Here is a 1,003,493-nt window from a genome sequence, read left to right on the forward strand (position 1 = left end):
TTGTATTACCATACAAATCCAGATATCTGGCGTTGGTATGTACATGTGTTCTTCTTGTGGAGCGAATGTTACTGTTTTTGGTTCTGTTGGTGGTAATCGAAAAGCTCCAGTGTATATAAGGTGGGAATGGTATATCTGCGATGAAATATTTCGATAATTGAGTGTGATTACAGTCTTCAAGATATCTTAATGTGGGAAGAAAAAAATACCTACCATTGATCTACAACCTTTTAATATCAAGTCAGTAATCTTTGTCCAAAGTAATTGCAGATCTTCGTGTTGAGGCATCACATTTACATAATGATAGGTAGGCATTTTCCACAAAGCGAAAAACAAATGTTCTGGGGGGACTAGTTTTTGAGCTAGTTGCTTCCTCTTAGTTTTAGTATCAGAAGCCTGAAATTGGAATTTTATTTTTTCATTATACATGCTACGAAAGTATAAGTTTTCCGCCCTCCGTGCATGCTGCGAAAATGCTCCATGTTTACCCGGGTCGAAAATGAACATCTTTTAACTTTTAAAGCGCTCTGGAGGCGGAAAAAAGCATTCTACGGAAAAATGAAGTCGAGGAAAATTGTAGAGAATTAAATTTCCAATCGACAAAATGCCTTCAGTTTTTTTCTAGGAAGCTTAGTATTCGATATATTTACTATGCAAAAAAGGAGTCATACTCATCACTTTAACCAAAAACGGGCGTAAAACTTATTTTCGTAGCATGATTAATGAAAAATATCTTACAATGCAAGAAGCGACGACGTGAAGAATGTTTGGTCTCGTGCTTTAACTCACCTCGCCTTCGGCTCGGCGAGTAAAATTGCACTTGACCAAACATACTTCACTTTCGCTCCTTGTATTGTAATATACTATTTCATTTAATGTGAAGACTGATTGAGGATTGTAATCATGTAACTTGATTTCTCACATCTATTTTTAATTTTTAATTTTTTTTTTTTTTTTTTGAAGGAAACACTTTTACACTTACTCTTTTTTCGTAAACATCCCTCTGCTTTTCGAAAATTTCATCTTTGAAATGTCCATATCCGTAAGTCATCATAGCGAATGTTTTGAGGTAATCGTAATAAATCTCATTATAAGCGAATAAAGTTGGTGATATGACTTCATGTACTGTGAAAATGGTAGTTTTTTTTGTAAGGTGAAAGCAGAATGTATATAATTTGAGTGGTATAAATCGTTCGCATGGTAAGTCCTATTCGCAAGGGACAAAAAAATAGGTAGGAAAAATCAATTATTGGATGGTTATAGGTACGAGTGAATGCCTGCCTAACGAAGGTGAAATGAAGTGCACGAGTTTACCTTTTTTGGTTTGCTGAAAGTGTTTAAAAATGATTTCTTCTTGTATTCTTTTTTTGATTTTTTGCTCAGTGGTTTGCAAAGCTGCCAACAAATGTTCTTCTTATAGAATGTCTTTAAGAATATTGGATATTCTTGATACCTTTACCTACTCATCGTAAAACTCATTGGTTGGGATGAGAACGCGTTAATTAATCTTTGTCTCAACTTATACGTATCTCAATAAGAAATAGAGAAGTAGGTATCTTTGAACGTTCTGTGTAGGTAAAAAGGGTACCCGATATTTCTGTAACACATTTCATAATTTACTCACTTCGTAAGTGAATTCGTAAATGCCTCCCTCATTGTTTGGACCACATCCAACATTTTCATCGTTTAAAATAGGAGTAGGTATTTCTTTGCATTTTAATTTCTCAGAATCACCAAAAGTTGTTTCAAACAATAATTCTTCATGGACATATACGTCGATACTGTTCAGGAATTTTATCCTCTTCAGGTACTTGTCCTTTGCTGGGCAAAAAAATACCTTTCTGCCTAAGTCGTCCTCGTTATCTCTTGCAAATTGCGTATTTCCCAAAAGTCCTTCCTGGTTGTTCTTTAGAGACTCTGCATTCTCGATGTGAGTTGGTGGTAGAAGCTCACTTTCGAGTTCTATCATGATCATTGGAAGAATATCCCCGGATTTTGGAAGTGGTTGTTCATTCTTTGTTGTACTTTTACCAAACCATTTGAAAATATTTTTGCTGCCACCGAATTGTATCTGTTTTGTGATATTCACGCTCATAACCAGGATAATAAATAACGCGTACATTTTGCATATCTTCGACACGTAAGTCGATCGACTGACGTTATTGCGTTAATGGAAATTAAAATAGGTGTTCCAAGTGTGTTGTTTTTCGTTCTCGTTTTGTTGTGGTGTTCAGTTTTTGGATTGAATTTTATTGGATTGATGTCTTGATACTGAAATCAGATTTTTGCTGATGATGAATTGGAATTCATTCAGATTAGATTGTACCATTTTAATTATTTTCAATATTTTTTTAAATTTTGGGAATGAAAAACTGTGAGTGTTTGGGTTTTATATGTAGGTACCTAAGGTATAGAATTGGAGTGAAGTTGAAAATGTTTTAGTCCTTGATTTTACTCGGACTAGGCATGTCGTCCTTTGAGAAATAGCCCTTTACGCAAACGGCAAGATTTGATTGTGTTGCATAAATCATAATTTGAAAATGAATTTCCAGAATTTATGTCGCTATTGAGCTAGAGCTTGAAGAAATATGGGTTTAAAAAATTCGCATAAAATAAGAATGAAAAGAGAAGAAAACATACTCTTGAAATTTTTGGCGCAATAATATTCAAAAATTCTTTACTAAAAACTTCATTACATAATTATGTATGTACTTATTTATTTCAAGTTTCGAGCGGTACAGCCCCTTATTAAAAAAAATAATAAATGAATTATACTAATTTATCTGATACCATGATAATGATAGTCTTAAGTCTTAATCTTGATGTTATATAGACTGCAGTTAGACATACTTATTATACTTATTTAGTTTGATACAACTAAAAATGTATCTAGGTACCCCTATAGTACATTAAGATAATACAAGAACACCTATATTTTGATGTGCAAAAATGTCATCTTTCATGGGATTAGAAGGTTTTAGTATTGTAATATTTGCAGAATCTTCATATTTGATAAGATCGCCTGAAATCGTTACGTCCAAGTCAAAAAGTGCTTGAATGTGTGGCGTCAATGGACAAAATCGAACGTATTTATTTCTCTCGGTTAACGTAAATCTATTGTCGTGACAGTATCGATTGACCAACGCCTGTATTTTATTACCATCCATCCGATTATTCACAATTATCGCTGTTCCTTTAAATGGTCGTGTAAGATCATTAGGGTTTTCAGGTTTAATGACAACTTTCATCCAAGCGTAAGGTATCTCGGTTTTAGTATCAGAATAAGTCAATCTATAAAATATTTTATCTACAAAAGCTCCTGTGTACACAGTGAAAGGAACAGAAGGCTGGAAATCATAAATGAATACAAGTTAGGTACATAATAGGTACCTAACCATTAAGTGATGTGATAGGTTCCTATGTGAGGTAAGCCTACTGGGTCTCCAATAATATTGAGCACAGCTGGAGAGAATTTTCGCGAAGAAATGTAGGTTGGTGACATTGATCGATGTGTTTTCATATGGCTCAGCGCTGCCAACCTACATTTTCTCACGAAAAATCTTGCTAGCTATGCTCGATATTATTGGGGACCCCCAGCATTGTAAGTATTAAGATTATATGCAATGAAAAATTATCGCAAACAACGACTCTCACCTCATTTATCGCTTTCGTTTTGATGATCAAATCAACAAGATTCCATCGATCTTTTAGATCTTTATTCATTAAATCGAAGTTTATAAAATGAAAAGTTGGTTTTCTCCATGAGGCAAACGCCATATGATCGGGATTCACAAGCTGTTCAGGCTGGTATTGATATTTTTCTACTGTGTGCATATTGTAACTAAATTTATGTTTGAATTTGATTGGTTTTTCTATTTCCAGTTTTTCGATCTGAATAATTGAAATAATGATTTGTAGCATCAATGTTCATGATCGTATGTATGTAAATAAGTTCCTATCTTTTGTCATAATAATTAACCTACTTCGTCGTAGACCGTTTTTTTATCCATGAAATCTCCAAAATATTGGTAACCATCGGTCATTTTATCGTAAAATTTTTCCCTTTCTGATTTCAACATTTCGTTTTCCAACAAAAGAGGCGATTTAATTTGGTATTTGGTGTACATTACTCTTTCCGAAGTATGATCGTAGCATATTCTATAAAGTTCCAGGTCTGTTGGGTAATCCTGTACGTTAAAGGATAAAATTGTAACATTTTCATTTTCAACCATAAAATTAGACGTGTGGATTAATTCTATCTATGTAATTACCTTTTTCGCTGCTGGGTTTTCATTTTCCAATTCAGTATTATCGCCCGAATTAAACTATAAATGAAATGTAGGTAGTCATTTAAAATCTCTACAAAAGCAAAACACCTGCGTAAAGTAGACCATCACTTACCTCGTAGGTGTATTTATATAGAGTGCCCTGTTTGTCTTGGCCACACTTCACCACTTGACCATTCGCATCCATTGAGTCTGCAGGTGTTTCCTCGGCAAGCTTGGCCATCCGAATCACAGGATTTGGATCTGTTTCACATACTAGCGAGTCTTCATCGTCGAACTTTTTGGGGTATAGGAAAAATGAATCATCGTCAGATTTCCTAGGGCAAAAAACGTTGGCTTTGGGAACGGCGTACTGTAGAATTTCGTTTTGCTCAGAAAATTCCCATGTTGATCGACAAATTTTGTCACAACTGGTAGATCTTCTGGCAGATCGAATGTATTCGGTTTTGATTCTATCAACATTACGGGAAGACCTGCGTAACCTGAGGGTGATGAAGTTTCTGAAAAAAATAAAAAAAACCGTGTGAAATAAGTAGCCTTACCTACTTAAAAATTAAAATAGATAAAATGCTGCGTGGGTACAAAATTTACCTGGATTTTGTGTCAAGATGGATGGAGAACCTGCATTTGTTGCAGTTAGAGTTCTCAATAGCAGTAATACGAGTACGTATGTTGATGAGTTTGCCATGATGTTACTTCGACTGAGAGTCATTCGTAAGATTATTATTCCAAAGTTTTTCTTTCGATGAAATACCTACCTGCCTTCATCTGGTTGACAAGGTTATGCTCACATTGTAGTGTTGATACAGTTGTGATCGATGATGCTTGTGAATATTGAAAAAAAATGTCTGGCGAATTATTTGGTACCTGTACCTACCTAAATTGCGTTAAGTAACTCTGATGTTTTTAAATTAACAATAGGCTAGTCTTCATTGTTGATTTGAGTACAGGAAAAATTACCTACTACGGTGATTTTTTTAAATCAGTTTGGTTTTCAAAATTGCTAATTTTAAGGCGAAAAAATAAATTATACGTATTTTGAATTCATTTAGGTAGTTGAATCTTTACGAAATGAGTGAAAATTGAGGTAATTCAACTCACTAAATCCAAGTAGGCATGTACCTAAGTACATATTTGTATGAAAAAAGTTTTCAGTGTTTAGTTCGGGTGGTCAAGTTTTTTTAGCCATGTAAAATTGTTGTCTTTTTGGCTTAATAATTTTTAAAAATAAATTCTCAAGTAATTTTTCAATTAGCGTAGATGAGATAAATTGTGAATTTTAATTTTGGGATTGAAATTACTCAGGATGTGGGACTCATTTTCAGAAGAAATTCAAACAATTTCGTCGACAATAAAAATTTTACAAACCTTTCTTCTGAATTAGGTTGAATCAAAAACATTTATTTTTTCAAAAATATTTACAAAAAGGTAGGTATACTTTTAATTTAAACAAAGTCTTTTGTAATGAATAGGTAATGTAATCTTGATAAAAATTTAAAATATGTGTAAAGGTATTGAGTAGGTAGGTACCATAAAAATGAAATACATGTACACTTTTTTTCGAAACTGCTAACTCTACTCAAAAGTAATATTTTTAATCGGTAGTAGCTTTACTTCTTCGAGACCCTCCTCCATACCAAATAATTCCTCAATATTTTTTGTCACAACACAACAACGTACACCGCCACCAATTTTTGTAAATTCTTCTTTCAGAGATGACACACATTCATCTTTCCCTGTCCCACACAGATTTTCTATCGCTGTTTCCATCGGAGATGGAGAATCTGGGATGTCTGGTTTATCTGTATTATCGATAAAATTATTCATCAAAATAGCCACCGTTTGGTATGTTTTCCCATGGAGAACCATTTTAATCCAAATGTTGTAAATTTGGTTTTGGCTTCCTCCTAGCGCAGAAATACTTTTCTGAGGAATGTCAAATACGCCATTGTAAATGTACGGAAGTTTCCCTTCTTTAATTAACATATTTGCAGAAGCGCTTGCTACGTAATCACCGATCTTATTCCAAAGTGTGATTAATTTCTCATGTTGCAAATCAGCATTTATGAAGTAGAAAGTGGATTTTCTCCACAAGGCGAATGCCATATCCTCGGCTGGCACCAGCTTTTGAACTTTGTAAGGAAATTTTTTCTGTCCGGATGATGGCCCTGATACTGCCTCATTTGGAAAAGTTGACGGCGATGGCACTATCCGTGCTTCATTCTTTGAGGGGGAAAAAATTAACGAGTTAGGTAGGTACCTTTTGGTTTTTTTTTTTAAAAGAAAAAGTTGACTGTTGATTGGAACTCACCTCAAGTGCATTTTTTAATGCCATGTAATTTGAAGGGACAATTCTATCGTCGTTAATCATTTCGTAGCTCACTTCTTGCTCTCGAAATAGTAGCTTTGAATTGAGTAATTTTGGGGACATTATAAAATGCGAAGAGAAAATAATTCTTCTTTTTTCGTGATGGTAACAGAATCCATATAGCGGTGCTTCTTTGGTTTTCAATAGCTGTTGAAGTGTTGATATATCAGAGCGTAAAATTTAGTCTTTTAAAAGGATTTTTCATGGCCACCTGAATCTGAAAACTTATAACTGTTTGTAACTCCCTTCCTAGGCTATTTGTTACTTTTTTTGTCCATGAATGCTATTCTCCAATTTTATTTTTGCTATTTATGTAAGTATAATTTTTTTTTAATTTTTTAGTGAAATACTTTACTTCTATAAAATATTTAACACATAAATTGTAATACGACACTTAGCTCAAGTATAATAGAATATCAACTCACCTTTTGACCTTCACAAAACTATACAAATTCGTAAATAAAAAAAGAAATATTAATTTCAGAGTTTTTACGATGATTTTGCAACGCCGAATATTTCACCTGAAAACTCACTTTATAAGTAACTTTATAAGGTATTCCTTCATCTCCTTTTGGACCACACGAGCTCCTTTTAGTATCTACTTCTATAATAGGAACGGCTTCAGTGCTGCATTGTAGAGGTTCCAAATTTTGGAAACTTTTAGCTACCAAGCATTTCTTGTTGGAATTTTCTATCGGACAAAGGAATATTTGGTCCTTTTGTGGGGGGTTTTTCGGGTTTGTCAGAGTAAACTGTGTCCCAAACGCTATTCTGCCATCTACCATGGTAATTTTTTCCAAGTCGTTTGGAATCGAGAGGTCATATTTTTCGTAAAAAATACCTATGATTGGCAAAACTTCGCTGGGTTGGATTTTGCGTAGTGAATTTACTGCAAGAAACAGAAGTAATTTTATGAAATTTTGGATTGTTTTCAAAGCGAAGCTTGTTGCTATTATAGCATACTTTTTTCTGTTGACGATCTATTATTCAGTTTCTGAAAAAAAGATAATTATGAGTTGTTAAAACGTTCGATTCTGGCTGAACATGAATTTTATTTTGAAAAATTACTTGGATGTCTGGTGCAGCGTACATGGAGTCGAATAAATTTAAGCATAATATGAAAAATCCTACAAAGCTCAACTTGAACATTTTGATCTAGTCTTGAGGACTGGGTAATGCAGAATGATTTTACGATTCAGAGTTTGGTGTTTAAGAAGTACAGGATACCTGTGAAACGATTCAGTTATTCATCGTTGGGTGTTTCTCTTGAAGCTTTACTCGCTGAGTTGAATTCAATATGAAAAATATGCATAAAGGCGATAAATTCCCCTTTGGTATACCTCTATGTAGATATTTTGTACGTATGTTGAAGCCATGTTTTTGAAAACTATGCGTTACTTATGAGTTGTCAAAATCGTTTGACAAGTCAGTTAAACTCGTATCATTATCAACATTGCTATTGTACTGGTGTCACTGAAAAACAAACCGCATCACGATTATGGATTATTTTTCAGCATTGTAACCAGCTGCGTATGCGGTGTGATTTAATTTTCGATTTTTTGCGATTTTTCAATCTCAATTCGATTTTGGATTGATTTCAAGCAAAAAAGCCATTTTGGTAGATTAGGAAAAAAAAGAGCTAATGCCCCGAGGCCCAAGAGCGTCTCTCGTTCTTGAAATATGAGAAGCATCCTCATAAAAATTCACTCTTGGGTTCCCCATATTTTTTTTTTAAACACAAGTGGAATCTTGAAATTCGTTTTTGACCTTTAAAAAACATGTATTATTTCAAAAAAAATGGATGAGCCGTACCTACCTACCTACCTACCTACCTGAAAATTGAAAAAACATATGAAAGGGCGAAATGGATTTTTGTGGAAAATAATAGAATGATAATGTTCTTTTTTACACGGATTTTGGCAGATTTAGAATTCTTAAGAGTCTGTTGAGGTAACAGTAGCTTTTGATAATGGATTTTACTTGAAAAAAGAAAACTTTTGAGGTTTTGAAAGTTGGTGAATGAATTGTAAAAAGTGTTGAAAAAAGAGACTTTAAAAAACGTCAAAAATTCAGATTCTCGAAAATCTGCCAAAATCCGTATAAAAAGAACACATCTTACATCTATTACTTCTGACGAATGAGTTGTCGTTTTCTCGCGAATAGCGAACCTCCTTATCACGAATATGATATCAGATTTAGTGCTGCACTTACCCAGCTCTCTCCGGGGTCTCAGCCCCAACCTTGATTTTCACTATTTTTTGAAGTAGAGCTGATATTGGTGTCGTTTTCATCGAACCTCACACTAAAAAAAAATAGCTGAAAAAATCTTTAAAACGTCTGAAGTCATTTCGATTGGTCCTACGTGATGATTGTTTACAAATAGAGGAGCCTTAGGTAAAGGTATGCTACTAGAAATATCCTGTTTGGAATCCAATCAATTTTGACCATTCGAAATGGTATAATTTGCAGTCGTTTCGCTTGAAAATATTTCACACAAGTGAGGCTTGATAAAAAACATTTTATTTTTTCAGAAATATTTATACTTGTTTTAAATAAAAGGTACATATTTTCATACGTATGCGTATCTACTTGATATCAAAAAATAAATAAATAAATAAATTATAACTTTTTTTCAACTCCAATTTTTCTCAAATCTCAATACATATTTATATTTTTAATTGGCAGCAACAATACTTTATTAGACGACTTTTTTATACCAAAAAATTCTTCAGATTCTTTATTCACTTCACAACAACGTACAACTCCACCAATCATTTCGAACTCTTTTTTCAAATGTGACACACATAAATTTACTATAGGCGAACAATATTTATCCATTGCTTTTTCCATCGGAGAAGGAGAAACTGAAGATCCTGGGTCGTTTGTACTGATGAAATTATTCATCACAATAATCGCTCCGTGATGTTTTTTCTCATTGTAGATGAGTTTAATCCAAACATTATAAACTTGATTTTGGCCTCCTGGCGCAGAATCACTTTCTTCAGGAATATCAGATACGCTCGTATAAATTGACGTGAACTTCCTTTCTTTGACGGGCATTTCTGAAATGGCGGTTGTAACGTAACGATTAATCTTATTCCAGAGTGTGATTAATTTTTCATGTTGCAATTCGGCGTTTAAAAAGTGGAACGCGGATTTCCTCCATGTGGCGAATGCCATATCATCGGGTGGTACCAACATTTGAACTTTATAAGGAAATGTTTCGGGGTCAGTTGTTGGCTCTGGTGGTGTATCTTTTTGAGTTTCTAGCTGTAATGACGCTTCTTTCTGTGAAAAGAAAATCAATTGAAAATGTTCCTATCGTGTACCAAAAAAAAGATTCAGCTATGGATGAAAACTCACCTCGAGTGTGCTTTTTAATATCGTGTAGTTTGAACCGATGATTTCATCGTCGTTGAGCATTTCGTAGTTCACTTCTCGCTCTCGGAATAGCAAATTTGAAGTGAGTAGCTTTGGAGATCTGATGTTATGCGAAGTGAAGAGAGTTTTTCTTTTTTTTGAATCGAAACAGAATTTATAATGTACAACTTCTTCGGTATTGAATTTATATGGCTGTATTAGAGCATAAAATTCAATTATAAACAGAGGCGGATCGAAGTCATGCTGTTGGGGGAGGGGGGGTGTCATCACGTCATTTTGTTGACAATAATTACCTAATAAAATTTTTTAACGTGCTGAGTACTGTGGTTAGGACCGTGCAGAGCTAATGTAGGCCTGGGGCAAATATAATTTTGCCCTATTTCTTAGGAGGAAATTATATAGGTAAAATGTTTTTTTGTGAGGGGAAGGGTGGAGGGGGTTTGACTGAAAATTTGCCGACTGATACAGGGGGAAATATCAGTTTTACTGCAGATTGATATCTTATTCATTATGAATTATAAGAATTTTCATTTTCTATTTTGGAATTTTTTTGGCTTTCAAAATTTTAGAATTTATAAGATTTTTTTAGAATGAGGGCAAAAGCGTTTAAAACGAAAAAGAATTTTGAAGATAGATCGGTGGGGGAGGATGTATAGTCTCTGACGTACCCCCTTAAATCCGCATCTGCGCGTTGATAATACATATCAGAAGCATTACCTATTCAAATCGTAATCATTTTTAAAAAGTCAAATTAAAGATACCTACTTTGTACAATGCTGACCATCAAATCCTATTTTTTCATTTTTTTTTTTTGTTGTAAGTTAGTATGAGTAGGTAACTTTGATTAGTAAAAATCATATTTTTGCTCATATTGTAAGTAGGTACGGTGTGTACTTTACTTACATATTTAAAAATAGGTTAACATCAACTGAAAAGTAAATTTCTTAATTATTCTGCTTATTCGTTAATATCAGAATTGTACATATGTATGTACCTACTTGACGAAATTTTCATAATTTTAAAATTACTTACCTAATTTACTTTATGCTTAATTAAGATGTATCGCCCAAAATAATTCTCCGAAAAAGGATTAAACTTCCGCTCTCCCCCGAGTTATTGAGGAAATTATTCTTGAATAAAAATCTCCCCCGGTACCTGGGTAATCATTGGAATGGTATTTCTGAGTAGGAAACCCCAAGGGAATGCACCCTCTTATTTTGTAAATTGTTCTCTACAGAATTCATAATCCTATTCTACTTTTTCTGGAAACTTTGATTTGTGATGAAGAGAGGTGGTTTTTAATTTTTAATATCAGTACTTTGGGTTGAATTTGAATAATCATGTACTGGAAGATTTATTCAAGAATAGTTTCCTTAAAAAGTAGGAGGAGGGTGGAGATTCAATACGTTTCGGGAGAATTTTGTTGACAGATATCGCGTGCTTTTTTTGAAAATTGCGTTTGCAATATTTTTTTTAATGCTTGAATTATTGCTTAAAATACAAATTTCATAAAATTGTGTAATCATAATACTCATGCCATGGTTCAGTTACTAAATTTTCCAAGTATTTACAATTCTACCCGAAACGTCTAAAACAGTTTATATGTAGTTTGGCAAAATTTTGATTTCATCCCTGTTTTTTATCTCCGATTTGATTCTCAAAAATTCGCCAAAAATTGCAAGAAAATTGGGCTTGTAATATTTTGAACCAGTTGAAGATTATAAAAAAATAAAAAATTAAAACAGGTTTAAAATTTACCTAAATTTGCTTTAAAAAACTTTTTAAAAATAATTTTTTATGCCTTTTTACAATATATAAAAAATCACAGCGGAAACGGTATTTGTGGCTGCATGTTTAGCCCAGCAAGTTTTCTTCTGCGACCTGGACGAATCCCTCCGGAAATGGAATGCGGTCGTAAGACAGCTAGTAAATTGCATCAATTTGTGTACACTGTACGAGGTAAGCTGGACATTCAATTAAGTGAAGACATTCAAGAAGAACTTCAGAGTGTTGAGCTTATCTCATTTTTTTGCAGACTTGTATGGCATAAAACCTCATCGAGAATGAAAAAATTATGCCAAATTTGGTTTTAGACGTAAGTACTCGAATTAGTAACGTAGGTATCTCAAAAATATGAGAATTCTACCATGTACCTATTTTCGTCGGTATCATAAAACATGGCTGAACTTTGATGAAATAAAACCAGGAGAGTGAAATATGTAAATGGTTTTTTTTTTTCAAGTCGAATAAAGTTAATGGGTAGAATATCTACAGTAGGTTACGAGATAATTTATCTACTTACCATTTGCGCTTTGCAAATCTGAAAATTCACATTATATAAAAAATATTTCATAATTTTTGATAGGTTTTTAAAATTAATTGTATGTATTTATACGATATAAGTTGCTGTACAGCTTCGAATATTTGAGCTCACTTCATTAATCACTGTAACAAGAGTTCCTTTGGCGTCTGGTCCACACGTGGGTACCTGGAAAGTCATTTTCAAAACAGGCACGATCTCAGTTCCACACTGCAAAGGTTCCTGTTTTTGAAACGTTTTAGGTTCAACGCATTTCTCGTTAGAATTTTCGTTGGGACAAAGAAATATTTGCTGCTTGTCGTGAGGGTCTGACGAGGTAAACTGTGTCCCAAATGCTATTCTTCCATCTACCATGGAAACAGTTTTCAAATCTTCTGGAGTCGAGAGGGTAAATGTTTTTTTATTCATGATACTAATCATTGGCAAAACTTCTCTTGGTGTGATTTTTCGGAGTTCATTTACTAGGTAGGGAGTACAATTAACAAAATGTAAGGTACATGCGGAAATGATGAAATTTTGGAAATTATTATTTTATATACTTAGATAAGTAAGTATATGTGATGTTTACAGGTAAATGATTTGAAGAGTCCAGGGAAAGAACCAGATAAGTCACTTTTTCAAACTTCTGAGTTACGGCGTTTTGAAGTATCAGAAGGCTCCAATTTTGTAGCGAATTTGAATTTCATCAAGGTAATGACTGGAAATACATCACACAACATCCCACAAACACAACTTGAGGCATTTTAGAAAAAAAATGAAGAGATGAGCCAGTCACGACTTGAAAAGTCACTGTTTTCGTGAAAAAATCAAGCAAAAAATCGAAAAATCAGTGTTTCGCAACAACTTGAATTCGATGAAAATCGATTATTATGATGACATAATGAAAAATTTTTGTATTCTAAATAGTTGACGATGTTGAAATTTTCTTCCTGTCGCCTCACATTTCGTCTCGGCTCATTTTTCTCTTCTCCTCTTTTTTTCAAAGGCCATTTTAACCACGAAAAATCGATTTTTTTCAAAATGTAAATGGACTACATTTTTCTACTCCTCAGTGTGAATTTAATTCAACCCTAAACTCATTTTTGAAAAAAGTGACTTACCTGGTTCTTTCCCTGGACTCTTCATTTATAGGCTTACTTTTTGCTTTTGGTGAACGATTAGTTAGTATCTGGGGGAAAAAAAATTTCGTTAGTTTTTTATATTGAAATACATCTGCTGGACTGTCGTTCTTGTTGGAGGTGAATTTCATTTTAAAGAGTTACCTGAATGTGATTTGAAGGCGCTCCAATGTAGTCGAATATGTTCAAGTATAATATGAATAAGCCTACTAAACCAGACTTGAACATTTTGATACAGTTGTAATGACCGTGTGATCCCGAGTGATTTTTGAAGAAGTATACAACACGATGGGCACTTCATGAAACAATGTTCAGCTACTTGTCAAATGTTTCTGCGAAATCTTGCTCGTCAAGTTGATATTATGACGAATGTGTATGCAGGGTATGGATATTCTGCTGTGATACAGTCTGCATCTGTGGTTGTGTGTACACGTGAGGTTGTCGAAAATGTTTGATGTGGATGAATCACCTTTGTACCATGAAAGATGAACAAAACCTCATCACAGTATTTGGTGATTATTGTTTTGATGATTCATTGACAAATTCTAGTTGAAAAATTGTCAGCTTCTGTAAGTGGTTTGATTTTTCGATTTTTTTTTCATTTCGATTCTTCAAAAAACCAGGGAAAAGTTTTTGGTGCGGTAAAAAGTGAATAAAAAGATATAAAAAGTTAAAAGTGATCTTTATTCACTTCCTTGGTAGGTAACAAAGTTAAAGAGAACTGATTAAAAAAACTTTTTAGAGAATTCTGGGATAGATTTAAATAGGCTTAATAAATAAGAAAATAATAGGTACCTAATTCGATATTTCATTCCAAAAAAAGTTATGGGTTATAGGTAATTATATATTAGTTACAAAAAGAAGAGATGAGAGCGGAACGGGACTTGCGAAATGATCATCCTTAATGCCAAGTAACTCTTGAATTTCTTTTGTAACCTGGCAGCAACATATGTAACCACCAACTTTTTGGATATTCGTTTTCAAAGAAATTGAGCAAAAAAACCCTGGGTACATTAGTGTATATAAACTGGGACCATCGGCCAAAGTGGAACCTATGTATCACTAAAGTGGAACCGGATCCTACTTCATGTGCAAATTTTATGCATGAACTGGAACCTTCCTTACACAAAAATTATCTGATTGAAGTGGGATCCTACGATTCACTTTCTTGGGTTGATCATAGCCCGAGAACACTTCATTATTCATTAATTGTGTAATCGCGCGATAATTAATTAACTAGAAATAAATTCATCAACATAATATCATTTGTTTCTTACTTCATCATAGATGATAGATGTTGGGTGTCTTATAAATATTTTTTCAGTTGAGTATACAGTTCAGATATGGTTCAGAATTCAGATCATCTTCTGTTTACATATTTACATTCGATGCCATTGACTATATAGATATACTATGTATATGGACTGCTGATTCTTATCAATTTAACGTTGGTTATATGGAGAAATCGTGTAAGCCAGATTTTCAAAGTCCACTCAATGAAACGCGGTGTTCGTTGCCTGAAAACGTTGCTCATTGGCTCTCACAGTACGGAACCTTGGATGCGCGCGTCACCTCGCGTCATCCTCGCATACAATTGCATGTAATCTTCGACTAGAACCGTCGATTTTGTTGCGTGGACTTTTATGTTTACATTTTACACTTTGATAAGGGTTAGCAGTCCATATACGTAGTATATCTATATAGTCAAAGTTCGATGCAGGGCGAGCTTGATCACGGCGGCACTACAATGCCTCCTTCACCAATCACCAGTACCAAGTTTACTCAAATTCAGACATGTTTTCTCTACAGAAATTCTCAAAGTGAACTAAATTGATGAAAATTGAAAATTTGGATAATGGATAATCACAATCAGGATTTTTAATTTGCAATTTTGGTAGGAGGGCAACCACTGTCAGTATAGATAAAGAAAAAAGCTCAAAAATTTGGATATCATATGATAACCTACCACTCAAATTCACCAAGGACTTTCATTACCCACAAAGGAAATTTTTTATCACCTGAATTTTCAATATTTGGGGTAATCATGATTATTCATCAGAAATTTTAGTAGGGATAAATTTTCATTGCTCTGATCTATGCAAAAATTTTTCTCAAATTCACATTCCATTAAACATACCAAGTTTACTCAAATTCAGACATGTTTACCCAACAGAAATTCTCAAAGTGAACTATTAAATCAACGAAAATTTGGATAATCAGAATTTTTAATTTGCAATTTTGGTAGGAGGGCAACCACTGTGAGTATAGATGAAGAAAAAAGCTCAAAAATTTGGATATCATATGATAACCTACCACTCAAATTCACCATGGACTTTCATTACCCACAAAGGAAATTTTTTATCACCTGAATTTCCAATATTTGGTGTTATCATGATCATTCATCAGAAATTTTAGTAGGGATCATCGGATCAATTTTCAATTTTCATTGCTCTGATCCATGCAAAAAATTTTCTCAAATTCACATTCCATTAGTCCTACCAAGTTTACTCAAATTCAGACATGTTTACCCAACAGAAATTCTCAAAGTGAACTAAATCAACGAAAATTTGGATAATCAGAATTTTTAATTTGCAATTTTGGTAGGAGGGCAACCACTGTCAGTATAGATGAAGAAAAAAGCTCAAAAATTTGGATATCATATGATAACCTACCACTCAAATTCACCATGGACTTTCATTACCCACAAAGGAAATTTTTTATCACCTGAATTTTCAATATTTGGGGTAATCATGATTATTCATCAGAAATTTTAGTAGGGATAAATTTTCATTGCTCTGATCTATGCAAAAAAATTTCTCAAATTCACATTCCATTAATCCTATCAAGTTTACTCAAATTCAGACATGTTTTCTCTACAGAAATTCTCAAAGTGAACTAAATCAACGAAAATTTGGATATCATATGATATGATAACCTACCACTAAAATTTACCATGGACTTTCATTACCCACAAAGGAAATTTTTTATCACCTGAATTTTCAATATTTGGGGTTATCATGATTATTCATCAGAAATTTTAGTAGGGATCATCGGATCAATTTTCATTGCTCTGATCTATGCAAAAAATTTTCTCAAATTCACATTCCATTAGTCCTACCAAGTTCACTCAAATTCAGACATCTTTACCCAACAGAAATTCTCAAAGTGAACTAAATCGTTGAAAATTTGGGTAATCAGGATTTTTAATTTGCAATTTTGGTAGGAGGGCAACCACTGTGAGTATAGATGAAGAAAAAAGCTCAAAAATTTGGATATCATATGATAACCTACCACTCAAATTCACCATGGACTTTCATTACCCACAAAGGAAATTTTTTATCACCTGAATTTCCAATATTTGGTGTTATCATGATCATTCATCAGAAATTTTAGTAGGGATCATCGGATCAATTTTCAATTTTCATTGCTCTGATCCGTGCAAAAAATTTTCTCAAATTCACATTCCATTAGTCCTACCAAGTTTACTCAAATTCAGACATCTTTACCCAACAGAAATTCTCAAAGTGAACTAAATCGTTGAAAATTTGGGTAATCAGGATTTTTAATTTGCAATTTTGGTAGGAGGGCAACCACCAGTACCGGTGCCAGGATTTTTCCTTGGAGGGGGATAATTGGGTCAGAACCAAACAATTTTGCCGTCTCATTTTTTTGGGTGGGGGGGGGGGGGTAAAATTAGGCTTTTTGGAGAGCAGAAATCAAATAAATACAGTGGCATAGTCAGAATTTCCTCAAGGAGGAGGCAAAACCAGATTTTTAGGCATGGAAAATCGAAATAGGAGTCATTTTCTGGAAACCTATCGTGATGTGTGGATGATTATAATGAAAATGAAGGTAAAATTACTGCTCGAGCGAAGCGAGAGCGAAAATTATCAGAAAAAATGGGTCCAAACAACAACAAAAAGCGTTCATTTTTGCATGTTTTCTTTCAAATTTTCGTTCGCAAGGGAGGACAATAGCCCCCTTCACTTCCTGGCCACGCCACTGAATAAATATGTCGTTTATTTATTTAATTTTTAAAAAGGAGGGACCTCAGTGACTGAAATTTGCCTGCAAAGTATTATTCAAAGTAAATCGTGTACGAATGTATACCTATAATGTGGGCTTGAGAAGAAAAAAAAGGCCTCTTCTTCTCAAAAAATATGGGAAAAAATGAACATCGGTTTGTAATCGGCATCCATCTCAGTGAAACAAGAGCGCAAAAATGCTAGGAAAATTCCCACTTTATAGCATCAAAATTTTTTCCAAAAAAACTGGCCTCTTGGGGGGGGGATTATCACCCAAATCCCCCCCCCTTAAAACCGGCACTGGCAACCACTGTGAGTATAGATGAAGAAAAAAGCTCAAAAATTTGGATATCATATGATAACCTACCACTCAAATTCACCATGGACTTTCATTACCCACAAAGGAAATTTTTTATCACCTGAATTTCCAATATTTGGTGTTATCATGATCATTCATCAGAAATTTTAGTAAGGATCATCGCCATCATCGGATCAATTTTCAATTTTCATTGCTCTGATCCATGCAAAAAATTTTCTCAAATTCACATTCCATTAGTCCTACCAAGTTTACTCAAATTCAGACATCGTTACCCAACAGAAATTCTCAAAGTGAACTAAATCAACGAAAATTTGGATATCATATGATATGATAACCTACCACTCAAATTCACCATGGACTTTCATTACCCATAAAGGAAATTTTTTATCACCTGAATTTTCAATATTTGGGGTTATCATGATTATTCATCACAAATTTTGGTAGGGATCATCGGATCAATTTTCATTGATGCTCTGATCTATGCAAAAATTTTTCTCAAATTCACATTCCATTAGTCCTACCAAGTTAACTCAAATTCAGACATGTTTACCCAACAGAAATTCTCAAAGTGAACTAAATCAACGAAAATTTGGGTAATCAGAATTTTTAATTTGCAATTTTGGTAGGAGGGCAACCACTGTCAGTATATAGATGAAGAAAAAAGCTCAAAAATTTGGATATCATATGATAACCTACCACTCAAATTCATCATGGACTTTCATACCCACAAAGGAAATTTTTTATCACCTGAATTTTCAATATTTGGGGTTATCATGACTACTTATGCTCGGTGAACTGGTGAAGTATCCAGATTTAATGACTTATATTATTATGATTATCAGAGGTTCTATCGAACTAATGCATTGATAAACTATAAACTAATAATTGGTAATGGGTTGAGTTGAAAAAAAAGGCAAATCAGAGGGCTGGATTGATTAGGCTTGTGTTAGTTGTGTTGCACCTTCAGTTGAAGATTCAATTTATGCAAGCTCAGTTCTGTTCATCAATGTGAACATTTTCTTTCTGGTAATGAAAAGGTTCCACTTCACATGAAAATTTACATAGATAAAAATGTTATAGGGTTTCAGTTTAATCACAAACTGGGGTTCCACTTCACATACAAAAGTTTCTTTCCTCACAATGTTTTCATTACAGGATCCCTCTTCATGTTGAAAAAAAAGAAAAACAATAAGTCTGCTTGCAATATTTTTCGATGAATTTTCTTTCAGGACTTCCAGACGTGGAGGGATTCTTTTCCGTGCTGACAAAATTATTCATAAAAATGGCTACTCCTGAAACACTGCCATCTGATGCTTTTTCGAAGATCAGCTTGACCCAGACATTAAATATTTGATCTTTATCCCTTGATTCGGGAAGATCTTCGATGGGTATGTCAAATACGCCAGTAATGAATTGAGTTCTTATGTTCATGCTACCGAATTTATAAATTGCTTCGTTTCTAACGTCTTTATGGATTTGGTTCCATAAATCGAATAAGCTGTTATGCTGCAATTCGGTGTTCAGATTTTGAAAAGTAGGCTTTCTCCATAACGCTAAAGCCATATCTTCAGACGGAACCAACTTTTGTAATCGGTAACCTTGTTTTTCTATTAGATTTGACGAGTTGGATTTTTCCTGAAATTCCAGTGAGTAGGTATGGTGAAATAAAAAATAGAAAAAAAATAAATTAAACATAAAAAATTTCAATTCTGAATCAGAACCAAAAAGAATCTCACCTCAGTAGGTGTATTTTCTGGCTTCGACTGGTTTGGAGAAACAACTTGATCATTCATCATACCATATTCTATTTCTTGCTCTCGAAATAGAACGTACCCATTCATTAATAATGGAAGTTTTATTTCGTGGACGGTGAATATAGTTTTTTTCTTGGCAGTATTGTAACAAAAAGAATATATTTCTAAATCATTTCCTCTAACCTTTTCCGGTTCAATTGAAAACCCCACGTATTTCGTGAACTGCAGCCACCCATTGATTTCTTGATTCTCACAAATCTGTTTAATGCGTGTGTTTCGAATTAAATTAAAATTATTGGTGGAATAAAGAGTTTTAAAAATTTGAAAACGCAAAGCTCACTTTGTAAACATATCCATGTAAAGTCCCTTCTTCATTTTGGTTTCCAGGCCCACACTTCATTTGATAAACACCCTCTAAATTTCCTATTACCGGTACTGCCGATGGTTCTTTGGCGCATTCTAGCGGTTCTGATTTCTTGAATGTTTTGTGAACCAAACATTCGTCATTGGAATTTTTATTCGGGCAGAAAAACATTTGTTTGTTTGCAGTTTTCGACCCAGAGTCGAATTTTGTTCCTTCGATTATTCTTCCATGCAACGTTTTAATTTCTTTCAACAGTTTGGGGATCTGGAGTTCGGAAGTAGATTTGTCGAAGAAGAGAACTACGGGTAAAGCTTCGCCGGGTACGATTTTGCGTAATATTTGAGCTGTACATAAATATAAAATTTTTTTGGTATAGAATGAAAAGTAACATTTATGCCGAGGTAAAATCTGTCAAGTATTTTAAAAAAAAGTTATCTCTGATAGCAATGGAAGTCATCTATTTTTGAGCTCAAAAATCGATCTTTCTGGCCTTTATGTACCTACTCAAAGGGAAGAAAAAATATTCAATTACCTTCATCCTTTGTTGCATGACTAGGTAACATTTCTGTAAAAAATAGGTATGATTCAGTTAAATTCTCCATTAATTTTGTAATTAGGTTAATTGGAATTTCTTTATGGAAAAAATTTCGTCTGCTGTACAGAATTAATTTCAACTTACTTGGCTCATTTTCATTTGCACAAAAGACGAATATCAGGGAATTGAAGAAAATTGCAGTGCTGAGCTTGTACATTTTTCCTATGCTGTGCAATTGTCTCATTTATCTATCTAAAAGACTTGATTTTTATGGTTTGATGTTCACGTCAAGTTATGAAATAGGTACGTACTTACGTATTTTTTTAATAAAGCGATTTTCAAAACATCAGTTTCAAATTGAAACCTCGATTCATCATATTTCATGCGATTTTAATTGGAAAACGTATGTTTTTTTCTTACGTCAGGATCCACCATGACTTGTGAATCTGGCACGATGAATAAAACACACATTAGATATCGCTAAAATTTTATTCGAAGATTTCGACGCAGTTGAAAAATGAAGCCTACCAATTTCATAGACAAAAAATGTGAATTGTTTTTGCACTATTTCTAAATTCTTCTGCGAAGTAGGGATTCTCAAATTTGGTTGGAAGTAAAAAATCTTGAAATTATTCAAACTGGCACGTTTTCAAGGTGTAATGAAATACAAATTTCTCGACCTGAATTTTGATAACGAGCTGATTTCGCCAGCAAGGAGACTCCAGAACGGCTTGAAACCATCTGCAATCCACTAGCATGTTGAAATTAGGGTAGAAAGTAAATTCTTGCTTTCTAATTTCATTTGATAAAATGTTGTGGAAAGTTCAACATTCAAAAATCTGCTGGATGCTCCTAAACTGCTCAAGTGATCCTCCAATGAAAAAAGACAAGTTTTTAGATACCTACTTATATTTTTTCAAAATTTGAAGCTTTTCTAAAAATGTAATAAACAACGAGTTTTTAAAAAAATGTATTCCCAAATAAATAAGTATGTAAATGCGGTTCTTAAATAACAGTTTTTATCGAATCAAATGTAATCTGTTGTTACATTGAGAATGAGGGAAAGTGGAGCAGGATTTGCGACATCGTCATCTTTCATACCAAATAACTCTTGAATTTCATCGGTTACCTCGCAACAACTTATGTAACCTCCAACATTTTGGAATTTTCTTTTCAGATCATCCACGCAATGATTTTGTCCGCAATATTTTTCTACGAATTTTCCTTCGGGGTTTTCCGATATGGGGTAGTACTCTTTCGTATTTATAAAGTTATTCATAAAAATGGCCACTCCTGAAATACTATTGTCTATTGTCTTGGTAAAAATCAGTTTGATCCAAACATTTAGTATTTGATCATCATCCTTTGACTCTGGAAGATCTTCAATGGGTATGTCAAACACTCCTGTGACGATTTGAGTTCTCGTATATTCACGGCCAAATACATAAATTGCTCGTGCTCTAATGTAATCGTTGATTTTGTTCCATAATTTGAATAATTTTTCATGTTGGAACTCGGTGTTAAAATATTGGAACGTAGACTTTCTCCACAATGCGAGTGGCATATCTTCAGACGGAACCAACTTTTGTGATCGATAGCCTCGTTTTTCAAATATTTTGTCTTCTTTTGGCGAGTTGATTTCTTTCTGGAATTCAGATTGGCAAAAGATATTCAGGCTTGAAAGACCAATAAAAAACTTGAATTTGAATCAAAAACATAGGTACTTAATCTTACCCCAGGTGGTGCATTTTGTGACTGTGATTGGTTTGAAGGAACGACTTGGTCATTCATCATAGGATATTCTATTTCGTGCTCTCGAAATAAGGGATCTGTACCTAGTAATGTGGGAGACTTTATTTCGTGAGCAGTGAATATCATTTTCTTCTCGGTTAGATCGTAACAAAAAGTATACAATTCCACTAGTTTTGTTTCAATCTTTTTTGGTTTAATTGGAATCCCCACGTAATTCAAATATCGTAACCATCCATTAATCTCTTGATTCTCACAAATCTGCGATTAAATTATTTTCTTAATTGAATGTTTTGGCTACGTACGTGTACGTACGTACTTAATCATTCAAACTGAAACTCACTTTGTAAAGGTATCTATGGAAAGTCCCATGTTTTCTTTCTTTACCAGGACCACACTCTTGTGGTTCGTGGTTAATGTGCACTACCCTATGGATGACCGGCACCGGTTCTTCAGCACATTGCAATTGTTCTGATGTTTTAAATTTTTTGGCTATCAAACATTTGTCTTCTGAATTTTTATTTGGACAGAAAAACATTTGTTTGTTCGCAGTTCTCGATCCAGAGTTGAATTTGGTTCCTTCTACTATTCTTCCGTGCAGCGCTTTGATTTCGTTCAAGCTTTTGGGGATTTGAAGTTCGGAGGTTGATGGATTGAAAAAAAGGACTATAGGAAGAGCTTCGCCGGGTTGGATTTTGCGCAGAATTTGAGCTGTAAAATATAAATTGCAACAGAATCATTCTTAGTATGGTTGGAAGGAACGTACTCATGTGGTAGGATGGATTGATTCGTAAATTTGTTATAACGGACTAAAAAGTGATCATAAAATTACTCCTTGAAATGTTTCTTAGTCAGTAATCAACGGTTGAAATAAGCTCAAAAATTCTAAAATCTTGAAAAAAACTGCAAGGAATACCAATTTTTACAGCTTTTCCATCAAATAATATTTTTTCGTGAAGAGCTGAATTTCATTTCTACCGTTTTTTGGGGCTCTTTAACTCGGTACAATTTTTTTTGCCAGGCGTCGCGTCGTTAGTTTTCTATATAAAAACAAAAAGGGAAAATCGCCATCCACTCACCCATTTTCTCCTCCATGTAGAAACCCCAAGAAAAAAGAAACATTAATTTACCTTTCTCTCGAGTTGAAACACCAAGAAGGGTCACTGTAAAAAATATAATAATAAATTCTTTGTTTTTTTTTTTATAAATAACTAAATTATCTAATGAAATGATTCATATTTTTTCCCCACTTACTTGGCTTATCTGTAGTAGAAAAATGGATAAATAAAGTGGAAAATATTATGGTGTACAACTTGTAGTACATTTTCTTAATGTTATGAAATTTTTACAATTGCAGCACTGGTTGAACTAAGTATAACCGAGGTACATTCAACAATAATGTACGGTTTGATGTTCCTGTCAAGTCATGTGTTGAATGTATAGGTAGGTACCTACAGTTTTTTAACCATTAGTGATGCGTTCAGTACGTTTAAATTGAAACTATGTAGGTATCTACATCGAGCTGAAAATAATTTTCAAAACAATAATGCCAAATCAAAACATTGATTTATTACATACATTTGTACGTACAGGTTACATCACTGAAAGTCGCATAATTTTTGACAAGTTCATTTTGAAAAATAAGACCGAAACTTGGGTTCCAGGGGAAAATGTTCGGTATCAGGTCTCCACTTGGATCTGGCCAGATCTGGTCAGGTTAAATTTCATGCATTAATGTTCAGATTTGATCAGTTCAAATTATTTATTGAAATATTTTGAAATTTTGGTTTGAAAAGTTCGAAACTTCCACTTGAAAAACGAATTCAAAATCTTTACCACAGGCTGAGCTTCTAAAAACGTGTGGCATAACAAACAATGCAGCACCCAGTATTTTTGAATCTTTTCGAGTGTTTTGCTCCTTCAGGGGACTTTTTGGACTAATGTGGTGACAGGCAGGAGGAAAAGTATTATTATTTTTTCACCTTTAGGCCACAAATGACGTAGATGTCGACGTTCTTTTGACCAGAAATTTTGACCCGAATGACCAAATGTGTTTTAGAAATTTTTTTTGTTATTCTGCTTCAAAAAGTGATTTTTTAAAAAAGTTTTGCTGAAAGTGTGACGTGCAGAGAGCCTAAAAATTTTGAAAGGAAAAAATGATGACAAGAGCTGCATGTAGGTTCTTTCTAAAATTCTTTAAGAATCTGGGCCAAGATCTAAACATCATTTCTCACTTCCCTACATCACTGGCTGGATTTAAAAAAAGATTTTATAGGTAGTTTAATATTCCTGACATGTGACGTACTTGCGTATTTTTTAATCGTTGATAGAATGTTCGATATATTCGAATCAACCAAAACTTCAAGGTAACAGTATCGGCACACAAGGGAACAGCTGTGTAAATTTAAAAATCGTCGCATTAAAAAAAAGAATACCTATTCTGATGCAAAATCAAAAAAAAATTCTGTCAATTTTTTCTCACGCCCAATTCTGAGGCAAAGGAAGGTCGACAATATGAGTGTCACTATTTGAACTTTAGGTCAGGAATATGAATTCGAATTTACTGTTACCTCCCTCCCCCTCCCAGTCTCGCTGAGAGAAATGTTACTCCAAAATTGGATTTTTCGTAAACAAAAAAAAAAAAAAAAAAAAAAAAAAATGGGTACAAAGTCTCCTTTCCAAGGAAAGTTTTAAATCAGGAATATATGTTTTTAAGTCAAGTTGACTTGATGCTCGACCACTGATGAGTATCCGAACAGGTCTTCAGCATGATCTGGACAAAGCCTGAGCTTTATGCTGAGATCTTTCGCAGCTTGACGCCCGGCTCCAGTCGGATGTGCGTTTATGGACGCTAGTTGCGAGTCAACTAACCAAATTTGATGTAATGGCCATAAGCAGTGGCGTAGCCAGGATTTTCTCAAGGAGGGGGCAAAACCAGATTTTTAAGCATAAAAAATCGAAATGAGGGGTAATTTTCTGGAAATCTATTGTGATGTGTGGTGATTTTAGGAAAACGAAGGCAAAATCACTGCTCGAGCGAAGCGAGAGCGAAAATTTTTTGAAAAAATGGGTCCAAACAATGAAAAAACGTCCATTTTTGCATGTTTTCTTTCAAATTTTCGCTCGCAAGGGGGGGCCATGGCCCCCTTCGCCCCCCTTGGCTACGCCACTGGCCATAAGGTTAGGTCTGGTTTGATTATCCGAATCAGGTTTTCAGACTGTTGACTTATCTGTCGGGCCGGTCGGGCGTCCCGAGGTCGTTTGTCTATCTTCCCGTCGGCTCGTCTGTCTGGCCTCTTAAGGTCATTGACCCGTCTGTCTGGCTTCTTAAGGTCGTCTGTCTGCCAGTCTGCCTGTGTATCGACGGTCAATGACATTAGGAACCAGACATGCAGACATTGCAGACAGATGACTTTGCGATACTAGACTACCGTATCAATGACTTTAATTGGCCATAACTAAAAAGTCGCATTTTCAAAAATTTATTCCTTGTATTTTTGTATTTTTATCCGATCAAGGGATCAATTTTTAATAAATACGGACTTTGCAAATTTATCTGAAAAAAATCCAGTATCTCTTTAGTTATTTTCAAACAACAAATTTGATAAGCTGCGAATGGAAATTTTTCTAGAATTTCTTCTTGGGAAAGAAAGGAAAAACACAAATTTTCCGGACAGTCAGATACCAACTCTGGAATTGAATCTTCTGCAACTGTAAGTTCATAATTTTTCATCGTGATTGCAACGCCTTCGTTTAAATATGATTCTTTGTGATTAGAATTGTGAATTATCTTGACCCAAATTTCAGGTATTTGTACATGGTCTTTGTACACATACTGGATAGGCCTGTTGGTATCAGGAACATTAAACGCACCTGTGTATATCTCGAATGGAATATCTCTCTGTAAAAATATCATTTTATCGCGTAAATATAGGTTGTTATATTTTTCTGCTGTGTGTTATAGTTTTGAATCAAGTTGTCGTACTTTGTATGAATCATACAAAATAATATGGTCGATTAAATCCCAAAGATTGATTAGATTCCTATGCATGGGTCTAACATTGGCATAATGAAACGTACATTTTTTCCAAATGGCAAGAGGAAAATGTATGGCAGGAACTAACTGATGAAATGTATATTGAGGTACATCATTCAGAATATTGGGTGTACTAGGTCCGGGATCATTAAAATAGAGCTTTTCATCTTCTGGATCAACAACCTGAAATTTTAATTTATTAGACTCATTTCGATATCATTTTATGATTTGGAAATACATAGAAGATAATTGTAAGTAGGTATAGATTTAATGGGGTGGTGAATGACCTGGTCGTATGCTCTTTTGATTTTTTCAAAATCTTTGTCAAAATATTCATATCCTTCAGTGCGGAATGGAAAATCTTTATTATATTCGAATTTCATATCTTTGTAAAAAAATAATTTTGCTGGAATCAGTCGATATTTCGCATACATTGTTTCCATTTTGTTGTGATCGTAGCAAAACTGATAAGCATTTCGTTTCACCGCAATAAATGGCAGTCCCTGTAATGCATAAAAATGTACCGAGTGCAAAATTTGAAACGTAGAATATTATCAAGTGCAGAAATTCATATATGGGTAAAAAATATGCCAGATTTATAAACGCTAAAAAAAAAAAAAAAAAATTGGAGTGACCTGATCAATGAGAGGTTTACACAGACTTCACAAGAAAGACATCCTTACATTTCACTGCATAAATAACCTAGATACGTATGAGGATCTGGAATAGATGTTTTTGATCAAACTTACGAATAAAAACCGCCTATATTCTTCATCTCTTGTATTCCAAGCTTCTTTTAGTTTTTTCCATAAACCAAATTTCGGACAAGCCTACAAAATATTGAATCTATGTTTAAATTAGGTACCAAATGATTTGCGCGTAGAAAATTTATCACTATGAATAAAAATGTGACGAGTCTTGCCATGTAAAAAAATTCGTACAGTTTCCCTTCTTCTTCTCGACCACACAGATCATCTTGCATCTCATCACCTCTAATTTTGTGAGTGATTTTTCGTAAAACAGGATTTGCTTCGGTAGAACAAGTCATCGGCTCTTTAATTTCAAACGTGTGTTCAAATTGGCAGTATTTGCTGAATATTAAATCTTTGGAGTATTCCTTAAACCGCGAGTATTCTTCGTATAGATTCAAAGCAGTTTGGATTTCTTTTTCATAAGCGTCCGTTTCTGGAGGACAAAAAAATACCTGGTCCCTGGAATCTTTGTAAGTGAAAATTGTCCCGCTGCTGAAACTTTGGCCATCTTTTGCTAATATTTTTTTCAATAGATGTGTTGGGTGATGATAATGATCGTCCTTCTTTACGTAGATTAGAGGCAGGATTTTATAACTTGATTCGTCTGTAGATTAGTAAAATTTATTCGGTATAGAATTTTTATGATTTAAAAAAAAAAAATACATTCACTTTAATTGGATATACCTATTTCAATGTGCTTCGTACCGGATTCTTCATCGTTTAAGGCTGTAAAGCTTAACCGAAGTGTTCCGAAAAAGCACATCACTGTTATGAATAATTTGGCGGACATTTTATTCACGAAAACAGAATTTTAAAAGAATGTCACTACGAATAATAGGTACATTTTATGTGATCTACGAGTACAGAAGTACATATAACAGTTAGATTTGATGTGCTGCTAAAAATTTATTGATCCCTACCTACCCGCTGATGATGTCATGTACTATACTTATGTATACAAATATGTACTTTGTGTTTTGACGTTCTAGTTGGAAAAGTTTCGATCACGATTTTTTAGTTTTGAACGTTTTTATCTACCTACTTCCCAATTCAGTTTGCCGGATGAAAATTGTGTCGTTGATTCGAAATGAAATTATTTTAGAGAATAATTTCTGGTTTTCTGTAGAAAATATTTAAAATGACAATTAAATGTAGTGAATCGTCGTTTAAAATTTTATTTAAAAAAAGAAATAGGTAGACAGATGTGTATTATTCAGTTGATGAAATGGAGGAAAAATTATGTATTTCCAGCAATATTCTTAAAATTGAGTACGTATATTATATAACAGGTAGGTTTGTACAAAATAACTGTAACGTTAAGGGCTATAATCCTTCCTTATATACATATTTCACTACATTTTTCACGTATTTTTGTTATAATTCAACTTTCCGATCATCAAAGTACCACTAACGTGTAACTTATTCAACTTGAAAAGTTTCAAGTGCTTTTCCTCTATACTTTCAACACAAATTTTATGGCCAGTGCCTTTAAATTTTTGCATTAATTCACTTTCAGTATTAGTCGAACAACACAAGTCTACTTTGCAGTCAAGATTTGAATTTTCAGTTTCAAAATTCAACATTACTACCGCTACTCCTAAACGTTCTCCAGATTCTTTATCCGCGTCGTGAATTAATTTCACCCACGTATCGGGTATTTGTACTTGCTCTTTGTACAAATAACCTACAGGTTTCTTGTCGTCTGATCTTGTATTAAATGTGCCTGTATAAATATCGAGTTCAATTCTCAACTGAAACAATAAACAATCCATTAGTATAGGTCAAAATGAAAAATAATTAAAACGACCCCTATATACTCCTCTCCAGTCCTGTAGTTGAAAAAAGAGTGAAAGTAATGCTTGACATGCTGCTGAAAGGAACACCGAAAGATGAAATAATTGATTTTTGTTTAAATCAGGGGAAAATTATTGGATTTGATTAGGTCTGATCACTGATCAGATCCGGACATGCCACGGATTCAATTTGACTTGACCCGATCTGATCAGCTCTGACCAGACCAAATTTTTGGTTGGATCAGATAGGTACCCATATATTCAGAACTAATCATATCCAAGGTAAGAAATCTGATCAGATCTAAGTAAATAAGACCAGAACTGAATAGATCTGATCATATCTGGACATCCCCTGGATCGAATTAGATTTGACTAGCTCCAATAATTTTCCCGTGGGAATATTTTCAAAGTATGAAATTTTTATTCGTTCACTAGAAAAATTGAAGAGAAACCCGCTATACTTAAGTCAAGAAATTCCTAATTAGTAACGTTATACTTAAATTCATTTACTTTTTGAAAATGCTTTATAATGGATTCTTCCATCTTATCCCAAAGTTCCAATACTGTCTTATGCATTGGTTTAACGTTCAAATAATGATAGGTAGGTTTCTTCCATGAAGCCATTGGAAAGTCAGTGGGGGAAACAAGTTTATGAGCTCTATACTGTAAAGATATTGGTGAAATTTCTTCATTTCCATCAACATCTTTGTATTCCGGATTTGATTTTTTTTCAATCAATTTCTCGACCTGCGCAGTATTCATCATAGAATTTCAGGTTATAAAATAACATACCCAGCACACCATTTTGAAAATAATGCTCTGTGATGTGCGCTTTGGTAAGTATGCCTTTACTTACCGCATCATATGCATTTTTAATATTTTCGAAGTCATCACGTTCAAAAAATTTATCGTAATTATTTGTAACCATATCGAAACGTTTTTCTCTTTCATAATGAAGTCGAGGGTCAAACATCATTTGTACTGATCTTAGGCGGTGTTTGGTGTACATGGTTTCTTTGTTGGTGTGGTCGTAGCAGAATTTATACGCGGTGTGTTTCACCGTCAAATATGGTAGGTTCTGTACGATTGAGAATAAAAATTCATTAGGTATGTCCATAGAATAATTTAAAGATTCTAATGATTTATTTATTGGTGTGTAATGGACTTACAGTGATGTATTGTTTTGTTTCTTCATCCGAGAAATAAAGAAACAGCGAAGTAATATCCCATTTATTTTTTAAACCGGCCGAAGGACATAACTAAAAAAAATTTAAGCCATAGTGCATCAATGCATTAGACAAATAATACTTAAATGTATTTCATAATTAGAAAAATTATACCGTATAGTCAGCTTACCAAATAAAAAAATTCGTACATTTTGCCAGCATCCTCCGCACCACATGCGACATCTTTCGTCTCACCATTTTTCGTTTCAGTGACTCTTCTTATAGCAAATTCCGGTTCTGTAGGACAAGTTTGCGATCTATCAAAGACTTTTTTCTTAAATAAGCAATACGAACTGAATTTCAAGTATTTGAGATCTTCTTCATAGTCTGGCTGATTATGTCTAACATATTTATGGAACTCGTGGAGTTTTGGATACTCGTCGGAAAGTCCTAAACCTCGTGTAATTTGAGCAAATTCGTCGTTTGTCTCAGCTGGGCAGAAAAATCGTTCTCTCTTGTGTATTTTTCCCATGGGACGTTTCTGGGCAGAAAATGAAAGATGTTTGGTGACGAGATTCGATTCTACGTTCGTTGGATATAAATATTTATTTTTGTTTTTGATGAAAATCACGGGTAGGATTTTGTCTTCTGCAAGGAGAAAAAATACTTGAATTTTGTGTCTCAGAAGAAATAATTATTTATGATTATAGATGAGGTACTTCGATAAAGAAAATCATTTGAAAAAATTGTAGGTGACGTGGAAAAAATAATTGAAAAACAGACAAATTATAATTTAGTTCAATTCTAAAAAAAGGAAAAAAATGGAAAATGAAAAATTATAAAGGTTTAATTCCTGTCCTCTTCTCCGCCTTCCCCTCTCTGGTAAATGTTTTAAACAGAATTCCAAAATTTACTTTTTCTTCTGTTTATATTGTATTCCAGTCACTATAGGTATTTTAATCGGGTACTTACCGTCTGTTGATTCTACATCAACAATGCATATTGCACATATAATTATGCAAAATATGCAGAACTGCAACGCTGAATAATTCATTTTGAACGAGAAAATTTCGTCAATGTTTTAAATTTTCGAATATATAGTTACACCCAACTCTGCCTTGAAAAATCAAAAATATTGCACACAAGATGGTGACTGTGACGTGAATTCTTTATCAAACACAAGTGTGTGTACAGATATTATCGTACCTAATTACATACACTACAGTATGAAGGCATCGCATGATTACTCATACTCATATTATTATTATTGCAGGTAAAATTTAAAAAAAGAGCAAAAATCAACGTTTTAGAATTTTTAAGGCAAAACACGATGTGTCCATTTTAAAAGTGGAAACAATTCATTGACAGTTGAAATTTTGAACCAGATAAGTAAAAATTTAAAAAATGATTCGAAAATAAGTTAGGTAGTATAGGTGTAGGTATAATCATACAACATGTTTCAAGAGTAGAATTTTGTTTTTGATTTTTTAATAATTTGAAAAAATTCAAATTCTCGATCTGTTTCTCATTATTCGAAGAAGTTGAAAATTTTAGTAAGTAAAATTAAAATCCAGCAATCCAATTATGTTAGCGGCTGAAAAATCAAAAGTTTTTTTATTTTCGGGTCATTGTCACGTCTCTCGACCATTAATTTTCATATTTTTAATTTCATTGAAATAAAATAAAATTTACTTGTAAAATTATGTTTATTGCAAATTCAGATCAAGGAAGTATTGCTTATTTGAAAATAAAAAGGATTTTTTTCTACAATTAAATTTGTTTTTAAAAAAATTACCGGATTGTATTACTTAATTTTTTACAATGTAAATGAAGCAGATAGGTTGTTACATTAACTGGATGGGACTTGGGCGGGGGCAGGAGCAGAAGCAGGGGCAGCACTTTGTTCGGCAACTTGTTTAACGAAGAGATCTACATTTTTCAAGTACTTTTCAACGTATTTTTGGAATTCTTGCGGTATTTCTTCGCCAGTCACCACACTTTCTACGATTTTTTCCCTGACATCGGTTTGTGCGTTCAGATCAACAGCTACAGATGATACGAAAACGGCTCTGAAAATCATTAAAATATGTATGATGTTGAAGGAAAAACAATGTTTAATGTGTAATGGTTTACCTAGGTATCTATAGGTTTAGGTTATAATTAAATCTAGCGATGTATTAAGTGATTCATTTTTATTACTCACTCGGCAAATCGATGGTAAGCTACGAAAGCTTTGCTACATTTATCTTCCATACCTATAAAACAGAACGTATTTTTATTTTAGTAAATCACTATCTCAATCTTGGCCAGTTTAAAAATTTCTTTATAGGTAATCTAGCACTCGACGTACATTGAAAGTGGCCCGGTGGCTCTTAAAACTGAAAATTTGTTACCTTTCAAGCAAAAACTAAAGTCTTCAAAGTTGGAAAAAAATGCAACGAGAAGAAATTCTCAAAATTTAAAATTTTTACGTCTGAATTTACTTGTCTGTATAATCCAAATTTTTAAAAAGAAACCTTCTTTTGTCTCTCAAAACTCAAACAGAGTTGATCCTCCAGTGCAACGTGCAAAAGGCTCCAACTTGAAAAAAAAATTGTAAAAATTACAAATGTAGAAGAACATTTAAATTTTGATGAACATTTTTCAGAAATTTCCAATTTCCGGGTCGAATTTTCTCTAAATAATCCTTTAAAAAAAATATATTGTTTCGACCCCTCCAAGTATTGTTGAACGAAATTAAAAGAAATTTTTAAACATTTTCAATGTTGGCCGCCTCTTTATGTGCACACCAGAGCCCTCAGGGTGCCAAACACGTGTTTTTTTTGTTGTTTTGTTTTTGAAAATGGATATTCGGACGGTCATACCCAACTTCCCCAAAGTGATATTTTTTAAACCGAATCTCAAACTCAAAATAAATGACGTGACGTGTTCAAAGGCTTCAATACTGAAATAGCTGGTACTCTACTACATTTTATTTTTTAATTTATCGATTAAGTATACTATTCTGATGATATTGTAAATAAGTTTATTTTTTCATAAGTCAAGTAGGTATAAAGTAAGAATTATTACCTTTGGTCGATCGGTAAATTTGGAATAGGTGAACCAAGAGTGTGTGGCTGTTGGGTGAAATTTCCGGGAGCGATTTCAGCGTAAATTTGAAAATTTTGCGAACTTGCATTTTACCTTGAGCATCGAACTAAGTGTAGAAAAATTAAAATATGCATTAGTATACTCAACTTTATTATTTTTTATAAAATTAAAGATAGAAAAATTCAAAATTTTATACTCACAAATCCAAGTTTTTCTAGGTTGCAGTACAGATTGCACCACTGAAAACAAATAGATACGATTTTATGATTACCATATTAAATAATAAATTTTGTTAAAACCTAAGTGTATATTCTTACTAGTATAAAGTAACATGACTATAACCAATTTTATTTGGGAGAGGTGATGGGTTTCAGCAATGCACTACCTACCAAACGTTGATATCAAGTTTTTTTTTCTTCGCAATTTCAACTCTTCCGAGCAAAGTGAGGGAGCAATTTTTAAAAATAAAACTCACAATTCGTACTTTTTTGAAGAGTTTGAAATTGAATATTCTAGACAATGTGTCTACTCAGAATTCGAAACTTCAAGTATATATCTATGTAAAGCAAATTTTGACTGCAGTTCTGGTGAATATTTAAATTAGGTGCGTACTTACATCTGATGTATTGAAGTCCTTTGGAACCGTTTCTCCTTTAATGACCATTAATCCTAATTTTACTCGTGTATCTGAAACAGCGTGAAATTTTGGTTTAATTATAAGTTTGTGGCTTTAAAACGAGTAGATTTGAAAATTTAAATAAACGTTCCTCAAAAAGGTGCATTGCATGAAAAAAAAGAAAGAAAATATATATAGAGCAGAGAAAATTACTTTCAGCTGCTGGATAGGTGACATTGCACTGTTTAAGAGCTTCTTCTTCTCTCTTTGATACTGTTTGTTGAAATGATTCCTCAGCTGGAGCAGCTGCCGCAAATACTAGGGCGATACTGAATACCGCAGCTAATACGATGAATTTCATGTTGAATGTCCTTTAGAAAAAAGAAAATCGACAAATAAGTATTTGAGACATATGTAATTGGTAAATTGTAAAGTATTATTTATTTCTTATTCGTTTAGTACGTATTTTTGGATAATAATAAAATTCAAAAATTGAAGCCATAGCTTCAGAATGATTGGATGCTTAAAATCAATTTTCGAGACTAATATTACGGAATGAGTGGAGTACGAATTTCGAATGTTTTTCAAAAATAGGTACCTAATCGCTGGAGAGAAATACGAAATGTACATATTTGAAGGAGCATAGCTGGAAAAAGTCTCGAAAAATGATACGTGAATCGATTGAAAGGATCACGAGAACAATTGATTCGAATTTTTATGTGATAACTTTTATTTTGGCCCTTTATTACGATGAGAATTTCATAAATTCGATATGGAGGCTTCAGAATGACTTGAAATCGCCACTTTAGTCAATTTAAAAAGTTGAAAATGAAATTTACGTAAGTCAATATTTCAACTACCTACTTGTCAGCTTTACCTTTTTCATTAAAAAAAGATTTGAAAAATTCAATATCGAAATAAAATATATTACTGTTGAAAAATTATTTAAAAATTAAAAAATGTTATATTAATCGAATATTTTTTTATATCAATAAGTTATCGTCATATTCTTACCTGTTTTATAAAATCAGAACTCTTGAAACACTAAACACAAAAGTACTCTGATAAACTTTTGCACCGAAGTGATTCTTTTCAGCAGTTCGTACAGAGTAACAGTGTTGGTACTTTCAGGCACGTATTTAAAACGCGAAATCTTATCGATTTACAAAATTTCGTTGCTCTAAGTAGGTTTTTTTTCTCTCTGGCGTTATCTCGTCTTTGTTCCGACCAAAAGGTCTAAAAATATCAAATTAATTGCATTAATGTTCTGTAAACAAGCAATTACATTGGCAAACAACCAAGTATATAGTAGATAGGCATTATCGCTTCCTTTGCCGTTAAATTATATATAACTTTTTAAAAGGTTAAGGGTGTTACATAGGGACTGGGTGATAATGGATATGAAAAGTACAGTCAAAGAACCGGCTAAATCCACTTGTTGATAGAGGTTACAAAGTTTAAATTTAACCGTTATTTCAACGTTCTATGTTTTTTATTCGTAATTTATCGTACGCTCGGTTGATTTTTCGCCAAAAAAAATATGAAATACATCTTGTACCTATGTAATATTTTTCATTACAAATTTAACCTTTGAAGTATATGCAAGGGAAAGAATCGGCTAAAGTGTTGTTTTTGTTGATTCCTAATTAGATATTATAGAGGTTACAAAATTTAATGTTATCGGGGGCCTTTCACTGATCCATGTTTTTTTACATAACCTTATTATAATTTATTGCTCGTTCGGTTGATTTTTCGCCCTAAAAAAGAAAAGAAATAGGTAGATAGGAACAATCTCGAATCTTGTTAACTCGATTTCGAAAATTGTTTACACTCAACTGGTTCTTTTCGTGTAGATACCCTTCATAAAATTTAATTTTGTATGCTCAACTGTCGAATCGAATTGTTAGATATTGAAGTACATATTTTGGGCTTTATATTTTTTCCTTGTTACTAAAAAACCAAAATAGGTGAACCAATTTTGAAATCTGGTCTCTGAAAACTATAGGTAGTAATATTTGAAACTATTTTGGTTGATGACGCAGCTTTCAAGTTGAGATTTTCGACAAAACGCATAAATTTTCGATGTTTTTATTCAAGAGTATTCAAAACTGATTATTTTTATGATATCGTAGTCTCAGCTCCAGGGCTTCATAAATTTGGATTGAAATGGAAAAAGAAGGAAGGGGGAGGTAGAAAAACTTACTGGCAAACAAATTTTGAAGCAGAGTGCAAGATTACACGATTTGGTCAAATTTCAAGTGCTTGAAGTGCATGAATATAATTTTTCAAACTGGGCAAATTTTTGAGAATTAAATTGCTCATTTTCCTTATAAAAATCAAAACTTGATAAAATTGGGATTTTCGATTTTTCCAGTTTTAGAACAATTTTAACCACCGAGTAAGAAAGACGAAGTTTTTTTCAAAATACGTAGGTACTAGTACTTACTATGTAAATATTAATCAAGAAGTAAAAATTTGGGAATTGAACCCGCGATAATGGTTTTTGAAAATTTTCACATTGGACTAGGTACATGGATTGACTGCAAAATTTGATTTTTGATTTTTTGTGTAGGTACATGTGGAGTTTTTTTAAAACTAGAAAATCCAAAAATTCGCTGGAGATTTCCAAAATAGCTAAAAATCATTTTTCATCTTTTATTTTGAAAATGAACGTGAAAAATTTTGAGTTTGAACCCGGCAGGAATGGCTTTTGAAAGTGCTTGTGTGAAGTGTGGGGCAGTAATTGTATAATTTTTTTCGAATGGAAAATGTGTCACAACTCATTACGTATATGTTCCGTTGCTCTTTCTTTCGCCCATTGCAAAAAACGTCATTTGGGGTTCAACAGCTGTGAACTTGAAATCACTCTGGAGAACTACTCATGTGAATTTATAAAAGCTGAATTTGATGTTGGCACTTTGTATTTTTGTTTCATAACTGGAAAGTTTAAAACCAGCTGGAGATTTATGGTTAACTCGAGATCATTCGAGTGTTTGAAAATAGAGCATAGGTATTAAAATAAATCTCAGTTCCTTATGTCGATATTTATACTTACGAAAACGATGTGAAAGCCTAAATTCAGAGAAATGAGTGACAAAACAGTTGGGTACGTTTGGTTTGTTGGCGATGAATTTCATTTTAAATTAGAAAAATCCAAAAATCCTCAGAAGTTTTCTGAACAGCTAAAAACCATTACTGATCAGTATTTTCGAAGTCAAAGATAATGCAAGAACCTTATTTCAGTTTATTTATTGTTAGTACGGTCTTGGACGACGAATTTGCAATATTCATTTTCCTTCGCCATTTTTAAAAATTACCTAGTTTTTCTTTCAGAATTTATTCCTAGTCTTTTCAGAAGTTCATCTGATCTAATTCTACGCCTTTTTTCTCAAAACAAAAAGAAACAATAAAAATACTATACATTTATTGCAATCGTTTACAAATTCAAGTTTTCAATAGGTATTCTAACTTTACAATTTAGAGTAAGTAGGTACATAATTATGTATTGTCTATTTGAAATAAGGTAGGATTTTTTTTACAATCAAATCAGTTTTAAAAATAGTAACCGGGTTTTATTACTTGATGTTTTAAATTAAAAATGCAATCTAGAAAACAGGACAAGATTTATGATAATTACAAATCATTTTTTCTTATTGATAAACACTTATAATTATTTGGGAGCAGGAGCAAGGGGAGAAGCAGGGGCAGAAGCGGGAGCAGGGGCAGAGGCAGGAGCGGCAGCAGTATTTTGTGCGGCTACAGTCTGTTTGAAGAATAAATCGGTATTTTTCAAGTATTTTTGAATGCCATCCTCCAATTCTTTTGGTAATTCTTCGCCAGTCAGCACACTTTCTACGATTTGTTCCCTGGCATCAGTTTCAGCGTTCAAATCAACGGCTAAGGTGGTTACCAAAACAGCTCTGAAAAGTACCAAAAAAAGAAGTGAAAATTGATGTAAAAAATGACTAAATAGCTTGATGTAGCTATGTAACTAGCTATACGTAGGTAATATGATTGAAATCATGAATAAGTTGAGAAATTCGTTTTTATACTTACTCGGCAAATCGATAGTACGCTACATAAGCCTTCTGGCATTTATCTACCATACCTAAAAAACAAAAAAATATCCTCATATTTTAAAAATTCTCAAGTACATATTTAATTTTACAATAGGTAAGCATTCAATTTTAATCCACCCATATTACATATCGAAGGTTTGATTTTTTTTAAATTTGCAATGTGAGTTTATTATGAAGGTAGGTATACCTACAAATTATAATTTAACATAAAACATGGAAAATCTTACCATTGGTCGTTCTGGCGATTTGGAATAAATAAACCAAAAGTGAGTGGCTGTTGGGAGCAATTTCAGGAACCAATTTCAACGTATAGTTGAAAATCTTGCGAACTTGCATTTTTCCTTGAGTATCGTACTAAGCATAAAAAAATTAAAAATCATTACTTGATCGAATTTGCTCCAAAAAAATTAGAAAATTTTATACTCACAAATCCAAGCTGTTCAAGGTTGCAGTATAGATTGCACCACTGAAATAATACAAATATGATTTAACGATTAGGTATCAACTAATTTTGTGCCTACATAATTCAAGTATCAAACTATTACGAGCAAAGTAGGCAGACGAGATCTACAGATTTTCCAAATGAACTGAATTTAAATGGGAAATTAGCTGAAAAAATCCACATTCAGTATTCACTTATTGAAATGACCTATTAAATTTCACAGCAACCGAAATTTTCTCTAGAGAAGATACTTGGAAAAATTTGTATCTTGTCCTTTTTTTTTTTTGGTCGATTGTAGATCTTAACTCTGAATATCTCGTTAGTATCTTATGTACTTACATCTGTTGTGTTTAATAGCTTTGGAATGGTTTCTCCTTTGGCGACGATTAATCCTAATTTTTGACGCGTGTCTAGAATACCATAAAACATCATTAGAATAAGGAATAGTGGCGATGCTTTCAGAATTATTTCCTTATAAATTGACAAATTATTAAAAGGCATTAAATCAAAAATATTACCTTCAGTAACTGGATAAATAGCATTACAATGTTTGGCGGCAGCTTCTTCTTTTTTTTTTACTATTTGTTCAAATGTCTCCTCAGCTGGAGCAGCTACCGCAAATACTAAGGCGGAACTGAATACCACCGCTAACACGATGAATTTCATCTTGAATATCCTGTTAGAAAACAAAAAAAATTGACCATGATATCAAGTATAAAAAAATTGAAGATATATTAATAAAAATTAGAAAATCATGCAGTATTTCAGACTTAAAAATGACTTCTACGTATAACCAAGTTTTACGTTAACCTATCAGTAGAAAAAATTTGTTCTTTTTTCTCAGAAATAATTTTCGTAAAAAAATAGGTATGTACTTATTGGAATTGACAGAAATAAAATGTTGAAAAATTGCATTTAAATTGACCAAAATTGTCGCGAAAACGATTGATTTGGATCAACAGGTGTTGTTTTATTTACACGTTATTTTACTTACGTGCGGATTTTTGAAAACTGAAAATCCAGAAATTCACCGGAGGCTCCAGAATTACTCAAATTTATCACCAATTAATTTAAAAAGTTGAAAATAAAGTACGATTATCACTCAATATTTTCAATTTTCTACTAAATTTTTCCATCAATTGAAAAAAAAAAATCGCGAGATTTGTGAAATTCGTAGTCTAAGAAAATAGATCACAGTTGAAAATAATTTTGAACTATTTTATAATTATTAGAGGTACCTAAGTACTTGAGTAGGTATGTATTTAAATTTCAAAAAATGGAATTATTAGTTATTGAAAAATATTTCTGTACATCAAATCATCTTCAGATTCTTACCTTTTTTACTGCAAAGATCTCTGAACACAAAATACAAAGGCTATCTCGATAAACTTTTACACCGAAATGATTTCTTTCAATGGTTGATATAGAATAAATGATCGGCACTTTTACGTGCGTATTTAAAATGCGAAATATTTTATCGATTTACGAAATTTCGTTGCTCGAAGTAGGTTTTCTTCTCACTGGCGTTATCTCGTCTTTGTTCCCACCAAAATGCTAAAAATATCAGATTAAGTTCGTTTAATGTAACTACTGTAAACAACCAGTTACTTAGGCATGGAGCCAAGTACATACACTCTATAAACTTTGATACCAGCGGTGTGTAGTCGAATCATATGTGTAACGTATATTTAGCCTTTTCCAAAGGTTAGGGATGTGCATGTAGCCTAATCTTGGGCCATAATATGTACAATGTACCTACCTAATTCGATTAATTACCAATGTAAATTATCTGCCCTTTATAGTAAATTTCATTTTATAATTTATCAAATTTAACGATTGCTAAAAAAATAATAGGTAATTATGTTGGTACCTAATATGCACTTATCAATTCTTAGAACATTCATTTATCTAAGATCAATATTATTCAAGGATAGAAAATATGTATCTCGTTCACACGTTCTTGGAGCAAACGGACCTATCTTTGGTTAAGATAGGTGAATTAGTCCTCAGTTTTGATTATTTGACTTCTTATTTTAAAAAAAGGGATGAGGTGGGAATTTGGACTGGAGCTCTAAAGTAATAGATAATGCCCCACCTATGTCAGTTTTTGGATTATCAAGTCTAAATACCGATGTAATTTTTCGATCTGATCCTCCAAACTCGATCACAGTTCTCTAAAAAAAAACCATCCCCGCTACTTCCGTGATGAATTTTGAAATTTTCTCTTCCGTGATTTTTTTGAGGTTTTGTTTTTTATTTTGCAAAAAAGTTCTTCATTGTAGAATAAACGGTTGAATACTAAATTTTAGATGCATGGGGCGTGAGTTTGAGATGAGGAGCTATCAAGGTGGATCGAAAATCAAAGGTTGAACATTTTCAATACCAATTAGTAAAAAGCTCGAAAACGAGTGAAAACACTCTTAGAAAGTCAAGTTTTTGGACTTTTTAGCTTGACTCAGTTTGAAATTTTCTTTGATATTTTTTAACTAAGAGGTGACATTAAAAAAATTTCCATAAATTGGGCCCTATTTCCGTCACAATTTTGGCCAACTTAATGATGAATAGGTATACGTAAATTTTCGTTATTTTATTAAAAAAATCACGATCTGTTCAAATTTGGGTCAACTAGAGGAGAGTAAGCAAAGTTTTCACTGCAAGATTTTTTCTTAGTGCCTCAAAAAATATACCCAGTGAAAGGCTAATATCCTCCTACCTTGGCTGTGCGGGACCGCGGTATTCTTTATCGATTTATTTCCTGTTTATTGAACAATATCACGCGTGTTCAAATAATTTTGAAACTTGGCAATTATTTATTTTCCTGGTTCAAAAGTTGGCAAGATGAAGTCGGTCATTATCGTGTCGTCGTACTCTTCATCATTTTTCAAATTTTTTTGACCTCAATGAAGACCTTGAAATTCACGTTGCGAAGTTCAAATCACTGTGTAAGAGGTCAAATTAGGAAAACCTTAGAGAAATTGATAAGATATTTTTCTGCATGTTTCCTATACCTAATAGGTAGGTATACCAATTAAACTGTTGCAATATTTTACGAGTGATAGCGGCGACGACTTTGCCGGTAAAAACTTTTCGAAACGTGTTTTTTCACAACTTTTTTCATTGTTTATTTCCGATCATGTAATTATCGATGTTGCTTACCAAGCTTTTTTTTTTGCAAAAGCATGAGGTCCCGGCTAGGGTGGTGTTTATTTTCTACTTATGATGGTAATTTTTTTGCTATTTCTATCTAAAATTACTGATTTTTATGAATGAAAAAAATCCTCTGAAAAATGTTGGCTTCCGCCAAGAGTACCTAGCACCTCTCAAAATTATAAACATTTGAAAAATGTAGCTACCTATAATGAAAATTTTTTACAGAAAATTCTGCATCTCTGCGTCAGAATTCTCGTAATAATGTCAAGCCCTTTTCCCCAGAAAAACCTCTTCCACTCCCAAAAAATGTTGGCCTCCCTGTACATAGCCTTACCATAATGATGAAGAAAAAAACTTAAACTGATTTTTAGGGGAAATTCTCAAAAATTTTAAATTTAGATAGGCATTATAATTTTTTCAAATAGGTAATCTTCTAAGAGTAATTTACAAATCAGTCAAAAATGTATTTTTGAATTTCTACAAAATAATCGCTAGTGGTATGCCATTTTTGAAGATTTGATTTTTTCGTTCATTTTTCTGAAATTTACAGATTGGTCAAAAATTTGCTTTTATTTGAGCTGACACAAGTTTTCTATAAGCATTAAGTAAACAAAATTAGTGATGCTCGCCAAAAATTCAAATACGAATTTAGCTCCTAAAATTTCGGTCACTGTGATTTTAGGACATCAAGACAATATGCTCTTTTAATCTACGCGTAGCTTAGTTTCGTTTAAAATTGAAGGCTGCCATTCAAAAGGCTTCCTTGTAAAAAAAATTTTACTTACTTCATAATTTATAATATGTTGTCTTGTAAACATTTTTATATGAAGTTCCGCAATTTAATTAGTGCTACGGTTCATTGGTTCAGTATTTACGCACATGAGTTTGTTGTCCCTCTTAATATTATGTAATTACTATAGCTGTCATCATGCCGTGCGAATATTGTCGGTTGGCACTGATGGTTGTTCTGGAAAGAACCATGTGCAGTTTCAAAATACCGCAAGTTTTATTACCGTTATGCGTAATGATGACATTGTATTTTCATTCTGTGCCAACTTATTTTTACTGAACACCATAAATCGCTTCTTCATAGCATTTGATCACTTTTCGTTGCCTTTTTTTTTCTTTCTTTTGACCTCTAATAAACAATACATATTATATACATGTTCACCTACTCCAATTCCATGTTTAGATATACAATGTAGTAAGTATATTCAAGGTCGTAAAGAAAATTCAATCCTGTAGATAAATTACCTAATACATATAAAATGTCTAATTTTTTTCCCGTCAGGTGGAATGAGAATATGTATTAAGCAAATTTGTATAGGTATATCCGAAGTGAATTTTTACTCGATTATTTTCAAAAAATTAACCACTTTTCCCAAAGCCAAAGAAGGTATAAAGTCAATAGTTTTAACTCAAAATAAAGAAGCCAGAATTGAAGGTTTCGGCAAGGAAATTCAATTTTAATATAAATCACCGTGACTTGAATTTGTTATGTATTTGAAAAAGAGTAAGTGAAAACCTTGGTCAGTTTCCAGATTTTTAATTTAATCTTAAGAATTTACATTTTCTCGACATTTAAAAAAAATTAATTTTTCATTTTCTAAAAGAACTTGAAGGAAATGAATAAAATTTATTTTAAAGATATCTAGGTAGGTAAGTACATATTTTACGTTACGAGATCGTACAAATAAAATTGACCTAGTAGGTACCTACTTTTACCTATTTAATCGCTTACTTGGAATAAAACTAATCACAAGTTTTAAATAATGCATAATAAAAAATTATAAACATAGAGGTTTCTATCTTATACATCGGTGGCATAAAATAATCTTTTCAAATGCTTAATATCTATCGAAAAATTTAATATCTAACAATTGGTAAAAGAACACCCTCGTTTAAATTTTCTTGGAATAAATTTTTGATCATTTTATTTACCGGACAGCATCGCACATGCTCAAATAATTTCGAAAATTTTGCTTTTATTTCACTGTCGCGATCTTTTATAATTTGGCATGCGTCTTCCTCACAAAAGTCAGTCATTGTGGTGTCGGTGTACTGTTTGCCTTCTTTATATTCGTTTCTTAATACAATAGCTACCGATTGGCTGAGTTTAAAATCTTCTTTATCGCGCCGAAATAATACTTTAATCCAGAAATCTGGTATTCTGTTTTTTTTCGATTCGGCAGAAATTTTAAATGCTCCTGTGTATATTTCGTATGGGGTGCTGGGCTGTAAAAGATCAAATTTTATGAATAAAGCTGTATTCGAGTACATATAAACCACTTCTCGTTATTTTGATTTTGATACCGAGGAAATTGAATTAAAAAAAAATAAATTATTGAAAAACTGTTTTTTCCTAGTCGAATTTTAATTATTCTAAATTCACAATGAGAGTCTTTTATGTGTTGAAAAGAGAAAGGTCTGCTACAAAAACCAAATTTTCGAAATTCTTAAGCTTCTCCCTACCAGATTTTTTGAAATAATTCATTTGTTCGGGCTACTCGTATTATATTGCAGTTTTGAGAAAATTATTCTGATTTATTAATTGTTTCAAAGGTTCTATTTCTTGAACAGCGTCGCGTTGTTGCTAGAATTTGTGTCCTTGCGGTGTGATTTGATATGCAACCTTGACATGGCGTAATTTGTAACTTTGATTGCATACCTACTCCCTCACTCGAAGAAACTAGAATTACCAGCTTTTTACCCACCGTTTACAAAAACGGTTTCCATTTTTAACATTGTAACATGATCATTATTTACCTACTCTGTTGTTTTCTTTTTTTGTAAAATTATTACCTATCTGACTCGTGATATGTTTTCAAAAATAATGTCAAACGGATTTTCGAGTTTTAAAAAAATCAGGCATTGAAGCAATGTATGGATATTTACTTCTTTCAAGTTGCTTCGTAAAAAATTTTCCATGAAGTTCCACAATTTGATTATTTCTTCGTGCATTGGTTTAATGTTGATGTAATGGTTCGTAGTCTTTTTTAATAAAGCTGTCATCATATCATCGGGTGGTACCAAGAGTTGTTGCTTATACCACGGAGGCATCTGTAGGTAGATGAGAAATGATGATTCAAGCAATTTTTTTTATGTAGGTAGTAGGTACCTATGATGTTTTGCCCTCCTATGTTATGCGAACAGGGAAGCACACAGTTGTAGTTGTCATTTGTTTCAGAAACTTGGCCTTGTGAGTTATTATTACTATTACTGTATTCTCATATGTCATGAAACACGAGTAGGAAAAAATATTTTCAATGTTCCAGCTGTCAAATCTCATTTCTCACTCACAGTCAGCATTACACACGATTTTTTGGAAAATTTTCCTTGGCCTTCAAAAATATTAATTATTTTTCTAGCTGGTATCAATACCTATGGGGCCTCAAAACGTGATTGTGAATATGACCAAAAACGATTTTTTTCCGCTAGTACACGTTTTTTTCGCATCTGTGGATTAGTGCAATTTTTGAACTAGGTACCTATTTTGAGAAATTCAAAGTCTATTGTAAAATCTTTAATTTTTCAATTGTATCTACAGCTCAAACAACTGGAACTTTTTCTATAAGGCAACTTTTGAGTCTCCTTGCCCCAATCGAAAAATGAGCGAAATCTATCTGAGCGATCAAAAGGTTCTCTTGTTACCTGCAGAGTGATTTTTTGTTTCAAAATAATCCAAAATATGTAACTACCTACTTATTTTTTACCATCTATGTATTCCCCATAATTATGATAGTTTACGCGTGCATTTTTACAGGTGATCGAACTTACTTCCTCGTAAAATTTAATGTCTTTTTTGAAATTCAACTCTGAATTGTTGTAGATATAGTCATCTATTTTATCGGATTTTTTTTCTTGTTCATGTGACAGATTCTGATTTTGTAGTAACTGAATCGCTGGTAGTTCATGCTTAGTGTGTAATGTCTCCTTACTGTGGTTGTCGTAGCAAATTTCGTATACAGGTTGTGTGATTAAAAACATATTCATTATCTGAGGAAAAAAATTTACTTGAATAAAAAATTAGGCTATCTACGTCCGTCGTATTTAAATAATGTAGATTGTAGATGCTGGTTATTCAACAAAAGTGAATTTTTTGTGGGTGCTAATAAGCACTTCCATGTTGATTGCAGATGTTTATTATACCTAGTACTTACTTAATATCTGTAGGCATTATTTACTTACCTTGTAAACATATCTTTGTACTTCACTTAAATCGTGATTGTGTGAATTTTTGAATTTGTCCCATTTGTTGATGTCGAAACAAAGCTTTGAAAATAAAACTTTCGTCAGTATTAAACCTGGCTGTCTATTTTTCGTGGGTAAGTAGGTACCTCTACCTACTACCTATCTTTTAAAAACATTACTAGAAATTAGGTACATAGTACCTAGGTACTTACTTCATAAGCGAATTTATAACGCGTACCGTTTCCATTCCTACCGCAAGTTTGATCATTCTTAGTCACAAAGATATAGCCGTTTTGATCAAAAAAATGACCAACTTGATGTTTATAAATGCCGGGAATAGCTTCTTCGGTGCATGTGATAACTTCGTTTGGTTTGAATGTTTTTTCGAATAAACAGTACGAACCTACTCTGTGGTTGCTGTAATAATCTCCAAGATAAAATAGAAAATTGGATCCAACGATATACTTCTTTCTTTTTTTTTTATCTGCTGGGCAAAAGAATACTTGATTTGTATTCGTATCTTGAGCAAATTTCGTTTCACCAGTGAATCCTCGATTGGCTTCGAAAACCGTCTTGTCTAATTTGTTGGGGTACACGAATTTCTTCTCTTCTTGTATCAAGACTAATGGGAGATCATTCACTAGAAATTTATGAAAATGTTACGGTAAGCATCGAGGTCGTGTAGAATTTAGGTAGTTTTGAATGAGCGATTTACCTGAATTAGCGTTTACAAACTCAGATAGAGTAAGTGTCTGTAAAACGTAGAAAACCCATGTCAAAGGAAAAGTGAACATTTTTACAACATTTTTTCATCACTGTACGATTCGAACTGAATGTTTTTTCCTTCTGAAATGTTTATTGCTCCTGCACATCTTTTTGCCTGAGTCACAGATCAAAGTGTGTGAGGTTCGTCGAATAGGTAGGTATGTGTTTATTCAACTGTGTAGTTGAACATCTGCGTGAATCTTGAATATTTACTGAAATTAATCGAGTAGGTATACCGACGTAACGAAATCTACGCACCTGCGTAATTGGCTCAAAATTTACGTGCAGGTAGGTAGTATATATGATGCAAAAATTCGTGTGGAAGAATTCTCTGCTTGTGAGTCTATGATATGAGGGTCAGGAAGGATAGAACGTGGTTGGTAAATATTATTGATTTTCATGAATCTGAGCCCAATATAACATCAGACCAAAGGTGGGGTGGCACACCCCCTCTTCAATTCTGAGAAGGAAATGCTCACTCACATCAGAAGCCACAATTGCGAACACACTCCTCCCACTCTCGAAATTCTTATTATTATAATAAAACAAAACATTCAATTTGAGTACTGTGAATTCGCTCAAAACATCTGAGGCTAATATAATGTGCAGCTGGACACATTGTACATAATTTTTTAATCTGTTTTTACTTTTTCAACACTTTTACGTTCATTCCTTGCTACATTGTATGGTAATTTCGCAAATTTTTTAGTAGGTAATTAACATTGATTGTTAATGACTTATTTCGTGCTTTTATGGCATTATTGCATTTATTGCCAAATTCGAAAATTTTTCAATTGTTGATTAATGATTATTATCATCGATTTTTGCCGAGATGTCTAAAAATTGCAATCCTTAATTGATGATTTTCATTTTGCTTTAATGATTTATTTCGTAATTTTAATGTGCTCGTATTCTTGCTAAAATTTTAACAGTTTTTGGCAGGTTTTACTGATTTTTGTGCTTTATTCCAGTTGTTGTTTCTTTTTGATCAATTTTTCAGAAATTTTTACTCTTGGAAATGCAATAGATTCAAAGTTTTTCAAAAATTGCTTCAAATTTTGACTTTCCCATGCCTATAATGATCTTGTTGCTTTGCCATAATTTTGGAGAAACCTTGGCTGAGCCATTGATGTAATAAGAGTGACACTTGTGACTTGTTACAAAAATATGTAGAAACTCCATGTTTTTAGAAAATGAAAATTTGCTTTTATGAAAGTAGTGGTAGGGAAGGGGGACTCTTGAGTGGAAGAAGAAAGAACAAAAGTTTTCAATTTGTGCAGCTCCAAAAATTTCTTTAATGCATTATTAGCCTCTGTTGAATAAAATAAAATAGAAAATATATATTTGAAATAAATTAAATTGAAGTCACAATAGTATCATTTTGTCATTTTGTTCAACTTTTTTTCAGTTCCAGATTTAACCAAACCAAGACTTTTTTGAGGTATTCAACCTTCTTTATCAACTATTTCATTATGTTGTCAAATTATCGTTCAATTCTGCTGAAAATCGGATCCTTCAAATTTCAGTATAGGCAATGCTTCTTGTATGTGTGTTATTGGTGTTGCTATCGCACGAGATGATGTGTTGAAAATCTCTTGGCTCGTTAAAATTAGGGGTCTGGAAAAGGCAGAGATGGTGATGAACTGTTGATCCATATTATACGAGTATTTAATTTTCCCGCCTTTCCTTGGGCTATTGATTTGTTACTCGTTTGTCGAGATTATGAAGCTACCTGTTAAAATATTCCTCTATTCGTTGATAACCGCGTGTTCTTACAGGTGACACAATTATCGCATATTTTTTCTAAATTATTAGCATTAGTAAATACCGAACTATCTGGACAACCATACCTACCAATTATATATCCACTGTTACTTGTGCTACTAACTTATGTTGAACGCACCTTTTTCTATGCAATTCAAGTTTTAGTTCATTTTGTGTGTTCAAATATTTTTTTTCAAGAGCTTCAAGTTATTTTTAGGTGACTCGAAATCAAGGTAGGTGGTTATTTATTATCTACATACATTTGGAAAAAATTAATTTAATTTAATTCATTTCCTCGTGTAAAATAGTTTTTTTTCTTGTAAATTTGAATTTTCACAGCTCAGAATCTATTACCATGTTCTCCTCAAAATATCGGACTCCACTGATATTCAGAACTTTCTCATCCGCCAGCTCAAACGATATATTATTCGAAGTGAAAAATAACATCGGTATCATCACCTTGAATCGCCCAAGAGTTTTGAATTCACTGACAGCATCCATGGCCAGCGCAATGTATTCCAAACTAAAAGAATGGGAAAACGAGCGTTCCTTTATTATCGTTAAAGGATCCGGCGATAAGGCGTTTTGCGCCGGGGGCGATATTATCTCAATCACGAAGAACAAATTCGAAGGACTTTCATTATTCAGTAAACAGTACAGCTCGAACTATCTAATCAGCAAGTATAAAATACCTTTCGTTTCATTATGCGATGGAATAACTATGGGAGTCGGAGCCGGATTCAGTATCCAAGGAACTTATCGTATTGCCACTGAGAGAACCATATTCGCGATGCCTGAGACTAGAATTGGTTTATTGACCGAATCAGGTTCCAGTTATTTTTTACCCAGGATGGAGGGTAAATTGGGGTTATTTTTAGGTCTAACTGGACACAAGCTTGAAGGAATCGATGTGCTTAAGGTTGGCGTCGCCACACATTTCCTTCCCAGTGATAAGATTGCAGATTTATTTGATAGATTGGTGGAAACAGAGGCTGATTCCATTGAAGATGTATTGAAGAAAACTACCATTGATGTTGGAAACAAGGAGTTCAGCTTGAATTCCAAGATGGATTTAATTAATTCGTGCTTTGAAGGCGAATCGGTCGAAGATATTATCGAATTGTTGCAAACTGAAGGATCGCCTTGGTCTAGACGTGTTCTGGATATTTTGAGTAGAGCATCTCCCACGTCTTTAAAAATTAGTAAGAAGGTGATCGATTTTGGAGCATCGAGAGATCTTCGTGATTGCCTAGTTACAGAGTTCAGATTGGTTTGGAATGCGGTTCAATGCAGTATTACTTCTGATTTTTATGAAGGTTGGTTACCTACCTATTTAATTTTAAAATTAGTAAACTTTTTGATACGATAATATTCGATTTAATTTTTGCATTCTTTTTCTTTGCAGGTGTTCGAGCTGTTTTAATAGACAAAGACAATAATCCAAAATGGTCTCCGAGATGCTTAGAAGAAGTCGATGATGCAAAAGTTTCCAAATGTTTCTCTCCTTTACCTCCTGGAGAAGAACTTGATATTTGAAAATACAGTGGAAATCGCTTACAACGAGATTCAAGGGACCGGACTTTTTGCTCGTTGTATCCGGTCTCTCGTACTAAAAGGTTTTGCATTTATAACGAGTATCTTGTAATAACCGGATATAAAGAGCTTCTCGTAATAAATGATACTCGTAACACATGCAGCAAAAAAAAATTGTCAATTTTACTACTATTTTTGACTTGTCAAATCGATTGGAAACGGTTTCGAATCGTTTTGAGTAGTTCTAGAGCCTCCAACAGTTTTTTAGAAAGTTCTGTTTGATCAAAAAATGCCACAAAATCTGTCGGAATTTCAAAATTTTACTAAATTAACATATGAAGCTGAAATTTGGGATTTAATGAATGTTTTCTGCATGAACACTCGTTATAAGCGGAAGAAAAAACAATAAAACGAACCAAATTTCAAGAATTTTAGCTCGTACTATCCGGATTCCTCGTTATAAATGAGCTCGTTCTAACAGGTACCATTTTGTACATGTTTAAATGGCGTTGTACTCGGGACCGAGCATTTTGCTCGTTATATCCGAAATCTCGTACTAACCGATCTCATTATAAGCGATTTCCACTGTATGTACCTTTGAGATGAGAAGTATAATAAGATCGGTGGGCAATTTTATCCAAGAGTGAATTTAGGGAGGAGGCGAGGGGGAAATACAAATTCTTAGACCATTAATCCTACTGGTGAAAATGTTTACTTCCCCACATGGAGTTTGCCCGTTTGAAAACTTTTTTTTGTTGGAAATTTTCTCTTTCTTTTGGCAATGCTGTGAGGGGGGGGGGATTGATTTTTTAAAAATATTGTTCTTTGTGTTCTATTCAAAGAATAGCTGGACATTAGGTACTCACTTTCATTTAAATTTTATGAAAGAAATGAAAAAAAACCATCAACATTTTTATTTTTAAGATCTAAACGATTTATCTAAGAATGTATTTATATCTTCTTCCATTTTTGCCGTTTTTAATATTTCCAACAATGACGAAGCGAATGATATTCTGTCATAGTAACTTTTCGCATTATGTTCTGGATTCTCCTGAAAAATATTAATTATATTTAGGTACCTATTAATTAGCATCAAAATTCAAATTGTATTCCTTATTAGACTGTATTGTACTTACCAAAACCACATTTTTAATTGATTCTACCGCATTGGTGTTTATATCATTAAGTTTTTTCATTCTAATTGCTAATTCATCCAGTTTATACCTTTGCATTTCATCTTGTATTTTATATTGTTGTAATTCTTCTTGTGTTTCTTTATTCATTATCAGTTGGTTGTTCAAATTATCTCTGCATTCTTCTAAATTATTCGATAATTGAGTGACATCGTTATCGTATTGATTTCTGGTCGTTTCCAGTTGACATTTCAAGCTTTGGTTTTCTAATAAAACTGCTTGTAAATTCTGAAAAAAAAAAAAAAAAAAAAAACGTAAAATTTAAGGTAAATTTTTTGAAAATAAATAGAAGCAGGATTGTTTCTATTGCTATTCAAATTCATAATTATTTGTCTACTCACTTTGTTTGTGGTTAAATATTTATTAAGACTTTCGTTTGCCTCTTCCTTGAGAAGCGAATATTTAATTTTAGCCATTTGTTCTTTATTTTTAAATTCATTATTTTCTTTAATCAAATCTTTGCATACTTCCATTAATTTGTTCATCTGTAGACATAATGTTTGTGAGTAACCTACGTGCTTAACTTATTCAATTATGGTGATTTAGTTTGGGGAAAGGGAGAGGAGTAGGGATTATGGCATAAAAAATTCGGAGAATGGGGTTTTTCAACGCACTTGTTTCAAGTGGTAGTATAACCTCCCATCCAAAAACAACTATTCAACCTTTTCTGATTTTATGTTGGAATGTTTATCTAACCTCTTGGTGACAGGAGCAACGGTAGGAGCGATCCCCTGTTTTTTTTTTATTTTTTCAAAAGTTGATGGAGGGAGTAGGAGGAGACATTGATTTCAAATTGTAACATTATATTTATATTTTTTAATTCTTCTAAAAACAAAAACTAATCGAACCATGCTCACCTCTTTCTTCAAAGCGTTATTTTCTGCCACTGTTATTTTGGTCGTTGAACCAATCTTCAGTTGCATTATGGTTTGAAAATCTTCTGATAATTTGATCAATCGTTCTTCTACTTCCTTTTTCAAACTAAATTAATTTTTTTAAAAGAGTTGAAATTCAACTGTAGAATTTTATGGACCAAGTAAGTCAGATTGATTTCAACGTACTGAATTTTTTTCAAAATGAAATCTTTCTCGATGTTATGCAATGTTTCTTGATGCCGAACTTCTTGCTCTTTCCTAGCTTCTTCTTGTTGTTGAAATTTCCTCATAAGTTCATCCTTTTGTACTCGAAATTCATCCAAGACATTCAATTTTCCATCTGTAAATTAGGTAGGCATAAAACCAAGTAAATTAATTCGTGAATTTTTCCACGAAACGTATCATTAATGGCAGCACTGAATTCTTTTTTAAAATAACAATTTTGGAGAATGTTTGTTTGCATTATACTTATTTGAATATTGTTGTTGTTCGTGTTTCAGTTGAATGCTGATTTAGCAATAATGTGCTTTGGTGCTCGTTGGGAATAAAATTGAAGTGTGAAGAATCGTGTTTGGAAATTAAATAGGTAAGTTAGGAATTCATATTGCATTGCACTACCTACCTAGTTGATATTAGGTACTTAAATTATTAATCAGCTTGAGGAGTGGGTAGGATAGGTAATGAAAAATAAAGCAGCTCTTTCATAATTATTGTAGCGATAAAATAGAGGGACTAACTTAGTAAATTAACCTCCGATGTCAGCTGATCTCGAACAGATTTAAGCTCGTTTTCTTTACTACGAAATTTTTCTGTAAATTCAGCATTTTCAATTTGTCTGGCCTGAAATAATGACATGGTTTACCGTTAAGTATCACGAGTCCTCGAAAGATAGGTTAAAATGAAACTGATCCATCATACTTGTTGCAACGCCACAACACGTTCCCTGAGTTCAAAAATCTCATCTGTTTTGGATCTCAAAATACGTTTCAAATAAGCAATGACATCAGCTCTGTCTTCGTTTAACTGGGCTAAAGTTTCTTTCACTTCTATATTTTCAGCTTCGTATTCGGCACATTGGTCCTTTAATCTGATAAGTGAAGTGTTCTGCAGTTAAAAATAAACTTTCTAAGCGATACCTATTGATATGTGGTCATTTACCTTTGCAATTTGGCGTTTAAGTCGCTGATTTGTATTTCATACAGTTCCTTGTTCACTTCTGGTAGTTCGGATTTTTCATCTTTTTGTTGTTTCTTTTGCTTTTTTTGAGATTTCTTTTTAGAATTTTTTTTCAACTTTTTTTTGGCCATTTTACCGATTTATAATACTGCGGTATTTGTTATCAAAACACATGTACGTGGTTAAAATAGGTTAAACGGTTGTTGATTTTAGTTGTCATGGATCTGCCTTATAAACCTACTTTTAAGGCAGTTATTTACAAATTTTGATCGATTAATCGAATATTTAGGTCATTACACTTCTTGATTACTATACCTATTCGATTCGTAAGTTAGTTTCCTAAAAAAGAGGTTTTCATTATAATTTTTGAATAATTTTCAATAATCTAGGGATTAATTGAACACAAATTACAAAACGGTTTATATATTAATCACTAATCAGGTGTACACAAAAATTCAATAATAATAAAATTCACTCTATTCACACAACTTCTTCGGCATTCTTCGATAATTCTAAATATAAAGTTTCAAAATACGTTTTTTGTTTTCCATAAACTAATTGTCTCAAATTGGTTCGAACTAAATTCAAGCTTTTGACGAAATCTTGGTAAATGGCATCGATTTCTTTGTAATTCGTATGGTATAGGAAGTTAACTTCGACGTTACGTCTCCATACGCCGTTTTTCAAGGCTTCGTGGTACTTTAAAATCATCGAAAATAAGTTCAAAATTGAATCTCGACACTGGGACGATAAATCACACAAGAAACACCTGTAACAGATGGTGAAAAAAATTGTAAATCGTTAACTTGAACTTATTCTTCGGTCTATCAAACTCGTAATGGAAGACTTACCGTTGCATCATTCTGTTAACGTATTTTAAATGCGACATGTATAATAAATCAAGGTCTACGTCACCGCTGGTTAAATTTTCGACGAAGTCGTTCCAGCACGTTTCGATAGCTTCTCGCATTACGTATTCTTGTAGAATTTTTACGATCTGGGTCATATTATGGCGAAATAATTGAATCTGGAAAATTAATTCGAATTAGAAATCGATAGAACAGAAATGCAAATTGATACCGGAAATGAATTTTTACCTTCATATATTGGATACTTTTGCCACGTTTCAAGTTCTTCATTGAGACGAAATCTCTCTTCAAGACCCATAATACTCGTTGCAGTTGGAACAAAAATCGGAAAATCTTGGTGTATTTTTTGGCTATTGGTTCGGTGATGAGGATATTTATGGGCCATTTTATGGCGTAAGTTAAATTCAAGCAATCCAGTTCCTGAAACATGAAAATATCCAAAAACATAGGATTTTTGAAATTTTTTCATCAAGAAATTGAACATTGAAGTTTCAAATGGAATAAAAATTTACCTTAATATCGATCAACGTGAAATTTTCTGGAATTACCTCATCGATCGAGAACGATAATTTTCTTCCAAAAGTAATGGTCTCTTTGGAACCTGAAGCTAACAAGGCTCTTTGCAGAACAGAGCTCAAAGTATAATTATTTAGTAAAATATACGGTTTCTTCGCTTTTTCTGTCAGTTTGAAAATAGAGTTTGTCAACGAAACGGTGAATTCCGGTTTCCTCAAAAGTAAATAATCTCGTAAAGCGGTTAAATGATCGAGATAACTTTCTTCTTCGATGAATACTTTCAGTATGGCTTCGTTGATCAGCTTCATTTGTATTTTTAATGGCACAGCAATCGATCGAGCTAGATAGAAAGTCAACGAAGTGATATCAACATCGGCTACCGATTCCACATCGACATTATTGATCGACTGTAACTCGAAATTCTGCAAATCTTGAGTAAAAATATTCGTTCGTTTTGGCTGAGTTTCGATGTCTTGAGAATGAACGTGTTTCTGTATCGATTGGGTAATCGGCTGCATAGTGATTTCTTCAAGAGTCTCAGCGTTGGATTCGCCTTCTTCGGTGATTTTCGATAAATCGTCTCGAGCTACAATAGGGCTTAAATTCGAGGTATCATCTTGTAGAGGTTTGGTAGATTCAGTGTAGTATTCCACTTTCTGTTTAATCAGGTCTTTTTCGGTGAGATTTTTTGGAGTACTGGCGGTTTCTGTATTGACTGGATCAAGACTCAACCTGTGATGGTATTCGCTAGACATTATTTTTAGTTTATTTTTCTGGCTTTCGGTTAATTCTTTCACACTGCACGATTTGGATTTCGATTCGTTGCCAGTGTTGGTTTGAAGTCTAATGTGATACTCGCTGGACATAACTTTGAGTTTGTTTTCCTCGCTGGCAGTGAGAGGTTTATTTACTTTGACTGGGGTTTGGTCGGTAATACTGGAAGTACTGAGACGATGATGGTATTCACTGGACATCACCTTGAGTTTATTCTCTTGTAGAGCGCTCAACGCAGCGGTAGGCTTTAACGGTTCAGCTTTGGGTTTCTGACTCGAGTCGATAGATTCATTGAGTCGAACGTGGTATTCACTGGACATTACTTTGAGTTTATTCTCTTGACAGATGGTCAAAATAGCAGGTTTACTTTTGGGCATCTCGTGCGAAGAATTCAATGAATCATTGAGACGATTGTGATATTCACTGGACATGACTTTAAGTTTGTTCTCTTGGCATGCGCTCAACGGAGTACCCTTTTCTAGCTTCGATTTGGCGGGTTTCTCATCGATCGGAGAATTTACACAACTTGCCATCGATCGGAGTTTATTTTTAGCGTATTCTACTTGAGAAACGTTGCCTATGTCTTTAAGCACCTCGCTGGGTCCAGCACTACCGATATCTCCCGATCCGAGATGAATTTTTTTAGGTGTTTTGCTAGGAGTATTTTCATCAGTTGGTTTGGATTTTTGTTCGAGTAACGATACCAGATGTTTTACGCGTCTGTTTTCTGTGCTACTAGGACAATCGCCAGCTCCTTGGGAGGTTAATGGTTTGGATTGAGGAGTAGAAGAAGCGTCGTTCGAGAATACCAGATCGGAAAGGTTGGATTTTTGATGTGGTGATTGATCTGAGGAGGTGAAAGTGATGGTGACGTTGACTGGATCTGTTTCAGTTGTTTTTGTGACTGGATCAGGTTCCACCGGAGTTGGATCCGATTTCACTTCCTCGGTGGGTTCATTTCTGTAAATTATTGCGAGTTAAAAATAAATTTATGAGAAATGAATAGTTATTGCTGAGTTTTAACGTACGTGGAGTTTGAATCATTTGATTGAGATTCGTTTTCAGAAGTTTTCAGTTCATCTGATTCGTTTCGAGGTTGCTCTTCTGTATTATTTTCGTCACCTTTTTCTTGATTTTCGACGCCGTTTGAATTTTCATTTTCTTTACTCGTTTCAATTTCTAACCGAAAAATTAAAAAAAATTAATTGAAAAAGTTCACAATATTTTACTTTTTTTGAAAATTATTTCAAATCTGCTTCTCACCTGCTTGTTGCCGAAACCATTCCTCTCGAACTCGTCTAACTTCATTGTAGAAATTAGGATGAGCACAGTTCTTTAGAAGCTTATCTTTTATTTTAATTCGATCGATGAAATGACCTTCATGAATAGTCTGATATTTCCTCCATTTTTCTTCATAATTCACCATCTGTTTCTGATTGAAACAGCAAACTAAATCTGGATGATTCTTTTCCACCAGCTTATCGAGTATCTCCTGTAACCACAAAAAACCACGATTACGTACTTATCTAATCATTCTCTGAATTCTACGGAATCAATACGCAATATTTACCCTAGACGAGCATATTTTCAATAAATTGATCGACTTCCCGCAAATAAATATTTCTTTGTAAAATTTACGTAGGATGTTGGGAACTTTCTTATCACGAATTCCAATACAGGTGACTCTTCTCCAGTCCCTACAGAGTTCATATTCGCGTCGAATTTCTATGAAAAATTCGCCGTAATTTTCCGCAGTCGAAAAGCAACCGTCGAATATCCATTCTGAGATTATCCTATAATAAGCAAGAAAAATACGAATTTAGAAAAATGTTTCATTCAAATAGATATCGCTAGTAAAATTATGTACCTAAAATAGGCATTGCAGCAGGATTCAAACATGTAAAACAGCACGTAACTCAAATCCGAGCTGTAGACTTTGAATAGGTTTTGATACAAATAATCCAACAGTTGAACTCCGGAAAAGAAATTCGATTCGTTTGGTGGGTCTTGAATTAGGCAGATGTTCGTCAAAAATTTCAGTTTTCTTTGAAGAGGAATAATCAAAGACGGAAAACTGGATAAATGTTTGATATTTTCCCATTCCATGTTCAACAACGAATATTTGTACATGTTTAAAATTTGCTGGATACATTTGCGAAATGTCTGAAACATTTTATTTTCTCAATTAAGTATTGAAATTATTCAACCATACTTGAAATTAGATGTGAGATCAAAATAAGTACTTGATGAACAATGCCGGACATCGTTTTCAATCTTTCTTCGGTGAATAAATTCAACGAATGGTAATAATTGGCACACTTTAAAACATCTTCGCACAAGGCCGCCAATATTTCCGGTGATAATGTTTCGGTATGAAGTCTATCGCAAATTTGAAACATTTTCAACTCCTGAAAGAAAAAAACTAATGAAGCGAATGTCATAAAAACTATTTAGTAAAATTAACAAAGAACAAATTATACCTCATTAAAAAAGAACGAAGGCGAAGCCATACCAAAAAGTAAATATTTCAAATCCATTATTAAATCTTCAAACGAGACTTGATTACCAATAGGAACACTTTTAATACCGACAGCTTGACTAGAATTCACAATTTTCCACAAATGGAGAACTGTTCCTACACTTTCCGATGTAAATGGCAATTCTTTAGGTAGTTCCATTTCACCTAATTGATCCCAAGATCGTCTACTCGATACTTCTACATTATAATTGAACATATCTAAATCTGAACACTCATCCGAGCATTGTGATATCGAATCTTCATCTTTGATACTTTCGTTGGAAAATTCTGAACCCGGAGTAACGAAACCTTCATCCTGCAAAAATCAAATGCCTTCGTGATTCATCCGTCGGAATATAATTGAAATGCAATTAATTTGCCATCTTACTTGAGCCACTGGTTCCACTTGTTTGTTGATATCGAATCTCCAGATTTTAAAACTCGAATCGAAAAGATTAGCGACATTACTGAAAGAATAAGAGAACTTGTTACCAATTTCAAAATTTGTTAAAACAGTCGTAAACAATTTAGCTTTACGTACGTCGTAGGTACTTTGAATTCGGCGATATGTTCTTTAAAAAAAGAAATACCATCTCCGGGTTCTTTATAGAAACGGTAATCTGAGAATGATCCCGAAACCGATGGTAAATTTTCATAAAAAGCAGACCAGTCGATATCTTGATAAGGGATAATTTCTGAATATAATCTGTTGTTTTTGCAGATCGGTATTTCACATATTTTTTTCTGAAACAGCAATATTAAAATGATTAGGACATCGATTTCTATCTAGTTTATCCAAAATGGAAATGCCATTGGTAATACTAACTTTTTGAGCGATTTGTTTGCTTCGATCTAACTCGAACATCTTATGTAAGAATAGAAATAAATTATTTAAAGTATCGGAATCACACGTTGGAAGCACACGTTCAATTGTGTTGTACATTTTATCAACACACGCGTCATATTCAGCTTCACTGGAGGTGGTTTTCAAAGCTTGGCTTAAAATATCAGTCTTCAACAGATCTATAGGATCTGCAGGTATGTCTTTTGTGCATTCTGTGAACAAAATTACATATATTAGAATGTTTTTCCGTTGGTAATAGTAAGGTGTAGAAACAATGTACCTGTATTCGTTTTACGAGAAGGACCGAACAGTTTTGATATTACTAGCTTTTTTAGTCTCTTTGTTTCTTTACTGGAATGTTTATTTTCAGATGGAATAAGGGATTCCAGAAGCTTATCCACTAAAGCTATATTATTACTGGGGTCCATCTCCATATTCGTAATCAGCTGGAACACACAATCGGTATGAAAATAATCGAAGTTTGTACGAGAACAGAGGTTCGATGAATACAGAATATTTACTTCAGTTTGTAGATGTGATGGTGCAGCATTTGTTCAAGTAGAGGAAGACTTCGATTGATGGTGAATACATTATTTTAAAAATTATTTCATATTTCAATTTTCAATTTAAATTCATTGAACGTTTATCAGTTTTAGCGGGTATCAGTTGATTTGTTTTGGTCAAGTTTGTCAATATTGAAACTGATGAGAACTGTTCGTAAACTCGGATAGAAATTAATTGCTGAATAATTTCAGCATCTTCATCTTCCAGATTCATGTAATAATTATTTTAACCTTTATTCATGCTTTATTCATTTGTTTTAAACTACTTTTCAAACGTATTTAATTCTCAAAATCACGTATTTCAGGCTCCAAATTGATAATTACACATTAGCACATCTTACACTGGCAACCCTGAATTTTACATGCGTCACAAAATAAATCTGCGCCGTGTTATCTGCGCGCGGTTTCAGTGCCAAAACTTGATTTATGGGATGACCAGCGTACGAAAAAATTTAATGACAACCAGCTAAGACCCTCGAATACATGGTAAGCTGGTTTATTTCTTCGTTAAAAATAGTATACGAAAGTGATGATCTAATGTATTTGTCGTATTAAACGTAGTGCAGTGCTCAGTGTTCGTTTTCGTGCATTTAAAACAATGGATTCTTCGGATACAAAAACCCTAGCTCAATTTGACGAGGGCAATAGTTTTTTTAATATTATTAAAAGGTTCATAAAAAACATCGCCACCGTATCGACCATCTACCTTTTCGGATATTTCGATCTAAGTATCGCGTGGCTGGTAGCTCCTGTGCTTTTGAATGCATTCCGTCAAGAATGGAAGAAAAGCAGCGACCGAAAAAGGCAATCTGTTAAATTAGCGGTGCAAGATGAAAAAAATGTTATCCTCGCTCAACTTAGCGATTTGCCGGCCTGGGTGAGCTAATTGCCCTAATTTGTTCGGAGATATGTAAGCGATATCAACATGAATTATACATTGTTTCGGTGTGTTTTCAGGTGTATTTTCCTGATATCGAACGTGCCGAATGGGTAAACAAGGTTCGTGTTGGAAATGGAATGTTCTCATTTTGATCAATGAAGTGTGTTTTGAAGAATTTTTTCTACGGTATTTATGTTTTCATTTGATAGATGCTGATTCAATTATGGCCTAACGTCAATACCTATCTAAGAGATATGATAAAATCCACAATCGAACCTAAAATTCAAGAAACACTCACTCTGTATAAAATGACCGGCTTTCAATTTGATAGATTACGATTTGGAACGATAGTAGGTGTTTTTTTTTCAAATAGTATTCTTTTTCTTAGATTCAAGATTTTAAATGTATGATTTTTTTCACAGCCTCCAAGAATTGGCGGTATCAAAGTATACGATAAGCAGCTTTCTCGTACCGAAATTATGATGGACATAGATCTGATGTTAGTTATCGTAAATTATTTATGAATGATTATTTACATTCGAGTTATCTTTCAATTAGTCACTAAACTCATTCATTTTTGGTTTATAGATATGCTGGTGACTGTGATATCTCATTTTATCTGAAAGGGTTATCCGGAGGTATCAAAGACTTTCAGGTTGGTTGTACGAAAAATATGTAATTATTTTGACATTGAGAAATTAACAATTGTCCTATTTGCAATATAGGCTGGTTACGCCCCATTTATCTCGTACTATTATCGAGTAATATTGACTAACAATATTTGTTTTTGATTAGGTTTTATATACGAGTAGTAAACAATACGATGTGTCTGATAGGTTTTTGTAGATTGATCGGGGCAACGTGTAACTGTCTAAATAGCTTTTCAAAATGAATCATTTTTTACTCATAGAATTACAGCGTGAACATTGTATTTTTTTCATTCTTGTTATGAAAATAAAAAGTACGAAGTACATATTGGAAAGAACCGTTGCAACATGTAATTAGGTGTACTAGGGGGCTTCGCCCCCTAGGTCGCTCCGCGACCTCCACCCCCAGATCGCGCACTCGCTTCGCTCGTGCTGCTCACCCTGGCCCTCTCGCTTCGCTCAGGCCTCTCGCCCCTCCGGGGCTCGCTTTTTTAACAACTCAACACATGCCCCTGCTCCTAAATGCAAATCAGCTGAAATGTGTCAATAGCAAATTCTACTCTAGAGTCTGGTTCTAAAGTACAATGTTTAAAAAAATTCAAGTTTTAACAATATTTCTATCAATTTTTACAATGAATTAACGACATTTTTTTTCTCAAAAAACTTACATCTATTCACTTCAGATTTATACTTGGGGTGTTGAATTACTCTGGTATACTTACTGACTTGATGATTATCATAATTTTTTAGGAGTAAAATTTCTGAAATTCTATTTGTAAAATTGGGTAGAAAAATGTTTAAAATTCGTGTAAAATGATGGCATAAAATGAGTAGGTAGTGAGTATGCTGGAGTAATTCAATCCTATTAAATGAAAATCTGAGGTAGGATAGTCAAATTTGAATCCCAAGTATAGAAACCCTACCAGTGGTGGCTTAGCTAAGGGAGGTACGTGACTTGATCCACCCCCCCCCCGGCGAGTGAAAATTAGAAATAATGCACGCAATAATGAACCATTTTTTCGTTTTTTCGACCCATTTTTTTCAACAAATTTTCGCTCTCACTTCACTTGAGCAGTAATTGCACCTTCATTTCCATACAAATTATCATACATTACGAAGGGTTTCCATTACATTACCTCTAATTTCGATTTTTCATACCTAAAAATCTGGTTTTGCCCTCTCTTTGAGAAAATTCTGGCTACACTGTACTGAACCCTTCTCCATCTTCACTTCAACTTTTTTTAGAAATAATGTTCCACTAAACATTTAAATTTGTGCTGTTGAAATAAAATCCTAACCCAAAAATGATCTCAAGTGTAGAACCTCCTCTCCTTATTATTTTAACAGACACCACATTCCAGTTTTGAAAAAATAAAATACTATAGCAATGAATGTAACTCGCAACACAACAAACAACAACATCATTCCCTCCTCAACACCCCTACGCTGTAAACACGCCCACATAGCAACGTTCTGAGTGTATTGTTGTCGGTGTGCATTGTAATACCTGCATTTATACACAATAGAGAAAGTGTTTTTTCAATTTTTTCGGCTTTTAATTTGAAAAATTCCGATTTTTTTTTCTTGATGACATATCTACACGTCAAAAGGAACGTTTTGAAAAAAAAATTGTCGAAATCAGTTTGATAGAAAAGGCTGGCGAACTCTATCAAGGTTTCTACTCGAAATTCTATTGTTTAAACACAATAGAAAACGTGTTTTTTCAATTTTTTCGGCCCTTAATTTCAAAATTTTTGATTTTTTTTTCTTGATGACATATCTACACGTCAAAAGGAACGTTTTAAAAAAAAATTCGTTGAAATCGGTTCAGTAGAAAAGGCTGGCGGACTCTATCAAGGTTTTCCTTCAAACATCTTTTAATATATAAGGATTATATTTTGTTGAAGACGTAGATTGCATAGTTTCTGGTATTTTTACCAGGTAAACTATAATTTCTGCATAAATGATTACCTTTGATATGAAAAATTCTCAATCATATAAATTTATTGAAATGAGATGAAAAGTTCATAATATTAAAAATACGATATTTTTAAATAAATGATTTCGTGTTATTTTCATTTCAGATTCATGGAATGGTTCGAATCATTATGAAACCACTCATCCCTGCTATCCCATTCATAGGAGGGATCCAAGTTTTTTTCCTGAATAAACCAATTATCGATTTTAATCTCGTAGGAGCAGCTGATATTCTCGATATACCCGGTGTTAGGTAAATAAATTATAAATTTCAAGTAGGCCTAAATTTCGTTTCATATTTTCTTTTCGATTTCAACGATAATTTTTTTCCAGCGACGTCCTGAGAAAAGTAATCGTCGACCAAATATCAGCCATGATGGTATTACCAAACAAATTACCCATCGTTTTGAGCGAAATGGTGCCTGCGGCCACCGTCAAAACTCCAGACCCTGAAGTAACTTTTTAACTTTCACTCGCGAATATTCGCCGGAATATTTTACTTATAAATTTAGTAACCTTGACATACTTGTTTTCAAGGGTGTTCTACGAGTGCAAGTAGTCCAAGCGATTAAACTAATGAAAAAAGACGTCGGTATTATCGGTAAAGGTAAATCGGATCCGTACATTATAGTTACGATGGGAGCTCAAGAACATCGTTCGAAAACCATCGACAATACAGTGAACCCAAAATGGGACTTTTGGTGCGAAGTACGTGCATTTTTCAAATTATTTTTCTCATTATTTTACCTGTGTGACACTTAATGCGTGAAAAAGTAATATCGCTCGAGTGTTGTAAATTTATTGGCTGATCATTTTCCTATACGCTTTGTACGATACAGTTTTTAATTTCTCAACGTCTGGATCAACATCTTCGCATCGATGTATTCGATAAAGACGACGGTAGCAAATATGACGATAAACTTGGAAAGTAAGTGGTATGCTTTGAAAAAGCTCATAATGCATGCGTTTGCGTTTTCATCGTTGTAAAAAAAATTTTTTGAAGCGGTGTTGAGTAGTTTGTTGTTTTGCTTCTTGTGTACTCATCGTACATTTATAATGTGCTGTCTCGGAATGTGGAATGCGGTGAGTGGTTCTCATGCGTGGTGTTTATAAAACGTGAGATTGATTCATAATTCTCTTTACCTGTTCACCAATTTGAACGACATTGACTGTGGAGTAATTTTTATAACACCTTGTAGCGGTACTTTATGTCTTTTTAACGATTTCAGGCTATTGTTATGTATCCTCGTTTCGAAGAATTAAAATTCGAAGTGTGGGATTATGATCCAGCTTTACCCGGAATGACCGAACATGATGATTTTTTGGGAAGGTAGAGTTTTTTCCACGAACTTATGCGGCAAGCATGATACAAATATTCCCTATACCGCGGCTTGATTTTGATGTTGTTTTTGTTATTAGTTGTATGTGAAGCTTTGCCCTTATTCGTCAGCCACCATTGTGCTGAATATTATTTATCCATGTGTGTCAGTAAGCTTTTTATGTGTTGGTAATATATGTGTATGTCTATGTATATACTCGTACTATCATGCATTGGCTGAAGTGCTTCCGCATAAGTGGGATTTATTTGGAAGGGTGGGGATTTTCGGTCATTGTTCAAGTTTTTTATTTTATTTATTTATTCAAGCCCCGAAAAAATATTCTAAAATGTACCTTCAAGCCAAATTTTAAGTGCTGAATTTTATTTTTAATTTTTGATAAATTTTGTAACATTTCAATGAAAAAATGAAAATTTGATAAAATTGAGGTAGAAAAAGGAAACTCGGTTTATACTCATTTTTTGACATCCTGAATTGATTGGCGGTAGTTCTGAGTAGTTCCGGAGACTTAAGCAAATTGTTGGATTTTCCAGGTTTCAAAATATTGTCAGAAAAAGGGTGAAAATGAAATCTGGCAATAATAAACTGTCTTTGTAATTCTGTCGATCGATTTGGTCATCAGAATCCCCCTTGAATCGGTTCAAGTCCAAAGTTTTCTCCAATGATTTTTTTTGGGAGGAGGAGGGAATTGAAAATCTGTTTTTAATGGACACATTGATATTTGACTACTGGAATTGATATGTGGTATGTTAGAGCCATTCTGGAGCCTTCAGTAAGCAAATTTTCGAATTGTCTGATTCTGAAAAAATGCTACATTATTATTTTTTATTGGGGGGGGGGGGGTTCTTTAATTATCACAATTTTTTCTAAGCCGGATAGCCCAAAAATCCGCCAAAAGTTTCAAAATGGCTTTTGGGCTATCTATTAGTTGTATCTGTAATAATTTGAGAAATTTCATTCAATATTATCATTTTGTTCATTTCATTTTTTCTAGATCTACTTGATGTTAAGCCATTTGAATTTTTATTTGCCATATTTCCATAGTGAAACGAAATGAAAAATTTACGGTCCACTTCTCTGAATATTCAACATATTTCGCTAAAATTTATCATCTGTAACCACCTCGCATGGTTTTAATTGCCTATAGTTATAAATAAGGCTATTAACAAGTATTTCTCTTTGGCTTCACAATAACATTCGAATACTATTAATATCGTTGGCGAGTGAAATTAATGATATTGAAATAATAATCCAGTGAAATGTCTGTATCGAATGTCTTCCGATTCCTTCGTAAATAGGTTTCTTATGTCAAATGCTAAACGTCCATCGATCTGTTTTTTTTTTCAATTGTTATGATTGTTGTTTGAAGAAGATCCAAAAATTAATAGTACCTAGTTTAAAAAAATTAAATGAAGTAAATAGGTATTTTTGAAAAAATAAAAGATCTATTTCTAAAAAAAAAATTATTAAAAAAAATGTATCTAAATTACCCTGATGGTCACTTTACGTCCCAAAGGTTAGTTTTTCACTTTCCATTTTTTTTCAGGTGTTCTTCAATGTCTTCATTTTGCTGAAATTATATTAAAAAAATATTTTTCAAAATCTTATGTCCTGGCTTGAACAATGATTATATTAAAGCATTAAAAACATGAATGGAGTAAAATTAAAAACATCACGTTTGATAAACTCGAGTTGTACTCATTGAAAAAAAATTTTGTTCGAAACGGAGGAGGGGGGAGTCATTATGGAAAAGAATTCTACTGTGTGGAAAGAGGAATTAACTTTAATCGATGTTCACTTCAAATCGACCGAAAATTACGACTTTTATGAGCGGAAGAATGTTGATATGTGTACTTAACGGATATTTAGGTATTTTCTTTTGTGGAGGGAGAAGGGACAGTTCTATAAAGAATTTGAATTGAACCCCAAAACCTCTCTCATCGTACCTATGCCTTTTTACTTAATTTAGCTAGGCAGAGGCTTCTCTTACGTAAACTTTATCTTCATGTCAAAGTCCACACCTGAGTTTTCATTGATGAATTGAACGAAAACAGAGTACTCTATCAATGAATTTCATTGCGTGTTTTTATGACCGCGAACTTATATGGCAACGATATAATATTTCCCTTTATGAATGAAACGTAACATGAGCTGAGTTTATTCGCTTTTTCATTATCGCACCTTCGCATCATTAAATTAACTCGCATGAATGGGCGTTGTTTGGCTTTCACTTGACGTGTAATTGCATCCACAAAATGAATACCATATACCTTTTTAATTTAATGTTGCATTTCACATACTTGCGATGCTTGGGAATTTATTGCAGTATTCATTTTTATACAGTTGCACACGTTACAAGGTGGGGAAATATTTTAACGTTGCATGCGATGCAAGTGCGATATTTTAATCAGGTGTCGGAGTAGATAAGAATTAATGGTGACTAAACGATGATGTTTTCAAGTGCAATAGGTTATCGTAATTTTTTTACGTTGATTGACATTGAAATAATATGAGGATAAAAATAAATAATGATTTGAGAGTGTTAGTTTCGGTCTTTGAATTGCAAATTTCCTGTCAATTTATGAAAATGTGTCAAAATATTCGCTCAAAAGTTTTGAAAATACGTTCTTTTTGAATCCCAAATTGGCAACATATTTTTTCCATTTTATATTATTTTTTTCTTCATTTTCTGGCTTGCTGAATCAAACTGAAACATATTGCATACCTAATGTGGCTGTATATAAGTCTCTTGACACCCTGTTTATTGAAATTGAAATCCTCAGTTGTTTTATATATCACGAGTCGGAGATAAAATGTTTTTATACGAAGCACAGTGACTCGGATTGCGAAAAAAGGCGCGCATGGCGTTTTACAGCAAAACTATGAGCATATCAAAAGTTGAAAGTAGTGATTCCGTAGTATTTTTCAACGAGGAATTCAAATCCGATGTCCTTTTTTTTCGCCAGACCCCTTGGGGGGTGGTACCAAAATCAAATTTTGTAAAAATGAAAAAAAAATCGAGTAATATGTCAAAATGTAGGTTTTTTGGATCGAGAAACACGAATCTGAGGTCCTTTTTTCCCTCAGACTCCATGGGGAGGTGCTACCGAAATCAAATTTTGTAAAAATGAAAAAAATCGAGTGATATGTCAAAATATAGGTTTTTTGGGACGAAGAACACGAATCTGAGGTCCTTTCTTCCCTCAGGCCCCTCGGGGGCCCTTGGAGAGGTGCTACCATTTTTGAGATATCTCGTCTCAAACGCGACTACATTTTAACTAAATTAACGCGAAATAATTGTAATTGAATATGGCATAAGTTTTTTCATTCAACTCCATTCAAAATCGCGATTGCGGGAAAATGTGTGTTGAAAAGTGTAGAATTTGGGTGTGTGTTCCTTACGGTGCGACTAAGCGCGGATCTTCTAGTAATGATACAAAATAACCGAAGATATCGGGTCGAATGATTGAAAAACTGACTAATTTCTACCCTCAACCAAAAAAATCTAAATTTTGATAATCTACTCAAATTTTTGTGATTTTTCGAAAATTTGATTTCGGTAACACCTTCCTTAGGGGCTGAATGAAAAAAAGGACTTCAGATTCGTGTTTCTCGACCCAAAAAACCTACATTTTGACGTATCACTCGATTTTTTTATATTTTTACAAAATTCGATTTCGGTAGCACCTCCCCAAGGGCCCTCGTGGGGACTGAAGAAAAAAAGTACCTGAGATTCGTGTTTCTCGACCCAAAAAACCTATATTTTAACATATCACTCGATTTTTTTTATTTTCACAAAATTTGATTTTGGTAGCCCTTCCCCGAGGGCCCCCCGGGGGGTCTGAGTGAAAAAAAGACCTCAGATTTGTGTTTCTCGACCCAAAAAACCTATATTTTGACATATCACTCGATTTTTTTCATTTTTGAAAATTTGATTTCGGTAGCACCTCCCCAAGGGCCTCCAAAGGGTCCGAGGTAAAAAAGGACCTCAGATTCATGTTTCTCGACCCAAAAAACCTACATTTTGACATGTCACTCAATTTTTTTTTATTTTTACAAAATTTGATTTTGGTACCACCCCCCCAAGGGGTCTGGCGAAAAAAAAGGACATCGGATTCGAATTCCTCGTTGAAAATTACTACGAAATCACTACTTTCAACTTTTGATATGCTCATAGTTTTGCTGTAAAACGCCATGCGCGCCTTTTTTCGCAATCCGAGTCACTGTGCGAAGAGACAAACGTTATTTTGAATCAATATAACCGGTAAATAGACCTACGTGAAATAAAAGCGAAGAAAAACATACAAAATACATGAAAATGTTTACACGCTGGGCTAAAATATTACCTACACGTGAATTGAAGAGAGTACGAGATACATATAGGAAAATTTCACCGTATTTTTCTCTACGTGGATTAAGAGCTCTAAAATTTCTTTTTGTGACAATAATTTCAAGCCGTTGTCTCTTTTTTCATTTAAGAATTTTTCTGAAGTTTCTCTTTATATTTGTATTATTTACCTTTGGTTGAATTGGATCGAATTCCCACAAAATCGCTTTCGTACCTACAGTCGTTTAAAAGCCAACTAGATTTTTTTTCTTCGTGAACAGATGAGAGGCATATTAGGGTTGTACATACAAAGGTCAGGAAGTGTGAAATTGAGCATGTTTTGCACTTTCAGCTTTTAACTTTTGCACCTAATTACTCAGTAGATTAGTTTTGCATGTGTGATTCAAATTACCTATCTAACTGTACATTAATTTAATCATATTAATTGACTTTTTTCATATTCCAGAGCAACTTTGAAATTGAACGATGTTTTGGATATTGGAGAAATTGATACAGTACGTCGACCTATTAGTTTTTGCCTTTTTAGTAAATTATATATTTTATATGAAAGTCTACATTTTTTCTAATTTTATTATTTCAAAATAGTGGGTCTCGTTGGAAGAAGTGAAACATGGTATGGTACATTTGAGATTAACTTGGTATCAGTTAACTTCAGATTCAGCAGATGTTAAACCGGTTAGTAGATGTTTATTAATGACATATTTTCAGTTTTTATTTCTAGAATAATTTGTGTATTACCTAATGGGATTTCCTCCTATTCTGTAGGCCATAGAAGAATTGGATAAGCTACGAGTACCTGGCATCAGTTCGTGTATATTGATTATTTATTTAGATTCTGTGCAGAATTTACCGGTGAGTTGGTAATAATGCTTCGAAATAATGTCTGCTTTTGACCAATGGATTTTATAGATGTTGTTTTGCATTTTCAGGATGCTCGAGCTAATAAACGACCTGATCCGGTGGTTAGTATTACTGCTGGACATGAAACGAAATCAACTGGAGTTCAATTCAAGACCAGTTCTCCTGTTTATGAGCAAGGCTTCACGTTTTTGATCCATAATCCTCAGACTGATTCGTTTACTCTGAAGGTATAGATATAAATCATCATTCGTTTGAATCAAAGATAAAATATCTCAAATATCTAATCTATTTTCTCCTTTTAATAGATAACTGATCAGAAAAGTGGCCAAGATTTAGGATCGATGATGTATTCTTTGAATAAATTAATAGCGAAGCAAAATCTGAAACAAGAGATCGAACCTTTTTCATTGCTGAAATCTGGTCACAACACAAAAGTTCTGTTTTCCGCTCAATTAAAAGTAAATCGACTCTATTTATTTCATTTACACCTTTTTAATTTTTAAACGGGTGTTAATTTGACAACTTTGATTGCAGATTTTGAAAAAATCTCCTACCAAGAAAGATGTGCCGAATTTCGTTTTTAATTCAACTATCCCCAATGCGACTCCACCTTCTACTCCTGATTCGGTTACTGCTTCTACCGAAGTGACCGAAACTGGCAAATCCACCGATAAGGATTTCAAAGACGATATTTTGGATAAGAATGGTGACAGTATCAACAACGATGAAAAATGTAATTCATCTTTAGAAATAAATCGCTTGAATTGAAACTCAAAGTTGAACAAAATTTCAGTCCGCAAAATCTTTTTCAAAATTTTAATAAGAATAGGAAGCGAGAATCTACAAATTTTTCATCTTTGAGCTAGTTATTTGTAGGACATATACAAATCTGGGGAGGATTGTCTTACTTTTTCCAAATCTTTTGCTTGTGAGCATTAAAATAATGAATCGAATTTCTAAAATTATTCTAAATATTAGTTGGCCACAATTTGAAAAGGAAATGTTCTCAAATTCTCTAAAATGTGACATTTTTTTGCTCTCTTCCTTAATATTTTTGGGAAAAAAGAAAATCGTTAGTCCAACCGACTTGAAATCTCATTTTTTGAGCATGCTTATTCTCTCAGTTTCAACTTTGATTGAGTTTTAATTCAGTTACTTCTTTAGTATCGTATTTAAAAAATGTTGTCTACTTCACAACTAATTACTTTATGTTAATGCAGCTGTTACTGGAAGCCTAATGGAAGAGGAAGTTAGTTGGGAATCATACAAGCCTCAGGAGGTAAGCAACTCCTGTCAATGGATCAATGACCAGTTGGAGCAATCTAAACCTCCTAGTAAAACTGGCAGCATTAAAGGCAGTCTGAGGAGACGTAATACCTCACAAAGTGAGACGTAAGTGAAATTTTCTTCCATTTTGGAAACAAATTTTTCAAAGATAATAACACTGTGTTCATGTAGGGCTAAAAAATTGGGAAATATCGAGATGACTTTGAACTTCGTCCCTGAACGTCAACGTTTGGTGGTTATAATTCATCGTCTAGCGTAAGAATAATTTCATAAAATTATATAAGTTGAAGAAAAAAACACTCCTTAATATGTTTGTTTTTTTTTTCCACAGTGATTTACCCATCAAAGATCCAACCGACCTACCCGATCCTTACGTCAAAATCTACATGTTACCTAAAACCAAGGAAACCAAACGTAAAACTAAAGTAAGTACCTACAATTTCATCACAATACAACTTTAGCACCTACCTATAGATAGAAAAATCAAGCATAATCTTAACTCGAGAAAATAAATCCATCCCTGAATAAATTTTCAAGGTGATCAAAGACACGTGTAATCCTGTATACGAGGAAGTCTTCGAATACGTCATAAGCAGCGATGAAATACCCCTACGCCAGCTCCGCGTTAGCGTTATTTCGCAAAAGAGCTCGTTCATGAATCGAAGCTCAGATATGGGCCAAGTTACACTCGAATTGAAAGATGTGGATCTTAATAATCATAAAGCTTGGTACGCTCTGGAACCAGAAACCGACTAATAACCACAACGACAGTATTGTTACCAATGTTGGAATTTTATATTACGTTTACATTTGTTTTGTCTACACTTCTACAAGAAGGATAAATTAATAATAGATACTGTGATATTTACCTCATCTACTCGCTCGTCCACCCCCTCACTTTTTTCAAAAAAAAAAAAAGCTTCGTAACGAAAACAGTTTATTGCATTTATGGTAGCTGTAAGTTTTTGTGATTAGATGTCTCTGTGTGACGAAGTATCTTCGAAACCTTATAGTCAAACAAGTTCCTCAAACGGTTAATATTGTAGCCTAAAGAAAAGAAAGACAATAGATAAACGATTATACATTTTTGTGTAAAAATATTGAGCAGCTTAACATGAAAAAATGTATTCATTTTTTTACATTTTATTTTTTTCTTTATGCATAAAGAAACCTTTTATAATCTTTTTCTCTTTTATACTTCATCAAAGTGATTTAAGAACGAGCTGACTTGTCAATCGAATCATTATGTAGTTTTTTTGGCCATTTTTTCCCTTTTCTCGACACCCACGTTTGAATAATTTTTTTAAATCTTTTATTTTACTTTACATTATTTGAAAGCTGAAAGCTTCTAGTATAATACTTGTCCAAGTACAATTTTTTGATCAATTTTTTTATTTTAAAGTTCTCGAAGTTTTTTTTATTTTCATTCAAGCATTTCTCAAGCACCTAAAAATTTAATTTTTTAAAAAAAATCTATCGAGATGAAATACAGAGAGATGGTGAGCGAGGAATTCAAACTATATGTTACTCTCGATATCAAATATCAGTAACCTATGCTTGAATGGTCAGATCGCCCAGATGCCTTTTTTTTTTGGTAGGGTATGCAATATCAATACTTACGCTTCCTTTTATTTTATCGTTATTATTTTTTTATTCGATGTACTTACAAAACCGGTCCAATTTTAACGAAATTTTATTATTATTTACCTTGAAAAAGTTATCTTACGTTTTGCAAACATTTTTGGTAGGCTATCTACGAATCACTCATTTTATTAAGTACAAAATTTTAAAATCGGTACTTAGACCTACCCAAGCCTACAATAATTAAATAGAGCATTTAAAGTATACTATAATATCGCTTATTACCTATTTATTTTTAATTTAAAACGCACCATTTTGTTTTTTTAGCAGTTAAATATTTTTTATACGCAAATTTTTATTATGAAAAAATATTTGAAAAAAACCTACACGTCGAATAATAAAACGTTTGGCTGTAGATATTGTTTCTCTTTGCTTTTTTTTTCGTACACTTAACACCAACGAGTTGAAAGGTAATGAAAAATTATCCTCGAAAGTTTCCAGTACGTCAATTCTGTAAAATGGATTATATCTTGCGCTCTTTTGTTAATTTTAATTTTAAATGGGTATTTTTTCTGCGTGTATTTTAACGAGGTCGACTATACAGTGAATTATTTCCACATCGCGCTATCCTTTTGATTAAATTTTTTTTCCGGCTGGCTTTAGCGAGTGGAGCCCTTTGTCGGAGAGATATTTTACGTCAAAATTTACTTTTTTAATTACGTGAAGAGACCTTTTCCATAAGGTTTCTGTACCTTATAATGAAAAGATTATTCCATCTGAGTGATTCTCGATACGATGATGAGTTGCGTATACTTGATGGAAATTGAAATAGAAAGTAAACACCGACTTTTTCGCCGGCGTATTAAGTAAACATCGTTGTAAAGAAGATGGATTTTTTCCAATCCCTCCTCCTACCCTTTTCGCCATTCCTCTTGTTTTGTCGAGTGTATAGATTAAGGACGTATTGGAGAGAAATAAGTAATCCGAGACATTCGTCCAGAATTACGTTTTTTTTGTACAGATTTTTTTTTTAAGTAATTGTCAATCCGATACGCGACTTTCAATGAAAATATTTTTACGCGAAGATACTTTAGAAAATTTTTCAATAACGATGCTTAGCTCTAGAGTAGAGGAGATATAATTGGTTAGAATAATATTGCCGTAAATAATATAGAGAAAGTGTGGAAAATAAGGGTACGATGTGAAGGAGTAGAAAACGAGTTCAACGAGGTGTTGTGGAGGGTTACCTGGCCCTTTTTGTTGTGTGTAACAAAAAGTTATTTTGATGATGGATTCTCTTCTCTTCAAGTTGCTTTTATCCTTTTCGTGTTATATAGCGTCGTTTTCAAAGGTTTGGCTGGATTTTTGACATCGCTCGTGCGGTGAAAAAGGCAAAAAACCGAGCGTTCGAAAGTGAGAGATTTATTTTCCTTAGTTTGTTATGAAAGCTGGATATATATTTCTCGAGAATATATTTTGAAAAATTAACGGAATGCGCAGAAAATTTCTACCTTAAAGAAATGGGTATTTTGTAAAGTAAAATCTTTTTCATTCCGAGAAAATTAAAATTGCGGAAAAAATAAAATAATCTTCATTTTAAAAACTGTTTAGCGAATAGCGATTTTGGTACAAAGTATTTCAATAATTTTACCTCTACTGTCTACCTACTCGTGTACTTTTTGAAAGACCGAAACGGCAAAGCGAAAGTATTTTCAAAAATAAAGACAAATACAACGAAGTGTATAAAAAAAGTGCGGGAAAAATCGTTTATGTGCAGACTAAAAAAAAAAAAAAGGAATCAAAGAAAAAATATATTCGTGGTAAATGCTGCTTACAGTGAATCCAATAAAAAGTTAGCGAGAAATTGTTTCATTTATTTATGTTCAACAGAGCTTGCTTATGATTAATGGGAGGGATTACTTATATAACATCTAATTTTAAACTTAATGACAATGTTTTACGTTTCAGAAAATTTATTTCATTTTAAATCATCGTATTATTTTTATGAGATCTTGGTTTCGAATTGCGTCGAATTTCAACGATATATTTTGTTTGTGGAGATGACGAAGGGGGAAGGGGTGGTTAATAAAAATTTAGGAGTGATAAATTTTTTCCACCAATCAAAATTATATCAGAATTTCGAATTTACCTAATCAAAATTTTCCTGAATTTTTGTGCAAATCTGTATTCAAATTTTGGATTAAAATACTTCGACTTTTGATGATTCTTTTTTCAACATACATAGGTAAGCTAGTCCTATGTATCTCAAACTTGACCTCCTATGATACGTTATTCGCAAGCACTTTTGATTTCTTATCAAATTTTTAATCAGTTGAAAAGGCCACAAAAATAGTTTAATGTAGGTTTGTAGGTGCTAAAATTTCATTTGAGCTCTTTTTATGGAAATTTTTTTTTCATTTTTCGATATTTATAGCGAATGTTTGAAACTTCAAAATTGACTGTTATGCTTTTTTCAAAAAAGTACGTATTTGATCAGTGAAAATGATCCAAATAAGTCCTAAAGTTGATATCAATTACCCAAATCCAAATTTCTCCATTTCCAGCCATTCTGGAGCCTCCCAGCGCGATTTTCAATTTCTCCAGAATTTTGAATTTGCTCCAGAAGGCGTGAATATGCAGTTGGTCAGCTAAAAATCGAGTTGTGTATTACACTCGATCGGTTTAACGAGTTTATCCACATTTGAGCCGATTTTAGGAGTGACTCCTCAAAAGTGGTTTTTTGACCAGCTTTTTTCAGTGTTGAAAAATCCAAAAAATGAAAAATTTCCCTTTTGCGTGGAAGTTTTCGAAATTCGCGCGAATTGCTGTATTTTGTCCAAAACTATTCCCCCAAATCCAAATTTCACAATTTCCAGGCGTTTTGGAGCCTCCAGCGCGATTTTTCAGTTTCTCCAGAATTTTGAATTTGCTCCAGAAGGCGTGAATATGCAGTTAGGCAGCTAAAAATCGAGTTGTGTATTACACTCGACCTGTTTAACGAGTTTATCCACATTTCAGCCGATTTTGAGAGTGACACCTCAAGAGTGGTTTTTTGACCAGCTTTTTTCAAAATTGAAAAATCCAAAAAATCAAGTTTACTCCCAAATTGAAAAAATTTTAAAAATGGAAAAAAAGTTTAATCAATGAAAATTCTTGGTTTCTGCATCAAAATGTTTCCAAATAATCCCCTTTTTAAGAAAAAACTTCCCCAGCCTTTCAAACTATACTTTTTGATCACCTAGTTGGAGCCCTTCGACGTTGAAAAAATCAACAAAAATGAGAATTTATGTAAATTAAAACCAGGGATAATTTTTTAAAAATATCTCATTTCTGAAATTAGAATTTGTTCTACATAACCCGGCCTTTTCAAGAAAAAACCTTTGTTGTCCCCCTCCTCATTTCCCTAGTGATCTTGGCTCTAATGTATGGAGCTCCTCAAATTTGGGGAAAATGAAAAAATATAAAAAATTGAATCTGTAGAAATTGTGTGAAAATTTTTTCATTTCTGGGAAGCGTGTTTTTAGATAACCACATTTTCAAAAAAAAAGCTTTTTGGTCTTGACAATTGGCAATTAATGCCGAAAGTGACCAATTACAGAAATCAATCCCTTTGGTCCTCCAAGCAATGATCTTGGCTACAGTAGTTCAACTCATCCAGTTACTCTGTCCACAAATCAAATGATTTTTATATGTAGGAACTTGAAGAGGGACTAACATAAGTTCCCATTTTTCATCGTGGAGGGGGAGGGGCAAATCGAAAGCATGAAATAGTGCCTTTCTGGTGAAGATCTTTCAAATCCAAGGATTAAAATTTAGACGGAAAGAAACGTAAAAATATTCATTTTTTCTCATTTTTTGTAGTAGGGGACATGGTTGGGGGGCTCGCATAAGGATCACTTGCACCCCTTGCCGATTCTCCTGGACAACTTTTTTCTTAAAGGGGGAAATTTTGGCCAAAATGTGAGAAAAAAATCAACATTTTACCAAATTGACCTAGAAAGCTGAAATTTGGGATATACCCTATTTTCGACCTGCCGAATCGATTGGGAACCTGTTTCAAACCGTTTTGAGCAGTTCTGGAGCCTCCAGCAGATTTTTGAAACTCGAAATTCTCACAAAATTCCATCAAATGAAGTTGGAAAGCCGAAATTAATTTTGCAAACTAATTTCAATACGCTATGAAGTCGACTGCAGGTGAATATCAAGTCATTTTGGAGCCTCCAGCGATTTTTTGAAAATTACTGTAGCCTCCAGTAGATTTTTGAAACTCGAAATTCCCACAAAATTTGACCAAATGGAGTTGGAAAGCCGAAATTAATTCTGCAAACTAGTTTCAATACGCTATGAAGTCGACTGCAGGTGAATTTCAAGTCGTTCTGGAGCCTCCAGCAGTTTTTTGAAAATTACTGGAGCCTCCAGTAGATTTTTGAAATTTGAAATTTCCCCAAAATTTCATCAAATGGGGTTAGCAAGCCGAAATTTACTCTGCAAACTTACTTGAAGTCGACTAGAGTCGACTGTATGGTGGTTTCAAGTGGTTTTGAAGCTTCCAGCTACTTTTTGGAAATTTAAATTCTCCTAAAAACGCCATGAAATCTTTCAAAAAGTCACTGGAGGCTCCAGAACTGCTCAAAACGGTTTGAAACAGGTTTCCAATCGATTTGGCAGATCGAAAATATGGGATTATCCCAAATTCCAGCTTTCCAGGTCAATTTGGTGAAATGTTGATTTTTTTCTCACATTTTGGCCAAAATTTGATTTTTGAAAATTCACCAAAAATCGAAAAAGGCACTTTAGCACTTGAAGTTTTCAGGTGATAAATTTTTGCCTGCTCTTTCGATCTACCTTTGTACGGTTTGAAAATCTTTATGCTAGTAGTATGTTGGAACGCAAAATCTGCGATTTTGGCGGACCTGTCAATCAAAATGGCCGCCATTTTGTAAGTAGGGCCACTTTTTTTTGAGGACAAGGGCTAGAAATGTTCCTTAGGACTGCTTTTCCATCATGTATAGAGATCAAAAGTATTTAACAGTATGTATTTCTAATAATGAAAATAAACCAAAAAACGTTTAAAAAAAACGTAAAAATTTCAATTTTTTTGATTTCTAATAATATTTGTATTTAGAGAACTGGGGAAAGGGAAATTCATGGCATGACTTGCTTTTACTAACATCGTTGGAGAAATTTTGCTCATAAAATCTGACAACTTTCGGGCGTTAATGAGAGTTCTCCCCTCTAATCCACTGTTTAGTCATGGGTGGAGATAGGAGGCTAAAATGGGTGTAAAGTTGATTTCACCTAAGTATGGATTTGACTGAGGTATTGGAGCTAGAAATTCACAATTTTAAAGATTTTTCTAATATGTACTTTGATTCTTTCATATTTTGTAAAATTGGGGGGCTCGCCGACCCCACTAATTTTTCATGGCATAATTTTTTCACCCGAGGTAACAACTTCAAGGGGGGGGGATAAAAAAAAGTTTTCTACCATTCATAAAAGGCAACCTAGCCTGCATCTTCTGGTAAAAATCTGTTGTTCAAAGCTTTATTTTCCAAAATTTTGCCAAATTTTCAGACGAAAAAGACTTTGGTTTCCACCCTTTAAACCCCTTCTCCAATCACATGAGCTCCGTAGATTTTTACACGTCTTAAAATACGTAAAAATGACGATTCAAATTTTTCTGCGAGGGTTAACGAAATATTATCCTACGCCTAACTATACCTATCTACATAATACACATTTTTCCGAGGTTTCCCTCCCTCCACTTCCACCTCACGTATTTTTACATTGATGACTCAATTGTTCAGGTTGAAGGGTGCTAAATTGTAATGAAAAAAAAAAAGCGAAATCAGGAAAATTCATCTCGTCAATAACTTTCCCTTTTCGAAAAACTACGTTCAAAAAATTTCTAAAAAAAAAACTTTCAAAACAAAACGCAAATGAGGCGAAATTCACGAAAACGATGAATATTTCTTTCGTTCGGCTCTCTCGAAAATCTCTCCAAAAAAACGTGCAAATTATACAAATCACGAAACTCGCAGAGAAAAAAAATTTTTAAAACGCAAAATCGTATTGTTTTTTGTTTTTATTAAAAAGAAAACGAAGTGACGACTTTTTGATTAGGTATTTCTTTCAGTTTCATTCGCGTATAAATAACGTGTCGTGTCACGAATCCAGTCAGTTTTTTATCCCATGTCGAAAAAATTCGCTACGACAGCTGCATTTTAAATACGTTAAAAAATCCTCTACGTATATAGAATTCTAAAACAAAAAAACCCTAGGAAAATATCCGAACACCATTAAATAAGAGCGTCAACATGGTAGGATATATTGTAAGTATATCTCTAAAAGCAGCTCGGCACGTGATGCTCTCAAAGGCAGCTCGGCTGTGTAAGGCATGAGGTATAATTGGCTTATTTATAACTCGTTTAATAGATGCACACAAGGTAGGTAGAAGAGTTTTGTGCGATAAGAGATTGTGTAGCCTCGTCAAAGGTTCATACTTCGTATAGTGAAAATCGTCTATTTGAAGTTATAAAGTAAAGGCAGGAATGTCGGGTATACAATGCGGGGCTGAGCGAGCGATGTCTTTACACTCATAAATTCCGACGTCAAAATGGTACTACGTAAAAGAGATGTAGTATATTTCATTTATACGAAATGAATTTCATAATACCGCACGGTGGCGATGGCGGGTCGCGTAGCTGTGAGCTCAAGTAGAGGAAATCTTATTAAAGTTGGTATTATTTTTATTGAAAAGGCCGCATTTGTATTTACGTCATTTAATTCGCAGAACCTACGTATACACCCACCCGAGAGTTGGAATTTTTTGGTACTTGGCAGCAGCTGGAGCCGCTGCAGCGGCACGGGCGGCGGCACCACCGCACCAAAATACTTTACATCAGATGGAAAATTATTGATTGAATGTAAACACAAAGCTGAAGAGTAGCTGAAACAAGGTCGACTCAAGCGTGCAAATAAATCAAGTCGAATAGTAAATCAATCGTTTTCCGATGCGTTGATTATCCGAGTACGCACAGAATGACGATGAATTTCTTAATGAAAAACTATTAGCCTTTTTTTGTTTATACCGGAAAGGAAAAGTCTCCTCGAGAAAGCTTTCGAGTACACTTTCAACCACTTCAAGCCGCAATAGGGGAATAAAATTCAAAGAAATGGAAAATCAATGTGAAATTTTATCATTAATAAGAAATTCACCCAACCCAACAGCCGCCGCCGAAAACAGAGACAAAAAATTTAAATACGTGTCAACAGTTGTTGTACGTGTTGAACGAGTTGGAATTTTTTAAAATTACCAAATTGGCAACACTGTCATTTCCCTCTTTTGTTAAAGGTCACCCGTGGCTTCATCACCACTACCTTTACCCCTATTCGAGGCTTTTCTTTCGGGTTAAGAACAAATCAATGAATCGGGTACCCCAGAAATTTCGGTGGGGAATATGTGTGTATTTTTTTTCTCGCCAAATTCTCCACCCTTACATTTGCGTGTTATTTATTTCACTAATAGACGAACGTGCAAGTTGAAAACACTCGAAAAATATACGCGATTCCGAGTACCTGCTATATTCGCTCTTGCAAATGTTATGGTGAGTTTTTTTTCACGTATATATTTTTTTTCTTTTCCTCTGTCGCTTTATCTCGACACTCGAGCGGTTTTTTTTCTCACTCGAGTCTCCTTTTTTTTTCGAGAAAACTTTTTTTGATTGAGAGGTGTTTTGTAAAGAGGTAAAATTTCTTTGCTGCTTATAAAACTAGTAAATTTTTATTGCTGTTTTCAACAGGTAGTACTAACGTGCTGTTGTGGTTTTCATTGCCAGATGGAATCTCATTTATGGTAATTTTTTCCATGTTTCCAGGTATTCGACTTTTGGGTATTTTTTCAAAGATCCAACTGATAGCGGTTTTTTTCCTCGGTTGATTCGTGCGAACGTGAAAAGTGATATTTATCTAGCCGCGGGTTAATAGATAATGGGAATGTACTTCGAAAATATTGAAGATAAGTGAGTTATTATTTTAATTACCTACGATTGAAAATACAGCACTCGAAATGAGTATCGATAATTTACGTGATTTGGTCAAATTTCAGCATGGAAAACATGGGACTTACCAGCCCATCGGAAAGACCAGACTACACGAATTTTAAAAACGAAACCGGTCTAGGAGAAGATATGAAATTTTTAGCATCTATGCCAGAATTATGCGATGTGACTTTTTTAGTCGGCGATACACGTGAACCGGTCTGTGCTGTAAAAGCTGTCTTGGCTGCTAGAAGCAAGTAAGAGTTTTGTTTGATGTATTTATTTTCAAATTTTTTTAAAGAGAATTTTTCTTCATTTTTTTTTGTTGCTTATTTTGTGTTTAGGGTGTTTAAAAAAATTCTGTACGATACGCAAAGTCCTCAGAGACCTAAAAAAGAACAATCCCAGTCTTCGGAGAAGAAAATAACATCGTTTTTGAAAAGGAGTAGCGAACCATTGCTGTCTGCTCCTTCGACAGTGATTCAAGTAGGTTTAAAAAATTGGAATATTTATTTTTATTTTTTTATTTTTTATTTTTTAAATATTATTATCTATTTATTTATTTTTTTTTTGCATTAGAAACAAGGAGCTCAACACCGCACAATTTTAATAGAAGAATTTGAACCAGATGTCTTCCGACAATTAATCGAGTATGTTCATACAGGTTGTGTTACTCTCCAACCCAGAACCCTCCTAGGTACTTAAAAATGTCTTCTTTTATTTTTTTTTTAAATTTCAATTCAATGAATTGTCTAAATTAACGAACTCATTTGTTGTTTAAGGTGTTCTCAATGCAGCTGATTATTACGGACTCGATGAGCTAAGACAAGCCTGTGTTTCGTTTTTACATAATTGTGTTAACGTGGATACTGTTTGTCCCCTGCTGTCCACCGCAGACCGATATGTGCAATATAAATGTACGAAATCGATGTTACAAAGGGTAAGTACTTTACATGTATTTTAACCAGCGATTTTAGGCTAATTTTGGGTCTGTTAAGATGTGATTTTAAATTAACCCCAATTTGTATTTAAAATCCTCCTTCGATTATGCGAACCACTGAATCAGAAAGACAATTTCATCAAGAGTTGAAAAACATAATTTTATTGAAATTTTTGCCATCCCCTTCGAAATTGAATGATCTCGGTTACAAAATTTACGGTGAAGTATAACTATGAGTGTGTAGATATTTTTGTAAGAATTATTGAATGGCATGTTACCTGGCTATAGAAAAGTTTTTCATTAAAAAGTTATCGAGTGTGAAAAATCTGATTTACTCCTCCCTTTCCTCCTTTTTCATTCAACTTTTTTTTCAGTAGGTGAAAAAAGAAGAGCTGTGAGTAGTGAAAACCCCTGAATAGAATTGACAGGGCGTGCAAAAAAAAAATAAATAAAATTGAAAAATTTTGTAGTAGGTATTTTGAAATGCTTTAAAACTTTTCCCCTGTGTCAGTACTGCACCTTGTATCCGAGGAGTTTCATAAAATTCTGTGGAAACCTTGATTCTGGGTTGTAAGTTACTCAAAAAAATTTTGAGTTTGGAGGTGCCCCTGGAGAGAAGATAAGGTATAATCCCCCAAAAGAGGATATTTTCGAAAAAATCGTGATTTTCTAGCTCTAGCCTCTACCCAACCTATTATGGGAAAAATGGCCCAGTTTCAAAAAATGGTAGATAGGTATGTATTAGTTGAGATTTTGCATCGATCTAGGCAATTACCATCAAAACTCAAGGTCAATTTTAGGGTCCCATACATATGTAGTGATTTTGTGATTACATTTCTGAATCAAAATCGTTCTAGAAAAACACCCTGAGAAACGATATTATAATTTACAGACATTTGGTGAATTATTTGTCAAATTGTATATGACTTGAATGATGCATTTTACGATCACAAAATGACGACGAATAAATTGAATCTGGCAAGAAGTATTGGTAGAATTCTGCTTGAAGCAGAACCCTTGAAAAATATTTTTTTATGGAATGTATAATCGACAGAAAAATACAAGTAGGTACCTAGGTACGACATTTTTTAGTGCTTGCGTAAGCCATGCATAAAAAAACATCCATAATAAATTCAATATACGCGCGTGAATCGAAAATTTCAGAAACCGAATATTTATTGGGTACCCAGTAATTTTTTTTGTCTTGATTTTTTTTCTGTAAAGGTTTCGACTTTTCAACCATAAAAACTTTTTTTTCCTACATACAACAAACTAACGCTGGATTCGTATGTAGAATGTGGAAGGTTAAAATACACGATAAACATTTTTCTGCAGTCTTTTTTACCAAATTTTCGAAATTTTATTCAGGTGCTAGGCAGGGTTGTGAAAATTGAATTTTTTCCCCGTTTTCAGTTTTCATTTTCCTTTTTCTTTTTTTAGTTTTCAGTTTTCGTTTCTGTTTACGTTTTTATAATATCAAACAGCGTCAATTTTTGGAAAATTTAGCCAAGAAGTGTCTTTATTTATGGCACAATAATTGTCAAAAATTGTAAATTTTTGAGGAAAATATCAAAAACCGTCAACTTTTGGCAAAATAGTCAAGAAATGTTCATTTTTACCTTTATTTTCAAAAAGGGTCACTTTTTGCCAGAGTTGTCGAACTGTTCTGTTCTTGTCAAGATTATCCAAAAAAATCCAGTTTTTGCTGTCCAAAAGGCAAAAATTCCCTTTCTTGTCAAAGTTATCGGAGAGTATCAATTTTTGGCGAATGGACAAAAAATTGTAATGTTTTTTCATCAAAATTTTCTGGAGGTAGGTTTTTTATGTAGTAGGTAGTTAAATGGTCGTAATTTTTGCAAAAAACATAACGTTCAAAAAGCATTGATTTTTGCTTTGCTCGCCTGAAATGTCCTCTTTTTCTTTCAAAATTAACCAAATAAAATAGAAGTCTTGTTTTTTTGAAACTGCATAAAAGCTCCTGTTTTTCAAAGGGTATTCCCGGTTAAGATAGGTGAAATGGCCCTGTTCTCAGATTTGGAAAATCATGATGGATTATTGTTGGGTACCTCCAATAAAAATTTTCGACCGGAATTTCCGCCCCCCAACCCACCCCCCTTGGTTAGTATAGCCAAAAAACGCGTTTTTTGCGCGAAAAATTCGGTATCCATGAGTGGTGGGGATAAAATTCTGGTACCACGCGGAATGTGTAGGGAAAGCCTGGGCCTTTCAACACGATTTTTTTCAAAAATTTTTATCGTAGTGGTGGGGGTAAAATTGACAAAAGAAAACTTTGAAGCGCCACAGCTCCGAACGGAAGGGTACTACACAAAAACTGTTTTCGCCAAAATGTGTCTTTTTACTAGTACTTTCTTCCTACTAATCCATGAAATTGAAATTTTGTCTGCAAAAGGCTCATATTTGCAAAAAACCCTGAAAAATACGCGTTTTTCGCGTTTTTTTGCAAAATTATGCGAAATATACGAAAAATGTATAGAACAAAAAATGAATTTTTCTATTTTTGAAGAGAACTAGAAAAAATGAATAGAAAAAGAAATCGAGAGAAAAAATACCTATATAAAATAACAAGTATTGATTTTAAAAATGGAAAAAGCAGCACTTTTGAGACAAATTCTGATAAACGTTAAGACTTTTTGACAATTTTTTCAAAAACTGTACCTTCAATATATTTTGGCTAACACGAGATTTGATTAACCATTTTGGCATAAAATAGAATTTTTTGGATAATTCATCAGCAAAAGGCCTTTGACCACAATATTTCGTCAAAAAAGTGGAACTTGCAGACAATTTTGACAAAAAGCAGTAGTTTTGAAAATGTTGGCTAAAAGCAGAAGTTTTTCTTACGATACCTAGGCATGTAATTTAGGTATCTATTTATTTTGAAATAACTAAGAAAAAATTAAATTTTGACAATGATTTGACAAAAAACAGGATTTTTTAAGGATAATTTTTGGAAAATCAAGAATTCTTTCCAATTTAGGCAACAAGTTTTTTTGAACATTTGGCAAAAAGCAGGAGTTTTCTTTTGGCAATTTTTACAAAGTTAGGAGTTTTTTTATAATTTTGACAAAAAAGGAACTTATATTTACGATTCTGACGCAAACGAGATTTTTTTGACAATTTAGGCAAGAGCAGAACTTTGCAGACAATTCTGGCAAAAATCATAACACGGACTTCTTAGGATCATTTTGGCAAAAGAAGGAAATGTTGAAATTTTGGCTACTAACAAAGTTTTGGTCATTTCTGCAAAAAATATTGATAACGCTAAAAAAAGGTATTTTCTCAACAATTTTGGCAAAAAACGGGACTTTTTTGGAAATTTTGACAAAAGTGGGGATTTTTTAATAATTTTTTTCACAATTTTGGCGAAAATGAGACTTTTTTTACAATGATTCCGGCGATAAGGTTTTTTGAACATTTTGGCATGAAACATGTGCTTTTTTGGCAATTTTTACAAAAAGTCAAGATATTTTGATAATTATGGCAAACATTGGAATTTTTGAAATTTTGGACAACAACAGGTTTTTTGCTCATTTTTACAAAAAATATTAGGATTTTGATAACATCATTCAGAAGAAAATGTAGTTATTTTCGACAATTATGATCAAAAACAGTGCTTTTTTGATAATTTCGACAGAAGTTGGAATTTTTTAATAATTTTTACAAAAATGTGACTTTTTTGATAATTTTGGCAAAAGCAATAATTTTTGACAAGTTTGCAGTAGCGATTTTTCGCCCATACCATGTAGCGATATGACCAACGTGACAATTATCAGTTTATCAGATAGTGCACAGTGAGGTGCCATACCTCATCTCATGACTTTGCTGCAAAGATGTGATGTGTGCGCGCGCTTAGCTCAGTAGATGAGCCTTTTGACAACCTTTTGAACACGTTTTCTAGGGTGAAATTCGACGCTTAACATTTTTTGTTCTATACATTTTTCGTATATTTCGCATAATTTTGCAAAAAAACGCGAAAAACGCGTATTTTTCAGGGTTTTTTGCAAATATGAGCCTTTTGCAGACAAAATTTCAATTTCATGGATTAGTAGGAAGAAAGTACTAGTAAAAAGACACATTTTGGCGAAAACAGTTTTTGTGTAGTACCCTTCCGTTCGGAGCTGTGGCGCTTCAAAGTTTTCTTTTGTCAATTTTACCCCCACCACTACGATAAAAATTTTTTAAAAAAATCGTGTTGAAAGGCCCAGGCTTTCCCTACACATTCCGCGTGGTACCAGAATTTTATCCCCACCACTCATGGATACCGAATTTTTCGCGCAAAAAACGCGTTTTTTGGCTATACTAACCAAGGGGGGTGGGTTGGGGGGCGGAAATTCCGGTCGAAAATTTTTATTGGAGGTACCCAACAATAATCCATCATGATTTTCCAAATCTGAGAACAGGGCCATTTCACCTATCTTAACCAGGAATACCCTTTCATTTTCCCTCCAATCCTTTTTTCCCAGTTTTTATTGCAATTTTTTGATATTTTTGAAATTTACTTTGAGGCACTCCACAAAAAAACTCGCCACGGTTTTATAATTTTTTAGGTAAGTGATGGGAAAGTTTGCTATGAACCATAAGTCGGTCCAATTATTATTTGTTACATCACTCTTCAAACCTATTGAGTTCACAGAGGGGGTTGAAAACGTTTACTTTGCATTTTCAGTTCGTTTGCCAGTACAGTTTCCCCAGCTCTCCCGCTAGATTCAGAAAAAAATCAAAAAATTGAGTTGAAATTACGATTCGATGACTCCAAAAATTTTCACGATGCTTTTTATTGTTACCTACATATTATGTTTTTAATCCCTCTTCAGTATCTTTTGAAGGGGGACGGGGAGAAGAAGGTGACATTTGATTTTCACTTTTGTGATGAGAGAAACAGTTCATGAACAATTTCAGAGTCAAAGAATCAACTTCAAAATTTGGCACAAAATTAAATTTTTTGCAATTTTGGCATAACATTAAGCTTTTTGCGATTTTGCTCAGAATTAAAATTTTTGCAATTTTGGCACAAAATTAAGATTTTTTTGCAATTTTGGCACAGAATTAAGAGATTGCAATTTTGGCAAAAATTAAGATTTTTTTGCAATTTTGGCACAAAATTAAGCTTTTTTTGCAATTTTAGCAAAGAATGAAAATACATTTTTTTTTGCAATTAAGATTTTTGCAATTTTGACACAGAATTAAAATTTTTGCAATTTGGGCACAAAATTGAGATTTTTTTGCAATTTTGGCACAGAATTAAGATTTTGCAATTTTGGCACAAAATTGAGAGTTTTGCAATTTTGACAGAGAAGTAAGATTTTTGCAATTTGGGCACAAAATTGAGATTTTTGAAATTTTGGAACAGATTTCAGATTTTGCAATTTAGGCACAAAATTAAGCTTTTTGCAATTTTGGCACAACATTAAGCTTTTTGCAATTTTGGCACAACATTAAGCTTTTTGCAATTTTGGCACAACATTAAGCTTTTTGTAATTTTGGCACAGAATTAAGATTTTTGCAATTTTGGCACAAAATCAAGATTTCTTGCAATTTTGGCACAGAATTAAGAGATTGCAATTTTGGCACAAAATTAAGATTTTTTGCAATTTTGGCACAAAATTAATATTTTTGCAATTTTGGCACAAAATTAATATTTTTGCAATTTTGACACAAAATTGAGATTTTTTTGCAATTTTGGCACAGAATTAAGATTTTTGCAGTTTGGGCACAAAATTGAGATTTTTGAAATTTTGGCACAGGATTGAGATTTTGCAATATAAGCACAAAATTAAGCTTTTTTGCAATTTTGGCAAAAAATTAAAATTTGTTTTTTTTGCAATTTTGACACAAAATTAGGATTTTTGCAACTTTGGTACAAAATTAAGATTTTTCTGAAATTTTTGCAATTTTGGCACAAAATTAAGATTTTTTTTGCAATTTTGGCACAGAATTAAGATTTTTCTAAAATTTTTGCAATTTTGGCACAAAATTAAGTTTTTTTTGCAATTTTGGCACAGAATTAGGATTTTGCAATTTTGGCACAAAATTTAAAAAAGCAATGAAAAATGTGGTTAGCTTACAGATGAGTTTTCAGTGGAATTTTTCATTCAACTCTGCTTCCAAAACAACCTTTAAGGAAAAGAAAATACTTTTCAGGTCGTAAAAAACCTGAAAAATAATTCAAGCAATTTCTGATAATAGATATTATTTTTTCTTTGAAAACTTTTTATTTTGGGTCAATCAAGTTTAATTTGAAAAAAATAAAAAATAAAATAAAACGTAATGAAAGCTCTTACGAGTCACGAGGCTGACTGACGTTATAGTGAAGTCTTTTTTTATGCTCACCTACCTCGTACATCCCTGCTAATTTTGCAATGAGGCACATTATTTAAAATCTTTCAGTATTAATCAATCTCTCACGTGCTTTGCAGGTATTGACTTACGTGGACGAACACGGTAATGAAGTATTAAATCTGGGATCATTCACATTGATCCCAAAACACGTCGTTACGCTGATTCTATCGCGAGAAGAACTTAGAGCTGACGAGTTCACAAAGTTCCAGGTACTTACTCACACATACCATGGTGTAATAATCCGTTGAAGTGAGGTCTCAGATAGTTTTCACAAGGGAGGTTCGTGTGTATAACAGATTGACTAAGCGACTACCGCGATGAAACATCAACTCAGAAACAACCACAGACACCATAGAACCGAATTTCGATTGTGTCAGTCCTATTGAAGGGAGTCCAACTAGCGTTGGGTTGTTTTTTGACCTGCCTCGAAACGGAAAAGTCTTACGCGAGACCTCACTTCTGCCGATTCATAAACACTTAGAACAATATCGACTTTGAATTTCGACATCGTAATTTTCTTACATTACAGGCCGCTTTAATGTGGACTAAAAAACACTGCGACAATAACAACATCGATTGGAAACCAGTATTCCAAGAGTCGTTCGTACCTCTAATCCAATACCATAAAATTCCAGCAAACATTCTAACCAATGAAATAGTCCCGTTGAAAGTGGTTCCGGACGATATAATAATAACGGCTCTAGCTTACCAGGTATTACATGATGTACGTTACGCTTTTGCATTTTATCTATTTTATTATTAATAGGTACCTAGACCGACCTTTTCAAAACACTTTCTTTACTTCTGGCCTCCCTTCTTGGAAAAGCTTCACCAGTGTTCGGCTACATTATTCATGTAATCGGTTTTCTTCTGCCCGACAGGCTGACCCAAGCAGTGTCGAATTACCACCCGCTGTGCGAAACTCAGCTCCTAATCGGTCAATGTCTTGTCAAAGCTCGTCGCAAAAAAGTGGCTCCAGCGTCACTATCAGTTCTACAGGGTCAGATCGAGGATCGCTCGATGGACGACGACAATCTTAATCGGATTGATCGACCGTTATTACAAAAACGCTTTAATCGTTTAATATTGAATTCCGTGCATTAGCAAATCTACGTATTATAGCCAGGATTTATGTATGATAATTTATGATAGTTTATAATCGATGTATTACGTTTTTAAGTACATAGGTATTTTATGTGTAATGTCTTGAAGCGCTGACGCTGTTTGGTGTTTTTTTTTTCGTTTTGTTTCCTCCCAGAGCTACATACTTATTCTTTATGTATTGTTTTTATTCGATGTTACCGCGGTGTATGTTATTTTGATCTGTTTTGATGCTGATATGTGTGTGTTTTGTTTTGTAAGTGTGACTATATAACTGACTATACGTAAAAAATCAAAGTTATTTTTAATAAATGTGCGTTTATGGTTGTCTAATCAACTCTTTATTGAGTGGAAAAATCGTAAGTTTCAAATTTTGAAAGTTTTAATGAACGAAGTTGTCGTGTCTGAGATATCCATTATTTGAACTATTCTATTTGCTTTTTGAAAATCAGCAGCAGTGTGCAAAAAAATTGAATTAAAACTTCGACACGTCGTCTCTTCAGATACGAATGCGAACGTCTCGGTTCATTATTTATGAAAAAATAAAATACCAAATAATTCATCATTTAATTACACAAAGCTTTTCTACCAACTGAATAAGAAAGTTGGCATTAAGTTTTCATCGCTCTAGTGTTGTTTACTCTCGTACTCGAGATCGTAAAACGTGAAATAAGAGCTAGGTGAATTCGCTCTATTGTATTATTTTGTCGTACTGCGAACAAAGTGGACTTTGGAATTGAATTTACGTAATACACACTCGTAATCTCATCATTACACCTCTGTCGCTAGATGCAAAATGTACGTCATTATGAGCGACCTAATGTCGGGTCAAACACGTACATAATGAGCGTATTATATCCCTAGTGTTATGTCGCAACGCCGCGAAACTCGCCATTACGTACGTGTTACGTTTGGACATAATTTAACAAATTTAACCGGTGAAGTTTGGTCACTCATAGACGCACATTTTTTGCATCTAAACAACAGAAGTGTAAAATGGTGAGGTTACGAGTGTTTATTATGTAAAGCACCTTACACTACGCGATTAATAAAATGTGTGATTATGAACTCGTGCAAAGTTACAGCGCTCGTCTTCGACTCGCGCAGTAACTTTGCACGAGTTCATAATCACCCACTTTATTAATCTAGTAATGTAATGTACTATTTTCGATGGAATTTTATATTGACGAGATAATTTGTATTGCAACCAATCTGCAGATTACGTGAACGTTGCGTCGTCGAGCGAATTTCATTCGAAACTTTTCGTACCTATATTTTTTTTTTATCGTTGGTCATTGCGAGGTAAAAAAAAGTTCACGACCTTTGGGGGTTGAATGTTCGATAAAGTTGTTTGAAATATTTTCCGATACGTGTTAAATTGTGTAGGATGGGGAAATGTCATACGCTTTGATAATAAAAAGTAGTTGTGTAGGTTGATAGGTAGATTAGCCTACTTGAACTTGAATACGAGTAGGTATGTTCGTTTTAAATGAGTCATTTTATGAAGAATATATTTTGGTTCGATGAAAATTTTATCAAAAAAGTGAAGTATTTATCCACATTATCAGAATGTGTGATGGTATTTATCAAGTTGATAATTAATGTTTATTTAAAGCGTTTCGAGAGAAGCCGACCGAAACAATGTTCAGCATTCATCGTTTGTTTTGGTGTTTGAACAAGGAAACACGGTCCTGGCTGGGCTCACAGGTTTGAATCAAGTTCGTTTTTCAGTTGACAGACCACGGAGAGATTTAGCAGTTGATATTTTATCATAACCTATTACTCAAAATGGAGAGATTTTCTGGTACTGTGGCGGTTGTGACTGGAAGCAGCGCAGGTATTGGAGTTGCTATTTCGAAAGAATTACTTAAAAGAGGTCTGATTGTGGCTGGATTGGCAAGAAGAGAAGATAAGCTGAAAGTAAGTGGGTACTTTCCTATCTTTTGGGAAATTATTTCTTTGTATGAAGATTCATAATGTGAATACCTAAGTACTTCATTTTTTCAATGTTTACGAATAAATCATTTCAAATTACAGCTGTTAAAAGAGGAATTAGATAAGTCAGGTTATAAAGGCAAGTTTCATCCTATTCAATGTGACATAACCAACGAGCAAGATATTATATCAGCGTTCGAGAAAATTAAAACCATCGGCAAACTATCCATCTTGGTTAATAATGCTGGTGTTCTACAGGTAGAGCGTGTTCATGGTACGTAGATAGGTAGAGATACCTAGATCTAAATATAGTGCAAAGGGGCATTTCAAAATATTTTATTAATTAATGTTTGCAGAAATAAGTAGTTCCGCTTTTGATTCAGTATTCGATACAAATGTCAAAGGATTAGTTTTCTGTGCTCAACAAGCTATAAAAATCATGAAAGAGAATTCAATCCGAGGCCATATCGTAAACGTATGCAGGTATGTAGTAAATTATATTATATAATTATTATTGTTAAACATAATTTGCTCACCTAAACATTAATCTGAGTTGAAAAAAAAATTGTGCCTTGAAATTTGATTGTTGAAAAAAAAATGAATTAAAAGTACTTGAATTGAATGAAACCTTAAAAGTACCTACATATTATTATGAGTATTAGTTGTATTTCTATCATTTCGACGTTCGATGATTTTCAAGTTCAGTGAAATTCAAAATAGGTACCTACCTACATAAACTTAATCCATTGAAAACAAAATAATACAAATCTATTCGACCTCGCCTTGAATTTTAAAAATATCGTCTTTCAGGGGTCCAAAAAAGGATAAAGCATATAAAATTTCGCTCTTTTACACTATATTATACTTTCTAAAAAATTGCGAGTTTCTTCATCATGTTCATCACCTAGTTGACCATGAATTTGATCTGTGACGAGTATTTGAGGAGCGTAGACCTAGAAAAATTTCCCTCGGCCCTCTCCCACCCCTTTCCCCGAAAATGTATGCAAAGCCTTCTTTGAAAAGAAACTTCAAATTGGATAAGAATGTTTTTTTGTGTGTGTTTTGTGTGCTCCCTTTTTTTGTGTGAAAATTGGTTAAAATTGGGAGAACATGAAATCACAGAAAAATAAATAGGTTATCTAAATGAAATTTAATCAGGAAAACAATAAAAATGGAATAAAATAAAATTAAAAAAAAACAATTGAAGAATAAAATTTTAAAAAATTAAATAAATAAAATAAGCTAAAAATTGAAGTAAAAAGAAAGAAAAATGAAGACTTGGAATAATTTTGGAGAACAAATATGTACCTCAATTGAGGAAGAATTGAATCATATTAAAGAAGAAATTAAAATCCAAGTTAGGATGAATCATTTTGTTACAGGAAAAAATGAAATAAAATTACAGTAGAGCATGAAGATTAGGAAATATTAAAGCAGGTGATGGTTCATTAAATAAAATTACATAATTTTTACTCAACTACATATCTCATGAGTCATGTTTTAACATTAATTTTCATTTTTTAAAAACAAACTTTCTCCTCCAACTAGGTAGGTACTTGTTTAATGGGGGGGGGAGGGGGAGGGAGGACTGGCTTGAATCAAAAACATTGAATATTAAAACAGAATAAATGAGTAAAAAACTTCCTTTCAATTAAAAAAAAATAATTAAAATTAAAATTAAACACTGAAAGTGAAACTCACTGAAAAACTAGATCAAAATTAGGTACTTTACAACAAAATAAAATTTTAGAAAGATGAAATTGAATTAGGCAAACGCAAAAAACTACAGAAAAGGCAGGTACCTTTCTACTCTTTTCGAGAACATAAGAAATCCTCGTCTCAGCCCCTCCTCAACTAAAATATTTCAGAATAAAAAATTGGTGGCAACGTTTTTTTAAGTCACCCATATTTTTGAATTGTCGAGACAAAATTAGTTTTTTTTTTTCAAAAAACCTTCCCTCCTCCATTCTTCTGTGAAATGCAACTGCTTATGCTCGAATGTAATTTTTCAGTATCGCTGGAACTCCCAGTTGGGTACCAAAATTACAGCTTGGGATTTACTCAGCTTCCAAACATGCAGTCAAAGTGATTTCGGATGCCTTACGCAGAGAGATGATTTTGGAAAAGACTAAAATCAAAGTCACAGTTGGTATTTTATTTAAATTGTCTGTAAAATAATAAGCCATAGGTACTTAACTGCATAGTACCTACCTACTTACCTACCTACTCATTAATTTCAACTGGTATCTATTGGCACTTGGCAGTAACATCATTTCATTTATTGTAGAATTTGAGCCCCGGTTTAGTGGAAACTGATATGACCGAAAAGTACCTACCTGATGATCCTGATGAGTACATAAGTGCTCAAGATATCGCCAATGCTTGCATAGCTGTTTTGGATACTCCACCTAGCGTTGTGGTACGTAGACATTTCTAATTACCATATGGTTCATATCTACGCATGCCCTTTTTCTTTATCTGTTTACTCGTACCTTTTGTTTTAGATATCAGAGCTGACAGTGTTACCAATAAATGAAATAGTGTAAAAATAGGAACATTACATGCATTTAATCACTATTATAATCATATGTTCATTATCAGGAATAATTATTTGATAACTTATACCTAATTAAATTTGATGTACCTAGTTGGGTCTCATTTTTTAATTTTCGCATTCACTTCGAAGCAATAGTCCAATAGATTTGACAATGGGTACTGTGGCGAATTACATTTATTTAGTGGATTTTAACAACTCTAATACTTATTTCACACTTTGAACAGAATTTATGAAATATGTACCAGGAAATATAAGTTTCAGATAACATCTAATTACCTACCAAAACACAAGTGAGATAATTTTGTTAAAGCTCGTTTATATTGTTTATAATTATTAGTTTACATTCGAGAAGTGCAAAAACTTGTGAAAAATGGAAAGATTTCTTGGTACTGTGGCTGTAGTGACTGGAAGTGGATCAGGAATTGGAGCAGCAATTTCAAAAGAGCTGTACAAACGAGGTTTCACTGTCGTTGGATTGGATATAAATGAAATTAATTTACAAGTACGTAATTACTTCTTTATAATTTTACCCCAATATTTCCCTCGAAGAATAATCTTTCTCTCCCTAAATAATTTTAAAAATTTTCAGAAATTGAAAAAAGAATTAAACGAAACCGAGTATGCGGGCGAATACCACGCGATAAAATGTGACATACGTGACGAGCAAGATGTAATTTCAACGTTCGAAAAAATTAACGGTATCGGTAAAATATCAATATTAATTAATAACGCCGGAATTCTCCGTCATACGCCAATTCATGGTAGGTAATATTTTTCTCGACTAAGGTTACGCTTCCATTTAAATTATGAATTTTTATTCCGAGAATAATCGCGTGTACTTTTTAATAGAAATGACCAGTGAAGTATTCGATTCACTTTTCAACACCAATGTCAAAGGCTTAGTATTATGTGCTCGACAGGCTATTAAAAGTATGAAAGAAAATTCCATCCAAGGTCACATAGTAAACACTTGCAGGTGAATTGACCGCGTCTTGTACTCGTACTTGTTTTATTAATGAGATTTTATCGATTTCAACAACTTTAAAACACAAGTTTGAATTTTTCAGCGTATGTGGACTACCTGGCTGGATATTTAATTTAAACATCGCCATGTATTCGGCTGCCAAACACGCTGTGAAAGTTATAACTGACGGATTACGCAGGGAAATGATTTTGAATAAAACTAAAATCAAAGTCTCCGTGGGTGTTTCTTTTCATTCGATATTTTTACCTATCTGCCTACGCGCGAAACAGCGTCACGGAATATGCGAGGGTTTTAATGTTGATTTTGTATTATTTTTCCAATAGAGTTTAAGCCCGGGATTTGTCGAATCAGGAATGACAGTAGGTCATTTACCCAGTGATCCTTTTGGTTATATAAAGTCAGAAGATGTCGCTAACGCTTGTATAGCTATTTTGGATACTCCACCCGGCGTCACAGTGAGTTAATCGATTTATTGTTTTCAATCTTCGATTTTATGTTTTGTAACTGGTTGTGAGAGGGAGGATGGATTACAAGGGAGTATTGGACGATCAATGAGTGATTTAAAGTATGATGACGAACCTGAAACCTCCTCATTTTAAACCCTTTAAAGGTCCGCGAGAAATTTTTCAAAATTCAAAAATTTGTTCAAAATTCAGAAAATTTATCCAAAATTAGAAAAAAAATTGTTCAACAACGTTTCAAAAAATTGCTTAAAATTTTATTATTTTTCTTCAATTTGAAAACTTGTTCAAGATTTATTTAGGTACCTACGTATGTTTATTTTTCAGAAGGCGTTACACCTTAAATTTTTGAGATATCTAACTTCTTTATCACGGGGTTTCCTTCACAATCAGTGGTACCTAAATTTCAAATTTGATCACTCACTCCTCTCGTATGCTTCGAACTATGCAATTTATTGTATGTGGCCTCGTGTACATAAATTCACAACGTCATCGGTCTCTTGAATGTATTGATGGTTCTGTCAATTATTTTTCATTTTTTTCCCCTACAGATATCTGAATTGACAGTGTTGCCAACGAACGAAATGGTGTAAATGCATAATATGAAAGAATAACCCAATACTTACCTACTTGACTGAATCATGGCATGCTGCAGAACTGTAAACGTTTTGATGAATAATTAAATTTTTTAACGTGTTATTTAAATTATTCAAATGACTGCAACTGCAAAGGTTTTTGTGCTATTACTGCTAGTGCTACATACTCTTCGTTTAGTACTACCGAATGATGATTTTTCAGTTCATCGGCGGTTTTTGATCTTCATTCGTAGGGCGGTACCGCCCCCTCCCCCTCCATAAAAAGCACGATTTGCAGGGATTTTACGCTCGTCTGCGGATAATTTTGTAATTTAACTTGATTTATTTGAAACTTGATGTGAAAGTGAAGATACTTCAGGGTAATGACCTTGAACTTTTTCTCATTTTTTGACTCTCAACAACGACCCCAAAGTTCACTTTGAAAACTTAAAATCAATATGGAAGGAAACCCAAGAACTAAAAAAAAAGTCGTAGCAGTCTGCCGCTACGTAAGAGCCAAATTTTTGTACCAGAATCTTTGAACTTTGAAGACTTTTCAAACACGATGGCAATGTTTTCTGTGAAAAACATTCAATTAATTAAATGGTGACATGATGAGTGTTTTTAAACATTATGTATTTACAGCTCCGCTGCAATGCTTTCCTCCTGTTTGGATTTTTCTTCACAAGTAAAGTGTTCTTTTAGCACGTTCGCGGAGAGAATTTTTCGTTCCCCCGCGAAAAAAACAGGTTTTTCCACCTTAAATGGGGCGGGGATGACTTAGGAAGCTGAAATTTGGATATGTTGTTCAATGTTCACAATGGCAATAGCGCAATACTCACCAATGGTATAAATTTGGACTTTTTTCATCAATTTGGAGCAAAATTATGCTTTTCCAAAAAAATGACCTTTCTGTAATTTTCCACTTTGACCCTTCCAACTGCAGGGGTCAATTCTAGCTTCCAAGAGAACTCTATTCCCCAAGTTTGACTTTATTTGATCGATTAGAACAGGCTCATCCAGGTCATAAAATGTAAAAATCACCATCGTGCTGAAACTCTTATGTCTGGCCTACTGGCTGAAAATCCAGTTTTTTGACTCTGGAAGGAAGTCGAATGAGTTTGGAAAGCTGAAACCTGCAAAAGACACTTGGGGTACATCCTCCCAATGTACTGTGAAAATTTGGACCCTCTAGGTCAATTCAAAGGAGCTACAGAGTGTTCTGAAAGTTGAAAAAAAAACTTGAAAATAGATGAAAGCTGAAAGATCCACTTTTTCACCCTGGAGAGGGCTCAAATAGGGTTAGAAGTTTGAAACCTACAAAAGACAGTTCGGGTACATCCTTCCAATGTACTGTGAAAATTTGGACCCCTTTAGGTTAATTTGGAGGGGCTGTAGGCTTTCCTAAAAGTCGAAAAACATGTAAAATACGTAGTCACAAAAATCCACTTTTTTGACCCTGGAGAGGGGTCGAATAGGGTTGGAAGGTTGAAACCTGCAAAATACACTCAAGTGGCATCGTCCCATTGTATGCAGGACATCGGGGCACCTTAGGTCAATTTTAAGAGTGAGGTGGGGTCAAAAATAGGGTCAAAATCAGGTCTTTTCCACCTTAAATGGGGTGGGGATCACCTAGGAAGCTGAAATTTGGATATGTTGTTCACAATGGCGATACTCACCAGTGGTATGAATTCGGACTCTTTTCATTAATTTGGGGCTAAATAATGCTTTTCCAAAAAATGACCTTTCTGTAATTTTCAACTTTGACCCTTCAAACTGCAGGGGTCAATTTTAGCTTCCAAGAGAACTCCATTCCTCAAGTTTGACTTTATTTGATCAATTAGAAAAGGCTCCAGGTCATAAAATGTAAAAACCACCATCCTGCTGAATGTGCTGAAACTTATAAATAAAAATGTCCGGCCAACCGCAAATAGCCCCATTTTTTACAAAAATTTGGCTTAAAAAATTTACACTTACCTACCTGTAGGGTCATATTTCCTACCGCTGATAATTTTTTCGGAATGTTTCATTCGTCAATTTTTCTATGTTTTATAATTTTTATTTGAAAAATAGGATTTCACCATTTTAGGAACCCCTGACACATTTTCCGGGTGATCTACACAGGTAAAATTCATGTCCAGAAGTTCAAACCAACATGAACCTATCTGATAAAAAATACTGTTTATCAATATGTTTATTAGAAGCAATGACTTTTTTATTACGATTCTTTGTTCAAGAAATATTTGTAAAAAAAACTTGTAAAAGTTTTAAAATAATTTTGTACCTACCTACCTACTTTTCATTTTTTTTTCAACTCAAAGGTAAAATAGAGACATTTTGATCCATTTTGTCATAAAAAAAATAAGTAAAGCTTCTTTATAAAATTTCAGATCTTATCTTTTTCGATAAAACTGGTTCTTTTTTTTTAAAAAAATTGGTTGCAACACTGAACTGAACTTGTGACTTTTTGATTTGAATTGATTTATGTAGGTAGTAGGTACTGTGACTTTTTAATTTGAATTGATTCAATTGATTTATGTAGGTAGTGGGTACTAGGGCACAATTTTTCTGAATTTATTCTTGCCAGTTCAAACTTATGTTTTTGAAAGATTTTTTAAGGGCTAAAAATTCCAAATGTACTCGGGTCGTTTGCGTGGAAAGCATTTTTTTATTATTATTATTTTTTTTTAATATAATAGCTGGAGGAAAAATATAGATACGAATCTTACTGCATAAATCCGCTGGAGAATACCGAATTGTTGAAAATTGTATCAAACTGCAACCAATCAATTTATGAGATCAAAATGAAACAAATTTCAGCTTGTTTTTTTTTTTAATATAGAAAAGAGTCTTTAAATTTAATTTGTGAAGTAAAATTCATCTCTTGAAATTTTTCTCTTGGATGTTCTTATTGTTCTTTCGACCTTTCTTTAATTTTTTTGTCTATTGAGATTCATCTCCGGCAAGTAAAATTTCACTTGAGATATTCTTCCATACTTTTCCTTATAAGTTTAAGTATCAACATAAGTAACCCAAGAAGTGAAGAAGCTGGGAACTAACAGTTTAATTCAGTTCGTTTTTGTTTCGACATTTTTCAATATGAAAAAAATTAAAAATTTACATCGCATCGTCCGATTAATAAATTGGCATCAGCGGAAGACTCTTCCAAAAGCGAGTTGTATTGTAATTCTCAATATCTTCCATTCTTTGAACAGTGTACGAATAAATCCCTAAACAGCTCATAACACCATTTTTAGAAATAGGTTCCCATTTCAGCTCCACTTCTGGATTGTTTGGATTTCTGTAAACATATTATCTGCCTATATCAGTATCAATAATATTGATTTTGAAACAAAACTATTAAGTACCTATTTTTAAATAGGTAAGAATATTTCGTACCCGTTTTTCATAAAAGCAACAATGCTTGATGTTAGCAATCTTCGCATGTCTGGATCCTTCTTGATCTTCCACTCGAACTTTTCAGTATCGTATTTTATTATGTAAGATTCATCATCGCAATGGAGACAACCTTGCATAATAAATAGGTATACAAAAAAAATGATACCTTTCTAAAAAAAATTTTACTGAACCAAAATATTTATTTAGACTGACCGTAGTTTTTTCTATTACTTTCTGGATGAGAAGGTGTTTCTCTGTAATACAATTTATAACAATACGTGTCTCCTAAGGAAGCTGCGGAATATAATTTCGTCGTTTCAATTATCCCATTGTAAAAAATGCGATCTCCTAGAGCCTTGGGAGGAATCCACACATTTGCAATAATTTTCACTCGCCAGATTTTTTTTATCTACGAGTACTTATACCTAACTATACTTACTTGAAAGAAACGCCTGGCTGTTTGATTCGACAAAAGTTCATTTTTCAAATAATACTTTCGTATTGCAGCACTAATATAATCTTTTTGGTACTCGGATTTTATATTTTTATACTTGAATATCACCGGCATAATCTCATTCCAATACGAATTTACTTCATTTAATTTAGTTTTGTTGAAAAACATGTCTGTGATGTCGAAAGTGGCTCCTTCACTTTCAGCCATAGTGATCAGCCAAGGTATATGTTTTATTCTACCCTTTCTCATCAAAGTAAGGGGGTGCTCGGATAGAAACGCTCCACGATGTGGTACTTCAATCACCGCACTGATGGGGAAATTCGTAGGGTATCCTCCTTTCTGTCCAGAAACACAAAGTTAGGTATTGTATAATTAATCATTCGAAAGAGCCAGATTTTCGAGCATAATTTTCACAATTTTTCAGCATTCATATATTCTAAAGTTTCAGTTAATGATAGGGAGGAAGTGTCAAAATTGAAAATAGAATTTTTTTCTTCTAAAATACAAAAGATGATACTTATTCCTGGTTCAAACTTATATAGGTATGGATCTTATTTAGTCAAAATTATTCTTTTTTTTTGTAAAAGAAAGGTAGAATATGTACTTCACTCTAAGTGTGTAATAGAAAGAGGTTTCAGTTTTTCTTCTAAGTAGGTACAAGTATATTTATGAGAATACTTACTGTCAATTTCACGTTTACTTGATCCATTATCTCATTAACAGATTTATTCCTTAAACATGCCATCATTGTGTTTACCTCCTCGTAAACACAATTCAGTGACGAAGCCAGTTCTCTAGACATATGTAGAACATCATGAGTCTGCAATGACCAAGGTAAAGGTACCGCCCCACTAGATGAAATTGCACTTTGGAAAAGTCCTTTTAAAAAAAAAACATGTTGATTTGAAACTCTTGTCTCGTCTTTTTTCGAATTCAAAAGCATCGATTTAATTGCCTACCATTGGTAGTTGGAGATATCATTTGATAATGAACACTGGCTCCTCCTGCTGAACATCCATATATGGTTACTTTGGCAGGATTGCCTCCGAAGTGATGAATATTACGGTGAACCCATCGTAAAGCTTCGGCTTGATCTTTCAGTCCATTATTTCCTGGCGCTGAAGAGTGATTAGCGCTGAAAAAACCTATACATAATGCAAATTTATCACTATAGATTATAGGTAGGTAGGTAGGTAAGTAAGTGGGCCTTAAAATTTCGTTGCGCATTTACCTAATTCCCCCAGTCGGTAATTCATGCTGACGAATACGATATTATCATCGATTTGTGAAATATGATCCGGATATACACGTCATTACCACTTCCAGCGATGAATCCTCCTCCATGGATGTAAACCAGAACGTTCATTAAATCGTCTTCTAGATTCATTTCATCAGCCAACTGAAATTATGTAGATAGGTATTTTAAAAAGAAAAAAGGTTCGAGCTCAAATCAATCCATATTTTATCAGAACTCGCGTGTATCTACGTAATTTATCTAAAATTTACTCGCCTTGGGAGTGAATACGTTTAGGAACAGGCAGTCTTCTTCCCCGATCACTTCAGCAGTATTATCTTTAAATGAATATAATTTTTGTACACATTGATTGCCCATTGAGGTCGCATCTCTGATCCCTTTCCAAGGTTTAAGACGTTTTGGTTCCTTAAAAATGTCGAGTGAAAAATATTTACAAACTGTATTATTGTTCTCGCAATTAATATGATTTATATGGAAACTCACTCGAGAGTAGATAATGGTACCTACCTTAAATCTGTCATCTCCAATAGGTGGGGAAGCATAAGGTATTCCAAGAAACGCGTGTACTTCTCGACCATTCGATAAAGTATAGGATGTTCCCAGCAGTGATCCTTCTTTGACTTTAACAGAAGGATAGTAGCCGTATGCTGAAGGCAATGCACAAGCAAAAAATAATAAAATTATACTCATTTTGAAGTGTGAATTCCACGCAGTGATAGGTATAGGCACGACTGGCACGTATAATATTCGCGAACCGCAATTAAGTAAAAAGTAAATTAATTGATTTCGAGACGTACCTCAGAATTTATAGTAAGTTTCCATTGATTAGATATGTACGTACGAATTTGATCATCTTGAAACACATTTCAACATGTTGGGAAATCGTAATATAATATTGTGCAATGAGTTTCGAAAATGAGATTTTTGGTGACACCTCTTGACTACATTTATCTGCTTGATGCAATAGGTACAATTTTGCTATTTTAAATACTTATTTATTTATGGCTATAGGTAGGTACCGATTGTTCATATTCACTCTTCCAAATGCGCTTGACCTTGTCACTCATGGCAATTGAACCGTTCTATGTTTAGATAAACGTTTGTAGGTAAATTGTTTATTTATTTTTCATTTTTATTTCTCCGTTATATGTACCTAGGTACTCATTCTGTCCTTAAATTAAAATAATTTATTTAACCAATTCAGTTTTTTTTTTTGCTCAAGTTCAGTTTAAAATTCTTTTTAAATAGCTTTTAATTCAAAATGAAGATCTCCACTAAATTTTATTAAAATCCTTCGACATTTCTTTTTTTTTCTCGCTTCCGCCCTCATATTTTATTCAGTAAAAAAATGTGAGAATTAGCCCTGAAGCTAATATCAAAACCCCATCAATCGAATTTCACCTTTGCGAGATATCCTGGAGCCTCCTGTGCGATTTTAGATTTCTCCAGAATTTTTCGGTTTTCTCCAGAAGACGAGTAGGTAAATCAATGTGGACAGCTAAAAATCAAGTTGTGGCTTATGTATTCAGCCTGTTCAATGAGTTTATCTATATTTCAGCCAATTCGTTCAGACGCAGACCTGGAATGTGTTTCTACATATCTGTGCAGGTATAAGTAAATAAAGTACCTACTCTTTATAAGAAAAAAATCAAAAATGTTCTCTTTTATGGAAAATTTTTGAAATTTGTACGAATGGCTTTATTTTGTCTTAAACTCACTCACTCCTACTTCCAAATCCAAATGTCATTGTCACCATTTTTAGCCATTCTATAGGTACCATTCAACACGATTTTCGATCTCTCTAAATTCGGAATTTGAGGTGGGGAGGGGGTTGGTTTTAGATAAGAAACATACATTTGTGCAGATTTCGATAATTTCCCCGCGCAGCAAGGAATATAAATACTATGCAGAGAAAATTTTTGATTTTTTTCATTGTAGGTAAATAAGATGTTGAACAAAAAAACATTCTCTAGTCTCCACCTGGAAATCGTCTCAAGTTCATAAGGACTAAGGACACCTACTCAAACTTGGTGAATAGTTCAAAAATGAGTCACAACTCAATTCTTAGCTGCTCATTGATTTGGTCACTTTCCAGAGAAATTTTAATAATTCTGAAGAAATTAAAAAACACGCTCGATGCTCCATAAATAAATGGCCAAAAATGGTAAGATTTGATTCCAAGCAGTTGATATTTTTTTCAAGGCTAATTTTAATAATTTTTGCCGAATGAATAATGAGTTAGATGTAAAACTTAGTTAATACCTACTATTGTTTTTGTTTACCTGTATTTTCGTAGATACTATAGTTATATTAGGAAATTTTCATTATGTACCTATAATTGATGAAATTCGGAATTTCAACAGATTTAAACGTTTTTATTGCAACTTTTATAAAATTAGGTACAAAAAAATCCTCAAAATTCTCATCATAACGATTAATAAATCGCTGGTGGAAGAAGATTGTTCCGAAAACGAGTTGTACTGTGATCCTCGATATCTTCCATTTTTTGAACAGTGTACGAATAAATCCCTAAGCAATTCATAACACGATTTTCAGAAATTGGTTTCCATTCCACATTCACCTCTGGATTATTAGGATTTCTATAGAAACAAAAAATATTATTAATATTAGAAATCGAGATACTTAGGTATCGTAGGTACTTGAATATATTTTACTTTTGAAGCGCAATAAACTTAGGTAACCCTAATTTCTCACCCATTTTTCATGAATGCGACTATGTTTGAAGTCAGTAATCTTGTCATATCCTTATCCGTCGTTCCAAATGGGTATTTTACTATGTAAGGTACATCTCCACAATGGGGACATCCTTCAATCACAATTACAGTACAAAGAAGGATATTATTATTTTTGTAATTATGTAGAATTTTTCCAATGTGTCTCTGAACAAGTTATTGATACAAAATATGTAGTAGCCTTACCATAATATTTTTCAAACATTGGGTAAGCATTTAATTCCCAGTAGTACAATTTATAACAATAGGTGTCTTCCAAAGAAGCCGCAGAATACAACTTCGCACTTTCAATTATTCCATTAAAAAATTGACGATCAGTTAAAGCCTAAAAAAATTAAGTGAGTGAATATTTCCAAATTATTGGTATTTTGCTCAGTAAATAGGTAGGTACTTATTTTTTAAAACATGAACCATACTTGGAAATAGCGCCCGAGTGTTTGATTTGACAACGGTTTATTTTTAAAGTAATATTTTCGTATCGATGCGCTAATACGATCTCTTTCGTGTTTGGAGTTGATATTATTATAGCTGAATATATTCGGCATCATCTTATTCCAATTTTGGTTTATTGCACTCATTTTAGTTCTGTTAAGGACCACATCTGTAATGTAGAAAATTACCTATGTAAAGTTTTAATTGGCAATAATCATCAATCTAAACCCATGAATTATTCCACATCTAACCGTATCCCATTGCTATTCCCTCATTTTCAGACATAGTAATCATCCAAGGTATATGCTTTACTTCGCCCGCTTCTAACAAAGCCAAAGGATCTTTGGATAAGAACGCTCCATGATGCGGTATCTCAAGTGCCGCACCCCAACGGACATTCATCGGATAACCATCTGCCTATCAAGAAATGGTTACATGATTAATCTGGGTTTGCAGTCCACAGCTTGTAAATGTCTACTAATCAAATGAAGAGGAGGGAGGAGGAAGGAAGGGGTGACTGATTCAGTTCAAAGGAGGAGTTGCAATAAGGCCATTTTTTGGCACCAGCTAGTTATCGACTCAACCACACTTTTAGAATATTGTAATAAATGTCCCAAATACGAATCCATGATTGATTAACCCCAAATTACCATTTTTTGGGCTCCAGGGGTCCCCAAAGTTGTGAATAAAGAATAATTTTAGGAACCACTGAGTATTTTTTTTCGAAAACTTTTTTAGCGTAAAATATCGGATTGAACCCGATAAACGTTATGCGAGGAGATTTTTCTATTTTCGACCCTTGTGGGCGGAAATGGGGGGGGGGTTCAATTGTTTGAAAATTTTGGAACCGCCATTTTGGACCTACCTCTTTGAATCCCGCAAAAAAGCTTTTTACAGTTCATTATTAGCATCTGAAAGACTTCCATCCTACCAAATTTTGAGCTCAATAAAAATTTTCGATGGTACTCAAAGATCCAATTTTCCAATTATTCGTAATTTCGAAATTTTGGGAACCTCGGGAAAACTAGAAACTTGCGATTTGCGCCAAACGTAACGTTTTGAGGTATATAATTATTCAATAATCTGGATGAAAAAATTGAATTAAGCTCCCTGTATATTCGTAATTTTGGAACTTTTATTAGAGCCCCCTACTTTAGGCACCCCTGAAAAAGGCGTTTATGCATATTTTTTCAAATGAATTGTAGAATTTACGTTTGAAACACACTAGCAAGTCCCTGTAACTTTCAAAATTGAGCTATTTTAGATCAAATTCTGGCATTTTTACTTCGTTGATATCATGAAGACGTTATTTTGTCTTTTCGAAAACAAACAAAACAACAACAACAACAACAAAAAACACGCTATAATAATAAGCAAACAAAACTACACCATTGATGGCGACGACGGATTTTGATCCAAAATAGTTCAATTTTGAAAGTTACTGGAAACATCATATGAAAAATTATCGAGCACTTGCTAGTGTGTTTCAAATGTAAATTCTTCAATTTATTTGAAAAAATATGCACAAACGCCATTTTTAGGGGTTCTTGAAATGGGGCGCTCTAGAAAAAGGGTTCAAATTTACGAATCGAATATAGAGGGAGGTTAATCCAACTTTTTCATTCAAGTAATCGAATATACACCTCAAACCGTTACGTTTGGCGCAAATCGCAGGTTTCTAGTTTTCAGGGGTTCCCAAAATATTGCAATTACGAAAAATTGGAAAATTGGATTTTTGAGTACCGGCGAAAATTTTTATTGAGCTCAAAATTTGGTAGGATAGAGGTCTTTCAGATGCTAATAATGAACTGTAAAAAGCTTTTTTGCGGGATTCAAAGAGGTAGGTCCAAAATGATGGTTCCAAAATTTTCAAAAAATTGAAAGCCCCCCCCCATTTTGCCCCCGAGGATCGAAAGTAAGAAAATCACCTCGTATAACGTTTATTTGGTTCATACAGATATTTTATCCTAAAAAAGTTTTTAAAAATAATACTGAGTAGGTAGTTCCTAAAATTATTTTTTTATTCGCAACTTTGGGAACCCCTGGAGCCCAAAAAATGGTCATTTTGGGTTAATCAACCACGGATTCGTATTTTGTACATTTTATTACAACATTTTAAGAGTGGTTGAGTCGATAACTAGCTGGTCGTGTCAAAAAATGGCCTTATCGCAACTCCTCCTTTATTGTCAATAACGACTACACCAATAGAGGGGATCTCGACGAAAAAAATGCTGGAGGATTTTGGCCAAATTCTGTACCTAGACCTTCTGAGTTGAAAGTAGGCTATACTTGGAAAAAATTTTAGCTCCGGAAGGGCGAGATATGAAGTCCTTACCGAACCTGTTTTGGGAAAAATGTAAGTACCAGTACCCAAATCCATCAAAATTCCAAACTAAACTACTTTTTGATTCTTTGACATTGCAATAATGACCGAAACATTGGTACCAATGTGTTCCAATAGTATATTACACAACGAGGGCCGAAAAAGTGATTTTTGACGAGGGTGAGGTTTGTGACCCGAACGAAGTGAGGGGAACAACTCACACGAGTTCAAAATCACTTTTTCTCCGAGTTTAATGAAGTAATTTTTCCTGAACGAGGGTGGAAAGTACGAGGTTGGAAAAGTACTACTTTTCCAACCTCGCGAGAATCGCTCGGATGTAAAAATAAGTACTTTCCACCCTCGTTTAGGAAAAATTATGGTACTTCATTAAACTCGGAGAAAAAGTGATTTTGAACTCGTGTGAGTTGTTCCCCTCACTTCGTTCGGGTCACAAACCTCACCCTCGTCAAAAATCACTTTTTCGGCCCTCGTTGTGTAATATACTATTTCCAGTTTCAGAAATAATGGTTTTCGATATTTTGTGGTATAGTTACCTAATGCGAAATAAGTCCAGTTTTAAAAAAAAGTAGGCCCTCTTTTGGGACTTATCTGTCCTACACTACAGGTGTCAAAGATATTCACCTCGTTAATCAAAAATACCTATATTTGGTTATCTACTCCTACTTTATTTACACTTCGCTATTTATGTTTCTCTCTACTCAATAATAATATTTCGCACTTCGTTCTCCTCTTACTTTGAGTTTGTTCATCTTTTATTACTATAACAGGTGCACCACATCGAGCTAAAAAAATTTTAGAATTACTTTTAACGCAAAATGAAGATCTCTGCCGAATTTACTCAGTCAAACTCTTCCATTTTTTTTCACGATTCGCCCAACATAGGGTCCTACCAATTTTTAGCAAATGTATTTTGTTAAGCATACTTACAAAGTATGGCCTGTATGCGTGATCCATTATCTCATTAACGGATTTATTTCTTAAGCATTCCATCATTGTATTAACCCGTTTGTGTCTACAGTTCAGCAACGAAACCAGTTCTTTAGACCTATTCATAACATTTTCAGTCTGCAATGACCACGGCGTCAATATAGAACCACTGGATGAAATTGCACTTTGAAAAAGACCTATAAAAAGAGGTTAATCTCAAATTCGCTCTTAAATTTATTTTCAAATGGTAATCCGGATTACCTACCTTCGGTTGTTGGAGAAATCATTAGGTAATTGACGCTGGCTCCGCCTGCTGAGCACCCATATACAGTTACTTTGGCAGGATCGCCTCCAAATTTACGAATATTACGTTGGATCCATTGTAAAGCTGCGACTTGATCCTTCAGTCCATTATTTCCCGGCGCTGCAGAATCATTAGCGGCAAAGAAACCTGATTGATTTTCACGTAGGTAATTCTAATTAGCGTCAGTTCAGGTTCATGTTCTATTGTTCATCGTGTATTTAGGTCGTTATTTTGAAGGATTAATGCATTTACCTAAAGCTCCCAGTCGGTAACTGATGGTAACAAATACGATATTATCGATTTGTAAAATACGATCTGGACGCACGTCGTTACCAGTTCCAAACATAAATCCTCCTCCATGTATGTAAACCAATACATTCATAAAATCAGCTTCTGCATTAATTTCACTGGCTAGCTGAATTTAGTTTAAAAATAGAATGGACTATAAGTTTCAAATCAAGTCAAGAATTAAAGGAGCGAGTAATACATATTATGGTAAATTAAATGATATTGGTCAATTTTTTCTAATTATTCTCCTACCTCTTACAACCTACAGAGATAATTTTAGGGGCTATCATCATATAAGTCTGCCATCTTTCAGGGAGTCTGAAGGTGATGACTCGATCTTTGCCACGTTTTGATCAAATGGTATTAAAATGATTGAGCTGAATTTAAAAATAAGTACCTATTCTTTCATATTGAAATCAACAATTTTCCATAAAAAATTTACCTAAGTATGTAAACCAAAGAATCGAATTTTGAAAAATTGATCAAAAAAATTGTGAAACGAGTGAAAATAGGGATTATTTTGACCCACTGCAGAAAAGCGCCGTATTATAAAGATCGTTCTATGGTCGTTCGGCGCAGGTCTCACTCCTTCAAAAATGCTGAAAATTAGAATGAATAAGGCGAGGGATTTATGAGAAAATTTCAGAAGTCAAAACATGCCATAAAAATGTTCAAAACAGGGGAAATTCGTACTGGAAACCCATTCACATGGGAAGAGGAAAAACTATGATCTGCAACTTACTCACCTTGGGAGTAAATACATTTAAGTACAGACAGTCTTCATCTCCGATTGTTTTAATGTGATTGTCTTCCGTGAAATTGGCTGGAAATGATGTTTGTAAACATTGATTGCCTACTGATGTTGCTTCTCTTATCCCCGTCCAAAGTTTAGGACGTTGTGGTTCCTGAAACAAGAATGCGAATCAAAAAATAAACCTGTTAACTAACCATAATTACATAATATTGTGTATCTATCTCTCATAGATAAGTGGGTACAATTGTATTGAAAGTACCTACCTTGAATCTGTAATCTCCTACGGGAGGGGAAGCATAGGGTATGCCAAGGAACGCGTGTACTTGACTACCATTTAATGTGGTATGAAAAGTTCCCAGTAATGTTCCCTCTTCGACAGTCACAGAAGGGTAGTAACCATATGTTGAAGTCAATGTGCAAGCGAACAAAAACACAAACATGATCATTTTCAACTTCGAACTTGCAACTCTCTACTAAGTACCTATACTGATCATATTCACGACTGAACTAATCTGTTTCGGAGTATACGCCGAAATTTATAAATTTTTTGAGTGATTATAAGTACCTACCTGTGATCATCTTGAAGCATATTTTAAGCAAGTTGTGAAATCACAGCATGTTGTGCAATGATTATTGAAAATGAAATTTTTTTACGACATTATCTTAATTAAGTGTTCTCTTAATTAAGTGTACATACTTGATACAGTAACAGTACGTATATGTATTCTGCCATTTAAAATATTTATTCACCCACACGCAGATAATATACCTATAGGCCTACATATCAATTGCTCAATGCTCGTGCTCTTTCAGGTGTGCTTATAACCTTGTCAACTATGACAGGTGAATCGTTTGATGAAAATGTTTATAATTGTTTAATACGTAGCCTACCTATTCATTTTCTCCTCTTTCGCCACATTACTCATCACTTCTGTCCTTAAATGAAAAGTCAATTGATGTACGAGTATCTACCTAACTGAAATGAAATATTTTTATTTTCAAAATTACTCCTACAGCTTCAGCTAAGTATGTCTGATAATCACAAGGGAATGATTGGATATTTTTATTAATTTTTTATGCCAATCTTATTGAACTATGGTAGAATACATACCCACATAGGTATGAGTGGTTTATCTAGGTACTTGATGCATTTTAGCAGATACAAATACATACCTACATACATACATACATACACATACACACAAGTACATACTTCCCATTACAACTTTTATTGTAATTTTCAAGTTTTTCCTAATTTTATTACCACATAATTATATCCTTACTCATTAGAAAACCTTCGCGACTTATTAGCACTAATCGAGCAAGAATTTGACTGATTATTAAAAGAGCATATCACCTACACAACAGAATGAAATTTTGAGCTCTATAGAGATTGTTTTTTCAACAATTAGGTATAGTGAAATTTTGAAAACAACAAAAATAAATGTTCTTAGGCCTACCTTAATCTTCAGATGAAATTCGGAAGACTGGCTTTTGAGGCAAGATATGTTGCACCTACCCTCCTGTCTCTCGAATTAATCGTCACCAGTTTCGTGCTAATTTGCAGCCCCTATCAAAAGTTTACTGTTCTCCAGCACCCTGGAATTTCTCCGGAAGGGATATTTAGTAATCAGCTTTGTTATTGAAAGGGTTATTAATTAGTAAGAGCTCTTCCCTCGATGTTCAAAAATTTGCTAAAAATCAAAAACTCAATTTCGACAGCTTAACTTCTGGTTTCGAGGTGTAGTTTGCATGCTTTTTCAACGAGCCAATAATCTCAGTTCAATCGGAGCAAACTGGTTGCAAAGGTTTTCTTTTCAGATAAAATCTTGCAGAAGTGATAAGAAAAAAAATGATGGTACCTATTAGGTAGGTATTTTGATACATTTTGGGTAAAAACTTTGGTGTTTTTTTTTTCAATTTTAAAGCTTTTGACGAATTGGCACAACAGTGAGTTCCGAAATCTGAAAGAAAAAAAGGTAAGTATTACTTATATGTACCTATTACAAAATATTTTATTTTTCAGATATGTCACCGATTACTCGACTTACTGATACTTTAGGAGGTGTGCTTAAAAGCAGTACGATGGTTTCAGCAATTTCTCTCGGTATTAGATAAGTCTTTGGTGACGAAGATGGTGTTATTAATCCTGTATCAGCTGTCATTTCAGTGATTACCAAACCAGGACTGAAATTCTGCAAGTGCAAACAGAGGTATAGGTACTTGTAAAAATCTAATTTTGTTTCATTAATGAAAATAATTAAGATTCTATCCCATTTTCAAAAATGTATCAAAAAAAAAATCAAAAGAAACACTCACGGTAACCTTGACATCGATTTGCTTCTTGAAAAGCTCACGTCGTAGTGCTTCGGAATAAATTTTAAGGGCATGTTTCGAACTGGTGTAAATTTGAGCAAGATTTGGATCGGTGTTGATCATGTAATGTCCGGCAAGACTGTTATCAATGGGAAGAAAAGTTTTAAATCAGTGGTGTTCATGCAGACTGGAAAGGTAAATAGTTGATAGGTAAATAAATAGGTACAAAGTGTAGTGACACTGCTGAATCTTTTTTTAATGGACAAAAAAGTTCAAAAGGAGTTGAGGAAGAGACATCGATTTAGAGTTCAATTTGAAAATGAATAAATGAAATAAAATAGTTGATTTGGCTTATTTCAACACTGTTCAAGATGAGTTGAATCGAGAATCGACTGAAGAGTTGATTCATTTTCGAAAAGAGTTTGGGCACAATAAAGTGTAGCTTATTTGTCATTCTTTTGGAATCCAGTACTTATACAAATAGGTATCTATGTATCTAGGTATGTAGTTCAATTAATTAAACAGCAAAATTACTTCTCACCTATTGACATTAATTATATGACCCTCTATGGCATTTTCTGTCATACTTCGAACAGCTAATTTGGACCACAACATAGCGGCTTTTACATTTGTATCAAATACTTGAGATATCAGTTCCCCTGTCACTTCTGCGAATTGAAAATTAGTGTTGGGAAGTACATACTTATTAGAATCTTTTTTGTTTTGTGTCTAGGTAAACTACCAACCTAATTTATTTTTGAAAACATTCAAATGGGCACCTAATTCTTGGATGGTTTTCAAAACTTCATACCAAAAAATGAGATTCTTTCCTTCACTTACCTGTAAGCAGAGAATGTCCTAGAGTTCCCGCATTATTGACTAACACCGTAATGGGTCCAAGTTCAGCTGTGATCCATTTAAACGAAGATTCAATTTCACTTTCTTTCGTCACGTCACATTTTAACGCGTGAAATTCTCCGGGAAATTTACCACTTAATTCTTCACCAAGTTCCTATATAGGTGCGTATTTAAATTTTATCAGAATGTATTCATGTACCTTCCTTAGTTTCCAATCATAGGTTGATTCGGTAGATACAGACTTTTAATTTCTCTATTCTTCTGGCTAAACCAACCACGCGAAGTCCATTCTTCACTAATTCTCTGCTTATGGCAGCGCCTATGCCAGAGCTGCTTCCGGTTACTACCGCTACTTTGTTGAAAAATCTTTGCATTTTTCATGAAAATATAAACACACTAGGTATACTCTACCTAAAATTAAAACTGGGCAGTGAATAGCCGACTACCTATTGATAATTTTTATGACAGCTCAAGGTGATGGTTTTGTCTTACTTAGGTCATAAAATATGTATGTCTTCGTTATTATTTTTTATTTTCGATCATGTCGCCTGTCAGTAGGTCAGTACTCGTCACACTTACAAGCCACTTTATCTTTTTTTTTTTTTTTGAAAATGCTTTTCAGCAGGTAGTAGGTAGTAGGTAGTAGGTAAGTACAGGTTCTGTCATGAACGTCGCGAAATACATAAATTGTTGGCCATTTGGCGATCTTTGTTTTGGTTTTATATCATATACCTATTCACATTTGTATTTGTTGTTATCTTCTTCAATAGGGACATGGCAAAAGATGGCCGCGCCCTGGCTCCCTTATCAATTTGGAGGTAAGAAACCAAAAGCAAACGTTTGATTGGCTGAATGAAGCTGACGTCATGTGAACGCTTAAATATCATTGGCGACAAGTTACCTCCGAATTGATAACAATAAAGTGGCAGGCTCGCAGCCATCTTTTGCCACGTCCCTATTGACAAATAAAACTTGCAACGATTGTTTCAATAATTTGGTAATTCGCGAATGTAAATGTTAACTTATCTATTAACAATTTAAACGAAAATAATATTGACAAATCTGAACTCAAGGTAAAATTGGGTCTTATACTGAAGACTATTAGGTACCTACAAAAACTATAATAATTTAATTGACAATTTTGATGAAGTAGAAACAAACATTGACAATTTCATTGAAAAGTTCGATGGCAATTATGCTGAATTTTAAAGAATTTTGGTCTTCGTTTGCCTCTATTCACAAATCTGATTTAAAACCTAAAGATAAATTTAAACATTTAAAAAATTTGTTAATTGGAGATGCTGAAAACGATTTAAAAGGTATTCCAATAAGTGAAGATAATTATGTGATCGCATGTAATAAATTGTTAGAAAAATACAGAAATGAAAAACGAACTAACTATCCAGTTGATTAATAATACGATAAATAATTTACCTAAATCAAAATCAAATAATTGGACAAGTAATTTAACGAAAACTTACGATACTTTAGAAACGAATTTGAGGTCAGGGGAATGTCGTGAACGTCCCAAAATCAGTGTTGGAAAAAAAACGGTTTTTTTAAAAAAAGACAAAACAAACGGTTTTTTTTGTTTAAAACAGAGTTTTAAACTGCTGGATTCTCATTTGTTTTAAACGTGTTTTAAACATGTTTAAAATGTGTTTTAAACACGTTTTTAACACAAATTCATTTGTTTTGGATTCAGTTTTTCATATATACGTTATCTAGTCATCAACTTTTAAGATGTGACGTCATAAAATAGCTATAAGGCTCAAGAAATATTGAAAAATTGAAATCAAAACACAGAATTTGCCTTTAAAAAAAAGTATCGGAAGAAGAATGAAAATCTAAAAATTCAGTTCCTTCAATTTCACAACTTTTTCAACGAGAAATTGAAAAAAAAACGTGTTTTTTTTAGGAAATCGGAGTTGAAAAAAAAACTAGTTTAAAACAAAAAAAACCATTTTAAACAGAATTTTGTTTTAAACACTGTCTGTTTTTTTCTCGACGTTTAAAACACTGTTTTAAACGTTTTAAACATATGGTGCTGTTTTAAACTGACAACACTGCCCAAAATACGTAAGTAAATGGTTGGCGATTTGGCGATCTTTGTTTTGGTTTTATATTTGCGTTTGTAGGTACATATTTGTTGTTATCTTCTTCAGTTGATAAATAAAACTTGCAACAGATGTTTCAATAATAGTAACCCAAGCTCGTTACTTATTATTAGGTTCTAATTAGGTACCTATGTGATATTTTCAGTATTTTCCATAGAGTTGGGTATCTACGCGTAAAATAGCCTATTCTACATTTTGGTGTAGATTCAGGTTATGTAAAATAGACAGTAAAATGCATAGAATGCAACAATAACTACTCCATTCTTATTTGTTACTATACTCTAAAAATTAAGGATCATACTTGTGCTTCGAATGATTATTTTTAATTTTCCACTGTTTTTCTTTTTTTTTTACTCATTGTTTCCTTTTTGAAGCCATTACTGTCATCAAATCCAGTGATGGCAAAACTTTTGCGTTTCAGTTTTCACTTTTTAATTTCAGTTTCAGTTTTTCCAGTAGGTATGTTGTTGAATTATTTTTGAAAAAAATTTCTAATGTTCTTGTGTATATTAAGTTAACCTAAGTACCAGATTTGCTTCGTCGGAAATAAAAGATTTGAGCTTTTTCAAAATTTTCATTTTCCTGTTCGAGATTTTTCTTTGAAAGGTCAACTTTTCTGCGGTTTGGTCAATTGGGTAGGGTAGGGTACACTCTATTATACAATACACTCATTAAAGCAATTTGTTTCCCCAACATGGGAACCTGGAGAATCTCCAAAGTATTGCCTCCAGATCAGCTCAAAACCACTACCAATTGGTTCAGGAGATTGAAAAAAGTTTTATCAATCAATTCTGTGTTTCAGCCTTCAGGTTTATATATGCAGTTCAATTTGTTTAAATTCAAATTTTTTTGCTTAAAAATTCAATTTTTTTTGTGAAATCTAATGTAAGAATACTGAAAATTTGCTGTAAAAATTATCCCAATTGTAAGATAGGTAATTTAGCTAAAATTATATCTTCCAGTTGTAAGTTTCGTGCAATTTTGAAAGAATCACTTTGCAAGTTTTTGAAAATATTTAATCTTAAACTCACATTTCAATAATGTTGATGGGAACCTATAGGTACCTCTTTAATCCTGACTCGTTCAATAGTGATAAATTAATGTATACCTACTCTACTTATCTTCATAATTTGTCAGCGGTGAGTTTGCATATTTGACTGTAGGTAAGTCTACATACTACGTGTCCTTGAAGAAAATTACTGACAAATTGCTCATAGTTTTAAAATATAGAGTTGTTTCTTATACTTACCTAAGCTTGAAACAGTTTTATAAGTTTTACATTAGTATTCGCAAGTATTCGACAAAAGATGAAGTGCACTAAGGTACATATAGGTACCTATTGTTTGTTCATAAATAAATTTGAAAGGTGCCTATAGTTCATTCTAAGTTAATTTTATAACGAGTTGAAAATCGAAATGTGGCGAATGATGCGTTGTACTTCAGAAGTTTAGGGCCTTTTTAAAAAACGAATTAATAGATTAGATGATGAGGAAATAAAATGCGAAAGATTTGCTTTCAGATACCTAAATACATGGTATTTATCTTTTTAAAAAATACATTCACAGGTACTTATTTGTTCAATTCATCATGTTATAAAAATGTTTATTTCATTCGATTAATTATTTTACAAATTAGGTTAGTAGATAAATACCTACTTAGGCGGATATACTTATGAATTTATTATAATGAGAATTTTATCATAGGTCTTGATGAAGAGGCATTATGGAGAGTTCGGATACCTGAAAAAATATGTAAACCGGTATAGAATTCAAATTTTAAAATATTTGATAACTTTGCATAATTTCTTTAAATTTGTTTCCCAAAACTTACCAATACGTTTGAAGGAGTACTCAAAACATAAATGCAAGCATTAGCGATATCTTTAGGAGCCAAAATTTTTTTATCCGGTAATGATCCTGCACTTGATTCAAATTCTGTCATCATTTCAGTAAGAGTAGCTCCCGGGCTCAAGTTCTATTAATGACATTTTAATAAAACAAGGGGAATAGCTGATGAGATAAAATATAGGTATCTTACTCACTTTTATTTTCGAAAAAATCTACCATCATTTACGTTAATTTTATAGGTTGGTATTATAGGTATTCTTAATTACTTACTGTAACTTTGATGTCCGCATTTTGGCTGACGAGCTCCCTTCGTAGTGCTTCAGAATAAGCTCTTTGAGCGAATTTTGAAGCGCTATAAACTTGAAGTGGATTAGGCTTGTAACTTAGTAACACATGGCCAGCCACACTGAAACATGTTACACAAAATACACAATATGTATTGTGATGAAAATTTATAACATCTTGAACGTTTAATTGATGAAGTTAGTATATTCGCGTAGGACGTAATAACGTAGGATATAAATGGGGAAAACACCACGTGTACACATAGGTACCTATTTATGTTGATTATATGACCTTCGATTGAATTTTTTGTCATACTCTCAACCGCCAATTTCGCCCATAGCATGGCTGCTTTCACATTCGTGTCAAATACTTGAGATATCATTTCAGCAGTAACATCTAAAAAAAAATAAAAATAAAAAAAAATTAACTAGGTACCTTCCCAAGCGTCAATATTGCTCACCAAAAAATAAGGTAAGTAGGTGATCGTAAAATATTTAAATACAAATACCCGGAGTTCTATCTCCATTACAATTTGTAAAAAAAAATAAAATGAAGAAAAAATATCGAAAAATATATTTAAAATTGATAAATTTTCGGTTGATTTGATCATTTAGATGAAAAGTGTAAATTTATTATGTCTACCTGGGCTACTTCATCTTGAGCAAATTTTTGAAAAAATTCCGTAGCCATTTTCCAATAAAATAAATAAAAAATTTAAAATATGCATTAAAAAAATTTAGTTTTGGATAGGTAGTTAATTTTTTTATTGTTTAAAATTTTCTAGTCAAACTATCGAACTTTCTTTATTTTTTTTATGGAAAGAAAGAACTGATTTTTTTTTCGTTTGCAAAAAGAGACTATACTTAATGTAGATTTAAATGCAATCACTAACGTTTGTAATTTTTGAACACTTTTTATTTTATACAGTGACGATTTTTGACATCAATCATCAGTTCATCACCCATCACTTGACTAACAATAAAAACAAACGCAAACGAGTGAGTTGATTAAATTTTTTTTCACAGTAAGGTAGGTAATTAACAAAACAGAGTTAAAAAGAACTTTTAAATAAGCACCATAGAACTTACCTTTGAGAAGAGATGGTTTCAACGCCCCAGCATTATTTACCAGTATGGCAACAGGACCGATTTCAGACGTAATCCATTTAAATGATTTTTCAATTTCACTTTCAACCGTCACATCACATTTTAAAGGATGAAATCTAGCTGCCTTTCCAGGCTCATTCAAGTCATCAGCAATTTTCTGTGCAAAAGTGTAAATGGGGACTTGAGATTAAAAATGAGTTGATTTTTTTACATACCCATAAAAAATTATCTACCTTCAATCTATCGATTCTTCTAGCTACACCGACGACGATAACTCCATGTTTAACCAATTCAGTGGTAATCGCTGATCCTATACCAGAGCTACTTCCGGTCACAATAGCGACTTTATTGGCGAATTTTTCCATTTTAATGGTTATAAAGTATCTAGACCTAGACCTACTGTCCCGAAATTATTACGTTATCACTTCACGAATTCTATTCGTAGTCTGAATGTATTCGTAATAGGTACGTAGATATGGTGTACACATTGCAACCGACAACTCTCGACTTCATTTGAGATTAAGTATATTTGTTTATGGAATTCGGAGGGGAAACTCCGCGAAACCTGATTCATTAACTTCATACGTCGCGTCGGCACAAAAACGTCTACGAGTACGGATGATTATGAAAAATCAACTTGACCTAGAGAATTCACGGTCATTGTCGAAATATTAAGTACACAATATAAAATAATGTTTGATTCGTGTCTATTTAAAAAAAAAGAAGTGTAGGATCACTCAGGCATATGTACTTTAAATGACAAGTATTTTTTCATCTGGATGATGCATATTTTTTTAGATGCAAAAATTTTGTCTACGTAGTTAATTTTTTTTATCTACGTATGCAATGTATTTATTTTACGTAGATAGATAGATATTGCATTAATCTTCAACATTTTTTCCTCGCACAATCAACTGCTCACTTATTATTTTTGCTTCACTAGATTAATTTGAAAAAAAAATCAACGGACGACACTATCGTATTTGTTTTAATGTTACAAAATATTAAAATACTCAAACGCTCAAATTTAGTTACGAATTTCATGAAATTTCTTGATGAAGGGGCATTATTGTGAGTTCTGTTACCTGTAAACAAAAATTAATATTAGGTATGCACATCTGTGAGCTAGTACCTATCTAAACATATGCACGAAACCCATAACCCAATATCATATGGCCTGCAATATTAAAACACAAAGAAAGTGGCATTAATCGATCTAGAATTCTAGATATCTACCTATACTTACAAGGGAACCTCTTGAGGTGTCACACTCCGATTTGAACGGGACCACGATTTTTGGACAGAGCATAGTCTAAAACACCCAAAACCAAATTTTCAGCTGTCCAAGTTCATTTTTCGATTTTTGGCGAATTTTTGATAATTCAAAATTGACTGTTTGTGGCGATTTATGCTTTTTTTAAAAAAAAGTACGTACTTGATCAATAAAAATGGTCAAAATAAGTGCCAAACTAATATTAATTTCCCAAATCCAAATTTCCCAATTTCCAGCCATTCTGGAGCCTCCAGCGCGATTTTTCAATTTCTCCAGAATTTTGAATTTGCTTCAGAATGTTTGAATATGCAGTTGGGCAGCTAAAAATCGAGTTGTATATTACACTCGACCTGGACCTGTTTAACGAGTTTATCCACATTTGAGCCGATTTCGAGAGTGACACCGCAAGAGTGGTTTTTTGAGATGTCACTCTAACTCCAAAATGGCTGAAAATGGGTGGAGGGGCTTCCATTATTTTCACATTGTCTCGAGGTACTTAACTTCAGCAGCCCATTCCTTCAAAACTGTAATATTTTGATCAAAATAGATTTCACAGTTCAGAAGGGCATTGCATTTAGAACTTTTGAGAAATTTTGAAATTTTAAAAAGTTGAAAGTTGAACTTTCAAATTGAAAGTTGAAATTTCAAAATGGCGCTGTAATTGGGAGCTACCATTTCATAGATGTATATTTTAATGCTTTTTCGAAATATTTAAGTTTCAAGATGGGATCTCCTAATGGTGAGGGAGCACCCCCACCCCCAACTTTGGGTGAAACTTTCGAAAAAATTTCTGGGGCATGTGATATATCGAATTGTATGTTTCTGGTGACGCTGAACATGAATATGACGTCAGATTCTTGATAGGACCCCATCCATGGCTCCCAGCACCTCCCCAAAGAGAGTAAAAGCTCAAAAAAGTGTTTTGTTCGTGCGACACATGGAATAGTACGTTTTTGGTGACGCTGAACACGAATATGACGTCAGCTTTTCGATTGGACTCCATCCACGGCCCCCAACAATTTTTTTGGACTTTTAGACTTGGGGAGGTTCTGGGGGCCATGGGTGAGGTCGATTCAAGAAACTATGGCTATATTCGAGTTCATGCAGCGATATCGAAAACATACTATTTCATCTGTCACACGAATGTAATCATTTTTTTGGTGGTTACTCCCCTTGGGGAGGTGCTGGAGGCCGTGGACGGGTCCAATCAAAAATCTGACGTCATATTCGTGTTCAGCGTCACCAAAAACATACTATTCCATGTGTCACACGAACAAAACACTTTTTCGAACTTTCACCCCCTTTGGGGAGGTGCTGGGGGCCATGGATGGGGTCTTATCAAAAATCTGACGTCATATTCGTGTTCAGTGTTACCAAAAACATACAATTCGATATATCACATGCCCCAGATTTTCTTTCGAAAGTTTCACCCAAAATTGGGGGTGGGGGTGCTCCCCCACCATTAAGAGATCCCATCTCGAAACTTGAATATTTCGAAAAAGCATTAAAATGTTCATTTGTGGAAATTTTTTCAAAATTTTATGGTAGCTCCCATTTACAGCGCTATTTTGAAATTTGAAAGTTTAACTTTCAACTTTTGAAAATTTCAAAATGCTTAAAAAGTTTTAAATGCAATGCCCTTTTGAACTGTGAAATCAGTTTTGATCAAGGTATCATAGTTTTGGAGGAATGGACTGCTGAAGTTTAGTACCTCGAGAAAACGTAAAAATAATGGAAGCCCCCCACCCGCCCCCTGAAGGTGCTGGGACGTACCAAAGTAATTGCGGGGTTATTACTTACTGGGTGGGTATATATTGTAAAAAAAATTTGAGCGAAATCGAAAGGCATGACTTTCAAAATTGCCTTTTTTTTGGTTGAGTTGACATGGAATCACCCTTCATTTAAGTAAAATTCTTATAACGAGTTAAAATTCAAAATGTGGCAAATGCAACGTTGTAGGTACTTCAGATTTTTGTCTTGAATTAGGTAATAGATTAGATATGAGGAATTGAAATACGAAAGATTTGCATATAGATTTTTAATTGTTTACACATACACATACTCGTACCTACTCACCTTTTTTAAAAATACATTTAAGCAGATAGGTAGGTATCTATACCATTCATCGTTAGTATAAAAATGTTTATTTCATTCGATGAATTAATTTACAAATGAAGCAGATAAATGCGTAGGCGGATATATGAATTTATTATACCTATAGATATGAAAATTTTATCATACTTCTTGATGAAGAGGCATTATAGTGAGTTCGGATACCTGAAATTTATATTTTTAAATAAGATAAGTTATTTGATATGTAACTTTGCAAAATTTTTCAATTTTTTCTACCAAAACTTACCAATACGTTTGGAGGAGTACTTAAAACATAAATGCAAGCATCAGCAATATCTTTCGGTGCTATAATTTTGCTTGCCGGTAATGACCCTGCAGCTGATTCAAATTCTGTCAACATTTCAGTGAGTACTGCTCCCGGACTCAAGTTCTATAAATGAAATTTTAATAGAACAAGCGGAATAGCTGATGAGTTACAGGTACCTACTTTTATCTTCGAAAAAAACCTACTTATTATTTACATTATTCATACGTAGGGTGTATACTTACAGTAACTTTGATATCCGCATTTTGGCTGACGAGCTCCCTTCGTAGCCCTTCAGAATAAACTTTTTGAGCGTATTTTGAAGCGGTATAAACTTGAATTAAATTAGGCTTGTAACCTAATATCATATGACCAGCCACACTGAAACATGTAACATGAAATACACACGCATTGTGATGAAAATTTAAAACATTTTGAACGTTTAATTGACAAAATTATTTTTGCGTAGGATATTGTAATTATATGTAAGATATGAATTGAGAAAACACGTGTGTATGTATATACCTATTTATGTTGATTATATGACCTTCGATGGAATTTTTTGTCATACTCTCGACCACCAATTTCGCCCATAGGATGGATGCTTTTACATTTGTGTCAAATATTTGAGATATGGTTTCTGCAGTAACATCTAAAAAAAAAAAAAAAATAACTATATTTACCTACCCAGGCATTAATTGCACACAAAGATAAAGTTAGTCACCCTTCAGAAGAGACGGTTTCAACACCCCAGCATTATTCACCATTATAGCAACAGGACCGATTTCTGACGTAATCCATTTAAATGATTTTTCAATTTCACTTTCAACCGTCACATCGCATTTTAAAGGATAAAATCTAGCTGCTTTTCCAGGCTCATTCAAGTCATCAGCAATTTTCTGAACAAAAGAATAAGTAGGGACTTATAAGATTGAAAATGAGTTAAATTTTTTACATACCTCCATAAGAAATTACCTACCTTCAATCTATCGATTCTTCGAGCTACACCGACGACGAGAACTCCATGTTTAACCAATTCAGTGGTAATCGCTGATCCTATACCAGAGCTACTTCCGGTCACAATAGCGACTTTATTGGCGAATTTTTCCATTTTAGTAATTTATCAAGAACCTAGACCTACTACACCTATCCCGAAATTACGTTATCACTTCACGAATTTTATTCGCAGCCTGAGTACATTCGTATAGTGCATAGATAGATATAGTACACATTGTAACTGACAGCTCACTTCATTGTGATGATATTTGTTTATTGTTTATGAAATTCGGAGGGGGAAAATACCATGAAACCTGTTCATTAACTTCATACTTCGGCACAAACGCCCACGAGTATGGATGATAATGAAAAATTAGCTTGACCTAGAGAATTTAACGTTAACGTTCATTATCGAAATATTATAAATATTTTGATTCGTGCCTATAAAAAAATAGTTAAGGATCATTTAGTTACTCTGAATGATAACTTTTTTTTCATCCGGATGATAGGTAGGGCTTACATTTTTTCAGAAACCTACAAAAATGTGGTCCGCGTATTTTTTTTTTTCATGTTTGCCCGTATCTATTCTACGTACCTAGGTATTGTGTTAATGTTCAACATTTTTCCCTTACATGATCAACTGTTTATTTTTATTTTTTGCTTTAAGTACTACATTAATTTAAGAAAAAAAAAAACAACGTCCGGTACTTATATTTGTTTTTTATTTTACAAAATAATAAAGTACTCAAACGCTCAAATTTAGTAATGAATTTCATGAAATCTCTTGATGAAGGGGCATTATTGTGAGTTCTGATACCTGTAAACAAAAATTCATGTTAGATATCCACATCTGTGAGCTTACTAGTAGATTCTAAAATTTTTCAAAAGAGGAGTTGCGATAAGGCCATGTTTTGGCCTTACCTAGTTTTAAACTCGACCACTCTAAAAATGTAGTAATAAATGTCCGAAATACGAATCCGTGGTTAGTTAACCCAAAATGACCACTTTTTGGGCTCCAGAGGTTCCTAAAGTTGCGAATAAAAAAATAATTTAAGGAACCACTAAGTATTATTTTCAAAAACTTTTTTAGCGTAAAATATCTGTTTGAACCTGATAAACATTATAAGAGGTGATTTTCCTACTTTCGACCCTCGGGGGCAGAAATTGGGGGTGTTTGGGGTGTTTCATTTTTTTGAAAATTTTTGAACCATCATTTTGATGCTACCCCTTTGAACACCGCTAAAAAGCTTTTCACAGTTTATTAGTATCTAAAAGACCTCCATCCTACCACATTCTGAGCTCAATAAAAATTTTCGCTGGTACTCAAAAATCCAATTTTCCAATTTTTCGCAATTTCGATATTTTGGGAACCCCTGAAAAACTAGAAACCTGCGATTTGCGCAAAACGTAACGTTTTGAGGTATATAATTCGATTATCCAAGTGAAAAAGTTCAGTTAAGCTCCCTTAGTGTATATTTGTCATTTTGAACCCATTTTTTTTAGAGCCGCCCATTTTAGGAACCGAACCCCTAAAAAAGGCGTTTATGCATATTTTTTCAAATAAATTGAATAATTTGCATTTGAAACGCACTAGCAAGTGCTCGATAATTTTTCATATGATTTTCCCTATAACTTTCAAAATTCAGCTACTTATTTTACTTCGTTTAAATTGTGAAAACGTGATTTTTAACGTATTTTCGAAGAGTTAGATCTCAGAATTTGACCCAAAATAGCCCAATTTTGTAAGTTACAGGGAACATCATATAAAAAATTATCGAGCACTTGCCAGTGTGTTTCAATAATGTAAATTCTTCAATTTATTTGAAAAAATATGCATAAACGCCTTTTTTAGGGGTGCCTAAAGTGGGGGGGGGGGGTGGGCTCTAAAAAAAGGGTTCAAAATTACGAATACATTATACAGGGAGCTCAATTCAACTTTTTCTTATAGATTATTGAATATGTACCCCAAGACATAAAATTTAGCGCAATTCGCAGGTTTTTAGTTTTCCATGGGTTCCCAAAATATCGAAATTACGAAAAATTGGAAAATTGGATTTTTGAGTGCCAGCGAAAAATTTTATTGAGCTCAAAATTTGGTAGGATGGAGGTCTTTCGGGTACTAATAAACTGTAAAAAGCTTTTTAGCGGGGCTCAAAGGGGTAGGTTCAAAATGGTGGTTCCAAAATTTTTTAAATATCAACTCCCCCCCCCAATTTCTGCCCTTGAGGGTCAAAACAGAAAAATCTCCTGGCATAATGTTTATCAGGTTCATACAGATATTTCACGCTAAAAAAGTTTTTGAAAATAATACTCAGTGGTTCCTAAAATTCTATTTTAATTAACAACTTTGGGAACCCCTGGAGCCCAAATGGTCATTTTGGGTTAACTAATCACAGATTCGTATTTGGGACATTTATAACAGCATTTTAAGAGTGGTTGAGTCGATAATTAGCTGGGGCTAAAAAATGGCCTTATCGCAACTCCTCCTTTTTTGGAAAATTTTCATAACATAGGGTATTTTCCTCAAAACCGTGCATATTTTTAAATATCTCCCCCTCTCATTAAAAAAAAAAAAAACACAAGATCCACTCACAAATGCACGAAGCCCATAATTGTGAAAAAATTCTCTTCCTCGAAGAAAAATTTATTTAGCATAGTTTATTTCGATTGGTTAGAAACAAATTAAGAAAAAATATCAAAAACCAAAATCTTAAAAAAATATCTACTTACCCATTCATTTTTTTTCTTCCATATAAAAGAACCGAGTTATTATTTTTATATTTGTTTTCTTTGTGTTTTCTTTGTTTTTTTTAAATGAGAGGTGGAGATTTTTAAAAATATGCACGGTTTTGAGGAAAATATGTTGTGAAAATTTTCCAAAAATTTAATCACCGTCAGAAAACCCTTGACCTGATAATGACACCTGTAAGTAGTACCTACTCACTCATATTTTGAAACTTACCAATACGTTAGGAGGAGTATTCAAAACATACACACACGCATCAGCGATATCTTTCGGTTGTATGAATTTCTTGGGGGGTAATGAAACCGCAGTGGTTTGAAATTCATTCAGCATTTCAGTTTTTACTGCTCCAGGACTCAAGCTCTAGCAATCACGCACAGATGCAGGCAGAAATCATTTTAAAATTATTTCACTATTTCACTAAATACATATAAAATTACATAAATGAATACGTAGGTTAGGTTCCCACAACCTACAGGATCCCTAATAATATTGAACTTGGCTATAATGAGAGCACTGCAGCTGCACCATAAATAATATCTACTTGAAATGAACTTAAGAACCCATCGACTTCAAAATGCACGAATCGTTGGTAATCGTTATTATTAGGGCTAGGATTTTCAAGCGCTATCAAACACGTTTTAAGCGCTATAAAAAAGCAATAAAAATGTAAGAAAAAAGCAAAAAAAAGCGCTATCAAATCCTACCATGTTACATATCAAAATGAAGGTTTTTTCAACCCCAGCAAGAGACCTCCCTCAAATATATGTACAACTTGAACCAAAATGAATGAAAAGAAAAAAAGGGGAAAAAAAGGAAAAAACTAAAACTAAAAATTAAAAAAAAAATTAAATAAAATAAAAATTGAAAATTGAAAACTGAATCTGTTATTTTTCAGTTTTTCCTCCCTTGTTTTTTTGAACTGATATTTTTTCAACAATTATTTTTTTTTCAAAAATGTGCAAAAAGTTGATAAATTTTTGTATTTTTGGAACTAATTTCCTCAATTTTACCAATTTTTTACCAAAAAAAGCGCTAACGACGAAAAAAAGCCCCAAAAAAGCAAAATTTCTGCCTTTTAGGCTCAAAATAAGCATTTTTAAGCACTTACACCCAAAAAAAGCAAAAAAAAGCACTATCAACTTTCACCATTCGCCTCAGAATGGAATGAAACGCAAAGAAAATATATTTATGCCGTATAGGGTGTTGCTACAAAAAAAAAGCATAATCATAAAAATCCTAGCCCTAGTTATTATTATATTTATTACTTACTGTTATTTTGATTTTCGAATTCTGGCCTACGAGCTCCCGCCGCAATGCTTCAGAGAACACTTTTTGAGCATGTTTGGAAGCAGTGTAAACTTGAATCAAATTCGGATTATAACCTAATATCATATGGCCTGCAATACTAAAACACAAAGAAAGTTGTACCTATTAATTCATCTAGATATCTACCTATACTTCGCTATTCGATTAGAAAATGATGAAATGACGTGAAATGTGAAATATTCTCATATCAAGTTACAAATTTTCCTGCCTACCTATTTACGTTGATGATATGCCCTTCGATGGAATTATTTGTCATATTTTGAGCAGCTAATTTCGCCCATAAGATTGTCGCCTTGACATTCGTATCGAATATCTGAGATATCATTTCTCCTGTGACGTCTGAAAAGTGAAAAAATAACAACAAAATCTTTACAGCTAGCTACCAGTGGGAAATTTGGTTTTAATGCACAATATGGCGAGCACCTTTGAGAAGGGATGGCTTCAGCACTCCAGCATTATTTATCATTATTGCAATGGGGCCCAGCTGCGATGTGATCCATTGAAATGATTTTTCTATTTCATTTTCGACGGTGATGTCGCATTTTAGAGGATAAAATCTGGCTGATTTTCCAGCTACGTTTAATTTTTCAGCAAGTTCCTGTATTTTTCAAGACATGAAGAGAGGATGACAAACAAGTAAAAATATAGGTAAGGTAAGTACCTATTTATCATCATATATATATATTTTTCGATTGAATCAAATTGAAAATGATTAATTACGAGTACATAGCTAGGTACCTATATAAATTTTACAATTCTGGAAACTTGGCAAGCAATAATTTGAATACAAGCAACTCTGCCTAATACTCGTAATCTAAATACTGAATAATTTGTAGATATATCTACTTATTCAGTTGTATAGTAAATAAATTTGAAATTATTGCTCTTACCTTTAGTCTATCTATTCTTCTAGCCACACCAACAACAATAATTCCATGTTTTACCAACTCTGTACTAATTGCTAATCCCATTCCGGAACTGCTTCCGGTCACAACAGCAACTTTATCCGTAAATCTTTCCATATTCTGTTTTATGTAATACAAAAGACATCTACTTAAACGTTATCACTATAGCATCAATTCTTCAAATGAAGTAAAAAAAAAACACAGTAGGCACATTAAGATCTGTATAATTATTTTCAGCTTCCAAGTTACGTTAGGTAGATATTTTTACTGAATTCGGAGCTGGGCTAGATAAAATCAGTTTGTTTACTTCGTTAAGGTATTAATGATAGAATACCAACCTAAGTACCTACGAGTGAATAATGATTAAATATTAACTTTACCTTGGGAACTGAACATGAATATGTGATATTTTGACCTTTTACTTATCATAAATAAATACTCAATGTGCAATGCGTACATTTTATTCATTTTTATCATATGGCAAATTTTCAACGCTTCCAATTAGGTAGGCACTTTCTTACTTAAATTTGGATGTAGGTACCTAAGTTGGAATTTAATTTCTAATGTACATACATAAATATCTAAATACGTATCAACTAATTTAATTGATTTATTATTTTATAGATTTGGATTCTTAAAAAGTATTAGGGCTCGTACTTTCTTATTTACCCACTCGTATTTATTTATTTTTAAACCAACAGTTCATAGTTCACACTTAATGCCAAACATTAGATACCTACTCTTTCGCTCTTTTGAATTTATTACATACCTATTTCAACAAGTGTCAGTTCTTACCCACAACGCTCAGAAGGAAAAGATCACTTTAAATATTTTGGTGAAGAGGCATTATCGTAAGCTCTGAGACCTGTAAGTAGGGAATAAAAAAGTGAAATTAGGTGACTATCTATAAATATGTAAAATGAGTATCTTTTAAAGCTTAAAGGATTTTCTCAAGTCAATTTCGTTGTTACTCTAAGTACCGAGTTGAAAAACTGATTTTTTCCAATTCATAGGTACTGTTTAAAATTTTTAAAAACTTGCCAATATTCAAGAACTTTGGCAATTTAAAATTTTATTTTTTGTACAGGTTTTTTCCAAACGCATCATTCTTTTTGAAAATCATATTCAAAGCTAGAGAGTTTGAATTGTTCTTTGTCAAGCTTGAACTTAAGTTACACTTACCAATACGTTTTTAGGAGTGCTCAAAACATACACACATGCATCAGCAATATCCTTCGGTTGCATAATTTTTGTTGGGGGTAGCGATTCCACAGAAGGTATAGACATTCTTGTCATTTCGGTAATCACAGCTCCAGGACTCAAGTTCTGTTTAAATATTAGAACGTACCTTTTAGATATCAACAAATCAGTGTTGGTACTCATTAAATTTTGGAAAGAAGCCAAAGAAACTAGAATTTTTACCGTTACTTTGATATCCAAATTTTGATCGAAAAGTTCACGTCTTAATGTTTCTGAGAAAACTTTTAGAGCGTGTTTGGAGGCTGTATAAATTTGATGCAGTTTCAGACCATCGCTTATCACATGACCTACTATGCTAAATATACAATTTGTTGCATGAATAGGTAGATATCATTCGGAAGCTTCAACAGGTAGCTTCATTTATGATAATAATTTGGTGTCACTTTACCTGTTTATATTTATGACATGACCTTGGATACAATTTTTCGTCATACTTTCGATAGCTAATTTCGAACATAGAATCGATGCTTTTACATTTGTATCAAATATTTGAGAAATACTTTCCCCGGTTACATCTACGATTGGAGTGATATTAGTGTAGCCTATGCGTATGCTTAATTGAAAAGGTACACGAAGAAATATTGAGCGCCTAGCGGTCCATGTGCCCGAATCTTATCTTACCACGGAGTAAAAATGGTTGCGATGTTCCGGCACAGTTGATCAATATGGCAATGGGACCGAGTTCAGAAGTAATCCATTTAAATGAGTTCTCAATTTCACTTTCCTCAGTCACGTCACATTTTACAGGATAAAATCTGACAGGTTTACCAGGTTCGTTCAGTTCATCAGCAAGTTTCTGGAATAATTTTTATACCACTTTGATGTAAACAAAAATCTGTGTAAAGTTTCCTCTCAAAGGCAAGTCTTAAATCATGGATATGTTTTTCGCTCAAATTAACTCAATAAGTCAGAATTTCAAATTTAAAAAAAAAAGTCTGATGAAATATCATGAAAGTTATTTTTGAAAGTTTAATAGCTACAATTTTAGTAAGGAACCTAATTCATTCATCCCCCCCCCTTCCCAAAGGCAGACACCGTCAGAAAATCAAAATATTTTCCCCAAGTTTTTTAAAATCAAACATATGTAGGTATTATTAATGTTAGAAAATCAACAACCTTTTTACCCCCAAGTTTTTAAAAGTCTGATAGAATGTTGGAAGGTCAAAAATATTTTTTTCTCAAGTTTTCAAAAGCCAGTGTGACGCAAATTTTAGAAAGACCCCTTGCTCAAAAACATATCCAGGCATGCCAAAAATAAGTTATTTTTTAGACATGGCACTCCAGACTGTTTTCTCAATTTCGAGTCTGTGGCTCCAAAACTTTGGTAGGTATTATTACTTACCTGTAAATTTTCAATTCTTCTGGCCACACCAACGACGATGATTCCATATGTTACCAACTCTTTACTAATTGCAGATCCGATTCCAGAACTACTTCCTGTTACTACTGCAACTTTATTCACAAATTTTTCCATAGCGTTGCAACGTAAATACATAAATTATCACGAATGACACCTAACTACATACATTGTATATGGGTTAATAGGTATTTGATTAATTTCGCCCCAGAAATAAATCTTCAATTATTGCAATTTTTTTGTGGTTTAAAGACGAGATAAGATAAATTGCCAATTCGCCATTCTCGAGTACCTACATACCTAATTTGATAACACCGGTTTTCATTACTTTGATTCGTGTGCTAAGCTTAATGTCTTATTTCTTCAATATGAATTGATAAGTTTACAGTGATGTAGGTAGGTACCTACTTATCTTAATGTAGCCTATTTATGTTTGGGGAAAGGGAACAGACTAACTATGTAGCCTACCTACATATAGTCGTTTAGTGAAAAGTATGATAATTTAAGCTCAATTGAGTATTGCTGTGATCTGAAGGCTAAAATTTGTAGCTTTATCATACGAGTACATATCTACCTAATTGTAAAAGTACCTTATTCGCCTACTCTCTCTTCAAATCAAATTGTATTCAGTCTTGTGTCTGTTCCTCTACGTATATCTACAAAAGGGAATTGAACTAGAAGGGACAACTAACAAATACTTACAAGGAAGTTATCCCAACTGACGAAAGATTTTTTATCCGGACAAACTTCAATCGAACGAGCATGCAAAAATACATCACATGCTTAGTGTGGCTCAGATTCACAAAATTCTGCGATAGGTATTAGGTACCTAGCTACCTACATAATTGAAAATAGTATAGCTGTTAATTAACTCTCAGAATCGATGTTCTATTTAATGAATGTGTAGTTTTGAAAATATACAGAATTTTCTCAAGTCAATTTTGTTGTTACTCCGAGTACCGAGTCTCAATACTTATTTAGAGTTTAGGCAGGCATAATACGTCTGACTTGGTATGACTGTGCCCTCTACCCTATAGGTATTATTCGTTTTTTTAGTTCTTTAAGTCAATTTGGCGTTTTCAGCTTTTTCCATTCAGTATGCTCTTTCAAAAAATACCCATTGATGTGTTAATAAGTAAATATGTATTGGTTGATAAACATCAAATTAAATCTTACAATGAAGTAAATCAAAATGATAAAACATCTACACATACATACTTGCATAAATAAATATAGTATTTCTAGAATTTCAAATGCAATGCTAGATAACACAACCATTTTTCATACCTACCTGCAAAATGAAAAAAATGAAAATTTTAAAAATTAACATTAAATCATTTTTACTTGATTGATTGAAAAAATACACACGGTGTAGATAAAATTCAAGTAAGTAGGTATTTGATAAAAACTTTTAACTAGATATTCAATTTCTGATTGAGGCCAGCAGGTAGGTACATAGGCTTAACGTTTGCGTCATTCCACGTCGATTCGACCAAGAAGTGGTAAGGGGGAGGGTCGGCGATACTTTTGAAATTCTTCCTGTGGAAAGACCTTCCGAAGAAATGACCAATGGCGCAAATCGCAGCCCTGTAGCCAATTTTTAAAGGCTGTTATAGGGGGTGTCAAAGTTTTCAGTGAACTTGAAACTTATTATCCATTTCAGCAGTGGATTACTCGAAAACCGCGATAGGTATCAGCCAAAATGGAACTTTTTCCAATAGTTAGGGGTTTTGAAAGGTTTTTTAGTGATATCATAAAAATCAGTGTTGCCACATTTTTTAGAAGGTACAAAAAATTAGCTCGAAAAGTTTCAAAACGTAGTTTTCATATCATTCAGACTCTCAAAAATTCGGGGAAAAAAATATATTGTTGACAACTTTTCATGCTGAACAACATATTAAAAAAATGGGATGACATTATTTCGTAAAGTCGATTTATAAAAATAAAAGTTTTAGAAAAAATGCGATTTTTTGATTTAGGACTTGAAAAAAGTTTTTAATTGGTGAAGTTGACTCATTTGACCTCTATTTTTACGTATCCGTTGAAAAAGTTGAAAACCCCATTTCACTCGATGAAATAAAATAAACTCGTTACAAAAATATCAAAATTCGAAAAAATTCAATTTTCAATTCCAAACATCAAAAAAAGTTTAAATTTATTCAGTTGTCTTATTTTGACCTCTTTCTGATGTATTTCTTGAAAAAGTTGATAAAAATTATACTCATCGCAAAAAATTAAAATTCGTTTATTTTTTCAATTCGCTCAGAATTTTGATTTTTTGCGATGAGTTCATTTCATCGAGTGAAATGGGGTTTTCAACTTTTTCAACGGAAACGTACTAAAAATAGAGGTCAAATAGGTCAACTTCACCAATCAAAACTTTTTTTCACGGTTTAAATCAAAAAATCACATTTTATCTCAAATCTTCAATTTTTTAAAAATCGACTTTACGAAATACATAATGCCATCCCAATTTTTTAATATGTTGTTCAGAATGAAAAGTTGTCCATAATATATTTTTTTCAGAATTTCCGGTAGTCTGACCAAAAAGCCTTTCAAAACCCCTAACTATTGGAAAAATTCCATTTTGGTAGGGTATCGCGGTTATCGAGTAATCCACTGCTGAAATGGATGACATTTTAAGTTCACTGATAACTTTGACACCATCTAGCAACCTTTACAAATGGGCTAGAGGGCTGCGATTTACGCCATTGGTCATACCTACGGAAGGTATTTTCACAGGAAAAATTTCAAAAATATAGCCGACCCCCTTACCACTTCTTGGTTGAATTGATGTGGAATGACCCACTTACGAGTAGGTCTCGGACCCTTTCATCACCTACCTACATATAGTAAGTAATATTAATATGTACTGGCACACATTATGCTCTGTTATCTGTATTAATCCATTTATTTATTTATTAATTTTTCAAGCAGTTCGTACTTACCACCAATAGGTAGGTATTCCTTGCTCCTTTAAGTTTATTGTTCTAACAGAAGGGTCACTTTTACCCATAGCGCCAGGAAAAGATCTACCTTGAGTCTAATATTTTTGAAGAAGAGGCATTATCGCGAGCTCAGAGACCTGTAAGAAGGTACATATACATATAAAAAAAAAATAAAGAGTAGCTCGCTATCAGCTATTTAGCAATAGGTACGTAAAATTAGCATTTCGTATAACTAAAATCGATAGCTTTCTAGGTCAATTTATATTAAAATTTTGAGTTTTTACAATTTTGGCAAAAATTTGAATCTGCAAAAATTCGCCAAAAATAGAGAAAATGAATTCCAGCACATGAAATTTTGGTTGTTGATGTATTGTGGGGTTTTATTTTGATTCCCCTTTGACTGGTTCAAAAATGTTTGTGCCGATCAGGAAACAATTGCTTTGTAATTCAAGTTAAAAAAATTATTTCTTAGAATTCATGCTTTTAAATTTTTTTAAAAATCAAGAGCTTTGACAGCTTGAAATCGTATCCAAAAACATAATTTTTAAAAAAATCAAAGCTGGGGAGTTGAGTGGTTTTTTTGTCAAATTCGAACTTACCAATACGTTCTCCGGCGTGCTCAAAACATATACGCATGCATCAGCAATATCCTTCGGTTGCATAACATGTGTTGAGGGTAGCGAATCTATAGTTGGTAGTTGCTTCCTTGTCAATTCAGTAGCCACAATTCCCGGACTCAAGTTCTGTTTAAATGTTCGAGACTTATAGTTACTCGTATGTAAAAAAAACACAGGTTTAGGTACTTATCAATGCCTCATCATTCGAGAATTCTTACCGTTACTTTGATATACAATTTTTGGTCGAGTAGTTCTTGACGTAATGCTCCTGAGATGACTTTTAGAGCGTGTTTGGAAGCAGAATAAATTTGATGCATTTTAAAAATATCGACATTGCTTATCACATGACTTAGAATGCTACAATATACAAATTTTGTTACACGCTTTACATGTGTAGATACTTATCTCTCAAGCTTCAAAAGTACTCAGTAAGTTTGTTCTTTTTTACACGGATTTTATTCTGGATGGATTGTCGGTTCAATTTTGATTAAGTAAAATCTAAAATCTATTCCCATAATCTACTACCCCAGTAGATTATGGATTTTCAATAATCCGGATTTAATTCGGGCCGAGCACGAAGCATAGTGCGCCAATTTTTGTACATAAAGCAAACGAGAGAGGGGAGGCCGCTTGAAATTTTGCATTTTTCTTATAAAAGCGTTTTCATTTTTTCAATTAATTTTTGAGATACCTATGTAAATTTCAAATAATTTTTTTCTAGAAATTATTTTTCTTCGTTAAATGATGTAAAATTTCAAGTGGTCTCCCGCTGGAGTCCCGCTTGCCTTATCATCATGCTCGGCCCAAATCTGTTTAAAATCCGGTAAAAAGAACAACCGGATTCTCAAAGACGGATTATATAACTGCAAAAAAAAAAAAAAAGGATTTTGGCAATCCATAATACAGATTATGCATATAATCCGTGCAAAAAAAACATACTAGAACTAGTACCTCCCTGCTTACCTACCTATACGAGTAAAACTTGAATTAGGTACCTATGTAAGATTATAATTTGGCGTAGCATACCTGTTTATATTTATGATATGACCTCGGATAGAATTTTTCGTCATGCTTTCGACAGCTAATTTCGAACACAGAATCGATGCTTTTACATTTGTATCAAAGACTTGGGATATACTTTCGCCATGTGCATCTACGATACAAGTGACATGAATGTCTATATCTACCTATTACTTAAAAGATACACGTGAAGAAAAATTATGCGCGCACAACTTACCACGAAGCAAACATTGATGTGATATTCCGGCGCAGTTGATCAAAATGGCGATGGTACCAAGCTCGGATGTGATCCATTTAAATGAGTTCTCAATTTCACTTTCCACAGTCACATCACATTTTACAGGATAAAATCTAGCAGGTTTACCTGGTTCGTTCAGTTCATCTGCAAGTTTCTGGAATAAAGAGTTTTTGTCATCGTAAAGGCCTACCAAATTTAAACCTCTTTCCAATAATACGATTTTTTGGAGTTCTTCGATCCAAAGGGGTTAAAAAAAGAAGGTGACTTTTTTGAAACTCTATCCTGTTTTTCTCAGTACATATATCGAGCTTTATAGATGCACAAAATTTTGTAGCATGTGTAAAAGTTAGAATTTCAAACATTTAGAGTAGTATTTACATGCTAGATTTGATACGATCCGTGAGGATTCATACCAAGTCAAGATTTTGATAGTAGGTATTTTTGAAAACCTCTTTCAAAGCTTGAAGCTAACAACAATGTAAAGTCGAATTTACCTAATGACATTTACCTGTAAATTTTCAATTCTTCTGGCCACACCAACGACGATAATTCCATACTTCACCAATTCTGTACTAAAATTGCAGATCCAATTCCTGAACTGCTCCCTGTCACAACTGCAACGCTATTTGCAAATCTTTCCATAACGTTACAACTTAACACTTTCTGCGCCGAGTCGAATATTGAATTAAATCTAAACTCTACGTAAAGCGCCGACGCCGAGGCATAAACTGATAACAAGATCAACTCGTCAATCTGTTGCAGGTCAACACGTTCTTCACCACGTTCATTTCAACACACAGTTGCCAAACATATCTGGAAATGAGTTGAGTTACTTTTATGTTTTCAGGCTCGTAGAATTCAAAAAAAGTGCCGAAGGGCCGATTCCGCACACTTTTGTCTTTTTTGCATACGCAGCAGGCAGAATTCTTAAGCAAGGTTCACACGCTTCAAATTTACTGAGGGCCGATTCATACACGCTCGATACCCATCCCTCAAGAGGCCCCCGAGAGGGGTGTCTAAAAAAAGGGGTGGAAAGAGTAAGTGTTTCAAAAAAGGTCGGTCCAATAAATTAATCAAAGTTACTACTTAATATCATTCGTTTTCGCTCAAATTTTTTTTACAAAGTCTACTCACCCAACTATTAATCACACCACCATTGATTGGTATTCAACCCTTTCAAGGAGTTGGTGGGGGATGCTCGATTTTTCAAGTAGGTAAAGCACAACTGAATCATACATTTGAAAAACGAATCTGAATAACATGCGATATATCGAATAGTATGTTTTCGAGGTCGCTGAATACGAATACCAACTTATTTTCTGGGTCCAACTCCTCAAAGCCCTTCTGTGCCCCAATATGGGGGTTAAAATTTTGAAAAATCGTGAAAAGTCGAGTGATATACCGAATGGAATGTTTTCGAGGTCACTGAGTACGAATATGAACTTATTTTTTGTGTCCCACTCCCCAATGTCCCTCTGTGTCCCTTTCATCAAAATAAAATGTATAACAAAAAATTCCATTCAGTACTTTCAAAAAATACTCATTGATATGTTAATAAGTAAATATGTATTGATTGGGAAACATCAAACTAAATCTTACAATGAAGTAAGGAGGTAACTCAAAATGATAAAACATCTATACACAATACACATACTCCGACACTCGTACATAAAATAATATAGTATTTTTCTAGAATTTCAAATGCAACGGTAGATAACACAACCATTTTCAATACCTAGTTATCTGAAAAATGAAAAAAATGAAAATTTTTTAAAAATTAACATTGAATCATTTTTACATAATTGAGTGAAAAAATACACAGGGTGTTTTAGATAAAATTCAAGTAAGTTCGTACATACTTACTACCAATGGGTAGGTATTCTTTGCTCCTTTGCGTTTATTATATTCAAACAGAAGGGTCACTTTTACCCATAACGCCTGGAAGAGATCTAGGTACCTTGAATCTAAAATTTTTGATGAAGAGGCATTATCGTGAGCTCGGAGACCTGTAAGTAGGTACACATATAAAAAATAATAATCGTAGCTCGCTATTAGCTATTTAAAATACCTACGTAAGGTTAGTATTTTATAGAACTAAAATCGATCAAAAGGGTGGCAAAGATGGCAAATCTGAGTTTATTGGTGCTAAATTTGATTTTCAGGCTATTCAAAACCGCCGGAGAAATCTAAAATCCATTGGAGGCTTCAGAACAATTCGAAACCACCATCAATCAACTCGGAATGTTGAAAATAGTATATAAACCAAATTTCAGCTATCTACGAGGTAATAGTACATTACGTGACAGGAGCGGAAAGTATGCGATTAACGAGTGCGAAGTTTAAGGAGTGAGGCGAAGCCGAGCGACTTAAATCGCACAAGTTAATCGCGTTACTGTCCAATCCTGTCGCGTATACTATTTTAATTTCATATGAGAGGAAAATCAATGCCGAAATTTTTAAAAATTGTCAATTTCGAATTTGTAAACATGCGCGGAAAACAGTTACTTTCCTCCCTAGGGAGGAAAGTAACTGTTTTCCGCACATGTTTAGATGGCTGCGTTAAAGACGTATTTTCCAACCACAAAACTGTCTAGGAAACTACTCATTTTCCGATCATATGAAATTAAATTTGGTAAAATTATAATTTTATCCAATTTTGGCAAAAATTTTGAATCTGCGAAAATTCGCCTAAAATAGAAAAGTGAATTCCAGCACCTGAAATTTTGGTTGTTGATGTATTGTGGGGGTCTTCTTTTAATTCCTCTCTGTCCGGTTTAAAATTTTTGTGCCGATTGGGAAACAATTCCCTTGTGAATTTAGTTCAAAAAATGATATCTTCGGATTCATGCTTTTAAAATTTTCTAAAAACATGCCAAAATTTCAGAACGTTGACAGCTTGAAATCGTATCCAAAAACATAATTTTTAAAAAAATCAAAGCTGGGGAGTTGAGTGGTTTTTTTGTCAAATTCGAACTTACCAATACGTTCTCCGGCGTGCTCAAAACATATACGCATGCATCAGCAACATCCTTCGGCTGCATAACATCTGTTGAGGGTAGCGAATCTATAGTTGGTAAGTGCCTCCTTGTCAATTCAGTTGCCACAATTCCCGGACTCAAGTTCTGTTTAAATGTTAGAGACTTATAGTTATCAGAGAACAGATTTAGGTACTTATTAACGATGCCTCATCATAATTCTTACCGTTACTTTGATATTCAATTTTTGGTCAAGTAGTTCTTGACGTAATGCTCCTGAGATGACTTTTAGAGCGTGTTTAGAGGCTGAATAAATTTGATGCCGTTTAAACATATCGACATTACTTATCACATGACTTAGAATGCTAAAATACATATATAAATTTTATATATTACATACTTTATATATGTGTAGATATCTCTCAAGCTTCGACAGTATCTACTCGGTACCTAGTACCTATACCTGCTTACCTACCTTTAATACAACTTGAATCATGTATGCAGCATTATAATTTGGTGTAGGTTACCTGTTTATATTTATGATATGACCTGGTATAGAATTTTTCATCATGCTTTCAACAGCTAATTTCGAACACAGAATCGATGCTTTTACATTAGTATCGAAGATTTGAGATATACTTTCCCCATGTGCATCTACAATACGAGTGACATGAGTATCTATTTAAAAAAATACACGTGAAGAAAAATTATTCGCCTACAACTTACCACGAAGCAAAGTTTGATGTGATGTTCCGGCACAGTTGATCAACACGGCGATGCCACTAAGCTCGGATGTGATCCATTTAAATGAGTTCTCAATTTCACTTTCCACAGTCACATCACATTTTACAGGATAAAATCGGACAGGTTTACCAGGTTCGTTCAGTTCATCAGCAAGTTTCTGGAATAAAGAGTTTTCTTCATCGTAATAGGTCTATCAAATTTGAACCTTTTTTCAAAACCACGATTTTTTGGAGTCCTTCGATCCAAAGTTTATAAACAATGCCGGAGTAGGGTTGAAGAAAGGACGTGACTATTCTGAGACTCTATCCATACGTTAAATGTGATACGATTCGTGAGGATTCATACCAAGTGAAGATTTTTAAAGTAGGTATTTTTGAAAATTTCTTTCAAAGCTTGAAGCTAACAATAATGTAAAACCGAATTTACCTATGACATTTACCTGTAAATTTTCAATTCTTCTGGCCACACCAACGACGATAATTCCATACTTCACTAATTCTGTACTAATTGCAGATCCAATTCCTGAACTACTTCCAGTCACAACTGCAACTCTATTTGCAAATCTTTCCATAACGTTACAACGTAATAAGAGTATGTACGAGTACATCAATTATCACGAAAACTACATTCAATGCAATGGGTCTTCTTGATTGATGCCGACCCAGAAATAAACCTTCAGTTAAATTATGCATTTGGAATTTTTCATGCTTTAATTACGAGATAAGATAATACCTATATACTTACTGTTAATTTTCCATTCCAAAGTACTTACCTGCTTCATTTGATAAGACTAATTTTCACCTGTTTTGGAAAAAATTCAAAAGTACATCTGTACTTATTCGAGATTCTGTGTCGACATTTCGACAAATGGCCATTGCCGTCAAAATCCAAGACTATAGGTAATTGTTTAACAATTTCTAAACCAATACCTAAACTATGTAGTTCCAGTAGGTACTTAACTATAGCAGTTTTTCCAATTAATCTTTCCACGATTGATTTCCTATTTCTATTTTCACTTGAGTAAGTTGAGTAGGTATTTTCTTTGTTTTCATCGAAAATACGTTACGTGCATTTGAGATTAAAATCAAAAATGACACTCACGAGCAAACTTAATTATTGGAATTTTTATCACTTTTCGTTTTAATAAGTCTTGAATCGACGGTGAACGGTGATTATTTTTTTAATTTTTAACTCCGCGTAAGAATGTTTCGCGATCATCAAAGCATTTTTATCTCATTCAAAACAGTCATATCGAAAATAATATTATAAAAATCGGATGACGTCGAGTTTAATGTTAATTATACCGCTCGTAACTCGTAAGTAGGTAATCGAAAAATGAAAAACCATTTCCAAGCATTGGCCGGCTTTGCCAGAGGGTTTCAATTTCAATGAAACTGCTAATGTGCCAGATCAATAGTAAAGTTTTGAAAATTTTTGTAAATTTCAGAAAAAATTAAAAAATTAAATTCTAGAAAACCTCATTCCACGAGTGCTTAAAAAAAAATCAAAATACAGCCTGGTCTAGTGGGTCTTAATGACCTTCGATTTGAAATCAATGAAACTATTTATTGACACTGGTTCTTTTCGTTTGAAAAAATTATTTCATGAATTAATAAAGTTTAAAAAATCACTAAAAACACCTTTTTTGAATTTTAAAATTTTTCAAAAATTCACCACTTAAATCGAAAGATGAACTTTAAACTAGTTCAAAATATTCTTTTGTTAGTTCTAGAATACATTTATATGCATGTTGAGAGGTACTTTTGAGGGGTTCCATGGGAAAGGGGCCTTGGCCATTTTTTTTGTTTTTTTTTCTTTTACAATTTTGAATGCATTAAAAAATTTTTTGTTATCAATTTCACCACATTCAGTGATATTGAAGTGTTCTTTCATGAAAAAAAAAAAAAAAAAAACGAATTGGAAAATGTTAGCTTGTACGTGGAAATTTTTTTTGAACTTGTAAAAATCAGTGAAAAAAAATTAACCAAGGTCCCTTTTCCATGAAGCCCCTCATTTAGATCCATTAACAGATAGGTTCTCGAGAGTTTGGGTACCTACATTTCAATGTTTTAAAAACCTTCTAGTAGGCAATATTTCATTTTTTGAAATTAAAATAATTGATAGGTAAGTACTGCAAATGAAACTATATATTTTTGCATAAGTATTATAAAGGTAACTGAGGTTTTTAAGTAAGTAAATAAATTATGATATCACGTAGGTAAATACTCGTATTTTAAATTGAATGAAATTTTAAATAAAAATTCACTGTGTAAGGTAATTTTCAATTTTGACAGGTAACTGCATAATTTATCTTATCACACTCTCTGATATAATGGTCTGACAGTCAGTTCCGATATCTAAAAATAAAACAAACAAAAAAAAAGATTATAGGTAGTGTTGTTTTGTTCATCGACATGATCGAGAAATTGTGAAAAATTACTCTGTTGAACTTACTAGCACTTCAGGTGGTGTATTTAAAACACAAATGCAAGCATTTGCTATATCTTCAGCACGTAAAGCAGAATATCCAGATCGAGGAGCGAAATCATCTCCGAGAGTGAAATCTGTGGCAGCGTAGCCTGGACTTAAATTCTGAAGAGTAGAAAAAAAATAGTTATCGTCATTTTCATCAAATAGAATTGAAAAAAATCCTTATCGTGGGTAAATTCGTAGGTATGTTTATAGAAAAGTAGGTACCTAGTCATATCTACATAGATTAGGTGGACGTTGGACGATTTTTTCTGGCACACCATGGAATTTTTAGAGTAAAGAAACGCAGTTGGGTCGTGATGCTGAATACTCATGTATTTTTTTTACATAAAAATCCCAGGTGTGCCCGAAACAATCTAGGTGGGTAATTGTCCACGTACCTATCTATTTTGAATTAGGAACTGAGATTATCATACAAATACTCTTAGAACTAACCGTGACTTTGATATTACTGTTATTGCTTATCATTTCACGTCTTAATCCTTCAGAGATTACTCGTACAGCGTGTTTTGTGCTTGAATATGGAATGTATAAGTTTGGCTCTGCGTCTACTATAACGTGTCCCAGAACGCTAAACATTTTTCATAAATTGAACGATATAAATCACAGTTGAAGGACAATGTAAGAGGACAATGTAAGAGGATAATAGAGGGGGAGTAGTATATTTTCCAAGAATTAATTCAACATTTCAACTTACCTATTTATGTTTATAATATGGCCAGCGATGCTGTTATCGACCATATTTTTAATGGCTTCTTTGGAACATAGAAGAACAGCTTTTACATTAGTATTGAATAACTTATCAAACCCATCTGAGGAAATTTCTGCCAAAAAAAAAACCAACAAACAAAAACACATAAACATGATAGGTAATCAAAAATAAAAAAGAAGATTTGAGATATGTACATTTCTAGCTTTAAAAATACACGAGTATTAAGTAGCCGTAGGTATAATTTATGTGGTTACTGCCATCTTACCGCTTAATAAAGAAAGATCCATCACACCAGCATTATTTACCAAAATAGAAACTGGCCCAATTTCATCAAAAATCTGCTTGAAAGATGATTGTATTTCTTCTTCACTAGTCAGATCACATTTCAAAGGATGGAATTTACCCGAATATTCGTCCGAGTTTTCCATTTCAGCAGACAATTCCTATAGGAATTAAAATAGGTATTCAAATGTACAATTTTCACAAAAGCTACTTGTTCCTTAGACCGTAATAAAAAGCCTCCACTCAAGCAAACATTTATTCACCTTACCTGAAGTCTTTCAATTCTTCTCGCCAAACCAACCACAATGACGCCATGTTTAACTAACAGCTTCGAAGTCTCAGCCCCGAATCCGGAACTGGCTCCAGTCACAACTGCTACTTTACCAACAAATCTCTCCATATTTTTACGAGTCGACAACGGCAAAGCTGATTTAGTCACCGGAGCTTTTTTCGTCGAACAACGTCGGTTACAACACGAATCACGTTTTTTCGATCGAAAGAAGTCCATCCAAATGATATTCTTCTTCAGATAGTACCTAACCTACCTACCTACCTAGTACCTACGTCTATTATTCAATTAGGTACTGAAATATAGATACCGCTTAAATAATCATATGGAAACTCGATGAATAAAAAAAAATCGTTTACGTGAGGTTGTAAATTATACGTTAGGTAGAATGGGTTTTGCATTATTTACACGTCCGAGTTCTCTATAGCAACAAAGCAACTGGCCCGGAAAATTTTCAGTTTTTAGAACCATTTACAAAACTTTCAAAGGTAATTATATAGCCTGTTACGCGCTGTCCTTTGTTTCAATAAAAAATGCTCATCGTTGATTAAAATTTTATCAGAAGTTGAATTATTTATTCGGTCGTTTAGATTGGAAAAATATCGTGACTTCGTACTCGTATATCTATACCTACTATATGTAGCTAAGTACATATTTTATGGAGCTGACTATCAAAAGATTGTCACATTGATTAAACAAACGAAAGAAGGTGGTTTGTAACGATATTTTCGTTTCCCGAATTCCCATGGCCTTGAAATTGCTCGGTCAATTTCGTGGAAATTTGGCTATGTTAAATTAGGTATCTAGTCTGCTAAAAATATGTAGGTACATACAATTCGAACGATTATCTCAGAATTGTTGAAACGAAATTGGAAGTTTTTTTTTCGAATTTTAATTTTAATCTTTCCTCGAAGTTTAATATTCGTCTATGGTTCTTCTGCCTTGTAATAGCAATACTTACTAGATAGGTACCTACTTATTATCTACTGTAAGTAGATACTTTCTGCGATAGGTTTATCTCGTATTAGCCAATTTATTTCATTATATGCTAGCATCAAGACGAATATGAAGATGAGTTTCATGGAATAAAGTTGGTTTCTGTTAAGTATTTATTCATTCTCATCTTTGTTTTCAAGTAAGGTGTCTAATTTGGTTTTCCAAAAATTGAATTTCTGCGCCAGGAAGTAATCTGTACCTTTTTTTATTATAGTATCAAGACATCAATTTTACTGATCTACTTCAAATAGAAACTATTATCGATCTCTTTTTGCGTTTTTGTAATAAAAAGAATCTACCTACGCGCTGCTCAGTGAAAAGTTTCCTGTGCAATTTGGCTACAGCGGAGCTACTCTTTGTCGATGTTTTGACCGATCGCTAATTTTAATGCGAAAATTTTCAGATGCATTTTGATTCTTTTTCTTTTATCTGAAATGAGTAATATTAGATCAGATACAGGCTGTTTTGATTTTGATTACATCGCTCTGCCGATAGATGATTGATTTATGATAGTTACTTTGCTAATCATGATATCATTATCATGGATTTATTGAATTTCCTATCCAACTGTAAAAGTAAGGTTGAATATATGGTTCTTACCTACGTACTATTTTCAACCTTCATCTTTTATACCTTTATTGATGAATCTATCGAGGAGATTTTTTGTACTTTGTTTTTCTTCTTCTGTATGACAAATCCTATCTATCTACCTACCCATCATTTGCATGAAAGTCAAGCAGATTAAAATTGAACAATAACACCTTACTTTAGACATAGCAGCTATAATTTTTTTTAAATCTCAGAGAACAAACATCGTTTAAGAAACTACGCAACAGATAAAAACATACAAAATAGGTATATTTTATCATACTGTCTTCTCATCTTAAAAATAAAAAATACAACATGATGCCTACTTTATTTACCTACTTCCTGTTTCCTAATTAAAATTATATTTCTTAGTATGTTTTTGTGATACGTATTTTCAATGTAGACTAATGCTTTATTTTTCCAAAAAAAACCTCACTTAGGTTGGTAATTTTTTTTTGGATATTTCTTACTGGTTGTGCGATTTAAATATATCCATTTTTTTAAAACTTTCGATGGGAGTGGCCAGACCAGGTAAGAGAAAGGTGTGTTTATTTTTCTAGTCAATTTTTAAACAAAAATCGGGAAAATATCAACAAAGACGACCCGGTTAAAATTTCCCAATTATATTTTCTAGTAGGTACCTTGATGTTTCAGTTTTTCAAATATTTTGGGATCATAAAATTACCAAAAAAAAAGTGTTTTAGGGCTCAGTTTCCTGAAAAAATTTTGAAAAATCGGGGGCTCACTTCTAGTAGTCAAGTATTTTGCATCGAAATAGAATAAAAATGCCCAGAAAATTCGAATGACAGTTCGCAGATTTGTAACGAAATTTTTCGATATTAAAAAGTACTTTTTTTTGAAGCTTGAGCTATTTTTACCAAAGAAAATTGAGTAGAGGCTACAAAAAAAATCCACGACTTTTTTTTTTGTTGAGAATTCTTCATCTTTTAGGGCTCATAACTTCCTCCAGGGACATTTCAGAAAAATCTACCTCTTTTTTTTTTTGCAGAGCACCCCAAATGAATAAATATATGACGTAATCAAATTTTAAGCTTGCATTTTCATAGATTTGTCTCTGCCTGGCTTCTGTTATCATGTCTTCTGAAAAATCAATCTATTCCGAAACATTTTAAATTTTTAATTAGAGCCTATTACATCAGAATTGGAAATCTATCGTGATATTATCAAGCATTCATGCGGTAATTTTTAAATGATTTATCTTCATTATCAGTGGTTTCCAAACATTTTCTTACTGATCGGCTATCAATTTCTTAGACACATATCGTATTTCGTTGAGTAAAATAAAATTGGTATTGTTGGTAGAAAAGTCATTCAAAAATCGCTGATTTCCGGTGAAAATGCATTTAATTGATTCAATGAACCGGAAATGCGCTTTCCCATGGTGTAGTTCGAAGAACTTCAACGCAAATAATATACTTACAAGGGAGGTGCCCCAGGTGACATGCGCCGATTTGAATGATTCTTGCACCATTGGATAGAGGACATCGAACATAGTCTACCACGAAATTTTCAGCTGCTGAAGTTAATATTTCGATTTATCAGAGCAATTTTTCGATTTTCACATAGCAATTTTGAAAAATTGGCCAAAAATAGTCGGCGGAGGTCGCATACCGAAACCATTAATATTATTTGGGTATCTCAATACATATGATGAGACTAGCCCACGGTGAAAATTTCAGCTGCTGAAGTTCATATTTGAGCCCTCCAGGGCGATTTTTCTATTTTCGAATGGCAATTTTGAGAAATTGGTCAAAAATAGTCGGCGGAGGTCGCATACTGAAACCTTCAATATTATTTGGTCATTTCAATACATATGATGAGACCAGCCCACGGTGAAATTTTCAGCTGCTGAAGTTAATATTTGAGCCCTCCAGGGCGATTTTTTGTTTTTCACATTGCAATTTTGACAAATTGGCCAAAAATAAGCGGCGGAGGTCGCATACCGAAACCTTCAATATTATTTGGTCATTTCAATACATATGATGAGACTAGCCCACGGTGAAAATTTCAGCTGCTGAAGTTCATATTTGAGCCCTCCAGGGCGATTTTTCTATTTTCGAATGGCAATTTTGAGAAATTGGTCAAAAATAGTCGGCGGAGGTCGCATACTGAAACCTTCAATATTATTTGGTCATTTCAATACATATGATGAGACCAGCCCACGGTGAAATTTTCAGCTGCTGAAGTTAATATTTGAGCCCTCCAGGGCGATTTTTTGTTTTTCACATTGCAATTTTGACAAATTGGCCAAAAATAAGCGGCGGAGGTCGCATACCGAAACCTTCAATATTATTTGGGCATTTCAATACATATGATGAGACTAGCCCACGGTGAAATTTTCAGCTGCTGAAGTTAATATTTGAGCCCTCCAGGGCGATTTTTTGATTTTCACATTGCAATTTTGACAAATTGGCCAAAAATAAGCGGCGGAGGTCGCATACCGAAACCTTCAATATTATTTGGGCATTTCAATACATATGATGAGACTAGCCCACGGTGAAAATTTCAGCTGCTGAAGTTCATATTTGAGCCCTCCAGGGCGATTTTTCTATTTTCGCATGGCAATTTTGAGAAATTAGTCAAAAATAGTCGGCGGAGGTCGCATACTGAAACCTTCAATATTATTTGGTCATTTCAATACATATGATGAGACTAGCCCACGGTGAAATTTTCAGCTGCTGAAGTTAATATTTGAGCCCTCCAGGGCGATTTTTTGATTTTCACATTGCAATTTTGACAAATTGGCCAAAAATAAGCGGCGGAGGTCGCATACCGAAACCTCCAATATTATTTGGGCATTTCAATACATATGATGAGACTAGCCCACGGTGAAATTTTCAGCTGCTGAAGTTGATATTTGAGCCCTCCAGGGCGATTTTTTGATTTTCACATTGCAATTTTGAGAAATTGGCCAAAAATAGTCGGCGGAGGTCGCATACCGAAACCTTCAATATTATTTGGGCATTTCAATACATATGATGAGACTAGCCCACGGTGAAAATTTCAGCTGCTGAAGTTCATATTTGAGCCTTCCAGGGCATTTTTCTATTTTCGCATGGCAATTTTGAGAAGTAGAAAAATTGCCCAGGAGGGCTGAAATATCAACTTCAGCAGCTGAAAATTTCACCGTGGGCTAGTGTCATCATATGTATTGAAATGCCCAAATAATATTGAAGGTTTCGGTATGCGACCTCCGCCGCTTATTTTTGGCCAATTTGTCAAAATTGCAATGTGAAAAACAAAAAATCGCCCTGGAGGGCTCAAATATTAACTTCAGCAGCTGAAAATTTCACCGTGGGCTGGTCTCATCATATGTATTGAAATGACCAAATAATATTGAAGGTTTCAGTATGCGACCTCCGCCGACTATTTTTGACCAATTTCTCAAAATTGCCATTCGAAAATAGAAAAATCGCCCTGGAGGGCTCAAATATGAACTTCAGCAGCTGAAATTTTCACCGTGGGCTAGTCTCATCATATGTATTGAGATACCCAAATAATATTAAAGGTTTCGGTATGCGACCTCCGCCGCTTATTTTTGGCCAATTTGTCAAAATTGCAATGTGAAAATCAAAAAATCGCCCTGGATGGCTCAAATATCAACTTCAGCAGCTGAAAATTTCACCGTGGGCTAGTCTCATCATATGTATTGAAATGCCCAAATAATATTGAAGGTTTCGGTATGCGACCTCCGCCGCTTATTTTTGGCCAATTTGTCAAAATTGCAACGTGAAAATCAAAAAATCGCCCTGGAGGGCTCAAATATTAACTTCAGCAGCTGAAAATTTCACCGTGTGCTAGTCTCATCATATGTATTGAGATACCCAAATAATATTAAAGGTTTCGGTATGCGACCTCCGCCGACTATTTTTGGCCAATTTTTCAAAATTGCTATGTGAAAATCGAAAAATTGCTCTGAAAAATCGAAATATTAACTTCAGCAGCTGAAAATTTCGTGGTAGACTATGTTCGATGTCCTCTATCCAATGGTGCAAGAATCATTCAAATCGGTGCATGTCACCTGGGGCACCTCCCTTGTTAGGTACAATGTACATATACAAATATATCTATTCATAATTTCCAAGAATTACGACACTTATGGTTTCAACACTGTGGATGACAAATAAATGATGATAAAGCTTATCAACATGCACCTGAGATGCTTTTATTTTGCTGACGTCTTGTGAATAACGCAATTATTTACTTTACACGTATAGGTATACCTACTACTTGGATTAGCAATCCCTGAGTAAGTATGTACCTATCTAATTAGATAAGGAACACGAGTGAACTATCTCTGCTTATCTGATACAGCTACCTAGATAATGAAGACTAACGCAATGAGAAAATTCTTTTTGCAATCAGTGCATCGATACGTTCAACCTGCATAAGACATACCTACTTTCTTCTTCTACTTACTCACTACATCCTAAAATGGAAAGGTTCTCAGGTACTGTAGCGGTTGTTACCGGTAGTAGTGTAGGAATCGGCGCAGCAATTACAAAAACTTTACTTAAAAGAGGACTTATTGTGGCTGGGCTTGCTCGGAGAGAGGATAAACTCAAGGTGAGTTCCCTACTTATACTTTAATACATATTTTGATAAATACGTATAGGTACTTATTGATTCTCTGATACATTTCATTTGTAGCAATTTAAAGATGAGCTCGACAAATTGGGTTTTAAAGGTAAATTCTATCCAGTCAAATGTGACATTACCGTCGAACAAGATGTTATCCGGGCATTCGATGACATCAATAAAAATGCCGGAAAGATAACGATTTTAATTAATAATGCTGGAGTCTGCCCTCGTGTACCAATTCACGGTAAGTTTTTTATCATTTTATAATTTCATATGCCAAGTTGAGTTGATAATGATAACATTGCCACTTAATTTGTATACCTACCAATTCGTAATTCATGTACCTACCTACAGATGCGGGAAGTGAAGTTATCGATTCAATTTTTGAAACAAATGTCAAAGGGACGATCTTATGTGCTCGACAAGCCATTAAAATAATGAGAGAGAATTCTACCGAAGGCCATATCGTGAATCTGTGCAGGTAAATAGATCACCTACCTGCTACTTAAACATCATTAGCAGCACCTATGTATGTACTGTACTTTTTTCTTGTTTCCAGCATTGCTGGTGTGGTTGGATGGATGTTTAAATTACCCATTGGTTTATATTCCGCATCTAAACACGCTGTAAAAGTTGTTTCTGACGGACTAAGACGAGAAATGATTTTGGAAAAGACCAAAATCAAAGTTTCAGTTCGTATTTATTGTTGCATCCTACCTACTTATTCGTTTAATAACAATAAATTCAAAAACTAAATTAATTTCTAATCTTGTAATTTTTTTTCTCTATAGAACATCAGTCCCGGTTTAGTCGACACAGAAATGACATCAGGTCATATTCCAGAAGACCCCTACGAGCATATAGATGTGCAGGATATAGCTAACGCTGTAGTAGTTGTGCTGAATACTCCTCCAGGCGTTGTGGTAAATTACCTTTTTCAAGTTTTTCAAAATATTATTGATTTCTAGATCAAATGCAAGTTAAAAGGGATTTAGATCAGGGTAAAGAGGGAAGGGATCAGTGATGGTGAGATGGGGTGCAGGGGTTGCAATTGCACCGGGCTCGGATTTTTTCCAACAGGCTGGGGAAAATTTTAGAGCCCCTAAAAAAACAAAAAACGATCGAAGTTAAAAATGTATACTATTGACAGTGGATTGATATGATGCGGTAGTGAATATAAAATTATTACATTTATCTATTCGTTTTTCATTTTTTTCAGATTTCCGAAATGACAGTGCTACCACTTCATGAAATGGTTTGAAAGAAATCTCACTGTGAACAACAATTATTGCCCTCGTGTAGGCGCCATGCTCACCTGTATCTTCTCCTGTCTACCATATCTCATTAATAAATCCAAATACCTTCCTACGCAATCGAGTTATTTTTAAGTTCAGTACACATAATTATTCGTTAAATACATGAATTTCGCTCTTTGATGTTTTGATCCAGTTTTCATTTCCAGCTGAAAGTATTTTATTTCTAAAGTCTACCTACTTAACATAATGGTGCCTTGGCTATTTATAAAGTAAAGATGTTTTTGTTTTCAATTGAATAAAAACTGCAGAACTATTCCACCTGCAAAAATTTCAGAAGCTGAAGCTCATTCCTTGAATTTCAGAAACATTTTTAAAATAGAAAATATCATGCAACCTTACAAATCAATTGAATGTGATTCAATGCTGTCCTGAAGCCACTAGCAAATTTTGTGGGAATTTTTGTGATTCTCAAAAATTTGATGTAGGTAGATGCTAGAATTAGGTACCTATAAGTACTCTATAGACGTCTTGAAACCACGACAGATTATTTTGGGAGGTCCAAAAATGAAGTATACATACCGAATTCCAGTGATCTTGCTTGATTAAATAGCCTACCAATAAGGCAAATTTTCGATTATTTCTTTTTTTGTATTTTCACTCCAAGATTTAATTTTTAAAGATTCATCAAAATTTCGGGATAAAATTGAAATATTTATGAGGAAACAAGCTGAAATTTGACTTACTCATAGAGCATGTCTTCCAGACTTGAGAAACAAATTTTGAGCTTCCAAAATTGCTTTTCGCTTTTTGGCGAATTTTCAAAATGATGGAATTAAACAGCCTTTTTTCACAAAATTTAAAAGGAAATAGGTATAGGGATGAATCGATGCGAATACCTACTGAATTTGCTCCCAGATCCATTTCATATATTTTGAGTCGATCTGGAACCTTCAACAAGAGTTGACTTTTCTCCAGATAATTCAAATCGCTCCAAGAAGACATTGTAATTGAATAAATAAGTAGATAAATTATCAATTTCGGTAGTCGAAAATTCATTCCTGACATTTTGAATCAATTTAGGCAGGTGAATCGCCAAGTTGAAACTCACGATTTTAGAATTTGTTTAAAATTTGAGATTTTTGATTTGTAAAAAAATAGGTAAGTAGGTACTCATCATTACAATTTTCAACTCTTCGTCTTGGATTTGCAATTTACCTGCTGTAATCGATTTGCAATGTCAAGCTTATGACAGGATTGAATTTTCAGCTAACTGTAAGTACCTACCGAAGTTGATTTCAACGCCGTCTAAAGTATGATTGGAAATTACTGGAGAAAAATCAACTCCTACTGAAAGCTCTAGATCGGCTTGAAATTATGGCATTCAATTTGGGGGGGAGGGGGTCGATTTTAGAGTATCTACATAAATTAATTTTCAGATTTGTGGAAAATTAGAATGGGTTCCATCAATTAATAGATAGATAGGTACGCTGATTTTGACGTTTTTGAAAAATTCTTAAAAATTGAAAAATCAACTTCGGGAGTTCAAAATTGGGTTTTGAGGTTCAGGTGACATGCTCTTTCAGTGAGCCAAATTTCAGCTCAATTAGAGTTGACGGGTTGCAAAGATTCCCTATTGTCAGCACGAAGTTAAGTTAGGTAGGTATCATAAAATAAACATTCGTCTACCACTCGAGACAGTGCGCGTTATAAAATTACGCATGTAATTTAGTATTACGGAATCCATATAAATAATCATGAAAAAAATAATTACGAAAAACCATGCTTAGCACAAACATTTCAACATTGCAAACAAAAAAATATGACCAAGAATTACTAAGAATCCAGTACCTACCTAAGTACCTATTTCAAGAGATCTTATTTATTGCTCACATATGGTTAAGATTTCGTATTTGTTCAACTGCAGCTGACAATCTGTGACAGAGATCATTTGATAGTGAAATTAATTACACTAAGCTTAGGTAGGTACTTGATATACGAGTAGGTACTAGAATAAAAGACGCACAGCATAACAAAATACTTCTTGTTTTTATTAAAGATACGATACTTACAAGTTATCCAAGATTCATTGGTTTGTTTCATCAAAAATGGAAAGATTCTCAGGTACTTTGGCTGTGGTAACTGGAAGTAGTGTAGGAATTGGTGCAGCAGTTGCAAAATCTTTACTCGAACGAGGACTTATCGTAGCTGGACTTGCTCGAAGGGAAGACAAACTCAAGGTGAGTGCTCCATCGCTTTCATGTACCTAATTTTAAATAAAAAATACTTTGGTTTTTATGTTAAAAGTATTTATCCTTGCGATGAATTCCATCTGCAGCAATTCAAAGATGAGCTCGACGAGTTGGGTTTTAAAGATAAATTTTTTCCTATCAAATGTGACGTTACAGTGGAACAAGATGTCATTCGAGCGTTCGATGAAATTACTAACAAAATTGGAAAGATAACAATTTTAATTAATAATGCTGGGGTGTGTTCTCATGTACCGATCCACGGTATGGTTTCAATTATTTCATAGGTCTATATCAAATTTAAAATGTGCGTATTTCAATATTTGTATTACGTTTTTACATTTGCCCAAACAGATGCAAAAAGCGAAGATATCGATTCTGTTTTCAACACAAACGTCAAAGGGATCATCTTATGTGCTCGACAAGCTATAAAAATAATGAGAAAGAATTCTACCGAAGGGCATATCGTAAATCTGTGCAGGTAAAATTGATGCGTATCTCTATACCTATACCTCTACCAGCATCATTATAGCATATGGTTATTGAAAACATTTTCATTATAATGTGAATTTTCCGTGTAATTTTAGCGTCGCTGGAGCTCCAGGATGGATATATCAAGTACCTATCGGATTATATTCGTCGTCTAAACACGCTGTAAGAATTATTTCAAACGGGCTACGACGAGAAATGATCCTGGAAAAAACTAAAATTAAAGTTTCAGTTCGTAGATTTATTTGTTACGCGTATATATTTACGAGTAGTAAGAATTTCCTCTCGAAATAATTTTCATCTTTCTCTCGCAGAACATAAGTCCTGGTTTCGCCGAAACCGAAATGACAGCTGGTTTTATTCCAGAAGGCCCTTTAAAGCGTGTAGATGTGCAGGATATAGCCAACGTTGTAATATCTGTGCTGGACACTCCTCCAGGCGTCGTGGTAAATTACTTTTTAAAGTTTTCAAAGGCTTTTTTCCCCGATAAAAATAATAACCATTTCGTTGCCGAAACTTTTTCGAGTACCTATGCGATATAGCTTGAGAATCGAAATACCCAACATTTTAGATACCTTTTACTTTCCTTAAGGCTGTTTTCCATCTTATCTCGTTTCATCCTTTTTTATACGAGAAAAACTTAGGTCGTTAAATAATATCGAAAAAAGTATTGAAATTTGATTATGTAGGTACGCTAAAGAATACGTATTCAATTTTTCAGATACCCGAAGTAACGGTGCTGCCACTCCACGAAATGGTGTAAAAAAAGCAAGAATACGTGTCGTAAAAAATTTTGTAGGTTCCTACGTTATCACATTGTTGGTTATTTTTTAATTATTGTGTTATGTTGTGAATATAGGCATGTAATTCTACGTATATTCACTGTTATACGTGCTGAGATTGTTTTGTTCGGAGTTGAAGGCAATTGAATTGTTACGGTTATTCTTAAAACGCCTACATTTAAGAATCGTCAGTTTGATGAATAAATTAAATGCACATTTTATTTTGCGACGATCAATTCAATTTTCATGCTTTGTTGGAAGAAATCCACTATATTTTCAAACCGTCAACTATAGGTAGGTACTCACAACTCAGGCTCAGGCAGTCACAGGGATATAATATTGGAGAAAATGTATGATTTTTGGAGGGACTCTATGCAAATGCAATTCAGTAAGAGAAAGTAGGTGTTAACTCTACTCACAGCGTACTTTCATTGTTTTAATTCTTTTATCTTGGCACTTGGCACTTGGGTCATAAATTTTTTCAAACACATATCAATGTATTCTTCCCTCAAACACAATTAATTAAAACAAATTTTTATTCAAAATCATCATTCGTGCGACGTTTCTCACTTTTCCTTCGGGTGAAGTACGAGTACACCAACAGTGTTCTATACTGAGATGAACAGAAGACGGAAATAAAATAGCGAAATGATAATGAACAGAGTTGGCGCGATTCGAATCGCGCGAAAGAATCGAGAAAGAATCCGATTCTCACGATTCGAATCGGATTCGAATCGCGGTTCTTCAAGTCGAAAGAATCGGAAAACGCAGGAATCCGATTCCCTTTTATAGAGAATCGCACCTTCTCGATTCCCTGCGATTCCTTGCAGGTATTATTCACGTGTTGAAACAGTAAAATGCACTGTTTTTAATGGCTTTTAGTGATGCATTTGCATTTTGTAGTTTGAGACTGGTGACATTTTTTTAAAGATTGGCTGTTGTGTGATAATATTGCAAATCAGTGATTCTATGCAGTGAAAGAATCGCGCAATGCAAGAATCGGATTCTCTTTAATGGAGAATCGCGCCCTCGCGATTCTCTGCAATTCCCTACTCACAGCCACAAACGAAAGAATAGAACATGAAAAATGATCATATACCTAGTTGGGGAAATTACTGATTTCATTTAAAATTCATTTGTCAAGTCCTGAAGTTGAAAAAAATTAGTATTTGGGAATCGGAATCGGAGGGAATCGAGAACCGCTAAAGAATCGGATTCAGAACCGGATTCACTCTGTGAAAGAATCGAGAGTGGAGAATCCCGATTCTCTCAGGTATGGGAATCGTAATTCAGGAATCCGATTCTGACGAACCGAGGAATCGCGCCAACTCTGAATGAATAATGAAATGGTTCGTTCGTATGATTTTGGTGACTTACTTACCGCGAGTTCTCGAAGATTAAAAACTGCAAATCAAGAAGAAAAAGTGAAACTCGAATCATAATTCAATTAATTTCATTTTTCAAAATAATAATTATTTGAAAGATTCATTTTGGAAAATTAATTTTTAAAAAAAATAAAAAAGAATTGTCTACAAAATAATACCATAACAGTCACAGTTTTGCAATTATCTGTAATTAAATAACGTTGAAAAAAATAATTCCAAGTTGTAAGGAAAAGGGACATCGAATATGAAATATTAAGGATGCATTTAAAACTGAAAACTGTTTAACTGATCAAAACCTTTTAATTAAAACATTTAAAACCATCGAATGAATACGTAATTCATAATTGAGAGAAAAATCTCATCGTGATATGACTTTTGTAATTTTATTACAGTTCTGATCTGAGCTGGGGTAACATTGCTTCAAAATCTCGCGCAAAATCATGGCGAAATGGACGCATAAAAAACTCTTTTGTTTTGACAATTGTTGATCTATTGACATAATTTTTGAATTAATGAATTAATTACTGCGAATCTCGAGCGAAAATTTGTATTCGAAGATCATATCTGCAAACTATTGTGTGCTTCGTTGATATTTGTGAACCGATCCAACCAACGGTGACCCTATGTCGTAATACAATACGTCATTGTTTTTTTGAATCGAGTGGTGCTTTCGAAATGATTCCCGAATGGAGAGTGCTAAAAAGGAAGTTAGGTATTTGAGAGATGAAGATTGTTATTTCATCAAGAATGTCATGATAGATATTCAAGCTTACATAGATGTGCTGAAGAAGTCACCCGATAAGAAGTAAGTTGCACTTGCGTCAATTTTAAAATTATTCGATCACATGATGAGTGTATTTTTGTTTATAGTAAAGTCCTGTTATTGCCACCGGTGAATAATTTTCGAAGATTTCTCGTTCACAAGTTGGTAGAAGAGACATTCTGCAACGATAATTTGTCCACGTTATCCGTCGGTAAATTGTACGGCCGTCGAACTGTAATTTTCCCTTCTAAACTGATACACATGTAAGTTGTCGAGGTGTTATGTTACATTGTTCTATATTAAACTATTCAAGTTTTATGACCGTAATAATGTGTTGTATTACGTGACATCGTTTTACGGGTATTCGTGAATTATCATATTTCATCGCATTATAGGGAGAAAAATGAGAACACCGCTGCTATAAAAACTCCGGTTTGCGATGTCAACGAAGATCCGAAAAAGAAATCTATTCCTATCTATCGCCCTCCTGCTGTAAGGAAACGTGAAAACGTAGCTAAGAATAGCATCTTGAGGAATCTAGAGAGGTAATTTGATACAACTCGAGCTATTTTTGTTTCATTTTAAATGTATTAAGTAATTTACGAATTTAATTTATGTAGAAAAAGCAGAAAACCGGACCAGCAGATTTACGTACCGAGAGCCAAGCGATTAAATTGTTCGCAATCCGATGAGTGCTCAATTGTGGAATCAATTTTAGATGAAAATACGCCCGATCTTGAAATGAAAACGAAATCCGATGCAGGATTATCTGACTGCGAAAGTAAACGAAGTTCGAGTCAAAACGACCACCAAACAAATACTTCTAATGATGTAGAATTCGTTGCTATCGTCCAAGAAGATAAGAAAATCGAAGATGTGATCGAAGTTTCCGATGGTTCCGAATACTCTATGAACACCAAAGTCGATCGTAAAATCGAAGATGTGATTGAGGTTTCCGATGGTTCCGAATACTCTATGAATACCAAAGTCGAAAATGTGATTGAAATTTCCGATGGTTCCGAACACTCTATCAATACCAACGTCGATCGTACTAATAAGATTATTGATCTTACCACCAAAGTCGATCGTACTAATACGATTGTTGATCTTACCACCAAAGTCGATCATACTAATAAGATAATTGATCTTACATTGAATCGTGATAAACCTACTATTGATGAAGATAAGTCTGTTATATGTACGTCCGTCGATGGCAAAAAAGTTCCTTTAGTGCAACCTTCGAAAAATACCTCATCTGATCATCATATTACTTTAGCGTCGACCGAGGAAGTTGAAATTATTAGTCGTGAGTGATTTTTATTATTATTATTATCATTATTATTATTATTATTATTATTTTTTAAACTTTGTTTTAAATATTCAAATTAATTCAATTAGACGTCTATTTACATATCAAATAATTTTCCGATGTTAATCAAATACGTTCTTACAGTGGATGATTCAAGTTGTCAGTCTGTTGATGATAGTGACGTTATGTCGATAAACGACGCTCTTGAACAGATGGAAGCCGCTGCAGCTACTCTCGAACCAGAAAAATCCGATACTAATTCGAAAAAGACTGATGAAGCTGCCCAATCGAGTTCCAAAAATAAACCCCTAAATGTTGATGATTGTGATTGGGAAGAATTATTTGACGAAAGTGGGGAGTACGTTGAACCGAGTTTAATCGACGAGGTATGCCAAATATTTTTGCACTTGTACTTATCTTGATTTTCTCTCAATGAACGTAATTTTTTATTGCAGTTGATGACAGCTATTGGCAACGTATCGGTACAAAGAGCTACGCAAGATTATCGATCATTTCAAACCGAAGAAGAGAGATCGAGCGATGGCGAATGCATCATTGAAGTGTATGGATTCCCTTCGGAATTTCGAACAGAAAATTTATTCGATGTGTTTACCGCTTATCGGTCTGATCGCGGATTTCAAATAGTTTGGGTGGATGATACACACGCTTTAGCCGTATTTTCTAGTCCTTTGATCGGTCAGTAATTGATATATTTTTTTTTCAAATGTTGAAATTATCTAGATTTACTCATTTTTTCGGCGTTACGATTTTTTTAGCTGATGAAGTCCTCAACACGCAGTTACCTTTTGTGAAAACAAGACCGCTCAAGAACGCTATTTCGAAATCCAAAATGAAAGCCAGTAATTTTGCTTTACCTCCGGTTACTCGTCCGAAAACCTGTGCATCTTTAGCTAGACGACTAGTATCCGGTCATCTTGGTATGAAGATCGATGTTACTCCTAAGCAAAGAGAAGCAGAAAGGAAGCTTTTGTCCGATGCGAGAGGTGAGTAGTAAATTTGAGTTTGGCGAATTCATTTTTAATTGCTATTTTTTTAAATAATGAATTAATATTTTGCGTGTAGAACAAAAACGGTTAATGGCGAAGCAGAAATTTGACGCTTGGGAAGGATCATCATCTAGCGGTAAAATGTGATATTTTTTTGCAGTAAGTTCTACCAGTAGAATTTTTCATTAGTGTATTTTTTGTATTATATTAAATTCAAATTTGAAAAACTACAAAACATGCATTAAGGTGCGATGTGAAGGAAATTGTGAGGTTTTCTGTGAATGCGTAAAAATCGGGTGTATTAGGTAATACTAATCATGAATTCAAATTAGGAATAGATGTGCTCTTTTATGATAAGTCCTACCTAGTAATTTATAAATCATATCGAGGAGAGTTAAAATTAGTGAGGATGAATGTTTGCGTTCGATTTTTTTTTTAAAATCTGATGACTGAAAAAAGAGATGTAACAAAGGAAATTTGGTCCTTCGGTATTTAGATAGAAAAACTTCATTCTCCAAAGTTATAAGTTATGACTGTGTTGATTTCATATGTTTTCTAAATTTTCATTCAATTTCACACAATCTTGCTGTGTAAAATCAAATGTATTTAGGAAGGGCTGTGATTTTTCTGAAAATTAGTGTCGAAAATCGTCATTTGCCCCCACCTCTTCCTCCTATTATTGTCAATGTATATTTTTTGCTCTGTTCTATTCGCTACTCCGAGTAGCTCTGTGTACTCTCGTGATTTTCTCCGGAACCGATAAAAGAGTAGAGAGAGTAGGGGAAATGAGTCTTCGAAAAGAACACAAATCCAAGAACACCTTGTAAAACAACTAAATTTCAACAAAAAAAAGAAAATAAACACTCGTAAAACGGAATGTCGGAATACTGATTGTAAAAAAAAAAAATGTCGCCTTAAAAAGTCTGCTCTTTTTACTCTACTTCTTCTGCACTTCCTTTTCAGCAGGTGTAGAAAAACCTGCTCTAGAGCAGCTCTTTTGACTCTACTCCTTGCGAAAAGAACGATTAGACGGATTACTCCGAGTAAAAATGTGCCAATAGAACACAGTATTGCTGCTCGAAGCAACTCGGAGTTGCTCGGAGCAGCGAATAGAACAGAGCTTTTATAATTTTTTCTGACGATGGAACAGAATTTTGTTCGTGAAATGCACACATTTATGTATTGTGAAAACTTTACTAAAATTCTATAAAATTTGAAAGCTGTATTTCGAATATAGATGGTCATATCAACTTCATTGGTAGTATTCTTTTCATTGCCAAAAATACTCAAGCTTGAAGTGATCTTTAATGGTGTTAAATCATTTATGTAATTAAATACTTGAACAATAATGCACTGAATTATGAATTTAAAACTTGGAAAATGAAACAATCACGAGAAAGCAGGTCGCTACTTACATTGTTATTCCCTGGGTGCAGAGTTGCAGTTGTTGAGAATGTTGAAAAATGCAATTAACTCAACAATTTCAAAGAAAACAAAGTAATGTATTCTTAATCCTTACTATCGCAACTCTTGGATGCTGCAGAAAGAATTATTTTTTGAGTAACTTGTTGCCTCTAAGGAACTAAATACCAGGTATGGAAATACGCCATCTTTGGATATGGAAAAAAATTTTCAAGGACTAAATTTATAAATAATACCACCAATTTACGTTATTTTTTTACTTCATATTCATTTTAATACACAAAATAAACATTTTCCCACCATTTTTTTGATTCAATTTCATTATACGACTGAAATGAAAAAATCACATCACCGTCAAAACTACGAAATCTATAACCAAAAATGGCGTATTTCCATACCTGGTATTTAGTTCCTTAGTTGCCTCAGCACCTCACAGAACAGAACATATGCTAAAAAAAAAAAATGTATATTGAGTCCATAGGACAGGTCAATAAGGCGCATTGCGAACGATGCGACATTTTTTGAGCTTAACTCAACATTATAGAAGTTTGAAACTAACTAAGTAGAATGTTTAGAGCAACATAATAGTGAAGATCACTTTCTTCAAAAATATTTTTTGATTTTCTTATGTTGAATTAACAATGAGCATGAGACAAAAGGAATGAGTATAATTGCAAATTGGTACCAGTCAATGGTACCTTATTACTTTTCCCACATCTCATTAGTTTTTAGAACAGATATGTACTTTGATATTCTAGATATATCCATGGAGAATATCAAATACAGTGAAAATGAAATCTTAAAACCGTATGTATAAGTACTTCAACAAATTTAATCCTGCTCAGTTGGCAATGACAGGGAAAATGTTGGATAATTATGTTTTACACAGAAGGTTTAAATGACAGAACATGTCAAAGAATTTTTAGAAGAAGGAAAAAAACTTACCTACTTTGCATTATTATATTGAATGATGAATGGTCCACCAAATTAATAATGTAATATTCATTTTCAAAGTACCTAATTTGGGTAGTAGTAATTTGAAAGTTGTTATAAATTGGTAATTTGTGATGCCTCCATAGTGTTTTTGATTTCAGAATGAATTTTAAACACACCAACAAACAACTTCTTTGAGAATTTTACTTTAAACATATGATAAGTAATGAGGTGGATTTTGCCATATTCTCATCTACCAATATTTGATGGTTTATATTCAGCTGTAATAAAAACAAGTCAATTTTGTTTCACTATTAAATTTTTATTTGGAAAATTTAATTCAACAGTTATTTATTTTTTAAAAATTTAAATTTTGACTATGCTGATTTTTATCTAAGTTGAAAACTTTAGATGTACAGGTTTTACTTAGTTTTTAAAAAACATTATTTACTTATGAAACTCTCAGATTTTAATCAATTCCAATTCTATTAATTCATTTTAGAATATTCTTTCTACTCAGCAATCACAGCTTCTACAGTCTATTTCCCCAATTTCCTACTCATGTCTTTAATTTTACTAATTTAAAACAATTCATAAAACATAAGACAAAAAATGCAAATTCAAAAGCTATGAGCACATAAGTCACACACTATCAAATAACACATACAGTCTTTCAACTTGCCCCTGGAAATGGTGTGTTGAGGGTGGGATCAATACTAGTTTAAACAGTAATCATTTACTAATATCTGGGTAGGTGGATTTATTATAAACAATGGATAAAATTATAGTAAAATGGACTTGCAAAACACTAAAATTGAATTATGAACAGAATAAAATGAAATGAATAAAGTAAGTAAGTAAGTCAAATTGAAACTTTGAATGATTAATTAATCAATAATCACGCATTACCCTCCTGGATGGTGATATGTGATGTCCATACCATATTCTGACTGGATAAAGGGATAGAGATTCACCCACACAGCTCCAGGCACACCATGTTAATTTAGGAGTTATATAGGCTTTATCAATCTCAATCCATTGAGCTGGTGTGGGCTGAATGTTATTACCTAGTCCTCGTGGCATTTTTATAGGGGAAGTTGGCTGATGCAACACTGAGGCACACTGTGCAGCAATTTTTTTCCGTTAGTCTATAAAAGTTAGATTAGACAATTTTTAGTGGGATTGCGTTATTTTACACAAATCAAATGCATAAAAATGCACAAAAAATAATGGTTGATGTTACGCAAATACACAAATTACCACCAATAATAATTATAGGCTAATAAAATATGAGATGGTTCATCAACCATGATTGATGGCAAACTGATTGAACCATTCTCTCATGCAATGGCGCTTACTCTTCCAGTAGTGGCACTACTGAGTAGATTGTTTCATTTTCAATGTACATGTAGTAAGGTTAGTTAGTAGATATGAAGAGTTTAGGTTGGTGTCTTCAGCTTGTAGACACCAATACCTTAACAGGTTTGTGGAACAGGACAACTTCTGATATAGATTTCAAAACTAGTTATAAAAAGAAGGGTCCAAAATAAGAGGAAGGGGGTATGTGGTGCTAGCCACTAGCCAGTAGAGGAGTTATGTTCACACATTATCAATTTTATTTTTAAAAATATTTAAAAATAAAACCTCTTAAAAATACAAGAAATTAGCAGTTGGTGGCCAGTTGAATCATAATACCTTCTGACAATAAATTTGAAGTACACCACTGTGGGTGTAATAAATTTGGAATAATCAATAGTAAGGAAAAGAGAAAGAAATTATATTCATGAGTGGTTATGTATGCACAATAGCACAGCAGTAACAAGGCTCAGTAGGAGAGAAGAAGCGTTGTTATGTATGACTAAACATGAGCTGCTGCAAAAGTGGCAAATTAATGCTTATACCACCTAAATATGATTTATAAACATCACCTTGAAATTAGTTGATAATTAGATTGAAGAATGCATGGTTAATTCTTATGATCTAGGAAGCTGTCTCAAACTACATATGTTGGTACATATGTACCATTTGACGGTTCAGAGGATCAATCATTTTAATCATACTGAAAAATATACTTATCTGCTTGCATCATCTTTTCTATCCCATCTGGATTCTGTGTTATCTTCTGTTGGTGCAATTTCTTGCAGTATGCCCATACTTTTGGCATTTGTAACATATGAAATCTCCACTTGAAGCAAACTTACTTAGTGTTACGTTTATTATTTTTAATAACAAACATTTACCACTCCTCTTAATAACAAAAATAAATCTTTTCTGCTGTGATAGAACTTCCTTCTTTTTCTAGAATGCCTTCCAAGTTCTTGGTATGACACTCCTCCAGCTCTAGAAATAACATCCAATATATCCGACAACTTATGTCAGCATTATTGATGCACATTGATCACTAAGCTACAGTAATAGGAGGACATTTGAAAATTGTGATTAGCTGATGCATAGCTGCAATTAGAATCGCAAGACTTGAAAAAAAAAAATTCAATAAAATAATTTTATTGATATTGCCCGCATGAAGCAAAAGCAATGCTAAAGTTACGTTACTGTATCTCATGGTATGGTACATTTATTTCCATTAGAAACATCAAATTGTTTTGATGCTACTCAGAAATTTGAAAAGCTTAAAAAGATCAATGTTGGCTTTGAAAGGCTCAAAAGAATGTGATTGAGGATCTTTGTTGTATCTGTGACTTTTTGATCTAAACTGATTTCACAATACGAGCTGCTGTCTTGGTCAATTTTTTTTGTAGATTTTAATTAAATATAACTTTGATTTAGAGTGTTTGTGACTATGACCTAAGTTTTTAACAGGATTCAAAATAATTAAATATGTAGTTGTGACAGAAAATCTACTAGAAAACTTGTTTTTGTGATATTTTAATACCTATACTTCTTATTTTGTTATGTTTGATCTTGTTTTTTGTTTTCTAATTGTACCAATGTCGTGTATGACGATGCCGGAATTTATTGTAATGTTTTATAATTTTTGATGATTTTTTTTTGTATAATACATGTTTTTGAGAAGATTTTTGTCGTATTTTTTTGTTTTGTTTGGTACCTGTTACTGCAGTGTTGGTGTATAAAACATGATAATTGACTGGAATTCGCTAAAAAAATCTATTTTTGACGAATACTTATAGAAACTTGTTGAATGTTACCGCTCGTCGTATTGGTATCGAGCCAATCAAATTTTTTTTCACAGAAACTCCCACGTTTAAAATACATAAAAACGAGTATTTTTTCTTTGTAGGATTAGAACAATGCATCAGTGTTTTCTTTCAATTTTCTGTTATACTACGTAATCTTCTTTGGCAGTTTTTTTCTCAACTTGAAAAAAAATGTTTCAATATTGTTTCTCGTTGGACCATTCTCGTTTTTTTCTTTTGCAAACTCGCAGATCATTTACCACCGGAGATGAAAAAGTATCCGATATAGGTATTTTACAGGGGTTAAAGCTCGAATATTACAAAACCTTTGGCGATCCATTTTTTTGTCAATTAATTTATCGATATTTGTTATATTTTTCGAATACGTATTTCCGCCTTGTAATATTATTTTTAGCCGGAGAAAAGAGGGTTAAAAAAGGTGCGAAAATGTACCACAATGGTAAAAAATTTTTTCTACGTAATAATTCATCCATAGAGATGACTTTTTTGCCGAGCAGAAAAAATAATACAAACCGTACTCGCATTAACCAAAACGAAACCGAGAGGGTATTTTGAAATTAAAACAATAACTTGATTATAAAATTCCTTTAATGGGATTTTCATATTCCATTTCAACCTTTATAACTCAACGACCTTATATAGCAATAAAGGTATCCATTGATGGCGCACGTTGTATAGCTCGAGCCATATCTGTGTTACATAGCGTTCTACTAACAAAACTAACCCTTATTTTTATAAATTATTAAGGGTACTTTGATGAAAATATAACGCCAAATATTGGTTGCGAATATTGTTATCGAGATTTTTATTCGTACTGCTAATAGAAATTTTCTTCTTAATTTATTGAACGTAATTAAAATCGTGTATTTTGTAATTTATATAAATTTTAAAGCGGATTATCGTAATTGCTATTCGAATATTTACCTGGATGTCCCTTCATCCCTATTGAATTTCGCTTAGCTAGACTCGTTTGGTGAAAATTATGCTTTTTTGTATACGATCACGTATTAGCCTATTATCCCAAGTTTTTTTTTCGTATGGTGGCGTTTGAAGTGGAAAATTTCGAAAGAAATGCTAATTGTGTAACATTTGAAAAAATTGCTTCGACTTAAATGGATTATACGCGTGATTAAATGTGAATCCGATAAATTTATAAGCTCTTGAAACTATTCTTCTTGTTATAATAATCCCACTCGATTGCTTCCTCATTTTTAATTCTCAACACTGTTGCGTTTACTATTTGAAAATTTCATTTGCTCGTTAGTGAGCAATTTTGTCGCCATGATCGTTTTGAACGTTGAAATTTTCAAAAGGAAAAAACTCAATGAAGGGTTGAGTCAAAATGGCTCAAAGGGGTTAAAAAAAGTACTCTCTAAAACCCCCACTTCTTGAGGTGCATGGGAGCTTCAAATTATCTCAGGGTACCAACCTTGACCAAAGTCTATCGAGTGGCAACGGTAAAAATAAAAGTGCCAACGCCAGCATCCAAATAGGATATTTAGGCAGGTATGAGGTAATCATAATTTGCAAATCAAACTATATAATTGGGTTAAATCGAATTCGACGTCGTGGAAAGTTAATTTTGTATTCGAGGCAAACAGTCGTTGCGTTTAATTGGCTGTAGGAAAAATTTTCTTCTAATTGCGCCATTCACCCTTTTAACGTTTTAATTGAGAAGTGGTCCTTTGTTGAAAGGAATTAAACTTTAATAATGACTTTTCTGTCGGCCAACTTGAAAAAAGTCACAAACTCCTTTTGAAGTTGACTTTGACGATGAGCATGACGTTATATCGTCGCGTGAAACAGGCGGATATTATATACGCTTCGACAAATCCAATTCATTAAAAGTATATACATATACTTACTCATCGCGTACACCAGATGAGAAGAAAATGAATGAAATAACATTCGCCAGACAGAAAGTCGCACGTCGGACGCCTTTTCGAGCACCGTGTGTTAAAACTAAACGCAAACACCAGCTCCAAGATGAAAATGAACCTTCTATCCTCATTTCGAAAAGTTTTAACAACAAAAGACAGCGTCGTATTTACTTTTCACGGCAATTTTAAAGTTAAATGAGAATTATTTGTAGCATGAACGTGAATACAATGATACGTAGCGCCAAAGTAAATATAATATTAAACGAACGAAACCTCCGACGAAGATACGTATCTTGTAATTGGTATCAACAAAGGGTAACGAATATAAAGATCATTTGATAAAAATTCATTAATACTTGGCTCGATGAAATTAAAAATCCGCTGCATTTGCCTACATTGGAGTAAATGCATACATAACCCGACACGTCAGGTGGTTAGTGCAATTAAACCCACGTCAACCACGTAACGTCTACCATTTTCATCCTTGGTTTTTGAGAATCCCTATACCATGTGTCACCGTAGAGTGTGGATCGTGAGGGAAAATGTCAGAGGATTTTGACCAAATTCAGCAGAGACCTTCATTACGAGTTGAAAGTCACTCTAAATTTTTTTTAGCTCCGCAGATGTCCCTGGAGAAGAGATGGTTTGTTTTGAAGCGCCCAGAAATTTTTTAGAAATTCCAGTTTCCTAAATGAAATGACGTAAAATCTGTTGAAAATCAACTTGAGTACTGTTATACGCATTTAATGCGTGGTAATCCACTTGGACCAATTATACACAAATTTTTCGAAAGCGGTTCTTTCTGGTTCAGAATTGCATATTTTTCAAATTTTAATTTTTTTTTTAAACAAGCCAAAGTTAGGCTCAAGACTTGAAATCGCTTCTTATCTACTTACAAGTGAGGTGCCCCAGGTGACATGCACTGATTTCAATGATTCTTGCACCATTGGATAGAGGACATCGAACATAGACTACCACGAAATTTTCAGTTGCTGAAGTTGATATTTCAGCCTTCCAGGGCAATTTTTCGATTTTCACATGGGAATTTTGAAAAATTGGCCAAAAATAGTAGGCGCAGGTCGCATACTGAAACTTCTCATAGTATTTGGGCATTTCCATGCGTATAATGAGACTAGCCCATGGTGAAATTTTCAGCTGCTGAAGTTCATATTTCAGCATTCCAGGGCGAGTTTTCGATTTTTTCAAAATTGCAATGTGAAAATTGAAAAATTGCCCTGTAAGGCTGAAATAATTAACTTCAGCAGCTGAAAATTTGGGGTTAGACTATGTTCGATGTCCTCTATCCAATGATACAAGAATCGTTGAAATCGGTGAATGTCACCTGGGGCACCTCCCTTGTTAGCTTTCCAACTCCACTGGGTAAAAATATTTTGTGGAAATTTCGATTTTCAAAAATCAACCCTGGAAGTTCCAGAACTGCTCAAAATGATCCAAAACCATTTCCCATTAATTCGTGAAATTTTGATTTTTATGCACTTCAGCGTCAGAAGGTTTGGCTCGTGACGTATTTTTGCATGCTCTATCGATTACACTTCGTTGACTTCGTTCGGTTCAAAATTTTCGGTCAGTTAGGTTAGAATACCTCTTTAGTTAGGTACATTAGGCCCACGTGTATTAAGTATGTCGAATTAGTTGCCTAACCTTACCTAATGAATTTATACTTCTTAACAGTAAAACTTCGGTTTTACTAGTCATTTTATGCTAACAAGGAAACCGCTTGAAGTGTTCGCCTCTGATTTGAATCAGGCCGCAATATTTGGAAAAAGTGTGATCTGAAACTCTCATAACCAAAATTTCAGCTGCCCAAAGCCTAAATTGATTTTTCGATTTTTAGTGAAATTTTAAAAATTCAAAATTGACTATTTTTTGATGATTCATGTTTCCTTAAAAAAATACAAGTAATTATACTTGTATTTATTCAGTAAAAATTATGGAAATACATTATCAACTCCTCTGAACCAAATTTTACCATTTTTAATCATTCTAGAGCCTCCAGCGCAATTTTAGATTTTTCCAGATCGCGAAGAAAGGAATTTGGGCAGCTAAAAATCGAGTTGTGGTTTTGGTTTATTTTCGACATGTTTAAAGGATTTAACCTCATTTGAGTAGGTTTCCAGACGGATACCTCGAGTGAATTTTTTTGGCCAACATTTTTAAAATGCCAAGTGGACAATACTGGTCAAAAAAACTCTCTTGAGGGTTCAGCCTGGGAATAGGGCCAAATGTGGATAAACATAAGTTCGTTGAATGGGTAGTAGTTCAAGCGTAAGCAAAAATTTGATTTTCAGTTGCCTAAGCCTTCTGGGAAAATTTTGAAATTCTGGAGAAAATGATTTGAAATTGTGAAATTTTGATTCGGGAGCTTGATTTTTGACAAAATATAGCCATTTGTGTAAATTTCAACAAAAAAAAATACACTGAAAAATTTTATTTTTTTAAATTTTTTATAACTATCTATATTTTGGCCAAAAAACGCTTTTGAGATATTTATCTGGAAATTAGCTCAAATGTGGATAATTTTTTTAAACAGGTTGGGATGAGCCAAAACCCAATTTTTAAGTTGCCCAAATCAATTTCAATCTCTTCTGGAGAAATTTTAAAACTCTGCAGAAATCGAAATCATACATGGAGGTTTAAGAACGGCCAAAAATGGTGAAATTTGGTTCGGGAGGGGGGGGGGGGAGTTAATATCAGTTTTAGGATTAATAATTTTTACCATCATTTTCACCAAATAGGGGGGTATACCTACCCTAAATTTTGAATAAAAATCACCAAAAATTGCCAATTTTAATTTTCAAAAAGTCCCCAAAAATCGAAGAAGTAATTTCGACAGGAGAACAGAAATTTTACTTAAAACAGGTCTCAGACCATGCTCTTTCCAAAAATCGAAGTCGAACCCTCGAGAGGTTCCCTTGTCAGATTAGATCATCTTTTGTTTCAAAATCAATAATACTTTCGAGAAAAGAATCGAAACCCAAGATTTCAAAACCCTATTCATTTCTGAAGACTTGATGAAAATATTGAAAAATTTAGCAATTGAAAATATGTATTTTAGGCAGTAAAGAGTGAGGATATTATTGCCAAATGTACTCTTCACTATCCAAGTTTTTTTGTACGAACAGAGAAATACTTATTCTTAGAAAAGAGATGGAAAAAAGTCGAGTGGCAGAATCGAAGAAAAAAACAAGCCAGGGACACATGCAGTAGTTTCAACTTGTTGTATATTAAATAATTAATCACGTTGCGAATTGTTTTTTAACGCAGTAATTAGGTAAATAAATGAATAAAGAGCTGAGGGCACGAAAGGCATATCGCAACGTCCAGGCGAATAAATTCAAATGCAGCTAGGTTAATAATTAGGCTAATTTTATGCGTTGACAAGTTTATGTCTCCGGAGCAAATTGATTTTTCACGTAGGACGAGTTTTTTTTATGCATCAAGATGACAGACTTTAATGAACTCTTTAAAGTTAGACTGTAAATGCTTTTTTAATAGCCTTTTTTTTCATTTTTGTATTTTACCCGAGGTGCATTAGTGAAGTGAATTTACTTCGGGAGCTGTTAAAAACTGCGTATAGGAGAGGATTCTAAGTGCAATTTTTTTAATGAAATTATATTGGCAATCTCTTGGTTATTTGAGAATTTTTCAAACTTGTAAATTTTTTTCAGTACCTACCTATGGATTATTGTCGATTTTGTTTTAACCCTTAATTGCATGACATTTTAAAATTCGGTGAAAAAAATTTTTTTTGTTAGTTTTGGTGGTCTATAACATGGGAAAAATAATGAAAAAAATCATCCCCCCAAAACAACCCCCGAAAAGGGTGAAATAAAGTGTGTTCCACATATGGCACATTATGTATTCAATGATAGAAGTAATGTTCCATTTTCGGAACATCTGTGCCGAAATTCAACTAAAAATGATCGAAACAAGTACACAGCCGGTATGAAAAGTAAAGCTATGATTATACTGAACTAAGCAGTAAACTTATTCCTTATATTTATCACTCAGGGCCAGTTGCAGAATGCGGATTTGAACTCAGTTCAACATAAACTCGGTTTAAATGCGAAAAAAAATTGTTCGCTATCCAAAATTATGTGAATAAGTTGACGGTCAAGTTTACAGCTCAGTTCAGTATAATCATAGCTTAATAAAACAGTATTTGAGTACTCGAATGAAAAGAAGGAGTTTGTGATAAGAGAAAGTTATCACCTTTTTTGGAAAAATTTGTTCACTGAACCCATGATGTTCCAGATTTGGAACACTCTTTTGGAAAACTTTGTTCACTGAACTCATAATGTGCCAGATTTGGAACACTCATATTTTCGGTCACCAAGGTAATATATTTGCAGGTCGGTCGTTTTTCGTTCATTCTACATCAACTAGAGACCGCCAACTACCTAGAAAAAATTTTTTCAGGTCATTTACGGTAGATTACAGCGCTTCCACAGAGTTTTGAAAACATGAGAAATCAGCTGTTTTTGAAATTCTCGCCTGGCTGAATGTGAATGTTTGTATTTTTTTTTCATATGGAGGGAATTCTATATAACTTTTTCTGTAGAATGTAGAAACGTTCCGAAAATGGAACATTATGTTTCCGAGCAAAAAAAATATTTTTTTAACACTTGTAGAATTTTTCAAAATGAACGTTCCATATTTGACCCATTATGCAATTAAGGGTTAAAGAACCAGTGAGAAAAAAAATCTGATTTTTATAGTCTCAGTTTGATCCTTTGAAAAACGTAAATCTCAATTTTTCGTTAAAACTCCTTCACAAATAAACAAAATTTCGAGTATGTTTTTGAAATTTCAAAACGTGTGTCGAAATCGTATCAGAATCGAGCTTTTCCAGCTTTTATTATTAATACTACAAAACTCGGCCCGGTTAAGAAAGTAAATTCACGTATACACGTATTAATTATTTGGGAACCCATTGGAAATTCGTTTCAAAGGAATCGAACCGTGCCTTTAACGCTGTCTGGCACTTGACTTTCAATTTGGCGTAAAGGTGCGAATGAAAATACAAATAAAAAAATTGAAACCCGATAGAATACGTAATTACGTATTTCGTATCGTCATGGGAATCACTTAAAAGTATAAAACTTGTACGAGGCAGAAGTACGAGTACGAGCCGAGTATCCTACTAGACGTTAAAGTGCACTAGTTTTTTTTTCCGGTGCAAAAACTCGGAAGCCGTCGGGTATTGTCGGCGGTACTTCGTTCAACTTGTATTTATCATTTGATTGATTTGATCGTCAATTCGTCAGATAATCTTCCCCGACACTGGTTATTCAAATTCAAATTTTTGATGTCAAGTATTTTTCGGTTTCTTTTTCCAAAACTAAAGCCTAATACTAATGATGTTCATATGAACTTACTTGATAGTTGATGTTGATTGAAAAACCACGGTCACTACGTACAGAGGCGAAGATTATTGACAAAATCACCGCGAACATAGAAAGAAAATATGAAAAAACAGTAAACAAGTTGAATTAGGTAGATTATTACGTATTTCCGAGCTTTTGACAATTGTTTTTCAACTCATATATTCCAAATTTGCGTACATATGTTTTGTGGAGTATGTTCAGTTGATGAATGATATGTATCAACACTATCAGGCTTAACTTTATTAAAAAACCACCTTGAAATGATGATAAATGATCTATATAACGATTAATATTATGGAAAATGCATGCTGAATAAGTAATCAAGTAATCATATTACGTAGTTCATAATGGTATTTTATATTTTCACCTTTATAAAGCAGAACAGAGTTACAGAGTTATCATATCAGTTATCACACTAGAGAAATAGAACAAGTCGAACGAAGTATTTCCGACTGTACCCGATGACTTCCGAGTTTTTGCACCGGAAAAAAAAACTAGTGCACTTTAACGTCTAGTGAGTATACTTACACAACAAACACAAAAAGCAAACATTTTTACAACTGTGTGATCGTTTTCAAGTTTGTGTATTTTTTTCCTTCTACTTTCGCTCTTATACTACAATCTAAACAACTATACAGCTACAACGAAAATAGAAAAAAAAAACTCATGTACTTCTTATACCTATAGTCCTATACCAGTACCGAGACTAGATTTTGCATTTCATTTTTTTTTTTTTTTTTAAGACAACTGACGACGTCTTACGATTTTTAAACCTACTAGGAAAGCTTTTTTACGATGAAAATTTACATTTAAAGGCGTCAAAACCATAGGTTGCGATATTGTCACGTTATAAAAGGCTGCTGCAAATGCGCTTAAGGTAATTCTTTTTATTAAGTTTTATCAAACGTAAAATGTAGTTGATTTTTTGTTAGATTGTATAGACAATGGCGATGGCTGCTGGATATTCTTAAAGCCGGAAACATTAAACCAAACGTAATGGCTTCCTGTGGCCCGACGATATAATAAAATTCTGTCTTAACTCAGTACTTTCTATATAGTTACCTAGTGTCTATTCTTCTACGCCATCTTATTGACTTTATTCGAAAGTATTATACGTTACTCTTTCGTCTTACTCTTAGTATAGTCGTTGTCGCCGTTTAAAAAGCTACATTTCCCGTTATTCTCTCGGGCCGCGGATTAACGCGAAATTATCTTTTAATCATACGAATTGAAAATGAATTTGATCAATATTTTTCCATTTATATTGATCCTTTCCTCTTGACTGTAGCCTACAGCTTTAAGCTCGTCTTTAATAAATTCCATACCCGAGTAAAAATCCACCTACCTAAATTAAAACCGACCAATATCGTGGCTAATTCAACTTCTTTCTAAAATTGTAATCTTTTTCAATTCGAGTGGACGTGATCGTGTTTCAGACAAACAAATTCGTCCAGTATGAATCAATATAATGCAATTTATGTGGAATGATACAGACAGAACTCATAAAATTAAGAAGGGAAAAATAGAGAGAACAAGGAGCAGAAATTGTCCATTAGAGATCTAGGCAACTTATTCGACATATATAGTGTATGCATCTACTCGTACCTTGTACATAGGTACATATAAACATTTTTTAAATCGGACAAAAATGAATCGAAAGAGCAGGCAAAAATACATCTACGCCCTAAATTCCGTCACTAGAGTGCATTTTTAGATTTTTTTGAAAATTAAATTTTGATCAAAAAACGGAAAAATCAAAATTTTGGGAAATTAACTTGGTGGGCTGAAATTCGGGATGTGCCTTATTTTTGAGCACACGAATGAATTTGATATAGTGGGGTAAGGAAAAATCTCTGAAGGGGGAGAGTGACGAGAATGACTTCATAAATTGCAAGATACATAATAAATAACACCTGGTTTACTTATTATGCATATTTACACAATTTACAAGCATCATTAGCATACACTGTGTATCATATTTCTCAATTATGGTATGAAAATGAATGAATTCAGACAAGTAAGGGTGAAGTCGCCCAAAATCGACCACTTTTTGTAAAATCGCCATAAATCAAAGACTATTTCACTTCAAAACATGGTGAATGGCTTAAAAGATAAGATGAACCTTCCCTTCACTCATATCAAAATTTTGGGGCAAACAAATAATTCTTAATACGCTTTTGGAATTTTTTCCGCAACAACTCAGAAACGATTTTTCAAAATTTGGTATCCTAATCCCAACCACCCTAAAAAGTGAGGTATCCTAATTCCGACCACATTTGAAAGTGCAACAACCAATAAAATACTATTTCACATGAACATGCAATAAATGGCTTAAAAGATAGATTGAACCTTCCCCCAACTCATATTGAAATCTTGAAGTTATAGAATAGGTAATTCTTTATGGATTTTTGGAATTTTCTCCCAAGCCACCTCAAAAGTGACTGTTTGAATTTGGTACCCTAGTTTCGACCACCCTGAATTTACAAGATCTTATGGGTGGTCGGTATTAGGAGACCCATATTGTTTCACAATTTTGTAAACATTTTTTATATATACTTACCTTCAATGGATTAGAAAACCAGCTACAAATACTATCAACTGACAATACTGGCAACTTCATCAAAAAATCATGTTCAATCCTCCTAGCGGCCTGGATTTGAACTAAATCTTGTCAGAATGTCAGAAGCGTTCTAATTTGCTGATTCGAATCGCGAGATTCAAACCAGTTATAAACCAACCAATCAGAGCATTTTTGATAAGATTTAGTTTTTACCCAGGTCGTTCAGATTGCGCTATTCAGGCTTGTTGGACCTGACCAAAAAACTAGACCGATGACCACGACCGGACCCAAAAATGCACACAAGACCGAGTGGACCGGACTGGACCTTGGACCTCTAAACAAAAATTATGTAAGTAAATATTAACCGAACAGATGACCCTTTTCAGAAAAGATAACTAGAACAGATCGAGACCGAAGACCTTTCTAAAAAATCGGACCAATGACTGCGGTTTGGACCTCAGTTATGACCAATTTTTCAAATTTATAATGCCATTTTAGATGCCTATTTCGAATAAATTTCCATTGTGATTTAATTTCTTTCCAAGTTTCAATGTTTTGAAAGTAAAAATCCCATTTTTCAACTCATCTTATGTGTTAGGAAGCTTTTTTCTTTCTGAAAAATGAAGACCGTTTGATTTACTTTGCGAGTTTTTGCTTTACAGTGGCCGGTTATGTCTCAAATTAATTGTCTGTGATAGGGGAACACGCTTATACCATTTTTCAATAGGTAGCGCTAATAACAGACGAGATGTAAAGGGTGGTCAGGATTAGGCACTGGGCGGAATATGGGTACTTTTAACTTTACCCTTAAATGATCTATCTATTCACAGATAGGTAGATCAGCAAAATTAGATACATATTATAAGAATAAATGTTGAAAATAATAAATCTTCAAAGCTAAACAAATAATCATACATTACGATACCGTGGTCAAATAATTATGATTAACACTTAATTATAATAAATAGTAAATGTATCTCACCATTCACTGGAACACTGTACGCTTTTTTCTGTCTCCTTTGGTGGTCCCCCCAATACTAAAGATGTTGACAGAACTGAAATAAATGAAACACACGTAACACTTTGTGTAATTCAATGATGTCCAGATACATCTCGAATTACCAAAAAAGTCCTATTTATTGATCATCAGAGCAATTAAATATTAAAATCAAATTACTTCAACTATGTACTAGATGGTGTTAGCTTAAAGACTAGGCAATGGCCTCCAAAAGGATTCTCAATTGATCTACAATTACATCAACATGCGACAAGGAACCAGCTAACGCGTATTTACCGAGACCAAGTGAGGATTTAGTGCCAAAATAGATTGTTATATAGACTAGATCTTCTTCTTCTATACCACTGTCCTTTGACGTATGCCACTTGGTGGGAAAGTCAATGACCTGACACCTGACGTCATTCTATTTATAGATTCACACGTTACCTACCAAATAGGTGTTTTCAATATAAGGGGTTCGTAATATAAGTACCACCATATGAGGTGGTGGCCATCTGCACTATGACAAATTGACAACTGTTTCGAACCGTTTTCAGCAGTTATGGAGTTTTCAGCAGATTTCTGGAAATTTTTATTTTCCACAAAATGCTATCCAATGAAGTTGGAAAGCTAAAATTTGCTTTGTACTTTAACTTCAATTTCAACATGCTGAGTCAATTAGAGGTGATTTCAAGTCATTCTGGAGCTTCCAACAACATTCTGGAATTTGTATTCAGTTGGGTTATACATATGAATGGAGGTTCTGAACAGGCCAGGACTAATGTTGGAAAATAGATGAGTACCTACCTAATTGGTCAAGTGGGTCACTAACAAGCACCAATTGCGTTCTGTATACTCTAATGTGAATTTGGACTAGTAAAATTACTTCTAAAATATGACTGAAGGCTCAGAATGGCTTGAAACCACCTTGAATCGACTCAGCATGTTTACATCAGTCATAAAGTAAATTTTAGCTATCCAATTTCACCGAATAAAATGTTGAAAAATTTCAATTTTCAAAAATCTGCATGAAAGCTCCAGGGCCACTCAAAACGGTTCGAAACGGTTCCCAATCAATTTGGAATATCGAAAATGGGGTACTTACCAAATTTCAGTTTCCTGGGCCAATTTGGTAAAATTTTGATTTTTTTCTTTTTTTTTTGGCTGATTTTTAAAAATTTATCAAAAATTGAAAAATGCACGTTCAGGGACGGGTGTCCAACAGTCCTGCAGTTCTGATTTTTATCAAATTTATCAAAATACCCTACTTGTTCTTTCAATCAGACTTTAAATTTTCAATTTATTGGAACTTCGACTCCTCAAAAAATATTGAGAAATCCCATAAAAATGATAAAGTCAAAATTTAGATCCCCCTCTTCCTTCCCAAAAAGTCGTGCGAAGTGTTTGCAGAATGCGTCGCTCACGAAAGGATTCTCTTGTGAGTTACTTTCAACTCGAAATGAACGTCTCCGCCAAATTTGGTCAAAATCCTCTTCAAGATCCATCTTATAATGCACCTTTTATTCCATACAAAAGTTCACATGAGGAACCAACATCGTACAATTTATTTACTTACTCGCTAAGCATCTCATCGAGTTGTACAACTTAGAGTTAGGTACGAGTTACTCAGCACGTGTATCAAATTACTCGCGTATTAGCCTTAAAACGCTGTAAGCTTTTCTCTTTAGAATAATCGACGCATAAATTTGACGACGACGACGACGATGGGGTAAAACTATATCGAAAAGATAGCTCTTATCAAGGAAATCGTCCAGTCTTGAGAAGTCCACTTTAATACTGGCCACCGATGTTGGAACAATTTAAGTAAGACAGATGGAAAGAGGTTGCAGTCAAAGTTACTACACTAGAAGGAAAAGTTAAAGGCCATTTGTTCGTTTCATAAAGGTTAAAGCCGCTGCTTTATTTAATAGCTTTTAAGTTAACTTACCTTAGTTCTTGTTATTAGCAATTTGTTTACTTTTAATGGCACATATAAAGCGTTCTATGAAATGCAATTTCAATGAGTCTTAAAACTTTCTAATGCTCTCTTTATTCCTTTGCGAAGCGTTGTTAGAGCAATTTTTATATACAGTAGGGTACCTTCTCTGTACTCTTACGTAGTATATACCTACACAACTTTTTACCTTACATAGAAGAGAATTTTTTCATTAATTGAGCACACAACCGCCGTCGTAACTACGAGAGAAATTTTCAAACAAATTCCCTACTTAACAACTTGGTAATGATTTTTCTTCACTTTTTATTCGCTAGTTTAAGTTCAATTATTTTTTTCACAGCGATTTAACGTGCCGAGTTGCGGTTTGGTATTTTTTCACCACTTGATTTTTTCGTCAAGATGTTTAACGACTCGAGAAAAGATGAATTCTCGGCGAGTAACTGCGTGATTTGTTGAGGCTGTGTACTGTGCTTTTTTTCCTCGCGAGTTTCAGTGGTTTTTTTTTTCTGAACTGTCATTTTGATTATGTTACTATTTTATAAATTGATTCGAGTTTTGCTCAATTTTACAATAAAATTCTTAGTATCTAAAAAAAAAAGATAACATTTTGGGATCTGAATTTGAAAAAAAAGAGTCTCATAGAAATTATGAGATTGAAACCCCCTTACATAACTCATCCCACTAGTTTCGGCCATCCGTTAACCAATTCAGTCCTACAGTTTCAGTGTGGGCAATATGTAGGTACAAAGTACTTACTTATATACCCACTCCCTATAAACATAGGCTGTATCCGCAGAAGGCGAAACGTGAATGCAGAATATTGAAACATAATAGATATAAGAAAGGTTACCATGACTCCGACATTAAATGAGAAAATGGCTGAAAATATAGATACCTAAGATTAATGAAATATGGCGTATGTAAAATATGCCTAATGAATTCGATAAAACATTCCAACTATACCTATTTATATCTTTTCTTTAATAATTATCACAGATAATCCCTAATTTTGAAATGTGCCATTTTGATTCATCTTAACCCTTTTTACAAGCGCAGTGGTTCCCAAAATAAGCACGTTACGTTCTTTTCACGTTTTCCTCATGTGCTGATACGGAAATTAATATTTATGGGTTTGGGTTAGAATTTTGAAACGTTCTGTGGTTGTCTGGAGTTTAGCTACATTACGACGAGATGAGGAGGACAGAACTTGAAACGTTTGCTATAAAATGCGATTTTGGTGTCAGATATATTTTTCGGTATTCAGGACACGAAGAGGGAGAGGAATCTTATCCTGAAATTAAAATTTAAAAAAAAAACAAAAACTCCATTGATATGAAAATTACAAATATTTTGAGATGAGTGATAGAGAAGCAGGGTTGGTTCTCTACGCGTAGACTATCATTGTCTACATAGTCTACATTTGTCGCGTAATCTATGTAAACTTCAGGTAATGTAGACTTCCTGTGGACTACGTGTAATGTATGTCAACTTCGAAGTTGTGTATTCCCAAATGATCTCCCCCCATGCTAAAAATTGTCGTTTTTTTTTTCAGAAAAATCACCCTCTCTTTTTAACTGAAAAATTGAAAAAAAATCTTGTATTTTCGACAAAGATTGTGAAAAAGTATCATTTTCTTACTAATAATTGATGATATCTACTTCTGCTGAAATTGTCAATTTTGCTTTTTTCAAGTTTTTTCCTTTCCAAAAGTTGTCAAAAATAAAGTACCTACTCACTTTTTTTTTCAAAAATTGATGAAAATTCTTGTTTTTTAAGCCAAATTCCCAAAAACTTTATTTTTTTGCAAAAACTTCGAAAAGTCTTACTTTTTTAAAAAATTGTTCAAAGTTTCATTTTTTCATCCAAGAAATGCAAAAAAATCTCGTTTTTTGGGAAAACTTAGGAAAATGCTACGTTTTGCTAAAATTGCCAACTTTTGCTTTGTGAGAGATTCAAATTCTCGCTTTTCAGCTCGACAATATTGCTAAAGATTTTCACTTTTTTTTCTAGAATTACCTATCCAAAAGTTGTTTTTCTGCCAAAAATTGCCAAAAACTGAAAAATATTGCTTTTTTGCCTAGTAGGTACCTATGTTTTTTACGCGGATCATCAAAAGTCCAGTTTTTGGACGTTTTTTGAATCTCGTTTTTGAACACTTTGAATTTTAACCACAAATTTTTTAAATCTTCTACCAAAATCCATGTAAAAAAAGGTATTATTCTAAAACAGAAAACAGTTTTATTTTGTAGTTTACATAGTTTACATAGTCTACAATGTCTACATGTAAACTATTGTTGTCTACAGTAACGTTGTTTACACGTAGACAAAGCATGTAAAGTAGACTATATAGTCTACTTGCCAACCCTGTAGAGAAGATTTAAACGCAAGAAATCAAATTTTGATGATTGTGATTTTGATCAAAACGAAAGGAGCAGAAGAAAGTGAGATGAAGATGAGGAAAATTTAAGGAAACTTGCAGGAAAGAGGAACTTGAGAAACGTCTATAAAAAGTCCCCAAAAAAATTTTAAAACCCGGAAAAAATCCACGAAGATGAATAATAAATAGGTTGAAAGATGGGGGAAAATGAGAGAAATAAATAATCAGAAGATTGCCTAGTTTTCATCTCAAACATCCCAAAAATCAAGTTTTTTTTTCTTTTACTTTGACGCCCTATTACCTAATACTTTAAATAACTTACATTTAAAAATAACTTGGATTTGAAAATGAGTAAATTTTAAATTAGCTTAAGCAATCACAGAAATAGACGTTAAAAAAGGCTGTGTTTGACTTGACTTAAACCTGAAAATCAATCAGGTTTGGGATGTAGAAATCTTGGAGAAAGTTTGGTTTAAAATTGAAATTGGTTAGGTTTGGCAAACAGCAAATTGAGTAGATAGTTTAGCTTATAATTTGAAAATAGCTCACATTTGGTTTGGCTTCAATATAAAAATCGGCCAAGTTTTCCAAATTTAGAATTTTCAGTTTAGATTTAAATTTCAAAATTGCACATTGATCAGGTTTGGTAAACCAAAAATTTTTAAAGGGCTTGGGTTATATTTCAAATTTGCTATAGGTTTGTAAATGGGGAAATTTTAAATTAAGTTTGGTTATAATTTACATATCGTTCAGTTTTTTTTTCATACATAGAAGAATTTTGAATAGATTTGACGTTTGGAATGATATGGAGATTGGTTCTGAGGGAACTATTCGACGTGTGTTCGCCTTCGGTTTCAATAGGATAGTGATTTTTGAAAAAACCAAGGTTTGAAACCACCCCAACCAAAATTTCAGTTGTCCAAATAAACCTAGGTACGAGTATTTTTTGGTTTTTGGAGAGTTTCTTGAAATCCAAAATTTTTCATTTCGTGCTATTCTGGAGCTTCTGGAGGAATTTTCGATTTCTCCAGGATTTCTGAATTTCTTTAGGAGGCGCAGGAATTTATTCAGGAAGCTAAAAAAAAAATATTGGATAAATCGAAAATCTTGTAAGAGGCTACAGAATTACTAGATAATGATGGCAGTTGGTTTTAGGAAAAATGTAGCCATTTGCACGATTTCAAAAATTCTTCTTCGAACAGAAAATTTCTGATTTTTTTGAATTTTTCGTCTCGTACGGAGATGGAAAGTCAAAATTTATTCTGCAAACTAATTTCAATCTGCTGGTGGATTTCAAGTCGTTTTGGAGCCTCTAGCTACTTTTTGAGAGGTCGTATATGGTGTTTTTTTTTTGGAAAAACTAAAATTTCCAAAAAGTAGCTGGAAGCTTCAAAATGATTTAAAACCATTTGAAACCACCATGTAGTCGACTTCACATCGTATTGAAATTAGTTTGCGAAGTAAATTTCAGCTTGCCAACTGCATTTGGTAAAATGTTGCGGGAATTTCAAGTTTCAAAAATCTACTGGAGGCTCCAGTAATTTTCAAGAAGTCGCTGGAGGCTCCAAAATGATTTGAACCCACCTGAAGTCGTCTTCAGAGGGTGTTAAAATTGGAGTGTAGAGTAAATTTCAGTTTTCCATCTCCATTTGATGAAATTTTGTGAAAATTTAAAGTTTCAAAAATGTGATGGAGGCTCCAGTAATTTTCAAAAAGTCGCTGGAGGCTCCAAAATGATTTGAACCCACCTGAAGTCGTCTTCAGAGGGTGTTAAAATTGGAGTGTAGTGTAAATTTCAGCTTTCCATCTCCATTTGATGAAATTTTGTGAAAATTTAAAGTTTCAAAAATCTGATGGAGGCTCTAGGAATTTTCAAAAAGCCGCTGGAGGCACCAAAACGACTTGAAATTCACCTGCAGTACTTCGTAGTGCATTGAAATTAGTTTGCAGAATGAATTTTGACTTTCCATCTCCGTCTGATAAAATTTTGTGGGAATTTCGAGTTTCAAAAATCTGCTGGAGGCTCCAGAACTGCTCAAAACGGTTTGAAACAGTTTCCAATCGATTTGACAGGTCAAAAATAGGGTGTATCCGAAATTTCAGCCTTCTAGGTCAATTTGGTAAAATTTTGATTTTTCCCGTCATTTCTGGCCTAAATTTGATTTTCAAAAATTCACCGAAAATTGAAAAACGCACTTTAGCACTAGAAATTTTGACAGGTGATAAATTTTGTGCAAGTCTTATGTTGGAACGCAAAATCTGCGATTTCGGCTGACCTGTCAATCAAAATGGCCGCCATTTTGTAAGTATTAGGGCCACTTTTTTTTGAATACAGGCGAAGAAATGTTCCTTAGGTCCCCCTTTAAGAAAAAAGTTGTCCCGGAGGATCGACGGGGGGTGCAATAGATCCTTAAGCGGTCTCCCCAACTATGATATTGAAATAAGAGCTTTATAACTTTGGTAGCTTTCCTAGAAATTGCCGATGTGAGAAATTTACGATCATCTTGGCCTCTCCCCTCCCAACTTCCTACTTCCAGAAGTTTAAAAAAAATGATGATAGTTATTTACGGCAAACTGATTAGGCAATTTTATTGACACCTTAAGTACTTACCTACATTGTAATCATGCAGGCGCTTCGTCAGTCCAATCAACAGCAATATTGATGAAGTAAAACGGTATTTTTAAAAGGAAAATGTCATTTAATGAAAGAAGGTTGAATTTTGGAACCAAATTGGAATTTTTAAGCCCTGAAGCAATTTTTTCCTATCATTGAAAAGCGGGACTTTTGATTTTGAAAAATCCTGTGGATCGAGTTTTTATCAGAAATGAAGCAATACGCTGTCTATATAGAGGCGTGATTTTTCCTCTGTTGCTCCTTTCAAAGAAATGGGGTGCAATCTCCTAAAACGAAAATTTGATATTTCACAGTTTACAAATTATTTTTGTAGTTCATTATTTGATTCTTCCTCCTCTCCTATATCCACATTGTGTCACAAAACGTTGGTAAAAAATTATCTCTGCGCTTTGCAATCGTTTCGAATCCATTTAAAAAACGAATGTGATCGTTGAACTTTCCACACGTACCTGAAAATTTGAATTTAGGTTAATAAAATTGGGGGGAAAAATACCTAATAATGACGAGGAAGAACAGAAAAGAAGAATTTTTCGAATCATTGTCACCGCGTGTACGTGAATTTCATCTTACGCCAGATATACGTCCATTATACCTGAAGAGATATGAGATCTCGTTAGCCAAGCCGAGTCTTCTTTACGAGGGATTACTACACACAAAACGCTGTTCCCAGTTTGCAGCTTCCAGTTCCCGCTACAGGCAGTGGAAATTCGCATTTCGCCAATTCAGTGTTGCATGTTCGTGCGCTTCGATTCGTTTCGGTGGTATAGGTTAGAAATGGGTACAATATCTTCCATCTTTTATATGTATATACGAGAAACGATACCTATCCCAGTACCTCTACCTTTTGGTGTGCTGGATATTTTCATAGTTTTCGTTGGTGCCTGCGAATCCCCATATACTATGGTATAGAGTGTAGGTACGTACCTCTCTCTCTTTCTAATTTACACCATTGCTTAATTGGCAACTGGCGTGTGGTATAACTGACCGTTCTAATCGCCAACGTTATGTCTTTGCGTATTAAAACCTTTCATAATGGTTTTCATAATTTAAACGCGCCGCGAATCCGCACTTCTGCTTTCGGTATTAATGAAAATTATACGTGCAAGAGTAAAATAAAACGCGCCAAAGCATTCATACCTCTGTGAAATATTTTCAGCTTTAATATTGATCAAAATTTTGAATTACAAATAAAAGCTATAGTAGGTACTGTGTGGATGTGGATATACGAAATACAACAGGGCAGGCTGGATAAGCGAAGGGGTTCGACTCTTATTAGTACGAGTTCGGAATTGAAATTCGAGCCGCAATTTAACGACTATATAGAAATTAAAATAATAAACGTGTATGGCAGCGAAATACTCGTACGTACAACACAAAGATACACGTACACGTGCTACCGACCTTTTCACACATCACATACACGTACGTTGTTTTAATTTTTATCGCGCAAAAAATCTCCCAAGATTGGCAACTGATACTACTACACAATATCGAAGTAGTACGAGAAAAAAAAAGAACGTGTTACACGTATAAAGTAGCCAAGTTATGAACGACGACGACGAAGAGCGGCGATGTTGAAAAAAAAAGAAACGGAAAAAGTAACGTCCGATATTAAGTGTTCCTCGGAGACTTAGCTCGACATTTTTGCTGCAGAAAAAGGTCCGGAACGATTTTCGGTTTGTTGTGCGCGAGAAATCGTCGGGTTATTGCGACTGGTACTGGTCCTGAATATCGTACTTTTTTCTCAGCTACTTCTCGTCTTCTCTTTGGTACCAGATCGTAAAAGTTTCGATAAAGCGGCCTGCTGCGTTTCGACTTCTTACGATTTTTTTCGCTCTCTCTTTTGCGATAGAAAAACGTTTACGAGGTTGTTTTTCGCTTAAATCAAGGCGATCCGAAGTGATGGTTTTGTGACAAAAGTTTGCTTCTAATTCTACGCGATGTACTGTCCAACTACGTGTACAACTTGAGGAAACAACTTTTATTTATGGACGTTGTGGAAATTCAATTCGAATGCGACGTCTTCGCCTAAACTCTGTTGATAATTTCTCAAGTTTTCGTCTTGTAACGATGCAGCCAACGAATTAATAACTTTTTGCTAGTACCAGGTATATCTAATGAGTGTTGAAGGTTTGTCAATTCCATTCCGTTTTGGTATTTGACAACGGACAGCTACAGTTGTGAAACTCGCCAAATATCTAAGAACTATTTTGATAATCTTCGTTTATTTGTAATTAAATTTTCTTCTTCTTAACTAAGTTTTGTTGCTGGGTAGTAATTTATTTCATTTTAACGAAATTAATTCTTTCTCTGTGCAGAAATAGGTTGGATTGTTGAATTATTATACACATCGTCTTGTATGTTTTATGGCAAAAATCAACATTACTCGTATGATGGAGCTGGAAACATGACACTGAATAACAAGGAAACCTCATGTGGAGGTATATTTTACATTCAAATTGTTTTTTGAACTAGGAATCCCTCAAGTGGTGAAGTGTACCTATCTACGCTCAAATAACCAAACAGGTGAGTATTTTTGAGTCCATATTTTTGATTAAAAAAAAAAAAAAAAAAAAAAACTATAAAAAGTTTGATTTAGTAGTTGACTTTCTGATGTGTTTTTCATCAAATTTCAATTTTAATTTTATTTTGAACACAACTTTTAACTTCACGAAGAATTTTTACAGTCCAATAGCTCTGAATGAAGCTAAAATTGGGGTTGAAAAATTATTGAGCATAATTTTTACATTTCTAGATCAAGTTTTGAGCTACTGAAATAGATTTTTCGATTGTGGCAAATTTTTGAAAAATAGCAGAAACGTTCTTCAGTTCTTTTTCACAAAAGAAAAAAAATGTAAAAAATCTTGAGACGAGAATCCAAAAACACCGAAAATTACTACGACCCCCACTCCACCGCAGGATTTTTAGGTAATATACTGAATTAATTAATTTAAGCAACCAAAATTGATTACTGTACCTTGTGGAGCGATTTCAGTACGTATGATGAAGAAAATTCACTTTTTGCTCGAGGCTTCAGATGAGCTTGAAAGTACCTGCAATGGAGAGGAATAAGAGGTCGGAGTCGGCTTGAATAGGTATAGAGATCCAATTTCACATTTCTATATCTCAAGATTTATTGTTTTTATTTCGCTTTGAGGAATTAATTCTTTCACTTTCAATGATAGGAAAATCAATTTCGAAATAATGATATAACGATAGATTTTTAATTGCTTGAGCAGTTAAATGTTAAAACACCATGAACTGTTTTTTCTAGCGATACAATCTTTTTTCAAAAATTTGTGAAATTGGTATAAAAATGAGGGGGATGGGGGGGGGGCTAAAGTTTTCTATTCCAGGAAAGTTTTGAATCGTGGATGTTTTTTATGAAGTCATTTTGATGCTTAGGATTCCAAATAAAATGGAAACTATGACGAAATATCAGAAAGTCATTTTTGAAAGTTTCGCAGAATTTCACGACGTTCTAGCCATCGCCACTTCTTCATTATAATAGGACAATTGGCGTTCAATTTTGGCTCATTTTTATGTTCAATGACCTCGAATCAGCAAGAAACATTATTTTAAAAATATTTCCCTAAAGAATTTTTGCAGTTTTGAAACCGTTTTGAAACTGAATCAACCCTCAATCCCCACTCGATTTGCGACTAAAAGTTTTTTTCTCAAAAAAATGTGAAGAGTAGTTCTTTTGTTGCTTATATGTAATATCTTTCTAATTTTTTGATTTTATTTTTCAATTTTCAAAGAAATCGAAGTACCTAGGTGGCATTTTCTGACTAATTTAAAGTCGCTGAGGCAAGATCTAGTGTCAATGTATAATTCTCGTGATTCCTTTATTTAAAAAAATACAGATTTTTCTGAAAAAATGAAATTTTATAAAAACTGACGAACCGATTGATAGGTATTCAATTTTGAGCCAATTTTCGTGCTCAGTGGAGTCCTGGAAGTAAAGGGTTCACGTTTTGAAAATAAACTTTTTCAGAATTATTTTCTACTCAAATTTTAGCTCAAAAATGGTCTATTTCTAGGAGAACGGATCAATTTTGTAAAATTCTGTCTACGAGAGTGAATTCGTCGTCTCAAAAAACCCCTCGTCATAATTTTCATTCGATTCGCGACCACTAATTTAAAAATGTGATGAGTTTTTCCAAGTCCCAGGGTCCGAATTCATTGTCAATTATAGTACTGCTCGTTCTGGCTTCAAATAAAAAAATAATTTTTTTGAAAACTCCAGTTTTCTAACAAAATTTTGAAATTTGATTAAATCATGGTAAAAAGCTGAAACTTGCTTCATATTCTATTTTTGACTTTTTGAATCGATTGGTGAAGGATTTGAGCCCTGTTTGAAGCCTCAGTGTTTTTCGAAATACGAGTAAACTGAAAAATTTGCACTAAAATGAGTCAAATTAAACTTCAGCGGTTATGTACTTGAATTTACTATCTTTATAATTCTTCGGATTAATTTAGGCATCGATTTTCAGAAATAATTTCTATCTATTCAAATCCAAAATTTTTTTACCGATTTATTTGAAGAAGCGAAATTTGTGATTTTTCAACTCATCATCATGAGAAGTTGAGATTTGGTTCTTATTTTGAATTTAAATATAAATGTATAGGTACTTTTGAGCCTCTGATGTAATTGTGAATTTTTCAGTCCTTGAAAAAAAAAGTATCTTCGGAGATAATACGAATTTGAATAGACAGAAATTATTTTGAAAATTTTTGCTCGAAAGAGTAAAAAAATATGGTAAATTCTAACTCCAAGTGCTGGATTTCATTTACGTCTTTTTCATTGCAATTTCTCAAAACTGAAAAATCCAAAAACCTTTCAATTCAGAAGGTTGAAACTTGATAGTGTACTAACCAAATTGTAGCTTTCTACATCAATTTGATCCCATTTTGAGCCAATTTAGAATTCTTTTAAAATTTACCAAAAATCTGAAAAAAATCAGCATATGAAAATTTGACATCGTTGGGCATTTTTGGATGCTTCGCCGATTTTTCTTCGACGAATTGAAAGATTGACTGAAAAGGTAAGTCACCAATTCATTAAAACCAAGTTTTCAGATTTCGATTTTTGACACATTTTTGAAAATGGACGTAGAGAGTTTTTTTTTTTTACAAAAAGCTGAAATTGACCTTTCCTCCTTTCCCTTTGGCCTTTACTTACCTGATTGATTGCGATCACTTTCGATCCACTCTGGGAGTCTCTAATAAAAGTTAACTTTTGTCTAATGATCTAGAATTGCTGCAGTGAAATCAACATTAGTGGGTGTTTTCACCCAAGTTAGGACCTGTGATTGAGACAGACACTGTTCAAATCAGTAGGTGTGTTCAGACCCAAGTTAGGACCAGTATTTGACACAGACACTGTTTCAATCAGTGGGTGTGCTCTGAACCAAGTTAGGATCAGTGTTTGAAACACACACTATTTAAATCAGTGACGTGAAATGACCTAAATACTGAACTGAACTGAATACTGAAATTTTATTTTACATTATTAATTTTTATTAATTAATTCAATTCATCCACTCACTCAGTCTTTCAGTCTTCCCATAAATCAGTCATTCCATCTTTTTGTCCTTTAGTCTTTTCATCTTTTCGTCTTTCCGACTTTCCATCTTTACTTTTCCTCTTTACTTTCAGTTTTTACTTTCTGGCCAAAATCACAATTGAAAACACCAGGGTTCAATCAGTGGGTGTGTTCAGACCCAAGTAGGGACCTGTGTTTGAGACAGACACTATTTAAATCAGTGTGTGTTTTCTGACCCAAGTAAGGACCTATGGTTGTAACAGACACTGTTCAAATCAGTGGGTGTGTTCAGACCCCAGTAAGGACCTGTGTTTGACACAGACACTGTTTTAATCAGTGGGTGTGATCAGACCCATGTTAGGACCAGTGTTTGAAACTAACACTGTTCAAATCAGTGGGTGAGCTCAGACCCAAGTTAGCACCAGTGTTTGAGACAGACATTATTTAAATCAGTGGGTGTTTTCAGACCCAAGTAAGGAGCTGTGCTTCTGAAAAAGTGTTCAAATCAGTAGGTGTGTTCAGAGTCATACCCAAGTAAGGACCTGTGTTTGACGACTTTGTATCAATCAGTGGGTGTGATCAGACCCAGGTTAGGACCTGTGGTTGTGACAGACACTGTTCAAATCAGTAGGAGTGTTCAGACCCAAGTAAGGACCTGTGTTTGACACAGACACTGTTTTAATCAGTGGGTGTGATCAGACCCAAGTTGGGACCAGTGTTTGAAACAGATACTGTTTCAATCTGTGAGTGTGTTCAGACCCAAGTCAGGACCTGTGGTTGAGACAGACACTGTTCAAATCAGTAGGTGTGTTCAGACCCAAGTTAGGACCAGTATTTGACACAGACACTGTTTCAATCAGTGGGTGTGCTCTGAACCAAGTTAGGATCAGTGTTTGAAACACACACTATTTAAATCAGTGACGTGAAATGACCTAAATACTGAACTGAACTGAATACTGAAATTTTATTTTACATTATTAATTTTTATTAATTAATTCAATTCATCCACTCACTCAGTCTTTCAGTCTTCCCATAAATCAGTCATTCCATCTTTTTGTCCTTTAGTCTTTTCATCTTTTCGTCTTTCCGACTTTCCATCTTTACTTTTCCTCTTTACTTTCAGTTTTTACTTTCTGGCCAAAATCACAATTGAAAACACCAGGGTTCAATCAGTGGGTGTGTTCAGACCCAAGTAGGGACCTGTGTTTGAGACAGACACTATTTAAATCAGTGTGTGTTTTCTGACCCAAGTAAGGACCTATGGTTGTAACAGACACTGTTCAAATCAGTGGGTGTGTTCAGACCCCAGTAAGGACCTGTGTTTGACACAGACACTGTTTTAATCAGTGGGTGTGATCAGACCCATGTTAGGACCAGTGTTTGAAACTAACACTGTTCAAATCAGTGGGTGAGCTCAGACCCAAGTTAGCACCAGTGTTTGAGACAGACATTATTTAAATCAGTGGGTGTTTTCAGACCCAAGTAAGGAGCTGTGCTTCTGAAAAAGTGTTCAAATCAGTAGGTGTGTTCAGAGTCATACCCAAGTAAGGACCTGTGTTTGACGACTTTGTATCAATCAGTGGGTGTGATCAGACCCAGGTTAGGACCTGTGGTTGTGACAGACACTGTTCAAATCAGTAGGAGTGTTCAGACCCAAGTAAGGACCTGTGTTTGACACAGACACTGTTTTAATCAGTGGGTGTGATCAGACCCAAGTTGGGACCAGTGTTTGAAACAGATACTGTTTCAATCTGTGAGTGTGTTCAGACCCAAGTCAGGACCTGTGGTTGAGACAGACACTGTTCAAATCAGTGGGTGTTTTCAGACCAAAGTCAGGACCTGTGGTTGAGACAAACACTGTTCAAATCAGAAGTGAATCATAAGTCCCCCTAATTTTGCAAAAAAAAAGCTGCAAAACTTTTTCAATCTCCTAAAGTTGACCTCATCAAAAGTCAAGTTGAATACAGTGCCTTCTGAAGCATTCCTAAATCGCTGGGCAAAACCCAATTTTGACCACAGCGGCTCCATATCAGTTCGTAAAAATTCAGTTCCAGGCGTCGAAATTTTTAAAAATTCGCTCTTTCACCTCAGCTCACCACGGATTGTAATTTGTGAAAAAATAAATAAAACAAAACCAAAATCCTCTCACCACGAGTCGTCAGTCCGCACAGAATCATTCTCCATTAACATATTCGAAAATAGAGAGGAAGAAAATTACGGCAGCTGGGAAATGTTGGCGCTCTCGTAAATCACGACGAATAAGCATCAAAAAAGAAGAACCGTCATCAATAAAACAATAAAAATAGATTTCCGTATTGTCAGTCCCCGACCAAAGCACGGTATATAGGAATAGGTTTGCGTCGATACTGCGTCGTTGTGGGATTGAGTAGTGACACAATTGTGATATATATAGTGAAGTTTACTTAACGCCATGAAAAATACTATAGGCCTACCCAATGATGAAAAATGACTGGGAAAATACCGAACAAATGCCCCAAAGCAGTAAAATGCAAAAATGTGTTTTTTCGTAGACGAAAAATGTCTTGGCAAAGATGCCGGCTCATCGTACAGCGTTGGAAAAAAAACCGGGCCGCGGTTATCCTCGGAGGAATTTTAACGTCGACGATGCTCTTTAACGGCTCCCTCGTTTTCAGTACGGTTTTAGGCTCCGGGCCCCCGCACCTCGTCTTCGGCGTGATTTTCGCGTCACAATGATAAGCGAACTCGCAAACGAAACCAACCTTTCCCAAGCATCTTGTTTTCCAAATCAAATTGAAAAACGCGCGCGTGTTCGTCAACTAAATCATATCATGTTACGTTCGCATAAAAACCGAATGTGTTCCGGAGTCGTTAATGCGTTTTATCCTATTTTTCTTTGGCGAGTTTTTTTCATTACCGCGAGTAATGCGGATGGTTTTATGCAACCGTTGGGATTTATATGTACTTGGATAATACGTACGTGGTGGCTTCCTTCTTTGGAAAACACGTGCTGGAGTTTGGGCTACTACTCAGGAGGTCTTATGTTCTTTTCTTTTTTCTCTATGTAAGTGCTGTACGTTTTTTTTGGAGGGTGGTCATTTTGTAAGACCTTACAATGCATTAACTTTTAGTTTGCGGAACTATTTCTGGCCAAAAAAAATGATACATTCTTCGGTGTTTTCAGAAATTGGAGTTATAAATTGCAATTTTTTTCCAATTTATAAAAATTGAGGCACTCGAGTATTTTTTTTTCACCATTTTTGTTTGGAATTTTAAAATTTTCCCCCAAATTATTCAGTTCAAAATTAAAATCAAGTTTCCCCACAAGTAAAATTTCCTTACACGAATTCAACATTAATCCAGCAGAAATTCACCTACATTCGATACCTCTACAAGAACCAATCAGTTTGGTGGGAAAAAATTCATCTTATTTATCAACCCAATCTCTCTTTAAAATTACACTCGAGCAAACTCGACGAACGTAAACGTAAAAATAAAAGAAAGATAAGGCGGCGAAATTCGCACTCACAGTCGATTGCGCGAATTAGGTACATTTAAACTGAAGTAAAACTTTCGCTTTTCCATCAAACGGTAAATATATTTTCGGTAATTTGAGCCGGCTCCGAAATACAGCCTTTTAAACGGCTTCTATTTCGTTACATGCAGCTGTTTATGACTTAATATCAAAAATGGAATAGTTCCAAATCAAACTTTTCCCCATACGAAGCGCACACACCCGGTAAAATTATTTTTCTCAAGAAAGATGTTCGTTTTGCGAGTACCTATACGTATATAGCACAAATGATGGAAAATTGTCAGTGCGAGAGTTGCGCAAAATAACATCGAATATCGTGCAGATGCGATAAGTGTAAGTTAAGTTTCTATTTTTATAAATGGCGGAACTGAAAAATTATATTTTAAAACGGGGACTAATCTGAGCTGCGAAAAGAAATCTGGTATTGTTGAAAATGCAAAATTCAAATATTCTAGTTTTGATATTACCTATATTTTCTTCTTTTTTATTTATTTACCAATTTCTCTCTCTCTCTCTTTTTTTCTATCGTAAAATTACTGAACTTGTACAGACACAGAGCCAAATTCATACCTATAGAACTTCTTCTTCCCTGATATGTGTCGCGTTGCTTTTTATAGTTTTTCAAAAAACCATTTTTGCAATCTGCGAAATTGATAAAATTCATTCGCCAACTTCGCTCGCCTTTTTATTAGCGAATATTCCGCAAAATCCAATAGATTAAATGTCGAAATCGTTTCCGCATCCTATGAAATTTCATACGTCAGATTATACGCATAAAACTTTCATACGAACGAAAAATCTCCGTAATTTTATTTCTGCTGCCTATTATGTAGGTATCGACTGAAATGAACTGTTGCTCTAATCACGATTTGTCACCTACATTATGAGGATCAATTTGTGATGAGCAGGAATGCCTTAATACCACCTAGCGGTTGATAATGTAATTCCCCTTTTAGTAAAATATATTATTTGATCTATTTTTAGAGAGGAGCTTCATTACTTAGTCTCTTTAAAGTTTATCGCTCTATCTCCTTCTACTGAAAGTATGGTAACATGGGGAAATCTGGTGTTCGCGGATCTAAAGGTGAACCACTCACACAACAATAATTGTCGACGTCGACATTTGCATCGACCATGTTCTTCTCCAACATAATGATATAAAAATGATCAATTAGTTATCCAGTAGGAATTTTCTGGCCGTAAATGAGCCAGGTTAGAGTAAATTTTCGAAATTTTCTCATTATTTCTGATACCTTGACATGTGATCTCGACATGTTGATGTAAAATTTGATACCTACTTGAAATTTGCATCCACAACTATGTTAACCAATTTTTCAGAATTGAAATTTTTGTTTTAGTGTCAAAAGTTTTAGTAACCTTAAACATTTTAAAATATCATCTTGTTTGAAAAGAAAAACAAATTTTTGATGGCATAAACAAAATTATTCATTTTTTCATAGTTTGGAGTTGTTGATGATATGTCGATGTGAAAGTTGATGGTCCACAAATGCATCAACACCAACCTCGACCAAATTTTCAATGATTTTTCAAATTTTGAAAATGACGTTGACAGTGTATTTGTCGATGTCAAATTTCACATCAACATTAACATCGACGTGTTGTCGACATTGAAATGTATTGGTTCAGTAGGGGAGATTGTTGTACCCCGGACCTGTTGTACCAGGGACCTTTCCCTCACTAACGCCACTTGCGGAATTCGGACCCCACTACGTTTTAAAGCATCACTAGGGTATGCCACAAAATGAACTATAGGCGATAAGGTTTTCATTTGAAAATTTTGCACACGATTATCACGTTTTAAAACGAAAAATTACATTTTGCCATGTTTTGTGAACTCATTTTGATCTGTTGTTTATTTGAAATTTGTCAAAGCAATTAGTGCAATGTGTAGCTACACCATCCAAGTGTAAGTACACATATTCACTTTTTGGAAAAATAATTTTTTTCTAAATTTTGGGAGGTCTTGTACCTGGGACCAAATTTCATCGTGTACCACGGACCGCAATTTTTTCATCTAATTTTCACGAATTTTGATACTTTTTCAGATGCCAGGATGCCCTTTACACAGTTTTTACATTGTAGCATCTGAAAACGTTTCAAAATTTATTTGAAATTGGTGGAAATTTGAGGAAAAATCTATGGTCCGTGGTACAACATGACAAACTTATGAAATTTTTTAAAAAAAATTCTGCAAAATTTTATATGATCTTATTGTAAAAAGTAAATATGTATAATGAATGTCTATGATCCATACGTGAACTTTATGCCTTCACGGCCAACTTTTAGGCATTTTCCAGGGTAAATTTCCTTTTGGTCCTTGGTACACAACCCGTTGTACCATGGACCAAAAAAAAGTGACTTTTTCAAAAAATTCTGGAGGGGAGGGGAATGAATTTTGAACAAATGTGAATATCTCGTTTTTTTTGTAAAAGACCATTCTTTGATGCACCCTATTCACATTTTCAAAAATAATTAATGGGTGGAGTCCATTCCCAAAAAACGAAAAATCGGTCCCTGGTACAACAATCTCCCCTACTCTTAGATAAAGTATTGCACCTTTCCAATATAAGGAGTTTATGTTCAACATTTTATTTTGTGCAGACCTAGGAGGAGGCTTCCGCATCAATGCTGCTTTCAGCACGAGCAATGACCACCTCTAAAAAAATCATTTTTGGAAAAAATTTCAATTTTTGAAATTAATTTTTTCAATTTTTTGTAGCAGGAGATCAACAAACATGTTGATGCAAATGTCGATCCATCCACATCGGTCACATTTGGATCCCACATGTCGATGCAAATTTTGACCAGGTGTCGGACCAATTGTCGACATGAATGTTGCTCAACATTGGTCCACAATTACATCAACAATAAATTGGCTCAAACTTCACATCAACATGTGGTATCCAAAAGTGATGGATGTGGATGGATCGACATTTACATCGAAATTAGCATGGTCATTGTTGAACAGGCACTTAAAGACCACAAGCTAAGCTCTTCACTTAGCATCAGAATCGTGAGCTCTCTGGAGCTAAGTCAAAATGTTGATGTGTTAACCCTTTTGGTACAAAAAGTATAAGCTCATGGCATTAGCCAATGTCCTTCTTTTATTGTTTCATCCACTCTTAGCGTGGTAATTTATGTGTTTTTTTTTTATAACATGGTGATTAATTCTGCTTAATCATCATGGTTCAATTGGATGCACTTTGATCAACCCGAGTACCTATCAAAAGCATTCCCTATCAAAGAAAAAAATACGAATAGGTATGTATATACACATACTTACCCAACACATGCTGATTTTTGGACTAATTTTGCATTTACACATATGGGTACGAGTACGTTTATGAATGCATAAATGCATAATTATTCCAAAAATTGGCATACATATGCGTATATATCCGCACTTTTTTCTTTGATAGGGATTTCTCATTCGTACATCAGACTTCAGTATAGACACTGTACCTGGGCCCTCCCAGAAGAGTGGAAGACATCAAACTGCAGGCAACGAGGAAAAGGGATGGTAGTAAAATCTTGTGTCATGCCGATTTGTCCCGTTGGGTGCTTTTGGTTGCGCTGTACTTCAATCTGAAGGCAATGGGAAAGAGGGATGGTAGTGATATTTTGTGTAGTGCTAATTTCTCCCGCTTGGTGCTCTTGGTTGCGCTGTATTTTGTTCAAGAATTCGACTACAGCGCAGCCAAAAGCACCCAGCGTGAGCGGGAGAAATTGACATGACACACATAATTCTGACAAAATGGCGGCTAGTTTGATGTCTTCCCCCAGGTACAGTGTCTATAGACTTCAAGTATTATGTTCTTATTATTGTACCTAGCTTGAGTGAGTACATTGGAAAGGATAGGAAAAGTGTACAGTGTCTTTGGTAAGTAAGGTAAGTGCAGCTAATTACGCCACGTTGGCAATTACGCCACTACTGCAGTTCTCATAGTAAACGGGTAGATGGCGCCGTGTGACGATTTTTAGGTGATTGTACTGTTAAAGCCAAGGTATGAAAACCAAAAATATCACCGGACCGGATAATTTTCTGATCTGTGGCTCGCTTTTTCGTTAATTTGATGCCAAAAAAAACGTCATGTTAAATTGACCACAGTTTGGAAACGTGCTGTAATTTGTAATAAGGGCAAAAAAAATTTTGAAGATATGTTTCCTATAGTAAATTTAATGACGATTTCAATGAGATAAACAGTTTTTTGTTATTTCTCAATGTAAGTATCGAAATGTTGAAAAATATACAAAAGTACCAATGTTGAAAATTACGCCACTTTAACAAAACTCTTTCAGGACTTTCACATATTTGACCAAAATGCTAAGAAATAATTTTTAGCGCTGTTTTTATCAATAATTTTAAATAATTTTTTTTGGTGGTGGGGGAGAGATATGTTGATGAATACACCACTTTGGTGAATAATTTTCAGAAATGGAGGGGTGGGATAGGGGGAGGGGTAATGGAAAACATTTTTTTTAGGGAAAGGTAGCCAATAAGATGCCCAAAATGCCAAATGATTTTTACCTATGTTTTCATAGATTAAATAGTGTTTTGGGGTGGTGGCGTAATTACCTGCACCTATTGATAATTACGTCACTTTTGTAAAAAATTTTCAGGAGGTGATTGGTGGTATTGGGGGAGGGGTAAGAAAAAAATTTTTTTTGTGAAAGGTAGGTACCTAATAAGATGTACTCTGAGGTGGTTCATTCACATTACATATTTGGACTTTGCAATCAGGGATGGTAACCATAACTGAAATTTTTAACCGAAATGACTTTTAACCCCTAAATTGAGGCAAAAACTGTAACTGTAACTGTAACCATAACCATAACCAAAATTATTGATTTGAAATTTTTTCACCATAATCTTAACCGATTCATTTTTTTGTTTAGGTTAAATACATACCTAATGGTTATTTTTTTGAGCAAAAATCTCATTTTTTTGTGTAAAATATGACTTTTATTATGATTTTTGAGAAAAAAGGGCTCAATTTGTCTAAAATTTTCTTCTAACTCGAAAAATGGCTGTGAAATTGTGTTTTTGGCCGCAGGTGCACTTTTTTGACATTGAAGTGCAATTTTCATTTTGGTTTCCATCCCTGTTTGCAAGTCCTCTCAATTAATTATAGTTTTACATATCTTAATTAATGGAGTTTAGCTGAATTAGGTTAATTACATCAGAGATATCTAGTTAATATGGAGTAATTGTGACTAGATCTCAAATTAGTGTTAATTAGATCGATCAATTACTAAATAGTGACTTAGTAGTTGATTGGTCCAAACTATTAAGTATAAGTATGTATTCCAGGTTGTAAGTGGCAGGTAATCGCCTTACCATTTAATACAGAATAATCTTTATAATTATTGTGTATCCTATGTGCCTTCTTTAATGTAACTAATCAATAATAAAAGCATTTTAGTAGCCTCTATGAATGTGTTTTATTATAATTCGTTTACATCTATGTTATAGTTAGGTAGGATTGTTTCATCCCCCCTTTACCCCTTTTGAGCTATCCAGGTAAGAGGTAATTATTCCCCACGTAGCTTAAGGAATAATTATTGCCCATTTCCAGTAGGAATAATAATAAAGTCAATTCCCGCTTACCACGATAATTCCTACCTTCACTATATCAAATTTTCAAATTTTTCGAGTGTTTATTAATAGGTATACGATTATTTGATCCTCAGATTCAGAAGTAGGTATGGTTGAAATTCACGACGTAGAATTTTTTCAACCACTCTTGTAAACAAAGCTCACTAAATTTAAAAGAAAAAAAAAGTAAAGATACATGTTCGATACCAAAAAACGAAAAAAATCGGCTTCTAAAAATGTCGCTCGTATTCTTTCGTCATTTAAGCACAGGCCGTAAAAGACGAAGGGAAATTTGAAGGAAGCCAACCATCTCATACTTCTCTGAGAATCAGTTTGAAAAAAGAACTATCGCTGGTATTCACGCTGATTTCGTAAAGACTTTTAGAACTCTGGTGGGACCGTCCTAACACATAATATTGTTCGCCGTATCTCGACCGACACATACTCTCTTGCTGGCAGAAGAGACGAGGAAATCCTAAATTATGTGCTGTAATGGAACACTCGTGTAGGATTTTGCTTCTACAAAAGTATTTTTGAAAATTCGGTTCGTCTTCGTCGTCGACAAATTTGTAAAGGAAATTATTACTTTGATAGGAAATCTCGCAGCATAATTTCTTATTAAGTTGCCAGATTAGGTGAAGTTATTTTATTGGTAACGCCGGTATACCTTCTACCTATCCATTTGTTTACTATGTGAATCCAAAACTTTCTCGAGTAAGTATTACGGAAACTTTGTCGTAATATATTTATAAATGTATACTTATACTTCTTTCCTATAATCGTGAATGTAACTTGAGGAAAAATCTTGCGGAAATGAATTACATTTTTAGCTTCTTTACCTTTACATAACCGTAAGAAAGGTTCCCATTATTATAGGTAGGTGTATTTATTCGATATTGTCAAAATAAATCTTCCAACTTTGAAAAGCTCGCAATTTAATTATTCTCAACGAAACTATTTCACTACGAAGTGGGCAGAGAATTGAGAATTGAAAAAAAGACGTGCTTGACCAAAATTAAAGCGGATTACGCTACAAAGTTGAATGAAATTATAGTAGGCAGCTAGCTATCTCATACCTAAAAAGGTTCAATATATTTTAATTCCTTTTTTTTTGTTTAAAATTATCCTTCCTTCATCCCCCAACCAGCGGAATATTCTACTTTATAAATAACAATGCTATGGAAAACACGAATGGTAGGTACACCTGAACTCTCGTTGAATTTATTCGCGAATGTCGCTTATAATTAACGATTTACTTCCGAAAAAGGTACACGTCCTTTATGCGGCTGACCAGCGGATCTAAACGAAAGGGTAATCGTAGTTAGCCAGGAAATGCGTGAAATTCGATTATTCCGCTGAGTCAGAAACATCCTGTTTACCAGTATACGACAATAACTTATTTGGACTACCTACCGTCGTAAAATTATGAACTTTCATTTTTCCTACTCAAGATTATTCAAACTGTTTGCCTAGCGAAATGGTGGTTGGATTTTGGATGAAATTATACTCGCAATTGTATGCTCGACTTTGATTTTGTTTTAGAATGAAGGGTTGTTGTATTAATACCGATATGTAGTTTGATATTAAGTACCTGAGACAGTCAGACTGTGTTTCGCTAAAACGACATAAACAGTCAGAAATTCTAATAATTAAAAAAAAAGTCGAAAATTTAAATTCAGTTGTATTTAACGCACGCAAATCGATCATAATTAAGTGAGTAAAATAACTTGTTTCCTCATCTTTATTGTTCACGAAGAGCTTAGTTCAAGAAACGGATGCGCCACTTCAGTTGGATTGTACTCAACGCCTTCGAATCATCTCCAGAATTACCAAGTCTCCCTGATTTATGGATACTTTCAAATGAGGCTTACCAAGACCTCATGATTTACGGGTACCCTTTAAATCGACAATTACAAAGTCTCCATGATTCATGAGTACTTCTTAAGTCGACAATAACCAAGTCTGCATGATTCGTGAGTACTTTGTAAATCAGTCTTACCAAGTCCTCATGATTTATGGATACTTTGTAAGTTAATTTCATGGGTACTTGTAAGTTGACAATTATGAAGTCTCCATGATTCACGGGCACTTCTTGAAAGATCACTTATCACGTCTCCATGATTAATGAAAACTTTTCCACCCAAATAAAATTTGAGAAAATATCCTGCTTTTATCCTGTGTGTTGTACAACTTTTCATATTGAAAGTGAACATTTAAGCAATTAGGTAACTTTCATTTTCATTTCAAGAATTTGCGCACAAATCCTCTATGCTCACTTTGCGCGCAGGCAAATGACATATGCCTGTATTTCAACATCACTAATTTTACCCGATTTCTTCAACCTCTTTTTTCTGTTCTATTCCTACAGATGGCGCTAGGTATCCATTGATTTCTGGATAAGAGATTTCAAAAGCGACCTTGAAAATTTCAGGCCTGTGCTCTCTGCTCAGGGTGTCCACAAATTGAAAAACCGGTTTAGTCAGAAATTCAAACCGGTTTACACACTAAGGTGACAAAAACACAAAAATAACACAAAAATAACACAAAAATTAGAGATAGAGAAAAAAGCTTGAAACAAAAGTTGTAGGGCGTGAAAAATTACACAATTCGGTCTAATCCCATTTGAAACCAGTTCATTGGTTCGCATTTAGCAACCAGTTTTGACAATCACCTAAAAATTGGAAATAGAGAAAAAAGCTTGGAACAAAAGTTGTAGGGCGTAAAAAATTGAACTATTTTCCGTAATTAGGCATTGAAACTGGTTCATTAAATTAGATTTTGAAACCGGTTCATTGGTTCGCATTTAGCAACCGGTTTTGACAATCACCTAAAAATTGTAACAAAAGTTGTAGAGCGTGAAAAATTGAACTATTTTCTGTAATTAGGTATTGAAACTGGTTCATTACATTGGATTTTGAAACCGGTTCATTGGTTTGCATTTAGCAACCAGTTTTGACAATCACCTACAAATTGGAGATAGAGAAAAAAGCTTGAAACAAAAGTTGCAGAGCGTGAAAAATTGAACTATTTTCTATAATTAGGTATTGAAACAGGTTCATTAAATTGGATTTTGAAACCGGTTCATTAATTTGTAACCAGGTATCAAGAATTACCTAAAAATTGGAGATGTGGAAAAAAACCTCGAAACAAAAGTTGTTGAGCGTGTAAATTTGAATTACCTACTTTTTGCTAATTGGATTTTGAAACCAGTTCATTAATTTGCAACTACATAATTTATGATAACTAGTTGCAAATTGACGAACCAGTTTCAAAATTCGATCAAAAAAAATGGTTCAATTTTTCATTCCCTACAACTGTTGTTTCAAGCTCTTTTCTTTATTATTTTCAATTTTCAAGTAATTTTTGATGACGGGTTGTAAGGGGATGAACCGGTTTCAAAATCCGATTTCCTAGTGAAAATAGTTCAACTTTTCACGCTCTACAACTTTTGTTCCAAGATTTTTCTCTATCTCCAATTTTTAGGTGATTGTCAAAACTGGTTGCTAAATGCGAACCAACGAACTGGTTTCAAAATGTGATTAGATGGAATTGTGTTATTTTTCACGCCCTAAAACTTTTGTTTCAAGCTTTTTTCTTCATCTCCAACTTTTTGTATTGTTTTTGTTAACTGGTTACAAAATAATGAACCGGTTTCAAAAATGTTGTCACCTTATGTGTGTAGAATTACATTGCGCCAATAAAAACCAGTTTGATTTTTTTTGACCAAACCGGTTTTTCAGTTTGTGGACACCCTGAGCACAGGCCTGAAATTTTCAAGGTCGCTTTTCAAAGCCCTTATTTTTTCCTAACCAATGCCGGTTCATTTATCTCGCCAGCTGTTTCCACTTAGAAATTAAAGCCACCGGGCACTACTTTCTTGACATACTGTACACAAACTTTGAAGTTTGAGTTTGAATGTTGAACGTATGTACATACAACATGGACTAAAATGGATGACATGACACGGGTATTCGTAATCAGCGATATTTAATTAGAAGAATTGACCTCTCGTCCTTGTGCAATTTATTGGTGTTTAGTTAAGAAAAAAAACACGGATTTTGAAGGAAAAAAATCATAATTATTCTCTTTTCTGAATAATATGCAACCTGAACGACATAACAGACACAGAGTTGAGTTATGACGCTATTTCGAGAACATTTTAGCTGTGTCAATTATGGGTTGCATATCTAAAACTGAAAAGGGGTAAAGCGAACCAGACGTTTTTTTTTTGGAAGTAGAGACCTGCTAATACCCACCTATCTCATTTTTTCCTAATAATATTGTCATATTTTTGCCTCAAAAAATGGAGTAGTTGGACGATTTTAGCCATGTCGAATGGGTTGCCTAACTTAATAATCAAGAGGAAGCGGATCATTTTTTTTTCACTGGGAGACTGCTTCATATTCTAGTATTCTACTAATAACATAGGTATCCGATTTTCGATCAAATATTGGGCCAATTTTGGCCATCTTAGGGTATCGTTTGAGTTACATATTCATTCGAAATAAGGCGCAATTATGATTTTCTCAATAACTTTGAATTACTAATCATTTTTCCAGAATTATGAGTAGAAATCTGGAGGGACCTCCGATTCCGAATTTTGAGGTAAGGGGGTTTTTGAAGACGCTGAATTCGAATTTGAGGTCATTTTCTTGCGCAACTAAATGCAACGTTTTTTCACGTATCGATATTTTCTATAGTTTGAAACTTGAAAGTTCATCTTGAAAACATTGATATTATTTTTAAAAAACTTTATATTTTTAAATTAAAGTACCTAACATCGCAAATGGATTCTCTCATCTCCATGTCCGGAAACTTTAGCTATGACCTTCGAGTTGGAATAGTTGAAGTGTAGCACTGATTCGTTTTATTGAAAAAATCAAAAATAAAAAAGTCAAATGCCAAAAAATTTTTTTTTAAATCAAAAAAATGGACTTCAACTCCTGAAATGTCGTTTGTTGTGGTTTTAGCTAATGATGTTCTGATCTCTACTTTTGGTTGCATTGAAAATTTGAGGGGGCCAGCTCAAGCGAGTTCCTTATAAAAAATTGATATTTCACAATCACGTTACTTTTTTAAAACAATTTTCTGAACGCAAGAAAGATATCATCAGTCAAATCGGTACATAGGGACATCAAACACAAGAAAAAAAAATCATTGAAAATAAAACAATTTATTTAAAGAAAAAAATCGAGTAAAACACTTGATATAAAAATTCAAACTTTTAAAAACCGTTTAAATACATATAATAAACAATTCTTTAATAAAATTAAAAACTTTTTAATAGATAACATACAAAATGGAAAAAAAGAAGAAAAAAAATGAGGAAAACAATGCGTAAAAAAACAAACAAAAAAAACAGGGAGGGGAAAAACGAACAAGGGAGAGGATCGATTTTGATATTATTAAGTTACATTGAGATATGAAAAGTTAATTTGATATATACGCCACATAAATTATACACAGCTTTCTGGCAGTCTATTCGCCATCAGTGTTTCCTTGATAGCCGTACAGTTTATTTCGACGTCTTTTTTTTGATTGATTGTTTTCACTTTGACCGACGATATCGATTCGGTGCTCCGACAAAAGTGCTCCGATGGTTCGTATTCGACGTTATTCATTTTATTATACGTCGAACTGCTATTTTCCTGTGTACGCAAATCAAAGAAAAACCATCGCCAGTTAGAATATTATCGCTTTTACCCTTGCTTAACTTATTTCGTTTTTCGAAACCCCTTCGGAAATATTCCCGTCCTTTTTACTCGATTAAGATATCTTTTTTTTTTACGATGAAACTTACTATCAGCGTATCTTGATTGCTATTTCTACTTTCCCAGTTTTGATTGGCTGGCGAATGATTAATCGAATCAGCGTACAGGCTTCTTCTATTAATAATAACCGGATCTAGAGGGAAAAAGCAGAGAAAAAAAGTTGGATGAAAAAAAAAAACGCAGATAGGTAGTACAAGAGGCAAGTATGGCAGCAAATTTAATTTAGAGAAAAGAATACCACCGCGTCATTGTAATTTTAAATTTTCCACTTTCTCGAACCTTTTTTTTTGCCTTACAGAGTTTTTTTCTCCATCGAACATGTTGCGATCGAGAGACGAATAAAATTTGGTAAAAAATTTTTTCTTCTACTTTTGAAATAAATAACGCCGTTATGTGGCGTGCTACATTTACGACAATTTTCATAATTTTTAATATCCACCCTTTTGGGTCATTCCATGCCAAATCGGCGGATTTTTTCACGAGGGGTCTTCGATTTTTTTCAAAATCAGATCATTTGTAGAGGTCATCAAACGATGACGAATGACGCAAACCGGACATTTTTTCGATTTTTTTTGACGGAGCTGTGGCGCTTCAAAGTTCTCCAAAATGGCCGAAAATGGAAAATTTCAGTTGCAAATTGCTCCGGTTGTACGTGGTATAGAATTTTCAACTTTTTTTCAAATTGTAGTACTTTGAGAGGGTGATCGACGAGTGATGTCAAAATCAGTGTTGCCACTTTCAAAAACCTAAAAAAATCGATTTTAAAACTTATAATTTAAATATAACCACGATCTCGGCGAGTAAAAATTCTGAAAAAATTCTCAGTTTTAGTCCTTTTTATGTAGAATAACATATCAAAAAATTGGACTGGCATCTTTTTTCATTTTCGAGAAAAAAAAATTACAAGTTTTACAATTGCTGCAAAAGTACCATCCGAAACCTAAAAAATGAAAATTTTTGCATTTTTGAAATATTTTACCAATGTGTAGACGATAATGTGAAAAAAATCCCCCTCCCCCCCATTTGTCAACGAATTGACATTTTTCGTGCTATAAATTTTTATTTCAAGAGTGAAATTAATGCATTTTTCGTCAATTTGTCGACAAATTGGGGGGAGGGGTATTTTTTTCACATTATCGTCTACACATTGGTAAAATATTTCAAAAATGCAAAAATTTTCATTTTTTAGGTTTCGGATGGTACTTTTGCAGCAATTGTAAAACTTGTAATTTTTTTTTCTCGAAAATGAAAAAAGATGCCAGTCCAATTTTTTGATATGTTATTCTACATAAAAAGGACTAAAACTGAGAATTTTTTCAGAATTTTTACTCGCCGAGATCGTGGTTATATTTAAATTATAAGTTTTAAAATCGATTTTTTTAGGTTTTTGAAAGTGGCAACACTGATTTTGACATCACTCGTCGATCACCCTCTCAAAGTACTACAATTTGAAAAAAAGTTGAAAATTCTATACCACGTACAACCGGAGCAATTTGCAACTGAAATTTTCCATTTTCGGCCATTTTGGAGAACTTTGAAGCGCCACCGCTCCGTCAAAAAAAATAAAAAAAATGTCCGGTTTGCGTCATTCGTCATCGTTCAATGACCTCTAAAAATGATCTGATTTTGAAAAAAATCGAAGACCCCTCGTGCAAAAATCCGCCGATTTGGCATGGAATGACCCTTTTCGCTTTACGCAACTCGCAAGCTTTATTGAGATGCCAAAAAAGTTTTAATAAACCGAAAATACTTAATCTATTATCAGATAAGTTTTTTCGCGTCTTTTGTATACGCGATATTCGTTTTCACAGCACCCGTGGAAGTAATATCGATGAGTAAGTTTGTAACTTTTCGGTGGAGCCATTTTTTTCCTCATCTTCCTCCTTAGCCCAACCAAAGCAACGGTATCTTCTCACGAATGATATTTATGCGGACAAATGTCGCCTTTATAAATAATTGATGAGAGAAGTTTTTTTTTCGACGTTTCATTTTTTTTTTCTCAGTGCACATTTCTTCATCGAATGCTGTTCGATTTCTAATACCTATTGGAAAGCTAACGCCGTCGCGAAGGGAGAGGGTGAAAGAGTACAAATTCCATTCCGTTAACTTACCATACTTGGCTGGTATAATATCCGGGTTCATATCATCACAGTGATTGCCAATAGGAGCGACGGTTATTTGATCGTGTTTCCGTTCTGGACTATCGTCCATTGTACGTCGAGCAAATAAACTCCTCGATCTCCACATGTTCAGGAATATCAGCAGTATTAGTAGTATCACTCCTAGAATGGTCCCGATCGCTATGCCGAGCACTGGCGACATACGCCTGATATCCAGCACGTCCGCTAAACATACCATCACAATATTATCATTATTATTTTGCAGAATGTATTTAAAATGACATTTGACAATGTAGTTTCAAAACTTCGATTTGAGAGTTTTCATTTTCACCCCTTTCCCTCGTCATCATGCACTCGTTTTACCATTGAAAAAAATACCAATTTGAAAAAAAGAGGGATGTTACTAAATTTCATTTTTTGAATCTTGGAAAATTTTTGAAAATTTGAAAGCCTATTTTCCACGAAAAATTTGAAATTTGATATAATTGAGGCAGAGAGTTGAAATTCCTGTCTCCCATTCCAACGATTGATAGTCATTCTGGGCCTTTCTACGACCTCCAGCAGATTTTTGGATTTCTAGAGTTATACATTATGTAAAAAACAATAGCCACAAAAAGACCACAATGGAATTCATCACATACAATGAGATCAAATTGATCATATTTGTGATCTTTTTGATTCACTTAAGCACAAGTTTTCAAATTCTGCTTCTATCGGTTTAAATCTGAAATTTTCTCCACAGGTTTTTGAAAAATTAAAAATTTGTCAGTTAATGTATAATAAATTGAAAGATTTACATCTCACGTTTAACCTACAAAATCGATTAACAATTTTTTGAACTATTTTGGAGCCTCCAGTGGATTTTTGAATTTTCCAGTCCCTCCCTCACCCCTCTCCCCAAAAACGACTGAATATTAATTCAAACCAGCAGCATGCCTAAATCAATTGAAAGTGTCTTAAGGACGACGAATCTGAGTTAATTTTTGCTGAATTTAATTTCAGCATTCTTCATGGCAATTTTTGTAAAATTCTGGAGAATCCATAAATCTTCTGCATGGAGGCTATAAAACAGCTGAAAACCGTCACCAATCGATTCAGGAGATCAAAATCAAAGTGTACATCGAATTTCAGATTTTTACCTCAAGTTGATCAAATTTTGAGTTTTTATGGAAATGAGCCTTAGAATTTTCAAAAAATAGTCAAAAACTATAAAAGGAAATCTCAACTTTTGAATTTTGAGATGTGGGTGTATTTTTGAATGTTCTTTCAATTTTTCCTCTCATTAGATTCTAACCAGCATCAATGAAATAAATATCCATCGAAAATTTTCGATATATAAAATGTCTCTTGTCAAAAAAACCCGCCCCTGGTCCTCCAAGCAACGCTGTTTCTCACAATCTTTGCTCTCTAGTTCAAAACAAACGATTGAAAACTTATTTTGAAAATATTTTCGTCATTTTTTTGCTCTTATTCTTCAAATTCTGTAGCTTTCATGACCAAAAAAAACCTGAAAATTTTGACTCCTCTACTGAAAATTAATCAGTTATACCAGAATACTCCCAAGGTCATAAAAAACCAACGACGAGAAAGCATAAAAAATGGGGGGGGGCACAAAGTGATTTTTTTGTGTGTTTTTAGCATTTGAAAAAAATAAGTGGCACGGTCTGGAAGTCTGAGATAGGGATTTTCTTGAAAAAAAAGAAGGTATTTTCGGTAAATTCTCGAGCAAAAATTGTCAACATTTCCCCCTTCTTTAATTTTTTTTTTTGATTTTTTTTCAACATTGCATTGAGAGACTCTGTACAGTGAAACATTACTTTGAGACCAACAGAGATTTTACTTTGAAAAAAGGGTCACTTGAATATGAAAATTCAGACGTCAAAATTGATAACTTTTGAAAAATGTTTAGGTATGTCTATTCGATTTCTTTTGGGGTGGGGGCGGAGGAAAGAATGTGTCTGTCAAAGAGGCTCCAACATCGGTTGAGGAATCGGGGAGATTTTTTTTTTCTTGGAAGAAGTTTGATGAAGATAATTCTAACGCAAAAATTAAGAATTTTCAAACAACTCTTTTTTATTTACTCATTGCATTTTAAAAATTGTTTTCAAAATGTGGAGGGGTGAGGGAGAGGAGGTCAGAAGAGAAAAAAGGCGGGATCTGACTGAATAGATCTGAACCGATCAAAACTCTGATGTAATTAGATCTGACTAGCTATAATTAGCTCTGGCGAATGACCGAATCTAATCACATCTGATCTAGTTCAATGAAACAAGTCTGTTAGGATCTGAATTGGTCTGTCAGATGCAATCAGGACTTTCTTATTGCATCCGATCAAATTGGATCTGGTATAAGTGGCCGAATTTGATGAGATCTGATCTGGTTTAATCAAGAAAGATCTATCGAGATCTGAAGAGGTATGGTCAGAATTAATCAGGGCTTTCCTATTGGATTCGATCATGTGTGAACAAATCTAATCTGATATCTGATTAGATTTTATCTGAACCAATCAAACAGCTCTGATTAGATCCGAAGACATTTGGTCAGATTTAGTCAGGGCTCTCCTATTGAACCCAATCAGGTCTGAACGGATCTAATTCGATTGAAACTCTGATGTAATTACGCAGAGCTGGTCAGAGATATGATCTGATCTGATCTAATCAAATACGCTTGATCTAATCAGTTCTGAACTGATCTGGTTAGACTCAAAATCAGGTCTACCCAATTGGATCGGCCAGTTCTTCGCTATTGGATGTAATCAAGTCTGAACAAATTTAATCCCATCATAATTAGGCCACAAGCTCAACTGTCTATACCATATGTAGAGGAGAAGGTACAAATATGGACCCCCTCTAGCTTTTTGGCTTTAAAGGGTAGAAAAAATTATCAAATTTGTTTTTCGAATATACCATTCGAAAGGCCAAAGACTCTAGTATATTGTGTAAAAAAATTTTTTTTTTGGTTGAAAACTCACGGAGAAATTTGAATTTTACAAAAGTGACATAAATTGGTACAAATATGGACTCGGGTACAAATATGGACCCCCTAAAAAAATGTCTAAAAATTGCAGAAAATGATGCGAAAATATATTTAAAGACGTTTTTTAACTTGAGTATATGAAAAAAACATCGAATGCATGACAATAAACATCAAATACATGAAAAAAATCGAAATCAATAAAAATCGATTTTCATAAGAAAAAACCGAACTTTCTGGATTTTACTATTTTTACTTCTAAAATGGCCCGTACTATACTTTCTTCGTCCCATTTCCGTCTTTTAGGACTTCTCTTATTTGTTGATTGCTTTTTTCTCAGCATTCTAGGAAAAATTATATGAAAAAATTTAGGGGTCCATATTTATACCAACGTAAAAAAACTTGTCAGTTTATGAAAAATGGAAAAAAATACGAAAATCGAGTAAAGTAATGACAAGTATGAAAGCATATTCTGAAAGTATACACTGAGAGCTACTTATTTCGCTAATAATTTTTTTTTTGAACATTATTGGAAGTATGTACATCAATTATTAAAAGAAAACAGAGTAAAATTTTCCAATGGCAACAAAAAATCACGAAAAAAAAATCAAATGCTGATTGCAGACACAGAATTTTGCATCGATCCAAAATATGTAACTAGATCGTCAGTACTACACTACTAGAACAATTTTTAGTGCAGACCGTGACCGCAGCGCTAGTAGTATTCTCTAAACAGAGGGGGGTCCATATTTGTACCTGGGTCCATAATTGTACCTTCTCCTCTATCATGGTTCTTGAGAAACTCAATTTTAAAATTGTAGAGCAATATTAATTAAAAATATCGAGTAAGCATAACTCGGTTCCTTCAATTCTGGGGTCAGGCAAACATAACTACATAAACTTACAAGGGAACCTCCCCACATGATAATCTCCGATTTGAATGAAACTTGGACTGGTAGAATAGAAGACCTTAAAAAACCCCCATCTCCCAATTTTCAGTTGCTGAAGATGATTTTTCGATTTTTGACGAGCGTTTGAAGTTTGGGTAGGTACACACAGGTAAACAGTTGTTCTGTAAATTCGAAAAATGACCGTTTCTCCCCACCATATGAACTTCAGCAGCTGAAATTTTGGCCAAAGGGTCTGTGCTTGATACCTAATTGATTAATACTACCCCCGTCCGGATCTGGAATTATCATCAGAAATCGAATTTTTTGTTCATCTGGTGGTTTATAAATGCCATTAAAAAATTTGAAAAATCAGTAAATTAAACTCATCTAATGAACTTCAAGGGCTCAAATTTTGGTCAAACAGTCTGTGCCGAATACCAAATCGACTCATACCACCATTGGCCGGATCTGGACGTCCGTTCAGAAAACAAGATTTTTTACTGTTTTTTCTCAGGTTATGTTATAGGTATGTGTAAATACGAAAAATGACCGTTTCTCCCCACCACATGAACTTCGGCAGCTGAAATTTTGAATAAAGGGTCTATGCTTGATACCTAATCGATAAGTACTACCGTCGGTCAAATCTGGAATTATCATCAGAAATCGAATTTTTTGACATACCTAACATGAGAATAAGTATAAAAAATACACAAAACTTCAAACGCTCACCAAAAATTGAAAAATCAACTTCAGCAGCTGAAAATTGGGAGATGGGGTTTTTTTGAGGTCCTCTTTCCACCAGTCCAAGTTTCATTCAAATCGGAGATTATCATGTGGGAGGGTTCCCTTGTTAGGATGAATTGTCTATGCTTTTGGTGAGAGGGGGGTTATTCAGAGTTAGCACACGCTGCATTTAATCTACAAATGACGAATAATTATGTATCTAAGAGGTACCTAGTACCTACTAAGGTATTTGAAGCCAGCTGAACAGAATTTTCACCCGCTGTAAAGCATACTGGTTTGAAACAGTAATGCTTGCAATGTTATTTTTCGAGGGAAAAATTTTCTTAACAGATTACACGTCTACGACAGTAATTTTTCTTTCAAATAAACGCCTATCTTTGAACAGTACACATCATCGTGTCAACTGTACGCATTACAGAGAATAAAAAACAGCGGTAGTTCATCTACCTTCGCCCCAACCCTTCTGCTCTGTCTTTAAGTATATCCGGGTTCATTGACGGTCTCTCACTCGTATACAGAGTACCCATTACAAGAGTAGCTTGCATACGTAGTTTAACGACTGTTCAAATCAATGTAGCGAAATATTTTAATGTAGGTAACCAGGTATGTGGTGTGTACATTTTGCAGAAATTCGGCTTACCCTATATTAATACTAATGGCCGTTTTTGAAATTCCACTCGACACGCAGAGCAATGAAAAAAATGCGCAATATTTATGTATTATTTACGGAAGATCTTTCACGTATGTAAGTACCCACTTAGGCTTTATTTTACGAGTTCTCTTATTTTTCAAATTTCGTTTTGTTTATTGAGGTAATTTTTTCCACATTAGGTGTATTTTGAGAAAGCTTTTTGAAAGAGCAGGCGGAGGGGTGAAATTTGAAATAAATAATCATGAGTCTTTTTGCACATACGAGTAATTCTCAAAAAATACCCAAAATAATTGCAAAGTTTCGAGAAAATTACTATTTAAAATTATGCAAAGTATAAGACGATGAGCTGACATTATACTCAAATACAAAACAAAGTACGTACAGCGAAATTAGGCTCATATATAAGGCCACATTCTCGCAAATATTTGGAATTTTCCATACGCTTTGAACGCTTTTCAATGTAATAACTGGAAAATTTACATACATTCCACACTACTGGCGGGGAAAGCCAATCAGAACCTAATCCTACCTCAAACACGCCGATACACAACTTCCTAAATCGTTTGGAAATCTTTTCAGAAGCCATTTCCTTCCCTGCTCGTACGTACGTTAGAAAAAGACATAAAAACGCTTATCTCGCGCTTTATATCTTAATCATTTACGCGTCACATTTGACAACCCCTCCCGCTCGATGTTCGCGTACACCCAACTCAACTAGTAATTTACGAACCCTTTAAATGAAACCAAGTTTAACAATGATTTACTACACATAATCCTCGTTTACGCAGCTCGAATAGCTCGACGATAAAATTTGTTTTATAAAGTGTACGGGAGTATGAAGCGTAAATAAGACCTTGAAATATTTACTACGAAAAATTCCACCCAATACGAGAACAATATTAATTACAAGCTCGTCGATAAATTCCTCCCTATCGCGACCACGCCACCCAAGCTGCTTAAAATATTCGTATTAGCCGAAATACCACCGTACACCTTATCCACTTTGCGGCCTCCGTCCCATCTTCACCAATAGCTAATTTCATGTGGAAAATTTCCATCGTACATATAAGAAAATCGACTTCTTTAATATCGGCCATTTCAAATAATTCGACTCGTATCAAAAGAGCAAAGAACGTTGTTCGCAGGCCTTTTGCATCGGATACCTTCTATATACGAAAAGAAACATCCTCTTGCCTTTCCGAACCTTCGGCTTACCCAGATTCGGTAATTTATTAGCTGTTGTTTTTGGGCACAGTCAAAGCAAACGAGAGAAAAAAAACTCTGCGGTCGCTTTCGTTTTTGTGTAAACGTTGACCCTTTACAGTATAGGTATACTTTATTCCCCGCAGACTATTCGATTGGCAAATAATACCTACACTTAAATAGCTTAAGGTACGCGATAAATTTTAATTCTCCAATATAGTTTACACGATTTAACGCAATCCTACCTGTTCTTTTTTCAGGATCTTTGAAACTGAACTCTTCGAGGATAACGGGTGGACTGCGACCTTTCGAGTTGACAGCGCTCACTAAAATCTTGAAAGTAACATCCGCTTGTAAATTCGATAAACGGAAATTCGGCCATTCTTTTTCGGTCAAGTTGTACACGGGTAGAGCGCTAAACGGCGTGTATACCTCCAACGTGAACACTTGTGGAAGACCGCCGTCGTAGCCAGGGGAGCATTTCACCTCCACCGAACTGTTCGTTTGGTTTGATAACGTGCAATTCTGCACGCTTTGCGGTTTCCCTGTAAAATTACCTTCGTCAGAATGAATGAAAACAACGATACGATTTTAACGATAAGTTGGAATGATGAAGAAAAAAAAAGAAAAATGTTTCGAAACTTGTTCTCGACTTATTCTCTGATTTAGTTGAGGACGTTTTGTAATGTAGCAAATTTTTTAAAATGCACGGTTCTTTTTGACGATTTAGGACATTGTTAATTAGAGTTTGTGCTTTGGAAGGGGGGGGCGAACGATAATTCTAATGGTGAAAATAAAATTTATAGATCAATATTCGAACGTAGACATCACATTATTTCATTTTTGATGGAAACGATTCAGATTTTTTTTAAAATTGTGAGCTCTCCTCTTTTGAAATGGAGTTGAAAAAAATTATATGTATTTAACCTTGAAAATTTTATTTCGGCCCTTACATTCAAACCTCTTACATCAAAAATGTCATATCCTTTCAAGACATAATCAATTTACCCTCCAACTGTATTGCTTCCAAAGTTCCAATTGAACTGACAAGAAATCCCTGTATGATTAGCATGAAATACAAAATATGTTAATAAAATTGCCTAACCAGTTTGCCGTAAATACGACAATCGATTACTCGACGTATTCCTTGTGAAACTGAACTAAATTGAAGCTTTTATTCTGTAATTTTGTTAACTATTTATTTACTTTAATCCTGAATCTTTTGGGGTGGGGGGTGGGGGGGGACTTCGTATGTTTCACAAGTTTCTGAATTTGTGATTTTTATGCGAAACTGCCAAGGTTTGAAAGCTTATAACTTGAAACTTGGAAAAAATTTGTTTATAAGGTTTCATTGAAAATCTATTAAAACAGCTAAAAATCAGTGAGTGAATTTTCAAGATACAAGCTACAATTTTTCGATGAATTAAAAAGCTAAAAGGTAGAGGTATCATTTGAAAATTAAAAAAAAAAAATTATTGCAACGAAGAGTTTTTTCAACCCTCTCCTTAACGAATAAAACTTTATAGAAAACAAGTTTCAACACCCATGGAGGGGAGGGGGTCGTCGCAATCAAGAGCCTCCAATTTTGGTAAAAATTTGAAAAATTTCAAGATTAACGTGGCACATTGATTTTTACTATTTTGAAGGCACTGGATTCGAATATCTGATTGTTTTTCAGGTATGTGATATGTCGATTTACACTAATTCGAGGTCACTGAGTTCGAATATCTTTTTATTTATCGGATTTTGACCCTTCGATGTCTTCCCAGCTCTCCAATTTGAAAATAAAGAGCGATTCGGGGACTCTGAGAGACCTAATCTGAAAAATTAATAGTTCATTGACCTCGAATTATGAGTGAGAAAAAAATCAACATGTCACACCATATTCTGATGACTTTTAAAAATATTTTTCGAAATTAGAAGACCAGAGGGGCCGAAAAGCAAACGGAAATTAACACTCAATAGGTATCCCAAAAATGATTATTGACACGTCACACATTTCAAATTTTTTTGGGTTTAGATCATGTTTGGGGCTTTGGTGGGAGGTCAAGAGGAATCAGATCGAAAAATCAAGCCAATATTTGATCAATAAGTACAGTACATAAGCTACTATACAGTAGTTTTTTTTTAATTTTGATTAAAATTGAGAGCTTTTGAGCCTTTCAGGCAAATTAGACTGTTGAACAAAAAAAAAAGGCTTTTCGTTGCGATTTTTTTCAATATTTTTTTTTTTTTAATTTTTGAAATTGTGGTTTTCAACTTTTGCATTTATCATGAAAACTTGAGCTCTCATAATTAAAAACTCAATTTCAAATTTCAATTACTGTTTTGCAGAATTTCCAATTTGTCAAAATTCGAAAAATTCCACACCCTCGATTCTACATTTTCCGCAAAGGTTCAAGGTTCCTTAAATTTCTAGAAAAAATATGCATTTTAGAAACAAACTTTTATAAAAATTGATATTTTTATTCCATCAAGTCGAATCATTTTCAGCTATCCTTTTTTGAAGACAGGGGGGAGAAGAAGAAGGATAATGAGCAAAATAAAATGGATGTGAAGGAGCTCATTCGAAAAAAAAAACACAATGAATGACTTCAGAATGACTCAAAACCACACTGATCGATTTGAGGGAGCAAAAATCTCGTAAGATGTGAACAGAAGTTCATTTTTCCATTTCAATTTGGTCATATTTTGATTTTTTCACGAGTAATGAGTCAAATTTGGATTCTCAAAAAATCGTAAAATCAACTTTAGTTCTTGAAATTTCGTCAAAATGATTTTTTGATTTTCTTATGATTAGTTTAAAAATTCATCTATCGGTTGAGATATCAAAATTTTTGTTCTTTTTTATTGTGCTCATTTTCTATTGACTTTTGAGTTGCAACCCAGACATTGTAATTCAATGGGGCCACCGCGAGCTACTTTTTATCACTGTTTTTTCTTTTCAGGGGTTCCAAAAGTCATTTCATAATAATACTGATGCAATTTTTTCAAGATTTAGATGTCCAGGTTCATCAGAAATAAGAAAGTAGTAATAGTTGCAAAGTGTATAGGTACCTAATGGTCTGGTTGAGTTGTAATGACAATGGTGTTTATAGTTCAGTGAACCCTCCTTCCCATTGATCTAAATTTTTTCGTAAATGTTTATTTTTTTAGAAAAAAATTTTCACACTCATTTCGCTTTTTTAAAAGAAAATGTTTTGACATTCTGACTGGACTAGGGTAACATCAAAACATCAGGCTCATCAGCCAAATTTTGTGTTTTTTCTTTCCTCTTTTAATTATTTTATAAGCATCTTTTTTACAGAAAATGTTTCTGAAAGTCCAACTCCTACACTAATTAACCTGGATTAGTGGTTCGCAAAATTTGCATCTATTACTCTTAAAATTTAATAAAGTTTAGGTATTAAAATTTTCCAGTGATGATAAAATTCAAAAGTTTTTGAAAACTTGGGAATAAAGTTAAAGATGCTCAGAATAAAAAAAAATCAAAAATTACATACTTTAATAATAATTTTAAAAATTGAATCATGTATTACCTTCAGAAAATCATTCACTACCTTACATGTTTAGGTAGATAGGTATAGTAATTTTTCGATGCTCAAAATTGTGACATGTGATGGAGAAAAATATACCTAACAAAAATACGAAAACTTCACATTTCGTGAAATTTTCCATCAACTTTGACTTCGACTGAAGATGACGATATGAAAAACACGAAAAAATTTTCCATCGCGATATACACACTTGATTCGTAAATAATGATTTACTTGTTGAAAATCACACGATTCTCTCAAACTGTTCGTACCTGTTCGACAAATAAATCCCTCGAGACTGGAAAAAATCTCAATTTTACACTTTCGATATACTTATGTAATATACCATCGTTCTCACGCACTTATAAATATTAAACAAATTATCTCGCTTTTGCCAGCGCAGCATCGGCAGCCACCTCATACAGTACACCTTTATAATATTCTTAATGTGTGTGACACGTTCCGCCGCATACAGGAAAGAGGGAGAGACGGAGACGATAATCGACGTACATTTTTAAAAAAACGCGTTCGCCAACTTATGCACGTACGCATATATCATCGTCACATTTCATAACTTCTAAGCTTCCGTCTTCGGTCGTCGTTCATCTCTCTTAAAGGCGTCGAATGCATTAAAAAAATGAACACCCCTTTTCAATCAAACTCACCGGCAGCGACGAGCTGATAAACGCAAGGCATCACTTGCATGCCAATCGCATTCTGGGCCCAGCATGATAAAGTACCATAATCCAAATCGGCGATTGGGGTGTACTTCAACACGCTAACGGTACCGTTGCTGGTAAATCTCTCCGGGCCGACGTCCAACGTTTCGCCCGAATTATTGAACTTCCATCGAAAACTTTGGGCCGGAGGATCGGCGTCGATTTCGCAAACGATTTCTAGGCTTTCCGATCTCGAAGCACCGATCACCATACCTTTTTCGTGGCGACAGGTGGGAGCATCTGTGAACAAAAAAACAACATGATCTATGAGAAAACTATTCCACGTAAATAATATAATAGTATCTCTGCATTAGCACGTGCATAAATTAATAATCGTTAGCACGCGACAAATATGACATAACGGGTGACTTATATAGATATTAATTCTTTCCTTTATCTAAGGTCTGTTTTTTTTTTTGTTGTTCGTTTTGTATGTTTACTCATCGTAAGGTGTGACAGTGTTGATCCTGTCTCTACGGTTTCGCGACTTACGTTAGCGAGGTGTCATTTACGATACAGATGCAACGTTATAAAACCTCTTGGGAAATAATACAGTAGTGGTTTTTCACCTTTACAGATAGATTTTATAGGTAGGTACGTACTTTCTTAATGATTTACGCGAGTGTATACTTATTCGGTGCCATACATATACCATACGTTTAGTCAAAATGACATGTAATTTTTTTTTCACTCGGTTCTTGAGGAAGAACAGGAAGGGAAGGGGTATGAGGAGGAAAAGGGTTCCATAAGAATTTCAAATATTTTGATGAAAACGTTTTTTGAATATTTCTGAAGTTATTTTGAACCAAAATTGAACCATAATTTTCGGTATTTTTGAAAAATGCGATGGAACTCATTAAACGAGTTTAAATTGTGAAAAAATTGCAAATACCTATTATCCTATATCTACTAGAAACTTTTTTAGAGAATTTCTGAAGAATTCAAAACCAAAATTGTATTATAATTTTTTGGGATTTTTGAAAAATTGTCACGAAACATTCGAAATGAGTTGAAATTTTTCGAGAAATAACAATTTCTATCAAAAACACATTTTGAGCATTTGGGACGAATTTTATTCCAAAAATGAGTCAATTTTTCGGAGTGTCATGTGACCTTTCAAATGAGCCACATGAAGAGAAAATGTAGAGTTCTAATCTAATTACTTTTCAATGTCTCTTATGACATTTTCAAATGTATGAAACTTGAAATACAAAATTAATTGATCGAATCCTTCTTTCTTCATTGTACTCGTAAGGTCAATTTTTTTGTGCCATCGCGGGATTTTCTCTATAATGTGACATATTTCGAAGGGCCGCATTAAGTTACATATTTTCATAATTGATCAAAACATTTCCACAATTTGCAAGTCCAAAATTTCTGGATGTTTTTGAGAAATTTCAAACCAATTTCAATTGATCGTACGGCATTTCTTTCACAAATCCCAAAAATAATGACCCAATTTTGCCCTTGAAATTCTTCAAAAATGGTGAAATAAATTTTTTTTTTAGAAATTCTTTAATATTACTTGGAATTTTAAGCGATTTTTATGAAGCGCATAACACGTATTCCAAATTCCAAAAAATCAGGGTCATCTGTCTCCGTCTACCTGGCCTTTTAAGGCAATTGACCTGTCTATATGGCTCTCCAAGGTTGTCTGCCTGTCTGTATATCATCTTAAGATCATTAACCCGTCTGTATGGTTTCCTAAGGTAGTCCGTCTAAGACCTGTACAGCGTTTTAAGGCCATTAATCTGTCTACCAGGCTTCCCAAGGTTATCCGTCTGCCTGTCTAGCGTTACAAGCTCATTGACCCACCAGTATTGTCCTCTTGACCGACCTCTTAAGGTCATTGACCTGTCTGGCTAGCCTCTCAAGGTCATTGATCCATCTGACATGCTCGCATATCTGACCTCTTAAGGTAATTGACCCATCTGGCCAGTTTTCCTAAGGCCATTGACCCACATGTCTGTCTTTCCAAGGTCGCATGTCTGATTTTCTAGCATCTAAGGTCATTGAACCATCTGGCTAGCTTTCCAAAGTCGAATGTCTATCTGTCTGACCTTTTAAGGTCACTGACCTGTCTGTTCTAGCCTCTCAAGGACATTGATCCATCTGGCATGCCCGCATATCTGACATCTTAAGGTCATTGACCCACCTGTCTGTCTTTCCAAGGTCGCACGTCTGATTTTCTAGCATCTAAGGTCACTGAACCGTCTGGCCAGCTTTCCAACGTAGAATGTCTATCTGTCTCACCTTTTAAGGGCACTGATCGACAGGTCTGTTCTAGCCTCTCAAGGTCATTGACCCGTTTTCCATGGCCACCTATCTGACCTCTTGAGATCATTGACCCATCTGGCCAGTTATCCGAAGGTCATTGACCCGTCTGTCTGTCTTTCCAAGGTCGCATGTCTGATTGTCTAGTATCTAAGGTCATTGAACCGTCTGGCCAGCTTTCCAAAGTCAGATGTCTACCTGTCTGACCTCTTAGGGTCACTGGCCTGTCTGTTTAACCTCTCAAGGTCATTGACCCGTTTTCCATGGCCACCTGTCTGACCTCTTGAGATCATTGACCCATCTGACCAGTTATCCGAAGGTCATTGACCCGTCTGTCTGTCTTTCCAAGGTCGCATGTCTTATTGTCTAGCATCTAAGGTCATTGAACCGTCTCGCCAGCTTTACAAAGTCAGATGTCTACCTGTCTGACCTCTTAAGGTCACTGGCCTGTCCGTTTAGCCTCTCAGGGTCATTGCCCCGTCTGTCATGTCCGCATATTTGACCTCTTAAGATCATTGACCCATCTGGCCAGCTTTCCAAAGTTGTCTGTACATCTGTCTGACCTCTTAAGGCCATTGGCCGGTCTGTCTGGCCTCTCAAGGTCACTGACCCACCAGACTAGATTCTCATGATTGTTTGTCTAGCTGTGTGTCCTCGAGTTACAGGGCCTAGGTAGCACTACAATAAAACATTTTTAACAAAAAATTCAATTTTAGGACAATCTACCCCTCAAACGGGACCTTCAGAAGAGCTCAACTGTAGGTAAATACTTCATATTCATGTTCAGCGGGTTCGATTCATATGAAAACGACACCCAAGTAGGCAACATTTTTCAGACCCTAAATTGGGTGGAGAGGTGCCCAAGGCCTCAAAATGAGCCTTTTGAGGAATTGTTGCATTTTCTACAGTTTTTCATAGTTCAAGTGCAAAATTTCAGAACTTCATCACGAATATATATGTATATTTTGTTTGCAGTGCTATGACATAAAAAATACATTTTGAAGAGTTTTTTGAGTTTTTGAAGACAGCCCACTTGCAGAAAATTTTTTCCAAAAATAGTACTCACCTGAACACATTTTCAGAATGAAAAAATTTAGTGTGCTTGAATTAGGTTCGGAGATACGAATTGTTCAATTTTTCTTTTGTCAATATCTCCCCCGCTCTGGTTGTGAAAAAAATTTCGAAAAATTCATGTGTTTAGATTCATGTTTCCTCTTACATAGGTTTTTTGGGTAAAATCAATTTTTTTTCCAAAACTCGTTTAAGTGTGATTCCCCCCCCCCGAAAATGGTGCTTTTTCGTCACTGTGAACAAGGGGGTGAGGTGGGAAAAAATTTTCGGGTCTATAATTTTTTCAGGGGTGTCCAACAATGTTCAATCAAAATTTCAAAAATCCGAGGACCGGGACATTTCACCTATTTTATCCAGGAATACTTACCCTTTTGTCGAATGCTATATATTTTTGAAAGCCTGACTGCATCACCAAAAATTCTTCTGTGAGTTATACCTACTTGGAAAATTACACCAAAAAAAAAATTCGCAGAAATACAGTCGATTTTAAAGCATCGATTTTGCCTTATAAAAAGTTGTATTCTGCAACAACGCTAAACGACGAAACGTTTTCAATCGCATATTCAACCCAAATAAAGACGCGATTTTTCGCCGGAAAAATCCACCTCAGCGTTAAACCGAACCCGGCAAACTTGGCGGTTAATTTAAAGAAAACATACGAGTTTGCGAATTAATTTAGAAAATACCGGGGTTCTCGTCTTAATTCTTCCAAATACGACGTTGTGTTTGTGTATAGCTCACCACCATGTAGAATCCTCACTACCTATCCCGTACACTGGAAAGATACGGAACCACGCAACGTGGAAGGTAAAACGCTGCGAGGAAAGCAGTACGATACACGGGAAGAGTCGAAGAAGAAGAAGGAGTGGTAAACCGTTATAACGATGATGTACAAGTTTATACTTTGTGTTTTCTTGCCGGGTAAATCTCAATTCTGAGATTAACAACGGCAAATCTTGCTACAGCGGCGGAGCAATTTTCCGGCCCGATGTTTAGCTTTTTATACATATTATGGTACAGAAAAAGCGAATTCTTCGTTCGTTTTGTCGTGAATTATAAATATCGTGAGTCGGCCATAAGAAAGCTGCGTGTTTGTTTACTTGCTTCTGTTGCTCCTGCTACACTGATAGTAGGTAGTACTTCATCTCCTAAACTAATATGTAATTGAATTTGTTTCGAAACGGCCAGCTCCGGAACAAGCAACTAGCTCGAGAATGGTTACATAATTAAATTCTACTTTAATCGTAAGATGTTGCTAAAGTGGCTGTACTTAGTTTTACATTATTGGCAAATGTTGATTAAGTTTCTCTTTCTTGTGCATCTAGTTTACATCTTCTGGTCTTTGCTATACATCGCGTGTATAATTTGAAATGCCCTACGCCCCAAGATGCTCTGTATCTCTTACGTTATCTAATTGAGGGATTTTTGTTTATGCAAACGTTGCACCTTTATAGAGAGTCAGCTGGAGTCTAGTCGAGGTATTCGGAGAACAATATTTAAATGAGGAGGTAATTAGTTATATGAGCGAAGAAAGATGCTGAATGCTTTTCATCACATTGTCGAGGACAGCTTGCTCTTTTTAAAGGAGTTTTCCCTCAAAAAATTCATCCTTTTCTATTCATCGAGTATTTACAGTTTTTTTTTCTTACCAATAAAATGGCTCATACCAACAGATTGGAAGGGGATCTCGTGAAACGTATTTATTGAATCAGAAGAAGGAAAACAATTTTCACTCACAAAATAAGCTAATTGATCCACTCAGAAAAACTATGAATTTCAATATGATCTATTTCGAAGTACATGATTTAAAATTATTATTTTTATTAATTCGTTTTTCAATATAGAGACCACCGATTTCACTCACTCGAATACTTAAACCTAAATTCCAACCGAATGGCATTCTCATTTACAGCCCTTCGTCCTTCGTCCCTCGTACATTGAACTTTTTTCCAAACAACGAAAATCCAATTAAACGCCCAATTATAATTTATATTCGCCCTTCGAGCTCACCTTTACCGAACCCAAACCCTTAATAAACGTTCGAAATAAAACAAAACGAAGCTTTAAAACGATTCAAATGCAAATGGGGTGAATGAGAAACAAAACAGAAAAAAACCACCTCTGAAAAATATGTAGGACATCATCAGTTTGTGTAGGTTATTTTATAATACAGGTTTGTACAGTTCCTACTTCCTTATAATACCAAAATGAAAATTTTAACGACAAATTAACATGCCGAAGAACACTTTGGACTCGCTACAAATCCCAGGTATTTCTGCTCGAGACGTAAAAAAGGTTTTAAAAAAAAATCAAAATAAAATAAAAAAAAAAATACAAAACATGAAGAAGAAAGAAAGCCAACTACATTATTTACATTAATTAGTCAATTTAAAAAGTAAAATTAACTCGGTCGTTGGTAATTCGCACAACAGCTATGTAAGTGTATTGTCGAGACGAATGGTGTAGACTAAAAGGCCTTCAAAGGGAGATGGAAGGAAAGGTAGAGGGGAGGCAGAAAATGGAAAAACGTTCGCGTACATAAAAGCCATCGGGAAAAAGAACGTCAGACGTGAAGTAATTTTTAAAATCTGTTAGGCATAAAAACTATACCAAGCGGTAGGTAGGTATTTTCAAAGGCGGATCTTTTGTGTACCTTTACCTTCGCCACTCCAGCCAACTATAATGAAATTAAATCTAAATTAAGAAATCAAATGCAAGATACCTACTTTTACATCGGCGGCGCTCATTTATGTTTTAAATTTAAATTTGAAACAATATATTCCATAGACGTTGGGAAGTGCTGGGGACAAGAAAGGTAGGTGTACTTGACAAAAAGAAAAAGGCAACCTTTTTGTGAAAAGTGCGAATGAAAAAAAAAGAAACCCCCTCTGTGTAACGTGGAAAAAAAAGAGCTGTACGGAAAACACGAATCCGCGTAAAAAGCCTTATTTCGAATTCCACCAGACTAGATAATTATTACCGGTGACATTTTAATTCCAATTTCGTGATCATTACTAGCAGAAAGCTTTTGTTCTTTTTTCCCTCTGCGCGCCTTTGTACCCGTTTGCTTTGAACTGTATGTGTGGATGTATTTTTTGCGCCTACTTTTTTCTCCTCCCCTTATATTTTACTACCTAGTTTAGTGTAGAATTTTTTTTTATTTTATTTTTGCAACTCGACTGCGAAATGCAAAACGAGCTAAAAAATCTCTTTGTTTGGTACGTCGCATCGTCGACGTCGTCGTACGGTGCGTGTGTACTGCTTGTTTTTTAGTTAATGGATTTCTGTTTGACAATTTGGCTGCCCTGCTTGCCTCTGTGTGCCCCCCTTTTTTTTTACTCGAATAAGAAATGTTTTTTTTGCTGATTAGCGCCGCGTACGTATGAGGGTGACGATGACTTTTTTACGATTGTGTTTTTTACGCCGGAATGAAGACCGGACTGGGTGTGGCCGAATAAACGGGTTACAAAAGTCGACGTAAAATGGACTGGAAAAACACTCGTAGCTTTGGCCAAATTACTAAAATGCCGTAGAAAGCTTTTGGTATTTTTTTGTACCGGGGTTGTGTGCGTTTTTTATTTTTTTGTATGGAAAATAAGATGCGAGAGACCTTGGAGCGTGTTTGCAATAATATTGAATCTATATAAGAAGTTTCGGTATGATCTTGTGAGATTTGTTTTCGAAGGATAGGAAAAGTCGGAGAATTTTGACCAAATTTAGTGGAGAGACCTTCATTTTGAGTAGAAAGTCACTCAGAAAATGTTTCAGCTCCAGAAGTTCCTCAAAAAGAAGAAATTATCGAAAAAATCGTAGTTTTTTCGCTCTAGCCTCTACCCAACCTGTATTTCTGAAAAATGGCCCAGTTCCAGAAGATAGTACTTACTTGAGATTCTGCGTTAACCTAGGCCATTGTAATCAAAATCGAAGACCACATTTCGGGTTCTACTAAGCGGTTAAAAATTACATACAAATCACTCATTTTCGGGTAGATTTGTATTTTGAAAATATTTTGCAAAGTTGAGCTTCTCACGAAAAAGTTCAACTTTGAAAAAAATGTAATCTCCTAGAGTCCCCATGCTTTCCTCTTCGGGACTCCTGGTCGAATGAAAGTGGCTTTCCAGTAAGTAGAATGATATCTCATGAACTCTACTTCAACAATGTTTTGCCTCCAGATGATATTCAAAAAATTATAACCAACATTTTCAATTCACTTGGGACATTTTCCGGCCATTCTGAATAAAGTAGTAAAGGAAAGAAATACCAATCGGAAACATGAAAACATCATTTATAGGTATGTTTAAAATTTCGTTTTCGTTAATCAGCATCTTTCAGCTTACTCGCACCAGTGTCGTATTCGTACACAGATATAGATACGTAACGAATAGGCCCAAGTAAACCTGCTTCGTATTTTACAACTATTCGCATTCCTCTTTTTCGTTTTCATTTCCCGGTGAAAAAATCTCGGAGAAAATTTCCAGCCGTCAAATTATATTTAGGTACCTAAATTTCAAGCCGAACGATTTGCTTCGCTGGCGGTACCGATAGTGAAAGTTGTAAGCTGGTATTTCGTAGAGTAGGTACGAAGTTCGAGTATATACATACGGGCATTTAGAAAATTCCAAATCCGGAGCTTGTACCTTACACGAGTATGCTGCGGCACGTTGGTTTAGATTTCCATTGACGAGCTAGAATGTATTCACACGTACCTACCTCCTTTGTTGTGTTTATAAATCAGAGTAGAAAGAGAGAGTTCTGACAATACGTCGAAATGTTGAAAAGAGGAACAGGAAGAGGAAAGGGAGGAAAATGCTTTTTACATGATACACACAAGACAGGGCTGGTAAAATACTCTCATACAACAACAAAACTATAGCATCGATATTAGTATGGTATTTACAAAGCAGAGGTGAAATTTTTCGTCGAGCACTGAACTTTTTAACACTGAGCGAAGAGAAATTTTATGTGCGGGTTAGGTAACATTTTCAGTGACCTTTGATGTTAAATTTTATTTTTGAAAATTTACAATCTGTGTACCTCAGACCTTACCAAGATGAGTTATAATCTGGCTGCAAAGCTTTTATCGTTCAAGACACCCGATTGAACATTCATTCGAATTGCCCCAATTATAGGTGACTATCTACCTATTTTTTTTTCATCCTGAAATCTGAAATATCCTTTAAAAAATCTACTTTGGTCAAAAAATCAAATGAGAAAAATGGGGGACCGGCAAATTGCACGTATGAAATTGCACGTAAGAAAATTGCACGTGCGAAATTGCACGTATACAATTGAACGTGTGTGATAATTGCACGCATGTGAAAATAGAACGTCTGCAAATTTAACGTCTGAAAATCATTTAATAATGTGAGATTTTCACCAACCCAAAATACAGTTTCGAAACGTTCTGAGCAGTTCTGGAGCCTCCAGCGGAGGTGGAAAGCTAAAATTTACTTCAACATGCTGAGTCAATTGGAGACGGTTTCAAGGCGTTCTGGAACTGGAACCTCCGGTTGTATTTTGGAAATTTCAGATTTTCACAAAGTTCCATAAAAATCGTCTAAATTAACTTTTGAACTTTCAAAATATGGCTACCGGCTCCTGAACAAGTTGAAACCGTCTGCATGTTAAATTTACGGTGTTATTTGAATTTTTTTCATTTTTTCTGGAAAATTTACTTTTGAAATCGAACTCATGGAATTTTGTGACAACTCCCTGAAATGGTCTAGAGGGTGCTCAATGTCATCAATGTGCACTGACCAAAATTATAGGGCCTGAACTTCATTTTTAGCCTTTTCAGAACAATACAGATAGTTGAACGTAATAATTGAACGCTGTAAACGTTCTATTTTCACATGCGTGCAATTATCACCCACGTTCAATTGTATACGTGCAATTTCGCACGTGCAATTTTTCACGTGCAATTTGAAACGTTCAATTTTCACCAACCCAGAAAAATGTTTTTTTTTGCATTCATGAAAACAACTATTAATTCTTTTTCTTCTATCTTTTTTTTTTTTTTTTTTTAAATAAATAAATAAATTTTGGATTAAGGTCATTTCACGTCAATTTGACTAGAAGATGGTAGGGGGGGGGGTCTGCGATTTTTTTGAAATTTTTTCTGTGGAAAGACCTTCCTTCACTCAATGAAATGAACTCATCACAAAAAAATCAAAATTCGAAAATATTTTAAAAATAAACGAATTTTAATTTTTTTTGCTATGAGTGTAATTTTTATCAACTTTTTCATGAAATAGTGTCAGAAAGAGGTCAAAATAAGATGACTGAATAAACTTAAACTTTTTTTGATGTTTGGAAATGAAAATTGAATTTTTTTCGAATTTTGATTTTTTTGAGATGAGTTTATTTCATCGAGTGAAAGGGGTTTTTCAACTCTTTCAACGGATACGTAAAAATAGGGGTCAAATGGGTCAACTTCACCAATCAAAACTTTTTTCCACGTTTTAAATAAAAAAATCGCATTTTTTCGCAAACTTTCAATTTTTTAAAATCGACTTTATGAAATACTTAATGCCATCCCAACTTTTTAATACCAATAATATTGTTCAGCATGAAAAGTTGTCCATAGTATATTTTTTCAGAATTTTTGAGAGCCGGAACGATATGAAAACTACGTTTTGAAACTTTTCCAGTCAATTTTTCGTACGAAAAAAAGTGGCAACACTGATTCTTATGATATCACCAAAGAGCCTTTCAAAGCCCTTAACTATTGGAAAAAGTTCAATTTTGGTAGATATCGTGGTTATCGAGTTATCCACTGCTGAAACGGATGATATTTCAAGTTCACTGAAAACTTTGACAACCCCTAGCAGCTTTTAAAAATGGGCTGAAGGGCTGCGATTTGCGCCATTGATGATCCCTTCGGAAGGCTTTTCTACAGGAAACATTTCAAAAAAATCGCCGACCCCCCCTCCCCTTACTACTTCTTGGTCAAATTGACATGGAATAGCCCATAAAAAGTCTTAAACGAGTTGAACAACCTCAAAATGCACTTTTAGAATTACTTTGCTTGATTTTCTGACTAAATTTTTCATGGAAAAATTTCATACCGTCAAAACACATTATTCTAAAAATTGGCATAAATGCTGTAGCGTGGGGGATGGTCCGTGGTATTCAGAGGGAGAATGCCACCCACGACTACACGAGGTTAAGCCCAGGGAACCTAGTCTTGCCAGATATCCTTACGAAAGATATCGCTTATTGCAATGGTATAGAAATACCGCAGAATAGATCAATGATGACCGCAAATGAAAGTAGAGCTTTTATTGTACAAACTCTGATATAAACCCGACGCGAGTGTAACGAATAAAAGACACTTAACATTATAAAAAGCACTTGGAATGACGATTCCAAGTGTAAGCTCTGAAATGCAACCGAAGGCTAGTATCAGTGAAAATATACTCGAAGCTTTTACTCTTCTCTGATGGCGGAGTGGCTAAGCTCGAACTAATCCGACAGAGTGCACTACTTAGTCAGTGCTGCCACTCCGGAGGAACACATCTTCCCTCTAGGTGGAAGCTGTGGGCGCATCCCCTACCGTCACAATGCTGAATGAACTTATTTTCAAAATTTCAAAAATCGAATTTTGAAGGCAAAAAATTTATTAAATAATGTAGTGTGAATTTTCACTTACGTGCCTGTAGAGGGTATTCGAGGACCACAATTACTCGCCATAGCAGGGAACTTTATGCCCTCGGTCGGAGGCAGCACTGCTTAGCAGCGCGCTCTGGTCGGACTAGTTCCGCCAGAGCAGACGACGGCCGAAACGGACTGCTATGTCCGCCTCGCAGTTTTCTGATGGTCGCTTTAGGCAGAAGTTATAAGTTCATTGTTGTTCTTGTACAAAGTTGTAATCGAGTATTGTGCAATAAACCTCTGAAAGGAATATTGTGTTGACTTGTTTACTGTTAGTTAGTGGTGAATCCTTGTCTAAGTGTATACTAGGTAAGTTGGGCGTGAGCTTACTCCAACCCATTTGTGGAAGAGTAAGTCTAAGTCAGTGTTTACCACTACATTGGCGCCTTGTACGCAGGTCTTACCCATAAAAGGTTGTTTTTGGGTTGGTCGTGGATTTTTATCCAAGGTCGTGGATTTTTATCCAAAGTCGGACGTTTTACTGGACAAAAAATTTCTTGTTTTTGGTCTTGGACAATTTACAAGCTTAGTCTTGATGGCCGTGTATTCGTAAAACGACGCGGAGGTCGGGAGCAGAAACTAGAAAAAATACCCAGGCGTCGGACGTTTTTCTGGATGAAAAATTTCTTCTTTTTGGTCTTGGGACGCTAATTCGTTGAATTACAAGCTTAGGCTTGATTGTCCGTGTATTCGTAAAACGACATGGAGTTCCAGGTCAGAAACCAGAAAAAATACCCAGGTTAGTGTTTTATTTGTTCTTATTGTTTGTTTTAATTCGTTGATTTGCGTAAAAAGTGGCCGTTTCGCGTAAGTGTTACAGGTTGCATACTGCACAACAGTTTTGTTGAGGTCCCGTCTGTTCGCAGCTTCGTACATTGTGCAGGCTCGGACACGCGATAGTGCCTACCTGTGAACAAAGAGGGTGTTACCTTTGTTTCACTTATAGACGCGTTCAGCTTTGCCGAGGTCCCGTCTGTCCGCAGCTTTGTACATTGTGCAGGCTCGGACACGCGATAGTGCCTACCTGTGAACAAAGAGGGTGTATCCTTTGTTTCACATACAGACGTGTTGGGTTTCTGTATTTTTTTTTGGTCATGGACGGAAATAGTTGTCCTGAGCCACAGGGTGGTAGAGACAGTTTGGTTTTAAACCAAACGAGTTCGTTGAATGGTCGTAGGTGGAATATAGGCAGTCCTATTTCCAGAAGCCGATTAGAAAGTAGACAAAATGGTCCAAATACTCACGTAACACTAAGTCGTCAAGGACAGAGTGCTGTCATGGACGAAATAGCTCTGGATGGAGCGTTAGGTGTGAGATTTAGGGCCACGGACGCGAGTACTGAAATGCAGAGAAATCAGACACACTCGAATGTAAACCCGGACAATAGATAGCCTATACCTAATTTTAGTGATATGATGGACGAAATAATGCAGCAGGCTATTGACAGTATTGCCAATATGAGCATATCACAACCTGCTCAACAACAGCAGAGCAGGACAGGTATGGCTGGAGCGAGGTCTTTTATTTTCGAGGAGCCTATAGGATCTGGTCCACAGACGCATGGATCACAACCCCAAATAAGACAACAGTTGTTTGTGCCTGGTAACACCTATGACACAAACAACACCCAACTGAGACGAATATCTACCACTGGTTCGGACAGAAACGGACGCTTAAGCACTGTCTGTAGTGGACAGGACTGTAATGTAACGCATGTAGGCGGACGTGAGGACGTTTTTAGATGGCAAGACTTGCGACAGGATGGTCAACACAGACAATCCACAGGGGCAAGAAATCAGAGAAGGCCAAACGTCTGGTCTGAGCAGGAATGGCGTCCGACTCACCAGTCTGGCTGGGACAATGTCCCAAACAATCGTGTCCTGCACGAAAGTCGTCCTCGCAGTCGTAGGGGCAGGGGCACCGGAAAATTTGGACGAGAGAACTGTTTGAACAGTTGTGTAGGGCCGAGTGTCCGATTCGGACGCGATTATCCGGACAATAGGTGCCAGGACAACTGGCCGGATACTGGTAACGGACGATTCGGACATGTAAGTCATCCGAATGGTCGTTTTGAAGAACATTCTGAAGGGTTAGATACGATACCAAGGACAGTACCACAAACAGTACCATCAAGCTCTGAAAATACACAGTTTGAGGGGGTCACAGCCAATTTTGGGCTGGCTAGAAGGCCACAGAGGTATAATATCTCGTTCTATGCAGGACAGACGGTATTTAAGATGACGATGGTTCCATCGTTTGGTATAGATTTCGATGATAGCCGTCAATTTGAGCCGCATCTCTTTGTTAAAGAATTTGAAGAGACGATGGACGAGTATAGTGCATCTGAGTACTCATACTGTAAGGCTTTTAGGAAACTGGTCCGGCACCCATGTGCAGCTGCATGGAAAGTGAGAAATGATGGTAATTTAAATTACTACCGCCTAAGAGATTCTTTCCTACAAACAACTTGGAACCAGCAAAGACAAAAGGACGCTATGAGTCACATTGAAACGGTCGTGGACATGCCGCAACATTCCTCAATTGCACAGGTAACTGTTGCCATGAAATGGCTGAGAGTCCTGTCTAATACAGACATGTCCGAATGGCATATCATCAACGCCATTTATGAACAGCTAGATGAGCGAATACAAATAAGAATACAGGAGGACGAAAGAGAAAGAATTGCCCTGTTTGCCATGAGACTCAAAAAATTGGCTGAATATGAGGTGTTTGTGGGGCAACACAGTCCACTGCTAGGACAAACGTCCGAGCAGTCTGACTGAAAAGACGCTGTGGATAGAGTGGGCATAGGTGAAAGGACGACTATGAAAAATATTTGTAATCACGTACTAAATAGGTCGTTCAAAAAAGGACAAAATCCATCATGTCCTTGAATATGTCCGAACTCAATTTATTATTAGGAAAAATAGAGAACTGCGCCAAACAGGACGTCGGTCCTATTTTAATCATGTTATATCCGTGTATATTTTTTGTTATCTGCTACAAGTCTTCTCTAGGCCGAATAGGCAAGTGTGCAACGAAGTAAATGGACAGGCACACGCGCGGGGGTGTAGATAAGAGATAACAACCAGTGCTAAATACGTTCGGCTTGTGAAAACGCCGTTTTGTTCGTTTGATAACGAGATAGAAAACTCAGCCGAAGCATTTCAAGTTAGATTATGCTCAAGTTAATAATGCATAGTGCTGAAGTGTTGAAGATAGGTCGCAATTGTGTCTGTGTTTGCTAAAATGGTCGTTCGGATGTTCGGAGATTAAAAACAGAATTTTTTTTTCTTACGAAGTTGTGGTTTAAAAAGTGCCGAATAGTCGAAAGTACACCTATGTTGGTTGTAATTATTAAATAATACGGATTTGATATTTAACGGATGTGAAAGTGTCCATGTCAGACAGGGACAAAGTCGTTGAAAACCACTGGCTAGGTGTACAGGTTGATAAGGCTGGAACCAACAGCACGGACGTGTATAAATAAGGTAAAGATAGTGCATTTTTATTTAGTTTCACCTCTGTGCATGCTGTACTTGACTTGATATGTTGTCCATGGGGCAAAAGGTCGTTAAGGACAGCTTAAAATGGATGTCCACAGTTCAGGTAGTGTGTCCTGAAATTTGGGTGACAGATAATTTGAGTAGCCACCTAAAATGAAAGCAATGGTCGTTTGTAGGAAGACACAAATAAGTCTATAATTAGCTACTCATATATGTCGTTAATACAACCACAGTAGAAAAGACGAATAAGACAGGACAGGAATAGGACGTTATAGGTGGTGGTCCGGACGCTGCTTATATGGTCGGGACGAGTGTTCAAAAAAAAAAAAAAGTTTTATGTTTTTGCACTAATATCGGACAAGAGCACGGACGAACCTACATGTGACGGATGTGCTGTGCTTTCATAGCTGGATGTGTAAAGAAAATAGCTTTGTTCTGAGTAAGGAGATGAGTCTCTATCTCTCTAAGATGGACACTAGATGCTGGGGCACAGACAAAGGTTGCCTGGCTGTGATATTTCTACTGGTTGTTTGAAAAATGGTCGAACGGACGGAGAGGACTTTGGCCTATATGTCGTTTTTTTTTCTCAGATGTGTTATTTATGTTTTTTGGCATTTCTTTTTTATGCCGTTGTGTCGTGAATTATTTTTTTGTGTGTGTGAAATTTTTTGTGTGTGTGTGGAATTTTTTGTTTGTTTTTTTTAATTCAAAAAAAAAAAAAAAAGAAAAAGATTTTTTTGCCAATGGTGGCATAGTATTGAGGTCGTGGCGACATAAAAGCTAGAAAGGTAATGAATTGAAAAGTCGCAGACGATAAAAAAATTGATAAAATAACAATTGGTCGATATAAACTTATGGTGTTGATTTATTTCTCCAACACCAAGTGAAAAATGTGCGAGTGAACAAATGGTTGGTCCAGTGAGAGTGCGAAATAGCCGAACTTCCCAAAATACGGGATGAGAGACTGGACTGAGTAACAGTCGAACGGACGGTGTCTGGCTCAGACGAACGGACGTGTCTGGCACTCTGACAAACGGACGTGTCTGGCACTTGGACGACAGACAGTGTCTGGCACTCGGACGATGGACGGTGTCTGGCACTCGGATGAATGGACGGTGTCCGACACTCGGATGAACGGACGGTATCTGGGACTCAGACACGACAGTGTCCAGACCACAAGACGGACAATGTCCTCTAGTAGGACAGGTCTCAAACTCGGACAGCAGGACAAAGTCCTGGGGCAGGACAGGTCAGGGACATCCACTGGCCATGGGGTCCCAACCTGTGGCCGAATAGAAATTCAATTGAATGGACGTACTATGAAGGACGTATAAAAAGACAATACGTTAATTGTCTGATTGTCTGAGTCTGGCCGATTTTATGGACGTCGTATAGGTACCCACCCAACAAATGAAGAATGACCAACTCATCAAGATGGACACCAACAGTCGCAGTCAAACCCCAGAAGGAAGGACATCAGCGATGCAGGACACTGGATAGCGGACAAGTTCGGACATAGCACTTAAGCATGTTATTTTTCTTTTATGTGCCGAATGTAACTTGATTATTTCATGTATCATGTATTATTTTTATTATTCCATGTATTATGTGTTATGTTTAACTCGCGATTATTGTCGATAGTTTTATTAGATACTTCTGCGGATGCAATGATAGTTAGGCAGGCAACAGAGGTTGTCTGGACGGACGAAGCGGGGCAGTGGGTCCTCGATACTCTCTGATCGGACGAGTCGATCCTTTTTAGGCTTCGACGCCCAGACGCGCCCTCTGGCCACGCGGGTCACCGTAGCCGGGGCATATGTAGAGGGTATTCGAGGACCACAATTACTCGCCATAGCAGGGAACTTTATGCCCTCGGTCGGAGGCAGCACTGCTTAGCAGCGCGCTCTGGTCGGACTAGTTCCGCCAGAGCAGACGACGGCCGAAACGGACTGCTATGTCCGCCTCGCAGTTTTCTGATGGTCGCTTTAGGCAGAAGTTATAAGTTCATTGTTGTTCTTGTACAAAGTTGTAATCGAGTATTGTGCAATAAACCTCTGAAAGGAATATTGTGTTGACTTGTTTACTGTTAGTTAGTGGTGAATCCTTGTCTAAGTGTATACTAGGTAAGTTGGGCGTGAGCTTACTCCAACCCATTTGTGGAAGAGTAAGTCTAAGTCAGTGTTTACCACTACATGCCCCTCATTTGCTCACAAAATGCTCAAATGGAGCTAAAAGAGTAAAACTCCCATTTTTGGAGGCCACTCCCCGCCCCCTAAAGGACAACGATTGCGATTACGAGCTCTGAAATTATCTTTTACCCACTCAAAAAATGGAAAGTTGCTAAAAAATTGTGAACAAATTTGTTGCCATCGTTTAACCTATTGTGCCCTGCTACAGCATTCATCGATCGAGTTGAAGCCAGGACTGCACCAACATGTAAGCCAAGCTCCCCCTCCCCCAGGAGATACCTATTCAACCATACAGACAAATATTTGTACCGGACGATGAAGAATTGAAATAGCATCTAGACATATTTGAGGAGCTGAAATTCATTTTTCAATCTTGAGTGAATTTTTGGAAACTCGAATCTTGGGTCAATTTTCTCAAAAAGCTTAAAATTTGTTAAAATTGAGATAAAAAGGTGAAATTTTAACGGATTTTTGGATATTTCAAATTCTGAAAAATTGTCATAAAAAGAGCCAAAATGAAATTCAGTTCTCATTAACTTGGATACACCAACTCAGAAGCTTTTTTGACTGATTTTGGCTCAAATTTCAAAGTTCATTCCTGCCAGATCAAATTCAAAATTTTCTTCAACAATTTTTATAAATGTTGAATTTTTTTCAAGAGAGTACCTCAAAATACCCGAAAAGTTTACGAATAATGACAATTTTGTAGAATAAATTTAAGCAATTATTTCGATCGCAAATTTTTGTAAATTCAACTGCAAATTCCAGTTCCTCCCTCCCCATTATTGAAAAAGAACAACCTGTGAATTTCCTGGAAAAAATTCTTTCTTCTCAAACTAATTGGCTAATTTCTAATATTTTCACTTTCACTTTTCGAAAACTAGTTCAAAGGAAGTTATCTGTATAGAAAAATACCTCCACCAAAAGTTAGCACAGAAAAAGAAGACTCCACTATTAGATTAAATTATGTTTCTCATTTTTTATTTCAATTCGTTCGGAAACAATCATCGAATTACAACACAATATATACTCGTTTCCTCTATCGTCAATTTCAACATCACAAACTCCAATTGGTTGGCTCAGCTTAGATCTTGTTTATATACCCTTACAATACAACAACGTGTTCTTTCACCTTCTCTATACTTGATACTTATACAAAGAGGGCGTTTATCCAATTTCTTTCGCATCTGCAGGCGAATAGAAATAGGCTGAAGACGATTATGCCTCAGCTAGCGAAAACTTTGCGAAATTGATGCCATTACAGTAGCCTACGAGAAACTTTCGAGAGTGTCGAGTCGGGTGTTCGAAGGAATTCTCAAGATTACGAAACCACCCCGTGGAATACACATCGACGCAGCGTATTCGGCAGGTGGTGAATTGAAATCGGCGCCACTTTCTATTATTAACACAATACAATAACGCATACAAAAACTCTTTTACATTTTAAAGATTTGGGAAATTTTTTTTTGAAAAAGCCCGTTTTTCGTGCAGTCGATGAAAAACCTTTATCGAATTATTAACCAAATAGATAGAAATGGAGTTTGTTTGGAATTTTACTCAAAATTGGATCTTAAAGTATATGTACAGCCTTGTGTTGCAAATTTGACTACTCGCAATATTTTATCAGCTAAATATATACCTAGTGGAAAAAAAAATAGGAAGAAAACCGAGCTAAAATATACACCGCTGAGATTTGATTAACTGTCACAATATATACCGTACGAGTAATATTGTGCGAGAGGACCTCCAGAGCTCTTCTAGGCGGCGTTGTGTTTTGAGCAAAGAGACGAGTCAAAGAATAGAGGCTACATTTACCGCAGATATATCATTATTACATAAAAGAGTCTAGAAAGAACGAATAAAGTGCAAGAAGGAATAGAGAGAGCGACCGTAGGTGCCAAGTAATATATCTTACGTCGCAGACTGAAATGTTGCGAAGCTTTGTGTCTGCGAATGAAATCTTGATAGCGAGTCTCTGTGGACTTTCAGCTTAAAACCGGAGATTTGCTTTAAATTAGTGTCCGTCCGTTTATCCGCTATACTGGTGCTGCTGTGTTCAGTTTATAACATATTTCGTTCCTTTATTGCGTTCGTTACGTATTTTCTCTCTTTCTCTTCTGATATATTTTTTCTCTTCTTTTTATCCGGTTTTGTTCGCTTTGTTCTGTACTGCTTTTTTTCCTCCTTCGAGGTCTTCTTCTTCTTTTAAATATGGCCCAATTCGTCAATTACCGTGTACGTTGGTGATTCTCTGCAAAGATAAACTTGGACGAAGTGGGACACTAAAACGACTTTAAATTACTACACCAAAAACAACCGAATAAACTCTACGACTTTTTAAAAAGCCGAGAAAAAAAAGTTTCTCTGCCAAGCTGTGTAACGGTCGCTCGAAACTACATAAAAACACATACAGTACATATCGGACTAAAGGCCGAAAAAAAAATACCGTCAACGGCTATAACTCAGGTAGAATTACATCGGATTAGCTTCGCAGAGAGGAAAAAAATTATTCGCCAAGTTTCTTCTCACACAGTTCTGTTCTCACACAGCCAAAGAAATTATCCGCGATATTCAATTCGGATTGCGAAAACCGACGTAATTATGCGACGATGAGTAAAATAAGATGAAAAAAAAACTTCCCTCGAAAATTATTAAACGATGATATTTTTCTTTCATTTTTTTTTTTTGTTAATCGATTCCTTTTTATTATAACTATTCTCTATCTGTTTCTCTTTGTTGAAAGCTGTTCACAAAGAGAGAGAGAGAGAGAGAGAGAAGAGAAAAAAATGGGGGAAAACTCGAGTAAAATTCTACCCATAGGGTTTACTCTCCGAAATATTAAACAGAACTTGCTATTCCGCTACATAAATTCACTGAAAATAAGTACAGCTATGATAGGAAATATAATCCGTTCGCGTATCGCAAACGCAAAACCGAAGGGAAAATATGCAATGTTCGACCGATGATCCGTAAAATGAAAGATGTCCTATTCGTAATATATATCATTTCTCTTTTCTTCACAGTTAACCACTTTTCATGTACACGTTATACGTATAACGTGTACGTGAAATGCCACATATAATATTCGTATTCATTTCGTTTTATTGTTGTTGGTTTAGGAAGGTACTCGTATTTTCTATCTTCTTCGATGTGCTTGGACGTTGGACAACGGTGGCTTTCCATTTGCTGTAATCTACATACAACCTTATCTGCTCGGATACCATGAAATACAAGACTACATACGATCATTAAATGAACCGTTTTTTATATTTTTACCTATTCAAGTTCCTCCAGTCCAGTGGACTTTTAACTCAACTGTAACCTTTTTACCTGCCGTGCCTCTGGCCTTTGTTGCAGTAAAGGCACGTTAATGGAGAAAAGTAAAAAGTAAGTAATTATTTGCAACTTTTGTTTGAAATTTTATTAAAATGTCTACAATTGAAGTATGATTTTTTTCAATCTGATAAACTGCATAAATAAGTAGCCAAACTCGAAGGAACAACATCCAAAAACTCGTAATCAAGACAAATTTTAAAATCTGATTTCAATTTTTTAATTGTTGAAGACAAATTTTTGAAAATTATGCAGCCAAGTTTTCACTAATGAACCAAAATTTGATCAAATTGAAGTAGAAAGTTGAAAATTGGTTCGTATCCTATGTTCAATCTCCAAATTCAGTGGAACAACTTTTTTAAATGTTCTCTGAATGAAATTTTTTTATTATCGAAATTCCTTACTCCTTTTGTCAAGAAAAACTTTCCCTCAGTCCACTCAACCATGATAATTTTCTAGATCTGGAATCTCTTTCGAAAATCTAGGAGTACTTCTCATCCTCGATTTGACTGCAAATTTCAACTTATAAAAAAGTACACTTTTAAAATTTGTTTTTTCGGGTTCTCGATTCACCTGCCTTGCATTTTCGATTACCGATAGATTAAAAAGCCTTCTGAAGTGATTTGAAGTTGCTGAGAAAAGGTCAACTTTTAGTAGAGGCTCTAGATAAGGCGAAAGAAGTGGTGCGTAAATTGCAGCCTTTTTAGCTCTGTTGTGTTCATTTTCAGGGCTCGTACTCAATTCCACTCCCCTCCTCTAAAAAAGTGACCAAACATTTTACTTACAAAATGAAACAAAATTGACCAAAAAAAAAACCAGAACATATCATTTTGAAATGGTTTGGTTTCTCAAAAAAATTTGACTTATTTTGTAACTTCTTGGTGAAAAAGCGAGACTTTTTGAAAAATTTTGACAACAAATTGAGAATGTTTGCAATTTCTGAAAAAAAAAGAAAAAAAAATGGAAAAAAGCGAGACTTTGACAATTTTAGCAAAAGGAATGGATTTTTGGCAATTTCTGACAAAAAGCGGACTTTTGGATGATATTGAGAAAAAATTGAACTTCTTTAAGAAGTTTTGCTGAAAAGTGAGAATTTTTGTCAATTACTTATTAAACAAGAAGCAAAACTTAAACAATTTTAGAAAAAGGCAGAACTTTTTGACAATTATTGGCAAAAAATAATAAATACCTACCTAATTTTTAAAATAATTTTTTCAATTTTTGAGAAAGCGAAAATTGTTGACAATTTTTAGGAAAAAACAAGACCTTGTGGGAATAATTGGCATAAAAAGTGAGACTTAAGGGTAAAAAAATTGACAATTGCTGCTAAAAAGTGAGAATTTTTGTTAAAAAACATGATTTTGGCAAATTAAGCAAAAAGGTGGATTTTTGATTGATTTTTTTTTTTTTTTTTTTTTTTTTTGTTGAAAAAGCTAGACTTTTTGCAACCTTTGGTTTTGGTAAAAAAAAAAGACATTTGAGTACCCTAATTTTTTTGGGAAAAATTGATTTTTTTTTAGAAATTTTGCGAAAATACGAGAATTTTAATCAACTTATTGCAAAAAGCTAAACTGACAATTTAGCAAAAAGCAGAACTTTTTGCCAAGAACTGGCAAAACAATGATATTTTTTTTAAAGTTTTGCTAAAAAAGCAACATTTTATTTTCAACTTTGGAGTAAAAATAACGCAAAATTTTGGCAGTTTCTCTCAATAAATTGGTACTTCTGGATAATTTTTGGAAAAAATTGCGACTGTTGGGATTTTTTCAAAAAAAATAACAATTTTAGCATTTTTCAGCAGTGAACGAGATGTTCAGGAAATTTTGACAAAAGGCGAGATGCTTTTCTATTTTTGGCACAGAGTGAGAATTCGACAATCTCAGCAAAAGATGATGCTGAGTGTTTTTGCAACAGTAAGATGAAAAAACGGTGTATCCAGTTAAAAAACTTAGGTAGGTACTTTAGTAAATGATTCACTTGGTCTAATTATATTACTAGCCCTTTTCCCCTAAAAGATGCATAGAAAATTCAATTTTTGAAAATTTGTAAATTTTCCATTTATGAAAAACATTTTTGATCAAAGGGAAGAACTTCTGTACCTACTCCAGCGCATCATAAGTTTTCAAATCTCATTTCAGAAATCAATTTGTTGAAAATTTGTTGGGCACAATTCTCGTTGTTTTCATTTATTGTAGTGTAAACTCAGCATTTTTCATTCAGCAAATCGACACTCCACTTCATTTCTCATTTTATAAAAACATTCTGACTGGCAATGTGGAGAGGGACCCTTTTGTGCTCCTCCCTGGTGACTTTCAAATCTCATTTTAGAAATCAATTTGCTGTAAACGAAGCTAAAAATCATCATTCTGTAATTTTTTCAAATTTTCAAACAGTAGATTCCAACTTTTGTATTCATGGTAAAATTTCAAGCTTATCTTGAAAGTTCAGTTTAGAACTTTTTAAATTTCAATTGCTGATTTAAAATCTTCCATCAAATCTTTTGCAACCACAAAGATTTTGAGAGGACCCAACTTGATTATTTTTCAGAGTTGATATGAAACAGGCTCGAATATCTGTTGTAAGGATTTACGGCGAACTGATTATGCAACTTTTTCTACATCTATCATACAACTTCACCAGTCCTCTTATCAGAGCAAAATCGACGAACTGTACTATTTGTTAACGCTCGAAGAACCAGTTATTATGATGGATGGTGAAGGAAATACGAAAATCCTTGGAGTTGAATTTTGAGTTTTCAGCAACATATTCGTGTCGATCAAACTTGAGTTTCAAGTGTTTCAAAACCGAAAATTTTTGTACACAGAAATAGATAAGTATTTGTCACGAGTACTTACATTTCACTCTGAACGTCAATTCATTGCTATAAGTCTCTCCTTCAGAATTGGCAGCAACACACGAATATCTACCGGCGCTGTGACGAGTGAGTTTTTGCAAAACCAAACTATGATGGCTACGGATCACTCTGGCTGTCGAGTTGTGATTCATTATCACTCCCTATAAAACCAAAATAATAATAATAATAATAATAATAGTAGCAAAAAAAGGACAAAAATCACACAATGAATGAATGAAACACACATACATATATATGGTACAAATACGTGATATTATGAAAAAAATACCCTAGTTAGCATTTTTTTTCCACCGCTACCTATATGCAAGAGAATGTTTCCGAAACTAAACAAAGTATTTATTATTTATGTGTAGATACGGAGAGATTCGTCGTTGTTTTATCGTATACATATATGAACGTGCAAGCCTCCATCCACAACATATCCATTGGTACACAATGGAGAATGGAGAAGCATAGACAACAACAGAGGCAAAAAAACCCAACGAGAAACCGGAGGGAACGATAACATCTCGCTGTTTTCGCCTGATGGAATTCGCTGTATTTTTTTCGCCGTTGTGCTGCAGCAAAGGTATATAGTGATTTACAACGAGTATACAATATACACAAAAGCTCGTTATCCAATAATAAAAAAAAAAAACTAGCTATACATGCGGGTGGAAAAATTTTTTCGCTGGGACGATGACGATGAAAATTCCTACAGATTTGCAGAATGACGTGACGGCTCATCGCGATGTTATCGAAAAGGTAAAAATGAATTCTGAAAAAAAAACACTAGACTATACGCGTATGGGATACGTAAGTAAATTAATTTCATCGCATACATCCGGGTTATGGTACCAGTATCAACGTTAAAAAAAAAGAAACCTACCTTCATTTCAATTCACTTTTGCAATCGGTTATGGAATAATAGACAGAAAATTTCAATTTAGAAATTCTAATCGTAGGATAAACCAACGCCCACAACCGTCGGATTACATTGAGCAAAGCATAAGCTAAGATATTCGAGCGAAGAAATCTACCATTTATACAGGAAGCATAGCTCGCGTCTATGTTAAAAATGGGCCCGTCTTTTTGGCGTATAAAAATTACCCTTAATGCGAGGAATTCGCATCATGTACGGGTCACAAAGTACACGTACGCAAAATTTGTAGGCAAATATTCGCCATAATTGAGGTATACATTCGAGCTTAATGATGCGTATAAGAACGCACCACCGACCGACGTCAATGGTGCTTTCCTCTTTCTCTCGCTTTTTCTCGCCATCTTTGTCCGCAACGAACGCCGAATAACAGGGGACCTTACTTTGATGACACACGTTAGCGCGCCAACAACCGACATGTCTTTAATGTGTAAGTAATACGACAAAGAAACACCAAGAAACTCAAGCTTAAGGCGAAGGAGAGGGTAGTGGCTCATGTTTCGCATGCTCTGAACGAATATCTGAGAGGGAAAAATCACCAATTGGACCTTTTAGGAAATGGGAAACTATACAGAATTTTTCTTTCAAAACATCAAAATAAAAACAAATGTTGGTTTTCGGGAAGAAAAAAATGGTAAATCTGATAGGTAGGTAATTGACCACAATTTTCTACATGAGAAAAAATTCCAACATGTAAAAAAGTATACAAGAAAGCTGCCAAGGGCAAAACGAAGGTAATTAAGGCGAACAGAGCGTCAACTTCGAACGTGTACGATGATCAGCTTTTGACCTCCGCCTCCACCTTATCTTACCAAAGAAGCAGCATCCCATCAAGCGTAATGTTAAGAGTGCGTTAGACGTTACGCGTTACATTGTCGCGTGAATTTTCACGAGACTTAAAATGTTTTTAATTAAATTTCGAAATTGCGCGCTTTTTAGCCTCCGGGCGCGTATTTAAGTTTTATAGTACGCGTTTAATACGAAGACGTCGGGTTTTTCCTTTGCAACGACCGAGTAATTTCGTACCCAAATTAAAATGTCTCCGGAAATTTATTCAGTGTAAGGAGAGCTTCTCAGTCGATTTAGGTGATACGAGTATCTACATACGTTATAAATGCACATGTAGGTACATGTACGTTAGCTAAGATCATTTGGAATTTGGGAGGAGATAAATTTTCAATTTTATGTACCATATTGTCTTTTGTCTTTGAAACAAATCGTCCGGTATGAAATTCTCTCCAATTGAAGAGCTCTATTCTAAAGTGGGTTAAGTCATTTTTTTCATCAAAAAATGCGTTTAAAATTTTTGTTGCTAAAATTTGTTCTGTTTCGAAAGGTCGGTGCACCTTTCCTTTCTTTGGTCATAGAACAATTGCTTGTAGAAAAAATCACTTTGAAAAATCGATGACTTAACTCACTTTTGAAGTAAAAATCTCTGTAAAACGTGTTTTTTTAAAAAATGACTTAACCCACTTTGGAATAGAGCTCTTCAATTGTTCAAGAAGCTTTTCTTCAAGTATAAACTAGCAGTTCATTAAAATCAAATTTGAGTTTTGAAAATTTTTGAAACCATTGTTCGGTTTTCTTTATCTTTTGTCATGATATTTTCAAGTAGAATTGGATAAATGTAATGTGAACTTATTATTTGATCAATAATTTGGCAATCCAGAAGCTGTATGAGGATTTCGTATTTTTTCGAGACTAATAAGAAATCGCAGTGGAAACAGAAGAAATCTTGAAGATCATTTTTCTAGCATGTACAATTGTACAATACACATTGAAACCGGCACAGAAAGCGTTGTAATCAACATCTTGCTGTTGTTGGAGGCTCTAGATTGGCTCAAAATTTGTCGCAATTGATTCAGGAAGTTGACTTTGGTGAGTAGAGGTTTTAAATGTGAGCTTTTCAATAGCCCCTCTCCTCCACCTAAAATTTCCAAATCCTTAACCTCAAACACCCCCCCCCCCCCCCACAAAAAAAAATCAACACATAACACAAATATGAAAATTTAAAAGTGTATCGAATTTTTAGAAGTGAAAATTGATTACGGTGAACTGAAAAAAAAACAAACAAATTTTGGCGGAGGTTCGAAATTGTCTGGAGAATTCTTGCAATCGATTGAGAGAACGAGGTCGAGTCGATTTTTAGATTTTTATATCTACTTTGACTCTTTCAAAAAAAAATAAATAAATAAGGAACTTTGGAATGGACAATCCAGTTTGGCCGTTTATAAAAATTTTCCAAAAATCGAAAAACCAACTTTGACAGCTCAAAATTTGGCTTCGAAGTGATCTTTCGGTAGGGTAAATTTTAGTGCAAAGTAGTAGAAGGATTGAAACGGTTTCCTCGCAATTTTTTTTTCGTCTTCAAGATGTTGATGGCTAGATGTTACTTTAAAAATCATTCAAGGTTTCCATCTCCGATTTGAATGAAAATGAGATTTTAGGAAAAAGCATGGCCTTAAACATCATAACCAAAAGTTCAGCTGCTTATGATTTTTTAATCATTTTTGACAAATTTAGGATTTTGAAATACGTTTCTTTTTTTTTCGGAAAAATGTGTACCTTCTTTTTTGATGAATACAATTGAAATCAGCTCTGAAGCTAATATCGATGCCCTCAAAGCCGAATTTCATCACTTCTATAAATTCTGAAACCTACAGCATGATTTTTGATTTATTTGGAAGTCTGAAAAATTAATTTAGGCAGCTGAAAATTGATTTTTAGCTTATTTTCAATTTGTTTCGAGCGTTTATTCATAATTGGGGCCATTTTGAAACGAATTTCTTGAGTAGGTACCTTGTTTGTTTTACCAACATATTTATGAGGCAAAAAATCAAAAAATTTAAAATTTCTTTGTTGAAAGAGAAATTTTTGATAATTGGATAAATTACCGTATCTTTCTTTAAACCACTCTTGGGGCCGTATTTTCTCAATAATGGGCATTCTGGAGCCTCCAGCACGATTTTCAATTTTTCCAATATTTTTGAATTTTTTTCTTTACAAATTGCTATAATTATGATGATCAAAAAAACACACTCGAGGTGTTCAACTGTTTACTTACATATAGGCCCAAACGTGTGATAAACTCGTTGAAGCAGTCGAAAATGAGCCACAATTCATTTTTTAGCTGTCCAAATTGCTGCTGGAGGAATTCAAAAATTCCGGAGTGATCGAAAATTGCACTGGAGATTTCAGAATGGCACGAAAAGGTAAGATTTGGATCAGGAAGTTGGTTTAAAACAAGATGCAGCTATTCATAGGTACAAACTTGAAAAATTCCCCTAAGAATAGTGAATTTTTGATTTTTCGAATTGTTTTATCTTCCAACCAAAAAATTCACTCGAGGTGTTTGCTTCGAAATCGACCCAAATGTGGATAAAACTGTAGTGTTATTCGTTGTTGAAAATATCCACCATTTGATTTCATAGCTGCCCAAATGAATTTCCGCGACTTCTGGAGAAATTCAACAATCGTACTGGAGGCTCCAGAATTGCTGGAAATGGTGAAATTTGGTCGTCAGGGAGTTGGCATTATAGCTTGAGAACTATTTTATATCAATTTTATATAAAATGCATGAACATTAATTAAAAAAGAAAGCTCTTTATTACATATATCTTTAGAAAAATCGTTGATTTTGAATTTTCAAAAATTTGTCAAAAATTGAATTAATCAATTTGGGCCTTTGGGGTCTGCTTACAAGGGAATTTCACAGGCGCTAATAATATTCAAAGTTGAAAATTTTCTCCAAATTGGGAGATCAACAAAGTATGCTCAAGTACAAATTTCAATTCTTTGATTGAAAAATTTAGGGTCCTACATTTGAGGCTTTTTTCATCATCGATTTTCCAGTTTTCAATTGCAACGTCCCGCCACAATTCAATTATTTAATTAAAATTGTACATAATTTATTTTCACCTTCAAAATTCTCGATGATTTATTTTAACGCGAAAAATACCAACGCCAAGATTTCAAAAACAAACAGATAATACCAAACTCTCGCCGCATTTTATAAACCTGTTCCCTCTTTGAATTTAAAATTAGAAAATTTTAAGCTCAATCAAATATCTTCCTTTCTTACTCCCTACTTAAGAATCATGCTGTCTCGATACATATTTCGACGACTCGGGCATGATTTTTGAAACTCGTGACAAAAAATTTTGACTACCTAGTTTTGCTAGTCTCAATTCCGAAGCTGAGAAAAATATAAGTATACCTTTTACTCATTTCCATCACGTTTTGACAAGCTTTTGGTGTATTCTTTTGAGAAAATGTTACCGATGCCTTTACAGCGAGCAGCGAAATTAAGATTAAGCTCGATGTTGTGGAATCCACCAAATACGAGTACAACTCGCTCGCCGAAAGATTTCAATTATAATTAAATTTCATAATTCAAAACGTTCGCTTGCTTAGAACCGTAGTCGGAGAATTTTTTTCATTTCGCATGTTTCAAAGAGCGTAGAATAGAGTAAGGTGGCCGCGAGCTCTTCAATTTTTTTAATTTTTCAACACAAATGTCAAAGCGTGCAGATTTGTATGAAAATTACGACTCGATATTAATTTAAATTAAAGTTGACAAGTTGCGTCGCGTTCTAAGCTTTCATAGCGCTCGTTCGTCGTCGTTTAATTTGAGCGACATTGCTCAAAAATTGTTCTGTTGCATTATACTCCCTCCTGTCTTCTTCTTCGTGCTCTTTGTTCAACTATCAAGAAAAGTTGAAAAAGCTTGATATGTTTCTAAGTGTTTGGCGGATTAGTTAGTTTTTTTCTTCTTTTATTTTGTGTCTGTGCGTTGCCTCGTGTTCGAGACTCGAGTTTTTTTTTTCTCTTCTTATATTACGTATGAAGCTTTAGGAGAAATTCTAGCTATTTTGGAGGGGAAAGAGGAGAAGTTGTGTCATTTTTCTTCGCTATTCATTCAGTTGTAGGGCAACTTGTTCTGCAGAAATTCAAATTTTAACGATCTCAAATAAGCCAAAGAAACACCATCATTTGGAGTTTTTTTTTTTTTTGAAAATTGAAGTCAACTTAATATGTAAGTAGGTATTCGTCCATTTTTTTACATTTCCGACTCGCGGAATCTACTTTTACTGATAAAAAAAAGGCTCACATGAGACTATCCCAGCTGTGTGCCTTGCTATACGCACCCTTCGACATTAACTATGTCTTTTGGCGTGATTAATACAACTTTGGGTAAAATTTATAGGTATATTTTAGGTCATAAATAGCACACATGGACACAGTATGAGTCAGGAAAACGTACATAAGTTACTAAGACGTACGGAAAGAGAGTCGAGGGAAGAAAAAAGGACTCGCGGAAAGGGTCTTAAGAAGATGCTTTCGATATGCTTAAACATTTCCTTCGCAAGAAATCAGCCTAGTCCGGGTTGTCTGGCACTGGGGACAGAATAAATGTATAACTTGTTAAACGGATTTTACGCGCCGAGAGATAAAATGCATATATACATACCTAGGGAGTAATAAAAATCGTACTCTAAATTGGTAACTTTTAGTGCAGAACATTTTGCAGATGCTTTCGGAAAGCTTTTTAACAAAGTGGTTAGGGTCAATTGTTGAGGTACGAGGGGTACGCAGGGGTAACACGAGAACGGGTGCATCGAAAAAGACTGCTTTCGATGTTGAATTTTTATACTTACGAGCCCGTATACTATATAGGTACCGTATACCTATACTACTTACGCATAGGTATCTACTTACTCCGACTATACGCCAGAGCTTTCTAGTCGTAGACTTGGTGTCTCAGGTGCCGAGAAGTCTACAGTAATGGAAATTTCCTCGGAAATTACATCGTTAGGGTATAATTTCCACAGCAAATTACGCCCCGCGATCTATTAACATTTCTGAACGGAATTGATTTTTAATTCGAAAAGTGTGCTGTCCTCGTATACGAGTAGCTGTAGTTACTCGTTAAGAGCGGCATGCTTTTCTATTTGCCCTCCTTTTAAGTGTTTACAGCTTTTACGATTTGCTGTACGTACGTAGAGTTACCTACATATCTTTAAAGGCAATGATGTTTGGTTTTTGAGAAGTTTAAGATTAAATAAAATTGCCCAATTGGTGTATTATTCAGAGGGGCTTTGAAATACGATATGGTGGCGAAGGCAGATTCCATCGAGGTAGCTGTGCTGTAGACTTGGAGACTTCCTTATGAGACCCTATAGAGTAATTAAAGGGAGGGCGAGACTGTTTCCTTGTTTTCTTTATCACTGCATTACAGCTGTTTATAGGTTGGGGAAATTTAAATAATAGCGGCGATTTGTGAAATATTTATTACAAATAACGTATCCTTATTTATCTGAATTTGAAATGTTGCATCCTGCAGGTATCACTACGAGTATCATTATTATTATTTTTAATGATTTCTTGCGATTTGTTTATCAATTTCATTTTGAGAAATAATACTATATTTCTTTTGAAATTTTTCAGCATTGAAAATTTCAAGAACCATGGAGTGATCACTTTTTTATGATTCTTTGATTAGAGTAATTTTTTGAGGTTTAATGAATGTAGTTTGGATCAGTACTTTTTGGCTGAGGTTCTTTTTAAAAAAAAAGGAAATTGTTAATTTTTTAAAAATTCCTTTCTCATTTCAGTTTTCAATGCTTAAAAACCTTTCTTCCCTAAATTTTTCTTTGAGAAGAAACCCTTCGATGGAATCAAAAAAAGGGGCAGCAAAAATATTAAATTTCCGTTCAAACTTTTATATGAGCTCTTTTCAAGAATTTGGAGCACATAATTGGGTTGTGATTTTTGGTATTTTTGAAAAATTATTATGCAACTTATCAAAATGCGTTTGAGATGTTTTGCAAGAAATTAAAATATTTCGTAGGAAGATGAGGGCAAATGAGGGCAAGATCAGATGAGAGTTTAGCTTTGTGATGCGGCTCGATTTTGATGTATGCTGTCACACATACTACAACAGTGATGCCATAGTGGGGCTTACATCCTTCCTTATTGTCTTTATTATCTGGGCAGTGTCTGGTGCTGCTGCGGTTATACTCTGGCTGTTTGGACCACACATTGATAGGCGTTCACGTCCACGAGTATTTCTTTTACTCATGGGACATATGTATCCTTGTGCCAAATTAGCGGCTGATATGCAACAGGGGCCTTCAGGCTGCTGGAACTCACCATCCATCTATTCCATCTCAATTTCAACAACTCGTTGATTAACATAAAGCTGACTACAACAAATACAAGAGTGCCTTGCCAACCAAGCCTGTGAATCCACCTTGTGCTATACAGTGGAACCTCGATAACTCAAAACTCTCCAACTCGAAAACCTCTATTAGCCGAACCAACCTCCATACCCTTTGAAATCTCCGTAACATTCAATGTTAACTTTACTCAGATAAGTCAAAATTGACTACACAAACGAGTTGTAACTCGAAGCTAAAATTTTGCCGAAAATAGTGAGAAAGCCTCTATGAGTCGTACGTTGTCTGGAGTTTACCTCTGTAACTCAAATATTTCAATTCATACGTTTATCTTTTATGCACTTACATATTATCTCTTAATTCATTCATTTCGTAAGAGCCTCTATAACTCGAACGCTCTCAAAATCTTACTATCTGCATAACTCGAAACTGATTATCTCAAAAACCTCTATAAGCCGAATGAATGACCACACCCCTTGGATTTTGAGTTATCGAGGTTCCACTGTATATTGTTGTGCTATATTACTGTTTCACATTGTATGTATATCTACCATGCTTGAAACTAATAAACATGTCAAAGTGTTTCAGATACTCTTTTCTATGTACTTAATATTGTGCAATGGTGTCCTTTCGTAGCAGTAACAGCAAACTTTCCCCTTCTGCCTGGAGGCAAGACACCGCTGGTTGGTAGCCACTGAATGGGGCCCCTGCTCCTCACCATCTCTGCTGTGAACCTGATCAGGACTCATACAGGCTCCTTTCCATCCTAGTTTAAGATTGTATGTTTTCATGTTTAATTAAAAAAAATAAAAATAAAAAAAATATGTGGAAATGTATTAATCTGTCAGGGACGTGTGAAGTGGGGCTTGTAGTGATGGTGTGAATGGCTTTTTTCAGAGAGGCGTGTGCGGGGGTGGGGAGTGCAAAGTTTTGCGAGAGATCTTAGTAGGTACCTATCTTATGTTTGCCGGGGTCACTTGCTTGAAGCTTGCTTCTACTACATCCCTTCCACAAAAAAAAATATATTTCATCCAGCATGTTTTTGGGAAATTTTTGAGAATTTTAGAAGGATTTCGAGATCGTAGTTGGGTCATTGATTTTTGGGAATTTTGATCAAGTTTCATGCAACCTATCAAAATGGTTAAAATTTCGCGAAAATTTGATGAAGTGCAATTAAATTGTTTTCTGAGCAACTTTGAAGAATTTTTAGGTCAATATTGAGGTAAGACTTTCTTGATTTTTGAAAAAGTTGTTATGCTAATATTCATCAAGTTGAGTTAGAATTTTGGCAAAAATAAACAATTTTCATTCAAATTTTTTTGAGCACTTGTAAAGAGTAATTTTGAGCATAGGTATAATTAGTCCATGATTTTCGAGATTTAAAAAAAAATCATATGGCCAACTAAAATGCGTTAAATTATATGTAATTTCGCATTCAAATACTTATTTTGATGATTTTTTTTGAGCAATTCTGAAATATTTCAAGTCCATAGTTGAGCTATGATTTCTTTGAAATTTTGGAAAAATTACCTTGTAACATATCGCACCTCGGGAGTAATAAGGTCACATCTCAAAAAAAATTGATTTTGACGTTTTTGCATTTTTGGGGTTTGTATGACCCCCCCCCCCTCAACCAAAAAATTACACTTTGAGTTGGGTACATTATCTAGATCATGTAAAAAACCCAAATGGCCTAACTCAAAATCCCAACAACATTGCAAGTTGTTTGGAGTTATAAGGTAAAAGTGTTAACAAACAGTTTTCATTGTTTTGAATGTTTGTCAGTTAGAAATAGTCACAAGGAGTGCATTTTTTATTGGTTTGTACCAAATGGAAAAAAATTTTTAAATTGATCACTTTTCAGAAAAATGAATTTGCACATATAATGAAATATTAGTTTTTTGAGAAAAACTCAAAAACTAAGCACTCTAGAAAAAAACTAACGACATTATGTCGATTGGAAATTTAATTCTCTACAACTTCGTTATCATGAAATTTTTTTGGACGCTTCCTTTTGCCTCCACATCAACTTTAATGAAAGGTTCTAACTCAAAATGTTTTCCAAACATTGAAATATTTCCTCTTTAAGATTTTCTTTTTCAAAGTGTTCTTATGCTAAACGAAGGTAGGATACCAGATCTTTAAAACGAGATGCTATTCATTCCTCACAATTAATTATTAGTTGATAAAAATAATGAATCAAGTTTTTTAAAAAAAGAAAATCACTCTCCTGTAAAATTTCACTTTTTTGAGATGTGCTTATAACTCCCGAGGTGCGATATGTACTATGTATCAAGATTCTTTAAAATTTTGCGAAAAATTCAAGTAGGTACTTCGCGAAATTTTTTTTGAGAATTTTTGAAGAACTCCAAGCCTAAAATTGCTGAGTCATGATTTTCGGGGTTTTTGAAAAACTACCATAAGATTAATCAAAATGTATTAAAATTTCGCAAAGACTTCGATAATTTTTATCAAAATTTTTTTTGATCACATTTGTGAATTTTTTGCTAAAAATTTGGTTGATTTTTAGAAATTATTATCCATTGAAAAAACTGATTCAATGTTGGGGTCAACATTCTAGAGAAGTGCTCAAAAAAGTTGAGATAGAAATTCTTAATTTCTTGATGAAATTTCAATCCATTTTGATTGGTAGCAAGACAACATTTTCAACAAAAGTCCTCAAAATCATAACCAAACTTCCGGCTTGAAATTCTTCAATATTCTTTAAAAAATTTCATCGAAATATTTGAATTTCTTGCTAACTTTTAACCCATTTATAGGTCGCATGCCACTTTTTTCAGAATCCCAAAAAACATGACCCAATTTTGTACTCAAAATTCTTGGGAAATGCTTAAAAAACATTTTCGTTGAAATATCTAAATTTATCGCCAAATTTTATCCTACTTGTATGATTGGTCACACGGTGGATTTTGAATAATTCTACAACCGTGGAATTTTTACTCGAAGTTGGAGTGAGGGCGAATTTCAAATATTGAACTGCCCCACATTGTGCGATCTGTTTTTCCTGAACTTCGGCTGAAGAGCCTTGAAATTATGTCCTTTATAGTACAAAATGTACATGTTAGCCTGAGTACCCAATTCGGAATAAGGGTACACGTTCATTTGTACACGATACCCTCTCGAGGGGTGTTATCACGATGGCATTTGCCCAAAAATCACACTTATGGAGCACTATAGCTCCTTGTTTAACAGGTCAGCAGAGGTATCTAAACATTCGAAATGAAGGCAATGTCCACTACTAACCTTTTTAGATCATTTTTGGGTAATGAGACATTTTAAAAATTGGATACTTATAAAAAGCGAACTGAATTTTTGGGGAGTGAAAATGCCATCCAACTTCAATTTCTGAAGCATTTTTTCCAGTTGTGCTGTATAGGCTGCTCCATTTACTCGAAGTGGGATATTGAGGGGGGATGGCGGGAAGAAACAAATTAAATACAGGTATTTATGCTGTCAACATATTTCCAGCAAAAAGTCAATAATAGAGTATAACTGCTGAGAATCATAAAATTTCAGGTAATTCAACCGAAAAAATCCTCCGTGGAATCTGCGATGTGTTTTTTTTCACTTATTTATTCTCTAGCAAATTTCTTCTCACGCGTGTCTCGTGCGCACGCACGTACAAACCTTCGGCGCGTGAAAAAAATCATATACCTAATTTAAGACAACGTCACGTAATTGTACGCAATATGGCGTCTCAGTATCTATGGCAGTTTATACTCACGTTATGTAACCAATTCAATTTCTTCCAAGGAGGATTCGCTTTGACGTGACATTCGAAATAAACGTCATCGCCTTCCTTAATGTCGTCAGCTTTCAGCGTGCTTCCCAGTCTTAAAGTCACGATCGGCGAAACTGTGAACACGCAACCAGGTACGCAAATATTAGCAATTAATTATTGTCATATAAATGGTTAATAGTAGTACACGAAATAATCGCACAGCCGCCGTTGAGTTGATACGTTTCCGGAAACAAATTATTGTTTTCCTTCGGCTCCGGTTTATAGCGATCTCGGGGGCGCGGACAGGACGCCCTGTATATAAGGCCCATTTATTCAAACACAAAAGGGTTGCGCCAACGAGAAGGTCAACGACGTTTTCGATGATTAATATTGCAACGCAATGATACGGTAGTGGGGTTGATCCGGGGGAGGGGGGCACTCGCAGTGAACACAAATTAAAAAATATCTCGGATAACGTTTCCTTCTTCGGGCCACAATTCTCTCTGCCATCGTTTCCCGAGTCAGGTGAATTAAATTACCTCTTCTACTGTGTTCGCTCTCAAGCTATACAAACCGCAGTTCGCGTAAAATATACTTCGGTGTATTGTATAGCATTATTTCAATTCACCTCTCACCTTTATTTGGTTGCTCTCGCGAAATAATGACATGACGCGCCATTCTTCTCATACACAGCTATAATACCTACCATCGCTTTAAAAAGCATCCAGCATTTTCGTCATATATAAGGCGATATAATAAACGGGCACACTTATACGCACATCATCGTCGTAATAATATAGCAAATAGACACCCACCATTTGTAAATCTCTGGCCCAATAACAGTTGACAAAAAGTTGATAAAAGTCATCCTCTTATTGTCACCACATAGGCACATATCCTTCAAATTTGTATTCAATAACACGATTAAATTCGCCAACGAGACTTTCGTACTCGTATCTTCTTATACAGGTATTTCAGTTTACACGCTTCCTGACTCGGTTGCTCCATCTGGTTGCGTATACTACATATAATGTTCCATCTTCAATGTACAGGGTGTTCCAGCACAGAATAACGCCCTTCCATAAGTAACATAGGCAACCCATCCTGAGTACAAATATGTAGGTTTACCTACCTTCGGATTTGAAGGGGCTGAAATTTACTCACATGAAAAATTTTTCTTTTCAATTTTTATGTTGCGTTAAAAAATCACTCTCAAAAAAAATGTTGCCTAGAAAAATCGGACCAAGTTCAGGAAAATTGTTGCAGGTACAAAATACAAAAAAAAAATTAAATTTTTCTTCGAGAAAGAATTTTTTTGAGAGTGATTTTTTAATACAGCGTCAAAATTTCCACGCAAAATCGAATACAAAAATTTTTCAAGTGAGTAAATCTCAGCCCCTTCAAATCCTAGGGTAGACAAATACGTATATTTGTACTCAGAATGGGTTGCCTATGTTACTGGTGAAAGGGCATTACTCCGCGCCGGGACACCCTGTATGAATGAACATGGAGTTACATATAAACCATTTCTTTCCTCTTTATCATCGCCACTCGAATCACAAATTACGAGAAACCCTCTCGAGTATGTGCAAAAGTTCCTTTTGATTCGACCTATTTTATTCATACAGGCTCGACTCGGATATTTTTCGGGTTTTGTTATAAATTTATTTTTCATTCTTGCCTTTTATATTCGAAATTCCTTCAATTCATTCCAAAAGCTTTTTCTTCCCACAACGTTCGTGTAGCCTACTCTCGTCGACTCTCGAGCCTCGACGTTTATACATTTATAAGCACATTATATACGCACACGCGAATTTTACAACCTTTAATCACATTCGTGAATAATCAGGTGAAAAAAATGACAAGCTAAAAGATTACGTTCAATTTTTTGACATGCGAAATGTAGACAACTCCCGTTACTGTAACATGTCTGTTTTGCCATATTTTAGATTACATTCGAGTAAAACGAGATATACTTCACGCCTACAAGAAATCAAATAGACAACTTATTCCTTTAGTTTCCTGAATGCACAGGGGTCCAAAGGGGTGCAGGAGTAGATCATCGCGAAAAAAATAAGGTTAAAAGATACTTTTCGTTGTTCAAAAATATAACGATATCTCAAGAATGTCATTTTTGATACCAGTAGTTCTCAATGTAATGCCCCGTAGGTAGTTTTCGTTTTCCGAAAAATTCGATGTACCGCTCTAAAAATATTTACCACTCGATTCCGAAAGAATATCTACTTCTTTGCAATTTTTCAAATTTTTTAATGGAAAAAAATATGTATAGAAATTGTGCCACTTGTATAATGAGATGAATCCGAAATCAACTTGTAGCAATAAAAAATAAGTCAAGATGATTCACAATGACGAAAGGGACTACGGCTATAGGATCTTAAAGGCCAGAAGGACCCCAGAAACCACGAGAACCCTGCGTACCAAAAGCATCAGAGAGACCGAATAAACCACAAGATCTATTTTGGGACCACGTGGATCGAAAAACTAAAGGATTTACAAGATTCGCTCGAGGACCACGACGATCAAGAAAAATATAAGATCACAAGGATCACAAACACTTCATATTTCCAAAAAAAAAATAAATTGTCGATTTATAACTAACGACTCGGATAGTTATTTTCAATTTTAAAATCAATTTTTGTAAAGAAAAAAGCTGAAAAAAATTTTAAAAATTTGATAAAATTTCAATTTTTTAACGTTTGGTGGACCAGTAATTTTTTTTATCAAATTACCTGTGATTTTTTTCAACTACCAATAATTTGTTGGTAAATTACCGACCTTTTTTTATGAACCACTTCCTGGTAATTTTTGGTACATTGGTAATTTCCAGTAAATTACTGGAAATTTTTGATAAATTACTTCACATTTTCCCTATTGATAATTTTCAGTAAATTGACAATTTTTATGAACTACTGGCAATTTTTGATGAATTACTTCCCTGAAATTGTTGGTAAATCACTCGTACTCGTACCTAATCACTCTCTGGTAAATTACTGATAAATAACTTTTGGTAAATTTTGATCAGTGGTACATAAGTCAAAACGGTTGAGACAACGGTATGTAATTTCTAAAATGACTCTGATAAGTGTACGTGTACTCTTCTACGCTCACTATAGTCACCATTCTGGTTGAATTACATGCAATAGAAATGTATAAATGTATGTACCTAGTTCTAAAATATATGCGGCTCAGACTTGATACTGTTCCGAGGAAGGATGGCGAACACGCCCGAATACTAGTTTGGAAACTAGTATAAACGACAAACTTTGCTCTTATTTCAGATACTCGTGCAGACGTTATCTATGCATCGTATTAGAGAGTGTGGTATATTGCTGTAGGTATGTCTCCGTCTCGGTGGTGTTTTTCTCGCCGAAAAACACATAATGTATATCGTTGGTATTCACGAGTCATGCAACGCGATTCGTTTTAAAAACCCGGTACCGTGTGATGACCGTGCGAGAGCAACGGAAAGGAAAGCGCATTTCTAATGAAAAACTTCGCAACACTTAAAAACTTGCACGATGTGTCTGAATAAAATATAATTTTATCCGCGAACTTAGCGAATTTCCTGACCATTCAGTAGCGCGCGCGTCGCTCGTTTTCGTATATGAAATGATTTAAACAAATTGGATACTTAGCACGTTTTTGCGGTGTAACGCGTCTGCCCGGCTCGGCCAAGAAATTTCCACGTTCGTAAAGAAAAACTCGTTATGAAAGCGGGTACCTATAGTAGTAGTACGAGTAGTACCTACCTACACTGCTCGTAACGTCGGGTGAAATTCGTTGACGCGGCGAAATTCAAACGGTCAACGGTGTCCGTATATACGTATGGTCGACCGAATCCGCACGTAATTAGATGAAAGTATATTTTTTCTTAGAGTTATCGTTCGATAAAACGTTTCACACGAAGGAGAACAGCGGTTTAGATACAGATCAGCGTTATCCCTCTGAAATACGACCTAGGTGACTTATGAAGCGTTAACGGGGTAGTATAGGCAATTTATGTAGCGTAAATGTATTTTGGACCGTGGTCGAGTATTTTTAAGGAGATCGATTCGATTCCTGCCAAGTTGTGTGTAGGCAACTTATTAACGATTTTTGTAGTACTGGCGAGGGCTGCGATGCACAATTTGTGATAGAAGAGTGCCAATGCATCGAGGTGCGATAATGGTGGTGGAATGGTATCTATTCCCTATTTTAGACTCTTCAAATTGATTTAAAATGGTTTCGAACTGTTTCGAAGAGTTCTGGAACTTCCTGCAGATTTTTAAGAGTTGATTTGTACAAAATTTTACCCAATGAAATCAGAAAGCTGAAATTTACTTTATATCCTAATTTCAACATTCTGAGTTGATTGAAGATGGTTCCAAGTCATTTTGGAAATTCCAGATTTTTAAAAGGTTCCATAAAAACCATTCAAATTGATTCAAGTAGAAGTAGGTACTTACGTATAAGAGTGATTGGTACTTTTTGGTGACCCACATGACCAAAGTTGTATTTTTCACAAAATGGTACCCAAATCCCCCCCCAAAAAACATGAAAATTGACCTCAGCATGCATAAATCTGATTGGTGCCTCTTATATAGCGACCAATTCGAGCGATTGTACAACATTTTTACAAAATCAGATTTCTTTTTCTTCTTCTTCTTTTTAGCCCTTTTTCTCAATCCACTGCTGGATGAAGGCCTTCCCAACTTCTTTCCACGAGCTCTGGTCCTGGGCTGTACTCCACCATCCTCCATCACATTTTCATATCTCATCTTTCCGTCTCCGTTTTGGTCTCCCCAGTGCACGTTTTCTGTCTGATCTCCACTGAGTAGTCGTTACCACCCATCGTTGACCCCCCCCCCCCTCTGGCAACATGACCAGACCAGTGCCACTTACTCCGCTTAGCTGTCTCCATGATGTCCGTCATCCACGTGGTCTCCCAAATTTTCTCCACTGTCCATTTGTCTCACAGTGTTATCCCCAGCATCGATCGCTCCATGCGTCTCTGCATCTTGACAATTCAATCTTCCAGCCTCTTTGTCAATGCCCATGTCTCACTAGCATATGAGGCTACTGGGATGATGCGTTGGTTGGCCACCTTCCTTCTCAGACATATTGGTATTGTCTTCTCTCTGATTATTCCTCGCAGCCTCGAGTATGCTGCCCATGATGCCTTTATTCTCCTGGATATATCTCTGTTGAAGTTGTTATTCATTGTCATATCTTGGCCCAGGTACACAAATCCATGAACCATTTCGTCAATTTCATCATCCTCCAGCTAGGCACATTTTTTATCAGTTACAAACCCATTGCACATAGTCTTAGTCTTCTTTTTATCATTTTCAGTCCTACTTCTAGACATGCATCTGTCACCTTGTCCAGCATTCCCTGAAGTTCGTCCATATCCTGTGCTATCAGCACCACATCGTCAGCATATAGCTAATGGGTCAATTTTTCTCCAGAGGTCTCCAGTCCTCCTCCTCCCCATGGTATATCTCTGATGCTGTTATAGAGTGTGGCTGTGAACAATTTAGGTGAGAGGGCATCTCCCTGTCTTATTCCCTTTCTGAGCCTTATTTTTGCTGTTTCTCCATTGACTGTAATAGAAGCTGTAGCATTTCTGTAGATATACTCGATCACACGCAGGTAAGCAGGATCAATTCCAATCTTTTCAAGAGCTGTCATCATAGACACCATTTTCAACGAGTCAAATGCTTTTTCAAAATCAATGAATGATAAACATAAGGGCATTCTAATTTCATTGGTTTTTTCGATGATCTGGCACATAAAATGAATGAATATGGTCAATTGTGCTTCTTATTCCCTTCCAGAATTCTGCGTGTTCATCTGGTTGAGCTTCATCAAGCTTTTCTGCTAGCCTTGTGGTAATTATCCTTGTGAATAATTTGTACATATTGGAAAGTAGGCTTAATGGACGATAGTTTTTTATATCAGCTTTGTCTTCCTTTTTATGAATCAAAACCACTTCAGCATCATTCCATTCATCCGGGATTTTTCCTTCTTCTAGGCACTGGTTAAATAGCACTGCCAGGTATTTCGAAAATTATATGTACTTACGATTTCAACCGTCAGAAACCTGTTTTGGAAAATTGGTGAATATTTCATTCAAAAATCTACTACAGGCTCCAGAATTGCTCAAAACGGTTCAGAACTGATTCTAATTGATTTGAGGAGTTGAAAATTGTGCAAGTATCAAGTTTCAGCTGTCTTAATCAATTTGGTAAAAATTAGATTTTTCTGCATTTTTGGCCCAAATTTGATTTTCAAAAATTTCACCAAATATCTAAGAATGCATTTCAACTGTTTTTTCGATTTAGTTTTGCCCAACTCAACATTTTTTGCTTGGATTAATTTTCTTGTAAGGATTTTTTTAGGCTGTTGGTACAACTCGTGAAAATCGGAAAATGATCAATTATGCGTATTGCGTATCAAAACTTCGTGATTACATTTTTTCGATATGGAATGAGAACAGAAATGCTGCAGCACTCATGTGAGAACTTGGACTTGAATATTACGGGGGAGGGGATTGAATTTAAGCTGCCACTCATTTCGAAAGGTAGAAAAATCTTAAGATTACTTACCTAATTTCCTCAAAACAATTACCTATTCAAGTTGATAGAAATTTGTTATAAAATTTTACCTTCTGAAAGTTAATCACAGTAAAAAATTTTTTTGGTTGGAAAATGTTGATGCTTCGTGGAAGTGGTATACAGTTTTATACGTCAACTGAAATTATGAAAATTCTAAAATTGATTTCTTTGAAGTTGAAAACCCTCTCGTTATTTGAGCCTCTTTCATTCCAGTGTTTCATGATGAGAAAATTTCTCTTCGTAGCTGTCAATGATGTCAAAAAAAATTAATGAAATGCTGCGTTTTAGGGAATTAATTTATCTTCTTCTGGTGGATGTTTTCGAAACAACTTGAGAAAGAGAAGCATAAAAAAATTTAAGTAATGGAATTTTATGACAAATTTTCATCAATTTGACTTTTTGATATTTTATCTACATCTCTGAATATTTTTTTGAAAATTCGCGTACTCATTTTAGGTAAGTAGGTAATTTTCCATTCCCAAATTAAGTGATGATTCAAATTCATTTTTTTTTCAAATATCACAATCTAATTTTTCAGGCCACCTCATCACATGACAATTTTTGACATTTTTTGCTATTTACCACAGACAAATTACCTACTGGTAATTTACAAAAAAAAAAGTTACTTACTGGTAATTTGCCAAAAAATTACCAGAAATTTACAAATAATTACTAGGAAGCAATTAATTAAAAATTTCCGGTTATTTACCAAAGAACTTCCAGTAATTTACCAAAAATTACTACCTAGTAGGCAGAAATTCATCTAGAATCGCCAACAATTTATCAAACATTATCTTCAGTTTTGAAGCAGACGAAAAATTTCTCAAAATTTTTAAAAATCCCACATAATGTTAAGAAAAACCTATTTCAATTTTTTGCAAGTTCTTAAAACGCAGACAAAACTTTGTAAAATCGAGTAGGTACTTAAGTATTTTTATATCAGAAATTGATCATTTTTTCCAAGTTTTTAAAAGTCTGCCAATGCATAGGGCCTAACTCAACAATTTTTTTGTTTCATTTTTCAAAGCCAGCGTGACAAGGATTAGTGAGACGTGACTTATCGATACGAGTATCTTGTTGTGAGCCTAAAATATCAACAATTTTTGTTTCAATTAGAAATGATCGAGTTAGGGGAAAGTACAAAGACTCTCCCAAATAGTAGGTATGTACCTACCAACGCATACACATAGATAAGTAAGTAGAGCAGTCATGCCAGAAAAAAATGATAAACGATTATTTCTAAATTACCTTTGTGCACCTATTTCATATCACGTGATCGTAGAAACGTGTTAATTTGCAGTTGACTATCCAAATTGAGCACCTGTTCGTAAAACTCGGTAGGTATACTCGATTACATATTTCTTTCTCATTTTATTCAATTTTTTGTTTCATATTCACGCTTCTGTTCGCGTTTGCGAAAGGCCAATAGTCCAATTTAACTTATTATCGTAATCACGCAATTTTCAAATCACCCTCGATACGATGATAGTTAAAATTTATCCTCCGTATTAAGCTTTCCTCTAAAAGAAATCAAGGGCAGAGGGGAAAAGAGACAGCGAAACGTTGAAAAATGAGTTACAATTTGTCTCGTACACCTTCTATTCCGCGCCTTTGAAGTACGCAAATCATCACTCACAAGCTGGATAAATTGCCTATTTACGATGCCCTTCGATTAATGTACCCCTTTAAAATTCCTAGTAGGCGAATAACCATAGTCGAATGCTCGATAAATTGCTTAATCGGCGAAAGGAGCTTCACCACGTAAACGACTACGCCGCATCCCTATCGACGATATTTCATACGCGAATTCGCTGGCGTACCAGTCTCAGAAAGTCGCCTATATTTTGGTGACGAAACGCCGCATATTCGTTTCGCTGTGAGATATGACTTGGCGAATTACTAGCGAATTCGCCACTAATGATTGCCGGACCGCTGGCGAAATCGCCAGTGACTCGCGAACACTTCGCTTACCGTTTACCTAGAAAAATACCTACCCCAAAATTACGTTTTCCCCCTTTTTCTTTTTTTAATAAAAACCTCCAACCACTTCAATCTATCACACAGGTATATTACACACTAACCTCAATCGATCCCTCACAGTCCAATTCACAAGCACTTGTCCCACTCAAACCAAAAATTTTTGAAGTCCTAACCCTGCCTTGGTGCAAATGGGGGTGGGGTGGGAGAGGGAAGCCACTGGCCCAGAGAGGAGGTGCCATGGCGAAACATTTATTCAATTTTCACTTCAAGTAATTAGGGAAACACATGTATGCACAGTTATTGTTTTTGTTAAAAATCACTTTTTCACTACACTTTTAGCATACACTTTTACACTACACAATATTACACACTTGCACTAAACTTTTACACTATAGCACAGCATGCACATTGCAGACTGATTGAAATACAAAAAAAAAATTAACACTACGTTTCCGAAAATCGTTACAACACGCGTTTACATCAACTTCATAACTGACTAAACTGACCACTGGATGTTTGTCATGCTGTAAAACATAAAACCAGTTCGACAGTTGGGTAATCAGTTGAAGAATGCGAGTTATTAATAGATTATCGGTAAGACCAGCGACCAACCGGATGTTGACGTGACCTCGCATCTCAAATGTTGGCGAATATTTGTAACGAATACACAGCGAATCGCTGTGAGATAATTTTATTGTTAAATCAGCATTAAAAAACAAGTTGACGATCGCGAATTTCTAAGTATTCGCTGCCGCCACTAATAAAACCATCGCGAATCGTCTATATTTCGGTATCGCCCAACTGGTTCAGAATTCAGCGTAGCGAAAACCTTACTTTTCGCTTCCATCAAGGCGAAAAGATGACGAAAATGTTGGCGAAAGCGTATGTATCGTCGATAGGGATATTTCTATTGAAATTCACTTAATTTGTATAGTATAATTGGAAGTAATAAGGTCTGCGCGTGGGAGGTATTTTGGAGCACTTTTCATCACGTTAAAGATCTCTCGCATTAACTCGATAACAAATTAATTATTTTTCAGTATTCGTGATTTACAAAGATAGGTCAGTTTTTGTTTGTTTTCTTGTTGCTGTTTTTCTCAATTTCTCAAAATTAGGGTCATATTTTAATCAATTTTTTCTTTCCAAAATGTAAACAAATATCTTAGAAAATATCAAAAAGGAATTTCAAACCCAATTTAGATATGCATGAATAATTCACCATCACAATAAGGAAATCTCATTTCTGAAAATCTGTTGTACAGTAAAAATATTCACCGTATAATGATGTCCTTCACTAACAAAAAAATTTTTATGCTTTGGAATTATAAAGCTGATATTTTTCACACAGAAAAAAATTTGAATTTACATCTTGACCTTTGAATTCTTCGAAATTTGGTAACGCTTAAATTTATTCGCGTGAAATGAAAAAAAAGGGAAAAAATGACCTGGCGCAATTTTTCACACCGAATGACGTCATGATATAAGACTTTAAAATCCTTATATCATTCTTCGATAGCAGCTATCGAAAACGTATTACCAAAAAATATGCATCGAGTTTCGGGATATTTCTTATCAATACAAAACCTACACTTATAGTACATCCCACGCTGATATCTAAACCCTTTGAATTGACCATCGTCTCGTACCAATCGCGGGCAAAAAAAAATGCGGGGGTAAGAAATGAGAAAAATTCACGTAGGCTCGCCAAAGACGAAACGATCTCGATGAAATTTTCATAATAAAAGAAAAAGAAAATACATTCGCGTTTAAAACAATTCTCTCGTTTATTATGTATTCGAGTTTGTTCATTGCGAGTCTGAGAAACCCCCTTTGGTTATTTTTCTTGCGCGTCAAATGAATAACTATACATAAGAATGCCAAAAATCGACCTGGCGAATTAATTAACTCGCGAGAATGATTATTCCTTCTAAAATATAAATTAATTACCGTTGTTACGAGAACTGGAACAGGGTTCGAGCTGTCTTTGTTTAACGCGAACGTACCTATATTTCTTCTAATTGAATATAAAAGCAATGGTTTACAATTTACATTTCACCGAGCACCACCCCCCTCCACGTTTCTCAGCCGGACTGCTATGTTTTTAACAATTCTCGGGCTAGTTATATCGGTGTACGGGGCAGTATTTTGAAATATACGTGGATACCAGTAGTACCGGCGGTGCGAGTACATACCTACGATGAAGAGAAAGGGTGAGAAAGAGAAGAGGGGTATCCGACACCCGGTTCTAGATTTATTACCAGTATTGAGGGTTGCGGAATCGTTATAATTATTCTCGTAATATACGACTCTCTTCCTTGACTTGCTTTTTCTTAATCATGCAACTGATTTACGACCAGCGAGTATATACGAGGCACGAGGCACACGGTGAATATCCGCGAACAGCCAACGCGAGGATCCAACTACCTGATAATCTTAACCAGACACAAAGCTGTCTTCGTTTTTAGAATACCTTATATACTTTATAAATGGCACTAGCAGCGTACGAGCGGTGCAGGTGGGACCTTCTTGCGTTCAACTTGACGAACAACGTCGATGCATTTATCGCCGAATGAAACACGACGACATCAAAAGGTTTAATTAAATTTCTAAAACGAGCTCGCCCATCTAACAAAAAGGTAGGTATGTCGATGAGTAAGGTAAATAGAATCAATTTCTCGACCCACGTTTCTGGTTTCTCGGCAGTCTGCGCGGGTTCTGTTTACTCGACGTTTTTCTCCCCATCTATACTAAGAGAAGCTTTTTGTTGTTGTTGTTTTTTTTTAAACAACTTACGTCGATTGGATAAGCTGTAAAATCACCTTATATTTCAAGTTTCTTCGAAAGCTAATGAGTTTGAAAGATGAGAAATCAGCGTCTCGAGGTTGCACATTTTAGCAGATTTAATGAAAGCGATGATTGCATCGTATTCCAGACTGAAATAGTGAATAGCAATCCACATTTTTCAACAGAAAAATATTTTCAAAAAATGAAGGAAATGAATTTCCATCCCACTTTTGAATGAGGTGCATTTTAAATAGTCACCAGGTCATACTCATATTCAATAAATTCGACCGTAGGAGGGAGAGAAGGTGGAAGAGGTGCATCAAATCCACTCGATCCAAGAATAAAGTCTCACTTACGATTTTGCTCCCAGTATTTCTTCACGAGTTCACCTCGAACTACCTTGTAAAATAACCATCATGATTTTCGTCCTAATCTTCCAGACTCGATAGTTCTATTTTGGGGAATGACGCAATATTTACCTACATGGACTTCATTTTTAATGAGATGGAATAAAGTTGCTTGACTTGATTTACACGAACGAAAGATGTTAATAAAATTGCCTAATCAGTTTGCCGTAAATATGTACAACAGTCGACCTGTTCCGTACAATAAACTCGAATCAAGAAATTGAGTCCAATTACACACAATTTTGTTCACAAATTCCCTTCGATGGTATATTGAAAACCCCCCTTTATATCATTTTATCGTCTCGGGGAAGGAGGATGATGGTATGACGAGGGGAGGGAGACCGTTCAGATTATGCGATTTTTTTGCAGGAATGTCAACATTGAAAGACTCACATCTCGAGAGTGATGGAATTTGGAGTCAATCTACGTGAGGAGTTTTGAATAGAATAAATTAGGATTTTAATGTTGAACAACAAAAATAATTGAAACTTTATCTTTTTATGAGCAAAAATTAGAGAAATTAGAAAACCAAAATTGAAAGGTTGCAAAAAATTACAGCCAAGACTAGTTTTCCCTTTCTTTGTAACAAATTAATTTTCAAAACGGAATCTTGTCAACACCTCTGAGGGCACAATATGAACTTCCAATTTGAGTTGAAGTTGAAAAATTTCAAAATTGAGGTGACATTTCGATTATTACCCATTCGAAGGAACTGAGTCCAAATTTTGGCTAATTTTTTCAATCCGACCTGTGTGACGATCCCCCCCCTCCCTTCATCAACGTATTTACCATGTTCAAAATAGGAAACAATCCAACTTGACGTAAGGTGCTAAGCGTGTCGAGTTTTCTAGAATACTGAGTGTGCAAATATCCTATTATTTTTGGGATATGAACCCTCAGTGCCCCTAAGACCCTTTCATCACTCTTGAAAAATATTTGAAAAATTTAGAAAATGTTACGACAAAATAATTTTTATTAATTCGAGGGTGATGAGTTTGGATATACAATTTTTGGCCATTTTATTAAGAAACCTACAATTTTGGAAATGGAATTTGAGTTTCCTCAAAGGAACAAACGACCCTTTTGAGAAAAAGATGATAAAAATAGCATCGTTTTGAGGATTTTTCGGCAAAAAATGGAACATAGCGTTCTAGAGGTGTGCTTAAGGGTTACAGGTACCTATGGAAAGTTTCTAGTCTTCCAAGAGTTATCGTTAGTTAACATTTTTGAAAGTGGAAAAATTATGCTGAAAAGCAATGTGATATGATAATTTTTCTCATCAAGTGTATTCCACCTATGATGGAGAATATTTAAAACTGTAGTGAAAAATTGAAAGAACATCCAAAATACACCAACAAATCATCGGAGATTGAATTTAATTTTTCGAACTTTGAAGAATTTTTAAAAATTCAAATGGGCTGGTTCATTTTCCATGAAAAGAATAAGAATTTGATAAGATTGAGATAGAAAGATGAATTTGATAGGTTCATGCCTTATTTTTCAACTTCCCGGTCAATTTGTGATAGTCTTGAGCTTTTTTAAAGCATTGAGCATATTTCAAGATTTTTCAGTTTCTAGAGAAATGGCAAAAAAAATCCAGAATGAAATTCAGCATTTCCACTACCTACATATGAAAATCCAAAAATTTGATGAAAGCTCTTAGAAGTGCTCGAAACCTTTACCAAATTACTTTGATAGTTCAAAAATAAGATTTGTAGATTTTCTGTGCAGAATTTATAAATTCTGTCCAACTTTTTATGAGAACTTTGGTTCGTGATGAGGAGATTCTACATTTTTGATATCAGTACATTGGGTTTTATTTGAATAATCATGTACTTACTTGTAGATTTATTCAAGAATAGTTTCCTTAAAAATTGGGAGGAAAGGAGTAAGGGGTTTATTTCTTTTTGAGAGAATTTTTTGGTGGATTGAAATATTGTTAAATGATGAGCAGTGAGCACATCAATTTTTTTTTCTCACTTTGTTTAAAACATTAAAAAATATCAACATGTTTGAATTTAAAAAAAAAATGAAAACCCACTCCTCTCTTTTTATTGTATCCAGAAAGGGGAGGTTGCAAATGTTTTACTTTTTTCAAAAATGAATATTTGAATAGAAATATGTAGTTAGACTATAACACTGTTCTGGGTTGTATACCTAATAAAAGTATCATCATCGGTAAAACCTGAGATCTCAGTCAATCTTCATCTTCCATTAATCTCTCAATAATATACTCATTCACTTCCATAGATTTTTATTATTCGCCTCTATAGTCGTAATTTTCATCCAGTTCAGTCACTATTAAGATACATTACTAATTATGCTCTCATTTCAGTCAGACAAACATCTGCAGCATATGCTTATGCACCACAATTCCTGCAACAAGTTAAAGTAGGTTCATCGCCTCAAGTCGATAAATTCGCACCGACCAAAGGATCGAAAAGAGGAACAAAAAATACACGAATCAGGTAGATACACCTACGCAGGTCACACCTCAGGACGCGATTTTTTATTAACCGAGTTTAATTTACTCTTTAACGCGAGCTAATTCTATCAGACGTGCTGGCGAAGTGAAATTATTAAATTAGTATCTCGACACTGCCTCCGCCGGTACCTCGCGACCTCGTTTTTAATTTATTTATCGCCTTTGCTACACGTTCACTGCTGCCTGCTAACGTAGCACGAAACTTTTGTATAAACCCTTCATCGTTACAACGGCCAAAAACGACGCCCCTCGAATTCTACGTATTTTACGACCTTCTCATCGTCGTCGTCGTGTTACATGATAGCACGTTGGCGGCGGTTGTACGGTAAATTATTGCATCGCGAAGGGTGACTGGAGAAGAAAGGGGGGATTTTTTTCGCAACGCAAGGTGTCTATTTAGTGTACTTCTACTTACATATCACGCTGATTTTCCAATGCGTCTCCAGAAACAATCCGGTCACGTTTGGGTTCTCAGCACGACAAGTGATTGTTTTACCGTCGTCGTCTGTTGATGGTATGAAGCTGAGCTCGCTTTTTGTTACGTTCGTGCGGATGTCCTCCTGTGAAGCGAAAAAATTACGGAATTATGATTAGAATCGTGTCGAAGAAGGAGACTGATGAGTTTGTGGTGAATACGAGTAGCCTATGTTGTTCGAGGTGTGGGCGTGTGGGTGACGATTATTTCAAATTAGCGATTCGTAAGCGATCTACGAGTAAGAGTCTGTGTCATTCGAATCAATTGTCAAACTCAAAGCAAAACTTTGGGGGTGAGACCTCAAATTTTTCGATTAGACCATTTTAACCCCTCTCCCCTCTCATCCTCTCTTCAGTATCCATTTTTGAAACAAAACGCTCATTTTTGAATGAAAAAAATTTCAGCCTGAGTAAAAAATTTTCATTTTTGGAGCAATAATTCTCATTCTGAGAGTGAAAAAATAAATTTTTGGTGTAACTTTTCAAATGGAGACAAAAATGTTCATCTTCACAACGAAAATTTTCCACAAAAATATTCAATCCTTGGAACAGGAATTTCTCAATTTTTGGAGCAACAATCCTATGTAGATGGAAATTTTCTAATTTTTGAAATGAAAATTTCCATCTTTAAGCTCAAAATTCTTAATTTGAGAGCAAGAATGTAGAAGGATCCATTTCTAATTTCATCACAATGTTGAATAATCTTCAAATCAATCCTAAAACACTCATTCAAAAACCAATATTATATCCCCCTTGGCTCCTCAATCCTCCTCTAGTCAATACACAACTTATTAACTACTCAAAAAATAGTCACTCTCCACTAGTAGTAATACAAAACTATCTTGAACTCTTATCAGAATACAAAAAATTCAATCTCTGCTTTACAGATGGATCAAAAATACCAACACTTCATTCAGGGTATGCCTACTCTATTAATGATAAAATTTCAAATTTTAAAATCCATAACTGATCTTCAATCTACACTGCCGAACTCACAGCTATTTTCCACTGCCTCTGTGATATATTCACTTATGAATCAGAAAATAAGTCTTTTTTAATTCAGAGTGATTCCCTCAGCTCACTAACTGCTATCCAAAATCTATTTTCTGATCACCCCCTAATTCAAAATATTCATAAAACTCTATTTGATTTACAAAATTCAAACTTCTCCATCCAGTTTATGCATGCATACCCAGCCATGTTGAAATCACAGGAAATGAAATTGTAGATGAAAATGCAAAATCTGCCACTACTCTTTCTCCTTTCACATTTATCATCACAGCTGACGACCTTAAATCTATCTTCACCCAAAACTCACTTAAGAAATGGCAACACTTTTGGTCCCTCCAAACATCAAACAAGCTCTTTCATCACAAAAAAACTACTCAGCCTTGGAAAAACCTATCTCAACTAAATAGACTTGAAGAAATCATTATAACCAGATTGAGAATTGCCCATACAAAAATCACCCACAACCACCTCTATAAAAAGGCCCCAAACCCCTGCACATGCCAGTTCTGCCTGTCAGAACTTATATCTGTCCAACACTTACTATTTCACTGTCCCTCCTTACATCAGCACAGACTATACCTACAAAGTACAAATAGATGAAAGATCCCTATTCATACCAGACGACCCTTCCGAAATTGAAAAATTCTTAGACCTAATTAAAAAACTTGACCTTATCAACTCGATTTAAATCTCACACAACGGAAAAAATTCTATTTACCTACTTTGAGCAAAAATTAACAAAAATGTTTGTTCTTTGGACTAGGAGCAAAAAATGTCCATTTTGAGAGTACAAAACTTAAATTTTTGAAGTACCTAACAAATTTTAATTTTTGGAACAGAAAACTTTCATTTTTTGAAGCAAAAATTTCAATTTTGAACAGGTAAACATTTAAATTTTCGAAGCAACAAATTTTCATTTTTAAAGGGGGGAAATTTCCCATTTTTAAAACGAAAAAATTCGATCTCCAAGATGAAACATTTTTCATTTTGGAAATACATGAAAGGTTTTAATTTTAGGAGTGAAAAATGTCTAATTTATGGGAGCCAAAATTTTTATTTTTGGAGTAACTTTTCAATTTGGGGAAAAATCGTAATTTTTGCAACAAAAATTTTCAATCATTGGAGCAAAAATTTCCACTTTGAAACTAAAAATCTTTAAAGGTAAAAAATTTCAATTTTTAAAGCAGGAAAATTTCTATCTTTTGATGTTTTTTGTTGAAAAAATTACTATTTTTCACTACTTTTTCACTACTTTTTTCAACCCAATTTTCAGGAAGCTCTCCACTGAACCCTCCCTCTCACCACACTTTAAAAAAATTAACAAAAGTCAAATTTTTCACAGGTAAATTTTCAAAAAAAAATTGAAATGGGTGGACAATTTGTCTACGAAGTATTTTTCAATTTCTTCAAAAATGAACATTGTTTTTTTCAATAATTTGAAGGACATTTTTTCACTACTTTTTCACTACTTTCACTACCTGTTCATAGATACCTTGTGAGTAAAAAATTTTAAATATTTTTCGGAGCGAACAATTTTTGTGTTAAGACTTGAGAATGAAAAATTTCTCATCTTTGAAAACTAAGAATTCAATTTTTGAAGCAAAAAATTCCATTTTCAAGCAGAAATTTCTTTCTTTGAAATGATAAAATTTCATTTCTAAAGCCAAAAATGTTCGTTTCTCAAAGACAATAATTTCCATTCCACTTCTCGGAGCAATAACTTCATATACTCTCTCGGTGCTCAATTCGTTGTAAACAACTTCATTCAACTTGAACCATATCTCGCAAATCCATCAGCGACGTTGAATAAGTTGCATACGCAGTTCGCCGTAAATACGCTAGCTCTTTCTTTTATAATAAGGCGCGTATCAGGCAACTCTATCAACTCTCGTACCCGTCCAAGTACTCGTTTATGCAACTTTATCAACACCTATGCATTTAGAGAATTAAACTTCCAAGTGGTCGTTGTTCTTATCAGATAAACTGCACACAGCTGACGAGTCTTTTAAACGTGACAACTGCGTTACATACATATGGGGAGAAAAACATGAACCGTAAAGTTACACGCTGCTCTCGACAACGCAGTAATCGTTGTACTTTGTTCTAAAGAGTACTTTAATTTTGAGGACTTGATAAGAGAACTCGTTATTCCCTTAACTCGAATTCTTTTAAATTTTCGTCTCCTCGTTCACTTTTCATCAACTCTTCAAAAAAGAATGAAAGAAAAAAAAACAACAAATTACCATCTTCGATCGATTATTAATTTAGCTCAAAGCACGTCATAGAGTAAAACCTCACAGATAAACTCACGTTAAAAAACTCTCTCCTCCGCTGCTTTAAAATTGTCAAACTAGCTTTCTTTTCCGTTGTTCGAAGCGTTAATAAAACTTTGCCAGTAAAAAAAATAAGCTAACGTGAAGGAAAAAAATTTTCCAGCAATACGGTGGCATGGCATGGCATGGCTTCTTAAAACAAGTTCAAAAGTCAAATTAATGATTATTAGTTAACGCCTCGCGTACGACGCCGGAAACACAGAGAGAAAAAAATGATAAATCAGGTACAAAAGCGTTACCTGCTAACCCTCGTTTTCTTGCTCATCGGTAAAAATCTTGAAAATCTGATTAATTAAGCTTGATATGCTCGTTAAAGAGGGTTACGAACAAGAAGAAAAAAACTTTCTCAAAATCATGGCGAAAACTTTTTAAATAACTCACAGCCCTTTTAAGACTTTGATAATATAAATAGCTAAACTTGTTGCCATTTTAAATAGCTTCAAAAGTGTGCTGCGAAAATTCTCCAAAAAACTGGCTTGTTTACGCTATATTCTTCGTGTACCTAGTACACACTAAACATAATTCAGTACACATTCGAAAGCTGTGTGTAAAAAAAAAAAAAATGTTCAATATGTCGAGAGTACTTAGATGTTGAAAAAAAAACTCGCTCGTATGAAAGCTTTCGCTTCGAAAATCATCGACTATAAATTTTTAAACAATGATCAAAACCCTGCACATAGAGAAAAGTTTAACAAAAAGCTCTCGCATATACCATTTATGATTGTTAATGAACACGAATAAAGGTAAATGAAAATATCCTCTCTTTTTTTTTCCTATTAAACATCCAAACCCCCGAAAAAAAAGCAGAGAATACACCAAGTGACACTATGCATTCATTGTTAGCATATACTCGATGATGACGCTGACTTCTAATTAGAAAAAGTTCAGCTCTAGAGGGTTAAAAAAAATCCTTAGGTAAACAACAATTGATTTTTTATAATGAAAAAGTCAACATCCCTCTTTTAAAAATGCACGCCAACAACACAACAAAAAAAAATATGTAGCAAAAATACAACAAAGCGTTATTGATCAACGTCCTAGACGAGAAAAATTTCAGTATTTCTTCGACGATGTGTAAAAAAAAAAGGCATCGTCGGCCTACACACGTTAAAAATATTGCACAAAATTCACTTCACGTTCTCACTATTCTGCCCGTGTACTTCAATTACTAACTTTTCGTATAACTCACGGTTTGAACTTCGTAAAAAGTTTAAGTTCATTTCTTTTTACACGGATCTTAAATTTCGTTAAAGTAATTTTTCCTTGTTGTTGTGTTACCCTCTCTCGAAGTCGTCTACGCTTGGCCGAGCTCTTATCGCACCCCTTCGACCTCTTTCTCGCTCGAACCCCGACAACTGGCACATGGTCTCGTTATCAATTTTGTAAACAAAACGAAATCTTCAACAACTGAGAGAAATTTTTCCTCTAAAGCGTAAATTATCGCACGCTTCGACGAATAATTGACTGTGATTTTGACATTTTTTTTTTTTCGTCTTCTTTTCTCGTTTCCATTCCTATAAATTCTTATATAGCTTACATCTTATTCTTTTAACCAGCGCGTGAATTTAACGCAGTATTGAGGGTGAAATAAGCTCATACCTCAGGGACTTTGGACGTACTGCAACCTGCATATAAAACTAATGGTACATATAAGTTTCTATAATTCGCTTACCTTCACCCTTCTCAACGGTTTATTGCCTTTATACCAAGTGATAATGGCCGGTGGTCTGGATCCAGTCGATACGCAAGTAATATCATACCTTCGATCAGCCATTAAAGGTGTATCAGTTGTGAACAATTCAATGGTAAGTGGACGTACTGCAGAAAGAAAAAAATCAATTCCCCAATTAAAACGCGCGCAAAATCTATACCATTAAAAGAATCTCCCTTGGCCCCCCTCAATTACTAACTAGGTACACAAAAAAAAGAGAAATAAAAATATATAAAAAAAGAGCAACGTATTCCATTATAAATGTACTTTGTGTACACTACACATAAAAAGTAACTAAAAAAAAAAATTGTACAATTCGGCTTCTTTAAATTTCTACTCACGTCTTAAATCTAAGATTACGCCGGTTTCTTGCGGGTCAGTCAATTTTGTATTGGTCGCTTGGCACGTGAAAACGGAATTTAAATCTTTGCGAGTTACGCCGGACCAAGTTAATCGGTTTTCGATGACGTCGCCGGCATTTTGCTCGTATTCTTCGTCCACCACTTTACCGTTCATCAGCCATCGTACCGTCGGTTCCGGGTTTCCTGCGCAAAAAAAGAGAAAAAATATGCCACTTAGATATTTCCTTCCATTATACAACATATATTGCATGTAAGGTATATGGGGAAAAAGAGAGAGGGGGAATGAGAAAGATATGTTTCGAGGTAGTAGGTTATATACGCGAGTTTGTGTACGCAATTCGAGAATATGCCAATCGAATATAAAATTTGTATAAGAGAGAGATAGCCAGAAAGGTAGGAAATGTATGGAAAGGGAGAGGGACCAGAAAAATCCATAAAAATGGTACATGCATTGGAAAAAAGCCACGGTAGAGTTTTAGGTGATTTTTTGATTTGAGATATTTTTTCAACTTTTAACACAAAATAAAGAGAATTTGACTGGATAAGAAAATTTGGAGGGGAAGAGGAGAGGGAGGGAAGAGACTCGAAGACATTGAACCGATCATTTCGAGTATAGTTTGATCTATGCAGCACTTTGGTTCATCAAACTATTCAAATTCACTCATTTTGTTCAGAGAAAAAATATTAATTTGGATTTGATCAGAATAATCGCGAGAAAGGTGTTGATCGATGATTCCAATTCATTGAGAACAAATCTAGGATGAGTTTTTTCAAAATGGAATTTTTGATGTATAGAACAGTGCCATAAAATTGATAAGAAATCGTTATTTTCGCCATCCAATCGTATTCAAGTTCTAATAGGCCTCAACGACCAAAAACTAAATGATAACCAAAACCACTTACAACTGCTTAAATTGCCAATTAACTCAAACAGAAACTAATGTATGTGAAACAAAAAGCCAAATGCAAAAGCAAAACTAAAACAAATAATTCTTCCTTTGTTTGATTTGGGTCTTCTTCTTCTTTTTTGATTTTTCTAACAAATTTTTCGTTAATTTCGATTTTTTTAAAACGAATTTTTAAAGGCTTACTCTCAGTCATCAAATTGTACGAAATTCATCCAAAAGGTTGTCGAGGAGCCCGCATTAGGATCTATTGCACCCCCCCCCCCGTCGATCCTCCGGGAGAACTTTTTTCTTCAAGCGGGAGTCCTAAGGAACATTTTTAGCCCTTGTCCTCAAAAAAAAAGTGACCCTATTTAGGTACTTTGGTGAATTTTTGAAAATCTTTAGGCCAAAAATGAGGGGAAAACTCGAAATTTTACCAAATTGACCAAGAAAGCTGAAATTTGGGATATATCCTATTTTCGACATGCCAAATCGATTGGAAACTGTCTCAAACCGTTTTGAGCAGTTCTGGAGCCTGCAGAAGATTTTTAAAACTCAAAATTCCCACAAAATTTCATCAAATGGAGTTGGAAAGTCGAAATTCATTTTGAAAACTAACAATGAGCTACCAAGTCGATTGCTGGTGGTTTTCAAGTTGTTTTGGAGCCTCCAACGACTTTTTGAAAATTACCGAAGTTTCCAGTAGGTTTTTGAAACTTGAAATTTTCCAAAATTTCATCAAATGGAGATGGAAAGCTGAAATTTACTCTGCAACTAATGTCTTTTGGAGCTTCCAGCAACTTTTTGAAAATTACTGGAGCATCCAGCTTGGATTAAGTAGATTTTTGAAACTTAAAATTTCTCCAAAATTTCATCAAACGGAGATGGAAAGCCGAAATTTACTCTGCACTTCAATTTCAACACCCTCTGAAGACGACTTCAGGTGGGTTCAAGTCATTTTGGAGCCTCCAGCGATTATTTGAAAATTGCTGGAGTCTTCACCACATTTTTGAAACTAAAGATTCTCACAACATTTTATCAAATGGAGTTAGCAAGCTGAAATTTCAATTTTCCAAAAAACGCCATACAACTTTTCAAAAAGTTGCTGGAGGCTCCAAAAACAATTGAAATCCACCAGAAGTCGACTTCGTAGCGTATTGAAATTAGTTTGCAAAATGAATTTCGACTTTCCAACTCCATTTGATGAAATTTTGTGGGAATTTCAAGTTTCAAAAATCTTTTGGAGGCTCCAGAACTGCTCAAAACGGTTTGAAACAGTTTCCAATCGAATTGCGGGATGTCAAAAATAGAGTATATCCCAAATTTCAGCTTTCTTGTTCAATTTGGTAAAATTTTGATTTTTTCCCCTCATTTTTGACTTTAGTTTGATTTTTAAAAATTCACCAAAAATCGAAAAAGGTACTTTAGCACTTGAAATTTTGACAGGTGATAAATGTTTACCTGATCTTTCGAACTACTTTTGTACGGTTTAAAAAATGTCGTGCAAGTCCTATGTTGGAACGCAAAATCTGCGATTTCAGCTGACCCCGAGACCCGTCAATCAAAATAACCGCCATTTTGTAAATAGGACCACTTTTTTTTTTGAGGACAAGGGCCAGAAATATTTCTTAGGACTCCCCCTTGAAGAAAAAAGTTGTCCCGGAGGATTGACGGGTGGTGCAATAGCTCCTTATGCGGGCTCCCCGACTTATCTTGTAAATCCTAATTTTGCCCTAATTTTTTGCTTCATTTCAAAAAATTTCAGTGCATTCCTTTCTTTTGTGAAATTTTGAAAAATTGTTGCTGTTTTTTTCATCTTACTGATGAAAAAAAAAAATCAGTAAAAATAGTCCATTGCGGATGCAAAAATGCAAAAATTTCCAGAAAATTTTTTGTTCGAGCTTTGCTTGGGCAAAGTACATGTATGTACATTCATTGCTTGCTTTCCTTCTGTTGTAAATCATTTTTGAAGTTGTTAGAAAAGTGTAGTTGTTATTTCATTAAAAACGTTCAAAACAAAGATGAAAAATGAAAAACTGAGTTGTAAAAATATTGTCAATGCTCCTTCCCCTTTACACCATGAAAAATTGTATTACATTACAGTAAAAAAGTAAAAATTTAAAATTGAAATTAAATACAGAAAAAATTCTACAATTTGATAACTCCTATTGCGATTGTTTCCTCCGTTTTACGTTACGCTTACGCATTAGAAACCACTCGAGACAGGGAGTAAAATCTGTATAGGGAGGAAGCACTGGCTAAAGAGATACACAAAAACAAAAAGTTCAGAGACTCGAGAAAAACAATGAGAATCTGTTTGAGGTTTTCTACGCCATACATAAATGTTTGCATATCTCCACTAGTTATTTGGAAATTTTCAAAGAAAGATCGAAATTTTTCCAAGAATTCCTTCGACGATATACTAAGTAAAAATACAAGTTGGTGTAATTTTAGTAGCATCTTTTCCCTCTCGTTTAATCGTATATATTTCCTCATACCAAAAATAAATCCTCAAATATCTTTTCGGGGAAATTCGTTTGTAGCTACGAAAATTCCTTACAATATGAAAACTTGAAAACAGTTCGGTGATTTCATGCGGAAAAATTTTTTTCCTACAGTCTGTAGGGGTATTTTGTGCTGAAATTTTGACACATATACGCCCAGTATGGAGTACAGCATCATCGCTTTAGATCTGAAATATTTTCAGCGATGAAGAGGTATATAGGTACATATACACGAGCTATGATGATATAAACATAAATGGAACACAGCAGACAAAGAAATTGGGTATTTCTTTCAAACATACCTACATGGAGGCTTACTGCCTATACGTTTTCGTCGGTGTGTATTTCGCGGCTGTTTTATTCGTCTCACAATGTAAATTATTCATTGGCGGTGGTAATTCCTTAGGTAAATTTTACACCACCACTTCTCGCTAGGCACGAATCTCTCACGCTGTCACGTCGTCGTTCCTACGCAACAATCTGCCGCAAACGTACGTCAAAACGATTTAAGACAATGTTCTGCAGAAAATTTATACCGTTTAACATGGCTTCTTCGTCGTCATCGTCCTCGTTGTCTTCGCATTGTCTAGGCTCACCATATCGAGCAGTTTTTTCCACCATTACAGAGAGCATAATAGCTCGAGTATTTTCTCTTTGTGTAATGTTCATCTTCTTTGTACGTATCAGGCTGCGTCATTTCAAAAAGAACACTAGAGGCGAATTCGTTAAATTTCAACTGTTCTGGAGCAGAAATATGAGTGGGAGGAGGAGGAACAGTTTGAGGAGGGAGCAATTTGAGTATATACAGGTATATGAGATTTTCGATAAGTGTTTACGAGGAATAAGGTATAGATAGAGTATTTCGTCTCGTATTGGTTGGTGTCGTTTCTCTCCTATATAGCAGGCTTATCTGAACTCATAGCAGAAGATAGAGAGAGAGAGGCCTGAATCGTTAGCACTTTTTATAGATTTCTTTTTGCGGTTTCTTTAATTGCGGGTTGTTTTTCAAGGTGGCTACAAGAGGGGTTGTAAGAATCGGATAAGTAGTACGTGAACGAGAGTAGGAGCAAGATGAGGCGAAGTTCTCGCGATTGAAGTAACACGCCTTTGGCGTTATTCCATAACGACGTAGAAAATTATTGTATTTAAGCTGTCTGTTGCACAATATTCTCCGACTCCGGCTCGAACGAATTGCCAGCCAGAATCTCGGCGAATTTCTCGCGTCTCGTATTTAGCATTTTGTTTATAAATATTCGGATAAATTCCGGGGGCTCGACGACGACGACGACGACGACGAAGACGACACAGCCGTATCAATTTTTCTACAATTAGCTGTCACTTTCACGAACTCTAATTAGCGTACGATGTCAAAAAGCCCTTTCCCGTACTTTGAAAATAACGCTGACTCGATACTTTGAAATCACTCTTATGCCAGGGTGATCAACGACACCGTAAGTGATTCATATACCGAAGGAGGTGTTCAAATAATAGCGTATCTTGTCCTTTTCTACTCGAAGGAACACCCTAATGCTTAAAAATTGCCCAAATATCCTACGTCGAGGTTTCCCTCCACGTTTAACTCGACGATATGCACTTTCATTTGTTTCAAAAACGCGCCGTCGTCGAGTAATCGTTTACCATGCATCAATGTCATCTTATTACATTTACCTTGGGCCTTTTATTCTTCGCCTCATTTCAAGTAGGCCGCCTTTGTCGCAAATTTACACATACCCCGACGATTAAATAAGCGATCCCATAAGCGCGAATTATATTTCCTATTATAGAGCTTCTTCTGCGGGCATACCGAGTCTCGAGAGTCTAAGAGCCTCACCTCCAATTACTATTATCGCCTTAATTTCCGTTCGTCGTCGCTTGTAAGCACCCAGCAAAGCAACACAGAGAGTTTATTTTTACAAGTGTTCGCCACGCGAAATATGTAAATTTACTGCTAGCTTTTCTCTTATATACCTACTACAGGCAGAATGACTATACAAACCCCTAGCAGGTATTTTTAAATGTATCTCCATTAAGGTTTACTCTTTTTGAATAGCTTTCTTTGCCATTCTATACACCAACGTTGTCTTAAACTAACTCGGCTCGCAAGCGAATCGTACTGTATCGCGTTACTGTGTTCTATAAATAGCATCGAGATATAAGCACGCAATGGCGGATATCTGCGAGTAATTTTCATTCGGTTGAAAATTTCATCAGCCCGTTTTAAGCCTACTGAATAGATAATTCGCCAACGTGTTTCAACGCCTGCCCTGTAAATTGTACAACTTATACCCAGCTAGGCGGCGGTGGCTTTTAATTTGTATTGCTACAAAATATCAATTTCCTGCCGACTCGTTCTCGGTGTAATGACCGTGTCGGTGTATACGAATTTACTCTGTGTTTGGATTTTATTTTCATTTTGATAGAAATTTGATCCTAAGCGTAGAGTGTCTAAGGTTAATGTACTCTGGGGTAGGTACTCTTCAAACGGCGTTGAAAAGTGAAATAGAAAAGTTGGAATGTTAAGCAGTGATTCTGAGTCGAATTTTCTTCGTTATTATTACGTTTACGAAATTTTCAGGCCTTAGCAGAGTAAATCAGCTTTCAGCAACGGATCTCCCAAAGTAGGATGAAAAATGAAAAAAATGCAATGGATGAAAATTTTAAATCTCTGTGTCTGAATTTATTTAAATGAGCCTTTTTCAAGATCAACTGTTGGGACGAATCTGCCAAAATTATGTAAAAATAAGTTTTTGCCAACTTTTTCTTAGATCTTGACCAAAATTTCCAAAAGGTATTGTTTTTTGCCAAAAATATCGTACAATAGCTGCTTTTGGCCAAAATTACCGAAGAAGATCCAGTTTTTCTTTTAATGGTTAGAAAATATGCTGTTTTTTAAAAATAGACAGAAAAATGTCATTTTTGTATGAATTATTGTTTTCTGCTAAAACTGCCAACAATTATTTTGTAAAATTTACCAAAAAATGAACCAAGTACTGTGGAGATATATTCTGCACATTGTGATATGCTATTTTATAAGCACATCTCCATGTATAGGTCTCACATATGCTAGCTACCTACTTGAGGTCTAGCAGTACCTAGCTTCTGAGAGCTTCATAGGTACCTGGCGACTTACCGCCTCGTTACCTATTTTTCGGACACTGAGTGTAATTATGAATACCACACAGACATTTACCTTAAGATTATTTATCTTACAAAATAATAACACATCTTCAGTTGTAATTCAATGTATTGTATTCAAGTACATAATTACAACTTACTCAAGCTATATTATTTATACTGGCCTGTACAGTATTACGGAAAGAAAGAGATGGCATTTTATGCCTTAGAAAGTGCAAAGCACATCACCACAGGGAATGGGGAACAGTACACGGATGTGGGAAGGTCCATATATGTTACTCATTTAGATGAGATTTACAATAAGGATCCTCGGATGTTTTACGTAATAACTCCTGGACCCGAGTGCATCTGAACGACTCTATCAACGTAACTGGAACACAGAACATATTCGAAATAGATCACTTGCTTCACCAGTTCATATTTCGTATATGACTGGACTTGTGCTACTAATTTAGTCCATTAGATTTACGCAAATAGCATGGTATAGGTGGTCCTATACCATCTCCGAAACATTGATATCCGATGTTTTATCATCGGGAGTCGCCAAATGACTGGTTTCTCTAGCGTATGTTCTCTCGTTACGAAGTATAGAGTGAACTAATCCGCTAGGTGTCGTATTACGAAACTATCTTTAATGTTGGCTAGAGGCAGAACGAATTTCTCTCGCATACGCGACCGAAAATGCATCACAATCTGTCTCTACATATGCCCCGAGTTTGTGTAATGGCATAGTGTTTACATAAATTCTCAAATTAAGAGATGATTGCGATCTCCTCTTCTTCTGCCCCGAATTATGTCAACATTTGGTTATTACGCTTGAACATGGACCTTCCGAGAAATGAATGAATGGATAAAATGGAAACTGTACTAGGTAAAAACATATTAAAATACATAATTTGTAGAATAAAAAAATAAAAAAATAGATAACACTGCTTACTGATAAGAGAAAAAGAAAAAATTTTACAATGCTTCTTGCTTAAAAGATAAAAAAAATAATAAAATAGTACATGTATGTGTTTTACGAAATTTTTGAATTATTTGCAACTAATAATGTGTTTCTGTTTTTCTGTTTCAGGTTTCTATCTTGATGATGAATAATGTCTGGATCAATCTTCATTTCAGTTGAAACCATTTGTGAACAATTATCACGGGAAGTATATTTCTCTTGTGTTACGCAATGTGAAGTGTTTGAATACTTTGTGTCAAATTGTTTCATAGGATCAGAAGATTTTCAAAATGGTTCAATGTGTGAATTTTTATTCGGTGAGGAATGGGATGAGACCCAGGATCAGTTCTAAGATGATATGTTGTATCATTGTCGGCGCTTCGTTTTCACCTTTTTCAATTGGAGTGGATCGGTCGAGTATGGATTCCGCTTGTCTTACGTATGTTACTGTTTCCTGTCTTTCATGTGCTGTTCTTTGTAGCCAATCTCGTAACTTAGAACCTTGATCCTTAAACTCTTTTAACAGGATTGGAGGTAATATCACTATTGTTTCAGCTCCTTTGCGTTCCAAAGTGTTTATTAATCGTAAATACTGAGATTTTAACTTTTCTTCACAGGTCCCATCCATGAGGTCTTTGTGGCCTACCGACATTATTATACCTCGCGTTGATTTTAGAAGGTGTTTGTCAATATTGCGTTCGAGTTGGTCAACGGAGATGTTTGGCTGTATGAAGTCATTAAATTTCATCGCATCTACATAACTGGGATCTGCTTTTACGGCTGTGTGGACAATTTGTTGGATTGCTCCATCTCCAATCATGAAATGGTTTTGAATCAAGAAGATTGTTTCAGAACCACCATTTCCAACTGTCATTGAAAAACTTCTGAGAAATAGATGATCTTTGATCGGGCGTATGTTATTGTATACTTCTTTTGGTGCTCTGTTCATTAGCGGGTAACTGAAATTTTCTAGCTCTTTTCGAAATAAAGTGTAGTTAATCGGTAAATATACTGTTTGAGCTCTTTTTTCTGCATAGGTATCTATTGTTATCGAGTTACGTAAATGTTTGATTGTCTTAATCGCCGCAAATTGTCCAGGTTTAGGGTAACATTTAGAAGATGGATAAATCATCAGAGATTCGTAGCGTTTCGAGTTGCGTCTTTCGTAATCTTGTTTTCTTAATTCATGTCTTCTGTTATATCCTAATGGTGTTCTCGGTATGCGTGTTGAATATCGATAGCTAGAATAATTTGGTTTTACGTATGGTCGTTTGTATACCGGAGACGTAGGGCGAATACGTGTGATTGTTGATTTAGTTGGAGATTTGCTACGTGGCGGTGTTATTAATTTTTTGCATTCTGGTGATTTTTTCTTCGGTGACAACTGTTTACGATCATTACTGCTTTGTCTTATTTTAATTATAGTACTGTTTGCTTTTTTAATAATTGGAGATTTATCTTTTGTTCTTTGTTTTATAGGTGATAATTCTTGGATGTCTTCTTTTGCTATCTTCGAGTTCGTTGATTTTTTATCTTCATCAGACATGCATTCATATGAAGGGGTAAAATTCATCTCAAGCATTTCTCCGTCGTCATCAGTACGATTATTCTCTTCGGACAACGGTGAGTCATGTTTAATTTCCTCGAGTTTCGGTGCTGGTGTTGAAAATTCTACTGTTTTCGTGATTGCTTTCAGGTCAATAATCTTTTGAATACTTTGTTTAGCTTTATTATTGATGCGTTGAATTTCTATTTCTTGTGATGTATTTGTTTTACGTAATTCTTGATTTTCTTCTTCTAGTTCTTTGATTCGACTTACGAGGAAAGACGGTGTGTTACGAAATTCATCTATCATGGTAATTTGCTTCATGTTACCTTTTACGAAATAATGAGTGTCTGGTTGGATTTCTTGGTCACATCTAGGGAATACGCATTTTACAGCACCAGGTGGAGCAATATCTATTACGTCTTTCAAACACTGCAGGTGATACAGATGCGTACACGTGGTTGCTACGAGAGGATTTTCTATTTGCTCGACGATCGGGGGCTCAGCCAGTGATTGATTACATGATGAGCAAGACACGATATTCACTATTCTGCTATCCATTTTCTGTCAACATCATGGGTATTCGTTAAATTTCATGTATTTTGTATTACATTAATTTTCATGCTGTTTTGTGTAATTTTTACTGTTACAAATGAATCTGTACTTACGGAAATTGTTGATGTGAATAAATGGAATTGTCTTGATGTAACTTTTGTTTTACTTACGCCACTAGAGAAAATTTTACTCGTATTTCGTGCTTCACTGTTGTCAATGCTGAGTAGAAATGTAGCAAAATATTTCTTGTAGATTATACAATCAGCCGGTTATCGTTGGGAATACCCATTTCAGGTTTTTGTTAACAGATGAAGCTGCTCTGATTAGTTGGGCTTTTGCCTTTTGCCCTTCTATGATGTTGAATAAGAACTATAGCGTGTTTAAGCGATGGTTTTTTATTTTTTATTTTCATATGTAAATTACATGAACAAATGATTACTTTTAATTACGGCTGAGTAAAATAGAAATAAACAGAACATAATCTTCTTCCTTATAATTACGATGCTGGTAAACCTAAAATTACATCAAAAACTCTACTTGGATGTTTTACGTAAAATAAAGATTGAGTATTCAAGCATTGAGTAATATCAATTAATTTAACGTATCTTGTTTTCTTGAGATGTATTACGAAAATTTCATTAGTAGAATTTTTCGCTGCTGTGTACGTGATACGCAATATGTAGGATTATGTCGAGGTATGCCATGAACACTGGGAAAGGGTTGCCGTTTTCATCAATATACCTTGGGACTGGATATTTGGTGTCGATCTCATCCACGCATTCTGCATATTTGATCCATATGTTTGAGTATTTTCCCGCTAATGTTTTAAGCCATTGATTGTATGTAATTGTTCTTTGTCTAAATCTGCGTGTTTCCTTCGTTGCATAACTGGTATATTGCGGTATAATTAATAAACGTTTGCATCCTTTTTCGATTAGTACGGAAATCAGCTGTCTCATATTGTTCATCGCATGTTTTACATTTTTTTCTTTTCGTAAGTCATGGGCTCCTGCTGACACAATTACTCCTTCCGTAACGATTTTCAGGTGATCCTTTACGTTCCTCTTTAGTAATGGAGTAGAAACCATGGCTCCCATAAATTTGCTTTTTACGCATTGAGTTTTACGAAATTTGCTTATGGCATCTCTTACTAATCCTAGAGCTAAGCTGTCACCGATGACCATGAATTTATTCAGCATGTATACGATTTCACCATTTGGGAGATGTTTTGCAATTCGAATATGATTCCATTTTTCAATGATCTTGAATGTATTGCTTAAATCTTGAGGTAAAGGTTCATTAAAAGTAAAGCCACTTTTTCTGCATTCCTCATGTAAGTATTTTGTTGTTATGTCAACTGGTAATCGTATTTGGCTTCCGTTATGTATTTCAAAATCTAATTCCATGATGGTTGGTCTTCTTTTTAAAATGGTAAGAGCTGGGTACGATGGTGTGATCAGTTTATCTTCGGCTTCGTTGTGAATTAAATCTGCATCGTTATCTTCTTCTGGTTTGACTTCAATTGTTTCTAGCTTCTCGTTGATCGGTTTCAGTTTCTTTTCATCGTTTGATTTGTCGACAGTGTCGTTGTCTTGTTGTTTGGATGTTTTACGCAAAGATTCACTTTCGTGGTGTATGCCGGTGGATGTGGATGGTTGAGAGTTATTAATATCGAAGGTAGAATTTTCATTTGTCGCTATTTTGGTTTTTAAGAAGTCGATGACATTCTGAAGGTTTGTTATTTTTCCTTGTTGTTTGCGCAGCTTGTTTTCCTGTTTCTCGATTTCAGTTTTGGCAGCTTGTAGTTCTTGCTCTAGTGATGAAATTTTTAGCTTGAATCGATTCATCTCAGTTGACACCGAAATCGTTTCTATCTCAATGGATTTTAAATTTTCGAAATTGTATGTCTTTACGCAATCGTGGACTTTGCACTGTACTGTTTGTTTCTCTATTTTTCCATCTATTTCTAGTAATAATCTTCTTTTTGCGCAGGTTTCGTGCATTGTATGTAGGCATTCCGGATTTATCAATATTTTTGGTTTCGACGGTTGACCTAACAATATTTCATCGCACATGATGCACTTCGGAACTGGGATTTCACGGGCTATTAGAATTACGTCGCTGTTGTCCGATCCTTCGCTGGATATAGTGCTCATGTTGACTTGATTTGTTCAACACTAAAACACACGTGTGTTGTTCAGAATAATTTCTAGTAATTATAATGAAGTACTGTGATAGTGATTATTACCTGTTGTTAATCAGGAAGATTTGAATTTTTAGAAACAGTTTCAGAGATTGATCGTAAAATTAGTACTGAATAAGTCACGTTTTCGCAAATTGACCACTTTTCGTATTCATAAAATCTTTCGTAACTTTGCAATGTATAAGATAATTTCATAATCTGATGAAGTGTGTTTACCATCTGTTTTAACTGGTCACTAACGATGTGGTGCTGTTTTCTTCGCATCTATTTTGGCTTTATACATGCGGATGTTGTGTAGCGAATTCTTTCCAATGAAAAATGAAAGTGAAAAAAAAATGTTTGATCTTGTAGTAAATAACATGACTCACTTGTAATAACGCAATTTTATTCTTCTAAAACGATGAAAACAAATGAAAACTTCTCTTATTCTCTAGGTATTGATAACAAATAATGAAACTAGAATCTTCTTCTTATTCTCTAAATTACAGTGATCAGATTTATTCGACCAACGAAACTCAGAACGTTCTTTGATGTTTTACGTAAATCTTCTGGAATGAGGTTAAGTTGATAGATGGTTTACGAAAATATAATGAACTAATATACTATCGGCGGATTACTTCTTCCTTTGGGTTGATGTTTTACGAAAAATTTTAGTTACTCTGTTTCTTCTGTGTGTAGGAAGTTCGCCATTTCAGCTATCATTTCCAGATATGCTGGAAATAGAGGGAAAGCGTTTGCTTTTCGATCAATGTATGTCGGCGTGTTGTATATTCTTGATATGTCTTCGGCGTAGGCTGCATACTCGATTGTTACATTATTATACCTTCCTGCTAGGCTGCTTAACCACTGATTGTATAGGATGGTTTTGTTTTTAATCGCAGCTGTTTCTTTCGTCGCCGTCGTGTAGTATTGAGGTATTAATAGAATGCGTCTTGCACCCTTTTTAACCAATAAAGTGAGAAGCTGGCGCATATTGTTAATTACGTATAGAAACTTTCGTTGCTGCCTTAGATCATGAGCGCCTGCCGATACTGCAACATTTTCTGGCATTTGTTTTACGCAAAATTCTATGTTACTCTTGAACATAGCCGTCGATACAAATGCTCCTCCTAATGCACTTTCTTCATATCGTCTTTTCGGTACCGTGTCAAAAATGGCTTCTCTAATGGCTCCATACAATAGCCCGTCTGCGATGGTAAGGAAGTTGTTTAGGAAGTACAGTTGTGTTTGGTTGTGCTCGTAAATTCTCACGTAATGATATTGTCTCACTGGTCGGTATTGAATGTTCGACGGTATTAGTGGCCAATCGAAGTGCTGGTTTTTTGCGTCACACTCTTTCATCAATTCTCTAGTCGTTAGGACTACTGGCTGTTTCATTTTTTGGCCGTTGTGTATGAAGAGGTTATCCCAGAAGAGTACATTTCGTCTTGGTAAAATCATCTCTTGGGTTCTATTTTTCTCGTAATCAAGAACTTCGGTGTAATCTTCATTATCAAAGTCTTTATAATTATCCGAGTCCTTTGGCTCGTATAACAGTTCTTCCAACGTTGGTTTTTTATTTTCTCGTTTTATAGTATCTGCTGATTGCGCATCGTGTTTATCGGTTGGTGTTTTACGTAATAAGTCTTCTTCGTGCATATATCCACTCGATGTAGAAGGTATGTTCGAAATATCTACCGGAATGCCATTAAAATTGAACGTGGAATTAAAAGTTGATGTTTTCACATTTTCCTTCTGATTCGAAATCGTGATGTTCCCGTTCTTCTCTAGTGTAATTTCTCTTCGTTCCACTGTCCGCTGGTTGGTTCTTACCGTACCATCGAGATTGTATGTATTACGCAAGCCGGTAGTTTTCAATTCATTCTCCATTTGTTGGCATCGAAACTCAGAATCATAAAGTCTTTTTGATAAGTCTTTATAATATTCTTCTTGGCGATCGTAGTCTCTTTTAGTTTCTTCGTATAACCCTTGCCAATGTTGGATCTGTATTTGATGTTCTTGTAGATTTTCAGTTAAAGTGGTAATCCGTTCGTTGGCATTGTTTAAATTACTTTGGAGTAAACTATTCGCCGTAACGTACGCTCCAATCGCCGTTGGTATTGATACTGTAGATATATTTATCGTTTTGTAGTCGATGAAACGATTCGGGACTCGACATTTTTCACCGTTGTTGCCTTTAGGAGCTCCACATAATATTTCTAGCTCTTTATATACTCCCGAGACATATCGGATCGATGCTTCCTTCGCACATTGGAGATGGACTAAGTGTTTGCACCGTAGACTGATTGCCGTTACTTCTCGATGTCTGTCACCCGCTAATATTTTGTCGCAGATTGTACAGTTCGGTATTGGTGTATCGTAAAACGATTGATCCCGTTCTTCTTCCATTGTTTTACGAAAATTATTTTTTTTACGATCTGTAACACGTGTTTTTTAACGTAAGAAATCTGGTCTACTGATATTATCAACGTTGCTAGTTTTAAACAGCTTACCTTTAGTGATTTCCTACTGGATGTTTTTCTACAATTAATCTTGCTACTTCTGCATAAATTCCTCCACTTTAAATATGTTTTACTAAAATACTTTCATAATAAACTTTGACATACCGTGTCACTTCAAAATTTTAACGTTTGTTGATAAGCTGTGGCGTTAGATGGTCTCGAGTGTGGCTGATGTGTTGCCGATTTAACGTTTACTTTGACAACTATCTGTGGATGTGGTGCATCATTTTTTCGTAGATAGAATAAACTGACGAAACGTGTTATATTTCTTTATTTGAATAATGTGCATACTTGGATTATGTTTTACTAAATTAGATGAATTACTTCTTATAATTTAGCTGATATTCACAAAATAACATTGATTTCTTTCCAATAAAAGAACGTACAAAAACAAAACAAATAACGGTAAATTATACATAGTTCATTACATTGATACGGATAACGATATTTGAACATATCAAAATGGAATGTTTTACGTAATTATTGGATGTCTTGAGCCAGGTAGTACAAAAATTCGAAGTAAGCCGGGTAGATGGGGAATGGATTCTTGTGGTGATCTATATAGGCTGGAATGTCATATTTCCTGAATATTTTCTCAGCGATTCCGATGTATTTAATTTCAGCTCCTTTGATTCTAGTAGCTGTGTTCTTTAACCAATGATTGAATAATCTCGTCCGATTCATTATGGGGTTTATGCTTTCCACGCGATGTGTTACGTAAGTTGGTATGATTAAAATGTTAGTCGTCCCTCTTTTAATCATCATTTTGATAAGTTGAGTCACATTATTAAACGTTGAATTGATGTCTGATTCCATGCGTAGGTCGTGAGATCCGAAAGATAATAGGATCTTGCGTGGTGTTCGTTGATTCATAAACATTTCTATATGGCGTTTAACTAACGGTGTCGAAAAAAACGGACCGGTGAAAGCACTGTTGGCTACTTCAAATCTATCAGATTTTTCTCCCACTATGGGTTGTCGAATCATGCCATATAGAAAACTGTCGCCAATAACCATATGGTCATTTAGAAAATAGCATTGAGTAGTTTTGCTGCTGTGGCGTGTTTGGTCATATAATTTTACGTATGCAAATGTTTTCCGTAACTCAAAATCCTTTGCATCTTCGTTACCGATATCCTGGCCCAGTGACCATCCTTGTTGATTACATCGTTTGTATAAAGCCTTTAGTGTGAATTCAACGGGTAGGTTGATGATTGTTCTGTCATGTATTACAAAATCAGCATCGAATTGCACGTTCCATCGTGGTAGCGGTTCTTGGTCATCAACTTCATCGAGTAAGAATTCATGTCGTATTTGGTCGTACTCGGATATCAAAGTTTCATTAGTTACTGGTTTTTTATTTTGGTAATTTTCGTCATAATGTGAGACTTGATTCGACTCGTTGTGTCGCATTCTTTTGCATTCGTTTTGAGTTTCATGCCGATCACCTTCTTCCGTACCCTGTTGATTATTTGAAAATCTTCTTTTTTCTGCGTTAGTGTGTTTCTTAGGGTTAACATCGTACGAATAGTTTTGCCAATGTGGTTGAGCGTTTCTCTCAGCTTCACGTCTCTTTCTGGGGTCTCGAGTGGATTCTTTCTTAAAGGATTGATCATTTCGTGATCTTTGGATCGTTGACGCTGTGTTACGGTATGTTTTCTCTTCTCGATCTCGTTTTTCGGGAAAGGGTTTATCGAATGGTTTTAGTTCGCTTCGAATTTCTTCGTATTCTTTTGATGTTTGGGTTTCTCGTGATTGTGGTAGTTTTCTATCCGGAAATGGTTTTGAAAATGGTTTAAGATCTTCTCGTTCGTCGGAGGTTCCGCTCGAGGTAGATGTTTTACGAAATGGGTTGCGTTTTTTACGTGCAGCATCGTCTTCCTCGATTTTTTTCCGTAAATTTAAGTTGTCTTCCTTTTTATTTACATTAGACCAATGCCTGTCGTCTGTTGAGGATTTGCGGTGTTTTATTCCTTCTAGTATGCCGTTTAGTCTAGCTACAGTAAGCTCATGTTCGTGAATCTGTTGGTCCTTAATTGTTATTTGTTTTACGTAAACCGCAATTGCATTCTCTTCATCTTCGCATTTGAGATTGATCGTGATCAAGTCGTCGTTCGAAAATGGTTTTTTGCAATGGTCATCGAAACACTTTACTATCGGGAAACGTTCCTTTCCGTCACAGCTTATGTATACGTATCGCTTTATGCATTTTGTGTGCATTACATGACCGCAGATTTTGCTTGCTACTGTGTCCTCGCCATTGGTCAGTATTCGTGAACAGACTACACAAAATGGAATGAGGATTCTCACTTTGTCTTCCTGTTAAATGAAAATTTATTTCAGTATTCTGTACTGATTAAATTCAAAGTGTGTTTCGTAAACTTTTGACTTACTTCAGGGCTACTCATCAGGTCGATAATTTCATCGTTACTCTTTTGACTTTTTCCTTTCCTGGACATTTTGATTAACAGGGAGAAATCTGCTTTTAATTCAATTTAAGTTTTATCACCAGTACTTTAAACCATTACGCAAATAATTCGTTGAAAGATAGCATAAGTTCCATGACAACAACCATTTTGAACCTAAAATAGCTTACTCGTCTTTTCTTGAACAAAAAGAAACTTTATCGCTACATGTGTTTCAGCCGGTAGGGGGCGTGGCTTGCGTTACCTGTGTTCGAGTCACGTACGCATAAATAATTATCACGAGGTTTGAAACGTAAACAAAAATTTATTCTCTGTTTAAAATTAACACATACTCTTCTCAGTTTTTTAAGGTTATTAAAAATGGTGCAAACATAATAAAATAAATTTGATATGATGTTTTACGAAATAAATCTAATTTGTTAGTTTATGTTCCAGTTTCGATAACAACAACTGCTTGTTTCTTCCTCTGGAAATTGTTTTACTGGAATCTTCATTGGAATAACTCAGCCAGGTAGGCGAATGTCTCGATGTAACTTTTTCGATTAAAAATACGGTTGTCTTCGGGTATATTTTGGTCGATTATATTTTCTACTGTTTGCAGATATATAATGGATCCGTTGTTATTTAATTCCCTGATACGCTCACGAACGTTTCTTCGTAGCAGCGAATTTAGATCAAGTCGATTGGAACATCGCGTTGGCATAAGGTATACTTTCTGTACGCCACGGTATTCTAAATGGTCAATTGCTCTTTTAATGTTTGCAAGCGTTTGATCTTCGGTTTGGTTTTCGGTGAGATCGAATTCACCAAATGACAACAGTACGGTCGATGGAAGTGTCTTTACGAAGATATTCAAATTTATTAGGAACGAGTTGATTGTCATTCTGTATTGAGAAAGTTCATTATTTTCCCAATAAGATTGGGCAGCATTGTATGAATCCAGTGATCGATATACTAGATCATGACTAGCTGCATCACCGAGTATGAGGACACCGTTCAAGAAGTATGTATCTATTCCTCTTGCTTTGCCGTTGGTACAAGTGTATCGAGTTAAGCTGGTCTGGAAATTCTCTCTAACGTATATTTCATCTGTTTTCAGGTGGTCTTCTATGTCTTGGCATAAATGGATGTTTTTCGCAATTAATCCATTCAATAGTTCTACCATGACTTCAGGAAGTCCTGTTTTCTTACGTAGGATTGCAATAATGTCGCATTTCGGGATGGACCGGTGATGAGTAAATGTTTCGATAACGGAATTCTTTCGCAATTCAATGGTGAGTTTTTCGATTTCTTTTCGAAGCTGTGGAATGGTTTCTCGATTTTTCAAGTTTAATTCGGATCTTAAATCGTTGCATTCTTCTGTTAGGTTACGGTTGGTTGTTCGTAACTGGTGGTTCGTATTTTCCATGTCTGCTAATTGTCGGTGTAAGCGAGCAATCTGCCCTATATAATTAGCTCTGGATCCGCGTAATAGAAGGTCTGCGTACACAAATTTTACTTCTACGTAATTTTGAGCCAGAAGTAGCGTTCCTGTGCAGTCTTGTTTTACGCAATGGTATACCACTAAGGCATCGCGTTCAAGGTTTCCGTAAGTTTCTTCTACGCAGCTTCGATGAGCGGTGTGTCCGCATGTGTAAGCTTTAATCACCGGTGTGTTTTCCGTGTAACTCTTTAAACAGATAGAGCAGGCTGGAACGGCAAAGTAGCTTGATGGTTCATATACGTTCATTTTGGATTATCTATTGAGAAAATATCATCATGTGTTACTCCATGTGGTGTGAATTCGATTGACTTATCTGAATAAGTGTTTCTTACCTTCTTTACGTTCGTACGAGATGTTTAACGAAATTTTGCCTTGTAGCGTTTGACGTTGACTTGCTTGCGAATATTTTACGGAATGTACACTATATTCACTGGATAACTTTTGCGAAAAGGAAATTATTACGTTGCTGAATTATACGGCAGTTTCTTTTCCGCGGAATCGACGATAATGTCTAATTGCCCACTCTGTGTGTGTTGGTACGTAATTCCATTCAGTTTCAAATGATTTAGTGAACGTTTCACGCTGCGTTTCACTCAATATTTCCAGTATTATAGAATTCATTGTCAGTTTTTTCTTTGTTAAACGTGGATTAATTCTGATAATGGCGTTATCTTCGTCATAATTTATCGCTGAATTGCGTTTACGCAGGTTATAACGTTGTTCTGCTTCTCGTTTAACTGATTCACGTTCTTTTACATCCGGAATCGTTTTTTCCAGGGTAGTTTCGAAATCTTTTTGTTCATTAGTTGACAATGAAGTTTTCAATTTTCTTCTGATTTTATCGTATTCGGAATGTTTACGTCTCTTTTTATTAGCCACTTTTTTATCATATTCTTCATTTACGAAATTTTCGAGTAAATCTTTATGTTTCCAGAATGCAAGAATTTTTTGATGTAAAGAGCGTTTATCAAATTTCGATCGGAGTTTAGGCTCCTTTCTAAATGCCTCAAGTTGATGTAACGTGAGGTAAGTTACTATTTGTCTTACGCTAATGAGTGTTCTGTCTTTCTTTTCTTTCAGATTTTGTATTTCGTAACAATTTCTGCCTGCCCTCTTCACAATCGCATATGGCCCGTTCTGTTTGACATAAAGTTTAGCGGAAGCAAGTTTATCTGCTGATGATTGACGATGATTCGTAATCATCACCAGTTCACCAGGTTTGTGTAAACGTAGATCACCTCTTTTCTCATTGAACTTCTGTTCATCGTTTTGATGTTTAATCGCTCTTTTTTCTTTATTCAGATGGATTAATGCCTGGTGGTATGACATTAGGTCTATTCGAGCCGTGTCAACTTCTTCCGTATATACAGCCTTTCTTGCAAGTTGATCCGCAGTGAAGTTTCCGTAATCAGTTTTTCGAGCATAGGTATGACATAAATGGAATTCATCAAACTGTTGTTTCAATTTAATTACTTCTTCGAAGATCTCTTTGTGATGTACAGGTTTTCCGGAATTATTTTTCCATTTGTTTTCTACCCATCGATCACATTCAGAGTTGATGGCTAACGTGACATATTGAGAATCCGTGAAAATCATTAGTTTCGTAACTCCATGGGTAATCATAGTTTCCATAGCAATTTTAAGTGCCATGATCTCTGCTAAATTGTTAGTATTCGTGTAATTTGGGTGGTTGATTCTTTCAGAAATGTTCTTCGATCCTTCCGGATGCCAACAGATTCCGATACCAGCAATTGCATCTTCGTCACCGTTGTTTGCACAAGCTCCATCTACCCAAACCCATACGTGACCATCGGATGCTGTATAGACGTCATTTAACATGTCTAATTTCGTAGATTTAAGTTCTTCTATCGTGATAGATGGTACTTGTTTGTTTCTAGCAGTTTTACGTAATTCCTTTAGCTCATAGTGAGCATTAATCGGGACTCGGTCGATAGGTAGGTTCAAAACAAAATCATTAATTTCCCAAAGGTCATTAGGTAGAATGCCGACTTCGTTAGGGCAATTGTTGATTTCGTCTTCGACTTCTTTAGTGTAGTGATGCCATCCTTCATGGGAATACGCTCCTCTACAGTCAAAATTGATTTTTAGTCGTAAGCGTTCTCCGATCATTCTCATTGATCGTTCAACTGGGTTGGACTGTGGGTTATAGGGTGTTGAATTACCTACGGTGATTTTTTGTTTTGTAAGGGTTTGATTCCAAAGTGAATTACGAAATTGAACAGCATTGTCTGTATTGATTTTTCTGATTTTGTACCCTAAATCCTTGATGTTATTGATTATGTTTAACATGCAGTCTGCGACTGTTTCTTGTTTTATGTCTAACATAAGCTGTAACCAAATTTTTCCGGAAAAAATATCTTTTGCTACTAAGAGGTATTTAGGTTCATTTGAACTGTTTGCAATCGGTCCTAGGATATCTACAGATAATACGTCAGCTAGGCAATGTGCTTCTACAAATGAAAATTCTACCGGTTTCTTTATTCCATAGGATTTGTTTGATTTACATGCTAGGCAGGCACTGGTCAGGTATCGAGCATAATGTTTTGAATTTGATGAATAATAAAATCTTCGGAAAATTTGGGTCAACTTGTTGGCACCAACATGTCCAAAAATATCATGTATATACATCATCGTGTCTGCGAATAGTTCATCGGGAAGGACAGGTACGATTGAGTCATCCTTATATCTGAACATTAGGAATTCTCTACCATTGATTTCGTGTATCTCGTATCTTTTAGCTAATTGTTCTTTTGCAAGACGTTCTCTTTTTGTGAGTTCTGAGCCGGGTGTTCTTAACTTACGTGTAATTTTCATGCAATTCGGATCTCTCTTCTGCATAACATCGATTTTGTCTAAACTGCTGAGCAGTTTGTCAACAATTTTTTCTTGATGTGTGTCTACTTGTGTTACGAAATTGATAACGTTGATGCTGTTCAAAGTCAATTCAGGAGCTTGAATTCCAAACCACCGTTTATGCTTTTTTCGCAAATCATATATCAAGTTGTAACAATTGAGTTGAGTGATCCATATAGCAGCTTTCCGGTGTACTTCGGCTATGACCTCGAATTGTGAAACAATTGATTTCAAATCACTTCTAACATGGATGGTCCTTCCATGTAGCCAAAGCTGCAACTTTTTGATTGTTTTTGCAAGATTGTACATTTCTCGTTCTATGAGAGTATATGACTTCTGGTGTTCTTTGAATGAAAAACTAGAAAACATTACTATTTCGTCTTGACCTTCGAATGTTTGGTATAAAACTGCATTCATAGCATCAGGTGAAGTATAGGTATCGAGCCATAGGTCAATTCCGTTTCGGGGGGATTTTAGAGCAAAATTTTCCGTGTATTTTTCTTTAAGTAATTCAAAAGCTTCTTCCTGCTCCTTGCCCCAGTGAAATGTTACGCCTTTTTCCGTCAACTTGTATAAATTACGTAGTATCTGCTGATAGCAGGGGATAAACCGCCTATAGAGTCCGGTTAACCCTATTAATTCAAGCACTTCTGTTGCATTCTTTAATTCAAACTTACCGGTTTTCTTATTAGTGTGCTTTTCGATATACTCCATGAATTTGGCAATTTTCTTCGATTGTTTCTTGATAATGCCAGCTTCTAAATCGAAACCTAGATGGTCGATTTGTTTACGGAAAAATGTCGATTTAGTTGCGTTCAACTTCAGTCCATTCGCTCTTAATTTCTTGAATGTGTCTTCTAATAATGATAACATTTCTTCGAAAGTTTTACATCGGAGTAGAATATCGTCGACGTACTTGGTTAGGCCATCTTTGTCTGGTATTACGTGGTTAATGAGTTTTACGAAATATGCTGAAGATATTTTGAGTCCATACGGTAAACGTATGAATTGGTAGACACGCCCATCGATTTGGAAAGCGCAATATTTACGAAAAGATTCTTCGAGCACGATTTGCCAGAAACCAGCAACGAAATCTAACGAACTGAAAAACTTGGCTTCTGGGTATTCTGTGAGTATCCTATCTAGTAATCCAGCTTCGTTGTAATCTTCTTCTAGAATTGGGTTTAGGTCCACAGGATTTAGACATATACGCATGTCACCATTTTTCTTGATGTTGATTACGATAGGATTAATAAATTTAGAATTGGATGGTTCAATTACGTTTGTTGCAAGCATGATTTGGATTTCTTTCTTGATGGCTTCCATCATCTTTTTAGATGGATTGTATTTACCACTTCGATAAACTATCTTGTTTTGCGGAATATTGAACACCAATTTAGATTTCTTTCCTTTATAACGACCTGGGAATTTGCTAAAAATGTCTTTGTAAGGTGATAGGATATTGTATGCGTAATCAGCTTGTTGTTGAGTTAATCGTTGTTCTGATACTGCTTCGTCTAGGTCGGCTCTTAATTTCTTAATAAATGTTTCAGGTCCGGTATCTTTAACGCCATCGGGTAAAGAGTAGAATCTGCGAGCGGTGTCAGCTCGGTTCAAAATGGCATACATTTCGTCAACATACTGCGATCCCATCGTAACGTTGTTAATTGCAAGTTTATCTGCATATTCGTGGAATTGTAGAATTGGGATACTTTCGATGTCGTGTTCGGGGGTAGGTTGACACTCGGCTATCTGATCTCTCATTTTGGCTACTATTCCAAGTTGTATCATGGTTTGTGACCCAATTAAACATACTTGGTTGCATTCCTTGATTATATAAAATGGTATTTTTAAATGATGTTTTCCAAATTTCATTTTAGGTACGATTATATATTCTGAGGTGGTTACCACTTGTTTGTTCGCCATCATGCATTGAACTGGTTCGTGTAATTCTAAAAAGTCAAGCTCGCTTGAATGTTCCCGTATCAATCTTAGCGCTGTTTCTTCAGATATAACGTTAAGGACTGCCCCAGTGTCAAGTTGGGTTGGGAAGTCCGTTTCACCAATTTGGAGATTGACTACGCACGTTTGTGGCATCATCCGTCGCTGTATTAATTGGGAAACTACCGAGGGAGTTTCATCGTTGCTCAGAGTTTTATTTTTTATTAAATCAGGTTCGTAATAAGGACTGTTCGTAAATATTTGGTTGATTGTGCAGGTAGCATAATCTTCCATCTGATTGATAACTTTCTCTAACCCATTTGCCCCAGGGTATTCTCTTGCACTCAAGTAATCTCGTAAAAATAGTTGATAGGCTCGATAAACGAATGAAGATAGTAAATCTTTCTTGTTCACGGTGTAATAATCAAATTTGGTTGTATGTCTACTGAGTGCTACTATTGCATGGGGCAAGCTATCATAGATCGACAAGTGTTCTTTCTGCAGTCTTACTACTATTATATGATCATTTTGTTTGCCTTGAAACTCGTGAATTGTGTTCACGCAAAACTTTTCTTTTTCCAGCGCAGCTTTCTCCTGCTGTGTGTACACTAAGTACTGAGCTCCTACTACTCGTGGTAGTTGATCGAGGTTTACGAAATCGTGCAGTGACATTTCAGAATGTACTTTTGACGTGGTAGTCATCCCTCTGTCATACATATCGGATAATACTGCACAGGTGGTTAACGTGCAGCGATGTGATACAGTTAAGTATTCAATTTTATCAATTAATTGTTGATGTACGTTTTGGTATAACGTATCACGTAATGGCGATCTGTTTATGTACTGGATTTGATGTCCATCTCCGATGAGTATCACTTCTTTTACTTTCGATTTTGCAATAGCTAAAATAATTTCACCGAAATGTACCAACATGGCTTCGTCGATGATAAGTCGTTTATATTGTTGATCACTACTATGCATTAAGTACGAATCGATGGTGCGGTAATTTTTAACTACATCTTGATTTTCTATGTCTAGGTTGCGTAATTTACATAAACGAGTACGAAAATCTTTACATCCTTCCTTCGTTGGAAATAATACCAAATCTGATCCATCAGTGTTTACGTGTTTGAGTAAGTATGTGGTTTTTCCACATCCAGCCACACCTTGGACCATTTTGGTTGATGGCATTACGAAATCATCGAATGAAATGTTTTTGCATTGTAGGTACAAATCCAGGTCACTTAATATTTTGGTATCTTTGGTAACAATAAGCATATCTGAAGACAAATTCGAGGCATCTTCCACCTCAGAAGTTTGAATCAATTTGTTTCCATCATGTGCATACTTGTGATCAGGAACTGCATCTTTTGGCAAGTGAGTAAATATTCCTGATGGAACATCGTAAATTCCAATTTCATTGTTATTGTAATCTAATATTTTTTCAATATCATCTTCTGATGTGTTTAACAGTTTCGTATGGATAGCCTTAGTTCTATGATGAATCGACATATAGGTGTGGTACCAGATTGCAAGCTGTTCCTTTGCAGCGTTGTACGCAATTTCCTCTTTCGAAATGGCTTCAATTTTTGGTGGTCGGAAATCGATTACAATGGAATCAAGGTGTGTATCATTGGGTGATACTGATTTTTCTGAATTTGTTTGATCCGTGGTGATTATTTTTTCAGGTACCAACATCGAGGTGTTTTCCGTACGGTCAAGTAGATCAGTTTCATCGAATACTGTATTACGTAAAATTTCGGACTTCTCCAACTCATTAGCAATAACATTTTTAATGTTGTTTAGCTTGTGTTGGGCAGCTTCTTCCGTTTCATCTAGTGTTGGGGGAGGCGGTATTTCCTCTGGCATTTTGATTTTACGGTTATCCAACGGAGGAGATTTAGCACTTTTCGGGTGACTGTCTAACACAATGTTTACGAACGTTTCGATGAATCTTTCTTTCATTGCATTATTTGGTAAATAGTTGCCAGCATTATTTGCATAAAATTTCTTAAAATCAGGTACTACATTATGATGGCGGTCTTCTTTGATTACATACTGAGACTTAATTTTAGGATGAGGTTTTAAACAGGTGAATATCAGCGATGGTTCAATCACTAAACGGAGGTTGTGTTTTTTTGATAAAGCATAGAAGATTCTTTGAAAAGCATACCATCGAGTGACTGGAACATGGTTACGTTGATCTTTCGTAGGTAATACTAGCGGGAAAGCTAAGATTATGTCCTCGAATCCTTTTTCAATCAATTCTAAGATAATTGCATCAGCATATTTAATGAATTGTTGGTAGTCAACGTAGTTACTGTTAAGTTCTTTTTGACCAAAAGATATAACGGCGTGATAACGGTGTTTGAATCGTGTTTTACGCAATGCTTGGAGTAAGCTATATGCAGATACATTATCAATTAGACATAATCGGTCAGTTTCGCAGTTTGCTATGTCGAACAGATAAGAGGCCAAAGTGTCACCTATCATTTGGTATTCGGTAATCGGGAACTTTGACCTATATACGTCGACGGAATTTAAATATTCAACAACTGTTCCGCCTCCTCCTCGTCTTCGTCTGGAGGTATTGAAATCTCTAGACCATCCTCGTTTTTTGAATCCTCATCTTGTTGTTGCGTGAAATCCACTAGGATGTTGTTCAATGCTCCTGCATATAATGCTTGTAATTGTTCTTGAGTTAAAGAATTCAAAAGTGGTTGTTGTTTCTGATAATTTCCACGTTGGCCAGATGAAGTGCCTGCCCCAGCGTTCGTATCCTGTGTTGAAGTTCCATTGTTTTGTTTTCCTTTCCCACTATTTTCTAGACTCTGGTTTAAATTTCTACCTCTCGGGTTGTTGCGACCATTATTTTGGTACCGGCCAGCTGGGGTAGATTGAAAAGGTGTGGCGTTGGGCCTCGGGGTACTATTCATCGGTACAGAGCGTTTCGTGAGCTCCTTAATTCGTGCACCTAAATTCTGGATGTTTTTAGTTACGCCCAAATCAAAATGATGTTTCATATCGTCGTCTATTTTCAATTGAATAGTAGAAATTATAGTACAATCGGGAAATTCTGCATCACATAATGTTTTGAACCATTTTTGTAGTTCAAAAGCCCATTTAATCGAATTTACTTTCGTAAGTTGTGTCATGATGAAGTACATCTTGGCATTCTCTTGTTGAGTAGTATTCCATAATGTTTGAATGAATGATGTTCTTAAATTGTAATAAGTCTTTATCTCGCCGTTAAGGCCCATTAAGCTTTCCTTCCAATTTTTTCCTGCATCGCTTAGTACTAATGCCTTGAAAAATTCAACGTATTGAGCTTCTGAAGCTCCTTTAGTAGACATGGCTCCTTCGAACTCATAAATAAATTGCATGACATGATAAAGGTTTGAATTAATATGTTTGATGCCTTGATCCGAAAGTTGTTTTGTCTTGATGTAATTATTGGGTTCTTTAGAAAAATATAAGTCATATCTGAGTATACGTTGTCTACGTGGTACATTGATGGGTATGTATTGGTGTCGATTTCCTAATTGGAAAGGTACCACAATTTCATTTCCTTTTTCATCACGAGGGGGAAAATCCTCTAATTGATCGTCGACGGCATTAGTTGGATCACATGTTAACATGGTTTGTCCGGTTATCATCCCTGTCATGTTAGTGTTCATAGCGGTATAATTTGGTGGTGGATATTGCGTAAAATTTGGCTGAGGATGATCCGAAGTTTGGTTTACGGAATGAGAATTAGATTGTGGTCCATTGGTAGAACCTACATTGAATTGGACGTGTGGGGTTGCTTGCCCCATCTGTTGATTATTGGTAGGTAGTTGCACATGGTGTGATTGTACATTCCTTTGATCCGACATCTGTTGATTAAAATGTTGGGCTTCACAAAATTTCTCATACATCGGGTTGACTTTTTCATCCAATTTTTCGAGTGCAGTCCATGTTTCTCCGACACAGTCTTTCAACTTTGTGACTCCTTCTACCCCTTGTATACATGTATTCATGCAAGTAAACAGGGCATCTCTGATTTGGATTTGTTTTTGATGAAACGATAGAAATTGTTCCCGAATGTGTCGACACTCAGTAGCCATAGAGGCTTGCATATTTTTGTAACATTTATCCATTTGAGCTGGCTGGTTCACTACATAGTCATTCATGTCATCACGAGATTTTGTTAATTGGATTTCAAGGTTTTTTATGCGATTTTGAAGATCAGTTATCGCTTCACGGCGTGCAGTTTCGTTTTCGATTGCCCATTTAATATGGTCTTTATGCGCAACTGCTTCGGGATCTTCCGGAATTGCATTTTCCGCGTCCTTAACGAATTCTTTTTCATGATTGATAGGCGCAAAATCGTATATACGTACGTGACGTTGGCTCTGAGTAGCCACTGATAAAATTTGGTGTACGTTTACTTGCTTCGTAATCTCACTCCCTATCATGTTGCCAACATTCGGGTCATCGTCTATTTGCAGGTTAAATGAAGAATCGTCTACGTTTTCTTGCTCATTGATCTGAGGCATGGTACGTATAGGTGAAACATTAGGACCTCCAAAAAGGCCTGACATTCTTTGAGTGGAAGTAGCTACCGATTGTTGCAAATCATTTTGCAGGTTGTTCATAATTTGTTCATTACGACCTACTTGATTAGTTGGATAGATAAGCTGATGGCCTTGGGGAGTAGTTTTCGGTAGTTTTTTCGTACGTAAATTTGTAGCAATATTTTTTAGATGTCTCATTTGGGGACTTTCCGTTGTATTAATTGCTGCAAGTTTGGCCATTTGTCGAGCATAAGCCCTTGTGCTTTGATGAAAACGTGGTTCCACGGGACCGGTGTTCTTACCTTTGTGGGTAGTAGCAGTTGGGTTCGATTGCCCAGCAGTGTTTTGCTGCAAATTGCCATTATTCGGAACACCATTTTGGTTTACGACAGGTTGTTGACTAAGTAACAAGGGGTTCGTTTGAATCATAGCCGTAAAGAAATCCGAAGGAGGATTGTTCTGATTTGCTTGTGACATTGCTTGAACATTCAGTGATCTATTCAGATCTGGCTGAGGTGGGTTAGAATCCACCAAGTTTCCTTGTACCGGAACAGTATGATTCAAATTTGGATTTTGTCCATTTTGAATTGGTGGGGTTGTGCCCCAAATCGAAGGGATCGGATGAAATAAATGATAATTATTCGGTGGTGCATTTGCCTGAGGTGCAGTCGGGACTGGATTCGGAACGAGCATTTGTCCTGTTGAAGCAGGAGTAGTACCAGTTTGATTCACAAAAGGAGTACTTTGAAAGATACTCGTTTGCCCGTTGGTAGGTCCACCTTGCTGAGTAGGATGAGGATTCATATTTTCAAAAATAGAATCTAACGAGACACTGCAATTGACTATCGTTGATGTCTTCCGATAAGCAGGATACCAAGTTTATTGCGTAAAATTTACGTTTGGCTAACGCCTGTTTTACGATAAACTAGATGATGGAATTATTACGAAATAACACGTTTGGCTAACGTCTGTATTTACGTAATAAATTAACTGCTTGAATAATTAAAATTATTCACACAGGAACGAGAGAATATTTTGAAATATTCACTTGATGAAAATTGCTTAAGCAACGCTTGATGATAACAGAAATGGAACACCTTCTCATAGCAGAGAAAATAAACATATGAACTCCGTATCGTTGCTTGGTCCGCTAGCTAGTACCATCGATGAAAAATAGGTATAGTGGGAGTAGATAACCTTCCCTTCCTCTTTGCACTTCGAAATAATGTGCTCATATGGTCTAGCCTCGTAATAATACATCGTACATATCCGTTCGATAGATTTTACATTATACAGTGTATTTTATTTTCAGCCAAAAACCTGCTCCAATACTCTTATTGTTTGAGAGTGTTATCTGAACAAGTTTCATAACGAATTGGCTGTTTTACGTAATATATCGCTGACGAGTAGGTATTACCTACCTCACGTTGCTGATTACACATGAAATAAATAGGTAACATTTCAACACGTTTTGAACATGCAACGTGTATCATATTACGCGAATGGCCTTCAATAATCCATCTGAATTGAATTGCGAAATTACCTCTGCAGTAGGTTCTTACGAAATCTTTTCTTCTGGAATATCTCCGGATAATTCCTTAAATTTAATCTTCTTATAACTATTTCTTCTTATAAATAAACACGAACACATACATTGAATAAAAATGTGTCCCATGCAAAAATAGGTATGAGCAGATGAGTAGGTAGGCGCTTCTGCCTGAAGTTGATATTTTCAGGAGTGTTGAAATTACGAAATATTCACTGGAATTATTCTGGAACAGTGTTTCAACACTTCGCCCACCCGGGGGCGCCAAATGTGGAGATATATTCTGCACATTGTGATATGCTATTTTATAAGCACATCTCCATGTATAGGTCTCACATATGCTAGCTACCTACTTGAGGTCTAGCAGTACCTAGCTTCTGAGAGCTTCATAGGTACCTGGCGACTTACCGCCTCGTTACCTATTTTTCGGACACTGAGTGTAATTATGAATACCACACAGACATTTACCTTAAGATTATTTATCTTACAAAATAATAACACATCTTCAGTTGTAATTCAATGTATTGTATTCAAGTACATAATTACAACTTACTCAAGCTATATTATTTATACTGGCCTGTACAGTATTACGGAAAGAAAGAGATGGCATTTTATGCCTTAGAAAGTGCAAAGCACATCACCACAGGGAATGGGGAACAGTACACGGATGTGGGAAGGTCCATATATGTTACTCATTTAGATGAGATTTACAATAAGGATCCTCGGATGTTTTACGTAATAACTCCTGGACCCGAGTGCATCTGAACGACTCTATCAACGTAACTGGAACACAGAACATATTCGAAATAGATCACTTGCTTCACCAGTTCATATTTCGTATATGACTGGACTTGTGCTACTAATTTAGTCCATTAGATTTACGCAAATAGCATGGTATAGGTGGTCCTATACCATCTCCGAAACATTGATATCCGATGTTTTATCATCGGGAGTCGCCAAATGACTGGTTTCTCTAGCGTATGTTCTCTCGTTACGAAGTATAGAGTGAACTAATCCGCTAGGTGTCGTATTACGAAACTATCTTTAATGTTGGCTAGAGGCAGAACGAATTTCTCTCGCATACGCGACCGAAAATGCATCACAATCTGTCTCTACAGTACCTATACGAAAAAGGTTCCAATTTTTGTCAAAATTTTTAATCTCGGTCAAAATATTCAAAAAAGTTTGTAAAAGTCCCATTTTTGTCAAAATTGCCAAAAAGGCCCGTTCTTGTCAAAATTGTCAAAAAAGTCCCGTTCTTGTCAAAATTATCAAAAAAGTACCATCTTGTCAAAATTATAAAAAAAGTTTCATTTTGGCCCATTTTCCCGTACAACAATGACCATGCTAATTTCTATGTGAATGTCTACCCATCAACATCCGTCACTTTTGGATGCCACATGTCGATGTGAATTTCGACCCTATGTCGAGCTAATTGTTGATGTAATTGTCGACTGATGTTGATCTGCATTCGTGTCGACAATTGGCTTGACACAGGGCTGAAATTCACATCAACATGGGGCATCCAAAAGTGACGGATGTGGATGGATCGACATTCACATCGAAATTTATATCGACCTCCTGCTTTGTAAAGTTATAAAATTTGAGTTTAAAAATTTTAAATTTTTTTTCAAAAAATGATTTCCTCTAATGTGGCTATTGCTCGTGCTGAAAACAGCATCGATGCAAAGACCACTTCCGAAGAAGTACAGACAAAAAGTCTGTATAATCAAAAAGTTGAACAGAAATCTTTATATCAAAGATGGGGCAATGCTTTATCCAAGAGTACTAAACTAATCCATTTTCATGTCGACATGTCGATGTTAATGTTGATGTGAAATTCGACATCAACAAATACATCCACAATATCAACATCATATCATCTACGGAAAAGTGAATAATTTCATCAATACCCTAAAAAATTTGTTTTCCTCATTGAACAAGATCATATTTTTGAATGTTTACTAAACTTTTAAACACTAAAACAGAAATTTTAATTCTGAAAAATTGGTCAACATAGTTGTAGATGTAAATTTCGAGCATCAAATTTTACATCTACATGTCGAGATGGCATGTCGAGGTATCAGAAATAATGAGAAAATTTCGAAAATTTTCATTTACCTGGCTTTTGTACGGACGGAAGACTCCTACTAAATAATTAATTGATCACTTTTCCATCATTATGTTGGAAAAAAACGTAGTGGATGTAAAATAATGTCGACGTCGACAATTGTTGTGCGGGTTTGTCAAAATTGAGAAAAAAGTCCTGTTTTTGTCAAAATTGCGAAAAAAAAGGTCCCATTGTCAAAATTGTCAAAAACGTCCCATTTTGTCAAAATTATCAAAAAAGTTTCATTTGGCGCATTTTTGTCAAAATTGTCAAAAAGTCCTATTTTTGTCAAAATTGTTAAAAAGTCTCGTTCTTGTTAAAATTGTCAAAAAAGTTTCATTCATGTCAAAATTGTCAAAAAAAGTCCCGTTTTTGTCAAAACTGTCAAAAAACTCCTGTTCTTGTCAAAATTGCCAAAAAAAGGTCCCATTTGTGTCAAAATCGTTAAAAATATCCCATTTTGTCAAAATTATCAAAATAGTCCCATTCTGTTGAAATTGTCAAAAAAGCCCCATCTTGTCAAAATTATTAAAAAAGTTTCATTTTGGCCCATTTTTGTCAAAATTAAGAAAAAAATCCTGTTTTTGTGAAAATTGCGGGGAAAAAGGTTCCATTTGTGTCAAAAAAGTCCCATTCTGTCAAAATTATCAAAAAAGTTTCATTTGGCCCATTTTTGTCAAAATTGTCAAAAAAAAGTCCCATTTTTGTCAAAATTGTCAAAAAAGTCCAATTTTTGTCAAAATTGTCAAAAAGTCCCATTTTTGTCAGAATTGTTAAAAAGTTTTGTTCTTGTTAAAATTGTCAAAAAAAGTTTTGTTCTTGCCAAAATTGTCAAAAAAGTCCTGTTCTTGTCAAAATTTGCCAAAAAAAGGTCCCATTTGTGTCAAAATTGTCAAAAATGTCCCATTTTGTCAAAATTATCAAAATAGTCCCATTCTGTTGAAATTGTCAGAAAAAGTCCCATTTTTGTCAAAATTGTCAGAAAACTCATTTTTTACCGAGATGTCAAAAAAGTCCATTGACTGCAAAAACGTGTAAACAAATTTCAAATTTTGTCTGAATTTTTTTTGCCAAAAAAGCCAAAAAATTACTGTTTTTTTGTCAAAATTTCCAAAAGTCCCAATTTTTTGTCACTTAAAATTGTCAAAATGTGTCATATTTTGTGACCTCTTCAAAAAGTGTGTTTTTTTGCCAAAATTATCATACAAAACTTGCTTAGAAGATCCTGTTTTTTGAAATTGTTAGAACATAATGCTAGCTAGCAACAGTTTGCTAGCAGATATGCTAGTTTGAAATTGTCAATAGGGCACGGCGGAGGGGTTTTCTAGATAAGAGAGTTATTCAGAAGAGGTTTCACAAAAAATGAAAAATTTTACAGACTTCAATTTTTTATTTTTTACAACTTGAGGGGGGCTCCATACAAAAGACCTACATTGTGCCGAGGAAGGTTTTTTCTTGAAGAAGTGGTTATTCATAAGAATTTTGATACAAAAATGGGAAATTTTCAAGTTTCTCACCGATTTGTATTTATTGCATTTTTATTATGATTTTTCCCAACTTTGAATGCCTCCAAGCCTCCACACAATGAGATCAAAACAGCCAGGGGACCGGAGGAGGTATTTTCTCGAAAAAGCTGGATTCTTCAGAAAGAGTTCTGGCGTAAAAAAAACTGGGAGAAAGTGTCTTGAAATTTTGATTAGAATTCGGATAAGTCATCAGAAAAAAGTACCTATGACATCAGCGAAGCCAGTCTCTCTACTTTCTGGAACAGGGGAGGAGTCTGCCCGCATCGCACGTGTCTAAATAATTCCCTTTCCTATATTCAAAACACAACTACACAAATTTCATCAATAAACTGTTGCGTTTCAGCAAATTAAACTAGCTAGTTCGCGATGTCGACGTGTAGTCCACAACGAATGATACATTTATAGGCTTGCACATTTACACGATGTAATGTCCAACACACAACAACAACACTACGACACGATCACATTGTTATTTCGCAGAGCTATACATACAACATAACCTACACTCGGGTACACAATGTTTCGATTTTTAACTAATGGCTAAATATTAATAACCATGGGGAAGTTTTGATTGGCCTTGTTAAATACATCGGAAAACAACGTTCGTACTATTAATTTTTCGTTATACGCGCGAATAAGAAGAATACCATGAAATTATACGCTTTGATTATTCGTTTCGAATTATTTACCCAACGTAATAACACACCGCGCGTTGATGAATTTGTCATTTCGGTAGATAGGCTACGACGAGCGCAGCGCACGGTTTTCGTCATTTTTACAATGTTTGGTAGCGTTTTACACAGACTGAAGACAGCCGAATATTAAATGGGTCAGTGTAGTTTGATTTTTTTTTTAAACGAAGAAGTGACGAAGGAGTGGAAAAGAATGGAGGAAATAAACACGATAATTCAATTTTCTTCGCTATCTGGACTGTAAATATAACTAGATTGAAAATTTTATCGTCATTTTCATCAACTTCCAAGAGAAAGAAAAAATTGTCAATTCATTTACTGAAATTCGAATTTATATTTTTCTTCCATTGACATATGAGATTATTCAAGTAGGGCTAATGGAATGGTGAGAGGAGGGGAAGAGAGCCAATTCAAAATCTGATTAATCTATTTTTTTTAAAAAATAGCTTAACATTTGCCTTCATACATCCATTGAAAATTTATAAACCAGTTTGAAAAATAACAATAACTGCGTATTTACGGCAAACTGGTTATGCAATTTTATCAACACTTCGCATGCAAACACATTTATCCATCTTCATAGTGTACTAAGAACCAACGACTCGGACAAATTACACTCTTCCCTCTCTCTTTACACACATGTAGTTAGGTTTTCAGCCGCAAACACACACGATATTATCGAAGTAGCTCGATTTATTAAATAATTTTAAATTTATTATCCAATGAAAAGAAAACATCTAACAATCCTACAAGGGTTCCAGTCTCCTCCGTACTCCCTTCACGAGGATGAAAAATCTGCATAACAGCCTATGAAAAATAGCCCTAGCTTTCGCGTAAATCAAATAACCCGAAGTAGAAAAAAATTACAACTCTCATGTATCCATATAATACTTTTTTTCCAATGAATATTCATCGTTTCAACAAACCGAACCCTTTAACCCTTTACCCTTAACCCTTAATAGATTTTACCTTGCCTTCGGCAAATTCCTGGCTATAATCAAAACTTGCCATAGAAAAAAATTATCCTCAGTTTTGCTTTAGTTACAAATATGTTTGTTTGCATTTGCGAGAATAAAAAAAAAGCTGAAAAAAAAAGAAAAAATTCCAAACACCTAGAGCACAACGTAGTAGTAAAATGGAAGAATTTGCGTATTCGGTTACGCGTTTTGAATTTACAACGAATTTATACGGTTTGCCCCGTACTTTACCTCCTGTCGACCCTTTAAGATTCGTAGTATAGATCAAGCGGCCTGTTTCGACCTTCATAAACAATAAAAATATCTCCGATATTGTTATTACATTTATTATATTCTAAAGTGTACGGCGGACGCGCAGTGCAAAAAGGAATATCCTCACGTTATTTTTTCCGCTGGTCTGTGTGGCCAGTCTTTGTTTTCTTTTCACATTCTCTCCACCGCGTATCACATTTTGTATAATTAATATAATTTACAAAAACAGCGCCGCAAAAACGATGTAAAGCGAGGTATTTTTTTTCTCGTTTTCCTGCGCGTTGTATATACTCTTTTTTCTCTTCTGTGCTGTACGTTGTTAAAGCGTATGAAAGAATTTTTATACCGTAGCATAAAGCGAAGGGTAACGAGGGGAGAATTACATTGCGAAATTTTTTCCCAAAGCTGGCAACCTATGCTAATAAATTTTCCAACATTGTTCGCATGATAAGTGATACCGAATAACGCGATCCTTTTTTTTATCGTGTAAAACTATGGTGAAGTAGGCTGCAGAACATGGAACATAAAAAAAAACAGGCTTTCATCGAACAGATTCTTAAGAGCTGAATGACGGATTATTTTTAATGGTAATCTGAAAACTCATCTATGAGTATCCTTGTCCTAACATGATATTTTAAAAACATGTTCATTTTCTTCATTTTTTGCAACTTTAGAAATAATTTCCAACATTTTTGTGTTTTTCCGTTTGATTGTGTTTTCTTTGATGTAGAAAAAGCATTTGATCGAATACCAAAACAAGCCATTATGAACTCACTGAAAAATCTCAAGCTTAAAGGAAATCTACCTCTATTCATTTCATCATTTCTAAGGCATCGAACTTTTAAAATCTGGCTGAATACAACTTACTCTAGAGCTCACATTCAACAAATTGGCACTCCCCAAGGAGCAGTAATTAGTCCAATATTATTTATTTTGGCAATGAATGATATTAAAAACGTGATACTCAAGCCAGTAAATTACTCACTATTTGCTGATGATTTGGCGATCTTTATTCAAGCAAAATCAATCAACAAACTTCAAAAGAGTCTCCAAGAAACAATTAATCGACTTCAGAGATGGATTACTGAAAAGGGGATGCGATTTTCACCTGAAAAAAACTGTTATTGTCAACTTTCATCGTAAGCATGGACCCACACAGAGTATCAATCTTCAAATCTACAACACTGAAATAACAAGTACTCCTGTTCATAAGTTTCTTGGACTCTACTTAGATGAGCGCTTAAATTGGAAAACCCATCTAAACTATGTCAAACAGAGAGGAAATAATGCTATGAACATCCTTAAAAAACTCAGTAATACCAGATGAGGTGCAGGTAGATGGGCATTATTACATATTTTTTCAAGCCACATTCAATCCATTATTGACTATGGATCAATCGTCTATAATTCAGCTGCCAAATCAGAACTAGATAAACTAAATTCCATCAGAAATCATGCTCTTTGTCTGTGTATAGGCGCTTTCCGCACAAGTCCTATATAAAAACTTATATCTGAAGTAGGTACTACATTACACGAAAGAAGAAACTGCCTCGCTCTAAAATACTGCATAAAGATCGCCATGAATCCGAGTCACATGAATTACTTCAAGATTTTTCATTCAAGCCTTGAAAGGCAATACTCCACCTACAAACCTTTTGGAAACCATACTAGGAAATTGCTGACCTCTGAAAATATTGATCCCGCCAACTTGAATGCTGTTAAAGAAAGAGTTCAGTCATATAAAAACATTAAACCACCAAATCCTACTACCTCATACTGTTCAAGTAGATGTGAAGAAGTAATTTTAACCAGGATACGAATAGGTCATACCTCATTTACTCACAGCTCACTCTTCACGGAAAAATCTCTCAAGAAATGTCCATGTTGCAGTGTAAACATAACAATTCAACACATATTGGACTCCTGTGTTTTATACAAATCAAATGTTGAAAATATACTGGGAATAGGCTTCAAATATGAGCACTTGAAAGAAAGATGATGAAGACCTATGCAAAAAATTATTCACTTTCTTGAAAGTTTCCAACCTATTTAATGATACGAGTATTTGAACCCTTTTTTCTTTAATTGTTATTAATTTGTTATATTTTTTCCTTTACCATTGTTATGTATTTCTTTCTGTCTATGTTGGTGATTTTGTTGATTAGTTAAAGTTTAAATCTATGTACTCGTATTCTAATGTATGTGATTACTGCAGAGGCTAAAAGTCTAGATGTTGGGCGTCTTTAAATAAACATTTTTTCAGTTCAGTTCAGTTCACCTATTGTTGCATTACAAAAAGATTCCAGATCTAGAAATTGTAAGCATTTCTTCACTTTTTTCGAACTTATAGGTAGGTACATATTATCTGAGTTGGATTTTTTCTATTGGAAAATAAAATGAAAATGGCCCACATGTTGCGAAAAAAAATCAAAAGAGAACACTTTGAACACTCTTATCCAAAGTTTTGACCAGTTTACACATATGTTGCTGTAGACTCACAACCATAGGTAATTCAACTTGAAAATTTTCATGCGTTTCTTTCATCGGTCTTTCACATTGTTAAAAAAAAATACATTTCTCAACTCGCCACTTCGGATTAGCGATTCTTTTGACCTAATCGATTAGGAATGTCGAGCTTATGACAGGGTTACATTTTCAGCTGCCGAAGTTGACTTCAACATCTTCGGAGTGATTTGAAATTGATGTGGAGGAAGGTCAAGCTTTGCTGGAGGTTCCAAATCGCCTCAAAAAAATTGAAATTTTTTAAAATTCTGGCAAAAAGCGAGACTTTGTACACTTTTTTGAAAAAAGTAAGAACTTTTGGAATTTTTTGAAAAAAATAACAATATTTGGACATTTTGCTAAATATGGAAAATGTTCTCCTTTTTAAGTTGAATGCTGATATTAATATTTTTTTTTCACCTCTCATACGCATTTCTGAAGTCATAATCTTAGATCTTGAATTCAAACAAAATCCATACCTAGTACAAAAATACAAAACTATGATTCTGAAACATAAATGAAATCTTCCTGCAGTGTAATTTTTGGTGTATATTATCGGGCACTTTTTCTTAGAAAATGTTCCAAACTCTGGTTCATTCCTATCTAATTATCTCATTCATTCCATTCAAGTTGTATATTGTAGAAGGGCCGCATGGTATGGAAATCTTTTTTCACCTGCTACGAGTTTGAAAACACACCAAATCCGGTAGGTATACCGCTTTATCAAAGTTCGTCTTACGAGGACAAAAGCCATATCGAATCCAAGATAAATTTGTAATTTATGTACGAATTCCACAAAGCATCGCGAGAAGCCTGTATACGGTGCATAGTGCGCTATTAGCGGTAAAATAGGCGGTAACTCGTGCCGCCGAAATAAGTCAATTGTATTCGTCTCCATTTTACCCTTCTCTTCGTCTTTCGACTACCCTCGTTAACTTATTTACCGCACAGAGACACATACATGTACACCCTCTCGCTGTCGAGTAAATTACCAAGTTAAATTTTCACTTTATCGTGTCACCGGCATTATACTATTATATCGGGGGTTAACGCAGATTATGATGGAATTTAGACATATTAAATAAATGCCTAACGAGCGATTTGTTTAAGGATAATTCCCCCACTCTTCGTTCTATTTTAATAGCTCGGCAATACCGCGCGAGTGTGAGCTTTTATATTAGGTACTCCGTATATGTATAGAATAAATAAAAGACACCTACACAAAAAACCCAAGTTGCAAAGATCTAAAGCGAGGGTTTATAGAACGGGGGCCCGTATTGTCACCGAGTCTGATTTAAAACTCTTCGTCTCGATGATTAAATCCTCGCTTAGGCGTTATCGTCTAAATATAATCTTTGGTTGTAACTCGGTAGTTTTTTTATAATTCGTAAAAAAAATTGCACCGTATAAAAAAAATGGCTGAAAAAATTATATAAGCGAAAGTCGTTGTTTTATAAAAATTTAACATCTCAAACAAGATATCAAATCAGCGAGTTTTTCACTATAAAACAAATTTTAAAAAGGAGATTTTTATGGGCTAAGTTACTTTTATTTTATGAGTTTCTCTCCTTAACATTGTGTTTTATTTCCTTTGTAGTATTTTTCTCTCATTGGCGGTCTTTTTTTTTTCGCTTTTTCTCTGTGTGTATATTTTTTTGTTTTTGTACCCTAGCTGTGTGTGCTGCTACTGTCGTATTATGTAGTTTGTTCATTCGCTGCGAATGAATTTCGTTCATGTTTTTCTTTTTATGTTTTGTACACGTCTTCTGTGCTATTTTTTCGTTTTTCCTTTCCCTACCTTACTCTATACTAACGTAGATTTCTTTCTGTGTATTTTTTTGGTATATTCTCTGTTGTCTCTATGTATAAGGCTTTATCGTATCTGCCTCTTTTTTTTACGTTGTCTTTTTTTTTCGCCATTTCTACTTTATCGCCTTAACCTGCGTAAGTTTTTCGCCATTATTTTCGATATTGCTGTTTTTGCTGGCTGACATCATCCGCGCCTACGTAGACCGGTTTTATGAAAATTACACTAAGACGAGACTCTCAGAAAAATAATTTTGCGAGAGATGGTTTGAATTTACGCGTACGTGCGAAATTTGAAAAAAAAAAGTGTGTTTTGTGTTCTTGTTGTTTATTTCCTATAATACGTATTTGCAAATGGTGGATTTTTTAATAAGCCCGAGTTGTTGTTTTGTTATTAGGTAGATGATATAACGAGGGAACATTTTCAGTGTCCTCATCTCTCCTCCTGCCCCAAAATTCGTTCACTTGAAACGAGTACATACAAATATTTTTAAGAAAGAGGAATGTCTCGTGGAAAAATAAAACGCAGAATAACTTTTTCTCTTATAGGAATTGCGACGTTGTTCAAAATTCACGTCAAATTAATTCGAAAAATAAAGAACAATATTTTTTCGTAGCAGAAATTAAGCCTTACTTAAAACATTTATTAATGCTTTAATTTCTCGATTTTTCGCCTGCTGCGAAAAACCTTGACTTTGAAGGATATTAATTGAACTTTCACCTTACCCTTTCTTCGTGATTGTTTACTTCGTTGTTGATTATTTATTTTTCGTAAAATTGTGCCACATCAAAAGAATTTTCCTAATTGGATGTTGAAGAATTTGTGCATACTTGATTTGTTGTAAAGAAGTTGCGCATTTTTAGTCTCAACATGTGAGATGTTAATAAAATTGCCTAATCAGTTCGCCGTAAATACAACAGATTGTCGAACCAAAAATGTAATCTAATCCGTTGATTCCACTCAATTTTTTTTACGAATTTGTTTCTGATACAATAATCACAATCGTTGCTGTCTTGCATTCCATGAGTGGGGGAGGGGGTTAGCATCGTAATTTTCATACATTTCAGACTTTTTGTGAAACCAAGATTGATTAAACTTTGAGCAAATTTGTTTACGGGATTTCAAAGAAAATAAATTATAAATTTTCAATACACCTAATCGAAACTTGAAAAGTTTGAATTTGAGTTTTCAAAGTGAAATCTCTTTTCTCATAATGATAATGTATAAAATTTGAAAGTTACAATTTGAAAATTATTTTTTTAGTAGGTATTGATTTCAACGAAATATTTTTCTAAATAAAATCTCAACTTTTTTGGGAGGTTGCGTATCTTGTAGTTCCAGTGTCTATAATTGCACCTTTATCAATATAAAGAGTTTATGTACAATTTCTAGTTTGCACAGACTTTCTGTCTTTACCTCTTGGAGGTGGCCTCCATGTTAATGCTACCATCAGCACTAGCAATGGCCACCTTTGAGAAAAACTTTCCCATTTTTAAACTGAAATTTCATAACTTTCTCGTAGCAGGAGATCAATGTAAATTTTGATGCCAATGTTGATCCATCCACATCCATCACATTTGGATCCCACATGTCAATGTAAATTTCGACCCTATGTCAAGCCAATTGTCGACATGAATGTTAATCAACATTGGTCGACAATTGCATCAACAATTGGCTTGAAACAGGGTAAAAATTCACATTGACATGTGGGATCCAAGAGCGACGGATGTGGATGGGTCAACATTTACATCAAAATTAGCATGGCCATTGTTGTATGGGTATTGAACATACAACATACTGTCCACTCCATGTAAGTACATACTTCAATTCAGTACCTATTATGATAAAGAATGGAATAATAAATCTCAAGGTACCTTCTCACACCTATGAAACACGATTTAGAAATTTGTCAATAGGTGGAAGGAAATTTAAGAACAAAAATTATGCAAAATAACGTTGATTTCATAGCCTCAAAAAAATTATAATAAAATACTACAGATACTAAAAAATATAGCATCCAAAAAACTTTTTAAAAATAAACTCAAAAATTGGTTTTGGGGAGATGTGTTCTATAGTATTGAAGAAATGTTGCAGCTAGATTGATTAGTTTATTTTGTTTTGTTTTGTTGTTATTTTTGTTTCGAAATTTTTATAAAATATTCAAAAAATGGTTCTCACAAAAGGGTTCTTTTGAATGATTTTCTAAAATTATTTGTAGGTACTTTTCATTCTGCAATTTTACCATTGATTGTGGGTGGAGGGGAGTCATAAACTCCCAAAAGACTTTTTGACCTGCATTGATGGATTATTTTTTATTCAAACAGGTATACCATACAAGTGCAGCAAAGTACGATATATTCAACAAAACTCCTTTCAGAATTTTTTGTGCTGATCAGACAGTGAAACTATAGGTAATCAAATTTCAATCAAGACAAATATATTTTTTAAGCTAATTATGGTTCCTTTGGAACATTTGGTATACACTAGAAAAACTTAAAAGGTGATAAAACCACGCAACGTTAGCTTTAAATAATAATTCGCCGCCATCTTCTCTCTCGGTATATAGCAAAACATCACCGGCGAACGATACATTTCGGTGTAGAATTGCGGGAGCACAATGGTATAAATCACGCAATCATCCGTCAAGCGCTAAATTTCTCGAGCACAATAAGCTCTTCCCTAATGATAACGACGAATGAACTCGAGAAGACAAAATCACCGCGAACGAAAAAGTTTACGAGTTAAATTGAATAAAGCAAAATATGAATATTTGCTTCATATTTAAACGAAACGCTCGAATACAAATAGCTTTCTGGCAATCCGTCGTAAACTTCCTCTTCGCGTATCTAAACGTTTATTACGTGAAAATTTCACTCGTACTGAAAAAATACTGCTATAAAAAAAAAGAAAGAAGAAGAAGAAAGAAAAGCAGAAGCAGCATGAGACGAAAAAGAAGCGAAAACCTGCGACAATAAGATTGGAAAATAAAAAAGCGAAATTCAACGGAAAAACCATCAACCGATAAAGAGATGTGCGTAATTTTTCATTCTTTTTTCCTCGTCTCTAACCTGTATACACGCTTCAATGTCTTTATATTCGTGCCATAGAACCGTGAAGAAAAACTGTGCAAGATTTCGTCGTGTACCTCTCTCGTCTCCTTTCGTTCGTTACGCGCAATCTTTTTTTATACGCGTATCTCGGTTAACGTGGCAGAAAGCTGAAAAACGTTAAATAAGCGTCGGTTATTCCGAAATATTACCTTGAATATTTAAGAAAAAAAAACCCTTCCCTTTGGGTTTTCTTTTCCTCGTGTTGTATATAGTAGGTAGGTATGTTTAGGCTTTACTCCCTTTGACGCTTTTCACCCATGGTTATAGCAATAGAAAAACGTCGTATGACGTCGTAGTTTGTAAAAAAAAAAGAAAAAAAAAATTGATAAAACCTAATGAAAAATAACAACCTAACAAAATACCGCGTACGAATAAATACGCGAGGCGAGTTAAAAGCATTTTCACGTATGACGATAAGATGTCATAATTCGACAGAATACCAGCGTTTCCATTTAACAACCCAACTTTCCGCACGATCATCAACTTTTTGCGGTAAACTTTCAATAACTAGCATTTCCTCCGCCGCTTCGTATCATTCTCTCACGCTTCGCGCCCTCCCTATCGTCCCTTTTTACACATACTAGCACTATACCTACTACATGCACTTATATATAGGTTTTTCAATACCCGCAGCCAAAAGTTTATACCGAAATTTAAAGTATTCGTTGTAATACCACCTCGTATACATTATACTTATACGTAGCCTTTAAACTCCCTCTGGTTCTTCGTCTATTCCTTCGATAGGTACTTTTACTCTCTTATGCTTGGCAAACCGCGAAACGTATAGTATTTTCTTATCTTTTATCTCTCTTCTCCTCTCACTTCCTTGCCTGATCGCATCTTCTCCATTCTATACGTATAGTTATGTACTACTCGTATATAGGAATATGCATTGTATCGAGATTAGTTTGTCGGCAGAGAGTTTTTATTTTTCGATTTCTCAGCTATCGTGGTCTGGGATTTAAATTTTTCAAATATTTTACATCGGATTTGCCAGTATAACTGTTTTCCAAGAGATGCCAAGCAGTCTCGAATCAGAGCGTCGCGAAATTGTTTCCTTCTTTTTCTTCTCTCTTCTGTATCTCTTTTTATATCTCCGCGCGTTGCCTCCCTCTCGCCCTTCAGTCTGTTTGGAAAGTTTACTTTATTACAGGCGTTTTCGTCGTCACATTCGCAACGTTACGATTTCTTCGCTCGACGAGCCTACTAAGTAAACAGAAATACAATTCGAGAGTATTTGTGGAAAATTTTCTCGATTGGTTGCGTAAGGTTTTTTTTCAACGGGACCATGGTGGTGGTGGTGGTGGTGGTGGTGGCTGTGTGATTGTATAGGATGCTGCTTTTTACTGTCTTTTGTATTGTGGAATACCATAGTGAAAGCACGAGTTCATTGGTACATACCAAGTTTTGAAGAAATGAGATCTAACTAACGTGATAAAGTTTTTCTTCTCACCTGAACTCGAGTTTGAAAAAATTTAAACTGATCTGGCAATTTCTAGAGGTACTGAAACGAAGACCTTTTGTCTTGAAAAAAGTTGGAGCAAAAAAAGAATGAAAACATAAAAGTACATAAATTTCGTTTCGTGATAAAAATAAAACAAGTTATCTATCATTCGAAAGAAAAAAATTTTCAAACTGTGGATATGTTATTGGACTATGAATAACTGATAATTCAAAAATAAACCGTTAATAAATTCTGTGTAGAAAAATGAATGTCAATTGTTTCCATTCAATCAGTATGGTGTTAATACTGAACTTGAAATTTCCTCAAATTTGACCCTGCAACGATCCAACGAAGATCGTGTTAAAAGTTAAGACTGCGGATGAAAATTCGATTTAAAAATACAGCAACGAGTGCTTTTCAAAAAAATTCGAACGTACGAGTAATCGTATAACGTGAGGCATTTTTAAAAAATTATCTCAAAAACAAATATGGCTTCCTTCTTACCTCTATACCAAATTAGAACAACTTCGTTGACACATTTTTAGAAATTTTTCAGCGGTTATCAGAAATCAAATGATTGCAACAAAATACAGAGGGCTCACACCGATATGTAAAGTAAAAAGTGCAATACTCGTAGGTTGGAGAACGCTCATCTTAGAAAGAAAGCTTTCTGAAAATTACAAAATCAATCTTTTCAACTCGTTTTCTTCTGTTGAAGTCTGTTGGTGTTTCTCAAAAATAATTGATGGTTGGCGAGATTTTTCGAGAAAAATCATTGTACAGGGTGTCTGCTAAAATTTGATATTCAAAAATTGCGACTTTTCATGATATTTTTTCGCGACTTTTTTCAGTACCCCCTCCCACCATAATTTTTTGAAAAAACCCTACTGAGTTTCCAATAAACTTCACAGGTTTTTTGGGGAGTTTTAGCCAACTTTCAATAGTTCCAATGTGACAAAAAACAATGTATAAAATACATAGGTACTCTATAAAAAATATGAAAAAATTAGTAAAAATCGCGACCTTTTTCGCGTCATTCGTCGCGACGTGTTCTCAAAATTGCGACTTTTTCGCGACTTTCATGACCTAGTAAGACACCCTGTTGAAGTACCACCTGCAAAAAAATTCTGGATAACAGATCTTTATTTTGAATAAAGAATAATTGACTTTTCTCAGCTCAGACGAGATTTTTATTATGAGATACATACATTTATTTTGATCACAATTTTAAAAAATTTAAAGCGAGCTCATTTCATTTCATTTTAATTCAAGAAATCGGTCAAGTATTGGTGAAAATCAAACCACAATTTCATTAATTTTTGAACTTTTCAAAGCACTGGTGACAAATTGAGGAAACAAGTGCTACTTGTAAACCAAGGGAAATCGGTCATGAGAAAATTGTTTCAGAAATATTTGAGCCCTTCTTTCCCCTTTCCCAGATTTTTAGTCATTTTGATTGCACTACTTTGAAAAATTTTCAACTTTGGTGAGATTTTTCGATCTTTTGCATAAAGTAACGAGGAGGGTATGATATTTCTAAAATAATCTTCAATTCACATCTTCACGATTGTTTTGCAATTATTTGAAGTGATCAAACGTAGAGTAAACCGGAAACAGAAAAAAACGACTACTTTTGAAAAACCATTTAAAAATTACGTTTTTATGTTGATTAATTACAATCTTTCCACAAATTCGTTTTCCCCTATCCCCAATTTGACTACCCTAAAGTCTAAAAATTGAAAAAAAACTGTAAGAAAAAAGTTCCCACTAGTTATTCACAAATGGAAGCTCAAAACAAAGAAAAAAATGTCGAAAGTATACCTCTAAAAAATATGACTTTGTGTAAAAGGCAGGGCGAAATCGCAAAAAAAAGTACATGGATTTTGACCAAATTCAGCAGAGACGTTCATTTTGAGCTGAAAATTACTCAGAAAAAATTTAAGCTTCGGAGGTGCCCCTGGAGGGGAGAAATGAGCCCTCAAAGAGGGAGCATTTTTGCAAAATCGTGATCTTTTCGCTCTCAGCTGTCGCTACCCTGCCTGTTTTGGGAAAAATGGCCCAGCCCCAAATGAAAAAAATTGAGATTCTGCGTCGATCTATTTTATTGCCATCAAAATCCAAGACCACTCTAAGGGTTCTACCGGGTGTTTTAAAATTTTCAAATCGCTCATTTTTGAATAAATTCGTTATTTCAAAATTTCTTTTTCACAGATATGTTTTGCATTAAATATGCCAAAATTTTGAAAGATATCATCCCTGAAACTACAGAAATATTTTGGAACGCAGTGTGCCAATTTTTTAGTCATTATTGCCAGTTTCATAAAATCTTAAAAATTTCATAAGTTTTTGGATATTTTTCTCGAATTTTTAAAACTGGAAATCATGGCCGAAAAATTGGCACAAATGTGTTCCAGAATATTACCTCAATTTCAGAAACAATATTTTTTGATGTTTTGACGTGATTAGGGCGAAAGATTTGGGAAGAAAACATTTTCAAAACACGAATTTATTCAAAAATAAGCGATTTGCAACCAAATTTCAAATATGTACTTTCATTTGGGACTGGACCATTTTTCCACAACAGGTTGGGTAGCGACACGAGCAAAAAACCCACAATTCTTTGGAAAATGCCCTCTCTTTGAGAACCTGTTTCTCTCCTCCAAGTGTACCTCCAGAGCTACAATTTTTTCTGAGTGACTTTCAACTCAAAAATTAAGGTTTCTTCTAAACTTGGAAAAAATCCATAAATTTTTTCTTTCCTTGGGGGGGGGCGGGGAGGGAACAGATTCGTGAATGGGTAAAGAGCTCGGAGGCCAGCGGAGGTGTACGAGACCGAGGGAGGGCAAACCAACATTATGAATGGAAGGTGAGAAGAGACGAATGTACACGAGTGTACGAGGAGCGAAGAGCGCGCAGCCCTATGAATGAAAACCCGTCACCGTAACTCAGCACATAAATCTTTTATTTTCACTAAAATAAGTGATAAAAACGTTCAAAATAGGACAATGAAACCTGTGCTCAATCCGTTACATATAAAATATCTCATTTTCCATTAGGACTATTCTTCAAGTTTACCAACTCAGGGATGAGTTAAACAATTATATCCACTCAAATATCAATTTTTGCACGCGAGTCTCCGAGTCGTATTACATATTTGCATAGATTCCACACTCGAGATCGTATAAAATTTCCTGAGAAAGTTACCGTTCAAAGCTGTTTAAAATGGATTTCATTGTGAAAAAAAAAACTTTTTCCACTTTGAAAGTGATGTACCTGTATCCTTGACTCGGCTCATGGAAATATATCGAAACTACGTACCAAAAAAAAGAAGAAAACATGTGGAAAAATTCTTCACAATAAAGCGATAGAAAAAATTTCAATTTTTTCTTTAATTTTGCACCGATCGTCGATATAGTCATCTATGTACTATATTGTATTCTATATATACGACAATATGTATGCGAAAAATATTCTGCCATAGAAAAGACGTTTTAGTAGACGAGCCAGGGTCACTGTTCAATATGCGAGATAGAAGTCTAACGGGCATACGTCCGGTTAAATTTTTTGCTACTTTCTCGCATATGTAAAGTGTAATCGGTCGCTAAAAAGCCGCCATTCGATGTTCGACGAACGTTAATATACATTTTTCTCTATACTTTTTTTTCAATTTTTTCTCCCTGGTACTGCAACAGTGCCGGTAAAAAATTCACTATATGTTATATCGAGTGGGTGAGGGTATAGTATAAGTTTCTATAGACTCAATATAGATATAGGTACGTACTACGAGTAGATATATTCGCTATATTGGAATAAATATTCATGACGGTATTGGAATTTAAAATATATATACGTATAAAATAAATCCGTCAAGGTTCTCGTATCCGATGCGTTTTGCACATTACCTATCACCTTATGAATAAAGATGCCTTCTAAAATCCAATATAGCGTATATAACAAGCCTATAGTACAAATACGGTATACCCCAATGGATAAAGAGGGAAGATCGTGTATACGGAGGAAAGGGGACTTTGGAAAAAATCAAATATTCCCGCCACCACACACACGTCGTTGCGTTGCATTTGCAAACCCATCGCAGTATAAATTCGATAAGCGAGTAAATCCGTCCTACTTAACGGTAAACACACATACACATTTCAATAGTATATATAGAGAGCTGTTTTTAATCAAGCTTCCCTACCACCCTTACCCTCTCTACCGGCGTTTGCTCTATATGGATACAACGATAGTTCGATCCTTTGGAAATTTATCGCCGGTACCGACGATGCGTATTAAAAGATTATCACACATTTTCATTTACAGCCGGAAGATTTCGTAATATATTGGCATATGGAAGAGAGATAGAAAGCCTGCTGCGTTCCAAGGCGTAAAAAAAAATTACTAAAAATGGACCACGATTCGATAGCTTTCGAAAAAATGACCCATGTACAGCTACCTCATACTTGTATAAGACGAAGGAAACTAGATGACAACAAGGTTGAGAAAAGATTTAAGACTTTAGATTGGTTATATGGTACACACACATGAAAGCAGCAGAAGCAGCAGTGAATGGACGATAAGGGCGGAGAGGAGAGGCGATGAAAGAGTTTATCCATCAACGAGACTATTTTCGCGAGTTGAAATGAAATAATCTCGTCGTTTATAAGGGTATAAATCTGTAAAAGAATCGTTTTCCTCAGAACAACTTTCCAAGGCGGAAATTATTCTGTAAGTTTTGTGAAAGACGAGGAGACGGGACGCGTCTAGGGAGGCAGAATCGAGATCAACTACAGATTTGTACACGATTTATAGAGAGACTTTTACACGTATTTATACGCTAAAGGTTTCCCCCCTGAACCTTTCTCAAATACTTTGTGAACGTAACGCAGGTTACATGCTCGGCTTCATTTCGAAAATATTTAAGCTGAAAACAAATTTCACCGTTAATTGCGCCCTCTTTGGAGTAAATTACCGGTATATATACGTAGAGAACTCGTAAGGAAACGTATAGAAAAGCTTTACATACACCGACGTGATTTCTTCGCAGGCTTAAATAATTTTAACATATTGGGAAGTTTTTGTCTCGGTTGAAAGATTAATCAACTAGCTTTTGAAGGCTTTTTAAACTTTTAAAACATGCGTAGAGTATGAACTTACGTTGACGTGATTTTCACCACAGGCGTTGTAAAATTTCCATTTAAACTGGTATAATTTTCGAATCGATTCGACGAGTAGGAGATGACGAAGAACATATACGAGAGTAATATCGTGTCGTGAAAATTTACCTACTCAAATTTTATACGCCTCGAGTGATTTCTTTTTGAAATGAATTAACACGACAGCCGAGAATATAAATTTTACTACGATTACGAGCAACATTTTGTCACCCATCGATTTTTTTTTTGAGCTTCAACTGCCTATTTTTGGATTAGTTAGATAGCTTCCATGAAAAGAAAGTCTAAGGAAGGGTGTATTTACCAAATTTTGATTACCAAGTCTCTAACCTACGGCCAAATGCACACATATCATCGTTTCAATGTAAATATTACCTACAAGTAGTACCTATTTTAGGGAATTTTTTTCGCCCTCGTGTATGGTAAACATGTTATGTTATAGGACGAGTGGGTAAACGATTACTACCTCGAGCATCTCTCGTGTTTGTTTACAAACAAACGTACCTATAAGATGAATTAGTGCCTCGTTTCCAAGGTACATGTAGGTTTGTTTGCGCGTGTATTAGATGATCAGCTGTTGTGAGGAAAAATATATCGCTCGACGACGAGGAAAAAAAAATATTTGAGAAGGAAACGTGTAGAGTGTTGAATATGTTTACATAATAATAAATGTACCTTCCGCAATTTTCATTATTTCTGTGTTCTTTCGTGATTTACTTTGTACCTACCTGGTGTTCCGGGTTAGGCATCGAATATTTTTTCTTGGCGATATAGCAACCGAAATTACATAAGTAGAAGTTGAGTTGCCAATCCTAATGACTGAAGGGGAACGTTATGGGCTATTTTATTTAGGTACGGTTCCTTAAATGCTACAGATAAATTGAATCTGATCGTGTCACGTTGAAACGAGCCCTTTAAATTTTTCAATTTTTATGACTTTTTTGAAATTCGTTAGAAAATTTTTCAAAACTTCATTTCTAAAAGTTTAACTAATCATTCTAAAAAAAAAAACTAATGACATTTTAACGATTGGAAAATTAATTCTCTACAATTTTGGTCCAGAGTAATTTTTTTGTAGGACACTTCGTTTTGCCTCCAGGTGTGGTAAAATGACGCATTCGTTATTTTTGAAGATGCAAGCTGACTTTTCCCCACCGCTGTACTTAACTCAAGAACTTTAAATGCTATACAAATACAACTATGTTAAAGTTCTTCCTACTTCAAGATTGAAGAAGCCGGGGTAACGGCCCTACCTTTACCCCTCCCCCCTTCTAAGAGCATTTCTTTAGCAGATTTTTGAGAATCCATGGATTTTGACAGATTAAGAATCCATGAGAATCTGCTAAGGTAGTAGCATTTGAAAAACGATCTCGGATTTTACTTGAAGAAATGAGACTTCTAAGATTTTGAATATTGATGAATGGAATCTAAAAAGTGTGATATGAGGAAGTATGCCCTGATTGCCTTAGTGATGGTTAAATTAATATCTCCCTATGTACTGGAAGTATGGTAAGGTGAGAATCTATTTATAGATCCGCTGGTTGTAGCTTGAAGTCTCATGCATCGGATCTTTAACCAGCAGCTTTACTTGGTTTCAGCTAGTCGCGATAGCTGGTTCTTTGTCAAGTTATAGAATTATAGGCAACGGAGCTTTTCTGCCTGTCCCTCTTTCCTGTCTTCACCCACTTCATTTAGTGGATAATTTGTGCTGACAACGTGATCTTTATTCTAATTATGTCTAATTATCGCAGTACATTGGATATTTCTTCAATCCTGCTGGCCATCTGAGAATATCTCTCGTCAAAAAGGAGCTTCATGTAATACATTTCTGTGGACGTTGTCTATTATTGGGGACACCCGTGAAAGAGGCAGAAAAAGCGTACAGTGTTATGAGTAAGTAATTACTCCAATTTCCATTAATAGTATACCCGCACAACAATTGTCAATGTCAACATTTACATAGACTACGTTTTTTTCCAACATAATGATGGAAAAGTGATCAATTAATTATTTAGTAGGAATCTTCTGTCCATACAAAAGCCAGGTAAATGAAAATTTTCGAAATTTTCTCATTATTTCTAATACCTCGACATGCCAGATCGACATGTAGATGTAAAATTCGATGCTCAAAATTTACATCTACAACTATGTTGACCAATTTTTCAGAATTAAAATTTCTGTTTTAGTGTTTAAAAGTTTCATATGTACTGAAACATTCAAAATATGATCTTGTTCATATTCAATGAGGAAAACAAATTTTTTAGGGCATTGATGAAATTATTCACTTTTCCACAGTTTTGAGTTGTATGTAGATGATATATGAGGTTGATATTGTGGATGTATTTGTTGATGTCAAATTTCACATCAACATTAACATCGACATGTCGACATGAAAATGGATTAGTTTACTACTCTTAGATAAAGTATTGCACCATCTTTGGTATAAGGAATTTCTGTTCAACTTTTTGATTACAGACTTTTCATCTGTACTTCTTTGGAAGTGGACTTTGCATCAATGCTTTTTTCAGCATGAGTAATAGCCAAATCAGAGGAAATCATTTTTTGGGGAAAAAATTAAAAATTTTTAAACTCAAATTTTATAACTTTATGATACAGGAGGTTGGCATAAATTTTGATGTGAATGTCGATCCATCCACATCCATCACTTTTGGATGCTCCATGTCGATGTGAATTTCGACCCTGTGTCGACCCTATTGTTGACACAAATGCAGATAAACATCAGTCGAACATTTGTGGAAAACTGTTACTTTCCTCCCTACTTTCCACGCTTGTTTAGATATTATGAGTTAAAGAAGTGTTTTCCAACCACAAAACTGTCTAGGAAACTACTCATTTTCCGATCAGATGAAATTAAAGTTGTACAGTGGAACCGCGATAAGTGCAACCTCAATAAGTGAAAATTCACGTTAAGTGCAACCAAAGTTAATCCCCGGTCCCTACAGTCGATTTACCATGTATAAATTAACAGTACCTCGATAAGTGCAATGAATTTGGCGAATTTTTTTGTAAAAATCATCCAAACTAAAGTAAAAATTTGAAAAATACAGTAAAAAATGTAGAAAGTATTCAAAAAATCCTCCAACATTTACACTAAACTAAAACAATGTCCAAAAAAAATCGTGTAAAATTGAAAAATGGGTAAAGTTGGCATAAAATGGATGTAGGTAACATAAAATCAAATGAAAAATCATCAAAATTGAGTCAAAAAAAGGAGGTACTTGTCGCGTAATTTATTCACCTTGATAAGTGCAAATTGTGAAAAAATAACCTTGCTTAGTGCAAACCCTTTAAGTGAAAAACTCAATAAGTGCACTAATTTTTCTGGTCCCTTGAGTTTGCACTTATCGAGGTTTCACTGTATTACATCATCGCTAATTAATAATTAATAAGCTTGCACTTATCATTATTATTAAGATTATTCTAGTTATTAACACGAGTCCTAAGATAGAAGCCAGAGCTTGTATCAATTATAAAATAATCTCATAATTATTTTATATTGATTAACCCTCAAAGTGTACTTTCTAGTTGTTCTTTATTATCAATAAATCACATAATTAACACAATTTGGCGAATGTGTGTATTGATTTGGTGATTTAGAGTAACTTTATATATAGAGTAGATGGTATTTATTGAAACCTCTCCATCTTATGAGCTATCCAGGACGAGGTAATTATTCTTTCCCCGAGAAATAATTATTGGCTTAACCACCATAAATAGGAATTAAAATAATTTCCCTCATTCCCAGTAATTACCTATTCCACTCTATCAAGTGTTTTTTAAAAAAAAGAGATTTCAAGAAACTTCCAAAATTCAGATTTTTGTAAATCTGCCAAAAACTGTACATATAAAAAGTCTTCAGAACCATGAACCATGAATGGAGATTGAGCTTTTCAAGGGCATCGTGTTCCAAAAGAAGCACACATGTTAAATGTTAATGTATGTACCTACTTCTACATATGTAGTTTACAAATCAATTCATGATTTCGATGGCTAATTTTTTTGGGGGAGGGGGGTAAAAACCCTGGACCGTTACCCCTAAAATAGTTTAGCTTATTAATTTTTGAAATAATAAATATCAATATAAGAGAAGTTGGTGTATTTTTTTTGAATGCTCCTAACTAAAAATATAGACTAATTTGCAATTTTCAATGTGCTCAAGCGTAAAAATTTTGATGAAAATGAGCAGTCACATTTAATATTATAGGTATTGACATTACGACCTTTAATAAGTATTATTATTCTTTGAATATCATCCGTAGAAGGGCGTATCTTTATGAATAAATCGAAGAATTTATTGTAGTCTATGAAAAATTGTCAAACAATTCCAAGGAGACCCTGCAAATGTTATCAAAGAACAGCAAATCAGCAATCTAACAATAAGGAATAATCTCGATACCAAAATCATGATATCAGACAAAGAAAATCACATCGATCATCGAACATCCATCTATAACGACGTTAAACGAATTAGATTCATCCTGATTTCGGTAAAAATCATAGTACACGACTTAATATGCCACTGTGGTAATAAAAAGTCGCCTTCAATTCACCTTCTCGACGAAATAGAAAACCAAGAGGAAAAGAAATTAATTTACACGACGTCGCGTCACGAATCAAGGTCACTGATGGGAAATTATGAATAGCAGCAGGTACAGATACCGTAAGATGGCGTGTAAATGACATTTCAAAAAATCGAGCCTCTCTGGCCAAAGCTGTTCGCGGCGGAACGTACTAAATGTCATCGATAAATTAAAATTCACACCACCGCCGAACCACGATTGCGTTAATTTACGCGAACGCGCATTATTGACCGACGACAATAACGAAGGCTGAGGCAAAAATAGCACCAGAAACGAGGAAGAAGGATTGCCAAAGAAAATTCTCGTTGCTCGCATTTAGTTACTATGTAGTCGTAGCTTATGGGTAATTAATTACGTGGGAGGGAAAAACGAGGAGAAGGAGAAACAAAGAGTAGAGGTCAACGAAATGCCTACCATTACCATTTTCTCCAAAAACACGGACTTTAGAATGATAAAAATCCAAAAATTATTGACATTGGTCTATCTTCATTCATTTCGATATAGGTAAGCATTGAGCATGAATGTATGGTTTGATTTTCCAATCATCTACAGATGGACAAGTAAGGAAGAAAAATCACCCAACGTATGAAATTCTCTTTTCGCTTAATTTCACCGAATGAAATCTTTATTAAACTGCCTTTCGAATATTATTGTACGCTGTGGTACGACCTAAGTTCTTGAAAGGATTACAAAAGAACTCTCGAACAAAAAGAGATTTAATTAACGTTGTTTAGAGTGAAATTACCCAGCAGCGAGGGTGGAATTTTTTACCAAACTGAGTTAATATAGTATGAGAATGACGTTAAAAATTTCCATTAAATGTTCTTACTATGTAGTTCAGGTTGCAGGCGATGGTATTATTCGTGAGAATTTCCACCATTCACGATGGCAGTTTATTTTCACATTTGTGTTCAGAAGTTGCCACAAAATGAAATTTTTATCCTAAAAAAAAGTAAATTTTTTCAAACATTTTGTTTCGAATTTGATTAAATTTAAAAAAATGAACAACAATTTATTTCTATCGTTAAAAATCTCACTTTATACGTTTCAGTTTAGGTTTTTCGCTACGTTCATTTATTCGAGTTTATTAATGGAGAAAAGCATCGCTGAAAACCGACAAATTACGTCTGAATAGGAAAAAAGAATAGAGAACTTATAAGAAAAGTCAATTAAAATGTGATAAATTTTATCTTTCGGACGACGACACGTATAACGGCGGAAATTTGCAGAGAAATAGCATTATTAATCGTATAGCTTGCTTGGTTCAAGATGCGGAGCTATTTCGAGGCGCGAACGGGCGGTCTGAAATTAAATTATGTCGTCGGTGATACGAATTAGCGACGCTATTTATTATTTACATTGGAGACGCGCGCTACAGATATGGCCTGCCGACTAAATAGGCTTTAAAGTGGCATTTCAACCACCACACCGTCTCGTCGTTAAATACATTTAGCATTCTTGAGAGCATTTTTTTTTCTCATTCCAGCATCGCGTTTTCGCATGCCAAGTAATTATTTCGCAGTAAATACGAGTAATTACGGCTCTCGGTGTTTGATTCTACGGCGCTGATTTCATTATGTAAAATAGATCCGGTTGAGATAGAGGTGCTGTGTCGTTAAAAGAACAACGACGACGATATCTTGCGAGAAATTTTTCTTTCTAAAACCAACGCCTCCGCGTCGCGAAATCAATTTACCAACAATAATCGAGAAATTCTTTTGTAAATTTTCCTTTATTTTCTTACGAAGACGATGACGAAGGTGGTTTTTTCCTTGCTCAAATTCCATCGCAATCGCCGGTGGGAAAGCAATGAAGCGTTACATCTCGGCGTAGAATTTTTTTTTAGTAATTTCAAGCGTATAAAAATCAACGAATGGTTGATAAAGCGTGAATTCGTCCAGCTTTTGTGGTTCGAAGATCACGACGATGTGTGTAAATATGCCCACATGATTGGTGACGTGTTACTTGCAGGTTCGTGTCATGGATTATTTCATTTTAGATATGAATAATATGGTGAAATATAGTGCTTTGAATTGGGTCATTTTTCAACCTGATGGATAATTTTGGACTTGATGGCCCATCAGAAAAAAAAAAACAAAAACAAATCCCCAAAGAAATAGAAATTAGCTTTTACTAATTTGCTGTCCTTAAAATCACTTATGGTGTTCGATTCCTTTTTGAGTAAAAGCTACAAGTCATTTTTGGATAATCTCAAATGTATGTTTTCGAGGGTGTAGATCACGAATTTGACAAAAAAAAAATCGTAGGGGTGAATGGTGGGGGATAAAGGGGGGGTGAAAACGGTGAAAAATTCAAAATTTGACTACAATGATGTGTGATACGTTGAAATGTACTTTTTCGAGTGTGTAGATCACGAATTTGATAATATTTTTTGTGGGGGTGAAGTGTGGGGGGCTAAAGGGGGTGAAAAATTCAAAATTTGACCATAATGCTGACTGCTGATATGTCGAAATGTATGTTTTTGAGGGTGTAGATTACGAATTTGACGATATTTTTTTCGTAGGGGTGAATGGTGGGGGATGAAGGGGGTGAAAACGATGAAAAATTCAAAATTTGACTACAATGATGTGTGATACGTCGAAATGTACTTTTTCGAGGGTGTAGATCACAGAAATCGCTGAAAACTCATTTTTGATTTTTTTGGACTAAGCACGTTTTGGAATTCACATCTTCAATTGAAAATATTTCTCCTCTAATAATTATCAACTTTGCAAAACCGGATTCCATATTTTTCACCTAATCTGGAACCTTCAGTGAGATGTTCAGATTTTTATGCAAAAATAATATGATAAAAATAATTATGCAATACATATTTTAAGCAATTTTTTCACCCAAAATATGCAAAACTTTCAGTTTGAGTGACATACCTATCCCTAAAAATAATTTTTCAAGCTAAAAAAACATGAAAACTGTTAATTTAAAACAAAATGAACACAGTGATCAAAACATACATTTTTCTTTTTAAAAAATAGATAAAAAAAGTCATTTACTTTATAAAGTCTTAAAAATCTCAATTTTTGCAAAATTTTTGTTAATATGCAAAGAAATACCAGAGAATGCTCAAATATACAGAAATATGCAGGTTTTCTTCCTAAAATATGCAAAAACATGCAATTTGGTCTGAAATATTCAAAATATGCAAAATGATATTGGGCTCATTGGGCTCATTGGGCTCATTTGTCAGGAAATTTCATGATTCGTGGAGATCTTATCAAATATGCCCTTTTTTTAGCCCATAGAAAAATATGCAAAGCATAAAAATTCCAGCTCAATTCATAATACAAGACGTATAACCAAGAACATGAAAATTTATTTGGGCAGTTGAAAATTTGATTTTCATTCAATTCTAAGGTACCTAACCAACGACCCCAAAAATCCAACATTTCAGCAAATTCCAACCGAACTCGTAAGTGTAACTTTTTGAACGACTGAAAATTGTGAAACCGCAGTAGAAATATCAAATTCGAGTTTTTGAGCAGCTTGAAATTTAAAAATGGAGCATCAGGTTTCCTCATAAAGTTCCAGACACGGACTGGGTTGGGGATCCATGGCGGATGCACCGAAATTTTATTCTATTTTTTTAAATTAAATTTCGGAAAAATTAGTCAACCTGACAGGAACAAAACTAGAAGTGTTTTTTTTGGGGGGGGGGGAGGAGGACTAAAAATTTTCCATGAGAAAAAAATACCAATTTTGCTGAATAAAACGCTGAGTTTTTAAAGATAGATTTTCACTTATAAAAGTTCGATCTCAATTTGAAAAAAAACACAAGAGGCGCAAGCAAAGCATTTGAAAAAAAATTTCAAAAATTTGTATTTTGAGAGGTAAAAAGCAATGTTTTTTGTGATGAGGACGGCTCAGATTTTTATGCTGGAGCATATTTTTTGTGTGCATAGAAGACAGAAAATTTTTCAATTATCTCCACGATTCATAAAATTTCCTGTAAAAGGACCCTAATTCGTTAGATTATATTTTTGCTTGTTTCACCATTAAAGAATAAAAAAACGTATTTAGGCATTTCAAAGGGAATTTTTTGCGTTTTTAGAAAATCTTTTACGTTTTTAGCGGGTTTTAGGAAATGTTTTGGCCCAATTTCAAATTTTTGTATCATATTTGGCTATTTTTCATTTTTTGCACTATTTTTTTCGCCGCATAATATGAACATTGGTCACGAATTTTTCAGTTCTTGGTGATAATTTTAAATTTTTGTTCATTAATTCTTGGTATTACACAACAATGTTAGTAAAATCGTCTAGGAATTTATTTTCCCTGTAAAACAACACAGATATTGAATGTATTTAATTAAAAATTTCGGATCTGAAATAAAAGAAAAGCAAACTAGTCAGAGCGAACGCGAGGGAAAAAGCTTGGGAAAATTTATGTTTAGACATACGTGAAAATATTATATTTTTTGGTTTAAACATAGTCTTTGGGACTGCTTGGTGTCTGAGGGTTCTTGGTGATCGCCAGAAAACATCACAGGCCAGCCTGTCTCTGTCTTTTAATGATTATTTGAACAAGCTATGCCAGAGAATACGTTCGCCACCAAGTTACACGACGATTCCCCTTCCCCCAAACAAGAATAAAATTTCAAGTCAACAATAGAATTGCTATTCAACCCCGTCGTTCACTCAAATCCTAATACCAGTACATATAAGAAACACATCTTCGAATAAAATTTCAAATTTCTGCCAGCATTTTACTCTCTCCACCTATCATACATTTACCACGATCGGAACATAACTCAAAGCAGCCACTAGCCACAAAAACGATCTCATCAACATACCTCTTTACATGAGACCACTTTGAATACCCTTCATTGGCGAAGATCTGCAACCATACACAGTATATTCCGGGATGCTTGAATTGCAAAGGTGTACTTACAACCCCAGCATTTTATCTCGCTCATATTAATCTCGGGGCATACTAAACGAAACGTAATTAAAACCTCTTTGCAAACTGTTCATAAATGCAACAAAAAAAAAACACACTCACACAAAAAACCCCTACGGAGAGAAAAAAAAACAGCCAAACGAACGAAGCGAAGGGGGGAACCACATCCACACAATTGAAACGTTTAAGTACCGACATACTCGTGTTGTACCGCTCCTCAGAGCACCTTCGTGCCCCTCACAGACTCACATATACTCGTATACATGTACTTGGAACGCGCTCAAATATAAATTAAGTATTTTTTTATTAAACTTCAGCTCAGTGAAGAGAACATAACTCGAGTGTAAAAATTACAATATACGTTTTCTCGTCGAACTATATAGTATTCGTCGTCATCGCGGCTTCAACAGAGTCAGGGGGAGAGAGGGGCTGAGGTGGTAACTCGACGTCGCGTAAAACTCTAAGAAATTATTACAAGCTCACAATAAGCATAGCGAATACGAGATTTTCAAAATGATGTAGAAGAATGCAAACTATGCACAGTATTTTGTTCCTTTTCAGTGAATTACAAAGTTTTCAACTATACAAGGAAAATATTTCATTTTGAATTAAACATTAATGCTTTTTAGTACAAAGTACAGAGTGAAAATTTTATTTTTTTTGGAAAATTTTACGGTATATCTGTATATATCGGATACAAGTTTTCCCTTTCATAATTCGCCATTTATGTCCTTTTTATACGTGAAAATTTGCGCACGCGTTCTCTTCGTATATAATTCGTCGGTCAAAATGCGAAAAAACCTCTATCGTAATTTTACTCGAGAGTCGAGATGGCGAATTTAACAAGCTACTGGGGAAAAAAAGTAGAAAATACCTTTTAACGCGGTACTTACCACCAATTACACGGCACGTTAACATTATATCGTCTCCTTCATCGTGCGGTCCTACAGTTTTATTCAGCTGCCTTCCAAAACGATCGTATAACGTTGGTTTTTCCGGAGGAACTGCACATATCGAGAGCAAAAAAAAAACACAAATAAATTAATTTCTATCTAGGTTAATTGAAAAAAAAAAGGCAAAGAACAAAAGTACATAAAATAAGTTGAAGTAGTGTCACATTAACTTACAAGTTGACTCGATGCTTCACACCTATACAGCTAAAGAGACTGATCGGTTAATTAATAAAAGAATCTACTAAGAGTCGGCGACGTAAAATGGTTTCACGTCGAGATCTCTCGCTTTTTTCCGACATTATTAAATCAGTAACGAGATATGACACTGTACATTCCATCTTCCCTTAATTTACCCTTTTAAAAGAGCATAAAGCGTAACTGCAATTAATCTGATAATTAAAACGCATCCCAGGCAATTATACATGTACGAGGTAGTGTTTTTTTACTCACTCATTGTCAGTTCAGGTTTCATAAAAGTATTAAACGAGTCTATCGAGACTTTTCCAACCCGACATAGCAAGTGTTTTCGAAACGGTTTGAAAAAAGCACTCGTCTCTATCTAGATCACACTCGCAATTTCTACCCCTTAATTGGACCATTTCGCAGAAAAATTACGTTTATTGTGAAAAAAAATGATACTAATTATTGCTTTCATTCGCCATACCTTCGTATAGACGTCGATATTTGCTTACCCTTGTATATACGAGACACCTAAAGTAGGGAGAAAGGGAGAGACGGAATTAAACCAAAAAAGACACAATAGGGGATCGTTTTGAATTTAATTCGAGCACGTTATCAAAATAAAGAGGGTGAGAGTAGAATTGAATTAGAGATAAATATATACTTTTAAAAAAAACATACAGGCACAGGTTGTTCAAAAAATATACATACAAATTTGTTGGCCGAATAATTAGGATGTGGCCTGTAAAAGAGACGTAATGTAGCATTGCTTGTAGTTTCAGATCTGTCCAGTAGCTAGAAGACTAATTACCAATGATAGGGAAGAATGTGATGAAAACTGTTGAACTGTTTTCGAGAGCAGTGGAAAAGTACCAGTGGAAAGTTTCTCGTTTCAAATGAGATGATTTGGATGACTTTTCAATGTTCTAAACTAAAGTAAATTTTCAAGCCTTTTACAGGCTACAAAAGTATTCTCGAGTCAAATTATTACAATTAAGTGACTTTCATTGCCAAATAAACTATTTTTAGTACGAGGTGAAAATTAATTTTAGAGCAACTAATTTGGGTTTTCCAAACTTCAACTTCAGACCTCTTACAATTTTTTTTTAAAATAAAATTTCATATGTGTTTTACTCATCTAAAAATAAGAAATGAAGTGCAAATTCGCTGCAAATAACTTTTTGCCTCACGAACATAAATATGGCGTCCATTTGACCAAATTTTATTACTATAGAATAATGTTTCAGTTTCTTTATGAAGAACTGAAAAAATTTCAAACAGTCTAAAAATAAAGAATCACCTAAAATTGATAAAAATATCTTGAGGGTTTTTTCTTTTGTTATTCGAATCCAAATGATATTCTCTTTCAAAATAATATAGTCGTAAATATTTTCCTAAATTTCATCATTTCAACATTTGAAAACTAAAAATTTTTGGCGCGCAAATTTTAGACGTTGTTGACAGTTTTCAAAAATTTTCATGGTAATTTCAGAGAAGTGGGATTTAGTGCAAGCAGAGTTGGGCCAACTTTTTTTGAAAATGAATCATAATTCTTAAGTCGATTCAACTCATTTTGAAGAACGTTAAAACAGACCAACTCAACTCCTTTGAAACTCTTGAAGGAAAAAATTTCTGAATCGATAAATCTTTTTATGGAGTTCGATTCTTTTTTTACTCTTCAAACTGTTTTGACCAATTTTTAAAAATAATAACACTCGTATAATTAAACCTGGTAGTTTTGAAGCATTAAGTATCAAAAAAAAAAAAAGTGATCGAATTCTAAAACAAATTTTAAAGCACATATTATTTGTATGTCCACTGTCCAGTGGTGTAGGCTTTGCTCAAGTAGATAAGTGTACCTACCTACCTACCAACTTACTCATTTTTGTAATGAATCAAATGAAAAAATGTATCTGAAAAAATTTTAAAAATTGAAAGGAGTTTAAAAAAGTTCGATCGAACTACATACTTGAAAAAAGACTGCGGATTCCACTGTCTTTCAAACTCATTCATGAAAGAAACTTCAAAAAGACTCTGTTCAAAAAAAAAAAATGAATAAAAAAACAACGCTTTGTTCGACTATAAGAGCAGGTCAGCTTAGAACTCTTCGAGAAGAATATTGTTTAATGAGAATCAGAGGACATCTGGGAAAACATAAAAAATACCAAAGGTTTTGTTTTGTTTGTTTTTTTTTGGTTTTTTTTTTTAAATAAAAAAACACATTTTACTTATCTATCCACATTATATTTTCAAAATTTTGAAAAATAGACCGCAGAAAATTTTAAAAACTCATTAATGATGTAAAAAACTTGAGTTTTTCAAATCAAAATTGAACATGCCCTCCCCCCCCTTTATTCGCTTTGTGTTGCTCATTAATGTGATGGTTCTATATTCAGAGTATTTTTGCGAGTTGTTCTTCTTTGGTATTGGTATGAAGTTTACTGCGTTGAAGTCCTTAGGCAGCGTACCTCCATCATACATTTCATTTATAATCTTCAGCAGCTCCTTTTCATACTCAGGTGTTAGATGTTTAATCAAGTCTACTGGTATGAGATCTTGATCTTCCTCCTCTGCTTTGTAGTTTCTGGATCTCTTCGCCGCGTTTCTCAGCTCCCACATTTCAATTTGTGGTGCCTCCTCCATACATGAAACTTACATTTGAGCAGGATGTGTGTCATCTCCATAAAGATCTTGTATGCAGCTGATCCAGACCTCTTCTGTTTCTTGATTGTTAACACAATACTTTCCATCTTTTCTTCCCATATGCTATTCCACTTCTCCTTTTCTTGTGGGTGGCCATCATCTGCTTCACTTTGGTATGCATTTCTCTAGAGTTGTGCCTTTTCTCCAGTTCTTCTATTTCTGGTCACTCTCTCCTCATACCATTCATTTTTGGCCATTCTGCACATTCCCATGATCTCGTTATTTAGTGCTGTGTATTCACTACTTGGTCTGTTTGCTTTTCTTCGTTCTTCCATCAGATCCAGTATCTCTTGAGTCATCCATGGTTTGTGTTTTCTTTTTTTTGTGTGTCGAATAGACTTTTGTGCTGCTGTTTCAACCTTTCGCTTTCATTCTTGCCATTTTTCTTCAATACCTTGTTCTTCTTCTAACTTAGGTCTTCCTTTTGTTTTTCCAGTTCTTTGTGGAATTTCTCTTGCATGTGCTTTGATTTGATTTTTACAATGTCAAGTTGGTATTGTTCTTTGCTCTTCTTCTAGCTCTTCATAAAGGTTTATGGTACTGGTAGATTTTGATGTACTTTAATTAGGTATGGCCCCTTCAATGTTGAACCTTGAATTATATGTATTAATTTTGTGTGAACCTGAAACTGAAGTGGCTCTAATTTTTAGAAAATTTTGCTCCTTTAATTTTAAAGATGAGCAAAAGATTAAAAGATCATTTTTTCAATCTCTTTTAAAATATGTACTGAAAGATAACGCGATCAGATTCAACGTTTCCATAATACATATTTAAGAAATTTTACGATCCTCAAGAATAAGCCAAAATATCTCTTTTTTGGGGAGGGAGCTGGGGTGTTGGAAAATTTCCAAAAGTTTCATTTTTCGCTGAAATATCGTAAAAACTTGTAAAAAAAAAAACTAACACGTTCTCAACATGTTTCCCTAAGTTGTTGACAGAGAGGTTTAAAAAACTCCCCAAGAATGTAAAATTCATATTTTGTACTTTTATAATTTCAAAAATTCGTGAAATATTACAAGTAATACCGTCTTGGGGAATAATAGAAGGATTTTTTCTTACTGTTTGGCTACCTATGATTTGCAAAAATTTCAAAAATTGCTAAAAGTAAATACGACTTTACAGAAGATGATTCCTTCGATTCGAATGATTCTACATCATGAATCGTTGTTTTCTAGCAACATTATTTCATACCGATTATTTCTCTTTTGAAGTTCAGCACGCCATTTCGTACGAGTACCTAGACCATACTACATGTATAACACGTATGCAATGCATGTAATTGTATAAGTGGCTGCGTGCAGGCGTTTGCGATAGGGGACTGCTTGTAGTGAAAATGTCACGGTTGGTTTTATCGCCCGCTAAGTGCTAATGTTGTAACCCTAATTACACGAATGTATACCAGGTATACCTTTACCTATGTTCACGTACGCATGCATGCATATTTGAAAGGGGTATAAGATGGGTAGCTCGTATTCGATATTAGATATTATTATACCTACGCCATCCGGATGATTATTTTTGGTAAATTTATTACACCGGTTAAAATTAATCGACGATATGTATTCTCTCAAAGCTGCGAATTTTAGCTTGTTTTTGGTCGGATCTTGTGTGAAAGATCAGCGTACACTACATATTATAGAATTGCCAGTAAGATGGGATGTGCTGTGTGGTATTATAGAAAATAACAACATTTTCGATAAAGGTTTTCTGCCGCGGTATTTGCATGTTTGGATGATAATACGAGGCGATGTATTTGCATGCTTAAAGGCCGCGAGGTGTATCGATTATATAGTTCGATATTCTCAATATTGTGAGAGTTTTTTTTTCGCCTTCGCGTATGTACATCTAGAGGTATCTAGACCTACGTATCGTATTGCGTCGCGCGTTAAATTGACAATATTCGCTCGAGGGCAATTATTTCGTTATGGGTTATCCTCCTCTGTCCCATCCTTACCAGTTACCATGTTGAACTTCGGTTCTAGTACGTAGGCTGTGATAAGAGAAGAAAAAAGAGCGCAGAATTGTTTTAAAAAAAATAATAATGTGAATAAATTCGCGAATGAAATTTGGCCTGCGTATGCATCCGATCAGCAGACAGAGAGATAGGGTTAAATTGAATGTAGAATCATCTAATTAGAGGATGTCAGTTGACCAGTTATATATAGATTCCGTCTGTAATTTGTTTCTTAATTATAGGCGAACCGTTGATTATAATGCACCGTTTCAAATACGGGGGATTATACGGAATGCATTTATAGTATAGAGGTACCTACCCAGACCGACTATACAGTACCTGTGACCGTTCCGATGCGGTAATCACCGCGGAAGGGATGCTCTGGCGATGGCTTGACCCTTAATGCAGGATATACCGGGTGATAATACCCTGATAACTGGAGGATATGCGGCAATTCGAAGGGTTGCCGATTTTAGGTGTTTGTTGTTCTGTGCACGTGCTAAAGAAAAGATGGTGTTAAGAGAGCGGTGTTGAATTCTAGGTGATTTGTAGCTCTTGAAACTGTGAAATACGCGAATCTAGATGATTGTAGTTGAATGAAGTAGTTTTGCTGCCGGGGGAATGTGATGAATAATGAAATATCAAGTGCTGGAATCCAAATACGAGTACGTAGAGTTCGAGTAAACTATTTTGGTCAATTCCGATGGCATAAAGCAACAAAAAAAGTCGTTCGATACTTTGTATTTTCTTATTTTTACTCAAAACAAAATGTCTTTATAAAAATGACCAAATAGCCAAAAGGGCAAACGAGTCAGTAATTTTCACGAACACTCATTGTAAGCTTATTTTACCGTAGATAGCCTAGCCAAGAACCATCGTTCGATGATCTCAAAAACATGGGGTTGAAATCCGAGCTTCTTAACTATGTACTTCAAATCAATGCATACATTCGCTCCTTCCCTCAAATGAATTTACAATTTAAAAATTTTGAAAAATAACATTAAAAAATCATTAAATTATTCAAAAATGGATTCATTATGAATATTCTTGCATAATAAATTGCTTTTCACTGATTTTTGTGTCTTCTTCCTGAGGGGGGACGCTGCTCGAGGATACAAGGTCTCAGTGTGTGCTTTTTCAAATCAAGTCTTGAAAATACGAGTACTTGAGAAAAAAATTTGTTTTCTGGGATCTGCGACGATACGGTTATTCTTGTTCTCATTAATGCCCATTTTTGAGCAAATTATCCTCTTCCTTCTCTTTTCAGTTGAATAAATGAATTTTTCTCATTGCCTTCTTCGATTTGTAAAAAAAATGAAAAATGACATGTTTTGTGCTTATTTTTCTTCTCAAATGAGGTAAAAATCGGAACTGGTTCATAAAGAATTATAATCAAAATAATTCCTGCATATTTAGGTAGGTACCTATTTATTGAATCCATTTTTTAAAATATTTTTGATCATATACTGACTGGAACTTCCCTACACGTCTAATATTCTTACACTGAGCTATCGATCCACAACCCCTTCTCCCATTTCCCTCGATTCCACCCAAAATTCCAGTGAAAAAATACCTACACCTCTCTATAATAAAACTTCGAGAAGTCACATTAGGCAGAAATATAATAAAAATCGACTCGAGCTTTCACCCTAATCGGAGCTTTCCTACCACTGCTTATACTTCTTTCCGGTAAACTATAATTTGATAACGAAAATTACGATAGTATCGGAGTAGTTCGCTTATATAAGACGACGAAAACTCCATCTAACTTACAATGGCTGGTCAAGAGTAGGCATAAAGTCCACGTGTACAAACGAAATCACGGAAAATTGAAATTATTTTCCACCATATCCATATTCAAAACGACTACAATCATTTCTCAAGTGGTAAAATATACTAGCACACGGCTAGCTAATTTCGTCGTAAAACATTTCCTCGCCAAGGCGTATTTTTCTTTCATTTATTTTTATTCCATTTTTATATCACAGGTTTGTTAATACTTTTCAAAAAAAAAAAAAAAAAAAAAAAAATGGACAGAAATAATATTCAAGAAGTGTAAAATGGCGTGTATCGACTGAATAAGTATTTTTTCATCTTTCATTTGAAACCATTTCGCACGAAAGAATTAATTTTTTTTCGCTCACTGTCCATACTTTGGTTCTCATTTCTCGTCGCCCTTTCTATTTTATATTTTCGTTTCATAAAAAAGTCTGAGATTTCTCGAACAATGCTACTTCATTGGCAATTTACTCGGTTTCCAGAGTTATATTCTCGTATTCAAATTCGAACCGGCGGTATTAAACTGACATCTGTAGTTTTTTTCCACGCTAGCGAATTCGTATTTAAATAAAACAAACCTCGACGACTGTATCTTGAAAGAATCATTTCGCGAACCGCAGCTTTTTCTCGAGATTAATTACACTTTTAGACCTCGGCGGAAGGGAAAAAACACTTTTCATGACGTATATTTCGGTCATCGTAGTGTTTTTTTCTCCTTTTTTTAATACAATGATATCGCGACCGTTGTGAAAAAAATTTCTTCGTCGTATATTTTTTCTGTATAACCCTGTACGAGATTTTTGACCCTTGTCGAAACACTACACGCCTCATCCGAGTAATAAAACAAATTGGATTCGACACGATAAAACGACGTCCAAAAAGCCGCTATTAACCCTTCTTCGCCTTTGCGTTTAACCGTTTCAAAATGGGACGTGCCGTTATTTTTTGCCCTTTTTTTTCACCATGTGTGCGTAAAGTTGTACGTAAAAATTAACTTAGCAAATATATCTCGTTGGTATAAAAAAGCTCCAACGAGGAGAAAAATTCGGCTAGAATTTAGGATTTGTACGTACAATGCGTATTTTCTAATCAAAAAAAAAAAAAGAATTGTCATATCGGTACGATTGATCACGAGTTGTGTAGTAAAAAGCGAACTGAAAAAAATTTCGTTCGAGATACAATCACTCTCGCGTATATAAATCCATCCTCGAATGAGAAAATTTTTATCCTTTTTTCGAACAAGTTGAATCTTTTCGATGGTATACAAATCCCATCGAAAAATTCCCCATTCATTGTATTGACCACGGTTGAACACGCGTTTTCACAAAAGCTTCGTTCGAACAAAAAAAAACTCTGAGTGAGAGAGCAAAAGAGTTGGGAAAAAAAACGAGTATAGAAAGAGCAAATCTCTCGCAAATATTTGAATACGAGGCCAGCATGCTTTCTAATCATTACATAACTTCATTATGCGGTATCGTTTTATCGCCCTGGCAAAAGTATACAACGCAGTAAATTGCCAGACGCCAAAACAGGCTATACGCGCGTACCTTAGATAAGTTTTCTCTAGGGATCTAAAAGGGTCCAACGAAAATAAAAGTCTTTCAAATGGAATTGGAATAATGTGAATATTTCGCGGCTGTAAATAAATGATTATGACTTACTTTTCCATATAATAGCGAATATTGCTTCGCCCTCTAAAATATACTATATATTTAACGCGCCGCCGCCTTATATACATACACACTACATTGAGGAAGAGAAAGTGGAAGAGCGAGCCGCTTAAATGCGAATCTTTTTCAACTATATACAACATAGGTATACTATACCCGAAGTGTAATCATTTTTGGGGTGCTTTTGTGTATACCTATAGCACTATACGCGCACATACCGTATATTACCTTCTTCTATACTCTATACTTACTATATACGTACGTGTATATTGTATACTATAGGTTACCCTTTCGATACCAATAAAACCCTTTCTCTCTATGGGTAGGTATTTTTTAATTTTAATCGACTCCTTTCTCTCCTCTTGTACGTTTATATTTTCGAACCATAGCTATACCTACAGTACCTAATATCGCTTTTCGGCGATATTTCTGACGAAAAATACGAATTACTTTATAAATGAACGAAATTGAAACCATTTTTAATATTATTTCGAGCGAGACTTTCAATTTAATATTTTTTTTCTCGTTTTCGTTATCGAAAAATATTTATATATTAAATGATAATATTCGACGAAGTTTTCTTTCTTATTTCAATTTCGCCAAAACAAACTAAGAATTCTGAAAAAAAAAGATCGTTTGATTAGTTGTATAGGCATATTTCAGTCCAGCAGATACTACATCGTCGTTCAAAAAGAAATTTTTCCAATGTGGTTAACTAAATGTAAAACCTATGATAACACAATATCAACAATGTAAACATTCTTTCGAAGAAATGAGTAAAATTAAATACATCGTGGCCTACTGTAAGTTTATAAAATCACGCCTGTAAACTTAAAACTATGCTATTTCTGCAGCTCCAGAACTTGTATGTAGTACGAGTCGAGTATACATATAAGTTGCATTATCTATACCACCCTGCTTCCTTCCTAGAGTCTGGGAACTAATCGCAGCAACAACGAACTTCGGAGGATATCCTTATTCCTCTCGGAAAAAAATAAAACAACCTATGCAATTAATTTAACACGCGAGCGTAGGTAGTTGCGTGTTGGTGCTAGTGCTATTCAACGAGTTAGAAGCGTGTTCCATGAAGTGACTCCTGTAAAAATACGAGAAAATGCAATTTTCACGCCTAAGTGTACGTTAAGTTGCATAATTATATCTTGGTTGGATGTAAGAAGTGTAATTTTAAATTATTATTTTTGTTGTTGATTACTACATACATGAATATTTTCTTGGAGAGATTTTTTTCTAGTGAGTGAACCTTAAGAATCCTTTTGCCAGCCCAACTAAATTTTTTAATGAGGGGGGGGGGGGGGGTGGAGAAAGGGGCTGCTCTAATGTCCGGACTGGGTGCTGAAACTTATGTCAACAATGCTCTATTGCTCTATCCCTTCAAGGGGGTTCCCCTCCCCTTGTGAAACTGCTAGGGCCAGTAAAATCTATATCTCTCCGAACTACATATGGACAAGCAAATAAATTTTGGAGTTGGAATGCCAAGTCCCAACAATGAAAATCAGATCAATTTTTGGAGCTTGCGTGGTCTCCAAGGCTCCAAATAACAAAATATAAAATTAATTTTTGGAGCTTGCATAGTCTACAAATTACTGAATTGGAAATCGTTTTTAGGATTTCACATGACCTCCCAAATTAGGGAAAAGCAAATCAATTTTTAGAATTTACATGCGGCGTCTAAATTATGACTATTAAATCAATTTTTGGAATTTTCACGGTCTTCAAATTGAAAAATTGAAAATTGATTTTTGGTGCACGCATGACTTTCACATTACAGAACTTCCAATTTGCATTTTGGAGCTTTGGAAAGTCAGACAATCGAACAGCCATGTTGAGAGGCCTCACAGGAGGTACACAGACAACCTCGAGAGACAGACACACAGGCACACGTGGGTCAGTGACCTTAAGAGTTCAGACACACAGGCTAGTGACCTTGAGTGTTTGTACTCACGGGTAAATGACCTTGGAAGGCTGCACAAACCGATAGACAGATGGCCTTGGGAAGCCAGATGGGCACGCAGATAATCTTGAGAGGTCAGACAGGCAAACAGATGACCATAAGAGGGTAGACAGTTAGGTCAATGAGGTCAACGAACTAAAGATGCCAGACATGAAGGTAGATGACTTTGGAAAGCCAGACAAGCACACAGATAATCTTGAGAGATCAGACAGGCAAACAGATGACCATAAGAGGGTAGACAGTTAGGTCAATGACCGCAGGAAGCCAGACAGACGGTTGCATAGTCTTAGAAGGGTAGACAGGAAGACAAACGGCTTTGAGAAGTATAGAGGCGCGGGTTCAGACCTGTATAGGCCAGACAGGCAGCAGCAAGACAACCTTAGGAAGCCATACTGAGAGGTTATTGACCATAAAAGCCCAGACAGACAGACAGACAGACAGACAGACAGACAGACAGACAGATATGAGAGATTAGACAGGTAGATCAGCGATCTCGAGAGGCCAAAAAATGGGTCAATGACCTTAAGATACCAGTATGACGGACATGTAACCTTGGGAAGCTAGGCACATAGAGAAGTGGCCTTGTGAGTTCAGACACACAGATCAATGATCTTAGGATGCCACAGGCAGACGACCTCGGGAAGCCAGACAGATGGGTCAATGACCTTAAGAGGCTAGACAAGCAGACAGATGACCTTGGGAAGCCAAACACGAATACAGACAACCTTGAGTAGCCAGACAGATGAGACAATGACCTTGAGAGACGAGTCTGGCTGCCTCGTAGGCAAGGTGACTTTGACTTTGAGTTGCCAGACAGGCAAAAAGAAGACATTGAGAGGCTTAACAGGTTATTATGGGGTAAGGGGAAAGTGAAGTGCCCTGACATCGGGGCTGAGTACTCTGAACAGCTCTAATATCGATGCTAGATCCTTTAACATAATTTTCACAACGGGACCTCAGCATCACCACTACCCACCTACTTTCAACTCTGAAGCTTGGAATACCACAATTGGGTACCTAGCAGAAAATGATTGCAGTTTATTACTTTCTGGACTCATAAATTTTAACAGATTAGAACTTCTCCATGAGCTTTAATAAAGTTTTCTTGAATGGACTTTGAACTTTGGAAATTAATACTTGAGCATGTACCTAAAATTGAAAACCTCAAGTGCCTATTTCAAAAGGTGCTTTGAGACATCTTACAAACCCACACCTACGATCTTATATACAACAAAATTTACCTCATTTTCAGCATTTGGAAACATTGCATCTTTTCCAAGATAAAAAATTTACCGAAGTTTGCCCAGTAAAATTTCCAACTATTTCTTTCGTTTCGTTATTTTCATTTCTTCATTTGAAAAAACTTTCACTCATTTCATTCACTGGCGTTTTATATCAACCCATTGAAAGTCAAAACAGTTTGTTCAAGGTTCAAGCTTTTCAAAAATGTAGCTTCTTTGAAATTCCAAAATAATTATTCGCTACCTTGGCACGTGGCCGTTGTTTAAAGAAATCACACTCTGTATACCAAACATAGCGTAGGATTGCGTTAGTTGAAAATATAGCTAATTGAAAGAATTAAGAAAAGCCTACTCTCGTCTCGTCAAAAAGACCAAAAAACGGCGAGGATTTTGTTAAGCTTCGATTCGAAGGAAATTTACGCTTTTAAAGATATTAATTTGAACGCGTCACATCAAACCACCATAATCATCACTTTTTGCTCGGTTTCACTCGAAGAATTACTCAACTACACAGATACGAGTATTTTTGCTTTTTTTTTTTGCTAATTATCACTCGAGAGCCAAGTATAAGCACAGGTTCGCGTTGTTCATGTTCGACTCGAAAATAATTCGTTATAAATCCCTTTGATCAAGATTCGCCATCAAGAAGACACCTAAATTGAACAAATTAAAACACGGTTTATTTTTCCGCGTATACTTTTTATTACAACCCTTGTGGAATCGGACTCGTATATATACTTCGTGTTTTCATTTTCGTGCGCGTTGATCCCTTACTGCTTCGCATCCGAGCATTCGTCGTGGCATTAATCTCTTCTAGACACACTAACTTGCTTTATTATTTCACGTAGTCGAGGCTAATTGATGAAAAAGAAGACGCTCTCGCACAGTGGAAAAGTCGGCAAAAAAGCAATCAAAGTCTCAAGAAATAAACTTTAGCCGCGCTACGTTCGTTCAGATACAAGAACAGATGCAGAATGACCCAAAAACAAAACGACTATTACGTTATTCCCATTTTAACTCGATGTGTATCATTCGGTTTTTGCTTTTTCTTTTATATAGGAGATGTTTTGCCACGTCGGGCGTTCTGCGCTTTATATATAGATTAATGATAAATTTTCTTTATCAAAAAAAAAAAAAAAAAAAAAAAAACGTTTAAACTTTTCCATGTGGTTATTTATTGTGAACGCCGCGATCAATTCTCTCTTTTTCACTCCTCTAGGGTTCACGTATGTAGTACTTCCTGCTCCATATTTCCCAATGGAAACTGTGTGTTGTAAGCCTCTCCATGTGAAGAGTGAGAAGGCTGTTAACCACACTGTGTGATGATTTTTGTATCAAATACGCGAAATTATAACCAACGATGCCAACATTCGTTCAAATTTTTTCATTAGTAAAACTCTGTGTTTACATCTCTTTCTGACCAAATAACAAAATTCTTACTCTCGTATCGAGATAAAAACCCGAAAAGGGGAGAAAAAAGAAAGAAAAAAATCCACGAAACTTTAAAACGACGAGGAAAAGCTAGAAAACGTTAGATTAATTGTACACCCAGCTGTGATTTTCTTTCCATTCGTTCATAAATCAATCAAAAATCTTCCGGGTTTGGGATGACACAATTGCACACCGAAGAAATCTCGTCGTGTCTCTTCGCTCCCTCTTTCCTGTGTAGGTACCTCGTGAGTTCTCCTCGCCATAATTCTCGGTCTCGGGACACTGGGATTATTTATTTTGGCCATTGTGATTTCCGTTTTATTAGCGAAATTTTTCCCCTTGCGAAGAAGCTATAGATGTTTTCTTCGTGTTTTCGCCAACGCCTTTTAAATTTCGACCTGTTCCGATAAAATATTGGAATGAAAATCGATGTTAACTCGGGTAAGTTGATTTTTACGGCGAATGGGGTTTGTGGTTACAAGAATACGTAGTGACAGAATTGACGAAAATATGCATATTTTGCGAGAAGGGTCAGTTCAAAATTTTTGAGACGTTGATTCGCGTCGCGCGTCGTGCTGAGCTGCGTTACTTTAGACTTTTAAAAACTGGAAAAAATTTCAATAAATTCTTAATACATATTTTGTCAGGCTTTAAAAACTTGAAAATCCATCACCAATCGACTTCAGGGATTGAAAATAAGTTACTTACCAAATTTCAGCCTTTTTAATCAATTTGATAAAATTTTGTTTTTTTTTTGTATGAGAAATTGGCTAACGAAATTTCAAAAATTTGCCCAAAGTCGAGACATAAACTCCAATACTTGAAATTCGCGTTGGTGGGGTATTTGTGGATTCTCTTTCCGTTTCTTTAGGTCCGGTTCAAAATTATTTGTTAGTTGAGATACCCCTTGAAAGCATGTTTTGTTTACTACGAGTATGTAATTCTAACTGTTCATTTCAAAATAAAGAAAATTATATGGGATCATTCCACGTCAATTCGACCAATAAGTACGTGGTAAGGGAGGAAGGTGTCAGCGATTTTTTGAAATTTTTCCTGTGGACAGACCTTTTGAAGAAATTACAATGGCGCAAGTCGCAGCCCTCTGGTCTTTTTTTAAAGGCTGCTAGGGAGTGTCAAAGTTTTCAGCGAACTTGAAATATCATCCATTTCAGCAGTGGATTACTCGATAACTGAGACACCTACCAAAATGGAACTCTTTCCAATAGTTAGGGGTTTAGAAAGGCTTTTTTGGTGATATCATAAAAATCAGTGTTGCCACCCGTTGAAAAAGTTGAAAACCCCGTTCACTCAATAAAACAAACTCGTCACAAAATCAAAATTTGAAAAAAATCAATTTTCAATTCCAAACATGAAAAAAATTTCAATTTATTCAATTGTCTTATTTTGAACTGTTTCTGGCGAATTTCATGAAAATGTTGATGAAAAATTACACTCATAGTAAAAAAATTGAAATTAATTTATTTTTTCAATTTTTTGAATTTTGATTTTTTTTGTGATGAGTTCATTTCATCGAGGAAAAGAAATTTTTCAACTTTTTCAAAAAAATTGCCAAGGCCCCCTTTATCACTTCTTGGTCAAATTGACGTGGAATGACCCTATTATTATATTAGTAGAATGAGTCATCGACTTGACAGCCTATGGCTGAATGTATAGTTTAGTCATTAGTTACTTTAGTTCTCATATACCCGCACAACAATTGTCGACGTCGACATTTACATCGACTACGTTTTTTTCCAACATATGATGGAAAAGTGATCATTAATTATTTAGTAGGAATCTTCTGTCCATACAAAAGCCAGGTAAATGAAAATTTTCGAAATTTTCTCATTATTTCTGATACCTCGACATGCCATCTCGACATGTAGATGTAAAATTCGATGCTCGAAATTTACATCTACAACTATGTCGACCAATTTTTCAGAATTAAAATTTCTATTTTAGTGTTTAAAATTTTAGTAAACATTCAAAAATATGATCTTGTTCAATGTGGAAAACAAATTTTTTAGGGAATTGATGAAATTATTCACTTTTCCGCAGTTTGGAGTTGTAGATGATATGATGTTGATATTGTGGATGTATTTGTTGATGTCGAATTTCACATCAACACTAACATCAACAATTCGACATGTTGACATGAAAATGGATTAGTTTAGTACTCGCAGATAAAGTATTGTACCATCTTTGATATAAGGGATTTCTGTTGAACTTCTTGATTATACAGACTTTTCGTCTGTACTTCTTTGGAAGTGGACTTTGCGTCGATGCTGTTTTCAGCACTAGCAATAGCCACATCTGAGGAAATAATTTTTGGAAAAAAAAAATGAAAAATTTTAAAACTCAAATTCTATAACTTAACGAAGCAGCAGGTCGACATAAATTTCGATGTGAATGTCGATACATCCACATCCGTCACTTTTGGATGCCTCATGTCCATGTCGATGTGAATTTCGACCCTGTGTGGAGCCAATTGTCAACACGAATGTAGATCAACATCAGTCGACAATTACATCGACAATTACCTCGACACAGGATCGAAATTCACATCGACATGTGGCATCCAAAAGTGACGGATGTGGATGGGTCGACATTCACATCAAAATTAGCATGGTCATTGTTGTACGGGTAGATGCTGTATAATAAAGATCGCTTCAATATGTGACGTCTTATTTCACTCGTGATGTACATAACAAATTGGCGACAATGATTTTAAATATGTTTTGCGTTCGGAATTTGTTTTTTTTCTGCAGCATGTGCTGGAATAATTTTTCAATTTTTCTGAATTTTTGCCCATAATGGACGCAAAACAGTTTAAAGAGCTACTCAAAACCCTTACTAGAGCAACTTAAACAAGGTTCAAATGAACCGCTTTATTCTCTGAACCAAGGTACTTACATATTATTTTTAGAGGAGAGTGTGTTTATATTCCAGTTGCCTTACATTCAAATATTCTCGAAGAGTTACATTCCACTCACATAGTTATAGTGAGAATGAAATGCCTTGCACCCTGCTATTGTTATTGGCCAAAAATTGACTTGGATATTGAAAACCTGGTTCGAAGTTGCGCATCTTGTGCCCCAAGTAAGAAAAATCCTCCCAAAATTTGAAATCATGTTTGGGAAGAACCTGATTATAACTTTAGATTGTGTACCTACATATGGACTATGCAGGCCCATTTCATGGCTATTATATATTTATTCTCGTAGATGCGAAGTCTAAATGGCCAGAAATTCGATAAACTCGCTCAGATCCTACTTCAAAAATTACCATGGATTTTCTAAATGACATATTTTCGAGCCATGGTTTTCCAGTCAATCTTGTCTCAGATAATGCCACCATTTTCAAGACTAAAGAATTTGAACAATTTTGTTTGAATTCTGGAATTACTCGAAAATTTATTGCCCCAGGGCACTCTTCTACAAATGGCCAGGCAGAAAGATTTGTCCAAACTATCAAACATGCTCTTAAAAATTGTCTTGAAAATTCAACTTCTTCTTTTCAAGGTTAATACAGCAAATTTTGTTTTGATATAGGGCTACTCTTCTTCAAAATGGTAAATCACCTTCAAAGGCATACTTGAATCCTTATGAATTCAACTCGATGCCCTTTGCCCCCTGCCCAACCCGAACCTCAAACTACACCACCAGTGAAACGATTTTTTCAAGTGGGGGAGAGAGCTTTCATACATATGAATGAAAAGTGGCAACCTGGAAGAGTCACTTCTCGCGTTGGAGCTCTGCACTGTAATGTTGTTACAGATCAAGGATTCCAAACAAAGAAGCATGTGGATCAATTATTGTGCTCAAATGCACCATCTCAGCGCCAAGTAACATTTTCAAAAGATCCAGATCCGGCTCTAGATCAACTTCAAAGGTCAACTCGGACTAGATAACCCCCTAATAGATTTTCCTATTAAGTGGGGGAGAACATTATATCCTTAGAATGAGTCATCGACTGGACAGCCTCTGGCTGAATGTTTAGTTTGATCATTAGTTACTTTAGTTCTCATATACTCGTAGATGCTGTATAATAAAGATCGCTTCAATATGTGACGTTTTATTTCACTCGCGATGTACATAACACCTATGGTCATAAAAAATGAATAAAACTTCTTCTTTCGGGTACGCCGCAAATTCATCGTGTTGCTCTCTAAAAAAATCAACCATTTTTGCTCAATTTTCGAACCCTTGTTTGCACCACCTCAAGTTTTACTATACAATCAAGCAACAGCAATCCTTTCAGTAGGTATATTCCTTCGAACCTCAAACAGCAACAGCAGTATAGTGAACAGAAAACACGCACAGGTAATTTGGGAAGGAGAAACCCATCACAGGAATGTCACAAAGATGCCAAAATGCAAAGAAAAACGTCATTCTCGAGCCACTTCACCTAATAAATACAGGGTCGAGTATAATAGTAGCGCTGCTGTTTAGTACAGGAATTCGGCTAAAAAAAATAAGAGGCAAAATCGTACTACTATAACAGAACTGTCACGACTTTTTAAATAATTAACGCCTTATTTTAATTAATTATTTTCGCGCTAGTTCGCTTTCTCGCTCCTTGCGTGCTACTTTAACAAAACTCACTTCTTCTTCGTATACTTCTCTCGTTCTGAATTACATCATAATTTTTACGTCAGACCAAATAAAAAGTTCGTCATCGCTTTTTCCAGTTCGTCTGAATTTTAATTGTTTAAATGTGTTTACTCATCGCAGAAACGTAATTATGATTTTAAGCGCTTGAAAATTTTGTCTTAAATACGAACGCATCTTTTCTCTCACTCGACCTCGTTAATAATTAAAACAATTCTGGTGTGTCTTTCCACTCTCCCACACCTCCCCCTTCAGAGTTCACCAGGTCTGTGCTTTCAGCCTCGCGTACATTTTTTTTTCTCTTTTTCACTCGACTCGCGTATAACAAATCGTATCAAAAACACAAATACTATAAGTCTCGCTTCTCTACCCCCCCCCCCCATCACCTCTGCCATTTTTCCAACTTAGCTCCTTTTATAGTCGGGTACGATATTCGTACACATTTTTAAACTCGAGTAAGTTTTTTAATTACAATATGTAAAAAAGTATAACGAAACATCAGCGTGGTAAATTTCACCCCGGGGAATCATTACCGCGTTGTACGCTTCGCAAGCGCATGTAAACTGATTACTTAACAGCGAGATTAGGTACAGTGAAAAAAAAAATCATTTACATTTTCACTCCTGGTGCTTGGCTTTTTCGCATACGTAGCTCTTTATTCTCGTATTTCATAATGAATGGGTAATAAGCTGAATAATCGAGTTCGAAAACGAATAAAATTATGCCTAAGTGAATCGATCGTACACAAGTTTTTTTTCACAAGATGGTTAGGTACTTTTACTTTCATCTTGGTGTTCTCTTTTTCTGCGCAGATTTACGGTCTTTCAAAAAAGATGTAATATTTTACAACGAACGTTGAAATTATACGATATTTTTTCCCCTTCATCTCCCTTCCCTGCTGTCTGGTTCCTGCTACGATATACCTTCGTATCGTACCTTCTACGTTCAACAGCCTCTTTAATAGAGGAAATACCGCAGTAATTTCCGGTAAGCTAAAAAATACCCTAGGGCTATGATATAATTTCCAAGACGAATAAATGCGCGAAATTTCCTATCGGTTTATCGTTTATTCTATCTCGTAGCTGAGAATTATTGTACAGTATACGAACTATACTAACGCAACACACCCGGGGAGAACAGAAACCCTCCCTGCTGTGTAGGAAATTTACTCATCGTCGGCATCGTATGTATGGCGAATCCGTTCAACAACGTGCAGGCATGGAATAGGTAGGTAGTTTGACATTTGGTCAAATTCATTCGCACAACTAATTTACGACGTCCTGGAAGGCGGCTCGACACGAAGAGCCGATTTTCATCCGGCCAATTTTTACACACCCTGCTAGCAAGTTTATTACTCTACTATTAGTCTCGGTTACCGATTTGTGGCCGATTGTTTTCCCTCTTGAAAAGGCAACGAGAATTATGGACGGTGCTGGATGGACAGTCGGAATGAAAATGGGTTTGTTATTGTTGTTGTGGATGTAGCGTTGAATTTGGAAATTTACGTAGGTAAGTGTATTGTTAGGTAAACATGAAGTATGAAATTGTTGTCATTTGGAAATCATGCTGAAATTTTGACATAATTCGTAGAATGGAAGTAACTGAATTGAGAATTTAATAATTTGTTGAATGATGAGATATAAGAAAAATGAATCATTCAGGTATTTCATATTTAAAAAAAATATTGAATAGGTATTTTGAGGAAAAAATACCAAAAAAATGATCGAGTAAAGTTTCCTTCATTGAATAAAATTTTTTAAAACGTGAATTAGGTATGTTTGTTGCCTAAAGCTTGGTTCTGAAATGTCATTGAAAAGAACTCTACAGGATTTTTTCCAAGTCTTCGGAAGTGTGGCAAAATATCAGAAAGTTATTGTCAAGAGCTTTTAGCACAGTTTCAACAATCTATCAATTTTTTCCCAAGTTCTCAACAAAAGTCAGACTTTATGTTTGAAAGCTCAACTTTATTGTAACCCAAGGCGTCAAAAATTTATCATTTTTTATGTATCAAAATTTGTAAAAATCGGTCGCAATATTGTTAAATGATAATTATGTAACAAATTGAATTCAATTTTTTCAAATGTTTGAAACTTGGACACATTGCCTACAAATATTAGAATAATTCAACAATTTTTTCCACATCAAATGTCACAGTGAAGCCAACTTGCAACCAGAATCTAACTTACCAAAAAATACAAATAATTTGTCAGAAATTATCATTACATAATACCCACTTGAACTAAAAAATATGCATAGTTCACAAAAGATTACCAATAATTTACCAAAAGTTATCAATATTTTACAAAAAATTACCAGTTCATCAAAATACAGTCTCTTTTGTAGTAAAGTTTTAAATCGTGATAATTTTTTGTTTCAAACTTAATGGCAAAGGATTCCCAGAAGGTTTGACGAGTGATTTTTGCGATGATTTGTGAAGCATTTCGGCGATGGACGTGGCAAAGAATTTCAACAAAGGACTCGCAAAAGATTTTGCAAAGGATTTCTGCAGACGATTCACAAAGGATTTCAGTGAAGAATTTTTGCGAATGGTTCAGTAAAATAATTTTGGCGAAAAAGTTGTGTGGGTGAAAGATTTTCGAAAGATTCAGCGAAGGATTTTGGCAACGAATTAATATGTAAGTACGTATGAAGGATTCTGATGAAAAAAAGGATTCGTGTATAATTTTGGCGACGAATTTGGAAAGGATTCATCACTGATAAAAACTTTTTCATATATTTTACAAGGTTTCAAAGTATTGACAAGATATCAGAAAGTCATTTTCGAAAACAATTTATTGATTCTTTTAAAAATGTCAACACCGGAATTTGAGATCTAAAAGACAAATCCTCGGCGCAAACAAAAAAAAATTACGGTTGTTGGTAATTTACCAAAAGTTACCAGTAGACTACGTTAATTTGATCAAATTTTAATAATTTTCATGAGAAATGGGTTTTTAACATTTCAAAAATTCGTCAAAAATCGAGAAATCTATTTCAGCGCTTGTTGAGATGATCAGGATACCTCCCTTGCTAGATAAATTAGAAACAAAATTGAACATTCTTGACAATCAAAAACTAATCTACATGACGATCATATTTACGGTAAACAGATTAGGCAATTTTATCAACAACTTGTAATTCTTATTCCTAAAAAACGCGAAGTATCTACGGCATGCAGATCAAGCAGGCAACTTCTTTGACATATAATTCAGAACCTTTATTTACAACATAAAACAAATTTTGCAGTACCAAAATCAACAATAATAATTGCAAACCATGACAAGGAAGAGATGAAGATTTGACCGAATTCAATAATATTAATTTTTTCTGGTGATTTCACACTAATTTTTCTGTAATAATTCAAAATATCCTGGAGTACAACTTTTAGAAGCGATTTACCAAAATTAGGATTTTTTTTGGTTGTGATTTTACATGATTTTTTTCGTCGCAATTCTTGATGACTTTCTTTGGGAGATTTTTGGCTCAGGACTGATCTAAAATTTTATATTTTGTTGATTCAGTTCAGAATTTTGTCATGATTTTAAATGAATTTTTTAATGGTGATTCAGAGTAAATTTTCTGTAGCAATTCCAAATTAATTTTTTCGTCATGATTTTGAATTTTGAATTGAGTTTTTAATGCTGAATTCTATGTTGTTGGTTTCTTTTTTGGGAGGAGGATGATTCCGAATGATTTTTTTAGTGACATATGCAAGGAGAGAGCGAAGGGGGCTATTGCCCCCCCCCACCTCGAGCGAAAATTCAAAGTAAAACATGCAAAAATAGACACGTTTTGGATCCATTTTTTTCAAAAAATTTTCGTTCACGCTTCACTTGAGCAGTAATTTTTCCTTCGTTTCCATTAAATCCAAGTTTTTGAAAAATTGCGCCCATTTCGATTTTTCCTAAAAATCTGCTTTTGTCTCCACTCCCTCAGGCATGAAATCCACTATTCAATTTTTTAAGTGACCTTAGTGACTGAAAAAATAGCAAAAAAGGGGCCAAAAATCTGAAAAAAGTAACCAAAATTTTGAGAAATGAGAGCAAAGTATAATTATGTATATGTATTACGTTATTCGAGGAGCCCGCATAAGGATCTAATGCACCCCCCTCCCCTGGTCGATCTTTCTGGACATTTTTTTTTTCAAGTGCTAAAGTGCCTTTTTCGATTTTTGGCGAATTTTTAAAAACCAGGCCAAAAATGAGGGAAAAAATCAAATTTTACCAAATTGACCAAGAAAGCTGAAATTTGGGATATGCCCTATTTTCGACACGCCAAATCGATTAAAAACTGTTTCAACCCGTTTTGAGCAGTTCTGGAGCCTCTAGCAGATTTTTGAAACTCGAAATTCATTCCGCAAACTAATTTTGAAACGCCACGAAGCCGACTGGAGGTGGATCTCAAGTCGTTTTAGAACCTCTAGCGACTTTTTGGAAATTACTGGAGCTTCCAGTAGATTTTTGAAACTTGAAATTTACCAAACCTTCATCAAATGGAGATGGGAAGCCGAAATTCATTTTGTAAACCAATTTTAATACGCCACGAAGTCGACTGCTGGTGGGTTTAAAGTCTTTCTGGAGCGGCGGAGCCTCCAGCGATTTTTTGAAAGGTTGTATGGCGTTTTTTGGAAAATTGAAATTTTCAAAAAGTAGCTGGGAGCTTAAAAACCATTTGAAACCACCATGTAATCGACTTAATCTCGTATTGAAATTAGTTAGCGAAGTAAATTTCAGCTTGCTAACTTCATTTGATAAAATGTTGTGGGAATACCAAGTTTCAAAAATCTGGTGACTCCAGTAGGTTTCAAAAAGTCGCTGGAGGCTCCAAAACGACTTGAAATCCACCTGCAGTCGACTTCGTAGCCCATTGAAATTAGTTCGCAGGATGAATTTCGGCTTTCCATCTTCATTTTTGATAAACTTTTGGGAAATTTCGAGTTTCAAAAATCTGCTGGAGGCTCCAGAACTGCTCAAAACGGATTGAAATAGTCTTCAATCGGTTTGGGATGTCGAAAATGGGGTATATCCCAAATTTCAGCTTTCTTGGTCATATTTGGTAAAATTTTGATTTTTTTCCCCTCATTTTTGGCCTAAAGATTTTCAAATATTCACCAAGAATCGAAAAAAGCACTTCAGCACTTGAAATTCTGACAAGTGATAATTAATTACCTGATCTTTTGATCTACCTCTGTAAGGTTTAGAAAATATCGGCCCCAACCAATCACATTGTCTTACATTTGTAGTGTTGAACAGTTGATTTTTAATTCTTTTTATGATGATTCTGAAGGATTTTCATGAAAAATATTGATCATTTCCTAAAATTTTGCACTTTTTCTTTTTTACACGACAAATCTTTTGAAAAAGTGACCAAAGTTACTTTTTTTGGACATTCTCGCCGAAATAGTGACAAAAGTGACTTGCAAGTGAAATAAGTGACTACCTAAGTCACTTTTTAAGTGACCGAATTTCATGCCTGCCCCCCCCCCCATCCTTGAGAAAATCCTTGCTACGCCACCAATTTTTTTATTATTTCAAATTCATTCATACTTTTGCTGATGATTTACTTGGATTTTTTCGTGATTTCAACTGAACTTTATGGTAGCAATTTTTGATTAATTTTTCTACTGGTGAATCGTGAATCTTGGAATATATTTCTTGAGGACGATTCAGAATATAAGGTTTTTCGCGACGTCTTATAGCATTCAGTTTTCTTTAGTGATTTTGAATTGATCCTTCTGTTTATAGAAATTCTCGAATTCATTTCATTTCAATTAAAATATACCTAGTCAAAATTTGTCGAATTAAAAATAATTTGGCAATGCTCACCGATAATGGTCAAATTATAACGGAAGCTTCTGGTAGCCGAATTTCTGAAATCCACTCTGCATCTGTACACGCCTTGATCATGTCTACGGATATCTTCCACCACCAAACTAGCCGGCTCGGAAAGTGTACGAAAGTGTGCCCTTGACCCGAACACTTCAGGAGCAGAATTATGATGAGCTTGGTTCAATGGCATTCCACGAACATCGAAGCTGCAAAAACAAAACAAAACAAAATCAATCAAGATAGACATCGATGAAACTCGAATGACCAATTAAGCTTTCAATCAATAAGTGTAAAGGATGGTAATCAAGGGCAAACACACCTTTCACTTCAATACCATCAACGATCACTCAATAGACTTAGCTCCTCTCCCTGTCTCATGCATATAGTCTCTACAGTGTGGTAGTCGTATGTACTCGTACATATAAGGCAAAACCTTGGCTTTTCTCGCACACATAGGCATCATCGATGTTGGGTAGTGGGTACGTGTAGGCCGCACGCGGCCGTCAAAATAAAAGACGATTCACGTATACGGCGTTATTGTTATTTAATCCGTGCGGCCCGAGAAAGGGATGTAGTAATTTATTTTAGTATAGATTAACGCCGGGCGGAATTGTACCCTTACGAAAAGGAAATTTAATAGTGTAACAAGAACAATGGTCATAAGCTATGCGGTATAGCTAACCGAAACTACATTAATTAGAGCTCGCCTTTTCGCTATTTTCTCTACGGCAATGGCGAGGACGGCGATGGCGGTGGCACAGTCAGCACTAGAGAAAGCCAACGAGCTGCGGGGTTTAGCTCAGCTTCTCCACAATATACGAGTATACGACGAGTATATAAGGATACACAACAATTCGCTTGGTTTCACGACGCGCTCTCTGCGCCAACAACCAGAAAACCAACGTCTTGATTCGGGAAATTCTATTTTCTTACGCCGCGCCGCCGTTGTTGCCGTTGTAGTAATAACTGCGTTTGTGCGAAATTTATTCGCTCAGTTGAGTTTCCGCTAAGAGAGAGAGGATTACTCTCTATTTCTTTGCGCCATGTTTCAGGCCGCGCCACAGAGAAGCAGCGGTAACGTTTTTATACTTATACAACGTCGGTGTGTCGGTGGTGTTTATTTTTACCGCTTGTCTCATTCTTGTCGTTTATTCCTCTATTTATAAAAGTATCTTATATACATGAGCTTACACCATATCGTCTCCGTGTATAAGCGTATTTGCCAAATACAATTATACCGGCGACGTGGCGTATTCTTTTCCCTCCGGAACTTCATCTCGGGGTTAATCCTTTTCAGGGCTATTACGTTCGTTTAAATTTTATTCCCCTTTTACATTTTATTCTTCTCGATTCCAACTCTCTACACACAAACAGAATCCTTATACAGCGAATATCTTCCAAAGATTATACCAACACCAGCGTCTCAATTAACGCCAACTCTTCTAAGCAAGAAGTCAACTCTCTCGCAGACTTTCTCCTCTATACTTACTCGGGGTTCAAAAATCTGGCCAACCAATTCGACATTCTTGGTCGTCGTCGTCTCATCGCTAAATACACACTTTAATACACACACAGAGACGAACACAACACAACAAGGGGAAAAAACTCATCAGCCGAAGCTCAAAAACACGCCACCATTCAAGCATACGAATTCGTTCAAAGATTACCAGCAAGCAACGCAAGAAAAAGTTTATTTAATTTCAAAAAATTAAGGAAGAAGTAATGAAAACGTCCTTGTAATCTTAAATAACGGCGAGATTAAAAGTAAATGATGATTACGAACTATACAGAAGAAAAGAGTAAAGAAAGATCGGACAAAAAAAAAAGAACACACCGAGGGAAGGGAATACTGTGTAAGAGAAGAAAAGAGCAAAGTAAAATAAAAGATGAACCATTTCCGTTCACAAGGCGCATTTACAGTTGGAGAAAGGAGCAAAAAAAATGAGAAGAAAGCTTTGACAGCCAGTAGTCTCGAAATAGAAGGCAAGGGATTCGCTTTCAACACTAATCAACCCTTACGAGAAACTTATAAAAAGAGGTTCAATTTCTCTTTTTGCCTCTCTCTCGCTCTTTCGTTTTCTGCTTTACCACAGGTGAAAATTATTTTTCCGACCTTTTTATATTCGCAAAGATTTTCTTTCAGCTTTTTGCAGTTCTTACACTTTCATTATTTTCATCGGAGACATTTCCCAGTTTCTTTTACGTTCGAATAAGAAGTTTTTCCTATAAAATATCAGAGTTATGACGATTTTCCGTGAAAATCTTCTCTTTTATCCGTTTCGCCGCACTGGCACCTCGCCTTCGCCAAATCTAAAAGGCGACTATCGTATTTGCTCGAGCTCTATACAGAGCAGAAAAAAAACCACCCGACACAAGCTCCGGAGAAAAACCAGCTCGCCAAATTTGGTAATAAATTATCGGCTTTTTATAACATTTCGCTCAAAGAAATTCTTACGCACAGCAATGCTAAAGTTTGATTAAAAAATCATTCGAATTTTAACGCAGCAGCAGCACTGTAGCATCACAGTAGCCAGAGCCACAGAGATAGAACGTATCATCATTATATCTCGTGGCAATTTTGTTCAGTTTGCTATCTACTTTTTCTACGTAAGTACAACTCGAGAGTTGTTAAAAAAAATAAGCCTATTTTTTCCAAAAAGAAGAAAAAGAGAGTAAAGCAGGCAGCTCACTTCCTCGACGAAATTTATACCTAGATACGTCCTATTCGTGCTACCTACATACACCAATTCACAACTCCCGCAACAATTAATTTCAATTTTTACGAAAATTGATCTGTTTAAATACGTATTTCACCGCACAATAAATTCTCTCCGATATTTAATTAATCAATATTGAAAAGTTTCATCCTTCAGACATTCAATTATTTGAAATTTCATTCGCCATACTTGAATCCTTTCATTACAGCGTCAATGAACAATATTCTGCGAAATTTATTCGCGTCGTAAAATTAATCGAATTCAAATTACGTAGTTTTTCTTTTCGCTTCTTTTTCTGCCAGTGAAAAATCTAATTAATCTACGTTGAATAATTTTCTACGATTTCGTGCATTAATTAATTTAGAATTATTCCTCGGCGAAAAACGTAAGTAGGTATTTAATAGATCAAATATAGCTACCGGATGGGTTAGGTACCTACTGCAGTTGTAGAAAAACTGACAAAAGAGAAGGAACGAAATCACTGATACGAATTTTTGAAAAATACATTCAAAACGGATGATATTCAAGGGGCAGGGAGGAGGGAGCAACGGAGCATAAATAAAAAGTACTCTTATGTTCAGATTTTGATTTTTTTTTCAGGAACGAAATTATTAATTGAGTATTTTTAAGAAATGCAATCAAAATACTTGATATTCAAGCGAGAGGCCGATAAGGAGGAAGAAAAGGAAAAGTAAGATTTTTATGCTTGTCTCTTGTTTTTTTTTCTTCAATATTGTATGTAGCATCATATATCTGTCAATTTTTAAGCAAATGTTCTTAAATTTGGGAGGATATAGGCTCATTCTAAAGTAATTTATTAAAGGTTAGGTATTCCCGGGTAAAATAGGTGAAATTCCCCTGTCCTTGGATTTTTGAAATTTTGATGAAACATTGTTGGATACCGTTGAAAAAAATTTTCGAGCCAAAAAATTCCCCCACCCCACCCCACCCCCTTGACCACAATGGCGAAAAAACGCATTTTTCGGGGAAAAAATCATACTTCAACGAGTTTTGAATAAGACATTTTGAATTCACCCCAAAACATATACTCGTAGAAGATTTTTTCAAAAATTTTTGGCTCCGGGAGGGGGGAGGGGAAGTTGAAATATTGACAAACGAAAATTTGAAACCGACATATCTCCAAACCTAATTCAAGCACACATTCAATTTTTTTTTCTTTCAAAAATACATCTGCATGAGTACAACAATTGTTTTTTTTTTCAAATTTTTTCTCCAGGTAGGCCATTTTCAAAAAACTCAAAAAGCTCTCAAGAATGTGCTTTTTGTGTCACTTTTGAAAACAAATAAAAAATACAACAGCTTTGAAAGATATCCTGCAATAAAAAATAGCATTTGCAATTATTTTGTACGCAGGTTGTTCTCTAAAAAAAGTCAATGTTATGAGGAAACATTTTGAACTACCCCTCCCCCCCTCAAAAAAATCAGTGAAATTATGATATTTTTTAGCGTGCATTGTTCTGCTTAAGTAGCAATTTTTACTATTTTTTAAACAGTCTCAGGTATCTGAGCTCTGCAGGCGATTTCTAGTCTAGATACAGATGCTGAGATTCATAACCCTGAGAGTTCAGGGTCCTGAAACTATCTGTTTATTCTGTTTATACATGTGAATCAAAGGGTTCATTCGATTTTTTGTTTCATGCATTCAATAATTTATTGTTCTCCATAGTCCTATCTGACCATGTTTGGCGGATTTTTTTTATATTTTTGGCGTAAGACTCTCGCAATAGAATTTTTAGATCATCGTCTTGCTCCTAACCTCTCCAAAAAGCGCATGCGATTGAAGTTTTTGTTGAAATAGTAGTTTTCAGTCGAATTTGCATCCAACATGAAAGTCAAATCTCTAAGAATAATCTTCGCCTCATGGGGACCTATTATAGAGGAGGACAAGAGGGCATTACGTGTACCAAATTTTTTTAAGCCGCGAATTTTTTTTTGTTTTATTTTATGACATCCGACATTTTGGCCTTTAACGCCAACAATCCAATAACAAAAATTAAATTAACAAATAATAGAAATTTTCTTCTTTTAAAATTAAAAATTCAACTGAAGATATCTTGAAACAATAAATTGAAATCTGTGGCGAATTGTAAGTTGAAGGGGAGGATGCCAAAAAATTATAATTCTGGCTTTTAAACGTTTTCAAACATCAGCTCCAAAACTAGAAATCGTAAAACATTACTTACTTAGGTACTGATTAGACAATTTTAAATACCTATATTAGCTCATTTTGAAATAAAAAAAGGTCAAATTACGTGTTATGTTGAAATACGTCGATTTCGTGAGTTTTTTCGGTCATTCTCCAAGAGAGCAGGTGGAAACTAAATTTGAAAGTGTCCAAATTTAATTCTCACGTCCTTGGTTGAGATTTTGAAAATTCGTGGGAAAAATACAAGCAATTTTCAATGGACAGTTACGTCTTATTTGGATTGTTCTGAAAAAGTGATTTGGGCAGTTCTGAGCAGAAAAATTTATAATTCGGAAACCATATCACTTTTGAACAGAAATCCTGAGTTTTGATCAAAAATATTTCTTCCTCATAAGAGATCATAATTACCTATTCCAAAACTAATGAATCAGAATACTTCGTGTTTCGATCCAAAGCATTATTAACTCTTCAAGTTTTTAATGACTTTTTACAAATTTTTTTAAATATCTGAACCGTGATTTTATCATGCTAATTTTTGCCAATTCAAAAAGTATGATGAAGACGCCATTTTTGACCGTGGTGATAATTTTTTGGCAACAAAATTGATAAGTTTTCGACCATCTAATTAGATTTTCTAAAATAAGCAGTGATTAACAGATTCTCATCCGCTCAGGAGAACCCTAAAAAAATCGCAGACATTAATACCAATTAAAAATCATTCTCGGCGGAAGGGTAAGTATCGCGTTTCTCGGACTAGCACGGTAAATTCAAATCAGCCGCGTTTTGCTTTTATAATAGCCGAAGTAAACGAGCTTCGCAATCAGGAAACTAATCTAAGAAAATTATTACCGCAGAATTGATGTCATAAATCGGGCAAACTATTAAACTTGAATATAAACTTATCTATAATTACACGACTGTGAAATTGTGCGAGTCGTTAAAATTAAAACCAAAACTAAGCTTCTTCGGTGTACTACAGCAGCTTTCTCTAGCACCTCGTCTGCTCCTCATCGTCGTGCATCTTATCTAAGCCACGTTATACGCGTCAAGTTCTCTCGCTCACTCTCTCTTTCTCATCTCTCTGTGTGTTTGAGTCTTATACCGAAGTGTACAAAATACACGTAAATCTGTATCAGACCGTTTCTTATTCCAGTCATCTCAGAGGTAGAACGATTTCGCCTTCGTATAAATACTCGTACACTACCGTTGCTGCGCTTGTGCTTCTCTCAAAATGCCAACCATAACGTCTTCATGTACAGTACGGCATATAACCTTGTACCCTTTTATAACATTCTCCTTGGCGATGTCGAAATACCTCGCTTTGCCTTTGTACTACACGGCGGCCGTCGACATAAAAACCTTAATTTCTTTTCTCAATATTATCCCGAAATAGTCCACTTTTCGTATCAGATTTTTCTCCCTATACCAGTTTAGTGCGCAATTAAAATAATAAATGAGCTTGATTTTCTAATCTGGATACGCGACCGTGTGCGCAATAACGTGAAATTTTCATCGTATTCTTATCTATGGAAATACCTACGTTAGAATGACGCCAAACCGCGGCCCACAGCTTTAATTTTTTTCCTACCCGCCAGCCATCCCTCTTTCTGTTTTGGTCGCGTTTCCGCGGGCCTTTGGTTTTTCTTATGACGAGAGAGACGGACGCGAAAGCGCGTTAATTTTACGCGTCTTCGTTCGCGCGTCTTGGAACGTCTTTAACGATAAAAATTAATTAAACGTATCGTTTCATATTTTTACGACATCGTCTTCTTTCTGGCATCGTAAAATTTTACGTCAGCTGGATTCGCCTTTTCTATGGTACTATTCGAGGCATTCGGTTTACAAGATGAAAGTTTATACGTAAGCTGGCTGCGAGCAAATTTTGATGGAAAATTTTCTCGCGAAAAATACTCCTCTGGATTGAAAAGAAAACCTTGACGTTGTTCAGAAAGGTGTAGCTGAGTGAAAGAAATGAATAAATTGAGAAAATGTTGACAGTCGAGATGTATATAATAAATAAGTATGGAAAGGTTCTAATATTGAGGGCTTATTTAGCACGGATTTTTAATCTGAATTTAGACATTCGCGCATTTTTTTGGTTCGAAATATTCAATTATTTTGAACAAAATGATTGTGTAAAACCTTTCAAGGGGGAACACCTGAGGTACGATACCTTCACGAAAAATGTGATTCGAATCATGGATCACGAATGACATGCTCAAAAAGAGGGATTCAACTTATTTTCACGAATCAACGATTCCAATCATGTGCAATTTTTTATTCATTTTTTATTCAACATGTGTTTTTTTTTTGTAGGAAATGCTGCGTATAAATAAATTTGTTCGATTGTTTCATCTGTGTGATTAATGAAATACTTAGCAGTGAAATTTGGATAGTTAAAAATCGATTAAAATTACATAAAAACACAAAGATATCCTTAAATCATTGAAAATCAGCAGAAACTGATGAAATCTCATCAGAATTCAGCAGAGTTTACAAAAAATTAAAATCATAAAAAATTATAAAATTCAGTAAAATTTGACAAAATTTTGCAAAAATTGAATAAAACGTCATTAACACACGTTAAGTAGGTACTTACAACGCAAAAAAATATTTTTAAAAAATATAAAGATATGTACAATCACAAAAAAATAATCAATCGGAAAAATTTGATAATTTTTTTTTAGCTTCAAAAAAATGTAAATATGTAAAAAAAAAAAAAAAGGAACATGTAGGCAGAGCTGAGTTTCTCAATAGGCGACAGTGGATTAGGTCATCTAGAACGGAATAATTGAAGTGTAGTGGAATTTTCGAATTTTCAATTGTCAATGTTGTAATTTCTTTTACGTGATAGAAAATTTTTTAAATAAAATAGGTAACAATAAATTGAAAGAGCAATGCTGATCATCTAAAAATATGCTCAAAAATCAAATTTCACGCATTGAATTCTATTTTTTGATTTTTGATGAATTTTTTTATATCCATGATCTATTTTTCACAAAAAAAGATCAACATTTTGATAAAACTGAGGTAGGGGAAAATCTCTAGATTTTGCCACATTTGAGAATCAGGTTGTTTTGTCACTGATTAGGAATGGTACAATTGTTTCCTCCAAGTCGTAGGGGATCACTTGCCTTACCTTGCCACTCACCGTGATGTATTGCACCTCCCCCCCCCGTGGTACAGATTGATGCATTGACAAAAATGAACGCTTCTTGACAATGGTGCCAAAAATTGACGTTTTTTGACATCTGACACGCTCTGACAATTTTAACAAAAAACGAAAACCTATGCCTATTTTAGCAAAAAAAAATTTTTTTGGATAATCTCGGCAAGAACAGTACCATTTGAGAGTCAACACTTTTGACTTGTGCAAACTTTGGGAAAATACCAGAACTTTTTAAGCAAGTTTGTCAAACAAACATGATTTGTTTAGCGATTTTAGAACAAAAAGAAGACTTTCCAAACAGAAAGGCGAAAATCAATTCTTTTTGGATGTTTGGGGTAGAGAGGGGGTACAAAAAACTGCACTCGCAACTTTCGAGAATTAGCGTGCCCACAAAAAATACCTAAATGATAAAAAAAGGTCTGCATTTAGGTAGGTAATAGACTATTGAAGATTTATGAATCTTCGATTCACGTTGATAGTTTTCATTGGCCTGATTGATGTAATAGGAGAGCCACGGCGATGAAAATTCCTACGCGCGCCGTGGCTATGAATTTTCCAAGTGTCCCTCTCCCTCCTCAGTTGAACACGAATTGACCATATCGTCGTACGAGAGATCGTACATGGGTCTACTATTATGTAATTCTTTTTTAAAGAAAATATGCATATTATTATGCAATACATATTTTTTAAGAATAATTCTCGAAATATGGCAGTCGAGTATGCTTTAAGCCTCATTGAGAAAATTTCCCATTTTTGGAAAAATTGCTTTGAAAAAAGTAAAAGTGATGAAATTCTAGTATCTTTTCAACCAAGGAAAATCAAAAAAAAATCGGTTAAAGGCTCTGAAATCCGAACTGATGCAAATTCACTCTTATCTACTAATCGATTTGACAGGTCAAAAATCAGGCCGGTTAATGAACCAAAAATTACACTTCTATCTCAATTTTATCACCGTTTTATTTTCCCCATAGGTAAAAATTGGTGTAAATTTCAATTTTAAAAATTATAGTCAAAAATGTTAAAATGAAACTCAGCGCCTGAAATTTAGCTTGGTACAATTTGAAATTCTTTGAAGAGATGGAGCTAGGTTTTTCTAGGTCAAAAAGTGTAAAAAAAACAAGATCACTTTTCTCTGATGGATCATGAATGCTGATTTTTGGATATGTTTGTTCAACTTTTGATTTACTTTTGATCGATTCTTATTTTGAGTTTTAGCAATAATCCGGAAACTACAATTACAGAAAACAGGATTTTTTTACAGTATGCTGTAAAAATGCATTACTGCAGTCTGTTTTAATTTTTTACGTTTTCTGTAAATTTTGTAGCATTACATAGAGCGTTTAAACACCTTCAATTATCATCAGAACAGCTTCAATTTTTTAATTTGGTTTGACAGAAGTGTTGCTATCGTAAAAAAATCTCTCAACACAGCAACGCACGTCATTACTGTTCGACAGCCAAACATCAAATGACTGGGCTGATTATCGCGCATGCGCTCTGCGCAGTGTTACGAACGATATAATTTCAGAGTATGGCTAATTAGGATTAAAGTAACAGTAAAATTTTGAATTTTAAACTACGTTAATAATAAAAGAAAAGTATTATTATTATTAATTGGCGAATTTATCACCAAGAGCGAATGTTCTCATTTCGAGGCAAAGAAGAAAAAAAACTCGATACAAACAAAGATAAATGAGCGAGGAAATAAAACGTTGCATTATACGGCGGAATACGCTTCTCGGGTGTAATTCACCAGCTTATTTCCGTCTATAGGACGAAAAACTGGGCTAAAGTGGTAATTGTCTAGGCGTAATAAAATTCATAACCGTTAAAATTTACGCCACTAATATCGCGCCTGTAGAATAGACGATACCGTATACGTTGTCGAGTTACGTTATTAAAAATATTTTTTGAAGCTTTTCCGGATCTTAGAGGACGCTAAATGAGTTTTTTGAAATCAGCCAAAGACGCGTAAAAAATGATGGAAAATTTGCAGCGTGCTCGTAGTGATCAACAAGTTTTCAGTTCATGGTTTCAGTTGGGTGGAAAGTTTTTGATGGAAAATCATTTAAAGACTGTATTTTATTCGGTATTCCGGTACTTTGGGTAAAGCAGGTTATTGGTTAGTGGAACAATTCGGCGTGTATATAATAGAAAACACAACATATTTTACTTTGTGATGGTTAACGATGCATGCAAAAGCGAATGAAAGACCATGTCAAGTGTTCAACTGAATCATATTTGATGGCTGCATAACTCTATTTCTTTCTTTCAATCTGTCTGTCTCTTTTTGCCTCGATGGTGGTGTGTGAGTGCGTATACTATGTACTATAGTTGAAAATAGAAACATTTTCGATTCCACGGTTCGTTGAATAGCGAACGCGGAAATACACTATGTATACATATAGGAAAAACGTTGAATATATACTTCAAACTGGAAAATATATATGAAAATTTCATTATATTATGTTTTTCCCTGTTGTGTTTTGTATGTGTGAGAGCCAAACTCGGGCCCACTTTTAAAACTAGCACGTACAGCTTATATGTAGTGTAGTGTATCCAGAATATACGAACAGGTATATTCCACACAAGAGGTGGGGATTACCCTCAAGTGAAGAGTTTTGAAACTTGTTCGAGAAATGATTTATTCAAAAAGTATTTTAACCACATCTCGCTATTGCTTTTCCAATTACTATAAATTTTCAATCATCAAGAAGTTGCGAAAAAAGAAGAAAGTTCCACGTGCAATTTACCAACTGCCTACGTAAAATGTTGGTTAATATTGACATAATCAACATACATATACGACGGAACGACGAGACATACAAGCCACAGGGTCACGTAAACTATACGCATGAAAAATTCCAAACACCAGGTAATCAACATGTTGACCAAATTCCCAACGAGAGACGTTAAACCGCGAGTAAAACAAAAGCCTCGTTTATGTGGCCTGTTGCTAATGCAAAGACAGAAACAAGACGTGGAAAACAGAGAGGGGAAAAAACTTTCAGCATAAGTAACCAAGGTAATCTTTAACGAAACGTATGAAAAATAAGGGATTTTTACGAGAGCTCAAGAGAATCCATGTTGAATGCGAAACTACGTGGACAGAAAATTTTGAAAATCGTATTCGAAAAAATGGAATGAAATATGAACTGTGATAATTTAAAACTATAAAATACGACATTATTACTGAGATTTTAGTTTGATTTTACGAAGACATTGCCTACCTAATTTTAAACTGAAAGACCCCCCCTCCAAAAAAATTCTTAGCCCCGAGAGTGGCCCTAATAGGGACATATGAGCCTTAAAAGGGAAGGCAAGTTTCACAACAACAGCAAAAAAAAAACAGAAAAAAAGAAACCACAACTGCGAAAATTCTTTTCCATACCCTACCTTAAGCTGCGTACATGGAACATAGACTGAGACATGAGAGAAACTCTAGACACGATGGGAAAGCAGAACAAGAGCACACTTTCGACGTCGTCGTCTAGTAATTAAAAGAAAAACGAGAAAAAAACTAGGTTCGGCGAACTCAGACTGGTGAAAATACAGTGTTTATAAATTAACGTCGTTTATATTCCGGCGCAATTTATCTTGTGAGTTTCGGTATCCGTGTATCCATCATTATCTGACGGAAAGCCCAAAACAAGACTCGAGTTCTGGGAGGAAGAAGAAAAGCAGGAAAAAAAAACACTTTAAAGAGCACACAAAATGATGAACTTAGAAAAGAAGAAGCATGGAAGAAAAACAAAACAAAAGAAGCTTAATTTATTAGAAAAAGCTTGCCTTTCTTTTAAGTGTTTCTTTTATATAATTTTTCTCCTGTAAACGTCTACTATAGTTCGCAAACATCTTACGTTATACCCATTAGTAGATTACTTTTTTGAGTAACGAGAGTACCACTAGTCCAGCTTTATATACGACGGCGCGCCTTGTGCAATGGAAAGAAAAAATTATCATTACAAGGATTTGCTTCTCTCTCACTCATTCATTCATTCGGTCTCGAGTAATTACCCATTTACCGCGGCTACCAAGCAGTTCCTCGCTCCTGGCGCAGAACCAGTTTTATTTTCGGGCATTGAAAAATGGCACATCGAGGCGCCGAAACGAAACGTATTTTTCAATGACAATTAAAACAACGAATGCCGACTGCTTAATTATTTGAAAAATTTTTCCAGTAATTTCATTCTTGTCTAAAGGAATTATTCTACGTCGATTTGAATTTTAATAAAAACTTAATCAGGCTTAAAAATTACGAGTAATTTCGAGCTAAAATTTATCAGATTTTTTCGTATAAACATTTCAAAAACCAACAAGGTGAACTACGCAGAACGTCCAGAAAAATGGTTCAAAAATTTCCAGGAAAAAAATGAACTAATAAAAGGAAAATACATATATGGTAGAAGAGCGATAGAAGAAATTTAATATCTACATTGAACCTGTCACAGGCGCGTATCTTCAAAGAAGTAAGCTTTAACCGTGGCTTATCAGGCTACAAACACGATAGTCGAAGTAAAATAGCAAAAAAATTGAATTCCAAGAAGTCCACTGCTCTGTAAACGTTAGAGCTAAATGAAGAGGTAGCTGGAATCGTGATGCAACATGTGTATTGCTATATCTATATCCATCTACTTGTATGCTACATACCTAAGTTCCTTCTATAATTCTTCTATTGTAACCTTTCAATTTCTAATCATAAGAGGTGGAAATTGAATGATGAGTTTTTAGAAGAGTATGATAATTAAGAAATAATCGTCTCGAAAATAATTTTTTCATAGCATTATAAAAAGGGGAGGGGAAGGAGCACTAATTATGCAGACTGTGCTTGCCGAATCATGTTTCTGGATCTAAAGAGAAACAGGCGAATGAAAATTCAAAATTTATGTACATAGAATCTTCCAGTACTCTATAATTTTATCTACCCCTGTTTAGAAAAATTTTACCGACATTTTAAAATTTGTCTTTTTGGCCTAAAACCATCGCAATAGAATTTTTGAGTCGCCACCATATGATTCTTATCTTTGGCAGCTCTTAGTCATTTTTTTTTTTCAAATTTATGTATAAGGGTGCTAGATGCTATTAAGGGTCTTTTTTAAATTTTGGAAGAGTTAAAATAAAGTAGGTACCTAATCATTTTTATGGATTAGAGTTTGCTTGAAAAATTGTTGCTCGAAAAATACAGTTGCAAATTTGTTACAAAAACAGTTTTTTTTTTTAAATTATTTTGATTTTCAAAAATTCACCATAGAAATTCAAAAATTATTTTTATAGCACCTATAATTTTAGGTACGGTAGTTTTAAGACAATTACTCTTTCGATCTAGTTTGAGAAGTTCATTTTTGGAATTCAATGGCAAATTTTAGAAAATAAAAAAAATTGAAAACAGCTGTTTTTCATACAAAATCTACTGAAATGCGTTTTTTTTTTCCTTCAAATTTTGGAAGAAAAGACTTTCATACCCTACGAAGTATCAACTTTAATTTTTGGCCTCAATTTAATGGATGGGCGCCTCTCCCCCTCCTACAGGGGGTTTGAGTCCAAACTGCAGTTTAATGAAGCAAGTAGACGTGGAGGGAAAAAATGACGAAGAAGAGGTTTTGGGACTCAAGTTAAAATTGATTTTCCGACCTGAAATTTTCAGAATTTAATTCTTCAGTTCAAATGAATTTATTTAGGAGATATTCCGAGTAGAATCTTCAGAATGGAGTAAAATATTTCAAAAAATGAAGTTAATTGTAATTCACAATTTTTTGAAAATATTTCAAGGTCATAACAGCCCACTAAAAATACCAAGAACTACGTTGCTCATTTACAAGGGAAGCTTCGTGACTCTTAAATCACCAGATCAAGCTGAAATTCGACTCGCTGATAGAGCATGTTACCCAGATCTCATGACCAAATTTTCAGCAGCCTACGTTGATTTTTCTATTTTTGGAGAATTTTTGAAATTTTCGGAAATAGCCTATCTATTGATGGGTAAATAAATTTTCTACAAAACGAGCAAACATAGAGATAAAAATCTGAAATTTGGTGTGCATGTGCTAAGTCGGTCTCTTGCATCGATTTCCAGCATTTTCTGCCGATTTGGAGCCTCAGTAAAAAATGGTTTTTCTCCAAAAATTTCAAATCTCTCCAGAGGCGTTGTAATCAACTTTGACAACTGAAAATTCAGTACTGTCATTTCGAAAAAAATTCCAAAATCGTCAATTTTTGCAACAAACGGCTCAAAATTTCATCTATACCTTCGAAATAGTCACCCCTCCCCACCCCACAAATCGATTGGCATTATTTTCCAGGCGATCTGAAGCACCTTGCAAAAGTTTGCTTTTCTCCAGAAATTTCAAACCGCTCCAGAGGCGTTGTAATCAACTTTGGCAGCTGAAAATTCAATACAATCATTTTGAAAAAATTCCAAAATTGTCAATTTTTGCAAAAAATTACTCAAAATTTCATCTACCCTCAAAATAGACCCCCTCCAAAGCCGTTTGACATTATTTTCCAGACGATCTGAAGCACCCCTCAAAAGTTCGCTTTTCTCCAGAAATTTTCAAATCGCTCCAGAAAGCATTATAATTATGTAATCAGCTTGGGGCAGCAGAAAATTGAATCCTGTGCAAAGCTCGACATTCCACATCGATTAGGGCCGGTGAATAACAAATTTATCCGAAGTGACGAGTTGAAAAAAGTACTTTTTTACAAGTTGAAAAATCTCAAATTAAAAAAAAAACAATATCGTCAGTTTTACCCTCACAATTGTGGCAGATTCAAGGGAAAATGGCAGGATACAAAGTGAACATCGAAAGGATGAAATTACCATGTCTTTTTTGGGACAGTATTAAGGGTGGTTTGAAACTTTCTGGAAAAAATCCAACTTTTGCTGGAGGTCTCAGATCAGCTTGAAAATGGTGCCAATGTATTCTGGGATCCGACTCTAGAGGATAGCAAAATTTTTGAGTGAATTTGTTGTCTAAAAATCAAAAAATCAACTTCGACAGCTGAAAATTTATTTCTGAGATCTGGGTAAAGTGCTCTTTCAGTGACCCAAATTCCAGCTCGATCACAGTACACAAGTCGTAAATATTCCCTCGTTAGCATGCCGAAAAAAAATGTTTCGGTAGCGCGTCTGAATGCTGCAGTAGACAAAATATTACACATGAACCAACTTCTGGAAAATGTATCGATAAAATCCACTCAAAAGTGACACCTTGTGGAGCAACAACCATCCCAATACGTCACCTCTAAACCATAAATAACCCATCAAAAAGCACCTCTAAACCTTAATACGCATTTCAAAACATTCATTTTCAAACAACCTTGAATTCGATGAAAACCCACCAGAAAAAAAAACTTTTTCCATCTTCATCAATTATGGTTTAAAAAGTTTGTCTTTTCAGTTTCCATATTAATAATATTTCGTCGGGTCTCTCGAAGCTGGAAGAAAAACTCGCCGCTCACGCATATCCCACAGACCGCCGTTTCTTATCTTATTATCTTCTTAATTAAAAATAAATGACGTTTTCTTTGTTTTGCAAATGAAATCTCGCTGCGAATATCTTTAATTGAAACGATGAACTTTGCGACGAACTTTCACATCTCTTTGCTCTCTACCTTATAGCTTCGGCTTGCGCGCTGCAAAAATTTATAAGGTATCGTAATTATATTCGTTTTTCTGCGAATTCAAATTCTATATCGCGAGGCTTTGTTTTCGTAAATTGCCAGAGTGTAGAGGTGACGCTATTCTCATCTCTCATACCGTAGCACTCGTCGTCGTCGTAATCGTGTGCTCTTGTCGTATTCACGTCGCTTGTCGTCGCATTTACACGATAAATGCTTCCTTCAAGAGACTCCCTCTCTCTTTCTTTCGTTTATGTTCATCTCTTGATGACGACAACAACACTCTTATTCTGGAAATTTTTTTCTCTCTTCTCTGCAGTATTTAATTAACACAAGCGGTACTTGAAGACAGATATAAATTAAGTCAAGCCCACGTGTTGCCTGAAATGCGTTCGTTTTAGGGTACCATTGTCAAGGATATATTTTAAAGCCTGTGAGACATTTTTTTTCTCTGTTAGGTGGCCTTGAAAGGAATTTTTATTCAATGTAGAAAATTTTCATTCTAAATCCAGCCCACGGCCATGAGTTTCCAGACATTCGGTAACAGTTGTAAAAGAAAAATGAAATTCTCATATCCTTCTTCGATTAAAAACCTACATAATACATCCTATCGAATGAATCCATTCAAAAATGATTCAATTTAACGAGTCTTTTTTCAAAGTAAAAAGTTATGTAAAAGCTTCGTATAGTCGTCGAGTTAAAGATCCGAGAAAAATTTCCGAAAGGAAATATCGAAGCATTATTGAGCCTGTACATGAAACCTTATTCATAGTACGAGGACCTGTATCATGGGAAGAGGGGAAGGGGCGGAGAATTTGGACCGAATTTTCATCTGCCTTTTAAAACCGATTTAATACAGGCAGGCGTCGTATAAAGAAACGAATAAGTTCTTTTTCGGATGAAAGAAAGTTGATTTTTAGCGATCGGTACGTACGCGTTTAACTACGTAGAAATGGCTCCTTAGTCGATGGAGAAACACCTGCAATACATCAAGTTTGGCATTTACGTTAAATAAGTTGCCTATTCGCAGCACCGCCGCCAATAACGCTTGCAAATCAGGCGTTCCATTAGGCAATTTATTTAACGTACGTGTGTACACCACGTAGTATAGTATACCTACCTTCTACATCTCGAACGGTATATTTTTCTTTTTCACTACCACGACCTATCTCAATACGCTATTTTTATTTCACGCGTACAAATTGTGCTCGTAAAAGTGTATCGTATTTGCAGAGACGACGAAACGAATGAGCTAAAAAAAATTAATTTTTCGTTATTTGGAACAACGATGACGACGATCCAGGCGGGGCTCGTAGTATCGAAATTCGAGCTCGGCTTCTATTTGAGGTACTGATGTGGGCTTAAGACTCGAAGCACTCGAATGTAGATTGTGGATTTTTTTCCTTCATCTTTTTAAAAATAAAAACCGATACAGCCGCCGGCAAAAAACTCATAAATATTCAATAAAATTATTCCACGAATGTTCTTTTATGAAGATTTTGATACAACAAGTCGAATTCTCCCTCGAGTCGAATTTTCGAGCTGGTATCGGCGTCTTCGTCTATTCACCAAAGCCACCGTGTACCAGTATACCTACAAAGTAATATTATATTAAGCTTGTTTACACATTGCGATTGTTTTTGTATACTGTTTATACTGGCATCGTAACCATAATGATGATTATGATGCTGCTGATGCTAAAATCAATGGGGAAAAAATGGCGTTACATTTGCATGTGCAATCTACCCTCTTCTTCGCAATTTTCACTCTGTGAAAGTATAAGCTGGAAAAATCCATAACCTAGTGTTTCTTCCTCGTTTAGATACCCACCACATATGAGTACACACATCATAACTATACAAACTCATTTTTCAATATAATTTTTCTTCCTTTTTTTTTGGCGCCATAAAATACGAATTTTATGTTTTCCAACTTCTCTCTTTCTATCGTATATTGAAACTTCTGTTCAACAAACACCCCGTGAAACCTTCGTCGTGAATATTTAACAAATATGGTTTTGAACTCGGCCTTTTTTTTCCTCTCTGGTGTTTGTTCTCATTGCCTCGCTCGTGTTTTATTACCTTACTCCAGCTTTAAAAATATCATTTTTCCTGTATTATTTAACTGGAGAATTTTTCTTTCTCTCGTATTTTGATATCGTATATAATAGCCTGTGTATGCAAAATATGCGTCATTTCTCTTTCTATTCTTTTCAACGTTCTTTTTTCATTCTTCGGGATATTTGCGCCGAACATTTTATTAGTTTTGAGTTGCTTGAGATTATATATACTGAGCCATGTGAAAAATTATCCTTTGATATGAGAATCTGTGTACGATGTTCTAGGACTGATTCAGTGCGATGACGATATATTCGCCAGGATTCAAGTACTCTGAATCAACTATGAAAAATGGAAAAGATATTACGACGAAGAAAAACGTCAATTTACAAAAGTAGATGTCTCAAGTACGTCTGTCGTACGTTGCTCGCGGTATTACACTCTCGACTTTCAAATTTCTATCTCCGTGTTTCAGAATTCCAAATCATAAAAATGTCAATGTCCGTAGTTAATTGATAATTTGAGGGAAAAATTAATTCAATAAAATAGAAATAAACCAGATGCACATTTGTAATGATAAATTTTTCCCATCACCAAATTCAAGCTGATAACATTAAGGAATAAAAATCTTGATTCTTGATCAGATGGGTCAGGGAGGTTTAATTGACCGAGGAATTGCACAGGATTACTAGGGCAACCTAAAAGTGGCCAGAAACCATGATTTTTTCAAAAATTACCCTAATTTGAGGATCCTTACTCAGCCCCATGAACAGCTGGGGAGCTCGAATTTTTTTTTTAGTAGTCTCCCATTCAAAATAAACTTCCCTGTCAATTTTTGTCAACTTTTGGGCACCACCTAATAATTGGAAAAGAATTGAATGTAAACACGAAAATACCTAATATAGCATTTAAGACAGAATAATGCGATCTTTGCACAGCGCAAAAAGGTTGATAAGTTTAGTAATTTTGGTAAAGGCAAACAACACAACAATAGGGTTTAAGTATACTCACCTACCTGAAGAAAATTATACGTCAGATTTCTTAAAAGGATACACCAAATGGTATTATGGCTCGGTTCAGTGAACCGTTGGCACGCGACGAAAATTATCTGTTAAGGTTATGCCACGATTGAAAATGAAGAACAGTATAAAAGGTGATATAAGGTTTATCGCGACTCGAGTGATAAAGAGTACCTATACTTACAGTACTTCTTTGAGAGATATCTACCTAATCGTGGGCGAGAGAATATCGTGTATACGAATCGTCAAGAGGGTTAATTATCGATACGAAGGGCGAAGGCAATACCGGATGGACATATAAGGCGACACAAGAGGCGAGAACATCTCGCAAACGGAATTTTTTGGCTGACACGATACACACCGGCGGCCGGAGAGCGGAATCCGTTTTGGCTTGTTTTACAAAGCGCAAACCGAAACATTTAATGTGTCTGTGGAATTCGAGTGAAAATTTATAACGAAAAAGCGCCTCCTTTTCGTTAACCGGGGATCGGTTAAATTACATTATTAACGAGCGAAATTACCTCTCTTTCGTCTTGAATAACATCCATTAAAGACGTTAAATTGCTAATTTCAAATTCTTAATAGACACCAACGTTGGTAAAATATACCATCTACCTTTCGACCTACATTCAATCACTATTATCTTTAATCCGTACAAGAAAATTCTCTTGAGATGTCGGCCGTTCGACTCGTCGCAACGTTAATCGACACAGGCGTGCTGCATAGGCACCAACCACTACGTACACACTGCATAGAAGCTTTGTCGTACAATTTATTTCGGTCTCTTTTATGTATCGAAAATTATTCTCATAAAGGGGAGCTTAGCTTATTCTAATCTCTTAATTTTGAATCTGCGAAAGATCATTGAAATTCTGTACAAATTAGATTACCTACTGAAGGTGGACAAATTTTGCTGATTTTTTGGCAGGAAATTGATTTTAATACTGATTTCATTTCAATTTTTTGTCGCAATTTTAAAATTAATTACAATGGTTTTGTTTCATTTGAATTAAAATTTTCTAAATGCATATACCGTAGGATGGTCCTTATTTTCGAAGTTGGGTTTTTCTCCCTCCCAAACCCCAAAGTGGTGACCTCTGGTAAATGCAAATTCACTGTAAAGTTATAAAATTTCAAGTTCTGTTATCTCTAAAAAGTCTCTTTTGAGTAAAATAAACTCTCATGACGATTTATAAGCCCCCTCCATTGAAAACCAAGCTGACCCCCCCCATAGCTGAAATTTAATGTAAAATACATATTTCAGCTATTCTAGGGGACCGACATGGTTTTCTAGGAATGGGGTTATTGTCCTCATGAGAGTTCATTTTACTCAAAAGAGACTTTTTGAAAGTGTTAAAACTTGAAATTTTTGACTTTTAAAAATTTTGCTTTCAAGTTGAATTTCTCAAATTTTTGAAAATTAAGAGGCCCACCGCAGCCCGAGTTTTTCAAAAATGGAAAAAATAAGAAATAGGGAATTATTTTCTCACCAGAGGTCACCACTTTGAGGGCTGGGAGCAGAAAAAAATCACGATTTTTTTGTCGTGTATTCAAGGACCACCCTAATACATACGAAGGGCGGTTTTCCAGAAAGCGATAAGTCAAAAATGACGATTTCGAGATAAATGACGTTTTTAGTGCCCATTTGAAGCCATGATGCACTTGGAGTCTGCAACCTGTCCTGCATGTTGCATTAGGTCTACCTCAACACGTACGAGTGGGTTTTGCGATGTAACTCGAGCTCGCAGCGCTTCTGCGGCAGAAAAAGTAAACTGACTTATCGCCTTTTGGAAAAACGATTTTTCAGTTTTTCAGTTAAATGATAAAACCAGTGGTGCAAATCGATGTAGGTAAGTCAACTGTAAATCACGATACAAAAGAAGAAGACCAAAAAAAATCGATTACAAAAAAATTAACCTGTATTTTTAACAAAAATGATCCATTTTGGCAATCAAATAAAAACAAAAAGTACCTATATTACGGTACTATCTAAGTATTGAAAAAAAACAATTTTCACAGCTTTACTTCAACGAACACGAAGTATTACAGTAGGTACAAAAAATTTAACCCATATTTTTGACACCGAATTCAAAGGTTCAATGGATAAATTGTGACTTATTGGTTATTGCGTTTTGGAAAAACGATTGCGATCTGCAACCTACGGAAAAGCTGAATTGCGAGTAAATAAATAGGTATTTTGGGTAGGTTAAGCATTAAATAGGTGAGATACGACCTATAGAACACAATGGCGTGAAAAACTCAATTTTCAAAAAAATTGACTTATCCACTTTTGGAAAACCGCACTTCATACGTATACCTACTGTACTTGTTTTGATTTGCGTTTTTTCTCATTTTCAATTTCAGTTTTTGCCAGGTTTAGTTTGAGTTTTACCCTCAAGTTTCATCTTTCCTTTTCAATTTCAATTTTTGTTTTTTTTTTTCTTATAAATTTGCCAAATGTTTTTCTTTTATTGGATTTTTCTTCCGTTTTTGAATTTCATTTTCAGTTTTTAGAGTACAAGTTGGTTTCCCAATTTCAAGTTTCAATTTCACTTTTTCGAGTTTATGTTTCTGTTTTCAAGTAAGTAGGTACCTACTTTTTCAATTGATTTTTTTGCTAGTTAAATAGTTTTCGGTTCAGCTTCAGTTTTGGGATTTAAAATTCCAGGTTCAATTTCATCTTCTTTAATTTTAGTTTCTGTCAATTTCCAGTATCAATTTTTAATTCAATTTTTGCTTTTTTCGAGGCTCTTACTAATTTTTTTCAACCTCCCCCTCCCCAAAAACAAAAAAAAAATTGGAAAAAAAACTTTGGTAAACAAAATTTTTTGAAAAACTAACCAAAAAAAAGACGAAATATGGGCAAAACATTTTAATGCAGAAAAAATTATTTATTGAAAAATCAGGCAATCAAAATCTTTTTTTTTTTTTTTTTTTTTTTTTTTGGGTGTTTGTAATTACTTGATTATTACACCCGTCGTATGAGATTTAAATCGAGTTGGTAAGGTCAAGTTTTTTAATTAGGTCTAAGAATTTTTTAATTTCGGAAGGGTCGTCTGGTATGAATAGGGATCTTTCATCTATTTGTAGGGACAGTCTGTGCTGATGTAAGGAGGGACATTGAAATAGTAAGTGTTGGACAGATATAAGTTCTGAGAGGCAGAATTGACATGTGGGTTTTGGGGCCTTTTCATAGAGGTGATTGTGCGTGATTTTTGTGTGGCCAATTCTCAGTCTGGTTATAATGATTTCTTCAAGTCGGTTTAAGTGGGAGAGGTTTTTCCAAGGATGGACTAATTTTTTATGTTGAAAGAGCTTGTTTGTGGTTTGAAGGGACCAAGAGTTTTGCCATTTCTTAAGTGTGTTTTGGGTGAAGATGGATTTGAGGTCGTCAGCTGTGATAAATATAAGGGGAGAAAGGATGGTGGCAGATTTTGCATTAATATCTACAATTTCATTTCCTAAGATTCCAACGTGGCTGGGTACATACATAAACTGTATGAAGAAGTTTGAATTTTGTAAGTCAAATAGAGTTTTATGAATATTTTGAATTTCTAAAAATGAAACTTGATAGAAACTTGCATAATTTTTGAAAAAATCAGGGCTTGTTGCAATTAGTGCCAAAAGTGGATATGGATAGCTGGATACATTTTCACCATATTTTCTTTCAAAAAGTTGATTTTTCGATTTTTCGATTCAGCGAAAGAAATGGGCTTGTTAGCAGTTGCTGGTAAAAAAAAACGACACATCAGGACAGTTTTTGGAAATGAATGACACTTTTTGGAATTTTTTGCAATAAAAAGCACAGTTTTTAACCATTTTTGGCCAAAAAAATGAGACTTTCGGCAATTTAGACAAAATATGAGACTTTTTGTTACTTTTAGTAGAAAAAAAGACTTGGCAATAAAACAACATTTTTTGACAATTTTTGACTATAAATTCACAAAATGTACGATTTTGACCATTTTTGCAAGAAGTAGGACTTCTTGGCAATTTTCGACCAATACTCGAGACTTTTTGATAATTTTTGGAAAAAAATAAAATGAATAAAAAGTGAGCTCTACAATTAGCAGCAATTTTGCTGAAATGTGAGACTTTTTGCAAAAAAAAACCTAACATTTCTTGATATTTTTTACCAAAGAAGTTCAACTACCTATTTCGCAACTTTTTGGTGAAAAGCAGGACGTTTTGAAAATATTTGGCAAAAAAACTCGACTTTATTGAAATAAATTTTTGGCAAAAAAGTGAGATTTTATAGCCATTTTGCTAAAAAAACGCAACTTTTACAATTTTTGAGAGTAAGAAAATTTTTTGGCAATTTTATTACAAGAAATGATACTTTTCCACATGCAATTTTATTCAAAAAACGAGTTTTGGAAAAATTTAATTTTTGGTTCCAGTTTTAAGGTTTCCATTTTAATTTGATAACTTCTTTTTGCAGTTTCAATTTTATCTGGTAGGTACCTTAAGTTTCAGTTTTTGTTAGTTTTCTGTTTTTTGATGGTTTTTCTGAGTTTGAAAAATTTTCCAAACACTTTTTGAGTTGATTTTTTTTCTTACTTTTCAAATTGATTTTTCGTTTGTGGGGTTTAATTTTCTGGTTTATCATGTTCAAGTTTCATTTTCACATAGATTAATACCTAGTTTTGAAGTTTCCAGTTTTAGTTTTTTACAAGATTTAGGTTCTCCAGTTTCTGTTTTTCGTTTTCAGTTTTCAGTTTAAATTAAAGTACAAAACACTTTGAATTAGGTATATCTAGTTGTAAATTACATTTTTGATTTTGTTTCTTTTTTTTCAAATTCCTAACTGTTCCAGTTTTTTTTTTTTAAAATCAGTTTTCGATTTACATAAATTTTGGTTTCTATTTATTTTTAGATTAAGTAAAATAGGAGTCCATCTTGACCGGAATCGGAGCACCTTATCGATGACGTCATAACACTATTTCTCGATGTTTTTTTTTCAAAGTTTTATTAGAATTAGAAGTTTTTTGGAGCCATAACACTATTTCTCAAAGTTTTTAAATTTTTTTTTTTCTGTTTTATTTTTCGCTTCATCACTTGTATGGGAGAAAATCGTTTTTCAACTGGAATAAGTGAATTTACGTAAATTTTGATGAGGACTTTTCTCAATTGAAATGACATTTTTCGTCAAATGGTTTGTTTTCGTGCAGAAACAACGACTTAACGAAGTATTTTCATTCACAGCTTGTTGTGTAAGTATATTTTGAATTGAAATTACGAAATCTCGAAATTTTTAGTGAACACATCACATACCATACCAAGGTGATACCTACCAAAATGTTCAGAATTCTATTCTGTTCAAATTCAAAATAGTTTTTTATCCAAAGATGCTAGCGTTTACCTTACCATTTAGAATTCATTAAAGCTCAAGCCTCAAAGTTTGATTTTTAGATTTTTACTCTGCATCACAGGTTTTTACAACTTTGAACTTTGAGCTTTAATGAATTTTGAAAGGTAAACTAAACGGCGAGCCTTTGGGTAAAAAAACCTATTTTGAACAGAATAAAATTGTAAACATTTTGAAACACTTATGTGCTCATTAAAAATTTTGAGATATTAAAATTACATAATCAACTCAAAACAAATTGTACTAGACTTACATTACTCATAGTCATAGCAATCCGTAAAATAGTTTGTTTCTACACGAAAACGAAAATTGTTCAGCCCATTCGACGAGAAATTTATCAAAATTTACATAATTCATTTATTTCTACAAGAAGTTGAAAAATTTCTATCCTATTTCTAATTTCTAATGAGACATTGAAAAAAAAACATCGAGAAATAGTGTTATGACGTCATCGATAAGGTGCTCCGATTCCGGTCAAGATGGACTCCTAGTAAAGTACATATCTATAGCTAGGTATCTACCGAATATTTTGTAATTTGATTTTTTCACTCGTATTTCAGTTTCAGTTTACAGGTTTCCATTTTGGGTTTATAAAGTTTCAATTTCAGTTTTATTCGTTTTCCAATTCAAATTTTTCCAGTTTTCAATTTAAGTTTGAGATTATTTGAGCTTTCAGCTTAATTTCTCTTTCAAGTTTCTTTTCTTTTCTTTTTTTTCAGTTGAAATTTACCAAAATATTTTTTGATTCTAAATTTCAATTCCAATTTTCGGGTTTCCATTGTTAGTTTATGGTATGTACTTAGGTATCGTTGAAAGTTGGAACACGTACAAGACTCTTCGAACATGCTGATGTGATTTTCCCCTCCGAATTATTTCCTCAGAAAAATTATACCTACGCAATGATTTTTGAATCACCCTGTCTCGATTTCAATTTCGATTTTTTTCTTTTTAAATTGAAATTTGGGTACGGAACACTTTTCAATTTTGATTTTTTTTTCAATTTCAATTATTTGAACGATCTTAAATTTTCAGGTTTCAATTTTATTCAAGTACCTACCCTTCTAATTTCAATTTTCTGCATATCGATGGTGTTGTGGAAGAAGGGCCAAACTGTATTTTTCAAGGTGTAGGGCCAATCTGTTTTGGTGAAAAATTTGAAAATTATAAAAGGGCCAAAGTGTCGATTTTTAGGGCCAAACTGATTCTAAAATTTTGAAAAAGGGCCAAAGTGTCGATTTTTAGGGCCAAACTGACTCCAAATAGTACAAAAGGGCCAAACTGCGATTGAATTTCGTTGATATTTTTACATTCTGCGTATCTGAACCAGTTTTATCTATTCCCAAGATAAAATATTTGTTTACATTTGACTATAAGAGCAACACTGACGATTAAAAATGAGAAAAACACTATTACTTAGAGCCAAGAACCACACTTACCCAGAAAATTGAAGTATTACCTTGTGTTATAGTTTTTCAAAAATATTACGTTAACTCGTGAATTTCAGAAGAACGACCGATCTGATCTGAAAACTAATATCACCGTTGGAAAGAGCGTTAAATTTTGAATCAGAGTACATAGTCAATGGGCCTTAATTTTCAAATTTTCCCATTTTTTTTGTGCTTTTCCCCTTTTCCCTAGCTACTTGCCCACAAAAATTCTCAATTTGGGGGAGAACGGGTGGTCGGATTCAAAAATCGTTTGCGGCATTCGATCGGACATGAAATTTTACATCCGATAGCAAAATAAAATTCATGGGTCACTGCTGAAAATTTTTCAGGGCAAGTGTTCAAAGTACCTGCTACCTCAGATAGGTTATCTGTTTTAGGTTATGAGGTATGGAGAACAATGCAGTTTGGCCCTTTTGACATACTGTGAAAATATAGTAGTAAGTGAGTAAAAGGGCCAAACTTCACCAAACATTTCTAATTTATTTTTATTTTCATTACAAATCAATTTATCTGAATAAATTGTTTTGGTATGGGTACTCATATCCCTAGTGCTGGTCCTAAAACTTCATCCTCACTCTTAAATGCTTTCCATATTGTATAATAGTGATTCCCGTTTTACTTTGTCGTTTTGAAAATACAGTTTGGCCCTTCTTCCACAACACCATCGATATCTTCACGACTCACAAAAGCCCCATCTGTAAAAAATCACCTGTTCGTCTTCGTCGTTCGATGGCCACAACAACGGTGATATTAAACCTTGAAAATAAAACTTCTCAGCGTGCAGAAGAAGTTGTGCGAGCTGCGTGAAAAATACTTCCACTGGCGGGTATTTTCGTACGAATTGAATTTTTAACGAAACAATTTCCCTTTTTTCTCGCAGCCAAGATAGAGCGAGAAAATAGTACGATGATAGATCGAGGCAGAGGGGAGTGAAAATGCCGAAATAAGAAGCACCTAAAGCCAAGGCATCGGTATTCGGTATACCGCGTATACCCACCACAAGACTGGCGCGACGTGCACTGCACCGCACAATCGTCGTAAGAATTTTAAACCTTACGCAATTTATCGCTGTCACTAAAATGTTAATAGTTTTTTTTCTCCTTCTTACAAGCCTGATTTCGCTGGTGGTATCCGAGAGCGAGTTTTTAACGCGTAGAATGTAATTAACTTAGTTTGTACGAAAATTAATTCATACCTCGCCGAAACGACAATGTAGTGTGCTTGGGTTTGCTTTTTCTCTCTCTCGTACCTTACCATGGTGGGTCAGAGAGAAAAAAAGATGCCAGCGTAAAAACAAGATGCGGATAAAAAAAAAAAGCTTACCAACAACGCGCCAGAAAAGTTTAAAAAGAGAAGCCAATTAACCGCGTCGTTAAAATGTCGCTCTGTGCTAAGTATATAAAAAAGTGGAAAGGATTTAATCTATTTTGTTATACTTTTATGACGTATATAAGTTGAAGCCTCGCCTCGAGCTGACCGGCCTAATTTCGTTATACGAGGAGTAGACCTTTAAACATTTTAATTATTTGGTAAAATAAATTAATCCCGGACTAGTACCTAAAACCGGCATATGTATAACGTTTACCGCACTTCTAACGGATTTGCCATCGGGGTAACTTTACTCCCTGCGAGCAAGACGAATTAAAACAAGAGATTATAAGGAATGAAAATGAAAAAAAAATGTAAAAAAGATAACGCGAATTTGAAGTGTAATTTCATTAAGTACGGATTTTATGGTGTTTCGCAGAGATTTTTTTATTCATCGTAGAAATCTACAACGTAGCCGTTCTCTCTTGCCGAATTTGTCGGAAAGCTTTTAAAAATAAGTTAAAGGATTAAGCGAAAAAGCGTGTCTGAGAACCGGAACAATTTCATACAGCGCGTTTTTAATTGCAGTTATCAATAAAGCACTGAAAAAAGTATACCGATGCACGTCAAAGACGACAAACTACCATATTAGAAGACGAAGGTCTTGATAGAAGAGTACGATACGAAAATTCAATCGAATATCCGTCTCGTATGTCGGCAGCAAAGTATATACAATAAAACGAATGATATACTCGAGCTGTCAACATTAAAGCACTTTTAAATGGATTTCAAAGCTTATTCAGGGTGATTTTCAAAGTAGTTAGAACGGTTGAGGTGAGCAAGCGGGTGCAGCGGATGGTGCTTCGAGAAGATGACGAACGAAAGAGGAAAGCAACGCGTTAAGGAGACTATTGATATGACGATGATGGAAAATATGAGCGACATATACATACGTATTTGTTGTACAGGGTGATTCGAAAATCACTACCTATATTTTCTGAGAAAATAACGAAAGAAAAAATCACTAGAGTATGTTCAAAGAGTGTTGTACCTACGTAGCAGGACAGTCAAAGGCGTGATGAACGAGCTCACCCCCCGCTCTACAGAAAAACGTTAAAAAAAATTAGTAAATTTGGGGACGTTGGGAAGAATTTGTGTGAGTCAGGAAAATCAAAAAAACAGGTACCAAAAACCTTGATTTTTACTCCTCAAATTGAAAATCTTCAAAATCTTTAGCACTCACTTTGCTCGGGCTAAATTCATTTCCTTTCCCCTAACCAAATTAAGAGGGTAGAACAATCGACTTCTCCCATCAAAAATAACGTTGTCCTTCGCTCGGGCTTTCATTCATATTTTTGTAAATAGAATTTCCTGAAAATTAAAAATTTTGAAGCCAAGAATTCCAAGATTTTACCTACATCATCTGGAATGGTTTTATTTTACATCTCATATTATCAATTTTTCACAGCTTTCCCCTTCACTTTACTCGGGGTAGATATTTTTTTTTCTCTTTTCTCTGGTCGAAGTTAGAGGGTAAAAAATTGACTCCTCACATCAAAAATAAAGCTGTTTTACTGCTCATGGATTGTAAATTTTCAAAGGCATTTGCCCCTGCTTATTTTCAAACCATATAGACCTAGATATATAAATTTTCTGAAAACTTTTGAAATTTGAAAACTTTGAAGCTTTAAAAATAACCTTTTTGCATAATCTTTTACGTTTCGAAATATCAATTTTTCACGGACTTCACCCAAGTGAATGAATTCTTCAAAACAAATTTTCAAACATTTTCTAGAATGGAAAAATCAACTCCTTTAATTCCAAAAAAGTAATCCAATCAATGAAAAAATGCAAAATGAATTTTTCATGGGATTAAGTACGCATATTAGGTATAACTGAACGATAAAAAAGGTGGTTTGCACGAAAGTCATTTGAACGATAAAAAGTGGTTTAAGAACGACAATTCAAGTGGTAAGTAAGCACAACATTTTTAAACGATACAAAAAGGTGTTAGCAAGATATTCTTCTAGGAGCATGCTAATTCTCAAAAGTTTTGAGTCAATAATTTTTTGGTTCAGAAAGTTCTCTTTTTGTTCCAAAGTTGTCAAACAAAAGTCCTGTTTTCTGCCAAATTTGTTTATAAGGTTCTGGTTTTTCCCCTAAATTTTCCCAAGTCAAAAAGTGTCAAAAAGTGTGCATTTTTGGGGGGGAAATGTCAAAAAGAACCAATCAATTTTTAGGAAAATCAAAAAGTGCCCATTTTTAGCACAATTTTTTAAAAGTTGATATAGTGAGATATGCCTTAACTGTCTTGGTGGTTATAAATAGAACTTTTATTATATGTACTGGAAGTATAGGTAACGTGGGAACTATAGACCCTTTCTTATGGCAAGCTATGTACCATTGCAGTGCTTGCTGTAAGAAAGGATCTTCACTTAGCATCGATATCTCGAGCTTGTGGGTACTTCGTCAAATATGAGTAAGATTACACAGATGTATAGGCAGGAGAGGCCCCCCTCTTTCCCTCTTCTATGATTTGCCCATTATTACAATGGTAAATTCTTCTTTTACAGGAGATAGCGTATACTTCCATCTATATTAGCCAGTATCTAGCGTATCTGATCGTTTCTTTCAGGGTCTTGCAGGGAGAGTTGGCTGGTGAGTTTGTTGTTAACAGCTCCGATCATTTCCTCCCTCTCGTCAATCTTCCTTGCATTTTCCCCTGTACCGCTAGCATGAAAATACCGTTTTCTCGTATTTTTATGAGCTATATACTTTAGCTTTCTAGTTTTGATATCTTCTACTATGACTTTCCGCTCCTCTCCTATTCTTGCTAATACTTCCTGGTTGGTAATGAAGTCCTTCCATGAGATCAGTAGTAGCCTTCGATAGCACCACATCTCAAAAGCGGATACTTTATTCTCGCATTCTGCACTCATGGTATATGTTTCGCAGGAATACTTCAGAACGGTCCATACGTAGCATCGCATAATTCTCTTCCTTAGATCTATACTCATCGTTCGATTTCCCAGCACATTGGCAAGGTTGTTGAAAGTGGTTTTTGCCATTCCAATCCATGATTTAATTTCTTTATGATCTCTGCCATCATTGTTTATCAGCGTTCCAAGGTAGGTATATCTGAATTGGTTTACATTTTCAACGATAACAAAGACCTGCAAATAATCAAGAACCTGTACTGGGAGCAAAGCGCTAACATCAAGATTGGAACTGAGTACTCGGGGAATGGATGTGGAATAAAGAGAGGTGTGAGGCAAGGATGCCCCCTAACATGTATGCAGAAGAATTAACGTGATATTTATTAATATTTTATTAATTGCGGTACATTGGGCATTTTTATCAATCTTCTGCAGCATCGATAATCATCATCATCAAGTCATATAACCGCTCGAGGTGGTATTCAGGTATTGCGTACAAATCAACATGATTATACCCTTATGCCAACTTGGGTATTTGGGCTAACATCCTTTATGTTGGTGTTGCCTCATATCACCTTCATGATGTATCTCATGGAAATTTATTTTCAAGCTTCCACTAGTAGTTTCCCGCTTGCTTACTATAGTGACATCTATACAAGCACCTTGGAGCTAGTCAGGTAGTTTAGAGACCCTGAGCTCCTCAGTGTTGACCTCTATAGATGCTCGAACCAGTTTCAGCTTTTTGATTCTGCTAACAGATGGCATGCATGACCTGTTAGTTCGGCTAATTCTCATCAAAAAGTAGCTTCCTGTACTACATTTCTGTTGTCATGTTGATTATTAGGGACACCTGCGAAAGAGACAGAAAATATGGACAGTATGGGTGAGTGGAGAATAATTGCCACCCTAATTGAATTAATAATTGCTCCATCTGATTGGTGTAAATATTTGTGGATACTGCGCATAAGCCCTTTGTTCACGAATATTATTTAAATAGGGATCAAATTGTATCTGTGTGAATGACCTTTTATTTATCATCTTTGATTAAAATAATGGCATCTGAATACATAGAATGATTGTTATAGCTTAATTCACTAACGCAAGTCGTATGGTATGGGCTAGTGCCCCTATTTATTAGGTATATAAAATGATTTAGATTATTTTATATTATTAGTCCCCTTCAAGGTGTATTTTCATGTTAAATCAATTTTTTTCAAAAAGTGTCCATTTCTGGTACTTAAAATTGTCAAAACGGGCTAATTTTTGCCAAAAACATCAAAAATAGTCTTCTTGTCAAGATTGCTCAAAAAATCCTGTTTTTGCTAAAATTGTCAAAAAATTCCCGTTTTTTCATCAAAACTCTCCAGAAGTGTTTTTTGATGAAAAAGGCTAACCCACCACTGCTATCGTGCTAAACCCTTTTATTGAAGTAACCATAAATTGCACCCATTTTTTTATTCGACATTTGTTGCATTGTTGCCAACTTCTCTTTTTAAAAATGGATCGAACCAATTCTGGCCAATTGGTCAGAAAAATCTTGGTGGGGACAGGGAGGTCTGGAGAAAAATTGGGAAAATCTAGCCCTAGCGAGAAAAGTTGGGAGAATTTTAGTCTTATACCCTTCCCCCTCCGGGAAACCGAAATTCGTAAACTAGGAACAAAATCAAATTAAAAATATTTTGGTGAATTTTGACTGAAAAAAAAACTGAAATTGAAGCAGAATTAAGCTAAAAAGGAAATGAAAAATGAATAGAACGGAAACTGAAACTTGATAAGTCAATACAAATTCGCACGTTGGTCATGGATTGGAATTGAGTTGATTTCATCCATAGGAAGGATCAAACTGTAACTACATATCTAGTGTTGAAACAAGAAAATTTTTAATTTTTTAAATTGAAATTTAAAACTCTCAGTACACTTTTTTACATCTTTATTATTTCATATTTCAAAATCAAAATTAAACAAAATATCAACGTAAGAAAATGATCAACCAAAAATGCAGCGTTCTTGAACGACGACGCCTTTGCATATGTAGAGCATTAAAAGACACAATTCGCCGCACAAACCGACCACACACGTTAAATTCCTTTTCACGATACACGTTGTCAGTGGAGTAAAACTCGAATGTCTTTTTGGAGGATTTGAAAAACCGAAAGCCGAGACCTCATCGGTGCGCGAGTCTGTTTTCAAAAAAAGGGCTAAATCTACCCCAGTAACCGCATCTAAAGCAATAAACTTATCAACAACGATTTCGGGTAAAACGCACAAAGGGTTGAAAATTCAGCAAAAAGCGCTCCTCTTGTATCCGCGTACGCGTTTACAATCGCGTAAAGTACAAGTAAAGGGGTTAAAGTGGCGCTGGACATTCCCTGCTCGGTACTTTTCACCCTATAGTCGAGCTTATTTCTTCTCTTTGTGCGCCGAAATACACACAACGCATTAAAATAATGAGATCTCGTAACTGCCGTACATTTTTCTCGCATTGTAAATTTTTAATTAAAATCTCACGCCGGTAAGTTTTTCAGAGCCGGCGCCCGCCGCAAATATACCTGAGCCCAAAGAAAGGAATAAATTTATCTCGGCGCCCGTTTTAGCACGCTTTTTAACCCGGCCAAAATATATGGTTTAATTTAACGAAAAATTTCCAGAGACATTTTTTACACGCAAAAAAACACGCCTCAACAATAAAAAGCCCGCTAACGCCGCCGTCAGAGCCCTAGAATGAGGTCCGTATAGTCCGTAGTTGTAGTAGGTACTACCTACCAGTAAAGCTGTGTAGCTGCATAGTGGATAACGCCTTCTCCCTAGCGGCGCTCTCTCAGTTAACACTCGTTAAATTTTTAAATTAACTCGGTATAATCCTCCGAAGCTGTGTTACGAAGTGATTAAACTTCTAAATAATAGCGTCTCATAATTCAACTCAGCTTCTTGCTAATTGTTGTAGCGGTCCCACCACGTATGGAACAATCTACTCGAACCGATCTCCCGCGTCTAGGGTTCTCTACAAGAAAAATATTTCGGGGTATGATTTTTTTTTAACCGGAGCATTATTCTTCGTCCGAAGGTTTAACGTTGCGCCACAGCCACTGCCGTTGCCGCTGCCGCTGCCGGGCTTTGCTTCGTACGAGAACAGAGAGTCCGTATTCGAGGAACAAATTCCACCCCTGCTCGCATTCTCATCGCTGCCTCGTCTTATGCCAAACATATTATCTATGAAAGGCAACATTAACGGCCAGCTTTTCCCTAATCAATCAGCCGGTGTATCGTAAAAGTTAGCAAAAGGGTTATCGTGTCAATCAATTTGTAAAACAAGATTGATTTTTCTACGCCTGAACAATATATATTGCATATACAGGGTGATTCAGAAAGCATACCGAATGATCCTCCGCGACGATAATACATATCTACGAATAGATAGCCCTCTTGTGTCACGTGTCTGTTTATAATTATTTCAGAACCACTGCTAAGCTAGAGTGCCATTGCTTGATCATTCCTCATGATTCGAATTCTACATAAATGACCCCGCAGTAAAGTGTAAATAAATAAACAGAATTGGAGTAAATTGGACGAGATGTCGGGTTTGGCTCAAAATCGAGGTAAATGCTCTCATTATTAATTCCGGAGATTTCACTAAATACCAAAGCTAAGTCTGCATTTTTCAAGACTACAGTTAGGTACAATGATTGAAATTTGGAGAAACTTGAGGTGGAGTGGCTCTGTGGGAACTGATGAAGAGCGAAAGGGGGTATTGGAGATGTTAGGTTGAAAAATTAGTCAATATTCAAGCACGAAACCATCGAATTAGTGAGAATCAATACTTCTGAAAAGGGTGTAAAATAGGTGAATAATGGATTTTAGGTAGGTACTAAGAATAAGAAAGCAAGAAAAAGGAAATAAAAGTTCGGATTTCTGATGTACATACAAGAAAAACCCCCGCAGTGGGAGATGGCAAAAATCTAGCTAACCGAAATTTTGAAAATTGGTATTGAAAGGTTTCTGGAGTCATTATAAGTATCTAAGGGTAAGGACGCCCAATTCCGACCAGTGCCTAATCCCGACCACCCTTTATATCTCGTCTGTTATCAGTGCTACCTGTTGAAAAATGATAAAAGTGTGTACCTCTATCACAGACAATTAATTTAAGACCAACCTGACAACTGTAAAGCCAAAACTCGCGAAATAAATTGAATTTGAAGAAATTCCATGATCAAAAAATTGTTTTTCACCACTTTTTATTGCTAAAAATTTTCAACTTGTTATAACTAATTTTGTGGTGTTAAATATGATTTGTGATCGAGATTAAAGTGAGATTTTGATGGTATTGCCGTTTTTGTAATCAATCGCAGGTATGTGTAGAAAATTTTTACAGAAGTGTAAAACAATATGGGTCTCCTAATCCCGACCACCCATAAGCTCATGTAAATTCAGGGTGGTCGGGATTAGGGTACCAAATTCATTATTCAAACAGTAATTTTTGAGGTGCCTCGGAAGAAAATTCCAAAAAGCCATAAAGAATTATTCTATAACCCTAAAATTTTAATATGAGTTGGGGGAAGGTTCAATCTATCTTTTAAGCCATTTACTGTATTTTCATGTGAAATAGTATTTTATTGGTTGCTGCACTTTCAAATGTGGTCGGAATTAGGATACCCAACTTCTTGGAGGTGGTCGGGATTAGGCCACCAAAATTTGAAAAATCATTTTTGAGACGTTGCGGGAAAAAATTCAAAAAAAATATAAAGAATTATTCGTTTACGCCAAAATTTTGGTATGAGTTAGGGGAAGGTTCAACCTATCTTTTAAGCCATTTCCCATGATCAGAAGTGAAATAGTCTTCGATCGGTGGCAGTTTTACTAAAAGTGGTCGGATTTGGGGCTCCTTACCCTTACGTATATTTCGAGTTAATTTCACTACAAACTCAAAATTGAGCCCTAAATGGAGAAATGGGGTCGTGGGGAGGGGAATCTCAAAACTTCCAAAAATATATTGTGAACTGTGAGGTGTTAAAATGTAGGTTTTTAAACTCTCTGTAAAGATTTATGAAGCTATTTTTTCAAAGTAGGTATGTATGTAGTTGAAAAATGATCCATCTAAGAGGGAACAAATTTTTAAAATTTTCAAAAATATAGTATGAAGTTCCAAAATAAATATAGGTACATACACTCATTTTAAAAACCATGAACATTTATTTCTGAAGCCACTTTTTTTACAAAGTAGTCAAATTGCGATCATGAAGAACAGACATCTCAACAAAAAATCGATCTATCAAAGCCTAAAATCTTTCATTTGTGATTTTTTGATTTCATATGAGATGAAAAATAAGTGTTAGCCACAGACATTGACTTTCTGATCAAAAATCGATTCATTTTCAATTCAATATGAATTATGATGGATCGTGTTCGTAACAAAGAATCGACTTTAGTCCCAAAAATATGAGATGAGTAGGATTGCCCTCACCGCTTAGGTGGTTATTCGCGTAATTTCCCCTTACAGGAAGCTTCTGTATTTATGTTTCTATAGCCGAGTCTGCACTTTTCTCCATATACTGGAAGTAGGGTAACGTGATAAACTCTTTTAAATATATACGTGCGCTCATAGGATCCCAAAATATCTGGAGGGATTCCCCTTAACATCGTATGATAATACGAGAAGATCATTTGCTCCCGCCAAATGATCTATTTTTGATAAACAATGCTTTAAGCACAAAGTTGCTTTGGCGAGCCACGAGCTTCACTTGGTCTTGTAACTCTGTGGTAACTTGTTCCTAGTCAAAACGATGATGTGTTAGCTATTTCGACAGAATAAGTAGATGTATAAGGGCAAACAAGGTCTTCCCTTTTTGTCCTTTTTTTCATGTTTTACCCACTTTTAGCGTGGTTGATTAATGTTTTTCTAAATGTTTTGATAATTATGTTTATTAAATTTGGTTCTTTTGAATACGCCTCAATTATTCCAGACATCAAGAGTATTTTTCATCTATACATTGAGCTTCTAGTTAGACATTCCTCCTGAAGCACCTAGCTTTAGTGCGTGCATTGGAAAGAGGTAGGAAAAATGTATAGTGTCCAAGTAAGTTCAAGTTAATTAACTATAAATAAATCTTAATTAATTGGGATGAGTAAAATAGGTAAAAATACATCTAGCATTAGTGGCTGTATAGACAATACTTATTTTATTCCAGAAGAAAGACATAAATTCATCATGCTCTTAGTTAGTTTTTAGTAGTTAACACAACTAATAATTACTCAAGGTAAAACTTTGTAATTATTAGTGTATTAAATAATATTAACGTGCATCGTCGCTATGTGAGCTTTAGCTTGCATGGCATTACAAAATAATAGTCTTACTTTATCCTTTATTTTTTGTGTGAAACTCTTTCGGTACATCATTAATAAAATCGCATTGAATGGTTGAATACTTATGTGTTTTTATTTGGTGAAGAACTGAAAATATGCTTATAGTGAGTTGAAAATATCTGAAGTCTGCTATCTGAGTTAGTCAGGGACAAATGGAAAATATTCACTGCCTAGGGAATATTTCTTAGCCAACATCTCAGGATAATCATGCCTATATCCACTATACCTCCGGATAATTCCTAACCTACGAGTAACTATAACAAATAGACTTCCAGATAAAAATAATGTATCATGGTATTCATGGTCGATCATTTTCAAATTGAAAAATCAATAGCTCCAAAAAAATTATTCCCGATCAAAAAATGATCATGATCGAAATTCGATCAATCAAACCTCAAAAGTCGATTAATTTTGATTTTTGATTGCATTAAATGATCGATCATGCTCGATTTGTTTTATGGGATTTTCTTGTGAGGAAGCATGGGGAACGCAGTCCTCCCAAAGGAAAGTTTGAAAATATCAAAAAATCGCCAATTTTATAAACTAAAAAAATGAAAGAATTTGAAAAAATTGTTTAAAAAACGTTGGTTACTTTTTCAAAAAAATTTGAATTTTTTTTAGGTCAAAATTATCTAAATACAAAATCTATCAAGATTGCCAAATTGAAATTTTTGAATTATGGAGCATTATTACTTGAAAAGCAAGAAAAAAGGTGATCTAATCCAAAAATATTTCTTTTAACAATAAAAAAATAATTTAGGTACCTACTTCTGGTTTTTTCTCAAAACACAAAAGTGGGGGGGGGGGGGTATGAAAATTGTTCACACAAAATTATGATAAGACTGAGACAATCAAGGTTGGATCCCAAAAAACAGAACATGTAAATATTACATATAAGTATTTGATAAGAATTTTGTAGCTCTAAAAAACAACAACAGGAGAGATCTGAAAGAAATCAAGGGCAAATTGGCCTAGCTTGAACAGCTAATGACAACCAACTCATTAGCAAAACCACCTTGTAAACCCCTGAAGGACACCATCAAATACGCTAGGAACCAAATAATACAGACAAAGATACAGACATTTTCTGGTAAAGGAGAAGCAATCCCAACGACAAGAACAGTTGAGTACTGCAGGGCTATTGATAAGTTGTTAAAGGGCTTTGAAGGTGGAAAGGTTCGAAGAAGTCGAATTGAGAAAATAAGAGAACCTTCAACTACAGCGTCTTAAATCAATGAGCAAATTCTTTTTTTATTTTTTGGAATTTGATTAAAATAATGGGAAAGGTTGCATTTTTGTTAGGGATGCAGATACACAATCAAAACCACTAAAACACACACATAAGATTCCAAAAATAACTCGGAAACATAAGGGTTCCCAGTTTATTTTTATTTTTTTCGAAATCCCTCAAAAAATTGAAAGTTCAGAGGCATCCCAATTGACAAAAATTTGGATAAAAATGCTAGAGAATAGCTAGCTAATCACGCTACAATTGCGCTAGCGCACTAGCGTGATTTTGGGACTCTCTGCTAGCTTTTTTTCGCCAGTGTTTCACGCTAGAAAATCACTAGCAAAAAGCTAGCGTGTTCGTGAAAAGAAAGCGAGCCTCAGCTAGGAAAAAGCTAGCAGAAAGCTAGCGTTTTGTGCAGTTTTCGGATTTTTTTGAGCGATAAAAACGCTAGCAGAACATGTTGCTTCTTTCTCAGCTGGCTATACGCTAGCATTCCACTAAATAAAATAATAATCACCCATTAAAGTCAAAATTTTATTTTCAAAAATTAAAAGAGTGGGGTTAGGTACCCTCAATTTTGAGAATTTCTTCACGTCTGAATTCCCCTTATCACAACGAATTTTTTGAGACCTAATTTACCTACGAAAATTTTCCTACCTAATTAACGGGGATTCGAACCAGCAACCCTATGTTCCTACTACCTACGCTTAACGACATGGCCACGACGGAGATATTTGATTCAGGCCCTCCAAGTATTGATTGGTGTATCACTGTACAAGTTTGTAATGTGGCATTTATTGGATTGCAGTGTGTGAATCAGTGTTTCTCATTGCAAATTTTTTAAAGAAGAATGTTCATTATCAATCATTTATCTATAAATTGAATTTTCAGTTAGGTAGGTAGACCTACCTACTTAAAACCTCAATAAAAAATTGAAAAATATCCATCATAGTCCAGGAAAATTGGACAAAAAAAGGGTCATTGGGAAACGTGAGGTAGAAAGCTTAAAATTGGTATACCGGTCCATTTTTATGTGCTGAACACGAATCCGATGAGTCCCCGCTCGTCCCTGGTGAGCGTTCTCCCCTATTGTGGATCTAAGCCCCCCAAACCAGTTTTTTGCAATTTTCTCCCCCGCATTGCATTTTAGCGAAAAATATGTGGTTATAGATAAAAGAATCTACGTCAAATTTCCGATCTAGTTATATATCAACTTTCCTTCCACCACCAAGGGGGCCGGAGCTGGAACCATTCAAATGAGAGGGGTTGTCTAAAAAACACAAAAAAACTATCGGCGCATAGGAGGGATGAAACGGCCCCCCGAGAGCGTTCGGGTTGATACTAGCATGGAAAGTGGGTACCATCGAGAAGCTACCGCGTGAAAAATTTTAGATCCACACCACCTCCCCTTTTTGGGAACCCCCCCTTTTTTGAAATTTCAATAACACTTTTCTCAGCTCCATTTCAACCGATTTTGAAAATTTTTCTGGAAGTTATGTATATCATTGGTAGGTATCTCCTCAAAAATTTTCAACCCTCTCCCCCCATATTTACCACTCAAAATGCCGTTTTTTTTCTTCATTTTTTTATGCCTATTAACAATCAAGATTGCGAGGTACAATTTTGGAAACACGTTATTTGGATGAATTCTTGACCCTCAGACATCATATACTATATTCGAAATTTTTTCTTTGGTGCGCCGTGGTGAAAAACTTGGAATAATGTATTGTAGGGGGATGGGGGGGTGAAATGGGAATTTTGAGAAAAATGATTATCAATGAGTAGGGTATCGTTTTCATATGATTCAATACCGCTGACCACGAATATGACCTCAGATTTTCTGCTACACTCACCTACCCCTCTCCAGAGCCCCTCAGCCCGCCTAAATTTTCACGATTTTTGAAATAAAGTTGTATTGATGATATTGGTTTCGTTGCTATGGGAAAATTACATAAGTGCATTGTTATTGTACATAAAATTTCTCGTAGAATGAGCTAGAGCACATGACTCCCCCCGAGGGGGTGGACCCTTGATTTTTTTGCTACACAGAAAACGTTACAAATCTGTATGTGTACTGCACTGTATAGGTATACAGAGCATATGTGGCATAATAATATTCATGATAACTGTAACTTGAGTACGTATGAGTATGTATTTTATAATTCAATGACTACCTACATGAAAAATCACGAGAAAAAAATATGGTAACAAAATACTGATTAAAAAAAAAGTAAAGAATGTTATGAGGGGGAGCCATGTGCTGTAGCTCATTCTACGAGAAATTTCATGTACAATAACAATGAACTTATGTAATTTTCCCATAGCAATGAAACCAACATCTCAAAATAACTTTATTTCGAAAATCATGAAAATTGAGGGGGGCTGAGGGGCTCTGGAGAGGGGAAGGTGAGTGCAGCAGAAAATCTTAAGTCATATTCGTGCTCAGCGGTATTGAATCATATGAAAACGACACCAATGTCATCAAAATAACTTTATTTCAAAAATTGTGAAAATTTATGCGGGCTGAGGGGCTCTGGAGAGGGGAAGGTGAGTGTAGCAGAAAATCTCAAGTCATATTCGTGCTCAGCGGTATCAAATCATATGAAAACGACATCAATGTCATCAAAATAACTTTATTTCAAAAATTGTGAAAATTGAGGGGGGCTGAGGGACTCTGGAGAGGAGTAGGTGAGTGTAGCAGAAAATCTGAGGTCATATTCGTGCTCAGCGGTATTGAATCATATGAAAACGATACCCTACTCATTGATAATCATTTTTCTCAAAATTCCCATTTCACCCCCCCCCCCCCCATCCCCCTACAATACATTATTCCAAGTTTTCACCACGGCGCACCAAAGAAAAAATTTCGAATATAGTATATGATGTCTGAGGGTCAAGAATACATCCAAAAAACGTGTTTCTAAAATTGTACCTCGCAATCTTGATTGTTAATATGCATAAAAAAATGAAGAAAAAAAAACGGCATTTTGAGTGGTAAATATGGGGGGAGGAGGTTGAACCCAACAATGTTTCATTAAAATTTCAAAAATCCAAGGGCAGGGGCATTTCATCTATTTTACTCTGGAATACCCTTTAAAAACAAAGACTATAACCGTAATCATGTGATTGTGACGTCATGCGTCATGAGTAGGAAAGCTAGCAAAAATTCACTCGCAGATCGCTAGAATTACACGAGCAAATCTAAGCATTTTCAAACTAGCTCAAGTGCGCGAGATGATAGCTTGCTTTTCGCGAGCATAAAACGAGCAAATCTAACCATTTTTAAAGTAGCTGAAATGCGCTAGATGATCGCTAGCTTTTTGCGAGCATCTGAAACGCTAGCTTACAATCGCTAGTAAACTGCTTGATTTGCGTAAGGAAGGAAATGTTGCTAGCTGGAAATCGCGAGAAATTCGCCAGATAAACGCGAGTCAGCGAGGTAAACGCGAGGTTCCGCTAGCAAAACGCTTACGATTTTGTCAATTGGGATGTATAAGGCTTTGAATTTGATTATCAGCACATTTTTCCATCCAACCCAGCTGAGTCCCTTTTCTCGTAGGAATTTCTAGTGTATATATTTTTACTTACACATTATTAAAAAACAGAAAAAATTGAAAATAACAACAACGTGTTTCTAAAGTTTCCGAAGACGTTGAGCTGAAATACTCACCTACTTTCAGTATGCTCACGACTCCTCAGTACTCCTTCAACTCCCAAATTAAAAAAAATTTAAAATAATTTTTCAAAAAAACGAAAAGTAGTGAAAGATATTAACATATGTGGGCATGTCGATTCTCACTAATTTCAGGCCACTGTCGAATTCAAATATTTGTTTTTTTCAGGTTCATTCCACTATTCCTCTAGCCTCAATTCTGAAAAAAAATCACCACCTCCATTTTCCATTTGATTAAACGATCAAAAATCGAAACACCTCGATTCAAAAATCAGCTCGAAAGATACATAATTTCCAAACTGAGCGACCCTCCTTTCCTAATTACACCACGAAATGCAGTTAAAATCTCCCCAATCGTACTGCCTATCGTTTAACTTGAAGGGCTACGAATAATCCCAACATTTCCTTTCCGATTAGGAAAAAAAAACGTTAATGCTAGATTAAGCGGAAAAATCACACTAATTTCGCGCTTTTAATATTCGTGTCAACTTTAATGGTTATAATTTAAATAATAAGTTTCTTTCTTCTCTACTTTTACCTTGCTCCATCCATTCTCCACTCTCGGTTCGAGCCGATCTGATAATTGTAATATTTCACAAAACAAAGTATTTAAAAAGAAAAACGTTTTGCACGAAAGAGAAACCATATAGAGAGTAAGCGAGCGCACCGTTTTGCTGTGTAACTTCAACATTTACATAAATTAAGACTTTGGAAATCATAAAACGTTTCACGATCGACTTACTCGCCGCGGCACTTTTTTTTTCTCAGCTAACCCTCTTGTATAAACGCGAGCGTGTACGCTATTAAAGAATTATGTCGAACAACATTTCGCTAATCTTTTTCCGTAATCAAGATTATAACCACTTACGCATACCCTTTATTATTTAAGCGCTCGCACCAACACCGCAGCAATGGTTACCAAACCAACGACATCTTGGAATTATGTGTACAAAGTAATACCTATATTACCTATAGTACATACGAGTAGCACACATACGGTGATCCAGAATGCATTTTCCAATTAAACGTTTTTCACGGTACGGTGGTGGGTGGGTAGTGGGTACTGGGTATATCTTCCTTGTATCCGCAAAAACAATACGTCGAACGAATTAAATAATTTCGCACGTGTATTACCCCACAAAGGCGCGCCCGAGCGGACGTCATAACCCAATGTTTTTATTATAAAATTAATTAATCGTAACCGTATACTAGTACAGCAGTGTACAGTATGTAGGACTTGGGAAGAAGAAGGCGGTGATATTAATTAAATTCGCGCATAATATTCGCAACTATATTAAAGTTGTGCCTTTGCAGTACCATATTATATAACGTAACATATGCTACATCATATGAATCTCTCGCTCGGTCGTTCGGTTTCTGCCTCAGTCTACTTCTCTCTTTTCAACCCCTACCGCCTCTCCCAGCAGTCTCTCACTGTTGCTCTTTCTCTCTGTGCATTGCGCTTTGTCGTATCTATCTTCTAAGCCGACACCGCACCACGTACACGTACTCTATATGGTAATAAATTTCAATGACTTTACGTATATAGTATGTATAGTACATATAACACATATACGGCTAAATTGTTAATATATGCGCACTTTTGTGGTCTCGCATATTGAAGTAATCTATTCGCAGGCTTTAATGGATTTGTTCAATTGAACTATGATCAGAAGTCGAAGAAAGCCAAATTTCCAATCACCAATCGATGATATCAAAACCATTTGTATATAGGTTGGCTGACCACATGGCTCAGTACTCGAAAGCTGTCTTCAGATACTCCATCCAAGAATTGCTTCGCTGAATTCTAGAGGTTCGAATAGCCTCTGAATTGAGTATCCTCTCAGTAGTTTGGTGTTTAAAAATGATGAGTGGTTTTGACGTTTCAAACTAAAAAACATGATTTTTTCAGTAATGAAACACGAGGGGGGAGGGACATCCTGGTTTATAATCACCATTCCCCTCTCCAAGTGTCAAACAGAACTGAAAAAAATTAGGGATAATTTCGACCTAAAACTAATGATTGCATCAAAGATCTGAGGGTACTATTGAATGGTAAAAGGTAGAGGAAATCGAAAAAATACATACTCCTTTTTCGTTAGAAAAATCTCATGCAGAATAATTATAAACGACTACAAATTTTTCCAGTGAAAGCGTTTTTTTTCCTCCACGAAAATGAATACGAAAATCTGAACTTTTTAGATACTTATCTACCCCCCCCCCCCTCCAAGTGTCCCACTAACCTCGGGTGATTAAGGACATTCAGCATGTTGATCAGAACCGTACTCCTGACCATCACTATATCAAAAATTACTTTGGTAGGATTTCTTCTCGTTATTCGCTATTTTATGGCCTTCATTTACTGAGCATTGTGAGGTGTTAATAAAATTGCATAATCTGTTTGCCGTAAATACATACGTTGGTCTTTACAAGAAGTTTTTGATTTTTTTTCACTTTTTATGATTCTTCTACGTATTTCTCTAATCTCAAGAAAGGTAAATTTGGTGTCAACATTCTCTTAACTCACTAAGGAGGTTTGAAAGGATGGAGAGGAAGAGAAGGGATTATATTGTTGTGATCATTATAGCGTTGTGTTGTTTAAACGTAGGATTAGGTACTCGTATATGTATAGTAAAGTGGACAAGACTTCAATTGCTGTCTGTCAATTTCATGTAGGTACATACTTTGATATGATTCCTCTAGGGTGGGGATGCAAAAGAGTAAAAAAAAAATAACCATTGCAGTGGTTCTCAGTGCAATAGAAAATTTCAAAAACACAAAAATAGAAAATACCCAAATGAACAAACGAATACATTCGAAAACATTGTAACACAATGAGACTATCAAGATCCATTTTTCATCACTAAGGTACTTCCTCTTTTTTGCTTTAAATGAAATCTGTTCTTATGTGTAATGCAAAATGGACTATTTTTATGTCTTGAATAGAATTCTATTCAAAAATTAGGTAGGTAGTTAGGTAAGTAAATAAGTATACTTTTTTTCGTATACTTACCTTGAAAATTGTAAAAAAAATTGAGGCAAATAAAAAAACAATTTTTCAATATTTTTTTAATAGACTGAGAAAAATGAAAAATTGAATAAGATCCATTAAAAATAACAATTGAATCGGTTTTCTTTTTAAATTTTTGACAATACTCAATATTGAATGTTGTTACATCAGATGTATTCCAATCGATGATAAATTTTCGATCTGGAGGGCAAGAAAAATTGAAGGAGCTTTCAAAAATTTACCACCACACCACATTTTAGTTCTAAATTTTATTTTTCAATTTTTGTAAAATTTTTGAACAATAATAAACATTTTATTTTTCATGAAAAAAAAAGGAAAATATTCATCTACAAATATTTTCAAAGCTCGTGAATCCATTGATGACAATTTCGTACCATTCAGAAACCTCTGATGAATTTTAAAATCATTTAGATTTGAACCGTTCGAGACTGATTTCGAAAATTCTGCTTAAATCTATTTTAAGAGCCACCATCACAAATATAACAAGTCCAGTTTATTTTCAGACACTGAATTTCATTGCGATGTTTTTATGGCAATTTTTCTCCAATTGAAAAATACAAAAATTTGTAGAAAGCTTCAGAGCGACAGAAAATTACCACCAATAGTTACTTTTGGGTGTCGAAAATAGAACACAGCGGAAATTTCAATTGCAGGGGAAAATTTTGGATTCGAATCAACCAACATATATGTATTTAGGATATTTTGCTTGAATCGATCGAGTCGTAGGATGATCAATTTGAGTTTATAAACGCTGGATTTCATTTCTGCTCCTTTCATGATATTTTTTCCAAAAGTGAAAAATCTGAAAATTTGCTGGAGGTTTCAAAATATAGAAAAATAAAATTCAAATTCAGCTCTTGAAATTTCGTCTGGCAGTGTATTTTGAAATGTGATTTCAATTTTCCACTGTCTGGGTCAATTAATTTCCATTGATTGGAAAACCTCCTTTGATAAATAAATTTGGAATTTGGAAAAAATGATGATTTTTAAAAAAAAATACCAACAGACAATATCTAATGGTTATGAATGAGAAGCATGAAAAAAATGTTACTTCAAGAAGAATTCAGTTCTTTGCCACAAGTAGGATTATGTGTGAGTAAATGATATATCGACCTACTTAAATTGCTTTGCTCTATCAATTAGCAAGATTCTTTCGTAATAGAAATAATAAAATGGCTTACTTATGGTCATATTTATTTATAGGTTCACATTTTATCAGTATTACTTCCCCAAGATACGAATTTTTGCTCACCTGAAACGAAAAAAAGATACAATTGTACATTAGTCAAACTTGAATTGAATTTTAAAATCGGTTTTATTCAACAGTCATTTCTGGACTAAAATATGTGCACATACGTTTCAATCAAAAAAGTTGATGGAGGGTGGTTTCAAGACTTCGTGGTTCATCATTTCATGTTGAACACTACCTGCTATTGAAAGTGGCTGAGAAGGGAATAATATCCAGTTCAAAGCTTGAACAATGCTTTGGGAGTATTACAAGACGAATCCTTGATCTGAGCAAATCATGAAAATCTTCGGATTTTTCAAGAGTGTGAGACATATCGAAAAATGAGAGAAATCTACCGATCCGATTTTATGAACGAATTTCGATAAAAAAAAAAAAAAAAAAAATAGGTCTATGTAAGTACTTGTCTCAGTTTTTAAAAAATGACCAATGAATCATACATATCTACATTGAAAACTGAAAACATTGTACGAGTTCATACAACTTTTTAACTTTTTGTCTTATACTTACATCTGAAATTGAAAGAGTTATTTGTCCTTCAAACTTTCTGGGTTCATAAAAAAAAAAATCATAAAATTAAATCATTGATAACTTTTGAATTTTAATCCTATCTCAAAATCTGTACGTTGTCTTTCAATTTTCAAATTGAATAGAAAATTTTATCAGGAAATTTTGCTAATTTTTTCATGCACCATCCACCATCACCCCCTCCCCTCAAGATCCGAAATGAATTTCAGTTCCAAATTTTGAATATTTAATCTACTCCTTCAATTTTAAATGTACCTACGCAACATCGTCATTCAACAATTTTTCTTAATGATACCTGGTTGCATCAAAATTTGAAGTATGCCCTCCATTAACCAAACGTCATGTAAACTGCAATACATATCATGAATAACAGGTCCAGATTTTGAACTGGTATTAAACCAAAAAATGAGATATTTGGGAAACAAAATATTCACACAATATGTATTTCAACACCAAAAATATGATTCGGTAATTTTAAAGTTTCATAATATTCCTCTTTAAATTTTTCCATAGTTTGACGTACGGCAACGTCGGAATTTTCCTAACGAAAATTTGACTAAAGGAACAGATGAATAATTCAAGTCATCCATCCAGGTATTCGACATCAAGACGTTTTCAATACCTCGTTCAGAGCACAAAACACCGCATTAACGACCAGCATGTCTTACATTCTAACCTAATTGCACACAGCAAAGAGGTGTCTTTATACGACAAGTTCTCGCGTTACCTACCAATCTCTCTAACAGTTCTAAAGACGAGTGGCACTCGAACGGGTGCAAAAATCGAGGAAAAATAAGTACGTTGAAATTAAACAACACTAGGTTACTTCGAAAAGGGTCTTCACTCGAGAACGACAGTTACATGGTCGTTAACATTGCCCGTATATTCAAACGACTGAGACAGCGATACGCCGGGAAGAGAAGGCAGCCGAGCAGTTCGAATCGGCGCGAAAGTAAAACAAACGTAAGAACAACAGAAACAGAAAACTATATAGCGAAAATACTTGTTTTCGAGCGAAACCTCTATTACAAAATGAAGTTGAAGAACGCCTGTTCACCTTTCACATTTTCCACCGAGCGACATTACACCGATGTCAAGTAACGGCTATTCGATGAAGCACAATAAAAAAGCATTTACTTCACGAGCTGCTAGTGCCATCGTCGTCGACGACGAGCGTCCTTTCGCACATCAACGAAAAGTTCAACTCCTCTTTTAGCGAGTCGTTGGGGCAGTTTTTATAATGGAATTTCGCACGCGTATCCGAACCCCCCGAGGATTTCTGCACTTCCCTGTTGTACGAGTGGAATAGAATCGCCTGCACGATGACGATGATTTTTTTTTTACAACATTTCGACGATTTGGTTTATTTTTTTCACCACTTTTTCTATACATCTATAGTCGTCGCAAATTATCGCGATCTTAGACCCACAATAAAGCTAAAAAATAAACGTCTGTTCGACTATATGCGGTCCCTTTCGTCTTCCTGCATCGTCGATACACGGCAAGAAGAAGAAGAAACGACGATTGCGAATTTATTATATTCATCGTCGTTATGTGTAAATCCAGGGGGCTTTCGTTCACTTAATGCGAATCGAATTTAAATATCGGCGGAGGCGGTACCGTACCAGTTTTTCGACTCCTCATCCAGTGTATTACGTAATAAAGACAAATTCCTTTGCCAAAACGTCACCGAAATCTCTTTCTTTCTCTCAATTGATTTTTATTTCTTTAATATTATAATATTATATGGAAGTAAATGTGATTTTTCGCGCTCCCCTCGATACTTCTCACAGTAACCGCACCTTCCCTACCCCCTTTTTTATATCGACGCAGCATGGCATTTATATTCGCTATGTTTTCATTTTCCTCCTACTCTCCGCCCATAACACAAAGGCAAACAGAGGGGTCTCGCTAACGCGCGTACATCACCCTGAGTACCCCCGTTAGAACAATTTTTTCTCTTATTTTTCTTCAATATAGTACAAAGGCTGCGAACGAGATTAACGAGTCACGACGATGGTGCAGTTGGTGACAAAATATTTTCCGCAAATGTCTTCTCCGCTTCCCGTCTCCACTCCTTTCCATATCCCAAGGATTACCCTGCCGTTTGAAGTAAAGATTTTAAATGCGAGGATTTTTCCTCCTCCGGGCGATATGTTGTTTTTTTTTCGCGTTTCCCTTCTTATATATGAGGGTTTTTTTTGTTCGCTCTTTTTCTTATACTTATTTCTTCACGAGTTCTTAACTCGTTCCCGGAGGTCGATGACATATCGTTGCGATTCTTTCATCGAATATTCCCTCGAAAAGGTAGTGAATTGATTTTGCTGCGTTGAAGATTATATTTTTTGCAGTAAGAAGCCAGGAATTTGTTCGGTGTTTCGAGGTTTAGGTTTTCGCAGGTTTTGCGTGAATATCCGAAATTGAAATTATGATTTTTCTGTGCATTTTAGTGAACCTTTCAAGCTGCCTCTCACGTGATCCATTGGGGGCTAAAACTCATGTTTTATACCTCAGATCACTCTCTCGTTTTGATTGAAGCAATATGACCTTCCAATTTCAAAAGATTCGCCCACGCATTTTTCAGGCTAAGACGCGTTTGGAAAAATATAGTGTTCTGATGCACAATTCACTGACAAGTGTTTTTGCCAATTTTTCAGCACATTTTTTGGAATAAAATTTTGCACGAAACAGTTGCTACATATGTGCATTTTTCAACGAATTTCTCGCATAATTCAGCAAAGAAAAAAAATACATTCAAATTGTGAAAATTATTTGAAAAAATTAATGTCTAAAAAAATCAATGTTTCCTTTTTTTAATTTTTGTCCACCAGTGTGACAAACAATTCTGGAAAAAATCATGTCGAAGGCTCCATAATTCCCCTATCACGCCGGGTAAGAAGGTGGATCATTGATTGAAATTTTTTGTGAGTACTATGGACAGGGATATTTCACCTACTTCATCTTAGAATACCCTTTGATTTGAAGTCCAGACCTCACTTAAGGAGAAAAATACTGCATCTACTTTTGAAAGAGGAAACTTGACATTTAAACGCAGCCACAATTTTTGGAAAAAGGACGATCTGAAATCACCATAATCAAGTTTCAGCAGCTCAAATCAATTTTTCAATTTTTTCCAAATTTTTAAAAATTAAAAATTGATTATTTTCGATAATTTATGTTTTTTCCATTTTTTAAAAAAGAATTTTATTTAGTAAAAATGTTGAAAAATTGTTCTGAAACTATACCTACATGTAAGTTTACCCTAAATTTCAGCTTTCTAGGTCCATTGCATCAAATTTTGATTTTTTGATTTTTTTCTCATTTTTGACCTAAATTTGATTTTCAAAAATTCACCAACAATCGATAAAAAATATGTACTTTAGCACCACAAATTTTGACTTGTGATACATTTTCCATGTACATCATGCCACAGATGCCACCAGAACAGGCGGGTTTTGTGCCAGGAAGACGCACAAGAGAACAAATCCTAAATGTACGCCAAGTGATTGAAAAGGCAAGAGAATTCAACAAGCCAGTGTACATGTGCTTCATTGACTACAAGAAGGCATTCGACAATGTGAAGTGGAAGATTCTCTGGCAAAACCTCAAAAAGCTTGGAGTACCAGAGCACCTTGTCAGTCTCATGGAGAGTCTGTATGAGGGCAATGTGGCACAGGTGAGAGTTGAAGGAGAGCTCACCAATCATTTCCATACAGCAAAAAGAGTAAGACAGGAATGCATACTTATCCCAATTCTCTTCAATGCATATGGAGAATGAGTAATAAGAACTGCCTTAGAGGATTGGGAAAAGGGAGTCAGAATTGGAGGAAATTGACATTGTCAAACTTATGATATGCTGATGATACAACCCTGCTCTCAAAGACACCAGATGAGATGAAGGAAATGCTCGGGAAAATTGAAGAAGCCAATAATGAGACAGGCCTGAGGGTCAACAAAGGAAAAACAAAAATAATGATAATCGATAGGGAGAAAAAGAACAGACCTGAAATATTGGAGATTGATGGTAGGTATAGAGGTTGTATAGGACTTTGTGTACCTTGGTTCATTAATAACAAACCAGGGAAGCTCAGCCAGAGAAATCAGGAGAATGTCGGCTATCGATTACTGCGCTACTTTGGACACATTGTGAGACAGGACAACTTGGAAAAATTGACAATCCAAGGCCACATAGAAGGCAAGAGAGGAAGGGGAAGATCACCCACCTAATACACATACTTGATCAAGAAAACTGCCAAAAGACAGCAATGGGAAAGCTCAACTGGATATGGAAAAGCCACAACATCACGAAGGCCACGAATCTGAGAATTGTAAAAACGCTAGTCTTTTCCATCTTCCTGTATGCGTCAGAGTGCTGGACAATACGCAAGGCAGATCAAGATAAAATAGACGCATTTGAAATGTACTGCTACAAACGCATGATAAGGATATCATGGGTCCAGACAAGAACAAAAATTTGTCAATACTTCAACAACTGGGTGTAAAGGAAAGGCTAAGCACAGTCATTAGGAGACGAATACTGCGCTACTTCGGACACATCGTGAGACGGGACAACTTAGAAAAATTGACAGTCCAAGGCCACATAGAAGGCAAGAGAGGAAGGGGAAGATCACCCACCTGATACACGGACTTGATCAAGAAAACTGCCAAAATGTCACTGGGGGAATGCACGAGAAAGGCAGAGGGCAGAAATAGCTGGAGGGAACTGGTTGCGGGGATTTTGTAGTCGCAATGTCCGGATACGGGGTCGGGCAAGCGAGGAAGAAGAAGAAGAATGCAATTTTCAATTCCTCTAGAATTTTTTTATGCATCCTGAACGCGCGAAAGTTGATTTATCTAGCTAAACATCAAGTTGTGGTTTCTCGATCTGCTTAACGAGTTTATCGATATTTGAGTCGATTTTCAGACGGGCACTGCGAAGGTTTTTGGGTTAACACTCGAATCGTTTGCCTAAAAATCGGCTCGAACCCGAATCACCTGATTACACACTCAATTTGAAGCTGCCCAAATAAGTTTCCACAGATTCTGCAGATTCTAAAATTCTGGAAAAATCAAAAATTTCGTTTGATGCTTCAGGACTGCTGAAAATGGTAAAACTCAGTTTAGCAGAGTTGATCTCATCAGTTTTACGAATCACCAAAAATGTTTTTTTTTTTGAAATTCAAAAATTTGTCAAATATCGAAAAATTGATTTTGGTGGCTAAAAATTATTCGGGGAGGGGCGGGGTGGACTACCTATGCTCTTTCTAAAAATCTCTTTCCGGTTCAAATTGGGAGCGGAAACCTCGAGAGATTCCCTTGTTACGAATACAATCCTCTTTGATTTCGTTGAATACAAAGACAATTAGTTCTTCCTAACAAAGAACGCGTCTCAGACTACAATACAATATTTTTGAATCCGACATTCAAAGCTCAATCGAGAGAGCATGCAAAAATACCACACTAACAATTTTTTTGATTTTTGGTGAATTTTTGAGAATTACTGGTGGTTTGGTCCAAAAATGTGCAAAAATCAGAATTTCATCAAATTGACCCAGAGAAAGCTGACATTTGGTATTAGCCTTATTTTCGAACCTCTAAAATCTATTAAAAGTAGTTCGAAACCGTTTGTTTTGAGCAGTTCTGGAGTCTCCATCCATATTTTGGAAATTTCTGTTTTTCGAAAAGTCCTATAAAAACTGTCTTAATTTTTTCAAAACAAATTTTTTCTGGTTCGAAACTCTATAATGCCCTCGTGATTTCATGACTGAAATCTGATTTTGAAAAATAATCTAGAATATCCCAAATACTGCTGGACTCTCTAAAACGGCTCAAAACAATTTCTAATCGACTCAGCTATGTATAATTGCGGTAAAGAGTACATTTTTGAACTTTCCAACTTGAATTTTAGCTTTCAAAAATCTGCTGGAGGCTTCAGAGCTGTTCGAAATGGTTCCAAATCGTTTCCATTCGATTCGGACTATTCGGAGTGTCAAAAATAGGGTAAATACCAAATTTCAACTTTTTAGACCAATTTGGTAAAATTATGATTTTTTTCAGATTTTGGCCCTTTGATTTTCAAAAATTCACCAAAAATTGAAAATGCACTTTGAGACCTGAAATTTTGACTGGTGGTGTATTTTTTTCATAGTCTTTATATTTAGCTTTATTCACTTCAGAAAATTTTCTATTCAGCAATGTTTTGCCCTTTGCCTTTCAGATAAATTCTGATTTTCCTAATCAATTCAGCTGGTAACTTGTCATTCTATTGGCATACTGCACATTCCAGCAAGGAGGAGAGAAAATACAAAAATCAAATACATCTTATCGCTCCTCAAAGTCTGAATACGTAAATCTTCCACCATAATAAATTTCCCAACACCAACGCAATGCTGCGGAAATTACCAAGGTAAAACCTGGAAATCTCATAACACCATCGAATACCCCGGCTTAAAAAACGTTTCTCGAAAGCTCTTCATTATACATCATCGTCTTGCATTAAAAGCATCCCTTAAACCAGTACCAACGACACCGCAGCTACTGCCGTGCCACTGGTAGTACGTAGTACGTATACGTACCATACCTACAAAAAGAACTCATAAACTCTTTCACACGTCACACGTCGCATAAATCAACTCGCTGCCTATATGACGGTCTCGTCGCAGTTCGCGCCGCGTCAAATATACTCGAAAATTACAAAATAAACACGTATCGTGTGCGAGTATGTGTGAGGAATCATTAACAAAAGATATGTACACCGTTTACTGCTACCGCATCTACGAGATTATAAATTTAAAACTAGACAGGTAGCGGCATTCTTGAGAAAATGAAACTGCGCGGTGATTTACGATTGAAGGAGCACGAGTATCTTCTTGTACCTACTCTATACGAGAGAAGACAAAACGTCATTAAATATATAAAGACTTCTCAGCGAAATAACTCGTTCATTTCTATATATTCGCGAGCAGCTTTAGTATAGTCTCTCTCGTAAAAGCAGCTTCGCAAAGGTAGGCGCACAAACGGCACCATAAGTAGGTAAGTATAAAGAAATAAAAACAAATACCAACGCATTAAATATATATATATCATCGAAATTAACTAGATACGTCGAGAGGAGAGAATTTCTTTTTATTAAAATTGAATTTTGTATAAACAATTTACCGCAACTTTACATTTATAGTATGCCTCCTGGCGCAGAACCCCCCTTCTCGAGTAGGTATACTATTTATGCGGCGACGAATCGCGTATTATAAATTTTTATACCTTTGTGTATGTATTAAATAATTCACTTTTCGACACACCGAGTATATTAATACGAGACCGGCGCGTATAAATAAAACAAAAGTCGTTGCTCGTGAGTTTACATATACGATGAAAGTTTTAGAACATAATAAAATGACTGCATTCGTTTTGGGAGTTTCGCTAGCTCTCTCCGTCTTTCTCGCTTTCTCTTTCTGTTTGCGGTTTATCTGAGGGAGTATTTATGTGCTATCATTAAGTTAGCAAAATCTTTGCCTGTTCGCGTATGTGTACACATATTCGGCGAAGAGGTATTATTTCGCAAAATATACTTCTCGCCAAGTTTACACAAACGCGAACGCGAGAACCCAGAACGAGGCGCGAAAATTTCACAGAAAGCTTGCAAAACAGGCTCGCGAACACAAGACGAGGTATTTGGAGGAAATTTTTTCTTCCTTGCGACGCCGAACTTAGCTCGTAAATTTGAAATTGCGCACGCTTCTGAGGGGCGCGTTAAAAATGACCCGATTTTCGCTACTTTGTTCATATTCCAATATACACGGCCAAGGTGACCTCCATCTGTATTACTCCATATACTATAAGAAGCACCCCAAACTGCAGAGTAAAATTTGAATTATATGCCTCTAAAAAGGTAATTATAACCACCATTAGGTAGCTTGAAAAGCCGGCCGGTTTTTCATTTTACTCGTTTCTCTCTTCTTTTTTTTTTTCGTTCTGGTTTTCTCTTTCGATCTGGAGTTCATTTCGAAATATGCATACAGGGTGATCCGGATGAGAACTTGAAAAAAATTACTTATCTTGTATACAATTTACAGCGTTGTTTTAACAGTTTTCACATTTTTCATGAAGCAAAAATGTAATTCAGGGAAGAAAAGGGGGAAGATTTATATTGGCATTATGAGAAATTTTTCTTCTATATTACATAAAATTACAGCTTTGAGCTTATAAAATTTCAATCCCTCCATAACACTATGAAATTGGCACCTGTTGTCCAAAAGGTTACCGATGATGTAAAAACTCTCAACCATACGGATTTTTGACCATTCACCCCCCTCACTTTAGAGCATGTTTTAAAAAAATTGGAAGGAGAATATCTCAGTTTTTTCCAGAGCTCGATGATAACCTTGAGTACAAGTAATCGAGGTTGTAAAAATCAAAAAAAAAAAAGTCAGTACAATTTTTTTTTGGAAAAACAAAAATGAAAAATAAAAAATCTAAAAAGTACCTAAATAAAAACCGAAAACTGAAAACGCTGAAAACAAAAACAAAAACTGAAAAAAATCGTTTTTCAATTTTATATTCATTTTCTGTTTTTATATAGGTAGCTTTTATACGAACGATCGTGGTGTGTACAAGAGATGAATTGAATCATATAAAATTCTAAATTTTTTCCTACGTTAAAAAAAATCATTTCTGCGAGTAGTAACCTTTTTTCTAGAATTTCTTTCAACATGAAATCAAAAATGAAAAGTGGAAACCAATTAACAAAATGGAAATGTAAAAACGAAACTGAAAAATGATAATAACCTGAAAAAAACAAAAACTAAAACAAAAACTGAAAACTAAAAAAACTTAAACTGAAAAAAACTCAAGTTTTCCCAACCTTGGGCATGACATATAATTTTCCCAAAATCTGAAAATGGGTAAAAAATGTTAAATAACAAACCTTCACTAAGTACTTATTCATTTCTCAAGGGGAAAAACATCTGAAGATGAAAAATGTCGAAATTGCAGAAAAACTATCAATATGAAAATATGAGGGATAAATAAGGTCCGCGTTCAGCTCATTCAGCAAAAAAAAAAAAAAAAATGTAAAAACGCAAATTGAAATAAAGTTTAAAATATGTAAGTACATGTTGAAAGAGTGATTTATGTTGCTGAAATACTTTCGAGTGATTGTGATGTAAAAGTTTGCATTTTTTTTTCAAGTTTCCCATCACAAAGAATCGATTATTGGGAAATATCAAGGGCACTATACAGAAAAATAGAAGTAAAAAAAATTGTACAGGGCAAAGTGTGATTGTTTTTTTGGTCTTTGTTTTCGAATACCTGCTTATTTTTTTGGGCGAGGGGGGATTTCGGATATGCTCAGGTCACCATGTACGTACTTGTATGAATTGATGGGGGATGGCTTACGATTGTTCCCACTCTCAGTGTGCGAAATTGAAAGAAGACAGTTCTGATCAATTTTTGCAAAAAAAAAAAAAAAAAAAAATACTTCAAATATTTCAATTAGTAATTATCTATTCTATTAAACAATTTTATGTTTAGATGTGAGTCCCTCTCTCATTCCTTATTTTGTTGCAAATATAGATTTTCAGGGGAAAAATGGGGGAACATTATTAAATCTGTCAAGGTCATTCACATGATGAGGAGAGGAAGAAGACGTTGCAATTGAGAGCACCTGCATGCAAATTTGAAAGAAAACGAGATATGTAAGTATTCATTTTCACAACTATTCATTTACCCCTACCTCTTGCTTTTCAGGAACATATCATCACCGCACTTCCAAGATGAGCTATACCTATCCTATTTGGATAGTTTTTCAAAAAAAAAAATCATAATTAGGTATGTAGTTACAGAACTTGGAAGACCGATGCATAAAATTTTCTCACGGTGTGTTTGGAAAGATCTGGAAAATACTCATTTTTGTTACATACTTTTTTTTATCATGTTCCACACATTTTTAGACTTCGGGGAAATTACATAATTGTTACACCCAGGCCTTTTTTTGAATTCATTTTCTGAGGGGGACGCTTAATTGAAGTTGCAATTTGCAAGTCCCTAATTTTCATGCACATCCCCCCCCCTGGCCACTGTACATAATTTGAATTTTCGAGAAAGAAAAATCGAAGTACCCACACATTTTTGCCAATTATAAAAAAGTACCTAACATTTGTTTTAATTCAAGTGCAAGGTAAGTACTGCGGTACAAACTTGAATGCTGAATTTTTGATTTACGAGTAATTCTGATCTCGTTTTTGCACTTGACTATTCCAATAATTCAAAATTTTTTGAAAAAGTTACCAAAATTTATTCATTTTTTTCAAATTTGTTCATTTTTTTGAGTTTTTATGGAAATTTTTCGATATTTTTGAACTTTTCTTTGGGAGGACGGCGTTCCCCTGCGTCCCCCCACTAAAAAAAGTCCAGGTTACACCTAAGTTCATCATCCAGCTCTATAGACAAAAATTCAACTTTTCCAGTTTTTCTAAGTAAATGTAAAAAAAAATCAAAATTTTCAACTTCCAAAAAAACTGAGGAAATGTGGAAGAAAAAATTTCAAAAAATTACTCTACCTACATTAGAGTGGATCACCCTCCCCCCGCAAAAAAAGTCAGCGGATTTTGACCAAATTCAGCATAGACCTTCATTTTGAGTTGAAAAGGTACTCAAAAAATGGTGGGAAAAAGAAAGCGTTCAAAGAAGAGGCATATTCGAAAAAATCGTAGCTTTTTCGTCAACCTCTGCTGTACCTACATGAAATCTCAAGTTGCTCTCTTCGTCTTCATTTCTGAAATTCCGTTCTCATTGCCCAATAAACGAAATATTTTCTGTTAGTTTTGGTGATTAGAACACGTGGTTTTTCCAAAGATCGTATGCGGACCACCCTGTATACAGAAAGTTGAAAGAGAAAAAAATGCTCTCGACGACGACGATGTTCTACGGTATAAGTCGCGTTGAGAAAAAAAACACGCGGCGTGACGCGGTAGCCACGACGATATGCAATTTAAAATTCTCGTTTCTTCGCGATAAAGACGCGGTCGGGTAGGGTGGGAGGTAGTGGGACGCGGGACGAGGATTTATTAAATTTGTGTACAGATAAAATTAGAAAGACCCCGCTCGCCCAACAACCAGCCAGCAATTTGTTTACGTTGGGTACATTTACTTCGCCAACGATACACGGAATTTTAAGACGGGTAATAATATGTTCATTTACATATTAAAGCACTTAAAAGAGATTTATAAGCGGCGTGAAGTTAGCAGTAAAAAAGGGTGTTTTTTTTTCTTGAAAGGGTGCTTACTTCTTTTCAAGTTTTTCTTCTAGCAAGGTTCTCCCCCTCCCCCCACTGCCGCCCGTTGGCCTGCGCTGGTTCGGCGGCTATAAGCGAATTACGACGTCGCAGTTGTTAATAATGCTTTGCAGCGCGATTCGACAGTTAATAAAATCTTCATTATGCAAGCTACCAGCACGCTAAGGGCGGCTGTCGTCATCAAGATCGGTCGGCTGGCTCCCGCGGTGACCTGTTCCCTCGCCTATATGCCTTCTTGTGTCCGAGCACACTTTCAGCGATACGGGCAAGGGGGTGGATTGCGACACAGCAGGTGTCATAATCGGGTGAACGATACGTGTGCACGTATTTGTTTACAAACGCTTATCGGATCTTTAACACGGTGTTGTACGACGACGTACCTGTTGAATGTTGTACTATGTTCTCGATCTGGATACAACAACCAACCAAGTTTACTATATAACCACTGTATGAAAGGGTTGAGTCGCTATCGTTAATTATTTATTACGTGAAATACATCCAGTCTTCAAAAAAAAACCATCCTGCCCTTGATATTCCAAAACTTACCACCCCTATACATACCAAGCCAGACAAAGTAGTAAAGTACAGCCTTGAAATCGTACTGTATCGTAATGTTCAGCACATTCCTTCGAGTTGGAAATAAAAAACAAATATACCACGCAACACCGCTCGAAAGGGTGGAAATCACCCTTATTGAAACTACTCCAATATGCACAATCATACAATCACTTCAACTCGCCAATCCATAAAATCGCCTGATTTCATTTCTCACTCCTTTCATTCGTAAACCAAATACCCGAATACGCAACGTATATAGTCTACCCTGACCTTAGCATCGTTTCCCCTGCAACGAAAGTAAACGCAGTTTATACGCCATTCACGCGTAAAATCAACGTCTTTAAACTTGGGCCCCTTCGGAAGAACCATTATGCAAATTATAACGCATATGTGTATGCTTAGATGCCTTTGCACAGCATTCCTTCAGAAAATGGAAACGCAACTTTTGAGTCATCTGTGTGAAAATTGTCCCTTCAATGACTCCATTATGCAATTTACCCTATTTTGATGAACGTACAATTTGCATATTGCGGCAAACGTACCCCAAGAAAATAGGTTAGCTTATGCAGTTTATTATACACGTATGTCTAATGGATTGCATATAGCTAGAGTTTCATTTTGGAAAGAATATACTCATTTTTCAAATACTGAAAACGAAAAAATGTAGCCATGGATTGTTTTCTTCTCGTTTTTTGGATAAACTATCAAAAAAAAAATCTTTGAAGGGATTAAATCGAAGAGTAATAATCACTTGCATTAGCTCATTTGGCCAGTAAATAATGCTGGCCCTCCCTAATTTCATAAACGTACCAGTCGAAGTAGTCCAGTCATTAAAGACCAATTATGTCCCATCTACGGGAAAAATTATTATCAAACAGATCTTTCGCAAATATTGTTCACAGAGGTCCCCTCAACAACATACTAAAAGTCCTGGCCCGTACGGGGTCCGGAACCCCCTCAAAGGGGGGTGGAACCTCCCCCAAAATCAGTTTTTCGCCATTTTCTCCCCCGCATTGCATTTTAGAGAAAAATGTGTAATAGATAAAAGAATCTACGTCAAATTTCCGATCTAATGACGTATCAACTTTCCTTGTATGTTCAAGGGCGGCGGAACTGCAACCATTTAAATGAGGGGGGTTTTCTGTAAAATAGATAAAGGCTATAGGCGCCTAAGAGGGGTGAAATGGTCCCCGAAAACGTTCGAGTTGATATTAGTATGGAAGGTAGGTACCATTGAGAAACTTCCGCGTAGAAAGTTTCAGATCCACACCCCCTCCTCTTTTTGGGGAACCCCCCTTTTCTGAAACTTCAATAACATTTTTCTCAGCCCCATTTCAACCGATTTTGAAAATTTTTCAGTATGTTATGTATATCCTTAGTAGGTATCCCCACAAAAATTTTCAACCCCCTCCCTTCACATTTACCCCTCAAAATGATGTAAAAATGAGTCTTAGAGAGGGTTGGGGGTGAAATGGGAATATTGGGGAAAATAACTAATTATTAATGAATAAGGTGTCGTTTTCTTATGATTCGATACCGCTGAGCACGAATATGACGTCAGATTTTTTGCTAGACTCATCTAGCCCTCTCCAGGGCACTTGGCCCTCTCAATTTTTTTTATTGTTAAAAAGCATAAAATAAGTTGAGAAACACTATTTTGAGGGGTAAATATGAGGGGAGGGGGTTGAAAATTTTTGTGGGGATACCTACCAAGGATATACATAACATACTGAAAAATTTTCAAAATCGGTTGAAATGGGGCTGAGAAAAATGTTATTGAAGTTTCAGAAAAGGGGGGTTCCCCAAAAAGAGGAGGGGGTGTGGATCTGAAACTTTCTACGCGGAAGTTTCTCAATGGTACCTACCTTCCATACTAATATCAACTCGAACGTTTTCGGGGACCATTTCACCCCTCTTAGGCGCCTATAGCCTTTATCTATTTTTCAGAAAACCCCCCTCATTTAAATGGTTGCAGTTCCGCCCCCCTTGAACATACAAGGAAAGTTGATACATCATTAGATCGGAAATTTGACGTAGATTCTTTTACCTACTACACATTTTTCGCTAAAATGCAATGCGAGGGAGAAAATTGCGAAAAACTGATTTTGGGGGAGGTTCCACCCCCCTTTGAGGGGGTTCCGGACCCCGTACGGGCCAGGACTTTTAGTATGTTGTTGAGGGGACCTCTGTGAACAATATTTGCGAAAGATCTGTTTGATAATAATTTTTCCTGTAAAAATGTCTTCAATGACTGGACTAAAGCTGATCATGGATGACCAAAAATAATAATTCTAGAATTACCTATTCAATCGCTACATCTAACCCCTCACCCTTCAAGGGATGTTGAATTTAAATTTTTGCAAAATTTGCCGATTCATTTCGGGAGTTTTCAATTTAATTTTTAAAATCATGCACCAAACACAATTGAGGAAAGTTACGTATGCACATTTCTGAAAACTAATACATAAGTGCAAAAAATGAATTTTTTTCATAATTTTCTATTTCTCCCACCAAAACTGACCACTTTTGTGAAAAATTTCTTCTCTCAGAGAACTTCATAATATGTAAAAGATTTACAAAAATTTGCAGTAGGTACAAATTGCGATAAATTCTTGATATTGTGTGTAGATGAAGAATTTTTTAAAAAATTACCAACTTCTGACGCTTAGAAACGAAAAATTAGCCAATTCTATACATGTTTTTCTCGCCGTGCAATATATTTCTAGATATCAAGTCTGACCTTCAAGAGTTTTTTTTTTATTTGGGGGGGGGGGGGGGGGGGGATACAGACATTGACAATGAATTTGTGTAAAAGAAAAGTAACCTGAGCACCCATTTTTTATAAAAAAAATTAAAATGGTCGGCCCTGTCTGGGGGCTCTAGATGTCGGCTGTCTGGCCTCTTAAGGTCATTGACCTGTCTGTCTGGCTTTCCAAGGTCGTCTGTCCGTTTCCATGACCTATCTGTCTGGTTTCTCAAGGTCATATGTCTACCTATCTGGCCTCTCAAAGTCATTGACCAGTCTGGCCAACTTCTCAAAATCGTCTGTCTTTCTGTCTGGCCCCTAAAGGTCATCGACCTGTCTGTCTTGTCTTTCAAGGTGTCTATCCATCTGCCTGGACTCTCAGTATCATCAACCTACCATCTTTTTGTCTTTTTGTCCTTTCGTCTTTTTGTCTCTTCATCCTTTCATCCTTTTGTCCTTTTGTCGTTTCGTCTTTTCATCTTTTTGTCTTTTTGTCCTTTTGGCGTTTTGTCTTTTTGTCCTTTCGTCTTTTCATCTCTTTGTCTTTTCATCTTTTTGTCTTTTTGTCCTTTCGTCTTTTCATCTTTTTGTCTCATTGTCTTTTCATCTATTTGTCTTTTTGTCTTTTCATCCTTTTGTCTTTTCATACTTTCATCTTTTCGTCTTTTTGCCCTTTCGTCTTTTCATCTTTTCATCTCTTTGTCTTTTCATCTTTTTGTCTTTTTGTCCTTTTGTCCGTTTGTCTTTTTGTCCCTTCATCTTTTTGTCTTTTTATCCTTTCATCCTTTCGTCTTTTCTTTCTTTCGTTCTTTCTTCCGCTGCCCTTTCATCTTTTCATCTTTTCGTCTAGTGATTTAAGCCTGATGATGAACACTTGGTGATTGAAAAGCTTTGCACTAATAAATAGTTATCTGAGAAGCAAGAGTTATTTTTCCTAATTTTAACAACTTCTCGCTAAAAGGTTCCTTATTTACTGATACACCATGTCAAGTTTTTTTTGTTTTTGATATAATCTCAAAGTAAAGTTTGTAAGTAGGGGAGGGTGGTACACAGTGAGATGGTTAAAATTGTTTTGGCTCCAGAATGGACAATTATGGACCAATTTTTTTCGTAAGTATATCATTTGAAAGAGCTTTTTTTCTGCATTAAAGAGTATTTTTTCAAAAGTAATTCAGCTTCAAAATTTTTTCCCATGGCCAAAATGAAAATTTTCAAAAATGTCTCACTATGTACTCGGTGTGGTACACATTAAGATGTGAACTTTTTTTTTCTTTTCTCAATGTAAAATAATTAAATACATTTGAAAAATATTTATTGTACCCTTAGGCACACAATTGATACATTAAAAAATGATTGTATTGTATATGTAGATATCTATGTATATCATCAAAATTGAAGGGAAATTGAATGAAACTCTGTAAACGTGTAAGTATACCATATGTGTGAGCTGCTTTCCCGAAGACTCAATTCACCTTTTAACCTTATCTACCGTTTCTGACATGACTTTTGCCGAAATAGTGCCGATTTTTTCATCTTTTTTTTTTGAACCATCTAAACCAATGCTAAATTGGTGTCTCCCTGTGTACCCAACACATGTGTCTCACTGTGTACCAAGGTAGTAAATATTTTCAAGGCGATATGAAAATTTTTGAACGTGAGATTTTTTAGAAATGTCATCATATTATGAAAGTACATGCTTCATACTTGCATTTTAGCGTAACACCGGTTTAAAAAAAAATTCTCCTCACAAGTCACAACACAAAAATCAAAAAATTACAAAAATTTACTTCTGATAAAAATTTTTACAGACCCAAGATTCAAGGTACTTCTGCTCAACTCAGAACTTTTTTGTTCGTCATTTAGGAGCACCATGACAAGACAGTCCTACTAGTGTAACCACCATTCCGAAATATTAATTCTGTACTCCAATGCAAAAAGGATGGATGTCCAAAAACCAAATTTTTCAGGAGAGCGAAAAACCCATTTTAGCGATCATTTTTGTTTCATTTTCAAACTTGTAGAGAGAGTAAAATTTTAATAAAAAATTGTACCTATTTCAATTCTTTGATGTATTGGTAATTGATTTTAGCTTTTGTAAATAATTAATCACCGGTCAATTATTTTTTTAAATGAACTAATAAAAAAAATTGAATGGACATCCATTCCTTTCAAGTAAAATATGCTCCAAAAAAAGAATGGAAGTCCGCGTAATTAAAGGGTGGATAGTCCTATTCGAGAAAAAGAACATCTGGACTTCCATCTTTTTCGTTTTGACAACTTCTGTAATTCTCCACTTGGAGCGCTGATACATACATCGTTAGAGAGTGGTTTTCAAGAGCTTCCCAATGATGTGAAAATCTCAAAATTGTGAAAAATGGACTTCCATCCTTTTTGCATTGGAGTACAGAATTTCTCTAGAAGTTATACCCAATGTCTCACTGTGTACCACCCTCCCTATACCAATTTTTTATTTATTGTTTTGAAGTAGGAGGTAATTTTCAAGAATCTAAATTAGGTACCTACACCTGACTTGAGTTTCTGGAACGGGTATTGAGAAACTCGCCAGTCATTAGACTCAATTATGTTAGAATATCGTGACATGCATCTTTCAAAACTACTCACCTATGCATTTTTCGACACACGCATAAGCAACAAACTGCATACTAACCTCTTACAAGAAGTGTTTCTAAAAATACCTAACGTCTATACATATTTTTCTACTTTATGAAAACAATAATGAAAATAATTACGTGACCCTAATATACGCTGAATTTGCATAATCCTCGTGGTATACATGGACTACAGATTATGCAACTCGTTCCACACGCAAGTCAAACAATTTGCATAGCTTTTCATCGCTCAGCGAAATCATTTCATATTCAATTTTTGATTTCTAAAAGCAATTTAGCGATTAAAAAGCTTAAATAATATCCGAAGACGTCGTATTTTAGTCGATTTATAGCCACATCTGTGGGCGTTCTCTCTGCTTTAGCGTAGCGTACTTTATAGGTACACATATTGTCTAACGTGTTTCCGTTGAAATCTCGCTAATTAGGAAATTTTTAACGATCTGCAAAGCGGAAAATCAGCCAGTTAATTACTTCGAAAAACGAACCGAGCTATTTTCTCATCTATCGCGCCACCATCTACTCACAAATACCTTCTCTATCAGCATCGACCTTCCTACGTATAGAAAATTCGCTTCAGATATAGAAATCATATAGCGTTGCAAAGTTGGCGTTGTGTTGTTCCGCACCTCGTCATTGCAAACGTCAGTACATTGCTTCTGCTTTCACGCTGCTCTCTTCACTTAGCCTTCGTACTATCGTGTATAAAACTAGATAAAAACGTTTTTATAACAGTTGCTGTACCTATATAGCTTCCCAAATGGGTTCTTGAATTGCATTTTTTTCCCTTTCCTATGTTCTTTCTCGTTGTGTGTTTTTGTACAAAACCGCGACGCAGCTTCGATGTTGGAAACTGCTTTTTGAAAAATCCCCTTTGTGTATTATTTTTCAATATAAAACTAACGAATTCAGTTTTCACGCCGTCGAAATTACTTGGAAACGAACGGCGGAAATTTGCATTTAATAAAATATCTCTTTTAACGTACGTTTCATCTGACACTTGGTGATTAGCGCGAGTTATACGTATTTTTCAAAATATATACTTTTAATGCAGTGTTCTTAGTCTATACGTAAGAGTTGCCAGCAGTTTCTCTGTGTACAGAGTTTTTCGACGTATTTTTGAGATTTATTAGAGCGTCGTAATTAATAAACCGCGTCGATATATTGCATAAGTAATGAAGTATTTTGATCCGGAAATCCGACGACGCCGGCAAAATATCCGCCACAGTGGATTTTATGCAGATAAAAATGAAAAGTGTAAACAAAGGTCCCTCCGTATAGGAAAAATATCGATACAGGAGCAGGCAAAGAGAGCTTTCAACTTATAGATTTTAATCAATGTTTAATACACGTATAGAGCAGACGATGCAAAGATGAAAATTCAGCGCACACATGAAAACGACATACATTATTCATTTTAAAAATGGTAAACAGTGTGTTTTCAATGCGAGCAAACGAATGAAAAAATTTTGCAATGCAAATTTTTCGCCAGCTATAAGAACTGTAGCGCGAAAATTCAAAGTAACTTGCCGCATTAAAAAGTACCAGTATAAACATGATTTTCGCGTCGGATTTTTGCTATATCACATTTTGTAGATACTTTAATACGATTCCACTCTCTATGTCTTCGCCATCTACATGTCGCGAGTACCTACAGAAAGAGGGTGGAGGGGTGCGAAAGCGGGTTGCATGGAACATTTATTCGATTTCTTGTTGATTCGCGAATCATCGTCTTCGTCAAACATCAACATACCCTCGGCTCGCTCGTACTCGTATTAATTACACGGTTTCATTTCTACCCGATGAACGCAGTTTTCGAGTTGAATAAAAAAAAAAAATCCATTATTTAATAGCTACCACCTTTCCACCTTCGATAAAGTTCGACTTGGAAAAACAAACACGATAGTCTTTTCGCCAACGCCGCCGACGACCGACACACTTCCCAGAAATCGTAAATGTATCGCCATACGAATAAAAAATTCATTTGCCTCGATTCCAAAGCTCGTACTCGGCAACCATTCCGCCGGCGGTAATAAATGTTAAAGGTGCTATTAATATTTCTGGCACGTGTGTACGCGTTCGCTCGCTCGCGCTTCCCTTTTTGCCAGGCATATATTGCACGTGTTTCGTTTGCCATTATTAAAGTATAATTTGCCTGATAATGAGTGTATTTTTATTCGTTATACGAATGCTATAACGTCGCGAAATAAAGCGAATACAGTTCACTTTGCTCTAAAGATGACACCATCTCATATACGGGTAGCTGTGTTAAGCTAACGTCCCCCCTCCCCCCACCACGCCATCGCCATGTCACGAGCACGTATCTGGGCTTTATACAATTGGAGAATTGACAAAGTACATTGGTATTGTACACACATGTACTATGGGTACAATGGAACATGATGCACGAAGTTCGATACAAGATCTCTTCCTTTAATTACATCACAAGTTGGATTCCCTTTTTGCAATTATCGTATAGTTAATACACTCAAACTCTATTACGATCGTCTTACGAGAATATGTAATTCTCATTTCATCAACTAACTGCAAACAATCTCAAAGCTTTGTAAATTTTTTTCTTCGGAACAGTTTCCAAGATTTAATCGCAAGTTTTTAAAATATACGTGTTAATAGAATTGCCTACTCGGTTTGCCGTAAATACGTCGAAAACTATTTTCATCGTGTTAATAAAATTGCATACTCGGTTTGCCGTAAAAACAAGAGCGTATTTGAAACTGGATTCACGAGAGAATGATCTAATGAGTTTCCTTACTTCATACCACTATTCCAAAAGGACTATTTGTACAATTTTTTATTCATTCATTTCAAAGGGGTGCCTAAAATGTAGTATTATTGGATACATCAATTCAACAAATTAAATTTCATTCAATTTTTGGTTTTTTATTTTTTGTTTTATTTTCTCACAGTATACTTACACTCAACATCTCACTCGAGGTATCCTTCTTCAATTTGAACGGAATTGCGATTTTTGGAAAGATATGGTTTGAAACGCCCATCATCAAAATTACAGCAGCTCAAATTGATTTTTCGAATATTGACAAATTTTTTAAAATTCAAAATTGACCGCTCTTGGCAATTTAGGTACTTTTTTTTAAAAATTCATTTTCCCATGATTCTTTTACTAAGCTTATTTCAGATTATTCTGGAGTCGCTGGCACGATTTTAGATTTCAACAGAATTTTTCGATTTCTTCTAAAAACGCGAAAATGAATTTGAGCACCTACAAATTGAGTTGTGACTTGTTTTTGACCCATTTTACTTACTAGTTTATATCTACATATTTAGACTGATTTTAGAGTGGGCACCAATGCATTGATAGAAAAAAGTTTTTGCAACAAAAAATATCATTATGTACTAGGTACAATTTGGGCATAATTTGGGTGTCTTCATTTTTGGAATGCTGCACTATAAATGATCAAGAAATGAGTAGGTACCTACTTCAGAGTGGAACGTGAAAAAATAGTCAGCGGATTTTGAGAAAATTCAGCGGAGACCTTCATTTTGAGTTGAAAATTATTCAGAAAAAATTCAAGTCCGCGGAGGTGCCTTTGGAGGGGGGAAATGGGCCCTCAAAAGGGGCCATTCTCGAAAATTTTGTGTTTTTTTTGCTTCGGAAAAAATGGCCGAGTCCCAATTGAAAGTACATATTTGAGATTCTGCGTCCATCTATGCTGTTGCCTTCAAAATTCAATTACTGAGCGGTTGAAAATTTGCAAATCGTCCATTTTTGGATAATTTCCAGTTTTGAAAATTTTTTCTTCGCAAAATTCATTTCCCATCAATTATGCCAATGTTTTGAAAGATATCATTTCTGAAACAGGAAAAATATTTCAGAATGAAGTGGTACCAATTTTTTTGGTCACATTATTGCTAATTTCAAACATTTGAAAAAAGTAATTCAAAACTTTTAAAATTTTGTGACGGTAGGGGATGCGCCCACAGCTTCCACCTAAAGGGAAGATGTGTTCCTGCGGAGTGGCTGCACTGCTTAAGTAGTGCACTCTGTCGGTTTAGTTCGAATATAGCCACTCCGCCATTAGAGACGTTACAAACGATTAAGTATTTTTTCACTGGTGTTCCGGTACGGATGCATTTCAGAGCTTCCACTTGCAATCGTCATTGCAAGTGTCTTTTTTTATAATGATTAGTGTGTCTTTTTGTAATATTTCGATTCGGTTTTATATCAGAGATTTATACAATAAAGCTGAACACTTTCATTTGCGGTCTACGATCTTTTATGCGGTGTTTCGTCACCTTTGCCGTTCGATGTACTTTCGTAAGGTCATCAGTAGAGTTTGGGTTCCCTGGGCTTAACTATATGCTGAATAGCACTGTGCTCTCCCTCTGTAAAGCAAGGAGTGTCCCAACTATCACATATTTGGCGCCCTAAACGTGGTAAACTGTACCCAGGGCTTTTCAAGTGCACTTTTTGTGTCACAAATTAGGGCAAAGTCACGAGGTATCGCGACCTCTAGCCTAACCTCTAGCCTAACCGCTATTACTGCTCTCGAGAGAGGCAAACTGTACCTAGTACAGGCGGAATCGCGTATTCCAACCAGAGTTTTTTACTTATCAGAGTTTTACAAACCCCAGAATTCCGGTCAAATTTGGTCAACCAGGCGACTACGGCGAAAATTGGTCAACCAGGCGACCACATCGTTTCAATCAGTCAACTAGGCGACTGCAACGTTCGTCAAAAAGGTACGTGAGAATTTATTTCTCGAAAGAATCGCGAAAAAGTGCCGAAAAATCGCGTTATTAGAGCTTTCGTTCCAAGTTCGACAAGCTTTGGTTTGGAAAAACCGAGCACAGTTGAACAAGCTCGTACCAAAGTTCAAGGTCAAGCGTTGAAAGCTCGTTGCAAGCTCGTACCACGTTACGTACCTATAACAGAGACAATACAAAGCTTCGACATGCCGATGCGATTACCGGAATATTTATCAGAGGAATTTTTGGATCACTTACCTGATCGAATGCGACGATTATTTGAGATGACGGCCGATCGAAATTCTCCGAATCCTGGAATTGACAATGCACGTAGATCCAGCTTTCCGTTGGTCAGTCAGGATGCACGTGTGACCGAATTGAGACCTGAAATAAATAACAGAGATTACGATAGCGATGGTTTCCAAAATCAGAGTAATACAAACCATGAAAGCTGTAAAAATCAAAATACTCACAATCAGCAGTTACGACGTTCGAGTAGAAATGCTGCGAAGAATGCTGATATTCAACGCCGGAATCAATTGGGAATTCAAGCCACGCCGAAAATCAAGCCTAAAATGAAGGATCGAAAATTATTGCGCAGACTGCACGAGAATATTCTAGATCAGAGAAGAGAATGGCGCAGTGCTGAAATAAAAATTGATTCGATCGAGTATCAAGAAGCACTCGAAGAAGGCGATTTATTTTTCCTGAATAATGATCAAGATGAGATCGACGCAAGCGGTGCTGATGAAGCGAAAGCTGGAAACGGTGCACAACCGTCAGGTGAAGAAATCCCTGAGGCGTCGATTTTACACTATGAACCTGACTATGAACTTGAAGGTGAACTTTCCCGGTCGGATAAGTACATGAAAAATATAGCCGAGTCCAAAATGGCTCAGATTTGCAATTTTGATCCGGTAAATTTCGATAAAAAAATTGAAATAAAAATTGAAAAAAGGCCAGAAGAATTGTTTCCGAAAACTTTAACAGAGGAGGAACTAATTTTCCATAAATGGGCCTATTCATCTGCTGATAATCACGATAGCAATGATAAAGTTATTGCTCAACGAGTCATTGATTCGGAAAAAGCCATCTCAAAAACCAGAGAGGATGTAGGTAACCTATACCTTGAGCTGCGTGCTCAAATGGCGATTATGAAATCAGAGATGAAAAGAGAAAGTGATAAAAAAATCGAAAATTTGAAATCAGAGATGAAGGCAATTTTTAAAGCTTACAAAGAAACCACCGATAGAGTACTCACATCCCACGTCCTCATTATGAATAAAATGAAGGAAAGAAATATGTACCAAGGTGGCCTATTATATCAGATGCAATTACAACATGTTGAGTCTATTGAAAATATGGAAGAAGAACGTGCTGCTTATTTTGAATGGAAAGAACACGTGGATGGATTTATCGAAAATCTCCATGAACCGGATGAACCACCCTACCAGCCCCCTGTTGTGCCACCAGTTGTGCACAACGTGAATAGTAATATCGTTGGTAACACCGCCAGTCGCAGCGGTGCAAATACCAGTAAAGGAGCGGGTCTCTTCCGAGGAAGGAGGGACTCAAATGATCGATCTAGATCCCCCGCCCCCTCCAGGGGCAACTCGAATTCGAACAATAGCAACTTCGACAACAATAGACATCGCACTCCGAGTAACGGTAACCGAAACAGATCATCTTCAAGAGATTCTAGATCCCGTAGATCGCGTTCGCGAAGTAACACACCGCGACGCGACAGCCGCGACAGCCGAGGCAGCAGCGATCGACGCGAAAGCAGAGACAGCCGCGATAGGCGAGACGGTAACGGTAGCAGTAATCACAGTGATCGTCGTGATCGACGCGACAGCTACAACAGTCGCGATCGCGATAACAGAGATGATCGAAATAATCGTAGTGGCGATGATCGAAGAAATAGCGATTATAATAACAACAGTAATCGCAATTACAATGCCAATAACAACAATGGCAACAGAGATGATCGAAACAGTCGACGAAACGATGATCGAGAACCCGAAATTGATCCAAGATGGCTTCAGGCTGAGCGTGAGCAGCAGAACCACCCCCCAGAGCGTAGGCTGAATTATCGAATCCAGTTTGGCGGTACCAATACCAATACCAACATTAGGCCTGATAGATTGCGCGAATTTGGTGTTAGTTATTCAGAAGAAAATAAGTACCAAGTTTACAACTTCATTCACCGCTTCGAGAGACGTATGCAGCCATATCAGGTATCTCAAAGTCAATATTGCGATGCTCTGATGGTGCTTATCGATGATAAGCTGATACATATGGCACCCTGGAAAGATCTTCAGGAAAACAGCACTGATTATTATCAACTCAGAAAGGATTTCATTGATTGCGCTTGGAGTCCACAGAGGCAGAATGAGGCAAGAAATCACTTCAGGAATATGTCAGTGTGCAAAACGTCATCCACCACTCAGTGCTCTGAGTTAATGGTTTGGTTGAAAGTTCTGAAAACCACCAACTCTCCATTTGAAGACATAATAATGATGATTTATTACAAGCTAACATCCAGTCTCAGACCTCGCTTTACTGAGATTGAACTTCAAGATATCAACATTTTTGAGAAAAGGCTGAACGCAATGACTCGAGTGGAGGAGTTTGCTCAGAGACCAGCTGAACCTGAAAGACCTACTCAGGCTCGAAACAATCAACAGAGATCTGAAAATCGTCGAGCTAGTTTTGGTGGCAATGATAGGCGCTCTAATTCGTACAACTCTCGCAACAACAACAATGAGAGTAAAAATGAGCGCACAACTGATCAGCAGAAAAAATCGTATGATAAATACAGAAACCAGTCCAAATCAGAGATGATGAAAAACGGTCAGAAAGAGAAGAAGGATGAGCCTAGGTATAAAAAGCCTAACAAGGAAAACGCTCATCAGGTGAATTCAGTCACTGGAAAAGAAGAAACGCAATCAGAGACTGAAATTTCAGACGAACAGACCCCCCCTACATCACCAGAGGGGTCTATTGATTCAACAGGTATGCCGTCGGGAAACGAGTAGCTGACGCGTGCAATTTAGCACAAGTGGAGAATTTCCATGAGCTACCACAAGATGAATTTGAGCTAATTGGAGACTCACTCGCTGTATTTTTGGCGAATGTAATACCTCGACGAAGGCCTGAAATTTCTCAGCCCTACCTTAAAGAACAACTCAACATCAGTGACCTGTTGAAAGCTGCCAAAGCTGCCAACTTTACGAAGAAAAAAGCTATTGTATCGTTGGCTCAATACGAACTGAACTACTCTGACATGAGTTCACAAGCTATGAAGAACTATGCGTCGCAGATATTAGAGATGTTAAAAAAGAAAGGCTTCACGAAGATTATTTTATTGTTCCCACTGGTTAAGCCAAAAGTTGCTGCAAGCAATCCAGTTTCCCTGGACAGATACTTTGCGTACAGAAGAGCGCTGGAGTCACTCGAAGATGATATTGTGTCGTTTTGGTGGACCCCTGCTGCTGTATTTTTGGACTTAAAAAGAGACCGGCAAAACCAAGCTATGCGACAGTTCAGAGTGGATGAACATTACAACATGATACCAGTGATGCACAAATTCCATTTAAGTAAGAAAAATGGTAGATATTATCCAAGATTTGCACGCAAAACAGAGCTGATTCAGGAAATGGATAAAATGTACAATTATGATTGGCATAAGAAGACACCTCCTGAAATCATCACTGATCAAGATGGCGCTGAAACTCAGGAGAGTAGAGAAGTTATAACAGAAGAAGATGGGCTGCAATACGAAATTATCAGAAAAAAGACCCTGATAGAGAAGAAAAAAGCAGAGAATCCTAAAAACATTGAAAAAGAAGTCGCTGATGCTGTTAAAAAAATAGAGAAGCTCAAAAGATTCATCAAACCTCAGACACTCCACAAGCTACTCAACAAGATAGGAATCCCCTCCCCTACCGGTGAGGAACGAAACTTATCAGAGACGCAAGAAACACCTGTAGGCCCTGCTGGGGCATCAGAGACGTTTAAAATTAAAGTTAATCACGTGAATGGGGCAACACACATCCCCGAAGACGCGCAGGGTGCGCAACCGACTCTCGAAAGTTCGTTGAACTCGCTCAGAACACCTGTTACGCCGAAACCACCGCTGCGCAGAGAAGAAATTGAAGCACGAGTCAGAGAACAGATTCTCAGAGAAAAAGATAAATTCGATACATGTGTGGTGCCACTGACGGTAAATGGCACCGCCTATCCGGCGCAACTCGACACGGGTGCCACTCCCAACGTAGTATCAGAGGAAACAGCCAACATCCTACTCAGAGACCACTATGACAATGTTGAGTATATCATGCTGAAAAGACCTATAGTATGTAACTTGGCAGACGATTCAAAAGTAGAGTCATATCGTTATGTCATTGTGCTGAAGCTCAAATTTGGAGATTGCGAGCTCAAAATCCCATTTTACATCTTGAAGGGATGCAATCAGATATTCATCATTGGCACAAAAACCATGAAAGTGCTTGGAATAAAACCTGATGTGGAAAACCAACAAGCTACCTGCTGCCCTCCAGGAGAGGAGAAAATAGAGACGTTGAAATTTATGTCAGAGCAGGAGTACAGAGAAAAAATCACACTCAGGCGAATCAGAGTAAAGAAAAAGAATGTTGAGCAAATTGATCGCATCTCGAAAAAAGCCAACACTGCTGATAAGTACCAGGCAGACGAGCCTGAAGATGTCGACGATGGTCCAGAAATATTTTTGGAAACACTGCGAGCAGATTTGGAGCAAGCTGTTAATGAAGAAACCATTACAAAGAAACAGGCTAAAAAAGCTTTCGACATACTTAAAGAATTTACCTGTATATTCAGCAAGTACCCAGGAAAATGGGTAGGACCACCTATGAAGCTGAGATTTAAAGATCCTAAAAACATCAAGAGATTTCATGGTCCTAAGTACACTCCTTCGAATAAGCAGATGCCACTTGTGAGAGAAGCTCTCAGAGTGATGGTTGCAAAAAAGATTGTCGAACCTTCCAGTTCACCATACATCAATGCATTGGTTGTCAATATTAAGAAAAATGGTGACGTGAGATTATGCCTCAATCCAATGGAATTAAATCCAATACTCGAAAATGATTACAATGAGGCTGGATTGCTTGATAGAATTATAACAACAGATGGACGTGCCAAAATTTACTGCTGCCTGGATTTTGTGGCAGGATTTTGGCAGATGGTGTTACATGAAGCATGTAGAAAATATTGTGCTTTCATTGTTGACGGGGAAGTCCACCAATTTATCAGAGTGCCATATGGATTGAAGGTGTCATCTGCATTGTTTGTGAAAATGATGAACACAATTATGCCAGCAAAAAAAGGCAGAACTAAGTACGTCGACGATGTGCTACTTAAAGCTGCAACTTTCGAAGAGATGATGGAACTACTTGTTGACACACTCAAGATTATCAGAGACAATGGACTTAGGCTTAATCCAAGGAAGTCAAAGTTTTTCAAGAGCAAAATAAATCATCTGGGATTCCAGCTCCAGCCTGGCAGAATATTGAAGCAGAATAAAAAACTCGAAAAGCTTGATCAATTCAAAGCCAAGCACACCAACAAGAAAGGTGAATTCAAACTCAAAAATGAAAAAGATGTTATGGCATTTTTGGGAATTGTTGGATTTTATAAGCGCTTTATAGCTGATTACCAGCAGTTAGCAGTGCCACTTTATGAAGTCATACGGAAAGAAAACTTCAAGTGGGGAGAAGAGCAGCAGAATGCACTAGAGAAGTTGGAAACTGAGTACCGGAAGAAGTTTGAGCTGGCGTCTCCGATCGAGGGGCAAGATTTTCATCTTGAGACCAGTTTTACACAGGATGCCATGAATGCGGTAGTTTACCAGAAAGGAGAAGATGGCACTGATCATGTGATCCTGTTTGTGAGCAATACATTCAAAGACCATCAGAAGAAGTACACCATAATAGAGAAAGAAATGTACTCGTTGGCGAATGCATTAAAAAAACTCGAAATGTGGCTTCATGGTTACAAAGTGCATGTCAGAAAAGATATTATGTCAATTGTGCACAGATTTAATACCTTGGCTCAAATACACCGCAAAGCAGCAGCATGGATCACCCACTTTAATTGCCATGATTTGGTTTATGATTTGCCAAAAAGAGTTGGTAAATGGTGGGAAATGCAGGCACCGGAGCTGACCCTATATGAGACGAACTGGACCAGAATGGTGCCACTTGGCGTTGTTTACAAAGACCTAGTAAAAGAACAGTTGGTAGACTGTCTGAAGAGGCTGGACTTGTACCAAAACAGAGATGAAAATTGGTCCAAGGTCATACGAAGACTTCAAGCTGAAGAACTGGACATGACTTCAAAGCAGAGAAAAGCGAAGAGACAGCTTGAGAAAAAATATGTCATTTTGGAAGAAGAAGAAGGTGTCAGAGTACTTCATCGAATCAGAGAAGATGGCTCAAAAGTGCCATGTATGCCAGATGAGTTGTATAAAGATACCATAATGTACCTACATGAGGAATACGGCCATGTAGGAGCTGCCAAAATCGATGCTATTTTTCGACGCATGTACTATTCGCCGAATGTACCAAAATCTGCCAAATTGGCCACAAGCGAATGCCTCGATTGTAAACATAACAAGAACTTTGGGCAGAAGAAGAAGTTAGAGTATGCTCAAATTGAAGCTTGTGGTATAGCAGATGTACTATCAGCTGACCTAATTGGACAAATTGCTAACAAGGCCAGTGATCCAAAATACATGTTAGTTGTGAAATGTGTATTCACTGCCAAAGTTTGGCTAAAAACCCTGATTGTGGCTACCAAAGAAGAGGTTTCTAAAGCGATGAAAGAAATCCTCGAAGAAATCAAGAAACTGGGGCACAAAGTGCGTAAAGTCATTACTGATAATGGTACTCAATTCGTGAGCGATGCTTGGAATGACCTACTCAAATCCTACGGTGTGAAAGTTGGTCACACTACCAAATATAATCCACAATCAAGCTTAGTGGAAAGAACAATGAGAATAATTGGCGATAGACTGAGAGTTAAGATAAATCAGTCAGCAGAGAACTTCGATTACACTCACCATGGCTGGCATAAATATGCCAAACAAGTTGAAAATGAGATCAACAATACGCCAACGGAGTTTGGAGTGAAGCCAAATGAAGCTTGGGGAATCAGAGATGATTTAGCTCAGGATTTGCCAGTGCCAAGTATTGGCATAAATGCCAAATTCGAGTTGAGAAAGTTACGAGAAGAGCAACGTGCCAACAATGTACCATCTATAACATCAGAAGAGGCTCTAAAAATGAGAATGGACCCCAAAAAGCTCATTATTGATAAGAAAGGATTTGTATGGGTAGCAGTAGATGGTGCCTGTTCTCAAAATGGCACTGATGAAGCAATCGCGGGTATTGGAATCAGTTGGACACCCAGTGGAGATTTCAACATTTCCGAACGAGTCGTGCACCCTGATTATAAAAATTCCAACAATTTGGCTGAGATTATTGCACTGATCAAAGCGATGGAAGTTGCCTTAAGAAATGAAGTAGAGAAGCTCAAAGTATTTTCCGATTCCAACTACCTAGTTACTGCAGTAAACCACAATTCGAAAAGGTGGATCGAAAATAACTGGAAAAATTCGAACAAAAAACCAGTTCATCATAAAGCAGCATTCCAGCAGGTCATTGAACTATCCAAAAAATTCAAGGAGTTCGAGTTAAGACATGTCAGAGTGAGAAAATATGACCATAATAATTTCGTAGCAGACAAGCTGGCCAGAAAAGCAGTCTACACTCAAGAAGTCATTGATGAAAATATTGACAATATGACTGACCAACAGGCTTTGGTGAATTTTATTCGCGAAAAAAGAATGCAACAGAGAATTAACAACGAAGTCGCATTCAACAAGTTACATGGGCCCCCCACTATCTTTGAAAATGGTGAATTGGTCATGTTGACTTCGCATCGTCTGTCATCATACGAAAAAGGCCTGTCGAAAAAGTTATTTCAAAAACGTTATGGTCCTTATACGGTAGAACAGCACGTTGGTAGCAATTGTTACATGGTCAAAAATGTGGCTGACCCTACTGACGAGCAAATTGTCAATACTCGCCAAATGACGTCATATCTTAACAAAAACCAGCTGGAGGAGTTAAAAAATGACTTAAAGCAGAGATCAAAATTCGACAACAGAGACTTGGTGGAAAAAATCAGAGATTATTCAAAGCAGAAAACCATCGAGCAAACAGAGAAGTTGGAAGAGGAAAGCGACGATGAGGAGGAGGTCGACGACCCCAGGGATCCAGAGTACTTGCCCAGAGGTTCGCGAAAACAACCTGAAAAAACCCTGGAAAAAATTCGCCAAACTTGCCAATCAGAGATGCCTAAAAAAGAGATATCCAGACACGATGCAGCGTTCCGAGAAATAAAGAAGAGATTACGCAGAAAGCTCCCCCCCTCCGAAGAGCGAAAGCTCGAAGATTGCCTCGAACAAACATTTCCTGATAAGAAAATGTACAGGGAGAGGAGAGAGGCGGCGCGGGAGAGGTATGAAACGCGTTCTAAAGCCAAGCAGGTACCTACTAATCTCGAAAGCTCAAACTTGCATACTCGAAATGCACCAGATGACCTTGGAAATCAGAGAAATAGAAAGCGCAAAAAGACATTGAATTTCGTACACCTCGAAATGTTAGAATGGAACGAACGTGCATATTTTGTGCAAGCTTTCAAGTTCTACGATATGAACAAACAGAGACAAGTCAAAAGCTGTGTTGCAGATAAAGAATAGATGCGTATCTGCTCTGAAAGCTCGTGAGTGAAAAATATATTCTTATCTTAAGTTGTAAGTTATTTTTAAATTCGCTACAATAGAAAGCTTCGAGTGCGGAAATACCCGCCTTTGTTATAGAATAAGTTGTACTTTTATGTTATCTAGAATTAGGCAAAATTTTTCATGCTTTTACACAGAGGCGTAATATTATCTTAGTGAGATATTTTCTGCATACGTTGGAGGGAGTGGAAACCGGTTTTCTCCCACCTTTAGTCAACCAAAAGCTCAACTTCGTCGAGCTTTCAAAGTATTCCATGTCACAGTTCGATTATGTGGCCCGTTCGCGTTCGGTTAAACTTTTGGCTTTTGTTTGCTGAGTATGTTCGCATAGTTGCAAGACGAATAACGTTGAGCAGGTTACTTGGTGAAGAACATTCTTACTCGTTTATTGATTCGCGGGTGAATTTTCGCGACCTCAATTGGAGTCTGACTCCAAATAGAGAAGTTGAAACCAGTAGTGCACAATCTTGGCACACAGATACTGATCCAGACTTTGATTTTCCATCCGATTATTGGAACGACGCTGCAAGTGAGTTCAGTAGTATTTGCGAGGCTAGACGCGATTTTTATTTAACCTCTAGTGAACAGTCTGAGTGTCAATACTCTGACGACGATTGGGAATCAGAGTGGTCGCAAATAACAGAGACGCACTACGAAAAGCAGTACACTCAAGAAACAGAGAAGTGCGAAGAAGAGGCAGAGCCTTTCAACGATTCCATTTTTTGGTACTGAAATTCGCGGATGGCTGAAGTACTCAGATTAAAATTTGAGTTTGTTCAGAGAAGTTACAAACCTAGTTTGCGAATTACTCCGCGCATTCGCCTTCTCGATATTGCTCGTCTGCGTCGGTTCCAAAATTTCATCTCAGAATAAAGAATGGAGATAAATCATACATTTGGCAAGTATGGTATTGGATGCAAATCCGTAATGTGTCCGACCTGTCATCTTGAACCAGAGGAAGAAAGGAGTACGACTTATTATTTACTGCACGTGTGTGACCATATTGCAAAGCTTGAGTTCAAGAATCTCACCTCAATCCCTACCTTGTTGGATGTTCATGCTCCGACCAAATATGAAAAAGAGGAGGGAGAGATTTCGGAGATAGACGAATCAGAGATGGAAGAAAAAGTGACGCCGGAAATTGGACTAAAAATAGAGGCGGTAAGGTCACTCTCTGATGACGTCAAGAAAGAAGAACCACCTATGGACAAGTTAAATCCAGCGCCGTGGCTCAGATTCGTAAATTTCAGCCGATCAGTGATGACTATGAAGACTGAAAAAGTCTCACTGGAAGAAGAGGGGTTCGAAATATTCACTGATGAACCTAGTAGAGAAGATGAAAAGAAGACGATTGAGAAATACGAAAAACGAGTAAGAGAGGTTATAAGAATAAAAAGTGAAGTTACTACCTCGAAAACCAGAAAGAAAATATACGTGGATCTAACTTGGTCATCAAGTGATGAAAAATCTACCATCGTTCAATATCAGAGAAGGTCAAAGAGAAAAACAGCAGCGAAGGCTCGCCAGAAAATAAAGCGACAGTTGTCAAAGGATGGTAAGGAGGACGCAATTCGCGAGGAGACAGAATCTATGTTCGGCGGAATGTTTGACTCAAGAAAAAACCCTCAGGCCAGGAAAATAAAAATCAATAAAAAATTCGAAGACGAAGATTTTGTGCCTTGAACGTGTGCGGACAGGTTGTTATTTTTATATTTTTTTGTTTGTTTTATTATTTTATCATTATGGGATCAGATTGTTATGTATTTACTAGTTTTTGCCTCTGTGTAAATTTCCTTTTAATCTTTGGTTAAAATACAGCTTAAGAAGCGACTGTGTTTAATTTATGACTAATCTAGGTAGTTGACTTAATTTTAGTTTAGTTGTAAATTTTGTTTTTGATCAGAGAAGTTGAAAATCGTATGAGCGAGCTTGAGGATTTTTGAACGAGAGAATTTTGGTAAAGAATGCCAAAAACAGAGTAATTCAAAAATATGTTCGAGCAATGGTCAAGAAAGGTGCGAGAAATTTTCCAGTCGCAGAAAAAACAGAGAAAATGCGATGAAAGTTCGTGGAAAAATTCAGTTCCGGCCAGCTGTCTGGGAAAATAACACCTTCCCAGCTGTCAGTGGGAATAGCGATGTAAACATTCCCAGCTGTGGGTGGCGATAGCGAGGTGTGGCTAGCTGTCCGTGACAGTAACGCGGCATTGGTTAAAACTACACGAGAGCAGAGTTCGCGAAACCGGTGGTTTTAAGCAGAAAAACACTCGCGATTCGAAAGCTGATAAATAAACGGAGTACTTACGTTAGCAGAGATGAATTAAAGCAGTTTCCGGCTCCAGTGTCGTATCGTCGAGATTATCTTGACGGGAATATCAGCTTGCTGATAACAGAGAAAATAAAAAGTTAGTTCGCGTATATGAAAAGAAGCAGAGTCAATATGAACTCAACGTACCTGTTATCAACTCTCAAGACTGGAGCCTCCGATGGAATTTTCGAACATCTCTTACAATGGTTTTCAACATCTCTGGTACTTTTGGGATTCGAGATTTTCCTGCCAATGATGCTGAACGGAGAATGCGATGGACGGCTGCATACTGGAAAAAGAAAACAAACATCTCCCAGTGTTTCCAGACATTCCATAGATCATTACTGCGGAGAAATCGCAATAATTGTCAATTTCGCAGTAAAAGGAAAAAGAAAACTCACTGACTTACCTGAGGAATTAGATGGCTTCTCAGAGGATGGTCAGACGTTCCAGCATAGTGAAGAAAAATAAGAAAAAAACTCACTAGTTCTTCCGGGCGAAGCAACCGTCACCAATTATGATGAGGTTTTGCGGCTACGTAGAAAAAACAAAGGCAACTCTCCAGTTTCCAGTTGGAGATGCTATCCTCTTCAGTCCAGCAGCTAGGGTATGAAAAAGAAACGGATTAACAAGGTTCAATACGCAAAATTGATGGAAAATTAGAGAAAACTTACGTACCAATACTGAAACTGCTCCGGAAGTAAACATCATCTTCATCCGTTTCCAATGGATTCATCTTGACGCCGATTCGATCCGGGAAACTTTTAACAGAGAAAACGAACAATTCTTTATTAGCTTAGACATCTGGAAAACGATTTGGAACGCGTAATTAATTAAAAGTTACCTGTTAAGTACTCCAGATGAAGAATTCCAGCGTCTCTCTCGTGTTGGTAAACACTCGTTATCACTTCCAGCGGAACTTTTCACGAGTTGCGCATTTTAGGCTTTGCATCGAACTGGATAGTAGCAGCTCAGCGTGTATCATTACGGTAATTCTCACGGAATTACGGATTTCGACTTGTTTTTGAAATTTTGTGTTTTCTCTGCTATTTATGTAAATATTTATGTGTTTGTGAATTTTTGTGACACTTAGCGACTAGGATGTGAATGTAAATAATTTATTTTGAGAAAATGTTCGCATCTAAGGTAATTTTAAGTCGTTGGTGCCGTGGAAATTTAGCAGAGACGTTTTAAAAGTCAGCAGTTGGAGGCTGAAATTGGATTCCGTTGGACCCAGCCAGTTTAACATCTGGAAGCTGCGGGTTCATATGAAGCGGGGCAGATGGGCCCTCCCGTCCGTTGTCCGTTGGCCAGTTTTGGCTTCAATGTTCCAGCATCTCCGATGTCCACGCTGTTCAATGGAAGCGGGGCATATGTGACGGTAGGGGATGCGCCCACAGCTTCCACCTAAAGGGAAGATGTGTTCCTGCGGAGTGGCTGCACTGCTTAAGTAGTGCACTCTGTCGGTTTAGTTCGAATATAGCCACTCCGCCATTAGAGACGTTATAAACGATTAAGTATTTTTTCACTGGTGTTCCGGTACGGATGCATTTCAGAGCTTCCACTTGCAATCGTCATTGCAAGTGTCTTTTTTTTATAATGATTAGTGTGTCTTTTTGTAATATTTCGATTCGGTTTTATATCAGAGATTTATACAATAAAGCTGAACACTTTCATTTGCGGTCTACGATCTTTTATGCGGTGTTTCGTCACCTTTGCCGTTCGATGTACTTTCGTAAGGTCATCAGTAGAGTTTGGGTTCCCTGGGCTTAACTATATGCTGAATAGCACTGTGCTCTCCCTCTGTAAAGCAAGGAGTGTCCAAGCTATCACAATTTTTTTCGATTTTTTTGAAATAGACCATATTGACTAAAAATTGACACCACTACGTTCCAAAATATTTCTCCGGTTTCAGGAATATTATCTTTAAAAATTTTGGCACAATTATAGTGGGAAATATTTGCGAGGAACAAATTTTCAAAATGCAAATTTTTAAGCGCTCAGTAGAACCCCAAAAGAGGTCTTGAATTTTGACGGAAATAGCATAAATCGGAGCACAATCTGAAATATGTACTTTCATTTGAGAAGGGGCCATTTTTTCCAAAACAAATTGGGTAGCAACAGGAGCAAAAAAACACGATTTTTTCAAAAATGCCTTTTTCTTGAAGACCCATTTCTCCTTTCCAGAAGCACGTCCGGACCTAAAATTTTTTTTGATGAGTAGAATTCAACTCAAAAAATAGTCTCCGCCAAATCTGGTCAAAATCCACCGACCTTTTTTTTGTGCAAGCCACCTAAGTCAACTTTTTTTGTACAACTTTTCCCAAACTTTCTGTGAATTTCTTCAAAGTTCTGTATCAAGTTAGTAAAAAAAGCACCACCATCGAAAAAATTTTTTAAAAAAATCAGAAAATGTGGCTAAAATGAATTAGTACTTATTCACTAAGGTAGTAAGTAGGTAAATTTTACATTTTTTTTTGAATTTTGAAAAATAAATAAATTCTACTCCCTACTTCTCAAGAAAATGAAAAATGTCGAAAAATTCTAGAGAGCATCATGTAATGGTTCCAAAACAACGTGAATTTTTAAGAAATACGATTTTTTTCATTTTTTCAGTAGGTAGGTACCTAATATTGAAGATTATTGGAGAGTTGCTTTTTTTTTAGTTTTTTTAAATGATTTTATTTAACGTCGCTAGACCTTACGATCATTGAGTGTATTTTTTAAAATCATAATTTGAAAAAAAAATTTATTTAAAAATGATTTATTTTTCGAAGCATTAAAGTTGCGTTTCTTAGACCATTTTCAAGACATGCGCGTTCTGAAATTTTCTGAACCTTTATTTGAGTCAATTAGGAGATGATTGAGGCTGAACTGGATACTCTTCTTTTAAATGATCCATCCCAGTGTATTTTGGTGCAATTTTGAGAAATATTGACTCAATAGAAAATTAGCATGAGAAAAAATTTGAAAAATTTAAAAGCATCCTTGTATTTCTTCAATAAACAATAAGCTAAAACGTTTTTCAATTTTCGTTTTTCTTTTCATCGCCCCTCCCCCTCTCAACAAACCTTCAAAATGACGAAAAATATTTTGATTACACGAACAATTTTTTAAAATAAAAATGGCACGACTTCACATGATCCTTCCACCACCCTCATTCATTTACAAAATACCTTCCTCCCCTCCCCTCTCTTCTCCACAAAAAAGTGCATCGACTGCGAAAAGCTGAAATTTGAAGAATTCAGTGTCTCTACGTCGCCCAAGGATAATGAAATCTCATATTAAAAAACGTCCAACGATCCCAAGTAAAGAGTTAGATGCATGAGAACCACACATCGAGTATCATTGATTGATTTTTTGGCTCAAAAAGGATTCATAAACGTAAAGAAAACGTTTAAAGAAAAGAAATGTCGAATAAAATCCCACATCAATAAGTACAGAGCGAGTAATATTAGAAAGAAATGTTCACACGCACCTCTCTCGTGTAAGATAATCTTTACTTATAGTCGTACGACGATGACTACCAGCCAGTAAATACGACGGCGATAATTAGGGATATTTTGCAGGAAGTGGATTTGTGTTTACGAGATAAAGCTTTATAGATACATTGGGAATTTGATAAAGACCCCCAGTCGCGCATTTATAAGTAACTCGTTCGGTTATGACGAAGAAGGCGAGATGCCTTTACCAAGATAACACACCGCAAAGAAGGAGTTACCAAAATAGCGTGAAGAATATACTTTGTTTTTCAAATCTGAGCTCGGAGTGTGTTTGCGTGGCTTTGTGAAGTTTCCTATAGCACCTATACCTATGTGGGTATTACCTTCATCGTCGATGCAGCGTATTTCACAAGGTGGTATTAATGCTAATTTCATATCGTGTAATTTTAATATCGCGCAAGTGTATACGTATGTCGTAGATTTTGTGTTATTGAACGAGACCGGAATCGCGGAATGAATTTCCTCATAGAGTCGTGCTTCCTTCGCTATAGGTAGGTAGAGTACTTACGTTTGTTGTGGCATTTCTTGGAAATGATGAACGTTTTTAAAAAAATAATGAACATCCGTGTCGAATTGCAAGTACGATAACCTTTGATAATCGAAAACGTAAAAGTACTTGGCTTTCCAAGTCGACTGACTTCTTTAAAGGTGGAGTAAATTAACAGACGATATATCTGCGGGTATAAAACTTATCTCACTTATCTAAGTAATCGTGTAAGAAATAAGTACCTTGTACAAGTACCTCGCAATGGAGGTCTTTATTTCCTCTCTTTCCTTGGAGAATTATGCTGTTGAAAAATTTCACTCGAATGTTGAAAATAAGAAGCCAGAGTGAGACAGAAAGCCAATAGCGAAGTATAGAATGTGAACCAACAACACAAACGCACTCTTAGAGAAAACGTCGAACAAGCACTCAAGAATATAGCTTTTTCCTCTTCGTGCTACTCTCCGCGTCGTGTACAAACCCCCTCTCCTCAGCTCTTCACCGATCGTCTGCGAGGCTGTTTATACATGATCTGAATTTCGTATGTGCCATTTTGAACGCAGCACAAGCGAAAAAAAACACACCGAGGCACAGAGTAGAAGACGAAGAAAAAAAAACAAACTGCAGACACCTTTATACTTGTATACTTACTACACAGTTATACACAACTATGTCTGAATACATTGTTTCCACTACATAAAGTCGGATAGAGGTACTTGAACGTTTAAAGTATTATCAAATGTATAGCTCGTCCTTTTTCTCATCGTCGAAATCTTTTTTATGGCCTTTTGTCATTTTCTTCTATTTTAGTTGAAAGCTTGTTGTGCTGTTTTTTTTCTCCTATGGTGCCCCTTCATAACTCGTTGTGTACTGTACCGTAGAAGTTTATCGTTTTGATTTTATTATTTATTCTTTTCACACGGGTGAGACTGGGAGGTCTACACGCCTCTTTTTTTTCTCCTTCAAAATGAGTAAAAAATATAGATTTTGACTTGATTTTGCTACCAAGGGATGAACGTGGGAATTGACTGAGTTTCAAAAAATCAATACTTTGAAACCATCGTCCACTTTTTTATGACAAAGATGGAAATGAATCAAGCACTTTTGAAGTAAAAATATTGATATTGAATTCTTTTACAGGAATTTTTTTCAAAATATTTTATTTAAAAATTTTTATCCTGAAACAATAATTTTTACTTTTATTTGTCAAACAAAAAAATTGGAAAATTGACTTAGGTTCTCTATATTAAAGAATTTTCAGGACATTTTGCAAGGTACTCCAAAGCATTTTTGACCCATTGAAAACCTCAAAGTTACACCTCAATTTATTTGTATTTGTTTTTGTTTTTTTTTCTCTTTAGCGTTTAAACCTCAGATCTCGGAGATGAATTTTTGGTTTGTGACTTCATGGATGAATTTGTACTTTGAAGAACTGAAAAGAGAGGGGCAAGGCGAACTGTTTACAAGTGGTCAATACAATGATCGTCTGTCTTTTATCAAATTACCTCTGAAAGTAGTAGGTAGGTATAAGAAAAGTAATCAAAACGTATTCTCATTTAATCAACGTTTCAATTCGTTATTTTGACGAGTCGCATTCCGAGAATGAAAAAAAAAAACATTATGGTAAACATCGATAAAAATAAAATAATAATAGAGTAAAGAACTCCCCATATATCAGGCTGTTTAAAATTGTATAATACTTGCTAAGCATACTACACCAGCCGTTGGAATGTTGTTTAGCTGAAATTATATTTTTTGCTAGCAATACTAATGGAATTTTCCCTAACGGTCGGTTTATTTTTTTTATTTTATTTTTCAGCGTTTTCTATGCCTCTCATTTTCAAGTTGAACTTTTCTTTTAGTCCATTTCTCTTGCTCCGATTGCGAGAGATCATTAAATTTTAATTTCCTATTTGAAAATGAGAAAAACGTGATTTTTTGGTTGCAAAAATTTCACTGTAAGTTGCGTGGGTTGCTTGTATTCGAGATGTTGGTAATTTGCTCTGGTTCTTACCTTTATGAATAAAAGATTTAAGAAATTATCGAAACGAGAATCGCGAATAGGTACGTACGTGAAATTTTATGTAATTTTTATCAAATTATTCACAAGTTGGCCACAAGTAGTTTTATTTGATTGCGAATCTGTGGCACGGTGATACTGTATAATGACATTTTTTTGCTATTATCCAAAGTTTTTGATGGATGTAATCTCAAGTTCAAGGCTATTTTTGCGCTCGATGTTATTGAAAGACGAGCCATTTCGAATTCTAAATAATTTTTCAACCAGTCGTGGGTAGTCGGGGCTTTAAATGAATCTAATTGAAAATTTTGTCCAGCACTTTCAAAAACATAATATTCGACGAGTCGCACTTTTGGACTGTGCGTTTAAATTTCAGCTGGGAGCAGCACAAAGCACCAGAGGTCCCATTAAAAACCAAGATCGAATTCGTGCTCGACGTATTCGAAAACAAACAAAAATTTGCAAAGGTCAGACAGACGGGTCAATGGCCTTGGAGGCCATAGACAGGCAGATGGACGATTTTGAGAGGCCAGACAGGTAGGTCAGCGACCTCGAGAGTAAAGACACATGGGTCAATGACCTTGAGAGGACAGATAAGCAGACATACACGACCTTATTGGAAAGTTAGACAAGCACGCAGGCAACCTCGAGAGGCTAGACAGGCAGACAGACGACCATGGAAGACTAGATAGGTAGGTCAGTATCCTTAAGAGGCCACACAGACAGGTCAATGACCTTACAAGGCCAGGCCACGCAGGCAGGCAGACGACCTATCCAAAACATTTCATATGTCACACAAATGAAACCATTTTTTTCAACTTTTACCCCCTTAGGGGAGGTTTTGGGGGCCGTGGATGAAGTCCAATCAAAAATCTGACGTCATATTCCTGTTCAGAGTCACCAAAAACATACTATTCCAAGTGTCGCACGAACAAAACACCTTTTTGAACTTTTACCCCATTTGGGAAGGTGCTGGGGACTGTGGATGGGGTCCAATCAAAAATCTAACGTCATATTCGTGTTCAGCGTCACCAAAAACATACAATTAAATATATCACATGCCCCAGTTTTTTTTTGAAAGTTTTGCCCAAATTAGGGTGAGGGGGTGCTGACCCCCTCCATCAACAGATCCCATCTCGAAAATTGAATATTTCGAAAAAGGATCAAAAGGTACATCTATGGAAATTTTTTCAGAATTTTTAAATGGTAACTCCCACTTACAGCGTCATTTTTAAATTTGAACTTTTAATTTGAAAGTTCAACTTTCAACTTTTGAAAATTTCAAAATGCTCAAAAAGTTCAAAATGTAAGGTCTTTTCAAACTGTGAAAACAGTTTTGATCAAAGTATCATAGCTTTTGAGGCATGCTCTGTAGAAGTTGAGTACCTCGAGACAATGTGAAAATAATTGAAGCCCCCACCCGGCCCCTGAGGGAACTGGGACTAAAAAGATTGCGGTTTTCTTACTTATTGGGTGAGTAGACATAGTAAAAAACCCATGTCCATGATTTGAAACTTTCCTTGGAGAGAAGACTTGACATCCATTTATATTAGGTAAATATAAAGGTTGAATCCAAGAAATTTTCTTGGATTCAACCTTTCAGTTTCAGTGAAAAATTCGAAAAATTACAGAAATGTGGGGGGGGGGGATATTGATTATTACCACTTTTTGGGTGCTGAGTTCGAATGTCTATTCATTTTTACTTTTTAATAAATGGCCTACAAAAACACGAAGGAATCTAATCAGAATAAATTAATTTTTGTACCAAAATTCGAGTAAATTTTTCAAATATTAAAAAATGTTTCAAAATTTAGCTTTCAAATTTTAAAATATGTACCAAACACTCAGAGTAGTCGCAGTCACCAATTTTCCACTCGAGTCTCACTGTAAAATTCAATAAAAGTTCCATCAAAGCAGAACCACGAATACAAATGCAATTTTACATTTTACATTCAAACCCTACAATGTTTTTTCTCTACACTTAAAATAAAGGTTACTTTTGGATTTTCGAAATTCCAAAGTCACCGACAAGCATCATAAAATATAATTTGCTGTCCTTGAATACAAACAAAGATAATTTTTCAGAGAACGTGTAAACAAAAAATAAAATAAAATTGACGACAGAAACGATAAAACGAACGGGTGACGATTAAAAATTAAACATTTCTCCGGTCGTAACACAGGTATTATAAAACACGTGCGAATACAAGATCAAAGTTGAAGGCAACCCATATACTCGTTATTTAATCACCCCTTTTTTTGTTGCGGTCCCTTTTACATAGTGGAACCGATAACCTAATAAAAATCACGCACACTGTATCGATAAATCGCTTCACATTTGTGCGCCAGCAATAAACTCAAACATACGAAAATACCTACAACACAACCTGAAATTAAAATTTAATTTCTAAAACGCGTTGATATGTAAATGAGGCACGAATCAAGTCCAAATTTTACACGTTAAAATCTACTACTCTCTGTTGTATGTATACTAAAATACAACACTCTAATTTCCCCTCGCACCTTCGAATCAAATAGAACGAGTGAAATGGTTTTTTTTTTTGCTTTCCATGAATGATGTGGAACATGGTGCAAAAGCAAACTTTTAATCTACCGCAAAACAAACTACCAAGTTAACTTTTAAGTTTACCAGACTACCCGGCCAAGTGTTCGCCTTATACATAAGATGGAACTTCATCGAAGATAATGCACACGCACAACTTCTTTAAAACTAAAAGAAGGATTTATGTTATGTCGATTTTAGACTGCCTCTATCGTCTTCCCTCAGCATACCAAGAATTAAGAAGATTTTCTTTTCGAGTGTTCGGAAATCTCAAACATTTTCCGAGTATTTTACTATGTATAATACTTTTTCTCCCCTGTAAAATCTCGTAAAACATCCCGTCTGTTGATTTTTTTCATCCGTGCTCTTGCTCTTCCGTTTATTCTTTACAAAACCCAAACAAATAGTACAACTCGCGACGTTCACCGTTTGCCAAATTGCTGTTAGCCTTGCAAGCTGGCAAAAATGACGGATTAAAAATAGAGAAATTTTAATTTTTCATTTTCTTTTCGGGATTAAAAAAATTTAATTATGCGCTTTTAATCTTGTGATTTTGAGAAGAGAAGAAAAATAGAAGAAAAAATGGAGACGTAATAAAACGAACAACTACCGCAGCTGGTGCACGTATTTTAATCAAGCCTATAATTTTAAAACATTACTGGTTGAAACATTCGTTGGCTTGAGCGACTTTAATTATAGAAATTGAATTTCTTCTTTTATACGAGTCGATGTTTTCTTTTCGTCTCTCTTCTTCTTCTATCTATTTTTTTTTTTTTTTTCGTTTTTCTATATAGTAAGTACATGCACGAAAAAAATTATATTAAAACGAACTATAGAGCTATACGTGTATGTATAAGAGTATTGATACTGAAACAAATACACGTCGTCGTCGGAATATATCGAAATGCAGGATACCTCGATCGTCGTGCTCGTGGTGTTATTAATATTTCATATTCTCGTCTAATTTTAATCCTTAATAATATGAATTTAAAGGAGCGTGTTCAACGAAGCACCAGACCAATACCGTCTGAGCTGCGTTTTATTTATTTTTCTGCACTAAAAAGAAGAGTGAAAGAAAAAAATCCTATATTAAATTTTCAACCAACGAGTAGAATTTTTTCAACTTTGAAAAACACGCGATATCTTTACATGTTCGTTCTCTCATATGGGATAAAAATCGGGAAAATTTTACGCAACAGCCCTGATTTGGAAAATTCCACATTTATTATTATCCTCCTGTATTCTTTTTTCAATTTAAATTACAAAAATATCACGAGTCAGGTCTTTACACCTACAATTAAAAACCATGCCACTCGTGATCAAAAGTATACACTCTACATACGCATATACCTATGCATGCACTTGTCTATTTACGTATCTAGTACCTACCAACTGCATTAGATATACTTGTATTCACCATGGTAGTAAATTTGATTACTGAGGTGTAATGCTTCAATGATTCTTTGAAAAATAAAGGGGAGAAAGTACCTCGATCGTCGTTCATGTTTCACATTCCATTACCAGGTCGTCGTCGTCGTCCATGCCCATTATCCATCAACATGTTCATGTCCAATCAACTTACCGAATAGCATTTTTACTCTATTCCTCGGCCATGGCCATCTTTTTCCCTCACAAAATTCTCTTTATTTTCTAGGTACTCGAGTTATGAAAAAAAGGAACCAATGTTATTTTTATACACTTTTGTTTTCAATATAATATCCAGTGTTTGCTTCGAGTGAACCCTACGTGTTTTTTCCCTGACAAAATATAATGAAAAGTAAAAAAAAAATGTTCAAAAAACTATTCGAGGTATGTGATATCCGAGGGAAATTTCGACAATGTGAATATTTATATTTCAATCAATACAATGATGTATTGATTACTTTGTTGACGTCATTTTTAAAATCAGATTTCTACAAATGTATGAAACGAATGAGCAGTGAAAATTCTGATAATATTCGTTCAGCTTTTACCGATAGCTATATATCAGAAAATTCAACTCCAGTACAACTCAACTAACAAAGGAACCTCTGGCATATTATTTACTGACTTTGTCAGTAGACCTTGTGGCCCATAGAATAGCATTGGAATAAATTTAAGCTGTACCGTCGAAAAATTCAAAGTTTCATATGGGGGGGGGGGGGGGTCAGAAAAATAGACCAAAAATGGCATAAATTGGAGGTAAAATCAAAATGGCATTGAATTAATCAGGATGATGTCGTTTTAGTCGAATTTCAAATTCGATCAGATCAGGTTTTGTTTGAAGACTAATTTTTATTCCAGTGCTTTAAAAAAGCATTTTAGTGGGGTAGGAGCATTTTTGAGAAGACTGTGAAATGATAAAAATGGAATATTACAACTCGTGGGATTCTAGAAATCTTTCATTCATGTAATATCTCACCTATCATCATGTTTTGAGGCTCCTATAGACATTTGTGAGAAAAAATTGTATTTTTGAGCTCCACATTTTTGAAAACAACAACAACAATAACAAAAGCAAATCAAAAAATCTGAAATCTCGAAATGTTCGAATGAACGCGTACAATTCAGGGAACCTTCAATTTAGATCATATTTAAGGTTTTATCACGTTTTGAGGCCCACTTGAGAAATTGGTGAGAGAAATTGTATTTTTGAGCCTCAAGTATTATTCAAAACAAAAAATATCTAACAAACCAAAATAATCGAAAATCTAGAAATGTTCAATTGAGCGTTTATAACTCTGGAAATCTTCAATTTAAATCATATCCAAGTTTTTGTTGAGTTTTGAGAACCAAACCTTTGACACGAATGAAAAAAAAAGAAAATTTTTGTGTTTTGGTGAATTTTCGAAAATCAAAGATTGGAAATTATGAAAAAATCAAAATTCCACCAAATTGACCTATAAAGCTAAAATTAGGCAGATACCTACCTCACGTTCGATCCTATAAATTGATTGGAATCGGTTTTGAACAGTTTTGAGCACTTTTGAAACCTTCAAAATATTTTTGAAAATTGAAATTTCCCTAAAATTTTACCCAATGAAGTTGGAAAACTAAACTTTACTTTATAACTATGGCTGGAGGTTCCAGAACGATTTTAAATCACTTATAATGGACTCAGTACTTTGAAATTAAATTACAGCGTTCCAACTTCATTGGGCAAAACTTTGAAGAAATCTCAATTTTTAAAAATTTGCTGAGGTTCACTGATTATTTCGAGAGATTTTAAAAAATTTACCACAAATCGAAAATTACACTATAGCATTGCCATATAAAATTTGGCTGGAATTATATGATATTCCTAAACGTCTTGATCTGAAAAAATTTGAAAAAGAAAAGAACATGTTCTGTTGTATGAGTTGATAGCTATAGTGTAATGTGAACTGAACAAAGTGGCCAAATAAATTAACCAGACAACTTCAGCACCTATTACTTTATTTAAGACTTCTGTTCGAAATTCTTTTTAAAAAAATACCCGTTGACAAAAGCGTCGTCGATAATAAAGTTGCTTCAATAAAAAACAGCTTCTATTTGTTTTTATTTTCGCATAAAACAAAACACCTTTTTTCAGCAAACAAAATAATCAACCGTAAAATTCGTACACGTTTTTTTACAACCTTTTACACGCATATTCGAGCTGAAAAATTTCAATATCGGAGAAATCTGCCAATTTTATATCTCTTTGAAAATTATCATATCATCTGTGTACGCACATATCGTAATAAAAAGAAGAAAAACATGCAAGGAAAATAGAAACAAGAGGGAAACGCTATACAAACAGATGAAAACCAAACCTAACATAAAATTCCTCGTAAAAGGGGCGCCTTCGCTCCATAAAGCCATCTACGCTACCAATCTATTGTCAAATAAACACGTGCTTCGATGCCGAAGATACATACTGCGTATAATAAAAGAACACTTTCTAATTTTATACCTACACGTAGCTGGCCAAAGATGCAGAAGTGACCTTTGAATATCCCTTTTAGAGCTTCACCTTGTCCCTATATTTATTTTGCTGCTACCTCGTCGCATCCCATCCCCCATATATTTAAACGCGTTCATTATCGTGTTCAGTTTTAGGGCGTACGTTTATCGTTAATGCATCGCTGGGTACTTGGAAGCGAAATGTAAACTGTCCAGCGTATGGTCACGATATCGTCCAAAAAATAAATATCGAATTGAAATTAAACCATATGGTCGTCATCGAGCTTGCACGATTTGACTAAAATTATAGCTCTTTTAAAATTCTCATATGTATTTGTACTCGTATATACTCGTACCTATGGTAAACGTATAAAAACTAACTAACAATATTTTCTACGTTAAAAACGTCGTTTATTATTTACCTAATTGATTTGTTGATTTTATGTATACACAGTAGCAGTACGTACGCGAAATACGAGATATTATGTGAATACCCGTATGGTGGCTTATTCGCTCTCGACAGTCAAAAGTAATACGTTCAATTACGCTTGGTCAATCGTAAAACTACCATATTGGTCTCAATTTACAATTTATGTATCTCATCGCGTTCCTGTAATTTCATCTTTTTTTTTATGAGTTTATTATTGGCGACCTCCTTCATATCGTTTACTTAGAGCTAAACACGGTTTCTAATCGTTTACCAATTTTTTTAACCATTGGTAAAGCTTAGATACACACAGGGTGTCCTATTTAAAAAGTTATTTCTGGACTATTCTGAAAAATTGGGACTTATCTAAAAAATAGTGAAAAAATAGAATTCGTGTTGAAGAAAGCGAAGAAGAAAGAGCGAGTCGGAGAACATTTTCAATCTCTCAAGGATTCCTTTCCTAAAAGAGAAAGGAGAAAAAATGACCCCTTTGCACTTTTGTCTGTTCCAAAGCAGTTAAAAGACTATTTTTTTTATTCCTGGTGCAGAACCCGCCCACCTTTCTGGTCAGCATTTATTATCAGAACTCTCAATAAAATACCATCCTCAACTCAAACACACCCTTCACGTTGCTATAGGTACACGAAAAGTAATAAAATTATCGTTAGAAAAAGGCTAAATATTGAAACTGAGAACTGGAAGAAATGAAAAAAAAAGTGAATAGAAAATTAGGAACAATGCAAAAATTGATCGAGGAAATGAAAAAAACAAATCTGGCTGCACTGTCAAAAACCTGAACTTTTTTGAAATAGGTACATAGAAAAAAAACAGAATTTTTGTGGCAGTTTAAGGAAAAAGGGCCTTCGTGACAAAAAGTAAGACTATTTGAAAATTTTGGTAAAAATCAGGACTTTTTTTACAATTTTGCCAAGATTTTGAGACTCTTTCACAATATACAAAACTTTCCAACCAAAATTATGGCTTTTTGACAATTTGTACTAAAAACTGATTTTTTTTTTACATAAACAGAAAACAGGACTTTTTGACAATTTGATCGACTCAGAGTCGAAACGAATCTCTTCGAAACTTTTTCCAAAAACCAGGATTTTCTTGGAAATTTTGACGAAAAGAAGAATTTTAGACAATTTTGGCAAAAACCAGGACTTTTAAGCAATTTTAGGAAGAAAAGGCTTTCTGACTGTCTTTGCACAAAACGAAACTTTTTGATAATTTTGACAAAAAAACAAGATACTTTTTACTATTTTGGCAAAAAAAAGGAAATCTCTTTGAAAAAATTAAGACTTTTTGATAATTTAGACAAAAAATGGGATTTTCTGGAAATTTCGACAGAAAACCAGACTTCTTTCGGCAATTTTGGCAGAACATCGATTTTTTCAATTCAAAAAACAGGATTTTATGTATGCTAGAATTTCTTGACTATTAATTCTGACAAAATTCATGAATTTTGAACAATTTTGGAAAAATTAGGACTTTTTGACAATTTTTGACAAAAACAGTACTTTTTGGAAATTTTGAAAAAAACAGGACTTTTACCGCAATTAAGGAAAAAAATCAGAAAGTTTCACGCGGGGGAGGGGGGTCGTTTACAGCTTCTTATTTATTATTTATAGTAACGTAAATATTGAATTGAACACAGCTCTAAAAACATTCCTGAAATTGGTGATATTCAAAACAAAGTGCAACGCATCAACACACTTGAATGTGTGTGGAGTGGAGAAGAAGTGTTACCATATCCTTGGAAAATTATCGAGCGAAGTAAGTAACATTTTTTTGGCAAAGAATAAAGTAAAATCCAACGTTTCACATAATTACCGATTATTTGATAAAATCCTCTCCTAGGTTTTCCAGAGGATGGACACCCTATGAAAGATTACTTTTCAAACACGAGGAAAATAACGTAAAACAGTCCTTGCTCTTTCCTGCTCGTTGTAAGGCAGTTGTAGGATCAGTCTTTCATTCCTGGCGCAGAACCCGCTCGCCTCTATATAGCCAAAGTTTCTTATCACAGCCCTTTACTCACTCGCAGAATATGACTAAATATCCATTTCCATCACCTCTTCAATTTTTAATCCATAACTTGTACCTACTGAATAAAGTTTGTTTGTGAAGCATACCTGCCAAATTTTTAGGGTACCCTTAAAATGACAGAGATCGTTCACCAATGTTGCCATATTTCCGAAAACTTCTTTCTTATCAGTAGCATCCGTTTTTCGTTTATTTTTTTCAATAAATTTTCATCAACAAATTCGCCAAAATAAATAAAGGTAAAATTTTTCAATTTATTCAAGTTCGAATGAAATGTAACTAGAATGGTAACAAATATACTGAAGATGACGATGAAGGGAGTTTTCAGAGAATGTCGCTTATTTTCATGTACACAATCATTCATTTCATATTTTTTCTTAACAAACAGTCGAAGTTGATAGTAAATTCGCCAGTATTAAAGAGAGATGAAAGCAATTCCTTTGAAAAATGAAGTAAAATAAGTTGTACCATAAGAGTTCATACTTGTTCTGTACGAACGTTAATGATCGATAAGGAATAAAACATACACAACACAACCACGAAGAATCTTTTTCAAATAATTTGGGAAGGAGAAAAGAACGAAATTGAATTAGAAAAAATACAAACTCAGAATTTTTGAATGTCGAACGTAAAAATAATATTATGTAAACCGCTTCTTTCAACTTATCAAAAAACCCATCGACACGTTGATTTTCCGATTTCTTTAACATCGAATAAAACGTCTTTGAAAGAGGACAAAAACTCCGTTGCATTTCGTAAATTACTGCACAATATTACTAAAAAGAGTAAAAACTGAAAATATCATCAACAAGCTTTGGTGAACGCTCGCTGTCATTTTAAGGATACATTCTCAAATTTTTACTACAGATCAGAACATAAGCTGATGAATCTGTCAAAAAAACCTAGCTAATCTTTCTCACTACATACCTATAAGAATTAAAAGGGATATTTTTCAATTGAGCTAGAAAATTCACCAAAAAAAAAATGGTAATCACTCACCTATACAATGGTATTCCTGTATCAGCTTTGAACCAGAACACCATATAAACTTTATCGGCAGGATTTGGCGATGATACGTCACATGGTAACTGCACACTGCGTCCTTCGACCGCCTCCATGGATACAATGGGCGCTGCAAAAATAAACATTGCATTAGTCACATCGAAAAAAAAACTACAAAAATAAGGGAGTCGTTAAAAATTCGTCATTGATGAGTCCTTCACTGCCTACAGAAGCACGTGACCTCATCGTGACCCATTCATCATATTAGACAGCCAAAAAAATTGAAGTCATTGCACGCAGTAGCCTACGTACTCTCAGACACATAAAGTTGGAGCCAAGATCTTGCAAAAACATACGTACGTACAGGACACAGCATTTACAACAATAGTGAAAATTGCAACCTTTCCATTAAACTGAAAAATTGCCTTAAATTACCTTTCAGCTAAAGTGAAAAGAAATCCTTTTACTCTGAATTGCAATTTCTTCTAATCCCATTCTGTTTGCAGTCAAGTGAAAACAATATTTTGAACAGTGTCACATACTTTCGTCTCTCTGCACTTTGTAACAATGTCTCAGCTAGACCAGCAAATAACTTGTCTTAACACAGGTCTAATTCTAGAAATAAATGACTCGTTTCATGAGGGTTTAAATATCAATGTTTCTTTATTAAAAAATCCAAAATTCTCAACGAGAAAATTTCGAGCCATCGTTGAAATTATGCTTCCACGGAGGAGATACAAATAGGCATTTATTTTGTCAAAAAATCTATAAACGAAAGATATTACTACATGCAACCAAATGTAGACCTCAATGAAATATCGTGAGCTACATATTGTATATTTTACGAGTAGGTACCTCGTACAGCACACATTTGTACACACACGCATACTGCATACGCCTTTAAAAGAGCTGCTGAAATGATTGATATATTGTTTAAGCGCTAGTAATTAATCCGTTTTGTGTTACGCTGCGTCAAGCTTAGTTTCAATTTACGGTTTGCAATATGAGACCAAACTGAATTTATAGCGAAGAGATAGGTACACAATTATTTAGTTCGAAATTTCATTGAGAATTTTACTGGTTTCCCTTTTCCTCTCCTCACGTACAGAACACTGTTCATCTTTCATAGACCGTTCTCCTGGTTTTCGCTTCAACTTTATTCAACACTTGCACAAATTAAATTACTTGTAACGATTTTCACTCCTCCTCTATCGAATTGTTTTTTACACCCCACAAATTACCGATAGTATGTATTGAAATGAAGCAGTTGAAAAACAGCCATGATGAGTCGTTTTCATGCATCCCCCTCCCAACAATTTGATTCTCAAGAACTCAAATATAGTCCCAAAAATGAAATTTCAATTTTTTTCATTTGAAATTATTTATACAAAACTTGTTTTTGTAAATAGAGGCCAAAAAAAAATTTCTTGCAAAATATTTTGAAACGAAATAAGAACTTGAGAATAAAAATTTGTAAAAAAAAATGCACTTTCATTACCGAAACGTATGAAAATATTTACTCATCACAAAAAATACTCCCCCCCCTCCCGGAAAAACCTTACACCCTGAAATTGACTAATGTGCACTTACGTAAAAAAAACGTGCATTTTTGCACCTAGTCGAAAAATACTACGAAGCAAAAAAAAAAAAGTAGAAAAGAAGGAACGAAAAAAAAAACGTGTTAAGACGGATGATGGCGCAAAATAATGCCCTCTTTGTAAGTTCTTAAAAAATAAAACGAGAAAATCTTATCATCCTTTTTTGCTTCGGACGTTATATCGACTCTTTATTCCGTGTGAAAATGTAACAAAATGGGTGTACAGTTTTTTTTTTTTTGTCGAAATAATCCAGATAAAGAATAAGGATATCGGTTACTTTTGGGAAATGTGTGATAGTGTGCGAGTATATATCTAAGATAGAGAAAGAGTGTGCGAAAAGGGCCGGGTCGGGCTAGGTGTTAGTGTGCTATATATCGACGAACGGGCATTATGAGCGCTTTGGAGATTTGGGGAGTTCGATAGAATGCTTAGATACAGGATAAAACGTAATTGAGATGAGCATTTCACTTAATTTAAGTTTCGCCGTATAAAAAGTTTTGTAGTACGTTAAATACGAGCAACATTATTGAACCGAGTTGGAGAAAAACGAAAAAATGTGGCTTTCTTTGGTTAGTGGTGTTTTTTTCTCTCGCGTTCTACAGCACAGGGTGTGTATGTTGGCGCGCATTTGTCGTCTACGAGGCTGACGAACGGGGGCAAGTCGGGGTGTTATAATTCTATAGAGAATTCTTAGCGTTACATTAAATTATTACGTTCTTCTCGGAGCTTTCTCTGTTGTATTTTTTTTCCTTCTTTCTTTGGCTAAATAAACGGTAAAAAATCAACCGACAAAATGTCAAGGTATTTTTGCGCATATTTTTCCTCGTGTATTTTGCTCCCCTACGTAGGATGCGAGACGACGACGGAGGCAAAATATAAGAAATTCTTTTCAGCCGGAGATTTTTAATTGAAATTTTTTCACGAATTTACGTCGTTCGAGATTTTTTTAAAGGGAATTTTCATGTTGGAGAAATGTTAATAAATGATTTTTTTCCAAGTTGAAAACATTGTGTGTTTTAGGACGAAGTGAAAAAAAAATCGCCTAAAAGTTGGAATTTGACGTCATAAGGAAATCGAGGTCATTCCAAAGAGTATTTTCTTTCATTTTTCCATAGAAATCAAGGTTATAAAAGTGGTATCAAAGAGATCTCACTCAATTGGCGAGAATTTGGCCTAAATTCATTAATTTTGTTGTACTTTTTGAAAAAAAAAAACTTTCGAATAAATAAAACTGGAATATTTTTGAGAGATTCTGGGACAGTCCCTCGATATTGATTTTCTCTAACTCGAGTGACCATTTTCCAGAATTAATTTTTCTTGAACCTGGTTTTTTTCTGACAAATGAATTCTCGAATCCTACTTCTCAAACTGATATTTTTCGAACGACCATTCCCTCGAATGATCCTCCCCCCCCCCATAAGTTAAATTCCAAATGAAAAAATTTCTCACAATTTTAGTACATGATGAAAGGAGACTTTTATGCAACTTTGACAAAAAAAACCTAATATTCTCTGCAATTTTGACACAAAAAGTAGATAGGATTTTTGAAGTGTTGGAAAATGAAAAGTAAGACTTTTAGGCAAATTATGAGAAGAAACAAACAGGTCTTTTTGGAATTTTAACAAAAAAAAAGTGAACTTTCTGACAATTTTGATCAAAAAAAATTTTTTTAGCAGTTTTGACAAAAAACAGTCTTTTTGTGACAATATTTTCAAAAAAGTAAGTTTTTTAGTAATTCTGATAAAAAAAAACAGATTTTTGTGGAAGGATTGACAAAAAAAAACAGATTTTTTTGTAACCAAAAAAAGCAAGACTTTCTGGAAATTTTGACCGCAAAAAAAATTTTTCTGCAAAAAAATGTTTAACCAAAAAAAAAACAAGACTTCTTCGTGGTTTTTATTTTTAAACAAAACCGGTTCCTTTTTCAAAAATTCTGGCAAACATGGTTCTTTTTAACAATTTTTACAAAAAAGCAGAATTTTTAGCAATTTTGGCAAAAAAAAAGTAAGTACATTATATTTACTTAAAACCATCTCAAAAGGGAAATTTTGACCATAAAAAAAAGTTTTTAGTACAGTTTCGCCAACAGAAAAAAAAAACAAGTTTTCGGTCATTTCAATAAAAAACGTCATGATTATTCTGACAATAAGTAAACAGGTTTTTTTGGCAATTATAAAGGAAAATTTTTTTTGAAATTTTTCTTTAAAAATCGACGTTTTTTAGGAAGTTTGAGGACTTTTTAGAGCATTTTATGTTTTCTATTGGAACGTATGTTCCCAGCCACATAAATATCACTGGAAACGAAACTGTTGATAGATTAGCAAAAACAGCCGCTGCCCCCTCCCCTCTTACCACCCTCACTCCTGATGACATTAAATCTCTAATCACTCACAACACATTTACTAACTGGCAGAACTTTTGGTCACAACAAACTTCAAACAAACTCTTCCAACATAAAAAAAACTACCCACCCCTGGAAAAATCTAGGCCACCTGAATAGAAAAGAAGAAATCCTGATTACTAGACTAAGAATAGGCCACACAAAAATTACTCATAACCACTTATACCAAAAAGAACCAAAACCCTCATGCCAATTTTGCAGAAACGAACCCACATCCATCCAACGCACATACTTTTCAACTGTCCCCAACTAAAACAAAACAGACTTACACTACAGATACAAGAAAACCCACCTACTATCCCTGACGAACCCTCAGAAATTCAAAAATTCATCTCCCTAATAAAAAACATCAACCTCACAAACCAAATCTAACCCCCCCTTACGGGTGTAATAATCTTGTAATTATAAACACCAAAAAAAAAAAAAAAATTTGGTCTGGTAATGAATCATTTGTGGTCTTTTACTCGAATTCACAGTCGCATATTCCAACTTCCATGATGTTCTGAGGACCACTTTTGACTCTGGGAATTTCCAACTTGAGCCATATTCAAAGTACTCTCACGTTTTGAGGACGATTCTCGACATGCTCCAGAAAAAGGGTATTTTTTGACTCGAATACGTAAGTATATCAGAAAGTAGCCATAAAATCTTGAAATATGTGATTTGGGCAACTATAAAAATTCAGTTTGGATCGTATTCAAAGTTGCATCTTGTTTTGAGGACCACTTCTGAATGGGAAAATATGTATTTTTGAGCACAATCACCGTGGAATAAACTTTGGACAGATCTTTTAATTTGTACTCTTTTTAGAGTAGATGAATCTGCAAACGTGTAAAATAAAGTGGTGTCAAATAAGTTGCCTATTTACTTCTTCCTTCAGGAACTAGATAATTTCTTAATCATCGTGTAGCTATTATAAAGAAAAAAAGAACGCAGGGAGAGAAACCAGCGAGAATCCGTAGCTTATCTCAGTTCAACGATGGCGATCTACTCTGCACACATTTTGTTGTTTCCTTTTTGAAAAATGCTCCTTTATAAGTACATTATCTTAATAGAGGATAAGTTTTACTTAGGTAATTCGTTCTCGGTTGGTGCTTTTTTTCCTCGTACGTCCGCTTTTTTCGGACTTTAGAAAGAGCACACACCCATATCAGTTCTTTTCATCTGAACTAAATTGGTCCTTTTATGGATTTTTTTAGCGAACGCGTTCGTTAAGAGGCTTACTAAAGAGAAAAAATCGTTCCGCAGATGATAGTTTTATCTATAGGTCAATCGTCCCCTGCTTCCCCTACCCCTCCCCCTCCCCACCATCATCTACTTCAATGTGGCTGCTGTTGAATTCGCCGGTAATGTGTACTATATACAACACGACATTGGTTAAGTTTTCAGAACACCATGCCAAGTAAAGCTCTCTGCTAAGGGTTATTAATATCGCGATTGTTTTTAAACACCGTCGCGAGAGTAATTAACTCGGACTGAAGGGTTGATGTTGCGGTGCACCTTTTTTCTTCTTCTTTCGAGACATCGCCTAGTAATTGCCGTGTTTTTATCTGATTACTCGTTTTGTTTTTCTTGCTGTATAGTTTATCGGTGAAATGGATTTTATGTCGGTGTGGGTTTTTTTTCGCACTTTATCTCTTCGGTGTGGGTACTAATATTGTAACTAAACGAAATTGAGAATTTTTTCTTTTAATTTTTATACTTATTATGTTGTTTTGAAGTTATATAATAAAACAAGATGAGCGATAGTATAAGGTTATTAGCTTTATTGATTTTGTTTTAAAAATTTCTAACAAAGTTGTTAAAAACTCGATGTCGGCTATTACCCAACTTAAATATAAAAAAAATGATTGAAATTTACAAAAATTTATATTAGGCTTTTTTCTTAGGCATTTATTCCATCGGAAGATTTTTTTTCGATATTTAAACTCGTGTTCGAGTTTTTTCCCCATTTAGTAAAATTTTTTTCCCGTTGAATTAACAAATTAAAAAATTTTCCAATTTTTTTCCATCGTTACAAGTTTTTTCATTTATTCGTAACTTTTGACCAGCTTTGTTCAACGGCGGAGTTTTTACAAAGCAACTTTAGACAGATCGAATTTATAAACCAAAGCCCAGTAAAGAGTTCGTCGAACTTATGCTCTACTTGGTAATTATCCATTGCGGTTTTAATTTATCTTCGGACCGAGCATGTTTTGTGATATTTATTTGTTCCCACGATACGCTTTGTGTCAAGTGATCGTTTGACATGTAATTGAATCGAAAGAATGGGGTTTCATTATTTCCTTGATTTACCAACCATGTTTACGTGTTTGTTTGGTTTTTTTTGTGTCTTTTCTCGTTAGAATCTAGTTAAAGAAGGAGAGAAAATGGGAGCAGTTGAAGTTCATTCTGGTTATAATTATGCTCTACCGCTTGATTATTTATCAATTATTTAATGAAATTAAATACCTATAATTATACACTTTTATTTTGTCATGTACACTTGCGCATTAATACGTAATCCAACGAACAGTTAATTTGTGTCAAACTGTTGGTGAAGGAAATACTAAAAATTACGAGAGCTTCGAATATCGTGGTTTTTGAAAACGTGGAAAAAACTGGTAATTGTTCGGTTCGGTATTTTCTTCGATTTTTTGTTGAAAATACGTACTTTTAATTACAACTTTTGGTTCGGTGTAGGTATAGGATTCTCATACAACAAAAATATCCCAACCAGCACAAAAAATTCTGAACGAAGCAAAGGGAAATGGAAAGGGGGTCGCAAAATGCACCATATTTTTGGTGAATTTTATAAAATTCAAATTTGACTCATTTCTTATTTTCAAAAATTATATCAAATTAACATAAAAGGTTGAAATTTGGTCTGTACCTTATTTTCGACTTCTCTAGCCGATTGGTGATGGTTTCAAACCGTTCTGGAGCCTTAAATAGATTTACGGATTCTCCAGTTTTCAAAAAAACACTGTAATTAGGGTGAAAATAAAATTCAATACTTATCAACTCAGATTTTTACCATCTTTATGACCCTTTCGATCGATTTAGGTACACATTTTCAAAATATTTTTCTTAAAAAATATGGGGTTTTAGATTTATATTTAATAAGAAAAAATAAATTACTAGAAAATCTGAAATAAAATCCATTATTAATTGAATAAGTAAGTATAATTCGAGATGTTGATCTCTTCTCTTGAATATTTACAGTGGAATAATCAAAACAATAATTTTATTAATTTATAAGAGAAATGTCCAAAGTAGCTAACAATAACTAACCAAAAAACCGAGTACAAATCAACGTGTACCATTATGCCGAATTGGGTATTTGGGCTAACATCCTTTATGTTGGTGTTTCCTCTATTGCTGTGATGACATATCTCATGGAAATTTATTTTCAAGCTTCATCCACTAGTAGTGTCCCACTTGCTTACAAGTGACATCTACACAAGCACCTTTGGAGCTAGCTGGGTAGTTTAGAGACCCTGAGCTCCTCAGTGTTGACCTCTATAGACACTGGAACCAGTTTCAGCTTTTTGATTTTGCTAACAGATGGCGTGCATGATCTATTAGCTCGGCTAATAACTGGTAGTCCCCTGTACTTGGCATTTAATGTTGATAATTGCATGAAAGATTTTTAATTACACGCACAAGCTTGCCTCTGTTGGGAATTGAAGAGGATCCTTGTGTGCTATTAAATGTACGTATGTGTGCGTAAGTAAGCAATCTCATTTGGCCCCAACCACCCAACCTGTGGAAGCGTTCCATGAGATTGCATGTAAATTTGCTACTTTTCAGTTTCAATTTTCTCTGAAATGTTGTGTTAAAAAAAGCTTGTTTTATAATATGATATGTTAGAAAGTCTGAATTTTTGTTTTAAATAAGTTTTTTATCAACAAGTGTCTTATTCAATGGGAAATTTGAACCACAAGCATGCTATTTTTACATGGTTTCTTATGGGACTACAGTTTTGTTTGGGACCAAATGAGAATGTGAAATCCCGTAAAAATGAGCTGTGATGTAATTGTGACATCACACTTTGATTCCCAGTACCCATACAACAATGACCATGCTAATTTCGATGTGAATGTCGACCCATCCACATCCGTCACTTTTGGATGCCACATGTCGATGTGAATTTCAACCCTGTGTCGAGCTAATTGTCGATGTAATTGTCGACTGATGTTCATCTGCATTCGTGTCGACAATTGGCTCCACATAGGGTCGAAATTCTCATTGACATGTGGCATCCAAAAGTGACGGATGTGGATGGATCGACATTCACATCGAAATTTATGTCGACCTCCTGCTTCGTTAAGTTATAGAATTTGAGTTTAAAAATTTTTAATTTTTTTTCCCAAAAATTATTTCCTCTGATGTGGCTATTGTTAGTGCTGAAAACAGCATCGATGCACAGTCAAGTCCACTTCCGAAGAAGTACAGACGAAAAGTCTGTATAATTAAGAAGTTCAACAGAAATCCCTTATATCAAAGATGGTGCAATACTTTATCTGCGAGTACTAAACTAATCCATTTTCATGTCGACATGTAGATGTTAATGTTGATGTGAAATTTGACATCAACAAATACATCCACAATATCAACATCAGATCATCTATATCTCCAAACTGCGGAAAAGTGAATATTTTCATCAATTCCCTAAAAAATTTGTTTTCCACATTGAACAAGATCATATTTTTGAATGTTTACTAAAATTTTAAACACTAAAACAGAAATTTTAATTCTGAAAAATTGGTCTACATAGTTGTATGTGGATGTAAATTTCAAGCATCCAATTTTACATCTACATGTCGAGATGGCATGTCGAGGTATCAGAAATAATGAGAAAATTTCGAAAATTTTCATTTACCTGGCTTTTGTATGGACAGAAGATTCCTACTAAATAATTAATTGATCACTTTTCCATCATATGTTGAAAAAAAACGTAGTTGATGTAAATGTCGAGGTCTACAATTGTTGTGCGGGAGGTGGATTTGATTGAGGTACATAGTTATGGAGGTTGGCCGCTCTACCTACTACACCACTGAGGGACATACCTACAAATACCCAAATATATTCAACTATCAAAATCTTCTTTTTATTTATATTATTTGCGATTCACAACATTCCCAACAAAAACGAAATATTTTACTTTATTTTTTACTTTAATTAAAATTAAGTTCTAGATGGTACAATTTTTTAATGGTTCTAGTTAATATACCTGTTTTGATTTTAATGTTTGCTGAATGAATATTTCTGTCACTGCTAATATGAAGCTAATCAACTACACCTAATCTCCATCCCCCCCCCAAATGTCCTCTTCTATTAATACAGGTTCTCCAACACTTGGTACTCAACAAACAGCGTTTCTTTGTATAGAATTGTCCTTTTTACATAAATTGGACAAGTAATATTTATACCAAATAGACCAAAACAATTGTAAAATCCTTTTACATGAATTCCAAATGTTGGATAATTCGGATCTTGTATTAACAATGCCCAATTTGTTGTTGACTGAAAGGTGACTTTGATTACAAATGAAATGAGCTGGAGTGATGCCATCTTCGAGATCACCAGAAACATATGTGAGCGCTGAGCGGCCTCAAGTTTAAACATTTTCAATTTCTTGTAACATTGTTTTCAAGTTTTCAAAATTAATCATGCCAGAGACTGATTTTTTGATACATTTCTTTCCTGACAAAATCAAATGTTTGTAGACACCTACCATCCAGGGAGCATTTTCAGGAATTAAGTTCCATTCAATATTATTTTTGAGCAGGAAGGAAACAAATTCGTTGTTCTTTCCTAAATTTTCTCTCCAAACATGATCAATGAAGGATTTGAATTTTTTTAATTGAGCAGCGTTATCAGAAATAATATTTTTTGGCCTGTTTCTCTCTGCAATAAAACGATGAAAAACAATTAAGATATCTGTAGTTTTCACACTTTCAAGAAGTTCTAAATACAAACGAGGAGAAATGTTACCAGGCGTCTACTTAATGCAGGGACTTGCAGTTTTTCAAATTTTGATACGTATATTGGCAGTTTTGAATTTACAAATCATTTCGGGTTAGCGTCGTACTTTTACTCAAATTGCGATAAATCTTCAATCTTTGGACTTTTGAACAAAAAGTGAAAAAAATGACATGTTTTTTTTTTAATTGAATCAGAAAATCACAAAAAAAACAAGAAGGAGTCCTGAATCTCAAAAGTTACGCTTGAATTTATCAAAATTATTTATCCACTGTTTCTTTTCTGTTATCGTTGAAAATGAACGCGTATCGCATCGTATGCTATCCTTAACATGCTCTCTTCTTCTTGTTCATTTCGTAGCCCTCCTGTACACAAAGGCATCTCGTTCTTCACTAGTCAACATAGAGTCAATTTTATCCTTAACTCTGTCACGAACACGATGATTAATTGCTCATCTTTAACAATCCATTATTCTCGAATGCATCTCATTAGATCATTAGGCTTTATGATATTTACCATAACGTCAACTGAAGGCATCGCCGCACCACGCGGCCTCATAACGATAATTATATTCCGCACAGGACAACAACGTGGCAGGTAAAAATGGCATTCCCACAGCTCCTGCTCCTCTTCCCCTCCTGCCACACCTTCGCTCCTCGTTATTTTGTGTGTTAATAAAATCGCCACTCGTTTGCACCTCGTTCGTCTTCTCCAACTCTGTTGAGTTTTTATTGCCAGCCAGGAGGAAAATTAAATTTTAAAAATTCACAACTCCTAAGCCCATCTTTTTCGTTTAGCTGCCTCAAAAAAACCACCCGACCATAAACCCTAAAGACTTTTTCGCATGACTAAACTTACTTTAATCATTCATTAGTCAAATTTCGCGCAACTCTCACCGAGTTATATTATTTTTCTAGCTGTTTGTCTCGTACTCAGACTTTGGTTAATTACAACGAATTAATTTTCTACTTTGTTGTGCTTCGTTTCCTTTCCCAAGGTTAGCATTTCGTTTTTTTTTTCCTCGTCACCGAAACTACGTAATATTTATAAGCGTTTATCTGCTCTCATCGCAACAGTAAAATTCATCTTGGGCTGCGTCATCGTACTATACATATATCGTCAAATACCTACTTACGTAAATCCAAACTAGGTATGCCGCGTCGTCGTCGTGTATAGATGAGTGATATTAAAAAGAAAAAACATGTAAGACACAAACCAGTACTGCAACGAAAAATACAAGAAGTTTAAAGGTCGTTAAAAAGTTGAAAAGGATTTTTTTATATCTTTTCATCGTGTTTCTTTTTCTCTTTTCTTATGTATATGTATGTACACCAAATGCCAAGAATACCGAATAAATGAAAAACTTGAGGTATAAAAGGAAATTTTATTAAAAACAAAATAACAACGAAAAAAAGTACAATAAAGCCAAAAAAGAAAAAAAATAGGAATGGTAAAAAGTATATACTAGAGGTATGTACCGTTACTGGTAGCATCTTCATAAAAACATTTTTTCTATGCATAAAAGTCAATTGTTTCGGTCCGGTTCACTTGACCGTTTTCAAAGGTTTCTTCTTTAGCATTACATTAGTATTTAAAATAGGAAAATATTTTGACGTCGACGGTGTGTATGCACAGTGCACAGGCACACACGTGTATGAGTCGAACCTCTGCGTATAAAATATTACATTAGGAAATACATTTTCGGCCATCTAATCTAACCGCTACAATGAACATTGTTGCCTTTGCGACCTATGAGCGTTTCATTTAAAATAAACATTCCTCGTCTGTATGGCGAAAAAACGATTTTTTTTTATTCGAGCGCGAACACGGTTTGTATAATTTTCCGTGTGTACATTTTCGTTAATTATACGCTCGTTCGAGTTTTTTTCCTGCCTTTTTTACGCCCCGATAATATTGAAAAAACATTTGAAACTGTAGGTACCCACGTTTTCCTCGTGTACCTTTGAATGACCCGTAGTCAAGAATTAAATGTACGTTCGTGTAATAACCGGTGAAAAAATGTGAAAAACTGACTAGGATTTTAATTTTCATGTTCACAAGGAAGCATATCTCAACCGACTCAGAAAATTTTCAAATCAGACGAAATGGGATCAGAAAAGAACACCAAAATATACCTGCAGCAAAAATTTCAGGCGCTAAAATTCATTTTTCAATTTTTTGCGAAGTTTTGAATATTAAAATTTGGCTCATTTCTCACGAAAACAAAAAATCAAAATTTGACAACATTTTTGGCCTTTTGTTTCAAAAAATTGAAATGTAATTTTGAATAAGGTTCGAAGTAACATAATTATGATGCTGCATGAAATTATCGTTTGTCGAGTTTTTTGAGGCGCTGAATCAGAATGTTAACTTGACATTCTACTCCAGGGTGTCCACTCATTTTTGGAAATGATTTTCCCTGACTTTTTCCAGGTTTCCCAGACCAACTGCTACAATTTTCCAGATTCTTGAAAAATGAATTACACGCGTGATCAGGTTGGGGGGGGTGTCAAATTTTTTCTAACATCATGAGTTCCAAATATCGTTAATAGATCTATAGTTGTGCCCTTTTTTTCCAAGCATGACTGTGTGCTCAATAGGGTAGCCCTTATTTAAACTTGGTGGGAAATTTTTTTTTGGTTTTTTAGTTGGAACAATCAAGATTTTAACGTACTGAGCTCAAAAACTTTTTAAAATTTTTATTTGAACCCTCAAACATCTTTCATTAAACTTGAAACGAATGATGAACTGGACAGAATACGGAACTGAACTGAATCCTGAAAATTTATTTTATTTTATGTTTTTATTAATTCATTCTTTCATCCAGTCTTTTTCTCACACTTATTGGCAGAAACTTCAATATTAATTTCAACCCCCCCCCCCCCCATCACTAATCACAAATATATTCCAATTGAAGGCAATCCTTTGTATTTTTATTTTCATTCAAATGAAACACAAAAATATTTAATAAATATTGATTCTTGGGCTATGTTTTACCAAGGAAGCTATCAATCTTCGACTACATATGTACCTACGTGTTCAGTTAAAGCTTTCAATAATTTCAAATAATCAATTGATTCTACGAGAAAAGAGACAATGTTTTACCTCTGAGACCTTTTCGAAAAACTTTTTTTTCTATTCTAGCAAAGAAACATGGCGAAAATATATCTATCTGTATGTTTTTGAACTACATAGCATGGTGCGCATGATAGTTGGAATTATTCCCAGAAAGTTTATAAATTGAATTCCCAAGCTCAAGGTACATTTTTGTAAAAGAATTTGAATTTTATAAGTATTTGAAGTTTTTGTTAGGTAACGAATGTATGTGTACTTAAAGTTCAGTGTCACCTTTTTTTCTTTTTTCTGCAATTTCCTTGAATTTTTGTAATTTTTTTTTCTATTTTTAACTGCAAATGGTAATTTTATAATTATAAGATTGTCATTTTTAGACAAATTCAAATCATTTTTTTATTGTTGTGTTTTTAATAAAGCGAAAAAAAATAGATGTTTGAAGTTACTCAAGCATTTATATAGCTATAGTGAGGAAAATGTAAACATTGAGCGAAATAATTTTAAATTTTTCCTACACGTTAAAAACGCTCGAGATTTATTTTTCATAATCCCTTCCCTTTGCTAATGACATTAATTCGTCCATTTCGTCGGGCCAAAATTTTAAATTAATTCGAGGTTATGAAGAAACATAAAAAGCAAGAAGAAAAACGAGGGAAAAAATTCTTGGTATTATACAAAAAGCGGACGAATATGGAAAAGAAGCTTGTTGAGAAGAATCAGAAAAAGAGAGCAAGTGAGATGGTGGAGGGGGTTTATTATTAAATGATAATATACGTACGTGAAGGGTATATTGCATTGCATATATATACGTAACGTACGTAGCATGTACATTGTACAGTGTATATTATAGTGTAGTTACAGAGAAAATAAAATACGCTTGTGCTATGCTATATACGTACGAGCGAATACACTTTGATTATACATTTTATAAAACAGATGTCGAGGGGCAGTCCGGTGAAGTGAGGGGGAGAGGTGCGTATAAGAACGGTGGAAAAAACGAAGAAAAAATTACGCTGTATGAAATGACTGTAGATGAATGGGGTGTACTAGAATGAGGAGGAGGAGAAGAAGAAAATAAAATGCCGAAAGTTTAGAGCGAAAATTAAATAAATACCGCACCAGTGAGCAGTGTTTTAAGCTTTTATTATATTTTAATGCATTCTATGTGTCTATAATAAAAAAGGAGTTTTCTGTAATTTTACGCTTCTTTTGCTCGCGAATCTTTTTGTAAATTGTTAAAAGTATTGCTCGATTTTTACTTTCACTGATGTGAAAAAGTATATTGTATCCGAGCTACATCTGCCAAGCGTACCCTAGCAATGTAGTCAAATATTTTCACTCAGACAAAACAAGTGGGTCTTCTTCGTGTGTTTTTTTTTCCTCGTACGTTACCTCTTGATGGATTTCGCTCTCTCTTGTGCCATCTTTTGCTTCACAACTGCCGCATTCTCGCACACGGTAAACATTTTCACTTTGATCTTTTACGTGTAAAACAATGAAAAGTTTTCTTATGTGTGTATTTTTCAAGTAGGTACCTACAGTAAAAGAAAATGAAAAAAGGGAAGAATATTCATATACCCCTAACCCCATCCAACTCGAGCATATAAGTCAGGTTATTGTAGAAGTTAGCAGAGATAGAGCTATGAAGATATTTTTGTTTATATTGTTAGATGTAACAAGTGTACCTGAATTCAGGCATCAACGAGCCAGATGGATGAAGAGATTTCTTAGTTTTTGAGACTGATCATTGATAACAGAAAAATAAAGCCATAAAGATCCGAAATGGACCCAAAACGGAACCTCCGTCTTCTCACCATAGAAAATCAAGCGTCTTACAAAACAATTGGGTATTGTTGAATTGGGTTTAGATTATTGAAAATCATCAAAAAGTGATGAAATTTCAGTAAAAATTATTTATTTGGAGGAAGGAACAAAAAGCAATCTGTTACAAATAGTAACATTTAGCTTGCACGAGATTAAGATTGACATCTCACTGGTAGGTCCAATACACAACATCTACGCAAACGATATATTTCTTCATCACAATTTGAAAGATTTTCACACTATGTATGTATTTCCAGATCTTCAAGAATTGTGCTGTTCTTCACATCATCATCATCCAGTCATATAACCTCTCGAGGTGGTATCGTGTACAAATCAACGCATACCTTTATGCTGAATTGGGTATTTGGGCTAACATCCTTTATGTTGGTGTTGCCTCTATTGCATTGATTACATATCTCATGGAAATTTATTTTCGAGCTTCCACTAGTAGTTTCTTGCTTGCTTACTAGTGACATCTACACAAGCACCTTGGAGCTAGTTGTGTTGTTTAGATACCCTGAGCTCCTCAGTTTTGACCTCTATAGACGCTCGAACCAGTTTCAGCTTTTTGATTCTGCTAACAGATGGCATGCATGATCTGTTAGCTCGGCTAATAACTGGTGGTCCCTCAGTACTTAGCATGTAATGTTGATAAGTGCATGTAAGATTTTTAATTACACACACAAGCTTGCCTCTGTAGCTGGGTTTGAACTGGGTACCTTGAGAACGGAGGTCCGCGGCTCCACCTACTACGCCTCTGAGGACATGCCACAGCGCAAATATAAGTTTTCTTAGAATTTTGTTCTAGAATCTTTTGATAATCAGGATATTGGATTCACCATCTGAACCCCATAGTTCAATACCATAGGACCAAATTGGTTTGGATAAACATTTTTACATAAAGATCTTTGTTTTGTTGGTTCAGCATATTAGTTCCAAGAAGCCAATAAAGTGATTTGAGTTTTTTGTCGAGTTGAGTTCTTTTCTTCAGAATATAATCTCTCCATGTGAGATGGTTATCAAGGTGTACCTGATCCCAGATATTTGACGACGTTTATTCGAGGTATTTCATCGTTATTAAACATTAGTGAGTGAGTTGTTTAGACTTTTCTTCTGGTAAAAAGGATGTAGCTCGATTTTTCACTTTTGATTTTGATTCACCAAGTTTGACACCATTTATTTATTGTATTTAAGTTGTTTTGTAATTTGTCCATTGCAAAATCTGGATCAAAATAAATGCACCATCATGACGTCGTTTGTCAAAGGGATGTCACCCATGTAGAGAAAATATAATGTTGGGCTCAATACGCTTCCTAGAGTGGTACTCCTGCTCAGATTGTTCTGAAGATAGAGAAAGCATTGTCATATCTGACTCTGAATTTTCTATCACTTAGATAGTGAGCCAGAAGACTGAATAGTATGTCTGGAAGATACTTTTCAAGTCCAGCATACCATACTCGATCAAAAGCTTGGCTTACATAGACAATGTACTTGCTCAATAGTATTGTGTTTCAAACGAAATCTGAATTGGTGGTTTGGAATGAGCCTTCAATTTTCCAAAATTGGCCATAGCCTTTTTTCAAAGATTTTAGATAGGATTGGCAATAAGCTGATAGATCTGTATGATGAGGTTTCATGTTCTGGTTTTCCTGGTTTATGGATGAGAATGACTTTGACATATATGCCCATTGATTGGGATAGAATCCAGTTGTAAGTATCATGTTGGAAATTTGTGTGATACCTATACTATATCAGGCGAAGTGGAAATTCTTTGATGAACAAAATTTAGCAAAAATTTCATTTAAACAATAAAAACTTACAAATCATGATTCACATCTAAAAAAATTATTTGAATCGCGAATTAGATTGCGATATTTTTGATCCGAAGCACATCAATTGAATTATGATTCGAATCGTCCCCATTTTTGAATTTAATGATATTTTTGGATGGTAAACTTTGATTTTCAAAGCTCCCTCCCCCCCCCCTAATAAGTGCCCTCTAATGTGGTCAAAAAATCAAAAAAATGAAAATTACGTGTCTGAGTTCCCTTTAGTGTCTCTCCAGCCTCCTTGAAATTTTTCCAGTGATCTGGAAAAACGAGTTGACTACGAAAATTTCATCAACTGATTTTTTTCCTTAGCTCATCCCGTTCAAAAACACCCAGAATTTCCATAACTGAAATATAGGCTCCTAACACGAGAAGAAAAATGGCCCACGTGATACTTTCCCACCCTATTTCGAAGAAAGGATCTTCACCAGGACTATATTGTATATTAGTACGTGCGCAAATCTGGAAAAACAATTATACTTGATTATCTTTTTGTATAGATAATGTAAATTTTATAAACCGATTAACTTCATAAGCATAATTTTGCGCCAAGTTTCTCAACCAGAATCTACGCGGCCACTGCATTAAAATATGGATTAGGATTTTATCGTACCATTCCCTTCTTACGTTAGGGGAAAGCCTCGCGTCTTGCTCGATGAGTCCTACACGTCGTCGTTGCTGCTGCTGCTGCTGGTGGTTTTTATGTTAATTTTATACGACCAAGTGAGATACTCTTTTCTCGTCCTTTTTCACCACCGTAGTCTCATACTTGCCAGTTAAATTGCTATTCTCTATGCTTATTAGTTTGAAAAGTCGTTAATTCGCCATTTTATTCATCTTTCTCGGCGAGCTCGCGTCCAAGCTGAAGCGTACTTCGCGGGTTATTTTCACCATAGCGAAGCAGAAGATAACGACGTGATGTAGACTCGCCCACACATGCACGTATAATACAATTAAATAGTGGCGAATAAAGACGCGAGTAAAATCGTTAGTGTGATCGAAAGAATGATCTAAAATGTAATTGGCTAGTTACTGTCTGTTTTATAGCACTTTAATTTCAGTTCAATAAACCGAGAGTATCGATAGACCCTACGCAATTACGCTATTGATGGTTATACGTATAAAAATAAAACATTATCTCGAAACTGAAGCGTATAAGTAAACAATACCATTTGAAAAAAAAACAATAACAACAACAACACGAAAAAGTTGGGGAAAAAAGAGTTTATATTTATTTATCGCGGGGGTGCTTTTTTCTATGTATCGAATGGGTCTTGGCCTGCCCTGCGTTATACGATCCCGTATTGTTTAATCTATCTAATACGCTAGCCTCCATCTCTCGTATTACTATGTAGTTTCATACGCATACATTTATACGGTGTGTTATGGGGTACATACATACATTAGCCAGGCGTACAGGTATGCAGCACATTATACGTGTAGTTACAATATACATTAGTTTCCATACTAAACTGTATGCACACATACGTAAATGCAGGCAAAAAAGAGTCGTTTGACTAAATTCGTGTATAAATTACAAAACGATGCGCTTTTCGATACTGGTTCGAATTTTTTTCCATACATTTCCAAAGGGTATTGGCTTTTATTGTTTTATACGACTCCACAGACGACTCTGCTATTTATTCGACACGGTGGGAAAAAAGTTACCTATACCTTTGGTGAACGAATAAGTAAGGATGATAGTGCAGAGAGGATGAATACAATACTAACAAAAGATTCACCTATAATGGTCTTCGATTTATTAGACAAGTACTTGAGTGTATGTAGAAAATTGAAAAAAAAAAACAGCACATTGAAGAAAATTTTATGAACAAGTAGACTGTAAAGTGAGAAAATAACTGAAACCGAGTATCTAATCAATCCAAGTAATTACACTGAAATTTTAATTACAATTACGTCACAAAAAATTGATTTTTTTTCAAAGAAAACCAACTCGTTCAAAAATTTATAGACCAAAAAAATGTGAGAATTTTCAAGCTTGCCTCGTGTTGTTTTTTCTACAACTTATTATTAGGTATTTACATCAGAAAGTGAAAATTTTGTGGAAAAAAAATTGTCAGTATTATTTTTTCAACTTTTGAACTTCGCTAAATGACGAAAAGTTTTCCAAAGTTTTAAAATAAATTTTCAAGATTAGAAACTCTGGTAGGTATGCCATAGTAAATTGGAATTTCTAATATAGGTACCTAAAAGTCGATAATAATCTTTCTTAATACCAAGTTTTTTTTTATTATCCGTGTCAAATGAAATGAAAATGAATTCATAAGTTTTCAAAATTGATCCGTAAATTGTAATTTGGTGTGAGTTTTACATTAAAACTTGGCATTAATTTTTTTACGCTTTTAAAATGTTCAAAATTTTAAGACTGTCGTAATTTTCTTCAGAAATTTTAATTGTTCCTTGTAGACATGAAAAAAATTCTGAATTGATAATTGAGGAGATTCGAGTAAAATTTTACTTTTATGAATTTTTTTGTTCCAGTGCTAAGAATTTTCATCCCACAGAATTCAGATTTGATCCCGCGAACTCAGAAGTCTCACCATTACCAACCTCCTCCTCTCTTTTCTCCCATTTTTTCACAAATTAAAAACGACCCAAAATTGTAATGTTTCTACATATAAGAAAAAAAATTGAGAATTTTCAAGTAAGAAATAAAAAATAAAAAAATGGTGAGAGTCTAGTCATTTTAGCAAAATTTTTAGTCGAACCTCAAAAAAAATTAGGGGCAAGCTGAATTTCACATTATTTGTTCAGATTGGTCTCTAAAACAACCCATCAAAAGTTGCACCCCCCAACTTGACCGCTACCCTCGCAAGAGGTCATTAACCTTTGCCGATACAGGTTTTTCGGCTGTATCGCCAAAATGAAGGGTCCGAGAGGAAAAATGTTCGAAGAAAATTGTTCTACGCTAAATTTCCTATCAGCATGACAAGTCCAGCTTTTCCCAAAATGGCGATTTCACCCTTACTGAGTAGGGGGTAAAGTTGTCAATTTTATGAAAATTATTTTAAAAAATGAAAATCGGCAATTTAAAACGTGAACTCGATTCACGGTAGACTCAAAAATATTTTGACCCAAGATGCACACTGCAACGTGTCAGCTAACCCCCGCAAAAGGTCATTAACCTTTGTCAATCTACGTTTTTCGTTTATATCGCCGAAATGAAGGGACAGAGGAAAAAAAGTGATTGCACTAAAATTATTCTACGTCAAATTTCCTATAAGCATGACCAGTTCAGTTGAAATATATTTTTCGATTTTTGGTGAATTTTTGAAAATCAAATTTAGGCCAAAAATGAGAAAAAAAATCAAAATTTTACCAAATTGAGCTATAAAGCTGAGATTTGGGACATACCTTATTTTCGACCTGCCAAATCGATTGGAAACAATTTCAAACCGTTTTGAGTAGTTCTGGAGCCTTCAGAACATCATCAAATGAAGTTAGAATGCGGAAATTCACGCTGCAATCCAATTTAAACACGCTATTAAGTCCACTGCTGGTGGCTTTGAGTCATTTTGTGGCCACCAGCGACTTTTTGAAAATTATTAGAGCCTCCAGTAGATTTTTGAAACTTGAAATTTCCATAAAATTTCATTAAAAACAGTTGGAAAGCTAAAATGTATTCTGTAAATTGACAAAAATTGATCGCTTCAGGCGAGAAAAATCATTTATAAATCCGTTTTCATTGTTTTCAGAATTTTGAAAGTGTAATTATCTCGCAATTATAAACATCTCCTCCTCCCCTCAAAAAAAATTATATCTACATGCATAAAATTTTTTGAAAAAACATAAATTGTGTGTCTGGTCAAGATGAACAATAAAATAATTTTTTGGTAATTGCATCTCTAAAGGAAGCCACCAAAAGTGCCACTGACAAATTAAAAATGCGTGTTTCTTCAAGAAGATACGTTGAAAAAATTTCCACAAAACGCCCTTGCAAGTTCGAAAAAAAATTCGGTTGATAACTGCAAAAGGTAGAAAATTTCAACAGAAATGTCAGTTTTATCTATTTTGGGAAGGGTTAAGGGTGATTTAGAGCTTTTAAACTTATGTTACGAGTATTTTGAACCACTGGAATAGACCAATAATTTAGAAATCTCACTCAGGCGCCGATTAGCCACTCTTGACCAGCTATGTTCTTTTTGCCTAAAAATAGCCATCAGTACCAAAAATATTCAGCCAAATTTTTTGACACGAATTTTTCCCAAAATTTAAGCCTCAATGATATTATTCAAGGTTTTAAAAAAATTCTTAAGGAAAGCTGAATTTTACTGAATTTCTCTAAATATTCGAAAAATTCCCAATCATTAGCCATATTGTTCTCGACTCCTGGAATTTCATTTCTGGAGTCATTTTGGTCGAAATTTGTATGTAATTGGAAGTGGCCTTTTTTTGATTTTGTTTACATTCTGTCACATTTCAGAAATGAATCCAACAAAGCAAAAGTCACACATATTTTTCAATTTTTTCAAAATTTTGGAGTGTTTTGTGAGGTCGACTTCAAAATTTTTTCAACTTTTGGCAAAAATTTCGGCGGGAGGGAGAAAAAGAGGAATCCTAGAGAACAAAGCGTGTTCAAATCTGTACAGTGTGAAAAGACGAACGAACTGAATTTTTTGGGTAGCCTCCTTCTTACTTTGGCATTCCTGCACTATTCAATCGATTAATTAACACTATTAACAGTGTATCAACTTTGCTCTGATCTTACTCCTCTGAGGCCTGTTTTTCGATTCATGTTGGCTGAGTTCAGAGTTGTTGAATTTTATCAGCTTAATTCTTATTTTTAATACGCTAGAAGGTTACACGTGGCTTGGATTGACGATTTTTTTCTACGCTGAATAGATAGGGTGATGCTAATTTCATCTAGCTAAAAAATAGGTGTAAAATAGGTATACTATTTATCAGCCAGTATCTGCGTTTAAAATCATTTTCAATTTTGTAAAAAAAAAAGTAGGTAAGTAAATGAACAGAAAGAATTTCATTATCACTTTTCTTCCCTTAAATAAAAATTTCAAAAAATTCGCCAAATGACACAAAATATTATAGCTGTCAAAATACCAACACATTTTGTTTCAAAAACATTATCATTATCATGGTTAAATGAAGAAAAGTCACACTATTATTTGATGATTAATAAAAGTTTTTCATTAACCTGTCCAATTCATACCTACGTGTAATCTTCCATTAGGGTTAGACTAGCTGACACTCGCCCATATAATTTCTCCATCTACAAATGATAAGTCTAAACTAGGTATTCATATTGCATTACCATTATAATAATACGTGCCTATATTTTGGAAATATGTAGAAGAGGCTCGCAATATGTCAACATCTCTTGAAAAGATATGTTTAATTTAAAATATTTTCCTCAAAAAGCCGTTGATAAAAGTTTTGCGAAATTTGAAATATACGCTTGGTTTTGTTTCAACATAATATGGGTAAACCCCCGCCACGACTCCATTTTGCCTCGTATTAAGCTTTAACGTAAATTATACCTTTTTGGTTAGTAAAAGAGCTTAATGAAAGTTAAAAGTTTGATGCAAACTTTCCGTATCCATATTTAATAACATTAAGCTTTTTACGCTATTATATTAGTCGGCAATATACATTAAACAGATTAAAACAGCCAGCCAAGAATATAGAAAAAAAAAATTAATTTAAGAATTACACTAGAAATCTTATTCGCATTCGTATCCATCCACCTACAATAATATACTCGTATTCTCTCCAGTGCACAGAATACAACCTACTATACCTCCCTTCGTATTTACATTTCTCGGTGAAACGTTTCTCTCAACTTGAATCCAACCACCAAAGAAGGCTCTCTCGCAGGTTGAATTACATAGGATGTAGTTTAAAGGATGACAGTCATAGGTATGATGAACTGCTTGGCATATTCTGTTGTTCTGAAATTCGATACAAAAGGTCTGGTGGTACTTTACTAGGCAAATTGTAAAAATAATTATTTGCCTAAGGTTACTGGTGTGGTTTGAATGCTCCTTGTAATCCAGTCTTATCATGTACAGTCCGAATGTGAAAGCCCATAGCGTGATCTCTTAGATTAATAACTCGAATAAATGCGTACACGCTACAAACTTGAGCCATGGAGTATTACCAGAGCAAGAAATCCAGCATCCGAGACAACAATACTGTAGTTTACGAAACCCTTGACCGTGGTCATCAATCAGATATCACGAGGGTTAAAAAACCCGACAAGGCGACCAATGCTTCGGGCAGACGAATGTTTACATTTATCGGATCGGCAGGCAGCAGACACCATCAGCAGCCTAAGCACAAAGCGCCTCTTCACCCGCCACCTCCTCCATCTAGATCTCGAACTCCGAGTAAGATGGGAGCCACCCCCAGAACACAAACACCGAACAGCAAACACGTGCCGAGATCTAGAGTTCAATCGACGAGTAAACATAAACCTTCATCCATCAGACAACACTCAGCTAAACGAGATCATTCTTCCGCATCGAAGGTATCGGAATCAAAACGTGATCTATCTTCGGCATCGAGGCAATCGGAGACTAAACAAGCTCGATCTTCTAGATCTACCAGTTTGAACGCCAAAAAAGACTCCTCGAGATCGTCCAGCTCAAACAGTAAACATCGAGAAATTATAGTTTCCGAGGAGGTTCGTGCGTCTAAACCTAGCACACCAATTGAGATTGAGATACCATCGCCTGAGCCAGCCAAAGACGCAATCTCACCGGCCATTTTGGTCAACGACGAACATAAAATTGAAACCAAAGACGAGCACGGGTCACCGATCTTGGCCTCAATTAGTTCATCTGACGAAGATAACAAAGCCGACGAGGAGGAAATATCGTCTTCGCCTTCGGTGGTCGGATATCGTAAACTAGTCTATAATGAAAAAGATGATAAATGGGTCGAGTACTGGAAAATCGAAGAGGATGCTAAACGAGCCCAGAAAAAAGCCAGAGCTCAGAAGCTGCTGAGGAAATGGGAAGTTGAGAAAAACGTACCAAAGCTGCATCCGGTCAAGGGTCGAATCACGTCCAAGATTCAAGTCATGTTCCCAACTGCTATCGTGAAACCAGACAGACGTCACGGAGGTGCTCTTTATCAGAGCATATTGATGACTGATCCACTGAGAATCGAGTTGCATAAGCGAAGAGCTCCCATTGTGCCAACCTACTTTCAAGAACATATCGCCAAATACGGTAAGTTACCATTCCGAAATAATCCCAGGGCTCATCTGATAGTTTGAAAGGCAAAACATAACCTTCGAACTATAAACCAAAAATTTTGACCAGAGCAGATTTTTGATTTTTACAAAATGTATACAACTATGTATTATTTGTTTTATTTCGATCTGTATACAAGTAAAAATAAAATGGAAAGTTTGCCAAAGATTCATCCCTTATTCCCATATTCTCAATTAAGCTTACTCAACTACCCAACTCCATAAATATACATACATAGGCACCTCTCTACCTATATACACTTGGCTGGCTGATTTATAGCGAGTAAAAAATTAATGCAATGTTGATTCTTCCCCTTACATATGCCTCCCTCCTCTGCATTTTTATATGTACTTATGACACTGAAGAGCCATTAATCCTATATCGTGGGCTCTTTTGTCACCATATTTGTGATCTGTAGGATTAGTCTAACGTCCGTCAGCCTCATTTGCCCTTTTCTTTTCGATAATATTTCCATATCTCATCTCTGGTATTGGTATTTTTCAATTATGTGAGCAGAATGCGTGTAACTTTGAATAAATACGTTTTTATATTCACGGATTTAATAATTGAATGGTGGGTTTTTTCTGATATTTTCACCGCATTATTCGTTCATATATTTTTCAAAAAAACAGACTTGATGAAATATTCATCGTTTTTTTATTCAATTTGGTGGCATTTTTTGTGATTTATTGAAGAAAAAAAATTCTAAAAACTATGAGAAAAACTTGTAAGTAAATACAATACGTACAAAAATAATGTAAAATTACTCTTAGATACATGAAAATCAAAAATGATATTTTGTACAAATAACGCGATTTTGTTACATAGAAATCTGAATGAAAAGTTCCAAATTAAAATTAAACTTAGCAGCATAATTACGTCATCCAACTCGTCTTCTTTTTCTATACTTTCTGAAGGAGGGACTAAACAAAAGACTACAAATATTAATATTACTTTCCCATCAAACTTGTTCCCATTTATTGAAAAACGACACAAATTCAGGTAACTATGTACTTTCAAAAATAACTAAACATTAATTAAAATACCACGAAACTTTAGAATACCTGCAGCATGAAAAATAACATTTGAAAAGAACTTACTAAGATTGCTTACTTACTTCGGGTCTACCCTTAAATGGTTATGTTTATTATATGACGCAGAAAGAGAAAGGGAACAGCATAGTTGGAGTTGCTCGCACATATAACTAGGTTTCTAATACTTGAATGAAAAAAATAATTAAAAATATAACATCAACTTTGTTAACAGCTAAGTACATAAATTCATTTTCCACTGCACAAAATGAGCGGCGGTGAATATTTTATAAGAAATTACAAAGTTCCATTTGAAACTCGTACCAGTTGAAACTTTTTCGTCAGATGTTCGTGTACCAAGACGACGACAACTCGAGGACAAAAAATACTCTCGCAGTATAGTGCATCAAACAAGATGCTATGTATTTGAACAAAAACAAAAAACTTTACTGTATTCCCTCGTTCTTTGTTTTTAGTCGAGAATCGTCGTTAATATTATCAATATATTAAACATGATTCAATCTTGAGAGTGAGTGAAAACAAAGCTATGAGAATCACATGTAACTATGTATAATGAATTCGTTGAAATAAAACAAGCTAGTATTTACATATTGTATCATTAATTGACACATCTTAACACAGAAGAAAGTACTTTTGAAAGTCTAAAGTTCCATCGTACTTTCTTTATTATGCCTTTTATTTCGTTTCTAAAATCAGAAACACTGGTAAACTCCCACACGTGTATAGAATACACGTGCAGGGTGTTTTAAAGCAGTTGGAATTAATTTCAGAAGATGAATAGGCAACTCCTGTGACGTCACGTTAGGAGGGTTGTAGTTCTTTTAAGACTGAAGGGGCCAATAAATTGAAACTTTTTTCTTGAGAAAATACTTGTTGAGTTATATTTTAATTTGCACCACTTTCGAATTAAAAGGCCAAAAAGCAATCCAAAACTAATAGTTCAGAGCCTCAATCACAATCGTTTTTTTTTTGTTTTTGTTTTTGTTTTTGTTTTTTTTTTTTAGAGAAAATTGAATTAAAAGACCATAAAAATTCAGAAATGGGCATCAAGGTCTAGAGAAAACTGAAATAGGTACGACAGAAAAAAGTGATTATTGATAATGTTGTGTTGGTAGATGTTTTCTGAAATTTTCTACAGTTTTCAGATTTTTTAAAAGCATTGAGCCCTTCCTCTCCCCTGTCAAAAATACTCCCTCTGACATCCAAAGGAGGCGTCAAGACAAGGAAAATCAACACTTGCAAAATTTTAGCTGCCAATTGAAATTTTTGATTTTTTTTTGTTGAAAAATCAGTAAATACTCATGTAAGAAACATTGGGTACCAATCAAAATTTTAGGAGCTCGAGTACTTTTTTCAATTTCAGCTGAAATTTAAAAAATCTTTTGGTTAAAAGATTGAAAAAAATCAAAATTTTGGCAAATTGACTGGGAAAGCTGGGTATATGTATGTACCACTGTACCAGGGATGGAAGAACAAGGAATTTTATTCTTGAAATGAATTTTCACATGTTCTTTCTTTCGTTCTTTTCTTTAAATTGACTTTTAGTTCTGGTTTTCAGTGTTCTTTTGTTCTCTAAATTTTCAATTTTTTAAAAAATACCTATGGGCTAAATTTTGGCATTTCTTCTCAAGTTTTGAACCAAAAAATTTCCCAAAATGATTGAAAAAAAAACATTTATTGCATATTGGCCAAATTTTGGCACTTTTTTCTCAAGTTTTGACTCAAAATATCCCAAAATGATTGAAAAAAAACTAAAAAAAAAACAATGAAAACAGAATGAAAAGAAGAAGAACGGGAACAAGGTAAAAAATCAGAAGAACAGTTCTTGTTCTTCTGTTCTTTAAAGACAAATAAAAATGTTCGTTATTTGTTCTCAATGTTCTTCACTGGGATTTTTCCAAGTATTCATTCGTTCGTTCGTTCTTTCAAAAATTGGTTGTTCTTTTGTTCTTTCGTTCTTCGTCCCTGTTCGTTCTTCCATCCCTGGTATGCAGCATTGTACCTCATTTTCAACCCTGAAAATTGATTGGAAACTGTTTCGAACTGTTTCGAGCAGTTCTGGTCCCTCTGGCCTCTTAAGGTCATTGAGCCGTTTGCCTGGACTCTCAAGGTCACTGATTAACCTTTCTGGCTTTCCAATATTGTCTGTCTGCCTGTCTGGGCTCTTGAGGCTCTCTCAAGTGATGATAAAAATAGAAAGATTTGAATACTTGGAAATTTTGAATTGGAAAAAAAATCAAAGTGTTTTTTTGAATAGTGAAAAAATTGATAGTTGGACAACTTTTCGTATTGATCATTACGAATGTAAGCAAGTAACCTCCATTTCAGGAATTAGCGCGCATTTTAACTAAGTATAATAAATGAACGCTGGCACCGTCAAACGCTTTCAGTATAATTATGTTAATAGCAAGTCATTTCATCGATTACTCACCAGTCACCAGTTTTCCAAAATAAATTCCTATCGGCTCCAGAACCACAGATATTTTTTTCAAGTTTTTAATTATGAAATTGCTAGAGAAATATGTACACAATCATTTTGGCTTCTTAAAAGCAGTAGTATTTTACTGCAAAACAGTAAACAATTTACTGAATTGATCAGTAAAACTGATTTTTACTGACCAATTCAGTAGATTTTTCACTGTTTTGCAGTAAAAAACTACTGCTTTTAAGAAGCCAAAATGTCGTGACTGCTAAGCAGTGAAATTTCACTGTTTCAAATTTAGAGATTACACCGATCGCAAACATACGTACTGAAGTTGATTTGGATCTTTTTGAGACACTTTTCGAATATCTGGAATTTCCAAAATGGGCCGCTGGACGCTCCAGAACGGTCTGAACCACTGCCAATCGACTCAGAATGTTGAAATAAATGTATGAAAAGAAGTTAGACTTCCCAACTTCATCGATGGGTAAAATTTTGGAAGAAATTCCAACTTACAAAAATTTGCCGGAGGCTTCAGAAATACTCTGAACAGACCAAAATCATTTTCAATCGATTTGGAGGACTGAAAACAGTGGTAAACAATAAATTTCAGTTTTCTAGATCAATTAGGTCAAATTTTAAATTTTTCTCGTTTTTGGCCTTTTATTTTAAAAAAATGTTTAAAAATCTAAAAATGCATTTCAGCGCTTGAAATTTTGCTGGTGATGTATTTTTGCGTGCTTTTCCAATTCAGCTTTGTTGAATTCGGCCTATTCAATTGGCTTAGCTGCTGAGTGTAGATTTCCCAAAGTACATATAAAAGATCCAAACGTCTTTCAAATTATTAAAGAATAATTTAATAATATTTAAGTACAACATTCCAGAGACCAACATTTTATTTTTCATTCAAATTTTGAACTCTTGCACCTCACAATCCCCAATCAACCCAGTAACATAAGTAGCCTCCTCACCACACCGTACCAGGCGCTTCTTTCTATGCTAAACCATAGCACATAAATCACTTCCAAAATCTACTCGAGTTCAGAGCATATAACACAATTTGAGTCCTTTTTAAACTTCATGATCGATAAATTTGTTTTTTTTTCTCAGATTCCTGCGATTTATTTACACCGCTGTAGAGTAAAAGAGAAAAAAAATCACCCTAGACTATAAGATAATTCTTTTACTCGTATTTTACCGACCATTTCAACTATTAGGTTTTTCCTTCAAGACCCGATATCCTTATAAAATGTGAAAATTGTGCGGCGAACAAAATTGAATTTTCCTTTTACTTGGCTTTTTCTGGGTTCATCTTTTTCTCACTTTATTGTATACGCTTTCGCATGCGACCTTAATCTCATCCCGTTGCGCTATTACCAACACCATATAACTGTTTAAAATATGACCCGCATTAAGTAGGTGTGCTCGAAAGATTTCTTCGTGTATATGACGACCTCCTCTTTCTATACGAGATTCCGCCTTCGAACCATAAAATTATTTATAATCGCCGTACTCCAACTGGTAAGTATATGATATCTTCATATTCGCTGCAACGACGACGACTACAACGACAACAACGCACGCCATTTTAGAGGAAATTGCAGAAAAGCTGACGTATAGTATATCTCGATTTGTACCTCGAGTCGAACCTTTCGTGTAGTGTACAGCTGCGTGTAAAAGCAGAGGGAAAAAATCAACTAACCTAAAGAAATATATGATAAGACTTCGGCAGTACATTAAAAAGTAATAATGAAGTCTTAGCCTGTCGGTGACATATATCATATTAGGATCGAATCAATAACTTCAAAGATATAAAAAATATCTAGATTAAAATTCCATCAGCAATTTCAATAGGCAACCAGCGCGTCAAAATAGCGTTACGAAATTTCGAGGGCATTGTGTTGGCAGGTATAGTATGTATTTTGACGAACCTACTTCTACCTACTTACGTATTTTTCTATCTCTCTTGCTGGATGTGTCGCCTGCGTCTGTATTTTGCGAAATTACGTCGATATATATTTTTTCTATTTCTTTAATTCCTCTCCTTGCCCTCTCACCGTTCACTTGTCGCGTTCACGTCCACGAAGTACTATAAATAGCAATTCGGTGTATTTGAAAAGATAGCGTTAATAGAAAATGCATTTTGGTGTACAGCGAGGTACGTACCTATACAAGTAGGTATTCCAACCATACGCTACTTGAGACGGAAATGAAAGATTTACCCAGTTATACAGGTAAGCGTATCGTATGGTACGATGTGTATTTGTATGGACGAAGTATTTTGAAATATGGTTCGATATACCGTTACAACATTTTTCTTACACGTACGTACCACTTTATAAGACTATCCATTATAAAATCCGCCACACTACATAACATAACCCACCAATCAATTCAACAAATAAGCTTTCGGACTTTTTCTGGGTCAGGAAAAGTATCGAAGAACTTATTGTCAATATGTAAACCTTAGGAAATTCTCAAATATCCCATAGTCAATTTTTTTCGTTCGTTTATATTCACGATATACCTACAGTTGACGATTACCATGTAATTCGTGTCACACAATAGAGACGTTCTCGATATCACACCAGTAATACCGAATATTCTAACCGTTTTACCATTGATATGTAAAAATTACACCTGTCAAAAATGTCATGCTTGTTTCTACTGTATTTTTCTTAGCAAGTACCTGCCTAATTTTACTTACATAACGGGAAAATATTTGGTTGGAACTTTATTCCAATTTGAGGAATTGTAGAAAATGTTGATTCGATTGACGTGTCGTACAAGAAGAAAACATTGAAATAAAATAGCTGAAGGTACTTGGTGAGGTACATACCTAATAATTACCTTCAGGTAATGGACAGAATTGGTAAGAAAATTATAGTTTTTTCCACGAAGTTTTGATTATATCGTTATTAATATATTCAGAATTTCCTCCCTTTTTCTCTCCACTTCCATAAAACATTAAATATAGAGTTTTAAACTTTTCAATAAGATTTTGGAATGGCTGAATCAAAATTCTGGGATTCATTTTTAACACAGAAGTTTTCCTCGTTAACCAAACTGATTAATCATATGAGTAAATTATTTAATTTCCAATTTTCATCTAAATTCTGTCAAAATATAGAAGACAAAACACTGAAATCTTGAGCAATTCAGCATCTGATAATAAATATTTATCATCATCAATCTACAAATTTTCAAAAGAACTCAATCCAATAAAATTAATTCATTTTTTAAATTTCAAAACAACAACAGCTATACCTACATTCATTTACTTTTATTTATCTACATCATATTAAAAAATTACCTCTTTCAGTGAAAAAAAGTAGTTCCATTTTCATTATAAAAATTACCTACCTACGTAGATATACATACTCGAGCATAATACAAATCCACGCTCCGCAACACTACAACAGAACTCTAAACACGATAGGAAGAAGGTAAGCAAAGGAAGAGAAAAGCAGCCGTACGAGGGCGAAAAATGTCATTTTTTACTTTTTCTCTTCATCACGAGTACAAGGGCAAAATACGTATACTTTTATTTGAAAAATGTCGCGAATTCAATAAATTCGTAAGTGAAAGAAGAGAGGAAAGAAAGCAGAGCAAGGAAATCGGTTGAAGTTTCACTTTGCTCAAGAGACTAAAAAAATTTCCACTTTGTGTTCGAGTAGAAAGTAAAAAAATGAAAAAAAAAGTTTTATGGTACGTTAAAAGAAACTGCGCGCCTTTTTCTCTTTTTGCTTCTCTCTGCCTCTCTATTTCTCGTTAAGGATATTAAAATTCCGTAATGAAGTGTCATTTAAATTAAATTTTCAGACGTACTCGCCCCGAAATAAGTATCGTAGCGTATTTTTTATTAGAATGAGAATTAACTCCTATACTCTGACATTTAGTTTTTAAAAGCTGGTTTCGCTAAGCTCGAGCTTTTTTTTCTCTTCAACGTACTTACCCGATGAAATTTTCAGGTTAAGTAGGTTGAACCGGAAAAGAGCGAGAAGGGGATTTTTTTTCATACAAAAATGTATTTCAATGTAATTCGTAAATATCTGCGTGCGAAACGATTTAAAAGAAGTAGATTAAAATTACTACTTTGGCGCTGTTGAGAGACGATCTGAGCATCGTTTAAGAACAGCAGTACCTACCTAAAAGCTGAATCAAGTATGGATCAAGAAAAAGCCTCTCTGTTTTGAAAAATTGATCATCGAAAAGACAATGAATGAAAACAAGGTTGAAAGGAATGTCATTGATAGCAGCTCAGCAGGGAGTTTTTCTGAGTTTTCAAAAGTTTGGCATGATTTCAGAAGTTCAATAGGATTTTTCCAATTTTTCAAAAACCTAATAAAACGTCAGGAAGCCAATTTGAGAGGCGTTTCGCGATATGGGTCCTTGTGGTGATTCGATGTTTTTAGCCAAATTTTTGTAAAAAATGATGGCTATTGCGGTAGGCCCAACTTTGGATAAAAAGGTCGGGGGTCAAAAATTTTGATAGTTCTCGACGTTTTGAGCTTAGACTAGACCATTCCCGGTGTGTCAGTTTTTATATGTATATTTATATGTTTATATGTTTATATAGAAGTTTCACCGAAACTTGAATTTTTTACTTTTTTAATCAAGAGACGTTCTGATGAATGAAATGAGATAAAACTTGGAGAATAGGGTTCTTTTGGGAGCTAGAGTTGACCCCTGCAGTGGGGAGGGTCAAAGTTGAAAATTACAGAAAGGTCATTTTTTTGGAGGGGCATAATATGGCCCCAAATGAACGAAAAAGGTTCAAAATCATACCATAGGTCAGTACCTCCATTACGATCAACATATCCAAATTTCAGCTTCCTAGGTCACCCCCTCCCCATTTTAAGTGAGAAAAACCACATTTTACCCCTATTTTCGACCCCCTCACCCCTAAAATTGACCTTAAGAGTCCAAATTTTCAGCATACAATGAGAGGGTGCCCCTTGAGTGCTTTCTGCAGGTTTCAACCTTCCCACCCCATTTGACCCCTCTCCAGGGTCAAAAAAGTGGATTTTTGCGTGTTTTTTGACGTTTAGTCAAGCCTACAGCCCCTCCAAATTAACCTAGAGGGTCCAAATTTTCACAGTACATTGGGAGGATGTACCCGAAGTGCCTTTTGCAGGTTTCAACCTTCCAACCCCATTTGACCCCTCTCCAGGGTCAAAAAAGTGGATTTTTTCATCCATTTCACGTGTTTTTTTGAAAATTTCAACATTTAGCCAAGCCTACAGCCCCTCCAAATTGACCTAGAGGGTCCAAATTTTTACAGTACAATGGGAGGATGTACCGAAAGTGCCTTTTGCAGGTTTCAACCTTCCAACCCCATTATTACAGAAAGGTCATTTTTTTGGAGGGGCATAATATGACCCCAAATGAATGAAAAGGGTCAAAATTCATACCATTGGTCAGTACCCCTATTGTGATCAACATATCCAAATTTCAGCTTCCTAGGTCACCCCCTCTCCATTTTAAGTGAGAAAAACCACATTTTACCCCTATTTTCGACCCCCTCACCCCTAAGATTGACCTTAGGAGTCCAAATTTTCAGCATACAATGAGGGGGTGCCCCTTGAGTGCTTTCTGCAGGATTCAACCTTCCAACCGCATTTGACCCCTCTCCAGGGTCAAAAAAGTGGATTTTTGCGTGTTTTTTGACGTTTAGTCAAGCCTACAGCCCCTCCAAATTAACCTAGAGGGTCCAAATTTTCACAGTACATTGGGAGGATGTACCCGAAGTGCCTTTTGCAGGTTTCAACCTTCCAACCCCATTTGACCCCTCTCCAGGGTCAAAAAAGTGGATTTTTTCATCCATTTCATGTGTTTTTTTGAAAATTTCAACATTTAGCCAAGCCTACAGCCCCTCCAATTTGACCTAGAGGGTCCAAATTTTTACAGTACAATGGGAGGATGTACCGAAAGTGCCTTTTGCAGGTTTCAACCTTCCAACACCATTATTACAGAAAGGTCATTTTTTTGGAGGGGCATAATATGACCCCAAATGAATGAAAAGGGTCCAAATTCATACCATTGGTCAGTACCCCTATTGTGATCAACATATCCAAATTTCAGCTTCCTAGGTCACCCCCTCCCCATTTTAAGTGAGAAAAACCACATTTTACCCCTATTTTCGACCCCCTCACCCCTAAAATTGACCTTAAGAGTCCAAATTTTCAGCATACAATGAGAGGGTGCCCCTTGAGTGCTTTCTGCAGGTTTCAACCTTCCCACCCCATTTGACCCCTCTCCTGGGTCAAAAAAGTGGATTTTCGCGTGTTTTTTGACGTTTAGTCAAGCCTACAGCCCCTCCAAATTAACCTAGAGGGTCCAAATTTTCACAGTACATTGGGAGGATGTACCCGAAGTGCCTTTTGCAGGTTTCAACCTTCCAACCCCATTTGACCCCTCTCCAGGGTCAAAAAAGTGGATTTTTTCATCCATTTCATGTGTTTTTTTGAAAATTTCAACATTTAGCCAAGCCTACAGCCCCTCCAAATTGACCTAGAGGATCCAAATTTTTACAGTACAATGGGAGGATGTGAGTTTTGAGTAAGGTTGATTTTCGTCTGACTTGGTTACCAGCCATGCCAGATATATCACGGTGATAGGGCTACTATCTAGGCCTCCGCGCTTGCCTGGTCCTCTTTTAGTCGCCTTTTACGACAGGCAGAGGGTACCATAAGGATATTCTTGACCCGTCCCTACACGGCCCAGAGGCCTAGAAATAGGCACTGACCATCATTTTGTTCAAGGAGTAATGAGAATGGAAACAACAAGAATACCAGCAAGGAAAAATGAAAAGAAGATCAACACAAGAGCCCTGGATGACCCAACCAACCAATGGCTGTACCAAAGACGGATGAACATCATTAGTCAAGAGATACCAGCAAGCCAGGACATAGAAGAATAATGGAAAAATATCAAATCCATTGTGACAAAAGCGGCAAAAGAAAGCTTAGGAATGGTTCCTTGCAGAATTGGGGCAAAGCGAATAAAGAATTGGGACAACGAAATCCAAGAACTCATACAAAAGAAAAGACAGGCATTCAGAAAATTCATGAGCACAAAAAGCGAGGTTGATGGTGAAGAATATCGAAAACAGTCGGCAAAAGTCAAGAGAAAGTCCAGGAAATTACAGAGAGAGAGCTGGGAAAATTTCATCACATTCCTGGAGCATGACACATACAAGTTACGGCCAAAGGTGTACAAGATCATAAGAAGAATTGACACAAATTTTAATGAAAGAGTGGGTTTGCCAAAGATTAAAATCAATGATGCAAAGGAATATTTTGAAGAACTCTGGAGTGATGAAAATGCACAAGATACAAAGATAGAAGATGAAATTGGAGAAACAGAAGACAGAATTTCAATTAAAGAGCTTCAAGAAGCTTTGAGAACAGCAAAAAATGCAAAAGCTCCAGGAGAAGATGGCATACCAACAGAATTGTACAAATATGCAAGTGGCGAATTTAAAAGAAGACTTCTGGAATTCCTAAATAGGATGTACCAAGAAGAAAGGGTACCTGAAGATTTCAAAACAGCAATTGTAATACCACTGTTCAAGAAAGGCGATATGTCAAACCTGAAAAACTACCGAGGAATAAGTCTACTCAACACCTGCTACAAGATATATGCGAAAATACTGGCAAAACGACTGGCAGAGCATGCAGAAGAAAAGCTGTCAGAAAGTCAAAACGGATTTAGAAAAGGAAGATCATGCACTGATGCAAGTTATACAGTAAAACTACTGATGGAAAAACGGATCGAATACAACCTAGAAACACACATGTGCTTTATAGACCTGGAAAAAGCATATGATAGGGTTAATAGAAAAAAACTGTTTGAAGTCCTAAAAGATGAAGAGATAACATATAAAATGCGAAAGGTGATAAACAGCATATATAAGAACACTATAATAAGAGTACGAATTGGAAATAAACTCTCAGAACAAGCAGAAATAAACAGAGGAGTTCGCCAGGGATGCCCACTGTCTTGTGTTTTATTCAACATGTACATGGATCACATGGTAAAAGAATGGCAGAAAATGAAGCCAAAAGGAATCAAGACAGACAGAAGGCAAGAAATATCAACAGTATTATTCGCAGATGATCAAGCAGTACTAGCCGAAACAGAAGATGACCTACAGAGATCAATGTATAATTTAACAAAGACATCAGAAAAGTATGATATGAGAATATCTTCAGAGAAAACAAAAACAATGGCCTTCAAAGGAAAGGAGCCAGTAAGAAGCAAGATTGTAATAAATGGAAAAATCATTGAACAGGTCAACAATTTCAAATACCTGGGAAACACGATATCATACCAGGGAGAAGTAGATGTTGGTGGAAAGATTGCAAAGTTCCTGAGAGTCACAGGACTGATAAATAGGACCCTGAGAAGGAGTAAGGTGCGAAAAGAAACAAGATTGAAGGTGTACAATACCCTAGCAATACCAATGATGACGTATGGAAGCGAGGTATGGGCACTGAAGAAATCGGATAAAAGAAGAATAACGGCAGCAGAGATGAAGTTCATGAGGAGAACGGCAGGGGTGACTCTCAGAGACAGAGTCCCATCCAAGAAAATAACAGCAGATCTCGGAGTGAAGCCAGTCATGAAGAAGATAAAACAGTATAGGAAAGATTGGAGAAATCATGTCAAAAGGATGGAGGAAACAAGATCACCAAAACAGGTCCTCCAATATACACCAACGGGGAAGAGAAGCAGAGGGAGACCAAGGAGGAAACTCACGGATACCTCAGGCTCATCCTCAACAGGTTCCACACCGCAGCAGACAGGCTAATAGGCCTACCGCTTATAAGGAAACGACGACGACGAATGGGAGGATATACCCGAAGTGCCTTTTGCATGTTTCAACTGTCCAACCCCATTATTACAGGAAGGTCATTTTTTTGGAGGGGCATAATATGACCCCAAATGAATGAAAAGGGTCCAAATTCATACCATTGGTCAGTACCCCTATTGTGATCAACATATCCAAATTTCAGCTTCCTAGGTCATCCCCACTCCATTTTAGTTGGGAAACACCACATTTTCCCCCTATTTTTGACCCCCTCACCCCTAAAATTGAGCTAGAGGGTCCAAATTCTCAGCATACTATAAGAGGGTGCCCCTTGAATGCTTTTTGCAGGATTCAACCTTCCAACCCCATTTGACCTCTCTCCAGGGTCAAAAAAGTGGATTTTTGCGTGTTTTTTGACATTTAGCCAGACCTACAGCCCCTCCAAATTGACCTAGAGGGTCCAAATTTTCACAGTACATTGGGAGGGTGTACCCGAAGTGCCTTTTGCCAGTTTCAACCTTCCACCCCCATTTGACCCCTCTCCAGGGACAAAAAAGTGGATTTTTTAAATCGATTTTACATGTTTTTTGAAAATTTTTACCTTTAGCCAAGCCTACAGCCCCTCCAAATTGACCTACAGGGTCCAAATTTTCACAGTACAGTTGGAGGATGTACCCGAAGTGCCTTTTGCCAGTTTCAACCTTCCACCCCCATTTGACCTGTTTCAGGGTCAAGACAGGTTTGTTACCACATTTTTTGAAGGGGGAAGAAGGGAGTTGGGCGAAGCCCGAGGAGGGTGCAGGGGGGACGGAGTCCCCCCGCGAATATAGGAAGGAAACAGCGGAAGAAGAGAGTTGGGGAAAGCCCAAGGGGGGTGCAGGCCCCGCTAACATAAGAAAGAAATCGTGGAAGGAGTGATTTGGGCCAAGCCCATGGGGGTTGTAGAGGGGCAACGTCCCCCTAAACGCAGGCGAAGCACAGGAGCGAAGCGAGGGTGCGAGTAGTTCAAGAGCACTCAATGTTTCTTGCACAAAAATTTGGCTCTTACGTAGCGGCAGACTGCTACGACTTTTTTTTTTTTATTATTGGCGATTCCAACTTACTTTTTCACAAGAAATCGAATGGTGCAATCAGATTTCGCCTATCTCATCAACTTCTCGTTTTAAAAATCACTTGAACATGAATACTCAAAAACTCGCATTTTTGGGAAATCGAAAAACAAAGTTTTTGTTTATTTTTGATTTAAAAAAAAAAAAACAAAAAAGGTCGATGGAAAAATTATTTTATTGTTGTTACCTATGTAAAATTTCATGGCGAATCCGAATTTCTCGGTATTTCTTTGCGGGGTAGTCTGTAACGTTGTGTAAATTCGGCTGTTCACCACAAGGTCCCTTTTCTAAATCACGGATATCAGGCGATGATGAACGAATTTCGTCAAAATTTCCCATCCAACCTATGCGCAAGACAACACTGCACCCGAAAATCCAAAAAAAAAAAAATCGAAAAAATCGAAGCAATTCGATGTTTTCTCTCTCCTGAAAAAATCGAAATATCACCACAAGGGCCCTTATCGCAAAACCCCTCTCATTTGTAGAGTTTGAAATAATTTAGGTAATTCAAGCAAAGTTCTTGAAAATCACATGAAGTATTATAGGTACTATTGAAAAATGATACCCTCAAAATTAGAAAATGAGCCAATTTATTTCCAAGTTACTAAAAGTCTGACAAAACCAGTAGGTAGTTTATCAAAAATTACCAGTAAGCCAAAAATTACAATATCCATAATTACCAGTTATTTACCAAAATTCGGATTTTTAGAAGTAAAAACTGATAAAATTGAAAAATGTGACACAGCTCCAATTCACTTATAAAGTATTTGCAAAAATTACTTCCTTCTTCCCCCTAAAGAATGTAGAGAAAAAGAGGAAAACTGATGCCAAAACCAAAACAGAAAACTGATAACTTTAACGTAGTAAAAACTGTAACCAAAAAGGCAAGAGTGATATTTCTTGCAAAATTAGTTTCTAGGTACCTAGTTTCTTTTGAAAAATTTATATTATGTATCGTATAAGCAAACTTTGTTTGATTACCAATGTGTTTATAAATGTCAATTTTGTTATTCAGCATTATTGTTTTTTTTTCGTTTTCTTTGTTTATCTTTGGTCTGCCAGCCCCCGCTTGCTCTAGGCATAGGGGTGTTGTGATCTTGTACTTATATTTGCTGTTTGTAATATAACCTTCATAAATAAATAAATTTCAAATTTTCAAAACCAACAGAGGAAAAGTCTCAAAAGGTGAACTGAAATTAAACCCAAAACCCAATATTTATCCTGTTTAAATGTGCTGGCCAGAGGTGCTAAGGTAGACCAACAAAAAGGAGATGTAAGGCATGTGATGATCCACTGCGTAAGATTCGACGAATCTAGATTGCAGGAAATCAAGGTGAATCAGCAGATAGATTTTCAATACCCAGCTCACAGGAGATTCTTGAAAAGCATTATTCTAAGAGCTGTGGAGAGCTGAGAAAGTCTTGCTGCCGATTGTAAGCTGTAGTTATTATTACAGTAATAGGACAAGCATCTGAATGGTAAATGTACGCTGAGCAAGGTTGGCAAGACTTTACACGCTTTGTCTACGTGTAAACAATGTTACTGTAGACAATGATAGTTTACATGTAGACATTGTAGACTATGTAAACTAGAAAGTAAAACTGTTTTCTGTTTTAAAATAAAGCCTTTTTTACATGGATTTTGGCAGAAGATTTTAAAAATTTATGGTTCAAATCCAAAAAGTGTTCAAAAACAAGATTCAAAAAAGGTCCAAAAACTAAATTTTTGAGAATCCGCGTAAAAAAAACCTTCTTGGCTTCAGTTTTTGGCAATTTTCGGCAGAAAAACGACTTTTGGATAGGTAATTCTTGAAAAATGTGAAAATCTTTAGCAATACTTATTGTTGAGCTGAAAAGCAAGAATTTGAATCTCTCACAAATCAAAAGTTGACAATTTTATCAAAACACAGCATTTTCCTAATTTTTTGCATTTCTTGGGTAAAAAATGAAACTTTTGAACAATTTGTAGAAAAAAGTAAGACTTTTAAAAGTTTTTGCAAAAAATGAAAATTTTCAGAAATTAGGCTGAAAAAACAAGAATTTTCATCAATTTTTGAAAAAAAGCGAGCACTTTTTATTTTTGACAACTTTTGGAAAGGAAAAAACTTAAAAAATGCAAAACTGACAATATGAGCAGAAGTAGATATCGTCATTATTAGTAAGAAAATTATACTTTTTCACAATCTTTGTCAAAAATACAAGATTTTTTTTCTTTAATTTTTCAGTTGAAAAGTGAGGGTAATTTTTTGCAAAAAAAAAAACGACAATTTTTAGCAAGAAGGGAGATTATTTGGGACAAATACTATCAACTAACAATACTGACAACTCCATTGAAAAATGGTGTTTTACCTCCTAGCGGCCTAGGGTGAAACTAAATCTTACCACAACAACACAAGCATCTGATTTGCTTATTCAAATTTTGCAGACACGTGAGATTCAAACCAGTTATGAACCAACCAATCAGAGCATTTTTGATAAGAGTTAGTTTTAATGCAGGCCGTTCAGATTGCGCTATTGTTGCGACAAAAATGCTCAATGTATCTTAAATGGAGTTGCCAGTATTGTCAGTTGATAGTATTTGCTTGGGAGTACACAACTCCCAAGTTTACATACATTACACATAGTCTACAGGAAGTTCACATAGATCACATGACAATGTAGACTATGTAGACAAAGATAGTCTACGCATAGAGAACCAACCCTGACGCTGAGTGTCCTAGTAGTGAGTCATGAGTCGGTGTGGTTACTATATTTCTTAGTATGTTTATCTTATTATGCATGTGACACACTAATGCTAATTCCTTATGTTTATGTACCTCAACTAAGAATCGCACCACACTACCCCTCTACTAGAGGAACAACAACTGCAGCCCACTGCTGGATCAACGGCATGCATATTAATAATTACAATTAAGGATAAATTAAGATTAAGTTAACTCAATCACATTATGATACTGATAGGTTGTGTAATGTTAAGGGTGTATAGTAATAAGGAACCTCTAGGTAAGTTATTTGACCCCCATATTCCAAAATAAACTAGCCCCACCCACAAGACATTGGGACTGAGGAACTGGCAAAAAAAAAAAGGTAATGAAGGTCAAGTCTGCGAGACAGGCTCAGGAATTATTGGCTACTATGTCAATAAACACAACTCCTGAAGGTCCTACAATATAAATCTGAACCACTTTGAACCGATTAAAATTTGATTTTCCTTCCTAGAATTAACAAAAACAGCTTTCATAACCAAGGTTATTCATACCAATCACTTTCACCCTTTCCAAAAAAAAAAAATCACCAACACATCACAACCCACATACATCCACTGCAAAAACCCTTCTACAACAAAAATCATAAAAAATATCTCTCTTCTTGCTCTTCTCCGCCACATCCAGCACATCAAACAAGCACCTCTATGCAAATCGTAGTTGGCACCGTTTAAAAACTCGAGCACGAGGACAGTATCACTGTCAACGTTACCATCTGCCGGTAAATTTATTCATTACAGTGTTCGAGCGTGGTAATAATTTATTCGTTGGTACATTCGACGACGACGTCGACAGACGTTGCTGGTAAAACGTGGTTCAACGCTTGGCACGTTATTTTAAATTGAAATTTCCTAGTCGTAGTCTGACTATACGAGTCTGACGAACACTGTTTAACACTCCATGTGTGTAAAAGCTCCTTATAACCGAATAAACTTGCACCGACGTAGCCGTCATCCAATTTCGTATACCGCGGAAACTTTCTTCTTTAGGTCGTTTACACAATAACGTCGTCTTCGTTGTCGTATAATCTAGATGGTAAATCAAATCAAAAGAAGTTCAAAAGAAATTCCAAGAAGAACTGGAAAAGCAAAAGGAAGACAGGTTGGAAGAAGAACAAGGTATCGAAGAAAAGTGGCAAACATGGAAGCGAAAGGTTAAAACAGCAGCAGAAAAGTCTATTCCATTCAAAGGAAGAAGAAAACACAAACCATGGATGACTCAAGAGATACTGGATCTGATGGAAGAACGAAGACAAGCAAACAGACCAAGTAATGAATACACAGTGATAAATAATCAGATCATGGGAATGTGCAGAATGGCCAAAAACAAGTGGTATGAGGAGAAGTGTCAAGAAATAGAAGATCTGGAGAAAAGGCACAACTCTAGAGAAATGCATACCAAAGTGAAGCAGATGATGGCCACCCACAAGAAAAGGAGAAGTGGAATAGCATATATGCGAGGAAAAGACGGAAAGTACTGTGTTACCAATCAAGAAACTGAAGAGGTCTGGATCAGCTATATACAAGAACTGTATGGAGATGATACACGTCCGGCTCAATTTGCAGTTTCATCCACAGAAGAGGCACCACAAATTGAAATGTGGGAGCTGAGGAATGCTGTGAAGCGAGCCAGAAACCACAAAGCAGTGGGAGAAGATCTCATACCAGCAGACTTGATCAAACATTTAACACCAGAGTATGAAAAGGAGCTGCTGAAGATAATGAACAAGATATACGATGAAGGCACTCTGCCTAACGACTTCAAAGCAGTAAATTTTGTACCAATACCAAAAAAGAACAACTCGCAAAAATGCTCTGAATATAGAACCATCGCACTGATGAGCCATGCACTGAAGCTACTACTCTCCATCATAAATGCCAGAATTGAAAAGAAGATAGATGAAAATCTAAGTGAAACACAATATGGCTTTGTAGCAAAAAAAGGGACGAGAGATGCAATTGCCCTGCTGAAAGTGATCATTCAAAGAGCACTGAATGCAAATAGGGAAATCATTGCTTGCTTCGTCGATTATGAAAAAGCATTTGATCGTGTCAACCATGAGAAGATGTTGGAGATCCTGGAAAAATACAATATTGATAACAAAGACCTGCAAATAATCAAGAACCTGTACTGGGAGCAAAGCGCTAACATCAAGATTGGAACTGAGTACTCAGAGAACGGATGTGGAATAAAGAGAGGTGTGAGGCAAGGATGCCCCCTCTCACCCAGGTTGTTCAACGTGTACGCAGAAGAAATAATGAGAGAAGCGCGAATCGAACGAATGGGATTCAAGATCAACGGCAAGAGAATAAATGAAATAAGTTATGCAGACGACAAAGTGATCCTTGCTGAGACAGAGGCGCAGATGCAGAAAATGATCAACCAAATCAACAGTGCTGGATTAAAATATGGAATGAAAATAAATGCAGGCAAGACCAAGGTGATGAGATTTACGAAAGGAGATGATAAAGAGGTCAAAATCAACATCGGATCACAAGAAATTGAAAATGTAAAGCAATTCAGGTACCTTGGAGCACTGATAAACAACGATGGTAGAGATCATAAAGAAATCAAATCACGGATTGGAATGGCAAAGACTGCTTTCAACAACCTTGCCAATGTGCTGGGAAATCGAACGATGAGTATTGATCTGAGGAAGAGAATTATGCGATGCTACGTATGGACCGTTCTGAAGTATTCCTGCGAAACATGGACCATGAGTGCAGAATGCGAGAAGAAAGTATCCGCTTTTGAGTTGTGGTGCTATCGAAGGCTACTACGGATCTCATGGAAGGACTTCGTTACCAACAAGGAAGTACTAGCAAGAATAGGAGAGGAGCGGAAAGTCGTAGGTGAAGACATCAAAAACAGAAAGCTAAAGTATTTAGCTCATAAAATACGAGAAAACGGTATTTTCATGCTAGCGGTACAGGGGAAAATCCAAGGAAGATCGACGAGAGGCAGGAAACGATCGGAACTGTTAACAACAAACTCACCGGCCAACTCCCCCTGCAAGACCCTGAAAGAAACAATTAGATACGCTAGATACCGGCTAATATAGATGGACATATACGCTATCTCCTGTAAAGGAGCGCGACTACGACGACGACGACCTCCGACTTATATACCTTGGTACATGTACATGAGTTTTGTTTACTTGGTACACAAACCTTATGCATAATAAAGTACCTATGTAGGTACCTCGCATAAAATACCCTCGAGTCTTTACGTCCACCGACACAATGTTGCTCGACCTTTGGCTGGAAGAAAAAAAACTTGCAAGAAAATTTTTTCCAACATAAAACGTAAGACTCAACGTTGGTAACGACTCCTTGGATGGTATTTTTTTTGTGAAATTTATTCTTCTATTTTTTTTTTTAGAACAATTTTGGAAATTCTAGAGCTCGAATCTTGCAGCATTTTTGTTTCAAATCAGACAGTTCATCTGTTGAAACGAACTTATTTTTATCTACAGCAAGATACTATTGTATTGAATTACGTTAAATTGAATGAATTCCAATAATATAGAGGAACGATATGTGTTACAGGGTCGAATACTTGGGTAGATCGTTCTACATGGTAACATTATTAATCCGTTTAAGAATTCGGTTTGTTTTAAAATATACCACCCTATAAATACACAATTTCGTGTACGAAAATTTAAAACGAATAAACTTTCAACAATGCAGATTAAAACGTAGATTTCCCAACACAATTAACTCATCTTCTCGTTCTCTCGCATTTCCCTGATCTCGCAATGACGCATTCTTAACCGTGAATGTTGTTTTATAGCTACAATGTTTATTTCCAACTCTTTGCTGCCAGCTGCGATGGAGAAATTCACTACGCAGTACAATCTAAGAAAAACCCTATACAGCGATGGAAAATTAGAAAAATTCTGCTCTTTTTTCTGCTCATCGTCGTGCCAAAAATTAATTGAATGCAACATGTACGCTGTGTAAGCGGATAACGTCGACTTTTATACATTCTCTCGTGGCTGCTTACTCATCTTTCAGGTGCTACAGTATGTTTCGAAAATGCTGAAATATTGGAAAGATTCTCATATTATGTACGAGGAGAAATATGATTTCGAAAAACCAAAAGCACTCGAGTATTGCCTTCTGTGGAAGTGGGGAGGCTGGTATCTTTAGTACACGTGGGTTGCCTCGAAAAAGATGAATTTTTATTTCAAGGTTATCCATCATAAAATAATTTCGCCATCATCGCTTCTTCAGAAAGTATTACAACACCTTAGGATTTCTGTCTCATATTACAAATATGTACCTTTATTCTACATTCCTGAGGGAATCCCTCGCTTCTACACGTATCACTATTTTACACAAGCAACCCAAGCAAAACGAGTTGACGTTTTTTGAGAACATCATAGGATCTAAAATCTCAAAAGACGAATTTTACCTTTTGGCGCTAGCTGCCTTTGTGCAGAGTAAAATTGACTCAAAGATTGATTATTTTCTCGTGTTAGGAGTACACTATTTTTTTTGTCGTTTTTGTCTCTGAAACGACGATGACGACGACAACAAAACAAATGTTTTTTTCTCTCTGTGAGTGTCTTGACTGTGAGTCTTTTTCATATGTTCAATTCTTGCTTGTATGATTTTTTTTTCTGCTTTTCTGTAGGTAGTGACGAGCGAGCTTTAAAACTCATTTTGTAAAAAGCGCTCATGCATATGACATAAACACATTGCTCATTTTTCACGTACGAGTATACGTATAGACAACGAAGCTATGTTCGCGCCGCGCTACACTGCGCAATGTTTTCATTGTGGACGTTGCGCCTAGTTTTGCGTATAGAATTCGGTACCGTAAAATGAAACTCATCCGAGTGTTGATGGTTGAGGATACCGAAGAATGGCATCGAAGTCCCGAGGGTCGGGAGAGAATAAAGAACAATGTAGGATGCAAGGTACATTATAAGAGCTAGCATGGAGTTTTACCACACGTAGTGGATCGTGGTTTAACGAATCGAAACAACGTAAGGTGTGTTTAAGAAGAATATGTATTTCGAAGATGTTCGAGTTTCAGGATGGTGCTGTTTCTTGCATCGCCGAATGATGTGGCAAAATTATTCGAGGAACGTCAATTTTTCATCACATAATGAATTCTAATAACTGCAGGGTTTAGAATTTGAAGAAAAAAAACTTGATTGAAAATGATCATGAGGACCTGAGAGAGGCCATTCAAAATCGTACAAAAAAACGATAGGTAAACTATACGATACATTTCTCCGAAAAATAGAAATTTATTAAGGAAAGGCTTCAAAATTAACACAACTCCAAATCTTTTTCAAATCAAAAAATATCCAGGACTTTTTCAAATTTTCAAGTGAATTAAAAAAAACCTTCGGTGGTAATTTTGGCAAAAAAGAAGGGAGCACAAACAAACAAAACCAGAATGAAAACAACAGGACTGTCAGACAGTAGTTTTTTTTTACAGTTTGACAATGCTTAACAAACACTTCAACAGGGCGTGAGAAAGATTTCAAATTTCAAAGTCAATGTTTGATCTCTTTAAGACGAGAGCTCAAAGTTTAAAAATTTAAAAATTTTGGAAATTATTCTACTTTTTTTTTTATTCAAGGGGTCTCTTATTGGTGAAGTTGGTACATACTTACATATTATCGTACTTCAACCATTAGAAATTCTCCAAGTTGATTTTTGTGAAGTTCAGATTAGAATTGAAAAACCGATTCATATTCACTGAACATCAAAAAAAAATTCGAGCACAAAAAATTGAACATTTTTCTTCGAAACATACCTATGAGAATTTTTTTTAACTTTCAGAAAAGGGGTTAGGCACAGACAAAAAAACTTGATATTTTTCTCACGACTTACTAAGGTCATTAACCTTTACTTTCTTGCTAAGCTCTATCAAATTTCAAAAATCCCCCAAAAAAAAATTATATTGGACACCTTGTAAAACAAACTGGGAAATTGGAAATTTTAAAAAAAAATTGAAATACCTACCTACTAAAAATAGGAATAAAATGCTTTTTACATGAAAGAAAGTTCACGAAGAAAGATCGGTGAAGTCAATTTTTAGTTGCGAAACCTCTTACAAAAACACTAACGATCCTTGAACGATCGTCTACAAATTTTATTCTTGACCTAACTTACTCGTATGCCACGTCAATTTGAACCAAAAATGAATTTTAATTCTCCAATTTCGTTCAAATTTTCCTACGGATTCCCTTCGTCACCATAATTTTTGTCTTATCCCTTCAGTAGGACTGATAATTATCTCGAAGCTGCCTGAACATGGAAAAAACCTGATTGTGTAGGTTTAAAGAAAAAAGTTGGAAAATTTAAAATCACGATTAAAATTTCAAAATCTCAATCACGATTGAAATGTGAAAAGCTCAAAACCGAACTTTTTCAACAGAGGGTACTAATGAGGAGAGAGAGGACCATAAAAGGCTGGATTGAAAAAATCAGATCATATTCATGAGCATCAATAAGGTTAGGTATACATATTCGTGTTTAGCACTCTTAAATTGGATAGATACGTATTTTTGTATATTTCCCCAAAATTGAGAAAGAAGGAGGACGGACTCCGACCCCTTTTCCATCAAGGATGCTTATTTTGGATGCACCCAATATCAAACCAACGTAAGAAATGATCATTTTAGATCAAAATCGTATTCAACCTAACATAACATGACGGTACTGATTGTTCTGCCTTGAAATCTCTTAAATGCGTAAACCATAGTATTACAGACACGTTAATAGAATTGCATAATCTGTTTGCCGTAAATACGCAAGTTCATTCTCCATGACTTGAATATTCGTTATCGACTTGAACCAAAATTAAATCTGGTATTCTGATTTAAACTCAATTTTTTGATAATTTCTCTTTGATGGTCTAGTAGTCCAGACCCTTGACAAGGTAGAGAGAAGAACCTCATAATTTTTCACAAAATTATGTTTTTTTTTACAGATACTAAACTGTGAAAGGTCAGTTTTCAAGACCATTGAACCTGAAGCAAAGCTGTTTGCAGGTTTTGAAAGATGAATGTGGATTTTAAAACACCAACTAGAATTTAAAATATTCGACGAAACTTGACTTTCACAGTGACAGCTTAATTTACCATAATCTATTCAAAAATTGAAAACTACAATTTAAAATTTCGGAAAAAATACGGCGAATGCCTTTTTTGTAGGTATTTTTTTAAAAACAAAATCTATTATACCTAAAGTGGGATCTCTACACCCCAGAGACTCTAAGAACCCCCTTCACCCATTTCGATCAAAATTCAAAAATTATTAAATCCAAAAAGGCACATTAATGGTTAATAATTTGAAGGCGTAAGTTCAAAACTTATTATTATTATTTTTTTTGATTCGACACCTCTCAACATCTCCTCTTTTTCTCTGCAATGTCTTCAACATGATAAAAATATTTGGTATCAAACAATTTTAAATGTCGAGTACCTACTCTGTCATTTTATACCTAAAGTTTTTGAAGGCGCATGAGTTGGAATATTCATTCATTTTTTGAATATGACCCACTAGTGGTTCTCCGGTTCTTCAAAAATTGAAAAAAAAAAAATCGAAAAGTTATGAAAATGTGGTGTGATGATGTGATGTCAATTTTCAAAAATATTTACTTTTTTAAATGTGACCCTCAGTATCTATATCTCACTTATCTACTATTTTTTTTTCAAAGATGGCCAAACTGAATTGAAAATAAATACTTAGGTACTTATTCGAACTCGTCGATTTTGAATTTTAAATTTCTACAAAACCAGAGAAATCAATTTCTACCACTCAAATTTAAGCTTGGATCCATTTTCGAGATTTGAAAAACTTTCAACTGCCATTTGATTTTTCTAAACAATTGATTTTTAAGACCTCAAAATGCATTTCAAAGATTTAGAAAAATATCCAGCAATATAACGTTCAAATCGTCTTTGTAAAAAAGTGTAAAGCGAATACGATCGAATCATCATCCAGCAAAACAGCACTATAAAAACACGTGGACGAAATCAAAGATACTCTTTCGTAAGCAACTATAGTATGTCGAAACATAACGATATAATATCATAGGATCAGCTTCGCAAAGCATTACAGACTTTCGCTGTTTCGCAGACACACAATTTTCGCCTGCCTCTTCGCGTCACAAGCTGTACGATAGAGAAAGACAGCTGCTAGCTATAGAGTGGAGACGCTTAACGACTGAAAACTTTTCGGGGTATTACTCGGTCGACTTTTGAACCACTTATCGCATTAAATGTACAATCTGTCATATCTCTCTAAAAGTGGAATGAACTTTTGTTTTAGAGTCGTTTTTATCGAGCATCATATACACGAAACGCAAGATTACTTTTCACAGCCAGATCTGCCCCCTTTTTTCCGCTCATCCTATAGTTTGCCATAGTAAATACCTCACCAGCGTATAGTCTATACAGATACACCGTTATATCTATACACATTCTCCCTGCTATTCGTTCTCATTCGTTTTTTTTTTTCAAACTAGTCGTCGATTCGAAAAGGCGTTATGTCACCGAGATAGCGAACGAAATTATCCTCAATTTTCGACGATATTTTATCGCGCAATTTTATATACATACATAGATATATAGTAAATATGGAACCAGCGAACTGTAGGAGGTCTTTTTTGATTTTTTCCAGTATCCCATAAACTGAACATATACGGATATGATCCTTTCTACTCCACCTCCCAGTCACAAGCTGCGGTATTTATAAGTGTGTGTGGCCATCGCGTTGTCGTACTATAAGCCTTCATTCCTCGTGCTTACCCTTCTTTAGTATTTTTTTCTCAACCCCTCGTAATAAATATACGTTCCCTGTCTCCATCAGGGTAAATGCAACAGTATATCGATGTAATTGAGCGCTTCGTACTGCTCGTTGGCGATAAATTACTAGTATATTGTTCGATTTATTTTCTTCGACGTTACGCGAATTTTTATATTAGAAAATTTCTCATTTTTTTCAGAAAAAAATTGTGGAGAATTTTTTTAAACGTTTAACAGTATTATAATAGCAGATTTATTTCTGTGTTCGTTACCAACGTGATTCTATATCTGAAGTACAGAATTTTGATTTCACCTTGACCGTGTTTGTTACACAGTACATACTTTCTTTTGAATTCAGAACGATTCATTTTATCGAATTTATTCACTCACCTGAAACAGAACAAAAAAATGTACAAAAGTTAAAATCATGAAATGAAAACGAAATGAGCTTTTTACATTAAAATAGGGACATTAATACTTATTTTAATAATTTTTATTTCAATAAAATATCCAGGTAAGAAGTAGGTAATAATAAGTGTATTCATACGATTGTATAGAGATGTGCAATGTTTTCAGTTGAGCTAGCAATAATTTTTCTTAGCATCATTCATAATTCCACAAATTACATCGAAGGCATGCAGTTCTAAGAAATTGATCCAAAATGTTCCTAAAATTGAACCATTTTCTTCAACGCCAGCCCTCGAAAAAAATATTTCTTCATCTCATTCAAATAATGAGTAAATCGCTTAGTAAAACGAGTAAGATAATTATACGCAGAAAGCAAGCATCCCATGAAAAAATGCTTACGAGAAAAGATCATCGAATTGGAAAAGCAGTAAGAATTTAAGTTTTCTTGTCGATTGTGCGGTTTAATGGGATTAATCTCGATGCCGATATTGTTTTCATTTACTCATCCGCAGTTCGCATCGCTCGTTGTTCAATTATTTCGCGTGTGAACGGTATCAAACGTTCATTATAAATAGTTCATCGTGTACAGGACGAAATTTTCCAAGAAGGGGAAATTGCCATACTACACTTACCTATAGAATGTAGTACTACAGACGATGTTTACAACGAGCAGTAAACCGATACTGGTGTTGTTTAGCTACACGATACCCAACTACCCATATACTATAGTACCTATATATTTTCAACGAAATCGTTCAATTGTAAGTGATCTCATTTTCGAACGATTTAACGCCGACGCTGCCACCTTTGCCATCGAGTGTACGAGCGTTGAATGTTTTATTATACCGACGAGAAAACCTTGATTTCAAAAAGGGTGGTGTTTTCATAGCCGTTGTTTTTTTTTTGAATAGCTCGAAGTGATGCGGTTAATGCGAAAGATTTAGAAATTGGTGATTACATAGTGTATATTTTTTAGGGCGGCTTTCATTATGTAATATAAGTGTAATATTAGATAAAAAAAAATTTCTGGTATTTTTGAGAATATTTTAAAAATGCTAAGGTAATTACAAGGTGTAACGAATGTGGTTATTTGTTCGATTGCGTGTTTTTTAATAGCCATTTATAATATATAGAAGGTAGCTAAAAATGAACGTCTCGTGGCGTCGGTTATTTACGTTTAAATTAAATGTGTGTTATTAAGATTTCTACGTACTACCTCTTACCGGAGTGAATATTATGATATTGCGAAACGGCACAATACCTACAGCTGGAGAAAGGTGAAGTTTTTCCAAAATGATGCACGTGCGATATATACGAGCATGTCGAACACCGACGATAATTTGATTTTACTCGAACGCAACGTTTATAAACGATTATATACCACGGAGATGTTAACGTCGAACGTAATTTCATCACGAGATATGCAACACGTTTGGCATCCGTATGAAACGATTTGCGTTTCAGATTACATTATGCTGTGTGGTTTCTTCCGGGATGTTTTTCTTTTCTCAAACAAATGTAGCGAGTTGTGTTTAAAAACGTAGGTAGGTATGGCTTTCTATTTGAGACATTTTTTCCCCATTTTAGAGCATGGATTTTCATTTTAGATGGGAATTGGTGAAACTAGGATGGTACTTATCTCTAAAATTTAGAAATGGCTTGAATTACATCGAGGATTTCGCTGAGATTTGTGCCTTACAAAATTATTCAAAAGTCCTATGAATGGATGAAAAATTTGAATTTTTTTATTCATGTCATTGTTTGGAGGTCAACTTTTAACGTAGGTAAGAAATACTCAAGGCTTTCAAAAAAAAAAAAAAAATCCGTAACAACTCAAAAACTATAATTTGGGCAACTGCATCACTATAAATTTCCCATTTTGGCCATATTTCAACCATCGTCACGTTCTGAGATTCATTTTCCGTTTGAGTAAGAAACATTAATCGAGATGAAAATTAATTTGATATCGATAATCACTTAAGATTAATTAATTTCATATTATATTCAATTGATTTTCAAAATTTAATTCAATCTTTTGATTTAATATTGTAACTTAATAATATCAAATATTCATTTTGTGACGCTAAAGAAACCAAATTTTTAACAATCTTGGTGCATAAATTTGAGGTCACTCAAGGTCATTGGCCCGCCAATCTGACCTCTCAAGGTCACCTGCCTGCCTTTCGGATCTCTCGAGGTCGAATGCCTGCCTGTCTGACCTCTCAAAGTCATTGACCCAATTGTCTGACCTCTCAAGGTCGCCTGCCTGTCTGCCATTCGGGTCTCCCAAGATCATATGTTTGCCTGTCTGGCCTCTCCGGGTCATTAGGTCATTGGCCCGACCATGTGGCCTTTCAAGATCATATCGCACGTTGGGAGTAATGAGGTTACATCTCAAAAAAAAATCGATTTTGACATTTTTGCATTTTTGGAAGTTTTAAATCATGGTATGTTTTTTGGTCAAGTTGACTTCATGTTTAGCAATTCCAAATCAGCTGAAAGTCAGGAAAAAATCCCAAAAGGGCGCGCTCCGGTGAAATTCCTGCACTGGAAATGAATTTTCCGTGCCCAATAACCTCTCTAACCAGAATTTTGAATCCTTTTTTCCAAAAAAAAAAATCCCCTTCGTATTTATGGCAAGATCAAACATCCTAAAATCCGATAAATTTCTAAACAATATTGTAAAATTGAACCAAATATTTTTTTAGAGTTTCTTTAATGTGTGATGATTAAAAATTTCAGAGAATATAATATCTAAGTGCCAGAAATTGGTCGTTTTTGTTTAGGTACCTATAGGTACTTAGGTGTAGGTAGGTATATTAGATACGTAGAGTCGTAGATATGTAGAAATTTTTCATATTTAAGAGCATTTTGAGAAACTTGAAAATTTCAAACATTTGTAGAAAAAAGTTACGGGGACTCGCTCAAAAGTACATAAAACATACATTTTTGGAGCTCATATAAGTCGGCGAAACATGCTCAAAAAAATTAGTAACCTACAAAAAACGTGTTTTTTTAGTCGTTTTTAATGGTAAATATTTTTAAAAAATCAAAATTTTGAGAAAATTACGCACATTCAATGCACAAAAATGTTGAAAAAAACCCTTTCACTCAATGAAATAAACTCATCACAAGAAAACTAAAATTTGAAAAAATTCAAAAAATAAGTACCTAAACGAATTTCTATTTTTTTGTTGTGAGGGTAATTTTTATTAACTTTTTTATGAAATACGTCAGAAAGAGGTCAAAATAAGACAACTGGATAAATTTAAACTATTTTTGTTGTTTCAAATTGAAAACTGAATTTTTTCGAATTTTGATTTCTTTGTGAGGAGTTTATTTCATCGAGTGAAAGGTTTTTTTTGCAACTTTTTCAACAGATACGAAACATAAAAATAGAGGTCAAATGGGTCAACTTCACCAGTTCAAAACTTTTTTTCATGTTTTAAATCAAAAAATCACATTTTTCGCAAACTTCAAATTCTTTCAAATCGACTTTGCGACATAGTAGGTACCATCTCAATTTTTTAATATGTTGTTTAGTATGAAAAGTTGTCCATAATATTTTTTTTTCAGAATATTTGAGAGTCGGAACGACATGAAAACTACGTTTTGAAACTTTTTGAGCTAATTTTTTGTACGAAAAAACGTGGCAATACTGATTTTTATGATATCACTAAAAAGCCTTTTGAAACCCCTAACTATGGGGAAAAGTCCCATTTTGGTAGGTAACGCGGTTATCGAGTAATCCACTGCTGAAATGGATGATATTTTAGGTTTACTGAAAACTTTGACACCCCCTGGCTGCTTTTAAAAATGGGCTAGAGGGCTACGATTTGCGCCATTGGTCGTCCCTTCGGAAGGTCTCTCCATAGAAAAAATTTCAAAAAAATCGCCGAATTCCCCCCCCCCCACCACTTCTTGGTCGAATTGACGTGGAATGACCCCTGAAGGACAGGAATTTTTTCAATTTTTGGGAAGTGGTGCCATTTGGAGAAATTCAAAAGCAGCGTTGAAAAAAGTTATCAAAAGTAGGTACAGTGAAAAGTGATTTTTTTAAAATAGTGGTGTTGTTGGAGCACGTTCAATTTTTTTTTTTTTTTTAATCAAGTATTGTAGGTACTAGGTTAAGTCTTTTCGTTTAGCAGCAAATTAAAAAAATAACATCATGTGACCACTCCTCGACCTCTATCGTTCGGTAAATTAATTTTTATTTGCATATTAAACAACCGGAAAGGCGCGAAGAATTCATTTACTCGTTGTTAGAACCAGTGTAAGAAACCCCCTCACTTCGCGAGTTTTCCATCTAATACCCACCCCCTACCCGAGTCTTAGTCGCGTGAAATTCGCTCGTCAAAAAATACTCGTATAGCTTTGTATATGACACACGACCGCGTGACGTTTTAACATTTCAATATCAATTTAGAAATGGTAAATACGGTAGCGTGGGTCTTGGAAAATTACCCTGAACCGTGTATGTGGGCCATAATCGCGATACCGTCACCGTTGCTTCCATGCCAAGCGCCATTTCAGTTCAACAGATGACAGAGCGTTGTAATTTACCCGACATACGTAATTATGTCGCTATACCGCGTTCTCGTCGTCTATAATAATTAACAGCTACATAATACTCGAAGTAAAGGCCTCGTGGTTCTGTACGATTAAACGGCTTCTGGCTTCTCCGTGCAACATTCGTATAAGCGCACGTTAATACTCACGTGTATTAAAATTACCAACAAAACACCCACATATACCTGCTAGCTTATGGTAGTACATACGAGTATTACTTCAAAGATATTATGTCTTCTCGACAAGTAAACAATAATAAACAATTCGCGCTGGAGGAGAAACCTTAATCGCAGCTATCGATGACCCCGTTTTCCAGGCGACGATTCTTTTTTCGACCCGATTGCCAGCTAAATAACACGGGGTGAACACCGAAAACAAAAAAAAAAGCAGAGAAAAAATCATTAAGCGTTATCGAGGGTAGTTTTATTCAGCAGCGGTCACGGAACGAATATTACATTTTGGAACGGCCTCAGGTGAGGACAGAGGAGGGGGCCGCAAAGGCGGGCGCAAATCGAAAATGAGAGTATAATGGGAAAGAAAAGCCGCGCGGTATTGCAGGTTCGCGTGTCAAACACGCGATCACAGCCGTTAAATTTTTCCCGCCGTCGAAAGTAATAGGTAGAATTCTCTTCCGGCGTGCCAACACTTCTATGATTGATATTCTTTAATATCGCCACAGAGTATAAAGAGTATATACTGTAAGAATAATACGACGACGTCAGTCGTCGGTGCACCTCTATACCATAGTGTATACCTTTATAGATGACGTCCAGGTGTCTTATATATATATGAAGTGTGCGAAGTGAAAACACAGCGACCTTTGGTTAGACGTATAAAACTGCTCTTCGCACATCGCACATCGCATCACCTTCCTAATTTAACGCTGGAAAATATTCGTTCAAACGAGCCGACAACGTTGAGAAGAACAGAGCCCAGATATATGTCTTTTGATAAAATCTACATCGTGATATGCAGGGTGTTTTTAAAATTCCCAAAGCGCCCGTCAAATGTATCGCGTTGCTTCGGTGTCGAATGAATTGCCTACAACGAGCGCCACTGTATAAAGTCAAAAATCATAGGAGAGGGACGAGTAGGTATCTCGTGTTATACCTAGGCCTATATGTATATCAGTATGGTTTTATCCTGGTGTCTATGTAATAAACAGACAATCCGGTCTCATTGAAACCCTTACAATGCTCCGGTGACAAATAAATTTCCAACATTGACGTAGACCATTCAACGTAATTTTTTTAGTGTGGGCGTTTTGGTAGGCAGCATATACGACACCTTTTACTATATGTCTTCACATTGGTACCTGAGAGATTTCAATTCGAAAATGTGGGTGGATTGTTTTCTTTTACCTACTCTGCCGACAGTATGACTCGGGTGTCAAATGAGTCATCTATGTTAACACCTTGTTATAAAAAATGACGATTACGTGAGAATGGCGCAATGATAGTCGTCTAAGGCTATACTTCGTATCAACTCCTACGTTCTTGACTTTGGTGATGAACTATAAGATTCGAGAGTAAATTGAACCAAATATATTGAATAATGAAAAGTTGTGCAGTCGTTTGATTTTTCAGTACATATATTTTTTGATGATTTGTGTACCAGAGTGGGTCGCCCCAAAAAGTTGACGAATATTGACAAAATTCAGCAAAGACCTTCATTTTGAGTTGAAAGTTACGCAGAAAAAAATGCCAACTTCAGAGGTGCCCCTGGAAGAGAGAAATAGGCTCTCAAAGAGGGGGCATTTTCGAAAAAAATTGTGTTTTTTTGCTCCTGTCGCTATCCAACTTGTTTTGAGAAAATGGTCCCATTCCAAATGAAAGTACTTGAGATTCTACGTCGATCTATGCTAATGCTATTTCTGTTAAAATCCAAGACCACTCTTAGGGTTGTACTGAGTAGTTGAAAATTCCTAAATTGATTATTTTTGAATAAATTCGGGTTTTGAAAATTTTTTCATGGGAAATAATATATTTTGGAACGCAGTGGTGCCAATTTCAAAAACCAGAGAAAAATAGTCAAAAACTTGACAACATTTCTTCTATTTTTTCAAGTTGGCAGTATTGACTATCTCTCTGATTTTGGAATTATGGCACTGATTTTATCGCTGAATCTGGTATGTATTCCCATGCAAGAAAATCATAGATGAGTAGTACTATAGTACTACTTCAGTACTATTTCTGTAAAACTATTGAGTACTAATTCAGTACTGTAGAACTAAGTAGTACTTAGTATTACTTCAGTACTACTTCTGTATAACTATTCAGTAGTACTTCAGTATTGGGATACCAAGTAATGCAATAGTACTATTCCAGTACTACTTTAGGTAAGACTATTCAGTATTACTTCGTTATTGTGGTATCAAGTAGTACTATAGTACCATTCTAAATACTACTTTAGACAAATTTCTCATTTTATGGTCAGTGTTCAAGCTTAAACTTATTTGTTAAAAATAGGTATGTGAGTTTGAATTTCAATTATACCTGCCCAGCACACGTTTTTTCTGAAATTTAAAAAATTAAGTAGCTAATAAATACGGCAATTATTTCTATATGCTCGAAAAACAGCAAAAAAAAAGCGCTCATAATAAGTGAGTACCTTAGAGTCAAACCCAGAATTCTCCACTTTTCGTCATTTTGAGAAAAACACAAAAAACTGCTAGAAGGTTGGTATCAGTAGTAGTAGGTTTCTAATCTCGTCTATAAATAGTGCTTTGGGTAACAATCGAATTGACGAAAAAAAATTTTTTTTCAAGTCTTTCCATAGCAGTAATTCACGATACCATTTTGGAGAATTCTGGTTTTGACTCCAAGTCTGTAAAAAAATCAAAAAAAATGTCAAAAATACATGATAAAATGAGGGATAATTCTAGATTCAAGTCTGTTGAAAGTATCTCAAGGTTGTTTACAGTCGACTGGAATAAAAAAAAAATTTTTTTGAAGTATTTTTTTCAAAGTTTGACTTGAACCCGGGACTTTGGACCCCCTCACCATCATGGCATCGAATGGGGTAAAATGTAGAATGGCAATTGATGCGTACCTACTAACTGTACCCAAAACAACCATAATCTCATTTTTTTAAATTTTGGACTTTTTTCGGAATTGGACTCGGACCCAGTACTTTGGACCTCGCTGACTGCGTCATTATGTCAGATTGGTAAAAACGGAGAATGGCAATCGATGCATACCGACTAACTGTACCCAAAACGATCATAACCTCATTTTTCAAAAATTTGGAGAATTCTGGGTTTGACTCTAAGGTACTCAAGTGGTTACAATCTAAAAAAAAACGCATTTCATTAATATTATTGTGCTAAGAAACCAAAAACAGCAGAAATAAGTGCTATAAAACTGCCCCATTATGGGTAGGTATCAAAATGTAGGTATGTATTTTCAATGAGCTGTCAAAAAACCTAAAACAACATCAAACATTAATTTTTTTTAAACACAAATGCATCGATCATCGTTTTTAATTTTCATATTATAGGCTATAAAAAAAACATTCATTTTTTTGTATTGACAATTTCAAAATTTTTGTTTTTTCCCATTTTTCAAACTGATTTTTGCTGTTTTTCCCCCCACAAAAAAGCTGTAACGACCTGAAAAAACCTCAAAATCAACGTTTTTTTAAACTGAAATAAGCATTTGCATTTGTTTATTCCAAAAATATGCAAAAATATGCGCTATAAAGTGTCATCATTTGTCTCAAAATTGCATGAAACTGACAAAACGTTAAGAAAATTGCTATCTGCGGTATTTGGTGCAGCAAAAAAAATATTTGATATCATTAAAACAATTTCCTTACTAATAATGTACTGCAATTTTTAAAAAAATGAAAATATTTCAGAATAACAAGGATAATGTGCTTATATTGTTCAAAATGTGCCATATCCATTGAAGTCCCCATAGTCTAGTGGTTAAGGTTACGCAGTTAGGAACGTAGGGACGCAGGTTCGAATCTCAGGTTAGGTAGGAAATTTTCGTTAATGGAATTGGATGGCATATGAATTAATGATTCGACGGATAAAATGTAAATCGATTAGTAATAACATGAATCGTGCCAAATGTACTCAATATTTTTAAAAATTAATTTAAAAATTTTAAATGTAGTACTAGGTACAGTTCTTTTGAGTAGTACTGCAGTAATATGTCCTAGTAGTACTGCAGTAATACTTTTTCAGTACCTAGTACTACAATAATACTTCTTAGTAGTACTGTCAGTAGAACTGAATTGCTCAATTTAGTACTACTGAAAGTAGTACTGCTTTTAGTATTACTGTAGTAGTACTATTTTTCTGCATGGGTTATTATACCCACACCTAGTTTGTGTGTGTCTTTCCCAGCATAAATCATTTCATTATCTTTATCTGCCTGGTTTCTATCATTTCCGGTCCATGGGATCTTGCTTATTCCCAATACGTATGTCAATTTGTAATCTCCTGGCTTCCATGGTTACATTAGCGAGTTTTCCAATTTTGTACAAAGTTCTCATATTCCAGGTTGCGACGTTGATGTTGTTCCACCTTGTTTTTACTCCGAATGCTGATAACAACTATGGTAGAGATCATAAAGAAATTAAGTCATGGATTGGAATGGCAAAAAGCGCCTTTAATAACCTAGCCAATGTGCTGGGAAATCAAACGATGCGTAAAGGTCTGAGGAAGAGAATTATGAGATGCTATGTATGGACTGTTCTGAAGTACAGTGGAGTCTCGATAACTCAAACTCCGTTAACTCGAAGCAAAGTCTGTTTCCCTTCAACTCTCCATAAGACTCAATGTAAAATTCACTTCTTTACCTCGAAGTAAAACGTCCAAAAACTCTGATGACTCGAAGTAAAATTTTTGAAAAAGACAATGAAAAACCTCTGTAAGTCGAACGTTTCCAACGTTTTGCCTCTATACTCGTAACTCGAATTTCTAGTTGAAAACACTGTAAATTAGAATCTCATTGATACAAAACTCTTTCACATTCACATATCGGTTATCTTCAATGGTACCTATTGGATGTTGTACATTCTCATTCCATACTTTAATATTTTCTACTAGGTATAATATGTGTTTCCATTTCATTCTAGTAAAAAAAAAAACATTCATCTAATTCAAAACTTCGCTAACTCAAAATACCTATACCAAAATTAATCTCTATAACTCGAACTTTGATAACTTGAAAACTCTGATAACTCGAAGTCAACTCCTTCTCCCTTCAGCTTCGAGTTATCGAGACTCCACTGTACATATTTCTGCAAAACATGGACAATGAGTCATTGACTTTTTGGATATGGACTGCTAGCGGCCCATCTGACTTGAACATAGTAAGTCGAGGGTTGCAATCTGCGCATGCGCCACCTCTGTTATGATGTTATACTACCCAGGTACAGTTACAGGGAGGTGTGGGAGGTATAACGTCATAAGCTGGTACTACATCATTTTTTAGATTCTGTCATGCGCAGAAGCCAAACCTTGACTAACCAATGAACTATGTTCAAGACCACTAGCTTATGTACCGCTAGCAGTCCATATCTAAAAAGTCAATGCCATGAGTGCGGAATGCGAGAAGAAAGTATCTGTTTTCTAGATGTGGTGCTATCAAAGGCTACTATGGATCTCATGGAAGGACTTCATTACCAACAAGGAAGTATTAGCAACAATAGGAGAGGAGCGGAAAGTTGTAGTTGAAGATATCAAAAACAGAAAGCTAAAGTATTTAGCTCATAAAATATGAGAAAACGGTATTTTCATTCTAGCGGTGCAGGGGATAATCCAAGGAAGAATGGTGAGAGGGAGGAGACGATCTGAGCTGTTAACAACAAACTCACTGGCCAACTCTCCCTGTAAGACCCTGAAAGAAACTATCAGATATGCTAGAAACGGGCTAATATATGTAGATGGAAATATACACCATATCCTGTAAAGGAGTGCGACTATGACAACAACCAGTATTGACCAAAAAATTGGCACCACTGCGTTCCAAAATATTTCCCCAGTTTCAGGAATGATATCTTTGAATATTTTGACTAAATTAATGCGAAATGGTCACTTTTGGCTAATCATCTTACAAGGAAAAGTATCTCAACTGCCAGAAAATATTTTTAAACTAACCAAGCTAAATCGAAAGAACATTGTCAGCTAAAATTGTAGGGGCTCGAGTGAATTTCTTGATATTTGGTGCGTTTTAAAACGCTTGGGGCCAAAAAATGGAAGAATTCAATTTTACATAGGTAATCAACCTACAGGGTGCCCAGAAATATCGAGTACTCCTAAAAAAGTTTTGTACTAAAATACTCCGGTTGGTCACAGTGAATGATAATAATGATAGCACATGATTGGTTGTTGGACTGGAGAGATAACGTTCCACCAATCATATGCATCTATTTCACGTTGCCAACCTATATTTTTAATGAAAAACTTTCTTGGGGGCACTCGATATTTCTGGGCACCCTGTAGAAAGCTGAAATGTAGTAGGTATGTATCCTATTTTCAGCCCTTCAAACCAATTGGAATCGGTTTAGAATCTTTTCAAGCAGTTCTGAAGACTCCAGTAGATTTTAAAAGTTGAAATTTCCGCAAAATTGTATCTAAGAATGTTGCAAAGCTAAAAGGATGTAGGTATGAATTAAGTACAAGAAAAGGAGCGAAACTGCTTTTGACTCAGATTTTCATTTTTGAGCTATCATTTCATGTTTAGTGCTACTGAATAAAGATTTTTGAGCACATAAGTGGTTTTCCATTTACAGTCAGGGGGTAGTCTCCTCACATGATTTTCAAGAATTTTACGCTCCCTAGGACTGTTTTCAGCCGATTTGAAACTTGGTGTGAAGGTGAAGGTACTTCAGAGTGATGACTCTGAATTTTTTCAATTTTTTTTTTTTTTTTGAGTCAAGAACGACCTCCGAATCCACTTTGAGAATTTCAAATCAATGTACAGGGGAGACCAAAATCTAAAAAAGTCATTTTTCCATTGCTTTGGGTCTACATGATAGATTACTGTATCTAAAAAGTACATATTATTTTTTTTTGAAAACTCCATCCATGCTTATTTTAGATAGGTACTTATCGGGCCACAATCTCAAACAATTCTTACTTTCCACATCGACCGAGTCGAGATTTCATCGTAAATTAAAAAATCGGCGTAATACGTTGTACTCGATCTCGGAAACTTTTCCATTTTTCTGTTTCATTTGTTAGGTAAGTACCTACATTGCCTTATCAGATTATATAAAGGTAGAAAGTTTGAAAAAGGTAGCAAAGAAGGGTATATGGCACGAAGATAGTACAACTCAGACGTTAGGAAATATATCATTCGTTATTGAAACAATTTTTTCTCATGAAGTATTATGCCCTAAGCGGTTTACTCAATTAAATTTCGACGTTTCATGTCGTGATGCGTCAACTTTGAACCGTAATTTGTTCGTCACGTTATACACTGATGGGGTCTGAGTTAATATATCAAAACCTAGCGATTTAATCTGCTTCGAAATGGTTGATCGTTTTTTCCCTTACCCTTTTTTTCCAAAGTAGCTCGCCAGGATTCTTCTTATAAGTATTTTTTTATATATATAAATAAATCAAATGGTTTCGGACTAAATTGCAGCAACGTGCTGAAATACTCCGAGTCACGTAAATAACACGTCGCAAAAAAAATGAGCAGGAAAAACAAACGAGAAATACAGAGGAAAAAATGAGGATACAATACCTATGGTATAAAAGATGGAAAGAAAAATTCACGTATTCCCAATAGAATGTCATTTTAAAGACTAATCGTATAGTTTTTTCGGCTGTAAATTGTTGATAAAGTGACAGCATCTGCGAAACGTTATACTGTCAAGTGACAAAGGACGTTTTTTTAATCGCTCAAATCTTTTTTACGGTGATATGTCATCCGATCAAGTTTAAGAAGTGTGTTTTTTTGGCTGACGAATTTTGTCAAATTTTCTACACGATGCGATCTGTGAAACAATGAAATGAATCCGATCGAATATCTACTTCGAAGGAAATCTGTCCGGAAATAACGACGTTGCATATATTTTCTTGCGGTAATTGTACCGCGTGCGAGAGAATTTGGAAACGAGAGAGATTTTTGGATACGGCGTAGATATAGAGATGGGAAATATATATTTGGGTTTTATCGATCGTCTCGCTCGCAAAATATACACGTTTGATTAAAGACGATTTGTACTGGGTCGATTGAAAAGCGTACCAGGTTTATAAGGTTTTGTCTGGCGGTGCTATTCTGGTTACTTAAATTATAGATGACGGTGGTTTGTGTGCGCGCCGCATTGGCTGATTTTTATTCGTATTTCCCACGGGATGGCGGATCGTTTTCGTTGCATACGTTTTGCAGGCCGAATCGAATTTATATCTTTCACGCAAGCATCCCGACGGAATGGATTGAAATGAGCGCAACTTCTCGTGATTGATCAGCGCTTGCTGCCTAATTCGCTATATCTTCCCCTTCTTTGATATTATGCTAAATTGGGTATTGTGTTATGAAAAAATATTACGGAGTCATTTTCATCTGGAAATTTTTTGGGCAATTTCACATTAAAATATATTTATTCAAGTTGATGAGGAGTTAAATATAGAAAACTTGGTATAGGTAATTAGGTATTAATGAGTTATATGTAGTTATTTATAACATTTTTTGCGAAAATATCTGAAAACAAAATGAAATAGATCTGACTAGATTATAGTTTTGGTTGAATTAGATCAGATCAGACCTGATGGTATTCAATAAGTTCTCCATGATTGGATCTGATCATAATCTGAACAGAAATGTCAATTGGTTACAAGTTTCAGGTAGGGTTTTGCAAAATTTTTTGGGTAAGTATAGGTACAGGATGCCCAGAAATACCGTGAACCCCAAATAAAGTTTTTCATTAAAAATATAGGTTGTCAATGTGAAATAGATGCATATGATTGGTGGAATGTTATCTCCCCAGTCCAACAACTAATCATGTGCTATCATTATCATTCACTGTGACCAACCGAAATATTTAGCAGAAAATTTTTTTAGGGGTACACGATATTTCTGAGTACCCTGTATGAGTATGGGTACTATTTGGGTAGAATACCTGTACCAGAGCTGTGGGTCCGAAACTATTTCGAAACCGGAGCTGCTTAAATCCAGATTCAAATTCAATCCCAAAACCTATTCTGAAACCAAAATCATTATTTTTCTTGATCCCAGAACCGATATAATTTTGAACTCAAAACAATCCTGAGACTGAAACAGACTTTTATTGTTTCAGTTTTGGGATTTCAAATTTTTTGGTGTTTTCGACTTTTCATCTTTTATTCATTCTTCCATTCATTCTTTCATTCATTTTTTCACCCATTCTTCCATTCTTCCATTCATCCATACATCTATTCCATTCAACAATGACCATGCTAATTTTGATGTAAGTGTCGATTCCTCCACATCCGTCACTTTTGGATACCACATGTCAATGTGAATTTCAACCCTATTTCTACCCAATTGTCAATGTAATTGTCGACCAATGTTGATCGACATTCATGTCGACAATTGGTCCGGCATAGAGTTGAAATTTGCATCAACATGCGGGATCCAAATGTGATAGATGTGGATGGATCGACATTTGCATCGACATGTTTGTTGATACCCTGCTACGAAAAAGTTGAAGGGCTAATGGTGAAAACCGCCTTAGTCATTTTTTTGTTCACACAACTTTAAACATTTTCTTTTTCATATTTCATCAATTTTAATGGGAAAAATGAGTATTGTAATGCATTCTGGGATAGTTGAAGATGTTTTTTTAATACTTGACCATAAAGTTTTTACATTACCATTGAAGTAGGACAACAACGTTTTCATTGATTTGTACAAAAATCACTTCTGACTAAGGCGACTTTCACCATTAGCCCTTCAGTTGAAAAATTAATTTCAAAAAAGGAAATTTTTTCCAAAAATATTTTTTTACGGTGGCCATTGCTTGTGCTGAAGCAGCATCTATGCGGAAGCCACCTCCGAGAAGTATAGACAGAAAGTCTATACAAAATAAGAAGTTGAACATAAACTCCTTATATTGAAGAGGTGCAATACTTTATCTAAGAGTACTGAACTAATACATTTTCATGTCGACAACATGTCGATGTTAAATTTGACATCAACAAATACATCCACAATATCAACGTTATTTTCAAAGTTTGAGAAATCTTTGAAAATTTGGTCGAGGTTGGTGTTGATGAATTTGTGGACCATCAACTTTCACATCAACATATCATCAACAGCTCCAAACTATGAAAAAATGAATAATTTTGTAAATGCCATCAAACATTTGTTCTTCTCTTCAAACAAGATGATATTTTAAAATGTTTACTGAACTTTTAAACACTAAAACAAAATTTTAATTCGGAAAAATTGGTCGACATAGTTGTAGATAGAAATTTCAAGCATGGAATTTTACATCAACATGTCAACATCGCATGTTGAAGTATCAGAAATAATGAGAAAATTTCAAAAATGTTTACTAACCTGGCTTATTTACAAACAGAAAATTCCTACTAAACAACTAATTGATCACTTTTCTATCATTATAATTATTGGAAAAAAACATGGTCGATGGCTCGATGCAAATGTCAACATCACCAATTATTGTGCGGGTTATACATACTAACCTGAACTGAACCACAAGTGACATTCTGAACTGAACTGAACTGAACTGAACTGAACTGAATACTAAAATTTTATTACATTTTATTTTATTCATCCATTCATCCATACTGAACCCGAACTGAACCTGAAGTCATTCTTCCATTCATTCTTTCATTTACTTATTCTTTCATCCATTCTTCCATTCTTCTATTCATCCATTCATCCAATCATAAAAAATTGTACCTACATGGATTGACTTTTTCAAAATTTGCAAGCATAGACATGATGGAAAAACATATTTTTCAAAAACTTATTATATAATTTTTATTTGAACCCTCAAACATCTTTCATTGAAACCTGAAATGAGTGCTGAACTGGACAGAATACTGAACTGAATACTGAACTGAAGAGAATGCTGAACTGGATGGAATACAGAACAGAACAGATACCTACTAAATACTGAACTAAATACTGAACTGAGTACTGAAATTTTATGTTATTTCATTTCAATACTGAAATTTTCCTCCTGATACAGTGAGAACCAGTGTTACCATTTCATTCAGCGCAAAACTTCCTCTACAAGTATGAAAAAAATGAATTTGTGAAAAAGTGGAATTGACTCAAATTGAGTCCAACGTATTGGATTGTTCTGGTTTCTGGCACGAGGCATGCGGAAGATTTTGGTATTGACGTCGAGAATGATTGAATTAAAGGTTTGCTTACAGATGATTTCGTCGTTGACATGTGTTTCTGACTTAAGATTAATGTATTCCATTAACAAGTCAGGGTCTCCAATTTGTACCATAATAGTAAATTCCAAATTGGAAAATGAAGAAAGATGATGAGTAACCTAGTTGTGAGCCCATTTCTCGATACCTAGGTACTAGACTAATATGCATATTGCAGAACATTGTTATGTTCAAAAACTTTTTTTCCCTTATAATTTTCAATATTGATTATTCTCAAGTAAGTAGGATAATATGTTGGAATTTTATTGAGATGTTTTGAGATGAAATTCAACAAACTCAACTCCGAAGAAATTCTCACAGAAACACTCTGTATCCCATAACGAATGCTAATCACAAAATGTAAATTTTCCATCTTAGCGTAATCCTTCATCCACAGCAGATGATTCTAGAAGTACCTACCTACGTAAGTAACGTACGAGAAAAAATGAAGCTTTTTTTTGCCAAGCTTTACGAACCACCATCACTATACGTACGAATCCAATTTCCGGCTTTTTTTTCATCGCTGTACTTACAAATTAGCACCGCGACGCCAACTAATACACGCTCAGATCATATTACATGCCCTTAGCATACCTACATACACTTATAGAGCTCGGCTAAAGTCGCGCAAGACGTGGCCCATAAACAGGGAAAAACTTTACGACGTGAATTTTTAATAAAAACAATGAAATTTAACGAACCGCAAACAAGAATTTGTGTAAAAGACTGGCGTGCAAATGAAAAATTAACGAACAGACGGAAGATATTCCATAGTATGCATTCAGCAGTGCTATGCTGCTATACAGAATACGCTTAAAAACCTTCTTCTTGCCTGTTTGAAACTCTTCCTATGTACTCTCCTGCTCGGCTAATAGGGTAAAGAGAAAGAAAGACTTGAAGATGAAAAAGCCACGCCGCCGCGGCAAGCTTTTGAAATCATAAGCTCGCTCATTATTGAAAATTCTATAGCACTGGGGTTTTGTATCGAAGAATAAAATTTCCAGTCTTCATTGTTATTGTTTTTTCCACCCTTTTTCCCATTCTTTTTTTTCTCAGGTGTACACTCGGATACCCATACAGTTTTTTTCACAAGGGTGATTTCTTCCCCTTTCCGTTGTTATTCGGGTTAATACCATTCTTCGTCATTTCTTGCCTTGTTGGAAAATAAAAAAAGAAATAGAACAACCAAAGTTGATCTTGAAATTAAAAAAAAAAAAAAAAAGAACAATCGGCTTACATTAGGGTAACCAAAGGGGGAAAAAGCCGTAGCGAGAAATAAAATACGCAACAATTCACCCACCAAATGAACGACGGTTGCCATTTTAATTACAGAATTTATGGAGTTCATTATTAAAATTGAAAATTCTTATCTTGCCATTTCTTATCTACAAATTAAACGTTCTATAAAGTATAACGTTTCGCCGTGTATATTGAATTATTTTCGCAGCGAACTTTCTCATCTCTCTTCCTCTGGTACATATACACGAACGAAGGTACCTCACCTCCTTCGCCTCCGAAACGACGATTGTTTTCGCGCTTCAATTGACAGCGTGCGCTACACCATAAAGTAATAACCTTGCTCTTCGATGCTGCTGCCAGTGGAGCTTTAATAGCAATGAAATTTTATTTTTGAATATAGTGCGCTATAGGTAGGTAGTAGGAGTAGGTACTATTATTTTTCGCCCGCCAGATGTTTATGTATATATACAGGTTGGCCGTGCTGCAATATCAGCAGAGAGGTTACCGCATTTGTCATTTTTATACGCGGCAACGAAACGAAAAAAAAATGATTTTTTTTTTAACGTCCGTCGCCGCTTTTGTAATTTTTTGATTAATGCTCTCGCCCAGTCTTCGCGAATTTATAATATCGCAGATGAGATCTTTTCTATGGTGTCTGTTTGCCCCCTGCTTATTGTATACATAAAGAAAAACGTTGAAATATCTGAAAATGAATATCTCGACTGTTTTTCTTCTTTCAAAGGTAGCTACGAAAACTTCGCTTATCTTGGTTTGAATTTTTTAAAATTATGGTTGCGGAATCGAGAACGAGATGACCCGAATTTTTCACTTTCAAAATCTATTCAAACGTGCGAATAATGAAAAGCCGAAAATTATTCGCGTATGGAAAAAGGTATGTTTACGATTAGGAAAAATATCATACTAAATGGATTGGTGTTTCATAACAGGAAAATTTGAAAATTTGGTCAAAATTATTGGACGAATGTACAAAGGGGTTCAAAAATACGATTCCGAAAAATTAATTCACAAAAAATACATCAAGTGTAGTAAAAAACAATAAAACTGGTATTAAAATCACAGAAAATTATTAAAACATTGGGTAATGAAATTTCTGTAAAATTCAACAAAAAGTAGGGACCGTATCAATAAGGTCATTTTTGACATTTGACAGTTAGCGACTCGACCACTCTTAAAGTGCTATACAATAAATGTCTCAAATACGAATCCGAGGTTAGTTAACCCAAAATGACCATTTTTTTGGCTCCAGGGGTTTCCAAAGTTGTGAATAAAAAAATAATTTTAGGAACCACTGAGTATTATTTTCAAAAACGTTTTAACCTAGAGTATCTGTTTGAACCCGATAAACGTTATGCGAGGTGATTTTCCTATTTTCAACCCTCGGGGGGGGGGGCAGAAATTTGGTGGTTTTAATTTTTGGAAAATTTTTAAACCACCATTTTGTAGTACCTACTCCTTTGAACCCCTCTAAAAAGCTTTTTACAGTTTATTAGTATCTGAAAGACCTCCATCCTACCAAATTTTGAGCTCAATAAAATTTTCCCCTGGCACTCAAAAATCCGATTTTCCAATTTTTAGTCATTTCGATATTTTGGAAGCTCATGGAAAACTAGAAACCTGCCATTTTTCCCAAGGTCATTTGTCTGCATGTCTGTCTGGCCTCTTAAGGTAATTGACCCGTCCGTCTGGCAGTGGCTTCCCCAGATCGTTTGCCCGCATGTATGTCTATTGTCTGTCTGTTTGTTTGTCATCCTCTCAAGATCCCATGACCTACCTGTCTGGCCTCTCAAGGTTTATCTTCGCTGTTTCGGCTAGTACATAATTACATATAATCTTTTAAACCAGTTTTGAAAGAGTCAAGTTGACCTATTTCAACTTTTTTCAAAATAAATTAAACTAGGTCACTCTGTGGTAACTAGGGTTAAAAGAAAATAGAATATTTTTTGGGACAAGGAATGACAGTTTCAGAAGAGTGGAAAATTCTAAGAGGAAGAAGATAGGTAGGTGAAATAGGAATGAGACTATGGGTAAATAGGATCGTTACGTAGGACATTTAAACCTCCTAGGAACCACATTACTAACTAGCTATGTATATCAGAGATCATCTAAAATAAAAAATCTTCTTCACATGAAAATAAAAATGATTTTGTAAAATAACTAAGAAGGCACGAGCTGAGCTTATGAATAAATTTATTTCAAAGTATCTACATACAACGTATGATTCATTATACATCGCTGGTAGTTCCAAAAGGGTTTCAAGTGATCTCATAATCGAGATATATCATCAAATTTAGAAGGTAGGTAAAACCTACTTACAATTTATAATTAAACCATATCGTGGAAATTAATCTACTCTCTAAATTTGAAACAGTCAATTTCACTGCTTAGCAGTCACGACATTTTGCCTTTTTAAAGCAGTAGTTTTTTTTACTGCAAAACAGTGAAAAATTACTGAATTGGTCAGTAAAAAATCATTTTGACTGACCAATTCAGTAATTTTTCACTGTTTTGCAGTAAAAAAAACTACTGCTTTAAAAAGGCAAAATGTCGTGACTGCTAAGCAGTGAAATTTGACTGCTTTAAATTTAGAGAGTAATTTAAAGTCTATAATGAGACTAATTCATATTTAAAAATCGGTATTTCTAGTCGCTATATAATCATAGCATATCTAACCATAGCATATCTAACCTAAAGGGTGACTTGTTATTTCTCACCACATCTCGAACACCAGCACCTCTGTGCTTCGACTTTAAGCAGCCATGTCAGGATCCATATCAAAGAGAGAAATATATCACAAGTCGCGATTCGGTATTTCAAATAAAATAAAGTCAATTCTTTTCAACTCATTATAATATCGAGGTTTACGACATTACAAAACATATATCATGAAATTAGAGGTAAATCAAAAAATATATCAAAAAACGCGTTGAACGCAAAAAACATAAGTCTAAAAAATATATCAAAAAACGCGTTGAACGCATAAAACATAAGTCTATATCATTCAAAGGAAAATCATAAGTTAATAGGCTCGTCATCAACATATTCAAACTTCAAAGTATTCACAGATGAGACCTACAACGAGCTCTAGTATCCATTTTCTTAACCTAGCAGGATCCTATCTAAGTAGCAAGATAAATAGGTATCTATACGACAACCCGAGAGTTGATTCTTTTTCAAAAAGAGTTTTTTTTAACTCTGTGATGGTGGAAGGAGGGGGAAGGAATGAAGAAGATGATGAAATATGTTCGCAAAATTTGATTTTAATGTACAATTCATTAGGAATTGATTAATATTTTGGGAAGGAAAATCAGATAATTCCCCATTTTTGAGTAATTTGAACGATAACGATGAAGGTTTTGAATGAATGAATAAAAAAGTGCAAAAAGAAAAAAAAAGTACTCCGCCATTTTATATGAAAGTCGAAAAGTAGGTATGCATAATTTTATAATTTAAAGGAAGCTTAGATTTTCTGAGATGAAGTGATTTCATTTTGCTATGAGTATTTTATAAGTCCATTCTCTGATTTATTTTATAAGCACTGATTTTTTGACCCGGTTCAATTCTTTTAATTTCTTGACCCTTTTTTTCTCATTTTGTGTTCATAGTTAATAGAATGGTAATTTCATTCGTTTTCAGCTTTTATTTCGTCGTTTCGCCTTTCTCAACGTGGTAGTGATTTTACGTATTTCACGGTCTTCTTCTATCAAATTGTCTCCGACGACGTCACCGTGTACAAAAATCCAAAAATATAAAAATTGAATTTTTCCAACGAAATTGCTCTCTATTTTCATGCATAACCTTTTTTGGCCTCATTTGAACATCATATTTTTTCATTAGGTAATCATATGAGGTGATAAAATGGAAGTTACACGTTCGTTTTATTTCTTTCCTAATGAATTAGGTAAACTGAATAATTTTCAGAAATTTTCTGTTTTTGAATCATGAGAAAACAACGCTGAATTCAATGAACTGATCAACTTTTCTCTAGTTTTATTGGGTAATAAGTATTTGCAAAAAATATACGCCTAAGGGAGTCAAGAAACAGGGTCGTTACTCCTTTTCAGACACATGTCGAATTTTTTGTTGTTGCTTAGTTGAGAAAAAGTCGTAGGATGGCGTATTGTATGAGCTTTGTGTTTCAAATTTTGTAGAATGTTACATCGAGGTATGGTTTCAATTTTTATTTTATTTTCCAAATGTCACGTTTTGACATCTATAGGCAACAGAATTATATTTACAGCTTGAATAAAGTTTAAGAAGAGATAGGTACCTATTTATATCGATTGTTTCGAGTTACGTGAAAGCAGACCGTCTACAAATTATTATCTGTTCACTTCTACTAAATTACATATAGTTACATATCATTTGTAATGCCTATTCAAATAAATATTGCGAGTCAACTGAAATTCACGTGTACATTTACTACAACTTATTTTGGATTTAGGTATATATCATATTAATGGAAAATTTGGAACTTCGGTTGTTTGGTTCATTTACTATAATCAACCACCTACTTAACAAAATGAGCATTTTTTGATTTTATTGTACCAAAATACCCTCTTGAATATTGATCAAACAATGTGAGGATTTGATTTTTACTCGATAGCTGCAAAAAATATTTTATTTTTATTTCATCACAGTAAGTTAAAATTCATCCTTGAGTAACATCGTTCCCATTCTCCTCAAAAGAATATAATAATTTTATATTTACATGTCGAGTTGACGAAGCCATGATACTTGTACATATAAAATATATCAGTATCTACAGAGATCGAAATTAAATTTATTTCCGACGATAAAATATGGAATATTTCATAACCGAGATATAGTAAGTCATCGGTGAGACGACTTTGCAAAATGTATATTCGGCTTGATAGCTATCGAAAAAAGAGCGAAAAAATTCAATCTATAAAAATCACAATGAAATGCGAACCTTGTACACGGTACACGGGTATCTTATAGGGATACAATAATAAGGTGTCGAGATGAAAAAATAACAAGACTTATTATAAGGTCAAGGTGACATGATATAGCATCGAGGTTTAACCGGAACAGTGATACCTACAATTTTCCGGCTGACATAGATTTCGTGGGAAATGCCTTTTGCTAAGAGGATAACATTTTCGCGTACAATGAACATATCCTTTGTGAAATTTAACCGAATTAATATTTCTACGTTGTTCTTTAGTTTCGTAGTCGTACAACTGTCAACCTCACAAAATGAAGTAGCCATGTGACTATGAACTCGCAAAAGTGAGCTTTCCATTCAGCGAGTACGTTATAAACAATGTTTACATCGTGTATACGAGTATAAAGGCGAACGTGTGTATGTGTTTAGTAAATTGTGTTCTGTAGCAGGGTAATCATCCTGTTGAATTTATTGTACTGCGAGTATTATGACTGTTGAAACAAGAGCGTTTCTTCGACCAAGTATATTATTACGTGTTGACTAAACGTTTACAATTATCGTTTCAGTATAAATACAATGTTCGTACAATAAACGATGGGCTATACATAAACGCAGAGATTTGATCTATCTGCGAGCGCTTTTTATCCATAGCGGAAATTATTGCCATCCTCTTTTTTTTTAAAACTGATTTTTCCACTCGACAAACTCGTCAAGTGTATATGCCTGTCAAGATAGCGGGTATCTATAGTCAAAGCGCCATGAATAAATTTCATCCATCTCGAACGAGCCACGTACTATAGGCCATTTCCTCCTATCAAATCCCTTCTCATCTCGTTCAAAATCGATGAAACAAATTTTACAGCGAAATTACGCCTGCGAAAAGTATAATGCAGCCATTTATACACCAGTGTATAACAAATTGCATATATGTTTTTAAAAAGCGGGCATTCCAACAGGTTGGTGGTACGTATTATACGCGAAGAAACGGCCGCGCTGCACTGCACGCTGCTTCTTTCTACGTACTCAGATTATGCAATTCTTTATTCGAGTATATACGTATGGTAAATTGAATATGCTATTTCTTAAGAGCGGCAATTCAATTGTGTTATTTTTTTTTATTCATTTTTACGACGTTTTCTCATCTTGAGCCGGGTCTATAAATGAAAATGTAACTTTTCAAGTGGAAATCATCCATGTAAATATGAAATTGTACGGCGGTTTGTACGAGCTAGTTTTCAGAATAGTGTTATCGTGTCTGATTTCGAGAGGTATTTCGAGTTTTTTTTTCCTTTGCTTTTTCTTTGTGCAGACGTTTCTTTTGTTTGAGACTGGAGAGCATCAATTGACTGATTTTTATACTTTCATCATGCATAGAAAAGAATCGGTATGCATTTTTAAAAAAAAATAAGCCCAAGAAAAGAAAGATGTTCTTACGCTGTATTTATCTAATCATTTATTATATTATTGAAAGTTGTATTCAGACTGCATAAATAATCATTTTTATTCAAAATAAAAATTCGAAATTTTCAGACTTGAAAGATGTCTGCTCAAGATGATCAATAAAGATGATTAATTGATTATTGATCAATTTTAGGATGAAAGGTACCTACAGCTATTGCAGCGTCAAAGTATCAAACTATATAATAACTAAACAGATATGTACCTACTTACATTTTGGTAAACTATTTTCTCTCATTCAAGTATGTACTTATTTGTCCCAACTTTTTAAATTACACTCTTTGAAATTCTCTATTTTCTTACCTGAAACAGAAATTAAAGTTACAATAAGTAAATAGTAAATGCAACTAAATTCTCATTACTGTAACTACATCTGAACGCCATCAACAAAACTTTTTTATGTCCAACATTAAAATAAATTTATTTTGGTAAATTTTCAAAAACCTCTAGCTTATTTTGTCATTCTATTTGGAGAAAAAAAAAAACGTCCTATGGTATCTATCCGAGTAGGCAAATATGTATTAACCACCAATTAAATATTACCAAAGATGATCTCTAGAACGATAATATGAAGGTATAGGTATAGGCAGAGGCACCAGCTGCCAGCAGTTTTACATATCACGTTTTCTTAGACAAACTATTTGAAATCCCAGTAACAAATTACGAATGACGTTCAAGTATCGTTCCAATGTCATTCAGAGTAAATCTACGTTCAACCCTCATCTTAGTGGTTTATGATTGATTGATTATAGTTAGAAATGTAATTATATTTAACGTCGGTGTTATAGCTAGAGCCTCTCAAGTTCGTATCAATTAGAATTTCTCTAACATCTCAGCTTCGTCGGCGGGAGAAACATTCGAACAAACGTATGGAAAAATTCCAACACCATACTTTTGACTTTAAATGTACCTACTTTTGAGTTTTCAGCGCTACAGACTGATATTGATACGAAACTCAATACTCATACACACGCATAGGTACTTGTATTATATGACGCACGCCAAAGCAGACACGCGTTTATCGCAGCCTATTCTATATGAGAAGAAATTTAATATAAGCCCATAAAGACAAATTACTCTCCGGAGAAGTAAAGACATGAAAAACGAATGTTGTAAATTCAGCGGAGGATTACGCGCGCGGCCACATTTCCAGCCGAGTAATTAAGGAATTCGAGTGTACGACGTGAAAAAGAGAGCCGTTGGTATACTCAGCTTTGGATATTATCAATCTCTTTTAACGTCCACTGAAAACGCACATGGTGCTGCTAGAATTTTTCCAGCTTGTGGCAGCTTTTAATCGGAAACGTGGAGACAGCGAAAAGAGTCATATACGAGTAGGTACATATATACAGTCGTAGCGAGTTGTTAAGTCATTCGAAACGAATTGAAATGTGAAATTGATCAATTTTCTTACTCTCGCGGTTTACTTTAGTCGTAGGCAGATCCCTTATTTGTCTGGCAAAGTTTACTCTACCACAAGGCGCAAAATAGTTGTACACGTGTACATCTGATGAGCACTAAATTACGCCAACTAACGTAACCACAGACCGAACTCCTTGGCTTTTTTGAGATGAAATGCTGACTCGATCGTTAATTATATTCAGTTCATAAAGCTAAGATGTCGAGCTAAGGATTTGTACACTACAAATGCAGACCAAAAATCTCTTTTACGATTAATATATTATTCAATGGCACCATTTTTCTGCAATGAGAATGCATAAATACTGCGAAAATAATTCTCGAATTAGATGAGGGGTGAAAAGCGAAAAAATTTTGTAAGCTAACAAGGGAATCTTTTGAACTTGCACTTGTCGATTTGAACGATACCAAGCTAAATCGAAATAGCGTGTCATAAAATTCCCATTATTAAAATCTGAGGGACTGAAGTTCATTTTTGAAATTTTTGCGAATTTTTGAAAATGTAAAGAAATTAAAAAAAGTGTTTGTTTTAGGGATGATTTCTCAAATTTTCCATTGATGAAAGCTCCAGAATAGCCCAAAATTGGTAATTGTGGATGAGGCGAATTTGAATTCAAGGGATTTATTCATAATTCTGAACAGAATACTGAACTATAAACTGAATGCTGAACTGGACAGAATACAGTACAGAACTGAACTGAACTTGATAGTGAACTGAACTGAACTGAATAATTACTTAATTATGTACCTAAATACTGAACTGAATACTGAGATTTCATTATAATTATGTATTTTATTTCAATACCAAAATTTTATTTTATTTATTCTATTTTTTTATTCATTTAATCACTCAGTCTTTCCATCTTTCTGTCTTTTTGTCTTTTTGTCTTTTCGTCTTTTTCGTCTTTTTCGTCTTTTTCGTCTTTTTCGTCTTTTTCGTCTTTTTCGTCTTTTTCGTCTTTTTCGTCTTTTTCGTCTTTTTCGTCTTTTTCGTCTTTTTCGTCTTTTTCGTCTTTTCGTCTTCCTTCCTTCCTTCCTTCCTTCCTGTAAGTAAAAGGAGGGGGGAGAGCACAAAAGATGATTTTCGAAAATTAGAAATCCTGCCTATTCAAAAGCTCGATTAAATCCAGGCTATTGATTATGTGCAGAGGAACAGGTCGAAATTTAAAATTCATGTCAAGGAGAGAGGAAGGAAAATTGATAACTCTATTGCTCCCATACCTAGGTACCGACGAGACAGATCCAGTGCTCAGGCTCCTGGGTGTTTACCAAGGCTGTTCAATGCAGTAATGAGTAGAGGCTTGGGCTCTCGGCTGGCACTTATCCGGTGGCTGTTGGAGGGTGAAAACTCTTTACAGACTGCTGGGTAGTGTTCATTGTATATCTGTTTTTTCCCCCTTGTATTTCTCTCTTTGCCAAGAATATGTAGGGTCCTGTTATTCTTCTGCAAATGCATTTGTTAGTTTATTCCAGGTTGATGTATTCGTTACCCTTGTCAAATTCTCCCCATATTTATCATTATTTATCATCATTCTGTTTTGTTTCACTTTATCTATTTATCCATTTATTATTCAACTTTATTTATTTATTTATTTATTTTTGGTTATTTCACTGTGTATGTCTTTAAAAATGGTATAAAACTGTAAGGAGTAGGTACTTTTGATGTTTACTCTTGCAGGAGGCCCCCCTCGCTCGCGCAATTGCGCATTGGGGGGGTTATCTTATAAATTGTATAATGTATACTGATGCAAATAAATATTCGTTCGTTCGTTCCTTCCTTCCTTTCTTTCTTCAATTAATTCCTTGCCAAAATCAAACAATCAGAAATGAAAACACCAATGGTTGAGTCAGACACTATTTCAACCAGTGGGTGTGTTCAGACCCAAGTAAGGACCTGTGGACGAGACAGACACTATTTGAATCAGTGGTCGTGTTCAGACCCAAGAAAGGATCTGTGGATGAGACAGACACTGTTTCAACCAGTGGATGTGTTCAGACCCAAATTAGGACCTGTGGTTGAGACTAACACAGTACATAATATGTCCTGGTTACTCAATCATCGATTACACTCTTTCTTCACTACATAGAACATTAGCACCCAATGCAGTGGCTCCCAAAATTCTAACTACCCATTAGAAGGATTTCGGGGAATTAATGTGGCATGTATTTATTCATAGGTATATTTTTTTTATCTCATAAAAGTTTGTTCAAGGGGTGTTGTACGAGAAGATAACGCAAAGTCTTAACCTCACCTACACGTTTAATGCACATTAAGGGTACCTAATATTGAATCACGAGCACTCTCTGTATTCAATATTTCATCATTTTGATGAAGTTTTGGGCACGTGGTAACGCGTTCTTGCGGCGAAACTTAATACGCTGAAATTTTCCTCGGAGGAATGATGAGTTTGGAAATGCTTTCTCGTCTTTCGATATTACAGCGATGCGTTTTGATTTGCGGTTTCACCTTCACTACTTTCGAAGTGAATAGAACGTTCGTATAAGTAGGTACGAGTAGATAAGTATTTCGAATGAAAATTTCATACTTCGCATCGCGAAGGTATTCGATATAACGTTTCCAGGGTGCGTAAAGGTCAAAGGAGAATAACCAGATGGAAATTTCCATACATGTTTTACAAACTATACGTCATAGCATGGTTTAAAAATGACAACAATTTGTAAATCTGGCTACATATAACCAGCGGAACTTTAAAGCTCGAGAGGCGAAATACTCAACTTTGAATTTGTAATACAAGTAGATCGTATCGTTGTGCATTGTGCACGAGACGGTCAAACCGAAAAGAAAAAGTACAAAAAACGCCACGTTCGCAAAATGAAAAAATATTCGACATTCACGAAGAACACAAGAGGGAAAAAAATGGCGCAATGTCCGAAGACATATATCTAAAAGATAGGGACAAAATTACGACGACGGCGTTTCGCGAAGCTTTCAAAGCTTTTCTCATTTCTACACACGGTGTGTGTAATATGTGAGTACTGTACCTACCTATATCCTATATATAGTCAGGTTTGGAAAAAAGAGTCAGCGGCCATAGTGAAAAATATCGCAATGTCTATAACGCGAAAGCAGATCGCGCGCGGTACATGCGATCGGAAAACTCGAAATAATGAGAAAAGTTTCCGTGGCGAAGTTGTTAAGGAAAAGTGTACAGATTGAAAGAGATGTTGTAAAGTTTGACGAATTGTGTAGTATTCTGAAGTTGAACACATGAAATTTAAGTTTGCTGCCTGGGTAAGTAAAGTACGTAAGTCTCCGCCAAGCCACACGCTGCCATTACCGCGTGAAACGCGTATACAGCACATAGATTTTTCTATACGAGTATTCTGTCCCCTCTGCCAACCCTCCTGTCTAACGTATTTTATCTGGCAGTAATTTTAAAAGATAACCCGGCTACCCCTTCTTTAATTTATTACCCGTGAAATCATTTTTCTCCCGTTTGGTGACAGCCTCGTCAGATTGGGTTTATTGTACCGTAATTGACAGCAACGCGATACAAAGACGGACGATTTTGATTAGTTTTGATGCCCTTTCTGCGCCGAGTACAACTACACTATAAAACGCAGGTTAATCAAAGTTCGCTCGCGGTGACGTGTAAAATTGTTGACAAATTGACGAAAGAAGAGGAAAGTCTTTAAAAATATTTTCATAAATTAAAACGAGACAGTTAGACTTGAAAAATACGTGGGCAATACCTTTGAAAATTCCAATTTCTAAACAAATTTTTCATTCGACTTATTTTACATTTCGAAATTCGGCCTACGACAAAAAAATTCCCATCCTCGATATTGAAATGGTATAAGATTTTATTTCGTCTTTGAAGTCTTTCAGTAACTCCATGCGATAGGTATTGGGGAAACGAATGGAAAAATCAGTGAATAATTTTTTTCTGTTCGTAAAGTTCAAGCTGCCGAAGAAAGGTTTTAAGCGCACAATAAAAATATCAACTGATTTTCCAAGTTTAACAGAAGTCATACATTTCATAGCCCAATTTAAATGGGAATAGAAAAACATTATTTGTAATTTTCCGGCGAATCCTGATAAATTACTGGTAATTTTCTGGTGAATTATTGGCAATTTTCTGGTAAATTACTGGCTATTTTGTGATAAATTACTGGCAATTTTCTCGCGGATCACTGGTGATTTTCTGGCGAATCACTGGAGATTTTCTGGCGAATCAATGGTGATTTTCTGGCGAATCACTGGAGATTTTCTGGCGAATCACTGGTGATTTTCTGGTAATATTTGGGTTATATTGGAAAAATTACAGGTTATTTTCGGGTGAATTATGTGTCATTTTTAGCTAAATTATAGATCTGTCATTTTTGGTTGAATTACTCATAATTTTCTGGTAAATTACTGGTAATTTTCTGGTAAATTACTGGTAATTTTCTGGTAAATTACTGGTAATTTTCTGGTAAATTACTGGTAATTTTCTGGTAAATTACTGGTAATTTTCTGGTAAATTACTGGTAATTTGCTGGTAAATTACTGGTAATTTGCTGGTAAATTACTGGTAATTTGCTGGTAAATTACTGGTAATTTGCTGGTAAATTACTGGTAATTTGCTGGTAAATTACTGGTAATTTGCTGGTAAATTACTGGTAATTTTCTGGTAAATTATTGGTAAATTACTGGTAATTTTCCGGTAAATTACTGGTAATTTTCCGGTAAATTACTGGTAATTTGGTGGATTACTGGTAATTTTCTGGTAGATTACTGGTAATTTTCTGGTAACCTACTGAAATTACTGCTAATTTTCTGGTAAACTACTGAAATTACTGCTAATTTTCTGGTAAATTACTGGTAATTTTTCAGTGAATCACTGGTGATTTTCTGGTAATTTTTGGGTAATTATTGGATAAAATACAGGTTATTTCCGGGTAAATTATGGGTAATTTTTAACTAAATTATAGATCTGTCATCTTTGGCTGAATTACTGGTAATTTAATTTAGGGTAAAAGACAGGTAATTTTTAAAGGAATCACTGATATTTTTTTAGGTAAGGCACTCTTATTTAATCTTTCAGTAAATTACTGACTTCTTTTTTTTTGGGGGGGGGGGGATAATTAACCTGTAAGATGAAAGTTCTAAAAAGTGTCAAAAACTGAACTTTAGAGAAAAGAAATTACAAACTGTACAATCCAACATTTCAAAAAAAAATCCTAAGAGCAAAAAGGCCAAAAACTTTTTTTTGCCGTTTTTTTGTGTTGAAAAATTTCCATCCCCCTCCACTTCTCTCTCCCACAACATTTACCTCAGGGAGAATATCTCAACCACCAGGACATTTTTTTTAGACGACACACAGCTACATAAAAAAAACACACACACAAACAAACCTCACTAGCTAAACTTTCAGATGATTTCTGGGATTTTGGGGAATTTAGGCTATAGAAATTGAATTTTGCTGAAAAAAGTAAAAAAAAAAAAAATACTGACCGATTGAGCCACGAAGCGGAAATTTGAAATATGTGTCATTTTTGAGCCCCAGAATCAATTTGAAACGGGTTTGAGCCGTTTTTGGAGCAGTTCTGGAGCCTCCAGTTCATTTTCGGAAATTGCAATTTTTGCCAAATTTTATCAAGTCAAGTTGAAAAATTCAAATTCCGTTCATGTCTTTATTTTTGACATACTGTGTAGACTGGAGTTGTTTTTAAGCTGTTCAAGAGGCTCTAGTGACATTTTGGAGATTTTCGTTTGCGATGAAATCCACTAAAATCTGCCCAAATGAGATCGCATTATTTTAAAAATATTGAAGTTCAATTTGTACAGAACTTCAAGGCATTTTTTTGGAAACCTAGAACTTCCATAACGTTTCTGAAGGCTGTAGAATGGCTTGAAACAAACTCTAGTCAAGTCAGCAAGTTTAAAATAGAGATTATCTTGGTTCGCCAAATTTCAGATTTCCAACTTACGTAATAGAGTAAAATTTTGTGGAAATTCAAATTATGAAAAAAACCTGCTGGATGCTCCAAGACTGCTCAAAAACAATTCGAAACCGTTTATGATCGAATCTGAGGATCTGCAAAAGGGTACATACAAAATTTAAGCTTTTTAGAAAAAATTTTGATTTTTCCGTTCCTTTGTCCTTTCAACACCCGTACCATTAATAATAAATTCATCGATACCCGCGTCCATCGCTGGCTCTCAATTTATCGAGTTTTAAAGGAAATCAAGGTCTGAGGCGAATGGCCTCGCTTGTTCCATTCTTCTCCAGCTCTACTCATACACTTTAAACACTCCGCTGATTTCACACAATATCGCTGGATGACATTTTTCCATTCAAAATCTCAAACTTCATTCGGCAAATCTAATTTGCGTGGATTTAAATCCAGCTAATTCATCGTCCGATGGAAAATTGGAAATGGTAAATATGTAAAACACCCACGTACACGGATGATAATTTCGACGGTCACGAATAAACATTCGCCAAGGTAACTAAATTTCCAGGTAAATTCGACTTGTTTTTTTCTTCGTTGTGGCGGATAAACGTAGCTGCGAGCGTCGAGAATGCTCATTTCTATACGAGTATTGTTATTCGCACGATCGCGTCATTTGAACAATACAGGTAATCAAGGACTCGTTTGTAGTAGGTACATTAGCAAACGCCAGTGTAAAGAGCAGGAACATAAACTATATATAGGAAAATATAGGCTGACGAGGGCGGGAAAAGGCGACCGGGGGCTTTAGTAAACGACGCGATAAAGTCAAGCGGAGCTCATCTTTTGGTATAGTTTAGCGAGGAATTTCAAAGGTGGTACACAGAATAGGTGTGTACACACGTGAAAAAGAGCAGACCAACATGACGGATTTATTTGGCTGGGTCGTTGTATGGTTATTTATCAAAAACGAGCTTTTCGTCGGTCCGCCTATATACCTACCTAGAGTGTGCTGTGGAGTACGAGTTTATATATATAGGACGCGAAGTTGGTGCTGGTAAAAGGTGATTAATTACGACATATTCACGCGAACGTTGCGGTATTGAAAATGCATTTTTCACGGTAAAACTCAGTCTGTGGAAAGGTACCAAGAGTATCGACGGCCGCAGTACCAAACTCAACACAAGGAAGCAGCAGCAGCAGAGGGAAAGGTAGGTATTCCCTGTGTCAGCGATTTTAATAAACGAACATCCATTTCGGGTTGCGGATTGTTAAATGTTTTGTCGTTGCGAAGAACTTGTTGCGTCGGCTTTTTAATCAGATTTCGCGTGCATGGCAATTAATTGGCAAAAAAGTCTACCTATCGAACGTCGAATGCGTGACTTTTTCACGCTACATTAACGGCCAAAAGTGGAAAAGCTCACGTTTGATAGTGTCAAGAAAAAACGACCTAGGATCGAGTCGAGTCGAGGTGAGGGTTTTTCATCCTATATATACCAATTCGTCAGGTACACTTACTCGTAGACTGTAACAGTGTGTGAGCTGGATGAAAATTCAAGACGCAGCATTTCGTTGGAACGAAAAAAAAGGCTAGCCTTTTTTAAAAGGTATAAGATTGGACCGAGTCCAAATTATTTTTAATCTCGTATACAGGTGCTTATTTTTTCAATTGTCGCGAATTTTTATCCTGCCTTGGACACGATCGTTCGTGTTTTTCAAGTAGAAATCTATTCTTCACACATTTGCACAGCTCATATACTCGCATATACACCTACATCCTCGTACTACGAGTATATACTAATGAATTTCAATTTGCGAATTCCTCTCGTCGTCGTTGGAAATTGCAAAACCAACGAACGAATGGAAATGATATATCTTTATACAAAACTCACGAACTAATTACTCGTTAAAATGAAGTCTAAATAATTTATATCCCAATTTTCGTTCGTTCGTATTGAAACGGAAATTAGCAACCTTTAAAGTAAATATGTATACGTTGCGAGAAAAGATATATTCGTCCTTGGAGTTTCATCGTCGTCGTCGTCGCGGTCGTATATTTGATGTAGCACGAGCGTATAGCGTACTCGTACGTGTATATTCGCTTCTGCGTATAGTGTTTTGGGGTACGATATGCGAGTAAATATAGGTAAATATTGAGAAATATATGTCTTCCAGCGAGTTTTTCCTGTAAGCTTGATGAAAAATCGGCTGTAGGTTCGGTTTGATGAAGATTTACCTTCGGAAAGTTTTATTTTATAGCAATGGCTGGATAGATGTCTACTACTTACAGGCCTGTGTACTTATGGAACTATGTTTGTAAGAGAATGATACATTATAAAATGGTATCATCGAAGAGTACGCAGAGAAAACAACATCGAAATTTGGGAGAGGGGGTAGGTCAATATCCCATTTTGAATTTTAGTTAGTTACAAAAAAGACTAAAAAAGTTTCTTCAGATTTCGAGCCTTCAAAATTTGGCAGTAAAATGCGTAAAAATTACGAAGCTCGCCTCATCCCCTCCCCCCCCCACGAACCCTCAGAAGTCTTAAAATGTATTTGAAGAATCTGACCGAAATTGAGGGATAAGACTTCATTTTTGCATGCGTTAAGTTTGAAGAAAATCTTATGATGCTGACAAAATTGCAGGGGTGTCCACTGTGCTATAAATAAAATACCTACGTGTTTCTATTATTTACGGCAAACCGAGTATGCAATTCTTTCAACATCCGAGTATTTTTCTTAAAAATCAAATTATCAAGGCTCACATCTCTGTCAGGACTAGCCAACTTGGAGCATATCATCTGTTGACGAGTTTTTGAAGATAAAAGATTAAAGATTCAAATCCAGCCATGAGACTTTGAAAAATCCAAGATGGAATTCCTGAATTGAAAACTCAACTTTTCATGATAACAGGGTTGATATCTACTCAATTTTTTCCAAAGAATAAGTATATCTTCAAGAACCAAAAAAGTTTGAAAACGTAACCAAAAAGTACAAAACACGATATGTAAAACATTTTAATGCAGAAGAAATCAAAAAAAAAAACTTTTAATTTTTGCAAAAAGCAGAGCTTTTAGCCATTTTTAGCAAAAAAAAAACTTTTCAACAAGTTTAAGCAAAAAAAATTAATAATTCGCAATTTTCGACAAAAAAAATGAGACTATTCCTCAATTTTTCTGGTAAAAAAAACGAGACTTTTTGACAAAAAGTGAGAATTGCATAAAGAAAGACTTTGAAATTTCAGTGAAAGGCAAGCATTTCATAGAAACTGTTGGCAAAAAAGCGATGCTTTTAGCAATATTTACGAAAAAAGTTATACTCACTGAAAATTTTTGTTGAGAAGGTGATTTTTGGCAAAAAGCAAACCTTTCACAATATGTATTAGTAAAAGGAAGAGTTTTTTTCAGCGCTTTCTGGTAAAAAAGCGAAGGTTGGTGAATATTTTCGGTAATTTAATTACAAAGAAAGGCGATACTTTTTGCTTTTTTGGCAGGAAGCAAGACTTTTGACAATTTTAGCAAATGGCAGGACTCTAACCAATTTTTGGCAAAGCGAAACTTTTAGCAATTTTCAGCAAAAAAGTGATGTTTACTGAAAATTTTCATTAAAAAGCGATTACTTTCACAATTTCTCGAAATTTTGACCCCCTTTTGGGGGCACAGAAGGACATCGAGGGGTTGCACCCAACGAATAAGTTCATATTCGTACTCAACGACCTCAAAAACATACCATTCGATATATCATTCGATTTTTCACGATTTTTCAAAATTTTGACCCCCTTTTTGGGTCACAGAGGGGCTTTGAGGGGTTGGACCCAGAAAATAAGTTCATATTCGTATTCAGCAACCTCGAAAACACACTATTCGATAAATCGCACGTCCAGATTCGTTTTTCAAATATATGATTCAGTTGTGTGTGACTTGAAAAATCAAGCCCCCCCCCCACCAACCCACGGGGGGGGGCTGAAGACCAATCGATGGTGGTTTCATTAGTAGTTGGTTGAGTTGGCTTTGTAAAAAAAATTTGAGCGAAAACGAACGATATTAAGTGGTATTTTTGATTAATTTATTGGACGACCTTTTTTGAAAAATCTACACTTTCCATCCCTTTTTTTAGACATCCCCTTTGAGGGATGGGTAAGGGTATCGAGCGTAGAATCAAATTATTGAGAATTTGAAGGGGAAAATTTTTAGTTCTATAAGTTTTTCTCGTAAATATATCTAATATTTTCGGAGCAAATCGCAAAAAACATGAATCGGAACTGGTTTTAGCCCCCTAAAGAAATTAGCTGCAGGGGTAGAAGGGTCGGGTTTTTTCTGGTAGTTCAGAGGGTCCATCTGAACACATTCCCGAAGAACAATTTTATACGTCAATTTTTTCCTTTTCGCCCCTGCTTTTTTACATTAGTACCCCGCTCTAAATTTGCTAGACTATGCTATTTTTGGAAGAAAACGAGTTCCTGACATTTTTATAAAGAAGAAGGGCTTTGCATTCACAACAATAAAAAAAAGTACCTGCCTAGACTTTTGTAAATTGTTCTTCAGTTCTTTTTTCAATAAAAGATACTCGAGACCATTAGTTAAGAAAATTTAATTTTTGAAAATTTTTAATCATAGTGACTTATGTGGCCAAATTTTGAAAAAGTGACCAGTAGATACTTTTGAAAAATGACCGAGAACGAGCCCCGTGATGAGTACAACAATTGAAATATTTTTCTCCATTTTTGAAATTGATTTCTAATACCGAGGAGGAGAATACAAAAGCCTACAATTTTGATCAAATTTCGAAACACAATATTGAAAGGTGTGGTGAGATTAGTTCAAAAGTGCCGAATTCGAAAATTGGCTTAATCTTTTGACACAACCCACTAACGTGCTCTCTAACAAGGTCAAATTATCAAAACGTTAGAGGACACCGAGTTCAAATATTTTTTGTAAGCGACTCTCAATGATCCTTCCACACTTCTTGAATCTTATCCCAGATTTTGAGGGGGAATCAAAAATTATAAAAATGTAATGATGTTGATACAGTTTTTTTTTTCAAGTAATACTTTTTGAACAGACTGTGTGTCTTTCTGAGGATCTCAAACATCTATTTCATCAATAAGCATTTGCATTCATATTTTTCATGTGTGTATAGGCGACTCTAATCGTAAGTAAGTCCTATTTCATAAGAACGTTTTCACCGAGCTCACAACTTATCCAGTGTGCGTTCTACGAAGAAAATTTTCGTGTAAACAGTTCTCCGTTACCAATTCCGTTTCAATTCACGAATCAAGGTAATCCGAATCGATTAAATAATCCAGTTCCTTGTTTATCTAAAATCAATTTCCCTTTGTTTATTTTCCACCATCCTCCATACCATCTTGAAGATTGGTTCAACAATCAGGCTCAGGCACGACGTCGAGTTGAGAAAATTAAAAAAGGAATATTTAACGTGGTAAAGTTATTTGATATTTATAAGGATGAAATTTCGCAACCTCAGCACAACTGTCTGCGTGTTTTTCGCAGGGATTATTTCCACGTCGGGTGATTCGGCCAAGGTCAAGGTTTACAACAGCGAAGAAACCCCCGAGAAGACGTACTTAATTAAACGTTGACCATGGTTGGTTCGGACTAAAAACGTCCTAACGAGATTTATCGCATTCGAGTCGAAAAGTTACTCGGGAAAGATGAGACGATGTAAGCGTACGTGGTCTTGGTCTCAGCTCCTATCTGTATACCCAGCAGTACCTTCACCTACCTATGAACTAACCCAGCTATGTTTTAATTAGTTGGCCATAATCGTGTTTTTTAATCTCAAGTACGGAATGAGCGATTTTATGCGGCAGGTTTAGCCAACATTGGATAATTTTTCGAAAATGTTGGATAAAGTACCATCACGCGTGTCGTAATAAACCGCGATAATTTTTCTTCTTACACGTGTTTTTGTTTCCTTCTCGCTGCTTCTTCCCTCCCCCTCCCTCCCATGGGAATCTCGTCGCTTCACGGCACGGCGGCGGCGGCGGTTACGATATTTTGTGGCGAGATGTAGGTAGAATAAAGCAGGTGCAGGATGCAGGTAGAAGTGCGAAATGAGAAGATGAAGTAAATCTGTCGAGGTGGCGAAGAGCAGAGTGGAACCTCTACGTACTACATTACTATATGTTGAAATTAGAAAACAACTCGAAAAGGGCCATATTCCCAGGAGCATTGGCCGCCACCACCGTGCCGATATATATACTTACTGTAGTCAGCCAAGACGCAAAGGCAGCGAAGTAGAGACCATGATTGAGGCGAAATTTCGTCTCGCGTACTTTATAACTTGGCGCGTATGCTACACAGAAGAGAGTTGATGTAGCTCATTAAGTTTTCAACGTGTACAAGACGCCACACACTACACGACTACAACAAACTACTATAAACTGCGAAATAAATTACCGACGTATTGCAGGCTATAAAAATTACACCTGTGTGAGTATCGCAGCAATGAGTAGGAGTACCTTCATGCTACACAAGAACACATACCTTCAGCAGGATTGAAAAAAAAACACACGTGCAAAAAGTGAGGTAGAAAGGGGGGAAAGCAGACAACACACATAGGTAAAACTAGGTATAGGTAACACAGGTACGTACTACATACGAGAATGAAATTATGATAAATTAACGTCGTAAGTGGTGTTGTTTTTAATCAACGTGCTGCTGCTCGGTAATCAAAGGCCCCCAGGTAAACGGTGCAAAATCAGTTTGTGCCATCGACTCTTCTATCTCGCTCCCTCCAGTACTGTACGACGACAATGTATATGTAAATAATGGCTGGGAAAGTAGGTGGTGTACGTGAAAAGCCATAAATAAGGTATACGAGCGCGTTCGCGTTTGGCTAAAGCGTGCTGCAAAAAGTTTGCTACGTAGTACGTAGTTTAAGGCGCGCGGTATTCATGCCCGGAAGGAGGTAACGCTCGGTGAAGTGTACGCGTAATTTTAGTCAAAAAGTTGAATTTCGATTTGCCTGTAAGAGGTTAACAGAAGTAAAACTAAAGAGCACATTTAAGGCTAAGTTTGTAGCATACAGATGATTCGAACGTACAGCAGTAGGTCGTTGCAAGCCAGGATGAATGTCCTGATTACCCCTCTGTTTTCGTGTCTGAATCCCTCGCCATGTTTTTTGGACTTTTTGTGGAGAACGATAATTTTTTCAAGTATGAAAAAAACTCAAATTATAGAAATTTTAACTTTTGATCAGAAAAGAACAACAATAAGATACTTAAACGTTTCATCATCATGTCTGATGATAGAATCAATTGAAAACTACAAAAACAAATAAATCCTAAAAAATTACAAAACGATGTAAGACAGAAACTGACAATAAAATATTGAGCACGATGCTAAGAGGACGCTAAAGGGCAGCTTGCCCCTCAACGATTTCACCGGAGCTTGAGAAAATTTTGAAAATACAACTATTAATACAAAGAGACCGTTGAGGATTTCAAACTTTTACAAATTAAATATTTTTTATTTTGCAAAGTTAAAATGAAATTCATGATTTTTTACAACATGAGTGCTAATAGGTATCATGTAATTTCCCAATTCAGTAGATATCAACAGTGAAATTATGGAGCAGCAAATCAGCTAGAAAAAGTCAACAAATGGACAGGGTTGCGGAACGATAAAACAAAACGGTATTAGTACCTGGTATTGGTATTTCAAATTCGGTGGCTAAAAAATGGTATTGGTTTTTCGGTTTTCATCAATTTCTACCTCAAAATTTTGGTTTTCGGTATCGGTTTTTCCAATTTTTGTGGATTTTATTTCAGTTTTCGGTTTCGGTATTGGTATTTTACCAACATGACAGCAAGTTGAAAATGTCAAAAAGCAAGCTAATCACAGACCACTTTGGCTTAAAATTCAGAAATTGAGAGAGTAGTAGTATAAAAGTTGAAATAAGAATGAAATGAGAGGAAAATCAACAAAAAAAAGTGATCATTGAAATCATTTTGTTTGATGTTGGAATTGTTTCATTTGCAGAAATATGCAAAAATGAGTACCAAAATACAGATTTTAAAATAATTTTGGTATTGGTTTTCAGTATTTTGTACCGATCTTGAAATTATATTGGTATTTTCTAAATCGGTTTTTCATTTGTCAACTTATTGGTATTGGTTTTTGGGTTTTTCAATTTTTTTCAAAAATTAGGCGGTTGCAAATGGAACATATTTGGAATTTTTCATCTCAAAAGTAATTTTGTAGAATTTTCAAGATTCAACTGTTTCATTTTTTTGGACAAATACATTGTACATTAATTATTCTTTTAAAAATGTCATCGGTGGGGAAATAGAATTGTATAAAATATTTTTCACATATTGAATTATACATTTTTTGAAAGCTTTCGCCCCATATCACTCATCTTCGGGCTAATTAACATTCCTTTTCTAAAACTCAACAATCCCCACAAAAACTAGTAACTCAACAAAAAAAAAAAACATAAGATAGATTTTATAGAACTGAAAAATATGCAAGGTGTTGAAACCAGGGGGGTGAGCAGAGAGTAGTCCAATATAGGACAAGGTTGGTAGTGGTGCATATCTTTACCTAATGTACCATACTCTCCTCTGGGGAAACCTTTGTTATCAGAGTAGACCCATGGAGGGGCATATGTTAGAGTATGATATGCCTTAGAGCCATTACCAACACATTTGCGAATATTACCCTATGCCAATTAGGGAACAATAGGCGTGGTCAAGGTATTCTTTTGGCTATGTAGTCAAATTAGCAAGTTGACCTGGTCACAGTTCTACATTGACAAGAGTTGCGAGCTGACAAGTTGAAGCATACCAATATACCTCGGGAGCTCAGGCCCTTGGTAAAGTGGTTTATTAGTAATAAAGTATTACAGTAAAAGTCGCTTATTAGTATAACGGTTAATGTTATAAATTGCTTCATGTTATTAAACGGTGGCGTAGTGGGTTGAGCCATGGCTTTCTGAACAAGAGGTCCTAGGTTCAAATCCCGCTAGAGACGTAGGCGTTAACGTGTAATGTATACATTGTAGTGCATTTAACATCTATTACATGTTAAGCTCTGAGCACCAGAACAGCAGAGGCAACAGAAATGCATGCAATCTGCTGCCAGTATCAAAAAGCTGTAACTGGTTGAGCAACTATAGGTAGCAGTGATTATGGAACTCAGGGTTGTAAAAACCCGGCTGGTGATGATGTATGAGCTACTTTGTAGATAGCGTAGAAAGCAATGGGAAACTACTCGTACTACGTGAAAGCTCAAAACAACGTCGATTCCCTAGAATAATCGCAGTTGCAATAGGCATTCGCCTCGCCCTGTTAGGATACCACAAAAAAAATGCGATTTTCAATGTCCATTGTCCTGTAAAGGACAAGGAACCACGACGACGATGACGATGTTATTAAAATCATTCAGTCCCGATCTTTTATATCTCATTATGTTGAAATTCCATTGGTTATTGTAATTAAAGCATGGGATAATGTTATAACTTTTAACTGATTTTAATGCGTTTTTTCACATTTTGGTATAGTTTTTATATGTTTTTAACACTTTTTCACTCAGTTTTTGCCCAATGTTTCTGGTGTCAACTCCCATTGTATTGAGCATAGTGTTGCTAAGTACCATAACACCCAACAAGCCTTCACTTACGACTCATATTAGGCAAACTCTAATTATTTTATCATTGGCTATTTTGACCAGAGGTCATAGCATTCACTCTTTTACAGCCATTAATTACCACAAATTGGAGAACAAAATAATTTCCAAAATCGCTTTTAATTTTCAAGTGTTTCTTACAGTTTTTTATGTATTCTTTTTTTCATTTTCAAATTCGATTACATTTCGTAGTCATTTCTTCACCCCCCCCCCCACACACACACACAATCAAAAAATTGAAAATATATACAACTGAAAAATTAATCAACCAATGACAGTTTAATTTTTCGCATTAGAAAATGTTGAGCAGTTTTGGACAAATTCAGTAAATACCTTTTTGAACAATCAGTGGAAAATTTGTTTGAGGTCTTGAAATCAGCAATAGTGAAATTGGCACCACTGTGTTCCAAAATATTCCCATTGTTTCAGAAATTAGGCCTTTTGATGTTTTGACATGATCAACGCGTAATATTCGAAAGAGAACTACATACATAAGCAATTGAAAATTTCGAACCGTTCAGTAGAACCCCAAAAGTAGAGTCTTCGATTTCGATAGCAATGGCTTACGTCGACGCAAAATCTCAAATTCGATCTGTTGGAACTGGGCCATTTTTTCCGAAACAGATTAGGTAGGAAGTAGAACAAAAAAACACACAAATTAAAAATCCATCTCTTTGAGAAATTTCATTTTCCCTACAAGGACACTTCCGAAGCCAAATTTTTTCCTGAGTGACTTTCGATTAAAATAAGGTGTGCGGTGAATTAGGTCAAAATTCTCTGGAATTCAGCTTTTTTTTTTGGTTCAGTCACTCAGGTTCTATGTACATCCCCTTGCATCGCACAAATAAATAAAATCACATGAAATTTCGCCAAAAAGCACAGAAAATGGCGAATCACCCGGTAGTACATATGTGCGAGTACATAGGCTGGAAAATTATAGTTCGCTAAATTTCACTGCACAATATCACCTACTTTCCAGTCCAATATCTTTCCATACGACGCTGCGCAGCTCCTACGAGTAAAACCAGCACACTCGTGTACAGTATAATTTTTTTTCACAATAAATCGTCCCTCCTGTTCACCTCTCGGTCTATATTCGTGACATCTCAGCGAGAACGTTTAATTCTTCAACCGCGCGCGTTGTCCGACTGTCACAAACAAATATCTTCTACTCGGCCTTTTAAAGTTCGTCTTTACAATCCGTTCGCATGGAGCTTTTATCTTCTCGCCGAGTCGTCTTTTCGATTACTTTTTTTTCTGCTGAGGGATAGGGAAGTGAAAGAGGAAAGGGGTAAACTTAGGTTTCCTTGAGAAAAAAAAACTAGTATTAGCGGAAGAGAATTTTCGGTCAGCATTATAATAGAGAATCTGCCATCACCTCTTGAATTATTTACTGGGCAAAATTTCTGCTTGTGTTTTCATTAAAAACAATTTAGTTGTAAAAAAAAACTAATCAGTAGGTAGGTATGTATCAACAATTTGCAAATTTTAGATCAAGAAGTGCGAAGAAAAAAATCAATCGAGATTATTATACCGGGTGTCCAGGAAGCGAGTAGTCACATAAATACTTAGTTGAGCATGTTACCCATCTTTAAAATTAAAGAACTCGAACTATTCAAAGTAAAAAAAATGAAGTGAATTTTTGATCAATCGTGTCCTTCCACAGTTGACAAATTCATATCAATTTTTCTTCTTCAAACGACGTATTCTCAGTTTCCAAGATGGGCAACTTATTTATTGGAAATTTCTATCAATGCCTCACAATTATATCATTTTGTTCATTGACTTACCAGACACCCTGTACAAAAAATTTCCCAGTCAAAAAATATAATTCCTTAAAATCAATTTCCAATCTACCAGTTCAAGCCTTTTCCGTAAATATTAAATTCTACTTTCGTTTCATCTCGCATACCTACCCAAAGCGGTAATTTCTTCGCAATTTTCACCTATCTTCCAGTTAATCTAAACAAGTCTTTATTTATAAACACAGAAAAGCGAGAAGAAGAAAAAAAAAACCTCCAACGAATAAATTTTCAAGGCTACCATTCTGCAGTAATTTGAAAAAGTAAACCTTGGCGTTTTGGGGTAAAATCTCTTGCCTTAATTTGCAGCCAATAAAAATGTTCGACTGAACAGAAACAGATTCCACGAGCGACTCTTCTTACCCCGCGACTCGGTTCGCGAGATGGAAAAAAATCCCAACTTCTCATCGCAAAACAGAATTTACGATTCAACGATACGCCAACGTTAAAACCCTTCATCAACGAGCGAAATAAGATTTTTCTTCGACGCCAGCAACCCAACATAGGTATATATGTATATTACGTATAGCTCTGATGGTGGTACGTACAACAACTATACGTGTGTAGAAAAGGATAACGCAGCTCGTGTAATAACTTTATTTACAGATTAAGTCGCGTATATATAGATATAGAAAAGCGCTATTAGCCGAATCCTTTTCCTTATCCTTTATACACCTCCGCACCTTCATCCAGAGCCGCCTGAATACCAAGGCGTAGATAATCGAGCGCTTCCAGAAGAGAGTGAGAGTGTTTCCGCAGGTAAAACGTATCTTACAGAGGTAAAAATCCAGATCGCTTTAACTTTCTGTCGACAAACCCACAATTTTTCTCTACTGACGTGTAATTACATAGAGTATAATCATATTAGGTAAAAACTTTCTCTCTTCTCTAAACTATCACGCGTTAAGTTATTCTCTCGACTTAATTCGTAAATCCGTGAAACTCTTACAAGAAATCTATTTATGAGAGCTTTTACAAATGTTTGGCACACAAACTGTACTGCTATAGTAAGTTCTATGTTCAAAAAAAAAAGACAGACTTTTTTTCATATCGTTATCGAACGACGAAGGCGAGAAAAATACCCCGAGTAAGGAAATCTTTTAAAACATTTATTCTATAGAAGTACACTCGTACTTTTCCCCTCTTGAATCTGCAGCAAATGTGTAAATGAGAGGAGTTTTGAAAAGTTACGAACGTATAGTTTTATAGCTCGTATATGCGAGTTTTGAATTTTTTCTAAAAGCGATTTCCCAGCCGGAGCTTGTCGCGCTGTGCGTGATTTTTTTTCTCTTTTGTGTCATTAAAAGCGTGATATGGTCGTATGCGTAGCACTGGATTACCAAGTTCTTTTCGTTAAAGCTGTTGTGTTGTTGTGAAAATTATTTACCTTATGTATTAAAAAAAATTCAAATATTGAAAGTAGAGGATGAATTCCGCTAAGATCGTTTAAGTTACTCGTCACAACTCTTTAGACAGTAGTTACTAATATAAAGCTACATAAATGACTAAAAGTTGAACTCATCTTTTTTTTTTGAGGAAGGGGAATAAATGGAGGAATGAGTAGAAAAAATTTCCAATCTCCAAATTGAAGATCACTTTTTCATTGCCATTCTGAAAGTTCTAAAGGCTCTCAAAACGTAAATCATGATGAAATATCCACCTGAAAATACTTTTTTCAATTTCAAATCATAGTTCGACGCTATTCAACAATAGAAAAAAAATCAGCAATGAAAGAGAGGAAAAACAAACAAAAAATTACAACCTCAAAATTTCAACTCGAAAATTAAATTTTCAATCATTAGGGAGAAAAGAACGAACAGCCCTGTTTCTTTTCTGTTCCTTTCAAAGCAACAGAAACTCAAATTTTTTATTCCTGGCGCAGAACCCGCTTACCTTTCCAATTGAAATTTTTCATCACAGCCACTTTAATCTGATGCAGACTATGACTAAACATCCATTACCAGTCACTTTCTCAATTTTTTTCTGACTTTTCAGAACTTGGAAGATTTTTTAAATAAATTCTAGTCGTTATGCTTATGGAAATTTCAAAATACAATTTCAACAAATTCCATCTTTAACTAGGTAATTTTTTTAAAAAACTTGCAGAAAATTGATTAGATATGCTCAAATTGGAATTTTTTCAAATGCAGAAAAAAACAAATTTTATTAACAATTCTCAAAAATTGTCAAAAAATTTAGATTTGAATTTTTTTTGAAATTGAAATTTCGAACATGAAAGATCAAAATTGAAAATCCCAACGTTATTGTACCTACGCTTTTATATGTCCCTATTTGGCTGCGATATGAAAATGTTTCCTTGTGATAGTTGTGATGCACAGTCGAAGTTATTGAAAAAAAAAGGAATGAAATTTTGTGTTTCGAAGCATTACATTATTCATTGAGGGATGCTATAAAAAAATTGAAAAAAACAATCAAAAAATTTTCAGCAGATGAAATTTTACAGCAAACTTCTATAAACTTGGTTTTTTGTTTCAGTCGTATGTACCTTTGAATTTGACGTTGGAAACCATCATATTAATTGTTTGCAGAAAATTCTCAACCAACAAAATAATGCGACCACACAAATTCAATTTTTTTTTTCAAACATCACAATCGAATTGTTCAGCTCAACTTGTCGCATGAAAATTCTTGAAATTCAACATTCAAACTTCTTCAACTTGAGAAACAATCGATAAATTGCTACGTTGAACTTTTAAAAATGACTTTCTAATGTGTATTAAAACTTACAAAGGATAAATTAGCTTTGTAATTTTTCTTGTGAAGATGTCCTTAATTCTAATAAGTATTTGGCAAATATAATTTTTTTGAAAAATAAATTTTGATTTATCAATCAAAGGTCAAAGAAACTTCCTAAAAAACAGTATGCCTAGCTCGTTTTGTTACTTTTACTATAAATCATCACTGAATAATTTATTCTAAATCACCACAAAAAATGCACTTGAGATCATCATGAAAAAATAATTTGTCATATTTTGAAAAAATTCAATAATTCAACAATAAAAAATCAATTTGAAATCACCCCAAAAAGTTCTAAGGTGAATAATTTAAAAAAATGAAATTCTGAATCACTAGGCGAAAATGTATTCTAAAAATCACCAAAAAAAAATTCATTGAAAAGAACTACAAAAAATGTAATTTGAAATAATCACAAAAAAATTCCAATCACTCATTATTGTGTTCTAAATCACCACAAAAACGCACTTGAAATCATGAAAAAATCCATTTATCCTCACTAAAAAAAAAAACACACATTAAAATTTCACACAAGAAAATTGAAAAATTCAATTCTAAATCGCTGGGCGAAAATTCATTTTAAAAATGACCAAAGAAAATTTATTGAAAAATTCCATTTACAAAAAAATACTAATAAGGAGATTCCACAGCAATCAGAAACACCTTTCAACAACGATAAATTTCAAAAACAAAAAAAATAAACACGCGCAATTCCAAAACAACTTCTCGAGGGCACAGCAAAATCACAAATGACTCATATGAAAGCTGAGACGCTTCGAGGTAAACCATTGCACCCCTACCACATAACCCTCTCCAAACCAATTGGCTTAGGTCTATGCACCATCTCAAATATTAGGTATTTGTATCTTTTTGGGACTGGGACTGGGCCATTTTACCCCAAACAGGTTCAATAGATAAGGGCTAACGCGAAAAAACCACGATTTTTCTGAAAATTCTGCCACTTTGAGAACTCATATCTCCCCTCCAGATTCATCTCCCGAGCTAAAAAAAATTTCTGAGTGACTTTTAACTCAAAGTGAAGGTCTCCATTGAATTTGGTCAACATCCTCCGATCCCTACTGCCTATTATTTTCTCTTTTTCACCGGTGAACTCTATGTACTTGAATCGGCACCCTGTTGTTCCAAAAATTGTACCAAGAGATTAGTAACTAAAACGTTTAAATGAAACCACCACTGATCTCTAATGGTGATTAAAAGAAGCCAACTAGCTTCACAATTGTGAAAAAAATAAGACTTCTTACTTCACGAATCAACACGAAATTCTTCCACGATTCTTGGGAACATTTTCAATATAGCCTATGGTTTTGGGTATGATGGAAATTTTGATACTCACCTAAAACAGAAAAAACAATAAAGAATTAATTAATTGGTTACCTACGTATTATTATTAATTATCATAATTCTGCAAGAATATCTACAAATTAATTGTTGTGGATTGCATGAAAGTTCAATAATTCCTAAGCATCAAAGCCAGCATTTTCACAATCCCACAAACAACTTTTTATAGGCTCACACATACTCTAGTTACTTTACCTAACCTAAAATACGCAGCAAAATCAACCCGAGTACTTTTACTACGTGGTACCTACACACGTCTAATAGAGATCAAAGTGTACAAGTTTGCGAGAAGTTTCGTCGAATTGGTTGTAAAAATCGTATTACCCACATATATAATTTGCAAAACGTAAGATTAAATTGTCAAGTTTTCGGTTGTGGATTTGGATTCGAAGCAGGGCGGATTAATAAGGGTACACAGGTATATAGGTTTATTTTCACTCATTTATACAGCGTACGTAAGGTACCTACGAGGCACACGAGGTTTGTTGTTATTCGCAGTATACAAAAGGAGAATCGCTTTTAACCTTCTTTAATAAAGTATTTAACGAACAAATATTGTTCGACGATTTAAATTATCTCTCGGCTCGTATTATAAAAGGTAAAAAGGCGTGTTGTACGCGAGCCTTTTGCGCTTACACGCGGCACGTCGTCATCGTCGTCGTCGTCGTCGTCGTCGTCGGTCGCGTATAGAAGAAACAGAGTACATTGCTTCGCTCTATGTATAGAGAATGTATGTGTATAATAGTAGGTATAGATAGGCAGATAGGTAGGTAGGTGTACGATGAACGAACATTGGGCCGACAAACGTCAAAGAAAAGGGTTTTTGTAAGTACTACACGAAGAAGAAAAAGCGAACTCTTGTGAGTGTGCTGGGCCTGGCGTGGCGCGCCGCGCGTACTATTCGTATTCGTGCATCGTGCTGTACACTACACTGCGCTGAAAATCACAAACAATTCGTAAAGTTCAACACCATTCAAAGTTCAAACAATTCGCCGAATAAAGCATATTCGTGGTTTGAAAAGTTTTCCGTGAATTAACGCAATTTATTGCGCTAGGCGACCCTAATTGTTGAAAACGACAGATTTTCTTGCCGAGCTCGGGTGTAATATTAAGAATTCGCCTTATCTTGGCGCGCACTTGGTTAGTGATTTGTAAACGTTTTCGGTGTGAATTAGTGTGTCGCTGGGTAAAGTTTACACACGATCGAGATGCTTATCTACGAGATGCGAGTATATTTACGCGCGTTTGTGTGTGTCTGTGTCTGCGTAATAGGTGTATAACTATAAATATAGGTATTATTTGTACGTTCGTCTGTAGGTAGGCAGGCAAAGGTAGATGGGTATGGCGTAGATCTAGCTCGCTAGCTGTGTAGCTGCTATACATAGACTAAAGAACTCACCGCGCGTATACAGCACACCCGATAAGCGAAGCGTTGAAGGCTCGAGTGATTTATGAATGCCGGCGAAACGGCTTTTAAATTCATTTGCCCAAGTCTAAAGGATCGAACCGCGATAACAAGGGCGAAATTTTTTACATTTAACGAATTCGTAACGTTGCTTGGCTAGCCAGTGTAGAGAGCACAACGTGAAAGGTGCACAACCACGTAATCATTAAATACATACATATGCATTCCACCGCACCCCCTCCCCTTCATAAATGTGAATTTAAAAGTTTTAAGCCGAGAAATTATCTAGTTGATTTTATTTTGTGATATCCCCCCCCCCAGCCGTTCTTAAAACAGAAAATACAGCTTCATCAATACACTAACCACTGCGAATGGTCATGAGAGATCAAAATATCATTAAACTGAATCAAAACGCTGAAATTTGGTTTGAATTGAGGAGTCGGCCTGCAAAGTGACCTAACTGCAAAAAAATTATTTTTGAGATAGCAACGCTATCTGATAGTTTAGGACATGCCCTACAAAAGGAATATATCACCTTCATCCAGTTTCACTCGTAACACCCCTTCCCCCTCCCTTGAAAATGATAAAATTAAAAGCATGGCCTGCAAAGTGACCTTATTTTTACGATTTTCCGAAATGTGTTTCATATAGGGTACTGTTTGTTGAAATCAAAATTAATTTTAACCCCTTCTGAAGAAATTCAAAAATTTTGGAGACATCGAAAATCGCACTGGAGGCTCCAGAGTGATTCGAAATGGTAAAATCGTAAGTTGAGAATAAGCCACAACTCCAGTTTTAGCTACCCAGCTTCCTGTACATAAAAAAATCTCGAATGAATGAATAAATCTTTGCTTTCATAAAAAATAACATACGCAATGAAAAACCGGAGAAAATTGCGTACATATCACTAAAAAACAAAAAAAAACGTATGTGCGGCCTGCAAAGTGACCTAACTGCAGCATTTTTCATTTTTGTGGCACCCTGTAGCGAACCCGTGTTCATATTTTTCAGAAACGAAAAGGTGATTAAGTGAGTGAGGGTTGACCCTTTCGATTCCCGAAAACAGATTTCGAAAATGTGACTTCATTTTCCTAGGACACGTTTTTCTCATTTATCTCGAAATCAATTTTTTGCAGTTAGGTCACTTTGCAGGCCGACTCCTCAATTTCATTTTTTTATGGGCAAAAACGTTTGCTTACGCTTTCGAACAATTTGTTCTAGAGCTTCCAGCAAGCTTTAGGTTTGTTTAATTTTCAAAAAACTTCATAAAAAGACCTCAAATGAAATTAAGCATCCGCAACAGAACTAGTTGCTGCTTACAACTTTTCAAGTGCTTCAATCACTTTTTCCAGTTTTGAATCAAGGTGTCTATGTCTAACAAGCAGAGCAATATGGAAGAGTATTACAAAAACATTTCTTTTGGCAAGAGATTTTTTTCTTATGTCCATTCTATTGGGGGGGGGGGAGATTCTTTCAATTCTCCATCAAAGTAGAAAAAAATAATAATGTTGAAAAAAGAGAGCATAAATATAAAATTATAAAATTTTATTCAAAATTAGAAGAAAGCAGGATTTTTGAGAATTATTTTCATGATGGATTTCTCCACGATTCTGACTGAGTTTCTAAGACAACTTAAGCCTTTAATGGCCCAGGTGAATCCTGAAATGAAATGTAAAAATGCATTCGATATCTTGAATTAGATCAACCCAAGTTTTACTTTGACTCACAGATCACCCTCTTCCCCCCAAGCCCTTAGAACGATTTCAAAAATGATGTGCTTCTTTATTTGATTATTCATTTTTTTTAATGGATCAAAAACATTGATTGAAAACATTGATTAAAAACATTGGTCAAAAGCACTTTTTCAAAAAAATAAGCTATTTTTCGAGGAAATTTTCAATCCTTGGGGTTTATTTCATCGAAGATTCAGTCACTCGTTCTCAGAATCTGTCATACCTATCTTTCTCAAATGTCAAGATTGCAGGTGCTGAAGTGCATTTTTCGATTTTTGGGGAATTTTTGAAAATCTAAGATATCGAGAATGAGAGAAAAAAACTGATTTTTACCAAATTAACATAGAAAACTGAAATTTAGTGTGTAGCCTATTTTCGACCTCTCGAGTTGATTGGAAACGGTTTCGAACCATTTTGAGCAGTTTTGGAGCCTCCAAAAGATGTTTGAATGTTGAAATTCATTTTAAAAAATTTGCAATGAAGTTGAATAAAAGCTGAATTTTACGTGATATCCTAATTTCAACGTACTGAATTCATTGAAGGTGTTTCAAGCCGTTCAGATTACCATTTGAAGTACATAGATTTTGATACTTTTTTGGCATTCATTTTTTTCATTTGTTTTGAAAAGTGCTTTTTACCAATGTTTTTGATCGATTTTTTTTTCAATTCCTCATAACTATATTATTCGTGTTTTTTGTCGGAAATGTCACATTTGAGCTTTTTTGAAATTTTCATTTTCCGATAAGATTTTTTTTCGAAAGCTCTACTTTCTTGTGATTTCGCCAATTGGGCAAGGCGCCCTATCACACTTTTCAAAGAAATTCAATATTTTAGAGCATTTATGCGTTCTTCAATATTTGTTTCTGTAATTTGAGATCTCCTTGGGAATATTCCATTTTTCCAAACGAGTTTATCAAATTTGTAAAAAAAAAAAAAAAAGTTCTAGTCCATCCTGATCACTCTTTTCCTGATTTCATTTTATGAAAGCTCAACAACGAATGCGTTCATCCAAAAGTGGAGCATTGATCCCCGCCACATCATACAGTTCCAAAACTAACCCAATAAGATTTTTTCCCTTTTCAGATTTGGTGGATAGTCGAATAAAGAAGCACATCATTTCCGAATGGGGGACGAACTGTAAATCAAAGTGAAACTTGTGTTGATCTAATTCAAGATATCGAAAGCATTTTTACATCTCATTTCAGGATTCACCTGAGCCTTCAAGAGTTAAAATGGATTTTTTGATAAATGCTTTAAATATTTTCGAGAAATTTTTCATTTTGGAAGGAATTTTTCTCTTTTTTTAGGACATTTATGCATAAAAAGTATTCAAAACCTGATTTACAGTTCCTCTTCTCGGTTCTGTACTCTTCCTTCCTTCCCCCCTCCCCTCTCTACCCCTCAATTCATCGTATCACGTGGCATTTTTTGTTCAGTTTACCTGAAAAAATAACACGTGAAAGGGAAGTTTTGAATATAGGTAGATAGGAACCTATTTCAATATTTCTCAACTTCTTTAAAATTCAAAGTTTGTTTTTTCATATTTTTCAAGATGCAGAATATTTCACATTTTGGTTTTTCAGCAGCAATTTTTCCAATTGATCATACACAAAAAACAAAAGTTGTGGATCATCAAAAAATAAATAGGTAAGAGTTTTGTTTCATTACGAATTTTTTGTTAAAGTGCTCTTGAAGGGAAAGCATAGCATTTGAAAAAAAGTAATTTTTGAAAACTTCCAATCACTTCTAATCAAAACTAAAAAAATTATAAAATCCGGCTACATTTCGTTAAAAATTCTATACCTACAACAACGTTTTCAAGTTTGGTTTGAAATTTTATTTTTGGACTGTTTATTTGGAATGCACCAGACGTAAACAAAAAAACGCTAACAGTTCCTTACAAATACGAGCAGTTCTTTTTCTCCAAAATATTGCAGGAATTGAAAAAATGTTTAGTCAGTTTGTCGATAAGAGTGAATTTATATGTGAAAATTGCGAATTCTTTTGGAATACAGGTGAAGGAAAGGGATGGGCAAAATTTTCTCATAACTTTAAATTTTTTTATGCCTACGTCCAAAACCCGACCCAACTGGAGAAACCTTCCATATTATTTTTCATAATTCGAAAAATGAAATCGAGCATCTAAAATTTTGTATGATTAATTTTCAAATACTCTTTTGATTTTTCTCATTTTAGCCCATAATTCTTCAGCATTTTCAGACTGGTAGGTGCCACTTGCGTTTTGTTTGGGGGTAAATGCCTTTTTCGTTCATTCGAACAACGTTTTAGCACGATGCTCAGAAATAAAGGAGCATCTCCACTATCTACCAATTTCATTAGGTTTCCGGTAAAGAGCGAAGACCTGTATAATCCGGCTAAAGTAGGCATGAAAATTTCAGACCATCTTGGAACGATTTCCATCCATCTTAACGGTTAAATGGACTCGGTTAATTACACGTATTGAAAAGCTTATCGGGTCGAGGTATTAAAACAGTTTGATTTAATTACGACATCTCAACTAAGATAGCTAAGAGAAGAGGTACCCGTACTGATATCATTTTGACGGTTTACCAACGCTATATCGTAGTCCGCGTGGATTATTATATGAATTAGATAGTAGGTACCTCTATCCTCTACCTACTATAGATCGAACAGTACAAATACTGCACATATATGATGTACTTATATGTACTTCCTCCAGCATATAAGTATGCATATACGTATCTAGGGAAGAGGGAGGAGTAGAAAGGGCACACGGTTATCTCCAATACACTCACGGCTGAGAAATTTCGCACTAGAATGCGTCCGTCTGCTCATTGGCCAACACATCGCATTGGCTGGATCGTCTCGCGATTTTGCGCCAGAATTGATTAATTTTCAAGCGACTATATGGCCACTGGTAACAAACGCTACGAGTACAGGGTGCAGGACGAGGACTGGATTGGACTTTTCTAATGTAGTTTGATTTCCTGCTATGATAGTATGGTTCAGTGAACCGATAATAATTACCCTGGGTCGCGTTAAAGCGACACAAATTTCACGAGGTTATTTTAATTTCGGTTTTCGGCCGGATCAGTCTTCCGTTAGGCGAAATATTGCAATAGATTCGTGTAGCCTTTTATCTCTCTCTCCACCTAACTATGGCTTCTTCTCGCTATACTCGAATCCCCACGAACTATCGATATGTATGTAGGTTATTCGGGCGTTCTACAAATTGGAAAATTCCTCCAATTTAAATCGTTTTTCGGCTCCATCTTTTGTTCACTCGTATAATACAGATGAACGATTAGTATGATTTGATCGCCTATTCACAGCACCCATGCACTTTTCCAGATCTTGCAGCTGATGCAGATGATACGTGGCCAAAAAAAAAAAGACCCAAACCTAGTAGTAATTTTACACATACATACGAACATTATATGGGAGTATAGAGTAACGAGAGAGGCGATAACTGCGGCCTTTTTGTCGATTTTGAATTTACAAAAGTAGAAAATTTTCACCCGTATAATCTCGTCATCCGTTTTATACCCGGCCAGCCGGACTTTTCCGACCGAATAAATTTTTAACTCTGGTATAGAGGACCGGACAACGTGCGGCGTACGCCATTACCGAATAGAAATGTTAATTTAAGTAGCTTTTACGCGACTAATTTTAAAGGCGAAAATAGCGTATATTTTTAACGTTATCGTCCGCACCGACGACAACGAAACGGTCGCGTAATACTTGGCGCGTATATGATACCTACTCCCTGATATACCTCGACACCTACTTTTACCATAGATGGCCTCTGTGCAACCTAGTTAACTCGGCTGAGCTTTTACGGGTTATTACATAATGTACTACACATCCTACCCAAGGTGCGACTAACACTGATTGTGTGGGGCGACAACGAACAGTACGAAAAATATAGTTTTTTTTTCAGAAAAATTTCTCCTCTAATTCTTCTTAAACACTTATTTTGGTATAAAAATAAAATTCTGGAAATCAGCACTACAAAATATTCAGCACATTTTTTCAATTTTTGAACCCCTTTTTTCCAAAATTTCAGTACCTGGGCGAAAGGGAGGTACTGCAAGATTGAATCCAAAAATTGATAGATATTTGAAAGCCATAATCAATGCTTTCAAAAACCTAATAAATGGCGTGATATTTGTAATTTTTGATTTTTATTTATTTTGATCACCTTTAAGGATATGGAGAAAAGGAAAGGCAAGGATCAATGTCGTCAGATCGAGAAAATAAGCCAATATTCGAACTCAGTGCCTTCGAATTAGTAATAATCGATATGTTACTCCACTTTTCAACTTTTTTTGAAATTTTATTGAAAAGGGATGGGGGATTCGGTTCTTGTACCCTTCAGAGGTGCCAAGATCCTATTTTAAAAATTAATTTATTAAAAAATGGTGAACAAGGGATTCGCTGCAGTTTCTTTGAATTTTTTAAATGATAGCTTTGTCTGTGTGAATTTATCAAAAAAAAATTTAGTTCTCACTGCGAAAGTACGGTTTTAAATTTTACAAATTTCAATTACTTACTTGCTAATTATAATTTAAAATCTATAATTTCTTTTTTTGAAATTTTGTATACCTACATATGGGCTCCCATGCATTGAGTCTTCAAAGTTCGGCTGTTTTGTAACAAATCGCAAATCCGTAAGAATTACAAGACTCCTTTCCCCTTCTTCCCTTGTAGGGCTAGGACAAGAATGATGGTGGTTATTTCACTGGACCATTAAAGAGAAATCATATAAAAAATCACCCGAGTGAGATCAAATATTACTTAGATTTGTTTGTGGTTCAACATTAATGATGAATAAGTCATGCGGAACGAACTCGTGTATTTACGGCAAACTGGTTATGCAATTTTATTAACATCTTTGAAATACTGTAGTTAGAGTGTAACAAAGATTTGAAGGCAAAACAACACTCACTGTTACAAAATATATATTGGGCGAGCACGATTTTGATTCGAAATTATCACCTTTCACGTTGGTTCGAAATGCAATTCTTTCAAAATTGACACTATCGACGAAAAAAGGCACCTCTTCCCGATTTTGAGACAAGTGAAGAAAAAAATTCGAAACCACGCGATATATCAAATCCTGAGGTCTGGATCGCGATTTTTCGAAAAAGCATGATCTGAATTCCTCACAACCGAAATTTTAACATAGCCTACTTAATTTCTATACTGCGTCAAAATTCAAAATTTATTTTTGGAATTTTAATTTGAATATTTTTTTTATTCAAATTTCATTTTCCACTTCAAATTCCAAACTGAAATTTCAACAAATCTTTCAAATTCTTGTGCTTTTGCTCGCTGCATAAAATTGTTCTTCTATCCATGATAGAATTTTTTTTCAAACATTCAAAAAATTAAAATTTTCTCAATTGGCAAAAAATTTTAAAATTTCAATTTTTCTTCTATTTTGAAATGTTGAAATGAACATTTTTTTTAAAAATTGAAAACCTCAATGACCTCTGGTCTTGTTACATACCAATTTTTGGGAGAAGATACAAAATTTTACAGCAAATTTCTACCAACTTATGTCATATAAATCAATAAAATCGTATTGTGGAAATTGAGAGAATTCCTACTTTAGAAAATATAATAATCTTGAATTTATTTTTCTCAAACGATTAAAAGATTACAAGTAGATACTCGTACCTACAGAAAACAAACATTTATAAACGCTGAATTTCACTTTGACTCTTTTTATAGGAATTTTTTCAAAAATATAAAATTGAGAAATCCGCTAGAGATCCCAGAACTGTACGAAACCGTTATCTATCGATTCTAGAGGGCAAAAATTATGATACGAACCAAATTTCTGCTTTCTACCAACTCTTATTCAAATCTTAAACGGCCAAAAAAAATCAAAAAATGAAATTCAGTCCCTGAAATTTGCCCCAATGATGCATTTTTAGATGCTGTTTCGATTTTTCTATGCTCGATCCGATTTTTATGCTATTATCTGCGAACCCTCTATTCTAGTCTTTCTGGATCTTCCACGCCCTTTTTTATAGTCTTCCTTCCCTCATCATCAAATTAAGTATGGATAGGATGACTGCTTGGTCATCTGCCAAAATGTGAGTAAACTTATTGAATAGATCGAACATGAGCCACAACTTTATTTTTAGGTGCTTACGTTGATTTCCACTCCTAGAGAAATTTTGAAATTCTGAGAAAATACATATTATCAATAATTGCGCTGGAGGCTTCAGAACAGCTTCGAAATGGTGAAATTTGGATTTAAAAAGTTAGTTATAGACAAGATACAGTCATTCGTGCAAATTTCAGAAATTTCAGTTCAAACAGAAGATTTTTGACTTTTTCAAACATTTTTTCTTAACAAATACTATTTTGGTAAAAAAATACACTTCACTAAAAAAATCTGCTGTCTGAAAAAATCAAAGTAGTTTGAAAGAAAAAATCTGTCTTTGGATTATAAAACTGCTTACTTGGGGTATCTACTAAGGAAAATATATTTTTTTTTCAATGAAAAATTGTCACTTTTCACCATCTTTTTTCACATCACAAAATATTCAGGAACCTACCACCCTTGACCCCCCCCCCTTCAATAAAAGCCAACATGGAAACATTTCCTACAGAACGACAGTGTTGCCAATTCATCAAAAAATTGTCATAAATAAACATTTTTTGTAATTTTTTAAAAATGTTTCATGTCCTTGATTTTTTTTATTTTTTTTATTTTTCAACTTGAAATTTTGACCAAATTCTCCACTTTTTCACTACTTTTACCACCTGTCCTAAAACACCCTCCCAATGAGAACAACAGTTTACCGAGTCAAAATATCATCATTCAAAACTACATCGTTCAACAAATCGATCATTTTTGCAAACTTTTCCCCACCATCGTAAATTTCCTCTTCACTAAACCGACTCGAGCTGCAAATTCCACTCGTCGTCGCTCGTTGAACTACACAACAGTACAGTATACATCAAACACTCGAATTCAACTCCCCGCTCTGCACCTCGTTCTCCATACAATTGACAATACTTCTAAAAGAGCACCCAATTACAATTTTTTCATCGTCTCTGGTTTTTCACTGTCGGACAAAAAAATACTAAAAATAGAGCGAGATGGGGTAAAAAAAAAGTACGACAAACAGATGAAAAAAGAAGCTCACTCAATTACATCTAATTTACCAAGCACTGCTCGTCTCGGTGTGGCGGCAAACGACGGAAAAAATTAACAATTCAAACGGTATACACTTAATGATTAACGATGAAAAAACATTAAATTAAATTACGGCGTCTTTGTAATGTTAATCCTAAATTGCCCTGGTTTTCTTTTTTATTTCCTCGCCAAACAGGACGACTCGAGGCACAAAGCTCATCCCGAAACCCAAACTAAACCATTCGTTCCCTGTTTTGAATTCAGTATGAATATTTTTTCGCCACGGTACCGGCGGTGGCGGTGGCGGTGGCGGTAGTAGCATTACACCATTGCGGAACAGCGACAAAAACATAGCGAAACGTACGTTACGAAATATACGAGTAACACACAAATCTACACATTTTAAACGTTCCAAAAATCTCGTGTATAACAATAAAAAGTCGAGTTCATCGTATAAATACGAACCGGAAATAAAGAACATGGTACGAATAAAAGCTTCTTTTTCATATTTCGCAGCATTAACGCGACACAAAAAGTTCGCCCTCGATGTAAATGCTTCTGCTGTACGAGTTTGGCGTTGGCCCGACCCGACCTATACGAACGCTATCGTGTGCCCCTGCGCCCGGCGCCCCCCGCCCGTTAGTTTCGTACTACAGATGGTCTTTTATTTGTGTGTATTTCAAACAGTATATATATATACTATACGACAATTGCTTCAATAAATTCAACACCTGTACCTTTCTTCAGGTCCTTTCGTGGTGCCATTGAATATACGATGACTAGCTAGGTAATAGGTATAGAGGTACGTGTTACTTCATATGCACTAAAAAACGAACTCTCTCTCTACCTCGCTCTCGCAGTAGGTAGTTTATTTTTGACAACGCGATATCATCGAAATTTTACTATTCTCTGTGCACAAAACACGTCAAATTTTCGCTAAAACTTATACACACCTCGCCAAATATGTATACGTTAAAATATACCATAAAACAGCATACTATATTACTATGGCATCTCCACCTAGTGTATACATCTATATGGTTATTTGATTACACACAATGTACGAGGTAACTAACCGCACCAACAATCGTATAAATGCAGCTGCTGGTAATTTGCGAAATTTTATCACTCTGTCTTCCTCTACTTCGTATTGGAGTAAAACACCTTGTACACAACATTGTGCACAATATACACGTATTATAGTCGTATACCGCCGAAATACATACGTACAAATACAGAATACACCCACAATCACAATCGTAAACACGTCAGCAAACCAATTGTCGTTTCTGAACCTAGATTAAAATACGACGTAGGTACAAGGTAGATAGCTGGATACATTGTATCGTACTTAATACGTACCCGGACTATTTATAGGTACGATCTGCCAACGCGTACAGCTACGTTTTTACGACATTGTATCATAGTTTCATTCAGCTGTTCGTAGTAAGTACATGACTTTTTACTCAGTTTTTTTTTTTTTTTTTTTTGTTTTTACCAAAAATAGAGACAATGGTAAACTTGTTACGATCAGCGATTATCATTTTGAAAATTTTAGGGAGCTATTTTGTGTGATTTCACAAGAACTAACGAAAGGAAATCTTGAAGCTTTAGTACTCCATCTGAATTTTCAACTGCAGAGAGCAACGTTTATCTAGATGCACTCTCGTAGTGTATTTGAAATGACTAAGGAAACCTTAACAACTCATCTAGATGGACAACAACGATGTACGATATATTTCTTTCAAAATTTTTCATACAAGAGCAAAACCTTTGAAAACACAAAAAACTCATTCTTTTCACAATTTAACCGCATTGAGTAATCAATTTTGATCAATTTTTTTTCTCACAACGTATCATGAAAAATGCCTCACAACAACATGAACTGAATTTGAACCAAATTTGATGATTTTTTTCAAGGTTCTATGTATAGGTAAGTAATATTTTTACTGAGAAAATTTAATAACGCAATTTCGAAAATCCATGGCCCTTCTTTGGAGAGATCCGAGGGGCCAAAAGTCATTTATTTAAACGTACATGAATTCGAATAAAATAATTATAAATTGCAATTTCAAAAAAACCATAAATACTTATTCAATTTTTTTCCAATTCATTTTCATCAGATGTAATTATTTTCCAATTTAGAAAAACGTAGGTGCCTATTCTTGACCTGTAATGCTCTTTCAGCAAAAAGAGTAAAAATGTTCAGGGCACGAGGGAAACGTAAGGTCAACCTCCCAAATCAAGTAGACGTTATCAACTTCGCAGCTGAAAATTCAATCTCATCATAAGCTCAATGTTCTGAATAGATCGGAGCAGGTGAACTGCGAATTCGAGGCGACAAATTGGAAACTGCATTTTTTCATAAGATAAAAATCTCAAATTTCAAAAAAATCTGTAATTATTGCTTATTTTTACAAAAAATCACTCAAAACGTTCGCGTCTTGTGGCTCCAAAATCAGCTTTTGAATTGATTGCAGCCATTTTTAAACCAATCTATTGCCTCCAGTAAAGATTCATTCTCCTCCAGCGATTTCAAATCATTCTAGAACGCTTTTCAATCTATTTCTGCAGATGAAAATTTAATTCTGTCATACGTAAGCTTTCGACTTTTTAAATCGATTAGTGCAGCTTCAGAAGTGTAGGTAGGTATTTTTTTCGCAAGTTGAAAATCTCCTACTTATTTCAACAAAAAAAATCCAAGATCGCCTAATTTTGAAAACAAAACAGTAAGTAAATACTTTTTCTGGCCTCTGAAGATGTAAAAAAAAAAATGCAATTTTCAAACCATTACCTTGCCTCACAATTTGCGATTTACCTGCCCTAATTTATTCAAATTGTTGAACTCAAGAATATTTTGAATTTTCAACTACCGAAGTCGATAACAACGTCATTTAAAGCAATTTGAAATTACTGGGGAAGTCAACTTTTGCTGGAGGCTTCAGATCGCAGGGTCAAGGATGATTCAAATCAAGATTTAATTCATTTTTCCAGACGTGATTCATGATCCTTGGTTCAAATCTGTTTTTTTAGGCCTGATTCATGATCCATGATTAGAATCTTTTTTTCAACAATGATTCTTAATTCATAGCAGTTATGAAGGTAGTTTGTATATAAATTGCTTTTACTGGAATTTAAACAATTTTTTCACCAAAATATCATTACTTTGAAAGAAAGAACTATTACTAATTTGAGAACTCCTGAACTTCACAAAAATGAAGTTTTAGCTTTTCCAATGGTTTAAACATGAACCAAACATATCAAAAGACCACTTCAACCAAAAATTGAAAAAAGTATTTGAAAAACTTTTAAAATTTTCCAAATGTCCAGCTCTCGCTGGCGGGTGGGGGAGGAGGAAAGGGGTCAAAAACTGACCTAAAAATTTAAGCTCCGCATCCATAAAAATAAAAATGTTTTTTTTCATAATATGTATTTGCGTTTTTTCAAGTTGATATTTTTCAATTCGGATATTACAATTTGTCAGAAATTTTAAAAGGAATTGAAAAATTTGCATATTATCTTAATAATCGCGATTAGTTGTACTCATTTTTTGGATTATTTACTCCTTGACTTTGCAGGAACTCAAAATCTCCAATTGAACAAAAAACATTCAAAAAATGTTCCACTTTACAAAAAAATTATGGGATTTTTTTTTACCAATTCGGTAGCTCAAATTTTATTAGGGAGGTACCTACTCCATTTTTTTTTTTTTTTATTACATCAAAATAATTTTAAATGCAGATTTATATCAAAATTTGAAAAATATGCCAGAAAAGAGGGAAAATGAACGAAAAGTGTCAAAATAATATGCACTAAACAAGTCAAAAACATGTCGTTTTATGCATTTTAACCAAAAATATGCGAATTATGCAAAATAAAACTGTTTGATTCGAATCATATTTTTTTTTGAAATCATTCGATCCAGTCAGATTAGTTCAAAAACACGTAGTCGAAAATATCGATTCAGGAAGTCAATTTTGGTATACAAAACCACTTTCAGATTTTTATCCTAGGTAATTAATAAATCGGTGGAATAGGTGTTTCCACCATTTTTTTTAAATTCACCAAAAATCAGCTTTAGCAGCTCAAAATTTTGCTAATAACAATAAAAAGTGAGGGACATGACATGTTTTTCCAGTGATCCGGTCAAATTCATCAAATTTGCCAATATTTTCGATTCATACTACGACTACGAGTACATAATAAAGAGTTTTCTTATGAGAAGGAGCTTGGACCAATTTTCAAATTGTCAATCAGTAATGTTAAAATTTCCGGTCATTTTCGTGATGAGATAAAACTATCAAACAGATAGTTTCCATTCGCAATGACACACAACGCCGTTTAATAAAACGTTTACCTCTATTTTATAATATAAATTTCAATTGAGAAAAGACAAGGATACGATGACGATGAGGTTACAACGTCAGGGAAAATATTGTTGCTGTGGTGTAGCAGCGTGGAGACGACGACGATGGCGGCGGTGGCAACATAGAGTCCCCCGTCTTTCTCTCATAATACACAGAAGCACATTTTCTTGAGCAAGGATGTGGTAATAAGATGGAGTAACATGTAGTATTAAAGAAAGATGGAAAGAGGCGAATGAACGAAGAGTGGAGGATGTTAAAGAAAGGAGCTGCTAAAAGGGAGAGCTTCATCGTGCGCTGCAGTACCTACATTGCTGGTATGTTGGCCAGATGAAAGGAGCGAACGAGTGAACGAAAGAGACAGAGTGAGAGAGTTTCCTTCATTAGAGAAACATGAGCAGCATTATTCAAATGGTTCTCATTTCGTATTCATATAAGCTAAGCCTGGCAAAGTAAGCCGTATAAACTGGGCTGTTTTATGAACGTATGATAAATACATAAGCATGTAGTATGATGCGCCTATATATGTGCGTACGTAGTATATGTTCTCTCTATGGATAGGTTTGTGCTCAAGATTTCACCAGCAGAGGTTAGGGACCCTTTGGTTTGCCTTTGCTTGTACCAGAAAGGCATTGTTACCTTTGAATCTCGACCTGAAATATAAAGGTATGAGATTTACTCAACTATGCATGGGCTTATACTGTGGTCATTATTTTCCTTCAGAATTAATGAATTTTCATTGAAAAAATCAAAACTCGATTCAACACCTTCATCAAATAATGTATTCGATTATTTCTAAAATTTAATTCCGGAGTAAGAATTTTTGAATAAAATGAGACAATAACTGTTTAAATCCTGGTTTTATTTTTAAATTCCGAAACTAAATTTTAAATAAATTTCCAGGACTTCTGCTGAGAAAATTTTAATTTTTATGAAACTATATAAAATTAATTTTCAATTTTTTTCAACAATTACTGTTTTTTAACAATTTTTTTTCTGGACCTCAAATTTTAAAACGAAGTTACCAAAATTGAAAATCCGCAAGAGATTCTTTTTATTTTGCCATCATAATTTAAAACGTTGAGTGTAGATTAAAAACGTAACCAATAATTTTTTTTTAAATTCCCAATCCGTTCCATCTGTTTAACATCTTGGTACGATGTACCCAAACGTCCAACCGCCTCTTTTACCCCTTCATCTTTTCTTTTGAAACCACGTTAAGACAATTACAATAAGGGGTCCGCAAACGAGTCCACCCCTCGGCGGTGTACCTTAACGGAGATTTATTTTCGTAATTAAGAAACTAATGTTTCGCACAGGGTACGCAAAGCGTTGCTCGTGCGGTAAATCCTTGACGAAGGTTGGAAATATACATAGAAATATTTAATTTAACATTATTGGCGCCCCGGCTCAGGGTCGCACCGACCGCTTCAAATCTTTTAAACCTTTTTGACGCGAGCGAATAATAACGTGTAAAATTATTATTTCACGGCTTAGAGTTTCGCGCCGGCCGCAGCCTTTTGATTACATTTTCTCTAATCATTAGATTCGTAGAGCAAGAAAATATGTGTAGCTTTGGTCGAATAATACGAAGGAGAGAAATTTTCGCCGGCGTATTGGGCCGTCTTGGCCGAATTAAATTCGCATCGTTTGGTAAAGGTCGAATAAACGAAGGTAAATGGCGTATAATCTAAGGCGTTTTACTCATTCTCACGGCTGATTTGGCTCGTCACTTCTGCTCTATACGTATATGTAGAGAACGATGAGGTGAGGTATGAGGTACGTGAGAAGGTACACTATACGTAGTACGTACATTACACATAGGCAGGTAGCTAGGTACCTACGTAATACGTTTCGTCAGAAGAATATGCCGATGTACGAAAAATTGCCTAAGCTGTTCGCCGTGAATACGGCTACGAGCTGGATATACGTATAGTATACGAGTGCGATTTATTGCCAAAGACCGCCGTAACACACACCAGGGATCGAAATGCAAGAAATCGTTTAATTCTACAGAATAGGAGAAATATTCGAATAGATTTTTCATCATTTTATATATTCCCTTCTGTCAATGATGTTTACGAATTGCCTATCGGGTGAAAGTTCATCTAATTCAATCGAGTCGATCCCACCCCCTCTTTCTTTCACCGTCTCGTCAAGGCTATACGTGTGATAATGAAAGGAGAAAAATGACCCAGCCGCAGAAAGCTCTACATCTAGCGTATATTTTAAACGAGCGAAATTATTATTATGTAAATTAAGTAAGCTACCTCACGAATTTGATCTTTTTAAGGGTATACACTATACACAGGCATATTTATATACTCGGTAATAAGCTAAAATACACATCTACCCAGTCAAGATATTACGTTTTGTTTATCCAGCGAATAACATACATATACACAAACACATACACACAAGAGGCACATTTCATATAACCTAAATTGTCGCACGCGTTTAAGAAATTAGTATACGAGAGTACCGAGCATAATACGCCAACTGTATGCATCTTGGTAAAATACATACAAGAAGGTGCAAACACAATGAAGTACATAGAAGCAACTAAACAAATGAACTCGGCGTATGAGTATGAAGAACGAGAAAGAGAGGGTGTGAAAAAAAAATGAAGAAATACGCGTCAACTTTGCGATATGATTCTCAAACGTGTTTACATAACGTGTTTATTCCACGTAAATGAGGAATATTGTGGTTAGATGCCGTGAAGAGCAACCGTTTAATAGGAATGTTTACCTCGGCGTATGAGTTTTCGAGCAGCGCATTTTACGGAAAGCTCTCACTCGAAGCAGAAAACAGTGTGTTCGGAAAAGTGTACCAATGAAATGAACCAAATGTTCGAGTGAAAAATGCATAATATAACAGAAATTTTTGAAAGCACACTCTCCGATTTGAACAAAACCAAGCTGGATCGAAACAGCATGTCCTAACTCCCCACCCCCAGTACACAAAATTTCAGATGCTGAAGTTCATTTTTATGGATTCGTGGTAAATTTTTGAAAATTTAAAAATTAAAGAAAAACAGTTTTGAGGGAAATTTTCAAACTGTTTCATGAAATAAAAATTTTTTAAGTAAAAAGAACCAACAAAATTCTTACATGTCAACAATTAGATACTAGTTTTGGGCCCTTTTCGGGTCCCCAGCGATTTCTTGATTTCATTCAGAAATTGAAATTGCTCTGGTAAGGCAAAAATGAACTTGAGTACTCATAGCTTTGGTCAGTGCTTATTGGGCACACTTTCGGTCATTTTGGGTGAATACTGAGAAACTCCACTAATCTGAGTTCAAAAGTGAATTTTTGGCTAAAACATTATTTTTAAAAAAAAGAGAAAAATTGAATTTCCAGAGAGAGAATATCCCAATTAGGACTAATATGGAATAGGTATTCTTCTCTTCTCCAAGTCAAGAGGTCACTGCCACACTTTTTTATTATGTTTATTTTATGTGGAGTGACTCTCTTTCCCTAGTTTTTCCTTCTTTATACCTTGTTGATTCTACTTAGTTTTCCTTTGTCAGTCTGGCTAAGACTCCGGTAGGTTTTATGATTGGGAAGATGAGGGCAAGATCAGATGAGAGTTTAGCTTTGTGATGCGGCTCGATTTTGATGTATGCTGTCACACATACTACAACCATGATGTCATAGTGGGGCTTACATCCTTCCTTACCATCTTTATTATCCAGATGATGTCTGGTGCTGCTGTGGTTATACTCTAGCTGTTTGGACCACACATTGATAGGCGTTCATGTCCACGAGTGTTGCCTTTACTCGTGGGATACGTGTACCCTTGTGCCAAATTAGCGGCTGGTCTGCAACAGGGGCCTTCAGTGAGCTGGAACTCACCATCCATCTGTCCCATCTCAATTTTGACAACCCGCTGATTTACAAATGTGAAGCAGACTAAGACAAATATAAGAGCGCCTTGCCTAACCAAGCCTGTGAATCCATCTTGTGCTATATATTGTAGTGCTATATTACTATTTTACGTTGTATATCTACCATGTTTGAAACTAATAAACACATCAAAGTGTTTCAGATACTCTTTTCCCAGTAATACTGTGCAATGGTGTCGTTTGTAGCCATACCAACAAACTTTCCCCTTCTGCCTGGAGGCAAGACACCGCTGGTCAGTATCCACCAAGTGGGGCCCCTGCTCCTGACTGTCTCTGCTGTGATCCTGAACAGGGTTGTGCAGGCTCCTTCCCATCCTAGTTTCAGATTGTATGTTTTTATATTTAAAAAAAAGAGAGAGAGAAAGTAGGACAAAACGTGTGAGTTTTTCGGACAGATATTGCCAGCTGTGTCAGTGTCTACATGATCAGCAGACTCGAAAACAATCGAAATTTGTCTTTATAGTTTATAGGAGACTCCAGCAAGTTTTCAAATTCCTTCAGAAAATTCAAATAGAGTGTCCAATAGGGTGGGTCATCCTTGATTTTTTTGGAGGAAAAATTAGAGAGAAGGTTCAATAAAAAATTGTAGGTAGGGGGACCTCAAATGACTGCATAAAAAATGTTGGATCCCTGACTTGAACCATCGCTTTTTCCCCGGGGTTTCAAATCTTGCATTGAAAATCAAAAAATTGAATATGATTGATCAATGATAATATGTATTAAAGACAAACTTTAGGCGATTTTACACAACTTTTGAATAGTTCTGAAATTTAATTGCACACTTATACCTAATGTGGTCAAGTCATCCAAAACTCCTAGAAAGCTGAAAAAAATTCAAAAACTGGTTTCTCACTTCTAAGTAGATATAGTAAGTATGTTTTTTTTACACGGATTCTCGAAAATCTGGTTTTTGGACGTTTTTTGAATCTCTTTTTTAAACACTTTTTAGATCCCCACCACAAACTTTCAAAACATCAGAAGTCTTCTCTCTTTAAGTAAAATCCATAATTCATTTTCAAAAGCTACTATCCTAACAGATTCTGGTGGATTTTAAATCTGCCAAAATCCAGATTATCGAAAATCTGCCATAATCCGTGTAAAAAAAAACAAACTTAATAATTATTATGATCGATTATCACCAAAACTTTATACTTATTAATGTTGAAATTTTCTTACTTTTGCCTCAGATTCAGTCTCGGCTCATTTCTGTCCCCTCCTCTATTTTTGAAGGTCATTTTTACTACAAAAAAATCGAATTTTTTCACAATCTAAATGGACTACATTATTCCACTCCTTAGTGTGAATTTAATTCGACCCTAAACTCATTTTTGAAAAAAAGTGACTTATCTAGTTCTTTCCGTGTGGTCTTCATTTGTGAATTTTTCAAACTGTGTAGGTAATTTTTCTAAACTTGGCATCGTAAGTTCAGGATTTGAATTCGTTTCTAGTACACTTATATTTTTTCGTATCACACAATTTCCTACTGAAAACAGATATCTACGCAATATAAGGGGCTGTGTTTTTTTGTTCGTTTTATTTTACATCGGTCGTTTGCGTATATTAAGTGATTCGATCGTTCGTACCATTTACTCGACGAATGGCGGAATTCTCTAGGTAATTTGCACCCTTTTTTTTTCAGGGGGAACAAAGAGACTATACATACAAAAAGAAAGGGAATCGATGACAAATGAAAGTAAATTGAAGTGGCTGATGTTCATCGTCGATTCAATATATGTCTACGAACACGTTTTCGTTGTCGGTATTTTTTTTTTCTTTATCGACAACAATGACGGTATAAGAAAGAGTTGCGTCTTGTGTAGTATAGTATGAGGGAAGTAAAGGAACGACGAATGATAGGAAATTCGGCGTATATAAAAATCTGTGTATAGAGAAGATTTTCACCTTTTGGAAATGTTTCTCATACTCGTACCTACACTCTACCAACCAATATTAACACTCTGCAAAAGAGGAGAAATATACACAAGAAGAGGCTGCCGAAGAAGGGGTTAAATTAGATAACGAATTTCATCTATCTATTGGTGGAAAAACAGCGAGATTTTGTTTTTACTCTTTTACTACGTGTGCGTATGTGGTGGTGTTTTTTTTCAAGCGCTCGGGCTCGGATACTACTCGCTCTCGTCAAATGATAAATTCCGCTAATAACATTTCGTTTGTTTAGCCGAGTGTACGGTATGCGAGAACGAGCGGTTGTTGTAAATTTCATTTATACTACAACAAGATAGTATACTATTTTCACGTATCGGTAGCATTCGTTAAAGGGCGCACCAGAAAGTAATACGGGCAAGTTGTTCGACACGAGGTGCTTTATCTGTTCCGCCATAATCCCTCTTTTCATCGCGTTAAAAGGCTTATACCTCTCTCTCTCTGCTCCGTATGGTTTTCACATCCCATAATTATATGTATTATTAGTCAAATGTAGCCTAGGCTCGGCTTCTCTAATATACGCGTACTGTTAGAAAATACACCTAAACTACTCAGCATACCCATTTTGATTGCGAAATAATTCGACATTTTGGCGCGCTTTTCCATAATTAACCTTGAGCGAAGGAACGAACGAAGAGTAGAGACGTGAGCCCGAGCCCGAGTATAGTAATTTGATAACATACAAACAACGTATATAACTATAATCCTTACAAGACGTGCGTTATTTGCATAAATTAAAAATCAACGTGTAAAATGTCGAATTACCCGGATGACCTTTTACCAGCAAACTTGACCAGCTTTGGCGCTGCTGCTGGTGAACGAAAACTATACGAACGAGCTGCGTTTGCTGTTTTTTCAGCATTTTTTTTATCCTTCCAACGGCGGATTTTTTTCATTATTTAGCTGGAAAAAGTTTGGGGTTTTTTCACTCTAGCATGAGCCATTTAGGGATTCATAATTCTTGTCTTGTATAAAAAATAACTATTTCCGGTACGCGCTACATTATCGGTCCTTGGGGAAAGTTTACACGTGTTATTTGGCTCGAAAAAAAAAAACACCACCGAGCGCCAGTTAGAAACATTAAATGAACTTAACGATATTTCGGATGGATTTTTATACACGGAGTCGGGGTGTATTTTTATTAATTATTCTAAACGTTGAATTAATTTTTTCTCTCTCTAGCGCCCGAGGGAAAATTCATAACCTGTTTATTACCATCTCGGTTTGATGTAAATTCGTGCCCGAGTGAGATTGCCAAATTTACAACGGTCATGTAGCCAGGCATCTAGTGCCAGAACAGGATTTTTTTTTAGATTTAATACTAACAGACGTATCTAATGATTTTAATTTATATGGCGTAGAAGTCCACCGAAGACTGAAGTACGTTTTTTCTTATCAACGTATGTAATATTGAGAAATTTAAAATCGCGCTGGAGTCTTTTGAGCAGCTCAAATGGTGAAAATTGGGATTCAAGGCGTTGGATTTGGGCAAGATATACAGCCATTATTGGTGCAAAATTTCAAAAGTTTCCTTGCAAACAGAAAATTTTTGATTATTTGTTGTTGTTGTCGTTGTTGTTTTTTAAAATTAATTCTGCTGTTCAAAAAAAACTCTTTTCAGGTGTCTGCCATGAAATTAAATGAACTCCTTGATCAATATTGAGCTGAAAACCCAGGCCAAGATTTTGACAACAGTGTTTTTGAAGAACAGAATGAACATCCTGAATATAATAATGACTTCACTCTGACAGAGTTGAAAAATGCTGTTAAAATTACAAAGAACTCGTCACCTGGTCCAGACAATATTCATTCTGAAATTTTGAAACACATGAATTCTAAAAATCTCCAAATCATCCTGAATCTTTTCAACAAAATCTGAAGAGCTCACAAAATTCCAGAAAATTGTCTGCAGTCCTATGTTGTTTCAATACTAAAACCTGGTAAATCACCTCTTGATCCCAGCAGCTACCATCCTATTGCACTAACTTCTGTACTATGGAAGATACTTGAAAGACTAGTTACCACTCGAATAATGAATTACTTGGAAGAACATGGTACTCTTGATAGAAACCAGTACGGTTTTAGAAGAAATTGTTCTACTTTGGACCACTTGCTCAAACTTCAATAGGAAATCACGGATGGTGTCACCATGCACCAATTCACTGTGTGTGTTTTCTTTGATGTAGAGAAAGCCTTTGATAGGATATCAAAGAAGACAATTATGAAGGCCTTGCGCAACCTTCAATTCATAGGAAATCGACCTCTTTTCATTGATGCCTTCCTGAGCAGTCACACATTTTGAATTCGAATTGGATCAGTACTTTCTAGCTGCTTTAATCAAGAAATAGGCACACCTCAAGGCTGAGTTGCTAGCCCTCCTGCATTTATAAACAGCACTAAATGATAACCAACAGCAAATCAAAAAACCAGTGGAGGCAGTGGACTACTTATTATTTGCAGATGATCTCTGTAAGTACCTTATCAAGCAGAGATTAAATAACGCCATAAACCTATGTAGGTACTTAAAAAACTCAACCATACTGCCTGGAGAGCAAATAGAAACTCTTTGTTAAAAATCTATGTCAGCCATCTGCAACCAATGATGGACTATGGATCCATTGTTCACAATATAGCTTCAAAAACTGACCTAATGAAATTAACTTTAATCACCAACCATGCATTATGTCTATTATTAGGAGCGTTTCAAACCAACCCAATAAACAAACTTGCTGAGGATTCTAGAATTACTTCTGTACAAGGAAAAAGAAACTATTTAGCCCAGAATCAATATGTCAAAATCACCAAAAATACTGGTCATATAAATCATCACAAAACATTCCACTCTCACCTTCAACACAAATATTGCACATACAAACTATTTGGATGTAGAACAAAAGAGCTAATTGTTTCATTGGGACTTATTCCACTCAACATACCTCAGATCGAAAGCTATTGTTAACAGTACCAATTTATTATACCAACTAAAAATACCTCCCACAGATCAAATAAGTAGAAGAGAAGAGGTGATTTTAGCCAGAATGTGAATCGGACATTCTGCATTGACACACAGATCACTTTTTACTGATAGATCCCTCAAAAAATGTGACACATGTAATGTGAATGTGACAGTCCAACACATTATAGAATCATGTAAAGTATATGAGATAATCAGAAATGAAATACTTGGGGTAAATTTTAAATACATACCTACAAGTACATGAAGATGAAGAAGAAATGTGTGTAACATTGTTCTTGTTTCTAATTTGTGCAGGGATTTATAATTTGTTATACCTAAATTATGTGTTGCTTTGTTAAATTTTGATATATTTTTGTTGAACTTGTTATATATGTATATTGTGAATTTTGTTATACCTTTGTTGAGATTATTATGTTGTTATATTTTTGTTATTTTGTTAATTTAACTTCTGTTGTTGGATTGCGTTGACGTTAAAGGCCAAGATGCCGGACGTCATTAAATAAAACTTTTGATGATGATGATGATGATGAATAAAAAAAAATTCAATAAAATTATCAAGTCTTCTCCAACACCCAAACTTACATCAAAATCGTTCAATTTTTTAAATTTTTCATAAAATTTTGAAATTTTGGTTTAAAATCCCCTTTTTTAAGAGATGTTTTCATATCTGCAGGTACAGTTGGTTTCTATATGTCAGTTTATTGAAAATTTAATATCAGCATTAAATATGTACTAGGTAGTTATATGAAAAAAATTAAACTATCGATACTGAAGAAAAATTCTGGTTATTTCAAATATCAATAAAATATTACGAGTACATTTTTTTAAATTTATCTATCAATATCGAAAAAACATCGATAAAGTATCGACATCACTAAACTGGAGGCTGTACCATGTAGGCTTGATTTGGTGTGAATTACTGAAACCTCACAAAATTTCTCAATTTTTTTTGTACGTAATTTGCTCGCAATATTACCACGAATTTCGATAAAACCTCAATCTTTGAAGATAGAAACAAATTTTTCATCCAATTCAAATTTTGTATCACATTCCATTAATTTTTCGAATATTTCACAGTTCACAGCATTACGTATACCTAATCCAAACTATTGTACTGAATTCTATAATCATCTTAATCTTCCACCAGCCAGCATGGTCGAGTGGTACATCTCTAAACTTTTTCCCCATCTCGAGAAAGGATGACTCAGCAATTTAACTCGATCGTTGTACACGTCAAATTTCCAGCACACGGCTCGCAAGTAATTAATCTAGAAGCTACGCGTAGAATACGACCACACAGCGTGTTCCTTTTAGCAACAAGTACTCGAGGCTATATGTATACTTATATCAAACAGAACAGCTAAATAAAAGGGAAGAAAACGCGGAGATATGTCTCACGGTAGGAAGAAGGCACCTACGTATACGTTGCGACGACCGAAAGCAAAAATCATAAAGTTTTTAGTGTACACAGGAAAGTCGTATATGTTAGAATGAAATTAAGCCCCGGTACCATTACAGTCAATAAAGTACAGGGATGTCGTTAATTAAGGTATCTCGGAGAAAGATAGGAACTGAGCAGAGACTAAAAGGCATGAAAAACGTAGGTAGTTGATATAAATAATAAAAAAATTTACGATTAAATTAAGAACAGCCTTTTGATGGATTCGGTTGGCAGTGTTGGTGGAAACTTTATGCCAGTTTAATTTTTAATACCGCGGAATTCAACAATAGCGGTTCATCCCTTTAGATTGTCCTTTCTGCAGCTTGAAAAAAAATCCTCAAATTAAAATAGCCATTCTCGAACTTTCTCTACCTATACTCAAACTTGAATACAAAAATATCTCGAGGCAATGCAATAATCTACCATTACGTCTCATCAGACCAGAAAACGAGAAAAGAAGCGAAATTTTTTCACGATCCAGGGTGAAGACAGTTTAGTGTAAATTTATAGACATGGCCCTGTTTTCTATAAAATTATGAGAACCGTAACGCCAATCTGCTTAGTTAGGGAAAATTATGGGTGACTGGGACGAAGCACGTGGGTGCGGCGGCAATGAAAATGTTCAGAAAACAGCAATTAGCCGGCGAAATATAATTAAACGGGCCGGGCTTCAACAAATGTAATAACTATAGAACTTAATTGTGGTAAGTTGTAACTTTTAATGGTTTCCATTGCAGTAATACTCCGAAGCAATTTAGTTTTAAGAAAGCTCGCGCTCGTAGCCGTTTTCTCTGTTTCTCTCTGCGCCTCACGATGATGGTGTACTGCTACACTATGTGCTTATAGGACGAACAAAAACAGAGCACAACGCGAAGCTCCTAAACTTAAAGACCCTTCGATATAATAGCCGACGAATGGCTGGCCCTCTGATGTTTATTTTTTAATGCGAATGCACCTAGTATACGTACATTAGATGACTTCACGTCGTCATGCTGCGCCGCCATAGTCGTCTGGTAATTTTATAAGGACACGATGAAGAACATTTCCCGGTAGCGTTGCAAAGAATACCAAAAAAGGTGGCTAACTTTGACTCGATTGCTTTAAAGCGGAAAACCTCTTCGTTGAAATTCTAATTAAAGTCAATTTATCGCGGCAAGGTGAAGAAATGCTGTGCTCTATAGCGTCGTAATGTTCGCCAATTAGGTAAACTGCCGTCATGCAAATGTGGCAAAAATTATCGAACATACTGACTCAACATTTTCATCTCTCATCACCATTCAATGAATCTTATATTTCTAGTAGAAATTAGTCGAGTTTCACTATTCTCAAGTACACAAATCTTTTCTAAATCAATTTCAACTTTGAAAGTGATGAAAATACCAAGTCTAAAATGTGTCCTTTTTTTGATGATATGATTAAATAAGTATAATTTTTGAACAAAATGATCTCATACGATGCATTATAATGAATTAAAGGTCGATCAATTCAACAGGATGTCCATGTCCTGTCAATCATAGAAACTATTTCACCTTCTCTTTTTCCAGTCTTTTCAAACCAATTTTTCAGGTTTTTTTACTACAAATTACAGAATAAAATAGCAGAATAGGAAGGAGGTCAATTTTTTAAACATCAGCTTGAAATTTTCTCGATTAATCCACGAATTTTTGCCAAGTGTTAAAGAAGCTAGGATTGGTGATGGAAGTATAAGAGGCCCTTTGTATTAAAAATTCAAATTTTATTGCCCCTATTAATAGCTGAATTATTCTCACTCCAAGAATTTTTTTTGACTATTAAAGCGAAGCAAATAGGTACTCAAATCACATTTCTATAGGTATCAGGATCCCAGCACATAAACGAATTCTGAGGAGGAAAAATGAAACGACCAGAAAAATTTTAAAAGCATATCAGTAATTTTGTGAAATTTTGACTCAAAACCACCCCCTCCCCCTCTTAAGAAACACATGAAAAACTAACGCACAAAAATAATTTTTACCTAACGTGAGTTGGAAGGGAGAGAATGAGTTTAAATGTCCGAAAATCAGAAAAATTACGTTGACGTTTTTAGCTTCAAAAAAATTATGTGATGCCTCAAAAATATTTTAAAAATTGAGAGCATTAAAGTCACCGCCTCAACTCACTTCCAATCTCTCATCCCCCAAATAACAGTATTCATTTCAATTCAAAAATCAATTAAATTTGGCGCATTCTTTTGATTATTAAAAATTATCAAGTTTTAGATTTTTTTGAGTTTTCTCGGGAGGGAAGAGGGTAGGTACAAAACTGATTCAAAAAGAGTTTTTCCCAGGCAAGAATTCAAAATTTATCTACTTTTAAAGGAATCCAGAAAACCAGAAAAAATCCAGGTCCTAGAAAACAAAGGAAATGAATAAAGAATTTTAGCTAGATTGGAAAAAAAGAAAACATGACATTTTGGCGACTCCAGCAAAAAAGCAGAACTTGAGTCATGACATTTTTCTGAGGAAGAGGAGGGGCTTCCAATCGAATTTTATTACCGTGTAATTATGGTTTTCTTATAAAAATTTCAAAGTTTGTCAGAAAAAATAGAAAAAGCAGCACTTTCATCAGGCACTTTCATGGAGGTTGAGGGAGGCTGTTCAAAATTCATTCAATTCCTGATATCTTCATAATATGTATTTTCAAAAATAACTACCAACAATGCAGTGAACGAGGGAAACTTTAAACAAAAAATGAAAATGAATGAAAACTTTTAAATCTTAAAGTTTGAATGAAAAAAATGGGCAAAATCAGAACTTTTTGTAACTTTGATACAAAATCAGGATCACTTTTGTTTTTGACGACAAGATTCTCATTTTGTATTTATCAGCTAGGTACTTTCAGAAAGTTGTGCATCGCTCTCTGCAAGTCATCTTCGTTGTCAGCAAAGACCACCTGATCATCAGCAAATAGCAGGGTATTGACGTCTAGCCATTTTGGCTTGGTTTTCAGCCATTCTTTAATCATGCTGTGTCGTCAAAGTAGATGTTGTACAGACTACATGACATGGGGCATCCCTATCCCTGTCTTACTCTTCTTCCTATCTTCTTTGCTTTCCAACATGTTTCCAGATCTTACTCGTATTACATTATCCGTTTATATTTCTTCAATTAAGCGTACTATTTGTTAGTTCACTTCAATTTTCCTCAGGATTTCAAACAACTTCTTCCTTCGTACTTCATACACCTTCTCCAGATCAACAAAGCACATGTGGGTTTCTAGGTTATATTCTCACCTCTTCTCCATCAGCAGCTTTGTTGCATATACCCCATCTATGGATGATCTTCCCTTTCTAAATCCATTTTGGCATTCCAAATCCAATATTATTGGCTCAGCATGGCTCTTGATTCTTCTCACTAGCATCTTTGCAAGTATTTTGTAAGCAGCATTCAGTAGGCTGATTCCGCAGTAGTTTCCTGGGTCGTTTCGGTCTTATTTTTTGAAAATGGGTATTACAATTGCAGTATGGAAGTCTTCGGGTATGGTAGCACCTGATAGTATTTTATTGTAGAAAGCTAGCAATCTCTTCTCAATGGTTATTGTGGCATTCTTGAATAGTAAGTCTGTTGGTAACTTATCGCTGCCTGGGGCTTTTTCATTTCTGGAGCTTTTCAAGGCTCCATCTAGCTATTCCCAAGAGAATGGCTCATATGTACTTGTTCTCCTTATGGTTTGCCGCTTCAACTTCATTGTTGGGATCATTCCATAGGTTCGCATAGTATTTGACAATTTTTTCGCAGTCTGGTTGGGCAATGTTGGCTCTGTGTACCTCATCTTCCAATATTCTTTTTATTATTTTGTACACTTTTGGTTTCAGTTTATATGTATGTATCCCTCTCCATATTCGCCACAAACCTTTTGTATTGTTCCTTAACAATTTCTTGAGAAACCAAAAATGAAAATCAAGTGTTGAACTGTTGATATTATTTAAAGTGGTTCAAAAAAAGGAAACAATTTTCCTTTTTTAACTGCCTCAAAAAATTTAATCAACTCAACATTTCCCTTTTTTCAAAGAGGACTAAAAAACTGAAGTAAAAATTGAAATTCAGAAGGAAAAATAGACTACCTGGAAAACTTTGAGCAGTACTTAATTGAAAGAAATGTATAAAAGCATTTACTTTTTTTTGCAATTTCGACAAAAAAACAAGACTTTTGAACTGTTTTTAAAATTTTCAGGACAAATTCCCTGTTCTGGAATCAATAAAAAATTCTGATATTTCTCAGACTTTTCTGGAAAAGCAAAACTTCTGTACTTATCTCAGTTTAGTAGATTTTCCAGCAACTCGATACCTACATTTAAAACCCTGAAAGTTGATTTAAATACAAACCGTTTCAAATTACGCCACTAATTCTCCTTCAGAAGTCGTTAATTTATCAATTTTTTCAAACTATAATCCATCCATCAAATCTCAGCATGAAAAATAAGCGCTCCTCCCTCATAAATAAACGACGATTCGCTATCCCAAAGCGATGATATATCCAAGTACACGTAACGTGTACAAACAAGCACCGCGTATCATATTATATGGCACATAAAATCCGCTTAATTAACCCCGTTGATTAATCACCTTAATGAGTCGTTCATTTTTCATCAAATCTGAGGAAACTTTCACATGAGGAAAAAAAAGGGCAGGAAAAAATTAAAAAGGAGAAACAGAGAGCGTAATTGTATAACCGATAAAGCTTTGCAAATGGAATTCGTCCTTTCTTATGTTCCATGTTGAACGGGGCATATCTTCCTGGTTTTTTTTCCTCCGGCAATAATCTAAGCTTCCCCTAACTTTTTACTTTGTTTTGACCGAATTGTTTTATTGAAAAAGTTTTCGTTTTTTCCCAAACAGTTGAAATGTTAAGAGAAAAAAAACTATGCACTGTGCGAGAACCGCCTCGGAAAAGAGGAAAAGTACACAACTGACTGTTTAAAGCTTCTTTTAGTTTTCTTAATTGAAAAAAAATTCCACTTCCATATTAAGCGAGTATTTTATTACATTCATAATATGGCCTACGAAACGAGCCAACTGTACACACAAAAACAGAGGGAGTCTCGCTGCATCGTCTGTTCAAAATAAAAAATAAAAAGTAAGAGAAAAAAAATGAAGAAAGGAAGAAAAAAAAAAGGGGGGGAAGAAAAATCTCGTTCATTTGAGCCGCGATGTATAAACCAACAACACATACACAAGAAACTATGCCTTATGGCGGTATTACTGGTGAAATTATGACGTGTACGTGATGTGTTGCCCCCATAGTATATACGTATACAACTCACAAATTCTACACGTATGCCTGCCATGTCAGAGTAAAAGAAGTATGCGCTGCGACGTCGGCATCGTCGTCAGCACCATGGCACGGATTTCCAACGTGGCGCGCCGAGTAATGCATACACGTGATGGAAACATCCTATGTGTGTAGATATTTAAATGTGTATATAGGTTTAATTCGGAATATACATACATAGTGTTCCATTCGATTCGGCAAAAGCAACCAACCAACCGCCTCTCGCTCAGCAACCAACGCTATACACTCTTCGAGTAGGCAATTTATTCGACACGTACGTGCGCAAATAGTATGACTTATGTTTTACAGCCCCCTGTTCATTCGTTATGTTTTAATGCGGCAGAATGGTAAATAAGTATAGTTTGGTGTTTGGAAATATAAGAAAAAAGAAAAGAAAATTCTCTATTTCGTTCTGGTTGTTTCCTTCATTTATGATTTCTTTCCACTCTACCACCCAATTCCCTGCAAAAGAAACGTGTTACGGCAAAATTTACTATTTTTCTTTGACCCTTTCTCTTTTATCGTGAGATTTTTTCGTAATGACGACAAAAAAGCAGCAAAAATGCTTAAATTTAAAAATAAATATAAATTAGTATACGCTCGAAAATGATATGAAATTTTTTTACATAATTTAACGACACGAAGACGACGTGACGTAATATTAGTCGACCAACCAGAAAAAAAATCGTCATTAATGAGAAATGCCGCGGTTCAAGAGGCGGCAAGAAATTACCGAAAATTTATTTAAATTGAGTAGAACAAAGTTTTCGTAAAAATCCGACGAGAAAAGGCTTCATTTTTCTTTTAAATAAAGATTGCGAGCCAGAGATAAGCGTAGTTTTTCATTAAATGTACTCATTATAAAAAATTCACTTACAAGGAAACCTTTTCACCTCGTCATCTTGGAATTGTAGGTATACGAGACTTTGATAGATGGGAAGAACATGCACAAAAAACATTCCTCCGGTTTTTGGAAAAATTATGATCTCTTCAAGTTCCAACCTGGACTCATTCCTACTTATCATTATCAGAAGTCAAAATTTTTGGAATCTAGAAATTTGCCACGAGATAAGAAACCTACAAGAAATGTAGCTACTGCGGAGCATTTTCCTTCCACCACTCCTTCAAAGAAATGGCTTCATAAGGCAGATCGTTAATTTCATTTAGAAGAAAATAAAGGGGTAAGCCAAAGAACAATAATTGTAACTTGCGTAATAAAAAGGATGAATTTAGATTCTTGATTTGAGCCTTTTGGCCTTTGTTGTCTAAAAACCAAAAATACCTATTTATAATTTTCAAAAAGTTCTAAATAGTTATCTTTCACGACAAAAATTTCTAGACTATTTCAAAAATTGTTTGATGAAATTTTTTAAAATTTTGAAACTTTGAACACTCAACCGTCTACTTAAGGAAGGTAAATAAAAAAAATAAAATTGAAATACCAACTGGGGGAGGGTCAATTAATTATTTAATAAAACTATTTCTTCTAGATCCTTTTAGAAATCTTTCAACGCATGATTACAATTCTTCAACTGGGGCCACTTTCTTTGAAGGTTTATCTTGAATGTGTAAGTGTGATATTTTCAAAAAATCATCCCTGATTTGGATTATTCTCATTTTTTTTGTGATTTCTTCATCTTTGTGGGGCTTCTTTTAGGACCCAATATGGTTTGAAAAGAGGATTATTTAGAAAAATTCTAACTAAGTCAAAAAAAATTCATAAATTGCATTTTCCCCCCTTTTTTTCAAATTGAGGGGGCTACTGGCACCACTTTTTTTAGACAGAAGAAAAATAGGGAATTATTTTCATAACCGAGATTACAGTTTTAAGGAGAGAGGTTGGTGGGTGGAAAATTCCAACTTTGCAAAATAAAGTACACCTTAATGCATATCGCCTCCCTCAATTGAAAGTTGCCTAAAACATACAGTATAATTTGTAAAATTTGGAAAATGGGTACAAAATTTTTGCAATAAAAAAATTTTCCAAAATTGAAATTTTTTGAAAATAAAAATTAAAGAACAAGATTAATAAAATTTGAACATTGTTTGACCGTCGGTCGCGTCGCTTGTGACAGGTGGAGTCAGGTAGTATTTTAAGAAGACGATGCTCTTACAAGAAGAGAGTCGAAAATATGCCAGAATTTTTAGACTGCATTACTGAGAAAAATTGAAAGAGAATCCAAAAATACACAAGAGGTGAATTTCATTTTTTGATTTTTGGTGAATTTTTGAAAATTCGAATTCTGTTTATTTTTTATGAAAAAAACTCAAAATTTAACCAAATTTCGAAAGTAGGTGAAGTGTAATTTCTGTTACACTCGACTTTTTAGCTCTCTGATTGATCGGTGGAGGTTCTGAACCATTTTGGAGCCGAAGGTGAATTTTTGGATTTTTCAGGTTTGGGGAAATTGCCATTTTAAAAAAGTCCAAATGAAATTCAGTATCTAGAAACTCAAATAGGAGTTTTTTGTGATATTTTCGCTCGATTCAAGTACAAATTTTCGAAAACTATTTCAACCGACTCAAATCCATGCTCTAGGTTTTCGATGATTTTGATCATGAAAGTAAGAAATTCCGCACAAACTAAATTCATTCTTCTCAAAAATAATTACTGGAGAAAATTTTAAGTTTGAAATGGTAGAAAGGGACATTAATTAGTGCTTGAATCAATTGAAACAATCATAAAGGCGATATTATACGATTTTATGGGCGTTAAATCGCATTCCTTCTTTCTTATGGCGATTTTTCCAAAACTGGAAAATCGTAAAATCCGTTGTCGACTTCAGAATGGATAAAAACCAACACTACTCGATTCGAGAGGTCTTATAGGTAAATAAGCTATAAACCCAATTTTAGATTTTCATTTTAATTTTAATAAAATTTGGATTTTTTGTTTTTTTTTTGAGTGAAAAATGAGTTCTATTTGAATTTATAAAAATTCATCAAAAATTGAAAAATTTGTACTTGGATGCTCCAAGAAATATTGAAATAAAAAATTATATCTATGTAGTAATTTTTAAAGTGATCAAGAAATTCTATATCATTTTCTTTTTTTTTCTTTCTTTTTCTTTTTTAGATTGCATCGACTTTTTCAAGTTCATCAATACTGAAATTTAGTGAGGGAGGGGTAGTGAATCATATACTTGATACTGTCGACAATTTCGTCTTCTCAGGGACTTTTTTTTTTGCATCTTTAAGCATGAAATCGTCTCATTTGACAAAATCCGAGGAATCTTTTGGAGACTTCTGGCTAAAATTCCACTCATATTTTTTTCAGTCCCCTACTAAACCATTAAAAACACAGAAACACAAACACCAAAAAAAAATCCACACTTCCTGACCAGTATTTCCAATTCAATCGACGATACACACAAAACTCCCTTCATCTAGATGAAAAAAGTATACCATTCATTTTCTTTTTGAAACCATCACACTTCACTTGACCCACCCAACTTACATGTACACTCCGATGTTTAAAATTTTATCACCGCAGCTTACTATAAAACAAACAGTTCATAAGTTGTTTTGAAAAGATGGTATAATATTTAACACATCAACTGGACGTGTTGGTGGACACATCGGTTGAAAATTAGTCGAGTAACATATTCGCTGACATTTCGATATATCTGGCGATTAAAACTTGGGCCAAACTTTACCACTCTATCATGCCAGAGAGAGGTTAAACTAAAATGAAAATTTAAATCCTTTCAAAACGTCACTTTGGAATATAAGAAGTAAAAATTCCGCACCTTTACACTCGCGTCAAACCGTTCACCCTATCCGAGAAGAAAACCGCATAACGTCATCTAATACTGCCAAGCAGAAAGAAATAAGTCTAAAAATCGCACTATTTCACATTTCGCTTCGCTTAAAATTGAAATTTCTTGCCAAATACGAACGTACCAGCGTTGAAGGGTTCAACGAATATAAAATCCGCGCCGAAAAAAGCAAAAAAAAAAATCGTCACTATGGTACAGCGATATTTCGCGTTGCAAATACAAAGAACTTTTTTTTCTCACACTGTGAATTCTCACAGCCAAACTTTGTAGTACGTTGTGTGCGAGCTTCACTCTATGTGAACTATACAGTAGAGTATAGTATAGTATAGTATAGGCAAAACCAAGGCAGGCGTAGTAATAGTATGTAGTATATGCGAGATAACTCGCGTTTTCGGATATCAGATACCAAGGATAATAATTTACTTTGTCCAGAAGTTTGAAGTCTGCAGCTTTATGTATAAGCTTAAACGAAGCAAAACTTTTGATCCGAGGAAGCTCTCTCACCCGTTCTGCATTATTTATGGTACTTCGATGCACTTCAGACACGCCGAGTGTTAAAAAGAAAAACGAACAAATATATCATCCGTCTGCATAGGCAAATTTCGTTTTTGTCTTTTCACGTATCGTGCCACATATTCTCCCCCTTACATATACGTATATAGTGCATACGAGAATCCCTTTACCTACATTTATACCAACCTACTTGCACATTCGTAAACGTACGTGTCACAGTACTATATTACGTTAAACTATACGCCAAGTCTGCTATACATATTATGTACTGAAGATTGCTGAATGAAAAATATATCGTTTTTTTATAATAATATTTTCGCTAACGCGTTATGATTCCGCGGGTCATTTTCACGCGCAAATAATTCATACCACGATTTTATTTCTCTCTCGCTAGCTTGGGCTGGCTGTTTCTCTCCTTCTCATCGTAGTTCGTACATTTACATCAGCGAAACGAGATACAGGGAAAAAACACCACGTGGAATAAAAAAAATGATTTCAGAAATACGTAGCTACTTACCGCGTTGTATAATTCTCGTCTTCTACTACCAAGAATATTCTTAATGTCGTAATATTTCAGTAATGCTTACCTGAAAAAAAAATGAATAAATAAAAATGATAGAGTCGAAGTTATGGAAATTACTAAATTGATAAGTACCTAAGTACGTAAAAAGATAGATTTATAATAACATTTCTACGTCGAGTATTTACCCGTGTATTATGCGGCAGAAGTTTTTATAAGAATTTGTGAAGTGTTTTTTTTTCAAAATAAGATTAATTGCCTAGGGAGGGGGGACAGAAATTGATAGGTACGTAATAACGAAAATTTGTGCCATTTTAGAAGAATTGAGAGAATTTCATTGAACAGCGGTGTTATTGGTGGGGATTGGAAGGGTAGGATCAAAAAACTAAGTCGATTTTCGGATTCGGAATCACTAAAAACCAAATAAACGATATGTCACACGATATTGTCTGTTATTTTCAACTTTAGTCAAAATTCTCTCTCCCAGCCCTTTTGGGCAAATCATTTCAAATTAAAATTCATAATCAACGTCGTATTTCATTCTATACGTAGTGATGAGAAATTTTCTAATATAATTCTATTTTGGGTATGCGATAACCCCCCTCCCCCACTTTCTTGACTTTTTGAAGAAAAAAATCCCACAGGATGAAAACTATAGGTATTCCTCTTTTCACTCTCTGAAACGTTTGTTCAGATTGTTTTTATTTCTTATCGCAACGGAGTTGGGCAAAATTGAAGTTTTCCTAAAGGAGGTCCCACCAGCTGCTCACTTTTTGATGTGGATGGGTTGCATTTTTTTAAATTCAGCATTCCTTATTTGGTTCATGTTACGTGGGGAAATCAAAATTTGAACAAACAGAGGTGGAAAGTAGAAATCTGGTTTATTATATCCTACGTCACGAATTTTTGCCTTTTTGGCGGCTTCGAGCCGTACTGAAATCCCGCCAGATGTTCGAATTTTCCAATCTCAGAAAAAAGGTCCAAAGTGAAACTCAGCACTTTAGAGTTATGATTTCGAATAAATACTTAAATGGAAATGGAATAAGGAGCTTTAATTTTCATTGATTTGGGTATACCTATAGAAATTGTCGTGTTTTTTTGTTGTTTTTTTTCTCGAAAGAAAAGGCAACAATAGAGAAACTCCGCGAAATGGCTTGAAATAAGCATAAATCGATTCAATAGGTTAAAAAAGAGTGGGTATAAATGAATCGATGAGAACAGAAAGGGGCTAAGTCCATTTTTGCAGTTTTCAGGAATAACAAAAAACTGATTTATTCAGAAATCTAAAATTTTTGGGTAACATGCTTAAGGTCATTGAAAGAGAACCCCAAGACACAATTTTTAGCACAGTTTCGAAAAAAAAAATATTCACGTGCGCCGGCGCTGTTGCTGCCTAAACAAATGGGAGTTAGACCCTTTTTGCACTCAATCACCAAAATTTCTCTTGAAATTTCTCGGGCACGAATGGGGCTTGATTCTGCATCTAAGTGCATCACTTTGACTGCTATCTTGTTTAAATTGGCCAAAAACCCCTTGAGGTGTTTCACACCTCATTGCAGAAGTTGTTCATTTTTTCATCTTTTTTCAGTACATAGATGAACTTGAATTTCAAAAAATGGTCTTCTCAAAAATGTTTGTTATTTTTCAAGAAATTTAAAAAATGTAACAAAAAAGTTATAAATGCAGATCCGCCCTTTTTCTGCGTCCAAATACCACTTTCCCGGCAGTTTTGCAGAAATCGGACATCACCAGTCGATCCGCCGTATTTCAAAACCCACATATCCGTGAAAAAAATTTTTCCAAAATTGTGACTTGGCTCCTTTCTGTTCTCACCGATTCAAATAGAATTTTGATTTTTTTTTCAAGGAAAATAGGTCAAATTTGAAAACTTAAAAATTCGTCAAAAATCAAAGAATAAAATTCACTGCGAAAAATTTGGCCAGTTTCGTGTATTTTTGGATGCTCTTTCAATTTTTTTTTGATTCGATCTAAAAAAATTTGATATTATCCCTCAGGAAAAAAAACTGAAGAATAGTTTAATGCTTAAAAGTCGACTCTGAATGTCTCCTAAGTAAGTTAATTTTGGAGTAGAGGGTGAGGGGATTTTCAAGGTCAAAAAATACTAATTTTTCTACTCCAAATCGCTCTAGAATGCTGATTTTTTTTGAATATATTAAGCAATAATTTTTATTTCCTATCATTGACTTTTTTCACCACTTCTACTCTCCTTTCTCTTCTGACTTCACTTCTGCTCAAAAAAATTGTCATACCTATTTGAATTTTAGCTCAAGATCAACTCCACTCGAACTCTTTCAGTACAACATCAAATCAAGCATGTTCTCTTTCCTCCAAAAGGAAAACCAGATTGAAAGGAAATGGATTTTTTGGTGTGAGGTAGGGGGGGGGGAGATTTTGTTTTTGAGGTATTTTGAGCGAAATTTAGAGACCTTAACTAGAATGAAACTTTATGTAATCAAAGTTTCGGAATTCCAAATCGATTTAAGATTTCACAATTGACGGGGAAAAGTTGTTTTGCTCGCATAATTAGATTCTTAATGTGCTTGTATTTTTATCAATGAGGTACCTACTAAGTTCTTACCTAATCAGATTTTTAAATTTTTGGTAACCTTGGAAAAAAATTACATCATGTTCATTTGAATTCATTTTATTTATTACTCGTATTATGTGTATATTCAAGTATTTAATTTTTTTTTCATTTTCATTTCGTCCAACATTTTTTACTTCAAGTTTATTTCAAACTTTTTTTCTCTTTGAAAATTTTCTGTTTTGCGATGTGACTTTTTCAAACGTTTTTTCTCCATTCTGCGTGACTTTGAAACTTCCAAACATTTTCTTGCTAAAATCTAAAAATGAACTCCTGTTACTAAAAATTTACCTAAACATCGAGTTTTCGGCCGTATTTTTCCAAAAATATGAGAATTTTAGGAATCAATCGCTTAGAGTGAAAGAAGTAGCAAGCCCACGAAAATGTTGCAAAATGAGTACTTAAAAATGATGGGAAAAAATGAATGAAGTGAGATGGGGTTGTTACAAGTTTTCCCAGAAGGTCTGGTTCAAAAAGTCATTGGCTCGTGGCTCGTACTTTTCAATGGCCATCCAAGAAAAAAATGCCTTCTTCCACCCTCCACTCACCACTCTCTCAACAGCAAAAAAGCAATGATTAAAGTAATTCTTTACACTGTACACATTAATTAATTATCAAACACGTTAAAAAAAACTAGAGAACTCGTTTAATACAAGAAATACGCGAAATTAAAAAAGTTTTTATCGCACAATAGTGACTGGCGAGTTTAAATACTCTCGCAAAAGGTGGGATGAAAAAAATATTTAATACTAAAAAAAGAAAAAAAATACTATAACGATAATGTGGTCGTTGTTAAACTTGTAATGTTAACTAAACTTGAACAATAACTTTAGTTCTTTTTTATTGGTAATTTTAACTCGTACAGAGCGTCAAACTTTTCAACGTTTGTGTACTTTGTTTTTCCATGCCCTTCGCTTTCCTCGCGTTTTTCCTTTTCACCTGCACGAGTTCGTTCGATTAGATCCACCGCGCGTTAATTTTTACGCAATTTTTTCGCTCGTCGAGTAATTATGTTTTTCTTTCCCCTTGTACGATTTGGGGGAAAAATCGACGTTATAGAATCGCGTGGTGCTTCGAAGTTATATACCGATAGCAGCTTTTCTTTTAAACGTACTAAAAAGAAAAGAAGGGAAAAAAATCGTGTACTTTCTGCTTATCTAGAAACTGTTGCTTTTTTATTGGTTCTTTTTTTCTTTGCCAGTAACATCAAAAAGCTCTCTCAATTTAGAAGGCGATGATTTGTTCATCCTTCATCGTCTCGTGTAATGGCCTTGAGGTGAACTTCTTCAAATTACTCAACTTGTATAATATTTTTTTACGCGAGGAAAAAAAATATCGAGCTATTTTAAATTGCTAATTCCAGTGTATTTTTCTTCTTTTGTCTAATCAAAAAAGCAAAAACCAATATAAAGTGGTATGAGCTGACTGTGTCGCTGTCGTGGTATAATGACGTTTTCATTATATACTCCGACTCTGCGGCTCGTTAGGTGCGCTGCGCTGGACTGCTTTGTTTATAAATTCAACGATTTGCTTAATCCAATTACGGTTTTACACACGTTTGATAATTTGATGGTAGTTTCGTTTGATTAATTATCGCGTGTAGGCGATATGTTTTGGTGGAAATTTATCTAAGGAGACAGCCTTGATGAATAGCACCATTCGACTAATACAAACGGACCAATAAATTAGGCAATATTCAATACAGGTATTATTATAAATTACGAATTAATTCCAAAGACGATTTAATTGGTTTGTGAAGTTTTCTACGCTTGTTTCAGACGGTGATAATTATACTCGTATTTTGTATAATTAATTCGCGTTTTCGTGTGATTGAAAAATACCTATATTCCGTAAGGTTTCAAGGTCTTTAAGGGTGAGCACCTAATGAAAAATTAAGGTTTGTTGAGGTTGTGCGAGAGGAAGAGAACGAAGTAGTTTTTATCGATTTAATAAGAGGATGAAAATTTTTGGAAATTCTTTTTTTTTTTATATTTACGTCTATACTATTTGATAAATAATTAGGTGAGAAGCGATACTTAAATGTGTAATTTTCATTTCAGTTTCAATTTATTCTGTTTTCTATTCGCCAAGGAAAGTGTCCCAATTGGAAGATAAATTTTGGAACTGAACAAAGCTAAACCAAAAGAGCGTGCAGAAATACAACATTAGCTGAGATTTCAGGTGCTAAATTGAATTTTCAATTTTTGGTGAATTTTCAAAAATCAAAGGGTTAAAAATGGAAAAAATCAAAATTTCAACAAATTAATATAGAAAGCTGAAATTTAGTATGTCCTCCATTTTCAAACCTCCAAATCGATTGAAAGCAGTCTCAAGTTGTTTTTAGGCCTTCTGGAGCCTTCAGAAGATTTTATAAAGTTGAAATTTTCAGGCTCCAGGATGGCTCAAAACGTTATCCTATTAACTCAGCCTGTTTAAATTAGGATATAAAGTAAATTTCAGCTTTCCAACTTCATCCCAATTTTCAAAAATCTGTTAGAGGCTCCAGAGCTGCTAAACGTTGAAACTGTTTCCAATCAATTTGAAGAAAGGATTCAAAAATACACACCGCTGGGACCGTATGAAAATGGATCAACACTTGAAGATGTCAACCAACGCATCTTAGTAGTTGGAACAACTTTTAGACACACACAAAAACTGAGGTTGGACAATCCTATTAGTCCACAATCGATCCTTGGTAAACACTTTGCTGATATCAAAAACCAAAATGTGGCATGTAACGTAGTTGACAAGGCAATGGATCAGTTGATCACTGATGGTGAACTGGGCCATCCCTACTCTCTGATATTTTCATATTACGTATACCAATCCACAATGCAGTACCTTGTACTAAGAGGAATAAAAGAGAGATTCTACTGCCCAGTTGGGCCAGCCACTGTGGGTTGTCTACTGTCCTACAGTGATTACCTACAGATGGGCAAATCACCCTGGCTGGGGTGGAGAAAGTTCTCAAACGAGCTGAGAAGGAACTAGAAAAGAAAATCCAACACTCTAACTGGGGATGGATAGAGACCAAATCAAATGGGATCTTCACCCTGGAGGAATTAGAGGATGATCTGATGAGACAATACCCACAATGTGCCTTGGTCTATTGTGTCAGCCGAGACTTCAGGATGTCCAAGGGCATTGTGCTCCTGTTCAAACAAGCCTTTGGCAACCAGGACACTCTGCGGTCAAGGGGTGCTAAGGTTGGTGAAGTAGTTGAACTCAAAAAAGATGGAAATTACATCCTTTACACCATCACCAAAGAACACTACAATGATAAGCAGTCAATCAAGGACTTTGTAACAACAATGAAAGCACTTGCTGCCAAATGCGACCAACTCAAGATCAAAAAGATAGCGGTACCAAGACTAGGGTTTGGTCTGGATAAACTGGAGTGGCCAACAGTGAAGCAATCCATCATCCAATGCTTCAAGGACCACTCGGTTACAGTCAGAGTATGCACCCTGAAGGAGGAAAAGCTTCAATCCTGATCTACCAACCAAACATCGACCTGAAGAAGCTCTGTAAATAACCCATCAAGATGCATTACCTCAAGCTGTAAATAACTATAGTTAGATTTTTCAAAACCTATGCATGCCCCACTAAAAATATATTTTTTTTAAAAACCATAAGCTTAAATAAATTTAGCGTGGGTTTCTTTCTTGTATTGTAATGCTGTACATATTTGCGAAATAGACCAAGTCTACTAATCTTACCTATTTTCCTAAATTTATCAGCTTAAATTAATATTAGTCATATTTAGTATTGTATTCTCAAGTCCTATGTGAGAGGCTGGTGTGAAGCCCTTAGCAAGTGCACCGGCCTCCTCACAAAAGTCCTCCCATATCCAAAACTTGTGTAATGCAAAGGGGAGACCAACACTTGTTGACCCCCCCCCCCCCGAGCACCAAATTCTCCACCCTAAAATCCTTTTCCCAAGATGGTTTGGGGGACTCAGTCTACCTGATGGGCATGCGTGAATAATGAAGTCTGGTAGGGTGATTGGGCCCTTGACAACCATCTAGGGGGTATGGGTCATGGCAGACAACCCGTCTTCCCCCCCCCCTCCCCATCGCATCTTAGATCTAGGATTGGGGATAAATTAAGATATTACATTTTGTTTAGATTTAGTCTTAGATTTAAGATGTAAATAAATATGTTTATTTGAGAAAACCCCCCCGCACCTTGTGTGTCCAGGGAACCAAAAAAAAAAAAAAACTGAAGTACCTTTCAGCTTTCTAGGGTTATTTGGGAAATTTATGATTTTTTTCCATTTTTAGCCGTTTGATTAATTTTTAAAACTTCCTCAAAAATTGAAAAATGTGTTTTACTATCCGAAGTTTTGGCTGGTGATGTATTTCTTTGTGTTCTTTTGATTTAGCTTTCTCTGATTCAGAAATTTTTCTGAAAATCATACTTGGCTTTTTTGATGGCGACAAAACAATGATGAAGTCCTAGAAATATGTAAAGATCCAAAATCTTAATTTACCAGTATTAATTTCGTATTATTCACTTGTTTGCTATCTATGATATTACACACTAAGCTTAATAACGTTTCCCCCTCCCAAAGCCAATCCAAAGATTTGGAGAAAGATTCGAAAAAGGAAACGGATACAGAATAGAATGTAATATCCTTATATACGCTTCTTCCTCTTTTATTTCACGTGCACGAATATTTAATTTGATTTTTTTTCGATTCTCAATAACATTTAATGAATATTTCGCCCGTAAGGTGGATTAAACCGAAAAGGGGAAAAAGGGCGCGCAGTTCAGCTTGCAAAACAGAGTGGAACAAAATTTTGATATTTCTTATTAGAACGAGTTCTTTTCGTATTTTTTTTCTGCGTTCGCCGAGGTTGCTAGTCTCTCCTTTCGCATTTTATTGTGTGCCTCAAGAAGTTAATTATTAATCAGAGTGCTATCAAAATTTGCATTTTCTTAACGAGATTTTAAATGTCGATGAAGGTTTTATGGAAATTTTTCATAATACTTTTACGACTTCGTTTTACAGAACTCATTTAAAAAAGAAAGAAAAAAAGTAAGGAAAGAAAAGAGACCTTCTTCGAAGAAGTTTGAATTCTGAATTTGACGTATTAGAAGGTTTGTTAATTTATCAATGCGTTGAAAAAAATATCCAGACGTTGAAAAGAAAGCATCAGGGTAATTTATCTGTTCTTTTCGATATTTCTGATTCGACTTCCTTTTTTCTTTTTTTAACTGGGAAATTCATTTACCAAAGTAAATGAGTTATTTCATTGTGGTTCGTGGATCAATTCTTGACATTAAATAGAAATTTTGCTCTATATAGACTCTCTTACTAAATTGACACTCGGACACCTAGCATATATAAGACTACCTACTCAACTCGCGATAATTTTATAATAAAACACCATCGCACATAAATTAATAAATTCGCTATGCGGGTGAAAAAGTTAGCGCTGCTAATGGTAAAAGCAGACCGAAGCTGTCGGTCATATACACGCCAGATATACTTAATATGGGTCTACGAGTAGGTAGTGAATTTTCAGTTTTTTTCTCTCTTTTTTCCTCCTATTTAGGCACATCGCGTCGGTCCGTGAATTATTATATTTATGCGGTCATTATTGCAAATGCTGCATCGACCAACCCTCTCAGGACGTATAATCAGTTTTCATTTTTCATTCGTACACAGTTATCCATTCGTCGCGTCGCACTGAGCTGCCGCCAAGCGACCGCTATAAGGCGAGAAAAAACCAAATGAAATGTCACCAACATGTACGCCGTCGGAGCTGTATTAAGTGTTTTTCATTTATTTACCCGAATCATTTCGGTCGTCGGAGAATTTTCTGTCTCTGTTTTTCTCTCATGATCAAGTTTGATTTCCCATTTCATGCGATACGATGGCAGGATTTGGCGGAATAAATTTAATGAAATGATAGTTCGGAATTTTTCGGAATATTGAAAACAGACGGAGAAGTTTTATGTTTGCGTGATTAGGGTATGAAAATTTAAAAAAACTGATTAGTATTTCATCAACATAGGGACCCCTGGTGACCCAGAATGAATCAAGTTTCGATTGCAAAAAAACAGTGCCTAACAAATATGGAAAGGTGAATTTTGCGAGTTTTTTCTCAACCTATTTTCTTCTTAATTTTCTAGTTTGATAAGCCCCTGCTTCCGTCTGAATTTCTGGAAATTTTCCATTCGATAATCTCAATTATTTTCATTCTAAACCTCTAAAATTTGGAATGAGTGGTCTTCGCAATTACACTATCTCGATTTCTTGCAAAATTGTTCAATTTTAAAGGCTCATACTTACCTACTGCTCAAGATTCAAAATCGGTAATTTGAAGTTTGAAAAGCTGAAAACTGAGCTCTTGAAATGAAAGCTCAACTTATCATGATAAGTAGAAAAGTTGAGAGCTCCTGTTCCGAATCAACTTTCAAAAAAGAATTTCATTACTCAGGGGGCTTCAAATGCCCTCTCTGATTAAAATACCAAAAAATTCAATTGATGGTTACAAAGTTTTTTCCATCTGACCCTTCTGACTCCTCCTTCTCTTTCCTACTGATCTCATACACAGTCAAAATACCTAACTGAAAATGACTGATGAAACATTGTTGGCGAAGTTTTTGGAGGCAGAGAATTCATTGCATACCAATAAACGTACATTAATTTAACATAAACACAAAAACCCCATTAACATTATATTGAATAATTATGAGTATATGTATATTAGGTATCATCTCTCGTTCAATGAACTTGGCATTCAATTTTTTTTATTCATACATAGGTACAAAGGTATAAATCATAACTAAAAATTTATCACGATCCCATTTTTAAAAAAAAACTAGGGGGCTTCGCCCCCTAGGTCGCTCCGCGACCTCCGCCTCCATAGCTCGCGCACTCGCTTCGCTCGTGCTGCTCGCCCTGACCCTCGCTTCGCTCAGGCCTCTCGCCCCTCCGGGGCTCAATTTTTTAACAACTCAACTCATGCCCCTGCTCCTAAATGCAAATCAGCTGCAATGTGTCAATAGCAAATTCTACTCTGGTTCTAAAGTACAATGTTTAAAAAATTCAAGTTTGAACAATATTTCTATCAATTTCTACAATGAATTAACGAAATTTTTTTTCTCAAAAAACTTACATCTATTCACTTCAGATTTATACTTGGGGTATTGAATTACTCTGGTATACTTACTGACTCTTGATAATTAGGTATCATCATTTTTTAGGAGTAAAATTTCTGAAATTCTAGGTATATGTAAAATTGGGTAGAAAAATGTTTAAAATTTTTGTAAAATGATGGCATAAAATGAGTAGGTAGTGAGTATGCTGCAGTAATTCAATCCTATTAAATGAAAATCTGAGGTAGGATAGTCAAATTTGTATCCCAAGTATAGAAACCCTATCAGTGGTGGCTTAGCTAAGAGAGGGACGTGACTTGAGCCACCCCCCCCCCCCGCGTGTGAAAATTAGAAATAATGCACGCAATAATGAACCGTTTTTTCGTTTTTTCGACCCATTTTTTTCAACAAATTTTCGCTTTCACTTCACTTGAGCAGTAATTGCACCTTCATTTCCATACAAATTATCATACATTAAGAAGGGATTCCATTACATTACCTCTAATTTCGATTTTTCATACCTAAAAATCTGGTTTTGCCCTCTCTTTGAGAAAATTCTGGCTACACTGTACTGAACCCTTCTCCATCTTCACTTTAACTTTTTTACAAACAATGTTCCACTAAACATTTAAATTTGTGCTGTTGAAATAAAATCCTAACCCAAAAATGATCTCAAGTGTAGAACCTCCTCTCCTTATTATTTTAACAGACACCACATTCCAGTTTTGAAAAAAATAAAATACTATAGCAATGAATGTACCTCGCAACACAACAAACAACAACATCATTCCCTCCTCAACACCCCTACGCTGTAAACACGCCCACATAGCAACGTTCTGAGTGTATTGTTGTCGGTGTGCATTGTAATATGTGCATTTATAAACAATAGAGAAAGTGTTTTTTCAATTTTTTCGGCCTTTAATTTGAAAAATTCCGATTTTTTTTTCTTGATGACATATCTACACGTCAAAAGGAACGCTTGAAAAAAAAATTGTCGAAATCGGTTCGATAGAAAAGGCTGGCGAACTCTATCAAGGTTTCTACTCGAAATTCTATTGTTTAAACACAATAGAAAACGTGTTTTTTCAATTTTTTCGGCCCTTAATTTCAAAATTTTCGATTTTTTTTTCTTGATGACATATCTACACGTTAAAAGGAACGTTTAAAAAAAAAATTTGTTGAAATCGGTTCAGTAGAAAAGGCTGGCGGACTCTATCAAGGTTTTCCTTCAAACATCTTTTAATATATAAGGATCTCATAACTCGGTGGAAAAAATTCATCGCCAGGCAATTTGCTCCATCGCTGGGGTAATTTAGTTGGCGGCATTCTAGGTCAAGTACATATTTATAGGTGGTTCTGAGCATTCTGCGCCGACTGGCTAAATGAACATTTAACGTATTTATAACTACGAAGGAATATAAGGAAACTGGGCCAACGATGGAGTAAAGGTACGAGTATTTTGTAGCAAAACGTGTATCAGGTGAAGCTCGTTTTTGTTTTAAATAAAATAAGATTGCAGAAATGGATGGTGTTTCGGCGAAACGAATTCATAACGGGTACTCGACTAAATTACACCTAGTTTTGCCGCAGCATCTAAGAAAAGTACCATGTGGTTGGTGAGCCATTTCGGTCGAAAATTTGCATAACACCATTGTCTATCATCTGCGGTATGTATTCTAGTACATTTCTATTGCGTAGGCCTACCTACCTACGCTACCTACACCTACAGATATAAAATACACTTCAACGGATCCAGGTACATCGCTATACTAGGAAATTCTTCGACGAGAATAAATGCACATGAATAGATGTAAGTGAATTCTTACTGCTATAGATATTTCAACCAAACGCGAAAACAACGGCGTTAAAAAAATTTCACATCTTTATAATTACCTGATCCTTACGCCGCACATTCCTTGGAAGATTGATTCAGATTCACAGATACTTATTTCAGACGATTTTGACTAGAATTGCTACATGTTTTCAAAGTGAAAAAGTGTCTAAAAAAACACTCACGCTTTAGTTAGGTATGCGTGAGAAGACCGACTTTTCTTCAAATACAAATCTTTTACGAACAAATTGAGTCACTTTTTTAAAACATTTGTACAGCAATTGATCTGTTTACAATCGAATCGAATCATTTACCAACGATTGGTGATTAAATAAATTGATCGATTTCTTAGTGAATCATTCGCAAACGGATTAATCAATTTACGATTGATTCGGTTTTTGTGGAACTATTGTATAGGAATTGATCTCTTTTCAAGCAAAGTAAATCGAATCGAATCGAATCATTCATAACCGATTGGCGATTGAACAAAATTGATTGAATCACTCGCAAACGAATTAATTAATAGTTGGTGAATCATTCGCGAACGAATTGAATTTGTTAGTAGATCATTCGTAATGAACGAATTGAAAAATTATTAATGAATCAGTCGCAAACGAATTGATTTGTATAAGTGAGTCGTTCGCGAAGGAATCGATTCATTTACTTAATTTTTGGTGAATCATTCGCGAACGAATTGATTAATAGTTGTTGAACCATTCGCGAACGAATTGAATTTTTTAATGAATCATTTACGAACGAACTGATTCGTATAAAAGACTCGTTCGCGAACGAATCGATTCATTTACTTAATTTTTGGTGAATCATTCGCGAAGAAATTGAATAATTTTTAGTAAATCATTCGCAAACAAACCGATTTATTTATTCAATTTTTGGTGAATCATTCGCGAACGAATTGAATTTTTTAGTGAATCATTCACGAACGAACTGATTCGTATAGGTAACTCGTTCGCGAACGAATCGATTCATTTACTTAATTTTTAGTGAATCATTCGCGAACGAATTGAATAATTTTTAGTAAATCATTCGCAAACAAACCAATTTATTTACATAATTTTTGGTGAATCATTCGCGAACGAATTGAATTTTTTAGTGAATCATTCACGAACGAACTGATTTGTATAGGTGACTCGTTCGCGAACGAATCGATTCATTTACTTAATTTTTAGTGAATCATTCGCGAACGAATTGATTATTAAATTGAAGAATTGATCAATTTGTTCGCGAATACTTCTTTCAAAAAATTAAGCAATTCGTTCATGTATGATTCTTCTAAATGAATCAATATTCTCACGAACAATTCACTAGGAATTGAATCAATTTATACCTACGGAAACAATTCGTTTGAAAACAGATCCATTTGTTAAAAAACGATTTGTTAGGAATGGTGGAGGCTTAATGAAATTTCAAGTTTCATCAAAATTGGTTCAGCTGTTTTCTAGGTAATGAGTTTTGAAGAAAAAAAATTTGTCGCTCGATAAACTTGGAAGCTTTGAGCTTTTGAAACTCAATGATGATGTCGAAATATCCGGCTGGTAGCATCAAACTCGGTTCAGCCGTTCCTGAGAAATTCAACTTTTAATGAATTTTGTGCAAAGTCACCCCATTCAAATTATTCACATACGAGTACTTAAGTAATGGCGTTGAAAACACATTATCTTTCGATCAATTATCAGAAAATAAATACCACCTACACACTACAGGTAAAAACCAATGCAACAGTTGAAAAGTTTGTACTTAATTTGAGGAATCGGAATCATTTTTCCACAATTGAAAATAAAATAATTTGAAGGCAAAACACGGACATTTGAAAAAATCAATACACTTATGAATTTGGCAGACATCACACCAACAACATTCAAGCTGGTGTACATCGCTCAGAAGTGGGGTTACCGGGCACGGGTTTTGAGTGTCGGACCCCCTGATACATTCACAACAGCATGATGGTATTGCATATTTTCTTTGAGGAAATTTGTCCCCTTCCTTTCTAGCCATTTTAGTAGGTCTCATGAACCACTGTGCGCCACCGTTGCGATAATTAGATCATCATTTTAACCGTCAATGGCTCTGCAGTACACTCGAAGAAAACTCTTCGTTTAATTAGCTCTCTTCTCGTCACTCTTCCAGCACGAACCTATTTCTCGAATCCTTTAATGGTATTATTTTACAAAACGATAACAACTATTACGCTACTTTAACGTCTTCTATTACGACAAATGGTCTCAAAAAGCGCCCCCACTCCACATTTACAAGCTTACACCGTGTAACAAAAACATCGTAGTAGATATACGTAGGTAGAGGTACCCAAGTTGGTTACGTACGTAACTACGTATACACGATGAAAGCTGCACGTCTAGCACAAAGCTCCCTTTTTATTGGTGCTCTTCTCATCATCGCATCATCATCATCACTTCAAACGTAGGTACCTATTGCTATATCGTAGCTACCTACATCTGTACTTCAACCTCTATTCGTTGTTAGAGCCCGCCACTTACGAGTAGATACCCAGTACTACACGCTAAACGTGGGTATTTGCCTCCTTCTGTGTAACGTAATGCACTTCATATCACCGATTTAAAGATGCTGAGATGCTGTATCAAAACCATAGGTGGTAAAGTGCACTTTTGTCATTGTGTCATATACGTATGTGTAATGATGCCATTTTGTGGTATATTTGGTAGATTGGAGTACTCAGCTCATTTTTTTAAGGCAAGCCGGGTATGCAATTTTATTAAAACCGTGTTGGTATAGGGTGGATCGCAAAAAATAAATTGGCGGATTTGAACATTTTTGGCAATTTTTTTTAATTTTTTGAAATTGGCAGTAATGATTAAAAACATGGTACTACAGCGTTCCAAAATATTTTCCCAGTTTCAGGAAAGATATATTTCACTATTTTGGATAAATTAATGCAAATGTAGGTATTTCTGAAGAAAAAATTTTCAAGGTAAAATTTTATCCAAAAATAACAATAAATAGAAAATGTTAACGAATTCCAGTATTTAGGAGCTCTAATGACTGCATTCAACAACTTACTCAGAGTGCTTGGAAATTGAACGATGGACCCGAGCTTCTGAACGAGGATTATGCTACAATTTATAAGAAACAATGCACCTAGAAGAGACGAATCGTATCAATTGAAAAATTTTCGTATGAGGTACGTAAAACTCACCTACGCAGATATTGATATTATGCTCAAGTTCACGATTTTTTTTCATTTTTTAACGTCATTGTGAGAAAAAAAACTAGCGACATATTTAAGAAATTTTGGATCGAGTCTCGTTCATTTGACATTTAAGTCGGCCAAGTTTTTGAAAAGCCCTTAAGTCAATATTGACAATCTCCTTCGCTCATTAATAATTATTTAGGCCTTAGCTGTCAATTAATCTCGCTTATGTGTACTTCGTTGAACGTTATATCCTGTTATAACTTTCGCGATGATATTTCAGCGATGATGGCACGGGCAGGCTAGAGGGCTTTTTTGTTAAAATTTTATAGAATAGTCTTTCTCTCTGTCTCTCCCCCCTTCTTCTTCTCTTCATCGTTTTTAGTTTCTCTTTATATATCGTGCCTATATCTATACTATATGTGTGCATATGTATAGTGTATTTATACAAAAAGCATTATACTATCGAATTGTAATGAAAGTTAATTTAAAATTTTAATGAAAGCCATTTTAATATCGTTTTAATTCTAGTCACGTGAAAGGTTGTATTGTTACATAGCTATAATTTCGAATAAATGCTACCTTTTTAGCTGCTTTCTCGTTAGGTATGTGTCGTGTATATCTATCGACAACGCCGCCGTACAAAAAAAAGCGTATACTCGTATTCATCCAACTAGGAGATATTTTGCTCTTTATGCTGTAGCTTTTTCAGTACCTCTGCGTAGCCCATACACAAATATAAACATCACGAGGAAAAGTTGATTTTTTTTTTTCATTTTGTGGGTATTTAATTGTGGTTAGGTTTTTCCTATTTGATATAGTATAGTTGCATATTAATGAATGAAATCAATTGAAGTAAAGTTAGGATTTTGATTCGATTGATCGACCTCGAAGGTATACTGTGATCCTGGAGCCACCAACGCTATTTTCTTTATAGCGTGTAATTATGATCCACCTACAAACACGAGCAACTTTGATGAAAATTGTGCAAAAATTGAAGAATAACAGGTGACGTTTCACTCATTGAAACTCCGAAATTGAAATTTTTTACCATCGCAACCATTCTTTCATTTCGCTTTTTGACGAGAGAAAACTTCCACCCACAAAATAATAACAAAGGCAAAAAAAACACAAAAAATACACGCAATTGCGATTCAACGAACCAAAAGTATCCCGAAGTTATTTAACCATCATGTTGCTGGGTACACCAATTGTATAAACGAGTCGACTATAGCATAAGAAAGAGGGAGAAAAAGTCAAGAAACAATTTCTCAGCAAAGAAGACGACGAGATTTGAACGAAAATTAGTCATTTCAATAAATAATAAATTTTCAAGACATAAAAAACCTCGTTTTTTGCCTTTAGTTAACGAACACAGAGTTGACGAACAAGATTGTGGGCAGGGATTGGAAGGGAGACGACGGAGCGTACAACCATCGGAGACACAAAAAAAAAATGAGAAGAAAACGTCGAAAACCACAGAGTAAAAAGTTGACTAGTCTCAGTACACCAGGGTAAAAAAGTCGCGGTGTACGTAGACTGGCACACAGAGCATATAAATAAATTTTTAACGACCAAGTTTGCTTTTGTAATTACTTCCGCAAAATAAAGCTCAATAAAATGTGCTCGTGGAGGAAAAAATGGAGCTTTTGTGTTCGGTAGCTGTATACTTCTAAGATCTCACATAAACGTATCCACGAACCATGATGCAACAGACCAAGGCAGAATGGGGTAAAATCGCATCAACTTACCGGAGTACATAAAGTGCAACTTGAAAATAAGAAGTATAAACGTAATATACGTTAAAAAGCCGAAGAAAAAATTAACCAACCAGACATTTTTTAAGATCACCAAACAAAAGATTTTTCATGATTTTGTAAGCAGCCAAGTCTCTCGAGTTCTTTCAAAGCGAAAGAAATTAAGTCCGCGGAGGATAAAAACTTCATCGTGCTTTGGTGATTAAAAGACACTGACTGCAGCTTGGCAAGAAAATGGAGAACTTGCGCCTTGGTGATTTTCATTTTCATAGATCATCCAGAACTGTCGCAACTTTTCTATCCATCGTGGTTCTTGAATGACGCAACGTCAAAATTGCCACATCACGAATACGTCATAAAAATGATAGAAAAACACTTTTAAAAAAAAAATCATAAAAAACAACAAAAAAATTGACTAAAACTAAAAAAAAAAAATTGAGGAAAATTTTTGGAAAAAATTGCGTAAGTATTGTTACGTAAATTGAGTTTAGATTATTACAAATGAATTGAAAACTGCTGACTAATCTTGAGGATCTCAGCTAGCTCTTCTAGATGAATTATGTTCAATTATTTTTCTCTATCTGAGATGAAAAATAAATTATAGAAGAATGAAATTTTCCAATTTGAACTCCTTGAATACGAGGAAAAAAATTCAAATAATAGGTATATAGAATATTTATTCGAAGTCGGATAAATTTTCACTTCGTAAATGGAGGTTTAAGGGTTTACTTCATTATATACGTATCATTCATCTCGTTTTCCAAGAAGGCAATTTTTCTCACTATGATTTGTTTCACCTCGAGAAAAATCTCGATTTTCACAACTCGTGTATAACCTTTTGAAAAATAAACGTCGAGAATTCCATCGCATCAAATATAAGCTCTCGATAAGAAAAATTCCTCGGGATTAGATATCAGCTTAATTTTATCGATAGCAACCCGTAGCGTAGTAGGGTAATTGTCACGAAATTTTCCACATAGCGAGTTTTGAATGAAAATGGCCGAACTTGGAGGTTGTATTTCCACAACGTTGAGTTCTCGATTGGGAATAAAATTGCCGCAAATTTGCAACGTGCCATTCAACATTCTTTAACACGGTTCTTAAGCAAATATTCGAGCTCATCGTGCACACAGCATCTTATACAAAAGCGTCGTTGATCTTGGAGATATTGCGGTACTCGAGGTGCGCCTTCTCGCAACGAGCGAATATGTGGGTAAATTTTAGTATAGTACGCGGTGCACAAGAAACACTGTTTTATAATCATTACACCCGGTGAGTTTTTTCATCGAGGCGCGCATAAAAGCGTTGATTAAATCTTTGCATACTTCTTTAACAGTTTAGTGAACATTTCCAAATAACCTACATTTACTTTTCAATGAACAGAAATTATGTTCGGAATTTAAAAGATCTACTATGCACGGAGTTAAAGAGAAAGATTCGGTATATATAGGAGAACTAATACCCGAAATGTTACAGTTCGAGTCGTCGACGTAGAGCCAAACTTGTTGAAATAACTTTTTGGTTAATTTGAAGCGCTAATATGAATATTAATACCAGTCGAAGTGTCTTTTCATTATAACCAGATATAGCGCGCCGAATAACTTTCCGACCGATATTATGTCTTCGAGTTATTAATTTGATAAAACTTCACACACAAAATACTTACTTATTCGGTCGTCTTATAGTATTTTGGCCAAGTCCAAGTCCAAGTCTACCAAACGAGCCGAATTTTAAGCTCTAGTTGTTTACATTAGCCAAGTTACGCTGCTTGTATATGTATAGTTTGACACGTAATAATATAGTAGTCCACAAAAACATTCAACTTCGTAAAAGCCCTCCCACGTTTTCTTTCCCTAGGCTTGTCTCGTCTTCTCCTTTCTCTCTTCTCTAGCTCTATATCGCTCTTTCTCTTTTCAATGCTTCGTAAAGCGACGCTTCAGACTGTCAGTCAAGGCGGTATGTTTTATCAATCATCATCAAAACTTTTTCATTCAAGTGTGGAAAACAACCTACTAAAATTTTCAATATTTGTATCAAAAAAGATAAATATGTAATACTTTTGAAAATCTACGAAACACTACTCCAAGGGATTCGGCCACACTACTTAAAAGAGTAACGCGTTGATGTCCGAATTGATCACGACGTTTTCTTTAAAGCATGTAAGAATGATAAAATCATTCAAAGTCATTTAAAATAAACTTTCAACAGTGTACTTATTAATCATATCACATAAAAATTCCCCAACACAAGAGCATTGCTTCGTATGCGCCCCCCCCCCCAACAAAGTCAGCAGATTTTGACCAAATTCGGCAGCGATTTTCATTTTGAGTTTAAAGTTACTCAGAAATATGTTTAGCTCTAAAGGTGTCCATGGAGGAGGCATTTTCAGAGAAATTATGGGTTTTTTCGCTCCTGTAGCTACACAACTGTTTCGGGAAAATTACCATTGAAGGTAATTGACCCATCTGTCCGGCTTCTCAAGGTCATCTGTCTTCCTGTCTGGCCTCTCAAAGTTGCATTTCCATCTGTCTGGCCTTTCGAGGTCAACGTCTGGACAGGATGCTGCAACATATTTCGACAATGCTCACTCTTCAAGGGGTTCCCCTCCACTCATGAAACTGGTAGGACAGGCGAAATCTATCTTGCTTTTTTCAAGCATGAGTCGCCAAAAATGGTCAATTTTAAATTTTCAAAAATTCCATCAAAAATTAAAAAATTAATTTAAGCAGCTAACATTTTGGTTATGGAGGTTTCACATTATATTCTTTCCAAAAATTTCATTAGTTGAGTGTGTATTTGAGCAAAATTATTTCAATAAAAATCACATTTTTTTATTTGAAGTTATATGGAATGGCATACAATTTTTTTGAATGCCTGTTAACATTTAGGTGGTCATTGATGAGGTCTTGGGAGACCTTTTTGGAATCATTACACTTCAAGTAGATTTTTGACATCCGCATTATTGAAAATATATAAAACAGAAAACCGCTCAATTTATTATATTTTCTTGGGTATTTATTGAAATTCATGGTGGATGGGGTTTATCCCAAAAATTTGTCTTATCATCCACTCTTTTTATGTTTTTTTAATATCTATACCAATGACCAACCAATCAGAGGTCACACTCATTACTTCCTTTATGCAGACAACTTGGTGCTCACAGCACAGTAACTACGACACATTTTGTAGACATGCAATACACACTGATTCAGGCAATAGAAAAACTCAATGCATACTATAGAGCTAACTACCTGAGGCCAAACCCAACCAAGACAGAAATTTGTCCACTCCACTTACAAAACTATGAGGCCAGGAGACAGCCTAACATACAATGGGGAAACACTGCGTTAAGTCACACAGACTATCCTAAATATCTAGGAGTGACCCTGGATAGATCACTCACTTACCAGCAAGATTGTGAAAAGACTAAAATGAAAGCGGCTGCAAGAACAAACCTGATATGAAAGCTGGTAGGCAGAAGATGGGGAGATAAACCACAGGTTTGTGTAGGTACATCAATGCTAGGAGCAATGTTGTTAACTCTTACAACGACATCACCTTAAAACTGTTAATGATATGTACTGTTAGTAACAGGTTTTTCTTGTCAGTGTATTATTCACATTGTTTTCTAACAAGTTTATTTGAAACAATGTCGTTGATAACACTGTTGGAATTTCTATCGCTTTTGGAAACTGACTCTCACACTATTCATGTATTCATACAACAGATACCTAAGGATTTCTTTGCCAATGCGTAAGCGATACTGAAATATTAGCTTTATATAGGTGCGTTCATGATTGTCCGTAATCAACCGTAATAAAAGTTACGGTTTGCTACAGAAAAGTAAAATACAAAAATTGTAATGGTGTAGTTCACGTTGTCCGTAACTGTAACTTTTTGTTTTACAGAAAAGAACAAAGAAAATGACAGAAAAGTAAAAAAAGCCGTAAGAGTTACGGACAATCATAAACGCACCTTATGTAAAAACCGATTATAACAATGTAAGGAGCAGTTATGGCCTGACCACCTTAGGACATATTATGGGAATATGTCCTTGAGGAGGTCTATATTGTACTCGTCACGTATGTGACGAATTATGATATACACCTCGAGAGGGAGCTCCCTCTAATAGCCTACGTGGTAACTATAATTTCAGCGATCTGAGGCTTAAACCGATGATCGCATGAACTGAAAAATCACTTGTTCGCGGAGTGGCCAGCTGTGTAGCAATGTCTTTGGTAACCTATGGGGTCCGAGACCCCCGTATCCTTAATTATTTATCGAACCATCCTTGATGGTGAATTTTATTAAATAGTTCTTTTAATTAACTCTTCATAACGTAAGCTCGTTTAATCACGGTTATGCTGAGGTATTTTTCCTAAATTGCTCAGAAACTGCCCAATAATCCGGATATTGAGGTAAGTCAATCGAACTAAAGTGATTCTAAAACTAGTGCTATCGCTAAAGGTCTTATTAATTGGGGGACCGCAGGAGAGATAGTAAATGTGTACATTCATAGAGATTTTATCCTAAACAACGATCTCCTTAGCCCCCCTTGAGTTGAGTGTAATTACCTACTCGTAATTACAGTCAACTCAACGTCTTTCAATGGCCCCGAGAACCATTGAATATCTTTACATTTCTCCACATTAATGTATAGAAAACATAATTTATTGTGTTTGTCTTTTCGTCACCTACCACTTATGTGGTACAAGGAATACCTTAAAAAAAGTATTTCTATGACCGGTGAGCCACCCAGCAATGGCGCAACTGGCTTAAGTTACCTGAATAATTATACTGATGATATTGTACTTTTAATCAATTGCAATAAAATATGTATAATTATTCCATTCTTTTCCTTGATCAGTGTGAGTGGTTGAGTGAGAGAATCTTATTGTGAGATGAACAGTGTCATCCGGAGTGATTTAGATAGGTGTATGAGCTATCCGACAAACCAAAATTATTCACCCCCTTAGGAATAATTTTCATCATCCCTTCGAGACATTTATTATGATTATTTCCACGTATCTAAATTATTCTAGATCGCACTGTTACAACAACTAAGAGGTTTGGGTTTCATTCAGGGCTGGACCCAAGAACACATACAATTCAGCAGCCCACTGACATATACCATTTTAGTGGCCCTGATTTTGGGCTCCTCAATTAATTAGCCACATTTTTTCTCCCATTTTTTAAATTGTGGGACAATGAGCATAAAAATTCATTCAGAATTTTTCAAGCGGCCCAGATTTTTACCTCATCGGCATCGGCCCAAATACGTCGAGGCCCACCGAGATTTTCTCAGTAACTCAGTGGGTGGGCCCAGTCCTGGTTTCATATAGCAATACCAACTACTAACAGGTATCACTTTTAAGCGATGGGATAGCTGTTATAACTACATCACCAACATCATTCTTCTGAGCTTTAGTGTACATCCCACACTGGCACTGTGTTATTCAGTTGCAGAATATGCATGCCCAGTATGGGGATGATCAACACATGCTAAAGATGTGGATGTACCACTAAATGAAGCGTGTCACTTGGTAATAGAGTGCCTCATACCAACTCCACTCACAGCCCTACATTGTCTTTTGGGGATTGCACCACCAGAAGTAAATAGGGAGGTAGCTGCCAGAGCAGAAAAAACTAGAGCAACACATAACCCCTACACCCTATGCATGTATAGCTACAACAAATTACCAGTGAGCAGACTGAAATCTAGACACAGTTTCCTGAGAAACGTAAATGAATTAAGCGCTCCTGCTAAGTTGAGCGATGTTACCCTATTGACAAGAAATACACGTTTTAGGGCAGAATTCATAGACGTTACTTAGGGAACACTTGGCTAAGTGGTGAATTTTGATTCAATTTTTCTGGCGAACAAATTGAAATTTCATACTTTCAAAATGATAAATCAATACTTCAGAGTCCAATCTCTCAAATCAATAAAAAACAGAATTTCAAAAAGTCAAACACACCTGGAAAAATTGCTTCAAAATTCACCACTTAGCCAAGTGATCCCTAAATAATGTCTATGAATACAGCCCTAAGTCTCACTTTTCAGCTATTACACCCATGTTTTTTCAAATTCGCTCCTTTTTTTCAAATCCGCTGTTACTCTGTTCCACCTGAAACTGGTTTTTTTGAAGTAGACCCCGTTTTTTTACTGCATCCGCACTGTGTTTATGCCATCTCACACTCCAGGGAGTCTTTCATAAAAGCAATTGTGCACTGCATTTACGCGATTACGCCAGGTGTGAACGCACCAAAAAACGCGGTCTTAGTTTTACCCGTCTAACCACGTTTTTCTTGTCAGTAGGGTAAATCTGGAATACAGTGTTGAGAAGATACACTATGACCAAATCGTTGCCTCATGACAGCCAAATGAAATACAACCTCTGGAGATGTGGAACAACACGCTCAAAATCCAACCTACACAGATAGGACTTGGCTGATGATCTATGCTAATGGAGTGAAATACAAAACAACAGACACGCTTTTCAAGTGTCGATTATATGGCGACTTTGACGCAGACAAATTGAACCAAACAATAATTGTCGACAAGGGAATAAAGTTCCACGAATACTGGAACAAGAAAGGAATTGAGATAGTTGACCGGACAAGAGGGGAAAAAACGTCGCCAAAGGATTGTTATGTCAAGAGGATTTTTGGAGGGCATGGTCTTGATCTAGCTCGGCCTCGTCAAAATCAGACAGAACCAGTTCAAAAAGCTCCCTGGTGAAAATGGTGACTTCACTTGAAAATTGGCCAACAGACAAAAAAAGGTGAAGAAGGTCGTGGTGTTGCAAAGCTCGTGTCGTCAGTAGACATATAACTTTACAATACGTGTCAGAAATATTGTACGCGCGCTTCAGCAAATAAAAGAGCAGCGACAGAAGGGAAAGAGTATCAGGCTCTCGACGCGTGTAATAATTAAACGTTGAAATAGGCAATTGGCTGCGTTTCCGACGAACGATATGATATTGATTTTCTTTTTTTGATTTCTATATACAAACATACCTGTGTCAATTTCTCTTTTTTCCCCATTCATTTCACCTTTAATAATAAATGCTTTAAAAAGCCGTACGATAATAAATGGTTTAGACGAAGCCGCCACGTAAAATTAATATCGAGTATCTAGCAAGGCATCGATGTGGTTGTTAAATTGATAACGTGGCGAAGCTGAAGCAGCCGCGTTGGCGTTCCACTTCTACACACATCTATGCCTATGCATAGATGATAGGCAGTACTATGTAATATGTATGTGTGGAAGCAGCAGCATCCGAACCATCAAATCGAATGTTTTTCAAACGAACGCATTTTTAATATTTACCAATTTTCTGAGGCTCTCTTTGGCGGCCTCGCCATTCCAGCCATACACACACGTTGGCGTATACAAATCGGGTAAACAAAATAAAGATTAATAAAAAATTAATGTCGCACGACAGTTATGTACATCTAGGTGATTTTTTTTACACTGACGACGTCAACTCGTTTAAACGTTATTGAAAAGAAATGATTTATCACACGAGGCGATGCGACGCGACGCCGACGTTTATTTTATATATATTTTTTTGTTGCTAACTTTTATGATTTCAATATTTTCCACTTGAACGGGTTAATATTTACGTTCGGTTTAAATTAAGGAGAGAGAAAAAAAAGAGTTCAATCGGCGCGATACGTCGCGTTGACTGATAATACTACTAGATAGGATACGAGAGAGCACAGACAAATTGCTCATTTTTCAAGACGAACGCGAAGTAAATTTGCTGTTCAAATCGTTCAGTTGGGGTTTTGCCGAGGCGCTTCGCTTTTCCAGTTTTCCTTTTTCTCTTCTCTTTTTTTTCTTGCTCGTTGATGTGCGTGTGTGTTCGCGTAGATACGTGTAAATGTAGGCCGCGGTACGCGCTCAGGGGGCGTTCTTTTATGCGTTCGTTAGGCCGGTGTTGTGGCTGGAAAAGAGAAATTAACGAAGTGTTTGAAAAATGAACGTAGTTTTGCCAGAGGTGATTGTCAGGAAAAGTTGCAATGCTGTAGGAAATGTTGAGAAAGTGCGGCGGCAGCAGCGACGGCGAAGGAATGACGCGTAAATGACGAAAATTTTCCAGTATTGGTGGTTATTACCGGATGAACAGGCATGGTGGTGTGATTTGATGGTCGGTGTTGTGCGAAATGAACCGATACTAAAGATGAGAGTTGTGTGTGATTACATTTAAAATGTACGATCGATGCTCGAACAATTCAGAAAAATCATCGCAAGGAGACTCAGAAAATCAAAATAATGAAATTATTTTGACAGATTTTGCCTTCTTTGGATACCTATTTTTGTCCAATTTTACTAACGCAACGCTTACAACTTCGTCTTAGCATAGGTCAATTCGAGCTTATTTTCCCCATTTATTGGCACCATTTTATGTACAATTATGCCAACTTCGGGTAATTTTGATAAACATTGACTTCGGTACATTTGTAAACGTTGATCCACTGTGGTTAACTTTCGCCAACTTTGGTCTTTGCCCACACAAGCCCATTTTGCCAAACTTCCAGACAAATTTTTCCAGCTTTAGCTGACTTCCATCAACTTTTGGTAACTTTGATAAACTTACTATCACCAGGTTTATCAATTTTGATGAAGCTTTTTCAGTTTTCACCAATCAACGCTTTTGCTGTTTTTTCAATTTTTGTCAAATTTTTTCATCCTTTGGTCAACTTTTTTCTGTTCTGATCAACTTTGACTAATTGTGGCTAGTTTTAATCCACGTCGGATAATTTCCACAAACTTTGGGCAAATTTGGTCAATTTTGGGAAACTTTGGCGATTTTTGATTTATTTTTGCCTGCATTGATCAACTCTAGCAAACTTTTGCTAATGGTAGGTCTAAACATTTTTGCATACTTAAGTCAGCTCTAATTGTTTATAAACTCGTTAAAGAAGATGAGAATAAGTTAAAACTCAATTTTCAGCTGTCCAAATTAGTTCAAACATTCTATCACAATTTAAATTTACATTAAAGATTTCAAAATTGCTAAAAAAAAATAAAAAATAAATAAAATGGAATTTGATTTGGAGGAGTTGACATTACCTTCAGAACTGATTGTCATCATTTTTACTCAAAAGGGGTTCTTGAAAAAAATAATAAAAAACTTGAATTTCAAAAACCCTATTTTTTTTTGAAAAAAAAGGAACTTTGGACAATCAAAAAAACTTGAAAAAAGTAACCAAAAAAATTACAAAACGTGAGCAAAACATTTTAATGTAAAATAAAAATCACAAAAAAAACGTAAAATTTCTCTGAAAATGTTTTTAAAAAAGACTCCTTGTCAACTTACTGCCAAAAATATGATACTTTCTCAAATTTTTGCAGTGAAATTACAATTTTTACAACTTTTTGGTGGCTGATAAAGCAAGACTTTTCAACAACTTTTGGCATAAAGTGGAAATTTTTAGTAATTTTTGGGAAAAAGTAGAATTTTGACAATTTTAACAAAAGACAGAGCTTTTTTACCAATATGTATTCAACATGAAGGAGAGACGTTATAGCATTTTTTGGGAAAAGATGAAATGAGGGCATTTTCAGGTAAAGAATAAAGATTTTTCTAAAACTTGTTTAAAAGAGAGAATTCTTAACAATTTCTGGCAAAAAGCAACACTATTTCAAAATAGCTAGTAAAAAAATGATACTTTTTTTTGCAATTTTTGTCGCAAAAGTGATATGTATCTGCTTTTTTGTTGCTTTCTGGTAAAAAATGTGATTTTTTTTGGAAAATGTTGACGATAGCAATTTTGGCAAAAAATCAAGTCCTTTGGGAAATTTTTGGAAAACGAATTTAAAAAATGGTTACCTACCCATTATCGTAAATTGATCGCTTGCTGATACAATTAGCATTTTTTCTTTAGCGCTAAGTTTTGAAAAAATTGAAGTTTTAAAATTTTTTTTGAAAAGTCCCATGAAAAAAATACAAAGTTAAGAATAATTAAATTCATAAAATCCACAAATGAGCTTAAAAGTCATGAACATATCCATGTAATTCCGCAGAACAACTGTAAAATTTGACAATTTTTTACACACAACTTTTCTACAAAATCAAATGGACCAACATTTTTTCATCGTTTTCAATGCACTTCATTTTACACGATCTCCGACACATTTCATCAATTTCTACTTGATTTTCAACAATTCTTGTATCAATTTATCAAATTTCCGAGTCATTGGTTATTATACCATTTTCACAATATTTTAAAAAAATTGTTCATTTTATCAGACATCAAATCTTTAAAAAAAACTATTTTTACCTACTTTTAATGATTTTTAAATCATAACAAGCAGCACATTTTGTGCATCGTTTCATCAATTAATGACAAGTTTTTCTGCTTTTCCAAAAACCATTTAAAAACACTTACCTACTTCCTGAATTCCTGAAAACTTCTCTCATCATTATACGGTAGGAAATCCGATCTTTACTCACCTGAAACAAAATAAATGATCAATAAGTAAGTAAAAAGCTAATAATTTCACGTTCAAAATATAACTAAAAATCCGAATCTGAAATCCCCACAATACGAATGTAATAATCTTGTAATTAAATACACCCTAAATTAATAAACAATAACAAACAACATAACTTATCATAAAACAGAATTTATTTTATCTGGAAGCTCCAGATCACCTTGGTGATCACGATAGATTTTTGGGGGGGAGGGAGGAGGAGGGGGGTCGATTTTGGAAGGTAACAGAATTAACTGGTAATTTTTCATCGAAATAAGCAATTTCGTAATTTTTAAAAATACGAGCACAATAATCGCAATCGTTTATATTCCAAGACGATGAAAACTGCATTCAATAAAGACGCAGCTCACCATCACAACGACTACCGACAACACGAGGAAGTAAAAAATTATGAATTTCAATACCCTTAACGTTTCATCATCGTGCTTGGAAATTTATCCACAAAACGCGTACCACCGCCAGATACGTACGGCGAGGTAAACTCAACAAAAGGGTAAAAAAAACTTCCATCTGAACGTCGAATAAATAACCAAGGCTTGTGTATCTCCAAAAGCATCATTCTTTCGGGAATGAAATTAGATTAAAGGCAAAACGTGACTGCTAAAATATCTGCCTGTTTAACTGACTCCAATCTCTTATTTTTACAATTGTTTTGCTCTGGGCTGTGGCGGCGAAGAAGGCAGCGTAGCTGTAAAAAGCATCGTGATGCTCTGCACTCTGCACAGCGAGATGAGAAAAACAGGAGAAAAAACAGAGAAACAAAACGCTGGTACAGCTTTTTTTCTCTCCTATATTCCACGAGCCACTCCAAACCAGCCGGTCTTTAACGTTCGCTTTCGTAATTTTGAGGGTGAAAATCGTCGTATTTACGCGTTACGCATAATTAAGCATTTTTAACTATTACCAACGACGCGAACATAAACAATTTTTTACAATTGTATTTCGTTTATAATTCTGCCATATTTTTCAGTTTTTTTTTCTTCTTTTTATAGTGTTGTCTTCGTGTATTTTTGTTTTTCTTTTCGAGTTGTCTATTTGCTTACAGGATCTTTCATCTAATTCCGAACGTGATCTTTTTACTCGAATGATTATGTTTTTTTTTTAGTTTAGTAGCCGAAAGTGGTACAATGGGGTGAGTTCGGATTACCTCTAGATGTGTAAGACAAGTAGACGGATTTACTCGCAGCGAGTATGAGGATCAAAATGATGCTCACGATGATCATCGCACATCTTGCGTCGACCCCTTTCATTGCTTTTACTCCTGGTGTTAAACCTTTGCAAAGTATCTACGTACAATTAAATTGTATCCGACCTTACGTATAGTTTCATATACGCTAAAATCTCTAAAGTAAACGAGACACTTCTCTACAAACACTAAACACACGTCTGGCTCGCTTAATACTACGACACATAATCAACACATTTAAACCACCACCCCCTTACTCTGCTCCTTGCCAAGCTCAATCCGGCTTACCGCGGTTAATTTCTTAACCACGACCGCAAAGTGTTTCGCCGCAACCACCTTTACACCTCCAAACAGTCGAAAGTTTTTTCGCCTTTGAAGAAAGTTATTTTTAGCAATGGCCTCGTCAACTCGTTTGCATGTCTTGGACACAGAAACCACCAACTCTCTGTATAGTCTTCGTTTTGTCACCTGTCCATGAAAACATAATACACACGCGGTGACACGTACTAAAACATGGAAAAAAGCCACTAGCCACGACAGCGAAGTAAAAAGGTACTTTAACAGGTGATAATTAAAACACCTCGTTTCGTTATACGCGGTATTTTTACGTTCTAATACGAGTATACCTAAGATTATCCGAAGGACATATATTATGGATTAAAGGAGAAGTGTGGAAGAAAATGGAGGTAATATTCGAGTCACAGTGACACGTTGTTATATACGAAAAAGAGAGACTGAATATTGATGTAATAAAAAAATGAGTTTTACGGTGGCAAACGGGCCAATTGTAGGTGTCGTATAAAAGTTTCACTTTTTAAAAGGGTTATAATTAGAATTGAAAAACTTTCCTTTACCCTTAACGCGCGCCAGACTTAACCCTTATTTCATGGACCCACCTCCTCGTTTTTGTTCCTCTTGTCCTTTCTTTTTTGAGCTTTTTTTTTTACTTCAAACTCGGCAAACGCTGCTAAATGACGGTCCAAGTCATATTTAATAACCATTGTTAGAGAAAAGTTTACGGCTAATTCCGCGCAACTTAGACGAAATACGACAAGAAAACGAAGACTAAACAAAAGTTTTTCTCTCAAAAAGTTTTTCTGTACGGAAAGTAAAAGTTTTCAAACAGTGATTTCGTAAAATCTTGTTTCTTCGGTACCTACGTCTAAAGAGAAGGTGAAGCGTACTTGAGTAAAAAAAAATCACAAAAAACTGGACTAAAATTGTACTACTTGATATTAATTAAAATTTTAACGAAAAGTAAAAAAAAAAGTACCGAAAAAAAGAGTAATACAAACTATAATATGTAATAGCTTGTTCTACTCTTTTTTTTCGACAGCTAAAAAAAAGGGCGAATCTTGTAAAAAAAAAAAAAAAAACTATCGCGAAAAAATTAGCTCAACTTTTTTACGTTCCCTGTATCTGGATAAATAAAAAGCGAGTGGTTGTTTTTTTTTATTTACACTATACTTCTGTTCGGATACCTATGCTTCGAAATGTTGTTTTTATCATCCGGATTCCTTTTACTGCCTCCTCCCCTGCCGAGATGGCGTTTTTATAGCGTAATTCTTTATGCTAGATTTCTCGTATTTATAGAGTAATATCTCAGATTATTTTCAATGGAGATGAAAAAAATTCTTTCGAAAATTAGCTTATCTCAAAGAGAACTTTCGCAATTCTTCCTATAGCCGAAAAATATTGAAATTATTTTAGTTTTACTGAGTGACCCTATAATGATACGTATGAAAACACTTGAAAAAAAGCTAAAATCACTAAAATGTCTCAACATTCAACCAAAACCTTGCAAAAAATGCCAAGAATATTGAAATTTCAAAAATAAACCAAACATTATCGAAATTGAACAAAAAAATTTAACAAGTACATGAAGTATTACGCAAAAATTGACGAAAAATCAATAAAATTGAGCAAAATTTTGTGAAAATTTGTTGAAATCCCGCGTAAATTGTAAAAAAAAAATATTGAAATTTGACGTATACCTAACACTCAAAAAGTTGGCACAAAACACGAAAAAGAATCGTTGAATAATTATGGAAAATTGATAAAATGTGATAGAAAAAAAGCGAAATTTTACAAAAAATTGCAAAATTGGCACAATATTTGATTGGAATTTTATTGAAACATCAACGAGTTTTATAAAAGATTTTTTCCATTTTTTTGAATAAGAATTAATTTAAATTTCTGGGGGGGGGGGGGGTGGAAAACTTCAATCACATCACAAACCTTTAGAGATGTACGTTTTAAAAAAAAAATCAATTTTGCAAGTTGAAATTTCAGACAAACTTTTGATTCAAATCAGAAAATCTCACATTCAATTATTATTCAAATTGTCTAAAAAACTGCAACCAAAAAAGAACACCTTTTTATTACTATGCAGTAACTCTAGTACCAAGAACTCAAAAAATTCAACATAGATATTTTCCAAGAAATTAAAAAGTTAATTTTTAGACCTTCTATGCTCACAAACAAAAACGTCTGCAGCTTTTTGAAACAAAGCAGTAGAATTATTTCTAGAAAAACCACCAAAAACAGATTACAAGCGACCCTACCCCATCTCCCCATTCCCTAAATCGGTGCCCGTGACGTGCTCAGATTCAGAGAGTAACAGGAATAACCCCCATCTATCTACAACACCAAAGCTGGGGTTTCAACGGGAAAATTTCAAGGTGGAGAAGGGTCACTTTCAAAAATTCGAAAAATTCCATTTTGGTTGACAATTTTAAGTTTTTTGTCTCTTTCTCATATTTTTTTTCGAGCTTCTGATGGTTTTCATTTACAAAAAATTGATATTTTTTCAATTAATTTTCTTGCATTTTTAAGATTTGATTTTTGGAAACTTTGAATATCGGACCAATCAAAATTAGGGGAAAAGCAAGGCCTCAATAGTTTTGAAAATTTATCTAATTTGAAACCAAAAAGAGATTGCATTTTTTTACAACATTGTACCAAAAATTTGAATGGTTTTTCAAAAGCTCCATCATTATTAGAAGTCAATTTTCCGATTTCTATGTTATTTTTCAAAAATTCAAAAAATAATTTCTGTTTTAAAAACTCGAGCAGTGCCAACAACGACGTACTGCAAAAGTCACTAGAAAAAATTCACAATTGGATAAGAAAGTGGAGGATTGCCCTGAATCATCAAAAGTAGAGGCACATGCTCTATACTCTTCATCATGCCAACAGCTCGATGAGGGTTTATCTTGCAGACAAGCCAATACCACAGGCTGACTCAGCTAAATACCTGGGAATACACTTGGACTCCAGATTACGTATCATGGAAGATCCATGTGAAAATGAAGTCCAACCAGATGAAGAAAACGGTGCGGCAACTATACTGGCTAATTGGAAGGCACTCGGAACTGGACCTGAGCTGCAAAATCCTGGTCTACAAGCAGATTATCCGACCTATCTGGACTTATGGTCTGGTGCTATGGGGCTGTGCAAAAAGGTCTAATCGCCAGGTGATACAGAGAAGGCAAAATGTCATACTGAGAATAATCGTGAATGCATGCAGAGCCACATCAAAACCGAAGCAATCCACCTGCTGCACCCTCATGGCTCTCGGAGGCTTTGGAAAAGCAAGCCTTTGGATTATAGTTAGAACTATTTATAGTAGGGACCCGGGCAATGGGCTGTGACCCCTCCTCCTCGTAAAATTTTCTCTTAAAAACTAGTACTAATTTATGATTAATCACGTAAGATTGTACTCTCTTTGTTGTTTAAAAAAAAAAAAAAAAAATGAATTTTGAAGCAGAGTCAAATTGATCCAAATTAAGCTAGGGCAAAAGCTTTGTGAAAATCTGCAACCAAATCTTACAATTAGGTAAACCAGGGTTGAGGACACTAAAACAATTTTAAACAATATTCATCATTTTTTACAAAAATTTGGCTAAAAATGAAAAAATACGTAACATCACGTTAAAAACAAAATTTCAAAAAATTGAAACAGAAACAGAAACTGAAAACCATATAACCAAAACACAAAAAGATTTCATCATTAATTTTTTAGATTTTTCACAATTTATTGACGTCAATGACTTTGCGATAATTTCGAAAAATAAACTTCAAAATTCAAATCAGAGCTGAAAAATTTTTTTAAAAAACACGAAAAATAGCTTTAAAAACAAATTTTTAGAAAAACAAAGACTGAAAAACTAAAAACTTGGAAATGAAAACCGAAAAGAATCGTTTTCACAGTCCTCGGTAAAACAACAAAATCACCCACAATCACCTCTATGAAAAGGCCCCAAAACCCACATGCCAATTCTGCCTGTCAGAACTTCTATCTGTCCAACACTTACTATTTCACTGTCCCTCCTTACATCAGCACAGAGCCACAGACTATCCCTACAAACAGATGAAAGATCCCTAATCATACCAGACAACCCTTCCGAAATTAAAAAATTCATAGACCTAATTAAAAAACTTGACCTTACCAACTCGATATAAAATCTCACACACCCAAAAAAAAAAAATTTCATTCAGAATGAATTCCGCAGAAATTACTCCTTTTTCAAGTACTTAACCACGTTCGTTTATAAGTTCTCAAGAGTCAAGAGATTATTTTGCGACCGTTCATGATTCAAGCTGTATTAGCTGAAAAAGTAAATAGTTTCTCAGCATTTTTTGGGTGTTTTTTTTGGGGTGGGGGGAGGCTCAATTTTCTTTATGCATTTGGTCAATAATAATCCAACTTTTTTCTCGCGAATTTTCCTTTCTTCCAAAAGTGTTTTCTCATTTTGTTACCATCAAAAAAGGTTTCCTATTCCTAGTGCTTTAACATGAAAAGTTTTTGGAAGAAACGGTGAGTTCTGCAGTATCAGGAAAATGGAAATACGAGTTGAAATCACATGTATCAAATCATCTCGAGGTTTCAAAGTGTAGATAAGTACGAGTATAATGAAAACTAAATAATTTAGTTTTCATTCAATCTTTTAAGATGGACGCCAACTTCATGAACACTAGGTACTTTAAACTGTCTCAAATAAAATGATTTTGACTTCTTTTTTAGAGAACTAGGAATGAAAAAATTTACTTCTTCCATTCATTCCACATTTTTTTTTTTTTTTTTTCATCTTAACAAACTTTTCTCAATACAGCAAAAAAACAAGTACAGTTTGACTGCTCGAGGGTTCTGTTATAAATAACCCTCATTCCAGAGAGAGAAAAAAAAAACCACAACTCAGACAAATGTAGAAACCCTGTTAAAAAAATCTTCGTTCCACATTCCATTAACTAGGAACTATTCGCCTAAAACGCTAAATAGCTCCGAAATGCTGACTTCACATGGTCTACATATATACCTACCTACCTTACTTACAGTCTACCTGTGAACCGTTCATCCCTTAGACACGTTCTCTCCACTCTATAGGAAGTAGGTAATAGGTACACGAGAAGATATACGCAGGCAATATACGCGTCGTGTACGACCCATACACCAGCCATTTATATACACTGTAATGACCACAAGCAAAATCGAAGGTTAGGCCGTGCGCAAAAAGCACCTTAATACGATTACCTAAGACCGAGCAGCAATACCACAACAAGTCAAGCGGAGCTGATAGCTGTAACAAGGTTCATCCCTTAAATGAATTATCCCGGTGTTTAGTCAACAATGTATGTGTGTGCGGCTTTATCTATTGGCAGCGATGGTATATAAAATTTTCTTGTGCACGTTTCTCATCCCTGCGCTACACCTTCATTGTATTGGCTTTACCCTTTTTCTTAAATACTCCACAGCTATTCGGCAACGCTCCATCGTTCACCAGCTTATACATAGTGTATCCGTGGTACTATGTGTATGCTGTATACATACAGAAAGAGGTTTTTCGTATGCAGTTTATAAACCATACACATATATGAGATACCAGAAGAAACATTCTGCTTTAGCTATGGCAGCAATACCTTTCTCTCTATGTATAATCGCGCCGCGAGCGTTTAATAACAGCCAGATCGAAACGTAAGGAGAGAGGAGGAGGTTCTTCCGTATTCTACTTCTTCATTTTCTTCTTTTGCACAATCCTCGAGCCTCGAATACAGAACTTATCAAGCTACGTAGGTAGCAGCTAAAAGAGCACCAACGACTGAGAACTAACATAAGCCCACTGAAAAAACTTGTAGAAATACCAAAATAAATAATTAGGGGGCGTTTTGCTTCTCATAGAGTAAAGATTTCAGAAAATCGGGTGTTATTCTTGGAAAATTTCCATACCCAGTTTTCACTTTCTAGTTTGATGATTTTTAATTATGGAAAGTGTGGAAGGAAGGTCATTTTGTAGAATACACATTTGATGTAGGTACCTACCTAGTTGTTTTGAAATCCCTTGAAGGATATAAAATATTTCATTCGCAGTGCGCCACCATCACAATTTTTGAATTCCACCTACACTGTTCATTATAAATAAACAGATCCACATAACTCGGAAAATCATTTCACAGGGATGAATGAGTCAAGGTTGAATCTGCCTTCGCATTTTGAATAAAAGAAAACTCCATTGCTGAAATAAACCTCGAGCGCGACGAGTGAAGAAAATATTTCTGCTATATTCTTACAATTAGGTAATCAACCTACATTCGTCAAAGACAACCAATTGTGACTAAATCTATAAGGCCACATAAACGAATAATTTCAGGAAACGAATACAGCATCACGAAGACGTAGATTCGAAACGTATTTCCATACACGGATTGTCAAAGATAAAAAAGAAATTTACTTGACCTTTCTGTAACGTTTATCTCTGAAAAGTTTATAAACAAAAGCAGGTGTACTTGTTGCTAACGCAAACAAACAACATTTAAAGCGACATTTTTCTTTCAAATTCTCTTTTCGTCGAAAGCTCTCGCGATGTTTGTCAAGGGATCCGGGGAGACCTGTAAAGGAGAAAATAGTATAAGAGCATATCGCACAGATCATGTGCCCTTTTCCCATTACATTTCAACCTCGAACAAAGAGATCTCCAAAGGTGCTAATGGCAATGTGGGGTGGAGGGAGGTGGATTTCAGACGGTTAATGAACACAGTACCCGATGTTTTTTTTTTCATTTTAAACGCTAGACCTCGGTAAAGATTTTAAGAAGATTAAACGGGTATCCGCGCGCGAGGATTTACGTGTGCCGAAGGGTGTCCTGTCTGCGTGCCTACGTTCTCAACTCGAAATGAAAACTGTAATGAAGGTAATAACTAAATTGGATTTTTCTCTTTCAAACAACAAGAACAAAAACACATCTCAGCGAGAGGAAAAAAAATCTCGTGTAAATATAAGAAGAGACGATGTTAAACACCGAGATTTCTTCTCCTTTTTCGTCCTGCGTGTACGTACTTCGTTCACTCGGGCTAATTTAACCATTCGGACGAGATTTCTGGATTTTGGACGATAAAAGAGGATTTTTTTCTTCGCGAAATCCTTCTCTCGTTGAGAGTTTTTTCTTTCTTCTACTTTTTTCAGCACACAAGAATAAAAAGTTATATCCGTAGTACCTTTTTGTCGACGAACATTTTCACCATCTAATTGTAACACGTTGGTATTTTTGGACGAAAAGCTCACCTCGCATGTCTTGTTATATTATTTTCAAACCTACGATTCAATTATGTTGGAAATTATTTCTCAGTGTTTGGATTTACACTCTGTCTTCCTGTAGCTCGTTGCCATATACTTTGGTACTCGAATATTTTGTCGGTGCTTTGTTTCGTTTTGTTTGTCGAATTGATAATGCGGTGATTTATGTAAGTATCGCGTCGAAAAGCTTTTTTCTCGCTGAAAGATTTATATTCTCTTCATTTTACTTGTTTCTTCAATCTTATCTACTGTATTTTGAATACTTGTAGCGAGGTAACGTTTTTTAAAATAATCGCGTGATTCATTCACAGCAGAAAATGACAAGAAACAATACAAAAATAATTGTTAAAAATTAATATATTGAAGTGGTAAGCAAAATCTTAAGAAATAATCAGTGATGGAAAAAAGAAACTTGATGAGGATTTTGAGAGCACTAAAATTGAAGTTTCTAAATTGAAGAAAACCTATTTTATGCAATTATACCTATATCCAAAATTGATATTTTCCGATTTAAAAAAAGTCACAAGATCCAGTAAAAAATTTCAAGGTGTTGAACAAAATTTTAAAATGGAAAAACAAAACGTTTTTCAGGACTTTTAGCAGGAAATTTTTTAAACACTTCACGACTTACGCTGAGGGTTTTCGAATTAATTGGATCGAACAATCACATTGTAATATTTGTATTTTACTTTTCGGCTGCCTTGTGAGGGAGGGGGAAGAAAGTTCAACATTTTTGTTTTTTCAGTGTCTTTGAACAATTGGACATCCTAATATTGTTTTTGGAGGGAAGGAGGTGTCAAAAATTACCTTTATCATTTGAATTTTTCAAAAATTTCAAACCTAAATTTCTAAATTTTCAACTTCTTATGTTTTTTCCGAGGGGAGGGGGGGGGAGTTAACAATATCATCATCATCTCAATTTTCTAACTGTTTTGAGGCTTTGAATAATATTTTTTCAATATAATTGTTCTTTGAAAAAGTTCAAATTAATTTTAAAATGAAACGAGGCACAACATTTCTAAAAATGCATGGTTCAGAATATCAAATAAAAGCCTTTTTAAATCAAATTTTTATCAAAAATTGAAACTTTTAACCCAATTTTCATTTTTAAAAATTGATCAAATCGAGGTAGAACGCTGAAATTTGGTTCATATCTTATTTTTAAACTTCTCAATCAACTGATAGCAGTTTCAAGTACCTAATTTTAAAGCCTCGGTACATTTTTGGATTTTGCAGTTTTCAAAAAATTCCATAATAAAAAAATCAAAATGAAGTTCAGAATTTCCAAACTCGAATCACCTACGCTGATGATCCTTTCAATATTGATTTGAGAATCTATAAATATTAAAAAATTCGTTCAAAGTTATGTATTTTAAAAACTGAAAAATTAAAAAATCCATTGAAAGCTCTAAAATGGCTTAAAACTGCGACCAACCAAAAAAGAAAACACCTTAATAATTATAGAGCATATTAATGAAAATCTGTTCTAAAAATAGGATTTACTATAAATAAATTATTTTTATAATTGACCAACACGTGTTCTGAAATTCTCAAAATAATTCCAAAAATAGACTTCAAAGTGTCTGTGGGTGTTCTTCACTTAAAAATACCACCAAGTTAAAAACTACTAACAGTAGAATTTTTTTGTTACTTATTAATTTTTCGCATCAAGATAAAAGGGAAAAAATAATAAATATGAGACTTCACAATTACCAACTCAAATCACCAACTTGAAACAAAAATTTGAAATTCACATTTAGATTCTTTTCTGTCGAGCACTACAGGTTAAAATTAACGCAATATTTACACCTCAACTATTTCCCAACTTAATATGACTCCTACTCATTTATTTATTTATTTATTTATATTTATATTTTTATACCGGAAACTTTTTCCTTTTCTTTCACGATAACTTATTTAGAAAAAGAAAAGTTTTTCTACTTTCTTTGCGCTACGAAAGAAGGACAATACAATAGTATACAATCCTTTTGGTTTTTCTTTCATTCTAATTAAGATGAAACGAATATATTTGTTAAAATAATTATAAGTTTGTGGTTGTTATATTGAAGGCGAAAGTTGAAAATGAATTGAAATAGGGCATATTTCAACTTTCCTCGTTAGAAAAAAGATACCTACCTGCGCTATATTTATAATGGTTTGTGTTATTTATAAAACTATACGAAAAAACTCAAGAGAGGTCCATGCCCGGAAACTGTAACCAAACTTACTTAAAATCAATAACACAAATTCATTCTCATGTTCTAAAGCAAGAAAACCTTCTACTTGGATAAAAATTCAGCAACTTTATTGTAGACGATAGAAACTATGTACTAAAACCTTTTTACCCATTAGCATACTTACATACCCGAGGAAAAAAATTCACGATGTAACAATTAACAGCAAAAATATGATCAGTTTCACGACGAACATTATTATTTTTTTAAAACCTTGTAAAACCTTACTCAAAGAATAAAAGAGTAATTTTTTTACACACAATTTTCATGGTGAAAAATTCGCCTTACGTTTACTTTTAATATCATAACGAAAAAAATTTTAAAAATACATCTATTTTGTCTGGGCTTCTCTTTTACTCTTTCTAAAAATTTTTTCATCACGGTACACTTTTCAAGGTTAGACTAGATTTTTTTCAAATCACTACGACTTTCTATAGTAATATGAAATTCGACTAAAATCACAAAAAATACTGCGTTTAAATGAAGAAAAAAAAACAATCGTAGACTTTTTTTGCAATGCTTGCAAGAGTCGTCTGCTATCTACATTCAGGAGCCCGTTTCGCGTACTAATCGAAACTTTTCAACTTGTAAAATCTACATAGGTATACCGAGAAAGTGCTGTCGTTTTCACGCTGACATAGGACTCAGTTATAGGAGGGGTAAAGATAGTAAAGTAGACCGCGTTACCTACGTTTTCATCGACTTGACAGTAGACAGGACGAAGATGGCAGCACTTTCTGTCAGATATCTCTTCTTTTGAGACAATTCATCGTCCAGTAACGCTGTATTAAGTTTACTGCTTCTTGGTACCGTATACCTGCTCACTGCTGTGTGTAACTTTTACGCCACATAGATACTTCGCTTCTAGCACGACCCAGTAAACGACGACTATAGCTCGAATAATTTCATCGTTCGTCATATCCAAGTTGTCGAGCTGTATCACCATCCAAGGAAAGAATCAAAGCCGCAAATTATCACACTTACGTATACCTTTTACCTACGAATACACACAACTTAGCCTAAAAACTTCCTCTGCCATATATATTACGAGCCTGTGAGTAGCCGCAGATTAGTTTTGAGGACGAAGAGCGAAGGGTACACGTAGGTAAGGTATATAACGTACTAGATAAACGTAGTCGTCTCTTGCTTCTCTCGAAAAGTATAGACCGAGTAAAATTAGTCAACTCGTGTTTCCCGAGCCCGGGAAAGACGACACTTTGAAGTTGAATTTTGCTATTTGTCGAGCTCTTTTTGGAAAGACAACGTCGACTACTACACATCACTCCATTTTGTATATACAAACGCACATTTCATACCTATTCGTTTGATTGTATTGGTAGGTCTAGGTATGCCATATTATACGATGTTAAAGAGCTTCCCTTCCTCACTCATTCTTATCTCTCGGCTCGTCGAAAATGCGTCTTTTCACCGGTAAAGATGAACGCTATATTGTACATATCTCTTCGCTGGTATCGTGACATGGTTTACGTTATTTCCAAAAAACAAACCAGCCAAAAACCGAAAACGTACAACTATACGAGTAGGTACCTAGTTGCACGTCATACGCGTAATTCTTCGCGTATACCACATACACTGACATAAGCGTACTCGTACAACTGCTATGTACTAATACCAACTCAAGCTCGCGGGTATTATCTCGAATTACTCGCGATAAAATTCACGTGCACAGAAAGACAAAAATGGAATGAAATTTCTCGAATGTATCGAATTAAACGAGCGTTCGTTATTTCAAAAATACGCAAATTGTTTGGCAAAGATCTCGGCGAAGAGTATGTGAAAAACTATGAGAAGAGGTTTTAATTACATGTAGGTACTAGGTACCGTGTTTGCCATCGGATGAGCCAGACAATGAAATTTAAGAAATCTCTAATTAAATATCCCCAAGAGTCTAACAAAATAAAGGTATGCTCGGATAGTACAGAGGGGGAAGGGATACGAATTTATAAGACTGGGTTTTAGAGTTCAAAGGCTTCTCAATCACCTTGTAGAATTTCAAGAGTCAAAAAATAAGAAATTTCAGATTTTTGTTTTAAAGTCGAAATCTATGCAGATCTTTTCCCACAAGTTTTGGATCAAAGATCTAGTCTAGATCAAAGTTACATTAACTTTTGAAAATTAATCGGGAAAAAAATTCAGTTGGCTTTCTGATATTTATGTCAGACTTTTGAAAGCTTTGAAGAAAATTAATCGATTTTTTTTGAAAATTTAAGGGGGAAAATCAATTATTTAAGGATGTCATATTTTTTAAAAATCACAAAGAATTCTTCACCTTATGTCAGACTTTTGAAAACTTGGAAAAAAATTATGTATTTTTGATTTTGACACACAAATACTGACACTGTTGGTTGGTCATCATGCCATGTACAGCTACAAAGCTAGAGGCATGGTTTATTTTATACTGTTACATTAATGAAAGGTTGGATTTTGGGAGAAAGGAGAGTAAGACTGGAGGGTTTTGAGCTATTTCAGGTACAGTTTGAGGAAGGTTTAGAGACTTTCTTAAATTAGTAAGCTATGATCCTGACAGGTGAGTAAGATGTGGGAGATAATGAGTTGGACTTGACATGTAGAGCATATTGAAAGGTATTCTTTTTTGAAGAGAAAAGAATGGGTGAGGAGGGTACAGCTTTTATGTACACGGCATAAGGCAATGGCCTGCTTCCTGGGCAAATCTTGAATGTTGGTGGTGTGACTTTGGCTGGGAATTAACTGCGAACATATGGCTTCCATCACATCAGACACAGGGACCAGTGTTTCTAGAAACTACATACAGGTGAAATCATTAGTGACTGCTTTGCTGCTAAGTCTGCTGTTTCATTTCCCAAAATTCACAAGTGGGCTGGAATTCAAATATGAGATTTCTGAGGCGATTGGGTGTTGCTTAGATTTAGATCTTAGTTAAGAGATGGAATTTAGTTAATCTGTAAAGATCAAAACTTTGCCGAGTCTGCCCTTAATTGCCATGTTTAAAGATGTAAAAGTACATAATACTGCGTAGTTCACATGAAAGAATACTGAACAAGCATGGTAGGTAATGGAAATTGCAAAACCTCGCTATCACAAACAACTGAACAACCACAACAATCCACAGATTTTACCCATTGGTGTAAATCAAAAGGAAATCATTATGCTGAGCAATATAGTATATTATGCGACAGGAGCGGAAAGTATGCGATTAACGAGTGCAAAGTTTAAGGAGTGAGGCAAAGCCGAGCAACTTGAATTGCACAAGTTAATTGCGTTACAGTCCAATCTTGTCACCTATACTATTTTAATTTCATATGAGACATATGAGAGGAAAATAAATGCTGAAATTTTTTTTTAAAAGTCAATTTTGAATTGGTAAACATGTGTGGGAAACTGTTACTTTCTGCGCCTATTTTGATAGATGTGTTAAAGGCGTATTTTCCAACCACAAAACTGTGTAGGAAACTACTCATTTTCCGAACATATGAAATTAAAAGTTATTGATGACTTGAGTGTGTTTCAAGTAATGATGTATCAAATGAGAGAATATTTTTCTTAGTTTTTGTAGAATTATCTGGATAGAATGGGGGAAGAGGATACAGCTGAATGGAGTTAAGAATGGAAGAGGCTTTATGGAGATATAAGTCATAAGCACAGAGATGGAACCAATTATAATTGATGATACATCGGGCATAATCGATTAATTGGTCGTTAAATTGACAACCAAAATAAACACAGCAAAGCATGATGTCATGCGGAATGATCAGCAGCTTGACCCATTGCATCTTAACCAGAGCTGAAAATGGTACTCGCTGACAGCGGGTAACTACTGTACCCATATTGTAAATTCTTGCTACTCGCTAGTAGCGGGTAGCAAGTTGAAAAAATGTCACACCAGTTCACATTATAACGTGTAGTGAGTTGAATGCGCAGCCGGTATACTGGCGTGACATCATAAACCACGCCCAATTGTCACGCGGTAGATGATTACAAGTCAGTGGGGGAACGGCATTGTGTTATGACTCGCGCTGTATGAGTGCCAATAAAACCGTGTTGTTCTCGCTATATGATACTATCTATCTGGTATCCGACTCAACTCGTTACCTGACATAGCAGGTTCAGCCAGTATTTTACCCCAATACCAGTTAGCGAGTAGCATAACCGTTTTCAGCTATAATCTTAACCATTGACCAAGCAAAAAACCTGAAATATTAGTACAATATAAATAAGTAGTGCTAAGATCCAATTAATCAATGCTGTCTTATTTAATCAGACCCAAATAATCGATTATAATTGGTAATCATTCCATCTCTGCATAAGCATATGGGAGATTAGGATTAATTTTTGGGTCTATGGTAAGAGGGAAACAGTTAACAGTTTTAAGGTGAAAGAAAAATGAGGAAAGGATGAGTTTTGATTGCATAGAGGGGAGGATTTCAGATGCTTCCTGATATAATAAGTGTATAGGAGTAGTTCTGAGGGCTCCAGTTGCCAGTGGAAGAGCCGTGTTTGGAATAGTGTTCAGTGCTTTGAGTGTAGACTGTTCAACTGATGAGTAAGTTGGCACCCATAATCACATTTTGAGCAATCAGAGCTCTATAAATTCTGAGAAGAGATTGAGTGTCTGTTTCATATGGTGTACTAGATAGTTTTCAATGGCGTTTGAAAGTTGGTTCAGATCTTAAATGGTCCAAGACCTTCTTGGAATGTGTTCCACAACATTCCAGAGTTGCAGGGGAAGAGAAGTGTGAGTGGGGGTATAGGAAGCGATTTCCCTGGAGCCTGAGTTCCTGAAGGGTTTGAAAAATTAAGGATTTGAGAGGTAATAGTGAATTTTCATTTAATAATTATTCTTCCTTAAAGTAGGTTTTTTCACAAAGGGTGGGGGGTGGTAAATGACGTTTTTGTGGATGGTTTCGCTCTCTGAGGTTCTGTTCATCTCACAACATTTTTCGGGGGCCTTTCTCTTTCTCCAGATACTTCTAACTATTACGTATAAATCATTATCCACTGACCCATCAAACATCATGTACTCAATATCCTCTTAAGACATTTTGCCGACTTTAGGATCGTTAAAAGCGAGTTGAAATTACAAAGGTACATATTACGAGTAGGTAGTATAAAGTGTTTACCATGTGGCTAGTATGTATGGTATAAAATTACACCCTACAGAGACGTGATATGTGCAAGGTAGGTACTCGAGATGAAATATAGTAGGCATACAGGTATCTGCACAGCATAAGGGAAGGAAAAAATGCGTGTTCTTGCGGATTTTTTACTCCCTTTCTTAATATCTGGGTACTAGAGGCGAGAGAGCGAAGATGATTGGAAAAGCGTAGGTACCTACCTACTACCTACAGTGTAAGTTTTCGAGTGCAACGTTGAAAAGTTTCTCCCTTAGAAAAGTTACGGCATGCAAATTACGTCAGTACACACGTTTATATTCAGAATAACTTGAATACGACCGAGAGAACGATGTGCATAGACATACATATTATACGTACATACTTACATACTCGAAAGAACGCACACATAAGTACATACATATACAGTATAGCTATAGTTGAGTGTGTGATGAATAGAAGCCCGCATCAAGGTACAGAGAGCATCGGATACGTACTTCTTGTACTTATGTATGTACCTACCTACCAACGTACGTACGTAGATATAAAATCTCAAGCATTATGCGAAGAGATATTTCTTTCTTTTTTTTTCAACTTGGCCCAGAAAGATAAGATTTTTTGTAGAGAACACGTGTACGTATCTTTCGTATCTATGCAAAGGTATGAAAGGAGACTGTAAAATTTTCAAAGTCAAGGTTAATAACGGTTATTGAAGTCCTGCTTAGAGTAGAAGAGAAACCAGGGTACATAGCTTAATCACCAGCACTCTTTTTTTTGCAACGCGATAAAATTACATTCAGCTTGGGTTACAGCTTTTTTTTCAATACGTGTTCAGGTGCTTGTATTTTTGTTAAAGGCCAATTTCTCATCGTAAATGTAGTACTTAGTACGTACCTTTTAATGGATGTTTCCATTGTCGAGGCAAATTACCTATGAAAATTGGATTAAGAGGGATGAAATGGCGGAAATTTAGTTGAACTAGAATAAGCACCTAAACGTTGTTGAAAATATCGCCTCGGTTTATTAGATTATGAATTCCAGGCCCCTTCTCTTTCCCCTCGCTAATGGTTTTATCTCGTGTCGAGTTAAAATTTAATTCAAGATGTGTTTTCTTCCATCTTCGTTCCTCGTGTTGGGTAATTTTTTCAAATTCGCAGCGGAGGAGACGGAGATAGGGATGATATTAAATTCCTAATTGCTATACCAAACTGTACGAAATATTTTTCATAATCTCATTCCATGTACAGTGTGTTGAGCAAGATTTGTTTTCAAATTCGATATTCCGCTAACTCTGTTTATATTTAGTTTGGAAATCTGCGTAAAACGATTCGTTCGCCGCGCCGATGAGAATTGATAAATACCTGCGGCTAATTTACATCGAGTTTCGTTCGGAAAGGGTTCGCGGTAGAGGTATCTTCGAGCAGTACCAAGATTTAATTAAGACTGCTTAAGATAATAGAGAGATAGAGAGAGGCCTGCGTATTCTGAATTTTTTTCTCGTCATAATTTTATCGTATTAATTATGTATTAGGTAATACGTCGCATAGTGCATGGTGTAGCAGCGCGAGAAGACAAGACGACGAGCAGATTTTGTTATTATTGTGTGTACGGGGGAGAGAATGTAAGAGTTAGTTAAACTTTATGGGGCTAATTTTCGTAGCAGACGAAAGTTTGGCAAACACTTTACGAACCCGTGAATAGTAAATAAGCGTGAATTGCAAACAAATTTTGAATAATCCTTCATTCGTCTTTGAAAGTTTATTTTGTCCGTTGATTTAGTGCAGAAGTAGTGTGTATACTACCGACGAAAGTATCGGAGGTGTATGCTAAAATACGAGTACGAAACAGAGCAGGAAGATGGGAGTAGAGATACTAAATCGAATAGCTATACATAAGGCTTAAGAGAGTACTTTCTTCTTCTTTTCAAAGCAAACATACGAACGATGAAAGCTTTATGGAAAATTGATTTTCGTACTCTTAATTATTTTTTCCAGTCGTTTAGAGTCGTGTTTTTAACGCGGTGTAGTTTGAGTTTTATTACGGCAGCGTTTTCCTGCGTATTAAAAGTCTATTGGCAGTAGCAGATGTACCGTGTGTTTCGAAAAGATTCGTGTAGGTTGTACATAATATTTTGGAATTTTAGTTGATGAAGAGACAAATAGGTAATGGAAAAATTAATATGAATAATCTGCTCATGTTGGTGAAAGTATAATTATTGGAAAGAATTGAGCTAATGATGGTTGCTTTTTAAAAAATCTGAGTAAAGGAATGCTGAAAGTATTGAAATTGCTAGCGAAACTCCAGAAAATCGACTTTTATGCTAGCTGCTGTGTCAATTGGGTATGATTTTTTTGGTGAAAAATTTCACCAAAGCAGGAGTGACGTACACAAGGTGCTGATATTCTAGGAAGGAACGTATTCTGATTCTTTGAATATGAAAATATGCACGTACTGAATTTTTTCCAATATTTCAAATTTTCAAATTGCGGCCCCCAGATTAGGCATTCTGATTTAAGAAATTACCTTTCACGAAAAAGGTCAACTTTGAACAACGAAAATTTTCAAAGAACGATTCTGCATCTCCTTTCAACGCTCTTAAAAACTCAGTCACCTTAAATTAGTGAAACTCAAAATGTCACTATACATACATAATTCCTTGATTTTTGTGAATTTTTTCAAAACCGAGAGGGAAGTCGAGCCGAAGAAATAAGAGTTTGAGTTTTTAAAAATTGGACAAAATTTGAAATGTCTCATATATGTAGACTGCACTTGTATTTTTTTACAATTCATCAAAAACAAACTCAGAAAATTTTTAAAAAACCGGTTCAAATATATTACTTGATAATTCCACCAAAAAAACCTTCTCTGTAGCTCAACCACATTTCAAATTTCTTTCATGATTTTCTTCGGCAGGTCGTCAATTTTTTTTTGCAAACTAATATAGACACATTAAGAAAGGTTCAAGTTCCTCTTGAAGTGCTCGAATGTGCTTTTGGTCACAATTAAACGATCAATCTCTTTCGTGATTATCACATAACGAGCATCTACGCACTCAAAATACGTACTTCAATTTAAGGCACAGTATTTGGCAAAGCAGCACTCATGTCATAAGAATCGAAAGAGTTGAAACGAAGAAAAAACAAACTGTGACCTTGGTCTTTTGAACGCGTTTTTTAGCGTTTATTTTCATTATTTATGTTATTTTTGTTCGCAGTTCTCTGTTCCTTCTCACTATAAAAACAAAGGAATGCGCGATAGAAGAGAAACACTGCGCTGGAAATAAGTGAAGGAGGACATACTCTTTATAGAATGATAACGGAAACAAAAGGAATTCGTACAGCATGAAGAAAAATAGTGTATAGTACAGAGAAACCGAACCAAATATGTAGAACGCGAAAATTTCTCTAAAAAAATATCATATTCGCGTAGCACTACAAAAGGTGGATGGTGATGGTGGATAGAAAGAGGGGTAGAATGTCGGCAGAGTGGCGGCGTTGGCGGCAAAAAGAACAACTTCAATTATTCAAAAAGAAAGTTTTTTATTCCCGCTGGCGAAAAAAGTGTCTTGTTATGTACTTTCATCTTTTTTGCTGCTTGCGTGCTGCCTTCTCTCTATGTCAAATGTCAAACGTTGAATACTTATATTCTATACGATTCGAGCTGTTTCTTTCTCACTTTTTTTCGATATAAAAAAATATCTAGAAAAAGGAACGACGAAGGAGAGAAAGAAAGAGTACGTTGAGAAAAACTTCAACCTTAAGCAAATTCTATTAAACTTTTCCAATACGCTCGTATTTAGTTTTCTAAAGAGCAGTAAAAATTTGATTTAAGAACGTCATTCTCCAGTTCGAAAAGTATTTCAGCAAATTAAATTTGTAAAAAAGTTTTCCTCTATGATCTTACAAATGACAAATGTAATTAAAATTTTCCTTCGAGAGAGAGAGAGAGAGAAAGAGAAAACATGAAGGGAAATAGAAAAAAAAACCTCTAACGAATTGGCTCGTTGAAATTAAAGACGAATTGATATGAGGTCTCCTTTTTTACTACATAGTTTTCTAAAAAGAGAAATGATGCGGAACGATGCATAATTTCATTACGGTAAAGTGGTATGGTCTTGGTTAGAGGAGAGGATGGCAATCAGACATTACTCGATAGTTTCAAACACTGTAATTTTACAGCAGGTTGAAAAATTTGGAAAGAGTCGACCACCAAGATTTTCTGGAAAAGGTCAAGAGAGTATGTAGAAACTTTTGGCAGAGTTGCTGGACAACACTCAAAAACAGGAAAAAGAAACGAGTTTTACAAGGTATCCACTCCTTTCTGGAAATGATTTTCCTTGACTTTTCCAGATTTTCCAGACCAATTTCTCCAATTTTCCAGATTCTTGAAAAATGAATTACACACGTGATCAGGTGGGCGAGGGGGGGGGGGTGTCAAATTTTTTCGAACATCATGAGCTTCAAATACCGTTAATGGGCTGTTTTTACGTCCTTCCGCGGTCTTTCTGTCTTTCCATCTGAAGAGTGATATTCCAAAACTCGCTTTGTCCATTTTTATCAAAGTTGGGTTATCAGTGGTACCTGGTAGATGAAGTATTAACTCACATTCCTACATCATCAACCTACAAAAATGAGGTGTTAAACTCACCAAAACAGCCAATTCACTAAAAATTAAAAAAAAATAATGTTCCAAAACGCGCTTTGTCCATTTTTATTGAAATTTTTTTCAGCAGTATTTAGTGGATGAAGTGTATACCTACACTCCTACATCATAAATCCACCCAAATAAAGTGCTTAACTCCCCTGAAAAGCCAATTTACTCGTTTAAAGGGAAACTGTTTTTCCTCTTTCCTGAAAAGTTGTGAAAATGGACAAAGCGAGTTTTGGAATATCACTCTTCATCTGTCCGTCTTGTCATCTTTTCGTCTTTTTGATGTGAAATGGCCCAAGTGAAGCAAAGGCGAAAGCTCTGGAAAATTTACAATTCCAAAAAAAGGACGACTTCATAAAGAAATATATTTTTTTAATGTCAACATTACTCAAATTTAATCAATAGTTTTTTAAAATTCCAGGGCTCGTACATTTTTTTCCAAAAAAAGTGACTTTAGTAACCTAAAACGCTCAAAAAAGTAACCAAAAAAGTGACAAATAACTCATAAGTTGATAAAACGCAAAACTTCAAACAATTTTTGCAAAAAACAAGACTTTCTGGGAATTTGGCAATTTATGACAAAACTGATCAGTGAAAAAATTGTCTGAGCAAAGCGAAGGTGAATTTTTTCATTATAAGAAATGGAAAAATCTGTTTGAAGTAACCTTTCACAAAATTCCCTGACTGTTGAGTAAAAAATGCTGTAAATTTCCAAAATTCTTTGACTTTTCCAGGTTTTCCGGATTTTCCATGCTTGTGGACATCCTGTTTTAACTGAAATTTTTTTAAATGTTTGAATTTGAAGGGTAAAGGAGGCGGTAAAAATTTTTCAGTTCAAAATTAATCCATTAATTTTTCAAAGAGAAGTTCAAAAAATGAGAAAAATTAATAAGAATCTGGAAAAAAGAGAAAATAGTACCTAATTGAAAAGTTTTAAAGTTTGACTGAAAAAAGTAGGAACTTTATGTACTTAATTGTACCAAAAGAGTAAGACTTTATTTGCACAAAATTTCATAAGATGGAGTTGGAAAGCTGAAAAAATAAGTCGCAGGAAGCTCCGAAACGACTTGAAATTCACCTGTAGTCGACTTCGTAGCGTATTGAAATTAGTTTGCAGGATAAATTTCAGCTTTCCAACTCCATCTTTTAAAATTTTGTAAGAATTTCAAGTTTCAAAAATTTTCTGGAGGCTCCAGAACTGTTCAAAACGATTTGAAACAGTTTCCAATCGATTTGGTAGGTCAAAAATACGGTATAATTATCTCTTTTAACTTTTTAGGGCAATTTGGTAAAATTTTCATTTTTTCACTTATTTTTGACCTAAATTTGATTTTCAAAAATTCACCAAAAATCTAAAAAGGCACTTGAGCACTTTTCCCGTTCTTTCGATCTACCTTTGTACGGCTTAAAAAATTTCGTGCGAGTCCTATGTTGGAATACAAAATCTGTGATTTCGGCTGACACCTGTCAATCAAAATGATCACCATTTTGTAAGTAGGATCACTTTTTTTTTGTGGACAAGGACTATAGATATGTTCCTTAGGACTCCCCCTTTAAGAAAAAAGTTGTCCCGGATGATCTGCAGGGGGTGCAGTAGATCCTTATACGAGCCCCCCGACTAAGAAGAAATCAGAATTTTTAGGAGGAATTTTTTTCAAATGCTTCATAGGGCGAGGTCGATTGGGTCAAGATTAATTCGAGTCAATATTTTTTCAAGTCGAAATTTTTGTATTTTCGAACAGAACTATAAAATATGGAAAAATCATCATTCAGGCAGAAGAATAGAATAAAAAGCAGGTAAAATAAATAAGATTTATAGCAGGATTTGTTTGCAATTTTGGTTTTTAAAAAAAAATTTGTATTTTTAATAGGAAAATTTTCCGAAATATTTCAATTTTATTTTTTTATGGGGCTCCGGGGGATCAAAATTTATTCAAATAAATATTTTTCAGGTGAAAAAGTCCAATATTTTGAAAAAGAAAATTATGCTCCAAACTTTTGAGCCAAATTTCAACTGAATCGGAGTTGAAGGTTTGTAAAATTTCCCTTGTCAGGTATTCTGGTTTTCTGCCTAGGATGAAAGTACATATAGGACATTCAAAAGTCATCCAATCTCATCTCACCAATTTTATGCTTTTTTGGTCGAATTCGCTCGACTTTTTAATCTCAAATTCACACTTTTCATAGCTTTATCTTCGAACAAAAAAATATGTACAAATCAAGAGTACTTTTCTCTAGCAAACGACAACTTCGTTGAAGAAGGGTTTTTCAGCAGCGTTGATACACTATGGGGGCGAATCTAACCAAAGGCTGGAAATAAGACACTCGTATACAAACCCCGTACAAAAATGAAACATTATTTATACCCTGCTCTACTTTCTCGACTCACGCCGGTATATAGTAATATAAAACGAACGGAATGAAAAAATATACTACCTACCAATTTGTTGTTTCATTCTTTCTGCTGTACGTATATGCCTCTCTGTCGATCTCACATTCTGAACTGCGTGGCCTCGGATACGTGTTAGTACACTTTCAATAATAATGATTACCTATCTTTTCTGTTCATCGGTATTACCGTTGCAGGTCGGCGGGCATTCTCGCGCCTTCGCTCAAACATCCAATCTTCAGGTCGTACCTTTTTTTCGTAGTTTTCGGCAACTATGATATGTGCACGTCCTAATACATACAAGCCCCAAACTAAATGAGGGAGAACCCATAAAAAAGAGTAACATTTATGGTATCAGTTACTATACGCGTACGGGTAGGAGAGAAGAAAAAAACGATTGCTCTGTTGTTTCACAGCGAAAAAAGAGAGAAGAAAATCAATAACGCGCAAAGTCTACGTGATTAGGATAGATATTGGTTTGTATCAAGTTTTTGTTTTGTTATTTCTTTCTTCCTCTTACTCCCGATACCCTCCTTCTCGCCATTCTTTATTTTCCAAATATAAAACTACGATTTTCTTATTTAACACCAAAAACGCGCGCTATACGTTACCTTGTTACTGCTCCTTCCCCCCTCCTCCAGCTCCGGCCCCTGATACCAAACATCCTTCTGCCTGGATCTCCTCTCTTATGCCTGCCTCATCGTTCGCGGTGTTATTCTTCTTTGTCGCCATCTTCTTCACTATGCAGTATACACGACTAGCACACCGCGAACACAAAATGAAATTATATTTCATCGAATTTTCATTCTCTTTTTGGGTTTTGTTTCTCACTCACTCGATTCGCTCTCTCTCGTTCCATCTCGCTTGTTATATAGTCTGTTTCCTTTACAGCAACCCCTCTGGCCACCGTACACCGCCCGCGCCACGTCGACCTTTTCCCAAAATTTACCGTAAGACAGTTATTAGTTTTGTAACAGTCTGCCAATAGGATTCGATTTTCCAAATGTACCAGTGAAATTCTCGATTTGCTGTTTCGCTACCGTTCTCTTTTTCCAGCTTTCCCCCCTACCCTGCTTCTTTTTCTTTATTCGTATTGCATGCCGTATTTTTCTTTATCCGTTGTATAATCCTATAGTATATCTCTAATATTAGAAAAACAAAATACCGCATTCTTTTTGGCGCTGCGATTAGATATTCTGACTTGTGTTGTAACGTCGTCGCATCGATTAAAATACATTATACGTACTACTCAGACTACTCGTACGTATGACACGATGTCGTATATACTTGAATGGAATTTCGTTGAAAATGCTTGTAAAATTTTATTGAATAATGTCTGGCGCAATTCTACATTTTGATATCTAGCTGATAATAAAAATCAAAGTTTTCCATTGGAAAAGTCTTACGGTTCATACTTTCAAAGAAACATTCAGCAAAAGGAGAAAACGAATTCCAATCTTCATTCATCTACTTATTTTGAAAAAAACTCTGGAGTATCCATATTTCAATTATCCAAATTTCAAAATGATATCCCTTCAAAAGTACACTTGAATTGACTTTAAATGTGACTCATAACTGAGCATTTTTGAAATAAGGGGATTCGATGGGAGGTGGAAGAGGAGTAATAATCAAAATTCCAGAAAAAATTTGGGAAAATTTTCGCTCATCTTCTCAGATTTTTCTGAGATGTGGGTATAAAATCAAAGTAGATAAATTATTACATAAAATGTTCAATGTGCATACATGCAAAGCACCTGAGAAGGCGAAACATTTTTTGGTCTGTACCTACACTGAAAAAAGTTGTAAAGTAGTCATGAAAAAACTAGAAAAAAGTTGTAGGTACCTTAAACTCAAAATCGCCAGAAAGAATACTAAAAAAAAAATGGATATTATTTGAACTTGGTGACCTCAACACAAGCATATTCATATAATTTTTCGAACTATTTCTTAAAATTGGCGGGGAGAGACGCTAGAGGATCATTGAAGGACTCTATCTACAAATATGAAGGAATGAAATCAAACTCAGCACCTTCTAAAACCAAACACATGACACGTCACAATATCATTTAAATGTTTTGGATTTCTGGACCATAAGGATAACGTGGGGAGGAGGTGTCCAAACTGGACTGGAACAAATACATCTGTGCTATCAACAAAATTCTACTTTTTTATAAAACCACAGTGATTCCCAAATTTGAAAAACAAAAAAACAAAAACCGAGCCTTGATTCAGATTTAAATTTAAATATGAACATTTTTTCGGATAGTTCGGAATCCCACCCACTCTCTCACTTTGAAGGAACTCATTTGCGAGCTATATTTTAATTCTAATTTTTCGATAATGGTCTCATATACTTCAAACACCTGCATTACTGACAGCTTGATTTTCTTTTTAGTTCAAAAAAAATACTGTCGAGAGCTTCTCAAATTTGGAAAAAATTATAAATGTGTAAGAAAAAACATTGATTCAACATTGTTCAATTTTCGCGACATAAGTTATGTCGATCTCCCTGCACACTGTACAGAGTACCCCCTCCTCTCTAGTCGAAAAAACGAAATAAAAGAGAAATTTGCGGGGCCCAATCAAGAAAATTAAACAAAAAAAATCGGAAGCCATTCGTTTCATTTTCAATTTTGGCTTCAAAATTCCTAAACAATCCATTTCTTAGATGTTGGTCATCCCATACATTGTCACAAGATTGAGAAAACATAAAAATATAGGTTGAAAGGAATTTTTTTTAAATTGCCCTTATCTGTGTCAGAATTTTTTTTGAAAAAATCGCCACTTTTTCACTACTTTTTTCAACCAAATCTTCAAAAAGTTCTCCACTCGACCCCCCCCCCCCTCTCCTCTCCACCACACACAAAAAATTAATAAAATCAAATTTTTCTTGGGAAAATTTTCAAAAAAAATTAAAGTTGAAAGAAAATTTGCTGGTTAAACTGATGACGTCACATATTCCAACACTGTTGCCAATTTCACCAAAAATCAACTTTTTTTCAATTATTTGAAGCTTATTTTGATGCGCGTTTGGATTTTTTTGATTTTTTCACCGCCTTTTTGACAAAATTCACTACTTTTTCACTACTTTCACTACCCATTTTTAAAATCACTACTTTTTTACTAATTTCACTACCTGTTGGATACACTGTTTTAGTAATCCCATTTACAAGATTTTATCCTCCAAGGCTCCAAACAATACAGCTCTAAGAACTTCAAAAGAAAGCCTAATAGTTGAAAAAATAAAAATATAGTTAAAGAAATAATAAAAGTGGTTGAATACTTTTTTTAAACGTTTTGTTGCAAAAAAATACAATGTTCAAGGGGAAAAACTACTCATATAGGTACTTTATTAGAAAAAGATTATTTTGAGTTTTTTCAATACCCTTTAATGCATGAGCTTTGACCTTTTTTTTGAACAAAATTTTGGCAGGAAATGTTGTGAATTTGTAAATTTTTATGCAAATTGATGTTTTTTATGAAATAAATATGAAAAATTGATCTAAAAATGAGAAAATGTGTATAAAGAACATTTTGTGACCAATTGGTCCATTATGGGTCCATCGATGACCATTTTTGAGCTGTGGTCAGTTGGTCACAAGTGACCACCTATGCATTAAAGGGTTAAAAAGAACATGATTTCAGTAATCGGGGTTGAAAAAGGAAAGGACGTAATCACAGGAGACCAGGGGAGGGGATTTCTTGAAAATGAGGTTATTCAGAGGAATTCCTCCAAGAATTTTTATTATTCACCTCTCAAAATTTTTTCAATTGTGTACGCTCCGTACAGAGAGAATGCAAAATTCTTTCAAAGGAATTTCGAAGCAGAAATTGAAAAGTTTTGGAAAATTATTTTAAATTTTTGAATTTTTTCAATGTTGAACGGATTTTATTTGTAGAAGCAGACCATGTTGCTTGGGGACTGGGGAGATGGCTTTTTCTTGAAATGAAGGATATCTAAAATAATTCTGACATAGGCATACCTAAATTGAAGATTAAAATTTTTTTTTCATTTTTCTCAACTTGAGGGAGCTTTCAACATTATTTAATTTTCAAAAGAAGGGCTACAATTTTCAGGATTTTTTTTCATAAAAACCAACAACTTTAGGAAAAGGAAGCATGAAAAATTCCAAAGAAAATATTCACAAGTAGGTATACCTAAGTATATGTAATGAGAATGACCGTCCTAAAAGAGCTCGATGCCATTCTGAAAAAAATTTGGTCATGTAAGGAGAATTCCTCAACTACTTTTCTTTCCATCCGAAGTATGAAAATAAAACAGCAATTTTGATTGTATCTATTGCTAGGAGTGAGATTTTTCCATTACCTAGGTATAAAATTACTCACCCATTTTCAAACAACGATTTTTGTATTAGAAAGATTCGTACTCACCTGAAACAAACAAAAGTATATTTATAGATTAGTTTCATTCTGTCTAAATTATACGTTATGTACCTATCAAATCAAAAAAAAAATCTGAAAAGAATCGCACCAAATACCGCACTAACTAGTAAAATTAACATAAGCTGATTTCACAGATCGTGATTCGCGGTACCTATAATATTCGTTTCGAAACCCCCAAGGGGAAAACGTCGAAACAGGATTGGAAATCAGAGCACAAATTTACAACCCACAGTAAAAATCTAGCGACGACGAGAATCACAAACGAGGACACCGATTCCTCTGTCAATTCAATTTATAATTAACCGACGAAATTACCCGCATACGTCGAATTCTTTCCACGATAGTATTTTCTACCTGTTCAATATTTTTCCTTGCTCGTTGGTTTTTCTTCCCCTGCGCCCTTCACATCCTCGTGAATCCTTTCAAAGAGAGAAAAATCCACCTCTAACGAGCTTGCACGTCGATTACTCGCTTTATAATTACCAAACCCAAATCGTCGAGGTCCCAAATGTCCCATATATCATCGAACACAAACAGGAAAAAAACTAGCACAACTCGACTCGACTCGACTCATTTAACGAGCTATTTTCTTCTTCAACAACTCTTCTTCGTCATAATATAAGTAAATATGTACATCGTATCCTCATAAACTTGGAGATTCTCTCGTCTCTATACAATTAACTATAAGTACACTCTAATTTGCCATTAAAATCCATTAGTCTGTTAAAATACCGAACAACGTAATAATAACCATAATGCCATAGATCGTAATGCAATTTGGACGCGATACGGCGGTGTTCCGCGTCGACCAAAAACCAAACTTGATTAAAACGTCGTAAACTTTGCCAGTTCTGTATACTCGAGCGAACTTAAGTCGATAAAAAAATATTACAAGCTGGGCCGCTGTATCTGCGGCAAAATGTCGTGCTTTTTCGAAATTTTCTTTCGTAGTACGGCGCGCAACTAATTTCAAACTGTTTTTCTTTACTGGGACTAATTCGATAGCCACGCTTTTACCGAAACGGAAAAAGCCAGCTGTCACGTCAGAACGACTCACACTCTTTTTTTTCCTCTTCTCGCTGCGTCAAGCTCCCCTTTTTTTCTCATACCGTTCAACACGTGAGTTTAATTTTTAGACGAATCGTTTCCTCGAAAAAAGCCCATCTATTGAAGTAGATTCGGCTGGAAGAATTGAGGAATATTTTTTGAAATGATTTTAGGGCTCAAGAGTACGTTTTTGAAACATGTTTGAAATGATGTAACAACTTCAACATTTTTCCATAGACATACAATTTTAAAACAAAGAAAAAATGATTAAAAAAATAATGGAACATTTTCAATTATTGAAGAAAAAAATGTTTGATATCTGGCCCAAAATTCGAAAAAATTATTCAAGATTCAGTCTACATAGTCGGGAAGCCCACTTAAGAATAAATTGCACCCCCCCCCCCCCCCGTCAATCCTCCGGGGCAACTTTTTTCTTAAAGGGGGAGTCCTAAGGAACATTTCTAGCCCTTGTACTCAAAAAAAAAGTGGCCCTACTTACAAAATGGCGGCCATTTTGATTGACAGTTCAGCCGAAATAGCAGATTTTGCGTTCCAACATAGGACTTGCACACAATTTTTCAAACTGTACAAAATTAGATCGAAAGAACAAGCAAAAATTTATTACCTGTCAAAATTTCAAGTGTTAAAGTGCGTTTTTCGATTTTTGGCGAATTTTTGAAAATCCAATTTATGCCAAAAATGAGGGAAAAAATTAAAAATTTTACCAAATTGACCAAGAAAGCTGAAATTTGGGATACACCATATTTTCGACATGCCAAATCGATTGGAAACTGCTTCAAACTGTTTTGAGCAGTTCTGGAGCCTCCAGCAGATTTTTGAAACTCAAAATTCCCACAAAATTTCATCAAATGGAGTTGGTTAGCCGAAATTTACTCTGCAAACAAATTTCAATACGCTACGAAGTCAACTGCAGGGGAATTTCAAGTTGTTTTGGAGCATCCAGAATTTTTTTTGAAAATTACTGGAGCCTCCAGGAGATTTTTGAAACTTTGAATTTCCTAAAAATTTCAAGGCTCCAGTAATTTTCAAAAAGTCGCTGGAGGCTCCAAAATGATTTGAACCCACTTGAAGTCGTCTTCAGAGGATGTTAAAATTGGAGTGTACAGTAAATTTCAGCTTTCCATCGCCATTTGATGAAATTTTGTGAAAATTTAAAGTTTCAAAAATCTGGTGAAGGCTCCAGGAATTATCAAAAAGTCGCCGGAGGCTACAAAGCGACTTGAAATTCACCTGCAGTACTTTGTAGCGCATTTAAATTAGTTTACAGAATAAATTTCAGCTTTCCAACTCCATTTCGGTGAAATTTTGTGGGAATTTCGAGTTTCAAAAATCTGGTGGAGGCTCCAGAACTGCTCAAAACAGTTTGAAGCAGTTTCCAATCGATTTGGCATCTTGAAAATAGGGTGTATCCCAAATTTCAGCTCTATTTTTGGCATGTCAAAAATAGGGTGTATCCTAAATTTCAGCTTTCTTGGTCAATTTGGTAAAATTTTGATTTTTCCCTCATTTTTGGTCTAAATTTAATTTTCAAAAATTCGCCAAAAATCGAAAAACGCACTTTAGCACTTGAAATTTTGACAGGTGATGAATTTTTGCTTGTTCTTTCGATCTATCTTTGTACAGTTTGAAAAATTGTGTGCAAGTCCTATGTTGGAACGCAAAATCTGCGAATTCGGCATGACCTGTCAATCAAAATGGCCGCCATTTTGTAAGTAGGGCCACTTTTTTTTTTAGTACAAGGGCTAGAAATGTTTCTTTTGGACTCCCCCTTTAAGAAAAAAGTTGCCCGGAGGATCGACGGTGGGGGGATGCAATTTATCCTTAAGTGGGCTCCCCGACTAACATAAAGGGAGTATACTCGTATAAAAGGCTTAAAAAGCTTTAATTATCACCGATGATTCGTTTTTTTTGCTGCTGAGTGTTTCACAAGGATCTTACAGAATCAGAAATATGCAGTTACATACATTTTTTTCTCAACCAAAATAAAAAAAAACACACTCTCAAGTAACGGCTTGCCTACAATATACCTACTTATTTTGCTGCACCGAAGTACTTATTCGAGACTACGAAGCAATATAGCTTTTCAGGCAGCCCATTTACCTACTATAAAAATGTCGAGACGACGACGACTGCGACGATACCGTCGCGTCGTAGGTAATATTACTACGAAAAAAAGTCAACTCTACCATACAATCGCATATAAAAATGATATATGCCACAATATCCGACCAGGATATTGACTACATCTCGCTTGATGGGGTATTTAATCGAAACAGGGCGGAGGTGAATTCAACGTGTAGTAAATCGTTTTAACCTACAGAATTCACCTAGCTACGTGTGTAGCTCGATACATGTATTTTTTTTTTAAAACGCGTTTATGCAATGATGTATATTACCCCTTTAACCCCTCTGCAACCAAACATTTTACATCATTTTGAGCCATATACATAGAACGATAGCGGTAGCACGATGCCACAAATAGCCAAGCTTTCCTCCACTTTCAATATAATTCCCCTTATAGCATCCAGTTAACCTGAAAATTTCCGCGCCAAAAGTTACGCTACGTCACGTCGGTCGGTCGGTCATCTATCCCCAGGAAATCCTATACTATACAAAAAGGCCACGGATACTCCAGATGCGGGCAAAAAAAAAACAACGAGAAGTCCGAATATGGGGTGAAAAAGAGAGATTCCAACCGAAAAGAAAAGGCGGAAGTTGCGAAGAATAAAGCCAGGAAGAATTACGACCTTCATCTCGATAAAAATATGAATATTTATTTTTTTTCTCGCGAGCTCGGCCGCTTTCGCCGCACCGTACCTCAATGGCTTTATCGTCGTCGACGCCTCCGCTGTTTTGTTTTGTTTTCCCATCATCCTGCAGGTTTTTTTCAATAGTTACGAAGACAACGAAGACGCGAATTTCAAAATTAAAAAAAAATTATTTCGAGATATTTTACGCTTTTTTTGCTTATTTTACTCTATCTCGTGGCACTAGCGTCACGTCGTCTTCGTAGTATTTTTCGTTTCATTTTTATTTTAGTATTTTTTGTTTCGGTTTTTTAAAATAAACTCTTGCGTGCGTTCGAAAGTCGATCCATCGCGTCGTCTACTTGTTTCTAAAATTATGAGAATTATTTCGGCTGTTTGCTCGATTCTTCTCTCCCCTCCCCATCCCTCCCTTCTACCCTCAAAGACAGAGATGAATAAAATTTTTAAAAAATAAGAATAGCATATAAAGGTAAATCGCCAATAGCGGACAGAATTTAGAGAAATGTTCATTCTTTCTTGTACGTATTGCGGAAATACTATTGAAGATTTTTGACCCTCGATTGGATTAAAATAAACTTTGAACATTTCCTTTCGAGCAATTGTGCTTGATTTTGCTAAAAAATACTTTGGAGATGTGATATATTTTTTTGAAAAATAGTTCTTTTTTGACTAGATAATCGCTTAGTTTGGTGAAAAATTAAGCACAAATAATGGTATGCTAACGCCAAGTAACCCTTTAAAAATGTTTTTAAAAAAGTAAATTAAGTATAAAACTTTTACAGGAGAATAGGAAGGGGTGTTGTAAATTTTAAAAATTTGACAACGACATAATTTTTCAGAGAAATTTTAATCGCCATAATTTTTTAAATAAAAACGCGATGAAAATTATTTTGTGAATTTCAATATTGATGATTTTTTAAAAATTATTTGTTATCACTGTTTTGCATTAGGAGGGGAGAGGGTAATAGTCGATGAATAAAGAAAAAATGAAGCCTAGTTCTCTGAGATCTTGTTCACCTCAACAGAACTTGACAGTTTTTCATCTCAATTGGACTCATCGAGCAGTCCGCTCAATTTGCATGAAAGGTGTTGATAAAGTTGCCTAACCAGTTTGCCGTAAATACATACAAAAAACGACCACCTATTCCGCATGAACTGCAGCCACAAACGAAGAGCAGTTTTCCAATTTAGCAATAATTTATTGGAGGGTTCTATTCAATGATGTAGTAAAATAACTACTCTTCTAAGGGGTGGAGGTGATCAATGGGGTGAGTCGTTTTACAATTTTTCAAAAATTTAATGAAGCCCAACAAAAATCTTGGAAATGGCCTCAACAAGATGCGGAGAAAATTTAAAATTTTCAGTTCAATGCCCAACTCTCCCCTCCTCCCACCAACGAGAGCTTCAAATTTTAAAATTTGAAAGTTTTTCATTTTTCGAAAAAATTGTTTTCTGTTTCAGGTTATTTTTAGTTGTCCTCTATCGGCTCTATCGCGTACGTACATACCCAAATTACTTGTTCATAATTTTGAAAACTCTGAAGGCTCGTTCCCATTTTTTTCAAAAAAAAAAAAAAAAAAAATGGACTAAGTAAATATTTTAAATACCGAAAAAAAAATCATCAAAAAATAGAAGGTTTCGTTTTTTTAGTACATAATTAAAACCTAAAGATGAAATTCGATAGAAACTTGCACAATTTCAACATAAAAGCAGGATTTCCTGGCAATTTTTTCCAAAAAAATAGAACTATTATGCAATTATTTGATTAAACAAAAACAAGCAAGATTTTTTTGGCAACTTTAGACTACAAAGTGAGAATTTTGCTATTTCTGGCAGAGAAAGGACACTTCGACAGTAGTACTTTTATCACAAAATGCAGGGCTTTTTAGTAATTTTTGGTATAAAATCAGAACTTTTTGACAGTTTTCCTAAAAGCGGGAATTTCATCCGGTAAATTTGAAAAATACTAAACTTGGGCATTTTAGAATTATTAGCAAAAAGTAATACTTACTTTTTGGAAATGTTGGGCAAAAAAAGCGAGACTTCTAGGTATTTTTTGAACAAGACCGTTTGGCAATAGCAAATTGGTATAAAAGTGGGCTATATATTGCAACTTTTTGGTCAAAAACGGCACTTTTAGGTGATTTTTGGATACTTCCTCAATTTTTTGGAAAAAGTGAGATGATTTTGTTCAGTAATTTTGCTAAAAAACGAGACAAAATTTGCCGTTTCAGCAAGAAGCAGGACGTTTTAAAGAATTACTGGCAAAAAAAAGTGATAAGTTATCTATTTTTTCGCACTCTCTGTCAACCCAGATGAGCCATAGGTATTATTTTTTTTCATTTTTGCCTATTTTTAAATGACAATTGCTGACAAAAAATTTCGGTATTTCTTTTTTTTAAATGAGGCTTTAAAATTTTTTACGAGAAAGCACAATTCTTAGCAATTTTCAGTAAGAAACGAGGATTTTTAGCAATTTTTAAAAAAAGCGGGATTTGTTACTATTTTTAGCAAAAAAACTGCACTTATTGTTAGTCAATTCTTTGAAAATTGGACTTTAAAATTTTGCATTTTTTCTACGACTTTTTGAGGTAATTTGGCCAAGATTTTTGACTAGGCTCCTTCAAACAAAAAATTGAAAAACAGGGAAAATATGAAATTCAAAATAGAAAATTAGTACAATTTCAAAAGTTCAACTTTCGCGAAAAAATTCGAACTTTTCATGCTCGTACACAACTTTAAAGTTGAATTTCTAGATTTTGAAAACATTTCAGCTGATACCTTTTTGTATGTACTTCGTTTTAAACAGAACAGTTTTTTTTGGGTCTGGCATAGTTGTTTCTTAATTTTCCTTTCTTCTTGAGAGTTCTGCATTTCTGTGTTGACCGAGGGAATCTAAAATATTAACCTGTTCCGTGCTCTTGTTTATTTTTCAAATCCAGCCTCTTGCTTTCGTATTGGCACTCGCTTGACAAGGAAAAAAATGTCGAGTCAGGGACGTCCAAATTTGAAAAATAGACTAATAAAATGGATTTACTGTCTCACTTCCACTGACGAGAAAATTTTGTGGGACATCTTCAACTTCAATTTCGCAGCAACACATTTTGATCTAGACATATCATGTTTCAGAATGATTCAAGATCTGTAGAGACTTTTCTAGTATCCTTTTGCTAAAGTTTTACCATCGTCCGTTCTCTATCAGCCATTTTTATATCTTTGAAACTGTGGAAAAATTTGGCACAGGTACCGAACAGGGATGAAATTACTGCTGTTTTATTATTATCCATCATTTTCGAAACTTCATCCGTGCAATTCCTTGTACAAGTACAAATCCAAATCGCTTATCAGCTTCTCACTTCACTGATCACCCTTCTTTTAGACGATCATAACGTAAGAGAAAAATCTAACCTCGAAATACAAATATCATTGCCAAACACGAGGGCCCAATGGTCTGAAATTGCATTAATCATCGTGTTAATTTTTCACGCTCGAGATAGAAATTGTGTGTTTAATATGGTGAAATGTACCCTATGTGAGTACTCTGCAGTTATCAGCATTATTGCTATAAAAATGTGTTGGCTAGTGGCTGCGAAAGAAGCGAAAATAGAAAGGGAAATAAACGCGTTGAAAAAATACGCCCAAGAAGCACTGCCTTGTTTTTTCTTCATTTTAATTACACGTCAAGTTCAGGGAAATTAAATACGTTATCGAACTTTTAATTTTTATTAAGTATGAAACGAGCCCGAGAAAAAAAAAGAAAGGGGGAATAAAAAGTCGCCGTTATACTCGTAAGTAAGAAAAACAGGCTACGTCTTGACTTTTTTTTAGCTCTGCTCTACTCTGGTGCGTGTGTAAGTTTTTTTTTTTTTTGAATAGAGTGGAACGTTGGTGTTTTCAATTTTTTCTCCCTTCTCTCCTCACTTCATCGGTTTTCTTCGTATAAGCTCATTTTAATTTTCACTCAACTCTACTCTTTCTGCTGTTCCTGCCCAAAATGTTGTACCACACGCTATACATAAACTTGGGAAGAGTGAGAGTAAGCCTTGTTTAAGTTATAAATCGTGTGACAAGTTACATCGTCATTAACTTAAGGAATTCCCTCTCCCTTATGTCCGTATAGCCAGGCGCTGAAAAAGCTCTCGTCTTTATGGCGTGTGTTGGTAAGAAGGGGTGAGGATACGGAGGGGGAGGGGTGGTGCGCCATTCGCGAATGATAGATTGCCTCTTGGATTATAAACACAAGAGCTGAAAAGTTACCTTTGCGATGAGGTATTATGCGTAAGACCTACTACGTATAGTACCGTACCTACTTACGCGACTATCTCAACTTTTGAGCGAGCAATTTGAAGCCATCTTGGGAGATGGAAAAGTGAGAGCAGCTTTTAAGGATCAGATTTATTAAAACGTGCTTTTTATTTACGCCGATTATTATAAGAATTTGTATTATTAGTCCAATGGCCTGCTGCAAAAAGTATTGCAACGTAGGCTGGACTTTACTGAAATGAGAGAAGATACTCGCTGGTACGTGCGTTGGTACTGTATGTACTACGATATGGTATATATGGTATACGAGAACTTAAGTATACGAGATTTATAGACGGGTATTAAAAAGGCGAGAAGCGCCTACGTATAAAGCGTCAGCCAAAAGGCGACCAGAAAAAATACTCTATACTTTAGTCTTAGCTTCTTCATCTGTTTCGCTCGCTACTCCCTTACCATGATTCTCCCTCTTTGCCTGGCTATAAGACTCTTCATCATTTTCACCCGGCAACTTTTAACAACGAATTACACTCAACAGCAAAGACAGAGAAGGAGGTTAACTCGGTTCGGTGAACGATTCCGATTCGAAGAAGAAATGCGACGCGTGCGGTATACGTATCTCGTACCGTACACTCTATATACACGAGTATAAGCACCCTATAAAACCGTCAAATAAATAAAACCGTAGTAAATGTACGATATACTACGTATTGTGTCTACCCCGACCAGCGACGACGTTGAGACGACTACGACGTTGTACATATACGAGAGTATGGTACGTACATTGTACTACGTATAACATACGTTATAATACGTTTTTAGTGTCTTAATACGTATCCTGACACCTCAACGTGGTCCCTGCTCTTTTCCCCTCATCTAAAGTCTAAATGTACCGTTTGCCCTTTATGATCAGTCGTTAACGTGTCTCTATCACTTTATTCCACGGTATCAAGTGGGAAATATTTGATCTTGATGGGTTAATCGTATAGATAGAAAATAATGTACTATTTTTGACCGATTTGATAAAGAGGGACGTGTTTCATAAATGAGCAAATTCTTCAGATGGTTGGCGTTCTTCCATTATAGTTCATAACCTTTGCGATATGTCATTGTTTGTTGCGTGAAAATGAATGAAACGCTAGTGCAAGGATGCGCGGATAGGAGGGAATACCGGAAAAGACGAAAGGTATGCTGAAATGGACTTCACTATGGTTTTGCTTTTCACATTGATGTAACATAGTGATATTGTATCGAAATGTTTTAAAAACACCGTTTTCAAAGTTGAAGATGGTGCATCAACTTCTCGTAATTTTTCCAGAAAAGGAGTTGGAAGTGAGCACGTGTCGGATCCTAAAAATTGATGGCCTCAAATTAGTTAAAATCGGCATGTCACACACATTTTTTCTATTTTTGTAATTGTTCAAAATTAAGAAAGAAACTAGGAGGGGGTGACATTAAAGGCTTGAATCTAAAAAATAAGCGAATATTTGAACTTGGCATCTTCGAGCATAAAAGATATCATGAAACGAACCAGACGTCGCTTTAAAATTGTTGGAATTTGATCTTAATAAAGGCACTGTTTTAAGGGTATGGAACGGAATGAGGGTTCAGAAAGATTGAATCGAGAAAATACTCCGGTGGTTGATTTTAATTTATTTTTGAAGCTGCTGATGGAGAAGAGACGAGATTATAACCTAGAAACCCACATATGCTTCGTTGATCTGAAGAAGGCGTACAATCAAGTACGAAGAAAGAAGTTGTTTGAAATCCTGAGGAAAATCAAAGTGAACAAACAAATAGTACGCTTAATTAAAGAAATATACACGGATAATGTAATAAGACTTAAGATCCAGAAACATGTTGGAAGCAAAGAAGATAGGAAAAGGAGTAAGGCAGAGATGCCCAATGTCATGTAGCATGTTCAACATCTACTTCAACAATATGATTAAAGAATGGCTGAAAACGAAGCCAAAAATTCTAGACATCAATGACACCCATGTCAATACCCTGCTATTTGCTGATGATCAGATGGCCTATGGTGATAATGAAGATGACTTGCAGAGAGCAATGCACAACCTTCAGAAAGTAGCAGAAAAATATGGAATGAGAATCTCATCGTCAAAACAAAGGGGATGGCCTTTGAGGGGAAAGAGCCAATATGCAGTAAAATTGTTGTAAATAGACTGCCAGTAGAACAAGTCAGAAGCTTTAAATATCTCTGGTGCAAGCTATCTTATGAAGGATTAGTCGACGCACAACTCAAGATCAATAAATTCTTGAGAATAAGCTGAGTGATAAACCAAACCATCCCTCCAAGAAAAGTCAGAGCTGAAACTCAAATAAGAATCTACAATACACTGACAAGATCAATGCTGCTGTATGGAAGCAAAACATGGATGATGAGAAGGGATATAAAAAGCAGAGTAACTGCAGTGGAAATGATGTTCATGTGAGCCGCGGCAGGATACGAGACATGATAAGAAAAGGAATGAAGACATCCTGAAAGAGCTAGGAGCAGAGCCAATAATTTGACAGGTGAAAGATTACAGAAAGAAATGGCGAAGACATGTTGATAGAATGCCTGACGAACAGTCCCTTCAAAAAGTCAAAGAATACACTCCAACTGGCAGGAGGAGCAGAGGAAGACCAAAGAAAAAACTTATGACCCATTGGGGGTCTCCTTAAAATGACAGCGATCGTTCAACAAATGCGTGATTTTGCCCTGTTGCCAACTATTCGTCTTTTCCGCATCTTATCAACCCACCCACACATACACAAAACACCTCAAAACATTCTCTAATGATAACTTGATATTTTTCAGTTTTTGATCATTTTATTCCTTCTTTTAATTGCTTAAAACTGTTGAAATAAATTGTAATGGAGTTTTTATCTTCTTTTAAAGATGTTCTATTCGATGTCAAAGAAAACGATAATCAAATTACAGGATATTTCATAGAACATCAATGTTCTATCAATGAGTTTTTCGATAAATTAAAAAATGCCGGATATTCGTTTACTATTCGTCATTCTAAAATTCTAAGTTTGTATTTTATTCTTCATTACCTTTCCTAACGTTCATACAAACCAAGTATGAACTCTAACTTATTTTTCTTCAATTTTCAGAGGAATTGATCTTATCTCAATATAAAACAAATGAATTCACCATTGACTTTGGCTGTTTATTTGTGAAAAAAAAATATGAAATATACGAATGTGTACACGGTCCAAAACGCCATCCTCTGAAAGAAGAACTCCCCTCAACTTCGGTATACTAGTAACCATTCTACTTACGTTTCATGATTTGTCCATTACAGTAAACCTCTACTTTTTATCACTCAATCTTTTGAACGAGGTATTTATCTCCTGTTTCCGAATTGTTCCTGTTTGTTTAGAATGTGTGTGATGATGGTCCTCCTTCGAAGAAGAAAGCTAGATTTCACGTACAAAGCACCAAAAAAATGTCTTGTCCAGCATCGCTTAAAATCTCAACGATAATGATGTTTCCAAAATATAAAGTCGATAATACCATGAATTGGAAAAACAAACAAAACGTATATATACTCGTTATATTTTCGTAGATGTTTAGTAGTTTTGGTATTCAGTTGCAATTGAAATCATTATTTTCATCAATCATTCACAAAGTTCTTTGAAGGAATTCTGTAGCCTTATACCGAAATTTACTACTGATTTGTGTACTACTCACCTTGAAAACCAATAAACCTAATCCTTCTCCTTGTTATATTATCATTATTTTAGGTAAAGGAAACGTTCTCCAAAGACATTGATAATGGGACTGCGATTGAAAGAGAACTTCGGCATTTCTTCTCCATATCATCAAGTGGTATTCATAATCATTCTCGAAATACTAACTTTTATAATCAACGAATCGCATCTGTTTTGGAAGAAGAAATTGAATCTTTAGTGCAAAAAGGTAGGACTAAAGTTGATTATGTGAAACAACATTTACGAGAGTATGTCCGCACGAAGTATCCTGATGTTCCTCGAGATTCGCATGCATTCTACCCTAATGGCCAAACAATTTACAATTATATCCTGAAGTACACGAACATAAAGTACAGAACTGTAATTGATCAGGAACAGCTACGTTCAAAAGTTGACGAATGGGAGAAAACTGATAACGTTTTTTTCCGGCCATATAGTGAAACAGACGATGCTGTGCAGCCTTTCCTGTTTTGTTATCAAAGCAAATGGCAGCAAGATATTTTAAAAAGATATGGTAGCGTTTGTTTGCTCGATGCGACGTATAAAACAACTAAATACGCATTGCCATTATTTTTCCTAGTTGTTAAAACCAATATTAATTACATGGTCGTTGGTATGTTTATAATTCAACATGAAAACGCAGAGTGTATTGCCGAGGCATTGAATATTTTGAAGGAGTGGAACCCCAACTGGGCTCCTGACTATTTTATGACTGATTATTGTCTCGCTGAAATTAATGCCATTCAAAATACCTTCAATTGTCCGACCTATATCTGCAGTTTTCATCGTGACCAAGCTTGGAAAAGGTGGCTAAAAAAAGACAATGTTCCGGTGAAAGAAGACGGTGATGCGTTATTCAAACTATGGAAATCAATTGCTCGTGCTGTTTCTAGCCAAGATTTTACTGCATGTAAAGAAAAACTAGAAAATAGTGAAGTCTGGAAACGAAATAACAAAGCTAGAGTTTATTTTACAGACACTTGGTTAGCTGTGAAAGAAAAATGGTGTGAAGCTTTCTATCACGAAGATTTCTTGTTTAAAATTACAACAAATAATGGTGTTGAGAGCCAGAATCACACCTTGAAACAGTCTTACTTGAAGCGTTATAGTAACAAGTCAGTTACATCAGTATTGGAAGTTCTGATAAATGAGTTTTTAGCCGATTCATTGCAAAACTATTCTACCAAAAATGCGAAGTTGAACCCTAGCTACAAATTATATAACAAAAATGTACCTACGTTTTTAATAGGCAGACCATTATTCTTCCTGAAACACGTTAATTCGCGGTTGGCTTCTGCAAAAAAGACTTATACTTCATGTAATATGATTCATCGTTTAACTGAAGATAAATTTCTGATTAAATCAGGAAATGCAGGGTCTGATACTTGGTATGCTGTTGATTTCGCTAAACCTTCCTGTACTTGTGATGATTTTCGAAGATGGAGATTTCCATGCAAACATCTTTGCGCTATATTCATACAGATCCCGAATAAATCCTTTGAGGATTTGCCAAAATCGTACCTTACGAATCCGTTTTTAACAGTAGATCCGAATTTTAATGTTTTCTGTGATGAAGATGCTGTAGATGCGGTTATTAGGGATTCTGAGTGTCAAGATCAGCTTGAAAATGAAGCGGAGGAAACTGATTATACTATCGTGGAAATTGAAGAGATGGAAATTTCTCAAGATTCTATGCCTGTTGAATCACTCGAATCGCATCAGTCCGTAGACAACTCACATCATTCTGTAGAAGCTATTGATAACCATACCTCCGAAAATGACTTTAGAGTGCCTGTACCGAACACAAGCGGCGAAGAAGTGCCAAAAGATACGAAACAACTCGTCATAAAAATCAAAGAGAGAATTAAAACTCTAGTAAATAATTCATACCTTATCAAAAAGAATGCGGATTACGAAGCGTTAACAGAATGTTATAATAAAGTAAATGAAGCGATCGAGTTGATGGATGGGCAAATTCAAAAGGAAAATGGGATTCACTTACTTCCTTTGCCATCACCGAAAAAAAAGAAGAAGTAAACATGAACTTACGAAGTGCTTTATTGTTCTTTTCTTTTCATTTGCGTTCTAATTAGGTTTAGATACTCGATTTTAGTATTGTTGTAGTTTTAAGTATTCAAACGTTATGTTTTTCTCTGTTTATGTTGCTTTATTCTCGACCTCGACGCGAATTTGAATAATTATATTATAGCTTAAAATTTTCCTTCGATTAAAGTGATATCACTTTAGCTTCGATTTATTTTGGTGGATTCCGTAAGATTCCGGAATGAGATGATGAAAAAAATAGATAAAACCGGATGGTACTGATAACAACTAAGTTTTGGGAAATATGGCAACGTTTGTGAACGATCGCTGTCATTTTAAGGAGACCCACACATTGGCGAGCAACTCTTCTACAGTTTCCCAGATGGGCTGAACAGCTCATGGGGTCAAAGTTTAATAATAATGATGATGATGATGAAGTTTCATATTTTCATTTTCTCTTCAACCCTTCCATTACAATGACTTATTCAGTAAAAAAATAATGAAAAACTGTTCAGATAATGGTTCAGAAAAGATTGATGGTGATGACTCCCAATCATGGAACAGCAAATTTTTTTGGCCAATTAATTGATCATCTCCGATCAATGCAGCATTGATTATAATAATCATTACACATCTGCCAAACACTCACCAATTTTTTTCAGCTTTTTTGAATTGACAATAATGGGGAAAAAATAAGGCATCACTACGATCCAAGATGTTTTTTTCAATTTCAGAAATGATATTTTTCAATGTTTTGGTTCAATCAATGCGAAATATTTGAGAAGAAAAAATATTAAAAATATGAATTTGTCCAAAACCAAGCGATTTACAAATTTTTAGCCACTCGGGAAAACCCTGAGAATTAAGAGAGTAGTCTTAGATTTTTATGACAATGGCTTTTAAAGTCGAGGTAAGAGTCTCAAATGTCATTTATTAAAACTAGCTCATTTTTCCCAAAATAAGTTGGGTAAGGCTAGAGCAAAAAAAACACAATTTTCTCAAAAATGCATCATGGACCTCCGTTCACAAGGTACCCAGTTCAAACACAGCTACAGATGCAAGCTTGTGTGTGTAATTGAAAATCTTGCATGCACTTATCAACATTACACGCCAAGTACTGAGGGACCACCAGTTATTAGCCAAGCTAACAGATCATGAACGCCATCTATTAGCAGAATCAAAGAGCTGAAACTAGTTCAAGTGTCTATAGAGGTCAACACTGGGGAGCTCAGGGTCTCTAAACAACCCGACTAGCACCAAGGTGCTTGTGTAGATGTCACTAGTAAGCAGGTGGGAAACTACTATTGGAAGCTCAAAAATAAATTTCCATGAGATATGTAATCAACACGATAGAGGCAACACCAACATAAAGGATGTTAGCCCAAATACCCAATTTGGCATAAGGGCATGCGTTGATTTGTACATGATACCACCTCGAGCGGTTACAACTTGATAATCACTCCCATACAAGGCAACCTTCCCAACTACTGTTTTTTCTGCGTGACTTCCAACTCAAAATGAAGGTCTCTACTGATCCAACATTTTTTTTTGCAATGTGCTTTTTTGTAGTAGGTACTTAAGAGTTAAGATTTGTTTTTTTTCGAATTTGGATTTCTCTTAGAGGAGAAGGTACAATTATGGACCCAGGTACAGATATGGACCCCCCCCCCCAATGGTTTAGTGTACAACTACTAGCGCTACGGTCATGCTGAATACTAAAAATTATACTAGTAGTGTAGTATTGATGATCCAAGTACTTATTTCGGATCCATGCATACTTGGGTGTCTCTCATCAGCAATTGTTTTTTTTTTTTTGCGCATTATTTTTATCCCAATGGACAATTTTACAAGTTTTTCACTCAGTAATTCTTCAACTTCAAATAAAGTTTGGGAAAAAAAATGATTAGCGAAGTAAGTAGCTTACAATGAGTACTTTCAAAATTTATACTTTCATATTTGTCTTTACTTGAACTGATTTTCATAATTTTTTTCATTTTTCATAAACTGAGCAGATTTTTTGCATGGGTATAAATATGGACCCCTAAATTTTTTTACCTAATTTTGATTCAATATTTTTTAGAATGCCGAGAAAAGTGTTATTAACAAAGAAGACAAGTCCAAAGTGTCAAAAATGAGACCATGATTTTTTCATTTTTCATCAACTTAACCAATTTTTTGCATGGGTATAAATATGGACCCCTAAATTTTTTCCATCTAATTTTGATTCGATGGTTTTTAGAATACCGAGAAAAGAAGACAAGTCCAAAGCATCGAAAAACATCTTTAAATAAATTTTTGTACAATTTTCTGAAATTTTTACTCATTTTTTGAGGGGGTCCATATTTGTACCATTTTATGTCACTTTTCTAAATTTCAAGTTTCTCCGTGGGTTTTCAACAAAAAAGAAAAAATTTACACAATATACTAGAGTCTTTGGCCTTTTGAATGGTAAGTATATTCGAAAAAAAAAATTGAAAATTGTTTCTACCCTTTAAAGCCAAAAAGCTAGAGGGGTCCATATTTGTACCTTCTCCTCTACACCAAGTCAAATTATGTTGAATTAATTTGTAAAAGCATTTATTTTTAAGATGTTTCTGTTTTCAATTTCTGCACAGCAGTAATTTTGAATTTGCGATTCCCTATTAAAATTCAAAAGACTAAACACATCGTACCAACTCAGACATTCTTTGTATTTTTCAAGTTGGTCGACAAATCTTAACGAACAAAAACTCCCATCACACAAAATACACGATTCAAGACACAAGATCTCCTTACACCTTTGAAAACTCTAATCTCGCTCCAGAGGTTACTTCCGCGTTATCTCATTAATGAGAAACATCCATCTCACATACTCTTTTTCGTAGCTATCTGTAGGTTGCAAAACATCATTAAAACTCGTACCACAATCGACACTCTACTCTGGCTCATCTTTCGCAGCGAGAAAATTTCGCAAACTCGCGTTACAACTCTACCTATCTCGTATTCTTTGGCACACCGGCGATGGCGGCTCATATGAGACTGGTACTGTCGTAGTACTTCAGCGACACAGTACGCCAATTACCCCTTTTTTCTCCTTTCTCACCCCCTTCGATCTTCCTCTCTCCCCATTTCCCACATCTAAAAAATAATCTCCAGCTCCGCGAGCAGAGCAGCCAACAAAACAAAAGCTTCACAAAACACCGTCGCACTTCCGCATCCGTACTCTGTATCATACCAATCCCAGAACGCGCGGCGGTGTTAAACTTTCTCTCTCACACACGCACACCAACACAATAATCAACTAAAATTTTACAATCCCTTTAGTAGAGTAATACCGCGTAACACATTAAACTTACTGCGCGATATGGCACAAGCTACGGAGCGGGGTGCGGTGCGACGAAAGAAAAACGGTTAAATTTATAATTCAACCAGATCACGCTCTTAAATTCCGCTGCTACCGCATAAGCCAAATATATATACGTTTATATGTCCACCGAGAGAAAAAATATCGTATTTTTTAAAAAAATACGCGCGCAAGTTCTGCTTTATTTGGTTTTCCGGCCACGAATCTAGTCGACTCTTTTCATTTTCCCCGCCTAACACTTCTTCATCACGCCTTGAACGGTATACGACTATACGACAGATAATCTACGGATTCGTATACCGCAGTATCTTATCCTTTTCATCGATATCTATACAAGTTAATTATCTGGGTTTTTTAACACCACGTGGATGTCCACGGTGATCACAAAAAACGTTCATTTTACCAAGAAAAGCTACGCGTGTGCAATTTTTTGGCTTGAGAAATTGTAATTTTCATTTTACTGCGAAAGCTCCAGAACAACTCAAAACAATTTTAACTCGATTCCAATCCATTCAAGGGGAATGGAGAGGGAGCGTCGAGTCATTTTTTGTCTTTCTAATAAGTTTATTTAAATCAACTTCCAGGTTGAAATAAATCCAATAGCAAATTGAGGGCAAATTCTGCTATGTACTTGAATTCTTACGTACAAAAAAATAATGAATGATTCTAGCGACTTTGAGTAAAAAAGGTTATTCACATCAATAAAAGTATTATTCTTGTTAAAATTTCCAACCATTGGGTTATATTTCATTGTAGAGCAGCTAAAAAGAATTTTACAAAGCTTCATTACTCGAACTATGAATAGGTCCCCGTTCGTTCCTGCCAACTGGCGAATGAAATTTAGGTATTTTTTCATTCGCTCGTACATTCCACTGCAATCGACAACTCGTCTCATTGCCTTTCGTCGACTCGCGTGAAATTTTTTGCTTAATAATACGTTGTCACGCGATCATCGTCATGATAAGGGATAAAAAAAAGCAAGAAAGAGAGAGAAAGTTCATCAGCTGGTCGTATATATTGCTGCTGGTTCACTTGCTGCCTCTGCCACCCGTCGTTACGCTGTGTCTTCGGGTCAGAGGAGGGTTGATGGAGAAAGAGGTAGTAAACACGAACCTCGTTGTCGTCGTATTACCGGTACAATTTTTTTCTCGCCTTTCGTGCCATGCAGTGGTGAAAAAAAAGCTTGAAAATGTTACTTCCAATTATAGCGAATATAATTCAATCAAATGTCGCGTCTCGTTTTATAAAAACATATAGAGTTTGGTGTTTCGCCACGTACCTACATATGTATTAATAGTATACCTAGCCTGAATGTAACCCTTTTTCGAGGTTTATTTTCGCTATAGTAATATTTATCAACTTTTACCCTTTAGGTGTATTAGGTGTAGTAATCGACGTAGCTTTAGGATTGAAAATTGCTACTTTTGAATCCAGTCAAATATTAAAGGTGTAATTTTATATGGAGAAATTTGCTGTTTGTGTTTGTCGATGTATAAGTACCTACTTATTCAAAATATTTTCATTTTCGGAGAAGGTTCGATCAAGTTTTATTGTAAATGAAGAGTGATATTCCAAAACTCGCTTTGTCCATTTTTATCAAAGTTGGGTTTTCAGTGTTACCTGGTAGATGAAGTATTAACTCACATTCCTACATCATCAACCTACCAAAATGAGGTGTTAAACTCACCTAAATAGCCAATTCACTAAAAATTAAAAAAAAAATAATGTTCCAAAACGCGCTTTGTTCATTGTTATTGAAATTTTTTTTCAGCAGTATTTAGTGGATAAAATGTATACCTACACTCCTACATCATAAATCCACCCAAATAAAATGCTAAACTCGCCTAAAAAGCCAATTTACCCGTTTAAAGGGAAACTGTTTTTCCTCTCTCCTGAAAAGTTGTGAAAATGGACAAAGCGAGTTTTGGAATATCACTCTTCAAATGTATGTACAATCAATTTACTCATAACGTCATAACATCTGAAATACTCGTATATTATTCCTACCCTGTTTTTGATCAAAATGAGGCTCAACTCGTTTCTCGTATTATCTAGGTACAATAATGAACTCCTGTTTTGTGTAGGTACGAAAACTTATACTGTATGCATAATATAAAACTGTACTGCTAAACGAGTTTTTAATTACGACAGCAGTAAGGAAAAAATGAGCGAAAAAAACACCATTATACCAGTATTTAGTATATTCGATTAACACATCGTTAACTTTTGGACTTGATAAAGAATTCCTTTTCCGCATTTATTTTTCATTTTTTGCAATTTAATTTCTACGTTTTCCCCTCAAATTAAAAAAATAATGAAAGAAAGAAAAGCACTAAAAACTAGACACATCCGAATAATAGTCTAACAAAAGTATAAAAGCACCTACCTACGCTTTCTAATCAAAAAAGAAAAAAAAGAAAGAAAACAAAAAAACAGCCGTGAAAGAAATATTCGTGGATACGAGTCGTTAAATATGAAATATTCGGAGTATATGTATTATGTTGTCTTAGGTATTGTTGGAATTGTTTTTCAACTGCTCGTATTTTTTTGAAAACGTGAAAAGCCGATGACGACGTAGGTTTTTTGCTTATACTGGAATACAGCCTCCCTAAATACGTAGTTGTAGAAATCGCGCATCGCAGGAAATAATTAATCAAGATATTAAAGTTGTTCAGAATTTGAAAAAAATTGCTAAAATGACATTATACGATTAGAAATTATTTTACAAAATCTACTTGAAATTCACATGGAGAGTCACGTGCCAAAAATCACAGAGAAGTGCTCTTGGGCTGATATAAATTTTCAAGATAAATATTCGTACCATCAAAAATACGTCCCCTGATCCCGAAATTGCTATTAGATTTTTGATATCAAAATAGTAAAATATGTAGTTCCAAGGACTCTTGAAATTGTAAAGTCACCAAGTTCAAAATCGATTTTAAATTATCATTGCTACCCGGGGAAAAAAGTTCAAACTTGGCCATACATGATCATGTATGGTGGATGAACTCGAGCATACATGATCATACATAAACCGAAGTTTCCATACATGCTCATGTTACAAAATTGTCCCCCACATGATCATACATGTCATATATGATCATGTATGATCAAGTATGATTTAGTGTAACCATGATCATGTGTAAATGCGGGGATTTTTTTTAGCATGAACATGTATGATCATACTTAAAATTCGAGAATGTATGAATTTTTATAATGAAAATATTGTCAGTATAAAATATATGGGATGATTTGCTGAATGGTATAAGTACATAAGATGTGCTAAGAATGCAAGACAAATGTGGATAAATGAATTTCAGACATTTTTCCAGATTATAGACACTTTTCTAGATTATAGAATAAAATGTATGATATAAAACATGCAATTTCATACAAATGATCCATACATGAGCATGTGGGGGACAATTTTTTAGTATGATCATGTATGAAGTCGTCATACATGATCATGTATGGCCAAGTTTGAACTTTTTTCCCCGGGTAGATGAATCTGTCACCAAGAAGTCGCCAGATATTCAAATATGAATTTTTCAAGTTTTTGTGACTTCTTGGTGACTGATTCACGAAAAGTCACCAAGTTCAAAATCGATCACAAATGATCACTGCTTGGTGAATCTGTCATCAAGAAGTCGCCAGATAGGCAAATATGAAATTTCTATGTTTTGGTGATTTTCTGGTGACAGATTCACCAAAACTCACCAAAATTCACCAAAAGTCCCCAAGTTCAAAAACGATCTTAAATGATCTTTGCTTGGCGAATCTGTCACCAAAAAGTCACCAGATAGGCAAATAAGTTCCTCCAGGTAAAATGGCTGGAATTAGGGTGGACCGTTTTTCAACTTCTTCGAAGTATGTACGATCGATGGAGCTTACAACTAAGTAGCAATAAATCATTGGCAGATGACCTCAATAAGACACCAGAAAAATTTCAAATATTACCTCCTCCCTCCCTCCCTCCCTCCCTCCCATTTAGCACAAAGTTTTAAAAATTTGAAGATTTTTCAGCTCAGGTGATTTTTTGACATCTTTAGCACTTGCGTATGGTCACTTTTAGGCCATTGGAAAAGTTCAAAGTTCATTTTTGCCGAATGCAGAAATTCTCAAAATATTCGTTTTTTCCTTTATTGAATTTTTTCATCTGATCTGTTTTTCAATCGCAAAATTATAGGTATTAGCCCTAATTATCATTTTTGATTGCGTAGGTAACTTGAAAAAATTGGAATCGAAAAATTTAACTTCGAGAACCACTGAAATCTTGAAGGTCACTGAATGAGAGTGGTTATGGGTTTATATTTCAACAGTAGTCCAATACGAATTACTTATATTTAAAAATGCAGCAAAACCCCTACCTCCTTCCGGTCGTCAAGAGTTATAGGCCAAAAGAGATGACAACGCAAGTGCTCAATTTTCACGACTTTGGAAACCACTGAATTGGTTTTGCAATTTGCCTTCAGAAATATGTTGATGGTTTCAAGATCAGGAAAAAGTTCACTTTCAATATTAAACACTGAAAAAAATGTTCATCTTTCTGATTCAATTATTTTGGAAATTTTTGCTGTGGTGCTTCTTTGGCAAAACACCTTAAACTGTAAAAAACAAAGTGGTTTTTCATATGATCAGTTTCGGTTGAAATTTTTTTCTCATAGTGCTATAGGGCAAAACTCTCTGACGTCAAACAGCGTATAAGTGGTTGCGGATCTTGATTCCCCTTACATTCTGTAGGCTTCAAGCTAGTGATTGTTCTGTCCACTTTGCATTTTGATATGCCAAAACTTTCAAACCATCTCGAGGATCCCATTACTTTATGGGTCAAAATTGTACAGAATTTTGTCCTCTTTCCAATGGAACTAATTTTTTTTGAAATCCGCGAAAGTCTTCCTAGAGGAAATTGACTTAACGAGCTGAAAAAGGTAGTCAATTCAACATTGTTCTGTTCACTTTGCACTTCTAGGCGACAGAACTTTCTGCTTTCAAACCATCTCGAGGACCCCATTATTTTATGACTATAAATTGTAGAGAATTTTGCCCCATTTCCAACGGTATTAAATTTTTTGAAATCCGCAAAAGTCTTCCTTGAGGAAATTCACTTAACGAGCTGAAAAAGGTAGCCAATTCAACATATTGTTCTGTTCACTTTGAACTTTGAGGTGACAGAACTTTTAAACCATCTCGAGGACCCCATTATTTTATGACTTTAAATTGTAGAGAATTTTGTCCCCTTTCCAACGGTACTACATTTTTTGAAATCCGCAAAGGCCTTCCTCGAGAAAAGTGACTTGACGAGCTGAAAAGTAGAAGTAAACAGCATTGTTTACAGCTAGACTTGTAAGGTTTAGCCTACTATTCACATGGCACATGTATGCAACCTGAAATGCGCGTTTTGCCCTATAAAAATTTCACAAATATCCCCCCCTCCTTCCTCCTCCTCCCCAAACTGGATTTAAACCAAATTCATCATTATTTTTTCCCTTGTTTTATACTAGGTACTTAATTCCCATTCAAGAAATCAAATCCAAACATTTTGGAGACCCCTTAACCTCCTCTGAGTCTGAGTTGGCCTATCAAGCTAAAATTCACATTATTTACTTAGACAAAAATATTTATTAACTCTAAATCCATCATAAATTGCGATTCGTCGAAATTGAAAATCTTCGATCTTCTTCCACTCAATGTAACAAAAATAAGATTATTTTCCAATTTTCAAAAATGACCCACGAATTTTGCTATAAATGAAGATACATTTGAAAACATTTTCAGAAATGGCCCTTGATAGTGTTTATTCAAGTTGGAGAAAAATTGATTAGAAATTGCCAAAGATGAAAATATATCCCCTACTACTCATATTTAGAGGGTTCAGAGGAGATGGAGCGTGGCGTCAATGCTCTCTTTATTTGATGTAGGTAGTTGTTAAAAGCGATTTTAAAACTTTGCCACACGGGATGTTTATTTTCTCCCACCTTTATCGAGAGGGTCCAACCTCCCCCTTCTCTGTAAGTTGTCCTTCACCCAGTTGAAATTGAAGGACACAGAAAATCACGTGAAAAAAATTTAAAATCAGAGGCAACTCTTTAAAACCAAGACTTTTATGATGAAATTTTTGAAATTAAATTTCTGAAAATTTATTATAAAAGAGAACCCCTTTGACCAATTTTTGAAATTTCGAAGCCTTGTATATATGTGGCCGAGAGTTAAAAGTAGGAATTTTTCATCGTTTTATATTAATTATTCACAAAAATTCAGTGGATAATATTCATAGAAATCTCGACTTTACCAACATTCTAAATAAAATTCAAAGAACAACGCTATTGACATAACGATTTTATAGGATACCCCCTCTCACGCCACTTCGAAAACACGTCAACGTCGTAAGACCTCGATCAGAAATGTACACAAATATAACATTATTGCACAATGTACTTGTAAGCAAAAAAAAATCTACTATACAAAATAAATATTTAAACCACGTAATTACCAACAACCAATTCTCCTGTAGCATTTTTTGATTTCAAAACCACCTTTCAACATGCATAAGTACATAATATATACGTACTTGTATACGTAGAAAATGTGAAACCTTTTCAAACCCCAAATCAACGTACGAGTGTAGAATAAAAGCCACTCTTTCAAAAATGAGAATATTAAATCACTCATTCGCTGTTAAATCCTTCTTTTGCTCTCATATCATGTACAAATATAACGCGGCACTATCATCATTTATAAAAGTACGTACTTTTCGAATATAAGTTTTTTTCCACTCTTTCTCAATTGGCTAATAAACAAGCATCAGCGTTAGAGTTAATTGGATACAGTAGTTTCGCGGTATCAAGTGTATACTTCACGTTTATACAAAAAAAAAGAAAAGAAAAAGAGTACCTATTAGACGTACCTAGGAAAAGTACCACAGAGAGAAAGGAAAAAAGCTATAAGTACACGTAATTACGTATCGATCTTAGGGTTTCGCTGGTACTTCTTTTTCAGTAACCGTTTGAATTTTAAATTGGTCGATTAATTGGTTAAACGTGAAGAAAAAATATGGTATTTAAACGCCCCCGCGAATCGGTATACTTCTGCACACGTCTACGGGGAAAAAGTGGAAAAAGTACGTAGTTTCGCATCGTTAAACACAAGTCTCAGATTAATACAAGCATATTGTACGTAGATATGTACCTAATACCTACAGTTATCCAACTTCAACCCACACAGCAAATATCACACCGAGATAAAAATCAAAAAAAAAATCTTTTTGGTATATAAACCTTCAACGAGGGTATTTTTCAACCACATTGATAAGAAAATAGAGACCAAGAGAAAAGATTCAAAATGGGGTAAATTGTGAAAAAAATGTAATGGTTCTGAAATCGAGTGGGTTAGAAATCATTTTAACTTCAAGGTCGAATTAGGTATTTTGGAAAATACGATTTCGTTATAGCTAGAGAGATTGTGAAGGTCATTTCAGATGTGGTCGAGTTTACGTCTTCCTGACAAATCCAGATCTTTTTCACTTGAAACTCCTTCGGTTATAGGTACCTGCATCTGTACCGGTTTTGCTGCCTACGCATAAAAATTCACTTTTTCAGGAATTTGGTTAGAGATTCTCTCAAATATGAAGTTCCCTTTACTTGCCCCCTGCTGCGTCTGTATTCAACCCTAAGGCAAAACGAAAATAAACGAAGTATTGAAACTGAATTCTATTTTCTATAGAGAGTAATATCCTCATTAATTTTTCTTTCGAAAAACAGGCCTGATACAAAAAATTACGATTACTTCTCCTATATTTTTATGAAAAAAAAATATACGAAGCAATACTAGGAATAAAATGAAAAAATAAAATAAAACATTCGGCAAAAATAATAGGAAAATATATCGCTTAGATTCTTACCATAATGCTCGAATTCTACACTTCCATTAATTTCCACAAAAAAATTGTTTCGCTTACAAGCACGACCCTAGAGCGTTCATTATAATACGAAAATAAACAGAAAAAAATCGAGAATTTTTACACAAAAAAAAAAGGGGGAAAAGGGAAAAGGAAAAAGAAATAAAATGGAATAAACGCTGCGACGAATAAAAGACTTACGATAGAAAGATATAAGGTTCAAGGGCTTGGAACGATGCAAAAAAAATTTAATCTCATTAAACGAAGGGAAAAAGAAAATTTTATGACCGAATTAAAACACAACTTTTTCTAGCGTTTGTTTGAAGCCTTGAAAATTTTAAACGCTCACCTGTACAGACCTTGAAATTTATACACCGAAATAGCAATTCCAGTTACTTATCAACTTCATTCAATTTTAAACAGAACAGAAGAGACAATTTTGCGCTACCAATTCAAAATTCCAAAGTTTTTCGCGTAGGCATATTTTAAAATTGAATATTAAAATTTTAATGAACTTGTTGTTCGATTTGAATGTTTTTTGTTTTTTCAAATACACGATTGTGCCCACGCAATTTTACTTTGAAAGCTAATTTTAAAGTTGAATAGAAAGCTAAAGTGGACTCGAATGAATTCTAGAAGAAGCAACTGAAATAATATCCGGACCTTAGACTGGGTAAGTTGAGATTTTAAAGCGTTAATTTTAGTAACACAATGTGACAAAAAAAATACAAAGGTCGAATTTTATTTAAGGAAAAAAATTGAAAGTAATTTCGTCTTAGACATCAAATCGTAAAAAAGTTTCAGGGATTCAAATCAATATTTTTTCCAAAATATCATCACGTCGAATATTAGCTTTCAAAATCAATCAATTAAAATTTCGACTTGGCGAAATTTATGCGTATAATTATTCAAATTTGTTAAAACTCGGCGCAAAAACATACCCACGTTTCAATAATTATTTCCCCTAGAACGACTACGACCGACTCGAAGTAGAAACTGATCCTCTTTTCATTCCAAAATATACATACAAGACAAAGATATAGACTTCTCAATTATCAACCCTTTCGCGAAAATATAAAAGCAACCACCAAAACACCCACTGGCATTTCTTTTATTCGTCGTAAAAATGATTTATATTCAAATTGTGCCCATCGATAACCCAATGGCCTAATTTTCGAATATACGTTGGCGCGTTTAGTACTACATAGAATCCACGTATAAGCAGAAGCACCCGGTATAATGACCGCAAAAGCGGAGGTGGCATGGCACAGGCATAAAATGAGTAAATATTTTTTCACCGCGCGTTTTGTTTATTTTTCTATACTAAAATAAAAAAATAAAAAAAGTTTTAAACACTATCGGCGCTATAACGTAGTCGTTATTTTGGTCGAAAATATATTTATGTGTATAGGTGTACGCGGTAATACATTTCGCCAGCAGCTATACGTCGCTCGACCATCCCTGGCCATCAATGTCGTCGTTGGGGCAACTTTTGACGCTGGTGTTTAACTTGAGCCTATGCGAATGTTTTGATCAGATATTTTACAAACACATAATATTATAAAAATAGGTTATATTGATTTGCTAAACGTTGCGATGACCAGCAATAAAGAGTAGGAGGCGTCATAGTTAAGTATACGGTTCGTGGCACATATCTATGTGGTATTTGTAACTTGACGAGGAAACGACTATCGTGCATACGTCGCGCGACCGTCAAAAATATATAAGACATGCGGAAAAGCGAGAGACAGATGGAAAACAGAACAAGAAATATACGTTTAGGTAGGTATGTATACAATATACCTACTGAAAACAAGCACACAGGTAGCTTTGGTTCGACTATAGCTAAATATCCAGCTTTGGCGAAAAGGAGTGGCGTAAGTATATGTAAGAAAGAAAAGGCTTAACACGTCTTCCCAAGTTCTTCGATGTCGAAGACGAAAATATTCACGAACGAACGCGGAAAAATAAAAAAAAATGGATGTTGCAGGATTTCACATAACATGGCCGAATTTTCCTTCCCAAAATTCATCCTCATACAACGCTAGTGAAAGGTACATACCTACCTAGGTATTTTGATCAGTTTCATTGAAGAAGGATTTAGAGAATCTCACACTTCTAGAAACCGTTCAAATTTATTTCCAATTTGTAAGTATCTAAAATTTTTCTTTAGAAATGGAGGCGTGAAAAAAATCAAAAATAATCACGTCACAAAAAATGGATGAAATTGCTTATACTTTGGAAATTTTTCAAAGTTTTTTTTAGAGATTCGTGACTGATAGCCGACAAATTCTCAAGAAATGTTTTTCTTAGGTAAAAATTAAGAATCTTCACAATGAAAAAAAAAAAAAAAAAAAAAATGGAGACCTCTAAAAATTTTGAGAACCTAGCTAATAATTTTCCAAGTGCTGCAGATAGTGTCATTCCACGTCAATTCAACTAATGATTAGTGGTAAGGGGGGATCGACGATTTTTTTTTGAAATTTTTCCTGTGGAAAGAACTTCCGAAAGGATGACCAATGGTGCAAATTGCAGCCCTCTAGCCCTTTTTAAAGGCTGCTTGGGGGGGGGGTGTCAAAGTTTTCAGTGGTTTTTTGGTGATATCATAAAAATCAGTTTTGCCACTTTTTTCGTATGAAAAATTAGATCGAAAAGTTTCAAAACGTAGTTTTCATATCGTTCCAACTCTCAAAAATTCTGAAACAAATGAAGACGTCATAACAAAAAGGGGTATATATGACACATATGTCCTTTTTGAGACGAATCCATATTGTTATTCTTCAGACCTTCCTCTATCATATGAGGCCACCCCCACTTCACAAATTTGAAAAACCACTGAGATATCACCATTTTAAAACTGCGAAGTCGATTAAAAATTTACTTTTTCAGAGATAATGGGTTACTCATGGTCGATTTTGTGTTGTCAACCATTATTTACCTGGTTTAAATCCAAAAATTTGCTCAAAAACATTTTTAAGTCAATAAAAAAAAATTGGCCAAAAAAACTTGTCTTTTTTGTTTTTTTTTTTTTTTTTTTTTAACTCAACATAGCGATCTTTTTTCAGAGATAATGGGTTACTCATGATCGATTTTGTGTTATCGGCCATTATTTACCTGGTTTAAATCCAAAAATTTGCTCAAAAACATTTTTAAATCAAAAAAAAAATTGGCCAAGCTTTCGCTTCAAAAAGGACATATAATTCTAAATGTTTGAGCGCTTACCGCTAACACACAGTTTCCTCCAGACTGATGGTGCATAGCATTTCCTATAGTTAGATAGTGGGAAAATAAGATAAAATCGTCACCATGTTCAAATATTTACATTTCTAAACTTCACAAGCACTCAAACTTTCAAACAGTTTTTTCTCAAAATACAACTTTCACACATTTATGTCCTTTTTGCTATGACGTCTTCAAATATATTATGGACAACTTTCCATGCTGAATGACATACTGAAAAATTGCGATGGCATTATTTCGTAAAGTCGATTAAGAAAAATTAAAAGTTTGCGAAAAAATGAGATTTTTTGATTTAAAACATGAAAAAAAAATTTTGACTAGTGAAGTTGTCCCATTTGACCCCTATTTTTACGTATCAGTTGAAAAAGTTGAAAACCCCCTTTCACTCGATGAAATGAACTCATCAAAAAAAATCAAAATTCTGATGATGAATTCAAAAAATAAACGAATTTTAATTTTTTTTGCTATGAGTGTAATTTTTAGGGCTAGGATTTTTAAGCGCTATCAAACACATTTAAGCGCTATAAAAAATCAATAAAAATGCAAGAAAAAAGCAAAAAAAAAGCGCTATCAAATCCTACCATGTTACGTATCAAAATGAAGGCCTTTTGAAACCCAGCAAGATACCTACCTTCAATATATGTACAACTTGAACCAAAATGAACGAAAAGAAAAAAAGGAAAAAAAGGAAAAAACTGAAAATAAAAATTTAAAAAAATTAAAATTAAAATAAAAATTGAAAAATGAAAACTGAATCTGTTATTTTTCACGTTTTTCCTCCCTTGTTTTTTTGAACTAATCTTTTTTCAACAATTATTTTTTTTTCAAAAATGTGCAAAAAGTTGATAAATTTTTGTATTTTTGGAACTAATTTCTTCAATTTAACCAATTTTTCACCAAAAAAAAAACGCTAACGACGAAAAAAAGCCCCAAAAAAGCAAAATTCTGCCAAACTTACACCGAATCCCGCCATTTTTGGTTTTACTGGAGCCTCCAGCGCAATTTTTGATTTTTTCCTGAATTTTCAAATATTATAGGTACTTATCTAGAAGATGTGGAAATTAATTTGTGCAGCTAAAATCGAGTTGTAGCTATTCTTGGCCTGTTTTACGAGTTTATCCAGGATTAGGCGCTTTAATAAACAATTACTCGAGGTGTTCGCCAGGAAATCGTCGAAATTGTAAATGATTTCCTTAAACAAGTCAAGAATAAAAACCAGAACTGAACTTTTAGCTGGTAAAATTAATTTTCACAACTTTTGGAAAGATTAAAAATTGTTGGAAAAATCAAAAATTTGCGCTGGAAGCTCCAGCGCGACCGAAAATGGTGAAATATCAGCTTACAATCGAATTTCCTCATATTTACCGCAAGAAGTACTTACACATTTAAAAAGAAGACACATTTATTTCAGAAAATCACTCGGCAGGGGGTAGGTACTTTTGATTTGTCTAAAATTCGCTAAAATTCTAAACATCAATTTGGGCAGCTGAAAATTTGAACTTAGAAAAATAGGAAGAATGAGATACCTAAGATATAAAAGTAATGGTGATGGAATTTGAAAAATATTGGTTCAGCTGGGAATGAATTTTGGAGAAAAACTATTCTTACAATAACACACAGCGAAAAATTTTACTCCCTGAAAACTTTTTTATAGACCATTTTTGAAACGGTTTCGAGTCCTCACAACGTAATAGGGTTTGAATACTTGGAGATCTGATCTTGCAAAAAACAAAGTAAATCAATTCCATTTCTACCCTTATTGAATCCCTAATTCAATCCAAGCACAATCACCTATTTCATTCTACACGAAGGAGAAATTCGACTAAAAAGTAAAACAGGGATAATATTACGAGTCTCGTATTATCGTCGAAGAGATGAAAATATTATACAATCCGTCGTCATCGAAGGGATAGAAATCCGTCATGTATACGCGATGATTTTTTTCCTCGTATTTTCTACACTCAGGGTAAGGCAATGACGACGACTACGGTGTTGAAATTTAAACAAGAAACGCGAATTAGTAGATGTATTTTGCGGGGACTGGGAAAATAAACGGAGACTGGGAAAAACAGACACTGGGACAAGGTCAATAACCACCATAATAACCACCAAATAATGCACGTAAAAAAGATCGCGAATGGATGTGTAGATTTGTGTTGTATAAGTTGTTTAATGCGAAGCGTAAGAAGGCAGAGATGAGGAAGTGTGTTGAACCAAGTATCTAGCTGCTTTCCTTCTCACTCACCAACACAGTCTCTCTCATAGCAGCAAACACAGTCTCTCTCTTTCTAACAACTGCACAGAGACGTTACAGTGTGTTGAATCAAGTACTTAGCTGCTTTCTTTCTCACTCACCAACACAGTCTCTCTCTCTCTCACACAGCAACACAGTGTCTCTCTTTCTCATAGCAGCAAACAAACACAGTCTCTCTCTTTCTAACAACTGCTGCTTTGCACTCCAACACATTAAAGAGCAACATTGATCGTGACCCAGAGATTTTTTTTGTTTTGCTGGAAGTTAAGAAACAAATAGAATTTTTCAACTCGTCTGTATGTATGTAGGTACGTGTATTTTTAATGATCAATGAACCACTGAAGAAGAAAATGAACCAATTAACTTGACAAACATTTTGATTTTTTTGTTACCTAATATTGTATGATTGAAAAAAAAACAAGGCTCCTTTTTCACCTAACCAGTTGCTTGCATACATTGTAACGCATTCGATTATTAATATGGAACCAGATTGCTTACCTTGATCGTGACTAAGATGTGTTTTTATTTACGGTGGATGTTACGAGTATACGAAGAATAGATTTTATCATTTTTCAACTCGTCTGGTTATATGTATGTACGTAAGTGTATATTCAATCCATTGAAGAAAAAATGACATCGTGAATAGTATACAGAGATTGATGTGAATCAAGTTGGCTAATGAGAGTACAAAGCATAGGTAGAGGAGCAGACTTGTGTTGAATTTATTTTATTTCTCACACCTACACTCTCTGTTTCTTTCTATAACCTATTGATTTACATTTGAACACATTATACAGCAATTAGTATGGAGTATATTACATAACTACCACCATAGTCAGAGACTCTCAACTTTGTTAAACTTACAAGTTACATTCTAACATACTTTTACATGAGCACAAGTGTACAGTACCTTGGTTCTCATCTCATTTTTATACATCAATTGTTGGGTTGAGTCAAGTACATAGTGATAATTTTTTGTTAGATAGAATTGTTTAGCTGTCTGCTTGTTTAACCCAGATATATTTGGATAAAGAGTTAAGGAATTAGTTGACTGGTTGGTAAAATTATATTTCTCAAGCTAAAATTTTCAAAAAATGATTCAATAGTCTATCAACCAAAAACAAGTATGTAATCAGAGATTGTAAACATTGAAAATTCTCATTTTTAGCTTTACCTACCATCTTTCACAGTGCCCCACAGAGCAGATCAAAAATCAACCCTGCATGTTGAAGTCAAAATGAAGTGTGAATTTTGACGTTTCAGCTTCTTTTGTTAGAATTTTATGGTAATTTAAATTTGCTTGAAATGGTTCGAACTATTTTGGAATCTATTTGAATTTTGATTTTTTTATGTTGGATAGATTTTAACACTTTTTTTAGAAATTAAAACATCTAACAATTTTCTGGAACCTTCAAAACAGCTTAAACCCATTGTCAATCTAATCAATTAGGTGAAGTTATGATATAAATTAAATTTGGACTTTGTAAAATTGTGTGGGAATTTCAATTTTTAAAATCTACCTGCTGGTTGAGGCTCCAAAACTGCTTAAAATGCTTGAAATGGTTTGAAACTGTTTTCAATCAACTTGTAAGAACAAAAATAGGAATCCATTCCTCATACTTGAGCTGGATTGACTAAACATACTTAATATAAGTAAAACTACACATTGTTAACGTAAAATATTGAGAAGTGAACATCAGTTTCAAGCCAAGAACGTGTTCAATCAACTTGTAAGATATCGTACATCTTCACCAAGCAAAACTCCATCACCATAACTAGAGCTCGGATTTTTATGCGCTTAAAAAATCATTTTATGCGCATAAAATATGCACTTATTTTGATCAAATTATGACAAAATATGCCCTTATCCATCAAAATATGCACTTTTATGCAACATCAATATGGGTATCTATAGAAAGGATTTTTCATTTTAAAGGTGAAGAGAAGGCTAGAAAATTGAGAAATTAAAAAAAAATAGGTTCAAGTCTTCAATTTTACTTTGAATAATCAATTTTAGGTCAACATACAAATTGCCTCAATGTGGTAAAAAGAAATTGAAAAATCATTTTTTCAATTTTTCCACTAGTTTTTCGATTTTTAATGAAAAATACTACCAAAAAACGATGTTTTGGCCAAAATTTCCAAAATATGACTGAAAAATAGAAAAAATGGCCAAAATATGACAAATATGCACTAAAAATGTCTAAAATATGCATTTATATGCATTTATACCCAAAATATGCAAAATATGCACTAACAAGTTGGGCTCATTTTACTCAGAATTGTATGATTCGCAAAAATCCATAGGATATGCGCGATCTTCTGCGATGAATGAAAATATGACAAATCATAAAAATCCGAGCTCTAACCATAACTATCACCTGATTTCACAATTTTGAACAATTTATTGTTATTTTGAGAGATTTTAAAAACATTTGGGGTATTATGTATTTTGATGCACTACACAATACACAAAATTATAGACAGTGATTAGTGAAAAAACAATTCACTCTGTCTTTGATCACAGTTGTTACATTAATTGGGATTATTCAAGTTGTGATGAGACAAACTAGACAATATTGTTGGCGTAACATCAAATGAATGAAAAAAAAAGTTGAACATTTTTTTATACATTTCACAACAAACAGTTCGTTGAGATTATTTTTTCCTTGCTTCTGTTCTGTTGCTTATCATCACAGAGTAATCATAGATGGGTTACTATTTCACCATCACAATATGCACTAATTTCATTCATTTGAGGAGTTTAGAATCAAAATTCACTTTTGACATCGGATAAAGTTTTGAGAAAATCGGTGGTAAAAATGATTTTGCTCAGTACGTTGATGATAAAAAATGTTGAAAAGTGTATTGTGCTCTTGAGTAAGACTACTGGATAGGATTCAATGAGAATTTTTTTTACAAGTTGACATAAGTACATAGGTAGTTCAAAATTATACTTATCTACCTTATTATTATGACATGTGATTTTCATTTATCTACTATTCTGCATCGTGATTTGTAAGTGGTTACAAAAATCTTAAATTTATGTAAATTGAAAAAAAAATTGTTTGAATAGATAACTTTTGATTTTTTTGAATGGTTTTTCCTTGATAAGTATATTTATTCATTTTGTTTCATTTTTCTAAATAGTCTCACTTGCTAAGCTCTCTGAGGTCCAAAATGTGGATAAACTCATCAAATAGGTTAAGAATAAACTAGGTACAACTCAATTTTTAACTGACCAACTCAGTTTTCCTCACCTTTTGAGGCAATTTTGAAATGCTGGAGGACTCAAAATCGTGATGAAGGTTCAAGAATGATATCAAATGATGAAATTTGGTTCCAATCATATGTGATCAAGTGGAACAGATGGGTGGGTCAAGTAGTAGGAAGAGTTATTCATAAGAAAACATTAGAAAATCAACGTATGATTTTGAATGTTTAATACCTTCTTTATCTCAACAAGAGCTCTAATTTTATATTTTTACAAGCTTTCTACAGTAAAAAATAATGTAGGCACAGGAAAAATCTGAAAATTAACAAACCAATATGACTCCAATTTTATATAGTGAATGTAAATTAACATGTTAGTTCAAATGATAATACCATTTTTTTTGAAAAAAAAAATCATGTTTAACCTCTTTTTTTCTCAGTTTGAAAATTTCTTTCCTTTCAAAATAAATAATTTGTCACTATAGGAACTTGACAGAGGTGCGCCGCGCTAGTGTCGCCTTATTTATGATTGGCTGATGAAAGGTCCCAGTATAAACATTGGAATGTAATGTTGTGAAAATTGAAGGAAAATTGTTGAAAATTGCTGATAACAACGGGACCTTTCGTTAGTTCTGGTGTTTTTGACTACCATTTCCTAGAGCGCGACAGTTGTCTTGTCAAATCTCTATACCATAGAAAAGGGTCATTTGCATCGTAATTTCTATTAGGTACTCTGCAAAATCTCATGTAAATCAGTTCATTAGAAGAGTCTGTAGCCTTTTCAACAGAAATCTCAGTATGTAAGTAATTAATTCATTGTCAATTTGTTGATAAATTAGGTACAAGGGAGAGAATTTTTTCAAATATTCATCTACAAATACTCTTATCTCAATAAATACAAAAATTTTCATTTTGTAAGTTTCTGATGGTATTTTTTGGAATTAGTATCAAGCTTCTAATTTTTCTTCTCGAAAATGAAAAGTGTCAGTCCAATTTTTGATATGTTATTCTACATGAAAAGAACTAAAACTGAGAATTTCTCAAAATTTTTGTTCTCGGATTCATTGTACCACAGAAAAGGACCATTGGTTTCATAATTTTTATTATGTACCATGCAAAAGTGTATGCAACTGCAAGAACAAAAAGGAAAGGAACATGCACTGCTGAAGGGCTTGGTGTCGAGTCTGTTGAAAAAAAGTGGACTCTTGTCTGCTCTATGTGTACCTAGTGCTGTATAAATTTGTTCATTCATGACGACTGCTGCTACAATGAGTATGAGCAAGACCTGGTCAAACAATTTACCCGATGGCAACAACAAGGAAGCAGTAGCATCAGTACAGAGAGATAAAGAGAGAAGTGCGAGTCGTGATTACTAGTACACACGCGATCATTGCAATCAGTTTTTCATGTTGTTGTGTTCATATTGTAGGTGGTACACTCGACGATGTGCATTGACATCGACACATTTACTACAGACCCAAGTTCATCTTCGAAAAACTCAACAAACATGTTTTGCACTCGAAGTTAATATAACAGAAAGAGAAATGTACCTGAAAAAAATTCTGTGTCGTGAGATTATTGTTATGAAAATGTGTACACAATAAGTAGGTAAAGCAATCATATCCCTCCCTAAATGACACGTTGCACTAGACAAACACTCCTAATTTTACATTTTCGCTTCAGTTTTGGAATGAGTTAGTGACTTGATATTACACAGTGCATGACACAGTAGGTATCACTCTTGTATCTGTTGAGGTGGTGATAAATAAGACAATACGTGAATTCATTTTCATCTTCATTTATTTAAAAATTCCATCATTTCAACCTTAAATAAAAAATTACTCGTTGGAGGCTTTGGAAAAATACCTTGAGAAAAATTAGAAACACACTGGAGATGTGTAGAAATGGTCATAAGTGGTTGTTTTCCTGTTGAGAGGGATTGGAATGAAATAATCATTCTCACCATTTCATTTGATGAAAAAAAAGTGAAAATATTGAAAATTTAGATGAAAAAATATTGTACAATGTGAAATGATTTTACTAGTCTTTTTCAAAATTTGTGAGTCTGATTTTCAAAGTAGATTCAAGGATTAGGTACTTATCATTGTGGTGAAAAGGAAACCTCCTAGATTGAAATAATTTCACTCACTGAATGTAAATTTGTAAATATTGAATTTTTGGGTTGAAAATTTTTCATTTCTTTACTTTGAACCAAAAAATGCTCATAATTGTTACAATAACTTGCTGCTTTACAATGCATTTCATGAGACGAATTGTTTTTTCTTATGCATTGCTTACATTACCTGTGTTTAGAATAAATGTGCATTTTAGATAAAATCTCAGGCAAATCAATTCATTTGGTGAGCTTGTAATCCTATCAACGGAAATTTTCAGCAAGTGATAGTGAATACATGGTCAATTCATTGACAAATTGTGAGGGAGTGAAATTTTTAAAAAATGTTTGTCTTCAAATTTCCAACCAATTTCAATTTCTAGATCACTTTTTTGTCATTTAAACTGTAAGATTGAAAGTGAAAATGTGAAATGATTGAATAAAAGAGAATAAGTATGTACTTCATATTTGTTGTCTGAAGTATTACTCTAATGATGATAGAGCTATTTGATATTATTTCATATCGAAAAGAGATTTACAAAGGAATCTGTGTTGTAAATACAATGGAGCTTTAAATTCTTCAACTTTTGAAAATATTTCAAAATTCAAACAGGATGTTAACCTTTTTTGTTGACTTGATTCCCTCAGTTTTTAGCATAAACATTGGTTCCTTGTTGCTTAACTGGGAGTTGTATACAATCATAGAATTCACACACCTAATTATTCCATTAAAAAAATTCTCCAATGTGAACATACACGAGAAAAACACTATTTTTTTGAAAACTTACTGGTACTTTTACAACAATGTGTCCAACTTGTAATTTTTTTCTCCAAATATGAACCAGATATAACTGTGAGAACAAAGGAAAAGGAAGGTGTGCTGCTGAAGGTTTCAGTGTCAAGTCAGTTGATGAAAAAAGTAGACACTATCTGCTCTGCATGTACCTAGTGCAGTACAAATTCATTCATTTCATAACAACAACAACTGCTGCATTGAGTAGCAGTGAGACCACAAGGAAGCAGTAGCTGTGGTACAGAGAGTCAAAGAGAGAAGTTTAAGTTGAGATAACTCCTACACGCTTCTGATACAACCAGTTTTTTTCTGTTGTGTTGTGGGTGGCTTACTTGACAATGTAGGTACAGACATCGACATACTCACCATAGATACAAGCTCATCTTCAAAAAACTCAACATAATTGATTATATCAGTCATTTTGTTTTTTCATTGAAAACATACATAGTTTTAATGAATGGAGTGAAAACATATCAATTTCTGTGTTGACATGATCAAAACCACAGATAGATGGATGATGTTGTTGCATTTGATAAGAGGGTTACAGGAGAAGGAACAAGTTGTTTCACCTTTCTCTACACTGGATCACACCAAAACCTTGTACATACCAAACGGAATGTAGGGAATTGTTAAATTGGGAGTCTTGTTGATATACATTACAGGTGGAGGAAGGACTTTGATAATAACTTACAATGAATTTTGATGACAGCTGCATCGAGTAATCAAGCACTCGCCTTTGTTAATTTTTGGCTACTTTTTCTACTAAATGTGAGGAGTGATAACCCTACTTCAGATAGTAAAAGTTGAAATTTTTTGAACACTCAACTCAATCAGGAATAATTCACGTCTTTCTTAGCTAACAAAGCTGTAATTAAACATACCATGCACTGAAAAATGTATCACAAACAGTCAAATTGATCATGTCACTATGTTTTGATTATATGTACAATAAAAGTAGGGAGATACAACCTGAGCCAACTATTTATTGTCAATTTTTCAAAATTACTTTGAAAAATCAAAATATAGTCATCATTGAAATTGGTGAATGTCACTTGAAGCAGCTTCAGTCAGTTAGCAAAATTTTTTCCAACATTCATTTCAAAAATGTTTATTTTTTGTAAACAAATTAAAAACGAAGCATTTCTAGAGAAGAATTATTGACATTGCATTGATTGGATCAATTTTTTCCCCCTTTGAACTGAAATGTTTTTATGATTGTTGCAATAACCTGCTGTCTTTCAACACATTTCATGTGACAGATTTTATTCAGAAATTTTTTGAAATGTGATTGAAATGGTATCCACTTTGCACCTCCTCACCAAATCTGTGGAAGACTTTCTAATTGAAGGGAAACATCCTGAAGACCATTTTTAAACAAACTTTTCAATGTCATTTTAATTGTCAGTCATTTTTTGAACTGTACAAAGCTAGATTGAAGAAGCATGCAAAAAATTGTCTCCAGACAAAATTCATTTTTCAATTTTTAGCAAATTTAGATGAAAATAAATGAGAAAAAAATCAAAATTTTATTAAATTAATCTAGAATGCTGAAATTTGAGATGTAGGTAGTCTATTTCCAACCTATTGAATCGATTGAAAACGGTTTCAAATCATTTTGAACAGTTATGATCTGAGAGCTTCCTTGAAGTTTGAAATTTCCACAAAACATCATCAAATGATGTTGGAAATCTGAAATGCATCTGCACTCCAACTTACAACATGCTATTAAATTGACTGTTGGTGGGTAGAAGTCATTTTAGAATCTCCTGTGACTTTTTAAAATTTTTTTGGAGTTTTCAGTAGTTTATCTAACAAATTTCATCAAATGCAGTTGTAATTGAACTAATTTCAATACTCTTTGAAGTTGACTGTGAGTAAATTTCAAGTTGTTCTGACATCTCCAGTGACTTCTCAGTTCACCCATAAATAATTGAACACAGTGTTGCTTTTATGAATGCTTTTATTTATTGAAATTACAAAGTAAAATTTTATCAAATTGGTGCAAATAAACAATTAATTTTATTTTACATTCTTATCATTAAGGTTAGTATTCAAACATTACAAATAATTTTTTTTATTCAAGAACATCTTCATCATCTTCAACAACATTGTCATCATTTTCATTTTCCCTTAAATAATAATCAGCCATTTTATAATGACCATAAGCTATACTATTAATATTATCATAAAAATAACGCTTATCAGAAAAATTTACTAAAGCTTTTTTAGGTTGCTTCACTGTGTAGACTTGGTGATTGACAGATCTAAAAAGTATTTGTTCCTTTGAACATTCAACATTTTCAAAAAGACATTTATAAAAATCCTCAAATTTGAGCTCCTTTTTTATTATTGTTCTTTTTAGACCTTTCACTTTTTTAATGTCTGCTTTATCCTGTAAATCTAAACTGTAAACTTTTGGACAAAGTGAAATGAATCGTTTGCATTGATGAGGGTACAGCTCATCTTTGAAATATCCCAAAGCCGTATCATTCACATTTGAGTAACAAGGATGGTCTGTTGGATAAGTGCTGGTATCAAAATAATCTAAACCCTTTCTAGCAATGTATGGATACACATCGTCAGTAGCAACAGACAAAATAAATGAATCTGTGTCCATGTACAGTAACTGAGGGAATGGAAGGTCAGGAAAAATTTGAGGTATTTTTTCATAATAAAATTCGTACATATAATTTCTTGACAACTCCAAAGTTGTAATTCCCAAATAAATCGGTTTATTCAGTGTAATGGTATTTTTATGGAAATGTACACCAACAAGATTTTCAGAAAAAATTGTTGAGCTTTTGAAAGTAGGTCTAGCAATTGATCTCGCCAATTTGTTTTCATCACAAATCAATTTAAAATTTGAATAATTTCTCTGATTCTCAATAGTTTTTCCAAAAGTTGAATTCGAAATTAACTTAAACAAAGATTTTTGAAATTTGTTTTTTGATTGTTTTCTCAACTCAGTATTGATCTTGATGAAGGGTTCAAAAAAATTTTCTTGTTTAAATGTCAAAATCTTATGCACTTTTTTCAATTCAAGACCATGTTTCAAAGCTAATTTCAAATTTCTATAATGACAAACGTAACGTTGTTTATTTTCAAGAGTACACAATAGTTTAGCCACTTTTGATTTAGGAGTAGGTTTCTTTATTGGAAGAAATGGAAAACTGTTGTGAGAATCATGTAACCTTTCTGGGTAGTCGATATCAACTTCCAAATAATACCCTATATCAGCTTCATTATCCAAATTCAAAATAAAATTAGTGTCAAACTTTTCAATGTCTGTTCGACTCACCCATGAAAAATCACGAACTGGAAATTTATTGTACCCCATTATAAATGCATAAAGACCATTCACATCCCAGTAGACTATTGAATTTAGTTTTTGATTAATTGGATCGTATTGAGTAGGAACATACTTGTTATTAGCTACTGAGTACCTAGTCACAGCTTCACTTATACCTCCCCTCATTGCTTTTTCTAAAAATAAATATTGATCTATATCTACTAATAAATCCAACTTAACATTAGTAATCTTAAGCATAGCTTCGAAGGCATATCCTGGCAAAGAATAAAAATAACATGGATCTAGTTTATAGTTATCAATACATAATTTCCTAAAAGATAGAAATACATCGGCTAGTAATAAGACGTCTGAGATCACATAAATCACTAAATAATCCTCTAAATTTCGGCATTTGAATGTTTTCCAAACTTTTTGTACAAATTTATAGTCATCTTCACTAATTTCCTCATCATTTAATTGATTATAAAAATCTTCCCTCGATGGAAGTTCCCTTACTTGTAATTTTTCAATTTTGTCCAAATAATCGTAACAAAAGAATCCTTTTTTTGTGATTAAATCAAAATAATTGGGATCAGAAAAGTATTTTTGTGTATGTATAAGTTCAGTCACTGGTAAGGATTCAACCAAAGTACGTAAGCTTGATGATAGAAAACGGTATGAGTCTACAAAACGGATCCAAAAATGTTTATTTATTTTTTTAGAAAAACTTATATAATTTTCTTCAGTAGATGGTATCACCTCCATATCCAATGCTCCCTTTTTATAACCATGCAAAATTAAATGGCTATCATATTTGGATAAATTGTGAAAATAAACCGGAAGAAATGTTGGAGTACGAGCTATTAAATTGCATTTTGAATGAGCCGGCCCAAGAAATAAATTTGTGATGTGGGAATGATGACGTACTCGTTTATCACCAACTTTAAAATCATCTCGACAAATTACACATTTTGGTGCAGTATGAAATCTGTCACACTCTTGGTCAGTCAAATTACTACAATATTCTACCTTCATGTATTTTTTATATCGTTTTTCAACATAAAGCCCCACTTTTTTAATCATTTTAAAAAATATGGTAGCCGTGTTAGGACCAGTATAGCAAACAGGATCTCGAATTTTTCCTTTCTCTGCATGTACCAAATAAAAGGAAAAGGCTATTGGCTCATGTTTTTGGAATTTTTTTAAACGCGATTTAGTAAGATTTGTATCTTTGCATGGTACAAGGAGAGCTTCAAAGTCAGCAAAAACACAAAAAGTAACAGGGGTTTCATGATGGTAATTTTTAAAGTACAGATACCTTTTATCTTCAGTAGGCATTTTGTAACATGATGGAGATACTGATTTTTCTTTACAGTACAGTTTATGTTCAGTTAATTTCTGTAATCTATTCCTACCTGTAAAATGTGCTAAACATCGTTTACATACTTCGATAGCACTTTTGGTTTTACTAACTTGTGAAGAAAGAAGCCTATTCAAATTTTTTATGAAAACATAATGAAAATCGCCATTTTTATTTTTTAGCATCAATAAATCATAGTGAAATTTTTTTTCTTGGTCTGTAACTTTTAATGGTGAAATTTTATTTCGTTCGTATACAAAGACATTGACTGAAACTGAGGTGTTTATTTTTTCAAATTTTTTAATGTCCTCGATGGTTGTAGGGTATTGAATGCCACTAAAATTAAACTTTATTTTTTGGGTATTGAATAAGTTTTTTTCAAACTCAGGAAAAATACTTGGACGCTCAAGATGTGGTTTTTTCTCCATAAATTTTAATAAAATGCAGTAGTAAAAACACCTATCATCTGTGTTTTGTACATTTATTAATGCCTTTTTATTTTTTAAAGCTTTGGGTAGTTCTATAAAGGCTCCAGCTTTGATTATATCATTTTTATTGATTCTAACCTCTAGCTCAGAAACTGAATTAAACATCCAACCTGATCCTCGTTTTGTGAATTCATCATTTTGGACGTCAATTTGTGAAATTAATTGAGATTCTAATTTTTGTAAAATATTATCATTTGGAAAAAATGGAATATTTGAAGTATTTAAATTGAAAATTTGTTCTTCATCATCAATTTTTTTGTACCAACAAAAAAGATTAAAGTTACATTTTAAACTTGGATCAATACTCAAACGAGTTTCCAAATAATTCACTAAAGACAATTTGATTTTTTCAAAAAAATGATTTATAGTGATCTCAGGCTCCTTGTTTACAAAAATTAGGGTTGATATACGATTTTTAAAAGCGGAATCACCAGTAAGACAAATGTATTCCGAATTTTCATCATAAAATTTTTCTATTACTTGTAATAAATGGTTTCTAGTTTTCTGATGGTTTTTCAATTCCTTTTCTGTATTAAATCTTTGGTAATTGCAAACGGAACAAGTTATACCCTACAAAAAACATTAAAATTAATTAATCTAGTGTTAATGTGTTATAAGGTGCTCAAAAGAAATTTTTAATTAAAAAAATATGTTAGAAAAAATTTTTTAAACATGACTAACCTTTCGTATATACTTTGACCGTAATATTTCCATGTGATTACGATTTTCCTGTGTCAAATAATCCACCTTTGTTATTGTTATGTAGTATCTCATGTCTATTCGAGACACTAGCTCCATATTCTCCATAATTGTTTCACCCTTAATTTGAAATGGAAAACTTATGATGATTACACCATCATGTGGTCTCTGTAAGAAAGAAAAAATAAAAAAAATTACTATCACTGTATAAAAATAGGTACAAAATTCAATTTTTGAAGTGAGCTGACACTTACTTTTTCTTCTATCTTTGCATTCCATTTGATCAGTGTAGTTATTTCAACTATTTTTAATAAGTGTAAGAATGACATCTCCTTATTGAGTAACTTGATGGAAAAGAAAGCTACCATCTGCCTTTTGGTTTCACTCTGGTTGGAACCTACTCCTATTTCCATTGGATCATTACCAGAAACACCAGGACGAGATGCAACATTATCGATTGAAGAATTCATATTGAATAGGTAGGTATTTTAAATGAAAAAATTAAATGAAACGAAAAATTTCCACGAACCACAAGTACTACTAGGTATCAGTGCAGTATTTAAAATGAAAAAAATAAATGAAACGAAAAATTACACGAACCACAAATACTATTATCAGAGCAAGATAATACTGTTAACAACAGTGCACAAACAATTAATGAAATATCCTGAAAAATTCATCCTTATATATACAAATTTGACCAGGAAAAAATTTCCATGTACAATAGGTACTCCTTGTTGAATAATTACTTGAATCATTAAATTTGACATGCATCCACTCACTTTTTTGGTGGAAATTATTGCACAACTGCATTTAATTCAACCTTGATATATTTTATGAAAAATGGTACTAATCTCAAATCATCTTAACATCCTTCATTTCCTCATTCTTCATACATAGGTACGTGCTTACATTTATTAGAATAGGGACATCATTCATTTTTCAATTTTAGGTACAATAAAAAAATTTAATCTAACCTTCATGTCTAATGATAAAAAAAAACCAATGCAATTCTCTAATCATTGTTGCATTTGAAAATTCTAGAAGGTACCTATAATTATTTAAACAGATACTTGCATTTTTTTATTCAAGGAAAGTGATAACTGTTTACCATTATATAACTTTGTAGGTACCTGTATAGAAAAAAATTTACGTAACAATTCATCAACAAAAAAAAAATACCATGTAGTATAGCTGCACACATATCACCTTGGTAATAAAATTTATTTGATTAGAGGAGTGCAGACATACATTGTCTTTTAACTACCTAAAATTATTTCATAATGTTTCGTAAACAAATCAAGCATCTACAATAATTTTTAATTCACAAATGTACGTACTTAACCCAGCCCAACAGTTGTATAAGATAGGAATCTGAATAGGTACGGTACAGTCATTCATCATATAACTCTACTGTTAGAATACAACTCCACGTGCAATTTAGTTCCGCTTCATTACTTATGTCTGTAGGTACCTAATCTAGTCTCATCATAATTGCTGTATTTTTGTTGGAATACAAAGCAATAGGTAATAGAAAGAGAGAAGCAGTAGGTATGACTGAGAAAAAAAACTAGTTTGATACAGACACACATGCTCCACGTTAAAGAACTTCTCTTGCTGTCGTGACCATGAAATAACTACTCACGATGCTTTACCTACAGAAAGAGAGAGAGAAAACCACTATCTGGTCCAGCACACTTCCATGCCTCTGCCGCCTCTGCCTTCTTACTCTCCGCATTACACAACTTATTCAACACAAATCTACACATCCATTCGCGATCTTTTTTACGTGCATTATTTGGTGGTTATTATGGTGGTTATTGACCTTGTCCCAGTGTCTGTTTTTCCCAGTCTCCGTTTATTTTCCCAGTCCCCGCAAAATACATCTACTCGAATTCGTTGTTGATTTAGAAAGGAAGGTAAAAGGCAACCGGAAGAAGCAAATTTTTACAAGTTCAATTTAAATACGTTGGAATTTTTCTGTTTCATTTTGTCGAACGAAGGTCGAAGAATGGCAATGATGAATTTTTTATAGGTGAAAATACGTAGGTTGTACTACGTATGCTGATAAATGTATACAGGGTGTCCCATTTCAGAAAACTTTTTTTTTACAAGTAACAAAGCAACGATACATTTCTGAATTGAGGGAGCAGAGTTATGCTCATATGAATATAAGTTGAGACGGGTGCTTTGTGAGCTTGAGTAAAAAATTTTGAGCAGAATTTTTTCATGGGTATAATGTTTGTTCTAGAGGATCTAAAAAGACCATTGCCATTCGAGCCAATTTTTCTCAAGTGTTCTGATTGATACAGTATGTGAAAAAAAAGATAACTCATCATCAAACTGTATCCAAAATAACAGAAAAATAAAACTGAAATATTAATAAACAAAACAGTAACACAGCAAAGCCAAACATTCAAAATCGTGTAGGTATGTCTTAAACGACGACACAATGTTCCTAAACTACGAAATTTTTATACCATCTTTCGCTATAAATTTCTCACCTTCCACACCTTTTCATAACTTTACATCTTCTTTTCCATCCCAAAATACGATAATCGGACGATTTCCATAAAACAAGGGGAAAAATTCGCGTGTCGACGATTTTTTTATTCAAAAACACGAAAGTACCTACGATTTGATTTCAAAGAGGGCGGAATACACATTCACATACTATAATGCATTTCAAGGTTATACCATGCCCGCCAGCATAATCCCAAGAGACACATCTATCGTAGTGGCGTGTTGCTTGTCCCCTTCGTCTTTCGACTAGTTCTCAAAAAAATGAGGAAAACTACGTACAGGTAGGTATAGTGCAGATATGCCCGACTTACACGTAATAAAAAAATCATTTCAACATTGAACCGGAAATGATTTTTCATCATTTCGAGTGTCATCCTCAAACAATGAAATTTTCATCTTCCAATACCTCTCGCAATAATGTAATTAAATTCATACAGATAAGCCTAATTAACAAAAATATAGGGAGCGGGATGCTAAAACCTTCCCTTATATTATAGCTTATCTCGATTATCGGAAATCTCAGCCGGAGTTGAGCGACCGCGTATAGTCGTTTTACAAACATACCCTTAACGAGGGTTGGTAAAAAAAAAAAATGGCAAAATCAAAAAACGCCTAGATTTATGGCAACTTTGCAAAACTTTCTGATAATTTTGCACCTCTCCCAAGGCGAACAGAAATTATACGGTATAACGATTCTCTAGGCAGTAAATTTACTCGTACACTACACCAGCTCCACTTCCTCCATTCACCCCCCTCCCCCAAATACTCTACCGCTACTCTGCATACCACGTAACTGTCCTAACTACGAGTATACGTAACCATTACCAAGCTTCTTATTTTTCCTTCTCCATTTAGCATCCAAGCTAACCAATTTCCTCCTCATACTTTAGCCAATATTATTAGGCCCATTTACTCGCATATTTTGAGGATACGAAAATATTACCAGCTTAGTAATCACTGCGCAGTATTTTTTTTTTTTTTTGAATGTGAACGCGAAAGGTGCATGCATTTGATTGTTGATAAAAGACCGAATAATCCTCTGCTGCCCTTTTTTTTTTGACCAGCGCCGTTGTCGACGTTCTCTCGAGCGATACACGAGCAGTCGAGCACATACACACGTGGACATTGTTTACTCTTGAAAGCAGATTAATGTACAGATGGGGGTAAACCAGGATCAAAGCGAATTTAAACAAAAAAGTTGCGGTTGATTTTTTCCATTTTCGATTAGGTATTACTATGTACCGACCTGCGAGGGTAAAAATTTATTCAAAGATGATACGCTTGAGGTTATTAATCGTATAAGCTTCAAAGATTTCTATCTTCCTTTCTCTCTCTCTCCCTTGTACCCACATATCGACTGTATGAGACACAGTTCAAAGATTTTATAGAATAGGAGACAATTCACCTGTCCTTTATCCGGCTACATGCAATATTATCACACTCCTCGCAAAATTTTCAACTGCATTGTTATTAATGATTTATAAATTGTATTTTTTGAAAATAATTTCAATTTTTTAGAACATGGACTTCGTCAAATATCAAAACAAAATCACAATCCACCACTCATCATGGAAATCTTATCCAAATTTCAATTCAGGAAGTTCATAAAACAAGAGGAAATTTTCACTTTTGCTACGGCCGAACTATTGGAGCATTCGAAGCTAAACTTTCCAGGATCGTTCTTCGGATTGGTACCTACCAATTTACCGCGAAAATTTTACAAAAATCGGTTCAATCAAGGGAACCAAGATTTCATTCCAAAAATTTTACAATAATGCATAGATTTATGACAGAGGAGATAGAAACTTGATTGAATAGTCTATATTTTTTAAAACCTAACTAACGATATTTATTGATGAACCCCCTCCCCTCCCCTCCCCTCGCCCCATTAAGATGGTAAAAAGATAGCCATTCAACCCCAAATTTGGTTAAAAGTAATCTCAAGTGTCTCAAGTGTACGCATTGATGCCAAAACTTTTCCACCAGAAAGTTTATCTCACCACCACACCTTGTAGAATTTGGCCCCTAACACACCTGAAAGATCAAATTGAGATATTTCTGGAATAAGTGCATAAAAATTTTAAATTTTTTATAAATTGTAGGTTTTAGGTATATAAATTCTGAAAAACACGACGCGGTAAATTTTTGTAAAAAGTTGATAGGCACCTAGACCTACGTATTTTCTGGAGTTTTCTCCAGTTCGAAATTTTCAAGCATTTGTAAAAAAAAATTTAAAGGTGTGACATGTCTAAAAGTACTTATTCTATTGAACTGATGATCTGAAGGGAATAACGTTACCCGGTTAACACCCGACTAATTACATTGAAAAAATAATACGTTGAATGTCACACGAATATGCAACAATAAATGCATAACTTGCTCCGGATTTTTTAGAAATTAAATTCACACCTTTTATTCTTAAGTGAAACAAACTATCATCTGGATTCAATTTATGAGATTCAAATCATATCGTTTGAGTAATAGTTCTACCTTTTCATTAAAAAAAAGGAAATGACTGCAGTGGTAATAAATTATTTATCTATACATTTATTTTCATCTCATCACTCATCACGGAATGTTTCCAATTCGATTGTTTGATAAATAATTATTAGGGCTAGGATTTTTGAGCGCTATCAAACACGTTTTAAGCGCTATAAAAAAGTAATAAAAATGTAAAAAAAAAAGCAAAAAAAGCGCTATCAAATCCTACCATGTTACCTATCAAAATGAAGGTTTTTTCAAACCCAGCAAGATACCTCCCTTAAATGTATGTACAACTTGAACCAAAATGAACGAAAAGAAGAAAATGAAAAAAAAAGGGAAAAACTGAAACTAGAAATTGAAAAAAAAAATATATGTGACGTGACGGGACAAAATCGACCTTCGGACCTAAAAAATTATTTTTCACTTTTTGACGGATTTTTGGTACTCGGACATTCAAAAATCATTTAAAACCACCCAGAAGTTCCTATGATTTGCATAGCTCCATATACAGGGTAATCCAGTCAGAAGTGAGCTCATTTTTTGGATTTTTTTATTTTTTTAAAAATTTTTTCATTATTTTAACTTTTAAATCGATCTGGAGGCGAAACAAAGCGTTCTACGAGAAAAATACATCGAGCAAAGTTGTAGAGAATTAAATTTCCAAAAACCTAGAAGAGGTTTATTTTTCTCAAAAATGCATAGTTTTTCCGTTTTTCTCAAAAAACAAAAACCTCATGATGATTACCATAAAATTTCTGTTTTTTGAGAAAAACGGAAAAACTATGCATTTTTGAGAAAAATAAACCTCTTATAGGTTTTTGGAAATTTAATTCTCTACAACTTTGCTTGATGTATATTTCTCGTAGAACGCTTTTTTTCGCCTCCAGATCGATTTCAAAATTGAAATAATGAACAAAATTTTAAAAAATTTGAAAAAATGAGCGCAATCACAACTGAGCCCCCTGTTTCAATGTAAATAACCATTTCACCCAATGATGTTCACACAAAACAGACAAGAAACGTTATCCAAGACTATGTTTAGCTCAGTTTAGCCGGAGAACGTGATTAGAACGCAAGCGCTTCCGCTAAATGAGCAGAACTGGACTGAAAACGTTAACCCCCCATAACTCAAAAACTTGTTTTCGGCTCGAAGGTCGATTTTGTCGCGTCGCGTCACATATAAATAAAATAAAAATTGAAAAATGAAAACTGAATCTGTTATTTTTCAGTTTTTCCTCCCTTGTTTTCTTGAACTCATCTTTTTTCAACAAATATTTTTTTTTTTTAAATATGCAAAAAGTTGATAAATTTTTGTATTTCTGGAACTAATTTCTTCAATTTAACCAATTTTTTACCAAAAAAAGCGCTAACGACGAAAAAAAGCCCCAAAAAAGCAAAATTTCCGCCTTTTTAGCCCAAAATAAGCATTTATAAGCATTTACCCCCCAAAAAACCAAAAAAAAAAGCACTATCAACTTTCACCATTCGCCTCAGAATATCATGAAACGCAAAGAAAATATATTTATGCCGTATAGGGTGTTGCCACAAAAAAAGGATTATCATAAAAATCCTAGCCCTAATAATTATCAATAAAAGTCACACATCCAACACGACCATTAGGTCGAAGTAAAAAAAAAAAGCTGGGATGGAAAGCTAGCTAAAAGCTTAGGAAGATTGGGATTTTTGAAAGCTAAAAGCTCTAGCCAAAAGCTTCATTTATTCAGCTTTCTTTCAGCTTTTTTATAAATTCATTTGTTTCAGTTTTTGTTTGAGTTCTTTTTTGATTTTCACATTTTATTTTTCACAAGTTTCAGTTTTCTCAAGTTTTTTTTTCGTTGTCGTTGTGAGTTTCCATTTTCCTTTCTATTCACCTCATTAAAAAACATTTGAAAAGCTGAAAGCTAAAAGCTGAGGAAGTTTGGGATTTTTGAAAGCTAAAAGCTAAAGCCAAAAGTTTCATCTTTCAGCTTTCCATCCCTGAAAAAAGTCTTAAATTTTGACGAAAATTGGTGAGGAAGTTTTACTTTGAGTGAAAGACTATTCAGAACATTTTGAATATCCTTCAGCTGCAAAGGAAGCCGAGCCAAAGGTCCTCAAATTGGAGTAATTTCTTTAGAAAATAATGTTTTCCCCCATTTTTGAGTAATGTCATCTCTGCAAATCCCCCCCCCACCATCTAAAAACTATTGACATGGATTTATGAACCTCCCCGATTCTTTGATGTTGAAATTCAATACAACTTTTGGTCCTTGACAAGCGATTTAAATATCAATGAATCATGAAAATTTCAATTTCTTATTAATTTTATAGCACTTTTTAACCATTAAAACTTTTTTGGGGGAGGGGGTAAAACTTAGAAGCATGTTGAATTCGTGCTCATCAGTTCAAAATAATATGTACCCCAATTACTATACACAGCCATTTCAATAAAATTTACCAAATTCGCTTTTTTGGGTTGATTTTCTCAAACAATCACTAAAAGGAGCGAAAAAATATGAATTTTTATATTCTCATCAGAATGCTCGCAAAAACATTAACCCGACATCGGGGTACTTCAACCAGCTGAGAACGAATCTTGACATTAATTTTTCTGGGACAGAATTTTTACTTAATGATACAACAGTGCCTCAAAATTGATGAAAAATCAAAATGTTTACGATCCATTTATCTTCAAGCCGCTTGTAAGTAGAGGATTAAATTAACATTTTCAAAAATGACGCTCATTTGAAGATTCCTGGCCCATGCTCCTCACTGAGAAAAAAAATTCGAGCTGTTTCATTGCAACTGAACTCACCTATCACTTATTACACAGCATTCGTCAAAAAAAAAAAAAAAAAAAATGAAAACTGATTTTGATACGAGAATTTATCTACTTGTGCATTAGATGCTGATAATTATGATAATTTATCCCCATCCTGCTGTTTCATGAATTATCAACAATAACACAAAAATGTACTGTATCAACGTTACCTACATACACGTACACACACTCATTTTACAAGTACCTACATTACATATGTATGTTTGAAGAAGAACTTAGGTTTGTGCCATAGTGTACCTATACGAAATAAATGAAACAGTGACTTTATACCTAACTCGGGAAAAAAAGACTTCCCATCATACCTACTCTGATTTCTGTATGTATAACAGATGGCAACAGAAAATAAAAATCTTCTCAACAAACCATATCCAAGCAGGTAAATAATAATATTATACAATTTTTTATTGTATCTAATATTTTACTATGTACGTAATTTTAGAATATTACTTATATTATTTTTAATTTACTCTCAGGTTTTGAAACTAACTACTACCCATTAGCTGTTAATTAAAGCACAAAAATATTGCGGATGCAGTAATGAATGACACATGGAACTTGTACAATTTAGTGGAACTCACAGGAGATATCGCAATCATACCATCAAGTATCTGCTTAATCATACATTTTTATAAATTTTTCCAAAGTGGTAAGATACCAAGTCAAAGCTTGGCAACTAAGAATCTCACTTTTTACTGTTTTCTTTTATTATTACACAATGTATTTTCGTACATTTCGGATTTGTTTCTAAGTCCAGAAACATACCTATTTCTTTTTTTCTCATATTTTCATAGTTTCATAAACCTATCGACTACGATTTTCAAATTAATCATGGCTCTCGATCTAAGCTTATGTTTTCGAAAAATTGCTTTGTATTTGCAACAGCCTTCCACAGACCATAAAAACAAAAAGTTTTATACGTATTGCTTTTTAGGAACAAGCATTCCTCTGCTTTACGTTTTGGTGTGGATTCAATTTTTAAATAAGAGTACTTTCAGTGACGTAGAATATTCATTTTATACGGAAATATTGATAACTGTTATTCGCGTCTCTCGTTTAATTCCGATTGCTGGTGCATTTTGGTACATACAGTCAGCCAGCATCGATAGAAACGAATTAAAGTCTAGGTTCTCGCTTCATATTCGTCTTCTTTTGATGCTCGGTGGTTTCGCTGCTTTCATTAGTATTATGCAACTTTGTATGATGATTAGACTGGAAGTGATTATTTTGATCGATAGAGCCTCGAAAGATGGATTGGAAACGAGTTCTTCACGAGATAACCATATCAGGCAGGGAATTCTTTCGTCATTACAACACTTTGGAACTATTTTGGAGGGTATTTTTATTGCAATATTTTTTACATTCAAAAAGGATACATTTCGATCTACTTGTACTTCTTAGTAGTGGTCCTATTTTTATATTTATATGTGTAATTCTTCCTAGATAATGTTTTAATATTATATTAGGTATGGATTATCTTTGAATTTTCAATTTTAAATAACTTGAGCTGTATCAATTTAGATTCACCTATAGATACATAAGTAATTTATGTACTATTGTATGTACATGCATAAATTTTGTTCCTGGTATTAAAAAAAATACACAAATTGATAAACAAAAAACTGGATCTTTTGTAGCACAACCTGAACCGAATAATGAAAATCTATACATTTGACCTGATCGCTTTTCCCCCAAAAAAAGTTGGCAGATTTTGACCAAATTTAGTAGAAACCATCATTTCAAGTTGAAAGTTACTCAGAAACAATTTTAGCTCCGGAGGTACTCCTGGAAGAGAGGTATGAGTTCTCAAAGAGGGGGCATTTTTGAAAAAATTGTTGTTTTTTCGCTGCTCTGTCGCTACCCAACTTGTTTTTTTGGAAAAATTGCCTAAACCCAAATGAAAATATTCGAGATTCTGAGTCAATCTTTACTATTACCTTCAGAATTCCAGACCACTTTTACGGTTCCTTCTACTGAGCAGTTGAAAATTTGCCAATCGCCGATTTTTGGACGAATTCGTGTTTTGAAAGCCTTCTTTTCTGCAAAATATTTCGCATTATTTATGCCAAAATATTGAAAGATATCATTCTTGGAAATTGGGGGATATTTTGGCCACCAGTGATGCCAATTTTTTTGGTCATCATTTCGAACTTCAAAAAATCGAGATAACGACCAAAAAATTGGCACCACTGCATTCAAAAATATTTCCCCAGTTTCAGGAATTATTTCTTTCAATATTTTGGCATACTTAATGAGGAATATTTGCAAAGAAAAAAATTTCAAAACTGGAATTTATCCAAAAATAAACAGTTTACAAATTTTCAACCGCTCAGTAGAGCTCTATAGAAAAGGTCTTGGACGATTGGGTAGTGACAAGAGCGAAAAACCGCGATTTTTTCGAAAATGGCCTTTTTTTGAGAGCCTAGATTTCGCGACAAGATGGTTAAATCAGAAAACCATATTTTTCAAATCGGAGAAAAGATATTCTCACGTTGTTATGTTCTTATCGTTATTGTTTTTCACCCATTCCGTAACTTCTCTACTGAAAAGGTCTTCTCCTCTTTTTTTTGGGGTCTTTTAGAGAAGGTTTCGACTCTTCATCCAATATGAAAATTCAATGAGCAAGCAAAACCAAACCGAATCGCTTTTTTCAAGTCCAACCCTGTATTAGAAGACTGGAAAGAGAAATGTGCCTATATTGGGAACTCTTTACATCTTTAAAAAGGTTACTTTTTTTCAAATATACACATTACTTATTAATAAACGTGTGTCCGAATTCCTTTATCGAGAGAAAATGGTCTCGAAAGAATGCTTTAAAAGTATTCTGCGACGACAGTTTAATTTTTATACCGGAGAGACATTTTAGGTAGGAAGGTACTAGGTACACAAATTCTCACAGAATTTGAATAAATATTCCAACATTATTGTCGAATAAACGTGATAATAGATTTCTATTACTTTACATAGAAACGAATCGTTTATTTTGGAATATTGACCAAGGTTATTACAAATCGTTGACCCTGGAAAATTTAAGAAAAAATAATGAAAAAAACATACGACATGAAAAATTTCAATTTTTTGCTGGGCAATTGATTTTTCAATTCTGGCTAAAAACTTAATATGATGTAACTTAAGGTTCATAAAATGAAAAAAAAAAGTTGAAAAGATACATTATTTGAAAAATTGAGTAAAATTCAATCTGAAGTAGTGGGTAAAATTTTCGAAAAATTCCGCTCATTCCGAACAGAGATCAAAATTTTTCAACTGAAATTTCGAAAGATCTAAATTTTTTCTGCAGAAATTTTCATCTAAAAGAGAAATCTCTTTAAATAATATTGTTTTCGAAAATGTAAAATTTTTCATGCCTTGGAAAATTATTTTATGATTGTGACAACGAACTAAGAATATTTTAATCTATTTTTTTTTTTAATTTCAACAAAACGAAATTCGAAAAACTTTGTGCTTCTCCCATAATATTCCTTCTTCAAACACAAAACATCACGTACATTTTTCTCCAATTTGCATCAAATCGGTCGCATAAAATTTAAATTAGTCGAGTTTGGCAAGATCCTAATTCCTCTGAGAAATCTTACTTTTCGCGAAGAAAAAACTTATTTTACTCCGTCACAAACCTAGATAGGGTAATAAAAATTTCCAAATTTCAGGTACGTTTATCCATAAGCACAGAATAGTTAACATTTTCCATTTGTAAATGAGACAGAAACTGCTTAAAAATTCAATCACTGATGTTGAATTAATTTCCAAACAAGTGGATTTGATAAATCAAAATGTAACTGACTCTTGACAAGTTGAACTCGATGCAAGAGTTCATGCGATAAAGGCTTCGGCTTCGCTAAAACAATGGCAGTTGGTAATTTTCGACAGATAACAATTTGATAAATTAACAACTGACAAAATACGAGTACAAAATGTGCACCTTTCTACATTTCAAACATGACGAGTAGGTAACCCTTTCCATCACTTCGGACAGTTGAAAAACGTAGATAGGTATACCGAAAATTTGATTCAAAAGATGAATTTTCAAATTTGAAATTCATCTTAGATAAAAAAATATCTTGAAAATACGAAATCACCAAGAAGATTACGTAAAAAAAATATTTACGTCGAAAGATTTTGATTTTTTTTTCCAAATCTCAATTTTCTCTTAACATAAAATCACGTACGCTTTAAATAACCGAACGAAATATTCAGTGAGACCTGTAAACGAGCAGTAATTATTTTAAAAAATCAACAATTAAATTACCTTGTTGCTCGGCGATTTCAACTCGGGCAGAAAGCGCGTACAAAATATTCCATAGGATGAAAAATACCTCCAAGATATGCATATTGAACTTCACATAAATACAGGTAACATCACACAGACACAAACACCTTTTCGCATACTGTCGACTTTTTCTATATTTTCTAAACGAAATCAACAACCGATCGTGATATTTGCTCGAGAAAACATCGGTATAGATAGCGAATTAAATTCTAAACGCGGAAAAATCTCGTTTGAAAAAAAAAACAACGTTCGATATGCTAAAAAATTTCTACTAATTGAAAAAAAATTAACTAAAATCACCGACGATATGATCCGATATGTGAACTTGATCGATATGCAGTCATTTTCATTCACAAAATTGTTTCGCAGTTCGTACGACGAATAATTTTGGAAATTTTACCTCGTGAACTATCCATCGTGGGGAAAAAATTCACGCACAAATCACTCAACTTGAAATTTTCCAATATGTAAAAAAAAATGTAACTTATGCAGTATAAAAATTCTACTCGACCTCGATAAGTAATTTTTGGAGTCCGAACGATTAAATTTTTTAGCCGGTAATCACCGATCGCGATTATAATTACGTAACGAGAAAACAATCCGAAGCTGAAGAGCAACCCCGACGAGCGTTCGTGTTACGCGAAATTTTCATACCAACTGAAACATCACCACCGCCGTTGACCGAAAAAGTCGCCTCGAAATAGGTATACGTTTTCTTCTCATTGACGACGACGATGCTGACTTGGTCGTCGCACCCCCCCCCCCTCGCTACGCTTTTCCACGTAACCTAGCTTTTTCCCATGGAGAAGTCACCCCTTTTTCGCATGCATGCGCAAAATGCCTCTCGCAATTAATATAATTTTACTTGATTTCCTAGTGTTTAACTCACCTCGCTTCACCTCTCTGCTTTATTTTCTTGACCCTCTCTTCCTGTATGTCGAACTTTTTTATAAAGCTATTATTTTCTTTTTTGCTAGGAGACTATTTTCTAGCATTCTGCCAGATAGATACTCGTAAGAATCTTTACAGTTGTATGTTGGTTAGGTATTTTGCTGTATCTCGAAGTGAAGGCAACAGTTTAAGAGAAAAAAATGAAGAACAAATGTGTACAGTTTCTAAACTTTCTCTTCGTATTCCTATAGTTCATTTGAAAATTCATTTCATCGAAAATGCAAACAAGTAGTTCAAGTCAGGACCAGGAGGGATCTGAACAAAATTGAAATTACTCATGCACAATACTGAAGTTTAGTTGAGGAGTGGAAAAGGACATTGGAGTAAAAATCAGTAGCGTCACGAACATTTTACGCACCTTTAATCGCAGATGAATTTGAAAGATGCCTAAAGTTAAGGTCAATGCTCTTAAGAGGCTTGACAAGAAGACATACTACCTTGAGAAGCCATACAGGTAAGTCAGTACCTTGATATTTCAGATACATGAGTCAATGACCTTAGAAGGCCACACCAAAATACAGACGACATTGAGAGACCAGCCAGACGGGTCAATGACCTTAAGAGGCCAGACAAGAAGACAGACTACCTTGAGAAGCCATACAGGTAAGTCAGTCACCTTGATATTTCAGACACATGAGTCAATGACCTTAGGAGGCCACACAAAAATACAGACTACATTGAGAGACCAGCCAGACGGGTCAATGACCTTAAGAGGCCAGACACGCAGACAGACGACCTCGGACAGCCGCAATAGGCGCTCACGTAATCTCGAGAGGCGAGACAGGTAGGCAGATGACCATGAGAGACCACACAGGTTGGTCAGTGACCTTCAGTGCCAGTCAGACGGGTCAATGACTTTAAGAAGCTAAGCAGACAGACAGACAGACGACTTTGGGAAGACATACTGGCGAGTTTGTCAAAGTCAAGTGCACTTATCATAGGTAACAAAAAATCAAAGATTTTCAATTTCATTGACATTAACATACCTATGTAATTATGGAATAAGAAGATGAAGTCAAGGTGAGAAAAATAGATTTTGAGTTGTTGGTGGTTTTGGGTATTTTCAAGAGTGAAAACGCGATTGGGAGTGGTTTCACTTCACTGGTTTCATGCTCCTAGGAGACTTGCATCGTCCTCAAAAACGAATTTACCAATTTCGGAATGATGAGTTGAAGTTAAGGTTGAGATCACATGGTCGAATTGACTTCAAAGACATCATTCAAACTAACAGGGATGCAGAATTTTTCCCTCGAAAGTTTCATAAAGGTACATACGAGGTACACAATACATGCAGTGCTACCCCTAAACTCATAAAAAATACCCAAACTTTAAGCTCGATTTTCTCAAAAAGTCACTTTTCCATCTTCACCTTATTTTCTTATTCCACATCACGTTTCACGTATGATGTATTTCGAGTTGATATAAGTCCGTAGATTAATTTTGGCCGGGAGAGTGTCCCGGAAGGTGGTTTAGTGGTTCTCAAAATAGCGGGAATCATTTTTTTAAATAAAAATTATAAAACAGAAAAAATTAATTTTGGTCCAAATTTGGGCCAATGGTGTAGTTGGTTGTCTTTTATGCTATAATGTATTTCGAGAAAAGAAATCGGCAAAATTGACCAATTTGAGCGGGAAAACCATGAAAAAAATCAGGTTTTTGCGGTTTTCCACCAATACCTATAGACAGGTAAGTATGGAAAATTTTGAGAAAATATATTCTGTACATCCAGGTGAGATAACATCATATGTATATATTTTTTTCATACTTGTACCGCTGAAAGAAATGACCAAAATTGCTGTTTAAAAGTTAAAAATGCGCGTTTTTCCCACAAGATATGCTTGAATTTTTTTTTTAATTCCATGAATAACTCTTGATGTATGTATCTAACATCCCTGCAAGTTTGAAAAAAATCGGGTAAAAACTTCTGAAAGTAGAAATTTTTAATTGAAATTTGCAAATTTATCCCTTTTGAAGAGATTAGAGGTGATTTGGCAATCTAAAAATTAGTGTACGCTGAAATCTCTTATAAGAATGTGAGAATGAGGTTGAGAAAGCTGACCGATAGTACAGTCATTTTAGCAAAATTTTTAGTCGAACCTCGAAAAAATTGGGGGCAAGCTGAATTTCACATTATTTGTTCAGATTGGTCTCTAAAACAACCCATCAAAAGTTGCACCCCGCAACTTGACTGCTACCCCCGCAAGAGGTCATTAACCTTTGCCGAAACATGTTTTTCGGCTTTATCGCCGAAATGAAGGGTCCAAGAGGGAAAATGTTCGAATAAATATTATTCTACGTTAAATTTCATATTACCTTGACCAGTTCAGTTTTTCCCAAAATGGCGATTTCACCCTTACTAAGGAGGGGGTAAAGTTGTCAATTTTATGAAAATTGTTTTAAAACATGAAAATCGACCATTTAGAACGTGAACTCGATTCACGGTACACTCGAAAATATTTTGACCAAAGTTGCACGCCGAAACTTGTATGCTACCCCCGCAAGAGGTCATTAACCTTTGTCAATCTACGTTTTTTGGCAATTTAACCGAAATGAAGGGTCGGAGGGGAAAAAGTGATTGAACTAAAGTTGTTCTACGTTAAATTTCCTATAGGCATGGCCAGTTCAGCTTTTCCCAAAATGGCGGTTTCACGCTTACTCAGGGGGGAGAGGGGTAATATAATGTTGTCAATTTTATGAAAATTGTTTTAAAAAATGAAAATTGACAATTTGAAACGTGAACTCGATTCAAGGTACATTCAAAAATATTTTGACCAAAGTTGCACACCGCAACTTGTCCGTCACCCCCCCCCCACCGCAAGAGGTCATTAACCTTTGTTAATCTACGTTTTTCGGCTATACCGCCGAAATGAAGGGTCGGAGGGATAAAAGTAATTGAACTAAAATTATTCTGAGTCAAATTTCCTATAAGCGTGACCAGTTCAGTTATTTGCGTAATCGTAATTTCAGCCTTACAGTGGAAGTGTTTCAAATTGAAAAAAGTAATTAAAAAACTGATTTCGCTTTTTTGATAAATACTTAGACAGGTGTCACATGAACATTTCAAAAATTAGAAAAAAATGGTAAAAAATATTCTAAAAAACAAAAATTTGATGAAATTATAATTTTTCAAACTGAAAAGATGATACTTAACCTTCTATGCCATAACTTTTTCATTAGGTAGGTACCTATTTGCTTTTGTTGTGTAGGTAATATGATTTTAAAAAAAAGAATAAAACGACACCTAGCATTAGAAATTTTTTTAAAAAGTATGTTGAATAGGTATACCTATAAAACATTGAAAAAATCAAGAAATTGATTTAGGTAATTTTTTAGTAAGTTCTGCCTAAAAAAATTTAAAAATCCCAAAAAAATCTCTAAAAATCAAAAACACCAGAAAATCAGGTTTTAAATGGTTAAAAGTTAAAACTTGATTAAATATGTAGCAGAAAAATGTGTTGAAAAATAAGGGCACTTAGGTATCAGAGGGTGAAGGAGGGAGGTAGGCTCAAGTCCAGCTGATTAGTCAAAATAAAAAAATAAACCAATATTTGAATTTAGTCTCATTGAGATGGTCACAGACAACATGTCATTTCACTTTCAAATTTTGACCGAATATTAGAGACCAAAGATTCCACTGGTATGCTGCCCAGGTGACCAATGTGAGGTAATGATTATAATTTGTAATAAAGATTTATCGAGGGGAATCAAATAAACTCACTTCAATTTTGTTTTTCTAAACACCATTCTTGACCTCTTGAATTGATAGGTTGTAGTTTCAAAAGATTCAAGAGACTCCATCGAATTTTTAAAATTTTTTGTTTTGGAATAATTTGTATCAAAGAATAAAAGGTTCATTATCTTGGTGTATCTTTCGATTAGGTACCTAATTTGAAAACATATTTTCAAATTCGTTTGGTTCAAATTCAAACTTTTCTCCGATGAGGTTTTTTGAAAAAATAGGTGAATGAATAGCAGTTTGCGAACGAATCAACATAAAAAGCTACGATTTGGCTTACAGCCTATTTTCGAACAAAGAAATCAATTGGAAGGCATTTTGAGTGTCCTAGGAAAAAAGAAAACTTTTATCCCTCCGACCCTTCATTTCGGCGGTATAGCCGAAAAACGTAGATTAACAAAGGTTAATGACCTCTTGCGGTGGGGGGGGGGGGTGACGGACAAGTTGCGGTGTGCAACTTTGGTCAAAATATTTTTGAATGTACCTTGAATCGAGTTCACGTTTCAAATTGTCAATTTTCATTTTTTAAAACAATTTTCATAAAATTGACAACATTATATTACCCCTCTCCCCCCTGAGTAAGCGTGAAACCGCCATTTTGGGAAAAGCTGAACTGGCCATGCCTATAGGAAATTTAACGTAGAACAACTTTAGTTCAATCACTTTTTCCCCTCCGACCCTTCATTTCGGTTAAATTGCCAAAAAACGTAGATTGACAAAGGTTAATGACCTCTTGCGGAGGTAGCATACAAGTTTCGGCGTGCAACTTTGGTCAAAATATTTTCGAGTGTACCGTGAATCGAGTTCACGTTCTAAATGGTCGATTTTCATGTTTTAAAACAATTTTCATAAAATTGACAACTTTACCCCCTCCTTAGTAAGGGTGAAATCGCCATTTTGGGAAAAACTGAACTGGTCAAGGTAATATGAAATTTAACGTAGAATAATATTTATTCGAACATTTTCCCTCTTGGACCCTTCATTTCGGCGATAAAGCCGAAAAACATGTTTCGGCAAAGGTTAATGACCTCTTGCGGGGGTAGCAGTCAAGTTGCGGGGTGCAACTTTTGATGGGTTGTTTTAGAGACCAATCTGAACAAATAATGTGAAATTCAGCTTGCCCCCAATTTTTTCGAGGTTCGACTAAAAATTTTGCTAAAATGACTGTACTACGAGGAAAAAGTTGAGAAATATTCATTTTGTCAGAAATTGTACGAGTAGCACAAGCACTCTTTTCTCTAATGCAGTATCATAACCTTGGCTTCGACCCAACTGAAAAATCGATAGAATTTCTGAAAATCATGTGTCCTCAAAAACATACATTTTAACATACATCGCGATTTTTTGTGAAAAATTTCATCCCCCACCTCTCAAAATCTGTATCACTCCTTTGGGTTTGGCCCAAATGAAAAAACGATAGAATTTCTGAAATCAGCATCCTTGAAAACCTGCATTTCGACATACATGTCCATTTTTCGAGAAAAATTTTCTTATCCCACCCCTTGAATGCAGTATCATCCCCTTAGCTTCGCCCAAAGTGAAAAACTGATAGCATTTCTGAAATCAGCGTCCTTGAAAACCTACATTTCGATTTTTTGTGTAAAATAAGACCTACTCCCCTATATGTTCTCACCCTCCCTTGGAATCGAAACAATTATTGCAAATTTGGGTTCTACGGTACAAAAAACATTGATATAAACATCATTATTTCGGTAGTAAGAAAATGTACACTTACGTTGATTACATTTCTAAAATTTATTCAACATATTAAGCAAGATAAGGGTCAAATTTGACCCCCTCAACTACCTCCCAGGAGGGGTGTAAAAAGTGCCTCCGAGTCTTATTCGATGGCATTTGCTTTGTAGTATTCGAAAATCGACATTAGAACCTTCTCCCGCTAATTGTATCCGGTGCACAGTTCAAAGCCGATTTTCGCATCAACCGCAAAAAATGGTTAAAGGCAGTCCACACAGGCCCCAAATAAACTTATTTGTGCTAAAGTTGATTTTTAGCCGTTCTGCAGCAATTTCAAGTTTCTGGAGAAATGATAAAAAATTGCTGGAGGCTCTAAAATGACTGGAATTGAGGTTTTACGAATTTCGACAGTCGTACCTAAATGAGTTAGGAACGCCATCTGAACCACTTCCCGAGAAAATTCCATTTTTCATCAATATTTTATATTTTTGGTATTAATACTTAATTGATAATTTTTCGGATTTTTCAATTTTCTAAAATTTACCAAAAATCGAGAAATCAACTTTAGCACTTGAAATTTTGGATTTGGAGTCCTGAGGTGGTCCCCTTTCCATCTAGCTTTGATTCGTTCATTTTCGTTTCTGCCGGTTCAGGTACATACTTAGTTAGTTCCCTTGTTAGTTTCTTGTTCAAGTTTAGCTATTGTGCTTAACATAATGCATAATATTAATATCTACCTCCGCGGTAGATAGTTAGATACGCAGAATAATACATATGCTATCTACACACACATTTTTAAAAACCCCAACTAAAACTAAATTCACGTTTGAATATATTAACTTCACTCTGCAAAACTTGTTTTTTTTTCAAGCAATCCTTCATTTTTAATTACTGTTTCAGAGCACTTAAGCTTACTATAAGCAATGAGAAGAATATTCATACGCTTAGCTTGAACAAAGCCGACCAGGCGACTAATGACAATATAATTCATAGCAATTTTTACACCGTCAATGAAATGGCGAAGAAAGCACTGCAGGTCGCAGAAACACGTAATCCTACAAGGGTGTAGATCTTTAAAATACGTAAGTACCTATAAAGCTTCGAATGCTGGAAACCAGTGAACATACTAAGAAATATCAATAGCATGATTCCTTCTTGCGTTTTGTTTTGTTTTTCTGCTACAAACTGGTCATGGTCATCTACTCGTATATTTTGATCCAATCCCAGGAAGACGTAGATACGAGTATAGTAACCCTCGACACTCCGACAGAAAAATTTGAAAACAACAGCCAACGTTGCTAATAATCTATCGTTAGAAGGTGACAGTGAAATCATTTCAGTGATTGCATATGATCCGAGGATAAATAATGTGAGTCAATAACGAAGTGAGAGCAAAAGTTTCAAGGGATGAAATAAGTGTTGAGTTTAAATCTAATAGGTATTCCAACTTCCGGTTGAACTTGAAGCGCTAGTTTTTCTTCACTGCGATGCGTTTTTCACTTCGATTTCACATAAGTTAGATACTTGATACATTTTCATATTATCTTTTCGTAGGTATTGCAAATTCTTAGCGTCCGGCGCTGAACGTGAACATATCAACAAACAATTAACATCGTGAATCAGAATCTAAACTATAGCCAACTCACCATTATTGTTGAATTGAAGTGGAATATGCTGAAAAGTTGCATTATCTGTCGTCCTGTCGTCGAAAGTCTCGAGTTGAAGAAGAAAATCTTTGGCTCACAATCAATATTGAATCGAACTTGGGATGGAAACTGCTGCAGTAGTTGGAAGAGATCATCGAAGGTCTGGAGTTGGTGAAGTTGAAGAAGAAATACGAATACCTACGATTTTACAGCTAAATGCTTGTAATTCTTCGATGAACACAGTGTGAAATTCATACAATGACAATCACAAAACACCAGTTTCAAAAAACACACATTACAAAATGATACTGACCTTTAATCATTGACGAATAAATAAGTACTTAATAATCGAACATATACCGACCACCAATATACCGAGAAAACAGAATTCAACTATCATCTAGACAAGGAGAATGCTTCCAACAGTTCCAACGCTGGAAATTCTCCACGATTGTTGTATTGTCGAACTTTTTCACGATCAAAAGGGCAAGGATCAAATTGTTATTATTTGATCAAAAAAATCACTGAATCGAATGAGACGACGAAGTCCATCAATTTCGCTGAATAATTTAACAAATTATAAAAACATAGCTGATTTCCATAGCATAATAATTAATTGAAAACCGATTCCGAAATTCCGAACTAAAGACTTGTTTATCTAGGTAATTAAAAAATTTCAATGGTTTTCCAAAAAATTAAAATCTACTTTTTGGTGATGACTGATGAGGTGCAACTTAAAAGTAATTTTGCACAAAGCAATATAGCCATTTTCATGATGAGGTGACAAGTGTTCGATAACGAAATTTAATTTGCTTTGCCTTTGGATTATAAAAATTGCAATGAATTATCTGTTTTCTAAAAGGCGAGCTTTTCATTGAAAATAATTATAAACAATCTAACACAAACAATCAGCGATTTGAATAAAACACGTACAATCACATCGAAACCAAAAAACAGAAGTGTAGGTCACCAAAATAAAACACGAAAGGAGAATTGAGGGTTAATTTCGCTCTCAGTCGAATCATTTTCAATATTTCAGCTTTTACAGATGTGATTAAGTGTATTGAGTACATCAGCATCAGCCTTCGTTGCGCACCGCAAAACTAATAATTCATCAATCCTCAGTAGTCAGTACCTAAACTAAAAAGCAAATAAATATACGACAGAGGACAGACAAACACTTGCAACACTTACTACGAAATTTATTCCTTGATTAACAATAATAACATATTACGCACAATATAAATTTAAATTAAACCGACAATTTCTTTTCGAATTACACATTTAGAAACCTGGTTGAGGATCAACTTTTGGCTCTGAAACAAAATCAATGAATACGAAACACATTAGACATTTGCGTACAATAATCAACTTTCTCAAATCAACATTGTAAGTATACTGTAAGGTAAATACATTCGTAGTAGAAGCACTGAAGCGAATAGAAGAAAACAGAAACACAAATTAACAATATTCTCGTAACTTCGTAGAAATATCAACACTCACCTTCCAATTTAATCTGAGGAAATTGAGCTAAATCTTCGGGCTTTTCACCACCGTATTGTTTAGTAACTCGATTCAATTCGTCTTTCAATTGTTTCTCCAGGGCAGGATTATCTTTCAAGAAATTTTTATCGCTGGAAAATCGAATATTTATCATTAGGTAAAGTTATTTGAAACGAAGACTAGATACCACAGAACAGAAGTGTCCTCTTACGAGCTTTTTTGCTTGAATTCGGTGAGTTTATCCAAAAATAATTGTTGAATGGGATCGCTAGCTTTGGCTGCAAGGATATAACATGATCCGAAATTTCTTCTAGATACAGATGACAGGGTGTTTAGAACACGAGAGATGCTCGAGTTGAGGGCCATTTCTGTAACACCATAGCATAAATTTAGATAAAATATAATAACGAGTGACTACATTATGAAAAGCATTATGTGAAGCAAGAGGTAAAATATACAAACCGAATTAATTGCACGATTGACGATTTATTCGCTATTTAATAATTCACCTTCAAATTATTACAAACTTCGAAGATTTTTTGATTACTGATACGATCAACGACTTGCACAAAATACTGGATCGCAGTATCTGGACTGCGCAATGCTTCGACGTTATTTTGTCGAAAAAAAGTGGATGTGGTTCAACAACTTTTTTATTTTTTAAAAATTTTTCATTTTTTAATTTTTTCTCATGACCGTTTATTTTATCTTTTATGACGACTGGCTTGGCTCACTCTCCCCAAAAAATTGATGGTTCATTTCATTTTTAATCATTTTCATGAGAAAGAAGGTAGGGTACTGTAGGTGGAAAAAAAATTAAAAAATTAAAATTAAAAATATTTTATTCAAGGACCTTTATGACATTGTGCGAGTTGTCCATAAATAGACTTTATCCTTTATATCTATGGATTTGTCCGTGTTTGAGCGGCGTGAGGGCGTGGCTTCGTTATCAAACTTGTGTGTACTTGTTTGCAAAATTGAAAATTTTGTAAAAGCGCAAAATTCATTTTCATTTATTCAAATTTTATTCAAATGAACGTTGAATTTCAAGTTGAATTTTCATTTTCAGCCTTCTTACTTCTTATTCTTCAAGTAAGTAAATACTGAATAATATCATATTTTTTTATTTCGACGAAATGGAGGAAAATTAATAACATTCAATTCATTTGCACATTGCATCATAGTCTACTCTAGAATCGACTAACGTTACTTATTTCAACTTTATATTACAGAAAAATGCATAAGATTCACTGCTCCAATTCATCAACTCCATTTCCCTCAAACCAAATAGCGACTCCTTATGGAGCCCACCCAAGAACTGCGGTCCAAGACACCATCACCGGCTGTGTCACCGGCATATCGGACGTGCTGTCAACACATCCATTATGGACGTTGAAAACTCTCACTCAAGATGGCCTGAAATCCAAAGGTATCGCTCGCCTCCTGCGAACTAATCCATTAATCTTATACAACGGAGTATTCGCGCACTCGATGAGTATGATACCCATAACAACTGTTCGAGTTTTCCTTAGCAGCACTTTCGAGAAATGTTTAGGTGACCGGAATACCCCAGCGACACATCTGCTCACTACCGGAATAGCTGGCGGTCTGAGTTCACTCATAAGTACACCGACCGAACTCGGTCGAACGATTAAATTAAAATCTACCACGCTCCAGAAAGAAGGCCACGTTTTGACGCATTCGTTTCAAGATACTTCTCAAATAATGAAAAAAGTCTGGCAAACCGAAGGTCATATTCGTTTATTGAATGGGTTTTCATCAATTGCTCTTCGAGACGGTATCTATACGGCGGCTTTTTTCTCCGGCGCTAGATTATTTAAAAAGGTCATAAATCCGTACTTTGAGAATGAAGTTGTTAAAAGCATCGTTGCATATTCTACCGTCAGTATTTTCGCCTCATTTATTAATCATCCTTTTGATGTAATAAAAACCAGACAGCATGTGGCCTTCACAACGTACTGGCAATTGAAGAAAACCAATTTGAACGACTCTAAGTTTCTCAAAGCTACTGTTGCTCTTTATAGAGAAAAAGGCGTTGCTGGATTTTGGCTCGGATATCCTGCCAGGGGAATGAGGTTTTTAATTGGTTTGGTGGTGAAAGCTTCGGTTTTGGAGCAAATGGAATATTTTTGGGGTATTTATAATCAACGTGTTGATTAAAGTATTGATGTACATTGTACCTACCATATACTATGAATAAATCTGTGATATTGTTGTTTTAATTTTTCTTATTATTATTTGTTTTTTAAATTTCAACTTCAGTAGAATCTTCTAAAATCTGAATAAATTATTCCAATCACAGGGTGATAAAAAAATCAAAACCGCATAATATTTTCAATATATTTGAATATGACATTTACAAAGTGAATGATAAAGGTATGAAAAAAAAGAAATACCCGCACACGTGTAAACCTTTGAAGGATCCACGTGTACACGTGTATGTAAAACATAATTTAACAGTATTAACATGAACATGTACAAAAAAAAAAAAAAGAAAGTAATACTTTCTAACAACTTGATCTTTGCTACAAAATAATGATTGTTTCATACGTCGTTCGACTGCGTATCAATCATAACATAAACAAATAAAAAGAAAGAAAAAAAAACAAGAATACAAAATGGTAATACAAAAAAGTAATACACGTAATTGACAACTATACCCTGTTTCACTGGATTTACGTATACAATACGACTCTTTCTAGAAGAAAAAAAAACATCACAATGCGATTCAATAATAATGTGACATTGGAGAAAAATTTCCTTACATCTAGGTAACCTATTATGTATAAGTTAAGGAAGACGAAAAAAAAATGCGTTTTTCATTAATAATAAAAAAAATTTAAGGTGTTAATACGGATCCATCTTAAATGGATCTTTCATCGTACATAATACTAGAAAAAAACACTCGAAAACAAAATTTAAAAAATACATTAATCACTATTAAATGCCCTAATTAGTTATTGATTTTTTTTTTTAAATAATAAAAACAATAAGAGGCAAAACGAAACACACATAATACACATTTTATATCGAACCGGCAAAGGAGAGTATGAAGGGGAAAGGGGAATAACTTTTATTACAGCACTTCTAAGCTCGGCAAATTTTTAATTAACTTAACAGGTATCGAAATATACATCGACTAGTGCCTGAGACGTTCATTTAAAAAAAAAAAACATAAGTAATAATAAAAAGTTATACATATTTGTTCGTTTACTTCGCCACCTACGATAACTGCTCAGGAAAAAAAGGATTTAAAAAAATAAAAGACAAAAAAAACATAACAATAACACACCAAGTGATAAGGCACTTTGAAAAAGTATCCATTAATGTATCACGTATTCGAAATAAAAACTAATTAAACTTAACATCGAATCGAATTTTGAAAAGAGAACATTTCAAATTGCTCAGCGCAGTAAATTTATTGCTTAACAACACGCTTTGAGATCTATGCCAAATTAATTACAAACTTCCAAGAAATATACCTTTTTCCTTTACCTTTGATTTTTTTTCAGGTCTCTGCGATACATTAAAAATTAATGTAATTTTGGTGAAAGTTTTCAGGTAAAAGGATCCACAAGCAGAATGGAAATAGGTATACTTCTTCGAAATTTCGACTTTCATCAAGACTAATAATACATGTAGTAAATAATAAAAATGGAAAATACTTAAAATACACACTTATAAAAAATTTCGTTATGTACAAGGTAATTTTTCGTGTTAATTTACATTCTTATTAAAGAACTTTTTTTCTTTTTTTTTTTTTGGTTTAAATCGGTTTTATTCGACATTTTCTTCGTTTTTTTTTTTTCAACGACAAAGTAGTATACCTATTGATGGAAAATGGATTGAATGAGTGTTTAATCGTCTTCCTTTTTATCTGGTTTTAAATCTACGTATTCGTGGATTTGTTCGGGGGTACAACTGTAACAAAAAATTAACAAAAAAAGGTTAAAAATATGAATTGAAAAAAATAAATAAAAAATAAATATGATAAGAGTAAACATTACAACTAAAAACGAACCGAAGGAACCGTACCTGTTCATTATATTTTTTAAAGTGTGAAGAGATGAGATACCTATCATCGCAATTTTCTGTACAGTTTTTCGCCATATTTTTCAATTTTCAAAAAACATAAATTTTTAGAGTTTTGATTTCTTTGCTTGAATTTTAATTTATTAAAATCTAGAAAAAGCCTGAATTTTTGAACTGTACAGGGAGAAATTGAAAGAGCATTCGAATAATGTACACACCAAACCAGAATTTCATTTTTCGATTTTTGACAAATTTTTAAAAATTCAAATTTAGTTTATTTTTTATGAAAACCTCAAAATTAGATCAAGTTAATTAATTCATCAATTTTTGATTCTTCATAAAAAAAATAGACCAAATTTGAATTTAAAAATTTGCAAAAAATTGAAAATGAAATTCAGCCAACTGAAATATAACCTGGAGAATATTCATTAAATTATCATTCGGTTTTCATTTCTCTATAGTCCAAAATATTTTCTATCGATCAAGACTCAGGATATTTCACATTTTTTTCATCGGATTAAAACTTTTGTCATCTATATAAATAGTTTTGATAAGTACATATTATAAAGTTTTTTTTTTTTTTTTTTTTTGAAAAATGTACTTACTCGTTATTTTTATTTTTGAGCTTTTTTTAAAAATATTTCCAAGTGACAATTTTTGTATTTATACTTTGTGACATTAAAATAGTATTTAAAAAAATATAAAAAATAAAATAAAATAAAATCTATTTTAAAAAATCCTGCTTCCTTTTTTCAGTGATCATTTTCCATTTTTTCAATTTTTGAAAATTCAATTTTCAACTTGTAGAAATATTCATAATATAATATTTTCATTATTAATTTTGGGTAGGTAGTTTTTTTTTTTTTTAAATTCAACCATACCACCTCACTAACGATAGATTAAAAATATTTGAAAATATGTAATTATTTTGCAGACAATCTCGCACCATTCAAATCGTGCCTAATGAAATATAGGCATATTTTCTAAAATATCAGTATCTCGTGGAAATGTTCAAATAAAATCGAGAACATAAATCACGCTTGATCGATTTTTAAAAGATTCCATAAAATTTCACAGAAAAATGGTCAAATAAAATTACACGTAATTAAATCTGAACAATTTCTGAACTGAATTTTTAATAACATCACATAAAATGTTATCAAATTACCGAATAAAATGACATCACAATTCTCGTTATCTTCCATATTGAATTGATAAAAAATCTGATACAATTTGGAATAAGCTTAGTCTTTTCCGTTGAAAACCATGACACATTGACACGAGACAATTTCCGGATAAGTCAAAATGTCAAAAAAAAGCTCCTAAAAAAAGACAATCCTCTTTCCCTTTCGGAAGAAAAACTCTAGAAATTGGTAATTGCATATTTTTAATAATGAATTGACAGAATCACAGAAACGTATAACAAACTGGGAATCAACCTCAAATATATGGCCAATAGCATGGCCATTTCTACAAACAATAAAACAACAATACAATTTATAAACTCACAATGGGCAATTCAAACTTGCTCTCTTAACTAATTTTCCTTCGATACATCGCGGAATCTACATATCTACTTAAGCTTTAGTCGTAATCTAAGTCGAGTATAATTTCGCAACAAAACTCACTTAAGTAATGCTTGCAGGTCGCATACAAAACGGTACACGTATCTTTTGCCGGCCGTCTTGTGGATGATGTTTTTATCGTAGTAATACCTTAATCCTCGACTTAATTTTTCATAGTTCATTTTCGGTTTATTTTTTCTCACTCCCCAGCGTCTAGCGACCTCATCCGGATCGGTTAATTTGAACTCCCATCCATCTCCTGTCCACGAGATGAACCCTTGGCAAGATTTATCAGTTAATAATTCTAATAAAAATTGCCATAATTGAATAGGGCCTGAACCAGTAAAACACGACGCTCCGCCTGTAACATAAAATCGTATTTAAAAAATTAATAACTCGAAACCCTTCGCGAACGGATTTTTTGAAACAGAAACGGGTAAGTTACCTGAATATCCAGGGATCATTCCTGGCTGCAGGAGTGATTTGGTATCGCCGTTCATCGTATAAGGAATAACATCATTACGGGTAGCGTGTAAGAAAGCCGGATGAGGCATGTGTTGTAAATCGGTGTGATTATTTGAAGGATTATTTGACTGCCAATGGTCTGCTGGTGGCACATTCGGTACTGTTTGAAATGGTGAGCTATCGTATGGTGAATTGTAACCGTCTGAATATGGGTCTACGGCGTGAGAGTATCTACTTCCTGTAAAATGCGCAAAAATCCCAACAACACAATTAGCATCGAGTATTCGTTCAAATCTGCAGGAAAAAAATTCAACGAAGAAGAAGGAAAAATTCTGTATTTACCTGTTCTGTAATTTTTTCCAAATTGTTGAAATTTCAAATTATCTAAATTCGAATGTTGCGGACCCGAGTAAAATTCCGGTGAACTTTCCATATAAGGGGATGTTTGCTGGTGGGCCGGATTATCTAAAGAATGGTATTCGGAGTCCGTATCCGTGTAGGGATTCTGATGCGACGAATAATTCGTATCATCCGCTCCTCCGCCGCCTCCGCCAGGACCTGCGTGGCCGTGATTGGTTAGCGATGATTCTCGTAACGAATGAGAAAATCCGTTACCAGATCCTGATCGATCAAAATAATCATAATTTAGTCAAACAAATCGAGCTATACACAATGTTTCGATAAGAATTCCTCTCACTTTAAGAGATTAGGAAACACATAAATACAAGATATGTACTTAAGACATCACTTACCATCTTTAATCAAATATATAGGTTCTCGGATATTTATAAAACCGGATGTGGAAGATGCATGGTGAGCTGGTGAAGGAGACCCATTTTCGACTTTAACGACATCGCCATTGCCACATGTGGAACTTCGTCCATGACTGTAACCACCTGAAAAATAATACACAAGGGGATGGTTAATTCGCTGCTAGATAAGGGAAGGTTCTTCGTATACTGATTTTCGTATTCTATCCTCGTAAATTAATGCGAAGTAAATGACAAACAACAAACTTACAAATAGGTACATTTATAATAAGCAGAGTGAAAATTTTCAATCATTTCCTCAGAAATTGATACAAGTATCTAGGTATGTCGATAAAGGGAACAATTCAGAGGGGTGAAGAAGGAGGGTGAAAAAAGATGATCCTTGAAATCATTTTTCAATATTAAAATTAATATCTGCAGCATAAGAAAACAAAGACAGGAGAAGTATGCTCAATAAAATCTCCAAATCAAAATAGATACATAACTTTTGAAAAACCTTTTCAATGTTTTAGCTCAAATTTGAGCACAGTGATTCTCAAATTTTACCATCTCCTTCACCCCCTCCCCTCCTTCCATCATGAATGCATTTCAACAATTAGGATAAATTTCTAGACTAGATTTTTCAGATTTTACCCCCTTCCCCACCAAATATGCGCTGTTTTTAAGTACACATAGTTTACAACCAAGTATAAGAAAAATGAGTTCTAAACAAATTATTATTCAAGGAAATTAAAATAAGGTGGAGGAAGAAGAGGAGGGGAGCTGCAATCTTGAAGTTGACATATTTTCATCTTGGAAATTTGTGATTTTATTGGTACCTAGCTAAAAAATTAAAAAGTCAATTGGACCAAAATAAGAAAACTTATCAAAATTTTAAAAATTTTATATGAGAAAAAAAATTACAGAGTCATTAATTTTTAAATTAACTTAAAATTTCATCATTTTTTGGGAGACAATTGGTACTCAAGAATTTCGAGGTTTTTCTTCAGAAAATAACCCCTGTCCACAATTTTGAAGGTGAACATTACTTTTTTTGAAAATTTGAGGAAATATCCAAAAGCTAAATTTTTCAAGGATGTTGTGAACATATTTGGCAAGCTACTAACACACTTTGGATTAAATTGTCAAGAATCTGTGCTTCAAATGTGAGGATAGGAGCTTGAAATTTTAGATTTTTCCACGCTAAAGTGTTTCTTTTTGAGACCAAAAAAAAATGATTAATGGGAATGAATTCAAATTTTATGCAATCAGAGAAAATTGTTGGAAGATATGATTTTTGAAATCGATGACCATTCAATTGAATTAAGATTTTAAAAAAAGGAGCCAGAATATTTGAGTTATTGTCGGGGTAAAGGTTAAAAAATTTGAAGCTCTTAATCAAAATCTTCACAAATTTGGTAAATTTTACCTGTAATTGAAATTTTTGAAAATTTTGAAAACCAATTTTTAAAAAGTTCAAGTCAAGTCCAATTATTTTTTAAATTTTAGACATTTTAATTTGATTAATACGTAGATAGATACCATAGATACGTAATTTTCAGTGCTTGCAAAATTGAAATTTTATCAGCGTATTCAACATTCGAATTAAGGGAGACTGCATGGAAAAGGGGCCTTAGTCAATTTTTTCACTGATTTTTACAAGTTCAAATAGGCTTAAAAAATTTTCTATAAGCAAACATTTTCCAATTAGTTTTTCTTTTAAATGGAAGAACACTTCAATATCACTGAATATGGTGGAATTGATAAAAAATAATAATTTTGAGTACATTCAAAATTGTAAAAATAAAAAACAAAAAACAAAAAAATTGATTAAGGCCCCTTTTCCATGGAACCCCTCAATGCTATTTTACTGACTTGAACATTTGTAATTTTTTAATCTTCAATTCAGATATTGATCATGAGCATACGTAAATGTTTCAATTGAATATTTTAAATAAAGTTACTGGACTTTCCATCAAATTTTTTCTCCATTCTCAAAACATTAATTCAACAGCCCAACAGGCAAGAAAAAGCAACGTTAGGTTCAGATTTTTAATAAAGCTCATTCTTGAATTTCTGAAATAAAGTTTTGAGTCTTTTCCAATTACATACGTGATTGGTATAATTTTTATTAAAATTCAGTGTTCAACTGAAAATATTTGATCTGCGGGCGAAGGGAGTGGAAAGAGGGGAGGGGAGGGTAAAAGCTTGACTTCCCATTATCTGGTTATACGAATTTAAGGGCAACAAAAAATTGTCCTCTGCAGCTCGAAAAATCTCAAGTTGACATTAAAAATTTATCGTTCCATAATCTACCCTTCTCCTTCCCTCACCCAGGCTCATCCTCAGCATAAAAAATGCATTACAATTTTTTAAAAACACAATTTCATCCATCGAAAGTGAGTTGAGAAGGCCGCATATTCGAATGTACCGATTAGTAGAATATAATAGAACCACAGGGGGTAAAAACTGTATCCGAATGTCCGAAGCGAAATGACCGCCAATGTCCCAAAAGGTGTATCCGAATGTCCGAAGTAAAAAAAACCTTGTGTGACTAGGGATTCCCAAACTATCTGGGTTTTGACGAATATGGAACTCAATGGAAAGTACAACTACATACCTTGCATGTAACATAAAAGTACTTAGATAAGCGTAAGGTTGATGAAGATGGGCTCATGAAACCCCAAAATGGATTTATGAGAGGCCCCTCTCCCAATCCTGGAATTATGATCGACTGTATAGCCTAAGCCTTATTGCATTTTTACTTCAGGAAAATCAGGCTAAAAACCATTAAGAAGGCTCAAAAATTTACTTTTTTACAGCTGAAAAGTCTAAACCCTTAAAAGGCATATCAATGCAAATTTTCCAGCCTTCCAAGTAGATTTGTGCTGTTTCTCTTCTCCGAATTGCTCTAAAAAGTTGATTTAGATTTTTTTGACCTTTATCGCCCGCTTTTGTTTATCCCTCTCAAGAATTTGGATCTACCTCAATTTTTTAGCCAAAGTAATCTCCACTCATATTTTTCAAATCCAGCGTAAAATCACACAAAATATGAAATTCCTGTGGCTATAAAGCTGAAATGTTCTTATAGTCCAAGAAGAGAGGGAGAGATGAAAAAAAAATTGTTTAAAACGTATGTGACTATATTCTTGATTGAGAACTGAAGAAAATTCTAAAATATCTTTCTTGATCTTACAATTACGAGTAGATCATTTCATGACTATTAGGTATACCTTTTCTCTGATATCTAACATTTGCCTATAGGCTAGTACGATTCATTTTAATGATCTCCAAATTTTCAAAACGTAAACCTAAATGTTCTTTTTCAATTTCAAAAATCAAAACAATTTCACAGGTAAGTTTTCAACTATTTTTTCAAATTTTTGAAATTGACAAAAATTATTTAAAAATTGGCACCACTGCCTAACAAAATATTTCCCTGGTTTCAGGAATGATATCTTTCTACAATTTAGCATGATTATTAATTAATGCGAAATATTTGCCAAGAAAAATTTGTTGAACTAGGTAGGTACATTATATTCAACAGATGTACCTAGACCCACTTTAGAAACCCCTGTAAGCGAAAAAATCCAAACGGACATTCAGATACACTTTTTGGGACATTCGCGGTCATATTGCAACGGACATTCACATACAGTTTTTACCTCCCATGGTTCTACTGATAACCACTAATCGGTACATTCGAATATGCACCGGTTGAGAAGTAGAAAAACTGGGAGAGTCATCTTCCAACAAAGTTTTAGAACTCTGCAAAGAAGGTTCGATTTGAGAAATTAGAATCTCAGAACGTTAATCCAACCAAATCTACTTTGTAATACTCACATGAAATTACTTGATATAAGGTAAAAAGAGGAAGAGGAGGAGGAGGAGGAGGAGGATGAGGAGGGAGAATAAGAATTATTTCTTCACAACGTTTTGAAGCTTTTGGAAATAAGGCTTGATTTAAAAGAATCGAAATCAAATTCCAGAATTTTTGAGAGGATTTGAAAAAAGGTGTTCCTCTCCAAATCATTTTTAGAATTCGGGGGAGGGGCAGTGGGGGGGGATTTCAGATCATCGCAGCTGAGCTTCTCTTGAATATCTCCAAAATTCATCTAAATTCACCCCTATTGCAATTATTTCAAAACATCCACCTGCCAACTCTCTAGTTTCATTCTCTCAAGAGAATTTTCTTTGAATTCCTCCTTAACTTAGTTCTCACATTTCAAGTCGCCGTTTTCATTCCACGCATAAATAATTACACCTTCGTTTGGGACCGACGATTTGAAATTATCGTCTATACAACATGACATAGCCATTACCCATGTCCACGATCACGTCTCCCTCCCCCTATTTTCATACCCAATAATCGGAAACAGACTCGGAGAAACTACACATACGTAACTAAGTAAGGGCGCGAACAATATACTCTTTGGGTAACGAGGCGAATAAACAAAAACAAAGAGTCTTCTTATAACGCACCAACAATAACAACAACAACAAGGTAAGCCTGAGTTCAATTTAAGTATAAGGTTAAAGACAGCTATACAGCGAAACCTAGGACGATGACGTGTTTCTCCCTATATCAAGTATGAAATTTGTCTAAAGATATACTGCATAGGTATACGTATAAGTCAAAGTCATACATAAGTAACTCGAGCTTAAGAAGAGAGGTGTCTAGGGTGTAATTGCTCGACTAACTAAAAGAATACTTTAAATACGTGTCCTCTCTCTCGGTACGAATTATACGACCATAAAAAGAAAAAAAAACACGGTCAAGTGAGAAGAGAATCGTATATAAGTACGTAGAATATCGCAGGTGGACGGTCACGGTGCGTTGAAATTGAATAAAAAAAAAAAATGCCCGCTGAGAGTAACACCTTCTTCTCCGGCTATGATGTTTATAATTAACCGTTACCGTAGCTGCTATTCAAATGCACCTAGACTTTGAAGAATATTTTCAAACTTCTCTAACGTCAATTTTCAGGGGGCCATGTGCGAAAAAATTGGGCAAAAGCTCGCCACGACTGACTCGAAAGCCGAAAGGTCACGGACGCGAATTTTTTTCACTTTTCGTGCAATTTCAATGAAGTGCCTGGCCTGATTTCACTGTTGTAAAGACAGAGGAGACAGACAAGCGGTCGCGATTGTATTTTAATATTCATTACTTTATAGACCACGTACTCTAGGTCTTCTTTCATTTCGTCGTAGGTCTATATAACGCGTCGTTCGAGGTAATTATCAACTTTACGGAGCTTTTATGTAATCGCCAACTCGGATACATCTACATACGTAAGTATAGTATAGGGATAGAGGTACAGGTACAGGTACTCAACGAGTAGATTATACCGACTCGAAATTCACATTTTGATTATCGTGCATAGCGTCGTCGACGTCGCCGTCGCCATGCTCGTTCTCACTTAGAAATAGTATATACTCGAACCGGTTCTATTAAGTGGTTTTTCTTGTGAACTCTCACCCCGGCCGGCACCGGCACCGGCACAGTAAGTAATACGTACGCCGTACCTAGCATCACGTTTGAATGTATAATGAAATTATACCATAGGTAGGTCTATATTAGGTGTATATGTAGAGTACGTGGCCAACGTAGCTCTATTAGACTACCTATAGAATGTTTTAATGCTATGAAAATACAGTGAGGTAGAACAATTTAAACGAATCAGTTCTCGATTACCGACTAAAGACGCCATTTTGTTTAGAAATTCAATCACCAAAATTAGATACGAGTTTTTTCCATCGAGAGAAAAATACAGGCAGGACTAGGTAGGGTATCTAATTTTTCCAATGGAGATACATTTTGACAGTCAGTAAAGTTGTGCACTCAAATCTGTATCTACTGAGTGCACAACTTGCATCGAGGAGGAAGAGGAGGGGTGAGAGCTTAAGAAAATCAAAGTTGTATTCAAATCTGATCAACACATTGTTGTGAGAAATGTAAAAAAGTCTCAAAAATCCTAAAAACCTGTAACAACTCCATAAAAAAATTACATCCCATGTACCACAGCGTGTCTAGAAAATCATAAAAAAAAATTTCAAAAATTTGCAATGAAACGGTGCATTTCTACTAAACACAGGGGAATTGTAATTCACTGGAGCAAATATGAATCATTCATTTCACAAATCGATTTCAAAGGTTCAACCCAGCAGTCAAAAAATCTTCAAAAATCTGTTTCAGGAAATTCATTGAGAACATTTCTTGTTTTAGAAAGTTGAAACTTAAACATTTTTTGCCCCCTGCCATTTCCACATGTAAATGAGACGTATTTTCTCACTTTGAGCCATTTTTGGTTTGCGAACATAAAAAAGACAAGAAATGCTCAGTTCCAATTTTCTGTAGGTAGGTACACGAAATAATTTTTAAAAAGCTGCAATCAGTCATTTTTTTTGGAACCTGATAGAAGGAAACTGGTATACCAAAAAATGACCAGAGCATAAAAAAGCACAGTTTTCAATTGTCTACACACAAAATTAATTTTTTTAAATTCTGAAATCGGGTTTTTCGAATTTATGGAACTGGTTCAAAAAATCCCTCGGAGGCTCCAGAACGACTCAAAATTACTGCAAGGTTGAATTTGTGGCACGTGTATATACTAAATTCCAGCTTTTTAAACAAATTGGATAAAATTTTATGGAAATTGTGAAGTTTCAAAAAAAATTTTTGGAGCTTCCAGAATTGCTCGAAAAAGCTTTAACCCACTTCCAATGGATTCTACAGATCAAAAACTGGGTATCTACACGTCAAAATTAAGTTTTCTAGCTCAATTAGCTAAGATATTAATTTTTTTTCCTAAGTATAGGTATTTGACCCAAATTTGATTTTTTTGAAAATTCTTCAAAAGCTCCAAAAATGAACTTCGCCACTAGAAATTTAGGGTGCAGAGGTGACAACTTTTAAAATAATAATGATCAAATTGACAATTCTAAAAATTTTTTGGGGTCAATTTTTGTTTTAAGAACGTAAGTCATAAGAGATTTTGGATTACAAGACTAGAAATAGATACTGACTTCTTCGCATTTTAGAGCTCCATTTTTTCACTTTTCTGTGCAAAGGGGGGGGGGAAGCGACTTTTCTCATATTTGGACTCTTCTCTCATCTTAATATAATTTACTTACAGACTATTATCGTTTCTGAAAAAAAGGTTGATTTTTTTCAGAAAAAATAGTGACTTGAGAAGCATAAAAATTTTTCATTTTTTTTTTTCAAAATAAATTACTTTTTTCGTCATTTTTTCTCAATTTTTAAAACGATTTTTCGAATTTAAATTTGGTATCAACGCGTCCCTTGGTTGTCCCTTTCAAAAAAAAAAAAACAGCAATGCATCAAATTTTTCAAAAATTTAAGTTACATACTTTAAATTAGAATTTCAAAAAACTTATTATTTTCGTCCAGCTTCCAAAAACCTTGTACCTAGCATATTACTTCAACACCAAGATTGATCCAACTCGTAATTTAAATTCGAATTCAAATTATTTAACAAATTCGCACAGATGATCGCAGGTTAATTTTCATCTTCATCAATTCAGAATTTTGATCTGTATACATAATACATTATATAATTTAGTCAAGTCTCACTGACATTACCTCTGCCCCCGTTGTTCCTGTCTTTCTTCGTGAAATTATGGACTAACCCCCAGATATTCCCAGAAAAACGACTGGTCTGAGTACTCAGAATATTCACTGAAGTTCATGCAGCACTTCTCCTAATCAGACATAGACTGAAATTCCTATCAATTTTTAGATTTTTTCTAAAAAAAAAAACCGATGACCCATGAGATAATTTTTATGTAAAAAAGAAATCCCACCTATCTCGTAGAAAATTTCATCGTAATGAACATATGTTGACAGTACAGTTGGTGATAATTTTTTTTAAAGGAAATAAAGCCTGAAAATGACGATTTACGTATCTTCTGGAACATCTGACATTTTATCGAAACTAATATCATTTTCAGTTAGAAATCTAACGAAAGAATTTTCATTTTCCAGTTTTACCCCAAAAAAAATGTATATTTAGGTATAGAGATAAAATCTGAATAAACATCGGAATACATGATGGTATAGCTGATGAATTACTCATCTAAGCACCAATATTTAACGCGAACGTGCGACGATTATGGTGATGAGAGTTTGTTTAAAAAAAAAAAAAAAAACACTGATAACCTTTTTTATGTTTTTTTTTTTTTGGTAAACTGTGACATCGTTATTTAGCAAGATTAGAACCGAAAAAACATACAAAGTAGGTACTATGTACACACGATATCAAAAGCTATTGTCAACCTTTTTTTAATTATGATTTTTTTTTCAAAATTTGACAAAAATAACTATTTGTATAATCTATACCCATTTCCATGTCAAAAAATTGTCCCCTTCCTTTTTATCTACCTATACTTACTTGAAATTATTCGGCACGAGAACGTAATTTCTTATAAAATCACGTCCAATAAAAACCTTCAAATCTTCAAACATCGAGAACCTCTTTTAAAACAAAGTTAATATTTAATTAAGGTAGGTACCTATTTTGTAGAACTTGCAGAGCAATAAATCTGCGTTTTAAACATTTCCACAATTTAAATTCCCTCCCTGACGTTTCCTATATGCCTGTTATTTATATCTATACGTACGAGAATATTAATGCGGAGAAGGAGATTCAAAAACAACCGCATAGCACGAACATATACCCAGAGTTGGATAGGTTTAGGTGTACACCATCATCAATCGCACCTCGAACAAAATAAATACCAAGGAAAAAACCTATTTAACGATAAACGCGTATATTACAAGTCTAATTACTCGAATAAGAAGAAGATTTAATCTATCCATAGTATACAGACACTATACAGCGTACCTCTACCTGCACCTCTCTCGTATCTCTCTGTACTGTTGGGTCTTATTTTACCTCGCACTTTATTCTATACGGTTTATTACGTATACGTACCTAGACCAATGTACGTATAATATTCTCGTCTATGTACACATACGTAGGTACGTATATCGTTTATACAGCTAAATCGTTTTGAAAAACCGGACGCAACCAGTTTCCAAGAACAACGCCTACTCTTAATATACGATGTTGTCGCGGCCGCGGCCGTCGCCGACAGCCGCCATTGTTAGCCGAGATTTATCTTTCACCTTGATCGCGTATACTTCTGACGAGATTCCACTCCCAACCTAAGATAAAAACTTTTTTATCCCGTACCATTGGACACCGAGTGTATTTCCTCATTGGCCAATCACGACCCGCCGACGACGTCGCAGCAACGATTTATTAAGCCTCGATTCGCCGCCATTGTGGAAAACATCTACCTTCATCGCGTCGCTATTGCAGCGTGAAATCGATGTAAATTAGAAAAAAACACCTTATTGCATGTTCAATTGATGGTAGAATTACCATAATCGAATCGTTTATTTTATTAAATTACCTATTTAAATGATCACGTTTTCTCATGCACTAATACAATTTTCTTCTCAAAATGAAAACATTTTCCAAGATGAAAATCTCAAGTAGATTAATTAAGGTTGAATTTAACCCCTTCTTTGCCCGAAAGGTAGATTACATTTTCTTTGAGATGAATTTGAAATTGAATGCAGGAAATAAGCTCAATTGAAAATTATACCCATACTTTCAAATTCCATGTGTAAGTAGGTAGTTTAGGTTATTTCAGAGCCCTGAATCATCTACCTACCTACTTGAAATTGAAACTTCATACAGGGTGCCCAGAAATATCGTGAACCCCTAAAAAAGTTTTCTGCCAAATGTTTCGGCTGATCACACTGAATGATAATAATGATAGCACATGATTGGTTGTTAGACTATAAGCTGATAACATTGCACCAATCATATGCATCTATTTCGCATTGCCAACCTATATTTCTTTAATAAAAAACTTTCCTTGGGGTTCACAATATTTCTGGGCACCCTTGTATTTACATACCTATTCATTTTTTTTCAAAAAATAAAAATTCAATCAGATCAGATCTTACAACTGAAATTTTGACAAAAACTAATTTCTAAGATTCATGAAAAGTTTATCACAAATTTTTGAAAAATAGTGAAAAGCTCTAGTATTTGAGAGAAAGAATGAGGGGGGAGGGGGGAGGGGGACGGCAAAGAAATCAAAATGAAAAACGAATTATTTTTTGAGCATAATACAAGTTAGTATACTTAATGTTTAAAGTGGGCAAAAAAAGATCGAATCAAAAACCATTCATTTAATTTACTGGCCTTTTGTACTTCATTTTTTTTTATTTCTCGATTAATTTTTAAGACAAGGCGTATCTGCAAGAAGAGTTTCCTGGTTCAGTGTGTTCATAAAAAAACTTCTGATGGAACTAACAGGTATTACGTAGTAGGTACACAGTACACACACACCTCAATAACATGGACATTTTTGCTATCGAGAGTTCATTAGCTCGAAACATGGAAAGGGAAGACAAGAAAAATGACATTTCAGGGTATCCAAAAATTTTCCTTTTCAAAAATGACCACATTTTCCCCACTATAATTTTCATGAAATTTTCAAACTCTCAAGTCTACAAAAATTACTCACCTAAATTTAATTTTAAAAATTTTTTAACCACCCTCACTCACTTGAACGAAATTTAGAATTCAACTTACCAAAAAAAAAAAGTAGAATAAAAAAACATTTCAGTTACCATTTTTTCAAAAACAACAATTTTAGTATTTTTTTAAAACGATAAAACGTAGCTGAAAATTTATTCAGTTTTCAGTGTTTTTTTTTGTTTGAAATTTTGATTAATTTCTTTGCTTTTTTGCTGGGTTTTTCAATCACCGAAAATTTTCAAAACCATCGTCTACTTTTTTCACTTCCTTTATTATCTCTTAAATGCTTTCTTTATTAATCTGAAATGGATTTATAGAAAATGCAAACTTGATTTCAATGTAATTTGAGATTTCTTAAATATTTTTAAAACAGAAAAGTTGCTCCAAATTGAATTAGGCAGTGGAAAAAAATTTACATTTGGGCTGAATTCATTCATAATTCGGAGGGAGCCGAAGCTACTGCCTTGGGGATGAAAATTTAATTAAAACAGGGTGTCTTAACAAAACTTCCAGACAAAAAAAAAAATCATGACTTTCTCATGGCCTTTTTTTCACATTTTCACCGCATGAAAATCCCTCCCCCCCCCCAAATGAATAACTGGAAACTGCGAGGACATTTTTTTTTCTAATTCGTAGGCAGTAGGCATTTCAATTTTTTTCATTTTTCGAATTTTTTTTATTTTATGGGCTTTTAAAAAGTTTGTCAAATGTGTTTAGAGCAAAATAACATGACTTTTTCATGACTTTTCATGACTTTCATGACCACCTACAAAAATTCGTGACTTTCATGACTTTTCATGACCGTTAGACACCCTGTAAAAACATACAAAAATTTAAAAAAATTTCCTCTTGAACCAGTTTTTTTCAGAATTTTCTAGGAAATTATTTAAATTTCAACTGTGTCATGCTTGAAAATCGTACTCCCCTCCCCGAAGTCTTTGCTACCCCGCTGGTAACCAATCACAAAATTGTTTCAAGAACTTTTCCTTACCAAAGAGCTCTTTTTCAACATTATATTTCAAATCAATAGGTACATACAACATCTTTCTTGTCCCAGCTACAGCCTTTGCAACTTCATTCACCACTCCAACCGCTTCGAATTCCAAAACACATGCAATATGCTCGCAATAAAACCCCTACCTATACCAATCCTATCATCATGTCACTTTTCAATCGAACTGCAACCGTACTTCTCCTCCAACCCTACCAAACCACTAATTCGCACCCCTATACCTACTACTTCAACCCTACACGACGACGAGTAAATTACCCACCAAATAATAAACGTTCGGCGAAAAAAAAAATAAAGTAGAAAAAACGAACATCAGACACGAGCCAAGAAGACGATTCGCGTCGATTATGTACTCGAAGATGAGAGAAAAAAAATAGAAATAAAAAACCGAACGTAGACAGGTGCTCAACTCACCTGCTACGGTTTCTCGGTCTGTTTACTTACGTGTGTTGCTTTTTTTTCCTCGAACGTTAGCAGAACTATACGTAATACATTTTTAAAAAACTTTGAAAAATACGTTATAACGGTTTTCGATGGATAGAAAATTAACGACGAAAAATCGCGTCAACTTCGTGATGATCGAGAGACGTCGACGTCGAGACTCTCTATAAAGAGCCAGAACGACGTCATTCGATACAGTACCCTTATCACGGTCCATGGTCGAAACATTGTACGTACAAAGCAACCGGTTCATTATATAGTATGTAGTGAAAATCTCAAGTGCACTTTATGGTGGGTCCCATTATGACCACGATCGGTGAAAAATAATCCTCTATCGAGCACTCGAAGCCGGAAGCACAGATTCATGTTACTAAAATATATATTGTACCAAAAAGTAAAGCAGCGAAAAAAGATAGTGTAAGAGGGCCAAGGGAGACAGTTATCGATACATAATCAGCGCCACTATTAGTGTTAGAATTACGTAGGTACATAGTGCACTATACAAGGCGTATTTTATTTTCACCAGGAGGGTATTCTCTGTTTCGTATATGCATAATGAACACCCATACGAGCTTGGCTTTGCTGCCTTTTCATCCAGGGTGGTTTCGCGTTGCCTACTCCTTTTTCATTCGCATCTTCTCGATTTCTTTTTTACGCTGACGAACGACCAGCACCAAATATACCAACATAGAGTGCATAACCTCTGGCTCACGGAGTCATGCTGTGAGTGCAAATGTGTAAATACTCCAAGTACAGACCACAGAGCAGTCACAGACCGAAAATTTACAGCACAACAAGAGTATAAGAGTATGATGATGAACGAGTACATTGAAATATCATCAAGAGGTGTAATTCCAGCAGTATTTTCTATGTATAACGTGAAAGTCACACTCGTAAAGGTATTCCATATGAGAAGGTGAATTTATATGTATATTTCTCAATAAACAAATATAAAAGAAAAGTCGAGCAGGTACATCGCGTATATATGGCCCACCTGGGGAGTAATTTTAATGGTTTTTCAGGTACAATGAGTACACCTTACGGAGCAAGTCTTGCGAAGTTGAGTAGCTAGGTAAATTTACTCGTAAGTGTATCCTCAGATACGAGGATCGACTTTTTTTAAGATGATTTATGTCTCTTGTATCGGATGCTTGAATGTGATATGTTTAATAACCTTTTTAAGTACAGGTAAAAAACATTGATTTCAACTATTCTAAACGATAAAAAGTATGGTACACGACTCGACAAAATGTTATTAAATGTGCTGGAAGGACTGGAAACTCGAACGCACACATTTTTTCCAAGTTGTTAAATGTCTGACTCGATATTGAAAACTCGGTAAAGTTTTTTCCATTCTTTTAAATTTTGGACGAAATCACTAGCGTAGAAACCATATCCATGTAGAAAAAATAACACAAAAGATACTCGTATAATAAACATTGCAGCATTAAAATCCACTCATTACCCCATTCTTGTCAACAACAACAAAAAAAAAAAAACGATTCGCAATTGCTCATTGAAACGAAAAAATAAATAAAAAAACAAAATTAGGTATAGATGAAAAATTTAATAAAGCTGCTTGTTGCTCGTCTTCTGTTCAGGGCAGGAGCAAAACCCATACAGGCGTGAAATTTTCGCATACATTTCTTTAAATCGAAATAATATTGCGAAATTTCAACGTGGAAAAATTATCTCTTCTGGTGTAATATTTTTGCGGATATTCCGATCGATGATGTGACATAATTCCCCCTCCCTCTCTCTCTCCCTGTTTTCCTAGATTCATTTTCAATCAGTATCAATTTGGATTCTCATCGGTAACTCATATCAATTATCTATTGTAATTATAAATTTCGTCGTAATAAAAATCAGAGACACTAGAACTCATGAAGCTTATCTTATCGAAATATCTAATTCGAGGAAGAAATTTACGTAGTTTCTCTTCAGCTTCTCTTTACTGCACCCACGAGTTCGTGAATTTAGACACACATATGCGTCAAAAGAAAGAGAGATATCCGGAAGGAAGACGGTCATTGGTTTGACATGTCACACGAGGAGGACATTATTTGAATACTAAATTTGTATAGGAATGGTGTACCACGGCAGGGTACCTTCAGCTGTGCACGTTTTTGCGGATCGGTGCAGAACGTATATTTTGATTAATTTCGACAATCGAGAGAGGTGGATACTTGGGTGGAAATGAAACCATGAGCTTGGGCACGTATGCGAAATTTACCTGGCTTTTTTGTTAGGAGGGGAAAGGGGGGGGGGGAGATGATAAGAAAACCTGTTCTTTAAATACATGTATGTAGGTATGAAATTTTCAAGAAGAAAATATCTGTCTGTACCCTTTCTCACCAACAAATTTCACTATACCAAAATCACTTTTACTCCCCATCACTAAGAACTTACTGGCGGATAGATAGTCATGACCCTCATGACTATCAAAAGCCAAAACAGGTCCGGAGCAAAAGTCACCCCCCCCCATATAAGAAAACAACGCTGAGAAAATCATTCAAAAACACATAAATCAAAATTGAGCAAATTCAGTACAATTGCGATTGATTCATTCATGAAGTAGGTAATTTTCCTAAAAAATCGGAGCCCGAAACAAAACGCTGCCTCCCCCTCCTCTCCACCTATTCCCAATGGCTTGGAGGTAAATCGGAATAGAGGTCTCCATTTTTCCAATTTTCAATTGAAATGAAATCTTTCATTAGATATACATAACCCAAGAGATAACTTTTATTCCGTATTTCGTTTTTTCAAAATTCACCTATTATACGAGTAGCAACAAAATTACAGGGGCAGTGACACAAAAAAATCCAAAAACTAAAACTTTCCACATGAATTCTCAAAAATAGCCCATCGTGAAAATTGAAGGAGCTGCATGGACGTGAATTTTCAAGTGGACCAATAAACTTTATTACCTATAGATTCTCCAATTTTGAACTTTTGCTCGCTATCAAAAGTTACACTGAAATTGATTCTCAAAGCCAAAAAAATTCAATTATTAATACATTTTCGAAAACTTGAAATTTTTTAATTTTTTTTTTTTAATGAGTAAGTATTTATAATTTATTACTCTTCAAAATAGACCATTTCAGGGTGTCCACTGTGATAAAGTTGTGAAAACTGAGCCAAATAAATGAAATTGATTGATTGATTGATTGATTGATTTCTGGAAATGATTTTCCCTGACTATTCCAGGTTTTCCAGACCACTTTTCCAGACCATTTTTTTTTTATTTACTATGCTTCCCACACACTTTGATTAAAGATTAAAGATGATTGGGGGAGGGGGGTGTAATTTTATTTCATAAGCTTTTCTTCGAACTGGATACATCTTTGGATGTAAAAAACAGCTAAATTTCAATTATTAACTTTATCAATTAAAAATAAATAAATAAATAAAACATGCATCAATTTTGGCCAATTGATACAATTTCCATATGGCTTATGAAAATTTTTCATCTGTTTTTTGAATTTTTGGAGGCTTGAAAATGTGAAATTTGTTTTGGCGAGGGCTACAACTTTTGAAAATTTTCATTTCAAGATGCCTAAAAACGAGGTATTTTTAATGCAAAGAGTTTATTTTTTGGTTTCTTAAATTTTAATATTGGAATAATGTTTTTTTTGAAAGAAGTTACTTTTGAAAAAGAAAAGAGAACAAGCTCGAGCGAAAGCTTCTGAAAATTTGCATTTCGAGAGGCATAAAAACGAGGGTTTTTCATGTGAGGACAAGTAGTTTTTTTGGCTTTGAAAATTTTAGAATTTGAATAATAATTTTTTTTCAAAGGAAGTTGATTTTGACAAAGAAAACAGAACAGGCCCAAGCGAGGACGAAATCTCTTGTAAATTTGTATTTCGGGATGCATAAAAACAATGTTTTTTTGTGAAAAGTTCATTTTTTGGTTTTAAAACTTTATTTTTATTATCTAGAAATGTTCATCTTGTTGTGAAAAAGAAAAGAAAACAAGCCCGAGCGAAGCGAGGGCAAAAGCTTTTGAAAATTTGTCTTTCGAGAAGTGAAAAATAATGTTTTTTTTTCATCACAGGTCCTTATCCAAAATTTGCAATTGATCGTTTTTTCAAAATTCCAGGGATTTTGCCTGAAAATTACAAAATTCCCTGACATTTCCAGGCTTGTGGACACCCTGTCGGACAGCAAATTTTTTGCTTGTTTTCAAAAAATATGCAAATTTTTAAAATTGAGTATTTTCAAAAAGTAGGTGCATATATTGCCCAAATTGACTTTTTACTCCCTTCCCTAGGCTTTACTCCCACCCCTACTGAAAAAATGATGTTAAGATTCGAAATCAGCTGTATCAAAAACATGAGATTTGATACATATTTTCTTTGGGTATTGCACCTCTCTGACGAGCAAAAATGAATTACAGCCATTTCAAGGGGGGTTATGGGCCACTATGCGTCGGGAAATCCATTCTTAAAGTCAGATCTGATTTTTCCGAGGGAAAAAACAAATCTGTGCAAAGAATAAAAAAAATGATAAGAGCATGAGTAGGTACACATATAGAGAGGAGAGGTGGGCATATTATATGCGGTTACATGGAAGGCAAGGCATTACATATTAAAAGTCATATCTATCGCTGTAAACCGGATGAAACGTTTTTATCAGCATCCGGCCAAATTAAATGTATAACAAATACGCTATACGGCGAATTCATTGTATGTATCTGTGGTGCACAGAGTGCACCCCGAATATAATACCCCTTTATCTTAGTACCAGTCTCGTACATACACATTTGACAATACAATATCTACATACTACGTATTTCTGGCACGTTGTTGTAGTCAGTGCGCGCGAGCTGTCTGTGTGTCTGCTACGTGTACGTGAGCATAATTCATCATATACCATACGCGAACCTGCAACTACGAGAAGAAAAAGAAGAGAGGCATGAAATTTCAGACTTATCGACTCTGGCATGTATATGAGAGTCACACTCGCAGCCTCTTATATACGTAGGTAGATAATCGAATTACCCTTGTGAATAGAATTTTCAACGCTTCGAGTCGCGAAAAAATTATACTCCGGGGAGAGTTCGTTTACACTTTAGCATCTGGATTACGCTGTTTGGTTTCAGAAGGTACATACGAGTATATTAAAAGTACGCCAAGATGATGACGAGGAGGTAGCAGGGTTTGGGTTTTTATTTACCTGTGTGCACACAGCATACGCTGCTGGCTGGTAAATATGCCTTTTACATATACGAAGTACAGAAGATCCGTACATAGAGAGAAGAGGCGATATACGTATACGATAGAATGTATGTGTTATTACAAAAGTCAGCACGTGTTCACACATATTAGCCACCTGTTGGCCAACGTACAGCGCATACGAACTGTCTCCTGCGTAACGGCCTCACCATCTTCCCTGCTGCCTGCCTACCTATAGTGCCTTCTTAGGTCTCTTAATACACACAGAGAGACTTCAAGTACCAGCAACAAGGTTCTCTCTGTCTTCAACACCGCACAGGCAAGGCACAGATCCCAATAAGACGAGAAGGTACCTCGAGCAATGCGAAATATATTATGTATACGATCACCTGCTCATCCGAACGTCATAGCTAGGTGCCGTCTTTTCGGAGCTCCTTGCAAGTGTGTGTTGCGTCGGCGGCGGCCGTGGCCCTGGTGGCTCGTGCTACCACCTTATGTCGCACGTAGCTCGCGCCCGGTCCGTTTATTAACCGGTATTAGAAATTTTTTCGGTGATAATTACGAGTATCTCGACTATCGTACGCCATACGGACTATATGCCTATATGCGATGTGTACACAAAACCTCGTAATTAAGATTTGAAAAAATAATAATCCCAGTACCTATATATTATTCCGAGTCTGACGTAGCCTATACCCTAGGTACCAAGTGTCCTCTCCCCTTCGACGCTTCTCCCATCTATTTTCTCCTTGTATGTATACGAGAAACCGAAAGTTTTTAATTTACGAGTAACGTTTTAATAATACTAAAAAAAGTTACGTTACATTACCGGTTTCTTAATCTACACTAGATGTAACCAGTTGCCAGACTTTTTTTTGTGTAATGTCAAGACTAGGTACTTATAATACCTACCTATCTAGAGGAACATTTGTAGGTATTGTTCAAGCAGAGAAGTACACGAGTACTCTGGTAAATGGTGATGTACATACCTAACTCGTCAATGTACGATTATGGTGATATGAGCTAGTCTAGGTGAGAAGTTGGTTCCGGGTGTCGTTGAGTGAATTTTTCGTAAATTTTTTCAACGTTTTTGAAGATATTTTCTCGTGTACAGTACTTTCGATGAAAGAAATTATAACATGAGATATCAAGCTGCCAACAGGCTCACGTCACAGAGCTTACGATTAAGAATCTGGTGGTTGAAGGATATAGATTTTCAGAATCTAACGTTTAGATTCTGTAGACTGTTCCAACGTGACGGTGAAAAGAAAAGGTCGAAAGTCAAAAAATCATGATAAAAAGGATACTCGTAAGTTAAAATGGACAAATTAGCCAGCCATCAATAATACTAAGTTTTATGTATTATGATATTGGACCAAAAAGAATCCGATACTGGAAAATCTTTAGAGAAAAAAGGGACTTGAAAAGAGCCTACTATTAAACAACTAAGGTGATCATTTTGAACTAATTTTACCATAATTGAAGAAAAGTTATCCAAAAAGTTTAAATAACTTCTTAAAAAACAGATAAAATTGATCTCCAAACTGGAAAATTTTCCAAATTACCAACTCTATGACTTAAAAAAAAAGAAAAAGGGGGATATCTCATATAAAAAGTAAACAATTTGAAGAAAATATTCAAATTAAACGATCAAATACTTATTTGAAATCAATTATTCTAAATTAACTTGAAAATAACAGGATGATTTCTCGGGGGGGGGGGCACAAAAGGTTCAAAGACAAACGATCTCATTTTGAAAATTACTTATTGGAGGAGCAAATTGCAAAGCTAACGACAGCTAAAACAAGCCCGCAAACCCGGAGAAAATGTCCCCCGCCCCTCTCTCTCCTCCTCTTCGCCATATAAAATAAACTAGAGTGAGATCAATGAGTTACAAACTCGAAATTGACATCTTTTCAATTTTAAATTATTTTGTAACCAATTTTTTGAGATTTCAATGCCTGTGAGACTGGTAATTCATTATCTATCTCAACGCCTACTTTCGCCAATTTCAACTGGAGCCAGAAGTCTCTTGATCCAAAAACTTCCATGGGTTGTGTACATCAATTTTGAAAATTCCTAATCAGAGACCAGCTGAAAAAAAACTGAAGGGGAAAAAAGTAAAAATAGTGAAATGGTACTTTTTTATCCAAAATTAAAATTTTCCCTTCCATTTTTGAAAACTTGAGAGCAATTTTTTTCAAAATTTTTCTTTTCAAAAAACGTTATGTGTATTGTGTACCAACGAACAATTCTTTTCATCTTGGATATCAATTATGCCAAATAGGAGGAGAATAGATTTCTATCAAAGATTTTATACCAAAGGAATTTTATTCCCTAAGAGACGAATTAGCTTCAAACAAAAGGGATTTCTGCGATTTTCCATTTTTACTTCGAAGATCTAAAGATTAAGAAACACTAAACATTTAAGGTTCGATACAAAATTATCTATTTAAAACAACAACTGCCACTTTCAGATAAAAAAATGTAGGTTTTCCGAGGCACGATTGGTCTAGAAATGTAATTAAGAGAATAAAGATGAAACAACTTTACAACACCTCCCACATCGAAGTAAAAATTGATGAAAATTTTGAAACAAAACCCCAACGTCAAGAATGCATAGACATGATTCGTGACAGATAAAAGGTACTAAAACTTGAGAAAAGAGTCGAATATCTGTACAATTGGTAAGTTCATAGACAAGAATCCTATATCTACAAGAAAGTTAGTACAATAGGGCACATATTTATGAAAAATAAATATCAAGATAAGAGACTCGGTAAAATACTTTTTTACGTAAAATTGCACGTATTATTTCTATTTTTATGGAATTTCTGCACATGAAAAACGAACTGTTGAGTGGCTTATGCTTTTGTTTCTTATCTACATGTATTGTTTCTGCTTTGAGGGGTACGAATTTAAACAATACGAATCCTTTTCAAATTTTAATTTTTACAAACAGATCAACAGATAACATGTATGCAGGGTAAGATGGAGGGACCACCAAAATTTGCAGCTTGAAAGTATTCATCAACTCCCTATAGAAATCTATTTTGTGAACAAGAAAATCGAGTATTTTAAATTGCCTTTCAAAATGTCTACAGCTGTCCAAAAATTCTACGAATAAGAACTAAACTATTTTCAAGACCCCCCCCCTCCCCCCACCACTACAGAAAAAATTATTCAAAGAGTCGTAAAATGAATAGATTTGAACAATTTTTTTCAAAACACGAAAGCATTAACACTGAAATCAAATAATTCAACGAAAAATCAAGCACAATACTCGACAGGGTGACAATTAACCATACACGTAAATCGATCAAATCCAAGAACAAATTGCAGTCACTCGACTTCATAATAAAACGTTTGATTAACGATCTACATCATTTGATGAAACATCCCACCCACTCTATATTAAATTAAATCACATACCTAATCTCAACAATATTATTATCAAAGCACCAAGATTATAGAAAACAGTGATTCAGGCAGAATACCCATTTCAGTCATTCGGTCATCCTATAACTTTTAGAATACAATAAAAAAAATCCTACCGGTTTCATGTTCAATCAACTCGTACAATAAAATCACCCCTTAAAACACTCTTTGATCCTCAACACAGATCAAATTTTCCACCAAATTTGATCCAAACTCCAATATCCTTTTTAGAAGAAGGAAAAAAATCAATCAGCTCAACTCACCAAGATAATAAGCAGCAGTCTGATCGTACGTAGCGGCTGATGCGGTTCCAAAAGACATGATATTAGCAGACGGACAATCAGGGTAGAATGGTTCTTTCACCACCGGATTCGCCACTTGCAATACCATTATCAAAAGTGCATCAAATTAGAATAAATAAGTACGCGAATTTCACACACGTGGGTGGCGTACGATCGCGCACATATAGCCGACGATCTTGTCAAAAATTAAATTCAAAAAAACAACAACAACAACGACAGCGACAACGAATCAAGCCGAAAAAAAATCAATATTATAACGCCATGAATCAGACGATTTTTTTAAATGAATCACTCGAGTCGTGCGATTACATAGATCATAGCACACCAAACACATAAATCGATCGTACAGCTCCAAACGATAATTTCCAACTGGAAATAGCGCTGTACGCCGATGCCACCGGTTCGCCAGCACCTTCATAGGGTGCCCATGAAATGAACCCCCACTTCCACTAAAGGCGGTCCTCGTTTAAACCAGACAAGGTGTAATGTTTAGAAGCCAGAACAGCTATACGATCTGTACAATACAAAGTTAGGTAAACATCGTCCTCTCTATGAATGAAACTCTCGACGAGCTCGCTGTTGTGATGAAGAGTAATACAGGCAGGAAAAACATACTGCGCTTCAACGCCAACCCTTTCATTTCATAGCAAATATAAATTACGCTCAACTGTCGAGAGATTTTTTTAAGGGAATTTTTCTTCAATGAAGTTCTTCGTTGTGGATGTCAATGATGGAATTTCGATTGTTTTTTTTTTGCAGTTCAATTTTTTAAATGAGGAAAATTTTAAAGAAGGTAGATATGCAGCAAAAAGACGATTTTTAAGGCAGAATTTTTACAGATATAAAACACTAAATTTTTCAATAGGTACTACATAAAATGAATTTTATAAAAAATTTTCATCAAATCTACATTCTTAAAAAACTTTTCAATTTTTCATGTGGATTTCAACCTACAATTAACTATACGTAATTTAATACATTGACATATGTAATTCATCAATGCTGACTCATTTTAAAGAGGTGAAGGGGAAAGAGGAATTTTTTAAAACCGTAATACTGATTTTGATATTTCAGCTGTGATCAGTGATGACTCAGAAAAATAGAGATGATAATTTTATTTATTTAATTTTCAGTTCAATTTTATACAGCACTATTTCATTTTTTTTTAATGTCTAATTTCTGTGGAATTCCATTTTTGTTTTAAAAATCGGTTTTGCATTTTATTGTTTTAGATTATGTAGTATTTTTAATCATTAAGTAAAATAAGACATTTGTAAATGAAAAGATGTTCAATTGGTTTTTCTTTTTTTTTTTGAAATGTAAAACGATACCTAATTATTACAAAGAAAATTAATTATCATTCAATGACCAATTTCTACTAGAGAAAGTCGAATCTCGATTAACAAACAAATAATTGAGATAAAATACATCAGTGATCATTAAAATTTAATGTTTAATAAAATCTATGATATTTCTTTTAAATAGGAGGAAATTAACAAAAGGAATTTCTCAAGAATGACTTGAATGATTTTTAATGAAAGCAAAATTGATTTCCACTTGAGCAAGGAAGGGGAAGGGAGATATAGCTAAATTCGTCGAAAGAGGAAATAGACCCAAAGCGACTGTCATTTCATCACCATCTTCTTTCTTGCCCTTCACAAAAATTGAAACCTGAAGAAATTGTTTCTTTTTGAACAACTGTTCATAAATAATTGGGATTTTAAAATGAATTTGGAAGATTCAACTCCTGTTCTAGGCCCTCCATGTCCATGCAAATCAAAACCTGGGGCTTGGTTGCCTTTCTGCCCTCCTCCTCAACGTACTTGGACGTAGCTATTCGTACAATTTATCAAGTTTGAAATATTGGATTTCAAAGGAAACATTTTCAGAAATGATGATTTTCTTTGGAAAAATTGAAAAAAATATGAAACAATTGGTTGAAAAAATTAGGAAAATTAACGTCCTTTCAAGAATGTTGATAGAAATCTCGTAATTTCAGAATTTTGAAATCATTTCAGACAGAAAAATTCAAAATAATGTAAAGATCTCAATCTAGGCTGCACCACAGCATCTTCAACTCAAAATTTTTCTTCGCCTGTTTATACCCACTTTTTTTCATATTATTGCCTTCATCCCAATAAGACCAACATTGCATTCACCCGAACCCCTGCTGATCACCTTTACTCCTCAAAAAACGATCGAAAAACGCTCTCAAAAGGATCTCAACAACTGCATACAACACAAAATAGCACACTTCCTTTACCAATATCGATTTCATCTCGAGCTGAATGAACCTGTTCTGTTCATTTAGGCATCTGCACAATCCCGCACTCGAGACGTGTTCGACCAACTGAAGAGTACAAATCTGTCAAAACATCAACCCGAGGCAATCGAAAGGGTTGTTTTCGGACGGACCTGTCGATCACCCGGGTTAACATGACTTTTATCTAAAGGGTAGAGAAGGGTAGAGGCAAAAAAAAAAGGATCATTTGTAATAACAATACGGTCGATGAAAACTGTGATTACAAAGTATATATTCGGACGACAATACTCGTAATGAATTTTGATAACCGGAGAGGAAATTGATAAATATGAGAGGATGTTAATTATCTTATCATATCGCGTCTATGCATTGGAAAAATATTTCACCGCGAGATCGAGGGACAAAAAAATGTCACACGATAAAGTCGTCACGATAATGTCACGTCGATGAAAAAACAATTTAATCGAGTAACAATTAAACGAATATGTAGCCTCTGTATGTATATGTATAATTGTGACTTCTGGGATCTACATCTCACATATTAGTTCGCTGTACAAATCATACATAATAATTACAGCGCTCTTCTTCGATACCTATTTCGAATAGGTATAGGTATATACCTATATGTACGGAGCCGGAAACGTAAACAAAGCCCTACAATCAGCCAAGTACCTATTGAGCAGCATACATGGACTGGTGATATTTCAAATACACATCTACGCCCGGCGCGGAGGACCGGCCCGGCCTGGCGAACGTCTTTTGGTATAGATTTGTAGTATACGAGGGAACAGTACTGTTTCATAGGTACATCTCTCTGTCTTTCTCTCACTCGCACCATACAACACAAATACACCAATAAACAATGCTATCCCGATCAGATTGCTTTATTGTGTCCGTATTTCCGCTTATCACTTAGAATGTCCGCCCACGACCCTTCACCTCTCGCGTTCTCGTCCTCATTTCATCTACCTTTCAGTCACCCATGTTGAATAAATTACGTACATGGCTGGATGGATGGCGTATAGACCGAACCGCGACACACTAAGGACCTTCAGTTCGTCGTCGCCAAAAAGATTTTTGCAGATTCTTCTGCTTCGAAATCCTCCCCCTTTTGTGTAGGTATATTTTGCGAGTTTACATTAGAGAAAAATCATCATACATATGATGCTGGGTCATCTTCAATTTCATACACGACACACAACGAGTACCTAGATCTTTCAGAGACAACTAAAGATAAGTAGGTAAGCCTTCCAGAAACTTTATCGGTATTTCTCACACCAAAATCCAAGCTACAGCAGATATCTTCCTCAATCACAACAATCTGGTCAACGATTTCATCTGACCAAGTCCGTACCAAAGATTAGTTTCTGCGGCTATCTCTCCTCGTCAAAATTTTCACACTTTTTATCACGAATTATTCAAAACAGCGGAAATGATATTTCTACGTACACGATGTACCTAATCATGATTCAAACACATATCCGTGGAAATGAATACACCACAGATACAAACGCAGATTCCAACTCCCGATTTTACAGATACGCTCCGGCTAGCTATACGTAATACGCGAACATATAGTCCAAATTTAACGGATAAATTTGACTTTTTTCCCCCCACTCTCGATTATTTTCATTTCAGCATATCACACATGTCACGTCATGCGATTTTATCGATTGATACGACAACCACATACACGTACACTCAAGGACATTACAAATGATAACCTCGAATGCTTTTTCCAACCAAAAATGCTCCACGCTGAACAGATTGTCACTTGAATAAATTCTCAAGTGAGGTACTCAACGTGATTCGATGCAGTCATTTGACGGCGATGATGATGATGATGATGAGGTTGATGGGTTCCCCCATATATGTATAATGTGCTACAATCAATTGTGAACAATATTTACTGGATCTTGAAATACATGTACTATGAATAGTTTTTCGAGTGCTTGACTTTCCACGTAGGTAGTATGTATTATTAGAGAGGATCGTGCCGGTAAAAGGAGCACATGGTGGAGGGGTTCTCATCGAGGGAAAACCTGTCAAAAAGTAACAATAAGTCAAGGAGGTTTTATACGCGAAATGTTGCAGTTTTTTTCGAGAGTAGTTTCGTGTGTTAATACCCAGTGTCAATAAAATTGGGACTAAATTTATTTGAAACAAAAATTGACATGTACATAGAACTGAATAATCTTGATTTTTTTCATTTTCAAACTCCCAAAAACATTATTTGGATTTTTCAAGCTCTGGTTACTCAACGTTTTTCAGAGGAAAATCAGAGAAAAGAGGGAAAGAGTAAAAATTTCGTACAACGAAATTCAAAGCATCTCAGAGCATAAATGTGTAAGCTAGACCAACCTAGGGGGGGGCTGAAATCATACCTTTGAGCTATTGATCTGTATGAATGAAATGACTACTTTTATAAAAATAAACTTTCATCATCAATTATTTTTTTCTACGTTATTTTGAAAGAATTTGAGCTGATTAACTCACTTTGGGCTCGAATTAGTCCATTAGGTGATAAATTTAGGTGGAATGGCAATCTTTGAGCATTATCAAGTTCGATGCTGAGGAAGAATTCCAAAATTAGCAGTTGTGTGTATTTTTAGACTTATTTTTTGAGAAAATTTTCAACTTAAAGAATTTTTAAGCATAGAAGAAGTCAATTTTCAGTTTTCTTTCCTCCCCCCCCCCCTACAAAAATATGCTTTTTCAGCAATGTTTCATTTTTTATTCTCTGTTAGATCTTTTGAGATGAGAAAAATCGAAGGACAAAATTCATTTTGGGCCAAAAAATGAACAGAACTGTATCTTAAACCAAAAAATTGAATTTTCATCAGGAAAACTGGGGTTTAAAAGTTGATATTGAAGTTGAAAAATACCCACCTGTTTCCAGTCATTTTTCACAAACAAAAAACAAAAAAAAACGAGTTTCAAGCATCAACAACCGACATTCAACTGTAAGTATACCTACCTATTAACAAATTGAGACACCCAAAAAAATGTCGAAAAAGTTTGATCAAATTTCACAACGACCTTCATTTTGAGTTGGAAATCATCTGGAAAAAAATTTGAACTCCCATGGTCTTCTTGGAGGGGAGATCTGAGCCCTAAAAGGGGACATTTTCAAAAAAATCGTGATTTTTGGCTCAACTCTCACCCAATTTGCTTCCAGAAAAAATCACTCATGTCCAAAATATGATATTCAAGATTCTGCGTTGGTTTAAGCTACTGTCATGTCATCAAAATCCAAAACCTCTCTAGGAATTCTATCGGGTGGTTGAAAATTTGCAAATCGCTCATTTTTGAATAACTTCCTGCATTGGAAATACGTTTTTCTTGCATTATTACGGATTTTTCAACACAAAAACATTAAAAGGTGCGATATATGAAACTGGGGGAATATTTTTAGACACAGTGGTACCAATTTTTTGGTAATTAGTGCCAATTTCAAAAAAAAATCAGAAAAAAATGTGTCAAAGTTTTGGTTATTTTTTTTCGATTTTTCAAAATTGGAATTTTTTATAATTTGCGGTTTTTTGTAAATATTCAAAAAATGAAGCCTCTTGGAGAAAAAACTCGAAAAAATGTGGCAAAAAATTTAAAAGATTTTTTTCCAGTTTTGAAAGATTTTCAAACGCAATTTTCTCCATTAGAATTTCCTTATTAATGGCCAAAAAATGATCAATTTTCTCCTAAAAAATTTCAATTTTTCATCAATTTCCACTTTTAATACTTGTCTTTCCACCAATCAAGCTTTTCAATTACACCCCACAAGTAACCCAATCACCTCCCTTTATAAGGATACCCAACCCTACAAAAACAACAGATACCTCTTAAAAAGCCGGCATTACGCAGTCAGAAGACCAAAGGGGAACGAAAGCTGGCACATTCCAAACCAACCACTCGCACATCAATTACCTTTCCCGTCATATTACGAAATCCTTTATACGTACAAAAAAGCATAGTGCATATACCAAATACCAGCAAAGAACAAAACGCCTTTAATTCCTCTCGAAGGTATCTCGATATTGTCTAGAAAAAAAAGGCCAGATGAAAAACTGAAGACATGTTAAGACATCATAAATGAATATACTCGAGTAAAGGGGTATGCAAGTAAAGACGTCATTTCCCTTTTTTAAAGAACCACAGCAAAGCAATACCATCGCTGAAAAATATACCCAACTTCCTGCTAGAAAGTCTGAATTGAATTCGTACCTATACCTACTGGTACCTACCTATACGTATGCTCATAAGTTCAATCCACAGCAAATGGTAGATATACACGATTGCTAGTGCTGGAGAATGCGGAAATCTGGAGAGCTGTTCGTATAGAAAATTACACAGTATGGACTTGACTAATGGAATGACTAGATAGTATATCTTTATGTGCTGGGAATGCTAAGATCCATGACCTTGTATTGTACATAGAACTTCGAGTTGTACATTATTTTTGCCGAGACTATTTTTTTTTCTTCTTCTTATTCTAAGTTCATTGGCAATTCACACGTTTGGTTTTATCTTTGTGCAGTTGTATGCTCATTATTTCTACAATATGTTAGATACATTGTATACGAAGAAGTAGTACATGCGATGTAATATTTACTTATAGTATGTATACCTGAGCAAGTATAGGTACATAAATATAAATGTAGAGGTTGGTGGACATGACCGATGTTTGCGAGTTGCTGGACAACAAATGTTAAATGATTATACGTTACGAGGTCGCGTGTCATTTGAAACACATACACCATGGTCCATCAATATATAGCAGGCATCTGTCCTTAAAGGGTTCAAGAACTCGTTCTTGGCTCTTAAAAAAATCCTCCAAGTATACCTAGTCCATCAGCTTTGGTAAAACATAGGGAAAAAAGCGTACGGTGGAGCGAGCCTTTGCATGCTCGCGAGTCAATAGGTCGAGTACGTACCTCTCTATAATATAAGTGTATGGCCAGAGTAATCACGCCGCAGAACAGTGTATAATAAAACGGAAATACTACTAAAGAAAACGAGATAACCGGGGACAATACGTCGAATAAAAACCTTCTTGTAAGAAAAATACCACCGTACACTTTGGGGGTACTACGGGCGCGTGTGCAAAAAGGGGTTCTCCCCGGTAGCTCGCAGACGTTTATGAAAAGAGCTTCTTTTTAAAGGCACGCGGCCTCTTCTTTGCGCCGACAACTTTAACATCTGTAAGAGACTTCCGGTGGGAGGTTCCTTCTTCTGCATCGTCGTCGTCGTCAAGAGAGAGTTCGAAAAACAGCTTTTTTTTTCATTCTTTTTCTTTGGCTCGATCAAAGACCCTCTTCGTCTTTCGAAAAACCCGTAACACAACCGTTCGTTTGTCGATGCCATCGAAAAAATATACTCGAACCACCTCGGAGAGTACATTACCAGTATTGTTAACGATACGCACGTGCAACTGCGCACACGAGCGTAATTTGAGACTCGACCTATTGTAATCTTCTTATACATAGTTAGAGGGACCAGAGTGAAAGACACAAGGGCGGAAAACACAGACACCAAAAAGGGAATCTTTTAGGTATAAACGCTACCGTTTCCGGTACACGGGCCAAAAAATGCCATATTTTAATTACCTATCACGAGCAAAATCATCGCGAGCACTTATATAGGTGAAAAATTGCGCCAAAAATTGATGAAAAAATAAATCAAAATCGCTATTTATTACCTTTCCAAATCATATTCCAACGAGTAAATTTTAACTGAAATTCCGTTCATAGATTTCTCTGTCAGAGGGGAAAATTTGCACCACCAACGATACAACACAATCACCTCGATTCAATTCGCGATCAATTTACAGTCGCACAATCGCACACGCGCCAGCACACACCGTAAAAAATAATTTTTCGCGAATAAGCATTAATCAAACAACCACCGCGTTTACGCTATAAAGTAACGGTCGACCAGTGATAAAAGTAAAAATAATAAAACGAATTATGATTCGAGATGAGTCGGCGGCAACGCGTTAAAGAGGGGGTATAGCTCGCCGCGAGTAAAAAGAAAAACAGTGGAAAAGAGAAGAAAACGTGTAGCGCGATGCGCGGCCACCGTACACCGGAGCAGTGGGCAGGGGGGCAGGGGTAGACGTGGCCAAGACGAGTATATACGCGGCTGTTCAGTATATTAGAAGACCGCGACTAGGTACAGAGAAAAAAAAATGGTAGAGGAAAATTTAGTGTTCTTCGTAATGGGAAAAGAGCAAGGAAGCGTGAATGACAACCGTGGAAGAAGGAGTCGCCTTCTTATTACATACAACTATAGAAACACCTCGATGTCTTGGTCATTACAATCTCTCTGCGCTTTGCCCCTGCCCCCTCGATTTATCTACACGATCTTTTTTCACTTTTCTTCGCCTGTACCTGTACAGGTACACCTATAAGCAAGACCTAAGCTGAAAACCTCTTGAGTGGTACCTATATAAAAACACTACGAGTCTTCTTGTTTCGTAGGTATATATAATATAAAAATACACCTCCGACTCATCGAGCTATATGTAGGTATGTCTTGCTGTTTACAACATCTAGAAAAGACCATTAATTTTAATGCATTTTCCTGTTAACAATGCCGTGACTTCACCAAACACCAGCCAACGAGGTTGATGACAGAATCGTAAAAACCTACTGATGATAATGCCGTCGCTTCTGCAGAGTACTCTGAGGCTATATCGGAGCAAAGAAACTTGGAAATTTTAATGTTCTTGTTTTTTTTTATCATTGCATTTCTCCAGCACGAATGTTCCTCGATATTCCTATCTAGTCTTTCTCAACTTATGATTTCCATGCCATTAATTATCGCTCGTGTGGCGATAATTTCAAATAATTCACCGGACCGAAGACGAAAAGCAAATGAGGAGGTGCATGTTGAGTCATTCTTGTGATTAGCACATGTGCCAGCTCAGAAGAAGCTACAGGGACATAGAAATACGATTTCTTTGAGGGGAGGGGGTTGAGATCCAAGTATGACTTGAGGATGTAAATTCTGGAGACTTGAATTCGGCAATCGAACACTGAACAGTATAAGCTTTACTTATGGGAAAAGACCGCCAAATTTCAATGAAAAAAATGATTCGACCATTTTTAAAAAACAAGATTCTCAAAAATTGATCTAGACTTCTGACGATTCTTCAGCAGAATTCTGAACTTTTTTACTCAAAATTTGAACTCTTCAAGGGAAAATGATTGGATTTGAAGAGATTTGAACACGTTCAATCCGATCAAAACTTCAACCTAAATTTTGATTAGATCTGGTCAGATGTGATTGAATTCGTGGAATGCCTGGATCTGATCACATTCGATCAGGATCCGATAATTTTCTGCCAAATACCTATTGACTATTTTACACAATCAGTGTTTTCCCCAAATTTTCCAAAGAGATGGGTTCCCTGTTTTCACGTATTTCAGCTCTTTCTTCCTGTCAAAAAATCAACTTTCAAAATTTGAGAAAACTTTTCAGATTTTTACCTCCCTTTTTTAATAAAAATATTGTATTTAAGATTCGAGAATATTTTATTTCGTACCTTCGTCTTTCCTCCAATTGCCAATTGATTTTTCCAATTTCCTCACAAGGGAACCTTTACAACCTGAAAACTTTGATTGAGTTGAAATTTGGCTCATGAAAAAAGCATCAGAGCCAAATTTTAAGCTGCTCAAGTTCATTACGTCTTCTGAAGCTATTTAAAAATTGCAGGAGAAAATTCAACTTTCACTGAAGGCTCCAGATCGGCTTGAAAATGATGAAAACCACTTCGAGGAGTTTATTTTAGGGGGTAAAAGACATTTTGAGACATTTTTGTCAAAAATTGACAATTTTGGAATTTTAAAAAAAATTTATAATCCCAAATTGCAAAAAACAGCACTTTTTAATCCCTTACCTCCGATTTGCAATTCACCTGCTCAAATTACATTTTCTGCCACCGAAGTTAATTGAGAACGTCTTCTGGAGCGATTTGGAATTATTGGAGAAAAATCAACATTTGTTGAAGGCTCCAGATCGGCTCGAAAATGGTGACAAACAATTCAGTGGGGAAGGGGGTCAAATTCAGTATAGGTATATAAAATAATTTCAAGCTTTTTTGGTCTACTTTTTTGTAAGAAATTAATATCAATAATAAGTATGCTATTAATTTCCACAATTTTCACAAATTTGCCAAGAATAGAAAAATCAACTTTGGCAGCTCAAAATTTGGTTTTCAAATCTGGATGACATGCTCTTTCAGCAAGCCAAATTTCAGGCCATTTAGTGTTTGCAGGTCATAAAAATTCCTTCGTCAGGCTTCAAGAAACCATCTCATACCATCTCCTATCATCAGATGACACTACATACAATCACCAATTATGAATTCAAGAGCATCTTTTGGGTCACAGAGAACCACAGTACGATGAAAATTAGTCAAACCATTATAGGTGACACTCTTACACCACGTGCCCTCTGAGGAAACCTTTAATTGCTTTCTAAAAACACCGCCAAACGGTACCCTAATCAATCAATTATCGACACCTCGAGTGGAAATACTCGTCACCTTGACCACAAACCCGGAGAAACTCGCACAATTGTCAACATCAATCTTCGACACCTAGATCTACCCAGGCTCCAAGCACCTCGAAAAAAAAGTAGGAATAAAGTCCCAGAACAGTTACAACCATCAAGCTGCTATCAAGCAGCAATTGAAACGACCAAGTCTAGAAACGAGAAGGAAAAAAAATAGCTTGAAAAGAAACAAGGTAACATTTCCTGCGCGTAATTCGTATAAGGTACAAACAAGTACGATTTTCACATTTCATTATATTATAGTACCTACGATAGAGTCGAACGTTTTAACTATTTGTGACAGTTCATTAGACTATAAACGTTTTTTTTTCTTTAGTTTTTTCGACGGGATTAAACGACACGACCAAGATACTAATACAGAACATAACGGACTAGGCGGATGTAATTTTACGGAATAACACGAGAAAATGGCGAACTATCATTACACGGATGACAAAAACATTTTCCACAATTGATTCTCTCTCTCTTGTACATTCTGGTGTTCGGTACGTACCTCTAAAGCTAGGCGACCCAGCTCGACCCGATCGACTATGAAGGAGAACCAACCTCAGCTACAGGTATTTTCACCAATAAAACGAAAATGTCACCGATCCATCGATCTGATAGGAAAATTTCAATTCGGGTCGAATCGTCAAACTATGACGACCTCAATAAAATCGACGAACGAGCTTTCGTATTCTCGACCTAACCAGCGCACACGATCGCATCATCCGTAACAATCAATACCAAACGATCAACAGAGATCCCGCTACCATAATGCATAGTTACATCACTATACTCGAAAAACTTGCAACAACTTTCCATCACAATGCTCTGGGTTTACTATGCACATAAAAGTGTATAATGTTCAGCCAGCGTTTGAGGTATAATACCTATCTGTACGCCTCCAGTCCCTGTATGAGTAATATTTCTTAATAGTCAATTTAATTATTTACGCCAGTAAGTATAGAAAGAAGCAGAAAAAAAAGTCGCCTCTGTGAATTGCCTACTCCTGTTACTCTTGTGTGGTGGATATACTATACGTACGTTAACTCAACTTGCCATCAACATCAACATACTCTGTTACATAATGTTGAAAAAAGTCGACCGTGACAGATAGTATACTTACGAATTCAATTAAAACAAAGCACCAAAAAACATGTAATAACAGACTTGACTCGATGTACTGAAACTTACCTACTGTGCAGGTAAGTACTATAAGCATTCGGTGCTTAGTGTATTAATAGTGTAAGTTTAGCGTAACATCGTTTAAGGTAACCGTTTCTCCAGCAACGAGTCACATTTTATTTGCAGATCAATTGGCATAGCATTATCTTCGCGCTAGCTTAGAGACTCGTTCATATTACAAGTTATTGCACTGCATTGATAAAAAGAAACATAAATGATGAATGGAAGAAGGTAAAGCTACGCATGCTTATCTAATATGGATAGAAAAAAAACCGCAAACTCCATTTGAAACGGATATCCCTAAAGATAGGAGTAATTTTTATAACCTAAATTAAAAGAAGTATCTTGTACCCAGCATCACTCAGCAGAAAAACTGATAAAAAAACCTACTAGTGAAGAAATTCACATAAAAAAATAATAATACTTGAATAAGTATATCAACAACGGAAAGAAGGATCAACTTTTCAGCTGCTGAAGTGATTTACCAACCACAAAAACAATTTGAAATCAACCAGTCAATCCCAAAACATCAAACACCCATTTTGAGTTGGATTAAACAAGCATTCAATTTGATTGCGATCAAACAAACAAACAAAATAAATAAATGCCTAGTTAGGAGCAAGCTACAGCTTTCCTAAACTATTAACCTAACAAAATAAGCTATTCTTCAACGAAATTTACCCTACTCAGAAAAGTGAAAATTATATAAATTATTATAAATCTAAATTTTTCCATTTGAAATTTAATTTTTTCATCTCATACTAACTTAAGCAATTCTCTTTGGGAAATATAATATAATTGAACGATAAAAAAGGTGATTTGCACGATAGTCATTTGAACGGTAAAAAGTGGTTCAAGAACGATAATTTATAGGTGGTAAGCACAGAATTTTTAAAGATAGAAAAATTTGTTAGCACGATATTTTTTATTGATAAAAGAAGGCGTTGGCACTAAAAATTTTTCTGTGAGATGAGCAGGTCTCAAAAGTTGTGAGTCCATAATTTTTTGCACACCTCCCACCCCAACCCAAACATCCAAAAAATATTTTTTGTACGTTTAAAAAGTCCTCTTTTTGTTCTAAAATTACCAAACAAAAGTGCCGTTTTTTGCAAAATTTTCGTATATGGATCTATTTTTTTTTTTTTTTTTTTTTTGACAAATTTGCCCAAATCAAAATGTCAATTTTTGAAAAATTTGTCAAAAAGTTACAACTTCTTTTTTTTTTTGGGGGGGGGGAGGGAGATTTTCAAAAAGCAGCAATTTTTGGCAAAACAGTTGAGAAGTGCCCATTTTTGGCACAATTGCTGAAAAATGTCAATTTTTGTCAAAATTTTCAAAAAGTGTTCATTTCTGGTAAAATTGTCAAAACGGGCCAATTTTTGCCAAAATTGTTAAACTGTCCTGTTCTAGCTAAGATTGCTAAAAAATTGCTGTTTTTGCTAATATTGTCAAAAAATCCCTGTGTTTTATCAAAATTATCAGAAAATATAAATTTTTGGCGAGGTGACGAAAAATTGTAGATGTTTTTTCGTCAAAAATCTCAGTTTTGCTAAAATTGCTAAGAAATTTGTGCTTCTTTCCCAAAACGTCCAATAAGCACTGATTTTTGCCTTAAATGCCTGAAAAGCCCTCTTTTTGTTTCGGATATCGTCTCATTTATCGTTCATTTGATTTTTGTCGTTGAAATCGCCTAATTCGTCGCTCGTTTTGTACTGAATTGTGTAATGCATTTTTCTATCCTGCAATCCTCTTTTTTATTGTGAATAAATAAATTGTTTATCGTGCTAACTCACTACTGCTATCGTGCTAACCACCTATTTTAGAGTAACAATACATTACACCCGTTCTCTTTTATCAATATTGAAGGGATCAGCCTTCATTTGGCTGAGTTTTGAATTTAAGTATTCCAAATTTGATTTTTTTAAAATTCATCTTCAAATAAGCTGTTTTCTAGCGGACCTAGCTCAGTCCCATAGAACAAAATGAAGAAACAAATGGAGAAACAAAAAAGAGGAATATTCTCAAAAGAAATTCATATGAACAAACACCAAAAAAACTTGAAAAAAATATGTTAAAATGACGACGACGACGACGATCCACAAAAATCCTAAATTTTAACGAACAAAAAAATGTATATGTGCTTCCTATTTTTTTTCACCATAATGGCATATATGTACCATTGATTCCTTTCTCAGAAATAAGTAGCTCACAGCAAATAATAAGGATTATTTTCCTCAAAAATTAAATCAATTTCTCACACGTATCAATCTCGAATCATCTCGATACGAAAATCACACCATATTAGAAAATGGCTGACAAAGAGAACAAACAAAATGACGAATTTACTTCGTATTATGTGCAATTGTGCACAAATGACCCAATAATACGCCGAATTTACCATCATCATTTAATGGAGTTTTATTGTGACAAACAGTGCTTTGATGTTTAGGACATTCACCAACGCATACAACAAAATTGATTAATATAATAAGCTAAATTACCGCAGCCATTTAAAGCTCAGATTTATAGAGGAGACTGCAGGAGGAGGTAGGATTGAAAGCATTGTATAGGCAAATCTATTCATTTAACGAGTTACATGTGTAAGCATGAGACATAACCCTTTCATAGTACCTACGTATGAATATGTTTGTAAATTTCCTATTCCTTGCTACACATGTTAAGCTTGCACCTACTCATAACGCTGCTTCAATGATATCAATTATTCTTGGTGTTTTTTTTGCAGTGCATTCTTATTCGATGAAAATTAATAGCTATCTATGATATGATTTATAATTTTATCCAAGTTCAGAACTATGACTTAAACGCAGGAAACGTATAATTAAGTGATCATGCTTCGGGTATGTGGTAAGTTGTGCACCCAAAATAGAGCTTAAAATCAATTTCTGATCTCTTAGCGATCCAATCATTTTTTTTAGAGAGTCAATTCACCCAGCTGGTATTACAAATTACATATGTTTAGAATGTTCACCCCCCCCCCTCATTCACCATTCCTTTAAAAAACCTCTCAGGTGATGCATTTCATGGCATAATACCTAACGCAGTAGATCAGGAACCGCATAAAATCCTTTTCGGAACCATTCACCAATAGGATTGTTTGTCAAATTACTTCGCAAATGTACATAACACATTGTATTTAACGACCAAGTAGACAAAATGGCACTTACCTTCGGATATAACGACACCATTCGAGCTAATGGAATGACTACTTTTGGTGGTGGAAGAGACTTGATTACTATCACTATTTTTGCTGGTATTGGTATTGGTATTGCTGGTGTGTGATTTGCCAGTGGCTGTGGTGTTGCTGCTGGTCGACGATGTTTCCGAATTAGGCGTACCGGCGTTGCTGGAAGCGTAATCTCCTAAATATTCGCTTAGATCGGGAACACTTATGGAATCGTATAGACTAGCAGATACACTTTCAAGTGAGCCGGATTTTTCTTTTTCGACATCTGTAGAAAAAAAACACGCAAACAAATTCGTATCAACGTCACACCTCCGCCATGTACATAAAATAGGTACCTATCAAAACACCTGACACATCGAAGTATAAAAAATCAACGCCAACCAACCGCGGTGCAAGTTTCTTAATAAGACGTATGTATAGATATATAGGTAGGTAGGTGAAGTTTATAAATACTAAGGACAATATTCTAGTACACATTTTTTTTTAATTTTACACATAGTTGGGCCAAACCCGGATACATACATCCCCTTCCGGGAAATTCTTTTTCCTGCCTTACGCAAAATGAACGTATTTCATCCTCGTAGTTTTCTACATTATTCAGTTTAATACGACGCTCAAATATCGTGCTTACTTCTCCGCTAAAACATAGTAGACGTTTTTATAGTATACCGTAGTTCAAGAAGAAAAAATGTTCGGAAAATTGCACTTTGAAAATTTCGCGAGATTACGTTTAAATTGTGGCGTGGCGTGCGCGGTTCGGGTGCGTAGGTAAAATGATTCGCACGTTTCGATTACACCACGTTACATACAATTATAGTGTTTCTGTGCGGTTTACCATTTCATTACCATTTAGCGAGGTACATATTAAGCTGATGGGTACGAGTATACCTGAGATACCACATATTCGCAGTAAGTAAAGTACTGCTTAAGCGTACACTTTTTATGTACATATTCACAACTCTTTACATAAATATTTCGCTCTCCTTGTACACGTTGTGAGCGACATCGTCATCGCTCGGTCACCCTGTCTGCACAGTATAGTATATAGGGCCTAAGTACTCGTATAGTTCTGTATACGTATGTATATCACAGTGTTATACAAAGAAATAAAAAATTCCTATTGTTTGAATCAATGCTAAACGATTAATCTGCGCAGTACGATTAAGAAATGAACTCCACGTTTTCCACGATAATAAACTCAATTTAAAACCTAATTTAAAGAGCGCATTAGTTAAGTATCGCCCGTCTATGGGAGGGAAACCATCGTAATAGTTGGGTTCATACAACACGTACCTAATTGAAAACACAAAAAGTAAAAATAAAACACACTCTGTGCTTCGCAATACAACTCCCTTCCCTTCATCGTCCTCTCTTTTGAGAGCACGCAACACATCAACGTACGTAAGTAATTGCTCTCTTACGTGAAAATTTTTCGAATCTGTGATCAACGCGACGAATAAAATTCACCCTTTTGGAAACCCGAGTCGAGAAAAATAACCATTTCGCGAGGTTTTTCGTGAGTGTACAAGAGAGTTAAGTACCTATCAAAGATATAAGGACACCAAGGTGAAAACCTACGTCAGCTCATTATTCACCAAATTCAGCCGAATAGGTTTATGGCTATTTTGAATAATTTTCGTGTCTTTCGCAGTTACCTAACCTATATCTACGCTGTATACAAGGTGTAGATATGATTGTACGAACGCTAACAATGTTGGAAAATTTTTTTTCTTTCCGCGTATAACAACGTCAACATTCTTTTTTCTATTATTTACGATAGGTGAAAAATTAACGCTAGTTTTTACACGCTAAGAATATTCCAATAAGCTTGGAAGACCTTCTGAATACATATTATAGAAGGAACTTCCTCAATCGTGAAGTTGGGCATAAGTCAGTTATGCACTCAAAATTCTAAAATATTTCAAATTATAGGGGAGAAGAAAAATCGAAAACTGGATTTTTCTTCATTAATGAGTGAATTAAATTCAATTGGTTCTCCTTCCTCTCTAACACAAAATTGAATCATAAGGTCAAACAATGTACACGATGATGAATTAATTTGCAGTGCTTTTCTACCTCAATGGTTTACCCTCTCTCCATATCACTGCATGAATCACAGATCGCAATAATTTCACGTGATGTTGGTTTTTCCAAAATTAATTCAATTTAATGAGAAATTCATGTAGTGCTTATAGTCATCCACTTCATCGCCCCCATCAATTTAAAAACCAAATTTGAGGATTTGAAATCATCTAATCACAGAAACACAACAACTTTCGCATCAAACTGTAAAAAAAAATTACTGGGTTTGGATCAAAAAAAATTGCTGGAAAATGTTGACTAAATTTCATGGAGACCTTCATTTCGAGATCACCTATAAAAAATTTCAGAACGGACAACAGAGTTCCAAGGTGAGGAGATGTGGAGGCTCAAAGAGGGATAATTTTCAAAAAAAAAACTACTCATGCTTGGGAAAAATTGTTTATGAAGTAATTTAAAGATTCTAATCGACTCAAGTCATTGTCTTCAAAATCCAAAGCCACTTTCAGACTTGCACTGCACAGCGTGATTTTGAAATTTTCAAAACGCCCTTCTTGTTGGGGTAAATTCGTGTTCTGAAAATTATTTTTTCCTAAATTTCAAAATGTTAAGCCTTCAATTTTAAAAAATTAAAAAATCCAGGTTTTTGTCACTTTTTTAAATTTTTTTAAATTTTAATTCCAAAATTTGTACCTAATTTTTTACAAATATTTCGAAAATAGAGCCTCCTAGGAAAAAACTTGGACGGTTGCGAATTCAATTCTCCACGACTTTGGCTCCCGTTATTTTTGTCGTAGTAAATTCTACGTTCAGCCTCCAGAAAATCTCGATTTTTCAAATATCCAATTTCGAATTTCACAACTTGAAATTTTTTGGAAAATATGTCGATCATGGAACCTAATAGAGAAAAAAAGATGGCATCTAGACGATCAAAAATTCGATCCTACACAACTTTGGTTCTCATCACTGTTGTCGTAAGTCCTCCACTCATCCTCCAGAGCGCCTCAAATTTTTGTGCATTTTATTTAGAGTTTCAGAACTTGCAGTTTTCTGCAAATATCTCGAAAATGAAGCCTCTTAGAAAAAATAATGACATATTGACGTTTGAAAATTCAATTTTTAACAACTTTGGTATTACCAAAAAAAAAGTGGAAGAAATTACCTACTCTCTAAATTTAAAGCAGTCAAATTTCACTGCTTAGCAGTCACGACATTTTGCCTTTTTAAAGCAGTAGTTTTTTTTACTGCAAAACAGTGAAAAATTACTGAATTGGTCAGTCAAAATGATTTTTTACTGACCAATTCAGTAATTTTTCACTGTTTTGCAGTAAAAAAAACTACTGCTTTAAAAAGGCAAAATGTCATGACTGCTAAGCAGTGAAATTGACTGTTTCAAATTTAGAGAGTATGCATTAAGTTGAAGTAGGTCAATAATTTATGTATAATCCGTTTACTGAATTGCCATATTAAAAAAATTTCATCAATTTTTCATTAAATCAAGTGTTTTAGCCCCCCCCCCCCCGGAACCACCAATTGCAAGGAAAAACTCATTTCCTTTATCTGAACAATTATTCGTGATGACATTTGACGAATCTTCAGATCGATTCCAAAATTCGAGACCAGTTCTCACTTATTGCTCAAAAAAAGTAAACACAAAAAAGGCCACAAAAACAGTTTAAAATTTTGGTGATCATCACTCATATCTACGTAAAAAAATGAGGGAAGAGAGACTTTACGATTTTCTTTTAGGACAGGGAAGAATCCAAACGCTGAATCATTTCTATGTTAACTGAGACATTTGAATCCAAGTATGTCACACAATGTAGGTATCAAATCAATTTAAAAGAAATTAAGCTCATCGTGTCTCATTTTCAAGTTTTACTATAATTGGTTTCAACCGATTAACGATGTAATTTTTTGACCATTTATACAAATTGGTTAATTTTATGGAAGCTCGCGTAGTTTAAACTTACATCATATTACGTTAAATTTAAAGATGCGATGATAAATTTCATTCTTAACTTGAAAAAAGAAAGAAACTCAACCTGCTGTTTCCATATTTAAGGAATAATATTCTCGCATATAGAATACCTACCTACCTCTTGTAAGCAATTTAGCTATTATCTTACATCCGTTATTTTAAATTCACACCGTTTTTTATTTCTGTACAGTTGTCATTTAAAGTACGAGTACAAAATACAGCTAATACCTTGAAATTGGGCGAGTCTGTTAAAATTTTTCGTTTACTACGCGGTTTGATTTTGAGCCGGAGACCTTTACCGGTACACCTTAGTGATGAACATATTGTTCACCTTGTCCCGTTAAACTAGCCTACCTTATATAACAACACCAACAATGAAGAAGTTGGACACAAGATATACACAGGTACGGAATCTAGAAACGACGCGAGTAATCTTATATAAACTATTTTACCTTCTTGATTTAGCTACAAAGCTCAATTAACAGTTCTAGATTCACCTTGTCAATTTAAAATTACATCTAGTACCTAACAGAAGGAGGAACAAGTACCTACGAGTATATATGTCATCAGTAATTACCTGTAGCTCATCAGGTCATGTCATCGTGTGCGTGTGTGTGAACCTGATGTTGTACATATTTGTACACCGGTGGTGAAAAAATTTTCAGGGGGTATGAGGTTTTCTGCAGCCAACGTGTATCAAAAATTGGTCGAAAAAAATTCTAAGTACGAATGCTAGTTGTTGTGGGTATTACGAAAATAATTAAGGTAATTTTGTGAGCTGGATTATATGGATCTCGTTATGCATTGTTATTGATGTCAAAAGAGAATTACGTTACGTTTAACCAGACATATCTAGTTATTGCAATCTTTGTATGAATTCAAGCTTAATTAAATATACATTAATTTGAAACGACCGCTTTCGGCCTTGATTAGAAAAGAAGAGTCCCCCCTTTTTTTAGAGTCTCTCTACATTTATAACGTGCGACGATGTCCTCGTTTTTGTATCGTTGACGCATATATCAACGCTAATAAAATGAAAACAGCCAATTATTTCGATAACCAAAAAAAAAAATCACCAACGTTTGGGTTGAAGAAAAGGTATGCCCTTTGACCCCAATTCAAACTAGTTCTAGATTTCTCATTTGTAAGAATTTTTTTTTCAAATACTGCGGGAGGGAAATCGTGATTTGTAAAGTGGTGATTATTCAACATTTGATCATCAACGCTAATGAAGTTATAATTGTCAAACATGTGCTATTATGACGAAATGTTGCCAGCAAGAGTGAAATAAAATGGGCAGCTGAGAGGCAATTTTTTTCAAAACTGGTTTTTGGCGTTTTGTTTGAAACAATTTTGAATCCTGAATAAATGTTACTCAGTCAATTTTTTCTGTCCTCGCACCACAATCACTCACTTCCACTTCTATCTTTCAACTTTTCATGAAAAAAAAAATCAAAATTTGACCAAATAAAGATAGAAAGTTGAAATTTGTTTTGCATCCTATTTTCAATCACCCAAATCAGAAAAAAGAGGTTTTGAATCGTTCTGGATCCTTCAGCAATTTTTTTGATTTTTCAATTTTCACTTTTTGGATTTTTTTTTTTGAAAATGATAAAATCCACAAATTTTTGAGATGTTCTAAAATGGCTTGAAAAAAAAGACCAATCAACTATTATAGGAGACTGAAAATGAAATATGAAAAATAAATTCCAACTTTTCAAGTAAAAGCATTTGGGAAATAAAACGTTTTCACCCCCCCTCCTCTTCGAAAAAAATCATTATAGGGGAAAATATGGATTTGAGCTTGCAAGAACATTATTTTGAAAAATTAGATCCGAATCTACCAAACGGGTCACTGGAACGCTCGTGAATAAGGCAGATGGAAATTTTCAAAAATTCGCCAAAAATTGAAAAATAAAATTTATCGGTCTTTGAATTTTCCTGATCAAATTTTTTTAAAAAATGCAGCTACTTGGGAAACCTGTCTCGTTAAGAACTTTTGATGGAGCACAACAGACGAGTAAATTTACAAAACAAATCTATGAACATGCTAGCGTGAATATTCATACAAGAGCTGGGTGTATTGAATTTACTCAGCCCCAATGCTAGTATCAAAATTCAACCCATTATGAGGCAATAAACTCGCTAATTACCGAGTACTAACAATGCTAAAGAATGTTATCCTCTGTCCGTGTATCCAGGTATATAAAATACATTATAAATTTAAAAAAAAAAAAAAACGACGCAATATACAAACGAATAATAGCGTCCAAAGCAACATGTAAAAAAACTAACTGGTCCGTAACAAGTTCGGAGCATAGGGTACGGGTACCGGGCAGCAAAGCACAGCTAAAGCAAACGAATAGCAGCAAATCCTCTTCAAAACTCGTACTTCCATTATAGGATTTCGGGCCAGTACGACTACGACGGCGGCGTGCCCCTTGATAAAATCTGTTTCTCCCTTTTGTAATTGTGTATCGTATAGTACTCCTCATTTGAATGTATAATTCCTCCTCGACTCGATGGTGTATACTTTATATTGGTATAAAATGGCTTTTACGCTTCCATACTAATTCCATTGTTCTCTAGCTTCGCTCATAAACGCACCTATACTCTTTTTTTTCATTTTATTTTCCATCATCAACAACAACAACAACAACAGTGGCTCATAATCTCTATCTCACTCTATCTGCTCGCTCTCTTTTCGTCTTAATCGTTTTGTCCTATAACGAAACCACCGCCCGGTCGTTCCGATCGACTGAGCTTGCGCTCTCTGCCAGCGTAATTTAACGTTTATATCCTATCGCGATAACCAGTTTTTCTTTTTTTCTCTCACTCTATCTCACATCGAACACCTCTATTTGTTGATTATATTGGCGTATTACATGGGACAGGGCGAAGAATCGGGGGGTTTAATTTTCACCGTCTATGTATCTTTGTCCGATTCGTGTATATGACGCTCTACGACGAGATGTTTTATTTTCCGCTCATAAAGTAGCCATTTAACCAGTAAGTATAAGCCTCTGCCTCTGTCTAGATTATATAACGCGAGCATGTTTGTGTAAATATACTATATATAAGAAGAGGTAATCGCGAGTAATTTCATTTATTTTTTTCGCCTGGCTAGACTATTATGGTGATGAGGTTGTTTATATCTACTAGGAATTTTTTGAGAGGTACGAGAAAGGAGCCAACAATGATGAAGGATGAGCTTCAGTTCAAAATAGACACTCAAGTAAAATGCTAATTGTCGACACAAAACAAAAATCTGATTTCAAATAAATTTTTTGAAAAACGCTAAGTGAAAAGCGATGAAATAGGAAGGGGTAAGGGTCTTCAAGTTTTCATATCGTTAATGTCAGTTCAGGAAGTGTATTTCGAATTAGGTAAGTCTTCTGTCTCGAGATTCGCAACTTAAAATGTTCACTTTTTTGGTTCCTTCGACGGCAGTAATTTTCCTTCGGTTTGTTTCCACCCTCGTTTCCCCTTCCACTCCGATTACTTGGGTACTCGCGCTCGAATAATTTGATCATGTTCACTTTTTTGGTTCCTTCGACGGCAGTAATTTTCCTTCGGCTCGTTTCCACACTCGCTTCCCCTTCCACTCCAATTACTTGGGTATCCATGCTCGAATAATTTAATCAAAATCATTCAACCAACATAAGGAAAAATCCCCCCTCTCAAAAAAAGTTCAAAATTTGAAAGCAACCAATTTTTAAAAAATTTAAATATCAATCAGTTCATTTTATTTTTGTTTCTTTTTTACTCAGCAAGCGACATTTTATTTAAAATGAGTTTTTTTGGAAAAAAAACACGTAATTTTATTAACCCCGAAAAGTACATACATATTTTTAGATAAAAAGTCATCATCGCATTATTAATACAAAATAAAGTGATAACTAAGTGAATAATCAGTTTCATAAAATGGACATTTTAGATAAAAGTTTAGATAATTCGAACGTTTAAAAAACACATCATTTTAAATTTTAAAAATAATTTCGTTTACGGTTCTCTCTGAATTTGAATCAGCGGATCTTTGACTTCACTTACAGGCGAGAGAGACGAAAGTCAGTACTTAATTTGAAAATTTGAGAAATCTTACTGCCAAGCCGTTTGAAAAATTATAAAATTAATGACTTCATCATTATTAATTACTCGTTAAATGAGTAAATTACGAGTAAGTATAGTTGAACGTTAATTATGTAACCACCAATCTAATCAGTAAAAGTGATCAGTCAATTCAATGATTTTTCAATGGTTTAGCAAATGTAACTTTATTCATTCGAACACTACATACGAGTATACGATAAATAGGAGTCAAAATGAATAGGTATACTAAACTTGTAGGCACTCAGGGAACTTCTCTGTAACTCAGCCATCAATCCTTTTTTTCCCTTGCTGAGACAGCAATAGATCGGCTCCCACGAAATTCAAAATATGGTTCATCCAGAAATTCATAATTTATGACCAAAAAGCTGCATAAACTACTCTGGAAAACTTTTTTTTTGTAATTATATATTTCAGCTGCCCATTAAGGTCATAATAATTTCGAAGTGTCATTTTGATATTAGAGGGAGAAACAGACTAGAAGAGAGGGGGGGGGGGATTTTTCAAAAAATGTTTGAAACATCAAAAAGTGTGAACTCCAATTCTCACTTTTCTGATATGACCGAAATAGAAGATTTTTCAGAGTTTCAGTTGTCATTAAGTATTTATGGAGATTTTGTGGCGCTTTTTTTTTTGAAAAAATTTGGTCTTTAAAACTATAATTTTTCTCATTCATGGCGAAATCAGGCTAAAAATTTGCAATGGTAGCTAAAATATTGCCAAGGTAGAAGATTTTCAGGAATTTAATTTTTAGCTTGCCTATTGGCATTGGTATTTATTATACTTTTTGAGGTTTTATGACTTTTTTTTTAAAAATTTGACATCCTGAAAATATTATTTTTACCAGTCGTGTTGAGTGTGTGCTTCAAAGTAGAAGGCAGAGAGGACAAGAATGGGCAGATTGAAAAATTCCCTCCGATTTGCAATGCAACAGCCAAAGCACATTTTTCGGTACATCGTTTTTTTTTTTTTTTTTTTTTTTTTTTGAAAATAGTTTGGGCTCCAAAGGGGTGAGTGGAACGGATGAAATGGGCATTCAATTCTTTCATCAACTGGTATTGATGCAATTTTGAACTATTTTCAAAAATTCAGGTCTTGGAGGTATCGAGTTGAAGAAATTGAGAAAATACAATTTCCAATAGGGAAATTCGAAATTTCCCCGGCCTCAATGGGAAATTCTCACTTCACAGCCACGATGTCCCTTCAATAATTTACCACAATATGGGTCACCTATTGGGATCTGAAAGGAGACTGAATTTTTTCTGACCAACCACTGAATCACGTTCATAAAATTTTTGAAATTTTTGACATCGGAAAACGCCTCAGATTTTTTACATACACGAAGCGAAGCGAGATGGACATCCTATATTTTTATCTAATACTAAAAAATTCAAAAATTTCATCAGTATATAGTCAAATTATAAATAGTCTTTCACCCTCCATTTATTGTCACAGGTCACTGATTTTTTTTAAATTTTAAATTGCGTAACTATACTCAATAATTTTTTCAATTTTTCACTTAATTAGGTACTCACTCAATGTTTACAAGTATAAGGTGTATTTTTAAATATATTGAAAATTGACTAACCCATTTTTTGTTTTTTTTTTGTTTCAGGACCTTTGTTAAAATCGTCAAAACAACTCAATCATCAGCTATGACGCATTGCTGATTTTCACAAATAAACAGCACCAAATTGTTTTCCTTTTTTCGTCTTCAGTAAAAAAATAATATAGCAACAAATATGTTGGAAATCTTTGACCAAAAGAAAAATCATTATTTTGGTCGACACCTTGAGCACAATAAACTCCTCAAAGTTTCTACGCAAGTATAATTCTAATCATTTAACCCTTTCATCTGGAACTCGACATAAACGACGAACAATCCATATCCAATTTGTTCGTCATCGCAGACGTGCACCAGAGTAAAAAAAAAAAACATCCGAAACAATGGCCCTAAAAAATATAATGACTTCCACGAATCCGTAGCCATCTTTCTATGACTTATCCACCCTTGGACATTCACATTTTCACATGACCAGCTCAACGGTTTATTACGGTATTCTCGAGATCAGCGAATAGGTAAAGAAGGGGGAGACGGAGAGAAAATCATTGTAGCGCGATGCAGTGTTGAATCATTGTATATCTAGATAGACACTGTACAAAGGTGTGCTATAAATCCTATTCCAATGAGTATAGAATTATTCCACATAGGGAGGAGGTTTTTAGGATTTTTTTAATATTTGATTCACCGTTTCCACCATATTGGATTCCGTATGTGTAACATCGCGTATATCCGGTCCGCCTCGGCCACGGATAAACGCACAACAACAGGATATCGTCCGGCGTGGTGGATATTACAGATAAACACGTAGAATGGGCGTCCCTGCTCAGTACCTGGACTCTAGGGTACCTATCTTAAATTTTTTTAGTGTTTTTTACTACACCTAGCACTATACATATTATACGTGTACATTTGGCGACCTAAAACCTTATAATCAAATTATACACAGCAGCACAGTATTGATCAGTTACGGTTATCCTGATGGAAGAATGTGGCTCATCATTACCATTTGTACGTTCTACTCGACGATTTCGAAATCTGCACGGAAGTTGGCGTGACATTGTAAGAATTAGGTATACTTTGAATAAAAATTGGTACTTACCTTTTTGTAAAATTTCTAAATGTTCCCATAAAATATCACCCATAAACGGAGGAGCTCTGGCAAGGAATGCTTCTTTACCCATGGCGCACATGTCTTTACCTCTCATATAAAATTGATTCATAGGAACACCTTCTAAAGAAAATTCCCGTATAGCCCAATGCAGCCAATGAGTAACTTGCGTCTCCGTCCACTGCCTTGGATCTGTACAACATAGATAAGAAAAAAAAACATCATGTAAACGATTAACCTAATTTTTCGAGCAATTAATCATTTTAATAAATCTATCATCACCGTGTGTATATAAATTTTAGCTCCCTAAGGACAAATTTCTCCAGAAAGATTACAACCTATAAGCCCCCAGATGATGATTTGACCAATTATCTAAATTAATATGCATACAAATTACGTAAGAGATAAGGGACAAGTTCGCATATAAGAATTTATGTTCCTACTCAACTTGGCAGGGCATTACAACATCTGTAAGTACATACCTACCTATAGCTAAGTACAAAATGGAGAAATCAATACAAAGAATCTATCGGTGTGCATTCGAGTAAAACATTATTCGACTTCGAGCTCAATTATCGTACACCGAATACAAACTTGAATCTCGTCCCAGGACGGATGCGATTGGTCGAATAGATTCTCCAATAGAAGCTACAGCGAGTTGCCATTTAATTGAGTCTCTTTCGTATACCGACACGAGCATACATTCACATAGAAAAAAATCTCGAAACGTTGCCATGACAACTGTATGCATCTCATCTGATCTCTCTACAGTTTTTTTTTCAACAGTCGTCTCTCGTTAACTATTTCGCCTTTACAGTATGCAACCAGTGGAGATGGTTACACATCGCGTGGACATGGACACATTTCTCGAAAATATGTACTATTTCGACAATATCTGATTAGCAATTATAATTAACCATACACAAGCAAATATCACCACATCAACAGCACTTCGTCCATAACTTGATCCTACTCGTATATTGCCAACAGATGACTATATTTAATACAATCTTCTGTTTGGTAATCTTAATACGAGATGTCTTTATAATGTTTTAATTGAATCCCCGCCCTCCTCCTCAAAATGTTCATAAATACATAAAGTACCTACTCGTATCATCACATTATGGTCAAATTATCAGCATATTAATACACTTAGGCGAGTACGAAGCAATATCAAAATATCGTGACGTCTCTTATCAAATTACAAATTATGTCGGAGATCAGGATCAGCTTTTTTTTGGTCTCTCATTAGGCTTTCGTAAATCTAAATAAGCTTCTTTTTTTTTTTTTTTTGAATTGTACATAGGTGTTGACTGCGTTGAAAACATTTAGATATGTCAACTTGATATGATCTAACGCATTAATATTCTACTTGTATCGTACTTCGATAATAACGCTTATTTTTCTCACCAAGTTTTATCTTTAAATGATTAAAAAAAATTGCTATTTACAAACTTGGTGAGATGACAAAAAAAAAACACGATTCGCCACTTGGTATAAATTAAACGAACATATTATCATTTAGGTTTAGAAAAAAAATTAATGAATAATGGGAACAACTAAGTAGTTGACCACAATTCAAACCACTCATCTGCAAAATGAATAACTCCTAAATAATTCCTCAAATTTTCATTTTTTGATATGTTGAGAAAATACCAATGACAGGCGTCGTGTTAAATTTTGCTTCATTTTCAACATCATTTAGAAACATTTTTAAAAATAGATTTTGAAAATTTCCAGCAAAAAAATTATAAACTTTTCCACGTTTCTGATAATTTTCAAAGCATTCAGTAAAATACAATGTTACAGGTTGTTTCAAAGAATGCTTGGGATGAGATCACTGTTGTATTTAATATTCGGTTAGGGACCAAAAATGGGTATCGAATCGAGCTACGAGTAATTTCAGCACACAGAGATACAAAAACTCGTAATTTAAAACTTGACCACTCCAAGTACCAAAAGAGAAAATTAAAAAAAAAAACGACGAAAAACCTCGAGACCCCGTCCCTCAATTTGTCTTTGAACACCTCTCAATCAAACTTCAACTTCCTCAGTGGACAATGGATTTGGTAAAAATCGAAGGCACTTTTATTTTGAGACTGTGTATATGTAGAACTTTTTTATAGAGATAAAAATTACAAGAAACTATAACTTAATTTTTTCCAATTATTGGAATGATTTAGACTTTTTCATAAATCTCAAATCTTATCTTTAACCCTCCCCCCCCCTTCAAAGCTCAAAATTTCATTTTTCACAAAAAAAAAACCTGATTGAGAATTGGGCAAGAGACTGCCCATTTCCTTCCAATTTTTGAAAATGGGTGTACAAAAAAAGGGATTTTTGAGAAGTGAGAATTCTTTTCTATTGAAAGGAACTAGACGTGACTTGGAAAATTTACATCTGAGCAAAAAAATCTACATTTTTTTGTATACCTACATTTTTTTTTCAATTTGTATTCATTAATCACATGTGTACAGCCTTCGAAAGCCAAAACGAAACCAAAAAAAGTAATTTTGATTCCCTCTATAAACATTCTTTTAATGCTAACAGTATACTCAATTTGTGACTTTATGGACAGACTTTCAATTTTTTTTGAACCATTAATTAAATTTTTTTAAACGTGAATTAAAATTTTTCTGAATTTTGATGATTCTTTATCTGTCTTTGACTGTTCTTTTTTCAGACCATGCAGAAAATCGAGTTCAGGGGCGCATTGCTTCATTTTCCCTCCCTTCCAAAAATAGACCAAGTATTTACATACATCATGTACGCGTGTGATCATTTGCCTCTTATGTATTCCATAAAAACCTCGACTTTTTTACCATAAAGTCCTTCATATCTAATTTTACTGAATCAATTGTCAAGCGTGCAAAGTCAAAACAAAAGAGTTATTACAAGTACACAATGTCTAATGGGGTTTCTATAAGTTAAAATACAAAACAATGGCAGTATTTTCAAAAAATGGTTTCCCTCTTCCTTCCTCTGAAAAATAGTTACATCTTTGAAAAAATGAAACTAATTTTGATTGATGATAAATTTGGGAGTAAGTGAGGCTGAAATCAGTGACGGAATTGAGGACGAAGGTTCATTCAAAGCTTGCCCCACTTCTTTTGAATTATTCTCAGTGTGCCTCTGTTTTAAGCTTCTTATATAAACATCCTTTAGTTGATCGCCAAATTTTTCGACACAAAGCTCTGAATTCGAGTACATATAATTTTAAAACAACCAAAAAGCAAAAGCTGTAAACTAGATCAAAATATCATATCCTAAAACTTCAATTATCAAAATGTTTGATGCTGAAGTTAATTTTTGGATTTTGGGTGAATTTTTGAAAACTTGATTTTTTCATTTCTTTTGGAATTTAGTTCTGAAAATTTTGACATTTTCAAAATTTGACTTCATTCAGGCTTCACTCAGCTTTCCTCAAAACTTTTTTTTTCAAAACGAACAGACTTTTTCAAAAATAAACATGGTTTTCCACGAAAATGAAAATCAAAAGCGTGAAATGATTTCCTCGCAGCTGGATTTCAGTTACTCATCGGTCATTTTCAGGTTCACGCGAAGGGTCTCTGAATAAACATACCTAAACCTGGCTCGTTCTGGGAACTGACCATCACAGTTGCAATGGACTATGACATTAATGCCCCTCATTCCAAACTTTGGATCCTCAATTCCTAAAATTTCCGGAAAAATCGATCACTTCTCAATCTTACCTCATGCTATATCGTATCAACCCTTTCGACACTTGTTTTACATAAGTCCATCTCACATAGGTACACACATCAAAGAGCAAGAAAGGAAAAAAAACACTAGGTGTAAAATAAACGGTCATGTAGCAAGAAAGCGTAACACGTTACACTTATTTTCTCGGCTGACGTAACCGGGCTTCAAATAAACATTAAAAACAAAAAGTTACTCGTTGAGCCGTTCACCTATGAAGACATTTTTCGCGTCTGACAGATCCCGAACCTATGTTAAATAATTTCGTAAGGCAGAGCGCGCGTAATATCATAGGTCTATTATGTAATCGGCGAATAATTAGTACGGTGTGTACAGTACCGACGTATCGCGTTTGAGATGTTCAAATAATTACAGTGTGCTATGGGCTTATCAGTATTGACAAGATTGTAATTTCCAGCCCACTCGGATACGTTTCGATTAACAAATATGTCAGTTGGACCCTTCTTCGATATGGCTTAATGCAGCCATAAAGTGTGCATTGTATTTATAGTATATACCTATACTTATACCTATACAAAGACGCGTGCCAATACTTTTCTTACACATATACAGGGTGATTCTGTATACGTTCACATAATACCTTCACGGGAGGGAGGTAGAGCAGGCCAAAGGAAACAAAAAAAGGCTTGGTAGTTGGTACACATGACGAGAGTTGACAATTGCTCGTGGAAATGAACTAGAAACTAGTACTCAAAACATACCAATGTGTTTTACACCAATTAACCCATCTTTGATTATGTAGGGGGATAGATGAATTCAAATTTGCAGACCTTTCAAATAATACAAAAGGGAAATTTTCACAAACCAATTTTCAAATTTTCAATCACCCTGTATACTCACAACACACTGCACAAGTCTATCATTTCTTCGCAGCTTGACCACATACACACGAGCCATATCTGCTCATAGCTCAGTAACGTATTACCACACAAATTAAACTTTTCTTTACCCAATTGCTCATTGCTTAAATATTCCCAATGCCAAGCTATTGTTCGATCGATAACCCAAAACAAAATCGAAAGTTAGGACAAGCTGAGGGTCAAGGTTTACACGGGTCAATAAGGGTAACTCTAATTTCTTGTATTACATTTCGAATGCCGCAGCATACGAGTACGTCGTGTGCACCACCCCACAAACACCCGCTCTTCAACATCCACACTTGCAACCTATCCCAGCAACCGAAAATTTTCCTCCAACGTGGTGTACCCGTGGCACTGTGCTATACAAAGCCGCGTTCTTTTAAATCAAACAACACATACATTTGAATAAAATTTTAATGCGTAATTTTTTTTTTCCACATATACCTCTGTCTAAGTCTCTAGCCATTAACAGCTTTAATTAATCCCTCCGCGTTACCACGTCTGCCTCGTATTTTAAAATACCCACATCAATTATTACCTTGACGAAGAAAAAATTCTCCGCGTATTTTTCTACTTATTCGTTACGATAATTTATCATCTTGTCGACGCCATTTAAAAAAAAAAAAAAAACCGATTCGCCGCTCTTGAGTATATGTAGGTACACGAGTACATAGAGTTACGAGATACACACAATAGGCTGCGTATACATCGTGATGAATTAATTCGAGCTTAATCTGGATTTTCCACCAGATACATTTTAATGCCTGCAACACGAACACGCGGTGGCGATTGTCAAAATACATGTACCGGTACAAGGCGGTATGAATAAGCAACACTGGCACGAGTACGATGATGTGGTGGTATTTCACAGATCGTAGGCATTTTGTAGGATTATTTTAATATCGATTTAGCGTGAATTAAACGTGAAAAAGCAGACCTGGAATACCTTTTGAAACATTCTGTGAATACTTCGAATAATTATTCACTTTGTATTGAAAGTGGATACTTCGAGAAATCAAGGATATACCAACTTAAATTTCATCAGACGTAAACCCCTCTCCTCGGCTTTCCCTGATCATTTCATTGTTTAATGACGATTCATAAAATGATTATTGAAAATATTTCCTCATTTTCGGGTATTTTGGGCCTTTTTATCTCAATTTGAAAATCTGAAATGTGCACCTAGAGTACCTACCTAATTTTATCAAAATTGAAATACATATCTTGAGACAAACTGAACCAAATTTGCTTATGAGTGAACCTTGTCAACTCGTCACCGCCGATTTGGCTGAAATTTGGCTCATTAAAAGTTCACGTCACTCACACTTCAGAACCAAATTTTCAGCTACCGAAGTTGATTTTTCAAATTTTGACGAATTTTTGAATAATGGCTGAAATAGCCTATTTTTACTTCCAAGGTTTTTATAGAAATGGTAAACCACGAGATCAAAATTTAAAATTTGATTTGGATACTGAAGTCGACCAGGACCTCCCAAATCGATTGCGATTATTTTCGAGACGATCTGGAGCCTCCAGCGAAAGTTAGTTTTTCTCCAGCACACCGGAATCGTTCCAGAAAGCGCTCAAATCAACTTGAAGAGACCCAATTCACAAGATCAGAAAATTTCTGAAAATGTTTATACGTCACATCATACTTAACTGTGGTTTAAAATTCTCCATCTTGAAGGAGGGGGAGAGGAGGGGAGTTCAAACTTGAGATAAACATACTCATTTGCTCGATTTTCTTTCAATCAAGAGTCCATTTTTGGAACCTCATCCATCACCCCCCCCCTTCATTAAAAAAAAAACTTGCAGCCTACACCACCCAAGCCTACATACTCTTTGCACTCCCTTCCCTCCCCTCTTGCACAGAAAAAAAAACACCAGTCATTCAACTACACGCTGAACTTAGTCTACACGACGACTATATGTATACGAGTAAGTAAAAGTATCCAAAATACAAAAATACAAAAGGAAATAATAATTAAATTAAAAGCATTCCAACTGGCATAAAAATAAAATACGTGTTCACGAGCATGAAACAGATGACAGCTCGTGTTCATTCTTCAACATTTTTCTATATTTTTTTTTTCTCTCTACGCCAAATTAATTAATATAATTTACCAATCGGTTGCATATATACGCGCCAGTTTCAAGTCGGAAGGGAAAAAAATGTGTAAAATTTAATCAGTCTGTAAGATCAACAACTGTACACTTGTAGAGCTTTCTCCCTTGCAAAAATCGCGCGTTTATTGAGCAATTTCCACGCGGTAAAAACCTTCGTGTATATGTTTAATGGGTAAGAAAGAGAGAGAGAGAAAAAAAGAATAGAATACATTAATCTATAAAAAAAAATCAATATTTAACAATTTAACACTACAAATAACCATCGCGGTCAAATATTTATTCGTTTTCGGGCACTTGGAGAGAATCACAGCAACATTCAAAGTCAATATTGACCTTTAGAGCGACAATCGTCCTATGCACTGACCTCCGACCATATAGTCGAAGAACTCTCTTTGAAGAAAATGGTGCTGATGTCTGTCTACAGCACACATAGAAACCACGCGCGATCGCTAAAATTCCCACGATGCATTAGCAAAAGCGCGCACGTCTCTGCGCTTCGTAGCAATTAACGTATAGGTAACCGATTCTGTAAGTATATACGTGAAATTTAACGTAAAATTGTGTAAATTAGATACTCGGAAGATGGAGTGGTTCGTCGCTACAATACTTTGCAAGGAAGACATTATAAAGCCTATTAATGTTCTATTGTTTCTATTTGTGGAATTCGATTTCAAGTTGGTGATTGCAAATTGTCTTTTTATAGATGTCATTAATTTGATGGCATCTGGCCTTTCACGTTTGATCAAATTATCAGCCTTATAGTTAAACGTGATTTGTATATTTAATAAATATGATAGCAAAACTTACCTTTGGTAATATTCAGTCTAATTTGTTCTTTTTCCCAGGAGGCGAAACTGGCTTTTAAAGCTTCAGTCATCTTTTTATTGGTACCTGGGGTAAGCGGTAGCACTTGTGTTGGCATATCTGTAACAATAAACAAAAAAGAAAAATTATAAAAGTTGATTTCTACAACAGACAGCAAAAGTTGAGAGTAAAATCACAAGTAGAGTAGCTTAAAAAATTCAAATCTCCAATCATCTTTTATGTATGTATTTATTAGGGGTTGAAATTTGACCAAATTCAGCCAAGACCTTTATTTTAAGTTGAAAGTCACTCAGAAAAAATTTTGGCTCCGAAGATGCCCCTGGAGGAAAGAAATGGGTCTTTAAAGAGGAGGAATTTTTTTAAGTTGATGAGTTTTTCGCTCTAGCTTCTTCCAAACCTGATTTGAAAAAAATGGCTCAGCCCCACATGAAAGTATTTGAAATTCTGTGTCGGTCTATGCTATTGTCGTCAAAATCCAAGACCACTTTTATAGGATGCTACTGAGGGGTAGAAAATTTGCAAATCGTTTATTTTTGGATGAATTCGTATTTTGAAAATGGTTTCTTTGCAAATACTTTCGCATTATTAGGCCAAAAAATTGAAACATATTTTTCCTGAAACTGGACAAATATTTTGGAACGCAGTGTGCCACTTTTTTGGTCATTATTGCCTATTTCGAAAAATCGAAAAAATTTCATTAATTTTTGGCTGTTTTTCTCTTTTTTTTTTTTTTTTTGAAATTGACATCACTGCATTCCAAAATAATTCCCAAGTTACAGAAATGACATCTTTCAATATCTTGGGTAAATTAATGCGAAATATTTGCGAAGAAAAACTTTTCAAAATACGAAGTTATCTAAAAAGTAAGCAATTTTCAAATTTTCAACCGCTCAGTAAAACCCTAAAAAAGGCTTGAATTTTGACAGCAATAGCAGACTCGTGTTTAAAATTCGTATACAATACATCTGTATCTCATTGTTTTAAGTAGAAATGTTTGTATTTGAAACAAAATCTCAGTTCTCTTAAAAAAAGAGAAACCTGACTCTTGAAGATCAAAACCGAAAACTACAATTTCTGGAGTGAAGGACCTGAATGCAGAGCCATGAAAAATCGAAACCAGTGGTGAGCATCTAGTACACTAATCGTGATCACGTGTGAGAAAACAAACAAATTTATTTATTTTCCATCAACGAATTTTGGTAAGTTCTCCGTACATCTTATTCTTTCATCATAAACGTCAGAAGAACACCTGACTCAAAATATACTCGGAATTTCACGTACAGTCTGAACACCCTCCAGTCACAGGCATTATTCTACGTCACACAGGTGAACACCTCCTTCTTTATACAATTATCCCAAACAAGCTGGAATTACTCAATATGCAAATAAGCTCGTAGCTCGCATATTTTCGATGAAATAATGAAAAAATTTTCCGAGAAAAAGTTCACGAAACGAATCACAAATGCACATTGAGCTCGAGAGGGTAAGACGAGGAAAGGCAAGTAAGCCGAGCCAGGCCAAAATACCTCATTAGTACTCGTATGTGCGAGTATGTAATAACCAACTCGGGAATATCGCGTTCATCGTAGTACATACATCAGACAGATACCACAATGCGTAAAATTCTCAGAATTCGTAGCTGTTGAATTGAATTTTGGTAATCACTCGCGAGCTCGGCCAGCCACAGTGCTCGAGCTCGCGTACCCAGCACGAATTAAAAATAGTGAGTAAGTTATGTGCATTCTCAGACATGTTGTTCAACTTTTGCACAGTACAAAGGTTAGCCGGCGAAGGTAAATGGGCGGAATTTACTCTCGACTCATCCCTGAATTATGAATTTCATCTCGATAATCCCGTACTACTAAAAGTCGATGGATAGAGGCACGCGTGCGCGCAAAACAGAGACTGTGTATTAGAAGGTCATCTTGGTCCGCAAATACAATAGAAAGATTCGTATGTACGATTCCCATAAAATTTGTTTCGAAAGATGGAGAGAAAGAGGCAGGGTATGAGGGGATGGCGAGCAAGAGAGAAGCAAAGGGCTTGTAGCATATACAGATATACGAGCTAATGTCGCTTCAGTGTGTAGCAATTTAAGTAGGATAATGATTATTTAATTCCAGGCCCTGGCACTTAAACTCGTCGACTGCGTCTCTCTACTCCGTAGTAGTTTTAATCAAACGCGCGATTAAAGTCGGGCTTTAACTAGAACTAATCTATTGTCCGGTGGAGATGAATTAAATTTGTTAAGAAAAATCTTCGCCCTGCCTATCGTCTCAGCCTTCTATGAACAACTCGCTATACAGTCTGTCCCAAAAGTTCTAAAGAGTTTTAATAACTTTTGATGAATGATTCGTGGTAATATAGGATGATTCAAGTGGTATCAAACAGCGAATGAAACTATGTGAAAATTTCCTGATCTACGTACAGGGTGTTCCAAAAATCATTGACTGCCAATTTTTCTCAACAAAATTCAAATTCGACAAATCAAATTTCGCAGTTCAAATGCAACTTTGAAACTGGTTTCATAATCTTGCACTAGTTGCCAATTTTTTTTCAAAAATTATGGTACTGAAGCATCAAACAATCAATTTTTCATCTCTCGTGGAAAATGAAAAATTAAGCCATTTCCATATTTTCCAAGTCAATCTTTATCCAATGTACGGATTCAACTCGATAATACGAGCACATGACCTGATACGTATCCTGTTGCATTTTTCGCAAAATGATTACGTCGACTCGGTCGAATGAATAATTACAGAAGATTCTTTAAAAGCTCATCAGACCATTGCCCTTACACAAACGGTATCCTCAACTCGAGGCTACCATGTAGACACGCGCATTCGCGGAAACCTCCCAGTCTGCCTAATTTTCCGGATGACCATTGTACCAAATTTGGTCATCACGTACAGAACCCAGGTCCAGTTCTAGGCGAAGGAGACTTCATTGATAAATTCGAGACAGTTATACAATGTACGTAGTTTGTAAAAAGTGTCTGCGTATAATTCCACATTAAATATGCGTATCGAGTTCGTATACACAAGATGAGCATTTCGACTAAGTACAGCATGAAGCAAAGCTCTTCTTCGGCGCGATATCCATCGCACGTACTTCATCATACAGCTGTTTGATGGAAAAAACGATTATTAATATTCGTCCAACGGTCGTACAAACCATTAAAAGAAATCTCTATTCGTACAAAGTATTCGTATATTATACATGATAGCTGCACCTTGGGGGCTTTCATCAACCACCTACGGTGTCGAGCTACCAAATTACCCCTTTTTAAAAAACCCATCTATGGACGTCTTACTGCGACGCACGCGACCATATCGATGATTAATTGTACGACTTTCAGTTTCGGATATTCAATTTTCACACCTTTGCCTTCAGACGACCGATATTGAAATAATTTGAAACAGATACCAAGGTTCTCTTTTTGACCATCAACCTATACACAATTACACATGAAATAGGTACTTAGTTTTTCATTTTATGAAACCACTACACAGCTTCTTCTTCAACTTATCGTGCCTTTATTTTAAAAGTACATAAGAGTGTAACGAGTAAAAGCAGCAGGTGTTCAGCACCCTGTTTGCTTTACTTGTAGTGCTATTCGTCACAGCTCACACATGAGCCATATGCCTATTGCCTGAGCTGAGTAAAAGGGCAGATCGTAATTTCCGCGTTTATAATTTAAAATACGGTCGTACTTTTGTTTTACATCTTCGTCGCGGAACGTGCCTGGTGCCTGGAGATGATGGCATCTTTGATGGAAGGCAGGTTTACATCTTGGGTAGCAACGAGAACGAGCATGAGCATGGAAGCGTTACTTACGTTTCTCTATCTTGACAAATTCGACAGTTTGAGATGTTGAACGGATCCTTTAAAGTGGCCTTTTTTCCTCTCTTTTGATGAGGATACTGCACAAAGTATCTTTTGTGAAGGTATGGCGTATGGCTAAGTTTTTTTTTTCCGAAAGGAACTTACGAATTTACAAGAAGAGGGCAAAAACCAAAGAAAATGATAGTACTAAATGAATGAAATTTTTTCGAAAGCATCTCCCTGTATAGAATGTGAATTTTTCAGGGTATTTTGAATGAGAAATTGGAAAAAGGCCAAAAAATCATGTTTTCACAGTCAGGCCACAGGGTTACTATACATATTAAACTTGATTAGATTTCGACAAAAAGTTCAAAACTGAGACTTGATTAATTTTTAATGTATTTAGGAGAATACCTGCTTGAAGCTACAACCTCATGCTAGAATATGAAACTGAATTTAAAAAAGTCTTCAATTAGGTATTACATATAGTTGAATTTTTAACGAACCATAAAACTCACTATCTATTGAAAAAAAAAAGAATGGAGGATAGTTTAATTGCAAATTTCTAATTTTACAATGTTTCTTTAAAAGTTGACTCATAATTTAAATAAAATTCGCTATTTACGATTGTTTTCTTCATTTCAAGTGCTTCTTAAAATTCCAAGCCTCTTGAAAAATACTCAATCACCCATTTCCGTAACGGAACTAAATACTTGATGAGATACGTAACTTATATTTATGTTTTGTTTTTTGACTTGGTCAAGTTGCCTTATTCTTTACCCCAGTAAAAAATCTCAACACAAAATATTTCAAATGTCTAATTTTAACAATTGATTTTTGATCCTGAAAAATTAATTCAAAAATAAAATGTAACAAAATTCAACCACTCTCATGAATTTTATACTTGAAAAGTCAAGTTTTGAGGAACTGGTAACCTTGCTTTGTTTAAATTTTCACTTTTTTTTCCAGGTGAAATACATTAATTTCTTGATTTTCTCAACAGGTAGATTCTTAGATAGACACTTGCAATAGCAAACCCTTTTTTTTTACAACGAAAGATGCAGTTTTCTCAATGTTCGCAGGTTCCAGCTCAAAATAAAAATTTTTCAACTTGATACGTAAATTGTCAATTTAAAAAAAAATCATTTTCAAGTCATAGGTATATCAATATTTTTTGAATTTTCCATTAAAATAAACCCAATTTTCAAGATTTGGGAATATTTTTACAGATTTTTACTGCCCTTCCTAAAAATGCATCAAATGCACTTACAATATTTAGGAGTATTTTTCAAATTTTACAGTTCTATACTTACCTTTAAGAATGTTTTTTTTTTTTTTAGATTTTTCCCCATCCTTGAGATATTTACTTTCAAAATTTGAGTTGTTCAGATTTTTATCCTTTAAGCCCCCTCCCCTTCCATATACAATTAACATTTGGGGTATTTTTTAGGTTTCACCTGTTCCTCTCCTCTGAAAAACTACACCGTCAAAATTCAACAGTGTTCCTGGAATTCTTCTTTCGGTGGGACATAGAAACATTATCCAGATATTGAAAAAATTAAATTCTATCTCAATTAATGAAGCTTGCTGATAGGTTGGATATTGTGTTCCATAGAAATTTCGTCATCAATCTGAAATTTTTCTTTAAAAGTTAATCAAGAATTGGAAAAAATTTTCTTTGTAAAAAAAATTGAAAAATTTCAAATTTGAAAATAGTTGAACCTATGAGACAAATCATTTCACAACGTTATTCTTTTCATTGCATCCTCCAAATGTTAGGTCATCCATTTTGACTTAAGAAATGAAATTAAAAAATACATCCAATTTGATTTATCCATTTTTTTCTCTGTCGGGTCTTTTTAAAGGAAATTTCCCACTAAAGTTACATTTGAATTGATGCTGAAAACCTGAAGTAAAATAAACTCCAAATTAACCAAATTGTTACGAATGAAAACAAATTATTTCAAGTTTCAAAAGTTGAAGTTGAAAAACGCAGACTCGAAAGGGCTTTCTCTCTTTTCCCAGCTTAGATAAGACTCAGTTTTATAATCAAGTCTCCAAATTTTTGAGGCAATATTAAAGTCAAAATGAAAAATTCCTACTCATACTGTTCAACGAAACTGCCATTTCAAATGACTTCTATTCAATTTATGATTATAGGTAGTAACATTGCGGACACATTATTTCAATTCACACATCCTATTGAGGGAAAATCAAAAATATGCCCTATTTGCACAAAAAATATAGATTGTATAATTTTTTTCAAGTTTAAAAGTTGATTATCATAGAAAGAAATGATTCATTTTTATGTACATAGAAACGAACACAATATCAATTTGATTCCACACCCAATTAATCACTCATGACATTGATATCCCCTCCCCTGGACTTCCCTTTCTCCCCCTCCAGGCACTACAGATCCTGAATTCAACTACAGGTAAAAGTAATTCTACGCTAGACACCGATCATGATCATCGAGATCACCAATTCCAACTTACCCCTTAATCTCGTGAACGATTTCATCGTTTTAATTCCCATGACTCGGTTCCACACTAATCACAACCGAACAAAACACTCAAGAGTACTGGTTATCAACGCGACACATCATCTAAAGCACCATCATCGTGAGGGAAAAAATTCAGTACGCGTACGTAAAACTCCAAGTTCAAAATTCGCGCCACAAATTTCTCCAATAACGACGTTTCGGCGGGGCGAGCATGATTCGCGAACCGTTTCGCATCAATATTCAGGGTTAAACTGGACGTCACCTGATCTGCAAACGCTTAAACTGAGCAGAGCACACACTATCTAACAAGTGATTGAACAAGCAACTCGATAGAAAGAGAAAGACAGAAGTATAGGAGAATGACGTGAAAAAAACCACGACCACGAATTAGTGCATGAGTGCGACAAAGATAACACACGCCTTCGAAAAACCTTCGTCCGTCCTCCTGTACAAAGCTATTCGATAGTCGTGGACGGGTGAACTGTGTAGAAGAGATCACGTTATTCATGAATGAGCCAAGCTTTTTCCCCTTTTACGTTGCTTGCGTATTCTTCAGACCTTATGTGTGTTCTTCCCTACGCCCGAGGCAAGTATATGGCTATGCTCTTGCAAGACCAAGACGACGACGACGCGAGGGGATATCGGACACAGGACGCACACTCTATTAAGTTTTCGGTCCTTTATGCGTTATTTCCGGCCCATTACGTTTTCAACTGGCGATCAAAAGGTAAACCTGTTCTATATAAGAAATTGGGTAAAAAAAAAACGCATCTCTGTGCAAATATTTATATTCGATTAAAACCACCTTCGTGCGATGAAATTCTTCATTAACAATCACCTCGCGTAATGAAAATTACCTCTAATATGAAATTTCGTCCTTTAAAAAATCCACCATATCGTTCCGAGAGCATCACACCGAGCACCTGGAACTTGGCACGGCACCGAGCACAGAGTGAACGTTACGTGTATACGCGAGTATTTCTATTCCAGCTGGTCAAATGCACCCTCCAGTGCTTCCGGTAGAACTAGTGGAACTTCACTTGTACGCTACATACGTCTCCCTTTTTTCAGGGACCTGCGACTACTTTCATTCAAAAATCACGCCACCGTTGAACAGGTTATATACAAGCAAACCACCTAAGTAGGTACAAGTATCTTCCTCTTTTTATCCATCGTCATCGGGATGTTTTTATTTTCGCTTTCGTTCTTCGAGTGCGCAATATCTACCCATTGCAGAATTTTTATTCTTTACGACGAATAGCGAGTAAATTCGTCTCTTTATCGGATCGTAATGCTGAGTACTTAGATTACCTACGTCTATCCAGATTTTTCTTTCTATGACGTCACCGGAAGTAATTATTATGGTATCTGAGCTTTATACGGCAACGATTAAACCTCTCCTCGCGCGTTGCTCATCTTATTGTCTTCGTGTTTCGAATAACTAACTTGAGAATTTCGTTCTATCACATATTAACTTATTCAATCCCTGCTCCTTACCCCCACATGCATCAATGACCGAACATAGTCTATCATCTCGTTTATGAACCACCATGCATCATGTATTAACTTATTTATCACGTGGAAAGTTATTTTAGTATACGTAAGTATAATGGAAGGACATGTGATGAAAATGTGACGTGCACAGGGACACGTTTTTCCTTATAATGCTCCTATAGGAACGAGGAAAGGCGATGGAAAATTGGTTGAAGTGGATAATTCAATGATTCAAGGGTGTCTAATGGAACCTCGAGTACATTAAAAATCAGTAGGTACCTACTTTTGCAGGACTCCTTCAAAATTCCTGCACGACCTTCAGCACAGAATGACTCTCTTCATGGGGATGTGGAATATTTTTCAGCACCATCTGCATTTTCAGAAATGTTATTTTTGGACACCTCGTTCAAAGTTTGAAGGGCATTCTTTCTAAATCTCAACTGGTTTACAAAATAGATGTTTCGCAAATTTCTCAGGATCCAAGTCTCATTTCCCTATACATTCAACAATAAAGTTGAGAGGGGAGAGGAATGTTGAACATTTGAGCAAAATGTACGAATTTTTCATCAAAGATTTTCGAATGTTTCAAGTTTTCCTTAAGAGCATCGACCATGTCAGTACCCCCCTCCCCACAAAAACTTTTTCGGAGATATTCCAACGGTAACTGAGCTTGATACAGATATTTTCATTCATACACATCATTTTAGACAATTTTTTCCATTTCTGCCTTCTTTTCCAAAAGAACTTAAAAAATGAAATTTTTACCATTTTTGAATCAACTTGGCCAAAACAATTGTTTCGAGAAAACATCAGTTTATATGAATGTAGCAAAATACTTTTGAAACTTGAAATAGTCAAGAAGATAATTTATTTTTTAGGGGCTCAGATTCACACAATTCTTCACAGAGAAACTTTGATACAACTACACGAAAATTTAAAAATTCAAATTTTATCTCACAAATCGTGTGAAAAATGTTTCATTGACGAGCAATTGAGAATAAAACGATCGAATATATTCTTCACTTGATGCTAAAAGAAATCATTTTTGCATTTATGGCTAGCCATATTTCAAATTAAAGCTGACCAAAATAATTTTTACCTCTTGAATTATTGTTCGAACGAAGATAAGGTGAAAACTTTTTGAAAAAGTTGATCTTCAAAATTAAAAATTGGTCATTTTTATCCATTTGATAAGGGAATCGCCAAATTCACCCTCCTCCTTCACCCTTACTATATCACTACTTTGATTGCATAAAAAAGTACATACGTACAAACTGAGCCTACCCACTTTCTAATTTTCCAAAAGAGATTGCATGTTTCCCAAAAAAATCAGAAATCCTTGTTGAAATTATGTTATTTTGGAACTCCTGGAAAAAATAAATAATCAAATTTGCACTCGGAGAGTCTAAAGTTCACTCTATTCCCTTCCTCTTCAGCACTTTTAAATGATTTTTTTTTTTTCAAAAGGTATTATAGGATCTGAAAAATTATGCATGAAATTTCAAATTTTTCATCAGTCATCAAATGAGATCGATTTGGGGGGGGGGACTAAGAATCAATTAAAAGAGATGAAATTGCAGAGCATGAAATTTATCATCAGTAAATTGAGATTCATTTTCTTCAGAATGCTTTTTTGTGATATTTTGAACTGAAGTTGAAAGTTCAATTTTAATTTGATTTTTTATAAGAATAAAAAAAACTATGTCATGGAAGTGGGCTATAATTTTTTTTTCATTTTCTCATTTTTTTTGTACGCAAATTCCAATGTTATGCCAATTTATTTGTAATAAAATCTATTCGAAAAAACTTCGTTTCAAATTTTCAAAAAATTTTCATTTTTCAAAAACAATGCTTTAGGATTTTTCTCCTTTCTGGATTCCAAAGTGAAATGAAACCTTCCAACTCGGTAAATCTATAAAATTGCTTCAAAATTCGATGAAAATTCTCCCGTCAACCAATAGTCCACCTTCTCCTCCAACCCCATGAGACTCGATCACGTCATCCTTTAATCCTATTCTCGCGTGATAGTTATAAAAATTTATCTATTTAACCAAAAATACGACTTACACGTCGACACCTGGCTTCATTATTTCGCTATATTAATTTTGATATCGACGGTTCCATCGTCGTCGTATTCCCCTTAGAAGACAATTTAAGCGGGTACGAGCTCTTGGAAGCGAGGGTGTGGGAATAATACACGGTGCTGTAAGAAATATGACTATAGATTGACGGTGCCAATATACACATCGTATAGTGTATAGGTCTAGGTACTTCGTAATATAAATGAAAGGTTCGCCCCGAATTTTTGGGGGAAGGGTGAAACGATGGCAATTTACATTCCCACAGTCGACGACAGACACGACTGGACAAATACAACGATACAAACATCAATTAGTTATGAACGACGAGCGTTTGCATCAGCGGCAGCAGTTACCGCATAGGCTAACAATACGACCTGCGAGACAGGAGGCAAGTGGGGAGGACCTTTTATAAAGGTATAAAACAATTGAATGCGAATGAGTCGTTGTACGTACAGTATACGTAATATTAAGGGGGAAAATGAAACGAAAAATAGGGAACAGGTTGTTTGGAAAGGCAGACGGTGGAACGTAAATTTAGAGAATTTTTATTCGCTTTTAATTGGAATAATTTTCACGGTACGGTGAGTTTTTTTGCGGCTTGGCTCGTCTGTAAACCAACGGAGGACCGAAGCAGCCTTTGTACGAAGACGAATGTGTTTCCAAGGTCGAGTAGCCGAAGAATTGGTGTAGGACAATTGGGTTGTAAATCAGCACCGACAAAGGTTCGGTTGTAAAGGTACAGGTCGTTTGCCTTTTCGCGAAGGTATTTTTTTTTTGAAAATGTCTCACAGGTGAAAGGCGACTTTTTATGTATCGGAATGTTGTTCTTTGTTTTCGAGGTTTTTTTGTCTTTTTTTTTTACATTTTGGGATCTTTTATTGGAAAGTCAATACATAGGTAACATATACGGTTCGTATAAGGTTTTGTGGCCTAGCAAATATGTATAAGTAGAATAGATTGTGTTTGGTAGTCGATGGTCGTAATTATGGGCGAATTTCAGGTGATAGTTTAAGATTTTTTTCCACCAACGTTAAGGTTATAATAGAGCTGTAAAGAGAGAACACTAACAGTGTATATAATAGGCGATTGAACAGCTCGAATCGTATGTATTACGAACACGTATTTCGAGAAATAGTTTTGGTATTCGGTGTTGTAATGGAATCGAGAAGTTTAAAAAATATCGCAGGTAGAGCCAGAGATATCATACCTATACTCCAAGTGTCCAACACAGCAACCTCGAAAGATATTTTATTTTTTCCAACGATAATGAATTATTAATTAGGCAGTGTGGTACTGTTTGGAAAAAAAAGACTACGTTGGGAAAATTTTTCCCCATAGGTAGTGGACACTTGTTGTTGTAGATTTGCTCGTTGTACCTGTACCTACGATGTAAAAAAATACCTAGGTACATGGCACTCTACGTAAGGATATTGAATCAAACAGGTGTTGCGGAAACACACGAAATGGCTTCCACCAAGTATTTAACCGTTGTTTCCGTTCAACTCTTCACCCCGGAATACGTACCCCTGTACTTTGGCTAATTACCCTTTGCGTGTAATTCTGTATGTAATATTGTAGCCTATGTACCTTGTTGTTGTTGTGGCAATGTACGAGTACAAGTATATTATCGTTACACGACATTTACCCGCGAACCGTTTCGCCTTCAGTCAAGGTTATGGTCACCTTAAGTATAAGATAATTGAAGCTTTCCAGCCGTATAACGTGTGTGGATTTATGGAACGGAAATGGAATAAAGTTAGTAGTGTGTTTCGCCATATACGAGCAGACGCGAACCGAGTGCATTTTGTTTTCTTTCGTATTATGTACGCTTACTTAGGGGATCATCTCGTTAGACATGTTTATAGCTATACTCAAAGAGATGTATGATTTATGGACTGTTTAGGGGAGGTTTACAACGTGATGAAAATGTGCGACTTTTATATGATACTCGAAAAACGAAAGTAAAGAGAGATAAATTAATAGATACGTTGATTAAGTTTTAAACGTACCTACTCGTACTTTCCTAAAACTGAAGACGAAGTATCGCGAGGAACAGGAAATATTTCAAAAAGTATTAATTGATCCTATTTCGGTACGCAATATATTCACATATGTACCAGAACGTATGACAGTGTTTGAAAGCCAGAATGAAAGAAAGAGTTGCACTTGTAATGAAATAGAACCCATGAGAGTTTCGGTTTTTCGTACTAAATCGATCGAAAGTGTGATGAAATCGTCGTCAGAAACACGTCATTTTGAAAATTAAGAAAAGTTGAATTGTGAAACGTAGGTTGATTTTTTGACGATCCCATCTCGTATAATTTAATTTTACGTATTTCTATTTTTTCAAGAATTTGTCGAACTCTCGTTTGACCTGCCATGCCATGGAATATAACGATTTTGAAAGTTAAAAAAGTTCTCAAACAGCATCAATCAAAGTTGATACATGCCCGAGGTTTTTTTTTGGAGGGGGGGGGGGGTTCCTAAATAATTTCAAATTCTTATATAGAAAGTAATATTCTAATATATCCTAGCCGATAGAAAATTTTTTGAACTGGAAAAAAATCGCAAGAGCAAGTGCATTTTTTGATTTTTGATGAATTTCTGAAAATCAGATTTGGGTCAAACAAAATGAAGAAGCAGGACATTGGCAGGGCTTTTGGTAGGACATTTTTCAAACATTTACGACTTCTTTTTTTGGGAGGGAGGTTTTAATATTATTTTACACGCCAATTCATTGCTTTTTCAATTTCTTTGTACATTCCAAGATTTTTTCGAAGGGAGAGGCTGTTAAAAATACCTAAACAATTTCAATTTTTCATTAGCAAAGCATTCTGCAAACACTCTCACAATTTTTTTGGAAGAAAAGGGTCCGATGAAAATTTTACACATAAATTTTTCACTTTTCCAAAGTTATTGGATTCCGTATTTTTTCCGAGGTGGAGGGGGGAGTTGACAGTATTTTTACCATTTTTCAATTTTTCATTTTTCAAATTTTCAACATGGTTTTGCGGATTTTAAGTGAAATTAAGAAATTATTATCATACTTTTTCAATGTACCCGACTGTTCTAAAAAAAAAATGCAAATTAATCGAAAATTACTTTTATTGATTGACATTTTAATGAAAATCATGGAATTATCAAAATATGACAGGAGGCTCCAAAACTGCTTGAAACCATCTCCAATCAACTCAGCAAGTTGAAATTAGACTGTAAAGTAAATTTTAGCTCACCAACTGTATTGGGTAAAACTTTGTAGAGATGTCAACTTTCAAAAATCTCTAGAACTGCTGAAAACAGTTCGAAACTGCTTCTAATCGATTAGAATACATACATACCAAATTCTTGATCCATCTCGTATTTTCAAAAATTCACCAAATTCGAAAAATGTAATTGGAACCCGAAGTTTTGGCTCGTGATGTATTTTTCTGTGTTCTTTCAATTTAGCTATTTACAGTTTAAAAAATTTTCTGTCGGTGGCAAAATTTCTTTTGTTGGCAAAAAATTGAAAACTTGCTGGAATTACCAAAAAAAAACAGTCTAAAAATGGTTGTTTTCAAATTGAAGTTGGAAAAAATTAAAAAAGTTGAAAACTCGTCACAAATATTTTTTTAATCTTTAAAATTTTTAAAAACAGCAAAAAAAATTGAAACCTCAAAATCCGAACATTAAAAAAAATCCCAACCCTGCAACTCCCCATTCTTTAAAAAATTCCCACCACAATATCCACTAAAAAATTAATTCCATTACACAAGATCACCTACCCTATCAGATCTGCTAATTACCCTGCCTTTGCGAGTTAATTATGACCTTCTAGTAATTAAAAAAAAAAAGATCATCGAGTGGACTAGACATCGATAAATAGGATATTAACACCTGCCTTCGAAAAACTAGTTCCCACGCTTTACCGGTTTCTTCTTATGTGTTTTTTTTTCACGATGTGGACATTCGCGTTGTCTCACCTGCATAGTGGTCCGTTTCAAACGAAGGCTCTAAAGTGTAGTCACAATATTACTCATTAGCCAAATAATGATTGCGCCTTCGACCCATTATCTGTCCCATCTCCGGTTGCCCTATTTCTAGTGCTTTGAAAACAGATACGGAATGAAGTGGAAGAAAAAGCTTAGCTTGCCCCATTTTACATATAACACGTACCAACACCTACATTCGATTCTGAAATTGCGCGAAAAAAAAACACAACGGTGAGAGGGGGTTGGTGAAGAGAGAAGGAAGGCGACGAAATTTCTCGCAATTATAGGGAATAGCTTTTTAAAAAGCAATTACACGCTACAAGGTATGCGTTAAATTAAAGGAAATTCGCTCAATAAGGGGGGAATACGAGTAAACGTGGTATGGGGCGCCTCTATATACCATGCCACCTTCACCGCACGCTCTTCTGTAAATTAAAAAATTACCGTGGGAATAACGTATACGTTATTGTAGGTATATAATATTGTTAGATACGTGCCATTTGTTTTTCACCAACTATACTGCATATAACCAGGTGAATACGATTAAATTTATTATTCTCCGCTGCCTAAGTATATCTATCCAACTGTATAACGCCGATCTAAAGCGTAGATACATTTCATTACACATACACAACAAAATGTACATATAATACGAGTAGGTAGACTGAGTCGTATGGTACACCAAAGCAGCCAACTTCATCGAATGATCATTAATTACGTTACGATGAAATTTCCATCCATGAATTTATACTCCTCCGAGTTGAAAAGTACCCACAAGCTACGTAGTGTGTACAAAACAAAGGTAATTTTTTCCCCTAATGCTGTCAAAGAGGCGGTCAGGCTTGACTTTTTATCGACTGAACTGACATCGCCATCTCTGAGGTTGGGAAACGGTGAATGAAATACGTGAGCAGGTTCAAATAGGCAGAGGTTATTGAACAGGATTAAAATTTCAACCTTAATCTCGAATGAAACATTGAATCCATTTTTTCCAATTATCTCTGAAATCTGCCATTAAATCATGAATATACCTACCTAGAGAAACAACCCTTTCTGCGTTTCCCAAATTACACATTTCAGCGAAAAATCATAAAATGAACTTTTTCCATAAGAATACCAATTTTGGTGTGTAAAAGTACGACCTTCATGACAATAGAATAAGAATAATTAGAGAATAAATTAAAATTTAAAATTTGAAAAAAAAAATTAAAAAGTGGTAAGCATCTCTAATTCTCTATCTCTACCTACCTTGTAAATTTTTGTAATTTGAAAAATATTAAAAGAAAATTTAAATAAGTTTTAATTAACAGTTAAAAAGTCGAAAAAAATCAGTTTTTTTGGTATTTTCACAAAAAATTGAAATATTCTCTGCAAATACCAGATAAGTAATGAATAAAATTCCAGCAGAAATTTCAATTTCGAATTATCAATATCCATGACTTGAAAAAAAATTCTAAAAAAAAAAAAAAGTCTTCATCAATGGTTTTGCAATTCGCACCAAACCAACTCAAAATACACAGACGATTTGAATTCAATACTCCTGAGTCTATTTAGATATACTATCCATAAAGTTTCAACGTCAGGTAAAATGCATACTCTGCATCTCTCAGGCGTTTCCACACTCTATAAAACATGGCGTTTAAATCAACCCAACTCCCAACACACCATCGAATAGGCAACCAGTACGCCTCGAAAGGCACACATATTGCATAATGATGACATGGCAGGCATTCGCTAAGATTGGAAACAATGACGATTGGAATTGTTCGATGATGTAAAATTGTGAATCTACAACGTCACCAGTAATAATTAAACCGTCCAAAAACAACAAAATCCGTTACGAAAAAAAAAGTTACACGCGACGAGTCGGACGATAATTACGCGTAATTGATCGTCAATTCGATGTTATTGAACCTCCATCGCAATCGTACGAGTATGAATGGAAATCACGCCTATACGAACGAAACAGGCCAGCTTTTCGGGCAAAAAGACCAAATCTGAAATATACTTATAATTACTTCGGGTACACACTACACACGATGTGTACAAAACGAAGCATCAATTTCCGGAACTGGATCATTAATTACGAGTAAATTTTCTCGTATGTATATTTCGACTGCAACAAGCACCAGCACCAGCACCACACACGCTGCGTTTGTGGCGGGCGTACAGTAGCGAAACGAAATTTTCAAAAGGCAACGTGCGGCCATAATTCATATGTAAATGGTGTCTATGCTTCAACCTATACACTTGGCAAGGAAGCGATGGATTTGTAATCGTGACATTATTCGTGATCAGCCTGACGTGAGTCCGAAACACGTGACGAGTTTGTTAAACCGAATAATGAAACGAATGAAATAAAATCGAGGAAAAAAATATCTATGTAATATACGCGAACAAAATATAAACAACTAGACGAGTACCTATAACGTTATAAAAATGAACTCCAGTATAGTATTCCAGACGATAATTCTTTTTCTCTTTTTACATTAATTTTATCGAAATAAAAAAGAATATAAATAAAAACCGGGTAGACCGGACGACCAAAGTTATAGGTCGGTCGTCGCGAATCAAAGTGGTAATATTATTATGCAAAACGCCCGCATCTATTAAATTTCGCGCCAAGCTGATGCGCCAGACTCAAGACCCAGACGATGAAACCGAAAGCATGTGAATATCACACCATAGATTACAAGAAGAATAATTATTATCACGGCTATAAGAAGTACTCTCGATTATGTCGCTATTTACAAAAAAAAAATGTAACACTCAGGAAGTTCCACGAGATAATAATTATTATCGTGCAATTACATATTATATTGTGAGTTGTTATCGAAAATACACATGTAAGTGGAGTTTGGGTCAACAATCAATATGTATCACAAAATATCATGTATCTTTTGACTATACTCATAAAGATCGAGATTCTGCGATCAGTATCTTCTTTTCAGAAAATATTTCATCTAATTATTATTGAACATTAAATCGTTATGGACGAGTCTTTTTATAAGGGTTAGGATAAATGTTGAAAAAAACCTGCCACGGAAGGAAAAAAATATTATTCAAGCACTAAAATGGCACCTGTCAAAGTTACATATCACACTTCCTGATAGATAATTACCCAGAAATTAAATCTTTTTTGCAGATGTGCTACGGATGGTCTTACCTGTTCAGATGTCTCCGAATTTAATTTACAAATTTACGATCATTAGAACGGACTGAAGGAAAATACAATCTAGACTAGATAGATACGAAGGATGAAAAATACATGAAAAAAAAATTACGGGAGGGGCAGGGAGAGGAAGCTAGAAAATGTGAAATCATATTTGTACCTAAATCAACATATTACTTTCCAAATTCAATTTTACTAAAATAGAAAAAAGTTTCGATTTGTTAACTACATCATTCAGTCAATTTTCAACGCAGAATGCCAATTTTTCTTCAATTCTCCTACCACCCCTTTTCCTCAAGTTTCTTGCCTTTTTCAAGTCGCCTCAATTCGGGAAACTATTCACAAAAATGAAACCAATGATTTGATGCTTTGAACTTGGCTCCAATCAGCATCACAAAAGAACTTTCATTGATTTCTTTTGCAATGCAGTAATCGAAGATTTCACAGTCTTGAACACGAAGAAGCTAGGGTCCTTATTTTTAAAGACAGATTAGATCATTTTTCGAGGTTTGAAAAAATCAAAAAAAATCATCAATATTTTGAATGAAGAACGCTAGACAAATATCATCATTTGAAAAAATCATCCCCCTCCTCCTAAAAAAAATCGATTCAAGAATGTTATTTCAGACTCCTCTGAAATTAAAATTTTGGACCATGAAGGTTCTGTAAACGAACCCTTGAATTGTCAAATCTTCATAACATCGTAAAATTGAATTTAAAAAAAAATAACCAAATTATACACTGATGAAATTGAGGACACTTTTCCAATCTGAAAAAATTGAATCAAGAACACGCTTTTTGGATACACTTTTCTTGGAAATCGACGATTTTGAGACTGAAATTCAATAATTTTCATAACTCCTAAATTAGTAAAGTTGACCAAAACATCAGAAAACACTGTCAATTTTCATTAAAAATTCATTTCACATATTCAATTGACCAAAAATACCACCGAATTTATCGACTTTAATTTAAAAATGTAATTATAAAAAATGAACAAGAAAACATGTTTTGATCGAACGAAATAGGCCTAATTATGTATGAAGAACAGAAGGCTTCCAATTTATTCTGAATGTGAAAAAGTCGCCTATTCTTAAGATTGTAGATAGAGGGAGGGCAAGGGGAGGAACTTTCTACAGGCTTCGATTTCTTGAAGATCTCCAAAAACCAAAGGTCTCAGATACACATAATGAAATACTTAAGTATCAATCGTAGAGACATTGAACTTCCAAAACTCATTGGAAAGGTTTTTGAATACTAGTGAAATTTTAAGAAACGTTTCCATTTTTTAAGAGAGTTTGAAAAAATGAGAAAACAAAATCTGTAAATGGAGAACTACAAAGGTTGATTGGGAAAATAAAAAAAAACACAACTTGCAAGTGAGGTAAAAAACAGGAATCTTTTGACATGAACAAAAAACAGGACTTTTTAATGCCAATTTAGACAGAAAAAAATAATTTTTTGACATTTTTAGAGAGAAACGAAACTGTTCGAAAATTGTGACGAAAAAGTAGGACCATTTCGAAAATTTTTTCAAAAGACACGATTTTTTTGAAAAAAATGAGAACTTTTTGACAATTTTGACAAAAATTCGGCGAAACTTTTCAACAATTTTGGCAAAAAAACATAACCTTTTTAGAAATTTTGGCAAAAAAAAACAAGTCTAATATTACGCAGTTTTGGAAAAAACAGAATTTTTCGTCAAAAATTAGGACTTATATCGACAATTTTGACAAAAAACAGAACATTTTAAACAGCTAAGGCAAAAATAAATACTTTTCGAAAATATAAAAAAAAACTGAAATTTTTTAGAAATTTGACGAAAATAAAAATCAAACAAAATCTCTCATTTTTGTCATCAAAAAACCTTTTTGCATGGCTGAATTCAACGACCCCAACAAATAAATCTCTCCAACCTACCATAAAAAAATTCTAAACTGCAATAACTCTTATTCAAACTTCTCTTTCAGGGAAAACAATAACAAAATCAAGACCATGCCGTATAGGTGTATTCGAACAACTCTTATTTTAAGCATAACGAAAAGCTTCGAATTTCAACCTACACGATGAAAATTTTTCCATTTTCCAAAACTAATTATAAAGTAAGCAAAACTTTTGAAATTTTGCAACAATATTCATGCCGACACCTCAATCGAATCACGTTCGAAAAAAAAAACCTACATCCTGCCACCTCTCTCGACTCCACCTCCAATCGATATTTGCTACCAATCGATACAATTTTTCAAATTACATCAAAGTTGTCGTTTTGAATATGAGAAAAAAATACTATAGCGGGCGTACATAGATATGAACCTGACGAAAAGAATCTGTTTATAATTCTCTTCCCACGGTGCTTATGTTTTTTGGTGGGAATTATGAAACCATCTCGTCTCGTCAGTTCGCTCTCGTTTTACAAAGGGATTGTACTATCGTCTTAAAAACCTTCCCTTCGCATATGAAGTGAGCAACAGAGATAGAGAGAGAAAAAGGGGATAGCCCTCTAACACGAGTGAGAGAGAGCCTTAGTGTACATAAAAATAAACACGTTTGTAAATAGAAAGAATACATAAGCGTTGTAATCTGGCGAGTTTATCGAGTTGCTTTTGTTTTAAGCAGCCAGAATGAGAAAAAGACTTAATTTAAGAGTTGAATAAGTATAAGAAAGAAAAACACAAACACACACACTCGCTCAACTAACTAACCAGCAATTAGTACTATTGTTCTGGTAAATTAATGACTAATGGTTCGAAAAACAATTAAATTATCGGATCTGTTGGCGTAGGTACATATGCAAGTGATGTATTTTGGCAATGATCTAATTTGTTGTAGCGTTAACAAATAGGTAAAGGTTATACAGGGGGAGGAAGAGAAAAGAGGGTAAAAAGCTCTCAGACGTCGATACGAAAAAAATCTCGTCTAATTAATTAGCGTATATCTTTGGTCAGACACATCGCAAGTTATTCTTAACGCTTCATTAAAAAGGACCGCAGAATTACCAGTGTGTGTGGTGTGGATAATTTCGCACAAGGTTTGCAATTTTTCAAGGTTACTTTCCGTTGCCCCTGTAAGTATGCCCATCCCGAGGAGGAAAATTTCCACCCTCGAGAAACTTTGCAGACCTACACACACACGATAACGCCCACTATTCGCTAGAGGGAGCCTGGGTACGTATATGTTTACCACGCAGCACTTGCACTAACCAAATGCTCGTCAGGCATCGTATTTCTCATTTCTCCGACACAGCAGCTACTATTATAACAGCAGCATCTCTGTAAAAAGCATCATCACACATTTGCCAAACTAAACCACCTGTTACACACAAACAGCCTCGCCATAGAAACCACCGCACCGTAGCCCGCTGCACTGCACCGAACCGAAACCTACCCCAAACTAGTCGTCCTTTTTAACTACCTAATCTCGACGTTCAACAAGTGCTCTCCGCTCTCATGTTTCTATTCTAGATTCGCGCGGTGTTATAAGGCTATGCACACAGACACATAGAGAGATAGAGAGAGAGAAAACTGAGACAAGACAGATCTTCAAAAACTAGACGAAAAAATATAACAAGGGGGCGCGATAAACGCGCAAGGGTTGAGTGCCTCTTTCGTTTTCGATACAATCGTTGGAATATTTCGAGCGAAAAATACAACTCGATCGGTACCTATATCGATTCAATTTTTACTTTTTTTTTGCGCGACTGGCGCGGCGGCTCGACGATTTTTCCAATTCCGAAATTCAAAATACACGTATAGTGAAACCGGTTCCGAGTCCGAGAACCCATCAGCGTAGAAAATTTTTTCAACGAATAAATCATGCGTAATTGAAACGATGCCCAGTTAAAGGTTTTCATATCGTATGGTCGACTAAGAACAAAAAGAAAAAATACATACGCACATAATCTCTACCAATGAGAAATATCTCACGCGACGATGAACTAATTACTTACAATCGATTAGACACCAACGTCAAACCGAATTATCCACATTGCGGTTCAAAAACATTCTAAGCTAAAAATTTTTATACACCGAAACCGGTTTCGGGGTTTGCTATACACCTATATTAATTCGATCTATTATTCATTGACCATAATTCTTTTCTTCTCCCTCGACAATCCTTTCTCTCTGAATTTCTCAATCAACGATTCCGATATGATAATTATTCCCATCGAAGTACCCTTGTCGCTTCATCATTTCCATCTCACCACAACTACAATAGACTGAGTACAAAAAATCGTAATTATCGCATTTCGTAGCTTGTCACTGCCTTCATTTTCGGTGCAGATGGGTCGAGTACTCGTATTTGTATTTTCGATGTTTTTGCACCATTCCAGTCAACCTCATCGTGTCTCTTCGTTACGCATATCGATCGCGAATACCAACGAATATTTTGTCAAGGTGACGGAATCGATTCGAAGGTGAAGTACGATATTAAAACAATTAAATTTTAAAAGTCAGTTAAAACCGTCTGGAATTTTAAGAACTGCAGTTCGGGTCAATGCATTTGTAATCTAGAATATCTGTAGTATTTGTTTACGTTGTCCCTCGGCGTCGTCATTTCTATACGGTTGGAAAATAATAAAAGATTATGGCGAGTGGTGACATGTGAATCTAATTAACTGTTCTTCTCGCTCTTGGTAAAATATCGTATCGCATTAGTAAAAATATCTCATTGACAGTTGGCAAAAAAATGCAAGGGGTGCATGACCAAGACGAGAGGAGAGGAAAAGACTGTCTTTTTTTTACTAATTCTGAGCATCGGAGCTCACCAGTTTCTTCGAGATACCTAGATTTTTTTCAAGATGTTTATAACATCACAACTTGTCATGATTTCAAAGATTAAAATGATTGATTCAAAATTCAAGGTTTAAAAACTATTTTTTTTTTTTTAGTAAAAAAATGAAATTTCAACTTGAAGAATACCCAGATCCGGATCCTAATTATGTGCACATGCAAGCAATTTGTGAACATTTTTCTGCACCAATGGGGAAAGAAGAGAATACAGGGTAGCCAAAAAAATTTCCAAATCAGCAAAGAAAAAATATTTTCAACGTTGGTTTGTCGTGGAATAATTTACAACCTCCCTTTTGGAACGCAGTGGCGCCAATTTTTTTGGTGATTATTGCCAACTTTAAAAAATTGAAAAACTTTCGTGAATTTTTTTGGCTATTTTTCTAAATTTTTTGAAATTGACAGGAATGACCAAAAAATTTGCACCACTTCGTTTCAAAATATTTCCCCGATTTCAAGAATGATATCTTTCAACATTTTAGGTTGATTAATGCGAAATACTAAAAAAAATTTCAGAACACCAATTTGCGCAAAATTAAGCGATTTGCACGTTTTCATTCGCTCAATAGAACCCTAAAAGTGGTCTCAGATTTTGACGGCAATTAGCATAGATCGATGGAGAATTTCAAATACATACTTTCATTTGGGACTTGACTATTTTTCCAAAACATGTTGGTTAGCAACAGGAGCGAAAAAACCACGATTTTTTCGAAAATGCCTCCTCTTTGGGGGCTCACATCTCCCTCCAGGGGCACCTTCGGAGCTAAAATATTTTCTGAGTAACTTTAAACTCAAAATGAAGTTTCCTATTGAATTTGGTCAAAATCCGCTGACCTTTTTTTTTGTGATCACCTGTTGTAAAAATTGCATCAATTTCTAATGATTTAAAATTAAAAAATAATCAGTAATCCAACTTATTTTTTGAAAAAAAAAATTATGAACTTTCATTTGATTTTGGAACCATTTTGGATATTTTCAATTTCAAAAGGGCCCCTAAATAGCTCTCATATTTTTAATTTTCAAAATTTTATAAATGATTCAAAATTTATGATCTAGAATTTTCCAAAATGATTTTTAAAATTTTTAAAAAAGCTAATACATAACATTTTGGTTTTATGAATTCTTAAAACAAAAAAATCAATAAGAAAATAAACTGAAACTTGAACAATTATCTTTTTTCTCGAGCTTTAAATCTCATTCTGAATCATTGAAGTCCACTAAAATTTATTGAAAATGGCAAAAGCAATAGCAATTTGGTAGAATAATTTCACCAAGATGAAATCAAAGTCCATTTAGGTCATCAAAATCAGCACGAAAAATCACTAAAACACACGTAAAAATCATATTTAATTTATTCAAAAATTGGTGAAATTCACTGAAATTTCGGCGAATTCCCTTGTAACTTCAAAACTAATTTCATTCGTGGTTTTTCCAACTTCGCTAGCAATCAATAAATCAATTTGGGCAGCTGAAATTTTGATTATGGGGGTTTCAGACCGTGCTCTTTCGAAAAATCACATTCCTTTTTAAATGAAAGATGGACACCTCGCATAGGTCCTCAGTCAGACCCAATGTTGCAGCCACATGATACAGAATTGTGCAAGGGTGTGGAAGAAGGAATCGCCGCGAGAGAATTGGATTTAAGCCACTGCAAAATAATTTTTATCAATGGATCCTCGATTGAAATCGGTTGAAAAATGAATCAATTGACGCAACAAGGAAAAAATTTCGAGTAGCTGAATTGCAATTTGTGCTGCAATTTTTCTCTTCACAGGAGAGTTCAGCTCCTAAAAATCCTCTCGAAGCCGGATTATTCCAAAAATTTTCATAATTCTTTCTCTCAAGCTCACAATTGAACATTTCTTTCCAAATATTTCTCTTTGATGGAAAAACCATTGAATTTACAAAAATTATTACACAAGCAGTCAAATCATACAAACAAATAAATCGAACACGAAAATTTACGTCAAAAAGAAAAGAGTGTTTGAAAATGACGTAGTTGAGTGAAACGATAAGCTGCATGTACAATGTACATGTCAATTGTCAATATTCGACTACGGTATACTCATTATCTGAGGTGTTAAAGCTCGTTGACGTTATAACGAGCAATTAAAAATTTACAATAGAAACGATATGCTATACTTATATACATACACGGTTGACATACGTTCCAATGTGAACACTGAACAAGCATATAAACGTTTATACCTTATAGGACACAGGTAAAGAGGTGGATGAATTAATAATAAAAAAAAATACCTATACCTACATCGGAAAGAGAGAAAAAAAGTGCGAAGCCACACACCGGATACAAATCGAAGTAATGTAATTATTCCACGCTAGAATCCGTTCATTTAGACACATGTTATAATACATATATAAAGGCGAAGATGAACCCATCTTCATCATCATCTAGAGACAGAGTACGAAGGGAAGTAAAGTAAAAAGAAAAAAAAATCGTGTATTAATCTTTATAGTGTCGGCGCTCGGCGCTTTTTCCCAAACTAGTTCTCAGTCGACTTGAAGACATACACAGTGTACATGGACCCTTATTCAATTGTCGTTTACTCCAAAGGTAATCTGGTTTCTATTTTTTCACCCGAAACGGATATACACCTGTATACTTTTTTTTCCTCTATCCGGTCGTTAAATATTTCCGTTGTCCGTTTGGTGGAAAAATCTGCGGTCGCGTGCTCTCGACTTTTGTCAATTTTTTCACATTTTTTGAGCGTTTTTTTTTCAGCAATGGGGAAATTTTTCTGCAGATTTGAATTGCACTGGTTTATTCGGACGGTGCAACGGCGACAACGTAATTACAGGTTAACCATTAAGGTAGATACCTCGAATGATCGTTTGCAATATGGTACTTTGTAAACCAGTTTATTGTAATTTGAACCGTGGAGCGGTATGTATTTTCAAATCCTGCGAACCGTTACCTACTCATTTCTTTGTATAGAGCGAAAAAAAAAAAGAGCAACGGCTATTTTACAAACCTGTAGGTATAGTACGAGGTGAATTTACTTACATATAACCGTTTTCAGTTAATTCAAGACGATGAATTTTTCATTTTGAATTATCAAAGTATGTATTCGCTTCATAAGCATCGTATCGTTTGAGTCTATCGATTTCTCGAGTAGGTACACATACACATATACGTACGTATGCATTATTTGCACTTCTCTTTGCAATAAACACGACTGTATTCGTAGAATTTCATCGTCGAGGTTCTCAATTGTGCTCAGTACTGCGTTTATTTTCAATTCCACGTAGAAGGAATTTCGCTTGGTTCGATTCGATGCTGCGAAACACTCGATCGAGGAAATTTTTTTTATTTTTTCAGTCGAGTGCAGGCGTACACCTCGTCTATATAGATAAAAAACCGGCAAGCCAAGTCGCATTTTTAACTTATGACGCGTCATCATCATTATGTTATCATCGTTGATGTAGGTATTTATATAGGTAGAAAATTCGAAACCTGTGCATACGTATATAAAACGTTGCCAGGCTTCCAATGACTTTGGTATGCGATTCACGAGTCGAGACATTCAAATGTACCATCGTGTTTTTTTTCAAGAAAACTGTAACCCATAGAACGAATTTTGGTTCAATTTTCATGTTCGACCCTCCCATGGGATGGTACCTAAGTGAAATTTGGCGGAAAATGGGTGAAAGTCGAGTGAGTCGTAACACGCAAGTTGATTTTTGGCTAAATGCGCGAGTTTTTTCCCAATCCGGTCCACTGTGCATCGTTCACCCTCGGACGATGACGCGTATCAACGATTTTGCATCTTTTAGCCCATCGTAATGTGTGAAAATCACATTCAGATAGGCTACAATGCTATACCCAACGTGACAAATACTCATCAGGTTGACCGGCCGGCCGGCAAATGTTGACTTATTTCACGGTTTCGGTTTCGTGTTCGTCGTCTGTGATTCGCACAGATACCGGTTGTGTTCGCAAAGATGCTAATTAATCGCGAATAAAAACTGATAAATCGACGATTTTTTTCTTATTTTTTATACGCTTTCTAAGAGCTATTGTCTTCCTCCTGTTCGTGTATACGCGATGCGTTAATTCATATTCGCGGAAAATTCCTGAGCAGCGTAGAGTTACCAGGGTTACTTCGTTTAATAAAGGTTTCAATTTGCTTATGCGAGGCGAAATTCATCATTCTATTTGTGGGTATACATGGTAGGCAGCTATTTGTCTATTTTGCATGTTTCAAGGGCAGTTGGAAACATACGCGGAGAAATTAAATCACTGAACAAGGAACGACTAAAAGATAGTGGATGAATGAAAACCTCAAAATTCCGAATTCCATCACATCAGCTATCGTACTCCAAAACTCAAAATAACAAATCGAAAATGAAAAAAAATTATGAAAATTCACCACGTTTCCAACATTTTTAGCTTTAGTTGTCAAGTCAAGTTTTTTCAATCAATTTCCTTACTTTTCAAAATCGACATTTGCCGGTTTTATTCCAACAAAATAAATGTTTGAATTGACACTCTACGATTTGAACAAAATCAAAAGAGATCAGAAGAGCAGACCCTAAAACTTCCTTAACCAAAATTTTGAATGTCAAAGTTCATTTTCCAATTTTTGGAAATTTAAAAAACTCAAAAAAATTTCTTCAGAAATTCCAAATTGCTTTGAAAGAGTTAAAAATGAACTTGAGCACCAATAACTTTGGTTGGTGGTTATTATAGACAACCTCTCGACCGTTTTAGTTGAATACCTCGAGATTTCAGGAGTTTCAGTTGAAAAGTGAATTTTTGATTAAAATGATAAAATGTGCAAATTTCCGAAAAAATGAAATCAAATTTTCAAAAATGACAAAACTAGGAGCAGTTTTTTAACCGTTTTTGAAACATTCTGAAGGAGCCTCCAGAGCAATTGGTAATTTCAGGAGAAAATTAAAAACTCGCTGTAGGCGCCAGAATGGTCTAAATTTTATTAATTTTCGAGGGAGAAGGAAAAGGAAGGTTGGAATGAAACATTGTGTAATTTCATCTGAAAACATCACATGTTGAGAAAATTAAATTTCTACGATAAAAACAGTTTTGGAACTTTTAAAATTTTCATAAATTCACCAACAATAAAAAAATGAGCTCTGGGACTTGAAATTTAGGTTATGTAGCTTGGTTTTGTTCAAATTGGAGGGTGGCAGTTCAAAAGATTGGCCCAGAGAGATGAAAAGCAGATAGACTGAAAATTGCCAGTCAAGACTTTTTCGTCTTTTTGAACTCTCTGAAGTTTGGAAGTTACACAATTTATTCGACGTATGAACACAAATATTGAAAATTTTATAAGGTAGGGTCAAATAAAACATAAGATACCAATTTTGGGCGGAAAAAGAGGTCAGTTCAATATGTACATTGAAAATGCAGAAATTGCTCAAAATTAGTTTCTTGACTTCCAAAGTTATATTCTAACGCGAATGGAAATTGATATTTCATAATTTGAAACTATATTTCGAGAATTGCTAGAAAAAATATCATTTTTTCAGAAAAATAATGTTTGCCCTAAACGAAAAAATGTTTTTCAGGACATTTTTCGTAAGATAATAAACATTATGCGAAAATGAAAATAATCTCATAAAATCGCTATACCTAACAGACAAATGAGAAATTTTGAAAAATTGAAAATTTTTGTTGCTCAGCAAAAATTTAGCTCAAATGTTGAAAACAAGAACTCAGAATTGAATTTATTAAAATTTTTCTTTTACTTGAATGAATTTTTTTTAAATTTTTGTTGCTTAGAAAAAGTTTAGGTTCATTGATAAACAGGACCTCAGCATTGAATTTATTCTGATTTTCCTTTCGGAAATTCAGCCTAAGCAGAAAAACCTACGAGTAAATCTCTGTCAAAAAATCTGAAAAAAATGCTGAGCTGCGTCAGAATTTTCTTAGCAAAAAAATCGCAATGCTCGTTCATTTTTCTCACAATAAATATTTCCATTTTATACAGTTTTTTTTTTTTTTCATTTTCAAAAGTTGAATAATGTAATTGTTTACAAAAATTACTAATTTTTGTTTGAAAAAAAAACTGGGTCAGAAAACGGTAAAGAAATGGAAAACAAAAAAGGACACAAGCATACCTATAAAAAACCATCAAATCTCCGCCGCGATCATAAACCATCATCAGGATAGAGCTAATCGATCACCATCGATTTCGATTAAATGCATTTGTATGAATATTTTACAAAAGTATGCTGACAAATTGATGAAATCCGATAAGAAGATCGTACGACCTTGGCCAAAGAGACAAATTTAATTAGCAATTTCTAAGTAACCACTGTTCATCCGTCACCCTTCCCTCGTCTGCACATGCAACTGGTTTCTTAAATGAACGTAACCCGGTGCTAGAGAAAGAAATACCGACGATGAAGAGAGTAAAGTACCTCCATCCCACTCCTACTCATACTACACGAACGAGTAAAAATCCTAAGTATACAATGGTATACTCGTACTCGTAGTATATAGAACACGTATCAGGTGTTTTTGTCAATGAAGAGACGATTACCATCTATCGTTAATATGACTTGTACTGGTAGGGCGTGAGAAAGCGTTCACCAATACACGCGGGAAATCTATGGCCAGGGCGAAGGGAATAAGATGAGCGAGAGCGAGGACGTCAACCGGCGGCGGCGGCGGCGGCGCCGCACCACCGGAAAGAAGTTGAATCTTAACACCGTGAGAACACACCGGAAATCAATAAGAGAGCGAAGGTGAGGGTGAATACGAACCGCTAAATAAATTTTAATCGTCGATGAAATTAATACCATTAAAATATTATATAACAATACCATAAAGGTAAGAGTATTCCGACCCGAACTCGTCGCCAGTGTCAGTAGTCAGGTATACGAAAACAACCAATAAGTAGGTACGCTTGGTCTAAATTTTTATAAGGCAGACTGTACTTAAATTGAAATCGTACATACGCACTTTGAGGAGAAAAAAATCGATTATTGGGTCAAAAATACCTGTAGGATGGTTTCCGAAAGTACTTCAAGGCGTTCTTGAGAATTTTCAATTAATTTAAATGGTTTATATGTACTTATGACGTATGCGGGTCAATGCATAGTACCTTAGGTATTTCTACAAGATGGATTAAACAGAAAATAAAACTGAATTTTGGTTCAACGATGGTCAAGGACACATTTTTTTCTCAAGTCCAGTAATAAACTGATGGAGAAGCTATGTCACCTTTCCATAAGCCTGCTGTTTTAATGCTTGGATTTTTAAGAAATAATTCAACCAAAAACTAGAATTTAAATTTTCAGAAATCCAGATTGATTTTTCAAATGTACTCAAATTTTTGAAACTTCAAATCGCAACTGAAAATTGGGTTTATAAGGTGAGACAGAATCCAACAAAACAATTGGCTATTTTCCTTTCAATTTTTGGTTTGGTGGTACTCCTTTCTCTACCCTTCTGAAAATCAATTACCAATTTTTTAGGTAAGAAATGCGACAAAATCTCCAAATAAATGTCATTCAAGAAACTGCCTTGCAGATCAGCTCATTTTCGATGAAATATTTAGGAGATTCGGCCAAACCTACATCGATTCTTCAATATTATATGTGAATTCTTGTTTGAGACAAGCATGAGCATAATCGATTCTCAATCAATTTTACTCAAATATGCACTTACGAATCCAAAAATCAACCCAATAATTTACGAACAATTCAATCGACTTACCCAGAGAGCTATCCGGATCTGACAGATCACTGAGAGAAGGCACTTTTTGCATAGAATCGGCCGGTAGAGCAGGCTCATCCAGGACCTCTTGTTTTATCACAGTCATCGGGGAAAATGGATACTTTTCTATGGCTCCGAACTGCTGGAACAAAAAAATGCGTAGTAAAATTTCTAAAAATAACAAACATTAAGTACCTATACGTATCTATGAAAAATCTCACGCTTTATGAGAAAAACACGTTAAAAATCTTCCATATTAATCTTTTTTTTTTACCAAATATACATAACTATTTTCACATTAGGATTTTATAAAAATACAAACAATTTTTCCCCACAAGACCATCGTACTCATCCAAGGTCGCGTCAAAGAACCCTTTTGGAAAAAAATTTCTCTTTCGCGGGTTCTCACGCGAACACCCCGTCGTAGCCGCCTCCGCATAGCTTGTTATTTCCTCAAATCAACCAAATAATTAAACCGTATGTTGACATCGGATTCTATGGCTTATAATAATGCGGGTTTCTGTGTATTTTACACCTTATCTGGTATGTACGAGTGGTATGCGATACACGATGTTGATGGCAACTTGTAGAATGAGAGCCACTGACCTAGACACTTGAAAAGCTATCATAGAGACGACCTTCTTCGTAGTTGTATTTTCCCACACGTAAAATCGATCGTAAAACACTACTACTTCGAGTATCCAGCAATTTTTTGGACAATATTCAAATCCTCGTTGAAAGGAAAATTACATAACGCGAATAAAACAGTGAAAAAAAAATTCGACTGCTATTTTATCGTAAGCTATTTCAAGTAATTAATCATTCCTTTAATTCGAGGTACGTACAAAAAACGGTGAAATAAAAGCTCGCCTAATTAGTGTAAATATACCATACGATTTATTAGTATAGGTAGAGGAACCACGTATAGATGTTCGAGATTAACACTCGAATGAACTTTAACCCTGATCGTCGTCTGAGTACATTTATTTTATTCTAATAAAGTCCTCGAATCTCCAAAATCGAACAATATTTTCAACATGTTTAGTCAAAGAGAATATCTCCTAAAACCGACTCGATTGAAGTTACAAAAGGATCAACGAGACCGAGACAATTGCACACTCAAGTGATACTTGTGAATGCGTTGTACCGGTTGGCTCCTTTGATGTGGTTGTGTTTTGGCGCCGTCAATTTTCCATACTCGTCTCGCGAGTCGACTATTATTTAGGATATCTACATATACCAGATACCTACGACTATACGAAGCTTGTATGGCTCTTCTACTTGAAATATTAATGCGCTACGACGCGTGTGAATTATCGTCCAAAGACGAATTTATATACTTGCACAGTGCACACGCGAGTTATACGTGTGTTTTGTCTTTTTCATATTTTTATATACGAGTATACGTTTGAGACAACAGCACAGAATAAGTGTATAGCATACTCTAGGCCAGACTCTAGACTCATCGCTTCATAAATTATCACATTATTGTAAATTGTGCGAGAAGCGTCCGAGCTTTTGGAAATGAGCAGTAGTAGTCTCTCCCAATACTGCATGCTGCTGCTGATTCGTCGAAATTTAGCCGCGCTCTTTGAATTTTAATTGTGATAAAATACGCCTCGCTTGGAGAGCTGCCACGTAATTAATTTTATTCCACCGTGAAGCTAGATACTTCTTTCGAAAACGAAATTTTTTCGTCGCATAGGAATTTTCACGTTCGATGATATACATATGTATGTGTGTTGTTTGCAGACGATGGCCCCAAAACAACTACGAACAGAGGAGGAGGGTAGAGAATTTTTTATGGAGATGTCGTGAAATTTTTATTCGATTATTTTCAACTGGCGAGAAAAATAAATTATTCCTTTTTACAATTTTTTTATAGAGAAAAATGAGGTAGAGGAGGCAGTTGAATTTAAATTAGAAAACATTGAACAAAACAAACATCACTCTTCTGAAACTGGGGACAATTTTGGTTTATTTACTTTGCATCTAAATGAGTTGATTCGGCGAGGAAAAAGGGTGTCTGTTAAAACTCAAAAGTATACACGTTTCTTCCAAATGTATAATCAAATAAGGCAGTTACGAAATGTTCGAATAAAACGTGGATGAAAATTGAAAAAAAAATCCACACTTCGGCAAAAAAACAAGAAACAGACTATGGTAAGCCAAATGTCAAGCAATCTAATAATTCTTAGCTCAAAAAATACGCCAGGCATTTCAATGATTTCATCGGCAAATTCTCTTTTCAGAGATTTTCCTTCGTATTTTTGCAACAGAAAAACAAACATTTTTTCAAAAAAAAAACAACATTTTTCAGAAGGCTCTAAGACTGCCATTTTCAATCAAATTACGAGAGATCAAAATGTACGACTTTTCAAGTTTTTTCTGCAACGAAATGAACCAGAAAAAAGCCTCGAAATGTATACCTAACACTCTTATGTCGATTTGTAAAGCCAAAACCATACAAAACCAAAAATTTCAACAACCTACCTTGAAACGTAACGTAATTTAATTAAATTCTTATATGTTTTGGCAAATTTTCAAATTTTCAAAAAATTCGTTCAAAAATCGCGAAGTGGACATCAACACTAGATAAATTAGATCAGGGAATTTCATTATGAATCATCTTTCGAGTCTTTGCAAATCTCATTCAACTCTATGGGAGCCCTAAAAGGGGGGAAGAGGAGAGGAGGGGAAAGTTATTATTTCAATAATGCTTAATATTACAGCGAAAAAGTTGAGTTTGAATTTTTCAATGAACATTTATGAAATTGAAAAATCGCCTTAATTAATCATTGAATAGTCAGTGATTTTTTCTGAAAAATTTCAAAAAAAAATTAATTTCTCTCTCCTCTTCTATCTCAAAAAAATTGAAATAATTGAAAAATCCTGTTTAGTTCTATCGACACAGAAAACCGAGTATAGGTTCGCGGAATGAGCTACTCGCTCATTAAACTGGATCCGTAGGTAAGATTACAAGTTGGTACCCTATCATTAACACCTTCTACATCTAATAATATAAAATAATCGTCGGCAAATTATGCAATAAACATCAGGCAATTTCTCGTATAAATAACTCGCAGTCGACATAACTCGTGTGCTTTATGAATCTGTAAACGTTACTTTAATTAAGTACCATACACTCGTGTCGTACATATGAGTTTATTCTGTATGTATGCAGTCTATACGTATAGACTTTCGTTGGTTTTGACTCGATAAAATAAGACATCTAATAGTCGCCCACATTTAAACGAAAGAAAACGATATAATCCTATTGGAATTAATAAGATTGACTCTAATTAGACGATGAGGGCATCGTTGGGCTCGTGTAAGGTCACAAAATTGTGATCTTTTCATCGAAATTACCATGCTCTCGGTCATGTGACGGGTGCTGCGTTCATAAGGGCAGAGATCAATTAAATTGAGTGAACCTTTTTGTCTTTTACTTTATACGGGCCCCTTATATACAATACCCTAACAAGCTCGCGCGCATACATACGAAAAAAAATTAATTTTTCAAACGTAGACGAATACGTATTAGGCTGCATACTCGGGTATGTACCATTTTGATGAATATTTCTCATAAATGTATGTACACTGAACAGTAAGTATAAGTACATATTACGTGCTTTCAACTCGACAATTATTACTCTGTCGAATTATAACACACGCTTTTGTTTCACGGGCGCATCTGGACGCCAGAGATGTCATTTTTCTTTGAAAAAGGAAAGAAAGAATGAAAAAAAATGTGCTGCATATTACAATACAACACTGACACGTTACGCGTATAGTAATTCTAGTGTAGATGACATTGGATCCGCATCGCGACTATATGTATAGCAAGTAATACAAAAATGCCAAAAAACGCCACCGCACAGTGTAACAATAATTTATAATATACTCGTTAATATACCGGCAATAAAGAAGACATTGTTTCGTGAATTTTAATTAAGCTTCAACTAGACGACCCATCAACTCTTGGTGACGACGATGCACTTCTACATAGACACACACACACTACACAATCATCGTGAGTTATGATTCCTACGCGAATGTGATAATATCAAAGTGAAAATTTTTATAGCTTGATGATTTATAAGGTATCTGCGTTTCAGAATTTTTTTGAAAAATAAGAACCAACTTTGAAAGCGGTTTTAAAACTCTTTGAGAGTAAGGGCCATATCACAGAACGTTACTTATGCTTACTTTCGGACTTACATGGCTGCTTAAGCAAATTTTTGTATCATAGATGGATTTTTTCCAACTTGAAAACTATTTTGTAAACAAAAAACTTGAGAGGTCAAATTTGACGTCTTAAGCTCAGCTTGAGCAAAATGTTTACGAGTACAATACGTTTTGTAGTTACTTTATCATTTTTCAGGGGTGTTTTTAAAAAAATAAAAAATAAATTAACCCTGTGTAGTGAATTTATTAGGTGAAATGCAATGCTGAATTGTTTTCTATGCTTTTTGAAAAAAATTTTACTACAATTTTCTTCGGATATCTGAACTTGACTGACCAATTTGAAGATAATAGATGATACAATCATACGGTAGGAATATATCTCGCGATAATCCAGTGTATATACAAAACAAATACATTATTTGACATTTATTTTCATTTTTTGAGTATTATTTTTCATGATTCGTAATTTCATTATCATTTATCAGCTTATCACGGCAACATTTCTAAATTATTTTTCACTCTTTAGTCTTTATTCTATTCATACTCTCTCATTAAGTACCTACCAAACAAGTAACAACGTTTTCTCATCAATTTGAAATTTATTGAATCTCTTGTGTGAAATCAGAAATGGAAAAGAAGAAAACATTGTCGAAAACGCTTATAATTCGAGTACCCATGACAGTTACGTGAGCTACGAGTTGATTACTCGTGTAAACAAAAACAAATGATTTTATTTTTTGGAATTGCCCACAGATTATACAAAATTTTTCCATTTATTAGCAATTTGATTGGTTCTACAGGATCTTGCAGCTTTATTGTTATTGGCAACATAGCATGATATAGAAAACTTACATTTGTTTTATGATACCAGTAAAAGAAAAACTTCAACTTAACTTTTGTTTACTTTTGTTCTATGATAGCAAATTTTACTTATGACTTGGGAAAATCTCATAGTTGAGTCAAGCATAAGTTGTGTTCTGTGATATGGCCCTAAGTCAAAATTTTAGCTATTTTTTTTCAAATTTTTTATAGTCACTTCAAAGTAAGTAAGTGTCAATCTCTCAAAAGTCTAGAAAAATTTAAACCCACACCACATTTTTGTAGTCACGTCATTTATTATCATTTTCAAAAAAAAAAGTCTTCGAAAAAATTGAAATATACTCGTAGTAGGAGAAAACTGACCTTAAAAGGTCAGCTACTTGATTCAAATTTGCTGATGCTAAAGTAATCTGTCTAATTACACGAATTGCAAGTTGATCTTGAAATGTTGCAGAAAAATTGAAATACGACTGAGAGAGTTCAAAAAGGCTGGCAGAAAAAATTTTGAACCGGACAAAAAACAGATTGAAAAAGCATACAAAAATATATCACCAGCCAAAATTTCAGTTGCTGAAGTACATTTTTCTATTTTTGCTGGATTTTTGAAAATCTTCAGGTCAAAAGTGGAAAAAACTAAAAATTCCATCAAACTGACAAAGATATGAGCTGAAATTTGGTGTAACCCTTTTCCCAACCCCCCCCCCCATCAATTGAAACGGTTTTGAACAGCTTTGAGTAGTTCTGAAGCTTCCAGCAGATTTTTGAAAGTTGAAATTGGAGCTGAGTCAAACCGTTCTGAAGCACTCGGCTACATTTTGTGCCAAGTTCAAAAAAATGCTGTCATTTGGGACACCTGCCTTATAAAATTTTGGCTGCCTAATCGGATTTTTTGATTTTTTTTGTGAAGTTTTGAAAGTTGAAATTGGAGTTGGGTCAAACCGTTCTGAAGCACTCAGCAACATTTTGTGCCAAGTTCAAAAAAAATGCTGTCATTTGGGACACCTGCCTTATAAAATTTTGGCTGCCTAATCGGATTTTTTGATTTTTTTTGTGAAGTTTCCTCGTTAGCATTTTGACTCTTCGTCACGAGTTTTTGAAAATTTTAATAGCAATAAGAAAAAAATTCAAATTACCTGAACGATAAATCGATCAAAATCGATAAATCTGACTCACAACAATATTAAACTTGCCTAACATTCGACAAAACGAAAACAAACTTCAACAAAAAAAATAAATAAATATTTATTGTTAACGGTCATTGACCTAACGATCAATAAACCAGACAAATGAGACTGAGCAAAAAGCTCGATGACTTTACTTTACGACGACAAGAATAATATTAACGCGAACTAACTTAGTAACTAACGAAAACAACGAAAAAACAACGATAATTTAACAGCCAACAGTTTACGCGATTTTACGAAAAGAACAAAAAACCATTTTATACGTAACCAACAATATATATATCGCGAAACCGAAATTCATTTTTAATAAAAAATAAAAACTTAAAAGTTACCGAACATAGTTCGTTACGGTTACGATTCCAATTTTGCCAACACCCCACCATAAAAATATTTTCCCTAACACGCGTACCACTTAAATAAACGTAAAACTTGTTGCTTCTTATCAATACCGGTGTTAGTAAACACTTTGAAACAAAATATTTTTACAGCAAAATTTCAGTTAAATTATACTTAAATTACATAAAAAACAACTCGAAAACTTAATTTAAGCATTAAACAATGACTCACAGAGTCTATCGAAAACGGTACGTGTCGTGGCTTTGGTTAAAATATCGGCAAGTTGATCCGCCGAAGATATCTTTTGCAAGTAAATGATCTGTTTTGTGACTAAATCGCGTATATGATGATAACAGACATCTATATGTCTGGTACGTTTCGATTCGACCGTATTCGCAACGGCAATCGCTGCATTAGAATCGCAATACACCGGTACGGTGTCAATACGAACTTCTAATTCGACAAACAGATTTCGCCAAGCCAAGACTTCCTTTCCAGACGTACTTAACGCAACGTATTCAGCTTCACACGACGAAAGACTTACACAATTTTGTTTCTTGACTACCCAGTCAATTACGTTGCCATAGTGCAATACAAAAATTCCAGACGTTGATTTTCTGTCTAAACAATCACCAGCGAAGTCCGAATCTACATATACTCTAACAGAGTATTTATCAACGACTTCAGGTATTACGTAGGTAAGTTTCACGTTCAACGTACTACGTAAATACCTGAGAATACGCTTACTATATTCGAATAGCTCCTTGTTTGCCAAGTGCTGGTATCTGCTTAGAAAGTTTACAGCAAAAGCGATATCGGGACGTGTTCCCCTTGCTATGTAACTTAAACTTCCTAAGAGACCACGCACTTTGGTTTCATAACTTTTATCGAGCTTGAGATTGGTAATCTTCAAGCCCGGTTCGATTGGAGTTGAGATACTATTCGAATTAGATAAACCGTAATCATTAACCAACTGCTCGATATATGAATTCTGATGAATTTCTAACTTTTCTTTACTATGATTAATTTCCATTCCAATGAACTTCTTGCATTGTTCCAGGTCTCTGATTCCAAAACGCTCATTCAATCGCTTGACTAACCACTCAATTAGACGATCATCGCAACCTGTAATTAGAAAATCGTCTACGTAAACGACAAACACGCAACGTAGAGGATTTTCGGCATCGAAGTAGACACACGGATCAACTTTGCTCCTTACGAAACCGAGCGAAAGTAAATACTCATTCAATTTTGCGTTCCACGACTTGGGACTCGTTTTTAACCCATATAACGAACGTTTGAGAATATATACGACACCTTTTTCTTCGTTAGTCCCTTTCGGTGGGTTGAACATAATACCTCGGTTTATATCTCCATTGAGAAATGCAGTACTCACATCTAGCTGTCTCAACTGCCACTTGTTGACCATAGCTAGATTGAGCATCGAGCGTATTATCGGTTGATTAGGTGTTGGAGCGTATATTTCATCCAACTCATAAAAATGGTTGTCTTTGAAACCACGCAACACCAATCTAGCCTTAAATTTCACCCCACCATTCGAGTTGATTTTTTTCTTTAGAACCCACTTACTATCTACTTTCGAATAATTCTCTTTATTTACAGATGCTGAATACCAAACGTCTTTGATCTCCATCGCCTTTAACTCTTCATCTATCGCTACACGCCAAAATTTCGACTCAGGACCGTTTAACGCTTCTTCATACGTAAGGTCATTGACCCCAGCGAGTGCAAAGCAAGCAAAATCGTCGCTACGTTCATCCGAAGATGATGTATCGATTAAACTACGATCTACTAAATTATCACCGCTACGTTCGGCTTCAGTCAGCTCATCTGGGTTTATCCAATTGGAGCAACCAGGAGCTGAATCAACGTTACTTACCGGTGTAACCGTAGGTACGATATTCACATCGCTTACACTCACTGATACCGATGTTTTTAACAAATGATCGTTAATAACATCGTGTATCTTACGCGTTTCGTCTATTTCTACACAACTCGAATTCGTAAATTTATTTCGTAAAACATCGTACAATACATAACCTGTCTCTGTAAAACCTAACAATACCATATCTATCGACTTCTCATCGGTTTTCTTTCTCTTTTCAGGCGGTACTAAAACTCGTGCAACGCTTCCAAACAATCTCACTCTCGATAAATCCGGCTTTCGGCGATTCCACAGCTCGTACGGTGACATATCGTTCAAGGCAGAATGCGGTAAACGATTGTACACGTAGTTCGCCGTGTATGCAGCGTAAAGCCAGAATTTATTCGTTAAACCTCCTTCGTACAATAGAGCTCGCATTTTTTCTTGGATGGTTCGGAAGAAACGCTCGACGGTGCCATTATGCTGCTTTTCATAAGGCTCACTGTTCTGCATCGATATGCCTTTTTCATCAACGAACTCTTTAAAGGTACCTCCAATAAATTCACTAGCGTTATCGCACCTGATACGCTTCACTTTCGTACTCCATAACGTTTCACTAATATTTACAAATTTTTTCAGGTAGGTACCTACTTCGGCTTTACTTCTCATTCCGAACGTTACTCCCCATCTCGTACAGTCATCTACGAAGCCAATCAAATATCGCTCGCCTTCTAGTCCTTCTGTAATAGGACCCATTACGTCAATATGAACGAGATCGAGCGGATTTGGATACCTATACCTACTTGAATCGTAGGTATGTTTCTTTTGTTTTGCTTTACAGCAAATTTGACACTGATTGAAAGGTGGGCAATCACATCCACGTAACTCAGGAATCTTATCTAGTACCGTTTTGCTCGTATGAGCCAACCTACGATGCCAGATGTCACCTTCACCTTTTAACCTATTTACTTTCTTTTTATTTTTCAGATTTACATCACTGTCACTGCACGTACTGGTATTTCCTATACCTACACTTGAAACGTTCGAGTTTACACTACTAGAAGTATTACCTATCGTCATCGAACCATTACCTACATTTTTCGAGTCGCTAACATCACTACAAACCAACGCAGATGAATAATTGGAACATGAGTACAACATAGGAGGTATATTTATCATAAATTGAATCGTATACAATCCATTATCATTAAGTACTAATTTTGACACTAAATTTCCCGCAGGATCGACCAAACGAGGATCTTCATCGAAGAAGAAACGATAACCATTCGCTACAATTTTCGACACGGACAGAAGACTAAACGAAAGACTAGGTACATAATATACCTCGTTCAACCAATAGACGTTTCCGTCATCGGCTAGAACTCTCAATCGGCCTACTCCTTCTTTAATTAAAGAGACCTCACAATGAGCGGATTGTAAACTCTCGTTTATTTTCCTCTCATCGTGTAAGACTCCTCGATGTTTCAGAAAATGCGAAGTCGCACCACTGTCGACGACAAACGTGATAAAATCGACGCCGTCGTCGTCGTTTGTCTCGACATACGCATTTTCTTCACCGAGATTTAAAGCAGTCGAGTCACCTAAAAAATAGTTCGACCCGATATTTACGTTACGCGAATTTCCGAAATTAGAAATCGCAACACTGTCACCGAAACTACTACGACCGACACTATTTTTAACGAATTCATCTACGATATTACGACTACGACCTTCATCTAACGAGAAATTTTCTTTTTTTCCAGATGTCGACGGAAAAAGACCTAACGCGATAGACGGACGAGGACCTGACGAACCGGACGAACCTGCAGTACCAGACGTACCCGACGTACCACTCGACGAACCGTTACCACCGTTATTACGCGACGAATCACCGTTCTGCGGACAATTACGACCTATATGCCCGGTTAGATTGCATCGATAGCAAACGATACTTCCCCGAGGGTTGGTATCGTTTCTATAATTCCCTCCGGCGGATCGACAAGACTTGGCCATGTGGCCCCGTTTATGACACTTATAGCAGGTACGATCTTTGGCTTGTACGAAGCCATTATTACTACTACGATCACCGTTACCGTTCGACGAATTACCGGACGAGTTCGAACTACGATTACGCGACTTATTACGATTACGATTACGATTATTTTTATTACCGGATTGATCGGATGCGGCCATCGCTGAACCGGTACTTGTCGAACTCTTCGAAGTCGAGGAGTTCTTCGAGGCATCTTCCAAACTCAAAAGCAACGATGAAATTAACTTTGGATTTGGGTCTCCAGCTGTGACGTGAACCAGTTAGTGATGTTGATATTTAGAAAAATTTCATATCGATATATCACAATATTTTTCCAACAGATATCGATATATCGACGATATATCGATATCTTCAATATTGCCTTAAAAGTACCTATTTTTCCCATTTGTATACTCAGTCATTCTAGTTTAATTGCGAACTAACAACTGCAAAAAATTTGGTATGACAAAAAGTTTTTTTATAGATTTTTAAAAAAGTGAGAAAATTTTTTTTTGAAAAAATTTTAAAAATTTCTTTCTAATTTCAATTTTTACTCATATTTTTGGCTGTTTTCGTGCATTTTTTCCTCAATTTTTGACGATACGATATATCGTCGATATTGATTTTTCATATCGATATGTCGATATTGGATCTCATATCGATATATCGTTTAAGATATCGATATATCAACACCACTAGAACCAGTCCTCGAGCAGTCATACGCACTGATTCATACTTCGGCGAATTGCCTAACGCATTGATCAGATACGTATAGATCTCCGATGGAGTCAACTTCACGTCCAAACTCTCCATATCGTTGATTAACGTATAAAATGCCTCCAAGAACTCTTTCGGACCTTTGTACATATCGATGACAATCTTCGAAATACGAGTTCGACAGTCGATAATTGCTGCTTGGTTTTCCGCCTGGTACAAGGAGTTGAGCTCCGTCCAGAATACGTACGGGTCCTCTGTCTCCTTGACCAGTCGGAAAACGTTCTCAGCTACGTGCCTAATTAAAATTTCGAGAGCTTTCGCTTTTTTACGCGCCGATAACGTATTTACTTCGAGAATCGCGGTTTGAAGTCCTTTGGCCGCAAGAATAACCTTGATTTTTCTTTTCCAGGACACGAAGCCCGTACCGCGAAAGACCATCGACTCCATTGCACGATTATCACCGGCACCGAACATACTACCAGACGAACTACTAGAATCGGATTCTACAGCTACGTCGTCGGACTCGACGTCGCTACTTTCACTACCTTCGGACTTGTCGTCGGATGGACCAGGAGGTGGAGGAGGTGGAGGACCGGATGGTGGATTTGACGGAGGAGGAACGGGATCAACAGGGATCGACGGATCGTTCGAATCACCAAAACCTGCTGAACTTGGACCAGCTTCCGAATCGCCGGATGACTCAGATATGTGCTGTAACGTTACTTTACTTTTACCTTTCGACTTCGGTATACTTTGTTCTGGTTTTTCCTTTTCAGAAAAACCACGAAACTCAGCGCTCGATTTACGCTTATCTGAACTACTATCGTCGTCGTCTACGTTGACCGATTTTCCTGACCGCAAGTAGGACAGGACTGTCGACATTTATTTCGTCGAACACCACGAACCAAAAATTCAACAGCTACACAAGCCGGATACTTTGACGAACGAATCCACACAGGATACCAAATACGTCGTCGAACTACAGAGCGTTTCACCAACTACGCTCACGCTACCATGAACGATAAATCGATCAAAATCGATAAATCTGACTCACAACAATATTAAACTTGCCTAACATTCGACAAAACGAAAACAAACTTCAACAAAAAAAATAAATAAATATTTATTGTTAACGGTCATTGACCTAACGATCAATAAACCAGACAAATGAGACTGAGCAAAAAGCTCGATGACTTTACTTTATGACGACAAGAATAATATTAACGCGAACTAACTTAGTAACTAACGAAAACAACGAAAAAACAACGATAATTTAACAGCCAACGGTTTACGCGATTTTACGAAAAGAACAAAAAACCATTTTATACGTAACCAACAATATATATATCGCGAAACCGAAATTCATTTTTAATAAAAAATAAAAACTTAAAAGTTACCGAACATAGTTCGTTACTGTTACGATTCCAATTTTGCCAACATTACCTACAAATTTTCAAAAAATGCCCAAACATGCAAAAAAAATTAATTTGCAATAAATTCAAATTTCAACGTGAAAAATCAAAGAAACAACATCTACCCCCAATGCCCTCATCTGATAAAAATTTGAACTCGATCCAAATCAAACCGAATGAATCATTGAAAACGAATTTCAAAGAAAGAAGATACCACATCGCATTCACTACCAACCATTCAACCAATACGTAATAAAAACCACCTTTGAAACTTCTCAGCATGTTGAAAAGTCGACGTCTCGCAGCATCAATGACCATTTCACGGCCAGAGGAGAGCATGGACACTCGTAAATCGAGCGTACGAGTATAAGTCCACCTCAGTCAAACCTACCGGTTCGATTTCCCATACCACAGTACAGTAGGCTAATTTTACAGGACCCATGCTAATAATAATAATAACAAATAAAAACATCGTTAACACGTAACGCCCAGCAGCAGCAAACTAATAAAAATCGCGGTAGTAAAACGTCACCGAACGTGTGGCCGGTTCGCATACGTCATCGTCATCGTAAATTCGAAAAGAAAAGAAAAATCATCCTCGTAAAATACCTACGTACAATGTTTGCCGAATGGCACGCGAAAAAATACTCTCTCATAATTTTTTTCTATAGCAACAATAAGAGAAGAAATACAGAAAAATCAACACAGTCGAAGAAGAAAAAAATCGATTCGTGTGTAGTTAAGTAGAGCGCCGTAGCACCGATTAACCCATAAAGGTCAAACATTTCGCCATTATTTTGGGTATAAATAAACACACATATTCGTTTTAATGTAGGAGTATCATATACGAATACAACGACGTCGACGACGTATGCTATACATATCTCACGTACATTGGCTTCCTATGGGAACAAGAACCTCTCATCGTCAGTCATGTCATACAAAGAAACCGTCCATTGCTCGGCATCATCGTAATCATATACCCTACACCAGGGAGGAAAAAAAACAGTTGCCGGTACTGCTGAGTTGAAGTGCTGATAACAAATCTACCAAAAAAATGGTAGAAGAAATAAGATGAGACGCGAGATGAAAAGAGGAAAAAAACGTGAAGGTAGGGCCACTCCAGACTAGGGAGTTAAATTGTATCAACGAGCGAGAATAATTCGCCACGAGCGCCTGACGACGTTTTACTTGGTGGTCGCTACTCGCTAGCGGTCAGTGTGACGTAACCTCGGCGCTGGATGCGATTTAACGGCTATTATCTTATCAATAGGAATACCGAATACCGCTCTTCCAAGTTGCAATCCACGCACCTCCACCACAACCAGTTGCAACCAAAAAATCCGAGTGGGCAAAAGTGAAAGCAAGGCTATAAAAACGAGATGCAAATTTCTGTCGTATAATGTGCCTCTGCACCTTTGTCGCGATAAAAATATCAAACGAAAGGAGGAAGGGACAAAAAAGGGATTAAAAAAAAGGTCCTTCGCGGTCCTTTTTACCTCGGATCTCCCAAGTAGCTTCGATAATAAAATTAGGTACAGGACTAAAAAAAAATTCATCGTGTGGTATCAACAATGATAACAAGTTTACAATTGGGAAATTTTCAATAACAAAGCGTCACCGGCGATACCGCCAATCCCGGGTACCATAGCTCGCTTTAACACCGTTCACAAAATAGACCCGGCGCCAAGTTGGCATTTTACCTGTTCCATCTCTTTCTCTCTCTGTTTCTCTCTCACACAAACACAACAAACCGGGCAGAGTGAGAGACGTAGATGAGATAATCATTACAATTTAACCTAATGGACTTTTCTTCTCTGTTCCTTTTGTATGTTTCAAGTCCTCTTGCACCCTCCCTTCACCCTTTGTTTTCGCTTTGACTGGCTAGTCCACCTTCATATCCATCCATCCCTCGTACTTCTAACGCTTCTTGATAATTTGTGGTCACACATTTTACAAGTATACGTATACTATTGCAGACTGCACAAACGTCTCGTGATGCGCGCTAATGTACGGTGCAGTTTTGCTGCATTGGCAGGACTGGAACTAAAGATGGAATATCGACAATGTAGGCAATAGAGTAGATTAGAGATGACATCATAAGTCTGGTATACCCTTGAAAAACTGTCATGTAAGTGCATTGTTATCGATAATCATGAATAAATTCAAAGATGAGGAGGGGGTGGAATGCACATCGTTTGTCATCTTCAGTACTCAACAACTCGAGTTAAAAACTCTAATAATCTTCAAACAATTCATATCAAATTGAAAAAAAAAGATTTGACAATAAAACATGGTCCAAACCAATAGATCAAAAAAGAATGGTCAAAGAGAGCAATCTGCCTCAGTTGAGCCTCCGGTTTCCATGAATGGTCCAAGAAAGTGAAAAAATAGGGCCAATAAATGAGGACTATCAATTGTACAAGAGTTGAACTCACAAAATTTTAATTTTGATATTTTTTCCAAAAATAAACAATCATGAAAAATAGACAATTTTTTTACGGAGAGAAAGTGAAATCGAAATTAAATTTGCAGCGAGCTCAGTTTGGCCCACAACAGCTCTGCACAAAACCCTTACTGATTCTCATCGATTTTCTTCATTTATGATGAGTAATTAATATAATTAGAATAAATAAAAATATGAGTTAAAGTTGTAGGACTATTGAATACTGATGAAAGAAAAGGTATAGTGTAATCAATAGCTAACATTGGAATTTTGATAGAGCTGGCGCCAATTTGAGCTAATGATGCATTACTATCAAATCTAAGTATTGTTCCATACACAAATCGCTGATACTGAACTTTGATAAATGTATTGAGTAAACTATAAACATTGATTAAAAATTTCGTTTTTGACTAACATGATACGTAATAAAAAAAAACACGCAGAAATCATTGAAAGTAGTTTCAAATCGCTTAATCTATACTACAGGTGGCTGGGTATTTAATTCCAAAAATTTGTGATCGAATCAAAATTTATCGAAAGAAAAAAATCAAATGCCAACCAAATAATTTTATTTTCATTCAATTTGCCCCTCATTTTATTCCCTATAGCTTGAAGTTGCAAACGATTAAAATGCAAAATTCTGCACACATTTGATGCAGTTTGAGTATTCAAATATGCAGTCGAAGGTAGAGGAACGAGGATGGGGAACGATTCGGCAGCGCGATTACGGTACCTGGTGACCAAAGTGACATTTCAAACTAAAAATATGCAAAAATATACGATATCGTTGGAGATATCTAGAGAGGAAATTTTTCCAGCAGCGAATATTCATGTGTTTAAAAATTTAAACTACTTTATACCTATTCGTTGTATACATTGAAATTTAAAAAAATTGTCAGTTTTCCATTCATTTATTTGAACGTATGTGTTTTTTTTTAAATTGAGAAAAAACAGGTTTGTTTTACTCCGTTTTCATTTTTTTTCTACCAACTAAAAAAATTGCCATTTAATTTGTATACTTAACAGGAAAAATGCATTTGATGGAATAAAAAAATTGAAAATATGTGACAATAATTTGTATTTTGAAATCTAAGACCTGACTCAGTAAAAAATGAAAAATTGCCTAATTTTGTTGAAAAATTTCTCCAAATTAAAATATTTTCTTGAGAAAATTATGTTCAAAAATAAACTGATTCCATTAATATTGAAAAAAATGTAGATAATAAAGATTGCCCCCACTAAACTTCCGGATAAACACCCCTCTCCCTCCCAAAAAATTAACATGATTCGAAGAAACATCTGCAGTGCTAAAGCCGTCGATCAAGATTATAACTTTTTAAAAATCCCCTTTGACTTTTGAAAAATTAAAAAAACAATTGTGAAGTTCTTAAGATATACGTATTACCTAATAGAATTTTAAAAACTTAATGAAAAAGCTGAATCAATTCCTTCTACAGCATTTTGCCATGATTTTCATGAACTCGAAAAAAAACAATGGACTCTTTATTGGACGTTAAACTTTCGAAAACTTCAGAGAAAAAATCAATTCCAAGACAATTGGAGATGCCATTTTGACAATCGACTTTTAGACATCAAGTCTGACTTCAAAAATTTGACAAAAACTATTCGAGTTCCTGAAATTGTGTCATTCTTTTACAATCAGTTCTCAGGCAAGACACTTAAACTTGTCCACGATTTCAAGCTTTCCTTCAGAGGATATTTCTTATCCTTGTTTACTCACACCTATTCAAAATTACCTACTTTCAAGGGGAAAACAGCTCATAGTTTTTTCAAGTGCTTACTTTTAAAGCCTCCACTTTTAATTTGCCCATTTAAGCCTACCAAAAAAATCACGAAAGCTACAAAAAAATGCATACTTACATCTTTTGCATTCAAAATAATACATATAAAGAAAAAATATGCAAAACATCAATTCCCCTCCCCCTCTCAATCCTGTCAAACCTCTCTACACATTCACCACTCGTATTACACGAATTTCGCACAAACGTCCTTCTACAATTTGCAAATTCAGTAAAAAAAAAAAAAGAATGAAAAACCTGCAAAACGAATCGATTCTTATAATCGCAAGTACTCTCACATACTATTCTTGGTAAATTATATGATAATTTATTCGTTCGTATTGATTCGTTACGAAATGCACAAATACAACAAATGAAAATCGGCTGTAGATACCCACAACTACGAAGTAAAATGGTATAGGTATACGAGCAAGTATCCCAGCAACATCGTCATCTATTGCGACTGCTTTAAAGCAAGGAAAACCGAGCCACACTCGGATTTCCATAATTTTAAATGGAAGATGGTCAATAGCGCGAGGTGACGATTTTAAAAAGGTCACAGCAGCGACAGCCATTCGACAATCCGTGAATGAAAATAATAAAAGTAAAAGATTATTATTTCGCGCGATTGCGATTATGCTTTAGATTATCTCGAAAGAGCACCTACTCGTAAGAGTGTATCTTGGTTTAAAAATAAATTCGAAGTAATTATTTTTCATGGAAATTTTTTTTCGAGTATGTGCTTGAAAAAAATAATAATAGGGTCACGCCTAATCCCCCGAAAACAGTAGAACACGAGCTTGATTCGTGATTTTCAACAGGTCGTTTGAAAATTAAATGAAAATATTGTATAGGTCGAGAGTATCGTGTATATGGTGTTGAAGCGGATTAAATTTGTGATGAGTTTAAGGGAGGGGGAGGGAGGGTCAAAGTATGGAGATATCTAAAAATATTATTTTTTCATTAAATTTGAAAAAATTTCAATTTTTTTCCAATTCCATTCAAATTGTTACAATTATCTAAACATCGAAGAAATTTTATCAACTGCATGAGCGATTTTTTTCAAGTAAACAAATCTTTTATGGACAGAAAATTTTCAGAAAATTCGTGTTTTTTCAATTTTTAAAATGTATTGATCAAATAAAAAAGCCCATCAAACAATTTCATTGAATTACAATACGTGCCTTTTTGCTTTCAGTTTGACATTCAAGTATTTTCTTTTCTTTCTACTCCTCATCTCTTTCATAGCTTAATAATGTGAGCCATTTTGATTCTAATAATTACCAAAAATTGAAAAATCATATTGAACCATAATAATTCTATTTATTGTAATCTTACATTTCTTCAAAATTGAACCTCAAAACAGATGGCTCAAGATCTGCACTAAAAAGTAGCCATTAAAAATTTCATTATTAAATTGAAGAACATAAAATTATTACAAAATTTTACTATCAATCAGTGAATTGGAAATTAATTCGGCGTGGTTTTAAAATAATTTGGTAATAAAATGATCTTTCAGTTCATCAAGATCAAGAAGCAACGAAGGAAGAAGGGGACTTATTTCAGGCATTCTCATTTCACAAGTTCATTGACATGAAAAAGAAAGGATTAATCTTTGTATGTAGTATGTACATAGGTATAATATAAACATTAAAATTTATTCGGAGCTTTTCCCTTTTACCAGCATTTTTTGTAAAAAGAGCTCAAAATATTTCAAATTTCAAATTCCACAGCAAAAATTTGAAATTCCACATCATCCAAACAATGAAACGAGATGAAAGAACAATCGCATCAAACAATACAAAAAACCAGGCAGCAAAATTATTCTCAAACAACAGCAACGACAAAGACAACGCTACCGATAGTAACACGAAATCGATAATCCCATCATCAATCTCTTTCTAGCTGAAAAAGAATACCACGGATTCGATATCAAATTAGAATTTCAATTCGTTCACAATAAAAATCAATCCATTTCGAACCCCTTAAACCTTCAAATCCTTCTCACCGGTTAACCTTTAACTCATAATCTCTGCTTAACATTCGCCCCTTCACACCCTCCTTTTCCTATCCCATATCCTCGAGCATTCTCACTTTCAACTCATCTCGCACATAATTACCTACCCTTATCCGCTCTATACCTACATCGCGAGTATTTCTACCATGCACACAGTGCACTACACACAGCAACCTCCCACACACATTTACCAAACTCTAATAAACGGTAAACGTGGTCATAAAATAGTAAACCAAATACCCCCCTTTGACCCCTTCAAATGTGCGTGTATTCTAAAGACAAGAAGTCGGGAAAAAAAACTACAATACTGTTTCTAAAAATAACACCCCCACTAAATCATTAACTTTCTAGGTAGCTTCAACGACTGCACGTAATAGTAACGCATTTTACGTCACAGTCGATTTCTGTACACTAAAATATAGTATTTCCTCGATATTCGACTACAAGTGGATATGGAACCTTTGCAAAGAATGAGAGGAAATGACAAATTTATCGTCAGGGTTTGCGGGAAATAGACTAAAGTAACAGGTTGGCTTATGCAAAAGAGCCCTTCGCAGTTACCATACAACAGGTCTACCGGTCGTGGTAGGTTGGTAAGGTACAGTGGAATGGTCTCCCTTCTGAATTACGTTTACTCAAGCGTGATAATACACCTGAGTTTTCAGTCCGTTTCTTCTTCTATAGATACGTATACAAGTACATCGAGTTGAAAAAACTGAAAAGGGTTGCAAAACCAACTACAATCATTTCGGTCTCTCGGAGATGTGAAAATTGTTGATCAGAGAGGGATTCGCGACGGTAAAGATGAGCACAAAGGGTAAACTATGGTCAGTTTTGGACGTTGAATCGAATCGTAATGAAAATAAATACACGATTATCGCTCGAAAGTAGATACAATTCGACGTCAAAATAATTACATCGACGAATTTCGAATAAAAAGGTAACAATTAATGAAACAAATTCACTAACGAAGCGTTGAGATAAACGATTACAAAAATTTTAGAAGCGATAACGAGAAAAAAAACCTTCAGCTTGAAACAAACTTACCAAAACTTTCTTGACATGTTTCGTCTTTTTAGGCGAATCCGATAATTTGATACTAGACGGTACAGAATCCATCGTCATTATTCGTGTTTTTTTGAATGAAATCTCTTGGAAGGTAACTCTTGGATAATTCACGTATGCATGGGTAGGTGAGTACATAAACAACACTGCACTTGGAAAAACTTCGATAACGCAGTCTTTATTTTCAATTTCAAGAGTAAAAAGGTAACAAACAACCGCGTAAAATTAATAAATGGTAAACATGACGACGTTATTTCATAATTTTGATTATAAAATCTAATCGAAGCATTGTCAAAAGCTACTGTAAAAACCACCGACGCACCATAAGTTAAAATAAAAAGAATTATGAAAAATAATAATAATAATACGATAGACGAGGAAAGGAAACAAGAAAGAATAAACGCACTTCACGACCACCGTCAGATCGACGACTCACGCAGTTAAAACAGAGCGCTGCTACATCACAGAATATTGAATGATGTTGCGTTTGGAACAGATTCGTGAATGGGTAAAGAGCTCGGAGGCCAGCGGAGGTGTACGGGACGGAGGGAGGGCAAACCAACATTATGAATGGAAGGTGAGAAGAGACGAATGTACACGAGTGTACGAGGAGCGAAGAGCGCGCAGCCCTATGAATGAAAACCCGTCACCGTAACTCAGCTGTGGCGACCGTTTGCTAGCTGTGTGTGTGTTTAGAGTATATATACACTATACAGAATTTACCCACAGAATGAATGGGCGGAGGAGGACACATACACACGTTTGGTTTCTGTGTATCTTGCATGCAGCATAGTGAGCTATACGTATACGAGACACTCATACACAGCTCGAGAAGAAGTGAAGAAAAAAAACACACACACACGCAGATAACAGGAGCAAGAGCACACACAAGTATATCAAAAGCACAGCGTGGTTATATGCTTAGCTATGCTGTGATCTCAGTGCTCTCTGTGCTCTGTGCTGCCCGTAAGTATAAATATATTTCACTACCGCAGAGCTCGTATATACCTTCATCTGTATCCAACGACATAACGCCGCAGAAGCAGAGGCAAAGAGTAAGAGGAGCTGCCTGAAGACGTCTACTCTACAACAACTGATCAACATGTGGCGGCGGTTTATTCTTGTTCTGCCAAGAAGTAAAATACACGATATACACGCACACAAAGGGCTCGTACAACGCAATGTACACTAAAAACTGTACCAAGTACCAACCGCCAGAACACAGCTACTTGGTAATCATCTATAGGTACGTGTACTATATGATATGGTGTTAGATGTACTCATGTGCATGTGTAGTAGGCGATTCCATATTCCTATAGTGCATCTCGAGCATCACACAAACTCTGAAAGAGTTCTAGGCAAATGTGATCTATCTGCGGACTCCAGGGATTTCAGCGCAGGAGGTTGGCGCAGAGCCGCAGGCAGGGGTAGAGATTGCAAAATCGAAAGTACCTACTTCAACCCCCCCCCCCCCCATTCGATGTGCGTCATTCATTTCAAAGCAAGTATTTTGGACAATTTTTGAACAACTTTAATTTTCTCTTTAAAAAAAGGTTTTTTAAGAAGAGAAAAGCCAACAAAAATCACAGACGATTTAGGCGAAGTAGGCTTATACAGGGGTCGGCATAAGTTAGTATTCGTATTCGAAAACTGATGCGTTCTTTTTAACACCCTGTTGTGTGTAATGAGTAGATAGAAGGTCTTGTAGGTAGTGCGTTGTGTTCGTGGAAGTCCCACCAATACTTTGGTAATAATAGTTTTTTTCCCCACTATGTCACTACAGAAAAAAAATTCATTTTCATTTGAAAAAATTTTCGTTTGTGCAAATCGGAATACTAACTTATGCCGACCCCTGTATGTACACATCATTAAAATTGGATCGATAAAGGAGAGGAGAATCTCAAAAGTTATGCCTAACTCTAAACTGTGGATCTTGAAACAATGTAACAATCATTTCACCTCTCCTTTTTAAAGCAGGAGGATGAAAATCAAGTTTTCCAAGCTCATTTTTCGTAATTTTCTCAATAATTCAGAAAACTACGTAACTTGTCTCCAATCTCTGAAATTTAAAAATTCGAAATTGGAAAGGTGCAATGAAAGTATAATCTTGAAAAGGACTTTTTTGTTAAAGATTGGAGGGGTGGAAGAGCAATTTTTTTTCATAAATTCCTACATAAGAAAATAGAATTTTGTCTTGAAAATTTCTCACAAATTAATGGGAATGCTTCTTCTCTTAGGTCATTTGGAACTCTGAGAAATTGAGAAATTGAATGCTCTTAAATTACTATTTACTTCATTTTTTCCAACACCGTTTGTTTTTCTCAAAAATTGATTGTTTGTGGTGGAAAACAAATGTTTTAGAACAATAAATGGCCCTACAGAAAAAAAAAATTAAAGGAGACAGAATTGCAATGTTTGAAATTTCTCACTTGGAGGATTGTTAATTTTTTCTAGATAACCATGTTTTTGAAATATCTTGAACAAAATTTAGAAAGCTCAATTAAAATTGAATAATCGGATGAAAATGTTGAAAATTTCAATTTTTTATAACAATTTTTTTTTAAAATGGTGGAACGTATGAAAAATAATGACAAAAAATTTTTTAGAAGAGGGGGGGAGGAGTGCTCTTTGAAGCTTACGAGGATCATCACGCCACTGGCTGATCATGAATAAGTATTTTGAACTTAGGAAAAGTCACAAAAAAAGCATTGCACGTTTTCGGCTGAAAATGAAAAATACGAGTAAACCCGAATTACTGCCAAAACAATTCAGAAAAAAATATACAGGAACACCCCTTCCTTCTCCACTCATTAAATCTCTGAACACTGCACAGATTTAAACCTTACTATATTCCTTTTCAGGCTCAAATTTGACCATTGTAGTAAAAAAATGTTGAAAAATAAAAAAAACATGAAAATTTCTTACTGAAAATGGTTTTAGAAGGGACCTTTTAAGCTGAAAACATGACTGATCGCAATTTTCAAAACCAATCCCCTTTTAGATGGCGATAAAAAAGGCAATTTTTTGTACTTTTGATTTTAAAAATTGAGAAAAATATTTTTTAAACCAAAATTTCGAAATTCAGCCGAGACATGGGACATGGATATATTAGACCATCGTCGAGGTAAAATTTTCACACTCTGTCCCTTTCCTGTGTTTTGAGGTTTTATCGAAATTGTAATTTTTTCATTTTTGAAGTGTAGAAAAAAAATTACTTTTTGGTATATTTTCATCGAAGATGAGAAAAGTGTAATTTTCGTGAGTTTTCAAAATAAAGTAGGGGCAAACATTCGACACTCATGATTTTGATGGTTAACACAATATGCACATTCATCATGGTCATTTTTATGAAAATTAGGTCATACCTAAATAATTTTTTTTCCTTTTTCGAGCTAAATACGAGTATACTCGTAAAATGAAATGCTTTCATCCCACCAAAAAAAGAAATAAGAATCAAAAGTTGATTATTGTATGTATTGGACGTATTTTTTATAATACATCCTATTCATTATACTGACCAGTACTAAAACATTTCAAGAACTACTCTAGAAGTTTCTATCGAAATGACACGCCAAAAAAGCTTTCGTTTTAATTGTCTACAAATCGATTTGACGCACCTCCAACTCATAGCAACTCGATGCGCAATTTTCTACAATTTTACTCGTTATAACGACTATAAATTCTCTCTCTTTCTAATAGTAAGTTATCCGTTGCTTTGTTTTTAAACTTGCGACAGAGTATATATTTTTGACGACAACGATGACGATGTTAACGACGACGAGGAAAAGACATCGGCATGAGCTTTCAAAACAAAACATCCCATCCCCTCGCCATTCTCTCGGTTCCCTTACCTTCTACAATTTTCTCTACCAGCTGTACATTTTGCGTATTTGTTTACGTTTTCGAGATGACTGAATAACGCGACATCGACATAATTTTCATTTTAACAAAATTAATTTTTTTTTCTGGGTCACCTATGCATGTATTTTTCATATGAAGATAAGAAGTATGAACTCTTTCACTATACCACAATGAAAAATTACCCCCAAAATGTCCTATACTAATTATATATATTTTTTTTACAAGTCTTGAAAAAATTATTGTGCAAAGAATACATTGAAAATCGTTGTTTTGAAAACCATTCGAAACAAATTCAAAGAATAAAAAAACAGGCGTTTAAACTTGAGGATAAAAAAAAGACTAGAATTCAGATCAAGTTTCAAAAAGCAGGGGTTCAGGTTGTTTTGAATAAGAACCTGTCCTTTACACTGCAGGTTCAACTTTTCATAACAGAAAATAAATTCTACCCAATTCTCATTACAGTGGATTTCAAAGGCTGAAAATGAAATAAGTTAAAACGATTCAAGCGTTACATTTTTCATTAAATAGTAAATTTTCATAATTTTTTTTCAGTCACTCGACTCGGGATTTTTTCTCTCAATTTCTGAAAAAAAATATCTTAATATAGATATCTACAAGATACAAATTATTATACTTATGTAGAAGCTAAAGATGGCATTCGACCTAAACTACTTCAATGAAGGATCACGTTATTACATTCCGAACCGGTCTCAAAACTGAACGTGATATGACCAACTGAAAAGTATGATAGACTTGACCGAGTGCTCTATATGAATGAGATACGTACATAAAATCACGAGTACTTCATGCTGATGCATCTGGAGATTAAAAAATTCATACCGAATACGTTTTTCGTTCAAATGTTACGCGGGTAAAATTTAAATACAGCCAGTTGATTCCAACATTTGGGGGAGGGGGAGGGAGGAGAAAACCCTGTGATAAATAATGAGGTATCAATCGCACTTCGTGGAAAAGTAGCAGTTTTTATGTTTTTGAAAAATAAATCTCCAGTTAATTTTTACAAGAGGGGAGATGGCATTAGCTAAGATTTTGTTCTGACTTTCGATATAGCCCGGCCTTTCAGGAAAAATTTGGTAGTTTCCTTCCCCCCTTTTTTTTGGCAAGTTGAACGTGAACATTTCTTCGTTTTGTCCTTAATTCCGTGTTTGAAGAAGAAAATCAAAAAAATTCATCACTTCACTTTTAGATTAAAATTGGGTGGAAGAGAATTTATCTAGACATAATGAGGTCGTGAGAAAATTAAAAACTTCTCATATTTTCTCGATTATAGAAAAACAAACTTTGAAAAACATCCAGGAACATTACTCAATGTGCAATCAATTAATTCTGTACACATATTTCAAACTTATCAGAACACATTTCACTACTCCTTATTATAGAACAAATTACTCCAATTACTCCACACCAAAACCGAGTGAAAAAAATCTTGGGTTTCTCTCACAAATTTCACAAGGTCGAGACAATCTTCTTATCACCACAATTTATCGCTTAATTCACCACAAACCCTAGAGAAAAATTTGTTATTTTGCTCACACGTGTTTATACGAAGCCCTTTTCGACCATTTGTATCTCAAAACTATAGCACACATTTGTCCCTAATAGAGCAATAATTCAGAAAACTATCTTACTCAAATATTATTCTGGGATGACTTCATCACTCTCGCTATCTTTTCGTCTAATTTCGACCACCTTTCATTATACATACGAAACCAAATCCAAAACACATGGTTTTTAATACAAAATAAGGCCGACACTACCATCCAATTACCAATCAGTACCACCTCGCGCCATGTTGTCCATCTCTTATTACATTTTGTGTGTACTTATTCTACGCACTTATTTGTCATCTTTGTTGTATAATATACTCGGGTAAAAGTGTATAAACTGTAAATAATAAGGCTTTTGACGTATTGCGGGTTGCATATCGGTTTGCCTGAACTTTATCGGTTTGGTGGGCATGCTTATCAGTGAGTATCAAAATTTCATATTTTGAGCAATTTTCACAAGGTGTTTTTGAAATTTATAGTTTTTATTTAGTTTTTTCTTCAATTTTAAACACTGTTGAATCCTGTGATGGAAAAAGATCCGCTCTTTGTCGAGGTTCAAAGACGTTTTGTCAACTTCTTTAAAACTCGACGAAGAGAGGATCTTTTTCCATTACAGGATTTAACAGTGTTTAAAATTGAAGAAAAAACTAAATAAAAGCTATACATTTCAAAAACACCTTGTGAAAATTGCTCAAAATATGAAATTTTGATACTCACTGATAAGAATGCCCACCAAACCGATAAAGTTCAGGCAAACCGATATGCAACCCGCAATACGTCAAAAGCCTTATAAAATATTATGAAAAAAGAAGAAAAAATCATATCGTCGTAGATAAGATAAAGTGGGTATTTTCCTACGCACTTGAACTCTACATTTAGATACCGATACCTACGCTATCACTCGACGAAGGTACAAAGAAGAGCGAAGCTTTGCCGAAGGGTTAAAGGGGGTATTTGACAATAAAAACCCCGAGGGCCGAGACTGAAGAATATAAAAAAATATTAAAAACTACGAAATTCATAAACGTATTCTCGTACACGTTTGTGTACCGTCTCTGCCGCTATTTATGACACGGAGAAATGGTTTTTTGAAATCCATAACGTTTAGACAGACGTCAACCATGTCCGATCTTAAATGTTCTTTTTTCTCCTGCCCTCGCACCTCCAGTAGACCCAGCCCGGTAACAATAGCTCGGTATATGACAAAATAAATTTCAATCAAAAGGTAAAAACTCTTTCGGCTTATGCAGACACCACCCTTTATACGGTTTAACAAAAACACCACCATCGTCCAATATCGTGTTACACAACTTCGTAATTTTCCAATATTTCCCTTTCGATCCATCGTCGTCGTCATTCAGGTATAGATAGATATTTGTAGTAAATCATTCAAATCGAACACAACAACAACAACTGTTGTAGGAGTACCTGCCAAGTATAAACCGTCTTATTGATACGTTCATCATTCTCATTCTTCAGCGTAATTCATTTCACAGACGTATCAAATTATTGCGCATTCGTCTTTCCAAGGCCCTGAACACCGCCAGCCATCGACCATTGGAAAAAAGCGTCGCGTCTGCAAAATTCACTCTACATAGAATCGATGCTCGATGGATATACGTCTAGCTCGTGGACTTATTATGTACTAGAAGGACTTGTTGTAGGAAAAAAGAGGAGAATACACGGTGTGATTTTTATTACATCTGAGCCACGAGCTGGGCCGCATTCAGCCGCAACTCGCACAAAGATAAAATAACCATTAAACTCGAATGCGTGCAAATTAGCCGAGTCGATGGCCATAACGAGCGTTTATTTTGTTTAATTATATATTTACGAGTTTTTTTCTCTCCTATTCGACGGTGTGTCGTTCGTCGTTCGTGTGTCAACGACTAAAACCATCGTCGTGTCGCATCCAACGGCTATTTTTTAGCCTCTCAACGGAAATTTACCAAGTCAAAATAGGTGTACTTGATCTTCGATCTTCCGGACCATAGTCTATATAGGGTTTGTCATCGTCACGCCACTGATAACGGAAACGAAAGGGTTGTAGGACTGTAGGTGCGCCCAACACGTACTCAAACCGTGAAAATCCGGCACAAGCGTAATGCTCAATACGCCCAAGATTTTTCCAAAAAAAAAACCAAACCATCGCCATATGGCGAGTTACACACTTGGCTGATTCTTACTCTACAAGAATTTCCCTTAAAATACGTAAACCCTAATGCATATTGACGTTCCTCTCGCTCTGCCTCTTCGATCGTACACCTATTTAAACACTATGTCCTTCGATAAAGCTGAAGAAAAAAAAAATCAACGTTTAAACGACGAAAATTTTTTGGATATCGTTCAAAAAGCGATATTTTTAAAGCTAAACATGGCACGACCAATAAACAATTTCACGTGAACGTCGACCAGCTAAAACGTTTTTAAAAATTACTTGAAATTCGGTTCGCGTGAGGAGAGTTTCCAAGAAATTAGTAAATTTCTCACTTTATAGGTTTTTGAAAAAAAAAAGAAGAAGAAGAGAAGGACAACGTTAGGTATTCAAGGACAAATATTGATAAAGAAATTTATCAATTTTTACAGGTATAGTGTCAATGCACATAAAGATACTCTTATCGCGAGGTATTACGGGTATTTATTTGTATAGAAATTTTCGCTCTACTTTAAGCACAAAAGTAATGAACAAGCAGCGTAGGTTGCGATTGAAATTTTCCATACATTTTTGACACCTGGTTTTAAAAAAAACTCTGTCGAACGGTTTTATACCTGGTAAACCTTTTTTGTATCTTTCATAATGAATTAGGGAGAAGAAAAGAGAGAGAGTTGCCCAGATTAAAAATTTCAACGAGCTTGAAAAATTTTCAAAGAAGAAATTCTCATTTTTATAGTTGAAAGCAGTTTCTTAATGGAAATTAAACAAAATGAATTCCACGTAAATTACGCTTTAGGCGGAATTCCTTTAATTAAGAATTCGCGAGTTCTTTTTTTCGACTTTTTCAATAAATTAGACGATTTGTCTTGGTCTTCAAAAGAATAAAAACGTGATGCCTTTTAGCAACCGAAATTTTTAATAGAAGAGGGAAAGAAAAAAGGAAGGAAATGTCATTTTAAAACAGTAAAAATGAAAAAAAAGAAACACAATTGCGACAGAAAAAGTTGCCCTGAATCATAGAGATTTTTTGAATATGGTTTTTACTCAGAATTTCACCAAAAAAATTATTACTATCAGTTGCCAGACCTCGGGATTGAACAGAAGTAGGATTTTTATGACTGAATTATACATTGATACTACAAGAATGAAATCTACATTCGTAGAAAGTCAATTTTACCAAAAAATTGGGAAAAAAATGCACACAAAATATGAATAAAATCGCAACATTTCAAATCTCATAGAATTTTTTTTTTAGGAAGAATTGGATTTGGATACTACTTGCAAATGGGGTTCAAAATATTGTAATGAATTTATTATGGAGGAGACAAAATATGATCAATTGCAGGATTTTTTGAAGAGGGGAATTGAATCCTATATAAAATTTCCTAAAAATAAGAAAAAGGTCAAATGCAACGAGGATTTTTCGAAAGAAGAACAGAAGTGTGCAGTTGACGACCAAGTTGGAGGACTTTTCACCAATTGAGATACTTCCCTTACTAGAGTTTTTCATTTCAATACACCAACGAGTGACAAAATTTCTCTAAAAAATTTTTTAGACATGATTGTTAACAAGGGAACGGTGCAAATTGAAGGGTTGACCTCTGAAATTTACAAGAATTAAATTTTTAATATGGATTTTGATGTAACTTCATGAGACAGACAAAAAAAGTTTCTATAATGAAGTGATTTTTATTCAAAATTGCAGGAGCAAGAAGCAATATTGAAATTCAAACTTAAAATATCATCAGAATTTCTGAAAATTACAATTTTTTTAGTTCGGGCATCAATTTTTAGTTGGATTTTTTTGGTGTGAACTGTGAAGTAGCCTATCTCTTAAATTAAAGGCGAAAATTTTTGGGCAAACCAGTTAAATTTTTTGATGATATTCTATGACATAGAGTTCACAACATGAAACTATCAGTCAACTACAGGCATCGTAGCCAAATTTTTCTAAGAAAAAGTGACTTTAGTGACTTTCATCAGTGAAAAAAGTGACCAAAAAAGTGACCAATTTTTTTTTAATTCCAACGTTCAGGAGAGCAAAAAATCGAAAAACAAAAGCAAAAAAACGTTCAATATTTCACCTAAAAACTATTATTTGAAGAGTGATATTCCAAAACTCGCTTTGTCCATTTTTATCAAAGTTGGGTTTTCAGTGGTACCTGGTAGATGAAGTATTAACTCACATTCCTACATCATCAACCTACCAAAATGATGTGTTAAACTCACCTAAATAGCCAATTCACTAAAAATTAAAAAAAAAATAATGTTCCAAAAGGCGCTTTGTCCATTTTTATTGAAATTTTTTTCAGCAGTATTTAGTGGATGAAATGTATACCTACACTCCTACATCATAAATCCACCCAAATAAAGTGCTAAACTCGCCTAAAAAGCCAATTTACCCGTTTAAAGGGAAACTGTTTTTCCTTTCTCCTGAAAAGTTGTGAAAATGGACAAAGCGAGTTTTGGAATATCACTCTTCAATTTTATTCTCCCACCTGACCCCACTAGAAAATCCGCTTTTACAAAAAAAAAATGTGAGAACGAGTAGTTCATTTTTTCATTTTTAAAATTTTAGAATTTGAATGATGTTTTTTTGAAGGAAGTTGATTTTGAAAAATAATGAAAAATCGAGGGCGAAAGCTCTTGAAAATTTGTATTTTGAGAGGCATAATAACGATGTTTTTTTGTGAGAAGTTTATTTTTTGGCTTTAGAACTTGATTTAAAAAAAAATAAATTTCCATTTTCATTTTGAAAAAGAAAAGAAAACAAGCCCGAGCGAAGCGAGGGCAAAAGCTTTCGAAAATTGATGTTTCGAAAAGTAAAAATTTGTGTTTTAAAAATTCTGAACTTGTGTAATAAAGAAAATTCGCATAAAATCCTTTGAAAATGAATTAAAAAAAGATAATTTGTATGAAAAACGAAAAAAAATTCAAAAAAGTGACTTTTTTGGAAGAAAAGTGACCAATAGTGACTTTTTGATGAAAAAAGTAATCAAAAGTGACTTTTCGTGGAAAAAGTGACCAAGTCACTATAAAAGTGACCCGCTACGATGCCTGAGTCAACAAGTCACGAAAACCAAATCAAAAATTTCATTTTCAATGAATTTTAAATTTGTCTCGCGATTTTTGAAGCAGGTACGATTTAAAAAAATTGTGTATGTCACCTCTCATGCAAATTATTCTGTCATAATACCAAGATCATAAAATCTGTCTCCTTCCTCTCTGAAAAAAAAACCATCATTGATGCGAAAAAAGCCAAAAAAAATCATGTTCCTAATTTTATTAGTGAAAGTAGTACCATAGGAAGTCTCCTGCAAAGAGGACCTTGGAGCCTTTGGAAAAGCCTTCTAGAGACTCTTGAAAGAAAAAAAAGACAAGTTTTTTTCGGATCTGGAGTTGAAAGGAAACTTGTCGTAATTGAGGAGCTGGAAAGATTTGACTCTTCCTTCGGATATCTGCTGACTGGTCTCGAGTAAACCATTATTACTATAGGATCTATCATCACTACAAAGCTTTTTTACTCAAGATTCGGGGAAAAAACGAAATTCAATCGATTAAAATCTAAAATAATCACATCTCCCCTCTTCGCACCAATTTGAACAAAAACATCGCACAATTCAAGCGATCATCCCCTTGAAATCTTCAAAGATACCTAATCCCTTCTTTTAGCATTATTCGTTGGGGTAATCACATCTCAAGATACCAGTTTGTATGTATCCAATATAAATAAAAGCCTCTCGAACACCTTTTCTTTCATTTTTTTTCCTTCCACCCTCCACCTATATAAACGGTTCGTTAGGCAATCAAACGTCTCTAACACGTTCAATTATAAACTCATAAATACTCATCACGATCGCCTATGGTCGCTTCAGCAGTATCTACATCGTCGAACAAAATTACATAACAAAGGCGTGAAAATGATCATAATCGAAAATCTAGACGAAACGCATGACACGAACGTGTAATGTACGACAAAGTCAAGACTCGAGCATCGTTATGCGTATAAAAAGATGGACCAGGAGGACGAGAAGAAGACTAAGATGCATAGAGACAGTATGCATATAAGAAAAACGGTCTCGGACATGGTTTCGAGTAGGCAGAGAGAAGAGAATCACTGCAGCGAGAGGTGGTGGAAAAAAATATATCCAACGTTGATATCCAGTTTTTAAAGACTGGGTCAAATTTACTCGTCGTCGTAACGCCGCGTAAAAGATGACAAATCACATATGAAACTATCCGCCGGTTATCTGGTATCTAGGTTTAGGTAGTGAAGTATATATTTATGCGGCGGGGATCCGATACGGCGCTGCAACAGGTCTACAAAAAGCCAAAGCTAAACGGGATGACGATAACTAGAACAGTCGAGTCAAGACAAAGAACAACGACCACGTTACAGTAAACTTATTTTTTCTCTTCTTCTCCGCATCTTTTACATTACAACGCAACGTATGCATGGTGAAGATCGTTATCGACTCGAACGTTAAAATTTTTATGTATTTATACGAAAAACAAATCAAATCTGTACTCGGATTTTTCAATTCGTTCGGCTGCGCTGATGATGCTGACTATACATACAGTGTACATAACGTTCCGAAAGCAATGCCAAGTGCCAAACCATCTAACCATTTTCTCCCTCGATGTTTATTTTAACGTACATTGCACTCCAAACTGGCCACGATTTTCATCGGGCGAAAAAATCGAGATAATTTTCGCCCCACACGACAAAGTCACCCTTTTCCAGACATCGCAGAGGAAAAAAACAACACAAAAACCATTCTCGATTAGTATTCCAAATACGTGTATTGTACGGCGCTACACAAGGCATCGCGGTAGTTATCAAGCTTGACCCGAGCTCTTGTCATTTTATCGCCTCCGTCTTATGCATTATTTAAAAAATCTCTTCGCTCTTCGATAAATAAACCACGTCAAGAAGCCCGTTTATAATTTTCATGCGCGATACTACGTGGACGTGGACGAAAGAATTGATATATACGTCAAGGTATATGATATGCCATAGGATCCTTCTACCCTCCGCTTGACCACCCTCTCGGCTTATTGTGTATGTCGACACGTTGTGTGTGTAAGTTTTTACGACTGCGACGTGACATGAAGATCTACGAAATTAAGATTTATTATCGATCCTAAAATCATCGCGTACTCGGCTAGGTAAAAAGATGGCCGATAGTAACCACTTTTACCCTTCTGTTTTTTTATGGGACCTGTGTTTGAGGAGACCGATTTCCAACCTTATCAATTTGAGGAAAAAGCCACCCGTTGAAAAGAACACCGGCATGGTGGCAGATTCGAACCCATAGCTCGTGATCATCAGGATGCTAAGCTAAAGGAGGAGATGGGAGAAAAGGGTAAAGTATTTGAAGTAATTATCAGATAAAAAGATGCACAAAATGGTAGTACTAGTACTGCCCTATCCGAACACTCAGTGAAATATAATCATAAGTTCGATTTTAATAATGCAAAAATTATACACAAGGGTTGCAGTAATTTGCAAAAAAGAAAAACCACCGAAGTTCTCCATATTTTAAGCAATCGAAATTGCATCAATAAAAAAACGGATGTTGCTGGTTTTGATGTGTATAAATCTTTAGTACGTCACAAATAGTTTATCTCGTTCTTGCCATTTTCATCGTATGTATTCTCTCTCTGTAGCCAGTCTTATCTCGCACCTGATGAAGGCACTGTGTGCCGAAACGTTGTGTTTCTATGCTTTTAACGTAATAATAAAAACCTATATTCAATCGAGTTATAATGTGTCATTTCGAATTTTATTTTACCTATTTTGATAATTAATAATCTACGGTTATTTAATGATACAATCGAATAGGCTGCTAATTAGAGTAATGACTAATGTACCAAGAATCGCGCGAGTGCGCCAAAAAAGCATCCAATCTTACAATCTGAATGGGTAAACTTTTATTCAAAGCTTCATAGTCATACACCGGCAACATCAAGTATTTATTAACTATTATTTATCGTTTTACTTCGCTTCTGCTTGTACGCCATAACTTCACATTCGTTTACAGTTTAGTTTATCTGGCTGCTTATAACTCAACTCGCAGTCGTACTAATGTGTTCTTATCATTATGCAAAGCGATAACAATATGAAAAGAAAACAAAACTGTTTTAAAATAGGTATAGCCCTTCTTACCCCGATCCAGGGTAATGTATCCTCAAATAATTGATAATTTGAAATTGTTTTCCTAACGAGAAAAATGTTGGTAATGCAGAAAGTATTCACATGCATCAATTCGTCATTCGTTGAGTATAAATAAAGTTTCCCTTTCATCTATCAAAATTTCAAAATGTTACCTAATTTTTTTTGCTTCTTCCAAATCAGAATCGCAACTACATACATTGCCAGCAGTGGAATGATTTGGATTCAAATTTAAAAATTCACAATCGAATTCACAGAAAATTTCATCAAAAAAGGCTGAAGTTCATTCTGAATATAAGTCAAAATGTCCAATTACGTAAAAAATAACATCATAATTGAATTCAGCATGCTCAAAAACCATGAAATCGATATACATGTCGCATATTTATCACTTTTCTCATATAAACCCCTTTTAACCCCCCCCCCCCCAATCTCCATTCATCAATGACTTAGGTTTCTATCGAAGAATTAATAAATCCTTGAATAACAATGAACTAAATTTATGATAAAATAACACTTCACCCCATGAGAGGATTACAGCCTCAATTCAAAAAGGTGAATACAGGGGTTGAATGGGAGGGGGGTAAACATTAAAAAATGATAAAAAATCGTCATGTATATCGATTGTTTGGTTTAAGAGGTCACTGAATTCGATTTTGATATTGATTTTGAGCTCCAAACCCAAAGTGCTCGAAAGTGTAAATTGTAGGTTAGGATTATTTTAATTAACTTGAACAAAAAAATTACTCCGCAGAAAATTTTAGATTTGATCACATAACATCATGAATTTTTTGAGAATTGGCGAGAAAGTTTACTTCGTGTGGGGTGTGGGAGACTATCTAGGAAAATTTTGAGCTCCCTTTCCCTTCAAGGAACGGAATCAGAGAGCCTCAAAGTGAGATAATTTTTTTAAAAAACAAGATTTTTTGTAAACTTTTGGTTGGTGTTATTGATAAAATGACTCGACCATTCCTCATTCTATTGACTTTGAAATTCAATACCGCTTTTAGCTGTCTACCAGCAATTTCGGCTACTTTATGAGAGGTTGTTTGCAAAAATCGTAACCTCCTAATCTTATCAATTTTATTAAGTACACTGTTCTACCATTAAAACTTTCATTTTGAAAAAACTTCGTTAGATTCGTCCTCAACACGTTGGAATACACCAATAAACACTCCGCACAGTAATTTTGATTAAAATTTTCAAAATTTGTATTTTTTCGAAAATTAATTTTGTCAAAATCCTGGGAATGTTTTTTTTACACTTCACAGTTTATGCATCAAGACACCAATTTCTATTTAGACCCCCCCAAAAAAAGGCCAAATACCAGTACTTTAATTTAAAGTCATTTGCAATAATTCAACATAATTAGTAAGATGTACTTGAGCCTTAACATTTTTTCTAAAATTTTTGTAATTTTTGTTACTTTATCGTTGAAATGACATCCTGGCGTCTTAGAAGAGACCAGCATACGTAATTACACGCAGAATGATTTCAGAATAATTAAAATTTACTAGTCCATTAAATTATTGCTATTACCTAACAAACTATAAACGCTCATGGTTCAGGTATCTTAAAAATACAAGTTCTCTCATCTCCTTAGTTTCATTTACTGTCACCGTTATAAATTTCTCACCATTATACAGTCTCAGGTACCAGTACTAGACTAGAATATGTAGTACTCAATGATAACAACCTGTTGTACCCCTTTCCCAGTTAATTTTCTACATTACGATTCGACATCCGATTTGAATGAAATTTCATTCAACCTCAAGCTCAAGGTGACACAACAGAGGGCAAAGATTCACCAAGATGAAAATATCATCGCACAAAAAAAATCATTTCTTCGATTGATGAACGAAAGAGAACGTTGTATAAGAAACCAGTTTTGTGTGTGATAAAATGCTACGATATGTGAAATGTCATCTTTGACGTCACTTCCTCAGCAACCGAAAAAAAGCAAAATTCGGTAATAAAAAATAATTCTTCAATTTATAAATACACACCGCGGTCCAAAAAGTTTTTAATTTTAGCCAACAGGAAACAAAGGAACTAAGACGAGTGTGAAAAACAAACGCGTTATATGGAGAAGAAAAAAACTTTCAAAGGCGTCGGAACGTCTTCCGTTTCGGAATCTAATTTATTACACGAGCCTTTGACGTGTGTTTTTTCACATATATTTTACAGTATCACTCTCTCTTTCTTTTTTTGTTTTGTGATAGCTACACTTCTAAGACCGAAGCTATTTAAAACAACGGAGTACGTCTTCGACATAATAATAACTTTAATTATACAGATGCATCTTGCGCATATATATGGTACATATTCAAAGGTGTGAACGAATCCTTACACGATATAGAAGACAGATTTGAATACTATCCAAATTAAAAACAAGCCATATAGAGGAAACTCCTCGTTAACGACGATTGAAAATTTACTCAGCACTTACCTCAGATTTGATTTTGAAATTTTTAGGCATATATTCGTACGAATCGTAGAAATCATTTTCATCTTCATCCGGTAAATTCAGCTCGTAAGATAATGCTTGAACGGAATCCATTTTATTCTGCAGCATAAAGAGAGAGAGAGAGAAAAAGTAATGTATTATCAGCGTGTTTGTCATTTAAATAAAATCGGTTAAGACCGGTTTTATACATACATATAATAATAACCGCAAAAAAATACATATAAGTGAGCCTTACGTAATGTATTTCACAGTTAAACAGGCTAAACGGCCAATTTCAGTACGCGTTTTACTTTCAATGCGAAAATACCCATGATATAGAAAAAATCACATCAATTTCAGTTTCGTTTGAAGACAAGTTTCATTTGCATTTTTAACTAGAGAACTACGACGGTAATTATTTCGAATATTGCAAGTGTAAAGTACCTAATGAAATCAATGTACAGTTGCCAGTTAGAGGATGCCAAACGTTTTTTACCAATTATTTTGGGTTAAAGAAATAACTTGGGTCTTTTTTCATCGTAATTTCGATGTAAAATCGCTCACTTTTCATCTGCAGACCAAATCATTTTTTATTTCAAGTTAAGAATTATTAACACAGGATGATTTTATAGCTCGTGGAATTAGAAACCACGAATAGACTGTGCATCAAAAATATTTCATCAGAATCATAATGGAGAGTGCATTCTTTCAATAAAAAAGGACCACAAAAGGACCTTATTATGTATTATCAATTTCTACGGATTTTTACGTGAAGTTTTTGTTTGTAACTCTTTCAAGATAAGAATTTAAAGTGATCCGAGCGAAGGGAGGGCAAAAGCTTGGAAAATTGTAAAATCCAAAAAGGAAAAAAACATCTTTTTGATAGGTACATACATACATACCTATAAGGATTTGATTTTTCTAGATTCAAATTCGGGTACTCTGAATACCTTTCGTGATCACGTTTAGAGTTCATACATGCCAATTGAAGTGTTTTCCACATATTACTTTAGTTTTCTACATCCTACAGTCATGTCATAACACTTCATAACTTGCAATTCAAACACTGAAATTGGTGAATTCGACGATTACGAGTAGATAAGAGGTTAACATTTTAAAATTGATTCAATTCAGTTCAATGTTAAAATACCTAACACAAATTTGGTCAAGTTTTTACAAATTTTTTTGAATAAATTTTAATTCTGTAGGTACCTATTTTAGAAATTAATTTTTTTTTTAAATCAAAAATGAAAACTCGGAAAGTTTTGTAAAAATGACTAAACCAAAAAACTAAAATAAAATTGGCCCGAACCCCCGAATTTTCAACCACGTAGGTAATTAATTTGCAAAAATCCTCATAAATCAATACGTAAGTACGTACACATTACACAACACACATCCTTTACCTTTCATCATTCCATCAAACACCATCAAAATTTCTGTTCAATCCTCATATTGTTACCCTGTACTTCAGTATACACGCATTTACCCCCTGCCCAGGGGTCACTCTCCATCTCGAAGTCATGTTAGCATCTACCTATGTAGATTGTGACAAATAACACACCAAATCGCAATCACATAAATATACTATTCTGAACGAAAAAGTATTGGTATTTAGGAACCATCAATGTGCCCAGTAAAACTTTTTGCCTACAAGCACCCAATATAACATTAGGTACATCTACACAGGTACGTTAGCTACCCCGGCAGGGGGTAGAATGATATTGTTATGGTACACTGGTTTCAAAGATTTGAAGTGTGTGGGAACTTTCTCTCTTTGGAATATTTCCTACCTAGGAAGAGTGATGCACAGGAAATTCGTTTTTAGAGCTAAAAATCGTCTCGTTTAATGTACCACAAAAAAAAATTAAAATAATGATAAATTCACCATCAAGTACATACAAAGGTATTTGCTCTGAGCTCTGATCCATAGAAATCTCAGCACGAAACGTAAGTATAAGAGATGAAAAAAAACACACGAAAGTATTTTTCAAAAAATTGCAGTTTCAGGGCAAATTGTTTCAAAGCATCAATTGAACACTAATTCATCCATAACTAAGATAGTCAACCCACCTCGAATTATGCACCTGTTTCAACATACTTATTTGACTTTTTGTTAACAACAATTTCTAGACTATACCTGCGATAAAACTGCAGCGATAGCAAATTTTAATCATATATCACGTCTGATGTTCATTTAAGGCATGAATATTCAAGTAAACATCTCCGGAGTAAGATTTAGGAACGCAATTTTTTGCATATACTTACTTTGATATCAAAGATAAATATAAGTTACACTGTTAGATGAAAGATAATTACCTGTTGAAAACTTGAAATGTAACAGCGAATGGGTTCGGAAGAACTACCGCGGAAGAATGCAATTTACTACAGACGAGAAAATGATTCACTTTACTGATAGCATAAAATTGTAACAGTAGAAATTTTTTCAAAACAAAATTTTCCTAATGCGAACACCGAAAACACCTAACAAATAACTATTTCATTGACGATTCTACCCACATGAAATTATTGCGGTTCATTGATAATAATAAACGCACAGAAATGAAAAATACAGAAGCGATACCTAGCGATGCGATCTTCTTAAACGGAAGTAACGAACCTAGCGACGGAAAAGTTAACTAGATAAAATTTCTTACGTCATCGTCATCAAACGTCAATGGGTCGAAAACTGTTGCTCCTGGCCCTAAAGTTCTAGATTAGGGAAGTATACGCATACGCCATTTTGGTTCGACACAACGGATGTAAACAACATTAGAACGTATGTACGCATACAATCTTAGGTGTAAAAAATGCAATTTTTTCGATTGTTCGCGGGTTCGGGTGAATTTTTAAGTAGTTTCCAGCTAAAGACAATGAAATTTCCTATCGATTGATGTTAAATTTTTGTTATTTCGCGCAAAATTGACGATTTTCTGAATACTTATATTATCCGATTTTTTCATACTATATGTGTCAACTTTAAACTAAAAATACTCGAAATCTTCAGCGAACACACAGGTATTTTAATATAGCAAAATGTTCGTAATTTCTTCGTCTTTAAAATGAGTGTTTATCGAAAGCTCTACATGCAACCGTTCAAAAGTTGTAGAAGTTTAAAGTTGCGAAAACAATGCAAAAACCAACCGCGGATGGTAAGTATTGAACTTTGAACTAGAATTACTCAAAATTTTCAACGAACACATAGGTATATTAATACAGCAAAACGTTCGTTATTTTATCTTTTTTAAAATGGGTCTTTACCGAAAGCTCTACCTTCTACCGTTCAAAAATTCTTGAAGATCAAAGTTGCGGAAAATGTTCTACAATCAACACTAAGTGACTGATAACAGTGATAACACAATTTGAACACTTTCCGCAACTTTGATCTTCAAGAATTTTTGAACGGTAGAAGGTAGAGCTTTCGGTAAAGACCCATTTTAAAAAGGATAAAATAACGAACGTTTTGCTGTATTAATATACCTATGTGTTCGTTGAAAATTTTGAGTAATTCTAGTTCAAAGTTCAATACTTACCATCCGCGGTTGGTTTTTGCATTGTTTTCGCAACTTTAAACTTCTACAACTTTTGAACGGTTGCATGTAAAGCTTTCGATAAACGCCCATTTTAAAGACGATGAAATTACGAACATTTTGATATATTAAAATACCTGTGTGTTCACTGAAGATTTTGAGTATTTTTAGTTTAAAATTGACACATATAGTATGAAAAAATCGGGTAATAGAAGTATTCATAAAATCGTCAATTTTTCGCGAAATAACAAAAATTTAACATCAATCGATAGGAAATTTCATTGTCTTTAGCTTGAAACTACTTAAAAATTCACCTGAACCCGCGAACAATCGAAAAAATTGCATTTTTTACTCGTAAGATTGTATACATACATACGCTCTGATGTTGTTTACATCCGTTGTGTCGAACCAAAATGGCGTATGCGTATACTTCCCTAATCTAGAACTTTACCTGGCCCCAGGGAGGCCATTTCATTTTCATTACAATTTTATTTTGTCGGAATTCGGAAATTTTATTTCGTTTTAATAATTATGTTTTAATTCAACGAAAGAATCTAACTATAAAATATCAGAGCTAGTGTTCATCATGGAATCGGATTCGCTGCAGCAATCCTCAGACGATTGTAAATTTGAGTAAGTATCATTCTCAGTTTTGAAAGGTTAAATTAGAAATTCCATTATGGAAAATTTTATGGGGGCGGCGTTGAATAGAGTGCTTGATCTGCCGATATTCTTGCTATTAGTATGCATGATATTTCATAATCAATTAACAAGAAATAAACGCTTCACCGGTGTAAAAAGATAAACATTTTGATCATGTTGGCCATCGCAACCCTTGAAATACCGGATGACGGTAATCTCTAAACAGAACAAAGATGCGATGGAGTTTTAAATCTGTGCAAATCGTTTAAATAACGGTAATTTTTGTCGATAGGCTAGCATGCGTATTATTGTAGGTATTGTAGGGAACAATATTACAATACATTAATTTATTAACATATTTTTGTATTTTTGTTGTTCCCAGCGTGCTATTCGATGAAATGCAAGTGTTTCGTTCAAGATGGAATGCGTTGAACGAACGATGTAAACGGTTAGAGGCGAATTTGCATGAAGCTAAAATCGAAAAAGCTCAACTTGCCGCTAAATTAGAACTATCTCGCGAACATATGAAACGAGTCGAAAAAGAAAAAGATGAATTATCGGAAGTTGTGCTCGAACTGCATAAAGATCTTCAAAGTAATTGTTTACATAAATGGATTGATACTCTGGGGCAAAAATTATCATCATTAAGCGATAATAAGATTATAAACCACGAACCCCCTCATGTTATTGATGATATTGTTTTAAGTAGTAGCGATGACGAGGAATCGTATGTTGATGAATTTGTAGAATCGCCTGTTATTGGTCGAGTTACCGATGAGAATTTGGAAGTAAATGTACTCGATGTGATATCGTCAACTTCGAATTGTACCGCTAATGATGGTATGGATCACGATTATGTTTCACCTAGGCGTACAGGAGACACTGATCAAGAGGTAGAAGAAAACGTCCGTCGAATTTCTAACAATGAAGCTGATTCATCTAATGAAGTACTGAGTACTAATAATGAAAACATCTCCGAAGTATATTCTACGCCGGTTTCAACGAATAATAATTCTAATTTATCCGAAGATACGACTCAACAAAATGATACATTTCTTGAAGATGTAACTGCGGAATCGAATGCGATCAATCAAGTTACTACTGCAGTTGAAGAACCATTATACTCTTGTGATATTCGCTTTGAAAACACTGAAACATCACATTTAAATCAAACGTCTGTTTCTGCCGATAGTGAAGTTTCTGCGACGAATTCAGCTATTTTGGATGAAAACCCTACAGAAAATATTGTTTGTGATCAAATTTCTGGTGGTGAAGAACTGATCTCGGCTCAACCTTCACCCTCGATTATTTCATCAGTTCAACATGAACCTTCGTGCATGGATGGTGGAAAAATATCAGACGATGACCACTTATTTATAAGTTCCACACCTCTACCAGAAAAACTTTCTCAAAATGTTGATTTTTATAATGACGCAGCATCTTACTTTATTCGCAATCGCGAGATCTCCGCTATTGAGCAAACAATAACGATGTCACCTACACGTTTTCAACCAACCAACAGTGAACTATCTCCAAATCGTGATTTCTCTGTAGCCGAAGAAACATCAACTTTGTCACCTCGAAGTACTGCATCAACGAGTGCTGAACTATCTCCAAGTCGCAACGATAATGAAGAACCTGTCGTCACGTATGCAGAAAAGACGCTTGAACAAATTCCTCGATCTGATATTCAAGATTCCGAATATAATTCAAACGGTTGCGATGATATTCCTCGATCTGATATTCAAGATTCTGAATATAATTCAAACGGTTGCGATGATAGTGAACATAATGGACATTCTGATATTAATGAAAAAACCGCGGATTCGCCTCAAAATACTCCAATTTCCGATAATAATACGCCTACGAATGATACACAAAGTGTTGATTCTGCTGTTTATTCTGCAACAAGTTCAGTTATGGTAGATCAACCATCCCAACCTATAACGGTAACTGATGAAACTCACGTTGAAAACAGCTCTAAAACTGAAAGTCTTCAAAAAGATGGTGTCGATGACTTGCTTACGTCAGCAAAATCCTCTCAAGGTCACATTCAAACTTCGTCTGACGAAACTTCGAACGTAAATGGTATCATTAGCCATGAAGTGTGCTTGACAGATACGATTGCTGAAAATGGTCCAATACATAATCAGATTACTAGCGAGTCCTTTCTTGAGCAAGGTGTAAATCACGAGGAAATATTACAAGCTGAAGGAGATCAGTCGTCATTTGTATCCGATACCGAGTACTTCGATGATTTGGAAAACGATGATGATGATGTGGTGTTGGTCGATGAAAATACCCCCGAAAAAACCACTAATCGAGAAGCGTCTCCTGAAGAACTAATGTGTCAAATATTTGGTTCGCCTGATCGTAATTCGGATGTTGTTGATATTACAAATGAGGACAATTGTACGATCGATTTAAATTTAAGTGAAGAGGAAGCCGATTCGATTTCCGATTTGAAGAAACCTGGTCTTTCAGCAGTGAAACCAGAACTTACTGTGAATTTGCCTCGTATGTTCACCCCAGGTGCGCAAATTCAGGAATCCGTCGACTGCATTATTTCCAAATTAGAAAAGTAATAAAATTCGTAACAAATTATTCATTCGCGTCTAGATATTCCTTTTACTCGTGAAATTATTCTACAGGGATTTAGAAGTTATTGAAGAGACTCTATCTGAACCATCAAAATTGAAGCGCTCTTATCCATCATCATCCGCGCAGGAGCCAAATTGTAAGCGTTCTCCACTTGATGAGTCATTCGAGCTAACTCAAGATTCTGTGCAGGATTCCGGTTCTAAGAAGATCCTGTACGTGAATAATTGAAAAAATAATTGCGTGTACTGAACGTAATTTTAAATTATTTCTGTGTTTTTTTTTTGTGCAGTAAATGTGCAATATGCAAAGATGACAAAGTATATGAAACTTATTCGATTCTCGATACGCATATTATTGCCAAGCATCCAGATCCGTTCCCTGCATATACCCGTTGTCAATACGGAAAGGGTAAATGCGAACGTCATTTCAGAACTACAAGAAAACTTCACGATCATATTCGAAAACGTCATGGCGCAGGAGATAAGAACGTCTCTGCTAAAAAATTACCCCCGGGACAAAAGTAAAATAGATCATTTTTATCAGTGTCAATATGTGTATTTTTTCTTTAAAAATTGATTTTTTACAGACCTTGGCCATGTACTATTTGCAATAAGATTTATACATGTAATAATGATCTTAAAGCGCATCTCGATCGAACTCACGGAAAACGGTTAGTACCCAAAATGAAGCAAAAAAAAAGTATCAAAAGATCTCCTACTGCTGCAGCATATTCAGTTGGGTAAGTGCGATGAATGATATAGAAATCGATCGTTATGAGAAAACATGTGAAGTAATTATTTCTGTGTAAATTTATTTCAGTGATTGTATAATTTGCTTGAACGACGAAGGATCTAGTGAAAAGTATAAAACATATCAAGAACTCGACGACCATATTTTCCATAAACACCCAAACCCTTATCCATATTATTTGAGGTGTCCGTTCTGTAAATGTGATACTGCGAGGCATTTCAAAGGACTGTCATGGCTGAATAATCATATCGCTAATAATCATGCAGTCGAAGTTTTTCAAAAGGCTACATAAAGTATAAATAATGATACATGAATCATGTTGTTATCTACTTATAAATTTGTTTTAATGCGTGAAATGACATTTTCCAGATTTTTTTTTCGATTGTAATTTACATGTCAGTAGTGCACACGAACCAGCCGAGAATTTAATCGCAGATAGTGAATGAAGAATATTGCGAGATATATTTGTTGACTTCTAATTTAGATTTATTATTACGAGGGTTATTTTATTGGGATTATTTTTTTTAAGTGATCGACAACTATGTGTCTTTCTTTTTGTTTTTTTGTTTTAAATAAGAACCATTCTAAAGTTGGTTAAATTTAAGAACGATCGAATGTCAATTTTCTCGGTAAAATTGCAAAACGCATTTTACCAGTAATTCTAATTGAACTACTGGTGTCAATATTTTTAGTACTTTGTTGAAGTCAATTTTTTTTCAAATTTGTTTCTTAATGTTTTAAGAGGATTATATATTTTTTAAAGTAAGTTTCAGTGTAAACTAAAGTTGGTTAAGTTTAAGAATGAGGGTTAATTTTTTCCATAAGGCTGCAAAACCCATTTTACCAGTCACTCTAATTTGAACTGTAACTTTCAGTAGGTAGCTTTCATTGAACTACTGGTGCCAATATTTTTTATTCATTGTTGAAGTCATATTTTTTTTTTCAAATTTGTTTCTTAATATTTTAAGAGGATAATTGTTTCGTTTTATATTCGTATAGTTTTTTTTGCATATAGGTACCAAAAAAAGTGAATTTATTTTTAGTTATGAATTGAGAACATTTGTTTATTATTGTTTTCTTATTCAACATGTTTAAATAGTTGCGATATTGACAAATCGGTTTTGAATTCTTCTCGGAAATTGAGAATTACTTATGCTTTCACCTTGTTTTTGTTTTATTTGTTATTTTTTTATTATTTTTTTTATTGGAAAAAGAAAGTTTGTAATTATAATAAGTAACTATTATTGACGTTGTTGTATTCATTTTCTAATATCTATTATCGTTTCACAATTATTATGATGCTGTTTGGAATTTATAAGTACAATTTCACATTATCGCTTTTTTTTAGATCATGAAAAATTAATGGCACAGAATTTCCAACATGAAATATTTTATCTAAATTTTGCAATGAAGTGATTTTAACAATACTTCGCTTATTTTTCGTAATTAATTTGTTGTAAAAGGAATTGAAAAGAAAAAATTCTAGTCTCTTGTAAAGACTACCGGAGCCAAAAACGGCATCGATGTTGGAAACTAGTACATCGTCGTTGTTTTCAGAAAGGGCGATTTTCAACTTCAAAAATGCCGATTTTGGCGCCGGCAGTTTGTACTTGGTGGCCTGTGTAGGGCATTCTCATCTTCACGTTGATTTAAAGCAAAGATTGAACACGATGTAATGTAATTGTAGATCAAAATATGTAGAATATAATCACATCACATTATATCACATTATTATAAATTATTATTGTTGTGATTTTTTTAATGTTCAAAATACTATTAATTTATGAACAGAGCCGGACAATTACATTTATCTGCTTGCCATTTGAATGCATAGTATAGTACTCTTGAGCCAGTTTCCAGTGGAAAATAGTGGGTATTTTTTGATTTTTGGCTTATTGTACAGCTAATGGACGTTTTTTTTTATGAACTATCGTGGGTTTTTTAGAAGTTCCTTAAAAATGTTAGGTACATTTGCTTCAATTAAACAGGTAAATGTAGATATGCATTCATTTTTCAACTTCAAGTGCTCGATTGCTCGTGTTCAATTGCGTTCGAAATTGTGATTGAAAAAAATGAAAATTCTCAACGAATTCACAATATTGAAATGACTGATTTATATCCTTCAACTTACCAGCAATATGAATACTGAATGTGTAATCTACGTAAACCTGGATAATGGATTAGGGAATTTGAAGTTCGAACACTGATCTTATTCCAGTGATGAGTGATTTTAATGTTTCAAAAACTGGCCACTGACGAAATACCTGATTTTTACTAACGTGGACGAGAACCTGAGCTGTTCATTTCTCCCGCTCATTTTTCTGAAAAACCGACAAATGATGAGTCAAGTTTTGTTGAGATTACACAATTTTTCACCAACCAAAATGCTTTATTGGAATTCATAGCCAATAACGTTCAGCCAATGCCAAAGCAATACCTATTATAGTTTGTCAATGATTGTGTAGGCTAGCTAGAGGCATCTCGACGACATTTTGTCAGCTTACAGGTGTATGGGGTATAATTGAAAAATACATTCTTCTCAGTTAGTTCAGTGGTTCACGTTCATTTTATTTATTCAAAGGTAAAGTTTTCAGTTTTGATATTCATGGATTTTTTTAATGCATAGTGTTCCAAATTAAAGGAAAAATAAAGTAACTTTACCTATTACTTGACTAGGTATTCCTTCATTTGTTGATGGTAATTGGTAACTGATTGATAAGTGTCATTGTGTCAAATTTGAATTCAAAATTTTTCGATCTTCAAAAATTCAAAATTTGAATTTTTTTATTCGCTTTTGTTTTTTAAAGATAGAAAAAATTCATAGATTTAAATTCAGAATTAACACTTATCTAGTTCAGGTCTCGAAAAACTGACAAATAAAAGTTTCAGTTTCAGTTTTGTCGTTCTCTGTTGTGTTGAAAAAAAATTTTAAATACGTAAAAAAATATCATTAATTTATTTTTTCATTTTTATTCATTCTTGTAAAAAAAAAGAATAATGAGAAATTGTGGCGCACGAGACACGACTTGCACTGTTGCCTTGCCGATGCCGGTAGTGGTAGTTACTAGTTGACAATTATTTGACACGAGTATTTTGTATTTTGATCCTTGACTTGACTTGGCCCCTTTGAAAAGTTGAAGAAAAAGGAGTTCAAGTTTGAATTTGAAAAATAAACTACCTAGCTAGCCAAAAAAGGGAAAAATGACCAAAAGGCTGAAAAATTTCAAGTTTAGTTCAGTTTTTGCATTTCAGTTTCAGTTTTCCGGTCCTGTTAATTGTCATGTTAAGAAATGAAGAAATAATCTTTAGTCGAGCAATAGTTACTTGATTCTTAATATTTTTTTAGAAATCAAATTCATCAAAAATTAGCTTCTTGGAATTGGTTGAAGATTGAAAACATTTCTAGTTCAAAATTGACACTTATTATTAGAGATGATGGGAAATTGTTCTGGAAATTTTCCCGAAACTTTCAAATTTATAAATTTTCACCAAAACATTCACCAGAGTCCAGCATTTGCACTCATAATAAGGAAATGCTTGTAAACAGTAAACAAACACCTAGATTATGACATTTAAAATATGTTTTCCTTGGTTTTTTAAAAAAAATTTTGAACAAAATTTTAAAATTATGCATATATATACACGACTTGGTATTATTTTTTCAACCATGTAACAATAACAAACCAGCGGATGAACCATTTTCAGACCATTTCTTGAAATTTCAAAAAATACTGCCCATTTTTAAAAAAATAAATATAATTAGTCATGTCTCCTTCAAGAACTCTTCAAATCCAGACAGAGTTCAGAATGTGAAAAATGAAAAGTTCATTACTTTTTTCCGCATCTCCTATATAGGTAGGTACCTATTTATGCAATATATGCATTCAATGATTTGAATGATTCAAGAATCAATTTTTTTTTAATTAAAAAAAATGAATCAATGAGAGAAAATGACAATATTTGTCTCAATTGTCTTGTCTTAAATTTCATGGACCATGAATCCATAATTATAACATAATTTATTCAAAAGTTATAGATTAATGGTTAGGGAAATAAAAATTTCAAATTTGGATTCCGGTTCCAATTTTTTTGATTTTGGTAAAGGCTATTGGATAAAAAATAAAAAATTATTTCCCCGAAAATTTTCTGGTTGATTCCATTTTACAGTAAAAAATTCCGGTTCGCATCCTTGCATTTTTTTCATCATCGTATATTTAGAATTTTTCTGGTGCAGTTTTTCTTCTTTGTGAAGTACTTACATCTTTGAATTCTTGAACTTGGTTACACTTTTTAATTCGTAAACGCCACAAATGACAACATTTTGCAGAAATCTGAATAAATGGAGAAAAAACGGAATTAGATATGTATTGGAAATTCATCGGTTTGTCATTTTAAAACTCTTATTTTGTTAAAAATAAGTATGGGGTTCCTCATTCATCGAAGAAAAATAAATTTCCAGAAATTTTCTGGAAAGTTTCCAAAAAATAAATTTCCTGAAATTTATCATCTTCAACACTTATCAATAAATAAATGAATGATTGAGTAAAAAAAATTATAATTTAAATCTCAAAATAATTTAGAAAACTATGAAAATTGAAAAACTTCATCAATGAAACACGTATTTTACAACAGCACTCCATCGCCTTCGATCTGACAAAATAAGGTTTTGTTTATCTCTGTTTATCAGTTTGCCTTCCTTTTCTATTTCCGACAAGTCATCGGAAGATTACCAGATGTTGACCGACTCAACCGACTGTTTGCATTTGAAATTATTGTTAGAAATGGTTGGAAATGAATTAGAAAAATGTGTCTGAGCTTTTTTGTGCTCTCATTTTCTTCGAAGTGATGTTGAAAGTCCGATTATTCATTTAATAGCATGCATACTTTCAGTGAATTCAAAGTCATCGAGCATAAAAATTTCTGATGATGACTGATAACATTTTCGTGCTAGTCTGGTTATACGCGTCTTTTAAAATATTTTAATGGTTTTTTCCGTTGATCCTTGATCAATCGTCTTCGTCGAAAAGTGTTCTAAAGTATTAACGAGAATATTTTTACCGCACTATCTCAACTTGCGCTATTCATGCGATGGATGTTTCAAATATAGATACGATGTAAGTTTAATTCTATACCTACCGGCGAATTCCAATTTTTAGGTGTGATTGTGTACACAGTACACTAACGTTCAACTAAGGAGGCGCCATTACATAATTTCACACAGAAACGAATGCGCTCTTATGATTCGTTGAGTTTTCTCTAATATAAAAATGAATTTTGAACTGTTTTCATGATTACATGATTTTTGTTTTTGTTTTTCTGTTTACAGCTTACTACTTGATGTAGTAGAAAAAGAACTCCCTCTACGTTGGGATGATTTAATGAAAAAGTGCAAGTCGGTTGAAGAATCGCTGAAAGATGTAAACACCGAAAAAGAACATCTAAAATTCAAGTTGTCGTTTACTCAAGAACGAACATTACAATTAGAAAAGGAAAAACAAGCATTAGCGTTGACGCTAAAAGAATTGCATCAAGAATTGCAGAACACTTCTCTCTTCAAGATTATGAGTAAACTTCAATCTGATATCGTGATTCCATTAGCTCATGCATCTGATTCTACCGGAATAGTACAGAGTGTCAAAGATGAGGATGAAGACTCGTGTTCAAATGCTGGATCAACTGAACAAGTTGCTAGTCAACAAAACTCTTCATTTGCCAATAATGATACGCCTTCTATGGAAGTCGATGTTAGCTCAGTACTTGATACATCTGCGAGTTCAGTTCAAAAAACGCAGAATTCGGACATCACGTATCCTCAGTATGATAGTTATGAGAACGACGAGCAGTTTTCTGAAACTAATAGCGATATTGAGCTTGTTTTGAGCGATGATGAGCCCCCTTTATCGGAAAAGGTACTGTCAGTCGACTTGGAGAGATTTCATTTACCAAAGAATGCAGTAGACGTTGGCGTTTCCCTCGATTCGTCAGATTCACATAATCAAGAGTAACTTTTTTTCATTATGCACTCCGTGATTTAATTGTTCTTCATGCACATTGTTTATTATTGATGATTTTACTACGTAGATTGAGTTCATGTGATATTTGCGATAAAAGTTTTTTATTTCCCGTGAATTTCAAAAATCATATGAAGGAAATTCATAATAAAACCGCGGAGAAAAGCTCGTCTGATCACAGTTCACATTCTGATTCTGATGACTCAGTGGAAACGTACGTATATTCTGTTAACGTATTTGTGAATTAGTATTTTTTAATTTTTAGATTATTTTCAAAATCATGTCACAATTTTTTTTTTAGTTAAATAAAATTTTATTATTGTTTGTTTTGGTTATTTTTTCAGTTTTAAAACATGCATTGTTTGTGATGAAATTTTCGCAGCGAAGGTTGATTTAGATCAGCATATGAAGCAAGTTCATCCTAATCAATTTAAAGTTGTGCAAATGCTCAATGTTGATTTTCGTAAAAAACCGAAAATACTTCCAAGACTGCGATCAAGATCGAAAGAAAAATCTCAGATTTCATCTGATTTGCCTTCTTGCTCGAAGTAAATGTCATATTTGCTTTTAAAACAATTTGCTGCAGATGGCTGTAACTAACACTTCTAATAGGGCTTTCATTGCATGCAATAAGATGTATATTTTGTACGGCGATGGTGATGAGCTCGTATAAGCATTCTTCTGTCCCATGCTTGCAATATTTTCATTGTCCTCGCTATAAAATTGAAAATTTTCGGTATATCAAGCATCCGAATAAATAGTCAATCCGTAGTTGCAAAAGAGAGAATTTTTTTAATATTCCTACTCGTAACGATGTTACCTTGAAATTGAAATAGATTTATATTATAACGTAGAACTCAAGAAATCCAATTCTTTTTTTAAACCATTTTTTTTTTCATCCAAATTATTCCTACAAAAACTAAGAAAGCTCTAGTGAAACACAACAGTCGCCAATCTTTAAAAAATCGTTGGAAAATGAGAATAATGCCCCCCTCTAATTTTTTTCGTTCTTGTAAATGCTTCAATCTTTTCAATTTTATACATTTTTTGAAAAAATGAAATGGAAAACGTATTTATTTGAATATTTTTTGTTCAGCTAATCATCATAACTTATGCATTTTCTTGTATGTTATTATTTCAGAATTGACCATACAATTCGAAAAAAACGTAGTGTCAAGAGTAATTTAAAAAAGAATAAAATCAAAAAAATCAAAAAAATAAAGCAGGCATCTTCAGAAACTGTCACTAAAAATGATCCGAGGTGTGATATCGTTCCGAAGAAACCAGAAAAAAATTCTCCTGAACCTAAATCTGATCAGCCATCTAACAAAAAGTGAACTATTGAATCAATTTGAATCATTACGAATATATCATTGGTAAGTATGTGAAACTAACCATAAAGTTGTTTCTATTTCAGAAAATCCCCCTGCTACATTTGCAGTATTTGTAGTGAAGATTTCAAAACTGGCTTGCAGTTGAACTGTCATTTAAGATATTGTCATGCTGATGATAGAAGAATTCTAAAGTGCGACCATTGCATTTTTGTCTCGCAGGCATTCGCTTCGATGAAAAATCACGTCAAAAAACATCACGAGACAACTAAAAAATAATATGCTCAACTCAAAAGTTGTCTTATTAATTGTTTGTTGTCCACATAAACGCACTTGTATGTAAATACACGTGTTTTGCTCTATAGGTACATGAGATAAAATTCTGCTCAAAGGATAATATCGAATTTTAGTTCTTATCTTGTGTAGAAAGACCATAAATGTCCAATATTATCTTGATTCGTAAACGTGTTCTGCAAAAAAATCACAGTGATGAACTGATGACCAAAGCATTTGATATATTTTTAACTGGTTTAAATTTTTTGCGAAGTTATCTAGTATTAAATGTTATTTTGATTATTTGTATGTGTTCATATTTTTTAATTTTTCATGAACCGTTACAATATAGAATTCTCAATGAAAAAATTTTCCAAGAAACATGAAAGTTTTATTTAATATGGATAAGTAATTCAGAGGAACATTTTTATAGCAAGTAAACGATTTACACAGTTGATGAAAAAAATCGAGAACAACCGTTACATTCACGACAATGAACTAAGATTCAATATTTTTGACTTTTTCAGCCAGTTTATATATTTCGTGGAATGGTATTGATTTTCAGGATTACGACATTTATCTAAGAAATTACAATGAATTTTGAGAAACAAAAACTCAAATAAATTAGATTCATTCACATCGAGGAAACTGGCTGACATAACGTGAATATTTTTAACCAAGCTTGCAAATAATTTTTTACTATCATCTGGAAGAACAGTAGGTAAAAAGGATAAAAAGTGGTAACACAAGAAACGTCTATGATTCCACAATGCTTCGTGGTTATCATAAAATGAGATCAAATTTTCATTCAATTCGAAATCAGCTAAAAGAATACCGACTAGATAAAAATTACTATACTCGGATGTGGTAAATTTTTGACAATACTCGATTATTACATTTTCGTCGGATATCTTCAATACAGAGCCAATAAACTCGAAACCAGTCAGGATGATTCTTTTTTTAAAATTGTTATCTACTAATTGCACGATATCTTCGGAAATCAATTTCTTGATAATAAATTGACGAAAATGAAGACCGCTGTAGTCTGATATGTTTCGATTAATCCAAGCAGTCGTTTGGTCCCATAATTCGACTGAAAGTTTGGCTGTGGTTTGAGTATCGGCGGAGTTGAGGTACCATATTCCATAATCCCATACTACGTGGTTATTAGTGTGACGACTAGCTGCATCTAAAATGAGATTCAAGTCATTTGACACAAAGTGAGTGTAGCTGATATGATTGTACACTTTGAGTAACCATTTTCTATAGTTTAAAGCATCTTGAGATTTTGGTTTATAAGTCAATACTAATTTTGTGAAATTTAATTCGAAGGGTACATTCGATTTTCCAGCCAACATTGAAGATTTTCGTTTGTTCCATAAGGTTTTGATGTTCGGATTTAATAGCAGAAGGATAAGAATTGAAGCGTCATAGCGAATGGAATCTCCAACTGTAAATAAATGTAAGTGTAATTAATTAAAGTTGCGTAGATCAGCACAAATTGGGTGTAAAATCAAATTCAAAACATCAAACCTGAAGTTAGTTTGAATACAATATTGAACGCTTGGACGTACAGATCTTTGATACACCATGACTCGATTCCCAAATTTTGTTCAATACAGATTACTGGCAATGAATCATTTTCTTCTGGCTTGAAAATTACATCAAAACTTTTTCTAAAATGTTGACAAAAAAGAGTTATTAGGAGCAATAAATCATCAATAAAATAGTCAAGTTGAAAAAATTATTTACATACAACTGACTATCTCGTAAATGCTTCCAGATTTCTGTAAAGACTAGGTCGTAATTTAATGGCATTTTCTAGCCGAGAGCACACAAGTTGAATGATGATTGTTCATTGCTCACAACACTCACAACTTTCAATTATTTGTACTTTCAAAGTTTCAAATACATTATATTTTTTAATTAAAAAATAAAATTGTAGCAACTGATAAAAGTTCATCTGATATCGAATCGTATTGTGATTGGTTGTTAGTAAACATCAACTATTTTGTCAGCTGCGGGGGGAAGTGGTCCATTTTTTTCAGGTATTAAAAAAATTTAAAATCACTTCGTAAAATTTTATTATTATTTTTTCTTACAATACAAGTACAACAGCCTGTCGGAGCTGCAACTTGCAAGAGTATTGGATTTTGTATTTTGTACTCCTCTACTCCTAAAAAAACCTCTGATGTGATGTGGCTCTTTCCTTGCCCCTATGTTGAAGTATAGTTGAAGTTAAACATCATTACATTTACATTTTACCTTGCTAGGGTACTAGTGTTGAACTTTTACCTACTCTGTTCTCAGAGTACTCCAATTTTTTTGAGAATTCCATTTACTCTCATATCCTACTCTACTCTGCTCAGTCTTACTCATAGCACGTAGGTACTCTCTTGAATCTCTCCAGTCCAGCCTTACACATACTCCTACTCTTATTCTGCATCTGCACTCTCTCTCATATACCTTATTTTTTTTCATTTTGCAATTTAGGCCAAAAAAGCCGAGAATTTGCCCGTTTTTATTGTAAAATTTGAAATTACGAAATTAGTAAAAACTCTCTTGCAAGTTGCAATCAGCGAATAGCCGACGGCTTGTTTTTTAAAAAATATATTTCAGCCAATTTTTCAAATCGTAAAAATGTTGGGTATACCTTTTAAGTAGGTAGGCAATAAGAAAAAATTTGACCAACACTGTAGGTAGGTATAATAACAGTACCTACCTGAATAAAAAAAAATTACTTATTTTCTTTGAGAAAAAGGAAAAACGCTCTCGTTTATGTTAGTTTGGGGATATTGAATTTTTCAAATAAATTCTTCAGTTAAGTACTGTCAAAACCCCTAATTTCGGACACTTTTTCACGTTTTTCGAAAAAGGCTTTAAAACGAGCGATTCAACTTGGTGTTTGTCTTCACATTCTCATAGAGTGTCATCGTGTGAATCGTTTTTGAGCATCAATTTATAAATTTTACGTGATTTTGTTTATTTAATTTGAATCCGAAAAGTGTCCGAAATTAGGTCCAAGGTACCCTAATTTCGGACACTTTTTCTTTAACGTGGGAACTCGAAAATTTTAGTTGAAAAAGAAATTATTTACCTCTGAAAAACAACTCCAATCAAAAACAGCTCGAATCATGATGTGAAATGTAGAGAAAAACGATTTTTCAAGGAAATGTTCAGCACTCTCATTATCCACTTTCTCATTAGAAAAATAAGTTGGTAACATTGAACAATTTCTTATCAAACTCCTTTTTGATGATTTTACGACTCCGACTTTTACTTTTCAGTATGGTTTTTAGGAAAATGAGTGAAATAATAGTATAATATCTTCATCAAAACTGAAAACACTTGAAAAAATACCGTCGAACTCGAAAAATACACATTTGCAAGTGCATCAGTGTTACCCTTCCAAACTCGGTAAAGCGTTAACCAAAGTGTCCGAAATAATGATCCGTTTCGCGACTTTTTCAGTTTTTAGGATTTAAATAATAGAAACAAAACGTGAAATTTGATAAATGAATTTTATTTTTAATTACCAGTGACTTCTTGATATTTTAGAGCGATTTTCGTGGTTATGAAAGCATTTGGATAGACTCTGTGAATAACTTTTTCCCCACACTTTACATGAAGCACTTTGTAAAGTCCATTTTAATGGCTAAATAAATAGTGTAAAATGAAAATTCTTACATCAGGGAGATTGTCCGTGATCTAAACTAATAGAAGAAGTGTTCACTTTTACTTGTACCCTTGGTTCTTATCAATAAAAGAGCAAAAACACTGAGTGTCCGAAATTACGTACCCTGTCCGAAATTAGGGGTTTTGACAGTAGATGAACATTACTGAATTTGAAAGGATTTTATTATGTTGATAATTTAGATATGATGTATTCTGATTTTTTTCTTCTTCAAATTTTTTCTTCATTGCTTTGACGAATTTTTCGATCAATTTTACTCTCGATTTTCAAAGTAGGTAATAGGTATCTCTCTCAACAGTTAAGTTCATGAGTAGATAACTGATATTCAACAACGCGTGAATCCAAATTAATCATAAGATCCGGGGAACCTTTTTGCTAGGTCCTGTTGACCTGGCTGGTTTTGAAATTCGCCATGATCGGTTTCAGCATTTCATCATGTTTAGGTGAGATCTCCTTCAAGTTCACACTCGTGTCGGATTTTGTTAAATTTCTATAATACATCTTGAATTCCATTGTTGTAGGGTACATAGATATTTAGATACCTAGTTACCAAATACTTACCTACTCATCAGATCCAAAAAAGCTACATCCATAATATTCTGTTGAATATAATACAGTCTACGTTAAAAAAAAGACAGCGAATCGGCGAATACTGCGAATAGTTTGATTTGAAAAATCACCTATCGGCTATCTTATCCTAGATTCGAAATAAATCTGGTAAACCAGTCTACGTTTGTACTTTGTACTATACTTATACCTATGTGTTGCAACTATAGCAACATCAAAAGAGCCTTGATCAACGTTGTAATATTCTTCTCATTCTCACTTCAGTCATATAGGTACTCAAAACCCCATTAGCACGTTTGAAATTGAATTGTCGAAGGCCACCATACCTAGACCTACCCTACTAGACCTAGAGGCGCCTCCCTAATTCAACATAATCGTTTTTTCTATTTTCTAGATACGGGATGTACTATTTGTTAAATAAATTGCCTACATGATGGATTCAAGGCGTAGAACATTTTTCTGAATTTAGCCATGTTTTGTTAGAAAAACAAGAAAGAAGTTGCGAGGTTGCGACTGCGACTGTATCGAAAATTTTCTGATTTAGGCCAAAAAAATGTTCAAAATTTGCTGTAAACCAGTAGTAAAACGTCATAGAAATCACAGGTAATAGTTGATAAAAAAAAATTGAAATACTAATGATGAAATATGAATTATAAAAAATAAATACGTAATGTAGGTAATGCAATCTAATTCTAAATTTAAATTATGCAAAATAAAATATAAAATATACCTAAATAATATTACAAACAATCGTTATCGTCATACGTCACTGACGTCAGCGGACGTCAGTCGGAAGAAGAGATAGAAGAGAACGTCAGCTGCCTGCAGATATCATCCCCACTCTTTACTCCATTCTATGTATGTTCTTATCCCCACCACATTCCGATGAAACAACTACCATTACTATAACACTATCAGCACGATTTCCATGTACTATGTAGCAACATGTGTTCCTCAACTGACTCGGCTGTCGGCTCGGGCTCGGCTACTCCAATTCCAATTCTCCATTACCAATGGCAATTTTATTTGTGCGTTGTTGCAGCGATCCATTGAATGAAATATCGAAAAAGTGTTTGTTTCTATCTCACCTCACCCATGTGGTTGTATTTTCTTTGGTAACACGATGTTGACTTTTATTAGCCCATTTGAAGAATAAGTTGATGTTGATGTAATGATGTGTTTCTTCCTAAGAAATGCTCATAATTTCTGACCGCATAATCGACAAGAAAAGTGGTAAGTAAATGTACCACCTACTAACGACACTAACGTATCTATTTTCTAGGTTAATTACTTACATACTTGTGTTACTCAAAACTCACAAATACAATATTTACATTATTTGTGCCTTTTTTCAAGGTCACTTATTACCACCCGTGAATCAAGACAAATTGCGCGGAACGAGCTGCAATGTTTGAAAATCAGGAGGTTGTAAACACGCCCGAGATTGAAGCTCGCATCAAGAAACTCGAAAATGAGTTGAAGTCGTCCAAGGAAGAAATCATACAATGCGAAAAGGATAAAAAAAACTTGGTTTCAGTAATTGAAAAACTACAGGAAAAATTCATGAACAATCAGCTCGATAGTATGATCAGTAAGCTCGAGTCGAATGTGTTATTATTCGATAAAGCAGTTGAAACCGCCAAACGAAATGTGTGTAAAGATAAATCAACTAATTTAAGCATCGCTAACGGAAAAATAGTTGATGATCGACAACGTATAGAAAGTGCACCTAATTCCGTTACTGATTTGCTTACCAAAGTTTCAGAAGCTCTCCATAATATTCGTAACGATGACCTATCCAGTTCGAGTAGCGATGATGAAAATAATACTGACTCTGAACAGTCTGATGATGACAACGAACCCGATTTGCGTAGTGGTGACGTATTAGAAAAAGTCACTGTTTCTTTAAATCGTTTACAAAACTGGGTCGATCAAATGCGCAACTCCGCTGACAAAGATAAAAGTGATCCGTCCATAAAAAATAATTCAAAATGCGATGAAGTTTTCACGATAAGTGATGAAGAAGATTCCGTTCAATTTGATTTTCAGAGTGTTGCGCATCCCAAGTGAGTAAACACGTCAACATTTGTTATTCTTTTAAACGATCGTATTTTTAATATTTGTTATTTTTTTAGGGCCTCAGCGTCAGCTGTCATCGAACTAACCGATTCAGAGGATTGTTTACTCCTGAGTGAAACCTCAGACAACGAAAGTTCTGAGAAAACTGACCAACCGCAAAGAAACGACTTTTCAGGTCTCTTTAAAAAAACAACTCATGTTGAGAAAGATTTGCCAGTTCAACCGGACGTGAAAATTGATGCATCTTGTGGTGAAAACTCAAACAATGTCTGCTCAAAAACTAACCAACAGCAACAAAAATTTTCAGATGTTTTGCAAAAACCGACTACTCGTGAATCTGATGGTTTGCCTGCAGAGATAGGTAAGGAAAGCGAGTTACTTCCTAGCGATGGTGTTAAGAAAGAAGTGCTTTCAACAACTAGTCAAAAAGGAACACCGTTCAGTGTGTTATTGAAACCAGTTCTCTCTGAATCCGGCGACGTACCAAGCTTGGCAGGTGAGAATGATTCACCTCAGAATGATAATTCAAACAAAGTATCTTTTTCGAAAACTAATCAAAATTCAAAGAAGCCAGCTGATTCGAAATCGGATACTTTGCCAATTCCAGTAGATGAAGAAGATATTCTGCTCCAAACTGATGATGACTCGGACGAAATCATTTTTTCGGAAGTTAATCCCAAAAAAATGGCATCTTACCGTAATTCACAAAATCGAGTTTTCATCAGACCTGATTTGTCGTTGACTCCTGCAGATAAGGAGGATAATTTACTTCAAAATTGCCATTCAAACGACGCTACTTACCAGAAAGTGAATCGCGATAAAATCTCAATTTCGGAAGATGAGGAAGATTTTCTACTCCGAAGCGATGATTCGAACAATGCTGTTTATCCGAAAATTAATCCTGAGAGGAAGTCTTTTCTTAATACATCGCAAAATCTAGCTACCGTCAAATCTGATGTTTCGTTCACTCCAGTACATAAGGAGGATAATTCACTCAAGAATAATCTCTCTAACGAATCTACCTACCAAAAGTCGAATCACGATAAAATCTCATTCTCCGGCATTTTTCAAAAAACTGCCGGAGTTGAATTTGGCGACTCGTCGACTCGAATGAGTACAAATGCAGAATTATCGCTCGATAAATCGATCAAGGCTGAATGTTCCAAGATCAAGAAAGAAGTTGAAGTTCGCGCTAAATTTGACGATTCGTCAACGCAAATAGGTGCGGAAGTTAATTTGTCTCAAAGTGGTAAGAGTCGGAAAAAAATCGTTTCCGTTGAAGGTTCTCAAATATCACCGGTGGTTGACTATTCATCCGATTCATCGACCCAATCTTGCGAAATAGTTGAATTATTCAAGCAAAAGGATCTTCCAAGAAATTCGACCAGTTCAAAATTTAACAATCGAGGAGAATCTTCGTCGCATGTTTTAAAACGAAAAGACTCGTGTGAATCCGATTCTCTGTCTACTCCACCAATCCCACGCGATGATTTACTCGGAAGTGATGATTCAAATGAAGCCGAAGATTCAAAAATGATCGAACAATCAGAGAGTTTCTTGAGATTATTGAAAAGGTAAATTTTATTGTGATACTCTTAATGAACTCCGATAACTTTTTTTTCTTATCCTTCCCCGAATTTGTTTCAATTTGTAGGCAAATGCCTGATGTAGAGCAAGACGCGAAGTACGAAATGGATGCCAGAAAACGATTTAAATACGAACTTTACGCTTCTTACTCTTCGCGATCATCATCGTTACGTTCCTCTCCTTCGTTAAATTCATTTGAAGAGATGAGAAGAAGGTAACTTACCTATTTTAGAAAAGCCTTGTCCAATATACGTTCATCGGATGGATTCTTATCGAATTTCCATATCGTTTCAGGAATAGATTACCAGTTTGGCCGTGTCCGGTTTGCGAAGAATGTTTCGGAGACCCTTTTAATTTGAGTAGACATTTAAACAACAGACATTTTGGAGAAGAAGGAGTTTGCAGTTGTTCCATTTGTGGATTCGTTACCCCATCAGTGAACTCGCACAAAAGACATGTAAATAAATATCACGGAAATGCGTTTCTCGTGGATAACCGGTAATGAATCTTTGGCTTTTCTTATTTCAATTCTCGACTAGAGCAGTACATTAAAATTTTTTTCTTCAGAAAATAATCACGTAGGTGCTTTTTGTAATGGGAATTTTTCTCGCAGTGTACAGTTTTTGAATGAAGAACATGCTTATGCCACCAAAAGGGACAGCGCACAATTGTACCATTGAACCGGGAAAAAAAGACTGTTACTGATGAACAACGAAAAATGTATAGAAAATTGAAGAAATCGTTGTTCTTCAAAAATTTCGTTCCTTTTTTTGATTTTTAAGAGTTTTTTGTTTATTTTTTATTATATATTTCACCGATCGATTTTTTAAAAATCGAATTGGCTGTTGTACGTTTGGATATACATAATATTTATAAATTCTCAGGTATTCAAACGTGTCTAGTTTATAAGTGTAATTTTGTGGGCCCCATAATAATTCTTCCAAAGATGATTTTTTTTCCTGAGATCCTTTTCTTGTCGAATTTGTACAACTGCTTTCGAAACTGAAACCGAAAACATAAATAAGAGTTCTTATTGATAGTAAGAAATGTTTTTGAAAAAATAATGATATTCTTACCTATTCGCGATTGTTGTAAATTTGATCTCAAATCAAAGAATAAATTTTGTTAGCGTTCATTACCACACTTCACATTATTCATGATTAGTAGCAGGTTTTCTTGCCGATCGCAATAATCCGGAATTTTTTTCATTCTGCAAAACATTGGGTGAATTTTTTAATTTTTCCTTGTTAATGTACCATTTTTATTTTTATACATCTTAATCGGTTACACTGGTTAAACATTGATGGAATATCATACTGTAACATTATTATTTTTATTTCACAAATTTTAAATTTCAAAATTTTGATTTTTCTATTACCGTAGAATGGGACTATTCGAAATTTGTGTTTTTTGATGTACTTGTGCATGTACCTAGTCCTACGTTACACAGTACAGTTCCTCTAATGACGCAAATGGTTCCGGAATCGTATTGTTGATGAAAATTTTTCATACCTATTTATAACATGTTTTTGAAAAATTTCCGGTGTGTCTGGGTAATGATTTTTAAAGCACAAAAACGTCATTTCGATTGAAAAAAGCGACGAGTGGAAAATGGAAATTTTAAAATCCTAATAACCCCTTCATTTTGCTGAAATACTAAACGAATTGAAAATATTTTTGCAGAAAATTAGTTTTTCATTGAACGCCTTACTTTGCTTTTCCATTTGTTTACTCGCATTGACTCAAAAATATTAAATCACCGAAAACAAAATTTAGAATCACCTCAGTAGCTCCATTCTACCGTATCTACCAATGTTTTGATTGTCAAGTCTTAAAATTTTTTCTACTGTTTTAGTAAATATTACTTTAATTACGAATCTTGGATGTTTTAATGAATGATTATGTAATATTTTTATCGAAGTTTTATTTTATTTATAATGAGTGTGTCGATTACGTGATTACCAGTGTATTTTCAGTAATTGAATTTTCGTTGAAGTAGATAGTTGGCTTCCAACTTTTAATTTTGTAGTTATTTTTTAACAATTAATAATGCTAATTTGAACGTCTTCTGCGTGTTTTTAAATTATGTAATACGTTTTTATTGATAAGATAAGTCTACATCGTGCGTTGTTTTTAGAAATTATTAGTTTTCACGTGTTGATGTGCTAGGTCAGGTGTAATGGTACCTACCTACCTAACTCTTGTCTATCCTGTGCTTGCTTACGTTTTTGATCTTTCAATTCTATTGTTTCGTTGTAAAAACTAGACATATCATATGAAAATATAATACGTCAATTTCTACGATCATTCAATAATCAACGAAATTAATGTATCAATCCTTTAGGTATCCTAGCACCTATGCTAACATGTTTTTCCTGTTGAAAATAAAATTGAAGAACAAGAGCGAGTCCAACATTGATCAATTATTTGGTAGATATCAGTATTATTTTCGTAGGAAGGTATAATGAATGTAAAAAAAATTACTTCTGTACCTTTATAAATTATGTTGGGCGTCAGCTTCTCTTAATTGATCATAAGTACACATTTCCTATTAACTTTATTTCTTAAAAAGCTATGTATAGTTCGTATGTTTCATATGCATCACAATCAATAAAACGTTTTTTTCATTGTTTCATTACAATTACATTTACATTTCTATGATTAGATGATTTCTTCTACAATAATAATTGAAGTGGATGGTTTGGAAAAAAATGCCGAGGAACGCGATGAATGTATTTTATATAGTGTGAAAACAGGCTGAAAATCGCATTTCTGTGCAATCCCAATCCAATGTCAAGTGATGTATTACGCATACGCATATTGTTATCTATTAATTTACACTCAAGGATAATATTCGTTATTAGCCTACGTATTACGAATATTTTACAATATGACTCATTTAAAAAAAATTACAGATAGGTAATAAGTACGAAAATGAATGGAAAAAATATACTACATGAAACATGAAGCAGTCACAATGCTTTCTATTGAGAGCTGCCACTGACAGAGACCTGATGTCATGTGTCTGACCATTCTCAATTCTCATTTGAACAGAAATTTCGAGTCGAATAAATTAGCATTATTTTTTGTCATTATCATATTCATGCGGTCAACTTTTTACACAGGCTATTCTATGTACATAGAACTCGGCGTTGAAGAGAGAAGTGAAGAATCCCTTATTCCGTTAATTGTTTGTTCCCTACTGCTACTGCTTAGTGCTTGGCGGTGAGCCAAGTAAAAGTCTACTCGCTTTGACATAGAATTTTTCCATCTTATTTCAGTGTATTGTGATTTCAGAAACGGTGAAGATGAGAAAAAAATGCTCCTCGATCGAATAGGTAATCCTACATTTCTATTTTTGTTCTGTAGGGTTTAGGGAATGACAAGTGTCAAGTGTGGTACATGTGCAGGCGCCGCATTTGGAATTATTTAAATAGAACAGTTTGGGAGGTAGGTACTTGAGTTATTTCAACATCCGTAAAAAAAAAGTGTATTTTCTCCTGTAAAACGGCTCAATGTAAACAAATTGTACATTTTTCAAAATTCATATCATAAACGCCACGCTTGTGAAGTAAAAGTAATTCTACGTAGGTATTGCTAATCTAGGTTCGTGCTAATCAGCGAAAATGAGATAACCCAAAGGTCATAAAGCTGTAAAAATCGTATTGAAAGGTTACAAAGTTGTAGAAAAACGACCAGTGGGTATATTAAAATGACTTAAATGATCCTAAATGTCGTGAAAATTTTGAGCTTGAACTTCCAAGTTCCAATCCAAGTCCAAGTAGAACTGTGAAGAATGAAGAAAAATCTGCTCTTTCGTCGCTCCCTTCCTTATCATGTACAGGGTAATGCGGGCGGTTGTGGGGGTAGTAGACCGGTCCAGTCAGTGTCAGTTTACATTCACCGCATACCCCGCGTCATGTGCTTGAAAATCCACTCCATGACTTCGGCAAACGGCTTCGCATGGCGCATGCATGGGTCTGATGCGTAACTAGTGGTGTTGATATATCGATATCTTAAACGATATATCGATATGAGATCCAATATCGACATATCGATATGAAAAATCAATATCGACGATATATCGTATCGTCAAAAATTGAGGAAAAAATGCACGAAAACAGCCAAAAATATGAGTAAAAATTGAAATTAGAAAGAAATTTTTAAAATTTTTTCAAAAAAAAATTTTCTCACTTTTTTAAAAATCTATAAAAAAACTTTTTGTCGTACCAAATTTTTTGCAGTTGTTGTTAATTCGCAATTAAACTTAAATGACTGAGTATACAAATGGGAAAAATAGGTACTTTCAAGGCAATATTGAAGATATCGATATATCGTCGATATATCGTCGATATACCGATATCTGTTGGAAAAATATCGTGATATATCGATATAAAATTTTTCTAAATATCAACATCACTATGCGTAACGGAGATGGTAGGGTGTTCACGTTTGTGTGTGTATTGTACGTGTCTGTGTCGTTACTCGTACTGTATATGTGTTTGATGATGAAAATGAAACTTTACAAATTGAACCAAAAGACCTTCCTTCCTGCTGTGGCTGCTGTGAAAAATTCAAGACGATGAACGTTTCAGTAATGTGTGTGTGTTTTTTTTACAATGTACCATAAGAAGAATGTTGAATTGATAATTTAAATTTATTCATCATGGATAAGGATAAGATAGATGTACGGTAAGAACGCTATATTATTCATATATTCTTCCACTGTTTATTTATCACACATGCTCACATGCTAGAATTAGATTGAAAACTATTTGTTATCAGTGTTTGGAATTTTCGCTTGCTTACCGGCCGGCCGGCATGTGTTTATCTCGTTAGATAGTTCCAAAGATTTAATTAAATTTCTTTTCTGCACGTTTCTGTTTCGTAGATCAATCCTAGCCAAGGCAGAAGAATTTAGATCGATATGCCTTTCAAATGACCGAGAGCGTTGCGCGTTGAAAGAAGCTCTAAACACTGCCCATTCCCGAATTGCGGAATTAGAACGTGACCTCGCTAAGTCTCGACAAGAGACTCGAAAAGCCGAAGCAGACAGAGACGATCTACGTATAGCCCTCGAGAAACTACAGAGCGTTTTTACCGGTGATCCAAATTCGCCTCAAGATAAAAACACCGGCGATGTACCGTCCTCGTTCAACCCATTTCAATCGAGATCGACTGCTGATGAAGTGCATAGCATATTGGCAACGCCAACGTCTAAAAGAGAAATTGAAAACCAAATACCCTCGCCATTATCTAAAAGCAACGATGGTGATGCTGCAGTCGTCCATCACGAAGATGTTATACCAGAAGAAAAAGAACCACGGATCGAATCAAATTCCGAATTTATCTGCAACAACGAGATCGCCAACGACATCTCTAATTATTTTTCTTCGTTCGTTGTAGATCCTCAGACCTCAAGCGAGGAAAATCTGCTAATGTCGGCGATACCGTCATCAATAAAAATGGTCCTAAATTCGTACCAAAGTTTTGATAGGAAATACCTAGTATTTGTTATCATTGAAACCGCAACGGACTCAAAGTCGTGTCATTTCTTATCGATCGATGATCTACTGGCATTACCTGAAAATGAAGATTTACTCGCTCAATTGCAAGCCAGTCAGTTGATGTCGAGCATGCCGGATGTCGGTAAAAATTACGTGTTTTTTACGGTAGTTAGTCACCTCATTACACGATCGATGACATCGTTATCAAAAACGAATCCTGCCCATGATGCTGATGCGAGTACCAGCGATATAACTAATGATCATACCGAGCCTGCCGATGGAGATACGATCACTGTGAAGGAAAAAGTTGCGGTCAAGAGGTATGTTAAAGTATAATATTGTCATACACTATAAATTCTACTTTGTAAACCATTCCATGATGCAGGTAAATTGAACTGTCCCGAGCGGGCTGTGCGATACTTTTGCTTTTCATGTTTCATCAGCGTTAAATTTTGTGCTTATCTTTTTACCATTTCCGGTGTTTGACGATAGAAGCTGATATATTTATTCAACGAATACTCCTCCACTTCTTCGTATTTCAACGTTGTCTCGTCTAAAATTCTGATTGTTAGGTTCCTGACCCCCTCCCTGGTATCCTTTTTCAAGCCGTATTTACCTGTCGGAACGTATTCTACTTTATCTTTTTATCAGCGAACGCCATCGCCATTCTAACCTTTTTTTGTGGAAGTTGAAACTGAAAATTTTATTCGCACTGATTAAATTTAGTATAGTCGCACTCATCATCCATATAATGTTTTAAGCTGTTTTGAAAAGACACCTTGAGGGCTGAAAAAGTCACCTTATGTGGATTGCCTTGAATATGTGATAAAGATGATAGGGAAAGTGGAAGCGAAATTCACTTGGCGTTTTAGTGAGGCTCACGTTTGTGATGACTATTTCGAGAACTATGAACAAAAGGTTCACGACACCTGTTGGAGTCTTTCGCACCGCAGGAATTACGTGGTATGAGTTTTTTGCTGAACTGAAGGGGTCTAAACACCATAGGTACATCGAAATCTATCAAGTGTTCCAAAAAAACATCGCCTCTTATTGTTGGGCTAGGTTTTTTTTTTTTTTTTGAAAGACACTCGATGGTGATTGCTAAAGGATACTTCGTTCGAGGTGCTATAAAAGTTTGATAAAAATTCTGTCAACTTCAATCGTGCAGTGTAAATAACTTGAGTATTTTATTTCATGAATTTTTTTTCAACAAAATATTTTATCTTTTTTAGTCGGGGAGCCCGCTTAAGGATCTATTGCATCCCCCCGTCGATCCTCCAAGACAGCTTTTTTCTTAAAGAGGGAATCCTAAGGAACATGTCTAGCCCTTGTACCAAAAAAAAAGTGACCCTACTTACAAAATGGCGGCCATTTTGATTGACAGGTCAGCCGAAATTCGCAGATTTTGCGTTCCAACATAGGACTTGCACAAACTTTTTCAAACTGTTCAAGGTTAGATCGAAAGATCAGGCAAAAATTCATCACCTGTCAAAATTTCAAGTGCTAAAGTGCGTTTTTCGATTTTTTGGTGAATTTTTGAAAAATCAAATTTAGCCCAAAAATGATGGAAAAAATCAAAATTTTACAAAATTGACCAAGAAAGCTGAAATTTGGGATATACCGTATTTTTGACATGCCAAATCGATTGGAAACTGTTTCAAACCGTTTTGAGCAGTTCTGGAGCCTCTAGCAAATTTTTGGAACTCGAAATTTACTCTGCAAACTAATTTCAATACGTTACGAAGTCAACTGCAGGGGGACTTCAAGTCGTTTTGGAGCCTCCAGCAATTTTGTGAAAATTACTGGAGCCTCCAGTAGATTTTTGAAACGCTACGAGGTCAACTGCAGGGAGATTTCAAGTCGTTTTGGAGCCTCCAGCGATTTTTTGAAAATTACTGGAGCCTCCAGTAGATTTTTGAAACTTGAAATTTCCCTAAAATTTCATCCAACGGAGATAGAAAGTCGAAATTCATTCTGCAAACTAATTTCAATACGCTACGAAGTCGACTGCTGGTGGATTTCAAGTCGTTTTCGTTTTGGAGCCTCCAGCGACTTTTTGAAAGGTTGTATGGCGTTTTTTGGAAAATTGAAATATCCAAAAAGTAGCTGGAAGTTTCAAACCCATTTGAAACCACCATGTAGTCGACTTCATAATATCGTATTGAAATTAGTTTGCGAAGTAAATTTCAGCTTGCCAACTCCATTTTGGTTTTGGTAAAATGTTGCGGGAATTTCAAGTTTCAAAAATCTGCTAGAGGCTCCAGTAATTTTCAAAAAGTCGCTGGAGGCTCCAAAATGACTTAAACCCACCTGAAGTCGTCTTCAGAGGGTGTTAAAATTGGAGTGTAGAGTAAATATCAGCTTTCCATCGTCATTTGCTGAAATTTTATGAAAATTCAAAGTTTCAGAAATCTGCTGGAGGCTCCAGTAATTTTCACAAACTCTCTGGAGGCTCCAAAACGACTTGAAATTTACCTGCAGTACTTCGTAGCACACTGAAATTATTTGGGAAATATATATCGGCACGACAGAAAAAGTGATTCGAACGACAGGACATTTGAACGACAAAATAGGCTATTTCAACGACGATTATTAACGACAGTTCAGCACGACAAGTTAGATAATACGAACGACAATTTGATTTCATACAAACGACGAAAGAAATGTAATCCACATCCAAATAAATTATTGCCCGCCTAAAAAGTAATTGCCCGGGAAAATAAATTATTGCCCGCCAAAAAAAAAATTCGAAAAATTTACTCTTTTTGAAAAAAAAACAACTTGTAAACATGAATTTACGAGAGTAGAGAACGTTTGTGAAACTTTCCACTTTGTCGCATCCTTATCAGTAAAACTGATAGTACATTTAGATATATAGGTTGGTAATTCTCAAAAAAAGGTAAAATTCGTGTACGTGGCAAATTTCTCAGAGATTTTAGCATGAATTTTTCTTTTTTTTTTTGGTCCATTGAAGGATCATCCCCCCCCCCACACATTTCACATTTGGTATTGAGATTTTTAGCCCCTCCTTTCATTGGTGTACATTTGGACTTGGCTGTCACACGCCATGTTTTTGAAAATAAATGTTATTAAGTGTCATGAACTTCATTTTTTGGGGAAAAAATTGACACATTCCCATTATCATAGAACACAAAGGTATATTTTGAAAACTGTCACACACTTTTTGCGCCAATTTTAGAGCAATTTTTAATTATTTTTGCTAGCTTCCCAATCTAACATTTTTTTCTGGTAAGTGGCAACACTGGTTGACTGTTCTCATAGAAATGTTACCCCGCATCATATCAAAATTGACCTTTTTTTCTAGAGAATTACCCAGGTACATACACTATACAGTTCTCTACGTGATTGATCTTGTTCTTCTGGAAGGCCAGCGAAATCGAAAAATAAATTTTTGTGACGTGCTGTTTATAATTTTCCATGTCGTTCGTTTTCCCATAAACTTGCATTTTTTTGTCGTTCATTTCTACATTTTTTTGTCGTGCACATTTTGTCGTTGAATATATTATATAGACGTGCAGTAAATTATTCTGTCGGGCAATATCTTACATCGTCGTTCAAATTCATTTACCGTCGTTTGAAAACTTTTTTCGTCGTGAAATGATTATTTTCCCGTGCAATGTCCTTTTTTGTCGTTAAAATGCCCTTTTCTCGTCGTGAAAACGCCTTTTTCTGTCGTGCCGATAAATCACACCCAAATTATTTTGCAGAATAAATTTCAGCTTTCCAACTCCATTTTGATGAAATTTTAGTTCCAAAAATCTGCTGGAGGCTCCAGAACTGCTCAACACGGTTTGAAACAGTTACCAATCGATTTGGCATGTCGAAAACACGGTATATCCCAAATTTCAGCTTTCTTGGCCAATTTTGTAAAAATTTGATCCTTTCCCTCATTTTTGGCCTAAATTTGATTTTCAAAAATTCACCAAAAATCGAAAAACGCACTATAGCGCTTGAAAATTTTCCAGGTGATGAATTTTTGCCTGATCTTTCGATCTACCCTTGTAGAGTTTGAAAAGTTTTGTGCATGTCCTATCTTGGAACGCAAAATCTGCGATTTCGGCTGACCTGTCAATCAAAATGGCCGCCATTTTGTAAGTAGTGCCGGGCTAGACATGTTCCTTAGGACTCTCCCTTTAAGAAACAAGTTGTCCCGGAGGATCGGGGGGCTCCCCGACTATTTCATTTTATTTTGTGTTACTCATCGCGCTATTGTTATTATTATTATATTTTTTTTTCAAAACTTGCTCTTTTTCAAAAATTCACTGTTCCTAAAACAATTTTGACCTTTGAGTATTTTATTTTTGTGAAGATTGGACCGGGGAGTGAATTTTCTTTATTTTACTCCGCATCCAATGATCCGTAGATAACTTTATACCTGTCTGGCCTATGCTTTATTCTTTTGTTTGTATATCTCCATGAACCTAAAGCCTATTGTGCCCTTCATTGCCCTAGTTTTTTTCGTTCTTATTCTTCTATTTTAGCGATAATCGAAATACTTTTCATTTTTCGTAGAATATAAGGATGTTTTATGATAACGTCACGAAGGCAAACGAATGATCGTGATTGTGATCGGTTTGTTATGATGTCTTTGAATGACATTTTTCTTAGTAAACACGTCAATTTTTTCTATTTCCTTCAAAAATGGTGATTGACTAATTGATTAATGATCGCTGAGTTAAGCATGCACAGTTGATGTCAAGTCTGAAACTGACCGTTCTACATATGAACTAAAATGACCTTCGTGTACTGCTTTCTTTTTTGTATTTTTTCCATTATGCTGAAAAAACAAATCAGCCGTTTTTATCTTGTTGTGCGTTTATTATATGAAGGGCGGTTTTCCAAAAGTGGATAAGTCAATTTTTTTGAAAATTGAGTTTTTCACGCCATTGTGTTCTATAGGTCGTATCTCACCTATTTAATGCCTAACCTCATAATTTTTGACTTATCGCTTTTTGGAAAACCGCCCTTCATATGTAGTCGAAGATTCTGACCGAGAAAGTAGCCTAATTTTCCATAGAATCGTCTGTGTTTAGTTAATGAATTTTTTCCCCTGAAATGCGGTGATTTTTATTAATTTCTTGCTTTTTCTGTTTCCAGACGTGGAGCTCCTCGAGGTCCTCGAAAAAAACTGCCAGCCAAAAAAATAAAACCATCTTGTGTTTCAGAAGTAGATACCGATATTGATTATGTTGCAAGTGTTGCATCTTCCACTGACTATGAATCAGAGGAATTCAAATCAGATTTCGAAATAAAATCGTCTACAGCTGATAAAAAGAGTAAAACGTAACTATTCCGATCGGTTTTATTAATAACTTGCTTACGTTTCGTTTTTTGCATGCTTCGCAATTCGCATTTCTATTCACGTTACATTTGTTTCGCAGAAGATGTAGAGTGTGCGATATCGTGGATCATGAAGTCAATTATTTTCATTCGTATCAAGCTCTGAATTGTCATATTATAGAAGCGCATCCATTCAACGCATACCCTTATTACTATCGATGCCCATACGGAGATAATGGAAATGAATGTATTAGGCATTATACGAAAAAAATATCTTTACGTAAACACATCGAAGCTTGTCATCCAGACGTACTAATATCTACGAACATTTTGTTGAATACTACTAATCCGAAACCCAAGTACGATAATTATACGTTAAATTAAATAGACTTCAAGTTGCAGAATACAGACGTGTTTGACTGTTTGTAGCATTCATGAAACTCATCTGTCGCGATGTCGTTCGAATGTTTTTCTAGGTCATGGCAGTGCGCCTATTGCGGTTGCACGTTCGCGAGTCATCGTATCTACCTGAAACATATGACCGATACGCATCCAGGTTTCGCAGAAACCGTGAAAGTGTCTGCGTCTGCGAAAACACTCGAGTCAGAACCACAAGTCAAATCAAAAAAGGTACCGTCTAGTCCCAAGTTGATTATTAAACGGAAACAAGGAAAATTCAGCGTGTCGAGAAAGTCATCGTTGTCGAGTATTGATGAGGATTACGTACCGGAAGAAGTTGGTTCTCCACCAACTCGTCGTCGGAAACTTTTCCTCGAGGAAGATAGTCTCGAAGAAGACAGTAGTCCTAACACCGTCGTCGTTAGTGCTGAAATCCATTCTGTGGTAAGTTTTTCGTTTTCTTTGTGACGATGTGCGAAACCTCGTTATGTTTGCTGTAAATAAATACATATTATGTATTTCTATGGCGTGAAAATATGTTGGAGATAATTCATTTTATATTTTGGCAATAGAAATGAAAATATGCAAATATAGAACTCGGAAATGAACTTGAACTTTTTTCTGCGTTTTGACCGCACCGAGGAAATGTCGAATAGTTTTGAATTTCGCAATTTCAACTCCAAAATCGAGAAATTTTTTGAATAAAACTGACTAATTAAATATTTTTCATAGACGAAAATTTAAATTTTTCAAAAATTCAAAAAATTTTATTCAGCTTCTGAAATTTTGCATTGTGACGTATTTTCAAAAATGCTTTTTCATTTCTTAAGATTAAAAAACTTTCTTTCTTGAGCAATATTTTATAAAAAAAAAAATTGAAATTTTTCGATCAGTGAAGAAAAGTTGAGACAGACATTTGACAAATTTTTTCCATGTTCTAAAATGAATTTCGTAAGTTTTTTCCGTCCCTCTCCTTCAGTCAACTTTGTATCGATCCCCTGTTCTCTCTTTTTCTTACTCCAAAATGAATCCTGATCCAGATATTTTTCGAAAACCGCGATGTCTATGACAATTATTTCTCTTTTCATTAACAAGGACATAACCATGGGGGTTGTTTCATTAAACTTTTAATTAAATGTTCTTGGCAAATTGCTTGTTTTTTAGTATTTTAAAAATATTTTTGAGTGCAGTTATGAAAAAAAAGGTGGACGGTTTCATGTATCTCACTTACGAGGAAATCTCTTGAGGTGTCACACTCCGATTTTTAGCGAACGTTTGAAAATTCAAAATTGACTGTTTATGGCGATTTATGCTTTTTTTTTAAAAGTACGTACTTGATTAGTAAAAATGGCCAAAATAAGTCCAAAAACTAATATTTTACTACCCAAATCGAAATTTCACCATTTCCAGCCGTTCTGAAGCCTCCTGCGCGATTTTTCAATTTCTCCAGAATTTTGAATTTGCTCCAGAAGGTGTTAATATTAAGTTGGGCAGCTAAAAATCAAGTTGTGTATTACACTCGACCGGTTTAACGAGTTAATCCACATTTGAGTCGATTTTGAGTGTGACACTTCAAAAGTGGTTTTTTGACCAGCTTTTTTCAAAATTGAAAAATCCAAAAAATCCAAAGTTTCCCGTTTGCGTGTAAATTTTTGAAATTAGTGCGGATCGCTGTATTTCTTAAGAACTAACCTCTCGAGAGTAAATTCTACCATTTCCAATCCGTTCTGGATTCTGGAGCATCCAGCGTGGTTTTTCAATTTCTCCAGAATTTTGAATTTGCTCCAGAAGGCGTTAATATAAAGTTGGGCTGCTAAAAATTAACTTGTGTATTATACTCCACCTGTTTAACGAGTTTATCCACCTCACAAATGGTAAACGTTTGATTTTTTGGTTATTTTAATTTTGAAAAAAGCTGGTCAAAAAACCACTCTTGAGGTGTCACTCTCAAAATCGACTCAAATGTGGATAAACTCGTTAAACAGGTCGAGTGTAATACACAACTCGATTTTTAGCTGCCGAACTTCATATTCACGCCTTCTGGAGCAAATTCAAAATTCTGGAGAAATTGAAAAATCGCGCTGGAGGCTCCAGAACTGCTGGAAATGGTGAAATTTCGATTTGGGTAGTAAATGTTAGTTTTTGGACATATTTTGCTCATTTTTACGGATCAATTTTTAAAAAAAAGCATAAATCGCCATAAATAGTCAATTTTGAATTTTCAAACGTTCGCCAAAAATCGAAAAATGAACTTAGGCAGCTGAAAATTTGGTTTTGGGGGTTTTATACTATTCTCTTTCCAAAATCGCGGTCCCGTTCAAATCGGAGTGTGACACTTCAAGATGTTCCCTTATTAGATTTACAACACAACACATATTTTTTCCACCATTCTTTGAATTGGTGGAACTAGAAGACATTCAAGAATGTGAAAAACTGATTTTTTTATCCAAATTGGTCAATTTTGGTTTAAAATTTTTTTTTTTGCAATACATCAAGAACCATGAATCAGAGTTCAGATGAAATTTGATTTTTTTTCTCATGTTTTACTGGTATTATCGTATTAAAAAAGTGAATTGCATGATTTTGGGAACCCTTGATGCATCTTTCAGGTGTCATATCCGACCAAAATTCGTGTCCAGAGTGATATCAAAATACATCATATTATACAGGGGTCGGCATAAGTTAGTATTCCGATTTGCACAAACGAAAATTTTTTCAAATGAAAATAATTTTTTTTTCTGTAATGAAATAGCGGGGAACGAAACTATTATTACCAAAATGTTGGTGGGACTTCCACGAACACAACGCACTACCTACAAGACCTTCTATCTACTCATTACACACAACAGGGTGTTGAAAAGAACGCACCAGTTTTCGAATATGAATACTAACTTATGCCGACCCCTGTATAGCAATTTCAGAAAAATTGGAATTTTTCATTTTTTTTGCTCATTTTTGTCGGTGCAGTTTTTTTTTAATTTACAAAATTGCATTTATCACTAAAAAAATCCAAAATTCTAATTTCTCTAAAATACCATTATATGATGTATGTCATGTTGATATTAATCTAAACATAACTTTCAACCAGATAGGTCATTCAAAAAGGGCATCAGGGGTTCTCAAAATTACACGATTCAATTTTTTTAGAATTATGAAACATCGAAAATGACAAAGGTTCTGTCTCGTATGTCGCAGTCTTAGATATAGGTGTTGTATGAGGCAAAAAATCGACAAAAAATGATCAATTTTGGGCCAAAAGAAGTACATACTAGCAATAAGAGTATAGGTACATAATTTTTTGGAAAAATATGAATGTAATGTGTGACAAATTTGATCCCAGTTCGGGTTCATAGAGTTGAACGTCTTTTACGATATACTTATACGAGAAAAAGTTTTTTAAACCAAAATTGACCAATTGGTCTAGGAAAGTCATAAAAAATCATTTTTTCGCATTTTAAATTTTTTTTAAAATTGTTGCCTTTTTGAAAGATTTTACCGAAAATATTGTTGAAAAATCAAAAATGAGCGTTTTATCAAGGATTTATAAAAAATCGGTTGAAAAATGTCAATTGTAGATATTCTTAACTGAAATTGCAAATTTACCTTTTTTGGGAGAGTTCAGGACGGTATGAAGTAGCGATCAAGAATGCGGGGGTAAGGCCAAATCACCTACTCGTATTGTACTTGCGGCTATGCTATTTTTGTTGTTCGAAAATCGCATTGTATGTTTGCCGGAAGTTGATCTTTTCTTTGAATTCGTTTGAATATTCGTTTGTTTGTACTAATGACAACATCTGTTGAACGCTTTGTGTGATATAATTTCGTTTTCTTTTGTTTTTACAGTCAAACGTAGAATCATTCACCAGCGAAATCGAGAAATCTTCCGTACAAAATAACGATTTAGTTGACGTTGAAGATAAAAGTAATCAAGCTTTCGCTGCTTCATCAGATCCGGCAGATTTGAACGAATTCGTGTTAAATTCTGTTTATGAAATTTCTTCTCTTATTAATCAAAATGTCGCTGACGATCGTCATCCTGCAACCAGTTCGATACTGCCCGAACCGTGTTATGAAAAACCACAGTCTTCAGGTACCTATATTTTTTCTCATCATAGAAAGTAAAATCGTTGAAAAATCGATTAAAATGTACCTATTTGTTTTTTAATTTTTGCAGTACTTCCATCGTTACCTTGTCTTTTGGACGATTGTTCTGGGTGTGAATTTCATCCAAAAACGTTGACTTTGGACGACGAATATGTGTCATCGTGCAGGGAGGAGATTCTAAAAGACTTATATTCAATACCTGAAAATCCACCTGCAGTGTCGAGTTCGTTTACTGCGCCATTATCGAAGTCGGAATATGATTCTGAGGAAACCGACAAATCGAAACGAGATGGAAGCTTAATAAATTCGCAGTCATCAAATCTTGTGGACGGTTTCGATATTGTTAATATCATCATCACCGACGATCGTGTTGACAGCGATGTTCCTTCTGCGAGTTCAGAGATTGATCCACAGAGTGACGAAAATGATTCTGATCAGCCACCGTTGCCGAAAGATTCCAGTCAGCTACTCAACCCTGTGATAGATGATGGCGTTATTCAGTCAGCGGCTGTAATTGAAGCAGAGAATGAAGAAAGTCGATCAGATATCCTTAGTAATACGTCTCATGCACCGGGAGACGATGGTGAAAAAAATGTATCTCCAAGCGAAAATGAAAATTGTACAATTGTCGAAGAAATTGAATGTACTGAAGATAACAATCATGAAAAACTTGTGCCAAATGAGGAGCAATCAATTCTCAGAGATGATCGAATTAGCAGTGATATTCAAGTGACCTCTTCTGACGATGAAATTATTCCAGCGAATGAAAAACCTCTTCTCGATAACGATGAAACAATTCTAGCCGAATCCGTCACTGGTAATAGTATTCCTGCTGTACCGTCCACTGATCCAAGTCCGACTCCGAACCATGAAAACATTGACGAAACCGCTCGAGAAGATACGAATGCCACCGCTATGATCTCTTCTGATACAGAAAACTTAATTACGACTCCGATTTTGTCCGTAAATGAAACTTTGCTCCAGATTCCGGAAAAATGTCAACATTCTAACTTGAATGAAAATCCCGAACCTTGTATACGCCCAAGGACACCAACGATATCTGAAAATCATGATCGTACAGCCATTCCAGAAATTTCTGCTTCGGAAGATGCTGTTGATAGTGAAGATGTTCCGCCCACTGATCCAATTTTGTGTCCGATGAACCCTGAAAACATTTCGGCACCAGCCAATTTGGTTTCAATTACAACTGACGAAACCTTTCGGGAAAATACTGTGGTTGCTTCGGACACAGAAAACCCAATGCTTCCGATTTCGTCTGAAAATGAAACCTCGCTCGAGATTCCGGAAAAACGTCAACATTCGAGCTTTGATGAAATGCCCGAACTGTGTGTATCCCCCGAAGCTATCTCACCTTATCCGGATGGCAGTCCTGCCGATGATACGTCGACGTCTAATCTTAACTCGACTTTTTACGACGAATTTGGCGTTAGTGAAATCCAAACGATCAACGAAAAGGAACCTTCACAGGAAATTACCCCTTCTTCGGTGTTGACTGAACTCGATCTTTCATCTCAAAAATCGAATCATGGAACTGAAAAGTATCCATTATTGAGAAATATGTTAACGCCACGCAGTTCAACTATCAGGTGTACGAACCAGATCATCGACGGTGTTGGAATCGAAATTGAAATTGGGCCGCATTCTTCGTCGCCATCCTCATCACAAACTTCAGATCTTGTGAATATCCAATCGCCATATCAAAAAGAACCTCCTTCCAGTGTAGAAATCGGTGTGGATGCTACGAGTAAATTAGCGTCATATCCAGTGTTAAACCTGAATACCGACTTTTCATCGATGTTGAATCGAATGTTGACAGACCAGAGTTTGGGCAAACTTTCGAATGAGATTGTCGAAAAAACACGAGTGGAAATCGATGCGTCTCGTTCATCTTCGCCGACATCAGAATGTTCCAAAAGCTCAGAAAATTTGGAACAAGTCCAAGAAAAAGATAATTTTGAGGATGATGATGTTTCTGAAATAGGATCAGTGCCGGCTTCGTCGCCCTTGCCTTCGCCACCCGATCAAATGTCATCCAATGACACCAACGCCACAGAGCATCAAATCGCCGAAACTGCCGTTGAAAATTCTCCGTTGACTATGTCTTCAAACCAGTGCGGTCTCGACAATGAAGAAGATCCCGATGCGAAGTATTATAGTGCGTTAACCTCGAGGTAAAAATAAATATTTTATTATTGCATTTTCATCTTTGAAAAATACGTTCATAGAGTATTTTTTTTTTTATTTCAGGGATAGACTTATTAAAGTCACGATATTGCTTCCTCGGTTAAGAATCGAGAAGAACAGACCAATTTCTTCTCGTTACCACTTGAGAGGGTATGTAATAAGTAAAAATGATGATAATATTCCAATTCAATGTGTAACTGTTAATAATGAACTTTTTTCCCGTTTTCAGACAAAAATCTATCGGACAATTGATTTCGAGTGCTAGAGGAAGAGGCGCTAAATTAAGAAGGTAATGTTTTTGTTCAAATTATACGTATTGGAATAAAGACCAGCAAAGTGAATTTCTCCAGTATTAAATAAAAATAATCGTTAATTTTTCAGAAAAAAATACTCCCAGTATTAAAATGGTAACAAGTTAGGTGGGGAATTTTTAAAAATGATTTCAATTAATTGATCATCAATACGAAGGAATTTATTATTTAGTCGAGTGATTCGCTCGTAATTTGTTTTTTCCTGTGGAATGTCCCCATTCTTATTTGTGATATAATGAACAAATTGAAAAAATTGAAATATACTCGTTATTAAGTTACTTATTATATTTAATGAATTTCGTTAAGTATTAATGTTATTTTGTTGGTAATTTCTTCCCAAGCATGTTCGTATTTTTTGATAAACGAGTCATGTCTCTATTGATAATATGGCAATTGCCGGTTACGTTTAATGTAGTTGTAGACTTATTAATGAGATAATTTTCTAGTATATAGTTATCTGTTCACATGTTGCTTATCTGCATTCTGCATGCATGTTGCGTTATTTCTCAGCCGTTTACATTATGTTTGGGGTTGAGAAAATCCTGCTTGAGACTGGAATCATCCATGTTAGCTCGTTATATGCTTGCGGTTTCATTCCATATTTATTTTTTGAGCTATTGCTTTAGTTTTTTTTTTTTTCAAAGTTGGCGTTGAAGTGGATAAAGGTTTACATTGCGTCAAAAATATCTGGTTAAAAATGTGTGATCCCTAGGGCAATTATTTTTATGCGCTAAAAACACCAAAAAAAGCGCTTATAATATGCTGTAAAAATCTGGAAAAAAGCATTTATATGCGCTAAAAACCTGAAAAAAGCTTAAATAAGTGCAATAAAAGTGCACCATCATGCGTATCAAAATGTTTGTATTTTCAGTGCAACATCAAAAAACATAAGAAAATAGAAAGGAAACGTCAAATATATTTTTTTTCAATAAAAATTCATTGTATCATCGATTATACATTTAAAATCACAAATAAAAACTTTCAGTTTTTTTTTTTTTTTTAATATCAAAAATGTCAAACTTTTTGTTTTCCCTATTTTGTTGACTGATTTTTGCCGTTTTTTTTTCTCAAAAAAGCTTTAACGACCTAAAAAAAGCTTAAAATAAGCAACATTTTGACGTTTTTTAACTAAAATAAGCGTTTTTATGCATTTATACCTAAAATATGCGAAAATAAGCGCTATAAAATTTCACCATTCGTCTTGAAATTGCATGAAACGTGAAGAAAATTGCGATATGCGGTATCTGGTGTAGCAGGAAAATATATGCGATATCATAAAAATAATTGCCCTAGTGATCCCTAATTGAACCCCTGTACTCATAACCATAAGAGTTTCGATTCTTCTAAAACTGAAAATTGCTTTGGTAAAAGTCAAAATTTTATACCAAAAAATATTTGCACGATTTTTTTTCCTCCCTCAAAAATCAAGGTGGAAGAATTCTCATGTAGGTAATAGGTATCCACTTGATACAGCTCAGTTAAAATCATGGGTCTTGAAATTTTTCAATTTTTTTTGTATTTAAAAAAACACTGCCTAATGAAAAGTGATTTTCTGATGTGTTTCCGAAACCTATAAAAAATAAGTAAGTACACATGTACATACTTACCCATGATTAGTATTTTTTTTTTTAAAAAAAAGACAATGAATTCGTAATTTGATTTGAATACTTCAGCTAAACAAAAAAAAAATGAATAAAAAATTGTCTCATTAATTTTTTTGAAAATTAGGTAGCTTGTTTTAATAAAAAAAAATGGACGAAATGGATGAATAGATGAATAGATGATTGACGACTATTGACTATCTCGTCAGAATCTATACTCTTTTTCTGAGATTGGAAGGTTTCAATCTATTTGTACGTTATTTATTTTTCAATTTTTCAAAAAAAATTATTGATTTTTCGTTTTTTTATCTCATCAATTCTATAACTTAAATTACTTAAGTAGGCATTTATCTAGAATGTTTTCATTTTCAATATTGTTTCAATTTTTTCGATTCAAATTTTCGCATAATTTTTGTTAATTTTTCTTGCTAAAGTTCCTACTTGAATTAATTTTGCGAATACTCTGCTTTTATAGTTCCAGTTGCAGCTGTGTTTATATTTCTTTTTTCTTTTTCTTCTTTTTTTTTTTACTTTGCTTTTATGATAATTCTATAGCTATTGCTTTTTTGTAAACGTTTTTTCCTATTATATATACTAGATTTATTGCATTCTCTTGTTGTCATTTCTGATAACTGCTTGTTTCTATTACTATCTGCTAAATGCTAAGTGTAGAGTGTTTCAGAATCGAAGTATATATCATTTTTCCAGAAAGTAGGCAACGCATAAATCATGTCTACGTAGGCATAATCGCTTACCCTGCAAGTCGCTGAGGCAATAACATGCTTTTTTAACATTTTAAACTGAAAAGTCAAAACCAATGCCCTATTTTTTTAACTTTACGTAGTTTTAAAATTAGTTTACTGGATAAAAATTTGAAAATGATACGAGACGAGTCGTATGTAGGATTTCGAGGGCACCTAGTTTAAATCGTCACTAGGATTTAACCACTCATTATGTGTTGGGAGGGGAGGGGATAGTCGATATTTGAGAGTTCTGAAATAGGATATAAATCAAATTTCAGCTTTTTGCCTAAATTCTGATAAAATTTTAACTTTTCTCAAAACAAAATACTTTCGAATTTTTAGAAAGTGGCCAAAAATCACGAAGTGAAATTATTTAGCTTGGTATTGTATTTTTAGGGGCTATCTTTCGATTCTTTTGCCTTTGCTCCAAAAACTTTTCTGTCAGCTGAACTCGGTTAGTTGAATTTATCTACACCTTCGAATTTTTAAAATAAGGGTGCCATTCTCGGAAAAACCTGTTAAGCTTGGAAAACTCTGGAAATTCGGTCCTTCCTGCAGAAGACATGGAAATGTTGAGGAAATTTCAAATTTTCGCTCCAAAATAGGCTAAAGGAATTTTATAAAATAAAATAATTCTTGGTAATTCTGTGAAAATTTGGTAAAAAATTTTTGATTTTACTCTTGTTTTGGTTAAAAAAAATTTTTGGTCACACAATAAGATGATAATTCCCCTCTACCCTGGAGCTTCATGAATACACAGCAAAAAATTTACTGGATTGATTGATCATATTCGTCCATCGTCACTGGCGAAGTTTAAAAAACCTGAACGCCCCCACCCCCCTTTCTCAGCGTGCGACTGACATTTGAAAGGTCTGAAAAATAGGGGGGGAGGAAAGTTAGGAAAAATCATAATTCTCTTTCTATGAGATTTTATCATATACACGCTGGTTTACTTTGTTGACAATCATTATTTATTTTGAAGAAATCTTATCGATAACTTATATAATTACCCGGACTTATTATTTTTATGATCATTATTAATTATCCAATTTCCAGAAATTTTTATACCATCTTACTCATACTTGAGTTTGATTACAGAATGTTACATAATAAATAATAGATATGTAAATTAAATTACTCGTATATTTACCCATCAATTGGCTTGGCTTGAAATTCTGCTTTCGTCATCAACCCTCTTTATACTAATTTTTTTTATTTTTTGTATCTGTAGTGCTTTTTATTGCAAAATCTGTGGCCAAATTTGTTTTACGCGTCTAGTTTTGAGCCATCACATCAATGGAAAACACCGAGGAGCCCCAGGTACCATTATGTGCTCAATTTGCGGTTTTGTCTCTCAAAGTAAATCTACATTGGCGAGTCATCGAGTCAGTCGCCACAGCCTTGTATCGTCGGATTTCACGTACGAATTCGCCAATAATTAAGAAATAGTTTTCTTTTTTTAAGACGTTGCGATCTTTATACTCATTTAATTATTGTCACGCAGTGAATGCTCAATTTGCGAATCAACTAACCAGCCAAAAGTGATTTACGATTGTCAAGAAGCTCTAAACAACCATATCATCAGTACTCATCCTAATCCGTACCCAAATTACATCAGATGTCCGTATTACGAAGGCGAATGTGAATGGCATTTAGCTACTTTTGACGAGTACCGTGATCATATCGAGACTTATCATCACCGGGAAGATATGAGAAATCCGCTAGTGAATATGATTGCGGAAATGTAAAATTTTTTTCAAATTTAATATTTTAATAATTTTATTTTGGTTTCTCGAGTAAGTATATTGTAAGTGTTTTTTTTTTTACAGGCCTTGGCAATGTGTAATTTGTGGAAAAGTTTTCTCCTGCGATGCGCATTTGAGCCATCATATAAGAAGAGAGCATGGCAGTTTCAAGGAAACGGAAACCTGAGCGAAGAGATGACTGCCATAATTAAGTACAACTATGAACTAATTAATTTTCAAAATATGTTGCGTTTGTACAACTCGGCCGTGAGTAATTATAAGGTTTACTATCGAAAGAATCGAAAATTATCGAGTACCTAACGTTTAAATAATTAGATATTGCTCATTATCACTAGTCATGCTCAGTTTCTAAATGCACCAAGTTTTTTAATTTGTTTTTATTTTAAGACGAGTTGAATGATGATATTTTTGAATTTTATATGTCTAATTTTCTTGTTTTTATTACCGCGTATTATTTCGTTTCGTTTTGTTTGTTTGGTAAAATTTAGTTATCATTGTTTTCGTTATTGTTTATTTTTATAATGTTTTTAAAGAGGTTTTCGGTTTTTGAAAATCATTTTTTAATTATATAAGAATGATAAATTATTTAAAAATTTTGTATTTTTTTCTTGAATTATTAAAGTGTGACTGGAAATTTGTATGAAGCACAGTGGGCCACAGACCCCCCAAAAACGGCGATAATTCGGATTCAACCCACATCGATGTGCAATATGTCGATTAATATGTTTTCGACATCGTAGAATTCGAATCTGCACTTATTTTTTTTGTAGGAGTGGGGGGTGAGGCGTGGGGAGTGGGGAAATTTCAAATTTTGCATATATTATCGTGTGATATATCGATTAATATGTTTTCAAGGTCGTAGAATTCGAATCTGGAGTTATTTTTTTGGTAAGGGTGGGTGGTGAGGCGTGGGGAGGGAGAATTTCAAATTTGGGGTATATTATTGTGTAATATGTCGATTGATATGTTTTCGAGGTTGTAGAGTTCGAATCTGGAGTTAGTTTCTTTGTAGAGGTGGAAAGTGAGGCGTGGGGAGGTGAAAAATTCCAAATTTACTTTTTGATGTTTTGTTATACCACTGATTTTCAAAGTTTATAGTTTTTTATATAAAATCAGAACACATTTTGGAACAAAATTCACATAATCGGGCAATATCGTGTGTTCTCTTATGCATAGTGATGTGTATTTTGGAGTGGTGTATACTATGTTTTGGCGATTTTTTGCACATAATTGCACATTTTCTCTGCAGGTTCATTTTTCTATTAAAAATACATCAATTTCTTTCTCAATTGCCGAAATATTGCAATTTTAAGATCAAAACATGATATACTCGATTCAATTTCGATTGAAATACATTATTTGAGACATAAAATGAATTTTTCAAATCAACTATATTAAGAACCTCAAAAACATTACAATCGACATATTAAACGATAATATAAGCAAAATTTGGAAGTTTTTACCTCTCCACGCATCAGTTCCAACTCCTACTGAAAAAATAACTCCGGATTCGAACTCTACGACCGCGAAAACATATTAATCGATGTATCACACAATAATATAAGCAACATTTGAAATTTTCTCGCTCCTCACGCCTCACCCCCCACCCCTACAAAAAAAATAAGTGCAGATTCGAATTCTACGACCTCGAAAACATATCAATCGACATATTACACAATAATAATAATAATATACCCCAAATTTGAAATTCCCCCCTCCCCACGCCTCACCAACCACCCTTACCAAAAAAATAACTCCAGATTCGAACTCTACGATCTTGAAAACATATTAATCGATATATTACACGATAATATATGCAAAATTTGAAATTTTCCCACTCCCCACGCCTCACCCCCCACTCCTACAAAAAAATAAGTACAGATTCGAATTCTACGATGTCGAAAACATATTAATCGACATATTGCACATCGATGAGGGTTGAATCCGAATTATCGCCGTTTTTGGGGGGTCTGTGGCCCACTGTGTGAAGTGTGGTTTGATTTTGAAAGATCCGAAAAGCGTGAACGTTGGTGTGATTTCTTTTCAAGGAAACAATATGTGAAATATGTAGGTAGGTATGATCCAATGGAGTTTCATGAAATCGTAGTAATTACATACTCCAGGTTATGAGTAGTCAAAGTTGAGAAGAAATCTCTCATTTTTCTTCCAAGGTTTCAAATTTTGCTGAGAAAATTAGAAAATTTGTTCGATTTCTTCTTCGATAAAAGCGGGTGAGTTTTTCAAAATGTCTTCAAAAATTTTAAACACGATTGAATTTATTACTTCGAATGATTGTTTAGTACCTTGGACATTTGACGATCGATTTTTTTGTATTCTCTCTAAAGAAACTGACGGTGTGATATGATGACGGGGAGGGGCTGAGGGGGAAGGGCCTGATTTAATTCTGCTGTTGAATTCAGCCTGACATTTTTTGAAAGAGTGAACCAGTTCCAAAAAATAAAAATAAAATCTCCCACCAGACAAAATTTATGGGTACTGATCGGGCTCAAAAAATTTTCCTCGTGAGTGTATGGTTCCTGACTAGGGAACCTCTTGAGCTGTCACACTCCGATTTGAACGGGACCGCGATTTTTGGAAAGAGCATAGTCTAAAACCCGCAAAACCAAATTTTCAGCTGCCCAAGTTCATTTTTCGATTTTTGGCGAAATTTTGAAAATTCAAAATTGACTGTTTTTGGTGCTTTATGCTTTTTTTTTTTAAAGTACGTACTTGATCAGTAAAAATGGTTAAAATAAGTCCCAAAACTAATATCAACTACCCAAATCCAAATTTCAACATTTCCAGCCATTCTGGAGCCTCCAGCGCGATTTTCAATTTCTCCAGAATTTTGAATTTGCTCCAGAAGGTGTGAATATGAAATTGGACAGCTAAAAATCGAGTTGTGTATTACACTCGACCTGTTTAACGAGTTTCTCCACATTTAAGCCGATTTTGGGAGTGACACCTCAAGAGTGGTTTTTTGACCAGCTTTTTTCAAAATTAAAAAATCAAAAGTTTCCCGTTTGCGTGGAAATTTTTCGAAATTTGCGCTAATCGCTGTATTTTGTCCAAAACTAACCCCCCCAAATGAAAATTTCACCATTTCCAGTCGTTCTGGAGCCTCCAGCGCGATTTTCCATTTCTCCAGAATTTTGAATTTGCTCCAGAAGGCGTGAATATGAAATTGGGCAGCTAAAAATCGAGTTGTGTATTACACTCGACCTGTTTAACGAGTTTATCCACATTTCAGCCGATTTTGGAAGTGACACCTCAAGTGTGCTTTTTTGATCACCTTTTTCCGTAATAAAAATATCCAATAAAAAATCAAACTCTTGAGGTGTCACTTCCAAAATCGGCTGAAATGTGGATAAACTCGTTAAACAGGTCGAGTGTAATACACAACTCGATTTTTAGCTGTCCAATTTCATATTCACGCCTTCTGGAGCAAATTCAAAGTTCTGGGGAAATTGAAAATCGCGCTGGAGGCTCCAGAATGGCTGGAAATGTTGAAATTTGGATTTGGGTAGTTGATATTAGTTTTGGGACTTATTTTAATTATTTTTACTAATCAAGTGCGTACTTTTGAAAAAAAGCAAAAAATCGCCAAAAACAGTCAATTTTGAATTTTCAAAATTTTGCCAAAAATCGAAAAATGAACTTGGGCAGCTAAAATTTTGGTTTTGGGGGTTTTGGACTATGTTCTTTCCAAAAATCGCGGTCCCGTTCAAATCGGAGTGTGGAACCTCAAGAGGTTCCCTTGTGAGACGAAAAAACAAATCAGACGTCGATTGGGTGTTGAGTTGAGTGACATATCACTTGGTATAATTCTCGTAGATTTCTGAATATTACTCAAGTAGGTATGCATATTTTTGAGCTTGAGGTAAGTAAGACGATTATACGCACTGATTTTTCTTCTTTACAAGGAAAGTATATAGGTAGGTATATCTCACCGACACAAAACTTTTTCAACCCCAGCAAAAGTGGAATCAAAAAAGGACCTCAAAACACACCTCTTGTAAAAATTTCAGGCACTGAAATTGATTTTTAGGTATTTTGGCGAATTTCTGAAAAATTGAATTCAGTCCCATTTTTTATATGAAAAAAATTGACATTAAAGGCTGAAATTTGATTTGTACTCCATTTTCGACCTCCTTGGTCGATTGGTGATGGTTTTGAACTGCAGTTTTGGGGTCTCCAACGGACTTTTAACTCTCGAGTGACACGTATAAAATCTTTTGATTTAGGCACTTATTTTTCAAATCAAAATATTTCAACTTTTTTCAGTAGCGTGAGAAATCTTTTTTTGTTGAAAATGCAGTATCTAGACTCAAAAGGTGTCTAACACATGTAAGTAGGTAGCTGGTACGTCTTCTTTCTTTCACTTTTCTAATCTTAGCTCACACATGTAATCAACGAATCATGCCGAATAATTCCTTAGTAACTTTGAAAAAATATGGTTTTAATTATAGGTATTAATTGATAGAATTGTTTTTGAGCCAACATCCCTGACCCCTTGAGAAATTGAGGGAATGAAAAAAATTAAAATTAAAAAATTGATTGTATTTCAGATTGAAAAGAAAGTAACAAGTCATCGTATTGAGTATTGACACTGACAACAAAGTGACACTGACAATATTTTGTGACATTTGTGACTTACATCTTATCAAATTCTTTTCTCATATCAGTTTAGTGTCCATAATTATTAATTAATAAACCATTATTCAGCATGTTCTTGTTAATTCGTATAACATAACTTGTATTTTCCTGCGGGCTGCGACCCTGCGACCTTCGCTCCAGTTTCATGAGGTCACTATCACTAACGTACACCCTACACTGCACAGGCTGTCGGCGTCAGCTGTCGCTGTACAGCGTAGTTTTAGTTTGGTAATTTCGTCAGAAGCGGATAGACGTCAGTTGTTGTGTTTTCGCGCATGTGGTTCTGGTTGTAGCTGTGTGTGTGTACTGTGTAGTCACTCGTGGTGTAGTTACAGAGTTACAGTACCCTAGTGTAGTGTAATTCGAAGATAGATAAGTAAGAACTGGAATAGTCGAAAATCCATCCTATTCCTATTTTAAATTCAGCTTCGAAGTTCCGAAATTTCGAATAGGTATACATGTGATAAAAATAAATACGATCAAGGCGTGATTTATAGAAGAAGTAAGGCGTAGACATACTTAGATGTATTCTACTCATTAGGTCATAAGTGAGTGTATGTTGTTTGATGGATTATTCTGTGCTGCTTTTCCAGCCATTAGCTGAACGTCAACGTTAGGTTTGATACATCTGTTTGCTTTGTCACCACCCGCCATCATCGAATGCTGTTGCTGATTGTAGATAATCAATTATTTGTAGTCAGAACTCAGAAGTCAGAACCACTCTTCCTTCTGTCCTCCAGCTGTGGTACGTCTGTCGCCGACTCGCCGTTTATGTACAAGTACCTATGTGTTTGTACATTTTGTACATCTACGTCTGTGCATAAAAACAAATGTAGGTACATGTGCTATATTGTTCACCAACGTATTGCGCAGTATAATAATCGTTGTAAATGTGAAAAGCGTTTATATCTTTCACCCTCTGGATAGAATCGTTCATTGGTGCGGTTTAAAAAACAGATCCATCCAATCATGCTCCAGTCAAAATATTATGAGCAACTTGCCAAGTGAGTGTTTTTGAATTAACATTACCTATAGGTACCTTAATATTGTTCTACTGGCTGTAATATTACGTTTGATGACACATGATGTAATGATTGTATCCTGGGCACTTGAGTGCGAAGAACCATTTCTCTGGCTACTATTTTTTCAACTTGGAGGAAAAATTGATTCGGATGGAGTAAAGTCTTCTCTATGAGTACCTAGCTAATTGGAATTTGAGTAGAAGAATTCATGTTTTATAAAGTGAGAAATAAATTTTACAAACTGTAACTTTGAACCGGTTGAGCATTGAAAGTATTATTCTGGGGAAGACTTAACAGACTGGTTGCATTGCAGTTCTGAATTTCTGATAAATTGAAGTACCTAAGAAGGGAACCTCTAGAGGTGTCTGGGCTGCAGAATAGCTTGAAAAGACAAAATTTGGATTCGGGGTGCCGGGGTGGTTGGTTCTGGATTTAATAAAGCGATTAGTGCAGATTTTGAAAATTTTCTTGCGAACAGGACACTTCTGGTTTTTTGACTATTTTTCTTGAAAAAAACTGACCATAAAAACATTCTTTCGGTGTCCGTCTTGGAAATGACTCATATGATGGATAAATTCCTTGAACAGGTCCGGTATAGAGCACTGTTCGATTTTCAGCTGCCCAAATTGATATTCACGCCTTCTGGAGCTAATTCAAAATTCTGGAGAAGTTGAAAATCGCGTTGGAGGCTCCAGAATGGCTGGAAACAGTGAAATTCGGATTTGTGATTTAATTTAGTTTCAGGCCTTACTATTTGAATCATTTTTATACTGATCACCGTGATCATGTACGTTCCTACTTTTTTTTTAAAAAATGCACAGGTAAGTAAATCACTGAAAAATGGTCAATTTTGGGTTCTCAAACGTTCGCCAAAAATCGAAAAATGAATTTGGGCTGCTGAAAGTTCAGTTATGGGGTTTAATAGCCCAGTCAAAGTACGATTTGACCCGGACATAATTGGGATTAAAGGTTTTTTTGGGGGAATATTGTCTAGGATGGTGTGGTGAACAACATACTAAAAGCCCCCGCCCCTACTCCTAGAGCTAATCCCCCCCACATTGGATCAAAGCCCCCCAAAATCAGTTTTTTGTCAAAAAATTCTGAAATGTCAACTTCTGGGTAAAATGATCACTGATTATTTAATGTCCTCTCAAATGAAATATCTACCTATCAAATGAGCTATCAATCAACTCCCTAGCCTCAAGGGGGGTGGCGCTACGGCCCCTCAAAGTGATGTGATTTCAATAAGTTTACATTTCATGACTTTGGGATTTGAAACCTGTTCTAATCGATCAAATAAAGTCAAACTTGGGGAATGAGATTCTTTTGGGACCTAAAGTCGACCCCTAGAGTGGGGAGGGTCAAATTCAAAAATTACGGAAAGGTCATTTTTTTGGAGGGGCATAATATGTTCTCAAATGGATGAAAACGGTCTAAAATTATATCATTGGTCAGTACTCCCATTGTGATCAACATGTCCAAATTTCAACTTCCTAGGTCTATCCCCGCCCCATTTAAGGCGGAATTAAGATAGAAAACCCCTCATTTTACCCCTGTTTTCGGGTTTTTCCTCCTTAAAAGAAGTGGAGATGACCTAGGAAGCTGAAATTTGGACCTATGGTCGCAATTATGTACGGGTTCACCCATTTTTTCCAGCTATTTGACTGGAAGGTTTTAGACCATGCTACTTTCAGAAATCACTGTCTCGTTCAAATCGTAGGTGGACAACCTCGAGAGGTTCCCTCGTGAGTACCTATGTAACTTACCTAGCTTGACAAATTTTAATGTAAGAAGTATAAAATCTTTGAGTTTTTTTAGCTGGGCCTTGGCGATTCCTGATGTGTATTGATTTCTGTTAGTAAAGCAACATTAGATTCGAACACGATGTTTTGATACAAAGACTTAGGCAGGTCTATAAAATTTCACCACTTGATTAGTTTGCCCAAAAAATTGAAGAATGAAATATAAGTTCTAGAAGAAAAAGAGAGTTGATTTGTTTGATGTAGTTGGTGTAAATTTAATCTCCATATTCGTTATTTTCTCGATCTCCTCCCCTCTCTCAATATCTGCTTCAAAATGCATCTTAAGTCCTATCTGAGTTTAATCTCGTTTTGTTTTATGTTTCAAGTTCAATTTTAACCAAAGCGGAGACCGTTCGTGGGCAATTTTTAGTTTTGAAGAAGGAATTAGAAGCAGCCAATAAGAAAAACGAACAGCTCGAAAGTAAATTAGCTCAAACGAGTGAAGAACGAGATTTGCTGCTTTCCACACTGAATAAATTACTCTCTAATGAGGAATCCGATTTTACGAGTAAGTATACATCACATCTTTTATTCTGACCTTTTCAAATCTCCTCTGAATGATAAAACATACCTAATCATCTACCTACTAATAATTAGATAATACGTTACGTATTACAACATTTTAATTAATTTACAGACAAAATTACTATCAACTGCGATGAAAAACTGGAGATACGTTCGTCTGGATCTGAAGTGGAATCAAGCATCGCCGACAACGATTTTAAATACGACGACGATAAGGTATTCGTTAATTCATCGTTTTCCGATACCTCCGCTGATTCAGTTCGTAAAAAAATGATGAATTGCTGTTGTGCTCCGATAAAATCCCCCCGTTTTGTTCCAAGCTCCTTTCTGAACGGCGAATTGACAGCGACGAGTATAAAAAAATTCATCAATTTCGAATTGTATTGAAAAAGTGTGTTATTCCGTCTGTTCTGCAGCTTACATTAGGAAGAAATACCCATCATAAGCAGGCCGTTGATGTTGTGGAAGATAAAATTCCGGAAGTAAAGGATGAAAGAAACTTTCCTGAAGGCCCTGAGCGATCACATACCTTACTTGAGCAAGCGCTTACTGCCGAAGATAAAATTCCGGATGTGGAAGATCAGGAAAATGGAATAAATTCCCCAGAATGTTTGAATACCTCATCTGATTATCGGCCTCGGTCACCGGAAAAACTCGCCACGTTAGAACCAGTTTCATCAGTGCCTGAAGGTCAAGTGAAGATCGAATCGAACGATGTTCATGATGGAGTTGATCGTAACGTTGTATGTACTCCAACCAAGAAAAAAAAGCATTTGAATTGTTCGAAATCGAAAAAGTAAGTAGGCGCTTACCTGTCTGATGTAGAATCGGTCATCTGCTTCTAAAATACTTTTTCTGATCTGTAGATGGTTCCTTCTTCGTGCTAACTTGAAAAATCATGCTGAAATTGGGACAAATTTTGAAAATTGTCCTGCTCGTTGAAAATAAGTTATCTATGAAGTACGAGTAGCTTCATGAGCTTTCTGCAATTCATTCCCTTATATTTAGTGACATTTTTATCAAAATAAATTCATGCATAGCTCTCGGTTACTTTTTTAAAAATCTATTTTCAAATATTCGATTTTTTCATTTAGAGATCTGCTTTTTGCTAAAATTTTCATAGTCTCGCTTTCTGCAAAAAATTCTTTGCTTTTTTCAAAAAAATTTAAAAATTTTAGCTTTTTAATAATTGAAAACTTTTGCTTTTTCACTTGAAATTATCAAAAATGAATGCAAACCGAGTAATTTCTTTGCCAATAATTCCCAAAAGTATCTGCATCTTGCTGAAATTGTCAAATTTTTGCCTTTTGACATTAATTCTTGCTTTTGAACAAGATTGCTAGAGATTCTTATTCATTTTTTTTCAAAATTATCTACAAGTTTCGCTTTTTTGCTAATGATTCCGAAAGCGTATGGCTTTTTAATGTTTACTGAAATTTCAAAGTCTTGCTTTTCGTTTGTACAAAGTCGTTGAAAATTGCCGTTTTTTGCAAAAAATTTCATAGTCGTACTTTTTTCCAAGATTGTCCAAAAGTTTTACTTTTTTGCCAGAAATTGCAAAGAAGTTCTTCCTTTTGTTGAAATTGTTCAAAGTCGCCCTTTTTGCCTTTTTTTTTTTTGCCAGAAACTGCAAAAATTGTCTTGAGTCTCACTTTTTTTCAGAAATGAAGAAAAAGACCTTTTTTTTGTTGAAATTGTCAGAGTTGCTTTTTCCAAAAATTGTTTTTTCTAGGCCCAAAAACTGCGAAAATTCTTACTTCAAGTCCAAAAATTGCCAAAAAGTTTCGAAATAGTTCAACGTTTCAAAATTGGAAACCATAAAACATTTCAATTTGTAATGTTCGGCTTTTTTTTTGGGGGGGGGGGAGGTGATGGTTCTTTTGTGATTTTTTCTGCATTATAAAGTTTTGCCCACGTTTTATAAATTTCTTTGGTAACTAGCAACTTTTTTTTTCAGGTACAACGAAACTTCGCCTAAAAAAATCTCAAAGCAACGCACTCTCGAAAAGTAATTTTTGTAAATTTTTAAAAATATCAATGTATGTACTTTACAATATTCTATGTATTCAATACTAACGGTCCTTATTCTGTGAACAGACGATGCCTGATCTGCAAGAATAGCAATAACGGACTAGATAAACCCTACCGAACTACGCAACTACTCGACGAGCATATCAGAAAAAACCATCCTGACTACAGTTCTGCGTACATTCGTTGCCCTTATGTCGAAGGAAAATGTAATCGACATTTTCTGAAAATGGAAACCTTAATTTTACACGTCACATTTCGTCATCAAGATGAAAGTTCGCGTACTCCTCTGTGGCGGTTTTTCCCTGATCTGAAGTACACAAATTGTTTACAAGTGTATATGAAAATGCGTAGGTATATTTCTGTCTAATTACTCATGCGATTTTTATTTTTGTCTCAGGGATTTATGGGAATGTTCCGTTTGCGATAAAAAGTTTTCAAAGCCTCATATTTTGGCCAAACACATCAGGAGAATGCACGGAATGGCGAAAAAGGTTATAAAATGTGCTGCCCGTGGATACATTTTGCGAACCATAAGGCAAATAATGTCGCTCGAGAACTTCAAGAAAACACCAAAAAAGAAATCCATTCCAGCTTCTGCGTCTTCTCGCGCCGTTGAAAAAGAACCGAATATCAATCAAGTAAATGATATTGAATCGATCTCGGATTCAGACGCTTCGAATGATCGACCAAAAGCGCAGACTGCCGAAATAAACAGTTCGCTAGGTAAAAACGAATGCTCCAACGTAAATGCTATGTTTTTTTTTCATCTATTATTTCGAAATAATTTTTTACGAAACGTGTTGTACGTAGACGATGGCGATGAGAACAGCTCTCTGAATGATTCGACTGAAAGTATTCATTGGTGCTCATTTTCTGATGGAGTAGCTCATACGTGTAAGAATTATTCTGATTTCGAAGTCAAGATTGAGGCAAGAAAAACAAGAAGCAGCTCACCTCGTTTGCGTAGATCATCAACTCGTCTTCGTGATTTAAAAACGTAAGTTCTGCTGTTCTCCATGAATTCAAAAATTCGTAAAAAAAATCTTATAAGGAATTTCAGCGGTATCCAGCTGCTCGCGAATAGGATTTTCTGTCTCTAATAGGATCTTGAAACGGGGAGGAGGGGGCACTTCTAAATTTTCTGTTCAAATTCACAAAATCAAATCATAATTTTTTCCACGTTTGAATAAAATATATCAGATTTACGATTGATTTTCGACCAAGGTCTTTTTCTCTGCGTAAGTATCTCAATGCTGAGCATTTTCATTTGAGTATTTTATTTGAGACTTTTATCAGATTTTCAATACTAGAAAAGTAATAATTGTGCGACGAAGATTCTTCCTGTTTCTTCGTACGCTTACGTAGATATCTCATGATTGATTTGATTTTCAGAAAAATCGGGAATGTTAAAAATAAAAAACAGAACCAAGCGAAATCCAGTCGTAAAGCTTCGTTAGAGTAAGTATTTCATCATTTTTATTCACGGAATATACATATTATATATTACTCATTTTCGTTGATGGAAGAACCGACAATTTTGAATAATTAATTTTGATTTCAGTGAAAAAAATAAAAATGGCGCTGATCCTAATTATAAAGACGCGGTGTTTATTAAGGCCATAAGGAACAACCAGAGAGTGAAATTGAGAAGTGCATCTCTTCCTTATGATCTAAGGAGGTGGGTAATCGGAAACGCAAGAGTTGACTGAGTAAGTTAGGTTCGATGGACTTTTACCTACTTACAACCAGTTGCAGGAAAATGTAATGTCGTTAAAATTATGTATATTTTTCAGGCATAGCTACTACGGCATGTAAAGAGTAAAACGCGGCCTGTTTTTACTAAGAAGGGTACGTGTAACGTGAAGATATTATATACCTACTCTTCATTAATTTGTGATTCATGTTATTTGTTTTGATTAAGTTTTAAGATTGACTATAATAACGATTATAATCATTGTTTTTATCTTATGCGTAAGAGTGACATTATTTAAAGAAACTTATTTCTTTAAAAATGAATAATTTTATACCTTATTATCAACCCTAACTGTTTAAATTTTTAAGTATGTATAAGAATTTTTAATGAAATTTCAAACGATTTTTCGAAGATTTTTCTTTTTTTAAAACAATATTTACGAGAAAAATATTGAAATTGTCTCATTGCTTCTATGCTAGAAATTTCAGAATTCTGATCGAATTCAGAGTTGTTACATTATTGTTGCGGTAATATAATAGCCCAAGAATCGTGAAGACTCTGCCTGTTATTTTTGAATAAATAATATCGAATTTGGACCTTCAATATCCCACGTAACGTGCAGATGTATTTCTGATTTCCCTCCTACCTTTTCAGGGTTTTCGTTGAAATGTCAAATTCGTGCTTGAGAGATTCAAATCAAACAGTACATTTCGATACCTACCTCACATGACATTTAAACCTGTTCTCAAGTCTCGTTCTCTTTCTCAAGAAACCTTTTATTGGAAGAATGTAAGACTAGCAGATCTCTGAATCCAAATTGGATGGATGTGCCTTGATAGACTATAGATATGCAACTTATCTAACATGTTGAAATCGCAGAAACTGTATCAATTTGGTCCAGTACCAGGGTCGTAATTAGAGTATCATTGCTCAAGTATTTGCTCCTTTCAAAACCAGCATTAAATAAAAATTGAAAACGAAATTACGCATCTGATTAAAAATTGACAAATCCAATTTAAATTTTAAAAAATCTATAAAAATTAGATCATCTTGAAATAAAACTTGAATTAGCTCGAAAAATATCTACAAAATAAATTATCGATTTAAAAGAAAATAAGAATTAGAAAACTTGGAAATTGAAGTATGGAAATAAAATGTCAATTTACAGTACTTCGAAAAATTTAAAATTAAATTCTTTTGGAATAAAAATATAATTATTTCTTTGTAGTAAAAAATCAATAGGTACTTCTAAAAAAAAAGCAAATCAATTTTAGAAATAAATAACTTGGAAATTGATGAATTAATTTTTGAAATAAAATTAAAATTGATTTTAAACTCAAAAATATTATAAGTTTCAAGTCTAGAATAGAATTTAGGTAAATTAATTTAACAAGAATAAAATTCATCTAGAAATTGGAAATTTAGTTTCAAATGATTTTTCCAAATCGGACATGCTGAGTAGTAAATATCAAGGGTTCATCATGGTTTTCCTAATAGTAAACTTTTCAAGTTGAACAAAATATCGTTTTCTGAATGTTTGTATAAAAGGACTTTCATTATCTTCAAGTTTTTTTGGCCACATACATATAATGAATAATTACGAGCTTACCGTAGCTAAAAAAAAGATCCTAACAATAATTTCAATTTTTCAAAAACAACTGTGTTTTATTTCATACTTAATTCATTAGAGAGTGCCATCGGATTTTTCTCAGCTCGTTGATGCAAATAAGGATTCGCAATTAGTTGAAACATATGTGTAGATAATGAACTTACCTGATGAAACATCTCCAAAACTGCATCTTTCGTCCTAAAGGTCTTCAATGCTCATCTGGAATTCCGTCAAGTACCTAATTTCCGCAAATGTAACAGTTTCTTGCAGCAAAGAGTTCAACTGTTCAATAAAACTTTTAAATAAAGTTAAGAAATTTTTCAAAAATTGTGTATGACCTACGGTGTAATGTTTTCAACCCCCCCCCCCGCCACCCATAAAACACACCACCGCAAAAAGTTGAAGGGAAAAAACATATTTTCATTGATTTTCAGACACCCTATACAAGTAGGCAAACTGTAGTTGGCTCATGGTATTTTAACAATAATTTTCTCCATCAAACAATACTGAGCCTAGATGCCAATACAGCTTCGGAAAATGTTTTCGCCCAAAAACAATTCTGAATTAGATGCTCATAAATTTTGAAAGTGATCACTGATCACTAAAAAGTTGATTTTTTGAAAATTAATTAGATTTCAATGCAACCATTTCACTTTTCAAATCTCTGCCTTGCTCATTATCCACGATCATTTCTCCATTAATGAATATCTCCTTCCCCGTGATGTAGGTACAGGTAATAATTTCGTGGTTTCCTTAATAAATGATGAAAAATTCCGTTTTCATTTTTGCATTTCAGTTTTCAAAATTCAAGAATTAATATTCAACTTGAAAAACGATTTATTACACATTACACAAAATAATCATCACAAAAGTTCACAAAAAAATCCCAAATTATTAATAATACATAATATTTTTTTTTAAATAGCCACAAAAATAGAAAATTACCAATAAAAAATTATGATTACAAATAGATGTACATACGAAAGGGCATTGTAATAGAGATCGGTTTAATCATCTTTATTCAAGAAAACACAAATAAAAGCAATAATATGCCTGAAAACAATTTAGGCAGGTAAAAACACATTACTACAATTAGTTTAGCACAAAATAATATGCTTCTAAAATAAGCAGTTGAGAAGTTCATCTAATAACTAGTAACTGAAAACAAGAAGACAAGTAAGTAGACACAAATATGAAAATTTCATAATTACGTTTTGCATGAATACGCCTTATTGATTGTATGAAGGAAAAAAAACTTAGTTTTGCAATTATTCTTGATTAAACAGACACTGTATAAAAGTCGAATTGAAATAGGTACACAATGATGGACTCATATGAATGTACCTTAAAGATAGTTATACCAATCACTTTAGTTAGAAATCACAGTGGTATTATCAAATACGTACCAATAGTTGAAATATAACAAATCTACAGTTTACAGTGCGTATTTTATTCAACTGATTACAACGTTTTATAAGCGATGAAAAAAAAAGGAGTAGCCATTGCAGTTATTGAAGCGAATACTCGTATTTTTAAAATAGGTAGGTATTTTACAATCCGTTTCTTAGATTTAAATCCGAATCCACAAAGGTGCACAATTTTACTGAATCTAATTTCAGATTGTCTAGTGTCTACAAATCCACATGTGTGGTTTAAAAAGAGGAATGAGGATTAATCCTTCTACTTCTCATTCTCATGCTGAAAGAAGTGATGAGTAAGTGAGTATGGTACTATGAATGAAAAAGAACAAGCATTGTACGATTTGGTTATCAATTCTCATGTTGGTCTATGTGATAGAGTTGCCACACTTAAAGTAGAAGATAAGGCAATTGAATCCACTCTTTATCATCTTCATGTGAAACCATGTACTGAGGGAATGGTTTTCCACTTCCACAGAGAGGAAAATCCAGAAGGAACTTCTGGGAGTTCTAGTACCTCAACTAAGACAACCTGGCCTCTATACAATAAAATGACCTTCATAAGTGACCATAATTAAAAGACAAAAGTAAGTTATTATTATTAATCATTATTATTGCAATAAATAAAGTAGGAATGATTGTTGTAGTCTTGTAGAATCAATTGAAGCATAACTTTTCCAGGCAGGGTCTAGCGTTCCATGCGAACATTTATTTTTGAATACCGGCTATACCATGTCCGATTGGAGGAATAGATTAGCATCATTCACTTTAAATATGCTCGTTTTTTTGACAAGAATTGTGATTTAATATTTTAATTTGATAATATTGGATCTTATTTTGTATATTTCGACTAGTTTATAAGTTTACTTTAATGCAAACGTTTATTTTCAATTGCGAGCTATACCATGTTTGATCGGAGGAATACTGGAATAGATTAGCATCATTTACTTTAAATATACTCGTTTTTTTAAAACAAGAATCGTGATTTAATATTTTAATTCGATAATATTGGATCTTATTACATATATTTTGACTAGTTTACTTTAATGCGAACGTTTATTTTCGATTACGAGCTATACCATGTACGATCGGAGGAATACTGGAATAGATTAGCATCGTTCACTTTAATTAAATATGTTTGTTTTTTTGAACAAGAATCGTGATTTAATATTTTAATTAGATAATATTGGGTCTTATTACGCATATTTGACTCGTTCACTTTAATAAAAATTGATTTGCATGTTTTTTTTTGCTCTCAGATTGCTTGTTCTTGTGTTATCCATTACTCCGAAGCCGAAAACTTACTTCTAGAGGTTGAATTTTTTCATTTTCCTATGAATTTAGCGAATTATAGAAAATAATCGATTAATCGATTATTCTTGTCCATTTTTGTCGATTAATCGATTGGGAAAATAATCGTAATCGAAATCATCAATTATCAAAATAATTGATTATTCCCAACACTAGTAATGGGAGCCAATTGCGTACTATTGATAAACCTCCAGCACCTGAATTACCCAAGGGTTGGTCATATTTAAAACCCTATTTTTCATGCATAAAGTATGAAAACAACGAGAAAGATACCAAAAAGGGAAAAATTTTGGGTAAATGTTTGAAATGTGGTGCAAATATTAGCACAGCAGTCTCATCAGCATCCAATCTTAAGAGACATTTGAAGGTAAGTAAGTGAATTCATTTTTCATTTGTTTTTGTGTATGACCTAACATGGAACAGGTGAGTGGGTAATACGTCTAGGGCATTGTTCATAATATCCAAATATGAAAATTATCCAATGAGCTGAATGACATAATAAATTTTAAAAAATACACATATTTTATGTTTGTAATGTTTTTTTGATTTTGTGAGGTTAAAAGTCATTTGAAAAAATGTCTTTCAGTATCTCTACCTGTATTCCATTCCTTTCGAGTTGTTCTCCTATTTGAGAAGTTTGAATTAAACAAGAAAATAAATGATCCATCAATAATCAATTAATTAATTTGTAATTTGTTTTCAATACATGACAAAAATCAACAAAATTGCAAAATAATTCTACAGAATCAATCTTTTCACACTGATTTTTTAAAATCGATATTATTTTCTTAAAAATGACTTCATGAAATTGATACCCCTCCCCCTTCCTCCCTCACCTAAATAATCAACATCATTATTACATAGATGCCAAGGAAAGTACATAGCCAAACAAAAATTTTCAAACTTTTTCAGGAATGGATTGATCATTATGGTTGGAATATAAGCGTACCATAAAATTAACTGATCCGATCAATGAACCAGATACCGACTCAAATTTCACTCATCCGCGCCAACTTCGATGTAAAATACTTGATCATCTTGAGCAGAATGATATTTCTTATTGTGTCTAATCAAGAACTTCCTTAATCTGAAGCCTAACTTGCATTTATCACAATTGAAAGGTTTGATTTGAGAATGAATGGTCGAATGATCTTTCAAGTACTTCAACAAGCCAAACTTTTTGCCACAAACATGACAACTGAACTGCCTAGACTCGTGACGTTGCTTAATATGAACTATCAGATCTGAATTGAAATTATACTTCTTGCCGCAATAGGAACACGCGAACTTGCGCAGATTCATTTCTGAGATGAGATGAGCATTCAAGGAATGCTTACTGGTATATGCTTTATTGCAATACTCGCATTTGTAAGGTTTCAGACCAGAATGCATACGCATATGAAGCAGTAAAGTTCGTCGATAGAACAGCTTTTTGCCGCAAAGATTGCACGGGTATTCGGCAGTTTTGACACCGCCTGATTTGATGTGTTTTTTCCATCGCAAAGACATCACTTTACGATACTCTGTGGGATCGTGTTTGTTTTCGATATGGTTCTTGAGTTCTTCACTCTGGCTGAACTGACCTTCGCAAAGCTCGCAGGTTAATTCGGTAAGCTGATGTTGTTTGTAACTTTTTTCTGAGGTGAATTTGCGGCCACAGATTTCACAAGGATACACGAACGCTGGATTGGTATCATTTTCATCGTCGACCCTTTCTCTGTATTTATCCAACGTGTGAATCGAAATAACGTGTTGTTTGAGCAGATCATTCGAGGTGAATATTTCATCGCACAGAACACAAATCACTTCCCTGAGCAGATGCTGACGCAAGTAGGTTTTCGAAGCGAACGATTTATTGCACAGATCGCACAAAAATGGTTTTTCAGGATCATGCGAGGAACGTTTATGCGAAACGTACATTTTTTTATCGGTAAATCGTTTAGAGCATACGTCACATTGAAAATTCTTCTGATCACCTGTAGTGGCCGCATGGAATCGGATATGTTTATTGAGGTAACACTTTTTGACAAACTTCCTGCCACAGATTTCACAAACGTAGTCTTTCATTCCAAGCTTGATCATCATGTGATCTCTGATGGCACTCTTGGATTTGAAACTTTTACCACATAAATCGCATGCGAATGGTTTCTCTTCCATGTGGATAATCATGTGACGCTCGAGATTACTATCCTTGACAATTTTACCGCATATGAAACACATACTGGTTAGTGCCTCCAATTGACGTTCTTGTTCGGTATCGGACATGGTGATATCGTGATTTTGCTTCATGTGCTTCTTCAGATCATCGGTTTGGTTAAATTGCTGTTCGCACGAACGACATTTAATCAGGATACATCGATTTTCACGATGGTACTTGTAACCATCTTTGGATCGAAAGTACTTGTCACACTGATCGCAATGCAGAAGTTCTTTAGGACGTCGGTGCCTTTCTTTGTGCGCCTTGAACGCTAATTTAGTTTTGAATTTGCTTTCGCATTCGTTGCAATGGTAGACGCGTTTTTCGTGTATTTTCAAATGTCTACCAAAACTTTTACGTTTGTTGAAAGATTTCGTGCATTTACCACATTGGAATCTTTTACCGCCGACTGTCGATGACGTATCGGGTTCAGAGGTACTCGGCTCATTAGCTACTTCGTTGTTCAATTCTTCCATGTAACCAGAGAAAATGGAATCTTCAATAGAATCTACGTGTTTCTGGTAATGTTTTAAGAACAACGTCATCAATGGTCGGCAAATGAAATCGCACTTGTCGCATTGCATGTATTTGATGTTATTCGAATGCTTACGTAAGAATTTCTCAAATTCTGCAGGTACTCGCGGATCAGACAGAGAATTCTTGGAGACAGCGATAGCCGGTAACGATAAATCATCTCGCGCAGCTTGTTCACACGTTGGAACAGAGACTAAGTGCGGTTCGTTCATCTTTCGACTTTCTTCTGTGATTTCGTTTTTCGATACATTTGCATTGCACCTATAAGTACGAAAATCACTGTTACTTTCCAGTCCATAAACACAAGAGGAAGCGTTCGAGTAAATTAGACATATTGATCTTATTTTGACGATATCTCACGTTGAAATTAAATTCTAAAAGTTACATAAGCCTAATTAGAAACCACCTTAAAATGAAACAGTTGACGCGTCCCAACTCAAAAAACAACCCATAGCTTTAAAAAAAAACAAAAGTAGGAGTAAAGTCTTCTTTGCAAGAAAAGTATTGAATCAAGGATATACTCGTATTTTATTTTCAACAGTTGATAATAAAATACAACCGACAAAAGCTCTATAGGACTTCGTTTGTTGATACAATTGGAAACGTCCAAAATTTGCATTTTTTTCCCCAAAAGTTTTACATGATTTCAACAATAATTTTTTACACAAGTTTCTTCAAGTCCAACACAATTATTTCAGTTTAAAAATCCAATATAAATTCAGGCATACTTATTGATATTGGAAATTGATAATTTTTTTCAATTTTTTCCACGGCTTATACTCATTTTAAGTAATTTCAGTGACTGAAAATTTTTAAAAAATCAATGAAAAAGTAGCCAAAAAAGTTGCAATACGCTAGCAAAGTATTTTTTAAATAAGAAAAAAAAACATTCCGTTTCAATTAAAAAACTGAAACCAAAAAATTAATTATGCAAAAAAAATTGTCAAAATCAAATACTTATTTTTTCGGCTCCCGGGGTTCTCAAAGTTGTGAATAAAAAATGAATTTAAGAAGAAACCACGGAGTATTATTTTTCAAACACTTTTTCAGCGTAAAATATCAGTTTGAACCCGATAAACGTTATGCGAAGTGATTTTCCTATTTTCAACTCTCGGAGGCGGAAATTATGGAGGGGGGGGGGGTCAAAGGCGCACCTAAAAAAGGCGTTTATGCATATTTTAAAAATTAATTGAAGAATTTATATTTGAAACACATTAGCGAGAGCTCGATAATTTTTCAAAATGATTTTTCCTGTTACTTTCATAATTGAGATGTTTTGGGTCAAATTCTGAGATTTTACTTCGTTGAAATCGTGAAAATTTTCGAATACAGGGTGTCCACAAGTTTTGGCAAATCATTTTCCCTGACTTTTCCAGGTTTTCCAGACCATTTTTTCCAATTTTCTATACTTATCTCATACTTTAATTGAGGAAGAGCTGTTTTTGGGATGGGGAGGGGGGTGTAATTTTTTTTTATTAGTTTCTCTTTGAACTGGATACTTCTTCAGATATAAAAAAACCGCTAAACTTTAATCAACTTTTTTCATTTTAAAAAAAGATAAAAATGAAATGCAGAATGAAAAACCAAAAATGGAGAATAATTTTTACTGACAGAACTGAGAACAGGTACAATAAGAGCAAATTATACCCACGCTTTATTTATTCCAGTACTTATGAAAATGACAAAAAAATAACAGAGCTGATGCGGACCCGGGACAGATAATATCATGTTTGGCCCATTTCTAAAATAGAAGCTACTTTTAGGTTTTTGAGAGGGGGTACGTCGAATGAAAATTTGTGGATTGATATGGTCGAAAAACATTAATTTTGGCCAATGGATACAATATTCATATGACTTATGAAATTTTTTTTTTTTTGATTTTTGGAGGCCTCAAAATGTGAAATTTGTTTATTTTATAAAACGAGAAACAAATTGGCCCGAGCGAAGCGAGAGCTTTTGAAAATTTTCATTTCGAGATACCCAAAAACGAAGGGGCTTTTAATACGAGGAGTTTATTTTTTGGTTTTTTAAATTTTAGAATTAGAATTATGTTCTTTTGAAGGAAGTTACTTTTAAAAAAAAGAACAGGCCCGAGGGTTATGCGAAGACGAGTAGTTCTTTTTTGAATTTTAAAATTTTGGAATTAAAATTATTTTTTTTTAAAGAAGCTGATTTTGAAAAAGAAAACAGAACAGGCCCAAGCGAGGGCGAAAGCTCTTGAAAATTTGTACTTCAAGATGCATAAAAACGATATTTTTTTTGTGATGAATTCATTTTTTAGCTTTAAAACTTGATTTTGATTACCTAGAAATTTTCATCTTTGTCTTCGAAAAAAAAATAAAACAAGCCTGAGCGAAGCGAGGCCAAAAGCTTCTGAAGTAAAAAATAATGTTTTCCTTCATCACAGGTCTTTATCCAAAATTTGCAATTGATCGTTTTTTCAACATTCCAAGAATTTTGCGTGAAAATTACGAAATTCCCTGACTTTTCCAGGGTTTCCAGGCTTGTGGGCACCCTGGAATAGTAAAATCTCAGAATTTGATCCAAAAAGCTCAATTATGAAAGTTACAGGAAAAATCAAATGAAATGTTGATTCTTCAATTTAATTATTTGAAAAAGTTTGTAGAAAGGGGGGGTTCTAAAAAGTGTTCAAAATTACGAACATACAGAGAGCTTAATTCAATTTTTTCATCTACATAATATAAATTGCATACATACAGATACACCTCAAAACGTTACGTTTGGCGCAAATCGCAGGTTTCTAGTTTTCCAGGGATTCCTAAATATCGAAATTACGAAAAATTGGAAAATTGAATTTTTGAATACCAGTATAAAATTTTATTCAGCTCAAAATTTGGTAGGATGAAGGTCTCTCAGATACTAATAAACTGTAAAAAGCTTTTTTAGCGGGGTTCAGAGGGGTAGGTTGAAAATACTGATTCCGAAATTTTCTAAAAATTGAACCTCCCCCCCCCATTTGATCCCTGAAGGTCGAAAATAGGAAAATCACCTCGCATAACGTTCAGCAGGTTCGAACAGATATTTTACGTCAAGTTTTTGAAAGTAATACTCAGTGGTTCCTAAAATTCTTTTTTTTTTAAATTTTAACTTTGGGAACCCAAAAAATGCGCATTTTGGGTTATTAACTAACCACAGGGTCGTATTTGGGACATTCGTCACATTTTAAGAGTGGTCAAGTCGATAACTGCCTGTGCCCCAAAAAAGAATATAAAGAACAGCGGAAATCTTCACGGTTTTGTTCTGGTTCTGTTCTTTCAAAATTGATTTCCCGATCTTGTTCTTGTTATGGTTCTTCAAAAAATGCTTCGTTTTAAAAAAATTAGTTTTGTTCATTTATTGTTCTTTCAACACTGATTGATATAAATTGAAATTGGCGAGAAGTGATTGGTGAGTGAATGAAGCTTTACACCCTCACTCAGTTATTATAGCTGAATCCACTCATGTTCGTTTTTCGCATAGAAAATGAAATCTTTTGGTTGTACGTATTACACTGGAGCACGCAAGAATACCCCATAATACAAATGGGTACTCTGAAAAAGTATTCCTCGCTGGGTTAGACAGTGGAGGTTGTTGTGTAATCTTGTGCTTAGTACAACCACCCAGTTATTTATTTTATTATTTAAAATATAAATCATTGGCATTATACCTACAAACAAAAGGTAATTATTCATATTTGTTGTATTTTGTGAATTTTTAATTTATATTTTATAAATATGGAGTCTATTATCCTACACCATGGACTGGTCATTCAAGCCTCTCCCAAGCTTCGGAAAATTACAACTTCCAATAAATCCATTCAACCAGTTATAACAAAGTTGAAAAATATTCCTTCATCACAGCGATACACATTATACATATTACTAAAAATTTTGGATAAGAAATGTTTTTATATTAATGATGATACCAATCAAGGCTCATTAGTGAAGAGGAGTAGGAAAGTTGTGCTTCTCAAAGCCAGAAACATGGTCCTGCAACCGCCCACTACAGTAGAAAATTCTATTCTCCTACAGATGAAAATTAGGATTAACTGTACTCATTTCTCATCTCTCATCTCCCATCAACCAGCACCTCAACAGGTTGGAGGCTGATGTTGGGAGTATAAAAAATGCTATACAAAATTTAGAAACTTGAAGATGATACTTATCCGTGAGTGAACTTTTAAGCTTAATACTGTTATTTGCATGGCAATATTGTGTTATCTACCAGATATCAGAGTTACTGAATCAGAGGCAGTAATCAACCCGCAGATTATTCTGGATTTCACAGCATTTCGCTTGTTATGCAGTCTACCAGAGATGACTTATCCTACCTCTGACGAATTGACGTTGATTTACAAATGGGGATTTGATGGCAGTTCGGGTCATGCTGCATATAAACAGAATTTCAAAAATGAAAGCTTGGATGACAGCTCTATCCTTACCACCTACACCTACAACAGAAAATTCTATTCTCCTGTAGATGAAAATTCTGATCAACTATACTCATTTCTCTCTTTTATTAACCAACACCTCAACAGGTTGGAGGCTGATGTTGAGAATATAAAAAATTCTGTATAAAATTTAGAAACTTTAAAAGATGATATCTCTGAGTAAACTTTCAAACTGATTAATGTAATTTGCATGACAATTTATTTTACTTATACTTAATAATGAGTTTTTTAATTTACAGATTTTATAAGAATTTCTGCAAGACCTTCCACTATTTCTCTTACAAGTGATATGCCTACTTCTGTGAATTCCAAATTTAGATTCCCTCTCAAAATTATATCATCCTGATTCAAAGGGATATGAAACTTTCTGCAAATCTCAAAATTCTCCCTTCTGTACCTACATGAATGAAGTGTTTGATCTCCAACATAAACTCATACCTACCTAGACCACAAAATTGCTACCTATAAATTGGATTCAAATAAAATAAATCGAATGAAACGAAGTGTTCAAACTTTTGATGATTTTTTACACTTGTGTTGCAATCTTGTGAGAATGTCTTATGATGGTCAGAATTTATCGTTATATAATTATCCTTGTGTTTTTTGTTGCATTTTTGGAGTAAGGCGAGACTTTATAGTCACTAACACCCCTACTATTTTATGATAATAACACATATAACTTTCATCAGTCGAATTGAGTGGGAAAAGCATCGCAGTCAACATTATTTTATCCTATTCAAAATGATTTTCTTCAATTATTTTACTTATTTTTATTGAGTATTAAATTGAGCAATGTTCTTTTCATAGTTTCAAAGTATGTATAATTATTATATTTGAATGTCATTAATTTTTTTCATATTTTATGGTTACTTGTTTCGCTAATCTGATGTAGGTACGTACCTACCTACTAGATAATTCAATAATTTGAATCAGTTTATATTTTACAGAAGCTGTTTTATTCTATTTTTCCTACTTGTTGTGTTCATTTCATGATTTTAAATCATACACACGAGGCACATCATCTGTAACTTCACCACTAAAATTAAAGTGCCCAGTTCTTCAAAGTGATGAAAAATTCTCTAATTTCTATAAAAGAGTTTCCATCAATAATGAATAAAAAAGACCATCCCAAACTTTTAAAATACCTCAAATCATCACTAACTCATACAACCACCCAAATGTGAACTTTTATCATAACTCCAACAATCAAGAGACGAATTCGATACACAAACCATAATATTTATTCGAACATAAAAAGAAGAAAAATAATACAAATGAGAAAAATAAAAGAAAAAAAAAATCATTAATTACCTAACCTAGTTTACTCTTTTTTAATAGCTTTACCGCATCGTTTCTGATGCTTGGCTAAATACCTCCTTAACTTGAAGGAATTACCACATTTACAATTATAAGGACGTTCTTCCGAATGAACGGATAAATGATCTCGACAACGTTTTTTAGTAGGGAAATCTTTACCGCAATGATCGCAAACGAATTCTTTCGCGCCGTGATTCATGATCGAATGCTCTTTCAGACCCATCCACCAATTGTAACTTTTGCCGCATATTTCGCAAACGTACTTTCGCATATTTAATTCGGCGTACAAATGATTTTTCATGCCTTGCTTCGTAGCGAACGTTTTGCCGCAGAGTTCACATGAGAATGGTTTACGACGCGATTTGCCCTCGATACTCTCATCTGCCAGCGAGTCTTCTGGTTTCGGGAGTTTTATTTCATCGCAGGATATTCTCTGATGGTATTCTAAGAGTTTCTCCAACTCATCGGTGGTTGCTTTGTGAGCAGCCGGCGAACTAGCGCCATCTTCGGTTGTATTATTCATACTATGCACGGTTTGCATATGCAGTTTGATGATCCATTTCTCATTAAACTTTTTATCGCAGTAATCGCATTGGTATTCTTCGAGATGATCTTTATGAGCTTGTCTTTTATGCGACCTGACCAGCCACTTGCGAGCGTACTTTTTATCGCATATGTCGCACTTGTACTGCATCAGGTTCTTGCCTTTGTGCGAATTCCGCTGGTGTTCTTTGACTTTCCACTCTTCGGCGTACTTTTTGCCGCATATTTCGCACTGGAATCCTTCGAATTTACCTTCGCACATCATATGGAATCGCATGTGTTTATTCAAGTACGCTTGGATGACGAATTTCTTGCCGCATATTTCGCAAACGTAATCTTTCATACCGATTTCGATCATTATGTGCTCGCGGAGAGACCACTTGATACGGAACGATTTACCGCAAAGGTCGCAAATGTACGGTTTATCTTCGGAATGCAGGTTTAGATGTCTAGAAAGAGCGTTCTCGGTGACTACTTTACCGCAAATCGGACACACGCTGCTGGCTTGCTCCTTCTTGGGCACCGGTTCCGGCTCGGCGACTGAGATATCTTCCTCTATATCGTGCACTTTTTTCAGATGATCTTGCAGCACCGATTTCACCAGGAACATATCGCCGCATATTTCGCATTTGTACTCGACGCAGACGTTGGTACGATGATGATTGTAACCGGATTTCGTTTTGAACACCTTGCCGCACATGTTACACACCAGCGAGACTACCTGAGACGCGTGTGTTTTCTTATGCACTTTTAATTCGAACCGGGTTTTATAAATCAGACCGCAAATACCGCACGAGAACACCTTGGCTCGATGAATCTTCTGATGCGCGTGCAAAGCTCGTTCCGAAGGTAAACTGGCTCGACAAATATCGCATTCTAAAAAATCCACTTCGGTTTCTTCGACCGGTTCGGGGCTGACGACGGTCATCTGCTCTAGGATGGCGATATCTGGTTTTTCGTCGATATCCGTGCGATCGAAATGCGTTTTGTAATGTTTTTCGAAAATATGCGCCAAAGGTCGGCATATGAATTGGCATTTATCGCACTGCATGTACTTTATACCGGTTTTATTATATTGCACGACGAATTTCTCGAACTCGTCGGGTAAAACTTTATTATTTTCTTTTGACTCACCGTCGTTGTGATCGTCATCAACCGGCATCTCTTCCACTTTGATCAGACTCTCATCGCACGCTTCGAACTCTACGTATTCCGTTGGATCCTGATGTTCGGCAGATTCGTTATAATCAACGATCATCGCGTCTTGCGACAGGCCGCTATTCGATTCTTTACCGTATGATGGCTCGTGGCCGAAATTTCGCGGCTGACTGCCACGTTGCTGCGGTTGCGTCACAGAATCGATAATGCAATCTGCCATCTCAACGGTAGTGGTAGTGTTTTGTTGGTGGTCGAGTACAACATCAGTGACTTGATACCTACAAAGAGTAGAATCGCCGTTATAATCGTGCGTATTTCAACGGTGAGTCAAAAGTATAAGGTTAGGTAGCGGTAATTTTATCATTTTTAAAATTCTCTTTTGTTCAGATTTCATTTCAATTCAGTATTTTTCTAATACAATGCGATCAAAATTGGGTAAGATAAGGTCTGCAATACGACGTTGGAATGGAGTTGAAATCATTTCAGTTTTGCTTACCTACTTTCAATTGATAATTTGATAAGTGTGTAAATATTCTAGAATAATTTTGATCCATTCAATGTTACATCCAACTTATAACATGCTGAGGGGTATCGACAATGCTTACAAGTTACATCAAGGAGGGTATGAGCAAAGATCAATGATCATTAAATGAAGACAAAAGCATCTCACACAAAAAAGGTATTCATGATTTACAGAATGGCTGCATACAGACGATTCTGCGTGGAAAAGGCCCAACAAACGTAATTTAAAAAATACACGACATTGTGTAAATTAGGGTGCTCCTTATTTTTGAAGTTGGGATTTTTCCGCTCCCACCCCTCAAAGTGGTAACCTCTGATGAGAAAATAATTCCCTATTTTTTATTTTTTTCCATTTTCGAAGAATTTGGACTACGGTGGTCCTCTCAATTATGAAATTTTAAAAATTTTTCTTTGAAATGGTTTTTTTCAAATTTTTGAAAATTGAGGGGCCCACTGCAACCCGAATTTTTTTTCGAAAATGGAAAAAATAAAAAATAGGGAATTATTTTCTCATCAAAGGACACCACTTTGTGGGCTGGGAGGAGGAAAGACCAAAACAAACTAATTTTAGGACATCCCACATAATAATACGAATTTCTGGGGGGGGGGTCAGCTTAGTTTTCATGGGAGGGGGCTAAAATCGCCATGAGAGTCTATTTTACTCAAGAGGGACCTTTCAGAGATGATGGAACTCAAAATTTTGAAATTTAGAAAATTTTTCAAAATAGGGAATTATTTTCTCACCAGAGGTTACCACTTTAGGGGGTGGGATTGGAAAAAATCGCAAATTTTTTTTGCCATGTAGTTGAGGACCACCCTAGTGTAAATTCACACCATATTCTTCAATTGTTGCGAATTATTATAAGCAGGCCTTTTTTTGAACTTCATTCCTTAGGGGGGCACTAAATTGAAGTTGCAAGTCCCTTACTTTCAACCCCCCTCCCCCGCCAAGATGTTTTGAGAAAAAAATCGAAGTACCTAAATTATTTTTCTTTTGTTGAAAAAAATATTTTTGGAAATATACGTAAGTATAAGTGTTTTGAAATGAAAAATTTCGTTCAATTTTTTTGATCTTCATGTATTAATATTCCATAAATCAAAAATTTCAATGTGGCAACTTTGATAAATTTTGTACTTTGATAATTTTTGACCTAAAAAAAATTCACATTTTTTTTGTAAAAGTTACCAAAATTGTGTTTTTATATTTTTTTTCAAATTTTTTCATTTTTCTAGTTCATATGATAATTGTTTGATATTTTCAAACTTCCCCGATGGGGGGGGGGGTCCCCCACAAAAAAGCTCTGATTATAAGCATTTGATAAACTCGACCAAATGTTGTTGTTAGAAGTTTTAATCTGCGCGGTATTTCAAAGAAATATTCAGATAGAGTAAGCAGTGTTGGAATTTGAATTCAAAAAATGGCTTCATTTAACAAATTATTCATAAGTCATAATGTATGTGTAACGTTTCATTATTACAGATTTTATGTTATTGTTCGTTTTCAACGACTCGACGTCAGTCATTTCATTTTGTGCCACAGCACTGTACTGTACAAAAATCAGCGATGTGCCTTGACGCGTCAAATTAAATATATAGTTGACATGTCAATTACTTCAACTATGTCAAACGAATTGGCCAATCAAAATTCATTTTTGAAAAAAATTTCAGCCAGGCACCATGCCATGGTTCAATATATAAAAATAAATCAATAAAATAGAAAAAAACGTAAAATTAAATAAATTAATGCGTCTTCTTTCAGAGTTATGTTCATTCTAAAATTCGTAATAAGCTCACTTATGAGCACTCCAAAAAACTGATTCATCTCTATTACACCTTCAAAAACGAAGATTTATTTTTAATAAACGTTTATATTTGTATTTGTAGAGACATGAGCTCTCAGAGAGAGGGAATTTTCGAAAAATTCATTGCTCTAGCCCCTTGTTAAGACCCAAATTAGCACGTTTGAATAAATCATCTAAGAATTGGCAAGAATTATGCCGAACCATCGAAAGATATCATTTATCCAACTAATAAGTAATAACAAATTTACAATACTCAAAAAGTACATTTATACTGGCGACTGATTTTCAGGGAGGTAAAGTTGTGTCGCCAAAACGTTCATGATCATATTGATAGTTTTCCTGCACATGAAAGCCACTATAATAAAGAACGACCATCAAGAAAGAACCTAAAAAGTGATCTCTATATAGGTAATGAGAATGTATGAACTGTACTGCCAGAAATATCGTTCTGATGTTTCATATAACTTAATTGTATGAGCTATTTTCAATGAGAATTTTAATCCATCGTTTCATGCTCCTCAAACAATTAAGTACTAGTGGTGACTGCGATCAATTCAATATTTCTTTAAAACAAGCAACATAGTATAACGAACACCTAAAGGAAGCCGTTGATAGATACAATGACACGAAGAAAGATGAAGAAAATTGCAAAACTAAGAAACTGAGTGCTTCCTACAATAATCGACTCGTGATTGATTATTTATAAAAGCCAAAATCCATTACCAATACATCAAAGAATCAAAATACTTTTATCGATCAAAATTTACTTCCTCTATAGGTTTGAAAATGAAACCAGAGATCACCAAAATTGTTTTTTCGCTCTTATGAAAAATAATTTGGTTTTTTGACTTGCATTTTTTTTGCTCCATGAGTACAGAATTCTCAGTTCTTAAAATCACTGCTATGTTTGCTGAGAGTTAATGAGTTCGACTCTTTCACTAAATACGCTCGGAAAGGTTTAAAAAAAATCGTTTCAAGACTACTCCATTTCATTCAGATTGAAACGAAATTCTCAAAGTTTACCTTGCAGTTTTAAGAGCACCTGTTGAAGAGCTGTTAGATATTATTTGGAGAACTGCTAAATAAGCTTAATCGAAACAGGTTGACTAAGAAGCGCTTTGAAAGAAAATCAGTCCATCTGTGGATGGTCTTCTAATTGACGTTGTTGTTTGTTGATATCGGCATATCATTTGAAAATGTTTATACTGTCAAAGTGTCAATAGGCATATTGTATCAAATTTATATAAATCATAGCATTATGCAGTTGAGATTGCATACTTAATACAGACAGGGTGTTGAATGAAACTTTGGGAATATTCCAACCATACGCAGACATAACTCGAGTAGACGAACAAAAAAGCATTATTATGAGTTGACTATCTTGTAAATTGAAGGAATCATTCGTTTGCTCGTATAAAAAAAAATCATCCTCGTAGTATCAACTCGAGTAAACGAACAAGAATTGCCGTAATATAAAATCGCTCATCTTCAAAACTGAAGGAGCTAACACAATTTGAAAACTTGGAATTTCCAAAATGTAGGGCACTTATTATTTTGAAATTTTAAATCAAGTTTCCTCTTCTAGTTTTTGAAGATGAGAAATTTGTCGTTGTTTAAATGATCCGAACGGTTTTTTATTTTTGAATGATTTTTTGAAATTATTGATAAATTTACTGTTTTGCGAGTCAAATAATTTTTTCAATTCACAAAATAGGCAACTTATGAATACTGTTTTTCATCTGTCTCGTGTTGTATCAATAGTTGAGATATTTCTAATGATGAATTCACAGAACCCCATCAATAATTAATCTTTCCAAGGTTCCGGCTTCATTTCATGGTAAAAACGTTCAATTTTTGAATTTTTAGCGTTCAAAATTTCTATAAAAACGCAATTTTTTCAGAAATCATCTAAATTCTATTACATTGCACATCACTTCATTCATAATTCACTTATCAAGCGATAAATAGATTTACACCGCAACAAAGACAACTAGCAATGGCTACTCCTTAATTGAATCATTCCATCACCCAGACACAAATGATACATACACACACGTATTACAAAACGTTCAACGTTGCGTTTTATTCACATGATTGAAAATTTTAAAAAAACTAAAATTCGACTGTATACGTATATACAACATACCTCGATCATAAATAAATACGCGATAAACGACCATCATTCGATAACATCGATATCGGATCGCACCCTAACCGAATAATAATTGGTTTCTTATAGCTTTACATTTCTTCTTATGTTTACTCATATATCTATTTAGTTTAAACGATAATCCGCACTCGCATACGAATGGTTTATCGTTCGAGTGCAATGTGACGTGATCTCTGAAACGTTTCCTCGTCGGGAACTCTTTACCGCACTGAACGCAAGCGTATTCTTTTTCGCCGTGATTCGTGATAATATGCTCTTTCAAATGCGAATAGTAATTATACCGTTTATCGCAGAACTCGCATTCGTGCCTGCGTAAATTCAGCTCGGCGTACAAATGGTTCTTCATCGCCTGTTTCCTGGCGAATCGCTTATGACAAAGACGACACTCGAACGGCTTCTCCGCAGACGTTCCGCTCGCTGGCTTGGAGTCGCCTTCGTCTTGCGACGATTCGTCGTTTTGCTGCTGGTGTGACGACGACGATGTCCGAGCTCTTTTGTACGGTGGTAAACGGTTTTCGTCATCGTCGTCGTCGTCGTCATCGTGCTCTTTGTAAACGTGATTTCGCAGCTGATCGTCGCACGGGTATACTTTGCCACAAATCAGACACAGTTTGTCGCCCGACATGTGGCTTTCGAGAGCTTCGGCGCTTCTGAACTCCTTGTTGCAGAAATCGCACTTGAACATGGTTGATATGTTGGCTTTCTGATGGCTCATCACATGGTTGCTAAGGCTGGATTTGGAATGGAACACCTTGCTGCATTCTTCGCATTCGTACTTCACGCCTTGAATGCAATTGGCGACGATTTCGTGCTGTCGCAGCATTTGCTTGCTTGCGAACTCTTTACCGCATCCGGCGCAAATATGGAGAATATTATTTTGCACTTCTTGCACGCCGTCGATCGTTAACAACGGGTCTTCTTCTTTGATCAGTTGAGTTAGCTGGTTAAAATGGTGCACAGAGGTGACGTGCTCCTTGAGAGATAAACCCGACGGAAACAGCTCGCCGCACAATGCGCAGTCGACTTCTTGAATGGCGTGCCGGTGAGTGCAGTCATTTTGAGTGTGATCGTCGCGACCGCAAAGTTCGCAATATACCTTCTTGACGCCGCTCTTGTGAGTACTCCTTTGATGTGACCGGATCATCCACTTCTCTTGGAATTTCTTGCCGCAGACGTCGCATTGGTATTCTTTGAATTCTTCGCCGTTGTGTTCCTGCGCCTTGTGCCTACGCACCATCCATCTTTCGGCGAACATGCTACCGCAAATGTCGCATTTGCACGACGAGAACCGACCACCTTTATGAACCGAACGCTGATGCACGCCTAAGCGCCACTTCTCCGGGAACTTCTTGCCGCACATTTCGCACCGAAATCCTTGGAATTCGCCGTTATTCAGCTGATGGTATCTGACGTGCTTGTTGAGGTAACCTTGTTTGAGGAACTTCATGCCGCAAATGTCACAAACGTAGTTCTTCATACCCATCTCGATCATGATATGATCTTGCAGCGAATGCTTGCGTTTGAACGATTTTCCGCACATGTCACACGTGAATGGTTTATCTTTAGAGTGCAAAATCATATGACGAGGCAGCACAGCCTGCGTCACCACTTTAAGACAAATCGGACAAACGCTCATTACCGTTTCGTTATCGTTGGATGGCGCAGTCGCGATCGTTGAGATGTCGCTTTCGACATCTTCGATAATCGAAGGCATTAACGCCGAAGGAGTTTTCTTCGCGTCCTCGTGCACATTACGCATATGATCCATCAGCACCGAATGCACCAAGAATTTTTCGTCGCAAATGTAGCATTTATATTGTATGCAGATTTTCTGCTGATGGTACGCAAACCCTTTCTTGGTTTTGAAATACTTTTTGCAAATTTCGCAATATATCAACGTGTTATTCGTAGATTTACGTACGTGACGTTTTTTATGCTTTTTCAGTAGTACCAACGAACGGAAATTACTATTGCAAACTTTACAGGTAAATGTTTTCGGTTTTTTGTCATGATTTTTCACGTGATTAATCATGCTCTTCTTTTTACAATACACCTTGTTGCATAACGCGCACTGATATTTTTCATCGGGCAGCGTTTTCACCGCCGATAAATCGGCGTCTTCGTCGCCGCTCACCTCTATCGTTTCTAATTTATCGGATAAATCGTGAGATGCGGCAACGTCATCGACCAAGTCATCGCCGGTGACCGATGACTCTTCTTCGAAATGCCATTGCTGATCGTCATCGTTCGTTTCGATCTTAACCTTGCAACAAGTTTCACAAACATACTGGTCGTTGATTAACTGACCGCTAAAGCTAGTATTCGAACAAATAGCGCATTTAAGCGATGAAATCAACGTACTGTCTAGATCGGCGGTATCCTGGACGACGTCATATGAAAGGCTCGCTGAGGAATTCGTCTGCAATTCGTCGAGTATTTGCGAGGTGTGCAGCGCCGAAGGTAACTTGTTACTAATTTCCACGCAATCTGAATCGACGGTCCCGGTATCGTCAATGTGATCGACATCATCGTCTTCGACGTTATTGTCGTCGTATTTGACGTCGACCAGCACATTACTGATATTTTCGTCCCCGTTGTTATACCTACAAATACCAACGGTAGATGTTACTTATACTTCGAAAATTTCGAAAACCAGTTCGTGCTATTTTTCCTTTCAATTTTGATTTCAACGGAGCAATATTGTAGAGTATTCGGTATGCAGAAGCGTAAAATGAAATATCGCGTTCCCATGGGTTTTAACATCGAATCAGCGAAATTGACGAATCGGTAAAATGAACAATTGTCGCCGAATGCGTGTAACAGACAATTCATTCGTTAATTTACCGACTGCAAACGAAAAGGAGGTAACATAAACTAGACTGTTTCATGAATTGGACGAAAAACCTCATGTTGTTAAAAAAAAAAGCAGAAAGATGCTACATTATTTCAATTTCTACTGCAAATACTTGAATTGTGAAAACAGGGCTCTTGATTTTTTCAAAAATAAATAAATAAATAATAATAGCTCAAGTAACTGGGAAAGTTTGAAAAACTTTTTGATAAAAAAGCGAGAATTTATGGCAGTTATTTCTCTCTGACAATTTTTTTTTTTTTTTTTTTTAAATATATTGTTTAAACAGTCACAAGGTATTAGATACATAAGTGACTTGATAGACATTTTTTTTTTTAGCAATTTCAGGCAAAAAAACAAGACTTGAGCATAATTTTTGAAAAAAAAAATTGAAAATCGATAGCAGTTTTGCTAAAAATCGAGAATTTTTGTCTAATACAAAGCAAGAACTTGACAATTTCAACAGAAGGTAGCACTGCAAAAAACTAATTTTTTTGCACTATTTTAATATAATAGGTAATAATATTTTTTAAAAAAACACAGATTTTTTGGTAAATAATACTTCTTTGGCAATTATGGGCGAAAAATTATATTTTTTCACAGTTTTTGTCCTTAATAAAGTGAGATTTTTGGCATTTATTATTATCAAAGCAAGACTTTTGATTATTTTTTAAAAAAATGAGTCTTGAAATTTGTTGCCAAAAACACGAATTTTTTACAATCTTTGGGAGATTTTTTCTTATTATTTTTATTAGCCGAAAACGAAATTTTGACAATTTTAATAAAAAGCAAGGCAGTGTAGCCAGTTGGGAAAGAATAAAAAAGTGCATTTCAAAAATTCTTCACCTACAATCAGCGATATTATCAACGTGTTCTCATTCAAGAAACAGGAGAAAATTAAATTTTTGAAAATTCGTAAAAAAAACTATCAACTTTAGTGACCGAATAGTAACTTAGTTACTCGAAAAGTAACCAAGTACGATCCCTGGAAATCAACATTCGAATTGTACAAAATTGAATCCTTAACTTCTATAGTGAATCACGCAAAGTTTAAAAACATACTTGGAGAGGGGCAGAAGTAGAGGAGAAATTCAGCACAGAACATAATCGATACATTCAAAACCCTCATTTTCCCAGGAATAAAAATTCAAATCAAATGATGTAAAAAAGTAGACTTGGCACCTTCTCCAATTTTTACAAACTAGATACAAATACGATCTAACAATTAGTTCAGAAATCTTCTTTCTACTTTTTTACATTTTAATACGAGCAAATTATGATTTATACAGAACACCCTTTCAGTCTCCTTGACCATCGAAAAACGCATCTTGAAGATGATTATTATTAAAACAACAAGATTGAAGCGAATACTTTCAAAAACCACAATTTTAAAAGGTCGTATTCATGAAATCAAAATGACTTCAAAAACTAAAACAATCTCACAAGTATACAAAAATCGATCAAAATACAATTTTAGGTACATACAAGCATTTCAATTATTTCCATTCTGATGAATTGGAAGCACAAAAAATTTCAATCTGAAAATACTAAAATTTAACAAACTCAAAAAACGATAATTTTCGCACTTCTTACTAAATATCTTAAATTTTTTTCTCAAATTTTTTCATCCACATAATTCTAAACTCTTTTCACTTCTCAGACTGAGTTTTTCAAGTTTCTATTTTTCAAATGCAATAATGCTATTCAATTTTCTCAAAAAATCCCATCAAAATTAGAATATTATCTTATTTGAAAATTGTAGAAACAATCTCTTTCAAAATCTTCCACCTTCCAAAATTTTCCAATTACCTTCAAAAATCCATTCAAAATCAACCAACTGTCTCAAGCAAATTTAAAATTCATAAAAAATGCTACCAAATTGCAAAATTCAACTCGAAACGGTTTGTGAGAAAATAATTAGAAATCTTTCAACACAGAATCACGTATGTACTCTCATTCGAAATTTGAAGCTCATCTCAAATCAGAGAAATAGGTACTCATTCACGATTCAAATAAAAAAAAAACTGTATTAATTTTTTACTTTTTTCAAAGAGTACATAGTTAGAAAGAATTTAGAAAAAATGGCATAAGCGACCGAGCCACTTGAAAAGTTACTACTGTAAAAATATGAGTTCTGAGTTTTCGAAATTTCAATATTATAAAAAAAAATCGAATCTTGGAAATTCCTTGAAATTTTTGTGCGTTTTGAATTCCTTTACATTACTTGACACCTAAAACCAACTCTGGAGACAAAAATTCGATGAAAAATCTGAACTTCTGGTCGAAAAATCGCGATACTTGCATGTTACAAAAAACTAAATGATAAAATGAGTACAAGTCAAAATTTTTAAACAATAAACATGAAATGGCTCAGATGATCTAATGGAAAAAATAGGAACAAAACGAAATACAGTACTTTTGAAGAGTACGTATAAGTATATTTTAAGGTTCTCTAAATAAAAACCTAATTGACAAATTCTAACCAACTACACAAGAAAAATTGTTACCTTAGTTAGAGTCGATATAAAATTGAATTTTTGACTTGTCACAGTAGACGATAGGCACCTCAAGATTTTATCTGAGTAAATGATGTAGAAATCGATGGAAAACATCAAAAATTCAATCAAATATCAAAATTTTCAATAAAACAAAAAAATCTAGAAATTTTGTTCATGAAAACTAAAATTAATTTTCAAGAAAAGCTTCTTTCAATCGCAAAGGCGCCAAGTAAACTGGACTTCTGGACTTGAAAATTTCGTCATCTTATCTGGAAAGCAATAGGAAACTCAAGTTGAGTTATTTTCCATTTCATGCATTCAACCGAGAGTTGTCCATTCAATGCTTTCGACAATTACACTGATTCTATGAAACCGACATAATACGACTCAACATGGTGATATAAATCATATTCGCTTCAAATAATTACGAATTTAATAAAAAGAATGTTCAAATAAAAGGGAAAAAACGTCGTACAATTCAGCTGAATAGCTCTTACAATACCAGCAAAATAAAAATACTCATATCATTCATCTTCGCCATATTTTTCAACTATTTCGTAATATTGGCGAATTTGAAAAAGTAGAAAAAAATGTAATCATAGGTACATTACCTACGTAGTACGTACGTAACATACAGGTAAACATTTTTTCAATAGAATATTCGTGAGACTTTAGAATTATATTGAGACGATCTCTCCAAACAATATGATAAAAATTTCATCTTTGAAATACTCGAAAAAACGAAGATTTCTGCGAAACTCAAATGTCAATTTTGGCAATAATTCTTATTTTTACTGTAAAAGAATCTAGCGTGACTTCCATACCACCACCCTCCAATTTAAAATCGTGATCGCGAAGATGGGGCCATTTCACGTAGATTAAACGTCAAACTTGAAGGAGTGAATTCTACATCAATCCGTAAATCAACATACTGAGAAATTTCAAACGTACATTTTCAATCGCAATGTATTATTCTACGGCATACTTTTTTACTTTCGAAATCTGAACAGAGATTCAAGATAGAGATAAGATTTAAAAAAATAAAATATTGTCTCAAATTTACGAACAGCTCCCTCCATTAACTCAATAAAATAGACGAGCATTACAGCACGAATAAGAAATAACTCTTATTATGGATAGAAGCAAAAGTTGGATAATTTCGTAACTCCGTCAAAATATCTAATAAGTTTTATGTTCTATTACATATAAAACAACCAACGATCTACATTCTCAAGTATTTGCTTTTTCACTTTCGGAACTTAGTTTCACTTTGACTAATCAACATTTTTCGAATTTACAATATTCTTTTCAAATACTGTGGAAAAAAACGAAATAAATACTTACACCCGAAAATTTTAGATACGCTCAATCAATAACGAAGTCTGGGAATAGCTCCAAGTTTAAGTAATTACAAGACTCGATACTCTCTCGCGTGTAAAATCCATATGCATTTAATTAAAAATCTCATCACATTCTAACACAGAACTTTTTAAATCAAGTAAGAAACTAGATCCCCTCACGTTTCTTCTGTCATTGATAATATCATTTCATTAGCTCAGACCATGCATACATTTGAACGTATCACGGATTCGCCTAGCATGTATTTCAAGTAATTCCATCTCCCAAAATTCCAAAATAAAACTGAAAATAAGAGGCGGAACTGTAACCTCGCAATTACATACTAGTTCCTACGTTACTTTGATCGTAACGAATGCAAAGAGCTAACGATTGTCGTATGTCAATTGTTACGTATCACAGTATCACTGAGCCACCATTCGATCAAGATACCAGAAGATGAATTCTGGAGGCGGAGAAATACATTCCGAAGTAGCGAAATACTCGATAATGAAGTCGTGGTACAAAGTATCTAAATTAGATAACAAAAAAAAAAAACAAAAACGAAAACTTACTCAGTCAGATTAGAAGATAATTGGTTATTTATGTTCTTCTCAGTCGAAATAACAGTGGTTGTAGTTTCATACGTGGAAAAATTCATATCTTCTATCACATTATCGAAATTTTGGTAATTTCCGGTGTCAGAAAACGATGTAAACTTGACGTTTGATAACTGATTGGTGTCAACCTGATCGGTGAAAAAATCATACGTTTCGCCTTCCACACTAACTTCGATTACTTCGATATCGTTATTCATATCGTTCGGTTTTTTCTGCGAATACGTGAAACACATTAAGTATCGTGTAAAACAGAAATGAAATTTGATGATTATTTCCTTACATCTTCTTCCTTGGTTAAATTATATTTCTCTACTATCTGACTGAATTTTTCGTTAACGCAGACACAATTGATGTAAAATTGATTCCACGATTCCACAGACGTTAAACAGTTGCGACATACTTTACGAGGCAGCACGTCATTTCGGCAAATCTGAATAAAATCGTACGATGAATAACGCAAATAAGCTATTATAACACAAAGTGAATATAAATTGTAACCTTACTTGAAATTCATCCCTAAAATAAATGTTTATAACGTCGTAGTTTTCCTCATGAGCATCGTCAAAAATAAGTTCAGTACTGTCTTTCAAGAGTCCACATAATCGACAAAGATCGTCCAATTTACCAAAATCACGTTCATTTGATAGAATCGAGTCAACTGAAATCATCTTACGCGTAACGGCTGTCCGCTGGAATTATTCAAAATACTTTTAGTTATAACGTATATCCAACTTGATAAAGTACATCAATAATAAGAGAGGAGAACTGAATGGAAGGAAACAAATTATAAGAATACTACGCATACCTGAGTGGCAATCACTTATATAACATTTATAAGACAAACAACGCACTAAAATTCAATAAAACAAACAACATAAAATTGATATTAATTCACAAAAAACTTCATAACGATTATGAAATGATAAATTAAATTCATTCAAAATCCTTTGAAAACGAAAGAAAAACGAATTTAAAAATTCCAAATGGCGACGTTAACCGAAGATGCCTCGCGTTCCTTGAAAAGGCAAGGTATAAAAACGCGTAAGGCACTCCAAATCACGTGATCTCATTCTTAGAACGTGATTCGTTCAAATTATATTGGTGGGTTTTTAGGTAGGTAACATTTCAACCAATGAAAATGCGGCATTCTGACGTCATTCAAAATAATTTTTTTTAATTTTAAATTTTATTAATTTTTTCAATTTTTTATTAATTATTTATTTTAATTAGGTATTTTTATTTTTTAAATAAAAAATTCAAATTTATAAGAACAAAGAAGCAACAACGATCATTAAAAAATACGTTGGTAAATTAAATAGCAAGAGTGCAAGACGTATTTTATTTACTATAGAATCAAGAATGATCACTGATGCGAGTCGACTCTCGACTCAAATTACAAAATGAAAATTGAAATTCCATCCACAATCAAACAACTTAATTTAATTATTAATGAAGTGAATGTGAATACACACTTCTTTAATGAATAAAAATTAAAATATGTATAAATTTTAAAAAAACAGAAAATACGAGCCCTATGAAGTAATTTTTAAAAAAATCCTAGTTCTTGGAATTTGCAATGCAATACGTGGAAATAAAAGAAATCTGCACTGCAGGAGGCTTGCATTAAAATTAAAAATATAAATGAAAAGAATATAATAGCTAAATCTAGATACTTATATAATGTAAGTTATAAATTTTGTAAGATTAGATTCATTAGATTAATAATATAATATTTTGTAAAAGCGCTACGTATGATATTTTCCCACATTACTCATTTATGTAATGGCCAATATTGTAAACAAATATTTTTGAAATTTAGGTACCTACTAATGTTGATTTGAAAATAGAAAAGATTTTAAAGAATATCGAACATAAAGTCCATTTACTGTTTTCCTGTTTCATTTCCGTTTCCTTTTTTCTTATAATTATCCGAACTGTGCTTATTTGAATGCGTCTGCAACCTTGTTGGATGAGCGGTGACAAAATCGCATAGACCGCAACTGAAAACCTTTCGATTTCCGGGATGAGCTTGAATTGCGTGTTGTATCAAATGCGCTGAACGGAAGAAAATTTTTCCACAATTTGCGCACGTCCAAAACCTGGGAAGAGAATTATAAAAATACAATTTCAAATAAATACTGAATTTTGAATATGTAATGTCATAATTGAAAGAGTTTCAAGAAAAAGGACCTAAGACCCGCAGCCGAGTTTTGCATAGATAGGTACTTACATGATTAGTTAATTTTTCACCATTCAAATAATTTTAAAAATGTACCTACTGAATGATTTTTTCTGAAAAGTATGATTTCCCAGAGACATCCTTTGTAGAAAGAAATATTAAAATCGTCTCAACTGATACTTACTCTTGTCCTGGGAAAATTTTTTCAAACGGTAGGCTCAAATCTTCATTTTTGTGAACACTTTGCACATGTTTATCATGAGCATCTAACGAAGTGAAGTGCTGTATGCATTTTCCATTACCATAGGGGCAGCGCAAATAGTCAGGATACGGATCAGGATGATTGTTCAAAATATGTACATCAAGAGCGGACTTTGCTATATAATTTGGAACCGCGGGATTTTCCTTCTGGCATACCAGGCATGTTCTAAAATAGGTACATAATATGTAACAGAAAATTCCAGAAGCGTTTCTTATTGAAAATAGCATTCTATTTACGAACAAATATGTACATTATAGGTAGGTATTTGTCATTGTATTTTATCGTAAGTAGTTATGCCGTATGATTTATTTTACCCATTTTCTGTGGTTAGTTTCTTGTAACAAACTCGCCGTACATGGCCCGAAAGTGAACTCGATGTTGATGTGACGAATCCACAAACTTGGCACTTCCAAGCGTTTTCATCATCGGCGTGAGCAAGGTTCGTATGTTGACTTACTTTTCTAGTATTATCAAACGTCTCATTACAGAATTTGCAACAATATATTCTGGTAAAAATGGACAACTAAAATTAAAATCTGCCAGTAATATATACTAAACATACGTAAGTAAAGGTACGTAAACTCAAGTGACACCGGGTTCCGCTCAACAATACATTCTGGGTTGAATAAGCCTTAAGTACCTATACAAAATAGATACTATAGGTACCTAACTAATTCAACTAAACCATCAATTCGGAATAAAAATAAATTATGAGCTACCTACTCTACGTAGAAAGGTAATTGATTTAGGAAATGGACTTACTTCTTCTTTGGCACTGAATTTTTTTTAGAAACACTTTTGTTTTTCGTCAATTTTGAAACCGTTGCAGACGAAGCCAGGCTTGATTTGTTCGTTGACTGTAACTCCAATACAAACGGCGAGGACTCGAGCGACTTTCTCGACTTTTTAGGGTTACCTTTCTCTTTTCTAGGTTTAGCAACTTGAGCTATTTTCTTCCTCTTCCTAATTTACATAAACGAATTGGTTTTAATTAATGGAATAAGTTCAACAGAAGAATTGATTTGAAAATAGCCATTGAATATTTTTTGAGAAAGTTTGAAAATAATCTGAATAGGTAGGTATAAATTCACTCAAGCAACAAAATTCTACTCTGTAAACTGGATATTTCAGTAGATAAGTTGACATTATATGCTATAATTTTTGAGCCATTTGCATGCAAATAAAAAGAACTTAATTTATAACCTTGTTTTTATTTCCACGTCTTCATTCTGATGACTCCTTTTTTGAGTGGAAACACGGGCGTCATTTTTGGCTGCGAATACGATGTTTTCAAGTTCTGAAATCGGCGAAAGAAGGATATAAGGAGTGGGGAACTTTGAAATAGGTTCCGTCGGAATTGAGAGCTGAGTATTCGCAGTCAAGACATTGCCTTCATTTTGTGTATGAACTATGGAACCGTGACTATCTTGTTCATTTGAATTTGAACAAACAGTACTTGGTGTATTTTGAGATGACAAATTATCGCCACCATCTTCCGCATTCGCTGCTAGTGAATCAAGGCTAGCTTGCATATTTGAATTTGAACCACCATCCTCATCCGCTGTTTCTACACCTGCAGGCAGCGAAGCTGAAGTATCATTGGGTTCATTCAAACATGAACAGTTGTCTTCATCTTCTTGATGATCAGCTTCGTCTGAACTGATAATACAAATTAGATCATTTGAACTCGAATTGTTGTTTTCAGCTCCTTGTTGAACGTCTCCAGCATTATTAGAATCGGCAGTTTTCACCGGATTTGAACCATTCTCGACATTAATTTCTTCAGTGGGAAAAGTTGAATTATTCGAACCCGAAGCGTCGTTTCCATCTTCCTGTTGAATAACGTTTGCCTCGTTATTAAAATCAACAGTTTTCACCCAATTCGAATCATTTTCCTCGGCTTTTTTATTAGGAAAAGTTGAACTATCAGGACTCAAATAGTTGTCTGCATCTACGCTTTGAATATCTCTCGCTGCATTAATATCTGAAAATTTCGTTGAAACCGCTTCAGATTCGGCACCATAATCAATTACTATGACATCGCATACATCATCATTTGAACGGCGATCTAATTTACGACCACGCGATAAAATTCTTGGATCCACATTATTCAACTTCCTAGACCTTCTCTTGTTATTCACAGCTGGCGTGACTGATCCATTTACGCTTGATAAAGCATCATAAAGCATCGCAGTTCCACGACTTCGGCTTCGATTTCTTTGAGATGAAATTGGGGTTTGATCAGATACATTAGATAGAGTCGATGTTTTACGCGTAGAAATGCCGGAAGAAAGTGTCACTAGGCCTAATTCTTTTGCAAAATTCACCTTAGGTTTGTTATATTTGGCACGAGGCGAGTCGTCCCTCTTATTCAAAATTGACGAATTAACTTGGCTATGTTCTGATGAATTCGACGCATTGCTTTCTACGGCTGTAATCGGATTCAGGCCTAGTAAATTTTGAATGGTGTTTTGTTCAGGAGACCCGAAAGGAGAATCCTGCTCAGCGACTCTGACAAATGACGATAAATTTCTTTGGACCTGATCAATTACTTTACAATCGGCTCGCAACGTGCCATACAATTGTTTCAGTGTATAATTCAAAATATCTCTTTGGTAAGTTGTCTTGTAGAGTTGATTCTTCATAATTGATAATTCTGCTTCGAGCGATTCGATTCTACTATTGGCATCGCGGAGTTTTTCATTCGTCGATATCCAACTTGAACGGAATGCATCCACTTGATTCAACACCGAGCTGCAAGGAAGCAAAAATTATATTTAGGTAGGTAGGTAGGTAGGTATGCATAATGTAAATATGTAGGCAAAAGTGGATAAGCTTAAGTACCATACATGATTACAAATCACCACCATTATTGGCATTCTAATCCAATGTAGACTTGCATGTAAATTTTATAAAATAAATATTCTCGTTCTTATCAGCTGTCATCCCTCAAAACGATGAGTATTTAGATAGGTATTCGTTAGTAGGTAGTTACTAGATGGGTCCACTTTGACTTTTTTTTGGAAAATTGAAGGAGGGATTCGATTAAACGTTGTGGGAGGGTGGACCCAAAAAAAACTGTAGGTAAAATTTCGGATCTTCAATATTTGAATCATCACTTTTATACTGGGGGTTCAAATTTTAAAATTTACAATTTACGTACCAGTAGGTGCATAAAAAATCAAAAAAAATTCGAATTTTTTTTTTGTGTTATACATATTAATTTAGAAGTAAGAAAAATGTTTTTGAAATTTTTTCACATGCGAGTCTTGGAAAGATGAAAAAAGTTGATATAAAATACAAAAATAATTCTACGACTACGAGTCAGACATTTTAAAAATTTTTCCTGAAGTTAGAGTGGAAATGGTGGCTAATCATGAAAAAACGATCGAAGTTGATTGGATACTACTTCACTAGCAATTATATTTTTAAAAAAACCTTGCCTGCATATAAAAATTTTACCCACCGAGCGAGAGGTCAGTAAGAATTTTTCCACGACAACGCCGTGGAAAAAATCAAGTGACGCGCCAAAGTATACGGCCCGGGAAATAATTAGTTTTTAAGCCGCCAGGCGCCACTCCAGGCGCTAGTACAAGGAAATGTTTATCAAAAAAAGAAAATGGTATACAGCGCAGTGGTAGTTGCATACCCACCGACTCGCAGGCGCAGTTTCATAACAACCGGCGACGGCGACGCAACGTCTGGCACTTCACTTACCCTAGTAAGTATCGCATTAAAATCAAAATTATTAATGATGAAATCATTAGGTACTCATGAATCATCATAGTCAGATCAAATCTTGTAACTTGAGCGAACAATTTTCTTACAATTAATTTGTACCAACCAAGAATAAAAATGAAAGCTATCACGAACAACGCGAGATGTGTACCTACATAAAGAAAAACAAATCAAAAAACATTAGGTTAGCCCATTGACAATGTGAAAAGAAGACGAACATTTCGAGCAAATCACCATCATGTTTTTTAAATTAAATTTTTGAGAAATTTAAGCCTACGAGGTGCTTTGGTGCCAACGACCCTCCCATTAACAAATCACTATATGGAATCGCCATAAGTTTAAAAACAAAATAATTAGCATACATTTGATGAGCGGAGGGCGTCGCGTTCCCACTTCCTTTCGTCACAACATTCGAAAAAATTTCATCATGATATTCATGAAAGCAACTAGGTATAATTTCGTACTAGTCGTACTTCGCTATATATTTACGCGTTTGAGCAAAATTTGAATCAAGTTCAACCTCCAAATCCAAAACGAAATGATCTTCTTGAAAACTATTAAATTAATAGGTACAAAAGCTTACTTTGTCTGATCGTCACAAATCTCCATTACGCTGATGCCGGTTACCTTTAAAAACCGAAATCTAAACACTGGACGTCAATTTGTGCTTCGTAGAAGGTCGTTTTCTGCTTGTTGTAGGTATTGCCTAGGCACTCATTTAAGTATGTCAAACTGTCAGTGCACAACCCTCACTCCCACGTGATTGTGACTAAGGCGATAAAAAAAAGCATATACCTCGACACATGTTTGTACTACAGATAACAGAAGTGAGAAGATGGAGCAATCGAAACGGAACAGTCCTATTTAAACAATAATCCAAAATGTGTGTGGATCGCGCTGCATATAATATGTATAATTTCAGAGAAATGGAGTCCAAAGTACTCACTACGCGTACAAAACGTTCTTCGTAAATAAACAGAGATAAGCAAACACTACCATTTTTCACAAAAAATTCTATGGAGAGAAAATAACACCGCACATGTGTGGACTAACACGTAGGTATGCTTACCGAAGTATGACTCGACTACTCTATAGAAATGGTTGAGGGTGCTGGTAGAGTGGTAGGTAGGTACCTACCTACGGTGCGGAGTTTTAAGTAGAGAGTGTAATGATGAAATATCAAACACGTTTGTTGAATATGTTGCATAATACACAAGTTGTAAGGATACACAAATGGTTGAAATTCAAGAGTACTGTATATCTTGGAATATATGTAGATCAGATGATGATATTTTTGGTTTAACGAAATAATATTCACTGAAAAACAGTGAGTGGTCTCATGACAGAAGTGTTATGGGTAATTATAAAGTTCTTTTCAACGAGAAACTTCTATTTAAAAAAAAAATCATTTCTGTTGTTGATTCCAGTACATATTACAGTGAAATCAATGTAATTATTCCATAACGAGACAGTGTAACCCAAATAATTTGAAGACGATGACTTTCTAGGAAAATTACCAAAAGTTTGAATTTTTCAATAACACAATGTAAATTATTACCGCACTTCGGTGAATAATTGGTGAAAAAACTGAACCTGGAAGTCCTCAATACCTATTTAGCAGCTAGTTAAATGAATATTTAATCTGAAGTTAGAAACACGACATTCTATCGTAAATTCTATTCACAAAATATGTTCCTTATTTCTGTGAAGCTTCTTCGTTACGCATGAACGTAAAGGGAACTTATTTATTCCATTTTACCCGTAGAATCATTTTGTAGGAATAATAATTTCAAACATGTCTGCAACAAGTAGAATACTACAGATGGTTTTTATAATAGCTTGGAAATTAAGTCACAAGCGTTTCCGACGATAGGCACTTACTTATGTGGCTTTTTCTTAGGGAGTTGATAATTTATTAAAATTATTCAGCAGACAAATGTTAAATTACCCATTATTTAATTAGACACACTGCAGTTGCTGGGTGTTATCCTTTTTTTTTTTTTTTTTTTGAATTTTTCTTTTTACAGTCATCTTTAATTTCAAAATGAAATGTATTTTAACTTTTGAACATTTTACTCATTTTTTTAAGGATATTAAAAATTTCTGAAGGTACTTTCAATGTTCTTTTAATTTTGAAGAAAGGTACTTAATATTATTTTGTAGGCATGAATTTATTTTTATGAATGGCTATTTTCAAACACATTCACTAGGTACCTACAACATTAATGCTTCAAAACCACACCATTAAAATTTTTGAAGCACTGCCTGTTTAGAATTTTAAAATAGACGCATATCTTACACAGAAATTGTATCTAGCTAATTAAGTATTTCCTGTCTGATGTTATCTAATCCCTAACTTCGAGCTACAGTTATAATAAGCATTTGTAATCGTTTTTTCTCTATTTCCTTTCCCTTTTTCTTCTTCTTCTTTCTTTAGCATGGATTACGTAGCTGATAAAGAGATCGTTTCTGTTCTCTTAGATACATACATATATGAAAAATGTTACGATAAAAATATTGATAGTATTTTAAAAATGTGAGAGTCGAGATATTTTCTAGAATGAATTTTGATATCTTTGAAGTTCTACAGTACCTACATTTTATTCAAGCAAAGACATCAATTTAAATTTTTAAAAACAAATCAGAAGTAGGTACTTTGCCGAAAATGAATAATACAGTGTTCTTGAAGTCTACTTATGCTTATATAACTGAATAAAAAACTACTTAACTTGAAGGATTTTTTTTCAAGTTAAGAATTTCACGATACGAAAAAAAAACTTTCAAATAAATGGTCACCATTACCAAACAACCCCTGAAATATTTATTCAAAAATTCAAAACATACAAATAGGTACACAATGTTAAGTACCTTTTAGAGCACATCATTTAAAAATTAAACCAAAACAAACTCCGAAGCAAGGAAATATTTATCACGTTTTAAAACTACACGTAGAAAAAACGTTTTTGCTTTTCAATTAAGTAGAGAAAATATACCTACAATCTAGCGATGGGCCTTAATTTTTGGAGGACATCCTCTCAAATGATTCGAAAGGCTTCTAATGCTGGTGAAATGTCGATTACAGCAATCGGATCGACGAGGACAAGGATAATAGTCCGGAAATGGATTAGGATGGTATTTCGAAATATGAGAATCGAGGTCTCTGCTGGACTGAAACTTCATTCCGTCCGGGTTATTTCTCCTGCATATTACACATTCCCTGCAACATTGTAACTTTTTTTAAAAAAAAAAGATATGGAATACCTAGGAAAACTTGGCCACCGGTACATACATGCATGATATTTTCTTTCGATTATTCGACGATGAAACCATATGTGACGAAGAGATCTCCCCTTTCTCATCACTTTTCTCATTCGCATCTTCCTGATTTATGTTTTTAGCAGGGTGTCCAATTCCAAATTCACACGTAAGCTTAGTATGATATTTCAACTTATGGGTCTTCATTTTTTTTGACGATTTCGTAACGTATTTGCAATATTCGCAAGTCATCGAAGCTTTCGCAAACGCGGAGTGTTCTCGTTTTACGTGATTTTTCAGATCTACTGAAAGTGCGAACATTTCACCACAGAAAGTGCAAAGCCAACCCAGTTGACCACATGCTAGCAAAAAGCTAGCGTTTTATTCGCGTTTTGATAAGTTGCTAGCAATTTACTCGCTTTTTGTGGCCAGCAATAATTATCTCGCTAAAAGTAAGCGATTTTCTTGCAGTTTTTCGCTAGCAAATTCAATTCTAGCAATTTTCGAGCTGTTTTCCAGCGACTCTCAGCTAGCTTTTACTTCACTTTAACTTGCTCGCCTTATGCTAGCGTATTACTGGCGGATACTTGCTCGCAATTCTATGCTAGGACAGTTCAAGCAATATTCTCGCATATCTCAGCTAGCTTTTACTTCACTTCATACATGCTCGCCTGATGCTAGCGTATCACTGATGGATACTTGCTTGCAATTCTATGCCAAGAAAGTTCAAGCAATATTCTCGCATATCTCAGCTAGCTTTTTCCTCACTCTATACCTGCTCGCTTAATGCCAGCGTATCACTGACTAATATGTACCTGCTCACAGTTTTATGATAGGAAACTTCAGGTAATATTCTTGCATCTCTGAGCTAGCATTTACTTAGCCATCTGGCTCTAGAAAAATGTAAGCATATCTCTAGTTTCTGCATCTGGTGACTTGGCGTTTTCTTTGTAGTCAAATGATAGGAACGTGCTACCAGATCTTACGCATTTCTCACCAATAAACCTTTTTCTGCGTTATTTATTGTAGCAAAATGCGAGCAAGTATCTTTTCCATCCCTCAGCGCGCATACAAAAATCATTAAAAATATTCCTGCATATGACAATAGGAGTAATTGCACCCCCCCCCGCCGATCTTCCGGGGTAACTTTTTTCTTAAAGGGGACAACAAAATTTCATCAAATGGACATAGATATAGAAAGCTGTAGTTTACTCTACACTCCAATTTTAACACCCTCTGAAGACGACTTCAGGTGGGTTCAAGTCATTTTAGAGCCTCCAGTAGGCTTTTGAAACTTGAAATTCCCACAACATTAATTAATCAATTGGAGTTGACAAGCTGAAATTTACTTCGCAGGTTTCAAATGGTTTTGAAGCTTCCAGCTACTTTTAGGAAATTCCAATTTTCCAAAAAACGCCATACAACCTTCGAAAATTCGCTGGAGGCTCCAAAACGACTTGAAATCCACAAGCAGTTGACTTCGTAGCGTATTAAAATTAGTTTGCAGAATGAATTTCGACTCTCCATCTCAGTTTGATGAAATTTTGTGAAAATTTAAAGTTTTAAAAATCTGCTGGAGGCTTCAGGAATTTCCAAAGAGTCGCTGGAGGCTCCAAAACGACTTGAAATTCACCTGCAGTACTTCGTAGCGTATTGAAATTAGTTTTCAGAATAAATTTGAGCTTTACAACTTCAATTTGAGTTTCAAAAATCTGCTGGAGGCTCCAGAACTGCTCAAAACAAGTTGAAACCGTTTCCCATCGATTTGGCATGTCGAAAATAGGGTATATCCCAAATGTCAGGTTTCTTGGTCAATTTGGTAAAATTTTGATTTTTTCTCACATTTTGGCCAAAATTTGATTTTTGAAAATTCACCAAATATCGAAAAAGGTACTTACTTTAGCACTTGAATACATCAAAGAAATCAATCTTTCAAACCAAATCTAGACAAACCCCTCAAAACTGGGCGTAAAAATCCTGGCAATTATACACGCCCAGTATAAAAAAATGTCAAAAAAAAAAAAAAAAAAAATTTTGACAGGTGATGAATTTTTGCATGATCTTTCGATCTACGTTTGTAAGGTTTGAAAAATTTTGTGCACGTCCTATGTTGAAACGCAAAATCTGCGATTTCGGCTGACCTTTCAATCAAAATTGCCGCCATTTTGTAAGTAATGCCAATTTTTTCAGCAAGTTTGCTTTAAAATGTTCCTTAGGATGTCCCCTTTAAGGAAAACGTTGTCCCGGAGGATCGGCAGGGGGTGCAATTACCCCCATTTCCGTGGACTAAAATGTTGTTCAAATGTTTTTGAAATTTTTCATTTTCATGGTTTGTTTGATACTTCATTTTCAAATTTTAAATTTTGACAAATTTTCTATTTAAAAAAAAAAACTTCATTTTTTATTTAATAAAGTGATTTTTCAACCTAAGCGCTAGCATAATGCTAGCGAATTGCTAGCGTCGATCTCTCTCATGGTATAGTTTGCTACTCTTAGATAAAGTGTGTCATCAAGTTGAATATAAGCTCAAGGTGGTATCTTGTTGAAAAGTAAGAAGAGTGACATCACTCTTCTTATACTATCCCAAGATGCTAGCGTTATGCTACCTCTAAGCTGGGACAGTCGCCTAATTTTTGGAATTTCCTGGAGAACTACCACCTGTTAAAGGTAAACACCCAGAATTTTTAAAAATTAATTAATAGTAATTACTTTACTGATCAAAGTTTTTCTACGCTAGCAAAATGCTAGCTTCTTGCTAGCATAATTTGCGCTAGCGTAAATGGTGCCGGAATATGAGACACTTTTTGTAAAAATTGCTAGCAAATCAGTCGCGATTTAGTCGCATGTACGTAGCAGAATGCAGAGCAAAGTGCCAACAAAATGCTAGCTTTTTGCTAGCTTTGTGCCAGCTACGTGCTAGCTATTTGTGCGCAATTCTGCTACTCTAATGCGACCTAATCGCAACTGATTTGCTAGCATTTTTTAAAAAAAGTGTCTCAAATTCCGGCACCATTTACGCTAGCACAAAATTTGCTAGCATTTGGTCAACTGGGAAGATCTACCAAACAAAAAAACCAATAATTTATAACAATATACATATATCTACTGTACGAGCGAAATCGTATGATGCAGTTCAAAGTACCTCGGTGCCTATAATAATAATACAAGCACCTACTTTTGTTGCTGAACGACGTTTTTTTGTGAATGAAGCGATGTTCCTTTTTGATGCAGTAATATATGTGTGCGTAAGTTAGTCCTGGATCTAAAATGTCTTATACAGTTTTTTTCTTCATAGGGACAACGTGTATAGACCGGAAACGGGTTGGGATGATTTTCCAATAAGTGCTGATCGAGTTCACGATAAGAAAAGAATTGCGGATTTGAATCATTTGGATTTTGTTTCGCGCATATCAAACATTTCCTGCAAAAGTGAGCGAAATTTTTGATTGTTATTTCAAATACATAGGTACTTACGAGCAACGAAAAAAAAAAATTAAAAAAGTAGATTAAACTGAAGTCATTGTAGGATGAAAAAATTGACAGAAATAAGCAAGGTATAGTTGGTATAGGTATCGGTACCTATACTTACTTTCTATATTGTTTAGAAATGGTTTTATCAGGAATGCACATCCGTGAATTCAAAAGTGGCACGGGTGATGGTCCTTCACTTGCAGAACATGAATCTATAGGATGAAAAGGATCGATACTTCCATGGACACTCAAATAGTTTTCATTTTTCATACATTGTTCTCCTCTGAAAAAAAAAAAACAAAAAAATGTAATCGTGTGCCCAAGCATCATAATTCTGGAGACAATGAGACATTTTGTTTTAAATTTTCATTCAACTGAACAAGAGAAATTTCATACTACTTTTTGCATTCAGAAGACGTTGATGAATTTGTTTTTTTATTTGAATAATTTGAGGGGAAATATTCATCTTCACTTGAATACTTATCGTTCTTTATAAATTTTCGTTCTCTGAAAGAAAAAAAATCCTAGTTTCAATTCAAACTTGAAGCCAAAAACTTCAAGTGGTGTGTAGTTGAAGTTGGAGCCTAATGTCCATGAAAAGTTGAATCTAACTGCCCACCTTAGATTATAACGCCAATTGGGGATTTCTACACAAGACATCTCATTGATCTCGTTACAATAATAGTTTGAATTTTTGCCGGATTCAGTGACTAAATCTTCTTCTGCCATTTCGACATCCGCATCATTTTCTGTCCTGCAAAATCAAACACCTAGGTAAATTTTTACAACAAAATTAAAAATGTAAATTTTTGAACTTTCAATGCAACAATTCAGCATGTTTTTTTCCTACTTACACTTCATTAAAACTACTGATTTCTGACGGATTTTGTAGATTGTCTGAGTTTTGAATGGCTAAATCTTCATTAGAATTCTCGACATCACCGTATTCATTATTACTCAACGGAGAAGAATCGGAGCTGATTTGATGACGTAAGATTTCTTCGGCGGTGTCGTCAGAACTAGTAAACTCGATTGATGTACTCGTAGTACCAATTTGTGGTGGATTTTCTTGATCGTCTGGGTTTTCAATACCTATATCTTCATCATTGGAACTAACAACTTCGTTACATTTATTCTGACCGGATAAAGAAGAATCGCATTTGTCTTGGTTACTGGTAATTGTTTCAGAGTTGCGAACCACCTCATCGTTGGGCAATGAGAAATTCGAAGATGGCGTTACGACACACGAAGGAATTTCATTTTTGGAAAATGAATACGATTTATTATGGCTGTCATTACGATTTGCAAACCTTTGCGAAGACGACGCGATTAAATCGGTCAAAAATAGTCTACAATCATTTTTTTCCAGCGTCCCATTGTTCGTTGGAACAATCTTGCTCTGCGAATTTTCCGAAATAGAAAACAAGGTGGAGTAAAACGTGAACAAATTTGTAAACTCGAGTAAATTTACACCTTCGTTTAACACAGGTTGCGTTAATGTTTGTTGTAATATTGAAGGTTTTGATCTATCATAAGAACACGCTGAAGGAAACTCAACATTTTTATCCGTAACATGAAGTGGGCATAAATCAACATCGTCGATACCGGATTGCTCTTTATTTTTATGATTTTTAATCAAAGCATCTTCGCCGTTAATAACCTGTGTCTCGTTTTCATAAACTTTACAGCACGAATTATTCGAATCTATTGAAGATTTTCTTTTATCTAGATCGGAGATGGATTTTTCGACAGCTTTGCTCAACCACGACACATCCTCTTCGATTTCATCAATTTTTTTCGATATCGGGCCTTCCTTAACTAATTCTTCATGCAGCGTGTTAATCACTCGAGATAAAAGTAATCTCTCTCTTTCAACCACCAAATCCTTCGCTTTGTATCTGGCTACGGTTGTTTCGAGCTCTGCGATCTTATCGTTGGCTTTCTGTAGAGATGATTTCAAAATATCACGTTCTTTCCTTATTTCTTCCCATTTTGAAGAACAGGAACGTATTTGAGTCAGTAGGCCACTGAAACTGAAAAATAATATGTTATTAATATACATAGGTACCTATCTACTTATTACTTCACTGCCCATTTTACGAGGAAAACTCCCAGAGATTCAACAAACAAACGTAGCATTTCAGAAAAGCCTCAACGAATCTCGTAACTACCTACTCTGATCAGTTTTCATGATAAAAAATAACCGAGAACACTAAGATTTGTATGGAGGCCTCACAAGGGAACCTCTTGAGATATCCGCCTCCGATTTGAACGGGACCGCGATATTTTGAAAGAGCATGGTCTAAAACCCCCAAAACCAAATTTTCAGCTGCCCAACTTCATATCTCGATATTTGGCGAACGTTTGAAAATTCAAAATTGACTGTATTTGGTGATTTAAGATTTTTTCAAGAAAGTGCGTACACGATCAGTAAAAATGATTAAAATAAATCCTAAAACTGATATTGATTCCCCAAAAACAAATTTCGCCATTTCCAGCCATTCTGGAGCCTCCAGCGCGATTCTTCAATTTCTCCAGAATTTTTAATTTGTTCCAGAAGACGTTAATATGAAGTTGGGCAGCTGAAAATCGAGTTGTGTGTTAGTGTTACACTCGACCTGTTTAACGAATTTATACACATTTGAGCCGAATCTGGAGGGGACACCACGAGAGTGGTTTTTTGACCAGCTTTTTTCATAATAAAAATGGGTTAATTAATGACGAAATACAGCAATTCGCGCGAATTTCAAACATTTTCTCACAAACGAGAAATTTTTGAGTTTTGGATTTTTTAATTTTGAAAAAAGCTGATCAAAAAACCACTTTTGAGGTGTCACTCTCAAAATCGGCTGAAATGTGGATAAACTCGCTAAACAGGTCGAGTGTAATACACAACTCGATTTTCAGCTGCCCCACTTCATATTAACGTCTTCTGGAGCAAATTAAAAATTCTGGAGAAATTGAAAAATCGCGCTGGAGGCTCCAGAATGGCTGGAAATGGCGAAATTTGTTTTTGGGAAATCAATATCAGTTTTAGGATTTATTTTGATCATTTTTACTGATCATGTACGTACTTTTTTGAAAAAAGCTAAAATCACCAAATACAGTCTATTTTGAATTTTCAAACGTTCGCCAAATATCGAGATATGAAGTTGGGCAGCTGAAAATTTGGTTTTGGTAGACCAGGCTCTTTCCAAAAATCGCGGTCCCGTTCAAATCGGAGGCGGACACCTCAAGAGGTTCCCTTGTCAGATCGATCGAGTGTTACATATTTGAGTGTAAGTCATCGCTATAATGAGGGAACGATTTGTTATCACTTATCAACTAAAGCAGAGTGAGCTAGGTACCTGAATACCAAAGTCAAAATGAGAAGATACCTATGTAATAATAATTAGAATAAATACTTATTAGGCAGGTATTAAGTACAAATAATTCATTGCTAATTTCTATACACATTACACAGCACGAAAACATTCGGTACTTACCTGCATAATATTTGGTCGACTTGATGTAATTTTTTTGAAGTTCAATTTTGAAAAATAACTTATCTACTATCAAATTATTTTTTTAAAAAATCATTTTTTTTTCGTGTATATGTTTGAAAGTTTGTTTCAGGGCTTTCTTTTAAATTATTTTTTGAACATAAATAAAGTTTTAGCATTTTTTAACCTTTTTTTCAGAATATGTACCTTCCAAAATGTCATTTTGTCAGCTGAAAAATTTCTCTTTTTCTTCATTTTTCTGAATGTTTTGACATTTTAAAATGTTGATGAGTCAAAACTGTCAAGAGTCTTTGACTCAAAACTTCTAATTGTAAGTATGTAGGTACTTATTTATGGACATCAGACGGAAACGCCTCGATGCTTCAACTTTCTCCTACACGCTGTTTTTCTGTACATCTACTCGTACATTCTTAAATAACCCTCTCGCCCGCTCCTGGTACGAAGTCCAAACATATCTGTGTACTGTGTTTGAAAACGTTTGAGAGTCAGTTGTTTGTGAGTTCGTGTCATTCACTCATTCTCATTCTTTATAAACAGTCCTGTTAAGACTGATGACACCTACGAGTACATACGAATTTTGTTTGACGCGTCATTCAGGTCATTGCTATTCTGAAACACAGACACATTCAACATGTTCGGAGGGATGGTCAAATTATGTCTTCAATTACTGTGAGATCACCTATATCTTTCCTTCTAGGAAACCTAGTGGGGAGAGGTAGAGGACTGGTAGGTAATAGACCACTAAAGAGTACCTACTCATTAATTTTCTTAAAACACCTAACAAATCACAGATTAGACTTTTAGCTTGAAAAAATAGGTACCCCTTTAATTTTTGAATTTTTGTTCTCACTGATGATTATTGGAAAACCTAATTATTGTTTTGAAATTCTAAAAAAATTAACCTAACGTGCACCACCGACGCTCAAAAACATTTTTGAAACAAAAAAATAGTAGAACAGTCTGCCTACATGTAATGTAATCAACATAGATCTATACATATAATTACAAATAAAAACTGATAAGTGCGTAATTTGCTCACCTCGAATTGACAGACTCCATCAAATGTCAGATTGACGATGCTGTAATAACAAAATTTCCAATCGGCTACCTACGTTGCAATGCGGAAACCGAAGCAAGAAAGTGACGGTTTGCATTACGACGCTAAAAAGACATTGTAGTGGTACTCGAAATTCAACGAACGTTTTTATTCTTTTCACAATACGATGCTATTTATGTATCTGTGGTGTAGATTCGTTGTACTGTGCCACACACAGGCGAGCGATAACGCAATGATAACGACATTAGGTACTATGCTCACTTCATAAATAGGTAATAACGCTGACCTAAAAAGTTGTTACGGGGCAAGTGTTCGTCATGTGTGAAAATTTCCCCTTTGAAGACGATGGAAAGTGGTTACTACAACGTTTAAAGAAGTTTAAAAATTGTCTCACAATTCTCAACAATATCCGCCATTACTTTTTACTTATCTTTATTTTAGGGCATCTTTGGCCTGGAAGAAAGAATGTGCCACGCGCTTCGCGTATACTTTTGGAGCGAAAATTTCTACTTCGTTGTGAAATTCACAACTAATAATTTTATCGAGCGCCTGCAATAGTGCAGTTAGACTAATCACTCCAAACGCAGGAGTTGAGCGTAATAAAATATCAAAACAAGAGAGTGGGAGGTACTTACACATTTTTTTTACCAAGAAGTCATTTGTGCAAGCGCGTGGGTCAGGAGTTTCCCACGACAACACCGTGGGAAAACTCCGAGCGTCGGTGTAACGATTTAAAAAAAAAATTCAAATTCGAAATTTCCCAAATGATTAAATATTTTTTCGAGTTCGCGGTCATTTATTTCGAAAAAAGAAAATTATATATGTATCATATATGCGGGCCTCTCTCTGCCTGGCTACTTAGTAGGTATTTACCTACTATATGTAAGTATGTAATGTCGCAATGAGTGAATGACGATTGAAATATTCAATACATATGAGGTTAAATAAAAACCTACTAATGATGAAAAATTTTCAAATGATTCAAAAATGATTAAAATTCTAACAAAAATATCTGCAGTTTTTGTATAGTCTAGACACATCTGTATTTGAGAGAATGAATGGACGCAACTGCAGCATGATTCTTATGTTCACTTAGGAAGAATTTAATTATCATTTTTATACTCGTATCAAGGAAATGGGTACAAAAATCAAACAGAAAAAGAAAAAACGTCGAATTTTTAAGAATTTTAAGGTACCTTATTTCCTACTAGTAATGTTGCTCAAATTATGGGAGAAAATTATTAGGTAGCTGGTAGGTACATACTTATACTGAATCTTGGTGTGTTTATTTTAAATGCATTTTGTGGCATTCGTTGATGGGTATCTGAAGGGAAAACAGAAAACATTCACACCACTCCGTTCTCTTTATGAACATGACACGAGGGCTACGATTCGATCAATATGAAAAGTAAATTAACGATACTCCCTTAATAATAAATGAGCCAAAGAAAAACTTTGAGGGATGTAGGCGACTATTCACAATCCTTCAAATAATTTTAATACTTAAACAGGTACATTAACTGGGTATTATTTGTTCAACAAAGATGTAGGTATCTGTTGTCGGTTGCTGGGATGCTTTTGTTTTAGATTTCCGGCAGTTGTTTATCATATCTTTCTGCCTTATTTTCACCTTTATGTTATCTCTAAAAAATATTCTAAGCTTTATGTGAAATCATTTCATTCGAGGAACTCTATCAATGTACCTATCTATAGCCATCCCTGCCATGATCCCTGCGGTCCTTAAACTGCAGACGTGAATGAGAAAGATCAACAGATGTTTGTTTCTGATTGTGCTTTCGAATAACATTGTATCATTTTTCATGGTTGTCAGACGCACGCTATAGTTTGTGGTTTGCAGACGCAGAAAAAAGCTGAAGTCGAGTCATCGAATTATTTATACCTGTACATTTAGCCTAAACAAAAGAAAAAATTAAATAAATAACTAATCATCAACCTTTGGAAGAATCTTTTCACGACCTTTTCGAATTTCGAATAACAGTGGTTTGATATGTCAAGCTGCTACAGAAATAGTCATGGAAATGAAATTCCATAGGTATTCCAATTACCTACACTAAAACTTAATTCACACGATTGGCGTTCTGCTCTTTATACATTTTTTTATAATCACGTAAAAACGATAAATTTTAAATAGGTACGAATGTTTTTAATTGAAAATAAAAATAAGTAGCATAGTATAGGCGCTTTCTTACAAATATGTATGAATAATTACGTTAAAGAACTGCCAGAACAGACTCCACTTTTCTCATCCTTCATCTATGTTGGAGCTGGAGCTTTTTTCGATATTTTTTGGGTGCAATCTGAAAAAAGAAACGATAATTTGAAACAGTAAACCGATTTGTTTGATAAATTACGTGAGCATGTCCTTGGAATTGAAAACTTTTGATGAATTCTAAAAAAGGCTTACTGCTGTTTTTCTTTTTGATGATATGATTTTACATGTGAACGCAAATGATCCATGGACCAGAAATAACTTCTGCAATTTCCATCTCCATAGGGACAGAGATAACAAATCGGATACGGTTTGGAATGCTTTTTGAATACGTCATGATGGTCAGTAAGCTTGATGAATCGTGGAACTGGATGACTTGGATTATTCTTCTTGCCCATCGCACGTGGTCTGCAAAAGTATACAATTTTTCGTGTTTTTTATAGGGATGACTTCAAAATAAATAGTATCTAATACATATTTATTATATAGGTAGGTAGATATTGTATATAGGTACCTAGGTAGTGAAATTGAAAACTAAATATGTCCCTACTAAAATAAGTATATCTATAGGTATAAATTGAATAGGTCCCCAATAATGAATACCACTATAAAAACATGAAAATTTATTAGATAGATATAGAGATAATTAGGTATGTGTGTGTATGTGACCGTACCTTCCAACATTACGGGTAGTTTTAACATGAGTGTTGTTCTTAGGCTTCAATGATGACTGGGACGATGGTCTTCCGTTAACAGAACAAGAATCTATGGAATTGGAAACAGCAGCATTTTTAACATCTCTGAAGTAGGTTTTATTCCTTAACGTAACAGCATTTTCTTCCCTGGAAGCAAAGAGTAAAAATTTCATAGTTGGCCTAGATACGTATAGAACTTTGATTTTGGTTATAAAAAAATTATTGAGGATTTCTCGCGGAGAAAGGAAAAAGGCTCCAAATTACTCTTTGTTTTCTACATTAAGAAGACGTATTCATCGTAGCAAGCCTATTGATCAATGATATACCTACATCTTTTGAAGCCTAATACCATCACACAAAACTACCAAGATCACTCGAGTATTTTTTTAAAAAATGGAGATCCAATTTTGTCGCAATCTGATACCGTAGTGAAAAATTAGGCTGTAGGAACGTTGATAAAAAAGAGGAAAACTCACTAAAAACGTGGTAATGAGGAAAAACAGCTGAATTCAAGATTATACGTAGGTTACGCACCAGCAATCTGCTTACTTCTAAAAGCAAAACCTGTTTTTCGTTAAAACAAAGAGTTGAGGATTCGAGCACTTCAATGTACGTAGGTACTTAAGTATGTAGTTCTGTCCTTAAAATCACCACAATCACTTACTTCAGATTATAACGCAGCGAAGAAGAAGGGATTTGTGTATCGACATCTGAATTCTTCCCAGATTCTGTCACAAATTCTTTTCCCATACCCTCTTGCACATCCATCAGCTTTCCTAATCTGCAAGAACGAATTTTTAGATAAATTTTCATAACTGACTTCGTAGCCTATAATATGTGTCATTCCGTAGGTAATGGGCCCATTTGGTCGTTTCTATTTATCGAGATAATCGTGTTTTTAGTGAAAAAGTCGAGAGAATCAATAATCGAGGTTTTGATGGAAGTAAAGTTTTTCTAAGAAGGGCCCATTTGGCATTTGGTCGATTTTGTTTTTTCGTGGTAAATTATTTTCTGAAGACTTCCTAAAAAATACCCTCCAAATTATACTGCACCTAGTCGCCAGTGGCAACATGTATACCATTCAAAAACACGTTTTAGCTAGCTGCAGCGCTATAGCCGTGTGTATAGACACTGGACCTGCGTATAAGACAACCAACTGCAGGCCGAGGGAAGCGGAAATGGTAAGGAAAACTTGAGTAACGCCAATTTATCCCGCTGGGTGATCTTGGCAGCGCTGTACTTCAATTTTGCAGGCAACAGGGAAAAGGGAGGGTTGTGTAGTCCGGAAGGAACTCCTGGCTGCGTGCGCAGTCAGGAGTACCTCGCGGCGTGCGCAGTCAGGAGTGCCTCGCGGACTACACAAACAACCCTCCCTTTTCCCTGTTGCCTGCAAAATTGAAGTACAGCGCTGCCAAGATCACCCAGCGGGATAAATTGGCGTTACTCAGGTTATTTTGCCAAGATGGCTGCCAGTTGGTTGTCTTATACGCAGGTCCAGTGTCTATAGCCGTGTGGCATTGGTATGGAATTGGTAATGGACTGCTGAAAAGGAGATACTCGTATGAGTTCGAATTGCACCTCACCTCAGGAAGGAATTTAAAAAAAAATTTACTATTTTAAGTTGAATTTTGACATAAAATGTAATTTAATAATTTTTTTTTTTGCTTTTGAACAGAGTAATGAATTTTTATGCAAAATTTTAATTTATCAATCATTGTTTTTCAGGCTTAAAATGCTTATAAACATGAAAAGATTGAGTAAAAAAAAAAATCGCTATTGCAGGTGGATAGTAATGTATTTGACATCAGAAACAATAATCTTCAATTTTAGGTATAAAGGTTTTGGGATTACATGAAATTTCAGCTTTTTTTTGGAAAAAAAACTTTGAAGGCAATTTTCTCAAAAGTTGAGCTTTTCAAATTTTTAATTATGGATTTTTTTGGAGGTTTTTTTGCACTTTTTGGGCTTCTATCCAGCTCATATGATTTCTCCGGAGGTCTACTTCACCCCCCCCCCCATAACTCAATATCGACCAAATGGGCCCATTACCTGCGGAATGACACATTATGTCTTCACCTATCCAAGATTTCAAGATAGGTAAGCGGGTACTTGAGATGACAAAGTGGTATAGATTACTGATACTTACAATATTTGAAAGCTTGTATTAGACAGCAATGGCGTATTAATGGTTTCGTACGAATTTTCAGTATTGTGAGTGTTTCGAACTGATAAATCTTCATTAGATTCAACTACATCGGTAAAATCTGAGCTTTTCGTAGTGGAAGGCGATGGAATTTCCTCATTTGTAAATGAGTAAGATTCATTTATTCTTTCATTGCGATTCGCAAGCAATTGTAAGGATGATGCCGTTACATCTGTCAAAGGTACCTCATCGCAGTTATCACTTTTGTTTGCCGTGCTATTTCGCAATGATCCAGTTCTTTGTTCTAATGTTGGTTCTAATAAAGATGGTTCTGATGCTTCGTTATCATTATGCTCCGATGGAAGTTCATCATCGCTGAGCATCACGTCGATAATATGGCGTTCAACGTCGTCTTCGCGGACAATCTGCTCATTTTCTTTACTTTTAATAGAAGCATCTTGATCGTCATTATCAATATGAATTTCTTCAAAGCACTTAGCCGCAGCCTTAGTGGTGAAATTATTTACGTCTTTCAGGAAATTTGTTTTTTCAATCTCAGACGTTAATTTTTCGATAGCTTTGTTTAACCCTGACACGCTTTGTTCTACTTCATTGATTTTTTTTGATACAGGTCCATCCTTTCTTAGATCTTGATGCAGCGTGGTGATTACCTGAGATAAAATAAGTTTCTCATTTTCAATTATAAACTCTTTCGCTTGGTACGTTGCTATGGTGCTTTCAAGCTCTGCGATCTTAAGATTGGCTTTTTCTAAAGATGACTTTGAAGCTTCATCTTCTTTTATCAGTTCTTTAATGAGTTGTTTCCATTTTATATGGAATAAATTTTTATTATTGAGTACATCACTGAAATTAGAAAACAAAGTACCTAAGTAGGTAAAAGATAGGTAAGGAATACTGCACGTTTCTCGAGTAGAGAAGGCTATGGCCGAGTTATTTTTTCAGCTTAGGAAAATGAGCATACGGGATTTTTAATAAGATCTAGATACCTATACTTAAACTATGGGTATGGGACATTGTACACTGAACAGTTCCCAAGGATTGGATTCCTAGGAAAATATTAGCTCATAAGTACAAGTGTACCAAAAAATCAATTTTGATCGGTTATTTGAAATTGGCAATAATTAGCAAAAAATTTCAACTTTCCCACCTTTCAGAAATAATATATAGGTAAGTATCTTTTAATATTTTGACATTAATTAATGCGAAATATTTGGAAAGAATAAATTTTTGAATACTGCGAATTTACTCAAAAATAAACAATTTGCAAATAGATTGTATTTATGTAACCACTCAAATGGCCCAGATCAACGCAGAATCTTAAATATTCCCAGGCGTGCCTTTATTTCATCCATGCCACAATTTTAAAAAACAAAATTTTAAAACTCTTACTCTGTGTATACTACAACCAGCAATCCAAAAATCTGATCGATTGAAAATTTTGAAAACATGATTACATTGGCTAATTGTACTATATATGTAGGTATGTAGGTAAACATAAATTTACGAATAAAAACTTCCATGTAATTTCGCTCACCTGAGATCGTCCAACTCCATCGAAGATTCGATCAAATATCAAATTTGATAAACGCAATGAAATAATTAACAAAATTCTAAATTCGTTGCAACTCTGGAATTGATTCAAATAGCCTGTGAAACCGAAAAATGCCTAGACCAATGAATTCCACGAAGGTTTCTTTCTATTTCATATATAATCGACTCGATGTGAACTAATGCTGCAGCGCCCGATGTTAGGGGACAACAAATGTTGCGTTATGTACAGATGTACAAGCACAATGAACCTAATCATATGACAATGTTTGCCTTTTACCCACTTTTCTGTAGTTGGGTGTTATTTACGTATATTTTTGTTTGCTCAGTGGGAGAGGCAGTTGAGATAAAGTTTTTCTTTGCATTTTTGGGTTCACGGATCCTGACTTTGACTAAATCACTCGCTCAAATTGTAGTTCCCTCGTAAATTATTTACGTAGGTACCTATTTATAGATACCTATACTAGGGGGCTTCGTGCATCTTTGAACTATCACAGCTCGCGTCCTCACTTGAATCCAACCTTTCCTCAGCCACCAAATAATTTTTTCAACGTACTTTTTCAAAGAACCCCAATCCCTGAAAACATGAAAATAGGAAACAGTTCTTACTAAAGATTGAATTTCAAAATCTTCATTCCCTTTAATCAAGGGACGTCGCGTCGCGACAATCTGAACTCTGAAAAGTCATGGGAACTCGCTACAGATAGCAGACTGCGGCACAGGCGGCCGTAACAAGCCCCCCCCCAACTGCCGTAGAACTGGACCACGAATTTTATGCGGCATTTTATTTTAAAATGTCACACAAAAAAATCGAAATCGCGTGCTTAATCAATTTTCAATTTTTTGCGAAACAGTAGGTGGGTAATTCTCAAAAAAAAAAAAAGGTAAAATTCGTGTACATGGCAAATTTCTCAAAGGTTTTAGCATGATTTTTTTTAGACCATGCAAGGATCACCTCCCACACATTTCACATTTGGTATTGAGATTTTTAGCCCCTCCTTTCATTGGTGTACATTCGATTTTATACCCCAAATGTTCTTCGACTTGTGTGTCACACGCCATGTTTTTGAAAATAAATGTTAAAAAGTGTCATAAACTTGATTTTTTTGGAAAAATTGACACATTCTTGACATTCTCATTATCATAAAACACAAAGGTATATTATTGCGCAAATTGCAATCTCAATAAGTCCATAGGAAGCTCACATTTCACATTTGAAAATTGTCACACAGTTTTTGCACTAATTTTAGAGCAATTTTTAATTATTTTTGCTAGCTTCCCAATCCAACATTTTTTTCTGGTGAGTGGCTGAATTGGTCCACTGTTCTCATAGAAATGATACCCCGCACTGTTATTTTCAAAACCTACGTAACAGCAGCTCGTTTTGGTCGTATTTATATCTGTCAAGTTTTGATGTGTGGAAAAAAATGTGTCCTTCGGCTTGTGTTTTTATTTATGCTAATGAACGCCCCAAAAACGATAATTGAGAACGGGAAGTTATTCTAAATGGTAAGTACACATTTATTATACGTTGGAAATCAAATAATGTCCAGTAAGTAAGGATAAAAACGAAAAAACGACAAAACGTTGAGATTGTCCTTCGGCCTGTGCAGCGCTCATTTATGACTAATCATCAACCTTTGGAAGAATCTTTTTACGACCTTTTTGAATAACAATGGTTTGATACGTCAAGGCCACAGAAATAGTCATGGAAATGAAATTCCATATTCCAATTACCTACTCTGAAACTTATTCACACAATTGGTGTTCTGCTCTTTGCACATTTCATAAATCATGTAAAAACGATAAATTTTAAATACGAATGTTTTTATTTAAAAATAGTAGCATACTTATGCATAGGTGCCTTCTTACAATTATGAAAAATTAGGTACGCTAAAGAATTGCCCAAACAGACTTCACTTTTCTCATCATGTCATTTTATTAGTACGTCGGAGCTGGGACTTTTTTCGATATTTTTTCCTACCCGTGTTTTTGTTCAGTGTGATTTTTTAGCTCGAAAAAATCTTCAAAACTTTCATCGCAGTAATTACAAGGGTGCAATCTGAAAAAAAGAAACAATAATTTGAAACAGTAAATCGATTTGTTTGGTAAATTACATGAGCGTGTCCTTGGGATTGAAAACTTTTCATGAATTCTAAAATAGGCTTACTGCTGTTTTTCTTCTTGATGAAATAATTTTACATGTGAGCGCAAATGATCCATGGATCTGAAAACACTTCTGCAATTTCCGTCTGCATAGGGACAGAGATAACAAATTGAATACGGTTTGGGATGATTTTTGAATACGTCACGATAAAGGTCGGTACCGGGTCTAAGAATGGTGAATCGTGGAACTGGATTACTTGGATTATTCTTCTTGTCCATCACACAATATGGTCTGCAAAAGTATACAATTTTCCGTGTTTTTTATATCGATGACTTCAAAATAAATAGGTATCTAATATTTATCATAGGTAGGCAGGGGTTGAAACTGTTAAAAACCCCAAAACCAAAAATGAAGGAAAAACCAAATATAAATCTGTTTTGTGCAAAACTCAAAACCAAAAATAAAAAATATTTGGTCAAAACAATTAACCAAAAAACCAAATATAAAATAAGAAACAGTCATGAACCAAAACTCAAAACCAGAAATAATCCTTGCTGGTTATTGGTTTTTTCTGTTTTTTTTTTTTTTTTTTTTACATTTTTTTCGCCATTAAAATTGAAAATAATTATAAATCAGAATTTCATGTTGCTGTTTTGATTTGCAATTGCAGGTATTGATCGTGAAAATTGAAAAAAAAACTAAATAAATTTGGAATGGTTTTCTCTTTATTTGCAGAATTGATTGATCATCAAAATGAAAAAAATCCAAGTTTTGTTTTTTAAAAAATTTTAATGTTTATTTCGTCAGCATTAAATTTGAAAAACATTGGACTTCACCTCATTGCCAGTATTATCAAGTGTACTTATACTTATGTAATGTTTTGCATGTTTATTAGTAGAATTCTACTAATAAACGTGCTTGTATTCGTTTCTATGTATTTAGAAACGAATACAATTAATCAATTATACATACTAATGTCTAATACTAATACTAAACTTCCCAGAATTCAGCAGCATAATGCCTTGGTAAGAAAAAAAAAAAAAAACAAAAAAAAAACTGAAAACTAAAACCAAAAACTCGAAAAACCAAATACAAGTATGGAAAAACTGAAACCAAAAACTCGAAAACCAAATATAAAAAGTGAACAAAACCAAAAACCAAAAAACCAATTATCAAAAGCTGAAAACTGAAACCAAACCAAAAACCAAAAATCAATTTTCAATCAGTTTCAACCCCTGTAGGTAGGTAGATATTGCATGTATAGGTGGGTAGTGAAATTGAAAACTAAATCGATACTAAAATAGGTAGGTATAAATTGAATCGGTCCCCAACTATAAAAACATTTGCCGAAAAACATGGAAATCTATAAGATAGGTAGGTATGTGTATGTGACCGTACTTTCCAAGTTTACGATGAGTAGTTTTAACACGAGTGCTGTTCTGAGGCTTCACTGATGACTGGGACGATGGTCTTCCGCTAGCAGAACAAGAATCTATGGAATTGGAAACAGCATTTTCAACATCTCTGAAGTAGGTTTTATTCCTTAACCTCACAGCATTTTTTTTCCTGGAAGCAAAGAGTAGAAATTTCATATGTAGTTAGCCTACATAAGTAGATACGTACGTATAGATAGAACTTTGATTTTGGCTACAAAAAAATGATTGAGGATTTCTCGCGTTTCTGCATTTAGAAGACGTATTCATCGTAGCAAGCCTACTGATCGATGATTTATACATTTTTTGAAGCCTACCATCACACAAAACAACCCAGATCACGTGTTTTTTTTTTTTTTTTAATGGAGGTCCAATTTTGTCGCAGTCTAATACCTATCGTAGAGAAAAATTCGGCTGTAGAAACGTTGAAGAAAATAAGGGAGAAAACTTACTAAAAGTGGTAATGAGGAAAAACAGCTGAAATCTTGGTTATACAAGGATTTCAATTCAAGATTATACGATACCAATCTATCTGCTTATTTCTAAAAACAAAACCTGGTTTTCGTTAAAACAAAGAGTTGAGCAGTCGAGCACTTGCACTTCAAAGTACATACCTACTTACCTATTAGGTAGGTACTAATGTAGTTCTGTCCTTAGAATCACCTCAATTACTTACTTCACATTATAACGCAACGAAGAAGAAGGGATTTTTGTATCGACATCTGAATTCTTCCCAGATCCTGTCACAAATTTTTTTCCCACACCCTCTTGCACATCCACCAACTTTTCTAACCTGCAAGAATGAATTTTTAGATAAATTTTCATAACTGACTTCGTAGCCTATAATAGGTAGGTACATTACATACAGGGTGTACAGAAATATCGTGAACTCCAGAGAAAGTTGTTCATTAAAAATATAGGTTGGCAACGTGAAATAGATGCATATGGTTGGTGGAAAGTTATAATCTCAGTCCGAAAACCAATCATTTATGCTATCATTATCATTCACCGTGACCAACCGAAATATTTAGCAGAAAACTTTTTCAGGGGTTCACGATATTTCTGTCCACTCTGTAGATATGTTAAAAACTTTACCTATCCAAAATTTCATGATAGGTAGGCAGGTACTTGAGATAAAAAAGTTGTTTAGATTACTGATACTTACAATATTTTCAAGCTTTTAGGCTGCAATGGCGCTGACGTATCAATGATTTCAGTGTTTCGATCAGCTAAATCTTCATTGGATTCAACTAATACATCGGTAATATCCGAGGACTTTGCAGTGGTAGGCGATGGAATTTTCTCATTTGTAAATGAATGAGATTGATTTATTTTTTCATTGCGATTTGGAAGCAATTGTGAGGATGATGCCGTTACATCTGTCAAAGGTACCTCATCGCAGTTATCACTTTTGTTGTCCGTGCTATTTCGCAATGATCCAGTTTTTTGTTTTAATTTTGGTTCCAACAGTGATGGTTCTGATGCTTCATCATCATAATGCTCCGGTGGAAGTTCATCATCGCTGAGCATCACGTCGATAACATGGCATTCAATGTCGTCTTCACAGGCAATTTGCTCATTTTCTTTACTTTTAATCAAAGCTTCTTGATCATTATCAATATGAATTTCTTCAAAGCACTTAGTCTTAGCCTTACTGGTGGAATTATTTACGTCTTTCGAGGAATTTGCCGTTTTTTCAAGCTCAGATGTTAATTTTTCGACAGCTTTGTTTAACTCTGATACGCTCTGTTCTACTTCATTGAATTTTTTTGATACAAAGTCTTCGTTTCTTAGTTCTTGGTGCAACGTGTTGATTGCCTGAGATAAAATAAGTTTCTCATTTTCAAACATCGACTCTTTTGCTTTGTACATTGCCAAGGTGGTTTCAAGCTCTACGATTTTAAGATTGGCTTTTTCTAAAGATGACTTTGAAGCATCACGTTCTCTTATCAGTTCGTTAGTGAGTTCTTTCCATTTTGTATCGAATAAACGTTTTTTATTGAGTACTTCACTGAAACTAGAAAATAAAGTAAGTAAAAGATAGGTGAAGAAACCTGCACGTTTCTCGTATACATGGTGTTCCAACTTCGATCGGAAACTGAGAGCTGGCGTGTGGTGATAGTAAGTATGGTACTCGGGGAAACGAACAAAATTCATTATGTGCACAAGTAGTCTATCTTGTGAATTGAAGGAGCCACGTGCTGCGCAAAACTAGAAATTTACTAATTTTGAAAGATTGGTCAAGAATAAGGAAATGTTTGAATCATTCAAATGATGCCCAAAACCCATAGTACTCGATTGGACGAACAAAAAAGTGTTATTATGACAAATTGCCTATCTTTGAAATTGAAGGGGCAAACTTGATTCAAAATTTCCAAATTTGTCTGGCCCAAGATTATGAAAATTTTGAATTTTAAAATTGTGTTTGCGCCTTCAATTTTGAAGATAGGCAATTTGTCATAATATGTAACTGTTTTTGTACGTCCACCTCAAATACTATGAGTTACTGAAGTGACCTAAATGATCCAAACATTTTCTCATTTTTGGCAAATTTTTCAAAATTGGTCAATTTTTGCCCAAAAATGGTGTAACTTCTTCAAGTCACAGATAGTGAGAAAATGTGTGTATCATTGAAATGACTTCAATAACCCATGGTGCTCAAATGGACGTACAAAAAAAGTTATTATGACAAATTGCCTATCTTCAAAATTGAAGGCGTAAACACAATTTTAAAATTCAAAATTTTCCATAATCTTGGGCAAGACTTTGGAAATTTTGAATCAAGTTTGCCCCTTCAATTTCAAAGATAGGCAATTTGTCATAACAACATTTTTTGTTCGTCCAATCGAGTACTATGGGTTTTGGGCATCATTTGAATGCTTCAAACATTTCCTTATTTTTGACCAATCTTTCAAAAATAGTAAATTTCTAGTGTTACGCAGCACGTGGCTCCTTCAATTCACAAGATAGACTACTTGTTCACATAACGAATTTTGTTCGTCTCGCCGTGTAGGTACTATCACCGCACGCCAGCTTTCCGATCGAAGTTGGAACACCCTGTAGAGAAGGCTATGCCTGGGTAGGTAAGTAGGTAAGTTTTTAGAGTAGTGTATAGGTGACAGTGATGTTGAATAAATCGCGCCTTTTTATTTTAATTCCCTACGCTGCCATTATTCCTTCAAAAAATTTTGAAAACTGAAATGTTGGAATTAAAAATATACCTACTACTTTTTCAAAAATAATTTGTGGCTATAGATGAAATTTTAAAGTGATACCTAGTGTAGCTACCATATATAGGTATTCACAATACTTTGTTGGAAAAGTAACCGCTGAATGTCCGAGCGAAACGAGGGTGAAATGTTTAAAAATGGTATAATTATGTACCTACCTATTTTATTTATTCAACAATTACCATTTTTAATTTTTTTAAAAAATACCATTTTAGATTTGTTCTCATATTTTAAAAAAAATCCCAATAGCTTGAAGCAGTAGGAAAAAAATGAAAAGCCCAAATGAAATCTTGATAACAGTGCCGGCTGAAGGGGGGGCGGCATGTGAATCCTCACCACAAAAGTAGTAAATTTTCAAGCATTTTTGCACTCTTGATTCACTAAGACAGATGCTGATCGCACAATAATTGCACGTCTATGTCTAGCTTGTTCTAAAATCATTTTTTTTAAAAACTGGAATTCTTCAAAATTTTACGCCCTTCCTTCACTTGGGCACATATCATTTCATTTTTTTTTCATTTTTTATTAAATATGTAGGTAGGTACCTACCTACGTATATTACCCGCCGAACAACAAAATGTCAAAACTCTTACTCTGTGTATACTACAACCACCATTCCAAAAATCTGATCGATTAAAAAATTTGAAATCATGATAACATATAGGTAGGCTAATTGTACGATAATAGGTAAACAGAAATTTGCGAATAAAAACTTGCATGAAATGTAATTTCGCTCACCTGAGATCGTCCAACTCCATTGAAGATTCGACCAAATATCAAATTTGATAAACGCAATTAAATAATCAACAAAATTCTAAATTCGTCGCAACTCTGGAATTAATTCAATTAGCCTGTGAAACTGAAAAATGCTAGACCCATGAATTCCGCGAAGGTTTCTTTCTAACGTATTTCATTCATAATCGACTCGATGTAAACTATGCTGCAGCGCGCGATGTTAGAAGGACATCATGTGTTGCGTTATGTACATATGTATGTAGCTTTACAGTGAACCCTAATCATGTGACAACGTTGCCTTTTACCCACTTTTCTGTAGTAAGGTGTTACATATTTACGTATATTTTTTTTGCTCACATGCTCAGTGGGAGTGGCAGTTGAGATTAAGTTTTCTTCTTTGCGTTTTTGCGGTCTATCTCTATACGGATCCTGACTTTGACTAAATCCCCCATCTTGTGGCTGAGGGGGGGAGTATGGAATTCAGTTTATTCTGTTGATTTTTTTTTCATTCATTTTTGTGATTATGAGAGTTTTTACTTTTTTTTTTTTTTATTCCTGACGTCGGTAGGAGACAGGAGTGCATGATTCAGTGATAGTATTTGGTAAAGCGACATTCTGGTGCTTGTTACACGACTGCGCGTATAATGTAGTGACTCATGTCATAGACCACAGAAAAGAAATAGTCAGGACATGAATGATGAAATCCCATATTCCAATTACAATCAGGGAATCACCTACTTACATTAAACTTATTCACATGATTGGTGTTCTGCTCTTTGCACATTTTATAATTATAATAAAAACGATACATATTAAAGACGAATGTTTTTAATTCAAAATTAAGTACCACTTGTATAGCCTTCTTATAAATACCTATGATTAATTACGCTAAGGGATTGCCTGAACAGACTCCTTTTTTCTCATCGGTCATGTATGTTGGAGCTTGGAGCTGGGGCTTTTTTCGATATTTTTTTCACGTCTGTGTTTTTGTTCAGTGTGATTTTTTAGCTCGAAAAAAACTTCAAAACCTTCACCGCAGTAATTACAAGGGTACAATCTGAAAAAAAAACAATAATTTGAAATAGTAAACCGATTTGATAAATTTCGTGGGTATTATGGTATGTACGAGTAGGTACTCGGAATTGAAAACTTTTGACAAATTCTAAAATAGGCTTACTGCTGTTTTTCTTTTTGATGAGATAATTTTACATGTGAGTGCAAATAATCCGTGGGTCTGAAATAACTTCCGCAATTTCCGTCTCCATATGGAGAGAGATAGCGAATCGGATCCGGTTTGGGAAGTATGCACTTGTATCTATCGTAGGGTACACTGCAATTTTTTGTGTTTTTTTAAAGTGATGGCTTCAAAATAAATACTTATTATATTATATTGTAAAGTACATAGGTAGGAAGTGAAATTGAAAACTAAATATGTGCCTACTAAAATAAGTAGGTATAAATTGAATAGGTCACCAACACCAACAATGAATACCACTATAAAAAACATTCGTCGAAAAACATGAAAATTTATTAGATAGGTAGGTATGTGTATGTGACCAATGACCATACCTTCCAACTTTACGGGTAGTTTTAACACGAGTGCTATTCTGAGGCTTCAGTGATGACTTGGACGATGATCTTCCGCTAGCAGAACAAGAATGTATGGAATTGGAAACATCATTTTCAACATCTCTGAAGTAGGTTTTATTCTTGGCAGTTTTTTCTTCCCTGGAAGTAAAAAATAAAAATTCCATAACTAGCCTAAGTATATAGAATATTGATTTTGGGTATAAAAAATTATTGAGGATTTTTTGCGGAGAAGGGAAAAAGGCGCCGAATTAGGTACTTTCTGTTTTCTGCATTTAGAAGACGCATTCATCGTGGCAGGCCTTACCTGGGATCGATCCTCATCAGGGTTGTTGCGGATCACGGAAATTTGATCCGAATCACGGATCACGAATCATTGAGAAATTTGTGATCCGGATCACGGATCAAAGATCTTCCGGGAAATTGTGATCCGGATCACGAATCACGAATCACTCCAGAAAAAAGTGATCCGGATCAAATTTCACGGATCGTTTTTCGGATCATTTCAAGGGAATTGTACTGGGTACTAAATTGTTTTTTTTTAAATTGAAGATTGAACAAAAACGTGAAAAAACGAAATAGTCTCCATTTTATTTTCAAAAAATTTGCAATAACACATTATACAGGGGTGGGAAAAAGTCAGCCTCAGCTTAAAAATTTGCAGAAATTGAAAAATGAAAATTTTACAATTCAAAAAATTTTAGTTTTTTGTCAATAAATCAAAAACTAAGCATCCTAGAGAAAAACTAATGAGATCTTGTCGATTGGAAATTTAATTCTCTTCAATTTTGTTCATGTGTAATTTTTTCGTAGGACGCTTCCTTTCGCTTCCAGATTGACTTTTATGAAACACAGTGTGCAAATTTTTCAAAAAATAATTTTCAAAAAGTTTTACTTGCGGTTTTTTGTCAAAAAATCAAAAACTAGGCATCCTAGCGAAAAACCAATGACATTACGTCGATTTTTCCTACATCAATATCCAACAAATTGAGTTCAACTCCATTAATTTTCAAAGCAAAAACATGCAGCAATGCAGCATTACTGGTGAAAAAAAAGGATCCGTGAAAAAATGATCCGCGGAAAATTTTGAATCGGATCATAGATCACGAATCCTTGTGGAATAATGATCCGGATCACGGATCACGATTCCTACTGCAGAAAATGATCCGGATCACGGATACAGATCACTCAAATGTGATCCGGATCATGATCCGGATCACGTAATGATCCGGATCACAACAACCCTGATCCTCATACATATTTTGAAGCATAGCATCACACAAAGGAGGCCCAATTTTTTCGCAGTCTAATACCGCAGTAAAAAAAAAGGGGGTGAGGGAATTCACTAAAAGTAGAAAATAATGAATGTAACGATCCTCTTTTCCTATAATTAAGAAATGATCTGTTTTCAAATATGAGTCACCTAAGTAGGTTTCTCATATTTATCAACAAACTTTCGGTGTACTGATAGTGCATGATCGGTTCCATGAAATTTGATGACATTTTGATTATCTCTCCTACCAAAGTAGGTCTTTCTTACCTTACCTTTTAAGGTAACATTTTTCAAATCTATAGCCTGCTTTGTTCCTCTTCATAAAATATATATACTCACAATAACTAGTGTAAAGTTAGTCTTCATTTGGTAGCCAACAAATGAACATAAAATATTGTACCTTTTCATGTTGTGTAACTATTTGAATCAAAAATATTTTGCGAAGTATTTCTTGTATAAATTGAACACTCAAAATAAAAATTTTGTGTGATTTGTTTCGTTTCTTCTTCCATAAATTCGGTGACAGTGCCCTTGTCACATGAAGAAAACCAGCTGAAATCTTGGTTATAGGTACAAGGAGTCAAGGAATCCAATTCAAGATTATACGTGTACTTGTACCTAACCTATCTGCTTATTTAATCTAAAAACAAAACCAGTTTTTCATTAAAACAAACAGTCGAGCAGTCGAGCACTTCAAAGTTTAAAGCTCTGTCCTGTCCTCAGAATCATCACAAGTCTACAACCACATTACTTTAGATTACAACGCAACGAAAAAGAAGGGATTTGTCTATCTATCGACATCGGAATTCTTCCTAGATCCTGTCACAAATTCTTATTCCACACCAGACCTTCTAACATATTTCCACATCCATCCGCTTTTACGTATCCAAATTAGATAAATTTTCATCCCTGGCTTCGTAGCCTAAGTTAAAAACTAGTAGGGGGTGGATAGGTACTTGGGATGAAATTTAACTACCTACCTGTAACTATTGTACGAATGTTCAGTATTGTAAGTGTTTCGAACAGCTAAACCTTCATTGGATTCAACAACATCGGTGATACCCGATGACTTTGCAGTAGTAGACGATGGAATTTCCTCATTTATAAATGAATACGATTTATTTATTTTTCCACTGCGATTCGCAAGCAATTGTGAAGATGTTGCCGTTACATCTGTCAAAGGTACCTCATCGCATTTATCACCTTTGTTCACCGTGCTACTCGTATTTCGCAATGATCCAGTTTTTTGTTTCAATGTTGGTTCTAATAATGATGGTTCTGATGCTACATCATCATAATGCCCCGATGGAAGTTCATCATCGCTGAGCATCACGTCGACGATATGCCATTCAATGTCGTCTACACAGACAATTTGCTCATTTTTTTTACTTTTAACGAAAGCATCTTGATCGTTATTATCAATATGAATTTCTTCAAAGCACTTAGTCTTAGCCTTACTGGTGGAATTATTTACGTCTTTCGAGGAATTTGCCGTTTTTTCAAGCTCAGATGTTAATTTTTCGATGGCTTTGTTTAACCCTGATACGCTCTGTTCTACGTCATTGATCTTTTTTGATATAGGGTCTTCTTTTCTTAGTTCTTGGCGCAGCGTGTTGATTACCTGAGATGAAATAAGTCTCTCATTTTCAACCATCAACTCTTTTGCTTTGTACGTTGCCAAGGTGGTTTCAAGCTCTACGATTTTAAGATTGGCTTCTTCTAAAGATAACTTTGAAGCATCACGTTCTCTTATCAGTTCGTTAATGAGTTCTTTCCATTTTATATGGCATAAACGTTTTTTATTGAGTACATCACTGAAACTAGAAAATAAATTACGTAAGAGATAGGTAAAGAAAACTGTACGTTTCTCGAGTAGAGAAGGCTACAGGGTGCCCAGAAATATCGCGAATACCCCTAAAAAAGTTTTCTACTAAAATACTTCGGTTGGTCACAGTGAATGATAATAATGATAGCACATGATTGGTTGTTGGACTGGAGAGATAACATTCGACCAATCATATGCATCTATTTCACGTTTCCAACCTATAATGAAAAACTTTCTTTGGGGTACTCGATATTTCTGGGCACCCTGTATGCCTTGTAGGTAAGTAGGTAAGTTTTCAGAATATAGTGGATAGGTGACGGTAGATAATGTTAAATAAATAACTTTTTTTTAAAATTCCCTACGCTGCCATTATCCCCTCAAATAATTTTGAAAACTGAAATATTGGAATTAAAAATGTACATACACAGTACTTTTTCAGAAATTTGCATGTGGCTAGATGGAATTTTAAAGTAATACATAACAATTTATTCACAATACTTTGTTGGAAAAATAACTGCCGAATGTCCGAGCGAAACGAGGGTGAAATGTTTCAAAATGGTTAGTATAATTTATGTACCTACCTATTTTATTTATCCAACAATTAGGTAACATTTTTAATTAAAAAAAAAATAACATTTTAGAATTCAGATTGTAAGTACCTACTTATAAAAAAAAAAAATGCCGGAATAAGTGCAATTTTTTTTGAAAAAATTTGTTGATGATAAAAAGTACTCGTAGTAAATTCCTAAGCATTTCCGCTTTTCCGCCCTCTTGATTCACTGGGACAGATGCCTGATGGCACATCTACGTAGGTAGGTATGTCTAGCTTGTTCTAAATTTTTTTTTTTTTTAAACTGGAATTCTTCAAAATTTGACGTCCTTCCTTCGCTTGGGTACATATCGCTTCATTTTTTTCATTTTTTTTTCAAATATGTACCTACGTATTTACCCGCCGAACTACAAAATTTTAAGACTCCTACTCCTTCTACCCTGCGTGTACTACATTATAACCAGTAATCCAAAAATCTGATCGATTGAAAAATTTGAAAACATGATTACATATAGGCTAGTTGTACGATATAGATAAACATAAATTTACGAATAAAAACTTGCACGTAGTTTCGCTCACCTGAGATCATTCAACTCCATTGAAGATTCGATCAAATATCAAATTTGGTAAAGGCTAAGGCAATAAAATAATCAACAAAATTCGTTGCAACTCTTGAATTGATTCAAATCGCCGGTGAAACCGAAACATACCTACCTACGTGAAGGTTTCTTTTTATTTCATAATCGACTGGATGTGAAGTAATGTTGCAGCGCGCGATGTTAGAGGATAATAATGTTGGCCACTTTTTTGTAAGTAGGTGTTACCCCATGTACTTACCTAATACCTACCTATACATATATTTGTTTGCTCAGTAGGAGTGGCAGTTCATATTATATAAGATTTCTTTGCGTTTTTGGGTCTAGGGATCCTGACTACATCACTCAGTCACTCACTCAAATTGTACTCGTAGTTCCTTTATCAACGTATTAATTTATCTACATATCTACGTAGGTATTTATAGATTTAATTTATTTACGTAGCAGGTATTTATAGGTATGGGTAGGTATATTCTAGGGAGCATGGGGCTTCGTGCATTTCTGAACTATTACAGCGTGCAGCGCCCTCGCTAAATCGAGTTATCGGTAATTTATTGTGTTTTTCTCACGAGAAAAAAAAACTGCCTATACAATGCTTTTTGGACACGTGTGATGTAAATGAACAACACCAAGTGTTGGCCAACCCGCGCACACTGTCATGCGAAGTTAACTAACTTATATCACAGCTCCTCCCGATGCATTTTTTCAAAGTGGATTTTTTGATTCTGTTCTCATTATTTTTGTCTGTGCCACGCTTCGGTTATTGAGAAAAGGCGGGCTTACACGAGGTGAGTTATAATTGTCACGTCAAACGTAGTACGTCTGTGGTATAAGTTAGTTAACTTCGCATGACAGTGTGCGCGGGTCAACGCTTATTTTTGTTCGCGGAAGTGACCGTGAATAATATCTACTCATCTCACCCGGGCCATTTTTAGCGTTTGAGAACTTTCAGAAGCCTTTTGGTAGTGGTAAGTATATAGGTGATAGCAGCTGTCAATACTGCGTGCTAAAAATTCCAACTTTATTCGAAAATACACTCCGAACAAACCCGCGCACTTATCTGACATATTATTTATAAATTACATTTAAACAATGGCGAACAAGAACAAAATTCTTATCAATAGATACCAAGTTGAAAAGTGTATAGGTACTCAACTTCGTGGAAATAAGTCTTTTATATCTATCTATAACATTTGCTTTGAAGAAAGAACAATTAGACGGAAATGTCATATTTTTCAGGGTCTCTTTTTTGTATTGATACGTAGGAACAGGAACACAATATTCTCGGTGATATTTTCATCACTGAATATTTCACCAAAAACGTATATCTACACCGGACTTTATACCTTTACCTACCTATGATGAAAACTTGACAATAAAACGATCCACTCATTTGTATAGGTAGGTACCTAGGTACCTATAAAGAGACTTCACATTTTTCATCGATCTTTTCAATAGTACTAACAGTAAAAGTACATTTCTCATCTATGTTTTTCGCAAATTTCCGTATCGATTGAGTTGCCAACGTAAGTATATTGTGACATTTTAATAAATGGATATCCATTATTTTCGACGAGTACACAACGTATTCGCAATATTCACAAGTTATTAAAGTTCCGGTAATCATGGAGTGTTTTTTAGCGTGGATTTTCAAATGAAAATAACTCGTAAAAGTTTCATCGCAGAAATTACAAAACCATGATCTGAAAAAACACAATAATTTGAAATAAGTTAGGTACCTAATTTATGACGAGTGAATTAGGAGCTGATAAATATAGAACACATACTCTGATTGAAGAATAGTGTTTTTTGTGGGAAAAAACAATTTTCCATCTTCGTGCATCGATATTATATGAGTGAGCAAATCGTTCATGGATGTAAAATATTGTACGCATGTCGTCTCTCTATATGGGCAACGAATATAAAAAGAAGGATTCGGTCTAGGATGATTTCTCAATAGGTGCTGATTGAGATGACGAGTGCTGCGGAATCTTAGGGCTGCATCATTTGGTTTTTCTAGCTGACACATCAAACATTTCCTGTAAAGTTGTCAACATTTTTGAGCTCCTTCCAAAGAATTATGATGGTAGGTAGGTATCATTATCAAAAAGCGAGTACATAAAATGAATAATTATAGTAGGTAACACTGAAAAAATAAAGATACCCATTTCCAATGAATGTTTTCACTTTTGTTTTTGTAAATCAATACATACACATAGGTAGGTAGGTAGGTAGGTAGGTACCTAATCAAAGTTGCAGTTGCAGGGTAGTAGTTTTCAATACAGTATTAATTGGTTCAGAACGGAGACTCTCTCCTTTATTTAAAACGTTTTTAAGAAACTGCAAAATTCTGTTTTTTTTTTTCAGATTACTGATGAAAGTTTTGCTTGCCAGCTACATAATATCCACCTGAAATTATGGAACTCGCTAATCGCTTAAAGGTGAAAATCCCGATTGCACTTTTAATGATGTTGAATTAAGCCCCTTGTTACTCATTGCAAAATGTCAAAAATGTGCATGATGTAGCTAAAACAGTATTTCAGCAGACATGGTGACCCAAATAGTCTCATGAAGTCTGATTTGAACATGGTCTTAAATTTCACACTAGTTTAGCTCATAAAAAATCTAAATTTCCAGTTTGGTGTACTGAAGAAATAATACATATGAAAAATATGAGAATGCAAACAGACAACATTGCGCGAGGCATAAAAGAACTGGCGAGGGTCCCTGGAACAATGTAACGATGAACTCTGGATATAGGGGCGTTAAGGGTAGGTAATAGAAGTAGTCTACAGTCGAATGTCGAACAAAGAAATGCAGACACCTACACCTCACTTTTGTTTTTAAGGTACGGATGTACATTTTGTCATCCTCCCCTTATTTAGTTTCAAGTTGGATGAAAAGTTTGGTACCAACCTACCTACCTACTACTTTAATTACTTACCTATTAAACATAATGAAATTGAGAACCAATTAGTGCCATGCATTCCATACCTGCCATTCTGCTCAGGAATGCTTTCCTGTGGTTTCAATGATATCCCAGTCAATGGTCTTCCTTTTTCATAAGAAGAATCCACAAACTTTGAACTGAAATAGCTTGTATTCTCGGTGCGATTTCCTCTTCTGAAAATTAGGTAAGGTACATAGATATTGAAGGCTTTTGGGAAGCTCAAAATAATTATAGGTAGGTAGTAATGTTCTGAATCGTAGTAATCGAATAAAATTGGTTCACGATGAAACGGAATTTATACTTTCATGTACATTTCGATAAAGCAAAACACGTTTTCGACTCACAGTGAAAGATTAATCAGAATGAGGTTGTTTATAAAAATAAAAATGACATGAGTAAGTATAATGAGATTGGTATAGTTACTTTCTGCGCTTGGTGCGAATTTTACACTGCATGCTGTTTTGTGGTTTCGATGTTGACATGGACGATGGTCTTCGACGTCTTATAGAACAAGAATCTATGGATCTAGAGGTCCTAATCCCGGCACTATCCGAACCGTTTTTATTCTTTTTGCGTTTTTCTTTCCTAGAATTAAGAAACAAAATTGTTAATAATTTTGTAAGTATGCAATGCATGAATAGAATTTTGATCTTGACTATGAGAAAACTTATTCAGGACTTCTCATGAACAAAAATGAAAGAATTGTCTGAATTACTGACTTTTTACGTTTGGAAGTTGTAGCTGTTGTGGCACTTATCGATGAATTGAATGTAGCATTTGAAGAATCCGAAGAAAAACTTTCACCGTGATCTGAAGAAAAAATGTCATCATCATCCGGAGAAGAACTTTCATCGTCATCCGAATTTTTATAATATCGCAGAGATTTTTTTTCTCTAAAAGATAAAAACAATCATTTTGTTAGTATCTACCTACATATCTATCTACATATTCATCTACTTTTTTTTTTGGTTATGAGGGAAGCCATGCAATTTGCATAAATATAGGTACTAATGAATTAAAAAAATATATCCGCTCTCTTTTCTTCAAAAATATTTTTTAGACATATAGAATGATCACTTTTGAATAAAAAAATGTTATAGTATCTGCAGGTTTCCAAGAATTCGCTAAAAATTGAAAAATTACCTATTCAGTGCATCAAGTTTTTTTTAATACGAATTCTTTAAAACGTAGATATATTGTTTGTTCTCATACGATAGGTACCTACCTGAAATTATAGCGCGAAGGAGAACTTTGCAGGCACTTCACAGGATCTCTTATAGCAGTCTTGTCTTTATAAAATTTGGATTTTTTTTGTAACTGATTTGCAAAGTCTTCTTCTACAGTTACCATATCCGTAAAATCCTTATCCCTGAAGAAAAACAATGTGTAAATTTTCACCGTGTATGTATAGGTCTAGGTAGGTACCTACTTATTTCATAATCAAATCAATCTAGGTGATTAGGTCTTTTAACTTACAGTTCATTCGAGTCAACAGATTGTGATGCAGTAGCACTGATTTGAGATGGATTTTCTCGATTGAGTGTGTTTTCAACAGCGGATTCATTATTGGAAGCAACATTAACGCCACGATTGGACAGAAAATAATTGTGCTCATTTACCGCGTCATCTTTTCTGAATGAAAAATTTGAAGATGCTGCAACGTTTGACGATGAAATTTCATTGTTGGAAAATGAAAAGGATTTGTAATGATTGTCATCATGATTCGCAAGCTGGTGCGACAATGATTCGATGACATTTTCCGGAAGCACTCCACAATTATAGTTTTCTTTCAATATACTGTTGCTAAGTGATGCAGTTTTGTTTTGACCAAACTCGGATACTAATTTTTCTTCTACTTTGTTCAACCAATACTCGAGGTTCTCGTCAACTTCATCAATTTTTTCTGATGCAGGCTCTTCTTCAGATAGTTCCGCATGCAGAGTGTTAATCGCCTCGAGTAAAGCATTTCTTTCTTTTTCGGTCTTCAAGTCTTTTTCTCTGTATTCGCATACGGTGGTTTCAAGCTCTATGATTCTATTATTAGCCTTTTCTACAGATGATTTTAAAGCATCGCGTTCCAGTTTTGTCTCTTCCCATTTCGAATAACATGAACGTAGTTGATCGAGTAGATTAATGAAACTGAACAAAAAAAATATATAGGTACTTATCAGAACAATTCCTGAGCATCGTAAGTTAAATACCAAAAATTATTTTTGTGGAATTTTTCTACACAGTATATTGCCTTTAGGTATTATTTATGAGTAGGTATCGTCGTAAATGGATCCAAAAAAGCTGAAAATTTTTTTTAAAAGCAAAAAAAAAAACACAATATGTACTTGAGTATAGATCATTTCACACCACTTGAACAAGGTTTCTGTACAGGATTCTTTAATTTGACCAAAAATAAGTATTTTTGTGAGCTCATGCCCTCCCACCAACTCAAAAACCACCCCCAATAAGACTTTTTTCACGAACTTTCAACGTATGTCAAAAAAAAGTTCTCAAAGCACCGTTTAAAAATCTACCTATTTTTAAAAAAACAAATTACACTTTTTTCAAGGGTACATATCAGGTAAATTTTAATACTTATTGTTCGCATCTTAGGATTCTGGATCCCCCAAAAAAAGGGCAACAAGCTCTCAAAATTTTGAGCCAAATTATAATAAAATTAGGTACCTTATGAGTCGTAATTGACGCGGCGTTCACAAAATTCCAAAATTCGACGAATTGTAAATAATGACTAAGCAAATAAGTAGGTTACTTACCTATTACTAAATTAACAAAATAGAAACTACACCGTGCGTAATGCCACTTACCTGGAATCGTCTAAGTCCATCTGAAGTCAATAAATTTATGATTTTATAAAATAAGATCGGACATTTGATCATCAATAGCACGTGTAACGTTAAATTGATAGCGTAAAACGTAAAAGTAACGTTCGTTGCCCAGTTATCTGTTTTAGGCGTGGCTAGAGCGCCAGGGGTTCAGGGTTGCCATATGCAGGGATTTCTACCTAAACGAAGGGATTTTTCACTTCGCTAAAATTGTTGGGAGCTTTTTAAGGATTTTGAATTTTTGAAGGGAACACCAAGGCGAGTAGCCGAGCGAAGCGAGGGGCGCCGCCGAGAGTTGGGGTTGCGGAGCTCCCTATTTCTCTACTAACATAATGATACGACATTCCTTCACCTACCTACCTATTGCGTGTGGTCGCCTATACGAACTCTGAAGCAAAAGGGCAAAACAATGTCATTACCTTCGTGTACCTAGTATATAAGTGAGGAGAAGAGAGCGGTGATGCGTGGAATGTTCATTTTTCAACATATGTTCAACATAAGCTTTGTTCTTTTTGCTGCTCGGAGCAACTCTGAGCAGAAATTTTTTACTCTTTTTTTTTGCCCTTTTTACACTATCTAAAAAAGAAGTGTAGAAGGAGTTTTTTTGTTATTGTTCCTTTGATAACAAAACCCACAATATTTCTATACTTTACTCGACGTGAGAGCTGAAAGAAACGAGATATATGAAGTGAAATTTCTGCTCGGATTTCTCTTTCCCTCCTTGCAACTTATCTTAATTTTTAAACCAAAGAAGTCACGGAGATTTTAAATTTACTGCAACTTTTTCAAAAATTTGGATACATTGAAATCCTTCAAAAAGATTAAGGAAATGAGAAGCCATATTTTAACTGTACTTATCTAGGTTTTTTTACATTTCAAAGCGTGGGAGAAGAGATGTGGAAACAATAATTTTCCAAGTTTTGAGATTTTTTACCCCGGAATTGAAAACAGTTACCTTACCTAAAATTGATTTTTCGGTCACCTACACTCAAACCGCATTCTGTGACACAATGGTCGTTGACTTTTTTTGCTTGCTCTTTTCAATGTGGGTATTCAATATTTACTCTCATTCGTGCAGGTCTGTATAGAGAGGGATTGTCCCTAGGCTCCAGATTTTTTTTTGAAGACTCGCCAATACTGAAGAGTCTGCTTTCGCACTAGAAAATCAACTCACATTTTTTCCTCCAAAGCCCGAATTTCCTTTGCACGGCCCTGCCTAGAGTAAATTATGCTTAAAGATTGTGAAAATTTCTGAGCCCATGGGGCGTCAAACAGTTAATCCGTCACTGAAACCACCAATACCTAATGCTTGAAAATGGTTTTCAAATGTTTTAAATTTTCTACAGCTCATCACAAATCTACAAAAATGAGCTTTAGCAATTTAGCATAGGTACATATATGTACTTAGGTAGAATTTCAGTTATACGAAAATTAGTAATGATGACAATAAAAATATGTATTACTTATGTACTTTATAGGTTCCTAGTCTAGCTTATACACAATACATAGCTATAGTAGGTATACTTAATTAGTAGGTAAAGCAAAGACAATTTAGTACCTATCGACGAATCGTTTTTGAAAAACAAGTTTTCATACTATTGGTTTATGATTCGTGCAATAGAGATGTCGCGATTAATTGACTGTGGTCGAATTTCTTGTAAAGATGGGTTTTGATTTGTGTAATAAAGATGTCGATTATATGGCGGTGGTCGTATTTCTTGTAAAGATGTCGATTGTGCGACGGTGGTTGGATTGATCTGAACAGCTGAAATCAAAATTGCCACGAAGTGAACTTCAATGGGTTTTCAAATGCCTGATAGCAATTCAGAGTCATACCCTTACCATAGAGCATGCGTGGTCCTAATTGCGCTGGAGTGGCTCCAGCAATGACATAGGCAGTCGATGGTCTTCTTCCACCTCCAGGATAACAAGTATACATAGAGTTTGAAATTGGTTCGTTTATATTCTGGTAGATCAGTTTTCGCGGTCTGAAAGTAATGTCTTATGCATTTTTTTCCTTATAAAGTAGATGAGATTAAATTCCCGTTTTAAAAATTTTTCCTAGCCAAATAAGTATTTCGCATTAATTATGCCAAAATATTGAAATATTTGAAGAGTGATATTCCAAAACTCGCTTTGTCCATTTTTGTCAAAGTGCGTTTTTCAGCGGTAACTGGAAGATGAAGTATTAACTCACATTCCTACATCATCAACCTATCAAAATGAGGTGTTAAACTAACCTAAATAGCCGATTCACTAAAAATTAAAAAAAAATAATCTTCCAAAACGCGCTTTGTCCATTTTTATTGAAATTTTTTTCAGCAGTATCTAGTGGATGAAGTGTATACTTACACTCCTACCTCATAAATCCACCCAAATAAAGTGTTAAACTCACCTAAAAAGCCAATTTACCCGTTTAAAGGGAAACTGTTTTTCCTCTTTCCTGAAAAGTTGTGAAAATGGACAAAGCGAGTTTTGGAATATCACTCTTCATTTCTTTCCTGAAATGGTGAAACATTTTTGAACGCAGTGGTGCGAATTTTCATATGGTGCCAATCTCAAAAAATCGAAAAAAATTTATTAGGTGCTTAGTTTTGGACTATAGTAGGTATTTTTTTTCGATTTTTTGAAATTACCTACCTACCTACCTAAAATGATCAAAAATTGTCACCACTGCGTTCAAAATGAATATTTCACCAGTTTCAGGAATGAGAATGACATGTTTCAATAATTTGGCATAATTACATATAATGCGAAATATTTGCCAATAAAAAAGTTTCAAAACACAAATGTATCCAAAAAATAAGCGATTTAAACATTTTTATTAGAATCTTGGGGCCATCTCAACCAAAAACTTTCACTGAATTAATTTGAACCCCTTCGCTTTATACCTAGTGACGTATAGGTAGTTGATTTTTTCCTCAAGTTGAATTCCTCCCCCTCGCCGATCAATTGAAAAATTTTGACAACAAGACCTCATTCGGAAGCAACAACTAAAATTAAAACATTTCTTGCTAAAGCGTTTGAAGTCTTTTTTTCCAAATAATTGAAATGAACTCAGGTCAGGAAAAAAATAAAAAATTACAATGGATGCGATTGACATAGGTACTTACTTTTTGAAATTACTAGTGTTAATTTCATGCGGTGTGCTGTTTTGTGGTATCATAGTTGACATAAACGGTATGGAATTAATAGAAGCAGTACTTGCCGCAACACTCGAATTATTCCCATTCTTTGCGAGTTCAACTTTCCTGAAAATAAAAAAATGAAATAAGTAGTATATTACTATACAAGAGTCGAACTGGAATCAATACGTAAAATTCCAGTTCGATTCTTGCATTGTAAGATCTTTTTCATAATTAATGCAATGAAACAACCCGATTTACGTAAATAATTAACAAAATACCTGGTTGCTTTTCTCTTACCCTAGGGTAGGAGAAAAGCAACCAGGGAAGGAAAAAGTACCGGTTGCTTTTTTTCCTTCTCTTGGGTGTTTTTTCCTCCAATCGTTGCGCGTTAAAACGTAAACAAGTTGGAAAAAATTTATTCAACTGTATTAGTATGTTTTTTTCAATGCTAGTCGGAACTTGTAATTCTAACGTTCCTCACCATTTATCGGGTGTGTTATACAGACGTTTCATTGCATGTATTATGAACAATTTTATGAGTACTTATTTTATTTTTTGAATTGCTCGGAGCCAAATTGAGCTGGAAATGTCGGTGATGGCTTAAATGATGGCTTGACATGTCTACTTCAACATCCCAAAGCCCCAAGACCCAACATTTTCATTTACTATCTTTTTTTTGCATTTTCCGAAAAAGTTCAAAAATTCAACAAAAAAAAGTGACCCAAATATCGACCCTCTAAAAAAACGTGTTGAAAATGAGTTAAAAAACACCAAAGTCAAAGTCTGAAGGCGTTAAAACAAATATTTATTACTTAATACCTGAATATAAAGTATTTGGAACGTTTTTACAAATTATGAAAATTGGTCACTTACCAAAAAAAAAGTTACCCTATTATCAAACCCCTCAAAAAACGTGTTAAAATTTAAAAATCAGTAAAAAAAACACCAAAATCAAAGTCTGAAGACGTTAAAACAGATATTTAATGCTTGACAAGTTGACATATCAACATAAAAGTACCTTAGAACATTTTACCAGAAACTTTGGCCCATTTCTTACGATTTTGGTTTATCTTTTGGCATGTCTGTAGCAAAAAACAAAATCTTGAAATTGTTAAAACAATGGGGGGTCGAATTTAGGGCACTTCATAAAAGTAACTTTAACCACATCACTGTTGAAACTATCCAAAAAGTAATTAGCACTAATTATTTGTTCAAGTATCAGCTTTAAATAAGTAAAAATAAACACAAAATTTATCTGCCAAAAACTATTTTCACAAGTTCACTTCCCATACAACAATGACCATGGTAATTTTGATGTGACTGTCGACCCATCCACATCCATCACTTTTGGATGCCACATGTCGATGTGAATTTCGACCCTACTAACTACTTATGTTGAGCTAATTGTCGATGCAATTGTCAACCAATGCTGATCGACATCTATGTCAACAATTGGCTCTACACAGGGTCGAAATTTACATTGACAAGTAGGATCCAAATGTGACGGATGTGGATGGATCGACATTGGCATCGAAATTTACATCGACCTTTTGCTACATAAAGTTACAAAATTTTAGTTTCAAAATTGAAAATTTTTTTCCAAAAATGATTTCTCTTAGGTAGCCATTGCTTGTGCTGAAAGCAGCATTGACGCGGAGGCCACCTCCGAGAAGTACAAACAGAAAGTCTGTACCTACAATCTAGAAGTTGATCATTAAAGTCTTTATTGAGAAAGGTGGAATACTTTATCTAAGAGTACTAAACTAATACATTTTCATGTCGACAATCATGTCAATGTTATTGTTGATGTGAAATTTGACATCAACAATTACATCCACAATATCAACATAATTTTCCAAATTTGAGAAATATTTGAAAATTTGGTTGATGTTAGTGTTGATGTACCTATTTGTTGACAATCAACTTTCACATCCACGTAACATCGACACTACAACTCCTAACTATAGGGAAAAGTGAATATTTTAATCGATGCTATTAAAAATTTGTTTTCCTCTTTAAACAATTAAGATAATATTTTCAAATGTTTAGGTATCAAACTTTTAAACACTAAAACAGAAATTTCAATTCTGAAAAATTGGCCAACATAGTTGTAGATGCAAATTTTGAGCATCAAAATCAACATCTACATGTCGAGATGGTATGTTGAGGTATCAGAAATAACGAAAAAATTTCAGAAATTTTCATTAACCCAACTTCTTTACGGACAGAAGATTCCTACTAAATAACTAATTGGTCACTTTTCCATCATTAGGTAGGTATGTTGAAAAAAAACGTAGTCGATGCAAATGTCAACGTCGACGTCGTCGATAATTGTTGTGCTGGACTACCTACTGGTTTGAACAAAATTTAAAATTTAATGTTGACTTTCTGATTTCTGTTTTTTGCTTGTCATTTCTCACCATTCGGCTTTACAGCGGTGATTTTGGTCTCATTCGCTTTTTCTGCGAAAAAGGAATAAGAAAAATGTCTTTCCAAAAATTTTGTGGCATTATCAGGTGAGTAAGGGGGGGGGTCGGATTTAAGGAGGGGCGATATTTGGTACCCTTACCCTTAGTTATGGTAGGAATAGAATTTTGATTTTGACTACAACATGATTTATTAGGTGGGACTTCTCAGAAAAAAATTAATGTGGCTGAATGAATTTTTATAAGTACATTTTAAAAGTTATACTTTATGGGTAGGTAGTAGGTATGTATTGTAGTGTAATATAGTGCAAAAAAGAAATTTGAACTTCTCAGGACCTCTTTATGATCTCGCCACCATTATGATTGGAATTCTGTATTGACTCAGTTGCTAAATCTTTTTCCATAATATCTGTGAAGTCCTTGTACCTGAAGAAAAACAATGTGTAACTTATATTTTCACTGTGTAGGTAGGTAGGTAGGTAGGTAGGTACCTACTATTTCATAATGAAATCAATTTTAGTGAATAGGTCTTTTAATACTTACATTTCATTCAATTCGACAAATTGTGATGACGTAGCACCTTGCGTAGCACTGATTTGCGACGGATTTTCACGATTGTGTGTGTTTTCAACAGCGGATTCGTTATTAGAAGCAACATGATTGGACAGATTAGAATTCGGTTCATTTCGGTGACTGGTATTTTCTTCGGTGATGTGAGCCTTTTCTGCTACTGCGTAACCCATTCCGAATGAAAAATTTGAAGACGCTACAACGTTTGACGATGAAATTCCATTGTTGGAAAATGAAACTGATTTGTTATGATTGTCATCATGATTTGCGAGGCGTTGTTGCGACGATGATGCGATCGGAAGTACTGCACGGTTATCGTTTTCTCCCACTGTGTTGTTACTCATTGATGCGGTTCTGTTTTCACCAAAATTGGATACTAATTTTTCTCGTCCTTTGTTTAACCACAACCCGTCGTTCTCGTCAACGCTGCCATTTTTTTTCGATACAGAGTCTTCTTTCGTCATTTCATCGTGCAGAATTTTAATCGCCACGCATAAAACATTTTTTTCTTTTTTGGCTGCCAAATCTTTTTCTTTGAATCCAGCTATAGTGGTTTCGAGCTCCATTATTTTATTGTTGGCATTTTCTAAAGTTGATTTTAAAGCATCGCGTTCCATTTTCATCTCTCTCCATTTTGAATAACATGAACGTAGTCGATGCAATACATTACTGTAACTGAAATGATATAAACTTGTTGTTATAGGCTATCAATTTGAAGTTAAAACAAAAATCAACTAGGTAGGTGCGCCTATTTCGTTTCCAATAAAAATAGGGAAGAATTTTTTGGATAGCTCAAAAACAAAATGCTTCCCCCTCTAAAAGGGCAAAATCAGCTGTTGACTGAAGTTGAGTCGAAAATGGTCAAAAGTACAAGAGTCGATCACTGCTTAATTCTGATGTAAAAACATTTCATATAGATTGTCGACCTCCCACTCCTCTTCTGGAGATATGCCCTCTCTCAATACTGAAACTTGAATCATTCAATTTAGCAAGGGGAAGGGGATCGAAATTTCTTTGCAAATTTTGAAAATACACGATTTTTGGAGACTTCATTTTTGTGACCATATTTCTGTCAATTTCAGATTTCTATAAATTTTCATAGTAACTCAAGGAAAAAAATGCAAAACATCGTGTTTTCTTAAGTTACTCGTCGTATTTTACGTCCACAATAATACAGAAGTAGCTACTCCTACTCGTAAAAGTCAAAAATCAAAATGTACTAGTTAAAAAAACTTAGCACAGTCACAGTTTTAGAGGAAAATTAAAAAATCTGACGAATTGGAAAAAGTAAAGCAAGAAGTACTTATGCTAGATGGTAAATTAATACATAGTAAAAAACTATAGCGTAATTCCACTCACCTCAGATCTTCAAGTTCCATCTTAAGCCAATAAATTTAAGATTTAATAAAATAATAATATACGAGGTATTCCAACTTTGCTGGTGAATGTCGCGATATATGTACTTGGTGCAGATAAGAGATAATTGGAATATTTTAAAAACAAAATGAAATGCTGAAAGAATTTAGTTTTAGGAAACAAAGAAAACGTTTTCACAGGTTGTGCATGTGAACAAGGGAACATCGAGATGAGAAATTCCCTGCCCCGATGGAAGTAGTCACGACAGACTTTCACGAGGATAATGTCGTGTTTCTCAGGCTCGTGTAGGACAAGAGTCAAACGCAAAATGAGTAACCCCACCTATGTATTCACGGGAGGGAGATAAGTGTACCTAATGTTTGATTTTTAAAGTTTGCATTAAAAATTCAAATTTCAAAAATTCAAAATGATTTAAAAAAATGAAACTACCTACCATCTTGTAGAAAAATTAATTTCAAACAAAAAAGGTTATTACCACTTCCTGCCTATCTTCAATTGTGCGTGCACTATATTTCACTAATTTAAAAAATGTCACGCAAAAAGTACATTTTTTTGCCTTTTTTTTTCGTCTGTGGCTTGCATATCATAATTTAATTTCAAAAATACCACAAAAATGAGGTAACCATGGAGAAGGAAATTTAAATTTTCTTCTAAAAAAAACAAGACAGTATTCTGAAAAATTTTGCTAGGTATCTTCAAAACTGAACGAGATACATCGATTTGAGTTTTAAAAGACAGAAGCTAAAAAAAAAATTCATTTTCATTTATTTTTTTATTTTTTATATCGACGTATTGTACCTATCAGTATTTCATTCAGTTTTGATTTCAAAGATGTGTAATTAATGCAGAATATTTGCCAAGAAAAAATTTTCAAAACACAAATTTATCCAAGAATAAGCGATTTGCGAATTTTTAACAGCTGAGTAGAACGCTAGAAGTGCTATTGGATTTTGACGGGGCAATAGCATAGATCGACGCAGAATCTCAAATACGATTTTTTGGTAAATGCCCTCTCTTCGAGGGCCTAAAGCTCTCCTTCAGAGGCACCTCCACAGCTAAAAAAATTGATGGATAACTTTCAACCCAAAATGAAGGTTTCTGCCGAATTGGGTCAAAATCCGCACCCTTGTATCTAAAATCAAACAACTACATCCTGGAAACTAGACCTAAAAACCTAAAACATACTCTCACAATCAGGTAGGCTAACGTAAGTGCAAACGAAACTCAAAGTGTTCTAAACGTTCCTTTATTAGTAAATAAAAATTAGATAAGAAAATGGTCAATGACGATAAAAATAAAGTTATCTATTTATTAATCTGAGTGGGTTTTTGACGAGCTACAGTATTCATGTTCATTTCAACGATAATCAAGTAAATTAATCATCACGTTTGTCGGTGAAAAAGCTGTTTAATAGTTTGTTTGAAAAAGGATCACTTTTCTTGATGAAATGTTGATTTTGCGTAGCAGTGATCGGATCGGCCAGGGTCACAGAAATAGCTGGGAAATGAATTTCGGCGAATTTTCAAAATCGGAGAATCGAACTCTTCACTGGACTGGATAACCTCCGTACTATCGAGCTTCTGCGTTTTTCTGGGTATTGCAAGTTCACTGCGATAGGTATTTCAATTGAATTAAAAAATTGCAGTGAATAATAAATATAGGTATGTATAAAAACGCCGAGAGAAGAAGGAGTTTTTGTGTTTCATCAAACAACTTAGCTACCTGGCTTGATCACCGTTGAAATTGGAATCCTGTTCAAATAAACCGTTTTCAACATCCGCAAGCTTTTTGTTACTGTAATCAAAAAAGTAAACTCAATTGATTATGTATTTGTTACAGCTGAATTGAAAAGTTAAAAGCTTATGTACGTATGTATACGTAAGTATATCTAAGTAAGTATTCAATGTTTCATGAAAGTCATCTGATGATTCACAAATTATAAATGGATATCTATACATTATTGGTAGGTACCTAACCAGTAAAGACAGGTAAGGTAAGTAGGTACTCACAAAGTTTGAAAGCTATCAAACGCTATTGGTGTATTAATGATTTGTGACTGATCTCCAGCAGGATTCCCTGCGGTTCCAGTCATCAATTCTTTATTGGAACCAACAACATTATCACTTTCATTATCACTGGATGAAAAAGAATTGGATTTATTTCGTATACTGCCAATGAAGATTTCTTCAGAGGTGAGGGCTGCTTTGGTTATGGAATGACCACTTTGAATTGTAAAATTCGGAGACCTTTCTACAGCAGACGATGCACTTTCAGTATTGGAAAATGAATAAGATTCCTTATGATCGTTACTTTGCGACGATGATGCGATTAAATTCATTATACCATCGATATCACCGCTTTTTTCTGGCGTACTTTTGCTCATTGACGGCGACGTACTTTCATTTTGCAGATTTTTTGCTATTGGAAACGATTTCGACGAGTAAGATGAGGAAATATTTGAACGTTCGGTATCGTTTACGTCTTCATTTTCGGAAGATTGTGTTAGTATAGGTTGTGATAATGATGATTTTGGACTTTCCTCGTCAAAATGCGTAGACGAAAATTCATCATAACCAATACCACTAACCTCCATAGTATTTGAATCGATGACGAATGTATTCGGTTGCTTATTTTTGTCATCTTGAATCAAAACACCTACATCGTTACTATCCTGCGTCAATTTTTCACAACCTGGACTAGCATCTGTAGCGGAATTTGTTTTTTCAAAATTGCAGGTCAAATTATCGATGGCTTCGCTTAACCGTGACACGTCCTGTTCGACTTCGTTGATTTTATTTGATAAGGGGCCTTCTGCTGTTAATTCTTCATGCAGCGTGTTGATGATTTGTGAAAAATTTTGGTTTTCTTTTACAATCTCCAAATACTTTGCTTTGTACATAATTACGGTGGCTTCAAGGTCTACTATCTTGTAGTTTGCTCTTTTTAAAGATGATTTTAAATCGTCGCGTTCTTTTTTCAGTTTTTTCACTTTTGAAGAAAATGTTTGCATATGATCTAATAGATTTTTATAGCTGAAAAATAGGTAATTCATTCGTACGATTAGGTAGGTGCGTATCTATAACAAAGTATCAAGTATATGTAAACTGTAGGTAGGTACTTAGGATGTTGGATGCAGATAAAAGTAGGTATACTTAAAAAAAAGAACATGTTCTAAAAAATCATCGTAGTCAAATTTCAGCTACAAGGTTACCCTTGATTAATTTTCCGATTTTAATCAAATTGAACATTTTAAAAATCATTACATTTTTATAAACGAAAAATGGTCTGCCGTTTACATATGCATAGCGATGTCAGCATAGACTATCAATTCAAATTCCTGTTGCTAACGTCGACTCGAGCCCTTATTAAATGACATAGGTAATTTGAAATAATTCAACACTGTGTCTGTTATGCACAACTAACAATCCAAAAATTTGGCATCTAGGTAATTAAAAAAATATATATACATCTAGCTCACCTGGTATCTTTCAACTCCATCGAATAGAATCCAGCAAAAAATTTTCTAAAAAATAATTCTAATAGGTAAGTACTTAAGTAGATATTTAGGGCAATAAAGATGCACGATAACAATCGATAATTTCACTGGCACAAGACTTGTAACAGCCCATCTCCGTAGGTATATACCCACTCGTGGTTTTTTCTGTGTTGAAATAGTCGAAATCATAGTTAATTTTGCACAATCAAGTGACGTGACCTTGGAGATGCTGGTTGCGACATCTAGAATCAACTCTAAGAGTACCTAAGCGAATTGTATGGGTTCATATGTTATTGTGGGGTGAGGTTCATTCAAGTTTTTGACCGCATCGTACTGCCTATTTTCTATTTTAAGGAGCATACCATACCATTTAATTTTTTCAAATCTATGGGTGTAAGAGACAAAAGTGATCATTTTTTTAAATTTTTAGTCGTGGAAGGCTTGGTAAACTGTTAACTACTCGTATTACTTGGTGCGCTAATTTTCCGCTTTCTAGCAACCTCAAAATCAAGTAGGTAGTGGCTTATTCTCGATCTGTGCTGATTTCCAGGCAACATCTTGAGCGTGTTTATATGAACAGAATAGATATGAGGAAGAAAATTCAAAAAAAAAAATTTTCTGTTTCTAGAAAACCTTTTTAAATTTGTAAAAATGGCTGTATCTTGCTTCAAATCAACACATAGATCCAAAGGCTATAGGTGGATAAGTATGGTGAATTTGCCCCCGAGAGCTTCAGGGTTGATATTTGCATGGAAGGTTGGTACCCTTGAGCACCTTCCGTCACGAAAGTTTCAGACCCCCAGGACCCCCCGTTTTTGAGAAACCCCCCCTTTTCTAAAATTACAATAAAAATTTTTTTCTCAGCCCCATGTGAACCGATTTTTTTAATTTTTTGGTATGTTGTAAACATCCATAAGAGGCATCCCCACAAAAAATTTCAACCCCCTCCCCCCATATTTTCTTCTCAAAATGGCGTTTTTTAGTTTTGTTTGCCCGTTTTAGCAATGATCATGATTCGGCACAAAAATGCGAATAGCATTTTTAAATGTATTTCTGACTCCTACAAAACATATCTTTTTTTCAAAAAAAAATTTTTGGTGGGCCGTGGTCAAAAATTGAAAAAACCAACAGAGGGGGTTAAAAATGGATTCTGCTGTAAATCATTGTTTTTGGTAAACAAGGTGTCGTTTCCATATGAATCGAACCCCCCGAACACGAATATGACGCCCAATCTTATGCTACCCTCATCCACACCCCTCCAGCGCCTCTGCCCCCTTCTCAATTTTTACTATATCAAAAGTTCAGCTATTTTCGTAATATTGGTGTCGTTTCCAAATGAATCGAACCCCCCGAACACAAATATGACGTCCAATTTTACGCTACCCTCATCCACACCCCTCCAGCGCCTCTGCCCCCTTCTCAATTTTTACTATACGAGTATTAAAAGTTGAGCTATTTTCGTAATGTTGGTATTGTTTCCATATGGATCGAACCCCCCGAACACGAATATGACGTCCAATTTTACGCTACCCTCATCCACACCCCTCCAGTGCCTTAGCCCCCTCCTCAATTCCTACTATATTAAATACTGAGCTATTTTCATAATGTTGGTATCGTTTCCATATGAATCGAACCCTCCGAACACGAATATGAATTCCAATTTTTTGCTACCCTCATCCACACCCCTCCCCAGTGCGTCTGCCCCTTCTCAATTTTTACTATACGAGTATTAAAAGTTGAGCTATTTTCGTAATGTTGGTATTGTTTCCATATGGATCGAACCCTCCGAACACGAATATGACGTCCAATTTTATGCTACTCTCATCCACACCCCTCGAGTGCCTCTGCCCCAACTCAATTTTCACTATATATTGAAAGTTCAGATATTTTCAAAATGTTGGTGTCGTTTCCATATGAATCTAACACCCCGAATACGAATATGAAGTCCAATTTTATGCTAACCTCAACCACAACCCTATACAGTGCCTCCGCCCCCACCTAAACCATACATGTTTTCACCAACTCTGATCAATCTTCTACAAATAATTACTCGGGTTGTTATTACTTTTAAAAGTATGTTTCGCGAAGGTTGAAAACTCGTAAAACAATGACCATCGCAAGGTTCTAACTTTAACATTCAAGTTTCGAGGTTTCCATTCGTGCCAAAATGACACCCAGCATTATGAAAATAGGTTTAGCATTTCAAATAATAAAAATTGTCGAGCTGGCTGTAGCCTGAAAGGCGATGGATGAGAGTAGAGCTGAATTGGACTTCATATTCGTGTTCGGGGTGTTCGACTCATATAGAACCGACACCAACAATATGAAAATATCTGAACTTTCAATATAGTGAAAATTGAGTTGGGGGCAGACGCACTGGGGAGGGGTGTGGATGAGGGTAGCAAAAATTTGGAATTCATATTCGTGTTCGGAGGGTTCGATTCATATGGAAACGATACCAACATTATGAAAATAACTCAATATTTAATATAGTAGGAATTGAGGTGGGGGCTAAGGCACTGGAGGGGTGTGGATGAGGGTAGCGTAAAATTGGACGTCATATTTGTGTTCGGGGGGTTCGATTCATTTGGAAACGACACCAATATTACGAAAATAGCTGAACTTTTGATATAGTAAAAATTGAGAAGGGGGCAGAGGCGCTGGAGGGGTGTGGATGAGGGTAGCATAAGATTGGGCGTCATATTCGTGTTCGGGGGGTTCGATTCATATGGAAACGACACCTTGTTTACCAAAAACAATGATTTACAGCAGAATCCATTTTTAACCCCCTCTGTTGGTTTTTTCAATTTTTGACCACGGCCCACCAAAAATTTTTTTTTGAAAAAAAGATATGTTTTGTAGGAGTCAGAAATACATTTAAAAATGCTATTCGCATTTTTGTGCCGAATCATGATCATTGCTAAAACGGGCAAACAAAACTAAAAAACGCCATTTTGAGGGGAAAATATGGGGGGAGGGGGTTGAAATTTTTTGTGGGGATGCCTCTTATGGATGTTTACAACATACCAAAAAATTAAAAAAATCGGTTCACATGGGGCTGAGAAAAAAATTTTTATTGTAATTTTAGAAAAGGGGGGGTTTCTCAAAAACGGGGGGTCCTGGGGGTCTGAAACTTTCGTGACGGAAGGTGCTCAAGGGTACCAACCTTCCATGCAAATATCAACCCTGAAGCTCTCGGGGGCAAATTCACCATACTTATCCACCTATAGCCTTTCTTTCGGTTTCTCAAGAGTTTCAAAATTTCTCCAGACGTAACCGGCGTAGGTGTAGAAATGAATTTTGAATTTGATTCGGGGGATTGCAGTCTACTCACCATTTTTGCGCGTACCTGTTTACGTATTTAGTGACTTTTTGAAAATTAAGCAATCAATTTACTATATTATAAGATTCCCACGAAAGAATTTCTACTTTTATCTAAACGTACGATACCTACACATGTGTTGTGTGCATGAGCAAAGCCAGATGTTCGACCTGAATGTATTTATGCATAGCATACGAATGTTTATGATCTAGATTATTGCTAAGCGCCTTTGCCCAAAAACCTTAAACGTCCTAAGGGCTCCCAGAGTCCCAGTGGTACTCATCGTGAATGAAGACTGAATACTTACTCAAATACATGATGACCATAAAGAAATTTGGTAATCAAAGTGGGTATTAATAATGTACTTGTATTTATGATATTTACATTCATACTTACAATAGATACCTACTAGTAAACAAACCGAGTGATTCTTGTGAAAAAGACGTCTACAGTTTAAATATTTGAAAACATGGCAATTTAATGCCGATGAATGGCTCCATTTTTACTTAAGCGGAGCTCGTATAGGTCAAACCAAGAAAAATACGTAGTCAGGTCACGAATTTGGATGTGTTTTCAGTACTTGGTAGACTAACACTTCATATGTATTTCGATGAGGTTTTCCGTTTTGCTCCTTACACGTTTTCTGTAACAGTTTTGGAGGGTTAAGGAGTGTGAATGAGAATTACGCGTCGATTCGAACAATACTTTGCCTTTTTGCCTACCTATATAATGTATAGTGCACTCAAAAGGGCAACCACCTAATGCCTACTTGGTCTTTGGAATCATGAAACATTCCTAATCTGGAAATTAAAAGGACAAGAGTTTATGATCTTCCAAAATTCAAGTTGTTTTTTTTTGGGTCAAATTCTGAGACATACTTGAAAAAAACGTTAAAATCACGTTTTCACGATTTCAACGAAATAAAAATCTCAGAATTTGACCCAAAAAAGCTCAATTTTGAAAGTTACATGTAAAATCAAATGAACAATTATCAAGCACTTGCTAGTGTGTTTCAAATGTAAATGCTTCAATTTATTTGAAAAAACATGCATAAACGCCTTGTTTAGGGGTTCCCAAAGTGGGGGGCTCTAAAAGAAGGATTCAAAATTACGAATTTAGGGGGAGCTTAATTGAACTTTTCCATCTAGATAATCGAATATATACCTCAAAACATTACGTTTGGCGCAAATCGCAGGTTTCTAGCTTTCCAGGGATTCCCAAAATATCGAAATTACGAAAAATTGGAAAATTGGATTTTTGAGTACCAGCGCAAAATTTTATTGAGCTCAAAATTCGGTAGGATGGAGGCCTTTCAGATACTAATAAACTGTAAAAATCTTTTTAGCGAGGTTCGAAGGGGTAAGTTCAAAATGGTGGTTTCAAAATTTTCCAAAAATTAAAACCCCCCAAATTTCTGCCCCTGAGGGTCGAAAATGGGTAAATCACCTCGTATAACGTTTATATCGGGTTCAAACAGATATCTTACGCTAAAAAAGTTTTTGAAAATAATACTCAGTGGCTCCAAAAATTATTTTTTTATTCACAACTTTGGGAACCCCTGGAGCCCAAAAAATGGCCATTTTGGGTTAATTAACCACGGATTCGTATTTGGGACATTTATTACAACATTTTATGAGTGGTCGGGTCGATAACTAGCCGGGGCCAAAAAGTGGCCTTATCGGGGCTCCTCCTTTGGAAAAAAATCAACATTTAAAAATTATTTAATTGCTTATAGGTACCTAAACTCCATCAATTTTAAAGATGAACTATTTTAATGATAGAACCTCTTTTCTTCGTCTCAAGAAGTTGGACCTTGAATTGTGGTCAGAAATATGAAATTTTGAAAATACAGGTACCTGCCCCTTTAATTTCCAAAACAGGTACTTCTCAAGGAAATCGAGTAAGGTAGAGTGGGGTAATTGCAAAATTGTGACCTCATGCAAACAAATATCAATTTTCTGGTTGTGCCAACTAGGGGGTGTTGAAGCAACAACCTTTACCGACATATTCACTTGGTCACAACTCGTGGGGTTCAACTTGTCGCTCCGTAGCAAACACTTTTATCAAAGCATGTTGAAATCACTCATAAGTAAAGTGAGGTGTTTTTTAAAAAAATGCATGTGAAATAGAAAAAACTGTCGATTTATCTGGAATTTTCACGATTTAGGGTCATGAAGGAATAAAGTTCAAGGTAAGATATCGCAATTTGAAATTTTTTTAATATTTTGGCCGTAAATTGCGTTTTTGCAACTACCCCAGAAAAAATCGACTCGGGGTAATTGCAAAAACGATTTTTTTTTTCATTTTTGCACTCACCATAAATATTTTTTTGCCCTGAATAACTTGAAAATGGTTCGAAATTACAAAAAAAATAAACTTCCACGTTAGAGAAGTGACTAAAAATTTTACTGAATTTTAAAATTATTGCTCCTTTTTAACGTTTTACTAATATATTTGACGAAAAATGTATTTCTATGACGAGTTTTTTACATAAAAAACATCAGAAATGATCAATAGTTGATTTTTTGTTCATTTTAGCGAGTTTTAAAAAAAATAATTTTTCAACATTTTTTCACTCCCCTAAAAACTTTTTGGGAAGTGGAAAAGTTATCGAATTTTTCACCGAACCAAGACCACGAATACATCAAAAGTTAGCAAATGACACGCAGAATACAGTGAGTGTGTTGAAAATGCAAAAAAATAAAAAATGAAAAAAATATCGCCCATTTTTGCACTTACCCTAACATGGGGTAAATGCAAAAACCGATTTTCAAATTTTCAAATTGCAATTTTCTCCACGATTTGTGAACCAAACTGTACCAAAATTTTACCATTGATAGAGAACCCCCCTGAAGTATAAGTGGTACAAATTTCAGCTTCATCCGCGCAATAGTTTTCTCACAGCGCCCTCTCAAAGTGTCACTAATCAAAAAGTGCTTTGCAATTACCCCACTCTACCTTACCTACCTAGGTAATATGCCCGCATCGTAGCCCGTAGGTAAAGTATCGTTTGAATCGACTCACTCTGAATCTGAACTCACCTGTCAGTAAGTACATATTTCTGATTACCTGACGATGAAATTAAGTTGTATGGGATGAAGAGATTTCGCATGTTTTATCGGTCATCTCAGTTGCGGCTTTCTCAATCATATTTTTTTCATTTGCAGGATTTAGTTTCCGACGAATTCTTATTTTACGTCTTTTATGACGCTTCGACATATGGATGTCCATCATTTTCGACGAATATGCAACGTATTCGCAATATTTACATGTTATTGAAGTTCTCACAAGTGCGGAGTGTCCTTCATTTCGATGAATTGTCCAATCAGAAGAGTTCGAGAAAATTTCATCGCAGAAATTACAAGGCCATAAACTGAAAAAAAAACAATAATATAAGTAGGTATTCAAAATAAATTACTAATTAGGAATACGGTGGGTAGGTAGGGTACAGGGAGTAAGTAGGTGAGTGCCTATAGTAAATGGAGTAGAGTTGAAGATGGCGTTTCGATAAGTTCAAAGAATAGGTACATCACAATCCGAAAGAAACTCCATTAGGTAGGTACTCTAATTTCGGACACTTTTTTTTTTTACAAAAAAAGGGGAAATTATGAGATTTAGTAAGGTACACCGGGGGAAGTTGGAATTCGGGGTAAGTTAGAAAACTTGCTCTAGCGCCTAGAGGTTTATATCTGGCGAAGTGCCAATAAAGGTGACTTGAGGGTACTACCCCTACTTCATCACGGCATAAAAATTTTCGCGATTCAGTTTCATTTTAGATGTCTTTGGTTCAATTGTATTTTGTTGTTATTTTGAACTTGTTTTGAATTTGTTCTAAAATACAGACTTTCTATTTCTTAGTTTTTTGCATATAGCGGACGAACCGTGCGTCCTAGTGAAAATCTGATGGGAGTAATCTCAAAGAGAATTAAATTCTCTACAATTTTGTATCTGTGCAATTTTTCTAGGACGGTCCGTTTGTGATCTACGCCTCTGCAAAGTTTAGCCTGTTCTGACTTCCCCCAATTGGGGGAAGTCAGAACAGTTTATATTTTATTCCACTGAGCGAAAGCTACTGTGTCAATCGCGCTCAAATTTTCACCATAGGTTAAGAACCCTTATGGGAACCTACATAATAAATTTGATCAATATTGGTTCATTGGTTCATTAGAAGGGGAGTAACAGCTGGTCAAAGTTGAAATTGCGAAAAATCATTCTGACTTGCCCCGGTGCACCTTACAATTATTTTTACTGAAAACACTCTTCAGCAGATCAGAGCTCCAGTACCTACCTACGAATGTTTAAAACGAGAAAAAAGAAGAATTTTGAATGAAATGTTCGAATTACAGTAACTAAAGGTCTCTCAGTATTACCTTATAGGTATGGAAATAATTGAACTATCATTCGTCAGGATGAATAAATTTACAATGGATGAGAATGAGATTGACATACCTTCCAAATTCACCGATGATGGTTTTATCCAGCGTGCTCTTTTGTGGCTTCAACGATGACATAGACGATGATCTTCTACGTCTTGCAGAACCAAAATCCGTGGAATTAGAAGTGGTACTCTTCGTATCGCCCAAATCCTTTTTATTCTTTACAAATTTTCTTTTCCTAGGAATAAGAAGATTGATAATTTTGTAAGTAGGCTAGTAAGTACAAAACTTTTACGTCAACTGTAAAAAAGATTTTGGTTTTCTTTTCTTAGGATTTCTCACACAAAAAAATCAAAACACAACAGGGATTTCGATGTATACCTACCACGAATATAGTTAATTTTACATTCTTTTGAAATCTTTAAATGGGTTTGCTTTGATAAAACTTATCAGGTGTTGAGTAAGTAGGTATTATTAGGTCTGGTAATTATTAATAGCTGATTTGGTCATGGGTTGTAATCACAATCAGGTTACAGAAATACTTGATTTAGTTTTTGTTATGGTTATGAAATTTGACGGCAATTTGGTCATGGTTATTATAGTTTTTAGCCAAATTTTTGTTTTAAAATGATGACTATAGCAGTATGCCCGACTTTAGGAAAAATAGAGAGGGGGGTTGCAAAAATGTTGATATTTCACGACGTTTTGAGCTCAAACTATACGTATAGATGATTCCCGATGAGTTAGATTTTACATTGCAGCATATAAAGTAGGTACAGAAAAATGAAAAAATATAAACGCATTACTTACTTTTTACATTTAGAAGTTCTACGCATTGTAGCACTTGGAGATATCTTATGTTTATCATCACCATGAATCATGAAATCTGTCACAAGTATTACGAGCTCGTCGCATTTTTCCAATGTATGGTGACTCACTGATGCAGTTTTTCTGGGCGGATTTTCTAATAATGGCGATTTTGGTACATCCTCCTCAGACTTGTCTGTCGACAAAAATTCATCATTGCCACTAATAACTTCGATTTCGGGTTGTATATTACTTTCAGGATTTCCGATCGAAACGCCTTGATCAATATCAACGTTAGTCTCTTTATCACAGCGTTCAATGATTGAATTATTTGCATCAACCGAAAAACTTTTTTCATCCAAATCTGATTTCAATTTTTCGACAGCTTTGTTTAACCAAGCAGACGACGGTCCGTCCTTGTCAATGTCAACTTCTTTCGCTAGTTTTTCATGTAGAGTGCTAATCGCCCGGAGTAAAACATTTCTTTCTTTTTCATTCGTTAAGTTGTTTTCTTCGTATCGTGCTAGGGTGGTTTCTAGCTCTGTAATTCTATGGATGGCTTCTTCTAAAGATGTTTTTAAAGCATCGCGTTCCATTTTCAACTCTTTCCATTTTGAATAACACGAACGTATTTGACCGAGTGCATTACTGAAATTGAAAAAAGAATGAATTTAGCAATATACCTTCATACTCATACAATACTTATGCTATAGTCATATACGTAAAAAGGAGAGTTTCGTTTCTAATAAAACTAGGATTTATAATCCAAAACGAAAATTTGTTGATCCAATGACTGGTATACGTATAATAGTAGATAGGTACATTACCTACATGCAATAGTTCTAAATTTTGTAATAGGTACCTACATCTGTTGCTGAACTAGCGTACTGAAGGAGCAATACATTTGAAAACTTTTATTGTTTTTCGTTTTATTAGGTACTGTTCTGATAGGTTTTTGAAAACTCGAATTTTCCATAGGAAAAAAATCAAAATCTCAAGATAATGTGCAGTGATTGGGCGATCCAACTCATGAGTATCTTTTCTTCTGATCACATTTCAACCAGCACCAGTGTACTTTTAAAGCCTCTTTTGATAATAGAGAAAAAATTTGCAAGTATTTTTCTATGTACCTACATTTAACATTTTGTCAAAAAATTTAGAGCCCTCAAAAATACTGTTTTCCCTGCTAATATACATAGTATCAAATTTTGTGTTTATATGCAATTCTAAATTGAACGGGAAATTCTCCAAAATTCGCAGATTTTCAGTTTTGTAAATGACGTTTTAAACTCCTTCAATTCACAAAGTAGGCAACCACATTACATTTTTCGCGAGAGGGAATTTTTTTCCTTAACGGCGTAAAGTCGCCCCCTCCACCCTCTCATCTAAGGACTCAGAAACGGTCATAATGCCCTACAGTAGGCCCATTACGTAAGGTATGTTTCAGGTGAGGTAATTAGTAATTACTCTTGGTACCTATACCTATGCACCGACTGCTAAATTCATCTTCGCTTAGGGGTATTTGTAAAAACATCGCAGATGAATACACAGAAATAGGACTAAGTACCCAAAAATGTAATAAACCGAAGAGAAAAAGTCAAACTGTGCTGTAAATGTAATTCCGCGAGTAAGAATTTGCGTGTATAGTTTCACTTACCTAGGATCACCAGATGCCATTAAATCTGGTCCAATGTCAAATTCCATGATGCAGTAAAGTATTTAACACAATTTTCAATTCGATATAACTCGTGAATTGATGCAGCCGCATACTTTTTTATTCGTTATGATGTTGACAACAGTGTGTGATTCATTCAGTAAAAATAATGACCTGACACTTGCATTCATGCGCGCGCAAGAATCTAAATCAACCGTATGCCTTCTCTTCTACCAGTTCGTCGAACAATCGCGAACCTCTCACCCTCTCACAAAATCTCACGCATGCTCAGAAGAGGCCTACCCCTATTCTTTTGCATTGGTTTCTTACTCTTACAATAGGCTAATAATTAAAGCGTCCTTTATAGTGGCCTTGTGGCAGTAAGCTGACAATAGACGATTTCTACAACAACAAAAAGTCAAATGCATAGATTTAAATGGAGGTATTTATACCTACCTACTTACTTACTTACTGATACTGTCCGCGAAATTTCTTCATACCCAGACCAAAATTGAATTTGAAAAAATTCCATGTTTTTTTCTGTAGAAATAGTCCATTGCCAGCTTACTGACATTATAAAGGAAGCTTATTAATATCCTGAAACGTCCGTATGACATAACAGTCCATGTAGGTACAAATACATAGATGTAAATTTTGCGGTGAACAATAAATTTCATTAGATTTGAAAAAGTTAGGGATAGAGAACGCATTGAGAAAATGTAAAAATCATTGTTTGACTCTACAGATTTTGTACTCCTCTCCTTACAGTAATTTGAATTTCTTGACTTGGATTTTAGGGACGTTATTGGGGTAAAAAATTGAATGTCTGGATCATCTCAGAAAAATATTTCTAATACCTAGGTACATATTTCGATTTTCGTAAGTCAGCATCGTCATATCATTGATTTCTCACAGCCTTTTCATACAGAAAAACAGTATTTTTCTAGCCTTCAAGTAGGTACATTACCTATAGTATCTGATATGGATATGAAAACCATGTTTGACCCTAATGCGTATATTCTCAAATGAACTTGAAATTTATTTTTATTGATTTTTGGTCTTGACTAGCGATTGTCGAGGACCCATATGAACGTTAAAAATATCCCAGTGCAGCCTCAGCGTAAAAAAACTACAGTGGGGGCATCATTAGTCATAGGTTCTTCACAAAAAAAAATTCAACTCAAAGGTCGACAATGACAACACTTGAACAGATATAAACTTATAGATATGTAGGTAGGTATAATATTTTTATTAGGTACAAATGTGAACAAAAAATTAACAAACAAATAAGTACAATTGAAAACATATCACCCAGTGGGGAGCATTTTTAACAGTTTGCTCCAAGTTACAATTTGACGTCAAGTCGAGACAAATTTTCACATGTTTCTGTAGAGAGTTTCGATTCTGATTCTCGGGAAATATCTATCGCGTAAGAATGATCGGATAGACTGGAGTTGGAGTTGGAGAAATGGTCAGGAAATGAATTGCAACGATTTTTCAAATGTTGAGAATCGAGATTTTCGCTAGATTGAAATTTCATTTCGGCTCGGTTCTCTTTTTTACTCACTTCACATTCTCTGCGACATTTTTATCAAACGAAGAAATAGTTTTTGGAATATTCTAAAAAATAAATAGGTATACTTCGATTCCCAAATTCCTCTACCTACTTTGTCAAATTCTTAAATTGATTATCCAACGATGAAACAATATGAGACGAAGAGACTTCACGTTTTTCGTCATTTTTCTCATCAGTCGGTTCCTCAGTTGGGTTTTCCACCGCCGGTATCGATTCTAAACAAGATGCCACCTCTGGGATAATATGATATTTTAATAGATGGGCGTTCATCAGTTCCGACGAGTATGCATTGTATCCGCAATATTCACACACCATTGAAGAATCTACAGGCATTGAGTGCTCTTTTTCTATATGATTTTGCAAGTCGGGAAAACGTGTGAAATTTTTATCGCAGGAATCACAAGGCCACGATCTGAAACACAAACAATATGAAGTAGGTAAATACTTAATTATGGCAGGAAAATTGTGTATTTGCAATAGGTAATAGGCAGGGTTGGGTATCTACGCGTAGAATAACCTATTCTACATTTTGGTGTAGAATGCGTAAAATTTGATGTAGAATGTGTAAAATGCGTAGAATAGGCGTAGAATGTGTAGAATGCGTAAAATACGATGTAAAATGCGTAGAATGAGACAAAATCACCCATCTGAAAGCCAAAAATATTGTTTATTTATCAAAAATGTGATTTGAAAAATGAAAGTTCAACTATTTTGTTCAGCTAATTAAATTGGAAATGTGAATCTTCTTTTTGATTATGTAATCTGATAACCTGATTATAAAATAAATGATGGAAAAAATGAAAAAATAAAGTTTTTTGAAAAAAAAAATTGTCTTCACATTTACCTATTCTACGCATATTCTACGCATTCTACACATTCTACGCATTCTACGCATTTTACATTATTTCCAGGCTATTCTACATGTGCTATTCTACGCGTAGAATGTCCATGTATTCTACATGGTGTATTCTACGGCACAACCCTGGTAATAGGTAGTGTTCTCTCAAGTTCAAAAAGGTATTAACTTCTTTTTATGAAATGATTTCACATGCGCGCTCAAACGTTCAATGTGTCTGAAATGGTGTATGCATCGGTTTTCTTTATAGGGACAACGAATGTAAATCGAATTCGGTTGAGGGTGATTTTCCAATATGTGCTTGAAGAGTGCTGCCGGAGATCTGAATTGTAGACTTGAATCAGAATTGTTTGGATTATTTCCCTTACATATCAAACATGTCCTGCAAAAGAGGTTAAAAAAGTTCTAGTTACTTATTAAATAATTGAATTCAAGTTGTAAACACAATTACAAGCATGCAGGCTAAAATCACGAAACATGTTTTCAATGTAAAATGAGTAGGTATAAGTATGTAAAGAGTACCTACAATATAGAACAGAACTGAAAATCAAATAGTTTAGACCATACAATATGAACTTTTGCCGAAAAAAGACATGAAAATTCAATACGTACTTACAAATTTTTGGAAAGAGCATAGTCTAAAATCCCCAAAACCAAATTTTCAGCTGCCTAAGTTCATTTTTCGATTTTTGGCGAATTTTTGAAAATTCAAAATTGACTGTTTTTGGCGATTTATGCTTTTTTTAAAAGTACGTACTTGATCAGTAAAAATGGTCAAAATAAGTCTCAAAATTAATATTAATTACTCGTACCCAAATCCAAATTTCACCATTTCCAGCCATTCTGGAGCCTCCAGCGCGATTTTTCAATTTCTCCAGAATTTTGAATTTGCTCCAGAAGGCGTGAATATGAAGTTGGGCAGCTAAAAATCCAGTTGTATATTACACTCGACCTGTTTAACGAGTTTATTCACATTCGAGCCGATTTTGAGAGTGACACCTCAAAAATGGGTTTTTGACCAGCTTTTTTCAAAATTAAAAGATCCAAAAAATCAAAAGTTTCCCGTTTGTGTAGAAATTTTTGAAATTCACGCGAATCGTTGTATTTTGTCCAAAACTAACCCCCTAAATCCAAATTTCACAATTTCCAGTCATTCTGGAGCCTCCAGCGCGATTTTTTAATTTCTCCAGAATTTTGAATTTGCTTCAGAAGGCGTGAATATGAAGTTAGGCAGCTAAAAATCGAGTTGTATATTACACTCGACCTGTTTAACGAGTTTATCCACATTCGAGCCGATTTTGAGAGTGACACATCAAGAGTGGTTTTTTGAGGTGTCACTCTCGCTCCAAAACGGCTGGAAATGGTAGAATTTGCGCTCCGGAAGTTAATTCTTGAAGAAATACAGCGATTTGCGCAAATTTCAAAAATTTCCTCATAAACGGTTATCTTTTGATTTTTTTGATTTTTTAATTTTGAAAAAAGCTGGTCAAAAAACCACTTTTGAGGGGTGTCACTCTCAAAATCGGCTCAGATGTGGATAAACTCGTTAAACAGGTCGAGTGTAATGTACAACTGGATTTTTATAGCTGCCCAACTCCATATTTACGCCTTCTGGAGCAAATTCAAAATTCTGGAGAAATTGAAAAATCGCGCTGGAGGCTCCAGAATGGCTAGAAATGGTGAAATTTGGATTTGGATAATTAATATTAATTTTGGGACTTATTTTGGCCATTTTTACTGATCAAGTACGTACTTTAAAAAAAGCATAAATCGCCAAAAACAGTCAATTTTGAATTTTCAAAAATTCGCCAAAAATCGAAAAATGAACTTGAGCAGCTGAAAATTTGGTTTTGGGGGTTTTAGACTACGCTCTTTACAAAAATCGCGGTCCCGTTTAAATCGGAGTGTGACACCTCAAGAGGTTCCCTTGTTAGATACTGTCCTACAGTATAGTCTTACCTTCTATAATTATATTTGCATTTATATTCACGACGAGCGCTCTTCTGTGATTTCAACGATGACATGGATGATAGTCTTCCGTTTGTAGAACAAGAATCTACAGCTTCTCTGAAAACAAGGCGAGTAATAATTCTGAGAGTTTTTCAGGGCATTGAAAATTCACCAGCGAAATAAAAAATTGACTGAATTACTTTTTGCAATCAGGAGGAGTAGGCCGAATTATCTCGGCACTTTTTTCTGAATTGGATCCCTCATTTGTATGATCTGAAGGACAACATCCTTCATTATCACTATTCAAAGTTTCATTTTTTGTCAATTTATTCCTCGTTCTGAAAATGAAAAACGATTATTTTGAATGAACTTTAAATAAGTAGGTACCTGTAATCTGTATAAACAATTTATAATCTCCAAAATATAACATGCCTAACCAAAATTCCCCTACATGATTGATTTTTCAATTTTTGGTAAGTTTTAGAAAATTGTTTTTACGAAAATTGTAATTTTTCTAAAAAGCAAAAATAAAATAAGCAGGCAGGTATTAAAAATCAGCTGAAATATTGGATCGAAAGTTCCGACTTTCCGAACAGAAACAGAATATACCTACTTACATAAGTATCTACATCAAGTAGGTAGTTCTTTTATTAGATATGTATGTACCCACTACCCACTAGGGAATTGGAATCGACCTACCTTAGGTTATAATGCAGAGGGGAAGATGAGATTTGGGCTTCGTGAGGCTTCTTAGTATCATTGTTATCAATATCTTCTCCCTTTTTAACTTTTTTCCTCAAGTTTTCTTCTACATCATCAAGCCTTTCTATTCTGTAAAACCAAACAAGTAAATTTTCACCAGTAGATAAATAAAAAACTTAGGTAGGGTACCAACATAACAGCTGTATAGGTTTTTGGTAGATACCTACTTACACAATCTTAATGTTAAGGGGCTTATACAGCGAATGAACTCCCCTAAATGATGAATTTTTATGACTTTTCGTATTTTGAATGGGCGCAGATAATTCTTTATTGGAATCAACGATTAGGCCAAGGCCATTTTCATCATTATTGGATGGAGAAGAATTGAGTTTAGTTTGGCTGCTTGAAATTTCGCCGGAGATGTTACAGATTTCTGGCTCTAATTGTGTAGCACGAATTTGTGACGAATTTTCTGGATTGTCTGCGTTTTGAATAACCACTGATTCTTCGTTGGAATTGACTATGACGCCAAACTCATCATTACTGGATGGAAAAGAATTATTGGACATGTTTTGGCAAGTAATGATTTCTTTAGATGTGTCAGAGTTAGGGGATGATTCTAATTGCGTGGTACTGATTTGTGATGGATTCTCGAAATTATATTTTGTGTTACGAATAATCGACTCTCTATTTTGGAAACTAGCGATTTCTTCAGAGGTGTTAAAGCTATCAGATTCTACTGGAGTAACACTGATTAGCGAGGAGTTTTCATCGCTGCATGCACTTTGAATTGTCAACTCTTGATAATCAATAATTTCTTTAGAGGAGTGATCTACTTCAGTTATTGCATGGTTGCTTTGAGATGAAACATTCAAAGACGTTGACATGGTAGGCAATGGAATTTCATTATTGGAAAGTGAATATGACTCACTATGTTCATTATTACAATGTGTAAACCATTGCGACGATGATGCGATTAATTCCGTAAAAAGTAACTGACAATCGTCATTTTTTTCCATCGTATTATTGCCCATTGATGCAATTTGATTCTGCGAATTTCCTTCTCCCGAAAATAATGTGGAGGAAGACGAGAAAATATTTGAACATTCGATACAATTTATATCTTCTTCTTCATTTACCAAATGTTGAGTTGATAATGGATTGGATCTTCCATCAGAATGTGCAGACGAATACTCAACATCGCCAATGTTAACGTCGATAACATGTAAATCAATGTCGCTTATACCAAGTAGATCTTTATTTTCGTCATCTTTAATTATCAAATCGCCTCGATCATCAATCTGAATATTTTCCTCGTGGGATTTTTCGCTGATTGAATTAATGTTTGCATTTACTGTTGAAGAACTTGTTTTATGGACGTTGGATAGTAATGTTTCGACAGCTTCGCTTAACCATGATACATTTTGTTCAACTTTATCAATTTTTTTTACAATGCTAGGGCCTTCTTTTACGAATTCTTCAATAACTCGAGATGAAATAATAGTACGTCTTTCTTCTTCAATCGCTGAGTCTTTGGCTGTGTATCTCGCTAAGGAGGTCTCAAGTTCTTCGATTTTATGATTGGCTTTTTCCAAATTTGATTTTAAAGCATCGCGTTCTCTTTTTACTTCTTCCCATTTTGAATAACATAAATTCATTTGACTGAGTAGAGAACTGAAATTAAAAAATATAAATTTATTAGTAGGTACCTAATTATATGAAGGCAAAAGTACCAAACAATGGAATGTTTAGGTAGGTAGGTATCAGGTTTCATAACAAATTAGATGCGATATTTTAAAAACAAGCTTTGTTACATAACCTCTTTGAGTAGAAATTAATATTTGCTACGTCAGTTGATTTTTTTATAGGTGTAGGGTATAGGGTATAGGGTATAGGGTATAGAAATTAAAATTCTTAAAAGTTTCAATAGCCTGATTTTTTAGGAAAATTAAAAAAACGTATCTCCACAAATCAATCTGATTTTTTAAAAGTCGAATGGGCTAGAATATAATATTTTTTATTACCTATCAGAAATTACGTTTTCAGCTTTCCAAGTCATAAATTTTCAAAAGCTTTTGTCCTCGCTTCGCTCGGATGGAGTGAATTTTCTTTTCCAAAATTCTCTGTTTTTAAAAAATATTGAGCCGAATTTTGGAAAATGTCAAGGTTAGAAATAAGCAATTTTCTGCCATCGAAAATAACGCTGTTTTGCATATCAAATTTTCAAAAACTTTCGTTCTTGCTTCGCATGAACCTACTTGAAATTCACGCTATTGTTTAAATTTAAATAATATTAAAGCCAGAAAAATAAACTTTTTACATCAAAAATAATGTTCTTTCATTTCCAGAATTATAAATTTTCCAAGATAAAATGATTGATTTGAAAATTTTTTAAAACATACAGGGTGTCCGGTAAGTGGCAGTACAAACTTCAGATTTGGATACAACCGAGTACGACTAAGAAAAAAGGTTATGTGAAGGTGTGGCCTATCTTCAAAATTGAAGGGGCAAAATTACGTTTTCAAAATCCAAGAGCCAAAATCCTATTTTGACCATGGGGGTCGGTAGTACTTTGAAAAATGAACAAAATTACCTATTATGACTTTTTGCCTAACTTGAAAATTGAAGGGGCTTTACATGATTTTTAATTTCAAAACATCGCGATGAAAAAAATGAATGCGGAAATGGATACTACGTCAAAAAATAAACAAATTTCGTTATTTTCATTTTTTTTCTTACTCTAAAATTTAAGAAGTTTTTGAAGCTCTAAAATTTTCAAATTGCTAAAAATTTCATTAAATTTACAATTTTTGAGCTTCTTTTCGATTTCTAACGAATTTTTGAAAATTAAAATTTAGCCCAACGTAGGTACCTATTTCGTATGAAAAAAATCAAAATTTGATCGAATTGACATGAAAAGCTAAAATTTGATTTGTACCCTATTCTCGACCTCTTTGGGGCGATTGGTGATGGGAGGAAAATTTGAATTTTAACCAACATGAAGAGATTTTGAAAGTATGCACCGAAATTGATCGAAATGGGTAGAAACTAGAAAGATGGCCAATTCAAGTTTATTAGGCTGTGCTGAATTTCATTTTGACCTGATTTACACAGTTTTTTCAAAAACTGAAGGGACCGAAAATTAGCTTGAGATTCTAGAACGATTAGAAACATTCACCAATCGACTTGAATGGTCAAAAATAGGGTACAAATCAAATTTTAGCTTTTCATGTCAATTCGATCAAATTTTGATTTTTTTAATAAGAAATGAGCCAAATTTCAATTTTTAGTAAGCAAATAGGTAGACATGAGTACTCTTCATTACTATTTACAATTGAACCGTGCCATTTTGGAAATCTCTCAGGCTCTTACCCATTCCACTCCCAAAAAATCATATTCAAAATCATATCTGTTGTATAAAGCAAGTTGATTGCATTTGCGTTTAATACTATATCACAGATGGTTCAAAAGGAAACTGAGAAAACGTAAACAAAAAAAGACTCATCAGTGATAATATTAGGACTGTTGAAAAAATCGTTAAAAATGTTTTACTAGGTGTAGTAGGTACCTAATCTAATTGTAAAGCTACATAAATGTAAGCTGAAGTATTGCATCATCGCCTGATCGACGATAAGATTAGAATTGTTGAAAAAAATCGTTCGAAATGTTTTACTAGGTTAAAGGTACATACATGTGATCAGAAGTATTGCAGCAATGCCTGTGCCCTGTTCCCAATATTTAGATAATTTATACATAATATTGTTTACAAAAACACTCCTTACAAGATAGGTAGGTAGCTAGGTACTTGTAGCAAAAAGAAGTGATTTCGAGGTGAGGTGAGGGGGTATACTTTTATGAATAGTCCACCCACGTCCATTCATCCCTCCACGAAGTCATCATTTTGTCAATTTTATTTTCCCACATAAATATGTACCTATGGTACCGAAGATTGATGCGAGTCTTGAAAATATTCTTTCTTCCTATCAGATGTAAGATAGGCAACTTGTTGCACAACACTGATTTTAAGGAGGTATTTACAAACAAAATGGCATTAGTTCATATGTAATACGTACGTATGTATTTGTGAGCAATAACGACGACAATATTTAAGTGCCTAACATAAATTAAAATGAAAAAATTTCAAGGAGAAAATCTGTTGAAAAATTGAAATTATGTTTTTAAAAATCTCAAGTTATTACAACCGATGGAACCTAATATCATTTTTTGAAAATGTATGGGTGGTGTTATTCACAAAAGTATACCACCCTCCCCTTCAATTTACAACCCGTTCCGGATACCACTTCCCTGTATGTTACTTGTATACTTGTTAGTTCATTTGTACCATACGAGTACTTGTATAATTGTATTACACATTCTAAACAGCTTTATTTTGCTTTTAGAGCACGTAATGTGTTGAGTGCACCCTTTTTTATGCACCTATAGCCAAAGATGGGGAATCCGTTGACATTTGTTCCCACTTCCATGTCTTTTTAATTTCGAACTATCATCACGCAGCGATAGGTACTCGCATAACCATGAAAATGATACTACCAGATGTTTAAAACGAAATGTTTACAACAAGTCTTTGATAATATAATCTCACCAATAATAATACGGTGAAAGCAAAAGAGGAGCATATTCGCTCAAATTATACATTACTTCGTTTTCAGATTTTCCTAAATGTTTTTGTGAATTTTACACGTTATGGTTAGCTATACCTACTTCGTAAGTAAATGCATTAGGTAATAGCATCAAAAAAAATTGACACTGCGTGCACAACCGACAATCCAAAAATCAAATCAATTTAGAAATGAAACAACTATAAGTAGAAATAGATTTAAATCTACGAGTACAAATAAAAACTAGCTTGTAATTCCGTTTCCGCTCACCTGTATTCGTCGAACTCCATGAAAAATGAAACCAAAAGTTGATTTATCCAATAAAGTAATCATAGAAAATTCTCAATCAACACGAACTTTGAATTCATAATCATACATATGTAATAACTACATAAATGTAACAATTTGATTTGAAAATAGAATTAAAACAAAAAAGAACGATCACAGAAGAATTCAGCATGAGGAAAGCTTAAAATTTCATTAATAAGTACGTTAAATTCGAACAGAGCTACTCTGTCTAACCGTTGAATGGTTATGGGTAACTAAACTCGGCTATGGGCTAACGATGAGAAAAGTTAAGCGATAACAGTATCGCAGTCTCGCACTACCCATAATATGACAATTGTCCCACTCGCTTTTTCGTTGTATGACAGCACCTTGCGATCATGATGCTTACATAGTAAGACACCTGTGGTTCATCGCCAATTCACTGTTTCTGAGCATATGCATGTTGACCATATTGACCACTTTTTTATTTCAAGTTTTTTTTTTTTTTTTTTAATTCCAGAAGGTACATTTTTTAATTTATTCAGAAAAAGTTAAGGAATAATTTACAAACGAGGAGGAAATGAACCCAATAAATCTTTTGTAAAACCACAAAAAACCTCCTCCATTTCCAATGAAATGATCCTCAAATTAGGAAAAATCAGTAGGTATCTGGGCCCTAGGTACCTAATGAAAAACGTGTTTTAAAGGTGCGAAAGTAGCATAGTTTAGGTCGTTTTTTTTTTTTTTGGTAGGTGTGGTGTGACACAATTGAGACACCTGTAAACGTTCATTCTTTGAACTGGTAGGAGATAGGGAATGAAGTTATTGACATTTTTTTCTGCGTAATTTTTTTTACCGAACTGCTAGTGCAAGTTATTTTACGTATATAAATCCAGGGAGAGGAGGGTTCAGATACCTAAGTTACATAGCACCTTAATTGACATGACGAGATAAGATTACTCATTAGAATTTTTTTATTCAATTCAGGTACCTACTTATGTACTGAGAAAATTTTTAAGAATATTTTTCTTACGTTACTTTTGTCCTTCCTAACTATTAATACAAAATCAAGAATATTAAATAGGTAGGTATTTAGTTATTTATGTTTCGGGAAAAACTGAATTTTATTCGTGAAACAATGGAAGTTCAATGTTATGGATTTAAAATAAATTTTTCCAACTTTTTTTTTACTCGCATAATGTGATGTGAAAACCTCCCCCTCGAAAATAAAGTACCTATGACGAAAAACCAAAATAAAGGCATGACCTGTCCAAATGTTTTAAAATGATGTCCCAATTTCGAATTTTAAAATAATTTACACTAACATTTCCTCTAGATGGGATTTGAAGGTTCTGATGTGATTATACGAATAAAAATGAAATCGATTTTTCAAAACTTCAAATAAAGGTTGCAAACGTTAAATGCGCAGGAAAAATTTTAAATTTACGCAATTTTTCCAAGATTTTTCGACCAGTTTTTAAAAGAAGGTAACCTCAAATCTGTGTACTACGAATTTAGAAAGTAATATTTAGCTGATGAAAAAAATTTTACACAAATTACCATCACTTCTACATATTTACATCCAAGAATAAAATTAACAATAGGCATCTACGAACAATTTTATTTACCTCCCTCCTACCCCTACACCTCAACACCAACCGAACACGAAATCGAAACAAATATTGAGAAAAAAGTTGAAAATTTTCAACAATATTCTCAGAATAAAAACACTATTAAACTAGAACAAATCCTCAGAAACCTCATTAATTTGGGTAAAAAATCTTCTATTCGCATCTGGAATACAAAATAAAAATAATAAAAAAGCATAAGTATTACCCATCTAGTCTGATGACTAAATTTATTCGAAATAAAAAATAACAATAATACTGTCAATACTCAGGTACTGGTATTTGAAAAAACAACAAACGAACAAAATCAAATGACGCTAAATTTTTCCTGAGTAAAGCACAAAGTTACCCGTGAAAAAAGTTGAACAAACAAAAAATTGCATAAAACTTTGTACATTTAAAAATAAAATTTAAACTTACTTTTCATTAATTATAAAACATAATACTTTTAGGTGTTTTGTTTTTCATTACTTACTCCTAGTGTCTAATCTGTTTATGTCAAAACGCTGCGAATGGGAATTGCTAATTTGGAATTTTCGAACATAATATTTATAAAATAATTCAACAAATAATACACGGAAACATATCAACTAAGCAACTGAGCAAGTACCTACGTCTTACTAAATGTACAATCAGTAAAATTTGAATAAAAATTGATAAAGCGAGAATGATATCCTCTTCATAACTGTAAATTGAGAAGAAAACAGATAAGTTGAATTGAATCAGTGAGAACAGAAAGGGACCAAGTCACAATTTTGGAATTTTTTTGTCACGGATATGTGGGTTTTGAAATACGGCGGATCGACTGGTGATGTCAGATTTCCGCAAAACTGCCGGGAACGTGGTATTTGGGTGCAGAAAAGAGCTGGGTCCGCATTGATGACTTTTTTGTTACATTTTTTGAATTCCTTGAAAAATAACTAACATTTTCAAGAAGACCATTTTTTGAAATTCAAGTTCATCTCTGTAATGAGAAAAGACGAAAAAATTAACAACTTCGGCAAAAAGTTTTACTCCTCAAGGGTTTTTTTTGGTCAATTTAAACGAGATAGCAGTCTAAATGATGTACTTAGATTTAGAATCAAGTCCCATTCCGTGCCCGAGCAATTTCAAGAGAAATTTTAGAAAAATTGTGTCTTGGGGTTCTCTTTCAATGACCTCAAGCATGTTCAGCAAAAATTTTGGATTTTCGAATTAATCTGCAGTTTTTTGTTATTCCTAAAAACTGCGAAAATGGACTTGGCCCCTTTCTGTTCTCACCGATTCAACTATAGGTCTTATTATTCGTAATTTAAGTAAGTCAAATGCAGACACACGATTTAGTACAAAAAAACAAAATCAAATAAAAAATTATAAACGTTGATAGCAGATGGATTCATTACAAAAAAGCAGTAGAAAAAACTGTCTTATAAACAAACGCATTTCAACGATAATACATAATAGGTACCTAGAGCACTCGAGTTAATTTTAATAAAACTAGAAATAACACTAGCCTACCAGTTACGTACCTGGGTTATTCAAGTATAACAATATTAGGATTAAAACATTGAGGAACAAAATTCACAGTACTGAGTAATCATTATAGGTAAAAATGATGAGTATAAAATGAATTACGTTCTTTTTGAACATTTACTCATCATGACTCGTGTAACAATTTTTTCCCAAATCTTTTAGCCACGAATTTCGGTCTCTTGCAGCAACCAAATTTTGCTGAAAAGAATGGCTGGGCGATTTCGCAGATTTTTTTGATCCAATGTGTTTCCGAAGAACATGATGGTTCAAGTCGGTTTTACACGTAAATAATAGTGAACAATTCGAACAGGACAATAATCTGATGAAATAAATACGAAAAAAATCGAGGAAAAAAATAGAATTAGTGAATTATTTGATGTGTAAGTAGAATAATTACTCGTCGTACCGTTCCATTTTATGTAAACTCAAAGTTTCTCCTTGGTGGTGCATTCGAACATGCTCACGAAGTGCTTTTAATAATCTGAAGTGCCTATTACATTCTCCTTCGCTATAAGGACATCTTAGGTATAGGTCAACATAATTCGAATAACGGTGACAATTCAAAATGTGCTCATCGAGTTCCCTATCAGTCCAATACCCATCATCACAGCGATTTTCTTTTTTACAAATAAAACACATTCTGGGACAGAAGGAAGTAAGCAAGTAAACATTAAAAAAATTGTGATTAAAAAATGCGAACTAAACTCGCACAATAAATCCCTCGTACATTTTTTGCTTGATCTTGCGAGGAGAAATTTTCCTTAAGGGTTCGCTTGGCACGGATTTCCTACGTTTCTTCGAACTTGTTCCTTCTTCAGGAGATGGATTTTTCCTGGAAATTTTAATCAAATTAAAATACTAGATATTTTCTTAAAACTTACATAGCAGGTTAAAAGCTTCCTTACTTTTTTTTCCCTAGACGAGAAATACTTGCCAGCAGCTCTTCAGAAACCTTGATAGGAGTTAAACAAACTTTGGGATACTCGAGCCCAGCTGCTGTGAACTGAGTACTGAATTTAGACAGTGTACTAGAAACCGATTGCGAAATAGTCGATGAAGATTCTGCATCGTCGTCTGAGGCGAATACACTCGAACTAGCTGTATTTATATTTTCAGCACCAGATGATTCCTTTTCGGGCGGGGTATTCAGTAATCCCGGAAACAACAAAGGCATCAGTTCTTCGGGTCTAGATTCGTCGTCATTGGCCGATTCATTTCTTTTAGGCGAACGAGAACACATTCCGGTATCGAGAGAAGAAGGCAGAACTGGCAGAGTAGATGGTTTTCCTGCGTTGATGGGAGACGTTTTTTTAGTTTTTGAAGTTGAATCTGTCTTGCTGTCTGACGACATTTCAACTGTAATTCGTACACCAGGAGTAGAACCGGACTGAACAGCAGGATTCTTATCACCTATCAACAAAAACGAAAAATTGAGATGAGAACTGAATCAAGAGCTAACGATTCTCATTAGGGATAACCATTTGAAATAATCAAATAAATCAACAGATCTCTCTCCCCTCCCCCCCCCATTAAACACTGAATTCTGTTCCTGAGTGCAAAAGCTAAAGCTCTAGGACATGCTTTTTTAAATGCTTTAAAATAAATTTCGGACTTTTAGTCATTTTTGATAGGTACCTATTTAAACAGATTTTTCAATGTTTGCTGCTACTTTAGTGTTCTTAAAAGTGATTCATAGACGCATTCTTGATCTTTTCAAGTGGTAGCCAATATGAGAAATGCAAGGTTCGTGGCTATAAATGCTATACCTACATTTTTTTTCAACAAAAAAAAAGGAGGTAAGTAACTTTAGCAAACTTTTTGATAAAAGAAAACAATTTTTGGCAAAAAGATAGACTTTTGGACAACTTGGTTGAAAAAAAAATGAAATTTCCAATTTTTGAAATTGTGAATATTTTTTACAATTTTAGCAAAAGAAGCGCTTGATGACAATTTCTTTCAAAAAAGCGAAACTTTTGCACAATTTTAGGGGGAAAAAATGGAAACTTTTAAAATTTTTTGCAAAAACCGACAAGTTATATGTAGTAATTATTGGTAAAACACGAGATTTTCCAGTTATTTAAGACAAAAGGCAGGACTTAGCAACTTTGGTAAAAAGCGAAACTTGAGGACAATTTTTAGAAAAAATAAAAAATGAAATTCTTAACATTTTTTGAAAAAAAAGACAATTGTAAGAAATTATTGGTAAAAAACGAGGTTTTTCGGCCATATAGATATAGAAGGCTAGATTTTTTGTTACTGAAGGCAAACGGCAAAAGTTTGGCAATAATTTTAGCAATTGGCAAGATTTTTTAGAAATTTTTTGTAAAACAATTAATTTTTGAAAAAGTGAAAAATTTTCATAATTTTAACAAAAGAACGGTTTATTGACAATTTTTGGCAGAAAAGCCAGACTTTCGGACACATTTTGGAAAACAATTGAACTTCTGAAATTTTTTTCAAAAAACATCAATTTTTAGAAGTTATTGAGCAAAAACGAGATTTTTTGTTACTTTTAACAGAAAGAGAAACTATGTCAACAATTCTAGTAAACGACAATTTTTTTTAAAAATGGATTTTTGGTAAAAAAAAAAGAAGCGAAATTGCATATAAATTTTGGTAAAAATCAATTTTAGTATGTACCTACATTGAGTTGGACTTTTTCGGAATTGTATTTTTTTTCTCTTTCTTTTTTATATATATATTTATTATTTCCTGTACTGTTAGCAAATAAGTTGACTTTGTAAATGCAGCATATGCTGCCCATTGCAAAAAATAAAGTTGATTTGATTTGATTTGAAGATTGATGCTTTTCAGCAATTTCTGATGAAAAAACAAAACTTAGTTGAGAAGACAGTGTAACTGTGTTGGAAAAATGAAAAAAATACTTTTTTTGAAAATTTGTAAAAAAGAAAGCAACTTTTGTAACCAAAATAATAAGTATCGAAAAAGTAACCAAAAGGTCATTTTTAATTACCTATGTACGTTAAAAGTAACTGCTCACAAAGTGCGAGCCCTTGAAATGACCTCTTCCGACAAAACCAATTAACAAAGGAAAAAGTTCCTACAAGAAATAGCGTAAAATTTGTTTGATTTATCAATTTCTGAAAATTTTATTTTTAAAATTCCCTGACTTGGGAGCAAAAAACGCAATCTTCCCCCAAATCAAATTTTCCAAAAAATCGAAATAATCATGATTTGTGGCGCAGTTTTCAATAAATTTGATTCCGATTTTGGAACCTCATGATGAAAAAAAATTGTATCAGCGCATGAAATACCATACAATATCGATAATTAGCTTCGATAGCTTATTTAGGAGTTTAGCTAGTCTTTTCAATCCAGCATCACGTTCTAAATCTTATCATTTTTAGACAATTCTCACTGCTTCGTTTTCATTGAAAGATTCGCCTGCACTTCACAAGTATAGGCATACATACTAACTCGTGAGTCAAAATCGAAGTAGGTATTGTAAATTTCATTATGACATAAATGTATTACCTGAAGCTTTAGATCCAATTGAAGAAGAGCTCGGAATCGGATCGGTTCCACGTTGATCTTTGATCGGTGTTGTAGTAGCAATACTTCGATCATCCTGTGCACCAGTAATCACCGAAGAAGAGGTACGATTGTCCTGTTTGTTACCTGCTGTAATACCATCGGATTAGGAATTTAAAAAGAAATAAACGAAATGTAACAATACGAGTAACAACGTTTTCTGCAATTTACAAAATTAAATATTTACCTGCATTCGTTGAGACATTTTCGTTTTTTGATTGTTGAGGAGATGCAAATGAAATGGAAATCGGACTACGACGAAGATCCCGAGAATCTGTTTTTTGTGGAACCGGAGTAACTGCTTGATTGCTTTGTGTCGATGCAGTAGATGGTGCATTTGATTTATTATCAACAGTTGAAACACCTTTATGATGGAAAAAAAGTTGTTAAAATACATTCGTATAGCAAATAAATGCAAATTGAAATTATATAAATTACTATTGGTCGATGATGGCTTAGCATTATTTTGGTCTCGTGATGTAGTAGGGATGGAAGAAATAGGACTACGACTACGACGTAGTAAATGTCGAGTTTCAGGTCTCGGTGAAACTAATGTAACCGCAGGTGGACTATTTCGAATTAAAGCAGGAGACGGTGGACTGGTTTCTTTATTCGCTGCTGAAATATTGTAAATTTTAAAACCATTCTTAAAATGTATCAGCTATAGAAATGCATGCTTAAAAATTTAAGTCAAGAAAAATACCTTCAGTTGTAGCAGGTACACTTTTTGATTGGATTTCTGGCGTAATAGTATTCGAAACAGGAGATACTTTTTGAGGCGTAATTACATTCTTTTCTTGGTCAGGTTTGCTTTGAAAGCGAACAATCAAAGGAGTAGAAGGACGGTTGGTTTCGTCTTTACCTATTAAAAACACACGTGTCATGAAGCAAAGCACATGTACAAATTATGTAATAATAATCATCATATCACCAACCAGTCGAAGCTGATGCCGCTTTGGATGCATTCTGCGAAGATATGATAAGGCTGGAAGAAATTGGACTATGGCGACCATCACGGTTATCTTTTCTTGGCGAGACCGGAGCGGTGGTTTGATTAAGTCTACTTGCAAATGATACAGGAGAGGCTGATCGATCAATTCCATGAGTACCTATCGAACAACCATCCACTTAGATAGGTCTACTTACAAACCGAAAACAGTACAAAAAGAAGTAAAAATAAATACCTTCAGTCGATAAAGGCGCAGCTGTCTTGAGAATCGAAGAAAGAGGACTACGACGATCAAGATTGGGTCTACTTTGTACGTTTGTAATTCTCGGAGAAAATACAGGGCTCGTTTGAATAGGTCTACTTTGTGCCTCCGCTACCAAACTAGAAGACGAGCGATTTCCAGCTGCAATGCCGAAAAAAAAACCGCAAAGATTTTTGGTTAGATTATCAAATACATCAATCATAGCACAAAATGAACGAAAATCATGATACGTACCATCTGTCGATACAGACACAGCTTTCGGTGGGGTACTTGATGGCTTAAGTATTGAAGCAATAGGACTGCGACTACCATCACGAGCATCTCCTTTCGGCGAAATTGCTGCACTTGTCGGATTAGGTCGGTTTGGTATCTTTACGCTTGCAAACGAGACAGGAGAAGCTGCACGATTAGCTCCTTGAAAAGCTATTGAAAAACGAACAGATTTGTGATTAGATGAACGACCAATGGAAGCTAAATTGAAATTATAAAATACTCGAATAATTACCACGCGTTGAAATTGGAGAAATTGGGCTATGATGAGCGGTGGACCGAGTATCCCTTTGATTCGCGCTTGCAGAAGACTGATTACCTTTGACTTCATCTGTCGAAACAAAATCAATTCATATAGATACAAATAACAACAATAATTCGAGAAAAATCAAACAGCTCGGGTATACTCACCGCTCGTTGATGCAACCAAGGATTTCGACAAATCTCTCGAAACGATCAAATCTGTAGAAACGGGACTTCTGCTAGCTGTACGAGTACTTCGTCTAGGTGAGAGTGGAGAATTACTCTGAGGACTTCGAACATCAATTACCAGAGGAGTCGATTCAGCAGCAGTTTTCGATATCTCTAAAATACTCTTATCATCGCACTGTGCACCATTTGAAAAAGGGCGCGGAACACCTTCGTCATCGCTACTCAAAATAACTTCTTCGCATTCGCTCGCGGTCTTTTCGGAACCACTGTCTGTATGTTTACTCAACGAACCCACCATATTTTGAAGTTGTTTATGTAGAGTTTCGTACATTGATTTGAATTTATTTTTTTCTTTTTCAACTCTGGACAAATTCTTACGCACGAGATGCAATTCCTTGTCGAGTTTCATTTTATTATTCTGAGCCAAAGTGAGTTTTGATTTAACATCTTTGATTTCGACTTTTGCTTCGTTCAGCGTCGTCTCCAATTCGGCATTTTTATTCAATGCTTCGTTCAATAACGATCCCGACTCCGTTAGTTCTTTTTGTAAGCCTGTGTTTTTTTCTTGAGAACCAGATAATTTTTTCTGTAGTTCTTCGGTTTTCTTATTAAAAGCAGCGAGTTGCTTTTGTAGTTCTTCGGTTTTCTTATTAAAAGCAGCGAGTTGCTTCTGTAGTTCTTCATTTTTCTCGTTCGCAGAAATAAGTTCTTTTTGTAATCCTTGGTTTCTTTCATTGACCGAGTTTAAATTAGCTTTCAGCGTCTCGCGTTCTTCACAGACTTTACTAGAGGATATTTGAATTTTCTCGAATTTATCCTTTAAAATGAGATGCTCTTGAACACATACTTGTATGCAAGTATCCAAATGACCTTTCGTTGTCCTAAAATAATAACATACAACAAAAAATATACGTTATAAGGATATCATCCATGAAAAGTGTAAACAATAGAGAAGAGAATAATAGATACAACGCTACATTATGGAGAAAAAAAACGACGCGCACAAGTGGCTATTTGAAATACAACTTACTTTAAATTTTCAAAAGGATCCATTTGGAAAATTTCAGTCATCAGCTTACTGGCTCACTGGTCAAACGATGCAGCAAAAAATTTCTTATTGTAAAATAATTCGAGCAAACTATATAATTTTGAAGAAATTTAAAAAGCGTCGTTAATTCGTTATTTTGTTGTGTTATCATGAATCAAACAGCGTTGGTTGTGCACTACGCATTGCATCAGTGTTCCTACCTCGAAAACGCAAAAATCCGTATTTTCAACGAAAAAAAAAATCCGTACGTAAAAAAATCCGTACAGCGCATTTTTTGATCTAACACAACTAACATAAGCAATGAAAATTCAACTTTCAAAAGGCCAAGGTGTGCATTTTTGGTGCATCGGCGGGTGTTGCCAGGTTTTTGAGATGTCGAAGCGCCAATTTACGATTTATAAAGCACCAAAAAGCGCCAAAATGAAAAATTTGACTGCCCAAAAATAAATTTGGCAGTTTTCAGCAAAATTTTGCCCAAATGCGAGTAAAAATTGAAAAAAATTGAAAAATTTCCACTTTTTACTGCCTTTTTAAAATAGAGGCATAAAATAACACACAGCCCGAGCGAAGCGAGGGCCAAAATTTTGAGAAAATTGCATTCAAAACCACCTGAAAATGCTTCAAAAAACAAAATTTTCTGATGATTTCATGATTTGATACTTTTTCTGATGAAATTTCTATAAAAATGAGTAAAAAATTGGTAAAAAGATGGAAAATCCGTATTTTTTCCGTATTTTTGAAATATCCGTACGGCAATCCGTACAGTCAATCCGTACATCTCGAAAATCCGGACAGATGCGGATTTTTCCGTACAAGTAGGAACACTGCATTGCATAGCTTCATGCGTCAGACGTGACACAAACACAAACGCGAAAATTCCCTCCATTTTTTGCTCTGCAATAGCCCATAATTCCCTAGTGAAAGGGATGTTTTGTTTTGCTTGCTTGGTAACGCAAACACTTTGTGTTTTTTTTTCTTCAAAAATTTAATACACAATATCCTGGATCCTCTCGTTCATTCAGGCTTGAATCCGAAATAGAATTTTAAATCAATGTAATAATATAATTCTTTAAGTTCCAATCCACAATCCAAATTCCAAAATCATTAGATTGCCGATCGAAAAATAGAATAATGCTGGTGTGATTTCGTAAGTGATCAAACACCCCATAAAAGACCAAAAATACCAAAATAAATAGGTTATTCCAATTTTCGTTTTAATCCTGACTTTTTAAAACAATATTTTTTAAGAAGACAGAGGCACGAAAAACAAATAAGTTAAACTTGCAGGCAACCCTATATTTTAAAACAAAACCTCCCTCTCAAAGAAAAACCCATCACACTTTTAAAAAATTAATTTTTTGGTAGAATAGAATCGAAAAATTTCCAAATTCCATCCCCTATCTCTATCAAGCAATTGACTCAACTTGAGTTCAATTTTGGTAACTTCGGTTTAAAAATATCAACTTACAAAGTCATAAAAACAAAAACAATACAAAGATTCTAAAGAAACATTAATCATCATAATTACCTATACTTACTACACGAAAATGAAATACAAATGGAAAATTATAACGGTATACCTTTACTTACTCAACAATTGGTGTTTAGTGTTGGCCTGAGAATATTCTCAATGCGCATAATCTGAGAATATTCGCGAATATTCGCGAATATTCTCAAACGCTTGGAGAATATTCTCTCAAAAAAATAAAAATCGGGACTTTTTTCAAAAAATTTGAAGATTTTTCTACAATTTTCCACAATTTACAAGTTTTACAACTACTTTTCTTTATAAATTTCCAATTTTCCTCAATAATTTGAAAGTTACCAAAACCTTTTCCCTATTATCTCTAAACTAGGCAATAATTTTCTAATTTTTTGAAAAGAATCTGCGGAATATGCGCAAGAATATGCGCATATTCTTGCGCATGCGCAAGCAAAAAAAGAATATTCGCGAATTTGCCCAACACTATTGGTGTTTCCTCCATTTGTTTTCAAATCTTCCAAGGTTTCTCAAAAACTAATTGAATGTACCTAATAAAATCTTTAAAATTTTAATTTCCTTTTTTCACGGAAATTGAGAATCCTGCAAAAATAAAATGAGAAATTAATTAGTTGAAGAGCATACATTTTTCTCCAGTAATAATGATGATAGATTTTTTTAGGTCTTTCAAAAAAATAAAAAAAATAACACTAGGCAATTAGACAACTGCAACTCTATCAAGCCTTACAATTTTCGTAATATTGTGTATTCTGAATATTATTACATTTTGAGGCTCGCTTTCAATATGAGTGAAAACATAGCCTATTATTAGCACTAAAATTTTTCAAAAAAAGAGAGGTATTTTCAGGGTTCAAATTTTCTGAAAAATTACCACAAAATCTTGAGAAGTACAGATCTAGTTTTTATTTTTTTTTATTTTTTTTTATTTTCGTGATCGTCCTATTTTGAAGCTCAAATACATTTTTAAAAAATGCAATTTTTCTTTGACACCTATTCGTGTTGAAAGTGAAGATTCAATCACTGGTTGTACCACGCGAGTTTAAAACTGCATTTTAAAGTGATTTACATGTATGTACCATTTTTAAGCAACAAAAAACCATGAAGTATTAAAATAAACATTAAGTCACGTAATTGTAGACATGGCGGCTGACAGGAGGTGGTAATGAACTAGATCTCGGGTATGCAAATACGTCATTTGGCAATAGATTAGTAGTGGCCGCCACGTTTTTTACCCAAGACCATAAACTGATGACGTTTTCGGCGGAAATTTTAGGGTGTCTTGAGGAGTGGTGGTACAAACTTCAAATTTGGATACAACTGAGTATGAGATAGTACGACACGACTAAGGAAAAAGTTTATGTGAAGGTGCGGCTTATCTTCAAAACTGAAGGGGCAAAATACATACGTTTATTATATGAACACTACCTACGTCAAAAAATAAACAAATTTAATTTTCTTATGATCATTTTTTTCCAACTCTGAAATTTGAAAAGTTGTTGAAGCTTGAAAATGGTGAATTATTAATGAAATTTTTAGCAAATCGAAAATTGGTGACCTTCAAAAACTTTTTAAATTTTATAGTAAGTAAAAAATGCTAATAATAAAATTTGTTTATTATTTTACGAAGTAGGTAGTATTCATTTCTGAATATTTTATTTTTTCATCGCGATTTTTTTGAAATTGAAAATCATTTGTAGTCTCTTCAATTTGAAAATGAGGCAAAAAGTCATGATCTCATATGATATGATAGATAATTTTGTTCGTTTTTCAAAGTACTACCAACCTCCATGGTCAAAATTGGACTTCGGCTCTCAGTTTTGGAAAACGTATTTTGCCCCTTCAATTTTCAAGATAGACAACTTATTTATCTTACGATTTTTTCCAATAAAGAACACGCTTTTTTCATCAAAGTTGACAAAATTTCAATTCTTGATTTCAATTTATTCACGGGTATTGTTTTCATCAAGATTGCAACAAAGAAACTAACTACATCGTGTGAAACATGGCGAGGTTTTAAACGAAAAATAAAAAAAAAACACTGAAAGTTTTTACAACAAAAAAAAGTAAAAATAAACACGTTCGAAACAACTTGATCTTTGATAGTTTTTTCTAACAATATTTTTAACAATGAAAAACTTTTTTCCCTCGAAGCTCTCTTTTAGGATTCTTGAAATTACGTAACCTTACCTAAGTATCTACGTTATTTTAAGAAAATTCAAATAAGTAGATACAGGGTGCCCAGAAATATCGAGTACCCCTAAGAGAGTTTTTAATTAAAAATATAGGTTGGCAACGTGAAATAGATGCATATGATTGGTGGAATGTTATCTCTCCAGTCCAACAACCAATCATATGCTATCATTATTATCATTCACTGTGACCAACCGAAGTATTTTGATAGAAAACTTTTTTAGGGGTACTCGATATTTCTGGGCACCCTGTAGGTGGGAGGTGGGTAAACGAATTGAAATTTTCTATAAAAGCGGAGGGTAGAAGGGTACAAAAGTATAGGAATGAATATAGGTATCATGCGTACATCCGTTAAAAAATGATCAAAGAACTGAGAACTCAAATACAAAATAAATAGCTGACTGAGTAGCTGACCACGAGAACTACAATTGCTAGACTAGCTTTTTAAACGATTACCTTGTTAGAATGCATGTAAGAAAGAATAACTAGGTATAGGTACTCACCTTCACTCGAAGCAAAAGAAACAATTCTTTACAGGTACACGAGAAAAAACATCTATTCGTACACATTTCCAAAATTACACGGTGTCATCTTGCGCCAAGATCGTGAAAAAATTACTTGACGTTGGAAACTATCACAGAAATTTCTTGCTAAAAATCATTAAAATGAATTCACGTGCAACCATGCCGAGTTCTAACGTCTAACGTATCTATGTACTTAAGCTATGTAATCAACAGTAGTAAAATGAACGATGGTACCACGATATCAGTGATCGGATCGATGATGCTGCTGCGCTGGTTGAAGAGAAGACCTTTATCAGCAGATTATGGTCAATTTTCAATTCATTGTTTGTTATCTGAAAGAGACACAGACAATTATTGTAGAAACGATAGATAACGTATTACAGAGGTAGATCTACACGGAACGAATGAAATAAAACGATTGAAGCTAGCTGTGCTCTCTTCACTATAACGTAGCCGTCGGAGCTTTGAAAAATGAAGGTAGGGGAACTGGTGAGGGTGGGAAATTAGGCTGCGCGAACCGCGAACACGTAAATGCATTGTTTTTTACATCATTACGTTGTTTAATTATCGGCAAGTACTACATAATTAGCCTAGTGACGTCAACTACCCCGGGACAGATAAGTTAGCCGTGAATCATCACGATAATCACTACGAATGAAAACTGATCGAATGACGTAAAAGCACCTACCTTCTTCCTTCCTTTTATTCAGATATCACCCCCTTCCCACCTGAAAATAATCCACTCGTGATTCAAATTCTCTGACCTCGAAAACCAATCATGCGTCACACAAATTGATCATGCTTGAGTAAACTTTTCCTTTCTCCCTTCTCACTGAAAAAAACTATTTTAATCTGATCCTAAGACCTCAAAAATGTTATGATGTCGTACTTACTAGAGGGAACCGTCAGAACTGTTGGTCGCCGCCGTCTCGATCCGATCATCCGAAATTCCAAATGATGTTTCGCCTAGGTATGTGTTGAACTTGGGAAAACAACTTGCAGCTGAAATTCGGACTTTGGTTTTTCTGAAATAAGTCTAATAACATGGAAAATGAGGGGGCAAGGGTGTACGCATTTTGAAAAAAAAAACATTTTTGACCATGGTTTCTGGTACAACTTTTCAAAGTACACTGAATAAAAAAAAGTTCTCTCACAAAATAGCCTATCTCTAAAATTGAAGGCTCTACAGGAAAACCAATTTTCGAGGTTATTCCAAAATTTCTACAAACTATCGTTTCCACTTTCCAGCTCTTTCGTCTCTTTCAAATTTCACGAAATTAAATTTTTTTGCTCGTCTTGAAAAATTACACAAGAGTTTATCTTCAAATTTGACAAAATTTCAATTTTTGAAAATTAAAAAAAAAGTTATTCTATGCACATTGCACTTATACACACATATATTCACAAAATATTTTGTTATGGTGCTCTTTTAATCGTCATCGAAAAAAAAATGTGTTTTTCCATCAGAAAAATTGAAATAAACATTCATTTTTTGTTGTAATCAGTCCGAAAGTTCATGACATTTTCTGAAAGGAAATTTCATCGTATACAATTTTGCGTAACTATTTTTATTGTAGGATGTACCGTTTGCCCAGAAAATCGACTTTAATGTTAAAAAATGAGAAAATCAACTTTTTTGTGAAATATGAGTTTTGAATTCACATTTTAAAGATGCGTCTATCCTTATATAGAGTACGACCTCGTGCATAACTCATACCTCAAAAAAGTGGAATGAGTCCCTTTTAACAATAGCAGGTTCAGTTACAGTTTATTACCTACATACGAGTACCTAGATGTACATAAATAAAACTTTGAATTTTTCCTAAAATTTTTCTAGTCTGACAACAACAATAATGATCGGAAAATGTAGGTATGTACGTACATTCCCCTACCAGAATAAATGAGAGAAGAGAGAGGACACCTACTCATCCAACTAATGTTCAAATGAAAATTTTAACAAATTATCCCATAAAATTCTAAATTACATCAGGTAGTAAAATGGATACCTACGAATGATGATAGATATACTCTGAAGTCTGGGGCTCAATGACTCACTTTACCTTTCAACATATTTATGTACACAGTTGACAATCAGACAGGTACATTAAAGTGTAATTTAGGGCAGTGGATTTCGAAAGAAATTTATTAACATTTCCATAGTCTAGTCATCTGCGTCTAGTTCCTTCAATAATGAAAAATGAAACTACTCGTACGTAGGTAGCTAGGTACCTAAGTATGTAAAAATGAGCAGATATTTTGTTTTCATTGCAACACATTACGTAAGCCAAAAAATATGCCTAAATGTACAGATTTTTATTTTCATCTCTTGCTGTATGATTTTTAAAAATTTTATCGCATCTAATCTAATAGGTATAGAAACCGATAAGTATCTATCATAAAATTTCTGCCTGTTCTTTTTCATCTCACCATTCTGATCAAAAAAACAGGACTATTTTTCCATGTACGCATGTAGGACTATAATAGAATTCACTTTTTTTGAAATTTTTCTTAAAAAAGAAAGAAAAAATGATCCCTATTTTTTACCTAAATTTGACAAAATTAAAAAATAAATAAATAAATACACACTTACACAATAAGTAGGGGTAACAGCCCAGTTTTTTTTACCCCCCCAAGAATTTTCTGAAAAATAAGCCATCAAAGTCGTGAATCGATTTGAAACCCATATTAACATGTTTTGTGCTTCTTTTGGAACAAAATGCCCTTGAAAAGCTGCATTTTCCATTCAATGTTCATGGTTCAGGAGACTTTGAAAAATGTGATGTGAATTGTGAATTTTAGTCGATTTTCTTAACAAAATTTTAAAAAAGTGAGTTTTGATTTTAAGGATGGGTCACACTAATTTCTATCAAAATAAGTTCATGAGTACATCGCTGAATTCTACACACTGTGGCCTGTTAGATGAGCTAGTTATTGTTCATCAAAATTGTTTTCAAAAAATGTTTAGAGGGTGTAAAAAAATAGGGAACGAATCAAGCCCAGTTTTCTATTTTTTTTACCAGGTAAAAAAAAATAGAAAACCCATATTAATTTTTGTTCTCCAATTTTTCACCCCCCCCCCCCCTATTTTCAGAATTTTTGCTCGCTGACGACCATTTAAAGGTGTGATATCAATTTTATTCATTTTTGGGGAAGTATTTGAATGTGCGGCTCTGCACTTTTGTAAATAATATTGTCCAAAAAACACTTTCTACAGTTGATTACATCAAAGTAAACAATCAACCAAAAAAATTGAATAAATTATTGATACCCCTCTAATATAGGTTTTCTATGAAAGCAAATGAAACAAAAACGGATACAAAATTGAAGACTTTAAGTATAGCAGTAACATGAAAACAGAAAATTGGAGCAGGAACTTTCACAGCAATTTTTCACCACCTATACCTATCCGCAAAAAATTTCCAAAAAATAGTTCATCTGGTGGTCCAGGAATTTTAGAGTCCAAAAATACGTGTATTAAATTTTTTTGTTGAAAACTTGCGCAAATAATCTTTATAAATTCTCAATTTTATCCTCAATTATGTTTTCAAGCACTGAATACACTAATGATAACGGAAAGGGCACTTTTTGGCATGATTAATTAATAATTTATTAGGAAACGTTGAATCTGTGTTGTTACTATTGAAAACACAGAAAAAATGGGGGGGGGGGAGTAAAAAAATAGTGAACTCGTTTTTTTGCAAAAAAATTTTTTTTGGCGAACTTAATGAAATTAACTTGTTAACGAATGTTTGCTGATTTCAATGCGCTTTTCAGTCTTTCTCTAGCTTCATTAGGTCAAAAGAAATTTCAATTTATGTCCTTAGGGGGGTAAAAATATAGGGTCGTTACCCCTACGTTTTATTATTTTTTCACGCGGATTCTCAAAAATCTGGTTTTTGGACGTTTTTTGAATTTCTTATAAAACACTTTTTAGATCCCAACCACAAACTTTCAAAATATTGAAAGTCTTCTCCCTCTGAGTCTGAGTAAACTCAGTAAAATCCAAATTCCATTTTCAAAAGTTGCTACTCTATTATAGATTTTAGTGGATTTTAAATCTGCCAAAATTCAAATTCTTGAGTATCTGCCAAAATCCGTGTAAAAAAACCAAATTTAAATATTGTCTTTCTGTTAAAGTTTCAAATTGGCCTACTAGCTCGTACCTGCTTTTTTTCCTGAATTGAAAAAAAATCCTGATTTTGCGGAACTTTTTTTGTTTTTTTGTTGGGGGTGGGGGTCAATTGAGCTTGCAAGATCTTGGGTCAAAGGCGAATTTACAGGGTGCTGGTTACTTAAGAAACCTCGAAAACACACGTTACCTACATAATAAACTGAACTCGTATTGATAGGTACGATATTTTTTTTTCATGAGAAGAACAAAAATAATAAAACTAAAAAATATGTTACAGATAATGAGAAAAAACGACCAACAATTTTAAAAATTAGGTAAGTACGCGTATTTTATATGTATCACAATAACATAGGATTTTTTCACGTTTAACTTATTTGAAACACGTATGAAATAGTATAAAAATAATAACATCAAGAACAAAATTTGGTACATACAATACGTATAAACGTAATCGACTAAATAAAAACCCAATCTAAATATCCAAGTCACTCAAGTCAGTAATGGTACTTATAGAAACCAATAAAGACAATCGTTTACATTCGATACAAATTATTCTATCTTTGTGAATACCTATTACCTATCAACTAATAAACAAATAGCCTAAACGCTTTCTCGACGAAAAAAAAAGTCAACGAAACGATAAAGAATTATTAGTAAAAAATGTCGAACGAATATTATATTATTTTTTGGAAACACTGCACCGTTCCCAATGCACCTTTAAACACCTTTCAGTTTTAAATAAACCGCCACATTTATCGCAAAAGAACGCCTTGTTTTCATCGTGAGTTTTCTCGTGATCTTTGAGATCTCTTTCGTAAGCGAACTGTTTATCGCACGTGTTACACTTGAACTCTCTCACACGATGGTGCTTTTTCGTATGGGCGGTTAAATGAGAACTGGAATTATACTTTTTCCAGCAAACCGAACAATCGCACCTATTTGCGTAGATTCATCTCCGTCAACATATGCGCCCTGAAGGACGCCTTCTGGGCGTAAGATTTACCGCAGAACTGACACACGTAAGATTTGGTAATTAAATGGAATCGATAATGTTGCCTTAAGTAACCAATTTTCCGAAACGTGCGTCCGCATAGCTTACAACTGTGCGAATCATTATTAGCGCTAGCAATCGACGACAACTTATCGGACTGATTTTCACTGACAATCGATTTGTTACACAATGGCTTATGTTTTCTAAGCAGTACTGTGGTTGTAAATCGTTCGTTACAAATGAAACATTGGTAAGGCTTAAGATTAAACTCGTCGATGATGTGGATTCTGAGAAGCCACTTAGATTTGAATTTTTTCTTGCATTTGCCGCATTCGAACTTGAGGACGTTTTCGACTTTCGATCGGTTTATCGCGGAATTTACTTGTTTATCACAACGAGTGAGATGCGATCTAAGAGCAGATTTAGCTGCAAAAGTTTGACAGCACGAGACGCACGTGTATTTCGAGCATAAATTTTTCATTACGTGATTATCCAAGTTGACTTTAATGGAAAACCCGCGTCCGCAATTATCGCACACGAAGGATTTGATTTTCTGATGGTATTCTTCGTGTTTACGGGCTTTGCACTCCGAGTCGAACGCCCTCTGGCAAACGTTACACTTGTATTTTTTTTCGGAATGGGCTCGTAGATAGTGCTTTTTAGCGTAATTCAATTTAATAAAAGTTTTTTGACAAACGGCGCAACAGTATTTACCACCTTTGAATTCAATCCTCAAGGCAGAGGCGACAGTCTCCATTACAGTACGGTTACCGTGTTCGGCGTAATGTTTGACGAAAACGTTACGCGAAATACACGACAATGGGCAAATATCACATCGATAACAACGAACGCCATTTTTCTCGTTGACAAATTTCTTCAACGGATCGTTTTTTTGGTTGGCAAAGGTCATGAATAAATTAGCCTGCGGATGTTCGGTTTTGTAATGTTGGGCGAACACATCGGGGTGAGCGTCACAGGAGAATTCGCATAAATCGCATAGAAAGTGCTTCCGTTTGTTCTCATCGGTAACCAAGTAGTTTAGCAGTACTCGCGGTATGTACGGTTTGAGAGAATTCGTTATTTTCAAATAGCACGAATAACACATACCGCGATTTTGGGCGCTTTCTATTTTACTCTTTAGAAATACCGAGCCGCATTTACTGCATTTTGAGACGTTTTTCGGTCCTTCGTTAGATGATACAGCAGGTGAAGACGAAAGAACTTTGGTATTACAACTCTCGGCGGGGGCTTTAATCGTAGTCGCGTTCGCATCGACAAATACGTAGCGTCCGGGAGCACACCTAAAAAAGAACGTACGATTGTAATGAAAAAAGTTATGTGTTTGTACAAAGATTACTTATAGTATGTACTTGATTATGAGAAAGTAGTTGCATCAATTCTACAGACGACTCGCAATAATTTTGCAGATTTAAAAAGAACAAATAAAACGTCTCAATTTTATGTTTCAACTTATACGTAAGTAGTAGGGTGTACCTTATTTGTATAGTGAAAAATTTTTTTCGATTTTTTTCGCTCCCATCCCCTAAAAACATGACCTCGGATGAGAAAATAATACCCTGAAAATGTCAGCCCCCTAGGTGAAAAAAAAGTCGTGCCGGTGGGCCCCTCAATTTTCCAATATATAAAAATATCGAAGTATCAGGACAAATTTTTAAAATTGTGAACTTTCTAGTTCTAACACCTCAGTTAAGTCCCTACTTACATAAAATCAACCTATATACCAATTTTAGCTCCCTTCTCCACCCAAGACTTACCAGTGGATTTCAGGGGAGAGCTCACATTTATGCCTACATACTTGTGAAAAAATATTTAATGACGCCCTAAATTGTTGTCGGGTTTCACGAGAAAAATTTCTCCAATCACGTTAGTAAAAATGAGTCGTGCTAAGGAGCACGCCTCTCCCCCATTCCCCATCACAAAATATAAAAGAAATCAGAAAAATTGAAATTTTTACATTTTTGATTTTTTTTCCACATCATAATCCTTGGATTTGATCTATTTTTCAATTTTCATTAGAAATACTGTTAAATATTTTATCACCTGTCTACATGATGAAAAGGTGGAACTTGTCTCCTTCCCCAGAAAATGAAAAAAGATGAATACATATTATTACATTTTTTTCTTCCATATTTTAATCCTTGGATTTGGTGGATCTTCATCAGAAAAGCACTACCTATGTCAGAATTTTAAAAACTTGTAGAAAAAGGACGAATTTCTGAATTTTGACTTTGAGAAACATTGAAGCGGACGTTTGTAATAAAATTACTAATGTCAAATTCTCACAGAAGACTTATTGACGTTCTTATATTTTGTAATGTAAGACTTGAAAACTTGGAAAAAATCGTCAAGAATCCCTATCAATGAGATTTCATTTTCAAGTTTGAAGCAAAAAAACATATCCATGACTTGAAACCATCTTTGCAGAGGAGACTTCACCTCCATTCCAAAAAAATTCCAACTTTGTGGATCTCTATCATCTATGTAGGTGGTGAGCATTGTAGAGGAACTGAGAAAAGGTTTTTCTGGAAAAAGGAATTATCTAGAAGCATTCTGCACAGAGATGAAAAATTTTCACTTAATTACGAGTAGGTACCTGTACCTAAACCTACCTATAGACCTCAATATTCTTCAATTTTGGGGTGCTTTTCTTGAAAAAGTGGTTATATCCAAAAGTACTCTGCTCAGAAATGAAGCATTATCAAAAAATTTGTATAGATATGAATTTTTCATTTTTGTTGTTGATTTTTTTTTAACTTTGAGGGACTTTATAGGTAACCAACATGATGTGGGAGACCGGGGAAGGTTTTTCTTGAAATATATAGTGCTTATTCAGAAAGATTCTGCACAGAAATAAAAAATTTTCAAAAAATTTTCACAGACATCCATTTTTAATATTTTTTTTTTTTTATTTTTCCCAAATTTGAGGGGCTCCCTGCAAGAGAGCCAAAATCATTTGGGGGTCCAACAATAGTTTTTTCTTGAAAAGGGGGTTATGTAGAACAATTCTAATGTGGAAATGAGATATTTTCATCAAAATTTCGGATTTCCATAACCATAACTTTGATTTTATCATCATTTTTTGTGATTTTTTCAACTTTGAGGGGCTCCTTACTAGAAGGCCAATATGGTTTGAAGGGCCGGGGAAATTTTTTTTAAAAAAAGGGGATTATTTAGAAACATGCTGGCGCAGAAGCAAAGAATTTTCATGAATTGAATTTTTTTTTGTTTTTCTCCCCACTTAGGGGGCTACCGGCACTATTTTTTTTTACAGATGGGGAAAAATAAAAAATAGGGAATTATTTTCTCACCTGAGGTCATGTTTTTGAGGGGTGGGAGCTACAAAATTCGAACTTTACAAAGTAAGGTACACCCTAATACGTAGTAATGTTGCTAAACCATGAAAACCACCCTTTGTGTGAAGAGAATGTGTAGTTGATCATGCGGTTAAGAGAGTGGTGAAAAAATTATCTCCTCATAGTTTAAAATTACCTAATGGAAATCCAAGGAGTCCACTAAATTGAAAAAAAAAAAAAGGACGACTTTTTGATGACTTTTGGATAACTAAATTTCTACTTACTAGTAGACGCCTTTTTTTTTTAAAAAAATAAAGTATGTAAGTTTGAAATTCAACTTTGATGGGCGATTTTTATAGCATTTTTCAAGCTGATTACGTCGGGATTTTTCACAATTTCAGAGTTTAAGACGCTAACATCACTGTAGTTTCAATGATAATTTTATAGTTTTTGTTATGTTCCTTCTGTATGGATTTTTCATAATTTCATTTGGGAGAAAACCTGATTCGTAGTCGAATTACCAACGAATTGTGCTTTTCTAATCCCTGTCCAAGTGCCTATTACAAAAAATTACTGATCAATAAATATCCTACTGATTGACATTGTTTCACTCACTGAGTTTCATTTCTAGTATCTGATACATTATTGCTGGATACGTCAACGCTACTCGAAACATCGCATTGGTCGAGATCATGGTCACTTACAACATCTACTTCGATCACTTCGATTTCACTTCTAGTACCAGGTTGGTCAAGCTATAACGATTACAGAAAACACTTATTAAATCTGTATTGAAAACGATTCGTAAAACCGTACAATAATTCACCTCTGATTTGATCAACTTGTTTTGAAATTTATCGGCAACAGATAATAAAGCTGCGTTAACTTTGATACATTCATTATGGAAAAGATGCCACGATGCGATGAATTTAGAACAATCGTCGCATAGGATCAACGGTAAAGTATCATGTTTAGAAACCTTCGAATAAAAAATAACAAAATTAAGTAAATTAACAGATAACAACTGATATGTCAAATACGTGGATGACGAGTTTAACTCACCTGAATATTTTTAAAATGAAAATTAATGATGTCGTGGTAACCGAATAAGCGAGACGCTTTGTTGAATATTGATATCACCGGAGTTTTCAATTTTCCACATAGTCTGCATAGTTTGGGAAGACAGTCCTCCTCATGCTGCCCTTTCAAAATTGTTTCCGCCGAGATCATCGTTTCAGGAAACAGGAAGCAACATTAAAGTCTTTTCTCCGCGAAAGAAATGTCTCTATTTTAATGAAACATGAAACAATATTAAAATAACACGAATGAAATAAAGCTCAAAACAAACGTCAAAAGCTCTCAAAATAGTCAAAATCAGCCAAAAAGACGCGGAAAGTCTTATCATTCAAATCGAAGATTGGAATACAGGAATCATGTGACTAGTTCACGTGACAAATTCCACCAATGACCGAACCGAATTCCAATTTATTTACATTATCGTTATCAATTTTTAAAGCACAAAGTTTCACTATAGTTTCACTACTGAGTGAGCTTGAAAATATTTATTTCCAAGTTGAAGGGAATTAATTAATGAAAAAGTAACATTTTAAAGCTCAAATCAGCGAATAACGAATAACCATTTGAACTCAGTGAATTAAGAATAGCAATGTCGTTATTCGTTAGCTTTCGCTAGCTCCTTTTGTGACTTGAACACTGTTTATCACTCCTGATAACGCGTATGTATTATATATTTGTGAAATACTAGGTGAAAATGAATTAATATTAATCTTTCGTACTTTAATTGATCTCATCTAGTATCTAAAATGAAAAAAGGAATTGATAAACTTTGTCGTGTTTGCGGGAAAACCGATAGACAACTTATACCCATATTCAGTGACGATGGTTTGGTTCATAATTTACCTGATAAAATACAGAAGCATTTGTTTTCAATTCACGTAAGTAAATTTAGTAATACTTGAACGTTCACTGTTTCCAAATTACATTGAAATGTTTCATCTTTCAGGTTACCGAGAATGATGACCGGCCGCAAAAATTATGTTACCAGTGTACTTCCACCTTGATATTATGGAACGATCTGTTTGAATTAAGCATTGAAACAGACAACGGTTTTAAAACGCAGTCGAATAGCACTA

General features: G+C 34.8%; 45 protein-coding genes, 8 long non-coding RNA genes and 1 pseudogene across 86 annotated transcripts in view; 18 read left to right on the forward strand and 36 right to left on the reverse strand.

Moving 5' to 3' along the window:
• Positions 1-927: 927 nt before the first annotated feature.
• Positions 928-1,436, reverse strand: LOC135833704 (uncharacterized). The gene is made up of 2 exons (XR_010556522.1): positions 1,315-1,436; positions 928-1,207 (listed from the first exon to the last, which is right to left on the reverse strand). It is a non-coding gene; the product is annotated as an uncharacterized LOC135833704 (long non-coding RNA).
• Positions 1,437-9,307: 7,871 nt separating this feature from the next.
• On the reverse strand, positions 9,308-13,779 carry LOC135833705 (uncharacterized). The gene is made up of 6 exons (XM_065347461.1): positions 13,618-13,779; positions 13,493-13,523; positions 12,470-12,816; positions 12,338-12,355; positions 10,018-10,227; positions 9,308-9,942 (listed from the first exon to the last, which is right to left on the reverse strand). The coding sequence occupies exons 1-6, from the start codon at positions 13,699-13,701 to the stop codon at positions 9,310-9,312; spliced, it is 1,323 nt and encodes a 440-aa protein (XP_065203533.1). The 5' UTR covers positions 13,702-13,779; the 3' UTR covers positions 9,308-9,309.
• Positions 13,780-19,552: 5,773 nt separating this feature from the next.
• Positions 19,553-20,271, reverse strand: LOC135833706 (uncharacterized). Its single transcript, XR_010556523.1, has 2 exons — positions 19,912-20,271; positions 19,553-19,829 (listed from the first exon to the last, which is right to left on the reverse strand). It is a non-coding gene; the product is annotated as an uncharacterized LOC135833706 (long non-coding RNA).
• Positions 20,272-22,204: 1,933 nt separating this feature from the next.
• LOC135833707 (uncharacterized) lies at positions 22,205-23,212 on the reverse strand. The gene is made up of 2 exons (XR_010556524.1): positions 22,563-23,212; positions 22,205-22,480 (listed from the first exon to the last, which is right to left on the reverse strand). It is a non-coding gene; the product is annotated as an uncharacterized LOC135833707 (long non-coding RNA).
• A 4,945-nt stretch (positions 23,213-28,157) lies between these two features.
• LOC135835625 (uncharacterized) lies at positions 28,158-31,505 on the reverse strand. The gene is made up of 6 exons (XM_065349976.1): positions 30,939-31,505; positions 30,157-30,614; positions 29,970-30,059; positions 29,657-29,878; positions 29,311-29,547; positions 28,158-28,758 (listed from the first exon to the last, which is right to left on the reverse strand). Exons 1-6 carry the CDS (start codon positions 31,018-31,020, stop codon positions 28,369-28,371), a joined length of 1,479 nt encoding a protein of 492 aa, XP_065206048.1. The 5' UTR covers positions 31,021-31,505; the 3' UTR covers positions 28,158-28,368.
• A 148-nt stretch (positions 31,506-31,653) lies between these two features.
• Positions 31,654-34,845, reverse strand: LOC135835628 (uncharacterized). The gene is made up of 7 exons (XM_065349979.1): positions 34,687-34,845; positions 33,886-34,043; positions 33,673-33,743; positions 33,257-33,295; positions 33,036-33,162; positions 32,170-32,221; positions 31,654-32,035 (listed from the first exon to the last, which is right to left on the reverse strand). Exons 2-7 carry the CDS (start codon positions 34,031-34,033, stop codon positions 31,816-31,818), a joined length of 657 nt encoding a protein of 218 aa, XP_065206051.1. The 5' UTR covers positions 34,034-34,043; positions 34,687-34,845; the 3' UTR covers positions 31,654-31,815.
• A 2,234-nt stretch (positions 34,846-37,079) lies between these two features.
• Positions 37,080-39,212, reverse strand: LOC135835627 (uncharacterized). Its single transcript, XM_065349978.1, has 7 exons — positions 39,188-39,212; positions 38,712-38,869; positions 38,533-38,603; positions 38,179-38,217; positions 37,979-38,105; positions 37,729-37,780; positions 37,080-37,592 (listed from the first exon to the last, which is right to left on the reverse strand). Exons 2-7 carry the CDS (start codon positions 38,857-38,859, stop codon positions 37,343-37,345), a joined length of 687 nt encoding a protein of 228 aa, XP_065206050.1. The 5' UTR covers positions 38,860-38,869; positions 39,188-39,212; the 3' UTR covers positions 37,080-37,342.
• Positions 39,213-42,959: 3,747 nt separating this feature from the next.
• On the reverse strand, positions 42,960-46,486 carry LOC135835626 (uncharacterized). The gene is made up of 6 exons (XM_065349977.1): positions 46,250-46,486; positions 45,747-46,174; positions 45,532-45,615; positions 45,121-45,339; positions 44,239-44,403; positions 42,960-43,578 (listed from the first exon to the last, which is right to left on the reverse strand). Exons 1-6 carry the CDS (start codon positions 46,326-46,328, stop codon positions 43,210-43,212), a joined length of 1,344 nt encoding a protein of 447 aa, XP_065206049.1. The 5' UTR covers positions 46,329-46,486; the 3' UTR covers positions 42,960-43,209.
• Positions 46,487-48,142: 1,656 nt separating this feature from the next.
• Positions 48,143-50,550, forward strand: LOC135835633 (3-hydroxyisobutyryl-CoA hydrolase, mitochondrial-like). The gene is made up of 3 exons (XM_065349988.1): positions 48,143-48,296; positions 48,403-49,379; positions 49,469-50,550. Exons 2-3 carry the CDS (start codon positions 48,419-48,421, stop codon positions 49,597-49,599), a joined length of 1,092 nt encoding a protein of 363 aa, XP_065206060.1. The 5' UTR covers positions 48,143-48,296; positions 48,403-48,418; the 3' UTR covers positions 49,600-50,550.
• LOC135834073 (cilia- and flagella-associated protein 157) lies at positions 50,516-53,210 on the reverse strand. The gene is made up of 8 exons (XM_065347910.1): positions 52,823-53,210; positions 52,583-52,751; positions 52,402-52,504; positions 51,851-52,004; positions 51,647-51,770; positions 51,131-51,274; positions 50,733-51,017; positions 50,516-50,647 (listed from the first exon to the last, which is right to left on the reverse strand). Exons 1-8 carry the CDS (start codon positions 52,969-52,971, stop codon positions 50,516-50,518), a joined length of 1,260 nt encoding a protein of 419 aa, XP_065203982.1. The 5' UTR covers positions 52,972-53,210.
• A 37-nt stretch (positions 53,211-53,247) lies between these two features.
• LOC135835629 (gamma-tubulin complex component 6-like) lies at positions 53,248-59,162 on the reverse strand. Its single transcript, XM_065349980.1, has 15 exons — positions 58,883-59,162; positions 58,642-58,807; positions 58,344-58,573; positions 58,059-58,261; positions 57,906-57,984; positions 57,480-57,833; positions 57,243-57,407; positions 56,867-57,162; positions 56,570-56,792; positions 56,263-56,491; positions 56,028-56,178; positions 54,222-55,959; positions 53,938-54,129; positions 53,692-53,867; positions 53,248-53,609 (listed from the first exon to the last, which is right to left on the reverse strand). Exons 2-15 carry the CDS (start codon positions 58,793-58,795, stop codon positions 53,321-53,323), a joined length of 4,479 nt encoding a protein of 1,492 aa, XP_065206052.1. The 5' UTR covers positions 58,796-58,807; positions 58,883-59,162; the 3' UTR covers positions 53,248-53,320.
• A 100-nt stretch (positions 59,163-59,262) lies between these two features.
• Esyt2 (extended synaptotagmin-like protein 2) lies at positions 59,263-72,257 on the forward strand. 3 transcript variants are annotated; one of them, XM_065349982.1, is made up of 20 exons: positions 59,263-59,410; positions 59,486-59,801; positions 59,882-59,923; positions 60,014-60,154; positions 60,227-60,303; positions 60,393-60,459; positions 62,536-62,681; positions 62,762-62,882; positions 62,966-63,136; positions 63,658-63,758; positions 68,559-68,607; positions 68,699-68,788; positions 68,879-68,965; positions 69,043-69,201; positions 69,280-69,432; positions 69,509-69,707; positions 70,195-70,366; positions 70,433-70,516; positions 70,593-70,686; positions 70,799-72,257. In XM_065349982.1, the coding sequence occupies exons 2-20, from the start codon at positions 59,523-59,525 to the stop codon at positions 71,015-71,017; spliced, it is 2,451 nt and encodes an 816-aa protein (XP_065206054.1). In that variant the 5' UTR covers positions 59,263-59,410; positions 59,486-59,522; the 3' UTR covers positions 71,018-72,257. The 3 variants fall into 3 exon arrangements, with proteins under 3 accessions (XP_065206054.1, XP_065206055.1, XP_065206053.1); XM_065349983.1 differs by lacking the exon at positions 63,658-63,758 and adding an exon at positions 63,268-63,356 and having other exon boundaries at positions 59,320-59,801; XM_065349981.1 differs by having other exon boundaries at positions 59,320-59,801.
• LOC135835637 (uncharacterized) lies at positions 64,642-65,703 on the reverse strand. Its single transcript, XR_010556927.1, has 2 exons — positions 65,256-65,703; positions 64,642-65,156 (listed from the first exon to the last, which is right to left on the reverse strand). It is a non-coding gene; the product is annotated as an uncharacterized LOC135835637 (long non-coding RNA).
• A 6,238-nt stretch (positions 72,258-78,495) lies between the features above and the next one.
• Positions 78,496-88,615, forward strand: LOC135835632 (serine-enriched protein-like). 3 transcript variants are annotated; one of them, XM_065349984.1, is made up of 9 exons: positions 78,496-79,449; positions 79,720-79,863; positions 79,950-80,138; positions 80,226-80,367; positions 80,461-80,578; positions 80,664-80,821; positions 87,259-87,390; positions 87,711-87,905; positions 88,063-88,615. In XM_065349984.1, the coding sequence occupies exons 2-9, from the start codon at positions 79,832-79,834 to the stop codon at positions 88,219-88,221; spliced, it is 1,125 nt and encodes a 374-aa protein (XP_065206056.1). In that variant the 5' UTR covers positions 78,496-79,449; positions 79,720-79,831; the 3' UTR covers positions 88,222-88,615. The 3 variants fall into 3 exon arrangements, with proteins under 3 accessions (XP_065206056.1, XP_065206058.1, XP_065206057.1); XM_065349986.1 differs by having other exon boundaries at positions 78,497-79,449; positions 87,711-87,893; XM_065349985.1 differs by lacking the exon at positions 78,496-79,449 and adding an exon at positions 79,495-79,588.
• Positions 88,411-93,276, forward strand: LOC135835634 (farnesol dehydrogenase-like). Of its 5 annotated transcripts, none has more exons than XM_065349990.1 (7): positions 88,411-88,538; positions 90,014-90,202; positions 90,320-90,491; positions 90,574-90,700; positions 92,230-92,362; positions 92,505-92,636; positions 92,722-92,864. In XM_065349990.1, the coding sequence occupies exons 2-7, from the start codon at positions 90,071-90,073 to the stop codon at positions 92,761-92,763; spliced, it is 738 nt and encodes a 245-aa protein (XP_065206062.1). In that variant the 5' UTR covers positions 88,411-88,538; positions 90,014-90,070; the 3' UTR covers positions 92,764-92,864. The 5 variants fall into 5 exon arrangements, 3 of the variants coding, with proteins under 3 accessions (XP_065206062.1, XP_065206061.1, XP_065206063.1); XM_065349989.1 differs by having other exon boundaries at positions 88,501-88,641; XR_010556926.1 differs by lacking the exons at positions 88,411-88,538; positions 92,722-92,864 and adding an exon at positions 93,112-93,276 and having other exon boundaries at positions 90,031-90,202; positions 92,230-92,366.
• Positions 93,145-94,919, forward strand: LOC135835636 (farnesol dehydrogenase-like). The gene is made up of 6 exons (XM_065349992.1): positions 93,145-93,276; positions 93,364-93,535; positions 93,624-93,750; positions 93,842-93,974; positions 94,083-94,214; positions 94,772-94,919. Exons 1-6 carry the CDS (start codon positions 93,145-93,147, stop codon positions 94,811-94,813), a joined length of 738 nt encoding a protein of 245 aa, XP_065206064.1. The 3' UTR covers positions 94,814-94,919.
• Positions 94,920-97,844: 2,925 nt separating this feature from the next.
• On the reverse strand, positions 97,845-101,066 carry LOC135835640 (venom carboxylesterase-6-like). Of its 2 annotated transcripts, XM_065349996.1 has the most exons (10): positions 100,701-101,066; positions 100,411-100,550; positions 100,159-100,308; positions 99,880-100,047; positions 99,608-99,793; positions 99,331-99,527; positions 98,634-98,987; positions 98,408-98,549; positions 98,195-98,324; positions 97,845-98,096 (listed from the first exon to the last, which is right to left on the reverse strand). In XM_065349996.1, exons 4-10 carry the CDS (start codon positions 99,902-99,904, stop codon positions 97,931-97,933), a joined length of 1,200 nt encoding a protein of 399 aa, XP_065206068.1. In that variant the 5' UTR covers positions 99,905-100,047; positions 100,159-100,308; positions 100,411-100,550; positions 100,701-101,066; the 3' UTR covers positions 97,845-97,930. The 2 variants fall into 2 exon arrangements, with proteins under 2 accessions (XP_065206068.1, XP_065206067.1); XM_065349995.1 differs by lacking the exon at positions 100,701-101,066 and having other exon boundaries at positions 100,411-100,683.
• A 1,197-nt stretch (positions 101,067-102,263) lies between these two features.
• Positions 102,264-108,239, reverse strand: LOC135835638 (esterase FE4-like). 2 transcript variants are annotated; one of them, XM_065349993.1, is made up of 10 exons: positions 107,969-108,239; positions 107,698-107,856; positions 106,916-107,078; positions 106,625-106,810; positions 106,360-106,556; positions 103,340-103,505; positions 103,073-103,257; positions 102,843-102,981; positions 102,619-102,730; positions 102,264-102,503 (listed from the first exon to the last, which is right to left on the reverse strand). In XM_065349993.1, exons 1-10 carry the CDS (start codon positions 108,149-108,151, stop codon positions 102,338-102,340), a joined length of 1,656 nt encoding a protein of 551 aa, XP_065206065.1. In that variant the 5' UTR covers positions 108,152-108,239; the 3' UTR covers positions 102,264-102,337. The 2 variants fall into 2 exon arrangements, with proteins under 2 accessions (XP_065206065.1, XP_065206066.1); XM_065349994.1 differs by having other exon boundaries at positions 102,368-102,503; positions 102,579-102,730.
• A 513-nt stretch (positions 108,240-108,752) lies between these two features.
• LOC135835643 (farnesol dehydrogenase-like) lies at positions 108,753-111,316 on the reverse strand. The gene is made up of 6 exons (XM_065350001.1): positions 111,122-111,316; positions 110,862-111,033; positions 110,563-110,689; positions 110,025-110,160; positions 109,757-109,900; positions 108,753-109,669 (listed from the first exon to the last, which is right to left on the reverse strand). The coding sequence occupies exons 1-6, from the start codon at positions 111,251-111,253 to the stop codon at positions 109,628-109,630; spliced, it is 753 nt and encodes a 250-aa protein (XP_065206073.1). The 5' UTR covers positions 111,254-111,316; the 3' UTR covers positions 108,753-109,627.
• A 3,265-nt stretch (positions 111,317-114,581) lies between these two features.
• LOC135835641 (farnesol dehydrogenase-like) lies at positions 114,582-117,064 on the reverse strand. The gene is made up of 6 exons (XM_065349997.1): positions 116,468-117,064; positions 116,217-116,391; positions 115,398-115,524; positions 115,114-115,249; positions 114,827-114,970; positions 114,582-114,735 (listed from the first exon to the last, which is right to left on the reverse strand). The coding sequence occupies exons 1-6, from the start codon at positions 116,597-116,599 to the stop codon at positions 114,694-114,696; spliced, it is 756 nt and encodes a 251-aa protein (XP_065206069.1). The 5' UTR covers positions 116,600-117,064; the 3' UTR covers positions 114,582-114,693.
• Positions 117,065-117,204: 140 nt separating this feature from the next.
• On the reverse strand, positions 117,205-121,524 carry LOC135835642 (farnesol dehydrogenase-like). 3 transcript variants are annotated; one of them, XR_010556928.1, is made up of 8 exons: positions 120,864-121,524; positions 120,609-120,783; positions 120,410-120,536; positions 120,130-120,265; positions 119,867-120,010; positions 119,723-119,784; positions 117,481-117,546; positions 117,205-117,319 (listed from the first exon to the last, which is right to left on the reverse strand). XR_010556928.1 is itself a non-coding variant. In XM_065350000.1 (7 exons), exons 1-6 carry the CDS (start codon positions 120,993-120,995, stop codon positions 119,743-119,745), a joined length of 756 nt encoding a protein of 251 aa, XP_065206072.1. In that variant the 5' UTR covers positions 120,996-121,524; the 3' UTR covers positions 117,205-117,319; positions 119,723-119,742. The 3 variants fall into 3 exon arrangements, 2 of the variants coding, with proteins under 2 accessions (XP_065206072.1, XP_065206071.1); XM_065350000.1 differs by lacking the exon at positions 117,481-117,546; XM_065349999.1 differs by lacking the exons at positions 117,205-117,319; positions 117,481-117,546 and having other exon boundaries at positions 119,530-119,784.
• Positions 121,525-121,580: 56 nt separating this feature from the next.
• Positions 121,581-128,658, reverse strand: LOC135834074 (uncharacterized). Its single transcript, XM_065347911.1, has 11 exons — positions 128,460-128,658; positions 127,739-127,913; positions 127,506-127,632; positions 127,280-127,412; positions 127,040-127,183; positions 125,843-126,013; positions 125,376-125,550; positions 125,165-125,291; positions 124,896-125,031; positions 123,843-123,986; positions 121,581-121,697 (listed from the first exon to the last, which is right to left on the reverse strand). The coding sequence occupies exons 1-11, from the start codon at positions 128,610-128,612 to the stop codon at positions 121,653-121,655; spliced, it is 1,530 nt and encodes a 509-aa protein (XP_065203983.1). The 5' UTR covers positions 128,613-128,658; the 3' UTR covers positions 121,581-121,652.
• A 944-nt stretch (positions 128,659-129,602) lies between these two features.
• Positions 129,603-134,106, reverse strand: LOC135835644 (farnesol dehydrogenase-like; annotated as a pseudogene).
• A 738-nt stretch (positions 134,107-134,844) lies between these two features.
• LOC135834075 (uncharacterized) lies at positions 134,845-141,081 on the reverse strand. Its single transcript, XM_065347912.1, has 13 exons — positions 140,769-141,081; positions 140,484-140,661; positions 140,204-140,330; positions 139,942-140,077; positions 139,471-139,608; positions 139,338-139,373; positions 137,456-137,626; positions 136,999-137,173; positions 136,800-136,926; positions 136,499-136,637; positions 136,276-136,419; positions 135,161-135,303; positions 134,845-135,040 (listed from the first exon to the last, which is right to left on the reverse strand). The coding sequence occupies exons 1-12, from the start codon at positions 141,006-141,008 to the stop codon at positions 135,262-135,264; spliced, it is 1,653 nt and encodes a 550-aa protein (XP_065203984.1). The 5' UTR covers positions 141,009-141,081; the 3' UTR covers positions 134,845-135,040; positions 135,161-135,261.
• Positions 141,082-146,724: 5,643 nt separating this feature from the next.
• LOC135835645 (farnesol dehydrogenase-like) lies at positions 146,725-148,411 on the forward strand. The gene is made up of 6 exons (XM_065350002.1): positions 146,725-146,960; positions 147,045-147,219; positions 147,330-147,456; positions 147,535-147,667; positions 147,767-147,898; positions 148,195-148,411. The coding sequence occupies exons 1-6, from the start codon at positions 146,829-146,831 to the stop codon at positions 148,234-148,236; spliced, it is 741 nt and encodes a 246-aa protein (XP_065206074.1). The 5' UTR covers positions 146,725-146,828; the 3' UTR covers positions 148,237-148,411.
• Positions 148,412-150,104: 1,693 nt separating this feature from the next.
• LOC135835648 (farnesol dehydrogenase-like) lies at positions 150,105-151,969 on the forward strand. The gene is made up of 7 exons (XM_065350006.1): positions 150,105-150,210; positions 150,288-150,468; positions 150,567-150,741; positions 150,832-150,958; positions 151,065-151,197; positions 151,281-151,412; positions 151,688-151,969. Exons 2-7 carry the CDS (start codon positions 150,337-150,339, stop codon positions 151,727-151,729), a joined length of 741 nt encoding a protein of 246 aa, XP_065206078.1. The 5' UTR covers positions 150,105-150,210; positions 150,288-150,336; the 3' UTR covers positions 151,730-151,969.
• A 1,571-nt stretch (positions 151,970-153,540) lies between these two features.
• Positions 153,541-161,602, forward strand: LOC135835646 (uncharacterized). 3 transcript variants are annotated; one of them, XM_065350004.1, is made up of 9 exons: positions 153,541-153,938; positions 154,004-154,159; positions 154,292-154,441; positions 154,517-155,202; positions 155,350-155,591; positions 155,661-155,901; positions 155,982-156,209; positions 156,289-156,371; positions 160,851-161,602. In XM_065350004.1, exons 1-8 carry the CDS (start codon positions 153,820-153,822, stop codon positions 156,357-156,359), a joined length of 1,893 nt encoding a protein of 630 aa, XP_065206076.1. In that variant the 5' UTR covers positions 153,541-153,819; the 3' UTR covers positions 156,360-156,371; positions 160,851-161,602. The 3 variants fall into 3 exon arrangements, with proteins under 3 accessions (XP_065206076.1, XP_065206075.1, XP_065206077.1); XM_065350003.1 differs by having other exon boundaries at positions 160,870-161,602; XM_065350005.1 differs by lacking the exon at positions 160,851-161,602 and adding an exon at positions 160,552-160,844.
• Positions 161,603-199,392: 37,790 nt separating this feature from the next.
• On the reverse strand, positions 199,393-693,752 carry LOC135835650 (synaptogenesis protein syg-2-like). Of its 2 annotated transcripts, none has more exons than XM_065350008.1 (14): positions 693,132-693,752; positions 445,198-445,330; positions 350,276-350,484; positions 326,851-326,961; positions 267,728-267,931; positions 267,348-267,493; positions 262,273-262,417; positions 247,588-247,718; positions 235,726-235,885; positions 212,791-213,084; positions 208,835-209,134; positions 202,119-202,352; positions 200,037-200,140; positions 199,393-199,884 (listed from the first exon to the last, which is right to left on the reverse strand). In XM_065350008.1, the coding sequence occupies exons 2-14, from the start codon at positions 445,314-445,316 to the stop codon at positions 199,693-199,695; spliced, it is 2,349 nt and encodes a 782-aa protein (XP_065206080.1). In that variant the 5' UTR covers positions 445,317-445,330; positions 693,132-693,752; the 3' UTR covers positions 199,393-199,692. The 2 variants fall into 2 exon arrangements, with proteins under 2 accessions (XP_065206080.1, XP_065206079.1); XM_065350007.1 differs by lacking the exon at positions 693,132-693,752 and adding an exon at positions 685,083-685,783.
• On the forward strand, positions 285,425-287,726 carry LOC135835654 (uncharacterized). Its single transcript, XR_010556931.1, has 4 exons — positions 285,425-287,151; positions 287,237-287,360; positions 287,437-287,549; positions 287,638-287,726. It is a non-coding gene; the product is annotated as an uncharacterized LOC135835654 (long non-coding RNA).
• On the forward strand, positions 288,314-290,955 carry LOC135835653 (uncharacterized). Its single transcript, XR_010556930.1, has 3 exons — positions 288,314-289,937; positions 290,362-290,540; positions 290,689-290,955. It is a non-coding gene; the product is annotated as an uncharacterized LOC135835653 (long non-coding RNA).
• LOC135835649 (uncharacterized) lies at positions 669,115-673,953 on the reverse strand. Its single transcript, XR_010556929.1, has 3 exons — positions 673,248-673,953; positions 672,976-673,161; positions 669,115-672,864 (listed from the first exon to the last, which is right to left on the reverse strand). It is a non-coding gene; the product is annotated as an uncharacterized LOC135835649 (long non-coding RNA).
• Positions 693,753-694,316: 564 nt separating the features above from the next.
• ATPsynCF6 (ATP synthase, coupling factor 6) lies at positions 694,317-695,255 on the reverse strand. The gene is made up of 4 exons (XM_065350011.1): positions 695,097-695,255; positions 694,846-695,002; positions 694,635-694,765; positions 694,317-694,447 (listed from the first exon to the last, which is right to left on the reverse strand). The coding sequence occupies exons 2-4, from the start codon at positions 694,998-695,000 to the stop codon at positions 694,416-694,418; spliced, it is 318 nt and encodes a 105-aa protein (XP_065206083.1). The 5' UTR covers positions 695,001-695,002; positions 695,097-695,255; the 3' UTR covers positions 694,317-694,415.
• Positions 695,256-695,530: 275 nt separating this feature from the next.
• Positions 695,531-696,877, forward strand: LOC135835651 (uncharacterized). The gene is made up of 2 exons (XM_065350010.1): positions 695,531-695,726; positions 695,867-696,877. Exon 2 carries the CDS (start codon positions 695,871-695,873, stop codon positions 696,813-696,815), a length of 945 nt encoding a protein of 314 aa, XP_065206082.1. The 5' UTR covers positions 695,531-695,726; positions 695,867-695,870; the 3' UTR covers positions 696,816-696,877.
• A 104-nt stretch (positions 696,878-696,981) lies between these two features.
• pnt (pointed) lies at positions 696,982-824,164 on the reverse strand. Of its 3 annotated transcripts, XM_065350021.1 has the most exons (11): positions 823,941-824,164; positions 821,625-821,741; positions 785,517-785,655; positions 755,958-756,074; positions 748,414-748,614; positions 737,603-737,887; positions 701,470-701,613; positions 701,060-701,338; positions 700,698-700,955; positions 700,316-700,613; positions 696,982-698,576 (listed from the first exon to the last, which is right to left on the reverse strand). In XM_065350021.1, exons 2-11 carry the CDS (start codon positions 821,733-821,735, stop codon positions 698,513-698,515), a joined length of 1,896 nt encoding a protein of 631 aa, XP_065206093.1. In that variant the 5' UTR covers positions 821,736-821,741; positions 823,941-824,164; the 3' UTR covers positions 696,982-698,512. The 3 variants fall into 3 exon arrangements, with proteins under 3 accessions (XP_065206093.1, XP_065206091.1, XP_065206094.1); XM_065350019.1 differs by lacking the exons at positions 821,625-821,741; positions 823,941-824,164 and adding an exon at positions 805,399-805,861; XM_065350022.1 differs by lacking the exons at positions 785,517-785,655; positions 821,625-821,741; positions 823,941-824,164 and adding an exon at positions 762,299-762,567.
• Positions 738,134-748,541, forward strand: LOC135835662 (uncharacterized). The gene is made up of 2 exons (XR_010556932.1): positions 738,134-738,531; positions 747,366-748,541. It is a non-coding gene; the product is annotated as an uncharacterized LOC135835662 (long non-coding RNA).
• Positions 818,677-830,392, forward strand: LOC135835656 (uncharacterized). Of its 2 annotated transcripts, none has more exons than XM_065350014.1 (7): positions 818,677-818,926; positions 826,176-828,374; positions 828,445-828,606; positions 828,684-828,914; positions 828,981-829,133; positions 829,214-829,437; positions 829,514-830,392. In XM_065350014.1, the coding sequence occupies exons 1-6, from the start codon at positions 818,829-818,831 to the stop codon at positions 829,434-829,436; spliced, it is 3,066 nt and encodes a 1,021-aa protein (XP_065206086.1). In that variant the 5' UTR covers positions 818,677-818,828; the 3' UTR covers position 829,437; positions 829,514-830,392. The 2 variants fall into 2 exon arrangements, with proteins under 2 accessions (XP_065206086.1, XP_065206087.1); XM_065350015.1 differs by lacking the exon at positions 818,677-818,926 and adding an exon at positions 824,812-825,784.
• A 3,447-nt stretch (positions 830,393-833,839) lies between these two features.
• LOC135835660 (histone-lysine N-methyltransferase PRDM9-like) lies at positions 833,840-837,062 on the forward strand. Its single transcript, XM_065350023.1, has 6 exons — positions 833,840-834,258; positions 834,471-835,145; positions 835,226-835,369; positions 835,500-835,703; positions 836,297-836,488; positions 836,573-837,062. Exons 1-6 carry the CDS (start codon positions 834,233-834,235, stop codon positions 836,763-836,765), a joined length of 1,434 nt encoding a protein of 477 aa, XP_065206095.1. The 5' UTR covers positions 833,840-834,232; the 3' UTR covers positions 836,766-837,062.
• A 66-nt stretch (positions 837,063-837,128) lies between these two features.
• On the reverse strand, positions 837,129-838,718 carry LOC135835661 (protein prenyltransferase alpha subunit repeat-containing protein 1-like). The gene is made up of 3 exons (XM_065350024.1): positions 838,516-838,718; positions 838,293-838,435; positions 837,129-838,209 (listed from the first exon to the last, which is right to left on the reverse strand). Exons 1-3 carry the CDS (start codon positions 838,575-838,577, stop codon positions 837,245-837,247), a joined length of 1,170 nt encoding a protein of 389 aa, XP_065206096.1. The 5' UTR covers positions 838,578-838,718; the 3' UTR covers positions 837,129-837,244.
• LOC135835658 (uncharacterized) lies at positions 838,104-847,327 on the forward strand. 3 transcript variants are annotated; one of them, XM_065350016.1, is made up of 8 exons: positions 838,104-838,221; positions 841,415-841,623; positions 842,063-842,253; positions 842,377-843,086; positions 843,156-844,673; positions 844,754-844,900; positions 844,981-845,184; positions 845,300-847,327. In XM_065350016.1, the coding sequence occupies exons 4-8, from the start codon at positions 842,428-842,430 to the stop codon at positions 845,364-845,366; spliced, it is 2,595 nt and encodes an 864-aa protein (XP_065206088.1). In that variant the 5' UTR covers positions 838,104-838,221; positions 841,415-841,623; positions 842,063-842,253; positions 842,377-842,427; the 3' UTR covers positions 845,367-847,327. The 3 variants fall into 3 exon arrangements, with proteins under 3 accessions (XP_065206088.1, XP_065206089.1, XP_065206090.1); XM_065350017.1 differs by lacking the exon at positions 841,415-841,623 and having other exon boundaries at positions 838,110-838,221; XM_065350018.1 differs by lacking the exons at positions 838,104-838,221; positions 841,415-841,623 and having other exon boundaries at positions 841,852-842,253; positions 845,254-847,327.
• Positions 847,328-848,651: 1,324 nt separating this feature from the next.
• On the forward strand, positions 848,652-867,216 carry LOC135835655 (uncharacterized). Of its 2 annotated transcripts, XM_065350012.1 has the most exons (12): positions 848,652-849,378; positions 849,578-850,513; positions 855,312-855,497; positions 855,596-855,853; positions 855,971-856,337; positions 859,737-859,983; positions 860,068-862,189; positions 862,266-862,352; positions 862,432-862,491; positions 866,089-866,277; positions 866,362-866,601; positions 866,687-867,216. In XM_065350012.1, exons 1-12 carry the CDS (start codon positions 849,353-849,355, stop codon positions 866,787-866,789), a joined length of 4,821 nt encoding a protein of 1,606 aa, XP_065206084.1. In that variant the 5' UTR covers positions 848,652-849,352; the 3' UTR covers positions 866,790-867,216. The 2 variants fall into 2 exon arrangements, with proteins under 2 accessions (XP_065206084.1, XP_065206085.1); XM_065350013.1 differs by lacking the exons at positions 866,089-866,277; positions 866,362-866,601; positions 866,687-867,216 and adding an exon at positions 862,584-863,186.
• A 4,278-nt stretch (positions 867,217-871,494) lies between these two features.
• Positions 871,495-878,755, forward strand: LOC135835663 (uncharacterized). 4 transcript variants are annotated; one of them, XM_065350029.1, is made up of 13 exons: positions 871,495-871,781; positions 871,873-872,111; positions 872,180-872,283; positions 874,430-874,611; positions 874,741-874,844; positions 875,045-875,424; positions 876,586-876,636; positions 876,726-876,971; positions 877,057-877,382; positions 877,470-877,656; positions 878,052-878,117; positions 878,221-878,377; positions 878,453-878,755. In XM_065350029.1, exons 3-12 carry the CDS (start codon positions 872,249-872,251, stop codon positions 878,366-878,368), a joined length of 1,725 nt encoding a protein of 574 aa, XP_065206101.1. In that variant the 5' UTR covers positions 871,495-871,781; positions 871,873-872,111; positions 872,180-872,248; the 3' UTR covers positions 878,369-878,377; positions 878,453-878,755. The 4 variants fall into 4 exon arrangements, with proteins under 4 accessions (XP_065206101.1, XP_065206097.1, XP_065206098.1 ...); XM_065350025.1 differs by having other exon boundaries at positions 878,221-878,368; XM_065350026.1 differs by having other exon boundaries at positions 872,207-872,283; positions 878,221-878,368.
• Positions 878,756-882,581: 3,826 nt separating this feature from the next.
• On the reverse strand, positions 882,582-905,701 carry LOC135835665 (zinc finger protein 16-like). Of its 3 annotated transcripts, none has more exons than XM_065350031.1 (5): positions 905,493-905,701; positions 905,191-905,376; positions 904,968-905,117; positions 904,643-904,899; positions 882,582-885,682 (listed from the first exon to the last, which is right to left on the reverse strand). In XM_065350031.1, exons 2-5 carry the CDS (start codon positions 905,353-905,355, stop codon positions 883,687-883,689), a joined length of 2,568 nt encoding a protein of 855 aa, XP_065206103.1. In that variant the 5' UTR covers positions 905,356-905,376; positions 905,493-905,701; the 3' UTR covers positions 882,582-883,686. The 3 variants fall into 3 exon arrangements, with proteins under 3 accessions (XP_065206103.1, XP_065206104.1, XP_065206102.1); XM_065350032.1 differs by lacking the exon at positions 882,582-885,682 and adding an exon at positions 891,090-893,167 and having other exon boundaries at positions 905,493-905,697; XM_065350030.1 differs by lacking the exon at positions 882,582-885,682 and adding an exon at positions 897,270-899,986 and having other exon boundaries at positions 905,493-905,700.
• A 311-nt stretch (positions 905,702-906,012) lies between these two features.
• On the reverse strand, positions 906,013-911,951 carry LOC135835666 (rho GTPase-activating protein gacU-like). Of its 2 annotated transcripts, none has more exons than XM_065350035.1 (6): positions 911,450-911,951; positions 908,332-909,882; positions 907,891-908,091; positions 907,443-907,589; positions 907,051-907,293; positions 906,013-906,786 (listed from the first exon to the last, which is right to left on the reverse strand). In XM_065350035.1, exons 1-6 carry the CDS (start codon positions 911,473-911,475, stop codon positions 906,570-906,572), a joined length of 2,385 nt encoding a protein of 794 aa, XP_065206107.1. In that variant the 5' UTR covers positions 911,476-911,951; the 3' UTR covers positions 906,013-906,569. The 2 variants fall into 2 exon arrangements, with proteins under 2 accessions (XP_065206107.1, XP_065206106.1); XM_065350034.1 differs by having other exon boundaries at positions 907,443-907,634; positions 911,450-911,950.
• A 1,713-nt stretch (positions 911,952-913,664) lies between these two features.
• LOC135835667 (uncharacterized) lies at positions 913,665-922,406 on the reverse strand. 4 transcript variants are annotated; one of them, XM_065350038.1, is made up of 7 exons: positions 922,135-922,403; positions 918,447-919,625; positions 918,212-918,346; positions 917,992-918,099; positions 917,711-917,875; positions 914,156-917,542; positions 913,665-914,065 (listed from the first exon to the last, which is right to left on the reverse strand). In XM_065350038.1, the coding sequence occupies exons 1-6, from the start codon at positions 922,152-922,154 to the stop codon at positions 917,293-917,295; spliced, it is 1,857 nt and encodes a 618-aa protein (XP_065206110.1). In that variant the 5' UTR covers positions 922,155-922,403; the 3' UTR covers positions 913,665-914,065; positions 914,156-917,292. The 4 variants fall into 4 exon arrangements, with proteins under 4 accessions (XP_065206110.1, XP_065206108.1, XP_065206109.1 ...); XM_065350036.1 differs by having other exon boundaries at positions 913,665-914,083; XM_065350037.1 differs by having other exon boundaries at positions 913,665-914,097.
• A 1,798-nt stretch (positions 922,407-924,204) lies between these two features.
• Positions 924,205-928,950, reverse strand: LOC135833767 (uncharacterized). Its single transcript, XM_065347534.1, has 6 exons — positions 928,776-928,950; positions 927,224-928,084; positions 925,742-925,858; positions 925,057-925,224; positions 924,578-924,790; positions 924,205-924,470 (listed from the first exon to the last, which is right to left on the reverse strand). The coding sequence occupies exons 1-6, from the start codon at positions 928,793-928,795 to the stop codon at positions 924,416-924,418; spliced, it is 1,434 nt and encodes a 477-aa protein (XP_065203606.1). The 5' UTR covers positions 928,796-928,950; the 3' UTR covers positions 924,205-924,415.
• Positions 928,951-930,599: 1,649 nt separating this feature from the next.
• On the reverse strand, positions 930,600-938,041 carry LOC135835668 (uncharacterized). Its single transcript, XM_065350040.1, has 8 exons — positions 937,864-938,041; positions 937,472-937,624; positions 936,298-937,351; positions 933,495-934,346; positions 933,006-933,122; positions 932,295-932,462; positions 930,960-931,187; positions 930,600-930,851 (listed from the first exon to the last, which is right to left on the reverse strand). Exons 3-8 carry the CDS (start codon positions 936,315-936,317, stop codon positions 930,770-930,772), a joined length of 1,467 nt encoding a protein of 488 aa, XP_065206112.1. The 5' UTR covers positions 936,318-937,351; positions 937,472-937,624; positions 937,864-938,041; the 3' UTR covers positions 930,600-930,769.
• Positions 938,042-943,051: 5,010 nt separating this feature from the next.
• Positions 943,052-947,911, reverse strand: LOC135834077 (uncharacterized). The gene is made up of 8 exons (XM_065347913.1): positions 947,892-947,911; positions 946,552-947,214; positions 946,301-946,444; positions 945,795-945,968; positions 945,499-945,660; positions 945,120-945,248; positions 943,913-944,164; positions 943,052-943,828 (listed from the first exon to the last, which is right to left on the reverse strand). The coding sequence occupies exons 1-8, from the start codon at positions 947,909-947,911 to the stop codon at positions 943,543-943,545; spliced, it is 1,830 nt and encodes a 609-aa protein (XP_065203985.1). The 3' UTR covers positions 943,052-943,542.
• Positions 947,912-949,356: 1,445 nt separating this feature from the next.
• On the reverse strand, positions 949,357-955,678 carry LOC135835669 (uncharacterized). The gene is made up of 6 exons (XM_065350041.1): positions 955,393-955,678; positions 954,007-954,708; positions 953,800-953,889; positions 951,023-951,160; positions 949,752-949,897; positions 949,357-949,674 (listed from the first exon to the last, which is right to left on the reverse strand). The coding sequence occupies exons 1-6, from the start codon at positions 955,410-955,412 to the stop codon at positions 949,505-949,507; spliced, it is 1,266 nt and encodes a 421-aa protein (XP_065206113.1). The 5' UTR covers positions 955,413-955,678; the 3' UTR covers positions 949,357-949,504.
• A 981-nt stretch (positions 955,679-956,659) lies between these two features.
• LOC135833768 (uncharacterized) lies at positions 956,660-959,056 on the reverse strand. The gene is made up of 4 exons (XM_065347535.1): positions 958,889-959,056; positions 957,420-958,442; positions 957,133-957,204; positions 956,660-957,018 (listed from the first exon to the last, which is right to left on the reverse strand). The coding sequence occupies exons 1-4, from the start codon at positions 958,906-958,908 to the stop codon at positions 956,841-956,843; spliced, it is 1,293 nt and encodes a 430-aa protein (XP_065203607.1). The 5' UTR covers positions 958,909-959,056; the 3' UTR covers positions 956,660-956,840.
• Positions 959,057-962,582: 3,526 nt separating this feature from the next.
• On the reverse strand, positions 962,583-969,262 carry LOC135835670 (uncharacterized). Of its 2 annotated transcripts, XR_010556933.1 has the most exons (6): positions 969,069-969,262; positions 967,415-968,059; positions 966,678-966,842; positions 965,298-965,601; positions 962,951-963,028; positions 962,583-962,871 (listed from the first exon to the last, which is right to left on the reverse strand). XR_010556933.1 is itself a non-coding variant. In XM_065350042.1 (5 exons), exons 1-4 carry the CDS (start codon positions 969,113-969,115, stop codon positions 965,310-965,312), a joined length of 1,149 nt encoding a protein of 382 aa, XP_065206114.1. In that variant the 5' UTR covers positions 969,116-969,261; the 3' UTR covers positions 962,583-962,871; positions 965,298-965,309. The 2 variants fall into 2 exon arrangements, 1 of the variants encoding a protein (XP_065206114.1); XM_065350042.1 differs by lacking the exon at positions 962,951-963,028 and having other exon boundaries at positions 969,069-969,261.
• Positions 969,263-970,291: 1,029 nt separating this feature from the next.
• Positions 970,292-980,716, reverse strand: LOC135835673 (uncharacterized). Its single transcript, XM_065350047.1, has 8 exons — positions 979,039-980,716; positions 974,381-975,823; positions 974,147-974,278; positions 973,648-973,785; positions 973,457-973,564; positions 971,667-971,879; positions 970,733-971,053; positions 970,292-970,642 (listed from the first exon to the last, which is right to left on the reverse strand). Exons 1-8 carry the CDS (start codon positions 979,056-979,058, stop codon positions 970,411-970,413), a joined length of 2,607 nt encoding a protein of 868 aa, XP_065206119.1. The 5' UTR covers positions 979,059-980,716; the 3' UTR covers positions 970,292-970,410.
• A 149-nt stretch (positions 980,717-980,865) lies between these two features.
• Positions 980,866-993,335, reverse strand: LOC135835672 (mucin-17-like). 3 transcript variants are annotated; one of them, XM_065350045.1, is made up of 16 exons: positions 992,883-993,335; positions 990,279-990,771; positions 988,671-988,778; positions 987,620-988,521; positions 987,444-987,539; positions 987,173-987,361; positions 986,912-987,079; positions 986,663-986,836; positions 986,431-986,589; positions 986,166-986,342; positions 985,915-986,091; positions 985,671-985,817; positions 983,081-983,585; positions 982,903-983,007; positions 982,582-982,815; positions 980,866-982,494 (listed from the first exon to the last, which is right to left on the reverse strand). In XM_065350045.1, the coding sequence occupies exons 3-16, from the start codon at positions 988,709-988,711 to the stop codon at positions 982,293-982,295; spliced, it is 3,276 nt and encodes a 1,091-aa protein (XP_065206117.1). In that variant the 5' UTR covers positions 988,712-988,778; positions 990,279-990,771; positions 992,883-993,335; the 3' UTR covers positions 980,866-982,292. The 3 variants fall into 3 exon arrangements, with proteins under 3 accessions (XP_065206117.1, XP_065206115.1, XP_065206116.1); XM_065350043.1 differs by having other exon boundaries at positions 986,166-986,345; positions 992,883-993,334; XM_065350044.1 differs by lacking the exon at positions 990,279-990,771 and having other exon boundaries at positions 986,166-986,345; positions 992,883-993,334.
• A 3,910-nt stretch (positions 993,336-997,245) lies between these two features.
• LOC135835678 (oocyte zinc finger protein XlCOF6-like) lies at positions 997,246-1,002,792 on the reverse strand. Its single transcript, XM_065350056.1, has 4 exons — positions 1,002,403-1,002,792; positions 1,002,167-1,002,319; positions 1,001,956-1,002,095; positions 997,246-999,327 (listed from the first exon to the last, which is right to left on the reverse strand). The coding sequence occupies exons 1-4, from the start codon at positions 1,002,568-1,002,570 to the stop codon at positions 997,971-997,973; spliced, it is 1,818 nt and encodes a 605-aa protein (XP_065206128.1). The 5' UTR covers positions 1,002,571-1,002,792; the 3' UTR covers positions 997,246-997,970.
• Positions 1,002,793-1,002,874: 82 nt separating this feature from the next.
• Positions 1,002,875-1,003,493, forward strand: part of LOC135835679 (zinc finger protein 391-like) — a 2,570-nt gene continuing 1,951 nt past the window's right edge. The window contains exons 1-3 of the mRNA XM_065350057.1: positions 1,002,875-1,003,076; positions 1,003,156-1,003,295; positions 1,003,364-1,003,493. The exon at positions 1,003,364-1,003,493 is cut by the window's right edge and continues 59 nt beyond it. Coding sequence (XP_065206129.1) covers positions 1,003,164-1,003,295; positions 1,003,364-1,003,493 — 262 coding nt within the window. The 5' untranslated portion in view covers positions 1,002,875-1,003,076; positions 1,003,156-1,003,163. The remainder of the gene's footprint in view (positions 1,003,077-1,003,155; positions 1,003,296-1,003,363) is intronic.

The sequence above is a fragment of the Planococcus citri genome, chromosome 2, assembly GCF_950023065.1.
Source record: "Planococcus citri chromosome 2, ihPlaCitr1.1, whole genome shotgun sequence".
Lineage (NCBI taxonomy): Eukaryota > Metazoa > Arthropoda > Insecta > Hemiptera > Pseudococcidae > Planococcus > Planococcus citri.

What these genes read in the sequence shown, in the direction of transcription:
- LOC135835643 (XM_065350001.1), bottom strand. Translation starts at nt 111,253, where the DNA reads ATGCAAAGATTTTTCAACAAAGTAGCGGTAGTAACCGGAAGCAGCTCT. An exon ending in AGGACATTCTCTGCTTACAG is followed by an intron (nt 110,690 to 110,861) that starts GTAAGTGAAGGA and finishes TTCAATTCGCAG; the next exon opens with AAGTGACAGGGGAACTGATA. An exon ending in CATATAATTAATGTCAATAG is followed by an intron (nt 110,161 to 110,562) that starts GTGAGAAGTAAT and finishes CATTGATAACAG; the next exon opens with TCTTGCCGGACATTACATGA.
- LOC135834075 (XM_065347912.1), bottom strand. Translation starts at nt 141,008, where the DNA reads ATGGACTTCTTTCGATCGAAAAAACGTGATTCGTGTTGTAACCGACGT. An exon ending in GAAGAATTGAAAATTTACAG is followed by an intron (nt 137,174 to 137,455) that starts GTAAATGTCATA and finishes TCTTTATTCCAG; the next exon opens with AAACTTGCTGATGAACTGAA. An exon ending in ACATCAAACTTTGCTTCGTG is followed by an intron (nt 136,927 to 136,998) that starts GTAAGTTGTAGG and finishes CTCGTATTGTAG; the next exon opens with ATGCACATGGGGAAAGTATA.
- LOC135835678 (XM_065350056.1), bottom strand. Translation starts at nt 1,002,570, where the DNA reads ATGATCTCGGCGGAAACAATTTTGAAAGGGCAGCATGAGGAGGACTGT. An exon ending in ACAAGTTGATCAAATCAGAG is followed by an intron (nt 1,002,096 to 1,002,166) that starts GTGAATTATTGT and finishes TAATCGTTATAG; the next exon opens with CTTGACCAACCTGGTACTAG. An exon ending in GATACTAGAAATGAAACTCA is followed by an intron (nt 999,328 to 1,001,955) that starts GTGAGTGAAACA and finishes GTTCTTTTTTAG; the next exon opens with GTGTGCTCCCGGACGCTACG.
- LOC135835642 (XM_065350000.1), bottom strand. Translation starts at nt 120,995, where the DNA reads ATGGAAAAATTCGCCAATAAAGTCGCTATTGTGACCGGAAGTAGCTCT. An exon ending in GAAACCGTCTCTTCTGAAGG is followed by an intron (nt 120,537 to 120,608) that starts GTGACTAACTTT and finishes TTTTTTTTTTAG; the next exon opens with ATGTTACTGCAGAAACCATA. An exon ending in ATGCGGATATCAAAGTTACT is followed by an intron (nt 120,011 to 120,129) that starts GTAAGTATACAC and finishes TTTCATTTATAG; the next exon opens with AACTTGAGTCCGGGAGCAGT.
- LOC135835625 (XM_065349976.1), bottom strand. Translation starts at nt 31,020, where the DNA reads ATGAATTATTCAGCGTTGCAGTTCTGCATATTTTGCATAATTATATGT. An exon ending in TGTACGAATTTTTTTATTTG is followed by an intron (nt 30,060 to 30,156) that starts GTAAGCTGACTA and finishes AATTTTTTTTAG; the next exon opens with TTATGTCCTTCGGCCGGTTT. An exon ending in TTATAAAGCATTTTCAAAAA is followed by an intron (nt 28,759 to 29,310) that starts GTAAATGAATTT and finishes TTATTGTTTCAG; the next exon opens with TTGAGAATTGAACTCGATAT.
- LOC135835669 (XM_065350041.1), bottom strand. Translation starts at nt 955,412, where the DNA reads ATGGAACTTGAAGATCTGAG. An exon ending in AACACTAGTAATTTCAAAAA is followed by an intron (nt 949,898 to 951,022) that starts GTAAGTACCTAT and finishes CATTACTTTCAG; the next exon opens with ACCGCGAAAACTGATCTACC. An exon ending in AGGACCACGCATGCTCTATG is followed by an intron (nt 949,675 to 949,751) that starts GTAAGGGTATGA and finishes TTTTGATTTCAG; the next exon opens with CTGTTCAGATCAATCCAACC.
- LOC135835656 (XM_065350014.1), top strand. Translation starts at nt 818,829, where the DNA reads ATGATACAATCGAATAGGCTGCTAATTAGAGTAATGACTAATGTACCA. An exon ending in TCCGGTTCTAAGAAGATCCT is followed by an intron (nt 828,607 to 828,683) that starts GTACGTGAATAA and finishes TTTTTTGTGCAG; the next exon opens with TAAATGTGCAATATGCAAAG. An exon ending in AAATTACCCCCGGGACAAAA is followed by an intron (nt 828,915 to 828,980) that starts GTAAAATAGATC and finishes GATTTTTTACAG; the next exon opens with ACCTTGGCCATGTACTATTT.
- LOC135835628 (XM_065349979.1), bottom strand. Translation starts at nt 34,033, where the DNA reads ATGAAATTCATCGTATTAGCTGCGGTATTCAGTATCGCCCTAGTATTT. An exon ending in CACCTATCCAGCAGCTGAAA is followed by an intron (nt 33,744 to 33,885) that starts GTAATTTTCTCT and finishes ACGCTGTTTCAG; the next exon opens with ATACACGAGTAAAATTAGGA. An exon ending in GCTTACCATCGATTTGCCGA is followed by an intron (nt 32,036 to 32,169) that starts GTGAGTAATAAA and finishes AATGATTTTCAG; the next exon opens with AGCCGTTTTCGTATCATCTG.
- LOC135835627 (XM_065349978.1), bottom strand. Translation starts at nt 38,859, where the DNA reads ATGAAATTCATCGTGTTAGCGGTGGTATTCAGTTCCGCCTTAGTATTT. An exon ending in TATTTATCCAGTTACTGAAG is followed by an intron (nt 38,604 to 38,711) that starts GTAATATTTTTG and finishes ATGGTATTCTAG; the next exon opens with ACACGCGTCAAAAATTAGGA. An exon ending in AATCGCCAGAACGACCAATG is followed by an intron (nt 37,781 to 37,978) that starts GTAAGATTTTCC and finishes TTTGTTTTTTAG; the next exon opens with GTATGGTAGATAAATGCCAG.
- LOC135835648 (XM_065350006.1), top strand. Translation starts at nt 150,337, where the DNA reads ATGGAAAGATTCTCAGGTACTTTGGCTGTGGTAACTGGAAGTAGTGTA. An exon ending in TTCTCATGTACCGATCCACG is followed by an intron (nt 150,742 to 150,831) that starts GTATGGTTTCAA and finishes TTGCCCAAACAG; the next exon opens with ATGCAAAAAGCGAAGATATC. An exon ending in CATATCGTAAATCTGTGCAG is followed by an intron (nt 150,959 to 151,064) that starts GTAAAATTGATG and finishes GTGTAATTTTAG; the next exon opens with CGTCGCTGGAGCTCCAGGAT.
- LOC135835632 (XM_065349984.1), top strand. Translation starts at nt 79,832, where the DNA reads ATGGGAATGTACTTCGAAAATATTGAAGATAA. An exon ending in CTCCTTCGACAGTGATTCAA is followed by an intron (nt 80,368 to 80,460) that starts GTAGGTTTAAAA and finishes TTTTTGCATTAG; the next exon opens with AAACAAGGAGCTCAACACCG. An exon ending in CCAACCCAGAACCCTCCTAG is followed by an intron (nt 80,579 to 80,663) that starts GTACTTAAAAAT and finishes TTGTTGTTTAAG; the next exon opens with GTGTTCTCAATGCAGCTGAT.
- LOC135835641 (XM_065349997.1), bottom strand. Translation starts at nt 116,599, where the DNA reads ATGGAAAAATTCGCCAATAAAGTCGCTATTGTGACCGGAAGTAGCTCT. An exon ending in CATATAATCAACATAAATAG is followed by an intron (nt 115,250 to 115,397) that starts GTACCTATGTGT and finishes AACATGTTTCAG; the next exon opens with TGTGGCTGGCCATGTGTTAC. An exon ending in ATGCGGACATCAAAGTTACA is followed by an intron (nt 114,971 to 115,113) that starts GTAAGTAATTAA and finishes TGTCATTAATAG; the next exon opens with AACTTGAGCCCGGGAGCTAC.
- LOC135834074 (XM_065347911.1), bottom strand. Translation starts at nt 128,612, where the DNA reads ATGTATTTACGTTGCAACGCTATGGAAAAATTTGTGAATAAAGTTGCA. An exon ending in GCAACCATTTTTACTCCGTG is followed by an intron (nt 127,633 to 127,738) that starts GTAAGATAAGAT and finishes CTCCAATCGTAG; the next exon opens with ATGTAACCGGGGAAAGTATT. An exon ending in GAAGCCATCCCTTCTCAAAG is followed by an intron (nt 125,292 to 125,375) that starts GTGCTCGCCATA and finishes TTCACTTTTCAG; the next exon opens with ACGTCACAGGAGAAATGATA.
- LOC135833767 (XM_065347534.1), bottom strand. Translation starts at nt 928,795, where the DNA reads ATGGAGTTGGACGATCTCAG. An exon ending in AATACAAGCTTTCAAATATT is followed by an intron (nt 925,859 to 927,223) that starts GTAAGTATCAGT and finishes TCGTTCTTGCAG; the next exon opens with ATTAGGAAAGCTGATGGATG. An exon ending in CATCAAAAAGAAAAACAGCA is followed by an intron (nt 924,471 to 924,577) that starts GTAAGCCTTTTT and finishes TTCTTTTTTCAG; the next exon opens with ATTGCACCCAAAAAATATCG.
- LOC135835636 (XM_065349992.1), top strand. Translation starts at nt 93,145, where the DNA reads ATGGAAAGATTTCTTGGTACTGTGGCTGTAGTGACTGGAAGTGGATCA. An exon ending in CCGTCATACGCCAATTCATG is followed by an intron (nt 93,536 to 93,623) that starts GTAGGTAATATT and finishes ACTTTTTAATAG; the next exon opens with AAATGACCAGTGAAGTATTC. An exon ending in AAACTAAAATCAAAGTCTCC is followed by an intron (nt 93,975 to 94,082) that starts GTGGGTGTTTCT and finishes TTTTTCCAATAG; the next exon opens with AGTTTAAGCCCGGGATTTGT.
- Esyt2 (XM_065349982.1), top strand. Translation starts at nt 59,523, where the DNA reads ATGGATTCTTCGGATACAAAAACCCTAGCTCAATTTGACGAGGGCAAT. An exon ending in AATGGGACTTTTGGTGCGAA is followed by an intron (nt 63,137 to 63,657) that starts GTACGTGCATTT and finishes TAACGATTTCAG; the next exon opens with GCTATTGTTATGTATCCTCG. An exon ending in TATCAACAACGATGAAAAAT is followed by an intron (nt 69,708 to 70,194) that starts GTAATTCATCTT and finishes ATGTTAATGCAG; the next exon opens with CTGTTACTGGAAGCCTAATG.
- LOC135835668 (XM_065350040.1), bottom strand. Translation starts at nt 936,317, where the DNA reads ATGGAGTTGGACGATCTCAG. An exon ending in CCTAAAAGCTTGAAAATATT is followed by an intron (nt 933,123 to 933,494) that starts GTAAGTATCAGT and finishes TCATTCTTGCAG; the next exon opens with GTTAGAAAAGTTGGTGGATG. An exon ending in ACTCATCGTAAACTTGGAAA is followed by an intron (nt 931,188 to 932,294) that starts GTACGGTCACAT and finishes ATACTTTTGCAG; the next exon opens with ACCATATTGTGTGATGGACA.
- LOC135835663 (XM_065350029.1), top strand. Translation starts at nt 872,249, where the DNA reads ATGCTCCAGTCAAAATATTATGAGCAACTTGCCAA. An exon ending in TATTATGAGCAACTTGCCAA is followed by an intron (nt 872,284 to 874,429) that starts GTGAGTGTTTTT and finishes TTATGTTTCAAG; the next exon opens with TTCAATTTTAACCAAAGCGG. An exon ending in AATTGTTCGAAATCGAAAAA is followed by an intron (nt 875,425 to 876,585) that starts GTAAGTAGGCGC and finishes TTTTTTTTTCAG; the next exon opens with GTACAACGAAACTTCGCCTA.
- LOC135835665 (XM_065350030.1), bottom strand. Translation starts at nt 905,355, where the DNA reads ATGATTTCAGTTGACTCGATTCTATCAAATGAACGTGATTTTGGTAAA. An exon ending in ATTTTAGGGATGAATTTCAA is followed by an intron (nt 905,118 to 905,190) that starts GTAAGGTTACAA and finishes GATTTTATTCAG; the next exon opens with ATTTGCCGAAATGACGTGCT. An exon ending in ATTTAACCAAGGAAGAAGAT is followed by an intron (nt 904,900 to 904,967) that starts GTAAGGAAATAA and finishes ACGTATTCGCAG; the next exon opens with AAAAAACCGAACGATATGAA.
- LOC135835661 (XM_065350024.1), bottom strand. Translation starts at nt 838,577, where the DNA reads ATGCCATTAAATTACGACCTAGTCTTTACAGAAATCTGGAAGCATTTA. An exon ending in CATTTACGAGATAGTCAGTT is followed by an intron (nt 838,436 to 838,515) that starts GTATGTAAATAA and finishes TCAACATTTTAG; the next exon opens with AAAAAGTTTTGATGTAATTT. An exon ending in TGTATTCAAACTAACTTCAG is followed by an intron (nt 838,210 to 838,292) that starts GTTTGATGTTTT and finishes ATTTATTTACAG; the next exon opens with TTGGAGATTCCATTCGCTAT.
- LOC135834073 (XM_065347910.1), bottom strand. Translation starts at nt 52,971, where the DNA reads ATGGCCAAAAAAAAGTTGAAAAAAAATTCTAAAAAGAAATCTCAAAAA. An exon ending in TTCATTTTGAAAAAAATTCA is followed by an intron (nt 51,771 to 51,850) that starts GTACGTTGAAAT and finishes AAATTAATTTAG; the next exon opens with TTTGAAAAAGGAAGTAGAAG. An exon ending in CAATTAAAAATGTGGTTTTG is followed by an intron (nt 50,648 to 50,732) that starts GTAAGTACAATA and finishes AATATTTTTCAG; the next exon opens with GAGAATCCAGAACATAATGC.
- LOC135835650 (XM_065350007.1), bottom strand. Translation starts at nt 685,164, where the DNA reads ATGCATATCTTGGAGGTATTTTTCATCCTATGGAATATTTTGTACGCG. An exon ending in ACAGGAATACCATTGTATAG is followed by an intron (nt 350,485 to 445,197) that starts GTGAGTGATTAC and finishes TTGTTTTTGCAG; the next exon opens with CTTCGATGTTCGTGGAATGC. An exon ending in TATTATACCAGCCAAGTATG is followed by an intron (nt 200,141 to 202,118) that starts GTAAGTTAACGG and finishes TTTTCCCTCTAG; the next exon opens with ATCCGGTTATTATTAATAGA.
- LOC135835666 (XM_065350034.1), bottom strand. Translation starts at nt 911,475, where the DNA reads ATGGAGATTTGTGACGATCAGACAAA. An exon ending in AATTCAGTGCCAAAGAAGAA is followed by an intron (nt 907,635 to 907,890) that starts GTAAGTCCATTT and finishes CATTTTTACCAG; the next exon opens with AATATATTGTTGCAAATTCT. An exon ending in AAAATTTTCCCAGGACAAGA is followed by an intron (nt 906,787 to 907,050) that starts GTAAGTATCAGT and finishes TTCTCTTCCCAG; the next exon opens with GTTTTGGACGTGCGCAAATT.
- LOC135835638 (XM_065349993.1), bottom strand. Translation starts at nt 108,151, where the DNA reads ATGATCATGTTTGTGTTTTTGTTCGCTTGCACATTGACTTCAACATAT. An exon ending in TAGGAGATTACAGATTCAAG is followed by an intron (nt 107,857 to 107,968) that starts GTAGGTACTTTC and finishes TTCTTGTTTCAG; the next exon opens with GAACCACAACGTCCTAAACT. An exon ending in GGGAATAGCAATGGGATACG is followed by an intron (nt 103,258 to 103,339) that starts GTTAGATGTGGA and finishes TCTACATTACAG; the next exon opens with ATGTGGTCCTTAACAGAACT.
- LOC135835646 (XM_065350004.1), top strand. Translation starts at nt 153,820, where the DNA reads ATGGAGAGTGCTAAAAAGGAAGTTAGGTATTTGAGAGATGAAGATTGT. An exon ending in CCTTCTAAACTGATACACAT is followed by an intron (nt 154,160 to 154,291) that starts GTAAGTTGTCGA and finishes ATCGCATTATAG; the next exon opens with GGAGAAAAATGAGAACACCG. An exon ending in GGAAGTTGAAATTATTAGTC is followed by an intron (nt 155,203 to 155,349) that starts GTGAGTGATTTT and finishes ACGTTCTTACAG; the next exon opens with TGGATGATTCAAGTTGTCAG.
- LOC135835670 (XM_065350042.1), bottom strand. Translation starts at nt 969,115, where the DNA reads ATGGAATTTGACATTGGACCAGATTTAATGGCATCTGGTGATCCTAG. An exon ending in AGAACTTCTAAATGTAAAAA is followed by an intron (nt 966,843 to 967,414) that starts GTAAGTAATGCG and finishes TCTTATTCCTAG; the next exon opens with GAAAAGAAAATTTGTAAAGA. An exon ending in ATCATCGGTGAATTTGGAAG is followed by an intron (nt 965,602 to 966,677) that starts GTATGTCAATCT and finishes TTTTTTTTTCAG; the next exon opens with TTTATGGCCTTGTAATTTCT.
- LOC135833705 (XM_065347461.1), bottom strand. Translation starts at nt 13,701, where the DNA reads ATGTTCAAGTCTGGTTTAGTAGGCTTATTCATATTATACTTGAACATA. An exon ending in CGCCTTCAAATCACATTCAG is followed by an intron (nt 13,524 to 13,617) that starts GTAACTCTTTAA and finishes TTTTTCCCCCAG; the next exon opens with ATACTAACTAATCGTTCACC. An exon ending in TCGTTCACCAAAAGCAAAAA is followed by an intron (nt 12,817 to 13,492) that starts GTAAGCCTATAA and finishes CTCCCTACCTAG; the next exon opens with TAAATGAACTCCGAAAAATC.
- LOC135835645 (XM_065350002.1), top strand. Translation starts at nt 146,829, where the DNA reads ATGGAAAGGTTCTCAGGTACTGTAGCGGTTGTTACCGGTAGTAGTGTA. An exon ending in CATATCGTGAATCTGTGCAG is followed by an intron (nt 147,457 to 147,534) that starts GTAAATAGATCA and finishes TCTTGTTTCCAG; the next exon opens with CATTGCTGGTGTGGTTGGAT. An exon ending in AGACCAAAATCAAAGTTTCA is followed by an intron (nt 147,668 to 147,766) that starts GTTCGTATTTAT and finishes TTTTCTCTATAG; the next exon opens with AACATCAGTCCCGGTTTAGT.
- LOC135835629 (XM_065349980.1), bottom strand. Translation starts at nt 58,795, where the DNA reads ATGGAGATGGACCCCAGTAATAATATAGCTTTAGTGGATAAGCTTCTG. An exon ending in GAATTCAAAGTACCTACGAC is followed by an intron (nt 57,985 to 58,058) that starts GTACGTAAAGCT and finishes TTATTCTTTCAG; the next exon opens with TAATGTCGCTAATCTTTTCG. An exon ending in CTTCGTTCTTTTTTAATGAG is followed by an intron (nt 57,408 to 57,479) that starts GTATAATTTGTT and finishes TTTTTCTTTCAG; the next exon opens with GAGTTGAAAATGTTTCAAAT.
- LOC135835640 (XM_065349996.1), bottom strand. Translation starts at nt 99,904, where the DNA reads ATGAATTACCGACTGGGGGAATTAG. An exon ending in AAGTAAACGTGAAATTGACA is followed by an intron (nt 98,988 to 99,330) that starts GTAAGTATTCTC and finishes GTTTCTGGACAG; the next exon opens with AAAGGAGGATACCCTACGAA. An exon ending in AAGTAATAGAAAAAACTACG is followed by an intron (nt 98,325 to 98,407) that starts GTCAGTCTAAAT and finishes TTATTATGCAAG; the next exon opens with GTTGTCTCCATTGCGATGAT.
- LOC135833768 (XM_065347535.1), bottom strand. Translation starts at nt 958,908, where the DNA reads ATGGAGTTGAAAGATACCAG. An exon ending in TTTGATAGCTTTCAAACTTT is followed by an intron (nt 957,205 to 957,419) that starts GTGAGTACCTAC and finishes TTTTGATTACAG; the next exon opens with TAACAAAAAGCTTGCGGATG. An exon ending in TTCAACGGTGATCAAGCCAG is followed by an intron (nt 957,019 to 957,132) that starts GTAGCTAAGTTG and finishes TACCTATCGCAG; the next exon opens with TGAACTTGCAATACCCAGAA.
- ATPsynCF6 (XM_065350011.1), bottom strand. Translation starts at nt 695,000, where the DNA reads ATGGCCCTCAACTCGAGCATCTCTCGTGTTCTAAACACCCTGTCATCT. An exon ending in GAATTCAAGCAAAAAAGCTC is followed by an intron (nt 694,766 to 694,845) that starts GTAAGAGGACAC and finishes TCGATTTTCCAG; the next exon opens with CGATAAAAATTTCTTGAAAG. An exon ending in TCCTCAGATTAAATTGGAAG is followed by an intron (nt 694,448 to 694,634) that starts GTGAGTGTTGAT and finishes ATTTTGTTTCAG; the next exon opens with AGCCAAAAGTTGATCCTCAA.
- LOC135835660 (XM_065350023.1), top strand. Translation starts at nt 834,233, where the DNA reads ATGGATGTTTCAAATATAGATACGAT. An exon ending in GTTTCAAATATAGATACGAT is followed by an intron (nt 834,259 to 834,470) that starts GTAAGTTTAATT and finishes TTCTGTTTACAG; the next exon opens with CTTACTACTTGATGTAGTAG. An exon ending in GATTTGCCTTCTTGCTCGAA is followed by an intron (nt 835,704 to 836,296) that starts GTAAATGTCATA and finishes TTATTATTTCAG; the next exon opens with AATTGACCATACAATTCGAA.
- LOC135835658 (XM_065350016.1), top strand. Translation starts at nt 842,428, where the DNA reads ATGTTTGAAAATCAGGAGGTTGTAAACACGCCCGAGATTGAAGCTCGC. An exon ending in CAGAGTGTTGCGCATCCCAA is followed by an intron (nt 843,087 to 843,155) that starts GTGAGTAAACAC and finishes TTATTTTTTTAG; the next exon opens with GGCCTCAGCGTCAGCTGTCA. An exon ending in GCGTTTCTCGTGGATAACCG is followed by an intron (nt 845,185 to 845,299) that starts GTAATGAATCTT and finishes TTTTTCTCGCAG; the next exon opens with TGTACAGTTTTTGAATGAAG.
- pnt (XM_065350019.1), bottom strand. Translation starts at nt 805,554, where the DNA reads ATGTACTCACCTACCCATGCATACGTGAATTATCCAAGAGTTACCTTC. An exon ending in TTTAGAAATTTTACAAAAAG is followed by an intron (nt 737,888 to 748,413) that starts GTAAGTACCAAT and finishes TTTTTTCTACAG; the next exon opens with ATGTCGAAAAAGAAAAATCC. An exon ending in TATATATTTGATTAAAGATG is followed by an intron (nt 701,339 to 701,469) that starts GTAAGTGATGTC and finishes TTGATCGATCAG; the next exon opens with GATCTGGTAACGGATTTTCT.
- LOC135835651 (XM_065350010.1), top strand. Translation starts at nt 695,871, where the DNA reads ATGCATAAGATTCACTGCTCCAATTCATCAACTCCATTTCCCTCAAAC.
- LOC135835655 (XM_065350012.1), top strand. Translation starts at nt 849,353, where the DNA reads ATGGATAAGGATAAGATAGATGTACG. An exon ending in ACTACTAATCCGAAACCCAA is followed by an intron (nt 855,854 to 855,970) that starts GTACGATAATTA and finishes ATGTTTTTCTAG; the next exon opens with GTCATGGCAGTGCGCCTATT. An exon ending in TCTCGTTACCACTTGAGAGG is followed by an intron (nt 862,353 to 862,431) that starts GTATGTAATAAG and finishes TCCCGTTTTCAG; the next exon opens with ACAAAAATCTATCGGACAAT.
- LOC135835634 (XM_065349990.1), top strand. Translation starts at nt 90,071, where the DNA reads ATGGAGAGATTTTCTGGTACTGTGGCGGTTGTGACTGGAAGCAGCGCA. An exon ending in ACAGGTAGAGCGTGTTCATG is followed by an intron (nt 90,492 to 90,573) that starts GTACGTAGATAG and finishes TAATGTTTGCAG; the next exon opens with AAATAAGTAGTTCCGCTTTT. An exon ending in CATATCGTAAACGTATGCAG is followed by an intron (nt 90,701 to 92,229) that starts GTATGTAGTAAA and finishes GTAATTTTTCAG; the next exon opens with TATCGCTGGAACTCCCAGTT.
- LOC135835667 (XM_065350038.1), bottom strand. Translation starts at nt 922,154, where the DNA reads ATGGAGTCTGTCAATTCGAG. An exon ending in AATTGGCGTTATAATCTAAG is followed by an intron (nt 918,100 to 918,211) that starts GTGGGCAGTTAG and finishes TTTTTCTTTCAG; the next exon opens with AGAACGAAAATTTATAAAGA. An exon ending in ACGTCTTCTGAATGCAAAAA is followed by an intron (nt 917,876 to 917,991) that starts GTAGTATGAAAT and finishes TTTTTTTTTCAG; the next exon opens with AGGAGAACAATGTATGAAAA.
- LOC135835673 (XM_065350047.1), bottom strand. Translation starts at nt 979,058, where the DNA reads ATGGAGTTCGACGAATACAG. An exon ending in CCTCTGCATTATAACCTAAG is followed by an intron (nt 973,786 to 974,146) that starts GTAGGTCGATTC and finishes TTTCATTTTCAG; the next exon opens with AACGAGGAATAAATTGACAA. An exon ending in ACTCCTCCTGATTGCAAAAA is followed by an intron (nt 973,565 to 973,647) that starts GTAATTCAGTCA and finishes CCTTGTTTTCAG; the next exon opens with AGAAGCTGTAGATTCTTGTT.
- LOC135834077 (XM_065347913.1), bottom strand. Translation starts at nt 947,911, where the DNA reads ATGGACTTAGACGATTCCAG. An exon ending in ATGGACTTAGACGATTCCAG is followed by an intron (nt 947,215 to 947,891) that starts GTAAGTGGCATT and finishes TTTTTTGTTCAG; the next exon opens with TTTCATTAATCTACTCGATC. An exon ending in AACACTATTCTTCAATCAGA is followed by an intron (nt 943,829 to 943,912) that starts GTATGTGTTCTA and finishes GTGTTTTTTCAG; the next exon opens with ATCATGGTTTTGTAATTTCT.
- LOC135835672 (XM_065350044.1), bottom strand. Translation starts at nt 988,711, where the DNA reads ATGACTGAAATTTTCCAAATGGATCCTTTTGAAAATTTAAA. An exon ending in TGTGTCTGTATCGACAGATG is followed by an intron (nt 987,080 to 987,172) that starts GTACGTATCATG and finishes TCGGCATTGCAG; the next exon opens with CTGGAAATCGCTCGTCTTCT. An exon ending in TGCGCCTTTATCGACTGAAG is followed by an intron (nt 986,837 to 986,911) that starts GTATTTATTTTT and finishes GTTGTTCGATAG; the next exon opens with GTACTCATGGAATTGATCGA.
- LOC135835626 (XM_065349977.1), bottom strand. Translation starts at nt 46,328, where the DNA reads ATGTTCACTTTTCCTTTGACATGGGTTTTCTACGTTTTACAGACACTT. An exon ending in GTTATAAATTCGCTTATGAA is followed by an intron (nt 45,616 to 45,746) that starts GTAAGTACCTAG and finishes TTATTTTCAAAG; the next exon opens with CTTTGTTTCGACATCAACAA. An exon ending in TACAAAGATATGTTTACAAG is followed by an intron (nt 45,340 to 45,531) that starts GTAAGTAAATAA and finishes TTTTTTCCTCAG; the next exon opens with ATAATGAATATGTTTTTAAT.
- LOC135835633 (XM_065349988.1), top strand. Translation starts at nt 48,419, where the DNA reads ATGTTCTCCTCAAAATATCGGACTCCACTGATATTCAGAACTTTCTCA. An exon ending in TACTTCTGATTTTTATGAAG is followed by an intron (nt 49,380 to 49,468) that starts GTTGGTTACCTA and finishes TTTTCTTTGCAG; the next exon opens with GTGTTCGAGCTGTTTTAATA.